Here is a 1,153,433-nt window from a genome sequence, read left to right as displayed (position 1 = left end):
ATTCCACCACTGCTGTCAGAGCCAAATGTGGTGCATGCCAATAAGGGGAATGCAAGTCAGACCACCCATTAACACAACTTCTTTGAAAAGACATTGCAGTATATACAGAAATGTCAGGGTCTTCTTCTTTCTAAACAGGTAAAATCCTCTCCCCATCGCCCTCTTTTGCAAGAGGAATAACATCCGCCTTCATTCTGTCCTATTTTCAAAACATGCCCCATTGCTGAGCACATTTCAAACACGAGGTTAATGTAGCAAAGTGCATACCGCGCCAAACTCCCATGTCCCAGGCTGATTCCTGCCTGTTTACATTTAAAAGCCATAATTTATTTTTGCATTTGCTCCCCAATACATGGCCTTCAGGAAATGAAAGCTGGGAACATTCCTCCGAAATTCAGATCAGAGGGGCTGGTGGGGTACATCCAGGGGTGGGGAGGGCACAGACAGCCTCTGGAAGAGCCTGGATTGAGGGTCTCCTGTCCACTTATTTCCATGGTTTAAATGGTTTAAGTTTACTTTCTTATTTTGGCTTTGTAATTCTCATCCCAAAAATTTTAGGGGAGCGACACACCTAGCATAGGAAGGTAAACACTTGATCTGGAATTAGTTGGAATTAGTTAACCCCTCGCTCCCCATGATTATACGGGACATCTAAGGGACTGGCCAGGGTGCAGACACTTGCCACACACATGGCCATGCTTGGGCAATGCACCCCAACCTTGTGCCCACAGCCGAGCCACAGAAGATGCCCAGGCACAGGTGGGGAGTAGGGGGGCTCCCAGAGGCAGCATTTGGGGCCAGGGCAATGCCACTTCTGACCCCTGGAAAGGTAGGTGAGGTTACATTACACCTGGGGGGCTCCCACACTTACTTCAGGTTTGAAAGCTGCAGACCCTAAAGGCCGTCTGCTGTCTGCAATTACTCCAGCTAATCTAATGGAGCTGCTTTTTCTTCCCACTAACACTGCCTCATTTACATGCTTCAATAAAAAATAGCAATAACCACTGTCATTGCAAAGAGGCTTCCAAGATGTTGGGAAGATTTTGAGCTCGTCTTACAGCAGCACAGCCAAGAAGTACGAGACTGTGACAACATCGCCTGTTTTCCCGGGACATTGCCACACGCTGCACAAACAGAGCTAAATGTGATTTGTGCACCAGTTATCGGCAAGAGAAGGCAATGCAGTGAGCAGAAAACATCTCCTGGTGGAAGGCATCAGATGAAAAAAGGATAGATGATTTGAGGCAGGACGGTGTAAGACAGAAAAATCAGAAATTCAGGACAGAGGAAAGGATCAGGTTTTCTCTAGGTCTAAAATAGCAAAGCTTTATGTAGCCCCATATTTTCACTGGCCGAGCATCTGGTGCCACGTGTTTGATCGAACATTGCTCGGGTCGCAGGGGTGCAGGAACATCGCAGCCTCCTTCCCCAAGGGGCAACAGAGAGCAAAGGGTGTCGATACCAGTGTGCTACCTACACCATCTTCCAGCATTTCCCAAAGGAAACCCATACTTCTCTGCAAGGAAAACACCACACATCTCCACAGTTCAGCAGCCCAGAAAAGAATGAGGTCATACCTTCCAAAAAAGCTTAATGAGATGGGTTTTTTTTCTTTTTTTTTTCTTTTCTTCTTTTTTTTTTTTTTTTTTTTTTTTTTTTTTGGTGCAGCATTTCATCCACCTCTTCCAGCAACTACAGGCACCTTGGCTGGGACCTCAGCCTTTCTCTGTGGCTGGTCTCCTGCAAAACCAGTTCAACCCTGACTCAGTGGAGGGCTGCATCCCGCGCCACCAAAGCAACGTTGCTGTTATGGAGGAAATTGCTTCGCCTCCTGCTCTCATCAGTGTGGGTTGGGACCAACTCTCCTTACGTTAGCAGGTGACACCTGTCCCACTGACTCTGGCTACAGCAGGGCTTCTTGTGTGGCAGTGAGGGAGACGAAGCCAGCTTTATAAACCAGATTTTGGTCTCTTTGCACAAGGACAATTTGTAATAAACCCTGTGGCTAATGTGAAGCTATTGCAGACTTGCACTGGCATGAATGAGGTCAGAAACCAGCCTGTGGCAAGCGGCGCAGAGGTACCTCAGAGAGAAATTTGGAATTTGACTTCCTCCAGCCCCTAATCACAGCATGGCTGACACTCCAGCTTTGATGTATTTTGGGTCAAGCTGGTGAGGATCACGGACCAGGACCGAACACACCCAGCATGCAAAAAGCCGCACAGAGCTCGTCGGAGCGAGCTGGCATCACGAGCTAATTAGAACCCTCTGCTCAACGAGTTTAGCTTTAACTGCTCGTGGAGTGTCTGCAGCTAGATTGGGATTTCCTCAAATTGATTTGTAATTTGAGGTTACTCAATTAATTTCTTTCTTTCTTTCCTTTTTTTTTTTTTTTTTTTTTTTTTCCCTGCTCCCTGGCTCACCCGCGCGCTCACTTCCCCTTTCCCCAGCCCTGCTCCCGGGCTGGGCACACGTTCCCGCACTGCAGCCAGCACTAGCCTCGTCTCCCACCATTAACCAGCAGCACAGGAGGAGGTTTCAAAGAAGCAGCATAGAGGAAATTCAAACTTTTTGCTTTTCTGGGCCACGCAAGCCTTGCCCAAGGCGTTATCCGTAGAAAAAGTAGGCTGCTACACGATTCGGTGGTGGGGTGAAGAATTTAAATATAATTTTCTTTTGTCCCAGTTACACAAACCCAGCCTGACTCCCCCATCCCTTCTGCTGGTGGCAGCCAGGAGCAGCTCCAGCAATGTGGCCAGGATTTCCCACCCACCGCAGGGTCCAGCTTCCCCCTGCTGTGAATACCTGCAAAGGGGCAATCCAAATTCATTCTCTTCCGAGCGTTTTTGTGGTCAGGCTTTGACCGCTGGTGTGTTTGGAGGCAGTGAATGCAGAGGGTCCCTTAGTCAGGATGCTGCATGGGAAATGTTTATGGTGTTCATCTCCCACAGCTGCCAACACAGGGCAGCCAAGGGACCCGCTTGTGTCCCTGGGCTTTGCCACCTCCCACATGCAACTGCTGCTTTAAGCCTCACTGGTCTGTGCTGTCTCTACCCTATGGAACTTTTACACTGTGAGAATTCAGCTGGCTCCAGGGAAGTCCCAAAATAAGTGGCGTGCTCTTGGGAACCATTTGGTTCTGGGAATGAAACTGCAACTCCCGTCCAGAGAGCTTTGCTTTCACAGTGATTGGGATGGACGAGATGGGGACTGAACCTCTCCTGCAGGGTACTGCAGACCCTTCGATGCTGCTGCTCAGTCTTGGACTCTGTTGTTCCAGCACCCAAACCCAAGTATCTGTCAGTGAGAATATCTGGATCATTCCGAGTCCAGAATGCTCCAAAACATTTCAAATAGCCTGCAAAAGGTACCAGGACACTGCCTGCCCACTCAGACACACACCTGTGGCTTGGTCCATTGTATATGTACCTAAAATGCCAACATGAACACTTAGGGGATATTGCAGGATTTCATAATAAAGGTACTATGGGGGAGGTTATTCAGATTCTCCCCCTGGGCGGTGGTACCCAGGTGCACAGTGAGCTGCCTGTGGTAGCAGGGGGGACAAGGTGGCTTTCCCCACCACCACCAGTCTTCCCTCCTCCTGGCAACTCTGATTTTAAATCAGAGCAACTCCACCAACCTCAGGGAGCACCTTCTGATTTCCGAAAGTATGCCTAGGAATATAATCAGGTTGGCAAACCTCCGCCGACAGCAAAGCCCCATGCCAGCTTGCCTCAGCAAGAGACACAAGATGGAGCAGGGGGGAGCCAGCTGTGGGAACCAGCCCCACCCAAGGCTCCACCAGCCCAAAGCCTCCCGCCACCTTCATCCTGGAGATGAACATTTCAGGAGCAGGACTGAAAATCAATAGGTGACAGCACAATAAATTCACCTACAGGGAGGAGGTGAATTCGGCTGGTACCCGGCAGGCTCCGGGCTGCCACTGGAGATGGTGGAAACCTTGCTCAGACCTTATTAAGGCCATGGATGTGCTGGGCAGGATTTGGCCCATGAATGCTGGTATCTTGGTGTCTACACGTGAGCAAAATGCACAAAAGAGAGCCCTAGGGCTTGTCACAGGTGCCCCCAAAATGCCTGGAGGTGTCCTGGGGTATGGGGGACACCCATGTGGTGATGCAAGATGTCACCGAGGAGCTAAAATGACCATCGCTCTCCTGGGCCAGCAGCTGGAGGTCAAATGGGACTCCCTAAAGAACATCTCGACTGACAGCCTAGAGAGCCAGTCCTGTCCTGGACCACACCAGCAGCAGCGTGGGCAGCAGGGCAGGGAGGGGATTGTCCCCCTCTGCTCTGCTCTCGTGAGACCCCACCTGGAGCCTGCGCTCAGCTCTGGGCCCCCAGCACCAGAACAGGGACCTGTTGGGGTGAGTCCAGAGCAGGCCACGAGGATGCTCAGAGGCTGGAGCACCTCTGCTGTGGAACCAGGCTGAGGGAGTTGGGGTTGCTCAGCCTGGAAAGAAGAAGGCTCTGGGGAGACCTCACAGCGGCCTGCCAGGGCCTAAAGGGGGCTGCAGGAGAGCTGGGGAGGGACTCTTGGTCAGGGGGTGTGGTGATAGGACAAGGGGGAATGGCTTTAAACTAAAAAAGGTGAGATTTAGGTTAGACATTAGTAAGAAATCCTTCACCCAGAGGGCGGTGAGGCCCTGGCCCAGGCTGCCCAGAGGAGCTGTGGCTGCCCCATCCCTGGCAGTGCCCAAGACCAGGCTGGATGGGGCTGGGGGCAGCCTGGGCTGCTGGGAGGGGTCCCTGCCCATGGCAGAGGGTGGCACTGGGTGGTCCTTAAGGCCCCTGCCAACCCAAACCGCTCTGTGCTTCCCCGCCACTGGATACCAGCTGGTATCTATCAATAGATCGTCAGGGTGAACCACGGCAAAGATTTCTATTATTTTGATAATTCGCAGCACTGCTGGGGGGGGGTGCAGCCCAGCTCGGTGCAGCCCAGCAGTACCCAAAAGCTGCAGCCAAGCCACCAACAGGTGCCGGCATGTGGGGCTGCCGCTCATCTGGGTGCTTTGGCACCGTGTTCCCCACCGCATACATCAGCAACACCTCCAAAGTGGTTGATGCCAGTGACACCGGGGGCTCTGCCAGGCATGGGGCACCCCAGCAGCACCGCTGGGTCCCTGGGTGTGCTACATGTCCCCTCTGTCCCCACTGCACATCCCCTCCATCCCCGCTGCACGTCCCCTCCATCCCTGCTGCCCTCTCCTCCGCCACCGAGGGAAATGGAAGTTGCCTTTTGTCTGGCAGGGGTCAGACAGAGCCGGTTTGTTCGATAAAGCTTTAACGCTTTGTGAACACGCAGAAAAGCTCAACCCGAGGCCCTTTGACAATCTCCATTGTTTTTCAGCTAAAAAAAAAATAAAATAAAAAAAAATAGGAAGAAATAAAAAAAGAAAGGCTAGTTTGATTTAAAACACCAAGTTCATGGCATTTCAAGGAGGTACGATACACAGCGTATGGATTTGTGTGATACGGGGAGATAAAGCTGGGAATAAAATGCCAGGCAGGAGCATTACAAACGCTGCTCTCGGGGGTGAGCCTGGTATTTTGCCATCTGATTATTTTAAGAGGTTTCTCTCTCCTCAGCGAAATCTCTGGCATTAGCTGCACACCCCAACTCTTGGGCATTTGGGGCAAAGTCTGGGAAAGGAGAAGGTGTGAAAAGATGAGCGAATAAGCAATACTTCGCTTTAATGTCTGACGTGCCCGGGAAATGGCATGTACATGTGTACGGTCCGCTTCATCCACACTGGGGTTCATTGTCTGCAAAATTCATAAGCAGCGTAATGCACCAGTTGCTAAGCAAAGCCGGGAACCAGGAACCCTCCCCGTAGTTTATTTAAACAACGAGATCCTAATAATAAAATAAAGGGGATCCTGAAAGAATCGTAGGAGCTGGCGAGGAGGTCAGTTGATTGAATATTTCATTTATTGAGCGCGCGATTGCCAAAATAAATAACCCGGGAAGGAAAGCAGTAGTCAGGAAATTGCCTGTGGTTTTGTCTCCGGTGAAGTTTCCCTTGAGTGATTTCCTTTGGAGGCTGCGAGCCCCGCGGGACGGGAGGGAGCTGCCCCAGCCGAGGGGGCCACGGCACCGTCCTTAGGGCGCACAGGGGGACGGGACCAGGGCCAGGCAGCGGCGAGGTGAGTGGGGCCCTGGCTGCCTCCCCTAAACACGGGTGGTGTTCGCAGCGCTGCTTGGTGTTGTCTGCGGGTGTGCTGTGTGCCAGCAAGGCTGTGCCCAAGGGGTGGGTGAGGTGGGGGACTGGAAATGTGTACTGCCTTGTGGGTTGCTTTTAATTTCTTTTCTTTCTTTCTTTCTTTCTTTCTTTCTTTCTTTCTTTCTTTCTTTCTTTCTTTCTTTCTCTTTCTTTCTCTCTCTCTTTCTCTCTTTCTCTCTCTCTCTTTCTCTCTTTCTCTCTCTTTCTCTCTTTCTTTCTCTCTTTCTCTCTTTCTCTCTCTTTCTCTCTCTTTCTTTCTTTCTTTCTTTCTTTCTCTCTTTCTCTCTTTCTCTCTCCTCTCTCTCTCTCTTTCTCTCTCTCTTTTTATTTCTTTCTCTCTACTTCTCTCTTTCTCTCTCTCTCTTTCTATCTTTCTCTCTCTTTCTCTCTTCCTCTCTATCTATCTTTCTTCCTCTCTTTCTTTCTATCTCTCTCTGTTGCTGTCTTTCTCTTTGTCGATTTCTTTTTCTTTCTTTCTTTCTTTCTTTCTTTCTTTCTTTCTTTCTTTCTTTCTTTCTTTCTTTCTCTCTCTCTTTCTTTCTTTCCTTCCTTTCTTCCTTCCTTCTTTCCTTCTTTCTTTCCTTCTTTCCTTCTTTCTCTCTCTCTTTCCTTCTCCTTCTCTTTTCTTTCCCCTCTATTGCTCTTTCTCCTTTCTCTCTTTCTTTCCCTCTTTCTCTCTCTCTGTCTCCCTCCCTCCTTTCTTTCCGTCTCTCTCACACACCCTTTTCCCTTTTTCTTTTAAGAAACGCGACTTTTGCCGTGGCGCGGTGCTGAAACCCCGTCGGGAGGGCTGGAGGGCTGGCTGGCTGGAGGGAAGGGAAGGACGGAGGGAGGCAGGCTTCGTGAACGCCTCTTGCCCCCTGGCGTCCCCTCGCTGCAAGGACAGCCGGGGGGGCCGGGGAGGGGGCCGGGGAGCCGAGGGGCTTTCGGCCTCCTCCATCTCTCACCGCCTCTTCCCCCCCGGACCCGACCCACAAAGCCAAAAACCGACCCAAGCGAAACCCCCGGGGCCAAACTTGTTTCTCCCCACCCCCCCCCCCTCCTCAAAGCACCTTTGAAAAATAAAGATCCTGCCCAGCTCCTCAAAGGGAGGATGGGAGGGGGGGAAAAAAAAAAAAAAGGAGAAAAGAAAGGAAAAGAAAAAAGCAATAAATTTAAAGAGTTGGTTGCTAGGAAGGGAAGGTGGTGGCTTATTTGGCATTTCTATCCTCCTTTGCATGGTCTCAGTTTCAGCTGGCAGCCCAGGAGGTATGTGGTTGCCTCCATTAAATCTGGTTCTCATTGCAGGCTGACAAGATTTTAAGAAAGGTTCCTAATGACCGATACCGGCTGGCATCTCGGCTCAGTTTTGCAATTAAACCTTACTGAGCAGCGGCAGGAGCTGGGGATAAACGTCAAGGCTTTTTTAGTTTGGTTCTAATTTTGTTTTTTTTTTTATTTTTCCTTTTATTTTTTTTTTTTCTCCTCGATTTTCGGAGGAGAGGCAGGCTGTGCCACACGGAAACTGCACCCGCCAAAATAATGCAGACATTATTTTGTCTGGAGGACAGCAACAAAAATAACTTGCACAAACTTCCCCAGCGAGCCGGGAGGAGGGCAGTTGGTGGGACGCGGTGCTGAGCATCCCCCCAAAATTCCCGAAATAGGGAGGTGGGAGACGGCCCCGCAACAAGCCGCGGCAAGGCTGGGGAGCTCGGTGCGTGCCGAGCTCGTTATAATACTTTTTTTTTTTTGCGGAGAAAATGGACTCGGGTGATGAATTCGCGGTGGGAAAAGAAAGAAAAATAGAAAAAAAAATGGAGGGAAAAATGAAAAAGAGGGGAAAAAAAGGGAAAATGGGGAAAAAAGGAGAAAACGAGGAAAAAAAAAAAGGGGGGGGGAATAAAAAAAAAAAGGGAAGAAAAAAATTTAAAAAAGAAAAAGGAAAGGAGGAGAAGAGAGGCACGCCGGGGCGGTGACGGGCACCCCTCCCGGTGCGGGCCCGCCCCGAGCCCCCCGGCGCTGCCCCGCGGCCGCCGCCTGCCCCGCCCCGCTGCCCGGCCTGCCGCTCTGCTCCGCGGTTTTCTTTTGCTCCCTTCTCTTTTTTCTTGTTTTTATTTTTCCGTCTGTTTATATTTTCTCTCTCTTTTTTTGCTTTTTTCCCCTTTTCTTCTTTCTTCTCCCTTCTTTCTTCTTTTCCTTTCCCCTTTCTTTTTCCTGTTCAATTCCCTTTTCCTTTTCTTTCCCCTTTTTCATTTTTCTTTTTCCTTTCCCACTTTTCTCTTTTTCTTTCTTTTTCTTTTTCTTCTTTCTTTTTCTTCTTTTTTTCTTTTTTTCTTTTTATTTCTTTTTCTTTTTCCTTTTATTTTCTTTCCTTTTCCTTTCCACTTTCCCTTTCCCTTTTCTTTTCATTTCATTTTTTCTTTCCCTTTCCTTTTTTCTTTTCCCTTCCCTTTTCTTTTTCTTTCCCTTTTCCTATTTTTTTCTTTCCCTTTCCTTATTTCTTTTCCTCTTTCTTTTTCCTTTCCTTTTTTCTTTCCATTTCCGTTTCCCGTTCCCCTTTTCCTTCCCCTTCCCCTTCTTCCCTTTCCCCTATTTCTTCCCCTTCCTCCCAGCTCTCCTTTTCCCTTCCCCTCCCCACCTCCCCATCCCCTCTCTTATCCCCGGACCTCCCCAGGTCTTCGCGGGGCCGCGCAGCCCCCGGAGCAGGGCCAAGGAAGCGTCTCCCCCTCACCTCCCTCTCATCTCCCCCTCATCTCCCCCTCGGCTCCCCCCTGCGGCGGGGCTCCTTCGAGCTCCCCCCAATTCCCCGCAGCCCCCCTGGAGCCGAGCCCCCCCATGGGCCGCCCGGCCAAGCGCCTTCACTTCACCGAGCACGCTAAAACTTCCGAACTGCCGACTTTAAATATTTGTTTTTAATTTTCTGGCTCAAAAATTGGGACTAAGGGGGATGGCTCCTGCCGCCCCGCTCTGCTTGCACGCGGGGGCTGGGTGTCAGCGCTCCCCTGCTCAAACATTTGCTCCTCGCCCCCCGCCGAATTAACCCCCCGTGCCGCTCCTATTAGCTTTTAATTAGATTTTCTGCCCCCGCACACGTCCGAGGGACCGGGTTGCGCGGTTATGGAGCGAGATTTCCTCGAGAGCCCACTTGGCTAAACGTATTTACAATAATTCGGGTGGGTAAACAGCGCCACGGCTTGGGGGGGGGGGGGGGGGGGTGCTTTAAGCAAAGCCGAAATTTAAGGCTGAAAAAAAGTTACCGAGAACCTCGGGCTCCAGCCTGCCCGGCTTCGGGCTTTCGTTGCCTTTAATTGCGGCTCGTTTTCCGAGCGCCACGCTGTTATTTTCAGTGTTTCGGTTTATTTTCAGCCAGCCTTTCCGACCTGCAAAACCTGCGGCCAGACAAAAGGGGCTGTGTGGCCACAGCACCCCCGGGCAGGAGCTCAGCACCCCCCGGGCACAGCGCGGGCACGGGCGGGGGATGCGCGGGGGATGCGCGGAAGATGCGCGCCCGCGGTCCCCAGCGCCGCCCGGGAGCGGATCCTCCGCGGGACGGAGGGAGGGAGGGAGGCTGCCTGCCCCGGGAGGCACGGAGCCCTGTGCTCCGCAGCAGGCTGAGCGAGGCTGGGGGGATTTTTAATTTTATTTTTATTTTAATTTATTTTATTTTACTTTATTTTATTTTATTATTTTATTTTATATTTTATTTTCTTTATATTTTATTATTTTATTTTATATTTCACATTATTTTACTTTATTTCATATTATTTTACTTTATTTCATTCTATTCAATTTTATTCTATTTTATTTCATTCTATTCAATTTTATTCTATTCTATTTCATTCTGTTCTATCTCAAGGCTTTATAGAGGCTTTGCGTTAGCCTCCCCCCTCCATGTTTTCTTTTGCTTACCCGGTGGGGAGGTGCGAAGGGGCTGCAGGTCTCCCCGCTCGCCCCATCGGCATGGAGCCGGGCTGCCCAGGTGCTGTTCCTTTACCCCTTTCCCTTTCCCTTTCCCTTTTTCTTTACTTCCTTTTTTCTTCCCCTTTCTCTTTATTTCCTTTCCCTTTCCCTTTCCCCATTTCTTTCTCTACCCCTGCTGCTCCCTCTACCTCTACCTCTACCTCTATCTCTACTGTCTACCTCTAACCCCTATCTCTAACCCCTATCTCTAATCTCTACCTCTAATCCCTACCTCTAATCTCTACCTCTAACCTCTACCTCTAACCTAACGTCTACCTCTGCCTCTAACCTCTGCCTCTACTTCCCCTCGATGGTGAAAGGGCAGTCACACTGATCCAGCTCCCAGATATCCTGGTGCTGAAATCCCCAAATCTTTTCTTTTATTCCTCGCCCTAAGATGTACATTTTTCACCAAGTTCTCTGCACAGAGCAGGCTTGTCTTCCTTCTGGACCGACAAGGCTCAAGCCGAAAACACATTTTCCTTTTTGTCCTGCCTATTAGATATAATTTAACATAAAACGCCTGTTATAATTACTGATTATACAAGGGGTCCCTTGTTTTCGCAAGCTACTAACAGGATTATCTAACAAGTGCTAGACTTCAAATTAACCATAAACATCACTTCAGTATTAATTTCTCCGCTCTGGAAATGAGTGAAGGGAAGGATTTGGGGTGGGGAACAGGGTGGTCCCGGGAGGGTGGGTGGGAGCCAGCACCCAGCATCGCTTCCCCCTTGCCCGAGATGGACATGCCAGGCAGAAGCATCACCCAGCAGGGCTTATGAAGAAATAATTACAAATCATAAAATACATATAAAAGTCAAAGAAAAAATATATGGGAATGTTTTAAAGTGTTGTGTTGTGGGGGTTTGGGGCAGCCTGATCCGTCCTGAGGCAGAGCAGCAGCTCAGCTTCCTGCCCACCCTCCTGGCATGGCCACGGGAAATGGAGGGCTCTAAAAAATCTATTAGAGATGAGTTAATTAATGGTAATTGGAAAAGGGACCTCCCCTACATGAGATAGTCTTTCTTCACAAAAGAACATTTAAAAAATAATCTAGGAAAAATAAAATAAAAATGACCTTGTGCCTTTACTGCTGAGGGCGGCAGTACGAGGGCAAGGGATGTCCTTGTGCCGCGTCCCTACCAAGGGCAGCAGCTCTGCTCACCTGCCGCCTGAGTGAAGCCTCCTGCTTTGCCATGAAAGCAGACTCTGTGGTCACCTCCGCATGTGGCCCTGCTTTTCCTTCTGCCTGGAAAGTGGCCTCACCTGGGGGAACAAGAGGGCTGTGGGGGACTCAGCCCCAAGCACAGGCTCCAGGGATGATGCTGAGGCTCTGCCCTGCCTTCGCCCCATCCCTCCATCCCTGCCTTCCACCCATACTCTAGGCCTCATGGAAAATAAATCCTTGTAATGAGTCAAATAATTTTGGACACGAGAAATTTCCCCTTCTCCTTTGTAATTAGAGCTGGCCGCGTGTCTAAAATGATCTGCTTTCCAGGGGGAAACAATAATTGAATTGTTGGGTGTCTCCCGAGCTTTGCCGGGCTCCGGGAAGGCTGCGAGGGAAGCTGAGCCGCTCTCTTGTTAGCGCCTGCAATGAGAGCGAGACACCCTAGAATTCAATTACGCGGCTCCTCCAGGAACCGTTATAATTATAACGTCAAGTTGTTTTTTAAAATTTCATAATTACGTTTTAGGATCCTTGCGTGCGAGTTCGGGAGCGTGCGTGCCCGGCCGCAGCCCCCCGCGCACCCTCATGTGCCGCAGCCTCTGCCCGCCCGTGCTGCTTGGGAAGGGGTCGGGGTTGGCGTCCCCTCCATGTGTCTGGCTGTCCAGGTGCCCTTCATCACCAGCTCCATTCCTCATGCCCACGCCATGGCCCTGGGGACCCTTCTTCGCATCCTTGCTTGCTCCAATCCCAAGCCCAATGTCCCTCCACATTTGCCACAGCATCGTGGCAAACGGCCTGCCCCTGGGCTGGTGCCACGTCCCCGTGCCAGCTCCTCCTATTCAACCCCTCCCATCACCTTTCCTGCAAAATTGATTCCCACACATGCATATTTTGGAAGAAAATTGGGAAAAAGCAGATCAGAGTCACCGGTTAGTGATGGTTTTCCACTCATCTAAGGAGAAATACCCGCCCAACGTTGTCCTCCCTCTGGGGACACCAGAGCATGGTGAGAGCTGGGGCCAATTGGGCACCCAGCAGAGGGGTATCCAACCCCTGCTTGGCTCTGCACCTTTATCTAGAAAAACACAAACATGAAATACTGAAAAACTCTTCCATCCCCTTTTGGGGTTGGAAAGAAAAGCTCCAGAGGGCTTGACGTGCCACTGGTGGTGCCTCCATACTACGGCTGAGAGCAGCATCGTGTTTGGAGGGTGACTGAGCAGCTTTTATGCTCTATTTATAAAAGTACACCAAACTGCTTGTATTTTAGGTTCCTGAATCAGACAGCAGGGCTTGTGTGATGAAACAAATAGTTGTTTTGAAACGAGAGAGCTGCGGCTGCTGTCTTGGTGCTGAGCCCATGCTCAGTGTTTCTTCTCTCCCCATTTGCCAGCTGCCAACCCACGGTGTCCTCTTGGAGTGGGCTCCTGCCCAGGGCTTCCTGAGGGTGTTTGGTGAACGGACTTCTCCCGCGAGGAAGAAGGAAGGAGGAGACTGAAAGAAAGGGCAGGATAACCAAAGAGCAAGAAAACCAAATGGAAGAAAGGTGAGAGAATCGTTCGCTGCTTCTCCAAAGAGATGGCACACACAAAAGCTAAGCCCAGACAGACACCATCAGAGCACGGAGCGTGACCCATTTCCAGGTCTGTGCTAAAAAGCCTCAGGCTGTGGTGTGGATGCTTCCTCAGAGGTGTGTGCAGGGAAACGTGCTGTGTGTTGGCCAAGACATTTTCCTGGGAGAAAAGAGGGAGAAACGTGCCCATGGTTCCCACCAAAGCTCCCCATACCCAGCAAAGAGGCACAAAGCAGGCAGCAGAAGGGCTCATGCTCTCCAAGCCCACCACATGGCTCTGGCCAAGATGGCCCCGAGCAGAAAGAGTAGTCAGCACCATGAATCCTGGCCAACAGTCATCAGCACCAAGACACAGGTCCCAACAAACCACCTTGTTTTGATTGCGCTTCTAGCACTCAGCTGCTCAGACCAGCTTCTCCTGTGCCTGGTCCCAAGTCCTGAGGAGGCTGGTGCACATTTCGCAGGTCCACATCGCTGTCCAGGAGAGGTGCAGAAGACGAAGAGCACGTCTCAGCCCTTGCAGGTCGGGGCCCCGCATCGTTGCTGCGGCACTGGGGCGAAGGAGCAGAGAGGAATAGGCAATGACTGTGCTGACTGCGGGCTGGGAATAGCCTCACTTTTCATTCTCTCAGACAAGCAATTAGAGCCATCTCCCCAAGCAGTTCCCACCCAGCAAGGAGTTCCAAAATATGAAAATTCTCTCCTTTCATATTATTTTCCAGATGTTCAGTCTTCGCTTCCCTTTATTAATGCTTCTTTTGCCAGGGTGACTCATTTAACAATTAGCTTAGGCGTAGGGTGTAGCATCTGTTACAGATATTACCTGTGCCTCCAAGGCAAAGCTTCTTACCTTCATTTTTTACTCATCTCTCCATTCCTTCTAGGTCTTTAATAACTTACAAAAATATCTTTAACGGCAAACTCTGATTCCTCAACCAGGTCAACAGATGGCTCATTTGGACCTGCCCTCAATTAAGCAGGTGGAACATGCCCAAGGAGCAGGCAGGCAAATGCAGCTGTTCTTTCCCCAAATCCCACTGCCGATACGATGGGATTCACTCACCGGCCCCTGTGTGGGGCTGGTTGTTCTAGCAACCTCATAACTTTGCGTTCAGACTTCCCTCTCCTGACTCCTTCCCACGACTGCTGGTGGTGGGGGTGATGACGCTGGGATATCTGCGTGTTGTTGGCTTCGGGGTCCATTTCCAACGTTTGATTGTTGGGCAAAATCCTGAAGCGCTGGTATTTCTCATCTTAAGTGCTCATTGACATCTTCGGCTTGTGTATTAGTGGATAGCGATGGTGGGATTCAAAACTGAAGACTTGTGCCACCCAAGATGTCCCACGTCCTCTTTGTGGCCTTCAGAAGCCACTCTCAGAGGCTGTGGGTCTCCTGTGCCAAACCTCTCAGCCCCACGAGATTGCCTTCAATGACCTAGGGTGTCAAAACTCATGGCAGATGTCTGTGTTTCACAACTGGGGCCCGATGAGAGAATTATTAGTCTCCAGGTTGTTTCTTTCAGTACGCATTGAGTACAAACTAATTTGTACCGTGGTAAGACTTCATCCCAGCAGCTCTGCAGGATGTTTGAGTAAAGACAAAGTGAAAACTAAGCAAAGACCCTAGGATCTGTCCTGTTGATAGCAAGGGCTTTCTTCACATAAGAAGAAGAAATCTGGTAAATATCTGAGCTCTTTTCCTGATGTTTTTATTCTCTCTTTCTCAACCCGTTCTGACATAGCCTTCAGCAAGGTGCTTGAAGGTGACCTACGGGAGCTTTGGTAGGACGATTGCTCAGTGGCTTTAGAAATGACCAAGACCACCAGGAGGGGATCTCCAGCCCTTAGCCCTGACCTCCCTGTTGTCCCCCTAAGGCTGCTGCTGCCTCCACGAGCACAGCTCCGTAAAAGGAAGAAAAAAATATTTTTATCCTGGAAAATATATTTTTCCAGAAAGGAAAAATATTTAAAAACAGAGCTTGCAAAGAAGCTCACTGCTGCAGAGCTCGGCGTGGAAACGGATGCACTCTGCTTGCCCGAACAGGATCTCCATTGCACAAGCGAGCCCTTGAAGTTTTATTCGTGTGCTGTTTTGCTAATGCTGGGCAAGGCAGCAGGGAGTGTTCCTGGTGATGCTTCCCCAGCTCAAGAGGGATTCTCCCCCACGTCTCTGTTAGCTTCACGGGGATTTCTGGGCAGCTTGTGCGGCACCAGGTGGGAGGCACCGGCTCAGTCCCAAAGCACGGGTCGGGTGCTGGCGGTCCCTGCCCCAACTCGGTTTGTGTGGGTTGGAGATCAGGGAACCCCCTGAGCACCACGCGGTGTGTGTTGGAGAACACCCAGAGCCTCTTTGACCCAAAATTGAACAAATTTTTTTTTTTTTTTGGCCTATGAATGCGGGGTTTGCCCATGAAGCCCCCTTTGCTTGCAATGTGCTCGCACACCTGGCTCTGACGGTCTGGCACAACAGGAACCAGCCAGGGTCACTCCGAGGCACAGCCAAGTTTCCTTGCTTTTGGATGACACCAGATTCATACAGCCAGCTTTAAATCCATTAGCAGCGTGTGTTTATAAGGCAGCAAATACCTCCCGGTATTGAAACCTGAATCGGGGCTTTTAGGTTTCAGAGCTGCCCCGCAGCCCGAGGGGGTCGCTCTCTAGGAGCAAGAAGGTACCTAGTGAAATTCATAAAAGTTTATTGACCACCCCCCCCCCCCCCTTATTTTTATTTTTTTTTTGCCAAAAATGCTTATTTATCAAAACAGAAAATTTCTACAAGACATTCTTACAAATTTCTGTAACATGGAAAATAACTGGAGAAAGTGTTTAGAAATTGAATTCGCTCATCCCCCTTTTACAAAAAAGCCTACTTCAGATTTTTGGTAAAACACCGCAGTGCTAAACAACTTGGACCACTTTTAGAGGAAACCCTGTGCTTTAACCCCAAAAGCTGCAATAATTGTCCTGCCCTCCCAAAAGGAGGGACTTCTCAGTGATCTCACTGTCTCCTGCTCCCAAACGACCCCTGATGTTAATGGAACATCTCCTTTGTGTCCAAGTCCAAGGTTCAAGAACTCCACCTGTCCCCAGAGGGATCACGAGCCCCTTGTTCAACCATGCACGTGCCAGAACCCCTTGGTGACCGCAGGAGCGGCTGTAGGTACTGCTGGGCACCTTCCCAGCCTTTCTGTATGGCAGAAGTCAGTCTCCTCCAAGCTGTGGTGGTCCCAAGACATCTGATCTGAGGCTTTCTCGTGTCTCTTGGGCACACTACGATTCAAAATGCCAGACCTTGTCCTGAAGAACCCCGTGGTCACATCCAAGCTACTGACCTTCCTGCAGAAACACCTCAGCGAGCCACCACAGGCCAGGTTTATTGGATGCGACCTTGGCTCCCCTCTGAATCCAGTTTATCATATTCTATTTTAGGGGCATCTACTTCAAGATGCCACGAAAAGGGTGATTTTTTTGTGCATTCATGCACAGCTAACAGACACATACGGCCTTCAGCAGGCCTAATATACAAATATATATTTAAACAGAAGGTGGTTCACTTAGATACTGTTAGAATACAGCCCTCAAGGCATCCTGAGCAGGGCTAAAACCTCTCAGGACTACTAAATCTGACCCCTGTGAAGTCAGTTATGAGCTTCTCTGAAGCTATGAGCTACTCAGCCGCTTTTGATGAATCAGAAAACGCCAGCACAAAGAACCCTCTGGACCACGTGCTGTAGGAGACAGGGAGCTTGGAACATCCCTGGAGCAGCTACAGGAGCTGGCCTCCCCTTCCCAGCACCGAGCCCAGGAGAAGCAGGGCAGCCGTGTTTGATTTCCGTGTAAAAATGCTGATCTGTTTTCATTACTACAGGAGATGTTACAAGTTGGTGGAATTTCTGCAGCACTTGTCTGCTGTTTAATATAACAGGACTCTGAAACCACCTAGACGTGACTTACCGTAAGAGAGAAAACATTATTTAGAGCTGGGGGAAACTTCACCGAGCAGAACTCATAAGCTCTGACCTTTCAGGACTTCTTGAGCAGTGATACTTTATTTACAGAAATTATCATACATCCTCTGAGTTCCGTCTTTGAGAGTTAACCAGATCAGGCCAGCAGCACCATTATAAGCTACCTGCTTTCTTATCATGCAGCTGTGCAATAAAACTGCTCTACTCACCCCCGTGTTATTAATCTGTCATCATAACCAGCATTCGTAGCCTGCAGAGACAGAAAAGTATCATTGCCCAACAGGATTTAAAGGCAGGGAAAGGACTACAACACGAGGCGGGGCAACTCACGTGGTACTTCGTTACCCAAGGAAATCACCATTATTTTTAGGGCACTGTCCTGGCCCCTTCGCTGGAGGGACCTCTCCAGCTGTGTCCCCTTGACCCTTGAGACAGACACCTCTCAAAAGCTTCCCAGGTAGAACCCTTAATAACCTTTTCTATAGAAGAATGCTTTGTTCAATTAGTCCTGCATGTAATGCTTTGTTCTCATGAATTTTGGAGCAACTCCGATGTGCAGGAAGGCTACTGAGACTTAATTTCATTATTCACCTCAATATGTTCCTGCTGTATTCAGCGAACAGTCTATGGGCCCTCCTGTGGCTAATTTAGCACCTGCAAATCCCCACGCTTAAAACCAAAGGCTGAATAACCCACAGAATGAGCGTGCAGGAACTAAACACAGGTCAAATCATCACACTTTTTGGCAAGACTGATACATACATATATATATATATTTTTCATGTAGAAACTTTGGGCACACTTCCCAGTCTCAAAGGGAGACCATCAGTCAGATGTCCTAGCTCTCCAAGACCAGGCTACATCCCAAATCTTTTTGTGCATGTTTTTTAATTCCTTCTGGCAAAGCTCAAGCAGAGTTTGAGGGAAAGCAACGCACCTGGAGGATCTGGGCCATCCTCAGACCGGAGATGTTGGCTACTGCTTCAGCTGGCGTGCAGCACAGTTACGTCAAACGGAAGGCAGGCTGGCTAAGCCAAAGCCGTTAAAAACCTCATCATGAAGGCTGCTCAAGCTAAACCAAGACTGCAGTGAAGTGGACAAAGATTGATCACAAAACCATTCTACTGCTTCCCCTACAAACACAGCAGCTTCTAGAAGCCCCAAATAAGTATATTTAAATAAAGTAAAATCAAGATATTTTTAAATTAGCAAGACGTTATCTTTCCTAAATCAAATGATGCAAGTCCTAGCAGTGCCAAGCCTTACCAGCTGTGCTTATTCCTCCTTGCTGCGTGCCCTCTAAGATGCTTTGGCATTCAATAATTCATCACTGCAGACAACCAAGCTGAAAGTAGCATGTTTACCCTGCACTCTCCGTATTTTATTTCAGATTATGAACTTCAGCATCTTGGAGGACAATAGTAATAGCGTTCTGTACCCTAGGTCACGTAGCAGTAACGCATACTTATGTCAGTTGGCAAACTAGCAAGACTGTTTTTCTTCAACCCTATAACCCACGCTGGAAACCCTTCTAAAAGTTAATCTTACAGATTCAGTTTAGGATTATTATTTTCTTTTTTAATACCACTGAGTATGCATGACTGACTGTTAGTTATGCAACCATAACAACTGTCCTTTTCAAGAAAGATTCCTGCATAATGTGAATACAGAGAATCCATGGCAAACGTGACTTGATCGTAAAACTTTAATAGTAAAAAAAGTGTAAAACCAAACACACCAATGAAAACTTATCAGTAAGAATGAGAATTTAAGTGTTCAAATTCAGAATAGTGCAAATTTTCTTCACTCCCGTCCCACCTCTTCCAAACTTAAATCACTTTGGTTCAGGTACCTCTAAGTATTGGCAAAAAATGAACTTTTGACTTACATTTTTTGGCTGCATTATTTTTAACACATACAGATCTAGCTTCAGGCTTTACAAATAAATCTTAAATATTTCTTTATCAATCAAATATATGTAGAGATCAGTCATCTTATATCCAGTTTTATGAAGTTTTGGAAATGGTTTTAAGATGGTTGCAAAATTGTCCCTCCAGCAGGTAGCACACAAAGTATCTGAGCTGATCCAATCCTGATGTGATTATATTTTTAGGTTTTAAGCATTTGAGAAAAGGATCTTATGCCAGTGAAATTACTCTTAATTCACACCAAAGCAAGATTAGAATTGGGGGCTGTTTTGTAATATCATCTTTGTGCTAATCTCTTCCTCCTATACAGAAGCACAAGCAGCAGTTATAGCATTCCCGTAGAAGAGTGAGAACAGCCAGGATGCTGCTACCTTGCCTCAACATCTTTTTTGACGGGTCAGTCTTTAACAGATGCCTCTAATTATATCAGAACCCATGTAAGAGTGGAAACAAACACACACGAAAAATGTAGAATACAAAAAGGCAAATGCATAAAAGTTTACAAGTACACCATAACCACAAAATTGGAGTATTTCTAAAAATTTGGGCTTGATGAAAGGTACAACAAAACTAGCTTTACTATTACTAGTTAAATAAATTATTGCTCCATTTGACTCCATGCAGCATTGAAATGAACTCAGAACCTTCTTCTCTTTAATCTGTCATAAGAAATGATCGCTATGTCAGAGAATACAAGGCTCAGATTTTTACTGTACATTGCACTTCAATTTTAAGACCTAATACTTGCTATTTAGGTCTACTGTGGTCTAAGCTATCAAACGAATACATTGTGCTCACACAACTATGTATTAAGAAACACCAAACGTTTAATGTAGTGACATAAGCACTTTTCTCTTTCTTTTTTTACACATGGCAATCACAGATTGCAAGTTCTATAGGGTTGTGAAAAAAACAAGCAGTGATCTCTTTTATAAACTGAACTAAGAAAACAAGCTGTTCAAAATTCTTCACATGCAGTTTAAGTCACATTTTAGGCTTGCTTCTGTTTCCAATGTTTTTAGTCAAAACCCTCACTCAAACAGATGCAAGATCAAAAACAGCTGTAGGAGGAAACTGCAGATCTTCCGAGGAGTTGGGGCCACATCCTCACTAACCACAGGCACCTGCAATGCAGGTATCTTCAGTGACACCACACATTTAAAGACACCTGAAGGCTTTCTTTGGTGAGACACTGAAGCACGAGCATACTTTTAAGCAGGAATACTTACAAACACTTAAATTTCCTACTGAATTGGGCCAGAATAAGATTTGCTCAAGCTAAAATTTCTTGATAAAGTTCATGTTGGAACAAGATTGTCTCCAGCGTTCACCTATTGTACTGAAGTAATTTAGAAATTTCCAAGCCAGGTGACTTCAAGCTTTCCGTCCCTTGAACTCCCTCCATTGCCAAAGTCAAACTTAATGCAGCATTACAGGTAAGGTCATGATTCCTTCATAAGACTTCTAAAAGCATTAGTGCAATGCTTTTAATCTGTTTTGATCACTCTTATTTTTAAATAACCCTATTTTTTTTTTTTTTTTTAAAGATTTGGATAAATACTATTCCTATTAAACCATACTTCATCATTGTTAAGCACCATCGATCTACTTCCTTTGGGCACTGATACAGGCGCTTGTAATTAAATTTCTGTTTCAAGGCTTTAAAAAGTGGCAGCTGCTTCAATAACTTACACTGGAATCTAATACTTGGAAAACTGCCACTTAGCCTGAATGCTTGTATTCAACTTGGTGTTAAACTCTTCCACAGAACAGCCATATGCAAATGCTTATGCAGTAAATCAGGGTAAGATTTCAAGATAAGCAGTTAATTTCACTTGGCTATTCTAAGAGTGGATTAATTTTTTTTTTCCACAAGTCATTTCTGCAGTGAGCCCATAGAGAGATTATTTTTTCTAAATAATCTTCAATTTAAAACAGGAGCATGTCTTCTCAATGTTGCTTTCATGCTGGCACCATGCTCTCTCCTCCAAGGATTTAGTCATTGTGTGGTTTCTCTGGAATACCCTATGGATTAAAAAAATAACAAAAAGTATGTTATATTTTAACAACATATAAGAAGTTACTATGTTATGCAATATTTTCAATAACTAAAGTTAGTTGACTATTTAGTCAAATTGACAGTGACCTAGCAGACATGACTTTTTGTAAAAGCCCAACGAGGATGTACTCCATAACTGTGGACAGAAGCGTCACCGTGGTTCTGTGCTGCCCCAATTTGTTCATTTGATAAAAAGCATCGGGCTTGGTAGATAGATTAATAAGACTTCTTCAGCCTTCCTCCCTATCTCAGTCTATTTATTTGCAGGTGATGCACAGCACTCACTTAATAGATATGTTTCATTTTTAATGGCCCTCTTTCAAGCTGACTTCGAGCAAAAATTACTGGATTTTCCCTGCAAAGCCTAGTAACAGATAGACTTGCTCATTTCCTCCTAAGCTCCTTTTCTAGTGTGAAACCCTAGTACATCAATGTAAGAAAGCATTTAAACAACTTTTATTGAAAATTTACTACAAGCTCTATTTTAATTCTCTTGAGAAAATGAAAATGGCCCCAGGTATTCAATGTGTTCACAGTTCTGCAACCCCCAAGCAGTAGCAAACAAATATTCGTGAGGGCCATGTTCTAAAGACAACCCTAGTTTGCCAGACGCTGAGAATGATGGTTACAACTCAAGATGTACTGCCCTCCATCTAATCCAACTGATGGGTAATGAAGGAGCAACTTTAGGTGGCAACATGCAGCAAGAGCTGCAGCAGCACCTTCACCTTCTCTTCAGAAATCAAACTATTAAATGTTGGGTTTCATCAAGCTGAGAGGGAGAAAGTTACTAATAAGTTACTAATATATTTTATTTAAGAAATTCTACCTCTCTCCCCCATACACTTAGTCCTAAGGGAAAAAAAGCACATGCAGATTGCACATCCTGCTGGGATTTGAAGTGGAAGTAGTGAACTTGTATTTTAAAGAATGACAGAGCAAACCAAAATTGACTGAAATTTTAAGATTGTGACTAAGGTCCTGGGAAATCTGGCTTGATACCAAGTTATATCAGGAAATAATTTTTAGAAGAAAATATTAAAATCAGGTAGACTTGCCAACACTTCTTTTTTTAAAAAAAGAAGTCTTCTCTACAAGAGATTACTATTAATTTAGCGAAACTGAGAATCAACTATGTAAATTAATCAGTGGTGGTCGAGCAACATGGCTTTTTCCCCCAGCTTGGCTGCAAGCCACTCCATCTGCTGTATCGAGTTCTGACCATCCACATCTGAAATACATGAGTGTCTATGCCCTGGGTTAGAAAGGTTAGGCAGAAGGGACAGAAAGCCTGTTCTAGACAAGACAGCTAGCTGCAGACTGACCTTTTTGCTCATTTGTAGTTCAGTCCCTAAAAACAGCTTTCCCCTTTCCTAAACAGCTTTGGAGACTTGTATTTCAGGAGCTCCTAATGGATAGACATCAAGGCCCCTCCTTCAGTGAAAAGGAAAGGCACCTAAACTACTTAAGGAAGTAGAATGGTTGAATGCTTTCCGGAATATAAAGGAGTTATGTAGGAAAAGAAGTTAAATTGATACAGTATTAATTATTACTATCCATCAGTGTCTGACTGCATTTGACAACCAGACCTAAAGCTCATGCACAGCGCCAGGTTTACTGTTAAGTACCCTACAAGGAAATTACTACTTAAGGACCTAGCAAGTGAGATAACTTCCACTACAGCAACACATTTATGGAGTGATACTGGAACTACATGTTAAATGACCAGAAAGAACATAAGTGCTTTACTGCATGAGCAATTAGAACAAGCCTACCTGTCTTTCAACTTGCTAGCTACCTTAGATGTTAAGTCAAGCTACTGATAGAAAGATACCTAAGATTCTGACTGGATCTGGTCTACTGATTCAAGTCTCATTTAGGCTCTTGCTGGAAAAAAGTTTCACGCAGAACATACCCAAACACTTGCTAAGAAAATTCCCACTCCACTGGTAACACAGGTTGCATGTTTACATTTCAGCTCTTGGGAAGATAGGTATTAATCTCCCGATCTGTGAGTCATACCCTTAAAGGCATAGTTTGTTCTTGGAGTAACAATGACAGAAGTTATTTGGACTGCTAAAAGGAAATGCTAATTATACAGTAGTTACCATAGCCAGCTGGCGTCCTATGTTTCCTACAGTCACACCTCCTGAGAAAAATATACACGGAAGCCAAGAACGAATGTAAAGAAAATCTGGGGATGTATACCTAATAAACAAAAGGAAATAAATGAGAAAATGTATTATCATGTTATCATCACTTCACATACTGTTAACAAGATGCTCTAAGTTTCTCACCAGACCCAACCAACACAGAAACATAGGAGCAGAAATAGGGAGACCAAATTAAGTCTCTTAACTTACAAGCTTTAACTAGCCAATGTCCTTGCCAGCAAGGTTTAGAAATTCTTCTCTCCTTGGTTGGTGATATACCAAGTCAGGAGATGTTTGGTTTGTTGGGGTGTATGGTGAAGGGACAACAGCTCAGTCTACCCTCCTCCCCTCCATGCTCCATGTCATCATTTAGAACAGCATGACAATTAGCTGCCTTAGACATATAAGATGCCTTATAAGAACACACCAAATATGTTAACAAGTAGTTTACAATATCTGTGCACCCCCTGCTTTAATTAAGACAAGAGAGTTTAAATACTATTTTAAAGTGTAACTTACTGATAAACACCATTATATACAAGGAACTGAGTTATCAGAGTTGCTACAAAGGCTATCGTAATTCCAAGTCCGAGACCACTTCTTGAACGATCAAATGTCCACCAGAGACCCAGCGATAAGGCTGCTAGAGTCAGGGACAGCTGGACATTGTTTGCAAAGTCTAATTTCTGGAAAAAAGATGTTAAGGACAATCCTTTTAAGTCTGCACACATCCTACTCAAACTGAAAGTGAGCATGATTTTGTATTTCTAGATACAAAATGGTAGGGATCTGCCTTTCAGACCTGCTGAGCAATTACAGCTCTTGCTGACTTTAAGTTTTCTGCCCAAGCCATCACCATTCAGCACAAACAACACTCTTACTGAAGATTTTAGTGGATCTCACTAGTTAATTGTGTTAGCTATTACATAGAGAACACGTACAGATTAAAATAACACGTTACCCTGTTACACTCAGCTACACCAGCCATACAATGATGTCTGGCCCTTCTCCATCCCAGAACCCCGTAACTACTATTAAGTTAACTATGTCATCTGTCTTAAAGTAGATATTGCACTGTATTGCAGGTCTCAGAAGTCTGCCTCTGCCAATAGCATTATCATTACCTTTGTAATTCTCCCAGGCACGAGTGGAAGAGCCTGTTTCATAGCAATACACTAAGTACATCAAGCAACAACATCAACTAGTTGAAGGATACAGCACTTGCATGATTAATGCCAACGAAAACTGCTATGCATCGCATTACGCTGGCCCACTCTCTTTTGAACTTGTGTGGTTCCCCCAGGTGGCTGTCAATGCAGGGGTACAGCAGGCCAACGACAGCTGCAAGAGAAGCAAGACCACTTATACTAACCATTATACTGTGATTATTTCATTATTATTAAATATTAGTTTGGCAAGTAAGTGCTTGATAAAGCCTCCTAGTAGTGAGGTGCCTACCATACTACTGGAGGCAGGATGAAGAAAACAGTTGTTAGTATTCCCACCCCACCTCCCCAAGCTTTAGAAATGAAAAAAAAACAAAGACTTTTTCAAGCAATATTCTGTTTGGACCTTTATAGCAGAGATACATAGTGTGAAGTACCTGACTTCTAGCTCTTTTTTTCCCCCCATGAGGAAGTATCATTTCCCAGCCTGAGTAGATGCTTGCTTTATACCAGTAAATAAAAAAAAAAAGCTTAATTATAGTGAGGAATGGATTATACCTTTATTGCTCATGTGCAGAACAGCTCCTTTTACAAACTTGATTTACTGCCTGTGAATCAGGCCCTGAATTACTATTTGCTTGGACTACAAAGTTTCTTGGCAGAGCTGCTTTCCCCCCTTCTTCTGGACTGTAAGGCAGCCTATGCTCCTATCCAAATTAAATGAATTTGGATATCAAATAGAGGCAGGGCAGAACTTAAGGAAAAAACTGCCATCAGTCCTGTGTCAGTGAGAAGTATCTACTCACACTGTTAGCCAGAGTTTTACCTGCTTATAGCCTTTTCTCAGCCTTACAAGAAATGGTTGCAGAAGGGAAAAGGTTAGTGTGCTCAGTTGCTGGACACTTGTTTCATTCTTTTAAGGATTGCAACTCCATGTATTGTCACAAACCCTGATTAGACAGTGAGCTTTAATTGTTTAGGATGTTTGTTTCCTTCCCTACTCTGTTTTTCTCCTTAGACTCCTAAGAAAAGTCAATTCCATATGAAAAGAGTTACAGGAGATACTACTGTAAGTTAACGGAACTGATACTGAAAGCCTCACTTCTTGGTGCCAGTTGCCAGGACTTTTACCTTAAGATAACAGCTACATGCCAGAGATAATCCAAGCATGACAGGACTATCAGAAGCCTCATTACAGCCTATCTCGTGGCACTTAGCATGGAGCTTATCAATCTTGCTCAACACCGCTGCATTTAAAAATAGCTAGGAAAGCGCTGTGAAAGCACTTTTAACACAAGCCGTGGTCACAACGGCGTTGTTTCTCTTGACCTGAACTGTCGGCGCTCCAACCCCCAAAAAGGCATCGCGTCGGGGTTTACCGGTGCCAGCAGGCGGCCAGGCACAACGCCGCCGGCCCGCTCCAAGCCCGGCGCGGCTCCGCGGTGCCCGTCCTGCGGCCGCGGCTGCCCCTCCGCACGTGACTTCCTTGTTTTCGGCCCCGCCCCTGGCCTGTTCGCGCCCGCAGCCAATGGCGAGCGCCGCCCGCCACTCACCAGTTCGGCGGCAGCCAATGGCGGCCCGAGGGGGGCGGGGCCAAGCGGAGGCGCGCGGGCGCTGCTGTTGCCGTCGCGGGAACGCGCCGCGCCTGCTGCTGCTTGCGGCGTGCTTCGGGGTCGGGGGGGGGTGGGGGGAAATAAACCCCAAAATACCCAAATCGAGGCGGTTTCGTGTTGTGGGGAGCGGCCACGAGGTTGGGGCACAGTGTTGGGGTCAGGGCACGGCGAGCTGCGCTGGCTGCCCTCCCCACGGTGGGCGGGAGGCGCACACACCTCCCAAAATAACCCGCAAACAATTAAAATCCAGACATATACAGAAAAATGAGTCAGCCCCGACGCGTGCCGCTCACCTGCCGCCGTCCCGCAGCACGGGGGCACCCACCAGGCGGAGGAGAAGAGCGTGGCGATGACCTCCTCGGGGAACAGCGTCACGTTCCTCTGCACCTGCAGCAAGTTCAGCACCAGCGCCATGAAAGCGCCCACCACGAAGAGGACCACGCTCCGCTGCACCAGGTGCCGGCTCCAGTTCAGGGTGCTGCCTGCACCGCCGCCGGCACCGCCGGGGCTCCGCGCCCCGTGTCCCACCGACGCCTGCGAGGGGCCTCCGGAGCTCAGCATCTCATCCGCCTTGGTGGCCGCGTCGCCTGGCTGCGTTTTGTGCCTCCCCCTGGCAGCGCACGAACAGCTCCAGGCGCAGCTCTCCAGCCTGGGCATCGGCCTCGCCGGCAGCCCTGCAACGCGAGCGGGAAAACAACCGGTTATAACAAGCCTGAAGACGAGCACCGTGCTACGGGGCGAGCCGTGAGGAGATGTGGCAGGAGGGGAAGGAGCTGGGCCTGGAGGCAGCAGGAGACCGGCGGGAGGACAAAGATACTCACTCCACTGGGATGGGGGCTCCCGTTCCTGTCAGGATGGGGCCCGGGAGGCTCCCGTTGCGGCTGGTGGGCTCCCATTCCTGTCAGGGCCCGGCCCAGGGGGCTGCTTTCAGGGCCGGGGGGCTCCCATTTATGTCAGGGTTGAGCCTGGCGGGCTACTCTTAGGGCCAGGGGCTCCAATTCCTGTCAGGGTCGGGCCCAGGGGGCTCCCATTGGGGCGGGGGGCCCCTATTCCTGTCAGGATCGGGCCCGGGGGGCTCCCATTGTGACCGGGGGCTCCTGTCAGGGCCCAAGGGGCTCCCATTCCTGTCAGGATCAGGCCCTGGGGAACTCTGGTTAGGGCCGGGGGGCTGCCATTCCTGTCAGAATCAGGACCGGGGGGGTCCTGTCAGGGCACAGGGGGGCTCCCATTCCTGTCAGGGTTAAGCCCGGCGGGCTACCGTTAGGGACGGTGGGCTCCCGTTCCTGTCAGGATCTGGCCCGGTGGGCTCCCCTTGGGGCCGGGGGCCTCCCATTCCTGTCAGGATCTGGCCCGAGGGGCTTCTATCGGGGCCGGGGGGCTCCCGTTCCTGTCAGGACCCACAGCTCTGAGGCTCCGACCCCCCATTCCTGTCACAACCGGCCCCTGGAGCCCCCAGCTCCTGTCACGACCGGCCCCCCTCCCTCTTCCCACCGCCGCTCTCTCTCACCTCAGGCCCCCGCCGCCTAGCCTCAGCCCGCGACGGACGGGACGAGGACAGAGACCGCCCCCACCGCCGTCCCGCTCCCGGCGCTCGGGTTTATAACCGCCGGCCGCCGCGGTCACGTCAGGCGCCGCCGACCTACCGGCGGCCGGGGGCAGCGCCGGGCCCCGCCGCAGCCGCCGCCCCGCCCCGCGGCGGAGGGGCGTGGCTAAAGGGGAGGGGGCGTGGCTAAAGAGGAAGGGGGGGTGGCGGCGGTGGGCGGGGCCGCGGCGCGAGCTCGCCGAGCGCGGGAGTCGCGCGCTCAGCCCGGCGGCGTCGGGTGAGGCGGGCGCAGCCAATGGCGGGCGGGCGGCTGATATGACGTGCGGGACACACCACCCGCCCCGCGCGCGGCCCCGCCGCCCCGCTCCTCCCTGCCGCCCCGCCCCGCCCCGCCGCGGGAGCGCGCGTCAGGCGTTACCTCATGGTGGGGGGAGGGGGGAGGGGGGAGCGTTACCTCAGCGCTGAGGCGGCAACGGGAGGGTGGCGGGCGGTGAGGCGCCTGAGGGGAGCTGAAGGGCAAAATAATCGTGTAATCACAGAATCATAGAAGCATAACAGAATGATAAAATACATGAAATACACAATCACAGAATCATAGATTCGTTAGGGTTGGAAAAGCCCTCCAAGATCACCTGGTCCAACCATCCCCCTACCACCAGTGTCACCACTAAGCCATGTCCCTAAGCACCATGTCCAACCTTTCCTTGAACACCCCCAGGGACGGTGACTCCACCGCCTCCCTGGGCAACCCGTCCCAATGCCTGACTGCTCTTTCTGAGAAGAAATGTCTCCTCATTTCCAACCTGAACCTCCCCTGGCACAACTTGAGGCCATTCCCTCTAATCCTATCACTAGTTACCTGTGAGAAGAGGCTGACCCCCAGCTCCCCACACCTTCCTTTCAGGTAGCTGTAGAGAGCAATGAGGTCTCCCCTGAGCCTCCTCCAGACCAAACACCCCCAGCTCCCTCAGCCGCTCCTCACAGGACTTGTGTCCCAGGCCCTTCACCAGCTTCGTAGCCCTTGGTCCTAGTTCAACCCAGTTGTGTTTCGTTGTTGTGTGCAATATAACAAATGTCAATAAATCATATGAAAAGAAGGACATCCCTTGTGTATGATAAAGTGAAAAATTCGTCTAGTGTATGGCTATCCCTTCTGATCTTTCATCTATCCCAGCTGGTATACAGAGCCATAGGATTGCTGAGCCTACTGAGCAACATGCCTTTTGGACTAGGTTCTGTACTGTCTTTGAGCTGTATAAATTGTTAGTGCCACTGCTAGAAGTCATAGAAGAGACTAATGTTGTTCTCTGAATAGTGACCAGCTTGGGATCAGACCAGTTCCACCTCTTAGTCCTTACTGCTGGACTGCCACATATGCCGACTCTGTATGTGGCTCTGTAGATGTTCACTTTCTATTTCTGTTTTATCCCCATAGTGTACCGAAGCAGTTTTGGTTTTACTCTCATATGCTAAAGTTATCTTGATTCTTCTGTCAGATTTTTTGAGATGTTGAACAAGATTGGTAATGTTTTTAGCTAGTTCAGAAGTCCCCATTAATTTGAATTTTGAGCATGCATAACTATATTCAGTTTTACAGTATAGGTTTACTTTAGTCTTTCTTCCTCTAACTTCAAGTAAGTTGAACTGTCAATAAATAGAAAATTTCTTTCATTCCAGAAATCTCACACCTTTTCCATCCATCGTTTCTGAAGTGGCTATAATGTTGGTTAAGAGGTGACTGAGGAGCTGACTGAGGAGCTGCCTTCTGCACATACGCTGCCAGTTTGGTTTTGTCGTCGTGAAATGGCACATACCAGCATTCTGCCACATACACCAGCAAAATGTGGTTGTGCCAGTTAATTCAGAGTTGCTGGTTTTCATCCTGGAAGAATATCCCTTTTCCTTCTTCCTGCCTCACCAAGTGTTCTTGTGTTAGTGCAGCTGGAGTTTTGCTTGTTTCTTAGCCTCATGAGTAGCTCACATGGCAATGCAGAACTGTGTTTTGCATTACACCATTCATTTCCTTTCCTTCATTTTTTTTTTTTTCTGACCCAGTGGACCTGCACTGTAAGTTTAAGTTAACTATTTTCAGAGAAGACAGCCTTACTGTATTGTCAGCACTTATGAGTTCCTCTGCAGAAACATTTGATTTGTTCCAGGAAATCACATGCAGACTTATCACTTCCCTTCATGGCAACCGTGTACTCGTTTTGAATTGACACAGGCGATTTATGTATATTCCTGGAACACTAAGCAATACCTTCAGCAACTCTAAATGAGGGCTAGAGTTCATTCCCTGGGAAATTTTCTTCTTGAATCACTTCAAGATTTATCAACAGGACTGCAGATCTGAGATAAAATGACCTGTCTTTGTAAGAAATTTCTTTTGGAGTTGACCTAAGGGAAACAAATACTAATTCATCCTTGCTTGTGCTACATTTCTACTTTAATCAAAAAGATATCTTTCTGTATTTTTTTTTCCCTAAGTCCTACCCATCTGGGCAGAGTTCATGTTCCCTTGTGCTGTAGACATTTGCTAGTTATCTTTCCTGAAAGAACCTTTTAAGCATTTTTTATCCTGTGTTTTCCTTTCCTCATGGGTATGTCTCCTTTGCTACCTTCTGCAGTATCTTTTTCTAACTTTTTTTTTTTTTTTTTTTCTTCCAGGCTTCTTTCAGACAGCAGAGACCAGCTTCTGAGATGGTAAAACTTGCTGCAGCTTTGCTAAAACCAGTGGAAGCAATACGAATGTACACTAGTTGAGAACTATCCCCAAGCATATTTTTCATGAATTTACCTGCTTAGAATGGTTAAGTGCCCCATTATGATTGCATTGCTTTATAGTCATAATGTCTTGGATTTCCTTTTCCTAAAAAGTGTTAGGCCTCTGCAAGCTTTGATTAATGCCCGAAATGTTATGCTTAGCGGTTATTTCTGGAAAGAAGTGCTCAGGTGTCTCTGTGAGATTAATGACAGCTATTTTTATCTCTTTCCTTAGCAAAGGCAGCAGACTCTGGAAGTACTCAGCATCATTACGTAAATTACAGAAATGATTTCACCTGCTCTTTCCTGCTTTCTGCATTAAGCTGTGACATTTCTGAAATCTGACAACCCGCATGTCTCACAAAGACTGTGTCGTGGGCCTCTTAAGCAGGAAACTTTGGATAGGTCACTACCGAATACTAGGGCATTTTGTTTTCCTCCCTGTTCACAATAGACCAAAACCTGAGCTGGCTGCTGATACAATCTCAGAAGGCAGCGGTAGAGAATCACAGAAATAACCAGTTTCCGCTGCTGCTGAACGAGATGTATTATCCCCAGCGCTGCTCGTCCTCTGCTTCACTGGGGACTTTTTGGATTTTTATTCACCTTTCAGGCTTTCTCCGATTGATACAGAGAAAAGGAACTTGCCCGGTCATAACCTAAACCTTAATCTCTCGTGTCTCCATAAAGGGATTTAGTGGCATGCATTGTTTGATCCCTGATGCCAACTTTATGCTCACTAGTTCCAAAAATCTTTTGACACGGGCTGCAGTTGATCAAACTGAGTTCTTTGCTTTGTCGGCTCTCTTCAGCCGTAGTTGGGTGAATTGTCAGGAATCTTCACCGAAGCCTGCGGGTTGCGCGATGCTTCCTCAGAGATCCCAGGACCGCAGTAACGTGGTGCCTGCAGAATTGTGTAGCACAGGTTTGTGAAATTGCCCAAGTCCCAGTGCAGGATCTCGTTAAAAGCTAAAAGGAGAAGTACAGGGAGTGATTACATGGTACAATAAGCAGTATGCAAAAAGTATGGACTGGTGACAAGACGAACCCCAGCCAGAACACTTCAGGCGTGTAAAACAAAGGGGTAAAGCAAAGTGTGTTGGTGGTTAGTATATAATAACATGAGTCATCCGCAGTGAGCAGAACTTAAAAACTCGGCTGCTTGTATATAATCTGAGGGTGACAAACTCAAGTTGGAGTCTTAACATGGAAATTAAACCCTAAGATATCCTAACAAAGCCATTTCTTTGTGCAGTTAATAATATCGTATCGGGCATATGACAAATGTTAATTGAAGTTTTTTTGTTTAGTTGCAGACGTTTCTCTAGCTGTGTTTCTCCCAGAACAAAACAGAAAGAACAATTATATGTAGGCTGCAGTCTTCAAGTGTCTATAAATTCATGTAACAACTATCATATAATTAGCTAATCAACATCCCACATGCAGCTGTGGGCACTGACTCACTGTCAATGAACCTCTGTCCTGACACAAAGACAGCGTCTTTGTTTCAACTTCATTCATCACCGTCCTCCTGCGTATTTATGGAGCAGCTAGTTCAGTGAGTTCAGGCTTAATAGTCAACATGGTGGTTTGATCTAAGCTTCATTAGGAAAAAAAATACTATTTGTTGGTTATACTGTACAAAAAATTTCTGATGGCATTAGCAGGTTTATGAGGCTGGTGTGAGCAGTGTTACTCACCATTGCAAACACTTCTGTCCAGGCGTGGTTAAAAATTGCTGGAATTCTGTGGGTTTGTTTGTTTGTTTTTTACATTAGCTGTGGCATAAAAAGCAGGACACTATAAGGAGTGTGTTTCCTTAAAAGCAAAATTATTGGCTGTATTGCCCTTGTAAATGAACAGCTAGTCAATCATCACATGAGGGAACATCCAGTTTTTTATGAGTAGTCCGAGTCACGATAGTCTAAAGCACGGGTGAAATAAACAACAGATGTTAAAAAAAACAAACAAACAAACAAAAAAACCAGAAGGAACATTGCCTTTTATATAGATTATTTCTTGATGGGAACATTATTTGCCCAGAGAAGAACGCAGAGGAGTACATTTCTATCACTGGTCCTTATAAAACATGAAGTGTTGTAAAAGGGCTTCTCCAAGGTGTATGTGCAAGCCTGTCCATGGCTAGTTGTGAGCTCAAATGTTTTTAACTTCTTTAATGACCTGGGGCTTGGTCATTCCCTTCTACAATGCAAACAGAATTTCCTCAAGGAAATTATTGCACATTACTGCAATGTGCAATAAGTTCCCCTTACAGTTCCCTCTTCTTGTGGTACACAATTCCAGCACTTTTTGCCATCTCGTGGTGGAAACCTTCCCATTTTTGTCACTAAAATGGGTAGAGGGACTGTTCCCTTCTAGGAGGGCTGGCTGCAGCCTTGGTGCCTGATGAGACAGGAAAGATCTGAATCAGATGAGCTCTCCTCTGCTCTGCCACTTCCTTGTCTGGCCTTACTGTAGTAATAACTGTAAATAGCAGAGCTGTAGCTACCGAGCACAGACTCAGTGTCACACACCGTGGTTATGTATCTACATCCTCATGGCCCTTAAACTCTGGGCCACAATGGTCGAGAGTTTTAGAGCTACTGCTAAAGTGTGGGAAACACTTTCTTCTAGAGCTCTACATATAGGATTGTGCTGTCCATTCACATTGTGTTATTTATTTTATTTTATTTTATATATTTTATTTTGAAATACATATATTAAAGACATATATAGCTCATCAAGGACTCACTATAACTACCTGAAAGCAGCCCGAGGAGATGCCTGAACACTTCCAGTGCCTCTTCCAGGCTGTGTGAACATGTAGAGTTAAGCTCACCTTGAAGTACGAGTGATTAAGTTTGATTTTTTCTCCCATCATAGTGTAGACTCATATATTCAGAGAGCACTCTTACCTTTGAACAGGGCGCTGGGAAAAGCTTAGCCATGTAAATCTCAGGATACAGCCAGGAAGACCAATGGAGAGGAAAGACAACATCGGAGAGAGAACTTGGGCACACATTACTGCATGGTGTAATATGAACATGTGGCTTCCCTGTTGCGTCATGGTTAGTGCTACCGTTCAGACACTTTTCAGACAAAATAGTGCTACTGTTTTGCCCCTTTTCAGACAAAATGTTGAGATTCCTGTTTCGGTGATGACATCAGCAGTAATCTGAAAGGCAGTGCACTCTGCCTGGGTGGTGAGAATTGCTGTCAGGTATATTTTCAGGCTGCCGAACTGAACTTTAAGTTAGAAAAGTGCAGCACGCGGGGAGCCTACCATTTCGCCTGGGGCGATAGTTTAGAAACTGCTGAGGCCAGGATGTGCTGAAAAATGCATTTACTTAAAGCCAAACCCTTCAGCTTTTACTCATAAGAGGACACGCTTTACTTGTAATAATGAGATCAGGCCACTTGTATGTAAACTCAAGGACATAATTATATGCTAAGGTAACTCCTGCTATTGTTGTAATGTATGGTTGGTCCTTATAGGACTGCTTCAGCTGTATGCCATAGTAAATTTTACCTTTTTTTTTTTTTTTTTTTTTCTCCCAGACACTGCTAACAGAGTCATCGTAAATCCAAAACTAGCTTAGGATCCTGCAGATTTCATCTTGTTAATGATCTGAGCGGCACGCCACCAGCTTCACTGTATTTTTCAGGCTTACTGGATTTCAAAACACAGGAGAGCAGCGTGCATGGTGTAGGAACATGCACCGCGCCCACTCAGCCTGCTGGGATTAACGCACCTGATGGCAGTGCCTCCGTTCGAGCCCAGTTCCTTGCAGTTGCCTTTGCAGGCAGCCAAGTGAGTGAATTCGTACCTCCACAGGGCTGCTGAGATCTGACTTTGAACTGGCCTTGGGAGGTGCCTGGTTCCTCCAACTGCAGCGAAAGCTTTTGCTTTCTGTATTCAGCAGTAAATGAAGGATGGATTCGAGCTCTGAGGTCAGACGGTGGCCATATGTTCATACCCCGCTATCATGCAGGGTACTTGGTATGCCCAGACCTCATCCAGCTTTAACTTGGTGGTAAGGTTTGTTTGTGCATTGCCTCACAAGGTCAGGGGTTGGTGCCATTAGTGAAGATGAGATCGGTGCCTTCACATCTATTGCAGAAGCTCAGAAATTGTGGTTGCAAAAAGACCTCGTGGCAAAGAGGCACGAGCCTCTTGGGTGTTACTAGTTTCTTGTGTCCCGCGTCTGGCAAGTGAGAAACAAGCACAAGGAATAACGAACTACACCCCCATCAGAGAAAAGAGCAGACATAAGTACAAAATGGCCCAAGATAAGATGGTTCTGTATCCAATTTTAGAAGCTATAATAGCTCTGTATCACATTTTAGGAGCTAAAAGGGCTTTGTGCCCCATGGTTAGAAGCTGTCATTCTTCTCATCAGCCAACTTTGGCATCTGCTGGACTGGATATGCATTTATTTTCCCCATATTCACTGGGGGAATCTCAGCTGGAAAAATCAAGCAGCAGCTCCTACTTCTGAATCATCAGCACAAAGATTTATGGATATCGAAGAGAACGTCCCCCTATTTTTTAACACGAAAAAAATCTGCTGGTTTTGCTGCTTTGTGGTTAGATGGTTGCCTGTGTTTGTGTGTGTGGAAATCTTTGTTCTCGCGCTGTGTTGTTTCTCTGGAATGCTATGAGCAGTTGTTTTTGTTTGCTCATAGTTGGGTGGAGCTACCTGTCTAATTGGGTAAATATTTGCAATGTTATGCTTGCATGCACAGAAGACAAAGAGGGCCTGATTCCTATTGACACCAGTGGCCTTTTACACCCTCCTGGCAATGCAAAGGCTTACATAAAAATGATAACTACGAGGCCACAACATACGGTCACGCCATATAAAGTGGGTTCAGCATAAATAACTGTCCTGCCCATATTTCTTTCAAATTACAGACGGACTACTATTTTCCAGCCAGGAGGCCTTGTGGTTACAGCCACGAAGGGGGAAGCTGCTTCATTTGCTGACTTCAATGTTCAGAAGCGCTCAACTTCCACCGAGCGTTGAGAAACAAGTCACTTATTTACCAGTCTGTCTTCAGCACCAAGGGGGAGTTTTCCACAGATGTAGAAATTTCCTGCGTGAACACAAAGGCCAGATAAATGGGTCCAAATGCCCAAAGCTGTTTTGAAAATTGCAAGTTCCTCATGCTCACGGAAGGTGTATTTGTATGTATAATAAATATGTTTAAACCTTGCCAGGTGACTGTTGCATGTGTTATCATTAGCAAAGCTACAAAGTACACTGTAAAGACCTACACATACATGAACACATCATAATGAACACTCATGACTGAAGGGACTGTTAACAGATAATTGAGCCTTTCTTCGTACAAAGGATAATAAAAATGGTTGTGAAATAAGGAAAAGTGAAAATGAGCTCCACAACTCAGGTGTCGTATAAACCTGATCCTAGCTCAACTTCTACATAGCTGCAGCTGGGAAAGCCCGGAGCTTACTGTGAACTGATTTATCTTGCCTAGTCTTGAAAGAATTGCATAGGCTCCAAGAGCCATTGCTTCATACATGCCTTATGGGGACAACACAGAATGTGCTTAGTGCCTTTCTTTAGGTCTAAGAAAAAACTTTAATATATGAGGGTTTCATTTTATTAAATATTCTTCTTCTTGTTTGAAATTCTCACTCAGTATTTTCTTCAAGGTTCAGCTATTAATTCTTGTCCTTAAGAAATAAATAGGAATGATTTAGAGTTTCAACTCCACAAACTGTGATGCTCTCACACTGGCTGGTACCATACTGGGTTCAGTGATAATTATTCTGGTGCAAAGTAAAACTTCCAGTCTGTTTTAGGCCTTTTATTGTCACATTACATCCATCCACTCCTCCATTCACCCTCGTCCTTTCCTGCAGGTTCTAGATTTTTGTCTGACTTTACAACATATGGATTGAACCCCAGATTATGCAAGCATTTATTGACTGGCTAGTCAGCCCTATCTCTATTCCTGCATACTCGTTCCTGTTGCCAGCCCCTACCCTGTGCTCACAGATCTCTCTGTGCAATCGTTCTGTGAAGCAGAATGGGGACGGCAACCAGATAAAACTGACTGGTTTGCTCTTTTCAGTCCTCTCTGATCTAATTTACTTCTTATCCATACATACTGATTGCGTGGTGCTTGGGAATAAGCAGCTGCAGAGGAGCTCTCCTCACAGCCCCACGAGATGTTTTGTCTTCTCCGTTTGTAAAGAATGTCTCTGCAGTTAACCACCAAGCCATTCCACAAATGTTGTACCAAAGAGTTTCCTGTGAGCTTGTGCCTTTCAACTGATGGCAAACCGACTAACTTTTCTTGCTTTTGGGGCTGTAAGCTCCTTTGCAGGTTCTTGCAAGTACATGGTGTTATTTCCCTGAGTCAAGTGTTACTGGAATTTATAAAAAAGCACATATGATGCTGCCTTTTTCACTGCTGCCTTTATTCTGAAAACACCTATAATTTACTCACTCAGTGACCTTTATGCAATTGTAAAACCAGGTTAAGATTGGTCAGTGGTTTTAAAGTTACAGGATAAGTAGGAAAGCAAATACCAGAGGAGGCAGCAAGGCCAAATAAATCTTTTTTTTTTTTTTTTTTTTTTTTCATTAAAAAGGGAGGTTAAAAATGGTACCACTTCCCTTCCCCCACTCGATACTTGTTAACTTACTAAATCTATATAAACAGTCGTCCTTGTGATTTTGAGATTAGTACTAATCCTATTTCTCTGCAGTGATTTTCCTGCTTCTTATATGTGAACAGACTGTAGTAATAGTGCAACGGCATCTAATCCCCATCTCGTGGCAGCCACCCATGGAAATACACTCCTCCTTCATGTCTCGCCTTTTCTCTGGGTGCTGCGTTTAATCACGGTGGTGATGTGTGCGTGAATAGCCTATGACGTTTCGCACCCTCCATCAAACCTTTATCCATCGTCACTGTGTTTTCTGAATGCTTCTGTCTGGTTCTGCTGAAAGATTTGGCCAAATCTTTCCGACCTGAATTATGTGTGTGTTTCATTGACACTGCTGTGATTTCTCATCTGAGTTGTGCAAGTGGAATTTGTCCTCTTGTTTGGTCTTGGGATATTACCAAGGCTCGTTTAAGTATCAGAGAAGCTTTCATGAGGCTGAGAAAGGAATGTGTCCCTTTCTGCTCCTACTCACCTACGTGGATCTGCTAAAGCTGCGTCTTGCCCATTCTCGAGAGAAATTTTGTCATGAATGTCTGATATTTGAATTGGCAGTCCGTCAGAAATGTCTAACTGCCTGATGACTTTCTTCATGAGCAAAAGTTAAATTTGCACTGGAAAATTTTAAGCACATGTTTAAAGTACACAGCCTAATTTGCTGAGGGAGGTCATTAAGGTTTAACTTTGTATTGGGAAATACCCTTTACCAATCCATTTCAATGGGGAAAAAAGATTCATTCATGAAAAGCTGAGATGAATGAAAAGGAATTTTACAATATTTTCAAAGACAATATGTCTTCTATGAGTGTTTCAGATTAGACTGACCATATATTTTACAAATAGCAATTAATTTCTCTGATCTTTGAGATAACAGTGTCATAAACACTGTAAGAATTACTGGCATATCTTTAATGTTCCTGTCTGCATAACATTTTGGGATTCTCCATAGAAATAATGCCTGCTGCTGTTTCATGTTCAGGATGAAATATGTCCATCAATATATTTCCTGGGGGAAAACGAGGGCTGGGAGAAGGTTGTTCTGCAAATACAGTCCTCGCGAGGAGCCAACTTGCAGAGTAGCTTGTCTTTAGCTCTTCCCAAGCAGTGGAGCGTGTCATTGCTTTTGCAATAAACCTTTCTTCAGGAACAGATACAAAACAGCTGAAAACACTATTAAAAACATAATTTTATGTAATACTGCCCGTCAAACAACTAAGTCTTTTCAAAAGGCTGCTGTTCAGCTTGAAAACAAAACAAAACAAAACAAACAAACAAAAAAAACAACAAAAAAAAGACTGACAGAAGTGCAAGGAGAACAGAGAATATTTCTGACTGGTGGAAGTACAATTGGAGTTTTGCCCTGGAGAAATGGCTTGGTGAAATGTACTGCTTAAACCAAGCATTAGAAAAATAATTTGGACCTAGACTTGAGGTAATGATGTTTATCAAAAGTGCTGCAAAGGCTTCTTTACTGCTCAAGTGATATTGAACTGCCAGGAGCCTAGGAGCCTGTTATCAACTAACCCACAGCTGTGAAGTTGATCAATCCTACCTTTTGGGAGAGTTTGAATTTCTACTGAGGTATGAAATTTTTATTTCAAGCCTTTTACAAAGTTTTGTTCCCATTAGCCCCAATCCTGTCTGACTTGTCTCCTGCAGTTTTCTTTGCAGTTTATTGCATAGGCAGCATCAGGAAGGCAAACAACACTTTATCCTACTCTGTCTAGAGCAGGATTTGCTATTTGGAACAGATCCTTTGATTCAACCAGTTAAAAGAACAAAAAGCAAAATTCAGTTTTCTATTCGAATCTAGCACACATAACACTTCTTTTTAGGCCCACAGTCCTGTGTAGTAGGTATCAACTCATAACTACAGAACAAGAAAAAATGCGGCAAACTTTAATACTTATGCTTGGATTAGCTACTGTAGCATTGTTGCTAGTGTCCTCTTCTGCTGTTAAGCAAATTTTTATATTTTTTCCCCAAACTGCCTGAGCCATGGCTCTTTCAAACTGACTTCCCGTTTTCTTTCCCCATTTAGTCCATCTGCTAACACCACCAGATATTATTTTGTCTCCTGAGAAGACTGAAAGGGGGAGGATCCAAAGCTGGTTGAAATTCACTTCCCTCTGCTCGCCCTTAATCCGTGTCAAGTGATACTGGATATGCTGTTCTGAGAGACAGCTCAGACTTCTCTATCTGCTGTGGTAGCATTGCTTTGCTTTTTAAATCAGCAAACAAGAAGTCATGCCATAAATAAGCCACTTCATTATCTTTTGTTTTGGATCTTTTTGTTCTGTTTCTTAAGAAACTTTGATGATCACAGATAATCATAAGGACATTCATTTTCCCTTGTAGCTCATGAGTTGAATGGGCAGTTTGTAGTCATTTGTCTACAATAGCGCTGTGGAAATCAATTCTCTGTTATCTACGCACGGCTTGTCTGGGTTGTGGATTAACCAGGCTGGGGATGCAGTGACCTCAGTTTATTTACTACGTGGAAAGTTGACTTCGGACCAGCAGGCCGTATTGATCGAAGCGGAGAGTTACGTGAACATCTGTCAGATCTGTAGCTCCCTCCAGCCCAGTAGCAGATTACCTGCGTCACAGCTGTGTGAAGGCCTTGCCAGCAGCCCCTGCAGGCTCCAGCAGCAGTGTGCAGTGTCAGCCTCAGGATTGTGCTCCCAAAGGGACTCTGGAGAAAGCAGGGGAGAGACATGAACGCTTCTTTGCACTGCTGCCATGAGTCAAGTTGGGCTTATTTATGCTGTGGGATCTGTGGTGATAGATCCCGCAACAGGATCAGACCAGGTATCCTTGGGGTACTCAGTCTCCTGACCCAGAAGTCTGGGACAGGGAGCAGAAGAAACCCCCCACAGTTCATGTGGAAACAGTTAGGGGCCTGCTGCTCCACCTGGACTGTCACAAGTCAGTGGGGCCAAGCTGCTTTCCAACATCTATCAACAGTCACAGTCATCCGTAGAGGTCCCAGATATCTGGAGACTTGCTAATGTGACGTCCATCTATAAGAAGGGCCGAAAGGTGGATCTGGGGAACTACAGGCCTGTCAGCATGACCTTGGTGCCAGGGAAGGTTGTGCAATAGATCATCTTTAATGCAATCACACAACATATGCAAGACAACCAGGGGATCAGGCCCAGCCAGCATGGGTTCACGAAAGGCAGGTCCTGCCTGACCAACCTCGTCTCCTTCTACGACTGGGTGACCTGCCTGGTGACCAGGTGGTTGAGGGAAAGCCTGTTGACATAGTCTACCTTGATTTCGTCAAGGTCGTTGAGATGGTCTCCCACAGTATTCTCATGGAGAAGCTGGCAGCCCGTGGCATGGACAGGTACACTCTGTGCTGGGTTAAAAACTGGCTGGATGGCCGTGCCCAGAGAGTGGTGGTGAACAAAGTGAAATCCAGCTGGCGACCGGTCACCAATGGTGTTCCCCAGGGGTCAGTGTTGGGGCCCATCCTCTTTAATATCTTTACTGATGACTTGAATGAGGGAGTTGAGTGCACCCTCAGTAAGCTTGCAGATGACAACAAGTTGGGGGGAAGTGTCAATCTGTCAGAGGGTAGGAAGGCCCTGCAGAGGGACCTGGACAGGATGGGTCGATGGGCAGAGGCCAATGGGATGAGGTTCAACATGGCTAAGTGCTGGGTCCTGCACTTTGGCCACAACAACCCCACGCAGCGCCACAGGCTTGGGGCAGAGTGGCTGGAAAGCTGTGCAGAGGAAAAGGATGTGGGGGTGTTGGTCAATGCTCGCCTGAACATGAGCCAGCAGTGTGCCCAGGTGGCCAAGAAGGCCAACAGCATCCTGGCCTGTATCAGGAATAGTGCAGCCGGCAGGACCAGGGAGGTGATTGTTCCCCTGTACTCAGCTCTGGTGAGGCTGCACCTCGAGTGCTGTGCTCAGCTTTGGGCCCCTCAGTACAAGAAGGACATCGTGGCCCTGGAACGTGTCCAGAGCAGGGCTACGAAGCTGGTGAAGGGCCTGGAGCACAAGTCCTGTGAGGAGCAGCTGAGGGAACTGGGCTTGTTTAATCTGGGGAAGAGGAGGCTCAGGGGAGGCCTCATTGCTCTCTACAGCTATCTGAAAGGAAGGTGTGGGGAGCTGGGGGTCAGCCTCTTCTCGCAGGTAACTAGTGATAGGACTAGAGGAAATGGCCTCAAATTGCGCCAGGGGAGGTTCAGGTTGGAAATGAGGAGACATTTCTTCTCAGAAAGAGCAGTCAGGCATTGGGATGGGTTGCCCAGGGTGGTGGTGGAGTCACCGTCCCTGGGGGTGTTCAAGGAAAGGTTGGACATGGTGCTTAGGGACATGGCTTAGTGGTGACACTGGTGGTAGGGGGATGGTTGGACCAGATGACTTTTAAATGTTCAGGTATTTAAATAATCACCTCTATATGAAAATGATGTGAAAAAAAGAAGGATCTAGTTTGTTTTGTTTAATTGAAAAAATCATAGATTTATATTTACCCTATTTCAATAACTTTATCTTTTATTATTTCAAAGAGACCGTGAATAAACTTGCTATCTAACCTTTAACTGTAATTTTGCAGTCTTATAATCAATCAAAGCAATAATTTATTTTTCTGTTGAAAGCAGCTGAGCAATAATTAACTCATGTATTGCATTCGTGTTTTGGCATCCATTCCATTTTCAGGAAGTATCTGCACTGGCAGGTTTTTTGTTGTTTGTTTGTTTGATTTTTAAATTTCAGAGTCTTCAAAACTCCTGAGCTTCTATAGGAAGCTCTCTGTAGCATATGGGAGTGCTTGATGCCTCACAGAACTAAGTCCCAGGAGTCTGTGTACACATTAATTCACTGGCTATATTCACAAGGACTTTGATGTGGCAATCTGAATCCTGAGGTAACAGAATTATTTCTCCCACTGAATTACTGCTCCTGGTTATTAGGACATTTCTCCATTCTGCCGTTGCACGTCCAAAAGCTGTTTATTTGTCCATGTGTGCTTTTGGCAACCTGTATTCCTAGATGACCTATTTCTTCAGGAATCAAATGCTTATGACAGGAGGAGGTTTGTATTGGTTCTTGCTGGTTTGGTGTGCTGACACCACTGTAGCGAGAGTGCTCGCAGCCAGTGACAGTGCAAGCCCTGGCTGAGCAAACTCCTTTCCTGCCATCTGTGCAGACGCTCCTGTAGGAACTTACTAGCAGTGTGTACTCAAGAGGCTGGTGTCATATAGCTGTGTTTCTATCAGCAGAACTGACCCCAGGGTTAAATAGCAAGCATGGCTGGTGCAGGAATGGAAGAGAGGAGTTACTCTGCAGAGTGTACTGGTGCAGGAACAAGGATGCACTCCTTTTGTATTTACCAGGTACTGAATCACAATAAGACAGTTTTCCTTGTAGCTTCATCTTACTCAGCTAAAAGTTGTAAGGGTGTGACACATCAGCAGAGGTCAGGTGAAACTGGATGGAAGGGGAGGAGTTGCTCTCATTTAGATTTGTTTTTTTTTTTTTCCAAAACAAAGTTGGAAGCACCTCTAATAGCTAGACTCAGCTGTGTTTTCAGGTAATGTTAATAATAGGTTGCTAGACTGCTTAGCTTGTTCAATCCACTCAGTAATTAAAGCCAGCGCCGAAGTCATAAAATTGAGTATGGGGTGAGGTCTTAATGAACATCATAGTTTGCCTCCTAGTGCATCTTTGTACGGCTTCCTCTTGGATGGAACAGGGCAGTCACCAGATAGCACAGTGAGTATATGTGGCAGCTGAGGACAAAAAGTGGGCATTTAAGTGACCATCAATAAGATCATTTCAGCCATGCAGGCTGGGGAAAGCAGAACTAGCCATACTCAAGCCAGATTAGTTATTTTAGTCATTTTTTAAAGTCTCAAAGTGCTGAGAACTTTGTGCATATCTTCAATATTAAGGCTCATACATCCAGCAATATCCACACACTGAGGCAGTGATTTTAATAACTCACAGGGAAAGAAGCTGTGTACTGAATCACCAATATCCAAACCTGCAGATCTTAAGTGTTGTTGTTGTTGTTGTTTTGTTTTAAATCTGAATATTATTAAGCATGGTCTTGTTCTCGTTAGGGATGAAATAGCCACAGACGATGAGTCTCCACTTTCATAACAGCAAAAAAATGATTTTAGTTTTCTCCCACAGAATCTGAAATGTGCAACTTACAAAAGTATGTTGTTTACAAGGACAGAGAAAAATAGAACAAAATAATGGAAGGAAATCTATTGAATATGAAGACAAATTTCTGCTCATGAAGTTGCTAAACTCTAAGTTGCTGGAAGCTGGGAAAATGTCCGGGCTGGCCAACCATGCAAGCTTGTCCTGTTCTTAACACGCTGGCCACTCTCAGATACTGGGCTAACTGGACCTTTGATTTCATCTGTATGGCTATCTTCTGCATTCCACGTTGTCCATCTTCTCTGAACACCACAAGTAGTTGCATCCCATTAGAATAGGCAATGGGTGTCCCAGGCTGTCCCGTAGTCAAAGAACAATGATATTTAGTGAAAAAAAATTGTCAGGTAAAAATTATTTGAGGATAGGAACTACAGAAAGGCGAAAAGAAGGTGGAAATTCAAAGGCAAAAATGATTAGTAATAGAATCCATATTTCATAAGATCTAAAATGTAGTGAGAATATTCCCTGGGGTTGAATGCCATTTAGCTTTAAAAGTAGACTGAGTAGGAGGCTGGAAAATGCTGAAAAAGAACTGCTCCCACATTTTCATCTGCTGACCTACTAACCTTTTCTTTACAACATCTGTTATCAGAAGTGATTTGCAAATAAGCTGGGTTTTTTGTTACAGCAGAAATCATTCTGCCTAGCCACTGACATGTTTGTTTTCCAAGCAGAGATATGCCAGGACAACAGTCATAGGGATTACCCAATGTTTGCCTGCTTAAGTGTTGGCAGTAAATGCTGGCAAAGGGGAACACCTCTTTTGGCTGCGTAGGCTGCTCTCATCGTATCTACCAGTTTGAGAACAGCTGGAATAGTTATAGGGATCCAGAAACAAGGACCTTGAGGCCTTAAGCTTAAGATCCAGATCCACTCTTATACCTCTGCTAATCTGAAGTAGATCCCATTACACGACTCTTATTTCAAAGAAGTTTACCTGCAATGTAAGTGTTAGAGGTACTGCAGATCTCTGTTCTCTGCTATACTGAACGGATTTGCTCGGTTAATTCTGTTGGAATGTCACTTCAGCAGATAAAGTGGGCCAGAACTACTAATAAGAGAGTTCAGACGAGGTGGAGAAAAGTACAGCAATTAATTACAGGGGTGTTAAAAATAGATTATATAGGAATTAGAACACTTTCCAGCAGATGAAGATGTGAAAGTCAGAGTGGGATTCACAACTTTTCACCTCCAAATTATAAAATTCTCCAAGAATGACGTCCCATTGATGTGTCAGCTATAAGTGTTATCCACATCGAAGTGTCTGCTTTTACTGTCACAGCGGCATCAAGCTGACTTACCTCTCCTTCCAGGTGGTGATTCCTTCCAGAAAATGACTGAGGAAGCAATCCATGAAGCTTTCCCTCTGTTTGGTGTGCATGCTTTGTGGCTGAAGGACTGCAGTCACTCTGCGGGTGCTGAGTTTGGTCACATACCTACAAAAAAACTAAGGAGGATGAGTGCTGAACTCTGTGAAAAGGCTGATTTGGAACCGGCCTCCTGTTAAATCTTTTTGCTGGAGTAATTACATAGCTTGGAAGAATTGAGAAAGGCCGTACGCTTTGTACTTAGGGCTGTAATTGCAAAACAGCCAGCAATAAACAATGGAAAGAAAAGCATTTAGCTGTGATGTCTGAACACTTCAATTAACGTGAAGCTAACTCGATAGCTCTGGTTTTATCATAGTTCTGACTTTGATTAAAGATGTGGAACCTCCGGAGCCCTGGAACACTGTTTATACCAATTTCATAACTGCCTTCAGTTCCTCGTTCAGTAACCTGGCTGTTAGCAGTTAGAAAGCTTTTCTGCTCCTCTTACTTAACATTTCAAAGGAGGAAGAATTCAGCCTTTTGCCGTTCTGTGCTATGACAGTGGCACAGACGTACGCCTTACACCTCGCCTGTTAATCAGGCGCTGTCACAGGGCTCCAGAAATATAAATGCCCACTGATAAGAATAGCATCTTCTCCTTTACACTTCCTCAGTCCCTCTCCTTCCCTGCCTCTCCCCTGGGCCTCAGCAGAGCTCGCCAAAGGGCTGGGACCTGTGCCCGGGAGACTTCGCTGCCTTTTGCAGGCTGCAGCACGTGAAGCCGTGCTGCTGGAGTTCGGCCGTGGCAAGGTGCAGGTGGGAGAAGGGGCGACTGTGTTTATTCCTCCTCAGCACTGAGAAACAAAGCAAGCCCTAGGGTCGCTCATGTCTTCCTGTGTTATCCCACCAACCACCCACTGGCAAAGTTTCAGTCACTTTTTGTCGCTCTGTTTTCCATTTCAGTCTGCTTTTAAGGGTGGATGAAAAATGATCTTCTGCTTCAATTTCCTCCTGCTCGTGCTGGAATTAATTGTTCACTAAGTTTCTTGTGGGGAATGTAATGAAAATATGGTATGACTGTAATACACTCCTGGTGCGATTCGTGGTTACCGATGGAAATATTTAATGATCCTTTTGTACACATGTAATAATTGCTTCTTCAGTATCACAATAATAGCTTGCAATACAATTACAGCCTTGTTCTTCTTCATATAAGGAATGGGCATATGAGTGGAAGAGAGTCTGAAAAGCAGAATGTCCCTCATATCTTTTCAATATTCATCTGCTCACTTGAGATTCTTCAGTCTTTTGAATAACACTAGACTCTTATAATCAAAGTGATTGTGCAGCCTTAAGATAAACAATTCATAAGATAGCTAAAGTTCATTTTCATAACAAAACTAGGCATTAAGGAGTTATTCCTAAGTCTTTCCCTAAAGGTAAAGGCTCTGAGGAACGCAACACATTGCAGATAAATCCTCCTAATATAAAGCAATATATTCTCAGTTACACAGAGAGGAGCAACACTCACTTTTCTCTAATAAACTTCGGCTGTAACCTGGCTGCTGCTGGAAAAGCCTGTCTCTTCGAACAAAGGAGTTCCTGTCTTGTGAGAGCTCATTACCCATATGATAATACTATTCATTTCCCTTGCTCAATTCATCCGAGGGTCAGCGTGCTCCTTGCAAACATCTAATTAGGTCTCGCATCATCCCTGAGCAGCAAGTGTTATTTTGCCCATTTTACAGGTCTGGAAGTTGGGCAGAGGGGCTGCGGCGGGTGGCCGGGAGCCACCTGTCCTGTCACTTCCCAAGCTAGGAATAGACCCTGGGTGTCTTTACTCCCGGCTCTCTCTTCCAAGCTGTAAGCCGTGACCTCTTGCAGAAGCTAATTAAAAGCTAAGAAAATGCTTTGACAAGCTTTCAGAAATGTTATGGGTATCGGAGATTTCTGCTGTCTGCATTGCTAAAGCTTTTGCAAAGCAGTCAGAAGACTGGAGACATGCCTCTATTCCAGATTCGTCGCAAAGCTCATCACAGTTCCCTGTGCTGGCGTTCTTGTTTTCCTTGGCACGCTGACTCCATATATCATGGGCATTTAAAAGTGCAAAACCCTGAAGTCAGTGACCCAGCTTCTTTCAGGCAAAAGGTGCTGCTGCCTGCATGCTTTGTTTTGCATATGCAGAGTAAGAACTGATATAGTTCCAATTACTAGCTGCTGATTTGATTCTTTTAAGATTATTATTATTATTATTATTATTATTATTATTATATTTTTTTCAGTCTCTTTTTAAGAATATAGAAAGCCATTAGAAGAAGGATCCCAGGTAGTCCATTAGAATTCATTATAGCTCAGCTGTCAAAACAAGATGAGTGCACTTGCATCTGGAGTGATGTTAGATTACAAACCTTTAGCCAATACGTCTGGTTAGGAGGTGAAAAGAGCTAAAACGCAGGGAAAACTCCTGGGCCAGCTTTAGAAAAAGGGAGTTATGCAGAAGTTGATGAGAAGTGAGAATTACTGAGGAATTGGAACTTTTGAAGGGAAATGTGATGATTTCAGCCAAGTGGCACTAAGCCTCCTCCTGCTGGCATCAGGTGCGGGTGAAAGCGGTTTGTGCCGAGAGGCAGGGCGCTGCTCGCCCAGCGGGAGGTGCCAGTTCTCTTCAGCCTGGATGGACAATATGTCGGGCAGAGGGTCTCAGATGTAGAGGGGAGGGACTGGGACATCAGGAAGAGTCGGTGCTCCAACGGCAGGTTCCTTGGCCTAACGTTTTCTGGAGCACCCCTCTTTGATTCTCCTTGGGGTGCCCTGGTGGCTGTACCCCAGCGCTGCTGTTCGCACGCCACCCAAGCCGAGCCCTCTGCCACCCCGTAGGAGCAAAGGGCTGCCAATTCACCATTTCCCACGTCCTTGTCACTCCTAAGGCATTCTCAGAGCAAGGATTTTAGGGAGCACTTGTTTAATTCAAGGAACAGCTGAAGGCAGAATGGGGTGCATTTTCTTAGCACGTAAACTTAAGACCAGCCAGCAGGAAACAGCTAAAAAGGCACGGAATAAGTTAAGCCTTACAAACAACCTGGTGGCCTGGTGGCTCTTTGCTGCCAATCTCCCACCCTTTCAGCCTTCGCTGAGGGTGACGTGCCAGCCCTGAGGCGGTCATGCTGCCCTGCTGCTGCTGGGAACCACCGTGATGCTGCACGAGGAGCGAGAGCGGGCTTAGCAGGGCTCCCTGAGCCCCGAGCCAGCCCCACGGGGCCGCTGAGCTTCGTGTTGCTCCATCAGTGTTTCACCTATACAACACGGCAGTGTCTCACGCTCCTGGATCAATAAACGATGCTGCCAGCTGTTGGCAGTGATAAATCTCCTCCCCGCGGATCCCCCCGCTTTGGATTCCCGCTGTGATTTAGCAGCCTGGCACTGGCTGCAGGGCCGGCTGCTTTCAATCAGTCAGCTCCGTGCCCTTTCTCCTGGGGTATCGATAAATCAGGAAGCTTTCCGCTGCTTTCTCATGGCCTGACTGCGAGATGCCAGGCTCAGCTAATTAGAGTAGGACGTGAGGGATGTTCGGTACCTTGTGGGAGCAGCTTCTCCATTCATAACATCACCCTGCGCTGCCTCTGTTTGGCGTGGTGGCTGCTTGCTTCAACGAAGTTCTCACTTTCTCTTACCTCTTCCCAAAGGTTTTTTCCACTTTTCGGCTTCCTAGAGTAGACAGAGTGGTGCTCATCACTTCAGCCTGTTCATGCAGAGGCTAAGCTTGGACTCATCAGTCTAATAGTTTAATTGCCAACATTTTTGTGTCCTATGGTTTTTACCCCTCCCTGTTTTTTTCCAGGAATATCTATTAAAAATAAAGGATCTCCTAAAAGACACCGTGTCTTTCTACCAACCTTGGATCCTCTGTTCACCATAGCTTCATGGCAGCATGAATGTTGCTATGAGTGGGGTTTTTTCCGTGGTTCTGTATAACCATACACAAGCAGGCTTAGTAGCAAGGGACCAGCCCTGCTGGTGCTGGTGGAGCTTTCAGTGAGGCTGGTGAGACTTCAGCAAATCCTCTGCATAGACATATTTATGACTTACGCTGCTCCTTTGCTTTTCTTGATAAGATACTAACATTTTGTCTTCCAGCTTGGGAATTTTATTCTACGTGGTAATTATTATTAATGTAATTATTAATTACGTGGTAAATTCTACCACAGGCTAGAACAACAGACATGGGGATGCCCGCCTGCATCTCGCCTTACCTTTGGCGTGACGCTGCCTAAGTAGGACCCGCAGTGCTTTGTTTCCATCCTGCTGTGGTATAAATAACTATGTAGGTCAGTGAGCAAGGGTGAATCATGCCACGTAGCCTGTATGTATGCAAAACATCGCTCTTTGTATGGAGGCTCTTGCAGTTTCCTAGGGAGAGTGCTGGGAGCTGGGGCTCGTGGAGATGGTTTCCAGGTAAGTGCATGGCACTTACAGAGTGAAGAGAATCACAGAGTGGTTTGGGTTGGAAGGGACCTTGAAGATCATATAATCCCACCCCCTGCCATGGGCAGGGACCCCTCCCAGCAGCCCAGGCTGCCCCCAGCCCCATCCAGCCTGGCCTTGGGCACTGCCAGGGATGGGGCAGCCACAGCTCCTCTGGGCAGCCTGGGCCAGGGCCTCACCTCCCTCATAACAAAGAATTTCTTGCTTGAAGTGCAGGGGAGCTTGGGTCCAATACTTGGTTTTATGCATTCTCTCTTCTCAAGGGAGAAGAAAGAAGGTTGCAAGGTGCAGGTGTTCCTGCAGAACAGACTTACCCAGGTTTCAGCCCCAGATTTGTTGCAATTTCTTTGTTCTGACCTAGAGCGAGTCATCCAAATGTTAGGATAAAATCCCAGCTAGCGATAGCTGTCAGTAGGGATCTAGAGCTGAGGATCCACCTTAGGCTCCCTTTTCAGCCAGTGGTGATAAATGTGCCAGTTTTTTAGGGGCTCCAGGTGCCTGCCTTTGGCTGCCCTTTGCCGGACAAGTCCCACACAGATTTTCATACACCACAAAGGGTGTGCAGCTGCCTTGTCACAGCTCTCCAGCAGTCATCCCTACAGAAGAAGACAGCCCAAAGACAGCCCCGTGTCCGTGCCCTGCCCAGGCTGGGGGCACAGCAGGAGCAGGTCCAGGCCAGGCTCCTGGCACCTTGTCCTACACGTCCCCTGCCAGGAGGCAGCTGGAAGGCAGGACCCGCTCCCAAACACCATCAGCATTCTTCTTAAGAGCTCTTTTTTCCCTGTTAATTGCTTTATAACCAGTTATGATTACACAGTAATGATTCCTGGGTCTAATGATAGGAAGTACTCATTAGCACATGGGCAAGGGAGCAGTTCCCCAGAGCACGTGCCTGTACCAGAAGGGATTACACGAGACTTGCAAGTTTCCAAAACAGGAAACTGAAATTTTAGGATGTAATACAGCAGCATATTCTCCATTACCATCAGCTGCCACAGACTAGAGAAAGACACAGAGGGAATCAAGTATGCATAATGCAAACTCATGTAATTATAACGCTATCAACCTGACTTTAGCCACTTGGCTTGGAAACAATTGCCCCCAAATATTGGCCTTTGACTGCAGAAAAGAAACACTCTGGGGAGAAACTTTCATTTAGATAGCAAATTAGAGGCATAAATTAAAAAAGAAAAGCAAGTCACTTAGAAAGTAGCTACCCCTGGTGTAATCCAGCAAAAATCAGTGAGCTCTGCTCCATGGCTGGGGATGCTGCGTGCTGCATCAGAATATAGCACTGCGGCCAGCGTAAGATTTTGTTGGGGTTTTTCCTTTGTACCTAAGCATAATGATCCAAGAAGCCTAAAATCTCTGAAATTCACAGTCAAAAATAAAAACAAAAAAAATGGGAGAGAGGGGGACGAAGGGGGACAGCAGAGTGATGTGCTGCTGAATCCCCACCGGGGACGGGGCCAAGGCCATGCTGCTGGCTGTTACATTTTCTCCCAGAGCAGAACTGCCCGAATCAGTCCCAGCACAGGGCACAGAAAGCGCTCCCAACTTGCTCTTAAAATGCAAAATCGAAGAGTCTTGCCTTTAAAGATGCCCTTCCTAATGTGAAACCATTGCACACTGGCCAGGAGACAGTTGGCCTCGCACTGCAGTCTGAGGTCAATGAATTTAAAGAGTCCAGAATCAGGGAATTTTGAAAAATAAAATAAAATAAAATAAAATAGACAGCCAGCCTATGCCTGACCTCTACAATGGAGTGTGCTTGCAGCTCAAGCATTGCGAGTGCTTTTTCTAGTGGAAGTAGCAGGAGGATCAATTGTGGGACCGCAGGCAATTATTCCGGGCTGCAATTTCAAGATGCTGTTGACTTTTACCACCGACACACTGAAGAGATTAGTTGGAGTGTTTCACAATAGCAGGGTCCCAGGAAAACATTTCCTCTGCCAGGCTAATGGGGAAACCCGTTCCAAAAGGAGAAGATATTCAATTATGTAAAAGGAGAGAAAATGAGGAAAATAAAGGTATTGTCTGCCATTATTATCAACTGAAGGCCCAGCTGAATTTCTGCAGATGGTAGATAGCTTTGCCAGTCTCCAGAATCCAGGAGCTTTTCTTTGTGTTTGTTTTGTCTTTAGGGAAACATGCGACATTTAACAATTAGGTGTTGATCCAACTCTGCAACAAGGTCAAGGAGGGCTTTTATGATATTGCTTTTTTTTTTTTTTTTTTTTCCCTAACATAGCTAATTTCAGAGAACATGCTCATGTGCCTTTTACTGTGGCAACAGTGGAGGAAGAAGTCTGTGAGTGCAAAGTTCACAGCCTAAAATACAGGAAAAACATTTACTGGGAGCCCAGAGAAATCGGGGACGATAAAAGCGGGGCTTCCCATTCTCCCAAAGATCGAGGGCTGGCAGTGACAAAAGCTTACAGATTAGGAGTGTTTTAGTTAGTGCATTTCTTCAGTTCATCCAGTGGTTAGGAGTTTTTATTTTTCATTGCTACTTTCTGTTATGTCATCTAACTTCACGCATCTCACCCTACCATTCTTCTTTCTTTCACACAATTGCTGCGGGACTTTCCAGCATAAATGCAAAAAGCCACAATAATAATAATAAAAATAAAAACATTTCTCTGCTGTCAGGAAGGATGCAAGAATTAAATAGATGTCCACCACACTGTAATACAAATTGATCTGAACCGAGCCGAAAACCGATAAGTAATAAGGATTTGTGGGCTTGCCTGGCTTTCTGTATGACAGCAGCAGAAGATAGCATTGAGAACCCCGCACCGAACCTCTCCACTCCGAGCAGAGACCTTGGTAGGTCATGGGGCAGCTCTTCCAGCGGCCCCGGGATGTCAAATCACCCCAAGCCCAATACTGCCCAAGCCCAGACCTGGGTCTGGCTTTAGTCCCTGGAGAAGAAGAAGCCTCTCCTTATCACACCATGGCACCAGGAGCAACGGCAGCTCGTCCAGCAGCAGCAGGAGCTCAGAACAAAAAGCTGTGGGGTTGTGGATGCTAAAAGCAAGGTGAACCCCTCTTGTTCAGTGCCACAGGACACATGGCAAGGTGGGCTGGAGTCTGTATTTCCCACTACACCTTTGCAGGTCTGCATTGAAACCCCAGAAAGAACTCAGTGAGTTTTTGTTCACGTTCCTGGGGAGGCAACTGCTCCCCTGGTCCCTGGAGGCTTTGTGGAAGAGGATTCCAACTCACCTCCTCTTCCTCCCTGTGGGCTAACCCTAACCCTAACCCCAACCCTAACCCCAACCCCAATCCTAACCCTAACCCCAGTCCTAACCCTAACTCTTGCATGAAGACCTGAGTCATTTCCTGTGATCTGCGTCCCCTGGTTGGAGCCTTCTGCCTTAGTTTTGCCCCTTCCCACCAGTGGTGCTTCATGCTTGTGGTCTGGAGCACGCCATTTCATAAACAAATTCATCCATGCAAATTAGCACTCAGGAACTATTACCGATTCTTTCCTAACTTTTACAAAAATAGCCAATGTAATTTTGAAATCTTAAGAAACATCTGTCTCAGCTGACTTGTCTGGCTCTGTTCATACTGGGCTGAGTGCAGCTCTATTACAAATATCTGCAGCAATTTGCTTGCCTACAGGGACTTGATTAACAGGGGGCATGGAAAAAAAAAATTCTGCACCGAAATACCTCAGTAGCATATTCTCTTTCGAAGCAAACACAACACAGACTGGTATTGATGAGGCTGCTCTGCTCAGACGAAGGTCAGGAGAAAGATTTTATGCCAGCAGCAGTGATCTGCTCGGGAAGATGATAAGGCTGGGGGGGGGGTGGGGGGACGCTGCAGTTTTCCAGCATATTTTTGCCTCTTTGCTTCAGCAGTGATAAACTGGCAGCTCGGCTTGGGCTTGGAGCTGCCTGCCCTGCCTGTCTGGGCACCGAGTCGTTCTGCGGCACGAGCAGCCCTGCACGAGCTCTCCTGCAGCCTGGGCGCACGAGGTGTCATGGTGCAGAGCTCTAGAAAGTGCTGGTTGTCCAGCACAACTGCACTAAAATGCAATGATTTGGGGAAGTTTTATATTGGACTCCTCCAGGTCACAGCCTTGCGGTGAGGCTCAAGTGGTTTGTTTCTACCTTTTGCAGAGTGAAGTGTTTGGTTTTCCCGGCTGACTTCCCGTTCCTGCTCTTAGCACTTTACAGTGATGTAAAGCAAGCCGTCAGATCAAATTTGGATGTTTCACACCGTCAAAATCCAACATTTTGAATAACAAACATTTTCCTTAGAAACATCAAAATTGCTCCATTACATTTCCTAAAATGGAAAGAAATCCAAATCATAAAATTTGCCATGAAAATACAGATGAAGAGAATCCCACTGTATTCGAAAAGGAGTATCTCAGTTTAAAATACTATATTTTTTCTATCCTTTTTTTTTTTTTTCTTGCATTCATTATCGATGAAAATGCTCTTGAAGGATCAGGACCTATCTGAATCAGATAACGTCCACAATCCTTGACACCACACTATCTTTTCAGCTTCCCTTCTTGACCCCAAACAGGAAGACAACTTAGTGCTCCCCACTCCTTCATTCCTCAGCGCTGTTGTTTGGGACGCAGCCCTTTTGGGGACAGCTGTAAGTCTGCCTCAGGGCTCGGGGCTTGAAAGCAAATAGGAAATGAGGTTGATTCTTGGTAGCAGGTGGAGCTGAGGAGTTTCAGTCCAGTTGGAAGGGAGGTGGTGCTGTTTTGGGAGAATAGCACTGAGCATTAGCAGTGTGCGTGGAAGGCAAGAACGAGACATGGGAGATACATGCTCATGGATGGGCTTTTTCATCACCAAATAGAAACAAAGGGGGAAGTTTGGACTGGACATATTTTCCCCTTTTTTACAGGGCTACCTTTTTGTACTCAGCATCCTTTTGGTACTCCGCATCCTGCCCCAGCACATTGTGGCCATCGCAGCTCCCGAGGAGCAGCTCCCGCCGGGAGCTGAAGCCAGCTCCGAGCTGCCCCGCACCACCTGCCTGTTTGTCCTATTCTCCGGGCTTGGCAGGTGGCATTTTTGCTCAGTGATTCATTCTCTGGCACGCGCATTTATCTGGGCTGACATTTTAATCATGCAAATAAGGATCTCCTTAATGAAGAAAAAAATTAATTTCACAACTGTTGCTACAAAAGCGGCGACAGTCCTGCTAATGTCATTACATTTATAATACAATCAGCGGCTTTGCCATAATTACTCTAAACTGGTGCACGTAACGGGAGAGTAAAGGTTACACAAAGAGCTGTACGACTCCTCTTGTTCGCTCTGGCTTTACCGAGAGCATTTGGCACTCCTCGCATGCCCCTTTGAAATCTTTTGGTCATCACTGCTTCGTCGCTTGTACTGCAGATGGCTTCGCCTTTGTCGGAGGAGCAGACAAAATAAGTGGCAAGGAGACAGCTCCTCTGTGACCTTTTGTGGCTTCTTGTCTTTCAGATCCCGGCGTGCGGAGTAAACACGGTGACTCACTCTGTTCTGGTAAATAGCTGCCTTCCCAAGGCTTTGTTATTTGTGATATTTTTGTCTGAAAAAACGGCACCCAAAGAACAGTGGGGTGAGGGCTGTGAGCAGCCGGGCCAGCCCCTGCCTCCGGACCGTTCCAGGCGAGGTATCTGTAAGGAGTTAAAATACACGTGGCCGTACCTGTGTAGCACATCCTTCCCAACACAGCTCGGTCTGCACGGCTGCCTCAACTCCGGGTATCAGTAACAAGCTTAAAAAAAGAATTGTGTAGCCAAAAAACAGCCAGAAGAAATGATTTCCTACTGGTTAAGGGTGCTAAAATGTTCTGAAATGAGCAGAAAACAAGTGACTTGTGAAACTGAGGTGTCAGGACACTGTGGCAGCAGGCAGGGTTGAGAAATTACTTTTTCGGACCTGGTACCTTCTCTCTCCTCTTTTTCCCTTGTGGGTGAGGTGCCCATGACCTTAATCCAAGAAAGCAAAGGGGTTGGGACAGTCCCAAGTAACATGAACCAGCCTCAGGTATTTTGGGGTTAGGGTTTTCACCTTGTTATCGAGGGAGGATTTAAGGTTGTTGGAAAACCTTTCTCAAAACTGAGCTATTGCTCTTAAGATCAGGCCTTGGTGGAAGAAAAATACCCTATCTGTGCCCATGCTGAGCATGACCCTAGTGGGTTTTCCCTCTGTCCTGAGGGAGCAGAACCGAGCCACCAGAAATTGGGACCGTGCTGGTGGGGGGAGACTGGGAGAATGAGCTGGAGGCGGCTCCCGGTGCTTTTTGTGGAAGAATCTAAAAGACCCTGCTGATCAGCACCGATGGTCATTTTCACTGCCTTGTTGCCCTTAGATGTGTAAGCCTGCACCTCAGAAAGACTTTTCCAGCCATGTCGTTCCCTGCCATAAAAAAAAAATATAAAAAAAAAATAAAATAAAAAAAAAGCTTCTCTGCTTTGACTGCCAAGAGCCCCGAGTGTGCCGTGGCAGTGAGGGGCCCTTTGAAGTGCTGATATACCTGGCTGTTTCTTCCACTAGGGGCACGGCTCATGTGTATTTTTATTAGATAACAGCAAATTAGTGCCACTTGTCGTCTTATCTGGTGCTGGAGCAGCACAGCAGGCTCCCAGCACGAGGGCTTGTCACGTCCTTCTGGGCCCGTGCTCCAGCTCTCCTGGGGTTTTTGCCTTGTGGCGCCAGCCCCCGCGGTTAAAACATCACGGGACTCACCTTTGCAGGCTGAGGTGAACAAGAGGAAATCCTCAAGAGGAAATTCTCAGGAAACATCACGGATTTCTGCCCCGCAGCTGCATAAAGGGACATTTCCCGTGCTGCCATCAGCTGGTTGTCTCTCACCCACTTGGGGACAGAACAGGGGTCCTGGTCCTGGAGGTCTGATTCTTTCCTACTCCTTGCAGATCCTTTCCCATCATTTCCTGCTAGTTTGTGAATTGATTTTTGGGTTTGGGATCAGACACAGGAAACACAATTGTACCTCATCATTTCCCAGTCTGACAGCAGCAACATGACTGATGCCTGGTGTGCGTGAAGCATCCAGCCTTTATTTTAGGAAGAAAGCTGTGTGTGGGTTTCAGGAGAGCAGTGTTTCTGAACCTTTACTTGCCATGGTCTGAATAAGGTAAATATGCTTCCACAGGACACATTAAAAGCATATAGGAAATGTTTATGGCCACATTTGAGCTGGTGGTCTCTGTTCCACGGACCCTGGGAGCTCTCTGTGAGCTCTTCACAAGCCCTGCATGCAGTCGTGCCGACTGCATGTGCCCCAAGCAGGGGTGAGTGATGCAGCTCGTAGAGGCAGCAGGAGAAAATTCAGCCTTGGGAATCCAAATCAGCTGCTGCTGCCTCCTTCCCATCCCCTCCCTCTGCTCCCTCCTCCCACAAGAAAAACTGTTAGCTGGTGCATCGCCCGCCGCGGGTAAAAGTGACATTTCTGAGGCACATCACGCAGGGGAAGCCGAGATGTTTTGATCCGTCGTAGGCAAGGCTGATGGCAATTTAAAGAAGATGTTTTTGGATGTGCTGAGATGTCACAGCAGCTGGCTGATGGACAGAAAAACTGCCAGTGAAAACAGCCTCATGCGGGAATTCTCCTGCAAGCGTGGCTTTGGAGGCAGAATCTGATCTTTAATTAACTCAGCCGTCAGAATGGAAACCATGAATGCTTACTTGTAAAACTTCAATATTTTTACACATAGGACAAATAGTAGGGATTGATTTGAAAGCCGGAGGGCCTTTGTCATTGTCATTTGCCCATTGTCATTCTGTCCCGTGAGCTTTAAATCCAGATACTTATTTATATATATATATAGTTAATACTAGCATTTTACATAATTCAATGTTACAGTGGATGTAGTTAAAATAAAATAAAAATAATATATATTTTCTAGCTAGAGAGACTCGTGTGCTGTGTTAAACCAGATGGGAAGGCACAGCCATCCCGCTGCTGGTGCGTGGCTCTGCAGCTGGTTGCAACTTCTCATTCCCCATCCTCTCTTCTTAGTCTTTTTTCCCCTGCTCTGTTTCTCCTCTGTGTGATGTGAAGCCAGCAAGTGTGGCCTTTGGGATTCAGACCAAACTTCAGAACTGGACAAAGCTCCCCTATCCCGAGTGCACAGAGCTGCTGCAGACTGTCCAGGGCGCATTAATGCTTCGCTGCCCATTTTGCTTCATTCAGAAACACCTATGTGAGACTGCAGTAGCAAAGAGCCAACACTAGATAGCATTTCATGTTTGTTTCGAGGAAGAAAAGCCTTTTGTTTTTGTGTTTAGGTAGATTCTGAAAAAACTCAAAGCACATGTTGTAGACACGATTAATTGTTAATATTTTCTGGTGATCTGTGCAATGTCTCCTTTAATTCAGAACAACAGGCAACAAAGCTCTCTCTCTTTCTATTGTTTTTTACAGAATTGATCTGAGTGTATGAAGAGCCTAATGCCATTGTGCCTCTGGGTGCTGATGTAAGAGGCTTACATTTGATCTTTGCGTGGGCCATGCTCCTGATCCTATTAACATCCATGTGAAAGCTCCACCAGGCTGGGATCCAGCCTGTAAGTGCCGTGCAGGGAAATAATGTCACCAGCACTAACAGATGGGCAGAGAAATTATATTTCTTGTGATGTACAGGACAAGAAGGAAGCTACAGGTGGGACACACATAGGCCCACAGGTTACGACACACATGCTTTGGTGTCTACGTGTGGGTGGGTGTCATGGAGTGGTTTAGGTGGGACGGGACCTCTGGAGGTCTTTTGGTCAACGCATATGGCTATGAGGAAAATGTTGAGTTGTAATTACAGATAATGGGGATCCAGGGCCCAGTTTGGTTGTCCACATGTAGACATCTGTTGCCATACGATAAATCTTACAATATCTGATATATCCACGGATAACCTATGTGACAGACATGACCTTCTGGAGTTGCAGCTGGAGTCCAGATAGGATAGACCAAACGTGGATATTCAGTGCCATTGGAGAGGCCCTAGGGTATCTTGCCTGGCTTTCAAGAACCTGAAGCTCTCCTACAGGGTCTCATGAAAAATCCCTAGGAAAATATCCTGGATATCCTGGGGCCTGACAAAGGGGACAGCCTCACGCTCTGCACATCTGAGCAGCTCCACCGGCGCTGGTGATGGGATGGGGCCGATCTACATGACTGCAGCCCTGCAGGTGGGCAGCCCCTTGGCTCCAGTGCCCACTCCAGTGCATCCAGGAGAAGGGTTGGACCCGAAGGTCCCACCTCGAGAAGGAGGTGGCCGTGCCATGGTGCCCCAGGAGCACATCAGCAGCCTGCAGGGCTCCTGTGCAACTGCAAAACCCAGCAAAGGTGCTGCCAAAGTGATCTCAAAATGTGCTGAGCGCACAGGAGCTCGAGACAGCTGTACCGTGGTGTCCTACAATAATTACTTGGCATCGCCTTAGCATATCAAATTGGTTTTGATGAGAGCTCTGATTGTTCTTTTTGCGCAGGTCTGGTTGCGAAGCTGCACGGGAGTTAAGAGATTTGAGGTTTTGCTTTCTTTAGAGCATGGAGCTTCAAATTCCTTTGGTGAGGGTTTGTAGCAAGATGAACTTCTCACCGACCTTGCTGCCCTGGGACCCTGCTCCCCACTGAGCTGCTGGGTGGGAATGAACCTGCAGGGAGCCATGGGTGAAACCCAAGTGTGCCCCAATGCTGTGCCAGGAGCACCCGGTGCAGGTATCCGGCCTTGCAAGGGCTGTTTGGGAAGCTGTGTCTGCCCTGGGGGTGCTGGCATTTCAGCCTTCATTTCATCATGGCAAAAATCCCAGTAACAATAATAGGGAAAAAAAATAAATAATGACGGTAATAACAACAGATTCAGGGAAAACACAACCTGAAAGTGTTCATAGGTTCCTTTTTGATATTCCTAGGATATGAGTTTCTTGACACTTGTCACAAGTCACACGGGGAGAGCTGCAGAGCAGGTGCTGGGCTGGAAATCCTGGTTTCTGACACAGCGCCTGGCTCCCTTGGCCATGAGCTTTTCTTAAAGGATTAATCTCTGAGTGCACAGATGTGCCTGTGGAGGTCTTCGCTCTGCACTTCTCCTTCAGGCTCTGCTCTCCAAGGAACTTAAAGCATGATGGAGAACTGAGGGATTCCTTGCAACCATATGTTTGTTCTTATTAATTGATTGCCACTGTGCACTGCTATCACAGAGTCGTGAAAGGAAGAGAAAACAATGCGAGCTGGAACAAATTCTTATGATCTATTCCCTGAATTTGTGGGGGGGCTGTCGCTACCTGCAAAAGCACACCACGGTCAGGATCGATTCCTCTCTGCGAAGTCAAGGTAAGGTGCGTTCAACCCCAAAGTCAGGCAGCCCCAGTGATCTAACGAGATCCATTAAAGCTGCGTCTGCAAAGCTTCGCCTGTAGCCTCTGCCAGCAAGGAAACGCTCGCGTGTGTCACCCAGTCTGCACTGATAACATCAGGGTGTGTAAATGGGGCAGGACACGCAACAGTGCTGGAAACTTAATTCTCCAGGATTCTTAAAAGCATTTTTAGTGGTGGTAAAGGCACAGCCCCAGGCTGATCGGGGTAAAATGATTGCCCTTCCCCCTGAATCCATTCAGATTTGGGATTGCTTCTGTTTTAAGAATTTTCCAGGCTGCTGTTTTACACCAGGCTTGTATGAAGTTGTCACACCTGGCTGAGGAAGTCTCTTGCCTACTAATTGTGTGAGCTGTAGTTTGCATGGTATGCCGAAAAATGCAACCCTGGCTCCTGCTCGACGATCACATAGCCCACCCAGTCTATGGGAATCCATACAGTGGTGGCTTCCCCTCTCAAATTCAAGTCCAGTTGGTACTGCTTCTTGCATTAAGCTTATCTTGCATTGGCCCCTTGGTTTTCATGGTATTTTTTTATGGCATTTTAAAGTAAGCTTTTTTGTACATATATATATATATATATTTTTTTTTTTTTTTTTCCATTTTGTGTTTAAGAAAATGAAGAGGAAAGAAAACATGACAAGGGGAGCAGCTGCAGGGTCAGACTTGAATTCTCCAAATACACCCCCCCCCAGGAGCCCTCCTGCCAGGCAGCCCACGGGGCACCCCTGGGCAGGCAGCCACACTGTGGTAAACGTGATGTATATTTTACATGTTTTGCCTCAAAAAATAAAATAAATAAATAAATAAAAATGCATAGGACAACTTTTTTTCTGAAAGTGTGCTGTTTCCAGTAAAGTTGCTAAATCTGCAATTTCAAGTAAACTTTCCATCTTGTATGACATTTTTATATCCTTCTCAAGTAGTAGATTAAAACTTTGTGGAAGGGGAAAAAATCTTCATTTTTCTTGGTCAAAAAAAACTTGTTAACGAAAAGCTGTAAATTAGGAGACAGTGCAAACATAAAGTTGCTTAGGCTAATTTAACGTATTGCATTTTTGCAAGATTTTATTTGCAGTAATTAGTCTTTACAGGCTGCTGACTTACCCATTCCTCATGCCTCCTTCAAGTGTTTTCCATGCATGCACGAGTTTAATAGATTCAAGATAAAATAAGAAGTTCATTTGTTGGCTTAAGATAAGCAAAACCCAGAGCCATACCCAAAGCTTAAAGAAAGTGGGAACATACTGCTGAACTGTAGGGGGTAATGTTGCTACACATACTCTGCCTGCCAGCTGCAAAAGGTAGATAAAGCTATTGACTGTATCATTATGTGACAAACGGGGTCTCTGTGGAAAGAAAAAGAACATATTATTACTTTTAGCAACCTCCTCCCTCCTTCCTTGCAATGTCTCAGTTGCACGGGTGCCACAGCACTTCGTTTTTTCAGATGTTGCACTGTCATATTCTGCTCGATAGTCTTTGTCCCGAATTGTATGCATGTTTTCAGTCTAGGGTCGCATTTTGGATTCCAGCTCTGTTTTCCACATGTGCTTAGTGTCAAAACACCCAGTTGTGTAATGCAGCCACCAGCCAGCAAGACCGGGGCAACAAGTGGGGAAGGAGAGTGGCGACTTCAGTGGACTAATGAGATTGTGGTAGCCACCTACCTCAGGACTGAGTTTTTTTTAACCTGGAAGGAGGTGCAGCAACATGAAAAACCAGGGAGGAGGGGAACTGGAGGTGACAGACAAGAAGTGCCAGGGAAGTGAGGGATCCCAGCCCAGCCTGCTGACTGCTTGCAGGCCGGCGAGCAGAGCCCTTCCCTTCCACATGGCTTCCATGTGAACATGGGACTCACTGAAAGGGACTTCTTGTGGCATCATTCCTCCCACAGGTTAGGCCAGATCTTGCTTAAAACCATGCACCGATGAGAGAAATAGTATGAAAGAAGGAAAAAATAAATTGGTCAAGGAACATTTAAAGACAATTTTTGTGATGAGGGCGGTGAGGCCCTCGCCCAGGCTGCCTAGAGGAGCTGTGGCTGCCCCATCCCTGGCAGTGCCCAAGGCCAGGCTGGATGGGGCTGGGGGCAGCCTGGGCTGCTGGGAGGGGTCCATACCCATGGCAGGGGGGCTGGTATTAGATGATCTTTAAAGTCCCTTCCAACCCAAACTGTTCTGTGATTGTATGATTCTAGGAATTTAAGCATCTCCTTCTAAAAAGGCTGTTGTGAATTAGACGATACTGAATAAAGACAAGAGAACATTAGGGCTAAGGAAAGAAAAAGATCATAAATTCATTTTTTATACTTATATCTCTGAATCTTTGCTCGTGTATGCTGTGCCACATGTGTCCCCTAGAAACAGTTTGCTGTCTTCTCTTGAGGCTGTGTCTACAGCGTGATAAGAATGGCCCTCACCCCAGCCAGGGCTGAGGCACGGACAGAGCCACCCCAGCCCCGTGGGGGACACCTGGCAATGTCACCAGGCAGCGCAGGCGAGTGAAGGCCCAAGCACAAAGCACAGAGCTCAGGGTGCTCAAGGGGACGGGGACAGAGCTGCTGCCTGGGGACAGGGCCTCGCTGGGCCCTGGTTCATGTGTGTGTGGCATGAGGGCACGTGTGTCCTTGAGGAAACAGGGGGGTCAGGTGCCAGCCCTGCACCAACCCCGTTTTGTTCCTGCGTAGATAAAAAAGTTAGTGGGGGGTGATGGCGGCATTCACACCCGGATTTTGTTCCCTTCTCCTTGGAGTCGAGAGAAATGAAACGGAGGATTTAGGCCGGGTGGGACCCAAACTGGGTGGTGTTTGGCCCCCATGCCTCTGGCTTGGTTGTGTGTCCCAGGGACAAAAAGGCAAGTTAGGGGGCTGTCTTTGTGCTGCATCGGGCTTCGGGATGCTGCTTTGATCTACTGTGTGGGTCCTCACTGACTGACACCATCACTGCTCTAACGCCGTCACTCACGGCTGTACCGACCTCCCAGACTCTGAAGCAAATGATAACCTATTTTTTAGGTTAGGTTTAGGTTAGGTTAACCTGTTTTAGGGTTCATGAGAGAATCCTCTCTCATTAAAAGTACCCGTGTAGAAAAGAAATCCATTAATCCCTGCTAGTTTTTTCTTCCTGCTGTACAGTTTGGGACCCTGATTGCTGGGGGCAGGCTAGAAGGGAGACAAAGGCTTCCTCACTCCTTTTCCATTGGTTTTATCCCTGGAGGGGCTCCCCCAGCCATCACCTCAGAGGGGGTCAAGTGCCCTGCCTGCTGCAGGCTCCCGGCTCCCAGTCCTCTGGGAAATGGGTCCTGATATCCCTGTGTCAGGCTTTGAATTGCCCCATGAATAAACAGGTGTAAAGCCCTAGCACGTTCACTCAGGACCCTCTTGTATTTTCTTTGCACAACATAGATGGCTTCACCAAATGAAGCTCCTCTTCTCCAGCAGCCTTTTCGAAGGCTCTTGTACTGCAGTGAAAGGAGCGAGCCTTGGCAGGGACTGGGTTTTCACTACTTTCTCATGTGGTGTCTGCCACGTTGGGGCTCTTAGGTCTGATCACAGCACAGCTAATGCAGGAAAAATAAAGCTGCTCCCAAGACAGACTGACTGACAGACTTGTCACGATGATGGTACACATATCTGAAATATTATGGCTGTGTTCTTGAAAACCATAACTAGGGTAAGCTGTTTCCTTGAGTGCATGTGGTAAAAATAAAACCTGCTTTGCAGATAGTGGATTTGACAGCAGCGAGGATATAGCGTAGGCATCTCCAAAAGCATGATACAGTTTTTGCTTTGTACACCAAATAATAATAGGATTTGTTATGGAAAAAAGGCCTGATGCGATGGGAATTCCTAGGTACAAGCAGAAGACTGTGGTGGTGGATTACAGCTCAGTGGAACTAACAAAAACTATCATCCATGCCTTTCCCTTCAAAGTACATCACTCATTTTCTGCATTTCACTCATGTTCTGCATGGGTTCAGTGACCCATCGTCACCTGTGCTGCTCACTAGGGCTGCTTGGCAATGTCCGAAATCATGTGAAATGCAGTGCTGTTTTACTGAATCTCAAGTGTTTTGCTTTTCTTTGTGGAGGAGTGTTTGCATAGTCCCAGTGCAGGCTGCAGACAGGATCCTGCCTGGATTCTTGGGAAGCACCTCCCAGAACTTCATGTGGTGCTGAGCCAACTTGCAGGGCTTCTGCAGCTCTGTCTGTAGCAATCCAGCATTGGTATCGCTATACATGCAATTGCTGCAAAATCCAGCACCTTCATATAGGGGCACCAGAAGAGACAGTTTTGTTTTAGCAGGGTCAGCTAAGGCTAGAAGGGCAATATGTCATTCCTCCACCACTTTCTAGAGAGGAAGCACAGATGGGTTTGAGCTTCATAGCAGATAAAGGGCAGAAGAAAGCAGTCTCTGGGCTGGAATCCACTTGCTGGTTATCACACCAGCTGCAGCAGGGGGTGGTATTGCTTCTCACTCCTCAGAAAACCACCTAAAGATGATCCCGTCCTTAGTTTGCACTGGTAGCTAATCACCTTCCCCATGAAAAAGTTGTGTCATGTACCTCACTGGTAATGGTCTGGCTTTAACCTCCAGAAGTTGGTTCTGATTTCACATCCCCCTTTGTTCTCAGGGTTTCCTTCCTTTAAAGATATTTATGCTCAGGGATCAGACCAATTTTTGATCTTATTTTTGATGAAGCCAGGCAGATGGAGCTTCTCAGTTCTTGTGCTACTTAGGTATCTTATTCACTTTTCAGATCTTTCTGTGTGTGTGTGAATTTTTTCCCACTAAATCCTCTCCTGTCATTAAACATCATTTCAAAATTGTTGCCAGTGAAAAAGGCATTCAGTAGTTCAGTTTTCCTACCCAGTCTCATCAATGGTATACATATAAGGTTAAAAGTACCTCTCTGCTATCATATTTTTACTTGAATGATTCTTTTTCTATCATTCTTCTCATGAGCCTTTTTTCCCCACATTTTCTGTTTAAAGAAATATAACGTTGAGCTATTTATTCATTATAAGTTATAAATTCTGAGTTGCAGATTTACATGACACAGCTACTTATTCTTTAGATCTGCCTTGATAGCTGTGTTCCAACACTTATATATTTACTTTTATATATATTTTATTTATATAACTAGGTTTTATATGAGTAGATACAGCTTGCCAAGAAATCCTGACACCTCTGTATGCTACAGCAAGTGCTGCTGCTGTTGCGTTCCTCTCTCATTTCTCCTGCAGCAGCCACCCGTCATGTTTCTCGTGAAACTGAGATGCTCATCTGAATGTACAAGCTGAAAAACACTGGCAACAATCAAGGTGCTTTTATAGAGAGTAGTTCTTTCTTAAGTTATGTTGATAGCGTTCTTTGGTGAGCTAACAGGTTTAGCTGACGGAGGTCAACTGCATGCGCTGTACTTATGCTTTTTTAAGTGTTTGTCATCGTCACATGGTATGCTCAAATTTTACAAAAACTTTGCATTAAAAAAGTGTTACAGAGCATGAAAAATGGTACATCACATTACCAATGATACATGACATTAAATAGATTAAAAACTATATGGCTAATTTCAAAAAATAAGTTAATCTTTTTAATTAGGAATTATCAGATAATTTTTCCTTTCAGGCTTTATACCTTTTCCCAAGACTTACCAATATATTTATCATAGAATCATACAGCAATCATAAATTGAGGAGAAAATATAAATGATGGGTGAAAAATATCCAGATGACACAGCGATTGTTGGCATGGTGATAGCCCAGACATATCATTTATATAGCATGACCTTAATTACCCAGTAGCTTGAACATAATTAAAAGGCAGCAAAAGTAAATTCAAAATTTTAGTATTAAAGAGTGTACACCCTTGTGACAAGGCAAGGGACTGGATCCTGGAAAAGGTGGGTTCTCAAAAACTGAAGAGAATTAATGAAGCCATTAGTGAATCAGCAGGCAATATAAGTGTTTCAGGTGAGACACAAAACTAATTTAGGTACCCAAGTCCCAAACTGTGATTGTGACTGCCCTCCTCAGGTAAATCTGCCGTGCTCGTGCCTTGGGAACCTCTGGTACCCCCCACATCCCGTGGCCACCCGCAGCCTGATAACGTGCTGCATAAATCACAACCTCCTTGTTCCTGCTGTCTGCTTGTTTAGTCTGACCAGCCACAGCTCTCGCATGGGACAAGTTGTTGCTCCACGTGGCACTGACACAGACCTCTGCCTCTCTCCCACCTGGGTGTCTTCTGCAGCCCCAGTGCTGAGATTCAGAGAGGTCCCTTTACGAGGAGCTCCTTGCACAGCGCTCCCTGAGCACCGCTAGCCCCTGGGGAACACCTAACATTAGCAGATGGGGCCCTCCACGGCACCAACACTAAATGATTTCTTTTGAAACACAGTTGGAAAAGGAAGTAGCAGTTGTGCAACCTCTTGTGCTTGGCAAGCAGAGCAGAATATGGTTCAGCCTAATTTACTTTTCATCCCAGCCCTTTGACAAAGTGCTCCAAGCATTTATATCACGCAGGGCGTTGCCTCGCTGGGTCCTGCTGTGTTTTCCGAGAAGGAACAACCTGCTTGGCTCTTCAGAGGGCCCAACACTTACCTTCAGGGTGTTGCTTGGGGTTGTGGGCCTTGAGGTGGGTCCTGTGGGCCTTGTGTGAGGTGCTGGAGGCCAGGGGAGGGGACTGTCCTCTGTACGGACAGGTTAAGTACCTTTTGTGCATCCAGTGCTTCAGATCACCTTTAGGTCATGGATCACTGGCCTGATGCACCTCAGCACTGCAGGAACGGCTTCATGAGGTATCAGTTCCACCAGACCTCGTGAGTGGGGCTGCAGCTCCTCCCGTCCCACAAAGACAGGCTGTTTGCTCCCCAGTGGTGCCATGCTCACAGTTTCTGCTGTCCCACGTTCAGACCTGAGGCCCAGAGAGGGCTGCCCCATCCCCTGCTTGCTGCAGAGGCTCCCGTCTCCCAGGACAAGGAACAGAGAGCAGTTTCTTCCCCTGGACTGAGATGGAAGTGGAGTCTTTGTCCGAGCAACTTTTATACACTCAGGGTTAATTTCTCCATTTGAAGGTATGACATAAATTCTGGTAGAGTGCAAAATATCATTCAGGGCCATTAATTTTCTTAACCCCATGACTCCAGGGCCTTCCTGGCCCTACTGACAAAGTAATTAACAGATACCAACAAGACATGAATTTCACAGTTTTTGTTCTTTTGAGCACATAACTGTTGTTTTACAGATATCTGTGCATTCACACACAAAATGCACAGGGCTTAATTAACAACTTTATTGTTATTCACTCACATCGTTATCAGAGTACATCAAAGCCTCTGTCCAACACGTGGACTTTGTAGTTCTTGCTGCTTATAGAGGTGTCAGAATTAGCCAAAAGCTTGTGGTCTAAGATGAGCGTGCAGATGAGAAAATACAAAGAAACAGCTTTACCAAATGCCTGGGTAAGAGCAGAGGGACAGAGCCTACCTTAAATACCGCTCTCCTCCCCGTGCAGAAGAGCCCTCCACGCCACTTCGTTTACAGAGCCGGCTGAAGTTGCTAAGTAACAATGCTCTAACCCAGCATGAGCCTTGCTCAAAGCGCTATCGGTGAAGACAAGGCGATGACAGCTTTGACACGCAATATCCGCAGCTGTGCTACAGAAGAAACGCGGTGTTGTCACCCAGGGGAGCCCACGGCTCACCGTGCTGGGGTGAATCCTGCCCAGCCCACAAACCTGAGGCACCCGGGAAGATGCTGTGCTCCCTTCTGCCTCCCATCCCACAGCGTGCTGCGATGGCCACATCTCCCACCTGTAGCGCTAAGACCTTCCTCGATGGGTAGGGCAAAACACCAGGTTCCTCTGCAGTCAATTCCATTTCCTTGTTGCCTTCCCATTCCTCTGCTTCTTCCAAGCAAAACTGCAAGTCCTCACGTTCCCTCCACAGACATCACCTACCATCTCCATACCAACTCGGTCTCAAGGCACCAACTTTCTTGACAATCTGGGGCTTTTCATGATCTGTTTACCATAGTGTTGGCTCTGATGATGAGCTGCTGACCTCCATGGTGTTCAGCTGGATCAGCCGTCCCCCCTCGCCAAGCTGCCTCGTCATTAAACTTTGTCTTCAGACCCTGCCGCCTCTGATCCGAGGTTATAACTTGATGTTAGGCAAGGATCTGGAGCTGCAGAGCCAGAAACACTGAATTTTCTTATGGCATGTGGCAAATAGTGGTGGTCGCTTACAGCAAAGTCCTGTCTCTTTTTTCCTTTCCCAGCTGCATTTTGGGTTGGTCTTAATGCCACCCTCAAGCCCAAACTCCATAGATACTAGACCTGAAAATGTCAGTGCTCAGTGTCTTTGCCCTCCCCGATCACCACGGTCTGTGTGTGGCTCTGAGGTCAGATCTCCTGCGGGATGGCTGCAACCCCATAAATCCATCTTTGCCCTCCAGGGAGGGACCCGGCATCCCAAAGGAAACACCCACGATGAGGTGTCACCACGTAGGTATCTCCACCTGGCGTGGGAGTCTGGGCTGCAGTTCCCGTCAATGGAACAAGTCAGCAGAGCAGTGTAGGTGTTTTCTTGCTTTGCGGGGGACTGAAAGGCTCTCCGGAGTCCACTGACTCGAGGCAGTACCAGCACATAAAGTTGGGCTTCTTCACCTGGAGTCTGAGCCTACTCCAGCCCTGTAAAGCCTGTTGTCTCTCCATGCTGCCCACAGAGAGAGGTAGTCAGGCCAGAGGGGGATTCCCAGAGCATCTCACCTTAGCCTGGATGAAAAGGGGTTAGGATGGATGCCTCCAAGAGCAGGATGCATGGTTTTGCTGGGAGCACCATGGTGTGCCAGCAGGGCAAGGATGGCACATGTGGTTGACCAGGCTGAGGATGAACTTGAAGTGGAGCCAAAACATGAGCAATATACCCAAGGAGACCTTGCAGAATGGTTTTCTGGTGTTTAAGGACTTCCCTTTCTCTGGGATGACATTCAAGGACAGCAGGCTGCAGTCACCAGCTTCTTTCCAGGCCTGCAATGGGAGGCAGGCAAACAGCACCACTCCTGGGCTGCTTCGGCCACGGCTCCTCATCCTCATCTCCCTGCTAGACAAAGCAGTAGCGCTCTTGTAGACTTCAAAATGTGGTGAACCACACTGGTGGAGTATATTTTTATTTTAGAGCAGCCAAGAAGTTTTATCCTTGTGGAACATTCTGTTGGCAGACCGCTGCAGTATTTAGGTGGCTTTGACACACTTTTTTCTTGTATTATATATTTTTTATTATTTTATTTTATTTTATTTTATTTTATTTTATTTTATTTTACTTTATTTTATTTTATTTTATTTTATTTTTTATTTTTACAAACTAGGAACATTCAGAGCTCTGGCTTTGGCTGACAGCAGTACAGAACTGCTCCATCAGCTGCTCGTGCAATTTTGCTGAGGTTAACAACGTGCTGGCTTAAATTGAAAAGGCTATTCCCAGCTGAAACCTTCCAGAGCTGGAATTCCCTGGGAATTATTGCTAAGCGAGATCTGTGGAGGACCCTGTTATTCTCTGCCTGCCATTTATTTTAAGCAATACCTTACATTTCCAAGAAAAGCGTTGTCCATGTATGCCAGCAGCGTGGCTCTAGAATGATGCTGAGCTAGCAAGGGTGCCTCCAAAACAAGTGACATGTCATTTCCTGGCCTTCTTTAAAGACACAGAAAAGCCAGACGTGGCAGTAGATGGAGGCAAAAAACAAGCTTTTTCTGGTGATCTGTGACACTGGGCTACAGCAGCCGAGTTGACCATGGACTGGCTCCTGTCTCATCATGAATTGCTCCTTGTGTTTTTTCTTCATTAATATATTTCATAAGCCTTTTGATTTGTTGAAAAGTCTTGTATCAGGACTGCACTCTCATGCCTTCCTGATTCAATGTCCAGTGCTTTGGATCTTTCCCAGATCGTGGAAACCCCTCCTGGATCCAGCAGACGAGACTCAGGCTGAGACCAAGCAAAACCTTGTTCTTCCTCCAGATCCACAGACATGGCTATGGCATTGCTGCTCCTGACGTGAATGACCTAAAATATCCCCACAGCCCCAAAGTATCCAGTACTTTACAACGTGCTCTGTCACAGCAGGGGTGACTGACCCATTCAGCAGCACCCTACCGGACTGTAGGGGTACTCCGTGCCCTGCACACACCTGAAGGAAGTGTTTGAGATGAAGGAACTATTTTTAAGTGATCCTTTCCTGTGCTCTTTGTGGCTCTCCCAGTGGTGCTGTTCAGCACCTCAGTGAGGAAGAGGAAGGTAGGTGGCTGGGTTGGAAGCTTTCACAGACTGACAGGTATTTCCACAGCCCCACTGGGGCTGGAAGGAGATGGGTTGTCACGTCTGTGACTCCTTCTGGGGCTAGGGAGGAGATTAGCCTATAATGAGGCTGTGATTTGATGAACTAATACCGTGGTTAAATGAATCCATCACGAGTTGCTTTGGCTGATGAAGTTATCTTGCGAGAAGATTAACTGCTGATTAGGTTTTGTTGGGGCCTGGAAAGAGTGTGATTTGTAGCAAGCGTTTTAAAAACACGGTGCAAGGAATTAATTCTCTGTTCTCACCCTTCCATTCTATTCTAACCCTTCCTTCTCTATTCTTTGCTTTGAAACCTGTCCTAATTACTCTGCACAGCGAATTGATTAACAGGCCGACACTTTTATTTTTATGCGCATGAAGAGTGGCATTGGGTTGGTTCCCTCGATGTGCGGGAGACATCTGCACCTGTGCAGGGTGCATGCAGAAGGCTACTGGGTGTGCTCTACCTGTCAGGCAGAGCCAGGTGCAGCAGGGAAAAAAATAAAAGATAAATTAAAAAATGGCTAAAATGTGAAGAAGTGATGGATGGGCACAAGCATCCAGCAGCTCTCTGACCGAGCGCACTTGCACACAGCAAGGTCAGGCTGGCTGCAAGCAAGAAGCCCCCCTTTGGCCTTGCACGGAAGGAGATCTTACAGAGGGATGGAGCTGCGAGTGTGGCACATGCGTGGCACAAGCAGCCTTTTAAAATCAGCAGGTCAGGTCCAGGAGGCTGCAGGGGCTGCGTTTGGGAAAGTGGAGGCCAGCTGCAGTGCTGAAATCTGATGCAAAAGCTAATAAATCTCTAACTATCTCCACCTCTGGCACGAGCCATCCTAACCCCACACCCTCCTCTGCTGTTTCCCTGCCCAGACCAAGGGGAACAAAGCTTGGTGGCACCTCTCCAGCAGGCTCAGCCTGGCTGCATCCCCTCAGGATGAATACCCAGGGCTGCATAAGAGCGAGGGCTGGTCTGCGAGGCGAGCTGTGCCCTTTTACAAAGTGACAAATGGTGGCTGTCACTGCCTCCGTCGACAGCAGCCCCCGCTGGCTGTGGGACGTATGCTGCTCTGTAAATCTGATTGTGTTTACACTCGCAGTGTTTTATGAGCCTCATCAGGTTGCAGTGCAAATATTTCTGCAGCTGCTGCTCCCCGAGGAGTGACGTGGCGGAGGGGCCACGAGCACCCAGCAAACACCAGCCGCAAACAAATTTCAGTTCATGTGCGTGCTCCAGGAAGGGGATAGAAATTACAAGTGCACCACGAATTAGACAAAGAATCTTGAAGGCTTTGGTAAGAAATTTCAACCACCAGAGTGTCTCGTAAGTTAGAATAGACATGGAGGTTTCACTAACCAATGCATCTACCCTTTCTCTTACAAAAATAGCACTTCACTTCGGAAAGGAAGCTGACCATCTGGCTACGAGATTTTGTCTGAACTCCTTCCCCACGTGCTTGTTGTTCATGAAACGTGGAGCCCGTGTCACCTGTTGCACAGGTGTGGTTATCCTGCTGTGACACACTGGACTCGCACTGCAATTAGTCTTTGCATGACCACGTCTCCTTTGGGTGTGACGGTGAGGTTTATGATGGGGAAAGAGCCTGGCATGGACACCTCTGCTGTCCTCCTGGACCAACCCCAACGCACCAGCAATGGCAGAGCCACCCCAACTCTGGCCCACACATTTCCGTAGAGTCTCCTCTCCTGGCACACACAGGGACGAAACCAAGATTAACCTTCAGAGCAAATCCCATTTCGGCCATCATGAGGAACAGAGGGCAGCTCCAAGCCTAATATATAAATTCTGATTTTTGTTTGGTCTAAAGCATAAAAGCACAGCAACAATAGTTTTCCGAGTGGCAAAGCCCCAGCTGGTATCTGAAGCCTAATGGATGTGATTCAGATGTAGACATTTCTCCTCAGAGACCGACCAAATCCTCTCTCGCTCACATAACAAAAGCAGACAAATGGTATTGCTTGCTAAGAATTTGAATCAGGGCCATGGTGTTAAACTGGGAGGAGATCCTGAGGGCATGATGCACCATCCACACAGGCTATACTGCATGGTGTAATCACATCAAACTGTCTCCCTGATCTGGACCCCAAATATTTTTGGCAAATAAAGAGGAAAATGTTATGTTATTGCTTATCTTTCCTGTTTTCCAACCAGAGATGAACACCCACCAACCATAGGGTAGATCTTGGTCTCCCTCTAGTGATGGGCTAACCAACAGCAACGATCAGCCCAGTTCCAGCCTCACACCTCCATCCTCTGCCTCCATCCCCTGCTTCATGATGTGGTGGCCGAGGATGGCTCTGGTCCTTGCTGACTGCTGCATCATGCAGGAGCAGGAAACATGGGCTTCTGCCTTTCATTCCTGGAGAGATATCATAGAAGAAGCCCATCACTGCAGCCTCATGGCACTCAACACCCCAAGGAAATGCAGACATAACCATGACATCTGCAGAGATGTGTGGTATTTCAAGGAAACAAGGGGGAATATCCACACTAACATCATGCATCCTCTCCGGAAGCACCCACCTCTGCCATTGACCATGGAGGAACTGAAGATCCTACTGATGGAGGACCTGAAGATCCTACAGCAGCTGCTCTGGAGCCACCTGACGTGGCTCAGCCCATGCAGATGGAGCTGATGTAGGGCAGCCCAGGAGGCTCAGAGTCCCCAGAGGATCTCTGGCATTGGGTAATGAAATAGCTCAGTGCATGCCTACCTTGTGAAGTCCATAAGGATGCACACAAAGACTCTTTGGGCTATGTGTTGAAGGCTAGTTTCTTTGGTAACCATGAGCTTGGTGTACAAGGGCTACACAGGCTCGGAGACGTCAGCCCTAACATCTCCTGAATTATAGAGCAAAGTCTTTCAGGGTTGTCACTCTTCAGTGCCATTGTCTCTTGTACTGCTTCTAATTTTCTATTCCGAGATTCATTGCAGGATGTGATTAAAATTAGGAACTTTCTGAAAGTCATGCTCTTGAGAGGAACAGGCAAGGGGAAGATGCCCTGAGAAATACATCAACACTGCCTGGAGAGATGAGTTGTAAAATAAATGAGTAATGTTATTTAATTGCTTGAGACATATTTTCAGCCTTTTTTCTTTTCTCTGTATATCTTTTAATTTTTAATGCTTTTGGCTAAGGAATTCCCTAGTAGAAAAGTATCTGTAAAGTTGATAGAAACAACTGGATACCCACTTTGAAATGAGAGCTGATGTGGGTATGATCTTGCACAACTTCAAGTCGCGAACACAGGGAGAATGCTGTAAAATTAAAAGGGATTTTACCATTTGCAAAACTCAGAAAATAAATGATGACATTTTTATGGGCTATGCCTGCTGTGTCCCTGCCACATCACTGACTTACCATGGCAATAACACTGATTTTTTCTTTATTGTCTTTTCTTGCAGCAAGACTGCCAAGCGAGAGGAAATTTGAAAATTAGCAATTTTTTACTCCTCCTAGTTTTTATATACTGAGATTTTGATATGCTCAAATTTTTGACGTAGCTCTAAAATGCTAAATTTTTAAATCAGCTTTAGTGGCAGGAGTTGCTAAAGGCACTCACTGCACAAATTCATAAACACTCGGGGTAAAACTCTGCATTAACAAAATTACAATTAGTCCAAGTAAGGACAGCACTCAAGATGTGTTTAAGGAGCTCATATTGCTGGACACTCATCTTTGTCTGATGTCCTGCCATGTTTCTTCCATGGTTCATTTCTTCTGAAGGGAAGCAGCTCAGAGGGGTATTCCATACCCAGAATTACTCATCCAGGTGGTTTCCAGCGGGCTGAAATACCAAAGGAGGAAAGTGTGCTGTCAGACAGAGGATGGTGCCTTCATTACCAGCAGGCTGCCTTAGCTGCAGTTATGCCAACAAACTGCTCGAGGGTGCTTTTCACTGCTCCTGGCTTTGACAGAGAAAGCAGGAAAAGAAGTATTAGGTTTCACAACAGGGTCAAGCAGTTCTGTGTCAGAATGAAACCAAGGCAAAGCACTTCATGATGAGACACGTTAAGTTTAGACCAAGTGAAAAGATGGTGAAGAACAAAAATGCCCTCAGGTAGACAGATATAATCCAGCAACCTTGAGGCCACAGCTACAGCAACACCACACCTGTACACTTTGAGATGCTCCATGGATTTGAACATAGGTCATTTGGGTGTTAGCAAAATGCCTGGTGTCCTTGGGATGTGATTTTAAACCTGATAAATTCATTTACAACTGTCTTGTTGAAACACAGAGTATTTCTCCATACACAGCTTTGATTTCGAGAAGCTCCACACATGCCCAGCCTTGATTTTACAGTTAAAGTCACTGTCCTTGAAAATATCTCAGCTTTACGTTGATTTGTTCTCTGCCCAAATCTCTGTGACCAAGCAAAGGGGAGCCTGGCTCATGCCCTCTTCTGGTACAACCTTCTTGATCGTCAGACCAATCTGGGAATAAAAATTGAGAAGACCCCAAAGAGGACCCTGGGGGTTGATTCGGTGCTAACCTTATGGCTCTGAGCATGAGGGCTGATGAAAGAGGTGCTGAATAAAAAACAACTATTGGTAAAACAGTAGTAAGGAATGTGTGACCACCCTGTCCTTCATCACTGTCGGTACCACAGTATGGAGGTGTAGGGTGAAGGAAGGCCCAGGTCCTCTCCCCTGAGCCATGAACAAAGTGGTGCTCATAAGCAGGGACTTGACCTTTTAGGTGCTGTTGGCAGCCAACATGATGCTGTTGGGACCTTCTGCCAGGACAAGCTGGTGTGACTGTGGATGAGCAGCTGAATGAAAGGTGCTTTTGATGCTTGTGTGCTCATCCGGACACTAGTTCACTGCCGTGTGTGCTCAGAAAACTTTTGAGCTTCTTTTTCTTCCCAAACAGCATGTGAAGCCTTCCCTCACACATTACATACTTTTTCTCGGTTCATTAGAGGAATTAAAGAGAAAGATGATAACATGACCAGAAGGACCAAAGGGGAAGATGAAGCAGCTGATAACCCCATCAGGAGCATATTAGACATATTTCATTAATGGTCAGATAATTAATGGGAAAGATGAGAGATACAACATCAGTCCGTGTTTGATCAGAAGCTATGATGTTTGCTCTTTGATCCTGATAAAAAGTAAAGAAAAACAGTTTAAGAAAAGAATGGAGGAATATCCCCTATTAACATGAAATATGAGACCCCTGTTATGGCAAAGAAATGAAATGGAGATGACAAAGATCAAAGGTGTATTCTGTAGGAAAAAATACCTAGCTACATATATCTTCACTTTTTGAAAAGTGGGGATTTCATTATTTGCAGTATCCCTTTGAGAAACACATCAGAGAGTCTAAAATTTAGGTGGGGACAGAATGTGGGTTTGAAAATAAAAATGCAAGAAGGTGCACCCTGGAAAGGTGGTATTTCAAAAGATGGTCAGAAAATTGCTTTTTCTTCTATAGCTGCTTGAAGCTATACCACAAAAATTCAAATATCGAACTTTTCTTTGCCTGCAAACCAAGCAACCAGTAAAAAATGGAGTAAAGTCCATCAGCAGAGAGGCAGTGTAGGGTCTCTCCTTCTAAGCATCTTCTAAGCATCTCCTGCAGCGGGATGGGGCTGAGCACAGTGGCTGATCTGAACTTGTCCCAAAAGCTCATTTTATTCATTCCTATTGAAGAAAATAGAAGAGTTGTGCAGTCTTTGCATACCTGGGCATTGCCAGCCCTCGCAGACACACATGTTGAGAGCTGCTCTGGCTTCCAGGCTGGGGCTGGACTACAGGCACTAAGCCTGGAGATGCACAGCACTGTGGTCCTGCTCGCTGCTGGCACATGGGCAAAGGGGCCTTGATGCCAACCGCATCGATGTGCCAGAGCCTGCAGAGCACAAAATGAATGTTGGCTGTCGGTGTGGACACCTCCCGTCCCTTCTTCAGAAGATACCCTGGTCAGATCAAAGGACTGGTGAAGTTTCTCCTTAAAAATGAAATTTGGTTTGGTTGTTGTAATTTTCTTCTTATTGCAAGGCTGGAATCTGAAACAGCATTTAAACAGGGGCCAGACGGGGAACTCCCCGTGAAAAACAGGCTGTATCTGCTTCTGCCTAGAGGACCAAAACTGCTGCAGCTCCCCTCCAGACAGCCCATCCTGTTCCATGGCCACCACCTCCTCCCATGTGTGGAAGGCCAAAAAATCCCAGATCCCATCGCTTTATTTCTTGCTAGTGGGCTCCTTCGTCCCTTGTGAACATTAATCTTTAAGTATCAGCTTAAACTTTGACTCCCCCAACTTTCCATTGGCCTGCGCTGTCTTAATGTTATGTAAATGCCAATTTTTGCTTTTAATAGTCTTTAGCTCAGAGCTACAATAAACTCAAACTGATCTAATAATGAATGACAAGCTTAATAATGTAACAAACTAGGAGCTTAAGTCAGTCTCCAGGGTTTAATAAGTCTGCTAAATAAGAAAGCATTATTTATGCATTTCAGTGCTAATAGCTTAAAATGTTGGTGTGAAATGAGCAGTGAGAAATGCAGTCAGTGAGGGCTTTTTCTGGTGTTTGATGGACATACAACTGCTTATAAATTTACTTCCAGTACACAGGGGTGCTAGATTTCTCTTATAGTAGCATAACTCTATGGACTTCACAACAGTTGCTTTGGATTTTGTCACTCGACCACGCTGGCTTTTCTGGTTTGGTTGGCTGGGGAAGACAAGGAAGTTATGGGATCACCAGCTCATGGGGAGATTCCAGCTGGAAGGGGCCTCTGGAGGTCACCCAGCATCAGGACACACCTAGATCAGGTGGCTGGCCTTGTAGAGTCAAGCCTTAATTATGTCCAAGGATGGAGATTCCCTGGTATCTCTGTGACCTTTCATTCATTGGGATTTTGTTTCCCCTTGTATCTAATCAGGATTTCCCACATGTTAGATGTTGTTCTATCATCTCTTCTGACAGGGCCAGAAGCATCCCTAGAGCCATAACTCAATGCAATGGAGAAGTCACTGCCTTGACCTGCCTGCTTCCCCCTGTTACTGCAGCACGATGAGCAAGGTGCCTCTTTGCTACAAGGGAGCACTGCTGATGGCAGTTTTTATCCTGGTGTCCACCAGGACACCCGCATCCCATTCTGCAGAGCTGTTTTCCAGCCCACTGACACCAAATTTTGACATGGAAGAATACTGGGGGGATAAGTGAGGGGTGAATGTTTCAGGTGGTAAAGAAGATCTGTTCCTGTTTTATTTCTAGGTGAACACCTGACTGCCAAGAGGCTCAGCTCTGAGCTTGAATCCAGACTTCTTATATGTTGCTATGGTTCTTTGGTATCTTAAATACTACATACAAATAAGGAGAATGAAGCAGGAGGAGTGGGGAGATCCCAGACTCTCTGCCAACCCACAGGAAAAAAAAATAAAGAAAAAGAAAAAAGAAAAAAAAAGTCAATTAATCCATCAATCTCAAAATAAATACAAATAATATGACTGTTGGGACAGTGAATGCGTCAAAGCCAGAACATCTCAAGAGCTCCACTTTTCCAATTCTGTCAGTATTTTGAACAACACTTCCTTATAGACCTCCACACCAGACTTTGTACTTACAGATCCGTAATTCAGCCTCAGCTACAGCAGACAAAGCTGCTGCCTTTAATGGCAAAGCTAATAAATTAGTTTTTGCTACGTAACCGTGGTCTGAGGAGGGAAGTTAGGATATAAGATCTAATTTCTAGTATATTTATTGCAATAGATGCAACCAGAAATCAGCAGAGCCTATGTAACATGACATTGGAACCTCACAGATAGAAGACGCCGCAATTAAAAATCAGACACACAGCTGTCACATTTCTCATAAGCATCATTAAAATTAAATTAGAAACAACACTTCAAAGGTAACGGATCATATTTTGCTTTTGAATTATCTTGGTTCCTTGGGGCTTAATCATCTCCATAGAGAAAATGTCTCAGACCCACTAAGCTTTCTGGGGCTTGTCCTTTGGCACCCAGGAGATGCTTCTGGTCTGAGCCACGCACCGCACATTTTGGTTCATAACCCTTTGCTCTTTCAGCAAATCAGCCAGAGGTGGAAGCTGTGATCATGTGAAAATGAGCAGAAATGGGTACACAGACAGGTGTGGCCCCTCGTGAACTTGTGGTCAGTACTACACAACACGAGTGTGTTTGGGCTTTAACCTCTGGCATCAAGAAGCCTCCCAGTCCAAGCAGAGCATTCAAGCAACAGAAATTCCTGCCCTCAGCTCTCCTAATAATACAATGTATTAGGCTGCAGAATTAAGAAAGTAGAGGGGTGATTTAGACCAGTGTTCATCAGCTGCACATCTCATGGCTCAGCCCAGAAAAAACTTCAATTAGGGCTGATTGCAGAAGTTGAAATAGAGGCAGTAAAAAATTAAAAAAAAAAAAAAAAAAAAAAAAAAAGAGAACCTTGGGGAAATTAAAATGAAAATGAAACTCCAAGGAGCTAGATTAAATAACTGTGAGACCACTAAAGAGATAAGGGAAGTGAGTAGGAGGCATTTGTAAAAGAATTTGGGGGCACTGTTGGACCTGAATGTTAAACGGGGTGTCACAGCAAAGCCCCGAAAAGCATGAAGGTTTGTTGCACCTCAGCACCAAACTGTGCATGAACACCCTGCCCAGGCTCAAACCTGCCACATCCAGGCACGTATCTAAAGATGAAACTAGAAATATCCAGGCTCACGAATGCAGAGCTGTTGTGGGAAGAGGAGACCACAGGAGCATCCATCCAGACCCCTCAGGACACACCGCCTTCCCCAGGAACTTCTGCAGTGACTCCAAGCTTTGGTCCTTGCTCCAGTCCCAGCCCTGTCGTGCACTTGCAGTCAAAAGAAAGTCCTGGGACGTCCCTTGGGTCCCTTTACCCAGACCATCAGGGTGCCCGGCCATGGAGCAGGTGTTGGACTGAGAGAGGTGGCTGCCTGCCCTGGAAGGCTGGAAGTGTTTGTGATGAACTATCAGGACTTTTGCATTATACTTTTACGACATGCCATAAGTCAGGTCTTTGCAGACACTCCTGATAATCTCAGTGGTTTGATTGCAACAAGTCCATGTACTTATTAGACAGTTGATTAGGTATATTTTTCATCCTTAGAAACAAGAAGACTGTAAAACACGGGGGAAAATGAAAAAGAAATGAACGTGTAGACTTGATAACACAACAGAGCTTTGGCCAATATAGGTGCAGCCTGCTCTGGGTAAGGCTTGAAGCAAGGAGAAGTGAGTCCTCTTTATTTCATTGGCAAAGACTTTTTTTTTCTGGCTCCAGGTTACATCCCTAATAATGGTTTGTTTTCCAGTCCCCAGTTTATTGGTCCCTCTCTGCTCATTTGTGCCATGTTCATGCTGACGTAGCATTGTATTTCTGCCTGCCCTTCCTGCTTTATATCAGCCTGAAATTCTCTCAATCATCTTTATTGCATACAGTAGACATAGGTTTTTCAGTTTGCCCTCCGGGTTCAAAGCATTAGTGAGATCAAAGCAATAAACCTCCTCTTTCTTGCAGTAGGAAAATAGGAGCTTTTTTGGCTTGGGACTTGCTAAAGGATTATTTGTCCTCTTGGTCCTTCCTTGATGCCAAATGCTTGTGTCCTTTTGAGCTTGATGCCAAGACTCCTCCAGTGATGGCTATGGAGAAGTTTATGAGCTGGTGGGAACATCACGTCCCTGCCACCGATCCCCAGAGAGTGTCTGCCCTTCGGGCAGGTGATGGATCATGTCTGGGCTGTGTCTTTTTTTTCCCCAGCTTTCATTCACCGCTAATGCCCAGCTGCTGTTGCTGAGACATGAAGCAGCTCCTTTGCAATGATTTGTGTTTCCCATTTTCCCTCTACCCAAAGTCAAGCTCACCGCAGTGTTGTACCTCCTCTTTCACACCGGTCATCACTCAAACCAGGTATTACTGGGTTTCAGCAGCGATATTTACGCCAGCTATAGGTTTCTGAGAGGCCAGTGTGCTTTTTGGTCTCCTTTGGAGCTTTATCAGCCTTTCCCACAGGTCACTTTGCACGGTAGCCATACTAATGCACTGGAAGCCCTTCTCCCCATCCCTATGCATGGAGCAGCTGAGTCGAGGCGAGGGAATCACTTTCACCAAACTTACTCTATAAGCTTCTTTCTAATTCCATTTCTTTTGCAGCCCATCTGATAAATACAGTAATGTTGAAGTGCTTACCAACCATTTGGCCTGAAATGATTTATTAATCAAGCTTTATCACTTGAAGTAAGAGGCTTAGCTCGTGCACACAGGGGCTGCAGCAGGCAGGGTTGCTGTCCTTCACGCAGACATCGCAGGAGCTGTGCTTGGGAAGTGTGCGCATCGCTTGTGGGTGTTTGATCCATTCAAGCTTTATTTACTTATTCTTACCTGGTTCTTATCACTGCTTCTGCTTTAGACTGCAGTCACAGCTAGCTTCTGCCATGCTGTTAATTTTGCCTTGTAGGTGTCATTAGTAACTGATTTGGGAGGAGAATATGAAAAAAAAAAAAAAAAAAAAAAACAAGAATAAATGTTTGCCTGCTGGATATTTTCTCCTCAAACTCACAGTATGGCCAGATTAAAATTTACAAGCACTTGAAGGAATGGGATGAAGAAGCAGATGGAGAAGAGAAAAGAGATGGGCAGCTGTGGCTTCCAGGCTGGGTTCCCACCCTGTCAATGTGGGACAGTCCTTGTAGGGTGAACCCATCTCTGCTCAGTCAGGCTCTCTTCTCCTGGTGGACCCACATCTGATCCTTCCTTGGTAGGGCAGGAATTTCTGAGAAGACCTGGAGGAGGAGGCTGAGGCTGTTCAGGAGGGTCAGAGATGGTAATCTCAGTGACTGGTTTCCCTGTACAGCCAGCAAAGCCAGTGATTTTATCTCCAAAGGACAGTTATTTTATCCCAGGGGAGGTGCTCGGATGCATGAGACAGGTGTGATGTGGAGGGATGTGCTTTGGGCTCTTTTCACCATCTTCCAAGTGCCTGGGCTCCCCTGAAACCTATGGTCCTTGTCCATCTGCCCCAGATCTGATACATCTATTTCTGCATAGTTATGCTCCTTCTTCCACTACCTTTTTTTTTCAGACAGATAGCTCACATTTCATTCATTAGGTTTCCCCCTACTTTCCTCCCATCTCACAAGAACGCGGACACTGCTTAGGGAGCCAGCTGCCTCACTATGCAAGCCATGCCAATACATGCAGCTTTGCTGCTTGACCTTTAAGACGTCTCCTGTCCAGTTACCATCGCCCTTTCTCACCCACCGACGGAGCTAGCTGATGCACCAATAACACCCCAAGCATCCGGAGGCACCCTGAGGAGCACGGAGGTGGCATGCTTCCATACACCAGGGAGGATTAAGCCATGGTTTCTGTAACAGTGCAGGATAGGTAGGAATAAACAGCTGCTGGAGTTGATCAACTACATTAACAAATGTATGATCAATCACAAAAGCCATCAGCAGTGTCTGGAGGCCATCGCCACCGCATCAAGCACCATTCACCAGCAAAGGGAGGTCTCACCTGTCCTGTCCTGCGAGAGGTGACTGGAGAAAGAAGGGTTATTAATGCCATCTAACTACAGAAAGTCAAGCTGGCTGCTGTTACTATTGCCTGCTTTGCTGCTGCTACTCAGCATTCAGGTAGGGAGAGCAAATGCTCCATACATCACTTAATCTGAAGTCTTAGCAGCTCACTTGGCTCTCACTGCATCTATCCAGCCACACAACCCTCTTGGCAGAGAGTGCCACAAAGAGCAGTCAGCCAACAGGGCAAGCAGCTTGAGAAAGCTTAAGAAGGTACGAGATGTCTGAAAAGGATCATAGAATCACAGAATCATTCAGGTAGGAAAAGACCTCTAAGATTCTCTAGTCCAACCTTTAACCTAGTACTGAAGTCCACCACAAAACCATGCCACTAAGTTCCAAATCTACACATTCCTTGAAGACCTTCATGGAAGGTGACTCAACCACTTCCCTGGGCAGCCTGTTCCAATGCCACACAACTCTTTCACTAAAGACCTGATGCAACTTGTGGCCATTCCCCTGCAAGAAAGGCCACTCAGGAAACAGTTTCTGATGAAAACCTCTCTCTGTGGCTGCAATCATAAGAAACACCATCCTGCTGCTGCATGGGCAATGACAGCAGTGTCACACCCCATGGGCATATGTGCTCCTGGTAACTGGAGCTTCCACTGTGGGCTGATTGTATCAAGCTGACCTGTAATGTTTCAATTTTTTTTTAGAATTTTACATCTTTCTGGAACATTTAAATCTTTCTGGACCCATTCATACTGCCAAAAGAGGTTTCAGCCAACTGGCATGTTCCTATTTTTTGTCCTTCCCAAATGACATGGGAACCTACTAACACAGGGTTAGGGTGTTAGTTTGGGGAATGCTGGGTTTGGAGTGATGAAATCTGCCCCATTCCTGCTCCCAAGGAGGTCAGCAGTGAGCCCTGTGCTTCCCACCTCAGCTCCAGCTGCTCTCCATCACCAAACTGCTGCCAAGCCAGGGAGAGTTATAGCTGAGTGACTGCAAACAGGCCACACTGGGGTGGCAAAGACAGCATCCAAAATATAAATGCCTGACTAATGAATTCTCTGCATAACACCTGCCACTGATGGGATCAATCCCTGCCATCCCTGCATCCCTGACAGCTGAAGGTAACAATTAACCTCCCTCACACTTTGCAGCATCAACCGTATTGTCTCCATAAGGGTAAAATAAATCAGGTTCCCAGCTACAGACAATGCAACCAGCTCTGAGCATCTCCAGGAAGGGATCATACCTGGACACGAGGTCACCATCCAGGAGCAATGATCAGACATGGCTTCACAGAGTAAGGGACACATCACATCAACAAACCTGGGGCATTTCCAAAAGCATTGGCTCCTGATTGCTGTTTCCTGGTCATCTCTGCTGTTTTGCTGCAGAAGGTGAGAGATGCTTTCATTAAAAGCACACGTTTCCACTAAGCCACTTGAGTTTTGACTTGCTTGGTTACCCTCAAGCATGAAAATTAAAGTTAAATTAGAAAGGCAAAAGCCAATGTAAATAGCCTCATGTCTCTAATTAAAGTTGTTTTGATCAATCTTCTGCTGAGCTGTTATTTTAAAACACTTCTCTCATATTTTAAAGGTTATCAAATGTGTTTTTTTACAAGCCACGGGCTGTAGCTGACTGCATTAGTGCTGTTTTGTTCCTCCTGGGGTTGCCCACACTGGATTCTTGGGTGCAAGTCATAGAGCTGACCACATGCAAACAAAATTTAAACTGTTTAATTTCATGTGAAGGAAAAGCAAATAATGATATACCAAAGGATAGCTAGCACCCACAGATTTCATGCAGAGGTTAGAGAAAAGGTGCTACTGCTGACCTGGCTGCTCAGTATGGTGCTGGACTGGGGCCGTGTGAGCCTCCTGTCAGGCACAAAAGCAAAACTCATCCCAAATTCTTGTGCTGTCGTATTGACCAGAAACAAATAGCTAAGCTTCCACTTCAAGAGGCAACAAGAGTGAAAAAGAAAGCACAAAGCCAGAGACACTGCATCAGCCGCGCTTCCTTAAATATTGACATCTAATTACCAGCCAGATGCCGTGTAGTTACCATATGTGATAATTTCAGGAAGCTGCTTATGAATTCTGATTGATGCCACGGCATTGTGAAATTGCTACATCCTTTTTTAATTCCCCTGCAAATGAGCGCCCAACGTAGCTGCCAAGGATTGTGCCTCGGGGTTTCTGCTGGGACACCAGGAGCTGCTATGGAGTGCTACGGCCGTGTAGGCTAACAAGGTTGGCCGGAGTCTTGCTCCTTTTGCCCCAGAAGGACTTCTCTTGGTGGTAAGAATAGACTGAGGGATAGAAAACTCTATGTGAATATTCTAGGTACCCAGAGCAGCCACCACTTCTTGGTGTCACAGTCTTTGAAGTTCCCACATTTCCAGGGCTTCTCCAACACCACGTCACCTCCTCAGCCCCAGGCACCTGAAGGACTGGCTGAAGCTTTTTGCATTGCACCGTCACCAAACACAGAGTTGTCTCCATGTACATGGAGAACATTTGCAGACACCAGCTCTAATGAAAGCTGGCAGCTCTCCGTCGGTGCTGGTGCCAGTCATCCCGCTGGAACTGGCGCTGCGGATCATATAAGCTGCCCAGCATCCCTGGCCAGAGCTCGTAAGCCAGTTCACTGCTGCTTAATGCTCTCCCCGAATCTCTTACAGCACACAGTGGCTCTGCCCGGGGTGGAACTAATGTCGTTTTTCATCCCTGTGGTCACTGTTAGCAGCCGAGCAGAAAGTGTCAGTTCTAATTACAGTGTTTATTTACACGTATCTCTCCTGCTTTTAACTGGGAGCCGGACCTTGCTCATCACACGGGGATCATAGGTTTCTGTTAAAGAAACAGGTATAAATCTTGCTAAAGGGGGTAAATCTCTCAGTAACACCTGCTTATGTTCCTTCTCAAACCAAATAACTGTAATCAATGACATTTAAAAAAAGAGAAAATCAGATTTATTTTAAAAGCGATTTCAAGCCTGCTAAATACGTGCTCCAGTAAATCTGAGATCTGTCTAACATACTGCTCTGGTAATCCCCATTTGCTTTTTATTTCCACACGTATTGGTGGCTCTCTTTATGACCACAATAAACAAAACTGGTGTGAGACTAACAAACTGACCTCTCTGGAGAAAGCGCTCTAATAACTATTACCCGAATTACATTTCCGCTCTTTAAAAGCCGGCTGTGATACAAGATTCCAGCTGCTTGTTTTTTTCCGTCGTCCTCTGAACAGCCAAGCATTTACTTGTCAGTGTTTTTTCCATCTCCTGGAGCATCCAATGCTTCTCTTCTTCTTCTCATCCCCTTCTTCTGGTGCTCCTTGAATACCATCAGTCAGCCCCAATAAGTCATGGGGGCTCTCCCACAGCTCCTTGTTTGCCATATGGTGATGGCTGATGGTGAAATCCCCTTCAAGTTAGCTGCTCCGTTCACTTTTTTGACTTTATGCGTTATCCATCTGCTTTCTTTTGAACCTCTGACCAAGCAAAAGGCTGTTCTGATTCAGAGGAAATATAATTAGATCCATTCTGAATGATTTGGGGGTATTAGCTTTAACTCTACCAATTGTACGAGTTAGTAGAAGATGAAGAAAGTGAATCACCATTCCTCCCTGCACTTCTCACGGCTTTTTAAGACTACAAAGGAGAGTACAGCGTGGAGAATGATCTGAATGTGGAGGAAAGATCAATATCCCGGTTCAACAGCTTTTAATATACACCTTGTAAAATACTCGCAGCACCTTGTTGAAGATTAACATGATCTCTGAGTGTTTTGCAGCACAAAGGAATTGAGTTTATCTGTGTAAGCCAGATACGCTGTTAGCTGATATCCCGAGCAGTAATTGTTTGCTTTCTTTCATCAGAAAATAGATGAGGAAAATCGTTGTTAGTCTGTGAAATGAGAAACATCCCAGTGGATATGCGTTAAGACACAGCCCATTGAACCAGCCCGGAGGAGTCCTGTTGACTCAGTCCTGCTGGAGCCTGGAGAGTAGCCCTGGGGATATTTGAAAAAGTGTTGATGGAGGAGTTTCTTTTTAAATTGAGTGCCCGTGGAGAGCAGAAAACCTGTTAGGGCTTGGATACAGTAAGAGTCAGAATACAGAAATGGTCTCTCTTAGCTGTTAGCACAGGAGATTGCTAGGTCTAAACACTTCATCCTACCTAGCTGTTTCCCTTGGAATAACTCAGCTTTACCGTCTGGAAAAGCCAGGAATCAGGGCATCATTTCAGCAGGCTGTGGGGACTGTAACCAATCTCTGGCAACGCTTACAGAGCTCCTTGAGCCACCTCGGTGCTGGTGGTGACCATCTATGTCCGAGGGTGAAGCATCCTCTTTCTCATTGCGAGGAACAGCTCACCCTGACCCTGCGTGCGCTGCGGTGGGGCCCCTCTAACAACCCTCGCAATCACTTTGTCAGGGCAGAAAGTTCTCTCCCAGCATCGTTTTCCCCACTAATTGGATGACCTCTGCTACTCAGCGTTGGGCTGCGATTCAGGAAAAGGTCAGGCCTTTTCCACTGCTGCTCCTTCCAATTAACTTTTTGGTGTACTCAGGCATGGGCCTCCTGCCCTTCAAGCGCGAGAGCTGCTCAGCATGCCACAGAGCTGGAAGGGGCGCGAGGGCTGAATGATCCTCCCGGGAGGCACCTGACCTGACTTCTAACTCTGGTTTCACTTGGCAGAACAAACACACATCCTCTACTTTCTGCCATAAAGATGGGGAGGTGCTGCAGTGGAATGGCTCTGTGGGTTAGCGGGGGTTTTCTGTTATCTCTTGCAGCTGCATCTCTTCCCAGTCCTGTTGTCTGCTTGGCTTAATCCACGCCTCTGATGTAGGAGTCACCGTCTGATGTAGGTTAGAGTCCTGCATCCAATATTACCAGAATGTGCCTGCAGAGACATAACCATTTGGACTGAAATCCCACAAAGAATTGGTTGCAACTGATATTGGTTTCCTACACCACGCATAGGTGTCAGTCTGCTGCCTGCCTGTCTCACTTTACCCATTCCTTCTGAGCCTTTGGCCAAGTTTCAGAACGATCTGCATCTGAAAGTGTTGCAAAGATAACACGGACGAGAGCGCTGCAGACACATCCCTGAGCATGTGGACAGCTTGCTTGGGGAGCAGGGGTGCGTGGCTTCATGGGCTGCACCAGAGATCACACGCTGCACCTGGGTTAGGTTCATCCAAGCATTGTCACTCCCTGTCTCCTTGAACCCTGTCTTCTCCTTGCTTGCAAATGACTCCTTGTATCCTGCTTGCTGCCAGGTGCTCAGGCCATCAGGAAAACATTATTTCTGCAAGGTTCCTTTAGCGCAGAAGAGGTGAAATGAGGTTTTGGTGTTGAATAACTGGTCAGGTGCTGCCAGGGCTGGAAATCCAGTGTGGTCACCTCCTCTCCTGCAGGTGCTCAGCTCTCCAGCCTCTGGAGCCCTTTGGGGTTGCTTGGTGTTGCACTGCCAGCTCTGTGCCCAGGTCTGAGGCCATTCCCTTGCTGATCACTTGTCTTCAGGACTGTGCACAGTGAAGCACCTCCCACTACAGATCAGCCTTCACCTGGAGACAAACCCCAACAATATGCTGCCAGCACGCAGCGAGGTCTTGCTGCGGGTGTCCCCATGCACTCACCTGAGGCACAAGCACTTTGCTTTGCTGGTTCCTGCAGCCCTTTCATGTGCCCCAGGTCCCCCCACCTTGAGCAGTGGGGTCTATGCCATGCAGAACCAGCTGGTATTTCCCCAGTCCCTCTCTGCTTTGAGCCCAGAGTATTTGAGTGTCTCACCAGTGAGAAATAAGTATTCACATCAGAGCATCAGCGCAGCAAAAACATTAAGACGTGACGCTCTGCCAATCACCTGCTGAAATGCTGTTTTCAGAAGCACCTACTTATAATCAGGGATGCTGTAACTTAAAAACCAATGGGGATCCACAGCTAAAGATTGCCTTTATCATCAGGGCATCTGTCATTGCTTAATTAAGATGCAAATCATAGCTGTCTCTATAGCAATGTAGTTGTTTTTCTGTGTGTCTGAAATACAAACAGAGCCGGACATGCTCAGCTGAACTAGGTATAAACTAAAGAGAAAATGTTGGGGCTGGCTATGGATGCTGGCACAGTACTTTGTGGTCTGGAAAAAAATAAAAGTAAGTCTGGGGACTCCTTGCCTGTTCTGCCTCAGTTTCCCTGCACTCAGGGGTAATAACAACTCCCTGGCCAGAGTTACCAACTTCTGTCCCTGCACAGTGCTGTGGCACCTGAAGAAATCTTGGTGGCGATCCATGCTCTTGCTTTGGTGGGGGCTCTGCTGCAAGAAATGGAGCAGATTTCCCTGCACAGACGAAGCCAATGGTTGCCCATGCACCCTGACCTGGTGTGAACTGGTCCTGTATGCAGCTCCTCATGCAGGTGTGTGTGTAAAGGTGCTTTGTAACCACCCAGCACTTATTCTCCCCTCAAGCGAATCAGCTTTTCCAGCAGGAATAAATTGCATTCAGACTGGGGGTCAGCCCCACCTGAGCTGGAGCACGAGCACGGCTCTCGGGTGTAGATGAGCACTGGGGGATGCTGGAAGAAGCAGCATGATTGGCTCCCAAGGTGATGTCTTGAAGCAATGAGGAAAGAGTAATTTAGAAATCAACCACCTAGAGGCAGCTGGAGCAGCAGGGAGGATGCCCTCCGGTTTGGGATTCATGTGATCATTCATTAGCTCTAATTTACTAATGATTTACTCTGCACTGACTTGGAACACTTCCTCTCCTCTCTCGGGTGATGCTGCAAATACCCAAACTGGCCTGAGAGCAAGGGGGATGCTGAGCTTCGTGTCACCTCTGTGGGGAAACTGAGGCACAGGAGGGGCAGAGCTGTACCCGCTCCCAGCTGAGCAGCTTCTGCACTGCATCTCTGCACACCCACCCTCCGACTTCATCTTCATGTCCTACAAAGCTTTTGCTGAGAAAGCAGAAAAGAAAATGGAGCAGGGTTTGCATGCAGCAGCGGTTAATCACAGCTGTGCCCACCCCTGTGACCTCCGGCAAATTTGCTGGTAGAAAAGAGGGCAGGATTAACCCGGTGAAGAGTGCACAAAGGAGACCTACAGAGAGATGAACCACTAGGCACACTGTCAGCCTCCCCCTTGGGATGGGCAGCAATTTGCACGCAACTTCAGGGCATCATCTCCACATGCCAGTGCAGAAGGTGACTTCTGTGGAAACATGAGGATAATTTAAAAGCAACATGTGCTCACCAGAAGCCTTTTTGGAAGTGGGCAGTGTCAGGTGGGTCTCCATCTCAGCACACAAACCACCCATCCATCCACCCAGCTCCTGGCAAGGTCACAGCTCTGCACTGCACTCGTGGCTGTGGTGCTGGTGGAGCTGCAAGTTTTCACACCCACATCTACGCCTTTGCTCTATGATGTCCTTGCATTGGTTGGACTGTACTTTTCCAACAGATGCTCACAGAGAGGATTATTCTGCCACGGAGTTGCTGGGGTCAAACCCAGGTAGGAACAACAGCAAAAAGCCCTAATTAGAGACGTGCTTCCAACAAGCTCCCTGGATGTGCCTGTGCTGCAGAGGGCACATGCCACCAAACTCACTGCCACCTTCACCTGGGCCCGTGGTGGTGCTGAGTGGTGGTGGCACCCAGACCCATGGGGCAGGAGTGTGCTATCAGTTTGCAGGTCAGAATGCCTTGAAGACCTGGTGTTTGCAGGATGAGCATGAACTCTCTTAGCAGCAGGAGTCCATCATTTCATCAGCTGAAGCACGTGGTGGCTGTGACTCATCAATGGTGGATTAATCATTCATTTCAAGTATTGCTTCAAGCTCAAGAAGTTTGTACCTCAGCCTTGTGTGCCAGGCACAAATGGCAGTGCTGCCTAGCTTAAATGAGTCTCAGATGGCCTGTCCTATATGTGTGCAGTGCGAATTTCTTGGCAGGATGCACAGCCTTCATGCTATGCTTGCATGTGCACCGTTTGACACCGGCGTGCCTGGACCAGAGGCAGCAGGGTCACGCTGCTGGCAGCAGCAGGATCTGCTCTGGATCTGTGCTGTTTGCCTTCCTCCTGCCTTCAGGGCTTGGCAGAGCACTGCACTCACCAGAAATCGAGCGAGATAGAGCCTGCTTCACGGGTGGCGGGTTGCAGTTCTTCCTAATTAAAGCTGGGTGTCTGAAAAGGGCTGCAGCTCCTCTTATTATACCCATGCATTCATCCTGCCACCTCTCTGCTTTTCTCTGCCACTTCCAGCTGTTATATACCATCCATATGATCTCTGTCCAGATTACTAATGAATGCCTTGTTATAACAATAATTGACTTATTTAGTAGACTCTTAATGATTACAACAGGAGTACACCATCAGCCATAGGGCACAATCTATTCTAATCTGCAGTACACAGGGAATGGGGTTTAAGTGACTTGATGTGATTTCTATTCCTTTTGTCAAAGCAATTATTTGCATTTGACTGTATATTGCAATTGTTAAAGCCTCTTACGCCAGAGTTGGTTGTACACAGAGCAATGTATAAATGGCAATTCAAAGAACAGGCAGCAACACAATGGGACCAGCAAGTGGGCTTAACCAGAGAGGGAACTGAATGCAGGAATTCAGCGTGCTCCCAGGAAATTATCTGCTTTCACTCTCATGATGGATTACCTTGTCAAGCAGTTGTGTAATATTCAAGGAAATATCAATAACTTGTCATGCTACTGTACTCCAAATGCCAGCAAAACTGCTTAGCAGTACGCTGATGAAGCTCATGGCTGGGTGATGCTAACCTGGGGGTCTGAGCAGTGCACAGGGTCGGGAATGACTTCCTGCTGCTCCCTGGTGGATCACTGCTCTCTGCAGTAATTTCAGTGGGTGAAAGCAGCTGAACTGGGAATCTCAGCTCTGGCCCTGTGTAACCCCATGCAGAAAGTGTTTGTGTACGCTAATCTCAACCCGGATGGTGAACACACAAGGGGTTGGGCCATCAGCTCTCCTCTCCAGCTTACTTGGTTAACACAAAGCATTAAACACTGAAAAAGTTGTACCGAGAGAGCATCCACCATACCAGCTTTTGAAAAAAGAGGTGGGAATATTTTATGGAATGTTTTTCTTCTTTAAATACATAAGGACTTGGTTTCCAAAAGCAACCGAAGATCTGCATGCCTTATTTTTTGGCAACTAAGATAAAAACATGGAAAATGTTGTTTGAAGGGAAGTGGCAAACATCAATTTTCTGATAAATAGGCTGTGTGGTTGTCTAAAAAGAAAACACCCCAAATAATTCATGGCTCTAAATTTGAGGATTGAGAACAAAAAGTGCTTGGGCATGAGTCTCTTGAGAACACTGTCTTTAGTCATTTTTGTTCCAGTTTGCTCATCTTATCCATGTACCTCCTTATATCAAAATTTAATGGTATATACAGAATCTGCAACAATTTTTCTTCTTGTGGAAGAAATAAAAAAGAGCAAGGCTGACCTTTCATGTAGATGAAGTTTCTTGGTTTTGTTGTCATCTCTGTCACCATGACTTAGTTGCTCCTGGTGTTTTCCGTGCAAGGATACACACCTGGGTACCCAGGAGCTCTGCATGTGGGAGTTTTAGCATGCACATGGACAGAACCCTGGTTAGCTGCAGTAGGTCCTAGAGGCATCAGACTCCCAGTGTATATCCTTGCACAAAAATATATTTGAGATTTCCAGGGAGATGCATGGGGCTCATAAACCCAAACCAGAGTGTTCCCAGCAGCTGGAGGGCAGGTGTCCAGAGGGACCTGACTGCAGGACATAAGCTCCCAGGACTCATTCCCACCACCTGAAATAATCAGAACTGGGTTGAAATTGATGATTTTTCAGGCATTTCAATTTCCAACAGAAAAATTGGCCCTAAGGGAGATTTATATCTAGGTCTTGTTGTGGACTTTGGGTGGCATGGAGGATTTATTGTAACCTGCCTGACCAGTACTACAACAAGGGGGTCCCAGGCTTGGACAGGACCTTTGGATGCTGCTGAGTAGCACCTAAATAAAATTAACATGGTGAATTAATTACTTTACAAGGCTTTCACTCATCTGTGAGACTCCCACTTGCTGCCTGGAACAAACACTAAAATTAAGTTTCCAGTTTTCTTTTGTAAAAGTAATTTTAAGCCTTCAATTCCCTTCTAATTTTTCAGAACTGTGCAAACTTCATTATCTTCCCCAAGGCACTGGAAACAGGGATTTCCCCATGCTTACTGAAAATGCCAAGTACAAATGCGCGCCCCCCCCCCCAAAAAAAAAAAAAGTAAAAAAAGAAAGAATACCCACTGTGTTTCCCTGAAAGCACCATTCTTAAGAGCTATTCATTTTGAATGAAGAAATGCTACAATAAGTGTAATTAAAATAGAATGGAACTTAATATATAGAAGTAGTGGTAGGAAGGACAAAGAATGGGAGCCTTAATTATATCTGACACGGGTATGTGCCAGCACATCCAAACTGTGTCTGTTTTTCACTTGCTTAATGTATCCCTGCCCAGTTTATGTTTTGATTAATTTCAGTGTCTTTCAGCAAGTTTGGATAATGAATGGTTGTGAGCATGATTTTTGTGTGTGTGTTTTTGGTCTTGTTTTTTCCCAGGGAAGGAGACTGACAGGAGAAGCATCTGTGTACTTATAGAGAGTTAGGTTTGGCTCCTAGCTTCTCCACAGACTTCTTGCAACTTTGCTCTCTTCTTCCTGCGCAGGAGATAAAAAGAGACCCTTGACTGATCATGTGGGTTAAAACCCCCACAAACAGCTGCCATGTACTTGGAGGGGATTGTCCTCTACTAAGACCTCATTGCCCAGAGGAGGAGGACTTCTCTCCAGTCAAAATGAAAAGAAATAATGGAGGTGAAGTTGTGTAGATTTGGACTCTTTTGAGCACCTCCTGGCTTGTCCAGAAGCAGATGAAACTTCTCACCAAGAGCTAGAGGAGGTGAGGCACTGCAGGGCAGGCTCACTGGGGATGGGGCTCCAGGCAGGACCAAGGCATGGGACCTTGGACTGTGGTGCCTAGCACACAGCTTTGGGGCATCAGGTGGCACTTGGGACACTGTCCCTGCTCCGCACATCTTGTTCTTGATGGGTGTCCCCCAAAGCAACCTGACAAGGAGGCATTTTGGGGCCTGGTTTTGGCAGAGGGAGCCACGCATCCTATGTACTTTGACACTAGGTCCTGTCCTGGCACTGGGCACAACTAAAAAGAGAATCAAAGAATATCCTGAGTAGGGAGGGACCCACAAGGATCATCGAGTCCAAATCCTGGCTCCACACAAGACCACCCAAAAACCAGGCCCTGTGTCTGAGAGCGCTGTCCACACGCTCCTTGAACTCCTGCAACTTGGTGCCATGACCGCTGCCCTGGGCAGCCTGTCCCAGTGCCCGATCACCTCTGGGTGCAGAACCTTTCCCTAACACCCAGCCTGACCCTCCCCTGTCCCAGCTCCATGCCATTCTCTCGGGTCCTGTCGCTGTCCCCAGAGAGCAGAGCTCAGCGCCTGCCCCTCCGCTCCCCTCGTGAGGGAGCTGCGGGCTGCCATGAGGCCTCCCCGCGGCCTGCTCTGCTCTGGGCTGAACAAACCAAGGGACCTCAGCCACTCCTCACAAGTCTAGCACTCCAGACCCTTCACCATCTTTGTTTTCTCCCCCTGGAGCCTGGCTCTGTCCTTGTAGCACCCTCCCTTCAGGCATTTTTAGGCATTGATAAGGTCCTCCCACCCAAGCCTCTTCTCTAGGAGAGGTTCTCCAGTCCCTCAGTCATCTTGGTGGCCCTCCGTTGGACTTTTCCTGGTCTGTACAGGTTTCTCTTGTATGGGGAGGGCCAGAACTGGACCCATTCCCACATATTGTTCCACGTGGGAATACACGGATGGGGAAATTTCTTGCAGATTGCTGCAACTCCTGCAGTTGTTCCCAGCCTTTGCTGCTGTTTCTCCTCAGCCTAGGCATACAGAGCTCCAGCTGTGCATGCTCTGAGAAGCACAAGCACTATATCCACCTTCCTGGAACTGGAGGGTGTTCAGTTAACTGTCCATTTACACCAACTTTTGATTATTCCCCTGTATTAAAAGAAAGATGGAGGCAGTATCCTCTCTGCACCAGCTGTGAAAATTCTCTTATTTTTACTGTCTAGTAACTTAGCAAATAAGGCCACTCAGAGTAACTCATCCTCCTGGCATGAATAGTTATTGAGTTACTTTAAAACACCATTACTGTCACTGGCTCTTGGGGACCCACCAGCCTCTCTCTGTAGGCACGATAATGACACCGTTCCTTTTGCTTGCCTCTGGCACAGCAGCACATCCCCCTGAACACCCCATTACTTCAATGTTCCCTCTGGGAAGGAGGCAGCAGCTGCTTATCTCAGCATGCCAGGGGAGCCTCCACGCTCCCAGGTGAGCTACCGTGGCCTAATAAATAAGACAGCAGCCCCTAGGGTCCTTATTTCCTTTTCTTTCTCTCCTCCATTCTCTGATTTTGTTCCTATCCCCTTCCCAGTCCTCTTCCCTTCTCCCCCCAGGTCCACTGCTGCCTCGATGGGTGTGACATGCTGCTGTCCCTCCTTCACCACAGACCCACCAGGCACTTCTATAAAATTCCCAAGTATTGCATCTGCCAAAATCCAAGTACTATCAGGAAGGCCAGCGTAGGAGATGGCTGTTCATGATGAATGCTGAATTGCCCATGCAGGAAGGCTGGGGACAGCTGTGGGTGTCCCTGCACTGCTGTCTCCACAACTGAGCAGGGGACAATCCCTGGCTCAGGACTGGCACGGGGGGCTCTGCTTTTGGAAGTGGTTAAATAAAAAGTCACTGAGTAAAGTTATAATTTAGCACATCAGCTATTCAGCATTATTCTGTGCAACAGTTTTTAGGAAAGGATTTAAAATGAAACACCATGTCCCACTGTAACTGCAGAACATGCCCAGCTACCCCAGGCTGGCCCATGTCCAGCTGCCCAGCAGGTCCCCCTTTGCCTCTCTAAGAACAGAGATGACAGGATTGCAAACTCCTGTTCATGGCACTAGACTGTTCCCCTGGTTACTGCTGGGATCCCCATTCAGTAGCAGAGATCCAGAAAAGACCTGTTAATGTCCTGGAGTTTGCTTACCTTGGTCATGAGGAAAAGCACGCTATGCTTTCCGTAAGCTGGGTGAACTCCCTCTGACAAGGAGTAGGCTTCTCCCCACTAATTCTCTTAATAAATAGCCAGAAACTTTCTTCCATGCTGCAATGTGTTATTATTCATGATAATTTGTGCCAGTTCATTTTTCTGCCAACATTATTGTGCCAGTTGCACACATTTCCTCCTTCCCATCTATTTACCACTCATGTATTTGTAGGTAGCTGTTTTCCCAGGCTTGATCAAACCAAACTCCTTTTATCTCTTTTGGTACGAATGCCTCCCAGTTTCTGTAGTTATCTTAACAACCCTCATCTACCCCCTTCTAGCTGAACCCACCTCTCACTCGACCACAGGCCATTACAGCTGGGACAGTTCACAGATGAGGGGCACCAATATTCTTTACCAGGACAATCATGTTTCCTACCTCTACCACAGAGACCTTTCCTAGTTCCTCTAAGGGATTTAGGACCCAACCCATCTTAGCACTAAGACCAGATTTTCCATTTTCCCAGCTGCATTATACTGGTCACTCTGATCAGCTGGTGCTCCACAGATTATGAACTACACATTTATGTCAGAAAGCTGCCTGTTTATTTGGTTCCCAGTTAAATTACCTTGCATTTTGTACCAATGAGTTTTCCCTCTCTCCTCTTACCTCAGTCCTCAGGATCATGTGCTGCTTCAGCTGTTATCTCATTCCACCTCTATATTGACACCACCTCTAAATTTTGTCATTAGCAGATTTTGTCAGACATTTTCTGCGCCCAAGTAATTAATAAAAATATTGGTCTTGAGAATGATTGTTGAGGAAATCTATTAGTAATTCCCCTCCAGCTTGATCCTCACCTTAGCAGCAGTATGTGTTTTCATCTCCCCTTCAGCCAGCAGCACACCCACTTTGCAGTCAATCTAGCTTCCACCCTCCCCATCTGAGCTAATCTCCCAGATGGTATTTAATCAAATGCTTTCTCCAAGCCAGCATGGATGAGCTCTACTGCACTCTCTGCATCTATAAAGTCAATTATGTTCCTGATCTTACTTTGATAAGTCCATACTGCTTGTTATATCATTTACTGCCATTATACTTTTCTTCCACGTCTGTTCTGAAATCTTACCTGTTCTTAAGGTCAGACATAAGAGACTGTCATTTTACTCCTTTCCTTTCTTCTCTCCCTTTTAAATTTGCTATTCTCCCATTACATGATGCTGTTCCTGGCTAGATAGTAGATTAGCTTAAAATATTTGTTGCTGCCCAGGTGTCCTACATGGGACTCAGGAAGGGCAGTGGGTCCTTCCACCTTCTGGATGTGAAATTACTCAAGGTTAGGGTCAGCGTGACTCTACCATGCTCCTGTTCTTGTTTCCATCCTTCTCCTTCTGGTCCTTGAGCAGTATCAGCACTACTTTACTGACAAGGGAGCTGGAGGCAAGAGTTTGTTTTGCAATTTTGCTTCCAAGCCTCTCATTGCCTCGCATGACTGCTAAGTTTTGCTTTAACTACTACAGCTCTAGATTTCAAAGATACAGCTTCACTAGCAACTCCTTTATGTCAGTCTTTGCTATATTGCTGCTCATTTTCTTTACAGTTTTTGAGGCGTTTGGAGCTCTTCTCTGTGGGCATTTCTCCTGGCTGGAGGGAGAAATTGTTATTAGTCCTTTCGTATCAGGCAAGGACAGCTTAAGCCTTCCATATCCAAGTCCTTTCAGGTACTCTTTCCACCTCTAACATACATTGATGATATGTTCTTGAAATAAAGAAATTCAGTTGTAATCGTTTCTTGGTTTATCCTTCTATTTAATTTTATTGACGTTTATTTAGAGGTGTCCAACATGTTAAAGTTTCTATCTTATCAATACCAGCTGTATTCTTCCTTCTCTTCTCCATTACAATGCTCTCCCCTACTTTCCTTCTGCATTTGAGGGACCTTCTGACTCTGCTGGATGGCCTCAGGTAAGACAAACTAAATGCCATGAGAAATAACACTTCTAGAAGACAAAATCTTTCTTGCAATGTCTTATCTTTTCTAACTAATGCCTTCTAAGGATAACTGAAACTAGGTCAGTCTAGGTTTTCTAATAGACTTATTTTAATTTTTATACTTTCACCTTGGGAGAGCATAAAATCCAACCATAAAAAGTTATTTGTCAAAGTCTAACACTGGAAATCAAGGCTGAAAAAAACCCTATATGTCTGCAATAAATTTAAGGATACTCCTATGTTTCTGTGACCCTTCCTTGGAGGAAAGCAGGAGGAAAAGAGTTGTTTATGCTTTACATTTTGTTTAGCTCCCTTCTCTTTTTAAGGTGCTGAATTTTCTGAACATTGTTCTGAATATGTGGTACCCCTTTGATAAGGGGGTAGATTCAGATAAGTTTAAATTGATCAGGTGGATCCCATTGCCCATGCAAGCATCATGTTTTGGTAATTAGCAATGGCTATCCAAAGCTGCCACCAGTTTTTCCTTAATTACTTCTTAATCCAAATCTAATGCAGGATCATTCCATTGGTGTCATTTTCTTTTGCAGAGGGGGTTACAGAGACAGCAGATTACACTGATGTGGAGGCTGTTTGTCCAGAAATATAGTCTTTTTTTTCCCGTTAATACTGCAAGATGAGGTGGGATTCAGGTCCCTAATTAGGGCACCTAATTAGGTGCCTATGTGCTGGCACTTTGCGAGAACCATGGCTAAATACCCATCATAGTCAGTGGAGACTGAGCCAGAAAACCCTTGAAAGCTATTCACCTTGTGCTACGGTGAACTTCCAGGTAGCATTCAGGTCCCTAACGGAGATAGGGTTTTGGGGGTGCCCTAAAACACACTGCCTGGCCTCCAGAGAGCAGTGAGTCCCTTTCAGGTCCTGTGCCACATCCATCTGCACAATCCAGACCTTGCAGAAGCCTGAAATGGCACCAGCTGCTTGAGTTTAGGCAGCTGAAATCCTTCTGTACATTTGTTCAGCTGAATATCCCTGAAAACTTCCAGATGTGAAGATCCACAGTTTGCATTAGGGGTGGACCAGCAGCTGGTTGCAGCCGGGGCTAACTGCGAGGTTTCTGGTGGCACATGTTGATTTTGATGTGCTTTGGCTGAAATGCAGGTGAGGAAGCAGCAGCAGAAGCAGCAGTGCTACCCCCAGGTGTCCTGCAGCTCTCAGGGCTTCCAGCTCACAGTTGCAGGCGATGTTGGCAGGAGAACAAATGGGTATAAAATGACCACAAATGCATTTAACCTGGAAATGAATAGGAAGCTTCTAATAATCGCAGCCATAATGTTCCCACTACATTCCCGCAGGACCAGTGCCAAATACATTTGAGGTAATTAGTTTATTAAAATGATCAGAAAATAAGGTTGCTATGATACTGGGGGCAGGAGCTTCACGATGTGGGAAGCCTCTGCCATGTCTCTGCAAAGTGGGATACACAGGCTTCCTAGGCTCTGTGTTTTACGGGGTAGTTTGGGTCAAAATTGTCCCCCCTTTGTTTCAGAATGGCAAAAATGGTTTGACATTCCTTGGTTTCATATTTTTTTTTTTGGTGAAATTATTTTTTTTCAGTCATTTCTCCTTGGATAGAAATTTTGAAAACTTACGTACTTTATGAATCAAACAAAAAACGAACTTAACAGAAGTGACAGCAGTTCTATGGAACAGAAATTCTAACACTTAATTCATTTTAGCTGTAACCACAAATTAAGAAAGATTGTGGTATTGCAGTTTTTTCTCTGCGTTGAGTGTAACTTGCTGACAAAGCAGTACTTTGACTTGTTCCTATGTATCTAATTGATACTTCTCTGCTCTAGTGATTAAAACATACTGCTATATATTAAAAATGTATAAATTAGGATCGGTTCCTTTTTCTGCTCCCAGAACTTGTGAATCTTGTATGGTGCCTCAGCAAGCCTGGAGAAGAACTTGCTTGAAGTGGATGCAGTGGAAAGGACTTTTTGAAGGATGTAATTTGCAAGGGTTTATCGAAGTTTTCTTTGATTTCACTGCCTGAAAGTACATCTCATTCAGATGAGAATGAAATTAAACCTGAAAAAAAATGGAATTTTGTGTTGAACTGATTCTGGGAAACTATGAATTTTATTGCTAATGTAAAGATATAAATAGCAAATGCTTCAGTTGTCTCTGCTAAGGTTGTTCTTAAATGGATTTAACTACAGATTTAAATCTTCTTTTCACAAATTAACAATTAATTTTCAAAATTAACAATAAATCGTTTCCAAGCCCTAGGAGAGGAGGCCTACCAGTGTGGCAAAGCCCACCGAAGGATGAGGTATGGAAGGAGCACTCAGACAATGCTACTGCAGAAAAACTAAATCAAATTTTTCATCCATGTTCATCTTCAAGCATCTTGGAGAGCTTCTTTACACGGGTCTCGTCAGGGTCTGCATCCCAGCCTGAAGTGCTGGTTAGAAGAGTTAATGGAAGAAATGTGCAAAATGAGCAGTGACAAATACTCAGGACCAGCTGAAAGCCAAGTGGGACCTCGGGGGAATGCCAAGGAGGAAGAAGTCGAATAGTCACTAACAGAGTAGTCTCCCCCTTAAATACATCTCATCATCAGAAAACTGAGAGCTGGTTAATTTAATATCATTGTTACAAAGTTTGCTGTGGAAGGCAATGCAACAGGAAGTTTAAGTCTGTATGGTGAAGCCAAATAAAAATCAGCTTCTGTTAACCCCATGCCGGACGTGCCCTGAAGGGCAAGTACGTCACCTGTGTGTCTCCTTTGGTGCCACTCGCAGCGCCCAGCCTTGCTTCCAGGCACAAAATGCTCAGGTCTCTCAATGCTCTGCAGTATCAGGGGCTCTGGGAAGCCGCCGTCTGCTTCCCCTCTGCTCCGTGCTGTGACGGCATCCGCCCTGGCACCATCCTTCATCCTGCTGTCCTTCACCTCGCTTTCCGTGTCGGATGCCAGGCAAACACCGAGCCAGAAGAAGGTCACTCAGTTTTGGGGGCTGCAGCTAGCAGAAATGTCTTCAAAATGTATTTTAATTGGTAAGGATAAATAAGCGGTTGGGTGTGTGACCAGCATAAATATTTCCAAGTGGGTATTTCGGGGACATAAAAATTTAGTATTATATGGAGATCATTTAGAAAAATGCTGATTAGCTTCAGAGTATTAGTGAAGCAGAAAATTGGCTTGGAACATGATTGTTAGCAGCTACCTTGAGAGCTTTATCCATTTATATCACTATTTTCTTTACAAATGAGCCGAGGGATTAGCTTGCACTGACGGACTAAGGACATGTCAAGTTCCATTCAAGAAGAAGCAGAGGAGTTTTTTGGTGTTTTAAAAATGGTTTTCCTTCTTAACTTGGCTGTTCCTAATGCACAGTTTTGTGGAACTGCATATATCTGGCTGCTCCCCACAACTATTTTCCCTGTCAGGAAAACATCATTTTTGTTTTAATGGGATTTTGCATTTAACCATTGGGATCTGCAGGAAGGGCTTGTGCAAGTCACTCCACTCCCACCACAGATGCTCTGACAGGTCCTTTTTCACACCGTATCCAGACACACAACTCCAAGCACAACTGCCACGTAGCAACTGCATGCCCTGTACACAGTGAGGTACAACTGCATGAGAGGGGTGCGTGGGGATTCTGCTATGTCTCTAGCCTCAGAGAGGATAACTTGCAATCACAGTAACATCCCAGCCAAGGAACTTTACAACATTAATTTGGAAAGCAGCCGTGCTGTACTTTGTGGAGATTGCTCATCTTTTTTTAATTGCTGTCTTGAGTTCTTGAGAAATTTTTTAATAATTCTTTGTTATTCACAGTTGAAGGGAAGAAGAACATTCAGGCACATAGCCCTAGTTCAAATAAACAAGCCACTAATTAAATTTGTTTTGAACCTGAAGATATGGATTTAGAGTCCTTACGAGCTGATGAAGTGTCCTTGCCACAGCTGCTGTGTACTCAGAGTATTGCCACATGTTGTGCAGGATGGTGCTGGTGCGCAGGGAAGGGCAGACGCGATGGCAAAGCTGAGAGCCTGTCCTAGCCTCACCCTTTATTTGCCACGTAAGCCTTGATGATCGTTCACTCCGAGCCCACTTTATCTGAAAGACTGCATGCCTGTTTTGAAGAGAAACATGAAGTCTATGGCTTGAATCAGCAGCCTAGACGCATCTGGGTTGAAATGCCTTGGTCATCTCAACCTCTACCATGAAGACCATGAAGCTCCATGGTGTGGCAGATCTAGCACAGGTCCTGTGGGAGTCCTGTGCCCTTCCAGACAGGAGGGCGGGCAGGACACTGAGGGCATCCCGAGTGATGCCTGCGTGCGGGCAGCTAAGGTGACTCTGTCCGGGATTTATGCACGACAGACTTTCTAACCCAAATCAGGTTACCGAATTATCAGCCTACCAGTAACTGCAGGGAGCCTTTTCACCGGCTGATACAGTCTTATTCAGAAATTGCTCAGCTGATTGCATCTTTGATGACCATAAATACAAAGCTGTATACATCTCGAGAGCATTGCTGTCATTTTCCTTTCTGAATCTTCGTTCCTGCTCAGGATCTGTTGTATTCCTCTATTCTTCATCTGCGGGGTCCATAATTATAATTCATTTGTTGACTCATTGACATTTCTTCCCATGACCTAGAAGTTTTAAGAGCCAACAGATGACTGGATATATGCATCCATGTAAAAAAGGCCAATAAGTAATCAGAGCAGTGTGCAGAATATTCAAGTAGCTCCTGAAAATAACGGGGAGAGGTTTGCTGCCTTTTCACAGCAGCGTAAATTATAAACTCTTATTATAGTCTCTGGGTCAAACAAGACCACAGTGCTGAGCTGTACAGGTGCAGCCAGTTATCCTGTACCAAGGTACATATAGGTCTATATATACATATATCTTACAGAATTGGATGGCCTTTGTCAGTGTTTCCCAGTGTGGAGGAACCTTCTTAAGAAAGTTGATTGGTGACAGGAGAAGGAGCAAGGAGACAGGTGGCTTGCAGTGTGCTGTGATGGATGCATTTGTTGTAGTTGGTTAACGTAAGAACACCCAGGGTGATAACTTCCACCTGGAGACAACATAAAAAGGAGCACTTCTGAGGGCCATGTCAGACAGTTGACTAACAGATAAGAGGGAGAGGAGCATGCGTGGTTTCTGCAGGAGGTTAGGGGATAAGCAGTAATGCTGTGCTATGTTGTATGAGGTACGAATAGCTGGATTCATGGTCTCAGCATCCAAAACCTGTACAAGAAGCTAAGTCAGATTAGACCATCCAGCCCGATGACCTACATCCAGCCGTGCCAAAAGTGGGCACTGCAGGAAGGGTAAAAAAACCAGCCATGCAGTGAGGCTTCCCCAGGGTGCTGTCCCAGGCTCCTGTTACATGTGGCTTGTGGGGATGCTGGAGCAGAGATGATGCCTTTGTATTTAATGAATAACACTCATTATATTTAAGGCAATTGTCATAGATCCTCTCAGTTGTCTCTCTTCCTGGTTGAAGAGTCCTTGTCTATTCAGCAAGTCTTTATGCAGAAACCTTTTTATATATTTGATCATCTCATCACCCTTCTCTGTAACTCTTCCATTTCCACTATACTAATTTTCTACAATAGTGATTTTTAGCTAGAGGATCTGGTCTGTATTCAAGACGCTAGCATAGTGTGACAATGTTTTCTTTGTCTTCTCTGTTACTTTTCTAAGCAGTCCCAATGTTCTGTTTGCAGCAAGCCGATGTTTTCATATAATCATCTATTTTAAACAGAAGACTAACTCTTTATTGGTAATATACCACAGTCCATCATTACGTGAGCAAAATTAGAATTATTTTTCCATTTGCATCACTTTACATATATCTACACATAATTTCATATGTCATTTTATTGCTCGGACACCTAGTGGCACAAAGTGCTTTTGCAATTCTTTGCTGTTAACACATATCTACTATCCTGAATTTGTCATCCTAATTATTGACCTAGATTGCCTTTCTGAGATTGTATTCCCCCATACCCAAAGCAGTTTAGTCTGGATGTGGCAGGTCTGAGAAAGCAGAACGTAGAAAGGTCCATTCATCACTTATTCTGACCCAAAGGCAAAATGAAAAACCTCAGCCTCGAAGACCTGTACCTCACCTCTGACTCTCCAGCTTTGTGCTTCAGCTTCCCTATCTCGTGATGGGAACGAGTTATCTGTGATCAATACGACTCTGACGTGGCTCATAGAGAATAAGATAAAAGAGCAAGAATTCAGGCTTGAAAAGAAGTGATAAATCTTTTCTTATGCTGATTTTTTTCCAACAAACCTTGTGTGCAACTTCACCTTCATCAGAGAAAAAAGACATGGCATATGGGGAATGTAGTCACAGCCTTGGGTCTCCTTTTTTTTTCCTGACTTAGTTCATTGCTGGAGCTACCTGAAAAGCCCACTTGTAAGAGGGATAACAGTCTCCAGGTCAGGTCACTGGACAAGAATGGCGATGAGCTTCATTAATAGCCCTGCAGTTGCCTTCCAGCTTGACTTTGAACTGTGGGCTGCTCTCCCCACCTGCATACTGGGAATTGCAGTTGTGGTATGCATATCAAAATCAGCTCCTGCATTGAATCTACAAGTAAACACAACAGGAAACAACTGCAACTTTCTTTTCATGTGGCCTCTGAAGAGAACGTGTCTAAACTGGAAATCCTTCAATAGAAATAAGCCAAATCAAAGACGTGGTTGCCCTCCCCCATTTTATTTTATATTTTTTCCTAATGAAGCAACCAGCTTGGTCAGTCTGGATAGGTGATTTTCCCAAGGTCACCTACCCAGAACTGGATGCTCTCATGATCAAATAAAAACAGTGTATTAAAACTGCTCCTTTTCTCCTTTTCTCTAGATATATTGCAGCACACGTTTTTATTCTTGAAAGGGCACACATCTTCGTTCTATTCCCTAAAATGTGTTTGTTTTCTACATAAAAAAAAAAAAAGTATTTTTTTTTAAAGGAAAATTGCTTTCAGCAGATTTTTCTTTCTTGCAAATCTGTCTTAATCTATCGCTGCCCACACCATAAACTATTGTTGCAGTACTCCTCTGACCTCTTAGATTGAATCCTCCTGTCTAATCATGGCTGCCCCAATTCAATAGCTGTCGGTTACTCCAGATACATCTCTCTTGATTATTGCTGTACTGAGATCATTCACAGCCTTTATTTTTATTTTTTCCCCCACTTAATAGTTGGGAAAAGCTTTGTTTTCTTTTCTGTCAGGACTTATATCATGCTTGGTGTTTGCCCATCACTTCTCATTCTAGGAAATGTAATATGAGTCTTCCTTTCCAGTGCTGTGTATTCAGCCTGAGCACCAGGGATATCTGAGTCACAGCAGATCTGTGATAAAATTTTCAGCCTCCCTGCTATTCTTCTTTGTGGGGTGTGTATTACTGTGGCTGACAAATACACGCTCTCCAGATATGAGCAGTTTGATATTTGAACAATGAAGTGTGTTTCCTTGGTCATTTCCTAAACAATTTCTCTGATGAAACTGTCAGGTCTTAGCCTCTGCTACCTCCAAGCAAACAGCAGCCTCATGCAATTTCTGCATGACATGACTTTGCTTCCTCTGAAATGCCTTTCTGTGCTCACTACCATTCATCCTTTTCCTCATTTGAATAGACAATTGGTATTATAATTTCTCACCCACTGTTGGTCCATGGATAAAGGCAGTGCTATTGTGAGGCTCTGTTTCACCCTGTGTGCTCCAGCGATTCATCTGATGGCTCTGAGATCCCCGGGACAGCTCCCTTCTCCTGCATGGTCGGAGCAGGCCATATCTCATTTTCCTGAAGTCTGGCATGTCCTGATGATTAATCATGACTTTGTATGGACATAGGGTGTGGGCAGAGCTTGGGCAACACTTCTAGAGTATGTAATCCCTTATAACAGGCAGAAACAACCCAGGAGGTGTGGATCTGGACTGTCACCCATGCAGCACTATCAATACGTCTCAGCTAAGTGGTGGCTGAGTCCTTTGAAAATGGTCTTGAGTTTGCATCCTCAGAGCCCTCTGCAGAGGGCAAGAGTAATCCCTCACTGGAAAGAGCAGAGGCACAGAGATATTTGAGGCATAACACACATAAGAGCTGTCCCTAAAGCCCTCCAAGGACAGAGGCTCCACTGTCTTCAGGCATGCGTCACCCTACAGCACTGTCTTTGCCTCTTGTTTGCTCTGCCAGAGACATGTCGAGCTGATATTGTTATCCCTCTTGGCATTTCAGGTTGCTATTGACAATTTTTGCAATTTTTAATTCACAGTTGTATGGTTTTTGGACAGTTTTGTACAGTTTTCCAGCTCATGTCTTACCAGTGCTTCTCCACAAAGTGATGGGCACTGGCTGTTGTGCTCACTGCATTGTTTTTCCATAATCAAGGTATTTCAGATCACTTCATGGCATGGAAATACTGAAGGCAGCACTTGGTACTCACCATTTTCATATTCCACGAACTCCTACTCTGCCTGTCCTGCACGGTTCAGGGGCTCAGACTCAAATAAATAAATAAATAAATAAAATCTTTCTTTTCTCTCCTTTCATCCAAGTTTGCCAGGGGCTTTCATACACTTTCAAAGTTGTCTTTGGAAACTCATGGGAAAAATGGGCAAATTCTGTGATCCTTGCAGAGGTGACTGGGGGTAAGCTGCTGGGGGAATGCCAGGCATTGTGTAACAACCCAAAAACCAGAGGATGAGAGCATCACCACTGTCTGTACGTTTCTTCAGGGGCAAGAGGCTGGTGTGTTTGTGCACCTTGGGCTGTGCGTGTACCCGTGGAAGATGCTAAACAGTGGCAGATTCACATCAGAAAGTCCAACAGCCAGTAGAGAAGATGGGTTGTGTTGTTGTCTCAGTGGGGGCATCAACTGCACTGCCGCAGAGATTAAAAAAAAAAAAAAAGGCATCATGAGCTGCAGGGCCAGGGCAGCGAGCTGTGCTTCTCTGCCATTCGAGAGCCCTGATAGAGCTTCCCTCCGTTTTTCTCCCCTTGTCTCTTATTTATTTAGTTTAATATTGACAGGCAACGATGGAGCACGAGGTGAGATAATAGAATTTCCTTACCAAGGAAGAGGAATTCCTCGTGGTCCTGCCTAAAATTGCTTTCTCTTCCTAAGTGCCTGTGAGAAACCTATGGAGGTGATTTACCTCCTAATACTTCAGTTTGGCTTGGAGCTGCGGCCACTGATAAAACCAGGAGCCAGATATATGATGGCAATCCTTTCTCATTTTGGGATGTGCCACCCTAATAAAAGTGCCTTTCTGGAGAGCAGGCTGGCAAGTTTTAGGCTCTGCGATGCCACCAGTTTGCAAGGAGGTCAGCCACGCTAGGTGGAAAGTAATGGGGACGTGAGCTGGATCCACCTCTGTGACTATGGGGTTTTTCTTCCCTTTATTTAATTAAAGGGTCTGAGAATCCACTGTGTGCTGCAGTTGCTGGGCTGAAAGGCGTGGGCTGAGGAACTGTTCTGAAAAAGCTGAGGAGGGAATATTAACGTCGTCATCCTTAGATGATAAGAAACTCATCTGATTAACTCTCTGTTGCATTCACAACCGGGTGGGTTAACGGAAGAGGCTGGATGGATAATCATTCCTCAGAAAAGTTACCTTAGTGCCAAGTTGTTCCGTATTTGAGTCATATTTTCCAGTATTACCCAATGAAGACACTTGGAGGTCCCAGTTCACAAACCAGAGAGGAAGAGGAGGATCCTTTCACCCCAGACCCAACTGCTTAGGGAGCTCACTAGGACATAGGCAACCCACTCTTGGGGTTTTGAACTCACTCCAGATCTGCACTAAGCCCCCAAACTGGGCAGTTTAATAACCTTGAGGGACCGATTTCTTTGAGCGGCAGAGGAGATCATGAGTCAGGGTATCTGTTGTGCACAGAGATGCCCAGAGGAGCCCAGAGCTGCTCAGGAGATGGCCAACATTTGGGAATGAGGTCCCACCTGAGGACCACCACCTGGGCATTTGGGTAGAGAGAGCTTCTCTGTCCTTCCCACTGCTGTTAGCTGTTTTGATTGTTGGAGTACTCTGTATATTGAACCAGACATGCTAATGACTTTGCTGGTTAGGTCATCCCTCTGGAAGGCAGCTCTCCTGTCCAATTAATATCCAATAATTTACACGGTGCATGCCTCAGAAGCTACCAGATCAATGCAAATTTGAACATGGAGCACTTCAGTGCCTGTCATTGCTGTATATGTATCCCCCTCCGTGGACCATCCCTTAGTGGGGTTGCAGGTAGGTTTTCAGAGAGCACTCCTCCAATGCGGTTTTAGTGACACAGCAGATGATTTTCAGACAAAAGCTCAATGCACAGAAGTTCCTCCCTATGCAGATCTCAGGTTTATCTGCAATAAATGCTAGCTGCAGAAATTCCCTGCTTACCTTACCTTGGTCTGTCTGCTGCAGAACTGAGCACAGGCCTTCAAAGCCTGGGGCTCAGCATTAGATGCCCATACTTCTCTTTACAGGAAATAGGAAAGCAGTTGTCCTAAGGGTAGATGACATCGGGACTGTTTTTGACAAAGGTATCTTTAAATTGAGTGTAAAACTGCTTTGGGAAAAAGAATAAATAAATTAAAAATGCAGCCAAAGCTTTAGGAGATACAAACCTGTACATGTGCTTTGTGAATCAGGGGCCAGGAGCTCTGCTGGCCCCATCCATGAGGGGCCAAGCAGAAGACCTCTCCCACCTTTGCACTCCCACCATTTTGCTCTTTCTTTTTATGCTGCTTGGTTTCTGAACCTGGGGGCGTTATTTTTAACCAACACTTCCAAAGCTCTGTTTTTGCAGGTTGCTGGTGAAGGTCTGGCATCCTTGTCTTCTCGCTCCCCGGTGTCAAGGGCCCGTGGGGAGATGGAGAAAGGCATCCCTCCCTCTCGCTCGGCAGAAATCCCGGTGGCCCCTTTGTCAAACAATAGACGTGTCAGCCTCTGTCAGCCTCACTGTAATTAGCTCCAGCGTTAACTGCTCTCTGCCTCCCAGAGAGGCCAACACCTTCATGTTGGAAAAATTCCTCCTCGCAGCCATCTGAAGGTGTCTGAGAGGTGTCCGCCAGCTGAGAAATGTGCAAATTCACAGGAATGGGCAGATCTCCCCTTAACATCCGCTCCTCTGGCAGAGATAAGTTTCCTAAACGAAGCCTGGCTCTAGCAGAAGAGGCACCAAAGGACGATTAATTCAGATAAATTTGGTCACAAAGTCAAGGCACCGGGGCTGCGTTTTTAAAACCTGCGTCTTTGGTTTGTCTCCTCACAGAAGGAATTATTGAAGTAGTGCGCAGCTGTGAACAAAATGAGAAATAATTGGAGAGTAGGAGGAAATTTCACTAAACAAACGGAGGCAAATTTTCAAGCAGAAGTGAGCTGTAGGCGCTGCAGGGCTCCGGTCTGGAGCCCTCGTTTTCTTTTCTGTTTTCTCCCCTTCTTTTTGAGACCAGAATTAAACCAAGCAGAGCAGTAAAGGAGCATGTCATTACTCAGGTTTATATTTATTTTCATTCTGCCACGAATTGCAGGAAACTGTAAACACTGATTATATTTTTCCAGACATCCATAAGACTCGCACAACGAGGTTTTAGCTCCATTTTTTTAGCATCTATGAGAGGAATTTACAGCAGTCACTATGACCCAACTCATCTCCTGCTAGAGCTTAATGAAAAGTTTACCATTGTCTTCAGGGCAGAAGAACTAAGCCAAAAAACAGGAGTTTGGTCCAATGTTTACTGATAAAAAAAAAAAAAAAAAGTTCCATTGACTTTGAAGAGACCTGGGTTAGAATGTAGGGTTTTATACTGAAAGTTTCAATAATGTCTAATCAATGGAAAACGTTGTTGCTCTTAGAAACTGCTTTATTTATTTATTTATTTTTATTTCAAGACAACATTTCTTTCTTTCAATCTTCTCTGCGTGTATAAAGCACTTGGTCTGATGTTTCCTGGGGGAGATGATAATGCTGTTCGGAGGCACTACAGGACTGAAAAGCAGGTCATATAAGGGTGAAAGTGAAGTCCAAGGAGGCGGGGTTTGGGGGTTAAGGTTTGGGTACGCTCCTCATGCAGTGTGATGGGCAGCTCAGTAGCCAGGCTGCCTCCTCTGCACAGGAGCAGGGCTTGGTTTCATGGTGAGCACCTTCTGTGCCCGATACCTTGTGGGACCACAGTGCTACAGGCTTGTCTCACTCTTAGAATCCTAATGAAATGGAAATGAGGAAGAATCAGAAGAACAAAACAAAGCAAAGGAAAACCAACAACAAAGGCTGGCTTTCTTCAATGCATATTGTTGTGAGCCTGAAGCTTTAAAAACCTTTTTGGCTACAAATTCTGACTGGAGCTGAGATTTTGTTCTGACTAGCCATATGGAAAGATTTGTCCTGTTGTATCTGCAGCTCCTTTGACAAAGACTCCTTTACTTTATTTGAAGTGGTGAAAGCTTTGTCCATATCTTTTTTTTACGAGTATTAGGTTTTAGATTGGTTTTCCACTGTGCTTTGGAGCCCCTATTTTCTGTATTTATCTGTCACAGGCTGGTTGATGAGAGGGTGGATTAGCAGAACTGCATTCGTGTGCGTGTATGTCCAAGTGAGGGGGGGACATATGCCAGTGGTTAACTTGACCCGGGTGTAATTTATGGGCACATTGGTCATACATTTCCTGAAAACATCTTGAATATCAGTGTATTTACATTTATCTATTCAAGTAACAAAATCTAAATAGCCGTGAGCTATTTAGTGGTGATTCATTACCAACTGCCCCATTTCTCTAAATCTGGCTTATGCTTCTACACCTGTGTCTTGTAGAAATGCCCTTAATAAAGTAATCTTGTTGGAAACTTTCAACTTAAAATGCCTTTGCAGAAGAGAACTGTTTCTTTGAGCACAGCAGCAGCCTGGCTTTATGACCTGAAATAGTTCCTCTTCTATTCCTACTTACTCCTGGTAAACAGCAGTCAAACTTCCAAGGGCTTTCAGAAATAATTACTATTATTACTAGAAAACACATCTGTCCCACTGAAGGATTGATTAGTGCTTAGTTAGATTCTTGGGAACGCTCACTTCATATTTTTAGAGAAATCTGGTTGAGTTCTTTGAAAAGAGTGAAGGAGCATAGGATTTCAGGAAGCTTTTAGCAGCACCCCAGCCCATGGCAAGTGGAAAAATTGTATACTTGGACCTTGTTTTATTTGCTAGCACACACCAGGGTTTGGATGGGCTTTCATCCTTTTCATCTCTATACTCAAGTCAAGAATTTTTTTTCCCCCAGAGTAGTATAGGATTATATTTCAGACTTCATGTGGCCTTACCAGTCAAAACTCAGTCCCACCCTGAGAAATTCTGTAGGAAAGCTAGTGAGAGAGTCTAACTATGATTTTTAAAAGAACCCAGGTAATTTTAGATACTAAATCCCATCCTGCCTTCTGTTTTTTTTGTTTGTTTGTTTGTTTTGTTTGTTTGTTTGTTTGTTTTTCCATTGCAACCTTCAGTGCAGATGATCCTCCTGGATAAGTATCAACTTTCAACATTCCTCACGTTGCTACTCAGCAAACCCAGATGCTTTGAATTTCAGAATGAATCCTTTGTGGCCAGAATGTCTTTGGTCACAAAAAAGGTGCTGAAAAATTCTGTATTATCTTGAAGTTTTGCCTTCCACCTTTGTGATTCCCCTGTGATTCCAGGCTGACAAGGCAAAGGAGAAAAAATATCCATCAAGCTAATTCTTAAAAAGGCAGAAACCAGATCAACAAAGCTGTGCTGTGTCATCAATACTGAAAACCTGTTTTAAAAGAGGATAATCTTCCCCATTAGAATAACAAGATATAACATTAAGTACACAAAGAAAAGGGAAAACACTGATGAGCTGAAGGTTTTGCTGTGTGTCCTCTGGAACATGGCATTGATAGGACCCTGACCTTTGTTTCGCTGCAATTTGGACATTAGAAATGTATATACTCTCTAAGAGGTGGTACACAAATGATGGGACACTTACTTATGCATCACATAATTTAAAAATCATGTTCCATTTAAGGTAGAAAGGCCAAATACACATTAAATAAATGCACATCTATTTTGCTTTCTAGTCTTTTTACAAAGGAGCAAAGGAAGAGCTTTTTTTTTTTTTTTTTTTTTTTTTTTTTTTTTTTTTTCCTGAGGGTCCAGAGGTCAGGGAGGTGTCAGGGAACACCCTGAATTTGGAGGTGGGTTTTCTTTTCCCATTTCCATCTGGCTCATTCCCTTGCTATGGTAATTCCAAAGCTAGAAAAATGCCGCAGAGGCAATAACATGAACATTTGTGCATGGTTATAAAGAGGGCGATGCTATTGCCTTTTTGTTGCTATCTTTGCATGGGTATTATTGGTGCTTGAAATACAGGCAGTGACTTAGCTCACAGGAATGTTCATGGGCACAGAGCTTTTTCAGAATAAACAGGAAAATATTTGGAAATAGTTGGCTTAAATGAGTAAGTGTAACAATTTCCATGGGAAACCCAGTTGCTACTTGTCCATGACTAGACTGGCTTCACTGCCACCCAAGGATGAGGGGGAGGAGGAAGGTTCTCCTCTGCCCACGAGATGGAGCAGGAGGGCACTGGATGGGGCTCAAGCTCTAGGCTTGAGCTCTCCAGGCTGTGTCCCATAGAGCTGGTCTGCAGACACGTGGCAAGAGGGCTATATTTCAGCCATCCTACGTTGGGGATAAGCCCATTTTCTTCTTATTTATTTAACTATGCTGTTATATCCCTCTAATGCGTCAGCACCTGTTGACAGATATACAATCACCTGTTCTGTAGCATCAGCTTTACCTCTGAGGATGTGCAAGCAGTTGAGTTGTTTTGCACCATTCAGCTGAGGACACAGGTGAGAGGACGGGTCCATCATTCCCACCTCCCTGCAAGCCTCCGAATCATTCCTTGTGTTTAGCCACTGTGTTCGAGGTTACCCTGAGATCTCGTTGTGCAAGAAGTCTGTATTCTTCCCCTCGCAGCAGCCCTGCACCACCTCATTATGTACAGTGCTACTTGTGTCCCCCCGTGAACTTTCTGGAGTTTGCAGGAGACCAAAGGAGCTCACAGTGCTCTGGTTGGAAATGTTTTCTTCTTTTCATTAGCGGCTGAACAAGCCGTCTAATTTGCTCCATCTCATGTGACACTTCTAATACGATGAATTGCCTAAACCATCCCTCCTGCTGCTTAGCGCCGAGGCTGTGCCTGCTCCCCACACCCCCCTTAGGCTGGGCTCACGGAGTGCCGTAACTGCAAAGTACATTTACTGTGGACAAAACATTTCGACAGGGCTCTGTTTTATGCAGGCTTAAGAAAACTTGCCTTCACCAGGGAAAGAAGCCACGTCCCTGGGAGCCCAGTTTGGCCAGTGTGCTGCGTTCGCTTCCATATGCTGCTGGCGGAGTGCTGCTGGTGGGATTGCAGAGAGGTGCGATCGTGGGCTGGCACAGCTGCCAGCAGGGACTGGCATGAATTCACAGCCAGGGTTTATTTTTGGTGTTATACCTGGCAGCTTCAGCACAGTAGCACAGGTCTGGAGGCAGCTGCTGCTTGCTCAGCCCCCTCTCCACCGAGCCCAGAGGCACGCTGTGATCTTGCTCTTTACCTGGGAGCAAGTCTGGGTATTGCAGCTGCTTAGGAGAACGCAGCTCTAGCTGGAGCTCCTCAGAGATGGCCTGATCATGCCCAGGTTCCCCACGTCTGACTCATTTTTGAGTGAATCAAAGATCACGGAAAGCTAATGGACTCTCCTGAGCACTGCTGTGGGCTTGGTGCTCATGGAGGAGCTTGCGAAGTGACATCAAAGGAGGACGCACAGGCTGGGTCACCTGCAGCCGCAGACCTCCAAATGACTCAACCCTGGCAGGCTGGGGGGGGGTCCTGACTTATTTTTAATGCTGACACTACCAGGTCTTATTATCCAGGGGATGTTCTATCAAGTCCAAATCACACAAAACCAAACCAAAAATAAAAGCAGCCTGGAGGAAGGAGCAATTAGATGCAGTGGCTGGAGCACGGAGATGTGCATTTCTGCCTTCATGACTGTAATAAATAAATAACTAAATAAATAAACTGACTGTCAAAAAAACACATTACTGACGGACTGGTGGTGAGTCAGGGCAATGCAGTTCATCTGGGATTAGATGGAGAAGGTGTGTACATCCCTGCCTTCCCTTCATCCAAAAGCACCACTGCTCAGAGGCTGGACAAGCCCTGCCAAGCCCTGCACGTGTAACCTGGGAAAAATTGTATTTCAGTTTGAACTAGCCATTTCATTTGTAAGTGCATGGAAGCAAAATCTTTGTCATAAAACCAAACAAGCTTGCTTGTCACAGAGGGGGCTAGCTTCACCCTTCTCTTTCACTAGTACAAATCAATAGCTACTATATTAAAGTCAGTGAATTCACGCCATCCAAAATCAATGCAGAGCAGAAAGCAGTCAAATCTGTGTGTTCAAGTAACAGGTTACATTTTGCCTCCCCTCCTGCCGTGGGTACCATCCCATATCAAAGGCAAGTTTTTCCATGCTGCTAAACACCCTCAGGTGTTCATGACTTGCTGCTCACAGCCAAAAACATATTAAATTTTTAGAATTTCAAACACAGCATTTCAGGGTGTTCCTTAAAATCATAATTTAAAATCTTACAATTTATCTCGAACTTGCTATTTTTCTGTTGCTTAGCATGCCAAAAAAGTTGGCAAAACGAGATGCGATGCTCTGCAGTAAATATGGAAAAAAGCCATTCTTCGGTACATGATGTGCTCCCAGCAGCACGAAGAAAGCCACCGCCTCCCTTTATTGCTCTCCAACATCCTGAAAAGAAATCAGCTTTTATGTGAACAGTTTTCCCCTGTCTGGAAACTGGGTGGAAGAAAAGGAAGACAGAATATGAAGTGAAAATAGTGGGGAAAAACATCCTGCATCTGGGGCATGTTTTATTTGGAGACATGCAGAAATGACCTGTAGCTTTGGGTCCTGATAAATCTTCTGCTGAAGTCAACTGGGATTTAGCCACTGCCTCTAGTAGGTTCGTTTGGTGGCTTATTGTGGTCCGTTCTCTCAGAGCGTCCTTCTTCATGGCCGCTTTCTTGTCTCTGGTCATGACATACGCAGTTGTGTTTTTCCCTTTCAGTCTGGCCCATGGCTTTGGTCACCCCTGCCCGTCAGCATGTCACAGGAGAATAACTCTGAGCTACCTCTCCGTGTTCCCTGGCTAGCCCAGCTCCCTTCGTAAAGTGAAACCTTTAAGTGAAAGACAGCTCCCTGCTGCCTGCCTGACACCAAAAAGGCACCATTTCACCAAGAGGAATGGGCCACTGCCTGTCTGAAGACTCAGTGCCACTGCTCCAATTTGTGCCGTGCGTTACGGGCTAAACAGCAGGTCCGGGTGCCAGGAGAGCAGCCAGCACTCCCATGAGATGTGAAGATTTGAGTGGTTATGAGATTCAAATTTATGAGCTGCTGTGCAGCATAACATCTACAGATGCACCATTGTGTGTTTGGTGTCTGAAACCAGCTTTTGACTCAGAGCTCGTCCAGCTGTGCCCATGGTGCACAGCTCTGTCAGTTCCATTAAGGAACACAGGCTTTGGACTAGATAAAATAGCCCCCCTGGGATCTGTACCATGAGCACGTAGCCCTTCTGAACCTCTGGTTTAAGCCAGTCAGCTTCCCCAGTGGATGGATTTTGCTCAGTTTATTTTTTTTAATCAGAAGATTCTTTGTATTTTCTACTCCTGACTAGAAAGAGAAGTGACGGCACGTTGTTCATGCTGGAACACCTTACATCCCTGGGGTCTCTTTAACATATATCTGATGCTGGAGGCTGGAAGACTTGGGTGTTGGGGGAAGTTCATGCAGAGTGAGGTCATTAGTCAAATATTTGGGCAATAATCATTTGGATCTGAAGTGGGTTAGACCTGAGCCTCTCCTTTCTCTCTCAGTGAAGGGTTTTGGTCACCCTCTGCGAGAGAACAAAATCTCCTGGTACAGATGTGCTGGGATGTGCTGGGAACTGGGGCTGTGCTGCCAGGGGCTTCAAATATCCGGGAAGGAAAGTGAAAAGAATTAGAGACCGCAGATGCAAAAAAGGACAGTGCTGGCTTCTGCCTGGTCTTTCTGAAGACCTACAGGCAGAGACCCGTGGCCCAGCACCTTGGTCTTCTTACTGACCTTGAAAGGGCCAAGAGCAGGCAGGAGCCCCATGCCAGGGAGCACCTTCGGTGTCTCCAGCAGGGCTGTTCACAAGTGCTGCGAGGACTTGGGAAGGTGAAGCGTGGATGCTGCCCCATGCAGAAGTCTCTGCTCTTCCAGGGGTAAACGCTGGGTAATTCATGTCATTCTTGCAATTCAGCCACGCTTATTTCTCAGAGGTATTGCATGCCTTTCATCGTTGTATTTTTAATAAAGAGCAAATGAAAAGACACAGCCATTTCAGTCTCCATCGTTTTTATCTCCATTAGATGTGTTACCTGATTGCTTAACTCACATTCTCTTTGATTCATTTACTGTTATTTTCCCCCTATTAGTCTAAAAATGATTCAGTGACAAGGCAGAAGATGAGCCCTAATCGCTTCTCACAGCCTGAGCAGCTGTAGTGCTCTGTAGTGCGTATGAGGCGCACTGAAATGGCCTTTTTATCTCCAGGTTTACGCGAGCAGCGGGCTCCTGCTCACTCAGGTGATTTTCCACCAGTGTGATGGTCTCCAGCATTTCTGCTCCTGCTTTTCCTAGCTGCTTATGGTTTTAGCAGCAGCTCACCTCTATCAGTGCAGAAGTTGTAGTGACTGATGGCGTGGACCGTGCTGGGGTCCAGGCAGCTCCCTGGGGCTCGCTCCCAGCTCAGGAACTGCAAAGTTGCCCCCGGGATTCTTTGCCCAGCGGGCCGAACCAACACTCCTCCACAGACCTTTGCTTGAGCTTTTAGAAATTGCAATTTAAGGTCTGATTCCCATCAGCAGGGCGATCTGTCCACTCAGCTCCAGCCCTATGGCCATGGGCTTTCTCTCTCCTCCGAGGCATTTGCAGGCTGCTCAAGTGGTACTTGCAGAGGGACTGGTGTAAAGGCAATCTCCAGCCCTGGAGTTTGTGGCTGGGCATCACCTGTGAGAGCCACTGGGTTGCTCATCGCATGTCTGCAGGGGGAAATTCAAGCCATGAATCTCATCTTTTATTTTGCTTCTTGTTCTACAAACAACAAAGTCACAGTGTGGGAGAGGAAATAACCTGACCGCAAAGCCGTTTCCCTTGAAGGAAAAATTACACAATAAAACATAAAACATGCCTCCCTGCTTTCTACGAATTCATAAATATCACAGCTGTTTCCCTTGGTTGTCTCGACATGTTTATTTCTCATTCATGGTTTCTCCAGAATCACTGCTTTATTCGCTCGTCAGTCCTTCTACCCACCTTTAAACCTCCTGTCCTGCCTGTGACGAATTTCCTTTCATCTTTTTCTTTTTAGATTGAGCCCAATAAGATGTGGGACAGGGAATACATCCTCTGCCTCCTAGTGGTAAACTCTTCCTCCTCGCGGTCCTTGGGCTGTCTGCTGTGGCATGCTGTAGATATAAAAACCCCAGCTTGAAATTTATGCAGGATTTCCTTGAAGATATTTAATAACACACACATACATTCACTGAGCCCATCACGTTACTCCTCTATAATTATTTTCTCACAATTAAACACTTGAGGAAAAAAAAAAAAAAAAGCAGAAAAATAAAGAGAGAAAAAATAAATAAAGAAAAAGCAGATAATCACTTAAAGTAAATGCATTTCTGGGAAGACTTGACTGTTCCCATGAAAAGGGTGGAAATATCATATCAGAAGTATTTCTGCTTCTGCAGTCACTTTGTTCATTTGTGTTCTTAGTTAGAAATTATTTTCAATTTCAAAATGCAGCAGTGAGTGAAAGGTTGTTTCCCATCTGTTCTTGGCTTCATGGTTTCTGCTTCATGAGACCGTTTCCAGAAGTGCATTAGTTATACATTCCTGCAGAGCGAGTGTGGGCATTGTCTGCAGAAGCACTTGCTGCACAGCTACCCTGCACGTTTGTAAACATGACGCATCTTCTCTTTTCTTCAGGCAGTGAGGTTTCTGCATTAAGTCATCCACAAAATAGGACCACTGTTTCCAAGGTGCTGCTAGGCACTAATTATCAGGCAAAAGCATCAGTTAATGAATGAACCAGTCTTTGGAACGACCGAAAAAAATTGTAATGCAAATCCTAACCCTGCGTCCAAAGCCAGGTGGGTGCTCCCAGGTAGACTCATTTATGGCAGCCCTTAGATGCCAGTGCAAATTTAGTAATAGGGGCTGGTTTTCTGAGCAAAGGCCTTCTACCCTTCCATATCTGGAGCAACATGTGGGCTGGGATTAGCAGAATGATGGGCAGGTGATTGGGGCTTTTTTCTTCTCTTCTTTATTTTATTTTCTTTAGGACCTGTGTCACAGGAATAGTTCTGGTACCGATCTGCATTAAGTAGTTAAATTCTGAGGATTTACTCTGTGATGAGATTCCTCATTTCTTCCAGTTCAGAGCTACCAGGCCTTTTCGTGGTGTTTTCCTTGTGCAGAGCTAGCAGGAGGCTAAACACAATGGCCAGCTCAGCCCCCCACGATGTCCGATGCGTTGCCTGACATTTCAGAAGCTGCAGCTGTAGCTTCATCCTCCAGACTTGCACCTCCTCCCAGATGGAGGAGCTTCCACCCAAGAAGGGTGCAAGACTAAGAAGCACCTTTCAGAAGAAGAGATATTGTCAGAACAGTCTCGCTGGCCATAGCTGCGTTTCTGAACTCAAGCCACTGATGGGAGCAGGCAGGAGCGATGCCGTGTATCTGGGACAACTTGTGGGGGAACTCCAGAAAAACGAGGTGGGTTTTGCATGAAGATCCATACAGAGCTGGCCCTGGAGCTGAAGGTGCTGTACCTCCAGAAGAAAAGTCTTTCCTGGTCAGGGCACGTGTGCTACTGTTGTCTGGGACCCCATGGTCCTGAGAAGGAATGAACCATGCTCCTAATATTAGATCACATCTCATGCCCCGGAATTAAGTCATAAAAATTTTAGGGTCTCTCACCTGTTTTTCCTAATGAAGAAAGAAACTTCATAGTCTGGAAAGCTCTTTTTTTTTCTTATGTCTTCTGCTACTACAATAGCTCTTTACCAGGTGTTCGGGTCAGAGGAAGAGACTCAGTGCTGTGCAGGAGGCTGAAGGACCAGAGCAGACGGTGCCCTTAGGACCCTGATGGTGCTGAGCAATGCCCTTCACTGGGGCCTTAAAGCTGCATGGAGATCTGCACAACATCTCCCTTGTGTCGCATGGAAGCAAGGGCAGCAAGATGAGAGGTTTGTAGGACACTGCGAGATGCGCATGTAAATATCAGGTTCACCTTGTGCACCTGCTTTGATGACTGGTTGTATTTTTATGGCTTCCTTAGGTTCCTGGGGTTATATTGGGGTTATATCTGCCCGTGAAATCAGGGTCTGCCAATGTGCAGGAGGAGCTTTACAACTCAAATGTAAAACTCCCATGTATTTTTTTTTTCCTAAAAAATGAATTCCTTCCTTCCACCCCTGGCTTTCTCCACCAGATCCCTGCCAATGGTGAATTTATTTATTTATTTATTTTTTTTCCCAAAGCAGAGACATCACCCTCCCTTTCTTAGAGACTTTCATTATGTCACTGAGTCTCTTCCTTCCTCCTGCCCACTTTTTTCTTCTTTAGCTCAAGGTGAACAGCAGTTAGTAGCAAAAACATCAATTTCTGTGGCAAGAACAGCCAAAGTAGTCATTGCTCATTTCCTGCTTTCTACAGCACAAAACCAAAATACTGCTTTTCCACCTCGTAGTTTTGGCATTTAATTACCACTTCTCCCCAGCCCTGGGAGCTTTCAGACCTGGTGAGTCCTTTCGTACATTGTTCTCTGTTGTGTGATTTGGAGCTGTAATCCCTGGAACTTCTTCAGCCCTGGGAGCTGTTTTGCTAGCTGGCTGCCCATACCATTGCCTTGGCAGGGCTGTGGTTCACATCACCAAGGATGTGTGATGCACATAATCAGGGTATCGACTCAGAGCATCCCCAGGATGCTGTGACCACAAACATGGTCTGTCTTCCATGGTTTATAGCAGGGGAGGCTGCTTTGGGTTGTCCTGACTTTCCCAATTGTCAATGATTTTAGAGTTGGATCTCCACTAGTGAATGCAGGAGCTCTGTTTCTTGATGAGTTTCAGTGGGAGCTTGCATTTGCTCTTCCACAGGTTGTCCTGATGCATCCTCCCTTTACGTGATGCAACAACACAGGATCCACATTTATGAAAGCCGTGGGAAGTGGTTATATATTGCAGCTAGTCTTTAGATGGTCTGTTCATTTGGAAGCTCATAATTTCCTACTCCAGACAGAAGCAGTGGATGTCCCCCCACGCAGAGTGCAGTTCTTCCAGGGCAATTCTCAGATCTCAAATTCCTCGTGTCTCCTCTTGGCTTGCTCACCACCCATGGCAGCAGGGCTCTCTTGCAGTGCTTAGATACTTGAGGCATTAGTGACAGTGGTTTCTCCAAGGCATTATCTCCCTGCTAATAGCTTATTATTGCAGTATATTTTTCAGTTTACTAAAGCATATCGGAAGGAATTTTGATGGTTAAAAAAAAAATCCGTCTTGATGAAATTTGTACTAATAGCTGCATAGATTTCATCCGAATGAGCTTCCTGCACAACTGAACACACTGTGTACTTTCTGACAGAGCTACAAAATGTTTGGCTCTCAGTCAAGACCTCTCTAAGAAGATGTAGCATTTGCTGTTTGTTTGAGACCACAGCCAGCATCCAGATCTGCCTTTTTTTCTGCAATTCCTGTAACATTCAGAGTTTCTAATGCCCCAGAGCTTGGAGTAGTGAGAGCGTATGAATGACTTCTCTCTCCTGTTTGGAAAAGAAAAAAAAACACCTTAGTAGATGTAAAGGAAAGGTTTGAAGGCCTAAATACAGACTAAAATTAAAAAGGAAGAACCATCTGCAATCAAAGTTGATAAAAGTGACTTGGTATATGCATATTGCAGTTTTATAAGCTGCTGTACACGTGTACAGCACAACACTGGGCTAAATGACCCATCATGAGCCACGTGCCAAATAAAACAATGCTCCTTGATTCAAAGAGTTTGTGTGCTGTTCTTGATTGCAAATCTCATTATTTTTAAGTCAGTGCTGTGATTTTTGACTACTCGAGGTAGTTATGAATGGAGATACTTGTATGTTCAGTGGAACCCAGTGGTGCTGACACGCTTCATGCTGCATCCCCCAAAACGTGCATGTGTCTGCATGGTGGAAGGGCACCAACATCCCATGCCAGAGCTGCTGCTGACACCTGTAAGTACCCAGCGTGGCACCCCTGCTGAGCTCTACCACGGCAGCAGCCCGGACCACAGGCAGTGAGCAGCTCTGTGTGAACGTTTGTGCTCTAGTTCGTTAGACGCACCAAGGACTCCAAGGAAAAAATCTTTTACAGATGAATAAAAATGCTGGAAAATGCCTGGAGATAGGAAAGAAAGAATAATCCAGGATTTCTTCAGGTTTCTGTAGAGAAGGTGAAGTAAGACATAAAAGTGCCATTTAAAACTTAAAAATAGAAACGTGACATTTTGAATGTGGCAAAACTAAGCATTTGGGCTCATTCATTTATATATATATATATATACATATATATATATATATATATATAAGTTCTGCAGGGGTTTTCCCAATCAGTTCCCTGTCCAGCTGCACCCACAGTGCATGGAGCATCGCCACCCCCAGCTGCGATGTCTCGGACCAGGCTGCAGCACGCACAGCTCTGCACACACAGGCTGGGAATCTCCGTGTGGCCACCTGGAGCAGAAATCCTCCAAATTTCTGACCTCCCCCTTCACCCCACCACGTGTAAAAGATGCCACCTCTGTGAGGAGCAGCAGGCTTGTCCAGGTGCCCACTGTAGTGGCGATGGCAGTTTGACGAGCAGCCTGCTGCCACCACCCAGTGCCTTGCAAGAAATATTTATGGTTTGGGGTATGTTTGGGGTTGCACTGCATAAAAAAGGGCAGTCCAATCCTTCAGCTCTTGCCTCCAGAAATTTCTTTTCTCCGTTGGCTGCCAAACCCTGCATCCTTCCATGCTGCAGTCTGTGTGGGTGGGGATGCTTTCCAACCTAAAACAGAGAGGAACAAAATCCTTGAAAAACAACCCGTGCACAGAAAACACATCTTGGGGACAGCCAACGTGAGCTGCACAGTGCCTACCACGAGAAGTGGAAGGGCTCTTCTTCACCGCAGCTGTGTGGGAGGTCAACTTTTTCTGCAGGAGCTGATGTTAATGTGCAGACCAGCTGAGGAAAACAAAGACCAACCAATTCCACCCCATCAACCCTTTTCACAACTTTAAGCAGGAAAGGCTGCTCTGTGAAGGGTGGGAAATAGAGATTTTGTTCTTTGGGCTCACAGTTTTGGGGCTTTCTGCCAGTGAGGTGAGACTCGATGAGTAGCAATGGCAAAAAAGCAGCATCACATTTCGTGTTGCAATAGTGCTTTCAGCCTAGGCCAGGGCAGGGAAGTTATAGGAAAGAAAACATAGTGAATGAGTGACCCAGCTTATAATAAATGGATTGTAGGTGGACGTGAAATCAAACTTTGAAAACCTGTGAGCTGTATAAAGACAGCAGAGCATGGCAAATGTTTCCCTCTTTTGCTGTAGGTGTATGTTGAGAAGAATCACTGCAGGTTGGGTTGGGTTGGGAGCTTTGCTTGCACATTCATGATTTTTCTCAGAAAGAGAGCAATCAGAACTAGTTTAAGTACTTTTTAATATTTTTTTTTTCTCAGATATTACCTTGTATGACTGTCTTATGACAAAAGAATTGCCCTGAGAATTTAGTGTTGCTACAACTATTATAAACGTTACCCCACAAAATAATACATATTCACCCTAAATCTGTCCCCTTCCCATTTCTGCTCACACAATTGCTATTTTTTTCCCCTTTGACAGAGCAGGTAAATGGGTGCAGTGCAGGAGGGCTGCCGAGTAAAGGAATAAACCCAGGAAGGCTGCTGTAGGAATGGCTGGAGCTTGGCTTCTCAGTGGAGGAGCACTGAGGTCTGTGGCTGTGGTGCTGATACCCCACTTGCTCGGCGTGATTTCTTCCAAGATGGAATAAACTTTATTGGGAGTGAGAGGTTTAATCAGTGGCTTTAATACGAGGCAATGCTACAGGCGATTAAGCAGGAGCTCGTACTCATAAAAGCAAATGTGAAAGCACTCAGGAGTGCCAGAGGTTAGGGAGGAGATTTGCAGAGCGTGGTATGGGAAGGAGCATGGGTGGGTGGCGAGAAGCAATGTAGGTAGCAAAGAAAGCCTTAATGTGCCCTGCAGCCCGACCAGCCTTTGAGATTGGGGTCTGGAGCCAAGAGCTGGCTGAACAGGAGCAATGAAATTCTTTGTGGCTGCTGGTTTGCTTCGATGCTCTGAATGTCCCTGAACACAATCACACAGACATCAGGGATGGATGGCTGTGCCTCTCTGTTTGCTGTGTAACTGCAATACCTTGCAGGACCCCCAGTTTGTGCATCAAAAAAATAAAAACTAAAATAGAAAGAGGTGATGGGCAAGACAGATTTTTTAAGGACCGCTGTGAGCTAGCCAAAGCAGAGCATGAAACAAAAGGGATCACAGACCTGGATGTGGCAAAAGGATTTAAAGCCCAGAAACTGTGCCAAAAGAGATGAAACCAGATCTCTGTCAAGAGGTGTTGGTTTTCCTGCAAACACTGAGCAGTCAGACAGCATCTCCTTGTGCACAGCCACTGCTGCACATCTGCATGTGTTGGAGCCCATCTGCAAATCCCCCTTTTGGAAGAGTGAAACTGTCCTGACGGAACGACCCACAGCCTGCTGTAGAAATTTTCCCATGAAATGGGGAAAGCGAAGAGATATTGGCAGACCTGGAGACTGCTGACAGATGTGAGAGGCAGCACGAAAGGTGGAAATTCTTTACCAGAAAGGGCTTGGTGTGAACCAGAGGCTTGGCAACGCACTTGGGCCAGCTGGTGGAACTGGCACGGAGGTGACATTTCCAGCAGCTCTGAGGAGCTGGAGATGCCTGTGGGTCAGGAAGGAAGGACCTCTGGCACCCAGAAGTTAGGTCAGGTTTCCTACAATCCCTCCCTATTCTCCTTCAGACAACGCAGGATTTTGGCAGAAACACAGCAAGAGGAACTTCTTGCTATTTTCTTATTTTCGAAAGCAAGTGGTTGGTAAGGCAGGAGCTCCCTGTACATCTGGGTTTAATATGCATGAGGACAACAGTGATCCTCAGCTGGCTCGTGACATTACCGAGTGCTTAGAAAAAGTCATAAATTCAGTCTGCAGTATCAGGGAAATTAGCGATTATGGGAAAAAAAAAATGAGAGAGGCAGTTCAGTTAACTGCAGGCACAGTGGAAAAAATGTCAAGAAAAAAAAAAGGCTACTGTAAACATAAAACTAACAAGGATAAATTAGTTTAATATTAAAATTAGTCCTCCATTCTGAGAAACGGGCAATAAACTGAAGAAGCTAATGCTGGAGGTAAAAACATCACCTCTGTGTCTGGTTTCCATCTGGGCAGCTTAATGGGAATTTGGCAGGAAAATTTTCCTTTTGTTACTGGCTTTATTTTTTTCCCTACTTTTTGGAGGTTGGCCACGCTGCGGAGATCAGTGGATGGGCCCAATATGCAGCCCCCTCCGTGTGTCCCTGGGTGTGTTGGGGGGACAGGGATCACCACCAGAAACAAGGCGGAAATGGGGCTGTGGCAACCCAAGCGAGGAGCCTGGCTCTGCTGAAGATTTGAGCAAGATTAGGGGGGATTTTGTCCAGGTGGAGATCTAGGGTGGTCCGAGAGGTGCCCCCCAGGTTTTTCTGGGCCACTTCCACTTTGGTGGATCAGGGATACTCCGTAGGTAGCCCGAGAGCATTTCAGTCAGGAGATGCTCTCTGCCCTAGCACAGACACTGCTCTGGTCAGCACAAGGCTTACCACACCAGTTCAGCTAAAAAAAAAAAAAAGGAAGAAAAGAAAAGAAAAGAAAAGAAAAGAAAAGAAAAGAAAAGAAAAGAAAAGAAAAGAAAAGAAAAGAAAAGAAAAGAAAAGAAAAGAAAAGAGAAGGAAAGGAAAGGAAAGGAAAGGAAAGGAAAGGAAAGGAAAGGAAAGGAAAGGAAAGGAAAGGAAAGGAAAGGAAAGGAAAGAGAAAAGGAAAAAAAAAGGAAAAAAGAAGAAAAGAAAAGAGAAGAGAAGAGAAGAGAAGAGAAGAGAAGAGAAGAGAAGAGAAGAGAAGAGAAGAGAAGAGAAGAAAAAAGAAAAGAAAAGAAAAGAAAAGAAAAGAGAAAAGAGAAGAGGAGAAAAGAGAAGAAAAGAAAAGAAAAGAAAAGAAAAGAAAAGAAAAGAAAAGAAAAGAAAAGAAAAGAAAAGAAAAGAAAAGAAAAGAAAAGAAAAGAAAAGAAAAGAAAAGAAAAGAAAAGAAAAGAAAAGAAAAGAAAAGAAAAGAAAAGAAAGGTACTGAGGAGAAACAGTTGGCAGCAAATGAAATTAAGTCACTTTTAAGATTCCCATCCACTAACACAGACGTATAGCTCCCTGGAGACTGTAGCAGGTTTTTGGGTTTCTGTATTAGGACTTAAAGATCGCAAATAGAAGTGAGTCTGGGGGGCAGGGGGAGATCTGCCTATGGCTGTTTGGGATGGTAGCTTTCAGGCTGTGCTTTGTTCCTGGCACATTCAGGAAGCTCATGGAGAAAACACTACACGGCATGCCTGCTGAATTTCTAATACGTACAAAGCACCTAGATCCCTCTCAATTTATTCATTGAAAATATCTTCTACCTCTTCTGCGTATTGAACCCACTATGAGTTCTGGTGATATAAATGCTGGTTGGAAGTAATCGTGTTTGCCTGCTTGACGCCTTGATGTGTAGGACTTGAATGCTTCGGAGGGGGTTGAATGTGTTGCAACACGCAAAAGCAGCACAGACATACCTGGCTGAATAAGCTGAGAGGCAACACAAACAGAAATTCCGATAGAGAGATAACAGTGACACCAGGAGAGTCACAGTACGGTGGGTAAAATCCAAAGGCATTTCAAAAAGTGGAGTTTTGAGCATAAAAGAGCACTGTCTGCTTGGTTTGACAAACGAGACTCTTACCCCCTTCACTGATTTCAACTGTAATAAGCATTTTCCATCCTTTTCAATTCGTGTATTCTGACCCTAGGTCTTGAAAGTCCATGTGTACCTGTCCTCCTCACTTTGGCTCGTTTCTTGCAACTGGACACATGCAAACATTCACAGCTGAAAGCATTCTGCAGCTCTTTGTGGGCTACAGGCATGAAATTTGGCTTGCTTTCCAATTCTGCTCCTTTTTTTTTTTTTTTTTTCTCACTTTTCTGAAAACAGTTGAATTCAGGATCCCAGGCTTCAGACTAACATCCATCTGCACATCACCAGACAAGCATACATGGGGCTGTTTTATGTTATTTATACACATCAGTACCACGGGAGTGCTTTCTATTTGCCATGAAGAGCTCCTACTTCAGCTGGACATCATTGTACAGAGCAGTAATGGGCATTACTGCACATCTTGTTGTGAGGCTTATGTACTTTCCATGGCTATCAAGGCAGCCCTCCTGTTAAAAAAGGATTTGGGGAATAAGTATGTGTTAAAAGAGCAATTTAGAAGAGATGGGTTTCCAAACTGGCGGGATTATTCCGAGGCAGTGCTTTGTATGACAGGCTTAAAAAGTATTATTTAAAATGTACTTGGTTAAAATTATGGATATTCAGTACTACGAAACACCCCCCAGCAACCTTGATCCAAGTTTTTTTTTTTTTTTTTTTTTTTTTTTTTTTTCCATAAAAGCTTTTCACCATAGGCAGAGCCTGCCTTGGTATCTTCAATAGCTTATTTCAAATTGCCTGCAAACTGTGAACAAAGTGGATACAGCATGTGAAAACCCACACACTCCTTACTAGAGAGGATTTCAATCCCTTTCTGTCGAAAGACAGCTGCTGCTGGGAGCAGTGCTGGACGAGGAATTACGGCCCTCGAGCAAGCAGTGGGGTTTGGGGAGAAGCTGAGTGAGACGTGTAGAGCGATCTCACTTTGTGACATTTACCCGGCTTCTCCAAAATACTTTGTGAGGGCTGATGGCACTTGTTTGAGGGGTTGTTCTTAAGAGGCAGCGTGTGCTATAGGATAATGGAATGGTTTGGGTTGGAAGGGACCTTAAAGACCATCCAGTCCCAACCCCTGCCATGGGCAGGGACTCCTCCCACCAGCCCCGGCTGCCTAAATCCCATCCAACCTGGCCTGGTGTCCCTGCTGGGAGGGAGCCGGGGGGAGATGCTGGTGCCTTGCTCTGGGAAAAGAGCTCAGCCGCTGCGAATTTCTTCGTGCTGCTGCTGCTCTGCACATTTCTCACTGTGAATGGAGACATAATAAACCCGTTTAAGAACAGATGAGTGTTTAGGAGAATGGGAAGTGGGAATTGCTTCTCTCCCTCCTCGGACGACAAATTTGATTGCTGATGTGAAAAAGCCTGTTTTGTAAAAGCAGAGTGCAGCTGAGAAACATCAAATAATGTGAAGGGCAACAGATTTATCTGAAGGGCCCTCCCTGCTTCCTCCAGCACTGGGATTTGGACTGGAGACCCCAGCACTGGCAAGCACTCTGCTCTGGTTTGGACTGGTTGGGCACATTCATGTTAAAACTGACTTGTTTATGCATTTTTCTATTTATTTATTTATTTTACATAAGTACCTTAAAATCACAGTAAATATTGTGGTCCTGGAAATGCTGGTGTGTGATGGGGATGATGGACACGTGCTGTGTTTTGCCACATCCCACCCAGCAGCCACAGCCCGAGCAGACGGGTCCAAGGCCACAGGCAAGGAGCACAAAGTGGGCCAGGGGATGCAGAGAGAAGCCAGGAGGAGATGGAGGCAGGAGGAAACCCAGAGCAAGAACGTGAGATTTGTCCTGTTCCTTTCTCAGTGACTGTGCCAGTCCCAAAGACGGTCCCAAGGTTTGCGCTGCCCCTACATGGATGAGCAGAGGAGCACAAATTCTTTCAATGCCCTGCTCTTAGTACCCACAGCAAAGGTAAGTTGGGAACCGATGTCTCCTCTCCTGCCTCTGCTCCCTGCCCCTTGCTCCTCTCCATCCTCTGCAGACCTTTTCCTCCAGGGACAGCCAGCCCTAATTCACGTATGTGCGTAGCTGCAGGGATGCTGGCTTCTTCACAGGGCCTTGCCGTTTATCTAAAGCATTTCAGTGGGAGTCAGAAAGGTCGGATTGAAAAAAAAAAGAAAAACAAAAAAGAAAAAAGTGAGGTTTAAAAATGTTTTTTAACTCCAATATCATTGCCAAGTGCTGAGGAGCCTTGCTGCATGCTGAGGCACAGGTCTGTAGCTGGTGTCAGCCCTACTGACCGCCTTGGGGTGACCCAAGCTGACAGCCTACCTTATGTTAACCTGTGTGAGTAGGTAATTAAATGACTTGCTCTTTTAGTTTCAGGGCAGTTAGAAACACTCTACACCTTAAACTGTTGCTTTTTGCCATTAATTTTAGGCAATGCCATTCAAGAAACAAGAAACAATTTTCAATAATAACTATTACTTTAAGGAAAAGTCAAACAAAAATATACTCTGGGATATCTATTTAATCTGCTTTTTTTTTTTTTTTTTTTTTGAAATGGGTTTAGATATCAGAAAGCGTTCCCATAAGCAAATGCATTGATTTGGGGGTGCAGCACCCCACGCCTTCTGCTGCGCCTGGAGGGAGGGTGCGGGCAGCAGCCCTCCAGCAGGGGAAGCCCCGCGCTTGCTGGAGCAGGAGAGGAGAAAATTAAAACAGCAACTCACTGCTTAACTGAAAGAAGTGATTCTTCTTCAATGATAATGTAAAAAGAAGAGATTTTTTTCGATACTTGATATCTCTGTTTACATTGGTGCTTCTTAGGTGCCAGCCGAGAGCCACAGCGATCATTTTATGTCCGCAGTAAAGGGAAAAATGCAACTGAAAATGCAATGAAATTATTTTCTAGGCACTTTATTATTTTTAAAGGTAATTGGAAGTCTGTACCTGGACCAGCTCTTGTGTGATAATGTCCTAAGTGAATGCTGCTGAATGTTCCCAGACAGGCCTATACATCTGTGAAGTTCATGCTTCTTCAGGGGAGATTTGGGAACACAGCACACATCCATCTTGATTTTATTTCTCCTTCAAACTAAGCTAATTATTTCAGATCGAGCTACTCCCTTGCTCTCACATAAAACTCTAAGCTCGGCTTCTGGTTCTTTTACAGCACGTGTAATTTATCTAACATGCTGATGAACGGGAGACATTTATCATCCTTATCCCTTTTCTGACTGGGGCAACAACTTCTGGGCATCTAAACCAAGTATCTAGATGTCCCCTGCAGATAAGATGACAGCCACCAGACAGCTCTCTAGGCATGTCCCCAGTGACCAGCAGGTCCATGACCAAGCTGAGAAGGTGAGGGCCAGCACCAGGCACCAGGTAGTTATTAAAGGGGGAAAAAAGTGGTTTTCTTAACCGGAGTTAAATCACAGCAGCAGTCTGAATGCTGATATTGGGGCTTTAGGTTAGGATCACCTCCGCAGCTTTCACACTAGGGTGGTGAAAAGTTCATGGGTCATTGGGGGTGTGCTCTGGGCCCTGAAGCAGGTGAGACCCTGGCATCTGCAGGTTTTCAGCACCCCAAATCTCCCACTGCAGCACTCTTACAGCTTATCATCAAGTGGTTTATTGCGGTTTTATTTTGATTAGCAGGCCAAACGTCCAAGGCTGCATTAATGTTAATGTGAACGTCTCTCAGATTGAGTCTTCAGGGCTGTAATTTTTAAACATGAGGAAAACTGAACATCAAAGCCAGTGGTATTTGAGGGAACTCAAATCCAAGCTGAAGCTGGAAAAACAACCCTAGATCTCTAACTGACTACTGAGATCATCTCATAAGGCTCCCTTTTTATTGTAATTTTTATAGGATTCAACCTTGACTTTCCATCACCACCCTCAGCCCTTCTGCCTGTCTTGGTCTGAATCTTAAAAAAAACAACAGATGTTTCCTCTCAAGTAAGAGTAAAGTGCTTGGTTAGCTCTTCCCACAATTAACCACCTGGCAAAGCTGATCCTTTTCTGATGTGGTGCCATTTCATTTCCTTCCCTGCTGGGGAGGGTCCCTGTTGTCAGACTTTCCACGACAGAGAAAGTCTGTAGAAGTTTTTTTTTTTTTTTTTTTTTTTTTTTTTTTTTTTTTTTTTGAGAAATTCAAGAAATTCAGCTAGGCGTTCCCTTTGTAGGATGCTTTGAAAATATAAGCATAATTGTTCAAATCCATCCAAATTCTGTATTTGTTGCTTCACCTTTGCTGCTTTTTGGAAATCAAATAATGGTGCTTAGAGCAATTTGCCTGTGCTCCCGCTACCACTGCTTACATTTTCTTTCTACTGATGTAGCCTCAGAAAGCAGTGGACCATTCAGGCAGCTCTGACTACATTTTCTGTTCGGCTCCTCCCTTTCTATTCCTTCCTATCCCTGTTTTTTTCACTTGTAAAGGCATTTCAGATAAATGGGTTCAAAAGGAATATACACAACAAGATGTAGAGTGATGGCCCCAGAACAGTCCGTGGGGCAGCCAGAAACCAGCTGTTCTCAGTGCTCTTTTCAAAGTGCTTTTAAATCAAGCAGCACCTACCATGCAGCTCAGCAGTATGCCTCACACATTCAGAAAGTCTTAAAACATATTTAAATGGGTCAAAAGAAGAAAATTCAGCTTGCACCTCCTGTAAATCCTCTTGGTACCTGCAGCGTCGGAGCACCAAGGGCTGGGATCAGAGCCCTTTTGCAGGAAGAGTTGCACTGCCTGCAAAGGGCAAAGAGGAGTAAACTCTTGTATATATTTAGGATGAGCACTTTTGACAGGAAGCTGTGGGTTCTTGTTGGAAGTTCAGCCTGTTGATTTGTCTCCAGGCTCAAAAATATATGTAACACCTGCGGTTGCCAGTGGTAAAGCTCCCTGTATTTGCTGTAAGACTCCACTGCAAAAGGGGGATTTCCTGTTGAGACCACAGGAGCCATCACTTGAAAAAGCATCACCATTTCTGCCTTTAGACATCCATATTCTCATTTACAAAGAATGGCAGGTAGCCAAAGAAGCGGTGTGTCACATGCTAAAAACCATTTGTTTTCCCCTTATCCAGTGATACAGTTCTAGTAAATCTCCTGCTCTACAGGGATTTTGCAAACTCACTCCGAGGAGGCATTTTGACTACCATGATTTTGGGCTAAATGAGAAAGTCCTGCTGTGTTCCCACCCAGCTAAGTGAGGAAAGAGATCACAAAACTCCCGGGCATGTGGAAGCTACAGGAGAGCCTCCTTGGTGGGGTATCGGGGCAGCTGAGCACCTCAGAGAGCCACAAGGCATGTCCAGCATGAAGATTCAACACTTGGAGCAAGCCAACAGCAGGAGGGCAGCTTGCCATCTCCCAGGGCAGCTCAGCCTCACAGCAGAAACTGCAGAGCCGTGCCGCGACATCAACTGCAGCTGAACATCGCTGCCTGTCACCTACACGCTTCAGGATTTTCTTTCTTCCTCTAAGGTTTGGCTTTTCCCTGAAATGCCAGTCAAATGAACGACTGGAAGAGGTGTTTAAGTTGTAGGCAAAACTCCTCTCCCCTCATTAGCTTCCCCGTGGTGAGTTTGACATACACACAATGCGCCCACGCACTGCCAAACAGCCTCCACGCAACTCTTCCTAAAGGAAGAAAAAGAAGAAAAAAAAGAGGCCGTTGTATTTTTTTTTTTTTTTTTTTACTTTAAATACATGTGAGACATGTAGCTACAAGAATTCTCCAGATGATCACTGAAGGCAATAACAAAAAATAGACAATAAACATTTTTCTTGTATTAAAAAAAAAAATAGTTGTAATTAATTCCTAGAATACTGTCAGTCAGAGTACAAGGTATATCCCTGGTTCCCACATGCAATCAGACATTGGAACAATAGATTGAATTGCAGTAGAGGGTACGAAGGTGAATAAATAAAGTTATCTGTCATACTGCAGTCAAAATGACGTGCTAGTCCCTGCAAGTTTTTCTGTCGTGTTAGTCTAAGACTAAAGCCTTTAAAAAACAAACAAAACAAAACAAAACCTACCACAAACAAAACCTTCACTCAGGTCTTTTCAATAGGATTAGACTAAACCCATCCGACACTAGCTCTGAATTGATGAGACACTGCAAATAAGAGTGGGTTCCACAAGTTAGAAAACGGGATGAAGAATTCAGGTTTGCAAATGCTGTGTTTTGGTCAGATAGGTTTCTAAACTCAGAATAGAATTTGAAACGCCAAAGATGCTTTGGTTTTTAGCCAGTTGCTCAAACAAGAGCACCATGAAGGAGCCAAGGGAGGTGGTGGTGGGAAAATCCCAGGTTTGCCATTTGGTCATGTTAAGTGCCAGTAGTCCTCTTGGACCTGAAAAGTGAATAGCTACCTTCAAAATGAGGTGTAATAACTCCCAAATGGGAATGGTCACATTTTTTAGAAAATAAATCATAGTCTGGAAGATGGAGAAACCTTGCAAAATCAATGCCTGTTCTTCAGGGCTCTGAACCCCCAGACGTGTTCCTTCTTGCGAGTTCTGTGACCGTGCATTTCTCAGGTGAGGATCCATCCCTCCTTCCCTGCAACTGCTGTGTCGAGGCTGTAGGAGCGCCTGGGAATAAGGAAGAAATTCTTCACTCAGAGGGCGGTGAGGCCCTGGCCCAGGCTGCCCAGAGGAGCTGTGGCTGCCCCATCCCTGGCAGTGCCCAAGGCCAGGCTGGATGGGGCTGGGGGCAGCCTGGGCTGCTGGGAGGGGTCCCTGCCCATGGCAGGGGTGGGACTGGGTGGGCTTTAAGGTCCCAGCCAACCCAAACCATGAAAGCAAATAGGGTTAAATGATGGATGTCTGTAATGTTAAAGGGTAACCCTGGGTGCCACAAGCTCCTGTAGTGGCTGCCATCCTCTTGATTCCACAACGCGTTTCTAATAATAATTTGCCAGCTGCAATGACTTGGAGAGATGGCACAATTTGAAGACAAGTTTCTTTAGGCCAGCTGGAGTCTGAGAGGCCTCAGAGAAAGCAAAGGAAGCATGGCACATGGGCAGCAAGTATGGTACAATGGGAAAAATTGTTTTTCACAGCCTACATGCCCTAGGCCCACAGTCTGAAACTGACCCTCAGCATCTCTCCTTTTTTTTTTTGATGTGTGAGAAGTGAACCAAAAGAGGGAAGAGGGAAAAATCTGCCAGCTTCCTAGATTTATCCAGTCATCAAAGAGGAAAAAAAAAATGTAAATGAACATTTTGTACTTCTCCGGGTTTAAAATTAATTTTTACCCCAGGTGAAATTCACCTCACCTATCTGTAAAAGTCTGTAAATTTAATGTTTAAATGTGAGTGAGTCTCTGTAGGCTTCTTGCCCACGTAGTGGAAAAACATCTATTTTTAACAGTAACTCACTTCTTTTGAATGGGAAATTAGGCAACAAGATGCTCACAAAAATACCACTCAGTGATGGCTGTGGTCTTTACCTCCTGGTCCCATTTCTCAGCTGCCTACAGCAGCCCCTGGCTATAGCATCATCCCTTCATGCATAATGATGAATAAAATAGCACTCAATCCTGAGTGATCACTCTGGTTGCCAAAACTTTTTGCTAATCTCCTCCAGAAAGAGTTCATGAGATGTTTTACCTCCTTCAGTCACATATAACTCATGCAATAGAAAAATGCAACAAGCTAACAGAATCTTCCTGGGTGAAAATCAGTTTACCTTTGGCTTGCCTTTCCTTTTATCCTTGGTCAGAGAGAAGCTTTAGTAATTAAGTTTTTGCTGAGACAGATTTTTGTCCTTCGTATGTTTGCACAAAGAGGCTTCCTAGTCAACAGAAAAACAAAACAAAACAAAACAAAATGAAGTGTGTGTTTGTGTGTATGTATGTTTTGTAGGAAAATTATGCATCTCTGTTGACATTTTCCAGTGCATGTGGGCTGACTATTGTGCCCAAGAAGGACACATTTTCCTGGGGCCATGTGGGGCTCCAGCAGGCAGGACCTGTGCTGGGTGCTCTGCCTTTGCCTGGCCCAGCAATCTCAGCGAGCATACAGCTGGATAAAGGAGCCTGGAAGCACATCACTAATCCTGCTCTGAGGCATCCCAATGTTCAGAGCACTCGAAGGAGAAGTCAGAGGAGGTCAGTGGGTTTGAAATGGTTCAGAGGGGTACTGTAAGAGTTGTTGAGGGAAAGGAAGAAAGATGCTTGCTATTTACAAAAGGCCACACAAAGCCACGCATCCAAGTGCTAAACACAACGTTCATACCGTTAATTTCCTGCAGTATCTGGGCATCTTGCAAAGCTGGTCCATAGCTGAGAGACACATTACACTTTCCTTCCATCCTCTGCACTGAGGTTTGGGTCATCCAGGTTACTGGGGTGTTTCATGACCATCCAGATAAAAAATAAATAAATCTAAGTATCTCCCAGAACCGCATCTGGGAACAATAAAAGGGATATTGCTCCTTTTTTTCCCCTGCATGGCAGCTGATGGAAGGAAATGAAAACTAATCAGTCTCTCCCTGCCCTGGGCTGCCATCCTCCAGCAGATACAAGCGCACTCAGCCTTTGACCTCACGTCTCACCGAACAGACGTGCCGAACAGACTCTTATCTCGGTGCAGAGAGGGCAGATGGTGCCAATGTCCCCCTTTCTGCCTGGGAGCCTGTGGTGCTGGGGCAGATTTGCTCCGTCTGCCTGCGTTGCAGGCTGAGGACAGCGGTGCTGTAGTGGCTTCGTGCTGGTGGGAGGCTCTGCTCCAGCACGCTGCTCTTTCACTCCCGCTGTGGTCAGTCTCCGATGCTTCGTCCCCACTGCTCCCTCACGGTCCCCCTCTGTCCCTGCTCCACGTGGGGTCCCTCCCACGGGATGCCATCCTTCCCGAACTGAGCCTGCGGGGGCTGCCCACAGGCAGCAGCTCTTCAAGAACTGCTCCCACACGGCTCCGTACCACGGGGTCCGTCCCCCAGGAGCAAACTGCTCCAGCACGGGTCCCCCACAGGCGGAAGCTCCCCCCAGACCCCCTGCTCCTGCGTGGGCTCCTCTCCACGGGCTGCAGCTCCGGCCCGGGGCCTGCTCCTGTGGGGGCTCTCCATGGGCCGCAGCCTCCTCCAGGCCACATCCACCTGCTCCGCCGGGGGCTCCTCCACGGGCTGCAGCGTGGGGACCTGCTCTATGTGGGACCCATGGGCTGCAGGGGGACAGCCTGCTCCCCCAGGGGCCTCTCCACAGGCCGCAGGGGAACTTGTGTTGCGTGCCTGGAGCACCTCCTGCCCTCCTGCTGCGCTCACCTGGGGGGCTGCAGGGCTGGGTCTCTCACACTTCTCACTCTTCTCTCCCAGCTGCTGTAGCACAGCCTTTTTGTCTCTTAAATCTGCTCTCCCAGAGGCCCAACCAGTGTTGCTCATGGCTCAGCTCTGGCCAGCAGCAGGCCCCTTTGGAGCCGGCTGGAGCTGGCTCTGATCTGCCATGGGGCAGCTGCTGGGCTCTGCTCACAGAAGCCACCCCTGCAGCCCCCAATACCAAACCCTTGCCATGTAAACCCAAAACAGTTGCACAGAGGGGCACGAGCCCCTCTGTGAGGACGGGTGTCCTGAGAAGATCCAAGCACCACAGCAGTGCTGGATAGGAACGAGACATTTCACTCTTTTACTGGAAAAAAGTGTGCTCACTACAGGTGGGTAACTGCTGTCTTGGAGACAGGTGGAAATAAAAGTGACAGCCACAACGTGCAGGAGCCTGTCTGAGGAGCAGCAGTGGATCTGCTGTCAAACAGATTTTGTTCAAGAGTTATTTGCCGTGTTCTGCATTCAAATACTGACTGCTGCTGGGATCTCTGAAGGAATTTAAAGGGTTTATGCTGCTTATAGTCTTGTCTGGGTGCCTTAAATGCTTATTTTACTACAAAACAGCCCTGACTTTCATTTGGTTGGCAGCTATTAACATCACATAAAGTAGCTTTAGCCAGGGTAATGTGCTCTGAAATCCCCGTAAGGCTGAGGTCTGTGCTTCAGAACTGCGTGCTGCATTGGCATCTGCCTGCCTCCTTGTAAAAACCTTCAGAAAAGCTTAATTATTTTATACTGCGGACTTGCAGTTCCTTTTTTTTTCTTTTTTTTTTTTTTGCGTTCAAATTCCAGGTATTGAGTAACCCCTGGTGCCAGCGCTGCCTTGCGCTTCGCATCTGCTGCTCTCCCCCTGTCTGTTTAATATTCACCCTGGCACCGTGATGTGCGCCTGGAAGGTCCGAGACGCGCGGCGGGGGCATCCTGCCTTAACGCACCTGCAAACCTTGGCACCAGGCGAGCAGCTGAGGAGAGGGAAACATCACGGGCCTGCACCTCCCCGGCACTGTGCGAGAGGCTCCATATGCTCTGGTGCTCCCTGGAAGATCCAAGTTTGGCTCTGCATCAGAATTATTCTCCCCACCCTTGAAGGCAGGTCTGCGTTTTGGCTGAAAAACATGGGGACCGTCAGCCTCACACACAGCTCTGCTTTTCCCCTCTGAAATCTGTGTGGTGGGAGCACGGGTAACCCATGCGGAGGGATAGAAGGCTGCTTTCATGTCTGCAAGGGGGGCACAAGGTGGTTACATTAATTTTCACCAGGGTCTATGTGCCGCAGGCTCTTTGGGGTTGGAAATATCCCTGTTTGGTCCAGCCATGCCAGGCCGGAGTGATGTTACAGAGGCAGCACCTGGCCAACGTGTGAAGGGCTTGCTGATGTCCAGAGCTTCCCTTCCCTTCCCTTCCCTTCCCTTCCCTTCCCTTCCCTTCCCTTCCCTTCCCTTCCCTTCCCTTCTCTTCCCTTCCCTTCCCTTCCCTTCCCTTCCCTTCCCTTCCCTTCCCTTCCCTTCCCTTCCCTTCCCTTCCCTTCCCTTCCCTTCCCTTCCCTTCACTTCCCTTCCCTTCCCTTCCCTTCCCTTCCCTTCCCTTCCCTTCCCTTCCCTTCCCTTCCCTCAAAACAGGAACGGCACGTTTATAATTATTTTGGAACACAAGAGGTTTAAAAACGTGCCACTTTCACGTGGCTCCTGATGCTGTGCAGCCGTTACATCATCTGCAGCCCCTGTCCTCCTGTGACATCTTCTTGCCTCTTTCCCTGCACGCCGACCTCAGTGGGGATGCACGCTGCCTACTTTCCATGGGGGATCGGTGCCGGTGCCTGGCAGCAGCTGGCTGGTTCAGGCGCTGGGTTCCAGCGGCTCAGGCAAGCAGATGCCTCCGGTTTTGTGCACCCCAGCTGCTGCTTTGGCACCCCAGTCCCAAAGAGCAGGGGAAGTCTGGCAAGTAGAGATGCTGTTTTTTAGAGAGTGCCCTCTTCCGTGCCAGCAGCCTGAGGTGCAACCACAATTCGGGGCCCAAGGAGGACGTGCTGACCTCAGGTTGCTGCTGGAATGATGAAAAATGCAGCATTGCAGGCCAGTGCTTGCACAAACCTGGGGATGTGGCCAGCAGCAGATAGCCTTGAATTACTCAGGGATTTCCACCTTCCGCAGCCAGCAGCGTGGGAAGGGGATTGGACTGGGCAGGGTGGATGCTCCAGTAATGCAGCAAACATTTCATCTCCAACAGAGTGTTGGGGCTGGGGATTTTATTTCCTGCAAATTAGGGTTGTGGAGAGAAGGGGAATTTTTTTTTTCTCCTTCCTTCTGCATTCCTGCACAAATGAGCAGCCTCACCGCAGCGGCAGCCTGGCCAGGTTTGCTTTCCCAGGGAGCGCTGCTGGATGCAGGGTTCCGGACCAGTTTGTCAGAAATGGCTCAGCAGAAGCCCACGGTGAGGGGATAGCTCTCATTTTCCACCTTTCCCATTTTTTTTGCAGTGATGGAACAGTGCCTGTTCCAGGGTGCGAAGCCCTGGGAGCTGCAGCCAGCCCAGCATGGTGCCAGGCCCAGTGGGTGCTTGGCGTTGCAGGAGGTGTTGCTCCCACTGATGAAGATGCTGGTTAGGCTGAGGAACATCGGCTGTGCCCTGGGGGTCTGGAGAAAGACCCCACCTGTCTTGCTTTTCAGGCTGATTAGGGAAAGTATTTATTTGACTTGCCCAGCATGAGAAATTACACTGCAGAGAGAGCTGCAAGGCTCAGGCTGGCTGCTCGGCTGCATGTGTGGAGGAGGAGAAACAGCGAAATGCAACGACTCCAAACTGCAGCCTCTCCTCCAGTGACCAGCTTAAAATCCATGCTTGGACACAGCCCATGCACAGGCAATAAGCTCCTGTTTGTTGCCACCGTGCCGAATTGTCCCACATGCTCAGCTCCTGCTGCACCCTGCCACAGCCCTGTCCAAAGGGACAGTGCCACCCCTTCCATTGCATTGTGCTAAAGTGCCCCTCACGGGCTTGCACCCTCGTTTCTCCATGCGAGTGACTCCACTGGCTGCATTTACACCTTTTCCAGTCCGAGAATCATTGGCAAATATCGGGGAGTTTGAACCCCACATTGATTTCTCCTTCACTTTTTCATAGCAGCGTTGTGCTGTGGAGCCAGATTCGCTCCCGAGCAATTGAATACTTTGTATCACCATTCGCAATGAACCGTGTGCTGCAATCAAAGGCAGACATCAATAAGATTTGTTTTAATTATATTTATTTCCTGTAATTTTTGATTCATTGAGTCCTTTATCAGCTGTTCCACATTTTTGCCAAGGATCGGTTTCAAGCTGTAAATCAGTAACAGTATTAGCCTTATGAATACTCAGTTTCTCCTTTCTAAATACTGGCACAACTTCAGGTCTCGTCCAGTCTTCTGCAACTTATCTCAGGTGATACGGAAAATAACGGTGATTTAAAGAGCTCTTTGCCCACCTCTTTTAAAGCCAAGGGATATGCTGGCAGTTTGGTGACGTTCAGCCAGGGATGCAGATTTTGATAGGGGCATTTCACCCCACTGCTCCCCCATGGGGCACTAATGACACCGTCGCTGTGTTCCCCTTGTGTCTGCTGCTGTCCCAGTTTGTGGGTGCAGTGAGGGATCCAAGTGAATGAGGGTGCTGTGCCCATCATGGGCAAAGCAACCGAAATCACTCCTTTACAGAAATCACTATGACACTTCGTCAGTTGTACCTCACCGCAGCGATCGCTGGAACTAATAGCCATTAATTACCTTTGTCAGATGAAATTTCCTTAATTACCCGCAACTTTACCTCCATGAAACCACCTCTTGCAGCTGCCACTGACAGCTTAAAGGCCACATCAGTGGAAAATTTTAGGAAAAAGCTGGGTAAATTAAGGGAAGGTGAAGGCATGCGTGGCCTACCTCTGGCTGTGCTGGAGCCACCCGTTTGACCTGCCTGCATCGAGAAGAAAGGTCAGCGGTACGGGGTGGAGGGGGAAGGCGTTCAGCCCACCTGTCATTTAATCCGAGGGCATGCTTTTGTGACCTTTTCCTCTCCCTAAAAAAATACAGGAAAGAGGGTAGCAGGCCGCCTTGAGAGCTGCTGCTCCTTGAACCTTGACCAAATGCATTCAGCGTTGCGAGGAGACATTCAGCAGGCAGCACGCACCGCGGTTTCTCCAGCTTTCGTGCTGCCATACAGATGTTCATTGAACTGTCAGAGCATTGAGAGGGAAATAAATTAATTGTAAGTGGAAGAAGGTTAGTTAAATCTTTTCTGGAAGTATTACATAGCCATGAAATTGCATAGGAAATTCAATAATAATGGGTAATAATGTTCTTCTGAGAAATTAAATAGTAGCCCAATTTATAATGCGGCTCAGCATTCAAACCAGAGTGTTCCACCTTCCCCGTACATGATAAACATTTACTAATTAAGCCTCACAAAGCCTCAGTGAGGTAGATCTCTTCACACCACTGACTCTGTTTTATAAACGGGAACAAGGAGGTACAAGACACATCCTTTGAAGCTGGGGCTGCATGTCTTCAAACATGATCTGGGTCTCTGGGAGCCCACTCGGCATATGTGTTTGAATAGGGAGAGCTTTGTAAAAAGCCGCAGAGCCAGGATCAGAAGTCAAGGTTTCTTTATGCCCCTTCATATGCTCTGATCATAGCTGCACGTTTTGATGCAAATCTTCAGCACAGTCTCCAGAATACTGATATTTTTCCTGTGTGATCACATTACATTGCAGGAGTGGTATTTAGAAGAAAAGCCAATGGTCTTAAGCCTCAAGCAAGAGCTGTAGGAATCGGCCTGTAATGGTGTTGCTAATTATGTGCAAAATCAAAGGAACAAAACTTATGAGCAGCTGGAAGCTGTTATTTGCAGAAGATCGGTATGGATTGTATGGGATGTGGGTTGTCAAATAGATGTGGATGTAATTTGCGCCAGGATATTGGACTATCCATGACTATAGACAAATTAGAAATATTTAGTGTCATTTTGTAATCCTCTCCTGTCTCCCTGTCACTGTTTAAGGCATAGCATGAATAAACACAGGTTGTAATGAGAGGGAGCTTCATCCCAGACAGCAAGCCACAGCAACAGTAGGCATCTTTCCCATTGGTTTGAGTTTTGTCTACTTACACGAGATATTAAGTTAGCATACAGTTTATTCTACATCCTGTTCAAGGATCCCACATGACATAGAACTGCAGGAATCATCGAGAATCTGCAGTACTCATCCAACAGCAAATAGAAATAGGAAGGGACACAGCCTGGCCTGAAATGGGGTTGTGTAGACATGGCATTGTGTGTTAAACAGTGGGCTAAAGTCCAGTGTCACGATTAATCCACGCTTATGTGTTGAAATTGTTGCCATAGTGCCTAACAATTAAAAAGGGAAGGTATCAATGGCATAGATGAAGAGTTGCCTGATCATTTAGCATAATACATTGGGAGAAATTTTTACCCAACTCTAGCTCAAAAGTTATTTCTTCCGTTTCAGACCTCAAGAAGATCTTGCATGCTTAAAAGCACGACAGTTTTTAAAAGTGCATGGGTTGTATTTCAGAGCCATGTGGTTCAGATGAAATAAATAGACCATTTTCTGCTTTCAGGCCTAGCTGAAAACTATCACGTAGCTTCTACTACCGAGCTGAGCTGAGGGTCTGGCTGGAGAGAGAAGCTTTTTTTCCAACTCATTTTTGGCTGAATAACCCTTCACATGACAACAGCAGTCAAGTTCCCCAAAAGTACAACTTTGCGTTGGTGATGAGCTGTCCAGAGAAAGCAGTGCATCCTTTATAACCCCACTAAAAGAAATTTGCTCAAGGGTTTATCACAATGTTTGATATGTCAGAGATAATACTTAATGTAATGAAGAAATTAAATACTCTTTACTAGCTGTAGGGAAGTTTGTCCGTGGTTAGTGCAGATCAGAGACTCTGTTTCGGCAAAATTAGAAGATTGCTCCCATCCCACCCATCTTCATGAATTAAGACTATGCTTTTACACAACAAAGCATGTTGGATAATATTCTGATTTACTTGAAGTCCCTGAGAATTTGTCCATTGCCTTCAGTGAGGGTAGGATTTTACCTAATATTTCTAACAGACTTTTATAAAATAGTGTTGAAAAAGATCTCAAGGGCCTTCTTGTCTCTCCTCTTGCCTCGAGGCAGGATCAGCTACGTCTGTGTCACTCCTGATGGATGTTTGTCTAACTGGTCCTGAAAGAACTGCAAGGCTCGATAGCACCTTGAGCTCTGCTTCCATTTTCACCTGTCTCAAGATTACAGAAGAAAAAGGTCTTTTTTTACCAACTCTACCAGATTTTTGACTGGTTTAAAGGACCAGTGACAATTTTATCTTCTGATGTCTCATGATCTACTAAGGATAGGAACTAATCCTATCCGCCACCAGGGAGCTTTTCCATGATTTATAGACATGCTTCCCTTTTATCTCTTCTTCTTGAGGTATCTGACATGAAATCATGTCTTTCTGATTCCCATCTTGTCTTTTCCTCCACCATTTCAGTTCCAATCTGATTTCAGAGGCTGCCCCCTAAGAGGTGATAGTTAAAACTAATGCTTTTATTTATCTCAAGGCCTGTCAGTCTTCCCCCGGCACAGAATAAAGCGCATAATTCTAATTCTAGGAGTGAAATGTCAACAACTAATTATGTTGGCAACACGGAAAGGCAGGGAGGCCACAGAGCAATAGTCAACAGGCAGGACAGAAGCTTTAGGGGGGGAGGATGAGGAGGGATGGGCAAAAGAAGAATCGCTTAAGTCTGGTCCTCGTGGAGGAGCACATCTATGGATTGGTTATGCTTCCAGAATGAAACACTGCCCATCATTAACTACTCCTTTTCTGCAGTCCAGTGCTTGAGGAAATTAAGTGGGGTCTTTGCTTTGACTTCAGGAAGAGCTGAATCACACCCATAAGTAGCAAAACGCAGCTCCTCATTGACAGAAAATCTGAAATACACTCCTTGCATCCCCTGAAACTACAGGAAACCTGCCCCACAGCCGCTCAAAATACATCTGTGATTTAGAATGGCAAACACAGACACAAAGTTTAACATTTATAGGCCAGGAACACATGGTGTTTTGGAAAGTAAAGGTCTGAGACAGATGCTCACAAGTAGCAGTCAGAGAATGAGGGGTGGATTTCCCAGGCATTCTTTCTCATTCAAGTGTATACTGTGCGTTAAGCCTTCACAATAAATATATTAAAAACAAAAACAAACAAACAAAAACCCTTGCTACATGGAATCCAATAGCAAATGGCACAATCTGTTGTTGATAAAGCATGTGAGAAAGGGCTTTGTACTTTGGAGTCTGCTTTTAACCCTTACTGAGGACCTTTATTCCTCAAATACAGACACGTAACAATCTCTACCAGTGAAAGACAAGACAAACAATCTGTTTGACCGCACCATAAACATCGAGCTTCACACATAATCCCAAAACCTCCTGACATTAAGTGGTCCCAGCTATGCATGTGGGACAAAGCTGATTAACGCTCCAAGAGACCAGGCAGGAGCTGAAACCAGAGTTTCAGATGTGACCTTTTGCCAGAAGGCTGCTGTGCACCATTACTGCCACCACACAGTCCCAAAAACATCACTGCGAAGGCAAGGGAGCGGTGGGGCACTGGAGGAAGAATGCTTCGCTGCTGGCCAGAGAAACCCTCACATGCTGTTTCAAGAAAAATAGCAACTGCCTTAGAAGCTGGGATAGAGTCTGTGTAGGAACTGGGACGTATGACCCGTGGGGATGGGTCTTTAGCATCACCTCAGTATCTGTGGCTTTCAACTCCCTCGAGTTTGGTTGGTTTCATCGAGAGCTGAGAACAGCCCCCTGGGGCAGCAGGAAAGCTTTCTCTTGCTCAGTGCTGTCTAAAGAACAGGTTCCTGAAGGCATTGTTGTAGTTTTTGTTGAAAGCAGTGTAGATGAGCGGATTAAAAAAGGAATTTGAATAGCCTAGCCATAGAAAAATACTCTTCCAAATGGGTGGGATGTCACATGAGCAGAGCGGGTTGATGAGCTCCGTGATGAAGAAGGGGATCCAGCAGAGCACGAAGACCCCGATAAGGATGCCCACCATGAGGGCAGCTTTCCTTTCCTTCTGCTCTCTCCATGTGTCTCCGTCCGTCTGGAACGTAACAGTGGCATGCCGGACAGTGAAGACCATCTGTGGCTGCTGGGTGGCTTCTTTCACCTGCCAAACACAAACACAAGTTGAGCCATATGTGCCTCGGGCAGCCGATCCCACACAGCGGGTACGCAACCAGACTGTGCAAGCGACAGCCAGCGCTCCCGGGGCAATGCGGGCCATCTACGTCATGGTATGACCCTCTTCTGGGCAACGCAGACCCGAAACTAAAGCCCCAGGGGAAATACGTGCAGCACCACACAAAGATTTCTTCGCCCTTTAGGATCAGATCAGTAAAACAGGCGCACACCCACACGCCACACATGCAAGTCCCCTTTCTTACTCTGAATGCATTGAATTTAAGAGCCCTTAACAGGAGAGGCAAGACAATGAAAAGACATTTCCTTCTTCCCCCCATAAATCTTTACGGGGCACAGTGACTGTGCTTGGGATGAACTGGCACAACCCAGGCAGGATTTGCAAGGATGCTTTGCGTGTGTCTTCTGTGCGGGTAGATTCACAACCTCCCCAACCCCACATCTGCTTGCCAGGTTTCCTTCCTCAGTTTCGAGGGGATCCCACTCATTCACACCCCTGCACACCTCGCCAAGGGGGGAACGGTGACCCCTTGCTCCCGCTCGCAAGCACCAATCCCTCATTTTGTGGGGGGACCTCTGCGAGTCACCGCGCACCCATGTGTGGCCAAGGCTCTCCGTCTGGCCCAAAGTTGCTTTGGCCACTCCTTGCATGCTCCCAGCTGGGAATGTGGGAGTCAGAAGCCTGGGCTTGCAAGCTCTGAAGTCAACTTTCCCTTGAAAGCCTTCAGGCTTCACGGGGCTTTGGCGGGATGCTGTTTGCTTGCCCACTTGAGGTGTAAGTTTCCCCCAGGGGCTCGGCAGCTCAGCTGCTCCCAGAAGTTCCCAAAGCAAAAGGCAAGCACGATGACCTACCTCCAGGGCTCCCGGTGTAACGGGGGTGATAGAGTTGTTCTTCCTAGACCCGATGCGAAACTTGGCAGCCTTGTAGATCTTCCAGTACACAAAAAGCACCACGCACAGGGGCAGGTAGAAGGCGCCAAACGTGGAGAAGATGGTGTAGGAAGGCTCCTGGCTGACCTGGCACTCCTCGCTGTCCTCCGAGTAAGTCTCTCCCCAGCCGAAGAGCAGCGGGGCCAGGGAGATGAAGGCGGAGAGCACCCAGGTGAGGGCAATCATGATGTTGGAGATGCGGCGCCGGGTGCGCAGCGTGTACTCCAGGTGGCGAGTGATGGACCAGTAGCGGTCCAGGGCGATGGCCGTGACGTTCCAGATGCTGGCGGTGCAGCACAGGACGTCGAAGGAGATCCACACCTGACACAAGGAGCGGCCCAGCCGCCACCGCCGCCCGGACAACTCATGCACCAGGCTCAGGGGCATGACGAGGGCCGCCACCATCACGTCGGAGATGGCCATGGAGGCCACCAGGTTGTGGGGCACCCGGTGAAATGTGCGCACCCGCAGGATGGTGGCCAGCACCAACCCGTTCCAGAGGAAAGTGGCCACCACCAGCATGGCCAGGAGGGTGAGGACCAACACGCTGAAGACGGAGAGCTGCGTCCTGCCGCCATCCGCACCGGCGGGCGACCCGCTCCGGTTGCCAGCATCGTGCATCGCGGCGGCGAAACAACTGACGTTGAGCATCCTCTCCATACCGTCCCCCGGTCCCGGCGCTGGGAGCCGCGGTACTACCGCGGGCGCGGATCCCCGGGGGCCACCCACTCCGCGGGGCACCCCACCGGAGTCTTCATCCCCGGGGAGGAAGAACCTCGCGGCGGTAACCAAGCACCGGCGGCAGCCCCCGGCCCTCTCCGTGCCCGGCGGCGGCGGGAGGCGGCTCCGCGGGCGCGGGGAGCTGCGCGGCTCCCCCCGGCGCTCCGGCGGGGCGGCGCGGAGCGGAGCGGGGCGGCGCTGGAGGCAGCCAAGGGGCGGCGGCGGCGGAGCCCGTGCGGAGGAGCTGCTGCCCCTACCGAGGGGCCGGGGCAGGTGAGTCCCCCCCTCACCTCCTCGCGCGGGTGCGGAGCGTTTTGGTGCTTAGTCATTTTGGGGGAGCGGGCGGTTTTTTATTTTTTATTTTATTTATATCCCGCTCGGAACAGGAGGAGAGGAGAGCGGAGATGTGCCGTGCCCGGCTTTGTCCCCGATGGGGATGCCGGGGCTGGGGTTGGCCCCCCGTAGGATGGAAGAAGGGCACAAAGTTAGCATCCATGAAGAATTGGACCTGGGGGGCTTCTCGGGTGGCGTGAGGATGTGGCGGCTCGCCTGGGCTTGCAGCGAGCAAGCCGGCTGGCGACCCTGCTTTATTTGGGGTGGGGGGGACGTGGCAGGGGATTATTTCTTGGAGAACTTCTGCTCTGACATTTCCCAACTTGTGAGCAATCGGCAGGCCTTTCATTAGCAACAATCTCTCTTTTCGATATTGTTAGGAAGCGCCGTTTGAGCATTTCACCTGTTTTTTTTTTTTTTTTTTTTTTTTTTTTTTTTTTTTTCTCATGCTGCCCATGATGAGAAGAGGGATTCAGGGCCTCGTAGTGGAAGGCAGGATTTAAGCCCACCGAGCAGCTCTCCCAGCGCACTAGCTCCATGCAGGGATGCCAGCCAGCTCCTGCCTGCCAGCCTGGGGCTGCATTCAGGTAGGGCTGTGCCGCCTCCTTCTCCGGAGGGTCCCAGGGTAACGGGTCCGGAGAGGTTTGGGGCAGGAGCTGGCCGTCCCCGGGCGCGGGCACGTGGCAGGGACAAGCAGGTAGGAGCTCACAGCCTGCATTGGCAGGGGCTGCATCGGTATTAGGAAACGGTGGCAATGACACTTGTGGGACTTTCAGAGAGCTGGGGGAGAAAACCTAAATGAAGCCGGTGTTCTGGGGAGCACCCGTGTGTTCGTGGTGTTCGGGGGTAAACCCAAACGGGGCTTTCCGCTGTGTCCTCCGAACCTCTCTGGACTTTTTAATGAAAACCAGCAAAGTAACAATAACAGGGGGTAAGCAAACGAGATGTTTCCTAGCGCTGCTCCTCATTTCTCCATGCTACCAAGGGAAACACAAGGCAGCATATCCAAATCAGGTTCGGGGACTTGCATCAGGTGAGCATGTGGGATTTTGCCCCACACTGTCCCGTGTCGGCTGTGTGTGTAGCAGGGCACAGCACAGCGGGGGCACAGTCTCTGCTCCCCCTCATGTGAGGTACATGTGGGGCAGCCTGATGGCCACCTTGTTTTTTGGAGGATGGGAATTTACCCATACGGACTCATGCTGGTCTGTGACACTTGTCCTAGGGCCAGAGAACAGGACGTGGTCTGTTTTAGCTCCTAGAACAGATGTAGCCTTAGAGGCTGTAACATAATTTTGGAAGCATAGAGCCATCTTTTCGGGGGAGAGACTGTTGTTTTATCTTTCGTGCACGTGAATATTGGCAATTTTTGAATGGTTAGGTTTTCTGACTTACAATGCAAAGGACAACTGAGGTTTGCATTGTTTCATAAAAGCCTCCTGATTTAAAATTCCAGGTTTGCAAGGTGCCAAACGTCCTTGACTATCATTCAACTGATCAAAACACTTAGCAACTGCTAGCACTGAGAGGTTTTTGTTGCGTGGGCCCTTCCCAGAGAATCCTATGAAGCCCAGAATTAACAGAATTAGCCACAAATTATGGAATATGTGCTCCCGAAAAGATATTGTAATTCTTTGCTTCAGGAACAAATACACAAAAATTACATTTAAAGGGAAATGGAAATAAAATGTATTAAATCTGAAGAAGTAAAACTAGATTATGGCCTAATGAAAAAATTATTTATATTTTCATTATCTTACTTACTGGACTTTTAAAAATATGTATTAGCAGATTCTGGAGTTGGATGGGTCAGCTGAGTACAAATTGGAAATAGAAATTGTGGGCAAATACACACAAACACATATATATAGAATATATATGGAAATGCAAAGTTCTTCACCTGGGAAGGAAGAGCCCTGTACAACCGTACTGGCTGGGGACTAACCAGAAGGAGAAGGAGACAACTGCTAGAAGGAGAAGGAGAACTGAGATTTTCAACCCTAAGAAGAGAAGGTTTAGGGGAGAATCATACTGCTGTCCCCAGCTACCCCATGTGAGGGTGTAGAGAAGGTGGAGGCAGACTCTTTTTAGGGGTGCATGGAGATGGGACAAGGTGCATTGGGTGCAAGACCATAGAATCATAGAATGGCTCAGGTTGGAAGTGACCTTAAAAACTATCCAGTTCCAACCCACCTGCCATGGGCAGGGATGCCACCCACTAGATCAGGTTGACCAGGGCATCGTCCAACCTGGTCTTGAACACCTCCAGGGATGGGGCATCCACAGCTTCTCTGGGCAACCTGTGCCAGTGCCTTACCGCACTCTGAGTGAAGAATTTCGTCCTAACCTCTAATCTAAATCTCCCCTCTCTTAGTTTAAAACCATTCCCCCTCATCCTGTTATTATCTGCCTGAGCAAAAAGTTGCTTTCCATCTTCTTATAAGCCCCCTTTAAGTATTGAAAAGCTGCAATAAGGTCACCCCAGAACCTTCTCTTCTCCAGGCTGAACATCCCCATCTCTCTCAGCATTTTTCCATAGCAGAGGTTCTCTAGCCCTCTGATCAACTTTGTGGCCCTCCTCTGGACCCAGTTCTTGTGCTGGGGGCCCCAGACCTGGATGCAGGGCTCCAGGTGGGGCCTCACATGGGCAGAGCAGAGGGAGACAATCCCCTCCCTCCCCTGCTGCCCACCCCTCTGTTGATACAGCCCAGGATGCAGTTGCCCTTCTGGGCTGCAAGCACTCACAGCTGGCTCATGTCGAGCTTTTTGTCCAGCAGAACCCCCAAGTCCTTCTCTGCAGGGCTGCCCTCAATGAGTTCTTCTCCCAGTCTGTGCTCATGTCTGGGATTGCCCCGACCCAGGTGCAGCACCTTGCACTTGGACTTGTTGAACCTCATTAGGTTCACATGGGCCCACTTCTCCAGTCTGTCCAGGTCCTCCTGGATGCCATCCCTTCCTTCTGGTGTATTGACTGCACCACTCAGCTAGGTGTCATCTGCAAACTTGCTGAGAGAGCACTCGATCCCACTATGTCATTGATAAAGCTATTAAACAGCGCTGGTCCCAGGACAGACCCCTGAGGGACACCACTTGACACCAGCCTCCACCTGGACGTGGAGCCATTGACCACCACTCTCTGGGTGTGACCTTCAAGCCAACTCCTTACCCACTGAATGGTCCACCCACCAAGTCCATCTGTCTCCAATCTGGAGATCAGGATGTCATGTGGGACTGTGTCAAAGGCCTTAGAGAAGTCCAGGTAGATGACATCAGTCAGTCTTCCCTTGCCGACTGATGCAGTCACTCCATCATAGAAGACCACTAGCTGGCCCTGCTTTAATGAGGGTTGGACTAGGTGATCTCCAGAGTTCCTTCCCACCCTAGATCATTCTACAATTCTTATTCTGTAATCTTTAAGCAAGGTGGCTGGATGCACTGGATTTTGGAATCGACTGTTATTTTTAAAGACCAAATGCTGTTTACATTACACACATTAGTAAGCCCATTGATTTCCTCAGAACCACCAATATTTATAAAGTGAGTGAAAGCCTGAGGTCTGTGGCAATTTGGTAATGTTTGTGGAATGATCTCACCTCTGAAACTGAGACAAGCATCTAGACTACAAAGTCAGGACTATCTCACATCTTCAGTGATGGTACCAGAGGAGTTAAAAGTTACTCTGCTTTCCTAGATTTAGCAGTTTCCCTCCACTAGAGACCAATAAATACTGATTGTAATGAAATACCATTTACAGGAGGTAGTTTCCAATTCAAAATATCCCATTGTAGCTGGTAGTTGGAGGGTGGGAGGGAATCCCAGATGGTCACTGCAGTGTCACTTTCCTACACGCACATCCAAGTAGTGCCTGTTCTTGGGGACAGGGTCAGTACACTTTTACTGTCAATCTGTATACAGATCTTTTGAACCTCTGCATTTAAAACTGGCGGAGAAGTGAAAGGAAACGGCCCAGGAGGTGTTTTTGATGAACAAACGAGAACTTCGATCTACAGGGCAGGTGGAGCTGCTGGGTTAGACAAACATTAAAGGCACTTGCGTACTCACTGGATATAGACAGCAGCGCTCAGAGCTCTGCTCAGTTGCCAGCCAGACTGCTCAGTAATTGTGTATCCTGTCAGTGCAATTTCTGAAACTCAGGTAGTCACCAACTCAATTTTACTTAATGTTCATCAACTCGAGCTCGGGCGTTTTACATCCAGACATGCTTTCTGAACACGCTTGCACACCACCCACTCCTTTCTTGCAGCAGCAAAACTCTCAGATACAAACACACGTAAACCAGGCAAACTGTGAGGCTGTTCTCACACCCTTACAGCCCATCCACACTTCTGAGTCTCACTCTAGTCTTGCTAAAACCAAGATCTTCAGAGATGGGCAATATGACGGGCAACATGCATTGTGATAGACTCTTATGGCCCCCCACTTCTGGCTTGGTTTGGATTTCAGTGTCCTGTGGTGGTAGGAATGTAGTTTGGGGAGTGGAGAGGAGGGACGCTGAACTGGAGCTTTTCATGGACAGGCACCATTTTTAATGAAACTTTCATCTCTTCATATAATTCATTTCATCAAACCTTTCTCAGCTCCAGAGCAGTAGCTCTAGTTGGGAAGAACACGGAGAGATTCCCTCCATCTGCAGTGGTCCATGAATTAGAGCATGCACTTGGTCCATAGGAATGGTTCAAAAGTTCAGAGCATCCTAGCTCAGGCTACGAGCTTGAATCCTGATGCCACATATCCAATATGCGTATTTTAAATGCCAAGAGGCTGACTATTCTGGGTAGCTCTCTCTTCTGTTGAAGCTGTTTAGTAGTTGCATATTTATGGGAGCACAGACTTACCCAAGGGCTTCTACCAGCCAAGTGCCACAGCAACTGGAGGATGAAGTCAGTCTTTCTCTCCCAGTAACACTTAATTACTTATTGCGAAGTGGAGCGACTCCTGAACAAGAAGCAGAGGTTAATCCTGCCAGGTGTTAGCAGGAGGGTAGCAGGACTGTGGAAGTACCTCAGAGCAGGAGCAAGGAGGACCTGAGTGCCCCGCATCCCCGGAGCATCCCAGGGACTGACCTGTTTGTCTGGCTGGATCTCTCGTGTGGCTGGAAAACTGTTCCTCACTCAGCCTCTAATGGCAGTTCTAATTCAGCTGAGGGATGCCAGCCTTCCTTTAGGAATTATCACCATTTGTATGAATTCAGTGACATGTCTAAACTTTAATTTCTGCTGGAAGAACAAAGCAGAACAAGAATAAAAGCTGTTTAACAGAGCAGCCTCTTTGCCTAGAGCAAAGTCCCCTCCTATGCAGCCTCCCTGCTGAGTGCCTTTCCTCACAGTTGTAGTGTCTCTTGAATTCGTCCACAATCTATTACACAGGCAGCCTAAAGGGAGGATGGACTCCAGTGCCTTGAAACACCACATATTTCTCAGTAAATGGTCCATTAGGAGCGTTTACCTATCTTCTGCCTAATGTGAATTAACTCCTGCTGGAACTACCCCTTAGTTTTTGTTTAGCAAAAAGCCACGTTCATCGTCGGAGGACCAGCATAACTTCATGAAGTCTTACAGACAACTCCTGCATCATCCAGTGCCACAGCTGAAGTTGCACTCTGTGTAAATAAATGAAATATAAATAACCTTATCCCTTCTTTCATACCTTAAGGGACAACATTAATCATCTGTGTAATTTCAGGGGAATCGGCAGAGTTGCTAGGTGTCATATTGGCTTTTAGTCAAAGGTACTCCGCAGCGAGTAGTTATGACAGTAATGCAATAACTTGGAGCCTGCCTCAGGGGGTACTGCCCTCACAAGGCATCCGCAGTTTTCATTTATTTCTCTGCTGATAGCAAATACTTAACACGTATATATACCTGCATCTGTAATCTTCTGTCTGTGGTCAGTCCCGAGAAGTATGCCTGTCTCCTGTCCCTGATGGAGTTAGTCTCTGCAGGTTGCTTATGAATCCATAGTTTCTGATTAAAAAATAAAAACAAAGTTTAAAAATTTCAAAGTATATTATGCTTTTGGGAGTCCGTAGAATCCTGCGGTTCTGTCAATCTTCTCGAATTCCAGGCCTGTAGAAAAATCCTAAGAAGCCATGTGTGACGACTGGGTACCTCTAACTTAATACATGAGCTCTGGCAATCGAAGCTGCCAGTGCGAACTGTCAGGACTCTGCCAGGCAGACAGATGGCACGATGACAGGAAATGGATGGGTCTCTAAAACTCAATTATCGTTTCAGCTCAGGCCTATTCTTCTTATGCCAAGTTGTGGAAGAGATTTGTTTATGCATTTTGGCAGATAATTTGCATAGGTGTGAAGCTATAGGAACGGCTGTGATAGTATGAGGCTGAACATGGCTTTTCCTGGTGTGTGTTGTCTTCCAGGTTACCTTTCTGCCTCCTTGCAGGTGGTAGGTTTCTGAACGTTTATTTAGATAAATCCAGCCATAGTCTGGAAATCGTCTATCAGAACTCCAGACACAAAATATTTTAAGATCCATTTACCATGATAAGGATGGAGAACACTTTAAATAGTTTTCCAGGCCAGCACATTTTTTTTTTTTTGTTCTAATACCTCCTTCCTTCCCTATTCTGCTCCCTTTGGTTCCTTGGCAGCATGTTCCATGCAGCAAGGTCTTCCTTCATTGAGTACCTTATCTCCATCCACCACTGTCTTCAGCATTCAAGACTGGTTTTGTTATTGTAACAAATCGGCAGTGTGTACAGAAATGAAACCACCAATGCCAGCCATCAAATGATGTCTTCAGTGGGAGATTCTTTGCTCATCTTCCACCAGTAGCCTGATTTAGTTATACACCTTTGGTTGCTGCCTTCTTCCCTGGAGATTTCTGAGCATCCGCAGCCACATCTCTACCATCTACCAGCCAGTGAAAGCACTGGCATGGTTGTACAGTTTTTGCAGCTTGGGTTTTGCTGACGAGCTTCTCAGATTAGTATTCACATGCTGTTTCCTTCCAGCTGTGGAGTATTTTCCTCCCCCTTATTATTCAGCGTACCTATATGCTTCCCTTCTCCTGCCTGCCCAGGTCATGCAGATCAGAGCACTGCTGGTGATTTCAGTAAGTTCTCAGTACCATCAATGTGGCAGGCCAGTGTAAAGCTCATTAGAGAATACAGGAAAGCTGCAGAATGTTATTTATATTTCATATCCACGTTGCTTCTTCAGAGAGTGAGAGTCTCATACAAATGAGAGGAATTATTTAGAAGTCAGAAAAAAAAAAGATATGCATGCCCGTGCAAGAAAAGTATTTGCAGACATCTCCTGCAGGCTGACAAAAACGTTGCCTATTGAAGCAAACCTTTCCAGCTACCTGAACAGAGACAGAAGTTTTTACAGGACCCCAAACATCCTTTCTCTCATAGAATTTGGCGGCATTGTGTTAAAAAATATTTTATTTTGGTTCCTTCCACTTCAGCAGACACCTGATCAAGCAGTGTCTTCTTGTTACAGCTGTAAAACTCTGACCCTATGGGATGAAAACAGTTGTATAAACGTATTTTTTGTAAGAATTTTTATTAGCGGCATGATTATTTTTGACAGCCAGTATTCATTGCTTTGACAGCAAAATGTTGCCAGACCTTCCTTAATTGTCTAGCAATGCATTTTATTACAAAATAGGTGATTTATTTTTTTCTGTCTGCTGGTCTGAGGGTCAAGGTTGTCATCCTGTAACTCAGGGGTGCTGAATCAGCCGTCTGCGAGCTGCAGCAGCTCACCAATGGTTCATGTTCAGCTTCAGCTCTGGGGACACGTCGTGTGGCAGTGGCAATAACCTCGTGCAAGAGCTGGTGGAGGGAAAAGCACAGCAGCAAGAACGGCTGAGGCCTGCTGAGGCCTGCTCCTCTCAGGTACCCTGGGGTACAGATGTGTGCCCACCTTTGTTTGGTCCTTTGGACGAATTCCCTACAGAATTTCAAGTAAATTTAGTCCAAATCTTCCATTTTAATGTCATTAAGTTCTTTCAGGGCCTCGTATGAACATGCTTCACGGGGTGTCTTCATTAAAGTATTATCCATCTGCACAGAAGATGCCTCATGGATTACTTTAAAGGATGAGCCTCGTTTTGAAAACAAATGCATCTTGCTGATTTTTTTTTAAAAGGACTCTTCATCTGACCTGGTGCATGTTCAGAGCTTTCTGGAGAGACCGACAGTGCCTTTCCTCCTCTGCACGCTTCTCTGTCTTCCCTTCAGTGTGTGCTAAGGCCTCTCCTTTGTTCTGTTCCTTGTTGAGCACTGGAATAGTTAGCATGGACAGCTTTAAAACATCACCACTAGCAACTGACTTGTAAGTAGGGTTACAAGTGCCATTTTGTAATCACAAGCAATATTTTAATAGAAAAATGGGGGAAAAAAAGGAACCACTTAACATTTTGATGTTTTAAAGCCCTTCATCCAATATTCGCACACAGGAAGGAGACCTCCTGTCCTTCAGCTTTGACTCCTGGCGCTGGTCTCAGTCTTGCAGAGCTGCCCCCGTGCACGTTCCCCGTCCTGTTTGGGTTGGTGGCTCTGTCCTTCCCTTCCATCGTCCCTTCTGCACTTCAACGGGAGCCTGCAAGCGGAGTCCAGGTCTTGACACATCATGTGGGAGAGGCACGAAGACAACTGCTCTCAGCCACAGAGCTCGTTCTCCATTTCTGTGAGGCTTTCTTGCTGCTTTTCTGGTTTTACGACAGTGGTGATTCTAAGGAACCATAAATCCCGGTGTCCTTGCCCTGGATAATCCCTCCTGCCTGGCGAGAGGCATGCCCTATTAAGCACTGCCTTACAGCGTCAGATTGATGGCAGGTGTTGCAAAAGAGCATCATGAGTTGTGGAGAACCACAAGGAGTTCATTAAGATGCCTCGTGCAAACAATGGCTGATAAATATCCAGCGAGACAGGTGAGGGTTAGTGCAGAGGTCTGGGTTGTGTAAACAGAGTTAGCCATCGAGATGTCTAGCACGGATTCAAAAAATTTATGGCAGCTGTTTTCTGTGGGCATCAGCAAAATAGATTTCCTTAAGCAATCCATGGATCTGACTGCATCTTTTCCATTGATTTCAGGGAGGATTATAATTTAAAATGCAGTAAGTTTTTTTTTTCTTGTTTTAAATAAAACTGAATATATAAATCACACTTCTCTAAATCCTCTGGACTACTTAGGAAACCTCAAAGACACAACCCTATCTGAACTTTTTGGTTTTTAATCTGAATAATAATATTCCTGTTGTAGCTTTTACCCTTTCAGAATCAAGAGAGATGTGGGTGAGCTTTTGCTGTACAAAAGCAGGACAAACAGTCTCTGAGGTATGTTCAGCAAGCAATCAAGTTAGCCTATTAGGAGAAATTACCCTCTGTAAATTGAGATGCAGCAAACAACGACCTATATGATTCTGTTCTTGTCAGCTTAGGGTAAAGTAAGTTGGATTCACTTCCCTGTATTGCTCTCTTCCTTCTTTTTTTTTTTTTTTTTTCATTGAACAAGAGTATGCACATAAAACCAGAGAGATCAAGAGAGATAACCACAGATATCAATTAGAGATATCAATCTCTATTTAATTAATAGACTTTTGGTATTTACTGACTGCAATGTTTGTGGGTGTGCGGCTCGGTTCCTAGCAGGTAGGAGAGCCATGTGCTAGCTAGACTCTTTTGGGGAGGGCGGATCTTCCTGTGCCCCGTGATATATCTAAATATTTGCATTGATTAGATCCCAAATTGGTGATTTTGTCATTTGATTGTCGTGAGCACTGTATGAATCAAAAACTATAAGTACATAAATATATAAAATGTGAAAAGTGCTAAGTGCTACAACTAGATGGTGTATGTCAGCCATTGGGATGTGTCCAGTGGGGCACTTCTTACATGGACTTATTTCAGGAACATATCCTCATTCAAGACTGTGTTTAATTTCAAATATCTGCTTTAGTCCTATCAAAAAAGAGTAGAATTTAAGGATACCCTTAAAGCTAAGAAGCGATTTTTGAATTTAACTCTGAAACAAAGCTTGGGAAAATTGTCATGAAATACAGGAGGCAAAAAAGCTTACACTGTAGAGAAATGTAACTATGGAAATATCCCTTCCCTTCTAGGAAAAAAGAATAGAAATGTATCCAATTCCCTAAGCACGAGTGCAAGTAACGCTGAGGAAAAGACTATACTACACATTTTGAATAAGTTAAATCAATTGACAGCTATCCAGCCACAGAGAAAAGGGATGTAATTGTAACTGTGAGCAGCAAAAGGGCTCTGCCTAATAGTTAAACATCAGGAAGTGCCAGTGTGTCTAATAAAATGCAGATCTCATTATCTGTTTGTTATGTGCATCAGGAGATAACTGTTCGAGTTGAAAAGTATAAAAATTTGATTTAATTCCCTGACAGTTTGGATACAACGGGGTCAGGTTGGTCTTGTAACAAATAACAGCTTGGGGCATATGGAAAGGAGTGTAATTGAAGATAAGGCTCTAGCAAGATGAGTGGAAAATGTAATGGAGTTCAAGGAGACATTAAACAAATGTATCCTGGCCCTCACACTGTAATCACCTACGTGTGCTGTAAGGCAAACAGCGAGGGTAATTGACACCCCGGAGGAAGATCATTACAGCTTTGGTGCCTTCTGCCTCACGCCACACTTTCTTCCATTCGCAACACTGAGAATTCAGACTTGGCAAGTCCTGGGCTCCCGAGGCTGCTCTGATTTATCCAGGGAACTCAGCAAGCTCTAAATAAACCCAGAGAGGTTTTCAGCCGCTTCTTTAAACGTTAAACCTGTAGCTGTGAGTGGCTGGTGGGGTGTCAGAGGTTAAAAGTGACCAACGTGGAGAAGAGTATGTCAGAAACCTCAGTGATGGAGGAGAAGGATGGTCCTTTAAGCATTTCTGAGGGCTAACAAGTTCAGGCTGGAGTATGCCAAAATCAGGAGCATCACATTCTTCTCAGCCTGGCGTCCTGGAGAGGTTCAACATGATCACATTTTCTTCGGTATGGTATGGCAGTTGTCCCTTTTCCTCAGTTTCTGGGCATTTTCAGCCATGTCTGACTGGGCTGTAGAGGCACCAGGGATATTGTAGAAGTGAAAGACCTTATAAGACACCAAAGTAGCCATCCTGTGAACTTAATCCTTAAGCCAGGTCACGGAGGAACTGGACCTTGAGATATAAATCGATTGTAGGCTTTCTTGGTTCAGAGACCTATTTGTTCATACTGAGGGGGCTTCAGCATGTCACACAGCATGTACTTCAAGTAGCCAGAACATTTGGGGATTTATAGAGCCTTTGTTGTCCAGAAAGCCTCCAGGAAGCAAAAAAAGAGAGTCAGAACCAAGAGTAGAAGCAGTGTGGCTGCGTTTGTGCTGAACTTGGCTCTAGCGAGGGAGGACTTGACGGTGAGACCTGCTTCCTTGGATCCCAACTCCCAGTTAGTAGTAAGTAATTGAGATCATTAAAACAGACTTACTGTAGGTACCCAGTCAATAATTCTAATTTTTTTCGCATTGAAGAGTGGCAGATAATTAAGGACCTTAGTAGTAAATGTGTTACTTCTTAATGCTTTCTGCTTGGCATACTAAATAGGCAGAGAGTTCCCGATATCAATCTCTAATTAAGCTGGCTCCGAGGTCATGTTAAAATTATTGATCATCTAAGAGCAGCAGTGGATTCTTCATCTCCTGATGTCTTCATACCAAGATTCAATCTCTTTCTGGAAGTTCCACTTCAGCTACCCAGTCACTCAAGACACTCAGCTCAGAAAAAGACAATTTTGGATAAAATTTAAGTTCATTTCATTTGAAAATATATAAGAAATGAAAGTCAGGTTCCTTTCCCAGAAAAGAAAGTGATAGCCCGACCAGGCAGCAGCAGCTACCTGTCTGTGTATTGTGGTCACATCCACGTGTACGTTCTGGGAGCTCCCAGAGCTGCAACCACACATGAATGACAAACGCAAGCAGCTTTTCTGTTTGCAGCTATCATAGGCAGATAAATACGTATACTTCTGTGGCTGTGTTTAAGCACGTACAGGCATGCCTTTCTGCCACCCAGAAAACACTGCTTTAAATTTCAGCATGCGGGAAGGCCACAAAGCAGACATGTGCTGTCAGATCGGGTCTGTTTTTAGAGAAAAACAATGGAGTGATCAATTCTGATCCCCGTGCTACTCAGGGAGGTTAATCTAAGTGACCTCCTGGCCTTCCATGCTTGAAGTTTGAGGACCTGTTCTGAAGATGATGGAGTTGCTCTGAATTTACATCAGCCGGGGAAAGTTTCCGTGGCAGAAATGTTTTTCATTGGTTTTAGCATGGACCCCATGGCTACGTGCGGATTTCTCTGGCACCACAGGCAGCCAGACAGGCTCGTGTAGCTGCTGCCCTCTGTCTCCCACTCCATGAACCCTGAGTCACTGCCTGTGCTGTGCCAGCACCAGGACAGCAACTGAGTCAGGAAAATGACCTACAGAAAAAAAAACAACATCCATTCCTATGTTCTCTTGCTGTTCTCAGCAAGATCAGCACAGGTCATCCCTGGGGCACCGACGCTTTTGTGTGAGCATAATGTAGAAAAAAGTGCAGAGGTAGAAATGAGCAACCAGTACCGGGGGATGTTTCGGGATGGTTTAAATCAATTTAAGTGGTATTGCAAGTTGGAGCCCAGCAGAAGTTAGCAGTGGACAGTTTCCCCTCTCATCTCAGCAGCACGGGCCACTTTGTACTGTTTCAAGCCTCACATAAATCCAGGCTGAACTGGCTCAAGAAATTAAACCAGCAGATTAGTTTTCAGTCGTTTTGGCTCCACGTTGCTCAGATTAGCAAATTATCTGTTCTTACTGCACTATTCTTTCTCGGGGCATTGCAATCAGTTGCAGAACCCATTAAGAAAGTACTATAACATAATGTCATATATATATTTTATGCATATATATATAAAACTATGTATGTATATAGAAATTTTATATAGAGAAAGTTATTGGTAGTCTGAAGGAAAGGCATAAAGAATCAGCCTTATTGACAGAAGCACATTTGACCTGTTCTAGCCATAAGGAAATTTGACAACACTAGAACAAGGTATCAGAAAAGTTGTGCAGATGTTATCACTGTCGGCTGTAAAGAAGAGGGGTTAACCAACGGTTTCTCCTGCTCCCCCCCACCCATGCTGGCAGCTCCTTTCAGCTTTGTGTTTGGATACTCTGCAGTTTTGAAGAGCCCTGCACCAGTCCACATATTTAATTCCTTTATTACCTAAAAACTACTATGCAGCCCTCCCAGCAGACTGGCTTCAGGCACACTCCATGACACCGTGATGCTGCATTTGCAGGAGAGGCAAAAATTCCCACAGCTAGTTTTGATCTGAGAGCAGGGGTGACTTGAGACAAGTGTAACTAGTGCAATTACACCGCTTACCATCCTGCTGGCGTTGCTACACGCCGATAAAGGCATACCTAGCTGCAGCTTAGGGCTATTTTTCAGTCGTTGCAATGTGACACACTCCATCCTCGTTCACCTTTCCCTGTGGACTAATATGCCAGGCAATAGAAAGAAGTGTATCTCTTCCTTTAATGCTAAGCCTCACCTCTGATTAAAAAATGCCCTTATGTTAGATGTGACAACAAGAGCATTCTCCTCCCCTACCCTTTTACGCACACTTAGAGTAAAGGTATGCCTTATTACTTGGCATTTGCAAAACATCTCGTAACTATTACATTAAAAAAGAAAACTGTCAGCCAAGTGACACGGCATTCTCAGTGTTACTCTGCAACTAGAAGAAAATCACAAATGAAACGATCAGTTCCAAATCAGCCTTTTAGGATTCAGCATTGCAGCACAGATAAAAAGAAAGTTTTTAATTATAAATCCTGTTTGCCTTTGCAAGTAGTTCCACTGAAGGAAAGAGGCAATACGCACATTTCAAGCTGAAGTAGGGCTCTCTATTTATCTGTTTAGCATATTTTGGTTCAGATTATAAAACGTTGATTCTTTTTCATGTTAAGGAATCGGTACGGTGATAAGGCTGGAAGCCTGTCATCCATGGCTTCTCAAAAACTTTCTAGACATGTTGAAACTAATACTGGCTTTCTGTAAAAAAAAAAAAAAAAAGTAATTTGTAAAGATATATTTTATTGGAAAAGTAACATCTAGAGAGCCAGCTGCTGCCACGTAAGTATGTATTATTAACTCAGGGTTGGGAAAAGCTTCTGCTCACTGGAGTAAAACAAATATACAGTTTAATCTAAGCCCCAAATTTAATTAACTGCAAGAAAAAAATCAATTTTTTTTTTTTTTCACAAGCACTTATGCCTAAATATGATACTGTAGGTGCATATGAATTTTTCATAGAATCATTTGTGCACACAAATAAGGCATTTATGTAAACAAAGACTAATTGTCTGCACAAATCTTGTCAACTCAGTGGGCTTTCACTATGTGCAAGCAATGCCAGTTGCAAAGGAAACATCATTTTACAGCTTTTTCTGAAAACATGATCCATAAACTTCTATGTGCAGACCTCTCAGAGTTAAGACATATTAGATACTGTGCTTGGTGTTTTTATAGAACAGATAATGTGCTGCTGAGATCATTGTGGACTACGGCGATGTGCACAGTCTCTGTTCAGTCTACCCACTAGAGTAACTAAGCCCAGAAATGAGCTCGTATTAAGGCATAATTGATCTCTCTGAGTGCTTGCTCCCATGGAATTACAGTGTAGTGGCTGCATCAGAGCAAAGACTGTACTTAAAATGAAGAGTCCAATCGTGGGTGTTTCTTGGGTAGATTAAGTTTTTGCCATGTGCTAAACACCTCTGAAAAGGTTAAGTTGCCCTGAACTGGCCTCCTCCCTCCGCACTGGGATCAGACCTACATTTATTCAGCAGGTGCTTGGCTTGACACACGAGCACACCAACATGTGACTGAGCATCCCCTGTTACATGACGGGCACAAGTCCAGCGATGTGACAGGGAAAGCCTGCAAACCCTTCTGAAAGAAGATGAGATGAATGGGGAGAACGAATAATTAGAGGAAAACACATCATTATGGATCATACAGCTGCTGCTGTATGTCCCTGGGTCCAACCAGTAGTCAGGCGGAAGATGTATTTCCAGCAGGAACAGACAGAGAAGCATATATGTACTGTATATGTACGTGTACACATAGTAAACCACAGACACGCTCAGAGCACTCACACAAACAAGTCCACTAGTGAGAAAAAAAAATAAATTATATATGTATATATATATGTATAAGGTGGCTCCCACCAGCAGCTGGTCTCAAACACTCAGCCTGCCCAGTAACTGGCCACTTTATCCCAGTCTCCCCAGTTGCTGTCATCTAGACATACAAGCCCCTGAGTTCCTAGGTCCTATAGATGCCATCCTTATGCTCTCACCCCTGGAAGTACAGGGGTGCCCTCACAGCCACAGCTGGCCCGTAGAGACCCACTCACCCCCTTGCTCCCAGGCCACTTCACCTATTTACGGGCTGGTCCTGCCTGATCTCTGCTCGTGGCCCCAGACTTGCATGTCCGTGCTCCAGTTGCTGCACTAGGGATACACGGCCCCTCCAACCCGTGGCCTGACCCCAGGTGCTGCACTCCATACGAACTGCACACACAGGATAGCGTTAGGAAGGAATTTTATAGGAGGGCAGGACAGCCTGTGCTGATGAGGCAGCCACTATTTGTATGCACCCAGCCATTTTTAACCCTTTACCCCTCTTTAAAAAAAATCAAAAATCCCACTCTTGCTCCTCCCTAAAGAACCTAAACCCCTCCCTTTGCTTTCCTCCCCTAAGTATCCTATAATAGGTGCTGTGCGATCCCAAACCACTTTTCCCCTGCACCCCATCATGTGTCCCGCCCCGAAACAGCAACCTGCCTTGGTCCAAAAGATGATGTGGGGAGATGTTCCCAACTTGTGGTGATGGGTGTCACGCCTGGACGACGGGGCTGACCGCTGTGCTGGGACAGCCCTGGGCAAGGCGCTGGTTCCTTGCTTTGGGTTCCCACCTGCCACTGTGCCCCTGTGCTCCTCGTCCTTGTGCAGATGTAGGTGAGCACTTTGTTCTAGAGCTTGCTATAACCAAGCAAACCAGCCCACCGATTTGACTTAGTTCTGTGTGCTGACCTGTAAGCAGAATTCAAAATGTATTTTTTAGCAAATACAGGGGATATTTTCCATGTTCAGTAACATACTTTTTCAAAATACTTTTCTGTTCTTATGGATTGTAAACTAGATCGCACACATGATGCAGCAAATTGAGTTACTCATTTTTGTTAGAAGTAGTGTAATTACTAGAAATTAAATAACTTGTTGGCAGATGACTCATTAAATACATAAAGAAGTAAAAAATACGTTCATTAATTTTATTCTCCAGGGACACCTTATATTGGCCTTCCAGTACTTAAAGGGGGCCTAAAAGAAAGGCGGGGAGGGAGTCTTTGTCAGGTAATGTAGCGACAAGGGGTAACAGCTTTAAGGTAAACGAGGTGAGATTTAAATTAGATATTAGGAAGAAATCCTCATGATGAGGGCGGTGAGGCCCCGGCCCAGGCTGCCCAGAGGAGCTGTGGCTGCCCCATCCCTGGCAGTGCCCAAGGCCAGGCTCGATTGGGCTGGGGGCAGCCTGGGCTGCTGGGAGGGGTCCCTGCCCATGGCAGGGGGTGGCACTGGGTGGTCCTTTGCCAACCCAAACCATTCTGTGACTCTATGACTGTACAATTTTTAGATGATAATTAAAGGGAAGAATTACCATCCCCCTACCACCAATGTCACCACTAAACCCTGTCCCTAAGCACCACGTCCAACCTTACCTTGAACACCCCCATGGATGGTGACTCCACCACCTCCTTGGGCAACCCGTCCCAATGCCTGACTGCTCTTTCTGAGAAGAAATGTCTCCTCATTTCCAACCTGAACCTCCCCTGGCGCAACTTGAGGCCATTCCCTCTAGTCCTATCACTAGTTACCTGCGAGAAGAGGCTGACCCCCAGCTCCCCACACCTTCCTTTCAGGTAGCTGTAGAGAGCAATGAGGCCTCCCCTGAGCCTCCTCCAGACCAAACACCCCCAGCTCCCTTAGCTGCTCCTCACAGGACTTGTGCTCCAGGCCCTTCACCAGCTTCGTAGCCCTTCTCTGGACATGCTCCAGGGCCGCGATGTCCTTCTTGTACTGAGGGGCCACAAGCTGAACACAGCACTCGAGGTACAGCCTCACCAGAGCAGAGTACAGGGGGAAGTAGGACACTTCTAGGTGTCTAGACTGCTACCATACAGAACATACAGAGAACGTAGGCATGCAGTGTCCTTATCTACCTGTGAAGTAGGAGAAGAGGGAAGAAGAAGAGAAATTCCTTTTATGCTGTTCAGGAAGACTAGGAGAGACCTGAATGTTCATCTCCCTCATCCAAGGTCAGGGCTTCAACTTTATCTTTGCTTTCTAGGATTGAATTTATAAAACAGATTAATTTTGGTAAAGCCGTTTTAACCAATTCTCAACCTTTATTCCTATAGAAGGAATTAAACTTCATTCTCTCTCTCTTTTTTTTTCCCTTCTCTTCTCTTCTCTCTCTTCTCTTCTCTTCTCTTCTCTTCTCTTCTCTTCTCTTCTCTTTTCTCTTCTCTTCTCTTCTCTTCCCTTCTCTTCCCTTCTCTTCTCTTCTCCTCTTCTCTCCCCTTCTCTCTCTTCTTTTCTCTTCTCTTCTCCTCTCCTATCTCCTCTCCTCTCCTCCTCTCCTCTCCTCTCCTCTCCTCTCCTCTCCTCTCCTCTCCTCTCCTCTCCTCTCCTCTCCTCTCCTCTCTTCTTTTTTCTTCTTTCCTTTTCTTTTCTTTTTTCTTTTCTTTTCTTTTCTTTTCTTTTCTTTTCTTTTCTTTTCTTTTCTTTTCTTTTCTTTTCTTTTCTTTTCTTTTCTTTTCTTTTCTTTTCTTTTCTTTTCTTTTTTCTTCTTCTCTTCTCTTCTCTTTCTCTTCTCTTCTCTTCTCTTCTCTTCTCTTCTCTTCTCGTTTTTCTTCTTTTCTTTTCTTTTCTTTTCTTTTCTTTTCTTTTCTTTTCTTTTCTTTTCTTTTCTTTTCTTTTCCTTTTTTTTTCTTTTTTTCTTTTCTTTTCCTTTCTTTTCCTTTCTTTTCTTTTCCTTTTCTTTTTTCTTTTCTCTTAACTTGTTTTTGTTATAATTTTTCAAAAAGAATAATTCTGGTTAAGGATATTACTATATACCTAGATTAATGGATAACTTTTTCCAGAAAGCTGCTTCCTCAATGAATTTCAGTGTTTTAACGCAGTATGCTGACCTTGTTATCACTAATATCTGGTATGTTGTAGAGAATTTTCAAATTGATAGGATTCGAAATACCACACTTCTCTCATATTCTTCTGATTTGATTAGCTGAACAAAGAGAAGATCCAAAGTGGCCCAATCTATGGCACAGCTTGAGCTGAAGGTTTGGGAAACAGCATTGTTATTAAAAAATCATGTTCAAAGTACTGGTTGTTTGCATTATGCTTCTTTGTCAGTATAAGCACAGTGCCTGATTTGAAATAATTGAAATATTTGCAATCTTTGAGTTGTATGAAGAACTAAATATAATGTGGATATGGTGAACCCAAAGGATAGGAAGACCAGGGGAACTCATTATAGTAACAAAGAAAGTAGGCCGAGGAGAGAAATCAAGAGGAGAAATCACTGTGGTTTTCTTTCTGTGGAATGGGAATATGCAATGGCATATGAGATTAGATGTAAAGAAAGTACTCGTGTGAGAAGGGGCAATTTAGCAATCACACTAGGAAAGAAGATGAAGTCAAGTAATGAACGACATCATGAAGAGAAAAGAATTCAGAGAAAAATGTGAAACAGAAACCTGAAAGACTCATATTTATGAAAGAAAAGAGGTGAGAATTACCAGTGCTGGAAGATGGAGATGATTACAGAAGCGCTGAAATTCAAAAGGAAAGAAAATTCCAGAAGCAGTGGTGTAAATGAAAAGGAAGGAAAATGAAAGGAAAAAAATATTGCCCTCTAGATGAATGAAGGTCAAAGTAGTTCTTAGTTAGTGGGAATAAGTTAAAATGAATCAAAAAGGGAGTTAGAAAGAGAGGTAACTACATAACAAAGAAAGCAAGGGATGGACTTGTGGGGTGCTGGATGGTGTCCTTATGTAAAGGAAAGCAAAACTTAGGTGTTTCAGTTGGATTCTGGGGGCTGAAGCTGGTTGTTTCAGCTCAACAAAGATCAGACAAGCTATAGGTGTGTATATATATATACATATATATATATGTGATAAGCAAGCTTTATTGTGAGCTATTTACATACATACCGACCCCAGTGCGATGACAGAGGTACAGATGAGTGCGGTGCATTCCCCAACCATTGGCTTCGTAGGGCAAGGAGTTGGCAGGCCCACTGCTTGAACGGGCATCCCTGTTGAAGCAATGTTGGCCTCAGTAACACGCCTGCATCTCCTTCTGGAGAGTCCCAATTTTATCCCCTCCTACCTGGCAGCTATTCTGACACACGGGGCCAACACGTGTCCTAAGGGCTGCCAGGCTCCTCCTAGGTGTTGTATAAGCATATCTACAAAAGCGCATGTGCACCATTTGAATTGGGGGCTGCTCCAGCCCCACAAGGGTCACTACTTCATCCTCCATCATCTTCTTCTTTTGCCCTTTGGCCAACCTGTCCAAGTGCAAAGGTCGTGGGCATGAGCCAAGCCGCAAAGTTTCATCAGCTGTGCAACAGTTCCACAAACATTGTCCCAAAAGCTTGGTTATTTCCACATTTGTCTTCCTCTTTATCTTGCGTATACGCTTGGCAACCTACACCTGTGCATCACACGTTTAAGGACGAGCTGTTCCAAACAACACGATTATAATTATTAGGTCACTGTGTTCTTCCACACTCAGGGAAATGTTTTTCAAAGACAGTCCAGAAAATACTTGGGGCAGAAGAAAATTCGCCTAAACAAGAGTCGGTTACTAGGAAAGATAGATAGTGAGATGAGAATATGAATTACTGGATGAAGGGGATAGGCTGAGATTTCAGAGCAGATGGTTATTTCTACTTTTTCCTGTACTATGAAAAAGGTGTATCATATAGAAGTTTAATGGCTTTTTACCTCAGTTTTCACTAAAAAAGTAAATGGTAACCAGCAAGATAATAAAGTAAAACCTACAACCAAAGAATAAGATCTCTTTCTGAAACAGGAAAAGAAATGGTCAGAGCAAATTTTGATAGGTTGGGTGTTTCTTACTTAGCTGGAGTAGAAAGGGGTAGATGTCATGTGAAGATCCAAGAAAACAGAAGAAAGGCAAATAAAATTAATTCATTGAAAAAGGATAAAAAGGAAGCCAGGAACTTGTACAGTATAAATTTCACTTCAACTCTTAGAAAAATACTGGATAAATAACAAATTATTTGCAAAGAGATTATTAGTTTCTACCAGGTATGTTTCAAGAATAAATCAGGTTAAATACATCTAATTTTCTCCTGGGAAAGGCATTGTAGATAGGACCCCAACAATAGATGTCCAGTGCTTTTATTTCAGCAAGCCTTTGGATGCCATCTCACAGCATTGCTCTTTGGTATGGGAGGGAAATATTGTCTATAGGAACTAGACGATCTTTGAGGTCCCCTCCAACCCAAGCCATTCTTTGATTCTGTAGTACGAGGTGTCCAAAACTTCTTTGGAAAGCACATGAGGGGTGGGGGAAGTGAGATTTATGCACGTTAATGCACAGATTATGCACATTAATGCACGGATGTGTAAAATATGCCAGATGAGAGGCTCTGAAAGTGCTCTGATGACTATAAAGGGCGGTGATTTCAATTTTCTGACCAGTTAATATTAGTTAACACACACCCCGCTCTGGGTTCGAATGGTTTAGTATCAACATAGGTTCTCTGAGAAGGCTTTGGAGGGAAAAAGTCCCGTTTAGGTAATATTAAGAATCTTTATTAATGAGTTGGATGCTAGAATACATATTGTGGAGACTGGATTTGCACCGAATCCCGTCAGGAAGTGAACTGCTCCATCAGCATCCCAAGGCCGCCTCTCTCTCCCCTCAGCCCCGCTGAGGGGTCCGTAACGGCCCTCCCGCGGGGGGGGTGAGCCTAGGCGGAGGGGCGTGGCCTCGGCGCCCGCGGGGGCGTGGCTAGATGGCGGCGCGCTCCCTTCCCCCCCACCCCCCCCCGTCGCCTGCTCGCTGATGGGCGGGTCCGGGTATCCCCGCTGCCCGCCTCTGTCGTTGCGGGCGAGTCCATCGCGTTCCGTAACGTGGGGGGGGGGACAGCCCGGGCCGGATACCGCAACCCGGGACGGTTCGGAGACGGGAGGAGGAGCGGAGGTAGCGGCGGCGGAACGGCAGCGGACGGCGCCCTGCTGCAGAAGGGGTCGCGGCTCGGGAGGGGGGAGCCGCCCTGACGAACCGGCTCTCCCCTCCCCCCCTCGTCCCCCCTACGTCCCGGCGGGGGATGGTGCGTCCCGCAGCGCGCGCCTTGCTCGCGCGGTTCGGCGGCGGGGGGAGGGGACGCGCCGTGAGGGAGACCCGGGCCCCGCAGGGCTCCTCACGGGGACGGCGCGCGGGGGGGGGTCGCGGCGGCGGCTCCGACGGCCGGCACCATGTCGGCGGACGAGGACGAGCTGAAAGTCCCGGAGGATATGTTCAAAGACGTCAAGTTCTTCACCGTGGGGGACATCGACCCGAAGGTACCGGCTCCCCCTTCCCCGCTCCAGCACCGGTTTGCTGTAACCCCCCCCTTTTGGGGGGGGGGGGCATAATGGAACCTTCCAGCCCCCCTCGCGCGGGCTCGAGGCTCGCGCGCCGCACCCCGAGGGGAGGGAAGGGGGGGGGGGGAGAGGGACGTGTGTGTGTGTGGGGGGGGAGCGCGTTCCTGCCTCCCCTCAGGGATCGTTGCGGGGGGGGGGGGGCGTCCGTTAACGGCCGTTCCCTCCGCCATCCCGCCACCGCCATGGGAGCCTTGGGCCGGCGGCGCAGGCCCCGTAGCAGCCCTGCGAGCGGAGGAGGGGCGGGCAGAGGGACTTCCTGCGGGAGACGGGGCCGGGGCGGCGGGGGAACGGCGGCGCGTCGCCCCCCGGGGCGCACCACACCGCCCGCACGGCCGCCTCCCGTCAGCGCCCCTCCCGCCTTCCCCCCCTCCCCCCCCCCCCCCCCGTCTGTGGTGCGGGTCCGCGCCTGAGGGGGAGAACGGCTCCCCTCGGCCTTTGTAGGGAGCGCCCGTCGCGTTGGGTTGTGTGGGAAATAAATAAAAGTTTTTGTGTTTTGTCCGCTCGTGTAAGTGTTGGTGGTGCTTTTGGACCGCGGCGGAGTGCGAAGGGGTTCCACAGAGAAATTAAAAGTGGTTTCTGCCCTGGGTGCTGTGCTCCAGTCGGTGTTGGGCACCGGGGTCCTTCAGCTCCTGTCCTGTCACTGGCCTGTTGAGTTGTTTTTTGTCCCCAAAACAACGGGGTTATACGTTAAAAACAGCCCCGAGCTGTACTTAAACAGGAAAAAAAAACAACCCTAAGTCCTTAGACTTGAAATATTTGGAAATGTGAGTAACAACACCTGTATCTAAAGCTATAGCAGCAACGTTATTATGTATAGAAAGATGACTGCAAATAGCATTGGGGCTCTGGTATATCAGTTTTTACATAAATAGCGTCCCAAAAGGCACCTCGTTAGGTTTGTGTTGACACAGCGAGACGGTCAGCAGCATTGCCACAGAGCGAGTAACCAAGCTTTTCTTTAAGCAAGTTTTCGCATGTGAAGTTTCATTCTTCATAGCACTTAATGTCATTGTCACGAGGCTCCAATTTGCTCTGATCAAGCACACGAAATTCTCATCCATTTGTGGATGGCTTTTCTGGGTTCCAGGTTGACTGTAGTCTTGATAGTTTTTGTAAAAACTATGTATATTTGAAGTTTTTACTTTTTTTTATACCAATGGATGGTAGGTTGGGTTTGAAAAGAGATTTCCTCCTTCATCTTTTGGGGATGAGCACGCTTTGAGCAGCTTGTTTCTAAATGTTTTCTCCAAAGACCAGCTATCCTAACAAACACTGAAACAGGCCCAGCACAAGCGAGCACTCTAATCAAAACAAATCCAAGAGTAAGAAAGAAAAAACCCAAACCATAATATATTCAGGTGAATATCAGCATACTCACTACCTGTTAGAACATATGCAGCGTGAACTAGAAGGGAAACAAAAGTCTGGAGTCGTGCCTGGATGTTCTTTGGCAAATGAGGGAGAGCTGGGCTGCTGGCGCTCGTCTGAGTCCATTCCTCTGGGATGTGCACTTGGCTGTTCTCACCTGACAGGAGGTGATAACTAGATGTCAGCTATTACTCTTTCTTTTTAAAAATGCTTTTCCTGCTTTCCTAAAAGATGTAAACCCAAACCATTGAGCTTTGGTCGTGCTGGTTAAAATCGATATTAAAGAAAGAGAGAAAACAACACCTTGTAGTATAAGGACTTTGAGCAGGATATTTGGCTTCTGGTTATCTCATTTTATTATTATTATTTTATGCCCTTAGCCTTACTTCAAAGATTCAAACTCTTCCTGTTTCTTCTAACTCAAGGTTTAGTGGGAGATGAGGAAGAGGGAATTTATATGCCCAAAAAATGGAGATGGGCTTCATGGGTTTAAGCTGGCATCTGAGGTGTGGGACCATATCGGGGCTTGTCAGCATTTTATTGACTGGTTACAGCTGTCGGTATGCAAGCACTTACACAGGGGAAGATCTTTCAGTACAGCTTTACAGTTCTGTCACTACTTCAGCTGAAGAAGCCACGTGCTCTGGGAAGAGTTTTGAAGCTGACATAAGCCACGTTACTAAAAGACTTTTCTGAACCACTTTAATCATGGGGCTCTATCATCCATCACAGTTACGGTGTTTAGACTTACAGCCTGATGCTAGCAGAACTTCTTGCACGAGCAACTCTTTGCAGCAGCTCTTTGCAGCATTGTTTTGATACTAAAAAAAAATCCCGTTTCTGCTTCATTAGTTGCAACTTCTTCCTCATGCTGTCAGGTTGGGATGCTGAGCTTTCATTCCGTTCTCTTTTTGGCCTTCCCATAAATAGACAGGCAAAGGGGACTTGGGGAGAGCTGTGCAGGACAACCAGCTTGTGTCCCATTCCTTGGGGATGTTGTTCAATTTCTACTATTTTCAAGCACTTTATTTTGATTTGTTTCCTATCAGAATTGCAGCACCAGTAGTAAAGTTTTACCAGTATTAAAGCTACTAATTTCTGAATAATAAAAGGAAAGAATAATCTTAACTGGCATTTTCAGTATTTGAACTCTAGACTTTTATTTTGAACATTTTTCTCCCCTTCCACCCCCCCCCTTCTGTGCTACCTTTATTCCCATACAAGTGAGTCCCGTTTGGTATGGACAGGGCTGGATTCATCGCACAGATCTCTACAACTGAGTTGAGAGAATGATAACATTTAAATCAACATTTTCTGTATTGGCCTTTCAAAAACGGGAATAAGATGTGCTTTGTAAGTTGTAAGAGGTTTTGCATTTTCTGCTACTGAAATACTCTTAATCCTCCATCAATTCTTTTCCCAATGCAGCAGCCCTTTGTTAGAAGTTGCCCCTTCTCAGGACAGTGGTTAGTTTTTTTTTTTTTTTTTTTCTTGCAAATCCTTCTAATATCCATTTTTCAATGTGTGTTTGCCGTTTTGCTTTTTTTTTTCACCTGTTGCTTCCATAGCTACTGACTCAGTTACTTTGCCTTTCTGTACTTTGCTCAACGTTCATTCAAAGGCTTCTGAAGCTAACAACTGGAAAATCAAATGCAGGATTTCTTAGTCTGCCTGAGGAAGAATAGATTTTGAAGGAATATGTATTTTGGAAAAATGTTGAATACTCCAGATTTCTATGCCAGCCTGAATTACTTTGGAAAGTAAAACTTCAGCTTCAGTCATTAAAATGTGGCAGAGTTGCAAACTGTTGAAAATCAAGGTTTAAAAGGGATGCTTTGCCAACCACAAAGAGTGCTGTCTGCTTGTACAGAACAAGAAGCCTGTACTCGTTCCTCTAGACCACTAACGTGTCTTCTCTCTTTACTGTTTTTATCAAATGAAGGTGGTGATAATCGTTTGCTTCTCCCTGTTCTCTTTCGGGTTTAGGTTATTCAGCTTCTGAAGGCTGGGAAAGCAAAGGAGGTTTCTTACAATGCACTTGCTTCTCATATTATTTCGGAAGACGGGGACAATCCAGAAGTTGGAGAGTCTCGTGAAGTTTTCGATCTCCCGGTGGTAAAGGTGAGCGGCTCAGCCAGCACATCCGTTAAGTACTGACACAGATACTTCATTGTAACACAAAGTATTCCTCTTTAGATAATGTCCAAAGGAAATGTATCTTTAACATTTTTTTTCTTGTTTCATGAACTTTTATGCTGAGTTATAAATGTCTGTTACAATTCTGTCCTCTCCTTTCTCTCTCTCATTACTCTGTTATTTCTCCATATTTTGTTCGTTTTACTGTTGAGTCTGTATGTCTCCATTCCCTGATGCTTTCTCCTGCCTGGCAATTCCTCCTTCAGTCTTCTGTGGGATCGTGGCCTGTTCAGCTTGACTTCAGTGCTGTTTCTGATGGGAAAGTTCCTATAAGTTTCTGGCAATGCAAAAAAAAAAAAAAAAAAAACCAAAGCCCCACAACTTTGTAAAATAATTGTTTTTTTTTTCTCTCATTTTTTAACACATAATTGGTAAGGTGCAGAGTCGTTTACTGGATTCTGCATATGTGTATGGTGTTAATTTTAAACAATAGAAACTCTTAGAAAAATAACTTTTTTCCCTCTTTGTTTTATTTTTTTTGTCTTTTGGCTTTTTTCTTTTTTTTTCACACTGAAATCATTGGTATTTTGTTTTTCCAGTGAAAGTTTACAAGCTTCATATTTGAAAATGTGAGCTGCTTGTTCTGCAAGTTGTGAGCGATTAAAAAAATCATTATTATTTCTCTGCCAGTACGTGGTTTTGGATTATTTTGTCCATATGGTTGCAGGTGACAGTAGTGAATTCTGATGGCTTGTAGCATGAGAGTTCGTCTGGCAGTGTAGAAGTATGAATTAACAGATTCCAAAAAATAAAGGGTGCTTAGCTAGAGACCTTATGGTTATAGTGGGTGTGCTGATTAATTTTAAGCTTGGCTCCTATTTTTAATATCTTCCCCTTATAAAGTGTTTTGTGGTACAGTTTCAGTCTTATAAACAAGAAGACTGCAGCCACTCTTGTGGGAAGGGAGTGCATCAGTGTCCTAGCAGTGCCTTCTGCTGTCAAATGCCTTTTGCTTAAACAATTTAATTTTCTTTTGGAGTACTTCTAACTAAATTTTCTTTAGTTTGCCAAAAAAAGACAGCAGGTCTTTCAGTGATGTCACTTAGTTGGACCTGAAAACATCACAGCGTGATCTATAACCAAGAAGATTAGACTTAGTATCGAGGGAGTGGGAGTCAGAGGCAAAGGTAGCTTGCTACAGAGAGAAAAGGGATGGAGAATAAGGAAGAGAAAAATATGAGGGAGAAAAACCTCACTTTTTTTTTTTTTTTTTTGCAAAGTTGAATATTAAATTATTTTCTAATACCTTCTTTTTCTAAGGGAGAGAGAATAGCAGAGACTGGGGCACCATAAACATGGTTACGACAATAAATGCACGTGTGTGTATATATGTTTATATGTATATATTTGTTTTTTGGAGGAAAAATCATGTCGTATTGAATGTGATATCGCTCCTTCCCCCTTCTCACTTCTAAGCTGTATGAGACCCCTTCCTGTGTAAGGTTATGGTTCCTCACTCCTTGGTCATGAGTGTAAGGTAGGGGATGTTTTTTTTGTTTTTTTTTTTTTTTAAGAGCAGGGAGAGCTTAAAAAGGAGAGCAGGTGAATAAATACTGTAAATAGCGTTCAAGGAATAATAGAAGGACAAGAAAAATGTTCCCATATTACTACACGATCTTTGAGAAGTCTTTTTTAACTTTGACAAATCAATCAGAACAGTTCTTTTGTAAAGGCGTTAGTAAACTGTCTGTAAAGCACTTAGACTTTAAAGCCGAGAGATGTATATTCAAACTAGATGTAGTACAAACTTAGACATTAACTCACATTTCATTCGCGCAGACAGAGTTTTTTAACATCTTATGGTTTTTATTTTTCAGCCTTCCTGGGTGACCTTGTCTGTTCGTTGTGGAGCTCTTCTGCCGTATCCTTTAAGTTCAAATTTGATGAAATTTTGTAGGAAATGTGTTAAAATAGGTAGCATCCAGTCATTAAAGACGCATGTATGTACATGTATGTGCATCTTACATTTTTAAAATGATAGGATGTGTGTTGCCTTCTAGGATCATAACATGCTTGGAACTTCTTTGTTTTACTTTACTTTTCCTCTCCCTTGGGCTATTATGGCTGCTTAATAAGCACTTGCAAGAAAATTGTTATCAAATGGACTCAACCATTTTAGCTGGAAGCTGATAATTAACTGTGAGGATCCGGGAAAAATGCTGGAATGCAGTAAGGGGGCAAACATTAGTTCTTTTTGAGAAACAAAATGAAGGAGAGAAGAAGCACACAATAACTCATATCCATACTCTGTATTGTAAATAACACTTTGTTAACAAATAGGGGGAGTATTCCTGTTATTGGAGTAGTCTGTCCTTGCCTTTGGCAGACCCTTGTTCATTTTGGCTAGATTTATGTTTCTTGCATATGGATGGTGTAGTCCATTTTACCATTTTACTGTTTTATCTTTGTTTCCCTCAGTTTTTCTTTGGATCACAGGCAGGATGACAGTGGCTGTTGTTGGAGAAAGAAACTCATGCAGTTTTTACCTCAGACCATTCATGATAAAGATTATGTATATGGAGAAGCTGGAGCAGAGCAGAGCAGTACGTTCCAGTACAGATACCAGCAGATGATTGCACTGAACAGTGCCAAGCCTAGGGAGGAATGCTCTCAGACAGGAGAACTCATTTTGGAAGGATAGTGGGTGGTGGCGTCCATAATGGAAAACGAGGTGGTGTAACCAAAAATCCAGGTGTTCATGTTGGGAATTCAGGTCTTAATTTGTCTCAGTCATTTATGATTGAAGTTTTATGCTTAGTATTTCAAGACATATGCCTTTGCATCTCACTGTGTCTGGTCTGTTTTGGAGATACTCTGTATATTGTCTACATCCCCAAGAGAATTCACCTCAGAGAGTGAGCTGTAGGAAAGGAAAGCATTGAATCAATCAGAAGAAAAAAAATGTATTGAGGTCTTTACTGGGGTTTTAATTGTAACAATCAACATGTCAAATAGGTTTCACCAGTTAGCTTGAAACACTTGCCATAGTCATGGACAATCATCTGACCTAAGGAGAAGAAAGTTTTTCGTAAATGACTTGGCTTCCAAATGGAAGAGATGCACCAAACGTTACATGTCAAAACCCCGAACAGCAGAACTGCTACATTTGAAATAAAGGGATTGTTGTGATGTGATATAGCCTGGTGATTTTTAGTGTTTTGCATTTAGAAATAAAAAACGTGTTTATCAGCCCATCCTTATCAGGATGGGAGCGTACAGTTGTTTATGTCAATGTAAGCCCTGTCCTCCCTGTTCCTTAGGGCTGTTTTGGAAGAAAACAAACAAACAAACTTGGAATTGGCTACTTTCTCATACTTGTGTAATCTAGTGTTGTGTTGTTGGTGTTCTTTTCTCCTATAGAGAAGTTGCACTATTAGGAAATAAGTCTTCCATTTGAAACCGGGTGTCTGTAAAAGGATGTTTTTAAAAGTGCTGATGTTATTACATACTCAGAAGAGAAAGGAACAGACAAAAACTACTGAGCGATGCAGTCCATAACCAAATTGTAGCAGTAAATGTGGGAATGCAGCCCCGAATGGCTATTGCTTAGGAAGTTTTATTGTGGTTATATACGGATGGCCAAAGGAAAAGCCCACATCTCAGTCGTATCATATTCTTGGGATGCGTGGAAGCAGAGGGCTTTGTACACCTGTTGGCAATAAATGTGTGCTTGGACATTTGCCTTTATTTCTGGCCCTTCATGTCCTTAGAACCTGGTGGTTTGGGATTATATTCAGAGCCTTATAGCGCTCACTAAAATGGGTTGTTAAGTCTTAACATTGTTCTGTTTCAGTCTCTTTATGGCTTCTAGCGCAGTGGCATCCGGCCTTTCATTAGGGTTTTAGGTACTGCAATAATGAAAAAAATGGAGTAGTTATTTCTGTTAGCTTTTTTCTGGTTGATTGCTTTTGGGCTCTGTTTTGGCAGGGCTTTGAGATTCTGCACTTTAGTCTTCTGTTTATGTTTTTATTTGGAGTAATACTCAAAATACTGAATTTACTGAAGAAGCAAGTCCTAGAAATGTCTTTAGTCAATTAAATACATGGATGCAGCAAGAGCAAAGACTTTGCATACCAGTTTCAGTACTTAACTTCCTTGGCATTTGTCTGTGTAGAAAAAGTTAATACAGGATAAAAGCCCAATAATTTTGTCTGTTCCTTATAAATACGTTTTAACATTCCACTGTAAAAGTTATTTTCACCAGGGGGGACTTGAGAAAGCAGAGTGCTCTGTTCACTGCGAGGTGCTGTCAGCAGAATCTGACTAAACTGCTGTTGAAGGGAAGTAACAGAAAAACGAATCCGGAAGCAGACTTACTGGAGGAGAAGAAATCGCAGTCTTGTGTGTGAAAACTTCAGTTATAATACCATAAAGAGGGCAGCAAAAGCACAAGTGAGGCAGGTTTATTCTTCCCTGGTCTTGTACAAATGAAAGGAGAGAGGCGATCAGAGCATTTCTGTCTGTTACCGAGGAAAAAAGAAGTGAGCTTTGTTGCATTCGCTCTGTTTTGTTTTCCAGATCCACTCGGAACACTGTTTTGCTGCTTCTGACTGTTCTAAGGTGGCCTATTTAATTCCTGCTTTTAATGGACCTCTTACAAGTTAGGTACTGAGTTGTTGCTGCTCTAAGTGCTAGCAGCAGGTGCTAAGGCAAGGGGTGGGCAACCGTGCGCTGCTGAAAGATGCAGTGCTGAAACTGCCTGAGATGAAATACTAAGACATGCAGTGAGTTTCAAGGCATTCTTTGGACTTGAAGCACTGTGGATAATGGCAGTAATCTGTTCTGAAATTTTAATGTGTTCTGGGCTTTGTTGTCAGCTTTCTGTGTGGATCTCAAAGTTTAACTATTGCTGGTGCTCATGTCAACAGCATAGGGGGAGGGTAATTTTGTTTGACTAAAGTCTCAGTATGCAGCTGCACAATAACACGATGCACAACTGTTTCTGTAGTCATTTTTTTCCAAGGAATTATGTGTGTGTCTTAAACACAAAGCCATGTGAAAGTGTAGAAGAGGCAAAAAGGTCACAGAAGTCAGCTGGTCCGTCTATCATGTCACTGCTGTCAGACCACTCTTCTATTTCATCAGTCTCCCATAATGGAAACTTATTTCTTATTCTTCCCCATTCATCTTACAGTGCCTCACTGTTGTATTGCTAGAGTTCAACCTCAATACCATGCTGCTGTCTAACCCTGTTTCGCTTTATTTGAGACACCAAACAGAGAATTCTCTTTTCGGCAGTCTTTTATGGACTTGAAGATGTTGTGTTAACTACTTGAGCCCATGGATTCTGGTTCTTTCAGTTTCCTCTCAAGTCATGTTTACTAGGTCTGTAGAAAAAAAATACCTCATTGCTCTTTTCACATACTGCTTCATTTATACACCTCTTTCAAGCATCTGAAAACAAATATGCATTGCTGTCAGAGATCTTGTTGAGTGTTGAAAGTATGGTGGAAAACTGCACATTACTTTTAGGCTGTGTTTCTGTTTTTACATCCCAGTGTGATGTTTTTTTTTCAGTTTGCGATTCACAGTAGCTCCTAGATTTTTTTTTTTTTTTCCCTGCCTGGCCAACTTTCTTTCCAGTGTTATACCTTGGTAGGAGAAAAATTAGATGGGGCTATATTTGGTACTTTCTTATAGTGAGTGACCTGCCTGCTGCTGTTCTTGGATAATCTCTCTAAAACTTCACAGGTGTTCAACTTTAATTCCAGAAAACAATGGTAAATTTTTCTTGTGCGCCATGTTCATTCTGTTTTGTCTGTTGCTGACTGTAACAAAACTTTCTTCCCTGGATTCTCCTGTACTTCTAGGTATGGAAGATAAGCACTGACTGATAATGGAAGGAAGCTCTTGCTAATGGATTGACTCCTGTAAGCTTTACTTAGAATCAGAGAATTCAGGTTAGAAAAGACCTCTAAGATCATCTGGTCCAACCTTTAACCTAGTACTGCCAAGTCCACCATTAAATCATGTCCCTAAGCTCTACATCTACACGTTTTTTGATGCCCTCCAGGGATGATGACTCAACCACTTCCCTAGGCAGCCTGTTACAATACTTCACAACCCTTTCAGTGAAGAAATTTTTCCTAATATCCCACCTAAACCTCCCCAGCCTACTTCCTGTGGTAAGCATCCTGGGATAGGTGAAGATGTTCTAGGAAGAGAAGAGTTTGTAATGTTAACCAAAATTGGTCATAATGGCTCAGGTGTCCTGACCCACTTTATATATTCTTTTCTGGTATGTACAACTTGAATTGTAAATAATACACATGCTTTTAAAAATACTTGATAATACCAGAGGGGTACTATGCACAGTAGTTAATTTTCTTCCAGTATCCCCCAGGAAACTTCTGTTTAGCTTATTTTGCATCCTTGACACCTGCTTTTCAGTGTAAATGGCTTCTCTCCGGAATCATGTCAGGTCTTTTTTGGAGTCACTGCCTGTCTCTCTCAGGTAAGAAGTGAACCATGTTTCAGTCTACCTCAGCGTACAAACTGCGTGATGCTTTGTTTTTCTGAGGACAGGGATCAGTTTTTCTGTTGTAATGTGACTTTTTTCCTTGTGTGTTAGGTGAGTTATCACCTAAAACAGCTGTTCACTGGAAAATAGTTTTTCACTGAAAATGAAGACTCAAGCATTTGAAACTGAACTGAAATTTGAATCAGCAATATATCTTGAATTTATTTATCAGCAGCAGCATGGTGATTCTAAAATGAAGAGCACAGTGGAGTATGAAATCTTTGCTCCTTAACAATATTAAGTGAACGTGCTGTACCTGCTTACACGCTGAAACCTTAACAGGGTTGTCAGTGAGTAAAATTAGTGGAAATGGCTTCACTGGCTTGTGTTCGTTCACAGCTCTGTAGATCTGTGGGTAGTCTGATGATTTTGTGTGCGCGGATGGACAGGATCAGGACCTAGGTGCTAGTGGTGTGTACGTGTGCTTTAGACCTCTTAACAAATTATTCTGTAATGCAGTCATTAAATCTGAACGTTAATGGCTTAAACACACATGGCTTTCTTGGCGGGGCTGAACACGAGTTGTTAGAAATAAGCACTTGATGTGTTTACATAGGCTATTAATTTGGTCTGCTTGTTAAAATTCTGTTGAATGAATCTAAACAGGTTGCCTAAGGTAACGAATAAATCTTGTTTGCTTGATCACTAACTTCTACTTCTTGTGAAAGGTGATGTCCTAGTGTTGAGTCTTACAGAAGTGAAGGACATTTGCTTCTCTGTACAGGTTAAAATGATTGCTTAATGTCTTTTTGTTGTCTTTGTCACCCTTTTTTCCTTGTAACTTTCACATTAATTTGGTACTTGGAAGTGATGGGTAATGTGTTAGCCAGATTTGAAAGTGCTATGTCAGGAATTGTACTAAAATTCTTTGAGTGGAGGCAGTTTGTTCACAGATGTAAGAGACCTATTTACCTTCCTCTTAGGTTTCATCTGAAGACCGAAGCACGCTGTGGGCTTTGATTACTTTTTATGGAGGGAATTGCCAGCTGAGCCTAAATAAGAAGTGTACTCATTTGATTGTGCCTGAGCCGAAGGGGGTAAGAGTTTATTATGTGTACAATTCTTCCTGGTGTAGCCACCGTTTGCTTTTGAATAATCCAAAATGTTCCTTCTCCGTGAAGTTAAGATCCTTAAGCTTGTTTGTTAGACTTGAACAGTTAAATTCACCACAATTACGCGTTGCAGTTAATCAGTTGGTATTTATTTTTTGCATGGCTTTAAGCCTCATTAATTCAAAATATGTCCAATTTCATGTTGTTATCTGTATGTCTGGTTGAATAAAGTGTATTCTTTATTCTGTTTGTGCTAAACTAATTTGACATATCATAATCATGAATGATTGTGGTTTGTTTATCTGTAGCTAGAATCCAGGAAGAAAAATGAAAGCTACAGAATTGAAAAATCGAGTAAAATGCCTTAGATGTTACATGGGGAAAGGAATTAAAGATAACTCTCAAGTCCCTCAACTCTTTCCTCTTAAAGAGAGATGGTAGGATAAACAGTGCACAGCATTCCTGCACAAGTTCTGATTGATAAAGTAGTCTTGCTTCAAAACACTCCCTTTTAGGAAATCAAATGTTGCTGACTTTCTACAAATAGAGAAACTGAATCAGAAAGCTTAGGTAGCTGGCTGAAGGCAGCACCGAGCCCATAAGAACAGGCTTCTGTACTGTAGTGATTGGTTATAATACTACTGAAACTTCCTGGTGTGTTCAGGTAGTCATCTTCATGAAGAAGAAATACATTTGCAATTGATTTAGTCTGGTTTTACTAAAAATACTTAAATTGAAGCTCGCTTAACAAAAATTTGCTTGGATTTTTCTGGTTAATGCAGTGGATGGAGCGAGTTTTCAGTTTTGTTTTCTTCTTTTGTCCTTTAATAACACGAGAGCATTTTCAATTATTTGACTGAGTAGCTCTAAGATCTATATAATACCTCCTTAGATTAATATGTAAAACTTTGTCAAGTTTCCAATATTATTTCATACAAATTTAATGTGTTACTGTTTCACCAACAACCCTTTTAGTATTTCTAAGCTAATGTAAACCATCTAATATTAAGATGGAGAAAAACATATGGCTAGTGGGATGTCATTAAACTCGCGTGTGGAATACGTAGGAAAGTGCTTTAGAATAGATTTACTCTAAAAAATAGAAATGTGCTGAAGAAGAGAAAATTACTGGGAGAAGAGAAGGTTGCTTGGACAGTGCAGGCATGGGAAATGCTTGCTTTTTCTTCCTTGTTTCATTTAAAAGTTTAAATAAGAACTTTTTATTTATTTATTTTTGCTTAAAGACAAGATTTTTCTTCTTTGGAAGCTAAAAGTATGTATTGAACACCATCCTAGTTGTTGTCTCTGCCACAACAAAATGTAATGCTTGATTGAAGAGCTTTGCTAAGTAAGATGCAGTTTTAATAGGCGATGGTATGATTTAAGGCAACGCTTCTTAAATGTATAAGCTTTTAAGAACAAAGGATACTTTCTGAAGTTTGCCACTTGAATGGAAGAAAACACAGTAGCATTTCATATCTTTAGAACGAAATAAGTATCTTGTTTAATTTCCATAATCATTGAACGGGGACAGATTTATAGGATGATTACTTAAAATACATCTGTGCCTGTTGTTCCGACATAATACTACAAAGGAACCTGCAGCAGTTTGTAATGAGAAGAGTTTTGACACTAGTGAAAACTTAAATGATTGCTTTGACTAAACACAAGATGATAAAACAAGATTCTTAATAATTCTCGCCACAAAAAAAGAATGAAAATTCATATCTGCAAATAAACTTGGTTTCGTCTGTAATCTCTTTATTGTGTATGAATGACAGTTTCATTGTAGGAAATAACTCCAGAGAATCATTAAATGAAATTAATTTCCTCTGAATGCTCTGGTTTTTAATTTATATTGTCTGACATACAAAGAAAATCCCAGCTCAATCGCTCTCAAATATTAGATCCTGAAATTAGTTTCAAATCTTATGCTGAAAGTTTTTTCACTATTTTAATATTTGTGAGGAGTTTGTATCAAAGAACACATTTGAATAAATGGAACGCTCAACCTGTGTGTACTTCTGCTCAGTTAGGAAAGGAAGTAGAGAAGTTCCCCTATTTCTGTACATCATCAAACGGTGAAATGGTAAGGAGGATGGGAGGGATAACATTTTCTACCTTGTCAATATCATAACCTCTTAGTAACCTCTTAGTAAAATGGATTTAGCTAGTATGAGTACAGAAATGTAACTTCCAAGTTGAGGGCAGCATTAGGGTTTGCAACTTCTGGGCAGGTGTATGGGAAGTACCCTACTGTTTTCTGATGTATATTCCTGCTGAAATTCATTCTTTCAGCGATCAGCTCTTAAATATTCACCTTTGCTTTATTGTGAAATTCTCATTTTCCCTGAATGCTTTTTCATGATGCTTTATACTTCAGTGGAGCAAGCTCGAATGTATCGAGGCTCACCTTTATGTCCACCTTGAGAGCAGCTGCGTCTGAGTACTTACAGTGACATTCCTGCTGGTGTTCTGACAACTTTCTCAGGACCAAGTATCTTTTTGAATCCTTAAGTTTTAGAAGAATTTGAGTAATGGTGTTTTGCAAGTGAAGACTTTGTCTTCTGCGTTAGTGCCTTCTGAGTCCATCATATGGTAAATGTGGATCTTCTTGTTTAAATCAGTTTGAACCTGTGGCGCCAGTAGCGTGGTCTGTCCTGTTGGTTCTGGAAGAGAGCAGGTTGTCATTGAACAACAATCTCTTGCGATCTGCTTGTCCATGCTCTAGTTGAGCCCCTCCAAAAGCTAGGGTGCCACGTTTTTTGTTTGTTCTTTGTTTTTGTCTTTAAATTGATTGTTTTCATCTTTTTTCGTAGGAGAAATACGAATGTGCTTGTAAACATGACGTCATTAAAATTGTGACACCAGACTGGGTACTGGATTCTGTAGCTGATAAGTCTCGAAAAGAAGAGACTCCTTATCATCCTCGCTTAATTATATACGAGGAGGAAGAAGAGGAGGAGGAGGAAGAGGAGGAAGAAGCAGAAAATGAAGAGCAAGATTCTCAAAATGAAGCCAGTACTGATGAAAAATTATCAAGCCCAGCATCTTCCCGAGAAGGGTCACCTTTGGGTGATCAAGTTTTCTCGCCAAAATCTACTACTGCTGATAAGGCAAAAGGGGAACTGATGTTTGATGATTCTTCAGATTCTTCTCCGGAAAAGCAAGAGAGGAATTTAAATTGGACGCCAGCTGAAGTTCCCCAGGCATCCACAGCAAAGCGTAGGTTGCCTCAAGGGAAAGACTCCGGGTTAATTAATTTATGTGCCAATGTCCCGCCAGTGCCAGGGAATATCTTGCCTCCGGATATGAGAGGCAATTTGATGGCTTCGGTCCAAGGTGCCCAAAGTTCTGATCGACAAGAAATGATGGCTGCGTGGAGCCCGGCAGTGCGGACGTTAAGGAATATTACTAATAGTGCTGATATTCAGCAGATTAATAGACCGTCAAATGTAGCACATGTAAGTGTTGGATTTTTCATTTATAAGATACTGGACTTTTTATTAGGAGCTAATGTGTCCGAGAATTTAAGTTTCCTTTTACTGTCCTCTGAATGTGCAAAGGAGTAAAAGTTCTGTACATTACTTAGAAGATGTAGCCAAATTGGTAACCTCCTAATAATAAGTAACTTCTTTCCTAGCAGGTTCATAGAAGTAAGAATGTGTGTGGAAAAAACGTTAAGAGTAAAGCAATGTTTCACTGTAGCTTGGCTTAGAGTTTCATGGTATTTCAGTATTGATTCCCTTATAAGAAGGGGAAAAAAATATTAATTTAAAGTAATTTAGCTAGTTTAGAGAACCTGATTTCGTAGCCTTCAAGGTTTTTACTCAGTGCAAGGAATTATTAGTGGTATAAACACACCGAACTGTAAAATGGATTGTGCTCCCAGTAGGGTCAGTTCTGTCCTGTTCTGTTCTGTTCTGCTGGGCATCATTAAGTTGTGGTACAGCATAGTCAGGGTTGTGATGCACAAGTCCTAACTTACAGCTTTTTATGCCAGTCATAGTTGAAATAATTGTAGCTTTTGTATTGAATTTATTTTTAGCAGAGACTAAAAGTCGAGCGAGCACACACCAACATTATGTGCAGCATTAAAATCCTAAGAGGTTTACGGGAAGGGAATGTGAGAGAAGTAGGTGCTGGTAAATGTTAGACACAACTTTTACTTAGATAATTACGCTGGGGCATTTATTTGGATGTTCATCTGAAGGTAAAACCTTCAAAGGTGCCTGAGTACAAGCTTACAGCAAGTACTCTAAAGAAACGCAAAAAGTAGAGTCAGTTGGATTTGTTGGTTCTTTGTTTCCTATATCAAAAGGAAATGCCGGCTTCCTTTTGAAACTGAGTCTCAGGTTCCTCTTCTCAGTGCCTTGAACTGTTGAAAGACTGAAACTTTTGGGTAAGGAATGAGCAGAATGGCCAAAACCCTGGTTGGTTGGCCAGTGCTTTCATGCCTAGACATCACATCACCCACAACGCAGTCGTTGTACTGTAAAATACTCTTTAGTAGCCTCGTATGGAAGTATTTTTGCATAAGTATTTAGAGATACAAGGCAGTTGATGGTGTGGTGCTTTGGTTAGGCTTGGTTCTCCAGACATCTCTTAGAGTAGGGACTGACCATGGTGTACAAGGACTGCTTTCAAGTACCCTATCTGGCTACTGTATAAGTTGCAGCGCTAGCTCCAGCATTTGGAGAAAGGCTTTGCCTCTCACAGTTGTGGATCTGCCTCCTAGAGGGAGAAATACCACTGCCACAGTATTTCTTGTAACTTCCCCCTGGCTGGGTTAAGCTGCATTTTGGATCCTGCTTGGGTACCGGATCTGGTGGGTTCCGTGTCTTAGTGCAGTCTTTGAAAGTTGAACCAGAGATCTCTAGTGAATGGCAAGGTCTGCAGTAATAAGGCGTTTGCCGCTGAGAGTTACTGTGTGAATATAGCCCTAGGATACTTCTGAAAGTTTTATCCCTTTGTTTTGAAGTATCTGTCCTGCAGCTTCTGTAATTTTGACTTTTGGGACTCACAACAACAAGTAGTCTCTCCTAATACTGAGCAACATCATCTCTCCTAATACTGAGCCACAGAGACATTCTTTGTCTGTTAATTTTTAGTTATTGAATGTTTATACTCTGTTTATAGTTGAGATCAGAGATGGGTGATGGGTTGGTAATCGTGGTTGTAATATACGCTATACCAACAACATCAGAGTTGCATACATGCAACCTGAGATGTTTGGAAGTGCATTGTAAGAACTTGAGTCACCTCCGATGAAGAGCTGATGGACATCTGATGTGGAGAGGATACAGTTAGTTAGCTTTGGGTCTTAGTGTCCACTCTGTGAATTAGACAGCAAAAATTGAAATGAAATTCCAGGTTACTTCAGCACTTAGCATAAACAAAATCTATTATTCTCAAAAACTTAGCGCTGAGCTGTATTTTGGGATTCAGTTTTTAAAATAGGGCTGAATATCCCTGGATTGGGTCAAGAGAATGAAAACTTGAATTCAGCTTCCGTGTTTCAAACAGTACTAACTAATGGAGGCATTATTAGCAATATTTAAGTGAAAGAAAACAAGACTGTGGAACTAAACTTTGAAGTTAGTGTGCCAGCAGGGATGTAAAATGAGTATTGCAGTTGATTGAGTTGATCGATACAATTACTGATGCAGCGTTAACAGTCCTGATGCTATTTGAACATATTACCAAGAATACAGGGATGGGTTTCAGTCTTAAATTTTGTAAAATGTGTATTGCATTTAATTAAGAGTCGTGTGTAGCTCCGCTTTTCTGTGTGCAAGTCCTGTCTTTTCACTTTGAGAAAGTTATTAGCACTTGAGGGTTTGCATTGATCTTAGCATGTGTTTAAGCATAAGGTTCTTTTCTTTTGAGAGAGAGATTTTCCCAGTAGTTCTTTAAATATTTTAAAAACTGAATGACAACAAAAAGGTTACAAAACTAATCTTTGTTTTCTAGATCTTACAATCACTTTCAGCACCTACAAAAAGCTTAGAACAACAAGTAAATCATAGCCAACAGGGACATCCAAACGCGGTGCTGTTTAGCCAAGTGAAACTAACACCAGAGACACATTTGTTACAGCAGACACATCAAGCACAGCAGCAACAGCACCATCCTCTTTTACATCTTCAACCTCAACAACTTATGCAGCTACAACAGCAGCAGCAGCAACAGCCCCAGATCTCCCAGCAGCCTTTCCAGCAGCAACAGACTCACCAGTTTCCACAACAGCAGCAGCAGGTTCATCAGCAGCACCAATTCGCACAGCAGCAGCTTCAGTTTCCGCAGCAGCAGTTGCACGCCCAGCAGCAGCTCCACCGTCCTCAGCAGCAGCTCCAGTTCCAACAGCAGCATGCTTTGCAACAGCAGCTTCATCAGCTGCAGCAGCAGCAGCTCCAGCAGCAACAGTTGCAGCACCTCCAGCAACAGAACCTCCAGCAACAGCAGCTGCAGCATCAGCAGCAGCAGATTCAGCAGCAGCAATTACAGCAGCAGCACCTACAGAGGTTACACCAACAGCATCAGCAGCAGCAAATGCAGAACCAGGCAGCACAGCACTTAACTCAGACACCTCAAGCACTACAGCATCAGGTCGTGACCCAGCAGCAGCAACACCACCAGCAGCAACAGACACAACTGCAACAGCAGCCGCTTTTTGGGCATGATCCTGCAGTAGAAAGTTAGTAATACTGCCTCTGATCCTGGAGAAAACCTCTAATGACATGACAGGATTTGGGCTAGAATGTCAAAAAATGGTGTTGTATTTACAGTATGGCATTGTAAGACTTAAAAACTCCATGTATAGCTCAGGACCTGTTTTACTATTTTTATGCTAACAGGTGTAAGCTATAAATAAGGATGTCCAGAAATCTGAAAAGCATGAGAGCACTGAAAACTTTTTCTGTTCAAATGTATACTTTATCCCACTAGCATATAAATTATGCTGTGGGAACAACATTAGTGTCTGCATGGCATAGGTTTTTTCCTTTGAAAGAAGGGAAAGGGGAGGCTTAAAAAGGGGATAACAACTGGAAAGATAGGTTAAGTTTTGGAAATACTAAATTAATGAGGAGGGTTCAGCATCAGATAGAGATTGTCATAGCTGACTTTGAATTCTGCTCATTCTAGTAGAACTGAAAGCTTTTTGACTGTTTTGACTCTTCCTGATGATCTATGCATGTGTCCTGTGTTTTCCTTTGGTGTCTCTTTCTCCTACCCCTTTACCCAGCTCTTCCTCCAGCAAAACAAAAAAAAGACCCCAGTTTCCCCACAAATAGTGGGCCAAACTGTGCCTTTAGACATCGCTGTCAGCTTTGAGATTTTGGATCCTGTTTTCTCCAAGAAAAAGATAGCTTCAAAATTAAATGTAGTTTATAACTTGGTAATGGGAAAGATGAGTGTAGTGAATATGTTTTGAAATGAACCCTTCAGAGCTTTAAGTTTTTAATTTTCTGTTCCTTTATGTGCCAAACTATTCCAGTTCCAGAAGAATATTTCCTGCTGGGCTGTGTCTTTGCAATTGCTGATTACCCAGAACAGATGTCTGATAAACAGCTGTTAGCGACCTGGAAACGGGTAAGATTCTGCTGTATTTCCAAAAAACAATGATAACCTTACTCTCACAGTAACTAAATCCTAAAAGGAACAATTGGAAGTATTTTGGCACTGTTTGCTTTTCTTTAGGTATCATTTTATTTAATGTTTGTGTTGTGACTAGGAAAAAAAACATTATTCAACTGAGGCTGACTAGAAAAAGTAGTAAATGCTTCAGACGTGCAGCCAGGTTGAATTCGGTCTTCAGCCAGAACATTAACTAAAAAAGCTATAACATTAAATGTTTCCCAACTATTTATGCTTTCGATCAGGCAACTGTAGTACAGCAAATGTAATATAGCATTGCTTTCTATCTTTAACTTAATTGCATTAAAAGACTGTTTTTTGCATAGAATTCTGGCATTTAGTAGGCTGTGAGGTATCCACCTGAGTGAATAAGATGGAGGAATAGAGCGTTTCTATTTTTTTGCCAACTTCTATTTTTCAGAAAAATCTGATTGTATCCTTTCCTAAATGAGAGGACTTTGATGTTCTTCAGAAACTTCTGATGGATTTTATAGTTGAATTTTCCCAACAATTTTGCATAATCAAGTAAGCTGTTGACATTTTTAACAGCACTTGTGTTTATTGCTGAGATAGAATTGAATGGTTTATGAGAAATTGTTTAATAGTTATACTGCAAAAATAAAAAACGAGGTTATTTTTATTTATATATCTTTATTTCTTTTTTTTTCTTGCATCTTAAAAAGTTCCACTTTTTGTAGTTCAATGAAAAGGTGCATATTTAATTTTGTTTTCTTCATTTTTTTCCCCAAAAATTCTTAAGCTACATGACAAACCTTTTTTTTTTGGGGGGGGGGGAAACTCTTCAGTGAAATGGTACAGTCTCCTAAACAATAGACGTTGATTTCAGATTGTTTGTTTCTTAGGGTAATTTTATAATTGCTATATATATTAGAAGCTTTAATTTGGTTCTCTTACCAGATCATTCAAGCACATGGTGGGACAGTGGACCCTACACTTACAAGCAGATGCACACATCTTCTCTGTGAAAGCCAAGTCAGTAACATGTATGCTCAGGTAAGCAAACTAGTAATGTATTTATGCATGTTTTCATTTCCTTACTGTAAAGGTAAGGGGTTTTCAGTATAATAATCCGTGTTTTGATTATAAAATATTTTTTCTCACTGTATGCTTTTTTAAAATCATTTGTAGTTTATAGTACAACAGACTTTCGTAATGCATGTAGTAGATTTATTCCAGAGAACCCTAAGGAAGATGCTGTGAGAAACAGGATCGTGAAAAAGTTGAGGAGAAACAAACAGTCATTACAATAGAAGCTTTGTGTTTTAGAAAAAGTCTAACATAAAGATGTGTTTCAGTTTTTAAAAGCTGTTTGTGCATGTCTTCATAGGCTTTAAGAGAAAGGAAGAGATGCATAACGGCACATTGGCTGAACTCAATCTTGAAGAAGAAGAAAATGGTACCACCTCATCGAGCCCTTCACTTCCCAGTGGCATTTCCACCAGGAGGAAAGCCATGCTCTCAACATGTAAGAGGAAAAAGCTTACTTCTAAAGAATGCTTGTTTCATTACATGAGCAATATTAAAACATAGCTGGAAAGTACTTACCCAAAGCAAAATGCATGTTTTTTTTTTGTCAACTGATGAAAAGCTTCTCTTAATCTTAAAGTCCCATGTTGATATGGGGCATGCTATCAGGTGATTCAGAGTGCTTTGCAAGTCTTGCTGAATTCTGAGAGCTAAATATTAAAACCTGTGTTTGATTATTATTCTCTTAGAGAAACCAAGGTGCAAAGATGACATGAGTTATCCATAACAAGACGACAGGAATCCAAGCCTTTTATTTTTTTGACTTAACAGCATATCTAATATTTTACGCTACCTTTACGCTAACACAGAATTTTGATTTTTTTTGAGTGTTTTTTATTTTTCTCAGTCAATACCTACCAAAGGTGTGACCAGATGGTCTTAAAGGTCTTTTCCAACCTAAATGGTTCTATGAAATACTGGAGAAGGAAGCTTGTTCTGTTAGTGAGAAAGAAGGAGGTCGCAGTTCCAGTAGTCTCTGTGTTTCGGCCTGTAATGAGGAGTACTGGGGAAGTGGAAATTTGTGGGGTCAAAAAATAAACTTGAAGTTGAATGAGGTATGTCTTGATTGAAATACACAGCAACATAAAACAAGATGCCAAAATATGTCTTGGCACTGGATCTTTGTCCTGAGTGCAGCCATGAAAGATGACAGCCTTAGTACTAGCCTTTTCTTAAATACATAAAAAGAAACAGGTCTGGTGAAAATAGACTATAACAATGTGCATGTGAACCCAGTGGTTAACATAGTTTATTATTAACAACAAAATCACAGTTGTCCCTTTTTAAATAAAAGGAAGGAACGGCAAAAATGAAAACTTTGTGAGACTGAGGGTAAGAAATGAAGATAAAGAATTACCTTTTGCTACCTGTGATCAGCTGGTGCAGTTTATTCAGCTTCATGGCAGGTTAGAGCAGAGCATTTAGGAATTTTTAAAAGGAGAGTAGGGGAAGTAAGTTTAAAAATTTGCAAGAATATAAACAGCAGAAGAAGAAAGAGGTGAAAGATGTATGGGAAGAAAACTAAATGGGAGCTTTTTCGTAGTAAGACTTTGTAAATAGCAAAAAGTTGACCAGCGGAATGAAAATAGTTCTGACTTGGGAAGAATCAGTGCCAGAAACCTGTAATTTTATGTATAAACAAACCAGCCTGTGATTGTAGTTTACATATCCTATAAGCCATGTTACGTATCCTACAGTGCCTGTGTGCCATAGCTAAGATGCTCCATGTTTCATAGTAATGTAAAAAAGTTAGTAAGAGAAAATTGTTTTCAACAGGATCACTTTGTAAATGCTATCTACCTTCAGTTATATCCATGTCTGTCTTTCTGTAGATAATCTCTGTGACAGGATTCGTTGATAGTGACAGAGATGACCTCAAACTAATGGCCTACCTAGCAGGTGCCAAATACACAGGCTATCTGTGCCGCAGCAACACAGTTCTCATCTGCAAAGAGTAAGTGGTTTATCTCCACGGTGCTCACGTTCTCAGCTGCCTGTTGCCACTTAGTGTGTTTCTCGATGTGGAGTGCTCGTTACATCTCATTAAGAATGTTTAACCATTTTTGCGATTTGATAGCATTAAACTTTATTATGTTGTTTATTGAGCTAAATTACTGCACACTTACATCTTAAATTTGGCCTACCGAAGACAGGCAAAAGAAAAGCCATTGCTAGTTTCACTATTTTAAGGTTATTTTGTAAGTGATGCTGACTGCTGCATCATCTATAAGTAAAATCTACTGGGGGGAAGGAATAATTGTTTTAAAATGCTGGGGGAGGGAAAATTGAATTAAATCCAGGTCTAATCTGATTAAGTTTGGGACAGAAATTCTCCCTGAGTTGACTTTGCTTGTTCCAGTACATAGAGCAAAATTATTTTCAGAATATATGTAGAGCATTTTACTTCCCTATCACAGTTAAAACAGATAGACCAACACAGAAATACTGGTATTTAAAGTTTATTGGTATAAATGCTATTTTACCTATTTTATCAAATATTTTTTTTCCTCATCTCTGAATAAAAAGACCCAGTGGCTTGAAATATGAGAAAGCCAAAGAGTGGAGAATACCCTGTGTAAATGCACAGTGGCTCTGTGACATACTGCTAGGAAACTTTGAAGCTTTACGGCAGATACAGCACAGCCGCTATACAGTATTCAGTCTTCAAGATCCGCTTTCTCCTAGTCAACATCTAGTTCTCAACCTTCTGGGTAAGAATTCCAGTCCCCAAATCCTGTGTTCTGTAGCACTTACATATGTACCTGTTTAATCAATAGAAGCATGTGTGTTCTGCTGTAAATAATTTTGCAGTGGTTTCACGTCTGTTGTATTCTTCACTTCCTAGATTCTTGGAGAGTTCCACTGAAGGTATCACCAGAACTTCTAATGGTATGTTGAGTTTTATGTAGCTGTTTTTGTCAGATTACTGCTTAGTGTTTCTAATGTTTGAGCACATGAGCCATATGGTGTGCACAGCGTGCCAGAGGGACCTACACAGACCATTGGTGTGCTTCAGGTTAGTATTCTATAAATCTGAGAAATGGTCTTTTACAGAACTAATAAACTGCATTGTATTATATAAAATCAAGTTTCTTTTGAGAGATCTTGGACTAGTGCATCACTCTTTGATTTTACAGAAACAGGCCAAGTAAGGTTTTTGAGGTGTAAAGCACCCAAAATCAGTAATAACTTTGTTAGAATCTTGACTATTTTTTTAAATAGAATCGATGACATAAATTATGGGTTGCAAGTACTTTGTATCCTGTCTTTAAAATAGTGTAAGAACTAAAGCGATGTGCATGTGTACCAAATATTCTGTAATTTAAAAATGCTTTTTTTTTTTAAGTGATGCTGGTAAGTCTGGAAATAACAGCAGTGTAAATCAGCAACAGTAAGGAAACTAAGAATATGGCAGGAACAGGATTTGAAACGTCTAGAATACACCCTGCAATAAAAGCTGTGAAACGTAAAATGTGTATAAGAGCTAAGGTGGGAACAGCAACTTTTTCTGAGCTGTTTCGTTGTTCTGAGCTTGGAGAATACTGTTTCAGTTTTAGACTGAAAGATTTTGTGTGGTAATTTCTCCTTCCATTCCAGATTTATACATGATAACTGTTTTCACAGCGTCTGTCTTGAGATAGGTAATTCCCAGTTTGAGCTAATGAGCTTTCGGTTCATTTGTACAAGTGACTGAGAGATAACATTTTACATTACACAAAAATATTTTTGTGTAAGCTTTTGTATTCTGGATCACTTACCTCAGTCCATTTGTATACTCTTCAGAAAACAGCTTAATAACTGTCATAACTTAATTAATGCCCAGATCCCATTTAAAGTATTAGTACAATTTAATTGTTTAATATGTTGGAACTTCAGAAGTAGCCATCCGTTACCATGACCTGAAGTTCAAAATGATTTTTTTATAGACCCCTGTGAAATGGTGTCATAGCCTCTTAAGTAGCTTTTTTGAAACAAAACAACAACAACAAAAAAGTAATATTTCCTCGAAGAAGGATGCGTTCTATTAGTGGCCCAAAAATAATCACTTGAGATTTTGTATGTGCTATTACTAGTAGTATTTAAGATGGCTTTTTCACAAGCTCGTTTTTGGGTTTGTTACCACCAGCCCTTGCACCTACATAGTATTTGAGCTCATCTTAAAATTGGCATCTGCATTTTTAGTGTGGTTCAGTTGGACCAGTGGTGGTCTGTTTTTTTTGTTTTTTTTTTTGCTTACACGGCAAACGCAGAAAACTAAGGGGTCAGAAAGCTTAATTTAAGTACCTCCCTTTCAATATTTACTGTATAGGTACCTTTCTTTTCCATGTGTAGTAAGAATCTTGTAATTTAGATTGGAAGAGACCTCTGAAATTAATATTGTCCAGCTCCCTTCAGGACACCTACATACAAACAATGTGATTTGGTCATAGAAAACACTGGGCATGTGAAAGGGTCAGACGAGGTACTTCACTGCCTTCTACAGCAGGCAGTTCTTTCCATCTTGCGATTTAAAGTCTGGGGTCCTTATGTGAGGACAGCTGTCTGTCACGTGGTGTTGATGCAATTTACTTTTTGCATTTCCATAGTGTAGTTGGAACATCTGTCAAGAAGAAACCGCTTGAGCTTTTCTTCCCAGCTGCTCGTACTAGTGATTTTCTCGCGTAAGACTACAGGTTTCTGAGAGTGGGGAGCAAACCCCTGTGGGGGACTGAGCTAGTACAGAGGAGGCAGGAGTGTCTATGCAGCAAGTACCCAAGCATCCCCTGGAGCTTCTGTTCCTGTAAATAGGGAACTTGAGTTTTTAAAATACAGGTGCTGCTATTTTCTGTTAATATTTAAGTTCCTGGAAGACTACTGTGGTGTTCATGTGTCTCATAAATGGACAGGGTTTTCAGTCTCATTTAATTCTTTGGGTTTTCAAATAATGGTTATCAGCTTTACTTAAAGGGGAAAGATGTTTGTATTTGGCATTCAGTTAAATCGTTGCCTAACTTTGTGGAGAAACTTTGGTTAGTGCTCAGCTTTGCTCTTGAGTCAGCTGTGTAAGCAGTCATTGCACCAGTACGCATTTGGCAGCACATCTTTCTCGTGTATATTTATTTCTTAAGTATAGTCTTAGAACATTGGTGTATGCTTGTCCTGCTTTAAAACAAAAATAGGGTTCTATGCTCAATTCAGATGTAAACATGTAGATGCTCTAATTTCAGGGTGTGAGGTTGCCTTTGAAACCAAAGCAAAATGAACCCAGTCTTCAGCCATCTTCCAAAAGAGCACGGTAAGAACAATTTACCTTAATTTACCTTTTTTTTTTTTTACCAATTTGTCCTTAATTTACCTTACCACAGAACTGTCAGCTGCCCATCCGTCCAGTTCCATCCTGTACCCTGCTAATTGCAGTAACTAGCAGGATTTTTTGCATATTGCCAGCTACTCAAGTGGCAGGAATAGAAGAATAACGAGAGTGGAGTAATAAGAGAACAGGGAGAGAACAGAATTGGGAGAGAATGTTCTGTTCTGAGCATAACAGTTTTTCATCCAGAAGACTACTCCTGCCTAATTCTCATTCATCTGAGCGTTTTCATTGCTAAAAGTTGCAAAGAGTGTGTTTGTCTGCTTTTAAAAAAATGACTTCTGGCCCAAACTTCACATTCTGCTGTATTTCATGTATCTTGTAGGATTGAAGACCTACCGCCACCTACTAAAAAGCTCACCCCAGAATTGACACCGATGGTACTCTTCACAGGATTTGAGCCTATGCAAGTTCAACAGTACATCAAGGTGACTTTTTTTTTTCACTTAACCTCATGTGAACTACATGGAATTTTAAAAATTTTTTTTATTTTTTCACGGACATTGAGTTCTTACAAAGTAAGACTTGATTAGCCTGTATCTAATGGGATGGATAAAAACCTATGCTTACTGGGGCTGAGATCAGTCATTTATGTGGACTGAGTTTTATTTGATAACTGTTCTGCTGTAGTGTACTTCCTGCTTTTCTGCTACTGTTCTTTGTTCCGTAAGATGTTTTTAAAAGGCAAAGAGGCCCCTTACACATTTATTTATTTATTTATTTTTAAAGTAAGCAAACTTCATGGCCAAATTTAGGTGAGGAAAGCAGTGATTGTTGTGCTGGGTAAGACTCAAGCTGCTTCAAGTGTTATTTATTATCTGTTGTTATCTGTGATGCCAAATGTTTTGAAGGAAGTTGATGACAAAGCTTATGGCAGGCATGAGATAATGTGTTCCAAGGGAGATTTTGTTCTGTTCTCTAATAAATGTCTCCCAGAACTTACCTCTAAATAATTTATAACATTCTTTTAATGATATAAAAATCCAGTCATTCCTTGAACCTTAATAAGTGCTAAATATTTGGTCAAAAAGAAGAAATTTTCATTTATTTGTCACATATTGGCTGAGGTTTGTGGCACAGCGTTACTGTGGTGTTTTTTTTTTTTTTTTTTTAACTGCTGACTTCAGTAGGGCATGAAAGATCCTGCCACTTGTGTCTACTCAGGTTAATCAAAAGTAAAGGAGGACTAGTTTGGGTCTACTATGCTTCTTAGAAATATGCATCACTTAGGCATTCTCCAAATAACCTAATTTCTTTATTATACCTAGGGTTGTTTTCAAAATAGTTGGAATCCGTAGTTTTTTTCCCTTAAAATGTTTGCACTTGAAGCTTGATTTTTGAATATTTTGAAACGTAAATTATTTTTCTGTAAATCTCAATAAAGTTCCAGTGACAGCTCCTCATTTTGTCACGTTGGTACCAGGTTTATTATACAAAGAATCAAAGAATCTGATTTTTGTTACAGCTATGGCTCACAAGCATATAAATAAATTTCAGCCTCAAGTCTTGTGAATTTGAAGCCAAACTTAGCTGTGACGATACCATTACGATTTTCAGAGTTTGAATACCTTTCTGAAGCTGGATACCTCCCATCTTCTTGAGCTGGAGGGGTGGTCTCTTCTTCTGTATACCCAAAGGGCTGCTTAAGCATTAGAGTAGAAATCTTACAAGATCTGCACTCATAGCAATACAGTGTTTGAGGTGGACGTGTATTAAGGATGAAAATAACGGCTTTTGCCTTTTGTAGGTGTACAAGTTTAGTATTCACAATGTGTTTATGCATACCCTTCAGGAGATAAAGAGTGAAGAGGTTCAGTGTCACGGAATAGTGCTTTTGTGTATCACCTTGATGCAAACCAGCACTTAGCCAGCACAGTAAGAAAGAACTGAAAACATTGTGCCTGTGTATCCTACTTGTTCGTTGCTCTCAGAGCAGTGGTGTACAGAGGGAAGCCAGAGGTCTTTCTGGGCTTCTAATACACGCAGTAGGCCTCTTGCTTTGGTGACTCCAGATGACTGCTGTACTAAAAACACCACAGTGTGTTAAATATTTATGCTTTAAAATAGTTCTTTTTGTTTTTTAACTTACTCGTACAAAATACTTACAAAAATCAGCAATCTGTAGCGCATAGACAGTGAACCTGTCCAAATGCTTTTGGATGTTTTCATTGTTAATTTTTTATCAGAGGAAGCAGAACTCCTTTTATAATTTGATACACTTTACCAGTTGGTTAGTTGTGTTACTAATCTTGTCAGATAATGATTTGTATCTTAGTTGACAAGCTGCCAGCTGTGATGAGATAGTTTGGGTACGGTAGTTTAAACCTAGGAGAAAATGGTAGTTACTCAATACCATCTAAATGCATGGGGAACTAATGTATTTAAAGAATATATGTTTTTCATGAGAATATTTTTTCTTTGAAGAAAAGAGTAGCAAAATTTAAGTTCACCATAGCTACAGCGTATATTATACCTTCTGGAGAGGAAAAGAGCAAAATTATTAAATTTTCTGCCTATTCAGGCTTAATAGCATGTTTCAATTCCAAAAAAAAAAAAAAAAAGATTTGTATCTTAGGGTTATTTTATTTTTTAAAAAAATAAAGCTGCAGACTCAGAAGGTAGCTCTCAGTCTAGCCAGATGAGATGTGTCTGGAAATACCTGGGTTTTTCATGGCTGTAAATTCTGTCCTTTAATCAGTTTTAATAAAGGAATTACTGTAATATGAAACTCTCCTATGTTTACTGTTTCATTAGGAGCTTAAATTTAAACTGTTATCATTCCACTTTTTTTTTCCCCTTATAATTTATAAAGGACTGTTTCATTCTGATCTGTATTTTGCACAACTTTCAGAAACTGTATATCCTGGGAGGCGAAGTAGCAGAATCAGCCCAGAAATGCACCCACCTCATTGCCAGTAAAGTGACCCGCACTGTCAAGTTCCTGACAGCAATTTCTGTAGTCAAGCACATAGTCACTCCGGAGTGGTTAGAAGAGTGCTTCAAATGCCAGAAGTTCGTTGGTAAGTTGAACTGGTACCTATAATAAACTTCAGGCTGGTTGATTTAGGTGTGTGAATATAGCCTGAGTATTGCTTTGACTTCAATTTTCATGTCTCTTGCCAGTTTTCTAAAGAGTTCAGTTTTGTGAAACACAGATTTTAAAGTCAGCAGCAAGTCTGACCTCTGTAGTTTATAACCAGTGGAGAATTATGTATAAAGTTTAAACAATTACACTAGCAGCTAGTTTGTATTTGAGGTAGAAGGCTACTGTGGTATGGTTAAATAAAGTTGTCACTAGAAGAAATGATGTATACTTTTTCACTAAGTTCTTGTTCCTATATAACATTATGTTGCACGTAATTTTCATTTGATTTAATCCAGTTTCTTTCCATTAAGTTAAAAAAAAAATAAATAAAAAATGAAGTATTTAGATATTGCTTTAGAGTGGTTAATAAATAGTTGGATGTTGTTAAGCATTGTCTGTCTCTCTGTTGTAGCCATTTATAGATCTTATCTATGATTACTTGTTAAGCCCCAAATGTTTTTGCTTTCAGTAATTCTTCTAGAATATAAATTGTAAAGAACTAAGTCACTGTTGGAAATGCATACAAGAATTCATTTAAATAATAAAACAAATTAATTTAGTTCTGCAACTGTGTTGGAAGATATAAACTTTATTTTTGTACTTTACTGTTGACAGCTGAAAATAACAAAATAGATGGTTTAGGTTGATTTGACAGGCTGGGTCTGAAGAAAATCTTTTTAAAGGCTGATTACTTGTTTTATGATTTTTTTTATGCTTTTTATGTAATTTGTTGGAAAGGAGCAAACTAAATTGCTGCCTAACCATCACAAAGATTTAAATCAGTGGATAATTAACCAATAAATTAGCAAACATTTTTATTAATCTGGAGAAAGCAACGTGCTTGGTTCAGCATCAGTGAACTGAAAAATCAATCCATTTGAAAGCTATTAGTAGATAAATAAAGTCTGGGGATTTATAAGGATGACTGTTCTGATCTAGTACTTGAAATACTTGTCTACCGAAATTTAGTAGACTTGTAGCTAATAGGCTGCCTTTACTTTTGTATGTGGTTCAATGATGGAAAACAGCACTAGTTTGGAAGAATCGTCCCACTGATGATCTATTTTTTATGGAAGAGTACAAATACCATCTCTTGCAAGTTGTCAAAATTGTCTTTAGGAAGACCAGTTCTCCATACATTTTTTTTTTCCTCCTTGAACTTAGATGTTTTGAACTAAATCTAATTTGGAAATACTTTTAACCTGCCTTTTTGTGGAATGGTGAAGCTAGGGCCAAAATCCCATCCCGAATTAAAAATAAAAATAAAATCAGCTGAATAACAGGAAGAAGGGAAATAGGCTGAAAGTTTGCTTTGTTAAGGCTGCATGAGGGCTTGGAGACAGTTTCTGGGTATGTTGCACCAATAAGTTAGAAAAGGAGACTTTATTGGACAACGGCTGTTGCTGGATCTACAATTGTAAAACACAGCTTTATTCTCCAAGTAGTGGTGGAGAATTTTTCTTTATTCTCCAAGTATTCTTCTTTATTCTCCAAGTAGTGGCTCCTCACAAGGAGCCTAATAGAAGGGGTACTATCATCATGTTAAATTCCTGTTTACCATTTAGAGCCAATCTGCCACTGGTGTTTTCTAATCAGGTTAGCTCCTACATTATGCTGCTGTTTTTGTGTTGCCTGTGTTAACATCTTTTGTCTTTTTCAGACGAGCAGAACTTTGTGCTGAGGGATGCTGAAGCTGAGGTGCTTTTCTGCTTTAGTTTAGAGGAGTCCCTAAAGAGAGCACAAGTGGCTCCGCTGTTCAAGGTATGTAGTTTAAGAAGGGCATTTAAATGCTTGAAGCTTTTCAACCTATTTTTTTCAGTATCGGGACAACAACAGCTTTGTATAGCTGAGGACAATTAAACAGTCTAGCATATAACACACATTATTTGTTACAAATTCTGGTATTGACTTAATGTATATTTCCCGCCTAAGCATTTTTGGGATGCGTCTGAGTGACTGGATCCTGTACATGGGAAAAAAATATGCTCAGTGTATAAAAACAGTATTTGTTCTTTTACAAAAAACTTGCATTTTGAAAAATGGCAGTTGAAAGTGTGCATTTCAGCCTCATGAAGTTTAACTCTGATTTCCCTTGCATAGCGGACTTAGCACCAGGCAGTTTGCTAGGATGGTGCAAGGTGGTTTTGATGCCTCCGATTAAATTTATACTGCTTTGCAGAGAGGTAAGTGAAAATACAAGTTGCTAGAGATTTTTCAGCCTGATTGAATTGGAGTCTTTTTTGAGGCAAACCACCTAAAAAGTGTATTTTCACAGCCTCTAATGAATAGGCATCTTTGTGTTTTATTATATCTAAGTGTTAGTTTCACTCAGTTTTGCAGTCTAGCAAGACTTGCAGTTTAGCAAGAACTTCTTTTTATACCTAGCTGCTAAACATAGAGATAATCTACTTTGTGATCTGTTCACCTATATCAGTCTCAATCAAGTAGCAATTGTTCTTTTTTGTCATGAGGTAATATATGTAATTAATGTATTACGATGTTAATTTTAAGAATGAAAGCTTTAATTAAAGAATAAAAGCTTTTTTGCAACCCTTTAGGCATCCCTGTGCTTGAAGGAGCTTTGTTGTTCTTGCATGTCTTACCAAGTTGCAGTTAATATATATGTGTGTATATTATATATTTTAATCGTAGTTTACCCAGTGGTCATTTGATGGTTTCGTGGTTGTTATTTTAAGGGTTATGAAATAGGCATACCCAAATTACTCAAATTTATCAAAACTGCAGATTTGTCCCTCCAGGGAAAGCAGATCAGTGGTAATTACAGACAGCTCATCGACTGTTGGGCTTGTTGCTATTTGCCACTATAAATTGTTTACAGCCTCGCCCATGATTGCATGAGTCACACGAAAATTAAATGTACTGCTGAAATCGGTTACCAAAATAAGGCTTTCTTATTCTTTTGTTTCTCTTTTTAGGGAAAATTCTTCTACATTACACCTGGAATTTGTCCCAGTCTTTCCACCATGAAAGCTATTGTGGAATGCGCAGGAGGAAAAGTGTTATCCAAACAGCCTTCTTTTCGAAAACTCATGGAGCATAAGCAGAATAAAGTACGTAGAGTGTTGCTTCCTAAAACTTACTGGTAGTATCTTACTATGTTACTCAGAGCTTACAATTGCTTTCTCTCATTTAGAGTTTGCCAGAGATAATCTTGATTTCCTGTGAAAATGACCTTCACTTATGTCGAGAATATTTTGCTAGAGGCATAGGTATGTATAAGCGATTGATGTAATTTGTACAGTATTGATTATTTTTCTAGTATTTTACAAGTACAGATGCCTGTTGAACATTTCAGGTACTAGTAGAGGGGTATGTGGCTGATCCTGCATGGAGAAATCTGAGGCAGCGTTTTCCTAGGTGTTTGTAATAGGGGTATTTTCTAGCCAGGTCAGCACAAATCTCTGGTGGTGGGCTTGAGCTTGGGGTTTTGGTGCTGCATGGTGCAAGATTAATTCTCATTATTAGTCAACTTAGTTAAAGATCTGGTTTTTTATTTTTTTTCCACTTCAACTGTTTTTGCTTCAGTGTAGAACCCACAAACATACTGTGTTTACTAACAAAAGGGTACACTGGGAAGCCTGATGTATGTGGCATGAAGTGTGGGATGGCTAACAGCGGGGCACTGGTAGTGGTGGGACCATATTCCCTTATGCCTTTTCCATGAAGAGCAGAAAGGTACTGAATGGCACCTCTTAATGCATCTGCAGAAGGAAGAATGTCTTTGTATGGTGTAAACTATGTATGTTTTCAATATTTCCAGATGTCCACAATGCTGAGTTTGTCCTGACCGGAGTACTTACTCAAACACTGGATTATGAATCATATCCTTTTTGTGTAAAGGCTATCAGCTGCCTAAGGAAGTGTGATTTACTACAAGCTTTCTGAATTAGGAACTAACTACTTACTATTTTTTGGGATATATAATCTTCACTTGATAAGAAGGTAACTGAACACCCAGAAACCTAGTTTAAATTCAAAGTAGAATTACTTCTTGATTTAAAAACAAAAAATAATACCTCAGTGGAGGTGGGATTCAGGGTTATCAGAAAGTACCAGGAGCAGCATATTAAGCAATATTAAGCAAAAAAATTGTCACTAAGGAAAATGTTTGTCACTTGTGACTTGCAGATGACAAAAATAGCTTTTTACTGAAGATTATAAACTCTGATAAACGCAGTGTAGGACCAATAAGGGTTCTGTGTCTTTATGGGTTTGCTTTATAAAAGTTTCTTAACGTTGTTCTTCCTTAACAAGCATACATATAAATTTACTTGATGGATAGTAAAATGCCTTACTGCTTCGGAGTCCTTGGAGCATTAAATCTAGCTGTTCAGCCATTGTACAAAGTAACTAAAACTTCCTGTGGATGCTGTTTTCTAGCTGTTTACCTAAGGATGAAGAGCAGTTTAAAGCAGGAAAGCAAAAATCAACTGCATCTTTTTTAGGATGTGTAATTTTATTATGAGGAAACATAATTTACTATGTTTTGTATGATACTACCATTTTAAAAGAGCCCACTTTAGGTATCATGATTAGCCAGTTTTTAAACATTTTAGCATAAATGATGGTACTTCAGCCAAAAGTGTAATTTGGATGTAAAAATAAAAGGGCTTGCTGTCTATTAAATTATGGATGTTGAAGATGAAAATGTTTTGTACTTTATTTTTATTTCTTATACTCTATTTTCTTTTATATTGATATTTTGCCCACATTTTAAATAAATGTACTTTTAAATGTTTTACTCTATATTTTAGTGGTGGTTCATTCTTTTTGAATAATGTGCAACAATGGCACTCTGGTAAGAGTAAATTACTCAAATCTTTTTCCAAGCAATGTAAAATTATTTTAAGCTTATTTTACCAGGTATGTTTTAATATATAAAAATCCCAGTGCTTTAAAGGGGAAGTTGTTGTAAGTGTATAAATGTGTTTTTACTGAAACAAAGGAATAGCTTGAAGGAAGGAGAAACTATAAGCTCACATATTATGCTATTGTGATAAGTTCTGTTTGTATAGTGAGTTTTACTAAATAAATATTAAAATATCAGTTTTCCCCCATCTATATTCAGTTGTTTTTCCTAACACACACACACAGTTCTCATAATCTGACTTTACATTTCTACCAGTTTAGATTCTAGCAGTTGAAAAATCATACTAAAAACATTTCTTCTTGGATCAGCAAGCCATTAAACTCTGGTGGGGGTGTGCAGATACTCACTTGTCTGCATAGTATCAAGTGTATCATATCACCTTGTGAACCATTCAAAGAACGATTCAAAATGACGGATAAAAATCACTTTAAACAATAGCTTATCACACTTTTTTCTAGCATTTTATATTTCTATGCAGAACTATTTTACAGGGAAGATGTTTCAGTCGCATTAAACTGAGATAAGCGGCTATTTTTAGCTTATGCAAAGCTTTCTACAGAGAAGTTATTAATTTCAAATCTCATTTGTGCTATGGCTTAAAATGTAAATCCACCTGATATTTGACCACTGTTTCTGTTGCCTTTTTTCCCCATGCCTCTGTTCAACAAGGTGCTTAAGCAAATGACAGATTCAAGCTGTAGGAACACAGTGAGTGTAAATTTCAAGAGGAGTGAAGTCCCGCAGAGGTCAGTACTGTGCCTGTTGCCTGTTAGTGCTGGCTCTGGCTTCCTCAGCTATCCTGATTTACTCCTGCATTTGCCATTTCTATTGTAAGCAGTAAGGGGCTACATGATAACAGCAATTTCCATTACTGTGACCTTTGGTACGGTGACAAAATGTAGTAAATGAGGTTTGCATACTTTGGCTTAAGATGTTTTTAGATGCATCAGAGGTTAAAAGGGTATGGTACAGGGTAGGAGAAAACGGTACTTTTTCCCAAATGCCATTTATTTGTAACTGCAGAGCTATGTGTTTTTCTCAGTGTGATGCTCAGCTATCCATACTACCGCTTCCTTTTCATCATGAGATTAAGGAAAAGTCTCAAATGTGGAGACCTGAGGATGGAAGCTGATAATGTTTTTACACTTCTTAAAAAAAAAAAAAAAAAAAAAAGGATGGAATGCAGTGGGAGTTCTGTTGGCTGATGAGTTGTGTAAATAACTTAAAATGTTCAGACAGACCTGGCTATTATGCCCTCTCTTCGCTGTCAATTGAGGGGGAGCATACCTCTAAAACCCAATTTAATTAAAGACCTCTGCAGAGATCACTTCTCTTAACAGTTCAGCAAGTTAGCTTGGTTATCCACACCTTTTAAAGAATATTGAAAATAGGTGAGGTGAATCATACCTTAAGGAATTTCAGCAATGCAGTGCATACATACTATATTTTATGGGAGAAAAAGGTACACTTTCTTGTCTTCAAATACATTTCAGAATGTGTAATACTGAATTAACGTAAAGCTGTGTTAATCTCTGTATGGCTTGAGACTTTCTTACACTAGTTACCAGCGTGCAGAAAGTTTTTGGTGCCTTTTCCTTTAAAAACAGATATCAGCTGTTGTAGCTTTTGAACTTTGAAAATGTTGTGATACACAAAACTTCTTTACCTTGAATAAATACTTTTTACTTGTCAAGCATTCAGCATATCTTCTGTATATCTTGCAAAACGTGGATTGCCATATCAAATGTAAATGCTGGTTTTGAGAAAGAGTTGAATATGATGCATATAATGAGGTAGCAGCGCTGTTTAACTGTGCATAGGATCGATCACAAGGCATACAAATTTGCACCACTGAGTTCTAGAAGCTAACAAGACCTGCTACGACAGCTCTTGGCAGAATGAAACATTTCACTGAGGGGAAGAAAGGCAGAGAGAAACCAGATTTGAATGTGTTAGAAGTTTCTGCCTGGGCAACATAAGCTGCTAGACTCAATTAGGCACTTACCCCTCAGTAATGGTTCTCACCTTTTTGGGGATTAACTTGCACGTTTTCCACAATCGAGGAGTGTGGAGGATACATAGCACCTTTGCCAAAGCCTACTACAGTTAAGAGACGTGTGAATGCAATAGCATCTGAAAGGTAAATTTCCTTTTTATGAGAACTATCCAAAATGCTGTCAGATATTGCATAAAGAAGCCTGGAGAAAAGCAAATGCAATCATGGAACAAATGAACCCTGTGGGAAACATAAGTGGTAACGCATCTGTTTCATCATCAGTGGAGACAGTGTGTTTATTTAGCCAACATACAAGTATGACTGATTTGATTAACCTTTCAATTAGAGTAAAAAAACAGAACCTGCCAAGAAAAAGTCTTTCAAGAACCACAGGAGCTGTCCAGAGCCAACTGGCTTGCACAGATGTTACTGTGCCTGTGATTAGGTGGTAGAGGAAGAGTTTGATGAAGTGTTCTGATACTAGGTTGCTGTTATGAACTTGCTTTTCCTGTAGTGGAAGATTATAATGCTTAAGTGTCCTTGTTGATCTTGTCTCTTTTACATCTTAGAGGAAAAAACAAACAAACAAAACAAAACAAAAAAACAACAAGACCAACAAAAAAAATCAACAAAAAACCTTTACTTGCTTGCAGAAACATTAGGTCTACAATACAAGCTTTTTTTTTTCCCCCAGTTTTTTGTTTTTTGTAAAAAAAAAAAAAAAAAAAAAGTGTTGATATATCAGTTATTTAAATGTAAATGTGAAACATGGTTTTGATAGCAGAGGCATTCCACCAGTTTAGATGGACGTTAGGAAGACTTGGTCTCCACTCACCATCCTGCAGCTTTCCTTGCTGTCTGTCATGAAGTGGAATTGTGGAACAGAATCATAGAGGTCAGACTGGAAGAGACCTATGGAGGCCCAGTAAATGTTTCAGTATCTCAAAGGATGGAGATTCCACAACCTCTGTGGACATCCTATTTCTGTATTTTGCCACTGCCAAGGTAATATATAAAACCATCCTCATAACTAATCCAAACGCCCAGTGTTCCATGAGTCCCTTTCATTCCGTGCCTGTGCACCTCTAAGAGCCTGTCAGTCTTCTTTCTACCCTGTAGCTGTAGACAGCAGTAAGCTAGTCTGTTCTTTAAGGCTGAGCAGACCCCTCCCAGCAGCCCAGGCTGCCCCCAGCCCCATCCAGCCTGGCCTTGGGCACTGCCAGGGATGGGGCAGCCACAGCTCCTCTGGGCAGCCTGGGCCAGGGCCTCACCACACTCACTGAAGAATTTCCTCCTAATTTCTAATCTAAACCTACCCTCTCTTAGTTTAAAGCCATTCCCCCTTGTCCTATCGCTACAACCCTGACCAGGAGTCCCTCCCCAGCTCTCCTGCGTCCCCCTTTAGGTCCTGGCAGGCCGCTGTGAGGTCTCCCCGGAGCCTTCTCCTCTCCGGGCTGAACAACCCCAACTCCCTCAGCCTGGCTCCACAGCAGAGGTGCTCCAGCCTCTGAGCATCCTCGTGGCCTGCTCTGGACTCACCCCAACAGGTCCCTGTCCTTCTGGTGCTGGGGCCCAGAGCTGAGCGCAGGCTCCAGGTGGGGTCTCACGAGAGCAGAGCAGAAGGGGACAATCCCCTCCCTGCCCTGCTGCCCACGCTGCTGTTGGTGCAGCTTAGGACACGGTTGGCTTTCTGGGCTGCAGGCGCATATTGCTGGCTCATGTCAAGCTGCTCATCCACCAGCACCCCCAGGTCCTTCTCCTCAGGGCTGCTCTCAACCCATTCCCCACCCAGCCTGTATTTGTGCTTGGGATTGCCCCAGCTGAGGTGCAGGACCTTGCCCTTGGCCTTGTTGAACCTCATGAGGTTCGCCCAGGCCCACCTCAGGCCTGTCCAGGTCCCTCTGCATCCATCTCTTCCCTCCAGCGCGTTGACCACACCACGCAACTTGGGTGTCATCAGCAAGCTTGCCGAGTTGCACTCAATTTCACTGTCCATGTCACTGACAAAGACGTTAAAACAGCACCGGTCCCAGGGCTGACCCCAGAGGAGCACCACTCGTTACTGATCTCCACCTGGACGTTGAGCCATTGACCACAACTCTCTGAGTGTGACCATCTGTTCAGTTCCTTACCCACCGAGTGCTCCATCCATCACATCCACATCGCTCCCATTTAGAGACAAGGATATCATGGGGGAAGGTGTCAAAAGCTTTGCACAAGTCCAGGTAGATGATGTCAGTTGCTCTTCCCCTACCTACCACTGCTGTAACCCCGTTGTAGAAGGCCACCTAATCCTACCCCAGTCACTGTGACCTGTCAAAGATCATCAAAAGGGGCCTTGCAGAGACACCAGTTGGCACCTTTGGATGTGTCCTGTAAACCCTTGTAGGTCCAACTAGCTTAAGTTGGCTTCTTCTGTGGGTAGTGCCGTGTCCCCATGTGCTCTGCTGGAAGTCCCAAGAGCCCAGGAGGTCTCAGGTGAGCTCATAATCCATGAAAAGAGTAAAAAGGTACTGGGCACCTCGGTCTTTTCCATGTCTTTTCATCACCTTGCCACGTCAAACAGCAGACTTTCTTCTTCCTCCTTTCGCTTTTACCACTGATGCTTTTACAGAAGCCTTTCATGCTGCCCTTCACATCTCCTACTGGTTTCAACTCAGGCTGAGCTACTCCCGAATGAAAAATTAACTGCACAGCTCAAGACATGTAAAACAGTCAAGAGGAGCAGATGAGCACCGCAACGGATGTGCTTGGGAAGGTTGTGGAACTTTACTCTTTACGCAGCTGTACTGTTAAAAAATTCATCAGACATTTTCTAAGCACAGTTTAGTTAGTTTATCCCACCTCGGGGCAAGAAGACAAGAAGACAGCTCTGTTGATGTTTATATATTTTATGTTCGAAAATCACATTGACTTAACAGGAGGTCGGGCTGATACATGTAGGAGTTACCCTCTTTATGGAGGGGAATTGAGGTTCAGAGAGAAGTTAGCACTGGGAGCAGTGAGAGAGGATGAAGTACAGGTTAGCTAAATTCAAAGTTCATGTCTTGACAGTCAGTCAAAACTCATTGCCTTTCTCCTTCCTTCTGCCTTTCTGTGCTGCCTGCAGGAAGAGGAAAGGAAAGAAACAGCCAAGCAGCAGAGCCGAGGCATGGCTACAGAAGAAACAGGGGAAAGACACAAGGAAAAGAGGCTGACTGCACAGAGCACTAACCTGTATAAATAACTCAAGGGTTTAACAGGAATATGTTTTCCTAAAATTGCTATGGAGTAGTGGTACTGAATGTAACGATGTTAGTAAGGACATTGCAGGTGTTTGTCTCTACCTGCAGGGCTGTGAGACCAAGCGAGGCTCTCCCCAGCATGACGCTGCCTCCCGTGCCAACATCGTTACCTGGCTGCCTAACCAGGACTTTTGGAAAAAGCTTTCTCTGAAACGCAGCAGGCTCCTCTCAAGGGAAGGGCACGCTTGAGGAGCTCCTCAGTGGGATGGAGGCGCTTTCCCTGGAGGAAGCCAAGTGGAGAGAGGCTGTCTGAGCCCTCAGGAGATGTTCGGAGCTCTGCCAAGGGAATTTTAACCAACAGAGTACGTGGGCAGACAGTTGTGGAGAGTGAGTGAAGCTTGGAAAAATGCTCCCACCCTTATCAGGAAGGTCCTCAAGCAGCGTTTTGTCAGGATGCCCAGCTGTGTCTACCAGCGAGAACCCACCGTGGTCTGGGGACACCCCAGATCAGACATGACTTTGAATGTGTCTGCCTAGGACATTTCCTCATAGAGAGCTGCCTCAAAATGAAAAGAAAAAAAAAAAAAGTTTTTTAAGCTTAAAAGGCCAAATTTTATAAGCGTGTCAACTAAGGTGCTTTTAAATGAGGCAGCTCCATCGAAGAGGAGGGAGATAAAACAGAGGTTTCCCTCCCTGCTCTGTCTTTAAAGGACTGATCTTCACTTGGTTTCGTTCAGCTCAGGGCTCTGGGGCTGTAGGAAATTGCAGAGTCCTCTCTGGCGGGCAGGAGGGCTCTTCCCAGCATCGAGCCTGGGCTTTACTGCCTGCTCCTGTCTCTTTGGGAGCACCCAGTGCCTTGTGTCCTCTGGCCAAGGCAGTCACCCTCTTCCCGAGGAGCACAGCATCCAAACAAGGGGCAAATACACAACAGAGTCCCAGAACCTTGTCCTGGCTTTAGGAATTGGTTTAATTATCATTTAAATTTGATGAACTCACAGCCTTTTATGGCCAATAGCTATGACCTACGATCCTTGTCAGCCATGTGAAGAGACTTTGAGAGGGAAGACAGAGAAATGGCTTCGTTGGCAAAGCTCTGCATTTCAGCTCGGTGAAGCCAGCAGCCTTCCAGCATGGAGCAGCAGAAGGACGAGGAGCTCAGAGTGACGCCAGCCAGGAGAGCGGGTGATGGCAGTTAGCTTGCCCAGGGGAGCTCTCTGAAGAAACACGCATGAGCATTTCCAACCTACTCAGAACTGTCTGTGTTCTGCTTGAGAGGTAATTGAAAGCAAATAAATAAAAAAAAGTACTTTCAGAAAAAAAAAAAAAAAGGAGAAGAAGAAATGGTGAGAGAAGAGTTGGATTTTCACACGAGGATGGTGGCTTCCAGCCTGGAGCAAGACCTGCATTGCAGGGAGTCAGGTGAGGTTAAAGAATAGTGGTGGCTGGGCTGGGTTCCTGCTGGCACCTGTGCTGGGAGGCCAGGGCAGATGTTTACAAGCAATGGATTTCATTTTCCAGGCTCACTAGCGCTTGCAGGGCTGAAGACCACTTTGGGTAGTCTCCCAGATGGCACCATCCTACTGATGGAGAGCCCAGCACAGTACATAAACTGTTTGGGATATTGAAAATGCCATTGAAGGCACTAGAAGTAATGTATTTGGTCTCCTGCCTCTGACCAGTCCCTAATACCTGCAGGATGCTGCTTGCAACGTGAAGAGCAGCTCTCATTTCTGCCTGCGCTCTTCCTCCTGGCCTCACGTGAGCGTGGGGGCACAGCATGGTTTTGGGAAGGAAATTAAGTGGTTTGGCCCCGAGCAAGCCCCCCCAGAGTGTGTGTGCAGGCTGGAGAGGCACCTCGCCGTGAACGTCCCCCTGTGCCTCTTGTTCACGACTCCTCTGTCTTGGTCAGCAGAGACCGACACGGCTTCATTTCCTGGCCTGCCATGCCAAGAGGATTTTATTGCAAACTCCATCTCCGCTTCCCTGCAACAGACGATATAATAAAGTCCAGTTATTAAAAAAAGTATCTCTCTCAATCTTGGAGGCAGAAGATAAGTAGAAGAAAGCAGTGTAACTGTTGCTAACTGCTCTGGTTGGTTTTGCTCTAAGGTGGAAAAATACCTGAAATGCAAACCCATGAACTGCAAGCTCTGTCTTGTTTTGCAAATAGCCATTCCTTTCGATTTGTGGTGAAATGCCAATACGAACAACCCTTGGAAGCCCCGTTAGAGCTGTGATGACCCAGAAGTGCAAGGGAAAGCTTTGCAAGGAGAGCAAGGATCTTCTGAGGGTAGCTGAGATGGGTGGTGGACAAGCTACAGGACGCACGTGTATCTGGAGAAAGGTCTTGGTGATTGAAAGCTTCTCTTTTATCTAGTGGTATCAGCTGGTTTAGTGAAAGACACCGTTCCTCCTTACAAACCCACTCACCTTCCTGGGCTGTTTGAACACCCAGAGCGTCAGGCACACGACGGCAAGAGAACAAAGCCCTGCTGCAAGCTGGAGGAGAGGGAGCTGCTTCTTGCTGCAGGTCGTTTCACTTGGTAAGCTATTTAGCCAAGCTTCACACCTCCGCAGCCATTATAAAGCCTCAATTCATGTGGATGAAGGACTCAGGGACTTCCTGAGAACCCAGAAATATGTTAGGGCTGGAAGAAATACTGATCTCAATGGCTGTGTCAGACGAGGACGAGTGAATGCAGCAAATCCACCAGTGCTGGGTGGCTGCGAAGGGCTGAGACAGAAAGGTTTGGGTTAGGAGGGACCTAAAAATACCTAATTCCAGCCCCTGGAGCAGCTGAGAGGCTGGCACAGGCACAAGACTGCCATGTTTTTCCCATGCTGACCCCAAAGGTCAGCAGGGATAATGCTGAGCAAGAGCAGAAACCTCATGCTCGTGCCTCTGGGCGGTGAAGGAAGGTGTACCCTCTCCCCCAGAAATGTGCATGGGGATTTTGTGAGGTTACGAGCCTCCGAGAGCTGAAAATTAGTAAATTGTTCCATTTACATTGAAGCAAAAAGCAAGAAACTTCCAGTTTGGTTGAAACTAGTTTGGGGCTTTTTGAGTAGAAAGGCAAAATGAATGATTAACCTACCAAATAATGAAGTATTTGGGATGAAACTAACTGAGGAAACAAAGCAGGAGCACACCATTTTATACCTGCAAAGGCAAAAAACAGACTTTTTCTGCGTCCAAAGGATTTCATTGTCTTTCTTTGCCAAAAACGACCCTTACCAAAACCCAGCTTGCACTGTTTCGTGTTTCTCAGTGCAAAACCACGGCTCCCAGGCTGGGCTGCTATCAGATTTGGAAGCAATAAACCAGAGGTTTCAGGAGCGGCTGCACTCCGTGCTGCTTTGCTTTGTCTCTCCCTGCCGATGGTTTGCTTTGCCTTTTCGTGCTGAATATGGCTCCCTGGATGTTTAACAAAGTAATGCACCGCTTTGTGTCATTAAAAAAGAATTGAATACGTCAGTAGCAGCTAAGACTGATTTGCTTTCCCTGGGATTTGCCCTTTAGCTGCTGAACCCAGTGAAGAAAGCCCAGGTAACCTCAGTCCCTGGGGAAGAGCAGCTCGAGGTTGACACAAGGCATGAGGAAGTCGTGCTGGCCTCTTGTGCAATTAGCACCAAACTTAACCCAACATTGCAAGCCCTGAGGCTGGCAGTAACCATGCAGTAGATGGACAGCGTACCTGAGAGCAACACAGACAGAGCCATGAGCATCTGGTCCCACCCTCCTGAGCAAACACCACTCACTCTTCCCCATTTGTGTTGCACACGATGGAAATTTTCTTCCAGAGTACGCATTTTTTGGTAGTGGCCACGACGATGCAGACAGGCTCTAGCTTTCTTCCTCGCCTGTCCCTCGCAGGTTTGTGCTGTGCCAGCTTGCAGTGAATCAGTCTTGGCATGGATGGAAACTCTCAGCAACAACCCAGCAGTGTTACAAAAGGCCTCTCTTCTTCCCCCTGTAAAACGCAGGGGAAACACAACTTGCTTTGATGAGACAGTGAATATGTGCGACAGTGGCTGTGGCTGTGCAGAAGAAGGAACTGACAGCCCTTACGGGGTGATCTGGGTGCCTTTTCCTATTGATACAGGCCTGCTGCCTGTCCTGTTGCAGGCCCAGCCATCCTCCTGGTGCCTGGAAAGCTCTGCACCGCGGGTGTCGCCACCCCGCACCCTCCATGTCAGCCTCTCTGAGTGACAAATTACCGGGCAACAGACGTGCCGAGGGGTTTTGTGGCAATTACTGCTTGCAGCTCCTCGATGTGCTGTTCCTCCTACACAAACAGCTGCTGCCAGGCCCTTGCAGAAGCAGGAGGTGGCAGCAGGAAGAGGCACGGGAGCATCAGGGTGTAGGTTGCACACACTGGCTTGTTGCTTTTTCAGTGACAGCAGCTGCAGTTTTAGGATCCTGGGCCTCAATACAGGAAGGAGAGCATCATTTCTGTGCTCTGTGGCCATGCAGGGCAGGGATGCAAGGGCAGGGATGCTCCCAGGGAAGCAGAGAAGGAACACGGCATGGTCACCTCTGAGCTCCGCTCTTTCTACGTGACCCAGTGCTCCTGCAGAGCCATGACACTCAACTTTAAAGGCAGCATTGGATAGTGGAGAGTTTTCCTTTAGGACAGCTTTAGCTGGCTGTACAGAGCCTGCTCACGTGGCTTTGTTTGGTTTGTTGGTGCTGTTGGGCTCTGCAGCCTGGCAGGACGCCGTGTTCCCGGTGCTCGCCTCCTGCTCCGTGCTCAGAGGGAATCGAAAGCTGGTGAGAGGCAGGCCAGCTGCAAACGGGCTCGTTCACCGAGATTTGGTGTTTACATATCCCCCGTCCCAACAGCTTTAGGTGTCTGATGTTTGTTGGACACCACGGTCCCTCCTGTAAGAATGCATTTATCCACATTTAATGCTAACAAGCTATCCGTATTTAAAGCTAGCAAGCATTAAATATTGATAGAATGTTGTACATTTAATGAGCTGCCAATTTAATTTGGATGCTGAGTGTCCCAAAGACACGTCCTTGTCTCTGGTGTTGGTGCTCACCAGCCACCTGGAGGACCTGAGCACGGGCTCTTGGTGGCCCTGCTTCTGCAAGGGGGTGATGCCCTCCTCCCAGCCTCAGCCGATCTGGGATCCTGTGCTGCAGCTCTGGAGCATGCAGCCATGCCCTTAGTGATGGACAGAGTCCCGGTGAAGCTCCTGGGGACCAAAAAAATGGTGCAGAGGGGTTGTGTGTGCAGGACCAGCTGAAACAACGTGGTTCAGCTGCATGGCACGAACACTGACACTCGGTATTGCCGTCCCAAAGGGCTTGGGATGATTTACAACATTTAAAATATTAATTGGCCATCTGATAGGGCTTTTTATAAAAACTTTAATAAGCAAATTTTCAAGATTTTCTCATCAGCCACAGGATTAGAAACATGCATTTAAAAATGGAACTAAAGAAGTTTGTGTAATTCCAGCAGCATGGAGGGCAGATGCTTTAGGTGAGGATCCGAGTGCTGCTACGCCCCCAGCCCTTGTGTTCGTGGTATCTGGTGCCAGCACAAAAGAATTTGGGAATGATATCTTGTGTGTGGAGCTGCCACTGTTGGGCTGTGAGCTCCTCACAGCACAGAGAAAGCACGATTCACAGCCGTAATTGAGGTCTTCAAAAAAACCCTCTTGTATCCCGGGTATGAAATGCCTAATCAAATCATGTTTGCTACTCAGTGCTAGGCTGCTAATTTGCTTTGATTTAGAATTTAAAAAGATAATTGCAGATGTGTGTGTCTGCGTAGGTTTCTGTGAAGAAGGCTTTCCTCTGTTTAATAAGCAGCCCGCTAATACGGACTGCACCAAATCCACTTTCCTCTTTCAATAAGACTGATGTGAATCCCCCCATTAGAGGGAGAGACGGAGGTGGGGAATGCTGTTGTATCACCCCAAGGGCTGTAGGGGACCCAGCCATGGAGCTGTGGGATTCCCTTTGGGGTAACAGCAAGGAACCAACCCCGAATCCAAGCTGCATGGCCAGGCTCTGGCACTGCACATCGCTGCCCTAACCCAGCGGTGTTTGCACTGCGAGCAAGGGGGAACCATCAAGGACATCCTCTGATTTTGCTGCTTTGTCTGACCTCTCCTCTCCCACCAAAGTGAATGTTATCGATCACCAACAGCCTGTTCTAGCTCTTGGCAGCGCCCAGTTGTGCCATGGAGGTTGTTGAGAAAGAAGGCATCATGCACTGCTGCCATCTTCTTGCCTGGGCTTAATAGCATATGCAGAAGAGTGTATTAAAATTCATCATTTTTCTCCTTCTGATCTTGCTTGCAAAAAGGCAGGAATCAGTTTTTCTGGTCTTCAGAGATGGAAACTTTCTCTGGAGATAGTTCTTGTAATTTTTTTTTTCCGCTCATGGAGAAAGTAGTGATTAATTACTAAAATGTTCCTGAAGTGGCTTACAGAGACAAGCTGTTCTGAAATACCATGAAAAAAAAATGTAAAAAAGTCCTAGGGCATTCCAGGAGAACTCTTGCCATCCTATTTGGTGTCTCCATGGCTGCTGATCGTGGGCATGGGCCAGGGTGGTGAGCTCCAGCTCCTTGGCAACTCCTTTAACCCAGGAGCTGAGAGAGCAGCCTGGGCAGCAGCAGGCATCTCAGGGCTGTGCTGTGCACCCTAGGGTGGCAGTGGATGGAAACACAGATGGAGGTGTCTGGATAGGTTTGGGGTGTGAAGCTTTTCCTCCATCCACTTTTCTGGGCATGGCCAGCTGCACCCAGCAAGAGCCATCCCCAAGACCATGGCTGGCACATCTTGCTCACCATCCACACAGGTATCAGAAGCTGAGATGCTCCTCACTCACATGTCCACTCCCTGAGCATGGTTCCCCCTTTAATTTCCATTTCTCCTGTTCACAGCACAGCAGTATTTCCTAAGCACTTGTAGGGGGTTGTTTTCCTCTGAGGGAGCGCCTGGTGCAGGAGATGCAGCACGTGAAGCAGACTGCCCGTACAGCAGGAGGATGCATTGCACACATTCCTTCAGAGAGATATCCCTGCACCTCTGGGGATCGGGAATACCATATCTAATAAGATACCTTAATTAAAATGAGCAGTGCTCCTAATTATGTCTTGTCATGCAGTTCATACCCTACAAATTACAAGTGTGACGCAGCTATGATAAAAAAAATAAAAAACATATTCTTATGCAATTTTGCCCGTTCAAACATAACATTGCAGTGCAGAATGGATTGCTCCCTGTCTTTTGGGAAGGCCTTGCCTTGTGTTCTGCAGGTCACGTTAAGACTTCTGTAAAGTACATTTGCATAACTTTAAACAGCTCTTTTGTAACTGTGAAGGTGCAGAGATCCACACGGAAAGAGTCCGCTAACAGAATACAACCACAAACTGAAATGGAGAGAAGAAAAGAAATATAGAGGGAGTTGCAATGTCTTGCTTATATCAGAAGCGATGTTTACTCTAACCAGATAAACTTCCACAAGAACGAGCACCTTTGAAGTGACAGTGGGGTCCCCTTCCAGGAGGTTGGGGATGGCTAGCATGGTCTTCAAAAAGCTGTGCACTCATTCCTTGTGTATGTCCTTGCTACACACCTGGAATCTCTAACTAGGTCCCCAGCCATACCTCTGAGGCTCAGCAACATCTGGGGCACTGCCATTGTTTGCTTCGATTTGTGTTTCAGGGCCAGTTTGGGTTCCTCAAAACTTCTGGACATCTAAATCTAAAGCCCATCTGGCTTCTTCCTACACAAACAAAATAAAAAAGCTCATTGTATTAGTTCAACCTGAAAAACAAACTGGAAAACACTGCCTGCCATGTATCTTATCTCATATTAGTACTCGTATTTGTAGACTAGGTGCACTCTTCAGTGTTCACGATCACCCTGAAGTGCTTTTTATTAGCTGCAGTCACTGCTTGTTTAGGACCCAGAGCACGCAGCACCACGTCCCTACCCCGCAGCACTCCGCATGCTGTGGATGCCATCTCTGCCCCTGAAAACCAGAGGGCCTTCGCACAGAGTTTGGCAGCAGAGAGCATGGGGTGCATCCCAAACTGGCACTGAGGTGGCAGATGGGGCTGCACTGAGGAGAGGAGCAGCTCTGCTGGGGAGACAGGCCGGGGAAGTCGGGGGTGTGCAGCCTGGAGAGGAGAAGGCTCCGGGGAGACCTCACAGCGGCCTGCCAGGGCCTAAAGGGGGCTGCAGGAGAGCTGGGGAGGGACTCTTGGTCAGGACAAGGAGTAATGGCTTTAAACTAGAAGAGGGTGGGTTTTGATTAGATATGAGGAAGAAATTCTTCACTGTGAGTGTGGTGAGGCCCTGTCCCAGGCTGCCCAGAGGAGCTGTGGCTGCCCCATCCCTGGCAGTGCCCAAGGCCAGGCTGGATGGGGCTGGGGGCAGCCTGGGCTGCTGGGAGGGGTCCCTGCCCGTGGCAGGGGGTGGCACTGGATGGTCCTTAAGGCCCCTGCCAACCCAAACCGCTCTGTGCTTTGTGTTAAACCTGTGAGGGGGGCTTCGTGCCGACGTGCGGATCCCTTCTGTGCGGGGTGGAGGCCAGGAGCCACGTGTGTCCCCAGGGGACAGCTGTGGGGACATTTGCGGGGACAGCTGTGCGGAGAGCTCTAGGGACAGCCAGCAGCCCGCCGTGCTGCTGCTCCTCTCCTCGCGGCCTCTGCTGCCACCTGCCGCCCTCCATTAGCGAACACAAGACCACAAGCCCAATTTAAGTCAAAAATTAAAAATAATTGTATCAATAATATAAATTAAATAATATTAATGATAATAATAATTATTATTTAATAAATAATAAAAATACCACTAATGCCACCACCCACCCACTGAGGATGTTTACAGTTAGGATTTCGCCCAGGCACCATTCAGGGAAGTCGCCGTGTCCGCCAAGCTTTCAGGGCACCCAAGCACATTTGGAACCAGGTACTGGGGAGCCCAGCCTGTCCCCATCCCCACTGCATGCCCTGCTGGAACCTCTCACCCTCCCTGCCAGCCTTCCTGGTGGCTCCTCAAGGGAACACCATCAGCTGAACCCAAAACTGAACCCAAAACTGAATGCAGTACTCAAGGCCCAGTCTCACCAGTGCCTCACCAGTGGTTTATAGGGTGGTGGGCCTTACCCAGGTGAAAGCTAATCTCATCTCTGCTCACTGGCAGAAGGAAAGGGTTTCTGGAGCAGAATGAGGCACACCTGCTTTCCAGGGGTTTTCCCGTGTGTAACTTCACAGGTGTGCTGTGCAGGCTTCACCTGTCCCTGAGGACATTTAAGGATCCCAGTCTGTGTAAGCGCCTGTTTTCAACTTGTCCATAGTGTCCTTGGGACAGCTCTCTGCTAACGCTGCCCAGACGGCTGGAATTTGTCTGGGCTGGGAAAGGGAGGAGGGCAGAAAGAAATCTGCCAGGTGCACTTCCAGAGAATGGCTCCACAAGTCTTGCAGTCAAAGCACATCCCAATTTCCCTCCTCTTTTCATGGGCTTAAAAAATTTCTTTCTGATCTAATTATGTTTTTCTGTTTTTCAGGTATATTGAAAAAAAAGAAAAAAGAAAGTGAATTACCAAATTAAGTGCCAAGCTTAGTAAGGAAATGCATCTCCAAACCAGGAGAGGAGGCAGGGAACAGGCAGTCCCTGGATGGTCTGGGAAAGGGAAGAACTTTTGCTCGGATCCTCACCTGAACTCAAGCAAGGAATGGTTTGCACCAGGTTGGGCCAGTAGTGCACTCCTGGGTAGTTCAGGGGGCTTGGGAAGCTTTTCAGGGCTACATGGCCATAAGATCCCAATTCCTGCTTTGCTTCTGCCAGCTCCTATGAGCACGCTCCCGGTGTACCCTGAGCATCCATGGCTGGAGCTCGGCTTCGCACATCCTCTGGCCCCAGAGGAGAAGAAGGAGCCCGTGTGCTCCCAAAGGTGTCACCAGGCTCTTCAGGCTCTGCTCTAGTGGCCAAGCACTCGCAGAGTCGACATGGAGCCGTGCATCCCCCTTGGATGTGGTTTTAAAGCAACTGTGAGGGAAATAGCCATTGAGCTTAAAGCCATTCCTCTTGTCCTAAGACTTCTCTATAAAAGGTGTGTTTCTCAGCTAGGGTATGCAAGGCAAAGCTCCGGTTTTGCTGCAGGGAAATGCAGCTTTCCTTCATCAACCTGGAATGAAGCAACTTCTGGCAAGTCCTGCGCCTCCCCTGGATCTCCCAGCACCATGATGGTCACGGGAGCCTTTTGCCAACCAGCTAGAAGCTCTCACTGCAGCCTGAGGGTTTTGATTTCACCCAGCTCAACACTGCTGAAGTTAGGAAAACACTACTTGGTGGGTAAAAGTCACTTGTCCTTGAACCTGTGTCTCGGCTGGAGTGGGTGCAGCACCCACATCCCTCCAGAGAGCTCCAGATACAGGGGTCAGAAGCGCTCCCTGGGGCATCATTGCCCGGATCAGGCCCATTCCAATTCCTGGCTTTTCTGCACAGCTGCATTTAGCCACAATGACCACCCACGGCTCTGACCTGCACGGCATGCTCCCTGTGTCCCCCCGAGGCTGTGTTTTGTAAGGCTAAAGGCTGCACGTGGCCAACAGCACAGAGCTCCCGCATTTTAAATGGCAGTGGTCAAAAAAGAAATTCATCTGCGCAGCAAAGAGAGGGAAAGCTGCAGGCAGCCTGAGCCCACGTAGAGGAATAGCAAGAGCTCGGGCAGCCTCAGGCAATGTATTTCAGAGCTGACAAGCTGGGAGACTTGGCTTCCTTCAAACCTAGCCGGTCTCCCCAGTGAGCAGCGGTTATAGGATCAGGGCAGGGGATCCAACGTGAAGGCAGGCTGAAGGTTACAGAGTGCTGGGCCCTGGAGAAACGAGGTGTGCTAACACTGCCCAACCCTTGGCAAATGTCTCTTGAGAAACTTTAGCTGACCTTGAGGGGGTGGGATGAAGAAACATCGATCTGGGGGAGGAGGAGGCAGTTTTCCTGGCTCTGCAAAGCTTCACTTCGCAAAGCCTTTCAGTTTGGTGATGTGGCTTTTGTCCCAGAGCCCTTTAGTGGTTCCTATGGATTTGGGGATGGTTATGCTGCAGTGTGCGACACAGAAGTGATTGCTTTGGGGTTAGAAAAGGGCTTTTTATTCAGTGCATATGGACAGACATAAGGATCTACCTGGGAAAGTGGGATGCCATGCCTTTGGGCCATGGCTCTGCAGGTGAAGCCTCTGCACCCAGCTGCAATGACCCCCCCTACAAGTTATCTGCTCTCTTCTGGGGAGGTGTGTGCTGGGATTTCCAGAGAGCCTGCACTTGTCTCATGTCTTTTCACTGGGCTGCAGACCAAGCAGAACTTTGCTGAGTTTTTTATCTTGAATCCTAATGTAGAGGGATAAAATGTCTGATGAAGAGCTCTTCAGGCAAATTTTCTGGTTGTGTACAATTTTGCTGCAAAGGATAGGAAAAAAAAAAGATTTCCAAAAATCAGTGGTAAACTTGCACAGTTTAAAGCTTTAAGTATTGATAAGAATTGCACATTTTAATAACTATTTTAATAACTATTATTATTAACTATTCTATTAGTTATTCTAGTCTATTGTTTAAATAAAATTTAATCTTAAGTGATCAAATCCCATCTGTCTCTTAAATCTAGAGCGTGGTTTGCTTCCAAGTGCTTCAGCATGTGTCTAAGGCTGAACTTCAATGTTGTGGCAGCACCAAGCTCCCCAAAGCTCCTTAAGAATGAGCTGAGGCCAGCCAGAATGAAGGAGGACAGCCTGCCATAGCGGCAGCTGCCAGCTCCTGTGCGGGCACTTTTCAGCCATTAACCTCTAATCCTTTCCTAAAAGTGGTAATTTCATTTGGAGGGCTGCTCTCTGGAGGCCTTGGGGATGTCCTTCTGTTCCTTGGGCTTTCTTGGGCTTTCCAGCATGGCCTACTTCTACCCACCTCCTTTCCAGGCTTAGAACATTGAGAAGTCTCCTGCAGATGATGAAGAGCTCTGATTTCTGTGTCTCCTGGAAAAAAAATAAAAAAGAAGGAAAAAGAAAAAGTAATAAAGAAAAAGAAATAGAGAAAAGAAAAGAAAAGAAAAGAAAAGAAAAGAAAAGAAAAGAAAAGAAAAGAAAAAAGAAAAGAAAAGAAAAGAAAAGAAAAGAAAAGAAAAGAAAAGAAAAAAGAAAAGAGGAAAGAAGAAAAAAGGAAAGAAAGAAAAGAAAAAAGAAAAAAGAAAAGAAAAGAAAAGAAAAGAAAAGAAAAGAAAAGAAAAGAAAAGAAAAGAGGAAAGAAAGAAAAGGAAAAAGAAAAGAAAAGAGGAAAGAAGAAAAGAAAAGAAAAGAAAAGAAAGAAAAGAAAAGAAAAGAAAAGAAAAGAAAAGAAAAGAAAAAAGAAAAAAAAGAAAAAAAAAGGAAAGAAAAAAGGAAAGGAAAGAAAAGAAAAGAAAAGAAAAAAGAAAAGAAAAGAGGAAAAAGAAAAGGAAAGAAAGAAAAGGAAAGAAAAGAAAGAAAAGGAAAGGAAAGAAAAAAGGAAAGGAAAGGAGAGGAAAGGAGAGGAGAGGAAAGAAGAGGAGAGGAGAGGAGAGGAGAGGAGAGGAGAGGAGAGGAGAGGAGAGGAGAGGAGAGGAGAGGAAAGGAAAGGAAAGGAAAGGAAAGGAAAGGAAAGGAAAGGAAAGGAAAGGAAAGGAAAGGAAAGGAAAGGAAGGAAAGGAAAAGGAAAGGAAAGGAAAGGAGAGGAAAGGAAAGGAGAGGAAAGGAAAGGAGAGGAAAGGAAAAGGAGAGGAAAGGAAAGGAGAGGAGAGGAGAGGAAGGGGAAGGAAAGGAAAGGAAAGGAAAGGAAAGGAAAGGAAAGGAAAAGGAAAGGAAAGGAAAGGAAAGGAAAGGAAAGGAAAGGAAAGGAAAGGAAAGGAAAAGGAAAGGAAAGGAAAGGAAAGGAAAGGAAAAGCAGTTGTAACTGTTCAAAACCTGAAGCATTTTAACTTCTTGTCTGCAGCCCGTCATGCTTTAAGGGTAAGAAGGGCATTCTGGCAGAGATCTGTGTCGGTCTGTTGTCCTGGAAGAGTACAGTTGTGGAGAGCTGTCTCCAGACAGAGCTCCAGTGTCCCCCACAAAACTGCTAGTTAATGAAGCCCCAGCCACAACATATTCCTGCTGGCCGCCCACCCACGAACCAGAAGAAATAGGATTTGACTTCTGTGCTCCAGTGCCCACGAGCGGAGCTGTCAGCACGCGGCCCCCAGCGCGCACCAGGGATGGCTCAGAGCCGAGCCCTCCCGTGCAGCTGACCCCGTGCCTTGACATGTCCTGGCTGCACTGTGTGATGGGTTTGGGGTAAAACAGAGCTGTCTTGCTCTACCCAGTTACAATTTTCTCGCTACCGATGGGAAGAGTATTGCCTCGCACGAGTGCAGTGCAATGCCAGTTGCAGCTCAGTTACTGCATGCTAAGTAAGCAATTTCATTAGCTAGCAGTCAGTCTGCAGGATAATTTCATTAGTCCGATGTGCATCATTACTTCTTTCATTTACATGGGAATTATAAATTTCACATGGATGCGTATTTTTTCTCTTCCTTTTCTATTTATAATCTCTCCTCCTTGCTTCCTTCCACTGCCATCCCTCTCCTACTTGCTAATGATATCTTCAAGTGAGCTTTGAATTGGCCAGAAAGGTATCCTTCCCTCTTTTACCTCTTTTTAAAGAGTCTGGCTGCTGTGTCATGTGCATGCACACAGACACGTATGTAACCATGCTGGTGCCTCTTCCTGAGTAAAGTCTGTGCCAAGTGCACCCTCAGCCCTTGCCTGTCTGCTCTCCCAGCAGCTTGTGATACAACCCATGGTTGCATGGTTTGAGGGATTAACCATCAAGATGTCCCTCTGGCAAGGCCAAGCTTGTGGCACCCCAGTCCCATTAAAATGTGTTGACCTCTACACATCCCATACTTTGCATTTTCCAGGCGAGGGTTCAGCCAACATCCATGCTTCATGGCAGGGGCCACAGAGACCTAATCATCCTTGGTCATTCTTCCCATTTGCTGCTGGATGAAGCTTCCTTGAGCAGAGGATTCTTGTGGATGTCATGCGCCTGCTATCTCCGTAACTGGGTTTTTATCACTGACGTGCTCACGGACCATATCCATCCAACACTTCCTTCCTTCCTTCCTTCCTTCCTTCCTTCCTTCCTTCCTTCCTTCCTTCCTTCCTTCCTTCCTTCCTTCCTTCCTTCCCTCCCTCCCTCCCTCCTTCCCTCCCTCCTTCCCTCCTTCCTTCCTCCTTCCCTCCTTCCTTCCACCCATCCCCATCCCCATCCCATCTTCTCCACCCTCTTTTACCATGCCCCAGCTCACACCCCTGCTACGTTCAGCCTTTTTTTTTTTTTTTTCCTTTGTGTTTCCTTTGTGGGTGCCGATGGGGGCTCCTTTCTGGGCTGCATACTGCCCCACCTGCTGTCGATTAGGCCGAGGCCTCCCATTGAGAACAGCAGAGACAGGCTGATTGGTGGTGGTTTACCTCTCTCCAAAACTCAAGATCTGTTTTTTTTGGAGGCTTTTTCAAAAGCTATTCATGCACTGTTAGTCTGAAATTGTGTTTGCAGTAACTTATTTCTGGAGCTTTTCTATTGTGCTGCCTGTTCTGGCAATTAATTATTGAGGCAGCTTATTTACAGGCAGCGCTTACTTTCTTCTAGCACCTCCAATGAGATGTGAATAGCAACATTTGTCGTCGCTGGCACGGAGAGGTAGATATATTCCCTTTCAGAGCAAGACTGTAATCTAAGCAGTAACTCTGAAAGAGACTCAACCTTGGTTAAAAACAAGCCAGAAATTCAGCCTTTGATATCACATGTATTGGCCAGCAACCTTGGACTTGTTTGCTGCTGCTTTTTTCTTGTTTGTTTTCATTTTTCTATTTTTTTTAATGTTTTATACACACAGACACAAAGGTTATTCTCAGCTCTTCCCATGCTTCAAGGTCGTAATCTCTACAGCACTGGAGCACTTTGCAGTGTACCACTAAAAACCTGGTGGATGTGACTCCCTCTTCCTGCCCCGCCCCTTGCTCCTGGGAGGGAGCGGTATGCTCAGCACCAGTGGTCCATTTCCCTTCCAACCAGCTGAGCTTTGCTGGACAGATGCAGGTCAGGGGAAAGTGCCTGGTCCCTCGACACCCTGGGGCTGTTTCTTCCTCTCCTACCCTTGCATCTCTGCTTAATTTCTGCTTGGAAACTTCAACCCAGCGGCCACCAACCCATCCCCTTCCAGTTTGGGTGACACCTGTGGTGGGCTCCGTGGCTCTTGCTTCCAAAATTGCCTTTGGGCATTTGTGACTGGACACTGTACGTGGAGGAACAGGTGCCCAGGTGCTGATGTACCTCCTCACTGCATGTTAAGAGTTTTGCAGTTTGATGTGTCCAGATTCAGGCCTGATGCCTCCCTCCTTTTGTCAGCCTGGTCTCTTTAGTTACACCCAGGTGTATTACTTTAGTATTTGAGCTCCATTAGCACCTTGTCTCGCCTGTGCGTCCCCATGGGTACTGCTGGGTGGCCTCATGTCCCCAGCCCCTGCACCAGAGCATGACCTGGCCACCTCGAGCCCCCTGATAACAAACCACTTAATCCTTCTCCTCTCATGCTGCTGACAGCGGTTTGGAGAAGAGCCATGGGAAGGACAATGCTTTGCAAAATAGTGAGTCCTTTTCAAAAACCTTGCCTTGCCTTGAGGGGTGCTTGCACCCAGAGCTGCTTCTGGTCCTCCCTGGTGTCCTGTCCCACACCCAGATTTGTCCCCTCTACCTTAGCATGTCCAGGGGTTGCTCTTGCTCCCTGCATGGGGTGGAGAAAACCCATCACGAGATGCTTTGAAGACTGTGGGGTTGGATCAGATGGCCTCCAGAGGTGCCTGCTAACCCCAGAAATCAGTGATAGCAGCCAACGGAGACCACATCACCTCCCTGCCCTCCTCTCAATCATCCAGGTCCCAGCCCGTGCTCCCTGGCTGTGCCCTCCCTCTGGGGTGGGTTTTACTAATCCACAATATTTTGGGTGATGCCACGCCAGGGGCATTTACACCACCAGATCTGGGGTCGGTAGCCTCTGGGACAGAGAACCATGCATGGGGTTGATTTCCCGTGGTAGCGCAAATGGTGCTCTGGCTGCTCCTTGTCACCATCTGCAGCCTCTCCAAAGCCGGGATGCTCACCGATGTGAGCGAGGACGACCTGGGGAAGCAGCACCCTCCAGAAAGGGTCCTCAGAGTTCATCTGTGCCATGGACATGTGTCAAGCTTGTGTGGTTTGCTCTGAAAGTTGTTCCAGTGATTTGGAGGAACCTCACCTGGGGGAATAGGGGCTGCGTCCATTTGAATGGGCTGTTGGGTTTTAATACCTGGGAAGCAGCAGGGGTTTCAAAGCCATGCTGGAAAAGCTTAAACACCCAACAAGGGCCACATCCAGCACCGCTCAGGTTGCTGCCCCTTTCCCCAGTGGCTCAGCAGGTCCTGGTCCAGGCTGAAGGCAAAAGCACCAGGGTTACCCAGCAGTTAGGAGAGATCTGCACGAGGAAGGTGCTGAAATGTTATTGTAACCGATTAGTGCAATCCATCAACGCCTTATTAAAATGAGCAGAGATGTTTTTTCTTCCTCTGCAGCAGGAGAAGCTCTCTTATGCACAAAGTGCTTCTCTTAATTACCGCTCTGCAAACCCTCAGCGAGGCAGAACATCGGTGTCGCCGCTTAATTCCTCCCTGCTTTTATGGTGCTCTCATTGCAGGAGTGCATAAGGCAGGATAATGCGTGTCGTGGTGCTTTTTTGTTTTGTCCTCCTTTCATTCATATCACAAACATCCTTCATCCAGGAACAGACCTGCAGAAGACGTAGCCAGGACAATAAGAGGGCAATTCTTACAGCGGCTGGAGACTGAGCCCTGCTGTCATCCTTGTGGTTTGGGCTGAGATTGCTGAGATTTCTATTATTGGCTCTTCTCTGCTCCCTCCTCCAAATTCTGGGTGAAACCCTGGCTTGACTGATGTCTCTGACAAACCTCCCACTTCAATAAGGGCAAAATTGCATCCACTTTTTTTTTTTTTTTTTAATGCAATTACAATTTTAATTTCAATAGATAAACTTACTTTTAGGAGTGGTTGCAGCACAGGTATGTCGACTATTCAAAGGAGGATGCTAGTGGGTGCCTAAGAAAGTGTCACATCATTATTAAATTTGATTGCGGCATGCCGTGATCGTAAAAACTGATTGTGGTTGTATGTAGCAATAACAGCAAAGGATAAAGGAAACAGGAAAAAATAACATATATCGGATAAAGGGAAGCATCTAATGCCATATGGTGAGATTTGGGCAGGATTTGGTGCTGAGCAGAAAGAAAGGGACAGGCAGATTCACTCAGAAGATGCTAAGCCCCTGAAATGCTGGCGAGCACTCACAAAAAGACATTAAGGAAATTTTAGGACTCAAAGCTAAAGGTGAGCTTCAGCTGGGACAAATGCAATGGAGTGAAGGTGAAATACAAAACACGGGCAGGGGCAGGATGGGGGCAGAGGGGCAAGAGCTGCCCCGGCTGCCCCTTTGCTCTGCTGGTGAATGCAGAAAGCTGGAACACATCTTCCTGACCTTCCTCCAGCAACCTGCTGGGCCACGAGGGGTTATTTGGGGCGAGCCCAGAGGCTGATGTGGCAGGGGACAGATGAGCACTGCGGCATCTTGTACCACAGTCCTATCCGTGGCAATGTGCTGTGGCTTTTTCAGGGGCTTTTCCATTCGCCTCCTAGCCCTGATCAGGAACGTGTTTCTGAAACCAGAATTGTTCAATTGCTAATTTTCTGTCTCACACAATCATCATTCACAGCTGTAAAATGCTCTTTAGCTTCTGGACTAGCGTCTCGTCCATTGCTCTCATGGGAACCGAGATGAAGCAGTTTTGCTCGGAGGGGAGGATGTCCAAAGTGTTTTCTGTCCCTACGAAGATGTCCCCAAGGCCTCACGGGCCACATCTCTTCCCTTCCCTTCCCTTCCCTTCCCTTCCCTTCCCTTCCCTTCCATTCCATTCCCTTCCCTTCCCTTCCCTTCCCTTCCCTTCCCTTCCCTTCCCTTCCCTTCCCTTCCCTTCCCTTCCCTTCCCTTCCCTTCCCTTCCCTTCCCTTCCCTTCCCTTCCCTTCCCTTCCCTTCCCTTCCCTTCCCTTCCCTTCCCTTCCCTTTTTTTTTCTTTTTTTTCTTTTTTTCCCCAAATCAGAAATTGTGCCTGAATCTACGTGTAAATTTTTTTTCTTTTACTCCAAATTTTGAAGGAAACATTTGTGTTGGGAAACAGGGCATTAACAAAGCAAATGGCCGCAGCCCAGTGGGACTGGAGCGGCCGAACGCGGCTCGTCCCAGCAGCAGGGACGCTTCCCCAAATAATCCCGAACAACCCAACTGTTAGCCAGACACAATCCAGCACTGACTGATGTTTTTGTGTTGCTTTTAAAAGAGCCGTGCTCCTCTGCTCCAGCTGGTTTTGTGTGCAGGGAGGTGTTCGGCTGGGGGCAGAAGGGGTGTCTGCTGTTCCTCCCTCCTGCCTTCTATACGGTTGCAGTTAAAGCTGCCAGGGGCATATGCAGAAAAGCTGCAGTTTGTAGCACTCTGCAGAGTGAGAAAGTTAATGAAATTTAAAAGCAGGCAACCTCCATATGTTCCTGTACTGACTGAAAGCCTGGGAACTGCTAGTCTGTATTTTAGGAAGGACATTATATTTCTAGTAGCAGGCTTTCCATATGTGTGTTTTCCTTGATTGCAGCTAGACTCGATACATATGCGTTGAATTTGTTGAGATTTTGTAGTAAAGACAGAGCTGAGAAGCCCTGGCTTAAAACTGTGGGGTCTGAACTATGTGGTAGAGAGTGCCTGGGGCTGGTGCCACCAAACGGACTTCTTGGTGTGTGAGCAAGGGGCCAGCAGTGGAGAGACACGTGGTGGGTGGGTTTGCTGTCCCATGATCTAGAGAAAGGGGAAAAGAAAGAGCAAAGACTGCTCATTTCTTTTCAGAGGGAACGGCTGCGATACACTGCCGCAGGCTTTGGGAGCACACGGGGCTGATCTGGGGTGCTGGGGAGCTCGCAGCCATTGAAATAGTCTTATAAAGGAACATGCTGCTAAAGTTTATAAAATGCTGCCCTTCTCTTGTACATGCCGTGCATCCTCCCTTGGAGGATAACCTCCAGAAGGGGTCTGAGCACCTTGGTACCAACGTTTTGGCTCTGGAGATGCGAGCACTGAGTTTGTTCCCACGCTGCAGCCTCCTCTGGCCTCCTGCTTTGTGGGTAGGTGAGCTGAAAAACGGAGACGAGGAGCCAAAGGCCAACAAGCAGCATGCCTGGATAGCCCTGTGGTGTTAGATCTACCACAGCTGTACCAAGAAGTCACTGTCGGAGCCCCTTTGTTTGCAGAAATCCCCTCCCTTTGACATCCTAGGAGAAAATGCCTGATCCCTGAAGACTTGGAGAACGCTTCTACCGAGCACAAAATTCCCGGCACATTAAAGAGCTCCACTGGTTCAGAAATGGTTTGTTAGCCTAATAATGGAGAAAAAAAAAAACACCCTTCTGCATTTCGTGCCTGAGCAGCACTTACATCTCAATTATTCCCCCGTTACGTGGCTGTGGGTGAGATTAGGAGCTAAGGCATTTTTCATGTCTTCTCCAGCACAAGTTTAAGAGCAGCATTCATCCCCAGTAATGGCATTTCTTCGGTCAGCTCAGCAGCAAGGGTGATGCTCGCTGCCCTCGTGCTGGAGACTCCGCTAACGAGGCTGAGTAATTTATTCATTAAAAAGGCAGGGAAACCTGGAGCTTTATTCGAGTGGCCCTGGTGGGAAATTTGCATGAAAATTTCATGCTGCTCCTTCGCAGGAGCCCTGCCTGGCAGCGGGTGCCCTTTCCTGCTGGGTTGCCCTTCCGTGTGCTGCAAAACTCTAATAGAAATAAGACATGCAAAGTTTATTTATTTTTTTTTTTTCTTTCTTTTTTTTGGCTCTGCAAAATTCATGGGGCCAGGAAGCTGTCATCTATTTAAACAAGGAGATGGACTCTGTTGACCTAGGAGGCCTTCAGACGGCCCTGGCCATGTTGAAACACCAGGAGTTTGCTCTGCCCATTAAATAAAAAAAAAAAAACCAAAACAACAAAAAAAAAAACCACCTCCTACAGGAAAACAGATTTTCAGTTCTGGAGCAATGGAGTAGACCAAGATGGGCTAGTGAGTCTTCAGTGTCTGGATGTGGAAATAAATTTGGGTTCAGTTTACAAATTTTTGTTCAGATCCTTGGCTGGGATTTGCGGAAGGTCTGCATTTTATCTGACGTTGTCCTGCCTGCTTCCTGAGAGGTGCTGCAGTCACTGGCCTTCTCCCCAAGCCCTGGCAGCCCCAGAAATGTGAGTGCAGTGCATCTTCTGAACAGAGGCACATCTCCGATGGCAGAGAAGCCAAGGGGCCAGCTGCACTGAGATGTCCAACCACAAGCATGTAGGTGGCTCTCAATATCTCCAGCCAGAGCCAGGCAGTCCTTTGCTAGGATTTCCCAGAGGTGACCCACCATATGGATCTTCTCTAAACCCCCTGGGTAGAGGCTCTTGGTCCCTCTTTTGTCAACAGGGATGTCTCCCATGGAGCTGAACTCTTCTGCAACCTGCTGCGGGGTCTGGCTGATGAGATTGTCCCATGGTGGTGTCCCCAGCTGGAGGCAGGGCTTTCCCAAAGGGACACTCAGGAGAATGGCTCAGGCCATCTCTACACTGAGATCATATTTGGGGTTATTTCTGGGGAAAAAGATGATATTCAGAAGAGGAGGAAGGCTTTTTCGTATCATCACACAACTGTGACGGCAATAACCCCCGTGAGTGTGATGCCTTGTGAGACCACTCATCCTTTTTTAATCCAACCACCACCTGGACGCCAGATTTAAGTATGTATCACAAGCACACCCTTCTGTGAAGAACAGCCTGGTGTAGAGGACCTGCACTTGCCAGCATCCAAAGTGGTCCCAGAAATTTCCTTCAACAGGAGCAGATGTTCCCCTGCACCAGAAATTATATTTTTCTGCATCATTTTGGTGACGGGGACCAGTCCTGCATCCTGTGTCAAACCTTCCCTTGATTTTTATCTCTTTCAGCATTTTTGGGACTGGATTTCCTCCCTTGTCCCTGGAGCCTGCCTTCAGATGAAATGTTTATCCCCTGTCCTCATTTCCGAGGGTCTCTCTCCGAAGCCACATCCATCCTTGGGGTGCTCCAGCCTTCTCCTGGCCCTTGTCCCATGGGGACACAGACAGGTCAGGCTGCTTTGAACTTGGGGTTCACATGCTTCATCTCATGCTCAGGAAAAATCCCCAAAGAGCCCGACAAGTGAGACCTGCTTCCCTTTTCTATTATGTTTTGTCATCCAACTTTCCATGTGGCTTCTTTGCTGTTAGTTCAGCTCAGCCATTCCTTTCAACAGGGAAGCTCACCACTGTCTCCTGCTGGATGCCTGTTTTCCTGAAGCTTTCAGATACCTCATTATCCCTGAGATTCTTTATTTTGGAGTAAAACTGATGAGATGCCATCTGCTGCTTCAAGCAACTTATTATTCTGTCCCCTTCGCAGGAGGATGGCAGCGGAGACTGATTAGTATTACACTGACATATATATATATATTTTTCCATAGTGGAAAAATGTATTGGCCCATAAAACAGGACTAGCAATGTCCTAGAGGACTAGAATCAGTCCAACATGGAAACCTGGCTGTAAAAACAGGGGGTGCAGTGCATCGATCAGGTTTAGCCCATGTGCTACCAGGTATTTGTAACCCTGACCTCAGCCCACCCAACAGGTGGTGGCGCGTGCTGGTCCTGTCTCAGGCACCCAAATACTTTTGGGTGATGGAGGTATCTCCGGGAGAGAAAGCCCAGGATGGCTTCAGATGGTGGTTCGTCACTGGAGGGATAAACCGAACTGCTGGGCTTCATCATTCCAACCAATGAGGCTTGTATCCTGAACAGAGGGTAAACTTAAGAGTGTGAATTTTAGGGACTGATGGTTTAAGTTTGGCTGTGGCAGCCCCTGGGAGTGAGATGCTGCAGCAAAACCTCCTCCAAGGGGTACAGGAGTCCACACTTGGCCCCTCTGCGTGCTGCCACCGAGCTGCCCGTACCCCTCCACACCCAGGGCTCAGGTTTTGGGGCTATTTTTGACAAGAGGCAATTTTTCCTCTTGCTTTTGGTGCTCCCACCTGCCTTAGGGGCCCAGCCAGCACAGGCACTGCTGCAGCTCCCGAGTAATGGATACCTTCAGAAATTGCACCTTGGAAGCAGTTGACCGGTTCCTGCGATGAGCTCCTGAATAATTGAAGCAATATTTGCGGGTTTTGCACTGAAGTGCTAACAGCTGTGGTATGTTTTGATATTTATGAAGCCCAATAAATTATGGATTAGGCACTGCAGTGAGCCCAGCGTGATGCTTATTACTGCTGGAGTGCTGGCGTGGGCGGTGCGGCATCCATCCCAGGCTACTCCCATCGTGTGCCTGGGTACGGCTGGTGTCTATTACTGGACTTAATAGAGCTTGCTCACAGGTTTAAGTTCCAATCCCCAAGAGCAGAAGGTGTGTTTTCATTTGTTCCTCACTCCACAGATTTCAGAAAGACACACTGGGGCTGTATTTCAGGGTCGCTGGGCATCGCGTCGGCTCACAGATGTGCAATGGTTGTTTCCTTGGACATGGAGATGGGCGCTGGCACAATTATCAACAACAGTTAAGCTGGAAATAACACAGAAAATATATATATTTTTTTCTTTAAAATGACCCAAAAGGTACATTTGCAAAGAAAGAATTAAAAATAAAAAAATATAATAATTCTTTCTTGAAAATGGGTCTGTGTGACAATATCATTTGTCTTCTCCGAGATGCCTCATTCAGTGCAGAAACATTTCTTCGTAACTTGTGAGATTAAATTCTGCACTCAGCTTTTTGTTATCCAGGCAAATTTTTGCTTCCTGGATGAAAGAGTTTTCACTTTGCAGATAACCCAGACGTATTACAAGTTTCCCCCCATCAGCATGGGCTGCACGCTGGGAAGGGACGGGAGCGAGGAAATAACAGTTCGAAGCAGCAGATGGCATCCTACCCCTCAAAAGCTTCCCTGGCTCTGTAAAAGCATAATAAATACAGACTACCAAGTGTGCGTGCTCTGCTTACTGCTGCAGTACAGAATTTGGCTGAAAGCTGAGAGGTTAGTTAATTTCTTAAAAGTCATCAATTGACAATTGTAATGCTTCTTTGTTTGCTTTCCCCATCTGCTTGGGTGAAAGGAGATGCTCACGTGCCATCCACTCATCCTCATGCCCTAAAAGCAAGAGCCTGGTGGTCCCAAAGCAGGTACCCGCAGCAGGCTGGGCCCTGTGGTGCCCATTTTTCCCCCTTTTTGTTGAACCAGAGGTTGCAAGTTTATTTTGAGAAGTTTGGGTTGAGGTTCTGGCTGCTGTTGCTCTGCTGAGTGACGAATTGTTTGCAGCCTGCCACTGGGTTGAGTGAGAAAAGTTTCTCCCATCTCAATTTCCCTGCACATTATGCAGTTATGAGAATCACAGAAGCAAAAGCAAAAGTCTACTGGATCATAGATAAATCCTATGCAGTTAATGAGGCTTTCATTTAATGTTTTCAGGACTCTCACTTTCTAGAAAATACCTCTTCAAGAACAAGGGCTTTCCAGGCAAAGCCCTAACCATGGGGAAGGTCTCATCTCTGGGCTCTCCTTTGTCTTATCTCCTTCCTCTTCGATGCTTTGCATTGTGGACAATATTGTCACACAAATAGCACAGATCTCACTGATGTGGCAGGTGGGCTACAGGCTTATGAAGAATCTTGGGTTTGGGGCAATAGATGGGCAGCCTGATGGAGATGCTGGTCTTTATTGGGGTTCTGCGTGTCGGGGGGTGGTGAATTCACAGGGAGCTGTTGGAGAGGGCCACCCTGCTCTGAGCCTCTGCCCTCATTTCCCTCTGTGTTGCAGAGCTGAAGGTCAAGCAGAGGATTTGCCCTGTTTGCATTGTGTGCCAGGTTTGATTTTCCATCTGAAAGACTTATCCCACCATGAGATGCTCCAGAAGAGGAGCAGGTACTCAGGAGCTGGTGCAGGCTGGTTACCACTGGTGGCTACAAATGACACGTCAGCACAAATGACTGGGAATGCTTGGCACAGGCTACATTTCAGGGTGCTGACAACTGCTGTTCCAAGGGCCTGGATGTCTTTTCAGGTGAGGATGAGAGCATTTACATCAGCTCATTGAAAGAGTTCTTTGTTCCTTTAAAATGACCCAAAAGGTACATTTACATGAAGGGAAGAAGGGGGGGAGGAAGGGAGGAAGGAAGAAGGGGGGAAGGAAGGAAGGAAGGAAGGGAAGAAGGAAAGGAAGAAGGAAAGAAGGAAAGAAGGAAAGGAAGAAGGAAAGAAGGAAAGAAGGAAAGAAGGAAAGAAAGAAAAAAAAGAAAGAAAAAAAGAAAAAGAAAGAAAGAAAGAAAGAAAGAAAGAAAGAAAGAAAAGAGAAAGAAAGCGAAAGAGAAAGCAAGAGAGAAAGAAAGAAAAGAGAAAGAAAGAAGGAAGGAAGGAAGGAGGAAGGAAGGAAGGAAGGAAGGAAGGAAGGAAGGAAGGAAGGAAGGAAGGAAAGACAAAAATAAAACTGGAAGAAAACCCTGCTATTCCACAGGAATACTGGAGCACGGTTTGCTTTTGTGCTTTCCTGGGGCACAGTTACACCTGTATTTGCCTTTTTCTTTTCTTCTTTCCTGGTCATGGAAATGGACATTTTGATTAAAGCTATTGTCCCAGCGAGGAGGCAGAACGTGGCTTCATTTAATATCTGGATTTTAATGAATGTCTCAAAGCAATTAAAAAGAAAAGAAGAAAAAGAAAGGAAAAAAATCAATCTTACAAAGGATTTCTGACTCTTCCCTTTCACTTCAGTCGGCAACACAACTGTGGCAGCAGAAATTGTTGTTTACAGAGGCCATTGATTATTGTGGACAAATAAAGGACTCAAGACTGCACTGGCTGCTGAATGGCTATTTTCTATCCCTGGAGACTGTATTGCTGTAATTACAGCTAGTAATTAAAGGGTTACTGGCTTGATAAGAATGGGTATCAGTGTAGCAGTGGCTGGGGATGGGGAGGCAGCCGGCCCCTGCCTGAGCCCCCACAGAGCACCCATGTCCCTGGGCCCCCCACTCCTTCAGCTGTGCTTGAAAAGCCAGTCATGCTCTCAGATTGTTACTACTGCAGAAACAAGCTGCAGACATCTGCTGGATTTTTGGACTTGTTTGGGGAATGAAAACTACAGTTCTTATATAAAGAATCAAGTCCTGCACTGGGATTCGTTAAGAACAGGCTCAGTGTCACCCCGAGCTTGTGGCACTGAGGCGGCCGAAGCTTTCCCCTTGCCAATGCTTTGCAAAGATGTTGGCTGCTGCTCCCAGAGAGCAGTCATCACTTACCCAGTTTTCCTGCACTGCAAACCAGAATTAAGGGGAAGGTGCCAAAAAGCAGTGAAGGCCAAAGCTGTTTCCCTGTTTCCAGACACCCTCCCTCAGCTCTTCCCTTCAGGGTGCTGCCAGGGCCATCAGCACGTGGACATCAGGTCTTGTGTCACCATGGAGGTGAGCTCCTGGCCCCTGCTGTAGGTGAGTGGTGATGTCCTGCTCAGGGCTACACAAAACTGAGGGATTTTTCCACCAGCAGAGATGCAAGTCCGCTGTCTGTTAGTGTCCCTTCCTTCCTCTGCCCAGCAGAGGACCGAGCACCAAGCAAAGGATGCTGGCCAAGCATGTATTCACCATTAGAATAAAGAATTGGACTGGACTGTGACTTACTGGGAGGGTTCACCAAGCTGCTTGATATTTGTCTCTGCCTGGTCTCCAAGGGGGTGTTGGGTTTGCTTTCAGACCATAACCACACTGAAGGGGGAGAAGACAGAAAGGTGAAGTGGGAAGAGGATTCAGGTCTTAGCAAGTGCCCTGAGCTCTGCTGGGAGCCTCAGCTCTGGAGCCTGAGTAGGGAGAGCAAAATGCAAACAGGCAAGTAGCTGACTCAGGAAGAGGCAATGATTAACGAATCAGCAACTGGGATATTGTGCTTTTTTTCTGTTATGTTCTCTATTTTTTTTCCCTTTTCCTATTCTCTTGCAAATAGAAAACAGATAAGAAGTCCCTGGTAGAAAGAACACCAAAGGGAGTGGGCATTTACCCAGGGCAAGCACTGTCCCTTTGGTCTCCTCCACTGAACACCCATTTCTCCCCACTGCTAACCACCCTCCAGTGGTCTTCCAGTGAGCATCCCATGTATCCTTTCCTCCTCACTCATGTTTTTCCTTCCTAACCTTCAGAGATGAGGCTTTCACTTGGTGTGAACTCATGGGCAGAGAGCTTGGATGGGTTTATTTGCTCCATGCCTGAACCCACAGACAATTACAAACATGGCTGGCTGCCTGGCTTTGCTAATTAGCTGCCAGCAATGCCTCATTTTTCCCTCTGTGGTTTTCTCCTGAATTAGTAGGGCACTGCTCATTAGCTCTCTCCCACTTTGGGATGCTACAGTTGAATATTATGGCATCCAAAAATGCCAGTTAGCTGAGGGTACGAGCTTGATATGTTTGGACAACTAAAAAAAAATATTAGTTACATTTAGGTAATTAAGCAAAATAGCAGCGAAGCTGTTTTGTACTAGTGCAAGCTGCCTGCCCTGTACCACTGCTAAAGTTTCTACTTTCCGTCTGTTCTGATAACAAATATTAAATGTCTGCAATTGTTTCTTGGCTTTTCTGTGCAATATGTTTTTCCTCCTGTGAATCTGGTTCAGTCAAGGTGGTATCAGCTAGCAGGCCAGCACCCCGGACACTGAAGGGATGCAGCAAGTCAGCATGGTGGAAAGCATCCTTTTCACCTTTGTGCCTCCGAGTGGCTACTTCAGGGCATGACCTTGCAACGTGATTTAGTGTTTTAGGGCTGAAAGGAAAGGCCCTTACTTGTCCCCCAGCTCCTTCCGGGATAGTCACTCCTGTCCCTGCAGCCAGTGGAGAAAAATGGGCATGCAAAAAAGCTGTGGTTCATCCCATTGACATGTTTTCCTAAAAGCATGATGGTGACACCACTGACCAGGCTACGGGCAGAGTAAACTTTGCTGACTATTTATTCATAAGAGCTTGTTTTCATTAAGCTCATCTACATCCTGGAGTTTGGGTTCGGTTCAGCAAGGGACAGCACGTCCAGCACCTCAACATTTACTTAAGTATTTAATGCTAAATAACAGAAGCAGCAACCAGGGTGGTAAAATAATGTTTTATTCCATGAATGAACAAACACTACCATGCCACATCCTAAAGTTCTTTCTACAAAAAGATTGTGGACAGAGCAGATTTTTACATTTCTCAGGTCAAGTTCGTTTCAGGCTTTTGAGCCTGGTTAGTGTAGCAAAATCTGGAAACGCAGCATTCTTGTTGTCTATTTGGCATTTTGCCGGATAAAGCAGATTTATACTGTAGTTCTTGTTCACACAATGTCATTGCACTGTAAATTAAAGAAGATAATCAAAACCAAACCAGGTCATTTTTGTGGTTTATCAGTATATATATATTTTTTTATGATGGTCAAAGTACAACCAACATTCAAAGCTTAAAATAATGGTAATAAAAAAGACACACTAAAGAACACAATGGAAACATCATCATTGCTGTCAGGATGTGAGTTTACCCACAGTACTATGTAAAAAGTAGAAACCGGCATTGACATTCAAGCTGTCAAAACAAGAAAAGTAATTACATTAATTGTTATATTTCCGAGCTAGTACTTCTAAAGAGCCCTGATCAGCAAAGAAGTGTTATCGCATGCATGCTGAACACAAGACTAATATTGGATTGGGGACATGACAAATAACTGACTTACATTCCTTTATATACAACAAAATGAAATATACAGTATTAATACTGGCTGTACATTTGGTCAGAATATTTTACAAGGAGCGACACTAGCCAAAATTCTTATGATGCAGGAAAGTGGAAGTGAATGAATGTTGGGTTTCGTTCTGAGAGCTGAAATATTCTCACAAGAAGTTTTAAAATTTGCTTTACACAGAAAATATTCCTTTTTTTTTTTTTTTTTTTTTTTTTTTTTTTTTAAATCTTGTATGCTTAGCAAACCTCGTGTGAGCAGAAGAGATAACCAAACATGTTTGGAATGTGCTAATCACTGACCTGGAATAAAACTAAGCCACAGACAGCATGTGCAATAAATCTGTGCATATTGGTTCTGTTTAAATGGCTTTATGAGATGATCTGCTGAGTGTCTGGTACAAATTCCTCCTACCAAAGCCTAATCTAGACTTTTCCCAACAGGCTGCCAACTAATTGTTCCAAAACCCCCCAAAATAAAAAAAGGCTGTTACATTTTCTGTAGTATTGTAAAAATGTCTCAATGTCAAGCTGATTCAGGCTATTTATGTGCATATTCTTCAAGGCTGCCAAAGAAAATGCTCGATCTTGCAAGTAAAGGCTGTGCTGGGAAAACGAGGGTGAGATTTTTCTTTGCTTTAGTCTAATAGCTTTTTCAGTGGCTGGTTACCCTGACCCTCATTGCCTCTTTAGAACCCAAAGGTCTAAATTGAGTTGGTTAATTCAGAGTATGTTTTTTTTCCCCATCCAGAACAATCTGAGAAGCTAATAAGGTAAGCAAGAGACCTAATGAAAACAGAAGTAAAAGTTATACAAAATTAAGAAATAATTACAGGAAGGTAAACATCAGCGTAACTATAGTGATACTTTGTACAATTGAATTTGTATGTCCTGTAGCAATGACAAACCTTCTGAACATGGGAAAGAGCAGGCAAGTACGCATGAATCAGTATCCTTTAAGATAATTGTGCTGTAAATTTTCCGTGTATTAGGTTAGATTTTATTTTATTTTTTCTGACACAGTGTGGTGCTAACTATAGTAACTTAATGTGGATGATGGATTTCACTGCTACTGCTTGATTGCTTGAATGCAAAGGGACATCAAATCTTCCAGTCCTCAAAGCGGTTTCTTGGGGTGGTTCTTCAAGTCCAATGTCTTGCCACTTTCACGGTAGAAGTCACTTTGTGGCAAACAAAGAGGAAAAAAGAAAGGAAGAAAAAAATAAAAAAAAAAAGAAAAAGAAAAAGAAGATGTTGGTTTTGATGGATTTATTTCAGACAGCAGTTTCTGCTGAGTTCACCATGCTTAATGTTCTTCCATTTAGGAAGGAGTTGCTGTCAAGTAAAGCAGATGAGCTGCTTTCAGTTTTCTTTAAATACATGCTAACAACATAACATCTCTTTCTTCAGGAAAATGATCCAGTTGCATATTGTTAGAGAGATCTGCCTTGTGCTTAGCACGGACACGTAGGGTTAATCGTCGTCCTCCTCCTCTTTCAGGGGGGCTATCGGGAGTTTGTCCTGAACTTGGAAACATGTCACAAAGAAGTTGATAATGGAGTTGTACAAATGCTGCTGTAATGCTTCATTGCTGAAGTAATGGCTTTCATCCGGGTAAATCTGCAAAGAAACAAGGAAATGCATACTGTTACAGGCTTAAAATCTCGGGACCGATCACTTGTATCTACAACTCAACTTGGCCTGCAAACCTGCTGCTCATCCCTGGCACCACGTGTCTTCCTATGGATGTGCACCAGATCCAGGTTAATTCAGGCACTGCAGTGCTTTGAGTGCAGACTTGCATCAAAAGAATTTTTTTTTGAGGGTTTTCCATTTAATTCCATTATGAACAAGTTCAAGCTAAGCAGAATCAAACCACCTTACAAAAGTAACAGTGCTTGCTCTGGTGCTTATGAAGACTTGAAAAAATCAGTGCAAATCTGTGGAGAGACAAGGATCTGGGCTTTGCTGACAAAAATGGTTGTTTTTAAAAGCAATGTCATTAAGTAAAAAGTTGAAATAAAGCTTGCTGGAAAAATGTTTAAGTAGAAAAAATGTGGAAACTCGAAATAGTTTAAACACAACATTCTATTCTAATGAAACAGGTAACTTCTGCACGTGCTGAAGGAAAGCAAAATAGGGTCATCTTTAGTTGTTTAGACCAGGATATTGAATGGAGGAAAATGCTTTTCTTGGGCTGGATCCTTGCCGGTAGGACTGAGGTGTCTCACTACTGCTCCGAGTACCTCAATACCTTTCATCCCTGCCCATGGCAGGGGGGTTGGAACTAGGTGACCTTTAAGGTCCCTTCCAACCTAAGCCGTTCTATGATTCTATGATACATGATGTAGATGTCTTGGCCCTCTATTCACTCCTCACCTAGCCCTCAAGGGGTGCCTAGCCCATCGGTGCCTTCAAGTTCCAAAGCACCAATGCTTCTGCACTGGGAAATGTGCACGGGCCCCTCGCTCCTCTCAGGTCCCACCAAATCCATGCCATGTTTGTTCCTGAGCCCTGGTGCCCATGCTCCATCTTACCTGCCTTTGGAGCCCGATGGAGTGAGTACACCTATACATGAAGCTCTGCAGAAGTGCAGCCAGAGGGAGCTGGTATTCAGTAAATCAAGTGTTAGTAGGCTTGAGCATTGCAATGCAACCAACTCTACTGTGAGCTGTGGTCCCTGGCATGGTCGAGCCTGGGCTGGGTGCACTCTCCTGGCTGTGGCTCAGGAGGTGGCAGAGGACAGGGACCATCCCCGCCATCTGTAGATTGGCTTGTTTTGGAAGCTGAGCCTTCAATGGCATAGGCAGTTCAGCAAATCAGACTGGTAATTCTGCAGAAAGAGAGGCTTTCCAGACCAGTATATGTTGTTCGGGGATGTCAGATTTGAGCGACATTTCTCCTTAACTTTTTCTGGTTGATTTAATTTAGTTCCCTTTTTATCTGTAATTCGTCCTGAATTCAGCCTGTTGTTCCCACTGAAAGTTAACAGGCATTGATTCCTTAGAGATACATCTTTCAAAACCTAATTGACTCTAATTTAATAACTGTTCAACAACTGCCCAAACCAAAACAGTTGTATCAAGTAAGCACACGAATCCATCGGAACACATTACATGCTAAATCTATTTCTACTGGCAGGCTGTATTTGCAAGTGGATTTTCAAAGCTTGCTTCATAACAGCAGTTTGAGTTCAGATGGGGAAATAACTGTTTAAGTATGAAAAAAGGAAACACATACTGTACCTGCAAGCTGTAATTAGCCTTTGCCCTAATTAGGTGTGTGATAAGGTCGGCAGTATGCTGAAAATGGATTTTTTCTGTAAAAAGAGATTAGAATCATTAAAGAGGCAAATTTAATTAAGAAAAATCAAAGCCATCCCAAATATATAATGAGTGCAAATGATAGGCTAACTTACCATCAGCAGTAGCATGAATGATCAAAAATGTCTGTTCCTTCAGTAATGAGACTCTGTGTGCTAATTTCGTGATCTGTGAAGGTAAAGGTTGCATTAAGATTAAAACTCTTGCAAGAAATTAGCAATTTATATGGGAGAAATAGGAGCACTTAATTCCCTTTGATACTCGATCACAAGGATAACAAGCAGGCACCAGCACAGCACATTCTCTCGGCCACTTGAAGAATCATTCTAGAAGTAAAATAGACCCCCACTGCTCCTTCCAGGCTCAGCAACAGCAGCAGGAAGAGGTCAGAGACCCTCATCTGTTCTGAAGCTTTAATGTTCACCAAAAGCCTGAACTGCAGAACACGTGGAAAGAGTCAAAGTGAATTTCCAGTGAATACGAAGCACTGACAAAAAGGATGCCCAAGTGCATGTGCCTAAGAGTTCGTCAGCGAGCCGCAGTGACTTTGGTATCCTTTGAAAGATAGCCTTGATGAGCTTAGACAGACCAAGGAAGGATCTGATGCTAAACTCAAGTGTCCACTGCTGAGAACAATTTTGCCCCCAACCATCTCTCAATTGTACAGGGGAAATACAAATCTGAGTGACTGCAAATACTACACTCTGTATGGACTTAGCAAGTGTTTGCAAATTTTTCAAGGGCAGACTCTGGTCTTCCTGATACCCTTAGACTTAATTAATGGGTTCTCTCATCCTCTGATTGTTGTGCATAATATTTACGTTTTTTGACTGTGTATGACCATGTCTTGTGCTCTGTTCTCCCCCCATATGGCTCCTTGCTTTCTGCTCCCCCGGTAGTATCCTGCCACAGGACAATACTGGTTTCCTGGAGTCTACATCAGGTCTGGACTTATGTGGCCTTCAAAAAGTTCATGTGAGGTCCACAGGATAGGAGCAGTTCTTGCTCCCTAAGCAATTCATGGTCCAATTGCAGCATGCAGAAGAGGTGAATCAGATAGGGGCCATGCCTGGGGCGCTGCACTGCTCTGTGAAATGCTCAGGTGATGTTCCTAGCAGTTAATCTCAAGTCAACCCAAAATACCACTATTAGCTAAGGCCAACTTCTCGATGCACAAAGAGCAAGTGGCAATTCAAAGTTCTCATTTCTCGAATGTTTTCACTTGTTTTCACTGCTCCTGACCTGCCTTCAAATTTCTAAAAGGACAAAAAAGAATTTACCATGATCTGGAGATCATGCAAAAAGCCTCCACTTCAGGGACACAGGAGGCTCTGTGACTTCTCCTTAAGAAAATGGGTCTAAAATTACACTTCAGCAGGAATCAAATTGTCAAAACCATTGGGATGAACTTGAATGGAGGTTGTGACATTGTGGCCACTTGGGCACATCTGAGTTACTCAGGCTCTGTTCTTTCAGTCAGTAAGACTGGAATATCTATATTTACCCAATTGAGAGAGGTGAACGTGAAGGTTAATCAATAAAAAATTGTATCCATTATTACTAGCAAGACAACAAAAACAGTAATGGGGCTTAACGATACCTCTCTGCCTTTTAAATAAAGGGAGTTTTACTAGGGAGTCCGTTGCGCATCCATGTTCCCTCCACAGAACAGAACACATGGAGGAAGAGTTAAAATCCCGTTCACATTTTCTCAGGGAAATGTATTGTCCATGCAGTTACCTCATATGCTCTGTTATCAATCCCGTGCAAGCCCAAGTATCTTTCAGAAAATGCTGAAGCTAGAAAAGAAATAAAGAAAACACCTGTCAGTCACTGGTGCACCAGGACACTGGTGCTTCTGAATCAAACAATGCAGATGCTAATAAAGCATTTAATTTGTGGCATAGATTTAATGACATAGGACATATTTCTAAAAGCTCTAAAAATGCAGGAGGAATAGGTGTTCCTGGGAGAAGGGAGCACTATGTGCATGGGGAGTTAACGGGTAGAGAAAGCACAGGGTGGGTGGGGAGCTCCCATGGATGGCAAGGAGGAGCTCCCACAAATGGATGGGTGAGGCAAGGAGGAGACAGTTCAAGGCATGGGTAGAGGTTGGTGACAGTGGTTGGAGAGTTAAAAGGGTTTATAGCTTTACAGCTAGTCCTAAGGAGACACACAGTGCAAAAACCAGGCAGGATCTTGGGAAAGAAAGAGAAGGTAACTGGTCAAGGTAGAGTGGGCACACCATCTGCGGTCAGAGAAGGGCTCTGGGATGGTGCTTACCATATAATTTGAAGTCTGTCAGTGGGGAAAGAGCAGCTCCGCAGGCAAAGACTTGGTTCTCTTCCCCAGCTGGAAGCATGTAAGCGCTCAGGTAGCCGCCGTAGTCCTGGAACACAAACAGGGCAGGGACATCAGCAGCCAGGAGTCTGAAGTCAGGTGGGCTGCATGCTTCTTTTCAACCCACTTTCTGACCATAGGTCTGCTCAGATGTATTACCTCTCCAAAATATCATCTCAGCATTTCGTTATTTAAAATGGACATCACAATTTAGGCATCTGCCATCAGTCTGTTAACAATTCCCCGCAGAGATGCCGCTGTACGTGCAGCTCTCATCACCCACTCTAAGCCTGTATCTCCCACAATAAACAATTTCTACTCACAGTCCCATTCTCATTTCAAATCGTGTGTACTTTGCAATTGCTGTTTCCCAGCCGGGCGCACTCTGGGGTGTGAATCAGCCTCAGAAATCAATATTGTTGTTGTACATTTGTACAACACAAGCTAGATCTGCCCACACTCCCATAGGCCTTAAGGGACGAGATGAAAATGAAATGAAAATTTGCAAGGGGAAAAAAATAATTAATTATTTGACAGTGCTTTCCTGGCAAATAGTTGTTTTCTGCACTTAGAAGTTAATTAAAAAAAAAATAAAAAAAAATTGATGAATACATTGATAAAATGACAGCTTTCATCACCAGCATCTCCGGGCAAGAAGCAGTCTATCTCAAAAATAAATAATAATAACAAAAAGTCACCGCTGACACATTCAATAAATCAGGATTTAGCTCGGCTGCTTAACCACATCAGCCAGCCCAAAGAGCGCAGAAGAACAACAGGAAAATGTTACCTTCCCAAACACGCCAACTCGCATTTTGTCAATATAATGCTCCTTCAGCATTGTCCTAGAATATAAGAGATAAGAAACTATGGATTAAAAACAGTTTTCCCTTACATACAGCAAAAGTAGTGATTTAAAGATTTTTATTGGCTTGAACTTGGGGTGGCCTTGGAAAAAAAATGGTGCAGACAGCGTAAATTCCTGCTGCTGCACGCTGCTCCCACGTGAGCCTCGGTTCAATTTAATCTTATGACCTGTTGTGCTGGAGTTGACCAAGCAATGGCAACAAATAACCTGCCCTACTGCTGAAAGCCATAATAAAACTGCTGCTGTTACACTACGATGGTAGTGTTCTTAGCGTGATTATGCTCAGAGTATATCTAAAAATATGACGGGACTCGCTATTTAGGGTTTTGCAGTATTTTTTTTTAATGTTATGAAAAGTGTGAAGGTTTAAAGATTATTTTATTTTTTTCCAACTGGCAGCCCAGAAAAAAATTAATCCAGGAGCTGATATTCCAGCTTACTTGTGACTGTACAGAGCTAAAAATAAATGGGCTTTGAGCACGTGATGCAGATAGGTGTGCACTAATTTAGCTCTTTAAGGGTTGTTCTCCCCCGTCTGTGCTGCTGGCATGGGCTCCCTCTCCCACGTGCCATCGCTTGGTCACCGATGGAAGCAGAACTAATGGGAGCCTTGGGTTAATTGCTAGCTATGAATTAAGTTATTCAAGAGCAGTGTCATTCACCGGACAGCTTCCAGCTGGTCCTTCTCTTCCAAAAGGCCCAGCCTCCTCTTAACCTCGTGCAAGAGCTTAGTGCCTTGGAAGCCACTTCCACGGCCGTCGAACTTGAGCACGATGGCATTGTGCGAGCTGACCATCACGCTCTCCCACGTCACCTCGAACCTCTCCGTCACGATCTGGCTGCCAGGCGTCCCGTCCCTGAAACACAGACAGGCATTAAGCAAAGGGGCAGAGCTCCAAGGAGCAAAAGCTCTTCCCGTGGGCTCGCGGGGTTGGGCAGTGCAGGGTTCGGGTAGGGGAGAGCAGCCTCTGTGACAGCGAGGTGCAGGGGGCCGGTGGGGTGGGCTGAGGCTCGAGGCTGGGGTGGAGGCCGTGGGGGGAGGTTTCTGAGCTTTGAACACACCGAACAAGTACACCGCTAACTGGGCAAGACTCCCGCGAGTGATCCAGGGCAGCGATGCTCTGGAGTTTTCCCTGTTTACAGCTCTGGTTTAGGTATTTCTCTACCATCCCCAATTATGGGGTGTTTCTGGTGGGGGGGTTTGCTGTGAGCAGCCTGGCTTGGGGCACTGCCAAAATGTGTTGGATGAAGCCTGCAGACATCAATTCTTTCCTTCATTGGCAAGTGTTTGGGTTTCATTTACCACCCCCATTCACCCAGCCCAGCCCTTCCCTCTCCTGTGGGCTTCTCGAGAGTGGCTGTAGATGGGGCTGTCGCTCATGTCTGTCCTCGTATGGAGGCAAGTGCAGAGGGTAAGAGCACTTCTACAAGTGGTAAAAAATGCTCAGGTTGCCCCCAGATTGGTGGGTAAGGGGAATATGAGGGCAAGACTCCCTCCTCACCCTTCTGCTCAGAGCCTGATCCTGCACAAGGGAACTGCTTCAAGAGATATCGACCCCACTTTAGCCAGAGAGCTCAGAAAAAACATGAGATGATGATGATGAGAAGTTATATCTCAGGACTGCGATTACTGTAGAGCTGTTGGTGCTCCCACACACTTCTTGTTCTTTTTGGGGGGTTCTTGGGGACATCAGACAAGCTGTTGCAGGTTTTTAATGTGCATGTGACTTCAGTAATTTGCATTTATTCAGGCGAGACCCGTGCGCATTCAGCTTCAGAGGCAGCCTAATCAAGTGCTGTTAGCTTGATGAGTACCAATCTTCCTCAAGCACTTGTATAATGAAGTACATTTTCTCTGCAGTAATTCTGTGATGTAACGATGTGCTTATTGCGGTGGTTTTGTCCTTCATCGAGGGAAGCTCAGGGTGCTGTTCAGGCGTTCATCCGACGTTTTCCCTCCTACGTGGGGCTTCTCTGCTGCCAGGTGTCCCCTGGCAGGGAGCGAGAGATGCGGTGGGATGCAGCGGGCCAGGGAAGTTCCTCCAAGGTCAGTCAATTGCCACACGGGGTTTCTTTCCAAATTGCCATAAAAACCTCAGTTCTGCATAATATTATTGCTAAATGTTGCATAAAGAGGTACCCATCTGCTATAATCACCAGGAGGAAATCCTACCTGCCTAATATAAATGTTAAAATCACGGAGATCTTCAAAGGCACCAGGGAGGAAAGCAGGATGCTCCTCCTTGTGTCCTGGGAGACCTAGCTCCTGCTGTGGATGGGGAAAAACTGGAGCTGTTTACTGAAATCCTTTTGTTAAATATGGAGAGAAGGAATCAGGGCAGAGCTTCTCCTGGATCAGATCCCTGGTGCTGGATCTCCTGCTGGCCCAGGTCGAGCACTCCCAACCCTTCTCGAAGAAGGTGCTGCAGCCTTGTACTGAACTGGCTGCTCAGCAGCACAGAGCTAGGTGCATCCACCTAACCGGCTTAGTGCCTGTGCACCAGGACAGAAGGTCAATGGTTTTATTCTTTTATTCCTCCCCCTCCCATTTCTGACACCAAAATAATTGAATTGTGAGTGTATGTGCAACAGCTGCACGAAATCCTACAATGTGCTCTGTAGGATTTGATTAGGGCACCCTCCAGGGAACAGAAACACTTGGCCCAAACACAGGAGAGAAGGATCCTGTATCCAACTTTGCCCATCTCTGATGTGAGACATTGGGTAGGGACCAATGTGATGGACTAAGGTGCTAAACAGGCTCACACTCACTGTACAAAACATATCTTAAAAGGCTCTGGTCATGTTTGAAGCTTCCACACTGCCCTAATAATGTGAACAGAAACAAAAGAAGAGCAAAAACTTACACAACCAAAAGCAAGGGATAGTGCGCTGTGTCTGAAAAGGTTGCTGGCTTTAGGATCTGCATTGGCAATTCTAGGCAAAAACAAAAACAAAAACAAAAACAAAAAAAAACAACAACAAATGACAGCATGCCTTTAAGTGTAGGAAAGCTGACATAACGATAATACATATTTCTGGTGTTTTGGCTGCTTATGAACAGGAACAAAACGGCATTTCATCAGACGTGCTGGTAAATAACACCTTCAGAGAACAGATGTTGTCAATGAAAAGACTCATATTATAGTAGCCAAGGTGACAAGAAATGTAAATCGAGAGTAGAGAGTGTGCTGCTCAGTCATGCATCACTTTTACAGCATTCAATTAACATCTGGCAATAGCTATAATTTCCCTTTTTGGCAGCTGGATGAGTGACACAGCCAGAAATCAATATTTCAGGACACCAGAGGAGGGGGAAAATAGGCAAGGAAGATGATAGTTTAAGATCCAATTAAGTGTGGCGGGTGGGGGAGAGAATAGGATTTTATTTTTATTTTCTGTTGTGGTGTGAAGACAGGTAAGGAAACATGTATTTTAATCCTAGTTTTTAGGAGGCTTAACTATGCTATGAAACAGGAGGTAAACGTACTGGAGCCCGGATAGCTGGGCTGGTACTGAACCAACCAACGTTAGTGGGAGATGCCCGAGGTCCGTGTGGCATGGTGACACTCACCAAAGCTTCCTTTAACTGCTTTTGAGGGCCTCGTATCGACAGATGAACACGCTCCCTTACGAATGCCTTCCACATTAACGAGAGCACATTTATTTTTAAAATGTTAACTACAATCCAGATTAGCAAAGGCCCAGCAATTAAATCGGTATTAGGAGCATTTTCAACAGATTAATACACAGATTAGCCGTGTGGTTTAAGTGGTTTGCTTTGCAATCATTGTCTGACACTCTGACTAATTAGTTATTCCATCTGAATGCTAATGGGCTGCAAATTGGATCAATGGCCCAGGGACAGCCAAAAAGGCCATCGCTTGACTTTAAATATAAATAAGCATCACAGGCAGCGTTCCCAAGGCTGATCAGCCCACGGCTGTGAAGACACAGGGCGGACACAAGAGCAGCCATGCTGCTACATCCTGCTGGTATTTATTACACATGCATGCATATTTGGTTAAATGAGCAGAATCCAGCTTCAATGATACCTGCAGGTAAGAAATTTAGCATCAGTCGGAGTCATTCATTTAACATCAGTTGGAGTCACCTGCCACTATCACTACGAGTCGGCTCACGGATGGGATAGGCATCGCCTTTCAACAGGCTCCTCCACATCCTTCTCCTGCCCATAAAGCCTGGAAGTGCGTCTGCTCTCGTTATTTTATGCACTGGGTTTCTGTTCCTAATGCCAATGTGGCAAGTAGAACATTTTTGGAGCCATTATTATCTTTTTTCAAATGGTAACTCAGCCTTTCTGAGCCTTTGCTCCACTCTTTTATCCTGGTAATAGTCGAAATTAATATTGTGACCATCAGTCACGCCTCACTGCCTTGCTTTCACTGTGCCCTGTCTGAGAGGTGTGCTGCTTTTTGGCATGGGAAATATTATGGGTCATCTGAACCCGGGTTCCTCAGCTGTTTGTTTTTAGAATTACCACCAGCCACACAAACTGGGATTTTGGGGAGCCATTGCACAACCTTGAATATGTGGATTTTCCATGTAGGATATCTGCTTACAGAAAGAGTAGATGATTTTTAGGTTGTTTTAGGTGCAGTTACAGGCAGAAAATGCTTATGGTTTGTCTGTTTGCCACTAGGTTTTCTTTCCCTCTGTCCTCTTTGGCATACAGATACACGGGGAATAGTTATGCAAATGGAACAAACAATGCACCAGCTGCTGATATAAACTGCTCCGGGTTTCTGCCTTCTCTACTCCAGATGAAATGTCTCTTGGCTTTTGTTGTAAAGCTGTTTTTTTTCCAACCCTATCAAATGATATAGCTTTCTCAAAGACTCCTGAATGACTTCGACAGGCAGTCATGTTCATTCACTGCAGTTCAGTATTGTATACTGCAAGGCAGTCACAGCTGTAGCCAGCAAGCACATACAGTAATTCCACTTCACACCCATCTTAAATAATAAACCAGTCCAGCTAAGGCGAATGCCCTGAACAATGGGGGCACCACACCGTGTCATTTCCCAAAGTGGATTTTCCTGTATAAAGAAAACTTTTAAAGAAAAGGAAAAAAAAAAAAAAAACCACCACCCAACCCTATTATTTTGCCTTTCTTCAGCTGCATTCTCTTCAAATCCTGTCTCAGTAATAACTTCCTTATGTAGCACCTCCTAAGAGAGTGCTTTGCAAACCGTGTGAGTTTATTGAGAGCCAAAGTAATTTTTCCTCCTGCCAGTCTGGGCAAGATGACTGTATCATTTCACAGCAATAGTAGTTAAAAAGAAAAAGAAAAAAATAAGAAAGAGGAAAAATGCTACTTACTGTAATCATCTATCTTGATTTCCATGTATTCTACTTTAGGCATTTGCCTGTCATTTACTGTCAGCTGCACATTTTCATTTACTTCCAGCTCAAAAATTTCTGAAAGAAGAAGGACAAGATCACAAAAACTTCCGGCACTGTTTGTGAAAGTGCATGTTAGCATTTTATAGCCACCTTAATAACTGTAACACAAGTTTCCTAATCGAAAATTTCCTTCTAGTTATATCCTCCTCACAAACATCTAATTTAGCAAAATCTTTGAAATCTGTTCCAGATTCTGGAATGAAAAAGAGCTGTATTCCCTGAAATCAGTGGCATTAAATGGATTTACAACAGATGGGAATGCGACCATCTGTGTTGAGCCAGGGTTACAGACAGACATCTACCTGCCATGTAAATCTAGAGGTCAAAGGTTAGAGGTACTCGAGTCTGTGGCCAAGATACACACAATAAATAGGGAAAGGGAGGAGACTTTAGAGTGCTTCAGGACAGGGTTGTGGTGCTATGCATGAGCAAGTCCATGGGAAGGAAATCCATAGGCAGAAATGAGGGAAGAGAGACTATAAAATGCTGCAATGTAGGGTTTGGGAGCAGTCTTGGTTTTCAGGCTGTTTCAACAATTGTTTTTTTGCTCGTGTCTCTTATCCAAGGGCTCTCTGGGACTGAAGTAAAGAGTTCCTTCCTTCTTCCCAAGACTTAACCTTTATGACCCACATCTTGGCCACATGCTGCACCCTCTGAGCATCTTCTAGCTATAGCAGCCACCTCCAGCAACAGACAGAACAAGTCCTTCCCAGTTGGTAAGGAAAGGGCCCACCTTGCGGAGACATTTCAGGCTGTAAGTCCTAGGTGGTGGGAAATATCTCCTGGTGAAGGTGAGGCTCTGGGCCCCATGGAGAGGGATTCAGGCATGGGATGATCCTGGCTTTGGATCATGGTCCTGGGAGCCCCTTGCAGGGCTGTTCCCCATGGCATCAGGCTGGGTTTGAACCAGGGGGGTTCAAAGCATCATTTCTGCAGTGTGAACCCAAGGAGGGCTTCACACCAAATTATGTGTTTCATTGACCATAACTTCCCCTTAGAAACACACCAACTAATAGATGTGTAATCCTAACTCTTCCAATAATACCCAGGGTACCTGATAAACATGCTCTCATTGCCCATCTCTGCTGAAAAGGCAGGCACACCACAAAAACCTGCCCTTCCCATTAGCACGTTTTCCACGTCTTTCAGCAAGAGTCAATCGGTTCCCTGCCTATTCACCCTGCTTCTGAAAAGCCTGGCTCATCCCTATTGAAATCACAACCTCCACAAAAGTGCCAGAGCAACAGCCTATTACGTTTAGTTAAATATTAAGATTCTCATTTAATTACGGCACACACAAGTAGCTTTATCAGCAGAAAGGGGCCTGCCACGTAAGGGAATTTAGTCAAGCCGTTTTATTTGTTCATATAATTGCATCCTCAGAAAGCCAGGAAGACTATGGAGGAAATAAAAGATTGGCGTATCTCCTAAAGGACTTTCTTTTCTGCTTGAGGACCACAGGGAGCTTGAGTCTGCGGAGTACAAATGGTCATTGCTTAATTAAATGTAAGCACACTATAATATTCAGTGCAACTCACTATTATCAGATTATTGCAGAATACAGAGGCAAACTCCCTGTATAGGGTAATGGGCTCACATTAAATAAGCAAATCCAGTAACATGCAACTGTCAGTTGCCCTTTATTCAAAAGCAAAAGAATGAGGTGAAAAAAAAAAGGACGCAAGAGAAATGCTAATTATATGCAGCAAATCATGAATTTCAGCAGGGGTTGCGTTCTGTGCATGACTAGACTGAGCTCTCTATGTAATAAATACCACACATCTGTCAAAATAAAACTAGTCTCGGTATGCCTTATGTTACCTTTTCCAGGCTTTCATTCTCTTTTTGTTTTTTACAGTATCCACCCTTTTTTCACCCATTTGTAAAGCTATACAGAAGCCTGTGACAAAGTTCATGAGAGCACTGTCTTCTACGTGCTGTTACAGCCAGGCATCTCCGTATCTATTGTAAAATTATTGTGTTTAAGGGGAAAAAACAGAAAGACCAAAATGAGTGGAGAGGAGGAAGACATGGCAGCAGGAGGGACTGCATGTTTTGGACTTGCACGGGTGAAATCAGCTCCTGTAAGAACCCAGACTCAGGAATGATGGGTATGGCATTAGTCAGCCTTTCAGTCCCACTGATCTTGGTGGTGCCGTTTGTACAGGTAGCAACAAACTAGAAAGTCTACTTTACGATAAAGAAGCTTACTTGGAAGGTCCCCCTATCTTGAAAATAATCGTCTGCATCCTCTGACAGAAAAAAAAAAAAGTAAGAAAAACTTAATGATGGCCAAGCAGTATTGGATGAATGACTTCTGAATGGCCCACAAGGCACAAAGGTTGCGTCAGAGGTAGTGAGTCAGTCATTAGCAAGGAGCTTGCATGGTTGCAAGACAGAACTCAGAAATCCTGCTGCTATGTCCCTGTACAGAGACTGAGATATGAGCAGCCACCCGTGTAGAGATTAAAACATTAGGAGTTTGCAATTTGCTTTCAGTGTTACTTAAAAAAGCAATTTTTGTATTTTTGTTGACTAGAACAACTACACGTGCCAATTTATGCTATTTATAGCAGAAGCAGTTTCAGAAGGGACTAAAACTGTGAAAATAATAATAATCCCTTCACACTTGGCTCTGCCTCTGTTCTGGTGCTTTCCCCTGGGGGGCTCTGGGTACAGGGGCACTTTGAGCTGTCCCCTGCCCCACTCCCACCAGCTGCAATAACACAAACAAACCCTGGCTCCACACTCAGCTCTTCTGTGGCACTTTGACCCTTAAATTGCAGACCAGAGGGGAAACTGAGGCACAAGGAAATCGATCCCAGTCACCTAATAAGCAAGGTGATGGCAGATAGTCTAAGCCACCGTCCTGTGCTGCTTTGCTTCGGCAGCAGAGATGCCTGTTGCCTCCCCCACAGGACAGTCCAGCAGCATACTGCTTTAACTTGACTCGTTCCAGGACGCTGCTAATTTCTGTGCATGCCTTTCTCTGCAAAGGAACTTTAATTTGAACAAATTAAAGTTAAATGTGCAAAACTGTGTCAGATGCTGTTGACACTACATGGAACACTATTGAGCATTTCTATTTTAACAGTAAGAATACATGTATGCTGCAAATCTGATTTTAAAATTGATTTTAAAAAATCAATCAGAATTTGGGATTGGATTCTATACATCCTGTTTACAAGCCAAACTTTTCTAGGTGGGGTAAGGGCTTGAAATGGATGTTGCCAACAGGAATTGAGAAATCAAGCACTAACATGATGCACAGAAACTGTGTAAAGCAGGGTGGATCTTATGCTTTTTTTCCTACATGTTCTGGTGTCACAGGAGTCTTTTTTTGATGCTTCCCACCTTCAGTAGGGAATGAATCAGCTCAGCATTTCACAGAAAACTTTTATTTGGGAGTGAAATTCCCTGGCTTGCTCTGCTCCTTTGCAGATATAGCAGCAGGGCGTTGCTGTAAATCCAGCTAAGCTAAACTGATACCTGATAAACAGATATGGCCACGTACCGAGCAGCTAGAATAAAGCTGTTGCTTATTATTTCCATTACAGCAGTGCCTGCAAGCCCTAATTGCAGGTTAATGCTGGGTTAAATGTTACATTAAAATGACAGGAAAGAGTTTCCTACTGAAATGACAGGGGCAGACAAATGGTGGTTTCAGGTGAGATTCAGTCCCACCTCCTCCTATGAAGTCTCTGAAGGTCACGAGAGACCTGTCTATCTGGGTGTCCCTGTTATGCTGATTTTGGGTAAAAATGGACCTTTCTGACTAATTTGTATTGCTACAGGCATGAAGGAGGAACCCCAGCACCCTCGTGGTTCTCTGGCTTTTGCAGGGAGTCCAAGCCAGTCTGGCAAAGGCTGTACAAGGATTTTGGGGCAGAAACCTGTATTTGGAATAAATCCATCTTCACACTTGTATAGGTGAGAATCACGAGCATAAAAAAGCATTTCCAAATAAATAAGTGCCACAACACCCATGATCAGAGAAGAAACCTGTCAGGGGTACTGCAAGTTGAGGGGCTCACTCCTGTTCATTCTTTCCCTCAGTCTGGTAATTCATATCAGGGTGACTTTTCAAAATCAGAGATTAAACTAAATATTTCTTAATTTTGAGGAGAAAATGAAAGAAAAATTGTGAAAGACTGACAAAAAGAAGAGAGAGACCTGGACTGTATATTTTGAGAAGCTGATAACAAATGACACCCACAAATCACCATCTTTGTATGCCTAACGGCAAGATGTTGTGGTTCTAATATTTTAAGAACAACTTTTTCTACAGAAGCATTTCAGAGACACACAACTACATCCACAGGAATCCAAATAGACAATTTAAACTGCAGCTTGGGAGAGCCCATAGCTTGAAACTGGGCTCTGACTGCCTCTGACTTGCAGAAGACTTGCATTTAGGCAGAGTCCAGGCTCCCCCTGATGCAAATTTACCAAAGAGCAGCTACACCTCAGTGTCCTGCCCTGCTACTTTTCTCTGAAAAATACAAAGCACAAGCCCATTCTTACTCTGTGTGTCGGTTGTGTTGTGAACAGTCACCATCGGAACCCGGGGACCTTGAAAAGAAGAAGAAAACAGCGCAGTTAAATAACTACCGACGTGCATACATCCCCACGTGAACCTGGTTTTGAATTCCACACAGCTGAAGCCTCCCGAGATTTGCTTTCCATGCAAGAGTAATCTAAAAACCAAATCACCCAGGTATTAGAAAGATTCCATGAATAAATGACAGTGCTGTAGACTTGAAGATGTGAGGTTTCAGAGCCCTTTCCCAACGGACCACTAAATGCATCTTTCCCTAATTTGTAAACATTATAATTAGCACAAACACAATTAAATCACTTGCTTTTTAAATTATTCTAATGACACACAAACATCACAGCACAAAGCATTTACATTTTTATATGCCACAGATAACTGTTGCCGTTTTGTAAGCATTTTTTTTTTAACGAATTAAACACCAGTTCGGCTCTTACACTGAAAAAGACCACATATGCTGTCTGAAAAATGCAGCATTTGGGTACTGAAATCATTTAGTATGATAAAAAGAGGATTATCATTACTATGCAATGCACATGGATGAACAACAGAATTCATTGTCATGGGATGCAACAGATTTTAGGATGCTGTAGTCTTTAGCACAGACTGCTGTAGGATGCTATAGTCTTTAGCACAGTAGCCTGGATTCAAATTCCAGTTCAGAAAGTCATCAAGTGGCTGACTGTTAGACAAATGGGATGATAGCCAAGATTAGGTTAATTTTGTAGCTGCTCAGTTTTTTTTTTTTTTTTCAACAGTCAGCTGCCAATTGCTCTTAAAGACAACATGCTGGGCCAAAAGGACCTTTGGTCTGACCCTGCACAACTACTCTTAGGTTACTACCACACCTGCTCATAGCTTTTCCAATGGGTCTGTACTGCTCAGAAAGGTGGAAGGCACACCTCAATGATTATGACGATAACCTCAGAGATAGTGGTTATCTGATTTTCTTTCCCTTCCTCCAAAAACATGATACAAAGGCTGTACGGGGCTGGCTGACATGTGGTGGGAAACTCATCCCTATGCCCAGCAGACGCCAACAGCTGGAACATCTGCCACTGCACATCCTCGTGGCAGGACTCCTCTTGTACCTCCTGTCTGCATTTTGGGGTCAGTCTGGCTTTGTGACGAAGGATGGCAGAATCTGGAGCTGGCTGTACAAAGGCTCCTGGAGGAAAGGTTGTTGCAAATGGTGGTCCCTACTTTCTAGGGGCTCTGGCAGTCTGGTGGTCTGGGGAACCCTGCAGCTGGACTGGGCTGAATATCACAAAGAAAAGGTCTTTTCTGTGCTTCAAAATTAAGACAGTTTAAAGAGGACTGATACTCATTGGGATTCCAACTCCCTTGGGTCCTTCAGCCTACAAACCAGGCACGATGCACCAGGCATCTGGGTACAGCTGGCTGACCAAAACCTCCTGCAATGCTGTAACCGAGTGTGTGCCTGCAGTCCGGTGTAAATCCAACAAAAATGTCAGCCAGGCACATCACACACTCAGTAAGTGATATCAGTTATCAAGAGCAAGGAAGTCTTCAGGGTGGTATGATTATGTCAATGGCTACCAAGAAACCACATCTCACTGCATACAGCCAGGAGTGTTTAATGTAGACTTTGCCTGTATAGAAAAGAGGCAGATTAAGTTTTATTTATTAGTAAGCTGACTAACATGGCAGGCCTGACTTTGGTTTCTAGCTGTTGAGAATTTTCTTCAGATTCTTGTATTTACATCACCTTCTTACAATTGCAGCCAAGTCAGTATAAATCACAGAGAAAAACTGTGAGTGCCTAAATCACCAAGATTTAGCTGAATTTACCATTGCACTGCTGATATACATTGATATGTTGACCATATTTATATATAAATCTGCCCTGCTCTTTTCCCTGTAGTCCCAGAAACCAGCCTGCTGGAAATGCAACAAACTTAATAAACAATTCATCATGGGCATGATAAAATCATCACTGAAAATAAAAGAAAACCTCCCAAACATCTTCATCAGAGCTACCGCAGTCCTTTAATTAACACAAAAATGCCTAAAAAAAAGAGAGGGATAAAGAGAGAAATATAATTCTTTTATTTTCTAATGTATTTTTTTTTCTTGTTAGCACTGGGAAAACTGTGAGAAACTAATAATAAAAAAAAAGCCAATGTGCAGTTTAGAAAACTTCATGTATTATATATTGTGCTTAGTTAGTCTCTCATTACCCCACTGTCATCTCCTAAGATTAATATTTTAAAGTGAGGTCCCCCACAAAGATATTCATTTTGAAACAATATCAATACCAAATCAAAATATTTTTAAATATACATAAATATCCTTGAAAAAGTAGACTTTAGAGTTGCTCAGATTTTATTTTTCAACAAATGAGGAAAAATGATACAGACAAATGTAGATTGTAATCATTAGGTTTATGTCAGTTTAGCCTTGTGAGCAGGTTGAAGGTCATTGAGAATTTTATTTTTTTTGGACTGACGTAAACTCCTAATTTCAATGCCAATTTTTAAACTAAACCATCCTAGTTACTTGCCATACTGTGCCTTTTGGTGCACAAACACCAAAAAGTCTTATAACACATGCATGTTGAGTGCCTAAAGCCTGACACGGAAAGAACAGAACTCTTGAAATTAGGGAGTGTATATTCATTAGCTGCCTCCCGTACTTTATTTTTAAAAACTATAACGGTGTGACAGTCCCATTACACGTGCCATCTGGTAAGTGCCATCCACTGTCATTTGCAGATCCGAGAGTGGAACCTAGTCTGGTCGATGGGAGGCTCGGAGCTGACAGAAGTGGTGTGAGGCCACCCCCTGCACTGCCGTTCCTCTCTCCTGAGCCCTTCCAAACTGCCCTGATGGGGACTTCTGAGCCCTGGCACATCCTGCTGCCTCTGGTCCCTCATCCTGCTACTTCTGATGAGTACTTGTGCCCACTTATCACCCTTGGTAACTTGGTGGTGATTTCTTTGCCCCTTGCTTCTCGGTGCCTTGGGGCTTTGTCCCCGTACTCCCTCTCCATGTCATGTTGGTGTTTCCACCACCTTGGCTCCAGCTTTGCATCAACCTGCTCCAGCAGCTCAACAGCCACCTTAACACTGCTGCTTTATTCTTACCCTTAGAGAAAGGACCAAAACTGTTGATGGGAAAGCTTCCATGTGTATAGATATACTCTATACCTCCCCAGACAGATGCAGAGTTAATAATGCTGCATAAAAGTCTCCTCATGGGAATTTTCAGTTTTCAACTAGTATAGCTAAAAATTTGTCTCTATCATAAAGGCTTTGCCTTTAAAAATGTTACTCTCATTATCCATGCTTGAAGTAAATTAAGCCATAGCACTGTAGTGACAAGGGCAAATGTATCATCAAGGAGGTACTACCTGCTTTCCCAAAGTGCGCATGAAGTCAGTGCTTCCATAATTTTACAAGAAAAAGCATTGCCCACAGATAAGCATCAATTTTTAAACAGTTTTCACTATTATTTTCAAGAAGGTTCTGCTTAAACATTATCAGAAATAAGCAGCTCCGTAGATATCTAGGTAGCAAGGCATAGATTTCCAGAATAAAAACTGAAGGTCATATAGAAAATATTCACAAGACATTGTTTCTGTAACACTTGTAAGAGAGTATCCCAAAATATTTCTGATATTTTCATGGACTAAACAACACAGGGAATTATATCAGCTACAACTTCACAAAGAAAGTAGTCATTATGAAAAGAATGTTATGTAAAACTGAAAAAAAAAAAAAAAAAAAGAAAAGTAATCACAACTATATGTGTTAAAAAATGGGAAAAAAAGAGGAATTGTCTTATTCTCTTCATTCATATTCCCAAAGGCTTCAATGTGGCAGATAATTTCAGACCAGAAGCTAAATTCACAGTGTGTAAACAATGAAAATTCAAATACTCTCTGCCAGTGCCACCAGCATATCTCTTAAGCACTGATGAATGATTTAAAAGAGCAGCTGCAAGCGATGGGAGCTGAGAGGGTCTGGCTCTGCACAAGTGAGATAATTGGCAACAGCCATCTCTGTGTACAGATTCCAGATCTCTTTATTTGCTAATCCATGAATTATTTATACGTGCTGCATAAAGTTCATATGTTGGGGTGATAATATCATCCTAATAAATAAAGACATGGGGAGTTCTGTGAGCCACTGCTTATAATTAAAATATTTTCCCATTTACAATATTTTCCAGTCTGCGCTACAGACAGATGTTCGTGCTGTTTGCTTTGGCAACCTTGTTGACACAAACATCAAACAGATTTGTGCTGCTATTCGCCCTCCCCAAGGCATTTAATTTTTTAATCTAATCTTTACCTCCTCAAATGTAACTTGTCTTGTAAAATAATCAATACTGTCTAGTTGTCAGGCAACACGCAGAACTGCACAAGCCACCTCGATGGTACCGCTCGTGTCTGCCCCATCTCTTACTGGTAATAGATTTCATGCTTGCTTTGCATACAGCAGAAATAAAGCTGCTTGCGCTGAGATGGCTTCAGTTAGCTGTGTCTAGACGGCAAGTGAGCAAGAGGTTAATTACATTGCACAAAATAGCTCTGATGAGTTCTTCAAAAGATTGCTCGAGTGAATAAGTGTGGTCAGGACCAGGGTCTGTTCCATGGGATTTTGAGGCACTTGCAAATAGCGGTGTGGGAAGCTGGAAGGACACTAAACAGCTCCAGCCCACTGTCCCTTCTGTGGTCATTGGAAGACAGAAGGACACGGGACCTCCAGCTCTGAGAAAACTTCCCCTTGCTTCTTCAGGCAATAGTGTGTTATAAAAATATTGATAAATGTCCTCTAAATATATTTTCCCTGAGGCAATTGCTACTGGTGCCTAACTCTTCCAAGAGAAGCTGCCCTCTTAATTCAAACTCTGCTGGCTATCACTTCAATTTACACCTTTTCGGTTTTGTGCCAAAAAGCTGTTTTCTACTAACCATGAGTGTTCCTTCTGCGGTCAGAACAGTCACGTCTCCCCAAAGCCCTCATCCAGCCAGGTGAATGAGATTGTTTTAGCTCCCTTTTGTAAGACAAATTCTCTTTTCCTCTTATCCTTTATTGCAAGAGTGTTTCACTCTCAGTTCATCCTTCCTAAACAGAAATGACCGGGACTCTATCCCCTGCTGTAGAAGATGCCTTAACTGGTCCTTATACAACAAAATGGCCACTTGCCCAGTTCTACAGAAAATTGCTTGCCTGATCCATGCCAAAAGTGCATTTTCCTTCTCCATGGCCACAGCTGGTAGGCGGTTTGCAGACACCCAGTGGTGAGCACTGCGTGCCCAGACACCCACCCGCTCTTCAGAGCTTCAAACGTACGAGACAAATTCTTGCCCTTGGTCACCGCATGCTGAATCTTGCTCTTTGTGCTATTAATTTCCCCATTCTAGGCCTGCAAGATGGTCAGCTTCTCCAGTGTTTCTCTCTGCCTTCTGATGATGCTTATCAGCTTTGCGGCCTTCACAAATTTCATTAGCTGAGTCCAGCTTTGGGTTCCCAGGCTGTCATGGAAAAATCTAAGTAAGGTCATTCCCAAGACCAGCTCCTAATGAACCCTGCTGCTGATCCCCAATTAGCCTTGTATTTCTCTTCATCATAATCTACTGCCTTTTTTCATTTAGCCAATCCTTAACCTTCCCTTACAGTTCTCAAGCTAATCCTCGCCCTCTCCCTCTTAATTAATATCATCCAATGAGGCATCACATCCAGGGGGATGAGTCAAAGCATTTCCTTCCTTGTGTGAGGCGTCTGGCCAAGTTTTTCAAAAGACAGAAAGTAACACATGTGGATGGTTCCAAGTAGGAACCTGGAAAACCTACAAAGTTCAAGAAACATTGCAAGTACACTCATCCATTGTAGTGACTTGACGAGCTATGAAGAAGAGGAGAATTTGCTATAAAAATGAGGAGCTGTAAAAACGTTAGGAGAATTTGTTTGCAGATTTCCTAAACGTGATAGTATGAGTGTGCGCCCGAAGATGTAAATACCAGGAGGGAAACGTTCCAGCTCACATGGGGATCGCTGGCTTCCCCAAAGACGATGGTGTTTTGTTCCAGTATGTTGGTTCAGATCTTCAGCTGGTAGAATGGATCTGAACAGAGAAATCCCCATACTGAACTTTCTTCTTTTTCATTTTTTTTCCCAATTTCTTTTCTATCTCCTGCACTTTCTAATTGAATCCCTTATTAATTTAACCTCCTTCTATTCAATTTGAATTCAGGCTTTCTCCAAGCTTTGATAAGAGACGAAAGCAAAGATTCAACCTTTGTCCCTGTGTTTTAAATATACTTAACTTTCTTATAGGATTAACATATGCTAATCCTAAAGGAAATACCACATGTAGAGGACCATTGTCTGTATTCCCTGCCTACCTTGGAAAGTCTCTGGATACCTCAGGATGCTCAGGAAGGTTGTGCGCTCTACATCCTTGGAGCCTTCCAAGACAAGACTGGGTAAAGCCCTGAACAACCTGGTCTGACCTCTTTTCTGACACTGCTTTGAGCAGGAGGTTGGACTAGAGACCTCCTAAGGTCCCTTCCAACCTGAATTTTCCTATGATCCTGTGGTTCTGTCATTAAAAAATATTACAAATGGCAATGCTGTCATGATGGAGAGACTGTGCAGCCATGTCCTCACCAGATCACCCAAAGCTGCATCCCTCGTGGAGTGGTGGAAGGGCAGAAAGAACCTTGCAGTCCCTGTCGATCCTCCCAGCTCCTCTAATAAACCTCTTGACAAATTCAAAGGAACAGTATATCTCCTTGCAATTACAGCATGAGAAAAAATATTCTCTTAGTGCTGTTTACAGTCCATGAACACTGACAGAGTAAAGCCTCATTGCAGATTTTGTATTTGTAGATTTTGTATATATTATAATTTGATTTAGATAACCTTAATTTATTCTTTCCTGTAAGTAAAATTTTCTTGCAAATAAATAATGATATCCTAGCTAGTTAAGTAATAATTGACACTTGATATTGGCTATTTAAAAGAAAACACAAAAAACATTTCTTCTCATTGCCTAGTTATTAAGCTGTTTTCATCTCATGAGTTCTCAGGCTTTAATATATCCTTAATGTACTGACTGCATTAATAAAGCACTAAATAAGTGTCGTGCAAACAGAAAACAAAAGCCTGCAATAAACCGTACAGCTGGTCCAGCTGGCAAACAAGGTGAAAGAAGCAGTTTTCCTTGGAGGAAGCCTTAAATCTTGCAGGATGGTAACATCTGTACTATCCACTACAGAATAATGAGTTCAAGCAAGGTCGCTCATATAGCTGGAAATAACGCACATGCACCCTAGTCTCAGCATGCAGGAGGCCACTGCCTGATTTGTGAAGCTTCATTATATGAAGCATGAGAGGAAGCCTGTTGTCATGGTCATTTGTCTCCTACGAGTGGAGTTCAAATAAAATTTTGTACATATGGAGTGACCAAATGACAGGAACCCTGGCTGGAAGCAGATGATGGATCGCCTGCTTCTGAGCAATGCCAGACAGCTCATATTTACAAGCAAGAGTCAAAATCTAAACAGGATCAGAGCAGGTAAAAGCAAGGAACGAGTAGTGCTTTGCAGAATAAAATAATTTTAAAGGTCATAGGAGTTTCACTTTCATTCCACAATCCTTTTTTTATTTTTTCCAAGCAGTGGAAATTACAGGTGTTTTTAGTTTTTTTTTTTGTTGTTGTTAAATATTCACACATATTTCTTTTCACTTACTCTATGTCACTATTTATGGGTACTTCTATACTTTACACAGCATTAAGGATGCATAATAATATGGGAAAATATTTTATAGCATAAATGAATGGTTTACTAAAAGGAAGCCAATGTGACTGGAACATCCAGAAAAGTCACCATTTTATTTAATTAATCTCAGACTCCTTTAATAACTATGTTGTTAACAGCCAACAGAAAAGAAGTTCTTTAAATTCCAAACTACTAATAACGTCCTATCTTTTCCTGGAGAAAAAGCTCTTGTGATAGCTTCTGCTTGTGCAAAAGGGATTTTTCTTATCAGCCTGCTGTTTGAAAGTCGTACAGGCATGCGAGCGAGGGAGAACATCCCCAGCCGTGCTTCACCCTTGGGACTTCTGACCCCTGAACTACGCACAAAGGCACTGAGACACGAGAGCCAACCTTAGCTGTTAAGTAAGAAAGGAAGTCAAGTGAATGCAAATGTGAATTATATAGTAATTATAATATAAATAGGACCCTCAGATTAAGTCTGTGCATGCTTTCAAACAGCAGAAACTAATTTAAGCTTCATAACCCTCAGGAACAGTTCCAAGAGGTCACAGTTTGCCTCGAAGCACTAATTACAGCCTCCCGCTACTGGGTATACAAAAAGCCAAGCGTCATCATAATCACCCCTGTATGGGAAACCTCTCTGGTCACAGCAGATAACAGTCATCCCGTGACACAAAATGTGAGCATCAGCTGCAGCCGCAGGGCTCCTTTGGTGGGGTGGGAAACCTGCACCCACGCCACTGGGTCCTGCCCAGCTCCTGGAGGTTGTTGTCACATCATAGGGTAGTCAGATACACTTCAGATTTACCTCCAGTTTTCAGATATTTTGGCCAGGAAGCCTGGGGTGTGGAGCAGCACAGGGATAGTGCACTCCTGGAGGATTCCTGTCCTGCTCCACCCAGAAAGACACCACCATGCCCTTCATAACACAGGGTGTCTAACAACAGCTCTCCACCCCTTACCGTACACCCCAGAACAGGCCAAGGACATCTCAAATGGTCCAGAAAATCTGACCCTCTGTGAGCTGCAGGTAAGGCAGTAAGTAGCAAACCATTCTGTTGATGCATATCACAACATTTAGTGTGCTGGAAAACGATGTAACTCTGGGCCAGCAGATGAAAACCATAATTTGGTCATGAATAATAGAGACCATAGATAGCAGTCTACTCTGGGGTGCAGCAGTAACAAGCTGTACTCATCTGATGGCCACAAAACACTCCCAGATCCTTTCTCTGTGGTTCCCTAAATAATTTAAACCAATGTTGCCTGCTTCCACCCTCCTTGGATACTTGGTCCCATTCCAGCATCCCATCCCACTCCCTTGGATGATCATAAACGGTTGTCCAACCATCCAGCAAAAGAGCAGAACAGCTTCTAGAACTGATCCCAGAAGAAAAAATATGTATAGGTACATATATTTATTTAACATTAAATTTACATTAAGATCAGATGCTGGACCCAGCTCGAATTGAGGCACTGGTGGTGGATCCTTGGGAAAAGCCCCAAAGCTGGACAGAAGATGGGGGTGCCTTTTTCAGCAGCAGCACTGACTTTGTCTTCCAGTCTTTGTGGACATAAAGTGTTATGGTCCTGATGAAAATTACTACAGGGTGCTTTATAAAGTGTCATTGCTTCCCAGTAAGGCAAGCTGGGGCACAGAGAGGCATGATTGGTCGCGACTGCAGGTAGAAACCACCTTCCCCAGAGCCTGGCAGCTCTCACTTACTGCACCTGCAGTAAAGAAAGCATCTAAAACTGGCTCTCAGTCTTGGCTGGGGTCTGCAGAGCATGGGTATGCTGAAGTGTGCTGGCAGCTGGTGCATACCCCATTGGTAAAATCTGAGTATCAACCTTCCGTGTCTGCTTAAACCGGGACGTGCCTACTGTGCTTCTCTGTCCATAGGCTTTTGACTCAGTTAATAAAACTCCTGTCACAGCACTAGTAGTTATTTCAGCATCTAATTAAGTCTCTTTAGACTACCTCGACGACATCATTTATTACAGTCCTTGCCAAAGGTCACCTGAAATGCCAAGCGCTGGCCCTCTTAGCAGGACCAACTGCACTTAGAAAGCTTTTACTTGAATTTCAGCAATAAGTGCTTCAGAGATGTTTTGTCATTACCACGATGGGCAGTTTTATGATACTATTAGTTGACAGTCAACCCACATGCTCCACAAATACTGCCAAGCAGCAGGCTTTCTACATAACTTTGTTTCAGAGGGCATTAAATATAGGCATTTTCCTTCTGTGCATTTAATGTTGGTTACCTGGGGAGGTTAAATAGGAACTTTGGCTCTTCTCTCAAAAGAAAGAACAAGGTGTTTTACCATAAAACTACATTAACTAAGCACTCCCCCTGTATTTTTGACAGGCAACCTCTTTTTCTTTGTTCACATTCTTCCGAAAAGATCAGTCATAGACTTATAGATTCACAGAATATCTTGCAAGGGACCCCCAAGGATCATCGAGTCCAACACCTGGGTCCCCAGAGGACGACACAAAAGCAAACAAACAAACAAACAGACCCTGTGTCTGAGAGCACTGTCCAAACGCTCCTTGAACTCCAGCAGCTCGGTGCCATGCCCACTGCCCTGGGCAGCCTGTCCCAGTTCCCGATCACCCTTTGGAAGCAGAACCTTTCCCTAACACCCAGCCTGACCCTCCCCTGTCCCAGCTCCATGCCGTTCCCTCGGGTCCTGTCGCTGTCCCCAGAGAGCAAAGCTCAGCGCCTGCCCCTCCGCTCCCCTCGTGAGGGAGCTGCAGGCCGCCATGAGGCCTCCTTCCCTCAGCCTGCTCTGCTCTGGGCTGAACAAACCAAGGGACTTAAGCTGCTCCTCACACTTCTTCCCCTCTAGACCCTTCACCATCTTTGTTGCCCTCCTTTGGACACTCTCTAATAGTTTTATGTCCTTCTTATACTGTGCCACCCAAAACTGCACACAGTACTTGAGGTGAGGCTGCACCAGTGCAGAGCAGAGCAGGACAATCCCTTCCCTCGCCCAGCTAGCCATGCTATTCCTGATCCACCCAAGGTTCAGCTGGCCCTCCTGGCCATCCTTCCATACCAACTACAAGGAGCAAACTGCACACACATACATACCCAAGGACCCTCAACATCATAAAAGCCATAGGATGGTATTTCTGCTTCCACCTGCGTGCCCTCCTCATGGCTGTGTTGGGTCTTCCAACTCCTAACACTCAGAGCTTTATACAAACATATAATACATAATGCCATGCTTTAAACCCATATTGGGTTATTACCTTTTTTTCGTAACTACTTTGCTGCTTCTATAAATCAAAATTCAAGAGACCACTGATTGCCAGCCCTGTCTCCAGAGGCACTGAGTGACATTGTGGTGACACAGGAGCTGGTCTGGCAGGAGTCCCACACCGCAGCGTGCCGAGGGGCTCCTCTGCTGCACCAGGCTTCTCCAGCTCCCACTGTGGCTGGTGGGATTTTAGAACACTCAGCACCTGGGAGGATTGGGCCCGTGCTTATTAAGGGCTGTGATGTAATTACAGACCGGTTATTGAATTGCTATTGAGATGAAATGTTGCACGGTGCTGTGAGCTAACAGCAACTGTGTGCAACCATGCCTTGTTAGCTCTTCACTCTGGTATGATTTAATCATTTTACATGCTGTTTTTGTTACGGGAGTGCTCTCCTGCATGCTAATAGCTGAGTTGCTGCTATGAAAGTTGTTCTGCAGTGAAGGGATTGAAGATTCACTGAATCTTTCAAAACCACTCTGGTATTTTATCCTTCCAGGAGCCTCTGTGCCCTTATTGTCACTGCACATCTGAGCACCACAGTTAGTAATGGATTTTATTTTCACAACATCTCTAGGAAGTTTGAATTACAATACTTTTTTGAGTTGAAAGGAGCTTGTGGCAGAGGAGAAAATCAAACCTGTGTCTCCTAACTAGCATTTTGCAGCTTAACTTTTCAGACCACTGTTATCAAACATGTCTTTGAACTCTTCAGGTATAGATATGGACCATCAAATTAAAACAAATATTATAAAAACCTGTTTCAAAGTATAGAAATCATAGGTGTTTACATTCAACACAGGATTTAAAGAATCCAACAGTACTCTACAATTAAAATGATAGTTTTCTTAGGGAACAAAGAAAGCAATCCACCTACTTCATTTGCAGATGTATTTGTCTAAATATTCAGTTGTTTTATAGTTCATAAACAGCCAAAAGTATCCAAGGAAGATCTATGCTATGTACATTGATTATTATTGCACAGATTTTTTATTTTTAATTTTTTATTTTTTTTCTTTACATGAGAATAATGAATACTAAGATCAATCTGCTTCTAGGAACATTATTGATGAGACCATTATATGCCAGATTTCTGTGTGATATGTAAGGCAATGCATTAGCAATATAACTAGGTTTTGTAAACCAAACATTAACTTATGAACTTGCTCTGTGGAATGGTAGACATGTTGATTTAGGGCTCTCCTGTCATCTGCTTGTCCACATCTACTATAAAAATCCCCATTTCCAGGTTTTCCATTGATTTCAAGGGATGGTGGGTCTGGCCCACACAGCACAGGTTAAAAGGTCTGATTAAATGAAGGAACTGAGAAAAATGTAGAAAGAGGTTCATTATTCTCCTGCCTCAAGGCATGAGCCAACCTCTTATTGCAAGAGCTGGGCAGATATGTCCCTGATGGGTACATTATTGCAAAAATCCTGAAGAGGGTAATTATGCAGCTTCCACTGACGGAGACAGGCTGTGGAGCTAGACCCACTTCTGGTCTGTTCCAGTAGCCAACGGTGCTTTTCCTTGGAGTGCTGTCTTGCAATATGAGGAAGGAAATGGGGGTCATGATACTTGGCTTGAGATGTGGCCATAGGCAAGTCACTAATTCTCGCTGTACCTCTGCTCCCCACCTGGTAAAAGCATGAAAATGATCTACTGGGGAAAGGTTGCAAAGGGCTTTATGCGTCTTTCCATAACTCAAATTAAACGCTCAGCACTGTATTTATTTTATCAACAATAAAATTTCTATTGCCTCTTCCCTGTATCTTGATAAATCTCAATATAGAATTATCTGGAGACATTAAATATTAAGCTCTTCATGTTCAAAATGACATAGATATACAAATTGCTGCCAATAATGCCCCTGTGATGATCCCATCAACCCCTCATATTAATGGAGAAACTGAAGCAAAATGCAATTTGATTCACTCATGATGAAAGACAAAGGTCATGATCTTCCTTACTGTAGCAAAAATAATTCAGACACTTTTATTCAGAAAACAACTCACTAGCAGTAGAAGTCCCTCTGTTTTTGCGATGAATATTACAGAAGAAAATTTCTCAGGAGTGAAATGCCAAAACTAGCAAATTTTTGTGAAGATAGTTGATGGTTAAAAATCATATATCCAGGTTTTTATGGAGTTTTCAGGGCAAACACATTCCCAAAACTAAGCATTATAAACTCAACATTATAAAAAGTACAGATGAAACTGCCTGAATTGATAAGAAGATGTAGAAGATAAAATGTTATTTTGTTGGAGTGAAATTTGTCAATAAATCCAAGTGCTTTATCGATTTAATTTAGCTTTTCTTTGGGGCACACTCAAGCCTGGCTGAATCAGCTGGTAATCCCATGAGAAAATAAAATACTACAAGATTTTCCAAAATAAATATACTCAGAAAAGACAATGTGTTTATGCAGAGATGGCATCTAAGAATAGGCACAATACTAGAAACAACACACAGAATTTTATGTTTACTCACATTTAAAAAAATCCTATTTTTTAAATCCTTGGACTAAACTATAGAAGTGGTAACAGTGCTGGATGCTGGCATTTCAGAGGATGTTCCCACCCAGCTGGCTGCTGGCTGAGCTTATCTCACACTGCACAGCCCTCGGCTATGCAGCACACGAGGCGGCATCCATTATCCAGTTTTCCCACTTTTCTTGCCACTTCCATCCTCCTTTAAAAGTTGTTTTCCACGGGAGTGCTGGGTTTTAGTAAAAAGTCACATTATTAATGCAGGAGAGGTGATAGTTAGTGGTCACTAACTGGCTTTAGAATGACTGTACTAATCAAGGATGCGAACCCCCTTCCAAATCCTAGCCCTGACAAGCACAAAAACCACGCTGATGAATTCTTTTTAAGCAGCCCTCATTGCAAATTAATGCTTTCACTGAATGTCTTTTTTAACTTAGACCCACCTACACAAAAGATTTCTGTGTGCATGGTGTTGTCCAGAAGTATAACATTTTGGACTTGTGCCATCCATGTGGGCAGGAGCTTGTGCTGTGACCACATGAGAGGACAGAAAAAGAGATTTCTAAAATGGTTCCACAACATGGTTTTAGACCTCTTCATACTGGAAGGCCAAGCCTTGCTAAAACATTCTCTGGATTCTGCAGGGTTAAAATGAGATTAAAGCTGATGTGAGGACAGCCTGCCACGAAACAGAGCTAGATGATTTGATGCAACTTGGTAGTGAAAGTCTTTGTTGACTCCAAAAAAACTCAGGAAAACAAAAGAAAAATAAATGCTCATTTTAATGTTCAGAATAAACGTAATAGGTGGAAGTAGCAGGTAATGCTACTAAGTTCTCACATGTTCAGATGATGTTTCTATATCCCTCCAAGAGGGAGAAAGAAGATAATTCAGTTCTCAGGAAACATTTTAAGGAGCTGAGAAGTTTATAGCTACGTGCTGGCTCTGTAAATAATAAACTTGCAGCACTCATCTTTAAAACTCATAGCTACAATGACAGGACAAGTTATATGTACAATAATGTGAGGAATTTGACTCAGATTATCATTAAATTGGTTGCATTGCTTCTTTATTAGTGTGAATCATTCTCTCAAAGGAGATCCTTAAATTACAACATTTTCCTACACTGTGCTTTTGTACTCCTTGCTCTGTTTATGGGACTGAACCAGGATGTTATCTGGCAGAACCAAAGAGCTATAAATCTCATTTTTTATGAATAATCCGGCCAACAGGCATCATTCAGCACTGCAGGACCAGGAGTGTACTTACAGTGCTATTGACATTGTAGCTGCTGTTTCAGAGGACATACCTGGGGAAAAGCAGACCTATACCCAGATAAATCCCTTTCCCATTGGTTCTTTAGGCATATTATCAAGCACAGCTCAGTTACAACATATCATTTTTCTCTACAGCTACAAAACTGACTCCTAGAAAAGGCAGAAATGACTTCATTCCTGCTACCTGTGATTACTGATCTACAGCATCTAGGCTGAGCTACTGATAACTGCATTACTAGAGAGAACTTTGAAATCAGGTGATAATACTTCAACATTTTTGTTAGAAGAGCCTACTTTCCTTTCTCCAAAGAGAGAGACAGCTTTAACATAATTTGACCTGCACATATTGACACTAAAGACTACTAGTCAACTACAAACAAAAAGAATCCAACAAAAAAGAATCTTCAAAGAGCTTGGATAAACTACAGTGCTTGTAATTTGTTTTGAACCAGAACAATCTTACCATTTATTGAAAAATAGAAAGGACTTGAGACCTTGAGAGAAAAAGCATTCCCTGTTCTAAGGTACACTGTCGTCTCTTTTCAAAATGAAAGATGATTTTTTTTTTTCCAAATTGGTCAATAGACAAAAAGATAACACACAGTGCAGTGGCAAAGGCAGTTCTGTATCACCAGCAACCATGCTGAGCATGAGGCAATAGTTTCCTCTTAGTCCTTATTATAGTCCTCTCCCCTCTGCATAACTACTAATTTTCTTTGTGTCATCCTTAAAAAAAATGATTAATCCCTTCCTGATAATGCATGATTATGGAGAACTTTAATTAGCAGGCTGGTAGGCATTCCATGAACAGCACGCACCCCTATCATTTTCATCACATATTAAATGGCATTAATTGCAGCTATGTATGCATGGGCTAGAAGACTTCCTCACCATTCCTCTTGTCTCAAAGCTAGCAGGCATTAACCCTTTATGGGGAAACTCATGGCTCCCCAAAGACATAGAGCTGGCCAAGATCAGCTTAAGGCTAGGGTGAGTTGATGTTGACTGACCAGCTAATTCAGAGGAAGATATGATGCAGCTGCCTGCAATAGCAGGGACTTGAACTCCAGGATCTGGAAAATCTTTGTCAATTCCATGTGTTTAAGCCAAATCTCAGTGACTTCAAAAACACATTTTATGAGAGTGAAGACACTGGAACCAAACCTGCTACACAGAGTGTCAGAGTACAAGGTAGCCTGCAATAAAAGTGGTTGTGCATCCTTTCTTTCTCCATGAATGACTTTGTTAACACTCAGGTTTCAATTGTGTTGGTGAGTAACACTGGGGAGCAAGGGATGGAGTCACTGAAGATGAGGAGCACCTATTTAAAATGGAAATGCTAAAACATTACAGAACTGGCAGCAGTTATGGTCTTGATAAGGTTTAATTCTTGCAAAGGAGAAGCAATCCTAAAAATGGTCTTTAGTGCATTACTAGCTCAGTGTTTTTCAGCTCTGCACTTTATCTACCTGAATCCCACTAAATAAACATGAAAATGTTGCTTTTCACAGCCAAAACTTGTTATTTCTTACACTTTTATCTATATAATTGAATTTTACATGGTATTTCAGATGAGAAAAATCCATCCTCAATTAAATTTAAGTATAAGGTAGCAAAACCCTTCCATCCAGATTTTCCTTCTCTTTATCTTAAAGGGAATCAGTGGCAGAGCCTGTGCTGGTTTATGAGAGGAGACAGAAGTGTAAGCCCATATTTTGTGATGAAGGTGACAGTAGGAGTGACCTTGCTCCAGTACATATTGCTTTTTCAACAGTGTCTCGACGAGATAATCTAAGAGCAGTCTGCAAAGCATCATGCTTCCTTAGATCCTACTACAGTAATTCAATCATGAGCATATAAAATTAGATGAAAAATAAGGTAACTAGCCTTCTGGGACTGAGTGATTGCAATGTTGCCTACTGACAGTAAGCATTACATTGTCCTCTTGAAAGAGAGGTTACCTTTTATTATAGCAAACTTCTCTCATTTCAGCCTGTGCTGAGTAGCACTGCTGTTAAGGACAGCAAAAAAGACAATTATATGCTGCCTCTAAGGTACTGAAGCAGTGAGTAGAAATCTTCCAGCTCTCTACCTTTTACCTGCCAGACTTCTTGCCAGACTTTTTTTTTTTTTTTTTGAATAGCTATACGTTTTCCCTTTCCAGTGCCTTTCATTTAACTGTCACAGAGTACATTATAAGCATCAGTTGGTTAATCAAACCTTACAAAGCTTTCCATCCATTTTAGAGAGGATAAGCTGAGCCACAGTTGTGTCTGAATCTCTAAACACAGTGAAGTTGGCAACTGAAGATTGCAAAGTGAGTTCTTCAAAGGGTTAGAGAGAAACTGAGGTATGGCGGAGGTTAGTCTCTAACTGTCTATATAGAAATGGTTTTCAAGCCATTGAAAACTCCATATAAATATTTGGCCATGAAATTGTCCTATGGACAACTGAGAAAATATGAATTCTCAAAATATTACAGGGTTGGTCAAAGTAAAAACATTAAGTTTAGCTAAGTTCAAAGATACATATAAATCTGACACTGTGTCAGAACATGGTTACTGCTACAAACACACATTTGTGTAGCCAGTCACAGAGTATACAGCAAGATCCATGCTGTGGGTGATTTTTTACAGTTTAGATGGAGGAGAAAGCACAAAACAGCATTAGGTATGGTTTGCCACTGTCTGGATATTAACACTGACTCCAGGTGTGAGTAGCCTGAGAAGCAGTGGAGAAGGAAGCCTCCTGTTAGTGGATGCAAGTGATTCTCCATCAAACTGCAACAGCTGTATAAGAAGTTTTTGTATCTTATAACCATAAGCCAAACTTTCTGGGAAGCATCTAAATATGAATTCAGCCTATGGCAGGGTGTTCAAAATTCTCCATCCGACTCCAAGAGCCTGATGCACATGATACGTTAAGACATCCACCCTCCATTCTCTGCATATTCAGCATAGCCACCAAAGTCTGAGGGAATGATTATTTTGTCCAGAAGTCTGCATTTCACACAGAAGCAATGATTCCCCTTTCAAGACCCACTTTGGCTATAACAGGAACCAAAGGGAGTTGACTCTGCTGTAGATGTGAACACAGCAGACAGCTGATGTTAAATGTGTCCTGCACAAAATGTTCTAAAAAGAAACATACCAGCAAACTTCTTGAAAGTAAAGAACTTTAAAAAATACAACTCTCATTTATGTAAGAAAGGAAAATCTACCAAATTTAATGGACTTTTATAAAATCATTGAAAATGGAAATCTTGCCAGGATCTCTGTATTTTCTCATGCACACGCATTTTGCAAAGGTATTTGAATGGAGATATTGACAGTAGTTCCAAGGTTCAAGCTGTGATGAGGTTCAAGCACTGCATGGAGAGTAGAGTTCGACAATTTAGTCTTGTATAATTAAAATTCAGACAAAGATATATTCAGCAGATGTAAACAGATCTAACACTAATGACCTGATAATGGAGGTATTGTTTGCAGCAGCTGAGGATCTAGCCCACAGTTTGTTATGCAAAATGATTATCTTGTGTATCTGGATTAATGTACACTCTAATAAAATTCATTAATCTCTTCAGGTAACACTTCAGGTTTTTTGTAAATGAGATATAATACAATACAAACATATCCCCAATGTTCAATAAGATCCTTTAGAAACCTTAATATTGTTATTCACAAAGACTTCAAATTACGGCAAAACAATTATCTTGGTGCGATGGAGATGGACACAGTTTCTATAAGCTATTGACAGCTTTTCTTGAAATGAATACAAGAATAACAATACACAGGGCTTTTCTTGTCAAGAGACAAACGTCATAAATATAATAATGTTCACTACATTACTGAATATTTAGTGGGAAATTACACTTCCCTGCATATGTCTGCCACATAAGTCATAGATTTGCAGATAGTCCATTAAGATAATTACCCATTGTACTGTCAGTGTTACTTCACTACATTGTATTGCCATGTATTTTTTTAGTCTACTTATAAATGTCTTCAAAAATACAGCCTGTCTTTCCTTCTTGGGGCAAAACACATTCTATGAAATGTATAGACATTTTGGTTGGTACGTATTGGGTTTATGTGGCCAGGTTCTGGTAGCAGGGGGCTGCAGGGTATGAGGAGAGCCCAGCAGCTGCCCCATGTCAGATCAGAGCCAGGTCCATCTGGCCAGAGCTGAGCCATGACTGATGCTTGTTGGGCCTCTGGGAGAGCAGATTTAAGCGAAAAAAAATGCTGTGCTACAGCGGCTGAGAGAGAAGAGTGAGAAGTGTGAGAGCACCAGCCCTGCAGCCCTCAAGGTGAGTGCAGCAGGAGGGCAGGAGGTGCTCTAGGCACGGAGCACAAGTTCCCCTGCGGCCTGTGGAGAGGCCCCTGGTGGAGCAGGCTGTCCCCCTGCAGCCCATGGGTCCCACACGGAGCAGATCTCCACGATGCAGCCCGTGGAGGAGCCCCCAGTGGAGCGGGTGGATGTGGCCTGGAGGAGGCTGTGGCCCATGGAGAGCCCCCGCAGTAGCAGGCCCCGGGCCAGAGCTGCAGCCCGTGGAGAGGAGCCCACGCAGGAGCAGGGGGTCTGGCCCTTTATCTTGATTATCCTGGTTGTTTCCCATGTTGCCATCTCATATACCTCTTCTTTATCATTGGTGTGCTCCACAGTTGCTGACACCAGTGAATATTTGCTATTCAAAGAAGGTGATGTCCATGCACCACCTGACTGCTCTACAACAGCATACACAACAGCTACTCTTCTTTATACATACTTTTTCCTGAGCTGCTGAAAATCAGGCCTTTCTTGCTGGCATGCTGCTTTGCCAGACTTTTTTAGGGGTGTACAGCCATTTGAGATACTTCAATCATGGCACTGGTCAACCAGTAAGAACAATGCTTACCCATACAGGCATGGGAGCTGCAATCCAGTTCTGTGTGTATGCACAGTGTGGGTAATTTAGGATAACTAAGCAGAATTAAATCACATAGGATCAAATGTTACGGAGTTCTTCATTGATTCTTAACAGAGCTGGAGAAAGCTGGCTTTTACAACTCTTCTCCAGGAATATCCTGTAAGGTGTTTTCAACACAGAAAACCTCTGTTGGGCCTGTAGATTATTTCAAGCTAAGGGAAATGTAAGATGAATGAGCAGCAAAACAACAGATATTCTGTACTCGCCCACCAAGCACATTGTCCATTAGATACTTTTCTGCAAACTTATTTTTACTGGCAAACTGTCCTTTGACGGCAACCTATAAACTTTGAAATCCCCCAGTTCACGGTACTGGTGTGAGGAAATCCTTACAATCAAATCAGCAGAGTTAATGCATTTGGAACTTAGTTCCAGTCACCCATGGTTAATCCCACCTTGCTGTTTTTTTCTCTCATAAATTTACTGATGTTTATCTCCTCTAGGTTTTGCTCCTATTTTAACTTCAGGATGCTTGGACCGGCTAAAGGAACTTGCCTCTGTCTTCAATAGTAAGATGTACACAGAAACAGGTTGCACACATGTTTTATAGTTCAAAAACCCAAACCAACCAACCAACCACAACCACCACCAAAAATAACACACAAAAGAAAAAAAAAATTGAGTAAAGCTTTAAAAGTGAAATGACACAGATATTTAGGGCCTATCTTTCAAAACTACCCACAGGTTCATAGGATATCTGAAGACAACCATGCCTAAATCCTATCCTTAGACACAACAGTCACAAAAACAAAACCAACATACCTTCACATGTCAGTAAGAAGTATTCCAGGTTGTGACTGAATGATGCGCTGAAATAAGTACAGTTTTCAATCAGATCACAAGACAGACACTGCCTGTTGAAGTTTCCATTTGTGCTTGCGCTGAAAAAGTTAATACAAGTCCATGAAGGTCACTGAACAAATGTTATCTGGAAGCAACATTATTTGAACCTCACTGTACTGTAGAACAAGAACATAAATATAATGTGCTCAACATTAGCAAGAGACAAAGCATTTCCATTTGGTTGCGTTTAAACAGCAGTAATGGCTTTTTTTTTTTTTTTTTTTTTTTTTTTTTCCTGAATGGACAATATATAAGCAGATACTGATATCTTTCTTTACAAGGTCAGATGGTTATGTAGGATGGTACAGTTTTTAAAACAAAATCATCGTTGCAATTCCACAAGAGGAAGTTATGATTTAGCGAATGAAAGCATGAAATAAAGGAGTAGTGTTTCTACACCAATTTATATTATAGCAGACAATAAAGGACTGGAATTGCTTTCTTTAAGTTTCTAACTGGTTGCCTCACTGTTTTGGTTTGGTAGCAGCTGTCTCTGAGGCTAAAGGTATTTTCAGGAATTTAAACAGTTGATGTTACAATGTCCAAATAGAAAGAAAAGATATTTTGAAGAAGGTAACATGGTCTGTCCATATTTTCAGAAGCATTTTGTGAGAACCTACTGTAGATTGAAGAATGAATTACTGCTTATTAACAAATATTAATAAATAAAATTTTGCAGTGCTATGGCATGTTGCAACTTCATGGTGCTTCAAGAATATTAATTAATATATCTTTCCAGTATTGCTGTGAAGTAGATGAGTGGTTTTGCTACCATTTCAAGGTAAAAAGAGATGAGGCTGAGCAACCTATTTAGGGCCACCACAGACTCAACTGAGCAGCTCTTGGGATCTTGTTTAGGGTGAGATCATGTTTCAGACTACCCAATGCAGGAAATCAAATGAGGCCAATGTCACTGTGTAATCAACTTAAAGTTGAGGACATTCACGTTTTGGGCATCTTTTTCCCTGTTATCAGTGTGGGGAGGTGAGGTTAGTAAGGTTTTCTGAGCAACTGTGCCTGGACTCAGCTTTTAAAGTGACTTTTTCTCCCATCTGCTGATAGAAATTAATGGTCAATATGGCTTTGATTTTTTTCTTCCCTATTTTCTGTTCTTCAGGAAAATAAACACTGACCTGAACTACTCTTAAAAAATGTGGAATGCAGCAAACAGGAAAACATAATTAAAAAGAAAAACGTGATGAAATTGTAGATAATATAGTTTGCTCTAGTTTTCTCCCCACTGAGGGAAAAAAGGTATGAAATCATGTTAGAGAAGGAAAATGTACTGACAGTCCCTTATAAAATGATGCTATCACCAGCCCTGCCCTTCATTACAAACACCAAGAAGAAAAATATAAGAAAATAATGATTCCAAAATGGTTATTTCAGAGTTTGGTTTTCCTCCTTTTTATAATCTATTCTCACAATACTTTGTGATAGCTACACTACCAATAGCTTTCTATAAACTAACCTTTTATTCATTGTACAGTTACTGAGGATACTAAAGTTACCTAGAATTACTGAAAGAAAACACATTTGTAAACATAACATATTGCTTTTTCTTTTCAATCTCCTGAGCAGGTGAAGTGCTATTGATCTTTCATGAAAAGTGCAGTCTGGAAGTATAGAAACAGTTTATACTCTTAGTTTACGTAACTGAATTCTTTCAAGCACTAAGTAGTTTTGTTGGAAAGTTTTGTAACAGGTTATCAATCTTGAGATCAATTTGAAATTTTCAACAAAATGAGAAAATTGCTAAATTTCAAACATTTCCAAATCTCTTACATTTTGTTCACTAATGTTATGTTCGTCTGTCTATTCCAGTGATACATTGCAAGGTGTTGCAATGTCATTAAAAGAAACAGGTATGCAATTGTTTCTACTGCAATCTCTAATGTAATGATTCATGTAAGATTGAAAAGGGAAATTCTGCATTTGACATTAGTAAAGTACAGACCTGTACAAATGTCTCCTTCTTGGCAAATCTTCTGTGCTGTGGAAATAACTGAAAAAAAAAATTTTACAAATATCTTATACAATAACATCTTAATTCACATAGCCATTTGCTTGATCTTGTAAAAGCAAGGAAATTTTAAACTGAAATTAGAAAACATACAGAGGAACATGTCACTGCATCAGCTCAAACAAGTACTTGGTAGGTTGCAATTAAAACAGACATGAAAAAGTTTGGGTCCCGGACTATGCATACCAGTGGGTCAAAAAGGTTCAAGTGGTGAGGATAACGACCTTCACATTTTCACATCAAGGTCTATGGTGCAGAATTACCTTTTAGCAGCTTTTCTTTTTCTCTAGAACCATTTCTATTTCATTTTTATTTCTTTGCACATTGAGCTAGCCAGGGGCTTACATGAAACATATGGAAATGTCCCCTTTGAAAAAGGGAGTTGAACTTCCAGGGAAGACAGCATAAATGAAGAATGCTTCATTGCCCAAGTTTTGTGCTGAGACTGTGGTGATCTGTTCTCCCGGCTAAACAGTGAAAGCCCTGTTCTGCAGTAACAGTGAGGCAGTTTTTCTTGACCTTGAACCTCCTGATGCTGCTGGAGGTGATCAAGCTCAAGGTCCAGAATGATGCCTCAGATGCATTTCATGTGAATAGTGACAGACCACAGGAGCAGACATAGTGGACATAGTGTCTGTGGGGTGAATAGCATGTCAGACAGGATATTCAGCCCTGCTGTTCTCTTTCCAATAATCTGCGCTTACCTAGATGTACATTTTGATTGCACAAATAGTGCATGGTATTTTCTGTTTGACTGGTCAGTGAAAATGCAAACAAGAGCTTTGGTGCTAGTTTGCTTCCTAGCTCTGCCAAGTGCTAATGACCTTTTGTTCTTATTGAAGTTATTGGTAGTTGAGGGCACTCAGCACCCTGAAAGAGCATTATGCTCTGATCATTCAAACTTTATCATATGCCAGAGACTTAGACATTTCAGTGACCTTAAGAAACTGGGAGTTCAGTCTTGTATCTAATGGGTCTTTGCATGCAAACGACTCTATATGGTATTTGATTCCAGACAAACTTCCAAACATTTTAATGTATTTTCATGAAATCTGTCTTAAAAAGTAAAAAAAATATAGAATTTTACTTTACTAGCATAAAGGAGGAGTGTGACTTTTTTGTATTCTAACTAATTTTTCTATTACATTGCTATATTTGAAGGTCAATAAAGGATTCTGTATAAAATTGACAATCTAGGAAGTCAATGAAAATAGTTATCTTTCCTTCAGAGTTTAACATCTGAAGTCACTGCAGGAGAAAGCATTCTGCTATAGAAATGTATGCTGCATTTATAGTCACAGAGAGAGAGGTTTGAACTGTATATAGAAAATCAAATGAAGACAAGCTATATGGAATGGTGTAGGAGGTTAAACCAAAACAGAGGCAGAAACAGAGGTGTCTGTCTTATCCACATCTCCTTGAGCTCATACATGTCAGATGCATACACGACATCATTGTAACTAACCCCATAGCCCAGTGCTAAGCAGTGGATGACTGATCTGTCAGACCAAAGTTTACTTACATTTTATGCCTCTTTTCATCGTATGCCAATATCTTTGTCACATCCCAGTCACCAGATGTAATAGACTGTAAGTTATCACTGCTGCTGTTGGGCTGCCAAAAATAAAAGAGAATTTGATTTCTTTATTCTTAAAAGAAGATATCTGAGCAAAGCTTCTCTTTGTGTTTCTGTTCTGAGAAAGGGAACTCTCTAAACTCCATTACCTGTTCAAAACAAACCGTGCACCTGCAATTTCCACAGTCTACCTCCCTCCCATATTTCTGTGAAAAGACAGGTATAGAAATAACACAGTGAAAATCATCTTAACTCCACTGAAGATAATGGGATGAATTCAGTACAGAGCAGCTTCAAACCCCTTCCTCTAATCCAGTGTGTCCACAAGCTTCAAATTAATCCTTTCTGGCAGTGCAGGGGTTTACTTATTTATGTACAACTAAGAAGGTATTAAAAAAAACCCAAAAAACAAACAAAAAACCCAATGAAACAATATTGTTTGAAAAGAGATAGTTGATAGACTTTTTCCTTCTAAGTATCTGATTCAGAAATTCATGTTATCTTATGCCTGGTAAACCACCACTGAATGTTTTCCTTTATTCACAAGATCCATGTTCTACACTTGCACCTTCCCTACCTGTGACGATGACATGGCGATGTGGTAGAACTTCCCACGTCCTCCCTGAGGAATGGCTCGCACAAAGAAAAACTTCCGACCATCCTTGGAGAAAATTGGCTCTTCGTTCTGCAAACAGCAAAATTAAGAATTGTGTTCCCATTGAATTACAGTATGTAAAATTAATCTGTGCTGCAAAACCTTGTGAAATTAATTTACAGCGAAGTACAGAGTGCCCTTTAACAGCAACCTGAGGCAAACAAAAAGCCAACTAAAAACTGGAGAAAGTTTTGATAAATACTACTTCTGTGCTGCTGGGGAAGCCAACACCTTTCATCTGGGGAAGTCAGGGAGTCAGGCAGTAAGGAGGGTCCCTTTGGTATAAGGTCACCTCCCATTTGTAAAGCAAAAAGTGCACATCTACAGCTGACTGCTTGGGGCAGTTGGAATCCAGCCTTTATAAATGATTTGAAGCTTGTTGGCACGAGCATGACAAACCCTGTGTACTCTACTGGAAGAACCGATCTATTCCTGTCCTCAGGGAAACACAACTAGCAATATCCTTCAGCGTCTCACCACTGTCTTTTCCTACCCTCTTGCAAGCCTTTATTTCACTGAATTATTTAGGAGAAGGGGGATATCTTGCAAAACCGTCTTTGACTCAGAGCTCCCAGGTGAACGCGGTGAATGACTTTTATTTGGTTACTGGTATGTTCAACCAGAGATAGAGGGGTCTCAGCGCAAGGCAATCAAACAACACATATGGCAAGCAAACACTACATGGAAGTGTCTTTGTTTTTCTTTTTGTACAGGAACCCCAAGGCATATAGGAGGTCTCCTCTGCAGGAGGTTGAACAGTAGTTTACAAGGGGAAGCAGAAGGATGGTCCATATGGTGTGACACAGTAGGTCTGTGTCAAAGGAACTGGCTAGCTGAATGTCCTCTGTATGTTCAATGGCTGGGACTAAAACACAAGTGAACCTCTGCTGAAGGTTCTTGTGGTACCAGGTTTTCCTGGGGACCAGATGAGCCCTGCTTGCCCTGGCCCAGCTTTATGTCTCCTTCTTCTCCAAGGGAGGGCAACAGGGACACTTGCTGAACCTCTTCTGGATCCTCCTCTGGTTCAATATTCGTCAAACACCCCAGCTTTCTGCTTGACAGAGGTTCAAGTGCCACACTGAATCAGCAAGAACTTCCCTGCACAGGGAGACTTATGGCTAATGCAAATGCATACAGCAAAAGGAGAAACATTTTTATTTCTCATAAACTAGCACATTATTCTTACTGTGTTTTCCTTTGCTACCATTTCTTCACTGATTAATTCTTTTCCACTGTTTATTGTTTTTTATCAACACTAAGCTAGGTGTTCAAACTATTTGTTTTTCCTTTTATTTTTTCTTGCTTAGGTTTTCAGTATATTTTAAATTATTCCCATTTACAGGTTGTTGCAGTTGCATGAAATAATGGTTTCATTTGTTTATGACATTGTTTGGAAACTCGAAACATGAAACTCTACATTATTTCCAAATGTCATTCATGACAGGAGAACTTGAAAAATAACTCTGATAACATGAGGAAAACTGCTGCTCCACAAGCTTTCCTTTACAGAGGTAAATAGCAGTGAGCTCACCCTACTTTTCTATATCTGTGCCTCCTGCATTATGTATTCCAGCAATACATCTCTGCCAGGCTTTGTGCAGATTAGTCTGATGTTCGCTCAGCGCTACAGGGGAAGGAGGTGCATGGCACGAAGGACAGACACGAGCTTCAGCACTTGCCTAATGTTAGGAGATAGTCTGTTTGCATGTTCCTGTCGTTGGAAAGACAATGCATTAATGCAACCAGAACCTCGTTTAAGGTCATGACAGAGATGATCACTTATCCTGGATGGCAAGGTGGGGTGTCACCATGCAGGCTGTTGGAACAGGTATTTATAACTAGAATGTAGGGAGCAACACTGGGCATCTGGAAGTGAACTTGGCTTGGGCTGTGGTTCAGCTGATAAACATCAACAGGTTAACAACGTTTAAAATGCTGGTATTTAAACAAACAAAAACCATGCTCTTCATGATGGAATCGCTCCAAAACCTCATGAACATACCTATATGGATTTGTGTCCATGCCTCAAGCAGTACATGGGTTATATTTTATTTTATTTTATTTTATTTTATTTTATTTTATTTTATTTTATTTTTATTTTACTGCTTCTGTGCACGATACAAACTGAGCCTTTGTCTGACTATTACTCACTGAATCCCAAAACACTAGGACAGAATAGCAGTCCTTGAAAATAATGAGATCAATTTAATGCTGGTAGAAGTCAGTACTTTTCCTGTGCAGCAGGTAGGGAATTTCTGGAAGTTTTTGCCACAAGAGGCTTCTGAAAACAGCTGGTCTCAGAAGGTGCAAAAACCAATTGAACAAATTCATGATTCATCAACAAACACTAAAGGAAATAGACACAGATAGAGTCTCGAGGCTCTGTAAAATTTTTATTGTAGGTGCTGGTGAAATATGAGAGGATTGGACTGCAGAAAGCAGCCAGCTCACACCAATTCTTAAATATCCTCTGCTGCTGTGACTTAAAGAGAGAATGATGGAGCTGGGGAAGCAGTGGTCTGGCTCAGTAGGGCATTTCTTAAGTCCTTGTGGCTCTTGTGGTCTTTTTGCTCAGCTAGATCTCTGTATTTAGACTAATGAATTCTACCCAAATAGTCAAGGGCAATTTCCAGAAACCCTTTGCTTTGTGCAGGTGGAGGACTAAGCTGTCCTTATATCAGCTACACGTAGCAATAACTCAGCTCTCAGACTCACACTTATAGGTAAAAAAAAAAAAAAAAAAAAAAGGAACTTCTGTGCAATTCCATAGCAGCTTAATTTGAAGCTTACGCCCAACCACGTGTAGCTCCCTGATCCCATTTGCCTTTAGTGGTCTTGTTCAGGGAGCCGATGTACACAGAGGGGCTGCTGTGAGGAAAGGAAGGAAAAAAGTGCTTGGAGCTGAGTACCAAGAGCCCTCATCATCCTCCAGCTGAAGGAATAATCATTAAAGAAAGGATGACCCTGTGGCTGGAGAATGAATTAGTGGGACTGGCCAACCCAAATCACTAGCAGTAAAAAACAGCAGCAGCAACTCCGTTTCCAGCAACCTGTTTCTTACTGGGTACCAAAATGTTGTCACCAAAGACTTCATTGCTATCTACTGTCACCATCACCATCTGGAAATGGCTGCTTCACAAAAACTGAACCAGATCTGTTTACAGTTATAATCACTGTCTCAGAGAATTTGTACATTTAAGCAAACGTATGAATGAAGGTCAGTCTGTTTTTTATACTCAGAAGAGCACAGGAAGGTATGTAAATAAAAGCATCAAAAACTTCCAAAATCCCTCGGCAACTTTGGTGAACACGTGCAAATTCTTATTTGTGCTAAAGGTTTGAACATCCTGGCCATATCATCTGACACAGAGTGACAGACACTTTCTAGGAAAATGTGCATATTTCTCATTACACTTTGAGTAATTAATCCCATTTTTCAACCACGCAGACAGTGATACCAGTCTCTCTCTTGGCCTGTGTTGAAGAGAGGCTCTCCAAAGTTGCAAGGCTTGAATAAAATTCACTCATGAACTGAAGCCCAGAAAGGAATGCAAGATCATTTACTACGACCTTCTATGCACAGACTATTAAATCTCACTGTGTCACCAAACCACTGCAACAACAACAAAAAAAATTCAAATTCCTGGGCCATATGCCACATCTCAAAACTCCCAGTATTTCAGACGGCTGAAAAATATGAACTCTGTCATCCTTGAAGACTCCCGCATGTCCCTTTAGAGTATCTTCTGCTATTTCACTGATGTTTTTCTCTCCTTGTCTCTTGTTCCCAGCCTACTGTGAAGTTTGCCCCTACCCCAGGAAGATCAGATGAACACCCAAGAAAAAGGTAAAGCTCCTGAACACTTGTGAAACCATGAGTCTGGAGTATTTTGAAGCAGTATTTTAAAGACTGAGGCAAAGAGATTCTTTAGTCCTATTGATTTATATTTGGGATACTTCTCAAAGGAAGGTCTGGCCAATGGAACATACAGAAGGAGATGGCCAACCAGACAGTTGGTGTCTTCTGCAGGGTGGGCTGAATCATTCTCAAGGTCCATTAATTGTCTGACCACACTGCTGACGGCATCAGCTGACTACAGTGGGGAATTGGGCCCTTGGCTCATATGCATACACCTATATTAAAATGTCTCAACCAAGAAATCTTCTTTTGGAGCTGAGTCACACTCCTGTGCTCCTTCAGAGGCCGCCTAATGTGTGATTCATCTCCTTAAAGAGGTTAGAGGAATTGCACTAACATTCAATATTTCCACATCATTCTCATACGCAGATAGATGCACATGGCATGAAAATGACTTTCCAGATTTTTAGATTAATGTGTCACAGAATTAAGGGTAAATACAGAAAATGTAATTATTCTAGTAATCATATATTCAGTCAAAACTAAAATTTTAAGTACTTTTCTTGTCCGAAATATAGGCAAAAGAGCTCTGTAATTTTTCAGACTCTTACAGATGCTTTGGAAGAGTAATATCAAATGTCTCCAAAGTCCATACCAAGTGTTAGCTTACCTTAGTAAGCACTAAGATGTCTGACCCATTTGTTTGTAATATCCTTCTCCAACCTCAAACTAAATATATGATATTTGGAGATGCACTAAAACAAACTCGTTTTCTCTGAAGGAGGCCCATTAGGAACTGGCACATCACCTACTAGTTGTACAGGATAAAATGCCATCTTTTAATGCTTCCAATGGAATAGGTAAGTGACTAAAGAGACATAGCACTGTAAAACAGATGTTCTTCTAACGTACTGCACTGGGTTTCAGGATAATGGAGGTCTCAGTAAATAGCAATGAAAAGATTAAAAATATCTGGAGATTTATAAAATAAAATAACCCTGTGAAGTAGGTTTTTATTTTTTATTTTTTTTTAAGACACGAAATGGGCAGTTTAATTTTTTCTTGACTTGGCTTGTTTTGGAAGCTTTTGTTCTCTCTTCAAGCCAACACTAGTGTTGTAAATGCAAAGAATACTTTGGCAGAATATTTTTACTCTATACCTAAGTAGAGTAAAAGATTATTTGAAATGCTTGGAGCACAAAATCTATTTCCTCTGTAGAATCGATTTTTATCTGGATCAGACATAGCCCATTGCTATAGGACAGCCACTGGAACAGAGGAGATCATTGTTCTTGCTGTGAACTGATGTATTGCAGTTTCTATAGGTTCTTGGATGCTTTGAGCAAGCTGTGACAAAAATGTGGAATACTTTAAAACTGGAATTGGGAAAATGTAGTGCAAGTACTTTATCTGATATGCTCCTCCCTGTCTGGCAGTCACATATCCCATGAAAAACAGTTCACCGTTGTGGCTGAATTGGTATCAGCAGCTTCTCTCTAAAGAACAGCTTAATCAAATCTGAGATCACTTTACAAACTGACTGCTGGGGAAGTGTTATAAATGATCTTCCAGAGATTTACACGCTCGAAATCTACAGGTTTAATATAGGCAGATGTTGAAAAAAAAACACCCTTCTTTGAAAAAGAAAAGATAAAAGAATAGAAAAATCACATAAATTAAAAAGCTCTTAGGGGCTTTAAATCACTGTTTTCTGTAACACAAATCACACTCCCTTACCTTTCTCAGCTTTAGAATTTTTTTTTTTCTCCTTGGTAGAAGAAAAAAAAGAAAAAAAAATTGACCACAAAGAGAAGATCACTATTACCTGTCTGTGCAGCCAACCTTCACTTTCATCTTCATGTTTCTAAAACAAAATAAGATCGTTAAATAACATTCCTTGCATTTGTTACATGTTGCTTATCAGTGCAGAGAACAGTTGGACTGAATCTGAAAAATTGTGCAGAGGCACGAAAAAAAAAACAAAACTGAGCCTGTGCTTTGGGATCACTGTGTAATCCAGTGACTGCTTTCCCTGTCTTTCAACTCTGATGGATCAGCGTGCACTCATTCAAGAAAACATTCTACTCATACAGACAAAAAAATCTACATGGCATATTATTCCCCAAATAAATAAAGGTTGGTAAAAAATAAATAAAGGTTGAAACCAAGGTTGTTAAGAAAAGACTCTGCACTGTCCTCTATGCACAGTATTGCATCATTTTTTTCAAGGGAAAGGTGTATCAGAACACTATTCTACCACATAAATATCTATGCCAGTTTAAAAGATGGTATCATCTAATATTTACACAGGTAATATCAATGCACATGCATTTACATTCGTATATCTGTTGGAGGTATTAACTAACTAAGGTTAATTATGGATTCCCGTGGATAGAGAAGCAAGGGCATAATGCCATTAAAGTGGAATGTCACAAACATTTTCAGGTTACGGTTTGTTGATGTGTGTGCTTGTGCCTGTATGCAGGTATTTCAAGACAAGCAATCACTGTCTTGTACACGTATGTGCATACACACACAGTGTGTGCATGGCTATAATTCTCCTGCCCTTCCACAAGATATAAAGAAAACAAACCAAACCCCTAAACACCCTTACGCAGCAAATATAGCAAGCAGTGTTTATATTCTCTGTCTGCCTAAACAAATATGCAGCAGCTGACGTGTCCCCAGGCAAGGTGGCTGAAATACTTTTCCCTTCTGTAGGACACCAGCGACCACCAGGCTCATCCCCTACCTTCGTGCAGACGCCTGTGGTGGCGTCGCACAGCGTCAGGATGGAGACGTTCTGGGCCCTGTTCAGCCAGTTCACTGCCACCTTGGTGCTGGTCGCCCACTTCACCATGGTTATGTAATAGTCCCTGAAAACACAGGAAAACAAGAAACAAATCAGCACGCTACTGACATCCCAGGGAATTGGCCGAGCAGTCAGAGGCTGCTCAGGGACACCTCTGATTATTATGAATGCTGTGTCTTGATGTTTCTTCCTTCCTAAGACTTCCTTACGTGTGGATTTCAACCCCTAAAAATGACATTTTTAGGGCTGTGCAGGTGTTTTATCTGCCTCTTCTGAAAGTCGTTTTCAAAGAAAAGCCACACGTAGAGATAAAGAACCTTTCAAGCTATTCAGTCTTCCACGAAGGACCGAAATGCCTGGAGATACAAATTTATGCACAGGTGGAAAAGGAATTGCAAACAGTCTTAATTCTGAGCAGACTAACTGGCTGACTCAAACCCATCGCTGCCAGTGGTCGGATTCTCTATGCTTATGGAGAGTTAATGGTCTCTATATATCCCTGCTACACACCAAAATATCCCTAAGTGTTGCATCAGAAGGAAAAGAGCAGGAAGGATATAGTTTAAAGAGGCACGGGGTGTCTGCAAAACAGTCACAGCTGGTTGCCATAAAGAAGTCAGCAGACGTGACAGTTTGCATGGGCAAAATTGCCATCCCACGCTCCCTGTGCCGTTCTCTGCTGCTGGACATATTTAGGTTGTGATAACACCCAGAGTAAATCGCCAGTGTGGGCTGCACAGTCCTGTAAGCAATATCTTGCCCTAGAAAGCATAGGAAAATTGAGCAATGTGCAATATTGAGCAGTGCATCCACTTAGGCTGGGCTGGGCTGGAAAATCCAGGCTCACAAATAAATACCCTGATGGTTACCCTCTTAGGAGGCGCTCACAGACGTCCACCTCTGCAGCGGTTCAGGGCTTCACCACCCCTTCTGCAGGGTAAAGCTCCTGCTGAGCTGACAAAGCTACTGATGGTCTAATATACCAGTGGGCTATGTGGTCCAAAGACACCTTTAAATCATAATACAACTCCTCACAACATACAGTCTATAAAAAATTTATTAGTTCATTTGTTTGCTATAAAATATGTATAAGGAATTGTTGCTCCCCTTGGAATTAATGTGCCGTGTCACTGGAAAGTACTCCGTGTTCTGGCAAGCACTCCTGTATATATTGAAGAGAAAGGGCAAAAGTAACAAAGACTCGTTTGTCTAGCAAAATAACAAGTTGGAAATTGATTTTGTAGTTTTCAGTAATGTTTAGTGCCTGGATTTGGCTGAGGAAAAATAACAAAAGACCTCAACAATTGCATCCACCACACTGGGAGGAAGGATACTTCCAGGTGAGACAACAGCAGTCTGAAAATGCAGTGCTTGAAATAAAATTATAATTTTACTTTTTATCAGCAAGAGCTTAGCAATTTTTTCCCTAAGAGGAAAAAAACAATGTAGCAAAATTAAACTGTACAACTACCTCACCTTCATCTTCACAATGAGCTGAGAAAATTCAGTCTCCACAGAAAAGGAAGGTGTATTTAGTATACTTTGTGGCTTGGAGCATTTTTTTTTTTCCATAAATCCAATTTCAAGTTTGAAAGATGTACTAAATTTTTACATCCCTCTCACTTCTTGAACACTGGAGCCACAGTCCTTGCTGGGGAACTTTTAATTATTATTTTAGGTGATATATTATCTTCTCTGCCACCCTGGAGATGCGTGCAGAATTGCAATTTATCTCCAAAGCCTCTCTCGGCTGTGAAGCCCAGGGACACCCCAGCCAGCAGGCAACTGTAGGTACTTGCACAGTACTTGTTATTCTGGCCTCAGAGTGGCGCTGAGTCTTTAATTTACTTCTTACATCTCTTCTGTAGGACAACTAGGTTTTATGCTTCCCATTTTACAGAGGAAAACAGGACAATACGGTGTGATCCACCTCAGCTAACTGCAAACATCTGCAGCTCCGAGGGGCTGAGCAGCCAGTGGAGGGGAGCGGGAGCTGGGGCATTTCCCAAGCACCAATTGTTTGACCTAGCCCAGGTTTTATAGGACCTGATTGAAGGAGAACGTCTTCTCACAGAGCAAAGTGTAAACCATACCCGACTGCTTCATTTGTAGATGTCTTCATCAGAGGCGGTTACACCTTCCCAAGGGAGAGGAACCGCCTGTCTGGGCACTGCCAGGAGATGTGCTGAGGTTTGCAGGGGATTTGTCCATTCCAGTAAAGACGTTACCAGTTGGATTTGCAGGCACCTGAGCATGGTTATTGTACGGTGCTCTTGTTTGTGTCCTAACGCTACTTGACTGCTTTTTGGAGGTATGAAGGTAAACTATGAATACTTAATAATAATAGCAAGAAAGATATAAGCGTGACAAAGAACGCTCCGTTGTCTGAGTTCCTCCATCACTCATGGCCATGGCCTGCGGAAGGACCAGGGATGAATTCTGCACTCAGAGAGATGGCATCTTTCCTTCATTTGCCATCTGAGATGCAAATGTGACTTAAGGAATAAGTTGGACCATGGTCTAATTCCCACCACCTGCTGATGTAGCAATTTATTGTTATGGGTCCAGTGTTTTTTCATCAAAATAAAAATGACTTTCAGACATTACATGTCAGAATATGTTCTTTTTTCTGCAACTTTTCTCCCTTCCTCCACTTTAATTTTCTCACAGCAAAGAATGACATTGCAGAAAATTTGGCAAAAATGAATATGACAGATTTTTAAAAAGGAAAATAATTTTGAAAGGGTGTTCTTTTATCCCCAAATTTGCTTCCCATCATAATTTTTTTTTAAATATATATATATATATAATTATCCCAAATTTGTGGGAAAAGTTCTTTCTTTAATTCTACAAGAAAAGAAAAAAAAAAGTGGCATATTTCCACTTTATTCTTACAATTATTCATTGTACTAAAATTCTTTGCTGCAGATAAAACAAGCACCAAGCTCTGTCTGTATATCACATAGCACATATCTGGTTGCTCTGTCCATACATCCTCTGCATGAACAGATGGGGCACACTGAAATGCTCCATATAGGACCACTCTGCTTGCAGAGCCTTATTTTCAGCTTCCCCTGAACCTTCGGTACTCCTTTCTGTAACTAGCTGTTCGGTGCATCTCTCTTGTCTATTTAATGAAACATTATCACACTAATCCTCTCATTTTGGAAAACATATGCATAATGAAAATACCCCTATTGTTCTAGCAGCTCTACTTATATCATGCCTCAGAGATGGAAATTGCCATGTTTTTGATGAAATATAAAGACACTAATTAATTATGATATATTTTGCATCATTTTACAGTATTGATTGCTACCAAAGAAATTACAGCCACCCATAGCCACATAGCACAAATTTATTAGCAATGCTTGGATCCTGCAGCCTCAAGTTATTACTCTAATTAAAGCATTTCTGAGTCTCTGTTTATGGAGTGTGCTAGGAGCAGGAAAATGATATTGTCCAGGAGCTGCAGTTCTGATCCTGGGGTTTGGGTACTAAGAGCTGGCATCGCTGCCTGCTGCATGCAGACCTGAAGCTGGTTTTCTGAAAGACAACTGCAGTTCTGCCCATTTGGCTTGTTCATGGGGCAGACAGCTTTTGTTACATAATTGGGTTTGAATTGGAGCCTTTCAGAATTATTATGTTGTGGGGCTGACATTAGCTTTAACGCTAAGAAAGGTAATTTCCATAGTAAGTGATCCCACTGGTTTAGCATCTTCTCATTAGATGACTACCCAGCCTGTGCACAGCGATCAGGCACAGGCCTTATGTACCTATTATGCCTAAGGAAGATCACCCCAGCACCTTCCCCGGCCCTGTTTCATTAGCTCAGTGCTGTACCGGTAATTCTCTTGGCACTGGAAGTGGGGATCCAGCAGCCTAACTTAGCAAGCAGTCAGGAAAGGTGAGCATGCTTGGATGCTGCCACATGAACCAGTGATGTGTTGGGAATGAAAACCTTGCAGTGTTACGTTGGACGTGCACGGAAAGCATTATAATGCTGTGTGGTTGGGCCTCTGTGGATAATGTACATGAAGAAGCAGTCTGGTTTCTCTCAGCATGCTGGAAACCTATTTCAAGTGTAAATCAAAGTTACTGAAATCCAGACTTGGACCCAATGCTCGAGCTTTGCAGGTAGGTGTGCCAGGCTTTGACTAAAGCTTTTTCTCTCCCGAGAGAAGGCTGGAACAACATGATGCTCCTTACAAGTGTTTGCTGACCCATAAATGTACCTCCAGCTTTGACCACGGGCCGAAGTCCAAGACAAACTTTTCAGCTCTTGCTGAATGCAAACAGGACAAAGCACTTGCTTAATTAAAAATGGGTGGCAAAGAGGTTGGCTGAATTGCAGTCAAACTTCTCAAATATATTTGCCTTAAAAACAGCAAAAGCTTTCTTATTTATTTATTTTTAATGAATACTAGGAAGTATTTGCAGAATGTCCTTCTGGTTTCATTCTTATGCTCAAGTCAGGAAGCAGTGAGCTCATGTTTTCTGGGTTAGAGATCTGCCCTGTTTCTGCTTTGTGGTCTTCTGTACAGGCTGCAGACCATAATCCCTTTACAATGCCAGTGATTACATGTGAAATGAAAGTGTTCTTATGGATTTTGGGACATTTTGCTGAGTACTCTGGAAATAACTCTACTCTGAAGTTAGATTGGGTCACAGAAATTTTGAGTAAAAAGCTAATAGTGTTCAAGAAAAATATAAGTAAGAAGAAAAAATATATGAAATTTTTAAACCAGATTTACCCAAGGTGAAACTCTTTAGCAGTGGCAAAGAAAGTGAATGTAAAATGATCTCAAAAAATGAAGCGTCTGATATAAAACCCCAACAGAATTGGTGCCAGGCATCCCAGCACCAGAAAGTACCTACCTCATTCTTTGATCATCTGGGGGAGTCATTTCCAGGTCGTGGGTAGGTCCATTCAGACCAATCACATGCAAGGAAATAGTTGGGTTTTCCATTCCAGCCTGGATTTCAATAAGATAAAATAAGGTAAAATAAGATAAGGTAAGATAAGATAATATTATTAAAATAAAATAAAATAAAATAAAATAAAATAAAATAAAATAAAATGAAATAAACAAAACAAAATATACAACACAGACTGGTTTTGATTTATGACAAGCCCGAGGATCATAAAATGCACTCCCTTTGTATGAGGCCATTCTCAGGGAAGCTGCAATGGCAGTGGTGCAGCACAGAGGGGAAATTTTAATTAACATTTGTCTATTCTTGGTAAAAGATACTAATTTTCCTAGTGACTATAAACATTTCCATTTTTTTTATTTGTTTGTTAAAAAGGTTGTCTAACAAGTTAATGGTAAACACAGTAAAATATGGATTCATTGTGCATTGTAGGAAAGGACATGACCTGTTGGGTCGCTGTTACTTTCCAAAAAAACCTGCATATAAGTCATGAACCTAAGTGTAGTAAGGCTTGCTTGCAAACCTCTTAGACATTGTTAACTCCTATCTAGCATGGAAGCACAATTGCTTTTGTTCAGGTACAAAGCAAGAATTAAAAAAAAAAAAAAAATAATTATATTTGGAATGACTAATGCTTGAATCAGAAAACTGCAGTTCTACAAATACAGCTAAAGAACAATAAAGACCATTTACTGATGAACGGCTGATCTTTTTTTAGATCTGTTTATTTTCATTGCTTATGAATATGTACTATTATACAGTCTCCTGTCTGAGCCTACCAAGGAAAAAAAACTTTTATTTATTTATTTATTTATTTATTATTTTCTGAACTAGAACAGCAGGACTGTTATCTATATTTTTCCCTTACCTTTGGATAATGATACATTTTGACAGTAGGGTAAAGGCTGCCAGTGTATACTGGGATCTCCATGGTGGGGACTCTGGAGGCATTAATTGTTGCATATGCTAACCTGGTGCCATCAGGAGACCACCAATGAGCAATATGTGTCTTCAAGATCTCCTCTAATAAAAAAAAAAAAAAAAAAAAAGAGAGAGAGAGAGAGGAAAAGAAAAGACTATTAGATGTAAATTACTAGTTATAAATAAATGAAAATGATGTAGATATGAAAATCCCAGTCTAATCACAGCACAGGGAAGATGCCACAGGAATATCAATTAAAATGTTTATTAAATTATGCCATATGCACAAATGAACACAACTGATAACAATTACTCTGGATATATAGGTTATTATTGATGAAAGAACAAAGGGCCCTCCTGTTCCTACTATGTGTCCTGTGCTTGGGTATAAGAACATACAGGTTTTGGGTTCCTACCTGTCTGATGACAGCAAAAGCAAGGCTCCCTTGGGGCTGTTATACCCCGTGGAAATACTGCAGTGGCTGAGGTTTAATTCTCCTCCATAAATACTTTACAGTCATACTAGACACATATCAATGGATTCAACCAGCCTTTATACATAGGTACAAGTGCTTCAGATGAAATTGAAGTTGCCAGTTGGAAATAAACAAAAATACCAATTTTCTATAAATTATGCAATGTTGGAACTTTGTAACACTTTTCCTTAGAGTCTGTGGCCTGGTTGCCGTATTGAATTTTATCCCTATTTCATTTAAAAAGTCATTTTTGCAAAGCAATATTCCATAAGTAGCCAGGGTCAGAGGTGTGGTTGGTGTTGACAAAGTACTTGTAAAGATGACAATACAAACATGTTAGAGTTCAAGTATGTAAGTGGAAAACAAGTTTGCAATCATAAGAAGCAATTTTGAAGTCTGGCAGAACCTAATTCTCATTTAATATAAATTCAAAGGACTTTTAATTTCTAATACTTTCTCTTATCATTTAATATGCTTCATTGCAAAGATGACCAGCTTATAGATATTCAGAAAAGCTATAAAATTCACTCTTTGTCCAAAGTGTCTCCAGTTACTGACATTTGGAAGACACTAACTTGGCTTTTTAAACCTCCTATTTTGCAAAAGACAATAATGTAATCCATTTTCATTAAGAGGCTTAATATCATATGAGTCATTCCTATTTAAACCAGAGCAGAAGGGCTTGCATATGCTGTACAGATTGATGGGCAGGAAGACAGGTGCCGTTACTTTAATGTGAAAATAAGAATTAAAGAGGCTGCAGAGTGTTTCTGAGCTTTCACCACTGACATCCAACTGTACAGGTCCGGGCAGCTCCAACTTTTGTTATCATCACTGGTCATTGGAGAAATGAATGAGGATTTTCAGTTTGGACCCACCGTGTTTTCACACCACTCCATGATAACTTCTTGGTCCAACCAAAATGCCCATCTCGTCTGAAGAGTAGAAATTCACCAAAGATATTTTATTGCATTTTAATTTAATTTAATTTAACTTAATTTAATTTTACTTCATTTTATTTTATTATTATTTTTAATGTAAAAACTTGGATGATCTCCTTGGAGAATAGATAGACAATGAGATTTGTCATAGATCAGATGGAGTAATATTTGTTACTCCAGACTTACATCGGGTTTGCATTCAAGGTAACACTAGGAAAGGTGCAAGGGAAAATCACCATCAATACTTATGCTTTCTACAATTAATTAATTATTTAATCAGTATTTAGTGGCAACATCTAAACGAGGGTTCAGAAGGATGTCTAGGAAGTTGCAAATACCACATGGGAAAGTATCTCTCTAGTAGATTTCTTTTGCTGCGTTGTCCTGCCTGTTGTGTGTACATTTAAAAGATGCTGTTCTTGACTTTTATGTTGCTACCTCATTAAGGTCATAATTAAAAGTATAATGGAAAAGGTAAAAATGGGTGGCAGATGAATTCTTGACATTTTAACATTAATTAAGAATGACTTTATTCAGCAAACATTTTCTCAGGGATCTCAGGCTTAATGAAGCAGTTCTGCTGAAGGTCACATGCCAAGAAAGGTTTTAGCGCAGGTTTTGTAGTCCTCTGTTAATGAGATTTAATAGTGTGAACCTTTGCTTTGAAAGAAAGCCAGGACCTTGCCATTATTAGAGAGATCAGTTAGCTTTAGCAAACCAGTGAGCATTCTTCTGAAATACAATTGTGTCAGAAAGTTTCAGCTGAAAGCAGAACATAATTTGCAGACACCTTATTTCAGGGACACTTTATTCTTTGTGCTTGTATTTACTGCATAATCAGAAAATCAGAAAGACCCCAGGGTCTTTCTCTGTTACTTCAGATCCCACTTCACATCTGTAAGAAACCAGGTTCTCATTAAACATCCCCCTCCACATATACCTCACAACCTCCTAGCTAAGAGGATATATTGAACAAAACTTTTGCTCTCTTCTTTAAAGCTTGCAGTCACTAGGTGCTACACGATGTAGGAATGATGTGAGGTGTGGAGATTCCTCAACCAGCTGCTGGTGGCTCTTTGCTCCTTTTTTTCTACCTCTTTGCCTGTTCAGGTTCAAGCACAGCTTCTGAAGCAAGTCATTGCTTATTCTGTTACCCCATTCAACATCGAACCATTCTGAAACAGCGCGATGACCTTGGTTATAAGTCATGAATCCTTGGTGGGAGACAAATATTAGCCAGCTGGTAATCCAGTGAAACACAGGAACAGGATGAGACAGCTTGACGTGGGGCATTTCTGTCTGCGGCTGAGGAAGGTGGCAGTCCAAGTAGGCAAGCCTTGTATAATAAAGTGCCACAGGTGAGGTCAATCCTTTGTTTTCTCCTAGCAAGGCATGCACTAACTGACTGGTTCAGGTAGAAATCAAAACTGCTTTAGAAATGGCCTTCACATGGGATCCCAGCAATAGCTTATGCTTACTGAGCATTACAGGATGTGTATTTTAACCCCTATTCCAGCTGAATAAGACTCAACCGAATGGCCATTTCAAAGCTGTGTGAAACAAAGGGTTTCCTGAGATAACAGACCTCAGGATGAGCATTTGAAGTCCCGGGTTAGAGTCTATTCAATGACAGGTGGGTATATATCCCTTTTCAAGACTTTAATATCACTGGATGAGAAGGATGAAAAAAAAAAAATGGAGGCAACAGCAGAGATGTGACGAGAGGAATCTTGTTAGAGCTGGATTAAAGGTTGCATTACGTAGCTGCTAGTCTTTGGTGCAGAGACCTGAAGAGCATCCAGAGTGGGTCGGGCTGCCCGTGTCAGGAATGCCATCTCCTCAGAAGAACATATTTCCTGATAGATGCTTACCTGCTCATCGCCAGAAAGCAGAGAGCAGCAGTCCCTCGCTGTGCTTCTTGGCTGGCAAGTAGCAAGACGTGATGAAATTGGGTTTGGATGTAGCACTTAGCAATGGTACCTTATGGGCAAGCCCTGGATGGACTGCACAGCAGTTGGATGGATATTTCTAGCAGGTATCTCAGCCAAAACTAACCCAGCATGCATGTAAAAGGAAAGGAAGTGTCTGCTTCTTTCAAGCTTGAATTTATGCCAGCGGTACTTGCAAGAGCAATGAAATCAGAGACTTGTATGTTACTTTAGGCAACCAATTTCTTAAAGAAGAGGAGACAAGAGCATCAGGGCTTTATCTTCTGCAACCTCAGTGGCAATCACCAGATTCTGGGTAAAACCTGTTGTGTGAATGACATTTGGAAATCTGTGCAGGTAGTTTTAATGTTGTATAACATAATCTGCCATTGAGCTATCTCTACAGACATTTCTGTGATAAATCTGCTTCCCAGGCTTATGCAGAGTTCTCAACCAGCTGAGCTCCATCTTGTTAATAAGTGCACAGAAGCATTATGGCCATGAGGGGCAAGAAATGCATTTCTTCACAAGTTTCTAAAAATCTAACTATTTCCATAGCCTCTGCCAGTCCTGAGTCATACTTGTGATTCTGCTGAAGGTGGCCAAGTTCTTGCTTGCTGTCAGTGAAAGGATGAAGCCTTCATGAATGGCTAAATGGGAAATCCGTCAGCAACTTAGTTTTTTTGTTTGTTTGTTTGTTTTTTTACAATTTACAAAGTCATTATGAATGACTTGCAATTTCCAACTGTGAGTTAAATGGAACAGAGACTTGCAGAAGGAGACAGGATGCTTGGCTAGCCCAGTCCTCTGACAGTTGCTGTTGCAACTCCTTTCTGTCACTTCCAAAAAAAAAAAAAAAAAGAATAAATGCAGCATCAGGAGAAAAAATGGAGAAAAAAAAAAAAAAGGAATAATTCTAAAGTGTTTTTTTTTCTTTTTTTTCTGTTGTCATAGTCAACAGAGTCTATTATCTGTATAATTCACCCACTGAGGCTATGCATATCACAAGCATCAATAGTCCAATTTCCATGCAAGACAAAACCAGCTGAAGACACCACTTTGATCAAACACGCTCCTTTGGCTGCCCACCTGCTTCTGCTTTCTGTAAGGCAGGACCTCACCTAAGCATGTCACTCCACAGCCATCTTCTGGATGCGCCCATACACACACGTCCACACATCCAGCTCCCCTGGGAAGCGTGGCAGTAAGCATGCACATTCATCCCCACGAGCAGTGCCACAGAAAGCTTTTCTGCAGGAGGGAGCAAGTCAGTGTAAGACTGGTCCTAAGGCCTTTTCAGTCTTTGGCTGCTCACGTCTTCCAGTAAGAATGGCCAGGAAAAAATGTTATAGTGAATACAAAGAAAGTAACCTTTTCTCTTCAAAGAGAAAAATGGCTTTCCCATAGATCAGTGTTGCAGACAAACAAGCGAACTCCGTAATCTGAATGGTGTGTCCACTTTTGGCAAAGCCCCTTGTGTTACACCGATGAGCTGCAGTGAACAATTGCAGTATCATTAACTTCAGAAAAGTAACCATTGAGGAGGTGTCCTTGGAGACTAAGCAGAAAGGCTTTTCTTAACTGCATCTAGGAAATAGAGGCTTTCTGCATCTCTAAAGGTCAAAAAAGGGTATAGTGCGTAGAGACACTTAAGAGGCTTTACTTATTAAATAAATCAATTACTTTCATACAATTAGAATTATTTTCTTGCTCCAGACGTTGAACTTTTTTCTTCAGTAGGAAATCAAAACAATATTCTTAATGTTGTGCCCACAGAAGACAACAAAGACAGAATACAGTTTGATTCTCCTCTGAGTAGATATACACACAGATACACACACATTTAAGTACATCTAGCTGGCTGTTAATAGATCCATTAATTTCATAGTACTTTAACTTTTACAAAAAGAACTACATAAGATTTAGTCTGTCAGAGGGAACTTCCAATTTGTATGTTATTTATTGCTGATGTGGCAAAGCACAGTGATTCCAGGAAGCAGAATCAGTAGTTTTGTTTGTGCAATGTATAGCAGATGATGCTCAGATCATTTAGGATTTGGTGTGCTGAAGGCATTTTACTGTTTTATTAAAACTGTTAATGAAAAGGAATCTTAAACAAAATGAAATTAAAGCCTAGCACAAAGGCCAAGGCTTACATTAAGAAAGAAAACAGTAGGAAGCATCAAAAGAAGATAAGAGGAAGAGAGATCAAAGAACCAAAAGGGGGTGTAGGAACGGAGGAAACAAAGACTTCTGAGATAGCGAAACCCCAAGGGTTCTCAGAGAAACATCACATAAATACAGATGCCTATTTGACAGCTACCATTTGTTTTAAAATCAATGATTAGATCATCTCAAACCACCAACCATGCGTCCAAATCGATTACTATTTTGTAGTTTGAAAGCAGGTATTTTTACCTGGTTATGGAAAGTTTGTATTGTCCTTCCCTGATTTGTGCTTCAGGGGTGGCTTCAGAAGACCACCATGTCATCTTTTGCACATATGCAAACCAAATTTTCTCTCAGTTGCTGTAGTGCAGCTCTACAATGACTTCCATTAAGTCACTTTAATGTGTATAAAATGGGTGTAAAAGTAGTTATGTGTACTCAAATAGAATAAAATTCTGTTTTATATTACTTGTTTTGTATTATTCTTTTTTTATATTACTGTTTTATATCCAATCTACATTTTCCTGTGTTGACGATATTTTATGCTGATGTCAGCAATAGCCCTGCAGCACTATCGATTTCAGTGGGATTAATACTGTTTTAGAGCTGTGTAATTGAGTCAGATGAAAAAAAGTCATTTTTCAGGATCACTAAACAGCTCTATGCCCTTTTGGAAAGAGGTGGAGGTTACAAATCAAAAAAAAAAAAAAAAAAAAAAAAAAAAAAAAAAAAAAGAAATAACACTCCAAAATCCAGTTTCAACCCAATCTCATGATTCCTGTATGCAGGCAACAAATGTTCTCAAGGTATTTGTGCCATCATCAAAGAGATCCTTAAGGAAAACTGAGTGTCCTGCTCATCCCAATCACTCCTTATTCCTTCCCAAAACACACAGCCTCCTCTGCTGTGACAGGCAATGGGCTTATGTAAAGATAAACTATTAATTTCCTCTGTGGGATTTGAAGACATGCTTTAAAGAACACATTTTAACATAAAATACTTGATCCCAAAATGTCACCACCCGATGACAGCAGCATCACACAGTCGAGGTGCTCCCATGTGTTCAGCAGCTGCGGGAACATGGCAGCCCCCCATCTCGGGGGAAGGAGCCCAGCCAGGAGATTTGCATCTCCTCAAGCACGGGGAAGGTGTGGGCTGCAAGTGTCATTAATTTCCCCTTAGTCATGCAGCTTAATTGCTTGAACACGTTGTTTTCTGCTCGCTCAGCCTTGCAGCCCTGTGTTCCTTGCAGAACACTCTGGTGAGATGCTAGCTTTTCCTCTGGTCTCCTCCTGGTTGAGAAGGGACAGGCAGAAGAGGGGTTTATTTGCCATCTTAGCTCCCAAACTGGCCATGTTACTAATCAGTTATGCAGCCTGACGTGGGATGCTGTCTGGTCTCGAGGACTTGCAGTGCTGTGGATGGGGCATGCAGCAAGTGTCGTCCTTCCTGGTCTGAGCAAGCAGGAAGGGAGCCAGAGGACATGCAGAGCCTTCAGCTGTGCCCTTGGGAAGAAGAAGCAGCTCATCTCCACCTGCAGTGGGCAAGGGCTCATCCTGTGCTTTCTGCCTCCGTGTGCCCAAATGTTGCCCAATTTCTGACCACTCAAATCCAGGCTCCTTATCCACAGTCCCAACTATCTGCAGTGCTCACCATGGTTTCTTTGAGGACAGGCTTTAGAACAAGGAGCAGCACTGAGGCCACTTCAGGAGGGCATCTCAACCACATCAAAACTGCTTGTTTAATGTTTTGTTGTTGTTGTTTTTCCTGGTCCACTGATTCTTCTAATTTGTTGTGTTCCTTTCACCAAAGGATCCTGTAGTTCCTGTGTCAGGGCACCGGGGTGATGTTTACAAGGTTATTGATAAGTAGTTGCCAGACCTTCTTTGCTGCTGAGAGCTTGGGGGCTTCAAAACACTGACAGCATCTATTACAGGCCTGATTCTGTCCTCAGGTACTTCTCTGCAGCTCTTTGCATTCAGCAGAGCGCGTGCAGAAGGTCAGGTTGTAATAACTAAGAAATCATGAATATTTGAAGTCCATGTCATTCATACAAATAGATTTGGTGAAAAAATAAACAAACAAACAAAAAAAAAAAACCACACACACAAATAGATGCACACAAGTGCCTTGGGAGGTCTGCTCCCCACTCCGGACCCTCTAGGCAGGCAAGGTGACCACACTCCATACACACTGCATTACCATCCTGAGGGCACATCAGTATTTTGGAGCCAGTTTTGCAGCAAGCACTGCAAGATGTAAAGGGAGATATACACCACAGTAGAACAACACCAACTCGTCTCAATGTCCCCCTTTTATTTTCATAACTTTTCCTTCTTTATGCTTCTGGCTTTTTCTCTCCTGTGCACCATCATTAGCAATCCTTTGCTGTTTGCTTTCAAAAGGATCCAAGGTTTATGCTTACAATAGCTCTTAACAATTAGCATGTTTCCTCCTTCCCTGGTGTGAGTCAGTCGCAGCCACAGCAAAACCCTCTTGAACCATTCTGGCTAGACCAGCATGCAGACATTTCATCAAAACAGGCAAGTCTGTAATCTGTCAGGATGCCTGAAGATAATGAAAATGGGGACGGAATTATGAAAGTAGAAATATTACTTAGAGATCACATAGTCAGATATTCCTATTTCTAACACTCACTCCAAAGAGCAAATGCATCTAGAAAACATGTCCGCAGTGGCAGACTGCAGTATGTCACTAATGCATAATAATGTATTTTTCCATTACCTGCCGTAAGCATAAACCCACAGCCTGTTGTCAGCTCTCCGTGAAAGCCTGTTAGTGTTGGAGGCACTAAATCTATAGTAACTTTAGCTGGCAAAAGTCTTGAGCAATTTGCACTGCACTCGTTGCTGTGCGTAAATGGTTGTTGCAAGGTCTCTTCTTACCTCCTCAATGGGTAAGGACCTCAACGAGACAGAATTCATGTTGCCCAATTGACTGGATGTAGTCGGGCTTCTTATAGTCAAGTCCCCCCCCCTTTTTTTTTTTTTTTTTTTTTTCCTTCCTGCCACTTAACAGGTTGCTATGGCTGGAAATACAATTTGCTTATCTGTGCAATGCAGTGAGACAAATCAAGGCTTTCATTATATGCTGAATATTACTCTATTCAAACCTGCTCAAGCAGCTTCCACTGCACCTTTCCTTTAAATTAAAAGTTACAGATTCTTCCCAGCTAATCTGTGGGTTTTATGACAGCAAGAAGATGGACAGCCAACTTTGACACAAGGGATCAATTTCAATAGCTACGGACGTATCAAGAAAGTTAGTGATCACAAAACCCTCTGAATTTGACTATCAAAAATTCATTAGAGGATTGCAATAGTTCAAGAACACAAGTGCCCCAAAGCAATCTCTTTTAATGTTTCATAAAGAAATATGAGAGATAAGAAGACTGAACAGCCTGACATTGCTAATAAAGAACTTGATCCTCAGCCCCATGTACTTCTTTCAGTACCTGTGCAAGCTGTCTTTCACGTGAATTCCTCGCATGATTTATTCACTCTGCTAGTCACCTACGTGAGGGCTAATAAACCTGTTAATATTACAAAATAAGGTTCTACATTATAAAATGGGAACTGTAGCACATTAACTGAACTTAGTTGAGCTCCAAACTTCTTACCCAGTGTAAACCGCTACAGACATTGAACAGCCATTAAAAATCCACTCAGAGTTTATATTGCCCTGCTATGGCAAAAATCCCCAGAGGCTTCAACCTCAGCAGTGATTCAGGGTCTGGCTAACTGGGAGATTTAGCTGAATAATGACTCAGAGGATGAATCCAATTTTACAGTGCTGTATAATTAGAGGAACTACTGAGATCAATAGAATTACCCAGGAATAATCAAAATGAGCGCAGGATAAAAACAGAAGCAGAATTAGCTTATAGCAATATTTCAGAAAACAAAACAAAACAAAACAAAACACCATACTCTTATTAAATAACAGAAACATTTATTATTAATGAAGGCAATGGCATATAATAACATTATACCACTGATGGATCAGTGTGGTTTGACTGTGTTTATGAGTGGTGGTATTTGTATGTGCAAGCAGAAAACACTAAAAAGTACTCTTCAAGAAAGAGTGAAAACCGGATCTGATAAACCCTTTCCAGTTACTATGCACAAATTGTATCAAAACAAATCACGAAATCATATAAAATAATTGATACACACTTGTATATGAACAAAGTGCTTACTTTTATTCTTGCTAACAACAATGTGTGTAGTCACGTCCAATAGTAATGTAATAGGAACTCCAGAAAAGATGAATAGTTCTAAAATCAGTGAAACTATCTGATTATGCTGGCTCTATGAGGGCCAATATTGGTTGGTTTCTGGCTGAACCCAATCTGCATATGCAGGGAATCCTGACAGCATGGGCTCTCCAGGCCCATACAATTCCCATCTCCAAAATCTTTCTTGGGCACATCCCAGTCCCATCAACAAGTCTGGCCTCTCATGATGCTGTGAAAATTAAAAATCATTTGGATGCACTGCTGCATTATGGTGTTGTACACATAACAAGCAGTAAAAATGCTGAAGAAAAAGAAAATAGAAGGAGGTGTAGGCATTGTAAGAAACAGTGTGAACCCCTTCTAGTTAAGGAAAAAACATTAACAAAATCACTCTATGCTCTTGCTATATGTTTTCTTCCTCTTGCATGCAAGTCTTAGGGGACCTCTGCTATTGATTGAGGTAAGCAAATAGAAAAGACAAATATATCTGCATGATAATGTCAACCCATTGAAACCTCTTTTATCTCTATTATGAGGAAAAACAACTTTTTTTTTCCCAATATTTCTGAGCTGCAGACTACCATGTAGTTATTGTAACCCTATCAACAAAAGCTTGCATGATGGCCTTCCTTGGACTTCTCAGAATTAGTCCATTTCTCTCCAGGGAGCTGCAGACCTAAGATTAAGCCCAACTAACACCCAGAAGTTGGTTACAGCTGCTTTGGGGACAGGTGATGTTCCCAGCTGCTCTACTACGAGAGGGAAAGTTGCATGGTACCCTGCTCCAGGTACAGCCCAGGGAAAGAGCACTGAGCCTGTGTCACCCTCATCAACATCTTCAGCCCAGAAACTTACTTCAGTAAGTCGATAGTAAATAAAACCCAATGTCCTCTGTATGCAAAATGCCTGATAGGCAAATTCTGGTAGAACGTAAATCAGTCTGCAGCAAAGCACATTCCTGCAATGACCACTTGACAGCTTTTTATATTAAGACAGTGAGCACATGCCCAGACAAGGAATGACAGGTTAGGGAAACATCTTCTCTTCTAATGAGGTGGAAGAGGCGGAAAGAAAGTTATTGTGTTTCCCTTCACATCTGCCAAACGCAGAGGTTATAAAGGCTTTCAAGGGCTGATACAGTGCAGCTTCAAGTAGGAGCTCTGTGGACCAAAAGCCACCCATCTTGTGCAGTCACCATGGCTGCATAGCTGAACAAAGTCTACAGCAAGCCTATGAGATACTTTTGTAGAAGTTAGCCAAAAAATAAATAGGACCCCTTTATTAACTCCAGCATATGGGGCAGCCCAATGGGAAGAGATCTCCAGCTCCTCTCATCTCTGGGCTGGACTGTCAGTGACAAAGGCTGACTGACCTTTTTCCAATTTTCCAGTGGAGATAAAGAATCCAGTCGATTTTTTGTGCGTAACGTTTAACACGTTCATGATGTTTTTAAAGGAGCTTTGCCACATTTCCCCTTATAGGCACTACGCCAACATAGGTTTCACTATTCAACAGCATTTTTATTTTTAAATTTATGAACAAATTAATTTCCTTAGAAAGTCCAAAGTTTGTGTCTCTAATGACTGCTGGTTTTCCTTTAAAGCTACAATAATTAGAGTCTCCTAATGAGAATTTTAATTGGATAGTGAATTAAATACCAGATGAGGTTAACTATTTATACTAGCACTGCAATTCCAGAGGTTTAGATATTTTTTATTTTGTTGTATTGATTTGAATTTTTCTATTCCCTGTTGTATCTTGCTTCTCATAGTTACGCACTGAATTCATCATTTTAACTTTTTTAATTTCAGGTGACTAAGCCCATCCATAAACTAGCATGTAAAATTTCTGAGAAAAATAGATCAAAATGCATAGAGAAATATACATATGAACACAGACAGTGTCATGCATAAGAACAGCAACAGCAAAAAGAATTTGCCTGCATAATTGGATCCAAAACTGATAGAAAAAAAATATTAAAAATGAATATCACAGGCAATTAAGAATTTTAAGGAAAAAATGATTAGTTAGCTGCAAATTATAAGTATTACTTTGAACTGCTTTGTACAGAACAGTATCAAATTACTAATTATCCTTGCCCGCTTTGTTCAAAGATCATGAATGTGCATTTTAATTTACACTGGAGTCAGCTAAGTACAGTGAGAGCCAGCATGTAGAATTTTGAAGAAATCACTTGGGATGAGGGGAAACCCCCATTACCATATAAATGACATGCACAGAGTTATAAATGACATGCGTTAGATCCAGCTCATATTGTTCCTTTGGATGTAGCAGGCAAATACCGGAAATTATAATAAAGCTTATAACCTACCAGATAATAAATGCAACCCATACCCCACAAATCCCCATCTACCAAAGATAATTTTGTCTGCTGTTTTTTGCTGATTAAGGGTGGCTTTGGAAAACAAAAACAAAACCAAAAAAAAACCTTTCCATCTCCCCTCTTTATCTGTTACATTTATTGGCAGGGTAGATGGCTCCATTTTTATCTACCTAAGAGCTCATTATATCTAGTGTAGACTAATCTTCATTTCCAAGGCCCTTTGTAGCCTCCTTTACCTTTAAACACTTGCTGTTTAGTATCAAGGACAATTCCCACATAGAAAAGCCTCATTATAGCAACACCTTTGCTGGTATGATTTTTCCTGTGCCATCCACAATGTTAGCAGTGCTGCTGTGTTGAGATCATGGCTGACTGGTATCTCATTACTCCCTGCACGTATTCATGGATGGGGCTGTTTTCATGGGGTTTTTGCTTAGCGCCAGGCACAACAAGGCCATAGAAGGTCCTAAGGGTCCTCAGGAAGGCAGCAGCTTAGCAGGTGCTTTCTCACTGCCAGCCTATAAAATACCCACCCTGAAATGCCTCAAAAATGTTTGAATGGCAAACATTGTCCAATTGCAAAGAAACTGCAAAGAAAATACAATTGCCCTTGCTGAGTAGGACCAGAATTGCTGAATTGTACTCCTTGTTCTTCTATCCCCCAAATCAGTTATTTTCTAAATCATGTTATTCCTGGCATATTTGGATGTGGGTTACCCTCACAGATGGCAATTTTAATATATACTGTCCTCTTCTTTCTGAGGCTTCCGTGGATGTCTTTCATCTTCTCACAGTAATTTTTCCCTGGAAGATAGAGCAGCTTGGGGCTGGCTGAACATCCATTTCCCACCGATGGCTTCCAGCTACATTTTCCCCTGAGGTGAGTATCCTGCCCCACTCCCATGGGGGCAGAGACCAGTTTTGGGGAACATCCATCACAGAGGGGTGCTGTGTTGTACTCTTCGGGCATCTTCAGAGTGATCTCTCTCTGTCCTTCCCTTCATGTGCTTCAGTCAGTGGCCATAAATTTCAGTGATGTTTTGGGCACATCAGTGGTGAGGTCTCATCTTCATCAGGCTTAGCAGGACCCCACCAGTATATGAAAATACTTGAAGCATGGTTACTTCATGGAAAGGATCTTTATTATTTTTCAATTTGAAAAGCATTTCATTGACAAATGCTAACAGGAAGTTTGGTTTCTGATCTGCACATCTACATTCCCCAGCTGGCAAAGGAACCATGATATACCACTATGAACACAACCATCTTCTTGACTAATTGCCTGTAAATTATCTCTCTGTGCCTTGTATACTCAGAGAACTGGCTTAGAGCAATTTTAAGTCCATAAGTGGTATAAATAATGTATCCAGTAATATATACTAATGATCTATTTCTTGGTTTTCATTGTAATAGGAAGAAATGTAACAGTGCTATGCTTTTCCACCAAGTATTTATGTGTTTGAAGGAGCCAAGTCCACTTCCTTTATACCTGTGAAAGCACTACATGATTTATTATTTTCCACTTCAAACCAAAAATAGACATTTACTCAGGAAAATTGTGCAGCCAAACAACTCTTTTGTACTTTCTTTCCTTTTTCAAGTGGTCAGCAAAGAGCACACTTATTCCACTAAGTGAACTACAAACTTAAAATGAGGTGAACTTGAACAGAAGTGACTCTTGATCTTCTTGTTTAAGATGCTGTGTTGTAGGCAAAGGGCTAGTTTCTCCTACAAATCGTATCTCTGTTGTGCTTTCAAGTGCATGCTTTCTCTAGAGGAGAAGTCCAGATCAAAGAAAGTACTGAGGTGGTCAGGAACAATCTCTGGATGCCCACAGATGTTACTTTGCTGGAACCAAGGTTGAACACTTTGTGATCTGCTGTTTACTACCAAGCATTTGGTGAACTTGCGTTTGTAATTTCTATACTGTCCAAGCAAATAGCTCATTCAGGAGAACATCAGTTTGGGGACAGAAATAGAAAGGTTGGTTGGTTGGTTGGCAGGTTGGTTGGCTGGCTGGTTGGTTGGCTGGCTGGCTGGCTGTTTTAACCCTAAGGGGTAGCACTTGGGCTCTGAGCAGCATCATCCATCACGTTGTCACTGTCCTCTGCCAGGGAAAGGAGCTGGGCCAGGGCTGGGGCCCAGCTGGGATCTGCAGCAGCCCTTTTGAAGACTCAGTGTTGAAATACAACCTGGTGGTACTCCTTGAGTCCTCACTAACAATTTGTTGCTTACCACCTCCTCCCTTTTGTCTAGCTGCCCTGCAGGCTCAGAAGCATTCTCCAAGTTGGAGACTGGAGGTATGTTTTCTTCCATCCCACTCACTCTCCACTCTTCCTGAAACTTCCCTTCAGGCTGAGGTGCCATTCTGAAGTGTTGTGCTGCATGATCTCCTCATTAAAGAGAATCTTGGGCCTCTGTAATGGGTAGATCCTGTACTACAACACTTCCAAATGGCAGCTCACACTAGCAGAAAGTTGTTATTATGTCTGCCTTTCTGTCTTGCGACTCCCACCTCTCATCTGGCACCACAGGCTCTCTGCTAAGGGAGCCAGAACAACCCCCTGAAAGTTATCTTTTCTCCTTTTTGGGATTATTATTCTTTCTTGCGTCATTTTAAAGCTCACAAAAGCACTGAAACTGAAAAGCATTTCTGACACATTCCAGACCTCCGTGGTTCACTATTTGCCAGGCAAGCATGCAGTTCAAATCAACAAGGTCAAAATCAGGTGTCTAAAATTCAGAGGTAGGCTCTTAAACAAGAGGTATCCCATACTTGTGGAGTTCTTACTCAAATAACACAATGTTTTAGCTGAGTTCAGCACTGCCAAGAAAGGGCCTTTTAAAAGAACCATGAGCCTATGACTGGGCAGAAGTAAACCCCTTGTTTGACTCAACACTTTGCCATTCAAGAAGTGCAAGCAGAAGGATGCCAACTTCTCCCACAGCTGCTCCAGGTCTGGTGCTTATCAGTGGTGCCCATGAGCCAGAGCCGCAGCCTCACTGCCGGACCTGTCTAAATTCCCAGGGAAATTCCCCAGAGCACTGCCCACTGGACAATAAATCCATCACCTCCTTGAGCCTCGCATCCCACCTGTTTTTTTTATCCTCCTCAATAGCTGATGAGATCTCCACAGTTGCTCTGTGTGCCAAGTAGTAGATAAAAGAGCAGAGAATCAGGAAAGGATTCTAACATACCTACATTTGGCTGGAAAATAATTCCTCCAAGGTGTCATCGTTCATAATACAGTCTGGGCAAGAAGCACTAAATCATGGGGATTTATAGACCCCCGAAAACCCTGCAGCAAAACCGTGCTGCAGCTTCGTGCCATGCCTCCGCGAGGCAGCACAGCCTCAGCTACAGCACCTGAAGCAGTTCAGGACACAGCTTTTCCCTCCTGTCCTGTTCTCAAGGTCTCGAGCCTGCTTGTGATACTTCAGAATAATACATATTCTCCAGGGTAGTACAGGTCAGTTCAATAATCAAGCAAACTTTAATTTTTACAATGAGGTATTGAATCTTTTAAGTCATCTCTGTGAGCAAAGTCTGAGGCAGAGACTGGAAAATCAAAACAAATGCAATAAATACAATGATCTCCAGATAATTCCCATCAAGTAGGATTTATTTCATTGTCTGTTTTCAGGCTGTTGCCTTCAATTTTAAAAGCACAATAGCATGAAAGCATAATGTTTTGCTTTAAGGAGCTGTTTTTCTTCCATTCTGTTTCTTATGATTTTCCCAAATCTTTCATCTGCCTATCTTGAAAGCCTCCTGTAAAAAATTGCTATTGATTTAGTCTGATGCAGTAGCAACTGATAGGTTTTTTTTTCTCTCTTTTTTTTCTTTCTTTTCTATTGTTGTTAAATCAAATACAAGACATGACTCAACTTTGAGGAAAAACAAAACTAATGTAGGAGGCAAATGCTTGTGAGTCATATCAGTAGAAAGGGAAGGCCTGAAGTGATTTGCTCCTATTTTTTGGGGGGATTTGCAAGTCAGGTGAGAGCCTGTCAGCCCCTCCGCTGTGCAAAACAGAAATAACAGTGCAGCAGAGCTGGGGCATCTTGAACACCGGGCATTTTTCCTCCTGCTCATAGGGTACCCCATGGTTTGGAAAGGCTCCTACCCCTGTTGAAGTCACTTAGACTGGTGCAACCTTCCTGTGTGGTGACACACACAGACACATCTCTCTCCCATCCAGGCATCCCTCATGCCCTGACACTGAACCTTCTAGGAGTCTGGGCTGGTGGCAAGCTCAGGACCATGCAGAGAACAGCCAGATCTGGGTTTTTGTGCTATGCCATGCCTTTTCTTTGGCATCTAGGGGGCCAAGGTGAGACTCTCACCTCAGTTTTGTGTCCTAATTTCTCTCGGCTCATCTAAAACCAGGTCAATAATTGTGCCTCAGTTTGCCTGTGTCTAAAAGATGATAACTCTTGTTCTACCAGGACATAATGGGAAGTTTTATTAATTGATGATTGTAAAAGGCATTAAGATCAAGAGAGAATAATTGCTTCTGTGAAGGTCGTAATTAGACACGTACCAAGAGATACAGATGAGCATTATCCGTGATGTTCATTTTATCTTACTCTTGTATTTTAGCTACAAGCGTGAGGGTGCTAAAAGAGCTGTTCTTACAAAGGTGACCGCTGTGGTTAACATGAAGCTTAAACCTGCACAACCACATGCAAGTGATGTTAAACACATTAGAGACGAGAGAAAGTGTTTTGTGACACTGAAATATAAGAAATGAGCCTTGCCATGGAGCACTTTTGGGGAAAGACATCTATGGATGGAAAGAGAGTGAGGTGGCTGGCAGCCCCTGTTCCAGGAGGGTGATGCTGGAGAGGCTCCCCCGGATCTCCTCGGCTGCGTGCCAGCTCAGGGGCCAGCGCTAATCTGATCTAAGCGGGGATTGTGCAAAGCTCATCCGACTCAGGCTGTGAAATCATGCCCTTGAATCCTAATAATTTCTACAGCAATCAGTTGTCGTGCCAGGAGGAATTATGATCTAAAGCTGGGCAGGGGGAAAGAACAAGCTGACACACTTTTGTGAATCCCAAATCCTGATTTAGGGAAAACTGGAAGACTTCCCTTTATATATATATACACATACATATATATATATATATAATATAATTCTATACAGAATGTTCTAGAAAGTTCTTTTTGAGACAGTCAGGCACATATTTATAAACATGATAGCACTGGGAAGTATCTGAGCATTATTATAAAAAATTGAGAAAAATCAAAATGCATGCAGGGACTTTGGAGACAATTTCAAGAAGAGATGCAACATAATGATGGATTTTTGTACTCAATAAGGCTTATAAATGGCCTCCTTTTAAAAGAGATTTTTTTAAAAAAATTCTTTTCTGCACTCTTCACACTTTTCCAATGATCTTTTTTTTTTTTTTTAATGCAACAGTTAGAGTTTTGAATTAAAATTCAAGTTAAAAAAAAAAACAAGTCACCACCAAAGAACCAAAGGCACACACTAATCAAAAGCAAAATGCGATTTCATCTCACATCGCTTCTCCTTTCTAATCAGGATGCTATTTGCATACTTTATTTTTCCAGCAAATCATGCAGATTTGTGACTGTTTACAGCACTCCTGACTGCGAGGATAGCTGCTCCTAGCTTTCGGTAGTCTCACCACACGGTGGCAATGTAACTTCCACCTTCCTGCGAAGGGCTAAGGAGGTGAGTTGCATCTGATTTCCTCCTTCATTACTTCTTACTCACTCTAATGATTATATTTGTAGGTGGCAATTACAGGCCTCCGAGTTTCTGCTTTCCATTTCCTCTATAAATTTAATAGAGTATTGTTAGGTTTATTTTTCAAATAAACTCTGCAACATTTCCAAGGAGATTAAACCCTGCTATATAAGGGTTTTTCTTTTAGCTAATGCAATCTTGCTTGTTTCTCTGATCTCTAATGAAGTTTTGAAGACGACTCTGGACTTACTTCTTTTTGCCAACACATGTTCACATGCCCTTCTGTATTAACTCTTTCCCTCTGAGACAGAGCCTCTATCCTTCAGTCTTTGTTGCTTTTGTTACCCCACAGAATTGAAAAAAAAATACACCACAAACCACAAATAAACAAAAAAAAACCTCAAATGTTTTAAAACCAGCATAAAAGTAATACCTCAAGCATAAACCAGAAAAAGAAAAAATAGGGATATATAGTTAGGAAGAAAACAGTAAAAGATTCAGCCTGGAAGGGAATTACAGATGCATAAGAAAATGAGATGCATGAGAAATTTACAGATGTTCTGGGCAAGAACTTTGTAAATCACAGTGAAAAATAAACTTGTAGTTCTTTTTAAATGATTGTACTATTGAGAAAATAATAATAATAAAAAATATCTGTTTATCATGTTTATCTGTTTATAATTTTAAAATTATTATGCAGAGAGCATCTAGACCTGAAATATGATGTAAAACTTTTATTCTACATTTTTGAGAATTCTTAATACTTCTTAGACTGGAATATAACTACTAGCAGGTATCAGCAGGAAGGTATGATTCTCTGTTGCCAAGCCCAAACATCATAGATTTAAAGCTTAATTATCTATATTCAAAAATATAATGCTATGAAATTCAGTAGAAACAATCCAAAAAACAAGCAAAGTCTTGGAGTAAAATTCTGAGAAGTTTAAGGAACATGTGCATTGGTTAGAGGTATCAACTTCTGCGTAATCATATAATTTTCCTTATTTAAAGGATAAGGATCTAAAGGAATCTAAAATGTACATCAGAGTGTTATGCATACTAAATGAGATTGTAATGTGTGAATTTTACATCCACTTTTCTGACATATTTTTTCCCTACATAAATGAAGGGAAATAATTTTCTTTTAATAGGCTGGAGTTCAAATACTCTGCCCAACAGACTGCAGTGGCTGACCTTTGCTGTGTAATCAATACCAGGGAAAAAAAAAAAAAAAAAAAGGGAGATATTTCTGTAGTGTAGCTTATATCCATATGGCAATCTTTGATGGCACAACCATCAAGACGTCCTGGCTACTTCACAAATAATGTTGTGAATAAAAACACAGATCACTTGATGTAGTTTTAGAACTACAGAGTGCTTCCACACTCATTAAAATCTCAAAAAATCCTTTAAAAGAAAGACTCTTAAAACATCCACAACCGAGGAATTTATTAATAAGCAGCATTTTAAATAATTATAAATGAATTAGCATATTGAGCTCTTAGCATTTTGTGTTGCTGTGCTGTTTGATGTGACTCTAAACTGTAAACTAAAATTTTCTGGCACAGATTGATGGGCTAGAACTTCATGGTCTTAAAACTTCTTATGACTGGGAAATAGGACACAAGTTTTCAGTCATCCCACCCCCCCCAAAATGAAGGAGTCTAAGCAGAATTATCTGGCATACAGTCATAGCTTGCCAAGATGGTAGCACAAGCTGGCTGAAGGTCTGATGGTTCAGCACCAAGAGCTGCAGGGTGTCTGCAGGCAGCTGCTGTCCCCCGCCTGGCACACGGCAGCCAATGCTGGCCACTTGCATTCTGCTACTTACTCATCTAAATTTTAAGAGGATCTTTAAGATATGCTATTTCCTCCACTTTTCTAATTATGGTTACTCTATGGCATAGTTTGCCCTGTAGACCTGTATCCACTGAAGGCTGGAAAACAGCTGGTGCAGGAGTGAGGCCATATGGTAGTTATGTATAGTGACATAAACTAATAGCGTGTTGAGGGCAGCAACTTCTGGCATGCCAATCTGACTCTTTAAAGATCTGCCCTTGTTCTTTGGTTTTCCTGATCCAGAGCAAAAATCCAGGTATGGTTATCTCCACGTGCTGGTAGGTATCAACATGGAGCTTATTCACTCCAATCTGAAAAATATACTGTATTTTGACCTGTAACACCCATATCCTCATGTACAAAAGGTGACCGAGGTCTGCCTGGTGGAGAGCTGGCATCTTGACACACGTCTAAAACCATCCTGTTTTCCCAGAACAAGGACCTGAGCATCTCGGTTGTTGTTCCTCACGTAACATCAAGCACAGATAGCAGTGCTGGAGGTTGCTTCTCACTTACAAAGATTTAACCTCCTGCCTGTTCTGCCAGAGGAAACAGCCGAGTTCAGCTCTGTGAGGGCATTCCTCAGCTCCTGACTACCCTCAGCAGGAGCTCGCCCTTTGCATTCATGGGTCATTGCTTCCTCTGCCCTTCTGCTCACAGACCTGCTCCCACCTCTGGCTGTTTCCAGCTCATGTTAGGAGCTGAAGTTGCAGTTTTTTCAACACACTTTATTACATTTTTTTTTTCTCCGTTAGAAAACCTGATGTGTGCAAATTATGAACATATGAGCTGACTTCTGTCATTATTTCTGATATTCTTTTGCTTTTGCTACATTTATACAACACTGGGTAGGTCAGACCTCTAGTAAGGCTCACATTTCTCAGCAGAATTTTCATCCGTTTCATGTAGCTTTCACTTGCTCTAATTTGGACAGAATACATTATTATTTTTTTTTTTTTTCTGGCACACAGTCTTTATTCAGGCCAAAGATCAGTGAGACAAAGAGGATAACTACTTAAACAGCCTGTAGGTTTTCCACTGGCCCCTGAATTTTGATAAGCAAGGCTGAACCACAGAAGAATCAATGCAACAAAGAAAAAGATACAGAAATTTACTTTACAGGTCAAATTGATGGAATTATTCAATAACAATATTTCTACAGCAGCTTTCAATTTTGGCTGTTCTTTCTGTCACTTTAATCACTTTGTGATTGCAGCACTTTAAAAATACTAAGCTTGGTTCTTTCCTTTAAGATATGTTTTTTAAACAGAAAAATCATGGAGACACTCAGAGAAAGAAGGGAGCTTTCAGGGGAATAATGAGACAAATGTAGATGTGCTGTGACAAAGAGCTCCACTCACTACACCAATGTTGTACGAGCAGAGGTTATGTGTTTACCTTACTCTGTATAGATGAAGGTATTTTGTACCATCTGAAGGGATGTTCCAAAAGCATTTACAGTGACTCTGTAATCTTGGAGTCAACACGTGTAACCACAAAGAGATCAGAAAGATCCATCAAAACTACACATAAAATTGTATAATTGTTGGTCTGGAAGAAACCCAAAGACATCTTCTAATCCCCACCCAGCACTGAAATAGCGATCTTTTATCTCAACAACCTATGACAGAAATGTGTCCAACGCATTCTTAAACCCTCCCAGGACAGAGATTCCTACAGGGTCCCTGGGCGACATGCCCCAACAGATATATTTCCCCCCAGTATTTATGCGAAATGTTTTTGTGCAAATTAACCTGAATTCTTTTAATCTTCTACAGGATTCTAGAGCCTGGAAGACTGCTATGTTTGTCTCAGCAACCAAACTCAATTCTGCCAACACAGAAATGATGCATTTTTGATTTCTCCACAGTTAACCTCAACACGTAAATGCATTCTCCATGTTTAATCATATCAACCCACTGATATGACTTTATGGAGGAAAAAGTCATATCAGTGACTCAAAAACTCTCAAAGCTCTCAAAATTGAGAGTATTTGTGAGTGTTGTGTAACTTTCACACTCTTTTGTTTGTTTGTTTTTGTTTTTCCCTAGGAATAACATCAATTTAAGATGTTTCCTTTGCAACTCTGGTGGTAGACACACAGCAGGAACATTACAGCACAACCCTTGTGTTCAGCACTCTGATGAAGATCTGGAGCACCACTATGAGCTTCCACAGAGTTATTCCAGACTTCAAATTAGCATGGTGTACTTCAAAATCTATTCTGTGATATTCAAATTGCTAGTTTACTAATTAGTTACTCAAAATGCCAGCATAATCAGAAAATGGGGACACAGATCTGAAATACAGTATTTAACCCGAGGCTACTGTAAATGACTTTGGAGTAGAGAAACAGAACTCACATGCAATCAGAAACCTCTAATAGCTGTGTTATACAACTTTTAATACACTATTTTTTAGAAATATTAGGGTCAGTGATGCAGTATTTATTTATCGATACCTACCAGGTGCTATTTTAATACTTTTACACTGATCTACATATTTTACATGTCAATTTTTCATTTTTATTCACATACTTAAACAGAACAGTAGCTAACTAATCAGGTTTAATTTGATTGCAAAGTGGGTATCTCTTTTTTCACATAAGGTAAATAAGAGCTAACTGTATGCCCGATAAAGCAGCAACAGTAAAATAGCAATGAAAGGGAAGAGATTCTACCACAACAGTTGGGTTAAATTTTGTGGGAAGCTGAACATCTCAACTAAATCTGCAGAGATCAGAAGACTTAGTCTGGATTTAAACTGCTCTAACTGAAGACAATTTGTGCTCTCATGTTTTTTATATTGACCGCAAATCTATTTTCAGAAAGAGATTCAATTAATTTCATAATCTCTTTAATCATACAGCCATGCAGACCAATTGCAATTCAATATTACCTTTTCTTAGAAGATTAAAACTCTGGAAACAGCGATATATGACAGTTTTATTTTGTTATTACTCCATGTATATAGAAATCATCCAATGATAAGACAAAAAAAATTAACAACAGCAGCACAAAAACAACAAAGAATGAATTGAATGACACTGGAAGAATTGAAATAATTAATTGAAAGACACTGGAAGAATTGAAGGGAACTGGAAGAAGCTCCCTAAAATACTACAAGAGCAGATCAGATTTATTTAGAATCTCCTCTCTGACTGTGTCCAGGACATCTAGAAGCATGATACCTCGAGAACAAGATACCTCCAAGCTGTCACCACCAGTGGCCACCAAACAGGGGCTACTGAGGGGACAGCCCACATTCAGCTTAGCCACAGCTTTTAAGGAGCTCTTCATTCCTTCCTGTGAAGTGTCCAACATATGAACATGATGCCAAGGGAAGCCTGGAGGCTCAAAGCTCTTCCTGAGGAAACAACTTTTTAAGCAGGTCTTCTGGGAAAGGAAAGGGTGCACGTCTTTGGTGCAAACACCAACATCCTCACTCCCCAAACGCCTCTTGACTTAGAGTATTGGCAGCTGCTGGCTGACTAGCGATATCAGGATGGACATCTGGCTTCCTTCCACCTCCCCAAGGAGAGTGCTGACCACAGTAAATAATATTCTGTTTCCCTTCCAAAAGTGAAGCCTGAATGATGGCAATCCAAAAATTAGAGGATGACAGGTGTTGGGTTTGGCTGGCAACCCCCTTCCGAACAACCTTCTACAGAAAGCGAAGGTTAAAGCCTGGGCTGGAGCTGGCATGGCTTACTGCAGTGTGGTGCTGGGTTTTGAAGCCAGTCCAGATAACAGCACATTTAAAAGTTTTCAGGAGCTTGCTGATTTTGAGGCAGGTGTTCACAATGTGCATTGTAAATGGTTCAATTTTCTCTGACCCTAGCCAACTGAGAAGGGCCAGGAGCCCTTCCCCAGCGATGCAAGCTGTACTGCAAGCTTCCCCGGGACAGGGAACCTCAGTCAAAACTAGAAGATGATGGAACTTCTACCAAACCTTTCATTACATGACCAGGTGAAATTTAAGGCTTTCATTTTCCTTCTGTTTTAACATGGATAAGGCAAAATATTGCTGTATATAGTTGATCTTCCTGGCAACGGAATTATTTACGGTGGAAGCATCCACTTCAAACACATGGCTGAGGTTAAGAGCTACTCCTCATTCTTATGCAGTTGCAAAAGAAATGGCCAGATTTTATGTACATTTGTTAGAAATCAGCATGAAAATAGAGGTGCACCAAAAAAAAAAAAAAAAAAGTCACCTACATTTTCAATAGACAGCTAAATAATGGCCAACTGGGAATTGTGTGCCTGCAAGTGCTACACAACAGCTGCATGTACTTAATGGGCAATGCTGAATGATGCCCAATATGCAAAACAGAAGAAAGCTTTCTATTTTAATACAGCGACAATGTCAGTGAAACACCACACTGGGCTTCCTACCCTGCTTGAACAAGCACAGAAATAAGGGGAAAAAATTCCATGCAGCTTCATCAAAAGTCCCAGGTAGCACCAGCATAGTCCTGAGGACAACTCAATGATTTTTGGGACTCAGGGTGCATTTGTGGCACTATTTGAAGACATCTCCAAGTGCCCTCTGTTGTCCTTGCTCCTTTACCCTTTAATGGAAGATAATTAGGACTGCACATTTACCCAGCTCCATGGAAAATTCTTCTTACCTGAAAATGTGAAAGTTCTTAAACAAACGAGAATCGCCATTCACTGCCCTAGCGATTCTTCACATCTTTTGTCCAAGAGGAGTTGTCTGCTTCATTAGTAGTCCCATTAGGACTGGCCTCTCTGTCTGTCTGGAGCCCTGGCTTGAGAATCCTTTTGATGAGAGATTAATTTATCCAGAGGATCTTAAAAAATTCAGTGATGACTCAGACTAGTTCTTTATACTCCCCCCCCCCTTTCCTCCCTTCCCCCAAAGCCTTGGAGATGCTTACTGGGAAAGGCTAGGCTTATACTACCAGATGTAATGATATCTAATCTCCTCTGGTGACACTGAACAGGAATTTGGGTACTTGCTTGCTTTCAGTCTAATCATGAATGTCCCTTTTCAATTTGATCATCAAAGTTCCTGTTTCCAAGAAGAAGTTCAGAGTTCTCGAGTTATACAATGACAAACTGGGCACGCAGACAAATTAGGAAATTAAGCAGGGTACTATCTCAGCAAACTTATCTAGCACTTAACCAGTATTAAGACCATTTCCAGCTTCCCATTATTAATACTTCCAAGTTTAAGAAATATATCTACTTCAGTTGCTTGAAATACTTTAAGCATAAAAGATACTGCTCAAAAGAAATGCTATTTATTGTGGCAGCTGTTACCGGGCACAGCACCTCTGAGACCAGCCATACACGTTCTAAATATACTCTCTGATTTTTCTGAGATGCTGATTAAATTATGGAAGATTTTTCTTTATTAGTGCATTTTCTTTCCTCTCTTTGCACAGTCTAGAAAAAGGAACAGAAACACTATTAGCATGAATCAGCCAGTAGCTTTGGATATGTTGTTCCCCCAAGCTCAAGGAGAGTTTCAGGGAAACGTATGGGAGGGGAAACAGGGAGTCTTTCACTACATCTTGCAGCAAAAATTCTGCAGTTTCATCGTCTTAATGATGATGACATCCTGGCCTCTCCCACCAGGTGTCACTGCAAAGTCATATAAGAGGATCTATTGGTAATAAAGCAAGATGCAGGCAGAATGAAGATTAATAAGACATACGAGTCACGGCTGAAGGAGTCTCTTTTCACTGCTCCTCTTGCTCCCCAGCCAAAAATAAAGCAGAGCAACACTATGGTGCATTAAGCTCAACAGAACAGAGTATCCATTTGAAATGTTGGATACGTATAACTCGTATTGCATAAGAGTTTTAAATGAATGCCATGTGAGCCTCTCAGACATGCTCCTCTGGCACGAGGATGAGGAGAGGTCCAGAGGAGATGTCCCAGCCACCAGGTCAGGGCCAAGTCTGAATGGGGTGCTTGCTCTGAGATGATCTTTAGAGACTGGCAGGACAAACCTTTCTGATCACTCTGAGGGGACCTGGGGCAATGAGTAAATCATGTGCGTTTTTTCCTTTTGCAACCCAAGTCCCTCAGCCCCAAACAAAATGTGCCCAGAAGATCACGTCGCATAATGGCTCGTAAGGGACTACTTTTACGTCCGAGGGCACAAACAGCAACACAAAAGGAAAACAATCAGTTTCACAATCTATGGATAGGACTAGCCCATCTGTAGGTAAAAATCCATCCTTTCCTTCCCATCAGTGAAGGGATGGAGCCCGCCTTGTGTCCTGGTCCCCTTTGATTTCCAAGCAGCTGAGCATAACAGCAGAATCATGTCTGTGAATGCAGGCTTGCTAAAAGGAGGTCACCCCAGGACTTTAGAGCAGTGCAGCCCAGGAAAGGTCCCTGTGCTGCTCAGCGAAGCCATGTAAAAGGAGCCTGAAACAGGCTCTGGCAGGATTCAGCATTCCCCGGGATACAGTGTCAGGGAAACGGAGTCCCTCCCCTACACAAATGAACTGGACGAGCTTCCAAACTGCAGCACAGGCACACTGCATCCTCTCTGTGTCACTGAGCAGCATCACACAAGCAACCTGCAGCACAGCTCCTCCGCCACCCCATCGCACAACATCCAGCAGCCTCCCCCCGTGCCTGGTAGCAAATGGAGACCCTTTAATTACACCACAGCAGAATTAATTTCTGTCGAAGGGTACTGCAACAGAGTGCTTAAATGAAATGGGCTTTAGCTGCACTGTACTTGTTAAAATGTCCAACATTCTTAATAAAATAGTACATATATAAAGAATATATAAGTATCTTTTTATCCAATCACTTTGAAAGTACTTTGTACTTGCCACCACTTGTGTAAAAGTTATCTTTAAGCCTCCTTGTTCTTGAAATGTGTGTTCAAACCAACATTGGTCATATAGCAAACAGTGAAACGTAAAGCACTCTTTGGTGGTGCTATTTGTTTAAATGTTTAGCTGGTTTCAGCCACAGAACTTTAAAAGCTCTCTTATAGGATATCACTACATTTTAGTATAAGCATCTATCAGGCAGAGCTCTGAAAACGTTAAGTCAGAGTATATGAAAACATTGTCAATGCTTATTTTAGTAATAAAAGCCATGTTTAATCTATGCTTTCATGTTTAAGTAATCTATGCATCCATCTATAGCCTTCCAGCTAAATGCAGTAAGTAGATTAAGCTCTGATTGATTTGAAATGTTTTTCACTACATTATCAAAAGTCTACAGATCAGCATAAATACCATGAAGAATTTTTTTTCCCCTTTGGCAGATTTACAAAAGCAGAGCTTAACTTGAATTGAAATGAACTCCTGCATTTTTTACAGGGCAAGAAGAAAAAAAAAAAAAAAGCCTGTCAAATCTCCTCTAGTTCTGCTCTGCTTCTGGACAGCAAAAACGTATGATTAATAGTACAGTGCATCTATTCTGTCATGACAAGAGCAATCACGTTATGAAGAGAAGTGTTCCCCCTGGGCCCACTATTCATAGGGGCCGTCAGGAGTTACCCCGAAAGGCGGCACTGGGGCTGTGAGCCGCGTGGTGCAGCAGGCAGGCGGCTCGGGGAAAGGCAGGGGTGGGCTGGTGGTGACGTGCTCTTAAAGATTATGGCTAAAAATGTTTAAAACTGGCTGCCTCAGATAGAAAACATAAATATTTTTATTCACTTTTTATTTTTTTGGCAATGCATTTAGGAAAAGCAAGAAACAGGTCGTGCACCATCACAGCAAGCCACCAGGCGCTCTGGGGAGGCTCTGCAGGTGGTGGTGAACTTCAGCAGCAAAAAGAGCACCCAAGAGGAAAGCAAGGTGCCAAACTTGCTGTGATCTCGTTTCAGCGTTTCTCACAGCTCCTTCACGGACTATCTGCTGGAGGTGGCTGCACAGACGGAATGAGATTTCCGCATATGTTCGGCACCCACCATGAGAGTGCACTGAGATGGCAGTGGTGCAAGCAAATGTGGGGCTGAGCATCCCACCCAGCTTTGTGAAGGAGATGGGAGGAGATACCTCCAAACATCAGTGGGGATGGTGGAAGATGAAAGACAGGCCCAGGATGGTAAATTTTGATCCTTGCTCAGATTTTAAACAATTCCATTCAGGTGAGTTTGAACTTACATTTTGGTTTGGTTTATTCCTCCCAAAAGAGGAAGGATCCAAGAAATGGAGATAATTTGGAAAAACAAAGGTGCTGGTAATCACTTGTCAGCAGAGCACCCCAGCTGCCTGAAGAGCAAGGCTTCAGCCTTGCTGACCATGATGCCTGAATTCCCAGACTGCAGTAGGGGTGTCATCCATCTCCCAGTGGCCCTTGCCACCTACCAGCATGCAATACCCAATTTCTTCTGGGATCCTTCTCCATCCATCCATGCATGCATTCAGACTGCTGACACATAGAAGCTGTGGACCAATCCGATCCTGCATCCCCACAGCTTGTTCGCGCATCTGCCACAAATCCTCAGTCCTGACTCCAGTCCCAGCTCTACCCCTGTGAGGACTGCACAAGTGATGCTATGCATGAGAAGGGGCTCAGCCTACACGGTCCAGCTCTGGATTTGAGTTCACGTTCTGTACCCCACCACTTGGGCACACTTCTCACATTTCCTATGGGTCTCTCTCTACATTGCTTGTGAAGTAAGAGAAGTTTTCATTTCAACATAAAACGTATGTACTCAGACTCAGTGACATTTCCAAAGGGATGTTATGTCGTGATATCCACAAAACTCCCAGGGAATAACAGGTTCAGTGGTCTTATTCCATACATGCTGCTCAAAGAGGTTACAGAACCTGGCCTGGTATATGCAGACAGTATTTGGTTCATTTATTATCCCAGCACATTAACATACAGTTAACAAGTAAGTTCATTATAAAGGACAAACCTGAAAGTCAATGTCAGCCAAGAAACTGCCTGAGCAATCCAGTAATTGAATAAAACACGTGTCAGCAAAACACAAGTGTCATCACAGGCTTGCCAGTGTGCTTGGAGTTCACCAGCGTGACAAACTTCTCCTGTCAGTATGCTGCTGCATGCAAGACTCCATAAGACCTTATGTACCAAATGATGTTTATCAGCAAAAGATGGGTACCAATATGCTCATTTGACCTACAGAGTCAAATAGGCCAGCCCACAACTTCAGCAACATATTCAGAAATAGAAAAAAAATAAAATAAAATTAGCATTTTGCAACTTCTTAGCCACTCTTCTGGTTACAAAGTGCTTTGCAAGGAGTACATTAACTTGCAAATATTCTGTGGTACAACATCAACACACGTTTAAATATCAAAAGTAGTCTAAATGGGTATCGGAGATTTCCACCAATGTGTTTGATAAGTTTGAATGCTGATGTATGGGGCCAGTTTCTCTTGGGCATGACAAATGAAAGAGTTGATTTTAATTCCCTCATTTTCGAGTCCAACAGCCTTGACTTAGCTATGATATAGGGTAATTTGAGGAGGGCTTCATATTTTAAAAACCAATTGATGGTGAATGCTGTTTGGCAACCTATTCTGTTCCATTAGGGCTCAAGGAAACTGGAAGCAACCAGCAGGGCTCAGTTAATAGGCTTCTCTGTTGAGGTAGGACAGGGCTCTCTGAGTGGCAATTTTGGGACCTGAGGGAGGGTGTTCTGGGACTTGTAACTTTAGGGAGAAACCATGTCACACTGCCAGGTCCCCAAAACTGGATCCTTAGGGAAAGAAACTGCTGGCAGCATCAGCCAGCAAGTCAGAGGGAAGTGTGCTGTGTGCATGTGTTCTGGTATATATTTTAATTTTAATTCTGCTTGAACATTATTTTAAAAGGCTATTATGCCCCCCAAAAGCACAGAGGTGGCTGCGATCTTTTCTTAGGCTAGTAGGCAGGCAAGATTATTTTGCAGCAGCTGCTCACAGACATCTAAAGGGCCATTTGCCAGCTGAAAGGACCAAAAGAAAGTAGTGCTCCAGCGATGACCCTCTGCCCCATCGGGCCTATTTTTAAGGGAAGAAAGCCAATTACTGTGAGGACCTGTCTGTTTTAAGAAAATTTTTAGCTGTCAAGATCTGGGCAGCTTCCAGAGCCCACCTAGGGCTGTGGCAAACAACCAATCAAGTAAAATTGTTTCCTAGTTTCTTCCCTTAAAATAAACCCACTCTTCCTCCCCGCTTCGTTCCTTTCCTGTGATTTGACAACTGGCACGTCTCTGAGTGATTGCAGGTGCCATTAAATAATGAAGCAGCTCTGTTCATTAATGCTTTGTGATTTATTACCTTTGGACTAAAGGAAAGAAAAACAGCCTGAAAAACAGAATTCTGATATCATTTCACATTATTTCCAGCCCAGCACTTCAGACGACTGTTAGAATGGCAAATTTTCAGCTTGTGGTCCACCCGTCCCCAGAAATGTAGTGCTGAACATCCAATTCCAGACAGTTCTGTAGATTTAGAGTGTAACTTAAGCTCATAACTAACTGCTGCCCTAAATGTTGTGTCCTACCTTCATATAGCCAGTCGCTGAGCCCATTGAAAATAACACCTTCCTTTCCTGTGGAGACCACTCGGATGGCTTGTTTCCCCACATGGGCACAGTAATAGATGTTATTCTCAAAGATAAATATCTAATTTGAAGGGAAAAAGAAAAAGAGAACAGCATTAAGCAGTGGCTCCGTTATAAAATGTTGCATTTTGCTTTTACAATAATTGGCAGTATAAAAATCACATAGCACATTTTTATAGCATCTTTTGTCAAAAAAGGATTTCCACAGCTTGCCTCCAATGCCATCGACTAATAGAAGGATGCTAATTTACAACAAGCTGAAGCCTTGGTCCTTCAATATAAGCTTTATTTTTCTTACTCCTGTCTTCATTTCAGAAATTGAACAGTGCAGTGAGGGCATGAAACAAGGAACACCATATCTCTGGATTTTCAAGAAGTGGGGCCAGGACACAGCAGCAGTTTGCAGAGTTAATTTTGATGATATATGGTGACTAAACTGGTATTTGGACACTGTTTATTCCTTGTTTCCAGTTGCTCCTGTTTCCTTAAAACAGGACCAGCAACCTATTACATAATTTTTGCGTCCAGTTTTTAATGGAACTGCAACAAAACAGCATGTGCTGCCGGAGTGGGGCAGCCTATGGGATTGCAGCACATGGTGAAAAAAGTATGGGGAGATTGGGGTTTTGACTGGGGACTGGGTGCATGGGACACAAAGGGATGCCCTAGACCTCTGTCCCAGCCACAGTCCCCAGCTCTTCTTCCTGGGGATGATCACAGAATCACACAACTGTAGGGGTTGGAAGAGACCTCCAAGATCACCTAGTCCAACCTCTTAGCAACTCCAGCTTGAACAAGAATTGAACAAGAATGTATCAATATAAAATTCTTATCAATCATAAAATTTCAACCCAAGATTGTCAGGGGGCTAGCATCAGACTCCCAAATGTCTCCCATTTTTTTAAGCTAATTTTGTGTGAGTTATTAAATTTCCTAGATCATCTTTTGGAATCATGCAGTTCATTTGGGTATTTAAGGGTTGATGAGTAAGCAAAGTGAGCAAAACTTTAGCCAGCCGTAAAAAGGAAGGAAGGAGGGAAGGAAGGAGGGAAGGAAGAAAGGAGGGAAGGAGGGAAGGAAGGAAGGAAGGAAGGAAGGAAGGAAGGAAGGAAGGAAGGAAGGAAGAAGATATTGGTCTATCATATCAGTCTTTATCGTCTGCTTAGATGCTTGAATGTCATCCATAATACACAGATCTTCTCCTCTCCTCCACTCAAAGAGAACTGCATCCTAGTCTTATTTTTTAAATATTTTTAAATTCCATTCAGACTGCAAAGATGTACTGAGCAGGGCATCAGGAAACATATACAGACTATAAGACAAACTGTTAATAGAGTTCAGCAGACATTTACACATGGGGATTTATAGCCTTAGATATATTGGAACATATGTTAGGTGTCTATACCATGATACAAGAATGCAATTTCTCATGTTACCCTCATGAAAGGATAGAATTGGGAAAAATATTTACTTTCAGCTTCTGTTTCACATCCTATTATGGTAAGCGTTTCACCTAAAGATGAGCTGGAAAGATTCCAGAAGAAAGTATAGGTTTTAATTTAATTTTGTCAGCTGTTATTGAGAATTTGCCTATGGGTAACTTGCTTTTCTGCCTTCTAGCCTACTAGGGCTTTTAAACTAAGAAAAGCTGCAACCATTTAAATTTTTTTTTTTGAAAGTAAAAAAAATATATATTGTACAAGATACTACATTCTCTTTAGTACCTTGATGTTTAGTAAGCAGAGGAGCCAGACAAGGGACACTGACTAAAGAATTTAATGTGTTAGTTAGCCTGCATGGGAGGATTGTTGAAACTTAAGTGCACATAAAATTCAGGAAGACTGAGCAGAATAAGTCATTTTGAGCAAAATGCTAGGTTGCTTTTCATAGTCAAAAATAAAAATCAGTATAAACAAAGGAGCATCAGTAGCAGCAGCACCAATAATAAGAGCAGGAGTCCAGCTAGGAGGCTGAAGAGGGGCAGGCAGCATAGGATGGCTGCGGGGACAAGGACATTGCTTGGACAGCCCACATCACACCATCCTGCTCTGCAGCTTCTGCCACAGGCAAGGCTCTGTACTCCCCTGTTTTTACATCTTCAGTGTCCATGGGAGGCATCCTGGATAGTCCCTAACACCTTGGTGGCATGTACTGGTGAAAGTGCGAGGGAAAACTGGTGAGACTGGGACTCAAGAAAACTGTTCTCAGTTCTCACCGCACCTCAAGGATGCTATTGTAAGACAAACCCAAACCTCTAAGTCCAACAACTACACGTGGTGGGTGTTTAGGGGTCTCTCCTGCAAGAGGCACACACAATCAGGTGGAGTTATTCAAGTGATGCAAACCATTTCTTGCCCAGCAAAGGAAGGTTTTGCAGTATTTTGTACTGCCTTAAATTTTAAATGAGTCTACAGGAAAAATAAATAAGGTAGAATGACAACCTACTCCTGCCCTTTGCTTTGTAAAGCACTGCAAATGTTTCCTGTCTTCACTGTTTTGTCTTTCAAAGCTTCATTGCACTAATCAGTCTGCATGCGGTATCTGGTAGCTGCAATGGAAAATAATATAGTGCTCTGACTTCAAACTGTCTCCCGTGTAATTCAGAGCCAAACTGCAGCACCTCATAGAGAATTTAAAATTATCCTCCTAACTACAGTGCCTTGTACCCTAAAAATGTCAAGCGTAATCAAGATAAAAGATAACTGAAGCAGCACAAGGAAGATTTCTGTGTAATGTATCTTATAAATTAAGAAAAAGCTTTTGAACTTCAGTTATTCATCAAAAAAGAAATGTCTTTGGATTACTTCACAGTCTGGGTTAGAAAGATATTAGATGATTTTATGAAATAGCTTTATAATATTTTCCACTGTTTTGATTTTATTACATTAAAGAAGTACTTTCTATCAAAGAGTCAATCCTTTGAGCTAATTAGAGAGTAAGAAATCTGTATAAAGAAAAATAATTTAAAAAATGTATGGACATCATTTTCACATTATTTTATGCTTCCTTTACATATTAGTCCTGTAATAACATAAAATGAAAACAGAATGGGTCAAAGGAGATATCAGCAGGTTGAGTACCATGCTCATTTTTGTTATGACACGTTCAATGCAGAGGAAAAAATAGATATTCAGAAAGAAGTAAGAAGAACAGAAACATCCCTACATAGATTGAAGAAAGTAAAATAGTTAATTTTGTAGAATAAACAGGTAAGTCGTAAGCTCCACAAGCAAATGAAGATGAGACAGAAAAGAAGGAAAGGATGTTTTTGCCCTTTATTATTATTATTAACCAAAACAACACAGAAACCAATGAAACCTGAAAGAGAGCTGTTTAAAAAAATAGATAAAAATATTTTCTCCCACTGAAAGTAGAATTAATGTATGGAACTCCTTGCCACTGGATGTAATATTGGAAAGAACTTCCTTCTCTTTATGCTGGATGCTATAACAGGGTTCAGAATATGAAATATGCCTTAACAAAGACAACTGGAATGTCCTGGGAGACTAAGATTTTATTTTTATTTTTTTAAATTTATTCACTGACTCCGAGGGTAATAATTTCCATGTGGATTTTACTGTTAACTTTATGGTGCTCAGGATATCACCTGAAATTTTCAGCATAAACTTAGAACCCCCTTAGCCTCAGGTATCAACACAGCACTAATTTACTTGGGCTGGGAAGAAATCTCTGCCTGTTTGCAACTTACATTAGAACTGATTACTGCAAGCCATTTGACTTCCTTATGTGACACAACTGAAACTGAAGAAAAAAATACTAGGCTGGTTGAACCAGCAGCCTAAGCCAGGAGGAGAATGTTAAGCCAAAGATTAAGTATTTATCCAGTAAAATAAATTTATCCAGTAAGATAAATGTTTAGACTAACACAAAATAAACTTAATCCATGTAAAACATACAAGAGCTGTAACAACACTGATTTAAGGAGGATTCATTTCAAACTTTTTTTTTTTTTTTGGGGGGGACTGCTTAAAGGCTTAAGTATTGTTCTCTACCAAGCCAATCCAGAGTGATAGTAAGTAATTATGATGCAGTAATTAGAATACTGCTATTTTTCAGTGATTTTACTTGCAAAATTTTTCAGGAATCTAATGAAAATAATCTCTTTAAGACCACTGTGAAAGTCAGAGTGGCCAACTATTTTGAGCAGAAGGATATTACACCTCCTTTTCCAGTTATTCCACCCTGCTTACTTCCAGCCAAAAAGGTAAGTAAAGTTCCTATTTCTTCAAGACCAAGATAAAATAAGTTAATACACAATCTGCCTTTTTACTGCTTCTATTTATTCTCCAGCTTTCAAGTAGAATTATGAGCTGATGTTCTCTTTCTCCCATGTTTTCTAACGTATATAACTTGTCACTAAATGGGTGACATCACTCAAATTTAGCATCTCCAACCATAAATTTAATACCTGGGTGCTTATTAGTTTATTGGCACATTGTAGAAGCATGAATGCTTTCTACATGTCAGAAGGGAACCTTTTCCACTGCCAGGTCAGCCCACAGGATTTAACCACAGAGAGTAGTTAACATGAAAAGTTTGTCCATTTCACATGGAAAGTTTTGTCAACAGACCTGGTCTTCATATACAGACAAGCACAAAGATTTGTCTTGAAACTGTTTTAAATTCCAGATTGGCCAAGTTTCCTTATAGTCTGAAGTAGACAGTCACAAAACAGAAGGCTCGGTGAGTAGGGAAATATAGCTATAAATCAACATGCTACTCCTTCTCCATCCAACATAGTGTCTACTATTTTTAATGTTAAAGCCTTCTTCTATTTTCAGAATTTTGTTCTGTATTGGTTTTTTTTTTCCCTCTTTACAGAATTTTGCAAATAAACCGTCAAACCACTTTACTGAGGGAGTATTCTGGCAGAATAAATAATAACAGATTCATTTTAAAATTCTGTCTCAGGAACACATTTATTTTGCAGATCAGTAAATTTATTTTTGTAAAGGTAATTATCTACGGACTTCGCTGTTCTAGGTTCTGAACAAATGCACAGAAAAGACAGTCCCTACCCGACAGCATATCATCTTCACAGAGTGATAAGCACTATTGTCTCCATTCAGCAAGTAAAGAAAACAAGAAGTAGAGACACTGAAGACAAGACTCAATTGCCCAAACACAGGTACCCAGAGCTGTTTTAAGCCTCTTCATTTATCTAAAACATCTTGCAGATATGGTACAGGACACATGGGAAACCTGTGCTCTCCTGAAAAGCATCTAGAGGCCACATATATTTAATACTATTCCTATATATAAGAAGGCAAATCCAGTTTTCAATGTCACATGGGAACACTGGAAAAAAACACGAGTCAAACCTGGACAGCTTGAGCTCTATTCCAATGCATTAACCATAAGATCATCCTTACTATTATTATCATTTCACATCAGGTAGACTATTATAAGCTTGTGAATACTTGAGAGAGAAGCAATCCAAAATGCGCCTTGTCCTGTTATGAACTCCATGTTCAGCTGATGAAATTACTTGCAGAGTCATGGTCAGCTTCAACAAGATACTTACTTGAACTCATATTTCCTTTTGCAAAGGCAGAACTGCAGCCACTGTAACATTTCTTTTGCTGAAATAGCAAAGAAAAATGGTTCTTGTATGTATCATGCTCTGTACATTTGCCAGTACACACCGGCTGGAATCAATCTTGCCTCATCTTGTACATGAGGTTTTGTCACCTTTTGTAAATATGTGGTTCCAAAGGCACGATCCAGTCTGTCTGAAATGCCAAGTACACTCAGCAGGGAGATGCAGGTGCCAATGAAGAACTAAAGGAAGATAAAATATGCCTAGCTCCATGGGATTTTTCTTCTCCAGCAGCTTTGATGGCTGTCTGTGTGCTTCTGAGTCCAAATAAAGTCAATCAATGCAGTCCGTATAAGTTACGTGACTACCACTTCCACTGAATATAGACAGCCAACAGAAAACATCGGGTACCTTCATCCACTCAAGATCTGGCCCATTAGCTCTTTGATGGCAGGGACAGCACATGCATGCTCCCAGCTAGTATTGCCCTAGTGCTAGGCTTCCTCATGCACACCCTTCATCGTCTCTAAAAGCCCTCTCCTGCTGCAGGGAGGCACAACCCCAAGAGAAGGACTGTAGCATATATTTTGTGGTTATCGCTTAGATGCTGTTACAATTAGACATGCCAAAGTCTTTGTTCTCTTCTACCTACAGGTCAATCACACCAAATTTCTTAAGCAGCAGGCACTCATTTCTCCAAACAAGCCCAATGAGAATATACATGGGTAAATGAAGGTAATCACCTGAGGCAGATCCAGACTTCTGCACGGTTAATCAGTCATTGAATGAAGCAGGCCTGCAACACTCCCTGGGGTATAAATGGGGATTCTACTGCTCTAAAACATTCTATTTCCATCAATTATTTCTTCAATCAAATGTGCATGTGAACAATCTCACAGACTAATCAAGGACATTTTAAACTTCAGTGTGAGATAACTTTTTTCCTTCCTTCCTTCCTTCGTCAAGTAAAGGCTGGTAAAATTTCATGTTGTGAATTGAACTGTATATTAAATATAAATATATTTATATGGTGTTACATATCACATAGGTGATAAAAAAAAGAAGACATCTTTAGCCTCATGATGTGTCCAGGAAGAAGAGAAGAATTACCTCTTTGCTTATACACTGGTTGAGGGATCTAACAGCCATGGCATGCAACTGGGGATTGGAAATGTCAGATCATAAACACAAATAGTTTTGAACAAGCTGTTCCTGAAAATGTGCATACAGGAAGATCTCTTCCTTCCCCCCATGCCTCATTTTCTAGTGTTCTCTAATTCCATTAAAATAATTTGGAGACAGCCCCGCTTGAGCTAGTTTTGATTTTCCAGTGCCCTATGAAACCTAGAAGCTGAGGACTGTGAAAATGAAAAACTGCAAAGAGAAAGATTCCCTTGCTGTTTTGCCCAAGTTAAAACTTGTCCTTACTACACAGAATTAGCATGCCCATCACTGTCCATGCAGCATCTTGAAGGAGATATGATAATTGTGTTTTCACTTTGGGATATCAAGGAAATCTGACAAGCATTGTACCGAAAAGGTCTTGGCATTTTGCAATGATCATTCTTACATCAACTGCAGCAGAGAAATATGTGATCAGTTCAAAATCAGTTCTAAAGCTTGCTGCTCATTGACTATGCATGATTTAATGAATACTTTGCTGATCTTCTGAATACCAAAAAAGGCATTAATGGAAGCTAGTTGAACATCAAAGTTTGCATTCTGTCATGAGTGTTGTTCTTAACGCACATGATATGATTACACCAACTCATCAGTTCTTCAAAAGAGTATTAAAATCATAAACTGACCCTCACCAGTGAAAATACATAATAACAGCTAGTATTTTAATTATGGTTTTCTAGTTGCCATTTAAATATAGCTTGATAGCAGGTGGGTTAAAGCAATAAGTCAAAAATCTTCAAAGTATTTGCATTCTCCCCCACCACGCAGTTCATTTTTGCAGCTTAAGAAAGAGACAGATAACAAAGAGACATATAACAATGGAAAGAAAAAAAGATTTAAGTTAACTTTTTCTTTACAAAACCAAAATGTCATTATTATGATCGGTGATAAACCAATGAAAGTATTCCACATGATCAACACATTGCAGAGAATGACATCTTGATAAATTATTGACAGAGAAGGCTACAGTTTCAGTTTTTCATACAAGGATTTAGCTTTGCTTTAAATCAAAGAAAGAAGATAACTTCTTCCAAAGCCAAGGATTTAGAAGGCATAGCAGTTTCTGAAGGTATGCAGCACCCAGACAAAATTTTCTTTAGGCAGGGGTAAGGTTTACTTTACTTACCCTTTACATAGAAATGGGCAAAGGTGGTGTTTATAGACCAAAGCAAGGACTATGCCAGTATTAAAATGATTCTGTGGGAAGACTTTCAAGATAAAGAAGCTGAAACTGCCCCCAGGGGACTACTAAAACCTGAGAATACAGTAGTACAGATTGATGCACATAAGAACCATGCTGATCCATAAACACTTCAAAAATAGTATTAATGACTCCTCATTGGAGATCGAAGGCTTGTACGCATCTGATATGAGTAGTGTAAGAGATTAACTGCATGGAGATCAATGCAATGAAAGGAAATGCAATTGATTCTGCAAAGGAAAACCATCAGAGTAACTGTAAAAGACAAATGAATACTTCTGCATGCAGTGACAGCATCTAGCAAACGAAGCACAGAAGAGTTATCACCTGTAAAATATGCAAATATGCCTTGGGAAATAAATGTTAAGACCTTAATTTTGCTTTCATTGTCCATGGACAACAAAGAGACTAAGAAGTCAGATGGAATGGAAAAACATTCCTTCATGTCTTCAAATTAAGTTTTTTCTATTTCTACGATCACTGCTGCCCCAGAGATGCAGCAATTTGCACAGGAGGTTCCAGGCTTCACTTCTTGATCTTCTGGAGCTCCTCTGGGTTACTGGAGGCTCTTGGAAACCTTGAAGAACATCAGGGTGCCTGTGGCTGCTGGGTAAAGATAGCTCTGATAGTCTGTGACTTGTAACCAACTCAGGTTTGGTATCCAGCACTGACTGGAGCAACTACCCTCGCATATTGAAGACCTTGAGCCAGAAGAAGCTCCCAAGGGAGGGGCTCTCCAGGTCTGGGGTTACAGGGATGGCTGGGGCTTATCATCGGTGCTGGTGTAGATGCCTGCAGGAGTTAGGAATGGGTGGAGACTGTGTTCACCAACAAGCAGTGAGAGAAGGGCAGAAGACTGAAACATCACAAGTGGACCTGACTGCAGAAACTGCAGGGAATGTGAAAGCTGGGGACAGGCTTGGCCGCAGACACCATGTAGTTCAGGATCATGAGCATAAGAAGCAAGGAAAAAAGATGGATGACATCCCTGGACTTCAGGAGAACAGTCTTTGGCCTGTTCAGGGATCTGCCTGGAAGAATTCCATGAGACAAGGCTCTGGAGAGAAGAGGGGTATATGAAAGCTGTTGGATTTTCATGTTTCACCTCCTCCAAATTTAAGAATGATTAATTCTGACTGTAGGAAACCAAGCAAAGACAGCAGGAAGCCTGTGTGGATGACCACTGATCTCCTGACCCAACTCAAACATTAAAAGGAAGCATACAAAAGGTAGAAGAAGGTGGACAGATGAGCTGGAAGGAATATAGAGACATTGTCTGTGCATGGGTGGGGTTCAGAAAACCAAAGCCTATTTGGAGCTGATTTCTATAAGTGACATGAAGGACAACAAGAATGCTTAGGGAAAGTCTAGGGAAAATACAAGTCTGCTGTGAAAAAATAATATATATATATGTATATATAAAGAATTTTGTATAAATAATTTATATTGCAATTCCTCCTTAGGAACAGTTAAGAACGATAATCTTACATAAACCTTACTAAAATCACATTTGTGATTTTATCTATGTCTATAGCATTCAGTAGAGTTTGGAGTTTTTTTCCTCAAGAGATGTTAAGGTTCCCTTTGGAAAGCAGAAGAGTTTGCAAGATCCTCTGGTTCTTAAGGTCTTTAGAGACAATCTAAACTGGCAGTCAAGGTAAAGTCCCGTATAATAGCCTATAGGAGTAACAACTGAATTCTATGATCTAGAGACACACTTCCCCCCCTCCTCCCACCCCCTTTTTTAACAAAAAAAAATGGACACAGAAGAGATTTTTGTCTTCATTCTCCCAGCCTAAGTCCTTAACTGCATTAATATTCTGCTCAGATTTCAACAATCTTCTTCATATTTTTGTCATTTCATCATTACAAATACAATCTATTTCTATTTATATTCTGTGAAGATGCTAGTCCATAACATGTACAGATTCTAATCACACCTAGAATCCACCGGAGTCCAGCCAAATAAGCAATTATTATGACTTGGAAGATTTAAAAATAGGTATGTTTTAAGAAAAATATTCTGTCCTATTTTCTGTTCTTCGAGGAAGAAAAGAGAGTTTATTTCACATCAACAAAGAGAACCATGTCTGCTTGGAATTTCTTGCCCTGGATTCTAATGGGGTTATTTTAATTTATAACTGCCTTGTTGTATTAAAGTATGTATCAGTAAATGTACCATTTAGTATGGAGCTCTGATTCTGCTTTTAAGTTCTGCTTGATGGATTATCTTGTATGCTGTAACCTAATATCACTGATGTCTACGTAGAGCATCACTATAAATTAGATTATTTAATGTGAGATGATACAGTGTTTCATTTTAACTATTTTATTGTGTTATAGAATGAATATCTAGCTAAGAGGAGCACATAGATTACTTGCCAGCATAAAAAAAATAGCAACTGGTTTCCTCCAGGTACATGACTGTCCTTGCAGAGTTAATATTCCTCTCTCATATGTTGTCTAGTAACAGAAACCAGCAGCATTTATTCTGGGAGCTGAACAGCATATACTAGTAGACCCAACGGTATTGTTCTTGAAGTTTTCTCATAACTCTGATCAATGTCTGTGGAATGCAAGACCACCTCTGCAAAAAAAGGTGAGCTGTTCCACAGTCTCTTAGGTTGTGCTCCCTAGTCTGCTTGGCCTGTCTTAAAACACAGTGTTTAAACATACTGTTACTAATGACTGCTACTTTATAAAGTAAAAGGAAACTATTTTCATGAAAAAAAAAAAAAAAAAAAGCAGCTTTCCGAGAGCAACTCTTGTAACTTCCTAAGTACTTATTTTAACGGACTACGTCTACAAACCACAGCTGTAAAAGATGCCAGAAACACTTATGTACAGAACCAAGCATACACTTCTAGATGTTAGATCTTTTAAATGAAAAATGCTCCTAACCGGAAGATACATGCTTGATATCCCTTTAACACAACCGAAGTTAAAGGAATTTCAACATCTTAGATCTCAAGGAGGGAATTATTTTCAGTGGAAATGACCGTGTGCTAGTATGTTGCACTGTCAGGAATTTTGCATGTTTGTGCAACTGCAGTAGCATACAATGAGATGCTGTAACATATAATGGAAGATAATTCAGTACTTGCCTTATAGTACAACAAGATGCTCTGTGACAAAAAGAAAAAATGGTCTGAGCTAGCAAATCCGTCTATACATGAATTTCTGGTAGGAGCATACTCAGTGTGTGCATGTCCACAATGTTTAATGTTTTAATCCTTTAAGTCCACTGGGAGGTACAGTTATATTGCCATCTTCATACTGTAACTAAACCAGAAAAAGTAACATCTACAAAGACATTGAGAAAACCCATAGCAGTGGCGATCCTAGGGTGATCATTTAGGGTGATGCCCTAAATGCTTCATCATCTTATGTCTCTCCTATTCAGATGTAAGAGAAGTGAATTTTTCTCTGATTTATTGGTGAAACGTCTATGGCAAATCATCAATTAAATTTTTTCTTTGAAATCCTTCATGTCCACAGAAAGGGCAACAAGTTATTTATAGTAATCACCTGTATCATTTTTTCAGTAACATTTATTGAATCCTCTTCACTTATCTTAAATGTCTTACTCTTTTGTCACTGGTGAAAATGCATCACCAAGAATGCTGAAATGGGAAAGGACACAACCATTTTCAGCAGAGCTCACAACATTAAGCATGCCAGACGTTCCCTTTAGTGAATGAGAACTGTACATATAAAGCCTACTGATGTCAGAGGAAGTGACAAGCATGTGCAAAAATAAAAAACAGGGCACCAAGGCCACTGTAACCAAAGAGCAGAGCATCAAAAGGAAGCAAAAAAACTCAACCAACCAACCAACCAAAAAAAACACACTACTTTTTCAGTGTAATATATTTCACTGGGGATTTCCTAAAAACTGTATTCTAACACTGGGAAAGGGGATGAAGGGAAGGTTTATTCTGAAACTCATGCTTTTACCAGAATGCAGAAATCATGCAAAAAGCTGTCCTCTAACTCTGAATAGGGCATATATGGGAATTAGAAAGGAGAAAACCACTTCTTCCTTGCAACTAACGAGATAACCAAGCCAGAATAATTACGTACAGCAGACCACAGCTAAATAGAGATTCAGAGATCGTTGTAAAAAGAAAAGGTGAGAGAACAGCAGCTTAAAGATGATGATATAAACATCTATGAAATAATAGTGAAAACAAATAGACCCACAACAACTATACACACAGCAGTTCAAATGCTTTGCCAGATTAGGAACAACAACGAATGATTCAGTACCTCCTGTGAAAACTGTCCTCCTCACCTGATATCTATGCAGCCCTTCTGCCTGGAACCAAACTGGCATAACAGGCACAAATTCAGGAAAGGAAAAAACTGCTGATTAGAGGAGTCACTCCAGTTTAGTTCCAAGTGTCATCACTTAACCAGCATTTTGCATCTAGATATCCTAGTTAGCAAGACATTAATGCTACAGTGTTGAAATGATTTGATAACAAATTAAATGGATTGGTTCTGGCCCTGTGCAGCAGGATCTATCATTCAAACCTTTTATACATGAATTAACTCCAATATTTCTCTAAATTGCATTGCACTTTTTTTTGACAGCAATATCTATAACAACAAGCTGTTTACCAGCATTAGCATTCATGGTTTGAGAGCACCTGCAAAGTCCTAACATGGTAAGGACTGAAAGACTTGTTCCTCATTTCCCCTGGTATTCGCATTTCACTGAAATTGAGATTTCTTATTGCACCTGCTGTGAAACATAACTTTTATTACTTTAGAACCAATTATACACTTGATTGCTGCATAATCTGCAAGAATAAAAGGTAGCTCCTGCTCCAAAAGAGTTGACACTGAAAATGGTTTATCGGCTCTGAATGCAGAAGAAACCCTTTCTGACCACTCTCTGGGTATGCAGTAAACGTAAGGTCAGTCAAAACTTCCAGCAGCTAAATACAATTATAATACTTTTCCTACATGACTTTGGTAGTTTAAGGAAATAGTGGAAACAGTAGAAGACTGACTGGCCAGGAGAACTCACAAAATATTTCTCTTTGCTGAAGAGTAAATACTATGATGTGTGAGGGAGATTTTTGAATTATAACTGCTGCCTCTAAAGTTGTGCAGAACTGCATCCCCCATCATCTGATGTGTCATCATTATCATTAATATCTGTCAGGACTGTTACAGCTTAAAAAAAAAAAAGAAAAAAAAAAGAAAATAGAAGCGTGGCAGAAATTATTCTGACAACTGGAATTTAACAACTCCTGTGAACTGTACCTTAGTGTTGGCACTGTGAATACTCACTGCACGTTATTAAAGTAGTCTTGCAGCTTGGGCCTTCCTTATGACAACAGGGCTCAAGTACATCCTTAGTGTGTCCTTGAAGCAAACATTTTAAACCTAGATGTGCTCATTTTGGAGTAACTTAGACAAAAGCATCTGGAAAACCTCTTGTGGTTTTTTTTTTTTTTTGGATTCTTTGGGCACTTCAGCTACAGACATGCACTAGATGGTCTCACTCCTGGAGACTTCAGCCACACAGACAAGCAAACCAGGAAAAGATCACTGCCCTTTTTTTTTTTTTTTTTTTTTTTTTTTGGATAAATAGAGAGGTCTGAGCCTGTCAGTCTCACAAATTCTATGAAAATTCAGATCAGTGTGATAGTAACGACTAACCATTGCACAGACAATATTGGGGAAAATAAACTATAGAAAACTCATGTACATGCCTATGTACAGAATCCACTCTAAAAATCTAAAGATGTAAAACATGAGACTCTTAAAATATTCCAGTAAAATCAATTCAGAGAAATTTTTCTCTTGTTTGTTGGATTGTTTGTTTTGTGGTAGAATTGAAACTACATCAGGAGGAAGGTATGTTTTTGTTGAGTCACAAATGGCAAGATCAGAAAAGGACAGGAAATCCCAGATAAGCATACACAGAACAGGGCAAAAATAGAGCATAACACTTTTTTTTTTTTTTTGCAGTTCTATCATGCCACCAACATCCTTATGTTGCTGAAAAGCATCATGCTTTGATTCTGTTTGAGAGAAATACAGCCTATTCACTGAAAACCACCAAGCAACATGCTGAAGGTCACTGGGCTGATGCCATTGCATACTAAGAAGGACTTTGGGCTTTTTGATGCATCATGGAAAAGATGGATTTTTTTCAGTCCTTTTCACAGTCATGTACACCCAGTGAAAGTGAATATATCACACTGCTATTCCAATTTAACACTGCTTTCCACCCTTTCTGCAAAGGTAAAAATAATGGTTCATATCATAGGATGAAAGAGAAGAAGGAGCCCTTTAAAAATTGTCACATCTAGGGAATGTTTTAGCTCTTGTACTGAAGTTGGTGGCTCCTTTTCTGTTGACTCAAGAAAAGCCTGACTCTTCCACGAGTTTTGTTAGACTTTTAACTTGCCAAGTCTTTGGCTGAAATCTGAGAAAGGTTGAAGAATATACATATATATATATATGTATGTATATGTATGTATATATATGTATTTGTGAGATGACAAAAGTGATGGTTTTTCTGCATTCTGATCTCCTGACAGATTTTCTGAGTTCCAGTATCTGCCATTATTTACATAGATCTGTTGGCATATATGGCATTCTACAGGCTACTAAGAAGTCAAGAACCATGCTCTGAGGAGTTCATAATCTCAAAGCTGGCATATAATTTAATAAATAAGGACAAAAGAAAACGAGATAAATAGAAAATTGCTCCTGGGAAAGTTCCACTCTTGATTCTAAACCACAAGGAGTTCTGCTGTTTCTTCTAAACCACAAGGAAAGCAGATCATTCAGGCTTCTTCTGTTTCAGATTTGATTCTTTTTGAATGATTAGACATGCAAGAGAGAAAGAGGTCAGATGGTGACCAAAAGTTGCCCTTGGAAGGAAGAAAAAATGGAAAGAAAAAGTTGTGGAACCAAACCATCTACTCACCTGTCCTACCTCTCCTTTGCATTGCCAAAGAATGAATCAGGAGATTTCAATGGAAAAGCTTTTAGTTTCCTGAAAGCTAGGGTACCTCGAGGTGATACAAACCCACTCACCCTTCACTTCCACCATTTTCTGTGACTCTAACATGTGCTTGCCCTTGTAACCTCCCAGGATCAAGGGAGCCAAAACATAGTTTCCAGTATGTTAATTCATCCCATCCCACTTGATAACATTTCCTTCCTCCTGCAACACAACCCAGCCTACACTTAGCAAACATTCACACCATCAGATCTGAAAAGACTTTGATTTTTCTCTGTGTTTGCACTTGATGTTGGCCTCACAGAAGGAGACAATAACTTCACTGGGAATTATATTCCGAGTAACTCAATTAGTCTTGAAATTCAGAAGACTGAGCATTGTATATTCCCTTTATCTCGTTTATAATGCTTGCAGATTTTTATTCTTATTTATTTTTTTGAGAAAAGCTTCTTTCTCTTTGGCAATTCTCTTCTGATCATTAGCTATGAATAGATACACTACTGAATTACAGGCCAGCAGATTTACATATTTAGAAGCCAAAAAAGAAACATCCAGAACAAATCAACTGTTGCAAAATAATTCCAAAATTCATATAAAATTAAATGGTAATAGGAATATTTGAAATTACTTTAAAAAATCTGCCATGCATCCCATAGAAGGAATGTGTACCAAACTTTATGTCTTAGGGAATTAAGATTTTACTGCAGTCTTAATAAAAATCAGTGGAAAGTGGTATCAATTATTTCAGTATTAAAAGATCAAGCTGGGAGTTAGAAAGCCTTTTCTTCTCCTGAACTGTATGTATTGCTTTTTCGTATACATAATTTGTCCATTTTGATATGAATATGTTTTCTTTCTATATAGTTATGTTACTTTGGGAAAGAAGGCAATAGAGGAAGTAGATTGGTCATCTTATCTTTGGTGTGAAAGAAGTTAATCTTCTTTCTAAGATGGATATTAAATACATCCATTCAGCTTGGTAGAACTAACATAAATGTGAGTCAATAACATGCAGAGTCTCAGGGTGCTGAAGCACATAAGTCCACAGCAAAAAATATGATAGAGAGATGTCATTGTGAACAGAAGAAAATTGCTAATGCAACTCAGTATTATCTTTCAATTAACAGATGTACCTTTTGTTATATATTGCGAAGCTTAGTTTGTTAGACTTATAACAGAGAACACTAGCAAACAGCAAATAAAATAATGCTGCTCTCTTTTTGTTTTCTTTAGCATATACTAGAGGCAGTCTCTAGCTGTGTTTTCAGCTGATTGTACATTATCAGCTATCCAGAAGCCTAAAGATGTGAACTCATTGGTCTTCACGAATATAAGAGAGTTTGGTCAGCATCAGACCTCAATCTCTTGTGATTTGGAACAAACTGCTCAGCAGGGATCTGTTGGGCAGCAGGCTAAGGAATTTGAAATGGAACATGTTAGAGGACAGAACCAGGGCACATATGTGGGTGAAATGAGGAAAAATGAGCTTCTCTGAAGTCATTTTGCATAGAGGCAAAGGCTGCTGCATCTCCACTCCTACCAGATTTGAGGTCAATGACTTTCTGAAGCCTGATTTTCCTGATGGAGCAGAGGAGAGACTTTTTGTTCCTGTAGCTGTTACTTTCCCTCTAACCTGGTATGTAGACTTGCAATGACTATTGCAGTTTCTTAAATAAGAAATTTTGAAAACAATTTAGTTAAGAATACAAAAAAAAAGAAAACCCTGAAGAAAACATTAGGGACAGGAGAGAGATGATAGATTTCATTGGCTACTTTTAAATCTCTCTTTTTTTTTTTGGTATTAAAATTCCATATCAAAAAAAGAAGTTGACACGTTTAATTTTCTTGTCACAATAGAGACTGTTTGGCATATGCTATCTCTTTATATTGGGTTTGCATCAGGAAATGAAGCCAGGGGACACAGCCAGGAAATCCATGCTGTAAATAATGGGCAAATCCAAGATGGCAGCAGCCAGGAGACAAAATGAGACATTTCAGAACTGTTGCAGCATGAAAGGCTCCGTGAAACACAATGAATCTCGAACAAGCTGTTTTTGTTTGTTTGTTTGGTTGTTTCTTAAAGCATGCTTTGAAAACTTTCTACAATGCATTTCTACTTTTGTCCATTTTGCAGACAACTACAGGGCAAATTCAGAGCAAATCTGTTCTAGATTTAAAATATTTCTAGTGCCAAGTTTGCATATCTGGAGACACCCTTGTGAAGCAATAATATACTAAATCATACTGTCTATTATAAATCTGTCTTGTGTCCAATACTGGGAGAAGCAGGTGCATCCTCTCAAAGACCTTTCATAAAATCTTTTGCCTGCATTTTTAGCCACAATTACTTTGCAGTATGTAATGTATATATTTAGCAATTTTATAAATAATTTACATGATAAAACAACTCCCAAGAGATGCTAGTTGCTAACACACAGGTTTCAAGAATCTAGTTAGCAGAATATTCTCTAAATTAATTTACATGTTTGTTCTTTCTCTTACCAGCTGTTGCCCTTTTGGACCCCAACCAGCATACTGAAGCTTTGCATTGCTGACTTCAGGGGGATACAAATTCTGGGGATCCCTGCAAAAAGAGAAAAATAAATTTTCACCTTCAGGAATGTCCTCATTTAAGCTGGTGCACACCCTCTTTTGGCAGCACCATGACTATAAGACGTCTTTCAGGAGGAATCACCTAATATTTGGTGCCAGATTTTAGCAGACATTTTACCATATGGTAAGTACTATACTACTAGCAAGCATTGGTAAGATCAAGCTTTTAACTGACAAATTCTGTTTCTTATTAATATGAAGTTAAACACATTAGTTCCACCACCGACTTGCCTAAGCCTTAAGAATTAGTCAAGGGATGGCAAACAAAGTAATTGTATTTATCAACACTGATGATATCCACAAAGGATAAACAATAATTATATATTTCAAACATATTGCCACAAGAAAAATATAATGTCTTCTTCATCTCATGGCTTTTCTGCCTAATAATTTTCCTTTGAACATGATGGCAGGAATGTTTAACAACTGTATAAGAACTGATACGCAGTTTGGCTTTGAAGGCAAAAGCTCCTATTAATACCAAATATCTCAATCTTTTAGAAAATAAAATCAAAATGCTTTTCTTGTTCTTTCATCTACTACCTTCATTTCTGTAGCAGAACATCAGTGAGACACAGGAAATGCAATATAGAAAAAGGATTTTTTTTTTTTTGAAAATGTCAGAGTAGCATAATATTTTTTTATCACAGCACAGAAAGTAAAACTCTTCCATTGCCTTGATGGTATTTATACTCAGCACAAATAATTACATTTCATATTCTGAAGTCACATTGCTACAACTCTGTATATAGTAATGTTCTATGAAAAAGAGCACTAAAAAGGCCCATATACAGTATGTCTCACTAGCAGACGTCAAACAGCTTTAAAAAGTAAGGGTATTATCATCACTTGTCTATAGAAAGGAATAACGAGGCAAGTTGAGGCCAACATCACCCAAAACCAGAGAAATGAGACAATGTCTGCCTAGCCCTTAAGCAAAAGGCATCTCTACAGTGTTCATTACTTTGTTAAAGGTGATGTTTTCCAGATAATATTTTCCAAACAGAACAAAACTGAATGCAATAACTAGATGTTAACTGAATGCACTTTGTTGCCTGGTCTTTGAGCTGTGCTATACCATGGCTACACTCCAGCTCTGCCCATTTGGGCCGGATCTCCTGTGGCTGAACCATCCCACTGCACCAGGGCTGTCACAGCATATCCAAAGGGAGCAGCAAGAGGAGTGCTTAGAAATATATTTTGTGTGGTCTTTCAAATGTGGAAAAGGTGTTTTTCCTGCAAACTCCTGTTCAAAGGCCAGCTACAGGCCATCAGGGCAGACCTTAAATGAGGTGTGCTAAGGGGCGATGCCAACGCCTACAGTGCTCCTTCCATAACTTTTGTGGTTGGAATGGCAATTTCCACACTCCTGCTAGAGGGTGAGGGTCAGTGGTTATAAATCATAACCCGTAATGTCTCTGGGAAGAGGTCTGTGGAGCTGACTGAACAATAAAGCACTCACAACAACAGGTTTGAGGCAGATGTGGAGGGGCAAGAGTGGTTTGCTGAGGCATTGACCCTTCAAGTAGAAGTGTATTGCAGGATGCCCCAACGGCATTTGACTCTACCAGCAATGTGTCACCCCAGACTGCTGCTGCTGGAATATAACTACATCTTTTCTTCTCATGATTAATGGTCTTTGCAGGAAGCCTAAAGTCACTTTTGTAAGATACAGATAAGAGAACAGGTAAGTGTCATACTGAACTACTACTAACAACAGATCCTATTCCGGATCTTTTCGAGCTTGTATGCATTAGCTGCTTAAGTTTCAAGTCAGCTCTCCTTGTTAAGACTCAATCTCTTTGGTTACCTATCTTGATTATCTCAACAGAGAGTAACCTCTGAGTGCAGGAAAAAGAGAGAAAACTAGTGAATCAAATCAAAACCTCTTATGGTAGAAAAAAAGTACTTCACTATTTGACAAATTAATTATCTAGTTGTTGTCAGTTGGTTGGTTGGTTTGTTTTTATCCATAGTAAGAAGGGGAGCAAGATACTACAAATAGAGGGAGGAAATACCATCACCAAGTAAACAGATTAGACAAATTGTAAGAATTCCAACCTGTAATGCTTCAGATAACCCAGACAGAGCTAAGGGACAGACGTACCAATTACATTCAATAATTCAGACCAGAGCCCAGACAAGTCCTGTCAGTTCTGCTCACTGCATCATATTTTAGAAGAGGACAACTCTAATGCAGTGAGAAAAGCTGCACAAAACAGCTTTTATAGCTGATAAGGTAAAAGACAAGGCAGAAGGTAAAAGCGTTGCATTCAGGCTACCAGCAAAGAGCTCTGCTGCAGAAAAATAAATAAATAAATAAATAAATATACATATAAAAAAAAAAAAGCGAAGTCATCTTCCCTTTCTCTGAGGAAAAATATCATTGCATCTACTGAATTAGTTCTTATGTTGTTCAGAATGGCTGGGAAATTTTTCTTTTACCATAATCTTGTTTGTTTGCCTCGAAACCTTTTGATAAATATGCAGATAGAAGGCTGACTGATGGAATAGCATATTGTCTGGAGGTGCCTGATTTACAAACCACATTACCCATAAACTGTCTCTAAATTCAATGTATCACAGCAGGCATGTTCAGAGCATGACCTGGACCACTGGAGGGAGGTGTACACCAGGCAGCCATCCTCATGCTCTTAATTATTATTTTCTACCATGGGATATAAAAGCAGTCTAAGTCTTCCCCCCAGAACACTCCTGACAGATGGACATGTTCCTCATCTCTTATAGACTGAAGAGAATCCTTTTCCTGAGAACAGAACCATTCACTCCCTCACCTGTGGAGAACTTCAGCATCACCTGCAAGGGGTCTGAGAAGACATCTCTCCTTGTTCAGCATGATCTAGCAGCCTTCAGAGAAGCTTCAGGGATCAGCACACAGGCTGTATTGTCAGTGGCCAGGTGAGACTGGACTGGCAGCATGCCCGAAGATGGCATGAAAATGAAGTTCACCTAATTGTAGGCCCTACCATGAAAGAGCAGATTCCTAGACATTTACTTGGACGATGTTGGGTGCATGGTCTGTGCTGGAATGAACATGGACTGCCTCCCTGGCATCTCCAAGCAACCCAGACTTGCAACAGCAACGGACTGTTCTGGGTCTGGCTGGGATGGAGTTAACTTTCCCTGCAGTGGCTGTTGAGGCCCTGCTTCCCAGGACATGGCCAAACGTCACTCATTGTTGGGAAGTAGAGAAAGCAGAGAATAATTGTTTTTCTTCCTTGTGTGCTTCCGCACAGCCTTTTTTTTTTTTTTTTTTTTTTTTTTTAATGAATTATCCTTATCTCAAGGATATTTCAACCTGTGAACCTTCTTCTTCTTTCCAGCATACTTTCTTCTCTCCCCATTTCCCTTTGAGGATGGGGAATGAGATGGGTTGTGGTGGAGTTCAGCTGCCCAGCAGGGTAAAACCACCACACAAACTGAGTGTATCTCCCATAGTGGGAGGAGGAACACTCGCCTACAGTGCCTCTCCAGTGTGGAATGGGAACAACCCTCTACTGCTCTTCCCAGGAAAGCTCATTTTGGTCCACAAACTGAATCACACATTTGGAAAGCCGCTATCCAACACACCTCAGATTTCCTCACACTATTCCAGATGTGCAGTTCTCCTCAGTAAAAATGCCATAAGGGACTTGGAAAAAATGTGCACCAAAAACTCAGGAGCACTCTCCCATTGTCCAAGCACTGCATGCTACATGTGACCTCATGATGGTCTCATCAACCAGCTTCTTCTGGGAGCTGTGTTATTGCTGAGAAGCTATCACCTCTCATAGCGCCACGCTTGCTTTTTCCTTCAAAGTATCCTGCTTAAAATTCTTTTGTATTTTTTCTTGAATCAATCAATATTATAGGTCATCTCAGCCTCTCCAAAGAGCCAGTGTTCCTCACAGACCCTCATCGTCAGGCCTTGTTTGGATCTGAACCTTCCCCTGTGAGCTCATTTGTGCAGGATGCTGACTTGGAAATGGGTTGTTCTGAAGGCAGCCTGTATATCTCCTATTATGGGTTTGCATAAAGAACTAGCTTCACTGTGTCGTTACACCACTTTCACTGTTTCCTTATGGAAAAGAGACTATAATCTTTATTTCCAGCCAAAGAAATGGCAAGGCAGGGGGTTATTAAAGGGTTGATGATATTTATTTCATCTCTTAAAATGATTGATTTTAAAGCCTGGGAAAAAAGGGAAAAGTAATGTTGTTTTAAGCCAGACAGAAGACAGCATGTGCTGTATAAATTCATCCATGTTAAGACAATATCATCTGGAGCAGAGACAGTTAAACTGTTCCAGACACAGGGATGATTTCAGCACAATGTTCACAAAAGGTTATTGAACCAGTAAATAGAGAAATTTACTCATTTCTTTACATGAATGCTCATTATTCCAAAAGTCTCCCCTCAAATTTCTGAATAAGGAACATTCCTGAGTGCAATTTGCATGCCATCTACCAAATCATTTTTACTTGTAATTTAGATCAAAATATCTATGTAGGATAAAACAAACTAATCAATCATATCAGGTTGCCTGTTTTAACTTTAAAAAATACTGTGATTAATGAGGAACTAGTTTTAATGAGATTGCATTGTTTTTTGCTGATTTTTTTTTCTTTCAATTTATTTGTTCCTTCTGACAATTTTTCTTATTCTAAAGAATACAGGTTTGCCCTGGAGACTTTATGGCACTGAGTCTCCCTTTGAGAAGAAACATGACAAACTGTTCTATAGTAAGTACTTTAAGTGAAACTTAACAAAATAAATAAATAAATAAAAAATCCACTGTAATTGAGTGAGAGGTTCCTTTTACCCCAAGAATATTCTAAGAAAAATATATCACAATACCAGACTGAAAAATTCTGAAACTCAAAAACAGTCAAAGTCTGGGGTGTGGTATGGGCTGTTCTTCTTTGGGTCTGTTTTAATAACTTTTTAACTTAATTTCCAATATAAAACAACAACATTTGCATGAAATTCTTTGCACGTATGGTCAATGTGAATAAAAATTTAACAATTTTCACTAAAGACCACTTCCACATGTCTCTTTTCTAAAAGAATAACCAGAGCTAAATATATGAGCTGGAATGAGTTCCTGAGAAAAACTTTGAATACCCTTGTTTAATTGGGACATAATTTTGGAAAATGCAGAAAACATTTTAAGATTGCAGTATTATACGCAAATAACTCAAAGAAATAAAGACAATTAAAACAAAACAAAAGTGGGGAAGAAAGGAATACCTGCTTCTGCTATTTTCATCAATCGAGCACTGAATGTCTTGAAAGATAACAGCCCTAAACACGTCAGCTCACAGTACTTTAAGACTTTTTCATGGTTAGCTGTAAAAACCTACCTGCCTATCCTACTTATCAGTCTCAGAACTAGAACTTGGTGTCTTCACATCTACTTCTAATAGCATAAAATCACACAGAAACTTAGACAGATTTCTTCTTCTTTGGGAAGAAGGAAGGAAAGATATTAAAAAAAAAAACATGGAAAGGGGAAACGTGGAAGGTTTACAAAGAATTAAAAACTTCATAATACTTAAAAAGTTTTGATGAATGATGAGGAAAAAAGTGAACAGGAGGAAATTTGCAAAAAGAAATAAAAGAAAATAAAACATATCTGTTCATAAATGAACAAAGAATCATAGATAAGATTGGATAAAGAGTGGAAGGTTTTCAAGGAGCATGAATGCCATTTCTCAAGGAGCAAAAAAACATTCTTAAACAATTAAATGACTTGTTTATTTCAGTATTCACCAAAGAGAAGAAGAGACAGGTGTCATTGAGAAAATTGCTTCCCAGGAGACACACAGCCCTATAGAGACTTTTAGAGAGATGGTATAAAATATAATAGAAATGAGAATCAAAGACTTGCCAGAAAGATAATCAAGAAATTAGACTGTCAGAAGACACATCTGGAATTCAAATAAAAGTGATTAAATAGATGGGGAAAATTCTTCCATTCAGGTAGGCTTATCCACTGTTAAATATTTAATGCATAAACACACACATACACATACTTCCTCTACAGTGCTTTTCAGTGCTCCAGTAGGAGGAGGTAATAAAAGCAATTTAAACTTACTAATTTCAACTACAGATACACATCCAATCATCTAGCTGTTCTTAAAAACATCTCAGCTGTTCTTAAAAACAACTGAGCTCACCAAGCATTTTGTCCAAGATGAATGAATGTCATGCATTTAGAGCATAAAAGACAAAAAGCAAGGGAATCTAAAACATCTTTGTCCCCAGTTTGGCAATTCAGTCAGATTTAGCAAAGAATAGGAGCTCAGAGGTTTGTTTGATTATAGTTTGCCTCTGTTTGTAAAGCATCCATCAATGTAACATTTGGTACTAGACCTGCAAAAGCTTGTAAAATACTAATATCACTTTAAAATCAATCACTTGTCAGAAAAGAAGCCATCAACTTGTTTTGGGAGTTATGTAAAATGAAGGCACAGGCTTTTCTTTCTAGTGAAGGTCTACAAAAACTGATTAAAAAATGCAGCAGACACTGGTGCATGGCTAGGACTCACGGTAATGCAGGCTGGAAGACAGCAAACTGTTATCAAAATTCCTAGGTTTCCCTGAGTAAGCAAAGAGTGGAAATGGTCTTTAGATACTGGTAACAGTATTTTTAAAAGGATGACATTATCGTGTTTCTCATGTGACCCCTCTAAATCATAAGTTATAGAGGGGATTTTTGCTTCATAAAACAAAACAAAATGCAACAACAAAACACTTTTGGCACTGGAGTATTATTTTGTCCCCTAAAGAGAAAATAAGAGGTGATAAACAGAACCACTTAAAAGTAATTTTCTCTGACTCTATTGAGATTTCTCAGCCAGCTCTGATCTCAGAGCTACTCAAAGCATGAGGTAAGGCACTGGATTTATCAGGATTTCAAGTCTAGTTAACTACAATAAAGGTGTGGGAAAGAGAAAATCCAAATATTAGAATGCTATCAAGAAGGTTAGACAGAATTATAGCAGATGCTTTGCCATCACAATAGCTGTGGGAAGATCAGTTATCCAAAAGACAGGGAAAATAAATAAAAATGAAGACGACCAACCTAGTAAGCAATCTCAACAATCTAGTTGAGGTCTCAACAATAATAAGAATAGGATAAAAGTACATGGTTCTTCAGAGCAACTCTGTCAGTTTCCAGGAAAGTAGGTCTGTGATGAAACCTTAGTGTTTTCTATCCAGCTGACCTTGTCTGACTTTGAAAATCTAATGAAAATATAGCACCAGGATGTGGTGCCTGCAGAGAGCAATATGGGATTACTAGTACATAAAATAAGATGCAGCTGTGATCTCCCCACTACTGGACCAGCAGAAGTGCTTCGTTACAGTATGACCTCATTGGATATTTAATCACACCTTTAATTGGGGCAAGAGATTGAATATTGGGCTTGTACTCTATGTTAATTAACAGTTCATGTTAGTGGGGTTCAGATAAAACTGGAATGACTTAGTATTCTCCATATAGTTTTGAAAACCGTGAATCTTTGAACAAACCTTACTTTCTAACACGTCAATGGGATAAAAATCATCTTGGAGGGTTGTGTGGATGTTCTCAGAAGTACTGAAACACAACATTATTTTAAAGAGTCTCTACCCACATAGATCATGTTCTCATCCGATAAAATATACACAGCAAACACTTACTAGAGCCATTATCTCCATTTCTTATCAACAGCAATATTATCACTTTTAAGAAATCACAAAATTACAGAATGGTTTGGGTTGGAAGGGACCTTAAAGATGATCCAGTTCCACCCTCCTGCCATGGGCAGGCACCCCTCCCACCAGCCCAGGCTGCCACCAGCCCCATCCAGCCTGGCCTTGGACACTGCCAGGGATGGGGCAGCCACAGCTTCTCTGGGCAACGTGGGCCAGGGCCTCACCGCTCTCATAGTAAAGAATTTCCTCCTTATATCTAATCTAAACCTACCTTTCAGTTTAAAGCCATTCCCCCTTGTCTTATTACTGCACCCTCTGACAAAGAATCCCTCCCCAACTTTCCTGTACATCCCCTTTAGGTACTGGAAGGCTGCTCTATGGTCCAGCAGTGCGTGCATTCAGCAACCTTGTATGTTTTATTCAAGAATGGAATTTAATAGGAATCCTACCTCCATTTTCAGGGGATGCTGCCTCATACAAATGCTATGGGAGACTTTGCTTCAAATCTTTTTTTTTATTATTTTTTTTTCTTTTTCCTCCCCAGTTTCCTGATGAGCCATAAGCTGTTGACCTTTTCAGTAACATCAGAAAGTTGGTTGCTGGGCTTTTCTTTGCTAAGCTGCTAACATCTGCATCTAACTATTAATTACCTAAGGTTTTTTTTTTTTTTTTTTCTTTTTTCTTTTTCAGTCTCAGCAGTCATTACTTTAATTCTTAATATCCAATCCTCCCATCAGGGGCCTATTCTTTATTATTATTGCTATATATGGTTTCTAAGGCGTCCACCCACTTCACAACTAACTCTGGAAAAGAGAAGCGTGTGGTAAAGAAGTGCTTTGCCTACACAGAAGAGGAACATTTCACATTACAAATGTTATGCAGTGACCAACATGGGCGAACAAATGGCAGATCCCTGGTGGAAATGATATGGTGTTGAGCTGCTGAAGTGGCTTTCCTCCCACCAGCACAGCTGAGAGTCTTGCCTGGAACTGCCTTCCAAGGCTAAGCCGCTTTCAGCCTGCCACCACTTGGAAGTGAGTGATGCTCAAATGAGGGCCTTGCTTAATAAATGCTGGCGCTTTCTTATTAAAGAGGTACAAAATGTATTCCCAAGCAATAAACACACATGATTTAACTGCTGTTCAAGCACTGTGATTTCGAGTGTTTAATTCAGATGATTATAAAAGCAAGAAGCCCAACAGTTCCAAGAGGGCTTAAGACAAATTCCAGTAAACTCAACTTAAAGATTCCAATTCGCTTTGGAAGATTTAAGGTCAGGCTCCATAACCAAGCTACCAAATTTAACTGTATTCTAAGGGCCAGTCTTCTGTAGTCAAATACAACTGAATAAGTATATCTGACCATGAGCGTGCTCACAAGAGCATACTGGCACTGAGCCTGGCACAAGACCATAACATTACAAAGCAGAGGTTCCTGACTTAGCTATATAAAGCACCTCGGAAAGATGATACAAATGATAGACTAATGACTGGGAAAGAGGGACGAGGGAGAATATGCCACAGTAGTCAATTATTCAGAAACTGCACAATACATTTTTTTTCATTTTTGTGACAAATTTCACATCACTATTTGTTTTTACATACCTCTTATAAGGGCTTATTTCAACCTCTATGTCATTGTTAGGGGAAAATACTCAGCTCCTATAAGTAAAATTTAATTACCTGAAAACAGACTCTATTAATTACAGTGCTTTTTCCTCCTAAAATAAAATGTGGACTCCAGTTTATAAATGTGAAAGAGTGAAATCGTGCAGCACTCTCTACAGTAATTATCACATATCGCCTCTGTGGGGTAAGCAATATTTCTCTCCTTGCTTCACAGATGGAGACACTGAAGTACGGGAAGATTCTTGCTGTGCAAAGATGTTTGAATGCTGCAGAGAAAGGGTATATTAGTCCAGAACAAAACAGAAGAAACTTAGTCAAACTGGAAGATGCCAGCAATGCAGCCAGTTCTCTGAAGGATTTTTCTTATCTTTTACTATAAACATGAAAATGTGCATGTGCAAGGAAAACCTGCTTGTCTTTCAAAATCATATAGGGTCAGGTACATGCAAAGTCTAATTAAGCTTTCTTTAGTTGATATTAATCTGTTCCCTGCCAATACCTTGTATAAAAGAATTAGACAGGAACATCATTGAGAGCTCTGCAGAGAACTACAGCCATCACTTTGAAAATTTACTCACAGTGAAGCATGGGCTCAGTTCCTCCTCCCGTTATCACTTCAGTAGATCTCCAAAGCATATTTTGTATTCACTCCACCCATGGGACTTCTCTTGAAGGTAATGGGAGTTCAGCGTGGGGAATTAGTGCAATATTTTATAAAGCAGTGTATGTAGGAAGAGCTGAACTAAAGCCCACAATTTCTACTGTTATCTACTTACCACGTTCTTCCGATTACACTGTATGAATATTGGAAGAACTGTGAATTCTTCATAGAAGTAGTCATTTACAATTTCCTCCTCCATGTATAGAAAATCAGTGAGGAGTGGGGATAACTATTAACTTCTCTCTGATCCCTATAAGCAGATTTGGAAGCTGCCATGACGTGCCCCAGCTGGATGTGCTAACACCACGCTGAGACTTCACTGGAGGGGGGTAGCGCTAACCCCTGCCACTTGCTGTGCTCAGAGGGAAATGGGTCGTGCAGAAAGAGATGAGTGCTAGGAGGTCTGAGGAAATGCGTGTTTTGTGATGGGCTTTATTTTGAGGAATGTAAACACAACACAGAAATTTTAGAAAAAAATATTATTATTTTTGGCCACAGCAAAAAGTTAAGGATAGAGGTACCCCATGGGATAGCAATCCAAAGTTAGCTCTTGCTTAGGACCTGCAATGTCAGAACAAACCAGTGGCCCAGCAGCAGGCACTGCTGTGAAATGACCTTAACACTGGTGAGGGAAATCCTGCAGCAGGGTGAGAGGAACAGTCTGGTTCCCCATGGACTGACTGAGAACTCTGTGCAAACCCAGCCAAGCATGTGAAAGACTAAGATAATCCATATTGGACTTAGTTAGAGGAACGTTATTAAAACCCACAATATAATTAAAAACAACAAAAACAAAACAAAACAAAAACAGATTGTTGGTTTGTGCCTACATTGTATTAGCTACATTTTTGTTTCCAGAGTTAGGTAAAAAAAAAAAAAAAAAGAAATAGTTGTAGGTTATTATTATTATTTTTCCCATTTTTTTCCCAGCACCTCACATGAGAACTACCTATTGCACATCTAAGCCTGGGGATGCAATCACAATACCTATAAATTACAATTAGCTGGCAATTACAACGCAGCAAGTGCAACTTTGGGGTTATGAGAGGAGCTTTGCAAAAATATTTGTCATACAGACAACTGTAAGCATTTACCAGCAGGTATCTGAACAGCAGCATCTTTCAGAGAAAAGAGAAGGGGTCGACGCAGAGCTGCTTGTGCCAGGGAAGAGAAGTGAGAGCAGAGGTTTGTTCCACTAGATGGCACCCGGCGCCAGGATCACATTTTTGGGTGATCAGGCGGAGAAAAAAGGACGTTGTGCAGAAAAGCTGAACTGACCCAACTCCCCTACACGCCCCGAGTGCTCAGCCCAGGAAAATGAGAACTGCAGATCTTTGCTTGCTTCCCCTCTGAAAAATGAAAATCTCGGGCTACAAACAAACAAACAAATCGATCAAACAGACAAAAAAAACAAAACAAAACAAAACAAAAAAAAAACAGAGGGCAAGTGTAGCAAAAGCTGTAGGGCTTTCTAGCTTGAATCTACTAAGAGCCTGTGAGAAGGCTGAGATTACAAAGAAGAAGAAATTAAATCTGTGCAGAGTCCCTGCAGGGTTATTTACCCTCTCTTCTACCTCGGCCTTATTTTCATTTTTAAATAAGATCCTTGGTGTGTATGTCATTGACATATACCAATCGTCCTGTAGAGAGCCAAATTGAGCTACTCCTCCTTCCACAGGGAGTTCATCTTCACAGCAGCTCTCATGGAAAAATGTTACAGTCCTGTACCCTTTATAAAATATAATTTGTCAACATATCAGCTGAGGATGTTCCCGAATTGACACATCACACTTATGGAAAGCTCTGAATGAAATGTGCAAAATGCTTGTACAAGTCCCTTTTGACTTTAGGCACAGCCTGAATCTGGAAAGTCTATGGAACATGGAAGAAAGAATTAGAAATTTCCCTCCAAAAACGAATTTATGCTGACATTAATGTCACTTTATTTAAAAAGTGATGCCACAGGTTAGATTATTTGGCTTCCTTAATAGTTAGCCCTAGCAGAGCTATCCCTCATTTTTATCAGCCCATGGAGGGCAATGATGTTGCCTGCAGATTGCAAATTTTGTTGTCACTGAAGGACCTGGGGCACCAAACTGAACTGCACCTTGTGCTGTGTCAACACGTTGGGTCCTGACCTCAATGATCTTCATCCACACCCATCCATCAGAGCAGTAATCCTGTATTAAATACGAAATATGTTAAGAGATTTTCATACCTTCATCCAATAGAGACTCTACTACCAGGTCAGTTGATGCATTGCATCACCTGTTACATCCAACATCAACCACTACACCTGCCCTTTCTCTTCTTGCACTACCCTAAAATATACCTAAAATTTATCATACCAGAAGAATGATAAACGCTCATGTACCATGGAAATGTTAATAAGCCATGCCTTCCACCACTAGCACGTGTTATGATCACCTGAAAGTTCAGTGCAATTGTTACTTTGCAATGTGGATTGCAATGCCTGTATACATACCTACATCCTCAACTGCTTTGTAAATCATAACTTTCACAACACAAAACACAGGCACCCTTCCAACTCTCCTCCTGCCAGATGCTGCCTGATCCAACATTGTGTTGTACCATGGAGACCCCAATGCCTGATACAGCTGTGTGCCTTCCAGCACCATTTCATTTTCCAAATCTTCCCCTCATAGTGGATTTGTCTCCTCTGACATTTTTCCCTCAGCTGACTGCACCATGACTAAAACAACATGAAGAGAAAGGTAAAACAGCTGAGTGTGTGATAAAATTCAGGCTGAGTTGACAAGAAGCTCATTGTCAGGGATGAAGAAAGGTTATGCAGTAGTAGCAAACTGCCTGGATCCCTGAATTGTTAATTTTTAGCATTTCTAATATACACTATGTATGATACTTCTGTCTTCACCTCTACTGTTTTTCTGGGATAAAACTGTGCTGTCTCTCAAAAGCTTTTGCTTTTAGCCACGTTTAGAGCAGATATAAAGCTTATGTGCTCATGCTGTGTGTTCAGCCTCTTGCTTGACATCCTTTCAGCCCACAAGCTAATTTCAGATATATTGGCCACAAGGATGGAGTTTTCAAAAGCGAAATAAATCCAGTAAGCAAAAATGAAGACCAGACAGAGACAGGGAAGGAAAGAGAATGAAGAAATCTGGAATGTTTCACACTGGGATGCCAGAGCATTGACATGGAAGATGGTGAGAAGTCTCCCAATTCCCATGTTCGACCTGTACATGGAAACAACTTAACCTTGAGCTCATGATTTTTTATGGTGGGTCATTCACAAAATATATGCTGTAGGGAAGCAAGATTTGTGAGCTCCAGGGCTCACAGACTTCAAAATAGATATCCCTAATACAGATTTATTTGTAGAAAGTATTTTTTCTTGATTGCTTGGTGGAAGCCAAAGAAAGTGATTTCAGCTTTTATTTTTATTATTTATTTATTTATTTATTGTGGGTGTGCAAACAAGTGTGCTGAGTGCTAGGATATCACCTGGACATAAGGGGAAACTTTCTCCCCATGATGACGAACAGGCAGTGGGACAGGGTGCCCAGCAGGGCTGTGCAGTCCATGTCCTTGTAGATTTCCAAAACCCTTCTGGATAAAGCTCTGAGCAGACTGCTTTGAGCTGGAGTTCGGACATCATGAGGTCCTTTCCAACCTGAATTTTCTGGTGATTCTATGATCACCTTGTACATTAACCAGGTAGATTTTTTTTTAATGTTGCAGGTTTTGTGAGCTGTTGCAAGGATCCCAAACATCTGCTACCTGTTTAGCCATAATGTATAGAAATGATAAACTAGTAAACAAGCTCAGTAAATACTGAAATTACATTTCAGCACAACTTACTGTTATTTTTTTTGCCATTGCTTTTAAACACTCTGCACTTACAGGAGATAGGGGGACCAAAAGGAAGAGGCATTGTGTGATAGAAATTTATTACATATTATGACTTGTAATCTTTCATGCTATATGCTTTATGTAAAGAAACATGCTCTCATTAAATTTAGAAATCCTTTGTAAAGCTTATGTGGCATTATTGTTTGTTTGCACTTACCTCACACTCTCTGAAAAGATAAACTATAAACCCAAAGGCTCATAGCTTCAGTATAATTTTGAGTATGTGTATCGAAGCAACATTGGGATCCTGGAAACAGACTATTTCTCTATCCGCTTTCAGCTGAGATGCTAGAGAGAGCATTTGTGTTAAGGGAAACTGCTGAAAGACCCAAAGCTGAAGGGTGATGCCTCAATTCTGACTAAATTTAAGTAACTAAACTCCTCTGGATAGATCCTCTGACAGCACTCTGGTGAATGGCCAACTGCATCTCTCAGCCAGACGCCAACACATCTACATTCTGGCCAAAAACTTGAAAACTGGAATATGAAATTCACGTAGTCTGGCTCTCCAGGGAAGCTGAGTACTTCTGTTTCCAGACTATGTCATCTTTTGTACAACACACAGCACAGTGCAGCTGCAGCTGATTGCCAGACCATTGTAAAGGACTGTCACAGGGAAACAATTTCTCACGATACACATTATTTTGCAGAATTCTTAATGGATGAGTTTTAAAATTAAGGTATTGAATAATTGCTTACCCATGAGGTATTTTGCTGAGGACATAATATGCCGTATATGAATGCTGATACACCTGCAAAATGAAATTAAGAAACAAAACAGAAAAAAGATTAGTAGTTGTCACCTGCATTAATAGGGCTCTTTCTCTGAAAATAAATAAATAAATAAAAAAATCTAGTATTTATGGCTAGGGAGCTATAATAAATACTTCAAAATCTGTAGTAGAAAAAAACACAACAAATAACAATAACAACAAGAAAAACACAATACATGAATTCACCTAGCACTGTTGCGTGTGCTTTTCATCTTGCACTTTATTACAGTTTGGCAAATCGTATACATCCAGATGTTCAGTGTCGTTACCATGACTACCAGGTCTTTGATTAAATTGGGGGCACACGCTGTCCACACGGGCTAAATATAGAGCAATCATTAATGAGGACACCTTGGTTAGCTGGAGACATTCTCCATCATTATAACTAGACACAACAGGGATATAACACATATTTCTCTGCTTTATTCATACATAAATAAAAAGGGAGTGACACTGGGTGATCTCAGAGTGGGTTGTAAGACCCGTGTCAGGCAGCAAATGAAACCTTATTGACTTCGGGCATAAAGCTGACCTCACATTTATTTGACCTGTTAAGTTGCTAAGTTGCATCTTCATATCAATTTTCAGTCTTTGAGCCCTGGGGAGGAGCTTGTCAGCTTGTATGGCAGGTCATCTCAGTAGGGAGACTTTATGACTTATTTTCTAAGTAGTAAATAATAATAATAATACCAGTGTCAAGGTCAGTGATTTAAGAATTAGTGGACTATTTTCCTCTAGTGACAATGCATTCCCTAATAAGGATCTGTGGTTGTCCAAGGTAAGAAACACTGTGCAACACAAGAGGCTGGACAGTAGCATGAAGGTCTAAATAAGAATGAATTTATACATATTTATATAGGCACCCACCTTTGCAATTATGCCCTGTTACTATATATATATACACATATATAAGTGTATTAAGTGTCAAATGGAATGATTTTATTTCAAATTTTAAATCTCTTGGCTTCCAGTAGCTCTCAAAAAACATTCCTTCCCAGAGGACAAAAAGAGAAACTTTCTTGAATACTTTCTTTGCAAATCAAGTTTGTCTGATACTGATTTTTTTTTTCTTAGGTACCTCTCATTTGGGACATTTTAGTTTTTTATTTTTGACTTATGTTAAGAAACCATGAGATGTCCTGGATGGCACTGCAAGCCTCAGCAGTGACCATCCCAGGCACACTGCTAGCATCACAGACAAGTAAGTATGGCTTCCTGCAAGTCACTCTCAAGGGCAAGCCTGCACAGTGGTGTCTCAGATGCTCCCATCTTTTTGGGGCTTAGTAGAGAGGCAAAGAAACACCAGGTACATCATCCTGTAGATGCTAAAACAAACTTCTCTGTTACAATTTGAATCCAAACACTAAATCTTCACATTACTTAAAAAACTCCCTGGTGAAAAATAAATAAATAAATAAATAAGAGAAAAAATCTACTGCCAGAATATAGAGGTGACAACAATGGTTTTCTCCCTATGAAATGCAGAGACTGATGACAGACGGATATGAATCCCTTCCTTTCTGCTATTCATTCATCTCCTTACAAGGATATCACCAGGTTGTATCCCAAAATCATATCCCCTTTGAGGCATGCAGATACAAAATCTCCCCTGACAAGGTCAGTCTCTGGTGTATTACGTCAGGGAAGATCTAGTAGCACAAACAAGTTCTTTTCAAGATAGCATTTATTTTAGTACACGTCCTTTTCAGATCCACCTGTTACAGATGACATCAAATAAATTACAGTTATCTCATCTACACCCAATCAGACCAAAACTCCAAGGAGCTCTTGAAGCTTAAAATGCTGAAAATGGAGACCTTGCTGAAACCCGTGGCCTTAGTTTTCATTCCAGCATTGCTGAAGTTCCTAAACTGCTAAAATTCCTTAAAGAGAATGTACTGGAGGACTACTGTCTACAGAGCTGGAAAACCATACAGGGCCATATAGTGAAATACCAGTGTGTTTTGCAAGCACTTTTGCTAAGTCCAAAGTAATTTTATAGGTATGGAAAGACAGATCTGTGTCTGTGGGTTTCTTAACATTTAATAATACATTGCTAATAAATACTGAGCAACTTTCGTCTTCAAGTATCCTAGCAGTAGGATGTAGAAAATGATCTAAATATAATAAATGTGAACTACACAAAGACTGGCCTTCAAGGTAGCAATCCACTGTATAGTCTCTTAGCAGAGGCAGAAATCAGCCCCCAGAATAAGTATGAACAGAGGGCTTCCGGACAAGGTGGAGAAATGTGGCAAGCTGGAGGGAAAAGGAACAGCCTGAGAAGTACATCTGCTGGTGTTACTTGAGATACAGAGTCCCTGCAGTCATGCTGGAGAGTTCAGAGCTGTCTTAGAGCCACTAACGGAGACTGAAGTAAATATTTATGTATTTATTTATTTATTTTGAGAGAGAGAGAGTTTCGGAGTGTGTGTGGGGAAAAAAAATAGATTTGCAGGAGTTTTAGAGAACTTCTTTATTTTCTGAACATTAGTTGTTATCCTGTCTTGGGTCTTTGGCAAACTCTCTCACATTTTTGGTGAAAAACTTTTGAGAAAGTTTGGCAAAACTTTCTCACATCAGCTGTGCCTGTAGCTTGTAGCCTTCAAAGGCTTATAGCTTGCAGAGTTCATTCACTGGAGCAATCTTTCCTCAAATAAATCTTTAAAAGTCAGTAGGTTTGCTCACATAGACAACAATAACTTGTATGAGAAAAGATTTCAGGATCAGATGTATATTATTATTTTAGTTCTTTAGCACAACAGCCGATGCAGATCAAAAATCCTTCTCACCCTTGCTATTTCAAACATGTTTGGAAAATAAACTGTGAGCAACCCCCCTAAGCAGATAGGGACCCAAGAGAAACACCATTTAATGTCTTCCTGAGAACTGAAATGGCTGCTTTCCTCTTAGATATGAAAAAAAATAAATAAATTTTTGAGATGAAAACTATGTCTGCTTAGTATCTCAACTGAAAAACTGAGTCAAATTCAGTTGTTTACCTGTCATTAGGAAAACCCCACATCAAGGAAAAGTGTAGAAAAGAGATCATCATTCTTCTGACACCCAAAGTCTCAGAGACTAGACAGTTCTTAAAGGTTCATATTCATTTCATGTAGCCTTTCTGATTTTATTTTCTTCAACAAAAATAACAGTGTTAACTCTCTGCGTTCCTCCTATCTATCCGAAGGGTGTAGTAAGAGTTTATTGCACTGATTTGATGCTCTTAAGCCTAATTTTTGGCAGCATATCAGAGGCACACACCTCCTCTCAGTAGAGAGGCACATTCAAAGGTCGCAGAGTTTTTGGCATTTTCCTCTGTAAAACCTTGTGTGCCAAGTCTTCCTGCCAACATAGGTCAGAACAGGTTTAAGACTGCTCTGAAGTGTTTTAGGTATGACCAGAATCAGGTCACAAAAACTTCCATGCCAGCTGCAATCAATGAGTGTTGTAAAAGTCATTATACCAGAAGCACATTACCAGAATGTACCAGAGGTACATTATACCAGAAGTACTCTCCCACTGGGTCTCTTACCCCAGGTCACAGCACAGATCTTTCTTACTTTCAGTCTATGTTATTCGCTGCAACATGTGCCTGGTTTTGCTGAAGTCAGAAAGGGACTAAGAGATGGCTTTATATGTTTCTGTTCAAGTCTTGTAAAGGCATTTATCTCCCTCAAATTCAGAAAAATGCAGGGCTAATTATGTATGACGAGACTTTGCTCTGAAGCCACTGACCTTGTTTTATGTAATCAACAAAGAAACGTGGACCTGACCACATGACAGCAGGAATGCAAACATTGCAGCATGTATAGCAGTAGAGCAGTGTCTCCTTTTTCCTTGCCACCAAATTCTGAAACAGCAAGTAAATTTTGATTCCTACGAGCTACAGAACTGAACTGGAAGCAATTTCTGTTCCACACCAGAGCAAAATATGGCGTGGATGGTAATGTCTCCCTGAAAGCCCTTCTATGATCTCCAAGGACACAGATCCTAGTCCATCAGAGCTTATTAAACAGAAAGCATATGTTATTGAAAAATAGAATGGATTTGGACTCATCTATTCATTGTGATTATTCATATACTTTAAATTAGAATTTATAGCTCTTGTTCATGCCCCCGAACAACTGTAGCAGTGCTTGACATAAGTCCAAAAAGACAGGCAGGCTCCTTGTGACCTCCCCACATCTCACCAGGTTTGTCACATGGGCACAACAGGACCTTCACCTTCATTAACTCCTTATTAAAAGTTTGAACCTTTCATCATTATTTTCTGTTTGACACTGCCTGTGCAACTCACAAAGCATTAGGAAGATGTTTTGGATGGAAATTAGGGATTTTTTTAGAAGGAAATTGTGAAATAGTTTCCATCATATGGCTGTGATGAAAACGATATGCTATCTGCTGAGGATATAGCACTATCATCAGAAAAAAGAAGGAAGATTTTAGTTTACAGTTCCATCTTCTGTACCAGTTTCTGTCACACTTCACGGGCTGATACCCTGCTAGCAACTGAAGTAATCTGCATTCATCGAACGGCTTCCCTTAATGTCTGTATGACAAGGTGTTGAGTCAATGGAAACAAAACACACATGCAGGCAGTAAAAACTTTCTTTTAGGATGTTTAGAAGAAAATTCCCCAACCCAGCTCAATCTTCTCATCAGCCAATAGGCTGTTCTACCAAAAAAAGCTAATTTAGTGTCTTATCTCTCAGTGTATTGAACAGTTTGCAGATCTGAGATTAAACACAAATGGACTGTCTGCCATGACTCCCCAATTATTACTTACTTGATAAATACAGGAATAAAACATATTTTGTGTCCATTTTCTAAATGGCTCCATAGAGTCATCTGGTCCTTCGTGCTGTATTATTACTTAGACTAAATTATTACCTAGAAAACTCACAAATAATCCCATAAAATTTAGAGTTTGAAAGGGAACAGCCATAGAGTAAGTTAAAATTTAAGCTGCATTATAAAGCAGTTGAAAGGCTTAATACAAAATATCTACTATTTTGTGTTTTCTTCATATTCAGTAATCAGATATTACATCCAAAAAGTCACCCCAGCATCCCCAAACAAAAGTGATCATTCCAACTAGTCATAAAAAAAAAAAAACCAAAACCACCCTGTACAATAGTTGGCTGAAGTGTGAGAACAGCAAGAAAACATTTCGACATAATTAATCATAAAGCCCTCAGTAGTTATCTGGGTAAAAGGAACTGCTTTTTATTCTGTAACAAAAAAGTATATCTCCAAATAGTAGATTCCCTCAGGTTTCTTATCAGACCCAAATTATCCTTATAATATATTCCTTTTCATGCGCTACAGTAAGATAGTAAAAATAAAGTGCAAGTGGCTGGTGAAACAGGAACTGCCAGATCCATTAAAAGGGTTTCCCACAAAGAGTCTCCAAAAAAACGTTTTCTGGACAGAGATTCTGTAGACCATTTTCTTACTTGTGCTATGAGCAGACAACCCCCAAAATTCACATATGGAATTCAGTCCAACCGAATAATCCCAAGCATGTGACATAGTTACATGCTACACCTTTCATAACAATCTTGGCACTCCATAAAACTGTAATTCATGCTGTAAAGTAAAATATGCAGGTAAAGGAAGAATTATCCCTTAATATCTGTGATATTTCACCAGATTCTGAAGGTGACAAATTAAGAGGGAAAAGAGAATAAAGTGAAGGCAGAATGCAGGACGGTTGCAACTCTATCCTGGTAAACAGCATGAGTGCTTGGTACCCCGTTATCTAATAATGGCATGAACAGGGGACAAAAAAAAAATTTCAGAGGGAAAACCACAAGCAAAGGTTAGCTACAGGCTGCATTTCTTTCTACTACATGGACGTACTATGCTCAGTAAAGGATGACCCACAGTCAAAGCTACACTGTCACACTGATTTTTCTATCGGTCCTTCATCAACGAGCAAATACTGTCTTGTTTTTCCAGGGTAATAGATGTCATTCATATAAATTTTCCATTAGAGACAAGGATAATTGTCTGACTAAAAATACTGCATTGCCATACTTCTGTATGGTATTCTGTGGAGAATCAAAGCAGGTCACTCTACCTGCTTGGAGAATTTTCTGTATTTTTGATAAAAGTTAACATCAAAGACTAAATGTGAGTCATCATTTACCTTCATCAAAATTTCTCATGATGCTATCGGTTTTATTGGGTCTGTACAACCTGAAAAGGTATGAACCATTCCGTTCAGTTGAGAATAAATCCTTCATTTCCCATAATAGTTTGAACTGACCCTCCAAAAAGGATGAAAAAACCAGTCATGTAGCTGAACAGTAACTTCTTGGTAATGCTTTGTCTAACTTCTCATCTTTCTGAGATATGTTTAGGTGAAATTACATTTTTTCTTGATTCTCCTACATATCTGTGATTTAGAGCACAAGCAGCTATCTCTGTTTGAGGCATATTTTGTGGGCAGTTAGGTAATGGTCTTTCATTTATTTATTTTTAGTTTGTGGAGACAGATTGGCCGTAAGTATTCTCCCCAGCCCAATATTTTAGCAAAGTATTACCACCATTTTATTCTTAATAACCACTCCATAGTAACCAACCTGGAATTAGACTCTCTGAAAAACCATATCTATTTCTTTTGTGTCACTGTAATGAAAAAAAAAAAAAAGGAAAGAGAAAAAATCCATACCAGTATTTTGTACCCTAAGCTCGATTGTTTGTAAGAACCTACCAAATCAATAAAGCCATATAATTTGAGGTCTTTTCAACATTCTCACCTTTCAAATTCATTGTGATACTGACCTATTTTGTTTTCATACAAGGCAGCAAACTCTCTTTTGTCTCTACATTGTGTTATCCTTTTATACTTTCCTAAGTAACGTACCTCTAATACAGTCTCATACCATGTGCCAGCTTGTTACTGCAGCCTTCTGAGGAGCACTGCCCATTTCTCTTTGTGCCTCTAATAAATTAGGAAAACCATAATGAAATGCTATCGTCAAGTGTTCCCTGTGCATCATTTCAGCTGGCAGCCAAACGACCCTCAGCTGTTCCCAAACACCCAATTTAGGATGCTCTTACCACAGGCAGATAATCAGCCCCACAAGTAAAGTGGTTGCAGCCCTGAGCAGTGTGTACCAATAGTGCTGTGCTATGCTGGGGTAGTCTGGTGAGTCAGGAAAGAGCAGAGATGGGGAAAATAGTTTTAGGCAGGAAGGGCAATTAGAAGAAGGGGTCTCAGGGCTTAATTGAGATGCAGAGCATTTGGCAACTGGTTGCCTTTGTTATAATTTTTTCTGTATTCCACGGGAATCAAATTAACATTTAGGCAAAAGGATCAAGATCTATACCTGGGGATTACATGTGCTATTGTTGAGAGAAGGGAGGAAAACATTTATTTTGGAAAGGAGAGGATCCTGACGCAGCAGCCAAAGAGTTCAACATACTTGCTCCTGGGCAAAATGATGCAGCCAACATGAAGCAACCAATGTCTCAGGGAGATGGGTCAGCGCCTCATATAACTCATATCAGTTATATCAGTATGAATAAGGGACTCCTCCACTGCTACCCAATGTCATATAAAATCAAGGACCAGAAATTGAGTATCTCCTGAACTGGGAAGAAATTTTAGCAATTGCTTTGGAAGAAGAGAATGAAATAGTCTGTACAAGGGACGGAGAGTGGGAGAACAGAATAAAAATCATCAGGAAAAATATTTGCATGACTCTATTTTTTAATTTTTTCAGCAATTCAATCCATTTTCTCTGAAACTGAAAATTAAATCACTGCAGTATGAGCCTGAAGGAGCCTGAGGCTATAAGCTCGTCCTTGGTGTGCAGAGGACGATCAGAACAGCTCTCCAGTCAGGCGGTGCTGTGGATGGCCAGCCCTCGTGCCACCCATGCTGGAGAAGCTTCCTTGGAGCAGAATCAATCTCGCAACAAGGTGACATTGGGAAAGGATTTCATATTCATGCCACAGGGTCTTGCTTTTTAGAAGCATTTTTAACACAAATTCAAGCCATTTGTAATAGGGTCATATGCTGAAAGCAACACACTCAGTTAATATGTAAATCTCTCCCACAAACATACCGGGGGGTGTGCGGGCATTAGAAGCTGATTTTCTAGTTACCATTCCAAAGGTCTCCAAACCAGCTAAACCAAAGAATTACTCCTTTACAAATAATGTCTCCTCTAGTTTGTAAGATAACCACAAAAAAAGTGTGATGGCTGCATGCGATACAGTAATAGATGGACTAGAGTGCTGTAAGGTAGTGCTGCTACTTCATGTTCAACAAACTGATTATCTATCTCAGTCGTTTCATGATAATAATTCTTTATTAAAAGATATGATTCCAAATTACACGTTTGAGAGCCTTATTCTACTGATGATGTCAAAAGAGAATTTTGATGCCAGTGTTAGGATTTATGCCTTTGTGACATGGTGAAGGTAAAGCGGATGTTCTTTTTGTTACAAATGCAGCTCCAGAATCAACTTAGGCTACAGGTATTAACATACAGCTCATGTGCCAGATCTTGCCCCTAGGAGAACGTTAATCCAATCTGCCAACTGCTGCTGCACTCTAATACAGCTCTGCCCTGCCAAGCAATTACAAAAGCCTCCTTTTGCTCCCGAGCCACCTGTCCCTCACAGCACTCCACTGGCACCAGCAGCATGAGCAAGCACTGGCTTAAAGGACGACTGTTCCGTTTTTTAATCGTAAATAAAATGGCAGCTACAAAGCACTCTGAAGCTTTTTTTGCACCAGCATTTGTGCACTTATTGCTGCTCTGTCCCAGGTTACTGGGGAGTGTCTGCAATCAAGTTATTAAGAACTGTGAGTAAGGGTTGAATAATGTGCTCAGTATGTTACTGATCTTTTATTTTTTTTAAACTTCTGTTTAAACAGCTCACCACTGTTACTCTGACAGTAGCCCAATGCAGATTCAGAAGGAAGACTAGGGGTAGCATAGATATAGTCATCCCTCCCCAAAGCAATCACAGGCTCTTGCACTTTGCAGCTTGGAGCTGCTGTCTTCACAGCTGTCTTCCTTGAGAGATGTCTCTGCCTTTGATTTCTCCAGTCATTCTTTACATTTACTCTTTTTGTATCTACAATGTCATGTATCATAAAATCAAAGAATCATAGAATCATTAAGGTTGGAAAAGACCTCCAAGATCATCTGGTGCAAACAGCCCCCTACCACCAACATCACCCACTAAACCAAGTCCCTAAGCACCATGTACCAAGACCGTTTTCCCAGACAATGGTGTCGAAAGCATGCATGGGGTATGATTCTTCTGACCAGCCCTTGGTGTCCATTTTAGCCTCAGATCTGCACCTTAGAGAACCCTAGTTACAAATGCAGCCCAGGGAAGCGAACACAGATGAGGAGTTTGCTTTGTTCACATCTACATTCACTCGATTGACTCTCACCTTGGTTGACTTTGAAAGTATAAATCAGAGGGCTGAAGGACAGCACGAGAAATCAATGCTTAATAATCAATGCTTATAATGAAGCATTAGATACTGTCTTCTTTAAATGAAATGTTTCTTGAGCTGGGCAGGCTGAATGTGGGGAGATTCTAAAATCCTCCTTTCTGTGGTGTTTACAATTCAAGTGGTGCAGCTTTGTAGCAATTATGTGAGAACCAAGCCATGAAAATGGGCTGATTGGTTAGTATACCTAATTAATTTATTCACTTTTAAATAATTCACTTTAGCAGCAGAAATCAGCTATAGAACTACAGCATATGTTCTTTTTATTAAAATTTACTCTTAGCATATCAAAATTGCTTTTTTTTACTATAGCAGTTCCGAGGGTGAATACTACAAAGAAGTTAGCACTGTCACTGAAATCTTTTGTGATGTTCATAGGCTCAGGGCACTCTTAGAATACTCAAAGAAAGGAATCCAAGACGGGAAAGATGAGACCCTCAAAAGGAGCTAGAGAGTAGAAGTGAAAGAGCACGGAAGTGGATGTGAAAGGAGAATGAAAGCCTTCAGATATATGCCAAGCACCTTGCTCTCAAAATCCTCTCTGTTCAGTGAAAGATTCCTTTTCCAGTTCCACATGATATCAAAAGACTCTGAGCTGTATCTTGATGCGTGTGTGGATCTAATTCACTGGAGGCAACATTTCTATTTTCTGAGATAAGGAAAATATCAACTGAAATCACAAAAGAGACCCCTAACAGCAGGGCATTTTGTGTGTCATCCTTGGGCCTCTGCAGACACCTTCTGAGGGGTCAAAGGACAGCGGTGATGGTGGGCATCTCTTCACAAAGTGAGGGGAAAGCAAACCAGGCAGGAAGAAACACAGAGCATCCCCCATCCCCTGCATGCCGCACATCCCTTCACAGCAATACTGATACTCTTCCACACTTGCACACAAAAATCTGAAGACTCTTGATTTTAAAGACTTGAATAATGCCCTATGATTCATTTCCCTTTCTAAGAAAGTGTAAGGTTGTGGTTTCTTTTTTTTTTTTTTTTTTTTTTTTTTTTTTGAACAAAATAGAATAAAATTGAATAGAAGATCCCAGTTTCAAATCTGGGTCGTTAGCTGCCCAAGGAGGAATGATAATTATTGGTTTTAACATAGTCCTGAAAAAAACAGAGTTCTCCAGGCAGTAAAAGAGATAAAAGGCACTTGTTCAGGGTAAACACAGAGCTGCACACTCCCTGGATTGAGGCATATAACAGCTAAAAAGGAGAACATTTGCATCAGAAGATTTGCGTTTCTGAGTACAGGAACTTCATTGGGGTGCTCTGCATAGAAAGACTTTTTTTCCAGAAGAGGGCACTAAATATATTTTCTTCATATTCCAGTGATTTAAAATAAATAAATAAATAAAAAAGAGTGGAAATCAGAAGAATTAGATTATAAACTCCTGCAGGCAGGGACTGTTTCCTATGTTTCTGTATAGACACCAGAATTAAATCTTTTCTGATTTTTTTCTTTCAAATGTCATTTGAATCAGCGCCATATTCCTATTTTGTACCTTATTCTTAACATATTTCCTTCTTTAACATTTTAAAACAACTGTCTATACCTATCACATTGCAACATAAAATGTGATTTTTATTGTTTCTGAAAAATTAGGAGGCAAAATTACACTAAGAATAGGAACTTAGCTATCATGTAATTCTGAAGCTCCTGTATGTTACAGGGAACCTAGTTTTTCACTAAGTTCTTATATATATATATATATATATAATTTATTTTTATTTTATTTTCCCTGTGATTTCTGCACAGCTGCATTTATATCATTCTTGTTAAATCATAGAAGGTTCCCCTGTGCTTTACTAAGATGGATTCCCATAGAAGTGCAAGAAAGAAAACTGTAGTGGTTCTACTCTTGACTTTCTATCTGTTTTTGATTATCAGATATTTTGACCTTGCACAATTACCTTACATATGTTTTATTCAAAAATAAATTTCAGGACTTTTTTTTCTTAAAGATGTTTTGTGACTTTTGTTAGAACATTAATCTCTATCAGTCTGTCTGTTCAAGTTAGATCATCTATACTTTCAGAAAAGGAAGTAGCATGAAAAATGTAATATTATCCAAGAAAAAAAAGAAAGTTGTTTTTGTATCATAGTGTTTTGCCCTGAGTCTTTTTATTTTCTCTTCTCTGTTTGATGAAAATCTCATTTGCTAAAGAAAATATTTACAGAGGGAGACTGCTGATAGCTGATACAGATACATAATATACCTATGTCCTCTTGCATGACAGGCTAATTATTTCTGACTTTCGATATTACTCTACTCTTCCCTGGACCTGTGGATTTGCTTTTCAGTTCACTGATGTATATCTGTGTCTGTGAATAAATGTAGGATACAGTTTGTTGGCCTCTGCTACATGACCAAGACTGTCTGGCTTAGTTTGAAGTATTATTTCCTGCTCAGTCACATCTGTGCAATTTGTATTGAAGTCTCCCATCACAAACCAAGAGGCTTAAAATTTAGTCCTAACTCCATTTATGTATATTGTTGGAAGAGCAGCAAGAGTTTAATCCTTTGTTTTCAGTAGGACAAAGTTAAAGCTCTAATTACAGGCATGGCAGAGCAGCTGAAGTCAGAATACTCAAGTTTTAGTGCTCTCCATTCCTTGCAGTTAGTATATTGTTCCAATAATCACATTAAACAACAGTGCTTAGAATAGAGACACAGTAAGAAACTGAGATTTGGTGCATTTTTATTGAACCCCTGCTATACAGGGAGCGTGCATTAACAAAACTGGAATGTTTGGGGTTGGGGATTGTACCTGTTGGGCAGAGCTTTGCCTGTAATTTATGGCAAACATCATATCATATATTATAGAAGCATTTAGATGATCATTTCGTATGTAACAACTTCCAGCTGAAAATACCCTCCAATAACGGGGAAAGACAGCTAAAAAACTGGGATCCCAATGTGGTTTAGTTTTGTGCTCCAGGAAAGGACTGCAAGGCCACAAGTAACTATGATGTCTATCCACAATAATCACAGGGACCCCACCAAGTCCTTCAGTGTTGAGACAATTCTGCTCCTCCAACACCTGCTGAAGACATGATGCTGTGGTGAGCACCCAGTCCTATATTTAAGTGGTGAAAACATTTTTATTTCCCCCTGGATAAAAAACACAGGAATCCTTCACCCACCCAATGTCTCTTTCACAATTACAGTCTCTTAATTTAAACTGGGATCCACTTATCCCAACTGTGCAAGGAACTCAACTACAAAAATGTTCCTGCAGCTCATGTATGAGTGCCCAACCACAATCTACCGCCTTGTTTTAGCTGGAATTCTTTTCTTTAATTAAACTAAGCCACATCAAAGCAGAAGGACTGTTTGTTAGAGCAAAGAACCATTTAGACTACATAAAGGAGCACATTTTCTGCTGGAGTTTGCAGGGATTTGAAACAAACCATGAGGCTCCTCCAAAATAAATTTTAAAAGGAATAGGTTTGACCTGTTCTTCCTCTGTGTTAGTCCAAAATTGGTGCTAACATTACTAACATGAAATGTTCTAGTTAAAGGGTTAAACTTGCCACTAATAGGTGCTTCACTGTCCTGTGCCTGCATCCAAAAATTTCTATTCCAAACACACTATGTATGAGAAATTGGAAAGAGCGATCACCAGTGAACAGTAAGAACAAATATTCCCACCACCTGTTAGCATGTTTACTCAATTAAAATGGCTATCCACCCTCCCATAGTGAGAATTTTTAATTTTTGAAGTATGTGCGGCAGAAAAAAGGATTCTTGATTGCAAGGGTTCTGCAGCTGAAAGCACAAATGAGGACACCTGAGCAGACACTGTTTGCGCAATTCCCTAATAGAGTTTTGAAAACCCATAAATCCCTCCAGAGTTGTGTGGCAAACTTCCCTGTCTCCTTCTGCCACAGTAGACATCAAATATTAATTAGGCTGAACCAATTACTGATACCAACATACAACAGAACTCAGTACATCACTATGGCTGACAGAGATACTGCTACTTCTGCCTGAACAGAGATGCAAGCCTAGGAAAATCTCCCAGTTGCTCAGATTTTGTTTATTACCAGCTGTGGTTTATATAATCCAAGGTGACTGTGAAGAGTAGATGCCCCAGGTGGGCTGCAGTTGTCTAGCTCTGATGGTGCCAAAAAGTGAATGGAAGTGTAGAAACAGTCCTGAATCAACCTTCTCTGATGCCTTTGAAAATTTGCTTTTGTCTATCTTATTGCTATTCAGCCCACATTGAAAATGCCAGAGTAGTGAATTTATTCATGGTGGGTTTGAGATTTGAAAAGATAAGCAGTCTGTCACAAAGGTTATTTTAAAAAGAGTGGATTCATAATCAAAAAAAAAAAATCACAACACATTCTACTTTTAAAATAAATGATTGCCACTAGACTTTCTCAAATAATAGCAACTACTTCGGCTTCAAATACAAAGTAAACTGTTACCCAGAAAATTAACCTCATCTGTGTTCTTGGTACTTTCTTGTTAATACAATACTTCTGGACACACAAGTCTTAGCTTTTGTTATGTAAATGGAACTGGAGCACTTCTTATCATTATCACTACAAACAGGATAAAAAGTATATTATTAAACAAAGGTATTTACTCTGCTAATCTTGACTATTGAAATAATGTGCCTCAAAACAGGACCTAAGACTGTAAGGTGATTCAGAAAACAGAAGGACCTCACTTTCTCCCCTGGCTCTCCGGAATCACCTGGCTAAAAACTCCTGTAGGCATGATCATAAAAATGGTGCAATTTCAGAAGTTATGAGAATTTCACTGAAATATTAACTATTACCTCAAAGATACGAGGAATGTCTATTCTATAGGAAGCAATTGAAGATGTTATTTTTAAGAAAAATACCCAAGATTTAGCAAATCATAATAGATTCGATGAGTCTATGTGGTTCCATATGGATGAGTCTATGTGGTTCAAGTGCTCCACTTGAAAATTTTACTGGTTTACAAGAGCCAAAAATTAAACAAATCACTGAAATGGGTAACTTGATTTTATGGAACAAATATCCTTACTTTTTTCACTTTACTATACATTATCACTGTTCCTGAAAACAAAGTTGGGTGGGAATGCAAAAAAGGAAAATTAAAATATATTTATTGCCACCAAAAGAAAACAGGTTTATTCAAAACTATTTCTAGCACTGGTAAATCTGTTTCAATTAAGTAATAAATAACATAGCTAAAATATTAGCAGTATTACTTATAATAACTATGACAGTGTCTAATTTTCAGAGGCATATTTATCATAATAATAGTGTTCACCTAGTTCAAAAGGATGTTATGAGAATTCATTAATATTTATACCCATTAGTGTTTTGGAGATAACAAGCATTATATTATCTTAATTTTTACATGCCTAATTAAAGCAGTTATGAGGTTGTAATTGGAGCCACAAGCGCAAAACCTGTTCATTCTACATAACAACCAGACTTGGACAAATAGTAAAAAAATACAACAACAGTAATGATAGGCTGCTTTGGAAAAATAACCCCTTTCTAGTTCATTCATGCTTCAACACACTGTCCAGCATTTGGAGTGGGCCTTCTGAGGCCTCCTTGATGCCACTTCTCCAGCTTCTCAGTTGCTCTCTCCAAACCCGTGCAAATTCTATAGCCCAAGAAAAGACCTCTTTAATGAAACAAAACTCAGTTGTTGCTTAAATCCCTATTGGGATTTTATGCTTCTAGCTCGGAAGCCACTGAGGTTTCTGCCTCTAGCTCAGGAAGGCCACAATGAACTCTCAAGCTCTCTGTCTGAAGCATTAACCAAAACACACCACAAACAACCATTTGTAAAACATCGTGACATCTATGGCAACAAGCAGGATGGAAAGAAGTACTAAAGTCACCACAGAAACTACTTAAAAAAAAAAAAAAAGTATTTGGACCTCCTTTAATTACAATGATGATTAATTCTTTGCAGCTTTCAGCATTATAAAAATTCATTAATTTAACTACAAAATAGGTAATAGGGTCTGTTGTATCAGCTATAAAAGTCTCTAAGCCCTAATTGTTGTTCAGAAGACTTAACAGTTTGGTCCGTATTAATCAGCCAGGATTTCCTGTATGTAATTGCTCTTAACTAGCTCACACACAGTAATGAACTGGTAAATTGGAAAAGAAGAAACAAAGCTTTAAGAAGAATTGGACCACTTTATATCCTCTCTTGCATTACAATGACAGCTATTCATAATAAAGGCAATTAAATATTCTCTATTTAATGTCTAGCCACGTCACTCAAGGAAATCACTTTTCTTCTCATTTACTTTCCTCTGCTTCTTCTATCACCATTACACAAACTCCTCTATTCGACTACCACAGTAATCTACCCAAGCCCATAGTTTTTTTTTTTAATCCTTGTTATTGTAACCCCTCAACTCTCCAAGTCACAGAAAGTCAGCTTTGGCTGAACCTTGATTTGCCTGAGTTTTGGGGTTATTGAGGTCTAAGGGTGAGAGTTCCATACACGTGTTTCAGTGAAGGACAATCTGAAATTGAAGTTTCCCTATAGGGGTATTTATCCCCCAGTTCTTTCCCAAAACTTCACTCTGCTGTTTCACTTGCAGGCTGGAGCTTTCTTTAGTATGAGGAAATAAAAACAGACAAACAATAGAAATGTTACAAAAATATTTTAAAGACAAAGAAGCCTGGCATCTTCTCTATGACCTTTCTAGAGAAAAAAACGTACCTTCTAAGGTGGGAAAAGCTCCCTATTAGCACAAAGCTTATGCAGAATATTACTGCCTGAAAGACTAAAGTTCTGGAAATAGAAGCACTACACAAATGAGTTCAGAAGGAAAGCTGGCAGCCTGACTGGCCATGCTGCACCCACAGCAGCCCCACAACTGCCTGCCAGGCTTTGTGGGAGAAATATATATAAGGAGCACACTTTAATTCATCAACCTCCAAGGTGATGAAGTGATACAACAGGAAAACACACACCGTTTGCCTCAATATCTTTGCAGAACGTGTCTGCCTGTTCAGGGCTGTAATGTGTGCGTCAGTGCCTTCACCCAGACCCACCACTGAGCAGAGATGTTCCTGTGCAAATAAACAGCAAAACGCTAGCAGAAAGCCATTACTTCCATGAAATTACTTTGTTTGTAGTGTTTTTCTTAAAAATAACTCCCCTCATTTTAGTGACACATGATGCTTTTCTATTTTGATTTTCACTCCTAGCAGGTATTAAGAATGGAGGTTGAATCCATTTATATTATAATTCTGATAAATGATTACCTCATATGATATATATTAAGATACTATACACATATGTAAATGCAGCACAAGTGTATTGTGTAAAAATAATGAAAACATCTACTCTCGGAAACATTTAAAAGTAGCACATTACACCTTTAACTGGCAAAAAAAAAAAAAGCAATACATTCTGACACCTATAAAAAACATACACAATAGGTTCAAGAAATTTCTTTTTTTTGACTGCATGTGTAGAATTAAACTTTAAACAAACATCTTTTGACAACTTATTTCCTGAAATTTCCTTTTGACTTTGCAACAAGGACAACTGCCCAAGGCTTTGCTAATCAATTTCTTGCATTGCTGAAAACAGTGTAATTTGAATTTTGGCCAAGAATACAGTTTCAGAGATAGAAAATATGAAAAACTAACTAACGCTCACTTATTTGTAGCCACAGTCTGTATATCAAGGGAGAAGAGAGCTGAATAAGTAATTTAGCAGTTATTGCCACTTTAATAAACAAAATGCTACCCAGCATGGCTTAAGGATGCAATACTCAGGAGTGAATCTTACTATCCCTCTATTGGTATACTTTTTTCAAAAACAAAGTTTATATCTTTTATAAACATGGATCTTAAAGAAAAAGAAAAAAAAAAGTTTTTTTAAGTTTAATTTTGTTTCAGAAAACCATTTCAGGAACTCTTGGTATCATAATCTCATATATGAATCTTTGAGCAATATGCAGTGCTCTCTTACACTGAATATGCATCTAGTCATGTCCTGATATCTTCCCAGAGGTTCCATTTCCAGCTTTCCACCTTGGGTTTTCCTTTCTGGAGGAAGAGTTGGTGTGGGGAAGGTAGCAACAGGCAGGTGTGTGCTGCTCCTCTCCTCTCCTCTCCTCTCCTCTCCTCTCCTCTCCTCTCCTCTCCTCTCCTCTCCTCTCCTCTCCTCTCCTCTCCTCTCCTCTCCTCTCCTCTCCTCTCCTCTCCTCTCCTCTCCTCTCCTCTCCTCTCCTCTCCTCTCCTCTCCTCTCCTCTCCTCTCCTCTCCTCTCCTCTCCTCTCCTCCCTGGAACCTTCAGCACTGCAAACCCCATGTTTCGTCTGCCTCCCAAAAACACCAATCTGCAAGCACTGAGATGTGGCCAGGGACGTGGAAGAAATGCATCCAGCTCTTTCCATTCCCATCCTCCACCTCCTCCCCTGCCTGCCTCAGGCATTTCTCTGCATGTTGAGTGTGAAGTCTGGGCTGCAAAATCCCCAGTGGTGGAAAAAGGTTGGAGTATTTAGGTTTAACTTAATATTTCCACATCCAACTCTTTTGAGAAATCTGTTAATCTCTGGGGAAGTGACATTGCACCAGCAAAGATCTCCCCTTACCCACCCCTCCAAAAAAAAAAAAAAAAAAAGCCTTTATGAATTATCCCTAAAGTTTCCAACACAGTTTTATCTGACCTTTTTCTAGCACCAGGCATGGTTCTCCTGACTTTTACACTGTGAGTCAGGAATAACTCCAAAGATGACAGCAGAGAAATCAGATGAGCAAGAGCCACAAACTCTGCTACCTCAAGGACCAACAAATTTCCCTTGGTTAGCAGCCCAAACTAGATCTATTGTATAGAAAAGGACTTGCAGTTGCTAGTGAATTACTTATTTTCATTTTGAGGAATTGGTGCGATCCTAAATTATGGAAACAAAATGTATGGAGCTTATAGTTTATCCAAGTAGTACAGCATAGCCATCATTCAAACTTTTCAGATCGTATACCAGAAAAAAATTAAAAGAAAGTAAATATTATTCATGCCCAAGAACTGCTTCCCCTGTGTCTGGTTCTTTGGGCATTTAAAAATGACTCGTTACACTTTTCTCTTTTGAAGTTTGGTAAAAAAAAATCACTCTAATCTAAAACTTAGAAGTAACCCAGTGGTGATTTCTTACAAATGATTTATACCAAAACCTCTGAAGAAAAGGATTTATAATGAAAGTGATAGCTCAACCCTAACTGCAGCACTGGGAACGGTGACACCATAATTAATGTATTATTTCAGTTGTGGGAGACACTGACAGTTGCTTTTTGTTCTTGGGAAGAAATTTATAGTGTGACTGAAAAAGGCACCATGGAAAAAAAATTACACAGAAGAGGAATAGAAATCCTTGTAGCAAAGACATGTCCTTACAATCCCCCTCCCAAAGCCTATAAAATTCTGTCAATGACACTATTTCCTCTATGCTGTAATTTATACCTTTCTTCTCTACTAGATGGCAGTGTGACATGCTTTCAGAATATTCAAGTGAGGGGTTTTCTTTCTTTGTTTCATTGGAAGCAATTAATTTAAAATAGTATCTTATTGGCATAGAATTGGAAAAAAAAAAAAAAAAAGTCCACCACTAGTTGTGTATTCTGAAATCAAATCTATTTACTTACTGGTTCAACATTAAAAGCAAAAAGTGCATATTCCCGGTCAGGTGACACTTCATATCGAATAGCCTTTAAGGAGACCTAGAAAATAAATCAGATATTAAAATAAATAAATGAATATATTTTTTTTATCCATTTTCAAGCCAATAACATCTAGAACTAATTATTATGACCATCTTTCTAAAGATGAAGAATATTGTCAGAATAAGTGTCTTGAAAACTAACATTTTGCATCTCTGTTCAAAAAACAGATGTGTTATTTGGACAAATATATGGTCCCATAAGAAAAGGTATAACTACACTGTGCCCCAGACCAGGCAGCTAGCTCAGGCAGAATTTTCCTTACAAATCTACTGCACAGTGTTTGGTAGGCAGCAGTATTGGGAAATTGTGATAAATAACTGCTTATTCATTCTTTCTCATTCCCCACAGTCACTGGCCAAAGAGCTGGAGGTAACAAAGTAAATACCTTCAGGAGCAAATTATTAGTAAAGGGACACCATTGCCTGTACCAGTTAAGACCCTGGGGAATCCTATCCTGTTTTCCCCAGTCAAGAAAGTCTTTAAGATGCTGTGGTGATCAGCTTTCCTGGTGTACCCTGATCTGGGCTCTGCAAAAAGCTGCACTGTGAGTCTTGCTATCAAGAAAAGAAGATAAAATATCTCAGACTTGTCAGGAATTTCATTTTCTCTGCTGCATTTATTATTTGTATAGTGTAGACGTCCTTTTTCCTTTCCCAGTGTTCTTTAATACACAGTGCCAACATACATGGCACCAATGTCAAAGACAGGTGCCACTGACACACCACTCATCCACTGCCTGTTAAGTCTTATCCCCTCACCTAACAAACTGGGTGCAAGTCATTGAGAGGTTCTCTGGTTGCAGAATGGGAGGGGGAATTTGGGCTTCAGGGAGATGCACAGTATCCCATGAAGAGAGACCTCCCGATATTCAGCTGGGCTGCAGGTGGTATGAGGTGGGACAATATTCAAAGGTAGAGGGGATAGAGAGACCACCATAGTTCGGGATGGAGGGATGTCAGCATGAAGGCAGATTTTGTTTACTGATATGTTACTGACATGAAGAAAGGAAAACAGTCCAAGGTAGCAGAAGTTATTCTGATCCATGAGTGGGAAGGAAGAGGACAAAGGCAATGTGACTGAATGAGGTGTAACGGTGGCTCTTGTACTGGGACTTTTTGGGTGAACATGGAGGTGATGTTCTGCAGATTTGTTTATCTAAAGCAGGCAGCAGGGAGGTCACGGCAAGAAAATGTAGAATTGTCTCATAACACTGTGCTTTTCTTATGAATGGTAAAAATTAAAGATCAGAGGAATAAACAGAGGACAAATGGAATTAGCCTGACTTCAGTAGACCTTGACATTAATGGAAGTCAGCTTATTCTTTTACCAATAGAACAGTGAAAACACTCTTCACACAGAAAATATTATACACAACAGATACAAGAATAATCATTACGTGAAACCAGGGAAAGTGAGAGATCAACAGATGCTGGTTCAAACCAATATATCATTCTGACTAGTTATATATGTATGAAACTGACTTGTTATATATCTATGAAAAGAGGATATATTTTTCAACACTGAGCTGCACTGGCCCTACTGGCCCTAGGTTAGTGGCACTTCAAGTCATGCCCCTTTAGGTTGACACAACTGTCAAAAAGAAAAAAGAAAAAAAAATCAGAACAAGAACAGTAGGATTGAAAGGAAATGGGTTATGCTCTGGTAAACCAACAAACACACAAACAAAAAGCAAAAGATGGCTTGTGTGATGTAGCAAAGGATGAAGGTTAAATGGCAGCATGTGAAGTTTAAGGTTGGGTCTTGCAGTACTAATTCAGTGAGGAATTTATTGTTTCATTAAAAAAGATATATGAGTAAAAGATATATATACATATATATAAGACAAATACTGTACTCTAGTTTTGTACAAGTTGTATACTAAATTTTACTGCAAAATAAAGTCAATCTGGAATCTTGTTTTAAGTTTTCTTTGAATTTACTTTTATTTTTTGAAACTAAGCCACGCCTACAGTTTCTAAAGCTGTTTTCTTCTGCAGCTTTTGGGTTGTTACTATAAATCTGTTAGCCATTTTCTACTTTTGGAGTTTTGCAAAGATATTGCATGAAAAAACAAACAAAAACAAACAAAAAACAACAACAAAAACCAAAACCAATGACCAAACAAACAAACAAAAAATCAAACAGCAAAGCAACAAACAAACAAACAAACTCTCAAGTTGACCAAAACCTTAGGCAGGCATTGCATTAGCAGTAATTTTACCAGGACAAGATTTATATTTCATTATTGGAGCAACCATAAGTGTATTTTGTCTCAGGAATCAGCTTTTTAATGAAATATTGAAAACACTCTGACATTTAATGTACTATCTTCTTACAAAAAGCTGGCTTCATCAGCTAAAAAAAAAAAACAATTCTTCAAAACACTTTCATTATTATAAGTGATATCCTGTTTTAGTTGTTAATTTATTTTCTTTTAATTCATTTTGGTAACAGCTTACTAATTTATTTCCCCAGTGAATTCTTAGTGTTTCTATCATATACAAACCACTATGATTCATCAACAGTATTCTTTAACACCACAGAAATCACATTTCAAACATCAGGCAAGAAAAAATATCAAACTCACATGTTAAAAAATAAGTGTTTGCATAGAGTAATGCGGAGAATACTACAAACTGACAGTAAATATATCAGTTGTCTTTTGTATTAGGCATGCAAAGACCAGGATTACATATCTTTCAATTACATGATATGCAAGACTAGCTTCAAATATCTATATGATACTTTCCAGTAGTATGAAAGAAACTGAGATTGCAAAATAATAATGAGATCTGGAGTTGAATTTCAAGTTCTCTCTTGTTGCTTAGCCCATAGTATTACCAGCGTATTGCTTCTCCTTGACAATACATGAAGTTGAAACCCAAGTCATTTTCTGCTTTACTGATCCAACTGCAAGAAAACTGAAATTCTGCTACTTATTATAGGAAATACTTACAATTTTTTTGTTTTCTATTAATACTGTTGAATTGTTAGTTTCAACATTCCTCAGAATCACTGTGCCATTCTGGTTTCTATAAATGAATTCATTATCTGCAAGGAGGAAAAGAAAAGATCATTAAAGTCCGAAATTGTCTGTTTATGTAGAACCTGACAATGGAGTTGAACCAAATGAACCGCTGGGAGCCTTCCTGTAAAGAACACAGATTTTTGTTTTAATGCAGCCATTTCTGTGACATTAAGGTGGCTTCCAGGGTAGCCATCAAACAACACGGTTAGTGCTCATCACCTGTTTCTTCTACCATACTTTCCCAGAGCTGAATGCAGGCAGGTGCCCTGTTTTGACTGTACATTCACAGACAGTTCTGCTGTTAGTGTAGAAAAACAAGGTAAGAAAAAATTCCTAACACTTAGGGTTTCTGAGATCCTTAATCTCTGTGGAAGTTTGTTGGGCCAGATGCCTAGGAAGTTCCTGAAAGTTAAAGGCAACTCACCTTTTAATACAGCAGATTTTTAATCCTATATTGAACAGATCTTCCAACTCTGCCTTTTGTTCTGCTTACTAATATCACAAGGTGATGCATGAGAAGAAATTGCTATTTCCACATGCTACAAGACAAATCACCTTGCCCACGTTGCACTTTGGGTTATCCCAGCACTCATGACATCTGGACAAGGGCAAGAACCCCCTGCAGCAGGTGCTGCACAGACAGGAGAGAACCACCAGCATTCAAAGCTCCAAACCTACTTGAGAGAAAGGCTGGGGCAAATGCATGAAAGAGATTCCAAATGAGAGTTGGGTGGCAGGTCAAAGGTTCAGAATGAAAAAACATTACAACAGTAGAGGGCTGTGACCTTGTCAGATATCATAAACTGAAGTTCGAGCATGATCAGTGCTTGCATGCACTGCCCCCCAGATAAAAGATAAAAACAAAGTCACACACACGCGGCCATTAAAAGATTCAACACTGTTTCTTGACACAGCAGTAGGCTTACTGCTTTTTTTTTTTTTTTTTTCAACCTGGCTAACTAAGTTAGAGAACTGATGGATCCTACCCAACTTCTGCCTTTGGTTTCAGTTAGGGAAACAATTCTTCATTGCCTACCCTCACTGTGACTACCTGAAAACGGCTGTCATGGTGTATGGTCATGGTGTATCCCACGAGTGTTACGGACACATGAATGATTAAACATAAACCATGGGTTGTCCTGGGATGAGTCAAAGGCAGGTCTAAATCCTACAGGATTCACACAAGCGAATTCACACAGTTCGCTGAAACCTCAACCCACCTGAAACCCACTGAGGACAACATTGGGTCCACAGACCCTGTTCTTCCAAAACTTTGGCATGTTCCCTCCTTATCCATGTTTCAGTCTCTCTTTTTTTTTTTCATTTTTTTTTTCAAACAGATGACCATCCTCCTCACAGTTGTTAACCGTCTTTGTACAATACTTCAAATGTGCAGATGAAAAGTTTTTACACTGTATATATTATTAATAATAAAACAGTCATCTCTTTCATGTCACTGGTTTATAACTAAAATCAAGAAGAAAAAAATCATTTCTGAGAGTGAGGTGAAGCAGATTCTTCAAGGCTAAATTGTTGATGCAATATGGATGATATTTTCCAAATAACAAACTCTGAGACTTAAAATCACCTCAGCAGCACTTCAGAGTCATGAGCAAAGTTCTCAAAGCATCTCTTCCTTTTAATTATGGCATAAATTTTATCAATATCTTTAGCACTGAATAAAAACTGCAGGATCTGAATTAGATTAAGACTTGCATTTGAGACCAGAGTAATGAAGAGAGCTCTTGTTCAGATATGACAGTATTAAATTTTTGTCATTAGTTCTGTGATGTTGTTCAAGGGCATGGCATTTTCATAAGCATGCTTGATTATATTCAGGACTTTAAAATAGTGCTTCATATGATTTATGACTAAACAAACTAAGATTTTTTCAACCTGGAAAAGTACCGATTGAACAGAACTAGAACAGAAGTCCAAAAAGTCATAAGCAGCATGGCAAAGATAAATAATGAATGCTTGTTCCCTGCCTCTTCCAAAATAAATATTAGGAGGCATTAAATAATGACAGCCAGTGGCAAGTTCAACGCAAAGAAAAGGGCTTGCTTCTTCACACATAATGTAAGCAAGCTGTGGAAGTCACAGTCCCTGACTATAGTGGGTGTCCAAACAAGAACTAGAAAATTGGAAGAAAAACCCAGAAAAGATTATATGTTGTGGGGGGAGACACTTTTTAGAAAGTCCTTGAACCAGAAATTCCTGGTCACCAGAAGCATATCCCAAATTATCATCATGAGAAATGTGCTCACTTTTTAAAATCTTTGCTAAGCATTTGCTCATGTCCCAGCCCAGACACCAGAACAGACGATGCCTGGGGTTTGGTCCAGCACAATTTATTTACAGCTTCAACCTCCAGCCTCTGTGCCAGGTCCTGAAGAGACACCTTTGTGCCAACGATTTTGCAGTGATGTGATAAAAGGTATTAACACTCCCTACACACATTTCCCTTTTATATATATCCTTAAGCCATTAACACTGAAGCATCATTTGTTGTATGAGGAAAATATGCAGTCTATATTTTTATTCTCAGATATTCCAGAAAACATGAATAACTGAGAGACAGGATATTACCTAATTATCAGGTATTTTGAAAAAGATTACTGCTTTAATACTCATCCCATGTCAGCAAAAGTTTTTTTTTTTTCTTTTTTTTTTTTTTTTTCCCCAATTACATTCTAAACTCTAAGTAGAAAAAGCTCATTTTAAACATAGCCAGCAAAGCATCTGGATAATTGCAAGCCTCTCAGAATATTTTCTAATTACAGGAAAAACTGACAATGAAAGTTCACCCTTAACTCAAAGTTCAACACTCACGTAAAAAAAGTTTATTAATACAATGAGTCAGTGGCCAGTTAAAACTTGATGGAACTTCCTTGAGCATCACCTGAACTGATGGAAGTTATTTTACTGTTCACAATTACATTACTACTAAACTTTTATTGCTCCCTATACTCCTGATTGCATGTATTGCAAAAAAAATACACTTTGATAAAGTACAAAACTTTAAGATGATTACACAAAAGTTTCTCCATAGTCAGAAGTAGGCAGTGAAAGAATTTTTCATTATTTTATAAAGTGTAATGAGCTTAAAATCAGGTACTAATCCGCTGCATGTACTTCTGATATGAATAAGAAAGGATAAACGAAGCAGCACTGATTTGTTAGGGCAGTAAATCTTGCTATTATATTCAATATGAGCCATCAACACAGCATCTGAATTAATGAACAGAAAATTGGTCTGCTTAAAAAAAGAACAAATTGATCTGCATTATACTCCAAGCAAAACATTGTGAGGTTTAGCTGGTCTGTAAACTGTATTATCTTAGTCCTCAAAAGAATCAGTGAATAATATTCTTGGATTTCTGTTTTGAAATGTGTGATTTGTTTCAGTGAAGGAACATTTATTTAAATGGGACATACCTCAATCAAAGACAAAAAACAGTGCAGCAATCTCTGTCTGTAACGAATTCTGTCCAGCAAGCTGATGAGGGTTTGCAGCCTGATTTATAGCTGTCACCACAGCTGATAAAGGTCATCACTGCATCTCATTTTTTATACCTGCCTTTCTTTGGGGCTGGTGTTCAGTGTAAATGATGCTGAAAAATGTAACTTTCAGGCTTAAAGCCATTTATTCCATTATATAATGAATTTCTTCAACAGCAGAGTTCACTCCGCCAGCTCCTCCCCCTCTCTCAACTTCCAGGAAATTGTCTGCTTGGTGGAACACATTATGTGCCCAGAGTGTAGGCACAGACACGTAGTCACACTTACAAAAGTGACTGATTACAGAAAGCAGTGATTACTAGAAATAACAGAGCAGCCTCAGTGCTGTACAGTCAGTGTGGAGGAATGGGAGCTTCAGCAATATTTTTTTAAAGATAAAGCAAATAAATTAAATTGGGAAACCCAAGCCCGATGATGTATTTGCAGTGTCAGAGTTTCCTTGCTTCTTTGTAAACGTCTTTTTTAAATTTGGGCAGGAAACGTGAATACAGAGAAAACAAACTGAGCAGCCAGGAGCTCCTGTCCCCTGCTATTGCTGGGCTCATGCAGCCTCTCCTTTGGGGTGAAACAAGTCAAAACACTGGCATTAATTTCCTGAGGTTGTGCCAGGGGAGGCTTAGATTGGGTGTTGGGAAGAATTTCTTCATGGAAAGGGTGGTAAGGCAGTGGAATGGGCTGCCCAGGGAAGCGGTGGAGTCCCCATCCCTGAAGGTATTTAAGAGACGTGTGGATGTGACACTGAGGGACATGGCTTAGTGATGGAACTCAGTAGGTTCCATTTGGGAACCCCAAGTTATCAGCTCAACATGCAGAGGCAGCCCAAGCAGCCAGCAAAACACTGGAACACCAGCAAGAGAGCAAGATATCTCACATCATTTGCCATGATATAAAAAAAGGGAGTACAATAATTCATTGAAAAAAATCCTTTATTGATAAACTGACAGATATTAAATCAAATAGGAAGGCTAATTATTTATCATCCCTAATCCAGTGCTGCTCTATTATGGATATCTAAAAGGGGCCAGGCTTAAGTCAGCCACTGCCATGGTTAGAGGAGCTGGAGGAGCACTTGCTATGAGGCAAGCGGGTACAACACTAAATAGTTCGTCACAGAGGACAAGAAGTTCAGGGACAACTTTACCTCTGGAAGGAGTTAGTTTGACTTCTGGCAGATGCAAGGAAGCCAAAGGAATTACACCCAGCTACAGGAACACAGATTTGCATTGGCGTCAATGCTCAAGAATTTATGGCTGTACAGCTCCTGTGAGAGTCTGTAAGCACACATTATTAGAGAAGAGAGACTGGTTTGTAAGATAATAGCAAGGCAGGCCTGTTTTTGAGGAGAATTTTCATTATTTGTCGGAGATTATGGAAAGCAGAAAACAGAATTCTGTGATAAAAGACTTGGGGTGGGGGGGAATAAGAAGTTAAATCCAGCTCTAGAACATGCTGTTAATAAAATCATAATTTTCTATTAGTTTACCAACTGATGAAAGAAAAATAAGGAACAAAAAGTGATAAAATTCCCATGCAGCAAATAGCAGGAACAGTTAGTGAAAAACAGAAGGCAATATCAGGGTTGTTAGGAGAGCTCCAGTCATTTAGAGCCACAGACTTAGAGGAAAAGGCAACTTCTCAAGTGCTGTGGCTTCAGATCAGCAGACATGAAAGATAATTGAGTGAGTCTCAGTCTGATGAAAGTCAGCGTCGGGGGAATTATTGTTCTCAATCCCTAAGATTAAGGGAGATTGGTGAATAAGAGAAACCTAAGTCCTGAAGTTGTTCCGAACTGTATGAGATAAATGAGACTCTGGATTGTGGCGTGACCAGCGAGGCTAGCAAATGAATTACGCTGTGACCAGAGGGCAAAGGGCAGCATGCCCTGCGGGAAACGAGGTGGCATTGCAATGGGCCATGTGCAAGACTATTACTGCCATGGGACCAGGCACTATTTAGTCATTTCTCACCCCTGCTGCAGTAGCAAGATATTTTCCTACCCTTTTCACTGGGGTTAAAAAACCTGGAAGAGTCCTCTGAGCTTTGCAAGTGAAAATAGCGCATCCTGTTCCACGCAATGAGGCCAATTACTGCAGCTGGAAACAGGTGAAGAGCCCGATGTTTTCATCCCCTCTTCCAAAAAAAAAAAGCTGTCATGGGGTTTCTAATGGCCCAGAGCACTGAAGGCTTCAAGACACAGGGGCATTGCTCGGCAGCAGGCGCTTACTGAAATGCCTGCACTAGCCGAGGGTTTCTCAGAGCCCTCCCTGGCAGGTGTTGCTCAGGCACAGCACCCCAGCAGCGACCAGCTCACACAAGATAATAGGAAGGAAGCATACAGCAGTGAGGCTGTTGGTTTTTCAGACTGAGTTGTTGTTTTCAGGCTGGAGACTCTGCGTATTATAACCACATTCACTCAAAAAAACTCATGAAGATGAGGGAATGGAATTTTTTTAAAAAAAAAGGAAAAAAATGTTATGTTTGTGTAGCATCCTAAAAAGTTTTCAGTGAGCCCCAGCACTGCAGATGGAAACGAGAGTAGGGAAAAGAGTGGGTGGTCTTCTTGGGTGGGCTCGGGCACCCCACAGCCCTCACCCCCTGCACACACACCAGGGCCAAAGAGAAGGGTCAGCCTCGATAAAGCAAATCCAGATCATCCACAGCAGACCTGCAGCACACAGGAAGAAAAATACCATCTTGTAATGATGCCAGTGTTTGCAGGCTTGGGGGTGGCTGCCGTTTTGTGTTGAAATTCGGTATATCACCATGGGAACAGCATCAAAACAAAAGCAAGCACCCAGACGCAGGCTGGGCAGGGGTGGGTGTTCACTGCTGGGACTGCCACATTCACACCCACAAACCAGCCCGTGAGGCAAAACCCTGGGATGAAGCAGCCCATAAGTGCTAGGCAAAGCAACAGGCTTATACTTGATGCGGAGACATCCGAACAGCTCATGTGAGCATCTTGTGTGGCAGGTAAATTGTGGGATGTTTAGGATTTTCTAGAAAAAAGTGTTTTCTGTGTGACAAGGGGGAGGAAAAAAGGGCAAGCAGAGGTGAAGAGGCTGCTGTGTGTGGCACCAAGATGTTAAAAAAACAACAACAACAAAAAAAACAAAACAACTTAATCCTGCCAGCTGCAGTCCACTGTGTTCAGAGACTGATATTCAGAGAAAGAGCCTTGGACTCTGGGAAATAATGGAAGCAAAGAGGAAAAACTACCAAAAACGGTAAATGGAGGAGAGAAAAACTGTCAGGAAAACAACAACAACAACAACAACAGCAAATGTTAACAAAAAATACCAGACACGGAAAAAAACTTGAACATGATATAGGGGGGGAGAACAACAAGCACTGCAAAGCTTAGAGAAATGTTTTCTTGCCTCTGTTTTCATGAAAAGGGAAATGGTGACTTATTTAGTGGGCCTGCAGGGTGACTGTCTCACTTGGGGCAGGATCTGCCTAACGGGAGTCCAGCAGCCTGGAATGGCAAGGAGTCACCCCTGGGCCTGCACTTGGACAATTCACAGGAATACTCAGTTAGCAAATGGTAGGGCCATGCATGCTCCCTAGCTGCTGTAACACCTCGCGGCAGAGAATCTAATGGGAAATAAAAGCACAGGCAATCCTCAGCAGATTCAGCTCATTCAGGTGTCCAGAATGACTCGGTCCCAAATTCAGGTAGAAAAGGAGAATGCTGTGCTGACTCATTTAATAGTACAACCTGTGGTTCTTTCAAGACATGCTGCAGTGTACCTGTTTGATATTTATCACATGTACTCATAACACCTGGATCTGAAATTCCCTGCCCAAAGCACAAACCAAGCTTGTTTTGATACTGAGCTGCTTCCCAGAGAGAAAATTCAGAAGTGGCTTTCCGTCTCCTGTCCCCTGGTGTAGCAGTAAGCTGGCTTTGGAATAACAGAGAGAGAAGGGAGGGAAGGAGCACAAGTGGTGAATGGCAACGAAACCCCATTTCCATACCCACAGCTTCATCCCACCCTCAGCAAACCCTGGGCCTTGGGGATGGCCCCTGTAGACCTTGGCACGTGTAACTCGCTACAGACCCTTATCGCCCTACTTTTTGTCTTCTATCCACCTGACCTCCACCAGCAACTCCTTTTTCTTCGGTCTTGCTACTCCACAGTGCAGAAATAAGCAACAGTCTGTTTTTCTTTGTGATGCTGATGCAAGGGAACAACAGGGGATGGAGAACAGCTTGGCTTTAACAACATTGCTACAGCCTTTAATTCCAGGAGACAACTGAAATCCCATTTTTATCTTCCTGGCATTATGCGTCATTATCCTTTTACTGTTTCAAGCACTTTTTTAAAAAAAAAAAAACACACGTGAGAAGTAGAAAGGGAAACTTGAAACAGGTGATTTACTGTAATTTAGCTAAATGCTGTATAACACACTGCATTGGTACATTAAGTAAGTGCAACATGAGAGAATGTGCTTTATCATGCAAGAAGTGTTTTTAATTGCTCATTACTTCAATGCAGTTGTACTTGGTGCACCAATATAGTGCTTTTACAGTTGTGCCAGTAAAATAAAACACAGTTATAGCTCAGAAATATTCCCATATCAAGGTGCATCTCTAGCAGGCTTGTAAATTAACTTGTCAAAACCTCAAGGAAGGCTGAGTCCTGGGAAAACTTAAAACTATAAAAATCCATAACACCATTCTGTTTCTCTCTTTTTTTTTTTCCTTTTTTTTTTTTTTGACTAACCTCAAATCTTTTAAGATCCCAACTAAAAGAGAAAGAAAAAAAAAAGAAAAAGAAAAAAAGCTTATTGAGTCTATTCAGTCTCATTGAGAAAAGGCTAGGAACTAAGCCCTAAACCCTGTCTGTGCACACCTTTGAAATCTCAGTCCCAAATTTGAAGCTAGGTACAGTTCTGCAGCTGCGCCTCATTTGCGAGACTGAACTCCTCTTCAAAGAGCCCCAATCTGGCAAATCTGTATGTAGAGATCATGGCTCAGTGGCATAGGCATGAAAAGCTGAAGTCCATGTGAGAAACAGAGAATATATTTCAACTTCAAATAGCTCCTCTTTCCATTCTCTACCTGCTTTTTTAATTCATGCATGGAAAAAGGAGACAGACTGTAACCAGGGAAAAAAAAAAAAAAAAAAAAAAGAGAGAAATCCTCTAAGTAAATCCATTTTGACTCCATACAGGGCAAATCAACCCCCTTACAAAACAAAATCCTACCAACAATAGCAAAAATATGCAACTCATTGCTGCTTTCCCTGTTTCATTGTGAGAGATGGCAGCAGCACAAGGACTTTGAAGCACCCTGAGCTGTCTTTGGCCTATTCCAGAGTAGAGGAATCTTCCTAAAAATTTCTCTGCCATCTTCTGTTTCAGTTCAGTTGTGCTCATACCAAGTGCTCTTCAAACCCTAGGAGTTACAGCAGGAAAAATGAGAATGACCCTAGGTCACCGAGTCTGGACAGCTGGAGATTCCAGATTATACTCATCACTTCGATTTCCTGCCAGAAACTTCCCACTTTCAGCACAGATCAGAAGCCATTTAACCCTAAAGAGCTAATTTCCAAGGAAACAGTCCCAGAACACATTTATCCATACACCATCTATTTTTCATAATCTCACCATGCATCTAAACAGGAAAACAAAATGCAAATAATGGATAACACACAGCAGCTCATTCCAGCTTGTGCAATGTGAGGGATGCTGTGGCACCGACTTTATCGGGAATATAAAGCCTCAAGAGCTATTGCCACCATAGCTACCAGCTGACGTGACAGCCACCATCCCCACCTTGCCAGCAGGGTGCAGACAGCCTTGCTCCAAGCACCTCTTGGAGCTGCAGCATCGCTTGGTGACCCCCTCTTTTCTCTGCCAAAAGCACCAGCTCTTTTCTGCTTCATTTAGGTCATCTTCACACAGGGGAGCATATAACCCTGAGTGTTACATGTAAATGTAATAATGCATTTGACACTGAGAAAAAAAAAGGAATTCATGAATAAATTTTCATTAAAATGTGAACCCACAGTTTGCTTTCTTAATTCCTCCATGCATTTCCTCGGCTCCTTCTCCTTGCCCCCAACCCAATTACACTTGTGAGTGACCATGACAGAAAAAAACATGTAAAATGGTTGTTTGTTTGCTTGTTTTTCCTTTTTCTTACTATTATTGTAGGCAGAGTGCTGAAATTTCAGTACCAGCTGAAGGAGATCTTTGTGCATTAACAAGCAAATTTACTATGTGCACAGTTCTGGATAAATTTTTAATTTTCGTTCCATGCAATATTGCAGGATCCCTTTTACATTACCTTATTTCAGACGTGTCTAGCATGCTATGACTGAAGTCCAAGAGCAAAAAGAGTGCGACAGAGCTGCAGCTGTCACCCTCACGCCAGACCTTTGAAAGTCGAGGTAAGACATTAGATACAATAACCTACCCGCTCTTGTTACCGGTGTGCGGTTACGGGATTTGGGCTGGTCACAAGAGGGCACTGTGTTACAGAGCCGATGGAAACACCTTCAATAGATGTGACGGGCCGTTAATGAACGTTTGGACGTGATATTGGCAGACGACCTAGCGAGGAGCACTACCTGAAGCTGAACAGACTTCCAAGTGCAAGGGAACAGCTACCAGAAAAAGCAGTTTCCAATTAGACATCCAAATGAATCGGCTTTAAATTAATTGTCAATGACAAAATGAAATTAATATCAGCTAAGTATATAGCTTTCCTGGAATACCTCAAATCTGTTTGCCTGCGGTGACCAGACCACCTCCCACAGACAGCCCCACAGTGAATCACAAAGGTGAATCACAAAGTGATTCACTGAATTTCTTATTCCATCTCGTTCTTATTCCCATTCTCACCAAGGAACCAGTACCTTGCACCGTTCGCTGCCCTGCCCAATATCAGTTTTGAATCAGCGGTGGTTTGCTGCTAAGAGGGCAAACATGCTGATGCAGATGCTGAAGCAGAAGAGCAGATATAAGCACCCAATTTAAATGCAATGAAGTAAATGAGATTACACCAAAAGAATGATTGGTCCTTTCTTGATTCCTACAAAATCTTTGGTCCAAAAGTATCTTCTTAATGGTTTCTCAATGTGTTAAAAACTTTCAGTCAATAGCTTTAAAACCAAAGGATGCCCTTTGTTCTTATTTAATGAATATGTCCTTACTTCTTCATGTTTTCCTTTATTTCCCTTATTATTACATCATTTCTTTGTCACTCAGGGCAATACTTCTCTTTATCATGAATGTCCATGAGCCTCTCATGGTCTTTATCCTACTGTGGAAAATGTCTATTCCCACTACAATCTATCACTTTTGGATGGAGCTACCAAAATTCACTGTGTTGATTAAGGTCCTTCAAACTGGTAAATACAGGCTATATTCAGTACTGTTTTCTCCTGACTACAGTCCTATATCATTTCCCTTAAAAAATGATTGCAACAAAAAATTGATTATATGTTCTCAGCTTCCTGTCCCGGAAAGAAAAAAAATAAATGCCAAATATGGAATTCTAACAAACTGTCCCCCATTTTTCATACTCAGATCTATTTTGGATTGATAATTTAGCCATGTTGGCCATTCTGTGTCTGTTAAGAAAAAAGTCAGAAATACTACAATTATAGGTATATAAATCTACTTATAAAAATATCTCCCTACGTAAGACATTAAAAAAAAAAAAGAAAATAAATAAAAAAATAAGTGTGTGACTGGTAACCCCTGCTCCTGACCTTTGGCAATATGGTTAGCAGAACCAACCTTAAGGCAAATATCCATAACATGTAAGTGGACTGCTAATGTATAGGCCTCCCCCATTCTCTCTCCCCTTCCCCTTCTCTACCTTTTTAGGACAGGGAGTGAGAGAGGAGGGTGGTAAAGCTGAGCTACCCACTGGTGCAACACCACCACACAGCTAAATGCTTCAAGGCAAAAGACAATAGTAAACTCTTTCAAATTCTGCCCATGAAATTAAAAGCTGGAAGAAGGAAAATGCTGAATAAATGGAGCAAATATATTTACGTATATATTCTTTGTAATATTATTAAAAAAAAAAAAAAAAAGTGATTTTGAGAATGCATGAATTTTTATTTTTTTATTTTATTTTTTTTTAGTGTCACAGAGTTCATACTCCACTGGGAAGGAGAATAAGAAAGTAAAAGAAACTTCCAAATTATTAATAAGGACCATGGCTTATGCATGTCCTCCAAGAAATACGTCTTGTAAAATGAGCCAGTCCATCAGCCAAAGCAATAAAAAACAGCTGCGGCAGCAGCTTTTTGTGTCCCTGCTCATGTACATGAATGCCATCACAGCAGGGACTGTCACAGGGAGAACCACCAGCACCAGCAGGTTCGGGGAATGGTTTGGGGAATTTCACTGTGAAATAGGAAAATAGGACTGATGAGCTGAGAATAAGCATTTATAAGGTTGATAATAAATTTGACTACTGGAAGGATTTCTGGGTGCAAAAATGGTGTTGTTTTTTTTTCCAAGTCAGTAAAACTTGGACAAACCCAAGTTTCTTTTCATCCCACCTGTAGGTACCATGGTATTCAGATTTTCCTACAGAAAGTGTATAAGGTCAGTACTTCCCAGCAGCACCTGGACTGACTGCTTCTGCATAATTGCAATGAGCCCAAAGTCTCTCTGAATTGCCGGATTTACCACCCTGTAACATATAGTTGATTTTTAGCAGGTCCAGTGCATGCCAAAATAAACATCATTTAGGCAGTAAATCCAAAATATCATGCTTTATGGGCAAACTGCTTTCGAGCTGAAATTATTTTCTTCCCTTCTTGACTTGAGCTTTTGAAATTCCCCACTGCCATTTTACTAGATTTCATTTCCTTTTACCATCCACATCACTGAGTGAGCTCTGAAGCTGACTGTCTGGATTTTGTGAGTTATTACAAACCTAAAGCATTGACAAATCAACTATAGGGCTTCAAAAGAACCTGATATTTTTCAAAAGTCTTTTCAAACAAAATTAAGTGTTGGATTATTTTCCTTTACTTTCCAAATATTCTTAGCCTTGGGGGGCCATTCACATACAGTTTTAATAGTCTCTTTAAGAACTAAAAAAATAAAAAATAAAAAATAAAATTATTTTCTGTTCAACCTAAAGTAAATATTCTTGTAATTCCCCAGAAGCTTTAGTGAAGAGGGACTTTAGGTGAAGTATCAACAGGAAAGCTTGGCACCATACCCAGCTGGCAGGGTTGTGAAGGCAAACTCCCTGCCTGGCCATACACAAATCTGGTTACATCATCATCTCTTTCTCTCTATGAAAGAAATTTATTGTAAGAAGTTTTTTCCCCACTCTCCTTTTCTTGCATTTTCTTTTCTTTCTTTCTTTCTTTTCTTCACCTTTGATGCCTTACCTTGAGTTCTTTCCCTGCTAAGCATGATATTAGAAGTCGCTTTTAAGAGGTGTTACTCTCCTATAATCAGAGATTATTTCACAGCATGCACAACAACTTCTGTCTCAGCATCACTTACAGGATCACTACATTTTCTACCAGAGATTATTCCTTGTTGCTGGCAGTAGAAAGAGATATCAGCAAAGCAACCAGTTTAAAACCCTGGGATATGTGTATGGAACAGCATTGTCTTCATGTAAATCTGTGAAAGTCATGCTGGGGACATATATCCCAAGTTTTATGGTACTGTGTACAGCATGGTACAATTTGGCACCAGGTCATATAGAGTTTCTCTCTAGTGTAGTGCAAAAGGTTCTGCCTTTTCTTTGGGGTCAAACAAGTTGTACTACACCTACGAACTTGGCTTAAAATGTCATGAAACTGAAATCATTTGAATATATTTAAGAAGCCAACCCCTAATATTTCTGTGTAGTGACAATCCCATTGTCTCAAAAATGACACTCTAGAGATGGAAACCATTCAAGACACAATGAAGATGATCCAAATACCAGTATAAGGACCATCAAGCAAAACAAATGTGAGCTAACTCCCAAGTAAGCAAAAGGAGACAGTTCCTTGTGCCGTAGGTCTTACGCTTATGAAACTCCTTGATGAAGGACACAAGGGATGCAGAAGGCTCTGGAGGACAGTTGGTAAGTTACTTGGAAGAGAAATATATTTGGAGTTACTAAATAAATAAACCACAAGAGGATCTGGTATTCCCCTGACCTAAAAAGTGTGCGAAGCTTGTTGCACTTCCTCATTCCTGTACATGACCGTATCGACACTGATGGAAACAAGATTTGGGGATGGGCAAACCTTAGGTCTCTTCCATTCTTAATTAAATTTTCACTGATGTGAGATTTGTATATCTATATTTTAAAGTATAATTATATTCCCTTGATCAAGGATAATTATTTCACTCTAAATTTCTTTTAATGAATTATATATATAAGCTTAGTACTATTTCTTGTAATAATAAAAAAAAGTACTGCTTCTTATATGTTCATCAGCTTAATGCAGTCAGGAGATGCAAACTCACCAGAGGCTTTCTTTCTTAGATAAGTAAATCTTTGCCTATTAAAATTTCAATCACAAATATCTGATGTAAAGTTTAATCTCTGATTTATGAAATTGCTGTATCAGGGGATATATTTATTTAATGTTCATTTAAAGGGGGGAAGTGGAAAAATACATACCACTCTAATTATTCTTGGTGAGCACTCCATGTTCAGCAAGTGTCCAAGAGCAGTGGAGCAAGCTGATGGAAAGCTCCTGAGTTAAGAATACATGTTTTGTACCAAGTCAAAACCTTCAACAAGGAAGCAAAGTTAGGCAGGGCAGTGGAGAAAATGGAAAATTACCTTGGTTTAAAATAAAATAATAATAATAAAAAAGCAGGTTGTTTCCTACAGAATGGAGGGCTTTTATGATGAACTGTGTGGACAGATTCCAGATCTCTGGAATCACTATTGAAGGTACCAGCAGTGTTGTTGTAATCAGTATCGGCTGATTAACAAGAGGCCCCAAGCACCTTGAAGAGCTCTCCTTTCTTATCAGCCCTCCCTCTCATGTACTTCTTGCTCAGCATATCCTGCAATTATGCAACACATTTCTTCCTTTTTTTTTTTCCCCTAGATGTTCCTCTCCTAGATTTTCTTTTCCCAAAACATTTCCATTCTTGCACCCACCTGATCATTAGGAAAATCTTCAGCAGGTCCATGCAAACCCTTATTCTTGATGTTCCTTAGCTGAGGTTCAGAACTGAATTCCCTATCTATCTGTCCAGATTTTCTCAGTAGTGACAGATCTAACCGAAATACATTCCTTACTTCCTCCCAAGGCAACTCTACCCATGGCCAGATGTACAGGCAAGGGAGAAGACCACCACCCTCTGTTGCATCTCACCATCACCTGGGAGCTGGGTACATGCTGCTTTCCTTTTCTCCCTCCTCTTTCCCTTCTGTGCTATACACATCTGAAGAGACAGAGAAAAATGAACAAACAAAAATGCAGCACAACAAATTTATTTGGTACAAATTCAACCACTCCGGCTGCAGTTATGACCATCCTTTTACAGGCTTATCAAATGCAATTTCCATCACAGCAGTTCCCCCTTTCCCTGGGGCTGGGGACAACTGGGAGCTCCTGGTTGCTCGCTTTGCAGGTGTAAAACCTGGGGAAGAGTATTTATCAGCATCACACTGAACCTACAGCTCTTCACCTGGAGCTTTAACTAACACACACCAAGAGAACACCTAATCCCTCTCCCAGTCAAATCCCTGTAAAACCAGCACATCTCCCTCATCTCTGAAAGCAGCAGGTTTTGATTTCGAACCACTTTAAATGAGATGAAAAACCAGGTCCCTTTTTAAATGGATTCAAACTGTTAAACACGTAGGCAGAGCTGGAGAATGCATTTCTTTTCTTTCAGCAGCAGAAACACTGCTGATGTGAGCTGCATCTTCTAAAGTCCCCCATGGGCACAGCAGCTCCCTATGGCATAGTGCTGTTTCTCCCCATTTCCATTCCTGCTGTTCTCCTTTTTTTTTTTTTTTAAAAAATCAAAAGCCTACCCCCTCTGAACTGAGTGCAGCTGCAGGAAGCCTAGAGGGGTAGAGAAAGCCAACACTGAATTTCACAGCTTTGTCTCAACCACCAGCCATATAAAACTGCCATGCACCTTGGTGCAGCACAAAGAATGACAATGGGGAGACACAAAGCAAGGCAGCTTCTATCCAATCTCCACAGATTTTAACCTCAACTCTGCAAATAAATTTAACACACACAAGAGCCCAGGTGCTCCTTGTTTTCACACGTGTTGCAGCTTCAGATTGTTCCCCACAGATGCTCTTCGCTGTCAGACACCATCGTGGCAGGAGGCACTACCTCACTTCTGAGTTACTTGGAGAGAAAAACACTAATTTTAGTGGAGCCAGGCATGAATGCAAAATGGGGAATCTCTTTTTGTGAATGGATATAAGAAGTCTAGGAAATGTTTGCTTGTCTAACATGTGAGAGTGTGACCATCACACTGCATGTGAGGGAGAAGTCTGCTTTTCCTGCTCTTTTAAAAATAATGTCAGTAGGAACAGAATTAGGCAGTTATCTGGAGTGGATGTTAGCAGAGCTCAAATAAGAAAGAAAAATCCAAGGACATCCCCTGCATCTTCCAGCCATCTTTCACTCTTTAATTGGTCCCTATAAGGTTACCCAAACAACTGAGTGTATTTTGCAGCTCTTTGTGAGACATGCCTTAATGGCCTAAGACACAAGATCACATTACTGACTTCCAGGCTCATTTTCATCATTTCCACAACTCCAGCCCCTGCTCCTGTTCATAACCCCAGGACCCTCCCCTCATGCATTCACCCCCAGTAACTCTGCAGCCTGTGCTCCCCGCTACATCACCCTGCCAAACCCTCTCCATCACTCGCCTCCTTTCATCTCACTTCTCAAAGGTGATGTTCACACCACCAGTTTTGTCCCTGTGCTGGCCTCTTCACTCAACTTGGCATGATGCAGGGACACAACCACAAAGCTACTGCACTGAATGTCTGAGATCACATATGGCTTTTGCACGTGGGTGTAAAATACTAATTGACCATTACAGTGTTACTTCTGCTTTTCTAGGGTGGGATATTTTTCACAAATAGGACTTTCTCCAGTGTATTTCTCCCTCCAAATTCAGAAACCAACAGACGATTTTCTCAGTCTACCAGCCAAACATATGCCCCACCAGCACCCCAGCACTACAGAGATGCTGAACACAGAGGCACTTCTACAGCCAAGCTACAAAGCTGCTCTCCAGCTTGTTTCTGCAGACTGCATTAATTTTTAAAAGAACTAAATTGATTTTTCATTTCACTCTCTCTAGCAGCAATGAACAAAATAGCTACATGGCTGAAATGCTCTCCTCCACAGCCTATTATAGTATGTTAAAAAGCCATTAATTCCATGGTTTCCTGTCTTTAGTGAATAGGTTACTGTCATTGCTGAACTTAAGCAAGTGCACAGCAGCTGCAAGGCAGGGAGCAAGGCAAACTCCTTTCAGTGCTCTCAGAGTAAAGATTTTACTCTATGAAATCCCTGCAGATGATGATCCAGGATGAGTCTTAAAATCAAAATTATGGTTCAAAGGGTTTAATACATTCCTCTCTTCTTCCCCACTGTAGCAGTGTTGATAGAGCGTGAGCCTTTATTTCTTCTTCTTTGGCAATATAGGATGGCATTTTGTAAGGACATTTAGGTTAAAAAAGCAATCAACCATCACTAAAGCACATGGACACTTTCACCGACACCAACACTACCTCAAAATTCACTGTGTACTTACTTAACTAGCATACATATGTTCATAGATCACCATTCATGTATCTCAGAGCTGTGGGGCTCAAAGTTCACCAAAATCTTTACCACCACAAACTCCCGTACTGTGCTCCAGGTGGCTTGCTATGCATCTCAGAAAATATTTCAAGAGTGATTGGAAAGCCAGAATGCTCACAAAAACATCACAGAAACAAACTGCCATGACATAGGATATGAGGTTTAGCACACCTGAACTGGAAGTGTGACAAGTTTTCATTGAACCAAGCTCAGCAAACACATTCTCTCAAGTGATTTTAACACAAAATTAAAATACGTTAAAATTAACTTACTAGTATCTCTGTTTAGCATGGTGGGCAATGAAGCAAAAATTCCGATAGAGTAACCCAATTTTCTTTATGTCTTCACCAAATTTACACTAACAAAAACATCTGTGAACAGTTTGCATTTATTTAGGATGAGAGTTGGGGCAGGTGTGTGGCCCTCATCTTGTAGCACCTGCAGAGCACACGCAAGACCAGAATCTGTTTCTCTGATGAGAAAGACGAAGATGAGCTTTCCTTTCATGCCAATGGCCTAACCCTGCTAAGCACAAGGCTCCTGCCCCCATGCAATTCATTTGGTCTCTCTGATGTGGTCAAGTCCATGGAGGAGCTAGCCAGAGAAGCCTGCACTCCAGCTAGTTGTATTACAGCTCTCTAACTATGCAATTTTAGTCTCCAGGACTGTCAAAGCAGCATCTTAACACAACCATTTTTTCACAACGAAAAATATTAGCACTTACAAAGTTCTCCATATCTATGCAAAGCAAACGATAAATAATTCATTCACTCCACGTGCATCTGCATTGTTTGAAATGCATCAGTGCTTTTATCAATACAGTGCAATGAATTTACACTGTACAGAATAGACTTGGGGGCATTTGGGCTATCCAAGTATTGTTGATCTGAGCATTATTATTAAAGGTAAACTGAAATAAATTACCTCAGTTACTGCAAGACAATTTTTTTCAGCATGGGAAATAAAACTTATTAGTTCTAGATCATTAAATTCAATATTAGACTTAAAAAGAGCCTAGAGAGTCTATAATGTTATTAGTAAAACATGCAATAAAACATATGTGACTGAGTATTAAAGATAAAAGAACAGCTCTATTATATTTAGATATTAGTTATTAGTGCATTTTTCAGGACTGATGTAAACGCCCAGCTGCCATTCTCAGATGCAAGCTAGGCACGCAGCCCTTCTGGCTCTTGCTGAGGTGCAGGTTTCCAAATAACTAAACCATTTCTGAAAATGCCATTCAGAGCCTTTTGCTAAGTTACCCACTATTCCCCTTCAGATAAGAATAAATGATATTTTGACAGCGTTTCAACTGCAGCAAATGGGCAAGGAACTCGGACAGCAGGGCTTAATTTTCAGGTTTTCGTATTAGTCAGCTTTCTCCAACCCTGAAGGTAACCTTTGGTTTCCCGTGCTCCTCGCTGCTCGAGTACATTGTACTTTTCATCTCATCCTCTATTCTTTTTGTTTGGTTACAGCCTCTCTGCAAGGACTGTCTCGCCGTGTCTGGCACAAAGGAGATGTGCTCCTGGTTGGAGCTTCCAGTCATTAACGTTCAGCCCCAAATCCTGACAACAGCCACCGCAATACACACTCTGTCTTGCAAGATGCCAACAGCTAGGCTGGAAAAACATCTTCCAAGAAGTAAGTAACAATGGCAGGCCACACCCAATCAGCCGCAATAAGCAGGGGTTGTGTATTATAGACTGCTATTATGTTTTTCTAGCAGCAGCAGCAACCAAGTACTTTCTGTGCGTGCAAAATCTATTTGTCATTACATACAAAGAAGAAATGATGAGCATAAGCCTCCATGAGTGGTATAACACTTCTGTCTCTACTGCTTTCTTAGGCATTGGACATGATTCTGCCTCCTGTGAGAAGGGAGGAGAGCTCCTGGGGCATGCAGGGGCAGATTCACAGCTGGTGAGAATTGCTGCAGCACCTTTAGGCCACAGTGACAACACTCATAACCTGACCGGCTTCTCAGGCTGGGTCCAGGCAATGACTATCAGTTATTGTCCAGATGGCTGAGCAGTTCTGCTGGAAGAAATACCAGCACCCTTTATGCCAGTTTTGGTCTACCATTACAGAAACATAGCAGCTTCCCAGCAAGCTTCTCAGAAACCTGAGCTAAAATCCCATGTCAAGGGGAATACAGAAAAAGCCTAGCAATTGTGAAACCTAATTACAAAGTAATGTGGAGCTTGAAAGCAGAACTGCTAAGCAGTTAGAGACTTGCCTAACGATTAGGCCATCTGTCATCTGCAAGTGAGCTAACAAAAGGCTGCACAGGACACTTGTGGCACTGTACGGAGGATATGCAAACGAGGAAGTGTCCAAATAGAGCGTTTAAGATACACAGTATGAAATGAGCTGCTAATTGGGGTTCGCATGCATGCTTAGCATATGGACAACATAATTATAGTTGTACAGTTAAGGGAAGTTTACACTAGAGGAAGAGAATGGAACGGCGCAGGGTGCGAAGCAACAACCAGAGCACGGTACGAGGAAAGGAATGGATGAGTCTGGCAGAGAGATGCTTTTTGGATTCTTTGCACTTAAATTGCTGGGCAGGGGAATGCAATTTGGTCACTAGAACAATCTCAAACTTCTTATATTATAATACTATATACCTACTGTACTATACCATATATACCATATACTGTACTGTATGCACAATGTTACTGTGAAAAGAGAAACCTTCACAACAATGCCATTGTTAACTTATGCTACAAAGCATATCTAAGCAATAGCAATCCATGGAAGATGTGGAACTAGAAATATACTCTTGAGCAGTTGACTCTGGTTTATGAATTACGTTGGTCCCCTATAGATTTTTTTTTTTTTTTTTTGACTCAGTAAGAGCAACGTTTGGGGCTGTGGAAGACAGTGAATGCAGCAGCTGATTAAACAAAATATTCTTTCCTCTCCATAAACCACTGGATAGAGATGTAAACTGGAATTAGAAATTACTGCAGCATCACAGAAATGTTAAGAGTTTCAAAGTTCCATCTTTGGCATATCTCTCACTTCATGCAAGTAAATTTAATTGAAATTCTAATAAAAAAGATGCAGCCATATTCATAAATCAGCCTTGAGTTGCAATTTGAAGCTGAGGGAAAGCGTGTAGTCTTTGCATTGGATGTGTAGTTATGTCAGCTTTGAAACTGGTTCTCTTTTTACTTTTCTAGCTCCTTTGAAATCAATGGAATGACAGAGCTATCGATCTGAAATATGTTATTTCCACTTGCCCACCGTGAATCAAAAAAAATGCTTAAACATCAGTTCATCCCGTCAATTCCAGTGAGTTTTCAGAATATTTTAAATTGCCACCCTGAAGAGAAATACTTATCTGCTTTGGAAATGTAAAGGAAGGAAATATAGTTTTGAAGAGCTGAGAGGACTGAATTTTGCAGATCTCTGAATGATTGTGGTATTTTGCTACATAACTAACAGGATGAGAAAGGAAGCAAGGATAGACCACAGGTATTTATGTTTTGTGCAGATTATCCACTAAACTATGCTAAAGTCGCTCATTTTGTGACTGTTAAATTGGCAATTTTTCTCCTAAGCCTTTTCAACACACTTGCTGTACTAGGTTTTATTAGTTTGGCTTGGGTGTTTTCAGACAGACTTTCATTTGCTCTTAAACTCAGAACATGAAACCGATAGGAATGTGTGCTTGGAAGTCAGGCTATTGGTCTTTCATCTTGCTTATGAGGGACCTTGACCAAGATTTTACCATTTAGCCAGGTAGAGAGAGCTATGAAAAGCAACTATAACTCAGAAAAGTAATTAATGTAAAATGGCTATGGGTACTTGCATGAATGACATTGCAGATTGGAAACTTGCTCTCAAACCTCAAGTTACTTGGGTAAATCTACAGAATATCTATTGGCTTAAAAAATGTCTCTAGCTGTATTAAAATCAATATCAGTAATATTAGAAACACAGTGACAAAACAAGTATTTTAGAAAATATTTAGGCAGGTTTACATAATACAACTTCATACTTCTCTTGTATGAAATGATATTTTAACAATTGTAGATCAGGCAAGATCTATGTTAAGTTGCACTGGAGTCAGTGAAAGCACATGGAAAGAGGGAAATAAAGTTAAAAACATGCCAGGATTGGACTCTCAATGAAAGTGCATATGGCACCAGTATGTAAATGTAACCAGAAAAGCATGGGAAATATTGTTTTTGCACAGAAGACTGTAGTTTTGTGGAAAAAAACAAAAACAAACAAAAAAAACTTATTTCCATGAAAAGTTATATTCAGAAGGGAGAGGTTATACACAGCTCCATAGCAATACTCCATTCTCTGTTCCTGTAAAAGTTTGTTTAATTCGTCATCATTCCTTCATAGTCTAGCAAATAATAATGAAAAAAAAAATAGCTGCAAAGGTCTCAATAAAACAACTCTTCCTTCATTAAAACCATTAGGGATATCAATGCTAAAAAGGAATAGTAGACAAATAACTCTGAACTGGAGCACACCTAATATTTCCATTTACATTCTTCCCAAAGATTGGCTATGGGGAGCACTGCTCCCCCAGAGTATGCAGCCTGAAAAAGAGCTCCTGCCCACCGCAGGTGTGTTTGTGAAGGTGTGTATTGTCTGCAATTGCTTTCCTGCAATTCCATAGTTGGGGGAAGAAGCCAGAGACAGCTGTGCTGAGGGTGGCTGGGGAGCGCGTTCTTTCAGCACAACCCTTTAGCTCTCTCTCTTTTCATTACAGGTATTAGAATTGTTCCCAATGAGCATAGCAGACAATGAAAGCCAAACAAGAGGAAGGATTTGATCCAGTTCCCCATTAAATTCAGAAGAAAGACTAATAACTTCAGTGATAATCGGAGTTGGACTGGAACCTACATGAATGGCATACCACGGATCATTTTATTCCTGCCAAAGATTGTTCAGACTGCAGCAATTTCCAGTGGGAGCTAGAATCTACGTCCCCCAAACAGTTCCACTCCAGCAAACACTACGTGCATTAATTCCAGTATTATTTGGTTTTCCCCTGACTAGAAAATGCACAGCAACGTAGGACAAAAAGAGCACATGGGGTACGTGCAAGCACCAGCCCAGCTGCTGCTGGACCACTGTTTGCCAGTTGCTTAGCAACACTTCACCTCTCTGCTGGAGGAAAAAAAAAAAGAAAAAAAAAGTGTTCTCATGAGCGAAAATAAACCAGAAGATTTGTTTATGGTGAAATAATGACTATGATAGTGCTCCAACCACTTCTTCCAGCCATGTACTGTATCACCTATCAAACGCTGGGAGCTCTTTGGGACAAAGGTTGCAGCTTTCAATGTCTAGCTGTGGGATATCTCTATGGGATCTCTCTCACTGGAGATACTTAAATAAAAAATGGCAATAACAGAGCAGTGGTGTTTGCATACTTATTAAAAGGGAGGAAAACTAGAACAGAAATTTAAGGATTTAATTTTTGGGCAACCTCTTTTAGCTGCTCCCACTTGAGCAAGGGGTTGGACAAGATGATCTCCTGAGGCCCCTTCCAAGCTCAACTACTGCATGATTCTGTAATTTGAAGAGCAAAGAAAAGAACAGGGGGAATAAAGAAGAAAATAAAAAGAGGGACCCAGGGAGTGAGCCAGTGAAGGGAAGCTGCCGACACACTTTCATGCCTCACTCACCAGTTATCCATTTAGCCTCTGGGTCATGGATTTTGAAATCAGCACTAAATAGATCTTCCACTGTAATCTTCTTCTTCTGAGACAAGCTGTTATCTTCAACTGTGAAACATACAAAAACAAACTGCCATTACTTCTACTTTGAAACGTACCTAAAACTACAGCGACTCTGAGTAGTGTCATATCATGTCTCATTCAGAAGTGGTCTACAGTAAGCCTTCTGTCATTCATAAGCTCCTTTACATTGTCAGTAGTGAAAAAGAAACATCTAATAGTTCACAAACAGAAACCTCCTGGTTATTTATGCCTGGATTCAACAACTACAAGAAGACCAATGATCCAAAACACACCTTTTTGACAGAAAATGATCAAAAAAGATATAAAAAGTCATGCAAACAGACAGATATTAAAGCACTATAGAATTTTGACTATTCTTAAGAATATTAAAGCTTTTCAACATTGAATATTCTGAAACCATTAGTTTTATCAATAAAATAAAATAAAATGTAAAGTGATCTAGTTTTTAGGGCTGATATTTTTATTTTCTTTAAAACTGTCATGCAGAACCACATTTGCAAATGTATTTAGTCTTTTAAGGATTCAGACAGAATATTTTAGGAATTTGCAAAATGCTTAACTGCAGAGATATTTTTGAAAAATCTATGAGAAATACCCCTAAATCCTTTGGTGGTGCATGTCTGGCTGATACTGATTTTCATTTTTACTGAAAGGATTTGGTTTCATTTGCAAACACAATAGTAACATGGAAATGTGGTCAGCTTTTAAATTGAAGAACCAGACTGCCAATTGAAGATTCTGGAAGATCCTCTTTAATGAGCAGCCCCTTTCATTTCGTTCACTCTTCCTAGCTCTACTTTGTAGCACATTCAATTTTCTGAAAAGGAAAACCTTGCTGTACGCTTCCTCCCCTGTCCTTCACACAGGAAAATAAAGTATTGTGCAATACAAGAGCCCCTACCAACCTGCAGAGAACAATTCCATGGCAACTTCGAGACCAAAAGTGTGGTGTCATTGCAAAAAAAAACCAAAAAACGTATAGTACTGGAACTTGGGATATGGGTTGCCAAGTTTCTTGAACAAGCAATTAAATAAATCACATCCAATAGGGCTCTGAGATACAGCATGTGAGGAAATTCACCAAGTCTCTCTTTCCTGGGCACAACCTCTGTTGTGCTCTTAGACACTGCTGGAAATTTTACCATCACAGCATGCGGCATAATGTGCTTCAACACCCCATTTCTCAGGTTTCAGCCAGTGACTGCCAACAGATTTCTGTCTGCTTATATATTGTTATTAAAAGAAAATCTGTCTCATCCAGGATGCCACCAAGAGTGAACACACATAAGTCAAATTGAGTAAAATTAAGGCACAAATTTAAAAAGTTTGCCACATTTTTTTCTGCAAAAATTGTACCTTCTTATTTCCACCAACACCTCTCCACTGCGTAACAGTTCTCATAAACATAACACAGAGGCACTTGGGCCTATAACTGAAGCTTTTATGTTGAATCGATGGATCACTGAGCTTACATAAAAATAAATGTGCTTAGTATGGAAATTTCCTCAAAGAATTTTTTTTTTAGAGAAAACCTGAAATCCACAATTTTCATTTTTTTTTATTAAAATGCTCTTTTCTTTTTCCATCAACAGTTGTGTTTGTTGTTGTTGTTGTTTGTTTGTTGATTTTTTTTGTTGATGTGACAAGTAATCATTTTCTAAAGTGATTTAAAAATGATTTTGAATAGTTTGTTCCTAACATTCTTTTTTTTTTTCCTGAAAAAATATTTTAAAGGAAACCTTTCAATCAGCCTTAAGCACACCTGCTTGTAAAAATAAAACATAAGGCCACATCCTGAGTATTTCCACAGCAATATCGTTCCTCACTACAGCATCCTTATGCCTGGGGTCTGTTGGTATCACGCAGCCTTTGGTACCTTTGGTTAGAACTAAACCTGTTACACTGACTGAATGCACTGGTGATTAGAGGCAGTGGAAATAGACTCTTAGAAGCCATTTGTTAAGGGGAAAAAATTCTTCTCTACTACACTAAATCGAAGCTCCTGAGTTACCAGAGACTACTGAAAATTAACTCTGAACAATGTTTTGTTCCACCAGAAGGAGTTTCAACATATTTTTATTTTTTTTTAACTAAATTAAAAGAAATTCTTCAATTTTCATTTTTTTTTGGTTTTGTTTTGTTTTTAAATCTCATTGATTTCAATCACACTGTTTAGTTTGGATTTCAAAGTGCCAAGACATATTAATACAAGTCTTCTGCCAAATCCTTCTGTGTGACAGCACTATGCCAAGTTCTTCTGCATAATTTTATTTACTAACCTGGAAAATATAGGTCAGAAGAGCTCCAGGAAACTGTTCCAATTAGTTCCCACCACGGAGCAAGGTCCTAGCACTGGGCGCCCCAGCGAGATCTGGCAGAGCGGGATATTGGGGTGTAGCTGCTTCAGGCGCTGCTTTCCAAAAGCCATCTCAAAGAATGGGGACACACTGTTCCCCATCATGAAGACAAGGAAAGACACAGGAAAGCCTCTGTGCTGGAGCTTTGGGAAGGGGCAGGACAGGAAGCCCTTCTCATTCCCTCTTTCTGAAGAGGATGCAGATGGCCACTCCAGGGGCTGTGTGACCTCTGCACCTTCACAGCCCTTCAAACTCCTCATAAGGAACAGAAGGCAAAGGGAGAAGGAGTAAATGAAACATGCACACACATCTGCTTCCATAAGACATGTGTCTTGATAAGATTCCCTTACAGTCTCCAGCACCATATTATAATATTAGCTGCAATAGGTCCTGTACTTTACTGTGGACAACGTTAATCTCAGTCATAGAGCTGGGGAGAAAATTAATTAATTAATAAACTATCAGTCAATGACATTTTGGTGAAAAAAAAATATATATATATTTATTGACCTCTCATCTAACACAGAGTCAAGTCAGAACATTCATTAAGAATGCCTGCTCCACTCCTCTGGCCCCAATATAGACAGGTCAACCTCCTTGCCTGTTTTGTCAGGAAGCCTCAAATACCTTTGGATGCCTGCCTTTCTTTCCAATATCCCTGATACTCAGCTACAGGTCAGTGTCAGATGCTTTTCTCACACATTTCCTGGGCTACTGTGTGCTGCTAAGTCATGGATTTTTTTTTTATTTATTTTTATTTTTTAAATGTCCACCGCTTGGCAGGCCTGACCCAGCATACCAGAAGATCCCATCCCACCTCAGCATGCCATCTCAGTCCCTGGGCAGACCTGAGCCCTCTTCCACCACAGCAGAGCTCCCCGTCCCCAAAAGGCAAGTGGACAGGGCAAGAGAAACAGGCAACCTCTCTCCCTTTTGTAAAATCCTACTTTTTTATTGATTAACAATGCACATTCATACGTGACAGTTGTGGGCAAACAAATTACAGTATTACACAGCTGGCCACTGGATATTTCTTTCCTCTTGTTGAGTAGCAAAAGCCCTATTAAATTCACAAGGTGATGTATTTGGCTGTCTGACAGAGTGCTGTGAATTGATGCTATACAGTGACTATCTTCAGTACCATCTCTGTCCAAAAAAATTCTTATGAAATTTGTAAAGATTTTAACATGGGATTGAGTGTACTTTTTTTCACCTAAAGGTTATATTTGAAAGGAACAAACTTGATGTATACATCCACAAAGCTTTAAATATCAAAAGTCCTTCTTAACCTCTCTTTCCAAATAGAGGGGCCCAGAAAGTACCTTTTTCCTAAGCAAATTGTCTAATGAAATTTTGGGAGGGATTTTTTTTTTTTTTTACGCAAAACTTCTGCAGAATTGGGTCCTCTTTTCAGCTTTGATAAGTATATGTGTGCACACATGCAAATCTACAAACATTTGCACATATTTATAAAAATACACATACCCCTCTGCTAAGACAAGACCTGTATAGATGCCATATGCTGCGACAAGTGAGCAACTGTCAATTAGGAAAGTCTCAGTCTCACACTTTTATCATTTAAGTGAATAGCTTCATATTTTCAAAGGTGGGTGGAATTGCAGGACTCACACAAAAAAACCAGACTCCTTCAGCGTAGGCAATTGTGGGCATGTGGTATACTACAGTGTAATTAAATGCAAGTTTCCACCAGCTACTGCTTCTTTTAAGAATTATTCTCTAGAATATCAAGAGATATATAAAACATAGAAATGTTAAGTTTTATTAAAATTTTATAAAATAAGACCTAAGCATTTTCTAGCAATAACACATTGCTATTGGAAGTACACTGTCTACTGAATGCAAGTGCTGTTCCGAATTTAACGAGCTGATCTTACAGCAGGGTGAGTGACCTGCCTCTCAGAAACCAAAACCAGCAAGGATTTCGGCATTTCTGAAGCTGAATTCAGAGTTTAAACCTTCTTTATAGCTCTGGACTGATTTGCAAATAATCTTGAAAAGATATGTAAATCCTTTTTTCCTTATCATTAAAAGCCTTAATCAGCATCTGTTCTGCTAAACAAGCCATTCCCATTCCCCATTCTACCTCTCACTCTTGCATTTGCCAAAGACTGCCCTGACTTTCATTTTATGGGAGAAATGTCATCCTGATGATGCAAGTTATGGATCCAGATAGCCACTTTTCTTTGTCTGAGCATGGGCTGCAAGTCTGCATACTACACTATATCCCAGGCATTCCCCAAATTGCTCTCTGCAGTCATTACATGATGGTCAGCACTGGTTTTAGAGCTTCTCTGTATTGCATGACTTAGTGTTGCACTGTAAAACAGAGTTGTCCTCCAAACCAGTGGAAAAATGCTAAAAGAAGAATGGTTTTCCAGCCAGAGAGAGGGACAAGATAGGTACAAATGAGAAATGCAGAGATGAAATGCAAACATATATTTGTGCTAGCATAATGGTGTCAGGCTGGGCTCCAGTGTTATCATCAGAAGACAAACGTGAAGTAGCCTCAAGCATTCTGCTCTGCCCATGCCAAACCACATCATCCCACTTGAGAGATTCAGTAAAGACGATTTTTTTCCAGTGCCACTCTCATATTTGGCAGAAGCTCCCCACAAACATCCACAAAACTGCTTTGCCTCCTTCTTTCTCTGTCCTCCTATCCCTTCCTTGGCTCTTGGCTCAAATATAAATCACTGTATTCTCAGTTTGATTACCAAAGGATAAATATTTCTTCTTCCAGTGAACTCTTTTATGACAAGTAAATTCACATTCTGTTTCTCCATTTGGACAGGCTCCTCCATCTCTCCCTCTCCTACCTCTCTGGGAAGTGCTATCCACAGTCAGGATTAGCAATGTAAAATGTCATGTTTGCCAAGTCATCCTCAGTGTCTCACTTAGCACTGACTGCTGGGCAATGCCTGTGAAATGAGCCTTCTATCACCCTGTGCCATTGCATGTCCTTGTAACAAGCTCCAGGACCAGTGGCCCAAGAGAAGTCTGAACTCAGCTGCTGCCAAGCCACAGCAGCAACCTAAGCTATCTGATTTTACCCTTGGCAGAGTCTCACCATGAAGCAGTCTAGATCTATAATAAAAAAAGAAGCAGTACTGAGCTCAGAGTTTTTGTATTTGCATGCAGAGGACAGTTCTGAAACACCATCAAGGGAGAAAAATAAAACAAAACAAAAAAAAATCCATTTTAGTAATTTAGAAATCTCAAAAAAAAACCCAACATGAATTAAAATTTGAGCATAGAAAGTGACTTTGCACTTTCCTAAGTTTTAAACACAGAAACACAGAGACACTTTCAAAAGTGCTATTTGGAGCTCTTGCTAAAAACTTACTAATAACTGGTAAGTTATTGATTTATGTGTATACATGTGTTATGCATACATACACAAACACTGAATATCTTTGTGTATGCACATACAAATAAAATAAACACACACATACACATATGAATTTTACTTAATGCTGAATGCATGCATTTCCCATTTCCATTTCGTACTACATAACATAGAATGTCATCATAACAACACATATTTACTTGTGTTTTCCTAAGAGAAATCTACAAGGAATCAATGTTCAGTACGCCTTTTCTGGCTCAGCTTTTACTTTTACAATAGCACTGTAGTATCTATAGTCATAACAGTTATTAGTGGATTTTGTGTGTCTTTACAGAGAAAGGAGAGTAAAGTTCAGGACAAGTCCTAAATGAGGTCTATAGCAGAGCTAGGAACTGAAACCAGAGATGTTAAATCCTAAGATATTCTGACCAACCTTACAATGATATCCTTATTACAGGTGGTCTTGTAAAAGGAAAGACTTGTGACTCAGACTCTCTTTAGTACTGCATGGGTATGTTCATGCTCCACCCCATGTATCCACCTATATCTATTCCTGCTCTTCAATGAAAGCTGTACCCTCAGTCTCATCTATGCAGTGAGAGTCATTGTCAGCTTCTTGAAGACCACAAGTATGGGCTTAGCAATTTATGCTTCAGCATTCATTTTTGAAAAGTCCATAACTACACTTCCGTAAAAGAGGAGGTAACATTTCCATGCCTTATGGATAAGGGACAATTTCATCACTGCAAATAAGTGTTGCTTAATGTGAATACAGACCACAGACCATGGCCAAAAATGTCTCAGAGATGAACTGCTATGTCCAAAGGTGTTAATCTGAACCCTAGCAAAAGTAATTTAAAGAATGATTCTTAAGTAAGTTTAACCTTAATTAATTTAATTACTTAATTACTCTGGCATGACCATGTACTACCTGCATTTGCATTGAAAAATTCAGGATAGCATGAAATAAACCGAACATGGCATGACATTAAATAACCAAAAGGACATCGTACTGATTGTTTCACTTATTTTCCAGTTAACTTTGTGAAGTCCTGTATTTCTTGATTTATCACTCTCTCCAGACTATTTTACAGCAGGACTGTTGAATAGGAATTGTGTCAGGAAAGATAGGCTAAATCTGCTGCACTACATGTCAGTTCACATGCTATGAGCTCCAAGAAATTTCTGCCCCATAACTCTAATCTCATTTTTCTATTTCACCACCTTGTAGTCTTCCATTTCCTATGGTTTTATTTCTCCCATGTTGCCTCTTCCCTCTTCTTTGTGCTTCCATGTACTCATCCAAGGAGGAAACCCTTTTCTTCTCCTTTACATCCCTCTACAGGGGACCTTCTGCCTTCTTCTCTGTTTTGTAGCTCCTAACCCTTTCTGACACTGAATTCTATGTCTTTTCTCTCATTCATTTGTCTTTTCATATTCAAATCACAAGCTTCTTGGAGCCACAAAAGTACATTATCTCTTCTGTTTAAATAGCCATGGAAATTTAGAGGGCTGTATAAATATGTAATAATCAATAATCACAATGATATCACACTAAAATTCAAGCCTAGAACTACAGTAGCTACTGTAAGAGAAGTAACTTACAAAAGTTACATGTGCAGAACTTTGCTGAAGCTTTGAAACAGGACCATCTGGAAGAATCTCTTATTGGGAAGTGACTAATCATTTGATGTAGTTAAGTGCTATCCAGCACATACCAATCTGGAATTACTTTGTAAAGCTGGACCACTGCTGTCTGACATAAAAATCAATATAGTTGAATGAGGAGGGATTTAGTTGCCTAAATATAGCATTTAATACCACTATAGATGCTCTAGGATATGTTACCCAACTGGTGGCTGCAGCTCCATATCGGCATGGACTTCACAAAGTCCCATGACCTAACTGATTGGCTTACCTGACCCATATAGATGTCTCAGGTACCCTGTCCATCTAAAATGACACTTGCCATCAATGTTTAGGAAACCAAGCTTCACCCTGGTACCTTCAGCTCAGTGGTCTTGATCTTTGAATCAAAATGTAAAACTTTAAAGCAATCTGCTTAAGAATGGTCTCCAACTCAGCATCCCATCAAGCTAAAGAGCAGGACGGATGAATCTTTTGATGTTGATTTTGCAGTCAGCTTGCAAACCCTTTACCCTTGGAAGTGCAAAATTACAGAAGAAAAACAGAATGAAAGTGACTTAAAGGTTATAAATACCTGGTGTCAGGAGTATAACAGAGGTGACAATCAAGGAGCAGATAACGAGAATAACAAGTAATGCAATCGCAATTCCTTTCCAGTTTCTTTGTGGAGGATTACTCCCCACCAGCTCCTAGAAATATCAAAGGAAAGTAAACATTTAGAAAAGGCACTGAGACAAGGAGAAAAACAGCAGAATCTAAACAGCAAGGTATTCCTGCAGAACCACACCATGCGGCCGTGGTGGGGCAGGCAGGTAGGCCAAGTACAGTCATGACACTCTAATACATTATGGTATTAAATTCCTCCTAAATCAGATTAAGTGATAAGTGCAGTGCACCCCTTGGATGTTCAGCAGTGTAACCCACGCTTCCCACTGCCTCCTTGCATACTGGCACTGACTGCCCACACCAACACTCAGCTCACTTAAAGGCTAATTTCCTACCTCCCCTCATTAAGTTTGAATAAAGAGCTTTCCAGTAACTTTCAAGATACTTTTATAATAAGATACTGGAGAGGAATACAGGAAGATAAATAATTCACAGGGGCATATAAAGAGATAAAGTATCAGTGAGGATATTCCCATGGTGACCTTTTTTGCCTTCCCAGAAAACATCATATCCACTCAATACACCTTGCATTCATTCCCATGTTGGTAAGTCTAAGGACATGAAGATGGATTTAATGTCTAGCATATCCATTATATTTAATCATGCCCTTTAGTCTTTACAATAAAAGTTCCATCACTACTCATTGACTAGCTTTGACTTCACTATGGTTAAACCATATGTTCTGTCTAGGATGTAGACAGCACCTCTGTTCTCGAGACAGAGATTTTTATGAAGTGCTGTGTTCACATTCACAAAATCTTAAATATTTATTGCACTTTATCCCTTTCATGTTTTTTTCTTTTTTTTTCTTTTCTTTTTTTTTCTTTTTTCTTTTTTTCTGGATTTCCTTTATCACTGTACACTGAATGTGAATTTATGCATGAATTGAAGCAGACACAGGAACTGTATGAATTATCCGTGCTCTCCACTTTCCTGGAAGGATGACTTCCCTCCAGAGATCAAACCTCACAGCCAGAACAACCCTCAATGCTTCTCCTCCACATTGACCTCACTGATTTAGGAGTTTTGCTTCATTTACTAAATTATTAGGGATGGTGGGTCTAATGCAGACCTGCTGATACTTCTTTAAAGTTTCTTTTGTTGTTGTTGTTGTTCCTTTTTTCTTAAAAACAAACAAAAAAATAGGAAGACATAAAGCCTTATAATAGAGCAAGTGTTTCTGTAATCCAGAGAACCTATTTAACTTGCTCTAATTTATGTTTATTTATTTATTATTTTCTGTAATGTGGCAAAATTACCTGAACAGAGGTCAGGGAAACCTCATATGTTTGATTTCAGGAGATGCAGGAAGATATTTTTTTCATACTTTTTTCATATCAAGAATCCATTTTACAGAAAAATATAATGTTGAAACCCTCTTCTTATACATTTGGGGATCTATCCATTACAAAACCTGCAATGGAGAGCCAGGCTTGAACCATTAGACATCTGAGGTGGCACCTGTGTTCATTAATTATTCTAGTTCTGGAATGGGCTTCCTTCTAGCAAAGAGATGCAGAGGTTAGTATCCCATCCTCTTTGTTTTCCCCATAGTTGTACTTGGCTTTGTATTTGAAATGAAAAATAACTAGAAGGAACGAATCTATAAACAAATATGAAAAGTAGGTCAAGAGCCTTGAGAAATATAATTTTTCCATCAAGCAAACAATATAAATACTTGCATTTTTATAGCATTTTCAACTTAGACACTTTTAGAAATATTAATTAATGTAAGCTTAGAACACCTTTGTTAGGAAAATATTACAGTCCCCCTTTTTCAGGTGGTGCAAATCAGGCTCAAAAGAAAGTCTGTGACTGTCCCAGCATCACATGCAAATCAGAAATAAAGCCAGGGAAAGAATCCAGGTCTTATTCGTAAGTGGCAGAAATATGTTTCTTTCCACAGCAGGGCACAATGGAACCTAACGGGATGACAGGAGAAATGGGGAGAAGCAGCTGAAGAGCCACATTGCTTCTGCCCAGCCACTGCCAAACCCTGACAGTGTATGAAGGACAAACAGGCAGAGGTAAGACACAGGCAACACTGCAGGGCTGATGGAAACACCCGTATTCCTGAAAATAAACTTCCCCCCAAGCAGTCAAAAGTTTTAAAATTGACAAAAATAATTTGGGAGGTTTTCAATAAGCTTGAATTAGATCAACAATCTCAGATACAGTTCAAAAATAAAACCTTGCATTCTGTGAGATTTCCCATGCTCTCACACATGCTTAAGCTTTCAGTACATCAATATTTCCATTGAATCTGCTATCGTATCATAACCCCATTAATTCTTTAGTCATCCAATCAATACTGGAACAAACTCGCAATAACAAAGACTGGAGATTTCTAATATGTCAAGAGGAGGAAAAGTATTCATAAACAACACTTTGGGTTTTAATGCACTGCAAGGAAGCAGAAAGGAAAGTTTCATTTTGCTTTCAAAATTCTGTCAGAAAGTTTTCCTTGATAAAAAGCAAGGAGAGATAAATGGCATTTCAAAGAAAGGTAAACATCTTTATTCAGCACAGGCTCGGACAACAGCTTTATTGTTCTCAGCCGTTTGAAGTCTCTTTTGATGGAATCACTTGCAGGAAATCCGCACGCACACCGTATCATATACACTAGCACCCATGGCTTAGGTCTTTCCTACCTGTATTTCTGTTAATTCCGGAGGGATGCTGCTGCACCACTATGACCAGCCTTCATCTCCAAGAGATTACAGCCTCGCCACTGATCGCTGATAACCTCGGCAGCAAGCTCCCACCCCTTAAAAAGAAATTCCTCCATACAGATATCAGCTGCCTGTTCACATTGCTCAGGAAAGCCTCAGTGCTGGCTCCAGAAGTCAGGAAGGTGTTTAATTAAGCCCTTGGCAGATACAGATTCAAGTACATAAATAACACTCTTGAAGTGACACCTCAGAGGGTTTGTTTCCAGTGTGCAGCACAAAGGCATAATTTGCTCATTCCTGAAAGATCCTAGTGTGCAGATGTAAATACAGAGATCTGAACCCAACAGCAGGTACCCCTTGTGAACCATAGCTGTTAATCCTAAAGATACCTTTAATACCTTTAATGCCAAAATCTGAGCATATTTCACAAGTGAAAATAAACCAAGCATGCACAATTTCTGCTCTGATGAAATGATTCTGAAATGATTCAGTGTAAAAAGAACATTAAAATGAAGTCAGTTGTTTGTGGGAGTCACCTGCCCTCTGCGTCTCATGAAGAGCTAGCACAAAGCCTGCACGATATCTGCAAGCGAGCTAAAGCCCTTTATCCTCTTTTTTCTCCTTTTTCCCTTTGCAGTTTCTTTTTTTTTTTTTTTTTTTTTTTTTTTTTTTTTCCCACCGCCCTTCTCTTACATAAAACCTTAATTGTTTCTGGATTAGGAAAGTAAAACAGATGTTACCACAGGTTTTAAAACAAGCACCCTTCATTGATGCTGCATATTACAAACTGTAAATGTTATCGCTTTCGTATTCATTTATGATTGAAAAATAACGCTACCCACCTGTGAAGTTGACTTTGAAGCCATAAATCCAGACATCTATGGTATTTTAAGACTCTAAAACATGGATCTGTGGCGACATATTTTCTTGCCTGTGAAAGAATCACTGCACTGACATGTTATGGATGAAAGCTGGATGTGCTCCAATCCAAGATGTCAACAACATTATTTCTGGCATATTTATTTGAAACCTGCCAAAAAGTCTGTCTGCATGGTGGCCATATTACAATAATATACCAGTTTTTTGAAACAAAAACTCAGTCAAAACTGGTTTTGTTAGTTTGTTATTTATTTTTATTTATTTATTTTTAATGTTATGTCAGCATAGTTAAATGGAAGAAAAACAATACAGATATCAGTCGTCAATCATTGGTATTATTTAATAAAAGCTACATATCCTAGACCAATATTTCTGAAGTACCAACAGTGGGCAGGTCATGGTTGGCCTCTTAGTCCTTTTCAACACAGAAATGCCACTTCTACATTTCAAGAAAGGGGACTGAGTGTATATCCTATGTGGTATTATACACTTACAGACTATACAGGATACATAAAACGATCTACATCTGCTGGAAATCTCCCAGTGGCATTGCTAGTCACGCAGATAGGAAAATGAGCTCTTCTCTCAGTTATGCCAGTGTAAATCAGAAAGAAGAATAAATAAATAAAATATGAATGGTATGAAACAAAAACAGGTGCAAGATCTTTGATTGGCTTGAGAAATGGGGTTTACAGCAGTGCCTTTGTATGGTTTCTATATCTGCCATTTTTGCAAGCTCTGCTTCTTGAATTTTTGATTTTCTTCTAAATTTGAGCTAAATAACCTGGGTATGACCTGAAGTGCTACACTGAGACCTACTAAACAAAAAAATATTCCAGCAAGCCTGTCAACACATAGTTAATCGAGGAATATGTATTCTACTTCAGCTTGTGCTACCTCATTCTGAATTAAAACTTGTGCCTGATGACATAGCATGATGAGTGCAATGTCTCCAGCTAGTCAGCTCACCAATTTCCAGCCATGGCCCTGAATAAACGCATTGCTCAGCAGTTAAGGTACAGGACCACTGGTGTCCCTGGCAATAACTCCGTAACCTTCAGCAGAAAAATAATCAGTTCTTTATAATACAAAATTGCTGCAGATTATAACTGCTAAATAGTATTAAAAATGAGATGAGTAGTCAGTACCCCATACTGATTGATTATTAACCTCGTGATGCATAAAGGAAATACTAATTGCAATTATAACAGCAGCAAGCTCAGTGTAGCAGTATTTACAACAGGAGGTTTGCTGAGACCACTGGTTATTATCGATGATCGATACTGCCCTATGTCTCCTCACACCCCTCCACCTGTCTGTATCCTCTGCTGCTCTCCTGCCTTAAATTTAGCAGGGAAGCTCTTTATGGGCAGGACTCATTGTTGGTACCCTGCCTGGCAAAGCACAGACCTCAATCACTAAAGAATTTAGGCAGTATCACAACACAGGTAAACAATAATAAGCAAGTAACTGCATCTTTCTCATCTCTGAATTCAAACTGAGTTACCTCTACTGGAGCTTTTGTTTTCTTTTCAGTCCTTCTCCACCCCAATTTCCTCCTCTGCTCCTGCTGCCAACCACCCCAAGCTGTGCTCCAGTTGAAGCTGGATGCCATAGAGCAAGCGGTTTGCAGATAGGCTCAGAGACCCTGAGGCTACAGCAACCTCAGTTGTTGAGATGCCAAAGGTGGCACTTCAAAGACCTCAGCAAAAAGAAGAAAAACTTGGCCTGTTTTTACAAACGAGGCATGGTGTGCACATGGACTTTCCCACAAAATCCAACATAACAATTTGGAGGGATAAAAAAATCCTGTGTGTTACTGTGGTGAAAGACAGCTATATTATGTTTTTCTTCAGCTTCTGCTGATTAAAAAAAAAAAAAATGCTTTTATTGATAGGAAACAATGACTTAGTAACAGGTAACATCTCTGCTGTCTACTCCACAGTACCACAAGAAAAATCTTCTACCCTATACCCATACAACACGCTATCCCGCCCTGTATTTATGGGAGTCTCTTTTAGCTGAAGCCACTCATTTTGGCCCTGTAGCTACTTCTCCTCTCACAATTTGCTGCAAAGTGCACGTCAGCAAATACTCTGAGGCTGGGCATTAATGGAGTGTTTGAGGGTGAGCGAGGAAAAGGCTGTGTCTGTAACAGTTAGCCCTTTGTAAAAACAAACCCTGCATGTTTTATGCTTTGATAGAGCTTCCAGTCTTGCATGTTTATATTACAAAGGCAACAGGAGAAAATGAATGCCATCTGCACATCACGCCTAACTGTTAGCTCTAACAGATGACGGGTCTTCCACAATTTTAAAGCAGAAGGCACCAGATCCTCAGCTAGCACTGACTGATGAAGATCATCGGCTCCACTGGAGCAAAGCCAGCCTGTGTCAGCTACAAGTGCAACCCAGTGCTACTTCTAAATTAAGAGAAAAAAAAAATCTGTAAAAAGATCTAAATACAGTAATATCTGGAATTTCTATTTGCTTTGTACTGCAGAAATGGATATTTAACAACTTCCCATCATTTTTATGAGCACTGTGATGAAACGGTTTTGGATCCCCTCCAAACCTAACAGCACTAGAAGATTAATTTAGCATTTCTGTATCTTGAACTGGCATCTCACATGACTTTGGTACCCAGGAATAGTAACCCTGCTGCAACATTCTCTTACCACCTTACCACACATGAATAAGCAACATTACTACTTAAATATTCTCCATTTATGCCTAGTGCTTACGGACAGTGAGACAAAGAGGCATTTCCAAAGTAGGTTACAAATGGGGAACATGGACTCTGAAATTCTGCCAGGAGTATGTTCTCAAGGTGATAAAATTTCAAGCTGTGAACACCAGCTGGGCTGGTTGCACAAATTATGGCTCCGGCCAAGGACATGGCCATCTTCTATCTCAAGCCTAGGAGAAAGGAGGTTGTAACAATTGTGCATGTGTATAGCAGAATGTATGTGATTTGAGATACATTTAGTAAAGACTTGTGATGGTCCTGTTTTAACATCTTATTAATCTTCATTTTCCCACCTTCAGCTTGGTTCATTCATCCACCATAACCTAGATGTTTTTATAGTTCTTGGCGCAGTGGGACAACCAGTCCTCGCAGGGGCCCTTAGCTATAATTCAATTAATAATTAAAGATCTATTCCCAATAGGGACAGAGCCCATAAAATCAATAGAATTTCTTTGATTTTATTTCAGTGTTTGATATAAGCACATACATTCATCCACTAAAACTAAAACAAACTGTCTGCTAGGGTGAAACATCTGCCACAGCACCAGTAAAACTTGGTTTGATGCTTAGGATTTTATTCCATAAGAGTCTGTGTTTCCATCAGATTCCTGAAAAGACTTGGCAAGCCCAAATGTTGCAGATAATATCACTGATCCCAGGACCCCTGTGTACTACAGTGTTAGCTTTGCTCCAGTTTTGCCACTACAATGCACTGAAAGCCTGGCTTCATCCAAACCAAGCAGCAACACACATAGAAGCCTTGAAACAGTTCATACCCATTCAGAAATGAACTGCAAAAGGTGACACTGCCAAGGCATGCTAGGATGTCATCTCTCTACTTCTTTAGGAATTATAGTCTCAAGAAAAAGGAAAAGAAGCTTCTTGGAAAGGTTTGAGAGCTTGGAGAAACCTCTGCTCGTATGTCACATCCCCCAGTTCCAACCAAATGCCATTCTGCTTACATTTGTGAAAAAGCAATTACAGTTTTTAGAGAAACTATATTTCTGGAAAAAAACAGAAAATGTCATTCAATTTATGACTCTGAACACCAAGAAAGAATTTGTGATAAGAGAAGTGGTGAAGTGTTTAATCTCCCTGTGTAGAAATACAGCATTGCTTTAGAAATTCTGTTTAGTATTATATTTTACTAACTTCTAGGCTTTTTTTTCCCAATAATTTAATTTGTAAATAACTTGTTTCTAAATGGTACTGGAAGTAAAACATGAAGTGAAAAAAATTTAATTCCTAAATAATTTATTTTGGAACAATGTGAGAAACAGCCATGAAAACAGTAAAGTTTTGAGGTCACCAAGCTGCAGAGGCAGCTGGGAGAGAAATAGCAAAACAATGGGTGCAGGGGGGAGGGGAGGAGGGAGAATGGTTTTGTCATTTCATTTCGCACTCTCCTTGGGTGTCCATCAAACTCAGGATGCAGAAATTGGTCTGTGTACTAATAATATAAAAATTACCTTGCCAAGTTTCTTGGAAATAAACCTGTGATACAGTGATTATTATATGAATGTATGCGTGAATTAAAATGGGTAGGGACTGGTGGAAGGTGGATTCCTGTTTGGCCAAAACATGTGTAACTCTTATTAGTAATCAAAGATTCATACATGTTTGGGGTAATTAAAATAAAAATAAAACAGAAAGAAGGAGAAGCGCCTTTAGTACAACCAACCACACCATGCCAACCACTGTCTGCCAGTGCAAATTTAGATGAATCAGCTGTTTTTTGTTCAAAATGCCTCTCACCATTTCCTACAGGATGATGGTGGATGGCCATCATGAGCGCTGCAAGGTGATGGCTCCCAAACATCCTGTGGTTGTGGGATTATTTGGCCAAAGCAGGTTAGAGTCAGAACCAACCTTCCAAGTCCCATGGAGGTGAATGATGGGGACAGACCCAGGACAAAAGGATGACATGGGGTGACACTGCAGTGCCAGCTCATAACTTTTCTGGGGAAAGAACATTTGATCAAAGCCCATAATAATGACAATTCAAAAGTAATGGAAACTAACTGAGCCTCCCTGGTGAGATACAATGTAAAATGCTTTTACTTAATGAACAAAGAAAAATGTCCAGGCAAGAGATGATAAAATCTGATGGGTGCACACTAAAACACTCTCAAACTTTAGTAAAAATATCACATATTTCTGTCCTCCACAGGATTTGTAAGAAGTGCATTCTACGTAAAAGTCAAGTTTAGCAGAAAAATATATATATATTTCCCTTAAATAAGTCAGTAGTATTCTCACAAGAGATAAAAGGTTCTTCCCATTTTAAACCAGAACCGGTCCTTACTGAGGTCAATAATAATATTTTTAGTAGCATGCTTGAGTCCTTTTGTCTTTTCCATATAGCATAAATTAATCAGATTATGATGTTGTATTTCTCAACCGTCTGAGCATCCTATTAAAATTGTAGTGTAGGAGGCATGTAAACTGCCAACTCCGGAGTTATTCTGGATGCTAAAATTCACAGATTATATTTATACTTCTTTTAGAGAACTTTTATTTCAAGCCAAACCCTTTTACACATTGTACAAGATAACTACATAACATCCTCCTTCCCAGCATAGTCCCTGGCCCATTCTGAAACGCCAGCTTTACTGTGTCAATCCTGGGAACATGCTGTGAGCCATAAATGTGCCTGGAAGCATCCTAACAAACCACATAAGTGATTACAGACAATTGTTTGGCCCCTGTGTCCCTCCAGGTTAAATTATCATATAAATTCAGACCTAAACTCCAGCTAAATCTCAAACCCTAAATCTAAGCTACGGCTCCCAGCTCATGCCTAATTCTGCAGTACTTATTGTTCAGGATTTTTTTTCCCTCGTTCACATAACAGGGAAAGAACATCTGTTTTATCCATTTTTTTAGTTTTATACTTTTCTTCTCTCTCCCCTCTCCTCTCCCCCCCCTTTTTTTTTTTCCTCCTAGCTGACTTCAATGAGCCTGGCTTGGATGTTGAGGCAGAGCAGAGCCCACTGTGCTCCTTCCTCAAAAATAGTTGTGAGCCCCATGTAACACCTCAGCTTTCCTAATTGATTTACTCAGGCTTTTTTCAGATATCTTTCTCAAACCTGAAACCACTTCATGCATATCCTGATTTGATGGACATGATTTTTTTTTTTTTTTCAAATAAAACTAAGTCTTAATTCCCCCTGGCCCTTGTCCAGCCCCAGCTTAGGAAAACTGCAGTTTGACGAATTACAGCTCTTCAAGAGTGGCTCGGGCTTTCGGCATGAAATGCAAGCAGACTGGCTCAGTACCGAGTGCTGATGACAGGCAAAGTGACTCCAAGGTCTCCAAAGGTTTACGAGTCTTATGCTTGGTCTGGTTTAATTGATTTCTATTTTTACCAGGGCTCTCACTGCGCATTACAGAAAGCTTCACAAAGTCATTTATTTTCATTTTCAAAACTTTCTGGGCGATTGTAAACACAACAACCAAACAGCAAGTCATTTTTCCTTGGGAAAGCAAAATGCCAACTTTCTTTCCCATATTGTGCTGTATTAGCTATGGCACAATACCACAGGAGCAAGACTCCTTGTATTGAAAGAACTCTTTTCTTGCTCATATTTCATTTGAAAGAAATATCCTTAATTCAATATGATTCTGAGACTAGGCAAATGAAATACATAATAGAAACAAGACATCCGTGTTCCTACTCAAAAAGAAAGAAAAAGAAAGAAAGAAAGAAAGAAAGAAAGAAAGAAAGAAAGAAAGAAAGAAAGAAAAAGAAAGAAAGAAAGAAAAGCAAAACTGACTGACATGGACTGTAATTTTTGTTTGTTTGTTTTGTTTTTTTTGTCCCGGAAGATCTATTTCACAAGGGTCACTGCCATCCAGCAGCAGAGCCACTGCATCCTCTCAATGATTTTTAATCTCCCTGCACAATTCATGCTAGCATTTTAACAGCACTGACAAAAATACCTCTTCTGAATCATGCTGTTGGTTTACCTGTGTTTTCCACTGGTTTCAAGCTCTAAAGTTGCCTCTGTAATTAAATTTACCCTTTCATTTTGTCACTTTCTCACTTGTGATGTCAAAAGTGAGAAAGAGTGGGTTAAAGAGGTCCCCTTTGTATTTGAAACAGAAGTTAAGTGTATGGATATCACCTTGATTTGAACATGCTGTAAAAGCTTGAAGAGAGAGAAATCTCCCAAGTAGACAGAGTGACCTTTATGTGGCAGTTTCATTGCATCCCATGAAAAAGTGCTTCAGAAAGAGGTAAGGAAGAGGGTGAGTGACCGAGAAAGAAGGGGTTTTGTTCCTCACCCCACTAACCTCTTACTCTCCAGAAGCGGAGTTTGGCTCCTGAACTTCAGAGATCTGAACAGGCCCAGCAGGGAGAGAGGGCCATCTCATTTCCCTAGATTGCTGAGGATCTTCAGATGAACTCAAGATTAGAGACATCTAAAAAGGTCCTCTATCTTCATATCTCTGCCCATCACACTCACCTTGTGAGACTTAAAGACATCCTGATCCCAAGCAATGGTGCAAAAACCCTTCCAGTATGGAATTCCTTACCAAGTACCTCATCCAGCCCTCTTGAGACCCACCAGAACTGCCCAGGGGGGTTGTCTGTGTGAAATCCCTCATTGCACCACACATAAACCAATGTCCTCAGTGATGTTCAGATCCCTAATTCTCTGTGGCTTCACCAGGAATCAGGCGCAGAAGTGCTTCCGAGGACATGAGCCTTGGTGCATTCATTCTCCCTCTCTGCCTTCAAAGATAAAACTCTTCCATCACTACTTTTGAGCTCAGAAGTGATCAGATATGTAGCAGCAGGAAAAAGCAAATGCTGTGGGCTGGGGCATTGGTATTTTTAAAGAGGGATGAAAATTAGCACAGCCAGCTTATTACTTACTGTGTGAAAAATGTGTCCAGAGCAGAAAGGGAAGTCTACCAATTTATATACTCTACATATCCATCTCTCCAGTAACTAGATGTTACAGGGATCATTTTTCTTTGACACATACCATAAGGGAATGAAAAGGTTAATGTAGTGCATGTGAGCGTAAGTTAAAAAAAATCAATTTAAGGGAATTTTCTCTACTGTAAATTAGGCTCTGGCACTGGGGAAAACCATCAAACTGAAATTAACAAAAGGAACAAAATAATTTAATTTAAAACTACATTATGATTGTATTACTCATTGGTGCACACACAAAAATCAGCAATGTGCATTTCATTTTTATATTTTGTGATTACAAAAAGGTTATTATCAGTGAAATACAATGTTGAATCATAATTGGAAGCAAGACTCTCAATACTACCAGCTTGCACTGCTCAACATTTTCTGTAATAAAATATAAAGTCATTTTGGTTAGAAATCCTATTTGTCATCTCTCTTCACATTCACCAGATCATGACCCCTCTACCTCCAGTTGCACACACTTCTGTATACTCAGAAAAAGCAGGATTTGGCTTCTGAACTCCAAGCTTCCTACTCGGCAAAACCTTATGTTGGCCTAGGTACAGACAGGAAGAAATTTTAAGGGCAAAAATGATGAAGCTATTGGACTCATGGTATCTGCACAAAAGGCCTCAACAAAAGTTTCAGGTGTACACTAATCTTGACTAACATTTAGGACAGAAAACCTTAGCTGAAACCTAACTTTTTCAAGATGGCTGAACCGGAACCCCTAAATTCATGGCAATGCCTCCATAATGGTAGTTCAGGAAAATAGGGCCCCGGAAATTATGTGTGTGGGCTCTTGATTCTCCATTCTCTGACTTGCAGACTGTGGAATCCTCTTCCACTCATGACGACTATGCACTCAGTACCCTCTTTCCCTGGAGCGTAGAGGATACCCAGCAATACAGTGACCTTTACACTCAGTTATAATAAGAACATGTCCTCCAGGTTACACAGCTTCAAAGAGTGTCTCCCCAACCTACCATTAGTCACAGCCTTTGTGCTTTTCTCAAGCAACATTTGCGGTCACCAAATTCAGAACAGAAAGGGAAAGGTGGCACTGAGGACAGTAAGACTTTGTGAAATGTTCCGTGTCAAAGAAGTGAAGAAAGGACATGGCACAATGGACCTGTGCTCCATACACTGGCCGTCACGCTGGCTGCCAACAGATAGCAGTGACACCGCAAAGGGACAGACAGGTGTATGAGCTGGTCAAGATAAATCTGCTGCCTTATTTTCCTTCTACCACATTGACATAAATACGTGTGCGTTTAACAGCCATTCTTTTGGTCCATCGTTCCCTGCCTCTATAGACAGCAGATAACTGATGTGAAGGATCTCAGTTATTGAATAATGAGGGATGAATAGTCAGCCATTGCCAAAAGCTGCCTCGAGGAAGAGAGGACAAGGCTGCTCTGCTCCTGGCATTTTTCACTCCCCCAGTGCCACCCACACTGCTGAACAGGTCCCAGTCTGCCCTGCCTGTCCTTTCATGGTGGCAGGGGATTTTCTACCTCTCCAGCAATCCTTTACCTGTTAGCATATAAAGCAATATGACTACAGTCTTTTTGTCAGATCAGCCTGCTGTATAGCATTTATCCTCTCTTGCAACTGGTCTGAGCTACTAAAGAAGGGAGTGTTAAGTGCTAGTCCTTTGGTTGTCAAGATAAAATACAATGTCAAATTCCATTGCTTCACACACACACAAAAAAAGGTACTAAAATATTTGAAGTCACTTTTGTCATTCATTTGAACAAAAGGAGTGAACAAAGCAGGATCAAAAAAATCCAAACAATTAAGATTTCCACAGATTCATTCACTACATTTTATTGGTACAGCAGAGAAATATATATGCACATGTAGGTACCTTTTTTTTTTTTTTTCCAACTCTTGGCATAGGGAAGCAGACCCTCACACCCTACAGATGCTCCTACTTAGCTCTGTACCAGAAGTGAGTTGTCTTTTGTCCATTAGTTTTCATTTCAGAGGAAATGAGAAACAAACAGTCCTTTAGTGAGCCAGGTGGAGCTGGACCTTGCAGCAATGCCTCACCAGGTGGATGGTTGCAGCCCCCAATGGGCAGCCTCAGAGGCAGCAGCGAGCTGCAGTGGAGCCTCATCTCTGCAGCTAACTACCTCCCATATGGTGAGGGACTCTGTCTGCAGTGAATAATTAATGAAAAATGTGTCTGATCAGAAGAGCAAAGCATCAGAGGAACTGCAGAAGTTAAAGCCTTTTCTTTTTTTTTTTTCCTTGTTTTCCCCCAGTTTGTGCTCACAGTGGAAAAAGAGACCCTTAAATCTGAAAGCACACCCCAATGCCATGTGTGCTCCTAACAGCATTTCAGATTGGCAGTTAGTGCTGTGATACATGTGCCCCAAATCCCCAGTAGCTCACAGGGCACCTGGAGCTGTGTTGTTCTTGAAACGTGGGGACCAGTGCTGCAAACCTGCCTGAGAAGCTGGGACAAACACTGGGGCAGGCAGCCTGGGCTAAGCTGTAGGCTGGTGCAGCCAGATGCACAGGCTTGGGATCCAGGTGAGCTCATTTAAAGCCAGGGCTCATGGCAGTGACTGTGAAGCAGACATGCTCCCATTTACTTTTTAGTAGGAGGAGGATGGAGGAGGAAAAAGCTATATGTTTTATGACCTCTCCTTGTTAGCAAGAAATATCTTAAGGCTGTGCCTTAGTGCCTGACACTTTTTTGCCATCTTAGAATTAGAAAAGAAAAAAAAGCATTTCTTTTCTCTACATATTTTGCCTTTATAAAATGTTGCTATCATAGCCTCATAATGTCAAATGGAAAAGTCATATTATTTTCAGGATATGTCACAGCAAACTAATGGGGCACTACAAACCTTGGATTTTTTTTTTTCCAATTTTTTGGCATGAATTTAACAACAACAACAAAAAAATCAGAATCTTGTTCATTCTCCTACTCAACACTTTGTGAAGGATGTAAGAATTCACAGCAACAGTATATCCCACTTCTCCCTTAATTTCCACCTTAATTTCAATTTTTTAATGGCTTCATCACTATTTGCGATTTCAGTATTTTTTTTTCCCCTCCTGAGAGGGAGAAAAACTCTACAGGGGAATAGGACAAAGAGCTGGAGTCTGCCTGCTTCAATAACAAATATATTAAAATACATATATATAAAATTGCAAGGAATAAGCAGAGTTCTACTTCTTCCCTGGGGGTCTGGTAACATAATTCCAGTGATGCTGGGAGTCCAGATGCAAGTGCCACCTGAGGGGGTGCTCTCGGCATAAGCTACATGGTCACACAGTACATCTCCTTCGCAGGCTGAAGACGTAACGTGTAAAACAATCAATCTTGCAAGGTCTTAACAAGCCCAGGTGTACCAGGCTGCACCACTCAGTCAGCTTCTAAAACAACGGAAAAATGTCTGGCACAGATAGAACAGACAGCTTGAGGCGTGTGTCAAATATCCTTGTGAAATTACGGGAGTCACTTAACCTTTGTCCTATAACTTTTCATGGGGAATGAGAACATTTGCCATCCAGGCAGGAAGTCATTATCCCCTATGGGAATAAAAGATGTCTTGACATAATCCTGATCCTTTGACAACACAGCATCTGAACCAAGGTGCCTGCTAGAGACAAGTCCAAGTAACCTCTGCACTTGTTTCATGCTGAGCATGAACTTCCCAAGAGTCTCATGTTGTATACAATCCATGCTTTATATACCTCATAATTACAACTTAAATTAAATTTCCCACTTATATTAAGAATTCAAATTCCTAAAACAGAAACTGCATCTGATGCAGAAAGATCTACATGGAAAGCCCAAATGAGAGAAATGGATGAAAAAGCTTTACTTATATAGATTCTTCCATGCTTGTACTGGTTCAATTTTCTTATTTTGAAGCATTCCCTCTCGCCATCAGTCACCCCCTCCATGGCTTCTCCTCCAGGCAGAAGTGACTAACCATGCATGGTGGGAGCCCTCACTACCAATCCAGTTTTTGATCCAGTAATTGACAATTTTTTTAACTCCACTTAGTAGCTATGCTGACCCCACTATTCGGCATCAGCACGTTTCATTCTAGTAGCAGAGATTTGTGGGAAAAACAGCAGATCTATACAAAGGTAACTAAAAAAGTGCAGATTTAGGTTAGCTATTAGGAAGAAGTCCTTCACTCAGATTGAAGTGAGCCCAGGCTGCCCAGAGGAGCTGTGGCTGCCCCTTCCCTGGCAGTGCCCAAGGCCAAGCTGGATGGGGCTGGGGACAACCTGGTCTGGTGGGAGGGGTCCCTGCCCATGGCAGGGGGTGAGACTGGATGGGCTTTATTATAGCAATACCAAGACTAGTTTGTTAGAAACCATTTAAACACCCAAATGCCCTCAGTTTCACTGTAGGCGAGGTTCCCAAACACCTGTAAGAATTGACGTCCCTCTTCCTAAACACCTCTCTATTTGAGATAACCTTTAAGAGCCATATTCCCATGGGTTCCCTGCTCACATCCAGAAGAATACAATCTTCCACGAGGTTTTAGAGGCAGGGGAGTAGCCTTTGAAGCAGAGCCATTGAAGGGTTGGCTGGCCAGGGCATAAAGCAAGTCTGGAGTTTCATGTATTTTAGCCAAAATTCAGCACTTCTTCATTGCCTGGTCAGGACAGGAGCATTTGAACTGGGCTAGAAGAATGTCATTAGGCATGTTATTCATTTGCTGCTGTTCTGCACTGGAAAATGAATTCTCTGTGTATTTTATTAGCTCCTGTTACATGCATGAGTGGATATCATATTTAGTTCCAGCTTACCATTTTCATTATCCATTGTTAAAACATTTGTTGCAGAGGGAAGAGGAATCCCATTTCCCTCTGCTGCAGATGGGATGATTGCAGCAGTCACGGCAAACTGCCCGAGCATCTTTTACTGAGCCTGATCTGGCACAGACCATTGCCACGGGTGGACGAGGGATCAGAGGTGGCAATGCTTGACCTGTCCAATAATGGGGCTGTGCTTGGAATCAGTCTCTGGAAAAATGCTTCCCATGTCCATTAGGGATGGCATTTACCTTAGTCCAGATGGCATGCATCACCCCCATGTGTAACATTTAAGCTATGATCTCAGAATGTTGCTAATGTATGGGGATGACACAAGCAGCTCTTTATAACTACAAGTGTTATGCTAGTGGGCATACAGGGATTGGTATTATTTTTTTTAATTAGTTTAAAGGAAATGTGAACAATTAAGCAAAGGAAGAGAAAATTGGTAACTTCTAAAAAAGTAGAACATGACTATTATAATTGTTTGTCTGCCTTTGTTTTATTAAGTAACCACACAGTGTACCTTAGAGTATTGTTGATTTCTTCATCTAAATATCATTTTCACACTGCATAATATGCGCAGCTCCTCAAATCAGTAACTGTATTTATTACTTCACTAAATCCTTTCGGTACCGATTAAGAAATGATGCTGCCAGTTAACGCACAATACTGCTCTATGGCTTTTCTGCCTCCTTTCAGGTAGGATGTTCTCCTCCATCCACGAGGAAAAAAATGCTGAGAAAGTGCAACGGTTTCCTTCATACCCTCATGCCCCTGGGGACTGCTCAGCTGCAGAAGAACTCGGGAAAGCATTTAACGGAATGTCTTTCTGTATTTGGGAAACAATTTAAACTTGTGCTCAAATCCCATGGACTTCAGTGAGATGCAGAGTTCAAGCACTTCCTAGATATTTTGGTGTATGATTTCCCAAACACTTGCCCTGCAGGGAAAGACTCAAGACACAGCATAGGCTTCTATAACATGGACATCCTTTCCCTGCCAGGAGGATGCCTGCCCTGTGCACAAGCTGCTGTCACCTCCCCATAACACCAAACCCTCTCTGTGCATAGTGCAGGGAGCTGAGCCCACATCATGGGTGTCTTGGTCTCTAAATGGATCTGGTCCTTAATCAGGGAAAGGATAGAATATTATGGGGCTTCACATGCTGTTGGCTCAAGAATATAAATTATGAGATGCTTAATATGCTGGTTTTGTCAAATATAGCACTTCATCAATATGGCTGAATATATCTTGTGTTTTTCTGCCTTTTAGTCATTTTAATAAATCAGGTAAAAATGATGCTGCTGTGTAACCATTACAAGAGAAGATTAACAGGGGTGCAAAATAAGAAAAACAGCCTGCTACTGCACACTTCAAAAGACAAAAAAACAGAGGTGTTTACAAGGTTGGGTCAGAAAACAGAATCTCTAATTAAGTCTTGGTGTGATTGATACTGTAGATTTAGCCACTCCATTATACAAGGCAAACCAATGAAATAGTAATGTGTTTTCTTGTCTTGCTTTAGCCTGCATCTCAAGGGTGCTTATAAATAGTTAAACAGCTATATCAGAATTCACATTTTTTTTTGAGAAAAATTAAACTTCAACATTGCTATCTGTGATATAATGACTTACAAATCAGTGTATAATTAATCTTGATATTAACTGCATACCCTTGTGGTCTATGATTTATTATGGGCTATTCATCTAACTTCTTCTATGGGTATTACTTCATGCACATGTAGTTTAATAACTTTCTATACGGTAACAGGTGTTACTTCATAATAATGACATTAACATTTTTGGAAGAAACACTCCTTATATCAATTGATCATACTCTATTTTCACGTCTCAATGGACTTGGAGAGTGATTAAAAATTAAACCTGAAATATGGATCTTATACTTCTGTCTCCATACCGACTCTTTTTATCATCACATTTTTCATACCCTACTTCTCTTATTTCTAAACTATGACATATACCTACAGTTTGACATACCTGCAGACCTCAAATACACACCTATTTAGAGACAAAAATGTGATGCATTGCTTTCACTTTTTAGACTAGGAGTTCACTGAGAGGTTTAAACGTTTCAACAAGCAGCTCAGCTAACAAGATTCTTCTGGACCATGCTGTAACACATCAGTTTACAGCCATTAGTTTGATATTGTTTTGTAGCTCTAAGTTGTCTTTCACCCTGTGAGAACTCCAGCTACTGCAAGACAGAGGTGGTTACTTACTGATAGCTGCTCTGATCAGAGAAACAGTCCCTGAAATGACCAGACAGGTCCTTGTATCTAAGGAACGTTCCCAGACAGAGCTAAATAGGAAAGCCCAGGACAAATCAAATATATTTTTTTAAATGCTTGGAAACAAATATAAAACAAAGTATTCTTGCAGCAGCCAATAAATATATGGGGGAACAAAATTTAATGACCACAACGGAACTAACTATTAAAAAAAAACCCTCTATATACAAACATCACTTCTTTGTTCCACTCTCAGATATCATTCCTTCCCAGAAGAATAACTCATTTACGGAATTCTCTAAATTCAGCTAGAGAGGTAAAGGAATAATTGGATAAATTGGCAATTACCAGAAGAAATGTTGCAGCTTCTGAAGATCATGTTTAGATTGTCATTGAGTTGGGGGGGGAGATATAAGCTGCGGGCACTGATGCACTCGTATGTCCACAACAAATGAAGGAGTGACCATCATTGTGCTAATAGCTAGATTTTCAATTTGTCAGCAGTCTTGACAGTGGATGCTAAAAGTTCCTATCAAAACTGTGACCTCGTTGTGATAGAGACTGTCCAAACATTACATGAAGAGAGCTTAATTACAAGAAGCAGTGTTGACCCTAAAGCCTCCGCTAAGCAAATCACTGTTGACAACCTGAAATGTTTTAACATCATTAGCGTACCTCTGAGACAGCCAGCAGCTGAAAACCCTGGTGTTCCCTAACGTTGTTAAAGCTCTTTTCCCAACCCTGTCGTAAGGAAGTGTATCCAGAGCCCCTCTCTACCTCTACATATTGACACAGTGTCAGAGAGCTAATTTGTTTATATGAATCAAATTCATGTGAGTTAGGATGTATTTCAAGAAATGTTGTCCCTGCAACCAAATTCCAACTCACGACAATGCCCTGAAGCAGATCCATACCTAAAATTGCAGTACCCCAACCACAGTAAAAATAAATAAATAATAATAAAAAAAATCTATTCTCACCATATGTTTCCTGCCTAAAACAAGATTGTTGCTTAGGTGTGATGGATATCTACTTTGAAGCAGGCAATGAGCTACCACATGGATGCAGAAGTTAGGAGCAACCAGTGCAGCACCAAAGCCCATTCAGGTAGCACAATCTCTGCCTGTTGTAGCAAGTGATGCTCATGGCTTATCAGCTTAGCAGTCTGTGTTCACACATGCAAATCCAGCTCTGGGGCCTGAAGTTACTCTCGGTGGTGAAAAACTACTTAATTTCCAAGTTGCTGGGCAACTCATGAGGTCATAAGGCAACTCCATGCTAAGATAACAGCTGTTTTCACATGACGCCCTTAGAAAGTGTCTTGCCATGTGCTGTCACTGAGAATAGCAGAAAACTGCTGTAGCCGGGTCTTCTGTAATAAATCCTAGCTAAAGACCTAATCCTGTCTGCAAAATTCAATTACACTTCCCAAAACAACAACAAAAATATAAGCTTTTAAGTATTAGATAAACAGATCTAAGCTAAGAATAAAGCTCCACCACTACTTCAATGAATTTCAGGATTAAAGAAAAATCAATATACTGTGTCACATTCCTGCAAAACATTATCTGCAGTATAACTTGTTTTCTCATTTGTACACAAAGTTTAAATTTAATTCTAATTTTTAATGCCAAAATTATGATGTAAACATTAAATAAAGCAGTAAAATGCATTCTCCTGCCATACTTTCTTTTTACAACAGGTGGCCAAGCACTGCACTGACCATTTGTGGAGATCCAGAGGCAGCATCCCTGGCTCTGCATAGCCTCACCAGGTGGAGGCAGCCCAACTGAGGGGGAGCAGCCTCTGCCTTTTATGTGATCAGGCACAGCCCTGCACTAACAAAATGCAGCTGTTAATGCTTACTATTTCTGCACAGCCTTGTGCTGCATGTAGCAGCTTAGTGACTTCTGCCCAGTGTTACATGCACTGGCTGAGCACACCCCAGATACTTAAAGAAGTTGAATTAAAAAGGTCAAAACAGTTCAGTAGAAGATTCAAGAAACAATCTAGGTCTCCAGTCTTTTACTACAAATATCAGTATTTTTTCTTGTTTTCGTTTACGCACACACTAATTGAAGTACTACCTAATCTTTCTGGAAAAGACATCTAACACAGCAGTGCGATGATAAAGTTCCTTTACAGTCAAATAAAAATCCAACTTCTTTTTTTTTTTTTTTTCTTTTTCTTTCAGGGGTATTTTCAGGGGCAGAGAGGAAGCTCTGGGCAAAGGAAGGGAGGGGAGGTTAGTGTTTGCAAAGGTTCCTTTGCCTGGTGGTACCTTGCAAACCCTAAGTGTAGAAATGACACAACTGGATTTTGCTCTCTCTTCTAAAGCAGGTTCTAGCAAACCTGTACATTAATATATGTTAATTTTATCGCACTGTGCCCACAAGGTCATTTTCAAATTCCTGTTGATTTAATGAAGAACTTAGGTGTTAAGCACTTGCAAAAACACTGCCATTTAGATAGACACCTTCAGGCAGATTTAGGTGTTTAACCTGAAGAGTCAACATTTGCAGTTCTCCAGCAGGATTACTTAGGCTTCCAGGGCAAGCTGCTACACCATCGGATGTGCTGAATGTTGTGCTAACTTGGATCCTTGCCTAGCCCCTAAAGACGTACTGATGGTAAGAAACTAAATGTGGCCTGTACCAGGCAGTGGGACTCTGTTGTCCCTCCCATATCAAGTCCTTGGCACAGCTTTGACTTTGCCACAAGCAATATAAACCAGCCCCAAGGGAAAGTTTTGAGTTCTATACAGGAGCATTATGTGGGCATTACCCAATCTGAAGCAAAAAAAGAGCTGAGCAGCATGTAGGTGCTCAGTGCATGCCCTGCAGTCAGTGAATGGGCCATTGCAGTGCCTGCTTTATTGGCATAGAGATGAGGTTTCTGCAAACTCAGGAACAAATTCTTAATGAGCCAGGAGGAAAGACAAAAGCTATTCATATCTGCATCACACTGAATGCTCACTGCCCTCTTGCGTGTTTCTGGGATGCATGCTTTTCCAGAATTGATGTGGACTTTATTCCAAGAACTATCTGTTAAATTCTTAAGGAAGTGACAAGAAAATCTTGGAGAAAAGAAGAAAAGCAAGCTTCTAACTTCTCAAATATTTAATAGCCAGAACCTATAAAATTGTTGAAGATCTGCCAACATTTCCAATGATTTTCAAAGTCATACCATTTTTACTTGCTCCAGAATTGCTGATACCAGCAAGCATGCCCTTCTAAATAATTTATTGGCATTTCTACATAAATTAGATACTTAAAGGTGAAGATGCCATGAACCTTGTGAGGCTGAGTGCTCACTACATGGACTATAATCCATCAACACAACAGACAGATTTCCAAACTGGCTTAAACCCCAGAAGGCTCACTGCTTGGAAATAGTTCAAGGACTCCTGAGACTGCAATACGCTATTGAAATGTCACTTGTAGTAAAAGCACATTCTACACAAAAATAAATCACCGTGAAATAAGGTACAAACCTCAGATAGTTATAAATTGATCATTTAAATCACGTTAGTTACTGCTTACAAAAATGAGCGTTGCAAAAAAAAAAATAATATGTATATATATGTTTACTTCAGCTAAGGATAATTTATTATAAAAGACAGGACAGTTTACAAGGCAGAGCCATCAACTACAACACATATCTACATAAAGTTTAAATTCTTCAGTAACACACTTTTTTTTTTTTTTTTTTTCCCCGCCTATCTGTTTCTAAAGCCACCGTGGGCTTTTTTTTCAAATACTATATAATAGCAGATGACTGGTTTGCAGGGCTTGGCCACTGGGAAATGTTCTGTTGGTATTTTACCCTGTAACTAATATACTTGTAAAGTTGCCCTGACAGGTAAGATGGAAACAATCTGAAGATAAATGATATTTGAAGAAGGAAGTTGAGGACGGGAAACCTGTGAACAAACCCCACTGTGCTAGTAACGAGCAGAGAAAAATCTTCAATCTCCAAAATTTGTTTTGAGATGAAAGAAAAAATAAATGATCAGGAAAGGCTACAGTCCTGGCTACAGAATCATTGCAGCCTGGGTTGTGTGGCTGTTGTTAGGCTGGATGCATTGTTCAGACGGTCCCAGAAATAAATTGATATGAGGGAGTGAGGAAAGCTAGTGATAAATGAGGTGCTAAAGGCAATGGAAAGAAGACAAAAGCAGCATTCTCACCAGAAGCCATGAGAGTAGGAGTGGTAGAGTTGCTACTTGAGACAGAAGAGATCAAAATAGAACAAGACTAAAAATGGAAAAAAGCAGGACAATCATCACCAATATCTTAAGGGATTAATTTAAAAAGAGTAGGAACAGACAAAAAAAAATCATCAACAGCTCATCAGTTATGAAATCCATTTCCTCAGTTATGAAATCCACCCTGATGGCCTAAAAGTTATGGAAAACCTGAGTTCCAGCAAGTGAAGGGGGAAGGAAGCTGCTGGTGCCACAAATAAAAAGTGAGCATCAGTGAAGGTCATTTTTTTCTTCTCTGTCTCTGGGTGACTAACCACAGCCTGCAGGAGATAGGAAAGAGTTCTCAGCCCTCCCAGTAGGAACACAGGTGTAAGTGCACAGAATTTCTGCTTGAATACAAATTATTATTCACATTTATTAAACTGTCTGATGTCCTCATCAGTGTGGATTCACTGGGATGGTAACTAAAGGAAATGATGAAAAAGTGAACTTTTTTTTTATTATTATTATTATCCCCCCCCCCCAAAAAAAAAAATAAAATAAAAAAGGTGCTTTTCCAATCTTTTCATAGCTAAAACTCAGAATATGTGGCAACTCAAACAAAATGAATAAAATAAATGGATGACAATCAATAAAATCAAGGAATTTTCAAATGTAAGCAGAATTTGTGCATTCGATTTTTTTCCTGTTTATCCTCAAAATGTCTGCCTTGAAAATGGATTAAAAATGTCTTATTGACCATTCTTCTTCAGGTACTACCAGAAAAAAGGGATAAGATTAGACATTTGTGTGCTTGCTGCAAACTGTGAGTTTTGCCTTGCTCTCTTCTTTTCAGTATTTGTTTCTGACTCTGACAAATCAGCTCTCAGCACTATCCAGATTACAGTTTTGAGGCCAAATGGAAAATAAGGTAAAACGTCATCTTCCTTGTGAGAAAAGATGTGGTAAATTAGTTAATCAGAATTCAGTCACCATAGAGATTTAGACCATGCCTGACTTCCTACTTCACTACTTGCCATTCCTAACACTGCCACCTGTTTAAGATGAGACACCCAGAGGAAATGAGGTTCTGCTTTCACATTTACACAACACCATTACTTTATCTTAATGACTAACACGCCCTGTTTAATAAAGCCCTGGCATCAACTTTATTACATCCTGCACTACTAATGATTTGGTAGTCACCTAATGCATTAATCTTGATTCATGGCTCACTTGAAATATTTATATAGTACAAATGCTTAAGTGAAGGTCAGTTGCACACAAAGCTTCAAAGAACAAAATGGCCTCCTGTTATTTCTAAGTAAATTTTGTTATTTCGGTTTAATGAAGGAATTGCAAACTGTGATAAGATCCAACAGAATGTAGTATATCACAGCTACAGCTAAAACAAACACATCTCCCAGAAAAACACAGTACAGAAAAAACATAAGATGCCCCAAGTACCAGTGTTTTTTTACTACTTTCATGATTATGTGTTGACAGTTCAACCACCTATTCACTGAAATCCATTGCAACGAAAATGTTTGGAGCTCTTAAATGAAAAAAAAAAAAAAAAAGAGAACTTCATAAATCAAAGTAGCTTTTTCAGTGGTAGTTCAGACGCAAAGTTCTATACAAGATATGTATTTAAAAGAAGAGTGAAAGGAAAATTTTGCCTCTTGTGGTTCTCCCAGCAGGAGAGCATGGTTTGCCCTGCCCCTGGGCCAGCCCCAGCCTTGCCCCATACATCTCACCCTGTTCTTCCATGCAGAGGGAGCCAAGGACTCCTATACAGACATACCTGGCCTGTTCCTGCTCCCCAGCTTCTTAAACCTAGCTACAAACTGAGACCTACTGGGTACTGAAGTTCTTCACTCTGTGTCCAGCCCAGATACATTACAAGTGTCTTAGGCCCTAATCTCAAATAACTGAAATTCCCTAAATATAGAGAAACAACATCACTTGAGGATGACCAACCACTAACATCAAAAAGCCTTCGAATCATTCAATGGATGAGGCAGAAACTCCTATTACTAGAATACTAACAAATAAATGGTGGAAAGTAAGTAGTTGATACACACAAGCTTAGAACTGCTAATTCAAAAACACACCAAAAGATACATGCAAAGAGATGAAAAGCACGGAATGGTACCTGCAACATAGGCTTCACCAGTAACCCCAGCAAGTAGGAGCTGGGTCTAGGTGACGGTCCAGCAACTGTGGGAAGCAAAATAAGCCATATGGCAACAAATACAAGATTTTGTTGCTGAAGGAAGAAGTTTATTTTTACTGCTTTTACCTTCATAAACAAACATGTCAAAATGCTTTCAGCTGTATACACCTCAAAGCAGATAGGAAAGATTAGCCCTGCTTCCAGCAGCACTCACTTTATGTACTATTTCTGCATGTGATATGTGGTTTTCTACTGGAGCATTTTGTCATGGGTTGTTGGCTGCAAGATGTTGTTGAGGCTGAAAGTTAGCTGTGAAATGTGGGGTTGGGGAGGAATAATCTTACACAGCTTGTCTTCTCTACATTTTGCCCTCTTTGCAGCTGTTTTTTGCTCCCTGGGCACTGTGCAGTGGGATGAATCATGGAACAGAAGGAACTGTTTAATCAATAATGTGTTTAATTGCTAAAAATTATTCCACAGCCACAAACCCACAGTCAAGAGACCACACTATCTGTCACCGAAGAAGCGTCATGAGGACAAGAGAAAGAAAGAGGTTCGAGTGTCATTAGCAAAACAATAATAAAATAGCTCATAAACATTGAAAATATGACCCATTGAGAGCATATAAACATAAAGCAGTGTGGTCCCCAAGATAGAATCACATTACTTTACAGATAATTCCACATAACGTGGTTTAAAATGGCAAGCTGTATTTGTAGTTGAAGGTGTGCAGACTTATTTATTATGTGTAGGCAGAGTTTACTGTATTGCTTCATGAATTCAAGGAAAAATGTAGTTTCCATCAAACTGAATTGCACTATGTGGTCACCGCACTTTGAGAAGAACTGAGTCTATTGCTTTCAAGTGAAGGATCTACCCGGAAATATATATGCGAGATCATGAACTTCCAAATATTATACATTGTGTCAGTCAACAATGATTAAAATGAATCTATTGCAGTTCTGATATTTCATATGCAATGCTTCCTTGAATACTTACTCACTTTGTGATGAAGATATATGTAAAGGGCCCAGAAAAATAATCTGCCTCAACACTTCTGTTATAATTAAACACAGTTACATGATGGCACAAGTAATGACTACCATCTGCTCAAATCCATGGCTAGTTTGTCCTTCACCACAAATCACAAAACTCCACATGTCCAGCAAAATACCCATTATGAGCTGATTCTCCAAAGCACCATATGAATCATATGAATATTCAACGTTTGTTACAGATGAGTGTGCTAATGTATCTGGCCTCTAAAATTGTTGGCCCAGTTTCGGATGCTACTAATATTAATTGCTTTTTTAAAAAAAAACAAAACAAAACAAAAAACAACACTATACTAAGCCACCGAGGTTGCAAAGTCAGATCTCAAGAATTAGAAGAAGTCAAGACTTATGACGCCTCTTCAAACTGTAAGCATTTGGATGCAAAACCATGCCCCTGGATCATTTTGCAAAGACCATATCTCATTTAATTCAGTAAGTTTATTTCACACTGTGGGTATGCTCAGTGCACCTCTTCCAATAATTAATTTGATCCCTTTTTTTATCTTACACTTTTTCACTTCCTCACAATCAAATCTTCGTATATTTATAAGATTATTAACTCCCTTGAAAGTTTTCCATGAGCATTTCTGTGCCCTCAGAGATCCGAGAACATGGGGAAGTCTCAACTCTCTCAGTATTCACATGGTTTATTTGCCAGCACATATTCTGCACCACGCACCCTGAAGGACAAAGCTTGATATTTTATCATCTCTTCTTGTTCCTGTCTCGATGGACTCAACATGGCTGTGTCAGAGTGCATTACATCCCAGCCTTGGATAGCACCAGATTTCTGGATACCACCTCCTCTGAAACATGCACTTTAAGCTATTTAGTGTTCATGTTGACAGGCCACATATTGGCTGTGGAGGTGGGTGTGATTACCACACTCATGAGCCTGCTTTTCACTTACCAATATGGACATAGTCTATGGTATTCATCAGTCTCAAAGCCCACAGCTTTATTCACTTAAAAACCTTGTCTTCCTAACACTTTTTTTTTTTTTTTTAAGAAAGTGAGAATTACTATCCTCTCTTTACAAATTCAGAAACACACCTAGACAGCTGAAAGTCCAAATTTGCTTCTAATTTAGGATGCCTAATGTAAAATTCACTATGTCCTTTTCAGCTTCTGCAACAAATAGTGAAGACAGCAACTCATTTCATTATACAGTCTTGGCTTAATCTCTGAAGACAAGAAGCCTGGAAACTGAATAGGATGGAGGGTATAGTGCAAAAAAAAAATAAAAATAAAAATGTGGGTGATCGTGTAATTAAAGACTATGTAAGGATAGCTGCATATACACAAGAGAGACATTGTATTTGCATGGTTCTTGACTCTACTGATCCATCTGCCGGTGACTTCTAAGTGAACACTAGTGATGAATGAGAATGTCTCCCATGTTCCTGATTCTTCTTCTGTAGACCTTTGATGAACTGAGGAAGATTTCTTGATAGATCTTTCATGTACAGCAAAGGCCAAGTGCAGTGATCACGTTTCAACACAGGACATTCTGATTAGACATAAGGAAAAAAATCTTCACAATAAGAATGGTAAAGCATTAGAATAAGAGCCAGAGAGACTGCATAAACTCTGTCTTTGGAGAGTTTTAAAGCTGGACTGGAGAAGGACCTGAGCAACCTGATGTAACTGTGACTTGGCCCTGCCTGGAGCAGGTTTGAGCTAGGAAATTGCAATGGCCCCTTCAGCCTAAGCTTTTCTGTAACTGTCCTTCTGTGATGTTTCTGCACAGTTTATGCTGCTCAGGGAGGTGCAGAGACTTCTCCCCACCACACCATGGACAGGTTTATCCCTTAAAATTATAAGGAAATGATATGGAGCACTTTCCCCATACTCTTCATCTCAAAGATACTGGTTACACTGGTATATATGATATGCTATTTACGTGCAATCTCTTCTAAGTCTCCCCATGACCAAGTAAGCATCTCACAAATGCATATTCCTGTTGAGATGTCATAGTTTGGTTGAGGTAATCAGTTATCATTATTGGAAATACCAGTGAGCTATATTCTGTCTGACGTAAGTAAATTCAAGGGAATTAAATACCTAGTTCCAAATTAAATACCTAGTTCCAAAGTACAGTATCATCCATCTAGACTTTCTGATAGTCCTGAAAGACAGATGGTCTAGCAAATAGCTGCAATCATCATAAGGCTATAGTTTATCTCCTAAGACATGTAAAAACATCAATATTTGGAGAAATATCAACTTGCAAATGTGAATTGGTCCTTCTGATTGGGTAGGCTTAGTGAAACACATTGGTAAAATTTCAGAACACATTTCCTACAGATATTATTCGGTTTCAGAAAGTAGTTTAACAAAAGACTTTAACATGGCTGCAATTAACTGATTTACCATTATTAATAATCAATATGTCAACCTCATACTCCCTGATTCTTGCCTCGAAATAAATCCCCATTGAGATACGTTCTGGAGTAAGAAAACACAAGACCAATTCATGTGTCAGTAAGTGGTGTTGAACAGCTACATCTTGCTAACTAAACAAGGCCAAAGCCTATTCTCTGACTGAGGCCAAATGCATAGCTGCTTCTCCAAAGAGGGTGGTCATGTTTGAAAGGGTCTTGGGTGCCACATTGATCCCCAAACTGTGCCTCAGGTTTTGCCGGGAGAGTGCTGGCTGCTGGCCTGCGTCCAGCCCTGCTCTCATCCCATGCACTCTTACATGTGCTGCAACACGGATGTAGATGAACATGTCTGGGCGATATATTTTCCTGACTTACAATAACAACATTGACCTCACTCATGTATAGGTATGTGTGTATTAATATTCTGTGTTCTGTATACAATGCTAAATGCGATTCTCAACAATCTTCAAGCATTACCTGAATTTATGATTTATGAACTAACGTCTCTTGCAACAAATAATTACAATTAGAGTTCAAAGCAGGAAATCTGCACCATACTCATTTCAAAGGAAAGGAGTTTCTGGAAGTACATACTGCCTCAGAAACGGGGGGAGGGTGGGGGGGGGGTGGGGGGGGGAAGTAAAAGGTTAAAAAAGTTAATTCTAGCATGATTAATTATCCCCTTCATCTCATGAAATAATTCAATAGTTCCATGTGTCATGGCCTGATCCTGGAGTCCTTTCTCTTCTAAGTTACAGAGTTTTTAGCAAGGGGAAGAAAGGCTGCAGGATTAGGTGTTGACCTCCAACCAATATTCTCCTCAATGCGGAATGACGCATTCCGCCTCCTCAGAATTGCCATGTTAGTAGGTGGCATAGGGAAATGTAATATTTCTTTGGTAAATAAGGTTAAGTTATATTGCTTCAGTTTTTCATTTGAAGAAAGCAGAGAATTTTCTTTTCCTGGCCTTATTGGATTCAGCAAGGCACACAAGAACAGCTTGTGGGGCTGGGATGCAGGATATCTGTGGAAAGATCCATCCGGCATATGCAGATGGGATTAATCTACTCATTCCCTAGACGTAATTGCAGTTTCACAGAAATTCTGCTAAAAACACATTTATTTGACAGTAAATAAGATGACTAATTGCAATGGATAGTTGCACAAAAATTCCAGACTGCGATGGTCGGCACATTTCTAATTGTCATATAAAAGAAAATGACATACTCTCTCCACTCATTTTTCCTAATTAAATCCAAAATATTACATTATTCCAACAACTCTTATCAGTGGAAATGAAGGCTATTTCAGTTTAACTGTCAAATGCAGCATATGTTTCCCTGATTGTTAGTACACTGTGCAGCAGAAGTCTTGGGCAGAAGATTTCAGGAGAGGATCTGGCCCTGCCATCGGCTGAGACCTGCATGGAGGCTCCCAACCCAGACTCACTCACCAGACTCACCAACTGTCCTGCGTAGGCTTCTGTGATGCTGCTGTGCCCTTAAATTAATGACTACAGAATTATTATTATTATTATTATTATTATTATTATTATTATTATTATTATTTGTTTTGTTTTGTTTTTTTGTTGTTTTGCACAGGACATATCTGGCAAAGGAAGATTTCTCAGACCTTTTGTGTCCCAGAAAATCCAAATATAAAAAAAAAAAAATAGGATTTTTCTTATACTGAAAGAAGGCTAAGAGAAATTATGTATCCTTTGCTGCTAGTTTAAAACAATTAAACAAAATGTTCTTTCTAAATAGCACACAGTGTAAAATATTCTGGTATACATAACATAAAAAAATAATAATCTTACAACACCAGTACAGTTAAACTCTAGCACAGAACAGATGTGTTTTAGTAGCAGAGTGGGAATTTGTTGTCACTGCCTTTATCTGTGCACACAAGAGCTCTGTTGCTCTGTCCAGACAAAAGGATGCAAAATATGCCATTTTATTAATTGCTTAACGTCTACCAAAGAGCAGAATATTTCCCATGTGGGAAAACTAAGAGGTTAAAAAAAAAAGAAAAAAAAAAAAAAGAAAAAATAGAAGTAACTCAACGACTAAAATACAATTTAAAGTGCAACATTTCTCAGCACTGGACATAAAAGTAATTCAATAAGAAAGCAGTTGGTTGAACAGCATCACTTGTCCTGACTGTGAGCCCTTCTTTATGCATGAGGATTCTGAAGTCTAATGAGTATGCACAGAGCATTCCCACTGATTCACCACCACAGAGAAGCGATCTGGCTGGGATTCCATCCAGAAAACAGCTAAGAAAATAGCAAAATACAGGTAGGGGAGAAGCTCTGTTGTGCTCCAGGATTCTACCTTCCCTTTGTAATAGAGCAACCTCACGTGACTGTGGCTGTTTTCACTGCCTTGCTGCACATAAACCCTCTCTAAAACACTCTTATGACATTTTTTCATTAGGCAATTCCCCCAGACCCAAGGAAAATACGCTGCAAGGGTTCTTCCTTGTAAATCTCATATACAGAGCTCCTCTGCTCTGCACAGAAGACTCATATGTCCGGATACCATGGCCAAAAAGACCCATCAAAAAACAAACAAACAAACAAACAAAAAACAACCAAAACAACAACAACAAAGACAGCAGAAGCACTATTCTCCACCTTTTTTGATAGCTGAGCATTGCCAGCCCCTCCATAATCAAGGATCATGAGTCAGACTCATACATACACCAAATGATGAGATTACTTGAGAAGCCATGAATATTTTCAAATAGAAAACCTAAAATGTATCATTAACTTTCTGGATTTGATCTACCCAACACGTTCATCTCAAGGGCCTTTTTGCTCACTTGTTTGCTTGCTTTGAGGTCTACTTATAGTTGCGTGCTTCCTGGAGATCTTCCATTAAAAGAAATACTAAAAAATCGAAAAAATTGTGTCAAAAACTGTGGCTAACAGCTAAGCCTCCCTCCTCCACCCATGCCATGCAGGAGGAGGCCAGGTGATCAGCTGCTTGCCAGATCCCACTTGAAGCTTGTGGAGATGCTGGTGGTTATACAATGTCCTTGTTAGTGAGAGAGAAGGTACTTGTAGCAGGTGTGGGTGGTCTGGGTATGGATGCACACGGTCAGGAACACAAGCAACAGGGAATTGATGAGAAGCAGACCACACAGGGTGTGAATACAAGATTTTACTGTTTTTCTATCTCAGCTATAAAAATGGCATTTTCATGAGTATATCCCAGCCTAGCAATGCAGCAGGCCCTTGACTCCTCAACACCAAAGACAGAATTTGGGATTATGAACTCCACATACTGAACAGTTACAGTGACAATCTTGAGCCACTGGCTACCCCCAGAAATATTGCAGTCAAAACCAGTCTTTTCCGCAAGGAGATGCCCATCTCCTTCCATTTTCTGTAGCTTAAGTAGCATCAGAACTGATAGGACTGCAGGACACAAACCTTAGGTGTTACTAAACTATATCAGTTTAGGGGAAAACACGAGCAAGTCATAGCAACAATGTGAGCAGCTCTATCAGCCAGAAATATTTCATATCTAAACCTTGAATTCTCTAGAGAAATCTTCAGGCTCAAAGAAGCAGCAAACTGCCGTATAATTCATCTTCATAATCCTGATGTGTGATTTTTATCACTGACATACTACTGCGCTCCTGGCTTTTATTATATTCCGATTCCTGTTAAAGGTGTCCATCTGGCCTTGTTGAGGTATAATGCAATAAAATCACCTTTTCCTGTTTATTCCTTCTGGAGTCAGTACAGGATTCAGTGACATTGCCTTAGTGGAAAGCTAAAAGCTAGACCTTACATTTATTTCAGCAGTGTAAATCTATTGGAATAACGCTGATTTCAGTGACTTATGTGTGGTTACATCTGGAGATGTGTATCCTTGGCAGTGCAAGCCCTTCTCCACAGATAGCTGGAAACAGGGAGGGTGATCTGAGGAAGTACAGCTGTGCATTTGCCTTTTTTGTGCCCTTCTACAGATATCTGCTACTGAGCACTGTCCAAGACAAGGCACTAGACCAGATGGAGCTTCTGCCTGCCCTCATAAGGTCATTTGTATGTTCTTTTGTAAAGCAAAAAACCCCAGAAGTGCATCTAACCTACTTATTCAGCCTGCAAAGTTAGGTCTCAGAATCCATTTCTTTAATTACATGAAATATTTGTGTCCTCTTGTTTAAGTGGAGATTATAAATAATGCACTGTTTAATACATTTTAAAAATCGCCTGGTATTGAACAAACCATTTAATCTAACATGGTTAATTTGGAATCAATATTATGAATCAATATTATAATTAATTCCCTACTTTGTCTGTCTTTTGAAATGGCAGGACAAAATAGCTTGTATCATTTCAGCCCTATGGGATTGTGTGAAACACTGGGACTTTAGTTCTACTTGCTCCTGCTAAGTAAGATTGATTAGCAGAAAGGATCCTGGCTTTAAGGAATGCACTATAGAAGCAATTCATTTAAAAAAAAAATCAAAACATTCATCTGATCTAGTGTCTAACTGGATTTAAAACTTATTAGTGCAGCTAAGCATTGCTTTAGGTAAATGCTGAGGACTTGTCCTCCTTCCGTTCCTGTGGGATGCTGAAACACTCCTGTGCTCACTGTGCTTGAAGGAAGCTCAGGGTACAGAGACGAACAGGAGAAACATCCCACTGGCCTCAGTGAAGGAAGGGTCCCACCTGCCAACCTTCTCCAGTGCCACAGCACTGGTCACCCACATCTCCATCTGGTATCACAGCCACCAGGCATAGCCTCCCTCATGCTTATGGAGAAAAAACCCTCTCAGATTTAAATGCAGTGAATATTTTACATGATAGCAAGGGCAGCAAGCCTGGTAGAAAAACAGGCAGTCTCCAACCCCGTAATTCTCTTGCCCACTAATGACCCAAAAGCTGAAGGGTCATCAGAAATCGTGTTCACATTGAATAGCTTTTCCCAATTACTGGTCAGCCAGACGTGTGACCAGAGGGAGGAGACATGGCTGAGAGCTCCCAGATGCAGCCCACATCACAACAAGACCAATTGCTACAGAAGTGAAGTCCTTCTGCAGCAGAGGGTTACTCCAGCAAACCTCCAATTCCCTGTAATGACTGATCCAAACATGTTACAGCTCATTATTTTTTAGAATCCTTTCCAAAGAAACACTTGTGTTTGTTTTCCTCTTAGCAGAATGGTTTTCCTGCTCCATGGGACCTTTGCTGTGAAATGGGAGGTAGGACAGCCTGGAAAAGGCTGCTTCCCACCTCTCCCGTGAGAGCTCAGCAGGGTCCAGTGCTCAGCCAGGGCACTGGTCCCTTGGCTGGGTGTGATGCCAGCCAACACGTAAGTGAGGATCAGTGATAAAGAAAGGGGGCAGAAGGCTGTAAATAAAATAGTTAGAAACTGTATGCCCCCATGGAGAGATCAGAAGGATTTAATGATTTAAAACTTCCTTTTCAGAGCCTTGCAATTCCCACGACTCTTATGTAGTTTAATAAAAACTGTGAGTGTGCAGATTTACTCACCGGTATTGGCAAACTCCTGATATTTCCTTAATGATCCCATTTCTTTAGCCATGTGATTATTAAAAAGTGTTTCTTAGGGAAAAAAAAAAAAAAAAAAAAAAGGCAAGATTTTATGCTTTCACCATGAAGGAAACTTTGTTAACATGTTTTGAATGAGTCCTTAGAGATTCAGAAAAACAAATGTAATTCAAGATAGCATAACAGTTTAAATTTCCTGATTTTTTTTAGGGAAATCCTGACTTTGTTCAGAACTCAAGTCACAATCTGTGAAACCCTGAGGCCAACAACCCTGCAATGATTAAAACTCTTCTCTTTCATTGCTTCAGCCTACAGCAACTACATATTGGTACCTGAAGCATCCACAGTGGGAACAGCACTTCCCTGTCAGCTGGGGATCCCAAAAGATGTTTAAAAAACAAAAAAAAAGTGCCCATACAACAGTATTAGTTTGCAGCAGGGTCACTGAGATCTGCTGGTGTGCTGAACATGGTGCAAGGGACCAGGTTAAATCCATCTCTTTCCAGAAGGCATTTCTCCAATCCCCACTCCAACCACTGACCCAGCAGCTCTTTTTCTCAGGAGCCCTCTGGAAATGGCAATGCACTGCCCAGAAATACAAGGAGGACAAGTGAGAACAAGTGTGCATCTGAATGACTTGCAGATTTCAGAGGCTTTGTCCTTAACGTTGTGCTGCTGGCAAAGTCACACTCTCCTAATGCAAAAGACCAGCAGGGGTGACAAAATCTGAACAGGTCCCTGATTAATCCAGCTTACTTCATCGTCCTTTGCTATATCTCCAGTGACAACAGCCAAATGCGAGGCTGGCTTTGGGGAGCTGTTGTGAAGCTGGACTGCATTAAGAAACAGATTCCCCCTTCCCCTGAAATTTCTGTTTGCATGGCTCAGACCGCTCTGTGATCATTTCCATCCTCCCATAACAGATGCCCCTGCAACACATTTGCTTCTGCAGGTTACTCATTAAAACAGCTCAAAGAAAAGTCTATGTGACTTGGCTTTTAATCATTTCATTTAATAAGAAAGAAAAACAAAATGACAAAAAAAAAGGCAACAAAAAAACCCACCACTGTTGGTTTTCCTCAAAGGATAATTTTTGGCAAATGCTGCTGCAGCCCAGCTGAATTTAACAGAAAACCAAGTTGCAGCAATACTGACAAATACAGAGCTTACTTGCTATGACAGGGTTAAAAATGATGACAACAAGAACTCAAACTCTCCTCCTAGAATTACTGGGAATCTCATGCCCTTTTCATAGCTGAGATCTCCCTTGTGCCTTATCTGCTTTGAAATTTGAAGATGAGCTGCAGCAGGCATCAACAGCAGCAGGCAAATGCCATTTTTCCCATGCCAGCCCCGCGAACCTCAAGGAAGATACACAGGAAACAGAGAACAAATAAGCCCAGTTTTCAAAACATGCCATCTCAATGCAGAGCATCACTGTTAAATTTTGTCCAGTAGCTGATTTATGCTCAGTTATACAGAAATGTTGAGGGAATTGTGAGAAGAAAACTAGGGGCAGAGGGAGTCCTGGATATCACATTTGATTATTAACATTTCTGAGACTAAAAGGGATCAACTTAAAAGCTGGAAACAAGTAAAAGATGAGGGTATTTGAGTCTTCTCCAAGCCATATTTTTAATTTAGTTTCCACTCAATTGGGAATGTCAAGCATAGGTAAGCCTGAATATAAGCGAGAAACTATTTCATAATAGTGATTTGGTATAAGAAAAATTTCCATGTGCAAAATCCAAAAAAACAGAGCTTTGTTGCTTTTGTTGCTTTGTTTTACATGGACAGCCATGTAAAACTCCATGTAGTCATTTTTTGACATCTGATCCTTCTTGTTTGCTTTCTAAATTAGATACAATATCTCCATCACTCCACATTTCTTTCCTTGGTCTTTTTGCACTACAGGTACTGACAAAATGCAGGGGTTTGGGAGCTCTGCTGAGGCAACAAAGCAGGTATTTGGATGCCCAATAGCAACTTTAATATAACTGGAATATGATATGTCTTGTGCTAAGAAAGCAGCTAGGAACTTGCAAAAGGCAACTGACCATCCTCCCATAGGGAGAAAAGAAAAAAAAAAAAAAAAAAGCAGAGTAAGTTAACGGGTATCTATTTTCATGTTTCAGCTTTCAAGGTTCATCTAGGGAAAAAAATCACGGTGAGGGTCACTGAAACCAACACTTCTGGTGGGAATGTGCTAATTTTCATGAAATCATTAGAAAAGTTGTTTTATGTTTAGTATAGTCTGAACATGAAAGAGACCCTGGGTAACAGTAATAGAGATAAAACATAATCCTGTGACCAAGACCATCAGCTCAGAAGTAGGTCAGAAAAATTTACTTCAGCAGGTTCAGAGCTGACAGCTGAACTTGGCCGCTCAAGTCCCAGGTGAGTCTATTTTTTTTTTTCTCCACTTGGCCAATCTGTTTTTCTAGTCCAATTAATATTTAATTGTTTATACAGCTGCAATAAGAAAGACTGAGACAAATCCAGCCCAGAGCAGCTAGCTGCTGAATGGTTGGTACATTCCCTGGGGAGGTGGGAGAATGGCAAATAACCTAATTTCTGTGCATTTTGATCTTCTAGGCTGTAATTTTTAACCAGGAACTTCATCAGTGCTTGTGTTTTCTCTCATAGAAAAAGATAATAACAAATAAATAAATAAATAAAAGACTTTTTGTCAGACAGAAATATTTCTCCCCATGCATAATCACAAATCAAATGTGTGGTGCTACTTTGGTCCCTCTGTGGTCCCTCTGAGCTGGTGAGATGCTCCCCATTTCTGCTTTTCAGGAAAAGACCCATCTGGTCCCTCCCTTGTGAAGACATCTCACAGCAGGCTCCACACTGGGCACATTTACACACAGAGCTAGCTGGGTTTGGCACCGGCACAGTTTCCCTTCCAAAGACTGCAACCTGAAGCTAGTATAAGTGATGAGTCAAAGATTATTGGATTTTAACAAAAGAAACAAACTTAAAGACCAAATTTAAAAGTTTTAACACAGGAAAGGTCTCTGATGAGGTCTGTTTCCCCCAAGCCTTTTATGTAGGTCACTCCTACCCCATCCTCCTTTAGATGGGACAGCTTTTCTCTCCTCTCCTTTTCACCTCATCTCACCTGCCTTTTCAAATCTAGCCCAAGGTCGCTGTTCTTGTCAGTGTCTTCTCAGCCTGGCTAAACCTCCTCTGCAGAATGTCAGAGGTATGTATCAAAGCAGATGGCTCTACATTGTCTGATATCCCTTGAAACATCAACCAGAAGGCATGATACTACCAGTTAACATAGTCTTCCCTCCCTCCCTCCTTCCTATTTTCAGTTATTTTTTCATTAGTAAATTAAATACTCAATACATGCCTTAATGAAATCACTGCAATACCTAATCAACACATTGCATACATTATTATTGCAAATGTTTCTCCTGTCATTTTCCTCCACCAGTGAACCACTAGTTGGAACAGCATAACTGGGGATAATATGTGGTTTTCAGGAGTTGCTCATTACACTGAATTTACAAAGGGGTCTATGGAAGTTGAATGATTCCTAGGTATACCACAGTGCTAAATACCAGCTGTCCATTGCTAAGTCATCCATTTCAGCAATGGGTTGTATTCGGATGAAGGGATATTTCTGCAAGGAATATTTCTGCAAGAAATGTGAGCTATGCGCAGAGTTCCTACACTGAAGAAATTAGACACTGTGCAGACTCCAAATCTGCACCATGTAATGAAAAAAATGGTTTATCTTCTGGCATGGCAATAGTCAATGTACAATGACAACATTTATTGACTTAACCATAGCTGTGACACAACTAACAGCAATTTGGTTCCAGCAAAAATGCATGTGATTGACCCTACTTCATTAGTCTGAAGATTATTTTACAAACTGAGAGCAAAGTGCTCTGATTTAAGAGATGAACTACAGTAGCTGATTCATTTAATCTTATTTCAACTCCAACAGGCCCAGTTACCTTTCAGAGATAATATATTAATGAAACAGCCTCTATACAAGCATTGGTCCAAAGATTAAAGAAAACAAGTGACTTTTTTTCTGGATTTGTATTTCAAATAGATCTCCATCTACTTACCTTTATTGATTCAAGCAGTAGCTATACGATTAGGCAGATAGGTAGATGTAGTGTTTCAACTGATCCACATTCAAGACATCACACAAAAGCATTTAAACACTATTTTAGCATTAATCTTAGAGAGCAGACTCTGCGATACATTCTTTTTCTAACCTAGACCATCAAATTATGAAGCTGCAGCCATAATAATGATATGCAGGACTGCAGGAAACCTTTGCTAATGACGGACAACCTAAATACCTTTAAGTTGTAAATTGTGGTGGGAATATAATTTAGGCAGCCTTTCCTTGGCTCCTGCACTTTTACATGGAGCAAGCACAGAAAAACCACTGTGTGGCCCCAGTGAAGAGTGGAGGTTGCAAAGCAGCCTCAGCACTGACTTGAATGGGCCAGGAGTCCAGTGCCCAGGGGCAGGAGCAAGTGATCCCAGAGCCAGCCCAAATAAGAGGCAGGACACTATTTCAATAACAGCAAAAACGAAAGGGCTTCTGACAAAATATTTGATGAATAGAAAGATGATTTTTTTTGCCTTATGATGTTTCCAAAATAAGTCTGATCTTGTCTCTTTTTAAGGTAAACTAGCCACAAATTAATACAGTCAACAACATTTTTAACTTGGTTCAAAGATATTAACTTCTTCCCAGCCCCTAGGGTAGAGCCATTTTTCACTTTTGCTTTAGAACTGCTGAAGAAATTAAATAATAATAATTTGCACAGCCCTCTGGATGTCACTGCCTGGGGAGTGGGAGGGAGCAGGAGCAGACCCATGTCCTTCCCCAAACCTTGCAGATGCATATGGACATCAAGGGAAAAGAAACGAGCATATAGTCCTCAGTGGAAGAAAAATCACTAATTTCATATGGTATTTTCAAAGCACCAAAAGAAAATTAACAATTGATGAAGTTGCTTAATGCCCCTAGGCAATTTGTTAATCCCAGAACATTGAAAGAGCTCACTAAGAAAACTGCCAGCCTTTCTGGGTCTAGTTCCTGTCTGGGGTAACTCAGAGCATCACCATAGAAGTCTGAGCTCTATTACATCAGTTGAAAATCTGGCCCAATATTATTAACTTACTTTCAGATGTTTTCTCTACTTTAAACATCTGCGTATTTCAAAGGAAAGGAAAACCTGGCAAAGATCAGGAAGTTTATATTCTGCAGCCTGGTGAGACAAAACCCAACACCAGACATGATTTGAATTAGGAAACTTGTCATTCACCGTGACTTTTCATTGATCACACCTCCTTTAGAGACGTAAAACAGCTGAGAGGAACAGTTTATGCTGAACAGACTTCCAGAAACCTCCAGCAGTGAAAACCAGCATCAGGCCTTTTGTGACTCTGGCTCCTGCAGGGAGTGGGCGGTGGAGGAGAACCAGCTGGCACTGACTGAATGTGCTGTTGCTGCAAGGGCTGCAAGGTTTCACCTATCATCTCCTTTGGATTTGTGCGTGTTCCTATTATTTCTGCCAACATTCATTCAACATATCTTGCTGGGTTCTCTTGCTGTGCCATTTATTTTTTTAACAGGTGGTTCAAGCACATGATTATCCTGCAGGTTATCTGAGTCAAAGGAACAAGCAAATGAGAAGCCTAGAGGAATTAGGAGCAAAATAGACGCTTGGATATGAGCACTGAAAGAAAAGCAAGCTTGTCTCAGACCCTTGTACCTCCTTTTTCTGTTGCAACAGCCAGGGGCAGATTGTTCAACCTTTTTCTTACAAAGCTAAAGGATTTAATCTTACCCGGCTTCTTGCATCAGAAGTGTATAAAGCTTGCTCAATGTCCATTGGTTTCTGTAGCTTCCATTTTACAGTCCTGTCATACATCTTTCTTATCTGCTTGCTTAGGTTTTTTGGTGTTTTGTTTGTTTGTTTGTTCTGAAGATAATCTGTTTGCTGGAGAGAAGTGCAGGCTGTGTTGATTAATTCAGCAGTTAAGTCTCCTTTTGTTTTTCTTGTGAATTTTAAAGATGTAGACTCGATAGTCTTGAAACAATGATGTTATCAGGCTTGTTTTTTATTATAAGCAATAGCCCGTTGCTGATTTCCAGCACAGAATCACCAGTCATTTTGATACAGTTCAGCTTTAATAGACTGAATCATTGGCTGCTTTTGTCTCTTACATAAAAGAAGAATCAGCCTCAGTAATCAGAGCTAAGTCTCCACACTAGGAGGAAAGAAAAAAACGAAAAACAAAATAACAAAAACAGCCCTCTCCTTCCCTTCCTGGTGCCAAAAATCACATGCCCACTGCATAAAGAGAGCACTGTCAAATCCCTGTAGCCAGTACCCAATAACCAAAGTCACCCAAGCCAGTCCCCAACCAATATCTAGTCTGATTCATTATTTCACCAGCTCTTTGATATTGATCATCAGAAGAATGGATTACTATTCCCCTATTTGTTTACTGTTGAATTGTCTCTAAAACACCTATAGGAAAATTCACCTAGCATCTGTCAATTTGCATGTTGTACCTTTTCCAATCTAAAAAATTTGATGTCCAAGTCACCCATGAGACAAAAGACATTTTTCTCATCTGATTTTAACAACTTCCTTTTCTGACCATTGGAAATGTTCAAAAATGGCAGTTCTACCTTGCTCTCAAATCTACCCTTTTCCTTCACTCAGATTAAGTTTTACCTCTAAATGACAGTTCAGTTGCATTTCAGTTACTTCAGCATTACTGTACTCACTTCCAAATGACAAGCAGAAATGTCAATTTGCATTATCAGCCTGGTGCACAATATTCTGCAGCAGAGAAAGGCTCATGCCTATATTCCTCATGTATATTCCCAAGTATCATCCTACTACGTGATGCCCCAAAATTCAGGAACAGGGCCTGGGTAAGGACACGAAGCCAGGCTGGCTTGAGACAGAAAGCACCATCACTCATTGGGACAGCTAGCTTTTAATGAAGGCACGTATTCTCTGAGACCTGGCTCACTAGTTTCTGAAATCATTGTTACACACAACATTCAAAAAAAGAAGAGAAATGAAAGCAGCCTGTTTCAAAAATGTTGACAAGATATTAGCGAAAGGGACAATGTTAGCAGGACTTTGTTCCAGACGTGAAAAACTCAGCTGCTCCTGGCAAGGCAAATTATTTGTATTCATGAAGATGCACTAAGTTCTGCTCTCATCCTGGGGGGTCTTTTAAGTATTTTTAACACAGACAGTTGTCATAAAACCTTAAGGAGAAACAAACAAAACTCAAGCTTTGGCTGTAAGCAATGGAGAATTGAGGCCAGGCGTGATAGACTACAGTCAGTGGTCCAGCTCGGGACCATGGCACAACGGACAGGCAGCTTCCTACATCTCCCATTGACTCAGGTCTGCTGGAAGGTGCTTTTCTAAGAAAACAAGCATTTGTTGCTGCAGGACATAGCAGTTGCCTACCAGATGAAATCACCTGGCAGACTGGAGCATTTGAGGACAAAAAGATTAAAAGCTCTGCACAAAAAGAAAAAAGTGTTATGCAAGTAATATATTTTTTTACCCTTTTTCTCAGTTTCAGGTTTCTAAATAATTTTGACTGGAAGAAGTTTGGATCTGCTAATTTCACTGCATTTCAAGAATAATTAGTGACAATTCCTGGTAGTTGGAGTTTAGCGAAGTAGCAAGCTACTATTAGGTAACTCCAGTCCCATATACAGAGAAGGAAGGTTATATTAACAGTAACGGCACAGAACCAAGCTGGCAAGAGAGCATCGATTCATATATTCTTCTTCATAGATTTCTAGAGAGCAACTGAATTCCACTGCAAGACTAACATACAGACACACTCCCTGCCCTCTAAATAGGCAAGAGCCTCGGTAGACTTCCTGTGGGGCTAAATTGCCAAAGGAAACATCAGTATTTCAGATATTCAGAATTACTCCAATTATTATCTGTAGAATGCATAAAGCAAAGTTGCAATTTTATAACTGTCTCTGTGTAAGACGCAAGTGTTAGGGAAGAGTAAACAGAAATTTCTTAGATACTTAATGGCTAAAACCATTTGGGCTTCTGTCTGCTGAGTATGAGCAAGTGACACAACAGTTCCTGAAGAATGCAACCAAACGGGTGGATTTTAAATATAATCAAGCAACAAAGGAAAACACTGCAGAGAAATACAGCTGGGAAATCAAAACTTTTTTTTTTTTTGAAGGATGTTGAGCTCACCTCCTGTTCTCCACCGTGAAATGAATGAGAGGTGCTTTCTCATCCTAAAATGAGAACAAACACCATAGCCTGAAAATCTGCCACTAAGGATCCACTACAATGCAATAGTAATGTTTTGTACATATCAGACAGGTTTCCATTGCATCATTATTTCTTTGCAAAAGGCTCTAGTCAAAACTGCCTTCACTGTTTCAGGCATTGCAATTGATGCATGACCCCAGCTTAAAGGAAAGTAGAGTTTTGTTTAACTGCATAAAATAACTGAATACTGGAAAGAAAGGCAAGAAGAATGAAGGTAACAGGAATAGAATAGCACAGTTCCATAGGTACAGAACCTGAGCATTCTCAAATTCATTGTCAGTTTTACTACGTAATTAAGTAGTCAAGTCATTAGTTTGTAGGTCAGTATTGCTTCTTTTTGGCTAAATTAATGTTAATAGATGGAAAACCCTAACGACGGAAATTTTCTACTTAGTTAAATACACTCTTGTATATCTACTTGGGAATTTGACCAAGCTCTGAACATGGAAATATCCATTCAAAGACTAACTAGGCAGCTCAGGTTTCATAATAAAAATCTTGACACATCTGATGAAATTGTTCACAGGTGACAAATAGCACAGTTATTTCAGACACTTGAACTTTTCTTCAGGACTTTGGCCCAATCAAGCGCTCAAACACACAAACTCTAGTTATTGTAGATTTTCCAGTTAATCTAATAACAACAGAATATAGACAAAATATTAAAAAGCAAATATTTTAAAAAAATGTAGAGTAAAAGTAGAAAATAAACTAGTTTTGATTTAAAAAAAAAAATTAATATACTGTCTATTGGTATTTTGGAATACATTTTATTTTCAGTAACAATTGGTTAGACCTTAAAAATAATGAGATTACATAAAAATAATCAAGGATCTCATCAATCTTAAAATACATAAATGTTTTCTCAATTTATCTGTAAAGGGAAAAATTCTTCTCCATCTTGATTTATGTGACTACAAATTTTCAGAGAGGCATACACTGGTGATGTAATAGTTCATGTTATGAGATTATTTGGTAATTGTCCATTAATAGTATTATCTTTGAATACCTTAGGGCGGAATTAAGGGCCTAATTCAGAACTCTGTGTCTTTGGAGATCTAGTTGAAAGCTTCTGCAGTTTTCCTGTTTGACTTTGGGTAAGCAGAGCATGACGGTACGTATCCACCAGGATAACATCTATGCACCTTCACTCCAAGGAGAAAAAGAGAAAAAGGGATCACATCTAGAAAGTTGTCTAGATATCCCTCAAATTCCTCTTTGAACAATGAAACCTATCTCAACTTTTGCTCCTTGTTCTCACGGGAGAGCAATTTCATGAGAGAAATACCAGCAGTCCTGTTGTAAACACCTAATTGTCATGTTTTATCCATATAAGACTGGCAAGATTTGAAAATCTGCATATCTTTTATAGAACAACTGATGCAATTTTGGCTGAAATGGAAGCAGCAAACTTCAGTCTCAGTACAATCTGGGACATGATGTTCTGAGCTTTGTTTAGTTATGTTAATCAGCTGAACAACTTGAGAAGAACATCTCGAAGAGTAACCAAGGTGAGAGGTGATAAGGCTCATTTCCTTATCAGTTGGACAGAAGGTGGAACAGAAAGGGTTTATCAAGAAGCAAGGCTTAGAAAAAAATGTAATACAAAATAAAAATGACTCTGTTGTTCTTACATTTCTAATATCCAGCAAAGTTATGCATTTAAACCCAAACTGCCTCCCTCAAAGGTATTTTGCACACTCCCTTGAGAACTAGACTCAGCAAGTCAGAGATAAAGCTGTTCTTTTCAAGAAATGTTCTTCTCTGAGGACTGGCTTTTCCATCCATTTCCAATTAACAGCACAGAAGTATTTTGGTGCAAAGTCACAGTTTGTTTTCACTTGCATAATTCCAGGAGCGTATTTGGTGCATTAGAGAAAGTATATTGCACTCTAAAGCTCCCATGTTTAGAGCTCACCAGTTATTTGTTTAAGAACATTATTTTAAATTTTTTTTTTGGAGGTGACTTTGGAGATATTTTAGTAGTTTTTGTATTTGTTGTGCTTGCACAACCTAATTCCGTAAAGCTTCAGACAAGCAGTTTGGTGAGGTTTGGGAGAACCATTTAAAGGACAGAAAGGAGAGAATCAGGCTATGCTATTTTTCCAATGCAGAACATAATCATGGAGTGATTTTCTGTATAGTTTCCCATAGGAGGTAAAAACATAAAGCCTCTAAACATATTCTAGCAATGTGCATAAGTGTAGTATTCAGGTGGTTTAATCAAAGATGTGATTATTTCCACAGAAAAATATCTTGCTGCATGAGGGTTTTACTTAGGTGGCTGAGATAGGCTATGTCCATCCTCCTCTCAGTGCAGATTCAGTGGTGTTGGGGTGCATTTTGAATGATAGCAGTGCTAAGAGTGTAGTCTTCTGATTTTTCTATGCAGAATACTTTATAGATTACCCTTTTGGTGTTGGACATGATACCTACAAAGTTTTCCTGGTATAGGAATATTCTTAAAACATTTTGATGGAGGACAAGACAGCTAATGAATTTGTGCTAAGACAGAGAAGAGGACTTACAACCTGTCAGAATGGAGAATTACATGTCCTACACTTTTCAATCACATTAGGAAGTGTGTATATATTTGCCTGCTATCCCTACTCAAAATTCACCCTGGGTGTCTAGCTGCTGTTTTATGTCGCTTTACAAAACCCTATGAGCTATTAAAGTCCATTTGCTCTGGGGATTTCATTATGTGAATATTTCAAAATCCATTTGTCAATGAACAGTAGAATCTCCAGACTTTTCTTGGGGGTCAATTCACGCTGAATGTTTGTTGCCTTTCTGCTGACAGCTGAATGACAAACCAGGGCAAGCAGAACTATTTGAAGTAATAAGAAACAAACCCATTTCTATGCTAATATGTTTGAAATTCTATGTTTCTCTGACAATATCAAGATGTTGGAGTCTATAAAATATCTATATAATATTTGTTCTGTTGCTGTGTTAATAAACAAAGATTCATTATTCTAATTTTGTCCTTCATTCTCTGTAACCTTCGCAGAAAGAAAAAAAAAAAAGCTCATAAATATCATTGGTGATAAATTAGCAGAGAGAGCTAGACATATTTACATGGACATAGACTTCATATCGAAACACTAATTACTGCAGGCAAATTTAGTTTTCCCTTTAATCAGATTTTACAGGTAATTAACAGTCAACTAAGATTAATTACAATTCATTTTGTGTTAATGTCATCTTTTGGTCACAGAAAGTTTACACAGTATTTTATTTGCCAGATGTAAAAGCTAATTCTTACATAGACACATCAAGGTTATGCAAATACATTTTTAGTTCATCATACAACTCTTATTTGTCTTAGAAACACGTTTTTGCATGAGATACCTGTTGGGTCTCCAGAGAGTCATACAAGATCTCCAGAAAGCCATCCCAAACTCTCATAAAGCTGCAAGAGGTTCTGCCCAAACAGACTTCTGCATTATTCAATTGTAGTCAAAAGGATTTATTGGACCTGTTAAATCTTGTATATTCAGTGTGAGGTCACACTTTTGTTTCCACCCTTATGCTTCTCTGAAGCTAAATTTGTGCAGTTCTGCAGCCCTTCTCGCACTCCTTCCCCCAGCACTGATGAGTTCTTCAGCTATCGATGAGCTGTACTGCACCATGAGAATACGGTCTGGCACTCTTTCAGAGGAGGCCAGATAGCTGATGGGGTCTCCAATTACAGCTTAGTATTGCAGTATTACAGCCCCTACAGTCAAGCTTTCCCATGGACCCAAAGCATCTCACACCACGGAGAAACGGGATTTTGAGGGACATGCAAGCCTGGGGGCAGTTCCTGGGATCTGCCTCCAGGGGAGTCTGGGGATCTTATAAAAACAAGAATGACAAAGAAAGCCTGGGGATTCATGGCCCTATCTAACTCTGGGAAAATCACAGAAAACTGGAAGTATAATTACTTTGCAAACAAATAAAGTTAAGACCTTGAGAAGGCTGTAGCTGTTGTCAGGGAGCAAGGCTGCGTCATGCCGAGATGTTCTTGTTTCCTACTTAGATGGATTCATTATTCTGCTTTCCTTCTCTCTCCATAGTCATAATCCATGTTCTATAGCTCCATCAAACAGGAGGCTCACTGAATGAAGGCCTAGTCCTCCCTGGCTGAACAAATCTGCTTATCCAAAATTCACTCTCAAATTAATACAGCCACCTATTTCTGTCCTCTCCAAGCCCATTTTACAGAGATGAATGAATTTACTTCATGTAACATATGAATGAACTTACTTCATGCCCTACTGTACCAAATAATTGAGATCACAATACTGATATTGTTATATACAGAACCAAAGGACCTCCTGACATGACACCATTCAGAAATGTGAAAATTTAGAGTAAAGGAAGAGAGTTTTTGGGCCCCATCATGAATAGTCAGCAATCAGAACTGCTACTGAAACCAGAAAGAAAGTATAGAAAAATCACTTCTGAAAACCTGTTCAGAAAGTGAGCCATAAAGGTCAAACACAAAGTTCATGGGAGGCTCATGGGCTCCTGCACCTCAGAAGGCATTGGGGCTTAATTCTAAGCCTCCCTCTTCCTGGGAGCAGAACATCTGAAAACAGTATTTGGGGTTTACCTCACCCATTCAGAACTGAGAAAAGGTGTCTCAAATAAAAGACATAACAGAAGCTGAAAGATAGATAGCATCAATAAACAGCTCCCAGGAGAGCCACGCTGCCTCTGTGTAAGTGAAAAGGGTGTCCCTGAGCAATGCTTCCTGGTAAGAGATTTCTGAAAAGGGCAGATCCCTCATAGAGCACTACTGGCCCAGTTTCTCAGTGTCTTGATCTTGTTCAGACGCAACACAGGAGTTTCTTTTTTGGTTTCCCCTAAGCCTTCGTAGGCATGGAAAGCACTAGGATTTGGGTGGAACAAAGACTGTGAAGCTGGGAACACCATGTGATGGTCAGACAGATGGAGGCAGGGGCAGGGAAACACTGAACTGGTCTCTCCCCCAGACTTATGCAACTTGTGTAAACTTGGTGCATGCACCTCGCTGATGGGTGTTAATATTCCTCCCTAAACCTAAAAGAAATAAGAAAATTCAAATAAGAAAAAAGAAAGTGTCAGAAATCAGTGTGAGAAGTCTTTTGTTTTCCCATTAACCTCTTCTCATCTACCTCAACAAAAGCAAAACAAGAAACAACTAGAAGTATATCAGCCAAAAATGAAAAAAGTGAACATAAATCTACCATGAGTTTTAAACATCTAACTGTGGAGCACACTGAAACAGCTTAGCCTGAATGAGGAAATAAATCTGATAGAGAAGTGAATAACTGGCAGTATTTCATCAAACTCACTTGAGGCAGGGAAGTATAACACATATAAGGTGTGCTCTCTGCTGTTACAGAAATCACAAAGTGCTTTGCTGAGTGAAAAAGCAGAGTCTGAGGAATTGTAGGGGCTCCAACATGACAGCCTGGAAAAATCTTTTTCATCATATCAGTTCTCCCTCGCTCAAGAGGAAAGTCTCTTGCAAATATCTGCCCCAGATACAGACAACTGAAGTGCCTGCAGCCCCACAGAGCAGGGAGGCTGCTTAGCAAGTCACTCCCAGTAGGGTGACATGGGTTTTGGGCTGGCCATGCAAGTGCAATAATGGAATTCCAAAGTCACAACACAATTGAAAGACAAAACCCATTGGCAGGCTATTTTTAACTTCTCAGGATGAGTCAGTTTAGGGTAAAATAATTTAACAGTGCCCTGCACTGATAACCTGTTTTCATCTAGTAATTTCAATACACTTTGTAATACTTGGCGAAGTTTAATCTGCAGCACCCTGTGAACTAAAAGCTACTGGATGGAGTTCTCAGAGGAAAAAACTGAGTGAAGGTCCAGTGTCAATAAGTGATTTGAGCAGGGTTACACTCATAGTCAGAGAGAAAATTGGAAACAGGAATAGGAACTCTGACAGTCCAATTTTCATACATTAATCTTGGAAGAATATTCTCTCTGCAACTGTGTTGCAGAGGTGATCACAATGACTACCAGTCAGATCTCCTAACTGAAAAAAAAAGAAACTATTAAAATTAATCAATTTTAAATTTGGAAAATTAATTGAAATTAATGAAAATTAATTCTGTCTGCACAGCATTTCATCTTTGCATTTTCCTAATTGGAGCCTGCAAGCTCTTTTGTTTACCAATCATACTTCCAGAGAAGTAAAGGCAGAATATCCCCATCACCATCTGGTGCCAGAGCAATTGTCCAGCTCCACGCTGAAGCATTCAGTAACCATCTGACTATGAGGTCTGTGGTCCCAGCACTATGCTACCACACCAGGCAGGGTCCAACAAGGCTAGGTCAGACATGCCCAGTTGGTGTGATTCCAGGACATGTGCTACACAGATCTGTGTCCGTCTTGGAGTAAAATTACTCTTGTCTCATTAAAATGTTCATACACTATTTTTCCTTTCCAGCTCCCCTGTGTTCCACACTACTCTTCTACCAAATGGAAGAATGAGAATTCTAGCAAGTTCTTAATATATTTTTAATATTAGGAGAATATTTTTTCTTGTCCCCTTCATCACACAAAACATTGATCCATGCAATAATATAGGAGTGAACCAGGTGATGTGGAAAAAGTATACTTACCACCCTGCTCAAGAAAGCTGAGCAGCTGGGGCCAATATAAGAGGACCTATTGCCATTATTCCTCCATGATTTCCCCTTGAGGACATGGACAGACCTGACATAATGTTTTTAATGGCCCCAATTATTCGGTCCCTCGAATCGTACTCTGCAGGCCAGATTCCAATGCCCTTGCTGCTGCTGAGCAGCAATTATGCTACCACAGTGCGGCTTCAAAGGAACTATTTTTTTGCTGAAGTTGCTGCATGTGTGAAACCAAGTAACAAGGTTGGCAAAATGAAACTGGGGCCTGTGATCAAACCAGTGGGTTTGCACAGCACCTTGCACCAGTCCTGCCCAGGACCTTTGAACATTACCGCACCATTAATATCAATGTTCCCCACAGACAGCAAGTTCATTAAATTCACTCGGGAAGCAGAGTGAGTTCAGTAGACAATGGAAAGACCAAAAGACTAATTAAATGAGACCTTATACATCATTCATGGAGGCTTCCACCACAATTAAATAAAACAGTCTTGCTTCAACAAGTTAAGCAAATCATTTATCACAAGGAAATAAAAAATGAGACAACTTTCAGTACTTATATAAGATAAAGTATTTAAAAATATTGTTACAGGTTATGCAGTACTTCAAATGCTAAGTAAGGATACAGCACCTACTTTACATCAAACTGGTTATTAACACATACTGTATAAGCATTAATATAAGCAAAAATTCATATCGAGGAAGTTATATATTTCTTCACAGAGGAACTTTTAGTTGTTTTTCCTTTCATTATCCCTCCATAACTACCGCTCTCTAAAATCTCTGAGGCTGAAGTTTGTATTGCTCCAAACTGCATGATGGAGCATATCAATCCTGGCTTTTATCTGTCCTACACACTTCTTATCTTCCTCCCAATCCAGCGTGTCAATACTCTCCATAGCCACATTTCATTTTCTTTTGCTAACTTAATTTGTGTCCTGATACAATATTCAAATTCTTCTCCAGTATCTCCTTATGACAGAAATGCCTTCAGGAGCAGTCAAAATAATTTAGTCACTTCTCCCTGATTCTGAGTCACATATTCTGAGTCACTATAAAACACTGCATTAAGCTCTATACTTAGAATATGATGTAAATATAAAGGGATTTGAAATACATTTCAACAATCAGTTCATGTCATATATCAAGATGAGGAATGAATCAGGAGTCTGCAAACATATAGCTATCTGTAAGTTAAAGCAAAATCTTGATTCAGCATGTAAACTAGATGAGTAGAAAAACAAGTTAGCTATCCTCAGTAACTGCAGGAATCTAATTCTGAGCTACATTTTCGGAAGATTTTGAGGGGTTTCATCCTCTAACTTAGAATTTAATGGAACAAACACTTCATGACAAAAAGAGAGAGAGAGAGAGAAAATATCACCAACACTTGACTCCCTATATTTTTGCAAGTTTCCAACGTATCAAGAGGCAGCTAGAAATACCTACAGTGCTTTCTTAAGGCTACTATTCTCTGCAGGTAATTGCTTTACCTGCTGCTTTCATGTAGTATAATCCTTAATGGAGACAGAATATGACCATTGTATAACTTTTCTCCTACAATGTAGTTCACATTATGAAAAATCTTCTTGTAACCCCTCTTGATTCATCATTTGGAAGTAGTGCCAGTCCAACTTTCTGCAATCATTAATGAAAATACCAACCTGGAATTTCCTTCCTCAGCAACAATACACAGCAGGAAACTCTATGCAGTATGACTGAAAGTGTTTAATAAGATTTCCTTGAAATAGGGCACTGACAAAATTCTCCTAGTACTTTAAAACTCCAGTCAAGTAAAATCAAACTGAACAAAACAACAAAGTGAACCTTAGATTCTATATTGAGGACCAGAACGATGCTCTAGCTGGGTGAGTACCCTATTTCCAAGTGTCACTAACACTTTTAACCTCAGAGAGATGCATATGTGCCCCATACACAACTACCATAAACCCAGAACAAGTGGAACTCTTTGATAACAGCACATTTCAGTATAAAAAGTTATACCCTAGAGTGCAGGCAGCATTAGATAAGCAGAAATCCTGGCCCTGTGGGCTAGTTTAAATCTTTTAAATTGAGTGAATACTTCAAATAATTTAGTAACATTATTTACTTCAACAAAAAGTAGATACTGTAGGCTCACCAATGGAGTATTTCATTATATTTAGCTTCTTAGGCCATCTCCATCATTTTGGTTCTGATTTTATAAAGAAAGTTAAGGAATGATATTAGGTCAGAGATGTGTCTTTATTAATCTGCTTTCTGGAAAGGGAGGCTATGCGTATTTATCTTTGTATATTAGAGCTAACAGTAAGGTTATAAGGTGTCCCTTGTTTGCTCTTAGTAAACTAGTAAAAAAATTTGATCCTTCAGAATGCTGATTTGCTTGATCAAGAGATAATTCAGCAAATGACAGTGGCAACAAAAAGTAGATTTAGTAAGAGATGACATAGGCTAGTCAGTTATTTGGCAGAAGGGAATAAAATGCCAGCAGTTAAAACTAAGAGCATTACCAATGAGGGGAAAAAAAAAAAAAGAAGAGAAAAAAAAAAGTCTCTTATCTAAAATGTGCTGGGGGGAAAGAGAAATAATCTCCAACTAAATTCTGCACACAGAGATGTAAAGTATCATTCTCATATGCACATAATCACAGCCAGTTTGCTACTGCCAGCTCAATGAGTGCCCTGGGGCCAACACCTGCTGCATCAGTGAAAGAAACCCATGCTACCATAGTAAGAGTTTCCATCTTCAATCAAAGTACAGCTAGTAAAGGTGCTTTACACCTGGACAAACCTATTCAACAAGCAATAAATAAGCAGTAGAATATTTAAAATAGATGTCTAAAAGATGTAAAAGATATATCAAGGTACTGAGAACAACTTTAAGTAACTCTACATTAATAAGACTGAAAATTCTCTATGCATAAAAAAAAATCTTGTGTATAATAGATAAGCAACATGACATTATATCTAATATTTCTATAATGCTGCATGTAAAAAAAGAAAAAAAAAAAAGTATTTATATCGATGCCACTCCACACAGACAATCACAAACGCTCCTGGACCCTTTCACACACTAAGGCATTTTATTTTTACTTCCTCACTTATTTTATACTTCTTTCTGAAAATCAAAGGCTGAAAATGGTTGCTTCCTTTTCCATTACCCTTTCTTATACTCCACTTGATGCAGATCCTTCTGTTGCATGGTGGTTATGATGAATAGACAGTCCATTAAAAGATTATGCTTTATATAGCTACACGTATTATAATGCCTTTCAATGATTAACTACAATTTTCAGTAAATGAAGATTTGAGGATAGCGTCAATGGCCTGAATCCCCTATAACTGCAATAAGGGACAGCAAAATAGACTTCTTGCAGCCCTCCAAACTGAGAAATCAAAATCTGGAATTCTTGGTGTTCTAAGCATTAAAATAATGCAGAAAATACAAGTATCAATGTACCTATGCATAAAATAAATGGTCTTTTATGCTGAGTTTATGTGACCATTTAAAATACTGTTTGCTTTTCCTGCAGTGAATTGTTCCCTTTGGGTTGCAGTCAACAGGGAAATTTTGTATGTAAGAATACAGACCCTGATATCCCAAAAGTAAAGTGGGATTTTAAAGCTTTGCTGATGAGAATTTTATGGTTCTCTCTTCAACACTTCACATAAGGAGGAGAGTCAGAGAAAACAAAACATATTTTCATGGGTACTTATAGCATTGACAGACAAATACCCAGCTGTATGTCATTGTCTAATCTGTCATTATTACATGAGCAATTCTTAATTAAGAGGTACCTCTTCTAAACTAAACAGATCTACTTGCATGAGTCAAGTGTGCAGGATTTGTCCATAAATTTGACACAACCTGTAACCTAAAGGCTTGAGGAAGTTGTAACTGCAATAACAACTTATACTTTATTCATTACAGATACATAATTAATATGTTTATGCAACTAGAAATGGAAAGAAGTCCAAAAGATATGTGTGAAGAAAGGGGGTAGAGAGGAGCTTTGTATTTAGTAAAATGTATTGGTCTACAGCTTAAATTTTGTATATTTTTAACACATCTTGAAAAATTAAAACTTCCTGGTGACACTTTCATCTGACTCTGAAGTAGCTGTGGGTTCTTTGTCTCAACTCAATTTGACGGAAATCATAAGTATTGGCATGCATAAAGAACCATAGTAGTGCATATGAAAACACATATCCTCATTCCAACAAGCTTGTCTTCTTGGAGATAGCAACTCATCAAGATAACAATATTTGCTGTTGAAGTAAATTCTGTCTTTAATTGGAATTATTCCATACCTGATATTCTTCTCCCGTGAAGAAAGGCTGAGAGAGATGATATTCAGCCTGAAGAAGAGAAGGCTCCAGGGTAACCTTATTGCATCTTTTCAATAGCTAAAGGGGGCTTATAAAAAGGTGGAGAACAACTTTTTGCCCAGGCAGATAATGATAGGAGAAGGGGCAATGGTTTTAAACTAAGAGAGGGGAGATTTAGATTAGAGGTTAGGAGGAAATTCTTCACTTGACAGGTGGTGAGGCACTGGCATGGGTTGCCCAGAGCAGCTGTGGATGCCTCTTCCCTGGAGGTGTTCAAGACCAGGTTGGATGAGGCCCTGGACAACCTGATCTAGTGGGTGGAGTCCCTGCCCATGGCAGGGGGGTGGAACTAGATGGGCTTTAAGGTCCTTTCCAACATAAGCCATTCTATGATTCTATTATACTAGTCTTTATTGTGCTTGTATTTATCTCATCAGTCTTTACTTGCTCCACTTTCCCCTCAGTACCTGCTGCTTCTGCTCACCTCCTCTACAGGTCCATGTTGTCTTTCAGACAACAGCGCTCTTAGGAACCAGGATCGTTGTTTGCTATTACTTTTATTCATGCAGAACACAATACAGCTCAAATTGTTTCTGGCCTTTGGGTGGTATGCATATTAATAGGCAAGACTAAAACATCTGTGTAGAATGGGTGTTTTACAGAAATCAATAGAAATACAGATCCTCCTCTGAACTGCATATGCCTTTGAATTACAGTATGGCATCCATGTCTCCATGGGTATATCCTGTGGGTATACATGAAGAGGAGGATTAGTGCCCTTTGCAATAGTCTTTGCTCAGAGACACGTTTTCCTCCATGCAGAGTCCAGCTGAAGACCATGCAGTGCTCCATGGGCACGAACATCCAGTCTGACAGCAGCAAGCTACAGGAAAAAGGTCTGGGGTCATGAGCTCTCCTGATGGGAGATTATCAGCTGCTGGCTCTGGGCTTCGGGGAAGTCTTGAATCTTCAGAAGCAGAGAGAATGACATACTGACTTCTGCACACTCATTTGAAGGCCAAAGTTTCTCTCATTCTGTCTGTAAACCTTGGTCACAGGTTGTAATTTCATCATGTGGATGATATAAGCAAAGATGACATCTAACCAAAAGTACATATTAAGAGAAACAAAAACCTGTAATTTATTTAAAAAATATATTAAAAATATTATTTATTTATTAATTATTAAAAATTTATTAAAATTAAAATTTATTAAATTTATTTAGAAAAAAAGAAAAGAAAAAGAAAAAAAGACACTGAACCAAAGATATAATTTATTAAATAAACAATAATTAAAAAAAAATACACTGAACTAAAAAGTATTCAGGGGTTATGACAATAAATAAATAAATAAATAGATCCAACAACAAGCCTTTAAAGCACGAAAACAAAACAAATGGCTGCTACAAGAATATGGGGAAGTGAGCAGATTGATGAACAAGAAACAAAGAAAATTACGGAAATGAAAGAAAGCTAAATGTTACCCCTGTAAAGCTCAAGTGGCTGTTATCTGTTTGGGGACTGATTTGTCAGGCTCTAAAGCTGTTTCCCTGTTCAGACCTTCACAGGAAAGAAAGCCATTACTTATGCTAATACAACATTACCAAACAAACATACACGCAATTCCAGCTGGAAGGCATTACCCTGTCTGGAGTCCTGCAAGCAAATTGCATTCTTTCAGGTTGAGATTTACAAAGCTGTCGAGACCTCACTACATGAGTCTTCTCTCTGATGTATCTGAGACAGAAAAGCTATCAGCTTCACACTCCATTTGTGCCAACAGATGCTATTCTCTTGGGAATTACTGCAGGCACCCAGGACTGAGCGCCTACTTGCAATATTCCTGTCACTGAGTACAATGAAATCTGGATTTCTTTGGTTGAAGAAAACCTGGGGGACGAGTGCTAAAACCATTCCTACAGGAATGCTGAGGATTGGCCAAACTCAACAACTTCCACCATTTTTTTTTGCTCAGAACCTCAAACTTCATCTTCTAGACACTTCTTATACATTAACTGCTATTCCCCTATGCCTGACTGTACAGTTAATGGATTCTGGTTGATCTGAAAGTTACTTTTGCTGAAAAGGGAGCATCAAATTTCTTCCAATGCACATGAAAATTGTGAGAAAACTTTACAACTCTGGTCTGGGCAGAGCTGCAACCTAAGTAAGAAACCTGGCAAGGGAAATGGAAACTACTGCTAGGGAAAAGGAAACTACTGTGCTGGCTAGTCAGCTGGCAGGCCAACCAGACCACACAACTGCCAAGTTCATTCTCTGTCCTTTCCCCGTGAGGAGACATTAATTTGAGCTTCTTTTTTCCTATGCAACTATTAATTACCATATTGGAACTCAATACTACTGAAATCACTGCCCACTCTATCACATTTGGCTGAAACCAGCTACCAGACTCTACAGTTTCCAGCAGAGGTGGACCAAAAGGTGAAGGCATGGACAAAAAGCAAGACTCTACCTATCCTTTGAAATCAAGTCTAGAAGTGTTTTTTTTTCTTTTTTTTTTTTCAATTAACTTTAGAGTTATTGGTATCAATATGCAAAGACTTTGTCCTAACAGAATGTATAATCTTAAGAATGAACTAATCTTGCAAATAGCTTTATTTCATTTTTTGTCATATTCCAAGCTATGTAAATGACTCTGGCATATGTTTTCTCATTCTTCAGCAACTACTGCACTGTTTTTTGTTTGTTTGTTTGTTTGTTGCATTTCCTGCTGCATTTCTGAATTAAAAGTAGTTCTGGAATCTGGGTCTTTGAAATTACACTGGAATTATTTTTATGAAACTTTCTAGTTGCATGCTGTCTTACATCTAGTTTCAATGTGAGCAATTGAAAAATATCTTCTATATAAATTACAGCAAGTAGGTACATAATCTTTTGGAAATTATTGCTCTCCTTTGCTGAGCCATACAAAATAATTTCTCCTATCATTCTTACAAAATGCAAAAATTCTGCTTTCCAGAGCACTGCATAAATAGCACATAGCTCTTAACTTAGTTCATAATCATTTAGTCTTTTCTGCCTACATTCTCTTGAACCAATACATCTCAGATAATCAGTTCATACATATGATGTTTACATCATGACAAATACAGAAGATAAAAATCACTTTTGCGTACTAGAAACTTGAATATAGGAGGCAATCTTAGCTGTAATTCTTTCCAGTAGACAAAAAAATATTCTGTAAATACCAAGCAGCCTTCCCTCCATCACCTGCCACCACCCACCGTCCCGGAAGTTGAAATAATGTCGTAAATATTGTGCCAAGATTCTTGTTACCTTTAAATTTTAAGTCATTCATAAATGTATGGAGTTATTAGAAAAGATAAATTGTACAGAAGTTGATATGAAACAGTATAGTAGAGGGGTACAGAAGAGACCACAGGAAATACAGGAAAGAAGTTATGCAAAATCTTAAAAGGAGTATTCGACGGAACAGTCTGCTAAGAAACTAAACATACCTGAAGTGTTGTGGATCTGCAGGGTTGCTTAGAAGGCAAATAACATCAGTTGTTGGAGAGTATTACAAGAAACTAGAAAGAAATGGAAGGCCACTAAATAATGAATATAACTAAAAGGATTATATGAATATAACAATAGGATTCTATTCCCAAATCACAGATTATGTTAGATGTCATAGAGCACTCTACTGGATTCTCTCTGCCACTCTGGGAAGATGCAGATCTTAAGTCCTCTGTATATGGCAGATGTCAACCCTCTTCAAGTGTCTTGGACAATGAAGGGCAGGAAAATAGGTCTAGGTAGTTAGGTTTAAATAATTAAATATCATTTCTAATGCTGGAGAAAAAAAATCATATCTGAAATTTGCAGTGAAAATGAATAACTTGAGGTAATGACTGCTTATGTGAAATGTCATTTTGGTCTCACTTCAAGCTTTGACTTAAGGTCAAACTATAAACATGTCTGACATAAATGCTATCTTTCAATGGGACTAAGTTCCAGCTCTTAGAAATAAGAAAGACTTTATAGAATTATTAACTATCACAGCAATTTTATCTCCAGTCTAGTTCCTATTAGAACAGCCTCACATAAATTTCTATTTATGTATGTTTGCAGGTCCTCTCTTCTAACTCCCTAGGAAAAAAATATATAATTGATTTTTCTGCAATTTAAATATACAGTAGGTCCATTAAACAAATCATATAATTTAATAAGGGCTCTGATGACTAACGATAGCCCTGCTTATAACCAGCAATGAAACTTCTCACATTATGCTTCTCTTGGTATGGTAGGGCTGTTAAGAAGAATGCAAGTTTAATGCATGAGGATATTGTCAAGTTCATTGGCCAAAGGGACTGAAGTGAGTAATGATTCTTTCATACCATTTCAAATAGAATACTATTGCTGCTTTATGAGAAATACAGCATTTTTCCTAGCACAGCACTTCAAAGAACTTGCAGAATTCACTATGAGACTATTCCTATAGGATCTTCCAACTTCCTATTATTAATTCAAGCAAATCTATGCTTTGTGCAACATTGGCTTTGACAATAGTCAAACATACCTATCACCCAAGAGCCCAAGAACCATTTTTCTGTTTACAGGTATCAAATAAAAAAATATTAAATAGCAGATATTTTCTAGTATTAGTAATAAAACCAAACAGACAGAATTAGTTCATTAAAAGGCACTGAACAATTCGTAAGTCATACACACAAAAAATTGTGAAATATCATTATAATAAAAGGCAGTCACTAAGCATAACCAGAAGTCTGCTTATCAAGAGACATCAATAATGTCTTTGATGTATGTAAGCTAAAAGTGGGATGCTAAGAGGTATTTCCTTAGAACTACACAGAGAAAGACTCACAATGTGTACACAAGAGAAAATGCTTCCAAGGCACTCATTCCTGAACATTTGCCAATAGGGAAATATATACAATAACTGCAGACATAGAAATTTGCAGAAACTGAGAATTTATCTCCTTATTCTCAGGAGCAGACATTGCCCTGTGGACACAGAATGTCTCCTAAATTCATTCTCAGAGAGGCATTTGAGGAGAACAACACATGAAGGCAATGCAGCTACAAACAGGCCATACATTAGTGTATGTAGTAATAGTAGACATGTAACTTAAGACTTTTTGAATATTTCCTATAATTCAGTCATAGTTCAAGCAAAACTGAGCTCAGAATTCCATTCTAGTAGACAATTCTAAATTGCAAACGTTTTTCCATACTGATACAACTGACATTCTGTACTGAAGAATGTAGCAAGGAGGGATGAAAGCATGGAGTGACATTCAGATCAGAGCTGTGCTGTGCTCTGTTCACAAGATCTTGATTTTGACTATTTTTGCATCCTCAGATTCCAGAATCCTCACTTTTTATTATTTATCTTCACAGTATTTCTCAGATATATCTCTCTGAATAATTTTGACGCTGGATGAAAAGCAACCTAGCCTGTGTCTAAATTCTGGAAAAAAATGTAATCTGGAGTGTGTTGCTATGAAATACCTGAATTTGCTAAAATATCATGGATCTACAAGAGTTCATGGAAGATAAATAACATGAGCTTTTAGCAAGTATTGTAAGTTCCTAGCAAAGAAACCAAGAGTCACAAAGGAAATCATTTTAACTAAAAGGATAATGGTGTTTCAGGTAGTAGGGTTTAGTAGCTCCAAATAGCACTTTCCTTCTATGTACTTTTTGAATAATCCTAGCATTTCAGGAAGCCTGATGTGCAGTTACTAATTACACTATATTAACTTCCTATTAATAAATAATAAAACTAATTCACAGAATTATTTTTTTTTTTTTAATGGTTTGGTTTTAAGTGTTTTCTGCTATAATTTTGAGAAGGTTACAATGGGAACATTTATACTTATATCTATAGTTACAGCAACCAATATCTTGCTCACTTTACCAAAATAGTATCAATGATGGAGCCATGTTTAAGCTTTAGTCACTTGTACAGGGGAACAATGGTTTGTGCAGATGAACAGGTAATCCACAAAGAGCAGGATGGTCCAGGTCCTTCAGTGGACCAACCTGCACAAATTGAATCGTTCAAGAGGTAAAAAACTTGTATGTTTCTAACTGCTGCCAGAAGTTATTTTCTATAAAGTTCTCCCAAGAGTTATCCTACCACAATCATGACGAATGCTGTTCCTATTCAGCTGAAGAATAGCTTCTTCATTGAGCCCTAGAAAAAAAGCTGTAATCTCAAAGGAAATGGAATATGGAAATACATTAGTCATTAACTTCACTATTAAATAGAGCTTTGTAGTGCACGCAATAATTCAATTTCTGGTGAAATCTCATTTTCATAAGTTTCCTTTATCTTATAGAAATATACTGAAAAGAAAGTATTTACTTTCTCCCTTTCTAAATCAGCTAATTTGGAATAAGTGGCTGATTTTTATTTTTATTTTTTTTCCAAAGAACAATCAGCAATCTCACAGATGTCCACAAAACCAACAGGTGTGCACCAGTACATGGGATTTACTCCCAGTCTTTCAGCAATAGAAATTTTGCTCCTCGTAGGAATAAATCTTGAAGTGTGGTAGATAAAGGAGTGAGGTTTCAAACTACCAAATCACAGAGACATCCAGAATTTTGCTCATCTCTTTGAGATGTGCTTACATAAGTGCACACCGTGTGAAATTCCAAATGCACTTAAGAACACATTTAACACATAATATTAGAGATTTAGTGATATACTCCTTTTGTGCATGGGAATGAATCATTTTTATTCCTAAGACTAATTTATATCTAACATTTAAAGTCTCATCATATGGATTCCTACTATCTCATTGGTGTTGTTAGATATTTTTGGGGAGGGATAATAACCACGATAAAAAATGAAACAATACAGAAATGTGATTTAAAACAAATTTAAAACAGAGAGTTCAGTACTCATAAAGTACAGAGGGATGAGATACTAGGAGAGAAGAAATAATTAAATCACTTTGTTCAATTTCCCCTTTGAATTGTGGTGCCAGAACCACTGCAGGCAGCAAACAATGCAGAGCCTTTTGTGCCACCATCCAGCCAGGCTTGTTGAGCTGCATGTAAAACTTAAACCTCCTGAATACAAAAATGGGAGAAGGAAGACTTGAAAATGCATGTTCCTTCCCTTTCAGTCCCACTGAAGAAAATACTGATTTTCAAAAACTCACACAGTTTTTAGATGAGTTCATCATTCATTTCTACTGAATGATGATCCTAGATATTATAATGTGCTTGATATATAACTCTGTACTTTAGTATCCTTAACAAATCCTAGGAAAAAAGTGACCTTTCTATTGTCTTCCCTTTTTTTTTTCTCTTTTTTTTTCCGCTTTTTTTTTTTTTTTTCTGTTTATGCATACCCTCTTGCTTTATACTTAGATCTTTTCTTTGGAAACAGTGACTGTTGTAATGGCTTTACACACATGGGCAGTACTACCAGATATTGTTACAATATGAATAAATATGTGATAAGCTAAAACTATGAGTCAAAGTTGATGGCTAAAAGAGAATAAAGGATGTTGGAAAGTCAGTTAAATTAGATGTAGACAATGATTTCCTAGAAAAGATAGTATCTTCATCTACTCTACCTATCTCTAGATGTGGTAGTCTCACAAAGAGAAGTCAGCATGATAGACTCTATCTAGTATGGCAAAGAGACATTTTTTATGATGTATATCTCGGTTTGTACCTGGCTATATCTGTGCTACTAAAAGATAATTATAATTGTACAACTCACCATGGTAGGGTGGAACCCATGAAGCAATGGAAAAAAGATAGTATGCTAGACAAACATGCTTCCATGAGAGAGAGTTGACGGAATTTTTCCAAAACACTTCTTTAGTTAGTGAAAGTGGACAGCTTCCTCGAATTAAGACAGCTGTTTCTATTCAGTTGCTAGCTTGCTTCAGGTTCTTAACTTGAGGAATATTTCTTTTTGCTTCTTTAACTTCTCTGGAACAAATATTTTCCTCACAAGGCCCAATAAATTGTAGCAGTTAAAATATTTTTTCTTTACCGCTAAGAAAATGTGCAGAATCAGGAAGTCTATGCCAAGGGTGTGGTACAAAATTATGCTGGGGCTGGGAGGAAGACCCTGTAGCACTGCATTCAGTACACTTCTGTTTCCAAAGTCTGGAAGAAACATGGTAAGTGGTGTGAGGAAAACAACAATGAAAAAAGTTATCTTTTGCAGAGGAAAATAGTTATTTGCTACTAATAAGAGATCTCAAATGTAGAAACGACAGAAGAAATCTTAAAAGGATGGTGGAAAACAAAACAAAACAAAACCTCACCATACAGACTAGAAAAGTACCTCTGCAAAGGAGAAGAGAAATGAATTAACACTGCTAAAATTATAGTTCTAGTCTAACAGCTCTGGATTCTGCTTGTGATTCTGCTAAAGATTTAATGTCTGACTGAGGAAATCTCATCTTAAGCAAATGAAAAACAAACTCATCTTCCTGCTGGCCAGATTTTGCCTCCACTGTGTGTAAAACAAGAATAAGAAACAGCATGTTTACTATTTTTCAATTTAAAATGCCAGATCTTCATGGCAGTGTCTGATGAGAATCTAACGCAATAAGGTTTTGATCTCTGACACTTGCAGTAGTATAAATAATACTAAAACTTGACTCTTGGTCATTTAAATACCATTTGGTGCATGTCAGATAAAAACCTTTGTAGGTTACCTCAAGGTTCCTGGTTTCTGACGTTTAGAATCAGGTCAATGAAATTCTGCATTCAAGGTTAATAAGAGAAAATGTGCATACTCATGTTATGCACTAGCAAACAACAATAAACACTGCCAATTCCTAATTTTAGCATATCACATACAAGGTTGTTCTTAATAGACAAAGCTAACAGCCCTTAGGAATGACAAGAGCTTCACAGAGTTCAAGCATCAAGTACTGCATTTTTCTGAGTGTATTTTTTGAGACAGTTTGCTACGTAAATCATAGTTTGTGACTCGAAAAGCACTCAGCACTGGCCTAACTCTGCTCCCACTAAAGCAATCCATAAAGTCCTGTTATCTTTGCTGGCAACAGAGGCAGGAGAGAGCCAAGTGCTTTTGAAAATCTCACCCTTATTCAACAATAACAGACAAAATCTACCTTTGGTTAAAGTTCACATGCAAGCATTAAGTTGGGAAATGTCAGATTTAAGCTTCAAGGTCCACAAGCAACAATTTAGCCCCTTGTTCATATGCGTTGTGCTCGTATCTAATTATGCACCCTACGTACTTTCAACTGCCTCACTCATTGCACCAAGTGGCTGGTACTCACACATAACGAGGTCTCTTCAATATTTCACTTGATCCTCACCATTGTGTGCATGGTCTTATTTGCAGCATGCAATTCCAACCTGCTTTAAAAGCAGTGTTACCAATTTTCTCACAGCACTTTCTATGGAGCTCATCAGTACAATATGTGAGTGCTTCAAATATTCATCAATTCTTTTCCACAGCACCTCTATGCGGTGAAGAGAGAATATTATCCCATTGCACAGACAGGGAGATGAGTCAGACAAAGATCAACGACAAATGTTTTGCTAATTTAGGGTGTCCAACTTCAGATGCCTGAGATCTGATTTTTTCAGACTAATTATCAGAAGTTCATATAGTTAAGTACGACTCCTATCTAGTTCAATTGCAGCTAGAAATGTTAGCACTTCTGAAATTCAGGAAAAAATAAATAAAATTTAGAATCCAGAGTCTTACTGAGAAACTACATCCAACTGAATACAGAAAAAAAAAAAAAAAAAAAGCACAAATGTGAATTATAGAACCTGTGAAAAAATTGTTTAATCCACCATCACATAGAAACTATAGCACAAGGGAGTCTGTGACTCCATGGTAACATTTTAAACTCCTCAGCCGCCAAACTGTCTTTCTCTTTCAGTCTCTATATACCTTCTGATTCCTTCAACAGCTGGAGTCCCAGATAGCAAGATAGTAAACTCATCACTCCCAAATTATGCTTACAAATAATTTACCCATAATAATAAATAAATTAATAATTCACCAGTAATGACAGCTTTACTTGAAAATTGTTAAATTAGACATTTGGGCTTTTTTTCAAGTATCCTACTATTTGGCTCAAGTCTTATTTGGTTGTTTCCTTGGATAGGAGAAATTTCTTTTGGGTGGATTAGTATGTCCATTTACATGTGCATGTTTGTACGCATTGCTTGATAATACATGGATCTAATGAAAACTAAAGAAATATTTTGATTACTGTTCCATATTGTGTACCTTTACAGAGGATTTTAAGTTAATCAAACAACCAAGAGTGTAGGTATTATAAATATATTTAAAATTGAACTGTTAAACCAAGGAAGGAGAGTCATTTAGAATTATTGGAGACAAAGAGCTACCTTATTAATTTAGAAAGCATTTCTTGAAAACACCAATAATTACAGTCAACCAAATGCCAGAATCCTTGTCTTTCGGAAAATGCAGGAGTGTCCAGCCAGCTCTGCAACACTTACCCTGACAGAGCCATGAGGAAGGGGAAAGCCCACCTAAAGAACCTAAAGTACTTCAGGAAAGAAACTGTCTTTAGTTGTAGTTGCAGAACTGCCAGAAAGAACGCAACAAAACAGAGGGTAATAATTATGTATTTTACTAGCATTTTTCCTCTTCCCCACACAGATTTTTATCATGTTATATTTAATGTTTTCAAGGTAAGGCTCCCTTTCCTCCAGCCTCCACACATTCTCTAGACCCTTCTTGTCCTCATTAGTTGTGGATTACTGAAAAAAAAATTGCTTTGCTATGCTATGAAAACCAGAAACACAAAAACTGGGATCTTCCTGAAAGCCTCATCATGTTTCTTCATTCCATCTCAGTGACCCATAGCTGCATAGCTGTCCAGCAGGACAGCTAAAAACAGCACTATTAACACTTCTCACATGCCAATCCTATTTGCCCATTAAAGAATGATATATATTTTGCCCCTCAAGGGAAGCCCACACATCTGCAGGTTATAAAATACTGCAGTCACTGTGAGGTAAGAACAGGAGATAAAAAAATTTCTAGGCAAAAGGCCAATTTGGGAGTGAAAGTACTGAAGGTTAGGGAGACAGGTGTGAGATAGACCTGGATAAAATTTTGGTGCCTCCGTCCTCTCTGTGTAAGAAGGAGGAGCACAACTTAAAGCTAAGCATGCAGCCTGACATAGTTAAGAAGGCTAAGCAGATAACCAAAATGGTCTGTTCAGGCTTCACAATCTACAGCAGCATCCCTACCAGTGACGTTAAATTTGTTAGGAATCATCAGGCACTCAGATACTGGAAAAGGTTATGTTGGTGCATCCAATAGGCAGTACCAGGGCCCATTTTCTCCTGTCACTGCAAAGCATTCACCCATGACACTTGCATTTTTTTTTGACACAAATCAGCACATATCATGAATTACTTCTTCTTTCAGGAACAAATAACAAAACACTTCAAAGTTAAAATCATCTGCAGTGGAAGCACTACATTCTTTATAGATAAGCCATTTTTCAAGAGTGCTGTACAACTCTGCTTTTCCTTTCCCAATTCAATTATTACTTAGGCCACTAGAAATCCAGTGGAAATTGGAAAATGCTGGGTCTCAAATACGAGAGATTCTGTCCTGCACCTTTCTGGAAACATCTAGGACTTAAGGCAGTGATTTCTTGCTCTCAGGCTCTGAGTTCAATGGGTGCTGGCACGCACATGGATTTGTTTGATGATTTTCATGGTGGCATTGTATGCATGCATGAACTTTTATAACCATTGTGTGCACAAGTGCTATTGATGGAGTGTTAACATGTAGGAGAGCTTTCTTTAAATGGTTGTCAAATCTCAAGATGTGCCCACAAAAATTGAAAAACCTAACTGAAAAACCTAAGAGTGTCTGATTTCATTTAAAAGAGCAGAAACCAGAGAAACGGAGGAATGGAGGAAGAAATCATTGTTAACATTTTCAAAATGCTTACACAATGGAGGACATATCTGCATCTTGCAACAAACTGCCTGGAGCCAGCACTGACACAAACCAATAGTCCCCACAGCACAGAACATTGTACTGCATGGGGTTGGAGGGTGAAACACTTCATGATCATATTAAGATTCCTTTTACACCAACTGTGGGTAATACAGGTTACCTACATCACTGAGATGTCAGGAAGAATATTCTAAAAAGTAATTTGAAGATATAAAGCACAAAGAAAGCATAAAGCATTGTTATGAAACTCCTTATATCTTGAACGAGCTAATTTAGCAACATAGAACTTTCTTTAAGGAGACTATATTTGAAAAGCATAAGCCTATAATTATATTTCTTTATTGTTAATAATTATTGTTCATATAATAATATAATGATTTTTAATAATAAATTGTTATTTTAGAGCATCTTATGTCCTGAGGCCTTCCAGTGCCTGGCATATTCCAATTAAATATATATATATATATTATCTGACTGAAATGGCAATGCAGTTCCACTTTTATGTCTTAGGTGCAAAGAAAAGGACAAAACACAACATGATTGTCTGGTGCCCTAAAGTCTGAGAAACTGTTACCTTTGCATTTTTAATACTAACCAGCAGACCTCCCTTGGTTTCCTAAAATTAAATGCCATCATTTGACTACATGGCACTTCAAATGTGTTTCTTTCAAGTGTGTTACATTTTTAGTTGTTTTCAGAAGAAAACAGAGGAAAAAATAAATGGCTAGTAACAGTGGAAAGCTTTTTAAAAACATGGTTTTTAATACACAAGAAAAGTGAGCCTTCAAAGCTTGTGCATAAGCACCTACATAATTGGCTGGATTTTCAAGAGCACTGAGCTTGCAGCAGTCCCCAGTGAGACCAGCAATAGCTTTTGGATGCTCAACAATTTATCACAACTCAACAATTTCCCCCCTGGGCATTATTTACAACTATGTGGTAAACAGAAAGCTAAAACATTTGAGACTGTCATTTTTGGTTGGACTCGAACACCTAACTCCATTAGGCTGCCCTGAAACCTCCCCAAGTACTTCCGTGTCTTTTTTTTTTCTTTTTTTTTTCCCCCCTCTGGATCTTACAGCAAGAAACAGGCCTAATTTAAATGAATACTGCACACTAAGACTCAAATGTCAAGACTGTATCATGCTGGTAAAGGTTACATGAAGTAATGATTAATTAGTCTTTTTCCTCATTCAGGTTTTACTTGCCTGTCAATAAAAGACAGTAGATGACTGCCTGGCCAAAATATGCATTACTTCCAGCTCTTTAATAACACTGAAAAGTAGGCAGCAGTTCAATTTGCCAACAATAATTTATTGTGTAGAATCAAAATTCTGCAAGCAACCTCTTCTCATCTGTTACTTTCAACATCTCCTACAGCTATTTGATTTTCTTTCTGGCTTTTTGTGTTAACTGGTCATCTCCTGCCAGATCCCAGCTATCTAAATAAGACTCTGCAGCTTGCTCAGTGGTTATAACTGTGTTTCATCCATACAGAGTGCCTTCACTTCACAACAAACAGGATTGTATATTTCAGTAGCATTACCAAGATAAAATACAGGAGGATATTTGTCCCACATGTTCTTAAAAAAAATAAACTTAGGAACTACCCCAGCTTTTTTCAAGTTGAGCATGTGGTCGAAATTTGAAGTATTATTGAACTGAATGACAACAACAACAAAATAAAATAAAAATGAAAACATAGGAGTAAATAGCTTGCAGGCACTGAAATCTGCTGCTAAAAATGGACAGGAGCCTTCAGTGCCATCCTCAGCCATCTGCCCATGCTGCAGTGTCAGTGAGTACTGCAACAGAGGCACTGAGGGCACACACTGAAGCTAAGCAGTGGGAAGCAAATGCTTCTGGTCACCTGATGCCTCTACAAGCCCCCTTCTGGGTGAGAAGGAGGGAGTTGGGAGAGCTAGCCACAGCAGCAGCTACTTCTGCAAAAATCTTTCTTTCCTAAAAGCCATAATTCTTGCAAGCAAGAGTCACAAGTGAATTTTCTGTATTGTTTTAAAGAAAACTCATAGCCTTCTCTTCGTCATTCAGATTTTTCAAAGCAAACATCAATGATTTTACTGGTTTGTTTGCTTAAGCTAATAGTATGTCTTAACATACATTTTTGTGTATTCTCTCCTCCCTTCCAGGATATGAAAGACAATGGAATGTAGTGATGGTTAATATTTGCAAAGACAATTGGAGGAAATGGGCATGTGAATGCTACACTTTTTCAGGCAAACTTAGATCTTCACTTGTATGTGCGTACTACCAATACAATCCATCCTGAAGAAACTCTGAACTGACATTGATCTATTCTTGAGTTAGTCACATTATCCATGCTGATAAAGAATATAAAAATGTTGTTCAACAGTCTGTTGGCTTGGGGCCATGGACTAATCTTCATTTGGCAATTGAAAGTTTATATGATGGAAAGAAACTCTGTGGAAACTGTCAAGTCAATGAAAAGTAATGAAGTATAAACTTCTGAATGTCACCTAAATTCCGTCTCCTTAGAGGAATTGTCATCTCTTGTTTTATCAGCAGTTTCAACAATGAAAATAAATACAAGTTATGCATTACACCTGATGAGCAGCAAACCACATGTAAAAGAACAAAGAGTATTTGGTGAATGGCTTGAAACAAATTAATTCCTTTCTCCTCACAAAAACAGTTCCTCCTTGGCTGACACAAAGCATTCACTCAAGAAATGGGCCAAGAAAAAAAAAAAAAAAAAAAAAACACACACACACACAAAACACACACACACAAACAAACAAAAAAAAAAAACAGACATTCAGTGGATATTAGAGCTCATGTTTCTGGCAACCCATAGGTATTTGCGACTAAAAATATAAGAACCTGGATAGAACAGGAGAAACATGATATGGAACATAGTTTGAAGAATGTGTATCATTGTCCCCTACACAGGGACAAACCAGAGAAAGAACACACTCATGTTGCTTCATTGTGATCTCTCATTAACTGTTTCCCCAAACCTCTGGCACATCTATTCTTTCAGTTTCTTTTAAAGTTTCAGTTATTAGGTATTTAAAACCCGCAGGAACAAAACCATAAGCTTCTAACTTCTTTTAGGCTGCAGAAAACAATTTTCAGAACAACATGTTTTCTTGGGTTTGGTAATACCCCAACCTCTCAAATCTCAATGTAAAACTTTCTGAAATATTTTGAGTTAGGAGATTTAGTAGAAACAGCCCTGCATGGATGAACTGCAGTCTATGGAAACAACAACAACAACAACAACAAACACAATTTCAAGCATCTCTAATTTACAGCAAGGTGAACACTGAAGACTTAAAATCTTGGCTCAGCCTGTGACAGTGGCCATGTGCTATTGATCCCTGTAGGCTTTCTGTAATTCACCCCAGGCTGCTAAAAAGCCTAAATAAATAAATAAATACATAAAAATAAAAATAAAAAATAAAAATAAAAATAAAATGCTTTTTTCTGTCATGAGGTACAGGATGACAAGTTATTTACTGACCCGCACAGATGCTACGAGCATTATAACTGGCCAAAGGAGTTGTGAAATTTATAGGAACCTCCAGGCATTTCTAGGAACCTACAGGAATTTCTTGGAAGAATAACAGACATTGTAGAGTCAGTGGACATAGAGTTTTGGTCCCCATGTGCATTCTAGTCACCTCCCACCTCCAGGTCAGGAGAAGACCAGTGTGAACAGTGTTTTCCCATACACAAGAGGACGTTATTGGGTTTACCCAACAAATCTTCTGAAACAACTAATGAGGAGACAAGGGCTTGCAACCTTGTTTCAGAGTGTAAACTTGGCCTGATTTTTGTTGTGGTCCTAAGCCTGAAGTCCATTTCAGGCCAGAGCTCCATCAGACTTCACAAAGCAGATGACCTAAGAGAAGTTTGACTTCTTAGAGAAACATTTCTCCCATTTCTGACAGACTAGTACAGAGAAGAGCCACTTAAAATATTCAGCTCTTTCTATCATAAAACACAGATGAAAATAGAATATGTCAGCTGGAATAAAACTGCCAGTTACAACTTTTTTGCTCTTGCACGTTTAAAGTCTCAGTTTTCTACAGGAAACTGGGAAAAGTACATAAGGATATGCCCAGTCTTAATGCTTTTGACAACCCTTCATACAGCCTTCTCTGCATGAAATGCCAGGGCTAAGACAACAGAGTTGTGTTTGGACTGGAGACCATCTGCTTAATATATGTTATTCCTCTTCTGGTCAGCCTCCTTCTCTTGCCAAGTATGTCAGGTGGAGGGAGAAACACAGACTGAGTAAGAAGGGCACACTTAGGCTCATTGCTTCACCACAGCTAGGAGCTGAGAACAGAAGGAAACCAGCAAGCCCAGGATATAAACAAGGGGAAAAAATATCAACAGCCCCCCAAAATAAAAACAAACAAACAAAAAAAAAAGAGAGAAAAAAAAAGAGAGAGAGAGAGAAAAAAAAAAAAAGAGAGAGAAAAACAAGTACATGAATAGTAACTGAAGTTGGCTAGTCCTACCAGGAGATATCTATTCAAATAAACAAGAAAAAAATGAAAAGCCTTCAGCAAGGAAAGTCTAAAGGTTCACTGATCAATAGAAATTTTACGAATGGACAAGCCTTATGAGCTAAATAGTTTCCAGAACTATTTCAATCAACGTCTCCTTGGATTTTCCTGTCCCTTACATTCACAAACTGTTCTTTGTTTTATCTCTCTGGTTTAGCTTGCAGTGTGAGAATAAGACTTCTAATTATATCATGACTTGCAACAGCAATGTCAAGCATCAATATAATTCATGTAAAAATATGTATTACACCTTACAAGGAAAAGACCACACAGAAGAATTCAATTTAATGCAACTGAAGCCTCCACTGATTAAGTTCACCAAGATTAGTCTCAGATACTCATTAGATTCAATGGATCAGCATTCTCAGCAATGTTTGTAAATTAACTTTTACAGCAGACATACTGGGGCATTAAAAATATAAAAAAGAAGGCTACTAGTATTGTTAGATTCTACTAAACTGTGAAGTGTGAAGGTTGCTTAAGTAGTAGAAACACAATTTAGATACAAGTCTGTGACCAAATTTCCCATGTCACAAGGAGCAGTCAATACTTGCTACACTCAGTACAGTGACATCTACAGCAACATAAATTTAGGAAAAATTAAAAAAAATCCTCCTACCTTGAGCAATTCCTTTATCAATTACCATGGTGTCTCAAAATCATAAAGAGCCTGAAGTTTTTGCTAATTACCTCCCTCAAACTATATCATCTACTTTGCAGTAGACGGTTTTGTACAACTAGTAAACAATGACTTTGTGTCTCTTTCCTCTCTCATGTTCGTATGGGTTGTGTTGCCACATGTTTTCCCTGTAAATCCTTGGGTTCCTCTCTACTAAGAGTCACAAAATGTTGCATAAGCATTTAAAAATAACCTGTTTGCTCCTGTTCATGAAAATGGACAGATAAAAGTGTGAGGTTGTCAGTGTACTCAAGGCTGGTTACAACTTAATGTAACATTCATTAAATCCTACAGCCATATGAAGATTAAATATCATACCCCTTTAAACCCCCAAAAAAAAAAAAAAAAAAAAAAAAAAAAAGTTGAGAGGTTGGTCACAACATGTAATTAAGGTAAATTAAAGACCTGAAATACATTCCACATAATATATCACTGTATACATTCACCCCCAATCAATTACATATTTATTATGGTATTTCTGACAAGCTAAATTAACAATAAATTAATGTCTAAGTTGTGAATTCACTTCTGACAATACTATACTACAACTAAGCCTTAAATATCTGCATGTAACTATTTGGCTACAAACATAAGCGAAGGTAATGGAGTCAAAAAATGCAGACTAATTGCTTCAGTTGAAGGCTTATTATCTCTCCAATTTCAAGCTCAGCAGCAGTTAAGCAGTAATATAAACTACTTTGGCATTGTGAACCCTTATATAAAATTCCCTCTTATTTTTATCTTGGTTAGTTTTTATAAACAATAAAAACAACAGCCATTTGTTTTCAGATTGACAAACGATGTAAGCTGAAGGGTTAAAAACAAACAATAACCCAAACACTAACAGTTCAGCTGTGAGACTTGCCTGCTTCTATAGTTTCACAGAAACTCTTCCCCTTCTCCTTTCTATTTTTTTTTTTATTATTATTATTTTTTCATGAACTTTTCGTGTGTAATCTCAATTTAACTCTTCTTAAGTACTTCATCCTGTCTCATCCTCCTTCACCAAGAGACACGCTCAGGGCTTGATTCCCCACCCAGCCAGGACTTGAGCACTCCCATCCATGAAAACAGATGCAACAAAGGCACGAGGCTTTCCCACACAATGAGGTTGGCTCTACCTATGTCCACTGAAGAGCTGTAAAGGACGTGAAGTTTCAGGCAGCACCACATGATGTCTAGGATGATGTCTAGATGCTTGTGCTCTCTCAGTGACTCACTGTGAACCCCTGTTGACTAACTCCCTCCATCCCAGCACATGTCAAATTAATAAAATTAGCCTATCCTCTGCACATGTTCATTTACAGCTTGACTTTTTCAATGTGGTCATGGAGACGGGGAAATCCCTCCAAAGGGCACCCCTCCTTCCACAAGGACCGTAGAGATTTCCCTGTTTTATCTCCAGCCTCTCCCATGAGGGCTGCTGGTCATAATGCTGGCACTGCTATTTAACAAGAGAAGATCCCAAAAGGGAGTCCCTGTTGTGCATCTGTGACCAGATGTTGTCCAGCAGGCTAGGACAAATCCCACTCTGAGAAATGGTCCATCCTGTTTCCACCTGCAGTTTTGATCACAAAATCATATCTCATAATATTAATAGCCATACATTGCTAGCCAGTTACTGTCATGCACCATGCATCATACATCATGCATCTAGCACACATTCTCTCTCAAAAAAGGTTTTATTCCAGCAGCAGTAAGGGCACGGGTAATCAGATAATTCAGGGATGAGTTATATGAAGGAGAAGGAGAAAAGCAGAACCTTTTCCCTGTGCAAGAAGAAGAGCTTAACCTTTTTTTTCCCCCTCCTGTTCTTCCAGGGATCATCTCAACTGGCAAAGCCAGCTGCTGCTTTTTCCCCACCATGCCCTCCCATGTGACAGAATATAAGGCAGAGACTTCAGTTAATGCATTATTAAGTATTTATTTTGAGGACAGGGTATTTATGAGGAGATACAGGGAGTCTGAGAGGTAGTAAAATATAGCTGTCTTCCCTGATTCCCTCAAAGCAAGTAAATAAGAAGTTAGCAGTGTGTTACAGGATGGAGAAACTGAGACAAGGCTCTGCTCAAGGATACATCAAGATTGCCCAGTAAAGGCAAGAGAAGAGGCAATGCTCTGAACTCCCTTTATCATACAAAGCTTGTGGCTAGTCCTCACCTTGCAACTCCTTCCTCTGTTGGTGCCATCACATCACCCACATGGAGATCAGCTGCTGTTCTTCACTGTGAGCCCCTGGGAAGCTTGCAAAGCCTGCTGAGACCCTTCACCAACTGTGCTCCTGGGAATGGTGTGTGTCACTGCTGCTCTGTACAGCAGAGTAATGACCCTAACCCTATGCAACATGAGCACAGCTAATTTACCTCCCTGCCTCCCTGCTCCTGCCATCACCTCCATGTGGGATGCAAAAGGGTGCTGCCATGTGCTCACTACTTCCTTACAGACCAACTGCCTACAAGAAGCTTCCTCTTTCTTCGTAAGCCTCTTTTAACACCAAATCCTGCTGTGCTTCTGCTGTAGCTCCCGTAACTCCTCCAGATAGCAGTTACTCTTTAGCTCACTCTATTCTCTCATTTTCCTTGATCTATGGAGGATTTTCCTGTCCTGCATAGTTTGGGCAAGGAGGTGGGAGGTAGCCATTTCCATTTCCATCATGATTAACAGCTCCCTCCACAAGATCCACGGCTTTTGTAAAGGGATTTTTGTCTACAAGCAGCAGGCTCTGATCTTCACACTTGGCTTGTGGTCTTCAGCCTTGGCTCATAGTCTCATCCTGACTTTCAGGAGACTCTTCTCCATCAGTCTCCTAAACCCTGAACTTCAGCCTGCTTCTCTTGCCCATCTGGCTTGCACTTCTGAAAGTTTTTTATTTTTACCCTTGACTGCACATATCCTTGGCTCATCATCCCTTTATCTACTTTCCCATTTAATCTGTGTGGGCTTCTAATTACACCACAGTATTCCTATTGAAAAAAATTTACTCCTTCTTGGAAAAGGTCTTTCTGCATTATGTAAGAGAGAGCTGAAAGATGTATCTGTATCTTACCTCAAAGTCTAAAATTGCTTCAGGTTCCCAAAATCTTAGAATCTGATCCAGTCCCTAAATTTTATTTATTTATATATTTATTTTTCTCCCTCTCTTTTGCAAGTCAGCTTATAACTATCCAAAATCCTCCCAGGATTTACCTTTAACTTGATCTTTTTCTGCTGAAGTTCTTATTCATATCTAATGCTTCAGAATGAGTTTTAACTTTCAGACTTTCTCCTATGACTCTTGCCATACATTCTCTAAATGTCAAGGAGTACATCTCTCTAATATCTTGAGTACTTACTTATACAGCCTGAGTTCCTACAGTGTCTCAGAAGCTCATAATATTTCATGTACTTATCCTCAGGAGATCCCATTGTTCTTGTTGTTTTTGTTTTTATCAACATAAGGTGACGATGGACAAGAAACTGCTGACTGCGGCCGGGGACCTATGTCTAACATAGTTGCTTAAAGCCACAAGGAAGGTCTGTGGCACAAGAAGCACTAAATCCCATACTCAAACCACTGGACCATCCCTGAAATCTAGCTGATAATCCCACTCAGGCATTGCTCTTTAATCAGAAAATGATATTAACTCATCCTTCTATTCTTGAACACCTTCACTGAATTCAAATATAGTTCTCTCTTCAAATTTATGTTCAGGAATGGTTTTGAAAACTTGCTCAACCCACTCCACTCCATCCTCTCACTTCTGCAGTCAGTGTTACTCCACAACTGCAGCTGCCCTTTGGAGAAGGGGTGAGCTCAGCTTTGCTGTTCTGCTGCTGCCAGCACTCTCTCTTCTCTGAATCTATTTCACCTACTTAAAGCCCACTTCAGAATCAGAGAAGGAAGGATGGAAGGACAAAAGACAGGAAGAAAGAAAGGAAAAAAGAAAAAAAGTCTTTAATGCAAAACATAAAGTACATAAATAATAAATAATACTGTACTCTACATCATTTAAAAGTAATACCTTTTCTCACGTTGTCCAAAGTGATCACAATTCGTGGCAATGTAATGCTTTATAAAGGTCACAAAGAAGCAGCATTAAAGGCATAAGAACTGAAAGCAGCTAAAAACATCGTTCATGAAATGACTGTAGCAATGCATAGCACTGCTAATGGACCACAACTGGAGTGAAGCATTGGATGTTCTACGATGAGATAAAAAATAAAATAAAATAAAATAAAATAAAATAAAATAAAATAAAATAAAAATATTTTTTTTTCTTACTGAGTTCAAACCAAGTATCCCAAGACCTAGAAAACTGGTTAACTTCAGAGACAAGTTATTGACAAATTATTCTGTCTTGACCTATCAACAAAAGAAAGATTTAATGAGAAAGACTGAAGCATAAGGTATCTATGTCAGGAATGAAGAGCATTCAACCAATACTGTCCCAAGGACCAGAGGTAGAGCACATACCATGAGTAATCTCCACTTGACCTGTCAAGCTATAGGCACAGTTTAAAGTTTACACAATCTCTAACGTCATCCTATGCAATTACACCACCCTTTAGAAGTTGTGCGCTTAGATCTACAACCACAATACAGTGCTGGCACATCTGAGGCCTTCCAGAAGCACTTGCATTTCTATACTGAACACCAGAAAAGCTCTTCTACAGCCTTTTCCCTTCGAGATGTCAGTGTTATGCCAAACATGTTCCTTTCCATCTCTGTCTCCCCCTCCTCATTGCTCAGCTGCCTGCATTCCTCACAGTAAATTAACAGCTTGAAAAGACTGCCAGTTTGATGCAATTTCATGTTCTTGAATACAGTGTTCTCAGGAGCACAATTACAGAAATTTAATCTCTTGAGAAATAGATCAGATACCATTAACAGAATGAAACACAGATGTTCTCTGCAACTTCCTGGAGAAAGCCTGTGTTGGGTCTACAATAAGATATGTAATTTACAGGGCTGTTATCAACAAAGAATGGTATTGTTTCATATTAAAAATAAAATAAAATAAAATAAAAAAATAGGCACTTAAACACCTAATATTAAAACCTTTCATTAAAACAAACATACAAGAGCCAACAACTTTGTTTTCTATACAAGAGTCATAATTCTCTTCTTTCTTCTCTTTGACAGACACTTTCCACAAGCAGACACTGCTCCCTGATTTCTACACGGCTGTAATAATTAGAGACAGAAATCTGCAGCGAATCAGTGAGAATAAGGGATTCTCACAAGCAGGGACTCACCTTTGGGATATGACAGTTTTCAATTCCAGCCAAGAATGTAGGAGCTTTGCTATCACAAGTCACTGAGATAATATGCTAAATTAGCTCATCTCCTGGGAGACTCACTCCCACCTGTTCAACAGCCCCAGGCCAAGCTCTTCCCAGCCCACTGTCGAATCTGGGTAGTGCAGAGATATGTCACGGTGCTCCTCAATTACTCTCCATGGATTTTATGTTACGGGGGTGCTGCAGTGGGGAGTCTGACTATGCCAGCTAATAGCACTGTAAATCTGAGCCTTCTTGTAATACAGTCAACTTTTGTCTGCTTCCGAACACAAAATTACAATGTTTTATCTCAACCCCTCAAGCACAGAGGATTCACTAGTGGCTCTTCTTTGTCTAGCATACACTTGGGACGCTATTGACAAATAGAAGGGCAAAGTCCATTCCCTATTTCAACAGATAAAATTCACAACTTATAATATGTGCCTTAACCTGCTCTACACTACATCCTGTTTACAACATGGAGGGATCCTGCACTCTTTGGAGTTGTATTGCTCATGTGGTGGAAGGAGACTTCAGGGTCACAGAGAATCAGGATTATTGTGGTCTTTCAGATGAAACTTGAACTAACCAAGATATTTGGCACTCAGGTACAATGCTTTGCTGGACAGACCTTAAGTGAACAGAGCAGATCTGAAAAGATTTTAATTCACACCTCAGAGAAAAAAAAATGAACACTTAAGATTATCTTCAGACCCGGGAGCACAGCTCACATGAATTTACATTTATTTGACTACATCCCCCCAGCCCTGCTGAAGATGTGGAGTGCATCTAATATTTTTGTTCAGATCAGAGGAGCACTACTGAAGCAAATCTCACTACTGAAGTAAATCTCACAATTGTACCCAGCTATCAAGCTTTAACTCACATTTTTGAGTGGCCTCAGAGCATACAAACTGGCTTCCCTGTGGATGAAACTAAATGAGCAGATGCTGTTCAGCCATTAATGGACATTCACACCAGTCTAGAACTATCCTAAATAACCTGCTTCTTGAAAATGTGTATAATATAAGCTTTGGGACATCAGTACCATCCCTCTCACCCTCAAGGGTCCACACAACTTTCTAATGTAAGCTCAGCCATATTTTTTACGTTTAATTTACTCTGAGAATGAAGTGTCAGCACAGGACTCAGATCTTAATGGTTGAGGTTATTTATGACCTTGAAGGAAGACAACAGAGCACACAGGGATTGACTCCCCTTGCTACAGGAATTCCAGAGTGACCTGAATTATAAACACGTAGGGAAAAAGTCTGCACAACATACTTCCCCCCATCTCTTTGGACAAATTTACTCAAACGGAGTCACATTTTAGCATAGTATATTAGATAATCCAACTGTACTCACTTTGCAACACACTACAGGCTATTTCTGTGAAGTACAGAGTGGCAGGGGAACATTAGGAACATGAAATATTAATCTTTCATCCTTTTATTCCTGAGCCTAGCCTAGGTTTCCCAAGGTAAATGTGCTCTTTCTCCATTTGAAGACACCTATCATTTGGAATTTCATCTGTTCTGTAAAATTCAAAATTGATTATCTTAATGACAGTTAATAGGCAGAACTGTTTTATTGATCTAATGCCACTCCTTCGTAGAGTCTACTTCAACAAGAGGCAGCCCTTGAGTTATTTTGCTTCCCCACTTAATTTTTGGCCTTGTACAAGGAGCTGCATGCGAGCAATCATTAACCACCTTGTCTAGGACGTGTGCACTTTGGAGCAGCATCTCAATCCCTGCAAGTCTATGACAATTCTTCTCTATGCAGGAAAAAAAGAAAAACAATCATTTATTCTGAGTGTTCAAGTATGAAATTAACCAATCACGCCTTTGAATATATTTTATAAAAGTTGTTCTTTGATAATCTCTGATCCTGTTATCTTTGGTATGCTGACTCATTTTTCAAAATACTTAAAAGTCTCATAGTAGCATTATGCCTTTTACCTCATTTTGCCTCTTTCATAAAAAGAACAACAAACCACCAACCTCCTTATTTTTATGTATGACTGTAGAGATACTTGCATTCCCAAAGGTCATTAAAAGTAACAAGAATTAGGCTAAACTCAGATATGAAATATATTAGACCCTAACAAATTTTCAGACTCATGTTAAAACACAAACAGCTTCAGCAGGCATAAATTACCACAGCGCATTTACCCTTTAATTGACCCGCTGTTGCTATTTTCTTCTCTCTGTTTTCCTCTCTCTCTCTCTCTCTCTCTTTTTCTTCTTTTTCTTTTTAATGGAAAAGTGGTTTTAATAGAATATTCATATCCAGCTAACAATCTCCAAGAAAGAGACCTAGATTCACTAGTCCTGCCTGATCCCAAGCCTATTAGTGTCTGCAGGGTTTTCTATGGACTTCTGAGCACTAGATATAGCAGAAATCTGACTGTAATCATTGCACAATACACTCTATCTACCTACAACCATTTGAACAACAACAAGAAAAAAAACATATTTGTGGCAAAACCATCAAAGCATACAGAGGCAACTACTTCTGACTTACATCTTCATCAAGCAATCATAACTTGACTGTAGGAGACATTGTTACACACCACTTACAGGACGTTTTCTGTTCATGATGCCCAAAAGACTTAAAGTTCAGCCCCATGAAATAGATCAGCAAGGAGATAAATGATTAAAATTCTGAATAGTTTAACCATTTTGCAGGTGGGCAATGTTGCTTATCAGGAGAAAACTATAGAAACATTTTTAATTAACGAAGGGAAGAAAGGGATATTTATTCCATGGCTTCAAGCAGGTTAGATAGTGCATTGTTTAACTCTGTATCTTAATCATTTGCTAATTATTACAATTTTTGCAAATCTCAAGGCAGAACTTCCCTTCATTTCTGTATAAACACGTGGGTCTAAATTAGATTTTTAACTTATGCCCGCAAAGCTTCTGCAGGTGATTTTAAACTTTCCCCACCCTGTTCCTGCAGTGTCTTTTCGTGCCCAGTTTCAGTTTGGGTTAGCAGGGTAGGACACAGCCAACTGTGTCACTCGCCTGCCTCTGGATCCCAGGGATGTCACAGCGATGAATATAGAAAAGGGAATCACAACCTCTTTACAACAGCAGCAGCTGCTTTAGAAGAAGATTCAGTCCTCCACAGACCAGCACTTTACTTTCAATTTTATCCCAGCTACAATTTTCAGTTTCTTGATTATTTTTATGCAAGAAAAGAACCTCACCAATTCTTGAAATACACAAGCCAATTTTCAGCTGGAAATAGAATATGAATGGAGTCTTTTTTTCTGTTTGATCTATTTTAAATAAAATGAAGGTTTAGATCTGTGTCTGGTGTTAAAAGATAAAAGTGCACAGTAATCAATGGACACAGGCTAGCTTCAAATCCCCACTGTAATGCCATTTGACTAATATCGTATTATGAAAACAACAACAAAAAAAATTATGGGAGTGAGCAAAGTTGCTTGCAGACTCAAACATTAATATTCATCAATATCATTGATATTTATATATGCCTGATATTTTTATTTCATGCTCACACTAGGGCAGAGCTGAAAGAGTGTGTACCTTCAGAATATTTAAGTGTACCATATGGATATAATTGCAACTCAATCAGTTATAGAATATATTCAATCAAGTTTCTGCATAATACTAAAGACCTATTCTGGACATTTTGTAGTTCACTGTGGAAGAGAGGAGTAGCAGACATGGCAAGTCAGTAGCTAAATGGTATTTGACAGGTGAAACCACTTGAAATAAAAGCAGTGCTCCTTTCTAAAGGGCAACCTACTTGTACTCCTCAAGTTACCCACCCGACACTTTCACACAGCTCTAAGAAGGAGAGGGGCAGCCCTCTGTGTTCAGTGAAGGCTGGCGTGCACCCCTTCCTCCCAGAAACACAGCCTGGTGACGCTAGGCTGCAGCAAGCAGTGACAAAAATACGTATTCCAAAAGCAATGGAGAGAGAAACAGGGAAGCATGACAGAGGTAAGATTAGATGGAGGCACAGTTTCTTTACCCTCAGCATCAAAGTTGTTTTCTTTTCTTTTAACTGGTCCCTTCAGCCTGTTTTGGCCACTAGTAAAATGTCACCCTCGCAATGCAGAATTTATGGTGCTGTCTGTGGCGTGAAGGTGCCCAGCGTCTCCCCATGCTTCTCCCTTCCTTATTTCCCTAAAAAAGCACCAACTTACAAAACAAACACCAACTTACAAAACAAACACACAAAAAAAACCCGTGCGAGGTTCTCAGCCTATCAAGCCGGGAAGAACTATTTTAAGGATTAATTTTTGTCCTGAGAGCTCTGTTTAAATTATCCTCCTGTGCTGTCCTGACAGAGGATTAAAGCGGAGAACTTGCGGCGTTTAAGGAGGGGTAAAGGGAAGGAACTAGAGCGGCCGGGATGCGCCCGGGGCCGGGCGGGCTGTAGCCTGTGCTGGGGCTCAGGGATCGCCACCAGGCTGTCCCCGGTGTCACCGCCTTTAGCAGTGCCTGTCGTTTACAGCTGAGGATGTCCCCCCCCCCCCCCTCCTCTTTTTCTTCAGCCACCCGCTGATTTTTTTTTTATTTTTTTAAAGGGAAAGTTTCTACTTCATCCTGTCCGGGTAAGTGCAGTCAAATAGGAACACTTAAAAACCCAACAGGCTTGGCAGAGAAAATGAAGTCTTTAACTTTCTACCTCTACAGAAACACATAAAGAGCCTATCAAGAGACAGAAAAATGAATCAAGTTCGGATAAGGTGTAAGCACTGCAATTTCCCCAAAATCCCTCCTTATGGCAGCTTTTGCTCCCCGTGACACTGATGGCACCTGAGCAGCTGACCACAAGCTGTACCCTGAGGTATCCCTCCAAGGAAATATCAGCCAAAAAAAAAAAAAATAAAAAAATTAAAAACAAACAACCCTGAAAGTGCTGGACAAAGTAAGAAGCCGAAACCCACTTTTGCAATTTTATGTCCATCTGCAGGGTGGCCGTCACTGAGTCTTGCTGCCCGCCTGCAGCGAGAGGGGGCCTCTGTCCCAGCACGCTGCCCCACACATGCACATAGGGAACAAGTTACAGAGCAAACCCCTGAGCCTGGAGGGAGAGGTGCAGTCTGTTAAAAATAGCAGTTTCAGCCTTCCCCCCCTCCCCCCCCCCCCCCCAGCCTCCAGGCACACCAAAAGAGCAGACCTTGAGCCCAGCTACACAGTACTTTCCTCCTGCCACTGACTGGTGACTCAGTTGGCAATTTTAGGAATGCACACCAAAAAGACACACATAGAAAAAAAATCATAAATCATACAAGAAACACAGCTATACAATGCAAATCTACATCTGCTTTAAATCGAGGAAAATAAGCATTACCTGTTCTTGTTGTTGGGCTTGTTTCCCTGATGCATTTTGTTCCTTGGCTGTAGTCATGCTCACCTATTTGTGCCCACTGCAGTGGCAAAAAGGATTTTACTGTGTGTGTGTGTGTAAGCTTGTCTGTGTGTGTTCAGACATACACGCACGCACACACACACAAAGACTAAAGGGATGAGTAACTAGTCCATTACTTAATCACCAGCTGAGAAATTTCCCACCCCCACGAAAGGAAATAAATAAAAATGCCACGTCAAAAAGGAAAAAAAAAAATCACTAGTCTAGCTGGCTTCCCCCTTGAGCCTCTAAAATAAAAGCAGAAGCAGGAGCAGAGAGAGAAAAGGATGCTGTGGGGGCTTCTTCAATTAGCAACAGCCTCTGCAATCGTCACAGAAACAATGATAACTGCTTGGCAACCAGCAACTGGCAGCCGGGAGCTGGGAGGCAGCGCCGTGGTCCTCGCTCCCCACCTCCGCGGCGGCAGCCCCCGCGTTGCGCATGCCCCGGCCTCCCCCTCGCCCTGTGCCGCCCGCTTGCCCTCCGCTCTGCCCTCGGCTGCTGGAACCCCACCGTGGCCACGCTGGAAGTCCCAGGGCTGCGGTGGTGGAGGGGGTGGTGGTGGTGGTGGTGATAGTGGTGATGGTGGAGATGGTGATGGTTATGGTCATGGTCATGGTGATGGTGGTGGTAGTAGAGGTCATGGAGGTGATGGTGATGGTGGAGGAGGAGGATGCTCTCCCATCTCTTCCCATCGCTGAGGATTTAATGTTTCTAGAAGAAGGAAACCGGTGCCACGGAGCAGGTTTGGAGGATGCACCGTGTACTTGCTGGGGATGCACCGTGGGTGCAGGTTCCCACCAGTGGGGTGCTGAGAGTGCAAATGCACCCTGGGGAGGTTGGCATGTTTAATGGGGTAAAACGAGCCCCCCTGGCCCTCTCCAAATCCCTATTGTGATGCAGCCACTTTGTAAGTCCCCTATATTGTTTCCTCCTGCCCGTGCTGGTCTCGTGCAGGGTGACACAGGAGCTGCCCTGCGTGCCCCACTCCCCACTGCCCGAGCCCTCTCCCTGCAGACTCTGTGCCACAGCAGAGATCTCTCCTACAAATAAGCCTTCCTAGTCCACTCGCCCACCTGGCTGTCAGTATGGGGTAGGGAGAAGTGGGGTGTGCTGAGTCTGAGGCATAAACCAAGTACTGCTAGCCCCTGTGGGACCCCACGCCCTTGGACAAAACACAAAGGCTGCTTTAAATGGGCTCAGGACTAGCACAATTCGGGTTTGCACACCTCCACTTCAGGTGATCACAAAAATTTACATGTTGCTGTTTTCCACCTCCTCGCCTCCTGCTCAGCACACCCACTGTGCTGGGCTGCATCCAGTCCAGAGCCTGGCTCTGTGCTGTAGCGTTGTGTGAAGCTAAATATCCTCTGTCGTGGTGCTGAGATCTCTGCTGAGCCAGCAGACCACTAGCTAAGGAAAGGGAATATCAGGGCATTTATCTGGTAAGCAAGTGATTGTGCCCCTTTTGATCCTCAGTTTTACATCACGGGTTTAGGATATGAGGTTGTGTTCACCAGGAACATGGCTCTGTTGGAGGCAATCACTCCTACCCTCCGGGATGAACTTAATTGTCGGCTCAGGGTCACACCAACAGCAGGCCAAGCTTTCCTGGAGGTTAACCCCTCGCCACCAGAAGATATTTCTGCATTTCCACCATCACAGAGCACATCAGTTCATGGAAACTACGACATAAAAAATCTGCAACGTGTAATTGTGCTGGTAGGAAACTGGACAACTTCGCCTGGTCCCAGCCTCCAGAATCTAAGAACAGCTCATTAAAGAAGTGAATAGCACCTCTCTAACAAGAAGCAATAATTTACATTTAAATCTAATAGCCTGTGTCAACCTCTTGCTGGGTTATTCTATGACACAGTCCCAGCTTAGACCGCAATTTCATCTCTTTAGTCCCAATAGTTTAAGTCACAATATTTTCTAGATGTTTATAGTGAGGTTATTCTCACTCAGACATTTTTCCCCAGCCATCAGAACAGAATTACTTTCAAGGGCTTGTACAAGTGGATCGGTTTGAATTTTCCAATTGGCTTGGTCTATTTCCCCACCTGTTGTAGGTAGTAATGAAGTCTTGCTTTACTCCCCACTTTTGCTATTTTTCTTCCCAAGAGGAATTCAAACTAAAAAAAAATCTGTGTTTTGGCTTTACACTTCCTTACAGTGTGTCCTGGAAATTTCTGTAAAACGGATCTTCTCACTGCATAGACCATTCAGTGTCCCTGGCCCCTCCTGGCAGTCGACGAACTTAACAACACTTTTATTGGAAAGAAATATATGTGTTCCTCTCTATTAACCCTTGCATGCCCTTCCAATGTGTATTCTTTTCAGTTAGCAATTTGAGACATGCAGTTTTCATTAGCTTTGGAAATGTCCACTCTTCCTTACATTGTAGGTTTTTTCCAATAAGCTTATTGTTGGACACATAAGAAGTTAATTGTGTTAATTAGTTATGTTAGCTATGCAAACTCATATAACTTAGCCTCATTACATAGGTGTGTTATGACTCCAAGTGTTCCCCCAGCACATCAAGGTGTTTTGGCACTGTTATCCCAGTGTTACTGAAGTTCGCTGGTATCTGTCTGGTGGTACCTCTCTTTCCCTTCTGCCCATGCATAGGGTTTCCTCCCCTCAGATGGCCTAAGCTGCTGCTGGATGTGGAGGAAGGGGACAGCCATGTCCTCCAGCTCTCTGCCACTAAACTTCTTTGATTAGAAGGGTCCAGAGGTTGCCAAACACTTCCTGGGGCACTGCTAGAAGAGGGAGCAGTGGACGCTGCCACTCACACTCATTACTTATAGGCACTTATAGGCACTCACACATTAGCAGGACCAAGGTCATCCATCCTGACCTCCGTGTTGTGCCAGGGTACCAACCAACTTTACTGCTTGGCTGCATCATCACATATGCAAGATTAATCCTTCCCTATTGCAGGACAAGAACCAGAATCTGCCAACCTCAGCAGCTGCACAGGCAGGATTTACACAGATAGTCCCATTTAGTGTGCTGCAGGAAGCCCTTCTCACACCCTGCCACCTGCGAACAGCCTCCATGAATCTGCACTGCCCACAGCGTGCCACCATTGGGATCGCTCAGGAGCATCACTGTGAGCACAGGCAGCTCTCAGTTAACTAAGGTCCATGTTCAGAAGGCCAGCTACAGCCACCCAAATGACATTCCCACTCAACATCAATTGACTCCTTCAGCACAGCAACAGGACAGTCATTTTCATCCTACCTGAAGAGCATCCAGTGACAGGTGACAGAACCTGTCCCCAGCTTCTCAACTCATCTTCACCCAGAGTGCTTGTTTTAACAAAATCGCACAGTAAGGCAGACAATTTGCAATTATCCTGTACCAAGTAAGTCACACGTGTTGGAGCATCTTTCCTGCTAGAAGGGAAACTCCTCATTCCCCTGAGACTGGCAGGAACAGAATTGTGCTCTGGGATCAGTCTCAAAATGCTCCCAGGAGTTCTTGGAGAGCATCTTCACCACCACACTCCCTCATGCTCAAAGACTGCTGCAAGCCTTGTATGGTGCAAATGGGAAATAATGCTGCAATGGTTCTGTAAGAAAAGGTGGGCTGAAACCTTAAAAGTCAATGCCATGAATGCCCATGCACAATTTGTAGCTAAAACACAATAACAGTTGTGTATGACCACACATATTACAATGAAGAAGCAGCAGTTTGTTATTGCTCCCCAAAATTTGGGGCTGATCAGCATACAGAGGCTATCTTTAATCCTGCCCCCCTTGCTGGTGCAGGCCTCTGCTGCCCATGGAGGTGGAGCAGTCCCTTTATGGAAGCTCTAAGGAGAGCTCTGCCATCCCCTGCATGTTACTGAGCCAGATCTAACAGCAGGCTGTGCTTACAGGGAGCTCCCCAGCTGCACACATCTGTAGAAGAGATTAGGCAAGGACAGGAATAAGCCTGCAGCTGCTGAAGGTAGAGAGTTATTGGATGCAGAGCCCTTCTGCTCTTTTGAAACCTGGGGTTCTGACTATTTATCCCCCCTTCATCACCACATCAAGGAATTTGAAGGCAGTGGACAGAATGAGTAGAAATTAGTCCTACTTGATTAGCTAAACTTTTGTACAGTCTGCTAACATTTCCCCCCACCACCACCCCCCCCCCCCCCCAGATGAAAATCATGTCCCATGGAGAGCTACATATCTGAAATTCTTAGTGGAACTAAACCATCAGTGCCTTAGGTGCTGCAGTGTGCTACCTGCAGCAGAACCACAGCGCACGGTCTGGTTTTGTACAGATAGTCTCTCTGAGCTTCACACCATAACATACCAGGTCCCATTGGCTTGCCTGGTTTTACTTTAATTTCTGGGAGGACACATGGCCCAGGAACACACATACTCTGGCAATCTGTGGCAATATAAAAACCTACTCATATGTAGGTTACAAAAGAAAAGTGCTAAAACTACAGTTTTTAGGATACAGTGTTATAGAGGTAGGAGATGTTAGTAAGGCAACTCAGTAAGAGAGACAGACTGCCAGCACAAACACCCACTATGAGAGGAGTTTGTGAAAGTGTTTTAGCCATGGATTTTAGCATTTAAAAGGTGACCACTGGATCTTGGGTCAAAACAGATTCAAAGAGCACAAGGTGAGCAGTGCTCAGTAGGTATCTGTGCTGCTTTCCCAGGGGGTGACAGCAGGATGGGGACACAAGCTCCTGGCAGGTCCTGCAGTAACTATCTGGAGAGGAAGGTCCACCTGACCCCTGCTCTTCTAAGAGCATGGAAAGGGAAATCCAATTAATCTCCAAGTCTGATTTAATACATCTGCAGCTGACTTATTCCCCCACTATTTCAGCTTTCCTAGAGGATTTCAAAGAGTGGGGAATTAGAAGGAAGGGGCTGTATGAAACGGGCTGTCCATAGCATCTTTATGGTCCTGCAGATGTGCCAAGCCATGCTGGTGACCAATTCACCCTCTGCAGCCCCAGCCTTCTGTCATCCACAAGAAAAACAACGGTATAACCTCTCTTCATTCTGGCCTCTGTGGTCAGAGGAATATGTGCTCCACCACTACAGATCCTACCACAGATCACAGTAAAACCATGAGAGTTTCATGGTTAAAAACTCCCTGGGCAGGAGTTTATGCTTTTATAGGCAACTGAAGCAGCAAGGCATACTGGATGTTTTCTCTGGAGGTCTCTGCTATGTGCTTGTCTGAATAAGCTTTGAAGAGGGAGAATTTAATTTTGTAGTTTTGAAAGCACAGTTTGTGCCCTGCCCCCCTCCAGAAATGTGACAATAGTAATATCATATTATTGCACAGCAATGGCCCCAGCTGGGATTGGGAACTGGAAACACTGAGATGGTAGATCAGCTACTTCTTCAAAGGCAGAACATCTCTGTTGTATACATACCATTCCCAGAGCTGCTTCTCAACCTTTTCTCTAGTAGAAGACTATACAAATATTTAATCTTGTTCCAAAGTAGTCTCTATCTTTCAGCAAATCCTATCTCTTGTCAAGGAGCATATCCCAAAAAATATTTTTATAGAAGGAGAAAAAAGTTTTGGCTTAAGAGTATATGTATTAATTAACTTTATTTTGTACCAGCCCTGCTAGTGCCACCTCTCCCCTAGTGTCTCCAACATGCTGGGTCTGCCAAGGGATAGCCATGAGGCTCCATCCTCACAGGGGGATGTCACCTCTGTCCCCAGGTGAATTTTTAGAGACTCCATTGAGGATCTCTGTGGCTTGGGGATCCACTTTGATGATTTTCAGGATTTCAAATGTTCCCTGAACATGCTAGAGGCAATAATAATTATGAATGTAGTTAAAGAGAAAAATACATCATATTTCTATTACCCATGACCAAGATCATTAAGAAAGTAATTTAGTGTGGTATTTTCATTTAACAGATCAAAACCAGTTTATTTAGTCAATGCTATTAATTATGTACTTCAGTGAATATCAGTTCCTTAAAGGGGTACACAGGAAAATGTTTCTACAAACTCTTGCTATCTGAGACAATATTCCTCTACAAGCAGTGGAGACACAGAGACAACAGACATGGCAAGAACAATTCCTGGGTCGATGTAACAGTCTCATGGTGTTACTACAATATGTGCATCATAATAAGCTTCACTAAGGTGCATTTATTTTTAACTTGAACGTGGGAATGTGGTTTAAAGTGATTATAATAGGTTTACTTGAAACACTTTTCTGCTGTTTTCTGTTTCTCATTGCTGCTCCAAGTTGCAGGATCCCACAGATCATGGTAAACAAATGAGACAACACTGGGATGTAAGCTGTGAAGAAGTCTGCTTACTTGTGTGCAACTTGGAGCTATTTTGCATAGCACTTTCCTGCTTAGATTGGAGCATGACTCTGGGGAACATGATAGATACCTCAACCCTACTCACTTCTGGCTTATAGAATCATAGAACCCTAGAATCTTTTTGGTTAGAAAAGACCTCTAAGATCATCAAATCCAACCTAGCCTGGGTTTATGTATCCTCTGTGGTTTGCTTACCCTAAAAATCAAATGTGTACTGATAGTCAAACTTCCCTACTTAAGTGAACTAAACTTATCCAAAACGTTACTTTTGATCCACAGTAGGGTTATTTTTTGAGCCAGCACATGTATTTTAATACCGCATTACAGCTCCAAAGGCACATGATTAGCAGTGCTGTAGTCGTTTGGCACCGTGTTGTTGCTGCAAGGAATATGGACCGCACTGCTGGCTTTTCCCTTCCCCTCTGTCTGTTCCTGCTGGTGTGACCTTGGCAGCTGAAACGCAACAGATGCCTCTTCCTCACATGTTTATCTGTGCAAGAGAGACTTTTGAGGCCTCAGCTCCAATGCCAGCTGTGAATTGTCTCCAAATTGGTTTTTTCAAAGTTTGCCTCCTTGCAGTCTGGCACAGTCTTTCTGCTCCCCATGATCTTAGGGATCAATCTTCCCTGACATTTTCCCCCCTCTCTGGTTATTTCTAGGGAGCAGCTGAGTCCCTTCCTCAATGCTTCAGCATGGGCGCTTTTTGATGGTTAATTTGGGAGTGAGTGAAAGGATTTATTTCTTTATTCCTTATTATATATATTTATTTCCTTTATTCAAAGAAAAAAAAAAAAAAGCTATATAGAATAGAACAATACCTTTTTCATAGCTCAAATATCTAAGTCAGAAAATGTAAAAGAGGCCACCAGGGATGAGAAAATAGAGAAAGCAAAGAGAAAGCAAAACACCCCCCCCCCCCCCCAGTTACCCTTAAACAGAGAATCCACGTCTCCAAAACAGCTGCAAATGTATTAGGATATTTAGAAGCCTACTGCTTGGTAAAGGGAGAGGCACATCTTCATTTTTAGCTAAACAGTGATTTATAGGATGAATAAATGATCTGCATATGAGATGATGACTGGTTTAAATGTAAATGTTGTGAAAGACATCTTATGTAAGCACATACAATTGCCTGAGAGATCCTCGTACATAAAAGCCACAGCTGGAGCAAGTGGCTTTTTAAACATTTGTTTTATGAAGCACACTTTTCACTGCAATGGTTGTTATTTTTCATTTACTTTTATATCAGCTTTAAACAAAAAAAAAAAAGAAGGAAAAAAATATACTTGAACTTACAACACAATCCATTCAATAGCAGGGTTATGCAAAATACTGATGCTGTTAAAGTAGAAGGATGCATATAACATCCATCCATTTAAAGGTGTCATATTTAGTCAGAAGTTATGCCACCATAACAAATGAAGTCCCACAAGTGACACTTGTAAGGACCAAGTGCCCTCAGTTTCTGCAGGGGCAGCCCGATGGCTGGCTGCATCAGACCCCCTGGGCTAGGAGGGTTGAGCCTGGCTTTGTGAAGAGGGAGGACACCTGGGGACTGCCACTAGACCCTGATGAGCAATTGTAGAATCATCACAGAATCACAGAATGGCTCAGGTTGAGAGGGACCTTAAAGATCATCTAAATGAAACCTCTCTGCCATAGGCAGGGGTACCACCCACTAGATCAGGTTGGTCAAGGGCCCATCCAGCCTGGCCTTGAACACCTCCAGGGATGGTGGTGACCAATTCAGCATGCAGGGGACCCTTATGGTGACTTCTCCCAAATGTTCCCAAACAGCACCAAGAGGGGCAAAGGCATCACCTCTGTCACCTGCACCACTATTTGCACTTGGGTGTTGACTGCCTCTCTGAAATGCTCCCTGGAGCTGGGGGGCTGGTGGTGCCCCAGTTAGTGGTGGGAGCTTGGATGGCTGCAGGCATTTATATACTGGTGTGATCATTTTTCAACTGTTTCTAGATCTCTTGGGATGAAACTTGTTGTGGTAAACATATGTTGTGGTATTCCTGCTGGCTCTGTGCTAGATAAGCTTTTCCACCAGCCCAAAATAGCCTTTTCAAGAGTCTGAACAACAAAAACACTCCAGACACTTGTGTTCTCTAAAAGAGGCATACAGGAATCCAACACACAAACTGTATAATTTTTATTTATTTACTTAGAAGGCAAAACCCTTAAAATATTTTCCAATTCTTGTATGGAAGTCTTCAGAGGTGTAAGGAAGATGGCAGAAAGCACACTTGGGCAGCTCTGCTTCAGCAGGTGGACGAAACAAACGGTGTGCAGATTTATGTTCCTTCACTTGTTTTCCCTCCCTGTGCCTCAATACCAACCTGTATTTCACCTTCTGCACTGCATGTCTCACAAGGTGTGTGTGTGCTAAAGCAAAGGATGGATAAAACCTGTTAGCAGTATTTTTGAAAGTAGTGAAAATGATATTATGAAAACAGGCAAGCTGGAAATGCCTACCTAGAATCCTCAACACAGAGGTACGGTCTGTCTTTTTTTCCAAGGCTGGGGAAAAAAAAAAAAAAAAAAAACCACAATAGAAGGAAGAGAACAAACAATGTTGCCAATGTTGACTTATTACTGGTACAACCTCAGTAGTCCACTTTCCATGTGATAAAGCAAATAGAACCCAATCAGTCCCTGCTCTGTTTTTTAAAAATTGACCAGCAGTTTTGATGTGCCACTTCGAGCACCTTTGAGAGATTTAGTTTTCTGTGAATGAGATTTGTTCTTTGAAAGTGGGATAGCACCAGACTTTGTTTTAACTGCCTCAGTGGGCTATGGTACTCTCAGTACTGAGAAAGCTGCACCAAACCGGCTCCTAGTTCTCATGAAGCCAGATGATGCAGTAAAGAAAGGGGAAAACTTACGCATGATGTACAATGCACACATACAATACACCACTGCCTGAACACAACTTTAAATAGCGTAAGTAAATCAAGTAATGTAATGGCAACGTCCTGTTCCCATCCATTTATTTGATCTGCAAGTAACACAAGGAATGGATACACAAGGATGCATAGATCTCTATGTCTATCATCTTACGGGTCTTCAGGAGAACAGCTGGGCCCAGAGCACTGCATAAGACCTCTAAAAAGAATAAGACATCCTTTACTTATCATTGATAATGTTCATTAACTAGAGCAGGAATTCAGCAACAGCCCCTGGGCCCTCAGGCAGGGCTGGAGAGAGGGCAGTGAGCACAGCACCAGGTAGGCTGAAAGCAGAGGAGGTGTTAAATCCTTCCCATCTCTACTTGAAATGACAGAGACTGTCTCAGCTTTGCCCCCCACCATCCCTACTGGAAGCTAGAATAAGGCTTTCAAAAGGCAAGTGCAATCTTTTTGTCCTGCTCACACTTATGGCTACAGTGTCCCTGTGACTGCCAGTGGCACAAGAGCAGCAGCTAGCTGAGGTGGGATGTCCAAAATGTACAGGGAGCATAAAAAGTCTTTTACTGGGGCTCAAGAACACTCTGTGTCTCCCCAGCCCACATGTTTGTTCCTTTGAGGTCTAACAGCCAGGCAGAGGAAGGGTGAAGCAGTGACGGTAAGCAGCAGCGATTTGGGCACAGGTAATTGCTCTGCATGTCCAAGTGCTGCAGTAGGGTTCCAGGACAGGTAAACAACATTCATTAAGGGACTTGAGGACCTCTGCTTAACACTGTGGTGATTCAATATGACTTTGAGATTGTTCTGTTACACTTTGTTCCACTGTTACTTTTGTGCATATGAATATAAATACACAGCAGCCTTACCTAAATGGTACACTTAATTGTACTTCCTCCATATAATCCAAATCAACAAATGCATCCTTATAGAAAGTAATGTGAAAAAAAAGTAAGCACTCACATTATAACACATAATGCTATAAGAAAATAACAAGAAATAATGACACAAACATTTCAAAGTAACTACAGCTGAATAATTGAACACATCTCTGAATTATTCCATGAAATATATATATATATTTCTGTGATTTCCTTCAGTTGAGAAATAGCACAAGGATGGGAATTTGTGATATCTGGAGACTGATAGAAAGTTTCCTAACATTGCTACACAGCTCTTGCAAAACCTAGGAGCTAGAAAAAAAAAGCTATGCAAGAATGTGTATTTTTCCCCTCTGGAGATATATCCCTTAACAAACCACGCAAGTATGAAATCTGAGCTTGACAGTGCTAAGTGTCACAGACAGAAACCATGTACCTGTCACATATAATTAATGCACATCTCATTCCCAGACCTCACAGATCTCTGCAATTACACATACCCATCATATATATGTGTATAAAAAACAGATCATGTGTACATCACAGGCGCAATTGGCACAAGCAATTGCCTAATTATTCTGTAGTACAACAAGGTCCAAAGAGACACAAAAGCTGAGCCCACTCCAGCTTTCAGTCACCAACCAAGTCTTTCACTATCCCAGCTATGGACTAGTTGCAGGAAGAGGTGCAGAAGGAATTAAAATCCAGTGTCTAAATGTCAGCACTAGGAAACAAAAGCAAATCAATATCATGTGCTGAGATCAGGCTTTGCTGTAAACGATATGTTCTGGAAAGCACTTGGGTCTCCATTTAGCTCTGCTGGCAAAATATCCACAATTGCAATTGCCTTAGGAGAGCTTATGAAGTCTCACCTTCATACATGAACTCACACTGCAAGAAAGAAATTGCAACACCCATCACTGCATGCTCTGTAGGGCAGATCAGACCTTTTAAAGCAAGAAGGGTCAGATTTTATCACACCTGAGAACACTACTAGCCTTTTATTGCAAATATTACCCAAAGACAACCTTTTGGACATATTTTCCAGGGAAAATAGGCTTAGGTCCTATATTTATTCATTTAATCAGCAGCCTTTCCATTTCTCTTGTTCTCCTCCACAGATCAAGACATCTGCTGGTGTGGGAAGTGGCTGCTGAATGGGACATTTAGAGGCTTAAACTTCAAGAGCCTGGAATAGTGGAAATAGAAGCTGACCAGCAGGAAAAAATCAATTCCATGTGCCTTATAAAGCAAACCAGTGCAGGGAATAGTTGGTTAAATACTTTTCACCTCGTGTTGTAGTTTGGTGATATCAGAACAAGCAACAGCTTCTCTGAAAGGAGTAATACGAGAAGAAAGCATAATAGATTGATGGGAAAAGGACACACGTTCATGCTTGCCAGTAAATCTGAGCTCAGCATGAAAAGGAGACTGTTGTACCAAAGCTTTAACGAACAGGATTCCTCAGCAGCACTTCACCTGATCACTCTGCCCCTTCCAGTGGTCAAAGAAAGTCAGAGTAAATGGGAAAATACTAACCAACATATCAAGCTTTTAATTAACTACAGAAATGAAGTCAAGAGACAAGCTTTCCAGAACAGATTAATCTATTTTCAACAGACTTATTCTCTTATAGTTGCCAGGAACAGGCTGCATGTGATTGAAAATTACACAACTAGCACTATAGTCAGTAGTGGTCTTGAAAGGATGTTTTCATTTGGTATTTTCTTGAAGCTGATTTTAATTCAGATTGTATGACAGCAAAATGACATGGTCATTATTTAATAGTTCATGTTACCTGCTAGATAGTAGTCTGAGATTGCTGGTTTACTCTTGTGGTAGTGGTAGCAGGAAAATAATTTATTCATTCGTAGTCCATCCAGCATTACATTTTCATGTTTTCTTATCAGCTGAGCCATTAGGATAACACTGTTTATCATAAAAAAGAACTTTTTCATATCTCTTTGCTAAATAAAATCTGCAATATACTTTTCTTTAGTAAGACACAATCTTTAGCAACACTGTTAGAGGATTCCAAGTAGTTCTGTTAAAGAAACCTTTTAAAAAATATATTTATATTCTCCTTAATATGAATTTGCCTTGTTAAACTTAACCAATGCTAAGACAAACAGAGATGGTAAAATAAACCCTTCTGATACACAAAGACCTTTGCTGAAATAGTGGAGCCCATGCTGCGCTGCAGAGCATGGTACCAGAACTCCTCTTCACTTTGTCTTTCTTTCCGTGAGGAAGAAGTGGTAGTTAATTTATCTGGGAGGGAATTCCTTTTCGGGAAACAGAACCTTAAGTATCTTCATCAGATTTTGCACTGTAAATAAGTTTAAATTTCTATAATCAAAGATACGTGATGCTTTAGAAGGCTGGTAGAGCTTCCATCTTGGCACGGCCTGTGCATCTTCTTCTCCCAGGCACTAAAGCTCCTTGACATTACTCTGGCTCTGTAAAGTGGCTATAAGTGGCTGTAAGTGCAGCACCACATCAATTTTAAAGCCTCCTTACACAGTCAGAGAAGTGCAATGCAGACACAGTATAAATGAAAATCCATTTTTGTGAGCTGAAGTCACAACTAAAAAACATCTATTCATAAAATAATCCTGTGACACAGGTGCGTGCAACCAATATAGTCAACGTATTGGAAAGTGATTGGAATGAGGTTAAAAGAAAAATAATCTCTTGCTTATTTATTTATTTATTTTCTGGTATTTATATTATGTCAGTACCCAGGAGCTGAACTGCTCAGGGTTCTCCTGTACTTTGGCTGAAGATGTTTCCAACAGAACAGACTCTGCTGAAAATAATTTACAATCCCAAGAAGAATATTTTGCCTGCCATCTGCCCAGAACATGGCTGTCTATTCCTAAAGTGACCATTTTTTGCTGTTACCAAGTTTTTTCTGACTAAGCCCATGAAGAACTGACATTTCTTTCTCTAGTACTCACTTCTGAGGCACCCTGTGCTAAACTCTTTCTGTGTGTGCAGCATCACACCTTTCCCTCCTTTCATAGACTATTTCAAAGTACCCTTCCAAAAGGCTTGAATGATTCACATAATCATTCAGTAACTTTTGTTTCTTTTACCTCTCTATTTGGGTTGAGCAAGGATTTGAAAGGTACAGTTCCTCATGCAGGTTTCCAGCTTCTGCCAGCCCACCATTGCTGGCTGGGGTTTGATTCACCCTCCATTGAACCCAGCGCTGTGTTTCTACCTGTGGTGCTGGCCATTAACAGCCTTTGCTGGGTCCAGGAGCTGGGCTTTACCCTTGCCTGTGTGTGACCCTGCAGCTCAGCATTCTGGAAATGCACAGCTGTAGTTCTTGTAAAGTATAAGGAGGTAATTCAAAGCCCAGGGCTTTTTTTTCCTTTTGAGCACCGCATATCTGTAGAGTTATTCATGAATGAGACTCCTGATCCATCCACAGTGGGACGTGATGGTATATTTACAGTCCAAGATCCATTTCAGCTAATATTGTACTATTTACACTCATCTGCCATAAATCTAATATTGTTGTGATGGCTATTGCATTTAATGTACTCTAGGAATACTCTGCAAGCCAGTGTCAATTATGTTTGCAAATAAACTGATGCTTTGGGTTAAACAAAGTGAAAACATTCTTCCTCTGAGAATACAGTACTTTGTATCTGCGGCTATTTCAAGTGAATCTTATGTTTTATTCAATTAAGTACCACTGAAGATTACAATGATTCAGAAAATATTAAATGAAAAACATCGATTCTGCAATAATAACGTTGGATGAGCCAGGAACTGCTACCAATAACATAATCATGATGCATCAAACTCGATTACAACTTCAAAATAGTTCCTTAATTTCACAGCAATTATTTAAAGATATTTTCAACTCAACTCCTTTGCCACTGACATTTGCACAAAGCCGTCTCTAATTTAAAGGCTGATATTTTTTGACCCAGGTCTAGACACCTGGCACATAAACTACCAGGCAACACGAATCTTCCAAAATAATACGTGTTTTCATCATCTTCCTCTTTGACATTAGCGGTTGCAAAGACTGGATCCTGCAGGCATGGCAAGCCAGAGGCTTTGCACCAAACACAGAATTTCACATTTCTTTGCATTTTGCAGCCCTACACTCCCCTGATGATGGCTTGTAATTGGCCAGTTTAAGCTTTACTGAACTCAGGAAATCTGTTTGACTTCTGTCCCTTCTGTATTAGAAAGCAAACAAAATAACTCCAACCCACAATCCTTACACACACACAAATAAAAAAATAAATGCTCAGAAAAAGAGTTTTGAAAATGAGATATGTGGAGATAGAAATTCCAAGCTAATTCTTTGTCCCATCATGTATTTTGATAAAAAGAGATTTTTTTGCAAAGTAATGTCACATAATAGGTGTGACTTGTCAGACCTGTCATCCCAGCCTCACTACAATGGTTTAAAAGGCAATACCAATTCTCATTAGATCCACAGCACAGCTCTAAAGCATCACTTTTCCCTTACCGATCAGGAGTCTTTCAGCAGCCATCTTTATAATTATGTTTATTATAGCATCAATTTCCATTTCACCATTCACCTCAGAGGAACAACAGATGCCTTTCCCCATTTTCAAGGCATACCAGCAATAATTGCTTTACTCACTACGGAAACACAGTCAGTGCTGTGCTGACGCATGGCAGCTCTTCCCAAATCACAGCAACCCCTAATGAGAAGGGAGCCAGCAACTAAGGAAGAGCACCGACTGTATTTTTTTTTCCCCCCAGGATTTTCTTGAGCCATTGACTTTTTAACTCAGGTCCAAAATATATCTGCAAACCTAAGGGTGAAAATATTAATAAAAAAAAAAGGTTAGTGCATACACACACATTTCGGAGAGGTTGTTAGAAGGTGCAACTCCCTCCAAGCGGGGGAAAGGAAGGATGGACAGACAGAAGCAGAACTATGGCTCCATTCTCATATAGAGACAGCAGAGCCAGTGCTGAGGAGGGGAGCAAGATCCCAAACCCTTAAGAGAATTTCCATCAAAATCCAAGGTAACCCATGAGGCAATGAAGCCTCCATACACCTGGAAGAGCTCTGACCCCACACAGGCACCCATCCCACAGACCCCGTGTAGCCCAGCTTCCCTTGCATTGACCTTAGTAACTGAATCTGGGGGAAATAAAGATGTACAGAGCTTCCCTGAGCCTCCTCACTCAGTGAGCCACTTGAGAAGCCCAAATTTCATTAAAATAAAATAAAATAAAATAAATCTGTCCTTCTTGAGAAAGAAAAAGCTTGACTTCATTAACACAAGAGGCAAAAAAAACAGAAGAGAGATAAAAAGGCCTGAAACACATTCCTTTTAAAAATGCTGATACTCTTTTCTTTCTCTTTAGTACGGAATTACTTCTTGAACATTCAGGTCTGACAGTACGGCAGCTTGTCCACCCAAACATTTAGCAAACTTGGTAACTTAGTTGTATGACTGCAAAGCCTGAGAAGCACAGGGAACATCATAATTTCATGCATCAGGTCTAGTTAAGAACACATACAAAGCACTGCTCACAAGCCATAACAGAGACAATGTTGTCCCACAATAAAACCACAGAATGGAAAAATCACAGATATATTACCATTTTCAAATTTCATGAAAAAAAAAAATATCAAAAGTGAGCAAGATTTGTTCATGCTGCTTTCACTGCAGAAACTTTAAAGAAAAAATAAGATAGCAATTTAACACAGGATAATGGAATTATATATTTTTCCCCTCAGCTTGAAGAAGGCCCCCTGGCCAAAAATGAAATTAAGCTACTCTTCACAGTGTAATATTTAAAGATTTTTTTTTCATATTTTCATAGTTAGTTTTACTATTGTTATCTGTGATACAATAATATTAAATTGTATGAGTGCGTCAATCTGTCAACATTATAATAAATTGCCTAATAGGAGCCTGTAAGTGCAGCCACTTTACCAGCCAAACTATTCTGAAAGAAGGATATCTTTGTACCAGAAGGCAAGATAAAAACACAGAATGCATTACATTGGATCAGACTGAGATCAGCAGAGCACAGTTCACAGTAATGACAGCCAGAATCAGCCACAGAGTAAAGGTTCACAAATCTGCTTCAAGGCACACATTTTTTGCTGTTAAGAAACATTAATATTTTTTTCACTTTTTTTTTTTTATTATTATTATTTAATGTGCTTATAAAATTTGTCCTTATAATTGTGAATGCTTTTTGTTCCTGCAAACACAGTAGTGCAGAAGAGAACTGACTAGGAAGTACAAGTGGTCAGATTAATTGGGTAGACAGTATAATTAATTTCAGAAAGTATAAGCCCCAGGAAGGATGCTGTGCTTGTAGCTTAGCTTTTATCTTCATAACTAATATTTAAACATTGGCTTAAGTCATGGAGTTCGACTATCTCTCCTTAAGCATGTTACTGATAATGAGAGCAACAGTGGTATTCTTAGTTTTGATACAAGTGTCCATATTCTTCCCAAATGTGGAATAACTCTTCTCTCAACCCAATCCATGGCAATGAGCTCCATGTATGACAACAACATCCTGGTATTTGATTTGAACTCAAAGTTTGGAAGCATGAGGTTTTCCATCGGTTCAGAAGCTTTTGGTTTCCCTTCTCGGGATCATGCCTTGCAGCAGAACTTGAGCTGCTACTGGGAAATGGGTGAAAAGGAAACCTATTTAACAGGAGCCTTGGTGGGAACTCTCATTGCTCTGCTTTCTTCGACCATGGCTCCTCCTTCCGTGCAGATTATTGTGTATCTGTTCCAGAACGACCATGGCCATTTGTCTGTCTGTGTGTGAAGAAGAGCAAAAGACATCCCAATGATCTGGTTAGTCCCATCCTCTTCTTTGCCCTCCCCTAACATGAGAGAAAAGGGCTCCAAACACCCAGGTCCCTTTGCCCTATGCACTACATACATATGTGTATGCCCTACACATCCCTTCCTTCCCCTACCCTAAGGTTATTTTGCACATCCCCATCAGAAACACACATCTTGCCTTCTGGCTGCTGCATGACTCTTTAGTTTTATTTGTACAACAACATTCATCACTCCCACGGGATACCCTTCATCTCTGCCCAACTCCCTCAGACCTCAGCACCTCCCAAGCGCTCACCCAAACCTCCCCCATCATTCTATCCCCTCTGGCACACTTCCTTGCTGCTGAGATTTCCACCCAGCACTGAAGCAGCAGAGAGCAGAGCATCCTGTCTCCTGTTCTGCCAGACAAATCCAGCAGGACACTCCACTGCCTCGTGCCTCCCCAGGGAAGCAGATCTGGGATAAAAAGGGAATACTGATTCTTGGCAGGACACTTGGTTTCCATGGGCTAGATCTGGCCCAGAGGCTGACACCTGAAGAGTCCTATGTGGCAGTTTGATATCCTCTTTATGGACTCCTTTCCAAAAGTAAACACAAGTATTACCAGTTTCTCTGTTTTAGAAGTGTTCAAGCCTCAAAACATCCTCATCAGGCATCTCTGAGCACAGCCCTGCATGCAGTATTCCCAATGAAGCTACAGTGCTTACTTATATAATTATATTTATATAATTACATTATAATTACCCTCTGTATTATCCTCTATCCCATTTTTTATTCTTTTTAACATCTTGTTTGCAATTTGTTAATTCATTTTTTCTGAATCCTGCTAAGCTCCTGGCCTCAGTGATGTATTGTGGTGATGTAGCTCCAGAGGTGCACTGTCATCCAAGCAATTACTGTTGTCCATTATCAACTAATTTCCATTGTCTATACAAAAACTCAAGGTCACACTATTCCACTGCAGCTTTGGGCTGATCACCCAAAAGAACATGTCACTAATAATTACTATTTAAATGCTAAAACAGAGAATTGCAAACACATTAGCAGCAGTTCAGCTATGAAGATTATGCTAGAGGAGGAGATTATCATAACCAGATCCCTGAAGGTGCTGAGCTCTTGCAATCCTATTTGCATTCCTGCAGAGTGAGTGCAAGAGGGCTGTTCTGGCATGATAGAGTAACAACACACAGAACTGCAATGGAGGCATGCATGGAACGTGTGCTGCCTCTAAACCGTGGGACAGAGCCTACAGTGTCATTGTCTAACCAATGTTTTGACTGAAAACCTCTTCGGCAAGAAACACAGCTTTGACCTTTCTGCAAAAGATGAGAAAAATGCCTCAGGAATTTGGCTAACAGCCAAAGAGCAGCAAAAAAAAAAAAAAAGGGACATCCCTCCAGTCAATGTCTGCTGCCTTGGGACATGGCAGGGTTGATGCAGAATCTCTTGAAAGATTGAAAGATTAGGAGACAAGCAGAGCATCTCACTCAGGACAGGGAAGGGCAGCTGCCCTTTGCTGTTGCTTCTAGGGACTCTCATCTCCAAACTAGCATGGGAGCCCTCCCTTGGGAAGGAGCTCAGCACAGAGAAATGTTGAAACTATCACACCCCCTTCTTCATCTTCTGTTAAATATTTTGTGACATCACATTCAGCACTGCTTGAAACAATCTGGTTTGCCATCATTAATAGCTATGAGGCCAATCATCATCCCAGACAGAGCTGCGCTCCTTCAAATATGGAACTGTGCCTCAAGGGCAACTTCTACCAATGACAGACATAAGATTTTGCATAGGTTAAAGGTTACAATGCATGGCCTTGAACGGCTTGTCACTGTCCTGCCCCTTGCTGAACCTGACCTATAACACAAGGCACACAAGTATGAGATTTTCACTTTTCCTCCACAACATTTTAAGTCTAAGACTCAAAACAATGCATATGTAGCATAAGAATCTGTAAGATCCCACCCTAATGCTGATAGATTCTATTTAATAGATTTGCTCTCAGCTCTCTGTTATCTCTCTGCATTGTTACTGATAGTATTTATTTTTTCTGAGCTATTTTTTAATCATTTTCAGGAGATAATGTGTGTTTATTAAGTAGATCAATATTTTGCATGCTATGCTTTCAGGAAAGTCAGATAAATTATAGACTTTGCTTGACATTTGTCTCCTGGTGCAATAATGTGTCTCAGAAATGCAGTAAATTTATAAGCCAGAAGTCCCTTTTCCTGAGTCCAAGCAAACAATCCTCTATCGTGCTTGCAGAAGCAAAACATATTTTTCCTTTATCAGTTATATTTATACCAATGAATGACATAAACACTGGATTTTTTCTTGAGCATCACTTGTACACAGGGACTGTGTTAGCTCCTCTTTCCCCAGTCCTCTTGAACAACCCTATCCTTGGAGATGGACCAAAAAAATCCCCGCCAAAGTTTTCAATTCCACTTGCTGCTTCCATCTCAGTGCTGGAACGTAACTCATCTGGACCTGGTGCCTTGTCAACTTCCAACACTTCTAATTGCCTAACTATCTTCTCTGGCATAATCATAAAACCTTTTAGCATTTTGTAGTGTCCCAGGAATACGTATTCTAGTCTCTGATGTGACCTTCAGCTTTTTCTCTTAATACCAGTAGGCAAAGACTTTGCGGTAGCTATTTGCAATGACACCTCATCTGTCATGCCCTACTCGTGCTCTTAACAACCTTGTTCACCTCTGCATTGCTCCCTTGTTTCTGTGACATTTTAGGGCATTGCAGCTCTTTATCCATGTTCCGGTTACTATATAAGTAGCCCAGCTTAATTTTTGGGCGCCTTTTTTCTTTTCTCTTTGCAGATCATTTATTTATTTTACTCACAACAATGACAAGACTGACCACTGTATTGGACAAAAGGACTAAGCTGCCTCTTTTATTTTTTTTTTTTTTAAATTTTAACAAAAGCAATAATTACAGTTTCCCTCATTCTCTTATACAAGTGCATGCACACATTCATTTAGGGAACTGTTGTTTGGAAGTGTTGCAGTTTAGATAGGTAATTTTATTTATTCAAGCCTCCAGCACATCAGAGTGCTCACAGGGGAAGAGATGAATCATTTGAAGTAAAAACCCGTGAATTTTTACATCCAAATATTTGAGCTTCTGAAATGTCTGATCGCTGTATTTGTTTGGAGAAGGGACTGGAGGGCTTGAAACATTGGAAGGAACCTGCTCTCAACAACTCTTAGGGCCAGGTTGTCATTTACTTTAAACTTCCTCCTGTGCTAATCTTGTCAGAGTGATGTGAGGGAGAGCGAAAATAAATGGAAATAAGGATGAGGATGACACCCCTTATCTTCTATGCCATCTTCCCACACATCAGCTTTTCCCTGCTGTATATTTCATAGAATCATAGAATAACCTGACTTGGAAGGGACCCACAAGCATCGTCAAATACAGCTCCTGGCTCCACAAACGACCACCCCAAAATCAGACCCTATGTCTGAAAGCATTGTCCAAACACTTGTTGAACTTGCAGGTTCAGTGCCATGACCACTGCCCAGGGGAGCCTGTTTCAGTGCCTGACCACTTCTGCGTCAGAACTTTTCTCCCCTCAGTCTCCTCTTCTCCAGGCTGAACAAACCAAGTGACCTCAGCCACTCATACATCTTCCCCTCCAGACCCTTCACAATCTTTGTAACCCTCCTTTGGACACTCTTTAATAGTTTTATGTCCTTTTTATACTGTGGCATGTAAAACTGCACACAGTGCTGGAGGTGAGACTGTACCAGTGCAGAGCAGAGCAGGACAACCCCTTCCCTCCACCAGCTAGCCATGCTGTGCCTGATGCACACCAGGGTACAGCCACCACTTTTGTCTGCCAGGGCACACTGTACACTCATATTTATCACCCAGAACTCCCACATCCCTTTCCATGAGGCTGCTCCCCAGCCTCTCTTCCCCCAGTCTGTACATTATAACCAGGGTTGCCCCTTCCCAGATGCAGAATCCAGCACTTCTTGACAAAAGTCATATTGTTGGTGACTGCCTAGCCTTCTAATTTGTGAAGATCTCTCTGCAAGGTCTTTCTGTCCTCAGCGGAGTCAACAGCTCCTCCCAATGTAGTGTTATCTGCAAACAGCATACCTTCAAGTCCTGCGTTCAAGCCATTTATGAAAAGAGAACTGGCCCTAAAATGGAACCCCACTAGTGACTGGCCTCCAGCTTGATGTAACCCCATTTACTATAACCCTTTGAGCCCAAATATTTCCCATGTACTATGTAGAATTTTCTAAGCCCTGGGATAGATCACAAGTGATCAGCTTAAATGCCCTATTGCTAGTGCCAGTTTCCCTATTCTTAACAATATTTTTTCATAATTCTGACCTTTTTCCTATTTTTTTTCCTAGTTGAAACCTATATTCGTATGTTGTTCTGTCCCTTGGGTTAACCAGCAAGTCCAAGCTCTTTGAATCTTGTCTCATTAAGCATTCCCCCTTCAATTTCAGTGCTATTTTTTAGTCTATATTCAAATAGTAAGCACACATGGCAGAAGCAAGCCAACAGAGAGGAGAGATTCCCACATCCTACGTGTGCAACCTCTTCCTGAACAGTCCAAAGTGGTGTTAAGCTTTTCATGAGCAATATCACATTGCAAACCTAAGTCTACTTTTCCTGTAACAGGCTTTTGACTATGCCTGTTTTCTGCAGATTTTTTTTTAAAGCATATTCCCTTCCTTCACTTTACTCATATACATTAATATGTATTATGCAGAGATGAAATTAACTCCATTATCCATGTTTATCATCTCTATGTCCCTTTGTAGTCTTTCTTTTCCTGCCTATTACTCACTGTTACTCCCTGTATAGCATCACACGCAGATTCATTAACAGGCTGTTTACTCCCTCTTCAGGATCATTAAATGAAGATGCTAAATGAGACCTGACCTAACATGGACAGCTGCAATAAGCAATTCCTTGTAAATAGAGTCTTTTCCATTTATCAAAAACATTGTCCTAATTTTCAGTCTTCTCCAAACTGTTTACATTGATGCATTTTCTACAAGTTTTCAAATTTAGCCCTGGCTCATTATTTCAACTTGACATAAGTTAGTAAAAGGGGCCCATACCACAAACCAAAGAGTTCTTCAAGACATTAAACTGTTCTCTGCAGATGCTCCCTCCAAATAGATAGGAAAATCTCAAAACTTCTACAGAGTCCACAAGGGCATGAAACACCACTAGTGATCCTCATCTCTCTTCAGAATCGGGAGGTCGTGTGTAGGGTACGAGCTGCACGCAGCCCTGGGTGATAGGAGGATGTGAATCAGTTGGAGAGAGTCCAGGAGAGGCTCACAGATTTCCAAAAATACATTGTATCTAAAGAAAAACCTGAAAGAACTTGGATCGTTTAATTTACAGAGGCAGAGAAGATGTAATATCTCTCGGGAACGGCATGGGTATAATTAAACTTGCCTTTGGACAAAAGGGTGAGCTAGATGACCTTTGGAGAACTTTTACATTCCTATTTTCTCTGATGCTTTGATTGCATAGGTCGCCTGTCCAAATGACTCTTACAGACAGCTGCCATTACAGACAAGAACCCTGAAGTCCTAAGCTTTGTGTTTCCACCCCAAAATGCGTCCATGCTTGTCCCCTCAAATCCCCTTGTCCAGGCAGAGGATGCTCACTCCTTTCCCAACCTGCATTTCAAGGGTAGAAACTTCAGCAAGTGTCATAATAAAAGCAAGGACTGAAATAGCTGCACCCCGGGATGCCTGGCTCACAGATAAAAGTTCGCGTCATGGGCACCAGAGAGCCCCTCAGGTTGGGATGTTCAGCTAGGACACCCGCATCAAGGAAGGGAGAAACATCTGGAAATAGTGTCTGGAAGTGCAGATCTGGGTGACCCACCGAGGAGAGGAGAGCTATTTTGGCCCTATCTTCTGCCCAATTCAGCCTGCCCAGCGCTGGAGCAGGATGTTCCTCATGTAAAAACGTCATGGGCATTTTTTATACTTGCAGTCATTCCTTTGGTCTTTCTAATGGAGAAAGCAGCATTCTTGACACAATTTACTGCCTGGGATCACTCACCTCAAAGCACTTGTTTCTAGCCTCTGTTTCTGCTAATATTTAGAGATAAATATTTTCCCTATTTTTTTTTCCTTTACAAACAAGGCTGTGCATCATTCTCCACTCACCCAGCTCTGCTATCACACTGGGTGCTAGTCCCCACAGACCCTCCCTAGCAACACTCCTGGCACACTGAAGACCAAATATCTACCATGCTACATCTATTCTTATCTCCAAAAACAGCTGCTTTTTATGTTCTCTTGGATTTGTGAATTTGCACAGTCTATTTACAGATATAAATACTTTAGCTATAATAGGTCTGACGTGTTTTCTTTCATAGTAATGCCCATAAACCTCAGATTAAATCTGCTGCTTAATTAATTTACACTCAGAGCACGTCTCTACTTTCCTTGGAGCAATGTTTCTACTCTGTTTTGTGATCTTTGTTACACTCTTTACTTCCTCCTCTGCTTCCCAGGGATGTCCATCACTCCTTTTCTGAGGTACGTCTGTGTGGGCTGCATGCAGCCGTACTGAACTTCTTGCATTTAGAAACAACTGTCAGCACAGGCATTTGGAGGGATTTGGTTTTAATCAGACACTTTCAGCAACTTCATGCAGCTCTTCTGTTCGATCATCCAAAGGGAGGAAATACCCATGTTTGCTTTAGAGATCTCTGCTCAAGAGCAAATCGTGTTATCCAGCCAAAGGAAGAGATGAACCTCTTGGTGAAACAAGCACACAGAATCTTGTCTTTGATCACAGAGATTCATGTAATCCCTTCCCACCTGCTCATTTACCTACAAATCATGTTCTGTCCCCATCTTCTTGCCCCCTGCGCCAGCCTTTCAGCTCCTCACAGCTCTCCTGCCCTTGCTCTCTGGTGTCCCCATTTCCAGTTCACCTTGCTCCCCAGCAGCCCAGCTCCTGGCCACCCAGACAGCCCAGTGCTTCCTCCACTTTCTGCCCCCAGGAAGGCACCAGGGGAGCTGAGCTCACTGTGCAAATACATCCCCTGCCACATCCTGCTGGCTGCTAATGATGGCATAGTTCCCTGCCACCACCAAAAGTCAGATGAGAGGAGTATATATGTGCAATAACTGTCATACAGAACAATGTCTCTTGCTGTCTTCTTTTCCACTTGCAACCAGGCATTACTGGCTCCGAGAACATCAGCAAAGGAGACTGGATTTGCAATTGCAAGAAGTGATTGACATATAAGAAAACAACAGCATTCTATATCTGTATCCGTTACTTGTCTGCAAGAGTACTTAGTGCCAGTTTTGCCAGAGAGCAAGGAGGAGAGGTAGATATTCCTTTGCTTGTAAAAATAATCAATCAAACAGATAAATAAATACTTAAACATAAAAAATATAAAAAGAAAATGTCAACAAGGTCATTGCTGCTTTCCCTACACCCAATAGTGTATAAAATAATGCCTGTTCCTTTTCTGACTGTCATTGCTCCCCTCTGGAGATGGGAGGACGGAGCTGTCCTGCCCATCCACCACGATGCTGAGGTCCAAGGAGAGCAGGTGCCAGGTCCCACAAAACCCAGGCTGGACACTGCCTGACATGGATGCCCATGGATGTTAAAGCTGAAGATCAGGCCCTGTTAGAGCCCAGCTACATAAGAATCACATTTGGTATCTAAAGGCAATGCTAGCACTTTGGCAGCTGGACTTATCCCAACCTGTACGTATGTGTGACCTATGTGTGTAAGTATGACTTATATGAAAAATTTTCTGAAGCAGTTGGGTGATTCCTATTACAGACTGCTTTTAAGTCTATATACAACAATCTAAGAAAGCGTGCCATCTCTGTGTATTTCTACATGGCTACAGACCTGGCTCTCCTCTCACCAGGTACTACTTTAATGAAATGCTGGTGATCAATGGTCTGAGCAAGCAGGCAGCAAAAACGAGCAGTGAGTTAGAGACAGGATTATCCAAACTCCACCATTCAGCATCCAGAAACCTATTTACTAGATTTCATTTTTCCACAGTAAAAATACTTCACTTTGTAAATCTCTGTAAGTTAAAGGAAATGAAACGAATAAAAGAACCAACCCCAACCTTGAATATAGTTCAGCAATATCTTAGATGAAATCAATTTGCACAGCCTTTCAGAAATGAAGAATAGGATTATAATGGATTATTTAGTACATGCTTTTGATGTTTTGTGTAAGAGCTTTATTTTTTTCAAGAGAGACGTTTAATGACAACTCCTGAAAATCTGTAAAATGCAGTACTTATGAGCTCCATGTGCTGCCTTGAAGTTGTGAGTGAAATTACATGCAGAGGATAAATATACAGAGCTCAGCAGAACTCCTAACAGAAGAAACAGTATTAAAGTATTTCTATTCTGACACTTTAACACTACAAATCCCAAGCAAAAACTTACTTTAACAGGCATAAAATTCAAGTAATATCCAAACCAAAGGAGACTGTGGAGTAGAAGAAGAAAAAAAAAAGCTACCATATCACTAAAATGTCAATCACGTCCAACAAAGGAGTACAAATAGAAGTATTCGACCCTGAAAATCTTGGAAAATATCATTGTCACTTAAAAAATTTCATTACTTCTTTCACCTGTCCAGCAATTTTGCCATCAACCACCTAAGAACATCAGTTTTGCCCACTGTGCTGAAAAATACATCTAGGTCCAGAAATGCAAACGGACAGACACACAAGTTTTTACATTATTGGGATAACTGTCTCCTCCTCAGCAGGAATGTGCTGGCAGAAGTCTCTGAATGCAGCAGTGTAATACACTAAAACCTTTCCAGGTTCACGATAACTTCTCCCTGATCTCACACTCTGGTCTCTCCAGAGAGCCTGGAACACAAATGAGTCACACACTGCATCTTCTCTTTTCCAAGGCAGCCTAAATAAGGATTTAACACACAATCCAGTTTATACAAAGGGGACAGAGCCTTTAAACACCCAGGGAGCTGCAGTTTAACATGGAAAACATCAAGAAATGCAGCACTTGCTTTCTTTGTAACTTTGGTTTGAGTACTCTTCATTTAAAATCTCATCAGCATAATCACCTCTCTTTTAAAGAGAGAAAACTAGTGCCCAGTGATGACTTATGGGCACTAGAAACTATTAAATTTGCGTATTTGTAGCTATAGTTGTCACTACATAAATTGCATAGACCGATTAAGTTACTCACATTACTAAGGCACAACAGCTAACAAAAATACTGCTCTTCAGGTCCTAATGAGACCTCTGTTACAGATTCTAAGAAAGTACTTGTCTTATTAGGTGATAAGAGTAGTTTCTTGAGTTTGGGTTCTACATAAAAACTAGACACATGAACAGAGCAAAGAAAAATGTTATTTATAATCCTAAATATCATACTATTCCCCAAAGTGACAAGATCAATATTGCAGCTTGGCACTTGCTACTGTGACAGATGGTGCTATTAAAATACTGAACACATCTTTTCTGCAGAAGAAAAAAATCATAAGCGAGGACATTATATGTTGTCCTCATCCAATTTGCATTTTAGGTTACTAAAAAATGGGGAATAAAAGTAGAAAATGTGTGCGTTTCTCCTTCAGATATAACAAAACACTAAAAAGTACTGTAATACCCTCTTTAGAATAGGGAAGTGAGGGATGCTTGCAGCAGTCTAAAGTCTGTCAGAAAAGAGTTTTCATTATCTTCCCAACTGTATTTTGCATTAATTTCACCAGGGCTCTTTCATTTTTAATACAAGTCTGTACAAGAACAGATGAGGTTGGAAAGATTACTGATGTCTTTGTGAGCAGCTCCACTCTGTCTGCTGGGAGCCTTTTGCAAAACGCATCTGAGGAAAGCTCGGGTAAGAGTCAGTTGTTTCCTGATTCCCCAGATATTTTAAATGAAGATTAGTTTAGATACTTACTAAGGGTCAGCATTCACAGAGCTCATTGTGCTGCTGAAGATCCTCCCAGCTGAAAACATCTAGGCTGAAAGCCATCTGCAAGTACTTTGGCAATTGAAATTACCCATTGACAGAAAAGCCCCCATTTTTCTTGCTATCTATTAAGATTTCCAAACTGTTTTAATTACCTCCCTTCAACCCCACCACTAGGGTTTAATTCTCTATTGTGAATTTCTGGGAGCTGCAACAATTGGCCTTGCTCTATTTATTTATTTTCTCATTTAGATTACAGTACTTAGAAGAAGAGGAGGCATTAGAGAACAACTCAGGAAACGTTTGTATTAATCACAGCTTTGCAGAAGATTTTCTACGTAACCTAGACCTGACACTTCCTTTCTCACACTCTAAAAATGGTAACTTTTTTGAAGCAAGTTCTGTTCATTATGTTCCATTTACAACCAAGAAATTTGGGGCAGGTAGGTGATTCAGAAGTATATATGTATCTATATTTTTTCTTAATGAGAATCAGCTGGAGAAGGAAGACAATGGGAGAAAAGCAGAAATATTTGTATTGAAAACTTTCTCTTCTGCAGGAATCTTCTAAACAAGCTTCTGAAACAAAGCAAAGCAAGGCAAAACCAATGAAAGCTTTGAAAATTATCATCACCAAGTAAAAGTATTCTTTCCTGCCTGCATCCAGTTCCCAGATGCAACAGCCCCCACTTTGTAGCCCTGTTCTGCTGCTGAGGTTAGAGTCCCCATGTGCTTATGTTGAGCTGAGCATTTTTCCTACTGCTGGAGTTACGCCGCCCATGGCTATGTACACCTGCACCAGAATACACACAGTAACCCCAGAGAAATTGTCTTCAGACAAACACAGTGGTGTGTTTTGCCAGTCTTGTGATGTTCATTTTCTCACCCCAGGTCAAGAGAGCTCCACCAGCATGATATAATATTTTTGGCATGACTTAAGTGCAGGGTTTATACTGATGTAGTTGTAGGAGGTAAGGATGGGATGTCACACTGAAATAAATATTCTGGCATAGCACCTGGTGCAGATGCAGTTCTATCAACATAGGGGCATCCCATAGGTGCACTGCTTCCTATACAGAACCAACTACAATGTTATAAGGTACTTATTATAATGTATGACATGTAGTATTATAAGGTATCTTTATGTTAAGATCACTGCCTCCACACCAGGAGTGTTGCATTAGCTGTGCTCCTAATGGTAAAATGAAACAACTTGTGTATTCAGACAAGATCAGTCTTGACGGTAAGTTTCAAATTGGTCACACATTATACAAGCATAATTTCCATGCCAGGTGCCTGTACATTGTGCGAAGGTGAGCATCCCTACAAACTGTTAGCCTTCTGGAGGACAAACACAAGGCAACTTGACAAAATTTGGAATGCCAAATCTTGTAAGCCCCATCAATTTAATTTGCTGTATATACGACATCTGCCAGCTACTGTAGGTCCCTTCCCACAGTTAGTCCACTCATTCAGATGCCTACTGGATTGCATTCTCTCCTTGTGTGGCTAACTTAGCCAGTGAGAAATTTTATATAAGCTTATTAAGATGTTTTGATCTACCTGAGAGGGGGGGGAAAAAAAAAAAAAAAAAAAAAAAAAGTAGCATTGTAATGAAAAGAAATACTATCTGAGCACCCGGCAAAAGAAATTTGGAAAACAGGGGAAAAGCAACCAAAAGGTGCTTTGTAAGAATCATGTCAAATCATTAATTCTACAAGGAGAAGATGTCTTTATAGGAATCAAATAATGGTGATTTAGATGTTGACAGGTAAGGCTAAGAAAGGAGAGGCTAACAAGAAAAAATCCAAGAGATCTGATTGGAAAACTTAACCTCAGTGTTGTTATATACAATGTAGTCAATCTTGTTGTCCAAATCTCAGAGCAAATTAGATGTCTATCTGAGATCAGAATTTGCCCTTTGTCTATAAATTCCCGTTATTGTTAAATTAAAAACAAACAAACAAAAAAAAACAGGGATTTCAATGCCAAGAATAAACTGTAGAATGAAAATAAACAAAAATAGCAAAGGAAAAGGGAGGAAAGAATTACATAAACCTTAGTATTATACAAGCTCTGACTCTGTAATTAGAGGTGACTGAGTCAACAAGTCAGAGCAGCCATATTTTAAGCAGATTAACCTTGAAGTCAGATTCTGCTAGAAGCAGCAGAAATAGTACACTCAACATAATCCTTTCTCGTGTCTAGGTAAATAGGAGGGAAAAAAAACAGTCCCAGAGATGAGTGAGGAACATCAAAGCCTACCATCCAGCAGTTGGAAAGGACCTACAAAGATCATCTAGTCCAGCTGCCTGAGCACATCAGGGCTAACCAAAAGTCAAAGCATATTAGCGAGGCCAATACCCAAATGCCTCGTGAACACTGACAGGCACAGGGCATCAACTACCTCATTAGGAAGCTTCTTCCAGTGTCTGACCACCCTCACAGCAAATAAATTTTTCCTGATATCTGATCTGAGCCTTCCCTGGTACAGCTGTGTGCAGTTCCCATGCATCCTGTCATCAGTTACCAGGAGAAGAGACCAGCACCTCCTTCCCTCTTTTCCCTGCTCAGGAAGTTGTAGAGAGCAATGAGGTTGCCTCTCAGCCTCCTTTTCTCCAGACTGGATAACTCAAGTGCCCTCAGCTTCTCCTCACAAGTCACGCCTTCCAACCCCTTTACCAGCTTTGTTGCCCTCCCCTGGGCGCATTCAATTCCTTGTATTTTGTTTATTGACTCACCAGCCCTCCAGGGACTTTAGAAAGGTATGCTTTACCTACTGCCATGCTGATCCAAGATACTTTTTGTTATTCTCTTAAATTTTCCTTCCAGGAAGTTTCTAAATAACAAAGAAAGTCACAGTAAATAAATTAAAATCATTTTCTCCCCTCAGACTCCCCTCCCTTAAAATAAATAAATATCTCTGTGTGCAGTGGGAAAGTCCACAAAATCAAATGAGCAAAGCTACCAGACAGCTCATCTCCTTTCCCCAACCAGCAGAATGTATGAGATCAGGCCAGAAACACATTCAGGCAAAACGAGACGAATAACGAAGTCACTCACACATATGCATACCTGCAATTTCCAGTTCTACTGCAAAGCTACTGCTGAAGTGGGGCTGGCGGAGACACGAGGATGAATTAACCAGAACTACAAAGATGAGCAATAACCCTGGTCCTGGCGCGTCAGCAGCAGGAAGCCCAGAGTAAAGTTAGTTAGCAGCACTGCTGTGGTGCAAGAGGAGCAATCAAAGAGAATGAGAATCTAAATTGTTCACTCAGTGAGCAGAGTAGCTAAACAGACTTCTTTTCATTTTTCTTTCCCTTCAGAAGGTGAAGGAGAAATATCCATCCCAAGGTGACACTTTACAGGCAATGAAGCCAAGGCACTCACAAAGGTGGGCGTATGGGGAAGAGAGGTGAAAGAACAGTTCAATATATTAAAATGCAATAAATCACTCAGGCTGGTTGGTATCACTCCAAGAGTGTAGAAGAAATGAAGGTGAGAGACCGATGTAAATGTATACTTTAGTATTAAAGTGTTTGAATCACAGCTTCAAAGTGGCAGGACATGGCCAAAACAAGTTCTGTTAAAACGGACGCTGGAGGGTGAGAGAAGGTTGAGAGTTACATGTTACACAGTCTTGTCCCAACAATGGGGAAGGACGGAGGGGACACAGAATGAGAGAAAAGGATAGGAAAAAGCAATTCGGTGCTTATTATAAAGGAGAGGCAGACATGGCCAAACCCACAAACCACTGTAGTATTTTCCAGAGCAATTGAGCCAAATAAGATGAGAAGGGGAAGCTGGGGTCAAGCCACTAAGCATGTTACTCTCTATCTGAATAGACGTAACGAAAAAGCTGAAGAAGCAATGGCGGGCTTCCAAAAAGCCCTTCCAAGCTCACTGTCCTCAAGACGATATTTGGGTAATAACCCAGGTAGGGAGGAGGATTAGGCTGCTGTCACAGCCTAGAATAGAAAGCACAATGTTAGATGGGGATTTTTTCTTGGCACGTTGCAGGATGATGTCAATGAGCCCTGAAAAAAGAGGGGTGCTGGACATGGGACTCACCTGGCTGAAGATGTCCACACCTGAGCTCCCTGAGTGACTGGTGCCTTTCTGCTGAACAGCTCTCTGTCAAAACAGTCAGTGGGAAGCCTGGGGGAACCCAGGTCAGCAATCACACTGCTAAAGTGCCATTTTCTCCTTTAGGACTACAAAGAGAGCCTGGAGTGACTAGCTCAAATACACACACAGACGGGAATTTTGCCGGCATTTATATTTCAGAGAGGGAAATCCCACACAGACTGACATAATTGCTTTTAAGGCACATATTTGTTTTTCCTCTACAACTATGTATCGAACCCATTCCGACCATGCTGACCTTGCAGACCAGATTGGCAGCACACCAGGGTCCAGCCTGCAGCTGTCTGGCTGCTCCGTAGTATTGAGGGATGTCAAGTGATGATTATGGACCAGTTCCATAAAGGCACCCCATACCCAAGACGAGAACAAAATGTTCTCAAGCTCATCAGTGCAGGATCAGCTAATTGCAGAAGTTTACCCTCCTCCCCCCTTTACAGAACAGCAGCAAGCAGGCTTTGCATGGAAGAAGGACCAAAAATGCCAGACCACTGGAGTGCTTTCCTAGAGAGCTGTAATCCTCTCAGCCAGGGATATGAAACTCTGGGGGAGGAAGGGGGGGAAGCAGAAACTTCTAACCTACGTTTCTCTCCAGTCAGAAATTAAAATTCAGCTGCTGTTTCCCCATAGAAGGCAGTGCTGTGAGCACGGCTGGCTTTTCACTACACAGCTGAATCCTGTTGAGGCTCCCATGCAGGGGGAAGGGATTGGCTTCTCTTGCAGAGATCAGCCTTGCTCATGAGTTATCAAGGCTCCAAGCAAATTGATCAACACGCTACAAGCATGTTATTTATTTAAAGTAAAAAAATAAAATAAAAAAAATTATCTTTTTTTTTAAAAAAATGAAGATTTTAGTTGATTTATTCTTGCTTTCCTCTGAAAAATCATTTTTTCTAACACTGTTTTCTTAAGATAGACATAATCCTCCCAACACAATAGACGATACGGTGACCTCATGGTATGTGATGAGGCTATTTTAGTTGGCAGAGGAAACCCCAGGGACAGGTTCAACCTGCAGAACCCAAGCCATGTGCTACACTGTCAAGCCCCAAAGCAGAGAGCACAATCACAGCAACTATCTCAAATCTTGTTGGATTTTCATAGATATCTAAATTTATCAGTCTCTTCCCCCTCATCTCTCCTTCTCCACATTTGGGATTCAGCCAGACCAAGAAGGCAATGAGGTTTTGAGAGACAACTACCTCACATAGCTTCTCTCCTAAATTTCTAAGCAAACAATCCTTGCACTCCCTTGGGATCTTGCTACCAAATTTATCAGACCAGCTAAATAGCTTGAAGGGGTCAAGCCAAAACTCAGATTAATTTAAATGGTAATCCACAACCTATTTAACTTCAGGATTCAAATTCACCACTTGCTGTGCTGCTTTCAGTAATCTCAGTACTTCCATTTTGGAACCCTAGCTTAGGTCACTGAGATCAAGTGCTCAGCTGGGACTCCAGGATATTCAACACAAATACTGCAATGGAGCAAAAACATCCTTCTCTGTGTTCTTAGTCCTCCATTTACAGTCCCCAGAAATCCTTTGCTAGCAAAGCCCAGAGGCTGCAGGAACCTGACAGTCTTCCAGGTCCCACTTCAGTATCTTGTGTGCCTGGAGGCACCCTCATAACCTGCTGGTGGCTGTCCTGCACTCAGGGAACAGTCATCCTGAGACAGCAGGGATGTGTCAAGACAGACCTACCCAGTCCCCTGCACAGGTGTGGAAGTTACAGTATTTAGCACAGGCTCTATTATACCACAGCAGGTTGTGATTGAGGAGGATCAGATGATAATTTCCCTATTCAGTACAGCTGAGAGTGCTTCCTCTGCTAATGCAGGAGACTACTGGACTTCCTTTGTCCCTGGGGAAATTCTCTGGCTGTCCCACATGCACATATTATGGGCCCCATTTGCAGTTCTCAAGTCTTGGGAATTTGTGTGTAGGCATTGAGGATTGGGGGGGTGGGTGTTTCAGAGAACTCTTGACACCTCTAATCTGCTATCAAGTCTGAATGACAGAAATCTGTTTACAAAACCTCTTCCTAACCAAATATTTATCAGACAAACATATACGCAAAGCCAGAAATTTGCAAAACCTACAATTGCTTGACATTTAGAGCCAAACTCAGTTCTACCAGTGCCAGTGGTGGTTTAGTCATACTAAGCATTGAATAAGGTGAGTGTATTTATAGGCAAGCCTATACAATTGTGATATGGTTATGTAATATTTTTTTTTTCTTAAACTTGGTATGCAGTTTCTATGCATACCTTTTTGTACATTGAAAAGATTGCAGTACTTCAATACTTGGCATTTCTTTATAATTCTTGCAAAGATCCCAAAGCAATCTAAAACAAGCACATCTTATAACACCACTGCTCCATTTAATTATTTCCATTTTAGCCACTGGACAAGCTAATAAGTGACATGCCTAGGATGAGGTAACAACAGAACCTGGAATAGAAATTTGGAGATTTGGTTCCAAACACTAACCTAACCACTAAATATAATGGCTTCCGTACAGTTTCAACATTTTTTTTTCATGCAGACAGAAGGTAAAAATAAGCACAGAATATAAGGAATTGTATTTTCTAATTAGTTCTCTTCTGGCCATCCAGAGAAAGAAGACTCCAGTGGACAAGGGGCTAAGCTTACGGTACCCAGATTCATTCCTGGTTTTCCACGATTAGTCCAAGAGAACCTCAGCCTCTGTGGCTCATTCTCTTTCCCAAACTATAAAGTTAATGGTACTGCCTTGTTCAGCAAATGTATTGTTGAATTAACCCATTGCTATAGCTGGTATATTGCTGAAGATTATTAAGTACTGTTGAACAACTACATGCTAGAACCAAGCTAAAATTAGTCTTTGCTTTAGTTGAAGTTATCTCGATTTATCAGAAACTATTTCTTGAAGTTTTCCCTCCGCAGAGCTCTTTCCTCAGCTCTGCAGCTCTGCACTTATGCTTAAGTGAAATGATTGTATCCCACCAGCTCTTTTGAGCAGGATAATTGGCAATTACTTATTTTTGACATATGCAGGAAATCTAGTAAAGCATAATTCAAATTCTGTTACCAGTGATGAACTCGTTTTGGAGAACAGTGCCTTACACTGCTCGTCTCCACTGCCAATATCCCTGGCAGTTTTAATTCAAATCTCAGAAGTATTATGTGCAGCGCATTGTTTCTTATCTGTAAGTTCCATGCTACAGAAATTCTTTTGTTGTGTAACCTTGAATTCTTTTCCTACATTTTTTGAAACTCTTGCTACACTTCACTGGTTAAAGAAAAAGCAGAAATGATTTTATCTAATGCCTCTTTAGTTTCATGGCTGAAACTTGCTGTATAAAGTGTATTAATTATCTCCTGCTCTTGTTATAAACAAATATATCTAGCCATGCAAATTGCCAAACAGCAGCTAATCTTACTAAGACAATTTTTAATGAGAGTATGAACAAAACTGCCCACAGATATGCCTGGTGGAGCTCTACCTAGAAACCAGAGTAATAGGCTCATTACAAAAAGATTACACATTAGATATGCTGCTCCCTCAGTGGGCAAATATGTGAGTGCATATTAGCTGTGTGCATTTAGAAAAAATAATTTTGCCACTGGCAAATTATACTTTGGGCCATTGGATGTAATGGATATGCAGCACATTATTGTATCTGAGCTATATCCAAGCTTTGATGGATTATCCTAAGTATTAAACCATGCAGTTGCTGAATAAAACCCATTAGAGGGTGTTTCACTTCTGTAAAACTGAAGTTGGTTTGAAGACTGTGTTAACCCTGGATGAAAAGTTAAAATTAAGCCTGTCTCTGGTTAGTAGAAGTGTTCTTTGTTGCTTCTCTCTGAAATAATAAAGTAATACTACTACTACTAATAATAATTTGAAAATAAAATAATGGGAGATACATTGAATGGCTTTGCATGTCTCTAATATTTCTTCAAGTTCCAGCCTTAAAAGAAAGATGCATGGAAATCCTAATAACATTTCTAGGGAAAGTTTGTTACATAAATTCAGAAAACTCTTCCACGCAATTCCAGCTGATCATGAGTAAGATGAAATAGAGTAGACTTTGTCCTCAGTTTGATGGTAAAGAGAAATTCCCACTCCTCAGAAGCATTCACAAAACTTTTAGAAGTATATGCAGCACAAAATTACATATAATTTATTTCAAAATAGAGTGCCACTTTTCTGACATTACTGTTTATTGAGAATTTCTGTACAATTTAATTATGTGCTGTGTGAAGTTATTGATCTGGTAGTTAAAACACCTTCTTAAAAAATTCACTCAGTTGTAAACTATTGGATTTTGTCATGATGTCATTCTTAAAGCTTACCATTATCAGTGCAATAAAAAAAAGCCATTCCTAATTAGATCTTTTTAATGTAATATTGTTCATTATGGATTGATTTTCTCTTTTCCCTGCTATCTCTAAATGAGTTAGGTGAAGTTTCATTTTTGTGCAAACAGAGGTTAATTTTCACTGGCAAAGAAGCAGAGATATTGTACAAAAGGTTTACAAAAACCTCCTTAGGCAGCTTCATCAAATCATCACAGTGTTAAGTTTCAATACCATTAGCATTCAGGCCTCAAGATTCAGCTCTAATAGATATTGAAAGATTTGCAATATTACACAAACCTGTGCAGAATCTGAAACCTTTTTTTTTTTTTTTTTTTTTTTTAATGAACAGAGATTGCACTACAGCAAAGCACTGCTCAGCAGTGGAACGGTTGTAATGAGATGAGTCAAAAAAATAAATGGATGACAGCTACTACTGATTTGCAATAGGGATTTTAGTGCTGGTAAGGTGTAGTAAACAAAGGACCTTTGACTGTGGGACCTCTGCGAGGCTATGTTGGGAATGCAGTGTCAGCAGCCTGTTTCTGCATATTTACCACCCCTCTTGGTCATTCACAACTCAAACTAGAAATGGCGAAACATCAGGAGGTACTCTTCTTGGTCTTCATTTTCAAATTACATTTTTCCAAATTGCTCATGCGCAGCAAGTGCCAGCTGCTCAGCTCCCACTGATGTGGGGTACAAATGAAAGGCCTAAACGTTTGTATGCTCTCAGGAGCCTTTTTCAATTAGAATCATCTAGGTTGGAAAAGACTTTCTGAATCATCAAGTCCAACCATCAACCTGACCTACCGAGTCCTATCAGTAAACCATGCCCCTCAGTGCCACATCCACACATCTCTTAAATACTTCCAGGGGTGGGGAATCCACCACTTCCCTGGGCAGCCCATTCCAATGCCTGAGCACCCTCTCCATGAAGAAATTCTTCCCAATGTCCAACCTAAACCTCACCCACTGGGACTTGAGACCATTTCCTCCCATTCTATCATTTGTTACCTGAGTCCCATTGCTTGTCACCCAAGAAATGAGACCAACATGCACCTCACTGCAACCTCCTTCCAGGTAGTTGTAGAGAACATTGAGGTCTCCCCTCAGCCTCCCCTTCTCCCAACCAAACAGCCCCGGTTCCTTCAGCTGCTCCTCATAGTTCTTGTTCTCCAGTCCCTTCAGCTTCATTGTTCTTCTCTGAACATGCTTTAGCAGCTCAATGTCCTTCCTGGGCTGAAGGGCCCAAAACTGAACACAATATTCAAGCTGTGGTCTCACCAGTGCTGCATACAAGGGGACAATCACCTCCTTGGTCCTGCTTGCCACACTATTGTTGATGCAGGCCAGGATGCTCTTGGCCTTCTTGGCCACCTGGGCACACTGCTGGCTCATGTTCAGATGGGACAGCCAAATAGCAGGCTAGCACTTCAGGCCAAAGCACAGGGATAACACTTTTGGCTCATACACCTGCCCACCTGGTGTGCACAACATACTTCCAGCAAAAAATGCTTAAAAAATGATACTTAAAGCAAAACACAAAGTGATTTTTTTTTTCCCATTCAGATAAGTGCACTTGGACTCAAATGCACAGATATATGAAAAGGGTTAAACAAAGACCCAAGATCATTTCTGTGATGACTGGAGACAAAAGCCAGTTTATTAAAGACAGTGACTTGGGCAGGAGCCATCCTTTACCAGTCCAGAACGGATAAGCACCTGCCCTTGCCTCGTTAATGCTTATGTACCTCTAAAACAATGAAACCATGATTTCTTCTACTTAGGTTGCTGAGATTGAATTTGTTCCATAAAATCCACCTCTATACTTTTTTTTTTTATTATTTTAACTCTTTTTTATTTTTATTTTATTTTATTTTTTTTTTAAGTGAAGAGAAAGACCTTACAAAGAGTTTCTTTATTAATTTTCCTCTTCACACAAAAACCTCTTTTCTGCTGTTACATTGCAGGTGTATTGCATGCGGTGGGAAGCAGGAACTGGAGGGGAACTGCTGGGTCATGGAGATGCATCATCTGTCTACTGATATATAATTAAGTGAAATAAAGTTCAGAGGTCAGACTGCTAATCAATCTTCCCCTACCATATTTAAACTAGTTGAATATTTTAAAATATTCCTTTTGGATATCCTGAAATAAGGGCTTTGCAGAACAGTGTGTTTTAAGGTAGGCTTCAATGAAAGCAAAGCAGAAACAATTTTCCCTTCTAAAAGGCATGGGGGAAAGAAATGCGAAGGTGAGAGAAGGGGAAAAAGTTTCATGCTTTCACATCAGCATCACAGATTGATCCATCTGATTCAGGAGAGTCAATTTGCTGGAGCCCTCTGGCCTGCCCCGCGTTGTTCAAAGAGAAGTATTGATTAAACTGCAGCAGAAGCTGCTGTGCAAACACATCCTGCTGGTGTCCCGGCACACAGGGAAAATTTGGAAGGGTTAAATGTGAAGACAGCAACTCTCGGTAGTTGCTAGGAGACGATGTCCTGCCGGTGGCATCACGCATCAGCCGTGACAGCCTGTTCCACCCTAGCAGTAATCTGGTGAGTCACCGGTTGTGCTGCGTACCATCACTGTGCACGGAGGAAGCAGCTCCCATCCCAAGGTGAAGTGCTTCCCATAGTAATTCCAGACCTTTCATGTGTTTTCTTGGATGAATGCATTCTTAAAAATAAATAAGTTATTTAGTCGGGTTTGCCTCAGGCCTCGGTAAATTCTACAAAACACAGCAAAGCTGTAAAGATCATTTTTACTTATGCAAAAATAGCAGGGGTGCTGCAGCACTCACGGCTGGCAGAAGGAAACTGGCTTTGAACGTGAGGGAGTGTTGGATCAAACTGACTGGCAGCTGCTGGGATTTCTGGTCCAATGATCTTGAAGTCAAAAAGCACTAAGCAGTGCCAGGCAATAACAGGAAGCCATAAAAATAAGTAAATATGGATTATTAATAGAAATGCCCATCCAATGGAGGGGGAAAAAAAAAAAAAAGTCACCCTTTGAAATAGACATCAATGTGAACATGTTGTGTCTGGGCATAAGAAGGGAAGATACACTACACCAGCGGGTTAGTCCTGTTAATTTGGAAATACTTGCTGCAGTCTCAAATAAAGTTGAATGTCTGCAGGTTGTACCGCTCCTACTAAAGCTGCCAGGAAAAATGACTCCCATGCAGAAACTCTGAAGGAGGAGCTTCAAGAAAGAAAATCACAACATTTTTGATGTTTATGATAAGAGAGAAAGGAATACACCATGAATCTGGGGGGTTTGTTTCAGTTCTGCTTTAACACATTTAACAAATCATTTCTCTTTTGGCTCTGTTGTTCGTCTGTAAGACAAGGGTATTGATGCTTCCTCTCACATTCTTCATCTGACCTTTTTAGATTATAAATTCTGTAGGGCGAGGACATTTCTTTATCTTTATTATTAATGTAATATGCCAGAGCTTTAAAAGCATTAATGAACTATACCTTCACTGCACCGCTAATGCTAAACACTAATATTAATCTCCGTTTTGGAGATGAAGAGTTGAAACACAGCTCAAATTAACTGATGTACCCAAGGTCACACAAGATGACTGCAGCTGAGCCAAGGCACCGACCATACACTTTATCTTATGTATTACCGAAAAATCATAGAAACACAGAGTGGAAGAACCTGGAAGGGGTTGTTTCATCTGACTGTCCTTCCAGAAAAAATAACTCCCCCAGGCCATTTCTGAAAGGTGTTTTTCCAGGATATCTTGATACACTTCCAATAACAGGATTTCCACCATGCTGAAAGGTAACGTTATCCCGTTTGCTTAACTTTGTAATTATTTCCTAATGTCTGATTTCAATCACACATTAAAGAAGCTTTTAGAAGGATCCCCAAACCAGGCTCAGTACTTCACATGAGGTCTCACAAGTGATGAACAGAGGGGAAAGGCCACTTATAAAGTGTAGAAGAATTATACAGAAATTAAAGGCTATGGGGAAAAAACAAAACAAACAAACAAAACAAAAAAACCTCCAGCCTTGTTAAAGGAGTCTGTTAGATAAATAATCAGCTGGTCAACATTGTTTTGATGAGAAACTGTGTTTTCAACACAATGAAAATATTCTTGACAGATATCCAGACAGATTTCTCTTTTTTTTTTCTTTTCCTTTTTTTTTCAGGAAATGTGAATTTTAATATCATATGACTATATTAATAATAAAAACGTAGTTTGCCTAATGGCAGATTGGCTATTTTATCTGTCAGTGACCTAGACTACCCACAGTACACTGGTGATTTGTTTTGTAACCAGAGGTGCTTTTGCTTCCAACAGAGAATACAATACAACATCATGCAGTTCTGTCAAGGAGGACAAGGTAATATGGAGCTCAAGAGCTGCTTCTCCCATGAGGTATTATAGCGCTAATTATAAATACATATTTTGGTTTTCACTTCTGAATATATGAAAATGCACTCTCCTCCTTCACACACCAAAAAAAAGAAATAAAAGATTTTTTTCTCTCTCTTCTTTTTTAATAATATTAGGCAAATATGCTATCAGGGTAGTTTTGCTGATGAATGCTTAATGGTTTTGGCTCAAAATTATGCTTCCAATGCCAGATTAAGTCAATAGGATTAGACCCATTATGTCTCTCATGTTTCTGTTCTGCAGAGTTCATCTTCAATAAAATATATTTAAAGGATATTTACCTGTCTCTGAGGGGTGGTGTAAGGATAAATTCAGTAGTATTTCCACAGTACATTGAAAATATATCAGAGAATTTCAAAGCCACCTAGTGGATTTTGATGTACCATTCCCATTAACGTCACTGGGAAGTATATATCTCAGAAATCTCAGCTGTAAAGTACGGCAATGCACGAAGAATAATGACGAACACAAAATTTAAGTAGAGCATGTAAGAAGATATAATAAATTAGCATTCCACATAGACATTTATTAATATTTTTATGTCCTTATATGGACAATAGGAAATTAAATCAGTAAAATGTGAACCATTTTTTTCCTAATTACCCTGTTAAAATACTACTACTACTACTACTAAAAAAAAAACTCAAATTATTTTTGGAGATCAAATCTTATGATTGCCTCATTAATATTCTCGCTTCTCAGGATGACCACACGAACTTCATGTTTTTATTAAATTTGGGGATTCTGGAACCAATTGCACAAATTGGCCTAATCTCCTTAACAGTGACTCTACACATTATACTTGGGAGATTCTGCAATTTAAATCTTGACATGAGAGCATTTCTGAAGAGATTAGATTTGTTCTTTTTGAAAACACTGTCTCATGCTTAAAAATAAATTGCAGAGTTGAAGTCCACAATTCTTCTCTGTAAATTTTTTTCCCAACAAAGAAAGCGGAAAAGAAAGAAACACCAAATGGAAAAAATAAATAAATAAATAAAATCCATGATGGTTTCAATATGGAAAGTGTGAGGGACAAGAAAAAAAGACTGTGTAACCTCTGTTGAGTTATTAAATGGGGAAAACACACAGTTCCCTTACTTCTTTAAGCAATAGGAATGTTTAGGAAAATGCTTTGCTAACCACACTTTCCTCACTGGTCTTGACTTTCCAGAGCTGCAGAGCCTTCTCCATCATTGGTCCTTCTATAGTCATTCCACAGTTGACCTACCTGAAGTTTTACTTCAAAAAGTGGATGGACTGTTGCAATTGATTCTGCAAATTATCTTATTTCAAATCAGTCTATTTAATCATGGATCAAGCCAAGTAAAATCTAAAACAGTAGATCTCTGAAGTGTCCAACATTTTATTCCATACCCTGTCCCATGAAAAATGACTTTTCAAACCTATTATGTGATTAGGACAAGTCCACATCAGTCATTTCCATAAGATGATGGCAGCTGAAATCCAGAATGCAACCAGGTAAATGAAAATCTTTTATCCAACTTGTGCCTTTGTAAGCAGATCTGGGTACATTCACTGCCCTAATGCTTCCAGACTAGCTTAGACAGCTCCCTTCTCCTTTTCTGTTGATACACCCACATCCATAGTACGCTCTAGCAGGACCAAAAGGGAACAGAAGAGGCAAAGCTCCTCCATGAGACACTACACTGACCCCTCTCTGTTAGGAACACGTGTAAAATTTTTGTTAGGACTTATGCTGTGGTTACGTTCTACATGACTGTGGTAATCAATCACATTATCTGCTACAGCTCCTCTCAGTCTCCATTCTTTTCAATCCCAGGTAGCAGTGCAACACAGGAGCCTGACTCTCTTGCCATATAACTACATTTCCATGAGAAAAGTACAGGGTAACATCAGACTGCAAGTGATGCGAATGGAGAATTCTAGTTCAGGAGTATTTCATGCTAAATTTTCCCTAGTGTGAAAAGAACACTTAAATTAAAACAGAGATCCTTATTTGTATAATCTACTGCACTTAGAAATAAATATTTTGTAAGCATAAAGATCAAGTAATATAGAAATGTTTCCCATTATATTAAGGATTAATTGAATTATGATATGTTTTATTAAGTGCTTGTATCCTAATTCACAAAGTTTATAAAGATCTGGACTCCCTCCAAATTTGCTCATCCATCCGCACGCTAAATTCAAGAGTGATGAATAACTACACTCTGATGAATTTTAACCAATGGATCCCCTGGAAATTCAGAAAAGCTCTGAAGTTCCAAGATAAAGATGAAACAATCTTAAAATAAATAAATAAATAAATAAATAAATAATCATGATTTTTATAACTTTTTCAAAAGTAAAAAAAATCTCTTGTAATTTGTTCTGGTAAGTATACCTCCCCATAACTCATACACTCAAGTGATTATGAACTAAGTTATCAGAAGCAATAAAAATACAGAAAGAAAGGAAAGATAATGCAGCAGGAAAAGAGAATATTTTCAGCATGTCACTAAGAAAACATCAGCAAATAATAAAAAAAAAAAAGGCAGATTTTTTTCAAGTAGTAAATGTAAATCTAACTCATGAAACACTTACACACGTGCTGTGCTCTTCAAAAACTTAAAAGCTAAATTCATAGATGGGGATAACCAGCGATTCTTAAGAATAGTGTAATGTTATTAAAAGTATTCTTTGGGGTTATAGCAAAGTGGGAGGTATATGACTCCATAAAAAAAAAAAGAATGGGAAAAGTTTAATAAATCCACCTGAACTATGCAAATGAAATAAGAATTCTGGTGGTCTGCACTTGGAAAAATGTGCAGTGTAACTCTCTTTCTCTCTTAGATGTTGTATTTAAGACTGCTCCTTTTTCAAAAACTAAGGAAGAACAGCTCTAAGTTAATTAAGATAGTTTAGTTTGAATCCAGATTTTAAAAATTTTCATTGGCAGTAATTATTTCGTATTTATACAACCTGAGGCAAGACTCATTGGAGCTCAGGTTGGAGAATGTACAAAAATGCCTGTAGGGCATTGAGAATGAATTAATAGCATTGTACAACTGGTTAAGTGCACTATGTTTTGGGTTTCTTTTTTCCCCCGTTTTTTAAAACATTACATATTAATCATTGCCAGAGGCAAGATACAAACCTAATAGACAAACACCCTCTTGACAGGACCTAGCAAGCCAGACACCGAGCAGGGCTCAGGCTGTTCTCCAGAGCATGGATTTGGTGCCAGGCTCAGTACAATATTCCACGGTGGATTGTTTTCCCCTATAGTTCAATTCCTACATAAGCACCAGGATATATAATCCCTTCAGCACTTATCAGTGATGGTGTAAAAGTGGTATACAGTCCTAGCACTAGAAGGTGCTCAGGTAGCTTATATAAAGTTCAGGATCTGGCTGAAGAAGAGCAAGACCTAAGGAGCCAAACAGCATTCAAGACACTAAGCTAAATTCATAATTACAAATTCCCAAACTCCTCATAAAAGGTAATCTCATTAACTCAGAAGGCAGTTTTGTTTCTGCCCCTGTTTGTTGCCTCAGGTGTCTTTTGTGTTTTGTACTTGTTTCTAGGGTTACTGTTTCTTTTGATATCTTCGCTGAAATACCACTTTCCAGTGAAAAAAGCTTATCAGTATACCTGAGGGACATGCATTTACCACAGTATACACATGCTGATAATAAGAACTTTCACTAAACCAAAGGATGCTGTGGTGCCAACGTACTCAAACTCGCAAGGGTCCACTTTATATGCCTGGGGCTGAGTTAGCACTGACAAGCATACAGGAAGACCACATCAAGGTTTAAGTCATAATCCAAAGCCACGTCTCATGGACATGGATGGAATACGAAAGTTCCTTTGAATGCTAACATGTGGGGAAAGATATGACCAATCTAGCAGTACAAGTCATAGCTGGAGAGAGATCCTGTATCAAAATGGCCAGTAGACAGCAGATAGTAATCTCAGTAAAGAGTTTGAGAGATTGCAGAAAACTATTAAGACCCTGCTCATGAAATATGACCATAAGCATGCTAACTTTTTGGCAATTGTCTCCAAGGACAGCATGACCAACCAGAAGTAAAGGGCTTTGCCCTGCCTGACAGCAGTGATGCTCATTTCTCTGAGGACATCCAATGGTGAAAGATGCCCCAGAGCATAAGCAAAGAATCAACTCATTTACTAATTAGTGATAAGCACTTGAAACTCCGTATTTTATTAATGTTGTTAGTTAACTATTATCATAGCTCTTCTTGACTGGGGAAATGTGTGAGGAGCTGCTGTCACAAAGAATCTGTCAAGAGGTAGTTGGAGCCAGTCATCACATCACCTTCACATCCCTCAGGGCTCTTCATGTGTGCAGAGTCCTCCCTTCCCCAGTAGGATTCACTATTTTGCAATGAAAAATTTTCATGGATGTTGCTTCAGCAATACTTTCATCCATAACCTCTTGTGATCCAAAAAGAAGCAATGAGTGTTTGTAGCCCCTTAGATCCTGTGTCTTTTTGGGTGGAAAAGTGGAGAGGTTGCTCTCTCTCTTTTTTTTTTTTTTTTGGTGGAAGGGGGCATTAGGTCATCAGTTTAGCTAAAGACCATCATTCACACACAAGCACTCAAGATTATTATCAGTTGTTTTGTTTGGATAATGACTATAAATTCTGTTTGTTCCTATTACAAATTTAAGAAGCCGAAAATGTAATCTGGGTAATATATTGAAGCATCCAGGTTAGGTATTTAGGCTTTCATTGCTTTAATAAATTTGTCAACAACACCAATTTTACATCAACATATACAGCAATAGTTCAACAGCAGTGTATTTTCAGTGATTTAGATGATAGTTTCACAGTATCAATTATCTTTAGATTTGTGAAGTAGAACAGAGGAAAAATGATGAAGCACACTGTACTAGCTCTTAATGCAGAACTACAGAATGTATAATTTAGCATTTATTTTATTGTTAGCATTATCTATATGATGTGTTAGTGCACAAAATAGCCTATCAAATGCATTAGCAAACAAAAGCTATATAAAGACTCCTAGAACCAAAAGGCAACTTATGAATAATTCACATTTCCATGCATTAGAAGTCATCCAGATAAAACATGTAAAGTGCACTTAACTTATCCCAAAGAAAATATATAAATTATCTGAATAATTGTATATAATATCAATATAATATTTCAGTAACTTTGAAGGATAAAGTTGCTTTCTTGGATGACTTTGAAGACAATTTGCAAGCTTGCTCATTTTATGCTGACAGTAATTGTACAGCTGCCTTATTTAGACAGAAGGAAAAAACAGGATGCATTGTGCAAATTACAACTATAGAAGAAAAGCTGCTGGGCTACCTTTTGTGGTACCTTTTGTACTCATTCACAGGAACAGTGCCAGCTTTTCAATTACTTGTCCAGAATAGATGCTATTTTATTGGTAGCTGTACTCAGGAAAAAAAAAAAAAAAAAAGTTTTGACTCACAGAGTATTTAGTACTAGACAACCTAAACACACATTTGCTGGATTAACATAATGTAGAATATTTGGGATTATTTTACAATTATCACTAGAGCGGATATTATATATTTCATGTTCAGAAATCTAAAAGTTATCAAGGAAGTTATAGAATATGCTGATTCTAAATAATGCACTGATTCATGCCTTACCCTATTTTTTTGGTCCATTATTATTAATGAAATAATATTAAACTACATGTACAAGTCTTCAAGTATGCAAAACCAAAAAGTTTCATGCATTCACAGAATCGGCTGTATGCATTCAATTTTAGAGGTGGCTTTCACTTCCACAATGAAACCCATTATTGCATTACCACTAGATAAACTAAGATGCAGTGGCCACAATTCATAGAATTGTTTTTGTGGGTTTTGAATTTTGCCAAGAAACCTTGAAGCAAGAGTTTGTTGCAGCTGTGCTGTAACAGTTAACAGCTGAGTAATGGCAGATATATCAAGCCATCAATGTAAAGGAAGAGCAATGGGGTGGACAACTGTGATTACAAGGTTTTAACCTTACACTGGAGGTCACACATCCTCTAAAAATATGTATAAATTGCCCCTAGTTATGTTTATATAGTTATTAGCTCTTGGAGAAAGTATGAAGCTTGACCCAAGACCTGAATGGGGACAGAATTTTGGCATTTGTGCTTAGCTGATGAGCACTCAGGCAGCGTACAGCAAAAGCCAAGGACCACAGTATGGCACACATCCTCCCACAAGTATACCGGACTGCAAAACACTACAGTACTTTTAGGTAATCACTGCGGTTACAAATATTTCTTCAGGAAATATTGCCAGTAACCTCAACTTCTCTTCCTCAAGATTGCACTAATTACAGCAAAATAATTTTGGATTAGTTAAAGCATTTCTCATTTCTTGTCATTTGACTGAGAGCAAGTTTCTTGACAAAATAATGAGCAAAGGCATATGCTAATCACCCATGAACTGGCAGGGTGCTCAAACATCATTTCTTCTTGCTCCAGAAAAGGTTCTGGTCTGCTTAATTTAGCGACATTGGCTCACAGGTTGGCTCACAGGTTGAAAGCTGCTAAAAACTGTATATGTATCTTTCTGCTTAGCCAAGTCTCACTTGATATGGAGCACATTTTCTTTTGACTGCAAAGATTGGAAATCCATGCCTTCTCTTCCAACCTGTGGTCTTTTGGGAGTGGTATTTGTTCTACTGAAAGTGAATAACAAACTGCACATCTACTGAAAGAGTGTAACAAACTGCACATCAAAGCGAGGTAAAGGCTACAAAAGAAGCTTCAAAAATGATTTCCACACTAAATATTTGAGCAATATTTGCTATATGCAACAGTCAAGTCTGTGGTTTTTTTTTTTTTTCAAGGTACAATTTTTGCTGTGATTTACTGGATGAAACAGGGTACAAACTGATTCTGCCCCACCTGCCCTCAGAATTCATAATGTGGCAAAGGCTGAAGCACTGAGCACAGGGAGGAAGAGCTTCACACACAGTCTGGATGTAACCCCAGAAAGTAAAAGGCGCAGAATGAAGGGGTGAAGGATTTGTGCTGTCTCCAGCTTTACCCCATATTACAGTCTCTCTTTTCAGACAACAGGTTTTGCTCTACTTTTTTTCTTTAACATATCTCCCACTCTTCTGGCAGAGAATCTGCTGCAGAGGATCCTGAACAAATTATGAATTATTACCAAAAACCTACTATCACTGCTTTTGCTTCTGACTGTGGACCTGTCAGAGCACCATCACATACTCAAAAACATGGGAAATAGGACTCAGAACTCCTCAGTAGGCAATTATTTTCAATCTGATTCTAAAATCTGGTTTTCTAAGGAAACAAAGCAGATCTGACTATGCTGTACATGCGTCTGCCCTGACATGAGCTTGTGGTTGCTCTTAACAAAAGTTGACAAAGTAAAGTTTAACAAATACATTAGAGATCACACAATCTCTGTGGAAATGGTCAGTCTGGTAGGGAAGACAGACAAGAACTAACATCTATACAGAAGGAAATGACCCAGGATGAGCACATTCATGTTAGTCAGCACTAGAGAATCTGCCCCAGAAAACATCCACAGCAGTCAGGATTCAGAAATTTCACTAACTACAGAACTGCAACTTTTAAGTAAAGAAACTTCATTTTCACACTGCTGCTCAAATACACAAAACTGTGCTGGGAAGATCCATAATACTCTGTTACAAATAAAATATGCACTTAACCTTTACAGAAGACATTTCATTTGCCTTTACTTTTTCTTTGTCAGTGAAACAGACTTTTAGTTAGCAGATCAATTTTACAAATTGCAAAACCACATAGTAATTGCTTGGTACTTATTATAGAGTGCAGAAAACAAGACACGACTGGAGTAACTCTCTAATATATTTCAGTGAGATGGTCAGCTGAGAGCTTTTTTTTTTTTTTTTTTTTTTTTTAATGGAAAGTGCAGGGCTTGAAAGATGGTGGATGACTCTAGATCCTGTAGAAATGAGCAGTGTACTTACTGCAGGATATCTGTTAACAGGAAAATATATTTTCAAATCATTGGTTAGGCTAGGAGTTTCCGAGATAGTATTTATGGATATTTGATAGTATTGGTAGGAACAAGTATCATATGAAAACCAGTCAGAAAATTATGTTCAGTCCTGGAGGGTATGTTTTTTTTAAAGCTATACTTCTATTCTTTTTGTTATCCCTGCTGTTATTGAATTACTTTACACCTTCTGAGGTTAATTTACTCCTCTCTATCAGTGACACTAGTGCAAAATGACTGCAAAGCAGAAGGTCTATTCCTTTTGTACCTAAGCTGTAACGGAAATTCCTCTAGCCACAGATCCTGAAATTCTGATTTCCTTCAAGTTTTTGTAGAAAAAGTAGCCCCACTGCACATAATAATTCAACAGAGGATTTACAGGATCTCCTGAGATTATCATAACCTTTTAGTCACCCAACAAGACAAAATGAGATCATTAAGCAAGTCAAATTTTGCTTTGAGGCAGAGATTATTCAAGGATGTTTCACTGTCATTGATCTATGCACTAACCCACTCCTAATTACTGCAGTGTCTGAATATTTCTCCCTCCGCAGTAGATATCATCTGCCCAGAATATTTGTGAGGTGTGAAAATGTTATTGTAACCATTAAAAATATATATATTAAAAAAAAAAAAAAAGAGAGAGAGAGAGAATCAATTTGCAAGTTAAACCAAACCCTTCTCAAAGCATCAGTGACAAAAGAGGAAGCTGGACCTTGTTCTCCAGTTGTGTCTTATCCAGGGGACTGTCCTAACCTACTTCCCACAAAGCCTTAGGTTTGAGGCATGCAGGACACTGTACACAACATATCCTTGGGGGTAGAACAGGCATCTTTCATATCAGAGGGCTGCAAACTCCAGGTAGCCCTACAGCCTCAGAATAAATGCTTGGTGGAACTAATCCCTGACAATATTTTACAGGTGCTTGTAAAGGGACCTAGAGGCCATCGGTCTAGGAAAGAGTCTGAGATTATAAATCTACGCAAGCAGGTGGTGACTACTGCAATACAAGCCTAAACCAAATATGTTGAGAGTAGGCTCAAACTGGCAATGACCTGTTTTTCTTGATTAAGTTTCACTGCAGCAAAACTAGGCAGAATTGCAACTCTGAAGGCAGCTGTCAGAAAAATGAAGCCTCAATATGGATTTCTGTGAGGCTGTAACTGAAGCAGAAGTTTTAAAATATTTATAGGATGTTCACAATTCACAAGTTATAGGACGTTCAGCCAATCTCATTGTCTAACTCTCTGAACAGCCATCACAGTATGCCTTCCATTTTACATATACACAGCAGTTGTTTTATGGAAACAGCTGAGGCATGAGGGTACTGTAAAAATAGTAATAATAATAATAATGAATTATTTTCTCCCTGCAGAAAAAATGTAAATCTACCACAAGTGCTTAATAGCACCTTTACCCAAGTGTTACTTTTTTTTTTTCTGCTCAGGCATCCTGAAAACCAAGCAGCTTCCCATTATTTTTTCATCTTGATTAGATTTCCCTTGAACTTGGCTTGTGACCATGATGGAGAAAAGCTGGTATTTTTTTGACCCTAGTCATAAGACTGGGCTAGCAGATCCCTGGTAAATGCAACCTTAGGTCTCAAGTACAGTCTTGGTGTATGGGAGACACCAAATGGGAGTTTTGTAAGCACTTTGTGCCTATGGAGACAGGAGCAGGAAGGTGCTGATTCTTGGACAGAGGGAGTGCAAGGTCCCAGCTCTACTGAAAGGAGTTTTGCAAAACCAGAACAAGAGGGTTTCTCTCCTGTAAGTGAGAAACAGAGGAAACCTTCACCTAGATCAAATTCTCTTCCCTGTGAAGTTCCCCATGAATTCTGCCATGCTCATGAAATCCAAACAGCACTTTTTGGGATCATGTTTCTGTTAATTTCAAGGTTTCTCTTTGTGTCTCTGGGTTAAGAAACTTTTTGTCCTCTCACCTTGTGTCAGCCCACTGTCAATGTTGGCTGTCCCAGGTCTCTGTCCTTAGGCCCTGTATATTTTTGGGATGGTTTTGTGACATTGCATTTGATAGGTGACTCCATACTGTTACAGTGCACCATCTGTGTGTTGATATTGGGGCTAGGAAATAGGCAGTGTAAAGAGAGAGCTGCATAGAGCAGTAGCTCCTGTTACACAGTCGCACTGCTCTCAGTGTAGGTGAGTATCCTTTACAGGCTTCTCATGGGCAGGTGGTTTCCATACTTCAGTCATTCCCTCACAACGTGCAGATTTCCACTTCAAAGATTTGGCAGTATTAAAGGAAGGTTTTTCAATCTACACAGAGTTCATTTAAGTTAAGAGAGGTTCATATTCCCCAAGTTTGTACTGGCGGAATGGCTTTACCTCAACAGTGTTCAAAGTTCTCTCCAAACACCTCTTTCTGAAGCGATATCGCTCTTCTCCCTGAGAATGACTGTTGTATGTGTACATCCCACACAGAGCCATACGTGCTGTGGCTGTAGCATACATGGAGTGTGCCTGTCTGTGTATATGTAAATACATATATATAAAAATACAGAATATCAAGACGTGGGGAATCTGTTTCTGAATTCTTTTGAATTGCACTAGATACCAAGAACTCTGTATTTATGTGTAAAAACTGCTATTTTGCTTCTGAGTATGCAATTCCTTTGCCTTTCCTTCTATTTCTTCTCCCATATTGAATTCTTCCTATCCCCAGCACTGGGCTCACAAATGAAGGGATTTTGACATTTATGAAAAGCTCTTCTGCATGAAGCCCCCCTCAGCCAGGGCTCAGCTGAGTCCCAGGCAGGCTGGTACTTCAGCTGTCTTCCTCTGCAGGGAGGCCAGAGGAGGGATTATGGTTGGTAAGCAAATAACGGACTTCGATACTGTGTCGAGCCATGTAAGAGTTATCTGAGCATGCCAGGAGCTTATAAATGAAAAAGCCTCTCATAAACCACTTCAGAGATGTGGGGAGACCTGTGAGACTTAACAATTCAAAGAAAACCTATCTGCTAGTTAGGAGATGAATCCTTAGATGACTGACCTAAATCTTAAGTAATGCTGATGAATGGCAGAAAGACTGAGCTAAATGCAGTTCTATCATGTAATCTTAAGTCTTTCTGTAGTCCTATATGTATTACTTAGGGAAAGATAATGCAAGGAACAAAAATGAGATATCCAGAATCATGTAACAATACATGAAGGAGCTTAGCATAGACAAGTAATAACTGTAGGCTTCTTTGTGCTGTTTAGTTTTGCTAATAGGAAATAAAGATTTCCAGAAAATATTGGAAATAAAGAGATTCAACAGAAGTGGCCTGGAGCTTTATATGGGCAGAAGTCAGAAAGCCAGCCTAGCTCTAAATCAGAGAATAAATATATTGATTACCTTATAGGGAACAAAATCACTTCAGAGCAGCAGTATGGGTATTTGTTTACCATGGCTGTATTAAGATAATTTAATAATACCATATTGAGTTGCCTTAGAGAAATTAAGAAAATTCTTTGTAAGTTATTGGATAATAAAAAATGGATTGGTTCTGCATCAAGATGGTGTTCCTTGGCACTTGAACCTGCTTTACCTTAGCAGGAGGACTGATACCTCTCCTGAACCATAACATACACCTCTGATTTAACGTAAGCCAGGGAAGGTTTTCTCCCCAATTAGGTTAGCTACCTGTTACTGCTCTCTGAGGTACTCTTTTTGTTTGGATTTTAATAAATTCTCTTCTTTATTACACTTATTTTCTTTATCACTTTTTATCCACATAACTACATACATATTCTGTGTAACTGTAACACACAAATCTGCCACTTCATCTCCGTATTTTCTTTTATCAGGTACAGAAAACTCAAAGTAAAATCATTTGTATTTAGAACTGCAAAGCTCAGTTTCTTTGGGAAGAGTTCTTACTTTGGATCTCTTTATTCCCAGCTCATGTCTGGAGTCAACACAGCACATTGAACACTACTTTGTTACCTTGAATGCTAGAAGCACTTTAATAGTGCAGAATAGTAGTAGTTGCTGAAAGCCCTTGCACATGTATTGCATCTCGTTGCTCCCACTGTGGTACATCTCTCCAGGAGGTCCAATGCTGCCCCAGACTGCTTTCAGTGTCAAACCTCTGCGGAGGGATGCACCTGAGCTTTAGGGAGCTGCTGTGCCAGCTCCCCCTGCGTGATAGTTTGCGGGAGCTCTGCACTGGTAGGCACAGTGGTGTTTTGACTTAAGCAAGCTTGGAAAAGCATCATCAAGCATCTCCCAGGCTGCAAGACAGGCAGGTGCTGTTGAAAAAACTTTGAAGAAACTGCTAGAAATGTAATGGGGGATGCCTGTTTAAGAGCAGACAGACAGAAAGCTTGGAGTAGAGGAAAATCTAGTACCTTACATTCCAGCTACGACTTTGGCATCAGTTCCTTTTGGCTAGTGTGTAAAGACATATATATTTTTTTCTAATCTAGGAGACTAATGCTGGCCATCTAAGCCCATTTGTAGATGCTCAGAAGTAAGCTGGCTTTGAAAGGTGCTGAGTAACTCCAGCATGCAAGGCAGCTTATGCTCATGCCATGCCTCCAATTCTGGCAAAGTTTTGAAGTCTTTCCAAGGATCCGAGCCCATAAAACCAGAATACTGATGCTTGCCTGCCTCTGAGTGCTGTCTGAGAATTAATTTCTGTTTATGCTGTCCTGTGAAATTTCTAAATATCATGGAAGGGCTGAGCAATAAACTTTGCTACAGGTAGTCTGAACAGATCGCTTTCTCTGGACCCATATCAGCTGCACGACACAACCACTGCTCCTTCTGCTAGTTAATTTTTAGCACTTCTCAGTTAAAGCACTGCTGGTGCAAACAGGAGGCAAGTTGTTTTTTGGCTTTTTTGTTTGTTTGTTTTGTGTGTTTGTGTGTGTGTCTGTGTTTGTTTGTTTTTTCCATCAAGCCAAAATATAATTCAGCCTGCAGAGCAATTAGATGAGATAGAATCATAGCCTTATGAAGTCTAGTACTCGTTGCAGCAGTTGCTGTTCATCCTCATTGCATAGCACTAAAGCTAGAAACTGCTTGTCTGAGATTGTTTACCCTCCACAAATCCTGAGAAATTCAAAGACCGTTGGATCCTGGGAGTTAGTGATGGAAAACGACCCCAAACAATTAGATCATTCAGACTACATCTTTACTGATGCAAGACTGTTCTCCTAAATCAATACTTCATTGTTTCCTCTAGGTCAGTTGAAAATTTTCATATAATGTTAAAGGAATTTAGCTATATCCCCAGGGAACTATTCCATAGCTGAAGAGATTTTACAAGCAGGAAGCTTTGCTTTGTATTCAGCATGCGTTTTTCCATTTAAAATTTAATTCCTTAAATGTAAATTAAACTCTGTCTTGTTATGACAAATATTTTCTCTTTTTCCTCATGTTTACATCTTTCATAAATATGTAGACTGCCATCAACCTGTCTCCACATTACTCATCATTAAATCAAAGCATTTTATACATATTTGAATGTGCTTTCAAACACTAATTGTTCCAATCCTTTGATCATTTCCTCTCACTCCACATGTAATCCTCTGAAAGAATGCTGAAGGAGACATATGCATATTGAGCAGAAAGCAATACAGATGGGGGTAAGGAAATGATTTCTGAATTTGATAATGTAGGAAAAAAAAACTAAGGGGTTCTCTTCAAGATACTCTTACAAGCATTTTATCAGAGGCCAGGAAGGCAGAGTCCTTTTCACCTTGTCCTGGTGTACAAGGAGCTGATAAGAAATTAGGTGCAGAGGTGCTGATGAAGGAATAGGGGCACTGTTTGCACACATCAGAGGATACATGCTCCACAGGCTGCACCCAGCCCAGCAGCACCCATGGCAAAGAGACAGAAGCTTGGGGCATCCCTGTGGGTCCCTGAGTGCTCAGTGATGGGGAGGCGGGAGCAGACTCAGTGCCAGGAACTGTACCAGTCATGAATGGGAGAGCTTGAGAGCATAACGAACTACACAGAGTTCCTCTATTATGCAAAACCCCCAGGAGCTGTGTCTGGCTACTCAGACACAGTCTCCAAGCTAGACATCAGAACACAGTCGTGTTTTTAGACTGGTTACAAGAAGAAATAATATAAACGGTATCAGTTTACAAAATCACAGATAACGGAATGGCTGAGTTGGAAGGCACCTGTAGAAGATATCAGACCCAACACCTGCTCCAGCAGGGCCACCCAGAGCAGGGTGACCAGGCCCATGTCCAGGTAGCTTTTGAAGCTCTCCAAGGAGGAGACTCCACAGCCTCTGGGCAGAGAGGTTTACACAGAGACACAATGGAAATAGCGGAGAAAAACAAACACAGGAGGAGGGCTTACCACAGAAGATAACGGCTGATGTTAATACACCCAAAGCAAGAGGCTGAGCTTGCCAAAACAGGTCAATGCCCTCTTTTTTTTTTTTTTTTTTTTTGGGTAGTTGTCAGCAAGGAACAGCTTCTGCCAGAGTTGTACCTAGTGCTCTGATACCAAGGTCTAATTTAGCTCATTGCCCAGAGTAGTGCCATGTATAGGAGAGCTAGAGCAGACCGCACAGGCTTTGAACGTACAGGAAATCATGGATGTGCTAAGTGAATGCCTCATGTGCAAGCCTATTGCAAAATCAAGTCCATAATCTGCAAAGGACAAAATTAATGTGTATATATACCTAAAATGCACATTCTGAGGCAATCATGAAACCTAAGAGGGTTGGACTGGGAAAGCAAAAGCCTTCATCATACTTAGTATCTATATTTTTCATATAACAGCTTGTGTAATACCAAGATGACTGTACCAATTAGTTATAAATCCACAAAAGCTAGTTGATATTTTAGAAGCACAAAGTTGTTGAAGAAGGATTCATAAAGAATTTATGAGTCACCACAAATCCTATGATATGATAGAAGACATCCATGTGTCTTTCAAAAACTATCTCAGCTTCATTTTATTGCTTTAAAAATAAGCTGAATTTATTTTAAGTAGTATGTGCTGTTACTGCTGCATTTTCTGAGCAAACAAGTGATTCTAGCAGAGCTGACAGGGAACATGACTGAAGTGAGCATTGGAAGTCTCTGTGTCACATCTCTGCAGTACTGCTGTTAAAAACAAAGTGCCAAAAAACTTCATTCCACTCCAGTGTGGCTCTTAGTCACAGTCATCTATCAGCCTCCTTACAGATCCAAGAGGGTCTACCCTTCTGCAAGTGAAGAAAGACAGTGAGGTACGTGTCCTTCTGCAAGAGGACATTTTGTTCTATCCACTGTCTATACATAGCCTGAAACTATACAAAATGTTGAGAAAAGTAATAAACTATCTACCTGTTGCCAATCAAGCTATTATTTGAGAAATTCTTAGTTCTCAGGAAAAGTTCCACAGAAGCTGTAAAAGCACTGAAGTGCAGGAAGCAGCCATAAAGCTGTTTCATGCAGGTGGTTTAGCTAGTGTTTGCTCCACCTGTTAAGAGGAAACAACAACTGGATAAGAGAAGGAATTGCAAGAAATGTACCTCACCATTTTTTTGTACAGACCAGATCCCAGTTTTAAATGAGATGATCATCAATTCTATCATACTGTTGTCCTTCCTGATAGGAGTCTGGCCATATTTCCAAAGGGCCAACCAAGTCAGCTCTAGGCTTCCTCGCTTGAGAGGGCTCAGCTTTGCACAAGGCCAAGTCCAGATGTCAATACAACCTTGGGATAAATCCCCCTCTGAGCCACTGCCTTCGTTATTCCCTGAGAGCTGGTATCTACAGGATGCAGCTTTGCTGTACTTACCACAACTCAGCTATTCTAATACGTTCACTCAATAAAGACATTTAGAACAAATGGATACTTTGAACGACAGAGAACTTTTGATAACAAAAACAGCTTTCCCAGATGGATCAGACTAACAGTCAACATATTAAGAAAGACCTTTTTTCTCCTCTTCTCAGTCTCTGAGGCTGATTTAAGCTACATACTCCCAAAGGTGTCCTATCAGGTCTCCATCAACTCTTCTGCTTACTAAAATGCCCTCTTGGGCTTTCTACCATACAAGTAGAATCACTCATCCTGCTGTTGTCCCTTAGACACAGCTGTTGTCCTTTCCTTTGTACAGAAAATAGGAAGGGAATTTCCTTTTTAGCAATAAGCAAGAGTGTCAAAATTAATATTAACCTCAGAAGGGTACAAGAGACCCCTTCTTCCCCCTTGTAGGTATTAGAGCAGAGCAGTCAGCACATGAAAATGCTTTTCTCTTTTGCCTCTCACATGATTTATTTGGAAGCCAATAGTAATAAAAGGAAATGTAACAGAGAAGAATTGCCAAAAATAGGACAATAGCATGTCTGAGGCAAGGACAAAATGGATGCAGAAGTTGCTGTTAGTGAGATGAAAAGTTAAATTCTCTGTTTATCAGCATGTGGTAAAACTGTCCAAAATAAAGGCTTCCTGAGAAGCCTTCCCTCTTAATGAGGTCCTCAGTCTAGGCTGGAAGCCACTCTGATTTTCATCATATGGTGTGAGGGGTGGGCAGGAGATTGTCATCCTGCCTAAAGACATGAACCAACAAGTTCAGGCAAAAACTGATCTTATCCCAGAGCAGTTAACAAAACACTTAAAAGCAAGTCCTTAAAGTTCAGCAAACTCTAGCATTTGCATAATTAAATTCCTTAGGAACTGAAGAAGTTGTCAGTTTCGTTTACCGTCATCAGAAATGGTTACTTTTATATGGCTTTTACACTCTCCAAATTTGTGTAATTACGCAAACTTCTGCATTTGCAGAGGCATTTTGAGCTATTAACACAATTTTTCTAATACGTGCATTTTTTTTTTTGTCACCAGGGCACTGTACCATTATATATCCTCTCTAAATGTAGTAATTATGTACCAAACAGATATTCTGCACCACACTTCTTCAAGGATACTTTCACCTTTCCATCCTCCAGTGCTGTTGCTGGGCAAAGGAGAAGTCACTATTACCCTGTAACGAGACAGACCTGAGAGGAGTCCCTGGTACAAGCTCAATAGTTCTTTGCAAAACAAACAAACAGCAACAAAAAAGACAAAGAACAAATTAAAAAAAATATATATATATACACCAATAATAATAGATTATAGTCAGGCACTCACTGACTGTTATTTGCCATTAAATTCTACACGTTATTTTGTATAACATATGAAACTTTCAGATTAAATATTTAATTTAGCACAGAGTGTATGCAAAACTAACCAGCAGTGGTATTCCTCAGGTGCCAGCTTGAAGCAGGCTCACATGTTCCTTTGCTTATGTAAAATACTTCTATCAAAGATGCATGAACCGCTGGGTAATAAATGTTTGCCCTCCACTTGGAGAAGGCAAATTGTAACTGAGTTGAGTAAGAATGCCTCTGTGCATATACATTTATCTATGTGTTTCTTGACAGAGAGATGGCATTGGCTGCAAAAGGGAACAGGCTGCTTAATAAACCATAACTTCAACTTAACAAACCCTAATACTCTACCAATAAGGTCATCATTGTTACTTAAAATGAATTAAAGGCCAAGTACTGGCTCCCCATCGTTCTTTTGCTAGTGCTGAGAAGCTCAGTCCATAGTAGATAAACACCTGCTGATGCAGCCTCTGTGGGTACTTTCAGAAAGAGCAAAAGGAAATGGAGCTGTGCTTGTAAATAATGCCAGATCAAAGAAGATGATCATGCTGTTCCTGAAGAGGAGAGCTGAATTCCAGTGCTGTCCTTCCTCCTTTCTTTCTCTTCATAATTTAAAAATAAATTAAGCCAATTAAGAATGTTTCATCTCATTTAAATAAGCAGAACATTTGAAACTACCTAATTGTGCAAGCAATGTAGCAAAGACCCTGTGCCACATGGCTTGTTAAATTAGATGCATTCACCCAGAAGACCCTCAGCATCTAATTCTTGACCTACCAAAGCTGATGGCAGTTTGCCAACGACTTCAAGCAGACCAGGATTTCACTTTGGAAACCTTGGATCTCGTAATTCATAATGAAAATGCTGACTGGAAATGCTAACGTAAATTTTCTACAGCATGCTGTTGCTGCTAACAGTGATTAGAAATGGCCATTAGCACAGCATCAGCAAGACTGACTTCCGAACAGATATGCAGTTATTAACATCTTAGAATGTTTTACTGTGAAATGAGAATCACAGATAGAAAGTGATTTACAAAAAAAAAAAAAAAAATGGTTTCAGACTTCTAAAAAAGTTTTAAATGCATATTTTCATTTGCTTTCGGGCTTTTCCATTTTAATTTTATGTTGCTAAAGTGCTTGAGCTGCAGTGTGATGTTTTGTGAGCATTATTTCTTCTGTAAATATTCTTTTAAAATGCTGACCCTGTGCTAAAAGAGGTTCTGATGTCATCCCTGGTAGGAATGTAGCTCAAGCTGAAACACAAAGTTAACAAACAAGTAACCTCTCCTATATCTTCAGACAACCTCCAAATGTCTGAACTTGCAAAGACAGCTGAAACCTTCTGAGCTGCCCTGTCCCACTGAGGACATTTCCTTGGCAGATCTTTCATGGGGTCTTACATCCCAAAGGTGACTGAGGTGGATATAAAGCCCAGGTTCCAGATCTGTGCATCCACAGCTTAGTTACACCCCAAACAGTTGTCTAAAAAAACCAAACAAACAAAAAAAACAAACCTCACAATTACGCCAATGAATATCTGACTATATTATTTTTTGAACAATGCAGCACTTTCATGTAAATGAAAAAGTTTTCACTAATTTTGTCTGATGATTTAGCAAACTTTTATAGGTATGCTTAATTTTATGGGCAGTACCCACAGAAACTAAATAACTATTGTAATGAATAAAATCACTTAACAGAATAAGGCTTTGTGGGATTAACATGTTGTTTCAATATCGTGTTTTTGTTTGTTTGCTTGTTTGTTTTTTAGCCATAGAGGTCTGCAAAATCCAAATGAAAAAGCAGAAGTACTTCATAAATAACATTTGCAATTTCATTCATTCTGCCTTTTAATATAAAGTTACAATGGGATATATTTGGAGAGTGTTTTACAAAGCCTGTTTAAAAAATTAAATCAAGTAATTTAAATCCTGGTCACTGAGACTTGTAAGAATGGGTAAATTCTATAATCTAGTTTACACTTAACACTCCACCACACTTGGGAGTTCCCTGCTGACCCTGGGGAATGAGCAGTGATAAATCAATTACATATACAGTGAATTTAATAGTTTCCATTTTGAACCAAAACACCAGATATTAATAGTTAAGTGTAATTGGTAACACTATAAGAGTTACGAAAGGAGCAATACACAGTAATACTGTGTACAGTAATCTGTATTTCTAATGATTTATAGTTTGTTTCACTGTTTTCACAACACAAAGGACAGATTTCAAATAACTAAGACCTGTTTAAGGACTGGAACACCTGTCTTTGCAAGGAACTCCTCCACAGTGCTAATTGTCATGCCTAAGAATATATTAAAATTTTTTCCATTATTATTTTAAATCAATGCATTTTGTTTGTAATCACCCTCATCAGCAAAATGCATTATACACCAAGCAGCAGTGCCAATGGTCTCCTTAAGAAGAATGATTGGACATTTTCAGCTTCATAAACAGAAAATAAAAAATGATTGATTCACATTTACGTGCAGTAGTTTGACATCTAACTGTTTTCCTGGTTCACTCCTCCGAACTCTTTACAAGCAGATCTTTGTAGTAGATCCACTGGTCTGGAGTGGTGACGGTGGAGCTTCCTGACCCAGCCATGGGAAGTCTTTGAAAGTACATAACTTGATGAGGACATGGAGGGGATCCCTCGCAAAATCTGCCCCCAAGCAAAGGGACTAGGAGCCACATAAATCACTTTTGCTCCTCCTGGGTGGTTGTTTACTCAAGGATGAAGGACTCCCAGTGATGGGAATTGGTCCCAGCAGAAACGGTAAAGTTGGTACCTGCTGCATCCAAATCACTCCTTTCTCTTCCTTTCCTCTCTTGACTAATCACAAAGACATTAAAGGGGAGGAGAGGAGAAAGAAAAGGGAGGACCACAAAACCACAAAACCAGAAATCTTGACCCTTCTGTTGCCTTGTGCCAAGACAGTAACCAGTTCCCCTAACCCACCTCCCACCCCTATACCTTGAATTTCTGGGGGGTCTCTGTCATCCTTGAGCCTCTTGGCCCCCCATTCCTACCTGCCAACACTAACCAGGTCAGCATCAGGCAAGTCCCCGTTGCTCATGGTGCTGGAGGGCTGCTCTGGCTGTGCCTGGGCAGAAACCCACAGGCTCGCTCCCCACCCACACCGAGGGTCAACTGAAGACATTCAGATGCCTCCTCACTCTTTCCCACTCTTCTCCCAGTCGTTCTTCTTGCATTAGTGCCTGCTGAAGAAGTGGAGGATGAGGGATATACCCTTGACATTGGAGGAGGTGGGGGCTAATTGATGGACTTGCACACCCATTAGTCTCCTTTTAAAAGCTACTATAGGGAGAGGTAGAGAAGAAGCCATCAAGAAATTTCCTGAGTAGTGTGCTCCCTTCTTAAATCTATCTTTGCTCACACAGTTCTTGCTCCATCAGCTTTTACGATTTGCAAATGTCTTCTGGGGCACAACAGGCAGAGCCCCTGTAGATTGCTCTGACAAAACACAACCCAGAAGTATCAGGAAGGAATGGCAAGGAGGCAACATCAGTCTCCAAAAAGGTTTAAAGCTGACTGTACTGCTCACTAATGAACACATTATGGAGAACAAACAGTATATTTGAGGCCACATCAGCTGGAACTTGCACTCAGACCCTATTCCTCAGCAATGAACCTGTAGGTCACTGCCAATTCAACAAAGGTGAAAACATATTTATCTAAAAGTCAGGATTATGAGATTGGACAGGTATTCTGTTAATAGGCTTAAGCACGTCAATCTTATTGCTTTTTGGGGCTGGGGGTGGTCAGGCTGTAATTCTTGAAAAAAAAAAATGTTAATGTATTTTAAAACCTCTTAGATACTGTTTTCTTTTTATAATCCAGCCTCTATGCATACTAATGCAAACCACCTAAAATAATATTTATCAAGATATGTTTTTAAGAAGCAGTGAGACAGAGAAATTACTCCAAAATCAATGCTTTTTATACCATTTTGCAGCCTAAAATAAATTATGAAGCAGGAAAGTACAGCTTCCTGATGGAATCAGTGACAGTTCCAGGAACTGTTCCTAAAGAGTACGAATAGTTTAAGCCCACCACCATAAGTACTTTTCAGAGTAAATTACAGGGATTTTTCAAAGGCATATTTTCTCCAAACATCCTCTTCAAACACTTGGGATGAAAGACCGTAATAAGTTTTTATAACCGTCACAGTCTATTGGGTTAAAAAAAAAACACATTTACAAAATTGAGCTTAAATACTTACAGGTAAGATGGATCACAATGAGGTGTACTATTGAGTAAATAATGTGTAGTCTAAACATTTTCTAAATAAGGGTTTCTACAAAAGGCTCAGTGGCTTTGAAGTAGCCAGTATACGCTTTCATGTTTCTGTGACAATTATTTTAGTTTATTACTAAAAAAACTTGAACAGTGATCCCCTGAAATACGGCACAAGTATTAACCAAATATTTCTATCATTATCTACCACCACGAATGAGCTCTCAAGACTGCTCAGCATGTAACTTAAATATTATAATCTTCAATCCTCATGATAGCCTAGAATGCCCATTAAATGTTGTAATATGTAATCTTTTCTATAATGACTGTAGGGAGAATATTTTTTTAAGCAAATGAACTCAATATTGAATACAGAAGGACTGTTTATTTTTGCTGCTGGTTTTGACCCTATAATTAATTTTCCTCATTTTTCTAATATATTTGGCTTTCTGTCCTTAGTTAGATGAGTTGACTGTACTATCAGAAGTGTTTTGCTCCCAGCTACTTCACCAGCAGGAGTGGCTAGTTGCTGAACACTTCAGAAGATTTAACTGTCAGCGATGTATGTCAGTGCTTTGGAGATCCGTGTGAAACATAGGTCAGATCAAGAATTAACTGAAAACAAGGAGAGGCTTCTCATGGATGTCAAAAATTTCTGGAGAAACAACAAAGTTTCTCTGCTTCTAGCTGAAGAACATTCTATGTTGTGTGAAAAATGGCTGATACTTTTCAAACAATGTTGTCTTTGAATGTATATAATATTTCAAAAAATACCTTGAAAGCTTCATATTGTAATAAACTGTTCCTACATCCAATTTTTATTAATATGTTTTTAAAAGGGGAGTAGATAATTAACAGCATGAGTCAGATCTTCAAGCAGGCATAAATCTTCATAGCTCCATTGGTTTCAATTTATACTGCCTGTGAAAAAGGCTCTCTATACCTTTCTGGAATCACAGAGTGAATTCATCATCCCCAAATAATTAAGGATTTAATTTAATTATCTGTTAATCTCTTCATTTTATGACTGTATTCTGAAGGATGGCAAGAACTATGGAAAGCTATTGCAAGGGATGTTAATGATAAGTACAGTGTAAATCATAATTTTGATATATCCATAAATATTGGGCAAGTTAATGCCAAGAGTTAAGTGGAGGAAGGGAGTGTGCATCATATCATAGACATATAATCTCCTGCATAAATATATTATGGCTTATTAAAAATGCACACGCTGCACAATGAAAATAAAAAGGTCTACCCTTTTATTTTAATCCCAACCATAAAAGCCCTCTTCAAGATTTTGACATATTTCTACGCTGAATAGTTTGAAGTAAGAAAGAAGAAACAGTAACATTTAAAACAGACATTTGCTTCTGCAGAAATTTAATTTTGAACTGTATTACCCTGAAATATCAGGTACCAAAATGATGGAATACGACGAATGCTTTAGGGAGAGAAGCAGAAAATACGTCAATTAAAAGAAGTTTAATAGCCTGCAGTTTAATAACTTTAACAAATATGAGGTAAAAGACAAAGTGTTCAGCTGCACAACAATGTACACAGCCATATGCAAATAAAATATTTCTATCCAAGAAGGACATTTTCCCTCTTAAAACTAAATTCCTCCCTGAGCCCATTTAAGTACCATGCTTTGTGGTAATTATCTTGTGTCACTTAATATGATATAATATCTACTTATGCTTAATAGATATGCTTTAATTTCTAAGAAAACTGTGCCTGTTTTCACAAATGAAACCTGTTTGATGATTAAAATATAATTTTCACTCAGGCAATAACACTTTTCAATACACAAAACCATAAATAGAGACATTGCTTCTATTTCAAGACAGTCTTTAAAGTGTGGAAAACCTCTACTGCTCTATGTCTTGACTGCAAATTGCTCTATATCACGGAAATCATCTGTTTTTCATCATTAATGGAATATCATATAAAAAGCTACTTTTAAATAGTCAAAACGATATTACCAGGAAGCAATTCAACAGAGTTTCACATCATGGAAAATACACACTATTTAACGACTATATGCAAGACAATTTATGTAACTCCATTAACTGATATCAGAGTCCCATATCCTGGAAGCATCCAAACAAATTTATTTAAGGCTCTTAAAATGACTACTCTTTCCTGTATATTTATCAGTGTGAAGAACAAACCCCAAATTTCTCAAGGAAATCCTCAAAGAACAGTTCATGAAACACCAGAGAGATGCTCATTTCACTTGTTGCACCCAATTATTTTCATGTTTGGTAAAGAACGATCTGTTCAATTTCTCTGTGGTCTGATTTCTAACTTATAACATATGCAGTAACAAGAAAATATGCCTTTCTATTATTATTTAATTCATTTGACCATCATGCTAGACTCTGATGTAACATGGTCTTTAAACACATTCCACGTACCTCAGCTATGCAATTTATCTCAGCTCTACAATACAGCCTCAGGGGAAAAGTTTTGCTTTTTTTTTTTTTGTATTTTCTTCTACTTTATATATATATATATATATATACACATAATCTCCACCCTTAAATGGCATTTTTAAAGGCCACTGAGGAAATCAGTTTAACTTAGCTTCCTCAAGGGTTTTTATTGTATAAGTGTTGTTGTTTCAGATTCTCTGAAACTTTTCTCAAAAATCAAATTAACCTGAATGTTTAATGCTTAATATATCTAGAAATAAATTTGCAAAGATGCATCTAATCTGCAAAACAATAAACACACAATCAAAAGCTGCATTGACAACTCTGATCAAATAACGTGCATGCAGCAGGACAGTTTCTCCGCAAACACCAAAATTATCTGCTTGCAATTTATGTTTTACTATTGCAATCTTTCTAATAGACTAATGCATTGTTCACTCACCCTCCATATTTTTTTTAATCTCTTCACTCTGGACAATTTGGATTTGTTCATCTCTGATGCTTGCAGATCAAATATTTATCCTATGTGGCTGTAAATATTTCTACAACCAGTCGGGTGCCTAAAAGAGTAGAGTGATAGATATTCTTGAAAACAGAGTCACTCCCTGGCTTTTAATGCTGCTTCCAATAACCACACAGTTCACAGCTCAGCATAAAGTAACCAATAGCTGAACATGACTAAAAAAAAAAACAAAAAAAACTCCTTTGAGATCATAGAGCAAGAAGGCTTGATCCATCCAATACTTGATTTAGGTCAGTGAAAAAAAAAGATTTTATTACGTCAGCCTTCCGACTTTAAGAAGACTTGTGAGCTGACAGCCATGGCACTTTAAAGAACTGTTATGATGAGTCTTTACAAAGGGATTGTTTTAATCCTATTAAAAAAAGAAAAAAAAAAAAAGAAAAAAAAAAAGCTATTTAAAATATATGGAAATCACATGGTATTACAAAACTGTCTGCAATATGCTGCAAGGTAATGATGATGAGAAATGCTTCATGTACTGTTTTCTACTTTATTTTTGTGGTTTCCTAAGGATATGAGGTTTATATAATGATGTGAAAGTGCATATTTGTCATTCTTCACAAATGATTTTTAACAATTTCTTCCTTTTTCAAAACAAAACAAAACAAAACCAACAAAACACAACTATGTATGACAGAAGGTACAAAGATGCTAAGTTTTAAATTTCTTGAAAATCAATGGATGATTCAGGAGATTGTATTATCTCTTTTAAGGGAAAGGAAGCTGTGAGAGAGTCCACAGCAAGTCCCAGCCACGGAAAAATTTGATCACAGTTCATGTTATCCACCCCACAGGCTGCTGAAAGGAGCCATTTGGTTTTATTTTTCATACATCTGGGATTCTTTCATTCCTTTTTATAATATTAGAAAATGGAAAAGAAAGCAGAAAGTGTGTGAAATATATCTCTGGTAAAACAGAAAAATATAAATATATATTTTAAGTCCATTTGTGGAATGAGAAAATAACATTGTTTGACAAACTATGATTTCCTATGGGTTGTTACAGCTTCAGAGCTGACTTCCCCACTGGCTCATTGCTGTGGTAAGCAATGAGCCATCGTTCCAGATGTGACTACGCAGAGGACACTTTTTTTTAAGTGTCACCTCTAATGGAAAGCCAGGTAGTGTAACAACCCAGGTGTCTGGAAGGAAGTCATACAATATAGATACTGTAAAAGGATTTTGATTCTGAGAATCAGTATACACAGTGGCTTTCTCCACATGAGTAAAGGGGTCACCACCACTTTCCCATGTGATTTTTGTTACTTTTCTTATCACATTGTGCTTCCCTAGATACTCATCTTGATTTGTAGATCTTTATCTTGCTAGTATTACTGAAATCTTATCTTCCCATCTTAAAATATCTTGTGGTGTGCTCTTGATCAAATTACACTTCATAGAAGGCCACGTTTGATATTACCAGTCAGTATTGATGCAGCCCTTATGAAACTTGCCCTCTCTCTCTCTGCAAGGAAAGATCTAGACAGAAGTGCTGCAGGTCTGAAGCTGCAAGCTTTTACTTGTGCAATGTCTGATTACTTACATTGTAGAGGAAAAACATAGAATCCTTATGGAGATGTGCATTGACCAGCAAATTCAGGACTTGACTCATGCTTTCTAGTGGTCGTGAGAGCAAACCAAGAACAGTTCTGTGCAATTTTCAGAGGTGACAAACTGGCCCGAGGTATATATTTGATCATTTTGTTCTCACATTTGAAGTCAAAGTCCTAACATATTTTCATAAGGAGCATTCTCACTAATTTTATTGGAGGTAGAATCTGACCTGTTTAATAAAGAATAAAAGTGAGTCTAGTCTCTTTTTTATAGAAAAGAACTAGTTACACCTCCTTAGATTTTCTACAAGCACCTCATTCCCCCTTAGTAATTTGATTCTGATTTTTTTTTAATTATTTAACAGTATTCTAAATTTTAAGTTTTCAGAACTAATTTTCAGGCATTCTGACAGGCACTCTTAATCTGCCTATTATTGAAAAGATAGGTAAGAATACTCCGAATTCCTTAGTGCTTATTGTTAGTTAAATTTGTTTATGATTAGTTAGACCTAAGAAAACATCTAGAAACTTTATGTTGTGTGGTATAAACACTGAGGCAACAAGCACTTTCAGTTAAGCTAAATGAAGACAAGTGATGATATGGGAAAAAAAAAAACAACATACTAATTGTAGGTGAAGTTAAGGTGCAGTTGTATGACTTCTGCTTGTAGCTATGTCTCTGAACAAATCAGGACTGACAGCTCAATGCTAGCTTACACGTGGATGCACAGTAAGAGCTGGGTCAGTATCAGTGCCTTTCTCTTCTTCCCTATCTTGTTTATGTACCGCTAGACACCTGGAGCTGAAGTATCATATTAGACTCTAGTATGATATCAAAATAATATATACTTCAAATAAATTGAGTAATTCCTTGAACTGATTCCTCTAAGATCTAGGAGAAATGGCCTTATATTTCTTTGTCCTCAAAAGACTGACAGAAACTTCTGGTCTTTACATACCGTAATGAGTGAAATTGTTCAGGCATGCTTGGTGTGCTCAGGGCATATAAATAACACTGTATGTCCAGGCCAGGATCAAGCTAAATGTGACTCTACCTTGTGGTTATCTTCTTTGTGGTTTTAGTGTTATGGTTAGAAGACAGGAAAATAATTATTTCTGAATTAAATCAATTTCAGAATCATTCAAAATGCTTTCACCAATTTATGGTCTTCTCATATTGTAATCTGCTGAAAAGTGGCTTTCAGCACATTCTTACCACGATTTCAGGATAAAATCCTAATTCATAAATAAACTAGAGTATTCCACTCTCTACTCTCATTACTCTGACAGATTTTCCCTGGATCTAAAAAGCCTGAAACCCACAAATATCAGATCACTGACATTTTCAAGGTATCTCCACAAAGTTGAGTGAACTGGAAAAGGTCAGAGTAGAGCCCAGATCTTGCTTACCACGTCAATCTTCAGTCCCCCCTCTCCTTTGCATAAACTCTGACTTCAAAATAAGTCTCCTTACAGCAAGTATAATGCATCAAACTCATTACTGTCCTCTCTTCATTAAAGTAGAGAACTTTTCCTGCATGACTGTCACTTTGTAAAAAAAAGAGTCAGATGAAGAAAGGGAGAGAGAGAAGACAAACAGAGACCATGGGTAACAAAAAGCTATATTGGCCTTTTGTAAAAAGACAACAGAACACTTCTGATATGAAAACTATGCCTCACTACAAATTCTTCTCAAATTCTCACAGATCTTTCTTCAGTATTAATTTTCTCTATTTGACTACCTTGGTGGGTTACACATTAATATACTCTTTGTGCTATTTAGGAATAATTGCTGCTTTGGGTTTTGCTGCTTTGCTTCCAGAAAGGTAAGATGCTGAGCTTTTACCCAGTAATTTAGTTAAACATAATGGAGTAAAATCATCCCAGAATATTTACTGCAACCTCAAATTCTCACCTCAGGTGTATTTACTGAGAGCTATAGCACTGCATGGGTGTTCCTGTAAGTATAATCAGGTTCCTACAACAGATCTCAAATTAACAGAAGAGGAAAAAGATTTGATTGTACCAATCAATCACAGGATTATGAACCACCACTGTGGAAGGCAGTTAAAAAAGAAATCTGAAATGCAAGGAGTTATTGGGAAAGTCTTTACTTTCCAGTAAAGACTGAGAAATATTAGTAGGAAATCGCAAAGCACTGCTGACACCTCATTTAAGATATGGGGTACAATTTTGGTCACTCATATTCAATAGAAATTAAAACAAAATCAGAACAGATGAAAATAATGGCTGGAGGATGATTGAAGGAATGGAAAACCTGTCATATGAGAGAAACTACAGGAGGATAATTAATGTAAGGCTAAGAGGGGATATGACCGCCATCTATAAATACACTGGGGAACGAAGCAGGAATGGGGAAGAAGAACTATTTAAACCCAAGGTCAACAATGACACAGGACAGATGTATATAAACAAGAAAGAACAAATGTAAGCTAAAATTCAGAAGATGGTTTCTAACCAAATAACTTTAGAGTACCTTCCTACTTAGAATAGAAAGGAAAAATATTAAGTGATTCTAAGACCATGGTTAGGTAGCTTATCAGTGTGACTGGACAACAGAGTGCCTGCAGTATGAGGGGAGAAAATTATCCAGAAATGCTGCTAATAATTCTAATAATTTTCTACTCCTCTAAGTAGCTGGCAAATATGAAATTGTGGCAGCTGGTTCAGGAGAGTTTTCTAATGCAGTATGCCATTAGGAAAAAAAAAAAAAAAAAAAAAAAAAAAAAAAAAAAAAAAAAAAAAAAAACCACTACCAAAATATTTATTTCTTCCACTGGGGAAAAATTTGGAAAGAAATGCTGGTGGCCAAGTGTATGGCAGAGTACTAACAGACTATCACAGTGCAAGCAAAATATCCACAAAAGTTATTTCTAGCAAGCTCATGACCTCCCATATTACACTCTTACCTGACAGAGAGACACCCTGGCTGCAGGGCTCTCTAGGAGAGGTGAGCACATTTCTTTACATACTGGAGCTGACGCTCAGCTGTGCTGTGAGCATGAGCTATGACCCTCTGTTTCTCTGACAAGCTTACACTGCTCTATGAAGTGGCTTCAGGCCTGCTCTAATATTCGTTACCTACTTATGGAAGCCCATGGGTTCTTATGACACCAGAGTGTTACCTGCTCATCAGGTTACGCTCTGACCATATCCCTACTCTGGGCATCAATCAGAGCAGCCAAGTGCAAGTTCAGAGCTGCCCAATTTCAGGGCTGTACTAAAGGACAACACTGCTGAAACCTTACCTTCCTCCAAAATTAGATATTTCCTCACAAGCACACTAGATGTCCATGAAACATTTAAACTGCAAAACAAATCTGAGTTTGAACTTTTGCTTTTAAAGTTAACTCAGCTCACTTTTCAGATGGTTGGCTCCAAAGTTAAAGACAGTTCACAGATGTGGCAACTCATGAAGTTTGTCCGTTATCAAGCTGAAAGGTACCATTCCTAGCTGAGGGGTTATCATAATAATAACACTTTCATTTTAAGGCTTTCCATCAGCCTTTAAACCTTTTCCTGGATTCCTGACTGCTCAGGAAGGAGCAGCTACTTAGTTTTTTGAAAATAACCCATCATTATTAACAAGAGGATTTGGGGGAACAACATGATTTCTCTGTCAGCTAACAGAATCAATATCTGCACAAGACCATGGTGACACCAACAGTAGGAGATGCAGAATATTCTGACAAGCAAAGTAAAGTAACCATTAAAAACTGAAAAAAGCCTCAGAGAGGAAAAGATGGCAACCTGCAGTCCTGTTTCCTCATGAAGTTTGCATGGGTTAACAGAACAGAATCACACACTAACACCACTCAGAGAGCATGAACTGACTCTGGAAATTGGTATGTTAACTAGAGCCACAGCCCAAACCAGAGAGCAGAGAAGTGAGAAGCTGAAACTGTGGAGAAAACAGATTAATAATAATAATAATAATTTATTTATTTTTAAGTAATGAATGATTGCAACAAGATAAGCATCTTCCAGACATGAAAGGAGGGGAATCAAAACACCCATCATATATGGTCCATATATATGGTCCAAACCCAGAAAACTGATTTGCTCTATCCTTCCCCCCTCACCAGGACAGATTGTCCTGTTTGTCACCAACAGCTCTGGTTTTATTGCGTGCTTAGAAACAGGACTTTGCATGGCAATATACACTTCTTTGCAACAGTGAGATGAACAACATGCCCATTGCCTACCCTTCTTATACTTGCTTTTTCCAAGTGGGATGGTGCCACATGAGCTACAAAGATGGCTGAACTCATATCCATGTTCACTTTACTTGAAAAATATTAAGAGACAAAACCAGGATACACTTTTATTAATGTTACTACTTCATACATGAAGCATGCTGCAACATGGTGCCTCCCTGGTTGTGTCAACACAACTCCTTATGGGGTCATGCTGTGACATGGCTCTGAAAATTCTTGTTTTTTACCAGGTTATTTTCGAGGCAGCTCAGTTTGCTTCTCAGCACATTGATCTGGTTCACAGTATGGCTGTGTGAATGGTTATGTTGGCAGGCTGAGGACAAGCAGCCCCCTTCACTGGCATTACCCTCCAGCCCCTCATGCTGGGAGCCATGGCCAACCCCTGAACCTGCCCCCTGCTACCTGCAAACACCAACCATCACCGGGTGAGAATCAGTGCTTTGCAGCAAAAAAGCACTCAGGAGAAGCCACACTGCAGCAATGTGAATGTACTGAAGATCATTACTGGGAGGAGACAATGCATATTTAATGGTCACTACTATTTGCATATATCTTAACTGAAATGAGTACTTCAGCCACAACCGTTCATTGTGCTAGAGAAATATGAAAGGGAAAAAAAAGTCCTTCCTCGTGTATAAATGTGCACACAGGCAGGCACAGAGCCGTTGCAAAAAATGCAGGAGATGTGGAAGAGAAGCCTTGAAAGCAGCATGGGTGGAACGAAATATTCCATGGCAGCCTGGCATCACTGCTATCTGTTGTGAAATAGCCTGTTTCTTACAGAATTTAAACTTTTTGCAAGCAGTTTCTTAATTAAACTCAGCTACACAGATTTTCTTCAGTATGAGGCATTTAATAAAGTCTCCTTCCCTGCATTACATATGTTCTGCATTTCAGCTTATCTAAAAGCTCTTGAACTCAACAGGTTTGAGAGGAAAAAGCAATATTCTCACAACTCCACCAGTGTGCTTAGACGACAATATCCAATATACCCACTGCGTTCATGAGATTTAGTCCCAAGCATCAGAAGTTCATATTTAAGGTAAATAGTCACTAATTAGGTTTTTAGCTTTGTTTTCTAAACGAACCACCTGAAAACTTCCATTCTCATCCATGTGATCATTTTACAGCAATGGCTACTCCTGATTTGTGCCACTGGGTTCACTGAGGTGTTAGTCCCAGCTCCTTCACCACCAGCAGCAGCAGTGCTGTGACACTGTTGCATTCAGGACCCCAACGTCTTGAACTTCTGGACTGCAGAAAGGACGAGGAGGAGCTACAGAGACTGAGGACTTTGGGCCCTACCTCCTGCTTTGAGAGATAGCTGGCTGAATTCTTCTTGCTTGGGAGCAAGAGATCTAGGAAAATGAGCAGGAGAGACAAGTGGATGGACAGAAACACAAAAGAGGGCAAGCCTCAACTATCCTGAAACTACATCAAGAGGCCAAATTGAGTACATATTATCAAATGTGTATAAGCAACAAACCTGGGGTCTAGGGGGAGATGCACTTACTGTCTGAGTTAACAGAGCTCTCTGGGCTCTCTGGGCATATTTCCAGGTACCCATCATCTGGGGCTGCCCAGGTGAGCAGTAGTTTCCAGAACAAGGAGTTCCAGGGCTGTGCTTCACTGAGTGTTCATTGCTCAGTTGAGCCCAGGAATCAGGACACTGTATACTTGTTCTATGTATAACAAAATAAAATGTATTACCTTCCACCTTGTTATAAGTTCTGGTTCTCTCAAATTAAAAATAAAATAAAATAAAATCTTACCAAGTAGGAGTAGAGAGGGAAACTATTCCTGTTGGAGATTTGTCAACTCTACTTTAGAGAACTCCACTGATGGAGACCTGATAACTGTCCTAGGCAATCTAGTCCAGCCTTTACAGCTAGAAAGCTAATTTTTCAATCTTGTTACTCTGTCCCATACCTACACAGGACTAGAGATAGTTTTTTCCTCTTTGCAATTACTCTTTAGATAAATAATAACTGTCACCGTGTCCTTCTGAGGGAAGGCATTAAACAACACTTGGTTTTACACTTCATCAATTAATTTTCCATCTATGGTGTACGATTCATTCTCAGACCTAATCATATGTTCTTATAAAGGCAGTTTCAATTTCTTTCCCTTATCGGGTATACGTAAAGATTTCTACATAGTATTTTGTGGTATGCTGCTCTTTGTGGGAGTGTGTTTTGTCTTTCTACTTTATGTTGCTGTCTGACTTTGATTGGTGATACAACATTGTGCCTTGCAGCTTTCAGCTTTTGCTTATATACCCAGTGTAGACTTGGAATGTTAGGAACAGTAATGGTCTTCCAGTTCTGGTTTTACTTCTATCAGATTTGCTGAACCACCTGAAGTCAATTTGTCCCTGACCATGAGAGACAAAGATTTATAAAATGAAAGATGATCAACAGAATAAACTTTAAAAAGTTTATTTTGTTTAAAATAAAAAATAAAATAAAGAAGTTTAAAAAAGAAAATACACAACAATCTAGTTCCTACCTCTAATAAAATAACCTGTGCTTTAAATAATGACAAAAATAAATTATAAAAATACAGAAATATAAAGCAATTAGGACAAACATAGATGTAGTGACTTTGGGAGACACTAGACCTGAAGGCAGGAAACATTAGGTACAGCCAGAAGTTGTACAACCATCCCCTCTTTCTTAAAGAACGAACCCTACAAGGGAAATAGCAGCCCAGTCACTGTCTCTGTTCAGAGAGTTTTCATCTGAAGTCTCCAATAAGGTGACAAATTAATGTCAATCCAGAGGGCATTTTGTGTGATCCACCATTAGTTATGCAATCAACCCATTTCATGGCCATCTACTGCTAACACATTTTGATCATTATGAAGATGGATCATTCTGAGCTGCTAGTTAGAAGTAAAAAGCTCCTTATCCCACTCCCACAATCATCTAAACTCTGTTAGATGTAATTTCTGGCCAGGTCATAAGGCAGACTAAGGAGAGGGGCAGTCTGAAATATGGCCCCAAGTGCCTTAACAATTTTGGATCTTAATTCTTTAAACCCTCTTATCATTCTAAAAATATTAGCTTTGCCACCAAAGATGGGACTCATTTAGCAAAACACAGACATCTGCCCTCTGGAGATCTCCATCTGAGCTAGTCACCCTGAACTCCTTTTGCAGTTGATAACAAGTTAGTGGAGTGTACCCTAAACCAGACATCTAAACCCAGTCAGAAGACTCATGACCTGTGCCAGTCAAGAGTCATGACCAACAAGTGCTGGTATTGCTCTTTTGATTATAAATAAAGCCTCGGGTGACTAAATTAGATTTTCATCTGTCTTAGCCTGATTAAAACTAATTCTGCCTTCATGGGTCTCCTGAGCAATTTTTCACCTCTGATAAATTCAATGTGTTGCGAGCATCACATATTTTTTGCACTTAAGAAAACAGGATTTGTGTGTGCATCTGGATTCACGCGTGCATGTGAGCTCAGGAGAAATAATAAATGTGCACGGGGATGGATATAACAGATACTGATATTCCCCGGGGAAGTGCTTTTCCTTGTTCTGTTTGCTAGAAAAGCAGAGATTCTGGCAGGCTCCCTCTGTCACTAGACTTCTTAGCAGCTGCCCAATGACCAAGCTGGTAGTTGGTTAGGGCATCTATGGTACTCTCTAAATGTTTAATATTTCATTCCTCCCTTGAAGCATCTGGTGTAAGTCACTTCTGGAAACAGAGCTCTGGACCAGATGGAACATTATTCTATGACATTTGGATCTGGTAATTCCTATGTTAATTTTTATGACAGTTTAGATGGGCATTGGTCACAGAGCCCAAACTGAGCCTCTTCTATCATAGGAAATGGACACCCATCTCCCTCTTCCCTTATGATTGAGAAGGTTTTTTTTTTTGTTTGTTTGTTTGTTTTTAAATAAATGGAGATTTTCAGAACACGATACCTTGAAAGAAAGAAGGAGCATCGCACATTTCAGGAGTGAAGAGCTGGCTCCTACTGCTCCTTCAGACACACAGTGAAAAGGGGAATATTTTTCAGGGTTGTTATCTGCAGATTTGGCAGATGTCTTTTAAACTCTTTATGAACTTAAGTACTGAATGTTATGTACCAGTAAATGCAGTGTTTAGTAGTATTACAGTCAACATTGTACAGATGCCTGAAGGTTCTCTGATTAATCCCGGTTGCACTGGCTGGTACGCAGAGGGATACAGAAAAAAAGAAGACTATACTATAACATGCAATAAAGCTACATTTTTTTTGAAATGGTCAGTAATTCTGAGCATAAAAAATTCCCATGGTCCAATACAAATGATCATAGAGGGAACCAATTTTTGCTATGTTTCTGAAGATGAGGCTTCTTTCCATGTTGAGCTTATGAATAAAGGCATCCTAAACTATCAGGCATCACTGAAACTTCACTCTGCAAGCCCAATCTGCTCTGAACTGCAGAAACACAGCCAGAAGGTTAGGCTTTGCCCCCACTTAAGGACAGTTTGATTGAACATCAAGGTCGGCTATATACAATACCAGACAGAAAATTTTATAGCCACATCATTTTATCTAATTAAACCTCCAGCTTCTATTTAGGTGCTTCTCAGTTATGCTGTTTTTTGCTTATACATCCTTATGATGCCAAGCTGTGAAAAATTGTACAGGTCATATAATCTTGTCATTGTTCAGTTCTTACATTAACATACTGATACTAAACAACATGAAATAAAAATATGTCATGACTGAAGTACAGTAGTTAGATGTGAGTCCTTGCAGGCATTTTAGAGATTAGCAGTATAACTAATTATTAGTTCCTCTAAATATCTGGATCTGGCTAAAGAACATAATCATATAAAACTGAATCATTAGCCTCTGGCAAACTGCCTCAGTTTCTGTTAGAACAGGCTGGTACAATTTGATAAATTGAATGATTTTTATTTTTTTTATAACATAGGAAAGTAGATAATTTTCCCCTGTTAATTGTTATAAACTGAATAAACCCAGAAAATGTCCAGTAGAAATATATTTGTTGTTTTGTCAGTTAAATTACTGCAAGATTCCCTGTTCTTGTGCGGCCTTTTAAATTATATACAATGATGGCGCTCAGAGGTGGATAGGAAAATATATATTTCTTTTTTTGGCCTGTTTCTGTTCCCTTAAGTTGCAGTGATGGAATATCAAAGTGGTGACTGTGCCTATGAGTTTCGTACGGTTGCACCAGTGGGGTCATACTTGCCACTGATGGCATTTCCTGCATAGACATCCTCTGGGGTGGGGTTGGACCAGTGAGGCAATGCAGTGAGTGGAGAGGACACCAAGATGCATTAATATCAGTGATATCAGACATGAAGCTGTCCCTCCCATTGGAGGTTGCAGTACAGCAGAGCACTTTGGAGCAACCCGAGGCTAATGCTAGCCTCACATCTGACACATGCAGCCCAGAGAAGCTAAGCTTTAGGGGCAAAAGACTCCTGACATCTGTGTACACCTTAAGAAAGAGGAGTTCATTGCTCAGAGAGCTCAGGCAGAACATACCGTCCTGCTGAAAGGGCTCTTTTTCAGCTCATCCCGCACATCTGTGTGGCCTCTCTTCTGGAAGAGGCATTTTCCAGAATTGTTTTTCTGCCTTACAATAGAAACTGTTTGGCCTGAACACAGTCTTGTGAGAGTCCATCTGTGCAGGCAGTCCTGTGCAGGGGAATGGCATCCAAGAGACTATTTATCTCACAAATGTCACTTGTAGAATGTTTTTGGTGTTACCTGAATAGCAAAGTCTCTGATTTGCACTTAATTGAATATTTTGACTGCATTTTTCACACAAAGAATTAAAGTAGCAGGAGATATAGACCTAGATCAATACAGTCTCATGCAGCAGGTTCAGAGTCTCGATAACAAGCCCCCAGAACAGTGATTCTTGCACTGAAAGTGTGCACCCATGTCAGGGGAGGGGACAGACAGTGCACACACACAGAGCCTGTATTTGGCAAAAAACAACATTCACGTGGAGGTCTATGGGAAGCTCAGTCCTAGGAGAGGAGGCCGAGAGAGGAGAAATTTATAAGAAGGGATAGGAAGGCAAGCCTGGAGTTGAAAGATATGGGATAAGAAAGATCCTCTTAGAGCACATCTGAGGAGATTGAAGGCCAGAGAAGAAAGAAAGAGTGAATCTCAAGGAAACAGTGATAAAGCAGCCTGGTGAGAAGGATATGAATAAATGGGCGTTGTGGGAGGGGAAGGCTGCTGAAAGGCGAAGAGAGATGCCAAGAGGAAAGATACCTAGTCCTGACAAAGTGAGGACAGACAGAAGAAATGTTGTTATCTGGGACAGAGTAGCTCCCAAAATAGAACATAATCTTCTCCCTTATTTAGAGTAGGAAATGGTAATTCCTATCTATAGCTATCTTTCAAAAACTTCCACAGTTTTTCCTTCCACATCCCCCTTCCCCAGCTGCCTCCATCAAAACCTTCAACTGTTTGAAGTCAGATTAAACAAATTAAAGACTATGCTAATATTCAGGTGGAAAAATTCATAATTTATGTGGGGGATAATGCACATTTGTAAGATTGCTGTCACGCGCACATTGGGGCCAGCCTTTCCATGGGATGAGAGCTGTGTCCTCTGAGTTAAAGTGCATGTGAAGGTCATCTGAGTTCGAGGAGCAATCCGTCTGTTTGAAAGGCCTGTTTGGGAAGAATTCTGTCTGATTTACCAAGACAGGTGATTTTTCTGAACTAATTTCTGAAAGGAATAAACCTTTGAGAAAATAATTAATTCCATCTTGAATATGATGAACAATAAGGGGAACAAATTAAAGACAATGTCCTGATGAACTGTCTGAAAGGGTATAGATTTGTTTTTTTCTTATAAGATAATAACAGAACCGTTACTGGACAACTTTTCCCATTTTTGTTGATTTTTACAAATGTCAAGAGATGGATGCAATCTATTTGGTATGTAAGTGGGATGATTAAAAAAATGTTTCTTTATTGGATGTCTTGACCAGTTGCTTTCTGAATCTGCCACTATTCTATTACCACTGGCATTGAGTGAGCTAATACAACATTTTGGGATCCTCTTGTGTATTTATCACATTATAAGGTTGAACTGGTATCAACAATCCAGGCAACATTCAAAAAAAAAGAGATCAGTTTGTCATTGGAAACTACAGCCCACACCTCTCTGCCCCCTAAGTGATGAGCTTTGGGAATGGCTCATGACAATACAGAGCATAGATGCTCTGTTTAAACCCATATTTATCCTGCATATGAATGTCTGAACAAGAAAATATGTGCTCAGGCTGGACTCAATGAAGTAATTTCTGGAGCTTGGTAGGAAAAAGTGGGCATAAGCTTCTCCAAAGAGCTTTCATACCTGCAGAAAGTCTGTCCCACACAGCCTCTGATGCCTGGAGGTAAGATCAGAGAGCAATGTGAGACAGATAAGCAGGGTGACTCCCTATGCAGAAGGGCCCAACATCAGAGATTTCTGGACAGCTGAGTTGTAGCCAATTATCTCATTGCAGTGTGGCTTTATTAAGCCTGGAGATGGGGTGCTGAAATCTCCCAAGCTCACCCCAGTACAGTGGCAGGAGGCAAGGCCAGTCCTAGATTTGGACAATGAAGAATCAGGAAGACTCCCTAGGGCTGGCTGCATCCATCAGCCCCTGATGAGGAAGCCCTGTAGCAGCCATCAAAACTGTGTTTCCTTTCTGGTGAGAAGAAAATAAAAGGCTTGCCACAACAACAGCCTGACAAACAACCTGTCTCTTGAAAATAAAGACAGTCAGGAGGAAAATCAGACCAAAAAAATCTCCATATTTCTTCAGAAGCACTGTGCTAATGTAACACTTTCAGTAAAATTAAAAGAAGGGAAAATATGACAGGGTGGCAAAGCTTGATAAGCTGATATTAATGGCCCTGCCTCTTGTAATGATCAGAGAGGGAGCTATCTAGACCAGGAGACTTATTAAGTCTTTCAATATAAGCAATATCCTCTTGTGAGAATGAGAGGTTCAATTAAATAATCTGAATGAGTTTCTGAAAGCTGGCTGAGGTAGCTTATCTGAGGGAGGTTGCCTCCGAAATGAGCCTCCAGGCCTCAGTGGAATGGGCTTGGTTAAAAGGTAGAAAATTCCATCAAAATCATACTATTATCATTAATGATGTTACTTTCCAAATTCTGGAGGACAGGGGATAGCCCATGGCTCAGGAGGACCAGCTGTGAGATTAGCTGAAAAATTACTGGGTCTGTCAGAACGGTCAAGCTGCTAAAAATAGCACTCAATGTTTTATTCATATGGGTAAATTAATTAATTTCAAGTCCCTTTATGATATTCAGCTTCCAGCAAGTCTGGGTGTTGCCTTCTTCCATGGAAGTGCCTCTTGTCTTCACTCATTTGCAGCTGCCTCAGAAAGACCCCAGTGAGAAGGGGGGATCAAGGGAAAATGAGGCACAGAAGACTAAAGAGAAAGTGTGACAGCAGAGGATGCAGCATAACCAATCCGTGTCATTTCAGCACGGACACTTTGAGGACACATTTATTCTAAAACCAGCTATATTTTTTATAAATTTGTGGATTTGTTCTTTCTTCTTTGTTTCCTGAGATTCTCCATCAGAGATATTCATTCCGAGTGTATAATTGATGCATGAGTTCGATATACATTGTGACTTTTGCATCTACTTTTGGGAGGTGTCTACCCATGTCAACCAGCTCACTGCTCGTTACCCAGCTACACCTTGTAGCCCCATCCTGTCAGTTACTTATATATTTCAATCAACCTCCCAATAAAGTTAACTATTTTAAACTGGTTGGCACAATGACAGATCTTTGCAGACTTCTTTAAATATTTCTTTAAATGTTAACCTAAGAAAAGAATTTGAGAACACATTAGACATGCCACACTATCATTTTCTGGTGATACATCTTAAATATTACCTATAATTCCCTGAGTTTATTTTCCTTCCTTGTACTGCAGTTAATATAAGGCATTTCCAATGCTGCTTGCTATGCCTGGACATGTAAAAGAAGCTACGAGGTCTGTTTTTAATTTGACTGCTTGTTTGCTTTTAAACTAATATATTTTGCCCTAAGATTTTTCCCATTGTTTTTAGGATACTATGGAATTAGGGGCAGCAGGGAATCTGAGTTTGCAGTTTCAAAACTGCAAACTTCACAGTGGATACCTTAGTTGGTAGTCATTATTTGCCTTTTTTTCATTAATAATTGTACAAAGTTGCATGCTTTTGATGCAAAAATACACATTCTCACATTTTCTTCAAAATCAGCGAAGCACTTATATATACCAATGAAAACCATCCCCTTTTGATAAGGGTTTAACTCTTGGAAAAGGGTGAAATCAGTGAAGCATATAGATTGATAAGAACACAGTATATGAAAAGAAGCACAGTAGTAACAATATTAATATCCAACTAGCAGAAATGAGATGGAAGTAACCCTATATGTCATCTGAACAGAAGCAGAAATGTTTCCAAGGTAAGTTCAGTGAAGCTGTAGAATAAGCTTCCAGTGAGTTTTGCACAAAACAACACTTGAAGATATTTACAGCAGAACTGGACAAGACATTGTGCAGCAGAGGATATACAAACCAGATCATCCAATAGATATTTTCCAATTCCAAGGCATGACGGTTTTGCCAGAGGAAAAACCAATTATTTCAGTAAATTCAATAAATCTCTTACAATACCAAGTAATAATGTAGCAATTACTAAAGGTCACAACTGTAATTAAACAGCATTATTTATTTTATTGCCAGTGTCTCATTTTCTATTAAATTAGATGCTAAGCCAAGTTAACAGCCATCCATACCTCTGTATCAAAAATAAAAAAATAAAAAAAAATCCTTATAATCCTTTAGAAACTTTGTTGTTGGCTATGTTATCCTCTTTTGTTCATGGAATCCTTAGAATTTGCACATTTTTACACATATATTACAGTACATGCACAAAATTTTTTGCAGATTCAAGGTTAAAAGTAATTTTTAAGTCGTCCTTTGTATTTCTAGCTATATTTATCCATTTCTTTCAGTGTATATTTACTTTTCTGAATCCTACTTGCTTATCAAATCCTCTAAGTCATATTTTGTTAATGAATCTCATATATTACTGAAAATACAGAGCAAAATCATCACATTAATTTTTTTCCACCTAAATTTCTTTTTTATAAAAATGTTGGGATTGAGACAGTTTTCCGTTTGATGAAGTATGAGTACCCATTAGTAGACTTTACTGTAATAGCCTGTCAGCTGCTACTTCTTACTGGTGTTTGGGCTTTTGATTGCCATTCCTGTACCTCTTATTCTCTCTCTCTCTCTCTCTTTCTCTCGCTCTTTTTTTTTTTTTTTCTTTCCCTAAGTTTTACTTGCAGACACACGTGGAGCTTTGCCCTAGTGCTGCAAAGGTAATTTCTAGACATGAATTCAAGCCCACAGCTTTCCACTAAAGGCTGATGAAGAGAAAAGTCACAAAAAATGCCTTCTCTATGCAGAAAAGCCTTAGCTACTATGGAAAATAATAATAGGGGGAGTGCAAACTGCAAAATAAATTAATTTACCCTAAAGTAGAAGTTTACAGCAGTCAACAGCATTTCTTCTAATCCCCACTCTTTGCTGGATCTCCACAGGATATAAGCCCTGTATAGGAGCCTAGAAATTGGGCTTACAGTGGCACATATAGCTAGGTCCATAAAGTTAATTTCTCCATCTGAAGATGAAAACTATCACCTGTTCCCTCCCTGACTGCACTGGTAACAGGGATATATCACATCTTCCCTGCTCAAGCTGCTCCATCTGAGGCAGGTATTTAACATGCTGACCAGAGCAGGAACTGGGATCTGCTTCACTCACTTCCCAGCTACCTTAACCCATAGATGATAAGACAGTAAACACAAGTATTAAGATGTGACTCCATTCACATCTGTGCTCTGATCAAAGAAGAAAGGGGATTGAGATCCCAGTGTATCATGTCCCATATGGTTAGACAAAAAGTGGTTACAAAAGCTGCGGAAGAAAGAAGGAAGGAAAGGAAGGCAACAGCAACATCCCTAGTTTTGAATGGCAGACAACTCATAAGACATAAAACACATAACTCCGGATGTCCAAGACTCCTCTTGCTCTGCTCAAACCCAACAGTGAGGCCTGAAAGGACCCTCTCAGATGGTTCTTCCTGCATTATCTGGAGGTTATGATGCTTTATATTTTTGACTCTGGAGCTTTTCTGAGTCTTCCTTATGAATACGGCTTGGAGCTATTCACAGGTGGAACTGATCCAAAGCGAGGATCAGATACCTGCTCTGAACAATCAGTTCCTTCCTCACTTTAACAGTCAGCAATTTTGGTGCTGAGCAAGCACAGAGGTTTCCTACAGACATTACAGATCATACTCTTCCCAGAATCTCAGCCCTGAGTCAACCTGTTTCTCACATCGTGGTCTTGTGGTCTTTCCCTGAAATACATCTTTTTGCAATCTTCCTATTCAAAATGTTTTCCAAGTGGTTTCCAGCTGACAGTATATTTTAAGTTTATAATCTCCATGCATTAAAAAATGAAATTCTGCACACCCAGTGATGCTGAAACCCTGAATTCTCAGGGAGCTAGCTGCAGGGACAGAAAGTGAGCAGAGATGATACAGAAAGAGGGACCAAACAAAGTGAGAGCATGAGAGAAAGAGAGAGCTGAGGCTGGAGAGCCTGCAGACATGCTCAGGCAGTGCAGCCTTGTTGGCAGACAAAGCTGGGAATGGAGAGTCCCAGGTTACTGTTCTGTGGCATAGCCCATCAGGGTGACCTGAGGCAATTTCATAATTTACTTTACAAAAAGACAGAAATACACTGCCATGGGCTTAGTATACAAGGCTTTTTGACTCTCCTCAGCTGAGAAAACCCCCAGCCACTGTGGTTCAGACTAGAGCTGTGAGGCATACCCCCATCTGGACCAGACTGAATGACTGCTACAGAGCTAGAAGCATTACCTGGGTTTTATTTACATCAAGCATTGTAACTGTTTTAGCTATTACTCTAAGCTTTAGAAAAACCTCTCTTACTTCAAATTTTATCTCAACTAAACTAAACCCTTTGAAGTTTCTGAATCACAATTTCAGTTAAACTATGCAGACCTTCATGGATGTCCATGAACTCAGGGAAGGGAAGAAAATGACAAAACTGAGTTCCCTCACCCCAACCTGCTTTTCAGCATTCACCCGGTGCAATAGCACTAACAAATCACTACTCCAGGATCCAGGACAACTCAAGAGTTTAAGTTTTGCAACTTGAAATTCCAGTGCATTGCCCTTCTATCTCATATCTGCATTTCAAATTGTATTTACCAAGTGCTTCAAGTTTCTCTTTGGAACAGGTTATTAATCTGACACACGATTTTGCAATACTTGTGCATTCAAATTCCTGCATAGTTTAGCAGATATATCTGACCTTGCTATTATCCTTCCTTTAGGAGATTTATGCAGCATTCCTTCTTTGGAAAGATCATTAATTAGCATGCCAATAGAAAAAAGTGAAATTGCCTGCCATCTCCTATGTAAATGCTTTCCCATCTGTTCTGTTCTCATTTGCTCTGCACACATTCATCCAAAGGTAGCTTTAGTTTTTATATTGCTCTTAGAAAATAGGACATTCTTTGTTTTGCAATTTAAATGTGTTAAATTATGCTGCATTATGAAATGTGGCTCTATTAAAGTAATATATAGGTTCATGCAGTCTCTCACAATCCAAGCCAACTTCAAGTAGATGACTGTCCTTTCTTTAATACTTATGGATTCCATCTAAAGAATGAGATTTTGATATTGTTTCCTTTGTCTGCTGCCCACAATAAAAAAGGAAAATAAATAAATAAATAAAACTGTCTTTAATTAATAATAACTTATTGCAGGATTCCAGTAATAGCCCAGTGAACTCTGCTGAAGTTTCCATGTAGCACTGTAACGCCCTCCAAAGCTCTCATTACTCCACTGTGTATTTTCTTAGCCAGAATATATTTTATTTAAAAAATAAATTAATTAATTAGCAATGTTCAGAACCAATTTTCAAAGTGACTACTGTTGTTTTGGTAAATATTTCAAAAGAATGTCAACTTTGTATTGAAAAAATGTAAAGACTTCTTTTTTGTTGAACAACTAGATTTGGCAACACTACTAAGTGGCCAGTGCAGATTTGCCATTCAGTTGCCTCCCATCCCAGATGTTCTGCATTATCCCATGACATACATGTTCTGGATTATCCCATACATACAACAACAACAAGTTGACACGGCCTTGGCTTCTCAAGAGGAGAAGGCATCAGAAATGCTGGCTGACTTCAGCACTCAGGGTGGAGGAGTAGGGCACTTCTCAGGTGGGTCCCTTGTACTGGGTCATGATCCTTGTCCCATGAGTACTCAACATGTCTTGGTGTGGACTAGGAATTGCACCTGGCACAACAGATTAATTCTTTTTAGTTGAAACCAAATTGGCAGATCCTCTCCAGATGCACACGTAATGTGCTCCAACACTTAACAAGAGCACAGATGTCCAAAGCACCAGACTGTGAAGTCCTCCAGAATGTATTGAGTGCTCATGCCCCAATATCATGGGTTTAAACCACTATGAGCTCAAGCAATACCCAAAAGAGCCTCTTGTACAAAGTAAAGGGCTAAATGTCTCCCTCTACTTCAAAATTAGTCAGCCACCAGGCCTCATGGGGCTCAGCAGACCCATCACAAGCCCAGATGACCTGATGGTGTCCTGATTAAGTGTTTCAGTTACTGATAGGAGAGATGGATCATTTACTAATCCTTTTCTTGAAAGACTGGAGGAGACAGAACCAGGACAAAAGCTCACACCTCGCTGGGGTGGGAGGCAGGGAAGTGAGGCTGCACTGTGAAGAACACGCCCCACTGCCCCACAAGGTGTAGGGATCAGCTGGCTCTGCCACCCCACACCTCTGCAACTGTCATTCACCCAGGCTGTATTATTTGGTGGTTCTGCCCCGTATTCTCCTCTCCCTGCCATTTCCAAGCAAAGCGTCTTTGCGCCAAATGCCTCTTGCCCCCACTCCTGAATCTGCTGCTTGTCAGATGCATTTTTCTTTTGTAAACAACTCAGGCTCTGGTCTGCATGGTTTCCTGAGGGGTGTTGAAACATCAGTTGCAGGCCCACCCCAAGGCACAGGGAATGCCAAAACAGTCACAGGGAGATGCATTTGGGGTAACCATGTTTGCATGAAAGGGATGAGAGGCTGAGTGCCACTAGGGAGGGTGAGTATGTATTCGCCTGTGCATTCATGTGGGGTTCAGCAGACGACACAGGGATTACATCAAGGTGGTGTGTGGTGCATGGTGAGAACATGATTGAACGTGAAACAAGCTCCATCATTATCCAGGCTTAAGACTTATTTGGATGGGGAAAATACAGCTACTTTGCCAACAAAGGTAGGGACACGAAGACCATGGATGATACAATCTCTGTGTGGAAATGTGCCAACATCCATTTTGAATGAGACTGGAATTGTGAGAAATGTGGATCTCTTGGGTCCTCCTGGAAAAACTTTCTGAGAAGCCCATAGATCAGCTGCAGTGGACCACCATGACCCACATAACAGCTGAAAACAATTGTTTATATCATGGTCGACCTGGGCTGAATTGACAATATACATCCTTTTAATTTGTCCTATGCAGTTTTGGAGCCCATGCAGAACAGTGACCCGGAAAGTTTTGTCAGTGTATCACAAATATATTACCAAGAGTGGAGGATTTGGAGGATTTGTCTTGGACAACTCACTACTTTTATTTTATTTTATTTTATTTTATTTTTTAACACAAAAAGAACTATCCCACCCCAAACTTTTCAGTTCTCAGTTGGAAGGAGGCAGCTGTTATATGACTCTTGAATACAAAAGAGGTTCCCAGAACTTCATCCATTGAAGAAACATTGCCAGCAGCTCACAGAAGAGGGTCTCTACTGTGCACCTTCAAATTCAAAATATTTTGTACCTACTTCTTGTCATCTTATTTCCCAAGTGTAATGTTGTCCAACCACCCTGGGGTTGTCTGCCAGCTCCAAACCTCCAGTCCACCAGAGGAAAAACAGCTGCAGCAGTGATGTCCCCAGGGGCCTCAGACAAAGCAATGTCTAGGAGGGTGGCTTTTCAGTGTGTCCAGGATGTCCTCCAAAAGTCAATGTTGTATCCTGCATGACCAAGCACACCACTTTTCCACATAATGGGCATTTGTTTTGTTCTTGACCAAGAACTGAGCTGGGATTGGGTTCCATGGTGCCATGGTGCCATCCACAAAGAAACAGAAACAGAAACAGAATGGGTAGGGGCAGAAGGAAGGCAGGGATATGGACAGGAACAGAAATAATGTTTCATATGGGTGAGAGGGGCAGGGCAGTGCAATACTATATCTGCTGTATGAAACACAATAGTGTGCTGCTCCTGAGTGTGATAGATTGAGGGGCAAAAGCAGGACAGAAGCAACAATTTGTAGGACAACTTTTCTCCAGACAGGCTTAAACATCACACATTGTTAGCCTCATCAGACTAACTAATCCAAACTGAAGTAACTCTGAAAAAGGCATGGGAGGACCCTCCAAACCAACTGCTTTGCCCTACTGCTCTGGTCCTACTGTGCTGCACTACGTGTTGATTAGCCTTAGCTGCCATCTTCCCAAGGAGCCACACTCCTTGCAGAGTATGAAGCACCTGAAAGTTATGGAACTCCATGGTACCTTTTCTAAAACAAAATGATTATGACTAGTTTTCAGAGTTATATATTTCAATGTCCTTTAAAAAATATATATATATTTGAGGGCCATGGAGAAGGGCTAGGCAACCCAAGGATAGCAATACCCATTCCATTTAAAAGTAATAATTTTCAACTAAAACATGATTGTAAAATTTTCTTATTTGGGGGGAAGAGTATTTTAACTACCTGATTGCTTTTTACTTTCCATGTGGAACTGAAGTTTTGCGTGATCAACCCATCATGTTGCAGAAATTATTATTATTTTTTTCCATCAGGGTGGTTGTGTGTAACATATTTGCTTTAGATTTTATTTTATTTTTTTTATTTTTTTCCAGGCTGAAAGCTGTTTGCTCTTCATTGGAGCAAAACAAAGTTTTGGACCAAATTTTCCACGAATTTTCTGGACATGCAATTTAAAAAAGTAATTAACCAAATATATTATCAAGTTGTCTTACTCATAAATATCAAATAGTAATGTAAATGAGACATATGCTGTTGTGGATCTCCAACTGGGTGCCAGATGGCAATACTAAGATTCAGACAGACTCTGTGTTAGAGTGGGTTGGGAATATACCATTCGAATAACTTTTCCTTTGCAATAGGAAAAACTATTTCCAGAAAAATCAGCATTTTCTATGGTAGATTGCTGGTCACATATTTCAGTTTTTAGTATCTGCACTACTGAAAGAAAAAATTTTGGTTTGCCAAAATGAATGCAAATCTTTTTCATCTGGGTTAACTACACCCTTGTATGTGCCCATCCCGAGTGGCTGGTAAACTCGTGTTATCATATCTGAGATGCCTGGTAGCCCCCATTTTCATTACAGGCCTGGTTCTCAGGTGTCCCGGTCTTTGCTATGGTTGATATGATCATAACACCCCTCTAGAGCCGCATACCCTCTATACACCAAGGAAGAGCCCAGGCAAAGAATAAAGCATAGGGCCTATGAACAGCATCTTCACCAGCACATTTGAATGAAATCAATGCAGCCATTATAATTCACGAAAGCAATCTGAACCAAAACTCGCTTAAGGACAGTGAAATATTTTCTTTCAGCCAAACAAAATGTCTTGCATGTCAAATTAGAGATAACAGAGATTCTGATTTTTCCAGTCAGGTGTGAAAACGAGAGAATGAGAAGATTTTCCAGTGTTTATATCTTTAGATAAGACAAGATGTCTTCCTGGATGACAAATAGCACAAATTGCAGAGTTTGAGTGAAATTTAAAAAAGATTGCATGGCCCCATGGTCTTCTGTGAATTTAAATCTTACCAAAAAATAGGTACTTGAAAAGCACTATGCATATGAAATAAACACAAACAGTGAAATGCAAATAACCTGAAAATAAAACACTCCTGATGATTTTTAAAATTAGGTTTACAATGTTACTGGGACTTTTCCAAGGTGACATGTTTCAGACACATTGACAAGACTTCCAACCTTTGATCATAAACCTTAGACCTTCCAGCCAGATAGCTTACCTTCTGTAGTACCTGGCTTATTAGACTACTTACTATATCCAAACCAAGTTATCCAAACCCACATTTAAATTTTAAAAATTACTGGGCTAAGCAGTGGATTAGAATTGTTCTGTCATTATAGCACAGCACGGTCTCTTCATTTCTTAATACCAGGTCACCGACCTCCAGATTCCTGTGATTCCGTTCACAGCCTATTGCAGAATCTGCACGCTGCTCTGCTTGTATTTCCCCTGTGCAAGCTCTGCCTCCCTGACAGGTAACATTTTCCTGTCAGCTCCATATGCAAAGAATGCCACACCAGGTTTCTCCTCTTTCTTATAAAAAACATTTACAAGAAAGGAACTTTCTGTTGTTATTTGTTATAATTTTCAGCAGTTTACTTAGAAGTTCAACTTTCCTAGAGTGTTTAACCACTTCCATTTACTTTTCTCTGCTCCACAGATATAAAGTTTTGTTTTGAATAAAAATGACCATCACAGAATCTTTGTGAATTCAAAAACATTTCAAAAAGGGGGCTTATATTTCAACTTCAGTCTCCCTCACCAAAGGCAACAATGGAAACTTCAATGACGGAGTTCCTATTCAAGTTCTTAAAAATCACCTTCATTTAACATTACCTCCCATTTCAACCCATCAAAGCAAAGAAGAAAAGGTTTTCGTTTTATTGGGAACAAATTATGTTTTTATAATAGGCTGACCAGAAAATAAGCCTGCATTTCTGGAAAAAAAACAAACAACAAAAAAAAAAACACTCCACTTTTCTTTCCATCCCCAAACACATGAACATTTAGCAGCTTTGAACCCTGGAATTTTCTATACCGTAAAGCAGCCTGCTTTCAGCAGCTTGCTCTCAATACACAAAACAATGAGATGGAGTTACTGAAATGTGTGTGTTCTTATGTAAATGGAAACCAATTAAGTCTGATTTGTCAGAGAACATCAAGTAATCTCAGATGGTGCAGCCAGACTCTCCAGAATATCTCTAGAATTACAGCAGTGCCAATTGCAATGCTTCATGTTCTGCTGTGAGCCCATCCGTTCGGCTCTCATGAGATACTAGAGCAGCCCTGGAGAGAGAGAGCAGATCTACTCTACTGCTACATTAGAATAAGGATGTTATATGGTGTTTTGTACCATCTGTTCTGCTAGGTATTTCTCTGAGTGCCTCATGAAGATGTAACAAAGCATTCAAAGAAACTGCTGTGGTATATTTTCACCTGTTCTTCATAATTGCACAGTGGTTTTGCAGAAGTTGGACATAAAACAGAGTTCTCCTAAATATTTTCTGAAACATAAAAATAATATCGTGCAGTGGCTAATAAAAATAAGGAGCATAATTTATATCTTATTTTTTCATGGTTATTTTTTCTCTTACCAAGTGTCTGCATTTGGAACAAAAGGTTGCATTTCCAGACTAGCACGGCAAAAGGACCAGTCTGACTTTTAGTCAAATGGACTTCAGCACATACATAGAGGAAAGCAAAGGCCATTTGGGCTGACACTGGAGACTGACCTGCAAAATCCCAGACCTGAAAACTTTACTTGAGTTAATGAATGCTCTCCTCATAAGAGAATTATTCAGCAAGCTCAAGAGGATGGCTTGGCCACAGAGGAGGTCACATTATCATCTCTGACTCATCCATTACAGCAGCAGGATGAAGATATTGAAAAGATTACCTTCTGCATAAAAAGTAGAGTGATTTTTTTCTCTTTGCTTAAATTCTTCACACTGAAAGCAGGTGAGGAAAGAGTAGGGCCCATCTCTACTCTTATTTATCTGGCTGTGGGATGTATTCAGAGGGGCCAAGACAAGAGTTTAATGCTACACCTGGATGCCTTAGCTGAGAAGGGTCACTGTGAGGGGCACTCACAGCACGTCCTTCAGGAGTGGCTGTAAAATCCAGCATTGTGCAGTGGGGCCATCACTCACAGTCAGATAACAGGGAGGTGTGGGGGTAAATGCAGCAAGGAAAGCCAAGTCCCCCTCCCCAGTCCTCTTGGGATCTAGGACAGTCAATGCCAGGTGCCAGTGGGTCCAGACCCTATGCAGGCTTTGCAAAACCTTGTTCTCGCCCCTGGGCCTGGCTGCTGGCCACGTGTCTGCAGGTCCTGACCTGCTGATTCATCTTTCTGGCTTGTCTGTGAACCTATCTTATCCTACAGACGTGTCCGGAGACCTGACCTGTTGTTTGACCCTGGCTGCCATTTCTGGACCAGCTCTGCTCACCTTGCTCAGGCGCTGTGGGACTGCTCCCTGCTCGGTGACACCCTCCTGGCTGGCCTTCCCTCTCCGAGAAGCCCTACTCTGGTTGTTCCCCAATATACCTCCTCTAACAGGATCCCACAGCAACCCTCTGCTTAAATCAAAGACGGCACCCCTGGAGGATGGATGCAGGAATTACTTAGCAATGTATAAAAACAACTACTGTACCTCAAAAGTGCATTTCTAGAATTCTAGAAAGTGAATTTCTAGAATCTAAATTTCTAGAATTTCTAGAATTCACAGCACCTAGCAGTTCAAGCAGCCATTTACTGAAATGCTATATGGTAGCATGACATAAAGCCACTTACATTTGTTTCCTGCATTCAAAACTACCTCAGAGGCTTTAGAAATTAACCGGCCTACCTCAGATTCAATTAAAACAATCCCACAGGTTTAAATGTTGTATTTAAATTGAACTTTTTGCTTCAAGTACCCTTTCAAAAGAAACAAAAAATGCCAGAGGAATGAGCATGCCAATATGGCGCCTCTTGCCTGCATTTCAAGGACAACTAGAAACAGCTTGGTCACTCACTGACCTCCACACTCAAAGGCTGAAGAGAACAATCACAGACCTGAAAGCAGACCAAACAGATGAACAACAAAGAACCTAGAAATTGTAAAATCAAACTTTTTTTCATAATGGTCATACGTGATTCAGAAGTCTTTGATACATATATTAATGTTTAAATTCACTTGAGCATTTTGGCAATTAGATTTCAAGTTCCCTGAGTGGGAAATGTTAAAAAGCTTTCAGGATCAGCTCAGAGTCTCTGATATCCTTACAGCTTGCTAGATTCACTGACTACATCAGTGCAAGTTTGCAATGAATTTGGGGTGTGGGTATTCAGTATCACCATGAGTATCATTGAAAAAGCCACAGGTTTTGAACTGAGCTGAATTCAAGACATATTATCGTGTTTTCACTGGAGTCAACAGTGCCTAAAAAAGGTAGAATTAGTAATACATAACTATTAGGATCTTTCATTAGCTACTGTATCCTTCAGATGCTCCAGGACAGAGTCATTTCTTCTTTCTTATATTTTTGATAGGCAAAGGTGTTATTATATAGTTCTGTAGACAAGCTACTCATCCAAAGAAATGCAATTACTTACAGAAGAAATAATTAATGATCCTTATAATTTTGGTCACAGCCCTTTCTGAAATTAGCGCCCGTGGACTAACTGTCATAAACATCTACCAGGAGGCAGTCCTTGCCATTAAGTTTTACCATTCAAAATAAATAAATAAATAAATAAAATCCATACAGAGGACTACAGGAAAACTAAGGAGTGAAGAATGCACTGACTTCCCAAGGGTAGCTGCAGAGGACATGCCTCCTGCAGCTCAAACTTCATCAAGTTCCTTCTACTCTTTCTTAGGAAAAAATAAAAAATAAAAAAAATGACACAGGATTTTCAGCATTTCTTTCACTGTAACATCATTCTTGGCAACTGCTTGGTGAGCCCAGAGCCCAGTCTGTTCCTACTGAACTTTCTTTAATTGCCACTAGCTGTAGTCTGAACAGATTGCTAAAAGTGTCAGTAAAAATGAGAGAGGGGAATGTGGTTCAAAGAGGCTAAGCTTAAATTTTACCAGAGCTATTAGAAAAGATCTGAGAAAGACAGGAAGGTTCACTCTTCCCTGTTTTTCTTCATTTTTAATTAACAATGGCTCGAAAAACTTCTTTCCCAGCTCCTTTGAGTTCCTCATTCACTTACTCTCAGGCTGAGCTTGCTTGCCAGAGAGGTGGCGGACAGTGTAAGACAGAGCAGAAAACCAGCTGTCACTTCCCAGGGCAACTTAAGAACGAGCAGAAGTTTTCCCTTCCCCAAAAGCCCTCCAGGACTCATGGAGGCAAGGTTGAAGCAGCCATAGCACTGCTGTGTACCGAGTGGTGGGATGGCAACCAGCAACCTTTTCTGGAAAAGGGATGAAAAGAAGAAGCAGGTTGCTGAAGAGGAGCCAAACTGCAAGTGATGGAAGCTATGAGATCTAGCAAGGAGCAAGGGCTGAGTTGTGCTGTGGAGTCAGTAATTCTCAGTCATCTGGAGACATTTTTATAGCTAGAAAAATAGATCCTAAACAGGTTAAAATACCCACTGCGACAAAATGAAGCACTGCTTGAAACATGGATAGCTCATTTACACTCTTACACCTGTTACTTTCACTGGAGTCTAATCAGTATTTAATACTCTAACAAACAGGGCAGGAATAATGCTTTTCTGTCTCACATCCCTAGGCAGAGTTGTGATTAGCGACGTTTTCAGGTTGCTGCCACATTCATTTCATTAACATGAAATACCATTCCATCTTTCTTTTGGAAGTGCTGTTTCTTGCCGCAAGATCTGTGAAGAAAACATGAAATGTGCAAGCTAAGCAAAAGCACTGAATTCCTCCTCAATGTATAGAAGGCTGTGAAACAGGAGAGGAGTAGAGGAAAGGGCCTTATTTCTTCTGGTCTCCTCAACAGCTTTTCTGCCATGAACTTTAAATAAACCCTGAGCTGGGACAATCACTCATTAACTGTTTCCCTTTTGATGATTTTTACATGAAAGCAGCAAACATGATAATCACTTAGTACCCAAATCCCTCCCAGTCTTTTTTTTTTTTATTTGTATTTATTTATTTATTTTTACCAAAAGCTCTGTTTATTTTCTATAAAAACTCAGAGATTCCATCATGACAACCTCCACAAGGCTATAATGAACTCTGAGTGCAGAGTCCCCTGCAATACTGAAAATTGGAAAGGTAGAGATCATTACACAACATTTAAGGTGAGGTTGGGCTTGTGGACCGATGCCTGAGTGTGGCCACGTGAACCACATCTCTGAGGTCCCACTGCAGACCATGGAGATGCAGTCAATGCAGCTAATGGAGTTTCGGGCACAGTTCAATTGATGAGACATAGGTTTCTGCCTCAGTGTGATCTGAACTCTTCTGACTCCATTAATTTAATCGACTTCCTCTACTGACTGCCACAGGAGCTCAGCTGGCTGGCTGACTTTGAGATACCTATACTTTAGATCCCATCCTAGGGTCTGTTTCAGTTGCCAAAACACAGGTAATGGTGCCATCCAAAAAAAACATAAGGTACCAGCAGAGCTCCAGATGTCTCTTCTGAAGGCCTTGTTTTTCCTGCCCTTTTCTTTTCACTGACATTCTTTAAATATCCTATGACATTCCTGATGTTAGTATAAAGCTTCTTTGTTTGCTATTATTTTTTAATGGAGTAGAATAGTGCTCTTGGAGCTGTGGACAAATGTTCTTCACCCTGGTAGAGTAAAACCAAAACTTCTGGCCTGAAATTTTCAGTCTAGCTAGCTGTGAGGCTGATTCCAGAGGTCAATGGCAGGATTCACTAACCAAGGCACAAGCAAGGCATGCCATAGGGCTATTTTGTGTTGCACTGGTTTTGTATTTATATACTGCATTGAACTGTTCACATTTTGGGTATCACCTCTGTAGTTTTATTTATCCAAGTTACAGAATTATTATTTATTATATAAAGTGCTTTGTAAATGACTTCCAAACTATCACTTGAAGCATGTAAGTCCTCTGCCAAGCAATGCTACCTGGTTCACAGTAAAATCTGTGAATCTGTCAGATTACTGTTTGTTGAGAGTGATCTGCCAGAGAGGTATATTTTGTCAGTGATCCTTAACTTTGGAAACTCATTCTTTTTTTTAATCCTTACAGAAAAGCAAACTCATCAAAATTCATTACTATATTTTTCCAGCAACTGAGGAAAAGAACTAAGCTTTCTTAAAGATGTGGGTATCTATAAATACTGGTCTACATCAGAATTAGGCAATACGGTAACCTCAATGGTTAAGGAGAATCTGAACAATAAAAGGTCACTGATTTTGCACAGAGAGAAAGACAGGCTAGTCCTACTGAAACACTATGAGGAAAAGTGTCTGCCCACAGAACAGTGAGATTATTCTCTGTTCTGTTATTTTAACTGTACTCTCTAGGTAATGTTCTGGTCAGAATCTGTTGTTCTTGAAACATCTTTAGATCAAACACCTTATATCTGGTTGAAATGACATTGCTGCTCTCTGTCTCTCTGCTTTGTTTGGAGATGTGCCCAAGACATGTCACTACATCATTTGCAATGATACATGAGTCACATAAACTCCAGTGTCCTGAAGCATATTCTTTACAATAATATATGCAGCCATTAAAAAGTAGAAGAAACAACATAGTCAGTTACCATGTTTTAGAAAAATGAGCATTTTTAGTTGGGTATCCCATTGCTTTAATGGAGTTTGTTACTTTTGAAAAACTGATATTCACTATTTCCCTTTGAGTCTCAGAATCAAACCTTATTTTAAAAGCCATTTGTTCTTGTCTTACCATAGAACAAGAGACTCCATACCTTCATTTGTTGGCTTAATCAAGCTTTTTGAGATCAAGTACATTGATGAATAGAAAGGCATGTCTACTTCTTTCTAGTAATACAGGAAGAAAAAAGTGAACACTTGACAAAAAGAGAAAGAAAAAGTAAATTTCCCAGCAAACTGATTGATTTGTGTTTACAGCCCTGCTGTCAGTGGCTGCTGCCTCTACATTATTTTCTTCTTCTGAGCAGTGTCTTATTTCTTTTGTGGGACTTCCAGGATGAGAAGCTACCACCTGGGTGGAAGCAGGCAGCAAACTCAAGCCACTAGTAACTGGTAGGGTCCACATTAACTTCAATGTGTTTTGCATTATTCCATTGCTTTGCAAACACAGCCCCATAGCAGCCACTATGCAGAAAATTAACGCTATCCCAACCAAAACCACAACAGGAATATGGAAGATGGTGGCATCTCCTAACTCAGTAGTTATATTAAGGAATATCACAAGAACATACTCCACATCTTGTAGCCTAAATAGTATAGCTTGCTTTTCAGGTTTGTTTCAGAGTCATAACTTTGAAGAAGAACACAGAGGAAGGTGCTATAGGAATTGACAAAATCAAAAATATAAAAACGTAGCTGTAACCTTGAGAATAGCATTTTTGCATATACTAACAAGCAAGACCATGGAGCCCAACAAGAAGAAGGGCATCACTTGAAAGCAGTCAAAAGCATACCAAATAACTTTCACTTTCTACAAGATTTTTATGCTTGTAAAGTGCCAGAACTGTAAACAAAGTATTTTATAAAACTATTATTTCCATCCAGATTAATGATATACTTAACATAATTGAAAAAAGTAACTGTGTATTTCCAGATTGTATGTGAAATATATTGGCTTTTATATTAAAAAGAGTAATTGTTAAACTACACTGATTTTTAACAAACCTCTCAGATATGTAAAATACTTTTAAAATAAAGTAATTAGTAACATTGGTGCTTTTTCTGTAAAGAAAACTCAATTCACATGAGAAAAGAATAAAGCCAAGTCTACTAGCCTAAAAACAGCTGAATCAAAATATATTAAGTACAAATAAAAGTCTTGGTAGGAGATTATTTTTCCCTATGGGTTAGACTGAGCTGGCAACTCCTTAGACTGGGCTACTTCCCTGCAGTGTGAGCACTGATGAACAGCAATTTTAAAGTCTCTTTTTGGCTTTCAAGTTTATTGTGGGCAGGCAGGCTGGCTGAGGACCAGGCTGAGGACCAGAGGCTGTGACACAACAAGGACTTTCTGATTCCCTGGTCTTCAATCACAAGGAAATGTTCTCCAACCTGCCAAAATATGTGCTGCAATGATGTTTAGTTACAAGCATGTGTGCAGCTGTTGAAAGTGAAGAATGAGTCCTTCACATCTGGAAAATGCCTTGCATACTCTGGGGAGCTATAAAACAATGGTGAAATTGCTGCAAGGACAGTATGCTTCTTTGTTTCCTTTCTTCTGCTGTATGAACAAGGAGTTATTGTGTTACTAAGAGGACGCTGTCGCTGATCTCATGGCAATGTCACTTTTGCTACTGAACCTCCTCTGGGGTGGGACATAAAGTTCATTTAATTGTAGTACACTTCTAAACAGGAACAGGCTGTAAGGAGGTGTCCAGTGTGTGAGATTCACTGGTTAGGACAGAGATAATTAGTGATCTGGAATATCAGAAACAAATCAGCAGCTGATGAAGAAGCAGATGGAGTCTTGGTCTCCACATCTCCTCTACCCTATGTGATTGGGAAGCTGTTCCCAGAGCCATAGCTTCTCTGTAGTTCCCTAAATGTAGCACCTGGTCTCACAGACAGGGAAAAATGCATGGAACCACAGGTGAATACACAAGAGTGCAGACACGGCCAAAAATCCCACAGCTCCTCCAGGAAATTTGTGTCTGGTTACTAGGGACTGTAACCTGATGAGCAGTGGGACACTGAGGGTGGGATTCAACTTGTAAATTAAAGTACCTACAATTAATGATCTGTATTAGCTTGAAAAAACATTTAGGTCTGTGGCCATGATTGACTGTATTGGCTAGATCTGCATAGGTTGTAATGGGACTTTAGACAGTTATGCAGATAGTAATATTTAGGTGCTATTCTGTGAATTTAAGTCACTTAAATAAAATAAAATAAAATAAATAAAATAAAATAAAAAAGCACTTCCAGTGCTTTTTACACCACCAACAGGCTGATGTACACATACTATGCATTGGCTGTTCAGAGCAGGCAGAGCCAGGAAGGCTGTAATGACCAGACAATTACCTCGTTTCTACCTTATTTCCCAATTCCAAAGGAAGCCTGTCTAGAATACCTCTGTACCTCTGTATAAAAAGATGGTAAAAGACAGTAAAAGACAGTATATCTTTTGCTCCATACATATCATCACGTGGAAATGATACACAGTCATGTTTAGTCCAAACACAAAACAGAAATATCTACTTAGAATTTCTTTTTCTAAAATATTATTAACACTTAGACCACTGCAAAGGACCTGTCCTGTGTCTGTATTTTTCTTCCTTGGTTTTGCTCTCACAAGTATGTTTTTAAACCCCTGTCTTCATTGGGACTTATTGGAAGACATCTAGGTGAGTACCATTATGCTGGGGGAAGTTTTAAAGATTTTTGCATACTGAAATTCAAATGGAATAGTCCTTTTTGACCTTAAGGCCTATCAATGTGATTAAATTCATGCTGAATCATATGGTCAGCTCCAGTACGGGGAAGCCAAAAGTTGCCATACTGCTTGGGACTTACAAAACAGGTTAACTTTGAGGTTACTTATTTGTAATTGAATCTAAGGTGTTTCTTCTTATCTTTGAAAAAACCCTCTGTTTACTTCAAGGACAATCTACATCTGCAAGCTGTGAAATGGATTTGATGCTTACATACCATTTTTGATGGAAAATCTCCTGTCCCACTTTTCAGACATTCTTACAGAGATGTAAAAAGAATATTCAGAGAATGCTTAAAGTCAACAGGATTAAGGACTGTCAAGTGCATTGCTCAGAAGGTATAAGTCCTATCTATGAGCTAAGGATTTTACGGTATTTTCATGAGAATGTTTGCACTGGCAGTCAGAGATGTCTCTAGGGCTTAACTTTTTTTTTTTTTTCTCTTTAATGAGTGCTAGGGAAGTAAAATAACCACCAATTTGGATAAAAATTGAACCCCTTCCTCCCCAGCTCTCTACTGTCAATTTAATTGAATTCATTGCATAATCTTTAATCTGACTTCCTTTACACTCACACTGCACTATTTTAATAACCATTTAATTATCAGTGTGTACAAGTGCTGATGACTCAAACACCATGACCATGCATCATACAGCTCCTGGGAAAGCTGCAAAGGAGAAAGGGAAATCTGTCACTTGGAGAAGCTGGAGGGAGAGATGGGAAGGTGATTCAGGGAAGGAACTTGGGTTCTGGGGGGAGGTGAACCAAAGGAGGTAACAGACACAAGAAGAGAGTGGGGGAGAGCAGCAGATACAGAGGAAGACTGAACACGTAGTAAACTCAGCAGTGTTGGAGAAACAGGGAGAAACTAGGGAAAGACAGAGGAGATGTGGAAGTTAAGATCAACAAGTTGACAAAAAAAAAAAAATGACAGCCACAATCTTGGCTTTAACAAATTCCACTGGCTTGGGTGCAGCACAAGCATCTAAAGCAGATGATGCAGTCCTTATCCAAATGAAATTGCAGTCGGCATTTAATTCAGACACAAACACATTAGAAATCAGTATGCAAAGTACCTTCTGCAGTTTGGTGCTCTACAGCCTAACAAGAGCATGTAGGGAACTAGGACTTTCAGTGGTGTCTGCTGGACAGAAAAATATTACAATATAAACTGGTCCCCCTCAACAAATAACATGAAAACTAGAATGTCTGAAAAAAAAATAAAGACAAATACCAATAAAGCTCAGAAAAGAAAAATAAAATAAAGTAAAATCCAGTACAAATAGTTCCTCAAAAAATAAAAAATAATAATTAATAAAATATGTGATTCTCAGAAAAAAAATAAAAAAGAAAAAGAAAAATCATAGTGACAACTAAAAAGTCTTCTTTCCCACTCTCTTCCCTTCTTTCCCCCCTGCTTCTTCTGTTGTCTTTCTTTCCTCTTTTCCATTAAATCTGAAAGAAAGGAAAAAGACACCGAAGTACACTTCTTTTCTTACCTCTGGAGAGGCGACGGCAGGCAGGAAGGAAAGATCAGAAGAGCGGAACAAAAAAGTTGTGGTAAGTTTTGAAATGTCATAATACTTTATGGCAAATCAAGCAAAAAGATTGGGAAAGGGAAGGAAAGAAAGATTCCTTCTCCACAACAAAATGCAAGTTTCTTCATTTATATATTTTCATCCTCTATGAACTATTTTTCTCGTTAGAGGCAAAAATATGGATTTTTTTATTAACAAAAGATTACTACTCTGCTAATATTACATTTGTATTTTACTAATGTGAAGCAGTTTGATTGTAATTCTTACAATTTACTCGACATCGAAGAGTAATTTTTCATAGTGGATAAGGTATTGAATGTTTCTACCTCCATCCAGAAGGCCAGTTTGCTTGCTGATGAGGAGTAACACACGAGACAATTACCAGATTGATAGAGCTTTTAGTGGATGGAACAACAAGGAAGGATTGCAGTGACTCGGCATCCAGACTCTGAGTTTATAAAGTAGTGTTGGGTTGTGAAAGAACAGAAAAATAAATCAGAAGTGCAAATCTCTGCTGAATGCAACATACATATAAAAGAAGTTGGGGAAAGGAGGACCTATCAAGGTGTTCTGGCCTGCCAGTGCTTATGTCCAAATTTGCAAAAACACAGAAAGTCGCCAGGACAAATGCAAAGTCTCAGAGTCCAGCTCTTCTCCCAGGCTGGGACCAGCTGTCTGCTCTGTGCTTGTACAGAACCAAGCCTGATGAGGTCTGTGTTAAAAATAAATAAATACATAAATAAAATAAAAATAACATTGACATTTTGGTTGAAGGGAACTTAGAAAATGTATTTTGGGGGTGTCATTAAGTTAGCATGTCCATGCACTAACAGTTCTGGCAGCCAAGGTTTTTGTGTTCTGGCAACATCTGCATTTAACCAAAGGACATGATATTTCCTGGGGTTTTAATGCTCTAAAGAATAACCCAAAGCAAATTCATGTTATTTTCTTTTCTAATTCTAATTAAACATCCACTCCCTAAGTTTATTGCTTACCTAGGAATAAATTACAGATTTCATACTTGTCAGTGATTACTACTTGAGATGTAGGGAACTAGAAGAAAATCTTCAAAGGGACAAGACCTGAGGTGTGAACAACAGAAAAGAAATACCTAAAAGGTTGTATAGCTTAAGATACCTTTACCTAACTGCCAGCTGCTTTGATGAGCTCACTCAGAGCATTTACACAGGACTGGGACTGAGGCTTTTGTTTCTTAAACATCCCCTCCACTAAAGATAAGACCTTTTTCAGTACAGTTCAAACAGGCAGTACCCACTTGTGCACTGTGCTATGAGGGATATGTTCATCGTTAGATGAGGAGGGAAGAAAGGAAAAAACTCCCACTGTCCCAATCTGAATTTGAGACATTGCTCTTCTGTAGCCTATAACTGCAAGAAATGCTGTAAAGCTTGTCTTATACTACACCCACAATAGCAGAACCTGACCAGAATATTCAAAGACATCAAAAGTACAATGATATGCACTATCTTAGAGTTCAAATATAATTAAAATCTCCAAATAAGGAAGAATTCATCTTTTTGCTGTTAAATGGACAATTTTTTATGAGGTTTTGAATATGATCAAGCACCTTCAGAACTTTGGAAGTCATGAAGTGGAAAATGTATTGACCAGCAATTTAACATGGAAGAAGACACCAGGGTGAATTTGTCTTACCACTGTTCCTGTAATAGACAGCACAATTATGTTGAAAGATACTGAATAGTCTCAGGAAATTTACTTTTAAAAATGCATTTACAGTTTTATGGACAAACAAGTCTAACAGAAGGGGCCAGATGAATTCAAATGGAATAAATCCAGTCTGGTAGACAAGTCAACTTAAGATGCTTGACCTTTGCTCAGGCAGCACAAAGGTTGTATTGTAGAGATCTGCTTGTCATGCTGGAGGACAGTGGAGCTGCCTAGGTAAAGTAGATACAAATGTTCAAAAGTCCAGCATTCAGCAAATTTGTCAGAAGACCGGGTACAGAGCAGGAGGGGTCGCATCCTCCTCTGAGCAGCTGCCCAGGGACAACCCAGGTTCTTCTAGTACACACAATAAAAAAAAATAGCACTCTATGCTTCAAACGAGCTGTCTGCACAGGGTAAAGCTAGGTGTTCATTTTTTGCCTCCAGGACATGCTCGTTCATGTTGAGGAAGCTCTTCAGATATTCCAGTCATGCAGTTAGAGGAAATCTGGTAAATCAGACTTTCTGCTAGTGGGCCTGGAGGTTTGTGCATTCTGGTTTCACATTCTTTGCACCTTTTTAAGTTGAAATAGAAAAAATAATAAGCCATCAGCAATGGCAGAATTAAAATGGTGCATCATCATCCTTCTAATTTAATTATTTCATCAGACAGAGGGAGGCTAACTGAGCTGATAGGTGTGTAGTGCATGAAGATGAGCCTATCACACAGTGTTCTATCACATTTTTACCCATAGAAGTATCTGTTGTATGAGTTTTAAAAGTTTTTTTCCAAATGCCAGATTCTTGGAATCTGATGTGGTTTGTTGTTCCAATCTTAAGTGACCAAAGAGATTGCAAACAGGAAAAAAAAAAATCACTTTCCCTATTTTAGAGGAGACACAAACTACTCATCTTGTCTAAACCACAATAAATTTGTGTTGGAACTAAGAACTTGTGTGAACAAAGGAACATTTTTCCCCCTTTATGTATTCTTAAGTTTTCTCATTTTTTTTTCTGGAAGTTGTGAGGTATGGCAGTCAAACCTGAGCAGAAATAAATATGTCACTGTGAGCAAAGTGTCTCCAATTTGATGGGAGCATTTATGGGAACAACTAACTAGTTGCAGATTGGGAAAAAATGCCAATGCCTGCATTTATTTTGATCAATAACCCTGAGATACCTTATTAAAACCCTCCTTGATCTGAGCATGCCCTTGAACAAAGAAAATGTAATAAAGGAGGAAGTGCTTCCTTCTTCGAAAAAGCCATGAAATAATGTTCTTTATTACTTGTTGAACCAAAGGGGATTGTGACCTCGGTATCTCAGAGTTCGTTTTGGACAGTTCAGCCTACATATTCACTAATAGGTCATGAAGACTTTGTCTTTAAATATTTATCAGGCTCAAAAGCTGCTTTAAAAATAAAAATCAAAATGAAAACACCTTTTGGTTGGTTGGTTCGGTTTGTTGGTCGGTTGGTTTGGTATGTTTCAGTTGGTTTGTTTGTTTTCAGATACAGGAATTTAAAAGCTCAGTTGTGTGCACCGAACACAACCAAGCGTCTTTCATTTGATACCAGAATACAAATACTAAATCATGGCTAGAATTCAGCAAAATTAAAGTGCAAAATTAACAGAATTAAGCATCAGCTTAAATTCTGTAGATTTCAATGGGATGGGAGCCCATTTTCAGAAATACGTAATTTCCTTAACTGGGCTTACAGTTACAAAGGTGCATTGCAATTCTATGATGTACCAAGCTCAAACTAGGCTTGGGAAAGGCACAAGTGTCAGTTTCAGCGTATTTGTTTTCATAAATATCAACTTCACTTGATGCATATAGAATATATTCAGCAAGCTGAAATCCTCACCTGATCAATGATGAGCACACAGTAAATCTGCAAATCAATCAATGATACTAACAGAAGCCCCTTGTATAATGAGGTTTTATAGAGATTTCAGTTTAGCGATTTATATCTCAAGATCAAATTGTGACAAAAGTATAAAGTTAAGACCCTAGCTTTAATGTATGAAGAACTGAGGTTGTTTCTCATAGCTATGTTTAAGTTCAGAAGAAATGATTGAGTGCATGACCCAAATCCATAGAGGCTTTCTGTTTCCAGTGCTCTGAATCATTTGTCCTTCAAGGATATTAAATTTTATTTGTTAAAGTTTACTACTGAGAGAACAAAAGGACCTAATTTATTTCCGCATTTTCAAGTTCATATTTAACTTTGCAGAACAAAATACAATTTCTAAAATGGAATGTATTTCAATTTGAAACAGAATTTTCACCATACATGTTGCATCATGCACTTTTTTTTTTTTAAATATAAACAGGAATGTTAAAAATGGACATTAGTGCAAATGGAATTAGTTTTATTTCTTTAAACTGTAAAAAAAAAAAAGCTCACTAGCTCACTTTCTCAAAGTTTAGCCTATAGAGTAGTTTTGGAAGGACAGAACTTTTTTTTGTTGTTGTTATTGTTTTTGTCTTATTTACTGACCAAATGAAATATTTTTGATCCAAAACATTTGTTTTTAATTAAGAACAATTTATCTTTTCACTGTACACTAAACTCAATGTGGAACAGTGATTCACCTTTTCTAGAAAACTTGTCTCTACAAGATATCTGTAATCGGTCAATGATATATGTCCCTGATAATTATTAATATTATCTACTAAGAGCAAAAATATACTATAAAGTTCTTTAGATTTATCCCCATACCTGTGTTATATATTTAGGGAGAAATAAAGTCTTCTGTCTCTGCTGGGTCCATGAGACTAGAGCTCTAGCTTCACTGAAATATTGCTTGTGACCTATACACTTTTCAGCAGGCAAAAACTGCAAGTGCTGATCGTTCTCCAACACCCTTCACAAGTCCTACTGTGAAGGACAGTTAACTTCTCCTGCCATAATGAGTAAAATATAAAAAAAAAATACACACAACACGATACATCCCTGCATCCAGACTTGACAATCATGGGTGCTCAGATCTGAGCATCTATTTGGGGATTTTCAAATACAGTTTTTGTGACTTACTGTTATTTCTAAGTTTCAGACTAGCTACATTTCTTTTATTTTCTCTATTCACTTTGGTGTAATCCTCACTTCATTAAAGTTACCAGAAGTATTATCACGTTTTTCAGTAGGACCAGGTTTTCATTCATCATCTCTGGCACTGCACAATTCCATTCATGCACATACATCCTGATGCTCACAGGGAAATGGCACTGAATAGATAGCTAATTATCATCTGAAAACCTGCAGTACAAACTGCCGTCATTAAATAATTTCAAGTCAATTTTATTGTTGGATGTAATATTTTGCACTAAATTATGATAGTATATATGTATACTATATTCAATGTAGTATATATAGTTGCATTACAATTAATTTTTGTTTGTTTTTAGTAATCTGTCAGTAAACTATCACTGAGCATCAGAAATCAAGAACTGCAAGTTTTCTGTATGAGAGGTATGGGAATAAGCAGCAAAGAGTGAGGAAAAACCTGACTTCTTTGCAAGGGTGCACCTGAATAATTGCAATCTTGCCCTAGATTTGAGGCTGGCAAAAAGTGACTCACAGAAACTGGAAGCTACCTTGGTCAATGACTTGCCCTTATATCACAGCCCTGATGACTGCAAGGATTCCTGAGTGGTAGATAGTGAAAGCAATTACTGTTTCTCCAGTGCTATTGAAAAGTGTCACCAGTTTGGGCATAATATCCTTAATCAGACAAGGTCATATTTCCTAGTTCTTTCATCAACCATTTCAGGCTTGTTCCAATGCTTAATTATTGTTAGAATCACAAAGTATTTTCCTGCTAACAAACCTAAATCTTTCTTACTGAAAATTGAGTCCATTCACTCTTACTGTTTCTCACACACTGCTGTCCCTTTTCTGAGATGCTCTTCTGCACTGGAGATGCCTCAAAATCCTCCCATTTAAATTCAAATAAACTCAGCCCTCCAACAGAGGCTATTTTATTTTTTCAAATCTTGTCATCCTTGTTGCTTTCCCTTGGACTTCCTCAGATTTGCGCATATCATTCTTAAAGCATGTCTCAAAGCACAAAAAAAAAAGTCTATATAGCAGAGTAAATATTTCCTACATCCTGCTCATGTTACTCCAGTTAATACAAGCCTACATGACATTCCCTTATATCTTTACAACAATATCAACAATGTCTATCTAGTTTATGATCCAGTCTAATAGCAGGTAGCTATGTGCACTGCTGTTACAAAATATTCTCCCTTTTTTATCTCTGCATTTGCTTTCTCTTCCTTCAGTCTTGTAATTATTACTTATTTTCATTTAACTTTTACTGTTTTTAAGCTATTTGAAAAGCATATCCAGGGTTCCTTCTGTGCATACAGGTCATTCTGAATTCTAATCCTGTACTTTGAAGTGTCTGTAACCCATCTCAGCCTGACATCAACAGGAAATTTTAGAAGAGTAGACTATCCTCTGACATCCAAATCATTGAAAATATCCACTATAAGACACAGGGCTAGATTCCTGGGTAAACTCCTGTAACATGCTCTCCCAGCTCAACAGCAAACCATTAACAGGTATTCATTTTCAAGCAGCTCTACACCCATTTCAAGCTGATTTTACTATAAAGAATCTCCTTCTAGACTGCTTGGGAAATGGCGTTTGGGGAGGTTTCAAAAACCTTACTAAATTCACAATATATAACATCTACCACTTACTTTTTATCCACTTGGCAGTTACAGGAATGACACAATTTGTACTTGACAAATCCACATGGTCTATTTTTACCACCTTATTATCCTCTACAGGTTTATTAATGGACAGGTCCTTTTTCCTTTGGGCTATCAGAGTCAGGTTGACTGGTCTATCATTCTCTCAGACTTTTTCCCTCCTTGTGGTTCATTCCCCAAGTATTCACTGGCAATTTTAATCAGGTGTTACTGGACTAAATGCATTTGCCTTATCTGCATATTTTGCAGCTTTTTCTCCTCTCTTGTTTTCACCTTGTCACCCATCTCCTTGTTAAGACTAATCATTTTAAATATAGAGTCACAAGTAAATTTCTTTTAGAAGAATGAAGCAGAGGGCATCAAAATTTTCAGCCTTTTCTGAGTCATCTTGGGTTTGTTTTCTTCCCACATTAAGTAATTGGCTTTCACTTTTTTTTGCCTTCCACATGTTCTTAATATATTTATAGTACCTTGTTGTCTTTTAAGACTCTTATCTATTGAAGTTAAACTATGCCTCCACTCAATTTCCTCTTTTATGAAATTCTTGTGCTATTCTTTAATACCTTTCTAAGTTGTCTTTTGAAACGGCCCAACCTCTGAGAGCTGAAACATACGTAACTTGCTGCCCACTCTTGAAAATATCAGAAAATCATCATCTCACATGGTTTCCCTCACAGTATGTTGTTAGCCATCTGCTTGTTACACATAAAACCATGACCACAGAAATGCCCCATGTGTCTGCCCTACCAGACCACATGCACACACAGAAGAAAAAAAAAAAAAAAAGATTCAATTCATCTAAAAATCTGGTCCAAAACATGCATTTTTTCCCAATGGACACACTGCATATGCCTACTTGTGCAACTGCCAAATCTTTTGTATGTCCAAAACATGATGAGCAAAAGCCACAAGGAAAGCACTAAATGAGGTATCATTTGTGGTTTTCACATACCATTATTTATTTCAATATTACAATTTAAAATTATAGCAGTGAACACACATAAATGTCAAGTATAATAGCATTTAGTGGAGAAATAAAACAGAAACGGGCAATCTAATTGTTAGGCTATGCACTAAAGTCTTGTCCTACCTCTTTTCTATTCAGCTTCTATAGCTGTTGTGAAAGGTTGTCTGTCAATACGGTCGTGTATTATTGTCAACCTATTTGTCCTTTCGATCAAACCAACAGCAATTTAGCCTGATTGCTATGCAGCTGGAGTAATTTGGGCCCTGCTCTCCCAGAGGCTTTTGTGGCAGCTGCATTTCATGGCTTACTGCAGCACACCTGCAGAAGGACTGCAGTCAGTTGGTTGCAGTGCTAAAAAATACCATATTTTGATGTGGTATTTATGGGTGAGGTTGAACAGCTTAATTACAAGGGAACTGGGATTGGGGATGTCATCTGACACAAGAGGATGAATGCTGCCATTTCAGATGTGAAGAAATCATTCCAACCTCTCAACTTGTTGGTGGTTTTTATGGTATCGTACCAACTTTATTATACACTGCAACCACAGAAAACAGCCTGGAACAGAAATTTAAATCCTAAACTCCCCTCCCTCTCCCCCACCCCCACGCATCTGTGTGCTTCAGTGCACCTGCAGATACCCATCAGAGCCAGAATCAGAAATCAGAAAGTATTTGATTGCAAGGAAGAAATCTGTGCTTGTGCCCTGCCTTATTTTACTCACTTTGGTATGAGGGCACCAAGAAGTCCCTGAACCAGTGAATTTACTACCCACCACATAATGTAAGCTGTTGCCTAAGGTCACTTTCAGAGTAGGTATTTGCTTATTTTCTGGGCTCTTGAACAACTCAATGTGGTCAGGGGCACTAGCATCTTACAAGGGGGAGAGCATCTTCTCCCTTTAAAATGGACTAGGGTTCCACTAGGGATTGAAGAGTAATAAGAAATAACCACATACTCTGGACCTTCATTTACAGTAAGAGAGATGGAAGCCTATTCATTGAGAAGTCTGGAAGAGCAGTGCGATGAGGTAAAAGATTGCTCCCAAGGGTTGCAAATGTCCTCTGGACACAGGACAAACTCACTGTCAGACAACTCACCACTGTGAAATAAAATTCTTTGTTTGAAAAACAAAAACAAAACCACAATTGCCCTATTCAACCTGAACCTGTAAATGGTTCAAAGGAAGAGTTTGTAATAACTGTGGACACCAAAAATTGGCTAATTGCATTCATCAGTAACATCGCAAGAAACAACAACCTGACTTCAGCACTCTAGCTTGCTCAGCCAGTTCACATATCGCTATACTTTCAAGACTGCTTTTCCTTCACAGGATTTTACTCAGCCCAGTGATAAATCCCTGAACACAGTAAAGTAAGAAAGAAATAGTTCAAGGAGTAAATAGATGAGTTTGATTTTTCAAACTAAGCAGTCCTAGCTAAAGGCTTAAAAAAGGGGGAATAGACATTGAGGCAATTATTAAAGAAAATTCAACCAACCAGACTTCATTTCCCATGCAAGGCTCCCCCTCCCCTGAGATTCCAGTCAATTGTGCCACAGAGCCCACAGCACAAGCCTCAATGTTGGAGTCACTGGGGATTTCAACCTATTTGATCAGGTTAATAGAAAAAGTGATGTGACACCTGTTTGTAATCACAGGGGTTTCCATATGTAAGTCACTCATTGCCGTAAGACAGGCATGACCCCATGCACCATTCCAGTTTGCACGTTACGCTGGGGTTACTACTACTTGTTCTCATTAAGAGCTTGATCACTGGTGAGACTGCATTTTTAATTCTCAGTGCAGTTACTGGAGTCAAATAATAAATATTTAACTTCTCAGGAGAAATCGTTTGCTGCATAGACACAGAACACACACTTTCTGCTACCCCATTTCTTTCTAGTAACCAAGACCTGGGCATGAAGCTGAGAGAGAACAGCTGGAGCACAAGTTAATATTAAATCGTTTCTCACCTAAAACTAAGTATTTGTAATGCCAGTCCTTTGGACTCCACATCCCATGCAACATCTCCGGTTGTAACTGGCTGCTAGAAGGAGGTTAGAAGAACAGAGGTAGGTTTGGGCTTTGCAAAATGAAAACTATAAAGTAACAGAAATTATTCCAGAAATGGCTATTCAAGATCAGCTATTCCAACTAATCTGTGTACACTTTCTTACTACATACAAAGTGTGCCTCAGTGTGAGGTTCTCACTTTGAAAATAAAGAAGGTCTGGGCACATTGACTGACATAGGAACTTTTAACGGCTGTCTCTTCTCCAGCATGGTAACACCTTTAGAGTCAATCAACTTATTTTTTCTTATTCCTTTCCTTATCCCTATAATAAGCAGAAAAATAAAGAAACAGAAAATAGGTTGGAAGAGATCATTAAGATCACCAAGTCCAACCAGCCACCTAACTACCAAGTCCACCACTAAACCACATCCCTAAGCACCATGTCCACACATCTCTTAAACACCTCCAGGGATGGTGACTCCATAACCTCCCTGGGCAGCCTGTTCCAGTGCCTAACCACCCTTTCTGTGAAAAAAATTCTTCCTGATATCCAACCTAAACCTTTCCTGGTAATACTCATGTCCTACCACTTGTCACCTGAGAAAAGAGATCGACATGCACCTCACTGCAGTCTCCTTCCAGGTAGTTGTAGAGAGTGATGAGGTCTCCCCCGAGCCTCCTTTTCTCCAGATTAAACAGCCCCAGTTCCCTCAGCGACTCCTCTTGCCTTGTTTTCTAGTCCCTTCCTAGTTTTGTTGCTTTTCTCTGCACACACAGAACTTACTGATTTTAACCCACCTTTTCTTTTTTACTTTTAAGCCATAAAGAGAACCTAGAGTGTGTCCTGAGGCCCAGCAAAAGTCAGTACACATTGTGCAGGGCCACACATTTAAACAAAATTAGACTTACCAGCTACGGTGCGGGAAGAGAAAGCTGGCGCTCCAGCCTTGCAATGAAAGCTGTATGTATAGCTTGCCAGGAACCTGCACAGATTCCCATGATTTTCATACATACAAGATCAGCTGTAGGACGAGCAGCTTGCGTCCAACATCTCTACAAAGCAAAGGGTAGGAAGGCCAACGGCGAAGCCCACAGCTGTGATTAAACCACAGAGACCCAGGAACAGAAGTCCAGCCACAGACCATGAATATCTGAACACCTTCTCTTTAACGCTGACATGCCAGCCCAGATTACACTGACAAGAGCTTGCTGATGTATCATATTCATGCAAGGTTTTCTGCACCTGGTAGCTGACAGGAAACTAAACTGCTTCTGCCATTTCTTCATTTCATTTTCCAGCAATTTTCCACCAGTGTATGGGGGAATTTAAAAGAGTGACAAACTCATTTTGGGTTTGTGCTGCAAACCTGATCAGCTGGGGGTTTGTTCACATAGCACTACTGTCTAAATAGATTTGCTAGAGACTCAAATCCAGATAGCACTGGCTATTGGGTGAGTGATGTACTTTTTGATTGACCTGATACACTGCTGATCTTGAACTATTACATTTTGTCTAATTTGCAGGAACTACTATAGAGAGTTTATAGGAATCGTGAATTCTGGCTTTCTGGAGTGTTTGGTTGTACAGATGCCTGATTTTGCATTTAGATTCTTCTCCATGAAATGCCACTTTTCTCTAAACCAAGCAGCATCATGATTGCAAATGGATAATTGTAAGGGGGAGAAATAATTTGAGACGAGTGTGTTTTCCCTAATAGAATACAGAAAATGCAACTGTGTCTACAGCAAACACTTTTCCTCAGTCTTATTTTTTCCCCTTTAAACAGTTTCATAGGGAGAATATCCTCTTCTTTTTATTTTTTCATGCACATTTTTGGAAACCATATGGATCAATATTCATAAAGAGTTTATCTCTAAATATTTCCACACTTGATATTAGTTTCCCTGCCTGCTAGAAATAGATAATTTTCTCTTTTCTTTTTTTTTTCAGCTTTCATCCTTCCTTTTCCACATTCACTTGTTTCCTACCTACCTTTCAGTCCTGTCTATATTTCTTTATTGCTTTCATTCTTTAGATGTAACCTTTAAAACTCAGCTCTTTGTATTTCTTAGCGTCCTAGAGTCACATAGAAAGCAGATGAAGCTCTAGAAGCTTATTTCAGAGTGTCAACAGAGCTATTTGGAAATGCTTAGATATTTTTCCTGAGAAAATCCTAATTCACTGTCACCATTGCCCTTCACATATTGACATAAAACTCCGGTGACATCTGCTCAAGAAAGGGCTTAGGAATAAATGTTGGCTTTATGAAGAATGAAAAACCTGATGGCATGGGCAATGCTGCAGGCCATGGCTTGTCTCCCAGTAGCTATCTGACCAGTAACCTAATCTCCCGTGGTGGGAACTTCACTCCCCAGTCTAATGGGACTACTCACCAAGGCACATCCTAACAACTCTGCTCAAACAAGAGATTTACATCATAGAATTTCTGACAGCACCAGACAACTTCTAGACTTTCTCACACAGAAGAATGTGCAACTTTAAGATGAGCTCAATGTGATGCACTCTCCAGAAAATTTCACTTTGTATCTGCTTATGGGTGAAACATTAAATGCAGAACTTTTCATGGTGAATATGACAGGTGAGCTCAGGTTTTCCGTGGACTGGCCTTTGGGTAGATTGTAACAAACAAGTCATGATCTGGTATGGCCTATAATTTAAGGCAGTTATTTATCTATAATTCTCTATTATTTGACCGTCTCACAGTTTGTAGCATATTTATTCTCCCTCTGACAGAAGGAACCGAGATTATTTACTCTTCACAGGGTGGAAAACAAGACATCAAGAAACAAAGCATATTGTACTGATCAACAGTCATAAAAAAGAAGAAATTGAGTACAAGGACAAATCTACTCAAAAGATTTCATTAGTAGTTGTCTATCCTTCGAGAGTACCTTTCCTCATCTGTACAAAGGAAAGGCATTTCAGCAGCTGTAAGTCCCTTTTTGCAATAAGGAATCCTTAGCAGAGCATTCCTTCCAGACTTGGCACTTGTTCCGTCTTCTTGTCCATCTCAACTGGATGTCCTTCCAAAAGGCACCCTGAAAAAGCCTTTAATATGCAAAATTATTGGAAGGAAGAAGGAATCTTGGAGAAGAAAAGACATGCAAAGGAGTAATGATTTTGTGTAGCGTTGATTTATTGACTTGTTGAGGTTACATGTGTATGATTATTTAATGCCACTGGCTGGCTGAGCAAATTTGTTACCTAATTCTGAGTGCTCAATACCACTAAATGGTCATTATGTTGCTATAGGCTTAATTAGCTGGTGGGTGGTCTATAGTTTTAATGGTTTTAATATGGATGAAAGCTTTTTAGTGTTTTCAAAAGAAGACGGTTTATTATTTGCCCTTTTTTTTTTTTTTCATACTGTCTCCATAGTGACAATAAAACATGTTACAGTACACACTGAAACCTTCTTGTCATGGTCCTTTTTAATTAGTGGTCATTTTATTTTCTTTAACTATTCGGAAATATTTCATCCAAAGCCCTGCCTAGGCATACGCTGAAAATTGTGATTTTGAATACATTTATGTCATCAGAGCCTTTTACCATTTATATTTAGTTGGTATCTTTCAAGATTCACACTGAAATGATTTGACAGTGGAGTATTAGTCCAGCCAACAAACTGCTCTGGATGGGTCCTAGGGCATATTGAGTACAAGTGAGGTGACGAGCTTGATGGGTTGACAACTCTCTTTGATTTCTGATTTCCATGTTTCTATTTGTGTGTGACTCAAACCTGTAATATTTCCACAATGACCAATGTCCCTGTGACATTTAAGGGACAGTCACTCAGACTGCAGGTGCTTTGTGATTTATGTCAGAATAAATTGAGCTATTTAATTTATCCTACATACAGGACTTCATTACATAAATCCCGAACTAATCTCCACTTTGTCAGAAATTAGACACGGAACTATCTACCAGGAGAACATTTGGCTTTGTAGCAGTGGAAACCAGATATTTGGAAGAAATCTTTTAGCAGCTAATGTATGTGGAAGGCTGTAGGAAACCAGCTTAAAGAATCTTTAAAAAAAGGATGACACAAATGAATCTGATGTAGTGTCCTTGAAGGTGGTGATCACTGGTCCCGTTTCTCAGAAGCATGACCAGCTGACTCACAGCATCTATAAGGAAGGCTCATGGCATATGAATAAACTTATTACCTCATGCTTTATTCGTTGGAAACACGTGCTTTTTTTGTAACCCAGACACTTCTGCTATCACAGCCCTGACAAAGATAAGAGCACATTGTGAAGGTAAGAGGTACTCCAAAACCCAGCTGCATCTCACTGCAGCGGTGCTCAGGACAGCATAATGCCTCCTTGTCAGCTCTCCCCCAGGGATATGCAATGTGAATGAACAAAGCACAGGGACTGTCACCATCTTCCCCAGGCTGGCCTCTGGAGGACAGCAGGGATGACCAGGATGTGCACACCTGAGGCACAGCTGCAAGGTGTGAGAAGCCCAGTTTCTCCATGAAACAAACCTCTTTGCAAGCATCTCTAGATTGGCTTCACACCAATCTACAGTGCTGTGCTTCATTTCAGTGGGTCTCAGTTTGATGTCTGTCTCTTTATTAGCTAAATAAGCACTAAAGTGTCATTAAAAAAAATAATAATAATAATCTTGAGAAAATACTGGTCTTTTTTTTTCTGTGTAATTTCATTTATTATTATGCCTCATTTAGTATTATGTATTTACCACTAGTGCATTTGATGGCAATCACTTCGCTACTGTAGATACTTTCGATTACCTGCTTCTCAGTGTAAGCCACACTTAACAGCACAAAGGCTACCAATGAATCTAAGTTCTGCCCCATAGGAGGTTTCTTGGAAAGCACTGAAGTGGTTAATTTATACAGCCCTGATAAAAATCAAAGTGCTTTACAACAAGAACATGAAATAAACTCTCCTAAATGTAGGTATTTAATTGAGTCTTGCAAATTCCACTTGCCCACTCAGCTGGGACAAGTAATTATTTTTGATGGACGAGTAAAATGTCATTAGTATTTCCATCCTGCTAAAACTAGAAGATTAGTCTTTGTGGCTGAGCTGATAAATTTCCATGACAGTTTTGCAAGGCTGAATGAATAAATAAACATAGCTGTACTTTTAAAACTACACACAAAGTCTGTCTTGATATCTACAGTCACAACCCTTACTCTACAGGCAAAAGAAGTGAACCCTACAGAAACAGACACCTACCCAGCTCAAAGGCTTGCTTGGTCTCCGCTGTTTGATAGGGACCAGAGATTATCTGAAATTCTATACAGCCATCTAACAGCTCAAAAACATACCATGAGTAAACTCATCAGGTCAGAATTTGCTGTGTGCCTAAAACTCCCATTTACCTCATTCCCAAATGAATCTTGACTGCATGAATCACACCTCCTTAAGCTGCCTGTATATGTTGTGTATATGTTATCTCTTTGAAATGTCTCCCCAGTTGTTCAGTATTCACTGCTCCAGGCACCCAATAGCCAGCTCAGTCCACCCATGTGGCAGATCCAGGGTTCAGTCGGGCCATGTACTGCAGTCTGTGCAAGGCAGAGGGAGGACACAAAGCCTTTCCTGAGACAAACAGACAGGGGAGGTCACTGGCAAGGAGTTGACTTTAGGCGAAATGTTTGAAGACTGCATTAGTCTTCACAACTCTTTAAGGAAAAGTCTCTTCAAAGGAAACCTTTGGTTTGAGGAATATTAATGAGCACCAGTTCTTAGGATTACCCTGAGACTTGAAAGGGAAGGGGTGTCACACGAGGGACAGCATGAAAGAGCTGGGAGAACTGATATTAGGTGTCTGAATTTGACTACAGCAGGTGTACCAGCCCTGGATGAGGCTCATACTCCTGCAGCCTCCCACCATGCAGAAGTCTGCTTTGTGCCTCAGACATTCCCATAACCCTTCACATGCTTGGAAGAAAGCTTTATGTAAATTGCACAGTCACTCTTGTGTCTTCTGCTTCAGAGGTCACACTGCAATCACTTGCTAAGGCAAAGGTATACACTGCAAAATGTCAATTGCACGGCAAGGTGAGATGGAAGAGTTAGTGCCTTCCCCCCAGCCCTGACTTTCTCAGCCCTCCCACACAGATTGACATACCTGTGCCAACAGGTCCATGTGCCTTCTGTCAGGACTCAGTGTATCCTCTGCTAGTGAAAAGGTCATCTAACTACATGGGCAAAAAAGCTTTTGCTGCATTTTAAACTGCATCTTATGCTAGAGGGTTCTTCCAGGAGACCTTTGTTAAAAGCATTGTGCTCTAAGATATCACCATGTCCTTTCATACGCTCTGTGCTTTGTTCTATGCTTTTAAGGACTCAGGAAATGGCTGCCAGGTATCGCATACCCTGATTGACAAGTGGATGTTGTGACATTATTTAATGGCTAAATAAACCTACAGTCTGAAAGTAACTGGAGACCTGGAAGGACAAAAGCATGTATGACACATTCATAAGATGCACCAAACAACAAGAAGAAATTCTGCCTAGCAAAAAGGCTGATCAGGATATGATACAGAAGTGCAGGTGTTAACTAGATTTTGGAAGCTCATTTTACCGGCATTAATTGACACAGTACAGTGCATAACATAAAAGATACTTCGTAAATTGTGTAAAACATTGTAAAACATTTTATTTGGGGAGAAAATTATCAGTAATTTTAGCAGCACCAATTCCAGTTTACAGCAAGAATAAAATAAGGGAAAAAAAAGGGAAAGAAACTAAGAGGAGAAAGAAAAATAAAAGGGAAAAGGGAAAAAAAGGGAAAAAAAAGGGAAAAGGGAAGGGAAGGGAAGGGAAGGGAAGGGAAGGGAAGGGAAGGGAAGGGAAGGGAAGGGAAGGGAAGGGAAGGGAAGGGAAGGGAAGGGAAGGGAAGGGAAGGGAAGGGAAGGGAAGGGAAGGGAAGGGAAGGGAAGGGAAGGGAAGGGAAGGGAAGGGAAGGGAAGGGAAGATGAACATCCCCTTGACATTATAAATGTTCTCTCCTCCTCAGTAGCCTTATTTCATTGTGGCTCTTACCCACTACAATTCTATCCTACTAACTTAGAAACAAGCAGTGTCACGTGCTTATAAATCAATGTCCTAGCAGATAAAGCACAATATAGGACACTAACGCTCAAAGGCAATATGGGACACTAATGCTCAAAGGAGGAAATGAAGCTTTCATTTTCAGTCAGGAGAAACTTGGTTTCACATGTCACTGTACAGCGACACTGTGCTACTCCCAAAGCACAGTGGAGCAAACCCAAAAAAAGACATAGCACCATAAGGTGTTTTTTTGTTGTTGTTGTTTTCTCAGGGCTGGGATCATATGGGGCAAAAATTACTACTCTTTTTGCAGACTTGCAAAGAGCATTTGACACCTGAATGGCTGTTGTGTTTCTGAAAAATCTCCCATAAATTAACTCACAGTAAGGTATTCAACAGGGTTACAGTATCTATTACCAGCAAAATTTAGTGAGTGACAGTGTTAATGCAACTCCCATTAAATACATAGGAAAGGGGATACAGATATTCCCTGTCTGGTAAGATATTGGGTGTTTGAAAAATAGAAGCACTGATAAAAGAAGGAGAGTTTTCTTGGTTTCTTCTTATCAAGAAAAAATATGTGTTTGTATCGCATCACAGATGCAACCTAAACAAATGTGAGTCAGTTGCAGTTGAAAGCATATGCACTCTCCCACCTTCATTGCATTTCCTAGAGCCATTAACTTTCATATTCCTTTCACCTTGTGAGTTCTCCAAACAACTGCTCACACATCTTTATTTTGACTTACCAAGGTAAAAACTCATTCAACCATACCTGATCCTAGGAATTTATCAGCTGGTGGAGTGCTGCAATTCAAGACATTCTCAGAACATAAAAACATAGCAATATTTTATCTGATATCTTTTTCAGCAATCTATGCAAATATATACATTGCTTTTTCAGTATATATATATATTTAATTTTATTACAAACAAACACAAGAAACTAATAAATTGGCATCAATGTCATGAATGGATACTGTCTAATAAATGTGCTTGAATCAGAAGTGTTCTGTCAAGATTCAGTGCAATAATTTTATGATGAAGACAACACCTTATTAATCACCAAAACACATTCCCCTAAAGACACCAAGCTTAGACTGGCTGATGGGCAGCACTCCAGGCTTTGACAAAGCACCAAAGAAAGAGATTATTAGTTTGCCAGAACCATAAATCTAGCATGTCCAATTTTCAAACCACTGACAAATTGTCTCCATAAAGTGACTAAATTTCTCAGACAGTATAATTGCCCAAGGTCTAGTGGTGAAACTGGAAGAATCATAAGAAGAACCCCAAAACACGAGTTTATTTTATGATTTATTATATAGCTTGTAAGAAAATTATTATCCTTTTGAACAGAATGACTGCATTTCTGATTATAATGCCAGGAAAAAAAAAATACTAGCTAGTATCAAATCAAACCAGTACAGTAGGCACCAGGTGGAAAGGGAATTTAACACGGCACATGTAGGGCACATTTCTTCCAGTGACATCCTTATGAACATATCCATCAGTAGAACTAGGATTAATGCCAATAACTGGCTCTAATACCAGATAAAGACAGAAGAGCCAGCAAGTTAAGGACAGCGAGTGGGATAGAAAAGGAATGACACAGAGATTTGCCCAAGTGACTGTCAGGTATCTTAAGACCAGGCTCTCATGGGTGACTTAATGACAAAATGGCCAACAAAAGCCTAATCTAAGTACATGTAAAGTGATGCACAAAAGGAAACCAGACCTAAAGTTTACTTGGACAGCAATGGATTTTGGGCAATCAGCACTCAGGACGGACAGCTTGGGTTATAATAAATAGACCTAAGAAAATGTCAGCTTAGTGCTCAGGAGCAGTCAAAGATGCAAACCAAATGCTGAGAATTGTTAGGAAAGAAGTAGCAAGATTATCCTCACTTTCAAGAGTGTGCAGCTCCAAGCTGCTCCCTGTCGCTAAAATGATTTAGTAGAAACAGAAACATGCAGACAAGACTGAAGATGGAGAGTGGCTTCCATACGAGGAATAGATATATAAACTCAGACTCGTCAGCCTAGAAAGGGACAAGAGGATAGGGGTATATAAAAACATGTGGAAAGGAGGTCAGCAGGGAGTACTTGTTCACTCTATCTTTCAATATAGTAACTATGCAATATCAGATAAAATCAGCAGATGGCCTAGAAGGCTACATTGATTCAAAAGGTATCAGACAAATTCACAGAAGAAAAAATTCAACTAAATACATGGAGAACTCTGGCTTATGAAATTGCTGGAGGGTACAAAGGTGTTCTGGGGAATACCTAAGAGTATGTTTCTGAATCCTGAAAATTCATAAATTTCAAAATGATTAGTTATCTAAACAGTGAAAACAGAAAAAAATCTGTGTTAAGTATCCAATATCTTAAAAAAAAAATGTTTAATTATTCCGCTGCAGAACAGAAAATACACCGTGATCTTAGTTTGCAGAAGATCTAGGTGCTGCAGTGTGTTTTGTACTCTGACTGCAAAGATGAATATGCTGCAGAAAAGACTGATCTGCAAATGGTTTGAGGATACATGAAAGGGCCAAGTTAATTGGATACATTTGCTTGAATTGCTCATTGAACCAGCTCTAACAATACCATAGTACAGCACTCACTATTTCCTCTCACTTTATTGTGGAAACTGAAACAGGCTGAAACAGGCTGATGTACAGTCTTGATCAGCCAACAGACAAGTTGTTGGTAGTTGTTTTTGTTGTTGTTGTTTGTTTTTTTCCCCTACAGGAGAAATGTTTGCTAGTTATATTCTAAAGGTTTTAACCCCTTTTACGCTTCACATTAGAGTTTTGGATTGTCACAACCATAGGTAACCCAGAAGAACTCCACCAAAATGATCCAAATATTCATGATATATCAATGTGCTTCTAAAAATGTCTGTTTAGTCTGTTAAATCATGCTTAAGCTGTAACAAACTCCCTTTTCAGCAGAAAGCATTAACAGTTGTTTATGTCTTGCAATATAACTGTGGTAACTGCCACTAGACTTAGAAATCCAAGAATTCTAAATCAGCAGCACCCTCATTTACTTATTTTTATTTTAGGATTTTGCTAGATACTGACTCACCAGAAAAATCATTTGCCTGCTACACAATAGTTAGAGATCTCCTCCTAGAATTGGCAGGGCAGATGACAGCTCTGGATCTTTGATTTTGTTTACTGGAACCCACACAGGAAACATTTTCTGTTTATCTCTTACTCTGCTAGCCAAGCAGTAAAATGGGACCTTTTCCAGTAAAGAAATCATAACAGCTACACCAAAGCTTTTTCTGACTTATCCCCTTACTCCTGTATCCCCGACCTTGACATAAAACACAGTGAAATATCCTGATTTTAGTCAAAATCTGGGAAAGCTCTAAAATAATGATAATCTCTGCAATCAAATCTTTCAGTAGGTAATTTTGGGGTATAGACGGTTTGTGATTTGATGATAAAAGATGGTGTTGATCAATGTAGGATCAATCACGTGTATAATTTAAAGAACCATCATTCTTCCAAATGGGTGTTTATAAATTCATGTTCTGTTTGTAAGCTGTTCACCTGCAGAAGTTATGTGAATACCCACTAAGCACTTAATCCAAAGGTAGGCAACAGCAGCACATTTCTGTTTACGAGAAATAGCCATGACCATTAAGGATGCTACACATGGTGACTTGGTAGCATTTACATAGGTCTTGTTTCTGCATCTCTCTTCTGTGCCAACACAAAATTACTCTGAAGCACACAAAAAAAATCTCTTAATTTTTTTCCCCCCAACACATAGCGTTTACTTTGCATAGCAGTAAAATCAACAGAGACACGCTGCTGAAGAAGGCCCAGGAGAATTCCGAGTCCTTTCCAGTACAGTTTTCCAAGTACCACTGACAGATGTTTTTCTACTCTGTTCTGAATCCTTCTCATCAGAAAAAAAAGTACTATATAATCTTTCCTAATGTCATCTATTATGATAAAATTTCTCCTAAAATCTAGTCTAAAGCTCTTTGTTGTAAATTAAGATTTCCCAGAAGAAAACTTAAAAATAAATAAATAAACAAACTTTTGCATAGCTAAGACTGTTAGAATTATTTCTCTGTTTTCTCGCATTTTTTTTTATTATTTTTTTTTTCAACTGAACACAGTTTTTCAAAGTTCTGCACATTTCTCATGCCTTCTGAATTCATCTGGGCTTTTTCTAGCTTCCTCATATTTCCCTCCAAGTGTTAGGACCAGTACTCAATTTCAAACTTATCCAATACCAAATACAGTAGAACAATTACTTTCCATAACTTGAAAACCACATATCCATCAATATATCCTGGAATGAGCTCTACCACTTCTGCAATTATATGCATTTTGGATTCATATTTAACTTGTCGTCCACTATATATATAAGCCACAAACCCCATTTTCTGCAAAGAGATGCTCACCAAATTATTCCCCTTTTTATCCTGGTGTCATATGACTTTCCTTCTTAACTACAATACTTAGTATTTGTTTTTATTGAATTTTATTTTATTGATTTCACACTGTCACTCAAATTTATCATGCACATTTGAAATTCTAAGCCTGTCCTCTTTGAGAGTGCTTGCAATTATCAATTTTATGAACTTTGTGTTCCTTCTTCCATTACCCAAAATGCTTGTATAACAATTATGTAGCTATAGAGCACTCTCTCTCCTCCTCACATTAAAACATCAGCTTTTGTAAAAAGAGTGCATGCACATGGAAATCTATAGTAAGATATAATCATTGCAAGTAAGGCCTTCCTATTAAAAGAAACAGAAACAGGAAATTCCCCAATTTGACCAATTCAAAGGCGCTCTTCTCCAACACCTCCTTCCAGGAGTACTTCTGAAAGAAACAGCTGAATGTAACCCTTTGTAGGAGTCCTACAGTGCTCTTTACACTCTGGCACACCATTCCCAGCAGAAACAGGCAATTAAACAGAGCACTTTCAAAGTCATAAATTCCAGACCGGCACTAACATTAAGCTGGAGTCCTGTTCTGCTTGGTAGCTAAACATCTGCATCAATGCAGATGGAAATGAGGCTGCAGCATGAGAGAATTGCCCACATAGATTGAATTATGAGTTTATATTTCAATCATTCAAATAAATCTGCTTAAAGAAGTGGTACCTTATTACTGATGTGCCTACTTTGTTATTTAACTCAGGACCATAACTCCTCACTCTTCTCACAGATATTGTCAGCTATCCATAAAGAAAAATCACCAACCGCAACATACATTTACTTGCAAAGTTAGTTTAGAAACAACAGGATTTTGCTCAAAGTAGAGTCAGGAAACATGACGTGACTTTGCAAAATGTTAATCTTTCACTTTAAAATATTATCAGATGAATGTCCTGAACATTTCTTCCGAAGCTACTGAGAAGGCTCAAATTCATCTTCAGATTCTCTAATCAGAGACACTGATCTCATCACTGGATGAGACTCTGTATCAGGCATGAAGTGCACATAGCCTACCAATGTAAGTCCCTTTAAAGTAGCTGTAGTCCTGTAGTCTCTGGGAGATTCATGAAGTATTTATCCACACACTCTCCCAGGAAGTAAGGAAGGGCTATTATCCCCTGTCCTTTCATGGTGATGGGCTAAAAGCCCAATAGATGAATAACTGCCAATCCATGCAGTACAGCTCAGGACAGAGGGTCCCTGAACTGGCCCATCCTAGATCTGCCTGGGTGCCAGATGGAAAACATATTTTTGGGGCACCATCACATGAACACAGCATCCTGCTTCAGCGATCAGACTTCGCATTGCCACAGCACCCTGGAGCATCACCGGCAACATCGGACCCAGCAACTCCCATTCATTGTATAGGTTTCTCTTGCACCCACAGGTTCATTTGTTGGCATCTATTTCCTCCCAGCTCTCAGCTGTTATTTCCTGAATGCTGCCTCTGGATTAAGATCACTGGAAAAGTGCAGCGGGTTCTGATACTGCAAATGCAGCTGATGTTTTTCAAATAGCAGCAAAACTCAGGCTACATTCCTGATGTGGTGAAAGAGAATAGCTCATTTTAGAGTATACCAATTAGTCAAAACGCAGGATTGAATAATTATCACTTATACATTATTTTTCCACCTTGAAAATCTCAATTTGTATGGCATTACACCTTAGACAACCCAAATCAAACCTAACGTAAAACTTCTCTTCAAACACTACAGCATCAGCATGGTGGAAAGACAGAATTATAACAGGTAAATTCTGTAGTTGTCATTTGTCCTAATGGAGGAAAAGTTCCCTAAACCAGACTTGGTCTACAAGACCTGCAACATTAATAAGCCACCTGCTGCTTTACATCCTTTTGGTCAAACTCCATGGAGTTAACCAGCTTCAAATTTCTTCCACACTCAATGATCACTGTAGGACCTTATGTCCAAGGGTGCTGCTTGTCCAGAAATATGCCTATCTATGGCATGGCTGAGGCAGGAGGTGTAAATGACTGTAAAGTAACCAACATAAAAAATAAAATAAATTGAAATGAAATAAAATATAAATAAAATAAATTAAAATAAAATAATAAATTAAAATAAAATAAAATAAAAAATAAAAAATTCAAATAAAAATAAAATAAATAAAACAAACAAAACAGAAACAAACAATAAAATCCCATAAGAAGAAAATGCTGTTTGTCAACATATAGAATAAGAGTAACTTTGATCTTGACGTAACCTGCACTACAGCGATGCCCTCAGTTATCCAGCTCCACCACCATGTGAAATGGAAAAGACAGCGAAGAAACACAGTGCCGACAAACCCAGCCGAGCGGGGAGCTGTGAAAGACCCATCGCACCCAGGCCTGCTCGCCCGACCTCCAACCCGCCCTGCTTCCTCCCTGCTCCCCACAAGGCCTCAGACCTTCCCTTCTTGCCTTCGTTCCCGCTGAATTCTATCCTCTCAGGAAGAGAGAGCTCTCTGCTCACAGCAACACCTGCTTGGCGAGCAAAACACAGAGGTTTCTGGTCACCTGGGGAAGTTTTTAACCTTCTCCTTACAGACATGAGGGCATCTTTATCCAACGTTAGAGGCTGCTCTGAGCTACACCTGGTGTCTTCAGAGGTACTGCCAGTTCCTTCTCGGGTATCAAGGGCTTATAAGCTGGTTGGAGCCTAGGACCATTGGCTTTAAAAATCAGTGGCTATCGTGGCCCGCTCACGGTGTGAGTGCCCACCCCAGCCCGCCTACCTGTTCCACTGGAGCTGCCTCCTCTACAAAGAAGTCTTCCATTGCTGCAGCTGCTCACGTCTGTGCGAGGAACCGGGGCGAGGGGCGGGGATGGGGGTGGAGGGGAATCCTGGAAACTGGCACAACCTAGATACACAGACTGGCAGAGCAACCAACGTTTAAAAAAATCTTAATTAATTACACAGAATCCAGCAAAATTCTGAACCACTGAGCTGACTCTCTTTTTCTTTTCTTTTTTTTTTTTTTTTTTTCCTAAGCGCTCATTACTCTGATGAGGCAGAAAGTACTTTCAAAGGCTTTTTGCTCTCTGCAGAGGAGCAAGCTAGGATGGAAGCCATCCTTTGAAGAAGACCCACCACCAGCAGTTAGCGACATGCCTCAGCACGAAGCTCAAATGACCCCAGAAAGCACTTTTTAGCAGTGATGGTACCTAAAAAGGTGCCGTTGTTTAACCATTTCAGTGCTACCATGGGCTTTAGATGAGTTTTGTGAGTGTAAATGTCCCTGTGAAGCAATGGAGATAGGAAAAGCAGGAGAGAGGCATGCTGCTAGGGTACACTGCATGGGGACAGGCTCTGCAAAGGATGATCTCGTGCTAGCAGTTCTGGCCCCTCACAGACTGCATGGCTTTGAGTAACTCCGAAGACAGCAAATGCCCAATAAGACAACAGGTCAGGCACTGTCTTGTCTTCATCTGCAAACACACAACAGGCTGCAGCCTTGTGGCTGGGATGCATCATCTTCTCCATGGCATACAAAATTCCCTGCTGATTCATACGGGTCAGGATCAGGCCTGCAGACATGTGTTAAGACAACTCTCTGGTGCACACCAGGCCTTGTAGTAGTTGTTAGGGGTTTTCATAATTCTCATGGGAAGTATTTAAAATAATCTAAATAGTTGTAGAAAGCAGAAGAGGATTTCTGAAGTAATAAAAATATGTTCCCCAAAGAGAAGGACTTGGGAAAAAAAAATAATTGAAAAGTAAGTGAGGTGGGATGGAGAGTCATATAACTGAAGAAGAGGGAATGCACTTCAGATCTTCACAGAAAAAAAAAAAAAAAGAAAAAAAAAAGAGTTGGAATCTTTTTCAACTTATCACATCACATAGAAGCAATAGACTTTCAAAGTTAAGATACCCTAGTGAACTCCCTAGTGAACTCCTTCACTCCCTGGTGAACTCCCTACAAGTTCCTCGGGAACTTGTTTTTAAAACTATGACAGTATAATCAAACACCAAAAAAAAAAAAAAAAAGAACCCTATTGAGTTCATTACTAACGGAATGATCTTAAAAGTTTACATTTCATTAAATGTGATATGCACAAAAACGCCACAGGAGAAAAAAAATATATTTTTTTTTAGAAATATCAAAAGTTGTCATTTTCTGCAACAACCTGAGGCTACAGGAAAGCACATTCCCACTAATAATTAGCATTTGGAATTAAGAAATATTATATCAAAAAAAGCTGCCATAGCTCTAAGTAGCTTAACTACAAGTGTTGGATGGTATTAATGAAAAGGTTAGGGTGAGTGTTGGTCTTACTTATTAATTTGCCTTCATAGAGTTAAAATCAGAACATTTTTGTTATTGTCAATTTTTGTTTTAATATTAATAAGACTAAAGCCATATGAAAAGTCCTGTACTAGGACTAAGAAAAACAGATGGAAAATATCACCAAGAAAAACAACTACTTGTAACAGTCTGACTTGAAAATGGCACTTTTCCCTGTAAATAAGTAGTTCAGTTGAGGAAATCACATAAGGAAATTCTTAATTTCAAGGATACAATCCTTCTGGTATTTATGAACCTTGATGGTTCAGAATCTCTTCATTTTAAAGGAAAAATCTTATCACATTTTATAATCTGTGAGATTTATTTTTCCTGCAAAAGCAAAATCACATGATCATTATGGCTTTTTCACCTGTTTGCAATTAATAAATAATTCCTTTCTATTTTTGAAAGGTAGGAGAGAAAAAAAGAAAAAAAAAAAAAGGAATGTATAGTGCACCACTTGCTGGCATTTCTAAAGGACTTCAGCACAGGAAATTACTATATATCAGTCTCTCTGCAATGACTATGCACACATCCACATTTGTGACCTGGCACTCAGTGGTAAGTGTAAGGTAAGCTGAATTTATCAAGCTTGGATTGATTGAAAGATACCTTCTGTGAAAGGGGGACAAGCTACCTTGAGGAGCTGATATTGAAGTAAGACAGATGTGTAACAATAATCCCGAAGCAGCTGTCCTGAAGTAGTGCCTGTAGTGCAATAAATCGTTCACATGACAAAGCTCTCAAAAATCAACAATTAATATATTCATCGACTGTAAAGAACATTTATAGTCACTTATTAAGAAATCCCGATGGCTATAGATCTTGCTCAAATTTAAATTCCATTTGAATTAGAATGTTTTGTAGACAACTGATTAGTTGTGACTAAAAAGTTCCCCAAGATAAAGTTCCTTATAAATAACTCTTGGCAAGTTTTTCCACCAGCAGGCTATTTCTTCCTGCCTCATTTTGAAACCTTTTCCTACCTTCAGTTTCATTCAGCATACTCTGCCCATCCCAAGTAGATCAGAGTGATATGACAGAGCCACGAACTTTCTCTTTGGCAAACTAAACACATGAAACTCACCCAGCTCGCTCAGCAAGGCATATTTTTCCTTCCCTTATTAAACACCAAAGCTTTGCTCTGGATCCTCTTCACTGCTTTAAATGTTTTTCTCAAAACATGGATAGTAGTCCCTTGTGTGGGTTTTGTTAAGGATTCCCTCAAGTCCAAAGACCTACTACACCATCCTTCTTCTTACTGAAGGGTCAAATACACATGAACATTTTGTACATATTAATGCACGGAGAGCTTGTCTTTCACTTGACATTTCTCAATGACACTGAGTATTTTTTTCGGGTACGTTACTTCCTCTTACCCTTCAACTCTGACCCATATTTTTTTGCTGCAGATGTGACTTTTTCAAAATAGATGGGTTTTGTGTTCTTTCAGCTTACCAACAGATCCTAGCTTTCCTGGAGCTGTCCCATCATCCTTAGCATTGACACAAAGATAAGTATAGCATAATCAGAGAACTTTTTCTGCCATCATTTCATGAATTCTTATTGGTAATTTACACATGAATTGAGATAGTGTTGGACCAAGAATAAATCCTTGCAGGACTGAAAACCACATTTGCTCTGTGAAGATTCTCCTTTTAAAATTATACTATGATACAGTCATTGGCCAGACATTAGTCTAATAAGGATGCACACTGAACTAAATCCACTTGCAGTTTCTCGACTGCCATTAGGGCTGTGGTCCAGAGCCAGGCAACTCTCAGATTTTATATCCATTACCAAACTAAGAATGTTGTTGGAGGAAGAAAGGTTATGTCTGAAGAAACCTGATTTTTAGGATGTCATCATCTTTGTCTTTCCTTACCAAAGCTCTAGAAACTCTATCTTCTAATTTATTATAATGATTACTACTAATAATTTTCTTTCCTCTCACCCTGACTTAGTATTTTTATATTCATAATACCTTCCCCTCTTTGCATTTAAAATTTTCCATTCAGTTCTTCTCTAAGATAAGCAGGTTTGAAAAAAAAAAAAAATAGTAGTTTTCTTTCTAGACTATGGAGTCAGCAGAGTAATATTCCTGAGTAGAACACAGAGTGAGAGTTCAGCCTGTCAAAGTTAGGGTGTCTGAAAGTTTCCTGAGCTTCACCTCCCTGTAGTTCACAGCCTTCAGCCATTGTTGGGAATTCTGTACTCAAACTGGCATGCCACAACCACAACAAACCTCTGTCAAAGTTGTTGGTTGTCCTTCTGTTTTGGCATTACATCTTTTCTACTTCATTTCCCTGTGATATAGTAAGCAACTCCAGCCTGGCTTGAAGAAATTGCAACACACGGCCAACCTTCAGAGAAGCCTAGTCTTAATTTTGAGAATTTATAGCCTGGAGAGTGTGACTTTCCTGTGGTCTCTCTTACAAATATTCTGCACAGCTCAAAAGACGACCAACCTGTGTGCATCTCACAGTGTCAAATGCCTCAATGTGAATTCAGGAAATAGCAGCAGTAGGCTCTTTATTATACTGAACTCAGTTAGATACAGGACCATGAGAAGATGCTAACAACTTGAAATACTCTTGGCTTTGTTTAAGCTACAGGGTGGACAGGAAAAAAACATATCCTTGTCCAGTCCTCTTTACAGCATTAATTCTTACTTTGCTTCTTTTTTCCAAATATTTGGATGAAAGTTCTTATAATTATTTATTCTGGGGGAAAAAAAAATCCTCTGTGATTTACTGATCTTTACATTGTAAACAGAGAGTTTATGATGGAGGAATATTTTTTAAAAATCCAAATAGCACAGCTCAATTTTATTCCTTCTTTGATACTGTTCTTTTTTATGTTGCTACGGTATGTGTGCACCATGTGAAAGGGAGGTTGCTATGGAAACTACTCATTATTTTTCAATAGCAGGCTAGCTACTTTAAAAAAAAATCCTACATCTTTTTAATCCCTGGAGAGTCCTAATTTATCCCGTACACAGACTTTCCTTCTTGACAGTTCCTTTAATATTCACTGCACTGCAGTGTGCATTAATCTGAACATGTCTAACAAATCCACAACTTACTTCTGAAATCAACTTTCCAGCAAAGTTTGGTTCTAAAAAAAAATTAAAAAAATATATTTTTTTTGCTTGGCTTTTCTTTGTTTATATTTCTCTAAAAGACTGTACATATAAACAGCAAAACAAGAAGCAGATCTCTGCACAAATCTTAACGCTTAGTGAGTCAGACATAGAAATAAATAAATAAATAACCCTTTATCTGTATTAATGGCAAGAGCTGCAGGAAGAAAGGATGGACAGTGGTCAGAAATATAAGACTGGAATTTGGGGTTAATTCCTTCTGGGACCACAGGCTTCCCTGGCCAACTCTTGGTCTCCTCTTCCCTCAGTTTTCCACCTACAAAAAGATGTCTCAAGCCCACTGTATTTGACAGACTGAAGGCACCAGTGATCCTCTCAAGTGTTAAGCTAATGAACCACATCAGTGTAGTTGGTCGTGGCAGTCACGGGAATTTCCAGAACTCCAGACTGTCACCATGTGGCACTTCTTACTATTTCTCTGCTTAGATAATCCACTGTCCCTCCACTTTTTCTTTTCTTTAAATAAATCAATGAAGTATCTATTAGTTATGAACCAGTTAACCCCTTCCTACCCTCATAATTCTATATTATTAGATGGACTTGATGTGCGAGAATGTTGTTGGCTGAAGGTCCCAGTTTAAAAACATCAGCTTGTACATAAAAGAGGCTCCTAAACAGGACTAGCCTCTCCCAGCCAAAATAATAATTTCCCTGAAGGATCTGACTACTCTAAAATATTCATATTTTCCCTTGATTTAACTATTCTCACTTTTGTCACTATTTCAAGCAGAGCAGTTGCACCTCAGTGGAGCATATCTTGCCAGAACAATAAGGAAAAACAAAACAGTGAAAATAGCTAATTCTCTCATCCTTTCTCTTTTAGTTATGCCTGAAGCATCTATAGAACCTCCTTAGATTACTGCAGAATTTAACTGCTTTGACAAAGTCAATGACAAAACTGACCTAATAACATACAGGAATTCTTTGCAGTTTAATGAGAGCAGAATTGGGCTAAGACAAAAATAGACTACCATCTCAAGTATTTCAGAGATTAAAAATAACATTTTCTTTATTATCACTGTGACACTTTTTTTTTTTTTTTCCACAATAACATTTTCCTCTAAATATCTTTGCATACATTTCATATGTGCAATCGCATGAAAACCTGATCTAAATTCAGTCACAGATGAGAGCAGCAATAGGGACACTTTTAAAGCTTACAGATCCAGATCTCAGTCTTCCTATACATAATGATTTTTTCCTTCTGGCATTTTAAAAATAATCACTTTTATTATTCATGCCCTATGAGCTCATACACTCTGCCATTTACTCTAATTTTAACAAAGAAGAGTAAACATTGCTGTTGTTTTTTATAGTTTAAAAAAATTATATAATCCTATTAGTGCACAGCTCACAGGCATTATATATCAGTATTAGAAAACAAATAGTTCAGTAGTTTGCTGCCACACTGTGAAAGGTGTAAAACCTCAAATGCCATTATTATACATTCAGGTATAAGACAACCAAGAGACTTTAACAATTTCCCCAACCTTTTGGTCTAGTACTTAACCATGTTAGCACAAAGAAGTCCAGAATTTATTCCTGTTCTCTGTAATTGAAACTCATTCCTGCAAGAGTTTTTCACTTTTTTTCTGACCTCAGGTTAGAAAAAATTCCCCACGACACTTTCTGCATTTCAATTTTACTTTGTTGAACTCTGCTACAGTTTTAATGTTTCCAAAAAGAGAAAATACGGCCAAAAATGATTTTCAAAAAAATACATTTATGAAAATTAAAACGTGATCCCTGAACCTGCAGAGCTCATAAATGTATCCTAAATAGCTTAACTAAACTGAAGCATTCATTGTATGTTATGGGTTAAAACCAAGAAAGAATTATAAAATAAATAAATAAATAAATAAATAAATAAATCAGAGATATAAGTAACAAAACTAAAGCTGCAACTGAGAACAGCTGAACGGGGCGGGGGGAAGGCAATTGGAATTGGCGCACCATCTTCAAAATTTCTCCATCCTGGGTTCTGTAACTCTTTCTTGAGCCTTATTCCTCTCAGCAGAAAGAATTTCTACTCAGCAAACCCTGCCCTCTGCTGACTAAATGCCAGTACTGTCACGTATGTGCATTTTTTTTTCTTTTTTTTTTTTTTTCTGTTTGTACATAGATTGCAATGAAAAATGTGAGGGAAAAATAATCCATTCAGTAGCATGCTTTGGATTTTATTCATTCTCTCTTAAAGAGCTCCATCAATAGTATGTATTTTTAAAGTTCTGTTTCAGAGAAATGTTCAAGTTAGCCACCCTAAGGAGCACTGTGCGTTATGTACCTTAACAATTCGGATCATATTCACCCCTCTTCTCCTCTATGAAAACAAACAACCACTTTTTTCCAGACTGGTCACAAGGTCACACAACACTACCAAATTAGCTTCCAGCCTCATCCTTCTGCCACTGAAAGAGCAAAAGTCTCAGTGAATTAAACTGCAATAAATGATTGGCATCATCATGCTCTTAAATTTGCCATGTTGGTACAATTAGAAATCTAAGCTGTTCCCAGACAAGGGGAAAATTGTGAAATTAGGGTATGTACATGATACTTGGCAAAAGCCCTTTTTCAAACTTCATATTTGACAGCTATATTTAAAGCTATTTTCTAAATTACTTTTCCAAGCAAGCACCAGGTTAGCATAAAAATATGTTTCTCTCTGAACCATATAAACAATACATGCCTCCCTCCCATCATGTAAAAATGTACCTAGTTGTAACAAATATACCTTTATGATTACCAGAAATAGAAATTCCAGCATGTGAACAGTCACCAGAACCTAAATAGCACTTGAGGGGCAGAGATCAGCAGGTCATTGGATTTTTAGAGAGGTGGCCAGAGTTTACTGCTGGGCTGCTAACAGCTGGTGAATGTGCTGCATTGTTCTTTGAAAACTGAGGGGCTGCCAGAATTTTCACTGTTGTTATTATTATTTTTATTTATTTTATTTTATTTTATTTTTCCTGCAGGTTGCTATGAAGCAGCAAGGCCTGGCACAGGGCTTGTCATGCTGGGACACATCTGGATGGGCAAGTAGAAAGGTTGAGGAGAGGCACATAAATCCCGGCTTCTCTCCATGTCCTGCTGGCAACTGGTTGGGAGCCGCACATGTAGAGAAGGAGGTGGCTGCCAGCTTGTGGAGAATTTCTGAGTACAGGCTCCAGGTGACTAAAGAGCACTGAGCTGGGATGGGGAGGTGGCTGAAAGCCTGGAAACAGCTGGGAATAATGGTTAAATGCATTTCTATTGCTCACATTTCAGCAGGACCCATTTGTCCCATAGCACAAATAGTGTAGCTACAAGGATGGCTTGAGAAGGTGTTAAACTGGTGTAATGGCCAAAGTCCTGCCATCACCCTCCTCTGACATGGGCACAAATCCCCACAAGGCCACATGATGCCACACAGCTGCAATACTAAAACTCACCCAGGAAAAGGAAGGAAGACAAATTTTACCCTGCCCCACAAATCCCCTCTGCTCCTAGCTCAGCACTAGGGCTGAAAGTTTACTCTTCATTTTGTCTCCCCCTCATCACCATGACAGAACCCCAAAATGAAGACTCTTAACCCTCATCCCCCCACCCCAGAAAGTGGGCTAGGGAGAAAAAGGTGCTATTGCTCAACACAGAAAGCTGCCTCCTCACTCCCCAACTCCACCATGCAAGTCATCAAGGCTGCTCCTCTGCCCACAGGGGATTCACTGCAAAATGGGGACACCTTGGGAGACCCAGCTCCACCACAGCAGCATGAGACCTCCTGCTGCTGTTCTGGGGATGTGCCCATCTGCAAAGCCTAAGGCAAAGAGCGTGCAACATGCCAGAGCAAGGCCATCGTGCTAATGCACGAGGCGAACGCAAAGCAGGCACGAAAAACAAATAAAGCAGCAAGAACAACAGAGCTTGAAGCACAATCAGGAGAATAATTATCAACCCAAGAGGGGAGACGTTTTATGCCTTGCTACTTTCTCGCAGTCACGGGGCTGCTGCTAATTAGAACAGATACAATTTTCAGGCAGTGTGTGATTTTCAAGTTGATGGTGTCCTTAAGAAAGCTTTTCTGGCTCTCATTGCTATTCATGGTATGGCAGTTCGCTCTCGCTTACCCTGACTCAGCAAAGCCCTTACACATGCTGTTCCAAGCACATGCTTAAACCAGCATGTTGTGAGAACATGAGTTTTCTGCTGGGCCAAGAGGGTGCGATGTCAGACTCAAAGCTTAATCATGCCCTTAGGTGCTTCTCCAAATAAGGACCATTACCAGTAGCTCTCAGAAACAAAGTGGTTTTGACCTATATGCCAGAAGTTTAGGTATTATATTAGACCTGGTTGGTTTCTTCCTCTCTTTCCAGCTGTGGGGACACAACAGCCGTTGTAGAAATTGCAGGAATCAAATAGCTTCCTATCCAGCGGATGGATAAATTTTTGGAGGGAAGAGCTAGAAAAGAAGGGTTGTTTTCCCACCACATCCCCATGGAGTATGACCAGAGCTCTTTCCCTGAGCTTGGGAGGCCGTGCATGCTCAAAGGGCCACTCCATGCCCCTTCCAGCAGCACCAAGATCACACAAGGGTCATGTAATTTTCTAGGGTAAGGGATACAATTGATGCATGCTTGAGGTAGATGTGGGCAACCAGGGTTTCAAAATAAGTCAATGTGACACTGAAGGTGCTTGGATCTGCTATGGAGCTGAAGAGGTGTCATCAAGTAACAGGTGCCAGAGAATTAGCAAATGTGGGGTAAGCATTATAAATAATATGTAGCAGTGGGAGCAGCCAGAACACACTGTAGCCTTTAATACAAGCTTGGGCAATTGAGTTTAGTGTAGTTTTCTACATAAAAATGCCACAGCAAGAGCATAAATCACCTTGCCTAGCTCAGGAGATGGACTCTGTCACTGTCAAATGCCTTGTCAATAAGGAAACATCAAGAAGCAATTCAAAAATTATTTTCTAAAATATTTTATGTGTGGCACCAGTCTTCTTTTAGGGCCCAAACTGTACAGCAAAAGGGCCAAAAGAACTAATGTGGACAGAAGCTTAGGCCCCGAGTTTGCAACCATCAGAGGCAGCGTGGCCTCATCCGTCCATGTAATCTGCTATCGAGGACAGCGGTGTCAACTCGAAGACAACTTTCTGTTGCTGCAAGGATCATCAAATTGCTGATTTACTGAAGGCATGCTGAATGGCTTGGAAACCCAGAGCACGGTTCTATACTGCTGGCAATGTAGAGTCTTGTTCTTTGTTCTACAATACCAGGAAAGGAGGAGGAAAAATTAAGAGTTTACTTGCAACTCTCTTGTCTCCCGTTCTGTCACTTGCTTTATATTCTTGTTTTTGTCTCATCATCGGCTCCTGCCATAAATTTCTGGCTGTGCTTGTGAAGCCTTTTACCTGTACATCAGTGCCTGGGGGATGTAAGCAGTACGCAGGGCTTACCTTCTGTTGCAGGGTCTCCAGGGGGCACAACCAGAGGGTCTGGTGGATCTCTGATCTTCTATCCAGTGACACATCCTGTTCGTGCTAGTTTAATTGTGCTTTAGTGGCATACAGCCAAGGCAAGGAGGGAATTTCAGGGCAGAAAGCAGACAGCTTTTTACTTTCCTTGCAGTCTCTGATACCAGTCATGGCTTTAAATCACCATATAGCTTGAAAAATGCATTACAATGCGTAAGCATGCCAGCCTGGTGGCAAAGCCGTTTGGATACAAAGCAATGACACACATCTATTCATTTCTCCTTTTTCTGTGTGCTGCACCTTACTCTTTCTTTCTCAGTTTGTCTTCCATGTCTTTCATCTTCCCCTCTTTTCCCAGAAATGTGGAGAACTTCAGTATCAGTTTGAAATCCACGCGAATTTTACACAATTCTCACCTGGGAGCTCAAAATCAAAGTCTGGTCTGCATCACGCTGCTTAGGAGAGACTGGGGTTTTCTTTCTTCACTCCAGCACAAACTCGCAGCATGAGAGAAAGCTAGACAGCAAAGCTAGGCTCACACACACCTGCTCAGGAAGCAGCATGCTAACTTCACAGCAATATCATCTGCCCACCCCATCTTTGCTCCCCATGCCATGTATTTCAAACACAGTGCTAACACAATCCAGAGATTTCCAGAAAATCCAGATTTTGCTGCTTAAACTCATTAGGGAAAAAAGCAGACCTCTTTGCTTCAGTGGTAAAAAATAATACACTTATTGTTTAGAATAATTTGGCGAATTTATTGCATTGTGCCAGTGCATTGCTCTGACTGGACACAAGGTCAGCCTCTGCCACTCACAGCTTTTTTCAGTTTGTCAGGCAAGAACTTAAATTGCAATGTTCCTAGACATTCTGAGATAGCACGTAAGGAAATCACCCCACTGTGTCCCAAAAATAGGGATTACCCTAGTGATGTCTCAGGAAGGAAGCGGACAGGGGTTGACCAGGTCATACCTGGTCATACCATCTACCTGATGGCTTCATTGCAGGATGGGCAGTGAAGGGGAATGTCAAGGCTTGGGTGTGCAGGAACAGAAAGGAAATTATCATTTTCTCCTCTTCTTACAAAAAGCCTCTTTTTCTTTCTTTTCCCTTCCCAACAGCAGATAGCTAAACTGTGAAGCTCATTGCCCCAGAATGTTATGTATGCCAGAAGTTTATATGTGTTTATATGAAAAACCTGGTGACAAAACGTAACGGCACAGAAACAATGGTGATGGCACAGAAACAATCCCAGCCACAGGCTGACAGGAGACACACTTGGGGAGCTACAGAGTGAGCTTGCTCTAGTCTAATATCCCTTCACTAGGCAACCACTATTGACAATTGTCAAAGAGATGGAAAACGAAACTATTTTGACCTTTGGTCTGATCCAGTACGTCTGTTCTTAAGCACTCTGTTATGTTTTTGTGCTGGCATTTATTTGGTGACAGTGGTTTTATTTTAGAAGCATGATGTTTGAAATTACAATAGCAAACCATAAAAGGTCTTAAGAAGACTTATAATTATTTGATCTCCTGGTTTTCTTCAGCAAATCTCAAATTGTAGAGGCTTAAGTTTACAGGTGCTGGACATCATCAGTATTGATGCTGTACATCTTCCATTTCAGTGTTTACCTGCTGCATTTCTCCATGGTAGTGCATTGTTCTACTCATAAAGATGTTTTCTCCAGCTGTCCCATGCCAGGAAGAAATTTGAAGGCAGCAGCAATAGAGGAGAGGGGCTATGCTTTGCTCTGGTCCCTCCTTTCAGCCTGTGTTTTTGAGATACGTGCAGTAGGACAGCACGTGTGTGTCCTGCCATGTGACATACTGCCTGGTCTTGTGATGCAATAGGGGTCATGATGTGACTCTTCCAAGTGCCTCCATAGCTTAAGCATGTCTCCAGCAGCAACACGCAAGCAGAAAAGTAAAGTATTGCCAAAGCTCAGCCATGTTTAATGCCCGCTCCCAGGAGAGGAAGGAAGCTGTGCAGGACTTCTCTGACAAAATGACAAAACTGAGATGCACTGTTGAAGCTGCAGAACAAGTCCTGCTGCCCTGCTACCACCAACTGATCGATGCTGAGCTCCTTCTTTGGGGATTTCCACTGACTTAACTCCTTAAAAGGAAGGATTTCACGAATATGTAAATTGGTCTGAAAGCTAGCAGTTGCGAACAGCAGAATAAAATCAAAACACAGATTGTGCATAATGCCATTAATAGTGCCTAATACACCAGCCTCAGTCTAGGCTCCACTGAAACCAATCTCCCCTGTGGCCTCACAGAATGGGACTTTAAAATGCCTACATAGAGAGATTAATGCACATGTGGTCAGCTGGTTTGTTTTAAGCTTCAATCCACAGTTTTAATCACAGGATCATGCTCAACCTGTGTGGCTGGTCATGAGCAATTCATATTTCATGGTCCATAGCCTATCCCAAATCAGCGCACACAGCTCTTGGTGGCATGTGGCAGGGTTTGTTCTGTGAACAGAGGGGCTCTCTGAGATTCTAGTTATGAAACGGGCTAATTCAGGGATGTCAATTTTTTGAATAATTTAAGTCAAACTGGACAAATGCAAGAATGTGTTGTGGAGAAAAGGCTGCTCTCAGAGGCTAGGAGATAACCTCCTTGGTCTCATTTCTCTCCTCAGCACTCTAGCTGTGTTAAGAACTTAAGCTGTAAACCATTGTGCTCAGTGGAGCAACCCTAGGGCCATCCTGTTGAAGACCTAAGCACACCCATTTAAAAAGCATCTAAGCAATCCAAGAAAACCATATACAGCTGCAGTGCAGAGGACCTTCAGGTGTTTCTGGTGAAGTGTCAGTCCTCTACAAATTAGCTTCTCAAGAAGCTACTGTCAAGAATCCACAAATTTCAGTTTAACCAAACTCAAAGTTATCCAAGCTACATTCTCATCTACCCTCATATTCTCTAAACAGAGATTAAATTAATTTCTCCATCTGCTTCAGCAGTGGCTCCTGGTGACGTTTTATCTGCACATATTCCCAGCCTATTCTCTTAGTCCCTTTGCCACCAGGATTGTATTTTGCCTCTGCTTTCTTTTCTCTCAACAGGCTGTTGAGTTTCATCATACACCGAGTATATTTTGGGCAAGAGAACAGGCTGTTCTCCTCCTTACTCATTCTTCTCTCCCTTTTTCTTTCTTTTATCCTTGAATTTCATTTGGAATTTGCACACAGAAGCCATGAGTTCATTATTTTGGTGCCCAAAGTACAGGATGTCAAAGCCCTGCAAATCAAAGTTCTCTCATGTAACCAGACTCTAAGTTTAAGCAAAACATTCTTATTATTTGTAACATGTTTTATCGTGATTTTAAAGAGCAATCCATTCTAAAACTTTTGTTTTCAGTTAAAACTGTGACAGACAGACACTGCCAGCAGGGAGCTTGTTTATTCATACTTCAGTAATATCATTCCACAGAGTTTCCATTCTGATCATTCCCATAGACAATAAACAGGCAATTTGCTGACTCCTAAGTGGTAAGAATTAATCTGAATTCCATGACAAGAGATATAGATCAGGGAGAAATAAATTAAGAACCTCAGTATATTTCCATACCCGGTGATAGGAGACAGCAGCACACACTCTGTTCTAGCAAGTTCTGGTCCCTGGAGCAGTGAAGTCCCAGCAGCAAGTTCAGCCATGCAAACACAAACTTTCTTCATCATGCAGCTGTAAGGAACCACAGTGAGGTTTGTGCTGCCAGGCCTAAACTCGTAATAGACAGCCGGTCAAAATAGCCTTTACTAGATATGACTACACCTACAGGAGTTGCAATTCAACCTTCACAGTTGTAGTAATTCCATTATGAACCTTTGCAGAAGTAAGACAGTTTTTTGTTGTTGTTGTTTGTTTGTTTTTGTGACATTAAATGGCAAAGGTAGGAAAAGAGTGAAAAAATGGAAGTGACATTAGCACAGAGCTGTATTTATCAAGCACAGGTTTCTTCCCCTACCATACATTTTGAATGACAGAAAGTTTTTCAGCCTCCCAGCAGAGATCAATGCTTGAAATCTGAAGCCAAACAAATACAGACAAATTCATGTGAAAAATGAGACATTCATCTAAGTGCAGAGTGATTAACTCTGCTGACTTACGGTAAGACTTAAACAACGTGATGGATTCTCTGTCACTGGGACATACTCTGATCAAGACTGGATATTCTTCTAGGATTACACTTTATCTCACACAGTTACTCAGCTCAAAGCAGTGGCAATTCATGGAAGCTCAGTACAACATTGCAGTGTTGAAGTTGCCTTTAGCCAAAACCAACACCACTACTCCATGCCTTGTTGGTCCATGTCTGGACAGGATGAGACAGGGCTCTGGCTCCTTCCCCACCTGTTACACCATCCTGGTAGCAACAGCTCCACTTTTTCCACAGGCAAAACAAGTGCAGTGTTTTGTGAGCAAGCATCTCCTCTTATCTTCGTTAGGCTAAAAGAAATGGATGGATGGATGGATGGATGGATGGATGGATGGATGGATGGATGGAGACATTCCATGGAACATATCTGGCATGTGAGCCACCAGAAGGAACTCAACTGATGATGATTGCAAGAAATTTAACTTTCCTCTATACAGAGACACCTGTATTTAAGTGCACCATGTCTTAACTTATTGCAGTCCAGTCTAGACTGACTCAATGAATTGCCACACCAATAAAGTATCTGTATGAGTTTGGGGTGAAGAAGAAATCTTGCAGAAATAATTTTCACATGGATACCCAGACATTTTTTTCTGAGAAAATGTGGAAAGAATACGAGCTGGTTATCCGGCAGAAGAGATGAGAGACCCCTACAAGTCTCAGAGAAACCCTGATCTAGTTCAAGATGTCCCTGCCCATAGCAGAGGGGTTGGACTAGATGATCTGTAAAGGTCCCTTCCAACCCAAAGCATTTTATGATTCTATGATTGTATAAAAATGAGAAATACTGTTCCCATATTAGCAGATTATTAAAGTAATTCCTCATCAATAGTTAGGAAGCACAGAATGAGATGGATAGGAAAGGACAGGTATACCGACACATTATGCACTAAAAGTTCAGGTGAAGATCACAAATTTAATCTGAGATGTGAAGCTGCACTGTAGATGGCTCTCACCCATACTGGTCAGTCCATCACTGTATTGTCACCGTGCCACTCACAGATCAGGACTCTGCTGGACAAGGCAAAAACAGGCTGTCTCAAAAGGATGGATTGTTCCTCCAGGCTTAGGTACAAAGAGGCAAGCTACAGCAAGCAATATAACTATCACTTGGCAGCTGATTTGGAGTAACTTTCTTTGTGCATGCTCTTAGTCCATGGGAACCAGGAGGCAATTTGGATTAGCTTAGCCTTTAGAAGGCACTTACTGCCTGCGAGCTGCCACTTGTGAGAAGCTCATGTGACAAAACTCTGTGATTTATGGTTTAACAGGTAGTTGTAAGCTCGTTGGATACACCAGGCACGCAAGCTGCTGTTGTCTACATTAAATATGTCAGCACTTCTCAGCTAATGCAGCAAACTCCTGTTCCTCTGACACAGAAGCTAGGGGTGTTTGGGGAATGCTGAACATTGCCTGGTGCTTTCAGAGCAAGTTCTTTGCTGCTTCAGAATCCACACCCTAAACCCCAGTTTCAATGCAACAAAATATTGCGACCGGAGGATCAGATACGCTGAATGTAATTATAGAAATCAGTAAACAGATCTGCTTTATAGTAGCCCAGAACTACTCATTTTAGTATACAATACAGCACCAAATTTTGCTATTTGACCTCAGTTCTTTAACTTATTGTTCCTGATTGACAACTACTAAATATCTACAGGCCAAAAACTGAAATTGAAATTTCTTTCCAGAAAGACTTCATGACAGCCTTAGGAATATCACCCTTAGGGAGCTTTCTTCTAAAGAGACCACATTTCAAACTTGTTTTCCTCTTTGTAGCCATCTCTATTCAAATATTTTTCCCAAAAGACATTTATGTCTCTGAGTACACAAAGGAATAATTTCTTCTGCATTCATCCATAAACCTGCATTTGTTTCTTTTAATTTTCCTTCTCAAATCCAGTCCTTTGAGTCACTCAAGACACAGGAAAATCTCTACTTTCCAGCTACATTAAGTTTCATCTGCCTCTGAGAATTTGGAAGCAGATCTTTTGTCATAGAGAGCAATAAAAAAATCCTGTGGTTCTGCATTTCTCTCTTAGCAGGAGGACTACAGTTTTCCATTAAGCACTGATGAACATTTCTTCCTATTGCCTCCACCAGGAGCTATTCTAAAACCCTAAGGATTCTCTGTTATATTAGAAGTCAGAAAATCCTCTAGGTTTACATCAGCTCTAAAGTTCTGCTTATACTTAACTCAAATGTGATATCCTACAGAGCAGCAAGATGAATCGAAGACAGATTTCAATTAGTCTTTCTCAGGAATAAAAGCACTGAAAATACAAAAGATAAACATTTATCATAATGCTATGGTAGAAATAAACTCTCTGCGATAACTAAAATAATATAAAATTCTGGCAGAGCATTCATGAGAACAAGAAGGATTATGAAAAAAATAGTTGCACTTTATGGTTTTGGGGACACTGCTTTTCAGCTCAGTTGTTTTCATTTTACTGCTGGACCTCCTGGAATTTCATCCTTGATTATCTCCAGCTACAGATTTTGCAAATATTCTGGGAGAAGGCACTCACATTTTTTACTACAGAAACTGATCCACTTTCAGTGGAATACTTAAAATATTATGTAGGCTAGAGGGCAACGATAACTCTCTACAACGGTGTCTAAGACACTCCTTGGGAAACTGCATACCTGTGTTTAAACCTTTGTTACTGGTAATGTTTAATTATCTCTACAAGACCCTATAAGACAGCCACATAAAATCCCATGTCCTAGTGATTAGAAAACTTTCTGGAAGATGATTTACTCCATCTGAATGATTATTACAACTTCCTTCTTCCATTTCTTGAATTTAGCCTAGATAACTCTTTTTTATTATTATTATTTGTTTATTATTTTTTATTTTTTTATTATTTGTTGTTGTCAAACCTGATCATAAAGTCAGGACAACCTTGCCAGTTTCATAAACACTTAAATTATATAATTATATTGCTTTAAAAAAAAAAAAAAAAAAAAAGTTCATTTGCAAAATAACTCAGCTAAGTTTACCTAACTACCCCACAGAGAGAACCACATTCTCTCTGTGCCAGACCCTGTATGAATATCATAGAAAGTTAGGTTCTGTCAAAGACAGTTTGTTGTGAAAACACAATACAAAGACAGGCAAACACATACAAACAGGGAACAGATAATGGAAATGTGTCAGAAACAGTTGACCTAATTTCCTAATGAGTCAGGTAGAAATTACGACACTATGTCCTTTTCTATCAGAGAAGAATTCAGAATTCCCAAGTCACTCTGTGTTTCCAAGGTGTCCCTGACAGCTATGAAACTACAGACAAGAGGTAGACCTCTTTACCCACAGTGGCTGATTCTTAGAGAGGATTAAAACAAACTATTCTCAGTTTACCCATTAACTCAATGGGTTGTGGTAACATTCTCCTATTTCTAATCTGCGGATTTCATTTGCTGTCACATAATGTCATCTCTCGTTTTCCTGCTTACTTTTTTAAGATGGGGCTGCTTTTGTAGACTCAATGATCTGGGGACATAACAGAGATGGGTTGTGTAGGAACAAGCAACATAAAATTAACTGATGTGAGAGGGAAGGCTTCAAATCTGAAAGACTCATGCACTTAAGTTTGTCTACCCACAGGATCTATTAGTAAGTATAATAAAAGACACTAATTCTCCCTGTGAGTCTTACTTTAAAACCATGTATAACAAAATATCAGGGGTCTATATAGAACTCATATGGCCTAAGGTAAACTTAACCTAGTCTTCTCGTCTTTAAGCACACAGGGACTTCCAACTACAAAGGCCATTGCCTCATGAGGGAATTAGAAAGGCAAAGAAAGCCATCTGTAGACCCCACACTGACATGTATGGCCCAAAAGAAACAGCATGCAGTAAATGAAGCACTGAGCTGGAAAGAAAGAGCAAGGACAGTTTCATGACTAAGTAAGTTGACTGACACCCTGAAGACACAGTGATTCCCCTGTCTCTCATACAGCCAGATTCTCTGATGCTGGGCAAAACATTTGAGTTCTGCTAAGTGAGCATTCCAGTATTTCTTGCTTTACAAATGGCCACCTTGGGGACTTCTGATATTATTTGTAGAAATGCTGAGGGTCAGCATTGTCACTGAGGTCAAAGACTTGTGCTATGGTCTCCCATTCAAATAGTCCCCACATCAAGATATTCTCTATTCATTATCATTTCTTCCTTGGTTTTCTATCTATAGAACAGCAATAAACCCCTCCTCACACTCGGCAGCTGTTCTGTGAAGACAAATTCAATAGGTTGTGAGACACATTCAAAAACTGTGACAGTAAATGCTAGAGAAGAGCCCATGAGGAAATTAAACATCATCTTAAGAAAGCACACAGATTAATGCCCAAGGCCACACATTAAACGGGGGGGGGGGGGGGGGGGGGGGGTATAAAAGGTTGAAGAGCTTCTCGTTAAATCACTGTGAGCATGGGAAGAGGGGGTGCTGTGCAGAAACAAAACTAAACAAAACAAAAACACAATGGCATGCAATTATTTAGTTAAAGACATAAGCAGGAAAACTGGAGTAATGAATACAAGAAAGGGTTGAATGAAGGGATTCACTGGAAACTTTAAGGCTGGTACTGCCTACGTTTTTTGAGTGCCTGACATGGTGAGGATTTCTCCAATGTACATTGTAATACCATGCAGAAATATCTAAAGGAGCTCTGAACCACCTATAAAAGGGACTGAGAGTTCACAGCCATGTGAGTAATCAGTAGATAAATGAGTTCTGATTAATGCAAATGAGCAGCAGATAAAAGCTGGCACTGCACTGGCTTAACACAGCACTCACAGTGCCATCAATTCTTCCAAAAAAGTACCTCATTGAGCCATGTACATGTACCCTTGATGCAAGGCAAGCTCATCTCTTGAGAGCACATGGCCCTGGGGAGGCCCTGATTTAGATCCACTGCGTGTTTTGTGGCATGTGAAATTCCACCCCATACAAACATGGAAATCCTGAGCATCCAACACATATTAGCACTTTCAAGCAATGTAAGCTGCACTGCTTCATCTTTGTTTACTGTCTTGAAAAGTACAAAAAGACAGGAGTTTTTAGGGTTTCACAGTTTGTGTATTTTGTTGGGTTAATCATTTCTGTCACAACGCCTTTTAGCCCAGGGCTTAGAAAAACCATCAAGAATAGAGAGTACAAGTGAGATTACAGGATATAATAAGAATGTTTCATCTTCACAGCGGAGTAGAAACAATATTAGATGACTTTTATTGCATAACCAAAATCTTCTGGAAAATCTGTCTAATACCACATAGAGATTTAAAAGCTCCTGAAAAACTACATGGCACAGCAATAGAAGCCAGATATCTAAATCCCGGTCAGGTGCTACAGCCCTGGTGTTTGCTGACTTACTGCTCACATGCACCATGCTTTCCCTCTGCTGCTGGGATAAGATAACTGGAGATTACTTTACCCATTTCCACATCAACATACACACTGTCCTACATACCCAAACCACTTCTTCACCCTATGAGAAACAGTCATCAGCATCCCCAGCCTCTAACAACACCTATATAGCATCCCCACCTCTCCCTCACCACCCATTTCAGAAAACTGTGCTTCTGCTGTTTCCCTCCTGTATGGTCCAAAAAGGGAGGGAGTTCTTCTCTCTCAGTGCTGGAATAATTGGCAAGAAAGCTGCTGTGTTAGAGTAGTCTTGCTACAGTAAATATCTTCACACGTATGCCTCTCATCACTTTATTTGAAGAAGTGGCTGCATTAGTTTTAAACAAGTCTGTGTCACAGGTCAAGTTTAAAAAGTGCTCAGGGCCAGATTCAATGAATGGCACAGCTGCTTAGAAGTCAGGCACAGCCATTCCTGTATTGTCAACATTTTAAGCCCACTGTGAGCTTGGAAAAGCAACATTAGGGGAAGAAGCTAACAGGAATTGCCTGACACGTGTGGTACCACTTCCCGGACATTTTTTACATCAGGAGCAGAATCCTACATATGAGAGCTCTTCCTACCGAGCCACACGGACATGCTCACTTTCCCTCAGTTTCCCTTCCAACTCAACAGTGTTCATGAAGGACAAGACAGAGAAAAGCCCTTTCGAGGCTTCTGTCCTAATTACTGAGATAGGCAAAGTTACTGCATGTAGAAAAGGACTCTGGTACTCTGTGTAGAAAAGCTAGAGCAAAGCACTTTGGCAAAAAAAGAACATACAAATCTACAATAATAAGAGGAATATCACAACTCTGAATTAATTTGCCCACACAGATCATCAGCAACTAAAAGCTATGTAGATGATGCTGCCTTTGTAGTGACAGACCTTTAAACATGTTGTCTCTTGAAATGGAAAAGTGTTAGGCCTACAGGGGAAGGTGAAATCCATAGGCAAATATAACTGGTACACCTCATGCAATTTGTTTAAAATGTAGCAATCCAGGAACTCTTGAACGAAGTAGACCAAGTAACCTTATACATGTATGCAAAGGATGGATTCAGCCCTGTTTAACCCATTTTACTGCAATATTTTTTTCATAAATATTGAGTATAATAATAACCTTTAACCCTTCAGAAGATTCTTCTTAAAGACATTTAGCCTGCATAATTAAAACTGAAGTCCCTGTCACTCAGCTGGTGGACGAGATCTCTTCACTGATTCCAAGCAAAACTTCAGTGAATTTAGTTGTAAACAGGGACACTGTGGTTTCTCTGCTTCCAAGGCCAAATATATAATCCCATAAAAAATAGAGTTATTGAGATCCATCTTAAAGCCAGATATGACTTATCTTTACGTACTCTTACTGGAAGGCTCTTCCAATACTTCAATGCTCAAGATCTTAGAAATCTCATAATTTCAAGCCTAAACCAATTTATGGCCAGATTACAGCCATCTGTTCTTATTCCAACACTATCTTTCATCTTAAAAAACTGTACTCTCCCCCTGGCAAAGGGCCCATTGACCTGAATAAATGAGAAGCAGTGATTATTGAAGCTGAACAAGAAAAATGCTGGGAATGCTTGGGTCTGACAATTAAACTTTCTACTTTCTCCTAGATAGATATCCCAAGGATGGACAGGTTCTTCATTTTCACCATTAGCAGCAAAGGGGAGAGATCAAGTCATAGAAAATTCTAATCCCCTGCTTTGATAAGAGGATCCTTTTCTTTGCCTCTTAGCCTCATAAACTTTTAAACTTTTTAAACTTTTAAACTTTGCCTCATAAACTTTTCCACTTAGGAGCTCTGAAGGTTATGTCACTGTAAGGAACAGGTGTTGGTGCTGTACCTTGCTGAAGTGCTCTGATCTCCTTGGGAACAAGAGAAGTAAGGACTAACTATGGTAGATATTTATTTTAAGTTTTCATCAGAAGGTTCAGCAATGTCAATAGCCAAACTGTCAGCCATGAATAACTCATTCAGCTAAAAGTAGCAGCCAGGATTCTTCACCCTATCTTAAAAATTTGGGGTATCCAAACCAATGTTAAAAGGCTGAGTTTTCAGAAGTCTTGTTGCCTATTTACACCTTAATAAGCCTCTGCTGGTCATTCATGAAAACAACTGTAACAGAAAAATAAAATAGAAGTAGCAACATTGTCATGTCTGTTTGGAAAGTCACAGCCAGCCTGTATGAAAGCGGGGAGAAGGGGAGAGGAAAGGCAGTCCCTAATGTTCAACATTTATTTTGCAGTAAGTCCATCAATCATTCCTCTTCTTTTTGTAGAAATGCCTTGAACAGAACAGAATGGTCTTGTAACGGTTCATCACTCACAAACGTTTGATGAAAGTGGATTCGGTTTTCGGTTTATGATACATCATGCTGGAGGAGATGAGTTTTCTAGATGAGATACAGGCATTACACATAAAACCTATCTAGTTCTTTTCTAGTGCTGTGTCCAAGGCATTGGGTTAAAGAAAAACACAGGAGTAGGCTGCTGCCAAAATCAGTCACACAGATCTCACTTATCACTGCTAGAGACATTGATCCTTGTACAATTCATCTCCATGGCATTGTGGCAAACTGGGAAAACCCCTGTCACACATGTGTGTTACCATTTGTTCTTTAAGTTACTTTAAACATAAAGTCTTTTATTTTATTGTGCATCCTACCCAGTTCTTGTACACCTCAGCAAGCTCTCATTCAAACAATGCTTACCAAACCTTTCATAAAGGCACCTGAAGCCTGCTGATTGAGTAGTCTCACAAAAGCTTTTCTAATAATATACATTTGGAGTGCTTTTAATCATTTTATGAAGTTAGGAAATTCTCATCTGTTGAACTCCAGCGGACCACAGAAAAATTTTATGGCTCATCAACAATTGAAATCGGGTGAAAGGAATGCAGAACAGTACTTTCAAATTAAATTACAGTTTTTTGGGTTGGACTGGCACAATCTGTCTTTAGCAAAAGAAGTGCGTTTTGTGGAACTTTCAGAGCAAATTCATTCCTCTGATTCACACTGCTGCTCCCCGCATTTTATACTAAATTGCACAGTTAAAAAGCTGACTATGGCATTCTCACGTATCTTTCCAGTCCACTAGCACTGTGCTATCTGCCAAAAGTTCAGATCCAGAACAGCTTCAGCTTAGCACAGACAGGAAGAAACAGTGAAGGGACGTGGTTGTAACTCAAGGGATTTCACATGTAGATTTACAGGGTGAGATTAAACTGGCTTTAACCTTGCTCTTAACCTTCACCTTCTCTCTCCAGTGCCATGAGGAATTTCTTTCTTGCTCCTCCAAAGAGAAGAACCACTACGGAGTTGCAGAGTTGCTATAAACATCCTTGTATCTGTGAAAGACTGTTGTCTCTCATGACTCAACATGAGAGAAGAGAGCTTTCCTTCCCTCTCAAATACCAAGCTTGCCCCTATGCCTGGAGAGGGACAGCTTAATGACAGACATATAATTTGCTATTGAGTGAATTGTTAACACAAAACAAAACCAAAATAATCATTTTGAACACAATTACACTGAATTTGTGTCCAGAGAATGCACTGAATGATCTTCCTTGAATATTCACAGGAAGAGAATTTCAACCCACATTGAGCTCAAATGCTTATAGACAGTGAATGTTTTACTGATGCTTTCTGTAAACTTTCTTACCAGAAACCTGATCCAAGCTTACACTGTGAATTCCACTCTTGCAAACCCATACTGTTAGACCTGGACAGAGTCTATGAGAATGACTGAATGTAAGATGAAAGGGGTATAGAAAACATGCTTTTCAGTTACTGCTAAGCAGCCACACATAATGGTGAAGGGCCAGGAAAGATGAAAACAGTTTCAAAAGCCACATATATGCAATCATGTCATACAATGTAGGAATTCAGACTGCACTGAATGGTGATAGCATAGGAAACTCCCATATATATGTGAAGGCCTGAGGATACAGGGAGACGTACTCCCTAAATGTATGTATCAAACACATGCTTAAAAGACATTTCTCAAAACACTGTACTACAAACACTGCTAATTTAGGTAGTAGTTACACCAAAAAGGGATATATTCTGGTGTAGAATGGAAGTGGTAAGAGGCAGTGTTTTGTAAGTGCTACAATATGCCTTGAGTTTGTTATCCACAATGCAAACACTTCCTAATGAAAATAAGTTTTTCTTCTGAGATTGCAGTTATAATATTACATAATTGGTCACTAATTAAATACTTATAGGATATCTTCCTAAAAAAGAAAGAAGGAAAGAAGGAAGGAAGGAAGGAAGGAAGGAAGGAAGGAAGGAAGGAAGGAAGGAAGGAGGATGAGAACTACACATAACCAACTTTTTTGCCAGATATTTTATTAAAATATTATATAAAGCTGCCCTATTTAAAAATAAAAATAAATCCCTTTGTTTCCCACCAAGATGCTTCCAGGATCTCAGAACTAGCATCCAGTCCTGTGCATCACAGCTTTCCTTTTTCTTCTTTCCCTCCATTGTCCCTTGTCTGTCTTTCATCCTCTTGCTGTTTTCTCTTGCTTTTGGAGTCTGCCTCATTGTTTCCCCCAGTGGCAAATTAGACCAAGGACACTGCTTGAAAATTCACATCCAGTGTATCACGGCTGTATCTACTTTTTGGCAATGAAGATGTCTCAGAAATATTTTAACCTGCTAAAGTACCCAGAATAGCCTAGATATCACCCATATAAGACAGAGAGTCTTTGACAACAGGAGAAAAAGAAGCCCTAGAGATGATGACAATAAATAACTTCATTCTGCCCACCTTGCTTTCCATATTTGTTTCTTTTTTTTCCTAAGTGGCCTTTCCACCTTCCCGAGTACATGACTTTTAACCCAGACAACCCTTCCATCTTCCAAGAGACTGACATGCATGTTGATATTCCCCCAGGGGTAACCTTGTCACTTCATCACATTAGCTCATGTTTCCTTCTCTGACAACTTGTGGCATGTTTTCCCTCAACTAACAACCACTCTCTTTTATATGACATATAACAGTTTAGCAGCCAAAGCACAATAGTCTGATAACTGCTCATCCAGTATCATGTATCTTCTTATTATCTGCTACTTTATCCTTATCTAATTGCATGCACTTTGGCTCAATCTGACATTTTCAAAACTACAGATGCTTATTAGCTTTTCTTAGCTAAAAGAAAAATGTGCATTATAGTGATTATCAGCTCCTGGCACTGCCTGTGAAACATTGTAATGAGAGAGACCTTTAGCCCACCATAAACAAGCACAATCAGGTCTGTTTTGGTTATTAGCAATGCTCCGACAAATGTTGCCAATGTCAGAATTAATGACCACACTGCTAATTATTAATAATCTTTTGTTTCTGTGGATTCTTTTTAGGCCAAAACTTTAGGCCAGAAGCAGAAATGGTTTAATTCTGTACTACTGCAGTGAAGCCATGAATGAAGTCACGGCCTTGATTCCTTTCTGGTATCCAACAGACGCAGATCCTGCCCCACAGGGATAAATAACTAGCTGAAGTTCATGCAGCAGGTCACTGGCAAACCCAAGAAGAGCAAGACCTCCCTAACAGCCATTCCAATGTGCTACCACAGACCCATGCCACCTCAAACAGCACGTATAGAAATATGCCCAGAAATCAGTGAAATCTACTCCTTAAACAATCTATTTCCAAGTGCACAGAACCCAAACACAGAGAGTATAAACAAGGCAAGTAAAATAGATTGGGTTACTGTGATCCTAAACCTTAGTTATGTCAGTCCTTATTAATTACTCTTGTTTGCAATGAATCACTGTAACTGTTTTGACAAGTGCTGTTTGTGATGCAGTTCACAGTACAATGAAGCAGCTGCTTCAACAGCACCCACTTTATTAGAGACACCATTGTGAAACACTGTAATACCTTCATTCAGTGTTTTCTCCAGGTGCCTCCTCTTGTATCTGGGATTACAAATGCTCAAATTAAAAAAAAAAAAAATATATATATATATATATATATAAAGCCGATAGGTGATTTGTGTCAATAAAATACTTGCATTCACTATGCCTAGCAGCAGCAAGACCAGTAAAAGTGGAAATCTTTGGGAAATCTTCAGTTCACTATAAACCATTTATGTCTCTATGGCAACATCATTGTTGATTCTTACAGCATTGCTATCAACAATGTGATAGATATTTGGTCTTTTAAGTATTACCTTTCTTTTTCTGGCATTTAAAGGAAATAGAAAAACAAAAACAAAGACAAGCCATATTTTACATAGATTATCCAGAAGCATGAGGAAGGATTTAGCAATAAATGACAAATAAAGACAGGATTCTACAGTCACATGAAACATAATCCCATGAGCAATCTGTGCAAATCTAAGAACTGTAGAACTGTAGAACTGTATATGCAATAAACTTATCTTGGGACAATCAGTCTGTTATGCAAGGGGTCAAGCACTATTTAAAGCAGATTCCCAATAACCTCTCTGCTCAAGGTTCCTCATGTTGCTGTGGAATACGACATACCCTGACCCGCCTGCCCCAGCAGGAGGGCAGGGGAGGCAGGCAGCAGCTGCGACTTGCATTTTACAGTGCCAGAGGGCAGGTCACTGTGAAGCATCTGGAGAGGAGCCATCTGAGTTTTTGCTGGGAGATCCATCTGTAGGCGCCAGGGCAGAGAGAGATAAGACTATCTAACAGGTTGCCAGCAGCCACCTGTTAGATAGGGAGGAAGAACTGACTCATGGCTTCCTGGCATTGCAAACAAAACTGAGTTTCGCTCCTGTGATGATGAAGGGCTGAGGGATGACTGGGGAAGAGGAGAGAGGAAAAACTGAGCTGTGCTTACAACTTCTTTTGCTGTTGAGGCACTGGTGAGGCTCAGGAACAAGTGGGAAGAGCCATCCATCCTAGAGCCACCTCTCATACCATCCTACCTTTTCAGCAATGGCAGCAGCCGCCACCAGATTGCTTTTCTACCCTGGCACAGACATCAGTCTGTTTTGCTACTGTCACCAGTACATACTATTTCTTTTTCCCAAAGCTGACCTTGCAGACACAGGCTTTTTTTTTTTTTTTTTTTTTTCACTCTGCAGTAGCAAGAGGCACTGCAGAACACTTGAGCTCATCTCCAGACACCAACTTTACATGACCGTGTTCTGCAAACCACTGCTTATACCCTTGAGAAGGACAACCAGGCAGTAACAGGCCTCCTGCTCCTGCCCAGATGCTGGACATCATTATTCCTCTGCCAGAATGGGAGGAAAGCAGCAGGCACAGGGATCCTGTATAAAGCAACTGCTGGCTCCACTCACCAAGTGTCTTCAGATCTACAGCTTGGAGACTGCTGTAACATCTGCAATTGCTCAGTCTCCGTGGGCTTCATTTCTCCTCTGACCAAAATGTCACTGCTATTTTCTTTTATAGAGAGTTGGAGCTCATTTTAATGGAACAGAAGGAACACGTACATATCCTTGTCATAAACACTTTAAAATTAATGACTGTGGTATAACTAGAGCTAAGGTTACCAGGCATTTCCCATTGCAGCTTTTCCATTTCATGTGGCTCTGTATGTCTAAGATAGCAAGCTAGGGAAGAAATTTGCATTTGCTTTTGAGGTTTCACTCTGCCTAGAGTGAAATCTACATGAAATTCTGGAGCAGATGATTTTGACAAACACAGAAGGAACACCCCCACCCCCATGCCAAATATTATATAATGAAACTATTAAGATACTCCTATCCTTCCTTTTGGATGCTTTAAATCTCCTGCAAAAGAAAGCTCCAATACCTAGAACAGCTAGAGGAAAACATCAGAGATCTGAAATGCCACATGAAATCTGCCCTAATGAGTGCTAGATACATCAAAGACTTAGATGTGCCAGACTTAACAATTAGTGTTACACCTGTAAGAACATCCTCGCTGATAACTGGAAATATTTCTGGTCTTAAAGACTCTGTAGGCCAGAACCAGAAACTGCAATAGCTCACAGGGCTGAGCCACAGCAAGCTGTCACTGCTGTAGAACTGAGACACACCGTCCCTGAGGCAATGTGTCAACTCAGCCTCTGATTTTCCATCTGCAAAGTGAAGATAATAATGTTAAATCCAGTTTTAAAAGTCACAGAGACAACAACTGGCAGAAGAGTCTACATAATAGCAGAGCTCTATTGTCAAGTACTCTGTTTAGAGGAAAATAATTTACGCTATGCAAGTGATACGCAATTAGAAAATATGCTCAACAGAAATCTATTAAGATCTCATCAACAGAGATTCACAATACTGGCCTTTTCCACATTACCCCACACACTCCATTTGCTTTAGTTAAACTTGCTATTTGCAACATGGATGAATATCTGCCCTCTCTCCCTGGATCCACATTGCCAATTCCCTGGAGTTTAAAAACTCTGTTAATCTTTTCTGTAATCTTGGTAGAGCTTTCAAAGGCTATTTTAACAGAACAAAGTACGAAAGATCTCTAACCTGAAGTGCTTAGAAGTTGAGAAATAACTAAAACATTGACTGAACGAGTGTAATGAACCTTCCTAAACACTCTGCAGGTGGAAAAGTTGTGAAGAGCAAATGTTTCCACTATGCAAAACCCACAACCCACTCATCCTTCAAAACACCTTATGGGATTGTACCACTCCACCCTTTCTCTGTTCCCTTCTACACTGCTCTGTGCTGAAAAACATGCATGTGCACAGTACCCAAGTCAGACCTGTTTTTACTCTCATTTTTAGGTACATATTGACAGAAAATGCTACAGGAGACAAGATCTCTTCATATAGTCTTATGCACAGATTCAAAATATAGTTTAATTCAGTGAATTCATATTCACTGAATTTCATCATTACCAAATACATGAATACAAACACACAGAATTTAAAAAAATATAGATAATATTTTCAAAGGTGAATAAGTAAGTAAGAACCTGATCCAAAATAAGCATTTAGGCACCTACTTAGGAATCAGATTCCAATATATATATTTGGAATTCAACAAGAACCATTTTTAAAATAAATGGGATTTATTAACCTATATTATCTGTATGTACTTTGGAAAATTTACACTGTATCAAACCTGAATATGAACTCAAGAGAATTTTGGAGAAGGCTGTATTTTATTTTCCTTTGGGAGAAAGGAGACAAAAATTTCCTCAGATAAAAAGATTTGTTTCTCCCTTCCTTCCTCCATGCTTGAATATGGGACCATTCAAAACTGCTGTTAAACCATTTTTTGATGAGCTTTGAAAACAAGCATTGCTCCCTGATGGCAAAAGAGAGCGCTACTAAATTTTCAGCAAGTCAATCAAGCCTAGAGAAAGCAATAAAGAACTGAAAATAACCCTCACGTGTACGAATGGGTATGTAAACAAATGGTTGGTTGGTGCTTTACTGCAAAATCAATGAAATGCCAAGAGCTCAGCGTAACAGAGAGTAAGCAAGAGACACTGCCACCCCTTGGTCACAGAATGAAAATGTACGTACATCACGGCAACGTGCTGGGAATCGTCCAGCACATTAGGCAAAAATCCCAGTAAAATCAATTTGAAGTTACTGAATTTTAAAGGAAGATTTATCTGAATCACCACAAGCATAAAATTATTAGCCCACAAGAGTTTAATTTTTTTTTCAAGGGACAAATTCTTCTGGCCCAAAGAGCATTTTCAAAGCTAGGATGGTGGGATGGACGTCCTGAGAACTACCATCTTTCTGGCCTTTCCTAAAACCAAAATATACAGAGGAATGGAAAGCATCACAGTTTCATGTATTTTTTTCCCCCATATCTTGGAAAGTCCTTTGGAAAACCACACAAACTTCTCTGACTCTGGTCTCAGTGTCTTCATTCTGCACTTGTCCCAGCTTCTACTAACTCAAGAGAAATAATGTGAGCTAAAGACTCTAAATAAGGTATTCCAACTTATTTCACTGTTCACTACTATTAGAGAGATGATTCAGCCTGTTCACACAGTTATTCATGAATACTTAAAAATACATTCTATCTGGCAGACTTTTTTTAGTGCATGCATCATCACCATGGCTAGTAAAGCTTGCAGAAACAACAGCTCATTTTGAACTGGCAACAAACATCATAAGGTGGTTTAATTCTTAGAATTAAATTCTTTTAGAATTTTTATACAAAGTATAAAAAATGTATCACCTCCAGATCAATGTCCATTATTAATTACTGAAAATATATGATGAAGTTCCATGCAAATAATAAATAATAATAATAATAATAATAATAAAGGTATGCCTCTGGGGATATAAGTTGTAATTTTTATTAATTTCAAAAGGTGGGTTTACAGAATTATAGTAGGGCCTAACTCTATTTCTCTTGAAAATACTAGTCCCAGTTCTTTAAATCTTAGTGGCTGCTGGATAACTGAGTTCAGCATCCAAAAACCCACCAAGAACAGACAGAAGAAGAGACTCTTACAGACTTAAACAACAGTAGTTTCTGTAAACAAACATGGTAGCTCAGGTCTGCAGACAAGATTTCTGGTTATCATTCAAACCACTCAATCTTCCTGTAATGTTATGATTCCTGCAGTCCAGCCATACCTTCTATCAAACTAAATCTCTCATCTCTTGGGGAAAAGACCACATCATTTATGAAATGTCCATTGCAGCTCAGCCCTCGACCTTTCTGGAACACTGTCCTTGACATACATTTTCAGAAAGCAATACCTCTTTCCATTAAACAAATAATGAACTGAAAATTAACACTTACAATTACATGCAACAGCAAGTCTGACATACCAAGTTACAATTTTTTACACTAATGCTTTGATACTCACTTTCTCAAACTCCCTCTATTAACAACTGATATTTTAATTACGTAATCCAAAATTTATGCAAGAATGAAATACAGTTTTATTGAGGCGTTTCAAAATTATTACTGTTTATATCTGAGAGGAAAAAAAAATGTAAATCAGTCTGAGTAACCAATCATAAAATATTTAAAGTATAATATATGACCAAATGTAGTTTTAAGCAATGCAAGAAATACAGAATTATTAAGAATTCAGTAAATGAAAAAATATTCACACTAATGGTAGCTTTTGTTCTTTGGGTTTAGCTGTTTTTATATAGTTAAGTCTCCCATTAAAGCCAGTAGGAGTTTTGGCCAAGTAACAGAACTTACAAGAATGCAGCATAGGGGTCTTTATATAGAAAAGTTTTATGATGTTCCAGTGAATGGTTCAATATTTTTAACACATAACTTATCATAAAGAATTTAATACAAAAAGGAGTTCTGTAATCATCACTTTATGGTCAATGACCTATAAAATAGATCAATATTCTGTGTTACAGAAAAGTGCTGAATTTCTTATGCTCTTGATTAATGCATTGTTATCATCCCAGTAATTAAAAGGAGCAGGGTTATACACAATCAGCATGATACATCTTACTCAGCACCTCCTGGCAGTTGCCTGCAAAAATTAAACTCATTAATCACTGTAATGCCAAAGAAGAGAATAAGCTTGGAAAAAATAAAAAGCTCTATTTTATGGAGAAAAAAAATATATAATCTCAAGTCAACATCTAGGATAAAATCCCTTCCACAGTACAGTATGGAAAGTATTAATCTAATCAATCTAAAAAGAAGATACCACCAGACTAGATTTTACTTAGTCTTCACAGATATTTCTCATACCTTAATGAATGTAGTGAAAAGGTAATCCTACAGAAAAACAAAACAAAACAAAAAAAGTCATAATTCTGTTTACAGCTGTTTTGATAATTACCTTCAGTATCAATACTGCCACAAAGCCAACGTGGAAGTGTTTTTTTCTGGGGTTATTCATACCGGGCCTGTATGGATCATCACTCCCCATCCCTCCCCCCCCCCCCCCCAAAAAAAAAAAAAAAAAAAAAAAAAAAAAAAAAAAAAGATTGTCTTATCAGACTAATATTTAACACTTTAAAAGTGCAATATTTAATACAGATTTTGTTTATGAAGTACACTATGTATATTTTCTCTTATAGCTACCATTATTTGAAATACTGTAAAACACTGTTAAAATATTAAAGAATGCTGTGACTTCTGCTTCTTTATACCTTCATACTACAAAAGCTGTGTTCTCATGTCCATCTTAATAGTGGCTGTAAAGTGAATTGAGTAGCTGTTATATCATGATTGCCTTTATTTAAATTTTTTGTTTAATATAAAAATACTGCTTCCTCTTTAACTACATATAGGTTTCATTTAGTAGTTTCCAACCAGTATTACTTTCAGTAGACAAAATATTTACTAACAATACTGTGACCTTCAAAAGCATGATCCTGTCTTTCCCTCCGTTTTTTACAGCACTGAAGTCTGTATCGGTGCTTAAAAATATAGTACTGAATGCAGCGTGCACATTTCAATGTGGAAAGTCATCATTAGTAACCCATAAAATAATCTCACTCCTCTTCTGAGTATTAATCAAATGCCAAAGTTAGGAACAGAACACTCTAGTTCTCAGGTTTGTTTTGATATTTTCAAGTGTGGCCACACAATAAAACTTTTTTTTTTTTCCCCCCTGTATTTTTGAGCTCTGGCTTTTTCTACTAGATCAGTCCTGAAGGATGAAAGACGATGTGAATGTGCCACTATAGATTTTGTGTAAAACTGATATCAGAAGTTTCCAATGATGTCTTGTTAAGCCCTCCCTCACAATAAACAACAGCACATGCTCCTGGCACCCTGCGCAAACAGACTGCTCTCTTTGCACTACTCCCACTGTCCTTCCCTGTTGCTTGCCTCACATTTCCTTTTAGATTTCACACAAATCCACAGGCATTTCATGCCCGGAGTCACATTAGCTCGTCCTGCCTGCAGCCGCCGGGGAGGGTGAGAAACTCGTTCTCTCCTCCGTGACCTCACCAGGGTCAAGGGCAGGAGCCCGCCGCTGGCTCTACTCGGAGACGGACCGGAGGGTTTAGCACCACGGACAGCCCCATAGACACGGGACGAACAGATTCGGCACCACGGACAGCTCCCCAGACCCTGCTGGCTTCGGTTCAGCACCATGGACAGCTCCTCCCAGACCGCCCGCGTTCAGCACCACGGACAGCGCCGCCGGGTCCTATCCGGCTGGCCCAGCACCATCCCCTTCTGCCCTTGCCTGCCCCTGCCTCCGCTCCCGCTGCGGGCAGCCCCCTACCTGCAGCCCAACTGAAGGACATGTTCACCGGCTTCATCGCCTCAGCACCCTTCTGACCTGAACGACTCGCCAGCCCAGGCTCTGCCGGACTGGAGTACCTTTGAACCACCTGACCCGGTGCAATGAACTTTCTCAGATATGTTGCCCCCTTTAAAAAATAGTCCACACGAGGTTCCCACGTGTGTTTACAAGTCTCTCCAACCCTCTATTTCTGGTTATGGATTTTTTGCAGTTCATCGCGGGAGACCTCTAGGAAGGCACCTTTCCCTCTACAGATCACACTGCACAACATTGCCCCCACCAACACACACACAAGCCCGGAGGGGGCAAGGAAAAAACAAAACAAACAAACAAAAAAAAAAACTCTTCTTTTAGCAGCTTAATATTATTGTTATTACTATTATTTCGGAGCCTGTCAGCACAAATCACTCGCAAATGCAAAACCGCGTCCTTTGCTTCTCGGCTCAGCGCTTCTGGTGATCAGAGAAGCGGCTCCAGACATCTGTCGTCTCCAAGCCCAGGAAAGCGAAATTAAAACGGTCAAATAATGAGGAAAATGTGCCAGAGCCCAGCACCGGCGGCGGCACTCCGCTGGCTCGCAGCGACACCTAGAGCCCAGCTCGTCGCCAGGAGGGCCCCGTGTCCCCAGCCACGCCGGCAAGGGCCACGGGTGGGTACGTGGGCCCTGGCACTGGGATGGATCCCCCACAGCAATACCAAGGAGCAGCATCGCCAAGATCGTTGCTGCTCAGTGGCTTACAAGGAAACGTAAATTCAGGCTCCTGGCACTATCAGCGTGGAAAACACCTCGGGGTGGTTCAGACCAATTTGCCTTTTCACTGGCAAAAGTGCACCTGCTCTACCGACTGCAAAAGTTTTTAATCAAGGAGTGGGGAAAGGGATGGCGAATTAAAGGACAAACCGTGGAATTTTCCCTGCAAGCACAACTCTCTCCTTGGAGTGAGCCAGATGTGCTACCTCAGCTTGAAGCTGTGCCTTTCCTGGGAACGAGAGCCAGGGCTGGACCCTGCCGCAAAGCCAACAGCACGTCCCACTCAGGCAAGAAGTATTTTTAACCCACACAAACATCATTCTCAACTGCAGCCCTTCGCTCCCCCTTATGCATGCTTCCACAGCAGCAAAACAGCCCGGACCTCTCTGTAAACCAAACACCACGCAGGCTACACCAGCGGTGGGGACCTACCGCCGAGCGCTTCCCCGCTTCCTAAATCCCCTCTTTCCTCCCCCCGAAAGAACTAAGCGCTATCGACCCAAGCCAGTTTAACTCCATCAGGCACATCAGCGGCCTGGATGAGTCACTCGTTACTAAGGCGATATGCAGATGCACCCTTTGAAGTCGCTACTCCCAGAGGCAGCGCGGGAGCGGAAGGTGCGCGGCCGAGTTAGCCCCTTTCCCGCGGGGGCTCGCCCGGGGGCGGGCGGGGAGGGAAGGGAGAGAGCCCCAGCAACGGCTCCGCAGGGGTTAAAAAGTTTCTCCTCGGCCACGCTGGGGGAGGCTGACGGGAAATGAAGGAGTGAGGAACAAGGTGAAGACTTGTGCCCCGGGAGAGTGATAAAAGGTAAAAAATTTATTGCCAAACAAAGACGCAAAAAAAAAAAAAAAAAAAAAAAAGCCATGTCGGCTCGCTCGGAGGGAGATGCTCGGAGCTGTTCCCAAAACTCGCTGTTCCCAAACGTGCTGACCCCGTGCCCCCCCAGCCCTGCTCCGCGGCAGCGGGGAGCCGCGCAAGGAGCGAGATGAGAGGTGCGGGGAAGCACCGGGGAGGGCGAGCCCGGCTCGGCTCGGCTGGGCTGGGCTCGGGCTCCGTCCCGTACCGTCCCCAGCACTTCGGGGGAAGAAGAGGAGCTCAAAAACACGCTCAGGAGAGAGAGAAGCCGCCACGACCGCTCGTAACACCGCCGCAAGCCCTGAGGGGAGCACACACGCACACCCCGGGGGGCACCCGAAACCGAGCCAACCCAAACGCGAGCGAGCCCGGCGCTTACATCCTCCTCCTCGCAGTCACTTCGTGGCTGGTACTGGAAGCGGGGCCGGCTGCTTTCCTGTTGCAATGGACGCGGGGTCTTGCCGGCAGCTCCGTCCTCCTCGCTGCACTGGGCGCCCAGGAGGTGACTGGCTTCGGGGGGGACGGGGAAAGAGCGGGAGGTGTTGATCTTCCCGCTGAACCGCTGGTACAGTGAAGCCATGAAGTCAATCCGCGGGAAACGAGGGGGAGGGAGGGAAAAAGATCCTCTTCTCCCCCTCTCTGTCTCTTCTTTTCCCCCTCCTCTCTTCTTTTTTGGCTACAGCATGCTACACGCGGGGGAGGCTCGGTCCCACATCAGCGGCAGGGAGAGCAAGGGGCTCCTGCTCCCAAGTCCTCGGCACCCGGAGAGCAGCGGGGGGATCGAGAGAGCAGGGAGGGGGGGAGTGATGGGGCGAGAGGAGACAAATAAATAATAGAACGCAATCGAGCCGAAACACCACAGGCCCCGGGAATGCTGCAACATCCAGTGTTGGGAAGAAAAAGAAAAAAAAAAAAAAAGGAGAAGAAAAAAAAAAAAGAACCAAAACACTCCAAGAAGACGTACCCCCGATAATGGCGCCTGAGTGGATCAGCATTAAATGTGCTTTGGGGATGTGCGTGTGTTTGCAAAAAGAGGGGGGAAAAAATGGAAGGGGGGCTGGCTCAATCGCTGGCTGTCAGCGGCTCCCCAGGCTGAGGTGGCGGAGCAGTCGCCTCCGAGGTCGCATACCAACAGTGTGCACAAGCGAGAGGCAGAGTGACAGCGTGTGTGAGACGGAGTGGAAGAGGCTGGGAAGCCTCATTCAAAGCACGTTGCTCTTCTGGGTAGGGAGGGCTTTTCTACAATCATCTCCCTTTCAGCATCTTCTTTTTCTTCTTCAATTTTTTTTTTATTTATTTTTTTTTTCCCGGGGAAACAACTTTAAAAAAAAAAAAAAAGAGAGAGAGCAACAACAGACACCTGCTCGTGAGGGAGAAGGGGAGATGGGGAGGGGAAAGGCGAGGCGGGGAGGAGGGAGGCGGGACCGGCACCGGAGGCCGGGGTGCTCAGAGCGGTTCGCAGGAAAGGGGCAGGGGAAAGGAGGGCGAAGCCGGTCCGCTGCCAGCCCAGCCCAGCCCCGAGTCCGCCCCGAGGTTTTTTGGCACCCGCAACTGCCCGGTCCCCATCCCCTCCGTCCCGTCCTTCTCGTTCCCCCTCCTCCCCCCGGCTGGGGATGAAGGGGAGAAGGAGGTTGCGGGTTTTTGGACGTTGTTGTTTGTCGCTTTTTAAAAAGATCCGGTAAATCGCCTCTCTTACTATTTTTATATTAATTCTTTTTTTTTTGCTGCATTAAAACGTGCTTCAGCGCCCCTTAGTGGAAATCCACCCAAAGTGGCTCCCGGCAGGAGCGCCCGGGAATAAACAAGCGTGGTGTCGGCACCGGGGTCAGCTGGGATGGGTCGGGAATGGGACCGGGAATGGGAACGGGACCGGGTGGGGGCCGGGGGCCGCCCTCAGCAGCGGTCCTTGCGCGGCGGCCCCGGTCCCCGCACGCTCGGCGCGGAGAATTAACGGCGGCCGCGAATGAAGGCTCCCGGAGGAGCAAAGGGGGCTCCGGTGGGCAGCGGGGGAGCTGCCCGGGGGTGTCCAGCCGCTCCCGGCACGGCCGCACCGGGACGCGGGGTGACAGGTCCTGTTGCTCCAGCATCAGCCGCCGGGGTTTCCATGGCAACAGATGCTCAGGTTGAAAGGAGAGAGGGAAGTGCCAGAGTTGCTGTCCCCTCTTCTCCTCCCATGGCAAAAGCCGCCTCTTTGACCTCCAAGTTGGCCAGCGCTATTGCCATCCTCTGATGGGAAGCACACAGAGCAGGAGCCAGATCTTGGCCATTCCCAGCCAGAGACTCGCTGCTGGACAGCTCACAAACTTGGTTACACTTCAGTAAGTGGGCTTGAAAGGCTGAAATGTTTCTAAACGCTATTCTTAAAGTTTTAGCCGTTAAGAAAATACCACCTTTGAAATATCTAATTGCCTCAGTCTAAAAACAAAACCCACAACTGAGTCGATCATATACATACAATACTCTAACGTGCAGCTGTCCCTGACACGCCCCCCACCCCCCCCCCCCAATGATTTCAACAACTGCTTGATCAAAAATCTCTTTACATCTAAACAGTTTCATCCGCTGCTTTTTATTTGTGTCTTCAAAGTCAGGGATGAAAAGTCTTAACATTTAGATGAAAAGGGAACCTTATCTCATGGAGAGAGAAAACAAACAAACGCTCTGCCTCCTTCCTGATGGAACTTGAAAGAAGGAATCATTTTGATCTTCAGAACTGAGATCCTGACATTTAATTAAAAAATGAGATGAACGCACATAGCTCTGAAGTGAAGGTCTAGCTTCTAAGTCATAGCGACACACATCTCACCAGAGGTAACTCCAGAAGCCGCTTGTCCCCATCTTAAATTATGTTTCTGCCACAAACTGACTACACATTACCAGAAGTCTGTACAGTTAGCTCCACTAAATTCCATCTTGAACTACACTAACGGTGATTTTATGACTATTTGGAATTGGCAACAGCCAAAACAGAGGGAAAAAAAAAAAAAAAAAAGAACAAGAGAAACAAAAGCAATAATACATTTTTAACTTCTAAAGAAAACTAGGACACAAAGGAATAATCAAATAAAGCCGTAAAAAGGCAAGACTAAACCACCAAGCAGAAAAAGCACCAAAGATTAAACATCTGAATTAGAAAGTCTCAAAGAAAGCACAGAAAAAAAAGAAAACATTCTGCCTCACAGCACAGTTCAAAACTGAAAGAGCCACTAAGGATCAATTTAGCTCCAAATACATTCAGCTTGTGCTTTTAATTCTTAAGAATCAAGATTTCACATAATCAAGTTTGTCTAGTCATGCATGCACATATTGTGCATGTATGTGTGTACACAATTCATGGAAAAATTATATTAAGAGAACACAAAATTGCAACGTCAAATCCCTTAAAATCTCAGTGAAAAACAACCAGCCAAATGGTCCTCATCCACCAAAACTCCTGATCATGCAGCTTCGGGCTGTGATTCATTTGCCCTGAAATAAATAATTACAGCTATTTAAAGGCCTTCCTGATTCCAGCTCACTACTCCATGACAGACCACGGGCAGCAGAAACAAAGTCCTGGCATGAGCCAGGTGTTGCAGTAGGTGAAGGAAGACAGTTTGCACTGCTGGGAACTGCATCACACACTTCTGTAGCCCTGCTGCAGTGAGTGACCTTGTGCAGAAGGGCCGAGTGGGCAGGTGGAAGCAGAAATCTCTTGAATAACTCCCCCCCCCCCCCCCCCCCGCAACAGGATTCAACCAGAATCAAGTCTGTCAGGGCCATTACTGAAAGCAGAAAGATTTCTCTGAGTCATAGGGGACCCAGATGATTTCATTAGGGACTCTGGAGAGCACTTCACTCTGCCTGTGCACAAGTTGTCTCAGGATGTAACTTGTCCCCCACAAGCACGCATTATGGGAGTCTTGTCCACCTCTCAGGGAGGGACACAACCCAGCACTCCTGAGTTCAGCCTGGAAGTCCTCTACTCTGCTTGCAATTCGACGGTTAATTTGCTGTTCACCTGTGCATGACTTGGAGCCCAGAGTCCTTTACAATGTCCTGGTTATGTGACCAGATTCTGTCATACAGTGTGCGCAGCAACAGGGCATGGCAAATAGGATGGAGCCAAAAAAAGAGCACATGAAGCATTGAGAAAAGACAGTAAATGGCAATAAATGATCAGTGTATTAACAACTGTGGTTTTCTTACAGCAAAAGACCTGCTCAGCCTACGGTGAGATTTGAGAAGAAAGTAACTTGTATAGTGCAACACATTTAAAGAGGCAAAATATTTCAGAAGTGCAACCATAAGATTAACGTCTTTAAACACACATATGTAAGAAAGAATCCTTCCCTTAACTCCTAAAAACAGACCCCAAGGTACAAATCAAAGCATTTCAAAACCAACAGTGTTCTCAAGTGCCTCTTATTGTATATTTAATTCAGTATCTGAAGTTCTGCAAGGAGGTTTGATTCCCAACTAGTGACATTTCCATCAAAATAAAGTGTTAGCTTAAGATATTTTCCCTGCAGCTACCAAGTAACTAAGTTTTACTGGCATTTTTAAAGCACACAGATAAAAATGACACTTTGTTTTTCCATGTTGTATAAATAAACAGCATCCCCACATTTGAGCACTGTTAATGTAACACTTTCAAAAGCAGGTCAAGCCCAAGCCCTCCTGCCTTTAAAACCAGACATAAAAGACTTATTTTTGGACAAGACTTCTTGGAATGACACTGGCAAAGAATCAATCCAACAATACTTCTCTTGGATATATTTTAAAATATATATTACTTGTGTCTGACAGGGAATTCAAGCCTTGTGAGTAGTTATTCATGTTCCATTCTTTTGTTTTGACTAAGCAATTTATGTTTGCTTAAACTTTGAACTTGTCATCTAAATAATAGCAAAATTGTTGCAGATGGAGCTAAGCATATTTCTAGTTTATATGTGATGATAGTTATGAGCAGCTGCTTAGTGGGAAAATATTAACAAAAATTATGTTTTCAATTGTTCATGTATAGTGGTGTTTTTTTTTTTTTAATTTAAAATATGAGATTTTCCTTTTTGACTGAACTTCTAAAGGAATTTTAGAATATCCTGGTTAATTTTTCACATCGTCCCAGAAAACCCAAAATGAATATTTGTTCTTAAAATTACTGCATTTATGAATACAGATGACAGGTATTTATTAACACAAGAGTAATATCCTTCTGAGTTCTTATAATAGCAATTTTTCAGGCACTACAGAAACAAAGATACACTAGTTTAACTCCTATTACTATTGTTAGACAAGATAAACACTTCTAACTCGTGAATCTCTACTGCCCTCAGGCTTATGCCATCTATAGGTCTGCTGTCATCTAAAAACCAAACCAAACGAGAACAGAAAGTCTTTTTCCTATGTCAGATGTACCGATACAGCAGGCCCTGAAGATACAGTTGATCGCTTATTTTGATCTAATGCATGTGCTGGGGGAACATAAAACTTTGTCAAGATAAGTGACAGTAGGGCTGCTGAATACTGAGGGGCATTATATACTGTGGAGCAAGTATCCCGACTTACTACGTTCACTTTCCTGTATCATTATTTGTGCAAGTAGCACCTCAAAGCAAATTCTGTAGAAACGCAGCATTGGACAGTGAGTGAACCTGGTACATAAAAAGGCACATTTCTTTCTGTCATCACAGAGATTATTCTAAAAAATAATCCTTCAGGCCTTAAAACTATTAATTAATTAATTAACAAGCAAAACACCAAAACAAACAAACAAACAAACAAACAAAAAGGCAAGCTTTCTACAGGCAAGGGTGGAATAAGAGCAGCATTGGAAAAACTAGTTTTCTGGTCACATTAAGAATAATTCAATGACTGGGTGGATGCTCTTACCAGGGAAAAAGGAAACACATACTCTCGTACTGAGAACAGTAGGCAAGATGGCCTTACAGGATACAAGTCTGGGGGAAGAAACCAAAGTAGGCCGGAAGAAAAGGCTGTTCAAGGGAAGAGACGGACCCAGGGTGAGCAGTGAAGAAAGAAAAATGGAAGCACATAGAAGAGGCAAGCATGCAGTGAAGTACCAGGAGGGCTCAGAGAGAAAGGAGATGAAGGCAATTGGGGTCAAAGAAGCAAAGAAGAGATGGACCAAAGCTGGCAGAGATGGAAAACACCAACACCTCTGGAGAGCTGGGAGATGAGCTGGAGTGCTACAAGGTTAATTGGAGTCACACAATGAGAGGATTTTCAAAGAGAGGGATTGGCCACTCCAGAGGTTGCTGCCAATACCTGATGGATAACTGTTTGCTCCGTGCTCAGTAGAATGGAAATTTTATCCACCAGAAGTCTTGATACACAGCTAGGTCTCATTGAATGAAACTAAGAACATGTCGCTGAGTATCAGCAAGCTCTTCCTCATAGTATGTGCATGACTGTTTCTAGAGGAAATGGGTGGAAGTCTTAATGCCGAGGACATTTATAAATAGTCTGTATGAGGCACTAGAAAATGTGCTGTAAGGAATAATTCTGCCAGTTGGCAAAAGGATAGACCACATGACTGGGAAGGTCTTTCCCATCCCTAGTTTTTATGATTTTGCAAGTGGTGCAGAAGAGATAAAAGGCAGAAAAAAGATAGAAGGCAGTGCCTAGAACAATGGTTGCACCAGATTGCTGCCAGAAAAGGTAACAGCAAAGCCTAAGAAAAATGAGGTACCAATGTAAATGTGCTTGTGCAGATACACAGCACAATGGGGTCCTGGTCTACCACTGAACAAAATATTGTAATACATACAAATAGTAATTTGCATTGAAGTCTGTTTTTCTTGCCTTAATTAATATTCTGTCTTTGAAAGCTTTGTCTGGGAAAAGCTAAGATGAGATCCCAATGCCATGTCTTCAAGACAAGCCAAGAAGTTGAGCATTAAAGTTACAGAAAAATACATTTTTCTTTGCATGCCAAGAGCTGTTGGCAGCCATGCAAGACCCAACTAATGTTGCTGAACTGGTCTCTACGCATATTCTTCTCTGCTTTGCAACATGTCACTATTTGATGCTTGAGTTAGATATGCCATGACTACAACCAGTTTGTTTGACTAAAACAGTCTCTCAGGGGAGTTCACCAGCAAGAAAAGGAAATAAGTTTAGCTTCTGAAAGGCAAAGAAAACTGTTGAAACCTATCAAAACAGTAACCATTTTGCATAAGTATCCACTGGCACTTCAGTTAGCTTCTTCAGATGGGCTCTGTCTCAAGGCCAGAGATTATGTTCAGCTCTGTACATGAAGGAGATACACAAGGTTCCTGCTCCCTCTTATGTCTGTGAGCCACATATGCACATCCTTAATTGCCCATGCTGGGAGGAGCTGATGCCATTCCTCTCTAATTCAGCACTATAAAAATGGTAGCGGAAATTCTGAATTTCCACTTGCCAAAAAGAATTTGTGCGTGAAAAATCATAGAGAAGCAGAAGGGATTTAACCAGTCAGCATTTCAGATGCATGCCAGAGACTTCTAAGGGAATAGACAAGACAAAATGGTTTCATTTAAAGAGCTCTTCATTTAAAGACCTCTTCTTTACAACATAGAGATTTCCTTTAAACAGATCTGTGACTCTTCGGACTAGCTGTCACTAAACTGACAGCTTTCTTTTTGGTTGGAAAAGAACTAAAACCTAGACTGAATAAAGGACCCAGGGGATGTAATGACACAATTTTAGGATTTGGACTCACAGAGCTAAAAGGAGAACCTAGATAGAAATATGAATATGCAAAGAAACAAGCATATGGAGAGAGACAGACACCTCAAAAAGGCTATCTACCACTAGGCTAACAAAATAATCTTCCATTTCTTTGTTCTCATTCTGGCCCCATCAGACACAAAATTTCTTCCTCCTGTTTGACACAGCTTCAACAGGTTCAAATATTCTCCTTTTGCAGCTTTTTACAAAGAAAGGAGCAATCATGGAGCAATGTAAACCCTGATGGAACAATGAAAACCCCATCCTGTGAGCACTTGTTGGGTTGTCTCTATGAATAAATCCTGGATCGTGCACCTTGAAAGCTTTAGGTACAATTCTGTCCTGTTTCTGTTTCCCATCAGCACTGCAGACAGAGATGATGAGCCTGTCTTCTCAGGGCAGTTTTCCATGTACAGAACCTCCACTGCAGGAATTTTAGAAAGTTTTCAGACTGAACAGGAAAGCATCTGATGAGTTTGGGTCATTTGGAACTAAGTGGTCTGTAAGCAGGGACTTTCTGGAACACAGTTTTAGATTAACTGTCTGAAGTGAAATTGCCTTAAAAGTAAATAATTCGTTTTTGTATTTTGCACTCATTTTCCATTTGCATTATAGATGTTTGTGATAGTTTACTCTTAGTGCTGGTGTATGTTCTTTGCTGCCCATTTGTCTTCATAAATTGAATAGGAATGAATAAATAAATAAATAAATAAATAAATAAATAAATAAAAAAGCTTACTAGTTCACTTACAGTTTTCTAAGTACAAAGTACTCCATTCGTCCAATTCATCTGTCTAAGTAATATAAAGTATAAAACAGCTGAGGCTCTCAGAGGTTATTTTAAACGTTTGTTAATGCTTTCAGTCAACTGCCATTGTGTAACTGCAAATATACTGGATTATCAATGGCTGTCCAAACAGTGTATTCATTTTTCAAGAGGTGGGAGACACAAGGACAAGAATGGAATACTGCTAGGAGATCAATAAATTACGTCCTTACAGATTTAACACAGGTTTATGAACACACTTATTTAGTATCAACAGACAAGCCAGCCAAAGAGAGATTTTCATTTTAAATACCTCTTAGGATGTGCTTTGATTTAACTCATCAATATATGTGTTTCCTTCTAACTTTAATGCTGTCTTTTAGAGTATGTCAGAGACACCGAGGTCAGCTTTGCAAAGGTGTTCAGTAATGCGAGGCACTGGAATAGAGTGGAATTATCAAAATCATATCAGTGATGGTGTAATCAATATGAGCCACTGCTTTGGAAAATTCCAGTAGATGTTCCCATACACCTTTGCATATATTCTGCTTGTACCTATGTTTAGGGGTATTTGATTTTTGGCTGCCAGGTTAGTGAATGTAGATCTTATCGTGTTGCTAACTAATATTGTTAAAAAATAGGTAAACCCTAAGCTTTGTGAATCAAGGCACGCGTATGTCTAGTCCCTCCTGACTTAGAGGTAAATCTATATGTATATTTATTTGCATATGCCAAGGAATCATGAAAATATGCCAAGTGAACCAAATTAAAGCAAATGTGAAAACTAACTTCAAGGATATTCAATAATTTCACCGCAAAGACAAAAGCAACCCAGGACTCTGCTAATCAAGAAAATACAAGCTGCTTCATAATGATCTGAATGGGACTGTGACAAAGGCAATCCCGTGAAATTTTGACTGCTAGTGATAATTTCAAAACTCTGAAAGACGTCTGATTTGCTTTTCCAGTGGAAAAAAAATCTAATTCCCTCCAAGTTATGCAAGCACCCAGCAGCATTCAGATCCTCTTGTTCCTCTCCACAAAGCAGACAAGCAGCAACTAGGCAGCTAAAAATGTCACAACAGAGCTCCAAGAAACAACCATTGAGTCCATCACAGTTTCCGCAGCAATGACATCAACAAGACTTCAGCAGCACAGACAGTGCTGCATTTTGTGAACGCATCAACATTGAAAGCAATGGCTGAGAAAACGAAGGCACCATGACTTAAGGCAGTAACAATTTCTGCTGAAACTCCACTTGTTACACCAGTTGATGCGTCCCCTCCAGGAACCGCTACCAGCAACAAGTAGACAGAAACAACAGCACTGTTTATCTGAAATTTAAGGTTCTTGATAATCATGAAACTGTTTCTCAACACTGCATCTTCAATGATCTCATATAAATAACTGCACTAAAACCTTCTTCCATTTCGTGAGACTGGGCAAAGTTTACAATTTTTCTGTGAATTGTTTGTTCTAGACATTATTCACCATTTTAAATATATTTTTCCTATCTAGTAACTCAGTAAAACAGAATTCAGCACTGATTCTGGGGATAATAAATTCCCTGAAGATGTCTTTTACTGAGAAGAAAGCATCCTCATCCAAAGGAACACGTTCTTGTATTGATATTGCTTGGTATTTTTGGAAGTGGATGACACCTCACAACAATTAGCATGGCCTACTTCTGTGATCTGCACACATACAGGTCCTTCAACATAAAGCACACGTGGCCCTGACAGTTGTGGCACGTTATGACAAATGCGGGCAACAACCTGTCAGAGGTGGAAATATTTGCTGGATAACAGAGACGATGCAACCAGAAAATGGGACAGTCACCCCAAAGAGGGGTAAACCTGCATTTTGGCTAGAATTTGAGATGTCACATTGCATTTGTACGAATTTAAATGACCTAAGATTTTCCCATCAAAGGCATTTCCCTCATCTTGAAACCCTCAGAGCATTCTTTGTATTTAAAATGAAAGAAAATAGTCACATTAAGCTCAGATCTTTGGATTTTGCTGGTCTATTAAGCCCAAAATAGTGTTTCTTTCAGAACACTCAGCAAGACCTATTTCTAGATAAACAAACTGTGATTTCATCTTTGTCCTGCTTTTTTCCAGGGAGCTGTAAAGAAGCATAGCTTTTTCTTTAATGCACCTGTGTTTTGGGTTTATGATCCAGTGCTGAGGAACTCCTTGTTCTTGTGGCTGACTTAACTGGGATGCTGGCTCTGAGCTCCAGCTCCCTGCTCTGCCACAAGCATTTTGACATTTCTCTAGCCAGGCTTCCTAGTTTAAGAGGCAGCAGGAGCCACATGTCCTTCCACCTCGCAAGCTCCACATGTGCCCCGAAATGTTTCAAAGTAGGTTTGTGGGTCAGCTGCAATGCGGGCTGCCGGCACATCCCAGCTTAGTACTGCAGCCAGGGTGGGAGAGTTCTGATTGCACCTTTCTGCTTATTTTAGGAGCAGCCTAAGGCAAGTTTACAAAGTAATCTCTCTCATGCTCCTTTGTGTCACTGGTAGTGCCTTTATATAGAAAATAATAAAATAAGAAGGATCACAATGCTCACAACGTGATTTCTAAGCTGACAGTGGGCCTTTAAGGCGAAAGCACAGACATTATATCAAATATGCTCCATCACACATAATTTTTGTCTGTTATCTACTTTGTATTGGAAATAGCTGTTATTTCTTTATCAGATCCCTTTGGAAACTCACTACTCTTAGACCCTGCCCTCTGCTGACATGTTTCTCTTGTGAACACAATGCAGTCTGTTATGTACATGACAGCCTAGATGGTACACTTTAAATGAGATGAGTCTTTTATGGAAAGAGAGGACAAAAAAAGAAAGAAGTGAGGACAGAACAGAGCTAAAATGCTAGCAAGGTCTATTTCCTATATCGAATAACAGGGAAAAAGGGGAAAAAAAGAAAAATAATAATGATATTTAACATTTAAATTCCATTTTCCTTAATAATTATCAGAAGAGAATTAATTGGGCTCAATATAATTTCATAAATAAGAGTCTGGATCACTTTGCGACCTTGAAATAAAATTGTTTTGTTTACAGAGTCTGTCAAGCCTGTTCTCTGAGTTTGATGCAGAAAACATGCCAGACCTGGCAGAAGTTGCAGTGGCAAACAAGCAGTTGTGCTATTCTGCTAACCTGCAGCATTAGCAGGGACCACACAACGCAGCACCAGTGTGGAGGGAGCTCTTCCACTCCTGTCAGCCTGTGCCCTCTGCCCAGCACACACTATTACAAGTGACAAGAGAGAAGGCATTTTGATATCTATTTTCACTTAAGACCCTTAAAGTGGAGACAACATCCATTAAGACTTACAGTAAACTTCTGAAATAAAACCCCTCGTTGGTGTTTTACAGATGAGGACCGGCATAGGTAAGTGATTTGCTCTCGTAACTCTGTACTGGGGGCAGAATTGCTCACAGACATCATGCTAGGGCCATTTATTTGATGGGTAATGACTCTTTTTCTGCGAGCATTGACAGAGCTCAGCAGAATGAAAAGGAGGTGGAGCATCAGCGGAGATGCTACTTGCGAACTTTGGAAGCAACAGGCTCCAGCCCAGGGCCATTCATCTGTTCCAGGTCTCAGCTGGCTGTTTAAAATTGGCAGCTAACAGGAATAAATAAATAAATAAATAAATAAATAATAATAATAATAATAAACTGTAATCAGAGACCCTCATGACAAAGCTAGTAAATCTTGCCTGAGAGAGAGCATTCCTCCTCAGTCATTACAAAAGATGTTACTGATGGGGGGGAAGAAGGGGTGCTCAAGCAATTCGGGTGGTTCACAATCCTACTGTTGCTCATGCCACAGGTGCAGTACGCTTGCAACTATAGTCCTGAGAAAAACCCTAATGTGCTGGTTTCTCTTTCTGTAGGGTCCTCACATTATTTATTCCTGCACAACTGACAGAAACGCCAGAGTTACTGGAGTCAGAGTGAATGCTTTATGTTCTATACAAAATCATTTGACAATCCAAAAAAAAAAAATTTCCTGAGTCTCTTGCTCAGATTCAAAAAAGTGATTAATTGGATTCAGCGGGAGTTTTACTTGAGGAAGGAGTGCAGGATCTGACAATATCTGAGCAGGTCAGCCCAAAACGTTAAAATTATTCATAGCCCTAGAAATAAACATTTGAAAAACATTGTAAATACAGATCCGCATCACCACTTGAGGGTGCTGCAGTAGTTCTTAAATTTTAACTCAAAGATGTGCTGCCAGGCAGGTATAGTACACAGAGCGACGCACGATAATTCACTTAATTATTTCCATGGAGGTGCTTAGAAAATTTGGAGCTAAATTCACACAAAATACAAGGTCTGAACAGGAGATCTTACTCTGCAATAAAGATTTAAATCTTAAAACTTTTCCAGCTAATTAAGGTGATAAAATGGGATTCTCCTTAAAAAGAGATAGAAAAAGCAAAATAGAACAAAAGAGAACCCTCAATTACGCAAGCACACGTATTTCCTACTTCAAAAAAAAAATCATTACAAATATGAATTCTCTGCTCTTTGCACACATTCCCTTTGAATGTAGTAGAAGAGAATGTTTTCCAATGCATACCAAATTGATTTTGTTATAAACTATTACAGGATTATAGGCCATTTGAAGAGTCTTCACTACAGGAAACACATAGAACTAGTCTCTGTGGGAAATATATTGAATAGTCAGTAAAACACAAAGCAATACTAAAATACAATAGATAATGATTCAAAAGAAGCCACAGCAACCTAAATGGAGAATGAGTCAAACACTATTTAGGATTCTCCTATTTTGTATCACTTCCCTTTTATCATAATGGACATTATTTGTTCACAAGGATATACAAACATAAAAAAAGAACAGATGATAATGAAGTTAAAAGAAACTTATGAAATCCCTATATTCGTGAAATATCTGAAAGCATAGTGACTGCACATGAAACGTGCTCTGGTTTGGAAAGCATGTTCCTTCATCTGAGTCTTATTAGACACTCCAGAGAGCTGGTCAGGAAGTATTTGATGATACCCTTGAAAAATGCTGATCCATTGAAGTTAAAACTGCCGGTAGAAAAAAGGTTGGTTTAAAACAAAATGCCCAGTTCAAAGACACTTGTGGAGGCGGATTTATTGCTTAGGGATAGAAGATGTACATGCACTGCTTTCAAACTGAAAATAACTAAGATTTATTTCCAGAAATTAAGTAATTTTGAAATACCAATGAAGAATGGTAAAATAAAAAATCTAAATTGGAAAAATAAATAAATGAATTGTCTCCAACTAATTTTATTCTTTGGCTTGCCACAGAGCAGGTATTTCCAAGACTGATTACCCATCCCAATACAGAGCAGCAAAGTTTTGAACCCTTGAAACCTGAATTCTGTTCAACTCTATTCTCCTTTATGGATGCCAGCAATAACGTGTTAGGTTGAAAGGGAAAAGATGATGATTACCCGGACTTTGGTCTTGAAATTAAAGCATTACAATTAACTAAAAAGTAAGACTGCCTTGGTGCAAGAGTGAAGATAATCTGTGAACAGGTAAGTACTAGGAATAGCCCTGTGCAATGAGAGGTAGGGGGTCTCAGCCTCCCATGTCCTTTCCCTTAGGTTCAACAAGTTGCTGCTGAAGTCAATACCCTCTGCCTCCCTGATCCATAGCATGCCTCTCCCAGAGCTGTACCCACATAGAAATGGACCTGTCTCCCTTTTAAAAGAAGAATTATTATTAAATTATAATTTAACTCCAATTAACACTTTTACACATAGCATGTGTAAAGCTCAATAAATAGTTGTGTTTTCTTCTCATATCAAAAAAAAAAAAAAAAAAAAAAAAAAGCAATGGGATGCAAGTGAGTGAGTCAAGGAGAGCCAGAGCCAGAATTTCATTCTGCAAATGACATGCTTAGCTACACACTTTGTTGGCCTTAGTCCTCTAATAGACTGGAGTCATTTGGCCCCTATATTGTTATAGTCAGCATCAGAAAAAAGACCAAAAGCTACAGGATAATCTTTACAGGGACGGAAGTAAGTCCTGAACCTATATAGCAACACATTGTTATAAGGCATCTAAAATAAGAGCCAATATGTCAATATTCCCCTTCTTTATAACAAGTGTGTTAGAAATAGGCAGACAATTTGACATTATGTGGGTTTTTGTATAGCCTATTCAGTTCTACAAGGCATTGTTCAACTAGTTATTTTAAATTTTCATTATTTTGCAGACAGTGCCCTGATTATTCCTCTGAGAAGGGTAACCGTTTAAATCTCTATAAATGCCTTTACACATAATTAATATTAGCAGAAGGCTTACCTCCTTGCCTATACCAAGGTCACAAATACCAGATGAACATTTCCAGTGAGTAAAAGAAAACATTTGTTTGTTTGTTTTTTTTTTGTTGTTTTTTTTTTTTTTTTTTTACAAGTTAGAGAACTGCTGTGGGGACATTTTAAAGACAAAAATAGCAGAAGAAGGTAGAATACTATCTTGGCTTCATTTAGAACAAGGGTCATTCTCACACTGCTTTATATGGAGCTCCAGCCTGGCCAACACGTATAGAAAGAGTCAGCAAACGGGCCACAGCGAAGTGATTTGGCTGTCAGATGCATAGACAGAAACTCCTGATTACTGACTCGCATCTTCATGACGTGTGAAATTATGCCTCTAGCATAATGATGCATTTACCTCCTATTAACTTCAGTCAGACCAAGATTAAATTTTGGGCAAGCTGCTTTGATTCTGTTTAAGTTACCCCAGGAATAAAATGTGTGCAGAATAATCTCCACTTACCCCAGGTGGGCTGTGAAGATTAATGGTAGGAAGGCACCTGGATGCCAAGGACAGGCATTTGTCCTAGTTATGTCTACATATGAAGAATGATCAGGCTCTTCTGAATCCCAGAAAATGGTCACAGTTACTTTAATATGCATATTCAAGATTAAGAGTTGAGAACACAAAGACCGGAATAGTTGAAATTATTAACAAGTAACATATAACACTGTAAATATTTGCCTTAGGAAAAGGTCAGCATTAGAAGTGTGAGACATCTTTTTACGTTAGAATAACTCGTACAGTTTTCTCATCAGTCATGTATTTCCATAACTCTGCTTTCTTTCAGTCATCTTATTTAGTAAGAAGGATTTATGTTGTGTGGAAAATAGCACCACAGAAAAGGCATATTTATTAAGTCTGCCATTGCAGAATCTTTTGTATTAGATAAGTGGTAGCAGCACTTAATTTTTTTCCATAAATAAGTTTGTTATTTATTGTACACTCCAACCTTATATTTCATTCAGTTTAATTATACTGTAACTTGCTGGATAACATTTCTAATTTTCCTTCTGTGAATAACTGGTATCATAGCAGATGCCTGTAAGCACTCATTTCAAATGAGGAATGCTTGTCACATATTAAACCAATGTGGTTTGCTATGCACAAATGTTTTTAAAACATTCAAATCTTAGGGCTGAAATATTTCATTCAAGGAGTCTGTGGTTGCTTTGTGTCAATGTACACAGGAGAGAGTGACAGCTGTGTAAACATTGAATTACGGCCTCCTGCAAAACCCCCAAAAGTCTTCATAGGATAACAGAATCATTTCAAAACTCTGCACTCCTACAGGCAGGTCCTGAGCAGTGCACTTGCTGCATAACAGGATCTACCATGCTTTTACTCTACTTTTGTGCAGTTTTCATGAAAAAGGGGACAGCAAAGAGATTTCGTTATTCCTGTTCCACATTCTCCCTCCATGGCTTCACTAGATGAGCGGGAATACTGCTACTGTTGAGCTAATTAGCAGAGGCAATTAGTAAGAGATTGTTAATGTTTCACTGAAACACAAATAGCAAAAGATAAATAATTCCTCCCTTAAGATCTAAACCAGAAGAATAATTAACAGCTGGAGGGGAAGCAAGAAGCCAGAAGGCACACACTCCAGAACTGCAGCCAGCTATCCAGTTTTTCCAAGAAAATGTGTGTTTGCACATGATATTCATTATTCAAGCATCCGTCCTGCATGAGCAAAGCCCCTACAAAGTTCTCTGCTGAATTCAGTGACAGCAGGATTACACCTGAAGTTGGAAATGCTCATCCACATAAATGGATGATGACCATACGGCCTAGACCCATAAGAAATGTTGCAGTGTTCAGTTGGCACAGGAGTCTTTGCGAGATCAGGACTTCAGCTTTACACTATGGTGAGAACACCCTGGATGCTCACGTCACCAACCAGCACTCTCTGCTTTATGAAAAACTACGGTCCTGCCTCTTTCACCCATTGTATTTTTCAGCTTTTTCAGCCTCTTTGCAGAAAGGATAATGCTTGACTGCTTCTCACTATGTAGGAATTTCTTTTGCTCCTCAAGAGCAGTGAGAAACATGCAAAGGAGAATTAAGGCTCATCAGCAGCCCTGGGTTTTAAATCAGAACACCCAGAAAAAGCAGCTGAAACTAACTCATCTTTCCTTTCTTGCTGCCTCAGTTAACGAGGTGCCCTACCTCATTTCTCTCTAGAAGGCATCTTTCCATGCTCTGTGGGGATGCTCTCCACGCTCCTCTTCCCTGGAACACAGGCAGCTCTTCTCAAGCTTGTCACTACACAAGGTTCCTCGCTTCCTAAGCCCATGATGTATGTATTTCACCCCAACACAGCAACTCTGACTTACCATTTATCTGGACAAGGACAGAGAAGAGGTAGGTTTCCCCTTTCTTCCCCCCTGGAACCCTGGATTTTTAGGCAGCAGATGAGGAGGTTGTGGAGCTGATGGAATGCTATGCACCTCTCTCACTTCCATACTACAAGAAGCACCACGTGCTCCTGCATACAGACTGCCTATCCACACAGCAGTGGCCAGAGGGCAGGAGCAGCACGGGAAGGCAGCAGTACAGAAGCAGTGTTTCTGTGCCTGGCTACTTTCCTGTTCTAGGTTCACCAGTGAGCTGAGGAAGTATGGAATGATTTACATCCATTTCTTAAAATCATCAAGCCAAATCAATGAGATGCTTTGTGTCTGCAGCACTGAGCAAAGAGAAGTAGCGGAAGAAAGGGTTATTTATAGATGAGAATAGAAACACTGCATGTGTTGTGACAATTTATGTTATTTAGATACAAAATGATTAACAAATTTGCCTCTCCATGGTTCTCAGTGCCCTAACATCATTAACCACTCAAACAAATTTCAACAGCTTTAAAGTAATCAGTTTTACAGAAACACAGCTAGCCACTTTCACAGCTAACACTTGCTTCAGTGGTGGGAGAAGAAAACCTTAAGTCCTCACTGCTTTTTGCAGCATACTCAAATTCTTTAAATATGGGCTGTTTCAGATCTGTGATTAGGAACACATTCCAGAGTCCTGGAGAACAGTCTGCTAATTGACTTAGCTTTTAATCATACAGGTCAGACACCCTTCTGATCTCAGCTCCGTGATGCAAGCATGATTCTTGTGCTAAACCAGTCCCAGGCACATAGATCATAACTGGCATCTAATGTACCACCCATGACCTACAAATGGCCAGCAGAGATCCTGGGTTGGCCATGCCAAGCAAAATGTTTCCCTCAGAAAGAAAAACTGTGCATGTCCCTAGCTGCCTTGTGAGAGTGTGACAATAATCTGCCCACGGATGACAAGGCATGGACAAGGCAACTGAAAAGAAATGTCCGTAGGTATTGTCCAAAGGGCAATGAATGTAATTTCCTCCTTTCCAAGTCACGATTAAATGTAATTTCCTCCTTTCTAAGGCACGATCTTATTCATCTATTTCCTCATCCTACCTTCATGATCTCAGTATTGCCAAAGATGAAGTTCAGCTGCTCAATTTCATCCATATCCAAACTTGAGTGGAGAGTGAAGCTGACTGCCAGCACTCCAGATTCACTTTGAAAATGCCAGCAAGTATGTCAGTGCTTATGTACATGTACACACGTACACAAACATACACAAAACTCTGGCATGACATGGCATGGTGAAGATTGGAATCTCTATCCAGACAGCAGAAATACAAGGCTTCCAAACTCTCATCTGTGACAATCTAAAGCTGGAACTGAGTCTTGATCCAAAATCTGCTAAAGATGAAGGATGTCTTTCCACAGGAAGGAAAGTCTTCACAGGGTATTAGGCCTCCAGGTAATGAAAAAAGAAGTGAATTCTCCCTAAACCAGAAAATTAACCCCAGATAGGTGCTAGATAGAGGAGTAGAACATTTATGAGACACTACATTTATTCATGTCATTATTTATATGTGAGAAATCAGATTTCCAGTTTATTTGTACAGAAAAAAAAAAAAAAAAGAAAAAAGAAAAAAAAAGCCACATCATGCTGTTTAAATAAGCAGTCGATATTTCAGTAAGCTTTGCTCTTTATACAATAGGGCAGTATTTTACTTTCCTCAGGCACTCTGAATTTTACCTGACATTCTTGTCTGTACATGTCTTTCACGATTCCAGCACAAATGGGTACCACAGACATTTCAAAGCACCACCAGTTATTTCACTAGTGTACCACAATGCAATAAAATATGCAACATATTGCAGCTACAAAATACATTTTAATCTTTCAGAAACCTGCATCCTGTTGATGACCCACAGAAGGGAGAAGCTTGGCTAAGCTATTTCATTACTTAGCTTCCCTGCCCAAGCCTCATATGTTAAAAGTGGAGAAATGAGTCCAAATGAACTGATCATCTGCAATAGACAAGTTTCTTCCTAATATTTGAAAAGCAAATATGCACATGAAAAGCAATAGCCTTCTGCATACACCAAAAGGGCAGAAGGATCCTTAAGGTCAGTGGCCTATTCATACATTATCAATACCACAAACTTGTATTAAGTGGGCATTGTTCTTTTCCAGCTGGAATTACACTGGTTTCCTTGTAGCAAAGCAATCAGCAAAACTAAAGTGACACAGAAAGGGTTGCATGGAAGTAACTTCTGATACCACTCACTTTGCTCATTTCCTTACTTCAGACTTCCTTCCTATTTCTTACTGTCTCAAAACAGAGTAGCAACCTTTGCTTTCTTAGATTAACACAATGACTTAATACAGCTTTTTACATCCACCATTGCCATGATTAATGGAAACAGATTTGTCCCCTTTACTTAATCTAAAACAGCAGGTCAGGCTATGTGCTAATTTAAACTTCAGACAATCCTACTGGCGTCAGTTGGATCATGTATGGGGCAAAATGTAGTTTCAGCTGCAGTTCTGTCTCCTGAAGCCTCCCACTGCATCTTGACATACATCTTTGGTGATGCTCTAACAGGTGCACAGCAAGGAGAGTTATTCACAGCAGAGGGTATTTTGCACTGCTGCTCCCAGACTGTGGCACTTGGATTTGGCATCACATAACAAACTATCGGCCTAAAACCAGACAGTAAAGGCAGGGGAGTAGGGGAGGAAGATCATGCAGTTTTGTGGAGTAGCAGAACTAGGAAAGCACAGTTTTCTATTGAGAAATGTCTAACAGTAAGATTCTCTAGTGTCTAATGAGGTACTAGCTCTGACCTGAAGTTTGTTCTGCAGGTGGGGCATTTCATAACAATTCCTCCTGTATAAGGTTTCTAGTGCTTGATAAGACAAAAAACTACACTGCAGTCTCCCTTCAAGGGGCTATGAATTGTCTTTTCTTATCACACTACCTATTTCCAAAGAAAATTGTGGCAATACAGACTTCTACCCTCAGATAGTTCTGGTGAAGGTCAGTTGATTTTAAAATTACTTTGATAGGGGAAGTAAGAGACACACAAGCATGACTGCAAATGTGTCACTTTCTTTGGAAATCTGGGAAGAAAAACAACAACAATAACCACAAGAGAATGCGTTAGAAAATACACTTACTGTCTACAGTTGGGGTTTTCAGTCAGTGGAAGTAAGCATGCTTAAAACTTATGGACTCTCAAATAACACTCGAAGGGCATCCTTCTTTCCACTGACTACAGCAAGCCCGGATTCCTTCCTAATCCACCTGAACTGAATACCTAGAATGAGGTGATCTGAATATCCTTTAAGTTGACACATTCAGAGAGAAAAAACTCTGTGGATCTAGTGCTTCCCCTTCCCTCCAAACACTCCCCTCCACAGAGCCAGTGAGTTTCCTGTGAAGAATGATTTCAAAGTTTTGATGCTCTCTGGGTCTGAGACATTCTGTGACCTGCCCCACAAGAACTGTGAGGCAAAGCAATTTCTGAAGGACTTCTAGGGAGAGAACCAACTGGACTATTGAAGCAGAGCTGGCACAAAACTGAGGAGTGGCAAGATTTCAAAGACACAGAGCTTTTGTGGGAATTTTCTGGCACAGATCTGACACACCCTCTGGGATATATGAGAATATTAAGATGTGCTGTGATATGGGTACTCTTTCAGCAAAAGAAGGATGATAAATTTGGACAAAGCATTTGTTCCTCACATCATTTCAACATACATAAAACAAATGGAACCATATGTACAGAAAAGTCAATACCATTCTTGCACCTGTCACTACTGGAAGGCCATTTGGGATCATACCTTCAACTTTATTTCTGGTAATGCGTCATCCCAGACTCAGCTGCAGTCAGTGGAGTTCTGTCTGAATAACAGACAGGACAGGCAGTAGGATAACTGGTAAGCAAGGACTGCGGGCATTTCCTGAAATGCCTCAAAAATCTCAAATATCTGAGCCTAACTAGGGAAATATCATCAGATATATGTGGAATTAGAACTAATGAAAGAAAAAATGAGTGTTTGTTTGTTTGTTTTTCCTCCAGCAGTGCATAGAAACCCCAGCCATGATCAGTGTGGTCAGTCTCAGTGTGCCAGGCTACATATAAATGTACAGTGCAAGCCAACTAGTTCTCTGAAGAGCTCACAGTTTTCAGAGGCAAGGCAGAAGGTGAGAAAGCAACAGAGAGAACTAACATGTTTGCAGCAAAATCAGTCACAAAGGTAAAACTGTCTCCCTCCAGATACCGGAAGTCCTCTGTCCAGTTGGTCATATTACCTGTTACCCAAAGCAGCCTGATACTTTGAACATGTTACAGTTTCCATAGGATCTCTGCAAGCTAAACTGAGGAGCCTCAAGCAGAAAGCAAGCCAAATCATTTCTCCAGAAACCAAAATGATCAATTTATTCTGCTATGATTCTTCATGAATCTCCATTGCTCCTTTGTCCTTTACTTCTCTTTAACCGCCTTTTTTTTCCCTAAGTAGGTCACCTCATCTCCTGAAGTATGAAGCCATAAGACTATGAAAGCATAAAGGAGATTTATTTCTCTCTGTGTGCATGATCTTCTCCACTGAAAGAAGTATGGGAATGACTACAAGGCTCATCATCAACTTCCAAGAATAGACAAATGCCTTTGTTATGCTTCTGTGGCATATCTCAGACCCAGGCAGGATGAAACCCACAACAGACACAAAAGAACTCTTGCCATTAAATTGTCCACTAAAACACTTGAGCCTGATCAAAAGGTGGTGAAAGGTTAGAGACTAATCTCACTTGAGAATTTTAATTCACTAGACTTAACACAGGGACATCAATGTTTATTCTTTTTCCCCGTCTCAGACCTCTCCCTGCTCTTAGATACATATTTATATTAAGTTTGTGATTTATAAGCATCACAATAGACTGCCCTTTGCTAACCTCTTAAAAGGCTCTTAATCACAACAATTATTCACATATGATGTTTAATTACATTACAAGAAGTTGTTCTTGAGAAAACAAAATTCCCAACAAGTGAGGCTGACAGAAATTTGAACCCTGCACATTCCTAAAATACAGTCTTTGCAGAATAAAACCAAGTTCATTTTTTTTTCTTCTTCTTCTTGTTTCTCTTTGTACTAATTACATAAGTCTCAGTTCACACCACCAAAAATGATGTTATTCAAAATAGATGTTTGATGTAAATTTATAGAAATAGATGTTTGTTTGTAAATTTCTCCATGTAATACAGGGCAAGATTAAAGAACCTCACAGAGTAAAGCAGGGTTTCTTGCATTCAGGGTGTCTACATAACATTTTAAGTGAAAGAAAAGCTCATAAATAGTTTATCAAGAGATGGATGCTGATACTATAATCCCAGGATTCTTTGTGAATGTATCAGACAGCACACACACACTCACATATGCAGATAAACACTGAGTGCTTGCTCAACAGAGTCACAAAGGACCTTAATTCTCAAGGGGCCCTTTATATAAATATAGAGTGCAATATTGGTGTTGAAATGTTATGCAAGTTGTTTCTGACAATAGACTAGTAATCTACGTCCTTAAGAAATTAATCCTATAATTCAATATTCTAGAATTCTCTGACAAAATAATCATAATAAGAGTAGTTTCCTAAATAAGAAATAAAATGCTGTGAAATATGAAGATTTCCTTAAAAAGTTAAAGCAGAAATCATAAACACATTAAGAATCCATATGTTTTAAGATATTCCTAATTGAAATTTTCACTAACATTAAAAGCCTACTACTTTCCCTAATGTAAGGGTCAAGAATTGTTAGGACCCAATACCTTTCCTAGGATTTAACTGCAAGCCCATGGACAATGCCATCACCAGAAATACCTTCTACATTCCTCTTCATCTACCCACTCTTTCAGGTGGATACATTTTTCTACCAAAACCAGTCCTGTTTTCAGGGCATTCTGTATCAATGCTTCCTTACTTTTGATAAAGCAGAGAACTAAACATTCATGGCAAGAAAGCTTTCATGAGATAATAAATCAATGACGTCTGAAAGATGAGTTAAGTAACTAGCTAAACTGAGGTCTGACTCCAGTGAAGACAAAGGCAAACAGTCACAACCACTACAGTGGTGTGGGGTCTGTTGGCCTGGAGCTTTCATTAGATCCTCAAGAAAAGTTACACTCTTAAAAATTTTTGTGAATAATGCCAGATGAAACAGACGTGCAAGTGTAATTATCTGATCCATTAGTTTGGCAGTTTACAACCACTAGCAAGTTTACAACCACTCTGAAAACTTTGATGAAAAACAGTGTTTACAACAGAGTAGTTGATAACACAGTCCTGATACCAGAAATCCTTTTCAAGTCCCTACTAAGATTATGACAAGGACTAGAACAGAGTTCTCTTCTCCGGATAAAGAGAAGATGTTAAGATTCCAGATGGGATTAGTCTGACTAAATATAAATATCTACATCTGAGCAGGTCATAACAAAGTCCCTTCACAGTGGAGAGCAACTGAATATAGTTAATAACATCAAGGATGTTATTACAATTATGTTAACACCATCTCCTCCTAAGCAGAGATCTAAAAAGGCTGGATAAATCACTCCCTAGAAGCACCTTGATCTTTCTGCTATCAAGGGAGCCCAGGCTTTCCACCTCCACCTGCAGACATCTACACTGTCATAGTGTCATAGAATCATAGCATGGCTTGGGTTGGAAGGGATCTTAAAGACCTTCTAGTTCCAACACCCCTTCCATGGGCAGGGATGTCACCCACTAGATCAGGCCCAAGGCCTTGTCCAACCTGGCCTTCAACACATCCAGGCATGGGGCATCCACAGCTTCTCTGGGCAACCTCTGCCAGTGCCTCACCACCCTCTGAGTGAAGAATTTCTTCTTAAAGTCTAAACTAAGTCTCCCCTCTTTTAGTTTAAGACTATTCCCCCTTGTCCTATCATTATCTACCCGAGTAAAGAGTCCTTCTCCATCCTTTTTATAAGCCCCCTTTAAGTATTGAAAGGGTGCAATGAGGTCACCCTGGAGCCTTCTTCTCTCCAGGGTGAAGATCTCCAGCTCTCTCAGCCTTTCTTTATAGGAGAGGTGCTCCAGCCCTCTCATCATCTTTGTGGCTTTCCTCTGGACCCACTCTATCAATCCCACATCCTTCTTGTGCTGGGTGCCCCAGACCTGGACACAGCACTCCAAGTGGTGCCTCACAAGTGCAGAGCAGAGGGGGACAATCACCTCCCTCGCCCTGCTGGTCACTCCTCTGTTGATGAAGCCCAGGAGGCAGTTGGCCTTCTAGGCTGCAAGTGCACACTGCTGGCTCATGTAAAGCTTTTTGTCCACCAGAACCCCCAAGTCCTTCTCCTCAGGAGTGCTGTCCATGAGTTCTTCTCCCAGTCTGTACTCGTGTCTGGAATTGCCCTGAGCCAGGTGCAGCACCTTGCACTTGGACTTGTTGAACCTCATTAGGTTCACATAGGCCCACTTCTCCAGCCTGTCCAGGTCTCTTTGGATGGCATCTCTTACTTCTTTGGTATCAGCCACACCACTCAGCTTGGTTTCATGTGCAAACTTGCTGAGGGTACACTCATTCCCATCATCTGTGTCATTGATGAAGATATTGAAAAGCACCAGTCCCAGGACAGACCCCTGAGGGACACCACTCGTCACAAGCCTCCACCTAGACATAGAATCATTGACCACCACTCTCTGGGTAGAGCCATCAAGCCAATTCCTTATCCACTGGATGGTCCACCCTTCATATCCATATCTTTTCGATTTAGAGATTATGTCAAAAACCTTACAGAAGTCAAAGTAGATGACATCGGTCAGTTTTCCTTGTCAACTGATGCAGACACAGTAGAAAACTAAGTCAGACAACACAAACACAGCTCCCTAACGCCTTCAGTAGCTGACACTTCAGGTTCCTCATTTGTCTAGAGACTTTGGAGCCACGTTATTTGAGGAACCAAATTTTTCACACAATACAGTTGTTGCAATGTGCATTCCACCTGGCCAGGAAAACTGATAACAGAATCACTGACAAAAAAAGGACACACTGAACTTCTAAATTTTGAGAAGACTTTATTTGACCCACAAGAGGAGTGAGCTTAATAGTGCTCCATCCATTAGTATTACTGGCCAAGGCTGTTCAATAAAGGCTTTACGATGAAAGCATAACAACCACAGAAGGCATAATTTTCAGTGTTCTTGTGGACAATGACTAAATCAATACTGAGCACCAGCCTCAGAGTTTCCAGATAGCAACACGGTAAGTCTTCCTTCTTCATATAACTTCACTAGCAGCATGCAATAAAACACTCGACAGGCACAAAAATCCTGTATTTCAATACAACAGCACAGATTTCCCCCTTCCAGATTGTCTTCTACTGTGGAAACAGGATGGATAGGCCATTATAAAGTATGTTATCTATCTATGGATTTGCTTCTGCACAATGAAACTCCTCTTTTGTGATATTTAGATGAATGCACAGCTATAAAGCTCCAATGCACCACAGTTGCCCATTTGCAACCTGCAGCCTCAGTGATTTCTGCAATGTCATACACACACCAAAAAAAAAAAAAAAAAAAAAAAAAAAAAAAACATAGCAGAAAGGGATCTCAAGCCAACTGTGTATACCAGACTTTCCCTAGAAACCAGCTACAGTCACAGATAACTCACTGTTTTCTTATCACCTGAATCGTTAGCCATGATATGCCCTCACTTTATGAAGGTGAGGGGTTTTTTTATACCTTTAAGAACCTACAATGTACATATTTATAGCTAAGCTCTAGTTACATATGCTCCCTGTATAATGAATAACCCCTTTAGTTTAGGAGGCATTCAATCTATTTCAGAACCTATTTCATACAGAGATGAGATCTAAAGGCACCACAAACACAATAAAAATGTGAAGAAATAATTAATTTTAAATGTCTGCATATCCCCAAGTTACCTAGGATGTCTAGTCTCAGTCCCACATCTGACTTGAGAGCATAAATGCCTTTGATCTTCTCCCATTAACTCACTTTTGAAACTGGGATGCACAGGCCTATTGACTTGAGGGTTCTGAAAATTGCATGGATCCTTAAAGAATACCTATGATTTTATGTATGTGTGAAGTCACTCATTAATGAACGCAAAAGGAAAAGCGAACAGAGCTGTCCCCGACCACAAAGGTGATGGAGAGGACAGGGTAATACCACAAAAAACTTCTTTCACAGGAGGAGTACTGTTTTCTAGTTTAATCCTTTTTCACAGAGGATTAAACTAATATGGAAAAAGCAATGAAGAGTGTCTGCATACCCAGCCTAAAACAGGTCCATGCATAGGCAAGCATCAACGTACTTAAACTCCCACTGCCAGGCCACTAAAAAACACTGACAGTGTCTGCTATTCTCAGAATCAAGTAAGAGGAGAAGCCAAGATTAAATCTACAGAGATATTCAGATCTGGATTCTCTCTTCCATCAGATGTGGATGTGTCCCTGTACATCATGCCCTGATAAAAAATGAGAGACACGAAGCCAAGCTGTGGTTGGAGAGCACACACCCTAAGGGGTCACAGAGCAGGAGAGAAACCATGCATACTTCAAATGCAAGATGCACAAGCCAAGAGGCCAGGGAGTGTGAGGTGGAAGCCAAATGCGTGATGTTATACTTTGTGTGTGAGACTTGTCAGGCCTGTCTACAGCTTTACAAAGACACTCACAAACCAATACTCAGCCAGCCGGTTTGAATTTTCATTGTATTTCCTAGAGGCAGAAAACAGCCTGCCCACAAACTGCATTCATATTCTCCTCGTGTAAATTTTATTTTTCAGCACAGCTATGATGGGTTTAATTTCACCTTGATTTCTTTAGAGGGTAAAAGCATTACAGAAAAAAAAATAATACATTTCCTCTGCTTTGCCTTCAGCCTGAGAATGACAGTAACATTCTCCCTGTGAAGAAACTGGTAATGCTACAGTGATTTTTATCACTAGCACTTGTATCTCCTGGATATTAATAGATATTTGGAAAATGTTGTAGTATCTCATTATTTATAAAATATAACAGGGTATAATTCTGCAAAGAGATGAATATCTCTACGTCAGGAGCTGAGCTGATTCCTTGTCTTACCCTGCAGTTTATATAAATGCACCTCTAAGTTTTGGCTTAGAAAACTGATGTAAACATCACAGACCAGACAGATCTATGCTCATTACGCAATCAGCACCTACTTCGTCATGGCAAAAGTATAGCTTTACTCCTCCACTCCTCCAAAGTCAACAAATGTGAGGGTATCATCTGTAACATCATTCTCTCTGGCTCATTACAGTTCACAGGTATGCCTGATTTTAGAATAAGCTGACCAACACACTGTTGTATATTAGAATTCAGACAGACCTTAAACTGGAGAAATAGAAAAATGCAATAAGGAACAGAAACTACAGTTCAGTGAAAATAAGGAAGTACACAAACATGGGTTGAGGAATTTTTGCATAAATGGAAGCTCTGCAGGGAAGGATCTGATATTAAAGTGAATCTTAAACCAAGTATGAGAAAACTACATCATGCTTTTGAGAAGTGCAAATACTATGCTGGGACTGGTGAAGGAGAAAAGAGCTTTCAATGCAATTCCAGTAAGATATTTACTTGACTACATTTGGGATTCTGTGCCCATTTGAAGAGACAAAATGTAAATAATTTTGGAGAGAGCACGGAGAAGAACAAGGAGAAACATACAGAAGAAAAAGTAACTGTTAAATTGAGAGGGATCTAAAAAAAACAAAAAACCAACCACTTTTTAACAGCCAGTTATAGAGAACTGTATACCCATCTGTGGTATTGTCTGTGGTGGGCAGAGCAGATAGCTCTGGTTTGGTTTGGTTATCTTGTGAATGAACAGGAAAGAATGTCCATGGTCTGGCTTCCAAGTTCTCTTGGGAAACTGCAGGGCTGAAATGTACTGAAACATCTCTCTATTCCATGGAAACTGTGCACATTTACAATGATACAGTTCTGCAATAATAATAAGCTGAGCATTAACACCACCATGGAGCATAGCAGGTATCTTTAAGATGTTCATAATTACACTACGCATTTGTCACTTGATTATACTCTGATTCTACTCTCACTTTAGCAGGCATCACTCCTGCTGACTTCAATGGCATTAATCCTCCCATTTTGCCACTACGTTAAATGAGAATAGACCCAGCCCTGAAGTAGTAAAATGGATTTGGGATTACAAGATCTTAATGTTCTGGAGCTTTTTTTTGCAATTTACTTCTGTCCTCCAGGTTTTCCTTTCATGGTAGTGGCATGAATGTATTCGTTTAAGACTGCTTGCTTGCACAAGCACAGAAAGACAGATGAACCCCCCTGCAGATCCCTACAGCTCGGGCTAGATTTATCAGTAACTCAGTCCAGAAGTTCTTAAATACAGGTAACGTGAAAATCTCTTCAGCAAGCTACTGAATACAGCCGTCTGCTTAAAAACAATAGAAGCGACTGAGTAGATTAATTTCATAAGAAAATTCTCACAGAATGAGACAAGCTCCCTCAAAAGGCCAGGTTTACCAATTAGTTGCTGTGATTGCACCCCCTGGTGAGTTGCATGAGTGAGCTCATGCATGTAGCAGCAAAAAACTAAGGAATATTGGAAAGTCTGGTGCTCTTTTTAGACCTCATTCCACCTCTAGACAAAAGCTTTAATGACTTTCAGTACTTTACAGATGGGCTGGATCTGAGGAAATACCCATAGGAGTATTACCCCACCAATTATTCTAACAACGTACAAATTAAACTAAAATGTAAATGCACCAAAACTGCATTCTACTAAAATTACATTTAGTATTAAAATACGAGAGATCCCCAGCACTGTCACATCGTCACTCAAGTGGCATCTCCAACTGCCAGGCTTCATTTTTGCAGACATAAAGCTTCTCCACCTTCCAGACGTTAAACCAGGACTTGTAAGTTTTGAACAGAAAATTCAAGAATGAGAACTGGCCTCTCTATATCTCAGACAACTCCCTGAAGAAGCCTACACCCAAAACAGGGACATATCTATTCAATACCAAGAATATTGGACTCCAAAGAGACAGCATTGCTGAGAATATTTTTCCTGGAACCCCTCCAAGAGTGAAATAGTCCTGTAACAAACAGGATACTTCACCTCAAAAGGCTCGGGAAAAGTCATACCAGATAAATTTTTGTTTCACTGTTTTCCTCCAAACTCATTTGTAAGTTATTTCCCCTATTTGTCTTTTAAAGAATGAATTCAGAAAGGGTAAAGTGTCTAATTCTCAATCAAGTAAAAGTTAGTTTAGGTCCCCTACGAAAGTATTGCTTTGCCACAGAAGATAACTGACTGACACTGGCAAACTGTATGCTTTTAGGGAGCAGTGAGATATCAAGTTATGTCTTTTTTTTTTTTTCCTTTTGATTGTTAAACTTTTTCATGAAGGTTGAAACTGATGAAATCCACAGTGCAGATTGCCACTAACATCATCCTCCCTTGCATGCATAAATAGATGTGGTAGAAATGTTTTTAAGGTGGAAAGGAGTTTTACTGCATTCACTGCAAAGTCTACCTGCCTAACTACATCTCTAATGACTTAATAATACAGAAGTCATTATTGTGACTCTTCATAAAAAATAATATTAAAAAAAATAAATCTGATTTCTGCCCAAGATATAAGCAAAAGACTCTAGATTCCTAGATGAGAGGTAAAAAGGAAGTGCCTAAAACAAAGGTAAACCCATAAAACCTAGCGGTTGGAAACCAATCTCAGCTCCAGACCTGACGTTAACTGAGGATGCCATGGACACTTCTGGGGATCATCAATCAAGATAACTCTAAAGGAAATGCTTTGCCTCTCTTCCCTATAAAAGCACTCCTGCTGTTCCTCACCTCGTGCACCACTGATGGGAAGCCATTTCAAGAGAACTGTTCTGCTGATTGTGCAGGCTGTCAACAACTGAGAGGACATTGAATCAGCTAGTCAAAGAAGAAATCTTGAGCATTATCCCGTCTCAAATCTACAGTAATTCTCGAGGTCAGGTGTCAAATCCTCTGGCAATTAGCAGAATAAATTAGTTTGTTAATTACCTTGGAGGAACAAGTACCTAATTAATGGGGAGGTGTTGTGCAAGCATGACTAAAGATATTCACATAATCACATAGCTAGAATGACCTGTTTTTGAATGACAGATCCTACACAAAGTAGCCTGAAGCACGAGAATGCTGTTGACACATGGTCATCGGGTAAAGCTGTTTGGGTATGCAAGAACAGTACGTTGCCTTAAGCAGCATAACTGGATCTGTGTGTACAGCAAAACTACATCTTTGAAACTATTTCAAAGTCAGAGGTGCAAGAAGCTATTCATAAAAGAAAGTAAAGAAGCAGGTTTAGTGGCATCGATCAGAAGTTCATATTCCTTCCAGTGCATGAAAAACTGGGAAAAAAACTGTACAGAATTAAAATTAGGAGAGCAAAACCACGGACAAATCAACTGAATAATTAAAATTTCCCATTGGCTAGGTGTGGGAACTAGACTTCCCCTTAATATCACTGTATCCTTTGCTTTAGGTAGGAGTTCACCAATTACTAACATTACTAAAATTGCATTCTGAATACAGGGTTCAGGATATGCACAAACCTTTCCAACCAGCAGACCCAGAGTGTGTTACCATTTTAAGGCAAAATATTAGTCTGCGCATCGTTTTAACTGGGTATTGCTCTCACATAATCCTAACTGTGACAGTTACTCTGAGAGTAACTGTGCTTCCTCATCAGGCCTTACTTCATTCATGGCTGGGCAAGTATGTTTCTTTGAGATCTATCCCCAGAAAGACACGGTGACTCCAGGCAGTTTCTCTGAAACAAAGCACTTACCTAAGGGAGCTATGGACTATCACACAAGAAGGATTATATGCACTCTCTTTTACCAAGAGGTTTTAAATGAACCCAACGTTTTCTTCTATGTGTCCCAATTACAAGAGCCAAGGTTTCCACCTGTTTTTCTGAAGTTTCTTCCTCTTTCCTCCTCATCGAGACTGTTCTTTCTATCCTTTCCAAATTACGTCTTTAAAATTTCCTGACTAAGAAACCTCAGTCCTGACTCTGAGACTTTGGCTGAAGTTGTGTCTAATCAGTACCAGGATAAAACTTTAAGATCTTGTTTGTATTGCTTATCTATCTCAGGGTTCTCAAGGGTTATTAACTTGGTTTCTCTAGGTGGCCAAAAGAACTTTCCAGTATAACCAACAAACAGGAACAAGCTCATACAAAAACAAATAAATAAATAAAGAATCCTTCCAGATTTCTTCTTCCTCAGTAGATTCTATGAGCCATTGGTAGGGACCAAAAATCTGTCATATAATGGGGACAGATAGCAGAAAATTGATCTCTTCCCAGAAAGTGTCCCAGTCTTATGTAAAGTAAGAGACAATATACTCTGCAGGTAAAGCCTTCCAGCCAAACTAGCACAGAAGCTCTACCTGGTCTCCCATGGAGCTGTATTACAGAAAAGCTCTGATTAAATTATCAAAATTACCCATTTCAGGCCACAAAATCTACAGTTCTTTCCATAATCTGAACCAGCACATTATCAGAGATAATTTTGTAAACTGATGTTGACATTTCAGAAACTCAGATTACTGTTCGATCAATATTCTCAGCATTAAAACAAATTCCTAAGAGTCCTTGTGTGTATCTACTGCATCAGTAACAGACTGTAGTATTTGCAAAACTGAGGGAAAGTATCGTCTATTTGCTTCATCAAACAAGACTCCTCTGAATTCCTGATAAGTTTCGCTGGCCTAATTGAGGTTAGCTAACTGTTGCATTTAAAAATCTTACTGCTTTTGTAAATGAATCCAAGGAAAAACCTCAGGACCAACCTTCCTTAACCTCTTCCTGTATAGGAGTAGATTTTTCAATAACTCTTCAAAGAACTAGAAAGTCGTTTGGAAACGACTGGCATTATGACATGTAAAGTAGACACTGCAGTTGGCAAGACACCAGTTTTCCTGACGCATTCCTAATTCCATTCATAATGAGTTAATTTAATAGTATATTTTAATGTTCACCTCTGTTCTCAGTTTAAAGATCCTAACTGTAGACATTCATTTATGAGGATTCTTACTATGGACAAACAGCTCAGATAATCTCATTTGACTCACCACATCACACCAGGCTTGAAAGTGAAACGCAGGTGAGGCACTGCATAGTGCTGTCTCCGGTGAAAGCAAGAAAAGTTAGGAGAGACAAGCTACTGACTGCAGAACTAATATACACAAGAGAAAAATGGAAGAGTCTTTACCTGGATGAGCTTGACAAGTGGGCCCATGTGAACCTAATGAGGTTCAACAAGTCCAAGTGCAGGGTGCTGCACCTGGGACGGGGCAATCCCAGACATGAGCACAGACTGGGAGAACTCATTGAGACCAGCCCTGCAGAGAAGGACCTGGGGATTCTGGTGGATCAAAAGCTCAATATGAGCCAGCAGTGTGCACTTGCAGCCCAGAAGTTCAACTGTATCCTGGGCTGCATCACCAGAGGGGTGGCCAGCAGGGGAGTGTGGGGATTGTCCCCCTCTGCTCTGCCCTTCTGAGGCCCCACCTGGAGTCCTGTGTCCAGGCCTGGGTCCCCTAGCACAAGATGGATGTGGGGCTGTTAGAGAGGGTCCAGAGGAGAGCCAAGAAGCTGGTCAGAGGTCTGGAGCACCACTCCTATGAAGAAAGCCTGAGAGAGCTGGGGTTGTTCATCCTGAGGAAGAGAAGGTTCCAGGGTGACCTTACTGCAACTTTTCCATACTTAAAGGGGGCTTATGAAAAGTATAGAGAGCAACTTTTTGCTCAGGCAGATAATGACAGAACAAGGGGGAATGGTTAAAAACAAAAGAGGGGAGATTTAGATTAGAGGTTAGGAGGAAATTCTTCACTCAGAGGGTGGAGGCCATGTCATGGAGACAGTAAAACCAACCTCAATTTACAAAATAGCAAACATTCTGGATCCCTTTTGACAATTTTGGGAAAAAGAACAAATTTCCACACATTCTCTTGAGCATCTTGTCTGAAACTATATAAGCTGAAACGTGAGATTAGGGCAGAATCAGGTCTGAATTCTGAACTGGCATCTGTAGCTCCACAGCCACTCAGCACCGGAGCGAAAAACACTCATAGATCACTTCTTCTCAACCTCCATGATTAACTCTCGCTGATGTTGACATTAGAGAAAAATTGTCTGCAAAAAAATTACTGCATTTAAAATGGTTCAACGGAGTTTTTTGTTGTTGTTGTTTGCTTTTTTTTTTTTTTTTTTGGGGGGGGGGAGGGTGGAAGGGACTTTCTATGGAAAAGAATAACGAGAAACAGCCACATCAAGGATCCCCACTTTCTTTCTGCACCAGATCGGTACTTCTACCTATTTTCTTTTATTCTTTGGAAGTCCATCCCAACTGCTGGAAATATGTACACATAAGATAAATCAATGTCCTGGAAAGGCATGATTAGTTCTTTTGGTGTCTAGAAAACAAATGAAAGAGAGAGAGAACATGAGGAGTCTTCTTTTAGCCCTCAAGCACAACTTCCAAAATTTATAGAGTTCTTTTAAGATGTGTACATTTATGTTTTCTTTTTTCACTGATGGACTATAGAATATATTTTTTTTTGACCCAATCTGACAGAGATGTCAGTTCTAAGGCAACCTGGGAGACAAACCAGGAGTATCTCATAAAAATTGTATCTCTTCTGGGCAATAGCAAGTGGTATTAGATGATGGATACAGCCAACAGAAGGCAACAGATGTACAACTATTACATTTGAAGTTGGGTATTGTATAAGAAAATAGTCTTGGTGCTTCCTAAAATACTTTTCAGAGCACACAGTGTAAAACTAAACTTCTGCAATGCAAAGTTGGCCAAATCCCTTCAAACCTAACAGTGTTAGTGAAAGGAAATGAAGGGCTAAGCAGTTTTCATTTTCCATCCTTACAGATTCACTAAAAGACTGATTTTTATCTTCATATATACATATACTCACATATTCTTGAGAAAAGCACGTGGTGAGCAACATAACACAAATTTCAAAAGGACTGTATGCTGATAATGCTTCTCTTAATATATTAGCAGCTATATCACCATCTTTTAAACAGGCTAATTTTACAAATAGGGAAGGCAACTTAAAGCCTAAAGTCAGGTGCTTAATCCACCACAATATGTCATAGGAGTGTTAATTAATAAACCTTGGGAAGAACAGGGGAAAAATATATATTTAATACTGTCATAGCACCTGTGATATTCCAGTGGTAGATCAGAAGTAACAATATGAGGTCTTGGAAGGAGCGACTGATCAAGGCTAGATCATTCTGTCTTGCATTGGAAAAAAAAAAAAAAAAAAAGTTTTTTTTTTAAACAAAAGGAAAGGAGAAGATGCAACTTTGAGAAGTCTCCAGGACATGTCAATTGTGATGGGCTGTAGAAGTTAAGTAGCTGACTTACTTGGAACAGATAAGGAAAATCCCTATATCTAAGCATAATACTGGGGACGTGTTTTGACATTGTATCTCTTGTTTCTTTATTTCTTTAGTACACACTAGTTCTTTTCTTTTATCATTAAAACTTGTCTAATGATAAAGCAGATTCTCAGCAATCTGACATCTACTACATGAATCCATTACTCAAACGCAGACCAGCAGAATTAAAACATTTACTACTCATTCAACCACTCAGCTTCAAGTCTAGTCAACTTGCATTGTCTTTAGCATATATTAGTCTCAGCTACTCTGACAAGCAGTGTCAAACCATCATTCATAGTTGTCATCAAAAAAAAAAAAAAACTTAGAAAGTTTAGTAAGAGGTTTGACTTGAATTATTACAAAGAAAATGTTTTGTGCAAGTCCAACAAAGTCCATAGATGTCAAAGCCTTAAGAAAGTAACTGTTTAACTTCTGCAAAGAGTCTTTGTGGTCAATATCTAGAAAAAAAAAAATTAAACAAGTTAAAGTCTTACTGTCTTCCATGTATGAAGACAATACTGACAGCCTGAGTAGTGGGATTAGGGAATAGACTGCTTCCAGGGAGTGGATTGCTTCCATGGAGCCTTTTGCCATTGGCCTCTGTAGCAAGCTATAAATGTGTTATATGTAAATTCTTTTACAAGGAGTATAAACTAGATATATTTTAATGCAAATCCATTTTCATGCAAACTTTTAAACAAAGCCTGTTTTATTAAAATCCACTGCACAAGTGTGTCTTTGCCCTCTAACTGTTAACAAGCACAGGTAAGAACCTCACATTTCCTTGCTCAGACCATTGCTCGGTAATACAGTAAATCTGGCTTGAAGGCTTACAAAACCAGAACAAAAACCTCCTAGCTAAATGACACAAAATGTGTCCCAATGGCAACTCATTCAGCTGGTGTGAATTCAGTACAGAAGTGCTGACAATTTCCTCGGTGAGATCAGGTCCTGTTGTTGGTCTTCACAGCAGCCCTGCAAGCCTGCATATGTGCAAGGGAATCTGACAGAAATGTGGGCATGTGCCAAAACCCAAATTAGATCCAATTTGTCTTGCTGGGTGATCTGGTTGTCCATAGATGAGCACAAATTATTTTGGAGTCATAGCTTCTTTCTTCTCCAGGGAACACAAATAGGCCTGTCTGTTCCCACAGAGCTGTGCCACCCTCAAGCTTTAATACAGTTTGAAAAGCTTGGACAGCAAAGAGAGCAGGACATGAGGAAGACTGGACCACAGCAGAGAACAAAATAGCAAAAATAGCTTTGTTTACAGTGTTTCAGCAATTCTGGGCAATTCACCAATTCTAACAGAAACTCAAAAAAATCAAGAGAGAAAAAGAAGAAATATTATCAACCTGCTATTTCAGCTTTCAAATGGCTGAGTTCTTATATAGTTCAATAAGTGCTGAGGGTCTACAAAGTGTAAAAGAGTACAAACAGGAAACCACTGTTTCAGGCAAGGGTTCTATCCATGAAAAGTCTTGGAGTCTGATTTTCTAATAAGGCCCAAAAACAGGAAAGTTCTCTCTTTCCACATGCAAACTTCACAAGAATAATGAGTTTTGCAATTGAAAAATCATATTGCTTCTTGGCGGTGCATTAAATTAAATGCATGCATTAAATTCTAGTGCATACATTAAATTCTAGTGCAAGACACATATTGCTACATGCAGTCTAATAGCAGGCCTCTTCTGGAAGGAACAGAACTTCTCCTTTACCAAGATGCTAGTAGGACTGGCTTGGGACACTTCTGTTCACTCCTGCAAGATGTTCTGAAAGTGCATGAGGCATAGAGTTTTTTAAAAAACTCACTGAGGTTAAATACAGACTTGAACCAAGTTCTCCATAGCCTAATGCAGATCAGAATGTTACCAGTAACACCTGAAACATTTTTACCTAGTCGGTGATGCACAACACTAAATGCTGTCTGGCTGCACAATTTATTTTATTTTTATTTTATTTATTATGAGAGGAAATAAAACATTGAAGAAAGCACACCACATAATAAACTATTTCATAACTCGATCATCATCAGAAGACATGCAATGTACTAGTCACATTAGACTGATATGTTGAAATAGAAATATCCTTAACCTGACATGACTTGCTAGCAGGATTGTATTTTTCCAGTATTACTTTCACAAGCAGGAAACAGACGAGCGATTGTAGCTCTTTACTCTGTGTTAAGGGTTTGTGATGTCTGAATTGATATAAAATGCAACTTGTACACTATTTGGGCCTTGGCAATTAGCTAAAACTAAAATTGATCCTCAGTCTTATATTGAGCAGAGTATTGGAACAAACACTACATCTCACTAACATGATCAGAGGGCCAAGTACTCCATCCGTTACAAAGTACTTGAGAAGTACTTTTGAAACACTATTCATTACCACACTGTTAGTTTTTAAAATGGACAGCTGTTAAAAATAGATTTTAAGAGGTCGAAGTCAAACATCCATTGGCACCTGACTACCAGGGAGACATGGGAGAAAAAAAAATACTGGGTAAAGATGGGACATACAAGTATATTGCTAAATATTTTCAGTATCTCCATCAAAGCTTGTTTCCAGATAAAAATAAATAAATAAATAAAATCATTGTATGGAATCTCCTCTACAGGTGGTTATCCTAGCAAAGAAGAATATATAGCACCAGACGCAGTCACATTTCTGGTTTGTGAATGGACCTGTTAAGTACTACTCAACCTGAATTAGTATCTATTTAATCTGAGTGAACATTTCCTTGCAAATAAAGGAAAAGGTAGACAAAATATCACTATGCTTCCTAACTGTACTTTTTAAAATTCTGCTAATGCTGTGCCTTATGTCTCGTAAGGTATATAATAACCTGGAATTCATGGGAAGATATTTGAGGATCTATTATCTTTTTGGTAGTGCCTGCAGAAATTATGTTTTAGAACTCTGCTGAATGTTTATTATGTTTCTATAAAGTGTAGTTTTCATATGGGGATTTTCATACTGGAGAAGAACTTTGAAAATATTATAAAGTAGAAGGTTTCCTTCTCTCTGTCTATGCATGCTTATATTTTCTTTATACTTTACTCTGTCCAATTTACTAAGTTATTATTGTTCATTTTATTTCCAAGTAGTACACAGAAGCATCACTGAACATGTAATAAAAAATATACCAAAAAGTCAGCAATGCAAGTTTTGAAAAGGTATGAATAAGTCTAGTGCTATACTTCTCCAAATACTGCAACTAGCCTAAAAATCATGAGGTTTAAAAATAATTTACTTATACTGCTTTTATTTTCTCTTCACTTTCTATTTGAAAGTTCCTTCATAAGCACCATGGTCAGAAACTGCCTTTAAGAATATTGTTACTGAATATAAGATTTTCCCATAAACATGACTCCAAGATTGTGACTGTAAAATGGGAGAAAGTTCACCATAAAATGTTAAGCAGCACTGACAGGCTCCCCAAAATGTAAAATACAAAGGTTATTACTGCCTTAATATCAGAGTCCAATAGCCAAATACAACAAAGACAGGAGAGGAACATAATGCAACTACAAAACAGACATAGTGTAAACAAAAAAATACATATGTGTTTAAGTGAATATTAGTTCAGTCCAGACAGCTATGCATAAACCACAAAAGTAGCTTAGTCTAGTGTTTTTGCAACATATTAATATAAAATATCAGTAAGAACATAGAACTCTTCCCACTTCCCAATAAATCTAATTAAATCAGAAGTCTGTTGGAAGGCAGTCGAAGTCAGTCTGTCCAAACTGACTGGGGCAGTAAGCATACAGTGATGGAGCATCCATTCCATCAGTATTAGGCTCTGATCCGACACCCCCCCCACCCCCATTATATTTCTTCTCTCTGATACTGCTTGTACCTGCATGTGTACAGATAACAGACAAACAAGCAGCACTCAAGAGTTTTTTAATGTTTGGTAACAATGGATGTTTCTCCTTTATTTTAAGGATAGGAGATTGTTATCTAAACAAAGGGGAGAAAGCATGTCCACACTCCAAAGCTAAGCTGAACTGCCAAAGTCCAAACTTAATTCAGCTGCTCTTGTGAATGTCCTTCTTAGGTCTGGTTACAGTTCATATATACTCCTAGAGGAAGTCCCACTAATCACCAACTGATGCCTATCCTAAGGGCTTCAAAAGTTATTCATTGGATTTTTACTGTAAATACAGAGGATCCCTGACAGAGAAGAGTTAACAATGACTATGCATAGGAGATGTCAGCTGTTTGGTGAAGCTGTATGAGAACCTCCTGGGGCTCCTAAGAAGTATGAGGAGGGACCAGATCTGCTGCTACTCAGGTGTATCACCTGTTTCTAGCTTAGGTTTGGTACTGGATAGCCTTTCAGAAATATATAAGACTACATAATAATAATAATTAAATAACAACAACAACAACAATAATAATGTTATAATAGCAGAAAAGCGAAGTATTTGTGTATGTCACTCCATACCTCTCAACACCCTTTACCCTCCTTTAGAAAGGAGGTTCCTTCTACTTTATTAGGAGGGAGAGACAAACAACACTTCCAGCTTTTGTCCAAGGTCCCAGAGACCGGTAGCAGCACAGACAAACCAAGATACCTCACCAGAGGTTATTAACTGTGTTTAAAAAATGCTGAATTTGTGATTTCTCTTCAATTTCTACTTGCAACAAGCTAAAGTGACAAAGATCTGATTAAGGATTCTTAGTGAGATCAGGTGTGAAGAGAATGCTTTTTAAATATATGTTGTGGATAAGGACTGAAAGACAATGGATTTTAGAGAGCTGCTGAAAAGAGTAAATTGCTTTTGCGCACTTTTCTCCTGTGTTCATTTTTCTCCTGTAAAAAACTCCTCTTGAAGTTGAGGTGCTGATTTTTCTGAGCGTTTTCATTACCACAAAAAATTGCAAGGTAAACTGAGAATTTCCCTGGCCTAAGGGATATTTATATTTATTTAGTTTTTGATCTGACAGACACAGTTTATCACCTGGCTCTATATAATGAAACAAGCCATCCAATGTCAGTTTGAAGGACTCAGAGCTATAACCAATAACTGTTTAATTCAAAATACATAAAAAGGCCTAGAAGCAAGAATGTGAACCCAAGACTTCTCATTCAAAGATAAGTACTTTAATAAGCTGGTGAGTTGGTCACGTGGTGTCCCTTGGCCCGTGAATCCCAAATTGCTTACACACTAGCATTTTAAAGGATAAAGGGAAAATGCTTTGCTACATCTGGGAAAGGTCACATGGGTTTGAATCTCCCTCAGGCAGAGGAAGAGTCTCATGCTTTATGTAGGTGAAAACTCAGCCCCCAAAATGTCCTATGGAAAATAAATAAATAAATAAATAAATAAGCATCCCTCTTGTATACTCCTCTACCATTTATCTGAAGCAACAGACATTTTTTTTCAGTAAACTTGATGGATGCCTGGTTAGCACACAATGGCAGCACCTACTAGAACAACGTTGCTGGGAGTTGAACACTCTTTCTCCTGACAGGGCACAGGCAGGAGACTGTGACACCTTGAAAAAACAGACACAAACCTCAGAATGCAAAGAGAGGCTGTCCAAGACATTTGGCAGACTAAGATTAAAAAGTAAGATATTACATGTAGGCATCCTGAGTTTTAGGCTGTAGCTGAGCCAAGGTTGCCAGGACTGCAATTCTAGACTTACATGCCTAAATTCTTGACAGTTTCAGCTTTAATCAGTTGAATCCTGGTTTTGGAGTCAGCTCTCACTCTCCAGAATAAATATGTCAGTATCACACTTTATCCCACAGTCTGTGCAAAAAACAGGACTGATGTGGATTGAGGAGAACCAGAGATGCAGGTTACTACACAATTATTAGCCAAGAGCCATGAGTGAAAAGAAAAACATACAGACATTGTGAAAACTTGTGAAATGGCCAATCACAGAAGACTAGAAAGATGAACACCCAGAAAACAGATGTGCAATAGTGCATAACAATCTTAATGAATTTGTTTTCACTCTAGAAATTAAATAAAGTTTTTCATTGCCTCACATATTGCTGAATCATTTGTACACAATGTTGGGCAAACACCATGAAACTTGGAGGGAACAAAGCAGATCTTGAAAAAAGTTCTGTGAAGATACAAGACAATCATCAGGTTTGTACTTCCATATTGCATACAGCATTTTTGTAAGTAATTCTCTTAATAAAAAGTGAGTTTGGTTTTAAAAATGGGGATTTCTATGCCCTTACAATTGATACAAAAATACAGAAATGTAGCAAAGGGAGAAACAGAACAGAAGACAATTTACTAGAAACTAAGACAGACAGATGGGGATTCAGATTTCTGATCGACAGCTGGAAGAAAGTTTTCTACACAAAACCTTTGTGAAAATATGGAAAGAGCAATTGGTATTAACAGCCAACTACAAGGAACAAAAATGAGAACTTTTACTATCTCGCTGCAGAAAAAATGAAATCCTCCTGGGAGAGACTTGTCAGGAATAATACTGCTTCAAACCCCATAACATCTAATAAGACTTTCTGGTAAGTATTGACATTCAAGGAAAAGAAACAGCCTGTAGAGAAATACCTTTCTTCACGTAGCAAGAACCAAGAAATGGAGCAGAATTGTTGGCTGCTGATGAACAGCCATTGCTGAGCAACACAGTGCTGAGGGGTCATGTCTCGTAGCAAGTAGGACCTTACTGCAATCAGCATGTAACACTGTAGTCATTAGAGACGCCCAATCAGAGAATAACTGTTTGGGACATTTGATTCTATCGTACAGGAGAAATGTTTGAATTGCAGCTGATGTTAGAGAAATGGTTGCAAACAGCAAAGGCAAGCGATCTGACAGGGAAAAGATTAAAACAGAACAAGTACTGAAAGCCAAGGTAAAAAGAAAACATGAAGCAGAACACATACACTGACATTCGAGACTGGAATATATATGGTAGGAAAAAAAAAAAAAAAAGCAAGCAGTCTTTGGCATGTAATGTGTTGGAAATCACCATTCTTTTAATTTTAAAGACCACAACCATTCTCAGAAGAAAGAAGGCAATGCATGCAGTGATTGAAGATGCAGTGATTTCCAATTAAAGAGAGCTCCACAACGTGACTTCAGCAAATCCAAGGGCTATCAATGTGTACACACTATAGGAAAAAACTGCCAAGAATTCAATCACCGTGTTGGCAGGTACACCATTAGGTCAACGACCAATTCTGTTCCAGCAGGACTGAGTAGCCAGCTGCAATGTTATCCCTACAACACTGACGAGCCAGTAACAGCAGACCATAATACTTCTGAGCAAGAGCTGATGAAAGACAATAAAGCCATTTTAAGGCCAGCGGGCAAATGCAGGATGTCGATAAGAGGTCCACAAAAACAAGAGCAAGTACCACATAAAGCTCACAGTAGCTGGCATGTAAGAGGACCAGCTACTACAGGGAAACACAAGCTATGGATTAATCACAGTACAACACCAGGAAATCTTAAGGTGACACAGGAGGGAGAATGGTCACCAGAGGCTTTATGCAGCATTGTATCACAATCAAACAACATATTTCAAGGTAAGAGATTAAAACGTGGCAAACTAGAGCTAGAAACAAACCATCCCATACAGTCCAGGAGGCCAGTGAAACACAGCATTCATGAGAGTCATTGAAAAAGATCAGGGAAATTAAGAGTTTTTCTGCATCCTGGAAATGAGCACAAAGCTGATGAGCAACAGCAATAAATAAATAAATATTGTGAGCACTGAGGACTGTCTTTGACTTGAATCCCCTTTCTACAGCACTGAATGGGGAAATGTCTACTCACAGGTTTCCTGCTCCAGTTTCTCTAATGTGAGAGATCTGAAAATGTTCAACCATGGACTGTTGAAACAAAAAGAAAGTTTGCCACAGGTGGCACATCTGTTGTACTGGGTTCAGATAGGGAACTAAAGAAGATACCATCCAAACTGTGGTGAAAAATACAAGTGTTGTGATGCCAGTTTTTCCCTGTTTAGCCATGAAGGAAGGCAGAAGCAATCATCCCTTCCACTGACAGAGAGTCAGGAGTCTCTTTGGTTTCTTTAGAATAGACAACTGCAGCCTAACACAGAAGTGACCACTAAGCCAAAAATAAAAAATAAATAAAATAAAAAAGTAAACAACAAACAAACAAACAAACAAACCAAAAAAAGAAAAAAACACCACAAAAACACACAGATAAAAAGTCCAAACCAGGGCGGCATCCTATTGAAGCAAAGAATCCAAGAACCTAAAAGCCATTGCAAACAGATGACCTGGACTGCTTCCAGCTCTGAAACAGACATACAGAGGAAACACATTAAGCTGCAGTAGAAAACGCACCAAACTAGACAGTTGTACTACTCAGGGTGTGGGGTGAAGGCAGACAGGAAATGTGGTTGAGAAGGTAACTGTAGAGTAAATCCAGAGAATTGGACCAAGAGTGATCAGGACAGAAGAGAGTTTTCTGCTGATTACATGTTGAAGGGGCAGAACTCAAGCTTAAGGATCACTTAAGTGTCAGACAACAACAGCAAAAAAGTCCTCTACAACACCAATAATAACAGGAAATTACTATTCATCATTTACTAGAGAACAAGGCACAGAACATCCAGATGGTTTGTTTCTAACTGCCATGTCTGAAAATTGTGCTACAAACTAGTAAGCACTAGCCCCAGTAAGTCAGCACATGCTGCCATGGGAGCCACAAGAACTGCACAGGTCACTGCATGGGATTGCAGGGTGGTGCACAGGCAGCAGTAGGAAAAGCTTAAAGGGCAGCACAAATTTTGTCTGTTCATCCATGGACTGAGTATCAGCTGAAACTGTTCCATCAGGGTAAAAAAATAAACAAAAACTCCCTTAACCTATGGCTGCTTTGCTTGCAGGACTCCCAAGTCCTCTCACATTATTTCCCAGCACGTAAAATGATTTTCACTCATGCAAAGTGAGACTAAATCACAACCATTCTGTTGAGGCAGAGGGTTACTCCTCCTTGCCCAGGGTGCTAATGACTGCCTCAAGCACAAGGCATTGGAGAGGCAGGCTGGAAACGATAATGAGTTAAGCAATCAGCTGAACATATTAAATGCTAACATGATCCAGTTGCAATAGAATAACATATTTTGATAGACATGTACATTATTAAATATTAACATAAGCTCTTAATTCTTGAAGTTCTATCAATTTGGTTGCATGCATTGAATTTTCCAGAAATCTGAAAATATCAGCAAGGTTCAGTTGGCAACACTCTCTTCTCTGGACTTCGGAACTGTATGCTTGGTTTCCAGCCAAGAACTGGCATTTTCTGCAATATTATTAAAAGTTACTTTTTAAAATATACAGCTGCAAGTACGACATCACATTCACCCCGAGTTTTTCTTCCCTGGAAATTATTTGCTATCTCTTTATATCACCTGGATGTTGCAAGTTTAAATGCCTTTTTCTGCAGTTCTTGTGCCCTGGAACCATTTTTTTCAGCATCACTGCCTCTTTGTGCTTATACACACTAACTAAATTCCCCCAAAGAGCCATGGCTGGGCCCCTTGCCCCCCGCTGCTGCCAAATGTCTATAACATCTATGGGACTTTATTGTGCCAGCAGCTACTCTACTGAAAACCTAAATGGACATGTTCCTGTTCCATCATCCTCTGCTCCATCTGTGTATTTCATTCACCTTTTGCCTTTCACTGTCAGTCAGGAATCTCCTGTGCAACACGTGTGTACTGCACTGAGCCCTTCTTCCTAGGACAAAGCCCACCAGTGCTCCTGGAGTATGAATAATCACATAAACCACCAGTTCTCAAAGCTCACCAGGACATATTATTCTTCTCTTGCCTGCAGCTCTTAATTTGTTTCTGCCTTTGCCGTTACTTATGATTAAAAGCCCTGACTCCGTTATTTAACTCCGTGAAGCATGCAGCTTATATGAGGTGGTGTTCAGTGCAAGCTGAATCTTACAACTTGAAACACTTCATTATATTAAAAAGAAAAGAGAGCCTTATGATTAATTTTGATTTCAAGCCGCAAAATGAAACAATTTAAAGCCATCTTACATATATTCCTCACAGTAGGAAATAGCATAAACCAACAACAAAAACTAAACATTATAATCAACCCAATTATTACCTTCTATTAGCCAAGTGCTTAAAGGGATGAAAAACACCAGCATTTTAACCGGAGTGAGGCATTATTGAGACATTATCCTGGGGAATGGCTTCCCCCCACTTTCAGCTTAATCCTAGAAAAGGATTTGCCTTTCTCCTAAGGGTATTCAGGTGATCAATCTTATAGATGTGCAGGTGATAGATTAAATCTTCGGACTTCTGATTCAGTGGTCTTCAGATCTCTCACAGAAAAATATCAGCAAGAAATATGAGGAATGCTGCACAGTATTCCTTCTGTTAATACTGAAAAACCATGCACATACACTAATTGCAATGCATTAAGCCAGTATCTGGTGAGAGTATCGGAAGGGTGAAGGGGAGTGGGATCCAAGCAGAGTATCCATCAAGCAAATAAATGACCTGCCAACTTCGTGTCACCCAGTTCAGCACCACACACGGCTCCAGATCATGGTCTGGGAATAAACTCACCTTCCCCCTCCTGCTAGAGTCTTAGAGCAACATGCTGGCTCGTGATTTAAGCCTTTTTTCTCCTCAGAGATAAGCTCAGCCCCACATGCTGCCAGACAGGTGAGACAAAGGCCCCCAGGACACCTCAGCCCTGAGCCCACTTCCCGCCACGCTGCGGCCATGACAGGCTCCGGCCCAAGCCCATCTCCTTCAGCACATATGAACACATGGCAGCTCCCCAAGGCCAAACCCTCCTCAAAAGGCTTTTTCCTCCCTGTTTGCACTCTCTCTGTCCCTCCTCAGGCTGCTTTTAATGGGCAGTGGGGCTGGGCTCTGGACGACAACGCTTTCTGCTGACTCTGCTTTCCTGCCTGAGGAGAAGTGGAGGGGGGGTGACGAGCAGTGCAGTTTCCATAGTAATTTGTGGGTCGCTGAAATGGTGAAGATGCATCCTGGAGACTCATTTATCCCTTCTTTTTATGATGCACTCTCTTGGCAGCTTTATTTAAATCGACACCACCTGGCAGCATTCACCCGGTCCCCACACCTCGCCTGAGGTGCCGCCTCACAGCACAGCATCCCCGGCTGCCCTGGGCAGTGGGACAAGGGGAAAAGCTTCTCCATAGGAAAAGCACAGGGAGGTTTTTCTCCTGGGTGGGCAAACAGGAGGGAACCTCAGCAGTCTCTTGTCCTGGGAGGGCTGCAAAGTGGGCGGATGCACAGCCAAGGAGGCTCGTGGCTGAGTGGGAGTACTCAAGGGTAGGATGACCACCAGCTGGCTGAGAGGTGCGGAGGCTGAGGAGATGGAAGAGCAGGTGGTCACCTTCTGCTGAGCCAAAATCATCACCAACATTGTGGTAAAAACAGTGACAGAGGGAAGGAAAATCCCGCTCCCCAGTCAGGTCAAGGCTCCAGGCCCCTTCCCCAGCTCAAATTTCCAAACAATCTACCCCCCACATCCTGGATCTTCTCATTGCTGTTCTCATCACCCTCATCACGGTTTAATCTCCCTCCTGCAGCTGCATGTGGCAGTAGGCAGGGCTGGTCCAGCCACAGCCATGCCAAGGCACAGCTGCCTCAAAGCATTATCCCAACAAGTGTGGCGGCAGACCTCAGTTTTCCTATTCTCCACTCCGTTGTCCAAGACCACCTGTCTCCCACAAATCCAAAGTGGTTGTGATAACAAACCAACTATATATTTGTGCTGGTGCCAAGCCTACCATAAATTATCCCAACTCCAAGCAAAATAGCCTCTTTGGCTCAGCAGAGTATGCTGTTTTATTTATGTCACACTTATACACCTCAATATTGAGCTCTGTATTTAAATGAGACAAGAAATCAATGCTATACAGAGGATAGACAGGGAGGGAGAATTAAAAAAGTCTTTAGCTTTTCTCCCAAAATAGAAATTTGGAGAAACAGAAGGAAAAGATGCTCATGAAGTGGAAAAAAAAAAAAAAAAAAAAAAAAAAAAAGTCATCTGAACACACTGCCCATTATCTGATTAAAGAAATATTACTCTGGTATTTTTAATGATAGACTGCTGGTGAAAGTGATATCCGAATTAAAGGCCAAAACAAAAAAAACAAAACAAAAAAAAAAGCATAAAAACATGCATCTCCCAAAACATAAAAAAAATGTGCATTAAAAATACACATACTCTCTGCAGACTCATCAAAGGAGGAGTGATGCTAGATCACAAATCATTATAGATTGGGTAAGAACATACAAAATGAATGTGGACAAAGAAAAGTACACCCAAAGTCAGAGAAATGAAAGACCTAATACTAAAAATGTTTTTTTTTTTCTCCTTCACCTTCTTAAAAGCAGAAGCAATTTTGTTTTGTTTTGTTTAGATTCTGTTCTGTACTCAATATTTGAAGTGGACCATGATATCTTGTTTAAGCAATGTGAGCAACATCAGTAATGACAAGAAGAATCATGCTCTGAGTGTTCAGGAAATGCATTTAGCCACTTCACCATCTTAAATTCTTCTCACTTACATCTCTAAAAGTCTTTTAATGGATTCAAGTTTTCAGCATCCTGTTCTGAATGAAATTCATCTCTTGAACCTACCCACTGAGATCCATGAGTCTTTCAAGTTTCAGGAACCACAAACATAAACTCATAAACCTATTAAAAGCAACAGTTTGTTGCTATTATATTTTCCTCATCTACTATGAAGGTAAATTTTAATTTAAAATTGAGGTTAGGCCAGTCACCTTTGAAAGGAACCAGAAGCTCAGGCAAAATGAAGGCAGGCAGAACCAGTATCATACTATGGTTTACTCTTGTCCTGAAATGTTTTCCATTGACTTCAGTGGGAGCAGAAGGGGTCGTGAGAAATAAAACCTGAATGACTAATTTTTTGTTAGTGACTGATTAGAAAAGTAAAGGGAATATGGGTAAGATTTTAGGTAAAAAGTTGGATATGGTATCTTCCAATTAATCAATAATTTAACAACAAACAAAACATTAATTTTGTTTTCACTAAACATGCATCATCTTTGTCCTTTGGAGAAAGTAAGTAGATGTGGTCTAATAAAAAGCAAAGCACTGCTATAAGAGAAAAAGACAAAATATCTCAACTGGAAAATTCTAAAGCAGAGCATTTTGACTTACAAATCTTCCTTTTTCCTTTTGGTGTTCAAACTGATTCAACAAATTCAGACCAAATTTATGAACAACTTTTTGCTGACCTGAAAATACACAGTTGCTCACCACTTGAGTGCCTTCATCTTGTCTAAAACGCAATGTATAATAGCATGGTATGTAGAGTAGAAGTTCTTCAACCTTCATGTTGCCCTAACTGCCAGCAGCAGCTTACTGTGCACAGGATCACAGCGTAACAAGAACCTTTCAGGAACAGACTTACACAGGACATGTTAAGCAACAAGAACGCTCACCTCCAGTGAACCTGAATTTCATGCCTCTGAAGAAGCATCGCTGATAAATAGTAAGCATTCACAACAGCACCAAGAGGATATTTTTAGGGATATGATTGAATGTAGGCATTTCCTGCCAAATTGTGTTAAGAATATTTTCACTGAGTAAATTTCTGTGTTTTGCGCTAAGGCCATATATCAGTAAACAAGCTTTCAGCTTAAACACTTGTCACTGGCAGATTAACTCTTCACGAATAAATTAGCTCAACTTTATGGCATCACCTGTGAGATTAGGTATCTGCACAATGTCAACAGGTTTGTTGGAATTCTCTTGACAGGTTAAGTAACATCTTTTGTCTAACTTTGCACCTTTGTTGCTAGCCCTCTTTCCCTGAAGTCAGCAGGAAATTAATATCACAACTAGAAACATTTTGCTTTGCTAGGGATTTTTCTGCTATAATTTTTAATTCCTGTTTGCCTTCACTTATAATTGCTGCTATTGTTTTACTTTTATAATGCAGTTTTCCTTTCTGGAATTGGTTTGTCCCAGTTACAACAGAACATCTTTGGGTAATGGGGTAATGTATGTTTTTTTTCCCCTATAATCAATATTTAATTATTTTTTACCTTAGATGATGATAGTCAAGAAATGGAGCCTGAAAAAACTTCACCAAATCTCGTTTTCTTTTTTTTTCCTTTCAAAAAGTTATTACAAACATGAGGTTCCTACCCAACGTGTCGCACCAAAGAACTCTCTGCAACTGATTATCAAGGTGTTGTGTCTCCTCTAGCATTTAACCTACACAGAGATGTCATCCCACTCTTACCTAGGAAAAGCTGAGTCTCTCTCAAACTTTCTGGATGTTTTTTGCTGGTAGTTACATTACATAGTAACACATACATTACATACTTCTAAGAACAGTGGGAGCATAAAGCCTGTCATGGAGCTTCTCAGACCTTACTCAAAGGAGGTCTTGGATGCAATTTTCATAAGCTAAGCATATATATGATTTTATTGGCTACAGTTTGTTGATTTTCTACTTCTAGGAGGTCAATGCTTACCAAATGCATTATTTATATCTGGTGTCACAGTCCTGATCTTTACCATAGATTATTTGTGTACACTAATAATTTAGGTATCAACATGTACCATGGACAAACATTTTGTGAACATCCATTGCCTTTTCTCTGCCTTACTGGTCTGTATTGCTTTCTCTTAAGGGCAGTTTAAAGTGCAGGAGCATAGCTTAACGTTCATGCTATAGAGGAATTTTCCACCAAGAGATCTCAAAATGCCCAAGCATCAATTTATTCCTGCTGTCTAATTTGTCAGTCTGTGCAATTTACAATAAGTCTATTGTTTTACACTAATAAGTGGGTTGTTCCTATCAAGCTGCAGTCTCTCATCTTATTAATCAATGCAACTCATGCTGACTGTTCACAGGGGTCAACCATTACCAGAAAGTGGATTATTATCCATCAGCAAAGCTTCAGTCCTTGATTACTGACCTCATTATTCCATTCAGCACATGTAATGCAAAGGATAGGATAATCTCATACAACTATTCAGTAAACCAAGTTCAGAGTGTTTTTGTTATAACACCACAGGCATGCTGGACCGGGGTATCTGTGTGTTAATAAGCCCTGCACTCTGTTACAGAAACCTTTGCTCAGTTTTACCCTATTAGTTATAGCTGATGAATGAGTGAAGCAGATGAATTAATAGACCTTTATAATAGTCCTAATTTGGGAGAACGTGGATAGCCTTTTTTCCCAGCTTGCCTAAAAAAGTCATGGAGTCAAGAGTCACAACTTCTTTTTTATTAGCACAATTATTTTATAGTTGTAGGGGTAAAACCAAGACAAACATAATTTGGCCATTCTGCACTATAAGAGATCACCAATAAAACTGAATAATTACTCTTTGTGCAGCCTTCTCAGGATAGGCTTTGCTTAAGCATGCTCTTGGAGTAAAATATAGCTGTAAAAGTCATTTTCATATTCAGTTACAATCCCTTGCGATTATATCCTAATGTTTATCCAAACCCCAAACTTCCATAATTAACAATACATTTACATGTATATTGTCCCTGAATTTGAATAGAGAAATTATAAGGTTTAAGAAGAAATTTTAAGGTGCTGGTGTAAGACTGTGCAAATCAAATGTTTGCTTCTTTCTTAATATACTCTTCTAGAAGATATCCTTCATAATAGCAAAGAGGTTTATCACTGAGATCCATTCCATTGAAAGACTAAACATATCACCACTGCATTTTTTTAGATATTCTTTCTCACATAGAGATGCTGAAATCCAACCCCAGACCAACACATTTCAGAAAATCATCTGTACAGATTAACACTGAACATCTCTTCTGTATCATATACTCTAGAGAATAAAAAAGGCTTCTGCTACATACCTATCAGAAGCTACTTTAAACAATAAGGTGACACATAAGTACCACGATTATCAGCTTGCTGCCTGGATTGCAATAGAGGGGGGAATGAAAGCTTACCTCAGCTAAGGTTTGCATTAATGTTTCAGAGATTTGAAGTGATCCTTGTAGTTTTTCTTCTTGCTAAGGGACCCATCATTTCAAAACTGTATCCCCAAATGTGATTGATCCCTTGTGCTGACAGTCATTGGCATGAAACAACTTTGCGTTTAAGCTGTCAGAGAATCCGTGCTCAATTAAACACAGCCATAATTGTTAGCATTTATAATCTTTACCACTGCCATGCCTATGAGCAAGCTGATGATTTCATTGACATTTTATAGAAAAGAATGAGAAACTGCCCCTTCTTCCAGACTAGAATTTTCTCATGCACAGCTATATGTGGGCCAATATCGATATGCATTTTATTATCTGCATTGATGTGAAGTCCTGAGGCAATAAATATTATTGCAACAGACTTATGTAATAACCTCCATTTTTATTCCTCTACCACTGTGTGGGAACAGAGATATAGAGGTTAATGATAATGTCTGTTTTTTTTTTTCTTTCCCCTGAAGGGGTAAATTAAGTTGGGGTGGACTAACCTTTCCAGGGCTGATGACCAAATGTCAAGTTTAAGACCCCTACCTTATAGTACATAAGTTTATTATTTAGAGCTCACAGCAGTAAGTGCTATGATCCATGCAGGGGCATGGGGCAGTGTTTAGCTGTTGGGATTCACTCACTGCCCTAAAATGAAGCAAATGTGGAAGGCCAGACATTATCCTGAAGGTTACTGGGAGTAGCTGTCAGAACTGGGATTCAGGCTCTACATTTCTTGCTTTTAAGTCAGTCTAGCATCAGCTCTGATCTTGCTGTACATGCTGTGGCACGTGTTGTCAGCAGGACTGCAGGTGTCATGTGTTGGTCTGAGTTAAAAAAGAAGAATGCTGTCATTTTTGATTGGGACACCACAGTGATTGCCTTGATTAACTTAACACCTACAGGTTTATTTTCCCAGGTTCCTCTTTTGTCTGCTGTCCCTATAAAGAGAATGCTACCTACTATACTACACAAAACTAACACCGTCAACATTACCAACATCTTCAGCTTCCATAAAATCCCTGCAAGAACTGATGAAAGTTGAAATGTTAGAAATACTGTTGTAGGGAAAAAGAAGCAAACCACTGTTTTACAAGTAAACCAGTAGTAATCCTAGTAGAGATTTTCTTATTATAATCAGATGAGGATCTGGATCAGAGAAAGAGAGGGTCAGTAACATAACCTCCAGTAAGAATGGCTTCTCTTTCCTCTGATCCAAAAGTTTATCAGAGGATGGTTTATCCACTGTACAGTGCTCACAGCGTCTCTTCCACAGCAAATGGCACCAGGAAAAGATAGTCTTCCAGACATCCCAGAAAACAGAAACAATTGTGGAAGCAAATACATCAGGAGGCTTTGTTCACAGGAACATTTGCAGTGCTGCCCAGACATCCTCCACTGAGTGCTGATATTCTCTGCACTTCAGCTCTCTCCACCCCTGTCTCTCACATCTTCTGCCCTAGGCTTCACTTCACACCTGCTCTATTGCTTTCCTTTTAGCTAATTCCCAGCTGAACAAGCAGAACCACTGTAAAATGTCCCAGAAGCTATTACAAAAGTGTACTGCCCTGCTCTGTGCACATAATACAAACATTAAGACTGTCTTAAGTATAAACCGTAGATTCCTGAACTATTCCCTACAAATCTATCTCGCACAGACCATGTGGTTTTGGGGGAAGAGCTGTTTGTTCTCTCTGTCTATAGCATCTAAGAAACCAAGGCTCTCTCCTTGGTTACTTGGTAATAAATGCAACTTTATTACTTGCTAACAAATAAAACTGATAATAATTATGTTCTTCCCCAGAGAAAAAATATCTGTTAAATCTACTAGGAAAAAAATGAGCAACCTCTTTTTAATATCTCCCTGTGTATAGAAAGACCTTCTTAATCAGCTTGAAGCTTAAATGAGGTACTCGCTTAGCAGGAACACCTACGCAGAAACTGATTTTCAGCAAATTGTTTGAGATGGCCCTCTACTCTGGATAATTTTCAAAGTGATTACTCCATCACGCCTGAGGCTGAGGAGTATGGCATTACAGGTACTAACAGGTACCTGTGTCCTCTACATTACAAGCTGTGACATTCAGATCAATTCTCCCACTGTATTACATCTCACTTATAACTGCATTTGGGCTTCAAAGCCCACCCAGTTCTGTATTCAGCTACATGTGGAAATTAACTGGTGTGGCTACAAAGCAGAAAAAAAATGCATGACTATAGATAAGTTAATACCCACCCAGTGCATACACTCTAATCTGGAATAAAATTATTTTTATTCCAGAAAAAAATATTTATTCTGAAATGGAGACCCACATAGCAATAGAAGTATAATTAATCTTTTATATTTATATCACTGTTCATTTGCAGAAAATCAAAGTTCTTGTAGCTCTATTACAGTATTGCTGCGGTGACCAATTAACGATTGATGCATCTCAGCACTCACCCTGGCTGGTTACAAGGTACTCCTACTGCTCACAAATCATGCAGCTCCTGCTTTTTTCCTTCTTCTTTTGAACCCCCTTTAGCTGTGATATGCTCAGGAAATTACGATGTATGCACAGGTAGCACACACAACTCTTCAGGCTGTTGCCACACTCACTTTTCATCATATATACAGAGTGAATTGAGCCAGTTCAGCCTGTTTATATCACCACTGCTAATTTTGCTTCGCAAGCACAACAACTAGTCCATTAAACAAGTCCAGTTAAAACCAAATTGGATTATCTTTTAATCCAGAAGGTTCTCCTCCCCATTGAGCTCTGATTAAGCTCATCTAACACTGCGCCAACACTAAGCGGAGAGGTTCTTTCTCCAGCCTTTTTGCCATGTGCTCCTTGTTGACTTAGATGTCATGATCTTGGTGAATCACTTCAGCTCATTCAACCAGCCAAACCCAGCAAAAGAAAGTAAGATTCAGTTTCTGCTCATCAGTGAGCAGATCACACAGGGCGTAAGTGCTACTGATGTGCAAAGGAAGGGAAAACATGCATCTGCAGGAGCAGAGAGGGCGAGCATGGGAGATAGTTTTATGCTGACTTGGACTGCAAAACTCCACTGAGAGTGCGGCTATTCAAACTGCTCCTTGTGGGTGGGAGAATCCACATGTGGGATGGAGGATGGAAGATGCAACATGGACAGGAAAACACTTAGACAGGCCACTAACGAAGAATGCGGCTGATCACTTGAATCAGTCACTTCCACCCTCCCCATTCCTGTCCCTGTTCCCTGTGTTGTGGTGAACACTGAATCAAACCTTCAAGCAGCAATCTGAAACAATGGTTGTTGGGTTCTTCTGCAGGGAGTGGGAACCTTTTAAAAGAGTATAGAAAATGGTGATGACATGTAAGAAAGATAATCAATAAACCAGCTACTGTTTAACATTCTTAGTACAAACCTCCTGGTGAAGAGGCATCCTGAGGTTTATACTGTGATCATTTCTGCATATAGCTTGTAATAAATCACACTTTCTCCTCTGGGCCTTGAAAAGTGGAGGGTTGCAAAGAAAGACAAGGGAGCCATTCCTAGGGGAAGCCTAAGGGAGGGGAATTCCTAAGGGAGCCTAACTTAAGGGATACTTGGTAGATATCTGCTTACCTCATTTTATTTTTAGCTTTCCTCCTCACAAGATTTCAATGGCTCTTGCCTAAGTGCTCACTATCCATAAAGGAAAACTAAGACACTGCAACAAACAACTCTAGAGAATGAAATACTTATTAAGGATGGGATTTATCTGATCAAATGTAGATACTGTAAACTTCTGAGTTGGCCATCCTCAGCTCCCTTGACAGCCAATAGCCTGTTTTGTACCCTCTACAGACCCTCTACACTACTTTACTTGACAGATCCCCTTTCAAGCAAATTGCTCCTATCTGGAGTCTGACTGTGGTGACTTTGCATAGGCTAGAAGATTTGCCCATGAGCTTTGCTTCAAGCCTCATAATCCTACTGAACTCATTTCAGATCATCCACAGACTTCAAACTGAGCATACATCAGTGTTCGTAACATTAAGTCCAAAAGAGCACAATCCTGGAGTTCAGGCCCTGGATTAAAAAAACAGTTTTGTCAGATACTTGATTTGTATCATGCTCAGGTCACCTCTTTGTTTAGTGGCTTTAGCTTCCCCGTTGAATAATCAGGATGAAGTTATTTATTCTCATTTTAAAAGCAGTTTTATCTCCATGGACAAGAAATATCACAGAAGTTAAGTGCCTTTAAGAAATCGTCCTTTCTCTTTTACTAAATGGGCAAAAAATAATTGTAATCAGGTAAAAGAAATTCATTTCTCAAAATCTAAACCAAATTCCTCACAGAAAGGATTTAAATGATTTTGATAAATTGTTAGTCTGGTGACCTTTTGCCCACAGCACATTTCAAAGTTGCTTCCAACATGTAATCAGCATACTGTAAGAACTGAGTAACTCATATTAAAAAGGAACAGAGTTCAAAGAGAAATCTACATTGCTGAAATCACAAAGGGAAGTCTGATGACCTTTTAGTCACTTCTGATGTAAAATGGAAGTCTGGATTTATGTTTCTCCCCTAAACTCTGCAGCTTTTAATGAACACAGGTACAAGGTTTGAGGAGTCTAGTTCAATAAAAATATGGAAATAAGTTGTCACTCACCCTGCTGGGGCCAGGCTTTTATTAGACAAAGATGGTGTCATGCTCCCAGGAGACCTGTGCCGAAGTACCCCAGGAATCTTTCTCTAATTCATACTTGAGATGACAGGCTGGGATTTCTGCGCCACACTGAGCAGAACCACCTGCTTCAACCATGTTTGGATCAGACAGCTCTCTCTGCTCCTCTGTCTTCCAGCACTCTTAATGCAACAAGAGGAAGTGCATTTGACATCTCTAAGCTCTTTCACTCAAGGGATATCTGAACAGCGAGCTGATTAAAATGACTCTAGGAAAGCATCGTCAGCACAAAGCATTCTTTAATCAGACCTCTGAAAGGAACAAAGTGCATAGAGCAAACGAGGGAAGTACAAAAAAAATCCTGAGTCTTACTCACCTTTATTCTCTGTTTAGTGTGTTGTTGTTGTTTTTTTAATGTTCCTCTTTGTTTGACTAATTGCAGCTTGAAGAAGCAGACTGTCCTGCTTCCAACATGCCCTCTGAACATCATTCTTATGAATTTGTTCACACAAATCTGTCCCAACCTCTCTATTACTACACTGAAACACCCTTTCTTCCTCGGTCAAGAGGATCATAGCAATAATTTCTAAAAGCCACACAATGGCATTTTGATTATGTAATAGAATTTTCTCCATACAGTATTACCGCAGAATAACAAGTAAGCTTTATATTTATCCTGTAGCAACTCTGCAGTAACTTCTCTTTATAAATAAGAATTGTGTTTTCTCCTTCATTACCAGTTCTCAACGTTGCCTAAGCAGCTATTGTGTGCTAGGACTGGGCCTGAGAAATTTGTCGTTCAGGGCTTTAGAATTGTTTATTTTGTTCCAGGTGTCTCTTTCCATCAAACTGTTTGACAAATTACTCCACATCAATTTATAATTTCAGTAAGCCAGGAAACAGTACAACTGACATTTCCCAGTTAGCAGAGACATCTTCAAAGCTAGTGATGGTTTGCTAAACATATTAAGCTGGAACAAGCCAATCCTCATCCCCCCACTTCTTTTTACAACGTAAGGCTGCAAGCATTTTTAGAGGACCAAGACTGCAGCACTGAATAAAGCTAATGCTGAAGCTATAAACAAAGCCCTTGAGCCCAAAGAAAGAAAAGATAAAGCTCTGATAGTCCTAAAAATATATATAAATGAATAAAAAACAATGAGAGAACAGCACTTAACCTTTAGTTTTGACTACACCTGGGAAATTCCATCACCTCTGGGCCATCACTGCTGTGCCGATTAGACCTGCTCTCAGCAGGGTTACTCAAGGTTGTGGATCAAAACACTATTGCCAGCTGATAGCTCATCATCTGTAGATGAACGAGTGGTACACTTTTAGATTTTCCAGTGCAAGCTAGGCCCTTAAGGCTGCTTTATACCTTATCAGGAAGTGGGGAGAAAAGGAAAAACAACAACAACAAAAAAAAAGCACTTTGCTTTGACATCTACCTTCACTGATACAGCACTCTACTCCCCAGCAGGAGGTCCAACCTTGTAAAACAGATTATGCTGAAAAATGTTCAACTGTCACTTGAAAATGCAGAAAATTAGACATTGATGCTGTGTTAGAGAAATGATGTATTTCTTTAGCATTGTATGTACATCAGATGTTATTATCAGTCAGTTGGCTGAAAAATGAAAAGATGTTTTTGAAATACTTAAATGGCTTCATTTTGAGATGTTTGCAATGGACCCCAAAAATATGTGTATATATGCTCACACGTTTATATATATATGTATACTCACACTTAGCAACCAATATTTGAGAAAGTCATTCTCAATATTTTCCATTTATGAAAGCAGATTTAGATACTAACACGCTGGATATAAGTAATTACTCTTACTAATTTTGATAATGGTTGCAATGACAATTATTTTTTAAATTTACACAGATTTTGATAAATTTTAACTTTGGAAAAGAAATTCTTTAAAGAAAAAAAAAAAAAGTATTTTTAACAAATTAGGACCAGACACAGGAAATATTTAATCAACCTCTGCATTAATGAAACACACTTTTAAAAACAATATATCTTGAGGTGGCTACTTTGAAACTGGTAGATTTCCTGTTAGACTTGATTTTGCTCAGCTCTCATCTGCCTTTAGAGTGATGATTTCCCATTTCTTTGTGAATCTTTTTTGTGACACCATAGTCATTTTGGAGACTTATTTTTGCTACCAGTTGGATTGTAAATCTTTAGTTATGAGTTCTTTGGGGCAGTTACCATGGGTTTTCTTCTGCTCTAAGAGCCACGGGGAATCCTGGTCTGTAACCTAGACTTCCCAGGCACTGAAGTCACACACAGTCATTTGGAATTAAAGCATCCTTGCTTTAGCTGTTCAGCCAGACTCACCAGCTTTACCAGAACTCACCAGAACTTTACCAGGTTCAAAACAAGAGCGTGGCAGCTCCCCAGGACCCTGTAGCCTCTGACACCCTGTGCTGTGTGGTGGTGCACATCTTTCACCACCATTCTGGAGAACAGAGCAGCCAGTCCCTCAAGAATAAGCAGAGAATATGAGTAAGGACTTGTGGTAGAAGACCAAATCCCACAAAGAAAACACACCAGAGACAAGTGGGGAAAGTAGCTGGCCTCAAGACCTTTATCCATAGCACTGGGGACAGAGGAGAGATAGGAGGAAACAGCCCAAGGAATTCCAGCGGGCAGCCATCAAGAGAATTAAGATTTACAAGGAAGTGGGCTTGAGAACAAGGAGAAATGCATTTGTACCATCCAGTCACATGCTTTTTCCCAGACAACAACCAGAGACATGTTTCCTGCTGTTTTAACAGAAATAGTATGTAGTTCTTGAGAAAACTCAGACAAGGACAGGTTAATTCTTCATCAACAAGGAGCTCTTTCCTGATATTTATCCTTAAACATCTTTGAGTGCCTCTCCTTATTTCTACTCCTTTCTTCTGGTAAAATCTGCAACTGAAGAGAAGCTGCCACTATATAAATTTACACCAATTTCATTTCCTTTCCCGCAAAGCTAGTTTTCAACTTAAATAGTTCCGTGAAAATGTATAATGTTGAGTAACACTGAAATATCTGCTTTGTCTTCCACCCTCAATGTTTTTGTCCTTTGCTTGCAACTCTTTGAAAATGAAGTGTATTTTTGAACCACTGTGAATGCGTGTTTCCAGGCGTCTCTCAGAAGATGTGGCAGCAGGAAGAAGGTTATGGCAGCCACAGCCACGCTGAGACAAGGACCTCACTTGGGTCTGGGCCCTACTGTGCTAGATGCTCTACAAACTACTGTCTATAGGAGCAAATACTTCCTTTGAGCCTTCGGGGCCACTTAGCACAAATCAAGCAATGGAATGTCACAGCAAATGCCTATTTTAGGCTACCAGTGCAGATTCATGAAAGGATCGTATAACGTGGTAGTCCACCATAAGGTGTACCTGTGTGTTCAGAATTTTTTTTTTTTTTTTTTTTTTTTGCTGAGAAGCAAATCAGCCAATTGTTAACTTTGAGGATTTTGGTGTTGTTGCTGTTTTTCTAAGTGCACACAGGTTGCCTTGAGAAAAACTGCAACTTATTTTGCCCAGATCACACCGCATTCCACAGACCTTTGACATATCTTTGCTGTGAAATTGGAGCTGTGCTGAACAAGAATTTGGATCCTAGCATGGAAGCCAAATCAGCACATCAGAGTGGTGAGACCTACCAGCAGTGAACAGGCTTCCACTGTGATCCTATAAACCTAACCTGTGGGCACTCTGCTCCACTTTGAAAAGGCTATTGGAGCAGTACTGAATGTGGGAATTTGAAAACAAATTTGAAAATTTTGTGCCCTTATTTGCATATTAATCCTTAGAATGCTTTTTGATGTCATATCTATTTTACAGCCTGCAGATATTTAGTGTCAGAACTCCGACTTCAGAGTGAACATTCAAGGCCTTTGCTCATGTGTGTTGAACCATTTCTAACACACACACACACACACACAAAATAAAAGTAAAAATAAAATAAATAAAAAAAGTTCTTTCCCCACATTTAACTTCCTTGGCATTCTTTGGTGACACGCTTTGAAGTACAGTGCCAACAAATGGCACTAGTTGCAGATCTCTGGTAAATCACAGCAAATACTGTGATGGTGAAATAAAATAAATGAAAAGCATTTTTCTCTCTGCAGCACACAAGTAACATCCAAAGCAAGCTTGAAAACACAAATAAAATCATATTTGTTATTACTCCTCTGATTACAAACAAAACAATAAATAAATAATGAAACAAATAAACAGATCTTTTGCTGCATAACATATTGGAAGAGACCCAAACTCCCTTCTTTTTGTTCCCTGGAGAATCTTCTTTCTCTCAGACTGAGTACACAAACAATAACTAGGAGAGCAATGTCAGGGTGATATGTTTCCTTCCTGCTCTTTCTTTGTCTCTTATTTGCTCTAGGAAACCTGGATTGACTATCTTGAGTGCCCTGGCCTCCCATTCACAGTAGCAGCTCTGTAATCTTTAGTGAGGATGCAATGCCTTAATAACCTCAGAGGGCACTGTGCTTCTGCTTTCCAAGTCCCAAGGGTCTCATTAGAGGATCTGCTAAATCAGGCTTGTATAGTCTGTCATTAACTGCAGAACTTAATTAGTCTAATTTTGTGCTGATTTGCATTGAGGTAAGACTGAAGCTTGCTGAGTTGTTGCTGTTATCATGCTGTGCTTCTCTTTTGCCCTGTCTTCTAAGGTTTTTGTTTGTTTGCTCTTTTACAGTACATAAAGGTCAGGGAAACAAACATTCTGGTGCAAAGCCACACCTGAAAATGCAGTCTTATTGGGCACATAGAAAAGCACCTACTAGTAACAAAACAAATTTAGTAGCAATGCTAGAGTGTATCTACCCCACATATCTGAACAGCTAGCGTTAATGTGGTACAATCAAATGAAATTGTGATCAAGGAAAAATGATAAAGCTCTTGTATTGACACTGTTTGAAATGCACCCATGAGACATGCATTTACAAGCCGCTTTTTTAAAACACGCAAGCTCCCCATACCCATAAGGTCATTGAGAAAATGTCCACTGACTTCAATGAGAGCACCGCTAGGGCACTTTGGAAATTACATCTGTAATGCTGAGCTGCTGATTAAGCTCTTTGGTGTCTTAACTACATCACACTGGATGGGACTTGATAAAAAAAAAAAAAAAATGTATCCCAGATTGTTCTCTCACTGTTAAGAGAGTCTGTGATGTTGTCTGCAGTACTAGTATGCTTTGTGTTCTAACCATTGGCAGAATGAAGTTATTTCCTTCAGAGCTCCTGCAATGCCACGGGAGGGCAGGGACTCTGCTGCTGTAGCAGAATGTGTCATCTCCCATCTCACAGTGTCTCTGCCATTACCAGTTCCTACTTCAGTACTTCACACAGCACCACAGATCTGAGAAGCCCTGTGAAAAGCTTTTTCTATTCTCATTCTAAACACAGCCAAACATAATCACTCTTTGCCAAAAGGAAAAGGCTGCAGCTGGTAAGGAAATTAAATTTACTCAAGATCTTCCAGTAATGCATTACAGCATAAATGACGGAGGGATAACAATCAAGACATGCATAAAAATGTCTCAGTGCTTTCAAAGTTTAGGGCTTTATCTAAAAGAGCAAAAATCCATCCAGTAACCATGTCTATTTTTCCCCCCTGTGGATGAGTTAATACGATCAACAATATATTAACAGCACAAATAAAAAGTTTACTCTCTAGTATTCATTTGTCACTCAGCTTTTTGAAACCCAATTGAATGCTAGATCTTTTGCTTTTTTTTTTCTTTTTAATCAAAGATTTTAAATCCATAGACCAAAAATTTGAAGACAGCTCTTTTTTTTTTTTTTTTTTTTTTCTTTTTTTCCTCCACATCAACTCATCCCTAACTGGGCCTTATTTCCCAAAAGTGGAGAGATCCTTTGCCAAGAGTCTTTAAAATGTCACCTTGAACACTGGAAAAAACAAAGCCTCCTACAAAAATCACTCCTGGAATGCCTGCTCTCAACCTCACTATTGTAAAACAAACAAAAATGCATATCAGAACATAAAAGGAACTCTCTCATTTTTTTTACCTTTTAATATATTTTTCATCAGAAATTCACAACTGAACCTACATTTAAAAAAAAATCAAAAATCCTGAAAATCCAAATTACTTCACTGTCTTTGCAGTCAAGTAGCTAAATTCATACAAAAAAAAAAAAAAAGTTTCTTATTAACTGAATATTAGGTCTACTGTATTCTAGTAGAATACAGACAGAAATTCTAAGATCTGAACAATTTGTAGAGAATTTTTCACCCTCTCTAAAATTGCTTTCAAGCACCTGGAACGCATTGCTAAGCACTATACAGAAATGATCCTGTCTAACGTATTAGAATTCAATTTACATCAGAGAAAAATGTTTTTGTGAAGTATTTATATACACAAAGAAGCATAACATTAACTGCACTGTGGAGATGTTATCACTTACAGCCACTGAGTGCCTCAACTACAAATTAGAGGATAATTAATTTAAAATGGTCCTGTACTAAAACACAAAATAAAGTAGTTTAAGGGGAAAGCTTTAATAGTTCCCATGATAGAATTTTCTTTACAGGAAGGACATGACTGTGGCATCAATTTGCTTAACAATGAAATATGAGACCAATTTGTAGGGTAGGGTTGACCTTACACAATACAGGGTCTTGAATAAGATTTAGAGACACAGATCTAAGTGATTCCCAAATTTGCCTGTGCCCCACTTTCACATATGTGAAGACATGAGCTCCTATTTCACCAGACTGCAAGCAATTGGAAATTATTCAATACAAGCTTTGGGATAAGAGTTATCAACTCTTATCAACGAGAGTTATCAACAAGCACTTGTGGCAGAGCCACAATCCCTGAAGGTGTGAAAAGGGGAGGGTTGGCTAGTGCAGCTCCTCACATGAACTGCATCAGGGTTGGGTAAGACCCACTCTGGTGCCCTGCAGATGCTCACCCATGCATGTTAGGTCTTCCCATGGGTTCCAGAAGGAGGTTGCCCAGGCAATTGAGCATTTACAGATCCAAAGCCTTGGCTTTGGTGTAGGCCTCAGATGAGGAAAATTGTCTGGGCAGGGCCCAACTGAATTTCATATTTAATAGTTTCTTACAGAATAGATTTTTTTTTCAATGCATTACTCCTTTCTAAAATGTTCTTTATACATTTGTGAAGAAATCCATTGCAAGTTTGCAATTACAATCAAGTGATGACTTTTTAAATGAAAGAGATTTTATTCCTTTCAAGCTCTTGGGAGAATACATTTGGTTCTGTGATTTTTCTTCCCCTGCTTACTGAGATACTAAAATAAGTTTATTTTAGGTTATTAACTTTTAGGTTTTTAAGATTTCTTGGCATATTCAAATGTATCTGTAATATCAGTCTACACACTTGGAAAAAAAAAAAAAAAAAAGAATGCATATACTCAGCAGTGAATAATAGATATGCAATAAACAAAACTGTTCCTTCTTGAAATATTCTTCATGTTTCCTAAAGCACCACTGACAGATCATTCATATCTCAGGTAACCAAACTTTACACAAATATTGCTCACACAGCTTTGCAGTATTTTGTGAGAAAGCTAGTGATACAAGACAGGTGTTTTCTGTGCTATTCGAATGATACTGAAGATGACTGTAGAAAAAAAAAAAAAAAAAAGGTCATTCATGTTAGAAATTTTCAAGTGCCTAGGTAAATTAAATTCTTACAGTTATTAATTTAGCTATTTTTCATCTTTACAGATGATCTTTTTAATTTTAAAATGTTCTTTTTTTAATTTTTTGTTTACTGTATTTTTATTTTTAAAAAGCTTTTGTGGCCCATCTCCAATCCCATTCATCATATGCAGTGGAAGGTTTACTTACAATGGTAGAAATGTGTAAATTTCATAGCAATTGTAAGGTGCTGCATGATTTCCCATAGGTTTCCCTACTGATCCCTTTCCTATCATTACTTCCTCAGGAAATATTAATCTTTAACTGCAGTAAAGTACATCAACAGCTTGGTGTTACTTCACAATAGTGTTGCTATTAATGTTTTTCACCTCTTAATGATGAAGAGAGACCTCCTGTAGCAAGAGCTGCACATATAAAAATCTAGCAAAATTAAAGTTGCTGCAAAGCATGACACACTGTTTTCCCCAGGAAACTAAAAAAAAAAAATAAAAAAATAAAATTTAAATAGCCTTAATAAGTGACAAACAACTTTAATTAAAAGAAGGGGTTACAGCCCAGTGCTCCCGCTGCCTGTTAGAAAGCTGTAATCAGTAAGCTACTTTCTGCAAACAGGTCCTCATATAGTCTAGCCTCAAGTGAACAGAATGATTGTATCATCCCGACTGATATTAATTCTGAAGAAAAATCAGGACTTCTGAATTATTAAGGAAGACTGTCATTGAAGTTTTCTCTGAACATCCATATCCTGAGGCCATATAAATGTCACAAAAAGCCACAGCACTTTGGCTCTGATTCAGAACAATTCTTAACCAGTCAATCAAACTATCTCTGTATTTAAAGCTAAGAATTTTCATGGTGTTCCCTCCTGAATCAGGTCTCAGATCCCAACTTCACTTTACGAATCTGCGATTATCATGTTTCTAAACAGAATCTAGGGTCATAAGTTCCCAGGAAAATCCTTACAGACCTCAACAGAACCTGTTTCGCCTATAAAGGGGATAGAGTACTAGAAATTAATCCAGGATGTGAATATATACTCCATTACTGTTCCACACCAATTGCCCAGGCGTGCACTTGGTGCCCTTTGCAGTATAACTTTCCACACTTCCCAAGTGCATTGCCTAACAGCAGTTTCCTTGATAATGGCCTAAGGATCTATTTATATTGAGATTCTCAGGGAAGATATATATAAATTTACTTTGCAGATGGATGAGTTATGCCACATTAAATTCCTGGGAGGATAGTCCCACATGGAATTAAAATAGCTCTAATTTAATTTAGCTTAATCCACTTCACAAGTAAAATAAATAAAAGGAAATGAAGGATACTTTAATTCTGAATGAGAGTTCAGTGTGGTTTAAATAGCCAACTGACAACTATTTAATTAATTCAGATAGGTCTTGCTGAGCACCCCCAGACAGATGAGCTCTGACAGTGTCCAAACAGAAATAAGTGGGGGGCTGTGGGTATAAATTCTGCCCCGCTCTGTAACACACCAGTAGGGGGGAAGGCAGCAAGTATTAATAATGTATTTTCAGTCTGGCTCCTGAATGGCTAATCCTGGCCGCGGTTTAAGACACCATTCTCCCAGTACCTCTGGAGCAAGCCTCCGTGCAGTACTTTGCACACAGGTTTCTGTTACAATCACTACATAGTTCCAAATGAATCCCTGTGTGCTGAGTGGCACGAAGAGGTCCAAAAAGATGCCTTCACATCAACATCCAAACAGTAGGGTACCGACACACATGCCTTTCTGATAGCGTAACATTCAGGCTGGGCTCCTCCACGCCACTCGAAGGATTATTCTATTTCCCAAGAACCAGGCATTCAAATCCCATGAAAGCTTTGGAAAACATCTGAATAAGCAGCAATTTTTATCCTTTTAGAGGCACGCTCAGATCATTTTTCAAAGCTCCCTTAAGTAACCAGTTGCGTCTGCTTCCAGGTGACCATGCAGTAGGAGAAGAGCAATCCAACTACAGACTTCGTTTGATATCTTGTTTCTGCTATTTATGCTGTCTGAGGAGTTCTGACAATATTTGTCCTGGACCTTCCCGGTGTGACCTGCTGTGAATTAAATCTACTTGGAATTAGGTGTCTTTGCTCTAATTTCTAAAGGTATTGTGTGTGCATGCATGGGGAATACAAACATCACTTATCAATAAAAACAATGAGCAAACTTGCTTTTGTGTAACGGCAGTGTGCTGATATCTTTGTGTAACTGCTAAACTGGACTTAATATGGTAAAAGGGAGCAATAAAGTAGGGCACAGAATCAGTGGTTTTCTGTAGTGTCTATCATCTAAGGATCTCCAAATGCTTTAAAAGCAGCTCTCAAGCAAGCCTTACGGCACCCCAACATGATAGACAGATGTTAAGTCGCCCACTTAACAAACAGGTGAACACAGATACAATGAGGTGAATTAGAGCTTTCTGAAACAGATTTATATATGTATATATTAATATTTTTTTTCACCAGAGTAGCTATATCAGTGCAAATCCCTGGCACAAATATGTTACAAAGGAGAAGTGCACCTTATTCTTCAAAACATCATCATGCTGCATCAGCAACTGCGTTCTGAACTAAGACATCATGTCTACTCTTGGTGTTGCCCTAAAACAGCTGAAACAGATACCCCTCCATGCTTGGCTGACAGGCAAGCAGACAGCTGTGATGCAGGTGAAAAGTAAAGGAGAAAGAACATTGTTGAATCTGCTCAGAGATAGATAGAAAACGCAGATAAAGAAAGACACGCTAAGAAGAAAAAAAGAAACAGAAAACTCCAAGTTATGTTCTACTCCCTGTACTGTCTCACAAAATGGAATCCAAATATTAGGTTTGTTCACATTTGCAAGTCTGTAACAGTAACGCCTGCAGCTGCTATTTTGGCAGCAGCATTAGTACCAAACAACAACAACAACAACAACAAAACACAACCAACACCCAAACCCTCAAATGAAGTAATTCTTTGGTATAAGCTGCCCAATGACTGCTTGAAGCTTAATTGCTTTAACTTTTAGCAATGAATAATAGCCACCTATATAGCAATCTGATTAGAGAGCACAGATTCCATTTGTTATAATTAAAAATCTTGTTCAATGTCTCTTGCTTCATTGGTCATTTGGTTAGAAAACGCAGAGTCATTTATGAAAGTGATAATCAGGGTCATTTATAGGATCACTCCATCCTACTTGCAGCTCCACAAGTCTCTGCTGTGCAGCGGTGGAGCAGCTGAGGTGGAAAGGAAACAGTTCCTTTGCATCAAAAACATCCCTCTCTCTGTCTGGATCAGTTTGCTAATAGCCCTGAATTTTTGCCACTACAACACAAAAGACTGCAGTTAGCACAGCTAGCATGACATGGTCCTTATGCACTGCAGCTTTGAGATGAAATATTGCTTTTGCTTTAAAAAAGCCTTAGCACATCATTTGGAATTAAACTTGGCACCCAAACTCCGTGATAGCTTTTGTCTACAGAAATATGCAACTATTTCACTAGCTGCTAAATCCAGTGCCTTCGATTCATTATTTATCAATTATGTTTTACAATATATAATGAAACACTCCTTGCAACATTGCTGAGTGAAAAAAACAGTAGGAAGTAGGAACGCTTCAGTGTAACATCTGAATTCTCTACTGGGGAAGCTAAAAGACTGTCTGCCTCTCCTGTTCATCACAGCAGAGTAACATTATGACCTAGATATATGCCATAACACTGCAAAGGTAGAGGGAGACAAACCACAAGGAGCAGATGATTTTCATCCCATAGTACACTTGCAATCACAGGAAAGACCTAACGGAAGGAGAAGCTGGAAGCTACATCTTCCATGCAGGAAGAAAATCAACCAGGTTAGCACCACAGCTAACTTTGCTATTGATGCTTTCACACAGTTATTTTAGACAACAGTATAGAAGCATGCAGTCCATACAAGGAGTAACAACACTGAGCAACTATTTAAATGAATAGTCCTCTGCAAATTAGCTCCAAAGAACTCATTGAATGCTATGCTTCAGCTTGCTTTTTCTTTTGTTACGCTCTAAAAAAGCTCGTAGGACATACAGTGTAAACTTTGAGGTCTCTATTTTGGGGAAAAAAAAAAAAAAAAAAAAAAAAAAAAAAAAAAAAAAAAAAACCAGCAAACCTCTGGGCCAGCTTCTGAGCATATCTCTTTTCTGAGTCAGTTGGGACCATTCTTGTAGATAGCTGCCAGCTACCCTGGGACACTGGGACCTCACACCACAAAGTCACCCTATTGAGAACACACCCCACCCTCCGCCAGCCATGTAAACCTGCTATGTAATAAGGATTACCTTAAGTGATAACGTTTCCCTGGGAGCTGTTTGTCTAAAGTCAACACACAAATCTCAGCAAATTTGGCAAAGCTAACAAGAGCAGAATACCCTGTACTTAGAACAAAGGAACAGAGGTGGGACTGTGATCAAGGGCAAGTTTAAATGCAGTCGAATGTGACAGCAGCTCTGATATTTTCACACAAGCAGGTTTGGGATGATATTAGACTAGTCACGGGAATGTGGCACTCAGAGCAGCTGCCTGACCCAGATTCACTACCAGTGACTGCCTACAGGAAAATAGGATGAATAGTGTCTATATGTGCTGCAGTTTCTCCCTGGGCATCATTTTCTTCTTTGTGTTCCTCTTGAATGACACAACTGCATGAGGTGCATGGAGAATCAAGATCTAAATGGGTGGCACCAAAACTGGAGTGAATTTCAATGTCCAGTGTGGGATTTGGATGCTGCATTCAGCTAGGCATGTTTTAAAATTTTGTCCATATGGAAGTTCTACAACAGTCTGCTTGAAACCATCCCATAGTGTATGCCAAGGACTTTAAGGAAGCCCTCAGTACTTGTTACTGCGCTCTAAATAATGAATGACTTTGAAAGTACATTTTTACATGGATATTCACAGCTGCAAAGGAACTATTGCTTCATTACTGGGAAAGCTGTAAATACTCCTCTGGAATTATCTCATATCCAACAGGGCATCGAGACAAAACAATTTATGCATACCCATTGCATACTCAGACAGCAGTTGTCTTTCTTTCTGAAGACAGAGAAACAAAATACTCCTCAATATAAAATGTTTCTATCCTGTAGACAGTTCCAATCCCATCCTTTATTTATGCAAACAGAAGTCAATTCATGCTTGAAATACCACACTGGATATTAAAGGAGTTGTGTATGGAGAGTGTGGTTTTGCATAACGTGATGGCTACAACAGCAAAGGATGAATTAAGCACTAATTGCTTGTGTCTGAATATACTTACTTTTTTCAGTCCAATTTACAGCATAGTTCTGATGGCATCGGTAGGTTTTAGATTGTCGAGAAAGTTATGTGTTAAAAAGTAAAACTAAGATGAGGAAAGGAAATTAAAACTCAATTTAGCATAAAAAAATATTTCAGTATTTGTTTTTCTTCCCAAGCAGGATGAAAACAAGGACCGTTGAAACTTCCCAGTAAACAAAATTTCAGTTCCCATCAATCAAATTGCCTCTCAAATTTGCCAATCAAATTGTTTTCTTTTTCCATATGTCTGATTTTGGCAGAGTGGTTTAATTCCTCTTTTTCTAGACAAAGTATTATCAAAATCATGCAATTCTTGTATGAGATTAATGGCACAAATCCAGAAAGCTTAAAAATAAAGAAATACCTGATCTCAAACTTTTTACTAGATTCCACTGTCAGTCAGAATTTTCTCATCAATTTATTCTCATCATATTTATTATTTATTCATCTATTTATTAATACATAGAATACTACTGGAAAAAAAAATAATTACAGTGCACCTATAGTAACAAATACTGCTTAGATTCATAATAAAACCTTGATTCAGACAAAAACACAGACAAGAATGGAACAAAATATATTGTTTTCTTTGTAATTTAGAATAAACCTGCTCTACAAGTGTAGCTCAACTGTAGAGATTTACATGTCCCTATAATCTCCTACTGCATAACATACCTTCAGTAGATCCATTACATTTAATACAATCTTAAGTATAGACAATACTCCAACTTAGAAGAGTAAGACCTCAGTTTATGTACTGTAACAACATACATGAATATTATGGGAACTTAAAATACTAGTCAAAACATACAAAGGCAAAGGAATAAAGGAAGAAATTATTGTCTCTATTTCACACCTGGGGAATGGAGGAAAAGACCAATGGGAAGCTCCACGCAGGCTGCAGCAACCTCAGCAGGAGGTGATACAGCTGCCCACTGATGACAAAGCCACACTGAGAGATTTACCCAAGGTCACACAAGAAATCAGGGTTGTATTCCCCACAAATTCAAATTTGCTGCATGCCAAGCCAGGTGTCTTCACTGCTGGACAGTGTTTCTTCTCAGAAAGCATGACACGTCAAAGACTCCATGAAGCTGAGGACACCACAACAGCCACTGCTCAGCATGGTTTCCTGGGAGCATTACCCTCATTGGTACTTAAATACAGTTTTTTCTTTTAATTTTCATTTGTATATGACTAGATCAGATGGATTGCCTGCTGGTTAAATATCACACTCTCTCAATCACAGGCAAAGGCCCTAAGCTTTCCATTTCAACACATCACAGTTGTCTTACACGCACTGTAGCCTCCAGTAGCTGGAAATCTTTAAAGCTGTTTGATTTCAAGCAGCCCTGGCAGGCAAACGAAGTGACAACAGTGAACGTTACCACACTCTGCAATCAAAATGGACATCAAGGGCAACATATACTGAAAGAAGAAAACCTTGTAGACTATGGGGCTCAAGCGACGCATTCATATAAAAGATTTACTATTCAGATTAACATGCTGAATTTTGATCAGACACTTTGCATTTCATTACCATAGGTTAGTCCTTCCTCTCGTTTATAGTCAAATCTCTAGACTTGCTTTTCTCCCCATGGCAGGACACATTTGCATTAACAACTTCTTAAGTTGCTCCACATCATAGCAATGTGGCGTAGACTTTTCAGTTAGATTGTGCAACACATCCTTCCACTCCAGCACAGCACACACAGACCTGCATCAGTATTCTTTTGTTTCTCACCCCAGCCTGTGATCATTATAGCTGAGAATTGTTAGTGCCTTTCTTCTCATCATAAAGTTGTTTCTCTACTGAATCATCAATATCATTTTTGCCTCTCCTCATACCTTCAGCATACATTCCTACTGCTTGCAAACAAAATTTATAACAAACAATACCACCACCTTAGGACTTTCACCAGCATCAATTTGCTCTGCCTCATGCTCTCCTGTCCTCTCATGGACACACACACTCTATCATTTCACTGACGCCATAGGATCCTGAATGGACGTTCTTGCTGACAGTGCTTTGTCTTACCTCATATCACAAAGCAGCTCCCTGCATTTCCTCGTCACCCTTGCTGACTTTACTCCCATGACTTACAGAATTTACAGCCAGACTCTTCAAAACTAATGCCCTATTTACCCATGGAACTAATAGTTTACTGGTGTCCCTTCAGAAGGACTCCTCCTAAGAATGGAAAAGTAGTAAAGCTGACATGGGAGTCAATTAATTAAGAACTAAAGGATAGGAGTATAATTAAGATTAGCCTATATGGGTTTCTGGAAAATAGGTCTTGTCAAATAAACCTGATTTCATTTCTTGATGAGATTAGATTTGATTGATAAAGGTAATGCTGTGGGTGTAATAGACTTAGACATCCGCAAATGTATGAATCTTTGTTATTTTAAGACACTCCATGACTGGACTCTGACAGTCTCCAATGCCCCTGCTACCATCTTTTTCAGCCATGTCTTTCACAGGCTTAGTTGCCATCACATAGCTGGGGAGGTCAGGACACTTGATCTTCCCCCATCCTCAAATCAAGCACAGCCTACCCCAAAATACAGATCCTTGCTTGTAACATGCAGAGAATGAAAGACATCAACTCCTATGAAGATCTTTTCCTATGAAGAAAGGCTGAGAGAGATGGGGATGTTCAGGCTGAAGAAGAGAAGGCTCTGGGGAGAACTCATTGCAGCCTTTCAGTGCTTAAAGGGGACTTACAAAAAAGGTGGAGAGCAACTTTTTGCTCAAGCAGACAATGACAGGACAAGTGGAAATGGTTTTAAACTAAAAAGAGGGGAAATTTAGATGAGATGTTAGGAGGAAATTCTTCACTCAGAGGGTGATGAACCAGTGGCACAGGTTGCCCAGGTAAGCTGTGAATGTCCCATCCCCGGAGGTGCTCAAGGCCAGGTGGAACGAGGCCCTGGGCAGCCTGACCTAGTGGATGGCATCCCTGCCCATGGCACAGGGGTTGGAACTGGGTGATCTTTAAGGTCCCTTCCAACACGAGCCACTCTATGGTTCTATGAACTCCTAAATACACAGGAAATTTGTGTCACAAGCCCCAAGGCAACACCTTATGGAAGAAAATTGTAAAGCCAGCATGCTCAGATTTTATTAATAAACACCTCATCCCACTCATTCTCTCACAGAGCTCATTCATCACACTGCCCTGTGCACCAAGACCTGTGTGTTGAAGTGGCCTGGCCAAGACAATTTGTATTTCATTAATACCAATCTTAATATTTGTTATGAATCTCTGTATGTTTAGTTACATGAGATTAAAGTGTCTTCCTATGAGAATCTCCAAAAGGAGAAAACAGAAGATAGAAACTAGCACAGTGGATGTACCAGTCTGACACATTTACAAGGCACAAGAGAAATAATTGCATTCACTTTTCAGACAATAAAAGCGTTTATTGGGCTCAGCTTCTGTGATCCAATGGACTCTACTTGCCTCAAGCAAAAAATTCTCCTGCATGCACCGATGACAAAACTGCTATGCTGTGATTGCTTCAGATAGCTGGGAACTAGGCTCAGTATCCTCCAATCCAACATTTCCTATGTGTTGCAAGTTCTTGATGTGCCTGTGCATGAATTCACCAACTGCAGCATTCTTTGACATATGGGCTCTGCCCATAAGTGGAGACTGCATGTGTCCTGACTACAAATTTAGCTCGCTCTTTATTTCAGTCCAGGAACAGCGACTTGAGCGTCTGTGTTTCATACATGGCAATTTACCTTCAAGCTGCTTTCCAAGCAATGCTGCTAGCTCCCTGCAACAGGCACAGTGTACAAAGAGTCCATTCCAGAGCCTGCCCCACAGAAACGATGAGCTCTTAGGCCCCATCTTATCCCCCAGCCCTATCTCAGCTGGCCTTGCACTTTCAACTCCTGCATGCAACACACACACACATCCATGTCAAACAACTAAAACATCATTCAGAAAGAGTGAATTCTGCCCACTGGTATTTTTGAGCTGAAAAAAAAATATATAAAAATATACATAAAAAATAAATAAACCATACACAAACTATTTTAATTCCAGTAACAAGACCACTTGAGCACCAGGGGGGTTCCTGCTACGTGATGTGCAACGTGGGCTCCATCAGTCACCTCCAGAGAGCACCTGAGCAGTGTGGTCACGAGCTGGTTCACAGCAATTCCTCATGCAGCTTTGGCTCTCTTCCTCTTACAGCACACCAAGATTAGCAAGCAGGCAATGGACGTTAGCAAGCATCAATAACTATCAATTTAGGATAGATTCAAACTGTGACTGAAGATTGAAATCTTCCCCATATCCAAATGCAAATTGCCCAAAGTCTTCCGGTCTTTTCATTGTTTTGCCTTTCTTTAGTTGCAGCTATTCATGATGGGTCTTCTTCAATATAGCAGGAAACGCAGAGCTCAGGACAGCACTACAGCCATTTGTCACCGTTCTGCGGATTAGCCCGCTTTGTCTCAATGTTTTTCATCATGTCACTGTTAATATGCAATGCTTCACGAGAATATAACTCCTTAAAAACTTAAGGGGATAGGTTAAGAAACAACAACAAGGCAATTCTAGAGAAATCTCCAGGAAACAGATATTCAAATGTACAGATAGAACTGTATAAACACAGAAAACGGGGACTCTTCAGAGGAAACCAAAGCAGCTACTCCCTGAAAATACTGGAAAGCCAAATTTTGTGCCACCGAATTCAGCTAAAATGGTCACATTCCTTCTCATGTATTTAATCTCTCCCTAAAAGCATGTGCTTTTTCTCCCTCATTTTAACCCATCAAGAGGCCTCAAGGGCTAATATGATTCTCACTGCTACACTGTTACACCGTGGCAAGCTGCTTCTAGGCATACGGTGGGATCATTTTCTTTTCTTCATTTGATAAATAATAACTGCCTTATATCTACAATGGGATTACATCCTGTTTCACTAGCTTTAGTGAAAAGATGAACAGAGTACCCTTGACTTCACATAATTTTGTCTTTTCTTGCAAGGCTTTGGAGCATCAAGATTTATTTTTTTTTTGCCTATACTGAATTAGAAATGTTTTGATTCTTTTTTTTTTTTTTTTGCTGATGCAGGCATGACAGACTCTTACTAGTACTGCAGAGAAATCCGAAAAAGACATTATATTTTATGAAATATATCTGCAATTTGTACTTACAGCCAGCATCAAATTTAAACACTCCAAATCACGGTTAGGTGAAGTTTAGGGACAAATACATGCATAATTCATGAAAGCACAGCCATTACTGGTAGCTCCGTAGACTAAATAGTCCTTGGTAGGCACTGTGCACTTGAAGGATGCACCATATTCATGCTAGCAATATGGAGCCAAATTGATATTTATGGTGTACTCACAATCCATTCAATTCTGTTTCCATTTGAACACGCTGGTGAAATACAGTGCAATATTCCGTTTCAGTTACTAGCAAAAGATACACTACTTCCAGCAGACCTCCTGATAACTGGAGAGTGCAGAAGAGCTGATGACTGTACTGAGTCCACTGGGGATCTTGTTATGCCAATCTAATTAACCTGGAAAATGCTCAGCTAGCACCGTGCTTTAGTCTTGCACACAGATGGAAAATGGGCTGTTTAACTATTGTGTGTGCAAAGCAGACTTCTCATAACTCCCCAGTCAGCAGAAACATTTAAACATATGCATGCTTACCATTAATGTTAAACAGGTGCTTAAGCACACTGCTGAACAGGGAACATAACAATGAGCATGCCTCTGGAGTATGTGAGTTTTGCTTTAATTGCGATTGCATACATACAGTTTTAATTTATTTGGTTGCTCTTAGATATTACCAACAGCCTCCTTTCTCCAGTAGGACCCCAGCTCTGTTAGAAAATGAATAAATTGTGGAGACACTCTCTTCATATTATGAAAGCCTACCCATAAAAGCCAAGGAACCAAAAGAAGAAGTAACTAACTTTTATTTTTAAATTTTCTGTAATCTTTGATAGATTTTGATTCCTCCAGGAGTGTCCAAATCCAAATTAATAGTACCTTCCTTAACAAAGTTTTTGACAAATTATAACTCTAAATGATTAATGCTAATAAAATAAAATGCACAAAGAATAACATAAAAACATCAGGGACCATAGCAAAAGCTTTTCTTTCCTGAAAAATAAAACCAATAACAACAAATTCTCAAATAGCAAGATCAGGAAAGGTACTGTCATACTGATATGAAGTACAATTAATTTCTGCTCTTCCCACAGCAATTCACATATCCTTCGTGTGGACCATAGATCTGTTTTTTAATGGAGTCAATAAACTCAGAGCTCATGAATAATAATATTCCTGCATTACAATCATTTGCTTTACAAACGAGATCTTCATAAAAGGTACTTTCAGCCCCCTCACAGCAGCATGAGAAGGCATTCATATGAACATATTTTTCACATCCTCATAATTAGACACAAGAAAAGGGCAATACAAGCTTATTTCTAGGTTGTTTTGGTTATGTCGTATACTACAGAAGAAATACTCAGTATTTACAGAAAACATGCCAAGCTATCATTCCAATTTTTCTCCATGGTTTTAATAACATCAGTCCCAAATCATAAACTAATAAAAATGTTTCATTTCCAGCATGTTTCCCAGTTCATCATTATCAGTGAAAATCCAAACAAAAGTGCAGGCACACAGCATGCTCTATGGAGCATCTGATGGAGCTTTTGAGGTTCTTTATGGGGGACAACGCACAAAATGGGATAAAGTAAAAACTTCAGAGTGCTTTCCTCAACATGCAGCATCCTCTGGGATAACCACCTTACTCTCCCTTTCTACTTTACTTCTTTATCATGTCCCTTACCTTTGTTGTTTTTTATTTATTTATTTTATCTCCATTATATTTCTGTTTGCAATCTTAAAAAGATAATAGTTGAAAATCCTTAGTGACACAGCACGTGGTGGGGTTTTGTGTTGAGATTCAGGTCTGAAGGCACCTGAGTCTCAGACAAATTCCTTATTCAGCTCAGCAGAGGTAGTAAACCCATTAAGTTCAGCAAAAGTTTTGCTTGAGTAAGTGCTGAATAATGACTACAGAATGAGGCCATCTAATGTGTGACTGGAATTCCTGCCAAGTCTAACAATCTCCACACACACCTGAGTTGATGAAATATTCTGGCCAGTATTCTCAGTAACTTGAGAGTGATTTTTCACAGGGTTCAGCAGTCTGCTTACTGTCCAGTGCTTCACTTGGGCATGCAACAGCCACCAGTGCAGCTAATCCCACTGTCTTGAGTGGTCAGTTGTCTCACGTGTGCTTTGGCTGGGCTTTTGGGTGCATCTCATGGTAATCTCTAGAGTCATTTGGGATGAGATAGTGGAAATAGTTCATATTTTTTAATAAAGACAATAAATATTGAGTCACACCATCAAAGAGGCCTCATCACAAACAAAATCCTAGCCTGGTTGCTGGCCATTCAGTGAGTTTTCAATTCTCCTACCTTGTGCTTTGTAAGCCTTCAGACTGGTACGTACAAATTGTACATACCTTTCTTTGTATGATTCAGGGTTGAACTCAGACTCAGCTACACAAATAGTAATTCTCTCCCCTGGTCAAAATACCACAGGTGATTCCATTGTTGTTGTTCTCAGCCTTTAATTTGATAGTGATAGAGAGGATATCATCGGACATACCGATATCACAGCATTTTGTGCTTGGAAACCACCTGCAAGACACACTTTTCTTCCCAGTGCACAGCATAAGCATTACAACACAGGTGCTCCACAAATTCCCAGGATTTTATTGATACCACCACAAAACAGTTACTGCAAAAGCAGAATTTAACATAACCTTGATAATCCACTTCAAGGGCAATGAGGACATGGTAAATGCAAGCTTTCCTTTCTACAATAATAATATTTCCTTAAGACGGTAGCAAATCCACAACATCTACATGTGTATGCAGGCTACATCTGGGACCCAATTCTAGTCTATTGTCAACATTTGGGCCCTAATTGTTTATATTTATTCTGTAGATTAGTTTAATTTTAAAATTTATTCCCAACTGAAGCCTTTCTAAAATGAACACCAAGGGAATCTGCTAAATGCGATGCTCCATTGGGAAGGAATGCCCAGCTTCCTAAGGGACAGCCTTATGCATTAGTGGATTACACAGGATTTACAGGACATAAAACAATCTAATAAATATGTTTTGCTTGTTAATCTCACATGAGTCGCTGTTTAGTACAACAATGTACAGACAACACACATGCAAACACACAGACCTAGAAGAATAAATGCACGCACTGAGTTTGTGATGACAGAAAACCACTTAGATTAAGTCCTTTTATAGCTAGAGGTGCATTATAATGTTCTAGGGCAGCTCTGTATATGTGCAAACCATGGACCAAGCAATTTCTGCAGCAAGATGGCATCTGGCTGAGATGCAGCTCCTCTCTTGCTACAGGTAGACTGTAGCAGTGGGAAACTCAACCTGCTTCTGCACGTGTGTGTTGGGACCTGGCCAGAGTAAAATCCTAACCACGCAGCTCGTGTATCCCCACATCCCACTGCAGATGGTTGGCAAGACCTGGAAAGACATGCAGAGCAGTACTTGTCCTGATAATGGCAAAGACCTAGTGGGGTGTTTAGTGTCATCTGAGATGCTCTGGAATATCTATGGCTACGTTTAAGCAATGGACTCAAGCCATAGATGTCTGCAGTGTAGATGTTTATGGCTCAGCCAGTACTCCCTATTTCTTTAAGTCAATGAAAGGAAATTGGCACTTAAGAGTGCAGTTCCTCTGGTCCATTTTGTACACCTACATGAAGTTGGGATGAATCATGCCCCAGATTCCATCAACTAAAATGATTGTAAAAGAGAGCCAAGGCTGACGGTATTAGATATAGATGTCTCCATTGAAGAAGCCAATGTTTGGTTAGAGGAATCCTATTCCTACCTTGTTCTAATGAAGAACTATAAGAGCCAGAGAAACTATAGCACTTCCCTCAGGGACTATTCCAGTAGATAAACAATTTCTCTGTAAAAACCGAGCATCTTATTTTTCTAGTCCAAAATGTTCCAACTTCAACTTCTAGCTTTTGAATCTTGCTCCGCCTTTGTCAGCTACATTAAAGATCCAGTTCCTATTAGAAGTTCCATATCAACCAGAGGTATACTTATGCATGACTTGTTACTGCCTTCCCCTTTATACAGACAGTTAGACGAATACTAAGTGAGCACAAGTTTCTGCCAAGAAATGCAACCTGTGGGATGCACAGGAGTGACACGTGGTGCAAGGGAGCATGCTATGAATTATCTTCTAGCAGTTAAAAGACACATTGCACAATGTAGGGGGGAACTTTCCTCATCATCTCAGGCCATCAACCTCTCCAAAACTTCATTTTAGGTTGTGATCTTTGGAAAGAAGATGAAAATCCAGACTTTATTACTGAACAAAAGTAACCCCTCAGATATGGATGAGTACAATGCTGCTGTCCTGACTGCACACCCAGCTCTGCAGCCTCAGTTACTGTTCAGGGTGCTAGTGAACGACAGCTGAGTGGGTAGCAGTAAAACCACAACAGGCCCCTCAATTTCTCCTCTCTTACCATTCAGGAAAACAGCGAAAATGTTCAGAAAGAGTGGGCATACACTCTCCTGTGAACAGTCAAGACCCAGACGAGGGACAGAAAAAAGAACATGAAAATGTTCCTTTCTCCTTGCAAGCAGGAGGAAGCAGAGGAGCTGCTGCTTAATACCCAAGACAGAGTGATGCAGGAGTGATTCCTGCATCAAGATTCAAGATGTTGAACCTTCCCAATTATGAAAATTAGTTTCACCACAAGTTCCCCATTTTTCTTTCCCATTGCTAAATACTGACCAGCAGCACAGACTACTACATGAATCCCAAAGCCGTTCTGAGACACAGTCTGGCCCCACATATTTCGCATGAGATTTGCAGCTCCAGCAGATCCCTTACCACTTCCCAACACACCATGGGTAGACTCAGCCCCTCTATGCCATAAATAAGGATAAAGCTGTCCCTTTAGACAAAGTAGGCAACATTGTGATCCAACTCGATATTTCCTCGTGGAGCTCTCAACCATCCCACCTTAAACATGCAAACACTCTTAATTTCCCATCAACTACTGACACAACATCAGAACAGGCCCAGCACATCTCACAGCTCTTCCACTGGGCACAACACAGCAATCCCCGTACCTCCTATGGATTGTACCCTCTGCTGCATGTATTATCCCAACAAAAGGAAAAACTTGCTCTCTGTTACGCTTGACCCAGAAAGGATACCAGACTGCTACAGTCCTCCAAACACAACCCACCTCTCAGTAAGCAGCAGCAGATCCAAAGATCTGCCAAACAGCAAGAACTGCAGCAGAAATTTCATTTCTGCCTGACTTAAAACTTTAGTTGGAGCCATGATAGCTCACCTGGTAACTGCTGCCATAGCTGCCCTGCTTGCAGCTCTGGAGCCCCTGTGTTTCCGCTGAGGTAGTAGACAGCTGATGGGTTGTACACAAAATATGGGCTGCATTAAGCTTCTAAATTAAGTGGGAGCTGAGGCAGAGGGAAGGACAAAGTAGCAGGGAGACTGAGCTGGAACAGAAACACCACCACCTACTCCAGTGTGGAATTTTTAAGAAAGATTAATCTCTATGCAGCTTCTTTACCCCATGGTAGGCCAGCTGCATTCTTGGCTGAGGAACATTACACCACGTTCAGTGTGCTGTGATTGATCACTGCAAGCAATAAACCCGTAGATAAAATACAGCAAATAAGGGAAATTACAATGGAACTTCAATGCCTGTTATTTATAGGCTTTAATATGAATTTACTGCTCCTGAGAGGCACTAGAAAAACCAAATGGGCAGGAGCAAAGCTGGGCTTTCTGTTTGGCTGCACCAGTGTGTCTCTAGGAAGACACAGAAAGAGCTCACCAAGACTGACAGGGTAGCTTCATCCTCATGCCACCTGTACCCTTGAGGACTACAAGCCCTCGCAGATGCCAGCAGAGTTTCTGAGGATAACACTTGCCACTGGGCTTATTTTTGTTTTTATATACGCATCCAAGCTGCAGCTACCAGAGTCAGGATTCAAACAGTCAAAGAAAACATCTAAATCTCCAGACTCTTCTATAAGTCCTCCCAGCGAAGCAGGACAGCCTCTTCTGCCCCAGTCATAATTCTTTTTCAAGAGAGTAAAGCAGAAAAGCAGCACATTCATCAGAGTTTCTCTTGGTAGTTTCCAAACATTAGGGCAGATTCTGGCTAGGCTGAAACTCAGAACAAGAGTTCTAACTCAGAACACATCCTTCTAACAGGGAGAGCTGGCTACAGCAGAGTGCTCACTGCTGTCACTGACAACTGAACACGCCTAAATAAAGCATGCTCTTGTACAGAAGATTGAATTTTGCCTCACAGACCCCTATGTGCTTTCACTAAGCCCATTTCTCCACTTGCCTAAGTGTCTACTTCCAGAAGTAGCAGCTCCTCTTTATCTTCATTGCAGTTGCACCTCTACCCATTTTGGTTCTCAAAATGTACATGGGTGTACATAAAATGAGAACCTGACACTGCACTAAAGGCCCTCTTTAAAACAACTCTTTTTTTTTTTTTTTGTATTTGCTTGCAATCATGTTAAAAAAAAAAAAAAAAGGAAGATGAAAAAAGCAAGCCTGTATGTGCTTGATAGATCAGTCCTGGGGGAAATGAAGGCATGGGCAGAATAAAACAACTGCAATTGCAGTTGGTATTATCATCCTTGACCTGACAACTGAATGCGTAGGGGAATAAATAAATAAATAAATATTTCAATGAAATAAACCATATAGCTGCACCTACAGTTAGGATCAAATGTAGGTGCGTTAAATTAATCTCCAGAAGTGATGTACATTTATCTCCAAGCCCTATTGTTGCACATTAACTTGAAAGAGACTGTGAAAAACTCGTGGGATATGTCAGTTGTTACTAGAGGAAACCACTGTGTGTTAATCACTCCCTATGGTATTTATGTAGAATTAAGAGAAATCCCATTGTAAGAGCATGAACTATTTCTCAAAGTTACATTCCCCTGGCTCAAATGATTAATGGGAAATAGTGCAGTAAAATAAAAATAGGCACCTTTCCAGGTAAATGTTGTTGTTTAAAAAAGCCAAAAGAAAGCCCTGGTGAAATACTATCACAAGGATAAAAACATTTATCTTGGTGTCACAAGAATGGCTTCGTTTTTGCTGGTCTAATTAGGTAATAAAGAAATCACAGGTGTAGTAACTCTGTGAGCTATCACCATACTTAAAAAAGGCCCACTGCATGGCCAGCATGCCAGTATTATCACTTGCTGCCACATCATTTTAAGAATGAAATAGCTCAGTTTAAGAAAGATTTTTTAAAAAAGAAAATCAATATATAGTTAGAAGCTTGTCCAGATTCTAAGCAACAGCAAAAGTGCTAGAAAACAAACAAACAAACAAGAAAACACTGCAGACTTTGAATTTTCAATGACTTTTCAAATTCTTTAAGGCAATTAAAGCAGTGCAGGATTTAATGCACTCCCCTGTGACTCCACACACAGCCCTCCCCTCATCTCAGTGACTGCCAGGTGTGTGAGAGAGGACACTCAGAGCAGGAGGGTTTGACATGACTAGTTCAGGACTCTGATACTAGTTGTAACAAAAACAGTAAATAGATAAAAAGTAAAATACTTAAAAAAAAAAAAAAAATTAAGAAAAAGGGGTAATGGAAGTACCAGTCTTAACTTGCTAGACCTTCTACTGAAAGTGTAGCTGAGATTTCAGGATTAGGTCCACTAGTTATTATCTTGAAAAAATGTGAAATCCCTCCAAAGATCTTGAAGCTCGAATATTCACCTAAATTTAATTCTTGCTTAAATAAACTGCAGATCCAGTTGCAACCACAGACCAGCTTAGCACAGAAACCAGCTGTGTGTTTTAGGTGGCCCATAAAAACACAAGCATTAACTAAAGAAGTCAGCTGTGTCAGTGGAACAGTTTCCTTGTCCCTGAATTTCATTGAAGAACTCTTTTCTGAGACGCTGTCAAAGGGAAACCTGGCATCGAGTCAGGGGGGACCGCCCTGAGTGACAGTAAGAAAGCAATAACTGTGACTTAGCAGCTTGGGGGCCAGATCCTACTCCCCTCCCGTCTGAATCAACGGCAAGCACTATTGTCTCTGGCAGGGTTTGAATTGTGGACAGCCCTGGCTACAAAGCTCTCTGTGCAGATCGATCACTCTAGCTTTTGCTCATCTCACAGAGGTGTGCAGATGCGGATCCATTTTGCCACACTCAGAAGTGCCAGCCAAAAATCCCAGCAGAAGCCCCAGCCCTCAGCTGAGCAGCAGTCAGGGAATCCCTGCCTGCTCCTTGGTTCCTGACTTCATACACCAGCGAGGAAAATGTGTGTGAGGCTTTTATTAATTTTGTGACATCGCCTATGTAAATTAGGTTAATCCTGCACTTTAATCGAACAATGCCATCTCAGGTGGTTAATTATTTTTTCTTAGTGGTAGAGCACATCCTCATCACAGACTATAACAACCTCTAGGATCAGGAGCTTGAGCAAATAATAATCTACATTTACCCATGTTAAAAAAGTTCCAGCACCAGATATTTCCCAGGCATTTAAAAGGCAGAACGAAAGGAGTACGATGCAGTCACACTGGCTGTGCAATTCTGCTGGGGAATTGTTTGCAGAAGTTCCTGTTCAGTTCCCTTAGTTGAATTCACAGGTCACATAGCATTGCACCTTCCTCTTAAAAACTACTGCTGGAAAAAAAGCAACATTATCAGACTTGGAGAAGGAGGTATTCCCTTAAAAAGCCAGCAAAGCCTTTTACTACAGAACTTAATTAAAGGATGAAGAACACTTTGCCTGCCTCTTGAACACGCTGACATAAGGCACGAGAGAGACACGTGGTACCATTTGTACTACACCCCAACATCTCCCCTCCAAGGGTGGCCAAAAGCCAGCTGTGAGCGCTTTGCTGGGGAGCAGGGAGGGGACAGGAGACCAACAGGTACCCTTTGCGATCTCCAGGTCAGGCGCAGGAAGTTATTCTCCCAGCGAAGCGCCCTGCAGACATCCCATTGCCCCATCACCACCTCTTCATCCCATCAGCAGCCCCCGGGGCACCGTGCATTCCCAGCGGGTCAAGCCAGCGGGCAAAACACACCAATATATTTCCATCAGCACAAGATGGCAACCAGCGCTTCTTCCGGGAGAGCAGCTGGCTTTTTCTTTATTTTTTTTTCCTTTTTCCTTAATGGAGGGGGGAGCTGATTGAAAAGGCATCCCGAGTAGGATTTTTTTTTTTTTTAAAGGCATCGAGGCAAATGCTTGCACTAGTAATACTCAACGGCACGCCAGATATCCCCCCCACCAGCACCCCAATATCAACTTGGCGAAGTTGCCCGTACGGAGAGCGATACCCAGAGCGAGCCCGGCTCTGCCGACCCCCCAGCCGGGCGCCCCCCCACCCCTCGCTGCCCCCCCGGCCCCCTCCTAACGGGGGGCAGCGCCGCAGCCTCCTCACCTCCAGGAGCATCCTCCCTGGATGCCCCCGCACCCAAGGGTGGCCCGTGGGGGGGTGTCAGGGCTCCGGGCAGTGCCGAGCCCCAGCAGGGAGCCCCGACACTTACTTACAAGCACTGGAGGCGCCAGCCGCAGACACTTACCATCATGTTTCCTTGCATTTTAGCGGTTTGAAACATTGCCTTTTCCTTCATTTTTTTGCTCTGTGCGTGCGTACGTGTGCTGCTCTCCGGGAGTTACTTAATCCAGCGGCTGGAGCACTTTAGCGAAGAACTGGCGTGCACTTGCGATGGCTTTTTGGTGTGGAGTGGAGGGGACTACGAGCAGCAGAGGGGGAGGCTGCCTGCTTGATTTTCTTTTTTTTTCTTCCCCACGCTTTCGACATATATTTTCCCTTTTGCCAAAAAAAAAATAAATAATAAAGCAAAGAAAATAAAGCTAGCCCTGCCGGAGGGGAGGCAGGAGCTTGCAGAAGGGGGGTGCAGCTGGGCTCAGTCCCCTCCCAGCTGCAGCTTTTGCCCTGGGGAGCCGCCGGGGGGAGCGGGAGGGAGCCGCCCGCCCGCCCCCGCCCCGGCCATCCCCGGCCACCGCCCCGGGCCCGGGAGGTCTCGGCGAGCCGAAGCCACCCCAGGAGACCGTTTGCAAATTGGGGGGGGTGGATAATAAATAAAAGAGAGATGGAGAGGGGCGGCGGGGCGATGGCCCCCTCCCCTGGCCGTGCCCGACTCGCTGCTCTCCCGGGGGGGGGGGGATGCACATGTGTTTTTTGGTTTTTTTTTTTTTTTTTTTTTTTTTTTTTTTTTTTTTTTTTTTTCCAAACAGGAACAGAGGAAAGGGAGGTGGGGAGAGGAGCCGCCTCTCCCGGCGTTAACTGTTCACCGGCTAGAGCCTGCGCGGCCCCTGCCAGGCCACAGCTGCTGCAAGGAGGCATGGGGATGAGGAATCCCACCGGCGGGGGTTAGCGGGGGATGCGCGCCGCCGTTTCCATGGCTGTCCCCCATCCTCGCCGCCCCCTGCCCACCAGGAGCCGCCGGGAAAAGCCCAGCTTAGTCCTGGGGGGGCGCCCCCAGTGTGGGGTAAGGGGTACGGGGTGCGGGGTGTCCCCATCCGGTGCAGCCGGAGCTCAGCCCCACAGTGGGGAAATGAACACTTATGCCCGCAGCCAGCCCCCGGGCAACCCTTTTGCTCCCTTCCAGCAGCATCCCCACTTTTCCTGGGGTTTTTCACCGCTGTGAGCCCCGGGGAACCTCTCTACCCCCAGCCAAGCCGCTCCTCCAGCGGCCGTTGGGAGATGCTTCTCTCCGGCCGCCCTTGCAGGTAGGTGGATTTCCAGAAACAGCCCTGCCACACATCCCAAAGGCTTACACCTCAGCCTGCCCACGTGAAAAACTCCTTCCAGAAGAGCTGCATCTTTTTCTCTCTTCCCAGATTGCATGTGTGTCACTTGTCCAGTGATGCACCAGGAGTAATCACAGCCATCTCCAGGATTAGATGCCCATCAATTTCATTTGGGATGGTCTTGCCCACTCCAAAGAAAAAAAGATACGCTGAGAAGTGAGGAAGTGATTTGCTTAATAGCTGAGCAGGAAAACCAAGAAGAAAAAGGTGTAGGCAGAAACTCTCTTCTTGTCACCCTAGGTTTAACCAAGGCGATGGCTAAAGTGGAAGCTCTCTGGTTTTTCACTGGGGGAATTGCAGACCCTTCCACGAGTTCTTTTGCTGTGCTCATCTGTAGCACCTCAAACTCCGGTCCTTCACAGCTTGTAGCATCTTCTTCTCACAGGCAATGGCCATTCATTAGGAACAGGAGATAAAGTGTGCAATACCATAGTGGTGCTCACACCATTTTTCTTTCAGCCATGATCCAACTCTTGGAAGATACTCGAATATAAAATCTCTCACCTATGATGTTAAGCATGTCTTGAAAGCAATGGTAATGAGGAAGTGAACACATGCAAAGTGCTTTAGCTATGGTTAATTGTAGCCTCATCTCTGCTCAGGCTGAGATCGAAAGCCACTCATGGGAAATGCCGATGGCAGGTGATATTGGTGCACCTGAGGTCTGCCTGTGTGAGCTGTCATACTGCAAAAATACCACTCACTTGCACTTGAAACTTCACTTACAGGTCTTGGTTATCTTCTCCCTTGTCTTTGTTTGGGAACCGGTTACACCTGATACATGGTGCCTCTTGAGCAGGAAGTTCTTCATAATGTTTCTCGAATTTTTGTCTCTTGTTTTCTTTACTTCAATTTTTATGTTTTATCAAACAGTTCCTGTTGCATCTCAGTATTTTACCCTCAGGTGTTTTAATTATGTATGAATGCAGAATATTTTGTTATCTACTTCACAGTTAGTAGTCCCATTTGCCTCTTGCTTTACTTTATATACCAACAGAATTACTTACCGTATATTGCACTCTGGAAATAGTGTTTTTTGGATATTTTTGCCTCAGCTTTGGCATAATGCAGCTACTGGGTTTGCCTGTCTATTTTCATTTAATTTTTAATTTACATACAATTGGAATAACCATAGCAATTGCCTTGATTAAAAGAGCTTTGTTTAAAGTTGAACTACAGGCAAAATGCTTAGTTTCACCTTTGACATTATCCAGTTCTTGAGATTTTTTTTATTATTTGACACCAACCAGGGCTCATTTGGCCGGCATTTGTACATTAGCGTGCTTCTACACCCACCACAAACTATGCTCACATCTTCATAATACAGAGATTTCAAAAGAAATAGGAACCAACAGTCAGTGTCTGCAACACAGTGCAAGATGATAACACTGCTGATGTTGGAGCAAAATCAAAATCTATTATGTGACAAATTCTTGATTTACCACCATTAGTTCTCAGGTTTTTGAACTATTTAACACTTTGAGAAAAGAAGCAGTAATCGCTTTATCTCTGAAAGCTTTATGGCCAGTATCCACCCTTGGAGGTTTTCAAGATCCTACTGGATAAAGCCCTGAGCAGCCTGGCTCTGAGCTGGAGGTTGGGCTAGAGACAAGCCTAAATTATCCTGTGACCCATAAGATCAGAAAACTCCAAACTGAATGACCTTTTTTGTTACTGGCTGTACTTGGTTGCCATCCAGCCAGCAGGATACTTGATCTATATAAGAAAACAGAATGTCTCGTAAGGAAAGGACTTGCGTCACTTTCTAAGATGATTCCAAAACTGCAACCCTCATGGTCACAAGGACTTTGGCTTCTGCCTATCATGACTTTGGCTGCTCTTTTCCATATCTGAATCACTTCTGTTTGGCTGATGGAACAGCTAGGACTTGCTCTGGGATGTTGAAGTGTGAGACTAAGTCATGCTCCAGACTTGTACCTTGAGCTGTGGCCAGGTGATTCCACTATAAATGGTCAATGAAGCAGTTTGGTAAGTTTTAGGCAGCTACAGATGATATTACCACATTAATCTCTTGTTAATGTTAATGTTAACCCCATTGGACTTCTTTTCATCAGGCATTCAATCTACTATTGAGCTTTTCTTCATGGATTTTCCCCAGGTAATTTTAATGGAAATACACTAGAGCTGCAACAAATAGTTATTCTCACTGAACAAGGATCAACTTTTCACACCTAGGAAGTGAAATGGTGAATGCAGAAATGACCTGAAATTTCTTCCACATTTCTGTAGGGAACATTTTTGACTTTGAATGATGTGGAAAGATAACCAATCACCCTACGACCCAAGACAGTAGCAAGACTTAAGATGTTAAAAAGCTTGCTGGTGGCTATTCTGAATTTAAGACTAAAGAAAGTCCAGAAAACTTCAATAAAAAAAAATGAAAATATTTCTTAACCATGTCAGTCTTTGTATTAGAGAAAAACTGATAGAATTTATGACTTCTTGCATTTGTCATTTTAGTCCAAATGTACCTCCTTTGTCAGCAGAGTCACTGGACTATGAACATGGGAAAGTTCAGCCTAGACTCAGCTGACTCTCAACAGCAAGGTTTTAAGTGAAACCTCTGTATTTATACATATATGCATAATATAATTATATATACATATCCATCCATTTGTATCTAAGGTACATACCAGCAGAAAAAACCTGGGAACTTGGGCTTCTTTTTATACCTGATCCGGAGATTTTCTCTATATCTCAGGTATTATGACAAAAACAATATGGCATCTTTATCTGCCAATATTTTTATAGGCCATTTTGAAGAAATGTGTTTTTCTCACTTCTATCACAGTATGCAATACATGGGAAAAAAAGAAGGAGAAAAATCTGCCTTATAGAAATTTTATTCTTTGTGGGTTTCAGTACTCTGATGCAGACTTTCTCTATCTGAAAGGGAACACAGGCTACAATGCTTACATCCTATTCACAATACTTTATTTAAAGCTATGATGATAAGAGAGTGGGAGAATTTATTTTATCAAATAAAACCCATTCACTGCATTTGATGCTGGCTCTCCTTCTCACTAGCCAAAACAAGCCTGGGAACAGTCCTGAATAGAAAGAAAGAATTAATCTCATGCAGTATTAGCTGGCTGCATAGCACTGACTTTCATTTATTCAGTATTTTTAAAGAAAAATGTTTTAAGTATGTAAGACCACAGACAAATACAACAACTGTTGAACTAAAAGTCAGTTCTGAGAGTATCAGCATTTTACTTCCTCTCCTTAATTTAAGGTCATTTTTTATTCTCCCCAGTAAAAGAATTTGTGTAATTTCAAAATATTTCAAACAACACTTTCTTCTAAGTCAAACTCTTCTGTGAGAATCCCATCTCTCTCTTGTCAGCCTCATCCCTCAGTCCTGCAATCAGGCTTCTCTCCACCCTAATTTCAAGACTGTGCCCTCTAAGACCAAGTCATAATATTGATGATCCTTATGGGTCCCTTCCAACTCGGGATGTTCTATGATTCTATGATAATACACCTCCCCAGCAGTACACCCTCTCCCTTACTTCCTGGCAGACCCATGTTCACAGCACAGTGTGTTGTGGTGAGACCCACACCTTCTACCTTTCGTGGGGCAAGTGGGTTGAACTGAGCACTGAGGGGGGGGCTGATTTGCACTTTCTGTCACACACCAGTTTGCCATGGGAACATATTTTGCAGAACTTGAAAATACTTAGCCTTAAATCTAAAATAAACCTAGAGTTTCAAAAAACCAACATTTCCTCGCCTACTGATACTTACTACCTATGTGCTAGTGTTTTGTTGTAGAAACCCTGAGGAGGAGCCCAACTCAAAAATTCAGGATCAGAAGACCATTCAGGCCGGAAGGACCTCATGAGATCCCTACATCAACCTTCTTCCCAAGTAGGGTCATCTCTGACATTAGCCCAGGTTATTCAGGGCTTTATGAAGTCATGTTTTGAAATCCTCCAGGAATGGTGACTGCACAGCCTCATATGGCAACCTGTTCTAATATGTGGTCTAATAAGTGCCAAGAAAAGTAGATAATCACCGAGGGAAAGATCACCTGTAGTACTTGCTTTGCTATTAAATTATAGCATGCAAGAGGGATGGGATTGGTGATATCCCAAATAGAATGGTTGAGTGTTACATTGTGCAAACTTAATGGAGGCCAAGAAAAGAACTTTAGTAGTAGTAAATAAATTCCATAATGGTATTTAGTAGTACAACACAGAAAAGAGAAAAAAAAAAAAAAAGAGAGAGAGTTACAAACAAGCAATTTTTTTCTTCCTAAGTGGACCAATTTTGAGAATTTTGTTAGTCAAGCCATGCTACACGTCTATTCTGAAAAACCCTTACTCAAACTATGCTGGAACCTTGCCCATGTATTTAAACAAAAACATGGAGACAACTGTAGTGATAATTCATTCTAGTAAAGAGAAGACATTGGAGAGACAGATAAAGTAAATGAACTGTTAAATAAATTAAAAATTGACTTCTGAGAATCCCTAATTCTTCAAGAAATTAGAGTAATGACAGAGCGGCTGCTGTTAAAAAGTTAACATTTGCTAGCTCTTACTGCATGAGGGTACTTAAGACATCTTTGTTAACCCAAATAGGAGAGAAGAGGCTGAAAGGAGGGAAATAATGTTATCTCAGATATGCTGAGGATAAGGAGTATGATAGGAACCACTGCATTTCAGAATGATTTGTCTTTGGGCCATTAATGATTTGTTTATTTATTTATTTTTAAAACCCACACCTACATTTTGGCAGGGGTGCTGCCAACATTGTCATCACGTAAGGACATTCTCCCCATCTCTTCATATTCTCCACCTTATTTCTCTGCTAGCCTGGCCATTTATTTCTCATCCCCCTGCAAAGGCACAACTTCACTCAGCGAGACACAAGACTAAGCCACGTTACATGCCCAGGGAATTCGCAACCCCATAGCTGAAAACTGTCGCCTTTGAGAAAAGACTTACCAGCATGTTTCTGTTACAGCAGTAGGAATGCGTTTTCCCTATGGTGCAACTGGACAGTTTATTTGTCATGTACCTATTCCATCCTGGGCGAAACTGTGGGGGGGGTTCAACACAGCTGATTTCTTCTGACACTATTCAGACACTAAATGACCATGTATATGCTTTGACATCCATCTCTTAGAAAACATGGTAATTTATCAGATTCACCAGGGACTTGTCTTGAGACACATCACCTCTAGACAGCTACCTGGAATGCAGTCAACTCCCCATTATCTGCAAGTGAATTATTCAGCTGCAAATAGACCATAACATTGGTACAGCTTGTTTTCATGTAGTCCATGACAAACCACAGAGCTTACAGGCTCACAAAGGGCACTGCCTTCGCGTTATGCTGCCACCTCAACTAGCCTAGACAGAAACTCACAGTATGCTTCATAAAAACATATCTGATGAGAGATCTCGTACTGAGATCCATAGCACTAATGGGTGTATAGAGCTCCCGGCCCACATGTCCTGCATTTCTACTTTATTAGATAGAAGCACTTGTGTCTGTTTTTCAAATTTTGAACCAAATGCTATGCTCTGGTGCTGTCTAACCTCTAAATGCCTCAGACACATGAAGTACACTTACAGCATTCATACAGCATATAGGTAAGTGAGGCTCAGATGAGTCCTTATGGACATACATGCCCATACGGAACACGTGAGGTTACTTGCTAAGACAGGTGGTGTATATACTCCATTACACAGCTTGGGTGTGAGGCAACATAGACAGCTGCAGGCTAGGACAGTAGGATCCAGAGGACTGCTCAAAAAAACTACAGATTCCCCTTTGAATCTTCTGTTTCTTCACACTTCCAGCTTCTAAACCCCATGAATAAAAGCTAAAAATATGCAGAATTCAAATAATTACTTTTTCATGAATGAAATTGATTGTTGAAGTTGCCAAGGGATTCAGAGTCAGAGGAAATGCATTCAGAATATAATCTCTGCAAAATGGAATGGCCTATGAAATTTAAATATATGGGAATGGTAGGACTGGAGAACAAGTCTTATGAGGAGCGGCTGAGGGAGCTGGGATTGTTCAACCTGGAAAAGAGAAGGCTCGGGGGCGACCTTATCGCACTCTACAGGTACCTTAAAGGAGGCTGTAGCGAGGTGGGGGTTGGTCTATTCTCCCACGTGCCTGCTGACAGGATGAGGGGGAATGGGCTAAAGTTGTGCCAGAGGAGGTTTAGGTTGGATGTTAGGAAGAACTTCATTACTGAAAGGGTTGTTAGGCATTGGAATAGGCTGCCCAGGGAAGTGGTTGAGTCACCATCCCTGGAGGTCTTTAAAAGACGTTTAGATGTAGAGCTTAGTGATATGGTTTAGTGGAAGATTTGTTAGTGTTAGGTCAGAGGTTGGACTAGATGATCTTGGAGGTCTCTTCCAACCTAGATGATTCTGTGATTCTGTGAAAATCTGGGCAAAATCATTAGGCACACTCGTGACAACAGGAAAACATATCAAGCATTCTGAGACCTTGCTTTTCAGTGAGGTACCACTTTTGGTTAAATGGAGTTAGTATTTTTTAAACTTTAAAAACTACGAGTTCTGTAGTAGAAATGACAATGACAAAGTTAATATCTTTAAGCAAGTATTCTTACTATTAAATGTACTTTGGATTTCCATCTGGACTTCACCAAATCCAGTGCATAAACAACAGATCACAGTGTCTTTGCTAACTAAGAGTATCTTGTGCTACTTGGTTCTTCCAGCTGAAGTGGGCGCTTCAAAGTTTTAGAATCCGAGCACATACTAAATTTCATAAAAGTATAACTAAAATATGGTATGCTAAAAGCAACATATGCATTAAGTTTTTTCATTAACACCAAATTGAAAATATTGACAGACTTGTGTTAAACATTGAAATTTTGTTATGAAATGGCTTTCACCCTCTAAAATATTTTTAATTCAATACCATTCTGACAGTTACTTTTTTTAATGACAGGTACTTTGAGGAGGCAAAAAGTATCAAAGCCCCCTTCACTCAAATGTTCACTCCTGACAGTGATTCCAGCCAAATTGGAAAGATATCAAAACCACAAGTCTGGTTGGAACCATGTAGAATCTCACATACATTGCCAAGAAAATGCAAAGCATGAAGACCCAAGCAAGCTTATCCCATTGAAACAAACAGAAGGCCTGCTGTTGAATCCCACAACTATGGCTAGGGTCTATCCATAAAGTTTCCTTCAACGTGCAACAACACTGTAAGTCAAGGTCACTATTGGTAAAAAACAGTACAGTTCCCACCCTACCCAAGAACGAACATTCTTTTTAATAAATGCCCCAGTGACAGTATATTGCTCAGAAGGCATTCTGCCTCTGCTATATGTTAGGAAAGACACTATTTCAATATTGTAGTCCTGTAGATAACTTTTATTTTGTGAGTATCAGTATATTTCTGTTTTTTTCATGAAACTGTATGGGTTCTTTTAGGCAGATAATTTAATGCTTGCCAACTCCCATTAATTTCCAGCTAGACTTTCTAGCCTGGAAGACATACTGAAATATTCTAATTTCATATCATGTGGGTCTATGTTTTGATTAAAGAGCCAATTTTTTTTCTTTCATTGTGATACGGATGATTAAATTTCTTTGCTAATTATCTCTATCACCTCAGAACACCCTGTGCCTGACAAAAATATTTCAACAAAATAAGACTACATTTAATTGCATTACTCCTTTTATATGATGAGAGGTTGATATAAGCCTGTCAATTCACTTTGAATTCTCACTTTGAAGGTGATGTTAATGCTTCTTACTGTCAGATGATGTTCCTACAACACCCGCAGATAATTTTTGCTTCACTTTTCAATGGACTTTCAATGGATTTTCAGTACAGTGGATGACCAAACTTTGCAACATAGGCATTGTAACATACTATATATTCTTCCTAGGTGTAAGTGGTGAGCAAGGCTCAAATTCTCATTTCTTTGAGATGAGGTATGTAAATCCTTTTGAACAGTGGATATCATTCCTACAAGTAATCTGTATTGTATATTGGTGTGCACCAGTTGCCAGGCTGGTGTTATGGAAGTGACCAAAGTCAAGGATTTACTTAGTCTGTTGGGCCAATCACTTAACTTGCATTATTTGAGTTTATAAAGGTGTGAATTTCTTAGGGCAGGGCCTACTTTTTATAATGTTTCTAAAATGCTGGAGCAAACAGGGCCCTGAATTTTTTCCAATAACAAAATATTATTATAGAATATAATAATATAGAATATATATTATATTAATATATAGAACATAATATTAATATAGAATAATGTCAGTTTGTCTCTGAATTCACTTTGTCTCTGAATACCCAAACTGTTTAGAAAGACAGCAAAGGATCTGATTGCTTTTTTTTTTTTTCTAGACATCAGACTAGATTGCTAGCTTTGGGGAAGTAGCATCAAAGTTTAAACCTGCCTTGGACGTCTTTTTCATTAAAAGACATGGTTGTAAGCTCTATTTTATTGGGCATCATAAATGAATACATTTTCTCAATTTGTGTTCTAATGCATCCTGTAGTGTATAATCTAGACACAGTCATTTAAATGTGGGGAAACAGCTAAGTAAGAAAACAGAGATAATTGAAATAAATGCCTGAAAAACAGCAAAGAACACGCCCTGGAAGTCTCATCAAAAAGAATAAGAATTATACCATTCTTCTCTTACAAAGATACATAGATATGAAGCAGTAAACCAAATCCACTGACTCTAACTAGTCTCAGGAAATTCAGCTATTAGCAACTCATTTAGAGGAGGTAAGTGGGAGTTCTGTAGGCTCTCTCAGTTGACTGAGGCAGATACAGCATGTTTAAAGAAATAACCAACTTTAAAATGATAATGTTTTGATCCAATACAGTGATGCAGTCTGTAACTTGCTTTGGTATTCTAGCAAAAGATATGAGAAAAAATGTGCCTCATTGAATGGTTCGTCCCTCCCTTTCTGTAATTACCCCAGAGGACTAATGACTCAGGCAGCTCACCTGCCTTTCAGACCACTCCGCACAGAGGAGCACCAAAGTTTGAACCATCCCTTCAGAGTAAAAGACTGTGCCTGGGCTCTGGTGGGAAAAAGTGGCATGTGCTGGGATCTAATCACTCACCCTTGTCCTTATAGCTTTTTTGCATCTTGCACAGGAGAGCATAATTTCAAGCAGCCTTTTGTGCACTACATCCTCTAGCTAGCACATTCCCTGGCTGAACCCAAAATCAAGAGGGCTGTAAAGACAGTTTCCCAAAGCATCGTTGAGCAAGGGATCTTGGCCAAGGCTGTTGGCAGTAGAAGACTTCAAGCTGTGGGCTCGATGGACAAGCAAACGCCATGGCATGGCTGTGACGAAAAGCAGGAGGCTTTCCTGGCATGCCATGTGGAGGCTTTTTGTGATTGCAGTGGGCTTTCATTATCTATTTTGTTTTCTGTTTCAGGCTTAGTTGTTCTGTCTCTCTCTTTTTTTTTTTTTTTTTTCCCTCTCTAAGAGAGGAATAGAGCTCAGTGGTTGGTTTGGCAAGAGGATATTTACGTATAATTTTTTTGTGTAACACAATATAATTAGAAAATGTAAATATAACTTAACTCCATTAGTGCACTGAACAATAAAAAGACCACAACACAGACTACTCTGGCTTTCCAGTAATTCATCATCCAAATTATACAGCACATCTCCATTAGGCAGTCCTTTTCCACAAAATTCATCTTGCCTTGTCATGGCTGAAAAACAAAAGCAATTTATTAAATATCAGCATACAGTATAAGTGACACTATGAAGTTTTGCTATGGAAAAAATTTTGAAGTAGAGCTGATTAATACCTTCCCTTACAGACAAGAATATTTTTTATGATAAAATTTTCAGTAAGCAAAAATTCTGGTTTTGAAATGCAGCCATTTTGTATCAGGGGAACTCATATCCCATTAAATCTTTCCTATGGACCTGGCTCCTCAGTTAAATGGCATTTGCTTTCAGCTACCATATTCGCCATCAGGTGCATTATACACATCCTGGACATGGACAACGTGACTAGTGAAAAAAATCTTAACCAGAAAAAATAAGGACATGAAAAGCTGAAGCATAGTTACAAGGTGGCAAAAACTTTGTCCTTCATCCCCCTCCAAATACAAGCAAATATACAAGCAAGAGAACAAAACAAATCCTCAAAAGAAAACATGAAAGGTTATGTGGAAAGGAAATTCTGGCCATGAAAACATTTACTTACCAAATCCCACAAATTGCATCTCAAAATTGTTCCGTTTAAAAATATTTGATTACCTATTTATTAAGTCCCTAATTTCCAGTGAATCCAAGACCTGTAAACCCCCAATCACTGTTGCTTCAAGTGCAATGGTATAGGCTGCTGAAAAATGAGGCTACCATTTCTCACAAAATAAGCTAAAAATATGTTTTGAAAGAAAGACTTTTGTGAAGAGCACTTGCATATTTTATGTAAGAAGGGCTTTTGACTCCTGTGATAGCTACCTGCAAGATGTTATACAAAGTGAACCTATCTCAATTACCTTATAAAGTCAAACAAAATGTATTATAGAAGTGCAATTGCTTGTTCCAAGGATGAATTAATGGCAAATTCAAAATGTAAATAGCACATACTAATAAATGCACACTATGAAAGGACACAAAGATCAAACACATGGCAGAATGGACAGAGGAAGCATTACCACAGTACTTCTTCAGTGGAAATACAAGGGGCAAAAGGAATTAAGGCCAGAGGAAGACTTGGAAGCCTAAAGCAGGACATGAGTGGAATAGACATATAATCACGGAATCACAGACTGGGTTGGGTTGGCAGCACCTCGGGGTCCCTCGGACCCAGCCCCTGCCCCAGCAGGGCCACCCAGAGCAGGGTGCCCATGCCCATGGCCAGGCAGCTTTTGGAGCTCTCCAAGGAGGAGACCCCACAGCCTCTGGGTAGCCTGGGCCAGGGCTCCACCACAGCTGAGCTGCCTGGGGGTCAGGGGAACCTCCTGGGCTCCAGGCTGTGCCCACTGCCTCCTGTCCTGGCACTAGGCACCATCAGAAGAGCCTGGCTCCATCCTCATTACACCCTCCCCCTTCAGGTATTCGTAGACATTGATAAGGTCCCCCTGAGCCTCCTCTTCTCCAGGCCAAACAGTGCCAGATCTCTCAGCCTCACCTCATAGAAGAGGTGGTTCCTGTCCTCCATTTGTGAACTCACATTGGACTCTTTCCAGTACGTCCATGGCTCTCTTCATGTTTGAATCTAAAGCCAAAACCATGAAAATTGCTGCTCAGCCCTCACCTTACTGTGGCATCTCTTCAGCTCCATCAGCATTGGGTTTTGTGACATGCCAGGTTGCCCTGGGCTCATACACACACATGAATATTCATACATGCTCATTCTCATACATGCATAGCCATGGTGTTCCAAAGCTTGCCTGTGTGCTTGGGTTCCCTACAAACCGACATCCAGCAACCACCCTTCAGCTTTGGAGCAAGGTGTCCCCTCCTTAGCCCTTCCAACCCAGAAAAGCAGGGCCCCAAAGTCTTCTGGGGTCAAGAGTTACCAGACACATGCAGATATCCTGAAGAGCCAAGGAGAAGAAGAGCTTGGAAACAGTTTATAGGAAGAAAATTACCTTATTTTCTCATCACTTTACTAAGGCACAAAATACATCCTCCTACATCTGTTGTTGCAGTTAGAAGTGGTTTGAAATCCTAACCTTAGGCAGCCACTCTCTCTTCTGTCTCCCATTCACTTCCACACAAATGCTTGCTACCTCTTTGAAATTCAAATGTTCACCGTTTTTACAAAATGCAGAGAAAACAAGTTCTGAAATGAAAACAGGTCTTACAAATCTGGGCCAAAGTCAGAGGAGAATGATTTGATGCAACTCCAATGCTGGATGAGACTGGCAATTACAGCTGTTATGCCATACTACTTATTAAAATCATTGCCATTTTCTTTAATTAAATAAAAAGTAAGCACTTTTTGGTACAAGAGATGAAACTACTCCCCAGTCAGCTGTAATATCAAGCCTGTTTAAGAAGTTGCTCTGATACTATTTTCCTTTCTATAAAGAATGTGAAATCGGAGTTGTTTATGAGATAGAAGTTCTTTTAAGTATGGGATCAGAATATGTACTTTGGTGTTTTTTTTTTTTTCCTGGCATCCCATGGGCTGCTCTTGCCTATACAATAAATACTCCATCTACTCTGTTTTCAGCTGAATCTGACTTCTGTGTGGATTTATGCATCTATGAAGTGAATAAATTAGATGTGAGCTGATATGATGGAACGCAAGAGAAATTATTTCCTTTCCTTTATAAATCCCACAGCTGCATTCTAATGCCATGGCTATTATTTGTGAAGATAAAAATGGAAGACTACCAAATGAGGTAACACACTCGCTGTGTAATACCTAGAGAACTGAATTCAGAGCCAGGCTCCCACGCAAGGAAAATGGACACAGGTGTTTATTCTCCTTTCATGTGTGTTACAGAAAAAGGAGTGTTTCTATATCCTAAATGAGTTGCTCTACACAACCCCCTGACCATTTCCATGCAATGTCTTCTCAATCCAGGTCCCTTTCTCTCCTCTCTGCCCTTCTACTCCCAAGATGTTTAAAATGGCTTATCTTTGAAAATTATCAAGCTACCCTTTAGATTTTCTTTCATTTTCCCAAATTCTTTTCCATCACTTTTCTCTGTTTTCTCTATCAAAAGTTTGTTTATTGGGCAGTTGTCAGGCCAGAGCTAACAATAAAGACCTACATGTATTTATCTACCAAGTAAATATTATAACAAAGGGACGTTATAACAAAGGCGACATCTGCATGTTGCCACACAGATTGCATAGTTCCAGCCTCTCAAGCAAAAGGAACTAAAATGCTGTGACTTTTTTATGAATACGGAAGCAATTAAGTAATGGATGTAAGTTTGTAAATCTTATTAATTACTGGGGATTAATGCAGCATAAAAAACGATGGTTCAATGAAGACTTCTCTTGTCTATGCTATCACTCCACAGCCTCAGGCAAGACACAAGCTAGTTTTTGAAACGTCTATAAGTGGCCCAATGACTTCAACAGGGCTGAGTGCCAGGGAGCAGGAAAAACAGGTCTGCTCTACAAGGGAGAATAAGCCAGGAGCTGAGGGTGACGGGGCGCCTGAGCAGGGCCAGGGTGGCGACAGGCAACACCCACAAGGTGAAATGGTGGGTCAGGGCCAGGGCCATTCCAAGAGCTCCTGCAGAAGACAGGTCTGGAGATATGCAAGGCGGATGCAAGGGTGCATCCAGGGAGTGCAGTCAGTGCCAGGACAGCAGGAGACAGGATTGGGCTCAGGGCTGAGCTACAGCATAGCTCAGGTGAGCCCTGGACTTCTGAGCTCAACCTTAAATGGAGCTCGTGGGCCATGGGCAGAAGGTGTGGGCAGAGTTCCAAGAGGAGGCTGTTCAGGGCAGTCAAGGCTCATTAGCATACTGACAACCCTAATATAGACTAATAAGGCCAAAAAACTTTGAGGACCCAGATCTTAGCTTCTCTGAATGTCACTCCAAGGAAAAATATGGCACTATTAGTTCTATTCCAGGATTATCCTTAGAAAAATATCATAAATATTTATATGACATCATGATACAGGACCTTCTGACTACCTTAGAAAGACAGCTGGTCTGATGGTGCTAGAACAGCTTGGGCTCACAGGTGGAAAGATATAAATCAGAGGTGTTAACATAAAAGCTTGAAAGCTCCCCCTGTGACCTGCTCTCCTCTCTGCTACACAGCATCAGCACTACTCCTGGCCCACGGTCTGCCAGCCTGAGGACAGAAACCCATGCTGTAGCCACACTGCAAGTTCAGAGGACTTCTTTCCCTGTCCCAGCAATGAAGCCACATTGATGCCACTGCCTTTCAGGCCATGCACAATCAAACATACTAGTGTTCGGGATTCATCCCAATAATATCAGTTACAGGACAAAAGTAAAGTCATTACTCTATTGTTAAGAAATGAATTTGCACCACAAAAATGCAACTGTTCAGCTGTTACTGACATACTCTGTTCCTGAATGCTCACTGAGAAAGAGAAAATAAATCACATTGAATGAGAGAATTTACAGGAATGATAGGAAACTTGCAGCCAGCAGACTACTTCCAGCTCCTTCTGGTACTGGGAAGGGTGCATGCAGGAGGATGAATACCTTGTGTGCTGCTTCCATCTCCAGCCCTGTTCACAACACAGAGCTGTATCACCTTCCTTGCTCTGACCCAGACAGTCCCCAAATCTCTGGGATCCCAAAGAATGTCACATTTCAGAAAACATGGGATTCAGGACATTTAGCATGGGATCTCCTTGCTGTGCTACTTTAGCACAGAAGGGCTAGTTGGGAACTATTAAAAACAAAACAAAACAAGACAAGACAAAACAAAAAGCACAACCACCCCTAAACCACAGAAACTCCTTACTCAGCAGAGCTATTCTCTATCAAGTTACACCTCCTGATTTGAGGGTTTTGCGCTGGTTTCTGCCATCAAACACATTCCCGAGTGCAAAAAAAATTTGTCCAGTGTAAGAAACCACAGCACCTAGTTGTTCCCACAGGGACTGAGAGAGTGTCTGGGACCTGTGAGACATGAACTTCTGGGACAAATACCAAGCTTTGACATCTAAGGTAATTCAGAAACCAAAGGCTGATGAAGTTGCCCACCTACGTACTTTGAGAGAAGCTTCCCTGGTCAGAGCAATCAGTGGGCTCTCCACTAGTGCAGTGGGCCTCCTTTTCCACCTATCCAGCATTCAAATATTAAGAGATTTCTTCCCAAACATAAGCAGCTGCACTCTCTTCTGCCTGCCGCATAGGTGCTTGCCTCTGAGACAAACCATAGAGCCACGGGCATGTTAATTTATCATGAACCTTTCACCACACTGATCATTTGTTGCTTACCCCATTTTCCGAGGGACTTTAGCTCCAAAATTGATGGTGAAATAAATAGACAAATAAATCAGCCAGCCAGAAATATCTCCCCTTCTATTACCTGATGCTGTAAGATATGTTGGTTCCCTCCTGCCCTCCAAATTTAGTCTTGACTGGTGGGCAGCATAGATAATATTCAATCTCCATGCCTCTTTCAGGTTAGTCACACATAACACTATAATAGAGGGGGAAAAAAAAAAAAAAAAAAAAAAAACAAGCAACCTGGTGGCTCTGGAAAACTATCATGCTACTGGAAAGAGCTTTATATGTCTGGAAAAGGTAAATTTCCCTACTTGTGGGGAGCCTGAGATACTCTACATTTAGTGTGGCATAGTGGTGAAGGGGAAGCACAGTTACTTTGGGGTTATTTGCTGTGGATTTGTATGGCTCTCTTGAGCTTTGCACAGCTGCACTCAGAAGCCCAGGAGGCTGTTGCTCATCAATTCATCAGTAAGTATTAAGGAGAGCTCTCAGAAAAGCAAATTCTGTGCCTCATCATCTTGTCAGGTTGTAGTCTTTCTACCTCACAGAAAAGACAATTCCTGACTTTCTGGGGGCTGTGGGGAAATCAAGGAAACCACTGGGCTCTCTGGCTTGATCTTGGTTTCAAGACTTTTCACCATAACCTTTCACCAGGGTGTGGACACACAATTTATACTAAAATACTAGAGCTTTGCCAGCACAATAGTTCTCAGCATGGCTTTCTGGTTCACGCTCCTTCTGGGTGCTCCACGGACCACAGGAGGGCTGCGAAAAGAGCCTTACAAATTGTCACGAACTGCTTGTAACACATTACCGGCAGTTCAGAACAAATCTGGACAAAGGGTCAGAACAAAGATCTACTGAGCACTGTCCAGTCAGTTATTGATTTTCTTTTTGGTACTAATATATATTTGACATAACATTTTTGGTAGTAAAACAGAACCCAGCAGACCAAAAAATGGTGAACAAGGACAGAAATTTGAAATGGCATGATGAGGCCAAAAACCTTCATTACAAGCTCATACAAAATAAGAAAACAACAAATGAGAAATGTCACTAAAAATTAAACAAATCCTCAGTCAGCACAAGCCAGCACAACTACGTTCAGGTCAGAGAACTTATGCTGATTTACATTAGATGAGCATCTGGCCTCATATACCTTGTGATTTGTTGTAGGCAGAATCAGCTTTCATGGGTATGGCCTCATAACTCTGGGGCCATCCTTGTGGAGCTGATGCCAAAATACAGTCCATCACAGATATATGTGTGCCACTATTTTTAAAAGCTAAAATCCAAATGGGACCCAAAGTCCCACTACGCAATTAGAAATAGGATGCAGTGTAGTTTCATGCCTTGACTGCAAAGTGGCTCCATCCACACTAAAAGTGTGTGGTAAATACATGGCAGGCAGCCGGACTGGCAGAGAAAGAGCAGGAGCTGCAGTCCCTCTGGTGCCATTCCCTGGCTGCAAGTACAGCTTGCTGGAGACCCCAGCCCTAGCTGGAAACAAGATGTCAGAGGGAAAAGTGAAGAGTTCAAGCAGATGGCTTCTGTCAATCAGTTGTTAGTTTATTCCTGATGTTCAGAATTATTCCCATAGAATTATTCCCCAGAAAAAGAAACAGTATTCAAAGGTAGCACTGTATGATGTCATTTTGAAGAGAAACTACTCTTAACGAAATAATTCAGGGAACTGTTCACACAAAGGTGACTGCCTGGAAAGATGACATAGAAAATTATACACTCTTGAGGTAGAAATGTGTATGTGTTATATCACATAATGGAAAACATCCGTGGGAATAACAAGCACATATTATCTCTAGCTGGTCATAAAGTCAGTGATGTAATTTTGCAATCCAGTAGAGGGCAAACTTAGTCTGTATTTTCTCAAAATGCTCCTAAGACAGTCAGCGGCAGGTGTTCAGACATGTTTATCTTTCTTTTGATAATCTATAAAGACACGTAGCAACCAACAGCACCAGAATTTATAAGATGAAATAGCATCAATTGTACCTATCATTCAGTGGGTCTTCAGCTGAATCAGTATTTATTACAAAATCAACAAACCAATGAAGGACAATATACATTTTTGAATATTTTCCATTACTGCACTGTTTTATACCATTAATTCCAATACTTGATTAATCAGCAATTACCCACCTATTTTCTGGAGATCAGCTGCTTCTATAACAAAGAAATGAAAAACATGCCTCCCTACTCTTACTAAATACACATCAGTACACCTGCTTCAAGGAGTGTTTTTTCAGCTGCTGTCTAGAAATGAAGCATCTGCTTGAAACATTGGGTTCTGGGATGTATTAAGGAATGCAAAGGTTTTTTTGAGAATGTTTTCTGAAAGACCCTCTTGCTTCTAGTATAAAATCCTAGTATAAAATCTAGTATAAAATAGTATAAAAATGTTTTTAGCTAGTATAAAAAAGCCTCTACAAAATCTTATTGCTGTTAATGGCCATGCAGAGCGGGCACAACTTTTCCAGCAATGACTTACATGGTCCTGGCCAGATGAATTGAATAGGCCATTTTTTGCTTTTAAAATAATGTTTCACTTATGTGTCCTGCTCCTCTCACAGAACTGAGGGCTTTGTGGAGCTGTTGTGGTTTAACCCGGCTGGCAGCTAAACACCGCACAGCCATTCGCTCGCCCTCCCCCCTCCCTCTCTGGGATGGGGGAGAGAAACGGGAAAGTGAAGCCTGTGAGTTGAGATAAAGACAATTTATTAAGACAGGAAAATAATAATAACAATAATAATAATGATAATAGTATTACTAATAATAATGTGTACGAAACAAGTGATGCACAATGCAATTGCTCACCACCTGCTGACCGATGCGCAGCCTATCCCCGAGCAGCCAGCCTCCCACCCCGGCTAGCCACCCCTATATATTGTTTAGCATGACGTCAGATAGTATGGAATACCCCTTTGGCCAGTTTGGTTCAGCTGTCCTGGGTCCGTCCCCTCCCAGCTCCTGCTGCACCCCTAGCCTGCTCGCTGGCAGGACAGAGCAAGAAGCTGAAAAGTCCTTGGCTTGGTGTAAGCACTGCTCCGCAACAATTAAAACATCAGCATGTTATCAGCGCTCTTCTCATCCTAATCCAAAACATAGCACCCTACCAGCTACTAGGAGGAAAAAATTAACTCTGTCCTAACTGAAACCAGGACAGGAGCCGTGCTGGTGGAGGTGCAAGAGGTGTGGATTCAGATCAAACAGTTCTTTCCATAGGATTAGTAAAATTAGCTCCAAGTGGTGCTTGTTCCTATGGGAAACCTGAAGGAGACTGCTGAGCAACACCTCCTCCCCACCACACAAGCTTATGCTCACAGGAACTAATTGTCACCCCCAGTGACTGGAGGAAGAAGGGGTCCTGCTCACTCTGCCCATCACCCAATATACTTACCTGAACTAGATATGGAAGCCAAGTGACAACTAGTCCTTACACAGTGAATTTCTATGATGGTAGAGCCCAAAGAACCAGAGCTGCACTGCAGCAAGCACCGTACCTGTGTGACAGTGGATCCTCAGGGAGGCTTAGCTGAACTTACTCCAGGAGCAGGGCCATGGCTCAAGAGAGTTGAATTTTTCTTACAAATCTGCCATTGGCCTGAGCAAAAGGCCTTTTCCATTGCTAAAATGAGGCAAAACCATGGCCTTTTAAAAGTGATTAAATGAAAAGCACCATCGTGTCTGAATACTGTGAAATATCACAATTACACTGAATAGCCTTGCTCATTACAGTCTCCACCTTGCAAAAAGCTGAGCAACATGACTCAGCCCAAAGTATTTATGTGTATGCTTTGACCTACTGGGACTATTCCTGTGCTAGAAGTTAAGCACATTATTAAATAAATACCTGGACTGGAGTCAGTGTGCTCAGTAGAACCCAACTTTATGATGACTTTACGAGGAACCATCAATGCTCTCTCTCAAGACCCTTAGCTTATTTAAGACCTTTAGGGAGCCAAAGATGGGATGCACACACATATGTATAGCATATATACAAACATGCACAAACACAGTGTTTATATTTGGGCAAATACACTGTTTATATTTGGGCAAATCCCCCTAGAGCACCATTAACCAAGCTAGTGTAGGAAAGTACACCCGAAGAGCCCATTTCTGTGAGAACAAATCCAGCACATCTAGTTGCAGCTGTAATGCTCTTTCAGCAAATCTATCTCATGGTCTGTCCAGCTGGTGCCCCTCCTAACACTAAATGAGCCATGCGCCATTAATTAACCTCTCACATCATTGATCTTGTCAGGGACACCAACCTGTCTCTCTGAATCTGCCATTCAATCCATCAGCACCTTAAACTGACACCACTAAGAGTTATGTCCTGTTCCTTCCACAGAGTCATTATCAGCTGCCTGCACACAGCGCCCTGCCTCATGTCTACCACAAAACACACACTTCCTTCTGACAACGGCTAGTATGGGCATTAAAGAAAGAAAAGAGGCCACAAGGGAAAAAAAGACACAAAGAAATGTGTCACACATTGTGGTAACCTGAGTCTGTTCTTCCCTTTTTTATCACCTCTTGAAACCTCTGTTGATATACAAGGTAAGGCTGAAATCTGCTTTTCCTCAATAATAATAAAAAAAAAAACAATAAAATATAATTAATATTAATAATAATAATAGTAACATTAATAATAATAATAATAAAACTCAGTTATGGCCTCTGATGCCTTGCCTCCCTTTTCCAAATGCTTCCCTTTACCATGGGTAAGTTTTCTGTGTAAGAGAGCTCTCAAAAACTTGTGTTTCAGGTTACAGGTTTTAGATGTAGAAATAAAAAGAAATAATGTTTCACTCATGTTTCACTGCTTGTAGGCAGATTGCAAAAGATATGGCTGTAGGAGAAATGCAGCATTGGGTACCAAGCCACCGGTGAATACAGGTCCCAGGTGCCATCAGAAAAGGAAAGGACCAAGAAAAGGTCTTGTGCAAGCAGTGGACACTGTTAGGCAAACATCCTCCTAGGTCTGCTGAGGGCTGTGTCATTCCTGCAGGATAGGGCTGAAACTTTTCAGTTAAGAGTAGAGGCAACACTGGTAAGAAGTAAAAATCCTCTTATCCAATACAGTCTTATCCAGTACAGCCAACAGTATGTTTCTCTTGAAGAAAACTAGATTCTGCTAGAAATGTGGATTCTTAGAGACACAAGCTATTAAATAGTGCTAGTGGCTAGACTTTATACAACATCAAAGAGAATAATATTTTTGGTTTCATATAAGCGCTGAAAAAAAAAATATCTTAGATGGAACTTGCAGAGTTTAAAATAGTTTCTTACGGAGCAGAAGTTAGTTTTTTTTTTTTTTTCTTTCAGTTGAGCTTGCTTAACCCTCCCCATCCCTCAAACCATTCGAGACAACCATTTCAACCATTTTCTATTTTGCTGCATTATTTTAAATATATATGTAATTGGTGTTCTTGTAAAAACTCTGGTCAAAGGGGCTAATCCTGAGGAGTGAGGAACTCATTAGCCCCAGTTAGCAAAGACCCCAATTTAGTAATATCAGAGAACTCCTCAGGGAGTGTGAAAGCTCTCTGTGAAGATCACCAATCACATAAATCTTGTCAGAAAAGCTTACCTACCCACAGATGTTAAACTGGCCCATCAATGGGGAAGACGACTCCACATCATGCACCACGCACCAAAGAACATCCAAATGTTCCACCATATCCCTTCTAGATGCTATGATTTCACTCACAAACCCAAGAAGACTGTTTGTCCTAGGGATGTTTGTTTTACTTCTGATGTTGTGTGAAATGAAATGGTCATCACAACACCAACTGCTCAAGCTCAAAGTGCTACAGTAGCAACCAAGGAAGGTTCAGCTTGAGGGTGGAGGAAGGGTTGATGGGAGCCTCTCTTAGGAGCCCAAGGCACAGCCCTAACACACTGTTTTTAGTCACTCTTCAGAGGTGACTTTTGCAGAATTAAGGGTCTGGGGATATTTCCCTGTCAAGGATCTTAGCATTTTAATACATTTATTTCATTTATGTACCTCAGAGCCACACATGACAGCGTGATGCTTTGCAAGAAGGCAAGAATAAGACAGCTATTATAGTGAACTCTGGCTGTGAATTTAATTCTTGCTTGACTCAGTCACACTCACTGAAGAGTTTGTGCCAGAGATGCATGTTTAAGCAGGGCACTAAATCAATATTTACCATAATTTGGAAAGATGCCTGAGCACAGCCTGGGAACCAACGAAACACTTGATGCATAACCATCAATGAAATACGGGGCTCTCAAACTTTACAGACAATAAACTGCCCATGGGGCACTGGTTGGCAAAGAAAGCTAAATCCACGTTATAAATACCCAGACCTGAGTAGTGCCTTCCCAGCCTTCCATGCTGTGGTCTCAGCTACAAAACTTGTGTGTCACAATAATTTATTTATTTGTTTGTTTGTTTGTTTGTTAAAGGCACTGTGAGTCTGTGACTCATATAAACTCCTTCAGCACACATTTCCCCAGTGTGCCTCTTAGAGACAGACTTCAAACCACCTTTCCTGAAACCTCTGACATTCTCTGCATCTTCTGGAGAAATGTAGAGCTGTATCTGCCAAGCCAGCTTTTGGTACTCAGGGACATCTGGATGAACCCTCTGGTGCCAAAGGTTGTCTGAGCAGGACTGATCTGGATTTTGTAATAAAATGAAAGTCTGGGGAAGCACTACTCCCCATGAAGCATAAAAATTAATTAATTAATTAATTTAAAAAAAAAAATACAGAGGAGAGGCTCACACAAGTTTATTGTTGGAATTAGGAAATCCTGAATCAGAAAGCAAAATTGACAATCCAAATTTCTCACTAACGCAAAACTCTGAAGGAAAAAAAAAATCCCATCACAATATAGAAAAGTTCCAATAATGCCAAAGCATTTTAATTAAATATTAAATACAAAAAATATACACAATGAATGGCAATGTGAACAATGTTTTGACTGATACTACGACAGGTAAAACAAAACTAATCAAACCAGGAAAGTAAAAATGAAATATTTCATACATTTAAATGAAACAGCTGACATAATTCATTTACATTTATTCTCTATTTAAAACTGTATCAAAACTGAAACCAATTTGTCCCTTCAAAATGTGTCTGCTTTGACTAAGCTGCATTTCCTGATAGTTGTTAAATTTAAAATGTTTTTGATCATCTCTAATTAAGAGCCCTCCTAAAGCCTAGAAACTGGTTGAAACCGAAGGGAAGTATTTTAGATGAGAAACAGAGATGTGAATAGAAGCTAAGTATGTGAAGTGGCCATTTGAAGATAGCATGTGTCAGGAATATGAAGAGAGAAAGGAATAACTGATGATTTCAGGAATTTTTGTGGGGAAAAAAAGAATATTGTATATGCCTTCTAAACTGACTTTGACACATAAAATGAAGCACACACCTGAAGCACCAGGTTTTACCTCTCTTCTACAGACTTACTCCACCATTGAGGCCCATAAATGTCACATTTCTTATTCTAAAGAGAAGAGCACATGAGAATTTGTGTATACAAGAGAGAAACTGAATTAATAAGTGTGTTAACACCTCTTCTGCATTTCCCAAAGCATCTCGTCTTAGCTGAGTGCATCTTTATAGGCTCTGACTCTTCAAAGGCTTTCACAGTTGCTTAACCTGAAGCAGATGAACATACATTTCTAAAAGTTACATGTATTTTTAAAAGACATTTTTGTTTAAAAGTTAAATAGATGCCTAAATCTATGCAGTACTGAAGCATAAGAATACAAACTCCTTGAAACTGTTTTCATATACCACTCAAAAGCTTCTGCCAACATCTTTGGTTCTTGCCCTAAAACAAACACAATGTGATGACTACAATAATAAATAATGAAGCTTTCACTACATGTTTTGGGGAGCCTCGGAAAGCATGAAAGAGAACTAGACCAGTTTCCAGGCTTGGATTTGCTCAAGGTATGAAAGTGACCCCAATGAGCTGCTTGACCCGTTGCTGGCACATCATATGTCCCAGCTTCTCAATCCTGTCAAGCAAAGGGCAGTGCTCAGGCCACCATGTGTGAACTAGAGCTAGAGGAAACTTGTGGTGTTAGCAATAATGAGACAGTGTGCTGCAAACCTACACAGCAGCTCCTTCAAGGCACAATTGCACATGAAGATGGGGTAAAAAAGGGAAATAACCTGCTAAAGAGATGTGTGGTCTCACGAATTCACAGCCTCCCCCACTCTCCCCTTTGCATCTATCCCAGACACACTGAAATGAAAACAGTGGCCTGAAAAAGATCCTGGGAGAACAAAACACCAGCTCCAAACAGCAAAAGTAACATGCTGCTAGATGCAGATAGTGGGGGAAAGCAAAGTGTAAACATTTTACAGCATGGAGTGGGTTTGCTTTTGTGCTTGAAATAAGCTCAGTTTTTTCTAAATACTACCAAACATATGAAAAATTGCCACCTCATCTACTTCAAGTATCATTTACCATTATTTATCCTTTATTGAACCTTGAATAGAGGTGGCCGCTATTATTTTCAGATATTTGTAGGGTTACCATACACTTATAGGTGAAAAAAATTCAGACAAAACCAGGTGCTGAGCAGAAGGATGAAGAAAATCACACTAACATGGAGCCTGTGTTACGGGAAGAGACAAGCTTGGCTTTTTAAGCCTAGTAAAACAAAAGCTCAGAGGGAATATGACTGTTGTCTATAAATACATCAAGGAATCAAACAAGAGAGGAAGGAGAGCTATTTAAGCTCTAAAGGACAGCGCTGGCACAAGAACAAATGGAGATAAACTGGCCATGAATAAATTGAGGCTGAAAATTAGAAGAACGTTTCAAAGCAATAGAGAAGTGAGGCTCTTAAACAATTTTCCAGTGGGAGTAATGGTAGCAAATGACCTAATTTATTCTATGAGGGATCAGTTAATTAGTTTATGAAGGGATTTATCTGACAGAGACTGGCCATGGCAGAGGGATGGCCTCAAACCCAAATGTCCTGTACGGATTCATGTTTCTAGGTAATTTGAAGTGTTGATTCAATGTCTTATTGAATGGTTTATCATGATGATTTTTAAACCCAGAATGATTTTTCTTCTGAGTGATTCCATTAAACATTGACACTGAAATGCATGTTACATTCCAAACACCAAGAAAAAGTCTTTGCATGGAGAAGTTACATTTTAAGACACACACAACATTGGCAGACAGTGGTGTGGTGCTCAGATGCTTAGAGTAAATGAAATGGAGGTGAAAGACAAAGATAAGCACAGACAAGAGCACCACCCCTGTGAAAGCACATGGCCTTTACTGAGGGAAGAAAACCATGACATTTTCCACTCTTAATCTCTACATTTCCTTCTTATTTCATACTTTTTATACACCGAGATATGAGTGGATGAGATTTATGGAAACTTGTGAAGGAAGGTGGTTCATAAATTTCAGAGTGAAGGAGGTGGAGATAAGTGGCGCTCTGGAGGACAGGAGGTGTTCTTGATTACTCATTTCTGGCTGCTCATCACTTGCAGCTAGCTGAGGAGGCAGATCTTCTCCTGCTTCTCACTTTGGTGGGATCTTCTTCTGTTGGTGCCCAGTCATACCACTGGCTGCACTGGTATCTGCCTTGATGAGCATTGATGCTTTGTAGAGAGGTACGTAGAAGAGTACTACATCTATTCCATGAACTTCTTATCCCGCCTGTCAATAGATTTTATTATACCTTTTCTATTTTAAGGAACATAAGCATACTTTGGTCAATTGAAATACTACTTTAAAAAATATAAGCCTGATGAACTGAAATGTCTCATTTCCTAGTCTGCTTTCCAACCCAAAGCATTTTAAATGTCAGGCAGGTCTGCTGACACATGCTGGAAAGAAAAACTCTGTTCTTTCACATGCTCAAAAATGCCCAGAACAGTCCTTCCCTAAGGGCACAGCCTGTCTCGTTTCAGATTGTGTTGGTATTGTCTTTTGTTTTGTTTTGTTTTTTAAGTCAAGTCCCTTTCAGAGGGACTTGAAAAAGTACCTCGTGTGTTTCAAGGGAATACAAAAAAAAAAAAATTATTTCAACAGACATGGCATCATGGCATTTAAGAGCAGAAAACAATTGCACTCGATAAACACAAGGTTAATCTGGGGCAAGGATGGTCTTTTGTCCAAGAGTCACTCTGGTATGTCATTTTGTCTTTCAAAGATGAAATCATGTAATTGAAAAATCCCTGCAACATTGTGTTCTCTAATGTTTTTACACAGATTATTTTGGATGTAGATCACTTGACAGCGAACTTCATTGTTTCCAGTTAAAGTGCAAAATAGCAGGTTCTTCCCTTAAAGTATGCATGTGAAGGATATCATCTTTCTCTCAGCCAACTGCTTACACAAATATCCAACTAACAAAAAAAACGACCATCAGTTTTAAAAGCACCATTGAACATCCTGCATGGATCATTCGGAGGACAACCACGTCACAATCTCAGACCAGGACATTCTGCACCTACCAAACTATAACTAGGAAAGTGGTCTGGAAGAAAAGACTGAAGGACAGGACATCAAAACTCATTCCCATCCCCTTCTGTGCCTCTTAGAGATCAATAGCTAGTCCCAATCCTGTCAACCTCAGGCACTCAATGCCCTGGCTTCCAGTTCACACATCAAGTGCAACCTTGTCTTCTGCATCAAAACACAGTGGTGCACAAAGCTATGCAAAATATGCACCTTAGGAAAATTTGGTTTATTACCAGTTTGAATGGCTATATCTATGCAAGCAGACAAAATAACCCACTGGATGATCTCCCCTCCTGAGGCCAAGTAGCATGGTTGCATCCATCCAGCTGAAGTCCCTCGCTTCTCTGAAACAGGGAGCATATGCTGACAGCCCACTGGGAAGGTCTTTAGCCTCTGCTACAGCTGGAGCTGTGCCTGAACACTTCTGGGGACAGTGACAGATGAAAATTGTGCCAACAACTGATTTAACAACCTAACAACACGGACAACCACATGCAGTTGTCAGGGTCTGGCCTGGCCCTGTTCAGTTCCCTAGCATAGACATCCTCAATTCATCAGACCTTTTGGAGGAATGAAGTGAGACCTCTGTAGTCATACAGTGCTCTGGTAACAGAATGGGTAAGATTGACAATGATATTACAGCAATCTTATTTTATTGGAAAATCCCTCAGAAGACACTATGGGGAAAACGGTTTTAATCTAAAGCCCTTTGAAGACAATCGAAAGAGACTCACACCAGCTTCAGTGGATTTGTGTTAGGACCTCCAGGCTCATAGGCTGAGAAAGAAATGTCATGGGTTAGAAGCTGATTAAAAATAAAACACTAAGAATACATGGCAGGTTTCAACATGGTGAGGATAAGCAGAGGGCTTTGGTAATTTCTCTGCAGATTTTGGGGATAACACCGCTTTCTTAGAAGTGACAACACTTGAAAAGGAGAGAAAATTATTTAGGTGTAGTCAATCTAGAAAATACTAAAATAGACTGTATTTATGCATTAACAAGGCAAATGAGAAGATGATGAGTTGAAATCTATTATTTTGTCAAATGCCCAGTGTATATGAGGCAAAGTTTGACAAATTTCAATTTGGATGCCAGGCTAATGCAGCAGGTAAAAATAAACACATGTAAAAAACATTAACCATAAAGGACAGATCACCAGTTACTGCAAATTGCTCATAAAATCAGTAGACCTAAATTAATTTAGATTAGTTTGGCTACAGTGTTGTGACACTAGCGATGCCAAAAAAAATCCAAAAGCAATCATGGAGGAATTCAAATTCTGGTACTACAAAAGTGCTCTGACAAAACATAGAATCAAATAATTGTTTGAGTTGGAAGGGATCTTAAGGACCTAGTTCCACCTCCCCTGCCACGGGCTGGGACCCCTCCCACCAGCCCAGGCTGCCCCCAGCCCCATCCAGCCTGGCCTTGGGCACTGCCAGGGATGGGGCAGCCACAGCTCCTCTGGGCAGCCTGGGCCAGGGCCTCACAGCCCTCTGAGTGAAGAATTTCTTTCTAATTTCTAATCTAAACCTACCCTCTTTCAGTTTAAAGCCATTACCTCTTGTCCTATCACTGCTCCACAGACAGAATAATCAATAGTCTATCCATGAAAAATCATATGATATTTGTATATCCTACTGCCTGAAAAATGAATTAACAGGGTAACACTGCATGTTATTGTTCTGCAAATAGGTAAAGCTCCTGAATCTGCATGGATTCTGACCAAATGCTATCAAATATAAAAATTCTGATATGGCTCCACTGCATCACTGTAAGATAGACAGGTTATACTGAGGACACAACTTTGAGATGCACAAAATTACTAGAGACAAATTTTCCTGAATGGAGCAGCAACTATTTCAAATATGCACACATACACTGATTAATTAGCAAAAGAGGTGTAAGGAATAAATTCTTGATGTTGTAGGTGAATGCACCTTGAAACAGCTTTGTTTAGATAATGCAAAAAGCATAAACTGTTTTTCAAGTAACACAGTGATTGGTGCACGAAATAAATGGAGTTGTTACACTAGGAGTTATCACCTGATTTACAAGTTCAACAACACCGAGAAACAAAAGACAGTAATACTGAAGAAGACTGAAATTTAGAAAAGAACTAGCAAAAACATCAAAAAGCAAGTATGGAAATTTTGAAGTCAAAACCAAACAAATTAAAACTTCTTTTTGATCCAACTGCTTAGGCAATGTTTGAAGTTTTGTTGGATGACAGTCAGATATTTCCCTGATGTAAATCTGCTTATTCACAATTTTTTTTTTTTCCTGAAACATAATTGGAAGCTTATAACCTGGAATACAATCCAAAAGTGGATTTTCCTACTGACAATACTGAACCTTCTTTTTTGGCAAAAAGCTTTATGAAAGAATCAGGCTTTTGTTTTCGTTAGGACCATGCTGTAATCTCTCGTTCTTTTCTAAGCTTGCTTCTGGACACTGGAGACACACTTGTCAGTGTGTGCCTAGATTCATGTGTTTGCATTTAGTCTATTTGCCTGGCTACTTCCACCTTTTCAACCTTTTCTGAACCAGGATCCGTCTTTGGCTAGCTTGGCTGCAGGGTGGCTAGCATGTCCATTGCCTGTAAGGCGTATCTCTCCCACAAATCAAATGCATCTTTGGAAGGAGGTCCCCCACCACCAGCACAGCAGTACTGTAGCATCCAAGCACATAAAAAGGAAACAGAAAGGTATCAGAAAAGCTGTAGGGATGAATGGCAAAGTTCACTAAGTTACTCAAACCTAGCTAGTGTCCTTGTAAAAGTGAACCTTGTTTGCATGAAGTCCTCAGAAAGGAGCATAAACTATAGCCTGAAATCTGTACTGTGATGGCTACCATTAATTATGAAGGCTGATGTTGGCATTTATCTCATTTCCTCCAACACCCTTACCTCAGGCATCAATGTCAGATATTGTCAATTGAGAGAAACGTGCATTTCCAGCAGTTTTTGTCTCTGCTGGTGATGAGCAGCCCTGGAGAGATGTCTGTCTCATCCAGAATACAGTCCCTTCAGTGACTTGTTCACTGACAGAAATTAACTCTCATGGAAGAGTTTCTGGATTTCTCAGTTAGGAAAAATGAATTGGGCCCCCCCCGACAAGCAAAGCAAAAAAAAAGAAAAGGAAAAAAAAAAAAAGGATGCTTGCAGTGTTTGGTATATTAACAGTGGATATTTCTGTTAACCTCACAAAAAACTGACCCTTCTTAAAAGCCTGACTAGGTCCACTTCACTATTTTAGCATTTCTTAGTTCCACACAGTATTGGACAGCATTGGACCATCAATTTAAAAAAATTGTCACTAATAGCTAAATTCTAAATGGACTTTGCAGCCTTTTACCCATTTCTATCTTTGCTGACAAAATGTCTTTTTGACGCAGGAATTTTCTTTTTTCTTTCTGATAACATTAATCTCCTTTTCCTTTTGGTAGCTATGGAGGTGGGATGCTGAGGGAGCTGTTTGATGCAACTGGCAAGATATCAGTGTATGATACTGCCTTGTTATATCTTCCTTGAGGAATTCTGGGTCCCACAGATTGTAAGCGCAAAATTGCAAAAATAATTCCAAATTTTCTCCTATAACAAAGTTTTCAGTGATCAAAACTGACAAAAAAAAAAAAAAAAGATTCTCTTGATTATCCTTACACAAATCCAGTGTCTTTTTTTTCCCCTACAAATCTTGATGTATTCCTCCCATTTAAAACTGATTTAAAGTCAAGAGTTGCGGTGCTGTGTCGAAAGAACTTTTTTTCCCTCAATATTTAACTGCAGCCGTTGTTACATCAATTTTTCTTCAAAGTTTTAGTATCCTTTACAATGCATTGTTTTGCAGCCTGATTCATTTTTTTGACACTCACTATTTCCTCCATCTCTTGTAATTTTATGCATCTCATTCAGGTCTCTCCACGTTCAATTCTTCCACTCTTAATAGAAATGAATTTTCCTTAAGCTGTCTTTTTAATACATAGACTGTCACAGCACAAAGCATGCTCACACTTTTAACGTCAATGTCTCTTCTCTTCCTCCATATTTTTTCATTTTTTTCTTCCTCCACGATACACACCATTTCAAAGCAATAAAGTAAGTGATGGAAAGCACACAATAGCAGGGCTTTCTTGGAGACAGGGGCTAAAGGTGCCCAATTCAGCAGGAAAACATGCTGATTCCCAATCACGTTAACAGAGTTCAGTGCATTAAATATAGGCTTATGTCTGTATGTTACAGACTGGCTGTGCACAATAGACAGTAATGGCTCTATCGAAGCTCTTAGGGCCTTTTATGAGAACTCTCAACACGAGAGAGTCTTTTATTCTTCCTGACAAGTTGAGCCTTTAAACTACTCCAGTAAAAGGAAGAGTGGAACAAGGCAAAGCTAAAATTTTAGCTTTTGCTCAGCATATACAGACCAATGCTAATTAAGACCAACTATCAAAGAGACATTGCTAGGGATTTCAAGCCTAAATGTAATGATGTGTACTATAACTATTTAAAAAAAAATAAATAAATAAGACGAGAGAGCTTAGCTCTGAGTTTTAATGAATCTACCCTTTTCTCAGACCGAGACACCTGGAGTTGTGTACAGAGAGCTATCTAAAAAGCATTCACAACAACCCAAATTTAGATCAGACTCACCTGATTTTGGATCTTGTTATGACAGCCAATCCCTTAGATGGTTGCATAATCCTTTTGCTGCTCTATATAGGCAGTCAGTGGAGTGAGCACAGCACAGAGGTGATGTGATTTCAGTAATCCATGTTGCTGAGGAGGCTTACAGCTACATTCTCAGCTAGATTTTTTTTGTTTCTTTTTCTGGACATAAAAACATAATTCTTTTCAAGGTCAGATAAAATACACTGCAATACTAAATGTGGGAAGTAATAAAGGCATTTAATGTACTATCAGGCCACCAAGCCTGCATTATTTCCGGTAAAGATGGCACATAGCACCCCAGAGATAGGAATGTCTTCTTTTTTTTTTTTTTTTTTTTTATAATGTGTCTCAGAGGCTACTGTGCACCATTCAGAGTCGAAGAAATATTTAGAATGGAAAACTCAAAACTGCACCCTTCTATCCATAGCAAACTGTCAACAGACTACTCTTTGCTGACAAGTACAAACACACACACCACCCAACCCCTAATTTTTTTTCCTTTCTGCCTCTGTCTGTGAAGAGAGAAAATATTTTTTAGTAGACCAGCTCATAAAGTTGGAAAAACTGACAAGTTTTTGGACACACAATGACCTCCTCCAGGCCTGACATAGAAACACCATTCTTCAGAAATAAATGCAAGCTAAGAACAGCTGTTCAGAATTTAAGAAAGTATCTTAATCATTTAGAGCACCTGAGAGAAAAGGCAGCTTGTGTCTGCACAGCAGAAGGGGAAGTTTTTGCAGAGGTTGTGGGTGATAAGGGTTTTTTTTCCTATGGGAAATAGAGAGGAAGACAGGTAATTTATCATCAGTGCAACGTGGAAGAGTTCCCAGGAAAAACAGGAAGCTTCCCACAGATACAACTTAGAACTGGTACTTGGGTTCAGCCAGCTCTCAGACTGAGGGGACAAACAGAGGTCAGAGGGAACATCTAGATTGTCACTAGAGCACAGACTACAGCACTGTAGAAATCCACGGAGGACTCGGGAAGAGTCTGTGCCCTCTCCTAGTGGAGTCCTCAAAGAAAAGCATCAATCATTACAAAATATTTTTCTGGAGTGCTGCCACCATCCTTTGGTAGGATGGCAAAACAGCATAACCAGCTATGCTGAGTGTAGCAGAAGGTCCAGAACTGGGAATAAGAGCCTGCTTCTTTCCAGAGAAGTATGAGGGTGCATCCATCACTGCTCCTTCCAGTCTGCCTCCTGGCTTGAATTCAGGGAACTTATAAAGTCAATGAGGCCATATCCAGACTTTCACCAAGGATTATAAAGATGCAAATGAAAAGTATATCCTACTATAAATTATCAGTGTTCTATAATACTTAGGATTTTGTTATCTGCCTATGACAGCTACACCTGAAGGCTATGTCTGGTACAGAGGGAGGGTGGGATTTTCATAAGTACGTTGACTTGACCTGGTCCTCGCCAAAGGCAAACTCATTTCAGTGAACTAACGGTCACCATCTCTCAAATATGTCACCTTGAGTTATCAACCTTCCCCTGTATCAGAACACAGCATGAGTTACAAAGCCCTAAGGACTTCTGGGCATTGAAAGATGCAATTACCCTGGAGATGAATACAAAATGTTTTACAAATTATTTTTTTTTCTTTCTCCTGCTGAGTGAAGAAAAGGGCAACAGAAATGGCCAAGTAGGACAGAACGAGGAAAAACATCGGAAAACATCTTTGCTCATACTCCTTGTTCCTCTTCATCCTGATTTTTAATCTCTCTAATTTGAGTTGGGAATTTCCAGATCAGTAGTTAATTGGAAATGACCAAGATTATACGACAGATGTTCACTTAGGAGTCCACTGATATTAAAGCGGTATTAGGACTTGCTCCTCACCAATGCTGAAATGGTGTGGACTGAAAGAAGTCCGTCATCAGCTAACATGAATAAGTCAATCATAAGTATACTGTAACACACAGGAACACCCATTGGAAAGGGTATTTTTCCAAAGAAATGATCTACAAATTACAGCTGTGAGATTTTCAAGACTATTCACTCTGGTCAGTTGTTGCAATGTGTCTTAAACACCCTTGTACTGCTGGTTACTTCAAATTTGTAGCACCTGATCCAAAATTTTTTATATAAAGGCTTCAAAGCTTATTCTGGGCAAAAGCATGGGAAACACTTCCAAATACATTTCAAAGGCATCTGAGATTTCTTCTATAAATTGTTGAGCTGGGCTGCATAGTACCATCTCCAGCTGTGGTGAAACATCTCATATGCACATCTTTCACAAATACATTCTCTGCTAATACATTTGATATCCTGTAGTAATTTAGGATTAAGCCAGAGATTGCCCAAAGTTTTTATAGAGGTTTCTGATTTATACAACAAAAAAAGTAAAATGAAAATTCCCCACCAGGAATCATCTTGCTTGAAACAAGCAGTTCAAAGGTCACATGAAGAAATGTATTCCCCATGAACAATAAAGCTAAGAGTAGATCTTTGGAAATTAGGGTAATGTAGATTCTATTTTAATTGAAATTCAGCAGAATTATTGCTAAACTCCTCTTGTTCCTGATAGCATAGCTGCCACCAATTATACACACAGATGAGCGGTATGAAAAGGAAAATATTTTTTTCCAGAGACATTCAAAGAGGAGAAAAGGGGAACAGCCTGCCTAGGTCATTTATAGCCCTCATGTCGCATACTCATGAGGGGGTACAATTTAGAAACTATTGGTTTTCTTAAATTGCATAAATGTATCTCAGCATTTTCCTAGTATAGCTTTAACATTACAATTTACCTGAAGATTTCCTTGTACTTTCTTACATCATGTATTCGTAACCATCCAAAGAATTTGTGAAAAGTAAGATTGCCACTGAATGAAATATGCTGTGTTAAGACAACACACTCCAAAATCTTGTGCTAATGCTACATGTGTTTTACTATTCTTGAAAAAAGCCGGTGTGTGTGTGTGCACGTGCATATGTGTGTGTGTGTGTTAGGTCCTACAAGCTGGATTTTAAAGTGATAAATCCCATTATTTGAAAGCTCCCCAGAAGCAAGACAACTTTTCAAAGCCTTTAACTTGATCGACATAGGTTTCTGAACTGGGAACTGTGTTAAAATACCCAGTTCCTCCCATTCGTTACATACTCTGTAGCTTTTCATGCTTAATGTGCATTTTCTAAGGGAGCTGATGTTGTTTATATCAGCTCAGGAAGGTTATAAGCCATCACAATTGTTTGGATAGATCATGAAAGAAAATCTTGTTTTCTTTTCTCCACTTAAAAAAATAAATAAATACACACACATCTGTGTTCATCACCACTGATGCTCAAATCTGCACCTGAACCAAGGCTGCCACCTGCTTCAATGTTGAAATAAGTTCAAAGAGTTTGTCTCCCAGTGAATTAAATGGGAGTGAGGAGCCTCCAGTTCATGATCAGTAGGAGCTCACAAAAGGCTCCTGGGCCAGCCTGTCCAAGACATGAGGTCAGGTTATTAAAGGCCACAGGAAGACGGAACTCAGGTTTAACTCACTCCCTAGTACTTGCTCACATTTCTCTCCTAATGCTAGTGCCTTCCATGATAATGTTTGTCAGGCTGGAGCCTTAGAGTTTGTGCCTATGGACATGAATAACGGCACGGAGAGATCAGGATGGGAAGAAATTCCTTTGAAGCAATTCGCACAAGAGAAGTGCTTCCCCGTTAGCCCCAATGTGTGTCCTGGTGCCTGCTCGGTCCTGCCCCACCTGCCTTCATGCTGACTATGGAGTGAACATGTACCCAAAGCAAGCACAGACATATGTGCAGGATCTGGCCCCAAGGCTGTATGATACTGAAGAGATGGAGACAGACAACAGAGATACAGAAACAGATCCAGCTTCCCTTTGAATCAAACCAGTCAAAGCCCAAGCCAGGCTCAGACTGCTGTCACCAAAGGCCCCATTTGCTCAGTATGCCATATGATGGATGCTTAGCTATACATGCCCTGACCTGCCCCAGTGATATAGTCAGGAGCCTGGTGTCTGCTGTTGGTTTTTGCTTGTTTTGTTTTTTTGGTGTGTTTTTTTTTTCCTTTTTTATTTTTCTTTAATGACACAGAGGTCTGGAGATGTGAGTGATAGTTGTGTTCTAGAAATAGAAAGAGAAATAAAAAAAATTAAATTAGAATCGGTCCCCTACAGATGGCTCTGTCACTATAAAAGCTGCCTGCTCTCAAATTAGCATTTGTTTATACGTAAATTTAGAACACCATGATAAATTAACACCCTCCCAAGAGAAATGCACTCTTATCAGTGGTTCTTCTCTTCCCACTGGAAAGCGAGAGGGGGGAAATGCTATTTTCCCTTTGAGGTATTCACAGCAGAAATTCAACAGCAGCACAAACAGTGAAAGTATTGTGGATGGAGTAAAGGCTTCCTTGGCAACTTCTGAGTGTCACCATTCACTTTGAATGAAGGACTTGGATAGGGTCAGTAAGACTGCAATACCAATAGGGAGTAAACATGGTGAGTCTTTATCGGCCTCTCAAATCTAAAAAAAGATACAGCCAAGTATTAAATCAATAAAGTGGTTAAGCTTAAAGCTTATGCAAAAATGGAGAAAGTAATAAATCTTGAAAAAAAAAAATGGTAATAATACTAAGAAAAGAACAACTGTGATAAAAAATGAGAAGCTTTAGCACACTGACCAGGAAAGTGATTTGGAGCTGTTTGAGAGATTAAGGATTTTTACTGTGAGAAATAAAAAATAAAAAATAAAAAAATCCCTAAAGCTGTTAGTCCAATATGCAGCTGAAATGAAGGTGGCAAACAGAATGTGTGGTTGCTAGGATAATATAACATAAATCAAAAGCACTACTATAATTTCTATACACTGTAAGGAACTGATAAGACCTCTCCGGGTATATTATACCTAGCCACAGTTATCATATCGAGGAAAGCTCCCGTGCTTTTTCAAAGAATGCACTGCAGATGAAAACAAAGTGAATATAAAGCCTGAAAAATTTGAATTATTAACTACAAAAAGATTTTGGATGAGAAATTCACAAACAGCAAAAGACAACAGCTGACATACCTAAGTCTGAAAATTGGGTATTATTCATCAAAAAAAAAATCTATTGAGGTTTGTCGGCCCGAAAGTTTGGTTATTTATTAAATTCTTGCCTCTTCTCAAATACAAATGGACTACATGAACAGCTCCTAACCATCTCTGTGTTTTATCCATCATCTCTCCAAGGCTGCAGTAGAAGCTGTTTCAAAATCCCACATCTGCCCTGGTCAAATTAAACCACCTCTGGAGCTAGTCACAGCCCATCAGTAAAGACCTCAAGTGAAAGCTGATCTTACACAGATTTGGAAATAAGCCTAGAAGCCTCAGTCTAATCTCCCTTCTAGCAGAGGCCTCCTGAAATACTTTGAAAAAAAGAACTTCTTCGTGTCACCGTTTCCAATTGCAGAAGAGGGCTAGGAGGACTTCCCTACCTTCCAGGAGTAATGTGAAGACGAATGCATTAAACAACAGAGTAACTTAAATGAAACACTGCTTCTATTTGACATTTGACTAATTGGCAGATTCACCTCCCTTGCACCCAGATGTACTCTGATGAGTTTCAGGAATATGGGATGTGAAATATGCAAAAGATATTGCAAAGAAAAAAGCTCCACTTCATGCAAAGATGCCAGGACACAGCTCTTATCTTTTCATGTGTACAAAAAGATAAAGGAACCTAAGCTGTGTTACAAAAGGTCCATAACCCCATCATGGCACAGACAATCCTCACATAAATAGCTGTTCCTTATCCAGAAAGGGCCCAACCATTCCTTACAACAGGAATGTCCACAAATTCAAAGGAAGATATAAAGACCTGGTGCTTTCACCATAGTATTGTTGCCTCAGAAAGGCAGCACAATCTAGAAAGCAGTTTCTTTGCTAGTTATTTCTTTGATGGGCTACTTTCTGGAAGTCTTGAACAGGATGCTGTGTCTTCTTTATTTCTCAGTGATCCAGAGCCTTTAAAATAACATGGTTTTCCCTGTACAACAGAGGTACTAAAGCCTGGTTTTTCATAGCTCCATGACTCATGGTTAGGTTCTCTGCTGTCTAACCAGGTATCATCTCCAGCTGACACTTACCCCTTGATTATTCCTATTAATCCTCCTTCATACAGTGCTTCCAGTGTCCTGTGAACAGTGAACAAACCCATACTGCAAGCTTTTATATGGTGGAAGCACAAGAAGAGTCTCTCTCCTCTACAAAGCCACTGATTTTCATGAAGCTTCTTGGGCCATTCATCAGATCTGGTTGATATTGCCCTGCTGAATTCAAAAGCTACTGGGAAGCAGAGGGAGAAACAAGAGCACACTCCCACATACTCTGGTCACATAATGCCCCTTTTCCCCAGGAAGAGAATCACAGAATCATCTAGGTTGGAAGAGACCTCCAAGATCATCTAGTCCAACCTCTGACCTAACACTAACAAGTCCTCCACTAAACCATATCAATAAGATCTACATCTAAACGTCTTTTAAAGACCTCCAGGGATGGTGACTCAACCACTTCCCTGGGCAGCCTATTCCAATGCCTAACAACCCTTTCAGTAAAGAAGTTCTTCCTTACGTCCAACCTAAACCTCCTCTGGCACAACTTTAGCCCATTCCCCCTCATCCTGTCAGCAGGCATGTGGGAGAATAGACCAACCCCCACCTCGCTACAGCCTCCTTTAAGGTACCTGTAGAGTGCGATAAGGTCACCCCTGAGCCTTCTCTTTTCCAGGCTGAACAATCCCAGCTCCCTCAGCCGCTCCTCATAAGACTTGTTCTCCAGACCCCTCACCAGCTTCGTTGCCCTTCTTTGGACTCGCTCGAGCACCTCGATGTCCTTCTTGTAGCAAGCCATCTGTGCATGCCATTGGGCAACCATTTCTATCAGGATGAAATCATTCAAACGGTATCAGAGAGGCAAGTTCTCAACACATATGCTCTGCTAACTCTGCTCAGTCAATGCAGAATCCACCAGCTCCAGGCTCTGAATTAATATGCAGACCAGCAATACAAAACCCAGTCGTTTCTTCAGTTTCATTTCATCAGTTCAAGCAGGGAAGAGCACACTTTTTTTCTCCCCAGATGGTTGGAAGCTGCAAAGTAATTTAGCAGCCTATGTTCTTTTAAAAAATTATCATGCTTTTTCTTTCCTGGGTTACTTCTACATCCCGTGGAATTAAATGTTTTTATTATGGGCTTTTTTTTATTCTTAAATTGCATTTTGACACATAGACTATCCATTCATGGGTCTTTAAGGAAGGAGCTCTGCCCAAGTGCCTCCTGTATCTAAGTAAGAGAATGGCAACCTGGAAAAGATACTGAACACCAGCCAAGGTGCCTTTGGGATGCCTGTGTTCATTTTCAATCCTTTCATTCTGCCATTCTCTAAAGATGCCAACAAACTACGTACTGACTTGTGAGAGCAAGTGAAACACCTCAGGAGAGTTTTTTCCTCTGGATTTCAGTCCTAGCTTGGAGCCATGTGGAGAAATGAGAAATCTATGCATGCTTTTAAGAAAACACTGTTCTCTTCTCTAGGGCCTCACAGATATTGGCGCCTGCCTGCCCCTTTTGCACCCAGTACTGTGGGGCTTGATGGTGAAACCGGTGTCCTGAAAGAAAACGGGGAAAGGGCCATGTGTCCCTGTGTTAAAAAATGACTGGTGTCAAAGACCATTCATGGACACACATCCTGAGAGCTTTATGACATTAAACTGTTAACATGGTTGCAGGCAGAGTTTTGGCCTTTGCATGCTATCAGTCTCCCAAGCAATTCCTGGGTGAGGGTTGGGAATTAACACAGGTGCTGCCCCTTTGCAAAAAGCAATTTGCACCCTTTTGGGGAGGCTCCAAGAGGTTAGGAATATGGAGGAAGGCAATTTATGCCAGATGGCTTTAGCATCTGAGAACTGTCCCAGACACATTTAATCTACTGGAGTCAAGGCAGTCCATCAGCATATGGGAACAGACGTATGCAGGCTGTTATGCACAGGGACATCACGTACCCTAATCCTGCCGCCTCTCCAGAAGGACCAGAAGAGACTACATAGGGATGTAGTGGTAGAGAAGGGCATGCTGTGCCTCCACGAACACAGCATTGCTTGTACTTCCCCACTTGGGAATAGCAGGGACAATTAATTCAACCCCACTAACACCTGATCCAAATGCGTTTGCTGGCAGATTACAGGGCACTAATATAAGAAGTGCTCTGACAAGAGAAGTGTAGTAGAGAAAGAAACAAGTTGTACTGCATTGGCACAGGACTTCTAGCCAGCTGCCTGGCATCCAGGTTTCAGGCTATGCCAGATGACTCAGTCCCTGCTTCTGTTGACACAAAACTAATGGACATGGTCCAGAAGAAATCAGAGAACATTTAAGGTGATGGCCACTTTCTTACCTAGAGATTTTAAGCAGAGCCCTCAGGTGTACGACGGATGAGACCAGCATCCACCTTTCTCCAGAGCTGAGCTGAAATCTGTCCTGCACTCTCAGATGGACATTTTCCCCACACTGAATGTAGATAATCCCCACTAGGCACATAAAAATCTCTTACCATGATTAGCAGTCAGCTGTACAAGACCTCCCCCTAACAAGCTATTTCTAGCTTCTGCTCAGGGTACAAACATGTGCACACCTGCAAAACAGACAGCTTAATTGCTCCAAGCTACATCTCCAGGCTATTTCTGAGTTCAGCAGCAGCAGCCAGAGGCACCCAGGTCATCCCTGCCACCCACCAGGAACAGCTCTCAGGATCGACAATATCCTAAGAAAGCCAGGTGGGGCTCCTACTGCTCTCTGCCAGACAGCAGCTACTAAGAAGAGTCTGCAGCGTCTATGCAAAGAGAATTTGGGATTTACAAGCCTTCCTCACCCTTCTGCCCCTGACGTGCAATGGGTTAGTAAGCAAAACACTGTGCCTCTCTGATTCCATGTTTTGAACGTTATTTGTTGTTTATTTTGGGGGATGATAAACAGCAGGGATTTTCTTTCAGAACAGTTTAAAAATCTTCTAACACACACCTCTAATGAAAAACTCATTGCACTGCAAAGCAATTCTGTGACGGATGTCTTCTCAAAATATATTTGCCCTTTTGTTTCCAACACCACATTTTCCTTTGGTTCATCTCTAACTCAGTGCATTTGCGTTAACCACTGGCATTATTTAAAGATTCAGCCCTGCTGCAGCAAATTCCTTTCATGCTTCTGATTGCTAATCACAATCAAATACTTTGATAGCTATAGAAATCAGTTAACTGTCCTCCTACCTTTCAAAGCACTGAGTCAAACTTGTCACCACGTATGAATGCACATCTTAATCCAGTTTGATCACAACCAGGAATGAATAAGCTAAGAATAGACTGACGCAACTGAGCCCATGAAAGCTGAAAAATATTTGCTTACTATTTGGGACTCCATTTCTGTTTGAATTAATGAACACAGTGCCAAAAATATCTAATTTCCATGAATTTTAGATAATGTGGGAACCACATCTGGGATGCCAGTACTGGGAAAGAAGCATCTTTGCTTTATTACTGCAGCAGTGACATTTCTATATTAACTCAAGACCCCTGCCAAGACCCCTGGGGAACTGCTACTTCTTGAGGATTTTTTGCTGACCGCTCTTGCTGGGAGATATGCTACAGAAGTTGGCAAAACCCCAGGAACTGTAACCTGCTTTATTAACTGTATTAGAGCTACTGTTCATATGAACAATTAAGAGAACTGAATAGAGCCAGAGAGCCAAATTCAGCATTGCTTTTGATGATACATATATTTACTGTAAGAAAGTACACTTCCATTATTTAATTCAGCATATGCACTGGAGGGATATGTGTTAGGATGATTATCTTTTACCTGGAATATATTCTCTGAACATTGCTACAAATATGCTGTTTCATATAGTGTTTTTGTTTGTTTGTTTGTTTGTTTTTGTTTATCTGACAGTGCACTCAGCTCCCTGATAGTAGTAGGCTTTGCATCTTCAGTTCAAATATATCCTCATTACAGGCTTACAGCTTTCCAACACGAGCAATAAAAGATTTTTATTATTATTATTATTATTATTTTAATGTTTCTTGAACCTGGTTTTGTGTGATCCTTTTTTTTGCTGCAGAGAGAGGTATGTTGCCATATACATGCTGAAACTGTTTTCTCAGAAATTAAGGTCAGTGCTCAGGAATTCTGCTCAGACCAAGAAACAAAACTGGAGATGGGTAGAGAGATGATAAGTCCCAAACCAGCAGCTCCTCTTATTGCTGTTCTTTTTTTGTTTTGTTTTATTATTATTATTATTTTTATTTTTTAAATTCACAAGCAGACAACTGCCTCATTCCTCAGTCACAGCAGTTTTAGGATCCATATGTTCTTCAACGAGGTCTGGCAGAAGATTTCCACTGGAACAGATTTCCATCAGGAAAACCCAGATTGAGAAAACCAGCTCTGTTTACAAAATTATATCGATTTTGACAAAATTTTAGGAGGAAAGATAAATTCTGAGTTTTAATCAGCTCCAGTCTCAGCAACTAACTTACACACACACACACACACACAAAAAATGCAGAATTGAAACTTCATCCTTTATAGATTTTTTTTACGTATTCTGGTTCCTTGTGTAAAAAATCTAAATGAACAGGAAAAAAAGACCAGATCCAACAACTCCTGCACTCTGCTTCTGTGTGACTTGAAGTGGGTTTCTCTCCATATTATGAGGGCAGAAAAATCTGTTACTTTTTTTTACAGATTTGTGTGTGTGGCAGGGGCATGGGTCACTTTCATCGACATCTGCATGCTTAGAGCAAGAGCAGTGCTGGAGAAAAAATTCAAGACTGGTCAGCAGAGCTCTGCCTTCACATATATCAACTAAAGCTGTGCCTTTTTATTCAGCACTGAACTACTGGCTAACGCACAGCATTACTGGTGAGAGCATTACTGGTGAGAGATGAAAAGTCTCTGCTCTTCCATTAGCTGTATTGTTGCATGGACAGCCTGTATTATGGGTTCAAATGCTACGATACCTGATTTTATTTAGCAGTTTTCAAACAGGTGCTGAAATTTTCCCATATGAGTGGCAACTTAGCACTGCTGAATGACATCTACCTAAAACCTAGATCCCCAAATAAAATAGGTGCCAGAAGCTGGAGAAATTCCTACAAGAATGGCAGTGAACCTGCAGAATTTAGCTCCCAAAATGCAAAGATCTCTCTCTAGAAAAAAAAGAGCACAGGTTTGGTTAATACAAATTGCCCTTTGAGATCACCCAACCTGAACCTGTCAGCAGTCCACACTTAATATAGAATAAGTTAAAAGTTAAGAGGGAGCAATTAAAACAACAAAACAAGCTCAGACTCTGCAGATAATGTAATGTCTCCAGGTCAGCCACTCCTAAGCAAGTAACCTGCACAATTAACCACCACAAATCTCTGTGAAGAACCTGCAAAAATATACTAACTCAGAAAACGAAGAGAGTATTTAGAACACCAGTGATTTATTTTCAAGAGAGGATATAAAACAGGACAGATGACAGAGGAGCCCAAAACTTCTCTGGGGCAAAGGAGTCCTCCGATTACCCATCAGATTTTGAGCCAGGCAGTGCTTGAACTCTGCCCTCTCCATGTGTATCACTAGCCACACAGGGAAAAAAAAAATCAGACAGGAAAAAACATGAATGCAAAAATGAATTTTACAGCCTGAGCTAATCCCTGATTTCTAGCATACAGTAGCGTGCTGAATTACTTTATGTATTAAACAAAGGACACACATAATTCCTTTCACAGTGAAAAACTGCACTGAAGAAAAAGTAAATTGCCTATTGCTTTATGGTCTGGCCATTCTGTAGGGTAGTGTCACAAATTTACATGACATTCCTGAGCTTTTGAGTTTACATGTGGGTTTCCGAATCTGGAAAAAAAATAAAAAATAAAAAGAGGTGCTAGCAAAGTTACATGTAGACAGAGAGCTCCCAGCTGCTTCAGTCTGAAAAGGTATCTATGAATTTCCATCTTGGCTTTCCTAGCAACATTTCATATGAACAAAATGTGCCCCAGAAATGCATTATTTCAGGAAGAACCAGGGAAAATCTGTTGTAGAGAACACAAATCTGGCTTTTACTGGACTGATGCCCAGATGCTCAAAGATAATTTGAGCCCCTGAGTCCCAGTGAGGTCAATCTATATACCCTGCTACTCCTTGAGTAGGATTCTTTCCACTAATTTAATCTTCAGAGGCATTAGATGTTTTTCTCCATCCTATCATTTCATGTGTTGAATGATTGGACTTTGAGGCATATCCAAGCAGCCCTTTCCCCCCCCCCCGGACATCTTAGGGTCAATCAGTTTCAGTTCTTAGCACATACATAAGCCTTGTTTGGGGGTATCTGTCTGCTTATGATGGAGCTGTGCAAAATTTCTGCTAGTGCGAGTAGGCACATTTCCACTGACCTCAGCAGCACTGATTCCAGCAAAGAATTTGGTCACACATAATTCTCGGACAAACAGAGATGATACAGATGGGCACTACCTTTATGTTAGAGACTTCTGAGCTGCCTCCAGCATAGAGCAAAACTGCCCCATCCCTGTGAATGTGATGACAGGGAGAAACAAGGTCTTCGTCTCAGTTTGCACTAAGGAAGCTGCTCAGGACCCAGAATTAAATCACTATGCTCTCCACCCACTCTGCTACAACAGCAGTCTTTCAAGCCCTGCCTGTTACCTACATTTTCAAAGACCAATCCTCACTTCACATCTCCCGATTTTCTTGTACAAGCTGTACAATGCCAGTTAATTGCTTCTGTCTGAAGTAGTCTCCTTAGCATATAAAATCTGTCTTTTCTTTTTCTTTTTTTTCCCCTCATTTTTTTTTCTTCTGCAGTGCACTGCAAAATGAACTTTGAATGAGAATTACAGAAGTAACTGACAACCTAACAGGTCACAACTTGAGCCTTTTCAGATGGAAAGGGGCAGGATGAAATGGATGTCATGGTAAATGCTCTCCTCTTATGAAAGAGATTTTGAAGACTTTAATATCTAAATAAATGAATCCACAATGAAATATATGTATATATAGTTAGGATTTTTGAAAAGTGATATGCAACTACCTAACTTTGTGAAATAAATGACCTAATTTTTCTCCTGTAGTGTCCTACAGCTTTTCTGGAAACAGGTCCCTAACAGGGGGCATCTTAGGTTGGGAACGCAAACCCCTTCTGATGCCAAGACAGAAGTTAATGAATGCAAATATTGACCATTAAAACTACCAATGAGTGGCCTCAAATATCTGAGTTGAAAAGCTAAAGAGAATAAATACAAGGATAGTTTGACATAGGTTCTCATCTCAAAAATAAACAAACCTCCCACAAAAAGTGTTAAGCGTACTATCACAAACTGAAATGAAACAACAGAGCGGGGAAAAAAAAAAAAAAAAAAAAAAAAAGGAATAGATCTCTGATAGCCAGAACCAACAGTGTTCATTTTCCTTAGAAGAAAAAAAGAAATCTACAACTTGGTTGAAGAAAAGGAAGGCACAGAGTTCAGCATGCAGCTTATGATTACATCTGGGTCTTGTTAGAAAATACCCCATTTGCTGATGCCAAAAAGATAAAACCAAAATTTGACAAAACAGTCTTGATTTTCAGCCGGGCTTGAGACCTTTGGCCCAGTGCAGATGGAGAGAAAGAGCCTTAAAAGTAGTATAGGAAGAAATTGGTAGGTGGAGTTCTTGATATTGCACTTCAGGCATCAGCCTCTACTTGTCACTGGCACTGAAAACTTCTTGACTTGATCCCTTGGAGATCAGGATCTCCTTCTCTGGTGCTCTATGAAGAGTGAAGAGCATAGAGAGCTCGCTGAAGTGGAAACATGGACATGCATTGCTTGATAAGCTGCTTTGGCAGGGGGCTGCAAAGTTTGGAAGCCACCCAGTGAATAAGAAGGGCCCTGCTGAGCCATGTTGGCTGCAAAAATACTGCAACTTCTCTTTGGCTTCCCACACAAAGGTCATCCCAAAGGGGAGGAGAAGAGATGGCTTTGTGCTGGGAATGGCATGCCAGAGTTGAGTTTGGAGAGACAGATAAATAGGAGTAAACTCTTGCTGGCTATTAACTCATGAGCGTAGCCAATGCATAAGTAAAGATGATGCACACCAATGGTACACCACTGTAACACACTTGTTCTGGTGGTTCGATAAAATATGCTATTTATTCCAAACCACTGAGGATTTCTCAGTATGCTATCTTTCTGATCTTTATCTGAAGGAAGAGGAAGCTTTATGGGAGGACTGTGCCTGGTTAAACAGCAAGACTTTAATGGCTTACATCACTGTTCTAAAAATCTAAAATTAATTTCAAGCCACAAGAGGAAGGAGGATACAAGTCAGCTTACAAAATATTAAGCATGCATGTATTCTGAAAACTTGCACTGCCCTTTCTCCTTTAAATAATGAAGGAAATTTTAAAAAAGGGATGTTACAAGGAGGAAAAAATGCCAAAATCTCATTCTCAATTTTCTTAAGGAGTAGTAGAGTAATCTGTTGATTAGTGCAGCTTGTATGAGTCCAAGTAAACAAAAACCTGGGCTTGAACGCAGAGACCTCAGAAGTTCACTAAAGACAGGCCTCGCTGCTTCCCCACAAGATGCCTTTCTTTTAAAGCATGTCTGCAAAGATTGCAACAGAAGAAATTGAATCTCATCTGTGTTTTAGGCATCTTCTTAACCTCTTCTCCAGTTCAATCCCTCAGTAATTTAGGTGGACACTTGGAAATATTTTTTTCTCAGATCCCCATTGTCCTTGGCCATATAGAGGCCCCTGAGTAACTCAGTCCTGTCAGACCTAGTGCCTATAAGTATCCGAGGACTACTGACATCATGCAACTCATTCATGGCAAACCTTGATTATTTCCAGAGGCAGTGAAGCTGATAGCACTTGTGGACTTGGCATGTAAAATTTCACTTCAGCGTCTTGATATTACATCCTCTCCCATTTTGTGTATGGCTCCCCCTACTCAGTACATAAAAAATAATATTTACAAGTGCCATTCATTTATCTGAATTTATTTAAAAATAATTCAAGGGCCAGAACTATCAGGACAATAGCAAGTACCTGAAACCATCTGTTATTTCTGATGTCAGTGAATACTCCCAAGTCAAAACTATTCAGGAGCAGTTTTATAGGGTGACAGTTCTTGAAGTATCTAGACACCTAACCCTAATGAAATCAGAGAAATTGAATACTTATATTTCCAGAGATGTCTGGGCATTGGATAAAAGCAGCAGTGGCTGGTAGTCTCCAGTGATGTCACTAAACCACTTGAGTGCAAACACCTTCCTTCTGCCAGCCAGAGGGCAAATAAATGAGTGGTTGGTTTATTATTATACAGTGCTGAAGTCTGGATTCTTTTTTTTTTTTTTTTTGCTCTTCCACAGATTGCAGCAGAGGGCATCCCAGAAGGGTTAGGTGGGCTTCAAAATTATGTGGCCTAAGTTTCAGAAAAGCACCCCTGAGATTCTCAAAAGCAAAAAAGAAAATTCCTACAAATAGTTCCCATCTCACATGTAATGGCAGACACTCATGCAAAGATCACAAAATGTCATCTTTATATATAATATAAAACTATCTTCAAAAATCCATTGTCATCATTTCTCAGTTCCACTGTCTGTAAAACTGGAGTAACGTTAATCTAATGTAATCCAATCCAATTTAACAGTAATCACCAGTGATCTGAAGAAAATCTCATTAGAGATTTTGAGAAGCTGAAACACTGCACCAATGGAGTCCACAGAAATATCCTAGCAGATAACTGCCTCTTCCTTCACTCCTAATCCCCTCCCTTCTAAGGATAATGTCTCTAAATTCTGGGAGAGTTTTGAAAGTAACTTTCCAATGAGCTTGCACGTTTCCCTAGGAAATGATGTTTTCCCAATGATTTTTACATATTATATTTTCACTTAGCTGAAGAGTTATTTCTAAATGGGAAAGCATATCTTTAAAAAGTACAACTGAAGAAGAAAACTCCATTGTAAAAATCCAAAGCTACTGAACAGAAAATGAGAATAAAGGCAGCCATATTTCCCTCAAAAAACAACCTTCCAAACATTTGCTCATCTTAAATATCAGAATAATTTAGGAGTGATGTCATAAATATGAATGAACCAGGATAGGATTTTATAATAATACCATTAATACACCGAGAGATGTTAGCAATACTGGCACAGCCTGGCTTTTCCTTACCATCAACCATGTGCTGAATTAAGTCCAGTGAGGTTATGGCAATAGGACTAAAGGAAATGTCTCCATGCTGGCATTAAAACTATGTTAATGTAGTGGAGAATGAGATCTAGCCCTAATTTTGAACACCCAGTAAATACCCCATCTTTGGTTCTTAGAGCAATTGAGGAAGCAGCTGTGCCAAAGAAACCATGGCCTGGCTAGTAGCTGACCCGCTAATGTTTCACCGTGCCCTGCAGGGCTCCCAAAGGAGCTTGCAGTCAAAGAGACCAATGTTGATATCACATTCACAATTACAGGCAAAGCATGATTTAACCTTGCCGGTTTTATCTGCCTTCATCTCCACATAGAGATTCATAAATCTCCTGTTCATTGATATCAGCATTTTTGTAACCCTTATTCTCCTGTTTCAAAAGGATTAGCTTGTCTGGTCTAACCTTTCCTCCCCCCCCCCCCCAAAAAAAAAGTAAACAAACAATAACAACAACAACAAAAAACACTACTTCACAATTCACGTAAGCATCCTTTCTCTCCTGCTCCAAACAAGAGGATCTCTCTCCAAAGATTTATCAAGATTGAAGTGTAAACATCAATCTAAGTTTCCTGCCACAATTACTCTGATCAGAATAACCCATTTTTTTCCAAACCACAAATTCTAGGAAAATAAAACCAGTCATTTTTCCCCAAGATCTTATTATAGATAAACTGATCAGAGGTATGCTAATCACACTGTAGTACTCAGCCCTCCAACCTGACCCACAAGAAATGTCCTGGCCCTTGGGAAATGGCAGGCAAGAATTTAAAACCAAAATTCTTCCCATCTTTTCTCATCCATACAGTTAGTAACACAGTGGACAAGGCTGCAACTGCAAGCGGGTTGAAATTTGAGATTAGGATGCCTAAATTTAGGTGCTTATAAAATACCAGGTGTCTAAACTCCTATTATAATCAACAAGAATCTAGTCAAAAAAGTCAGTTAGGGACCAGCGGGCCCACAGTGACCTTACAGTTAGCTGCATTGCACTGACTGTGTCGCAGTGACTATAATTGGAATTTAGGTATGGCCAATCCAATACAGCTACCTAAGTGAAGGTGGCCAGGATCATTTGAGATGTCCCAGGACTTCCAAGATGTATTCTTGATGATGGTAAACACAACACAAGAGCTGCAGGAAATTTGTATTCCCATGGTACAGCAGCTGGAAGGATGCTGGCACATCTCACATGGTGATAATGGAGAAAAACCCTACCCCTAAATTACATGTGAGCTGAAATCACAAACCTAAACATTGGTGTTGTAATCCTTACATTGAGTCCTATCCTTCAACGATCACCTTACATTGATTACCTAGTTAGAATGAAACACTCTCTGCAGTTCCTGAGGACTCAAGTAAACATCCTTGCATCATTTTGATGGTATTTTTCCACCTTTTAATGGAACATCTCTGCACCAATACTGGCTATAAACTTGAGCATTATTTGATTTTCTTTTTTATTAAAAGAAATTGGAAACCTTGGAAAATAAGTGAAATTTCATGCTTGGCAATGCTATTATAGTTATGCTTAGGAGAGCTGTTATAGCATAGCTAAACATGTAGCCAAAATGTGAAAATTCCTTCACATTTATACATCAGAAAGAAGCTGTCTTTCCAGTGATGCACCAGTATAACCTTCCCAGTCATCAAAGAAACCTTTTTTTGGCAAACACTGTGACGTGAACTCAGTGGAACCACTGACAAGCAAATACAAACTGGCTTCCAAGCACCTCATGGGACAGTAGGTACCTTTTGTACAAAACAAGGGATGTTCTATTGCCTTTGCTTTGACAACATTTACATTTTGTCATCTTATTTTAGTATTTGGGTACATCTGACTGCTTCAGCCTCTGCAAATTTCTCAGCTGGATACAGTCATTGTTTACATGAAGAGCGTTACAGTCTTGCTTAACTTGCTAAGAGGGGGGCAAAGGTGGTAGGACCACTTTTTACTTTGCTAGCTTTCCCCTAACTCCTCAGTTTCTGTTTCTATAGTAGAAGAGTATATTAAAGTGACAGCTTCTAGCTAAAATATTGATATTTTTTCTGGATGATCTTCTGGATGATCTCCATATTAAAACCCAAATCTAATAAATGTTTACAAGGAAGTTAGAAGAGGGGAGCTTTTCAGAAAGAATAAGTCATTTGTGCTAACGTCTCTACAAACTATAATTTAAAGTGCTGAAAGCCTCATTTTGTACAATCACTAAATTTTTAAGCACCAGGAGCCACAGGTTTTCATTACTATGTTCTTCAATAAACGTCTTGCTTTACACTCTTTCTCTACTGGGAACTCTTCCATCAGTACACAAGAAATTTAGATATATTGCCTCCGCTGGCAACACTGAAATTTAGACATGGACCTCCCTCTTCTGATTTCAAAAACAAATAAACAAAAACAACAACAAACAGAATAATCTTCATCTCTTTAAGCTACTCCACATCAGATAGAAATCAGTTTTGTTCTGATGCAAAAGATATGCTGTAAAATGAAATTAAGCTAGCAAAGGGAAGTACCTGAGGAAGGCTAACCATTGGAGTCACTTAAATCTATCTTTGACAGCAACATACTGTAACTGAGTATTTTTATCATAATATTATGATGGTTCAGAGCATTGATTACTTTCCATTAAAGTAATAAAAATTGAAGTTTTCTACTGTTTTTTGAGGGAAAGGAAAGAGGCAAGGAAAAAATACTTGAAATATTGCTATGAATACAGAGTTTGAGGGTCCAAAAACAGTTTCTTTCCTCTCTTCATCCTTGACTATATATCTCATCAGCTCTATAATGATCACATGTGGCTCCAAATTTTAGGTGCAGATTCTGAGCAGCAGCTTCAAAAACCTTCTTAAAAGCCCGTGTTGTAGCAATCAAAAACCATCATTAACTTTTCAGTAGCTCAAGTGAAGATATCTGTGTTTCAACCTGAGTCAGTCCATGAGCTGGATAAACCACAATGGCAGTGTACTTTGGTCTATTAAAAATTTAAATATCCTTCATGGGCAACGTTTCACACAAATGGTTAACAAAAAGCACAATTGGCCTTGAATTTTCCTTACTATTTAAAGGAAAACTAGCTGGTTTTATTCACAAGAACTAAATTAACTTCTTTGTAAAGTGGAATATTCAGTGTCTTCCCTGCCATGAAAACCAGCGGGAGCAGAGGAGGTATAGGAAGGAAGTATAGGAAGGAAGCAAGAGTGAACCCCAAATAAAGGAGTGAAAGATACAGGAGATGCAGATATGCACTGTAACACATCTACAGCCTTAGAGAGTTTAGGAATGTCAGCATAATTCAAGTGACTGAGGTGGGAACAAATCAGAAAATACGGAGATACAGAGAACACAGAAGAGAGCCTGGGAAATCCAAGGTTAGTCCTGACCTGGTGGAAAAGAGATCCATAACAATAACAAGTGGCTACACTTCCTGTAAATGACTGAAAGACATTGGCAGCCTCTCTGCTGGCAGAATAACTGTGCCACAGGTGCTCAGACGAGGACTGGCAGTGCGGCAACACAGCATGTCGAGAAAAATGCATTACACTGTGTGCTTTCATTGGGCCCCAGATATAACCCTGGTTCATGTTAAGCAGCCTAAGAGAAGCCCCATGAAAATCAATGGGATCACACACTGAAATCAATGCTGAAGAGCAAGAATAAAATGTGAAGAATAAAGTCCTTATTTTGAGGGATATCCCTGAACCAGTGAACAAATTTAAAATGTAAGCTCTTTGATGGAACAGTATTGTGCTTTGATAAGAAGCAGTATTGTGCTCTCTGGCTGCACAGCCTCTTGTACAATTGGATCCCAATATGCAACCAGTGTTTCTAGGGAGTGCTGCGATAGAAATAACATTGAAGCGAGTCCCTGCTGCTGCACCTTTCCTGGACTTGTTTCTTTTGAAAAACTATCTGATCCTCCACTTCGGAGAACAGTTAAATCAGCAGCAAAGGCTCTGTGTGAGGTCATCATCCTGCAAAATCTTACTTGGATAAAGAAATACTGCACTGAAGAGCTGCAAACACTAGGATGTTGGGATGCTAAGAGAAAGTCCAAGAGTCAAAAGCCTAGAAGCATAAACTAATTCATCAAAAAAATAAAAAAAAAAATAATAAAAAAAAAACATATGGTGTATCTACTGCCCTGAGTAGCAGTAAATTAGCAGCAGCACACATCTGTCTGCCATAATTTAAACCTCTTCCTAGCATTCCAATTTGAGATGCCATCTGCAAATAAGCAAGTTAGCTCACCCCAAAACATTGCTGTTCTGCCCCTTTTCAGTTTGCAGGCCGAGCTGAGAGGGGCCCAGCACCAGCCACCTCCATCACCTCTCAACACTCTCCCAGGGGCTCTCAGTGTGGAAAAGCCTTGGGTTTGCCACAGCATATTTCATTTTGCCTACTCTAAGGCACAACACCTAGAAATTAGTGTACATGCTCTGTTTCTCGCTACCCCACCATTTCCTAATTTTAACAATCTCCTCTTCAAACAAGCTGAAAATTTGACATGCTCCCGCTCTCGCCACATGCATGTTGTGTCCAAGCTCAACTTGCTCCTTTGCATAAGGTTCCCCTGGGGACATTTTCCAGAGCAAGGTTTGCATTTCACAGTATAGGGATCAAGCATCCTTCTGTCTTGTTGTCCCTCCCATGCCCGAACACAAAGGAGAATATGTTCATAACAATGTTAATATCTCCTAAAATCTCTGATTTTAAACACAGTAATACAAGGCCAATGGTAAGAAGGGAAATCCCACTTAGTGGGTTAAAAAGTTGTTGTCCTCCGTGAAAGAGCTGGCAGACCATGCAAAGGAAGTGCTCATCCATATTCTTAGCAACAGAAAAAACTAAAGCACGGACAGAATATTTGCCCCAGTCTTGGTATGGAACAATTACTACTGACTGCTGTGATTTCACAGTAGACCACCAAGACCATGCCTATACTGGGAGACTAAAAGCAGGCTGAGGCATTTTTTCTTGCTGGCAGCAGTGTCTGGCCTTTATCATAGATCCCAGCTGATTATTAAGTGACAATGCAAAACCATAAAGCCTAAATCACTTGGCCAACATCCCAGTGCAACTTGGGACTTAATTCATGAATCAAGATCTTCCCCTTTAGCATTACACAAGTCTATACACCAAATTTTATTTCTGGCAACACCATGAAATGCAAATTAGCCCTACCAATACCTAGGTAAATACATTCTTCTCAATGCTGACTGATGACCAAACCATTTCATCTGCAAAAGAAATGTCCCGGCATGTCAATCTAGCTATTTTTGTTTAAAATGGGCATAAAAATCCCCAGCATAATATAAAGATCATAAATATTGAATTCTGTCCAGAGTAGGTGTGGGTAAGATGCACGAAATAAACAAATGAGCAAAATAAATAAATAAGGCAAATGTCTCTCCTGTTTACTTAACAGCACCGATATAGAAATAACCCAAATGAGTTCCAGCAAACAAGAAATTGCATCTGAAGTTAATCCCTTTTCTTATTTTTCTATAGCCTAGAGGTTCTTTGTACTCTTGCTGAAGTCAATGGCCTCAAGTGATCCATACCGCGTTCACAGCATGATATTATATCTATTTTATTGGGAAACAAAATAGTCAAAATGCTAAAATAAATCTTCCTATTATTTGACTTAAGCACTTAAGTACTGAAATTGCTATGCTAATTTATTTTGATTGTCAGCCCGCTGGTCTTGGTATTATAAATTAGCCCCAACATTTTTGATGTAGCTTCCAGCTATGGCTGCCTTTTTTTGGTTGGTTGTTGGATTTTTTATTTATTTGTTTGTTTATTTGGGGGGGGGGGGGGTTGCAGGGGCAGGGTTGAGCACATATCACACTAAGATTTTCTTGAAATTTCTATTAAATTGCTCTGGTCAATAACAGGTTAATATAAAGAGGTTTGCAGTTAAATGACATTGATGCTCACACATTTGCCCTGTCCTACACCAGTTAAAAAGCCATTGCAGATTCCAGTTACAGCACTCATAGCTCCGGCTGCGTTTTTAAAGCACCAACTGTTAGTTAATTTTGTTAGCATAAACACTCAATAAAATTTTATGGTGTGTTCAGCTCTCATTAAAGATGAAAAACAGCAGCAAAGAGCAGCACCCACAAATAAACCCAGAGCAGGACGGCTCTGATGTTGCAGATCCCCAGAGCTCATTCAGATTCAGGGCTTGGGGCTGCCCTCACCTGAGGGCACTGCAGAGATATGGAGAACAAAATCGCCCAAACAGCTGGAAACTCTTCACAGCCCTACCGTAATGCTCCTGGCAAGCATTTACTGGTGAAAGAATAGTCCTTCTCCAACCCCTTTGTTATGCTCCCTCGAAAACCTTGAAATAACAGCTACTCCAGGCAAAATACACCCTTGAGGGTGCATACCTGTACAACAGTACAACCAACCCTGCTCCTTTTACTCCCCATCACCCAGAATGCATTTGGTATGTCACAAATGAGTAGCATCAACAAGCACTGCAAGAGTTCTTCCCCAGGTTTCATCTTCCAGTTGGATTTCCTCCATCTGGGGAAAGTGTGACCCCTACCAGGAGGTTCTTGATCCATCAGGCATTTATAAAGTCAGCCTGGCCATCTCCCTCTGTCTTCCCGTACTTCAAAGGGGCTCTCCGCATCTTCCACCAAAATTTCTAGTGTTGAACCTGCCGTCATGCTCCTTGCAAAATTTTCTGTTGATGGAAACCTTACAGGACAGCTGGCACTAGGATGGTGAAAGGAAGCACTCAAGGGAATATGTCTGGAATTAACTGGCAAAAGCCATCAGGTATACAGGGAGAACCACAGAGAAAGCATATTTCACTGTCTGAAATAATGCATGATGTGGTTGAGAACTTCCCACAATCAATACTCCTAAAATCCTTAAGGCTGGGTTGCTTAAGGTTTTAGAACTTTCTTAAGTCTTTCCATTTACATCAACAGAAGCAAAACATCTCTCACTAATTCAGCGCTTCCACCAGATACTGCCAACTGAGAACTTACAGTTTACAAGAAAGAGTGAGAATGTGACAAAAACAGTTTCAAACACTTCCCCTGAAGTTCTCTAGCATTTTTTCTTAATTTACAGTTCATCTTTCCCAGTTTTGGCAGGTTTTGCCTTCCTCTGCTGATTTGTGAACAATCCCCCGCAAAGGATACAGTAGATAGAGGATCTGTAAAAACTGATATAGGGGAAAGAGTTAAATCAACACTACACAATTCCAACCCTTGTACAAAATAAATGTTTCTCCATGAGTAGCCAGACTAAATCCTGGCTTCCTAACAGACACAGACACAGACACAGACACAGACACAGACACAGACACAGATTTCTAGGTTGGAAGAGACCTCAAGATCATCGAGTCCAACCTCCGACCTAACACTAAGCACTCCACTAAACCATATCGCTAAGCTCTACATCTAAACGTCTTTTAAAGACCTCCAGGGATGGTGACTCCACCACCTCCCTGGGCAGCCCGTTCCAATGCTTAATAACCCTTTCGGTAAAGAAGTACTTCCTAACATCCAACCTAAAACTCCCCTGTTGCAACTTTCGCCCATTCCCCCTCGTCCTGTCACCAGGCACGTGGGAGAACAGACCAATCCCCACCTCACTACAGCCTCCTTTAAGGTAACTGTAGAGAGCGATAAGGTCTCCCCTGAGCCTCCTCTTCTCCAGGCTGAACAAGCCCAGCTCCCTCAGCCGCTCCTCGTAAGACTTGTTGTCCAGACCCCTCACCAGCTTGGTCGCCCTTCTCTGGACTCGCTCGAGCACGTCCATGTCCTTCTTGTAGCGAGGGGCCCAAAACTGAACACAGTACTCGAGGTGCGGCCTCACCAGAGCCGAGTACAGGGGCACAATCACTTCCCTAGACCTGCTGGCCACACTGCTTCTTATACAGGCCAGGATGCTGTTGGCCATCTTGGCCACCTGAGCACACTGCTGGCTCATATTCAGCCGACTATCAACCAATACTCCCAGGTCCTTCTCGGCCAGGCAGCTTTCCAACCACTCATCTCCCAGCCTGTAACTCTGCTTGGGGTTGTTGCGCCCCAGGTGCAGGACCCGGCACTTGGCCTTGTTGAACTTCATACAGTTGACCTCAGCCCATCGGTCCAGCCTATCCAGATCCTCCTGCAGAGCCTTCCTGCCCTCGAGCAGATCGACACACGCACTTAGCTTGGTGTCATCTGCAAACTTACTGAGGGTGCACTGGACGCCCTCATCCAGATCATCGATAAAGATATTAAAGAGGACCGGCCCCAGTACCGAGCCCTGGGGGACACCACTTGTGACCAGCCTCCAACCAGATTTGACTCCATTCACCACAACTCTCTGGGCCCGGCTATCCAGCCAGTTTCTAACCCAGCGAAGCGTACGCCAGTCCAAGCCCCGCGCAGCCAGTTTCTTGAGGAGAATGTTGTGGGGAACGGTGTCAAAAGCCTTACTGAGGTCAAGGTAAACCACATCCACAGCCCTTCCCTCATCCACCAAGCGCGTCACTTTGTCATAGAAGGAGATCAGGTTCGTCAAGCAGGACCTGCCTTTCGTAAACCCATGCTGACTGGGCCTGATCGCCTGCTTGCCCTGCAAGTGCCGCGTGATGACCCTCAAGATAATCTGCTCCATGAGCTTTCCTGGCACTGAGGTCAAACTGACAGGCCTATAGTTCCCCGGGTCTGCCCTCCGGCCCTTCTTATAGATGGGTGTCACATTGGCTAGCCGCCAGTCAACTGGGACCTCCCCCGATAGCCAGGACTGCCGATAAATGATGGAAAGCGGCTCGGCCAGCTCCTCTGCCAGTTCTTTCAGTACCCTCGGGTGCATCCCATCGGGCCCCATCGACTTGCGCACATCCAAGCTCCTTAGCACGTCGCCAACCATTTCCTCATGAATAGCGACGGCCACATCCTGCTCCCCATCCCCTTCCGCCAGCTCAGGGCACTGGGTGTCCAGAGAACAACCGGTATTGCCGCTAAAGACAGAGGCAAAGGCGGCATTAAGCACCTCAGCCTTTTCCTCATCCTTAGTAACCAGGTTTCCCCTCGCATCCAGTAAAGGATGGAGATTCTCCTTAGTCCTCCGTTTCGCATTGATATATTTGTAAAAGGATTTTTTGTTGTCTTTAATGGCAGTAGCCAGGTTGAGCTCCAGATGAGCTTTGGCCTTTCTAATTTTCTCCCTGCACAGCCTCGCTACATCCTTGTAGTCCTCCTCAGTGGCCTGCCCTTTTTTCCAAAGATTATAAACCCTCTTTTTCCTGCTAAGCACAAGCCGCAACTCTCTGTTGAGCCAGGCCGGTCTTCTTCCACGCCGGCTCGTCTTTGGGCACGTGGGGACGGACCGCTCCTGTGCCGTTAAGATTTCCTTCTTGAGGAGCGCCCAGCCTTCCTGGACTCCTCTGCCCTTCAGAACCGCCTCCCAAGGGACTCGGCCAACCAGCGTCCTGAGCAGCTCAAAGTCAGCCCTCCAGAAGTCCAATACAGCAGTTTTACTGGTCCCCTTCCTGGCCTCGCCAACAATAGAGAACTCTACCATTTCGTGGTCACTCTGTCCAAGATGGTTTCCGACCACCACATCTCCCACCAGTCCTTCTCTGTTTGTGAAGAGAAGGTCTAGCGGGGCACCACCCCTGGTAGGTTCACTGACCAGCTGCATCAGGAAGCTATCTCCCACACTCTCCAGAAACCTCCTAGACTGCTTTCTCTGTGCCGTGTTGTGTTTCCAGGATATATCCGGGAAGTTGAAGTCCCCCACGAGGACAAGCGCCGACGATTTTGCAACTTCTGTCAGTTGCCTATAAAACTCCTCATCCGTCTCCTCATCCTGGTTCGGCGGTCTATAACAGACCCCCACCAGGACGCTAGCCTTGCCGGCCTTCCCGCGGATCCTAACCCACAGGGATTCAACCTCATCATTCCCAGCCTGGAGTTCCACAACATCAAAAGATTCTCTAATGTAGAGAGCCACGCCACCACCCCTTCTGTGCTGCCTGTCCCTCCTGAAGAGCCGATAGCCAGGCATTGCAGCACTCCAGTCGTGGGAGCGGTCCCACCACGTCTCCGTGATGGCAACCAAGTCGTAGCCCTCCTGCTGCACGATGGCTTCCAGCTCCTCCTGTTTGTTACCCATGCTGCGTGCATTAGTGTAGATGCACTTCAGCTGGGCCATCGCCTTCTTCCCCAGCCTAGCCATTGTTTCCCCCGGCACGGCTCCAACAAGCCTTCTTTGAGCCCCGTCCCCCTTCTTGCCTAGTTTAAAGCTCTCTCTATGAGCCCCGCCAGCTCCTGGCCTAGGATCCATTTTCCCCTTGGAGATAGGGACCCGTCTGGGGCCATCAGGCCAGGTGCCGAGTAAAGCTCCCCATGGTGAAAAAAAACAAAATTTCTGTGCTGGCACCAGCCTCTGAGCCACCTATTAACCACGTGAGCTTTCCATGTCCTCTCCGTGCCTCTCCCTTCCCCCGTAGGGATAGACGAAAACACCACCTGCACTCCCGCTCCCTCCACCAATCGTCCCAGCCCCCTATAGTCCTGTTTGATAGCCTTCAGGCTTCTCTTTTCAAGATCATCACTGCCAGCCTGGACTATCAAAAGCGGGTAATAGTCAGAGGGGCGAACCAGGTTTGGAAGCTTCCTGGTAACGTCTCTGACCCTGGCCCCAGGGAGGCAGCAGACTTCCCTATGCGTGGGGTCAGGCCGACAAATAGGGCCCTCCGTTCCCCTGAGGAGGGAGTCGCCCACAACAATCACCCTTCTCTCTTTCTTGGTGGAGGCAGTCCTGAGGCGTGGAGCCAACTTCCTCACCTCAGGCATCCTCCTGGGTAGGCTTCCTGCCTCATCCTCACCCACCGGTCTCTCAAGCTCCAGGGCCTCAAACCTATTGTTCAAGGGCACCTGGGAAGGCAGCGCCGGAAGGGGAGGGCATCTCCTGCGAGGTCGAGAAGGGACCTGTCTCCATTCCTCCTCAACTCGGAGGTCCCCTCCCTCTGCCCAATGGCAACAGGGCAGGGGGTCCACCCCCTTTTGGGGCATCTCACCCTGGTCCCTCTCCCTCCGGTCCTGCAGGGAGTCACTCCACCAGTCTATCTCCCGCTCGCACTCCCTGATATCCCTCAACCTCTGCACCTCCTCCTTGAGTTCCGCCACCATGCGGACCAGGTCGTCCACCTGCTCGCACCTCACGCAAGCAGTCCCCCTGCCTCCCGCCGATGGCAGCAAGAGGCTCAGACACTCCCCGCATCCGGAGACCTGAACTGCCGCATGTTTGGACGGGCAGTCGGTCTGGGCGTGTACTGACTTCCTAGAGAAAGCACCGTGCCTGGTGGAGACCATTGTAGCCCAGCGACGGGAGAGCGCCCTTAGAGGAGGTGTCCCTATGGGCGGGTGTGAGCGCTCCGCCCTTCCTGCCCGCCCTGCCTGCGCTAACTGCCACGTCACTCCCTGTTTGCCCGCCCTGTTCGCCGCGCTCCTGGTCGCGGAACAGAGGAACAGAGGAAGTCTATAGATTTCCCAAGTCAATAAATTTCTCCCTTTTCATTGACCCCAACTTTCTCCTGCTAACACCTGTGCTGGGAAAGAGATAATACGTTTTTTAGGGAGGGATATGTTGGTGGGATGTTGAGAGCACATGTGCCGACTGGATCTTAAATGGATAATGGCTAGTTTTGCCTTCTTTGTCTATGATAGAGAAATTCAGTTAAGTATTAAGTATTCAGTTAATTATTAGGTTTGGTATGTTTGGTAGTTTATATTCAGCACCCTACTTCACTGTCTGCACAAACAAGGTAATTCTCCTCTTATCCCAGATTTTTGCCCCTATTGTCAACTTCAAGTGTAAACTCTCTGAGGCAAAGCCATTTCTGTCTATATGGGGTTACAGCATCCAGCAGGGCTGGGCCTCGATCATGGCTGGGGCTCTCATGCAGTGCTATATTAGACTATTCTGAAAGGTTGATGTCTTGAGATGGAAGTGTGATTTCTTAAGGGACTGCCCATCGAGCAGGGCTGGGTTTTGAAGATGGCTGACTGATCATGCTTTAAAACCCTAGCAGCCACAGCAGGTCGTACTTTAATACTTATTGGGTGCAGAATTCAACTTTCTATTCCCACTACAGTATTAAAATTGGACAACTCATAAATATACTCCTTAGTTGTGCCCATACATGGCAGCTTCCCCAACACAGTAAAATGCAATGTGGAAGTAAAATTGAACTTGTTTCCACTTCAGCAATAATACACAGGAGCTACCATAGCTTCTTTATCTTCATTTTCTGCATCCAGGAGTGCTAGAAATGCTGTGGCTCTATTGCTTTCATAAATTTAGAGGTATTGAATCTGTCTGCAATTAAACCAACATAAATAAGTAGTAATTCAACTGAAATCAGTGAAATTCACATGGGGTAATAGTTCATGTAAAAGAGAAGAGAATTAGGTTCACCCAGTAAAGATGAAATAATCTCTTATTAAAGGATGGTTTAAAGAATAAAGCAACATTTAAAAAAAATATATATATTTCATATCCTGTTTAAAGGGCATTATTGAGCTGTTGACCACAGCTGCATGAGCACTGCACTGCCCATTTAGATCAGCCCCTTGAACTCCTTGCAAATATTCTGTTCTGTACGGACACCCCAAAACTACAAATTATTTCTCTTATAGGTTAATTTTGTGATTTTCAAAATAATGGCGGCGCAACCAAGGGTACAATCAAAACTGCATTTCCAGTTCATCATAATTCAGTGTACTTTATTTTTACAAAGACTTTAAATTACTTCATTTAGTTGTTTTCATACCCACTTTCTTGCATACTGATATTGATAATTAGTACAATTGTCTCTTCTTTAAAATGAAAAAAAAAAAAAAAAAGAAGAAGAAAAAGACTGTCCAAATGATTTTCTGCTATCCTCAGGCATTCATTAGTGCTGATTAAAAATCAAGTTACAGTTATTCAGGCAGATGTCCCAACCTCAAGAGTTTGATTCAATGAGCTTTTCTTAATATGCAGACATACATAAAGCCAAGAGAGGAAGGGTGGTTGCTCAGTATCTCTTGTAGCCTAAAATGTGTCTTGTAAGCCACACCTAGGAAACCCACGATGGAAACACACACCGTTTACTCAATTTTATCCCAGTGTTGTTTCTTTTTGCCGTAGAGCTTGAGTGATTCCTATTATTCCTGTTATGAGAAGAAAACACTCATCTCCAACCCACTCAATGGGATCTGAATCAGGAAGAGGTTAAAGCCTAGATCCACAAAGAGATTTAAATGTCTAACAAAACATTGCAATTTAGGTATCAAAAGAAAAGTATTACCTTCAGGACACATGCAGGCTATTTGGGTTCTCATCACTGATGTGCTCCTGGGGTCATACATTGTGTACTGGTGTACACCAACTAAGCTGTACTAATATCTGATGGGACAACATGTCTCAGAGGTAAGAAACCTGACCCAGAAGATGCACATTGACTGTGTCTAAGACTGAGCTCCACACTAAACAGCTACCACAGATATATTCATTCAAAGAGATGGCCAGAGAGAAATCAAAAGAGACTGAATCAGCAGGAGTGTTGTGCCAACCATTACACACTAATTTTCACATGAGGCTGCTGCACAAAACTGGGGGATTCAGACCATACCCTCCAGATGTGTATATAAGCCAATGGTTTGGCTAAATGCATTTTCACACAAAGTAAAGAGAAAGTGCATCCCTCTCTCCCCTGGAGACATTGAGGCTTTCCATCTCCTTCCCTGCTCCAAAGAACAGGTGCTGGCCCTTCTCCAAGAGGGGAATACAGGAGTGCTCCTGCTGTGCAGAAGCCTGTCCTCTTAGCTACAGCAGCTCCCTGGAGTACAGGAGCTGGTCAGACTCTGAATCCCCATCAGTGCTTAAAAGTACACCAGATCCACAAATCCTGCTCCCCGGGATACCTCCTTGCTCACTGTACGCAGATAGAAGACCCCGACCAGAACTGTATCCAAAGAAAGAAATGACTCCCAATGTTTTTCTGTAGACTTTCCTCCCTCGAAATGGATGAAATTGGGAGTGTCAATATGAAATAGTTACTTCTCACAGCATCTACTTTGGTAATAATTTCAGAAAAGAAGCGAGATTTAAGACAACTTCTGTGCCTTGTGTTGGTTGGCACGCGGCTCTGGACTGCTAACAGAAGCCAAGAGCCAGGAGCTGCAATGTGCAGTGCTGAAGTGCCTGAGTCCCCATATGGAGCTAGCCCTCATTAATTCATTCAAGAAATCTGTCAAAACGAGGCAGCTGGGAACTGACCCCCAAATTCTTATGCCAGTATCTGAATAACTGAACCATCTTTCCAAAAACGCTCACTTCCTTAGTCAAAGCTGAAGCCTGCTCCCAGCCCACACAAGAGGGCTGCCTGGTTTTGTGCAGACTCTCAGCAGTTTAGGGCTCACTACCACAAGCACCCAAACATGTCAGAAATGTTCCTACAATGAAGATTTTCATTGCAGTGTTGGGGTGAATCCACTCTCCTTCCTCCCACAAATTCTCTTAAGAAAGGCAAAGGGATTAGTCATAGGCGGAAAAAAAAAAAAAAAAGAGCATTAGAAACCGTATGTACACCAGCTATTTCTCAAAAATAGTTCTCTCTAACAAACAAATCACAGCCTTTCAATAGAAACCACTCATGTCTTAGAGCTAGATCTTGGTTAAAACAGGTAAAAGTTGTTACATGGAAATGTCTGTAAACCATACATGTTTTAGTGCATGCATTACTACAGTTGAAATTACAATCAAGCTAGTCACTTAAGGCCTTTAACAGTATCCCTCTCTAAAACGTTGTCTCCACTGCTCATCACAACTGTGCAAAGCTGTAAATCTTTCAGAGGAAAGTTGGAGCCTGAGTGCTTATTGCCTAGCGAGAGGAAAAATCAAGTGAAGACAGGAAGAAGAGTGACCTTGCCCCGGTGACTCGGCAATTGCAGCTCTTAAGATGACACAATGTGCTAACATATTTTGGGGGAAGGAAAAAGAACAACTTATTTCACAAGCAGTGGAAATAATGGCACTTGACTTGCAATGGATTTCCATCCCACGCTATCCACACAACCCAGCCCCTCTTGCAAATACCCCAGCTCTCACACATCACTACTGCTTTCCTACCAAAACCATCCAGTTCTTTTGGGAGTTTATTCAACAGTTCTTCCTTTCTCCCATTCCCTCCCAACCTCTACGCAGCCCGGGATGGCCTGTAGGCAGCCCATGTTGTACTTATATCCACATGATGACTGAGTTGATGAGACAGGGCAAGTGGAGACAAGGGATGATTTCTCCCTGCCTCTTCCCCTGGTCAGGTTAAATAGTTGTTCTTCTCTACGAAGCAATTGATTTCCATGCCACTTGTAGAAAGCTGATGTTTGCAACACTTCTCTGGTTCTGTCTATTTTGATTAAAGTTAGCCAGTGAGTTCAAAAGTTAGGAGATAGGAAAGCCAGAGACTTTTTTTTTTTTTTTTTTTAATTATTATTATTATTTGCCTTCCCCTCCTCTCCTCCCCAAGAAAAACAGACATTAAACATCTCACAGGCATCTCCATGCTTCAGAAGTCAGTGTCACAAAACACTTAGTTATTCTGCCTCTTGTCTAGTCCACCACAGACCTCTTTCAGATGTTTTTCTTTTTCGGTTCTTTTTTATATGCTCATATTTCTGAGCTCTGCAAGGTTTTCTTGCAAATAAATCAGTCATCCATGGACCCTACTGTGTTTTAATTAAAAACCTGAAACCATCAATCATGTCAATCTTCTGATTTGAAAAAAAACATATATATTTATTTCCAAAGGAAAAAATATCCATTTATTACAATGTCTGAAAATAAGATGAGGATGCCTTCAAGACAAATACAAAGGTATCAGTTAGTATGTGCTAGGAATACACACATTTGAGCCTCATCTCTTCCTTCTGCACTAAAGCATTAGGTAAGCAGCTTGATAAAATAAATTATTACTGACATGCAATAACCTTACCTGCTCAACCCAAAACTCACAGAAAACCAGAAAGTCCAAAGAAAGGAGGCCCAACTTTGAAATTACAGGCAAGATCCATGGAGGACCTCCAGTTTAAGGCCCTCGACTTATGCAAATTGCTTATGAATGGGTTTCACTTCAAATATATGATTAGTCATGGAGCTAAGTAAATAACTTCAGCAGACTCATCTAATCTGTGTACTTCCACAGCCCTCACCATGTACCATCTTTTAATACTCACATAGATGCAGGACAAGTGGGTTTAATCCTTTCAACATTGTATGAGAAAAGAGGACTAACTGAATTCATTTTACAGGAGAGGTATGGGGTATATCAGTGTGCCTAAGAGTTGGCAAACTCTCACAAGCAGGGCTGTACTGATTAAACAGGACTTTGCCAACCAGGTGAGCAGCAGAACCAGCATTTCAAACATCACCACCACATCAAGTCTAGAAGACAGAATGCAAAAACCAATATTAAGAGATAAAATAAAAAAGAAGCTAACAGCACCATTTTTGGTAAAACATATATTTTGCATTTCTTTATGGTGCACCCCACTAACCAACAAGGAAATGTCTCTCTACAAAATGCTAGCCTTACAAAGGCATTTGAAATCTTTGGGGAAAAAAAAATCAAAAAAAAATTCCCCCCCAAATAGAAATACAAACATTGAAATACACTTTGAAGAGTTGTAGAAGAAGCATCAAGAGAATTGCCTACAAGAGGCAAGCTAATTTACCCAACTCTCGTTTAACATTACAGCATACCAGTGTTGTAAAGGCAAATGCAAGGGCCATGCTCATTAATACCAGAAAAGGCTAGTGCAAATTTGATCTGAATCAGGTGTGAGAACCCCATTCCATTTCTGTCAGATTCAGCAGAGCGCACAATCAGGTGTTTTATCCCAGATATTATTTTTTTCTTCCAGATGCTGGCTATGCAAACACACCGTGGCAAGAAGCAAAGCAGCAGCTACAGACGCACCTGCCCGCACACAGCACACCGGCATTAATATTTACCTTCACATCATTTTAACCCCTTAGAAGCAGGAGCGCCAGCCGGGACCGGTCCAGCAGTGATGCTACGAGGCCGCAGCATCCTCGCTCCCTACAACCCCGCTTCGGCACTTCCCGGAGCCGCAGCCTAAAGGGCGTGAACCCGACCGTGAGCTCCGAGCTGGGGGGAGCCAGGGAAGGATGCTCAAGTTGGCGAAGTGCAGGACCAGAGGGATGCTGCCCCGGGGCGGGGAGAGCTGCTCCCAGCCACAGGTTTAGGGTCGGGGCTGCTGCCCGGGAGCAGCCGAGGGGGAGCAAGGCAGTTTACCGGTCTTACCTTGGGCCCTTTGCCGCCGGAGCAGCGAACGTTGTTGGTCACCCCGGCCGTCTGGTTCATGCTGGGGCCGGCCGGGAAAGTTGGGCTGGTGGGGCTCTGCGCCCCGCCGGGCGGACGGACAGGGCGGGCTGTCCCCGCACCGGGACTTCGCCCCCGGGCGTAAGGCTTGGCGAGCTGGCTTCCCGGCTTCCCAGCTCCAAACCCAAACCCAAAGCAACCCCCCTTCCCCACCCGGCCTCTTCTTTCCCCCGCCCTCCAAAAGCAGAGGCGAGGCGAGCGCGGCTCTGCCCGCCCCCAGCACTCCGGGGCCGCCGCTGCGGCGGGGGGAGGACGCGCAGCTCCGCGCCCCTCGCCCCGCACAGCCCCACTGCTCCGGGTTTATCCCGACCTTTCCCCCGACCCCGGCACGGACACTGGGAAATCACGTTAAAAACCTCAAGGCTTCCACCACGATTGAAGATTTTATATATATATATATATATATTATATATATATATATATTTATTTATTTATTTTTCCTCCCCCCTTTCCGTGCTCGGGGGGGGGGGCGGTTAAGCCAGCTGTTTGCAGTGGAAGAAAAGGTGGGTTGTGTTTTGCTGGAGAGATGTTTACTTTCTAATAAGCCGTGAAATTTACATCTTACTTTTTTTGTTTGCTTTTGGTAGAATTCTTCTTCCAAGGGTGCTGGAGTTCAGGGGTTTTAAGAGGAAGTGGGGACTGTACAGCCAACTATGCTTTGCTAGTAAAAAATTTGGTGTTTAAGTTAAAAAAAAATAAAGTAAATAAAAATCCGCATCACAAGTCATGATCCAAACACATTCTGCTAGCCCAGTTCCAGCCCTCCAGTTCAGCCCATGAAGCCAGATGCTGCCCCTTCTGTTCTCGCAACAAAAACTTGTAAAATCCAGTTTTCAAAACAGGGAAAAGAGCATTAAATAAATAAATAAAAGCCCTACCTCTGAGTAAGATCTGCCTAACCAAGACTAAAAGCATGCACACTTAAACTCATGAAATTTTTTGTTTTCCTAAGGATTCAACTATCCAATCAAATTAATGAAGACATTTTTGGTGCATTTCTATTACATACTTAAAAACCTTTAAATAAATAAGCTCCTTCCTGGGTGTTGCTTCTTTCTTCAGGGAAGCAAGCGTGGGCCATAGCGCAGTGCCTTAGGGAAAGCACAAGTGCCCGGGTTGCCCACCAAGCACAGAGCAAACGCTGTTTTGGAGAATCCCAGCTCCTCCAGTTCTGAAGGTTACACATCCTGTCACATGCTTAACTGGCTAAATCTTCTAGCTGCATAGCTAGAACAGGCTTAGAGAGACTGTTATGGAAGCCAATAGCAGAAGTGTAGTTAAAAGGTAAATTTAATTAGAGCTGTAAGCCTTTAAGCTCTGATGTAGGAGAGAGGTCCCAAAGCCTTAGCGTGTTGTCAGACTTCCCTCCGTGGCAGGATGGCTGTATGTTTGATGTGCCCTGGTGGCATTATAGTCTCGTGGGAGTTTGTTGTGCTGGGCACACAGATGTCCCTGAATTATTTGCAGTTGTATGAATGCGCAGAACAGTTTTCAAAAGAAGAGCTGGGCAAGCAGAACTGCCCAAAGAGATGCATGGCAAACCCTTCTGACCACTACATGGAACAGGGGAAAAAAAACCTGTTCTCCTATGCTGCCTCTCAAGCCAAGTTCTTCAGGGACAAAAAAAGGAAAAAAAAAAAAGCTCCTGCCTATGCATTCTCTTCCGTACACAACAAACCCTTTGCATCACACAGACTGAACATAGGAGTGTCATCCCATGCTCGTTCAGCACAGGTTTGTTCTGAAGCAAACCAGGATAGGAGACACCACTCCACTACCGTTTCCGAGGAGTAACTCCCTCTTCCCTCCACAGCCAGTCCACTAGAGCAGGCAGGGAGCCTATTTTCACCACAGGGCAAAGTTTGTCTTATGCCCTGGCAAGGAAGAGCCAGGGAGTCTCCCCTTTCCTCTCCTTATTCCACTTAACGCCTGCCCAGAGCCCCACCTGCAGGACCCCCATCTGCCCCTGAAATTGAGAAAAACCTTACAGCATTGGACCTCATTTCTACATGGGAAAGAACAGCTTCTAATTAGGTTAGTGGAGAAAATGCACTCGCTTTCAGAAATATGAGTTAGCTTGTTGATTTTTTATTAACCCTTGGAAAAAAAAAAACAAAAAACAAAACCTACTTAATGAATAGTGGAAGTGCAGCCTTTGAAATTCAGAAGATGTCGATTCAATTGCAAACTCTGCCCAAGCCTATATGATCTCAGGGGAAAAATAAAAATAGAATAAAAATAGAATAAAAATAATAAATTAAAAACAAACAAACAAACAAAAATCTTCTGTCATTAGTGAGATGGGAAGATCCCACCTCTGCCCACCCACTTACAGCTCCCTTAAAGTGGGACATACCCATGCAGTCCTACAGGGTCCAGCATAATTTGTCCCTTGTTTCAGCAAAGGCCCCTAAGTACCACGAAAAACAAATGTGAAATCATTACAGTCTGTTGTTCTTTACACTAAAGTCTTATATATCTAGAAAAGAACAGACAATGCCACGAGCTGTACAAAGTTTTAAAGTGCATATGAGAATTGTAAGTGATTTATAGATTAGTATTCGAAGACAGTTCAGTGAAGTGTGAAGGAACAACAATATACTGTCATATAAGCTACAGCACATAAACATCCCTCGGCATTTTACACTTTGAAAAGGATTATACATAAGCTCAGCTGAGAAGGGTATTAAGAAGGAATCTCAGTCATACTTTTTGGGAACATTTAGTAAGACAGCTAATCTGTCTTTGGAGCTGAGCTAAAGCTATGCAAAATGGATACAGGGAAATTCACACAATCATGACATAAGATTTTTAAAAAAATTAAAGCTAAAACTAGATCATAGAATTTTAATAATGTGTTGAGTGTTTTTTTATGAGTTCTTCAAATTTATACTTCACAGACAAACTCTGTAAAACTGAAACAAAATAAAAATAAGAGATTTCCATATTTATTCTGTCTCTACAATTTGAGGCTTTTGGAGAAACATCCAGCATCACAGATCTCAATATTAAATAGCAGGACTGCAAACCATTAAATTCAACTAGTTTCAAGTTCCAGCTCAGAATTAGATGAAATATGCCCCCACATGTATAAGTTATTTCTGGGAGCCTGTTTTGATCTAAATTTTAGCTGAACGGGGCATAGTATCACTGCTCTGTGAACTCCAGGGGCTTCCAAGTTTTTGCAATAATATGGCAAAGACATAATACTTTCATTTTCCTTTTTTGACATTTACAGTAGAAAGCTGCCCAAGGTAGCCTAAAACTCAGTATTTCACCACTCTGCAATTTTTGACGTCACTTGTGATGTAACCAGGAGGGAACATCCATTTTGTACAGGTCAAAAAGCAGAGCACAGAGCCACAGAGAGTCTAATATGAACTTGCACAAAAGTCAAAGCTTTGTAGAAATGGTGAACAGTCACCTAGGCAGAGAAACGTGATTAAAAGCATGGTTTAAGGAAAATGCTTAGAAAGATAAGAAGTCAACACACAGCAAGCTCAGAGAAGTTGAGAGCAGAGGAGACGAGGAGGATGTGAAAATTGAGACCACGGTGTGCTAAAGAACACAACTCTAAAAATCAATGCAATGATGGATCAGGAATGAATGCAAAAAGCACAGCACGGGAAGGCTATAATTAGATGATTTAGTCATAGCCAGAAGCCTGACTGAGCTTTTTGAATCCACTGAAGTGGACACAGGTAATGCAGAGTTTGGCTTGATCATTACAGTTCTCATGACAGCAACACAGGGAGGTTCACAACATCCTTTAGTCTCTGTTAAGGCAATACAGGTAAAAAGAAAAAACACCAGTACATACAGAGTACCCTCACACTACGGAAAAATTCTGCATGCAGACAAGGCTGAGCATCTTCTGCTGCAGTTGCATTGCTGGGACCACTGACACGGAGTCAGCAAAATGCAGGAGAGCAGGAATAACCCCAGCAGCACTTGGACCTGTTCTGTCCACACTGCATTTGGTGGCTCTGCAGTGAAATCACAAACAGCTGCTCTCCACACTCACTTCTTACCACTACCAGAAGCAGGGGTTAATCAGAGCTAGCGTAGTGACGAGAAAAATGAACTTTAAGTCTTTCCCGAACAGAACCATCAATGTGGACTTCCAGGCTTTGTGAGCAGGAAGGGAAAGAGGTGACCAAAGTTCCCCAAAAGCTCAAGCATGAGCAGAGACTCAACAGACTACCAGGACTTATCCATGCTGACTGTAACTTAGGGTAAATGTCAAACTGATGCTGCCAGTGCAGAGCCCAGCTTGGTCCGGTAATCTTCCCCCTCAAAGCTCAGAGTTCAGAGCTGACACGAGGGCATTTAGAGCTAGCTCACAGCGTCTCTGCAGTCCCTTGCAGGCTGCGGTGATGACAGGTTGTAAACCTGTTCCTGAAAGAGGCTGACCCAGTGAGAACCTGATGAGTGTGTGAGAGCCACAAGTTTTTGGTATCATTCTTCTCCTAGCATGCTGAAAACAGCTCGAGTGGTCACCAAGCCTGTCCTGTCTCCTCAGTTACATTTTCCAACTCTTCTTTTGCCTGATCTGTTGTGCACCCAAAACAAGCAGGAAAAAGGGAGCTTAAAAAGTAAGCAGCGATTAATACCATGGATGCTGGACCCCTCAACTTGCCCAAATATCATCCCACCTTTCCCTGCCCACTTATCTCAGCCTGCCATGGTGATTCAGGAGGAAGTAGGGGCTCAAACACTTGAGCACTAGCATGGTATCTAGGATCTGGGCTGCACCAGGGCTGTACCAGGGCTGTTAAGGCTTTGGAGCAAGGGCAGCAGTCTAGATTTGATAAGGGACTTCAATGGAACTGAAACAAGTTAGTTAGAAAACAGCCAATCTCACTTTGGTGTTCTGTACCTCCAACAGGCTCCTAAATTCAGTGGGCACCAGGGATTCCCTGAAAGTCCATTCTGCAGCACTCTACCCATATTCCTTGAAACCAATGAACTTGTCCAGCAAAGAAATCAGGTTTTATAAGGCTAAAGAGCACATGCCCGGGGTGACCCTCATCTACAGAGCACCGTTAAGGGCATTTTCTTGGTATTTCTTCATTTGTGCCTGCTTCTGGAACTGCACTGTATTTTACATTACATAGCTGCTGGGTAAGCAGTCCTTTGGCCAGATAAGTTAACACTCCCAGGTGAATGCCCTAACTATTAGGAATGTTTTAAGCATGGCATTATTAAGTAATAATTTACTCATCTAATTTAGTCTACTAGGTCTCCTTATTGAGGAATGTTATTCATCAGTACCACTCTAGCTCTCATTCTAATTTATTTATACTTAATGGCCTTTCAAAGACATCTCTCCACATTACTTTCAGGCTCAAGAATATACGTGGAATATTAAATCATATCATGATATAGGATGTTACAAAAATATTGCATAATTTATATAGATTAATCTTATATACTTATATACAGATTAAGTCTTATAAACATAAGAAAAATCATCCAATAAACCCTGCCATGAAGTGTTCTTGAGGCTAGATTAAGGCTACATGAGGCCTTTTAATTTAATAAATCAATAAGAAAATTTCATTCAAGTTTCACCTTTGCAAAAGAAACAAGCTGTTTAAAGCTGATAAAAGATTAGTATATGTGTATCGAAAATGAATATCTGTATCTAGCTAAAGCTCTGGTACTACCTTCTTCAAATGGGTGAAAGAGAATTCTGCAATGATGCCATAATCTTGCTGTCCACAAGATGGTGTAACATTTTGGCCATGCATAAATTGGGTGACAAGTTCAAAGAGCATTGCTGACCCTTCACCAATCATCGGTTAGATATTTTGAAACTTCAGGTCACTTTTGACAGCCAATATGTACAAAATCCATTAAAAAAAAAATAATAAAAGCTCTATTTCAAAATTCTTCGGAGAAAGTTTTTCATTACAGCAAGTCAAAGGAATTTTTTCCTCATTAAAAAAAAAAAAATGAAGATTTTGGGAAGAAAAAAATAATCCAAGTTTTCAGGGAAATATTTTCATTGAGTACAAGATTCAAAATATCTCATGATAAGTCGAAAAGTGGTTGAAAAGATTTCTTCAGGTTTTCATAGGAGCAGTAATTCAAGCCCATTTCGCTGGACTTCTCAGTTTCATTTCATCTCTTGTGATGTTTAGCGGTCATCTTTTGGAAATGAAGCAATCAACCCAGCCCAAGGTCTGCAGTCCCTCTGTGAACCCTGAACATCAGAGAAGGATAAAGGGACTTGTATCCATAAAACCAGTTTTTATATATATTTATATATATATATAAATAAAAGATTTAACAGTCTTCACAAGTAAGAACATTAAGACTTTCCAGAAAAAAAAATAATATAAGTCTTGCTCACCCCCCTATAAAAATGATCTGGAGTGGGAGAAAATCCATTTTGCCCTTATTGAGTTGAAAACACAGTATTTATCACGGGTCAATTTTGATGGAAAATTCTGAAGCAGCCTTAGTTTTCATTTTTGTTCTGTGTGAACTACTTTTTAGCATGAAGGATGTGCAACACGCAGTATCCCCAGGGCAAGTAAAGCATTTACTTAAATGGAAATAGAATACCAAAAAAAATGAGATGTTTTAAGGCAAGATTCTTGAAAACAGATGAGTTACTTTGAATGCTTCAGTTACCTTCCTCATTTTCACAAAGTGCTAGCCATGAGCTTCCACTCCCTAAAATCAGGTGCTTTTAAGACAACTTTTTAAGACAACTTGCATTAGGCTCCTGTAGAATAGCTGCTTCTGAATTCATTGCGTTTTAACAGTTTATTTGGGCAACCTGCAGTGGAAATCAAGGTAGAGGATGAGCAAGATAAGACCTACCAGCTTACAGCATGTACCTCCAGTTTGTGGAGGCTTATACAACAGCCCCCAGCAGACAGCCAGTCCCCACACCTCCACCTGGGCAGGCCCTTCTGGTGAGAAAGGACTTTCCTTTCCACTTATCCTCCTCAACTTGACTTAGAAGAGAAAGCTCAAAAATTAAATGATTCAAAATGATTCAACTCAAAACTCATACAATTTGCTGTAAAATTGCCACGTGAACATTTGTGCATTTGTTAGTCAGCGGCAGAAACCCTCCTTTAACTGTGTAAAATCTGGCTGGGAACACCTCATTGTCTTCCAAGGCATGCTGTTAAAAGCTCCAAATGTTACAAGAAGGCAGGGGAGGGAAACAATTAGAAGTTCAAGTATTTTAAACTCTGGTATTTGAAAACCACACTCAGGTGCACAGAAACACAAATAACCTGGTGAAGCTCACATTAGCCAGAGGGATGAACGATTTACCAGGTCAGTTTGGTACAGCTGTGATTAATGTGAGGTGAGCCAGAGTGGAATATCAATTGTGCCTTATTTCAATACTGTGAGATAACCCAACTCAGTGGCCTGAGCCTTGGAATAGAGCCCTAGGTTAAGGTCCTGTCCCCACTGTGGCTACCACAAACTCTAAAGTCAAAGAGCCTAAAAACATATTTCTAGAGAACACTGTAGGAGGTCCCTGAAACAACATGGAACTGAAATTATCAAACTATCACATAACGTTCATAGTGATTGCCCGGGAATCTACTCTCTCTTCCATCTACCATTTCTTAAGCATTTTACTTTGCACTTTCAGTATAAATTTAATTGGCTTGAAAATAATTTACCTTACTATTACACAAGATGTTGTTGAAGTCCCCATGCACATCATCAGTAAGATAACAGTAAGAGAAAAGTTACTGCTTACCACTTACACTTGAAAAAGAAAAAAGAAAAAAAAACACAAGGCAAACAAAATAACAGGAAGAACTCAGACACAAGACACATGTTGGCAACCATTACTGAAACACTAAAGGCCTTACTAACACCAATGTTCTGCTTTGCAAAACAAGTCCATCTGCTGAAAAATAGAGATGACTGCTGCAACCTAATGGACAGAAAAATCAGGAGTAAATGAGCTGTATTAATTTTGTACTGAAAGTCAAACCTTAGTCAGGTCTTCCTTCCCCCTTCAGCAACAGTGCACTAGAGGGCAGGATTTGGCCTTGAAAACACATCTGGGGGAAAGTTTTGCTTACCTCCCACATTGGATGGATGGCTGTGCTGCACAAGAAGATGGATTTGGGGATCCTCTAACACAGATCAGGATGCAGCTCATGCTCTATATTGCAATTCCAAATCTGAGCTTTAAGACAGACCCTGAAAGGTACCTGAAGATGAGCTCAGTTTCACTAGTTAAAATCTTTTTGTTCTATATAGTTCAATACTCATAAGACTTTCTGGAGCTCTGGAGTTTCAGGGATGATCTCACAAGACTTCAAACACAGCTTATGGTGGCAAGATTTAGCTGTTCATCCACTGAATGTAACACCCTATGTATCTTATGGTCGATATGTTCTTACTGAAGCCTGGCTTTAGCCATGTATTAGTCATAGAATGGTTTTGGTTAAAAGGAACCTTGAAGATCATCAAATCTCAACCCCTCTGCCATGAGCAAGGACACCTCCCACTAGCCCAGGCTGCCCAAAACCCAATCCAATCTGGCCTTGAACATTTCCAGGTATGGGGCATCCACAGCTTCTCTGAGAAACCTGTGCCAGTGCCTCACCACCTTATAACGAAGGATTTTTTCCTTATATCTAATGTAAATCTACCCTCTTTTAGTTTAAAGCCATTACTCCTTGTCCTATCACTACACTCCCTCATAAGTCACGGACAGATGTTTAATGAAATAGAGCTGTGAGCGTATTCTCTTTCTTCTCATCCTGAGCTCCCATCCCTCAGATTAACCTGGCCATTAGTCTGCACCTGGGTCCCTCCCTCCCTCTGCTATTCAGCTGCAATTACCCCAGTGCTTTCCACCTGTGGTCAGAAAGTTGCTATGGAACTTCTAACCCAACCAGTGCCAGGGACAGGTGTGTTGGTTGGGTCAAGCCTATGTCCTTCCAAAAGAATCCTGAGGCTGCAATCAGCCCTTGGATTATTTGTCCTTTAGGTCAATTGGAACAGGTTGCCCAGGGAGGTGGTGGAGTCACCATCCCTGGGGATGTTTAAGGAAAGGTTGGACATGGTGCTTAGCGACATGGTTCAATGGGTGACATTGGTGGTAGGGTGATGGTTGGACCAGGTGATCTTGAAGGTCTTTTCCAACCTTAATGATTGTATGATAACTACCGACACAATGAGGTAACATCTTCAGGCACCCCAGTAGCATCTCAGAGTTAATAGTTTCTATATAGTCTGCTGCCAAAGGCTGTCAGACATCAATAAAAGCAGTTATACCCAAAAGTACCCTTACAGGGCAAAAACCAAAAACACAATTTATAACATACCCTATTTAACAGGGCATTTCAGCCTCTAAGTCTATTGTTGGTCTGGTTTAGTGACTTTGTGTGTTGTGGATTTGTTTGTGTGTTTTTAAAGCAGGCTGTGTTATCTCTGCAGGTATAGTTGTTACCTGTGGTATTGCTGTGTGGGAGCAACTTTCAGTTGCCTGAGAAGACAAGCGAGGTAGCCCACAACACATACATTGAGGACAGTTCACAAGCAGTGAGGGAAAACCTTTGAAACAACAGATTTTCCCTGCATCAAGTGCAGCAAATGAAGCAAACATTGCTAAAGCAGTTACCAGAAGAATTAATCGTGTTGCTGTGCAAGTGTTAGCAGCTTTTCCAATTTATTTTTTTTTCCCTTCCTGGATGCTTTCTGATGTCTTTATCAAAATGTCTACAGAAAAAAAAGTTCCTTTATATGGACTTTTATATAAAAGAGGAGAATGTATAGGAACACAGGGAAAACTTGACAAGAATGCTCTTGTTAACTTAAACAGATCGATACTTAACAGCCAGCTACTTTGAACCATAGACTCTGTCTAGGCTCTCCCCACCTTACTTCCATATAAGAAATCAATGAGTAATAATTTGTACTCTAACACGTTATAGGAACTCAAAAGAATTCATCACAGTAAGATGAAAAAGCTTGCAATACAGACAACACCTAATTCTAATTAATATTAAGGGGGTGTTGTCTAGTCTTTTAAACCAAAAACTAAGTGCAGTTTGTGTACTTAAAGTTGTAAAACCTCATAAGGAATGTGGTCTCTGTTAATTACAGTCTTCTGGGAAGGGAATGGGGGAAATTAAGTTGATCTTTTTAGTGATGAATTATTCAAAATGAAAAAATAAAAACAATTGACTGCAGCATTAGAGTCAAGCCCTACACATTGGTGGTTCTATAGCAACGCACGCATACTCTTAATCTGACAAATAAATTAAGCCACTGGGGTGTTCTTGCTGACATGTTACATTTAGAATTAATCAGTGCAGGACTGATTGGGAGGTATGTTATTAAGAAAGTTGTTACAAATATAAAACTCTTATTTTCCTCATTAAAAGTTAGGCAGAAACAACACCCAGCATTAGCGATCATTGCAAGTGCACAATTACTTGTAACAGAAGTAGGCTCAAGTTGTTGTTTTAAAGTCACCATACCCAGTCTTACATTCTATTCAGGAAAAGTTTCTGGTAAGGCCATCTCAAGAATGAGTCTATAGGATGGTAAAATAAAAAAGAGATCAGAATTTCTACATGTCATATGCAGTGCAGATATGATCTTAAGAATATAGGTAGCATACACAGACAACACAAATTTTAGGGTCAAAGACTATCAAAAATGACTCAGCACATACATTTCTTTAGTGTTATAATCAGCAATGTGACTGCTTTAACTATTTGTTCTGAAGTACTGACTACAGTTAATGGAAACACCTACCTATTTGACGCTGTAGGCCACACTAAGTTCTTAAAAACAGAGATCTTAAACTGCATTCTAGAAATCATCCACAAAAGTCACCACAAAGAAAACAAACATATGATGAAAGGAAAAAGAAAAAAAAAAAAAAGTGAATTCCACCGAACAAAAGCTACCACATGAGCCTTTCTCCAGATTCTTTCTCCCACCCCCCACCTTTTCTCCCCAGAGTTGATTTTTTGTCCTTGAAGAAAACAATACACATCTTCCAGGTTAATTAAAGATCTTCATATTTCCTCACACAGCAGGCAGCACAGCCAACATAAAAAAAGTTTTTGTGGGAATTAGTGGAGGACAAGCACGAAGGAAATCACAAGAGAGAGCCTCACAAACATAAAAGAAGCAAAGACCAGGTTCTTAAGAATGTAGCTTTCTGGTCTTCAAAATAGTATAAGGCTCAGCTGAAACATTTGTTCTGGCTGGGATGTTTGTAACAGCTCTCCTCCATTTAGGTTCTCTAGTAGGGACTGGCTTCATGCTGCAGCCCTTTTCTCAGTGAGGAATTGCTGTGATCTCAATCCCTCCTCTCCCAGGCTATTCTCAGGAATCTTGTAATAACTCTGAGACTCTTAACTCTCCATCCAATTGAGTTTAAAATGGCCAGTCCCTTGAAAAGGTTTTAGGGAGGAACAGACCAATGCATATGTAAAAGCAGAGACGTGCACCCAGACATGTACAGTGTGGACATTTATAAATAGATACAACTGAGTTGAAGGATCAGCCATGTGTCTGTTGGTAACTATCTTATTTATTCTCAAGATGTTAATTCCTGATGAACAATGATACAGATTTATTGTGAGTTTCAGTAGGTGATTTTAATTCCAGCCTTGTAATACAATATTACTAATTTTCTTATATATATGACAAAGTCCAACCCAATTTGACATCTAGTGGACAATCAAAGCCTGTATTCTTACTCAGTCTTACCTTTGGAGCTGTGGAGTGGAAGAAAAGTAAACTGCAATTCATCCTCTGATTGTTTTTGAGATACATTACAAAAAAAAAAAAAAAAAAGTTATTATTCAGGCATTAAAATTAAGCAGTTTTTAGCTGTTAGCTATTGCTGCTCTAGTGCAATGTCTGGCATTTCTGTGAACTCTGTAAACTGAATGAGGCAAGAGGTGGCAACTGAACAGGAAGATCTTTATACTGTAAATGTTTATTAGGGTACAGAAAAAGAAGGTTAAACTTACAGAACAATCTGATTTGGGGGTCAAATCATGTAGTCAGAAATTAGGACTTTAAAGGGTCTATGACTAGAAAAATAAAAAGAATGAAGAGAGGATTCAGTCACTTCTTATATTTGTGTCAGGAGTAGATTGAAATTCAACAGATTTTTCTTGATGGATTAGCACCCTTTTCTTAAAAAAATGTAGGTACAACTGCAGTACGTATGTATAAAAGCATTGGCTTTACATTTTTTTTGCAGTCTGATTGATAAGAAGGCTTTAGTGGGGTGTTGAATTGAATTGTTTGTTATAAGGTCTGGGAAGTGGCAGACTAGAATTTTCACCCCTCTAATTCTATTTTCCTTATGGTTTTGATCTGGTTTTACCTGTGGATTGATTTTCTCTGGCAGATAGATTTGCCTGACATCTGATTCTGCCCAGCTAAGAGAACACTTAAATCACCACTGCACCTAACCTCTCTCCTTGCAATTGTCAGTGTATTTACCCTCAAAGATGCTATTTTCCCCTGTGAGAGAGGGGTAATGGAGACACTGAGGACACAATCCAAAGAAAGCCGCAACACTCACTGTTGTCCTCTCACCCAATTCTGGAGTTAGTGAAAGGCAGGGTATCTCTGAATGTTAAAAATCCCAATGTACCTCAAATTCTCTGTGGGGAATCAGGAGAACTGCCTGGGGAACATGGAAAAGGTTGTTTTTGTCCATCCACCTCACCCTCTGGGCTGGTGGGCATCTTGCTGAGGCTGGCTTGCAAAAAAACATGCATCAGAAGCTGATTCCTTCAAAATCAGCTTGAGTTGGGAGTGTGGTTTCCATGTTTCAGAAATAACCAGCTTCTTAAGGCACTCCACCAGTACCTGGTGGACCTGAGTTTGGCTCTCTTTTACTACAGATGATTATGGGCACATCCCCTGTCCCAATGCTGGGGTGTGCACAGGTTTTCTGAGGGGGGCAGCGAGGTCTGGGTAGCAAGGAAGTCATTCTCATTTGCTCTTGTTGCAGCTTCTCCATTGCATTTTGAATAAAGATCCTCCAGACAAAGATCATGGCCTTTGTGTGCCTGTTGGTTTAGGCACTTGCTTGCAGAAGGAAAGGCCATTAGCTTGCTTGCTTGGTGGGTAGTAAAGGTTTTAATGTGCTCAGAGGCGATGCTGGTGCTTTGTGGCTACTGAATGATCCGACACAGGGTAAGTGTGATACTTAAGCTTTGCCACTACTGCAGTATATCCTTCATAAGGCAGTATTGATCTCTGCTGTATTTCTCAAGGAAAGAATAGAGCTCAGAACTCAATCCCAAATAGAAGAAGGTGATGCATTAAGTGCTTGAACTGTGGAGAGAGCGGGGTTTAAGAAACATGTCTGTCTGCTGCATCTCTTCTGACAGCACATACACTTTCCTAGTCTGGTTGTGAAAATCCTTTTGAGACATTCCTTTTCTCCAGGCACTGCATGGGACAACAAGTTGATGTCCCATCAGAAGTCCAAGAGCCAAATATTCAAACCCTTCATGGGCCTAGTGGGCCAAGGAGGATAAAAGGCTGCTCCCACTTCTCAAGACATCCTTGGTAAAACGAGAAATTGGACCTGGGTCAGCCCTCTCCACCACTAGACCATTTCTTCTGTCAAAGGAATCAATGTAGGAGGTAATAAACATTGTCCTAAGGCAGTGATTTTGGTGTATCCATTAATACAGGGCCTTATTCATTTGACACTACACCATCAATAATTAGTTCAAATAAATTGAATCTTACCAATACAGAGCTGACTGCAGTAATATATGATCTTAATCCTTCCTTAGGACTCACATAAATGTGCATGATGACTTCTATAACTATACTTTGTCATGAAAGTTAATATCACCACTTAGTTTCCTTCTTTCTTTCATGGTGCAGCTCTTCTTGGTTTAAGTGGCATTTGTGCCCATTATATACAAATATTATAATTATATGTTACAGGTTATTAGTTGGTATGCTAAAAATAACAGCAGGGAAAGCAGGAAATGTTACATTGCAAATCTCGTTCCTGCTCTGCACGTTATGAGTTAGCATCTAATATATTTTATTCATAATTAAACAATGGCAAAGCTCCTTTGCAGTGCTTTGTTATCCATTTGCAAAGAGGCATTGCACCGCATCAGTCTTGTGATGAGATGCCACCAAACAAAGTCATTATGGCAAGAAGGAATCTAGGGAAAAGATATTAACTGGTTTCAATAAATAAATAAATAAATAAATTAATTAATTAAAAGAAATTCTAGGCTTATTAGCTTTCCTTACATAGCAGACTATCCATTTTACAGCCTAACTGAAGGAACTTTAAGCCTCCTTTAAAGAGAGCAGAGCTAATATTCCAAGATCTTGAGGTGCACAGTCAGTGTCTCAGCTGAATACAGTGGAAGAAGTCATGCAGTATTAACAAAAAGAGTTATAAAAAAGCCTTGCTGAAGTCTATTTCTCACCCAAATTTGGTTGCAAAAGCCAGCAGTCTTGAAAAGAGGCCTGCATAATTGCAAGTGCCTTTACAATCTATTTATTTACAAGAACAAAAATTGTCCTTTCATGTGTAAATTTTATCATATACAAATAATAGTTTACACGATTTGGCTGCATAGTGAGCCTCCATGTTCATAAATATGCATTAGGACCAGGCTTCAGATTAGAGAAATTTGATCCTGCAAGGTCTTACTGAGCTCTGCAAAATTGAAAACTTTTGTTACTCGGATGTTGCTTTAAAGTATTTTGACTGAAAATTTGCCTGGGGGTTTGCAGGGGGATAAAACAAGAGGAAAATTTGTCCCATTGGAATGATCTTCCTGGTGTCATTGCTACCATTGCAGTCATATTAGAAGGAATTGCTGGACAATTTGTTCTGAGAATTTTGAAAGTGCAGTGGAATTCCGCTGGAGGATTTTGTAATGATCATGCAACATTAGTGGGTACTCAGATTTGAAGGGAGTTCATAAAGTAATGAACTGATTCATTCAAATTAGGACAGAAGAAGATTCAATCACAGGTGTTTAGGCATGAGTATTCACTTTCGAGTTAATCAGATAAGGAGAAAAAAGAAGAGAGGGGAACATGGATGGTGAAGGTGACAGAAAGGAGCAAGAATATTTGGAGCCTTTTTGCCAGTTTGGGATGGAGATGTGGTAGCAGAATAAATGAGCTTGCATTCTTAAGGATGTAATACACTCCACAGTTTTAAGGAATAAAAAAAAAATTACTCTTTTCTCCTTCATGGAAGTCTGTTACTTTACAGCATTATTTGTTTTTTTTTTAATTATTTTGTTCACTCCTCTATTTTGATCTGTGATTCAAAACACTGTGTTCTGAAACTCTGGCTTCTTTCAGAGCCACTCTTCCAATACAATTCATGGCAACTCATCATGTAGCAAGGAACAGTGGGACACACTTAGGTTTAACAAGTGTTTACATCTCTTTCTGTCTCCCATCATTAAGGTTGTGCTTAAATGTTTTGTGTATAAGAACAGCCAGGTCCTTTTCTGGAGCCAAGTGAGAGTCCATCCTAAACACGGCCCAAGGAGGACTCAGTTTCAGACATCTGTCAACAGCCCACCATGCTGGGACACAGAAGAGAGTGTAGAGAAGGGAAATGGACAAAGGAGGATTGCTGAAGACTTCTAAAATATAAAAGATGGTACCCCATAGGATTAAGTGGCATTGCGATGACATAACTCAGGATGTCCATAATGCTGAATGGAACTGTGAGCTAGTGTGAGGACATATAGATTTTTAACCTGATACCTTTAAGTGTCTGTAATTGCTTTGTCTTTATTTTGAGAGACAGGCAAAGCCCACAGTCTGCCAATGTGAGTTTACATTACATCAGGAGCATGAGGTTCTTCTGGAGCAGCTTCCTTTGCCGCAGTGGTATGGACAGGCTGGGGTAGCTAAGATGGGACCACAACTCTCCCTGAAGAGCTGTAGGAAGAGAAAAGAACAGGTAGATGGAAAGACACAGATTCATTCACAGACAGACATGTAAAGAAGAGAAAGAAAGGCATTTCTGTGATCTCAGACCTCCCCAGGGAACTTGAAGGATCTCCAAAAGGAGAAGGTCATTCTCCAGAAAAGGTGGCAGGGTAAAGGAGCTGGAATGAAGGAATTCCATGGCTCAGATTACTCCAGCATTGGTCACAGCTCTGGGTGCCACTGGTTAAATCTCATCATGGATATGTGTGAAAAAAGACCCCTTGTCTATGCAGAAAGGCCCTCCGCACAGAGTGTGCAGAAGAATGGAAGGTGGTATTGCAAAGGAAGAAGGGTCCAGGACTGAAATTCATCCTGAAAAATGCTGATTCACAAAATCTACCCTCTCCTTTGGACTTGGGATTGTGAGGGGCAGGGAACATTGCAGTTGAACACTTCAGCCCCCAACACCACACTTGAACTGTTCCTCTGACTTTTTGTGGATTTTCAGTACACAGTGTCCTAACCTTCAAAATCACCTTCACAAGGGGACACAGGTAGGAAATGGCCTCCAAGGTAACAGCTCATGTAGTCACAGGACTACATAATCAAGAGTACCATAACAGCAGTAAGTCAAAGTACTTCACTGCAGTGAACCCAGACCTTCCTGGGACGTGCTCTGGATGATACTAACCTTGAAGTTGACATTAGATTTACAGCTCAATTCCCTTGGGTAATGATGCTGATTACATCCATACTAAAAGAGCAAAGTAGGTTCTCTTCCTTCCCCTCTGTAGTGAAACTTCACTCACTGCTGTCACAGGGAAAGCCTGTGAGAGGTCCCTGAATTACTTTAGACATTCGGTAGTTGTAGAGCCCTTTCTAAAGGATAGAAATCTTCCCACTGCTCCAGAGCAGCTGACAGCTGAAGAAAGACGGTCAGGTGATTTCTTTGTTGTAGCCACACCATACACCTGGATAAGTAGAGTGATTAAATTGATTTATATTGCTGGGATACCCAACTGCTTTTATCCCCCAAATAAGATCTGCACAGCAGGTACTCCACTCCACAATGAAATGAAACGGCCATCCTTCTATAGACAGTGATATTATAGACATGTAAAGAGAGGGATCCTAAATTGTCAGTTTCAGGTACATTCACCTTTCACATGTGCCTTGAGTTAAAAAACCTGGGGCTCAAGCTGACTGAATTTACTATACAGGCATTAAGTATGGGACTCATCTGCCTAGCAGTAGAGTGGAGTTGTCTACCTCTGAGTTACACTAAGGGCTCCCTTTCTAGTCAATGCAGATCTCATCTATTATTCAATGGTCTCTATGACACGATCATCTCATTGCAGAATAGACACTCAAAATATATTGGATGATTCATCTTTAAAAGCATGCATTTCCCTTCGAGTTATCTAAAGCTGCACTTGCAACTCAGGTTGCCTGAGAACTGAAAAAAACAGGCACATAATAAATCCACTTAAATGATTAGCAAAAGCCACAAGTACCTTATCCATGCTGTTAGGCAAAGTCCCTGCCCTGATCCAAGCTCTTCAATTAATTGCTAGGTTAACAACTTGCACACTGAAATCAGAGAGTCAGTGGTCACCAGGCTAGTCATGATGAAGAAAAAGGGAAGGGGGGGAAAGTTTTTCAGATAGCTTTTGCTGTCTTTCACTAAAGTATTTACTCCCAAGGTTTTTTGATAACCTAGGGAGGTTATACAATAGGAGGGCTGCTGCTAATTGTCAGTGACATACTAGTATTTGAATTAAAACTCCAGAGCCCTTGTTTTCTTGATGTTTCAACAGACATTTGACCAGCAGCAAAGCTGGGAACAAGTGCTGCTGGTAAATATAGTTGACAGGGAGCGTTTGTAACCAACACAGTTCAGCACAACTTTTAAAGGCGCATATCTGAAAGAGATTGCCTGAAGCAAGCCTGTTCAAGTACATTTACACTACAGATAAATCTGATATAAGATCTCTTCTCCTTGCAATGATCCTAAGGAGGCAATAGGTTTTAGGGGCTAGGTGAGCCACTACTCAAGGTGGTTCATGAACAGTAACCAGAGTAGGACTCAGGCTGAGGGCTATAATGTAGGCTTAGCATGTACCCCGAGGCTGTGAACTAGCATATGTACTATAAATGTACTATTTAGCACATATAATAAAGACAGGTCAGGCACCAAGCCCTGTACCCTAGTCCACATGGCACAGACTGGGCTATGTGCACCCACCCTCCTTGGGTCTTGCTCCTGATGGAGAAGACTGACCACATCCACACTGTGTAGGACCTAGCTCTGGGACTATTGGAAAACTTTTTATGGAGAAGAGAGCAAACAGCCTTGCCCATGCAGCCTCCAAGGCACTGTCCCTGGAGAGTACAGTGCTAGAATTGTGCTAAATTTTGTGTCAGAGAGTGACAGTTAAGGAGGTCCAGAGTAAAGCCAAGAAGCCAGCTAATGACAAACTAGAGTGGAAAATCAGAGGTCCGTTGCTGACACCAATTCTGTGGACTATTTATCAATTTCTGTGAACCCTGAGAGGCCATAGTTAGACTTTAATTTCAGTGTACTGGTATACACTGAATCTGGTAGGTTACTGCATTGAGTAACTTCAGTGATTCACTCCAAAATACTTACTATTTTATGTATAAGTTACTTGTTCTATTTATGCTGTATTCAGAGGGAAAAAAAAAAAAAACACACTGTTGTGTCTGAGATAACACAGCTTATGAGTGCTAACCCACAGTACTTTTCCTCACATGCTTTGGCTGTCTGTATTTCAGGAGAGCCAAGCAGCTTTCTCTGGGAACAGCAATGCAGCCAAGTATTACCATATGCTGTGTGGGTTCCCTCTTTCCGCTCCTCAAAGGCACTGACAGCCTGGCCTGGCCGGAAAAACAAAACAATGTACACACACAAAAAGAGGTTTTGAAGGCTTTGTTCTGAGTCGGAATAAAAGATGAGGTCTTACATTGGAAAATTCAACAGAGAAACCTCAGATTAGCTCAAAACCTGGGACATTGGTGACCCTTATTCCTATTTCAGTCATTTTACTTTTCTCCCTTGGTTTCTCCCCTGTCTGCAAAGGAGCTTTGACCATTGGGACATTGTCTTTTACAAACAAAGGAATATAATATACCCCTTCTCTTTAACAGTCAGCCTTCCTAGACTGGAGACCTGCTTTTGACTAGCCATTTTCTAATGAAAAATCTTTTTTTCCTGGTATTCTGAACATTTTAAATTATAACTGGTGACTTGTGCATTACCCTCTTACCTTCAAAAAAGCCATCAACTCCCATCTACTGATTCTTAGATCACTGCAGGCATGATCCCACCACCCTTGCGCAAACATCCTCTCAGTGACATCAGGGGGAGTTGTACAGGTGGAGAGATGAAAAGCTGTACCTGTTAAATATCTGCATTACTAATGTGAAGATTGCTGCTCTGGGTTTCACATGATGTCTTCGTTCCTTTTAACTACATCATCTGCTCTCCCAAAGGATATCATTTGGTTAGCTACTTAGCTGACATCAAAGCTGTTCCAAAAGTAGGGAGTTTTTAAATACCGAAGTCTGCAATGCCAACACTTAACTGAATTTCCTTCCTTCTGAAAAATGCATGCGTAAGCTAATGCACTCTGGGTGCCGAGTGTGGTTGACTTTCATTACCTGGGCTGTGGGTTATCCATGCCAGAGCTTCAGAACTGTCTCACCTCTGACTGTGATATTTGAGGAAACGCATAGAGATATGGTCATATTATTTCTAGAGCCAGAGGTAAGTCTACTCACTTTTGGGCTGTGCCTACTTGAAGTAAAAAATAAAATAAATAAATAAATAAAAGTGGGAATAAAAGTGGCTCTATCTAGACTGCCACAGGTACCTCTCTAGTGTATTTCTTACACCACGGTCTGAAACCCCACTCTGTGGTGGTTCCATGTTCAATCAGCTTAGATTATGCTGGGCTCATTAGCTCCAGCCCTGAGGGAGCAAGACAAAAGCACATTCCTAGCTCCTGCTAGGAGTCGCAACCAAGATAACAGATCCTCTACCAGAATTACCTTCAAGGTAACTACAGGGCACTGAGGTGAAGACATGTCTCAGGACAACCAGGCTGTCATCTGGACACTGGCCTGAGTGCACTGACTCCTGCGATCATGGGGAACAAGGAAGGAGAGAAGGATGTTTTGTGCCAGATGGTGCCCCAGCATGCAGTCAGGATGTGCGACGGAGATGGGGAAAGTACTCCTGAATCCCTTGGTACTGGCATAACCTGAGCATCTTCACAGCAGTGAGCCTGGGTCCCACACTGATGGGTTTGGATCAGAAAAGTCCTTCTGAATCCAAACAGGTTCTGCCTTGTTAGCTCAGTAATGAGGCCAGATTTTAATTATCGCCATACATTCGCACTTTGTTTATAAGTCCTCCAGGAGTACAGAACACTGAAGAGTGCAGTGCAATGACATCCCAGTGAATCCACAGCAGCCTGCTTCAGCCTGGGGTTAGCACAGAGCAAAACTCATAAGCCTGAATGTTTTTACTGTTACTCCATACAACCCAGTATATTAGTGCTACCAGGGTTTCGCTGTTATTCAGAGTATTCCAACTCACCAAGACCCCAGATGATGGAGAGGTGACTACAGTGCTGTAGTCACACAGATGTTAATGAGAAGTAACAGTTATAACCACAAAAAACTCCACTGTTAATGATAAGTATGGGCTAAGTAATATATAGATGCTTCTTCAACCACACACTCAGCAATTAATGCAAGAGGTATTACTACAGCATACTGTATGTAATCAGACAAAGGATTAGGAATTTGTTTTTTCCAATAAGTATACCACCCATTGTATTCTCTTCACCTTCTAAATTAAGATGATTAGGAAAATGAGTTCATTTAAAAGTCTCTAAAAATAAATTTGCAATGTTCTTTTTACTTACTGCATTTTTCTAAGTACAGTGGGGTACACCACAGAGTAGAGGTCACTGAAAGTACAATGTACTAATTAATTTTCAATTAATAGTATCTTCAGTAACAGATCTTTAACCGCACACCAGCAGCACTGAAGTAAATTGGCCTTGTTCAGTCCATGTCAAAATTGATGTATCCACTTTATGCATGCAAGATATGTTGAAGGAAATAATTTAAGTAGAGTGACTTTTGTTTTGGAGAACAAGCAAGGTCTAGAGAAAACAGACATCTAATTTTCTTATGAAGTTACAGCTGAGCTGCTTGAGGTTTCTCATGCAATTTTGCCATCATGAAGCTGCATTAGAATCTGTTTTTTCCAGGCAGTTTTCCTACAGCTCCAATGAAGTTGATTTATGACCCATCCACTCCTACATGTTACAGCGGCAATATTAGCCAAGTTTCTTCAGTACGTATCCACTCTCAGGCTTTCTTACTTAGAACAAATTGATTTACTCTATACTCTTACCTGCAGTATGGTCTATATTCACACCTTACTCGCCTTATCATATACAGGTTAGAGGAAAAAGTTAAAGAAGTATTTCTTTCACAATTTCCCTCACTTATGGGATATATAACCTTAAAGTTATATTGCCTACTTTACTTAAAGAACAAAAATGTATATCCTTCTCTTCAGGACTGAAGGGCCAGAGTCCTCTCTTTTCCCTCTCCCCAAATTATAGGCACTTATCTGGAGCACCCTAAGCTGTAAAACTAATAAGCCAACGATCCTGCTGTGGTTAGTAGAACAGTAAGATCTAATGACTCCTGCACTGACTGCAGAAATGGTTGGTCTCCCAGCACACCTGAATGCCCAAATTAGATACGATAAATTCAGACCAAGGTGCAGATGGGGCACAACACTCCTTGCTCACCCCTGTAGCAGCTGGCAGGGGAATTTGTGGGCTGCTTCCTTCCTGCTGACACACAGACACTGTTTAACCGGGCTGCACCACTGCCTGGCCTGTCATTGGGTGCTGTGCCAGGGCAGAAAGCAGCACTTCCCAGAGAAGATAAAATATCCTTCATGGTGGTGTGATGGAGGAAAGGGGAAAAGATACAATCCTGTCTCCTCCTTGATGATGCTGAAGGGGGAAAAAGGTTTCATTGCCCTTTTTCCATCCCATGGGAAATAAACTCCTGGCCTCTGGAAGCAGGGACACCTAGGTGAGCTAAGATGTCACTTGTGGGTGGCTCGTGTTACAGGCCCTTCACTGGGCCTGAATGTGGAGTGAGCACTAGAGAAACAGTTCTGGTGTGGCCAACTCAAAGTACACTCGAGGAAGGGAAGTCAAGTGACATGATTCTGCAGGCCCCCAGAGCAAAATGCCCATAATCTACATTTTGAAGCAGTCAGAAAACAGCTGTGGGAAAGTTCTAAACATGAAATATTTTGTCCAAAGCTGAAGAAAAGTGCTAATCAGTTTTATGGTGTCAGTAAAGCTTGCCACTGAAGCAATCATATTTTTTATTTCTTTCCTGCATCCTGTATTGCTACCCTTGCTTTTGAGAGCTTGTTGCTCTTTGTGTGTGTTGTGGTTTAGCCCGGCTGGCAGTCAAACACCACACAGCCGTTCGCTCACCCTCCCCCCTCCCTCTCCGGGATGGGGGAGAGAAACGGGAAAGTGAAGTCTGTGAGTTGAGATAAAGACAGTTTATTAAGACAGGGAAAAGAATAACAACAATAATAATAATAATAATAGTATTAATAGTAATAATGTGTACGAAATAAGTGATGCACAATGCAATTGCTCACCACCCGTTGACCGATGCCCAGCCTATCCCGAGCAGCCGGCCCCCCCTCCACCCCGGCTAGCCACCCCTATATATTGTTCAGCATGACGTCAGATGGTATGGAATACCCCTTTGGCCAGTTTGGGTCAGCTGTCCTGGGTCTGTCCCCTCCCAGCTTCTACTGTATCCCTAGCCTGCTCGCTAGCAGGACAGAGAGAGGCTGAAAAGTCCTTGGCTTGGTTTAAGCAACTGCTCTACAACAATTAAAACATCAGCATGTTATCAGCGCTCTTCTCATTCTAATCCAAAACATAGCACCCTGCCAGCTACTAGGAGGAAAATTAACTCTGTCCTAACTGAAACCAGGACAGTGTGGTACCTGAAGCATCCTGCACAGCTTTCACATGCCTTAATTGTGAGGCTGGTGAAAAAAATCAGACAGTGTCAGACAAGAGCAGCAAAAAATATTTCCCAGTGGTTGGCAGAGACAGCGAGGAGAACAAGAAACACAAGGAAAGCTGCAGATAGACATATCTTGATGTTTCATTTCTGATTCTATTGATGCCTGAAAATTGATAGGACTCCCCTCTCAAGAGTAAGCAGGGGAAAAAGGAGGCAGAGAAAAAATCAGGTGGAGAAAGCTCACTTGCTATTCATTTCAATAATTTTCATCTCCTAGCATCAAGCTTTTGTATCCGTTCTTCTAGTGACAATTGATGAAGATGTAAGAGCATGGAAACCTAAGCTTTATCATCCCATATCTTCCTAATAATACTCAGGCAAAAGAGCAACGTCTTTATCAGGCAGAATGACAATGTATAAAGCTGGGATAAGTGATTTCCTAGGACACCACTGTGGTGGTTTTACTCTGCTGGGCAGCTGAACTCCACTATAACCATTCTCTCACTCCCCCTCCTCAAAGGGAAAGAGGGAGAAAATGTGATGAAAAGGGCTCAAAGGTTGTGATAAGGACAGGGAGATCACTCAGCAATTATCATCATAGGCAAAACAGACCCAGCATAGGGAGATTAATCTAATTCATTCCCTATTACTAACAAGCTAGAGCAGCAAGAAACTAAAAACAAACAGAAAACACCTTCCCCTCGTCCACCCTCTTTGACCTCCTCCCATCAAGAGGCTCAGGGGAATGGGGACTGGGGGTTGTGTGGTCAGTCCCTGATGCTTCGTCCCCGCCGCTCCCTCACGGTCCCTCTCTGTCCCTGCTCCACGCGGGGTCCCTCCCATGGTATGCCGTCCTTCCCGAACTGAGCCCACAGGCAGCAGCTCTTCAAGAACTGCTCCCACACGGATCCGTACCACGGGGTCCATCCCCCAGGAGCAAACTGCTCCAGCACAGGTTCCCCATGGGCGGCAGCTCCCCCCAGACCCCTTGCTCCTGCGTGGGCTCAGGGCCTGCTCCTGAGGGTGCTCTCCATGGGCCGCAGCCTCCTCCAGGCCACATCTACCTGCTCCACCGGGGGCTCCTCCACAGGCTGCAGCGTGGAGATCGAGCACCAGCTCTTTCCACCTCCCTTGGGGCCCAGTGGCACTGCATGGATTGCTGGTCTTCATGAATGGTCTCATTGGTGCTCAGGAAGCTGACCCCACTATGGTTCATACCTCCTTTTTCCCGTGCTAGAAAACAAGCAGTGATGCTCCCAAGGAGCTTGAAGACAGTGGTGTGGGGCAGACTCCAGAGATTTATAGCCCTTTGTTGCCCATGTCAAGAGGAGTAAGGTATTTCCACCAGTTTTTGAGAGAAAAAAAAAATGTACTTAGGAGCCTTGGTTAATTATTTCAAATGGAGGGAGGGGGTAAAAATAAGCCTAAACATCTCTTGTTTCAGACTCTGGTGGTGCTTGAGAAGAAAAGGCTGACCACAAAAATCTATCTTAGGACTTAGAAAAGTCCTGATTCAACTACACATAATTGTTCAGAGAGTGCACCATAAGCAGTTGTTTAGATAGTGTTGAATTAGGGCCAAGTTTCTCTCTCAATAGCAGATTTTTTTTTCTGTAACAACCCAGAGGAAAAGAGCAAGACAATATTTTTCTTAATAAACATATTAGAGGATCCGAGAACTGCTCGCAAAAATTCTGCTTTGATTTTCTAGTAGGACTAAAAATGCAAATATATGTCAGTGGTGCTCATTATTATCTCTAAAGTTGTATGATTCCCAGGAGATACACCTTTTTCTGTCAGAAAATCAGGACATGCTTTTTGAGGAATGGACAATATTCAAAGGGTTAGATAGTAAAACCTGCAACACCAAGATGCATCTTATTGCAGTATGGCATCTTGTTAAAGATATATAGATGAAGTGAAGACAAAGTCCTCGTAAAGTTGCAATAATGCTATCACTGACTCAATGCAGAGTATGGCCTTAGTGATAGAGGATGTTATGTTCTTTAGGCAGAGAAAGAAGTCATATCAGAAGTGGACTCAATCTCAGTTCAAACTGGAAATGAAATTCTTCATTGATACCCTTTTCTTCTAAGATTAGAGGAAGCTTAAACTGAACTCCCTTTTTATGGTGGTGTACCTGGTCAAATGCAACTCCACTGAGAACATATTGTCCCTTCAAGGTAATGCCCTGTTTCCTAAAAATGCAATAGGCTACTGAGAATCATATGAAGTGACAATGACAATCTCTCTAATTGTGAATAAATAATAAGGCCTGGTCACGCAGCTGGGGTAACAGCCCTAATGAAGCCAGGTACAAGATCAGCTTCATGAACTCAGACAACTTTAAATACTGAATGGATCGTTAGATCCCTTGTTTTGACCTCTGTGGTGTCCCTCATCATTTCAGTTTACAAACAGATACTCTTGTTTAGCCCAGAAATTTGTGTTTGACTAAACATTTATTCCAGAAAGCTGTGCTGGCTTCAAGGACAAATGGAAAACACACAATTTCCTTTGGGATTTTTTTTTTCCCCAGCAGTTATACCACCGCACTAATATGAAACATTGCTGTTTTCAAATTCTTTTTGTTTCTTTCTTTCTTTCTTTTTTCTCTTTCTTTCTTTCTTTTTCTTCTTTCTTTTTCTTTCTTTCTTTTTTCTTTTTTTTTTCTTTCTTCTTTCTTCTTTTCTTTCTTTCTTTCTTTTCTTTCTTCTTTCTTTCTTCTTTTCTTTCTTTCTTTTCTTTCTTCTTTTTTTTTCTTCTTTCTTTCTTTCTTTCTTTCTTCTTTCTTTCTTTCTTTCTTTCTTTTCTTTCTTTTCTTTTCACTCCCAGTCACTGGTTCTTGTTATTCCTTTCTAGGTTAAAGAGTCCTTTCAGATACCAGACTTTTCCTGAACATTGGTAATTCCACAACCAAGATCTGAGCTGATTCTAGTCTCTTCCATGAGCTAGATGGGTGAATGTGTCTTGTTTTACGACATGTTTCTCTAACATTAACATGATTTTTTGTAGTTTTCTTCTTGAACCTTTTTCAAATTCATGTAGAATGAAATGTGAATCAAGAGCTATCAAGAGCAAAGTGATTAGATGGAGCATGATCTCTCTTTGGTGTCTGTCATCATCTGATTTGGGTTTTATTTCCTCTTCAGGAAATATTGTTTCGTGGAGAAAAATAAATTTACCCAGAACATCCAGAAATGGTGTGATATGTAACACATCAACTGTACTACAGCACAGGCACACAGACTCTGACGCATGTTTAGCATATGGGATCTGCTGCACAGTGTACAAGCCATACGTTTGTTCAGCATTGCCTGGATGGAAATATGGACCCTCAGCTATGTGGCAATTAGTTTGCTGTTACATGATTCAGTTGAAGATGATCTCTCCTTCTCCACTTAGACTGGGACCATCTCAGTCCTCTGCAATTCAGCAAGCACATAGGTGTCTGCACTCTGTACATGGATGCTATGGTAGCTCATGAGTCAATATGGCTCATCCCTTTGTAGTGTAGATGAATTAACTCATTCTTGCTACTGGAAAGAAATTAAACTCATTGTCTTCAATCCTAGCTTTCTGGAAATTCAAAGTATAGTCACAAAATTGTCATCTTCACAAAAGAAAGTGTTGCTGAATTAAGATTAAAAGGGAGACTGAAACTCAATGCTGCAAGTTTACGGCCTACAACTCTCTTATACAGAAGACATTCAGCATCAGCACCGGAGGAGAGGCACCCTGCACAGATGCTTAAAGCTTATCCAGCATTTAGACTCCCTGTGTGGACTTCATGTGAACAGCTCAATGAAAGCCTTTTGTCTTTGATATGTAAGAAATAAAACTACCTGAGCCAATAGTCTATAGCAACTTTTAGAAGTGAGTAGTAAGCCCTGAAATGAGTGAATTTAAACTCAAGGCATCACTGCATTAAAAATCCTTCTCACTTCAAAGAAGGCTTAAGATAAGTAACTGCATAACTGATTTTATAATACTTACTAATTCCCAGTGCTCCATTATTACAGGTTTTATATTCAAAGTCCTTAGCCCAGTGTGGCCCTGCACCAGTGGAGACCTTTAGATGTAGCCTTACTTTAAAGACTGTACTAGATAATAAGAGTTCATTCCATAACACCTGCTAAGCAGCTCATGTATATACAACGAGATATACAGTAAGTTTTCCTGTCTGTCATTCATAAGTTTATCTGAGCTATTACCTAGAGATTCCACTTCTTCTGAAGATTTACTAAGCAAAGACTATACTTTCTAGATGATAATTTATTTGTGGTGAAGCACTTAACTGTCTTATCTTAGCAGGGCATAACTATTTTGGGACAGTCAGTAATTTTGTGGTTCAGCAGCGTCAAGCTTTACACGCTTTTCATTTCTAAAATGGATTTTGCAGTGCAAAGTTACTAAATGGGCCAGAGAACAGGTGACTGTATTGAGATCACAGGGTGATATTTCTTGCCTACTTCTGCAGAGACTTGAGCATACACTGTAATGGCAGAAGAGTGAACCTCTCAACAATTTCATATCAGTTGACAGCTGAACAATTTCTCTCAGAGATCTTTCGTTTTAGTTGACAGACCTTCTACTAAACCATATGTATAACCTATCTATTAGTTAGTTACTCAAGTTACTTTCATACCACTATCAGAATAGAAAATATCGTTATGCCATTACTTATATCCATTAAATGATACCAAATCTGAAGTAATGCTTGTGATTCAATGCCTCTTCTCCAAAAGGGTATAGACAATTGGAGAATGCTCAGAGGAAGTCACAAGGGTAAGTAGAGGTGTGAAATGATTTCCATACAAGAAGTGACTAGTCTGAGTAGAACCACTAAGCAGAGATACAGGATGTGAACATCACAATGGAGTTGACAAGGTGATAATTACACATGGCACACAAAATACAGGAATTAGAGGTCATCAGAAGATGTTGTAATGTGGCAAGTGTAAAAAACAAGCAAACAAACATTCAACAGAGTGGGTTCTTTTTGCACAATAAATTTTTAAGCTGTGGGAGTTTTGACAGATGGATTTGTAAATGCTAATTGTTTTCATAGACTTAAAGAAACATTCACATAAGTTCAGGGGGGAAAAACCCTACAAGGTGCTGTTGCACAGAAAGGTGCCACCTCAGTCCTAAGCATGGTGGGAGGCTGCAAGAGCACAGCAGGACACTTGCACTGCTCACATTCTCCTACCTACTTGTGTGAGTGTGCTCAGGAGTGGCAAAAAGTACTTTTTTCTCTATGTCTTGGAGTGGCAAAAAGATCTAGTCTGAGGGACAACTTGTTCTTCATACCACTTGAAAAGAGGGAAGGTTTTACAGATATGGTGTAGCTCAGAGAGACAGTTTTTTTCCAAGAAAGCCCTATAGAAAAGACAGCTTGCACACCTCAGCAAAACCAGCGCAGAGGCTCAGCCCTGTGACATCTCCTCCTGATGGAGAAGCCACTCCACAGCCTATCACACCCACCAAGCCCTGTGAGGTTCACACAGTGATGCTATCACCACAGGCTGCTCCTATCCATAGGGATCCTGAACTCCTCCAAAGGGTTGTGCTCCTGGGAGATCCCAGCCACCCCTTCCATCTGCAACACTGCGGTGGCTTGGTATCTATCTGGTCTGGCATTGCTTGATGGTGTTGTCCTGTCACAGGAGCCATCTCTTCTTCTCCAGCCACTTGAAACCTTGGCAGCTTGGTGGCACCAAGTATGAGCCCTGTCAGCCTGAAGAGGTGAGAACTGCTCCTAGTAACGCTCCTCTGCTCTTGATAGAAACTGCCTTTAACAAAAATGAAAATCAGGCCCTTTCTATTCAATGAGCATGAAGTTGCTGCATGATTAAAGTAGTCTAATGGCATGAAGTCCAGAGGGAATTTGCAGCTTCCTCCATAGTTGGTTTTCAAATACAAACACTTTAAAAAGCAGTAATGTAGCTGTGTAATGCACAGTTGATTTACAGTCTGAGTGACAAACATCTTGGGGTTCAAAAAAATAATCTCTTCCATTTCAATTTTCTCCATATCCCTCAGAAAATGTATGCACCATAACTTGAGAGATGGTACTTGCTCCTCTGAAGGATGCTCTGATGAAATGACCACTGCAAACAAGTGTATCAACACAGCAAATAAAATAGAGAGAGCACAGTGAGGTGCAAAATGACCCACTCAGCATTACCATATATATTTATCTAGTATAGAGCAAAGTGTAAATAATATATAAGGAATGGCTCTTTATTGTATCCTAGGGAAGGAACAGTGGTTGCAACAGATCATCTTAATAGGACATAATGTCTAGCAGGCCCTGGAAAATTCCTGTTGTAAAACTGTTACACTGTGAATATGTGCTTGCCTATGACCTAACTTTTACAACTGCTTGGGTCACCCATAATATGCCTTTTGCGCAGTATTTATCTACAACTACCTCATCTGAATTTGCATGGAAGTGTCAAATGTACAGAAACCTGCTCAACACCAAAACTCCCTTGGAAAGTGCTCCCTCAGCCACCATCCTGTTTGGTTTGTGTGTATGGAGAATCGAGGTGACCGTGAGGCATCTGGGATGCTTAGAAGCAAGATGGAGAGATGGCAGAGAAGAGACTGCAGGGCAAAACACGAGTGACTACCAGGACCATGAAGGGAGAACTGGGTTTGGCATCACTTACAGAAGTGACCAGAAAAGAAAAGTAGAAAAGAAAAAAAAAAAAAAACAGGGACCCAAGGACTCTTAGAAGAGAGTTGTTGCTGTAGGACACCACAAGTCACAAAGTGTTGAAAAAGACAGAAACAGTATCAGAAGAAGCCTAAGTGTCAAGGAGGACAGGGAGGGAACAAAGATCTAAAGAGCTGGTAAAAAAGTTGTCAGAGAGTACTCAGATCGTCCATAAAACTGGGTGAAGAGTAAGCCAGAAAAAATGGCTGGCAGAATAGAAACTTGAATTCATTGTTGTCATCAGCATTTTTAGAGAGTTGAAAGGAGAAGAAAACCAAGGAGGTGGGAAGTTTATTAGGGACGCAAGTGAGTACAGCCCCAGCAATGTGCTGGGTGTGATGGGTAATGGCTTGTACAGTTTGCTGAGAAAAAATTAAATGTCTTTAGTGGAGTGGTACAGACACTGCTTTTTTTTTTTTTTTTTCCTCAGAAGTATTTGAATATTGAAGGAGTGTACCATGGGACCATGTCTGAAAAGGAAGCTATGAAAAAAACAAGGGAGAGTGGTGGAGGGAAAAAACAAGAAAATGATGAAAAGACAGAGGAGGTTGGAGTTCTTGGCCACTTTGCCACCATTTGCCAGTGTGGGATTCAATCCAGGAGCTGAAATCAGACCTGAAATAGCATGGGGAAGATGTTTGCAGTAGATTCCTCCAAGGTCCTTGAGCCCTCGCCAGGAGAACCAATGCACCAGCAGAGGTTAATTGAAGTTGGAATGTAAAATTAAGTTTTGGAAGGAGGCAAATGGAAGAGAGAAGGGCACAAAGCATCGAGCACAGATTGCAAATGAGCAAGGAGAAGACCTGGTCACCGAGCCAACACTTTGTCCTACACAGAAGGAATGTGCCTGAAGCCACTTGTTAGTAATGCAGAGTGCGTGGCATGGAAAGTAACTGAGAGGGAGTTATAATCACCATAGAATCATAAATGATGAAACATATATCCTATAATCACATTAGCAGCTGAATCACTCAGCTTCTTCATTAGTTTGTGCTGAAAAAAATAAAAAAATAAAAAAAAATAAAAAAATAAAATAAAAAAAGAATGTTTTAAAAAGGAGCTATTTTTCTGAACAAGAAAGGAAATCACAAACAAGCATCCCAGAAGAGAGTTCCTACACAGAACTCATTGCAGGTTAGTTGTACATCATTTTATATTAAACATTGGACATACTGTAGAGGGACCAACTTGTTGCCATTTTACATTTCCCAGTGGAATGATGTTTCTACACTGATTCCTTTCTCTTGACAGCTCCAGTAATACTCTGGATGTGATGGGTAATGGCTTGTAAATTCTGCTTAAAAAAAAAAAAAAAAAATGTTGCCTTAGTTTGGTGTTGTGGAAAAGATATTTTTCTTCCACACAGACGTGTTTTAGCACACGGCTGCCAGAACCCATCTGCCTCTGCACACACACAGGCAATACCAAGGGAAGGGGATGTGGGAGCTCCCTTTCCTTTCCATGAGCAACAGACAGCATTTGGATTCAGATCTCTGAGGATTTAGGTAGCAGGAGGACAGTTTCCTGCTCTAGATCATCCTGCAGCTGTGAGGCCGAAGTCGTGGCTCCTTTCTTCTTGTCACTGGTAAGCTGAGGTTTCTGACAACAGGAATGTGTCTTTGTTCTTTTTGTACCATGTACCAGGCAGGGTCAGTGGCACTTTCTTTTCTATGGGTGGCCCATTAAAATCTTACCTGTTTTTAGCCATTTAGGACGGTATTTTCAATTGTAGATACCTAACAGAGGTGGGGGAGAAATGTTCTTTTGACTTCTCCAGCACCTCCATGAGCAGGGAGATGAAAACAGATGTTTGGTATGCAGAACCATCTAATGCAATTCCCATGAAAATCCACAGATTTTGCAAAGACTGGAGACATGGAGGGAACCAAGCCTGGAGCCTGAAGCCAGCAGCTTGTCTTGCCCCCTGCTTCCTTCCTGACCATGCAAGAAGAGGCTTGGTGTCATGTTCAACAGAGAAAGACGTACCTTTGAGCTCAGTGTTTAGAGCCCACCTAGAACATGAGTAATATTGCCTAACACCATTTTCTAGCATTTCTACCCCTATCCACCAATCTTTCAACACTGAAGAACGCAGCTGTTGCCCAGCACCTCTGTGTTTTCCCCTGGGCTACCATTTGGTTGTCATTGAGGTAGCAAAAGCTTGTATACACATATTAAAGGGGGAGCAAGAGGGAGGTACAAGAGGGTGCTATGCTGTTTGGGTGTAGGAAACTGCTCCAAGTTCTGGTTACAGCAGCCCGCTGCAAACATTAAGATACTGTTCTTGTATCACCAGCAGGGTGGTCATAGCACCAGGTAACAACAACAATTTTACAAGGACAAAGAATTTAAAGCTTTTAAAATCTAGTAAAAAATGATGATATTGTACATGGGAACTGAGATAAAACAGCTGGGACTTATTCTGCTTTTACAGCAGCCTAAACACGGAATTGCAGTGGAGAGTAGTTAGAATGGAAAAAGTCAGAGTTTAACTTGCCATATGTTCTCCTCCTGTCTGAACTGCTCCCATTAGCCTTTTCCCTGCATTTGTCCACACTCCCAGGCATTGCCAACCTCCAAGTTTTCACAGACACCTGTTTTATGCTATTAAATTAAATGCTGATTTCCCTGAGGTCAACGGTGACTTCCCCTCTGCCTTTATAGCTCCCAGCATAATGGGACACAGCCCTGAATAAAGCTTTAAAGATGCCATATAATGCAAAGTGCATATCAGTAGCAGCAATATCACATTTTTAGTCTCCCTCTTGAGTAACTACTCAGTAAGAAAAAAGACAGGAAGAATGGCTTTAAAGCCAGAAGGGACTCTATGTGAACATCTTACTAGATCTCTGTATAGCATAAGTCCAGCAGATAGATTTGTATTAATTTGTTTCAGTTGCAATAGCTTTGGTTGGACCAGAGCTATTCTGGGGGGGTGGATTTTCTTTCAGTCAAAGGTTGCCTCTTTGTGCTAAGACCCACATATGGCTACTGTATGGCTTAGCAAGAACGAGGATAAGCAAAACCCTTCTGCGATCCAGAAAGGCAGAAGACCAGCAAGTTAGGAATGATGGCAGAACTACTTCCTACGTAAACCAGTTGCCAAAGAGCACTTTTGCAAGGGCAATATTAGCTGAGTGTGAGTGCAAACTACAGCAGTGAGTGGGAAAAAAAAACAGTGACAAATTCCAATATCAATTTTTTAGTGCATACTAGCAGGTCTGCATTTGTTCAAGAAGCATCATGAATGCAAAATCTGACATTATGGCCATCTGGACTTCCTCGGGGGCTGCAGCGTGTGCACATGTGCTTCTCCAGACTTCTGCTGTCCCTGTGTGACATGGGGGATCACATATTTGGGGCAGGGGCTGAGGCTACAGTAGCACACATAGCTACAGATGCATGCACAAATATTTCTGCTGCACATTGTGGAGCTTGCTGCTATTTCAGGTAAAACTATGTGCTGGTAATTCTTTTTTGACAAACAAACATCCAGTAATGAATGAATACACACCAAAAAAATAAAATATGAGATTTTAAAAGAAAAGCTGGGTGATTCACAGGTCATGTAACCAGTAGGATAAATGACAGATGGGCAAAGATAATCTTGGATTGGAGGATGAACAATGAAAATGCAGTGGAGTGACATAAAATGAACCTTCAATATGAAGCAATCGCTTGCAGAGAAAGGCTGAGATCCCCAGGGTCCCTCACACAGCCCCCTGTACTCTAACAAGGATTTAAGTCAGATGCTGTAGGAACCAGCTTCTTCTGAATTGGAACAGGAAATAAGAGAAGGATAAGAAATAGGCCTTATTAATCCTGAGAAAACACCTGGATCATCCATTTAGAGAAACACAATGTGATATTGATGTTTAAAATAGAGTGACAACCAGCCATTAAATCTCCTACAAACAGAAATAGAATTATTTCAGGGTTACTGAAGTCAGCGGTGATCTAAATAGGCATGAAGTGAGGCTCTGAATGAATGTAGTATTTACTTTCCTTTTCTTTAGAGCCACAACTAGGATATTCACATCAGTGATACAGGAAGCAACCCCAGTTTCTGGAAGCAAGCCACATTACCAAGAATAGGGAACATCTGTAGTGGGTTTACGTGGCAAGGTTTTGGTAGCAGGGGGCCATAGGGGTGGCTTCTGTGAGAAGGATCTAGAAGCTGCCCCATGTTTGGTAAGGGCCCCACTGCTGACCAGAACTGAGCCAATAAGTGATGTTGTTTTGCGCCTCTGTGAGAGCATATTTAAGACAGGGAAAAAAAAGCTGCGCCACACAACAGCTGGGAGAGTGAGAGGAGTGAGGAACAGCCTTGCAGGCGCCAAGGTCAGTGAAGAAGGAGGGGGAGAGGTGCTCCAAGTGCCAGAGCAGAAGTCCCCTGCGGCCTGTGGTGAGGACCATGGTGAAGCAGGCTGTCCCCCTGCAGCCCATGGAGTACCACGGTGGAGCAGGGTTCCACCCTGCAGCCCGTGGAGGAGACCACGGTGGAGCAGGTGGACCTGCACTGACAGAGACTGCGGACTGTGGAAGACTCCTGCTGGAGCAGATTCCAGGCCAGACCTGTAACCCGTGGAGAGGAGACCACGCAGGAGCAGGTGACCTGGCAGGAGCTGCTGCCCATGGGGGATCCAGGTTGGAGCAGTTCGCTCCTGAGGGATGGACCCCGTGGTACGGACCCATATCTGGAGCAGTTCTTGAAGAGCTGCTGCCTGTGGGCAGCCCACACTGGATCAGTTCAGCAAGGACTGCATCCCATGGGAGGGACCCCACAGCACAGGAGATGAGAGTGACCGAGAAGGAGCGGCGGAGAAGCGCTATACACTGACAATAACCCCCGTTCCCCCGTTCCCCTGCGCCGCTCGTGGGGAGGGGTGGAAGAGGGTGGATGGGTGGGAAGGTGCTTTTGGTTTCTTTCCTTTGTTTCTCGCTTCTCTAGCTTGTTAGTAATAGGCAATAAATCTTACTATCTCCCTATGCTGAGTCTGTTTTGCCCATCACAATAATTACTGCGTGATCTCCCTGTCTTTATCTCAACCCTTGAGCCCTTTTCTTCATATTTTCTCCCCGTTCCTCTTTCAGGAGGGGGAGTGAGAGAGTGGTTGTGGTGGAGCTCGGCTGCCCACCTGAGTGAAACCACCACAACGTCCCAGGAAAGAAGCTATTTGCAGGAGGCAAGGAGAAAGCAAAGCGAGGGGCTATGAACAGCGTGAGTGGTTGTTTCTCAGCTTTGTTGAGAGCTGTGTGGTTGCTTTGCTGCTTTTTTATCTTACACTGCAAAATACACTCCCTGGAGAAAGCAGGATTTACCCAGCTAGCTGACGGCTCTCAGCTTTTCAAGCAGTCTAATTACAAATTACGTCACATCAACTCATCTCAACCCCCGTGCGCAGGGATTACACACCATTAGGGAGTCAGATGAGACCACTAAGTCTCAATTCACTTTGAAGATTTCACAGATAGCTACTAATCACAGGCACTCTGTTCTGAGAGAGATAGGAAGCGGGGTCACATCTAATCTGGCAAATCAGTGCATCCACTCCCCTTCCTCTCTGGGCAAACACAGGACGTGTGGGGAAAGGCAGGTGACCTGGGCTTCCTACACTTGCTGCTAGCAGATTTTCTTAAATTAGAGGTAGTGTATTGTGAGCAGAAACTCTCTGGTAAACTGGCAATTGAGAGTCATTCACAGGAGTGATAGGCCATTTGCAGCGTGGCACTGTAAGACGAACACTTTGAATTTCATTCATTTAAATTCCCTTTCCAAACAAGCGGAATGAGGCTTGCTGCCTGGAATTTTACTGCTGAAACCAATAATTCAGTGTTGATCTTATTTATTTGCTGAAAGTATGAATATACTGGCTCCTGAGGATTTGATGCAGAAAAATGGCAGTGCCTGATTCTGTGCAAGTTCCTCAGAAAGGCACAAATTCTCTTCTTGGTTACATGGATGCAGTACTGCATAATCAAAAGCACAAAGTACCTTTCCTGGAATATTTATTACAGGGTTTTAGAGTTTCTGTAGCCTCTCCACATTATGTTTTGCTACCTCCCCAGCTCTCCCAGGAAATCAGTAATGAGAACAAGCTGAAAAACAAAATTTCTGACCAAAGAAGTATTCTCAGATTTGAAATTTAATTTGGTACCATGTTGAAAACACAAGCTTTGTGGTCTGTTGTTTGTTTTGTTTTGTTGTTTAGTTTGGTTTGTTCTCCCTTTAACACAGAATAGTTTGAAATAATGTACTAGTCTGAACTGATTTTTTTTTATTTTTTTCTGGAAAAGGTCAAGTCATTTTGATTAATCAGTAATTACTTGTTTTCATTTTGTTATTTTAAATTGTACATTATATTACACATTACATTTTAAAAGCCAAGGCACCAATCAAAGTGAAGTGTCTGAACTTATGGGAAAAATTCTTCTATGTGCGTAAAGAAAGTTGTCATTGAAAACTGGTTAAGATGATAGATTCTCAAGGAAAAGGTGTTGTTTTTTTTTACAAACCAAAGTGATAATATAGGTTTTATGTCATGCCCGAATATTTGATTCTCAAGCGAGTTGCCGAGGCGATCGGCTCCGGGGCAGACGCGTTCTGCAGCGGAGCAGGGGATCGGGACAGGCAGGGCTTTTTTTCCGACACCGAGGCCGCTCGAGGGAGCCGCCAGGACCTGGCAGCCCTCGCGAGGGAGGCTGACGAGGCGTAGGCGGAGCCAACAGCGCCCCCTCCCTGCCGTTCAAAAGGAGCCCCTAGGGAGCGCGAGCGACCAGGAGCGCGGCGACCAGGACGGGCAAACAGGGCGTGGTGCGTCAGAAGGGCGGGGCGCGGCAGTTTGCGCAGGGAGGGCGGAGAGGGCAGAGTTTCCCCGCGCCCATAAGAGCAACACCTTTAACGGCTGTCGACTGCTAACTAGGCTGCAATGGTCTACAGCAGGCAGACTGCTCTCTCTAGAAAGTCTGTGTCCACCCAGACTGACCGCCTGCTCAACAATGCGGCAGTTCAGGTCTCTGGGTGCAGGGAGTGTCTGAGCCTGTTGCTGCCATCTGAGGGAGGCAGAGGCTCCGTGTGCGTGAGATGCGAGCAGGTGGATGATCTGGTCCGCCTGGTGACAGAACTCAAAGAGGAGGTGGATAGGTTGAGGGCTATCAGGGAGTGTGAGTGGGAGATAGACTGGTGGAGCGACTCCCTGCAGGGCTTGAAGGAGAGGTACCGGGGTGAGACACCCCAAATGGGGGTGGACCCCCTGCCCTGTCGCTGTCGGGCAGAGGGAGGGGACCTAGGAGTTGAGGAGGAATGGAGACAGGTCCCTGCTCGACCTCGCAGGCAACGCACCCCCCCACCGGCCCCTCCTTCCCAGGTGCCCTTACATAACAGATTTGAGGCCCTGGAGCTTGAGAGGCCAGTGGGTGAGGACGAGGTAGAAAGTCTACCCAGGAGGATGCCTGGGGCGAGGAAGCTGACTCCACGCCTCAAGACAGCTTCCACCAAGAAAGACAGAAGGGTGATCGTTGTAGGTGACTCCCTTCTCAGGGGAACAGAGGGCCCTATTTGTCGACCTGACCCTACCCGTAGGGAAGTCTGCTGCCTCCCTGGGGCCAGGGTCAGGGATGTTGCCAGGAAGCTTCCCAACCTGGTTTGCCCCTCTGACTACTACCCTCTTTGATGGTCCAGGCTGGCAGTGATGATATTGAAGAGAGAAGCCTGAAAGGCTATCAAAAGGGACTTTAGGGGACTGGACGGTTAGTGGATGGAGCGGGAGTACAGGTGGTGTTTTCGTCCATCCCTGCAGTGGCAGGGAGGGGTACCGAGAGGACACGGAAAGCCCACCTGATTAACACGTGGCTTAGAGGCTGGTGCCAATACAGAAATTTTGGGTTTTTTGACCATGGGGCGCTTTACTCGGACCCGGCCTGGTGACCACAGACAGGTCCCTATCTCCAAGGGGAAAATGGATCCTAGCCCAGGAGCTGGCAGGGGTCATTGAGAGGGCTTTAAACTAGGAAAGAAGGGGGACGGGGCTGAAATAAGTCTTGTTGGAGCTGTACCAGGGGAACAATGGCAAGGCCAGGGGAGAAGGCAATGGCCCGACTGAAGTGCATCTACACTAATGCACGCAGCATGGGTAACAAACAAGAGGAGCTGGAATCCATCGTGCAGCAGGAAGGCTATGACTTGGTTGCCATCACGGAAACGTGGTGGGACCACTCTCATGACTGGAGTGCTGCAATGCCTGGCTATAGGCTCTTCAGAAGGGACAGGCAGCACAGAAGGGGTGGTGGTGTGGCTCTCTATATTAGAGAGTGTTTTGATGTTTAGGAACTTGAGGCTGGGAATGATAAGGTTGAGTCTCTTTGGGTTAGGATCAGGGGGAAGGCCAACAAGGCAAGCATTCTGGTGGGGGTCTGTTATAGACCACCAAACCAGGATGAGGAGACGGATGAGGAGTTCTACAGGCAGCTGGCAGAAGCCGCGAAATCGTCAGCGCTTGTTCTTGCGGGGGACTTCAACTTCCCAGACATATCCTGGAAGCACAACACAGCCCAGAGAAAGCAGTCTAAGAGGTTTCTGGAGAGCGTGGAAGATAGCTTCCTGACGCAGCTGGTTAGTGAGCCTACCAGGGGAGGTGCCCCGCTAGACTTCTGTTCACAGTGACGGACTGGTGGGAGATGTGGTGGTCGAGAGCTGTCTTGGGCAGAGTGACCACGAAATGGTTCAGTTCTCTATTCTTGGTGAAGTCAGGAAGGGGACCAGTAAAACCGCTGTCTTGGACTTCCGGAGGGCTGACTTTGAGCTGTTCAGGACACTGGTTGGCAGAGTCCCTTGGGAGGAGGTTCTGAAGGGCAGAGGAGTCCAGGAAGGCTGGGCACTCTTCAAGAAGGAAATCTTAATGGCTCAGGAGCGGTCTGTCCCCACGTGCCAAAGACGAGCCGGCGCGGAACTAGACCGGCCTGGCTGAACAGAGAGTTGTGGCTCGAGCTTAGGAGAAAAAGGAGGGTTTATAATCTTTGGAAAAGAGGGCGGGCTACTCAAGAGGACTATAAGGATGTTGCGAGGCTGAGCAGGGATAAAATTAGAAAGGCCAAAGCTCATCTGAAGCTCAATCTGGCTACTGCCATTAAAGATAACAAAAAAGTTTTTACAAATACATCAACACAAAAAGGAGGACTAAGGAGAATCTCCATCCTTTACTGGATGCAGGGGGAAACTTAGTTACAAGAGATGAGGAAAAGGCTGAGGTACTCAATGCCTTCTTTGCCTCAGTCTTTACCGGCAAGACCAGTTGTTCTCTGGATACCTGGTACCCTGAGCTGGTGAAAGGGGATGGGGAGCAGGATGTGGCCCTCGCTATCCACGAGGAAATGGTTGGCAACCTGCTACAGCACTTGGGTGTACGCAAGTCGATGGGGCCGGATGGGATCCACCCGAGGGTACTGAGCGAACTGGCGGAGGAGCTGGCCAAGCCGCTTTCCATCATTTATTGGCAGTCCTGGCTATCAGGAGAGGTCCCAGTCGACTGGCGGCTAGCAAATGTGATGCCCATCTACAAGAAGGGCCGGAGGGTAGACCCGGGGAACTATAGGCCTGTTAGTTTGACCTCAGTGCCAGGGAAGCTCATGGAGCAGATTATCTTGAATGTCGTCACTAGGCACTTGAAGGGCAACCAGGTGATCAGGCCCAGTCAGCATGGGTTTATGAAAGGTAGGTCCTGCTTGACGAACCTGATCTCCTTCTATGACCAAGTGACGCACCTGGTGAATGAGGGGAAGGCTGTGGATGTGATCTACCTTGACTTCAGTAAGGCTTTTGACATTGTTTCCCACAACATTCTCCTCAAGAAACTGGCTGCTCGCGGCTTGGACTGGCATACGCTTCGTTGGGTTAAAAACTGGCTGGATGGCCGGGCCCAAAGAATTGTGGTGAATGGAGTCAAATCCAGTTGGAGGCCGGTTATGGGAGTCCCCCAGGGCTCAGTGCTGGGGCCGGTCCTCTTTAATATCTTTATCGATGACCTGGACGAGGGGATTGAGTGCACCCTCAGTAAGTTTGCAGATGACACCAAGTTAGGTGCACGTGTCCATCTGCCCGAGGGAAGGAAGGCTCTGCAGGAGGATCTGGATAGGCTGGACCGATGGGCTGAGGTCAACTGTATGAAGTTCAACAAGGCCAAGTGCCGGGTCCTGCACCTGGGGCGCAACAACCCCAAGCAGCGCTACAGGCTGGGAGATGAGTGGTTGGAAAGCTGCCTGGCCGAGAAGGACCTGGGAATACTGGTTGATAGGCAGCTGAATATGAGCCAGCAGTGTGCTCAGGTGGCCAAGAAGGCCAACAGCATCCTGGCTTGTATAAGAAGCAGCGTGGCCAGCAGGTCTAGGGAGGTGATTGTCCCCCTGTACTTGGCTCTGGTGAGGCCGCACCTCGAGTACTGTGTTCAGTTTTGGGCCCCTCGCTACAAGAAGGACATGGAGGTGCTCGAGAGAGTCCAGAGAAGGGCGACAAGGCTGGTGTGGGGTCTGGAGAACAAGTCTTACGAGGAGCGGCTGAGGGAGCTGGGCTTGTTTAGCCTGGAGAAGAGGAGGCTCAGGGGAGACCTCATTGCTCTCTATAGGTACCTTAAAGGAGGCTGTAGAGAGGTGGGGGTTGGTCTATTCTCCCACGTGCCTGCTGACAGGATGAGGGGGAATGGGCTTAAGTTGCGCCAGGGGAGGTTTAGGTTGGATATTAGGAAGAACTTCTTTACTGAAAGGGTTGTTAGGCATTGGAATGGGCTGCCCAGGGAAGTGGTTGAGTCGCCATCCCTGGAGGTCTTTAAAAGACGTTTAGATGTAGTCCTTAGTGATATGGTTTAGTGGAGGTTTTGTTAGTGTTAGGACAGAGGTTGGACTAGATGATCTTGGAGGTCTCTTCCAACCTAGACGATTCTGTGATTCTGAGTTGCTGGCCAGCTCCAAAGTGGCATTTTTGGCGTCACTTGGGGTCACAGTTGATATTTTTTAAGCTCCATCTGCAGATCGAGTGTAAGAATCATGAATCCTTCTTCAGGTTTCCATAGGCAACGTTTCACAAAAAACTCACATGTAGAGAACGGCCACCATTAGTGAGAGCCTGCTCCAGCACTCAAGGTACTCAGGCCATGGGAGAAAAGGTTCAGTTTGTGCTGTACTGCAGCCTCATTGGAAAGCATTGAACAAATTTCATAGGGAGTCATTTTAAAAAGGAGTTAGGCAGCTTTCTTCCATGGCATCCATGCATACTAGATGCCTTTGAAGATTCAGGCCACAGTCTCTCCATGCCTTATTCCCCATCCCTTAGAAAGAAGACAGTAACACATCTTTCCCCACAGCCTGTTAAAAGGAAGGCTGAGCTAACACCACTATGATGCCCAGGTGTTAGAGTGATGTGATATGTGCACACTTCAGGTTCAGCCTTACTCGCTAACTCAGTGTGATTGTTTTCTGGGTTAGAAACCTGATCTCAGAGTCTCTGAAAAAAATATAAATGTTTATATCCTCATCTACAGAGCCATTCACATGACATTAAATAAGGTGGATGCTGGGCAGTGTGACTACTGCCTTGCTGCTGAGGAGTAGCAGGTGGCTGGGGTATCATGTCTGTGCATTGATGTCCCCTCCTGCAGAAGCCAATCTAGTGGTGCTCCATGACCATCTTGTTTAATAGCTGCCAAGAGACAACGTGAAATCTCCAATTTGGAGATACTCAAAACTCAGCTGAACACTGCCTGAGCAAGCAGATCCAGAGGTCCCTTCTGGGCTAAATTTTTGTATGATTCTGTTTGCACTTTGCAGGCTTCTTACCTTGTCACCTGTTGCTCCAACATTTTTCAAAAGAAGGGGCCTTCATTCAAAGTGAGGTTTGATTTTATTTAGTTTGACTGCTTTTATTAAATTTTCAAACATAAAAGAGACTCTCACATAAGCATTTGTTTTGAATCAAGTACAAGTTTTATTCAATGTGACATGAATTATTTGTTACTTTCCTGTTCGCAAAGGCTTTGGCTTTCAACTGGGAGAAATCCTTTCCTCTTTCCCACTGCTCCCTGTCCCATTTTCTTTTTGGCTAATGAAGTGAAAAAACAGGTCTTTTGCACAGATACATTAGTGAGCATCCAGAAGAGACTCCAAAAAGAGACTGAATTCTTCAAGCTTACATTTTATTTTATTTTTTCTCCAGGAGATGACGTGACTAACCTGACACCCCAGAGCACATATGTCCAACCCTGGTGTCTGCTGAGGACCTGACACAGCTCCTCTGTACATCTTGGGGACTCATTGATGCATTCATGACTGAACAGAGTCTTCTTTATCTGCCAGCAGTATTTCTGTGATGAGCAAGACCATTTGTGACTCAGCGCAATTTTCTTAGGCATTTGATCGTGACCTCCCTGCAGATAGAGGCCAGATTCCCCTCGACTTTAGCAGTGTGGTTTCAAAGACACGAACAGCTTGGAGCAAGGACTACGGCACAAGCATTTTGCAGCCAGCCAGGGATTCTCAAAGCTGTCACGAACTGAGAGGAAAGCCTGGCAGGTTTCAAAGAGCCATTAACCAGCTCTGTCCCTTTTATCTCATTGTGGAGATAGGAGAGGAAGCTAGTGAGGTGTGAAGCTGGGCAGATCTAGGTTACTCCTTACTCTGATGGATCTCCTCAATTTTCTAAAATGAGTATAAGCAAAGTGTCAATGTAATTACATCTCCAGTGATTATGAAAGCTGCAATAGAAAACACGTCCTACAAGGGAGAGTATGTTTGGGTCTCTGGATAAGAATACCCATCTCTGACAACATATTCCCCACTTTTGGAAACACTTTCACAGTGCTCTCTTCAGCTGCTTGTTCAGAGGAACAGAAAAGTTGTACTGTATAGAGGTATGCCCTAGGAGATCATTTAGTGACCATGATTATTTACCTTTTCCCTCAGTCTCTCCTATCTTACTTATTAATAATATTCCTCACCCTTCTGTCACTGCACAAAGAACAAGCCAAACTGGGCAACTTGGTTAAATACCATCCTGGAAGTTAAAGGATGTTTAAACTTTCAAAGAGTGAAGCAACTGTATTGTCCTCAGGTCTGAGGTGACGTGGTATGACCTGCACATCAGAGGCTTCCCTCTGAGGAGACCAATGCCAGCATCTGCAAGCTGGCTGGGTATATTTAGATCTTGATGATCTTTCTGTACAAAGACCCTAATAAGAAAAGGACTTCATTTGAGAGCTCCATAGCTGAGCTGAGTAGGGGGAATCAGCCTCTGAAACCAGCTCCCTCTGTGTGATAGACCTTAAGGTTAGATGTTCAGATTTGGAGGCCTTGGCTAGAAGGGTGGCACTTTCTGCCCTGGGAGTGTTCCTGAGTGCTCATTCTGAACAATTTCTCTCAATGTGCTTTAAGGGCTGTACCTTGAAGAGTTTGTGGACCTCCTAATAGGACTTTGTACATCACAACCAGCTACCCTACAGCACTTACAGTAACATGGAGACACTTACAGAGGCAATGGAGGAATAATAGCCTCCTCATGCTATTGTATGGACCTTTTAGAAATACTTTATTCGTAAGTATTTAGAGAGAAAATCAGATGCCAAGGAACGAGGATTAAGAATAAAATGGCTCCTAGGACTGAAAGGTCTAACTACTTTCAGAAGACAGAAGATCTAGTCCTCATGGGGCAGCTTTGCCTTACAGAAGATGAGAGGCAGGAAAACTCCAATGTCAAACACAGGGACTGTGAATGGAATGCAATTTACCATTTATAACAGTGCCCATGTAATGGCTTGGATTTTCATAAAACAGGCCCAGAAGAACTGCAAAATCACAACACAAAGTGAACACTGACAGTACATAATCAAACAAGTTTTCTGTACAAAGCTGCAGTGAAATAATTTTACATTTATCATCCCACTTAATTGTAATGAGTCTAAAACTAATGAGCCTTACCTCTAAACTCCATTTAAGACAATAGTTAATTGCCTCATTTTAATAAATGTTGGCAGAATGGTGAGTATAACAATGACTGAACGCTTGATTACTACCTAGGCTAGAAAATGAAGATATAGCGTATTAATGATAACACAATCTGAAAAGCAATTAGGATCCTGAAGGTAGAATAGGCAACTCACTTAAAAACAGGGTAATAAATGAACTTTCTGATGAAACATAAAGCAAAAAGAGGTTTCAGAAGAAAGAAATTTCATTGCCTGTGATTTTAGCTTGATTCATTTCTTCTTCTCCTCCTCTCTGTCTGTGATGTGTTCAAAACCTGTCAACAATAGTGCCATGGGAACACAGAGGGATGAGCAAAGAGCAATACATTCATGCTGAACAGCTTGTGCTGTACAGGAAATGTATTAAATGTGTTAGAGAGCTTAGCTCTATTGCAGCACCAATAAAGGAAAGGGGCACACAGCAGATCTGGAAATTGAGGGTCAGAAATGAAGAGAACTGCAGTTGCTGAAAAAAAACATGGGAAAGCTATGAACAGAATTAATCTTTGCTATACATATGTTCTACACCTCAGAAATAGTGTTGTATTTCTAACACTACAAAACTGTGGTTCCACTCCCACCACCCATCTAAGTCACTGCACTGCAAATGTCTTGCTGTCCCTGGTTGGTTTTGGTCATTTGCATTGAAAGCTCTCTAGAGCAGAGCACATCTCTTCATAAATGGTGTGTAACAATAGCTGTTGGTTCTTCGGGACATCTCTTGTATGTCCACTACTGCACCAAAGACAACTCATATGAAGGACCCTTCCTAGCACATGCCTCCTAAATATTTCATTGTCATCTGCCCCTGTGAGCACTGTTGCCCTCACCTTGCACGGAGAGGAGAAGGCACCAGGGCATTTGGGTAAGAATTATCAGGGGGGAATATACTTCTTCTCTGTTATTCCTATCTATGTGTACTTTTCCTCAGGAGCAATGTTGATGGTTCATTGTGAGAATGTTTACATGTATGGCCTTCTTCACCAGACAATGAGGAACAAGTCTCTTTTATACACTTTCATTCAAATCTTTGAAACGTATAATATTAGACTTCATCTCTATTTTGTCTCATTAAGAGAAATTAGTTTTTTTCAAAAGCATAATGACAGTTACTATAGAAGGTCTTTAACTAATATGTTGTACAAAAACACTGCTCTACCTCTCCCTTTGATTTTCAGATGATTATATTCCCCAGCACTGCAGACAATGTCCTGTTTGCATTCATTAGTGAAACTGCTGCCTGAACTCAGGACATCTTCTGATACATTTTCTCTTTCTTTGACAAATCTCTTTTCTTGTCCGTTTATAGCAGCAAATTTCCATTCTTTGCAATTGCTTTTTTGGTTTCTAGTTCCATGACTGATTGTTCTCAGTTATATATTTAATCACATTCACTATTTGATATTGCTTCAGAGTCCAATTTCAAAGCCCATATAATTTGTTGGTATTTAGCATAATTTACAAACCAGAAAACCTTGATTTCAGTGTCATTTACTCTTTAATATAAACAATAACAAACCTCATGTCCCACAGCTGGCTTCTGCAGAGTCTCTCATGGTCATTAATTTTTTTAATTTTTTTTTAAGAGATGGTTTCTAGAATTAGCCTAATTTTAAGCACTGCACTAATATCTCATGGCTGTATAACTCTGCCTTTTAGATGTTATTTTAATTGGAAAGCAAGGAATTGGCTTAAAAGCTTTATGAATATCCTATCCAGTGTAGTGCTGTTTCATTACGGAAGCCTTTACACTGACGGTAAAACTCAACATGTTCTAACAAGCCAGTGAAGCATAGCCCTGTTTTTATGAAATCACTTGGGTTTTCCTAAGTAGAGCCTGTATCATGCATTTTCTGTCCTTTAGAAACAGATTCGTCCTTTAAACCAGTTCACAGGAGATGGTACATCATTGTCAGGTGGCACGAAGCTTTGGGGATTTCATACAGGATCAAAGGTGCAGCCTAAGCAGAGCATGAAAGTCCTGGCAATGGCTGCAATGGCCTTCTCTTTTTTTTTTTTTTATTAGCATGGCTGTTCACTGGAACTGCTTTTTTTGCACAAACATTTCAAGATGAGATTTTGTTTCCACTGTTTTTCATTCTCTCTTTCCTGAATCCTAACAGTGAGGGCATACGTACCAAGACAGGAGCAGGGTGCTGTCCTGAATTAATCCTAATCCTCGAAGCGATTCTTACTCAGCTGACTTTGAGACCTGTGGAGCAAGGTGGATTTTGTGTGCTTTGACTTTTCCATGACCTTTTGATTTGAGCGCTCTGCCAAGGTATTACAACTTACTTGGTGGAAAACAACCTCTTTTATGTTTCTTGCCTGATGTACAGACCCACACATGCACAAGGGCACAAAACTGCACGCACATGGCAGTGGGGCATGATTACTAAGGTCCCCACCTAACAACCTGCATTGAGTTGCTTATAACTTTGCCAAACATCAGTTATACAAATAAAACTAATCATCATGTGTCTAACACAGGCTGAACTTACACAGAAACTCTCACCAGAGGAACCACAACTGTTCTGAGGAGAGGACAGAGAAAAATACGCTACACTACTCATGCCATCCAACCCTTGAAACTTTCTTAGCAGATTTAGTACCACTTCCACCATTTGAAAATATGGCAGAAGAGTTACCTTTATGCCTAAAATAATTGTGCAAATTGTAGGTTATCAGTCAGGCTGAAGGTTTTGGATGTTACCTTTTTACCAGATCAGTAGACACTTCTGAGATCTTGAGATATGTAGATCTCTGCCTATAAATTAGGCAGAGATTAAGATAGAAAAAGTGTTTGGACAAAGAGATTAGCACTAGAAGGTATAAGAGGAGCAAAGGAAAGGGGATTAAGACTGGGGCCAGGCCGGAGAGAAGGAGAGGGAGACAAACATAGTGCATTGGTGATACAAGGCATGCAGAAAAAGTTTTGACCACCATGGATGAGAAAGTGATTCAGGCCTTCATCAGACTTTACACCAAGAAAAAGGTGTGAAATCTTCTGGCTAGCTACGTGTCCTGTCTTCTTTCAGTGCCAGTCTGCACTGGGAACAGTGAAGTACCACTGCTCCTTTGTCAGTCCAAGTGCCCATGGACCATGAACCATGCTGTTACTCCATTGCTTTACGTAGACTAATCTGTACGAGGCTGTATGTTGGATTATTTTTTTCTGTGTAGGGGAGGAGATTCTTTTCAGATTTTTAAAAGATAGAGAAGACTTCATGCTAAACAAAACTTTCATTAGAAGTTCTTAACAGAGACTACAAATCAGTCACATTAGGAGATGCAGATTGACAGCAGGGATCTCACATTGCTATAAACACTTACTGTAACTGAGACGCACGTAGGAGCTTTAAATCCCTAAACAGTTACAACTTCTGATGTCCTTTTCATAAAACATCTAAAAACAATGAAAAAATCTGTTCCATCACCAGTCATATCCCACAGTACTTTGTGCCTGCAAATGTTTATCAAGATATCAATCAAGAATGAATATTAACCTTATTTTCTTTTTCTAAAGGAGGGGTAGAAATTTTTGATATACAGAGCAGCAAGTAAAAGTTGGCCAGCTTTATCTGGAGATGAAGGTAACCCTATCAATCTTATTAGCTGCTTTAACATCTTTGAAGATGAGAATTGATTCTTCAGCCCCAGGGCTCACCTGTGTGGAGGGGAAGGTGAAATAACAGAATGGGAACTGGCAACTTGGAAAAACATTAGTTTACAACTCTGTAAAGAAAGCCTAGTGTCTAAAATATTTTGAAAGTCTAAAATATTTAGTCTAAAATATTTTACTTAACAGGAGGCTGTAAAATCTTGAAAAGGCAAAGTAAAAGTCTCATGTTGGAGACATATTCTGCCTCTCCTGATCCCCTAGCTCATACCGCAGAATTCAGTTTTACACTAGTTTATAGACATAAATGGCTAGATGGCTTCCCATAGGTCATATCAGGCCACAAGCAGAATCCCACATCTGTGCCCCGAAGAAAATGGGGGATCTAAGGTGAGATATGGGAGCCACAGAAACCCAAGAAGATGGAAGACACAGGTGTCTCTTTGCCCACATCTAATCAGATGAGCCAGTCTGGCTATGAGCTGTGCCTTCTCCCAGCCTGACTCCCAGAAATTATTTTCTTTCCGAGGTTTCGATAACTTCCCAAGATGAGCTGCTGTAGTCAGCACTTGGTCTTAGACAGGAACACTTGAAAGGACAGCAGTAAAACTGAATTTTGAAAGGGCTGAAAATTAATAAAAATCAACTTCTCTATTTTATATTCCTGACAAAGATCTGAGACTGCCTGAATACATTACTTAAGCCAGGCTAACCTAGCTCATAAATAAATAGGCAATTCTAAGGAAATAATCATAAACCTGTCTCTGGCCACACATCTCTTGAACTTTGCTTCAACGACAGTAGAAGACAAGACTACAGATGCCTCCAGGAACCAAAACAAAAGAAAAAAAAAAAAAGGAATTTGACTTCCATGTAAATAGATCTTTCTTATTTTCAGAGCTTAAACAAACAGTTCAAAACAGATGGAGCAATTTTCTTTCTAAAGGACATGCTAAGAAGCATAGACACGGGGCTGTCAGTTCTTCACCTTTTGCAGTGAAAGGTGATTTATCATTGCACGCAGCCTGATATATATTCTGGAGGCTATGTCCTGCACTTATTTTGGATGGTAGAAAAAATGAGTCATGGGCAGTGATGAGAAAGAAACACAGAAGAGTGAGTGCAACTACATTTTATTCCCTGACTACTGCAAGATTTTCTGGTGGCACCAGAAAGTGACAAGGCCCTCATCTTCCCATCTCAGCATCGTCAGGAGACCACCATCATCAGAACAGTGTGGAGTGTGAGGGCAGAACTGTCTTCTTTCTGGGCTCAGTAGTTTCTTCTGAGTCTACAGTAAGGGCAGGAGACACTGTAAGAATTTATATCTTTGCTGAATACCTTATTATAAAATTAAACTCATCCTCTCCAAAGGAGATGTGATGTTCTGCCCCCTTGGACGTCAATGGGATTTTTAGATAGGTTTCAAAGGGACAGTTTTTGCCCTTTGCTCTGTTTTAACCCTATCCCATGCATTTTACTCATCTAGGTTCTCTTATTTAGCACTACTCAGGGTAGAGTGAAAGTATAACAAGCTGGTTGTTCTCTGTAAAGAGAAGGGCACTAGCTATCACCTTTGTGGACGGTCAGAAAATCAAAATGCTTTTACAACAACCTGAAAAGGAAATATTAAATGATGATATTCAGAGTTGTTTAGAAGCTGCAGTTCTCCTAACTTCCACCACTGTTTTAAATCCTCAGAACTTCTTGAATAATGTTGAAGAGCAATTAACATGCAGTGCCTTTCTACCCACTGTAATGAAATGTTCTCAAAGTCTACATTTTGGGAAATGACTCCTATTTCTTATAATTTATATTGATTTTGAGATTTAAAAAAAAAAAAAAAAAAAGACATTTCAGTCTACACACAGCACAGGTTATACGTTTCTCTAGCATTCCTTGAGTGTTCTGTAAACAGTTTTGGAGAAAAGTGTTTCTACATTTATTCTCTCTCAGCTTTGTTATTGCATGGCTACGGGGCCTCTTGGTCTCACTGCAGACTTGCAGAGTACTTCAGCTCTCCAGATCCAAATTCTGCAGCCTGCGAAATCTTTCTCTCATTTTCCTCATTCTTTCTTGCTTGATCTGTGGTTCATTTCCTAAGATCTAGGTTAATTAGTCTTTGATCTTTTCTTCTTCCCACACAACCATCTTCTCTGTTTTCAAACACTAGTTTCCTTTTGGAGCTGATCTTAGGGGGCTACGCAGAATGTGTGCAGACATCCCCAAGGGAGATGGGAGAGCAAAGGGACCCTTAAGCCCTCAGATCAGGGCTGAGATATGATTTTGCACATCTCCTAAGTGTTCTGATGGTGCCTACCTGATCAACAGAAATTTTGCTGTACCCCTACGCATACTCCATGCTAGTTGGGCCAGATATTTATAGTTTCTGCATACTTATAGAAGCTTCATTAAACCCTGCCCAGCCTTTGCAGTTTCTGCCCCAGTGTATACTGAGCTACCTTACATGTCTTTCCTATAGATGTTCACAGCCAAGCTAGCCACGGAAGATATTTTCCTTCAACTCAGATCTGCAATGGTGTCTAAATCTCCCCACTCTATACTGTAATTAAGTGTCCAAACACCCTTGTATGTCTGCAGACCCACCCAGAACACTGGCTAAGTAAGGACAAGGGATGTGGGGAGCAAAGAGGGTTGACCGGCTATGGGGAGCACTTGTGACAATGAGAAATAGTTGCAAAATTTCCAGGCTTGGTGTGAGGCCACAGGCAGAGCATGTAGGGCTGGAGGCACCCCCAACCCAGCCCTCACTGGAGAAGTTCCTGTGCGGGGACCCTGGTCAGGCTCTGGCACTGGTGCTGTGGAGATATGGAAAAATAACCTTTCCCCATCAGGATGCACCAGTGACACCCAGGTCGGCTGTTCTTGGCCACTACAGACTGTAAGGGTTTCTCAGACATGCAGCTGCAATTCAGCATGTGTGAGGGGTGATGCGCATAAGCCCTGAATTTATTGTCTGTACTATTTTCATGATTGTTTGGCTTCAGGCTTAATACTCTCTTTAGAAAAAAATCAAAAGTAGGAGTGAAGCAGCAGAGATGAGATATCACATAACTAAGCAGGGCTCAACCAGATCCCCAAGACAAGCAGGCATTATTAGAAGATGCTTCCATACTCATTCCTGATTCACTTTGATTTTTTGCCCAAAGAAGGGGTGTTATCAGGAAGGCTAACAGAGTTGTTGCCTGACCTTGAACTTGTTTCACATAGCAACTGAAAAACAATATGGAAGAGAGGAAAAAAGCCTCTAACAGGATCTTCTGGGGAAAAATCCACAAGCCCGAGACAGAAGGATTGCCTTCAGTCAACACTGTGAGTTCTGTCAGCTTCAATAGGCTGGTTTTCAAGAGGCAGGGGAAGAGTATATAGGCCCAAGTGCATGACAATTTGCAGGAGTTCACTGTATGATACAGATAATTACGATTGCCCTTATGCACAGCCACTTACCTGTAATTAATTCATAAAATAATTATCACAAGAGTGCTGTTCTAGTTAGATTTCACACTGAACTTCAATAGAGAATTCTGCTGCTGCTGAATACTAAGAGCTAAAAGTAATCAATATGAAATAAGGGCTGCCGTAAATACTGGATGGGCCTGATTCAACCTACATAAAGTAAATACAGGAAATATTAGAAAAAGAGACTGGTTCAGCATTGAGGGAAAATTGATCGAACACGGGATGGTGAAGGAGTGTACGGAAGATGCCTCCTCCCTCCCATCCCTTCTTTTGGGATGAAAGTTCCACTGTTTGGGCTTTACAAGGTGTGTGCTCTTCAGTGATCCAATTTTCAGCTCATAATTTGAACACTGACTGCTTACAGATTGACCATGGGGAGACACTTGTGTTTTCTTTAGGAGCAAAGGTGGAAAAAAAAAAAAAAAGCCAAGAAAAATTCAGCATTTTTTTTTTTTGCCTGGGAGGATTTATGTGCCGCACCAGGACAGTGAGCCACAGAAAGGGCAGCTCTCCATTTTGTCAAGAACAGGGATAGATTTAAAAGGATTTACAGTATCGACTTTCATAAATATTCTTTCCTATACATTCATATCACTCATATCTTTTTTTATTGGACTTCACTTTTGCCACAGTGACATTACTTCAACTTTTCTTTCAAGTTTGACTTATTTAAATAGCGATGTGTTGCCTGCCTGTTTATCAGTTTGCATTTATATGTAGACTTAAGTGAGCATTGCAAGATAAAATTAAAGTTCAGCAAATTGCCTTTAAAGGACGCTCATGACATCTGTACTGGGTTTCTGCCTGTGCACAAAGCCCATGATCCTATGGCTGCTTTGGGGTGTGTGGGCACCTCTGTCCACATGTCCACATGTGCCCAAATGTTTTCCAGGTGTGCAGACTGCAACACACTGCAAAGAGGAGGATTCTCTCAATTCCTCATGCCTGCTGTCTCTGCCAATAGTCTGGCACTGAGCATGTAACGATACCACAAACACGTCATGCACTGACCAGAGGTCTTGTGTTGAAGGACAGAATTTTCCAAAGAAATATCTCGTATGGCTTCAGGAAGTATCCATACACCATGTAGCACTCCATTAAAGATACTATCAGGCATCCTGTGTGCAGATGATAGAATGGATAAGCCATGCCTTCAGTTCCCATGTAATATATCTGCTGATGAGACCTCAACAAGGGATCCAGAATGAATGATACGTGCCTTTTTATCTCAAAGTTGCTGAATATCACAGGACTTTCACAGCTCATCAGTCAGGTGTAGATTTGGTTAAGCATATTCCCTTTTTCCACCGTCTTTTGTGAAAACACACACAGCACAGAACTTAATGGAGATCCTTAATGTAGAACCCCACTTCTTTTCACTCTTCAGTGTGAAAACAAACTGTTTCTTTCTACCCAACTGCTTAATTAATTAAGCAATTGCTAGTTTAATTGCTTTCAGTAATTAATCTGAAGTAGGACTTTCCTTCTTATACAATAAGAACTTAGCTTCCTTACAAGTCTTTGGTGAGACATTTAAGGTTTTTGAAACTCCAGATACTCTGCACCAACAAAACCTTACTTATCTTCACGCTCATGGGCTCAGTGCAAATACTTCTAAAAGATATGTAAGACATAATTTCTTTTTGGAAATTATCCCGTTAATTCTTCACAATATATCAGTTTTTCATATCATTGCTTTATAATTCTTTTCTTTATTAGAGCTTATACATTTTGCCTGGTGCAAAAGAGAAGATCACTACTCTCAGGATTCTTACACTGCTCCTAAAGCACTTTTAAATCTCATGTTTGCCATTGAGATTGTATTTATTGCCCTGCATTTCTCAGGTAGGAAGGCTCAGTTTACCAATACTTAGTGATATCTCAATTTCATATTTGAGTATTATTTGAGCACTTGGATTAGTATCATCTAGCTCTAGCAATTTGGGTCTTTTTAATCTATTAATTTACTCCAAAACCTCCTCTATTGGCACTTCATTTTAAGATGTTTTTTTCCAACTTTGCAGCTGTAAAGAGTGGTTTTGGTGTAAAAATCTTCCAAAGCGGTGGTGAACCATGAAGCAAGAATTTCATTTCACTTTTCTGTAAAATAGCTAGTACTTCACTGTCTAGTCAAGGGCAGTTTATGAGTATAATAAGAGGAAGCAATTTTTCAAAGTATTTTCCCAGCTTCTGTTACCTGTAATAAAAACTGAAAATGAAATGAACAAAATATTGCAAGAAGCCTTTGTAAATAAATCCTTCCAAAAGCCATTAGAATACACTACTGAAGGAACAGAGCTGCACACTAATTTTTGAATTATACATATGTGACAAATCATGGCAAATCAACTACCTTCTGTAATAAGTACTGACTTAATTCCCTGTGGGTTTGGACCTGCTGCCTGCTAGCCCCTGGAGGTATCTCCTCCCTTCAAACAACTCTATTGCTCTAATCATTCCTGTGCATGAAAGTCTGGAGCTCATTATCTCTGTCCAGGTATATTTTAGACCTGCTGCTTTCTGCCAGACTGTACACAAATGAAACTCCCAGGGGATGTTTTTTAGCAATTGCTGTTAAAAGGAGGGGGGAACATCAGTTTTCTGTGGGCTGCACCCATGAGAACTGTACTCATGTTATTGATGCTCTCGTACCCAGACCTTAAAATGACACCCACCATCTGTGAAAAATGCAAATCCAGCTTTACAAGGTGGGTGTTCTGGGGCTGCGCTCCCACAGGGAACTGTTACTGGGTGAAGCCAGTGGGAAATGAGGGCTTTACCTGCCCATGCGTAGATGTCTGCAGGCAGGAACAGATGTGGGAACCAGCTCTCCCCAGCTCCCTTTGGAGCTGGGTGTGTTCAGCAGGAGACAGCCTGAAGTTAGATGGCTGATAACTCAAAGAGCTTTGCAGACCATCAGGGGAGCTCAGGGTAAACTGCTCAAAGGGAGTCACCTGCCTTGGATCTCCTCTGCCTGCCTGTGAGTCCCGTGGGAGCAGTGTGAGCAGTCAGGGACCTTGCAGACACCAGGCTCACTTTCTGTATTTATTCATCCTGGTCTTTTCCCATTCCTTGCCAGAGCAGAGACTGAGAGCAGAGGGGAGCAGAGAGGAGAATTCCCCTGAATTTCCCAGTTCCCTGCTCTCGCTATCTCTCGCCCCGTGGTGGAGGCTTCCCTTCGCTCATCACTACAGCCATACGTCCAAGGGCAAGGGTAGGAGCAGGCTGTCCCCAGGCAGCTGGCCAGGTGACCAGATGGCCATGCAAAGGCACTAAAGATTGTGAATCAGCCACGGATGTGGAGGGCAGAAGTCAAACAAGAACATTTAAAGGTCTGCCCAGCCTAAATTCCATGTTAACAGAGTGTCATTGTATGAGCCACATCTAAGGGGGCTTCTCCTTCTATCTGAGAATCTAAATGTATCTCTTCCTGTGCTGCTCAGAAAGAAGAGGCTCTCCTGTTCCAGAAACAGTAGTTCATAAGGGAAGCATCTTCTATTTCAGCATAGCTATTTGTCTGTTTTCCTTTAAAAGCAATCAAATCAAACAGGAGCAAATCACTCTGAAGAACCCCAGATGCATCAGTGCTGTGCCATGCTTGACACTGCTCCAGACAAAAGGCAGTGAATCCTCCCTTTAAAGGAATGGTTTGAGGCAGAGATGTGCTCTCTGAAGTCAAAAAAAAAAAAAAAAAAAATCTGCTCAATGAAGCCAGCAATGCCTCTAGTTAAAATTGCTGATGACTCATTTCTTATTTAAACAATAAGCAGTGAGTGTTCGGGAAGCAATGAGCAAGATTTCACCTCCTCGGCTGTGCTTTTTGGCCACTGGGTCAGAAAGATGCTAAAATCTGTTGCAGAGGATATTTGCTTCACAGGATAATTCTCTGGCCATTCAGATGAGAAACGAGTCCTCTTTGCTAAACAAGTGCATACTCCTTCCAGTTTTGACTGAACTTTCTTCTAATTTTGTTGTTTAGACTGGGGAAGTTTCCTTAGGCTTTGTTTGAGCAAAGAAAGCTATTTCCCATCTAATAGGTGATTTATTATTATCCTAATCCTAACTCTACATTAGTTATACCCTGAGTTTCCATAATAAAGCCACCTAATTCCCAAGCATAAAGCAATAGATTCTGTTTTGATTTCTTCAATAACATTGTTCTCTGATGAATAATATCCATTTATAGATCTCATGGGAACAGCAATCTAATATGGCTGAAGGAAGATGTTTAAAGGGATGTTATGAATCATTTATAGGGTGTTAGAAACTCTGGTACATGAACACATCATTAACTGTCTGGAGACAATTATTACAGCTTTATTGCCAGACAGGTGGCACAGAGGAGAGACAAAGGTCCTGGCCAGACTCCTGCTGTGACACAGCCTCTCCGTGTGTCCTTGTCACCATCAACTGGAGGTGAATTCCATAGGGGTGCTGAGGTGTTAGTCCCTTGGGGACATGTTCCCGTGGCCCATGGTTGCTGTTCCAGCCAATGTCCCTTTGCTGGTTAGATAGCTGATGGACAGTTTGCTGGCTGAAAAGCAGGTCATCAATGAGGTTAACCCCCTGGAGGTGCCAACACCATGGCAGTATGGCGTTTCATGGGTTTCACACAAAAGCCCCACATAACTAGGGGCCTACGGGAGGTGAAAATGCAGGACGCCTGGTTAACGCTGAAGGAGGGTAACTGTTGAAAAAATTTGGTTAGAAAGACAAGGTGCCAAACCATTTGCCATCTGGTTTCTTCATGTACAGTTTAAGTAAGAAAGTAACTGTCTCCATCAGGGCCTGTACATAAACACTACAGACTCACCTACTGTGTGGGCTTGGAGGAATCCCCCAACTCCCATGGACATTGGTGCACTGGGAAGCCAAGACAAAATAACAAAATGAAAAAATGCACAAACTTAGGTGTCTTTGATTTTGAGAGGAGATGGAGCTGATCATGCAGCCAGGGGATTGCCCCAAGCCATAGAGGAAGCAATGACTGGGACTCAATAACATTGGGGACTTCTGGTCAGTCTGTGCCAAGTTTTCTTCCTCATCTTGGCTCTCCAAGCAGCACCAGGTGGCTTCGCTTCTCAGGCTTGGCCTGGGATGCGGAAAAGGAGCACTGATGGCTTCGGGCCTTGGCTGAAAAGGGTGAGCACCTTTTGCAGGATGCTGGCTCTTGTGAACTCCTCCACACTGTGCAACCTTGCAAACGCAGCCAGCCTGTGGCTGTCAGACCTTCAGTGATCATCATTCAGCAAGTGCAGACCCAAATCCTGCAGTATATTTGTATTCTCTGGGACGAAATAAGGAATGAACGCAAGGATTATTTTTTTTTCCACTGGAACTCTTTTTTTGCCATTTTACGGCAATGTGATAGGAGGGAGGGGCACAGGGCTAATGAATTTCAACCTGTTTAGTCATAAAGATTTATACCTGTGGTTTAGAGCTAATATTGACCAATCAAATGGCTCCCCAAATCCTGCCCATTTTATAAAAGTTAATCATACCCTCATGGCAGCCCAGGTACAAAATAAATTTTGATTTACTACTGTACTAAAGTGATCGGTATTTTATGCTGATCATAAACCATATTTCACACTGGAGAGTTGTTATATTAGAAAGCAGTAAAATGGTGTGTATCACATAACGATATTATATTTGGGCCCCACACAGAATACCAAGGGCTTATTGAATTTGTGTCTGAAGGGGACATTTGTTAAATGTATCACCATTGTAAGTGGGAAAAATGTGTATTATTTTCAGAAGTTATTGTGCTAACATGCAGTTGGTGTTATTGTAACCTTTCTGACTTCTGTGCTGTAAGTGATGCTGATCCATATATCACTCTGCAATGACCATATCGAGGGTTGAATATTGAGATGTGATTCTACTTTGGCCTGTGGATGTTACTGGAAGTTGCAGATGTTGGTGTTGGTAGGCTTAGATGTAATTATGTCCTTGCAGTAGAGCTAAGGTTGTAAAAATATGTATTTAATAGAGTTTTATTTTATTCACCTTGAATCAAAAATTATTTCCTGTGGTAGGGTTTAAAAACTGACAAACCCAGCATTGGGAATTTCTCTAGAAGGTTTGTTGATATGGCCTGTGGTTTAATAAGCAAGCCACAAACACACAGGATAATTGTCCCGGATTAAAAACAGGATACTCATAATCCCAGCACCTGAGGGTTCAAAGAGGTTTATGTGTGCATGCGTGTGTGCTACATGATGCCCAAATGCTGGGGAGTTCTAATGAACATATCTGGAGAAGAAGGCTGATGGTGCATGGTTCAGGAAAAAAAAAAAAAAAAAAAAAAAAAAAAAAACAGTTACCGATTCAGCCTCCATAAACTACAATAGATTACTTGCACCACTACTGCTCCAGAAACCTGAAAACACATTCATTACAGTGCATTAACAATAATGCATTAGAAAGTGCGGGAGGGTGGGGGACTGCACAAGAGGCTAGGACAGCACTCTGTAAGCCGCGTGATTTTCTTCCTGTGTTGTTGTCTTGGTAAGTAACATCTGAAAGCATCCACATTTTAAACACAGTTGTATTGGGTTTACATGCCAAGGGTTTGGTAGCAGGGGGCTGCAGGGGTGGCTTCTGTGAGCAGAGCCCAACAGCTGCCCCATGTCAGATCAGAGCCAGCTCCAGCCGGCTCAAAAAGGGACCCTCCACTGACCAGAGCTGGGACATAAGCAATACTGGTTGGGCCTCTGGGATAGCAAATTGAGAGAAAAAAACCTGCTGTGCCAAAGCAGCTGTGAGAGAGGGGCCAGAGTTGTGAGAGACCCAGCCCTGCAGCCCCCAAAGTGAGTGCAGCAGGAGGGCAGGAGGTGCTCCAGGCACACAGCACAAGTTCCCCTGTGGCCTGTGGAGAGGCCCCTGGGGGAGCAGGCTGTCCCCCTGCAGCCCATGGGTCCCACACAGAGCAGATCTCCACGCTGCAGCCCATGAAGGAGCCCCCGGTGGAGCAGGTGGATGTGGCCTGGAGGAGGCTGCGGCCCATGGAGAGCCTCCTCAGGAGCAGGCCCCGGGCCGGAGCTGCAGCCCGTGGAGAGGAGCCCACGCAGGAGCAGGGGGTCTGGGGGGAGCTGCCGCCCGTGGGGGACCCGTGCTGGAGCAGTTTGCTCCTGGGGGATGGACCCCGTGGTACGGATCCGTGTGGGAGCAGGTCTTGAAGAGCTGCTGCCTGTGGGCAGCCCCCGCAGGCTCAGTTCGGGCAGGACGGCATCCAGTGGGAGGGACCCCACGTGGAGCAGGAACAGAGAGGGACCGTGAGGGAGCGGCGGGGATGAAGCCTCACAGACTGACCACAGGCCCCATTCCCCTGCGCCTCTTGGTGGGAGGACGTGGAAGAGGGTGGATGAGGGGAAGATGTGTGTTTTTAGTTTCTTGCTGCTCTAGCTTGTTAGTAATAGGGAATGAATTAGATTAATCTCCCTATGCTGGGTCTGTTTTGCCTATGATGATAATTGCTGAGTGATCTCCCTGTCCTTATCACAACCTTTGAGCCCTTTTCATCACATTTTCTCCCTCTTTCCCTTTGAGGAGGGGGAGTGAGAGAATGGTTATAGTGGAGTTCAGCTGCCCAGCAGAGTAAAACCACCACAGTGGTGTCCTAGGAAATCACTTATCCCAGCTTTATACATTGTCATTCTGCCTGATAAAAGACGTTGCTCTTTTGCCTGAGTATTATTAGGAAGATATGGGATGATAAAGCTTAGGTTTCCATGCTCTTACATCTTCATCAATTGTCACTAGAAGAACGGATACAAAAGCTTGATGCTAGGAGATGAAAATTATTGAAATGAATAGCAAGTGAGCTTTCTCCACCTGATTTTTTCTCTGCCTCCTTTTTCCCCTGCTTACTCTTGAGAGGGGAGTTCTATCAATTTTCAGGCATCAATAGAATCAGAAATGAAACATCAAGATGTGTCTATCTGCAGCTTTCCTTGTGTTTCTTGTTCTCCTCGCTGTCTCTGCCAACCACTGGGAAATATTTTTTGCTGCTCTTGTCTGACACTGTCTGATTTTTTTCACCAGCCTCACAATTAAGGCATGTGAAAGCTGTGCAGGATGCTTCAGGTACCACACAAAGAGCAACAAGCTCTCAAAAGCAAGGGTAGCAAATACAGGATGCAGGAAAGAAATAAAAAATATGATTGCTTCAGTGGCAAGCTTTACTGACACCATAAAACTGATTAGCACTTTTCTTCAGCTTTGGACAAAACATTTCACGTTTAGAACTTTCCCACAGCTGTTTTCTGACTGCTTCAAAATGTAGATTATGGGCATTTTGCTCTGGGGGCCTGCAGAATCATGTCACTTGACTTCCCTTCCTCGAGTGTACTTTGAGTTGGCCACACCAGAACTGTTTCTCTAGTGCTCACTCCACATTCAGGCCCAGTGAAGGGCCTGTAACACGAGCCACCCACAAGTGACATCTTAGCTCACCTAGGTGTCCCTACTTCCAGAGGCCAGGAGTTTATTTCCCATGGGAAGGAAAAAGGGCAATGAAACCTGTTCCTGAGCTGAGTCTTTTCTGCCCATGACAGGTGAATGATCTTCATGTCCTTAACCAATGAGGTTTTTTTTAACATAATTTCTCTCCCTGTTCTTTTGAGGAGGGGGAGTGAAAGAGCAGCGTGGTGGTGCTGAGCTACCTCCTGGTAAAAAAAGCTATGACAAGAGGAACAGAACAGATCACTTTTAAGAGGCAACCACTTATGGAGGGTTTGAGTGACAGCTGGCTTTTTAGCATTCTCTTTCAACTGTTTTTATACTGACCCCTCTGGAAATGCCACCTGGGGTGCATCTTTATTGTGCTCTTCTTTTAGGTGTCTGAAATTTTATCTTAGATGTTACCTTCTGTGAGGCTCACCCCAGAAATGGGAGATGTGACCAAAACACTGCATTTCAGCCTAGTATTTATACTATGTTGCTAGATAGAAGATGCTCTTAAAAGACAAGGTGTGTTTTTTCTGTTTTTTTTTTTTTGGTATACCGTTCTCAGTAACTTTTATCACAGGAATTGCATTAAATTCCCAAAGCACTGGCAGATACAGGAATCTTCAGTGCAGCAGGTCACAAATTAAGTTCATTTCTATTGTACGTGAGCTCCTGGAAACCAGAAATAGATCAAGACCTCTCTTCCCTTCTCACTCCACTCCCTTGTTTTATGTGTGATTGTGTAAGCACTAAAAAGAAAGACAATTTCTGTCTGCAAAATCAAATCAATTTGAGGCCAGAGCCACTAAAATAAGTCAGCTTGCAGCAAGTCGTATTATCCAGACTTGGGGAAGAAAAGACCAAATAATGCAGAAAACACCAGACATGATGCAAACATCCAAAGCAATATACATCTGCTCAGAGAGAGCCAATTCTGCTCATGGATGAACCAGAGTTAAACCTCTTAGGCTTTCAAGTGCCTATCTTTAACCTATTTACTTGCACATTACTGCTGCCTTTCAGGGTTTGCTCCATCACACTGCTTTGAGCTTTGCTTCTCTGGTCATGTGGTCAGGACCTAAGTCACATATATTTCACCTGTTCAGTTTTCAACAGCTATTTTGGAGGAAATGGAGAAACAAACAAACAAACAAACAAAAAGTAAGAAAGAAAGAAAATCTACCACTTCTTTGGCTGATGACTTACAGACCAGGCATAAAAAGAGGAGATGGACATCTGAATATATTACTTGTCTTGTTTTGATCATAATTGTTATTGGGTTTGAATTCCTTGGATGGGGAAAAAAAAAAAAAAAAAGGTTCTTGAATTAATGGGGAAAAGGTTGGAAACAGAGAGAGTTGACAAAGCACTTTAACAGCCTGCTATTCTCTGAATGGCAGCTGATAACCTGCTCACAAGCTTGTGACTTGTGTGAGCTCATCCGTGAAGGGGGAATGTAAAAATTTCTTTTACGAGTTTTAAAACACTCAACTTTATTAAGCTCCCCTTTTCACTAGTAAAATAAGTTTAATTGCCCTTCATGGGTGAGGAATTATGTTTATTCTGAAGTGATTCATTTTTGTCTCCTTTTGAAAGGAGACAAAGGCAAGAAGGGAGATAGTTGCCTTTCTTGTTCATCTATCACCTGTTAGCATGGCAATGAAAGGGGAGAAGACAGCTGTCACCAAAGCCCTGGCAAAACACTTTTTAAATTTCTCATTTCCACTCAACAGGTTTATACAGTGCTAGTTTTTTTCCAATAGTATGAAGGGAGTAAGCTCTCCAGTTCCCTTTGACAGTCAACGAAAGCTGGGAATTGCATAAACATTTCACCATGACAAGCTCTATAATTAAAAATAATTATAGCAAAGCTAGGGGATTTTAAACACCCAGCAGCAACCAGTCTTCAAGCTACTTGTGAATATTTGTTTTTTTAGAAATAGGATCTTGTGGCAGTCTAGTAGAATGCTCAGAAGATGAGGTTTGGCCAACATGTAGTTGTTCTGGAAGGTTTTGATCCATAATTACATATGTGCACATTGTGTAATACAGGATCTCCTAGAAGTCATGTTGACAGACTGCTGCTTTGTAAGAGTTTCTCATATCTGAGAATCTACCTGTCAGTGTTAAGACACTCTTTATGAAAAGAAGCTTTAAGGGCTCTCCTTCCTCTTCCTGAAGGTGGTCTTCAAGGAGGAAGGGCAAATGTTGTACCAACTAGTCTAAATGAACACTGTTCTTGTGATTAAGATGGCTTTCCTTTTGAATAATAGTTTGTTTCTACATTTTTAATGTAAGCCATCAATATTTGTAAGTCACTGCTCTGTTACTGTCAAGATCTTATAATGATTTAAGCAGGCCGTGAGAAGAGACATGGACTGAATGTAGAAAAGCCTAGGAGCTCAATCATGGACCAAAACACCTTGTGCTGAGTGCTGGGAAAACTCCTGGAAGAAGAAATTGTTGCCATTTGTAAATTTCTTTATTAGTTACCTAAAAACTTTGGCACCTAAGTGATAAGATGAGTGGAAATGGCCTCAAGTTGTGCTGGAGGTGGGGGGGGTGGGGAGTAGGTGTTAGGTTGGATATTAGGAGAAATTTCTTTACTGAAAGAGCTGTGTGGCATTGGAATGGGCCACCCAGAGAAGTGGTTGAGGCACCATCCCTGGAGGTCTTCAAGAACCACGGAGATTTAGAACTTATTAGCATGGTTTAGTGGTGCACTTCAGTTCTAGGTTAAAGGTTGGACGAGATGATCTTAGAGGTCTTCTCCAACCTGAATGATTCTGTGATTCTGTCTTCTACGGACAGCACAACCCAATGCAGAATATCTCTGAGAATGATGCAATTCAGAACTGATAAGCAGAAATGAAGTGAGAACCTTTATTCCAGGGCAAGGAAATGGATAGCCAGTAGGTGGAGAGCAAAACATTAAAACAAAGGCAGAATTTATTAAGAATCCGGCAGCCAAAGATGGGGATGTTTTATAATTGCAGTGTCACTGTCTCCTTGGCTCCCCTTTTAGCTAACTAGCTTGTTTTGTCCCAGAGGCTCAATTTCCTGTACACACAGTTTGTCTCATCACTTTCACTTTTGTATTAGTAGTGATGGAAAAGCCCAGCTCTTCTTTTTCTTTCTGCATTTTGGCAGAAATAATCTCTTCAGCAAATTAGCAGAGTGGTCATTGGCTGAGTCATCAGTTTTTAAGTGAGTCTAGCTGCTGCAGCAAGTTGAGATTTTGAGTTTAGTGCAAAATATCCTTCTCTTGGCAGCAGCAGTGATTGTGCAGAGACAGGGGAGTTTTGATACACTGGTTGTAAGGAGCACCGATTCCGTGGCTTTCAATTTTCTCCTACGATTTCTACAGCTATGCTATTTCTAACATCCTGAAAATGAGCATGATACTTCCCATCCCTATAGTCTTACTCTGTGGAACAAGACCAACTTTTTATAAGATGTACCTGAGACAAGACTTTGTTCCTGATTTCATTCCCAGGGGTTTCTTTGGAGGTTTCATGGACTTGTGGTGTGTCTTCTCTCTCTAGAACAAGAAAAGCAGTTACATACTCTTATATTCAGCTAAAATGTTCAAGTGCTTCTATGGATTCTCGGCTTTAGAAAGCAGTGTAGGCTTAGCTAAGCTAACATTACACCTTTGCAATCTACAAATGAGTGAACCTGCCAAGGCTTTTTCTTCTGCTCACAGAGGAACAAACATTTTAAAGAAAACTAATTGAGATCAACAGCGTCTCAAAGTCCCTGAAAACTCTTTACCTGAGTTTCCAGTGACCACACAGGAAGCCCAAGGAGATTACCAATTTCTATGCAGAAGTCTATATATTTTGTGTCCAAATTCTGTTATATTAATTCCACAGTACTGAGGACAGTGAGCCAATATCACAATGAACTGAAGCCCTCAAATTAAGTTTTTTGATTGCCCTTCTTTCCTTCATAATGCATGGTGGAAATATTTCCTTTTACTTTAATGTTGTGGTTTTAGCCTGGAAGTACAGATATGTCTTGACCTATTTATAACTTAGTAACCATGCAAACAGCAATGCTGCTTGTAAGATTAATCAAGAAACTGGGAATTTGCTTTGTTTCTTTGCTGTTTCTTTAGAAACAGCTTACTCTGCACTGTAAGGTGAAATGTGTTAGTTAACTGCATTAAGAAAATGGAGATTTGAGTTTGCATGATCTATATAAATACCACTTCACCCTTGATGTTACAGTCCAATGGGATTTGAATTATATACTGGTATCTAACCTCTGTAAACAGATTGAATTTAAATTATTTGTAAGAAGGATTCAAGGACATCATTTTTGTCCTTGTTGCTATTCCCTCTTTCCCAACTGACATGCAGCTGGTTAAGAAAACTTTCCTACTTTTGAGATTGATGCAGAAATTATTTTCTGGAGGAGGACACAATATTATAAGCAGAACTCTGAGCTGATAGAGGAGAATGTGCAATAGCAAAGAACCATTTGCAAACTCATGACAAATTTTCTTAAAAATGACATACCTTGCTCCTTGATTAGACAATTTGCTATAGTAGAAATCGATTTTATGGGTTCAGACAGGCACGAATCTCACCTTTCAGCAGCTACATGTTGCACAGAAACTCAGTCAACACATGGTGTTTGATAAAAAATGATTTATTGGAATTTTTGCCAAAGGTGACTCTCGTATGGGGAATTAAATCTTTTGAACAGTGACTGGTCACTGCCTGGATGGTGACAGGAGTCTGAGTTACAAACACCATTGCAAGAGCGTCTCCATCTGGATCGTGTATTCAGGTGGTCCCTGGTCCTACATGACCACGACAGCAAGTGAACAATACATACATACTGGTGTTCTTAAACTACAGACAAACATCTCCTGTCGTAGTAGAAATGTACAACAGTACAGAAGAACAAAAGCTCTGCAACTCTCTCTGCATCTGCAAGAGATGTTTCTACTGTATATTTATGTGTATCTTATCTATGTACAATTTGATCAATTTTGCAGTGGGAATGGCCTCGGGGAGTCCAGATTCTCCACCCAGGGTATTAATCAACATGTCAAGATGTATAAATTGTTCTGAAACACAAAAATTACTCCAGACAGCAGGGACTGCCTAGGGAAGTCTTTGGGACAGTCCAAAATTGCCAGCTGGTGAGCTCCTACACTGAGTAGTGAAATGCCTTGTGTGAAATGTCATGACAAAGAGTGCAGTCAGTCCCCTCATCTCCCCGGTTCCATCACTTGAACTTTGGCCACTGAGTCCTCTGTGCAGCTGGGGACATTAAGTGCACAGTGTGCGCACAGGTACAGCCTTGATTCCCCACTGCACCTCAGCTATCGCTGCAGGAAGAACTGAATTCCATAGCTCCCACCCAAATATAAGTGTCTTCCCAGGCCTTCTGTCTAGCAAATGAGCCAAAATAATCCAGCTACAATCCAAGCCACTGTTTGGCAGTGCTATCTTTTTCCAATGACTAGGTAGTAGGCTTTCTCCAACTTTGAGTGTTCTGAGTGGATACTAAGGCTAGGTTAGCTAAATCCAAGTTTCAGTTCTTTCATCGCCTATGAATGGTCAGTCACAACTTAACACAGCAGCTCCTGCAGAAGTAGACACACAATAGTTATTAGGTACATCACAGAAACATAATCTGCCAAATTCCAAACTCTGCCAACTCCCAAATTGCCCATTCCCATGCTGGGCAGTGACAAGTTTGAACTAAAACATACCCTGTAAAGACAAACAAACAAACAAACAAACAAATATATTAATAAATAAATTAAAAAAAAATCAAAGCAGAAATGCTGGCTGCTCATCATTCAGTGACACCATGAAACAACCACAACCATTAAATAGTTCCACATAAAATCCTCCCACACCCCTGGGAGTTTCCAAACAGGAGTGAAAGATGTTCCCAGGGCCACATTTGTGGTTGTTTCTTGTATGCTGGCAAATACAAAAGCAGATAGTCCATGCAGAGACTGTATAGACTTTTTCACAGCTGACAAGATAGCAAGAAGTGCCAGGAACAAAGTAAAAGGTTATGTTCAGTCCTGAAGGTTCATGCAGCCATGTAACTACTCCAGACAGGACAAACCACAGTATCCCTATCAAAGGCAGAATTCATGATTCTCACACTGAACAGCCCAAGGCATGCACATCCTGTAGCAGGTGACTGTAAAGCCCCACATCATAAATATGGGTTAAGGACATGTTCTCGTATTGCTGCTTTCTGGGGGCTATCAGGACTGAGCTAACAAATGTCAAAAGTACGGATGTTTGGTAACAGCGTTGAGTAGATGTTATGAATTTTGCAAAACCAGTCTCAAAAATCATTGTGACATTCTAGATAGACTACTTTTCTTCACCTGATATGTTCACAATGCTTTATAGAGCAATGAGACAATTTCAGATAGAAATATAATAGGGAAACTCTAATCAGCAAGTAACACAAAGAGGAAGAGACAAAAGATAAGTTACCACTTATTAAATCTTTCTTTCTTTTCATTTAGTTCTTCCTCTTTCCTCTCTTTTTTCTACTTTCTTTACTTCATTCCACATGTGAAGATTTTGCACATCTCTACGAGGCTTGACTCTTTGCTCTAAAAGTTTATTGGCATTATTGGTTAGTAGTGTTAAAAGCTCCCTTAGATCATGAAATCTTAATAAAGTGAAATATATTCATTATTGTAAAAAAGCAGATGCAGGGAAAATGAATTGATCAGGACTGTCTGATAATCAATTTCATCTGGTAAGTGTGCAAAATAATTATTCATCCAGACCCTGTTTTTTAATTTGCCTCCTCTGCTTATGCATCTTATAGACAAACCATCAGCATTTCCAAGCTTCCACTAGAAGTAAAATGATATCTCAACAACACAGCTTTCAGATAGGGATTGTTCAATTATTATGGTTAAAGTGTATCATCAAAGCAATCCCCTTCTGAAAAAATGTTCTTCAACATCTTTAACCAAGTCCAAAAAATAAAGATTTCTCAGGCTGAGAGCATTCGTTACTAACAGAGGTTTAAAAATAACAGCATCATTCAAACTAGGCAGTGGCTCTTTGAAACAATGTCATGGTCTCTTTGTAATGGGTGTTTAAGATTTAGTGGTGGCACCAGCAAACGAAGGTTGATGATGCCTCTGATCTGACCCCATGGTCAGTTTATTACTGCCTTGGGAATCCCTCTTTCAGAAAAGAAGCTAAAAGCAAGTTGACACCAACAGCATGTTAATTATTATATACAAGTTGATAGCAGCAGCATATTAATCACTGAACCTTCAGAATAGGTTTGTCTCAAACTTGGTGGTACAAAATATGGTTCCTTACACTCTCGGTCTTTGTACTGTGGACAGAAGTACCGTCTTTGCCCCAGAGACCTTTCACGTGTAGCAAAAGTCCAGCAAAGGGGCTGGTTCTGACCAAATGCAGATGTCTGAAGCAGGAGTAGAGGCAGTGATATCCATTACAGTCACTGGTGTAACAAGTGCGAATTTTAAAGGGTGAATTCTCTAAAAGAGAGGTCTAACAGATTTTGTGAGTGACATCCTGACTGTGCCTATCCATTACCAGTAAGGGTGACTGGCTCAGATGGGAACTTTTACCTTGCAGACACCACAAGCTGAGCAAGATGATCCCAAGGCAGATGCCAGCCCAAGGGATTCACCGAGATGACTGCAAGTCTTACGGGTCATGACCCTAGCACATCAGAGACAGAGACTGCCAGTTCCCTTGATCACCACTGCAACAGTTCCTAAAGAAAGTGATGATTACAGTTAAATATCATTGCTATCTCTACCATGCTGTCCAGGAAGATTAAGATATTTTCTGAATGGCCACAAGATATATTCTGAGATGGTTCCAAATGGGAATGAGGGAGAATCAGTCTCAAAGTCTGCACTCAGACAGCAGTGCTGATTAAAACTCTTCATGGCTGTAGATGGAAAGCCCCCCACCAGTCCTGCAGGGGAAACTAGCCTCAGGGCTGTGGGTGACACCTCCACCAAAAGCATCTCAACTGCCACATCCCCCTGTAATTGAAAATACATGCTCTGGTGCATCAGCCATCCTGGTCAGAGAAGGGGATGCGTGTGACTGCTCACTTTCTTTTCTCAAAAAGCAATGCAACAATTACTTGAATAACACTTTCAGAGTGCCTGTCCCCCAAGGAGCACTTCTATACCATGAAAACTGAGTACAGAGAGAAAGCTGTGGAAAGTGTCTCAAGCTAATAAATTCCTGCTGGGGAGAAGGAGTAGGGTGTTAGCCTCTGGGCATGCTGGTCTCCATATTCAAGATTGATTGCTCGGTTGAGAACCATACTGGGGAGCTTACTCATTTCCCTTCTGGCAAACATTAACTTCCTTTGCTTTCCTGTTACATTCGCTAAACCTAGAGGGAAATATTTTGCTGACTGCAGCTACATTTTTCATGCTAAAGTATTCCACTCATGTGCAGATCTGGCCCTGTAAGGTGCTCAGTCCTCTTTGCTTTCTCCAGAAACTAGTTGGGATGCAGAGAAGCTGACAGTTTGCAGAAGGATATTAAGATCTTTCAGGTTCATGCTCATTGCAAACAAAACAAGGAAAATGAAGCATCCAGCTGGTTTACCTGCTAAGCAAATATCAATGCTCATAACCAAAGCAGAGCTGGACAACCTGTTGACTGTTCCCATCTCAGAGAATAATTAGGAACTGAATACATTATTTAACAACTGCTCAATGAGCTTGCAAACGCTGCACATACTGGGCTAAGAAAGGCATTTATAATTTTACAAGGACAGCCTGCTCTTCAGGTAGCACTGCTGTCTCCAGCAGTATATTTTGTTTGAGGTATTTTCTAGCAGTTCTTTTCATAGCCCACCACTGGAGAATAAACCATTGCATTTCTTGCCCTGTAACATTGCTCTGCCTGCTTCCCAACTATGGTCAAGTCTGAAGACCACTGAGGTTGAATTAAACATGGACATATTACAAGGCTGCTGGAACTGTCAGCAAAGCAGAGGAGTATTTCTCTAATCAAATTTAAGTCCTATTGGTTCTTCATAAGAAAAGAGTGATTCAGTCATCAGGATGTTAGAGTGAGGACCTGGCCTGAGCAGCCTGCTGCACTAGTTACTTTCTGAATCGAGAAATCAATAAGAAATGAGCTTTGTAACACAATCGTAAACTTGAAATTACAGACAAGTCTTTGAATGGGTTTTTTTACTTGTCTGTATGCACCCTAAAGTAGCCAAAGAAAACAGTAGGTGTAAGTCTTTGACTACTTTGTGTTCAGCCAGCTTCAAAAAATGTTGTGTATTACCAGGAAAAATGATTTGATACACCTATTTTTCTTCTGTAAATATTTTATGTCTAAATAAAAAAAGAAAGAACAAGAAAGAAAGAAAGAGAAAGAAAAAAAACGAAGGTGGAGAAGTCAGTATGAGCATGGTAAAATAAATGCTTTTTTGAAAAACTGTCAAGGCAATAAATGGGCTGTGACTTTGTTTTAGAGATTTTTGGTTGGTTGGTTGGTTGGTTCTGTTTTTTTGTTGTTGTGATTGTTTTGTTTTGTTTTTTAATTATTTCTGGATGCTTCTTCATAAGTTTGGCCCATGTTTGAAGAAAAAAATCAGTTTGACAAGACAATATTTGAGGCAAAACAGGTGGTCTGACTTCTCAGAATGTACCCATTGTGTTTCCATTAAACAATGAACACATAGGGTTCACCAAGGATACGTGAGCAGAGGAGTCTGATGATCAGACAGAAAAAAATATTCCCTCCATATACACCCCTGCGTGCCACTGAGAAAGACAGCAAAATGCTGCCAAGGACTTCTGAGCATCGCTGTTTTTGGAAGCCTACAGGCAGCAGCTGCAAGCTTCCTAAATTATGTATGGGCAGAACAAAACCCACTGTCCTCCCACTTACAGAAGATGAGACCTTCAGAGGTCAACTCTGCTCGGAATCATCAACATACCATTGCCGAAAAGTGTCTGCGTGACTTCTTCATAACAGCCTGCAAGGTGGAGATGCTAGGCCCTCCTAGTGCTTTTAAGTGACCTTAAAAGTGTTTTCCTAACAAGAGTTTCCCTTGCTGCAGCCTAATGCTGTTATTTTCTTTCCCACTAAAAAGGAACAAGATGACCAGTTTCTCCCCTTGCTGTTCATAATAAGTTTTTGCATCTCTGAAGGCTGTTTCTCTCTTCTTTGACCAAACAACTCCAGTTAACTCCTCCAAACTTCTAGTAGTGGTCCACTTTATAGTTTGAGTGCCCTGGACGGAATACGGTGCTGTAGCTGAATCTGTACTTTTTCTGCACTATATGGAGAATTATCCATGGCACCATTTTTAGGCATCCCAGCATGATGGCTATTTACATGACTCCATTGATGCATTTGCTTTGGGGCCTGCTCCCATCTCCAAATCCTTTTCCACAGCACCACTGCCCACCCCAGCACTCCTTAACCAGTGGGTTTTGTGCAGCTGATTGCCTCCACCCAGGTGGAAACAGGCACTTGTCTTGTCAGAGCTACTGCAGCTGATATATTTTTATAAATAAATAACCTCCAGTAGCATCCCCTTTGTATCTCGTATAGCCACAAGTCCTTAGCATAAACAATTGGCAAAGATACATTTGGGTCTTTCGGATTTTTCGTTTCTTGGTACTGTAACAAGCTAAAGTGACGTTAGAAATTTACTGAAGTTAAAACAGCATCAGTTCTTGAGCACTTACCTTACCTCCAGGCCTTTTCTGCAATTTGAGAGCATGCAGGTGACTTTGACTCTGCAACAGTGTCACACACATAAAATCCGTGTCGGATTGAGGAAAGCAGGACTGAATGTGTTATTAGTCAGGTCTGCAGTGTAGGCAGCTGTCACTTAACCCAGAGAGAGGTCTGGGTGCGTATTATCCAGAGCTGAAATGTCACTCATGTTGAATGTTACAGTAAAAGCTGCCATCCCAACTGCTTCAGTTCACCTGGAGAAATATTTCCCTGGAATTTCAGTCCCTGAGAGCCTCCCGACTGCATTTTCATACACAGAGATTAGGAGATAATATGCTGTTATTAATGACACAAGGAGTACAGAAGTGATTTATAGTCTGATGGGCTTTTACTGACTGAAAGAAAACAAGTCTTTTTTGAAAAGAAGATAAAATACAATCCTTGCGAAATGATAGCAGTAATTCAGGAGGAGTCACTTTAGCAGTCTTAAAATTCAGTAGCAGCATAAATGAGGGTCCTGAATTCAAGTGTTCATGCCTGTTGCCTGCTTTCCTATCAAACCAATTCCACCCCCGAGCAGCAGCAGGCATGTTCCTGCACTCACATCACGCACCGGGCTCTGTGGGAGAAAGGGCAAAAACTTCCCAGTTTCAAAACTGCTGTTCACCATCAGGTATCAGACTGCGCAAATCACCTGGGGGCTTTCCATCTATGATCAGCTGCTACGAGGAGCTCAGCACTGCTCTGATTCATGGACTTGTGCTTCAGAAAGGTCTTTTGCCCAGCCCTGCTTGCAATCCCCATGCCAAGCAGCATATCTAGTGCCATGCTGATTTAAGTTCAAGACACCACATGAATGGCAAGATTAGGCCCTGCTTCGTAATACCTTCCTTCGTTGTAGCACCTAGGGGATCTTGTCATGAGTCAGAGTCACAAACACATATCTTACAGCTTAACACAGACATACTGCTTTAAAAGACATATTTCACATGTAAACGTTGAGCCAGTTATATGTGTATCATGAAAGGAACAGCCATGAAGCATTAATTTGCTATTGCAAACCACCCAGGCCAATCAGAGGTGATTTGTTCACACACATCTGCACATACTTTTCAAAAATAAAATAATCCAATTCATATAATTCCTAATAAAGCAGACAATATTACCCCACTAGAGATCACTCCCAGATTAGAGAGAAAGAGAGAAAGAAAAAAAAAAAAAAAAAAACTGGGGCTCTGAAAACCAAATCTGAATAATATTTTTACAAAAAGATATATTTGGGATGCATTTTTTTCAGCACTGATCTAAGTTATTCATGAAGCTAGGCAAAGCTTGTGGGGAAAAGGTAGCATCTTTTGTTACAGCAACTGATTTACTTTGCAACAGACATCTTAGGCTCAAAAGTTCCTTACTGGGTCAGAAATAGGTGCACCAAATTTCGAAGGTGAATATGAGCTGAGGAGCAAGGTATGGCTTTAGACTCTCTTAATCACTTAGGAAAAAAAAATAACATTTGGTACCTTTGGGACAGAAGAAAGGATATTACAAAGTGAAAGGTGACATGGCGATATCTTCTACTGGAAGGAGAGAGACAGAGTTACAGAACAGAGAGAGAGAATTTATAGTTCATGGAACACGGCTGGTTTATCTGAGAAGTGAGTTGTCGTGTGGTGATGAAAGGGGAGAATTATAACATGCCATAAATGTTTGTCTCTGTTGATGCTGTGATTTTTTTTTCTTATCATGAGTAATGTCTTTTGATTGTCACCTTTGGAAAGTGTTTTGTAGCTTTCTCTTGAGGATCAAGGCTGAGAGAGTAGAAATGGAGTGACTGTATTGTAAAAAAATAATTCTACTAATACTTGGGTGGTTTTGTCTTTTTTTCTTTGCCTGTTCAAGTTCTTTCTGATTCATGGTTGTTTAGCTTCATCCATAAAATTTCTCTGAGGACATTGTGAAGTGGGTGAAGTGTATTACATTCTGGGAGGAGCAGATGTAGGATTCACGGATTTTAAAGTGCTGTCATAGGGGGATACTTCTAAGATTGGGAATATATTGACAATTTTCATACCTATTATTCAGACACAACATGTTTCCACTTGGTGCACGTTATTCTGTGGCATTTTGCTGTTAATAATGAGTTTGGTGATCTAGGGTGCAGCTGACACTTTGTGAAGCAAGTTTCTGTGAAAAATTCAAAGTTGCATCATATTTTACTGTCTGTTGAATGTCTTTGCTGGGCAAGAAGCTTCTTTAGATTGTTGAGGTTCTCGTTACAGCAGATTTGGTGGTGTTGAAAGCCTGACAGCCTGTTATAGCTGTTTTGATATGATTTAAATGACTGCTGGGTTTGTGTAGGTGGGCGTGCTGACTTGCACATTGTTATATAGCATGGGGTTTTGGTTACCATATTTATGCTGACATAGTTTGCTGGACTTTGGTACTGCCACAGCAGTGTTCAGGAGATTGGTGGAGGACTGGGGTATACTGAATGTCCCTTAGAAACCAGAGAGTGAATCCAAGTTTTCAGTTCAGACAATAAAGGTGCCATCTGCGATTCTCAGGTAAAATGCTGACTAAAGCTGGCTTCAAATTAAGGTTGTTTAAACCTCTTAAGTGTTGAACAGTGAAGTTGCAGTATGGAGCCACTTCAGTGCCTATAGCTGTTCACGCAGTCTGAAGGCATTGTGTTGGCAGTGACTATGAAAAGATGAACTTGGCAGTATATTTGGCCTGACCTGAAGCCTGACCTCATGCTGACAGGTCCTCAGTGTGGGCTATAGGCACATAGGACAGGCTGTGCTGTCACCAAGGGTGTGATATTGGTGCATGTCCCTCATGACAAGGATGGCAGTAGTGAGGTGATTTAAGCAGTACCATCAACTTAATTCAGCTTTGAAGACGAGTGCATTTATTTCTGGCTGGAAGAAAGGCTTATCTACCTAAAAGCCCCCCTGCTTCAGCCAGTGCTAACAACCAACCCAGAAAATGATTTTACCGCTCTCCACAAACCTTGCCTCACTTACACCCTTGGACCATGAAGCTTCAGAGATATTTCTACAACATTTCAATGGAGAACCCTTCTCACACTCTGCAGCAGGTGCCTTCTGCTTTGGCTGCAGCCTGGGCCGAAGTCCCCAAGCCCTGCCTGGCCACACAAGGCAGGAGACATCTCGCAGGTTGTGGCCTCCTCCCACCAGTCCTGGTTCAGCCTCTGCTTGTGCTGCATCTCCTTCGATCATGCTCAGGAGCCGTTTTTTTTCTCCTGCTGCTCACTCTATCCCTGTCTCTCCACCCAGCTCCCCCAGGGTCCTGCAATGACTCCATTCGAAGATGTATAAGCTGTTAAAAAACAATAACAGTTTAATCTAAAGCCCACTACACATTACTGCACACAAGCCAAGGACACTGATTAAATATATCAAGAGAAGCGAGGGCTTGGGTTTTTGACAGCCGTGTAATGAATTGCGATTAACTATGCAGTCACCATTCACAGAAGAATTATAGACCAGGGAAGGAAAAGAAAATGGAACATTTGACAGCAAAATAATTATTTAGATCCCACTATTCAGGGTACTTAGGCAGACATGAAGTAGCTCTGTGAGAGAGACGTGTGTGGAGGGAGGCAGAGAAAGAAAGGGGGAAAACCATGCTGATGGGGATGAATAAGAGGGAAGGTGGGAGGCAGGGCTCAGTCAGGTTTCTGTGGGGAAAAAAGAGGGTGATGTGATGTATTTGGGAAATGGAGGAGCTCACACAGCCAGTGCCCTGGGAGGGAGGGAGCAGCACAGGTTTGTGTCTCCTGCCCTCCGCTGGGTGCAGCACCTGCAGGGAGAGCACCAGCTTGCAAACCCCTCCAGGTCCTTCCCTGTGCAAACCTTTGCAGCTTCACCAGCTGCCTCCAGTGATAGCTCAGCTCTCATGCTGCTTGCCTGTAGACCTCTCATGCCTGAGGTCGCCCTCCTATAACAGCCCCATAGCCCCCAGTTCTCGGCAGCAGCTGCTCTGAAGCACTCAGGTGGGCTCTGCGAGCCCTGTTCCACTGCCAGCAGCGGGGGCATTTCACCCACTAACAGACATGGGTTCAGAGTCTCTCCTGAGCATTGTATTCACTGCTCTGAGCACAGCCACCAGCAGTCACCTGGCACCTGCCCAGTTGTAAAAGCCCCAAGTTGTAATAGCATTACAGAGAAGTACAGAAATTGCTTTAGGGAGTGAGAAAAAAAATATAAGTAAATCAAGGAAGTGGTGCTGGAAAGAGAACAAAAACTTGAAAGTAGAGAAACACTCCACAGCATCAAAAGGCACAAGCAGAAAATAAAATTAAACCACAGGAAAGAATGCATTACAATAAAGCAGAAAGAAACTCTGGTATTATGATAGTTGAAATGTTAGGAAAAAGAAAGGATAGCTGAATCTGGAATAGAAGGATGTGTAAGAAAATAGAGAATCTGAATAAAACTGCTGCAACTTTCCTTTGAAATGGGAACACACTGAATATTGCAAGAGATACAAATTACAGAGAAGGAAAAGGATACTGTGGGAAACATGGCTATAGAGCCTGAATCACAGACAAGAGCAAAGCAGGACTGAGAAGGAGAAAAAGCAAAAATTACAGGCAAGGACAACAGGGTTTTGTACTAAGTACTAAACAAGAAATTACAGATACAAATGCAGTTCTAGGAAAAATAGCTGTACAACACAATGTGGTGATGAAACAATGCTTGTAACAATAAGAATTCACTTATGAGGAGAAATTGTATCCACAAAAACAATGACAACAATAAAGAGATTAAACATGTAGGAACAATTGAAGATGAAAATATTTGGGTGAGAGAAAGGGTAACGACTGCACAGAAATCAGTGACAAATCACAAGCACAGCTTTCACAGTATTTCTTTGCAGCTTGTACAAAAGAATTGCTTACAGCAGATGTCCTTCCCTGCACCTCTAGGAAGGCACGGATTTCTTTTAAGCTTGTTATTATTATTATTGCTGGCATTACAGGAGGCTTAATGACCTCAGCCTTGGGTCACAGCTCCATCTGTGCTATGCACCGTATAAACAAAGAGGGCAACTTTATGATTTATGGCCCAGCAGAAGGAACCAAACGTAAATTGATCAGCAGGAGAGGCAATATTTTGATAAATTCACAGCTCAGTCAGAAATGAGCTACTTGAAAGTGCCACTGAAGATAAAAGTGTGATCCAACAGACCTAGCTGTGGTCTGGACACCACATTAGTTAGGTCCACATTTGGCACAACCACTGGGATATTGGCTAAGCTATTTGTTTATCGTTTTCTTACACAGGCTGACACTCTGATGAGCAGAGATCCCATACAACCTATGGTTTCAAAGGGTTAGGGATTGCTACTGAAATGAAGGACCCCATACCGATTTTGTTATTTGAGCATAATATTCAGTCAATATCTACGAAGCGAAACTGGTGTGAAGCCAGGAAAAATGTAGTGCATTTCAAATTTTTTGTAACCTAAGGATTAAGATCTTCGCAAAACATCTTCAGAAGATTATATCCAGTGTGCAGGCAAGAAGCTAAATGACCTGTGACTAGAAATATAGTTTACAACAGAAACATTAAGGAGTCTTGACAAGGACGGGGAAGGAAGGTAAACAAGATGCTGGACTGTACTCCCAAAATCTTGCAGTGTGAAACAGGGTGGCAACATCAGAAACAAGGTGGCAAATTTCTTTAGCTGGGAGTAAAGGAGATGAAGGCAATGTACAGGGCACTGGAAGAAGATCTTAACACTTGTACTGTCTTAACATTCCTTTGGGCAACATAGAAGAAGCACAGAAGCAAAACCAACCCTATTAGGCAAAGAGACTAATTAGATAACCTGGAGGGAGAGAGGTGAGATGAGGAAGTAGACAAGAAGGATATCTTTGATGTATTTTGCAGTTTAATCTTATTTTTCAACTTGGTTCCAAAGATTTTAGTATATATATTTCAAGTAAAGAGTACTTCTTGCATCCTGAACAGAGCTACTACTGGGCTGACACCTAATGTAACTCACAACAAGGCTTTAATTCCCTACAGAGCAGTAAATTTTAACATTCAGATGTGATCTTACCAAATACATCTTGTCAATGATGTACAAAGCGCCCAGGTCCCCAGCCATGCCACACTCAAACAACACCATAGTATGACTATCTATGGCAGCTACACAAAACTGCTGGTAAGAGGCATGGACAGACTCAAGGAAAGAAGAAATGACTTGCAGTTGGCAGTGATAGCCAGAAAAGCTTTTTGGCACAAAAAAGCAAGGGAGGACACATGTTAAAACTCTGTATGTTTATAGGGATTGCTGGTTATATAAAAACTAGCGTGGTGAGGTCTCACATGGAACCAATAACAGAAGCAATACATTCAGAAATACATTCATTGAAACCGAGGATCTTCTGAAGCTATTTCTACTGCAATCAGCCTGGCACACCAGGGTCCCATCACCTAAAATTCAAGACCAAGACCAGGCCAAGCAGCAAATAGATTTACAAAACCTCTGGGTTGACTCTCGGATGCTGTCCCCCAGAAGGCATGGAGCATGTCTCTGAGGAGCAGCACCAGTCCATGAGGTGAACAGGACTGGGGGAGATACTCCGCTCCTTGCAAACTTAGTTCCAGACTGCAGTCAATTGGCCCTGCCGCTGGCATGATTCATCTGACCTCTCGAGCTGTTCCTGGCTTCAGGAAATTGTACCACTTTGACAGAAATGAAGCACAGAAGTCATTTCATATTGTGCCAGGGCTGGGAGAGCTCTGAGAGCCTGAAATTACGGGCCATTGTCTTATCATTGAGTTCCACAGTGTTAAGAATTTTTCCTGACAGCTTTCTTCATGTTGCTGTCTCTTGTGCTTATCATAAATGACTGAAAAGGGTCTTAACTTGCACTGCCAGACAAAGCCTTCTCTGACAGAAATGCGGTAGTCTGCTGTTCATGCCAGAATACCACATCTGCTACTTCTTTCCATCACCCCACAGCTGCAACGAGGCATCCAGATAAAACACTGCCCTTAGACTTCCAGACAGTGCTTGGCACCTAGCACCTAGCCAAAGAAGAGAAAGCAGTCTGTGTCCTGTGCTTTGGGCACACTGTTAGGAGGCTGCTGTCAGCAGCAAGTACATTTAATTCTCCTGTGCAGGTAGCTCGTTCCACAGAGCCTCACACCTACTGAGGGACCCAGAGGTGGCTGGGAGACTAAAGGACCATTAGCCTCTGTACAAGAAGCACAGGGCATATTCTAGTGGGAAAACTCAGAGTCCCTTGGATTTATTTAATTAGGTTTGCAACATCATTTAAACATCCCAAACGCATGTACTTCACCCCCTCCAAATAGAAGCTGAATTAGTGTTTTGACCTAATTTTGCTTAATATGCAGTTTTGTTTACACAAGAGCAATCCTGGTAAAAAAAAAAATAAAAAAAATAATGTACTCTTAGTGGAGGTCATGGTGCTCAGAGAAAATGCTATGAGTTCAGAGGCTAATTCTAAGGGAAGAGGCAAAATGTGAAGGAAGGCCTTTAAGTGAATTGCAATCCAAGTTAAGCACATTTTAATGAAAGGGAAGAAATAGCTGTGTATTGCTGCTAGTGCACTGGCATTTTGTCCAATAAAGGAGTTTGATGAATGTGTCTGTTCATTTCCTTATTAGTTTTGCACTTCACATCTCTGACCCAGATTCTCTGTATCAGCCTGTGGATTTGGCTGACTAAATGGAGACATCTGTAGCTGAGGCTGAGGTTACTGAGCTGAGGTTACGGTAGGCTTCCTTTAAATTCAGTGGAGATCTAGTCAATGCAGACAGAGGTGGGAGAAAATTATTGTTCTAAAATAGACATCTACAATAGGTCAGATGACCTCCACTCTTAACATACCTTTTTCTTTCCACTGATAACAAAGTGTCCTATAGATGCAGATGCAGATCTTCCTGAAAAGTCTGAATGGGGAAAGTCATTTCAATTCCTCTGTGATCATACTTAGTTCTTATAAAGTCATTTTTACTCATGTACCCTTCTTTTTCTGAAGCCATCTCAAGTCAATCACTAAAATAATAAACAAGGGAGATATGGGACTGCAGACCCTGACACAGACGCACATAGGAAAGCCATCTCCCTGAGAAGTACTACCATAGCCCAAGAGAAGTCTGCGATCTTTAAATGAAAAGGCCTGAAGCTGCAGGAGCTGTAGGACAAAATTACGAGAAGCATTTGGACAACGTTCACAGACACAGGGTCTGATTTTGGGGTGGTTCTGTGTGGAGCCAGGAGCTGGACTTGATGATCCTTGTGGGTCCCTGCCAGCTTGGGATAGTCAATGGTTCTATGATTCCAGGCCAGAAATTCCCTCTTCCCTGCATTTGTAGGCTCCAGAAAACCACATCCTTGTGGCTGAGGAAAGAAACCTGCACATAACCAGCCTCAGCATTCAGTCTGTCTTCACAAGAGCACCAAACATCCATATGTAGGAGTAAGCATGAAAAACTAACACTAGCTCTACAAAATATTAGATAATTCACATGACTTCTACCCTCTATACTTTCATGATCCTTTTTCTCTTGTAGAGTGCTAAACTGAGCTTTATATAATGTCCACTTTACACTGCAGGTCCTGTAGGAGAGGTGTGGGACAGAGCCATTCCCACGCCTGATTTGACCAGGACTCACAGTGTGGAAACAAAACCACGCTCAGCTGTGGCCTCTGGGGCATGCACATGTATATCCACACAGCCTGCACAAATGCTGCTGCATTCAGAAGCTTAAAGGCTAACTCTTACCCCTTGTTATTGGAGAAGACTTATTCTGTTTCCAGCTGCCTCCACAGAGGTTTCACTGCAGGTGTCTCGTAACTCAAGACCTTATGAATTTTTAATTCAAGTCAAGTTGGTGGGGGGAGTGGAAGGGGTGGATTGTGTCTTTCTAATCACTGTTGCAATGAGGAGATATGCCATCTAGCTGTGTGCTGGATGAAAACAGAAGTTGTGCAGGTCCTGGCACACTGTCTTGGCCACCACATCACATAGCTCTTCCACGTCACAAGGCAAATATTCAACTCCGCTGTCAAAACCATGAGAGGAGCAGTACATACAGCAGCTGTGCTGTCTAACATGGGCTGTGGGAGGCCAGAAGCACACAATCTATATATTGTAGTCAATGCTGCTGCCTTTTATGATCCAATTTCTCTTTTTTCTTTTCTTTTCTTTTTTTTTTGGTTCATTTTATACCTCAGTGCACATGATGTTTTTTGCTTTGCCTCCAAATTGCACGGAGCCAGCTTCTGTTTCTGCAGAGATTTGTGCACCTTTCCTCGTAAGCCAGATTTACGCTTCCAGATGCCAATTTCCTGCTTGTGAACAAGCCAGGCAGGCCAATTCAAAATCGACAATAGCAGCTTAAAAATAATTGTGTATTTCTGAGAGATGTACACAGGGTTGATTTTTTACTTTGCCTATACCTGTGGCTGACATCCCCTGATGGACATTCCTCAGGTGGCTGCTTGGACATCATGTCCAAGGCTGGAAACAAACCTAGAACAGATGTTCCCAGTGAGGATGCTGGTTTTGACCCAGTGGTCTACATCCTGAACCAAATGCTTTGTTCACCAAGCTTTCTCGGCAGCTGCTATGTCCTTTGAGGTATCCTCCAAAGCCATCTCTTGTGTTCTGCTTTGGGAACACTGAGACCCACGTTCTCCAAGTACAAACCAGACCTCTTGTCAAAAAGGTCTTCTTCTCGCTCTTGTTTGCAATTTTGTCCTCTGTATATCAAAAAATGAGCAACAGTCCCCAAAGTAAATATATTAGTGTTTCCAAATGTGGGTACAATTTGGTTTGGATATAACAATTTTCTCTTGAGGCTTTGGAGATTATTTGACACAGTCCCAGTTAGCAAGCACTGGCACATTACTTGACTTAAAAACAACTAAATGAAAACTCATCTCTTTTACACAAACTGATTTCCCGATTTCACAATAGCAGTGCATTAGAGCCATAGTGTCCCACATGAGAAAGAAAGGAGAAATAACATTTGGGATCACAAACATGAAAGACAAAGTTTACATCCAAAATGATGAAGGATACTACAGCACAACGTGCCTAAGAAACTGTAATAGCTCTATTTCTAAAACATTCTCCATCCAGAAGGTGCCTTTTGCTTACAGTGTGGCAAACAGAGCATGGCAACTGTTTAACAAGAGGAACAGAGCTGGAACTCAAGCCCTGGGGAAGTTTCTATATTTTAGTGTTTGTAGCCTGAAATCTGTTTATCTGAACATCTGCTTCATTAAGAGAGATTGTGGTGCTATTCATAACAGCAACAAAGAGCTGCAGAAAGCAGTTTTCCATCTCTTTTTCCTACTTGTGTTCCATATCCCCATTCAGAACTTCGCCGCTACAGATGCATATCTCAGTGCTTACTGTTGGCTTTCATTGTGCCTCCCCATGAACAATGGCAATATCATGCTTTGAGGGAGCATTGTGGAAAGCAGACCAATGATTTCTGAATGTTTCTGAAGTAACAATCAAGCAATTTTATTGTTGTTTCTGTGAGAGACCTTAAACTGGAAGCAAAGGAATATCTGCAAATAATCTGCAATTACCCAGATATTGTCAGTGCCCTGCTCAGAATCGAGTTGAGAAGGCTGAATTACAGATGTGGTTATGGAGTCCTGTGCTATAGTGAAGAGCAGCTGCACAAGGGAGGCAGAATTTCAAGCTGTCCCTCAAGAAGGCTTAGAAGCTCTGCTTTTCCAATATTTGCCCCTTCCTCCACTTCTTTGGTATTTTGTAGGGAGTAATGAAGATTCCTAGAAAAGCTTGTATTGCACATCCCCTATTAAGAGGAGAGCCTCCTAGCTTTATGCTGCTTAGTTGTTATTCCATTCATTCTTCTTATTAATCTTGTTTATTGCTTAATTTGCCTTTGATACTTAACTTGGTGACCTCTTGTTCCACCCTTACTTAGCCAATGATTTGCATTGGTTGGCCAATGATTGCAATATTTTTAGGACAATACCAAGGATGCTCAATCTCTACACTGCTATTCAGTAATAGTTTAATATAATAGCCAGAACAGTCAAAGTGGATTGCAGCCAAGGCTACTAGTCCAAGAGAAAACAGTAATTGCTTAGGAAAGTGCGAAGATTACGTGACCTAAGGGTGAACAGGGTGAACAAGACCCTGAGGAAAAAAAGAAAAAAAGAAAAAAGAAAAAAAAAAAAAAAAAGAAAAAAGCACACATGATGGTAACACCCCAAATTTCATTTTCCTGTCATTGTACAGCACCTAGAATATTGGGAGTATGTATTTATGACTGCAGCTTCCAAATGGTACAGCAGCGCAAACATTAATCCAGACAGGAATGTAGATTTCAATGAAATTATTCACATATATTTATCTTTCAGCAGACATGACTTGCTTGAGTAGGATGAGTGGGTGTTGCACTTTGCAGGCTGTTCTTTAAAAGTAAAGCAAAACACATCTTTACTAGCATTTACTGGCAAGTGTTTCTTTAATAACATTTGGCAGAAACTCTATCAGCCACCCCATGCTTTGACACAGCTTGTGCTGGGATCTGCCAGTCAGCCACCATCTCCTAGGCCAAAAATTAAGTGATGTGGATAGAGCCCCAATAGTTCAAAACAGTGAGCAGCAAGGGTAGTGAAGAGCCATTAACTGGCCTTAATAAAAATTGGGAAGCTGTGTTGCTACATAGCCATGGAGAAATGTTTGTGTCAGGGTTCAGTGATGCACCAATGAAGAATAGACATGAAGGTGCATCAGTTACTCTCTCATTCTTATCTATCTCCCTTTGCTGCTTGTCAGGATCCTGCATTTAGACAGAGGACAAAATTTAGCCAGCTGACTTTAATACTAAATTTTCTAACACTGGATTCTCATCTCATTTGCACTGAAAAACTATCCTGATGATGTCAGACAGATTGCTACAGGTGAGAAAACAGACTGAAAGAAGACCAAGTCCTCACACATCTATAAAAATACATTGAATTATTTAAATTCCAAGCTTTAGTTTCCCAACAAAGGTCTCTGGGACCCTTTGGGACCCATGATTAATAGAAGTAAGAGTCTAAATAATACTCTTTTAATTTCTGCCTGAATCCATTCTTCTCAACCTTCACTTTTTATAACCTGTGTGATCAGAAAATTATAAAAAAATATTCAGTGACACAATGATCTGCAGAAGAAACCTTTCTGTGTACCTGTATCACCAGTTCTGCTATCAATTGACATTCTAACAAACAAAATACCTGACGATTGTAACGGATCATCAGAGGGATAAGCTTTTTTTTTAAAAAATAAAAAAATAATAAAAATAAAAAATAAAAAATAATAAAATAATAATAATAATAATAATAAATAAAAATAAAAATAAAAATAAAAAATAAAAATAAAAATAAAAATAAAAATAAATAAAAATAAAAATAAAAATAAAAATAAAAATAAAAATAAAAATAAAATGATAGTATTTGCTATCTCTTCTACTGCTGCTTTTCACATTACAACTTGAATGAAACTATCCAAATTGTTTGTCCTTCCGTCATCCCTTGCTGTGAATGGGAGGTTCAGGTGCAGAGCTTTGGGCTTTTCTAGTGGCTTCACAGAATCTCACAAATGCTTCACTAGCTTGTCTGTCCCACTGAGATGTGCTGCCTTAGTGCCCACTCCTGCATCAGAGCCAAATGCAGCAGAAGGCAGAGCAGAGAGCAGAAATTAAGCAAAAGAGAGGATAGCATGAATAGCAGGAAGAACTTCCAAGAAGGAATGTCTCCTAATTTATGGGATACTCTAAGAAGAGTGGTGGAATTTAAATGTGGGGAGGATGAGAAAGCACGTAGGAAAGACACATCTGCAGGAGTTAAATAGTCTCTTCCTTTCGAAGGCTCCTCCTTCTGGAGCCCCACAGGAGTAACTCCATGGGAAGTGATGGCCCATCATCTTCTCTTGAACTTCACCATAACCTTTGCACTGGATCTAGGTCTTCACCCCATGGTCCTCTGGCAAACTACTTGATCTGGAAGGCGCCCAGTGGAGCTTACCAGAATCTTTTCCATCTCAGGACCCCCTTATCGGACGTAGCTGTTATGTGAGGTCCCAGTAAGCAAAGAAGTCATGGTGCTATGTTATAAGGACAGCAAGGTTTTGCCCTCAAAGAAACTCTCACTAGCTAGAAATTCCCATCTGTATATTCAGATCTTGTCCCCAGCCATATCATTTGTTCTTTCATACATTGCACTTCCATCACATAAGCCGGCAAACAACAAAAGACTTTTTTAATGTGACATGAGGCCCCCCATCACATGATCTAGCAAGTAGAAGATTCATGCAGCAGAGTGTGGAAAGATGCAAAGTCTGTCGCAGAGTCCAGTCGTCCAGAGGGACTGCAAGGAGCCCCCGGTAACACACCTGGGTCACCTTCCAGCAGGAAAGTGCCAGCAGAGGGTGATTCCTGAGGCTGGTGCATTGAGCTGACAGACAAGAGCCAGCCCATGGATGGGTTGCAGCTGGAGCAGCACTAAAGGGAAAGGAAGACAGGTCCGTGCTGGCAACAGAACGGTAATCTGTCTGGACTCCAGCTGGTGTGGCCATTTCCAGTGGAGCTGAAGAGTAGCTGAAAAAGAGGAGCAGGCACTTTATTGCTTAAAAGCATCCACTGGAAGTGCCTGAGGTATATGGAAGCCATTCTTTTGTTTCATATTGACAAACAAGCAAACAAAGCTAAAGAGTAAAATAGGAAAATCTGAACACCCCATTCATTACTCTCAACAAAATGTTGCCCAAAGGCCTGCTTGTCAGAAAGACTTTGCTTTTGCTCATTTTTTGCACATCCCTCATTCTTGGATATTTCAGATGTTAAAAATTAGTTGGTATTAGAACAAATGGCCTTGTCTGGTGTAGGCTCAGTGTAGTCACTGTGCTACAATGTGCCACACATTGTGGCATGAGAGCCCTCTTTTCAGCTGCAAACACAACTAGGACAGTGCCATCTGCATCATGGGAAACTCAGTCCAGTGGTGGTCTTTGCAAACGGGTCTGGCTCCAGTCCCATCAAGAAAGTAGGACAGTCGATGTTAATTTTTGAGTTTTGTGCTGTTGGAAAACTAGAATAATGCTAAACCTCAATACAAATTATTGTTGAGAATATACTGACCTTAGCTAACATTTATACTGGTAAGGCTCTACAATGTTTTCTGTCCACTTTGTCAGGACCAAATCCAAATTCCTTACCTGGCCCTTGCAAGACGTTTTAATCATTTCTGCTTAAAAAATAAATGTATTAAAATATGCCAAATGCACTCAGATATAATAGAGATATTACATGCTTCAACTCAGATCTTATCTGCCCCCAAAAAACGGATCATGGGAAGGAAGATACCAATATCCAATTGCATTTAGGACACAGCCAGAAGACACCAAATTTTAACATTCTGAGCAAACACAAGAAACTGAGACAAAGTCCCTGGTATACAGAAAATACTCGGTGTTCACACTCTGTCTACTGAAAGCCAATTACTGCTGCAGTCTGCTCCATGGGATTTAAAGGTGCTGTCTCCAGAAACAAAAATCACAGTAGCAACGTATATGAAAAAAAAACACAGAGAATGGTCTCTCTGAAAGTCATAAGCACTGTTGTTGGAGGAAGCTTGTATGCAGAGCATCCTTAATGATTAGGTCATGAAAGGTTTGCAACACTCCCTCCTGTCCCCAGCCGTCAAGCAGTAAGAAATGAAAGGGTACTAAGGTACCAGGATGAGGACTGCTGTAGACTCACAGCAAAAGCTGCCCCAACCTGAGACATGCAGAAATGGATGGGCTGGGGAAGCAGCCACATGATGTGGCAGTCATATCACTGGCTCCTGTACAGGGAGAAAAAGAGTTGTGCTGTGACCATGCTAGTCCAAGTTGGCTATCGTGACTGGTCTTGGTGGACTTGGGACTGATGAGACACTGTAATTGCTTTCTAGGCTTTTTCAAAGTCGCCTTCTACCAAAATATTTGGAGTTGGACAGAATAATGTACTGTAAATATTCTAGATATCAGTCCTGTAGTAGTAAGGAGATGAATTAAATGGCCCAATAAGTCTTCTCTCTCTCTAATCTCTGTGACTATATGAGGTATATGAGAGAAGGGTTTTAGAGCCAACAATATTCATAGACTAAGTATCTTTCATCCAGCATAGAAAGACAAAAAAATGAAAGGTGTGCTAAAAACCAATAGCTGTGTTCATAAATCAATTCATTCAGAATATTTCTTTTTTTTTCCTTTTCTTGGGCATTTGGGTAAAAGTAGCTCATGAGAAAAGGCTTTAAGAAATGCCTTAGGCAATGGAGAAATACAAAAAGCACTTTGCTGCTTCACTGAAACATTTAACATAAAAGAAATTTAAACGTGATAATTTTTCAGCTCAACAGTTTTTGACTTTGTAATGAATAAAAATTTGGGTAAAACGAAGAAGGAGAAGAAGAAGAAAGAAGCACTACATAAAAACATACTCCAATCAGAAGTCTTGCATTCTGATGGAGTAGCCAAGGGCATTGGAAAGGTATACATTTTTGCAGCCTAGAGATAGATTTACCATTAATGTCAAGTTTTCTTTGAAAAATTAAAATTATTTTCAGCAGACAAAAATGAACACAAGTTATGTCATTAAGCATTTCCCCCTGCTGGTAATGATCGCTATGTAAGACACTCAGCTATGCTTGCTTACAAAAACTACATGTTGTGTTGTGTTGTGGTTACTGGTGCAAGCTGAATGTTGACCCATGGAAGTGAAGAATTAGGTGTTATATTTTACAAGAATTAATTAATTCATTAATTAATTACTTTTCAGTTTAAACCTCCCAGAGCTATTCATTTCTTCGTCACCTTACACAGGACCTTAGTCTGCAGAAGATGATTCCCCCAGTCCCAATGACAACAGTGGGGTGGACAGCCTGGTGCTCTAAGGCTTTACCCTTCTCTCCTTCCCAGATCTCCTGGCAGGAACATCCTGGTGTGGACCTGGTCCAATCCCATGCCCAGCATGGAGAATTGTACAGAAACCCTTGCTTTGACCATGAGTGCTATTGCTCTGAAGATGAAAAGACATTACCAACTACCTACTCCTTACAGACTCACCTTACCATCAAACAGCTCAGAAAAGTCAGAAACTAGGCACTGTAACAAACACCAGCTTAGTCATGTTTCATTTCTTCTATTTAACAGGCATGAGCATTATTTTTCTTACATTGAGGTGATTAAGTGCATCTGTCATGTATTTGACTTTTAAGGTTATAGTCATTTGGAGAAACATTAAATGAAAACTGCAGTGATTCAGTGTTGTTGAATAACTAACATAATATTAATCCTCACTCGGCCTTTTATGCAATATGTGTGCTCACTCGCATGCAGTCTTGCTCCCCTTGCTTGATTTTTCAAAATCTTTTCTTTATGCCAGTCATTATTTTTATACTGCAACAGCAGAATGCTTCTGTCTCTTTACAATACAGATGCACAATTATTTCTTATCTCCACCTTGCAATGGAGGGATTTCGGTTTCCCAGAAAAACTGCATACTTTTCAATCAAGACAGCCTTTTGTTATGCTATAGGTATAATGCATAAGAAAAAGGCTCATGAAAGCATCTGTGAGGTCTCTTCTTCTCCATTAGAGGTTGGACTTGAGATTAAATAGTTCCCACACATAAAGTCAAGCTGGGTCTAAGGGAAGAAAAATTATTCATGTGGACTGAGACCCCTGGGATGCCAGGGATGCTCATCTCGGTGATGGAGAAAAGTATTACACATTCAGGCTGCCTTAACTCTGCTATTGTAAAGGTCAGAACCTGGTTTACTGGCAAGGAGAATTAGGTCAGCAGCAATTGCTTTGATGAAACCTACCAGTAGTACTGTCAGGAAACCATTTTTCCCCACTTGTGTCCATGTAGGGAGAGTAAAATTTTGTTTCTTACTTTTCCATCCCTTAATTTGTTAACCTTTTCTGGAGGTGCCTCACTGGTTCAAAAAGTACAAACCACTAACATTGTCACCAAGCTTATTTTCATAGCTTCACCTACAGTGCACCTTCTAAAACTCAGTGGTTTATACCTGGTCATCCGTGGGCCTTGGCAAGTCAGAAGACTGTGTGTATGGAATCAGATAAAAGTAAATAAGAAAAACAAGCTCACTTTTCAAGAAGAATTAAATTTGCTACACATACTTCCTCACCTCCAGGGAATGGTTGTAGATAAAAAAACTGGAATATATACATTTACAGCTAAAAGAACTTCTGGTAAATAGAAGAGAGAAAAAAAATAAAAAATCCCTCCATCCACCAAAGATGCAATCAGCTGGCTAAATGTAGATATCTGCACTTAAGTATCTTGAGCTACTCTAGAGCCCAAAGGCATCCTTTGGAGTCAATAGAGATCCAGGCAGCAGTGTCTGGGGAGGGGGTTACCTCCTTCAAAATCAGACATCTATAATATTGCTTCAGAAGTGCACTTGCTCGTAGACGCCCATTTCTCTTGCTGATTTAAAGGAAGCCCAGGGTGATACTGTAGATTTCTAAAGGCATGTGAGATTAAATCCACCCAAGGTGGCTGAGCACAGCAGGGCTCAGAAGGCGGCTCTTTTGTCCCACCCCAAGCAGTTTGCCATCCCTGCACCCCAAGCTGAACTGAAGGCAGCAGTCTCCAGCCAAGGAGAGCTACTGCATGTTCCTCACCTGTCCAATGAGTTAATAATTCATTCTTAGCTTTGTTACCCTGTACAATAGAATTTGCCCCCAGCATAAATAACCAGGCTTGTCTCATTGGAGAACAACGGGAATGACAAATACACAAAAAGCCAAACTATCATTCTGTCAACAGACCTTCTGTATCCATATCAATATTTTAAACACCCACCTTGTCTCTAAGAACATGTGCCTTTTTTTTTTTTTCTCAAAATAAACACAATGTTTTTCTTTTTTAATTTTCCAAAAATATCCTGAGGATTCAGGTATGTTTACCGCCTGTGTATAAACTGAAATGAAGAAGTGAAAAGGAAAAGTTTGATATCCACAGAAATGGTTCTGCACAGCTCTGAAGACCATTGACAGGCTGTGCTCTAAAGATGGCCAGATTAAAAAAGGAGACCAAGGAGGAAAGCTCTCAAAGTGTGGATCTGCTGCTGAAGTTATTATTAAACCCAAACTGCTGCTGAGATAGTCAGGTACAGAAGGGATCACCCAAGGCTGTTGTTCTTCTCCTGTTTTGCATATCGCAGCCAAATCTGTGTTTCTGGGTAGGTGCTAGCTACTAGTAGTTACTGAAGAGCTCAGCTGCAGAATTTAACAGATCATGCAAAGTGAGGGTATCTTGCAGCTCTCCCCTCCAGCAGGCAGGAAGACAGAAAGCTGATATGCCAAGGGCAAGAACAGCTGAGCTGATACACTGAGGGATGAGATGTGCTGATTGCTCATTTTTCTCTTAACTCTTTCTCCCTGTTTAGCGAAGGACCTCAAATGTAACATGACTGACTGGATGCTAGTGACATGCCAGAAGAACTTCTCAGACTCTTGGATTAACCCTGGAGGCATGAATGACCTTTGAAAGGCTTCAGTGCCCTTCCTTCTCTTTTATGGACATAAGTCCGTGTCTTGTGGGTCCTGGTCTAGACCAGCTGGAGACCAATGCACATTGGACAAGGTGCATTTTAGCCAATGTTCTCCCTTGCTTGGAGGGAATCAGGCTGAGGACAGGAATCAGCTTCCGCAAAAGGACCTAACAGCCAGGAAGGGAAGTCCCCCCTTCGCACCACAGCCACCAGCTGACCAGTGTTGGTGTGCTACAGTAAATAAATTCTGGGTGCTTGCATGGAGGAATACATGGAAGAATTTGCAATACATCTAAACAACTCATAGCCTCTTGTTTGTCCTAGCTAAAATCCAAATTAAGCATCTCTCTGCTCCAAACACTTTAAAGTATTTTAAACAGTGAAGTATGCTGGTTTAATAATTTAATAGCCAGTATTGGCATTATATTGACAGTTTTACAGACATTCCTGGTAGTCTTGGTCCTCACTGTAGTCTTGCAAACACATTGGAATAACTCATGCCCACACTTTTCTGGAGTCCTTCTCCTGATACATGTAGGTGCCACACTCTTTTCTCCTCTAGTAGATAACTAGAAAAATAATACAATATTCCCACTGGGAGCAAAACAAGTGACCAGATCTTGGCTGCTGTTGCCAAGGAGGGGCTGAGACACTGCTGTCCTGGGACAGGTGGCTAAATTCACCTTCTGTTGCTGACAGATCTGAACACTCTTCTTATGATGACCACAGTGCTACAGGAGCAGAATTTGGACTGTGAGCAGCAGAGGGGGGCTATGTGCAGACTGTTTTGCAGGAAGGTGCAGCTGAGGAAGTTGCACACAGCAGGTAGCAGATGCTGGATGCTACGGGACCAAACCTGCTCTGTGCAAAGAGGGAGGCAGGCTGTGGAAAGCTGCCCTTAGGGCAACCTGGGCAATTGCTGAGGCTGGCAAATGAGATATGACCTGTTTCTTTTCATCCATGTGCAGCTTATGCAACCTATCCTCCAGTTCTTTTATGCCTGTAATAATAATGCAGTTTGGTAGGAAAACGCAGTTGCTGGCACATTTTGTGTGTTGGAAGAATTAACAGTTGTGAGCCAGAGCAAGGTAGATCTGCGGCAGCGTGTCTGGTCCTGATGGCAGATAAAAGCATGAGATGACTTTTTAGGAGCAGGTAAGTCTGTTTGTGACCCACATAGCAGGGAGAGAAAAGATATAAACAGTAATGTGCAGAGACTTGTTGGAAGTATCAACCAAATGGAAAAATTTCCATCTCTGCTGCTCTTGTTTATGATTTAATCGTTCTAGGGTTTTGCTTAGGATGTAGAAGTAGTAGTATGGTCAGATATTTTACTAAAGGCCAGATTAGCCAACCTGCCTTCGCTTGACCTCCCCTCCCATCCCTGACGTCACAGCATCGGGACCTCATTGGAGCTGCTGGTTACCTCAGGCCCCAGGGTGAACTTGTCCCAACATCCCTTCTGTCACTGGTCAGTGTCCTGCAAAATCCAGCAGGATCCATCCAGTCACAGGGCATAGGAACAAAAATCTGCTGTGTGGTTTTGTCTGTGATTATATATCAACCTACAGACAATAACCATGAAGGTTAAATTTAGCTATAATCAAATATTTTTGTGATTAAACTGCATTACAGCAACACCAGAGGTTGCAATCACTATATGCTCTTCAGGTACAAATCTACTTTTCTACCTCTTTTTATAGTCCCTTGCACAACACAGCTGCACCCCTGTCTCCCTGGCATGGGCAAGGCTGTCTCTAAATGGGACAAGAGCCAGGTGGGAACCACAGAGCAGAATGCCTTAATTGCATTATTCAGTTGACTGGTGGCATAACCAGGACTTCTGGACAGGCTTGCTGAACATCATCCTGGCTCCTGGCTGCATCTCTGGCCTGTTTTTGTAGGAGGAGAGTGCGTAACAACACTGCCAGCACCAGCAAGGAAACATGAATGACAGCTCGAATAATCTGCAGCAGGTATGGATTGCAACACCACTAAACTAGGCAATTTCAGTACAGCCTGAGTTCCTCTTCTGGCTTTATCTTTGCCAGAAAACCTCCCACTGACAGAAAATGCATTTGTTATCATTCCCATTACAAGCTTAATTCTCTGAACAGTCAGGTGTAACTCATGGAGATTGCCTTTCTCATTTGCTCAGTCTTGAGGCTTTCCCTGGAAGATCTCCAGGAAAATTCTTTCATGTTAATTTTTCTTCCACATCAGCTGGTCATTATGAACAAGGACTATGAGTGAACCCTCCCTTTTTAAGTGTCCCTGGAAGCGTACACATGTGACACTGAAGAGAACAGGGTAAAATAAAAGAGGGCCATGAGAGCAGTGGCTTCATTTGTGTCCAAATTTTGAAGAAGCAGAATGTTAAAGAGCACTGCAAGGGGCTTCATCACTTTTAACCAAAGTTCACAACCTTGTCTGGAACCAGAACCAGAGACACGTGCATTTAAGAGACCATCCTTCAAGTGGAATAAGAAATGTAAATAGGTCTTCTCTAACCTCACCCTTAAACTCTGGGGATTTAATCACAAAATTGTATAAAATTTTGGAGAAAGGTGCTAATACTTTCAGGAAATAGTACATGCACAAAACATTAAACCATTAAGTTTGCTGTAAATTTTATTTTACCACTGCTTATAATTAAATCAAATGAACAAAACAACAGAAAAACTCCTAGGTATTAAGCAAGGTGTCAGATCCAAGGGAAAGGAGAAAGATTTTGGAACAGGTTTGACAGCACTAAAAGGAACTGAGAGACTTCATCTTGCAAAAATCTCTTCTACAATTATAGAACGTTCACATGGTATGGAATATGAATGAACAGTAAGGTTAGTACAGGTCTTTGTACACATTCGGATTACTTCACAAAAGTAACTAGAAGTAAATCCTCAACAGTACCATCTGGACTTGATGCTAGTTCATCTTGCAGATAGAAAAAAACAGGTAGCAATTAAGAAATTTGTACAAGGTCCCAGCCACATGGAGTTAATACTATCACTATAACCTAACTATCCTGACCAACAAGTTACATGCAGCTTACCCCATTAAATAAATTTATTTAAAGATATTTTGTTTATTCCTCTCCTTTTTGACCAAGTTTTTATTTGCTGTCTTCCCTACTATCTTTCTGTAGGAAGACATTTCTATATGTGTGGCTGTTTCACCTACCTCTTCACAAAGTTTGATACAAGGAGGAGACAAAACTGTTTCAAGAAAACTGCTCTATAGTCCTTTATAAAAGGCACGCAGAGTTCTTTAGGAATTATGGTAAAGAAAGATGGAAAGATAGAGACATAGAGCAATACTGGAAAAAGACAACAGTAAGTTTATGTTCTTCCCTGACTTGGGAAATGTTAAGAGAAAAAAAAATCTTTGATGTAATTTTGGCTGGATTCTATTATAAAAGTTATTTCCTTATGATACTGTGAATAAAATCTTGATATCATAGGAGAGTCATGTTTCTCGCTGCTTTTGTGTTCATAAATTAAAACTGTATAGGAAAAAAAAAGAAGAAGAAAAAAAAAAAAGAAAAAAGAAAAAAGAAAAAAAAAACTACATACTTCCAAAACCCAGAGAAGCAGCAACTGCGAGAAGGAACCTGTAATGCTCATCATACATGGCCTTTGCATGGATGTACACCGCCATACAGAAATGCACTAAAATACTCAGATCTCAAACCCAAACACTTAAAAATACTGAGATGTCTCAAGAGAAGCTGGATAGTTTCTCACCTCTGTTGTCAGAAATAGAAGAACTTCTTTAACTAAAATCGTTCCATAAATGCAGCTTAAAGCAAAATAGACTATGGAAAATTTGGATCGAAAAGGTTATAAAGAACTGATGAAGGAAAGGAGATTTAAAACGGCTGTACTCCCAAGTCTGCATAAACAACAGTCCACAAGCTTCTTTTGTCAGAATCCTCAGTTAGTGGCAGTTGCAGAAGCCAGTTGCACATATGGGAAGACAAGCTCCTGGATTTGTGCCAGGTCAGGTATAGCCATGACATGGTTTGGGTGCCATCAGTGCCATGTAAGTCACACCTTGGCACCTCTTTGCCTGTGTTATTGCAGGATGTTACACTTCCTGGGGGTGACTTCTTTCTGGTCTCTCAGAGATTGAATCCCTCAGAGACTGAAATCTGCTTCAGGCAATATCTTCTGTTCAGTGTTACTAAACAATGCTGAGATTCTGAACACTGCACTTAGAAAAATTATATTATCTCTGTGTATCAGTAATGCTCCACAATCATTACTTGGGTTTGGGATCCTACCTTTGTAGGGCAGAGAAGATTAAGTCCCCACACTCTCTGAGTGAACCATACGTTCCCTTTCTAGGCCAACCATTCATCATCACCAGTCTCAGGTTTCTTTTTTGTTTGTTTGCTTGTTTACGTATTTATCCACATATTTCTTTGATCATTTGAAATCAAATGTATTAGGATTGTTACTTATGAGTTTTAAGTTGTGAATAATGACATTTTCAAGTTTTGCCCTTAATCATAAGCCCATTAACATATTTGTTTTTAATTAGAGGAAAAGAAAAGCAATGTGTGATCACCTATATTCTAGGGTTTCAAGGAAAATGCTGTGTTTGGAGTGCTTGGAGCTTTTTCAAAAAATTGACAATGACTGCTGAAGCTTCGTACATCTAAAAACTGCCCCATTGTTAAAGGTATGATAACCATTTGCTACCAGCTGGTAAAGTCTGCACATAACAATAAGCTGTGTAGACAGTCTTCTTATGATATTTTCTAGTAGCCAAACACCCTGCAGTAACTTTATTTTTCACCTGTGGCACCAAAATTGGCTGCTTTATATAAAAATTTCTCGTAGAAATGCTAAAATATGTAATTTATACAACAAGAAAATACATTAGTATAACTCAGATTGTATCATTCTTGCCTTTAAAGTGTTCGAAATTGGCTGTATAGAGTATAACTATACAGTGCAGCTAGAAGCTTCATAGCCTATGAGTGACTTTGTAAAAGTCACTGTGGAAGAACTGATGGTTTATTTTAGTGACAATTCTAACTTAAATAACTTGGGGTCACTTCTTCACATTGTCATTAGTGGTTTTTTTCCCTTGCTTTTCAGTGTAAAAAGCCAGTTCTGCCTTCTCTAGTCGATGCAAGTAGCGCTTAAAGCGTGGTGGATGAGAATTAACTATCTCCTTGCGGTTGGCTAACTCAATACATATTGATTTGTGGGTGCTGTGACCTAAGAAAAGACAAACTATATTAAACTTGGAAATAATGTTAAATAAGGATTGGCTTTACTAAATTAGATAACAGAAAACACGTCCCAGTAGCACTCTTGTGGTAGAATAGTTAAAAGACATTGGCTTCTGGAAACCATAACTTATTGACAGTGATATTCCTTTGGCTAGTTTGATCTCAGGCCAGGCTGGTGTAGAAGTCATCATAGTCAATAACCCTGCCCAGTTCAGAGAGAGCTCGCTGGAATCTGTAAACAGCTTCAGTCTTGATGTGTACCTCTTATTGCAGTATATTAGGGCTAATAACATGCTGGATGCCTGTCATGTCAAAAGCAATGTTTCAGCTTTGCTGTCCCATCAGGACAAGGGAGTGGGACCTGTCTGTAGAGAAGCTTGTTGACCTTGGGCTCCTTTAACGGTCAGTGGAAATCTAGCCACTGTGATCAGTACAGTTCAGGACATCATTTATTTCATTCTAAAATGGGCAATTGAAATACTCCACATGAACTGAGCCCTTAATATCCATGACTGTCAGGGAAGTAACATGTAAAGGTGATATATTTCAGTGTTAAATGCTGAAGGCATGTCAAGACCCTGTGACTGAGACTACTGGCTGGTATTTAAGAGATTTATCTCCAGCTCTGCAACAGAGTTCATGTATGACATTTTACAAGCTGTGCATTTCTTTTCTGTGTCTCTACCTGAGGAGCAAAGACTTTGACCACCCCAGGATTCTGTGGCCTTGATGTCCAAATGGGAATCTACCAGTTTACTGCATGCCCATCTGGCATAAGAACCAAGGTTTCTTTCCCATGGAAATCAGGATGAAGCAGAAAAATCCAATGAGCACCACCTTGCCTCAGTCCTGAGTGAGGATATGAAGGCACATATCTATACCTGGAAGCTGAGAAATATCCTATATCTTCTGAAATGGGAATGCCAAACTAAACATCAAGAAACATCTTCACAAAATTTCAGTCACCCAGTAGAAGTACATGAACCACAAAGGGAAGGAGAAGAACTTTGAAGATGAAAGGGCAGCAGAGATGAGCAGAAACTGCCTGTTTCAATGGCAGTCTGACATTTTCTTTGCCCAAGCCAACTCAGAAATCACATTATACCTTTGCCATCCACATTTATCACTTATTCAGTTAGACAGTCCCTTGCTCCACACACTGGCTTCCTTACTCACCACATGGTTATTCCCAGATATCATATTCACTGTCTTCTTTTATAGCCAGAATATAACTGAAATCCTCATGGCCAGTGCTCCTGTTAAGTTATTTTTGCAGGTGATGTTGCGCGACTTCATATCTTTACTTTGACAACACCTGGGTGCTAAATGATATGCTTTAATGTGTGACATTTAGGTGAAAAACACCAACTAATAATGCATTAAAATAATGATTTTGACTTCAGTAAAAATAGATGTGATATTAGATTCAGTGTTTAAAGACAGTATGTAACTGTCCTATCCTATCTAGTAAAAAGCTTTATCTTCTAAAGTCAGGTATACTAGGATTTTCTGATAGAAACAGAGCACTGATTATTGTCAGATGTTCTATTACACTACTAAAATAAAAGCACTACTGTACTGAGAACTCCACCACAAGAAATTGCAAACTAATCTGAGAAGGCACACAGAAGAGATGTTTCCTCTGTGTGAAGAAAAGCAAGATTTTCTTCTGCTGGCATTTGTAGCTGCCCTTTGGGCCTATGAAAATCTACACTTGGGAGGACTGACTTTGGAGCCCAAAGTGAAAATAAATTTACTGACAGCTTTTCATTACCAATGGATAAATTGGCATGGTTTATCTGTCAACCAACTCTGTCTTGGCCAATTCAGGCTTGGCAAAGCTTGGAGAGATGATTTAAGGTCCATCCTCCTTCATGATCTTTCTTACCTCCCACACTCAGCCCTGTCATGAAGCATTCTACAGTCTCATGAACATATTTCCCTCTACTCCAGGAGCATGGTGTAAACCCACCTGAATCTCCCTGGGCTCAGCAGATGCTTCTGTAGCTGCAGTATCTCAGAGCCCATTCCAGGGTTAGAAAAGAATTTACTGAAGTTTATAAATGCAAACAGATGAAGACATGATCCCTAGATGATGGGAAGGTCCATGCGTTTAATAGCAAGGAATATGACTGGCTTGTGGAGCACATATTACTAACTTTACTTGTGCCTTCAGTCCTCTTTTCTCATATGCATACTTCATCCATATCATACAGATTCCTAAAATAATTCTGAAAGTGCTCTGAAGTCTTGGGACAAGACAGTACTTTTTTTACATGCCACCAGTCAGTAAGCCTACAGGATCACAGACCCCAGGACTATAAGAACAAGCAGAGCCTGGGCACAAGCCCATGCTTGCCACTGCTGGTGGACTCCTGCAAGTTTTGGCTTGTGACCTCTCCCAGTCTGCTTCCACAAGGCAGTAAGGAGTTAGTCTCCTGGAGGATCATGTAGGTCAGTGATGGTCCCAAAATGCAGCATGAAGGAAGTCATTCTCTTTTGAGGGAAAATGCTATACAGACACAAGCAGTACCACACTATCTGGTTTCAGGGCCAGAGCACGTGCCCTTGCTTTCTTACTTAACTGTGTGGATAAGCCTCTGAGATCCTTGGCTACAAAATCTCCAGTGCTTAATCCAGGCTATACAGCACCTACTGTGCTCATTGGGAGATAATTTCCCTAAGCAACAGCTCCATCAGTGTCCACTCCCAACCCCAACTTCAGCAAAACTGGAAGAGCTCATTGGGTCTTGGCCCACCTGTCTCTGGCTTTATATTCCCCACATGTGAGTGTTTTGCTGTCTCATCTTTCCTCCCACATCCAGTTCTTGCTGCCAGATAGCATTTGTCTTAGTTGGGAAGCTTTGAGCCAGTTCAGGGAAGAGGCAATCCTCAACTCTAACCTGTGCTCTACCCGGAGACCTCATGGTAGTCTCCTTCCACAAATGTGCAACCAGTTTACAGGACTTCACATTCTGAGCCATACCTAAAGTGCACTTTTCCAATAGGCATCCCAGTAGTCTAGCAAACATGTATTTTGCTTCACTGTTCCCACAGTGATGCTGTAAAAACCACAATTAATACCCATAACTTTTGCTTCAATAACCAGAATGTCTATGGGCAGAAAGTTAGGACATCTCTGAAAGACGTTAGGAGTTTGAAACAGTAATTTGTGGTGGTGGTGGTGGGTTTTGTTTTGTTTCATTTTGGTTGTTGTTGTTGTTTTGGTTTTTGTTTTGGTTTTCAAAGCAACTAGAATGATAGGAACAACCTTATAGTGGTGTAGAGTGTTTGGAGTACATTCAGAAAAAAAAAAAAAAAAAAAAAAAGTATTTACATTCTTTGAAAAGTATGAGTAAAGAGGATCTGTGAAAAGTCAAGCTGAAGGACACAACCATCAACACCAACTCATGAGCTAGCAGTGGAGAAGAATAAAAAGATCTTGGAACAAAATACCTCTACTTTTGTACTGTGGCATTTAGTTTGCTACATTATGGCTTCTAACAACAGTAGGTGACAGGAGTTTAAAAGACAGTGAAGTATTCACTCTCTTCCAGCCAGCTCTCACCAGTTTTATAAGCCAGATCATCAAACAAGAATATATGTATAAATATATATATATATATATATATATATATATATATCAATGAAACACTCCTTGCCACATTCAAGGACATGTAAATGTTAATAGCTCCTGGCACCAGTTTCCTGATACACAAGTTGGCACTTGTTGCTAAGTGCCATAGATTCATAAAAAGAGAAAAGGAGAGAGAGTTTTGCATAGAAAAAAAAAAAAATAAATAAAAGAAAGAGAGGGAAATGAAAAGGGACATCTTCACTGGTGATGCGTGCTTCTTGAAAATGTTTTCTAAATGGATCTTTCTTCTCAGCCCTCCACAGGACATTTTCTGTCTTGTGATAAAGCAAAGGATATTTCCTATCACTGTTCCCAAAGCATCTACTAACAAAGTAAAAAAATCCCCAGAGTTAAAGAATTGAAGGAAGAGTTTTTAATCTGAGTTTCCTACTTCCCCAACTCCCAAGAGTCCAAGTCCAAAACTTTTTGTTCTTTAAGAAACTCTCAAGAAGTAGAACAGAATGTGACATGGAAGAATTACACTAAGTCTTTCCACAGAAGGACATAAAAACAACATGGCAAGAGCCTCTAGAGCATCAGAACTTCTTCAAATGATATGTCAGAAATCCTTTGATAACATTTGCAAATCCATATACTATGCAAATAAATATATGGACTGAATACTCAAGATATGTCTGAGGCAAGAAGAGAGCAGACTGGGGAAGACTGTTATTCTCACAGTGTTTTGTCTCCCAGCAAAGTTCACTTTGGCCCTGATTATTTCCAATCCTGGTTGAAGTGACTGGGATGATGTCAACATCCACCCCCTGTGGAAACATTTCCCAGATTTACTCCTACAATGTCAAGAGGATCTTTCCAGCTGTCAGACAAGGCCATCCCCTCCATTTGAGCAGTTCCACTCCCTTACTCATGCATATAACTTTGGTTGACCTCAGAAAGTTCTGTCCTTTCTGGGGTGACCATCGAAGGAGAAACTCCAGTGTGGAGAGAAGCCAGACAATCAGTCTGGATCATTTACCATCCACAAAGCATCCAAATTGCAACTGTGTTTTCTGCTTTTATATAGGTCATGCAGGTCAGATATTTTAAGATATTTATAGAGAGGTAAGAAGTACTTATCAGCATTTTCTAAATCACCTGGCACTCATTGAAATGAAAGGAAAGTAGTTGTCAAGGTGCTTTGCAAACCCCATTCAATACCAACATAAAAAAAATGCTTTTTAATATCCAGTCTGCATTTTTCTTAGACATAGAAAAAACATATATATATACATATATATATTATTTTTTTAATAAGAAAAGCACAGCTTAGTGGAAAGTGATTTCTCCTCCATCTAAAAGGAGCCAAAGATTCTTGTTTCTGAACAGCTCTGTATGTGAGGAGGTGGTAAATAGATTTGTGTTCTCACAATTCCCTTTGAAAAGGAGTTAAATCTTTCAAGCTTTCCCACCCTTATAATCCCATCAGATGATAGATATGGTCCTCTTTAGTCTCCCTCATAGGGCTTTATACTCATTTTATGTTATCTCACACGCTCCCATTGTAGAGCTATATCTGTTCTGTAATACAGCAAAGCAGCAGCACACTTGGGAACCAGTAAAACAAAGACAAGCAGGACCCAAAGATCAGCCAAGTGTGTTTCATGGAATATGGTTAGTCAGGTTTTCATTATTAATTTTCATATTAACATCCAGTGGCACCTGGTCACTGCTAGCCAATGTGCTGTCACTCCTCGTTTGCCTGAAAGGAACAGTATTTCTGATTTCTGAAAAGTGGGTGAAGGTTTCCAGATGGAAAGGGCTTCATGAGGGTAATGTATAATTGGGCCCGTCTAGGAAAGCTGCTATACACATGGTCACAAAACAGACAGAGTACTGTCCGAAATACTTGCTAACTGATGATATATTGTTGCTGGCCAAATCTGAATTCAGGTCAAATTTGGCAAAAGACAAAGTGAAAGGTATCAAACCCCAAACTATTCATTCCCACATTCTCTAAATGACATTCTTTTTTGACCTTTAGTTGGCTCAGAGATGTCCTCACCCCACAGACCTTCTTCTCCAACATGCTACGTTGACCAAAAACATAGACAGGGGAACTAAAATCCACACGTGCCACATCAGAAACATGGAGACTATGGCTGCTGGCTCCCTGCTTTGGACTTCTTTAGCAGAAGATTTGCTGAGTTACTCCCAAGTTTCACTAGGAAAACAACTGCAGCCCGTATTACAGAGGAAATCAATTCCTTTTCCTGAAAACAAACTGAGGAGAAAAACCCTTCTGGAACCTCAATGCAGAAAAAGAAAAATAAAGAAATAAATAATAATAATCATAGTTATAAAGACTATTGCTATTAGGAGCACCAGCACACCCTTCCTACAATATATTTGTAACCATAATCATTCTTCATTGTGGTTCCCTCCCAGCAGCAAAACTATGGCTTAAAAATGGGGAAAATAAATATTTTATGGCCCCTGAGATGACTAGATAATTCCTCAAAGCAAGGGGTTAATATAACTTAAACATAATGTGCATGTAGAGCAAATCTATGAGAATTTTGGTTTGCTTTCCACAAGTGGAGCTCTTGGATCAAAACTACCTCTAATTCTCTAAAAAGAAATGATTAAAAATTCCTCTGAAAGCAAAATAGATAATCTCCTTTCAACAGGGGTATGATTACCATTAAGTAAAAGAGTCACTGATTTTCACCAGCCTGATGAGATCTGCCCTTTTCTGGCTTGTCCTAACCACTTAGAGAGCAATGTAGTATGATCTAAGATACCTTCCTTTTTGTTGGGCCTATTATTTTAAGGAACAGGAAACCTGTACAATAAAACACACTTTCGTACAACTAGGAAAAAATGTCTAGTCAAATACTTTTACTAGACCTTGTTGTCAATGGGCTGAAAGAACATACTTTGCATTAAGCACCTGCCTGAGTGATGCTTTAGACAGTGAGGAGTTTAAGGACTTGTGTAAATGTGCTTAAATCAGGTCTTTGGCTGGTAAGATTCTCTTTCATGGAGTTTTATGAATCTTCAGTTTTTCTCTCTTGCAAACTCAATACTACATATATTTCATTCAATAGCATGATGAAAAAGAGGAGAGAGAAAAGAAGAAGACAAAAAAGGGCAAAAAGAAGAAAAAGACAAAGAAGACGGGAAAGGGAAAGGGAAAGGGAAAGGGAAAGGGAAAGGGAAAGGGAAAGGGAAAGGAGGAAAAGTAAAGATTCAAGCAAACTTGCAATGCTGTTCCAGATAAACAAGCTTAAATGTAACATTATGTAAATCAGTCCTGCTGAGATCTGCTTTCAGGTGATGAGCAATGATATAAAATCCTATAATCCTATGCATGGAAGGATGTAAACAATGTAGAATTTGTGTTGGATTCCTATTCAGGGCTTCACATCACCCCAATGACTCTGCTAGTTCCCCCTCTGACACCACCAAAAGCTTGGGGTATGCAAAGACCAAAGCATGTAATCCAATCCATTATGTATTATTTGTTGGCAGTCTTTAAAAATGACTTAGTTTCCCTTGGCAGACGTTCTGTAATTATTTTTCTACTGCTTTTAGGGGGAGGTTGTGTTCTGCTTGTCTACACCTTGTTTCAGGCGGCACAGACATTTACTTTTTAAACTCTTTATCACTCCATGTTTACCTTTAAAAAAGAAACAGTATCCAGTATTTGTAGTTATTAATTCTTTCATCTCCTTCCCCATTTGCTTCACCTGCAATGCAATGCTACATGGTTTATGTTCATTATAGTGCTATTATTTGCCTCAGATGTGTTTTGCACCATTACATGAATTATTTTTGACAGCTGAACAAAGGCAAGATGTTAATCTGAGGAGGCAATCTGCAGAAAGTGCTATTAAACAAGAACAGGAATGTCTGTCCTATTTAACCTACCCAAAGAGGTTCAGTGAGAACTGGGAATCATCCGTTTGTGGATATCGTCACACTGATGAAGCCAGGATCACAGGAGAGACATGGACTAGGTTGCTTTGTCTGCTTATCAGTCAGTTGGAAAGCGCTACATTATTTCTGCTTTGGGCTCTGAACAATAAAGATGAAGGCAGTCAAAATGCTGCAGATCCATCTGTAAAAATGAAGAGAGAAGACTTCTGCTTGTTCACCAGCAGTTTTGCACCATTATCCTTTGGAGGCAAATTTCTCTATCCATTAACTGCAGAAGGAACTCTGTGTAAAGTATCATGGTTACATTAAATGAAGTCTCACCCTTAGGGTTCATATGCCAGTTGCAATTTTCTATAATTTGCACAGCCACACAACAAGCCTCTTCCAAATGCCTCATGCCAAAGTCTTACATAGCTCCCCTACCTAGGCAAGCAGGGTAGGTAGTGCTTGAACTCAGCCTCTTATTCCTAAGAAGTGCAATAACTGTGTGAAGCTGGAGACCAAAATCCTGGTTCTGCTGCAGATGGTGTCAAAACTTCCATCAACTTCAGTTTCCTCTTTCTGCTTGCAAGCCCATGCCAGGAGACCAGGGAAGGGTGGTGGCCACATGAAGTACAAATACATGTCTCATTCACTTAGTTTAGCATGCTATCAATTTTTCATGGAGGGAAATTCTTTGGAAACACTAACAAATCTCCACCCCTTCTGCTAAATTTTGCAGCAAAAATTCCTTTCAAAAGATTTGTTCACACGTTTTGGATATTGTTTACATACCATACATGCCTGATCCTTGATAACGGACATACCCATGTTTCTGCCTCAAGTCCCTGATGTATCCCTCGATAGGTTTCAGTTCTGGAACTGTAATCTTAAAACAACTCTTGTTCACAGGTCTTGTAATAACATTCAGAAACCTCCATCATGCCAGAAAAGTTATCCTTTCTACTTCAGTGAACACAAAACTGTACTCTCTTTTAAGGCTGCTTAACTTTCCTCTGTTAAAACTGTAGTCACTTACCAAAAGCACTTACAGACATTGCAGAAGTAATAAAAAGCTCATGTCTCTTCATTTATTTATCTTCTGGACCAGAAAGATGGCCTGAGTTCTCGCTCACTCACCACTGGGAGGTATGGGTAACTCTTGACTGTGAACATAGATAAATATACATATTATTACTTATTACTGATAAATGTGCCTAACTGCAAAAGGGCTCACGTGCAAATGGGAAAGGTCCAGAACTTCAGCCTCACTGAGAAAAACATCACCGTGGTCAAAATGGATGGAGGCAATCAAGCAAGAACAGCCCAATCCTACTCACAAAAAGAAAAGCATCACCCTGTCAAATACACACCTTCTGTAGCTCTGCATTTACCCATTGACCTCATACTCATGTTCAGAGAGCTGATGTTGGTATATAATAAATATTAGCTCCTCAATTTTGCCTCCTATTTAGAGTTCATTCAGCTTTTTACAGGTGATTCTATTCATAACATTAACAAATAATCACGGTGTTCAGACAGCTACATGATGTGAAGAAAGCATCTGAAGTTGTCAAAGCAGAGACTAGGAAATAACTGAGATGCTCACTTCATGGAGGTGGGGTGTTTCTCTGGTTTGGGTAGCAGGAAAGCAGGAGTTGGCAGTGGATTCACTATTGCCTGAGAAAGGGGAATATTGCAGGAAAACTACAGATACTGAGCTTTTTTTTTTTTTTTCTTCTGTGAAATGAATAATAATAATGGATCTGAATTTCTGCTTTTTATGTTTTTTGTGATTTTTTTTTATTTGCTTGTTTAACTTTTGAGATTTTTTTAACTGATAAAATCCAGCTCACTGACCATTTTTTCAATGGGTCAGCACTTTTCCCTTGAGAGTGGATGGAATAATTTTTTTATTTTTTTTAATTCATGCTCTGCAAGAAGTCAAAATGTCTCCTGAAGTCCCCTAGCCACTCTGTGCCAATCTAGAGAGCTGCTCAACAGCCCCAGAGTAATTAAATAATCAGTGAGACAAATTCTGTTCTGATTTATTCCCTGTGGAAGCTGGCTGAAGGTTTGGAGTTGTGAAAGATGTAAATCAGGGCAGAGATCTTCAAAGTCCTTTTCATGTAAATCTTAGAGGTATGTAAATCTTAAATAACAGCCTGCCTACCCTTGTGCAGACTTTCAGAGCACACCCATGGGTGTCTGCAGCACTGCTGAGATGGTTTTTGTGTATTCCTGTATAGCTGCTCCCTAGCTCCCACAGAAATACCTCTTCATGTCCTTCCTCTGAAGAAGATATTTGGAAGCACCAAAATATAAATAATCATCTCCCGGGCCACAGCTGAAGACTGGCACCAAGAGGCTGGCTGTCCACATGCTTCCTACAACTTTAAATTTTCTCTCCCCACCCTAGTGCCACTGTCCCTCTCAGTTCCACCCCTTTGGGATTTGCAGAGTGATCAGAAGGTCTGAATTAAATCTCAGCTGCCCTGCATCCTTTGCAGTGACTCACAAGACTCTGGACAAGACAAATCGCCTTTTTGGTGATGCCTGTAAATTAACGATATTTCATTCATCACCCATCTAGAACAGTCATTCTGCCTCCATCCTCCCTTCACTGGGCTGCACCTTGAAGACTTGAACATCACATTCCTAGCTCAAGGAGCTGTCCTTTGGCTCTCCTGTCTCACTGATTTATCTACTATATCACAGATGTAATTAGGTCTAAACAGTCACCTCCACACTATCTCCATGTAGAAGCAACAAAACCAGGCTTATTTCATGGGATGGAGAGGTATGGTATTTTTTTTCCATATAAAAGGATCTGCTTTTTGAGAAGAAGAACCAGAGGGGATATTTTAAGTATACTCTCATCTGTGACTAGGAAATAGGTTATACTACTACGTCACCAAGACATCTGCAGTCATATTAGGTGGTTTCATGAAAGGTAGAAAACCAAAATGAAACAAAAAGACTTTTCATACACAGCAATATGGGTTTGATTTTGAGACTACAGAAGTTTTTAATTTCAGTAGTGCCAAAATGTTTTGCAGAGATAAAGTAATAATACATCAAGTTATGTGATGCCCTTGCAATGTTGCGAAAATACATCTATTGGCATGTGATAGAGCTGCCTAGGCAAAATGAATCTGGACAATACAGTCAGAATAAAGTAGAGCAGTTTTATGAGAACAAAACAAGAAAAAAAAATCACTTTGATTTCTCCCTGACATATATTGTGAAAACTGACATATTCTTGCAAGCATTTTCATTTAAATAAATGTGTAGTTTTTGTGTAGACCTAATGGATCTAAACTTTTTGATAAGCCTCACTAACGATTCTCTCTTACCTTGTTGATCAGACATAATGAAGTCACCCTTTGATAAACTGTGCCCCAGCTGTGTGAAATCAGGCCAGAAGTATGAATTGAACCTTGTATCTAATGGAAAAGATCCATGGAAATGTGAGGAACGTGAGAAATATGTTCTCTGGGACTCCTGATGAGAAGACGGATTACTGGATGCTGGTAAAGCTGCAGTTTCAATCTGGCTATAGATGAAACATTTCAAGAACTGGATAATTATCTAAAGTGGTCAGCTATTACATTTTTCTGTTTCTTGTTGGTATGAAAAGTAAGCACATTTTCTTTGCCAGGCAGAACTGTAATCAATAGGTAATGGAGAAGTAATTTGTCTGATGACATCAACTGGAAGCCAGTCCTTCAGCACCGCTATTAATAAATGTCATATATCCATGCCAAGAGATTTGAGATGACATTGAGCTTTGAAGTCATAGTATCGACTATGAAATATTTCTGAAATAATGTCTCAATGAATCTATAATGCCAGTTTCCACATGAGATTCTATATCAGATTTGCCTCTCATTTCCATTAGCCGTAGTTCACAGCAACTCTACAGATTAACTCCTGGAATTAATGTTGCTGAAGGCAAGAATTTCGTTCACTGTGTAACTAACAGATGTAAGTTTAATGCTTGGCAAAATTCTAGCAGGGCTCTCAGGGTGAATGAACATCTCTCTGCTGAAGCCGAATAGCCCTCCCTGAAGATCTATATGGGTAGGCCAATGTTCTTCAGAATGGACTGATCCACTGATAGTTTTCACCTCCTTAAAGTAGTTCATTCACTTTTTAAATGTAAGATAGGAGTCCATTTTTCAGCCTGCATTCTGTTTTACGAATGTGCACCTTCCATGTGCAAAGTGATCTTGTCCAATGGCAGTTATGCAATAGTGCAACCTCAGAAAGCTCTTCCAAAATGCATAGACATGTCTATGCCCCCTATAAAGGACTGAACCTCTTCTCATGGCTCCAGTGGGAGCAAGATCGAGACTGCAAGCTGATAATGTAGACATACGAATGTATCAAACTGCATGTGACAGCACCCATTAACAGTCTGTTAGACTACAAAATCTGATGCAATTCAAAGTGAAATGAGCAGATGTAACACAACATGTTCCCAGCACACTCCCAGAGTCCCTGAGGAGTTATACTTCTATTCATTTTGATTTGAAAAGCAATTAGCTAATACAAATTAAGAAAAATAAGAGATAACTGTTAAATGTGGCTTTAAAAAAAAAATTCTAACATGACCACTTTAGTTTTGAATTTCCAAAGTGTTTGCTTTGGTAGTCCTGAGGCCAGGAACTGGGCACATATGGTAAAGTAATTTTACTTACTTACTTATTTATTTATTTTTACTTTGTAAAAGCATCATATTCCTTTCTGAAAAACTGCTCATTTTTTCCAAAATATGGTCACCTAACTGTTTGTAGATTGGAGACCACATATTAGTAACAGAAATTGAGCCTTACAGCTGACATCTAACACATAAAACAACTTGAGCATTGGTGGACCAACCACCTACAATAAAGTGTCTCTTCTTTCAGTTTAGCAAAGTTTCACTTTAGTCGTTAAGAATGTCAAACATTGTGCATTTCTGTAAATCAGGCTGCTTTTTTTTTTTTTTCAAGGATATCTTTGCAGCTGCCAAAATCCCATGAGAAATGGAAAAAAGACTGGAAGTGCTGGCATCCTCTTAAGTCCCTGGCCCAAGCCTCCAACTTATGTTGCTGTCATTCCCTTCTGCTTGTTTGCTTAAATATGGAGTGGAGTTTCTTTTTCCTTATTACCATCAAATTGGGGGAAGACAGGAGTTTCAGTGGAATTGAAATACAGGTGTATGAGAGCAAAAATCCCTGCAAAATCATGTATTATTTCCTGTTTCAGCTGATAAAAAAATAATAATAATAATAATTTAGAAATACTGAAGTTTTGTTTCCATGTTTCCCAAATAAACTCTTCCATTTCTGACATGATGGAACATTTCATTTCAACAGCTTTTGAAATGAAGCTTTTGAGGTTTCATTTTGAAGCTACATTTTCCATTCAAAAACAGATCTAAATTTAAAGAACAGAGGAAAAACAGAAGGTTTTTATAGCCCACCCAAATGAAACAAAACATTTCACAATAAATATGATTACAGTGTAAATAGATGCCCACAGGAGCAGACACCAATACTTAAAAAGAAAAAAAAAAAAAATGGGGCTGGAGAAAGGGTTCTGCCAAGCCCTACAGCCTTTACTGTGTGCCTGAGGTGATGCCAGGGATGGTGGAGCAGTGAAGATGGAGCTAAAGACGGTCTGTCTTTTATTTCTACTTTTCCAGCCCCACTTTCTGCTCCATTAAATCTCTGCCTGTGCACCACTTGCTGCACACCACTCAACACTACCTCCTGCACTGAAGGGTTTGTGATCCTGTGTGCTGCTGTCCTCTCCAGGAAAAAAATACAGACACTGCTGTGAAACTCAAGGTCCTCCTACAACTCTTTCCTACTCCTGCTGTAGCTTTGCAGTTATGAACACCGTGGCCAGTTGCAGTTATATCTAACACTGCATACATGCTTCAGTCTTTCAACATTAAATACCTAAAGAAAATGTTGTTCCTGTTGTGGCTGGAGTTTTGCTGCAGATCATAGTTATCCATGTTGAGTTCTGGCCGTACCTCAAGGAATGGTGGGAGCAGAGCATCACTGGTTGCCACCTATTTTTGGGGATATTTAGTCTGATGTGTGGACCTGACTCCCTGCTTTGTAAAGCCAGAATACTTTATTAAAAAGAAAGCTGGCATCAGAGTTTATCTGATTATACCAAAAGTAACAAATGACTCCTTCTCCAACTGGAAAACTTAGCAGAAGCTGTACTTTTACAGGAGGGATTTGGATAGTGTGGGTTTTCAGTGTGAAGGCACAGGAGCAACACCTCCCTAAATCAAGGGTAACCAGTTCATTTCTAAGATGTTGTGTACCGTTTTGAAGCCTGCCCAAGACTTAGAGGACTTGCCATTCCTAGGGATGCACAAAGTGTTTCTGAAATTGTGCTTTTGCTTCTTTATTTGCCTTAAGGCCCTTAAAAGCTAAATACCTTGTTGAAGCTAAAAACAGTTGGCTTTGCATATTTATAAAGACTTATGCAAGAGTATCCTAGCCAAGTCATCTGTGACCTGGTTCTTTGGATGACCAAAATATGTTGAACGCTAGTAGTGTAACTTCCTGTGTACCGTTAGTATAGAGACTGGTAGGAGTCACTATGTGCTAATCCAGGGTAATTTTTTTCTTCCTACTTAAAAATAAAAATAAAATTAAAAATACTCCAAGAAGGTGAATTCCTTAGGGTTTTGTTTGCTTGTTGGTTTGTGTGTGTGTTTTTTTTTGTTTGTTTGTTTGTTTTTTAACCATAATGTTACGAACTAGTAACCATATTTCATTTCCATAATGCCTTTCCCCTCAAAGATGAAGAAATACATGTATTCCTTTACTAGGTGTGTTCATACATATATATGAAGTTTACGGGTTGGAAAGACAGTGCATTGCCAGCAGATGCTGATCCCACTCAGAGATGAAATATCCTTGAATACCAGGACTTTTCCAGACAAAAGTCTTGGTGCTCACCAGAGTTAAAATAAAGAGGCATGGAATTGATTTTCTAAGAAAATGGCAAAATGGATAAAACAACCTGCAAATTATTTGGAAGCAATGAGTGTGACTGTTGTTTTTATTGTTTTGAAAAGATTTAGATTATAACACGCTGGCAGTGAAATATGATAGCTGTACAAACAAAATATCCATGCAAATAAGAACATACCTACTTATGGCAAATTTCCACTGAGCCTTTTGCCGTCAATATTACTTGAACTGATGTTTACTACATCGATTTATTAACCCCCCAGAAAGCATTTTTGGCAACTTCCTCTTATGTTGTCATCACATTATCCCTAAAAGGGGAAAGTATTACTAAAAATTAAAGTGCTTTAAAAAGACACTTTATGGAGATATTTGATGAACTATAGATAGTGAAGTAATTCATGTATCTCACTGCAACTAATAAGAGAAGAAATAAAAAAGTTTAGAAATTAAAAGGGATTTCTCCCTTACCTCACTTTGAAAATTAATTTCACAATGACAGATCCTACAAGAGCAGAAATGATAAATGAGGAACTGAAGACATTTTGTTCTTTAGCTCTGCAGTTTTGGATGTTTGAAATGTGAGAGCCAAAACAATATTCTCATCATATTGAATGATAACCTTACCACTAGCTGAATATAACTGAGGGGAGCATGTGGGGCTGCACTGACCACAGGAGATGGGATAAAGAAAATGGACGTAGTCATTAAATCAGTGGAGTGAGATACCAAAAGTGAGATACCAAAAGTGAGATACCAAAAAATTTCTTTTAAAAACGCAACATCAAAATTTGGAGAATATAAGCTTCTAGACTTATTTCCAGGAATGTCACATTTTGTCTCTTTGTTCCTACTACCACCTGTAGCTTTAACTCCTGTATCTGTCATATCTATTTGTACTATGAGCTCCACTCATCAGGGCATGTGATTGAACAGGGACAAGCAAGAAGAGGTGGTGGTCCTGCTCTATGAGCACATTAACTGCAATAATGCAGTTCTGGGAGCACTGGAGTCTCATTTCCCATCTTGTCATGTGTATGCCCGGCTGGGTCTTAAAGAAAGTACAAGCCCTCACTCAGATTTACCTGTGACTGGAATATTGAAAAGAGCTCTTCTGTCTCCTCCCTTTCCTGCACCTCTTCAGTTTGGGTTTTCTGATAACTGATACCATGAAATTTCAGACTGCGCATTTTAACTCAAACGGGGCAACTAAAGACTGCAGCTTGGTTTCCAATTTCCACAAAATCTTTTCTAACTTCTCTATTCTTTCTACTTTGTCACCTCTCACCAATTTGACTGAAACTGGGCAATGGTTCAGAAATTATTACACACACACACTTGCATGATTTTTCTGCCTCAGGAAAGCAATCTAAATAATAATAACAATAACAATAATAACAATAATAATATCAGATATCCAAAGGAGAAATATGTTCAGAGCAAGGAAAATTAGAAGAAGGAAATGTTAATATGCTAATGCAAGTCTTGTCATAAGCCAATGAAACTGGAAAACAGCAGAGCAACACTGTTAACTTGGTGGGAGTGCAAAATTGTTCCCTGTGACTAGGAGAAAAGTTTATAAAGAGAATCAAACTTCTAATTTTTATTCTATTAAGACAGGTCTAATGATAGATAAGTGATAAATGTTTTGTTAGCTGCCATCAAGATACTTGGGGATTTTCTTGGGAAGTCATGATGGTATACTGTAAGAATAAAGGATGTGAAGCATGAAATATTTTTAACTGCATACATATTACCAGTTCCAATATCCCTAACCATTTCAGGATTTTAAAAAAGCAAAACTAATGCCACACTCTCAAAATGGAAAAAAAAAAAAAAAAAAAAAATCACAAAAGTCTTTCAGTTTTAGTGACAGAGCTATAGATATCCAGCAATATAATAGATACAAATGGATTACATAGGTAAACAGAAAGTCCTGATCAAGAAAACAGGTCTTGCACAGCACTGTCCTGAGCAGCAACACTTACGCAGAAGAAGTATCTGATCTTGCTATTGAAAAAGACAGTTACAAAACTTCAAAGGAAATAGGACTTGAGAGAAAATAGCACTGGAGCCAACATTACAAAAGGCATCAAATTAATGTTTAATAAACTGTTTGTGAATCAATCACTCTCTTAAATTTAAGTCATCACCAGTGATACAGCCACTGCAATAGTGATTCAATTGTTCCACAATATTTATGATTCCTAGAAAAAACACGAGTTCAGTATGCATTATAATGGCTAATATAGAGGTCTTTATGCTAAAGAGGAGTAACTGTGTGTTATTCTGAGAACTGCATAAATATCAGTTACTCTGTCTATAAGCACAGCCATAGGAGCTATTTCTTGTCTGTAAGATCACTCAGTAGTATTCTGGGAAGAATGTAGTGGGGGGAACAGAGGTGATATTTCTCACTTCTTAAAAAAAGTGTTCTTTTATATATATTTAATAAATAAGCCCCTGTAAGAAGCTTCTGGTTCAGGAAAGTGCCTGGTTAGCAGTGATGTAATCAAACTGAGAACTGGAGTTAAAAACAGGCTAAAAGACAGATGGATACATTTTAACCTTCCCCCGTTGCAACCCATTCTGTAAATCTGCCCTAATTACCAATCTGAACATGCTGCTGGCAGCTACCAGTTAGTGAGGAACAATCTCCACACTGACCTGAAAATTCAACACGTTTGTAAAAAGAAGTATTCACAGGTAATTTTTCTCCCAGGACGAAGAGTTTACATCCATTCCAAGACTCCTGCTGACTCAGCAGCAACAAAATAACAGGTGAATAGAAGCTCAAGTTTAAAATGTCCATCATCCATGAAACATAGAAATGATAGCTGGAGGGAGGCCAGAAGAAGTAGTGTCCCCCAATGCCTCTGCACATTGGTTTTGTCACAGTGATTTACTGTGTGTGATCTGTAATAAGTGTAGGTGGCCACTAATTTTCAGTTAACTTTATTTCCTCGATGACACAGTGAGGTAAAGGAGGAAAGGGGAGGCTGGCAGATGAATCAATTGAAGCAGGAGAGTTCTTTCTAGGGAATAAAAGAATAATTTATATTTTCTGATGGAAACTTTCAGAATGAAGTACTTCCCTGTGAATCAATATTTTGCAATACTGGTACTTCTAAACAGCTTCTTTATTTTCATAGAAACTGTGAAATAAACTCCTTTCCAGAATTTTAAAATCAATTTTCTGCAGAACTTCTGTGATTTTCAAACAGAAGCTTGTTTCATTCTGAAGAGCAAGCAAATGTTAAGACATTGACATTTCCCTCAGTATGGAAATTCCCTGATCTACATAGTTCTGCTTTAAAACATTTCTGCCCTTTGTTCCTCTACTCTTGAAAATGCAAATGAAAATGTGGACCCGGCTAAGAAAAACATTTTCTCTTTTCATCACTGCTCGTGATAAAATCTAGCAGAAGAAACAAATAAAGGTAAACATATTTTCTCTCAAAAAAAAAAAAAAAGTTCACTTTACATTTCCTCTTACACACTTGAATCAAATCTGTTGCACCTCTACCTGACAGCCATTCATGCGGCACCTCAAAGGAAGGCAAGTTTGATGTGGGGACTTTCAAATGTTATTTTCAAAGTCAATCTCTGTTTCTTCTTGCCAAGATACAAGGAAAAAAAATAAAAATAAAAATAAAAATAAAATAAAAATAAAAATAAAAATAAAAATAATAAAAATAATAAAAATAAAATAAGGCACTCTGATTCCACATGACACACTTCTGCAAATAGTTCTGCAACATAATATATGTAGTGCAATGTATGTATGTGTGTACACATATATATATGTCTCTGAGAGACCTTATTTTTAAGCTTAAGAAATCCCTGCCACAAAGGTAAGTTTATGCAGTGGCTCAATTTGGGCTGATGCTGAGCACTATTGTTCTGATCTTGTGAAGTACATAATTCTAAGCATTTTGATAATCTCATTCCCTAACTAAAACTCATGCTGGTGTGCTTCTGAGAGCATGATCAAGTGCTGAGCACTTATCCAAACAAAGTTCCAACTGGGTATATGCCTTACCTTCTTCCTAAGTGACTGCTCTGAGATTTATGAGCTAAGGGATACATTTTTTATTTTTATTTTTTCTGGCAGCTACTCACCTGTGGCATTCTCCTTCTCTTGGAAGTATGAGGAACTTGCATCCCAAAAAGATTCAGGTCGTTTAGATTGCACTGTGTAGATCCAAATCCCCTTTGACCCTTTTTTTTCTCTTGGCAGTTTGTAATCCAAGGTGTCCTTAATTTGGCTGTTAGGATCTAGATGACAGGTCCATGGAAAAGTTCAGATATGGAAGGGATCTCTGGAAATTTAATCTGGTACAACCCCTGCACAAAGGGAGCCTGCTTCAAAGTTATACAGGGTTGCTTATGGTCTTGTCTAGGTAGGTTTTGAATGTCTCGATTGGTGGAGAGTCTACAACTCTCTAAGTCCCTGCTCTTGTGCTTGGCCTTGTAGAGGCTTAGCCATCACACTTTAGGCCCTGACTACCTTAGGACCTTTCCAATGGAATTATTTCAGCCTGTTAACATCTTTCTTGCACTTTCTTGACTAATCTCTTACCCTGGGGACTGTAGTTTCATTCCCATAAGAATTATAATGCTCAAAAAAGTCATCCTGTGTCTTGTTTCCCTCCTACACCCAGGCTAACACCAAACCCAGCAGCACTGCACACTGGTTATACCCACACATGGTGCTTTCTCTCCATCTCCCTGCCTGCACTGTGCTCATGCCTGAGGACTAGCTCACCCACAGAGCAGAAAGTACCCCAAATTACCCAACGTTTACTGCACAGTGAGGACAGGCACAGAGGGGAGGGTGAGATGTTATTGAGTAGCCAGACCTGTCACCTTGTAGTCACGTCCTCCTGGGAAAGGGGTGATCATGGGCTTAATTCACACTGAACAAGGTTTAGCAAACTTCTGTTTTCCAAGGATACGAGTGAAAATGAACAGTTCCAAGCAGCAGATGTCAAATCTGTCCATACTGCTATTTCCAGTATCTTCACGTCTGGAGGTTGCTGGGTTACTAAAAAAGAGGGAGAGGAAAACAAAGAATGTATGAAATAGCTTCCAAACACAGTCTCAGAGAATGATTTCAAACACCTTGAACATAAATTGACTCCCTCCTAATTAATTCATCACGTTAATTTCTTCAAATGAAAGATGATCAAGAAATGTCTGGATTTATCTTGGAGTTTTTGAAAGAGTGACTTGTCTGCCATTTTAGTTTTCTGGAAATATATGTATTCAAAATCCCTTTGAAATAATTAGACAGTGGACTAAAACCTGATCAGCACAGCCAGCTGAAATGTGAATACTTTCATTATTAATAATAAATTGAATAAATGACTGATTAGATGTGATATCTGGTTAGAAATGTTTGTCCTCCTTGTTAGGAGGACAGGTCCCAGCGTGAACCCTAAAAGGTCTGATTTGGGGTAGTAGGTCTGCAAAGGTCCCCTAGTGTCATCTGAACCAAATCATTTATGTTCTCCAGTGTCCACATGAAGTCAGAGGAAAGTCTTGAGGTCTGCAAGCTATCTGCCTTCCCAGCAGCTTCACTACATGATGTTTTTGGAGTCATTCCCCACTATTCCCCTACACGGGACTCCTGTGAGCTTCATAACTTCATTTTGTTCTTTTCCATCTCCCTCCTTCACCCATAGAGGGCTTTGTGCTCAAGGGGTTTGGAGGATTTCAAAACCTCATCCATCAGGATTTAAGCCAATCTTCTTTGATTAGAGGCCAGTATGGGGAAACAAATTAGCCTGTATCTGCCTGCTGCCAAGCTCTCTGGTCTCTCTCTGAAGCACTTCCTATGGGTCAGTGTCAGAGCCAGGATAGTAGAGAAGATGGATTTCAGGTCCACTGTCAGGTGGCAAGGTTCCTATATTCCCTCAGCTACATGAATTGACTTTTTTTTTTTTTTTTTCTAAGACTGGGGAACTTTGGAGCATAGAAAATATCTTACTAGGTTTATAAAATGCTGTGTAAATTTTAGCTAGAAATTTATCCCACTAAGCAATAAAGATAAAGCACTGTGTGCGAAATCTAAGCTTTTAGAGAGTGGATTTTATTTTCAGTTCTGTACTCTCCTCGCAAATCCAAAAGCTCATATAATGGTGTGAAGTAGAAAATGTTCTTTGACAATGAACCAAAACGTATAATTTTCAAGTAAAACTTATATTTACTACCTTTGGCAACATCTGACTGTGATGGTTATTATTATTTATTATTTTTACAGCACCCAAAGGTGTGGTGAATGCTTGCAAAGGAGTGAAGACAGGACAAATTCCTTAAGAATGCCATTTGATCTATGAATAGAAGTTAGTGTCTACATTAGATGTTGGCAGGCCATTTTTCAACCTTTGTTATTTTTCAAATATGTTTCCTCCACTTTTAATTTCAGTGGAGCATTATTTTATTTTTTATTTTATTTTATTTTTAATTTCTGGTCACTTAGAGTAGGAATGATACCTTAGGAAATGATTGGTAATATAGAAGGGAAGAGAAGCAAATTAAAAATGAGACTTATCAGGAATTAAATATTAACCAACCCCCCCCCCCCAAAAAAAATAATATAGCTGTGCTGACCAGTAGACATCTGCATTTTGAGAGAACATTTTTCAAGAAAATAAGAGGTTTTAAAGCATCCTTCCAAAAAGCAAAATCCTTTGTTCAAACATTAGCTTTGGCTCTGAATTAAAATATAAACGCATGGCCCCAGAGTAGCCAAGCACAGCTGTGCTACTGCTGATATCATGCTACTTGAATAGTTTTGGGGTCAGTGTCCTGTGCTGTCCTCTACAGCATGTTTGCAGTCCTTCTCAATAGGCCCAGGAGGAAGGTACTGGGAGCACCCCCAGCTGAGCTCACATGCCCTGAGGATCTGCATGTTTCCCAGGTCATTTTGTCTGAAATTTTGGCCCAACCCAGCTACTCTGAATTTTGTGGCTTTGACCCTGCTCATTCCTCTCCCATCCCCTATGAGGGGAAGGAACAGCCTATTGAGGTGCTCAGACTACTAGTATGAAAAGCCCTGCACCCTGGGAAAGCCAAGCCAAGGATGATTATCAGCCCTGGCATTACGGTTATTAACATTATCACCACTTTATAGCTGCTGCCAGATGGAACTGGTGCACAGCAGTGTGCTGAGCGATATTACACACACTATAAAGACCCTTCAGCATTTCTCACAAGGGTGCTGCAGGAGGGATAAGTCCCCACTGGGACTCCTAAATTTCCATTCCAGCCACTGAAGATCATAATGCATTGGGCATTTACAGGAATGCAGCTTTCTAAATGCACATGAGCCCAAAGTAAAAGACCTACGAATATTACTTGGTGTTCCATTCCCTTGTGGCTCCTGGGCTGCTGAGATCTGCTCCTTGGGTTTATTCAGATGGCTTTACACTCTTTTATGAACTTACAACTCTTTATTACAGAACCATTCCTAATGAAAGCTGATTCTAATAGCTCCCCCTCTGGTAGGAAAATTATTTTTTTACCAATTTTATAGCTCTTTAGATAAACACTGCCTCATGCTTTTCCATCCCATGTATCTCCTAACTGTTAATTACAGTGAACTTCTCTTGACCTCTTGCTCAGAAAGAATGAAAACAAACAGTTTGCTTAACTAAGTATGACTTGCTCATCACAGCAGTGCTAACAAATTTGCAGCCACATTACAACCATTCCTGCTGCCTTCCAGTGATTTAGTGTTTCATGTGTGGACAAAGAAGAACTGCATCACAAGTTTCATAGCAAATACAGCTTCTGCTTCCTGCTGCTGTAGAGGGAATGTGCTGAAGCTGTTTCAAACATGTTCGATTTGAAGCCAAATGCAAACATGAGAAGAGTTTATCGTGGAGTGAAGCCGGCCCAAGGGGAGGCTGCACAAATGGGCACCAGATCATGGGCATCATGGGCATCAGATCACCTTAAAAGCACTGTGAGCTTTTAAGGAGATTTGGATGAATCATCATATGCAACACTGAGTTGGGAGGAAGAGAAAGTCTTTGTGTCATACTACAGTGAGCTATTACCCTCAGTGCTGTGGTTTAGCCCCAGCAGGCGACTGAGCACCACACAGCCGCTTGCTCACTCTCCCCAGGTGGGATGGGGGAGAGAATCAGCAAGGTAAAAGTGTGAGAACTCATGGGTTGAGATAAGGACTAGATAAAGCAAAAACCACATGCACAAGCAAAGCAAAACAAGGAATGAATTCGTTACTTCCCATCAGGAGGCAGACGTTCTGCCACTTCCAGGAAAGCAGGGCTCATCGGGTGTAATGGTTTCTTGGGAACACAAACACCATCGCCCCGAACATTAACCCCCTTCCTTCGTCTTCACCCCAGCTGTTATTGCTGAGCATGATGCTGCACGGTATGGGACATCCCTTTGGTCAGTCTGGGCCAGCTGTCCTGGCTGTGGCCCCTCCCAGCTCCTGCTGCACCCCCAGCCTCCTCGCTGGCAGGGCAGCACGAGGAGCTGGAAAGTCCTTGGCTCTGTGTGAGCACTGCTCTGCAACAACTAATAAATCAGTCCGTTATCATCTCTATTTTCATCAAAAACCCAAAACACAGCATTGAGTGAGCCTATACAAAGAAAATTAACTCTGTCCCAGTTCAAACCATGACAGTCATTTAAGCATTAATGTAAGTCAGTTCTTAAAACCTGAGATTTTTATTTTTTTCTTCTCTAGATATCAGAATCTTCATATTGAAGTCTACAGCAGAGATATTTTTCTAGTCTACTAATATAACTCTCCAAGATGACACATCATCTTCTTTCACCCAAAGTTATTCTTGGAAATGGTCAAACATTTGGGGTACTTCAGTCAAACCCTCAGATACTAATCTGGGCATGTCCCTGATACCAGAATGCAGTATTAATACTTCATTGTGGCATGTGTTTGTGATAGGACTTGGTAGGTCAGTTTGATGGTTGGACTTCATGACTATAAAGGCTTTTTCCAATCCAGATGATTTTAAGTACTTGCCAAAGCTTGATTTCCTTGAGCAAAGTCTGAGGAACATTTATAAAGGCCTAGGAGAGACTGGTTCATTTCCATCAGGTTGGACATGGGCTCAGAGTCACGCATTCTACCAGAAGGTGCTCCAGCACCTGCAGATGAATGAAGGTCTTTTACTCCACTTTACACCAGGATCCTCTGACCTCCACTCCTTAAGACAACCAGACAAAGAATGAACGTGATAGCTTTTACAGAATTAAAGAAAGCAAAACAATGGCAATAAGGAACACCAATAAGCCATAATCAAACAGACTTTACCACAGGGAGACTTATAGCAAGAAACTAGACTGATTGTAACAGTTACAGAAGTTTTCTTTCCAGCTCTGTTAGTGATTCAAGGCATGAATTTTGTTTTGACCTCGTCTTGCCCCATGTTGCAGCTCACCTATGATAAATATATTTACCCAACAGAAAAGTCACAGGGCTCAGTCCTTTAACATTAACAAAGCCCTCGGGGTTAACCAACTGTAAGATGGGAGATTAATATTCAAGGCATTTTATGATAATGCCCCAAATGTGTGCAGAGGAGGATGGGGGTGTTCTGTGGGTGTCCATTGCTTCTCACGGGTCAGGCCATTAACATGCAAGTGTTTAAATACAGAGGTAGCAGCCCATTTTCAGCCACCTGACTTTGAACCCTTTAGCCAACAGGAATTTAAAGGCAGTGCTGAGAACACCTGCAAAACAGCAGCAGTACAATTAACCTAGCCCTTGACTTTTCCAATTCTATTCTTCTTGCACAATGCAGGAATCACAGAAAAGCCGTCTGCACAGGGAATTAGAGGTTGTCTAATATCAAGACATGGGCAAAATTATGTGGACCAGAAGAGCAAAGAGCAATACCCTTCCAAAAGAACGGGTAAACACATAAAGCAAATAGCATGCATGTTGTGAGGTGCATTCATTAATATTGGGCTCTCTGACTGACTGGGATTCAGTATCAAAATAGTCTAAATGTTTTGACGTGTCATGTCCAGAGGTTTGTATCTCTTTTTATTGCAAACTGAATGGCTTTTTACCGTTTCTGTTTTAAAAGGTAGTTCTTGCCAGCCACCACTACCATTTTTCCCTGAGTAAAATGCACTCAAGGTCCTTCTGTGCAGCTGTGTAATGCACAGCTTGCTGCTAATTTGCAGGACACCCCCCCTCCTCCTCCCGTGATGACTCAGGAATACAGCAGTGGAGTGCCTTAATGGTAAAATCAAATAGCCTCATGCCATACATTTTTAATTTCTAAAATGGTCCTTGTTAGAATTTCAAAGTTCTGAGAGCAAGTGTAAAATACTGATGAAATGGACAAAAACATCGTTCCTAAAAATAAGCCATCTTCCACTTCATGCTGCATCACACCAGTCAATTACTGACATGTTTACTGGCAAATAATATGGCTTCATTACCATAGTGTCCAAAGACCAATCATTGAGGATTTTTTTGACCTCATAGCACCCTAAAGACGTAGTAGTGTGAAATATAAAGACTTGAGCCATTCATGGTTGAAGAAAAAGTGCATGGACAGTGCAAGCTCTTAGCAAGGTTCCTGAGATCATGTTAAGAGAATTACAAATTGCCACCACACCAGAAGTCATAACTCAGCCCTCTTTGTCAGAAATGTTTGCCAAATGTCAATATCCAAATTTTGGGCATAAGGAACTTGGTTTAGTTGTCAGAGGTGTTGGTCCCCAGTAGTCTCCTGCCAGCTACCTACAGGTAAGCTCTGATTCTTATGTCTCCCATACTCAGCTTGCACATTGGTTGGGCTTGGTCTCATCACAGTCAAATGTGTAATGTGTAAGTAAAGGCTCTCTTTGAGCATCTACTACTCCAGAGATCCTCCTTCAGGGACTTAGAAAGACTAAGCTCCTCTTTCCTTTTTTGTTAAGAGATGTCAGGCTACCATTTCCAATCTTGCCCCTCCATCCAGAATCAGAAAAATTGTGTTACTTCTCTGAGCTCCATGAGAATTGTCTGAAGTAGACAGTGCTTTATTTTTCAGAGGAAAAAACTGAACAGACAATGCAAACAAACTGTTCCAGGGCTGAGCTTTAACACAGGCATTTCAATCATCATTTGCTGTTGTTTCCATTGCCCCATTTCCCAGAGCTGTGGTGGTATCATGGTCCATTATCTCTTGTTGATCTCTTCTTGCTGCAGAGCACAACAAATGTGCTGTGCTGATTCAGAAGAGGGTTATGGGTTTACACTGGCAGCTTCCAAGAAAAAAAAAAAATAGGCTAGTACCCCAGGTCCTGATAAAACTTATCTCTGATAATGACAAAATAAGCATGAGGACTCTTATTTTGTGTATTTTCAAAGCCTCTGTATGAGCTGCACAAAGCTGAAACAAATCTCATTCGCTTGAAGTGCATTCATTAGCAATGCAGAGACTGATCAGAGCTGTATCACATGCTCTCGTGGTTCCATTAGGATTCATGTTGAAGGTCTGATCAATAACTACTGAGCACTTAGGGCTGCCAAACAGAGAGGAAAAAACTATATATAATCCTTTAAAGATCATAATTAGGCAAAAACAAAATTATTACGTTAAAAAGCCAAAAGTATTTAATATTAATCAAGTAGCAACAACTTCTGCCTGAGGATTGGGGATGGCCTACGTTAGTCACTGAGAATATTAAACCAGGTGATAGCTCCTAAAAGGAGTGAAGTAGGCAGCAGATGGCATCAGAAAAAAATCTGTTTGGCATCTTGTACCCTTTTTAGCACCAAACTCTGGAATGTTTTGTCTTAATTTCTACTGAACTTAATGTTCAGGAGACCTTGGTGGCCAGCAATTGTAAATGTGGCCATATTCTCAGAAGGCGCTTGCAGCAAGCAGCCCAGGAAATGCTTTTGAGTGTTTGGAGGCTTTGTGTAAATCAGAGCATCTCAACCCCTTCTGTACTTTGAATTCATATCTCTACAGGGAAGCACTCTGACACCTATTTGACTCATCACATTTGGGCATACCTGCCTTGCATTTTCCTTTTGACATAGAGCTATAAAGACAGAGAGAAAAAGAAAGAGGGAAGATAGATATTTCCCCTGAGATCTTTAGGGCAAGAATTCATTATCTAAGTCCTTAACCTTATTTAAAGATTTTGCTAATTAATGTGATGCCTAAATATGAGCAGAACAGATACTGTGCCCTTAACACACATTTCTAAACAATCTACCAACCTTTCTATCGACACTTAACGAGTGTTTTTTTGCATCTCTTGGAGAAGATGTATTGTCTGTCTGGTTCATAACCAATACTTTTATTTGGATAGTGCTTGAGTTTATATCCTGACTGCCCAACAAGACTTATATCCAGTTGGAGTAGCCTGATCTTTATCAATGACATAGACAGTGGGATCAAGTGTTCCCTCAGCAAGTCTGCAGATGGCACCAAGCTGAGTGGTGCAGTCAATACACCAGAAGAAAGAGATGCCATCCAAAGGGACCTGGACAAGCTGGAGAAGTGGGCCCATGTGAACTGAATGATGTTCAACAAGTCCAAGTGCAAGCTGCTGCACCTGGATCAAGGCAATCCCAGACATGAGTACAGACTGGGAGAAGAACTCATTGAGAGCAGCCCTGCAGAGAGGAACTTGGGGGTTCTGGTGGACAAAAAGCTTTACATGAGCCAGCAGGGTGTGCTTGCAGTCCAGAAGTCCAACCGCATCCAGGGCTGCATCAACAGAGGAGTGGCCAGAAGGTGGAGGGAGGTGATTGTCCCCCTCTGTTCTGCCTTTGTGAGGCCCCACCTGGAGTCTTTGCTTCCTTTATTTATTTTAAGATTTGTCTCCTTGAACAAAATTTTGATCATTTATATATACATATTGCTAAAGCATTTCTCATGCAGCTCTAAAATCCACTTGTGTATATAGGTTTAAAGAGTGAGATGCCAGAGAAGGATATCTTCTACAAAGGAACTGTGGGGGATAAAAGTTATGCAGTAATTAGAATGATAAATGAACTGACAAAGTATACACTGGCAAGTCATCTGAAGCTGATAAGGAACAAGTGGTTAATTAATAAAATCACTCACATTTTGTCATGTCTATTGAAAACTATGTTTGGCTTTGGGGTCTTCCAGAGGCTCTGCTTTGAGCCAGCTGGAACTGCTTGTATAGAGCAGAGGCTCGTGTTAAAAAATGATGATCAACATGAACTCACATTGTGAGCCTCTGTGGCAGGAATGGTTGATAAACAATATGACAACAAAAGCAGAACTCTAAAGGAGAATCTGGAGTACTGAAATGTGTTTAATCCCACTAGAAACATTGATGAAATGTGCTTTATTGCCTCTGAAGGCAGTGCACAGGAGCAGGTGAAGGAAAAAAATCTCAAAAGTATAGAAAATACAGATGAAAGATCCCAACTACCCCACAGCTCCTACACTACAGAAGTTCTCTTTGTCCTCAAGTGATAGGCAAAAGCACTAGCAAGGCTAGCTGAAGAGAGTTTGGGATCATTCATGGTAACTGATGTATTTGATCAAGATGCTCATGATATGGTCCTCTTGAGATCCACAACCAGGACAAGAGGCATCTTGTGCTGCAGGCCGAATAAAAGTTATTCAGCCCCCTCGCCTTGCAACCTGGCCACATGCTAGAAAGAAAAAAAAAAAAAAAAGTGAGAAAGAGTTACAGGGAGTTAAAGAAATGTTTTGGAGGTCACATGGATGCTCAGCTGCAGACCTAACCAATAAACTAGACAGAGGGCTTTTACTGTCTCATGCCACCATTATATGTGAAAGTATATCCCAACATTCAGCTCAAGATTGTTACCCATTCTGGATAAAGTCCTGTTTTCATTGACTATATATATTGATTTTTTTTTCTGTCACAGGAATTGGAAATGACTGTATTGTACATATGAACGCTTGTCTTGATTATCTTCTCTACTGAGAGACTGGCAAACCTGTTCCTACCCAAAACAAACATAGGGACAAAAAAAGATACATATATTACCGAGCATCTCTTTTAAGGAATACAAAGCAGATGAAATTTTCTCTTTTATTTAGTCACCAATCAAGAACAGAGCTGAAAGCAACTGCATTTCTTTGTTATACAATGTACAACTGTATCCACATAAATGTTCTGTATGCACCTAACAGACTGTGCTTTGACACTTCCCCAAGCTCTATGTAATTGTCACCTGTGCGGGTGATGCTGATAAAAAGCTGAATCATTTATCTGGATTTAAAGGAATCCCCTCCTTTTTTTGCCTGTCCCATGACAACTTGCATAGTCAGACATCAATCTCTTATCAGTGGCTCTCCAAGATGCCCTTCAAAAAGCCAGGGGTATGTTTGTACCTGTCCTGCCCCCATCCAGCTCAGCAATCCTCTGTGAAACAGCACAGCTTCCCAGTAGCACCCAGCATCTAATAACTGATGAGAGTGGGAAGCAGGGGTCATACACAGATTAGATCCTTAAATTGAGTCCTATCTCATCGAAGACCATTACAAGCAATCCTTTGCCACTTCAGGGGCATATTAAGGGTTATTTCCTGAAGTTTGCTGGACAGGAGAGACTTCAGTTTGCTTTCAAGCAAGGGCATTTCCAAGAGGCATTTCCACTCGTGATGATGGATTGAGGTTACTCATCTGTTCCCATTCCCAGAGACCCGCCTTCTGTCTTTGATGTCCTTGATCAAGTGATTTTCTTCTCTGACATTTCTGGTTCCCTGTGGGTCTGAAGAGGTTTGTTCTCTCCTCACTTTTGGGAAGGTTCTCGGAGTTGCATGAAGAATGCCCACTTGTCCCGAGTGCAAATACAGGAAGAGCAGGGATGTTTTCAAAGAAACATGTTATCAGTCCCCTCTCTACTTATCTGTTCAGCTCATTCCTCACTTGCTGTTTTTATTTTGGTCAAATCCATTTGAGCTGACTCTGATATGTTCCTATATGTTACACATTAAAACAGGAGCTGGCATACATCTCCTGGCAGCCCCTTCTGCCTATAGTCACTTCTGCCACCCCAGTCCTGCCACCACACAGATACAGTAGTGATGGGCAGCTTCAATGCATAAAACTCTTCTTAGTTTTGTTTCACATTAAAAAAAAAAAAAAAAAAAAAGACATTGGAAAACATATGAAGTATCTTAGAAGATAACTGACATGCCAGGTGGGCAAAATGTTTCATTTTAAGCACAGGACACACATACTAACAACACCATCCTGCAACCATCCTGCATCCCAACCTGTTGCCTTTACTGCTAAGAGCTAGGAGGTAAAATGTCATGCATCACTTTGAACCTCCCTGCCATAACGCAATTAAATCAAGGCTGTGAATCACATTTCACAGTCAGTTTAGGGGTAGCTGAAGTTTAAGCTCTCTGCCTCCCTCCTCACTGCCATATCTAAAGTAGGTGTGTAGCTACCCCTGCACTACAGCTCACAGCCTCTGGATTAATGTAAATCACCACCAGCACATTAATGCCCTGGGTTTCAGCAGTCTTGGTTTAATTGCCTACGAACCTGAAAATGTGGTTATATAATTTGATATTGCTGTCAAAAGTGCTGGTCTCATCCCTCTCCCTGCCCAGGGCTGTGCATTTGCAGGGAGTTGCTCTGGATGAAGCCTCATCATTTATTTGGCTGCATCAGCAACACACTGGATAGAGCTCCTCTGGCTCTACCTGCCATGCTGGGAGCACTGCTACTGGGACATGGCAGGCATCTGGGGCAGAAGGCAGTGCAGACTTAGGTTGTCATAACCTAGCTATTAAAATACTTTCCTTATTTGATAGTTTTAGAGGTCAACACCAAAGCAGCCCTTTTTGTCTGAAGAAGCTGTCTCTCTGTGATGTGTATTTCAGGCAAAGTCCAAGGCCAAAGTGCACAGGGCTTGTGCATATTACTGTCAAGGACACACACAAAAGATATTTTTGTGGTTCTTTTTTTGTAGTGTCTGAGGAAATAATACTCTTCCAGATGAAAAATCAAAACAGTCACTCGCGAAATCTTGTAGAAACTTCATTTTCCTCAGCTTCAAACGTTCAATAAAAAAATCACTGTTGCCAGAAAAACAAACAACACACATTAAGCCTTTTTATCACCATGTCTAATGTTCTACTAACTGTGAAATCACATTTTCCAGGATGAACTGTCTCAATACACTTCTGATATATCCTGGTAGTGCTCAGTGGCCACTTGAAAGAGGAATTCTGTCACAGCTGTAGACAGCAGGCAGAAGTCAACTGTCTGGAGGACAGCACCTGACACGTGCCTCCATCCACAAGCATACAAGCACTGGTTTCAAATAGTTACCTATCCTCCAGTTCAAAACAATCCAGTTCTTCCAGAAAAGGTTTTGTTTTTTGAGGGGATTTATCTCCCTGCTCCCTAAGATTCATATGCAATATATAATCTTTACTGTTAACACTTGTAAAAACAACTATTACCTGATACGTACATCATCAACAGACAAAAAAATACATATATCTGAAGAAAGGTAAGCATTGTTATCTCTACTTACTCTTGGGAAAATTGAGGCATGGAGAGTTGGTGGGACTGTTCAATGAACACCAAACGTATTCATAAAGGAAACCAGATCTCCCCACTGAATGTTTCACCTACCAGGGCATATTTCTTCATCTTCATAACCATCCCATGACGGATAGTTTCCTACTTTAAAGACAGTTGTGATAGCAAGAAAGAAAGACTGTGGTTTGCATGGGTAACCATGTGAAGACAGTGGAATAGCAGAAATAGGATGCAAATTCTCAAGAGTGTAGAGAAAAGAGTATTGGGGTGGAAAGAAGAGAAGAAATCCCCAGCAGCAGCAACACCAGTGTTCTTGTGTTAGCTTTTTATCTTGGGTTACGGTACAACTTCCTGATACAAAAATAACACAAACTGCAATTCTGGAGTCCATTTCAGTTGATTTCAGTTTTTTAAGATGAGTACATGGAAACCAGGCTAAAGGGTGTGATGTGTTTTGTTTTGGATCATGGAGAACCGTTGTCCACGACTGCTAAGTTCTTCATGCTTAGGAAGGAAGTGGTTAGAAATAGTAAAAAAAAATTAAATTCTTATAAAATTCTGGGATTTAACCTTAGACGAGTCTGTCCTGGATCATAGCAAATAGACATCAAGACAGTTTTTCTATTCCTTTTAGATATTGCTAATATGATATTTAAAAGAAAATAACTAAAGCAATGCTCCATTGCATGAGGTGCTTTAGAGCCAAGAAGTTAATCAGAGATCTTGACCCAAGAATCTCATAATTAGAAAAAAAAAAAAAAGAAAAAAAAAGAAAAAAGAAGAAAAAAGAAGAAAAAAAAAAAGAAAAAAGAACAAATGGGAAAAAAAAAACTTATATTTATCCCTTGTTTTGCTTTCCCTGTTTTCTGAAGCAGACAAGCTGTTTTCCCGTATATTTTCACAAACCCAAAACCCAAAGGTATTACTTTTCTGACTCCTTTGTATTCTGGGAATGTTGTTTTGAGATGTCTGGAACTATTCCTGAATTTTCTACATCTGTTGAATTCAACACATTTTTTTCTGCAGAAATAACAAAATGTTGAAAAATTTCTGAAATGTTGCAGTGCTTCAGCATAATAAATTTTATTATGTGTTCACATAATAAAAACAAATGAACTTGAGTCTGAATCAACCTTAATTTCATGGAGATACACAGCAAAAGTTTTAAATAGCCTTTCTTCTTGTTGAGACAACTCAAGTTCCAGTCATCCTCCAAATTACTGACTGTGACTATATAAGAAGCAGGGTGACAGGTGCTAGGAGTCTGAAAATGGCACAAGAAAACCCACATTCATTTCCCTATCTGCTGGATTATAAAAGCAAGGACAGATCCTACAGCTTTGTCTTTCTCAGGGAAAAATAAAATATAAAGTAATAAAAAAAAAAAAAAAAAAAGAAATCCAAATCTCAGGTCTTTTTATTAGAACTAATGGGTAGATGTCGTTACTGAGCTCCAAAACTGCAGTTCAATATGTGCTACAGTATGATGCAAGATGCAGGTGTTGGACTCTACCATAATTCTTTGCCATAGGTACATCTGCTAAACCCTGTGAACTAAACCAGTGGACTTTCTGCAGCAATGTGTTACAACAGGAATTAGGTATCTGCCTTGTGGTCCCGACAAACTGTCTTCTCACCGAGCCCACAAAGTGACTTTCAAAAGCCAAGCTCAAAATATTTTACTAATAACCAACAGATTGTAAACCAGGAAAACAGCTTTCTAGGCACTTTACGATTAGGTCAGGGTGCATGAGAATGGGCTGTCTGGGGAGCATATGAATCGTTAGCAGTGGACGTCTTCCAGAACAGCTTTGACAAGAATAACTCAGATAAAGTTGGTCCTGCCTTGGGAGGCAGATGTACTGGATGACCTTTTGAGGGCCTTTCCAACACTATGATGCTATGACTTTGAGAAATCAAATGACTTCTTTCAGTGATTCCTCCAGGGAGTTTAGGACAGACCTAACCACTCAATTTCCTTGCAGTAAATTGTAAGTCATATGTCTTCCTTTCACTCTGCAGTTATACTAAAACTGCAGCATATAATTTGCACACTCCCTTTAACATCACTACTGCTGAGAAACCTTATCACCTAACACCCTAATGCCATACCTAATAATGATTCACATCTTCTTTGTTCTCCTCAGTAACGTTGCATTTCATAATCAAGTCACAACCATTCTATTCTAATTTATCACTGGAGAAGGAAGAGTTTTGCTGCAAGAAGCATTTAGTTGTGCTATTTCTGAGGAAATAATCAAAGAGAACCAAGGAGCTCAGTAGAGCTGAGAGATAGATATCTGCTTCCAACACTCCTGTTCTGATGTTCTGAACTTCTGAGCCATTTGTCAACTCAAAGTGTTTGAACATGATCCAGGTGATGAGAGCAACAGCACAAATCCAATCTGTGCGGCATCTTCTTAGCATTGTGACTCCCATGCAGGCAATGATGATCATGATAACCTTTTTCATACAACACCTGCAGAAGTGCTTGAATCAGAGACTACCTTGAAATAGAAAGTGACACTTCAGATAAAGCAGTGAATCAGAAACCTCAGTAGATAGTAAAACTATTTCCAGAACTGCAACAATTTACAGAGAAAAATCAATTAGTGGGTGTGGGTTGGAAGGAGATGAATCTCTTGGAGAAGAGCTAACTTTCTTTAGTGTTTACCCACAGAAAGCTAGTGAGCCACATATAAAGCATCAAATTCTGCTCTCCTTAAAGTATGCTAATGCCTTGTACCTACCTCTATATCTGCAGGAGTGAAAGAGAATCAGATTTAGCTCATACATCCAATTTTAGTGCACAATTATGTATGAGTAGTGGAGAATTTTCAAGACCAATTTTAAAATATCACAATCATATCAGTGAGATGGTCAAAAGAAATCAAAAAAATACAGGCTGTACCAGATAGAAGATATTTTGGTAGCTGAAAGGTTGAAGTAGTGTGTGTGTTTTCTGGCAGATTATGTCTAGAAATACTTAATTCCCTAAAGCATTTACATATAGTGGAAGGTTTAAACAGTCCACTTCAGATTTAGCTAAGTAGACTGACGATATAATCTGAATTCAACCTGGGCATAACCTTAATAAATTCTCCAAAATGCTGTCAGGTTTCACCTGGGCTGAACACAGTGCTACAGTAGAGCAGATAATTTTATCATTCCTTCTTACTTGAACATCCTGTTTCCTATAAATGTGTATCAAGCACTAAAGTTCATATATATAAGGTATAAAAACTTCAAATTTTCCACATTTTTTAAAGCAAAGTAAGCAAAATTTAGTTTAAAAATGCCTTCAGGCTAGTCAGTAGTAAGGAAGGAATATAATTATGCTGAAATACAAAGTTACACTTACAATACAAATTTGGTTGTTTGACACAGGCGCCTAAAGCAGTAGCAGACTAAACTTCAAATTTCTGTAAAATCTCCTTTGATATTAAATATTTTTGGTTATCCTGTTAGGGTCATTACTCTTCTACTTGGGCATCAAATCTTCTAATGGAAGAATTCATATTGTAAAATCATGGAGAAGTATCACTTCTAGTACTCAAAAACAGATGAGACAGTTCTCTTTTCTCCAAACTCACCATGAGATGTATCATTTTTTAATTAGTTTATTGTACTTTACTGCTAAAAGCTACTTTTCATAGTAGCTTCAGAGACAGATTTTTTTATTTATTTATTTATTTTGGACTCTGAATTCCCACAGTGAGGCAGGAACCTCACTTCAGCAGAACATTTGCTTGTATGCATGCTCACAGCAGCTTCCCTCTTTCCCTATTATTTGTCAGCTTTTTGTTATTAAGTTACTGCACGTGTTTTGCCTAGTATGCTTTCTTTCTAACTTATTTTAAAATAGCTGGTTAGCATCTTTTCTGCCAACCAGACCACCCCTGTTTAGAAAGCTCTCTGTTATTCTTTTCACAAAAATTTGTCTGAAACCATTTTCATCAACAGCAACTGCCAAGCCATCTCCATTCCAGCATAGGCTTGGGGCACGACTGAATGTGAGTTGGTTGGAAAGAGACTGACGTGACAGAGCCAGTGCACTTTTGTTGCTCTAAATCCTTCAGATAAGCTAATCCAGCAGGAGATAACCCCCATGCCCATGGCAGAGAGAGTACTGAGCCAACCTTCATCCACCCCCCCTCACTCCCACCAACTTCCCCAGCGACTGTTTTAGCTGACAACCGAACTGTTGGGTATCTTTTCGCTTTGAACACTGCCAAAAAGTTAGAGCTTTCAAAAAACCAAACAGATATTGCATCCAGAGAGCTCATGCCTCTAGCTCCTCTCAAAAGCATGATCCTATTGCCTTGAGCAAGGCTCTGCTGCAGGTAGGCTGGGGAGGGCTGCAGGGCTGGAAGCTGCCTCATCAAAGAAATAAGCAGCTGGGATGAAAACCATTTACCCTTCTTCCCTCTCTAGTTCCTATTAAAACTTTTTTTTTTTTTTTTGAAAATGCACTTCCCACAGAAAAACCTCAGCTAAATAAACCAGACTGCAATTAAATAATAATAATAATAATAATAATAAAGAAAAAGAAGGAAACCTACCCTTTATTTTTAGTCTAAATTCCAAAGTGATCTTGACTGTGTTATTTTTACCCCAGCAGTCTAGATTTTGTTTAGCATTGTATTGATTGGGCAGTATTTGATGAAAGGCACTTGTGGTCTCTGGGTCTCTCTTACATTTTTGTCATTGGTTCATCTTTCACTAACAAGTTTGGAACATTCTCTTTATCTTTTATCCCTAGAATGTCATAAAAAGCTGCATTTTAACCATTTCTCTTCCATTTCTCTTCCTTCACTGAAAAAAGTTCTCTCTGTTTTTAACAATTTTTGACAGTGTAAACTAAGTCCAAAAATCACTTTGAACCTATATAGGCAGGAGTAACTCTATGTTTTTCTTTAAATATTTGCAAACTTTAGCTTAGGAGCTGATTTCTTGTTATTTAGGTTCACTCTTGAATGCTCTGGATTGAGCGTTCATTCAGTGCTGCATACATTCATTTTCTGTAGGTTTCAGTCAGTCATCATACAAAGGAGTGGCTGCTCTTAACAAAGAGCATGACACCCAAAATAAAGCAAGGTAAGTCTTTCTCAAATGAAAAAAAATTTTACCAGCAATGTGTCCTAAAGCTTAACTTCTAAATGTTTGCTTGGGTAATAAGTATTCCACTTTTCAGAAGCGTCTCTCTTTTTTGCCAAGTATGTATGGATTCTAGAGCTAAATCCAGTTTTTGACAAAACATAGTACAAAGTCCTTCTAGGATTAGTGCAAATCACACCAGCCCAGGTACCAGGATATAGAAAGTGTTAGAGAAAAATGTTCAAAGCATGCAGCACTGAGAGGTGTGAAAGGATAAGGAAACCTCCAACAGACAGGTAACACCCAACAGAAACCAATACGTTTAGGCCGATAATGAGCTGTCCTGAAGACCCTCACTCAAAAAAGCCAGTTCTGAGCTGTCATATAGGGCCTGGAGATTGGAAAACATAGATAAGTAAAACCACCAACAGCTCGGGACTGGGCATGGGAACTGCAATAGCTATAGGGCTTAAGATGGTGCTGGGTTGAGGAGACAGCAGGGGAACAGCTCTCCAGGGATGGATTTGCTACCTCACTGACACAAACATGCCAGACTTGGGACAGGCTCTTGCTGCCATAACAAGGGGAAGGGGAAAGAGGAAGGTCAAAACTCAGAGCCCAGAGTGGTGTTTGTGATGGAGGTGGACAACGTTCCTTCCCCTACGGGTAGCTGTCACCCTGAATTCTACTCTTTCTTCAGAAACTACCTCAAGCCTGGCTGTCCAAGGCACTGGTGTTTGTAAATGTACACAGAAGGACCGTGGCCACTTCCCCACCCTGACATGTACCACAGTATCCCTTGCCAAGAAAATATTGAAACAACACCCATCTAAACAGTGATATGTCAAGGAAACTGCCATTAGTTCATCAAACTAAAGTGATGGCTGTGCAAGAAGCAAGGAGGATTCAGAGAGAGAGGGTGGAAAACTCCCACTGTGAACACTACTGGCATTAGTACATGCCACTGATGAGTTCATGGCAGCTGCAGGTTTTCACCTACAGATGAAAGATGAGAGAGGGACACTCTCAAGCTTCCAGAAGACTGCTTATTCTGAATGGCAAAATAAATAATATACTTTTTATTATTTATTTTTTAGAAGAGGAGAAGAAATTAAAATAGACAGAGTTGTGAAATGAAGAAGAAAATGTTCATTGTGTCGAATAATTAAAGAGCCTGAAATCACATCGAGGATGAAAAGGGAATTCAAGCAGGAAAATTTTATACTCAGAATAGTAAACAAAGGCGTGATTCTAATTTCAGACAGGCAGTCACCCACCACTGGACAACATATGAAAAAACAGATCAGCTTTTACACATTTGGCTGGTACAAGCTTCAGAGTGATGTGATCTGAGTTGTACCTAAACCATGACAGTGAGGCTGGAAAACACTAAAGGCAATGGTTTAAGGCATTGTCCTTTTAACACAAATGAGCTCAGTACAAATCTTACAGAGAACAAGTAAAAATTAATTAACTTATGCTTTGTTTAGCAAACTCATGATTGAATTTAATGTACAGGGCTATAATTATCAGCCTCCACTCTGGAGATGATCAGTGAAGGAGCTGACAGGCCTGTGTGAGACATTTTCCATTTATTTAACTATTGCTATCTGAGCACATTGCAGTATGTCCATAATGGACTTCTTTGTTCTCACAGCTCTCTTTTGTGGCTGATAAATGTTGCCTCTGTTTTCCAGTTGGGACCTTAAGGTTGAGGTCTACTCCAATGATAGAGTGGGTATTTGCAGGTCTGAATGTCACCAAAAGCTTGTCTGCTGGTGTGAAGCTCAGAGTCTTGCAAGCTGGAGCACTCACTCAGGAGGAAAGCCTAAGACCAACCCTTCCCTGATGCAGCCAAGTCCCTTCTCCCAGGGCTCCCAAACCCAAGGGTTCCCAAGCTCAAGGTTTCCCAAAACCCATGGCAGCTGCTTCCAGGGGACGATACCACAGGTCTGCTCACTCTAGCTTGCCACCAGCTGCCCAGGAGAGGTTGGAAAGAACTCTTTTTTCCTCCTGGATCCTCACATTACAAAACAATGTGCACAATTAATTATGAAATTAAAAGACAATTATAGTGGCTGTTCTTAAATTAGCAGTCATCCCTTAATTTTGGCCTTCCTTAGCTGGTGTATGCCTGATCACATAATCCTAGTGATTATTTCAAATAGATTTTGTGGGTGTAATATGAATATACACTGTTTCATGCCATTTATAGCTTATATGACCATAAAGGACCACTGTCATCTAGACTGACTCCAACCATCTGCCATACTACCATCACATAATCCCATCCAAAAATTTCTATATGCACACCCTAACTATTAAATAGGACACTTCTTTCATCTCATTGACACTTCAAACATTTTGCTCCTCTTCTGGAAGCTAACATTGTGTTTGGAGCCTGGGTTTCCCATCCTCTTCAATGGTAGCCTGCATAGCCCACAAAGTACTTTTTTCCTGTGTGGGAGGCTTGGCAGAATCTGGTTTAGTATAACATTAGGCACAGTGTTGCAGGATGCAGGCAGCTCATTTACCAGCCTGAAAATGTGATGTTCATCTTACCACTTCACAGAGAGAAACAATATGCTCAGCCTATTAAAGAAAAAAAAAAAAAAAAAAAAAAAAAAAGATGGGGGGGAAGCTGCAGAAATGAAGAATATGGAGAAAGCTTTTTGAAAAAATACTTCTAATATGACTCAGAAAACAAATACTTGAATGCTCATTCATAGCTTTGTCATCTTGTGCTTCTGTATTTAAAATGTGGTCTCTCCTTACAGTTTTAACTATACTGCTTGTCTCTAACTAAAATTGCAAACACCCAGCTCTGTCTTAAAACCATGATGCATTAACTATAAAGACAAGAACTTAGACATGGAGCTGTCTCCAAACATGTCATCCAGTTTGTCCTGTCCCCCCATGCACTGCTTGTAAACTGATACAGAAAAGCAACTCAGAAATTTAGGAGCTTGAGTACCACCTCAGAGGGTGACATCTGAGAACAGGGAGAGAAAACAGAGATCCTGAGTTGCCTCTGGACGTTGGGTGTTGTTTGCTTTTCGTCTTTGGAAACCACATGGTGGCAAACACATTGCCATGTTCCTTCCTCCATATTTATAGCAAATTGTCTCTGATATCCTTTGTTTTCTGCCCTCATCTTTCCTCCAGAGGCTGATTCCAGGGAGAGGTGATCATGATTTGATTTGCACAAAGCAAAACAAGGGCTCAGATTATTAGCCCAATCACCGAAAAAAAAAAAAAAAAATGCTAGTCAAGGATGTGGAATTTAATTTTTCATTGCATAAAATGTATTTATAATTAAAACCAATGTATCCACTGTGTGTTTTTCAAGTGCTACTTCCAGAATATTAGCACAAACTGTGTTCAAAAAGTGGCAGAATATAAGGCACACCAAGACAAACCAATGTAAGTATCTAGGAACCACATAGGATGCTGGAGGACATTTCCAGCAGAAATGCAGTGATTTAGAAGCATAAATTCTGTTCCTAAATCATTTAAGATTGTTTTTAAATCTCCTATTTTTATCTTTATGGTCAAAGTAATTTTTTTCTGTGCCTTTTTTAATCTTTTCTCCTCAGAACAGTACCACAAATAAATATTTAGTGTGCCAGTATGTTGCTAAATTATTCATGCTTTAAACTCATAAATGGGAAAGACAATCTTCCTGACTTTGCATGCTCTCCTGAATAGATTAGTTATTCATTGGTGATTTTATTTTCATATGCATCTTATTTTTCTGTCAGTGCTAAGCAGAGTTGGAACATGGGGGGAGAACTGACAAAATATTTTAAAGGTATTTAATTTCACCCTACTTTTCATTATTCACAAACAAAACCTGTTAGCTAGACTTACATGAAAACAGTTTGGATGGTTTTAATGCTCATGAAATTAAGGTGATGATGATTAAACGCTGCCATCTTTTCTCAGTGGACAAGGTGACACCTAAGAGCCCTATGGTGATGTATGCTTCTCCAGGGCTGAGTGCTGGTCACACACCAAACGTATAGGTCTCACCTGCCCAGGTGTATTGGGTTTACATGGCAAGGTTTTGGCAATGTGGGGCTGCAGGGGTGGTTGCTGTATGCAGAGCCCAGCAGCTGCCCCATGTCAGATCAGAGGCAATTTCAACCCACTCCAGAGGGACCTGTCACTGGCCAGAAGTGAGCCAGTAAGAGAAGTCGTTTGCACCTCTGTGATATTAGATTAGATTTAAGAACAGGGGAAAAACCTGCTGCACAACAGCAGCTGGGAGAGTGAGGAGTGAGACCAAGCCATGCAGCCCCCAAGGTGAGCGCAGCAGGAGGGCAGGAGGTGCTTCAGGCACGCAGCACAAGTTCCCCTGTGGCCTGTGGAGAGGCCCCTGGGGGAGCAGGCTGTCCCCCTGCAGCCCATGGGTCCCACACAGAGCAGATCTCCACGCTGCAGCCCGTGGAGGAGCCCCCAGTGGAGCAGGTGGATGTGGCCTGGAAGAGGCTGCAGCCCGTGGAGAGGAGCCCATGCAGGAGCAGGCCCCGGGCTGGAGCTGCAGCCCGTGGAGAGGAGCCCACGCAGGAGCAGGGGGTCTGGGGGGAGCTCCCGCCCGTGGGGGACCCGTGCTGGAGCAGTTTGCTCCTGGGGGATGGACCCCGTGGTACGGAGCCGTGTGGGAGTACTTCTTGAAGAGCTGCTGCCTGTGGGCAGCCCCCGCAGGCTCAGTTCGGGAAGGATGGCATCCCATGGGAGGGACCCCACGTGGAGCAGGGGCAGAGAGGGACCATGAGGTAGCGGCGGGGACGAAGCCTCACAAACTGACCACAGCCCCCAGTCCCTGTTCTCCTGAGTCACTCGGGGTGAGGAGGTGGAAGAGGGTGGATGGGGGAAAGGTGTTTTCAGTTTCTTTTTTAGTATCTTGCTGCTCTAGTTTGTTAGTAATAGTTAATAAATGACATTAATCACCCTATGCTGTCTGTTTTGCCTGTGACAATAATTGTTGAGTGATCTCCCTGTCCTTATCTCAACCTTTGAGCCCTTTTCATCACATTTTCTCCCTCTTTCCCTTTGAGAAGGGGGAGTAAGAGAACGGTTGTGGTGGAGTTCAGCTGCCCAGCTGGGTAAAACCACCACACCAGTGGAGCTGACATTAAGATGGGAGACAGGGAAATGGAACAATCAAGAGACAGCCCCTTGTGAGGGATGTTAAATTAAATGCATGTGTCAAAAAGAGTCACCTTCCCATGGTGTGCTCCAGAGGTCTGTTGGGAGCTGCAGCCTTCTTGCTATAGAAATTAAATGGGTTCAATGAACATGAAAGTAATGGTCCTTCCTTTGTCAGAAGGGCACTGTATTGTTCTCTATTCTATTACAGCTTAAGTTTTGTTTACAAGTAAAGAGTTCTTGTTTATTTGCCTTTAGCAAATGACTTTTATAATCCAACCTGAACAAGAAAGGCAAATTGGACCATCCTGACAGAAACATTAGCAAAAGATTCAATCTGGTAATGCTATCAACAGGATGAGAAATGCCAAGAGTTAAACTGAGTTAATTCTGTCAAAAGAAATAAATAAGAGCTAGTGAAAGGTGTTGATATTAAAGGGAAAAAGAAGAAACAAGACAGGGCCAGTATGGATTGGGAGGGGACTAAAGCCCTGGACAAAACATGAAATGAGCATTGTGTTTCTTGTTTTAGTAAGGAGGAAGATTTAGGATGGTTGGTAAAAACTAGGCAATCAGGAGAATGGAACATATGAAAAAGAGTAGAGTCATGTTCCAGGCAGAAGCCAAGTCCAGAGATCTTAGTATCCTCAGTGAACTGAGAAATCTCCAACCCAGAATGATGGAAAAAAATAATACATAAAATCCAACTTCTATAGCCAGAACTACAAAAAGCTTGATTTGGAATAGTGCCAATATGACTGGAAAATAGATGACATGGCAGGGAAATGGCAGAACTCATCAAGAAAATAGTCACTGTGAAACTGATGACCAAGGTAGTACCAGAATTAGAAACTGAGTAGACGTGTTAGTATCTGTATTGCTACATCCTGTGGAGATGAAGAGTGGGTTGGCTGGACCATAGCCTGAACAGCTGAATGGCTGACTGACCTCAGCTGGCATCTTCTCGCAGCGCTGCACTGCAGTGTGTCCAGTTCCAACATGGGTCACTGCTGGCCACTGTTTCCTCTGTACTATATTCTGTCTCACAGTTTGACATAATATAATTTGAGACAAAAAATTTGCAGTGAAATCACTCTTCCAGCTTTGGAAATGTCCCTAGAATGAGGTATCAGTTTCAGGTTGCAAATTCTTGAGGACTAAGCCTGTCATACAGAATTTGCTTATATTCAGTTTGTTTGGCATTTGCCAGTGCAGTTCAGTCCCAGCAGTTCCACAGTCGTGGTTTGTGGGACTCCAGAAGCCTCAGGCACAGCTGGCTGGCACATCTGTGTCTGCAAACCTTTCACCGAGGGCATGAATGGGGGAGATGCAATCAGGTCTATGAGACACTATGAGAGCTGCCAATGGGCTGTGGTCAGGAAAGAATGAGAAACCCTTCCCTGAAACCTGTAAAATAAATGAGAAGGTGTCTTACTTTGAGTTTCTCGAACTGGGGAATTTTGTTCTGATTAATTTTACATTACTAGCTTCAGAAATAAGCCCCTTGTTCTCAAGATCAGAACCCAGAAGTTATGTAAAGAGATCCCAACTGCAGTGCAAGATACCTGAAAACTCATAATCCTGAGTAAAGACCTCAAAAGACCCTGGCACTGAAAACTATAACCTTTAAAAACTGAACAGAAGGATTACCTCACAGGGAAGGTAATTGCTACTAGAGAGGTTACCCTCAGGCACTCCAGTTAGTTTATTTTCAATATTAACCTTCTCTTCCAGGTGTGCAGAAAAATGGCTGTAATTTAAGATTAAGGAAACATACCTTTGGTGACAATGGATTAGAAATACCTATTCTAACAAGTAGTAAATGCTCTTCCTATCAGTTCACTCTGGACTAGTATAAGTGCAGCTCTCAGGCAGCAAAGGGGATATATAACAAGAAAATGAGGCTGAGGGACCTTACCCCTAAGTTGTACCCAGAAATCAAGAACTGAGCCAGACCACCAGGTCTGGTGGCTCGAGAGGAAATAGGAAAAAAAATGGTTGCTAGTAAACATGGATTTTGCCAGAGAAGTTGTATCTGTAATAGCAAAAAGTACAGTAAAAACAGCACAGTCACTTACATTTTATGATATTTCATATTCTGAAACATGGACTGGCCCAGCAAGACAGGTGAAAGAAACCGAGATTATATTTTTCTCTGGTGCAAGGAAACAATGTCCATTAGGGTATGATATTTGACGACTTACAGAGAGAAAAGTTACATCAGATTTGAAAAATCAAACCTGCAGTGTGCGAGCTCTTACCCTTCAAGCACTGCCATTGACAGCAATAAATGTTTCAAATGAGAAAATATGTATTCTCATATAACAACCTCAAGTTGCACCAGGGGAGGTCTAGATTGGATATCAGGAAGAATTTACCCATAGAAAGGGTGGTTATGCACTGGAACGGATTGCCCAGGGAGGTTATAAAGTTACCATCCCTCGAAGTGTTTAAGAGATGTGTGGACATGGTGCTTAGGGACATGCGTTAGTGGTGGGCTTGGTAGTTAGGTGGATGGTTGGACTTGGTGATCTTAAGGGTCTTTCTCAATCTAAATGATTCCATGTTTCTATGATTCCAGCCATTCAGAAATGGAGCTGAAGTGTGGACCATATTCCAGTCTTTACAGCTTTTTACCAACCCTCCTCCCTTCTACACCCCTTTCCTCAGGGAATTTGAAGGAGCCCTCTCCTTGAAACCAGCACAAAGTAGGACTGGCACAGGATCTGGCACTTGCATCTTTCAAACAGAACAAAAAAAAAGCCCTACCTCACTCTAGAAGTGCAAAGCAGAGTAGACAAAAATAACACAGAAGTGAAATATGGAAATAGAAGGAGATTTTGCTGACTTAAAAAGGAATATTTAAGAATATTTTTGGCACAGTAGATGGGTGCAGAATTTTAGAAAGACGATTTTGAGACAAGTGGAAAGAATCTGAAGTTTGATAGTTACCCCACTTTCTAAAAACTGTAAACCAGTTTCCAGTAATCAAAAAAAAAAAACAAAAAACTTGCAAACACGACATGACCTGCGCATGGATGTGTTTCCATCAGAGCGCCTGCCCAAGCCTGCCTCTTTGGCTCAAGCACTGCAGAGTTCCCCGAACACAACTCGAACTTGGTTGTGGCTGGGACGATGAGTCCTGTCTGTGCCATCACTGACAGTAAAATGTATTCTCCTTTACCATTTGAAGGCTACTCTGTCTGCTGCAAGAGATAACTCAGGTTTTGGCTGCTAATGCACCTCAGAGGCAATTTATTGTAGTCAGAGTGTGCCTGGGGAGCTCAGTTTCCAGCAGTAATGTGTTTCTGCCCAATGTTTTTAATGATTTTTAATACACTAGGATTACTTGGAGCAGGCACTCCACAGGCACTCTCCTGTAAGCTCACATCTTCCATGCTGGCTCCCAGGTGCTCAATTTGAGCCTGTATTTGGAAAAACTCTACTAAAATGATGTTTTCCTACTGTCCTGAGAAGGTCCTACAGTTACAGAAACTGAGTGAACCCAAGTTTTTTGGCTGTCCAGATGATCAGATGGATGTGCAGCTGTACAGATATATGACCATCACCCACCCACAAAACACTGCCCCCACCTTGATGAAAAATTGTGTGTTCCTATTGGGAACCAGGCATAACAATACAATCAGTAGCAATAAAGGCAATCTGTCAGGCATTGGCCTCTCCTTTAAGAACTGCCACACATTCTGCACACATCTGTTAATTATACATAGTGCTTTCAAGACTTAAAAAGCATTGAACACTGTTTGCTGTTTTAGATGGATTAGCTGAGTAAAAAAAAGTGTTAAACGAGTTTCCTGTATCACACATTGGCACAGGGATGGTTTCCTGAATAAAACCTGATCATCCTGACTCCCAGACTATTGCCACAGCCACAGCTCATTTCTGTGGTGTGCTAGAAGGTTGTATGCAGTTCTGCAAAGGGTGAAACTGAGTACGTATATGGTCAACTCATATAAACAGAAGGACAATAGCACCAGAACCAATAGAGTTCAATTATTTTACGGTTATCCAATTTACTCATTCACATTGTCCAAAGGGCTTTCCTTAAGGAGATGATTGGAGATAGCACTGTCTTCCTCCCTCACCAGTAAGGTCACAGAGCAGAGTTCAGCACAAGCCAGCTACAGTTGCATGCTAGTGTCTGTGCTTTAACTCACTTCTTTGCTGAGCATTTGTACCAAAGCCAGCTGTCACCCTGGAATTCATACTTTGTGATCTGTCAGTAAGCAATCTGGTCACGTCTCCAGCAGAATATTTCCCCATTAAACCCAAAAGCAATATGAAAAGTGGAGTGTTAGGGAGCAGGGAGAAAAGTGGTGTTCCCGTCTGCAGAAAGCCAGAGCAATTGTGTTCCTGAAGAAGGCGACAATCCCAAAAGCTGCAAAGTCATCAGTAAAAGCATGCATATGTTCTTCAGATAAATACAAGCGTAAGAACATTTTAGGAGAGGAGCAGAATTGCCCAGGGCTCCCTGGCTTTGTAATCCGTCAAGGAGCAGCTTTATCAATAATTTATCAAGAGAGGAATAGTTAGCAAGACAGTGCCTCACACATGTACCACAGGCTTAGTGGGAATAAACACACTGCAGTGAGAGGCCCCAGCCTGTACATGTGGCTGCTTGGGGGAGGAATGTGATTAAGGGCCATGGCATTGCCCATATCTGAAGCAAAGGGAGAGCTTCAGAAGAGCTTGCATCCCAGCTGTGGGCTAGCTGGGGAGAGTTTTGTGCTGCTTTACACAAGCTGCTCAGGGCAGGCAAATCCCTTTCCTTGCCCTCACTCATTGCCTGTGGTTTGGAGGATGGGGTGCAGCCACAGGGGAGGTTTCTGCACCACCACTTTTCCTACAAATGTGGAGAACCTGAAATCTGAGTGGCCGCATTTTGTTTCATGATTGATAAGCAGGGGCTGGGCAAGCTCCACTCCTTGATTTCAGGGGGCATCATTGAAGATAAACACTTAACTAATCCCTACACTGGCTCCATGAAGCAATGTTGTGCCTCTGTTAGAGGATTAAGAAACCGCAGTTGCACATTGGAGGGGTCACATGTATCCCGGTGTTAGAACCCTGAGCCTTGCCTGTGGTGCAAGGACAGCAGCACCTGTACAGTCAGCAAAGTGTCTCTTCCATTCCCATTGACAGGCATGTCAGGCCTGGCATTTTGCCTGTGCTCTGAGCTAGAAGAATGCAAAAATGACATTTTAGCTTCTAAAAATGATGATTTGGCATTTTGATGGGATGTTGATTTCCTGTTCTACCACAGACTTCATAAGTGCCCTTGGGTAGCTGCCCCGTGCCAGCCAGGAGCTGCTCCAGCCAACAAATACATGTGCATGAGTATGTGCTGGCTGTGCATGGGGGAAGAGAGGGGAAGGAAAAGGGGACAGGGAAGGGGACATAGGAATGGAAGGGGAGGGAAAAATTTGTCTGGGACAAAAAAAAAAAAAAAAAAGAATCACCAAAACCAAAAAGGCAAAACTACCTCCCCACACCCCTGCAGATCAGCTTCGATCAGCATGACACATGCACTGGGGCAGGAAACTGCTGGTGCATCCCAGATGAAGCTACTCTTACTTGGTGTAACACACAGGGCTCTTTGTGCTGAATACTCTGAAGTGGTGGCACAATAAAAATATATCTCATGTGATTGCTGTCTTCCCTACAACCTGCTATATGAGCAATCAGAACCACCCAGCAGGGCCGTGCAGTATGGAAAGTGTTTCCAGTGCTTTGGCATGGGAAGGGCAATGGAGGTATTAAGGCTTTAGACAAGGAGACAGAAGAATTTGGAGAGGTTGACATGGGCAGCATGTCCCAGATGAGCAATGTAGATCCTAAATGGATCCCCAGTGGAGCAGAAGGAGGAACTTCACAAAGCACTGAAACACAGTCAGCTGGGGGATAGAGGAAGGCTGAGGATCAGATTCTAGGAAAGAAATAAAGAAACAGCAAGAAGACAGCAAGGACTACTGGCACTCAAGGGCGGTAGCAGCTAGTTTGGATCAGATCAAATTTATCAGTTGAGGAAAACTCTGAAATTGGATCGGGTCATAAAAAGCCACCCCCTTCTTCCTAGCATGAACTGAAAATTATGCATTTGCATTGCCATGAAATTTGCATTTAGCTTTGTCTGCTTGGGAAGAAGGGGGCTCATTACTAAGCTTCATGTGTCATACCCCTTTGGAGATAAACACTGAATAACTCTGTGGGTATTGCAGCTCACAGCTTCCCTCTTTTGTAGCAGAATCGAAGAAGTACCTGACCTGAATAGGTGTTAAGACTCTCACTGTACATGTCCCTTTCAATAGGAACTTTAAAAATTTTGGTGTTTCCTGGAATCTGTTGTGAAACCCAGCTTTGAGCTGTGAACTGGAAGACTACAGAAATGTTGTCTGACAGTGACTCAAAGGAGTTTACATCCCAGGGAGAAAAGCAAATGTCTTTGCTTTGTGCTTTGTTTGCAGTGCCCTGCAGTTGGGCCAAAAGAAGATGCATAAATCAAATACCTCCACGCAGCACATTAAAGAAAGTCACTGAAGCAAGGCATTTTCAGAGAGATGAGAAGACACAAGTTATGACCGGAAGGTACACAACAATCTGCAATGATAAAATCTGCCCTGATAACTGATCAGGAGATGTATGTTCTTGGCTCCATGTGCTGCTACTGCATTTTTTGTGGTTGAACATAGACAAACTGATATTGTCATCAGTAGGACAGTGAGGAAGAGTTGAGTGAAAACCTTCAAGGATCTGGGTCTCAATTCCTGTCTCCAACTGTTCAATTCTCTCAAAACAAACTATATCGAATGAATGGCATGTAAATGCAGATGAACTAGGACCTTTGGCCTGGATACCAAATTCTACATGAAATCAGCCTCATCACATTGACAAGTGAAGTAACTGTGCTGGCAAAAATGTATTGCATAGCAACCTAAATGTCAATGAATGGAAGTCTATTTCAGATCTTATCTTTTTTGGATATTGACTATCAGCGGTGAAGGAACTCTTACATTTTTCCTTTAACTGTACATTTTCATATTGTAATTGTAACAAATTCAGAGAGATGTTTCAAGAGACCTCTCTGAGTTCTCCAAGACTTTCACACAAGTAAATGATGTTTGCTTGTAAAAGTTGCTCAAGTCAGCAGGACAAAACCTTGAGTACTGTGTCCAGTTCTGGGCCCACAGTTCAAGAGAGACATGGACATACAGCCCAACAGAAGACCACCAAGATGATCAAGGAACTGTAGCACCTGTCCTATGAGATGAGACAGAGAGCTGGAACTGTTCACCCTGGAGAAGAGAAGGCATAGGGGGAATCTTACCAATAAATACCTCAAGGTCTATAATTACCTCCAGGGAAGGTGCAAAGAAGATGGAGCCAGTGATGCTCAGTGCCAGGACAGGAGGCAATGGGCACACATTAGAACACAAGAGGTTCCATCTAAGCATCAGGCAGCACTTCTTTACTATGCAGGTGACAAAGCACTGGCCCAGATTTCCCAGAGAGGTTGTGGAGTCTCCTCCTTGGAGATCTTCAACAACCATCTGGACATGGCCCTGGGCAACCTGCTCTGGGTGGTCCTGCTTAAGCAGGGGGGTTGGACCAGATGGCCTCCAGAGGTCCCTACCAACCTCAACCTTCCTGTGATTTTGAGTGATTCTGTGAAAAAAAAAGAAAAAAAAGAAAAAAGAAATAAAACTTCAATGGCACAATAAGAAATGATTGCTCATTGTCTTTCAAGTGGTGCTCCTCCTTCTAAGTGCTGTCTCCAAATAAACACCAAGACATACTAATATCCTTCCAAACAAAGGGTGTGCCAGTATTGGCAGCATCATTTCACAGAATCACTGGATATAAGATTTGTCCTATTCAACTTCTGTATTCTTCATGCCATCCTCACAAAATAAAAGTTTTCCAGTGGCTTTTCCCAACAGTGGCACCATCCAAAGATCCCGGTTAAGGACTGAGGTAGCTTTACCATCTTTACAGAGTGCTTGTCTGGGTTTCACCTGGCTTTCAGGGTGTTTTTTCCCAGCTGAGTGTGCAACCCAGGCCATTATAAGTTTGGATATGGTGATGGTCTTCAGCGTGTCTGGATCCATTTTCAAGTTCAGGTAGTCAAACCACCTCCCCAGACACTTGCAGAGAAAATAAGGTTCCACCAAGACCTTGGGGAACACATCTTTGCCCTAGGCTGGCTAAGAACAAGACACTGAATAATGACATTGGCACGGCTAGGGAGAGCAGATCTCCTACTTCTGCAGTGTTGTTCAGACAGATGTGACAGTTCTTTGCTACACATCACAGAAAGGATAGTCCTATTACCACAAGCCAATAATACAGGAAATCTTGAGATACTCAAGATAATCCAACTAAGAAAATCTTGAGATACTTTAAATATGCTCTAGACACTGTGTACAACTACTATAAATCAAAATCATGAGCTTGGTGTAGCCCCTTGTGGAACAAGGAATCTAAAGGGGGTGCTTGGGGAGGATTTCAGTAGTAGCCCACTGATTCCAGCTCACAGAAGTCTGTGTCTACTTCTCTAAGTGATATTTATAGGCTTACTAAAGGCTGAAGTAATTCAGATGTTACTTGCTTATAAATATCCCAGTACTGTGTGGGGAGTTGCTAAATTAGATTTTGATTTTTTTAATTTATTTTTTTTTACTAAGATGGATGCATCTAGGAGAGCCCCATTATTAAATTGAGGGAGAGAGTAACCCTTAATTTGCAGGTATCTGTCGAGAGGCTATTTGGAACACTAAATTATCCCTGTAGATCTCTAAATGAAATTGTATTTCCCTTCCATATTACATTATTCAGATAACTGATAACTTTACTCTGTTGAACTGCATAGATAAATGTTGTATCCAAAGTAATATGTTGTCTTTGTCAAAGGCCATCAGGATGACTGTGGCCAGACCTAATCCTGGTGTAAGAAGGTGAAGATCTATTGAATTCTAATCACCAGGACTGCATTTCTGAGCTATGGAATCATGAAGGTTTAGTGAGTTATGGTAGCAAGTTGTTTGTAAACCTTAGCTATTGGATTAAAGACCAGAGGTCTTCTTAGAATGGATGGAAAGTGAAATCTCTTAGTAATTGTAAAAGCAGTGCTCAACCCTCAGTTTATTTGCTGTACTTTGCACACTACCTCTTCCCCACAACAGACACATAAAACAAAGCGTCTCTTACAACTGCATACCTGCCTTTAGGCAACTGATGCATTGCCTTCTTCCAGCTTTTTTGGACATATCCTTGCAGGGCAGCATGCTCAGGGTCACACTTCCAGCTAGATGCCATGCCTTCAAGACTGGGCCGAAAGGAGTGCCAATTACTCCAAAAGCCATCACATCCAAGACTCAGTCAGCCAGTGCTCAAACTGCCAATAAATAAATAAATAAATAAATAACAATCAAAAAATCCTCAGCAGAAGGCAGTGAATAACAATTCATATGGAGATTATGTCCCTGTGTCCACCCCTCATGTTACCAATTCTTCCTTGACATAGAAGAGCTCAGGGCAAGAAGGGATCCCCCAGATCATTGAGTTTAGCCCTTCCGGTTCCAGGCAGCACAAACTATGTGCCAACTTTGAAATAGATTAGTCTCTTGTACTCTGAACCCTTCCAGAAACTGTTCCAGAGCCTCACTCCTCTGATGGTTAGAAATTTCTAGCCCAAGTATATCTCCAGATAGTCTGTGTTTGTCTCTTCTTTCACCGCATTAATATTCCTTTCCCTGTTGCTGAGTTTCCATCCTGTGTATTTGCTCATTGTCACATATTTGATGACAGTAGTCATACACTCGTTCATCCCTCTGTTGATAGTCTGTAAGAGTCACAGCCTACTAGTCTCTTTTTGTAAAACACACTTTCTTGCTCCTATCCACTTTACTTTTCTGCTCCAGTTGGTTTGTGGTTAATCTCACTTGAATGTAGTTGGCCAGAATTTTACATTTACATTTTATATAGCAAAATGTTACAACTCCTCTGCCTTACAGTGTTACTACTTCTACTTTTTTTACCTGGATGTGCTCCTCCCAGTGCAGCCTACCATAGCTTTTGCCTTTTCATAGCCATGTCACATTAGTAGCTCATAGCCATCTTGTAAAGGAAGGTATTTCTCTTTCTTTATTATTTCCCTTGTATTGTCTATTGCATGCTCTTGCAAAGATTCTTGAGTAAAATTGTCAGTAACTTCCCTGAGACTAACACAGCTCCTTTCTGTGCAACTGTTAATGCCTTCTGTTCAGTCATTTCCATACTCACCCTAGTGTTTTTGCACTCAACCTCATGTTTCCTTATATTACTGATAGTTTCCCATGTGGCACTGTCTCAAATGCTTTTGATTTTCTAAATAAGGAAAGTCCCAGGGACACAATTTCTTTCAAAGGAAGGTATCGGGCAGCATTGGTGCTCTCCCTTTGATAATCCTGTATTGCTTTTTGTCCATTTTCTGCTCACTTCCATGTCTTTGTTTGTTCCCTGCTTGCACACTGATTCCAAAATATTTAGTACAATTGCAATATTGGTGTTTGGTTGTGTCTACCACTTCCCCTGCTTATTTTAGATGCCAATAGTGTATTCTCCAACAGTTGTAGTATACATTTATAAAATTGCTACTGTGAATGCAATTTTACCCTCCTGGCTTTTGGTATTGCAGAGCAGTCGTTCTCCAGCCTCCCTGAACAAAGCAGATTGATCACTTAGTGTTCATTACTCCTTTACATTTAGCAATGTCTTTGTGAATATGTACATTCTCGCTGGCAAGCACACATTTACTTCCAAGTCCAGCCTTGTCCTCTTTTCTGAAAATGGATGCTAAGTGCACAGTTGGCTTATGACCTATATTTGGTTTATCCTTAAGGATTATAAAAGACTTCTTGTTCACACTCTAAGTTTGAGATTAAAGGGAAAACTCTTATAGGAAAAGCCCAGTGGTCATCAGAGCACAGGCAAGAGAGAAGAAAAAATGGCCAAAAAAAAAATGTTAGTAAGGCAGAGCTGCATTTAAATGTAATCCTCCCTTGCTGTGAACTGTCCTGTTTTATGGATGAAGGATGTTCTGGCAACGTAAGATTTCATTACCTTTTCTTTGATATATCAGCACATTCAATGTTACAGCCCTCCCACCTGTCTTCTCTAGTTTATTGTCTGCCGTTACTTTACAGTAGCGCTAAGCACAGTCTAATCTAACCTCCTCACTGCAGATACCTGTCATTTCAGAGGTCCATAAAGTGCTATGCCTATAAGGCTGTCGGAGTAAACTATAAGAATGCAATAAAGGTGACTGGGGTGCAATTATATTTGCTAACTTGGCTTTGAAACTGGCATCTTAAGTCAGGAAGGTCTGACAAATAGACAAAGGATAGGCTGCAACTAGGAAAGCTTTGGCTCCTCTGCTAACCCTGCCCTGGCTCCCTGACCTTCAGCTGCTGCTTCACCTCTCCAGGCATCCTTTTCTTCTCCTGCTTTTTGTTCACTTGTCTGTTTAGACTGCTGGATCTCTGGGGACAGGAGTGGATTTTTCTTCCATTTCTTTTTGGTGCCTGATGCTACTCACGATACAAAAAATAAAAATAAAAAAAAATACCAACCCCCTCAGGTTATGGTTCTATTTTAATCCTCCACTCCCACTTGAAAGCTAAGCTCTTCTTTTCCTGCCTTGGGTCTTATCATAAGCAGATGCAGTGCTTGGGAATGTGAGCCTTCCCCTCTGTGCACAAGGTGTGGATGCACTCGAGGAGCAGGGCAACAAAAGAGCAAGGTGACTGGCTTCTTCATGAGCTGACACTGGAGCCCTATTTGAAGTGAACCTCAAGGGAGCAAGAACATCTTTTTTCACTCTTTAAAGGGCTGTGCCACAAGGTGCAACACTCATTTCTTTCTGCATCGTGCCAGAGGATTTACAGTAGATTTTTTCTCATTCTTTCACAAGGAGCAGGTACTCATATCATGTTTCTAAATTACTTTAGCCCTTTCTGCCTGTCACCAACTTTCCTTGGCTGTGGCTGCTGTCTCCCGTGTTGTCTGCACGCACATTACAACATGCCGCATGTGACTCAGGTGATGGGAAGGTGCCTCTATACTGCAGTTTCTTAGTCCATCCTCTAGCAGTTATTAGTGCCCTGTAAGATATTGGAAAGTATTTCACAAAGTATTACTAGAAATAAAGTTAAAATGTATGGGTTTTTTTTCCATACATGGAAGTGATCAAAAACTTGGCTTGAAAGAAATGAAAGAAAGAAGTAAGCACTGCACACTGTCCTTATTTTGGTTTAGTTATGTATAAAAAGCATTGTAGCATCAGCTTAGAAGTTGATTCCCAAAGGAACTTTTTTTTTGTCTTGTTTTTTTGGTTTCTGGTTGTTGTTTTTTGGTTTTAGTTTTTTGTTTTGTTTTGTTTTGTTTTGTTTTGTGTTTTTTTTCCAGAAACTTTCATGGTTCCTTGGCTAAAACAGGAGACAAAATATTTTGCCTTGTGTTATCCTGCCCAGGCCTGTGGCCTTAGCTCCCCAACCATATATTCATATCTGAGACAAGTATTAGCTCTCCTGTCTTCTACCTGCAGAGTGATCCACCTCACCACACTCTTTCCTTTCCCTGGGAGAAAGTTATGGGCAAGTGTGAAGAGACAGATGACCAAGGGAATTAGAAGCAGCCCCCCGATGGGCTGTCTCAAGTCTAGCTCAGCCAAAGGCCTCAAAAGCACTGAATGCTGAGAACCTTTACCCATTGCTGTAGTCCTGAACACCTGATTATAAACACTTATAGTGTCAAATGGTCCTATCGGCTCTGGGCAGGTCTGTCCAGTGCAACGAGGTCAGCACTGGTGATAATGCGACATTTTCACCACTGCTAAAGCACATTTTCAGATATAGCAGTGTGTGGAGACTGTATTTTCAAAGGTAGAAAGTTTCCCTTCTTCCTAGTATAGCTTTTCAATAGATTACTGAGAACTCACCAGTTAAACTTCTGGGGCTGATTTCTGCCATAGATGTGTTGGATTTGCTTCCTCAAGAGTCGTTAGCAAGGTTTGAACCCCTGACCTGTGAAGCCGAGCACAGACCTACACCTCTCAATCTCAAAGCTGAACTTCAGCAGCCGCATTAGACTCTTATCTTCTCAGACAACAGGGATGCGTGATATACACTTTGAAGGCACCTGCAAGTTCTCCTGAAGCCAACTATCTGAGGGCAAGGATTTGGCCTTCGGGTATTTTGTGGATTTCCGTGCTCAGACCAGTCAATTAAAACACACTGACATTTGATACAATATTCCCTTTCCAGCTGTCTTTTAGGGCTTTTCAACAGGCTTTGGTGCCCAGCAGGAGTTATAACTGGAGCAAGTCTCTGACATTTTAAATTCAAGCAGCCGTGACACTTGCTGGAGCAACCCTTCAGAAGTCTGTCACGTAGTGCTCCCCTCATCCACCTGTCTGAGTGGGTCTGAGTTGAGGTAGTGTTTGTGCTGACAGAATACATTTTCTTTGGCAAATTTTTGCTTTTAATCATATTTATTGATGACGGTTGAACTGAGGATGAACTCAGCCTATAATCCTTCCCATATTCATAGGCCAAAAGAGAGAGAGAAAAGAATTAAAAAGAAAAGAGAGAGTAAGCCATGAACTTTGTGTGTCAGAACAATTCTGGCAGGAACATGACAAAGGACAGCCATGTTCTGAGCTCTGAATGTAGCAGACTGGGCTGCAGAGTGCCACACTGAATTTAGATGACAGAGGTGAAAGCAGGAAGAGAAAAGGAAATAGAGAGACACCACCACATTTCCATGCATTTCTGGCCATGGTGATGGTCCCAAACCAGCTGTACTCCAACCGAATGCTCTGGCAATTGTTGATATGTGCCCATTTAATGGGGCACTTCCCAAATGGACACTGTGGTTCTCTTCAGAGCATTTCAGTGCTCATACATGTATCGACCTATTTTTACCTTCTCTATTAGCTGCTTCTTTGCTGCCCAGAGGGTTTGCCCTCAAGATAGATACTCAAACCTACAAGCTTTGGGGGCAAGGGATGGTGTGGGGAGGGGAGAGGGGACTCCACCTCATCCCCGTTTCCTCCTGATGCTGACAGGGTGGTTGTCCCTTTGCTGTGTAACTCATGTTAGTATAGTAAAGTATTTCACGTGAGTAGAAATGGTGCCAATATAGGCTAAGCTCACTGGGTCAGGCTCCCAAAGTCTTGCAGGATCTGTCCTCCACATCCCTGTGCTCCTACTCTCCCAAGGCACCAAGTGCTTAAGACAGCCCAAACTTACAAAGAACTTCTTCAATGTCTCCTCAATATGCCATAAGAAGCAAAGTAATACTTTTATCCTCTGCATTACAGCAGTGCCATCACTCCAGGCACAGATAGGAAAATTATGTGCTGGGCTGAATACAGGAAAAAAAAAAAAAGAAGTTAATTGAGTGAGAAAATGTTCAATGGCATTCCTTGTTAAGAAATGATGAGTCATTGAGAGCCTTTGCTCTTTTTCTTGTCCCCAAGACCAGGTCTCACCAGGTCTCTTCTGTTGGAGAGGATGAGCAGGCAAAATCCACAGTCAGTAGCTATGTAGGCCAAGGAGACACAAACTGTGTTACTTCAGTATGGGTTCATGCATGGATGTTTACTCAGTGTTATCAAAACTGGAGGAAGGTTGAAAGGTGCCCCTTTCCTCTTACGAAGGAGACCAGAGCATCTACAGGGCATGCCAGAGAAAGACTTATTTAGCAAGCTACTCACTCACTTTCCCAAGCCTTCTATGTTCCTCTACCTCCCTTCTTCATTTCTCAGAAAAAATAAATAAGTAAACGTAAACATTCTGATAGGTCTTCACTGCGTATGGGTTTGGAACAAAGAATTCTGTGAAGCTTCAACATATTTTGTGAGACAGGAAAATGGATTCACAGTCACTTCTGGTGACAACAAACCATTTTCTGTGCTGAACAGTTTGCATGTGAAACAAGCTCTTAACATTCATACTTCAGCCAGCTCCTGAAATATGTGCCCCTTCAAACATGCTTCTACTGGGTTTCTGATTAGCCCTCAAAGGCTAATCTACCTCATGAGAATTTAGTTGCTTGGGGCGTTGGTAAGTAAGAACCATAGTGTTTTAATGCCCAAATAAAAGACATTTTATTCAACATAAAATACTGTACTTATTATTCCTTTTAATCATTTCAATAGGCTTCACAATGAGAGGTAGATATATTCATGAACATCCAGAAATTATTAATCTTGTTTGTTTATGCAGGGCAAATTGATAGATTCATGTAATATAAAACGAGGGGAAGAAAAAGAAGTTTTACAAAAAAGTCTTATTAGTTAAGTGTTTCCTTCTATTTCACATGATTGAAGAAGACAAACTGATCGGCAGAATGAAAAGATTTCTTCAAAACTACACATTTCTTCTAACATCCTCCTGTCTGATTTCTTTCACCACAGGAATTGCTCACAACAGACGGCTTCGTGGCAATTTTAATGACTTTTGTTAAGACACTGAACAAGGGAAGGAAAAACTCACCCATTGGGAAAGCTGGCAGGTATAAAAAGAACAGCAGGCCAGAGGGATTTCACCCTGTTGAAACATTTCTTTATAAGGCCACTGATTTTTTTTCAAGCAGTTATCTACTGCTTTAAAATAGAGAAACATAGCCACTGCACTGCTGGGGATACTGCCACAGGGAGCAGGTGCATGGGCACGCTCTGCAGACACAAGTGTTTGGATGAACCCCCCTTTTAGGACCAGCACTCCTGGAAAAATACAATCATCTGATTTATTAGAGCCTGTTGGTATGTACAGGCTGTTATCTGAAACAATTGGGTCCTCCTTATGACTTACAAAATATCTGCCAGCTTAATGCAGATAGCTTAGGTGACTGAAAATGTCCCAGATGACAACAGGTGCCCCTCTTGGGTGGGTCATAAATTAAAATAGCCCTACCACTGCTCTAGGTTGCATCATGTGGATCCACATGGCTGTGGCAGGAGTTGCATACTGCCAAATAACCTCTTCTCCTTAGCTGTGTTTGTAGTTACCATGGGGAAACAGCAGCCAAAATGAGCCACTGGAAGAGGCTCTCCAGGACAGTGGTCACAGCACTGAGCCTGCCAGAGTTCAAGAAGTGTTTGGACAATGCTCTCAGACATAGGGTCTGGTGTTTAGGTGGTCCTGTGTGGAGCCAGGAGTTGGACTCAATAATCCTCTTCCAACTCAGGATATTCTGTGATTCTGTGATGCTGTGTTCTTCTGAGGAAGGCTCTTCAGTGTTTTCAGAAAAGGGTAAAATATTTGAATACCAAAGCTCCAATGGGTCATCAGCTTGACCAGTGGAGAACAGCACCAGTCCCACGGTATAGGATCCACTTTGGCTGAACAACACTAGAAATATTTCTTTTTTTATTTGAGGTTGCATTTCTTTCCTTCAGTGAAATGAATCCTTACACGGGAAGTTACAGCAAGGGGGACAGTGATACCCATGTTTTGCAGAACATCTCACACCTCAATGCTAACGTGTGTCTTGTACCAGACTGGCACAAGCCAGAGGGATCCAAGGAGGTTAAGCCAAGGGAACAATACACTCTTGCTCCATCTGTTTGCAGTCCAGATATACTAAAGACTCCCAGGTTGTGGTTCTCCAGTACCTTGTCCTGTGATTTTCACCACCCTGAATGGGTGTGAAGTACTCCCATACTGAGTATGCAAACGACAGTACAGAGCAATGGACAGTCAAGGCACTGCTTTTTCCCCTTCAATCAAATGATTCTGGCTCTTTCAACCACACAGACATCCTTCAGCCTTGTCCCTAGGGGACCTTTTCAACTGGGCCAAGCAAACAAAGACTAAATACTCCCAGTACTGACCTGTGTGCTGCTTCCCCCTTGCAAATGCACTGGGTTCTATACACATGGTGGGACCAGGTGGGATATAGACACTTGCACCAGTTCTAGCGAATGTAGTATTTGAAGTGAGAGGAAAATGCTGTGATCAGTCTCAAGTGGGATGAACATGGTAAAGCTTCCAGTATAAAGATTTAAATAGAACTCGAGACTTGCGGAGGAGTAGAGTGAGGGCTGCTAGTCCCAGCCACCAGTGGAAGGGCTTTTTTCATCAGCAAAGGCTGAACTCGTAGAAAAGGATGAGTTTCTGCTCGATTACCATTTTCCTTATCACTTCCATCCTTACAGCTGCAGCATGAATTTTATTTGTTTTAGGTAGATGAAAGACATAAAGAGACATATAAATCTTCTAGTGATCCTCTGTAGCTGGCAACCTCTTTGTTTGGAAAGGTAGACAGATGCAGGTGTATTTACCCTTCTCCAAACATGACTGAGTAACATTTGAAAATTAGATCTCAGCTGTTTCTATTTGTTCTAAATATTTAACTAAGCTGCCAAATAGGCATTTTCCAGCATTAAAAATACACTGTATCCCTACTTAATGGCATTAATGTAAATTAATGCATTTAAATTATCTGCAAATTTTTAATGGAGTTTGTAATGTGTTTTTAGGTAGATATGCAACTTACATATCAACTAGTCTTTGTTTGTTACTTTAAAATCACTGAGCACTAAGTTAAGAATTTCTGGCATAATGTAACATAGGAAATTTAGTCATGATTTATGAAAACCCTCATTTAACATTAATACAGGGACGATTCACCTCTGTTCAGTGTTGTATTCTTATGGCAGAGCACAAAAATGCACCTTAAAAAGTCACTTTCCAGCACTATAAGAATAAAGAGAGAGGAGTGAGATTTCAGCCTCAATATATATTACAAAATATTGTTTGAGAAAAAGAACTGAAATACATTGAGCAGCTTCAGGTGGGACAGTCCAGCCACGTTTCTCAGGCAGTGCCAGGCCTGAAATGCAAGGGAAATTCTGTCGTCCTTGTACTGGAGATCTCCAGTCCCATCTGGGCTCAGCTGGGAGCCCTGCACCACCATGTAACACCACAGATTGTGCCAGAAGCACTTGCAGACATGCTGCAGGAATCTTCCTGCAGCAGCCCAGGCTTATATACAGCTTCACACCAAAGTCTTCCCAGATGTTGAGAGAAGGAAATAACATAACTGTGCTGAGCTCAGAAGAGAATTCTGCCCCAAAGAGTTACTGAAAATCAATATTCTTAACCTGTTAATAAAATAAAAATATATCAATGCATAACATATATAGTATATATAATAATATTGTATTTTTAAAACCCCTCCCTACCTTCACTTCTGTTGTGAATGTGTGCCTGAGAAATTTGATAATTATCAGAGAAAAGAGTCTAGAAACCCCAAAGTTTTCCCTCTTCTACCTCCGCAATTTAGTCTCCATGTTTTTCACTAGCATTCTGGTAGTCAGAGGAAAAATGTAGCATTAGATGAGATTTCCAAAGGGCAAAAATGATCAGAACAGGTCATTTCTCTGGCAGATCATTTTTAGTGAGGGAAACCACATCCAACATCTATCTGGGAGACAATCAGAGTAATGTCCTCTGCAGTGCACTGAGGACTGGATTCTGCAAAGGCAGGAGGGCAGTTGTCCCAGAGCACTGAACTAAATATTGAGAGAGCTCAGCAAGACAAATAGTTGGCTTTGCACTGCCTTGTGTCCATACTGGAGAAGGGGGAGCTGGTTACACACCTCCCAGCCTTCAAACCACTAGTGAAATCTCACCATTGGCTGCTTTTGTGGGTACTTGGAAATGCTTTACAAACTAGATGGTCTCATTGCAGGAGCTGGACATGTTTTGAGAACATTTTTAATGAATCCTTAGCAAGGATAATTATTCTGCTCACAACTACATGTCAAGCTTTTGGGTCTAGAGCAGGGTAACAATATCTTGCCTCATTAAAACCTCTCTCAAATCCTTTGATTCTGTGTTGCAGGCAGAACCATCATCTGCTTCTGCCACAAGCAGCAATTTCGCTGCAATCTCCAGCCTAAGTTACAAACTACAAAATGTTACCCCCTAGCACTCGTTTAACAAAAGAGTGCCCTCTAAACCAGCAAATCCTTTCCAATGGCAGTCACAGCCCTCAGACCTTCCTGACGCAAACAATCCCAAGGCAACTTTTGTCTTTAAGAACATCACTTGGTCGAGGCATGGACTCATGCAACAACCAGCAAATACAGAAGCTGGCCATTGCAACAGTGATTTGTACACAAGCACACCCAGCAAGCAAATTCAGAATTTTATTAACTATTTTGGGCCAAGACTTTTTAGCCTCTTTTTCTAGGGATATAAAATTTAAGCTGTGTTTAGTGCATTTGTGAAAGAGACTGTGTGACTGTCCTGCTATAATGAAGTCAAATTCAACACAATAGCACACGTCTCAGAGATGTTTCATGAAAACTGGCTGCCAACAAAAGATTGTAAAGTATTAAAAGATGCAACATGAACACACACTTCGTTAGACAGTAGATAGCCAGCCACAGGATACAACCTAGAGGAAAATGGACTGCATTAACTCCAGTGCACACAGTCCAATGAGTTTTTAAAAGGAAGGCTTGAATGCCCGTCATCCCCGCTGCTTTTAGCATGAAGTACTTTGTTTCACAACAGGTTGGCAATGGTAATTGCACACAATAGCATAGCACATCCTCACGGAAACCGAAACAATGTGTAATTATTTTCTAAGATTTAATTTTTGAGAATGAGAGTTTTAAGTAAAGTGCTTGAACTAAGTGAAAATCACTGTTTGCAAACAGGCAGCCTTTCTGGAAATCTTCAGAACAGGTCCTTGCACAAATCCCATGTTGTCTTTGACATTTGGAAGCCCTTGAGGTTTAAACATTAATTCTGGCTCATCGGTATCTGCAGGTTTTAACAGCAATATATTCAAAATTTGGTCCTATGGAGGACCTGTTATCTTCTTAGGAATATGAAAGCACAAGAAAAGATAAGGACATTTAGTGGAAAAAACAATGATGCTGACACAGAAAGTAGTTAAGTAATGACCTCACTTCCACTAAACTGAGAAGGATCGTTAAACATCTTGGCTTTGTTCAATTTAAAGGGCAAGTACCAGCAAAGTGGTAGCACCGAGCACACAGAGCCAGAAAGAGATGTGCCATTGCCATCATGAGGTGTCAAGACGGATGCCATGGTTTTATTGTACCACAGCCAAAGTGATGATACTGTCATGGTGGTTTCTACTACCCTGCCCTAAAGCACCACTTTCTCAATGGCTTTGTCACAAATGGTGATGGGATCACTCGAGTCAAGCTAGAAATGACCAATAAATTATAGAAAAGGATATTTTTGACCCAGATCTGTAGTCTGACTTATTCTATTGCTTGGCAGGCATCTCTGAGGGGGGTGGCAGCAAGCTGCTGTCCTGGGAAGGGGGAGGGGAAGGCTGGGAACTTGAGCCATTGTGGCTCCTGGTGTCCCCAGCACATTTTGGATCTGATCCAAATTCCCCTTTTTCTAGGAGATCTCTTCTGGGTTGATTGAAACAAGAAACTAATTTCAACCACCATCCTAGTCTAAGGCTGGCTCCAGATTTTTTTCCCTTTTTTTTTTTTTTTTTTTTGGCTGAGCACCTCTCACCTTCTGGCAGTCTCACTGTTTCAAGGGTAAATATTTGACTGTTCTACACTATGCACTGAAAGAGCCCACCTGGTCCACAGGCCTGTGATTCAGCAAGAGAACTGTACACATCTACGAACATTTTGTATGTCACCATCTCTGTGTACCATAAGCATTCAATGTGTCATTGCAGAAAACTTACAAACTTCCAGCACATTTAAATATAACCATAATGAAAGCAAAATAAGTTTTCCACTAAAACATATTCTCCAAATTTTCTTTCACTTTGACAGGAATGGCAAAACAAATTTTGAAGTAAAGCCACAACATGTTTTGCATTTTATACTGCTGTTTATTTAAGTACACTTTCAGCTCTATTGAGGAGTCGATTTCCCACTTCCACTACAGGAAAAGGCTATGTAAATATCATAAATTCAAACAAAGGCATCAAGTAACCATAGTTACTACATCTAAAAAAATAAATAATCAAAATTAAAACTCACAAGATTAATCACCAGCTTAATCCCAAAGACAAATTTTTTTTCTCTCTTCTTGATCCAAGAAGCAACCCAAATGCTCTGTGATGCAAGGCAGCATCAGCTGGATATGGGCAGAAAACACTACATATTAGCAATCTGTTTGGCTAAACAGTTGGCTTTGACACTGGAGCATGTCTTATGCATGCTAAGCACGATTTCTTCACCTTGTGGACTGTTAGACCAGAAAACCTTGATGTGTCTGAGCCTGTTAGAGAACATTGTACAATGTTTTTAGAAATCATTAGGTTTATTAGAGAACATCAGGAGGAGGAAGATGCTGGTAATTATTTAAACAGGTGATTATGCAAAATATTATTAACAAACAATTTGTATCACTCTTCAGAGAAACCTGAAATGCATTTTCCATTAGTGAGAATCTGATGCTGCTGCCATCCTTGGAGATAAGATAAGTAATAAGTAGAGCTAAGATAAATGCTTTGAGTCACTGTATAAAATCAATATGCCATCAATAAATTTCGTATTTATGTTCCTACATAACATCCCAAGTGTTACCTGCAAGAGTGTTCATGATTTTAAGGGATAATCAGAGACCAGTTTAGGGACTTCACATCCATTTATCTTATATAGTCACTCTAAGGGAGGTCAATTATGAATCCTGTAGTCTTGTAATTGCTGATATCAGTTAATTTTGTCTCCAGATATTTTGGGCGAAACATGCAATAGCACTATCTACAGACCTATTCTGCTCTGGATTGCAAACAAGCATTGATGGCCTAGGGAGAAAAAATAAAAAGACATAGTGTTTAAATACTGCAAATACCACAAATGTTGGTAACAGACAGGAAAATGTGTCTGTACAGTTTAGCAAATCAATCTGTTTACACTGATTTCTGAGCAAGGGTCAGAGTCAGGCAGTTGGCCTGATCTAAACCAAGCAATGTGAGTCATTGAGCTTGTTACCATCACTGGGGATGGCAGCTGACCCCACCCCTTGGACAAATCTTTGATTCATAAGTTACTAAAACTACGCCTTCCATTTTCTTCCAACCAGAATCTCTTGAATTTAGGGAGTTTCATCAGGGTTCACACCTAACCATTACAACAAGAAAGGGATTGGTCTCACTTTTATATTTGACATCTGAAGAATGGAGGATTATAGAAGAGTCTTACTTCGATCTCCCTTTATAGTCACAGGAGAGAAATCGGCACATCTAGGGTGGGAGTCATATGACCTGTTTTAGATGTCTGTTTCAGGAGGATATGAATTGCTCCATAGATCCCATTGACTTATACTGACGAAATCTCTATTGATTTAGTTATGGTGTGTTTAATGGGCATATTGACTAGCTCATACAGGTGTCTGCATTGTAGATGCAATGATTTATGTAGATTTAGATGAACGTAGATGATTTACCCTGTGCGAATACAATTAATTTCCTAAACATAGGTGCACTTGCCATGCAAAATGCCCGTGGGTACCCAGAACATCCAAGTGTATTTTTCAGGAAAGATGCAGGATCTGCAGGAGACTTGCCTCCAGCAGGTGGAAGACTCTTGGACATCTCAAATGGCCTCATGTCTGTTTGCAACTGAACTGACCCACATTGTATGCAGAAAAAGAACACAAGTGACACTGACAGATGAGCCAGTCCTCCATACCACTTTTCATGGTGGCAGTGGCAGCAGTAAGAGATTCCAGCTGCACTTGTGCCCCGGAAAGGGTGTTTGGCCATCTGTACCCAGTAGTTATATCACTTTGCAGGGTGACCTTTGTCAGGCAGAAGGTCCTTCCCAGGGTGACCTCGGCAGTGGCTGCCAACTTCAGGCACCACTGCAGAGCTCCTGCCTCACGGAGCTTCCCAGGGACCTCCCCAGCCACTGGGTCCCGTGTTCTGCTATTGCATTACCACATCATGTAATTTATCATGAGCTCTGCTTCAAGATTTGACAAGCTGCTTTGCCCTTATTAAGGTCACTGAAAGACAGCCTTGTTTATTGGAGAAATACAGTCTAAATTTATTCGTGGAAGATTTATAGTAATTTTGTGTTGTTCCACCTCTGATCTTTGGCTGAAAGTTCTTTCTCCCTGCTTGTGCTTACACCTCTGTTATACTCAAAGGCAACAGTCTCCACAATGTTTTGCAAAACCTACAACAACCAAGTGCAGTTTTCTCCAAAAGACAAAAAGAGAGGAGAAAGCATCTAGTTTTTTACCCTGAGGACATGAACACTCCCTCCTTATTTTTAAAATAAAAATGCTGTTTAACTAACCTTATACATCTCTGTTCAATTCACACGTAGAAAGTAAACATTTTAAAGAGCAAAACATTTTTCTTCTCTAATGCTTGTTATTGCAGACTAAAACTCGTCCTTCCTTTCTCTAGTTTGGTATTATAGAGATTTACATCTGGTAGAAGCCTGGAGAGATAGCTCTTGCTTAATGACATTGTTCTCCTACAATCCCAAAGGAGGAAACTTACTTTCAAAAATGAACCAGTATTGTCTCAGATCTCTGTTCAAGTCTGCTAAGGTGACACTTCTGTCTTTTTCTCTCTGTGCTTTTCCCTACCTTTCCATATATTTTCAAATCCTAAAACTTCAGTCTTGCTGCAAGTCATGCATATGAGGAAGTCACTACACACCTAAACTTAAAGCATATGAACTTGAATATTATATCAAATACACTAATGGAGACTGCAAGACTAAATTGTTAAATGATGGCAGAATAAAAAATATAATCCTTTGAAAGTCTATGGAATAAAATAACTTTCCATCAGTCTGAAGCTATGCACCAGGAAGAACATGTCTAGTAAAAAAATTGACCTTATTTTGAAATATAATTAATCTGTGAGAAGAAAACTGATGTCTGTTCAGAGACCAATGCCATTTTGCCATTTGACCTTATAGATCTGTTGGAAATGTTCTGCAGGGCCATGTTAGTTTTGAAGATGCTTCAGCATCTCATGGGTTGGTTGTCAGCTGAACTCTGCCTGTTACATACTTTTGGAAGCCTGTTTTCCTGTCTCCTTTTCCCTGTTCCTTGACTATCTGCCAAAGAAAACTTCTGCGACTCCACTGACTCCAGTCAGGGCCCACGTGGCTTCTGGGGTGTTACTGCTGGCTAGGGAAGCAGCAGTCCTCAGCTGCCCAACGTGCGTGAGGGCTTTTTTCCCTTTAATGGAAACAGCTACAATAATGGGGTGGGATGCAAAAGAGAGAAGTCTCCAACTTCCCCATGACCAATTCTGGGATTTCAAGGACTCTGAAGAACTCTGTTGTAACTTGCAAGAAGATCTAAATTGGTCTACAGACCTCACATTATAGAAAAGGAAAAAGCGTGGTGTATCTTTGCTCCTGTTTTCTATGTCCCTGTGCTAAATTCAATCCAGCACAGTCCTTGGAGTGAATTTGTCCTTGAGTAAGTATCCATTGACTTTGGAGTGCTATAAACAGGAAAATCTTTATTTCCCTGCAATTTATGTCAAAAGCATGTTCTTCATTGTCAGCAAAGAAGAGTCACAATGCATTCACTTCCTGAGGTGGCAATGAGCATGAGGTATGAGCACTACTGCAGGCCATTTCTAGTCACAGCAGGATGCAGACTGCTCTGGGCTGAATGAGATATCATTAGCTTCACAGGTTATTTAACTATCCAGTACATGAACTGCAGTTATGAACTGCACAACACTTGGTCTGCTTTACTTATTCCATAAACTGTATACATTCAGGGTAATGTTTTTATCTCTGTATGACAGTAAATGAACTATGACTTTTAACACAAAATCCATCAGTAGACCACAAGCAGCATGGGCTGAGCATGGATCTCTGCGTTGGAAAGTCACATGTGAACTACATGAATAACATTATCTACCTCTGAAAGGGATTTTAAGAGACTGGAAACTATAAAATATCTAGTTCTGCTGAGCAAACAATACAGAATTTATGAATCTCCACATGATAACCCCACTGAGCAGTGATAATTTGTACTGTTAAAACTTCAACACACATTCTATGTCCTGATTGAAAGGATAGACTTCAAAAAGCCATACAAAAATATCTGCCTTCCAAGAATGCCTAATCCTTATGGCTTCTGCCTGAAGTCCAGCAAAATTATCAACAATCTTGTGGTATGCAAAGCAAGAACAATGATTCCACTGACTGTCAGAACATAAGCTTGGCCCCAAAAAGGTGCTTATCCTATTCACAGAGATACGAATTCCTGGAGTCTTTGCTGACAGTGTTGATCTAATATATATATATATATAAAAAAATATAAAAAGTTTAAGCACACCCAAGTTCCAGCACCTTCAGTCTGGCACAAAAAATCGTCAGAATCAACAAACATTGCTATATGAGTCCAAAACAAGTGCATAGAAAAAAGACAGAAATACAACAGACAAGCGTGAGAAGTAAACTGTTGATAGCTATGTCGTGTGCCTGGGAACATGGCCAGGAGACCTAACAGCAGATCTAGCAGCAGTTCTCGGTAATGTGTGCAGTAGCATGATCCAGACTGGCACAACAGTTAATGTGCTCAGAGGGGAAAATCCAACAGGATTTTAAATGGTAATAAATAAAAAATAATAATAATAAAAAGCAGAAACCTAAGCCCTTCATCAAGGCCTTCTACGATCAACTTGAGTTGATAGAAAAGAGCCAAACATCAGACACACAGACTCACTTGTTCATCTTGGGAAGAAATCAAGGAACAGACTGAGATATGCTGCATGATTTATTTTAGCTTTTCTTATTTTATCAAACTAAAAGTAGGCTTTTAAATATGTAAATAATATGTAAGTATGTGGCCTTTCTGAGCCACAGTCATTTTTCTTAAGAGGTTCTTAAGTGCTTTCTGCTTCTACAGCATTTAATGGACATTGCTTTCGTGGAGTAATTAGGCTGTCACCTAGGCTTCAGTGGCACTCACAAACCTGTCCAGAATCACTCAAAAATCAGTACAAATTTACCCAGAGCTTTCAGTGAATGTATCCAAATTTCCAAGTGTGCAACAAACACAGGAATGTGTTTTGCCAGCTTTCAGATTCAGGCTGAAAGTTTCACAGCACTATCTCTGATAAATGCCTTTTCAAATGGTAGAGCTCCCTCAGAAAGTGTGAAAGGTGTTCCTCTTTGAAAAATGTCTTCTCTGTAAGTTAGGTATGTATCCCTATGATCAATTTTTCATGCTGCCCTTTTTCTGTCTTCATGAGATTCTGATTCTCAGATGATAACCTCCTAGAGTCATTGCACATTTTATTTTAGCTGAGCTATCATTAAAAATAACATCCTCATCATACCTCCTGGATAAATCATGTTATTTTATGCGGGCCTTTTTTTTCTTCTTCTTCTTTTTCCTTTTTTTTTTCACCAATGAAAGTAGTATCAGTACTTCAACGTTTTCTTCAAAGAGATAGACATATTGACCAGACCTGTCTCACCAGTTAGCAATCAAAGGGCAATTGCTTCGAACTATTTAAGTGCAAAGCTGAATGATTGTCAAAAGGAGTTATTGAGACATTCAAGCTTAAATGCAGACCTCTGTCATTTCTGTTGGCTGGTAATGGTCAACAGTTCAGATTACAACCAAGAAGCCACATAAATCAATATCTAAATTAAAAAAAAAAAAAAAAAAAAAAAAAACCTACAGTGGACTTTCATGCTTAATTTCTTATATTTGTTGGTCTTGATTTGCCTATAATTAGAATAAAAAGTACCATCAGAGAGATTGTTTCCATGATGTTCCTAGCTTAGTCAGCAAAGATCTGTTTCTTTGAAATTTCTGGTGTGGTTTCTTGAGGACTTGTACTATAGAGGTATCTTGTATGAAATCAGTTATAAGCAGAAAAAGATCATATTGTTTTTTCAGTAAGGAAGCCTTAGAAGAGACTGGATCTTCTTCACTGTTACTTTCATGCAAATGCCCAAGGAGGTCCCAATCTAGCAATGAGCTCTGCCAGAACAAAGACCTCTGGGACCCTACTCTTTAACCCACTGCAGCATCCAGAGCTTAGTCCTCCTGCCAGAAGTTTCATCAAGAAGAACTCAGCTTATTAAAATAATCATAAAATAAGCATATACTCAAGCTGTCAATGAGCATGCAAGTGATTCTGGGGCCATGACAATTATTATTCCATAGGTCAGCAGAGTACTGTTAGCCCAGGACTCCTATTTATAGGAGACAAAATCAAAGCTTGGGATGTTTTCTGCATGGCTTCATAATTATATCTAGTACTTGGACATACTACTGTTGAAAATACCACTTTTTGTTGTTGTTGTTTTCCTTTTGTATAGGTGAGGTGGCCTTCTTATGTGCAGAGTATACTTAAAATTAGGTGCATTTATTAAGAATTAATAATTCATCATACACTTTGGTAACACCTTTCATCCTTCAAAAGGACTCAACAGAGTGAATGAACAAAGTCTAACAACCAGGCCTGCTCTCCCTTGAATCTGTTCAAGCTGGAACTACAGCCACAGAGCCCAGCGTAGTATTCTCAAAAACCTTTTCTGTCCTAGAGTGGGGCTGTTTGCACAGCTCTACGAGACAAATCCCACCTGGCCTCTTCAACATTGAAGTTCACTGAACTTTCAAAGAGCCTGAAGCACTGGACTGCATCATAAGACTGTGGGGTTTGCCCAGCTGTGCTCATAAGACCCCTCTGTGATAGGTAAGAATTAGGGCCCTCATTTTACAAACAAGCCCAGAGGCAGAGTTGAAAACTGTGATCAATATACAGACAAAATAAAAGAATAAAAAATAAAAAATAAAAAAAACAGGTCACATAAATTATTTGTTGGACATTATTCACTCAACACCCCCTGGAAGCAAGCGAATTCATAGCAAAGTCTGGAAACACTGTGATGTTCCAGTGTTGCTGCAGATTAATGGTTTTCAGCTTGTCCATTTTTTCCAATTTGCAGACCTTCAGATGTTTCCCACAGAGGCAGGAACCCCTGGATAGTGAGATTAGCCTATCTTTTTTTTCTAATTACTCCTTGAGGATCTTTAAGAAGAAAGAACAAGCTCTCTTAGCCCCCTGCCCTCAACCTCCCTCTGGGGAGCCACAGACCATAGGCTGAAAATAAAACCACATGGATTTTTCTGTCTACCTCTAGCTCAGACTTTTTGTAGCTCTCTATTTATACAAACATGCCCTCCCATTTTTAGAGTCTGTTCCAAATGAATTGAAAACCAGTCAAGAAAAAAACAGGCTCTTAACGTAATATGGTGGGGCTCATAAAGTTTGAATACTGTACATCAAAATCAGAAATGTTCCTATTATTAAGATTTGCTCTCAACATTTAATAGCTCAAAGCTGTTTCTTTTTTCTTTTTTTTCTTTTTTTTTTTTTTTCCTTTTTCTATTTTAAAGTACCTGATGCTTGGACAGATTCTTTCTCTGATTCTTTTTCTGAATCCCACCATGGGTCCCCTCTGAACTGCAGGTATTTGGATATTATCAGGAATAGTTCAGCTTCTGCCAACAGGACTATACAATCCAAATCACAGCCCAGAGATCTTGGTTTGTTTTCTGATATGTAAACCTGTTGAAGGACAGATTCCCGCTGTCAGCATATCTCATTAACTGTCAAGGACAATAAGTCTGTGTTTGCTTCTGTTGTTATTGTGTATCTCTCACACACACATTTTCTACCACTTCCCATGAAAGATGAGGGCCAATCCAACAGGGATAGGAGCAGTGGGACCTCTAGTGACAACCATTGCTTTCAGCCACTCTTCTGCACTTTCGTAAGTCGCTAGTGATTCTAGAGGTCTCCTTTACCAACAGCACAACTTGAAACATCATAATAAGCCTCCTCAGAAAATCACATTAGATTATTTCTCTCTGAAGCATGTCCCAGCCTGGGCTCTGAAGTAAGGAGTATCCTGAAGCCACCAAGTTCCTTACAAAGTCCTAGTTTAGATGGTACTAATTCTGTGGGCATTGTTCCTCCTACTGCTGCCACTGGACTTGTCCTGGTGCAATGTTGGGAAATCTGAAGACAAATGCTAATAAAGGTTTTAGTGTAGTTCAGCCAAAAAAGTAATGATCCTAAATAAAGTGGAGCTTATGGTTTTGTGCCAAGTCCTACAGCCTGCTTTAGAAGCCCTGCTAGTAAATCTGTTTACTGGAAACCTTATATGCGAGAGCCATAATGCACAGGTCCCCTGCAAAATCAAAAGCTCGAAACCCAGCCATATGTACTTCCCTAGGAGCTTCCCTCTGCCACCCAGAGCACTTTCTCCTGCCAGCAGCAGGGTTACAAGGAGAGAAACATCTGTCTATAGAAAATATTTCCAGAATACTTTTCTACCCAGAGCTTTTCTACCCAAAGCATTTAACTCTCATGGAAATAAAGAAGGTACTGGAAAACTAGGAATTTGTCTAAAAATCACAACTCTTTGTTCACTTGCCAAAAAGGCTCCAAGGATGAGTTAAAACTTGAACAAATATTTCTAAAGCTTTGACTTCTTTATTGAAGAAGTCTGGCTACCCTGAATTATTTCTGGTAACATATCTGGTGGTCAGGGAAGACAGTAACAACCAACCTTGGCAATAGTTGACACAAAATTAAAATGACAAAGAAGTAGATAATGTGCTCAAATAGGAGAGAAGGAATGGCAGGGGAACGACAGAGCATGAGGTAACTGATGAAAGGTGGCTTTCATCTCAATTCAAGTCAAAATCATACCGTAGATAAATTTGGCTTCATCTGTTCAAGTAAAGCTGCAGCAAGAGGAATAAGTCAACATTTGAGAAGCAAAAGTGATGTTTTTATGCTAAATAATATGATAAAAATAAGGCAACCCTGCTTCTCACTTCTTACACACAGTTAAATGCTGAATTGTCTCCACAAATAGCACTTGTCAGTGGCTCATAAAAGGCATTAGTTGGCGCCTGGTAATGTCAGCTTCTGCTCTAAAAAGTGGTTTTGCATTAATGCCAATGTGGGATTCTGTGTTTATTGCTTCTCAGTGGTTTCCAAATGAAATGGACTCAGGAACTGAGTCATTGTCATATGGGGTACTCCTGTCTCAGAGAAACTCTCCTGAAGGAGACAAAAGAAAAGCAGAAATAATTGTACAGCAGATGCAGCCACAAACCATTCTGCAGACTTAAATGAGGGCTTTTCACCTCAATAAACCCTCCTGTGGGAGTCTCACGCTCCACAGAGATAACACAGGCCTCCCATGAGCTGCTACGATATTCTGGAGACCAGATAAATTTAAATATCAGTCTAGCTGGAGAGCTCATTTCTCATAGCAAAACATCCTCATTGCAAAATTCCTGTTATACACCCAGCCCAGGACAGGTTCAGTCTGTCCCTTGGAGTCCCACGAGGACTGAGAAGGTGTGAGTAAGGTGGCCTGGCTGTGGAGTATCGTTTTTATCTCATACACAAACAAATACAAGAGTTGCCAATCTCTTGCTTCCAGCCATACAGGTATGTACTTTTAACATTTTGAGACTTGCACTCATTCTGTTTCCCTTTTCTTTTCCCCTTCCTCCCTTTCCTTTCCCTTTCCTCTTCGAATATGTTATATACGCACACTTAGACTCTAGTTTATGTGACCTACAAGACCAGTGTACTCTGCATACATAAAAACACCATCTCATTCCAGACTATAAATTATTTTGTGTGGGCAGGGCTTGAGCTGCAAATCTTAAAGTAATTTTGCAGCAAAGGCAAAAGTTTTGCAGCCTTAACTTTTTTTTCAATACCATTGTTTTCAATGGCTTTGCACAGGCACAACTTCTCAGAGACAGGAAAGAGTCTCCAACAGCAAAACACACAAAGAACCCAATGCACAGCTCATTGCCTCTTTGCTGTGCAGTTGTCTTAGCTACAACAGTAATAAAGTGCATTTGTCACTGAAACAAAGCAATCTTCTTGAAATACACATAGGAAGCCACAAATCTGTGGATAAGAAAGTGTCATTCTTTCGTACAATTTTCTTTTCAGAAATGCACTCAACTATTTTTTGGAGTGGTATACATTGCAGTTTAAATGATTCATATACTGGCTTACTTCAGAGTTTGCACATGCTGTATTTTCATTTTTAATTTAAATACAAAAAAAATCTTGGCAATGTACTGATCGTGGGTAGGGAGAGAGTACAACCAGGATTTTGGGAACTGTTGCCAAATCACAGCTTCTGTAAAACCTATTAGCAGTGGAACAGGGAAGGTGTTTCCCTGCCACCACCATAAATGCAGGATCACATGCATGCCATGATGTCAGAAAGTACTTGATTAAAGTATTAAATCCCAAACCAAGAGATATTCTTCAATTAAACTCCTCGATATATTTCAGCTACTGTTTGTTCTTTACAGGTACAGCATTTTCATGGTAATCTGAGACAAATTTCACTCAGTTTTGGTTTTGGCTTCTAAAAGATAGATGACAAAAACAAATTAATTTCTTGCAACAAGAACATTATCAATACTTTTCTGAATATTAACGGGCTAGTAAGCTGTAATTTCCCAGACCTGTCATGATACAGGTATAAAACGCAAATGTTGCTAGCAAACTGTCAGTCAGAAATCTATGATTGTTCACATAATTTGTGTTTGAGTCAATAATTTTCCTAAGTTAATATGAGCAGATGTTATTCCAACGTATTAAGTATAAATATAAATATGATTTTTTTACAAAAAAGTATTGCATGAATAGTGCTTTATTTTCAGTCAATATGTAGCATTCCCTAACATATACATAAATACAAGAAACACATTCCACACTCATTAGGTGCTCTGAGCCAAAGGGTCTGGTGTTTATGAAAGTTGTATTTCATGTTTGTCTCAGTGGCATACAAGTATGTGCACTGCTAAGGGCTGATGAGATTCTCCAAAGCCCGTAAGCCCCTACTGAAGTTACTTTCTATCACATCTGCAGAGGAGCTCTGTGACAGAAATAATAATCTGCTGCTGGTCGATTATATTCACACTACCAACATAACTCTCCTGAATGGATCAATTAGAGCAAATACTGCCAGTGAACTATCCTATGAATGTGGAATGATTACCCCTTAACAACTTTTTTCCTCAAAAAATCTGAAGAGACTGTGGTAGTCTGCAATGCATGCATTATAGAAAACAAAAACAAACCAGGAAAAGCACTCCTTGAAAATGCTCAGAGATCAGGTGCTTCTCCAGAAACTATTACAAAAGGCAGTCCACTCTCTCCCTGAAAGCTTTCCAAGCTACCTCAGCTGAGAACACGCTTCTGGCTGTGGGTTTGTTCCCATTTCCCAGGCCCATGACCTCGAACATAAGCAGTAACTACTGAATTTCTATCAGGCATTTATAAATGCCAGGTATCTGTTTACCTACAAAGCACTATAAAGTAGCCATACCCTGAGCTTGGACTTCAAATATGAAAAAGAAGTTGATAATTTAACAAAGTTCATGTCAAATCGTCTCCTTAGATTTGGCCATTTCTTCTGCTTGCCTGTTAAGTCTACAGCCTGATGCATATGTCCTGGAGATCTCTTCCTCCACTGCTCTGAGCAGAGTGTAATGTATGAAGGAGATGCATTTGGGAGTCCTGCAATCCTTTCCTAGGCAGATGATGACCAGCTACTTGAATTAAGTGCTTGTGAGAGATGGAATACCCTCTTTTATTGATTAATCCAATGATTAACCCATGGAGCAAAATAAGTTTACTTCAGAGCATTTGTTTTCTTTATACTGATGAGTATTGTACAGGGAAAGTAGTTACACCCATTTAATTGCTATGTGAAGCCATTTCTCTAAGGCAGCTCTATGGCCTGGTACTCTGTAGGGGGGGAAATAATTAAAGACAGATCATTTAAAACTAAACACTTTCCTCATGGCTTCCTTCTGGCCCCATTACTCTCAATGAAACATCATTATTGACTGTAATAATGGAAGCAGAAAGTCATCGGGTTTTATCCAAATCCCACTGAAGTTGATAACTCAGGATTTCCATGAATTTCAAGAGTATGGACAAAATTCTTACTAATGCAGCCACAAAAGTACTGTGTTGGTAGTTAAATTTAACCACTTTAAAATTCTTTGCTATGTAAGTATTATAATTTACTATTATGATTTACAGCCCCAAAAAGTGATTAGTGCTGAAGAAAGACTACCAGTTTATACCTTGGTCCCTTCTGAAATATTCAAGGTAAATAACTGAAACAAGTAAATGCAAAGCTCATAATAGGATGCTAACTTTGCCCTGCTCCAGTTATCAGCATGCTGATAACACCGGTAAGAGCACAGTCCCACTTCAGGACTCACAGAAGATACCAAGACCACCACACAAGCAGAGCTAAACTGTTCTTTGCCAAAGCAACAATGAGCTGTAGGTCTGGTAGAGCAAGAAGAGTTTCTGCTCTCCACAAATACTCCATATTAGAATTATGTTAATAACAGCACATTGCTTGGGTGTCTCTTTATGCCTGCTTGTTAAATAGTCATAGATTTTAAGGTCAGCAGGGACCACCTGATCCTCTAGCAGAACAGAAGCCATCCTGTTCCATCTGGTTGCTCCTGTGCTTAGTCCAATAATTAGCATATGGCTAAAGCCTGCCTTCCAGAAAGGCATCCAGTCTTGATTTGAAGGCTGCAGAAGACAGCAAAGGCACCAGTTACCCCGTTAATCTGTGAAACTTCTCATTTTTTTCACTTCCCAGTTTCTGCCTGTCAGTTGACCATGAAGACAGCCTTTGTTATAAACTGGAGGTGTCAGTTCTGTTTGCAGAAAAATGAAGCTCAGCAACATCAACGAATATAGGAAATTCTCCATTATACAAGGTTTTATGTGATGGTGACACAGGTGGAGGAAGGCAAACCTTTTAGTATTGTGTCCTTTAGATGCTCTTGACCCTCTCCAGCTTCCAAGTCCACAGCTTGCCTACAAATTTTCTGGTTTTGCAAGGGTTGCATCTGCCCAATCTCCCCATTCTGGAAGGGCATGAAACAAACAAGTCTTGGATTAATGGCACTGTTAAAAGAAACGTTTAGGGGTATATAGGATCCAGTGCATAATGCATGGGAACTTTACAGCTCTGCCAGCTGATCAGCAAATATCTGCTAGCTTTGTAATAGAGAACATCAAATAAAATGTTATTGCCTCACTCTCAGCAAGCACTTCTGGTCCTCTAGCCACTGTGACAGTAAGGCTCTTCTCTTTTACTCACTTGATGTTTCAGACACCAACATTTTTCTGCTATCTTCAGCCATGGCACCTTTTCCTCTCTTTCAAATTTACACAGCAGTTTTACCTAGCTGTGCTCTCTGTAATCAACAGTTTCTTGGCTACCTCGTTCTTTTTTCCCTGTCTGCTTGGCAAGGACAAGGTATTTAGAAATCAGATAAAGTCTCCCCTGAAACTCTCAATACATATGGACATCGTCAGTTGAGATACTGGCCTCACCCACATCAGTGGCCATCAGCTTATAGCAAAACAGCATCAGATGTAGTTGTTCTTCACAAAGTACCACCTCTGCTGCCCCACCACAATAACCCTCTTATTCTGAACTTGGCTTCGGTCTTCTGTCTCCTCATACCTCACAGCTCATGGTCCTCGTTCCACCATGCTCTCTCTGCTTCTCCTGGCCCTGGTTCTCTATCTGATGAGAAATATGTACAAACTGTAGGTTTTTTGAAGATTACTACATCAGATCTGTGTTGGAACATTTTTCAGATGAATGGCAAAAGCAAAGCCCTACAATACAGACCTTCTAGCTGTAGCTGTAGACTTAAGTCATCATCTCAAAACAAAGGAGGCTACACCTTATCAACAACATGACTGAAAGAAAGCCTTTACTACAGCTAACATGATATTTTTATCCCTAGATATTATTAGCTGTAGGCAAAAAACAAACAAACAAACAAAAAGGCATCAGGACTCACTTTGAAAGATTAGCAAACATACCAGCAGATGAAACTAGGAGTTAGAAAGGGAAAATGCCATAAAACTAAACTATACGAGGCACTACCTGCATTGCTCTACCTCTATTCCTTATGCTCCAGTGTCAAGAGCTTTGTTTTGTCACATGTGGCTAAGCCCAGACTGGCTCTCTGAGCTGAACTGGGCTGGTGTCCAGGGACTGAAGGAATTTAATTCTTTCATCTGTTCCTTGCACAACAACTATTAGTGTTATCAGAGTGAATTTCAAACTAAGCCAGTCGCAGAAAAATGCTTTCAGTACCTGCTCCTTGCAGTGAACCTCAAAGACCTGTATGGCTAAATCACAACAAATGGAGAGCTCCTGAAGATGCTGGCAAGAGAAAGGGGTAATCTAATATATGCAAGAGGGAAGGAATGTAAAGGGGCATCTTGTTGCATTTGCAAGAATTCAGGCAGCATGCTTTGCAATACTTACACTATTCTCCTTTTCATCCCTCTGTGGGACTCCCCATTACAAAAAAAAAAAAAAAAAAAAAAAAAAAAAATTGGCCAAGTTCATAGCAGAGTCCACTTTCTATAACTGTTAAAAGGTCACAGAGATCATAGGAGGTCACCAATGGAGAAAGTCAAATGTTGAATCAATCTTCAAAAATGACCTAAAAAGCAAGCCAGTCAGCCTCAGTCCAATCCCTGGGAAAACTATGGAGACATTTCTCAGCTCATGGATGAAAGGAAACAGTCAGATGGACCAGAGATAGATTATGCCTGATCCAATTGCCTTCTATAATAAAACAAATGGATTTGTGGACAACAGGGGTGAAGTGGATGTCATTTACATCAACATAGCAAGGCTTTCAAAGCCACCTCCCACAATAGTCTTGTATCCAGGTTAGCATGTTATGGTCTGAATGGGTAGGAAACCAGTTAGATAAAAATCTGGTTGAATGATTGGCCTTAAAGTGTCATGGTTGATGGGTCTCACCTCGAGGCCAGTAGTTAGTGGGGCACTGTAGGACTGTATCCTGGCAGATATCCCATCCTAATTGAAACTGGGAGCCACAGGAACTTTCCTACTGAGACCGGTTGAGATTTTTGCACATGCATTTGATCACACACAAGCACATTAATTTTTGAATGACACTTTTACCCAGACATCAATAACAAAGCATCTGTTGTAATGGGATGAAATCAGGAGACATTCCAGCCTCTATTAAGCTGAATGAATACTTCAATGTCTTTACTGAGCTGTTCTTGGAAATAAAGCATGTTTCTTTCAATAAAGCGAGAAACTGTTTGCAGGACTGAGCCTGATATTTGTTTTGTTGTGTTTATGTCATAAGAGCTCTCTAATAGGAAAAGATGTATGCTGTAAGTATCTACATAATGGCTTCTCTCCAAAAGGACCATTACAGGCTGTAAAATAAATAGTACTCATTTAATTCCTTTTGTAAATATACACAGTTTGGAGACAATAATAACATAGAGAAAGTAAATTAAACCACAGAAAACCACTGCATCCAAATGAGTTTCTGAAACCAACAGGAGGAAAAAAAGAAAGAAGAAGGAAAAAAAAAAAAAAAAAGATAATGGAAGAATATCTTAAGAATATCTTGTGGTGAAGGTCTCCAGCTCAGCAAATGCTTTAATCATATAGTTAATGGAAGAAAGGACTCAGCATGGCACTACTTATTTTGCAAAATGAAGGCTTTAGTCATGTATAAATATATTCTAAAACAACAAGGGATGTTAGAACCTCACTATACCAATTTGGTATTCGCCTATTTGATAGCCTAAGGAGCCTCTCAGTTCATGTGGTGAGACCCCAAACCAGAAGGTCATGCTGAGTCTCTTTTATCCATCCTGAGCAGCCTTTCCAGGGAATCAGCTTCTCCAGCAGCGGCCTCCATCCAACATCAACACTTTCTTCGTTCAATTTATGACTTTATATTTCCTGTTGTAAAAGGCATGCTTCTTGGCCAAGCTCAGTTTAGCAATCGTTTCAGACCACTCTGAGTCCATCACCCCTCTACTCATTATTTATCACTCCCCCAATATTACTGCCATCACTAATCTTTATCAGGATGTTTTTTATGCTTTCTTTCAAAACATTGACAGACTTGTTAAATAGGAGTCTTAACTATCAGTTCACCTGCATGGTAAAGATCCCCAATTTACAGGAATGTTCTGAGTCCTGCCCATTAACAGCTTTTAATCAATTTAATGCATACAAGTTGATTTTCTATTTTTCTATGTGGAACTAAGTCAGATGTTTTAGGGAAGTCTAAGTCCATCAAACTGATAGTATTTCCCTTGTCCACACAGCTTGTAAAGCCATCAAGTAAAGTTAGCCACTTTAATTTGATAAGATCTATTGCCCATTGTCCTAGGCAGATTAGCATTAATTGCATTACTGTGTTTTAATTCTTTATCAGTCAAATCCCAGATTGAATGTTCCATTATCTTCTCTGTGATCAACGTCACGTTGAAAGAGTTGTAATTACCCAAGTCATTCTATTTATCCCTTAAAAACATTGGTGTATTCACTTTCCTGCAATTTCCTGGCCTTGCTAACCATCAGTTTTAAAGGAATTTGAGAGTACCTTAGCTGGTTCCCTTAAAATTCTTGGATGCAAATTATCCATCTCTGTGCTTTTACAATCCTTTAACTTTTGGAGCTAGAAGAATGAGCTTGAAAGCACGTGCTTGTGCTGCCTGATGAACAACATTACTGTATTATCTGCAAGAATCTTCCAGAGAGACCATGCTTAGTTTAAAGGCAGAAAAGAAGGCAACCCCCTTCAGAGCGAGCAGCTGAGTACCACCCATCCCAGCACACTGCCCATCACAGGCCCCAAGCACAAGGAAGTCCCAGAAGAGCTCACAGCTGCCACTGCTACCAGGGTCTTTCAGGGAAAGAGCCTTTCTCGACATGGGACTAACTTGTGTTTGATTTATGTATGGAGCAACATGTAACCTGCTCCTGAGAAAGGCACGTCTTCCACATCCTGGGGAAATTCTGGCTGGGATGGACTTGGCTGAGGTCTCTGAAATCCAGGCTGTGTAATTCAGGGATCACTGTGGGATCAGGCTGCAATAACCAGTAATCAGATTGACCCCTTATACCCTGTAGGAGTGGTTAGGGAGCAAATACTTTGTGATCCCCTCTGTGCATGGCTAAGGAAAGAAGTTTGTATCACTTGACTCTGGAACAGTTTCCTCACTGTGTGGTAAAAACAGGGTGGCACCAGGTGATGGAGTTCCATCAGTAATTATGCTGAGAATCATTTCTTCTGTGTGTTTTTTTGGTGATGGTGGTAGTTGGTTGGTTGTTTTTTGTGGGGGGGGGTTGGTTTTTTTTTTTCTGGTTTGTTGTTGTTTGTTGTTGTTGTTGTTAGCACCATATTGTGACTATTATTTCCTTTTTTTCCTTTTATTTTTTGGTGGTTGCATTTATTGCAGGTTTGTGTTTTTTTATGAAATAGTCTTAAAAAAAAAAAAAAAAAAAAAGAAGAAGAGCAAAGAAACATTAATCCCTTATCTCCACTACACTGTGTCCTAAAGCTCTAGAGACAAGTTTTCAAAAAGGACCTAAAGCCAAGCACTGCTAAACACTGGGTGAATATGATTTATGGAGTTTTAATTAGATTACTACTGAGTCAGTCACCTACTAAGTTTGTCTCACTGAATTAACAGCAAGGTAGTGAGAAAATCACAGGATACATAGTAAATATTAAGCATAACAATGTGAATTAGAAAAACATAAAGGGTTTGATTTACTCTTTATAATAAAACCTTTTTGTTTCCCTTTTGAACACATCTTTTTGACAGTCTCTTAATTTCTGCTGTTACTAAACACAGAGTTGACGAATCATTAATTCTCTTGGTCTTGCTCAGATTGCATTTGTTTTCATCCAGCCAATTATCTTCTAAACTTGGAAAGAGGTCTGCATTAGGCAACCTAATTTAATGTAAGTGAAGAGGTACATGCAGATACACCAGCCACTTTGTCACGGGATACAGCCTTTTCATTCCCACAGCACTCAGGTGCTAGGTTGTGCCATCAGAGTGACTGAAAGTCTGTGAACCAGTCCCTTTTTATAATATTCTAGATGATATAACACAATATAGCTTCCCACTATTCAAATGCCCATTTCTGATACCCCTTGGTTGTAAAGTACAGACAAGTGCCGGTATGCTAATATGTAACCATGAGGGCATGTCTGAACAGCAAAATAATTGAAGGCACCTCTACCAGAGGCTGATGAGTGAAGAATTGCATGGGGTATCTCCAGCAGAACCCTTTCTTCTCCCAAATCCCAAACTTACTGCATTCCTCAGCACCCAGAGGTGAAAATATCAGCTCAATGAACTCATAGTCTGTAAAACAAAATAGGAACAATTTCATGGAAAGGTTTCAGTGAATTATGTGTTGTACTGTTGCTGTTGTCATTTGCTTTTCTTTGTGGTTTTTCTTTTTTTTTTTAATATAACTCACAAAGGTTTAAAAAAATTTGAAGTATGAGATGACTTTGCGGTGAAAAATGATGCATTTAGAAAATGTCAAAAGCAGAATGTTTTGCTGCTTTCAAAGTCTTTCCTTAGGTTTGCAGGGGGTGATCATGTGTGATAGGGAGAGGCAGGGTGGCTTAGAGCATTTTATTTGCTTTGAGAAAAATGTTGCTGAAGCTGATAGATTCATTTTGATATTTTTTATTTTTTATTTTTTCCTGTTTTGGTAAACCCACCATTTTTGACAGATCATAATAATAGGAAATTGCAATCATCTCTGGAAGCAGCCCCATCACTCATCTGCTCCGACACTGGTATTAAGGGCCTACAGGGCTGAATCCAGGGGTTTTACTGCTTCATCTGGGGATTTGCTTTTAATTTTGATTGCTGTGAGCCTAACCACCCTGCAAACAAGGTGCTGAAGAAGCATACGCAACATACACTGAATTCTTTGCATTAAAAAGAGTGCTCACATCTTTTGCAATGAAGCATTTTCTAATAAATTACTGAAATTGCCTTCTCTTGGAGCACAAATGTAAAGAATCCTTCACAACTAACCACTATAACTCTGAGCACAAATCCCAGCCATGTGTGCAAGCCCATTTTGTCCACGGAAATGTATGTATAGTTTTTGAACACATACACTACATTCCTCAGGCTTCTTAGTAACACTAAATATCTTCCTGTTGTTTGCTTGTGGCCTTGGGCAAGAATTACTAAATGGGTGCTTTGCTTAACTGTAACAGAAAGCGGATATGAAAATAATATGTAACAGCAATTTAAAGCAAATGATTCAAAGCATCTCCATTAAAGAATCACCATAAGCATCAGAGAAACAGTTATGAAACAAGAGTGCACTTTCCTTCTTAGCTGTTCCTTTGTGAGAAAGGAAATGGATCAGGTAAAAGACAGAAAATCTATATCCATTTTTTTCTAAATGGCCTATTACATCTGAGTAACACCTCCATATCATATTAGTAATTTTATAGCTTAGCCTATTGGATTCACATGAATTTGAGATCTGGTTTTACTCGCTGAACACAACTCTTTGTGGGCACAAAGGGCTGTGGCATACCTGGAGAGGCCATATGAATGTCCCCTCTTCCTACCTTGTTCTCCTTCCTGCTCATACTCTTATATGGAGCTCTCCAGCACACACTTTGATATGCACTTCACATGCAAATGATTTTGGCTCTTTCTTTACTAGGATTTGGTTTGCTTAAGTATGGCAGCAAGTGACAAAATCAGGGGATCAGCTGTGGTTCTCTGGACCTTTGCTGTGAAAAGAGACTGGGGAAGGAAAAACCTGGTGTCTAACATGGTCAAAAGCATTAGCAAGGGATGGGAAGCTCAGTTCATCAGCTCCACCATGCTCGGACGTGGGAGCAGGAGTTGTCATCTGGGCACAGGGAGGAAAGTTATATCCTGAAGTGGTCCCTCGGCAGCACATCACCCCTATAGCTCTTCAACTGCCATCAAACACATCTGGAACAGAACCTGGGGAGCTTCAGCTGCAGAAACAGGAATGTTCTCAAATGATTTTGAATCAGAACTCAGTTCCCAAAATCAAACTCTTCATACCCTAGAAATATTGAGATAAGATTGAAGAGCAAAATCCTGTAGGAAACTGCAGTCTGTTCTCAGATACCCTCCTAGCAGCAAGACAGGTTCTGTTTTTGGGGTGAATGAATTGCTGCACATGCTTCACATGGTTTTAGTAACAACCACTTTGGCCTCATTGACAGAAAAAAGATGGGTCTGGATCATGCATGGGAAGCACCTCACATGTACAGATATCATGGGGCAGCATTAGTTACTTTTTCTGCTGCAATGGGCTTAAAATAAATCCCATTATAGAAGCTTGCATATCATTTTACCATGAAAGATTTTGATGCTGAGAAGGAGGAGAAACAGGAATGTGGACTCCCCCAAAACTGTTTCTCACACATAAGTTGCAATCAGATTTGCAACTGGAAAATGGTGATAGCTGAGCTCCCAATCCGTTTCCCCCAAAGAGACTCTCTAAACCTTCACAGTGGGATCCTCACTCTGACTGAAGTACAAAAAAGAAATGCAAATTCTCCCCTCTTTTGAGCAGCAGAAACAGTTCTGTTCAAGTGATTCAAGAAAATACAAAACAGCAGCACTGGCTGTGGGGAGATGTCATGCAGAATGTTATAAAACATAAGTCTATTTTAAGAAATACAGTCTTGTCCTTTTTGCTTGCAAAATACCATCCTGCAAACAAGCTGTCATACTGGAAATTGGTAACTCCAATATGGTTCCCCATATTAATTCTGATATAGCCACCTACCAAGACCTCTGTGGGGTAAGGAAGCACAACCACCCCAATTCACCAGTGTTCTTACTGAGCCATGGAAGTATTAAAAGCAAAATTTCAAAACCTTTGATGAAGAGGCTTTGGTCACCTTTCTGACTGTAAATTAGATTCCTGATGCACTTATATATTTCTTATTGATGTGATCAAAAAGAACTTAAACACTCAGGAAGTCTGTGACACATAGAGTTGTGCCCTGAGTGCACCAACAGGTTCTAAAACCACTGAACAGCCTGTAGCCATCTTATATGCAATCTTCTGCAACCTTTTTTCCTACTCGCTTCCTATGGGTTTGTTTGCCTGTGTTCAGGGTCTGCTCCCACATGATGCAACCTGTAATCTTGGATTAGATTTCTTTGAAATCAGCAAAGTTTGAGAAAGGGATCCAAGAAGTTTCCAGGGGCTCTGCCGATGTCACATGCCGGCCCTGCAGTCGCCATTAACTCTCTTTCTCATGCTGTTCCCTGACATGTAAATCATAGAATCACAGAATCATAGAGTCATTAAGGTTGGAAAAGACCTCCAAGATCCTCTGGTCCAACCATTCCCCTACCACCAATGTCACCCACTAGACCATGTCCCCAAGTACCATGTCCAACCTCTCCTTGAACACCCCCAGGGACGGTGATTCCACCACCTCCCTGAGCAACCCATCCCAATGCCTGACTGCTCTTTCTGAGAAGAAATGTCTCCTCATTTCCAACCTGAACCTCCCCTGGCACAACTTGACACCATTCCCTCTAGCTCTATCACTAGTTACCTGTGAGAAGAGGTAGACCGCCAGCTCCCTTTCACCTTCTGTTCAGGTAGTTGTAGAAAGCAATAAGGTCTCCCCGAGCATCCTCTTCTCCGGACTAAACAATGCCAGCTCCCTCAGCCGTTCCTCACAGGACTTGTGCTCCAGGCCCTTCACCAGCTTCGTAGTCCTTCTCTGGACACACTCCAGGGCATGTCCTTCAATGTCCTTCTTGTACTGAGGGACCCAAAGCTGAACACAGCACTCGAGGTGCAGCCTCACCAGAGCAGAGTACAGGGGGACAATTGCTTTAGCAACAGAGACATTTGAGTTGGACCCCAATGAAGCTGGCTTGCTAGCTGGAATGGCTGGACTTCTTTTTTGCTGCTCTTCTGCTGACCCTTCTCCAGGCTCTGGACAACTATCACTGACAGTGATGACAAACTGGGAGGAGCAGAAAGGACAGAGGTTCGCCTCCCCTGGCTACTCTAATTCAAAGCCCTCTTCACCAGCCTGCCAAGCCTATGACCAAAGAAGCTCTTCAGTCAAATGACAGCATTCAAATGCTCAAATGACAGTGAAAGCAAATTGAAGAAGAAACAGTCTCTAGCAGGATCTGGTGAATATTAGCAGCAAATGCAAAGGAAATGAAAGGATGGAAACTGGGACTGGGGAAATGGTGAAGTGGCACCACTCTTTTTGGCAGGCTAGTTGGGCCATAAAAAAGAATCCCAAGAAAGTGCGTGGCTGTGACAGGGCAAGAGAGTCACAAGAAGGTTCAGAGGCCTGTGGGCCCTTTGGAGTCCTCCCTCTCTATCTCAGGAGTTACCTCAATAATCCCAGCTATCTTCCTTCATTTCCTTGCCTCCAGAGATCATTCTCTCTCACCTTCTGTCCGTTTAACTATACCACAACAACCTCCAGAAGTGCCATCTTTTGGCCTACAATATTATTTTTTTTTACTTGCCATTTACTTGCCATTATTTGGGAACAAGTCTCACCGGCACACATTTGCTTGGTGTGTGTACGCTGATAATACACCAGTATCTACTGAAACTGACTGTTTCTGAGGTGCCTTCGGGGGTGTCTGGCTCTCTGTCAGATATTCACAGTTGGATGAGCAACAATTTTCCAGAGGTGAACATAGCAAACTGCAGCCACTGGTTCTAGGCAGCTACATATGTTGACTTTTCAACCCAAAGCTAAAATCTGAAGTACATTTATTTTATATTTCCATGAAAGCTATGCTCCAGTGCTGCCTCCAAAATATAGTGTGATAGTTATCTTTCACACAGTCCCGCTCCTCAGACTTGCCTGCCAATTTTTTATTAGAAGAAGTTAATGCCTTGGTTTTGCTGGGTTTGCTGCTTGGTTGCCAGCCTGACACTGCTCTGTACTGCATTCAGTACTGCCCTTGAAATGGTGAGAAGAAATGCTTTCAGAGCAGGAAGAAAAGCAGAGTTGGAGCAGAAAAGATTCAGAAAGGTCTCGCTCACATTTGCTTAGACATCACTCAACCTTTGTGTTCATGCCCAGTCAAGGGAATCTGTGTTATGATTTATAACCCAAAGCAGATGTCTAAGTAATCGCATATATAATCCTCTAAATTGCCCCTTACTATTAATTGACTGAAAATGAAGACAAACTAAGATAAAATGAATCCTGTCTCTAGGAGAAGGAGCTCAGGTACTCAGATTGATCCCACTCTACCTGTCTAATTTAAACAAGTTTCAAGGCTTCCTTCATATTCAGAGTTGTGATATATCTGTGGGTGGAGTCAATTCTCCTCTAGATCCCCACTGGGAGACTAACCAGCCACAACACATTGGACAGCCAATTGATACTTGACAAAGATGACATACAACCCTCTATACACTTCCCTGTTTCTGTGTCAGAATTGTGGGATTATAAAATACTGGTGGAATTGTAGATATGGTTAACAGTGTGATAAGGAGATATATTGTTATCTACAACAGATTGCCACCAACAGCTGCTGATCTGCATGAGAGACGATTGTAATGCACAGGTTTCCCCTGTTCAGTGTACAGTTTTCCTAGTACACATTTACATTCAAGTCTTATCCTTGTTGTGTGCCCAAAGGGCATATCAGCACTGACATTCAGCAGGAATAGATATTCTAACATATTAGAAGTATTTGATCAAATGTTAGATGAATCTTTTACATGCTTGTCACTGTATTTTTTCACATCCTTTTATCAAAATAGGCTTTTACCTGTTATCTACCAAGAATAAGCAAGTTTGCTTTTATCTTTTTTGCCAAAGGATTACATTTGGAAATCAAAATAGCCTGAAACACAAGTGATATGTGAAACCTGCAGTTTATTTCTAGAGTGTCTCTGCTATCTGTGTTCAGGTGAGGATTCAAGTGCACCATGTCCTGTGCTCTCAGCCAGTTCCATTCACACAACAAATGGAATTACTTTTCTTACACCTAAATATAGGTGGAAGGTACTGTCATACTCATTTCTTCTTAGCCTCCAAGTAGCTCCTTACCCTTGGATGAAAAGCTGAAGGATTTCTTCAGAAGAAGCACCGATGTTTTTCCACCTAAAAATAACTAGACTCATAAATAAAGCAGAACTGTGCCCTGGGAATCAGATAAAGTTGCTGAGTATGTGATCTCAGGAAACAGATGAAGGCCTCTGTGGCCTTGGTGACTCTTGCACAGTTAACGTGTTTATGTGCAAATAAGGCTAAAGAGGCACCGTGTTCCTTTGTCAGTGATTTTTCTTGCATGTGTTGAAGTGATTCATTTGACCTGTTCTGGAGATCTTCTTTATGACATGGTGAAGCATGTCCGTGTGATTCTTGGTGTGTTTCTTCTCAAACTAAAGATGATATTTAAGATAGGTCAGATGAGCCACTCCCTACACACACCTATTTCTCTCCCTTGATTTCAAATGACACCTCGACTTAGGTGAAATCAACCCTGGGAAAGAGTAGTAAAGTAGTGTTTGGGAGTCACACAGCAGTTCAGGGGCTGAATAATGTATAAACAGCAGTTTCAGCTTCTGCCCATTGTGATATTTCTGTCCTGTTGAACCTATTCTCCACAGAGCTCATGAGCAAAACCAGGTATTCAGAGCATTTCTGTTGAAAGGCCAGTGGTAGAACAGATTCTGAAACTGCCTTTATGCATCATAAAAATGCAATAAAGGGCACAAACTTGTTTTTCTCATTTCAGCTTTGCAATTCATTGTGAAAGGGAAAAGCTCCCAATAGTGTACATAGCATCCAGAGTTGATAAGAGTACTTGTAAGACTTGACAGAACAGTGTCATCTTCTCTAACAATTTATGACAACCAAAAATAATAATAATAATAGTAATAAAATTGTCCGGGTGAAATAATCAAATTTTAATGAAATTACAAGAGGTTCTAAATACAACAATAGCCACGTTATCCCTGTCCTACATATGCTTAACAAAGGCTGCATTGCAATGGTCTTGCTTCTTAAAGCTCTGTTCCCAAATTAATACCTTGGCAGGTGGGGTGTGTGCTTTATTGATCTTCAGCTGATTAAATATTTGTTATCTGACAGCTCAGGCAAATAGATGGGGAATTCTAATATGTTACTAATATGCTAGTATTCTTGTGCTTCACAGATCTTGGCTCTTTTTTATGCTCCTGTAAGTGGCCAAGCCTGCAACAGGAGCTGTCAGTGCTGGTCAACAGGATAAATGCACAAGACTCTAGACAAATACACTTCAAAATTATACTGTGTCATTAGGTATCTTCAAGGTTTCTGTTCAGTTGAGTACTTGCCAATAGTGTGACAACATTGCCAAACTGTATGCAAAACCAACATGAGTGAGGGAACTTCTCTCTGCCCAATCATAACAAGAAGCAAAGGTAAATATTTGTGATTTTTGTTTTGTTTTGTTTTGTTTTGTCTTTTTACTATTTGTGAGGCTTAGATTTTCCTTTTTTTAAAAAAAAATACTTTTTTTTTCAGAAGGAAAAGAGTCGTTTCCCCTTTTACCATCTCTTAACTCCATGACATCTTCCTCTTGCTGTGGTTTTGCCAGGACAGCACAGACTAATCCTTGAAAATTGTTCATTTTATCTAAGGATTTTCACAGTTCAAGAACAAAAGTGCCAGAGGTTCAACAGGCATCAGTCTATGTTCACCTTATCTGCGTCTGGAGACAGTTTCGTAGCAGTGTTTAACAGCACAGGGTAACAGTCACTATCTGGGAAGATTCACTTCCTGCTTTCATGATCTCAAAACACAGTTTTATCTTCTGGGAAAACTACTCCAATCCTTTTCCCAAATCCCATTTCTCCTGAAAACACTTGAAAACTTGTTGCAGACATAAATGAATACAGAATAGGGAATATGACATTTGTAAATGAGATTAGAATATCATCTTTTCCCACTGCAAAATAAAGTCAATTTCATGTCATTTAGTTTGTCAGTCTAAAGCTTCTTCCTAATACTACTGACCCCAGGAAAAAAAAAATATATATATATATTTTTGGGTTATGCTGGCATATGCTGAATTTTACCCAGAGCTGTACCTAAGAAGTGTGAAATAACAGCAAGACACAACACGTTAGGTTGTCTGTGCAAAGCCTGCTCTGTCAGGTTTGCGTTTCAGAGTTGTACGGTGCCATATGGTACAAGCACATTGCCAAAGGTTGCGGTTGATTTGCAATCAGAGGGTGTTTTCTTTCTGAGTTGCTGTTAAGATCTCCGCCTCTCCCATCCTGCACACACCCTGCAGGTACAAGATGTATGACGCTGGCAAATAGCCCAATAGATGTCTATAAGACATCAGTATTACCACTCCCAGCAATGACCAAGTACCAGTTGCTTATGAACTGAGATATATGGAAAGGGCAATTGCATTCCAAAATTCAACAGTAGTTCCCATTCCTCAAGTTATTCTTCACTCCACTGATGAAGGCTGGCTATAAATGGGTTTGAACTTCATATCCCTGCAGCTTCCCCAGGTGAATCTTCTAAAATTGTGATTTCAATGACTTCAGTGAAACAGGAATTATATCCTTCATGTATCAGGGATTTCTGTTATCAGCAATAGTTCATTGGAGCAGATGGTGAGATGAAAAGCAACCTGTGCCTTGACACTGAGCAATGCACTGGATCTGATTCAAACTTGCACAGTGGAAGCCCTTTGCTTTAACAGTGACTAAAATGCACTTAGATTCAATATTCTTACAGAAGCAACAAAAATCCACTACAGTAGGTCCAAACTCCAATAAATGTCTTCAGTAAAAATGAGAGAGCTTGTTAGAAAGTTAAAACGAGCAGCTAAAAGAATTAAATCCTTTTGCACGCTATGGAGACTACTGAAAGATGCCAAACTGGAAGTATAGAACCCATGACTACCACTAATTAAAACAGTCTTGAGAAAGGATGAAAAGAAATCAGTGTGATGACAGAAAAGAAATAGAGATTATTAGAATTAGAAGGCATTGCTCAAAAGACTGAACCTGAACCCAATTCAAATAATAATAATAGTGAACTGTCATAAACCTTTTAATAACACAAAAAAAAAAAAAAAAAGAAATCAGTCAGATGAACAGTCTGATAAGTGATCATCTAAAAGATTAAAGCAAATAGTAATTTATTCTCCCTACGCACTGGGAACAAAAAGCTTGCCTGGTAAGTCTGTAGGGCCAACTGATAGCACCAGTAAACAAGGAGCAGTCAGGGAAGACAAGGCCATTACCAGACAGCTAATAAGTCCTGGTGCTTGCTGTAGAAGAAACTGGGAAAATTCTCATATACCATGTGGCAGCCTGTATTTCTGTCTGACACTGAAGTAATCACAGAATAGACAACATACAAATAGACAGTGAAGATTAACCAGAGGATCCATTTCCTTCCCAGCAATGAAATAGCTGAATTACTATTGGCAACATTTAGCCTTTCACATAAAACTTCCCTGGGAACTGAAGGAAGTAGTGAATGAAAAATAAAAGGATCACAGAGGGATCTGGATCACTAACAGCCTGAAAGCTTAGTAGCTGCACCTAGGCCAGTTAGCAGAAGCTATAATAAGGAAAATAAGCAGCAATATTAGATTCAACATGGCTTGTTTCAGATTTGGTTCCCCTCATATCTAAGCAGGTAGCCTGCCCAAACACTGCTCTTGTTTTAGCTGCTGCACCCTCATCGATGGCTGGATTTGCTGCACGGCAGCAAAGGGCTGGAAAACACAACACAACACAACACAACTCACCGAATCCCTCAAAGCCAGCGGTCCTGATACAGCTGTGACATGGGGTTTTCTGGGCTGCTCCTTCCCCTTTAAAGGTTTTGCAGGAACTAAACCCAGATGCTTGATGAGCAGCTATGGGATGCACTGCTGGGATTAATGGACCTTTCGTCTGAATTGATACAGCCACTCGTGTTCTTATATTCTTGTGGCATCTTGCACTGACTGTTCACATATCCAACCAACCCTGCATTTTGGTGTGTCGTATAATTCATGAGGGCAAAACTGCTGTTTCATCAAACTAATACTGGATATAAGCACTTTTGCAGATAACACATCACAGAAGGGATCTAAATTGTCAAAAAGGTTTGCAGATTGCAGGGAAACTACAGTTTTAGACAGCACTTACTGCTAGTCAAATTCCACTTCTTATAAAGCCAGGCAAGGTTCACTGTAGCTTTTTAGTTCTCAGTTGGGTGGCGGAGAGTTGATTTGTGCTGAGAGCCTCAGCAGTGCTGCAGGACAGCTCTGTGTGAACTTATAGATGTGGATAAATGACCTCTCTGCTCACCCCTGCTGTGCAGTACAGCTCTGAAGTAGTTTACTGTTTGGGGATGTTTGATATCCAGGCGTGGCCAGATTGTTTCTGGTCATATTGATTTATTAAATCAAGAGACCTGGGGTCACGGTCTGAAAATGCAAACACAAAGATCTTTTGTCTGGCTGCTGAAAAGACCGAACATCTCTTCGTGGCCCTCCTCTGAGCTGTGTCTCCTCTGCAGCAGGGCCAGCAGTAGCTGCTTCTCACCCCTGCAGCACTGATCTTTCACAGCACAAAAACCCACGTTACGGCAAGGAAAGCAGCAATACCAGCCACGGAGTAGCCAAGTAAGTAATAAAGACTGCTGTTGTGCAGGGTTACAAACCTGCCCACAAAGCAGCAAATACTGCTGTCTGGGAGAAAAATGAATCCTTACAGTCCTATTTGTTCCCCCTCTTGCAAGCCAAAGCACTGGCTTGTGGAAATGTATTACTCAATGCTGAGAAGCAAAAATCTCTAGAGCACTGGTCTCTGCGATGTTACTTTTTCCCTTAAAAATCCTGCCTGCCTCAGATCACTGCTTTCAGAAAAATAAATAAATAAATAAATATATAAAACCTAGCTAAAAGAGGCACAGCCAGAAACCCTTCCTGATTTTGACTTTCAATATGCAATTGCAGAAATATTTATATCCCACATCTCTTGATTTGATAAATCAATGTCATAAGAAACAGCATATCCAGGCTTACATACCAGACACACCAAAACAGTCAGTGGCATCAGAGATCCACCAGTTATTTCACACCAAAAGGGCTCCTTAATTCTTGATAAGTCTCTTTGCCATGTGTTATTATGCAGACTGATATTGAAATGAATTATAATGAAATAGAGACAGAAACTGTTATTGCCAATATATTTTGCATGGCGAGTGCTAATGTATCCTAATGATGGGCAGCATTACCAGTTGCTGAGACTGATGGACAGGGTGATCACCCTGATATGAATGTAGCAGGAGGACATAGCTTGTTTATTTTTAATTCAGAAGATATTTACCCTGTCCTCCTCTGGAGCACAAGGACTGCACAGAAGACCAGCTCTCTGTCATCGTCAGGATGTGAAGTACTTCTGCCTTACAAAAAAAATTTTGGAAGAATGTACTTTTAATGTCATTTCTGTAGTTTTATCCAGAATGAAAATCACTTCCTTGGTTCTGTTATGAAATAAAAATGGACTTTTTTGAATGGGTAAGCAAGTTCCGCATACATATATAATTGGTTTTATCCATTTATTAAATCCTGTTCTTGGCCAATCTCCACCTAGGCAGAGACCTAACAAAAACATGAAATGATACACCTAAGGCATAAAAAGAGGGTGACAAATTTCAATCATATTTTTGCCAGGGTAAATCTAAACCAACTGTACCGATTTCAGTGATGCTTTTGCCCTTGCCATGCAGCTATCATCTTCTGTTGCAAGAAATAATAATGTAGGAGACAGTAGGGAAGATCTACAATTGATAGCATGGTCCACTTCCTAAAATGGGTGATCCACTGGGCTGCAATATCCTACGGCATATTTCTGTCGTTCATTAGCTGCTTTTGCTAAGCAAATTTATTCCAACCTTTTTCTAAATCATTGTGACTTGTTTAGACCACATGGCTGCAAAAATTCCAAATTTCCAGATTTAGATTTATATTGGGAATCACTACAAGTTCAAAGATTTGGGGGAACAGGAACCTAACTGTTGAGGAATGGACATCTGGGGAAATGGATCTGGATTTCAAACACCAGCCAACCTTCAGGCATGATCAGGCAATATGATGGTGTGACAAGAAAACCTGGATGTGCTGACTGAATTTTCCTCTTATCTTGACAAGTAGATATGAGTGTGAAAATTCATTCTTTGTGGCAGCATAACAGAGAAAATAATATTCTCCTTTAAGAGCAAGATCAGATCTGGAGCTGAAAAGAGTATGACATTATTTTTTTAAGCTGCGTAATAATATATGACAAAATCAGGCAATAAATAAGATTCTTTCCATCCTGATATTTCCCTACTCACACATGCCATCCATTTGAACAGCCACTCACTTTGAATCCAGACTCCTTAACAATTAATCAATATTTAACCCTGAATCCACTCAATTATTCATTTAAACAACAGCCACACGTTAATGTCAATAAAAAGCACCAGAAAAGATGGAGAAAAAAAGTAAGCTGTTAGAAAAACAAAGAAAAAATAAAGGAAGAAAAGGTAAAGGAAAAAGGTGGATCACCAATAAAGACCATCCTGCAGAGTAAAAGCAGAAGTCACAGAGAAATAAGTATGCTACATGGTCAAGTGTACAACTACATTGTGTGTAATTTATCCACTAAACGCCAGCTGCAGAAATCCTACAGTCCAGCTGAAGGCTAATGGATTTGCACAGGAGTTAATGTTTTGCAGGAACAAATCTTTTTACTAGCAAGATAAAAATTAAATAAATACATGGAAAGGTCTGTGAAACAGTGACCTGTAACATTTCTATTTGGAGATCCACTTTCTCCAGCCCATTAGAGTGCTAATAATGTGATACTGACCACAACACAGCAAGCAGCTATTGTAAGAGATCCTTGAAGAGAGGTGGCATTCACAGTCCCCCTTAGGACAGCCATTCCACAGCAAGTAGGTAGTAATAAGACTGACACTGCAGCTTATAGGCACTGCAGGGCAGCCTTGTACCTGCACAGTTTGCTATTGCTTCTCTTTTCCCCAAACCTGAGACCAGATTACCGATTCTACAAAGCTTGAATCCGTTTTTTCATGGATTCAGAAGTGTTGCCTGTTCCTCTGAAGGGTTTTCCATTTGCACCCTCCCGATGATCAAAATGTTTTTCCCTAGCAGCACCAGTGCAATTTGTAACCTTGAGAGTGAGCAGCTCAATCCCTACATCTGGCTCCAAATTGTCCTTCCAACATCTGCAGCTCTGAAGTGGATCTGACATCCCTCCATGTAGCACTTTGGTGATCAAAAGATAGGCAGGTGACAGCTGATGGTTCCTGTGCACCACTCTATATAACACCAGCACTATATATGGATCAGAGTCTGACTTCACAGCTTTATTTTTTTATTATTATTATTATTTTTTGTGTCAGTGTTACTACTTGCTATAAGCACCTGAGTTTTTGAATGATGGAAATTGCTGTTACAATGTTTAGATCCACACTTCACAGCAGACTGAAAGAGCTCATGCCCAGCAAGCTGTTTCCATTCTTAAGCATTACTATGACAGGTACATAGTGAAAATGAATTTGGTATGCATGAGCACTTGTTTAGCTTCAGGGTCCTTTATTATGGCTATTCCAGGGAATTGAGAAAAATAGTCTAGAGTTATAATATAATTTTGCCAACAAACAGAAATATATCTACACTGTTTAACTAAAGAAGACATTATTTTTGTGAGACACTAAGAAAGATTTTTTCAATTATTTTGACTATTTTAGCAAAGACAGAAAGACTGAATGCTCATTTCTAGTCAGTAAAAAATGTCTTTGTTTTGTCTTTTTGTTGTGTTTTTTTTTTTTCCATTTGAGAGGTCTTTCTTGCACTTCACATAAATATTTTTTCCCCTGAAAATTATGGAATCATAGAATCACAGAATGGTTTGGGTTGGAAGGGACCTTAAAGCCCACCTAATCCCAACCCCCTGCCATGGGCATGGACCCCTCCCACCAGCCCAGGCTGCCCAAAGCCCCATCCAGCCTGGCTTTGGGTACTGTTAGGTACGGGGCATCTACAGCTTCTCTGGGCAAACTGTACCAGTGCCTCACCTCCTTCATAGTAAAGAATTTCTTCCTAATAGCTAATCGAAATTTACCTTTTTTTTTAGATTAAAGCCATTTGCCCTTGTCCTATCCCTACACCCCTGACCAAGAGTCCCTCCCCAGCTGCAGGCCCCTTTAGGCCCTGGCAGGCCACTGTAAGGTCTCCTCAGAGCCTTCTCCTCTCCAGGCCGAACAACCCCAGTTCCCTCAGCCTAAAAAAAATTGCTACACTGTCTCTCCAAACAACTAGGAAAAGAAAACAGATTTACCAGTGAGAGCTCCCTCTTAAACCAAACTAGGAATGTAATTTTCCAGTCACCATTCACCAAAAGAATTAATTCTTTTTTCTAGGATCATCCCTCCAGCAGCAGTTCCAGAAACATAATCCAAATTTTACCCGACACTGAACAAGATTTGTTATTATACTTATATGTAACACATCTAGCTCTGATCTTGGCCTCAATATACTTTTTATTACATGCTCTAAAAGATGTCTGAGCCCATAAAATATGGATGCCATTATGAGGATGTTTGTGAATACACTTGAACAATAAGTGAACTATGGCCAATTTCTTCTAAGTTAACATATGGTCTTTTCTCCCCTTGCAAGAAACCATTGCACTTCTCTATGATTGCAATGACGTTGTTCTGCTTTCAGTCTCTGCTCCCCAAACTATACATCTGCAGCTTTTACCAACCAACAACAACTGTGTCAGAACCACTCTCTCAGTATCTCACTCTCTGCTGTGTTACATCAGCATTTGCACCGTATCAAGTGTGCCAGCTGGTGCTTGCAAGGGTCTCTTAAAAGCAGAGGTCCTCACTAAGATTCAGTCCCAGATCCACAAAGGTAGTTCAGTAAATAATTACATCAAAATCAATGATGTTAGTTATCTAATTCCTATCTGGACAATTGCATCTCTCAGAGGACCTGGGTCTTGGCCTGCACACCAATGTCATTTGGAGTAAAGGATATGTCCCTTGATTAATTTTGTTTAATGAGACTGAAATTAAGGTTGTTTTATGATAGGAGTTAAACATTATTTGTCCCTTTACTAATCACTAGTCCAAATAAATCTGGTAAGAAGCTGATCTCTTCTAAAGGCTGTAAGTTCCCAGGGGCAGAATAATTAAATTTTCCAAAATACTTATCATAATTATGTTTTGTTCAGAGATTAGTTGAGCTATCCTCTTGGGATCAATTATGACTCATCCTAAAGCCAGAAGCAAAAAAGTTTTTTCAGTAAATCCTACTGGAATGAGTACCAGCTGCTCCACACAATAAAGTAGCACTTTTCCCATGTTTTAGCATGCTAGAGAAGTTATTAAAACATTGCTTTTGGTCATTTTTCAGCATTCTGCACAAAGTGCTTGAAGGTCAGTGTAGCTGACAATTAGAGATGGGATATGCAAAAAAAGCTCTCAGGGAGAGGCAATCCAGGTATGGGAGATTGCTTAATGAGAACATGTGGTTTGCTTCAGACAAATTAATATTGTTCTGCATTTTCTGACTGAAAGAAGCAGCAGGTTAGAAAGCTAGAACAGAACAGCAGAAAATAATCAAAGGATTCAATTTTGATTATCTTTGCATTTCCTACCTTTGGTAACTCCAAGGGAAACATCTTTCTCATGTCCCACTCCAGCTCATGCAAAAGAAAAGGCAGAAATTACCATTGTCTTCAGCACAAGCAGTTTGGTTTGGGGTCTTGACTATCAAACTATGCTTTTATAGGGAGCATAATGCCCCTCTTTATTTCCAAAAGCTCTCTTAAAATCTTGTATAATGTTACTGAATACATTAGCACCTGAATTCTAACTACCTGTGATGCTGCATGAATGGCCAAACTACTGAAACTTTAAGTGGTGAGCAAGAACTCAGAAGCAGTGAGTTAAATTGCTCACAAGTAAATGATCTCAAAACCTTTTCTGTCCATCAGCACGGGACTCATTCAGGCAGTGACTCCAAGCATATGCTACATTTCACAACTGAATCCATGTTACGCAATGATGTTCCAGGCATTGCTTTTGAAGGTTTATACTTTCTGGGAAATTATGTACATATCTTTACATATTTGAACTTTTCTGTGTTTAAAAGATGATTCTGAAGAAGGCTAGACAGGAAAAGGAAAGAGCAAGGGGCTCTTCAATTTGTCAATGTAGCCCAGCCCTGCTCCTCCTGGTTCATAGACCCCTCAACACTTTCCAGTGGGGATAAGGATCTATTTAGAAATTTCACTTACATAGCTGGATGTACAGCATCGGTAAACTCACTCTGCTTTTTCATGATTCATGAATCTTTAGGAAGGTAATACATGGGTATAAACCACAGCTCATATACATATTTCCTATGAGTTTGTGGTAGAAAACCACCAAGGTATGTCTAAGTAGACCTGGCATCCACTCCCTCCTTCACACTGCTGCAAGACAAGCACAAGTGAAGCTAACTGCCATGAGACTGGACTAGAAACCTGTTTATGATGCTCTACAAAGGAGTAGAGTGGAACAGTAGGTGGCAGACTGATGGCATCACGCTGGCTTAAGCCGTATTTAGGTTAAACAAGAACTGCTTTTACATGTCGTGGGTGATGGACATGGTCCTCATACCATTTATTTCACCCAGATGGCTTGGGAAAGGCTGACTAGGACAATACAGCAGCCACAGGTCTCACCTTCCAGTTGTGTCTTTCCATAATAATATATGATACTCAATATGAATTTGGATACCTTTAAGAACTGTCATTAAATAAGCTAATGTCACAGAGAAGTGAAAAGCTTCACATCTCTATCAGTCTGCATTCATATTCCATCATTCAATCTCCCTGACTCGTTTAGTGAACTTGATGACTGTTAAATTTACAGCAGAAATTTAGGAACAAGCTTATTTTCCGTTGGGAGTAGTCTTCCCATGACCAGATAAAGCAGTTTCAATTCTCAGGAGTTATCTTTCCCCATTACAAAAAGGATTTTTGCAGCCAAAAATTACCTTGGTGTTTTATTCATTGTGACAGGTCTCCTTTCTCTATCAGTAAAACCTCTATTGCAAAGAAAAAGGTTTTGATGAGCAATTTCTTTTGCAATACTTTGCACAAGAAAGGGATTTATCTATCAATTTGTATTGTGAACATCATCAGCCAATCAGCAATAAAAGATAAATCAATTACATGAACCAAACTGGTCAATACAAGATGGAGCAATTAATTTTGCTCAAAAAACATTTACAGGACATCATTTGCCCAATAAGGAGTAAACACAAAGACATCAATAGCTTTTTTGGGTTGTAAAGACCAGCTATAAGAACTAATTGCAAGTAATTATAAACATCAGAGTTCACAGTTTACAAAGATTAAAACGTTGCAAATATTGATTGTTCCTGGGAAAACAAAAACATTTCTTCAACAACTGAAGAGTACTGTAAGCAGGAAGGAGGAAAATATCTCATTTCCATTACTCAAAATTCAAGCCAGACACATTGAGAGACGGCATCTAGAATACATATGATACATTAATCTGAGAGAAGCATCGTTCATTTTTTATCAAATCATTTCTATCCCTACAGAGCTACCTCTGGTATCCCTACCACCATGTCAGAAATATTTCCACCTGGCTACAGCTGGCCCTGCCCAGCCTGGGAAATCTTAATGTCAGAGGGTTTCCTCATGGGAAAAGGCTTTTGCTCACAGTATCAGATGCAGAACTGAGGTCTGTGTGGAGATGGATGCTGTTATCACACCTGGTGTCTGGTGTAGGCTTGTTTCTGAACAAGGCTTACGAGGAGTGGTTGAGGGAGCTCGGGTTGTTCAGCCTGGAGAAGAGGAGGCTCGGGGGCAACCTTATCGCACTCTACAGTTACCTTAAAGGAGGCTGTAGCGAGGTGGGGGTTGGTCTATTCTCCCACATGTCTGGTGACAGGACGAGGGGGAATGGGCTAAAGTTGCGTCAGGGGAGGTTTAGGTTGGATATTAGGAAGAACTTCTTTACTGGAAGAGTTGTTAGGCATTGGAATAGGCTGCCCAGGGAAGTGGTTGAGTCACCATCCCTGGAGGTCTTTAAAAGACGCTTAGATTTAGACCTTAATGATATGGTTTAGTGGAGGACTTGTTAGTGTTAGGTCAGAGGTTGGACTCAGTGATCTTGGAGATCTCTTCCAACCTAAATGATTCTGTGAGTCTGTGACACCAAGGGCTCAAATTCCTCAAAGCTACACAGCTGCAGCAGCTGAGTGACCGAGTATCTGTATGGATTTATTCAGCCTAATCTGCCAAGCAAAGCTGCATGCCAAACTCACAGCCTCTTCCCCCAGAGCAGTATCTGCTTACTTTGCTTCCCACGAACTGTACGAGCACATAAGTGCTTCTAAGGGCTTGGTCTGTTCACAGTGCTACCTGTATTGGGTCTACACAGGATGGCATACAGGCAGGGTTCTGGTACCACTGGATATACAAACACAGCATAAACCACTGAAGAAGGATAGCTCAAGCTAAAACTGATGTTGCTGTGAGTCTTGGAAACCTCTATCTCACTTGAGATAAAACTGGAATAGAGCATCCCGCCCCTCTTCACTCTTCTCTCAATCAGCACTTAGAGACCTTTTGAGGCTTCCTCTATCCGAGCAAATGTTAAGTAAAAGATAGAAAGTTCTGGAAAATTTGATGTTTTTACTAATAGTAGATGTGCAGCTCAAAGGATGGAAACCTTGAGAGTGTGACTGATAAGCAATTAAATACAACACTAATGATCAGGCTGCCTGCCGTCCATCAGAGGATTAATGAAGGTCTACACAAGACACATGGTATTTTCATGGAGAAAGATGAACAGACTGCAAAAATGTTCAAATACACAATTTAAAGATATACAGCATGAATTGAACACATGGTGTTGCTAAAGACTGGAGCTAGTGTGCATGCTAGGAGTATGGATAAAATAATTAAGTAATAAAAATAGGCACAACAGATGCTTGATGAGAGCCATTGGGTTAATTTTCCCATTGTTACATCATATATAAAGGGCTGGTCAAATATGCACAATGAGAAACTGTAGCTTGGATACTTTGAGCTTGGGGTTTGGGGGATTTGGGCCCATCCATGTACCCTCTGAGCAGCAGTAAAACTGTGTACCGGGCATCTCTGAATAATGAAATGTGTTAAATGTAGTGTCGCACTGAGCTGCATGATCAGGAAAGGCTGTACAAGTCAGCCTAAGGAAGAGGTAGTGCAGTCACTTGCTGGTGCTGTCAGCCCATGGCCCCCACTTCCAGAAAAAGCAGCCAGCTTCTGGGGGCTTACAAAACACCAAGCAAGGGTTAGTGTCAGAGCTATATCCAACACTGAGTGTCCTGGGACAAGACTTGAGCAACACACACCAGACCTGCTCCTGTGAGGGGAAAAAAAGCCTCCATGAAAAGCTGCAGATGAGGCCCAGCACTGGAGCTAGAGCTCTGATGTGCGAAACAGGGATGCAGGATCTTGGGGCACACCATGGCATGTACCCAGGGCTCAGTTCAGGTGCTCAGGTGCTGCAACTAGTTGCCTAGAGCTACATGTTGCACAGAGCACACCCCTCCAGTAATTATATGTTAGAAATACAAAGGTCCATCTTGAAATTAGCCAAAACCACCTTTCATGTAATCTTAAAGTTTTTTTCAGAGCCAAATCTATCTGAGAGTGCCAACAAACCACCTTGGCACGCGTGGAGGATCTCTTTACCGAGGCCTTGCTCCTGACTTTGCTTATGCTGGTATTACACTGTCACTTTGGTGGAATTGCTTCTGATCTGCACAGGCTGATTGAGAAAAAATAAAAAAAAAATAAAAAATAAAACAGTCTTTGAGCAGAACCATGGGTATTTCTAGGTAGGGAGCTGTGGCTGTGTCAGTAAGAGGGATGGCTGTGGAGGAAGCCTGGGAACAGTGCAATGGAACAGAAAGTAAAAGCAAGCAGGATAATAAAGAATAGTTGGGGGCTCTCGTGTGTACTGGAGTGTTCCCACCAAGCTAAAAAGGACTGATGTGTCTCCTGGTGTCTGTCAGGGCAAAAGTGCACCCAGCTGACAGCAACAAATCCAAAGAAAACATAGAAGGAGAAAAAAATAAATAAAAGCAGCACAAGAAGATGAAAAGGGAAATTAACCAGGCACCAAAGAGCATCCTATTAGAGTGAAAGTTGGTGTTAATGACTGCTACTTATCGTCATCATATGGCCTTAATGAACAACTTGTCTTTGCCAAAGCCTGCTGTCCCTACTGCATGCCACCATGTTTGATGTCCTTTTAATGGTCCATGTGTTTCATTTGTAACAATCCAATTAACAATTGGGCTCCAATAGCTCTAATCATCATCTACTGTTAATATTGTTTCTGTACTGCCGGGTATTTCACAGTTTGTTAAACTGCATTTTGCACAACCCAGATTCCCAGCTCAAAGACCTGTTTGGCCTGTGTAGCTCCCAGAGGGGAATGAACTGGTGAGGACAAGGAAAATATAGCTACAGAAGAAGCAATAACACTGAGCTGGACATTTCTTCTTCAGAAGCAATTCTTAGCGCCGAAGAGCATTTTAAGTGCAGAAAGCATGTAAGGCAGGGTGTGCAAGAGTTTATGGTCTGATGATCAGCTTTTGGAGCTATCACAAATTCACAAATAAGGGAAAGTCACAAATAAGGGAAAAATCGCTGCCCCAGACACACAGTGAACCCAAGCGTGCATAGCTCTGAATGGACAAAATTAAGAGCATCAGTGTTGTTTTGGGAACCCAGCACTTCACCTGGGTTAATATGCATTGAGCTGTGCAGAGTGTGTCTTTGTACCCAGCGCTATGCAGGAGGGCATCGCTGCACTGGGGCAGTGCTGCCCACCGGAGAGGGGATAAATATGGGATGGACCCAGACAGAAAGTAGATTTCCTGAGGTTATTGCTTCTCCATTGCCTCAGTTGTCCTGCTTATCTTAACAGGATGAAAGTGGTTAAAGTGTGGTCACTAATGTAACATTTGTAGTCTTGATCTTTTTGAAGTTCATTACTCCACCTCAAACACCCTTCGGGCATTCTTAGAGGTCTACTATAAATAGGAAATGAACATTTTTAGAGTTTTTAGAGTTTTGTTATTATCTATGTACTATCTCCTTTGAATTTAATCCTATTCAGGGCAGCAGACTCTCAACTTTATCTTTCAATCCTTTTGTATATTTTGAACATTGCTGTTTTCGTAAAACTATACGTTCACATAGTGTACTACAGAGATATAAAATGGCTAATATTTAGCTTTGTTATACCCTTCACGGTGTAAAAATAGATCAGGATTTTTGTGATGTCCATGTACAGAAGCTGAAAGAACAGATCAGTCCAACACCAGGTGTGTTTTTTTCAACCTCCTTCTTGATTCATGTTCCTTGATTTTCTGCTTAAATTGGCGATATATTTCTATACTGGGTAGCAATGGATAGCTAGCAACCTGGAAAACAACAAACTAATTTTCTATTTATAAAGAATAAATATCTGCTTTTCTGCAGAAGGTTATTTTTATTTCTGCATAAATAAAGACAGAAAAAAAACATCTAGAAAATCTTTGAGATTCAGAACGTGTGATACTATATTAAACATAAAAAAATCTGTTTATGAACAGAAACACAAAATAGAAGTTATCTCACAACTGCCCCTGTTTACAACACTTATCTGTATTTAAGTGTAATCTACAAAAAAAAATCATGATAGCTGTACATTTTATAGATGTAATTAAAGCAGCAAGATATGAAAGTAATATTTTAAGTAATCTCTTAAAAATAGTGTGTGGGGCTAATAACCAGTGAATCTAAAACAATGCACACAGGTAACTATAACAAGGTTACTCCAATCCATTAAGACTTTCACTCAGTTACCTGCTAAAAGCGAGTACTACAGAAAGCATCTGGGCTTCTGGAAATCATAAAAAGTTTTCCTGTGATACCAGTGAGCAAGATGATTTTTGCTAAGACTAGCAGAGTTTGGTAATAGTGACAGAACTAATTTTCCAGAAAAGACAGAGGAAGAAAGGAGCCTGTGGAAAGGGACTGATTAACAGCTGCACTTAGACAAGATTAAACAATCTAATAAAATTAAATAACTTTACAAGACCAAAATAAAGTCCAGAAAACCAGACCCTACTTGATTTGAGTAATAAACATATTGTAGCCAATAAAAGTTTACGTGGAAACATAATCCTCTAAACCGCTAAAAACTAATTTAACCAGAATAGTTAAGAGGATACCAAAATTAGCCTTCTTTATCTGTAACCTGGCTAAAATGATGAATAAAATGAATCATTCTTTTATGGATCTCAGTGCTGACACTGAGTTGCAAGACTGTAAAATGCCAAACATCCAAATCTAAGTAGAAATAAGACACCAGCCTGAAGACAGTAAGATACGTAAATGACTATTATTTCCCTTGTAACATTACAGAGAGTCTTTATGGCTATTCCGAGACTTTTACCTGAAACGAAATATCAGGAAGATATTCTCTGCTCAAAAGATTTAATCATGTAATTGATTGGTTTCCTTTACACTTGGTGGATGGAGAGGTAGAAAGCGTTTTTTCTGCTCTGAGTGCAATGTGTTTATAGGAGGCTTCATCCCTCCTAACTTTATGTATCTGTAATGTGAGCACTTCTGTCTGAGCTATATGATCAATGGAAAAAAATAGGTACTTCTGGGGACTTCATCTGACTAGATGTCTGCTTTCAGATCAGTCACGTCTTAGCAGTGCCTACTTGTCTCCACTGGTATTAAGGCAGACTGAGGTCATTAGGTCAAATGTAAATTGGATCAGCCAGCCTGACCACCCTTGCTAAGTGCACCAAAACTGTAATGTCAAAAAAATTACTGTTGCCTAATTTATATTTCCTTTCCTTTTATCCTCATTTCCTGTCTAAAACAGCTCTCTAGGTATGCCATATTGTTACTGGAAAATTTTCAATTAATAGATTGGTTCCCCATAGCAGAGATTTAATGTTATTCATAAAAGAGCAGTGTTCATTCACATTTTTGGTGTTACCTATGTCACAGTCCAAGGTATCCTAGCTGCATACGGGGTGAACAGAAAATTCATACTATATGTATTTTCCAAAATGGCCAAAGCAAACATGGCCTGGACCTCCAGACACTGAGGCTTCCAGCTTCCTCTCACCACCTTCTGCACCTCTGCTACTTTGCAGCAAATGACGAAGAGCAGCCCACATCAAGTCAGGGGGTGTACAAAGGGTCAGAAAGAGGGAAGTTGCCAGATGACGATGCAGCCTGAGACTTGTGTCATCTGGCATGGGTCCTTGAAACATGGGAGCTCTTGGGGACATGGTGTCTGGGTTTGTGCCATGGGTGACTCTGGTAAGGGAAGGTAGAGGAGGTGCAGACTGCAGTCTTTCCCATTTTGCACCACTGTCCTTGCTACATAGCACACCATTAGATTTGTGTTTCCAGGTTTACTTGATCAAAATATGATTTATAGACCAATAATATAGTATGAAAAGCATTCCCATTTCCTGTAGCAAGTATAGTAATTGATGTTGATGCCAGCTGACTGGAAGATGTAGGAGAAGATAGGGAAATTTAGAAAACCTGCCCCCAAATCCTTGAAAGTAATTTCTACTCTCTGCAGAAGGTTTTGGATACAAGTCTCTGTGAGCCCTTCAGAGAGCTCAAATTTGTCAGCACAGTGTTATTACTAAGATACATTTTTCTCTGTAAAAAAGTAAGTGACTGATTTATGGTAGTTTTCATTTATTTACAGACAGCATAATACTGGCCAGATGATTTCTCTATTGCCAGTGACAAACTATGCAAAATTTCAATTGTGTTAGTATTTCTATGAGTTTGATATAAAGGAAAATTTGATCCCAGCAGTCTGCATCCCACAGCTGTATGCCATGTAATGTTCTCTCCATTGCTATATTCTATTGCCTTTCATATACACATCAAATACATGTTTTGGCTGTCACAATAAAACGTTGTAATTGTGCAGTCATATCACTGTCTGAAAGTGGGGAAATCCATGGTGTAGGCAGAACTACGGCACGTACAGTTCCTTTTATACTCTCACTTAGTTGCTCATCAATAAATAGGCATGAGAATATATGCAAATAGGCTGAAGTTGTCAAGAAAGAAATACATTAGAAAATCCTCTACTCTGTTGGAGAAATACTTAGGAAGAAATTCTTTACTCTGAGGGTGGTGAGGCATTGGAGCAGGCTGCCCAGAGAAGCTGTGGATGCCCCATCCCTGGAAATGGTCAAGGCCAGGCTGGATGGGTCTTTGGGCAGCCTGGGCTGGTGGAAGGGGTCCCTGCCCATGGTAGGGGATAGGAACTGGGTGATCTTTAATGTCCCTTCCAACCCAAACCATTCTGTGATTCTGTAATATAACTAGAATACCTGAGGGGAGGACTGAAACTGGCTGTTTCATGACATTACTTACAAAACCTCCAGCTCAGAAATTTCCTAAACTGTTGACTAACAGAAGCTAAGGAACATATCTGGCAGAACAGCTCTAAATGCACTTTATGATGGACCCTTGAGTGTTTCCTGCATATCCATGCATATCTACCATCAGCCATAGGATGTGGTGCCAGACAAAACTTTGGTCTCTCCAATGTGGCCACTTTTATATACAGTAGTAATGACTTATCAGATTCAGGTCAACTACTTGAAGTTGACTAAGAGCCCTTTTCCTGCCATATAAAACTGTCCTAAAGCCATCTTGTCCTTATACATTGTCCTCTGGAAACAGTTTCAAATAATTAAACATTCAGACTTTTGGGGCTGTTTGATATGGTCCAGAATTAGAAAGATAGGAAATTTTTTCCATATTACTTATGTAGTCTCAGAGTGCTGTTCATTGCTGATTCATTGTCAAAAGACTTTTCAATTAGAACCACCCTACTTTTAGAGGCCCAAATTTTAATGACAGCTGTCAAATTGAACTTACAGTTTTAAGACATTCCTGGTGAAACTCAATGAGTAGTAAAGCGGTAATTACAAAACAGCCCACTGATGGAGCTGCACAGGTAGGCTTGTAGGTAGGAGCTGTTCAATTTGTTTTGAATTAGGTTTGCAAAGACTAGAACAGTAAAGATCTGGAAGCTTACATATACGGAGGCAGAGAGCCAATGTGTAACCTCCCACAGGTAAAAGTGTCCCATCAGTCTTCTGCAAGTGGGTAGGCATCTTCCAAAAAGTGTTTCATTTCATCCTGTGTCTAAGGTGTACGGTATACATTTTTTCCTGGAGGTGCCCTCCATTGACAGAAAGGTGAGACTGGATGGTTTGCTTTAAGTGGTTAAAGTCAGTTGAGAAGGTTTGCTTTAAGTGGTTAAAGTCAGCTGAGATGAGTCCCCCTCTCCCATACTCTTTCTAGAACTGTGATGAAATCTGTGGCCAAACTATCTGAGGAACATTGCCAGAGGGAGAAAAGAAATCATATATTCATGACAGTAACAGACAAAATCAAAGATAAACTTCAAACAAATATATGCTGATTATAAGAAACTGCTGTAGGAAAATGTCTTAATCATAACTGGGTTAGCCAAGCTATTCATAGCAACAAGAGGAAAAACACCCACCACAAAACAGCCTCTCAGTTTCCCTTCTTTGGGAAGGTTGCTCTTGAGAACTCCCATCTTCTCATTTCCTTTCACACACAAATCTTCATCTTTCTATCAGTTGTACCTAAATTGCTCTTTACAACCCCTTGATTAAATTTAGACTAAATTCCTTCACACATTGTATTATCCCCTTCATATAACTGTTTCAGGTACGTCCAAACCAGTGTTTATATGAAGGATAGATGAATATAAAGAGAGATGTAGTAATCAGTATATAGAGGTAGATATATAGTTACGTATATATTTAAAGATTGCTTCCTCATATTTCTCACGCTGTTTAATTCTAGCTGGTACAAAGAGGCTCACACATTTAGATCATGATTCAGAGCCGATTAAACTCAATGAAAAGCTCATGCTGACTTCAACAGACATTAGATCATGCTCATGGAGAGGATAATAGACCTTTCAGCAGAGGAAGTGAAAGTGTAATAACACACTGGCTTAGTGTATAATCATGTCTTCATCTAACAGCTAGCCGCAGCATCTGCAATAGTCCCCTGGTTTCTTACAGATAAAAGGCGTACTTTTTTGGCTTAGATAATAAAGTTTTACTCTTTTGATACTGAAGGTCATGGATTCAATTCCTACCAATAGCCATGATGTCTGAAGAGAGGAAGCCATTTCAGGGTATGAAGGCAGCTGAGGGAAGAAGTGAACTCTTTGGCTTTTAGATGCATTTATCTAAAAGGAATAATATGTAAGGGAACAATTTAGTTCCTGAGTTCCTGAATCATGTATTCTTCCTCTAATTCTCAGCCTCAGAGATGCTAAAACATAGCTTTTTAGTGGCAGCGTATTTAACTGGCACATAACTCTCTAAGTTTTGCTGGAAGTGCTGGAAGAAGTAGCTTTCTGAGTACTGATATTTGTGATATCAAAATGCATGTACAACTCCGGTTATTGCAAAAACTGTACCCATACGACTAAACTAAACAATTCCAGGCAATGGCTCCCAGTATTTCTAATGCTGTAATTCCTGGTATGCTATCAGAGTCCTTCCAACAGGAGATTTGACCAATGTCTTCCAGAACATTATTAGTTTCGAGAGCAGTTGGTCATTCCTAGTACATTACTTTGGACAGAAAGTCATGGCAATATGGAAATGGCTCGTTTGGTGCCACTTGAACTTTGTGCTAGTCCCAGGCATGTTTACTTCCTTAGAACAGTTGCAGTCAAACCATCTAAATCTGTCTGCTGGCATCTACATCCAGAAATGCTCCCGGGGCAAGAGTCTTGCTGTAGAAATCTGTTGCAAGTGGTATTAATGCATTTCAAAGAGTGGCCAGCTACACTGGAGTGAAGAATATTGCAATTGCTTGTCTATATTTGTTTTGGAGGTAATATATAGTCAGACAAAACCTTTCTGGGGAGATTTTGACCAAATGATTGGATTAAATGGATTAAATGATAATACAGAAAAAGAAATAAAAAAGAAATAAATAAACAGATAACAAACCCTCATGCAAGAACATCTCCATCAAATAGTCTTGTTTTCCACAGATAGGTATCTTTGGTCTGTAATGTAAGAAGAATTTGGAAATAAAATCAATACGCTACTGATTCATACAGCTGTTGATGACTTTTTATTAGTGTTGTACAATGCTTTATGAATCATTGTGCAGAGATTTTCCAGCTCCTACCTAGATGGGACTTTATTGACTGCAAAAAGGAACTTTCCACAGAGAAGAAAGCAAAGGAAAAGTATACCTACCCTACATCTGTGAAAGACCACTCTGTTGTATTTTCTCACTGGAAGAAAATGAAAAAATAATACTGAAGGACATAAAATTAATTCCAGAACTCTGATAAAACCTTTATGAAGCCTGCTAACTCCAGCTAATCAACTTTGGCAATCTTGTATCTTCTACAATATACCATGAGTATTCTCTTGCAGATTCTTTACAGGAATGGGAGTTTAAGACCAAAAAAAAAAAAAAATGTTTTCTAATGATGGATTCTGAAATGTACGGGTTGCTAGAATCAATGGGAACATATGCCCAACCCAACTCCTTCACCATGCTTTCTTTGAAGTTTCACTTGTAGCAGTTTCCAAGGCTATAATATGCCATTCCCTTCACAGATTCCTTCTTTCATGCTTTCATTTCCATGTTGGTAGTCACAGAAATGCAGATCTTACCTAGGTTTAGCAGTAATCTAATCTTCAAGATGTCTACTACCAAAATTACCAGGAATCATATTCTCCTCTGACTGTTGTCCTCATCTTCTGGTAAAGCCTCCTCTCCATTCCACTGTTCATTAGCAAGACAGGTCTTCATGTGCACTGCAGGCATGTACTGGGAGAAAATCTTCCCTTCAAACTCCCTTCCACTATATCCACTTACTGTAGTGTGTAACTAACATGCAGTAGGTTATAAAATTGAGATAATGTTCAGCCACAGCTACAATAAAGCCAGTGAGTCTCCACTTCAGTTCTCAAGTGGGGTATCACATTAACACTTTATAACAACTATATGAAATATCTGAGATCCCCCAGATAGAACTCTGCAGAAAAACTCATAAATACCCATTTTAAATTATAAATACTGTGTTTAAAATTGATCCTTGCAGAAAGCACATAGACAGTAATCAGTCAGTAATGATTTCAGTTCTGTCTTCTAGGGACAGCTTTTCTTTCTTTTTTCTGACCTGTGAAATACTTCTTAGCATAGTAACTCATAACCATAGTATTATTGTTGTAACTATGGCATATTATAGCTAATCACAGCATTGTAACTAGAAATATGCAAAAATAATACTGATACTCGATACTATAATCATGATGTTGATTTAGCTGTTCCACAGACCTTGACAATAGCATCACTGACTCATAAAATGAATGTGGCTTTACACCATTTAATTTCTCGTGTTGCCCTATTATACACAGTCTTCCCATCTTGTCTTACAGTTACTATGTGAGTGGGATTTCATCTCACTTTAAACATCCGCAGAAAAGATGCCAGCTGCCAAACTAATCACCTTAGCATCTGTTAATGGTCAGCAGGAAGAATAAGACACTTCAAGGATGTGATTCACTTAAATTATTTTGGATGATAAGTATAACACCCTACAAGTCCTATGCTTTTCCTCCGGTGTTTGTAAAGGAAGGCAAGGATGATGAGTTCAGATGTAGACATCTATGCAAGTAACTCCTATGTACAGAGTCTCACAGTATGAGCTTTTCCAAAAACATACTGACTTCATTCAGGATATCAGACAAAATTTGAAACATGGTTCAAGAGACTGAGAATGTCTTCAAAGGCTTAAAAAACTGTGCTCTCCTTGTAACTTCCTAACTACCATTTTCCTTCTGCTTCTAATACTCAAGATGATTTGGTCAATAAAGCTAATAAAATATGTCCTTTTCCCCTAAGAAAACAATTATTTGAATGACTAATCCTAATGGCTTCATTATTGAAGAATAATATCAAAAGAGCTGATTAAAAAGGAGCAGCTGTTTTTTATAAGATCTGTAATAACTATGAAAACCACTTTCTTTGCAGAGATGAAGCTTTGTTGGAACTGCTGTTTAGGGACACAGATAGTTGACCAAGATAACTCAGAAAATACAAAGGAGAAGAGTGACCAAATACTACGTAAAACAAATTATTTTATCTCATTAGTGTAAGTACTGCAGTACTTAGAGAAAATCAGCACTTCCAGTCTCTGCTGTGCCAGCTCCAGCAAGGAGCCATTAGACTGTTCTGTTAATGCATCCAGAACTGGTGCCGCACCTGAATGACCTCGACTTTCCTAAAGTCAGTCAAAGCTATGGATGCTCACATAACGGGACTAGGAATTTACCATTCTCATTGTTCAATTTAAATTCTCTAGGTATGTGTATATCATAATGAACATTTTTCTTTCCTTCTCTGACCATAACAAGATGGATTTGTTGATACATATAAGCTACTAATTCATACCTGCCTTTTGAAACACATTCAGAGTAAAAGCATTCTTGATTTTTCTGATTTCTCATTAATTTAACCATTAAATATTTATAATTTATTATGATTAATCACTATAAATAATCAAAAATCAAGAAGCACTGTGAACATTTTTCTTTTGTGCTCTGAAAATTTAGCTGTTCTTGTTCATGGGACAATGAGGTAAGAAAAGAACAGAAACAGGATAAACCTTTAAAAAAACATTGACAGTAATGTTTTTTCAGTCACTTCCTCTGACTGTCACAGGATTCCTCTGTAATATATTTAGAAAGTTCCTTTAATGACAATAACTTACGAGAAACTATTATAATAAAAAGAAAACTAATAAACAGAAGATATGGAACCCACTGATTGCTAACTAAGAATTTTTAATTAATACTGACTGAATTATTTATGACAAAAGATTTACTCATATAATTGCAAAGCCTTTCACAAGACCACAGGCAACAAATTCATTTACCTATTACATTTTAAAAGTACTTCAGTGTATATTCTTCTTATAGAAAACATAAGATCAAACACAGGAAAATCAAAAACAACATAACAAAACAAGCCAAAGAGCGAGAGGAATGCCTTCAAAACAAAAAAGAATAAATTATCATTTAATTATTCAATAAAATTGTTTTCAACTACAAAAGCAATTGAATCATTGTTAATGTTTCCATTAGCAAGCAGCTTGTCTTTGTTCAGATTAGGCTTATTACTGCTTGTGAGGGGCTGTCACTCTCTGAAAGCTACTCCATGCGTTAAATGGATCTTACAAGAATAGGATCAGCTCAGCCTCCGGGAAGGATCTGAAGAACTGTCTTCTTTGAGTCATCCAAGTGAATAAGGACCTGCAAAGGGGAGAGATGGTCAACCTAGTGGTCTTGAGGGAACAGGATATCTGAGGTGCTACCTGCTCCACAGGCTCTCAGGTGTATCAACCTGCCTTCTCTGGCTGAGGCTGAAGTAATTTGGGCTGGACTGGGCTGGGTCTCAGGCAAAAGCCTGGAGCAGTGTTGGCCATTTGCCCCTTCAGTGGCTCCAGGATGCTGAATCCTGGCAAAGTCCATAAGAGCCTTGTCTGAAAACTCAGCAGATGAGCATCCTCATGGCAGCACAAGCATCACAGCATGCAGGAGCCTCCCAGCCTCGTCCCCAGGACAGCCCAGGGACGGAGGACACCAGCCAGGAAGGTGCTGACAGAGACCTCTAAAGGCTGGGGTTTTTTAGCACCTGAAAACTGAAGCAGTAATTTGAAGCAGCAAGAAATGTCCTGGAAGCTTTTTTTTTTTTTCTCCCTTAAATGTGTTTAAGGTGCAGGATGAAGCTTAACCTGGATAGTCTGGGAAAGCATGAAGTGACCTAGAGCTTGCTGTGGAGAATTCTTGTCTGCTTCATGTGTAGGAAGTGGTTTGGACAGTACCTATAATTTAGTCCAACCCAAAAGGAAAACAATAGAAGTTCAGGAGTTTTTTGAGCTTGGTTGCAAGTCATGCAGAATAGACTCAGGAAAAAAAGAGCAGAGAAGAGCAGAGAAGAAGAAAAGAAAAGGAAAAAGAAAAGAAAAGGAAAAAGAAAAGAAAAGGAAAAAGAAAAGAAAAGGAAAAAGAAAAGAAAAGGAAATGAAAGGAAAGGAAAGGAAAGGAAAGGAAAGGAAATGAAAGTAAAAAAAATAAAAAAAAAAAAAAAAAAAAAAAAAAAAAAAAAAAAAAAAAAAAAAAAAAAAAAAAAAAAAAAAAAAAAAAAAAAAAAAAAAAAAAAAAAAAAAAAAAAAAAAAAAAGAAAAAAGGAAAAAAAAGAAAAAAGAAAAGGAAAAAGAAAAGAAAAGGAAAAAGAAAAGAAAAGGAAAAAGAAAAGAAAAGGAAAAAGAAAAGAGAAGGAAAAAGAAAAGAAAAGGAAAAAGAAAAGAGAAGGAAAAAGAAAAGAGAAGGAAAAAGAAAAGAAAAGGAAAAAGAAAAGAAAAGGAAAAAAAGAAAAAGAAAAGAAGGGAGGGGAGGGGGGGGAGGGGAGGGGAGGGGAGGAGAGAAAAGTTGAGCCACCAGATGAAGAACGAGTCTACCAGACACTGGATGAACCCCTCAGACCAGAACCACCAGGAAACCTGCCTCACCTTTTCTGATTATCACTTCTATACTGCAGAAAGTAGGCACTGCCATTTTTTTATAACTCCTCTCTTCTTTTACAAGCAGCACATACACAAAGGTGTTTAGACAAGCAGGTGTAGACTCCAGCACAAGCACACACTTTGTAGATGTTACACTCCAGTCTCAAGGAAACTCTTCTTTTTTTTTCTCTACAGTTCCAAAACATCAAATAAAAATTAGTTCATGCTTGATCAGATTCAGTTTGAGCACTGATGAAATGTCAGCCATAGGAAATTTGTTGGAATAACGCCCAAGACAAGAATCCTACCCAAAAACTGGCTGTGGTTGATTTGGCTACCACTGGGTACAATTAGAGCTCAGACCTGTTGCAATAAGAAGTGGGGGTATTTGATTTACTTATGTGATAGGAAGTATGGCTGTTCTTTAATGAAAGCATCCAAAAGCACTACAATGACTCTATCCTTTATGCTTTTCCATTAACTTGTCATTTGCAATCTATTTATTTTATTTTATTTTACAGCTATTAATCTGTAATCTTTTGTAATCTTTGCAGCTCATCTGCCACCTTGTGGCTCTATTGCAGACTCTTCCTGGAGCTAAAAAAGGAAGAATGAGTTGTTTAGCAAAACCTCTGCATTTGCATTGCTCTTGCCAACCTGGCAAATACAGTGGCTTTCACTATTGTTAGCCTGATTAGCTTTTCATGCCACAGTGTAAAAAATTATAAATCTAAATAGAAAACTCCTCTTCCAGCAGACCGTGTCTCTAAACTGCCAATATATGTTGGTCTGTGAGTCCTGTATATGTGCATATATATGTGAGAATAGAAACATTTACATGCATTAAATCATATATATGGTGTTCAGAATACATACCTCATATTAAATGGTATACACATCCACATAATGATAGAAAATGAGGCTTGTGAGCTCACCTGGTCCCTCTTCTGCAAAGCTGAACCAGATGTAACTGATCATTCCTGGCAGGTATCTAAGCTTTCCACAAAAAAACTCAAATAATAGAGATTTTTCAACCTCCCCACTGAACTACCCTAGTGCTGTCTTACTGCTAGAAAGCTGCTCTTCATATCTAAGGCAAACCATTGAATTTAATCCCATCACTCTCTGTCCAGTCCAATGTGGGCATGATGAATAGTTTATTTTTTCTTTTCACATACACATAAAACATTAATGGATTGATAGCATTTTAAACTGTCTCTCTAATATTAACTGATTCTGATAGAGATAAATGGTGGGTATTTACATCAAAATCATCTGGGCCTGAATTATTCACAAATAAAAAGGGATTGTGTGCGTCCAATTTAAATTTCATTGAAGAGACTTGATTTCTGAAGAGTCTCTTTGCAAAAATAGGTTTCTGTATAGTGGAAAAAAACTAGGAAACTAGAAACTGGGGCACCAGAAATAACTGGTTGATTTTGAAAATGTAAGCCCTGATATTGCAAAGAACAAATTGGCATTTTTATCTCATGGTGATAAAAGTTATAACTTAAGTGGGTCCAGGTATTTTATCCTGCTGTCATAAGATCTTCCATAATTATAGTCAATACTACTCCCCCCCTTCCCCACAAAAAAAAAAAAAAAAAAAAAAAAACTTTACTTTTTTTATATTTTAGCTCAATTTCAAAAACAAGCTGCTATTCCATCTGCTGCAGCAGAATGCATTTACAGAGCCAAACTGCACGGTCTACATGCTAATACCATTGTGTGAGCTGCATGATTACTGCTCAAAGACAGATTATATCCACACATCAAAAGGATTCTTCAGAATACGCTAATTTGAGGTATGTACAAAAGGCAGTCACTTTTACAGCTAGTTCCATGCCTATTAAAGCTACTAATGCACATTGCTAGTATTAAAGACATCCTTTAACATTACCTGGTTATTTACTGAGATCCTTTTTTATATGAAATGTCACCTGGTGTACTGAAAGACTGGAAGAAAAATGTAGAGCAAAGCACATCAAGAAGTTGAAACAACGTAGCACCCATTTCAGTCTTTGCTTTGAAATGTTCCTCCCACCACCAGTTCTCTCAAGGGCAGAAATTAAATATGCTTTCCGTCATCTGTGGTGTTGCCCACGGGCTTTTTTCTCCATTGTTTTAGACCACATCAGCTCTTAGGCACACACCAGAAGAAAGGCTATCACAAGTTTCTCAGTCATTTGCAAATATGGCAACACTGACTCCTTGCCTACAAGGTTTGCAATCTCTCACAACAGTTATCTATTAGACAGATTTGAAAATCTTAACCCTTCATTCACACCACCCAAGAGTAAGTTAAGCATCCTCCCATGTCAGTACATGGCAATAGGCGTGAATCATTCTTAGAGCACACTCTACCCCTTCTCTGGTTAACGCACTAGCCTTATTTTTTGGCCTCAAAATTGATTTTTAAAGGCAAAGGATTTAGTCCAAAGGCAGTCCTCCTGCTGACTGACTCTCAACTGTATCAGTATGCTGGCCAGGGGCAGAGGAAGGCTGTAGGGCTTGACATACTTTTGCTGATCAACTGCTGCCTGCACTGGTCCTGATGCTTGTGATGGCAAAAATAAATCCCTTTCTTAATGTCATATCCCAAAACCACAGGAAGGTTTGGGTTGGGCCTTAAGGGCCATCCAGTGCCACCCCCTTCCATGGGCAGGGACCCCTCCCAGCAGCCCAGGCTGCCCCCAGCCCCATCCAGCCTGGCCTTGGGCACTGCCAGGGATGGGGCAGCCACAGCTCCTCTGGGCAGCCTGGGACAGGCCTCACCACCCTCTGAGTGAAGAATTTCTTCCTAATGTCTAACCTAAACCTACCCCCTTTTAGTTTAAAATCATTCCTCCTTGTCCTATCACTACACCACTGACAAAATGTCCCTCCCCAGCTTTCCTGTAGCCCCCTTTAGGACTTAGCAGGCCACCCCCGAGGGTCTCCCCGAGGCCTTCTCCTCTCCAGGCTGAACACCCCCAACTCCCTCAGCCTGCCTTCATAGTAGAGGGCCTCCAACCCTCTGATCATTGCTCTGGCCCTCCTCTGGACCCACTCTAACAGGTCCCCATCCTTCTTATGTTGGGGGCCCCAGAGACGGCAAGGGAAAGGGAAACGTGTTTGGTGAGGGGTGTTAGGTAAGGGGTTCAGACACAGCAGCAGTTCAATTTAAGGCTTGCAAAGTGGGCTCAGCTGTCACAGATCTGAGGCCAGCAATACGGAGGCAACAGCAGACTGCAGGCACCATCACACTTACAGCAATGCTTCGGTCCCTCTGCCAGGCCTGAACCCCGATGCTGCCATTTCCACAGTCAGTGAGTGATGCTGGAAAGCCTCACAGGCAGCATATTGCCTTCAAGTGGGAGGATGACACTGAAGACTTGCAGACACACTGTCTCTTTGTTTTCTGACCATACAGCATCTAACATAATGCAGTCCCGGTCAACAGCTAATATATTTTCCATGAGCTACAGGAGAACAATTTAGTATAAGTGGGCACTAAGTATAAACTGCATTTTGTTGCTTTCCACTTGAAGTGTTTGTGCTGCAAAATAAAACTCTGTTGATTCTTCCTTTAAAAATAACAGGGTGCTCCAAGTCCAGCTGCTTCTAGGAGAGAAATATGTGCCCTTGCAGTTGAGTTTCCACTCAGGAGATATGTTACAGCAATCAAAGTGACCCTGGCAGTGAAGAGCATTGCTTCTCCTGCAAACATCCACCCATTCCAACTGTTTAGTGCACTGGACCATTTGCTGAGAACAAACACAAGTTGCTCAACATTGCTTCAACTTCTCAAAAATAGGGCTTCCCAGGGAGGTTGCAGGAAGAGTTTTCATGTGAGAAGCAAAGTCTACTGTGTTACAGGGGAGGCCTATACACTGGCTCCTTCCTGACCAGGCAATATTGAGAGTATTTCTCAGAAGCCCCAGAGCATCTTCCAGCTCAGGTAACTTCCCAAGTGTCAAAAAAAAAAAAAAAAAAAAAAACCTCTAATGAGGCATAGAGATTGTCAGAGTATGGAAAAGCAAAGATGTCTTTCTTGTGGCCACTGTAGACAGAGTGAGGATGAAGAGCTCAAAATCAATAAAACCAAACAGGAGAAATAATAGCGTAAGCAGGCTCAGATATGATCAAACTCTTATCAAGGATGGCTAAGAAGGGAGATGCAAGGGAAGGTTAAATAAGGTGCGTAGAGAAGAGAATAAAGGATGGAAAATATTTACCAGGGCCTTTGGAATTGGAATTGAAAAAAGGAAAAATAAACTTTACAAGTTAGAGAGTATCCCCATAGAGCATCTGATGAGATCACAGCTGGGTCTCATGTGCTACTGCTTCTTCAAATTTCTCACTTATATATGTATATAAGACCATCTGCATACATTATTTTCTATTTCAGAACTAACCCAAAGAGCTGTCTTGAATAATACATTTTTTATCTATACCAATATTTTAAAACAAAGCAGTTCTGCATTATTTGTTCCAATCTGTCTGCAGTTTAAATTATGCTGCAGCAGAATGTTTCAGCATGAATTGCATTTGAAATATAAAATTGTTTATGCTGTTTTTCCCCCATTCCAATTCAAAACAACCCAATGTACCAGTTGTAATGGATTTTTAAACACATTTATCATCAAAGAATCTTTCCAAGGAGGAAAAACCAGTAAGTGGAACACAAATGGACCCTCCTTACATTTCTCAATGGTGTGGCTATGTACTGTACAAAACACAATGCCACAAGCATACACCCTGTGATTACATTTTCTTTATATTTATGATGAATCAAATTTTCAGCTTAAAAATAGAGCAGATTCTTTAAGCACTATAATTAAGCAGAACATGATTTTCTTCATGTCTTTCTCAGCTCAGCCTTCCTACCTGCCATTCATTATGTAGGAAAGCCCAAACAGAACTCTTGAGACTGCAGAGCATTCCTAAAAAAATAAAGGATTTATCTTTTCCCATTAAAGAGCTTGAAGATAGTTATTTCTCAGATGAATAGACCCAGAAATAGCTAAGAGCATCACCCAACTCCCAAGTTCAATCTGCTCTAATTTTCAAAAAGTGTCAAAAAATTCATCATTTCCTTACTTACCTAGCATAGGCTTCTTCTGTTCTTACTGTGAGAGGCACTAAAAGACTCTGCTACACCCGTTTTGATAACTTCTCTGGATGCAAGACTGTTGAAGAAAGGCCATATTGTTATTGTGGTGATGTCTTGCCTCGGAAGCTCTAGCAAGCAGGCAGTATATTTTATGACTTAATTTGTCCTTGCAGAGTAAATAGTGAATGTCTTTGTGGTCGTTAGGAGTGATAGTTTGATTTGTTTGTTGTTTTGGTGGTTTGTTGTTGGTTGTTTTTTTTCTGAACATCTCTCTACACAATGAAAGTGGTATATAAACTTTATTAAGATCTGAGATTAGGAGAGTAGCTGGATTCCATAGCATAGATATTTCTTTTATCAGGAATTGATTTACAAGGCCCCAAGATTTACTGTTGTTTAGGGATAATAAAAAGTATGTCATTGACTTCCCTTACTGGCTGTCTCAAAAGAAAAGTTTCTTGAATCTGTCACTGTCACTAAATACCTAATCCATTAGTAAAACAATCAATAGCATGTGGGTTTTCAGGTCTCAATTACCCACCTGAAGGCGATGTTGTGAAAATGTTATTAATTAAGTAGAAGATAAGCTTTTTATTTCGAGTTCAGGTTTAGCAGCAAAGTGTAAATTGCACCACATCCTAGCAAAAAGTATCAATACTTATAAAGAATATAGGTAGATGGAACCATCATACCTATTACTTATAAAAAAATAGGTTTGGATAGGTTTTTAACTCTCATAAGAAGCTGTTGCAGATGCAAAGAATTGCAAAACTGGACATGCTGCTTGTCCCAGAAAGGTAAGTGTCCCAGGTCTTTTACAGTGTTGTATCTCTGTAGTAACAACTATTGTATAGTTTTATGGACCAGAGGAGAGAAGTAATTTAGCCAGCAAGTCCAAGCTGTGAGCTAAACTTCACATCTTTGCCTGTGACCTGAAAGCCCATGTTTCATGTGCTGAAGCTCTGCATGTTTTGCTGTGCACGTTTCTTTCAGTCTTGTCTCCATGCAGAATGTAGAAAAGGCCTGACTTTACCCTCATTTACATTCAACCCTCACATCCAAAAACATATATGAGCTTCAGCTTTCAGCAGCATCCCCTGCCTTGCTGTATACTGCAGGCACCCATACATCCCCTTGTGAGATCTGCGACAATGCTGTCAGCTCTGCTTCTGAGGAGTGGTTCCTCAGGAGGCTGGGAACTGCTCCAAACCCTTTTCGTTAATAAGAACTACACTTTTTTCCTTTTTTTTTTTTTTTTAATAACAACATACAACTTAGACAACAACATACAACAAGACAATATGGAGCATGACTGATATGTTGCCCTTACCCAGATCTTTCTCTGAACAGACTGTCTTTCTTTAACAAGGTTGTCAAGGCTTAGCACTGTCAGCTTTCTTAACATTTGGAATTTCATAGTTTATTTACAGTCTGACAGAGCAGAGTATGTCTCTCATACATCATTCCCCATTTCCTTTTGCTCCCACAGCACTAGTCCAGGAATTTCTTTGGTTAAGTGATGCTTTATCATAGAATCATAGAAAACAAGACTGGGAGAGATCCTTAGACACAGAATCAGAGGTACCTTGGACATTCCTGACACAAGTTTGTCCACCTTATCTTCTGTAAAAGAAATCCAGCATTGATGACCCTTAATCTCCCCGTAAGGGCAATTGATCTTGACCTGAGAGATTTGTAGAAAAATTTACTCCTGGGAGAGAAAATAAATCATTAAAAAGATACCTAAATGTTGGGTAAGGAATCTGGTGTATAAGGAATAACTGCCTTATGACATAATTGTTTTGATCAAAAAATAAACATTAATTGAAATTAAAAAAAAAAAAAAGAATAAAAAAGAAAAAAGTTGTCTCTGCAGTTGTAACAAAACAGAGATATGGAAATGGATGTATTTATAACAAGGATGCAATCAGATATGGCCAGTTTTCTAAAACCTTTTTTTCTATAATCACAGCTGCATGAAATATGTAAGCAAAAGCCCAGTTTTCTTTTCTCAGAAAGCAATTTATATCTTGCTAGGACAGTAAATTATGCTCACTGCTACTTCTGAAAAAAAGCTTTAAAGAGAAAGGAAAGAAATCACATATTTCAGAGATCTCAGCCTGTCGGTTCTGACTGCACTGGGTGTTGTGCTCATTGATGTCTTTGCATCTTTATTGCGCCTTTAATACACGTTGACTTAATGTGGCAGACAAAGTTTAGCTTCTCCATGAATTTGCTCTAAAATTTCTCTGAGAGTAATGGTGAAAAAAATCCTCTCCCTCTCTCTCCCCACGTGTATGTGGGGGGTGTATGTATGCATGCCAGTGTGGGCATACACATGTGCTTCACTCATGTATGTATGTAAGCAATGCTATTTGTGCTGGGATGCTGAAACAACTTGTAACCATAAACATCTCAGTGATTTGTTTAGGTACTCAAGTGGCAATAAACCACACATTCATATAATCCAATGCCTTTTACTTTCAAGAGTACCTTAGGAACTTCATTTGGACTTGATGTTAGCAAAAGCTGAATGTATAAAAATCTTCTTTTCACAAAGATTAATTCCTGAGGCATATTTGAAAATCTCTCTAGAGGTGGTGTGCCACCGTTAACGCATCAATTGGCCAGACTGCTGTAAAGGACCCCGTGAGATTTCCCAGTACTCTGGGTAATACGGGGTCTGCCCATTGCTGATCAATGTGCACAGGTAAAAGAAAAGGTTACTGTAAAATCTTTGGAGCTTGAGCTTACTACATGGTAAATATATATTTAAAAAAAAAAAAATCTTGTCTCTACCTTTTTTTGTTGTTGTTGTTATTGTTGACAGCCTGCCATATGATATTTTAACAAAGCTTCATATGCCTTGGAAAATGCTGTACAGTTCTGATCTCAGGAATTTGTGATGAAAATAAGTGTGTGCTGAATTGGACGGCGGTGGTAAGGGTAGAGTAAGATAAAGGGTGATATCTGTAACAAGCCTCTGCTACTTGCTTCTTTTCTCACATAAAACACAAAAAGAACAGTACTGTCAACAAAATTATTAAAGTCATTTCTGCAACAACATAATTAGAAACCTATGTAGGATTTACACCAACTTTTCATGCAAATATACACATTACAGATTATTATTTTTGCAAAACTTGTCCACACCATTTAAGCTGCCCACTGCTTTGCCAGTGCAGGAATGACAAGTACCCTGCACAGTCAAGCACCACTCTTAAGACAACAAAATAATATAAGACAAAATGCAGGATAACAGATCAGGAGATGAAAAGCCTGAGGGCTGCTGACAGGGAAGAAAGGGTAGAGGGAAGATTTTTAATGATGTTATGAGCTAGAAAGTGAACTAAATGAAGAGAGGCACAATAACAGATGTGTAGAATAGGGAAAAAGAGAAAGGGAGGGACAGAGTGGGAGAAGTTCAGACATTAAAAGAAAATGGGAATTAGCAAGAATGTGGACCAAGAGAAACTTTGCCAAAGAAAAACAGTTTAAAAAGAAATGGACCTACACTTTTATCCACCATGAACCTTCTGGGAAAGACGCAAGAATAGGGATGTTTCCATCCCAATCTGTAAAACTGATTTATCTCCTTTTTTTCACCCCTCTGCAATGAAGTCCATCCCAATCACCCTAGAACCCATAAGAAAAATGCCATCTAGTAAGAAATCTCCATAAAATTTGTGACCTATTAATAAAAAGGTAGGTCACTAGTAATGTTTTGCAACTGCTCGTTTTACAGCTCTGTGATGCTGTCCTAAATTTAGGACTACCCCCTCTATTCTCTGTGAAGAACATACCCACAGTATGGGTAAAACACTAATTTAGTATCATAAGTGCAGAGAATAACCACATATTAATTCACTCCAATATGGTGCTAGGGAAGCCTTACAACGCTGTCAATTAACAGAAAAGTGAAATGACTGTCAGGATATGGGTTGTTTTATGTTTTGCTGTTTCATTATTGCACATAGTGAGTAGTCTCAAACCAATGAACCAAGACCACCAAATTCTAGATTAAACACTTACTTCCTACCAATAAAATGCCTTTGTGTGGACCCAGGCTGGTGAAAATGAAAATATCGCTTAATGTGATTCAGGTCATGATCAGCTGCATCATCAGTCATTCATCTCAGATACACTTCGTCACCTTAGACAGTGCTGTGATAGAGTCAAATGTTCAGAAATCATTAAAATGATCAGAATAAACCCATTCCAGTATGGGAAGAGATCACAGAATAGCAGTGAGGTACAGCAGCATTATCTGTCAAGGAAATGTGAAAGGACATAAAACACTCAGAAAAGCTACTGAGCATGTGAGAGGAAGACATGGGAACTGGAAGGTGCTGTTATTTAATTTTGACATTTATTTCCAGGTTTTCTACGTTTTTTCCCACATTCGGGGTAGTCATACCTAACTTTTGGCACAGTAAGCCAAACTCAGATAAGGATTATAACTCTTTCTTCTAAGAGACTACTTTCCACCACTCTTGGTCCTAGCTCCCATCAGTGTATGAGGAGGCAATGGTGCTCATAGACCTCAGCAGCCATTTGCACTGTGGAGTGAAGGAATGGATCTGTGATGGTTCAGGTCTTTGTTCTAAGATCCCAGCTGATCATTGACAACTGTCTCTTTAGGCTTTTCTCCAGGAGGGACATACAGTCCCTGTTCTCTCCATGCCACCTCCTCACCCTGATTAGTGTTCCCCTGAACGAAGTGGTTGGAGTATAAAATACATGCTAAGGTGTTGTTATATATAATAAGCAAACGGCTCTGCAACTCCTTTGAACAATGAATAAGCACCAAAAAAAAAGGTTTTTGATGGTTTATCAAGATTAACAGCTGTGTCCCACTCAAGCTAAAGAAAGACTGGAGTGATACCAGTCTGAAAATGAAAAATCCCAGATATGTTTGCCATCTGTCCTCAGAGTGAGACAAGTTCACACCATGCTTCAGGACTCAAAGCTGTCTCTGGGCATTCTTGGAGTGACAAAGAAAATCAATTTCTACAGCAGTTTGTGCTCTCCTAGCAAATGTGAACTTGGACTCAAGAAACTGCTTTTGTCACCCTGAGAATGGGATACAGCAGTTCTGACCGAATGAAAACTCTTCTGATTTTCAAGTTGGAGAATGAAAAATCTTTCCCATCAGCAGCTGCACTGTAGTTTCTGGAACTGTCAGTTGCTATTACCAGACTTACAGTCTTGAGAGACAGAGCCCTAACAAGAGCCAAGATGATGTCTGTGCATAACTCTGTAAACACTGATCACGTGGGACCTACCAGTGGGATGAAGGGAATGGTGTTTTCTTAGCCAGCTTCAGACATCTATAGCACAGACACTGTAAAGATGAACTGTACTCTTCTAGCTGCTTTCCTTATAGATGGAGAGAAAAATGATGCATCTGATTTAGTTTAGAAACTTACTTTAAGAGGACACAAATCATACCTTGCATTATATTGACACCACTACTCTTGGCAGCTTCAGATGACTGTCTCATCTACATTGCAGTGCCTCCACTGAGTCAGATATATAGTACTGCTCATGGCTAAATTACATATAGACATTGTAATTGCTAGTCTGTGCCTCAAAAATGCCCTCTCCCCACTTACCAGCTTGGGAACAGCAGGAGAAACAAATAAAGTAAAAAATGCACATCACTGTAGGCAGTATGCTTCTTGAAGGAGAATTAAAAATCCATATGAATTATAGAACATAGGAATGAGCTACTATAAATTCATCTGAGATACCATTCAAGACTTAACAGGTAGTAAAATTGCTTTGCTCCAAATTCTTGTCTTCAACAATTTTTTATGTAAACAACACCTTGTGTAATCACTTTCTTGCAAAGCTGGCTTCTGGCTTTAGGGACCAAGTCATATTTACACAAGGAGAGAAAGCTGGAGAAAACAAGATCAAAAAGGACTTATGGAACAAGGCAAGCCCTGCTCTTTAAAAGCATCCAGCTGTAAGGAACCAAACATTCCCAATGCTTATGGGAGACCACTGAAGTTAGGTCTACTTTTCTTGGCTTTCAAAAGACACTGAGAACCCTGTGGTATAAAGCCTTAGACAGACACGCTTTACGTGGTGGAGATCTGAGATGGAAAACTGTTACAGACAACCAGCCACAGCAGACCGGTAGCAATGAGAAATCTTATCCTGAATGCCCTGTACATTAGACAACATGCTCACACTGAAAAAGATTTCAATCTCCAGATTAAGACATAACAGCTGTCACTTGAAGAAAGAAGATCAGGCACCCACTTACATCAGCCAAGAATCTGTCCCAGGGGTCCAAATTCAGCCCACAGTTTCCTCAACAGGAATCAGAACTATGGGTTTTAAAGACACTTAATTTTAGTGCAAAGTGGTAACATGAGCTGGAAAAACCTGGAAGCAATTTAAGGGAATATTATTCATGTGTTTTTAAATTGTAGCATTTGTTCTGCATAAATATATGTAAGGTTTTAAATATATTCACTGAAACCCAAAAAATAAACTACAAGTACAGACTGTTGCTAAAGAATAGGTGACCAAATATGGCTCATCCAGCTGGACTGGGGGTGCTCTTACTACTCTTGACTGAAAATCCACCCCTGGGCTCCTTGAATACTTGGAGATGAGAAGGGTACTTTGACAAAGTTATTCAACACATCTTAAGGTAGATGTCAGAAAAAAAAAATATATATATATATACATATACATATATTTTCGTTTGTAGAACAAATGGGATTTTCTACAAGAGGTATATTTCAACACTGTATGTAGAGAGCATGGTGGAAACTCATTTCAGCTAATACTATATATTTAGCCTGTCTAGTTGTAGTCTTCCAACATAATTAATGGAAAGAGTCACACCCACTGAGGATGATACCTTCCCCTTGCTAAGACAAGCCTGTGAAGACAGGATGAAATGCCTTCTGGGGATGCTGCTCACTCTCTTTATGTTGCCCAGTAAGGAAGCAGAAACAGTTTTAACTAGTCACCAAATTATAAATATCAAATTGGCATGAAAAAAGCTTCAGGCATTTGAAGGTGAAAAGAGTTGCAAAACTTTCAAGGTAAAGGTGCCGGTCTGGGGATGAAGATGCAATTTCTAACTCTACCAGCAAACCTGTATCACATCCCATTGCAGTGCCTTCCTTCCTCTTCCTCAGCTGGACTGCAGGGATTACAGAGGCTCCAGGCAGGGATGGTTTGGGTAATGTCAGCCTCAGAAGGACCATGACTTTTGTCAGAGCATCTGGACATGAACACAGCACAAACAATACTCTTGTGCTTTAATGTGGAGTATAACCATAGCTGCGTCTTTGCCATTTGCTGGATCCTCCAGCATTTTGCTGGGAATACAGAACCTTGTCAGAGAGGCATTGAAACACTCAAAAGCTGAACAGGACTGCCACTCCTGAAATACTCACAAATCAAAAGGCTGAGCTGTTTGCCACATCTGGGGAGAAGCAAGGCAAACATTGTCCTATTAAATCTAATTACACTCGAACAAGTATACAGAAGCATGAAGCTTTCAGGTTCTCATTTCTTATAGACCAATGGATATTATCCCACATTATTTTCTCCTCTCAGAAGAAAAGGTTAAGCATCCATTTGATTGACGGACATCCTTGTGAGAACAGCACCGCAATATAGAAAAATGAGCGGATAGTGTTTAGCACCATATTTTAAAGTCATGCCTAAAAATGTAGGCACAGAAGTGCACTTGAAAGACAGTGAGGTGAGTCAGACATTCACCAATTACATTGTACTTAAAATGAGTGAGCAGGTTGCTGCTGGGAGGTCATGCGAGATCGCTTTGTCAAGCAGTGTTAAATGAAGCAGTTGCCTCATGTCTTTCTTCAGAGCTGTTCTGTGAAACACAGCATCTAGTAATTTAAAGGTGAAACGAAGAATAAGGCAGAGAGTTTTGGGAAGAAAAGCCTGGCCATGTCCATTTGATTCCATTTGCAGGGCCATAGACGAGAAAAGATGAAAGATGACTTTGTGAGTAAGTCAGCACACCTTTTACACACCTCAGCTCTGTGCTGAAGGATGAAGAGGGACTCTGAGGGTCTTGTGCAGGAACTTTACACGGTGGTGAGGCTTGATTCCATGCACTGAGGTTTAATTCTGGCAACCGCTGATAAGCAAAGTAGCCTGGATGCTGACTGTGTCCCAGTTCCTCCACTGCCAGTGCATATCGGTAGCAAAATCATGATGCAGCTTCTTTTATAGCTTCCTTTGTATATCGAATGACATATTCAGCATATACAAGGACTATCCTGGTTCAATATTTTTTTTATGTATTTTGTTCAATATTTTCATCTGGGCTCACTTTTTTTCCTGTCTTCCTTCAGTTTAACCATTCCCAGCATATGACATGAGAGCAAGAAATCTAGCTCTCCTTCCTACATTGAAAAAGAGAAACATTTCAGAAACAGCTCGGTCACACCGATCTCCTCCAAACTTGATGTGAAGCATCGCCCGCAATTCATGTGTAGCATTTTGGCTGTTTGCCTGATTCAGCTACAGATTTGTTGACTTGTGTCCAATATTTGTTCTGGGCCTCCCAAAGCTCTTAGTTCTCCCCAGGTGTCTTCTCCTTCATGCAGTGCAGTTGTATTTAATCTTCCTTCAACAAACAGCTGCACACAGCCTCGGCACCATTTTCCTTGGCATAGTACATGTGCATAATGCAGCAATGGCCATTGTCCCAAAAGGCAAGGATCTAACAATGATTGCTGTGAGAAAGAGATGTCCAGTGTGAAAGTTATACTCCAGCACAGCTTAGCAAATTTAAACATCAATAACTTTAAGCTGAATGCTCACAGAGTTTAAACAGCACCGCAAGTGCTGAGCCAACCCTCTCGTTTGTCCTTTGTGGCTGCAGTGAAAGCGCCTGATAGCATTTGCCCTTTAATGGGATTTCAAAAGAGTTTGGAATCCTTTAATAAAACAAAATACAATCAACAGAAAATAAAGCTGCACTTTCAATTAACGAGGACAATTACTTCTAATTGTACAGCTCATGCATTTTTCAAAAGAAGAGATATCATTTTGCCTTAATTGTTAGGTGTGTTGAATAGGCAATTAAAAACACATTAAATTTGGACCCACAGATAACATGAGCAAATTCCTGTCCTGAGCAGATTACAGTTGTGAATGTACCTCTGTTTTTACTTTACAACCAATAAAGGGTCTCCCTGGGCATATTTCCTGGTTCCTCCATTATTGTCACTGCAGATAAGATATCAGCATTTCCATTACAAACAGCTGATATTCAGGGGGATTCAACTAAATGTTCCTGCAGGCAGAACTCTACCATCACTCAGCCCAAGAGAGCTGGCTCTGGGCTGTTTTAACAAACTTTGGGTTGCTTGCTCTCCCTTTAGTCATGCAGCAGCTGCCCTCTGCACTGCAGGGGCCAAGCCTCAGCATTTACCCAGCAGTGTGTTCAGAAATCACTGAATCACTGTGTGATTTCTGAACTGCAGATGAAGGAAATGCTCGTGAAGGAAATCTCCCTAACAGAAATATGCCCCTTTGCACCACCACACTGATGTATGCTTTAATCCACACTAAGGACTACCTCATGATTGCACAAACTTGGTAGAAAAAAGAATTCATCTGATTTCGCTTTCTTTCCTCTGGTCTCAGCCCTGCAAACATTGAACACGTGAGCCAACTTCACAGAGGAACTTGCTACCCCTTGAACTGAGGCAGGCAAGCCCTGGAAAGCCATGTTCTTTTCTGCTAGACAGTATCATCATGGGATGAATTTACATGTAAATCCATTTGTGCTGCTACTTATCTGCAAAGCAAGAATGGCAAATGCAAAACAATAGCCACAGCTGCATGTACTTTGCAAACGGGGATAGTTTATGTATTCCAGTTCCATCCCTCTTTCGCTTTAAATCCTACTTCCCTCCAACACCCTTTCTCAGTTAAAGAAACTGAAGCTCTCAGAGGGCATTAATAAGAAATATAATTAGTAATTACCTGAGGTTACTAGAAGTTGGAAGGATAAAGTGTAACAAAGCCTCCAGGACCCAAAATTTTGGCTGTCTACCTCCTTGGCCTAAAATGCTGCAGGAATAGCAGAGGGGTGGAAGGGTTCAATCCAGGCCTTCCTGTTATGCATTCATAACAGATGCTTGGAGATCCAGATTGCTGTCTCTGAAATTCCCAGTGTTAATGCACATTGTAAAATTATTCTAGTTATTTTTCTGTTTATGCAATCCTGTGAATTTTAGTCACACCTAAAGTTAATAGGTGACATCATTATACAGAGGATTAAGAAAAAAAAAAAAGCCTTTTTCTGGTTAGGTCTGTGCTCAGGAAAGCTCATAGCACATATTTCATTTATTGTGATTTATCATGTAAATAAACTTATTCCATCAAGATGTCTTTACCTGAACTGCTTGGATGCCTGGAGCTAAGACAGCAGAGAGCTGACTAGAAGTAAGACTGATCAGATGCTTAAAGGTAAGCCCATCTAAGTACCTGGCTGATTTGGAGCCTCTACTGAAATCCATTGTGGAAACCTAATTTATTAGGCTTTATTGATTTCTTGCCAGGACAATTTACAGAGCTGCAGAACCCATAACTTCATACAAAGATTCATGTAGAACTAACAGAAGAGTCAAAGACAGTTAGAAAGGGTCTTTGTGCTGATGTATGAGACAAATAAGTAACTCTGGCTCCTCCTGGTCTCCTAGATAGCTCGTTTAGTTCTCCAGGAGAAGAGAGCTAGTGATGCGGACCCTGCAACTGCCCTCAGGTCAGTCTTTACCTAGGTGATGGTAGGGGACCAACCCTGTTAATAGGATGTTATTGCCTGGAGCTGTGAGAGCTGTGATGACAGACAGTGATGGAGGGGGTGGAGAGAGCAGTAGTTTTGCTTCCAGGGCTCTGACCAGTCGGATGGAAGTACTGCTATGAAATGATTAATATCAGTCTTTACAAATACAAATAGCATTGCTTCTCTAGCCCATTAGACCAGGTCTGGTTTTTTAAACACTTTATTTTATTTATGTATTTTCTATGATATCCAAGACAAACTTCATACTAATGGGCAGAAAAATTGCTGTACAAATGAGAGCTTTGATAATAAAAAGTGCAAATCTGTTTATTTGACAGAGAGACCTGAACTTCAGCTTGCTTTGCTAGACGGCTTTCAAGGCTTTGTGTCCTCACTTTGCTGTCTAATTCCCTTGTACCCATCTGGCAGCCCCACTTTGCACTCTCAATTCTTTCATAAAGGACGTTGCTCATTTTGGACTTCACAACTCCCAGCCCAAAAGTTTCCAAAACTTATGGTTAGTGCCATAACTAACCAACAAAGCCCCAAGCAACAGTTCCTAGCAATGCAACTAACCTGTAGAGACATCTGAGTTGCTTTTAGATGTTGATGGTGACTCCAAAATCTGCCCAGGAATCAAAGTTTGTCCACACTGCACCATGTATCACTGTGCTGTGTTAACTGCTGGCTCTGGCTGACTTTGGTATCCCTGATGCTACTTCTGAAAGGACATCCTGTGATTTCAGGGCACCTTGGAAGGACACCACTTCTAGTCACCACTCTCGAAAGCCACCTACCAGCTGTTAGGATCTCTCCCAGACTTAGAAGCTCAGTGGCATGTAGATATCAGGACTGAAACCAGGTCTGATTCACACAATGGATAAGGAGAACTGGAGATCTTTAGACCCAGAACATGTCAGTAGAACTGGCTGGGAATCTTTTGTTTCAAAAGAGGAAAGTTGTCAGAGCCAAAGATATTTGAAGGAATCAGTTTCTCTGACTTTTTTGATCAGAGTATTTTTATATCGCCACTTCCAGATATTCAAAAGTATCTGACTTCAAAGTTATGAAATCTACTTCTTTAAAAACATGCTCAAGCTTGGAAATTTTAATAAACTGATATTCAAATTAATTCAAATTAATATGCATGTATATCCATTTAAAGGACAAAACTAAAAACTGAACAACTTGACTAATAAAATTTGAATGGTTTTGTATTTGAATATTTTTGAGATTGGGATATGGATTTTTCGAGATTGCATGTTTGCAAAATTTCAGGTTTTAATTTGATGATAGGAAAACCCTGAAATCTTTCTAATTTTGACAAATTGTTAATTCCTAGTCTTTCATCTACTCACTCTTGATGGGAAAATTCAAGTAAAAAATGAAAGTTGGACTTGAAATAGAACATTTCTCTGTGCTACCAAGGAGAGGGCACAAACAAATAGCCTCTTGTTTTGTATTCTATTTGCATCTCATGTTCAGAAGCATTAGTATAGATAAGGATTTTAAAACAATTTATGTATACATCTGGAAAAAAATCCTCAAATATTAAGTTGATGAATAAATATTTACCTGAAAAAAAAAAAAAAAGTTATTTGGTACAAAATTAAAATATTCCATCTACAGCAAGCCAAGTAGACCAAGTGAATATTTCATACTAGGGAAGGACTTTGCAGTGTGAGATGCATACATATCATGCATTACATTAGGGAGTGCTAAGATGTATTTATAATTCGAAAGATTGGACTATTTTAGAGAGAGAAGCAGCTACAGTGTGGAGGATGAGATACCAATAAAAAGGGAAGTAATCTTGAAGAGAGTTGTGCTATATTCCTAGGAAAGCAAGGCAGCAAAAGATAAACTGCAGCCACAGGTGCATACTTAGTTGTCTGCCTTTATAAATATGTATCAACTAAAAACAAGTACATCTGGTACATCTGTCTCAATACATGTGTAAAAACCCAATCAATATGAAGGATAACAGAGTAGGGGTTTGCTCTGGTGAATGCACAGATGTTGTAAGATATGGATATGTTAATAGAAGTCTGGGATGGTAATGAGTGTATGGTTACTTCTATAAATACACACGTGTGGGCTGTTTGCACTGAACTTTGCTCTCCTGGGCAATGCTGAAGCAGCAGTTTGCCATTGCTCTTCTTGACTGGGTCACTGCTAATCAATAGCTATATAAATCAGTGCTTCTAGGCCACAGGCAGTCTGATGCCTTGTGTAAACACTTGTCAGGTTCAATTAACAGCCAGGTCTGTTGTTCTCCCCTTCCCTTGTCTTGCTGTTGCACTGAGCACAGCGTACTATTTTTTGTCTCTGTAGTTGTTCTCTTCTGACGATGACAAAGGGAAAGGCACCTCAGCCGCCTCTATCAGTGGGACTTCCAGGCTTGGTGATCTGCTCCTAACTCCATTAGCCTGAGACACGATTCCCTTCTGTGTAATCAGTAGGGAATTGGTCTCCCTTTGTAAAAAAAGTTCAGCTGGAAAAGGAGCGTGTGAATATGGATGGAAAATACTGCATTGTGTGACCCCAGGTGTGCACAGACCAACCAAATGGAGCACACCTGCATGACAAACCATGGCAATGAGGGCAATGAGGTAATAGTTTTGGTACCATGAATCATCTTTGTCAAAGGTTAATAGTCTGTTGCATTCATCATTATTTACATGTTTCTATAAAAAGTGATGTCCAATTAAGATATATAGGCTTATTGATACACACACACACACACGTTTCCACCATCTGCAGGGAAAATTCCATTTACAAAGAACAAACAATGTAGTCAGAGCTTAACTAAGCCTTGAGTCAGCAATTGCACATTGCAACCACCTTTAGTAAATAAATTATTTATCTGCTGGCCAACTGATACTGGCATTGCCAATAGAGTATACATGTTAGCATTCTTTTTCAGAAGTGCTGCTGTCATGTTTTAATATCAAATAAGTGAATTAAGCAAAGCTTCAGATATGTTTGAGACTGAACAGATCTTCCAGGCTAAAAAGAAAGGGTGCCCAAGGCCAGGTTTGCCTCCAGGCTAGTCTGTGGAGATATCTAGAAGACATAAGATGAATACAGAAAGAAACTAGCTGTAAATCAAAAAAAGAGAGACAACTAAAGAGGCAGAAAAGAGGCAGAATACTTGCAGGAGAAGCAGAAACTATTTAAAAACATGTGTTAAATACTTTTGGAGTAAATAAGTATGAACCATCCAAAAACAACTCAAAATTTCTTGTCAAATCTCACAACCATGTAATTAATAGTAGAAGGAGGCAACTAGATTAAAAAGCGGAAGCCGTACTAAAATGTAGAGAAGGAGAACTAATTCTGACAAGTGTAACACTACTAGAAGACAGCCCACAAAACAAAACCAAGGAGCAATTTGCTAAATATCTATAGTGAGGCCTTCATTACAAACAGTAGAAGCAGAAGGCCCACAGGAGACCTGACATGACCAGGGAAAGACAGCGGTGCTCAGGAAGGGACAGCCGTCACAGGAAAGCTGAACGAGCCCCATGCAATGGTGCTCAGAAGGGAGGAAAGCTGAGGGGTTCCCACCTCAGAGCTATGATCTATGTGGGATATGTTGGACGAAACGAACCATCAAAGCAGCAGTAGATGTCAAATGTGTCTGAGGCCACCACACAGCGGGAAAACAAATCAGTGAGTTGCCTCCTGCACCAAGCAACCTGTGGAAAACTATCCTAAAGACTAAAGACCTTATATATATTATAATATCTCTTATTATATCCATGGCTACACTGAGGAAGGGTCAATACGGTTTATGCATCTTTTGTTAGAGCTTTTAAGGAGTCAGCAAGCATGAGGAAAAATGTGATTGAGCTGATATAGCATACTTAAAATTTTTAAGAGCTTTGGACAGCATCCCTTCCCAAAAGCTTTAAGAGAATCTAGGTGGACAGATAAGAAGAACTCTATCTCCTAACAGCTTAATACGTACTTAGAACACAAGAAACAAAAAGAATAACAGATAACTTAGAGTGAAGGAAAGTTGCCAGGGAAGTCCCTCAAGGATCTCTTCCAGAGTTTGTTCTGCTCAGCATATTCATAAATGGTCTGGAAAAAGGAATAAATAACACAGAATTATTCAGAATAGTCAATTCTGTGTTGATTTCAAAGACTCACAAAAGGATTTCACAATACTGAGTGACAGTGTGATAAGATTGCAGTCAAATTTAAATACTTATGAATACAAAGTAATGCATTTAGTTGAAAAAAAAAAAACATAGCCACATGTTCAAAATTATAGGTTGTGGGAATTATAGAGAGGGAAGAAAAGGATAGGAGAGATCTCTATAGCTAGGCACTGTACAGACAAGAAAAATTGCAAATAATTATTCACAATGTCTTACTGCCCAAGAAATAGGCAGTCTGAAATAAAATGATCAGATGGAAGGTTTAACAGAAACAAATGAAATTATTTTTTCATACACTTCATAATTAAAGTGTAGAACTCATTGCCACAGGAAACTGTAGAGACAAAAGCAAAATATGGCTCACAAGAGAGATTAAACTTACTGATAGAGAATATGTCAATGCATGTTACCACTGGCTGAGAAATTCTTTGAACTGTTCCTTGCCAGGAGCTGGTAGGGTGTACCAGATAAAGACAGCTCCCCACATGACCTGTTCATCCTCATCTCTGTGAATCACTAATAGAGACCAACTAAATGCATTCTGTTTAGCCCAGGTTGATGGGTCTTACATTTTTAATAACGCCTTTCTTACCCAGTTTTGCAAAGAAGCCACTAAACCAAACTGCTGTAAATCTATATGAAAACTAGAGGAGGTATGGGAAAAAAATAAAATTATATACTACTTTTTAAATTGCCAGCCTACAGGAAAACTGATTATTTTCCTTGTTTTCTTATTTTAGCTATTAGTGTCAAAACTGTAATAGCAACAATTTTTTAACCTTATATAATCCTATCCTTAAAAAAAAAAAAAAAAAAAAAACACTTTTTTAGCGTGATGGAATCAGTAAAAATCATAAAATCAACTTTCCTACGGAAAAGCTTCCTACTGAATAATGGACACAGACAAAAACAAAATAAAGCAACCTATGTAGAAATACAGTAAATATATGTTCTTCAAAACATACAACTTGGAAGTTAACTTGAAAATTATTGGAATAATATCCATATCTTAAGCCACATCCCTGCTTCCCCATTGCTGTGGCTTTGCCATAGACTTGATTCTTCAAAGCTGGTATCCTGCGTAGCAATATCATGAACAAGTATCATGACCATCAGTCAAGAACAGAAAGTGTCCTCCTTGTCAGTAGAGATTCAATGCATGGCTTTAATCATATCAGAAACAAGAAGATACAAACATAATTAAAGGATGGAAGCAAAATTGCAGACTCCATCCAATTACACAGTTCAAATTCTTAAATCATATAAACCACAAGTCAGGCATTCCAGTTCAGTTTAGTTCAGAAGAATAAAAAAATATATATTTGGGAAAAAAAGTCATTTTGTCTGAAAGTAAAACATTGCAAGCCAGCCATGAGCTATAAGTTCAAACACCTTTGATAAAAGCTTCTATTCATTTGCAGTTTATTGCATAGCATGAAGCTGCCCACTCTGGTTATATTTTGTTTTAAAATGCTGGGAACAGTAAAATATAAGAAGATTAATCAGTTGCAATATATATTCATTAGGTAAATATTGAGATGCTGAATCAAATAGATTACTTTGCATAAACATTTCTCATAAAGTATGAGTGGGTATCATATTTAATAAAAATCACAAACAAGTGGAGAATGATTGCCCTGCTCACAAAAGCAATATAAAATAAACACCTTCATCAGCAACAGTTTCACCACTTACCTCCAAAAGCTATTCATACATACAATCCATTTATAACAGTAAACTAGATCTGGGTTCTGCAGCTTTACAATTATTATTCCCTCAAGAGGGAGACAATATGCAACTTTATGGCAACTTTTCCTTTGCTTTATATTACACACAAATTATTGTCAGGTCACAGGGAGCAGAACAAGCAGAAAAAGTCCCATTTTCTTTTTACTTCTTCTTCTGTCTGTTTTATTTATTTATTTTCCTTGCTCCTCATTTTGAGGGGAAAAAATAAATAGAAGATTGTTTTCTATGACAATATTTCTTTCCACATTAAAATATAATAACTATTTGGGAAGAAGAATGGTCTATAGGTCAAGTTTTATTACTGTCCATTAAGAGACCAGTCATTGCTACAGAAGGGCAGAAAATCAACTATATTGCAGAATCGGTGTAGCACTGAAAAAGAATTAAAAAAAAAATGAGAAAGGAGTGCACAGTTTATTGGAACAACACAGAGGTTCATCATAAAATCTTCTTCCTTAGTACAGGTGAAAGCCAGGGGACCATGAGAATAGTCGATCACTTGAGGGCCAGCACACAAAGCTGCCCAGAGCCAGCACAGCACTGGAGAAAGGCTGCTGCCCTGCTGTGGAGGAGAGCAGTACCCATTTCAGATTCCTTCACTATAAAACTAAAATCTAACTTAGTCAGTGTCCTAGCTCCAACATTACACCCCATATGAGAGCCCTGCCTCCTAGTGTAACATATGGCATTGAGGTCAGCATCCAACACTATCTGAAGCAGTCTAGGCTGCACCCAAAATACACTGAACTGCACTATTGTTTGGAAAAAATATGTTCTCCCCCAGCCAGAAAAGCCCATGGAATTTAACAGTGTCCAATGTTTTCATCACTGGAGACTTCTTTTCTTTACACAAACACCATGTGCTTTCAGTTGCAGACTAGACTATACAAAACCTGGATTATACAAGTTTACTGAGATCTAATCTATACTAACCATGTGCTTTCTATTCTTTATCATGCAGAAGTTAAAATGCTGTTAAAAGCTGAAGTATAACCTTGTACTTCTGGTGTAATGTGCTCTAGGAAGAACTCTATAAAATTAAACAGTGGGGGAGAAATGAGCAGAAATGCTGGGTAGAGAAAAGTTGCAAGCTATAGAACACAGCACACACCTAACCACCACTAACAGGTGTCATACAGTCAAATACGAGGTCATATCACTTACTGAAAACTGAGCTGATACCTCCTGAACTTGTCAGTGCTGCACATCATTTGCACTGACAACAGGAAAATCAGTTTGCCAAGAAGAAAGAGATATTTCCTTTACTGATGCAAACAGTCCCCAGTGCTGCTTAGTGCATAGATAGTAAAGGCATGCTCTCATCAGAGATTGCTATTAACAACTTTGTGAAAAAAGTGATGAAGCAAGAAAGCATGCCTCTTATTGTTTAACCCTGTTAGTCCTGGTCTGTGCATTTAGACTTTTAATAATAATCTGCATTGCACATTTTACTTTAACATAGTAAGTTTTTAGCGGTAGTAGATATAGGATGACACATCTTGCACAACTTCAATACAGGATTCAGGAGGCTTAGATTCTTAATAATTCACTGTTCCCATGATTAATCTACACTCTAGGGTTTTTACCCTAACTTCTGTAGAAGACTCATGAACTTAACAGCGTCTAGGTTTAGCTCTGTGTTTCCATTTGTGTTTCTAGAAAAAGGCCAGTGTGCTTAAGAGCTGGGTCTGGCAGCTCTTGCTGTGACTATAAATCCAAGTTGAAAATAAGCCAAGAAGATAATCAATGCAAAGTTTCACATGTGTCTCCATCAGTCCAGATGGTTTCACCAGTTACAGACACAATACAGAGAAGATTCTCAGCTATCAAAGCCTCCAGAAGTGCTATGGTGATTTACATTCACTGGACTGAAGTTTCTGATTGTCAGACTTTTGTTTTCCAGGTGAGCAAGATTCTCTCAAAAGAGAAAAGTAAGAAATAAAATCTTAGGAGGGAAGGAAAAGAAGGTGTACTGGACCTTTCTCTCAGAAAAAAAAAAAAAAATCAAGACGAGCATTCAGAGCATTCCTGAGGCTGAACTGCACTGAATTGTAGCTTTTTTTCAAGAGGGGATGAGCTCTAAGATTACTATTTTGCCCAACTTGCTGTGCTGTCAGTATTTTATTGCCCTATCAAAAACCTCTTTCTCTTTCTTCCTGTGCCTTATTGTCATATCCTTCCCTCCTAAAGCTACCCACAAACATACAATATGAAAACTGTCTTACCGAAAGGACAGAATTCTATCATTTGAATTAAAATGAGGAAAAATACCACGGAATCTATCTTATCAGGCAGAATTACTGCTTTAATCCATCATGTTGGCTACAGCAGTAAATTATGGCCCAGAACCTTGGGAGACTGCTTGATTAACATTTAATGACCTATCACACTGATGCTGTGATAAGAGACACAGTATGCTCTTGATTTCTACATGAATCATGCTAAGTCAGCTGTTTGCCCCTGACTAATATAGACACCATAAGAGACTAATAAGAATGCTATTGGAAGTGATTGTGATGATATCTTGCCTGGTATAAGCAAGAATAAGCCATGCCTTGTAGCTTAAAACACAGTCTTCCTTCCACCCTCTTAAAACTTCAGAGTCACAGTGCTAGATAGCATGTTGCCTTGCATGCTTTTACAGCTACGCACACCTGTAGAAGGCACTTTATACCTAGTTTTCAGGGGAGAAGTAGCTGCAACAAGATACCAGGGATTTAGATTCAAAATATTCATAACTAATTTGAATATTCCAAAACCATGTTTTTCTCCTTCTGCCTTAAGAGAAGGCAGAAGAATACATCTTACATCTTGCAGAGTAATCTGTAAAATATGAAGCCCACAAGTCTATACGGACAGCCAAGCAAAAGTACACAGAAAGAAAAGAAAAAAAAGTGTGTGTGTCTTCTTCCAGTCAAACCAAATGGCACTCTTGTTCTATTAACTTGACCTATTACACCATGTCGGTGGGAAATCTGTTGAGGAAGGCAGAAGCAGGATTAAGAAAAGGAAATACTGCGTTCCCCAGCCATATATACAAAAACAAAAGCAAGATGATATTACTTTTTATTTCTTCCCCAGGTACCACACTTTGTGACAGTGCTGAGATTAACAGCCTCACTCTCAAAATGTGTGGCCAGCCTTTGCACTCAAAATAACACTTTATGACTTCATTCTCTGGTAGGTCTTGATAAGGCTTCTGCAGAATTTCTGATGCAGAACATTATCGTGCTGCTGTGGTATTGATTGATCCACAGCAAGATGGGAAGGAGGTGCTCACATAGGCTTGAAATTCCCTGCTTGGGTTTGCAAATAGTTCCCCTAGGTAAGATTTATGTTACTGAGATGGGAAGAAGTGAAACAGAGTTCACAGGGATTTTAGAGATGTAACTCCAGCTCCTAAATATTTTGTATATTTTAAAATGTGTAAAAATGCACGTTATTTATATTCATTCATATCATTCTTTAAAAATGCTGTGTTACTCGAGATTTCTCAATGATTATGGGAGAAGGCTAATCTTCCTACTTTTTATAACACAGCTGTCAGATTTCTCAGGCTATATACCACAACATGTTTTAGGATCATTTTTAATTGGCACCTCAGAGAGCACTGTAGTAATGATATTTGAAACTACCTCTAGCCAGCAGACAGCACAGAGCACCCTAGGAGCTCAGAAAATAAAGTTGTATTTGCTGAAACTGCTAGCTCAAGGGAGCTGCAGTATTTGATAGCAGAAAACTACATTCAAGAAAGAGGACACAACCAAATGAGAATTTAGACAGAAAAAAAGTGTAGATTGCAGAAGACCAAGTTCACTTGTAGGGTTCTTGTCATACTGAAAACTGCAAAGAGTGAGAGTTATGACAGTAAGGCTTCTACAGCATCAACATGTGGCATAAACATCGAGGGAACAGAACTGTCTTTTTTATTAAAAGTTTTAGGACACTTTCACAGCTGAATTGATTTCTTTGAGACTGAATTTTATTTTTTTGATTGCAAATGGATCTACACCCTCAGTTCTCTTATTCTATCAAACTTCACACTGTGATAATAGCAATCATGAAAGAGCAAATGCTGTTCATTACAGAAGAACATAAGCAGGACTTAAATTATTTTCCTATATTAATCACGTGTTAATTTCCATTACTTACAAATTACCAGTAGTTACCATCCTCTAACTCATACAAAAAAAGACAGCAGGAGGTTCCTAAATCTCCTGAATAACTTGGCATGTGAAAAAAAGACAGATGCAACTCATCTCTATCTAGAGTTGGTGAGAAATAATATAGCTTACCACTTCTGCCACAGAAAATACCGTCACCCCATTCTGAGTGTTTCTACAGATTTCAGTAAAAATCCACTAGAAAAAAAAAATGTTACAACGAACTACAATTTATGTTTCCATTTTAGATATGGACTTTGCTCTGTTACACAATAGTTTCATGTCAGTGTTTAACTGTGTGTACTTATAGTATATATGAATGGGATAAAGGACACTTTAGTTAAAACTAAAATGATATTTATTTATTTATTTTTAATTACTTGCAAATGTAGGTGAATTGTTCCTGGACACTAAACCAGCCAGTAGAGCAGCACCTACAGTTAACAAATCTCTAAAATAAGGTTTACATGTTGGACCTCTCAGTGTGGTGTAGTGGTAAAACTGTTCCATTGGCAAAGCAAGCTATAAGGAAGATGATGCAGAACACAAGTGCCAACTCTACAGCATAATCACAGAATCATTGAATGGTTTGGGTTGGAAGGGACCTTCAAAGATCATCTTGTCCAACCCCCCTGCCACAAGCAGGGGCACCTGCCACTAGATCAGGTTACTCAAAACCCCATCCAACCCTACGTTGAACACTTCTGATGATTGGGCATCCACGACTTCTCTGGGCAGCTTGTTCCAGTGTCTCACCACCCTCCCTGTGAAAAATTTCTTCCCTATACCCCATCCAAATTAACAGTCCTTCAGTTTAAAACCATTATCCCGTGTCCTGTCAATACAGGCCCTGGTAAAAATTCTTTGTCTTTCTTATTAGCTTTATATATTGAAAGGCCACAAGGTCTCAATTGCATGATAGCTGGAATGCAGTTGGTTATGCATCTATTCTATGAAAAAATAATTAAAAATAATAATAATTAAAAAAAAAAAGATTTAGAGTTTCTAAAGGATCATAAATAAATGTCAAGCTATTGAAAAAAAAATAACACAGACTGAAAAGAACCACAAAAAATAACATTAGATACAAACAGAATTCCTTCTTTGCACTCAGAACCAACCATATCCCAAAAAAAAAGTGCTATGCTTTGCTTTGAGCATCACAGTCCAAGGAATACATGGATGAAAGAGAGAATAACGACAACACAAAGAGAAGCTCTGAAAAACACAACCTATAGGAAAGGCTTAAAGCATGGGGTCAATTCAGTTTGGGAAGAGGACACTGACAACAAATATCAACAACATAAAAGATACAAACAAAACAGAGAAATAAACCATTCTTCATGCCTGCTGTGGCTAGGAGAACTAAGAGGTTTAAGCTACGTTCATGATGTTTAGAGACTGGGAAAACTCACTAACTATGGATATTGAAGACCTGGAACAGAAGGGAGGGTAGTCATCAGAGGTTTCTAAGAGTAAGATTGATCTTACTCTTCTAAGAGTACGACAGATAAACTTCATCCTCCACCAGAGCAAAAACATCACCCCTGGTGTCAGCTTTAATAAGTAAACGCCCTTTCTGTCCAGCAGACAGTCATCATCCTTCAGATCCAAAGCAAATAGGGCAAACCGCTAAAAGCTCCATATGTTAGACAAAGGCTTCAGAACTATTTCTAAAGACTGCTTGGGAAGTTTTAATTAACGAATATCCATGAAATGCCTTGAGATGCCCTAAAAGATGAGTGTGGTTTGGAGCTTGGAAGAGAGCAGACAGGACAAAGACAAATGAAAGTGAGAACAAAAACAGACACCTCCTCTTGTGATTTGAGTTGGAAATGAAAGGAACCTTTTCTTGGGTTCACACAGGTGCAACAGCAAAAAGTCACCTCTTTTGATGCACAGACTAACTATTTGCAAATATACTAATTTGCATCATTAGCATCCAGCTATTGCTGGCCTATCAGATTCTTTACATGACAAATGAAATACCCTGCATGTGATGTGTCTCAGTGAGACACATCACGTCTTGCTGAACTTATTGGGAAGAATGTTTTTGCATTACAGTAGGGCACAGAATCGGAAACAAGAGGACTATTTTAACAAGAGGTTTAATCTGAATCCAAACTGGATTAGGGACTTTTTAATATTTTTTGGTTGGTTGGTTGGTTGGTTGGTTGGCTGTTTTTTTTTCTGGGCCAAATGAAGATGACCAGCTCCTCCAAGTATTTTGGGTTGTGTGAATAGACAGCTTTCTCAGTCCATTATTTGTATACATCAGACTACTTCAGGGTAAATATCTTGTGCATTCTTATTTCTCCTTATCTTATGAAAGAGTACCTCATCATACTCTTCATGCTGATATTGCTACCATCCCGGTCCATTGATTTTCCAGCTACTTGTACAGTGCCATCCTGACCTCCTCCCACTTCATGCCCTGATCTAACTGCCAGACCCTGCTCTTCATATGGACTTCTTCTGCATAAAACCCTCTTTCCCTGTTAAATCCTGCGCAAAGGTAGGTGGCTTTAGTGACTAGTTACCCAAGAGGAAACCAAGCTCCATAACTCAAAGCCCATTCAATCTTGAACTTCTACAGAGTACTAACATATTTTAGACTGCACTAGAAGTGTTACACCTATCATACAATGGGCTGGCAGAAGCAGGTTTGTAGGTTAGGGGCCCCTTCACACTTCTCTTCACGTGAGGTTGTGCCAGGGTTAGCTAATTCATCCTGAGGTTGCTGTTTGCACAGCTGCCACCAGGATACCTGCTCAGCCAGCCACCAGCATGCCCAGTGCCCTCCCAGCAAAATGTTATCAGATGGGGCTGCACATCACATTCTTATTTCTCACTCTCTTCATGACTAATGAGCTGCACAGAAAACATACCTGCTTTTAGTGAAAGGATAAACATGGAGCTATTATTTTACCATATAAAAATGCACCTGCACCCATTATTACAGAGTTCATGCAGTCTGTTAGGAAGAAACCAGGAGCAGGCTGTATTTTACATCATTAAAAGCATTCACCATACATTCTGCTGACTAGAAATCACATTTGAATTAGAAATGTTTCTGTGCCTTAGAAACCAGTCATACAAGACTGCACTTGGCATTGTGCACTTATTGCTATCCTCATGACTCACACCTACTTCTTTGTTAAATACTCCTGAAAGAAAATTCAAGTTCCAGCTGAGGGTATCGATGTAAGGCACACTTCTCCTACAGCTTCCCATTGTAGTCAGTAAGTGCAAAATCCATTTCATCTCTCTGCAGCCCAGATGATTAAGAGACTTTAGAGGTTGGATCTGGTTTGAGATTACAGCACATGAAGGTGTATAACTATGTGTGCATGTCTGTGTTAGGGATGAATGGCTCTCTAGTCTGTACTGACTACAGTGTTGGCTCAGGTACCTGTCTCACAGGTAGACATTTAAACATGGATCTTGGTCTTGAGCTAAATCCTACCTTAGGCAATGAGAGCAGATGAAATATCTTATTTTTAAAAAGCAACAGGAAGGTAGGATGAATCCCGTTCTGAGTGACATATAATTCATTGAGATGAACTCTGCCAAACACTCCCGCTAAAAACACTGCTTTGCTTAAACATGTGCCGAACTAAAAAAATAAATAATTAACTAATTAATTAATTAATTAATTAACAAAGTAGACTTTTTTTTGCTTCAAAAGATTGACTTTGACTGTTTATAAATTTAGATATTAGCTAAACTGTAAAGCATGTGCAGCAACTAAAACACTCTGAATTGCATTTTCTACATACAGAAGGTCATTTTGAAACCTAAGCCAAACATGCTTCTAATTTTCACTCTGCTGTACAGTTTCCCCTTTAAAAAAAGCTAACTCCTTCTCACGAATATTTATACCAGAATACATTTGCTTTAACAAAAATAAAATAAAAATGCCCTAATAATTTGCCAGTATCTAACCATTTGTTAAACTGTACGTATATGCTTTGGTTTTCAACGAATTTCCCTGGAAACGAGGCAAGATGATAGGAACATGCACTTGGTCCTGATTCTTTGTATGCCTGGATCATTTGCACCTGATATGGGAAATGACTGCTGTTCAGAACATAACTGCCCTTGTGCTGGAGAGCTCATAATTTCCAGGGGCTGTGGTTCTGCGTAGTCCCAAATTTGTACTATCCTATGCTGGGAATGCTTGCACTCTCTACCATGAAGAAGTGTGCAATGTTTAAATCCTCCTCAGAGTAGTTCTGAAATGCTGTCATACATTCCAGGTTTTGAAAGAGATACTTCAAATTTTGAAGAATATTGTGTTTCTATTGGAGACATTCCTTTCAGTACTTTTCCTTGACTCATTCACTAATTTAAAAGGCTCATTGCAGTATAATAGGAATTTCTGACTATACTGCTTATACTGAGAAGGGTTTAACCCAAGATTGCAGCAAAAGTGTTCTCATTTCTCCTTCTGCACCCAGGTGACAACTATAGGCACAAAAAGCAGCAGGCAAGCTACTGGGCTTGAAACACAGAAACAGAAATCCTGTGGAAATGAAAATGTCAACTATACTTACAAGTTACTAAAGTCAACACTGTGACAGTGTATATTCAAAGTGGATAAAAAAGACTGAGTATGATTCTTTCATACTGTCAATTCCTAACTTTTTAAGATATTGATTTTGCAACTTGAACATCATTAAATGTGTATGCATGCAAGTAGAGTGTGAGTTCTGCACAGTTTCCTATAACAGAAAAAAAAATCAGTATATGCAATATGTATCACAGATCATGTGTTCACTGCTGAATGCTCCTTCTCAGGTATGGTCTCTGTCATATTGCTATCAGATGCTGAATTAGTTTTCATATTAAAAGATACAAGTGTTACAAGTGCTTGGAGGCCATAATTGCATCTGAGGAGCTGCTGATACTTTGGTTCATTTGCATTCCCTTGAATACCAAAAAAGAGCATTTTTCTCCATATGGAAGAGGCTAATTATATCACTTTAAATTCCTAATAAATCAAAAGAGCTAGGAAATACTGGCTCACCTAACAAATCACTTAGTTATAGTCATTAAAAGATTAGATATTTTACATGTGTGAGACCAACCTCTACAGTCAGCATTAGTCAGAACTGGAAAAAATACCAGACCCATCCATCTTTATGCTGTAAGATGTAAATGACAAGGCTTTCAAACTGGGAGAATACAAATGCAAGAATACACTAAAAATAGAGAAATAAACATACACTGCATACCAACAAATCTGGAGTTCACCATGTCAAAATCCTTCATGGCTACCAACCTTGAATATGACACTGAGATTTCAGCTGTGTGGATCTCATTTTTAACCATCACTGGTTTCACTGAAAAATGTAAATTTTCTTCTTGAACAGATTTTGATCATTTGAGTGTAGAATACCTGCTGGTTATTCTACAGTAAGTAGGTTTATCTTTTTATTCACTAGGCATGAAAATCCTTCCAAGAGATAGACAGTTTTCTAGCAAATGCTCCTGGTTTTGACAAGCTATAGTTTTCCAAAATACCACCCATTTTTCTGAAGATAACCTGAGCAACTCAATATAAGATGAGATGCTTAGACCTTTTAGGTTTCACATGAAGTCCATCCCATAATGGGAAGGAAGGTGGTCTATATAAAGTTCCTGGTTCCGGTGTATTTTGAAAAGGAAAGGCTGCGGAGAACAGAAAAGTCTGTCTTGTAGAGGAGAGTGGTGATGTGACAGTGACAGGAAAATAGGGGGGAAAAAAAAAACAAACATATCCACCATGAGGACAAGGCAGTTTTTGGCAGTTTTTTTATGTTCTGCTTAACTACTGAAAGCTTTCATTTGTATAGTATTCACAAAAACCTTGAAAGCATCAAAACAATGAAAATTTGGATTGAAAACACAGAAGTTTTTAGTTTTAACACAATTCAAGTATTCAGACACAAATGGTCACCATGGTGTTTAGACAGTGATATTTTAAGGAACAGCCATGTCATCTAGAAAGATCATTTTCTCAGCAAAGGTAGGCCTGAGTGAACGTAGCTCAGATGAGGAAACATATATGTGTACAAACGTTTGTACACACAAATGTTTGGTAATGAAATTCTGAGTGTGTTTCTTACATGGCTTCCCATTACAAAAGATGCCATAGGTCTTAAGATCAGTTAAAGCACTTTTGAAATTACAATGATCTGAACAGGATGAACACAAGGTTCTGGGCACACCTGTGTTTTTGCATAAGGTTTTCACAAAAAAAAAAAAAAAAATCAAAAACTACTAATTTTAAGCATAATTATTTTCTTTTTTTATAACTTCTCCATCTGTAAAATGGGGATAATGGCTGTTATCTCACTCCCAAGGAAATGGAAGGTTAGCTTAGATTTAAAAGCAAACTGGAAATGGAAACTTTACACAAGAGCTGAGTTTGAGTTTTATTACTCTTTAAAAACCGTTATCACCCACTATTTCCCACAGAACTGTATCTACAGCATTTGGCTATATGTTTGGAAAATATTTTCTTCTGACAGACAGTTTTGGCTAGAGTCCTGCCATATAAGACAGGCCCATCTTGCAGGTGAAAACAGAGAGCAACATTCACATCAAGGACTCTGCACCTCATTTGTTTCAGACTGAGTTTTGATGTACTGTAAGTAATTAACTTTGCTAGAATTTATTTTTTTTTCATTAAAGGCATAGGAACACAATTGGGAGGCACCTTTGAAGAGCGTTATTCAATACAAATATCAACTTTTTTCTTTATAGGAACAAAGAGGTAAATAATAAGCATGCCCCAGATGCTCATATGTCCACAAAAGTGGAACGGTAACATCAGTGAACTATTCAGAGGAAAGGTAAAGATATCAAACTATTTGCCAGTGGTTTTGGCTGTCTTTGTTATGCTGTCGACAGGTTTTTGTTTTGTTTTGTTTTGTTTTCTAGGTAGCAGCATAACATGATTTAAAGAAATACATAAACCCAACCACTTTGTTCCAGCTCTCAAAAGCAAACTTCAACAAACATGGAAGCAAATGATAATAATCAGTCTTGATGAAAATTCAGTGTGTGAGCCAATAAGAGAGTTATAAGAATTCTTGCAAAGTAGCAATAATGTAATAATTTCTTGTTGTGCTCCAAGAGAACCAGGGTGCACATTTACACATTTCACAATAGCTTTAGTAATACCAAGACTTCAGCTGAATGGTCTGATTAGAGGGAAATTCCCTAGCAATTAGTAATTTCTGTCTCCTGTGACTTCAAAGACCATCAGAAAGTCTGTCTTCAAACACTTTGTCTTAGTAGTTCTCATCTTTAAAGACTTCTTATCACTGAAGTTTGCTCTTACACAAAGACTTCACAGTATTTGGAAAGTCAGGCTTTGAAGAATGGTCAAGTCACTGAAGAACTTTGAGATTTTTCATGGTTTTGAGAAGAGAAATCTTTCCTCCAAGGCTTTAACATAACAAGGAATTTTTAGAGGAAATTATACTCACAGATTAAGGGCATGACAACTTTATTCCAGCATTAATTGAATAACAGCAGTGTTTTTCTCTTGTGTTACTTGATGTGGTGTTTTAACAACTGATGGGCAGCTAATCACTAATGCACTGCTCTCTCGCTCCCCCTCCTCAGATGGGCAGGTGGAGAAAATACGGTGATAAAAAAGAGAAGATTGTGGGTTGCGATAATGAGAACTTTAATGAAAGAAAAGGGAAGAAAAAAAAAAAAAAAAGACTGCATGAAAGCAAAAGGAGAAACATTATTCTCTACTTTCCATCAGCAAGTGATGTTCAAATACTTGTTGGGAAGCAGAGCCTCAATACATGTGGTGGTTGCTTGGGTAGACAAATGCTTTCATAATTAGCGTCCTTTATTCCCCTTCTTCTCCCTCCAGCTTTTGTTGCTGAGTGTAACATCACATGGTATGGAATATCCCTTTGGTCAGTTTAGGTCTGCTGTCCTGGTTGCATCCCTCACTACCTGTTGCCTACTCCCAGCCAACTAGTTTTTTGGCAGGGGAGAGTTGGAGAGACAGCCTTGATGCTGTGCTCAGCAGTGACCAAAACATTGGTGCAACATCAGGGGGCTGGTCAGCTACAAGTGCAAAGCACAGCTCTATATGGGCTTCTGTGGGGAAAGTCAACTGCATCCCAGCCAGACCCAGTACACTTGAATATCAGCAATTCTGATTTTTACTGTCATTTCTCTTTCATTTATGGAGTTTCATTTGCATGGTGTGCATAGTTTTCCTTCCTTTTGATTACACAAAAGAGAGAAAGATAGAAAGAGAGAAAAGAGAGAAAGAGAGAGAAAGAGAGAGAAAGAAAGAGAAAAAGAGAGAAAAAGAGAAAGAAAGAGAGAAAGTGAGAAAGAGAAAGAGAGAAAGAGAAAGAGAGAAAAAAGAGAGAAAGAGAAAGGGAGAAAGAGAGAGAGAGAAAGAAAGAGAGAGAGAGAAAGAGAGAGAGAAAGAGAGAAAGAGAGAAAGAGAGAGAGAGAGAAAGAAAGAGAAAAAGAGAAAGAAAGAAAGAAAGAAAGAAAGAAAGAAAGAAAGAAAGAAAGAAAGAAAGAAAGAAAAAGAAAGAAAGAAAGAAAGAAAAGAAAAAGAAAAAGAAAAAGAAAAAGAAAAAGAAAAGAAAAGAAAAGAAAAGAAAAAAGAAAAAAGAGAAAGAAAGAAAGAAAGAATACATGTGAAGAAGTTCACTCACCAGGAGCTAAATTAAAAGAAACGAGAATTCACCTTAGAAAAAATAAATAAATTACAGCTGCAATCTAAACTTATGGGAACCTGATTCACAACCTTTAAACTGCTGGGGCTGGCAATACTCTTGGGCTGTCCACCTAAGTGGCAAGGACAAGGCCTGTCATGTCTTCTGGGTTTGCACAGTACCTGTCATTCCCTGGCTCTGCTTGCAACCAAGACCTCTCTAAAAAACATAACAATAAGAACAATATCCAGGCTTCATTTCCTTTGCAAGAGGGAGCTCACAGCCAATTTTGACACCTAAAGAAGACTCCTAGGATCTGAAATGTTTCAGCATAGAAAACAGAAGAAATAATGTCTGTGGTTACAATAGTTGGTAATGTGGCCTGACAGGAGTAGATATGTAAAGAGAAACAGCACTGTGGAAGTGACATCCTCACTGAATGCATTACTGGTTGTATTTCAGAATGGCTCTGTTTGTTCCTGTGGTCTGTTCCTATGTATTAGCCACTGGAGCATATTAGATGCATTCCTGGAGGACATCTGGAATAATTTCACTGGAAAGCAGTTCAGTTCACGTGTTCCAGGAGATTTCCAGGAGGTGAGCCACAGGAAGGTAAGTGGGGCTGCTTCAAAAGTGTACATCCAGTTCAAAAGAAAATGGTAGCTCCCCTGCCTTCAGTTAAGGTATCTACGTGACCATATTGTTGCCACGCATCAGCTTAGCCACTAATCCAACTGCCCAGCAGTTTAACTCAGCTCCTCCTGCAGTGGAACAAGATGAAGCTAACCCACAGTAGGTTGTGTTTGTCATAGACATAGAGCATGCGCATAAACAGTGCTCACAGCTCAGCGGATGCACCTTGCTGGACTGGAAGCCCAGCTGACTGAGGCCTAAGCAAGTTATGACTCTTTTTGCCTTTAATATGGTAGGGCACATCCAAATCATACAAAGAAAATTATCCCGTCATCTGTAACCCAGCTATAATCCGATAGTACCAGAGATTTTACAAAACGACTTTCTCCTTTACAGCCCAGGTTTGGAGGTCTGGAAAGTTCAGATAAGCTTTGTGAATAATAAGTACAATTTCAGGCTCTTTCCACACCAAACGCCAAACTTGAGAAGTGCCCTTCAATTTCCCTTCTGTTCTGAGCTATTGGTAGGTATTGGGCATTTATTCAAGCATCATACAGTTCAATCATGTCAAGTTTCAATCGGTATTATCAGCACAGGTCACAGTGTGAATGGATGGCGTTTTTGTCCTCCTGACAGGTTGTTTTCCATCTTCCTGAAGACAAGTCAAGCTTCTATGCACTACTGAATGACTGCGGGGGAGGCAAACCCATATGAAATTTAAACTGATCATCAGTCCATATGGTTTGGACAACAATTCATTCCATTCCTTGAGTTCTCTTGGGATTTTTTAGCTAGAAAGAGATGAGATCAGCAATAAGGAGTCTGCTTAGAGTTACTGCCAAAGGATACACATTTCTACATGTGGCTGCAAGGAAGACGAGAATCTAAAGATTTCTTCTCAATGAAGGGGCCCCTGCTTACCAAATAATTTTCAGTAGTATTACGAATGGAATTAGGGAATATATGTTTGTTGCTTTTTTTAATTTCCATGACAATCTCCTACATTTACAAATGTGGATATATATTTAGCTGATATTAACATAACTGTAGTTGCTATGGGGACATTGCACGCATTTGTCTCCTTTCATATGAGAACACATGATGGCACCAATATATGCTACGTACAGCCAAAAACACACGTAAAAAAACATGCTGAAGTGATATGTTTTTTTAGCCACCGGGTCTGGAAAGTCAGACACATTGCGAAAAAAACAGGTTCTGGACTTAAAAAATATCAATTCCATTAACACACATGTTCTGCAAGTTAAATAAAACCTTACTATCCTTGGTCTTAGTTGTAACAAAGTTGCAGAGAGGTAAATGACTGGAATTTCATAATCTAGATTATTAATGATGCCTGAGAGGAAGCCGTATCTAGATATCTGCTCTTTGCTGTCTGAGCTTTGCATTGCCAACAAGGTAAATTACTTTGAACAGGTCTGAAAAGGGACACTAAGTGCCTTGAGTAAGAATGTAAATTTTGTCATGCTGAGTTCCTAAATGTTATTTAATGGATTAGGAGCTCTGGACTGTCTCCAGATACTGGCTTTCTGTTACTATTTGATGAGTTTTAACAAAACTTTTTTCAGAAGTCAAGGCATTTCAGCTACAACTTCTCCAACAAAAGATGTCCAGGTAGGCTTTCTTTTAGGGTAGCTCAGTGTATTTTAGGGCAGATCCATGCAGCTCCTGCTTGACTTGCTAAACCCTTGCTATGCTTCAGCAGCTGAACATCTGCCACACTGCTTACATTTTGCAATTCACAGTCAACTTCTAAGGTACAGCAGAATCTTATCACCTTGCACTTCAGTTCTCCACAGGATGCACGTGTGGTTACTGTAGCTATGAAAGAAACCCTTAAAAACCTCACTCTGTACTAACTCTATGCTTTACTTATCACTATCTTATTCCCTTTTTTCTTTGCATTAGGAAGCCAAGTATCTGGATGTTCCACAGCATGGAACCGGAGCAGTCTGCGTAGCGTTGCTATGGCCCAAGATTTGTGTCTATTTTGGAGAAAGAGTTTCATACCTGTATCTTCTGTAATAAGTGAAAATGAGTCTCCAAAGTCTCTGCAGATCATTTAGGGCAATAACAGTATTTAGCAGCTACAACCCCTGTTCTACTAGCGATTACCTTAATTGAAATAGAAGAGTTTGATTCTTCGTTCTCTGCTTTACAGCCCCCTTGGCGCCACTAGAACCGATCAGCATTGTGATCACAGTGTCCCAGGGGGCACCTAGTGAAAGGGCTAAGCCTGAAGAACTCCTCCATTCTCCCTAGAACAAGTATCTCCAGAGTCTGTTTACAGCAAATCTAGCTCAAACCACAGTCAGCTGCGTGCCAATGCGGAAGCAAGAGCCTTTCATCCTCTCTGCGTTGTAAGAAAGAACAAACACACCAGGACACATCAGAGCAGGAGTCCCTCTGCTTCTTCCAAGTGCAACACTGGAGGTCAACCTTGTTCAGGAAAGATTTTTTCTTTTCAACACCAGTCAGAGAAAATAAACATGCACTTCCAAATAGAAAGGACTCTGGTTGCCCCAGCATCTGGTCAAAGAACACAATCCTGCCTCCTCGTCCAGAGACCTGACTAACCTGACCTGACCAGGTTCAGAGAGGAGATCAAGGTATGAGCTCAGAGTTTAATTCAGAAGTGGCTCTAATCCATTTACTCCTACTAATAAAAAGACAAGATTAAGACACTGTAGCAGCAAGTAAGAGTCTTTTAAATGGCTTTGGCATCCTGGGACCCAGAGACTATTCATTTCCATTGACCCTGATGTGACAAATCAAGGCAGTTTACAGACTACTCAAAGACCATTATAGAAGACATAATTTCTTCTGAGTGTAAAAGCCACCTTGGCAGTTGCAAGAAATGACAGCTAAATGTTTGTCTATAATTTTCCTATCATGCACAGTGGTATATTTGGGTTACTTTAATATTTTATGAATGTTTACAAAGTTCCTTCATCTGACAAAAAAAAAAAAAAAAAAAAAAAGTTGAATGGGATTTACTGACAGGTGGCACAAAAGCACTGTCAAAAATCATGATATTTAATATCTTTGCAAAATACATTTGTGAAAGGATAGTGAGTCCTATATATGAGTGTTTGATTTTGCCTAAAAAGAGAATAAACAAAAGTGAACTGCATTTAAGTGTTTTTAAAGAAACTGTGAAATATGCGATGAAACTGGCAAATTCTACTCCTGATCATCTTAAAGTCTGTCAGATATAATCCCTGTTTGTTTTTTTTAGTAGAAGATTATGAATTCTCCCACCAGAAATGAACATGAAAAACCTTATCTCTCAATTTCTCCTTTTCCTTACACATTGAGGGATAAGAAAAAGATTCAAAAGAGCTCCTTTGAAAAGCTAATACTACTAATAAGTTCCAAATTTTAATGCTTGTTCAGAAAGCCAGGATTTTTGCAGTTTGTGAAATATTAGACTGGGACTTTTTGGTCAAGTCTTTTAAAGTTCCTGGGTACAAGTTTTCTGATTCTATGTAGTCTGAAATATTTTGTTTCAGCATTTGGTAACACATCTAGATCCCTGGATCAGTGTATTTTCTCTTAATCTCAAACTGTGAATGCTCACAGCATGCTTCAAAGCCAAGGCACTCTCTCTTTCCACAAACAGGGTCAACAGAACTGCTAAACCCTGGTTTAAACACAAAAATTCCATGGGGCATGGTGTTTACAGGGCTTTGGGGATCCAGGGGATGTCTTTACAATGAAAGTTTGAGATGCAGAGGAGAAACCTTGGGAAAGGGAAATGTGTTTTGTTTTGTTTTGTTTTGTTTTGTTTGCAGATAGCTGTTTTAGTACCCCAAAAAAGGCTCTCTTTTTCTGCCAGTGTTCTTTCTTGTCTTCATTTGGTAGAATTTTTCAGTATATGGTAAGGAGTCTACAGACAGAAAAAGGCACTCTGTTGGTATACATGTAGAAATTGAGAATAAATAAATAAATAAATTGCCACCTGGGGTACATTGTTATCACCCTAAAGTTCGGTGTCTGATATGTCTTACTGCTTAAATAAAGCATTAAGTTATTACATGTGCAAGTTTTCTTATTTACACACATACGGTTTCTTATTACACAAAATCAACCTTAGAGAGATTAGGAAAAGAAAAAAAAAACCGGGGGGGGGGGAAAGAAAAAAAAAGAGGGGAAAGGAAAGAAGAAGAAGAAGAAGAAGAAGAAGAAGAAGAAGAAGAAGAAGGAGAAGAAGGAGAAGAAGTAGAAGGACGAGGAGGGCGAGGAGGGCGAGGAGGGCGAGGAGGATGAGGACGAAAAAACATCTTGTTTACTTCTAATTTTTCTTTTGGCTAGGGTTACAAGAAGCAATCTCTTCACCCCTGGGAGATGCCACTTCTGCAGCACATTGCAAAAAGCAAATCTTATTCTCACATAAGAAAGAAAGAACAAAATAATAGTTAGCACAATTACACTCACTCTTCAGTATTTCTACTCTTTGCGTTCATCCTTTGCAAGTTTTGCCACATTATTAGACACATTAGTGGTTGCTACTACACATGGATACAATCAGGAGAGAACAAAGAAAGGATTCACAAACAAACAGACGAGAAGTATTTGAAGAGGGTATAAAAGCTGAATCACTTTTTTATTTTTCTGTTTAAACTGTGAAAGAAGGATACAGACTGATCAATATGAAGGCTGTTGCAGCAAGGTTTGCAGCATAGATATAAAAGTGGATTAAAGAGGGAAATTTCTTTTACTCCCAATGTTGTTTCTTTTTATATAGCATTTAGTTCTGTTCTTCAAGGCAAGGAACATGCTTTCGTTTGGATTGGTATGAAAACGTTGTTGGCACAGAGAGAATAATTCTACAAACCACTGAAGTCATCATAAATCACTAATAGAAGTAATTCAGTGCATTTTTTTTAATCTCATCTCAAAGGACCTTGAAGATTTTCAGCCAAAATTTTACTAAAATAATTTAATTTCCTGATAACCTACTTTTCATCTATAAACAACATCCATGTTCCCTCTTTTTGAGAATCTCCTTTTGTGTATATTTCCAGAAGAACTTACAAAGAGACTCACTGGGAATTACCACATAATGAATAAATGCCAAAGCTGAGCTGAGATGCTGAATTTACCTCCAAAGCTGTCTCTTCATTCTTTCCAGGGACATTGACACCATTATGATTTTACTTGGGACTCCAGAGGAACCCCTGAACTGAATTAATTTAAGTAAAGAGATTTTGCCTTGTGTGCTACCCAGGGACCTCAGGATTTTTATTGAGGTCACAAGGTACTCATGAATAGGCATTGAATAGGAACAGTTGTCCAAATGGCCTATTTGAACACGAAGAGCCATTATATTGGCATTCAAATCTGTGTTTTCCTTAGAGAAGATGAAAAGTTTCCAGGTTTTTATGTGAGACCCTGGATAGAAACATGTTTGGACGAAAACAGAAAAGGGTATAAGTCTGAATCCTCCATTGCAAACAGTGCAAGCTTATCTTCCCTAGACTCAGTTGGCTGTGGGAATGAGATTATGTAGCAGCTCAAATCACCAAGAGATTCAGTGTGTCTCAGTTTAGTCAGTAAGGCAGGTGTGTAAGATGACTAGTCTAGGTATAGACATCAATAATTCAACTGTCTGGAGGAGTTCCTATTCTCTAGGATCACATCAGGAAGATGAACGGTTCCATGCCAAAGCACTAAATATCCCTTTTTCCAATTTTTGTTTGTTTGTTTGTTTTTTAAATAAAGTGCTGACAGACACTCAAAGCCACATTTTGGGGGATATAAAATCTGCTTATTTGGTTATATGCCCTTAAAATGTGGGTAAATAAACTGATAGTGAAATCCAGCTGTTTTCTACTAATTTTAGAGATGATTTGAGCCCTTAATTCTAACCACATGAGCAGTTCTATTGAGTTCAAAATGCACTAGCCCAGTTAGACTTTGTCTTGACTTAATCACACTGAAATATTGTTCTCTCTCACAGTTTGAGCAATTGCTGTGAAGTGTTGGATAATTGTAGGCAATTTCAACAGCACATGCAAACTGATTGAACTCTTGCAAGCAAATGTCAGGAGGGAATACCAAGAAATATTTATTTACCAAATTTCTCAATCTTTGCTTGAACATCCTCAGATCCAAATACTGTAGGCTTTCATGAAATAAAAGCTTTATTTTAAACACAGTTGTGTCACCAGGAGCTCTCTGGTGACTATGAGGGGAACTTATGTCCCTGCCCTAAATTTAGGGGGTCTCCAACTGCAGGGATCCTATCAGATCGAAGTATTTTAATGGCAACAGAAAAAAAAAAAAAAAAAAAAAAAAAAAAAAGAACCCTTAGGGTCTGCACTCTTTCCCTACAGTGCTGCCTGAGAAAAACCTTTTGGAGCATCAAGACTAATAAATTGATAAGAATTTAATTACCATTGGATTTTGTTTTGTTATCAACAGGAAGTTGAGCTTTGTAATACGGCATGGTTTGCTTCCATGGCAGCTAGGAACAGCCATGTATAAATCATGAAGATGCTTGGGAGTATTCATATATTTGAATTACAACATGGTTCCCTAGCTAATTAAGAACTATTTATCTGAATGATTTGGACTCGGTTACATATTCCATATTGGACATATCAGCATTATACATATTTTCCCCCTGACCTGCACAGTATTGACAGCCTGGTTTGCAGGCATATGTATTACACCTTGTCTGTCTAGCAGCTCCTAAATTAAAAAGGAGTTATTCTCTAGAGGTGTTTCCTCTATGGGTTTGCAGTTCTCTCCAGACTATTAGGTTTTATTCACCCTCAGTTCATAATATCTAATTACTCTGCTACCCTGTGCTCAATTATCTAAAGCCTAGCCCTTACTTATTGAACGTTATAGTTTAACATGAATATATCAGAGGTTAACTGGTTCAATAGTACAAAAGGAGTCACTGGCTCAGTAATACAAAAGGAGTCAAGATTGCATTGAGCTCCCTCAGTATTAGTAGTTGGGCTTTAAAGAGAGAGCAGAGCAACAAAGACCAGTCACAGCAGGGGACAAAGGAGGCAGTAAGGATTTACAGGCGTGAGCGTCACCTACCTGAACTGCAGACTGTTCTGGGCAGGTTCTACCACCTACGGAATGGTTTTCACCAAGATCTCTCACCAAGAGAGAAGCTGCAAGACTTCAAGGAATCAAATGAGGGCCAAGGAAGATATATCAGAAAGACATTATTTTATCTAACTAAAACCTTAGAACTCTTAACACTGAAATAAATACAGTAGCATTAGCTGACTGCCCTAGCAAAGTAACTATCCTCTATCATGCAGGAATACAAGATAATTCTCCCTTTCTCATCTATTTCCCCTCACATTTTGTGTGTGTTAAGTATATGTCAGGGATAGTGCTATAGGGTTTTAAGGGTACAAGGGAAGCATAGAGCAAGAGGATTTTGTTATTAGACCAGCTGATATAGCAGGAAAAAGCATAAAAGCTTTTGATATCTGTTACATACCTATAGGGTAAGTGTTCTGCTTGCCATGGCATGAGACAAGAAGAAAAACTAGACGGTGAGATGGCAAGCGGCTTTGATATTCCAGATAATCACAAACCCTTACAAGCCCTGGAGGTTTTTTGTTTGTTTGCTTTGTTTTGTTTTGTTAGGTTCAGATGTACACTCAGGTTACTGAGAAAAGGCTACCATGTGCTGGCTGAGCCATGGCAACCATCCACAGGCACCGATGCCCACAGCAAGTGCAGCGCAATATATATTATTTTCATCTCAGTGGAAGTTTAAGCCTCATTATCTCACATTTACCAGGACTTAAAGTGCTCGCAGCACAGTTATTTTTGCTATTCTATTCCTGTCTGTTCAGACACACAGAGTCTGACAAGTCTGACAAAGTCTTACAGTTTAGTAGCTGAACTAAAGTCTTGACCTCCAACATCCAGCAACCCTTTGCCTGGCTTTTAGGAGGGTAGCTTTGATAGCTTGGATTAATTTTACAGGAGAAATCACTTATTACAGTAACTGCAAACCACAGCACCCTACTCCCAACCATAAGCCCCAGAAGCAATTTCTCCCATTTAAGCAAACAGGAGTTTTATTGTTACTGAAATCAGGATTTTTGGTTCTTTCTCCTTTCTTCCTCATAAGCATGAGCTCAATGTAAGCAGTCTCTTAATAGAAATTTTTCCAATGACTCTTAAATGGTGGCACTCACACAGAGCTTATCTGGAGACCAGGATTCAAGTCAATCCTCTTCCATGACTTGAATTGTTATGCCAGTTATTCTAAGGCAAAACTTTCCTAAACCGGCCATTCCCCATATTTATTTTCCAGGCTGGAAGCTCACATGTATTATAAATGAAATCTTCTCCTTTTGAGGATGATCCCTCTGCTTGCAGAACTCAGTAGCTTTTAGGCTTTTAAAACCACCATGCTCCTTTTAAGCTAAACAATTCTAATTACCTTTATTAGCACTAGCGTACTTGCTTGCAATATCTTTTTAACACCCACATTGAATGTTTTGGCACTCTAACAATGGCCTTTTACCTGAAGTTTGCTTTTGAAGGTGTCTGAGCATTTAGGGGAAAGGTGAAGCAAACAAAAGAATAATTTTGTATTCATGGAAGAGCACTGAATCAAACCAAATCATTTTAAAAAGCTGAATTCAGTGACACCCAGACTCAGTTATTCGCCAAGAGGTGAACCTAGGTCTCCAAAGGTATAAAAGCACTCTTGCTTCTAAAACAACAAGAAAATATCAGTCTGTGTGGAAGCTGACAGAAAAATAAAATAGTTTTTAGATAGACAGTGGGATTCAAAGCACTTTGCCAGGCTCTGCGGGCTGAAAATTAACTGGGCCACACCAACACCAGTGGTTAGCAGCAGCCAAGAGCAGAGGTGCAAAGAGGAGGAATTCATTTGTACAGAGGCAGCTTTTGCCATGGGGAAATCACCGTGCCCACAGAGCCTCCAGGCTTTTGCTGTGTCCTGTTTTTTGGGGCTGCTCGGAGACTGATTTGCAGAAAGTTGGGAGACAAAGTTCCCTAAATGACTTCTGGAGATTGCTGCAAGGGAAGCCAAAGGCTACTTGTAAGGTTTGTGTTAACCATGTGAAGAAGTCAACCTTCCCAGCCTCCCCTTTGTAAGGCACCAGCCTTCCTTTCCTCTGGCAGAAAATCATCAAAATAAAATACATCCTTTACAGAGCTGTTATTTTCCAGCACCTCAGCAGAGGTAGAACCACTGTGTCTTACTTTGAAAATGACATCAAAAATCCAAAGATAATTCTTCAGCTCATTGTGCATCCTGGCAGAATGTCCTAAACCTGCAGCCTTCCTGGTACCTCATAAAAATAATACACTAATGGAAAATAATCCACTAGGGCTTATGTTTTGAAAAATTTGAGCAGGGAAAATCCAGTCTGACTTCTTCTGCTTTTTGGGTTTTTTTGGACTTGTCTCCATGGCATCAGAAATGCCAAGTGATGTCCTTATTAGGAAAATACTGCCTTATTTTTGCAGAACCAGGGTTGCCTTTAACAGACCAGGACAGCTTTATCTAACTAACTACTGATTTCTACAGTAATTATCCTCTTCCTGACTTCAATTTCCAAGAACTGTATCAGCAGCAATTCTTTATCAGTTTATATACAATCTCTGCTGGAATTTCCTTTACATCAGCAACATATACCTAATTATTTTTAGTGATCTCATTACACAGAACATTTGAGTGACCAGGACCTTAAATTAACAAGATTTTGGGGAGCCAAAAGAAAAAAAAAAGACCATCGTATCTCATTTGACTTTGCAGAACTCAATTTACTTTTATGAGACTCACTTTTTAAGCTGTCATTTTTTACCCACTCATTTTATTATTAATTTTTTTTAGTTAGGAAATAATTCACACTTTGAAACCACCACCATTTCACTGGCATAAGTGCAAAGAGTACTGCTGGAGATGTGTTTCTGGTAGTCCCCTGTAATGAGACGAGTCTGTTGTCAATGGGTTTGGAGAGACTTACAGATGCTGTTTGCAGTGCTGACAAACTGCAGCCATTTTAGTTCATAAGAGGCATCTGGGATATTACCAGATATGTCCTAGTCCTTGCACAGCATCATGCAACATCACCCCATCACACTCATGCTCCTGTTGCCCTGGGGACAACTAATCAAGACCTTTATTTATAAGCTTTTCATTCTTTAATTGTTGCTTACTCAGTGCCTTCTAAAAAGAAATCAAGCCCAATGTCTGGAGAAAGACAAGCAAAAGACAACAGCTCGGTGAAATCAGAAGCCACTTTTGAATGTGGAGGTCTACACTGATCTCCCAAGATTTTTAGGACAGGTTCTGGTCATAAAATGGGGAGGAGAGGGAAAGAGTCCTCCTCTGCACTTGGAGATAGGAAGGCAAAGTTAAGCTTGAGGCTGGTTGTGACTTAAAAAAGGTAGGAACAGAACCCATGGAAGAGACAATTTGACCCCTTTGTTTGTGTTCTGGCACTTGCTGCACGGTTGCTGCCTTTGATGCTAATGTCATGGAAAGGGAGCGGTGCCTCTCTGATTTATCTGTTTACAGCTGGTGCTTGATAGCTGGCAATTGTCTCTTATTTAAAACTGCTCTTTGACAGCACATGCTGAGCTTATTTGGAGGTGCCCTGTGCTTGTGACCGACATCAGCAAACACAAGTATTTTCAGCGTAAAGAGAGGAAGGTTGGGCAGGATGTGCCTCTCCTTCTCCCTCACCACCAGGCTCTTCACATAAGGCCGCAGACATGTCAGAATAGTGATGCTTTTTGAAAGATGGGGCCTCATGTACGGAAGTTAATGGAGCCAGGTGTATTACAGCAGAGAGAGGAAAGTCATTAGGCCTGATTTATGGCTACCTCTAGAGTACTACCAGTGACAGAAGAAGATTTAGGAAGAAAAGGCATTGTTTAGGTCTCCTCAGTACACCTAGATGAGAGACACTGGAAAAGTACCAGGAATAAGAAAAGACAGCAATATAAAAAGTGCAAAAGTGAATGCAAATTAACCTTGCCACAGGCAAGGCAAGACACCGACAGATAACACAGCCTTGCTGAGCTCATGTGAAGGACCATTATCTATGAAATCTGTAAGTCCAGAGGTACTATCAGAAGACAGTGGGGCTGTTGATATGGCTCATGGGAAGATATAATTAGAAAGACCAGCCTGCTCTAACATTGTTCTATGGAGTGTTTGGCATTAACAGATGGTTCTTTCCAACCATTTCCTACTCTGCCAAAATTAAAATTTCAGCTCCATTCCTCTGCTATTTTAGTCGTTCCCTCCCAAAAGAGCATACCTCAACAGAAGGCTTTGCTACCCTGATCTATTGACAACCCTCTCACCCACACACCTACACACATATATACACAGGCTCTCCAGAGAGTCAGAAAAACTCAGCCCACTCATCACAGGGAGCCTCACAACCTTCTAACAGGCAGACCCTCATGTAGTCTGAATCCTCTGCTGCTCTTGCTACTGGTCCACGCGGATTTCCTCTCTGGAGCTGCAGAAGAATAACACATGCAGTACCTCAGTGGGAAGTAGGAAAGGAAGCATATGTGGGAATGATAGGACAGTACATGAGGATAATGTTTTCTCTATTAGGTGAATATCACACAGAATGCAAGACAAGAATCATCATTATTCTAGAAGTTATTTCAACAGTTGAAATTAATTCATTAATCTTCCCTTCCATGTATTATTCTTTTGTGTTCACATCCCACAGAACTGAGATATTTATCTATCATTTCGATTAGCAGCACTCTAACATCAGGTATGTGTGTTTGGAGGAGATGGGAATGCAGCCAGCCTGCCTAACTAGAGGTAACAGAACTTTTGGGGTTAGATAGCACAGAACCAGAAAATCTCTCTTAAAATAACAGCCAGAGTAAGGAGACAAGTTCCTGCATATAAAGTAGTCCAGACAGATAAGTTTTCATCAAGGGAGGAAACAGTCTGCAAAAGAAAGAAGAAAATATCACTTTCCTTTTCCTAAAAGTAGGTAGAGATCCTATTCTGTAAACACCTTAGAAACATGCTGAAGAAAAGACATGAATGCACAACATTGAAATACCACTGCATTCATCAACAGGGAAACTAATAGCTGTTTCTACTTATAGTATAAGGGGGGGGGGGATAACCTTGTTCCTGTGTTGTACCAGATAGTAGCATATGGAATGGGTTTCAGCAACAAATTGTACAGAAATGTCATCTGGCTTTGAAAAACTTTCTCTTTTTACTTTTAGGTCAAGTTGAATCATCCTTTCTCATTCTCCAAATTAAAATGGATGGGACAGAGCAAAAATCCTAATGTATAGCTTAAGAAAGGATACAAATTCTTTCCCTCAAGGAAAAAAATAGTGTATAGGAAAGTCATTTTTCAAATGGGGGATGTGTTTCTGTCTGAGAGGAATAATATGAACTTTCAGAAAAATGCACAGATTTGAGCAGAGCAACTTTGTAATAATAATATCAATTATTATTATCAGGTAGGATAATTATACAAAAAAATAATAAAAAACACATGCATATAGAAAGTGCAATAACAAAATAAATAACACAAGAAATAAAAACATTGTATATTTACCAGTGGGAGCACAAAGAACAGCAAGCTGGTGTCACAGATAAAGAGGTTATACTTAAAACAGAACAGGGTCAAAGTCAGCACAGATCTGTAGCATTATGCCTTATTAAGGTTTACGGAAGCATGAGTGACTGGCAAAAGCAGTAAAAGTGATTTTGAGTAGTTATGTAAACCTCAAAAGAATTGTTATCCAGCTGCAGAAGACTGGTAACAAGTTACCAGGTTCAAGTCAATGATGACAGCCATAGATTCAAAAGATGATTTTGACTTCTGGATTTCCCAGCAAACAAGAAGTTATATCTTGACATTAAAAAGCAAAAATTAAAAAAATAAAACTGCCATTCTCTTTGCAGAAAAAAACAGGGTTATAATTTTCATCTTGACATTTCATTGAATTAACCAGGTCAGTTACAAGATCTAGACTAAATGCTAAGAAATGGAAATGAGGAAAAAAGACTACAACAAAAATATTGCAGCAGTAGTCCAGAAGCTTTTTGTAACATCATGTACAGAAAATATAACCAGAACATGCATGTTCACATGCCTCTTAGATCTAGAAAACTGCCTCTTTGATCTAGGGAACACTGACTTGATAAAGGAAGAAAAGTACTAGTGAGTGTTGGTTTGAGAGTCAGGATCTGCCTTTTGAATTCATGATAAGGAGAGCCTCCCCTGTGATTTTAGGAAACCTTGCTGAGGAAGCTCTGAGCATCCTTGCACTCAGTCCCTGGTGGAAGACAGAAAATATTTGGTTTCAGCTCGGTCTGAAGGAGAAATCTCTCTACGCCTTTTAATTTTATGGAAGCTGGTAAATTTAAAACATGGAATTGGGTTTTTCCTTTTAAGCAACTCAGGCAAGGGTAGGTGAAGGCTACTTTTTCCCCGTACATGCCATATACTATATTTATCGGTAAGTAGCTACAGAATGCACTAACAGCTTGAAGCTCTAAGAAAAGATGTAACAGGTTTTAAAAAAGAGAAATAAAGATAGCCAGCACAGTAAAAACCCAAAAGGTAGATTGCTTGTAAGTACATAATGTGTATTAAATCTGTTTCTAGTTTAGTCAATGGTTTTGAAAGTCCTTCCCAATAAACAGGGAAAAGACTAATGGCACTTGAGAACCAATCCAATTTCCATTGCAGTGCTGTGGAGCCTCCCCTTTGCTTCAGGGAAAAACAAATGGGTTCTCAGGAAAGGGTAAAGCAGCAAAATGAAAATTGTATAACCCAGTCCATCCAGGGCAACGTAGGTAGATCTATGCAGAGCCAATGACTCCTCTCAGAAAATCCAGAGTAAATTCATTTCACTACCAGGGACACTGAAATTTCTCTAAGTGCTTACCAGTGTGGCAGGGAACAGAAGAGAGCTCCATGATCTCTTCAGTAACAGAGTGACATTTTTCTAAGGGAAAGAAGAAAAAGAAAAAAAAAAAAAAACACATCAGCGGAATTTACAACCCATATGGACTTCAAACCTGGACTGCCAAACGATACAAAAATAGATACCTGGCAGATGAACACTCATTATTCTTCAGCTCTTTGTACATGCAACAAGAAACATAGAGAACATTGATGCTTGTACAAAATGCTAACAATATTTGGCCATTGTAGTTTTCATGACAGAGCTGTAGTGTGGGGGGACTGGAAGAGGTCCCTAATGCCACCTCCAAGAGGTCTCAGGGAGCAGCAGAACCAGAAGGTTCTGGTTTACTGCTCACTCCCTGCAGAGCCAGCTCAGGTGAGGGGAACACCCAGGAATAATCCAGGCAACACAAAGCACATCAGGCCTCTTGGAGCACTTCTGCATGGTCCTCCCACAACAGCACAAAGGCCCTAAGAAGCAAATCATGTTGGAAGACAATGGCTGAAGAAGCCCTTTCTGGTGATGAGAGGTGTTGAGCTGTTTTTCATGACCTTCAGCACAGGTCACTGAGTGTGCTCTCTCCACATGCTCTTGCTTACCAGAGTTGCTGAATGATATTTTAAACAAAACAAAAACAACAAGGATATCCAGCTGCCAAGACAACCCCAGAGAAGCTTCATGTGCAAAGTACTGTGCTGAAGAGATAATCATTCAGAGCTTAAATTCTTCAGGAACCATGACCTCTTAGCTTTTGCACTTGAGCTGTACAGTAATGCCCACCCTTCACTTGCTCCCACTGAACTTTTGCAGTCTTTTCCTCCAAATCTAAATCAAATGCTCGCCCTCCAGAGTCTCTCAGAAATCAAAAGCAGGCTGCGGAGCAAAGCCATCGTGTTTTGCTGAGGTTGTACAACTGACAGCTTGCCATCTTCCCAGGAACAGAGGCACAAAACTTTAAAGTACTTTACAAGTGCAAGGCAGCTGCTTCACACGCTTTGATCTCGCTGCTCTGTGTTTCCAGGTGAGCAGGTGTCACATACAGCAGGAAGGGGTGAAATATTGCTTCTGCACACAAGGGGAGCAGCAATATGACATGAGCCACTGTTAAATATTGTCCTGTGATGCAGTTGCTTAGTGCTTGCACACAAGTCTTACCCCTCACACCAGGTTTTGCCTCTCCATCAGTTTCTACACATCCTTGGTTCCATTTTGCTGTCCAAGTTTAGGAATAACAGCAGGTGAGATTCTTCACAAAGGCTGCTCTTAAATCAGAAAGGGGGAAGATTAGGGGTGAAACAGATTGTCAGGGGTACTTAAATCCAATCTTCCTGCATCCCAGCAGCTGCTAGATAGGGGTATGAAAGCGATCTCTGTTCTTGACCATTTAACCAACACAGGGCTGGAAGAAACCTATTAATGCTGTTAACAGTAATCATGGAGGGGGTGGTGGATAAAATGATGTGGGATGCCCTTTTCAGTTACCTCCTGACTTAAATCCCAGCCCATTTCTGCACCCTCTCTACATACAGGCCAGTGGGGTGAGCCTTGTGAAGGGAAAGGTCAGATCCTCAACCAATCCCTACCTGTAGCTCATGGCTTCCTTCCTCCACTGGGCACAGGGAGACCAAGCACATCCCTCAACAGAAATATACTTTTTTTGCCAAGGTTTGGCTTTGGGATGCACTTCACTAACAAAAAGGAACGATTAGGTCAATGCAAAAGAAAGCAAAACACAAAGCAGGACAGGTAGATTCAGCCTGGTGGAGCTACAGATTTTTTAAGTACAAGTCAACTTCTTAAGCATTAACTTTATTTTACAAAATCTATTTAACTTGCCATAGTCCTGTATGCCTGGACAGCATGAAAAGAAGATGAGAAAGCCTTGGGACAAAGACACAATCACAAGCAGGAAAGCACCCGGATGTGTAATCCCTAAGAGAAAATACATCAGTTGCTCCAAAGTGACTCCATACGGCTAGTGGATGAGGTAAGATCCTGCAAATAAAAGTGAGAAAGCTTCCAGGAAGAGTATAAATGTCTTAAAACCTTTTTAAATGTAAATCTGTCTGTCAGTTGAACAACTTCACCAGATAGGTACTTTGACTGCTTTCAGGAGGGAGATGTAACCAGCACGGAGGTTGCAGATAATGTTTCCTCCTCTGCAATTTAGTCACGTCTTCCCTGGGGAAGAACATCCAGGTTCAGACTGGCTCTTGTTCCTCTAGCAAACGAAATGCAGGACAAATTTTCTGCATTCTTTATATTTGCAGTCATTAGCCTTTTAAATTAGAAGAGGGAGTACTTGAAAGGACACACTCTCAAGTACTTTTCCTGTAGTTCAACTTTGTTTTCTTTTCCTCTTCATAGTTCGGAACAGCCTCTTAGGAGCTTAAAAATAAATTCTGCTTCATTTTCCTACCAAATGTGTCTTTTACCATTTGTCAAACGCTAATTCCCTGCACCCCTTGTGTTACTAATTAAGCTTAAAATTAACATGCAAGTAAACAGCTAGAACCTCGTTTGTGCATCTGCATCATCAGAGATGACAGGAGAAGAAATGTTATGTCAAGTCCCTGTGCTCTTAGCGCATCTCTCAGAGCTCAGCAGTAAAATCAGTGAAGTTTTGAGCCCCGCTATTCCACATGGATACGTATAAAAAACACTAGATCTTCAAGGCAATGATCACTGCTCCTCAGACAAAAGGAAGAGAGAAAGACAGAGAGTGGAAAAGCCCATGAAAACCTACCAAAAATTCCACCTGGTATTTGCTTCTCCTGAAAGCTTCCTCCCCTCTCATTGATGTACAAAGAGAAAAATATCTACTTTAGGCCAATGTGCACAACGGTTGACAAGCAAACACCCTGGAAGGCACAGCTTGAAGTATTGTAGGAAAAGGAGGAGGTTTGAACTGCATCAGGAAAAAAAAAAAAAACAGGCTATCACACCCTTTCGTGCATCACAGCTAATGAGCTGTAGTTGTTTAAGCAACTGCGACAGTTTCGTGTCCATACAACACTTTCAAGGCACTGAATTTTCCCCTGCTCTTTATGTCATTTTTCTGCACATTGAAACATGAAAGTGTTTCTGAATAACAAATTTTGCTACCATTATCTACAGATTTAAGAAAATGCGCAGAGCCCCCAAACAGGAAAAAAGGAGCTCTGTGTCTTACTGTTTTCCTAAATACTTTACTTAGCTGTAAATTTCTTTTAATATATCAGTCTATTATATAAAATAGCAAGTTCAGGTCTGATTGACTTTTGTCACGCATAGAGAAGTCCCATTGGCATCAAACTCTACAATATTGTGAAAGCCACATTTTTTTGGAGACCAGAGAAAATTCCTTTAAATCAGTACAGGAAGGTATTTTTCCCCCTCAAAGGACCCATCTGGAAGTGACAAGATCGAGGCAAATGTCTAAATTTCCTTTACTTAAATGGAGGACACGTATGGACGTGCTGCTTTCCACCAACAAGGCACCTATTTTTAGGCAGGTGAGGCTCACAGAGGAGGTCCCAGGGCTTGTGTCGCTGCTGGTGTCTGAAATACAAAGCACTCAGATAGAAACCTGACCTTGAGGTCTCCTTTTCCCCTTTGATAATTATTTCCTCTCACTAAGAGTGGCAACGGCTGTGATTACATGCATGAAGGAAGCATACTAATACAATTGAAATGCTAATGGCTCTAGACAATTTCCAAGAAAGTATTTTCTGCCAGTGAGCAGAGAAAAAACACAGAACAACTCTTTTCTCTCTCAGCCTACCTATAGGAGAGTCCATGAGCTGTTTCAACATCTTAGACACCATTATCCTCCCCATTGCTCCTTTGATTTTATTGGGAAGACACAAGGAGGAGGCACTTCCCACTGTGGATAATAGTGAGGGAATTAAGGTCATGAGTGACATAATCCCTCTGATTAGAAGTCTACTTGAATCTTCTGATTTCTGGGACCAATTACATAAATACTCCTGTTCTTACCTCCTTCCACTGACATATTCCCATTTCACTGGGACCTCTCCACAGGGCAGAGCATTGAGGCAGTGGTTTACAATAGTGGCATTTCTGAAAGAAATAACCTTTTATTAGCAAAGTGCTAGATATGTGACCTACAGTAAGTGCCTCTTTGTATTCTAAATCTTTCAGTAATGTTATGTCAGCTAACTGGAGAGGGAGGAGGATGAAAAAGCCCTACATTTTAAATGCATTTTTTCCCCATTTTTAATTAAACTCTAGATCATTTTCCTTAAATTTGGACTTACACAGGTTCAGCTGTCTCCCAAAGCAAATTTCATATCAGATCCTCCTCACTCTCCCTGCAGTATTTGTGGATTGTAACATCAGAAGAGACCGATTACAACATCAGCTCTTATCTCTTATATCACCCAGCCACAGAATTTCTTGCTGTTATTGAAGACAGTCATGCATCAAAATGAATAATTAGTGTTTGTCTAAAGCATATCCCTTCAGTATTTCATGTTATTTCTTAAGTAAATACAGCCTATTTAGAAAAGCTCTAAGAGCTGTTTATACTAATAGCCCACCAAACCACATCTCCAAGTTTATATCTCCAGCTGATTTATGCCTGTTTTCTGACACGGAGCCATTTCCTTCAGCTCAGAAGGTGGCTTAACGTCTGTCTGGCTACCTAAGTGGCAATTCCATCTCTAATTAGAAAGTACTACTTCCAACTCTCTACATGTCTGGGAAATGAACTGTTTATAACGTCTCCTCTGTACAGGACAGATCAGAAAAAAAAAATGGCAAAGGTTCTGCAGTTTCCTGCAACTCACATCAGAGGCTGTGGGTGGAAAACAGTTGCATTTGTGAAGATGGATGCCTGAAGAGATAAGTTCTGCCCTCATTGTGCAGAATTCAGGATGACAAGGACAGAAAAGTGTTGTTAACAGCCAAGCAAGGCTGGGATTTGAAGCTGTTTCTGCCAAAGTGCAAGCTGACATCCTCCACCTCTACTCAAGAGGTAATGCATACACATGCACATTGCTGTGTCCCCATTTCTATGCAGAGTGCAGAATTTGCCATAACAAGTGGCTGAAACATGACCACTTTCACTTCTGCTCTCAGAAACCAAGTGCCACATATGTGCTTACAATTTCTATACCAAGAAGAAAATTTTCTAAAGGTTGCAGTCATGCTGAGCAGGGGTTGAAAGCAATGACAAATGCAGTTTCTCCATCATCATTTCATTATATACATCAGTGTCAAACAGCTACTGTGTGATAGCATTAGGCTGTCAAGCATTGGTTTGGAAGCATTAGGCTTCCAAGTCCGTAACAGAGTCCGGGGCATCCAGGACTGAGAGCAGAGCAGCTGAGAAGTAGGGAAGTGGTGGTGTAGGGGGAGTGATAGCAGACCTGACAGGCTGGCATGGAGAGCACCTCCATGAAGTTACAGGAAAACAAAGCCCCATCTCAAAGCCTGGGAAGTAAAAAGGGCTCTAAATGGTCTTCTGGGGGAAAACCCAACTTTGCCACATACTGAAAGCTACAGGAAAGTCAAGGTGACTAACTCTGAAGAATAAAGGTTATCCAAGCATTTAAAGATGTCTTGTGTACGTGAGCTCAACAGTGGACACAAGGCTGGTTGTGAGGATTTCAGTTGGCGTGGCTGAAATTTCTCAGTTCAGAGATTCTGGTGTGGCTTTGGTTTAGTTCATAGAGAGTGGCCATGTTGGTCTTGTGTCCCACAGAGAGAAAGGATTTCTGAAAGTAGAAGGAAACATACAAGGCAGAATGCAGTAGTCTAATTTCGGACTATAAATAAGGTGCATAATTTGAGTGGGGATTATAAAATAATCATAAAAGTAGTAAAATGCTGGGCTTTGCACCTCAAGAGAGAGCTGAACAAAGGCTGAGTAAATGCTGAAAGCTACCAAAAAGGAAAGAAAATCAGCCCAAAGCATGAAGGGCGGTACAGGAATTTCAGAGCAAGGACATTTGCTCCAGAGGAGGATGCAGCAGACAGTATCCTGAGACTGTAACCCCAGTCCCACCTCCCACATCCAGTGGAAATATCAGAAGGCAGAGGTCATGCAGGCCCTCAGCCCTTCAGCCCTGTGAATTCTCCATGCATCACCTTCCATTAAACAGATCAAATGGGCACAATTTGGAAACCAGGCATACCAAAATATGCGGGCCGCCAACTCTACCAAAAAGGAAATCATGCTGCTCCTATAAAGGTCTCCAGAAGAAAATTGTCATTCTATTAGTTTGCTAAATTAATCATTCAGCTTTGCAAGTATGCAGAACAATTCAGTATTGATTTCAGGATTCATTGTGATACACTGACACAGACTGAGATGCTGCAAAACCACCAAGCACAGGTGACTGCTAATATTTCCTCATACTCAGAGTCCAGAAGATACCTGTCATCTCTGACTCATTTAAGCTGAGCTATGGAGATTTCTCTTCACTTACAAGATTGGATACTTCCTTGCTTCCTTCCTGCTGGTTAGATAACCTGTTTTTGCATTGCAATCATATTACTGTACTGTAAGATGGATGGACAAATGCAACGGAGTTTACATGTGTTGTGAGATTTATCAAGACCTTCTCCCCAAACATAATAGAATCTATCCATTAAAATTCAACATTTACATTGGCTTATATTTTTAGGCAGGACATGAGGCTAATGTTTCTATTACTTTTTCTGACTGAGTAGAAAGAGTCTTTGCAATTCAACAAATATCCCACTACAGTGCTCCCAACCACACATTAGAGCCAAGAATCTGATACCAAAACAAAGCAGAAACATGAGGAAAGCTAATCGAGCTTTTACATTGTCCATGCTGTGAAAAATGTGCCTATGGAGAACAATGGTATATCTGTGAAGCATAAATGCAGGATAAATACTCGCTACTTTAATAATTTAAGGAGTCAGTAGATCAGGTCTTCAAAGCTAACAAGCACAGAAATTCCAGGAACTTCTGGAGAGTCCCAGAGCCAGACCTGGGAACCACAACATTTCCATAAATGTGATTACTGTGACTCCCCACATAGCTTTCCACGCAGATCCAGCCTCTCTGCCCGTCCAAGGCACCTTTTCCTGCTTTACCACAACAAGTCACCTGATGTGGCAAATCTGGAGGCAGAGCGAGGCACTAATCTCTAATATATGGATGAAAAGGCATTGCTCCCTCTTTATGGAAACAATGCAAGATTATAACATTACTTTAGAAAAAGAAAAAAAATCCATTTGAACAAAACAACTCTGAAAATTTGAGTTAAGGTTCCTATGTCCTCTGTCATGTCCCAGACAGGATATTGTCACTGCAAAATGAAACATGACAGAGCTGGAATGCAAATAGTCTGTTCACTTCATGTGTTTTCCATCCTAGTTATGACAGCTCAGCAATGGGGGAAGAATCCAACAAAAAAGGACAGGAAGAACTTCCCACCAAGGAAAAACTGTTTTCTTTATGATCCCTTAGCCATTTCACAGTTAATAAATACATATACGAATTTTTGTTCCTATTCATAAGCCCCCATCTGCTTTTAGAAAAGCGAATACAAATCCATTAGCCATTAGCTATCAAAAGTGCCAAATGCACCTACCTTTTATATTGCAGCACATTATTTTCCATAGGATAACTGTATCTCACAGTGCCTTAAGTTTCACTAATAGCTGTGGTTGGTTCACTAATCCAATCTGGCCAAAAATGGCACTTTCATATTTCAGTGTAAATTCAATGGCTTGTGGCAGAACAACTGTGAATAATTCTGCCTTTGCATGAATTTTTATTCCTCTTTTGGAAAGGTAATCAGTTTGCAGTATTCTTTCCTCTTGCCCATCAAATGGAGACTGGTCTTTCGGAGCATTTGATTTTACAAAATAGATGGTAATTAGTTAGCTCAGGGATCTTAACAGCTCTCTTACTGCCTTTTTCATTGCCCTCACTTACATCAGCATTACCCCAGCTGTCCTGCACCTCCTCTGTTCTCTGGCCTCTCTCCATTACATTCCTAGCAGGTCCATATTTCAGAACGTGACAAGCAGGGGAAAGAGGATGGGCTGGAGTAACGTACAACAAGCCCCGGTATTGAACATTGCCCATAGAGGTACATAAATCCCCTTTTTACTCTCTCTCCAGTTCAATTCAGGTATTGTTTTCTACTGGATCAAGTCCAGATCTCCCACTTTTCTCTTTAAAGGTCCTATGTAAAACTGCTTACAACATGATCTCTTCCTGCTGCTTCTCTCATGCCTCTACACTCCACCCAACTTTTATCCTTCTAATTTCTAATACCTGCAGCATAACTGTACTGACCCCATTCAAGCTGATCCCCTGCCTTTGTATTCAGAGCAGTTTCTTGCCCCTAGAGATATGCCTGTGAACATAGTCCAACTTTATTTTTCTCTCTCCTTTTTCTTCTTCACATGGAGTTTACCAAGATCTCTGCCTTTTCCACATCTGAAATGATTTTGGTTGTGGTTTTGACAGGAGGATTTGAACACATGCACATGTTACTGCCCTTCCATCCCTGCAGAGGCAACACACAGCCTGCAACAAACACAGTGTAATTCAAGTTAATCTGATTTATGGAGGGAGAAGTGAAGCTAAAACACTCTACCTCACATTTGAACCAGGCTAGGAACATGTTAGCTGACTTTGAGATGTTGTCACTGTCACCCCTCAGTTAATCTGCATGTTTTCCAAATCCCTGTGTTACAAGGCAAGAGTTTTAGGGCAGACTTGTGGGTAATGATTGTTAAAAATCATAAGTGAATTTGAACCCTCAATACCATAAAGAAGAAAATGTACTGCCTTGAAGAAAATGTACTGTGACACAGAAAAGGGGCAATTTGGGATGACCAGGATAAGGCCGTGCAGCAACAAGTTACAGGACTCTTTACAAGGAAATGGCCTTTATTTCAACTTCCACGTGTAACTACTGATTATTCTTACCTTGTTAGTATTGTCCAGGTAATGAATAACCTGTATTGTTCTTCTATTTTGTAATGTTGTTCTCATAAACATATGTAGCTTGATGCCTCCATAACACTTCACTGTTAAGACTGAAGAGCAAGAAAGTTTTGGTGAGATTTAAAAAGTTTTGCTAGGAACTGACTTGACTATATCCAGAGGTAGAACTGCCTCAAGTTCATCTTTGCACAAGCTTTGTAAACTAGCTCCCAGTATAATCTAGTGGAGCAGTTTTATAGTGAAATATCTCTATAATTAATTAATTTTGAATAGCATCTGCACTGGTATAACCTAAGCAAGGGTTGTATTGCTCATACTGCCAGAATTGCAAAAGTAGGAGGGTTTTTTTTGAGGGACAAGGCCTGTATCAGTGATATTTGTAACCCGCTGTTCCTATAATACTTATTTCCACCAACTGTTGGGCAAGCTGTCACCAGTGTTGTACTGACAAAAGTTTCACAGCGTGGTTGTGTTGCAGATGTAATTTTGCCACTATGCAGCTCTAGGGAACGGAATAAATCATGGTAGCACAATCCTGTCCTGATCTATGTAAGTTGTCTGCACTCTGCCAAATAGACATCACTACAAGCGCCTTGGCCAACAACCACCACTCTTCAGGTCTTACTCTCCCTGAAAGTCAATGAGACCTCAGCTTCAGATTATCTTTGTGACATCAAAAACTGGGCTTGTCTCCTCTGACGTTTGTCAATTTTGACGGCATTACCTTTATCTTCCTTTCTAAATTTTCTCACAGTTCTATGGTTTAATTAAAAACCAGTAAAAGTGAATCACCAAAGTACTGGGGAGTCATCTCCACATGAACAGTTAGAGCATCCAGGCTCTTTCCGGCTTCCAAGGAGGGAGTCAATGCTGATAAGCTCCCACACAGCCATTCTGCCTAGTTGTTATTAACCCATTTTAACCTTATGTTTAATCTTCCTTTCTCCTGCATTCCTCTTCAACATCGTCATTTCATTTGTTTTCTTAGCAAAAGCTGAAATCCCTCATGAAAAAAAAAAAAAAGAAAGAAATCTTCAACCTTCAAAAAAGTCAGACAAAATCCAGCTGCTCACACTTCCCTGTGCTAATTCCCTGAGTTGCACTGCCAGTATAATCAGATTAAAATGTTCAAAAATGGATCATACTAAGAGCAGGAATGTTGAATGGTGGACCAGGCTTTTATTATTATAAAAACAGATAAATAGAAGTGAAAATGAAAAATAAATTGAATTGAGTATAAGCAGTGAAAACACTTCCAAAGGATTAGCTGAAGACAAAGGTGCCAGGGAAACTGCTTGATTGCTGAGTAATGGCTCTGCAACTACATTTTTCTTACCACTTTTTAATTGTTTACTTTCACTAAAAGAAGTCCTAAAGACCGAAGTCAAGTCTGAGATTCTGTTGTGTCAAATGCTGCTCATTCATAGAGATGGAACTTTCATCCAAAAATACAGTCTATGAAATTGAATCTCAGGAAAGCAGATCATTTACAGACCCATAACTAGATGACAACTGTAAGGGATCTGAATTTAAACCAGTGCTACATTTCATTGCTGAGCCCTTGAGTTGGAGGTTTGGGACATACAAGAGGGATAAAACAGAAAATAAAAAATATCACTATTCTGTGTCACTGTTACAAATTGGAATATAAATAGGTGAAAATTAAGTAGAAAGAAATCAAAAACCAAAGCTGAAATTTCAGGGCTTTTTCAGTGAAAAGCTGACAGAAGGAATGATAAGTCTGTTTACAATAAGATTTCTGGCAGGTTTTGAAATACAGCTTTTCTCCTGCTCATATCATAGAATACTGCAGAATAAATCAATGTAACCAAAAGAACAAACACCTCCTGTCCGGTCCAACTCAGCAAGACAATAATAACTCATCAAAGGTATAAAAGCACTTCAGGACCCAACACTAATTTTGTATTGATTCAAAGCTACATTTAAAACAGCATGCAATTATCTTCAGATTTGTCCCTTTTAGTCATGGATAACATATGGACAAACACTAGAAAATGTACTATAAAGAAGAGCCTTGCCCTGGGTAGGGGAAGGTGATAGGACCCAGGCCAGAAGCTTCTTACCATCTCCCATTTAAATCCCCCTTTTGCAGAAGGCTTGGCAAAGCTGAGCAGCAAGTTCAGCTCAGCTTATGTTCATGTGCCTTGAACTATTTATCATTTTCAGTAAACTGTATGGCTAGGAGATCACAATTTTATGTACTGAGAGCTCCATTAGCTTAGGCTGTCAGTGACACTTCACATTACCCAGTCGCTTGTATGCGTAGTTTTTGTCAGAGGTTTCTTATTTGGAGAAGAGCTCACAAAGGGACATTAATTACATTTCTCTCTTGTTTCTATACACACTGATTTGTTTCTGTTAGCTCTTTAATTGCAGAGGAAAATCTTGAATTTGCTCTGTATATTCATTTGCTATATATATACATACCGGGCTAGAAAATGGCTAAAATTATTTGTCCAGCTTTGATGTCCAGTCCTACATTAAGCAAGTTCTTGATTTTGTGATTAGTAGCAATGTCCTCAAAAGTATTCTCATGCCTGCTTAACAGCCATGATTCATGATGTGGGACTGTAAATATCTGTAAGAGATGGATTTTTGTTACCTCTTTAAAAACTCTTTTTGTTGCATGCAATGATGTTGTAACCAGACAAAGCATCCTGAGGTTTCCTCAACACATGCTCACCTACCTGCCAAAAGCTGGTCACTGTCTCTGAGCTCACCTTCAAGAAGAATACATTTGGTGTACATAACAGAAAAAGACTTTTTTGTTTGAGTGAAGAGAAACTTAGTGTTTTTCAGGACATGCAAACCACTGCAGTTTAATATATGTTTTGATGTGAAGCATACAAATGGTAACCTGTTTAGAAAATAATGAAATTCATGTTATTTATTCTGTCCAATATTCTCCACATTTCTTGTTGATTTAATCTACCTTTCATTTATCCGGAGCCTGGAATCCAGAATACCTTCAGAAGAAGAGTTTCTGGCCTTCCAGATACTATTTTTTAATTAGTGACTTATTTGAAATGATAAATCTTTACGATTTTTGAATTTTATATTTCATAACTATCCTATTTAACACAGTAATCAGGAAAAAATGGACTCTGACAGACCTATAGGCTATGTCCCAGCTAAGAATCTGCTGTACTTTAACCATCCCAAGCAATGCTCACATAAGCACTTGTCAAAGACCTCCAGTGACAAAGATTGCTCATCTTTCACACAGCTCTAAAGCTCTTCCAAGACTTTTTCTTAACCTGAATGTATTGTTGACCTGAATCTCCCTTTCTGTGGGTTATGCTGAGTCTTTCTTGCCCAGCTCCCAGAGCACTGTGAAATTCATACTGCCTATTTTCAGAAGACTTGAGTTGTGTTTTCCTCTCTTTCTAGAGTTCATCTTCCAGGTTCTCTAAAATTGCTCAGCATTTTCTTTGAATGTCTTAGCAAAACATATATGTAATACTACAGCTGAGATCTAACCTCCACTGACTACAATGTACATGTTTTACTTAATTACTTAAAGTCTCTTGCAAATAACCATTTGTATATACACCTCCCAGCTCTATGGGTTTGCAATAGTATGTGACAGTATGCCAAGGGTCACAAAGATTTTACAAAAAGACAATGATACATAAAATTAGAATCTCCTACTTTTTCTGAAAAGCTGGAAAAATTGGAAAGCTTGGAAAAAAAAAAATTGGAAAAAAAAATTGGAAAAAAAAAATTGGAAAGCTTGGAAAAATTTTGCCTCTAGGTTTTGCCAAATTAATTTTCTTTAAACACTGCAATTTTGACCAAAAACAAATATCCAATATTTTCAATTTTCTTGTTATAAATTTATAAAATTAACAATTCCTTTACTAGCTGGTTTGTACACATTAAAGAAAAGTTTCTTCTCCTTGAGGAAAACTGTCTAGAAGCCCCTTCCTTCAGCAAACTCTTCATCCTCCACATAGTTCCATGTAGGACAAGCACTTCTGCTGCAAGCACAAAGCAGACACACTGTTTATCTGTTCCCACTCCCTCTGACTCTGCGAGAATTATAAAACAGGCCAGTTTCTCTGTTGGGACTGAGGCTGTCTTTTCATTTAGGGTTACACTGGAGACTGCTAATGTACAACGTTTTGCTCCCATAATTAGGTTACTCAGGAGAATGAAATGAAGTCATACTTCTAGCTGACCAAATTAAGCTTGGCAATAAAATCAACCTTGTAACTATCTTGGAGTGCTGAAACCCCTCACCAGGAGATTTGGTGACACTCTGTTAACATTGCATTCTTACATCTTGCCAGTCAGTGGTTTCTAAAGTTTGAATTCAAATCTCCAGTCTTTCTAGTTTCAAAATGGATGCCAAAGGGTTCCTGATTTAGCCTTTTAAGTCTTTCAGTTATTGTTTAACTGTTCATGGACAATCACCCGCTTTTCTGGTAGGTTATGATGCATAAGGAATCCAATTAGGTGCAATTTGTGGTGCTGCTTTACAAAGCCACCTTTGTGATGACAGAAACACAGGAAAGCAATTTGAGAAGACTATGAAATAAACCTAGGGCAATGAAAAGGTAAGTCAGACAGCAAAGAAAGTAAGTGGCAATATAATGCATTTGACAAGCAGAAATATCAAAGCTAATAAGGTGCAGCTGTGCAAGGCACAGGAAGCTATGTTTGATTCTGAATCATTTATAAGAAGCCATTCAATTGCCTGTCACCATATTAGCATATTTAAATAGTTTTAATCTGGTGTCATCACTCTGATTAAAATTGCTGACAAGGATGGAAAACAATGAAGAACAGAACTGAGCAGAACAAATAGTGTGGCTGTAAATGGGCTTACAGAGGCATTAGGATCGGCAACACACCCAATGCAACAGCAAAACCAGATCTCGAGGGATAAACTTGGGAGGCAAAAATAGAAGAAGCGAGCGTGTCTCAAAACCATTTTTACTTTCCCAGTTCACTTTTTGAATTAGATCATAGCTTTAGCAGATGGGGAAAGGGGTAGACACATGCATCATTCAAAAGGCAAAACCTAGAATTACTACTTCTCAAGCAATTTGCTCAGAGGCAGCAATTCTGATAGGTCCTGTATGGTCTCAGATCTGTCGATGAGCAGGGTTAGCTGGCACATCTCTAGTTGTGCCAAAAATAACTGAAGCAGCTCACAAGTGCTCAGAAACATTAGGAGCTTTAAAACTCATAAAACCCTTTTGAAAGTATCTTTTGCCTTAACAATTCTGATTTTTAAAGTTTTCTTAATCTTTTCTTAATCCATGATCTTAAATGTTGGAAACTAGTGGGGACATTTCAATTGATAACTGAGAATCACAGCAAGTAAGGCTTTAAGGAAAAGCAGCACTACCTCTTGAAGAAATTGAAAGGCCTAGAAAGAATTTCCTTCCTGCCTGCCCCAAAGTAATTCATGCAAAGACTAATTTCAATTCTTAAGTAGAGTGGTACTGACAAACTTGTTTCCACATTAAGAAACAACTGATATCATGCAGAATCATAAAATCATAGAATCATAGAATATCCCGAGTTGGAAGGGACCCATAAGGATCATCTAGTCCAACTCTTGGCACCGCACAGGTCTGCCCAAAGTTTAGACCATGTGACTAAGTGCACAGTCCAATCTCTTCTTAAATTCAGACAGGGTTGGTGCAGTGACTACTTCACTGGGGAGCCTGTTCCAGTGTGCAACCACCTTCTCGGTGAAGAACCTCTTCCTGATGTCCAGCCTAAACTTCCCCTGCCTCAGCTTAACACCATTCCCGCGGGTCCTGTCACTGGTGATAACAGAGAATAGGTCACCTGCCTCTCCACTCCCCTTCGCGAGGAAGTTGTAGACCGCGATGAGGTCCCCCCTCAGCCTCCCCTTCTCCAGGCTGGACATGCCCAGTGACCTCAGCCGCTCCTCATACGCCTTCCCCTCTAGGCCCTTCACCATCTTTGTCGCCCTCCTCTGGACACTCTCCAACAGTTTAATGTCCTTCTTGTACTGTGGTGCCCAGAACTGCACACAGTACTCGAGGTGAGGTCAGACCAGCGCAGAGTAGAGCGGGACAATCACCTCCCCACCTCCCTCGACTGACTAGCGATGCCATGCTTGATGCATCCTAGGATACGGTTGGCCTTCCTGGCTGCCAGGGCACACTGCTGGCTCATATTCAACTTGCTGTCAACCACAACCTCCAGATCCCTCTCTGTGGGGCTGCTCTCCAGCGTCTCATCGCCCAGTCTGTACGTATAGCCAGGGTTGCCCTGTCCCAGGTGCAGGACCTGGCACTTGCCTTTGTTAAACTTCATGTGGCTGGTGATCGCCCAGCTCTCCAATCTGTCCAGATCTCTCTGCAAGGCCTTTCTACCCTCATCAGAGTCCACAACTCCTCCAAGTTTGGTGTCGTCGGCAAATTTGCTCAAAACACCTTCTAGTCCTACATCCAAATCATTTATAAAGACATTGAAGAGGACTGGCCCTAAAATGGAGCATTGAGGGACCCCACTAGTGACCATCCACCAGCCAGATGTGGCCCCACTTACCACAACCCTTTGAGCCCTGCCCGTCAGCCAATTGCTCACCCATCGTATGATGGTTTTGTTAAGTTGTATGCTGGACATTTTGTCCAGTAGGATCCTATGGGAAACCGTGTCAAAAGCCTTGCTGAAGTCCAAAAAGATCACATCAGTTGGTTTCCCTTGGTCAACTAGATGGGTGATCTTATCATAAAATGGGAGATCTTATCATAAAAGGAAATCAAATTTGTTAGGCAGGACCTACCCCTCATGAACCCATGTTGGCTGGGACCAATGACTGCATTGTCCCCCAGGTGCACCTCAATAACTTCAAGAATCATCTTCTGCATAATTTTACCAGGCACTGACGTGAGACTGACAGGCCTGTAATTGCTAGGTTCTTCTTTCTTACCCTTCTTGAAAATTGGGACAACATTTGCCAGCTTCCAGTCTGCTGGGACCTCTCCAGATTTCCAAGATCATTGAAAAATAATTGAGAGAGGTCCCACGATGACATCTCTCAATGAACACTCAGAAGAGTGTTCACAGTGTAGCAAAATTTCCTCAGTATTCCTCAATGTCTGTGAAAGTCTATTTTGACCTGCCAGGTTTCTGCAATCCCTCCATTTTGGAGTTTGCAGCAGGAGCAGCTGCTGTTTCTGGAATCCAGGAATCACAGGCACTGGAAGAACTGCTTTCCTGGAGGACTCCTTTCCCTCCAGGCTTTGCTGCCTTAGGCGCTGCACACTAGGAGCAAGAAGACATCTGTTTCAGGGACTCCGTCACATCTCTATTTTTTATCATTAAGCATCCCAGAACACTGCAGCATCCCCACATTAAAAGCACAGAGAGATCCTATCTGCATCCTTAGTCCAAAGTAACTGAAAATAACCAAAACACTCTAAAACAACCTAAAACCTGCCTTCTTCCAATATAGTTTCAATATAGAGAGTCTTTTTTAACAGATATGGGAATTAAGCCCACATAGTAACTTTCAGGCTAGCAACCAGGAGACAATTCTTCCTCTCTTCTTTAGGAGAGAAGGAGAATTCTTCCTCTCTTCTCAAAACCTTAGAGGTTTGACAAAAATCAGGATCTCTTTGCTTGTTCATACCAGGTGGCGATATGGGACGATGTTCCCCCAAGCTTGGATTCCACCCCTGGGTTGTCCTGCTTATCTCCAGGGCAATCTTCTGGGGCTGGGGCATTCAGATCACACCCAGTGGCTGCTTCTGTCCTCCCCTGTACATTTTGGATCCATCTGTCTTCTTAAACGGCTCAGTGGGAGGGCAAAACAAGCAAAGAGAAACCAACTGATATGTAATCAGTGACAGAAGAAATATATACAAAAAGAGATCCCCCTTATTCTTCCAGCACTATCTCCCTTTGTATCTTTTTTGCTGAAGCTTTATCCATTCAAAATGACAGAAGGCTAAGAACAGAGATGACAATTGCAAACGGTAGGTGTTTTCACTAGAAATTGCCAACACAAATTTTGATTTCTTTCTCCCATGGAGGCCTTTTGAAAAAAAAAAAAAAAAACAACGATGCCTTGGAGGCTTTTTGAAAGCTGGAATATTGCAATAAAATATAATGCAGTACAAGGCTATATAAAATTTATGGGGCACCTTTTACGAGAACATCCCAAGGGGCTTCATATAATAGCTATAAAACAGTAAAACACATCATGGCACAGATTTAATTTTTAAAATGGTAGAATATGTATTAATGATTTACCATCATTACTCTTCATTGGAGGTCTAAGAATACTAATAAAATGGTTCTGTCTAAAGTTATTTCAGGTGAAAGACGTTTAATCTCTGAATACGACTCATGTTTTAATAAATTTAATTGGTTGATTAAAACAATACCAGGAAAAAATAATAATAAGATGTGTTTCAGCTAGGAAGAGTTTCTGAGTTATTAGCCACTGTAATTTCTTCACTGTTGCCTGAGGTTACTCAGGTCTGCCCCTCCCAGGCTTACAAAAGGACAACTGAACAAATAACATTTGAGTAGCACATGTTGGTCATGTTGAAAATGACCACCCTTTGTGAGGTGGCACCCTTTTGCTATTTAACACATCCAAAATACCACTACTAAGGCTAGTACGTAAACAAGTACAAGAGTCCTGGCAAGAAAGGGAAAGTAAGAAAAGCAATGGAAGGTACATAACCCATGATGAACAACATCAGAAATGTCTTAAGTCACTTGTAGGTCTCTCCACTGGTATTTCTATAAATCACTCCTTCTACTCCTCCCTTCACCACCCATATCACCTCACATAAGTGGAGTCTAGCTGTGCGGTCCAGAGCTTTCCCTGCACTGTCAATAGAACCACTGTTTTCTGCTGAAAGTGGGTTTAAGTCCTTACAAAAGAGAACTAGCACCAGAACACTAGCAACAAGACTGAGCTACAACATCTGCAAAGGGTTGTTTGAAGAAAGAAAAGCCAAGCAGAATGCAACACACAATTAATAGGCTGAATATGTTATATACTGACCTAAGGAAATAAAAAGTAAAAGAATGGTGTCAGTTTTCTACCTCTTTGATATAGAAAAGAGGTCAAAGCTTGAAAAAAAAAAAAGACCAAAGTGGGAACATCAAGTCAAATGGTACAGAAACAATTAAATGCATTAACGATCATGAAAGCTAAGCAACTCCGTTTATCTGTTTCTGTACACTTAAGTTTCACACTAAAAACACCACCCACCCATGGACTTAAAAGAACATCCCGAGGAATGTGTAAGTATGCAGGGTCTTGAGATATCAAAAAGCAACTTGGGCAAGCCTCTGGGCTAATCCTGTCAGAAAGCTGTCTGTGGGCAGTTATGTTGAAGAAAGAGACGTTTGGTTTTGTTCTAAACTCCAGGGTCCCTTCATTCACCCCACCACTGGAAATGAGCTGAAGGGCCATCACAGGAATTGTCCAGGAGCCACAAGCTCTAATCTTGCAGCAGCTCTCAAGTACCATGGACAAAATCCATATTTACCTGAGAAGCTTCCAGCAACTTTGAAAATCAACACAGAACATAAACACGCATCCTTGAATTTGACATAATATTTGACAGAGTATCTGGGAAGACAGAGATATCTTCAACGGAGCATTGCTGAAACTGCTGCAGCTTTAGTCAGGAGGGAGGTGAATGACAGAATTTCCACCTGGACAGCCCTGGTATATAGACCACTGTACAGGAGATCAAAAGTATCACAACAGCCAGACATATCCACTGGCCTGGAGAAGACCTCTTACAGCTACAGCTGACAGTACATGGGAAGCAGGACTGTGTGCAAAGTGTTTTTTCCTTCTCAGAAAGTTAATTCATGGTGATATTCTGACTCTGTTCACATTCTTCTGGCCACCTGTGTACTGCCTCAGAAAGGGGACATAAAGAGACTCATGCCCTCTGTCCCCAGTCTCCCTATAGTGGAAAAGTATTTGTTATTTTGACTGAAAGACACAGCAATGATGAAGCGAGCATCTGTATTCTGCCCCTTCTTCTCCAAAAAGTCTTTAGAAGAAAGCATGCAATGAAGCCTGGCCCAGTGCAAAGACAGATCAGAAATAGTTCTACAGTATGGTAGATGGACAACCCAGCTAGGGGTACCCCAAGCCATGTCGGTATCTCTCCGTTACTCTAGATGGAGTTAGAGAATGTCAAGTCCTTCCTATAAGATAAACAAAAAAGCTTCCAATCCCAGAACTTTGTGTACTGGTTAATAGGGACGAAAATTCAATCCTTACTGTCACTGAAATCCTTGTGGAGGCCACACAGGTTGAGTGTTCTGTACTGACCAAGGAATTTTACTGGTCAGGCCAACAGGAACAAATCTAGCCTGTAACAGGACTTGTCAGCCAGGTTATCATCTAGCAGGCTTAATAGCTCCAACTGATCTAAAAAGCTGTAAATGAACAAAATCTGTATGTTTTACAAAAACGGGTAGGTAATCAGAGCCCTGCAGTACTGAAATGATAAGCTCAAAGATAAGTTATAGGAGAAAGCTCCTTATTGCTTAATCCTCAGCTCTCAGGCAAGCCAAGCGTAAAATCCTTTAATCAAATCTAATAACCTGGGGTAATCTTCAAAATAATGACTGTAAGGAATAACCCGTTCCTGCATTCATTAAAACCTGAGATTTTTTAAATTTTTTTCTTTAGCAGGAATGTTAAAAGTATTCTCAAATGTTGCATTATGCATAACTTCCCACAAGTAATAACAAATATTAAAATACAAAAACATTTGATTACACATTCTGATTGTACTCAAACCTGCATCCTCAACAGCATACAGCTACTTTCTGTGTCTAGGAGCAAATGGCTTGCAAGTGTAACAATATCAAATGCTGAAACTTGATGCTTTTTTCCTGAGAATATCGTCCCAGACATTAGAAGTATTCATTGCTTATGATTTATTAGAAACAAAATTCTCTCTCTTGTTCTTGCTTCCCCAGAAGTTCTTCAGTTGCCAAACAGCATTTGAAGGCTTTGTGTTCACTTGTATTAGGTAACCTACAGCTGCATTTTTTTTTCTCTGGGAAATTCTATCTACAAATATTTTAGAGAAATGAGGGTATACAAGGCTGAAACGTACTGCCTTGTGGACAGTTTTAGTGCCATTGAACACACCAGACTCTGTTTTAAAATAAACTTTTTAAGAGTCTAACAGTCATTTATGCCCCTCTACAACTAGTAGATGATACACAAGTTAGTCCTAACTCCCTGGCCAACTTCCATCTTCTGTAATTTTATCTCACTTAATATGCTCTCTCAAATGTATTTGATACTGAAGCATAAAGAACACTGAAAACAATTCTCAGAAGTTGGTAAAGCTGATTTCATTTCATACTGTGAGCAGATTTGTCTGTATTATGAACAAGCATTCACAAAAAAAATACATTTATTTTTCTGCTCATTAGTCAATTGTGAAGTGGCCACTGTTGAGAATATTTTACTTAGCCATAAGTATTCTCCAGAGTTAAACTCTTTTCAATCAAAGGCTTGCTCATTTATGAATTTCACTAGCTGTCTGTACAACAAAAGCAGTCAGTTATGCCATGTGATATTATCTCCCTTTTCCGTGACTGGGTGTCTGAAATTAAAGGTGGGGCAACAATAAATGATTATTGTGAGCAAAATTCCTATTCATCCTTATTTTGTCCTGTTCACAACCCAGTATGCCATTAGTTGGATGAAGAGTGACTGCCTCCAAATAGTCATGAAAATAAAAATCTTATTCACTCACACCATAGAAAATTGGGCTGGAAGAAATCCAAGAAGGCATTAAATGGTCCATCCATCTCCTTGCCTAAAGCGGGATTCTCCACTGGCATTCCACATGAATATTTGTCAAACCTGAAACCAGCTGATGGAGACTGATGGAGTCTCCACAGCTCAGCTTGAATCTTCTTTGCTTCAGGTCAGGTCCTTACTTTTTTCCATTTTCAAAATTTGTTTAGAGAAAATACTTTCTTTTTTCCTTTAAATAGGGAAAATAGGGAAAAAATAATGAAAAAATAAAGAGGAAATTAAATAAGGAAGACTCTATGTCGTCTTCAGCGTTCTTTCTTTAGCTTGAGCAAGCCCAACTCTTTCAATCTTTCTTTGTAGGTCATATTTTTAGCTGTTTTCAGCTACAGCATAGGTCATCTCTTTCTTGAAGGACAATATCCAAAGCTGGGTGCTATTCTCCATTTAGGGTCATCCTCTTGCTAAGTGGGATGATTAATTGCTGCATGTTGTAGGCTGTGCTCCTGTTCATACTCCCCCTGTCACACTAACAGGTTTGTAAAAGTTGGCATCATTCACTTGTGTCCAGTTTGCAATACTCTGTTGTTACCTTTTCACCCATCTCTGAATGTCCAGATATTTTTTCTCATCCTATATTCACATACTTGACAATTCCTACATAAATATGTAGTCATTCCGTATCAAATAATATTCTCATTTGTTTAGATCATTCTTCCATTCTGTCAAGATTAAATTATCATCTGCATTGCAGTGTACTGATAGTAGTTCTCAGCTCTATTTCCTCGCCATAGTACACGTCCCTAACAAAAACACTGGGAAGAACCAAACTCAGAGCAGACCCTTCAAGAATCTCACTGACAATATCCTTTATTTCAACATAAAATCCTTGTATGCTACATTGTTCTCAGAGTACCGATCAGTCTATATTTGCTTGTTCATTAGCATTCATCCTCTCTACACCTACTGGATATCTTATCTCCAACCAACCACTCAAAAAAAAAAAATTGTCTAAAATCTTTGCATATCCAAGAACATTTGAAAACTCCCTCTGCTGTGTTCCTCCCCTGTTCTAAGCTGACATCTTACTCCTTTGGGCGCTGGTATTAATAGAGCTATACACCTGATTGCAAGTGAAGACTAATACAGAACAACACATTCATTACTTTAGGCTTCTCCAAATCTTCTCTCTAATAAGTATCAATGTTTAGACTGCTCATAACTAATGCACCTCGCTATTTCTTCTTGCTTTATGTCTTGACCTTTTTGATTTGGTCACTGAGAGCTCTTGCAATGCCTTTATTCTCCTTAGTATTCTGACCTAGTTTCTACTTTCTCTATACTTTCTTCTTGTGTTTGAAGTCAATAAAAAGCTCGTAATTTAGCCAAGTTGATCTCTCACTGACTTCTTATCTCTCCTCCACAACGAGAGAGCTGTATCAAAATTCTCCTTTAAGGAACTGCCAGCTTTCCAAAATTCCCTATTCCATCAGGCTTGCCTCCCAGGCAACACCTACCAATTTACTGAAGTCTTCCTACCTGACATCCATTGTTACTGTTTTGCTCTTTATCTTCCTTCAAGTCCTATGAATCATGGATGTATCATTTCACGATCATTCTCACCTAAACTGCCCTTTGTCAAGACATTGTCTAACAACCTATTTCTTCCTATTGGTCAGTATCTAATCAAATTTCATCTTACTTTATTTATTTTAATCATCTTTACCAGATGTATTTCTTTAATCAGAAGCACATTCAGAAAACTTGCTAAGCACAATATATCTGACATATATTTTCTTTGCAACAGATATGTGGTAACTAACAACCTGCAGTAAGACTTTCAGCTCATTTTGCTTGTTCTTCACCCTTCATGCATTACAGTGATAGCTATCTGGTCCTATGACTTTGTGAAGAATAACCCAGCTTGTATTTTATGTCCATTTAGATCATCGTTGCTTATGCTACATCTAGGACTGATTAATTCCAAATCAGAGATCTTCTCCAATCTCCATTTTTGCTCATAAACTTGTAGAAGATCATTCTCAAGTTAGGGAAACAAAGGCCTCCCAGTATGGAGCCATGTGTTTTCTTCCAGGATGCATATTAGCACTCCCTGAACATTGACCCCAGACAGTGGGCTGACAATAACACCAGCTATGCCCTTGCTTCTCCTCGGCATCCTTGTGACCACTTTGACCCACAGTGTTGAAAGGTTCACGGGAGAAAATAAAAGCCCTGTGAAAGAGAAAACCTGAACGGGTTGCTGAAATCAAAAGTTGTGTCTGCACATAGCTGACCACAGCAGATCAACTGACTTCAACAGTTCAGTGAAAGTGTTTTGCTGCTGAAGAGAGACAGGAGGACCCAGCAGCTAGAGTTTGAAAGGATATGAGGTAGGCAGATGGAAAAAAATCACAAGGAGAGTAGTGCTCAGAGAACCTCCAGCTTTGGAGATTTTCAAAGAGGCCTGGATAAGGCCCTGGCCAACCCCATTCAACTTTGGAGTTCTCTCCCAGCTCTCTGTGATTACATGGTGATTCCCTGCTTCACAGCTGCTCCCTTAATGACAGAATGCAATTACTTGAAAGATTTTTGGAGATACTTAGATCTTAAATATTTTTGAGGACCTGGACTTCATTTTCTTCACAATTCATCTGCAGTTGTGAAAAACATTTCCCTATCACACTGAAATACTGAAGGCAAACACACAAGGTCTCCACTGACTTTAATGACAACAGAGGCAGATTTTCACTCACTGTTTTCACTGTCCTAGCAAAAGTTTTTCTCTCAAGCCTCATGTTTTTTGAAGAAAGTCTCATCTACTTCTTCATCATGTGAATTTTTCCATGAAAATTTATACTGAGAATCAGCAAAGATGGAAATGCAAGTCTAGTGCTCTGTGCATTACTTATTAAAAAACTGCAATAAGGAGGAGACAAAATGAAGAGACAAATTTAAGGACCCTTTCTCTTGAAGATGGGATCATAAAAGACTTTCTTATTAAAAACTAGACAGGTTATAACTATTAAAAAGCGAGTCTATGACATCTACTGGGATGGATTTGACACTATTGAAGTGAACATATACACAGATACACATATATTTAGCAGCAAAAGAAGCAGTTATGTAGAACCCTAGAGAAAGGCCAAGAAAATAATAACTATAAGCATCTGCAAGCAAAACTGGGAAGCAAATGCAACAAAGATGTATCTGATGTAATCTGAAAAGGATGAAAAGCAGGACGCAGTGCCAGCAACATAGCAGAAAGACAGGAAATATCCCTATCCAGGCGACCGTGCAGACAATTGAAAAAAAAGGCTATGCTATTGGGCAACTGTTATGCTCCAGTCTACAGAAAAGTCAGCGAGATGTGTGTTTTGAACACAGAAATGATTTTTTAAACACTGTTCTTAAGAGATCTTATTAATTAAATAGTATTCCAATACCACGCAAAAAACGTTCCAGCTGGATGCGGAGGGACGAGTATATATAGCTAAAGAAAGTGGACGATTACAGTGCAAGTACCCTCTAAAAGAATGTGTCCAATAGGGCTTCACTGAATGTACAGGGATAGCATATACAGTACTAAAATACACAGGGAAAAAGGATAAAACCAAGAGGTTTGAAGGCATGTAAAAAAAGCAACCAAATTAAACAAATCAGGAACTTCTAAGTTTCACCAACAATATTTTCTGTATGGAGCCCAGAATACAAATATAACCAAACACAATTCATCAGTAAAGTAACAGCAGGTCAAAAAACATGTGGAGCCCGTTTCACCTGCTACACAGAGGTTCAGAGCAGCCTTAAGAAATAGCCTAAAAATGACAGCAGAGGGCATCATTCAAAGAGGCAAACCAACAGATCTGGCTTCTCCTTGGCTACTAATGAAGCAAGGATGAAGGCAATGCAATATCAAGATGAACAAAATCTTTTTAATGCTACCTAAAGAAACTGCTGAATCTTCCTGATGTAGGATTTTTATTATTTAAAAAAAAAAAAAAAAAAAAAAAAAAAAAAAGCTAAACAAGTGTCAGATATGGAGAGTTTAGGTGCACGTGCACAACTCTGCCAGAAGGGAAGTAACCATCTAGCACATTTCAGTCTCAGAACTTCTCCGCACAGTTTTTAGTTCTGGCATGAGTCTGGTCAAATGACACAGGAGTGCCAACACTAATGGAGAAAGGAGCAGAGTGTTCTCTTTTCTCATGCTAAGGCCATGCAACAAAGAATTCAAAATGACATTTTTCCAGCTGCTGTGCCATGAGAGATGGAAAACTGGGAAAGCAGGATGCTAAGTCTAAGAGCAGAGGTGAAGCTTTTATATCCATGCTCACCTCATCACTGTAAAGTAGGATTTATATAGTCCACAGGAATATGTTTATCTCCCAAGGAATTTCACGGGACAACAAGCCAGACATTATGAATCTGAGAAATGTACAAGGGCATGCTGATGGCATAGGGATTAGAGCTACAGCAAGCACTAGGAATGACTGAAACAAAGGGTCTTAAACCACAGTAGACCAAACATTAGTTTTAAGCCAGAGCCATATTATTCTCAGGGAAAAAAAATCTTTTCATACGTATCTCTTTTTCAAGTGACATTGCACGTGCCAAGACCCAAAGATAAAATGTTTAAAAAGTGAGAGGGGCAAATGTAAGTTCTCTGCAAAGCTCACAGAACCTGTGCCAGAATAGTGAAAGGGTGTTAATGCTACAGCACAGGAAGAGAGAATCTTTTGGCATCATAGCAAATGACAACTTTTGACCTGTTGAAAGATATCAAACTCTCTTCACAGAAGCAACATGGAGGGCTGGGAGCTGTACTGCAGCAGAATCACCGAGCATATTGTTTTTCAGCATCCTATACACCCACAGGTTTGAGAGGTAGTTGAAGATGTGTACACAAAGTGAAATAGATGATATATTTGCTATATTGACCTAAGCAGGGGTCTACACATTTCGTAGTTCCTCTGCAGTTAAAGTTTCAAAAAAGAAAATAATCAATAAGCACTAACTGCACACACACACGCACCAAATTATATATATATATATATATATATATGTGTATATATATATATATAAAACTCTAACAGATATCACCAGGAAGCTTTTGCAAATGTGGAAGCATTTCATCACTAGAGGTTCAGCTTGGGTGCCATTAGTAATGGTACAACCACTTTCAAGAGTAGCTAATGATCTGAAACAAGTAGTAAAACTGCATGCAAACATGATAAAAAGCTTCACATTGAGTCTGCAAGTCTGCAAGATGAACCAGAAACAAATAACTCAGGAAGAAACATTGCAAATGGAAGAGAATCAGTTCGTGTGCATATTCCATCTATCAAAATACTAACACCATTTTCTGGGATGTTTTTCAGAGATGAACAAACCAACTCCTACAGTGATGGGAAGGAAAATACCAGAATGAATACCAGAATCAGAAAATCCACATAAAGCAAAAATAGTTTTCATTTAGCTACAGATGAATAGAGGCATTGAAGAAATGCTAACATACCAAAAGAACAGAGATACTGCAAACAAAGCATTTCTAAAGAATGAACAAAAGTGTTTCCACAGTTTTAAAGAAAAAGGCAAGAATGTAGCAAAATGGACAGTGCCAAACCAAGCTATCATCTTCCAGAAAGAATCATTTTCAATCACAGTCATTAATCAGAGATGAAAACACAACCTATAAGGGAATCAGGCTTTTGGGAGTCCTCAGAATTTGGCAGAAGCAAGTGAAAGTACAGGAACCTGGGTCAAAAATAACACCTGAGACAATCCCTGCCTTGACAGCTCAGCAGCCTGTCAGCCCAGAGGACTGCAGAACTTAGAAAGACATTGCTCCCTCCTAAAAGACTGAGACACATTAGAGCTGCATGAAAGAAAACTGGAGGGTTGTCAGTTATTGGATTCACTGCAGCCTAGTAGTTTAGTAACATTTTACCTAGAAAATATAGAATGGGATCAAAAGGCAGAGAAAATAAGGAGTAAAGAGAGTTCTCCAAGAACAGAATCTTCCTTTCCACATGATTTCTGCATCTCCATGTTGTGTTTTCTTCAAAAGTCCATGCTCAAGTAAAGCAGAACAGCCCTGAGCTTGGCCAGAACACATTGCTTGTGAACAAGTGATTCACAGCCTTATTTCCATGCACGCTTTCCTTCATTTATATAAAATAGTCTGCAGTGGTCAAAAGGAACAGCCAAGATGCATTTGTTTTCTGCCACTTTGAGTACTGCACAAGAACCATGCTAGTTAAACAGAGTGCAAAAAAATTATGAATACCTGTGATTAAAGAGCTATTTCAGAGCAAACTTCTGCACTGCTCCTGTAGCCCAAGTCATCCTCTTTAGTTCTCCATAACAAGAGTGAGTTAAGTTTACATCATTTCTTATTACCATTGCAATTGTAGTCTTGAGACAAGATTCATATTAGCCATTTTCTGCTCTTGGTGCATCATTTGTCAAGAAAATGAGGAATAAGAATTTCAGTGCCTAATATGCTCTGTGAATTATAGGACTGTGCCAGGATTATACTTCAGGTTTTCTAATAGCTGGTAGTTCTCTTTCATACCTTTCTCTGCACACATCTGCACCACTCTTCAGTTCTCTTTTCTAGGGGGATTCTTCACTTCTGGATCTGACCAAGCTGTCAGCAAATAGCAAAACTATTAATAAAGCATACCCCAGCCATAAACCAGTTACCAACTCAATCTGTTTTGGGGAGTTTGCCTCCAGGTCCCAGGTGAGGGCCTTAGTACATATGTAGTTCATTTGCAGTGTTACAAGGAGGTGGAAGGTTGGCAGGGCACAAGGTTTGTATGCACGTGCCCTTTGGTTCTTGTGTATGCATCAGGAGGGTGGATATGGGGTCATAAGCATATATGTGTAAACAAATGTGGGTGTGAATATTGATTATCCATGTAGAAATTCCTGAGGTATTCAGTGCTTTTATTGCCTTAGTCTTCACTGGCAAGGTCTTCTGTCAGTCCTCCCATGTCTCTGTGCTTAGAGCAGAGTCTGGGGAAATGAAGTACTGCTCATGGCAGAAGCAGATCTATTTAGAGTCTACTATAGCCAAGCATATGGGACTAGGCAAGATGCATCCAAAGGTGCTGGCTGATATCGTTGTGAGTCTGTTCTCTATCATCTTTGAAAGGTCATGGAGGCTTCTGATGACTTGAAAAAGGCATACGTTACACACATTTTCAAGAATGGCAAGAAACAGAAGCTTGGGAAATGACAGGCCAGCCTCACCCCAGTCCTGGGGAGATTGTGGAGCAAATCCTCCTTGAAGACAGCTCAGACACATTCAGACACATGTAGGACAAGAGGGTGATTGGGAACAGCCAGCACAGAAAAAAGAAAAAAAAAGTCATACTTGACACACCTAACTGCCTTTTATGATGAGAGGACAAGAAAAGAGCAGTAGATGTCATGCACCTTGATTTAGCACAGACTTTGGCAATATGTTCTCTAGTATCCTTATAGCCAAACTGATGAGATATGGACCGGACGGGTTGTCGAAACGGTGAGTGGATCTTAATAGCTATGCACGTGGAGTAGTGGTAGTAGTTTACAAGTACAACTGGAAGCCAGTTACTCATGGTATGAGTCAGGGTTTGGTATTGGAGTCAGTAGTGTTTAAAGGTTGTATTAACAACCCGGTCGATAGCAAGGACTCCCATCAGCAGTTTTGCAGATGATACCAAATGGGGGAAAAGTCAATACGCTGGAGCAGGGCTGCTGTTTGGGGGGATTTAAGAGACTGGAGAAATGAGATAGCAGAAATTTCCTGGAGTTCAGCAAATGCAAAGCCTTGTACACAGGAAGGAGTAATCTGCACGGTGGACACAGGCTAGAGTCCAACGAGCTGGAAGGCAGCTCTACAGGTAAGGACCTGGTGGACAACCCACTGAGCACAAGTGAGAAGTGAGTCCTTGCAGCAAATAAAAGCAACCAAATACCAGACAAAAACACAGACAGCAAGCCAAAGGAAGTGATTATTTTCCTCTCTGTTTGGCACTTGTAAGACAGCATATGGAGTACTGTGTCCCACTTGGTCCTCCCATATACAGGCATGGCACAGACATGCTGGAGTTAGTACAGCAGATGGCCACCACAATGCTCCAGGGGCTGGAGCACCAGAAGTACCATGAGAGGCTGAAAAAGCTGGGTTGGTTCAGCCTGCAAAAGAGCGAGGATCTAAGGGGGAATCTTATTACTGCTTTTAACTACTTAAGGGGTAGGGGGGAGGTATAGAGAGAAGACAGAACCAAACTTTTCTCAGAGGTGCACAGCGATAGAACAAGGGGTGACAGATGCTCGTTGTCACAAGAAAATTTTCTAATAGATATGATGAAAAACTTATCACCACAAGGGTTATCAAAGCCTGGGATCAGTGTTTTGGGAGGCTGGGGAATCTCCATTCTTGGAGATATTCAAAACTCAGTCGGACAAGGACCTGAGCAGCTTGACCTAACATTGAAGTTAGCCCTCCTTTAAGCAAGGACCTGGGCCAGAGGCCCTTCCAATCTAACTCATTCTGTGACTTCATGATATAAGGGAGAGCAAGTTCCACATCATCCCTTTTCTCCTCTGCCTTTTTCTTCACACTTACAAGGTTATTTGTGTTGCTGTTTCAAACATTCTTAAATGCTCTCTCCTCAGGGAGCCATTTCCCACTTCTTTAAACTTTTTGAAGTATTCTAATTCTGCTAATAATTGCATTCTACCTTGATATTAGGAATGGAAAGTGGCACATTGTTGAATATGAAAAATAAAGTCACTCACAATGTACGTTCCAGCAACGGGGAAGCTTAAAGTGGAATTAATGACTGATGAAACTACAATGAATTGAGAAAAGGGTAATGAGCTCCCTGTAGCCTTCACCGTGCTGCCCACGTTCCATTATCTGCTAAAATCATTTTCTTCAAAAATCTAGATTAAAATAATATGTGAACTGAAACTAATGAAAACATCATCTTAATTAACACAACAATATAAAACAGTTTGAAAGAACCTCTGAATGGCAACAAACAGCAGCCCTAGATGCAAACAGATGTGTTGATAGCTGTTGCAAAGAATTCTTTTCTGTAATTAATTTCTTGCATGGGGGTCAGTTCCTGGAATGTATTTACACCTTTTCCAGACATATTTTCATATTTTAAATTAGATATTCCAAAAACATTTACATCAAAAGATAATAAGCAGGCAAAGGTTGCTGGTTTCATCATAAACTCACAGCCCAGATTCCAATGGAAACTTCACAAAACTTTTGAACATATTTGTTCAACTTTATGGCTTTCAGTCAAATTCTCAAGTTCCCACAAGCCTTCCAGTGGCTGCCTCCCACATAGACAATATCACAGAGGAGGATGAAAAATGGGAAAGCCTCTATCCTGCTCCAAGACACTTCTTGTATACTAAATTGTCTCCCGAATGGTATCGCAGGGAATTTTTATAATAAGACATATTGCCATCCTGTTTCACAGTCACCATTTTAGAACAGCTGGATGTCTCTGGAGCTATGCTGGACTGAACAGTTGGATTTAAAACATTGCCTGGGATCTCAGGGGACAGATATTTACAGAAGAGGAGAGAAGGTTAAATGTTATCAGCATCTTTGAGCCTTTGCTCAGAAAGAAAATGTTTGTTTTTTGTTTTCACTGTATTTTTTTACTGCTGTGTGTTGGATTGATTTAGACTATTTCCCAGTTCCTGAGGCAGACTAATTTGTGCACTAATATAATTTATATTTCTGGAAACAGATTTAAGGATTTTTTAAAAGATATTATTTTTCCTTTGAGTAACTAACTCCAGAAAAAAAAAAAAAAAAAAAAAAAAAAAAGAAAATTAAAAAAAAGAAAAAAGAAAAAAAAAAAACACTTTCTAAGCCAAGAGAAGGAGACAGGCTTTGTTAGCTGCACCACTGCAGTGCAATTCCGACTCCAGGACTGGACATGGCTCAGTGCACATGCAGGACAAGCTGCAATTTGCTGACACCTGTCCCTGCAAACATGTCCTTGCCTTGTTCCCACAGCAGCAGAACCACTGTTTCAGCTCACAGTCCTAGCAGGGACTCGCATGTCCTCATGAGATAACCGCTGCTTCTCCTTTCATCCCTGTGAGTTGGGATGATCAGGCCCTCCTTGATCGTACCTGGAATTGCTGCAACCTGAATCCTAGCATGATCTAGAAGGTACAAGAACTGTACAGCCTAGGGAGTACTGGAATTGTGTAGTTGGTGGGAATTCCAGAATTACCTCTCCTGAATTGGAGCCAGAATGGAAAAATACTGTCTAAAGTCAATTATCTTGAGATCCTATAAATAGCGATCCTAAGTGAGAATGCCTTGAGCTCTCCAAGGATTGCAGGGGTTGACCCTTGATCTCCCCCTGACGTAGGACTCCTCTCAGGGGACGCTGAGGTGGGAAATCTCTCAGGGCTGATTCCTCAAGGATCAAAGCCTATCTGTAGACAAACTCCAATGAGGCAGAAGGGTAATTCACCAGAAAGGGCCAAAAAAAATAGTAAGCATGTAACTGGGTCTAGAAACCACCTCCCAGTACCCTTCAGCAAGTCTCATGTGAACCTTGCCTTTCTCAAATATTTAACTAAGTCACCGTTTCTATTACAGCAAATTCTGTTGAATCACTGTGTTAAATTGGCTGATGATTAAGTGCTGATTAAGTGCTGTTAAGAATGACACAATCTGATCTCATGATTTACTGCAAAAGTATTAATAAATCTTAAATTGCTGTTAAGTTGTGTAGAAGTCTATTCACGACAACACCTTTTCAGACCTGTGCTGGGAAAAGCGGAGAAGGTATTAAGGGACAATTGAGCAGCACTCACTGTCTAGCAGAGTGTTTGCTGTCCTGACCATTCCCTTTAAAGTCTCCTGTAATATCTTGGTATTCGTTCCCTTGCTTGAGAGCTTTAAGCTATATTTGAACTTGTTCCCCCGGCAGCTGTTTTGAGCTGGATTATGAGGTGCAGCCAAATAAAACAGCACAAATGACAAGGAAGTGTAAGAAGCTGGCTGGCAGGCCTCCTTCATATTCCCATCATATCTACAACAAATTTCAGGCTTCTTTAGCTTTCACTGCAATAAACACAAGAGGCCCAAAATTGCTATTCTGACCCCACTCAGTTTTCCTTGTCTGGCTGGTGCAGACTCAATGGCAAAAGAAGTCACAGGTAGCTGAACTTTTACGGTAACGAAACAAGAGGAAGGAAAATGTGCCGGGTAAAAGTATATTTGCATGATATCTAGCTGAGTACTGTCTCCTGATCAGCAGGTTAGTCCTGCGGGCTATGGACTCAGCACTGAGCATCTTTCTCCCCCCGTCGGGACACCTGCTTCAAATGACTGGGATGTGCTCATGAAACACAAAGGTCCACGGGGGAAAAATAGCCAGAAGGCACCTCTGCAGCAGCTTTTCCCGTACTGTGTAGCTGTGGAGTTGCACAGCTCAGGACTCTGCTGCTCACCCACCTTGCTGCATTAGCACATGCAAATCAGGCTGGGTACTTGTAAAGGATAGGGGTGGTGATAGCTAGGATGCAGCCTCGGGCACTGTGCTGGCAGAGATATGCTTGTTCTCTTCTTTCTCCAAATTCAAAGCCAGGTAACTTTGGGTAACTGGTGTATAACCCTGGAGAATATCCAGCTCGAACCTGGAGTATATCCTGAATAAAGGCAGGAAGGCGCTGGAACTCTGAACAGCACAGACATGGGTACATTGCTTTCAGATTCAGATCAACAGAAAAACAAGCTCATATCTGTCTACAAAAGACTTAACATATGTGTATTCTGCCTTCTTTCACAAAGGTTAAATCCCTACTTCACATTTCATCCAGTTCCCTGGAACAAACACTTTTAGGGTCCAATTCACCTGACCTATTGACTAAGAGGAGCACAGGCTGGCTGGGTTCAGCTGCAGATGACTAGATTACAGACATCTAGAGCTGAACAGGATGAGGTCATCCTTAACTGTACATTAAACTGAACTTAGGAAGAATTATATCAGCCCTGCATTAAGTTGTTCTGACACTGAACAGATGGAACAGACCCTCCACTGGGGTTATCTGAAGTAATTCTGCTGAATTCTGTGGAGCTGTACTGCAGAGCATCATTACTTTCATGAATTAAAGACCTGCTTCTTTGACGTGGTTTCATTTCTGGAGGGCACTTCAGCTTGGAGTCCAATGAGCGCAACAAAGAATTCAAAATGAATGACATTATATTCCGTCTTTTTGCTGCCAGTGCTCTTTGTTTCTCCTCAACAACACACTTGCAGTTTTATAGTGAATAAGATAACAAAGTGCAATCTTATTTCTAGGTGGTAGGTCTTTGTGCTGATGGGATGTAGGCTTTCTCAAAAAACTGATGTTTCTCACATAGCACAGCTACTGTTGTATGCATCAGCTCATGAAATATGACCCACATTCCATCCACAAAGCTATCACAAGAAATGTTTGTGCTGAGGGTTCCTAAAGTGCTCTACCAAGTTATTATATTTACAGTCTATTTTTTTCTTTTCTTAAGATTTATAAGATTTATTTTCAATTTTTGCTCTAAAATCTGAGGCCAGAATATCACATTTGGGCTAATAATAATAATAATAAATAATCTCTCTCATTTCCTCTCAATTTGATAAGTTAGTACCCAATTTAGAGCTCCTTTCTCCAGAAATGTACAGTCACTATACAGCCACAGTCTCTTAAAGCAAAGAACCAATATTTTATGAATCATTGCAGTAAAATAGAGTTTAGAGCAGACTTTAATATTCCTATTTCCCAGCTGTATTACAGCAATCTAGCTGCCTTCATGAAACATCAGCAAATCCCATATCACCCTAAGTATCTGTTGGTCTTTTCTTCCTGGTTTCAGATTAATGTAGTAACAGCAAAGCTCTGTAATGAGAAAGTACATCTGCTTATTGCCCAGAGAGAGGAAGAAACTTGATAGCTCCCTGAACCTGTTACCAAAATCCTTTCTTGGAGTGCACTGTACTGGAGTGCTTCTAAAGAAGGGAAGACGTAAGCCCCAGGTTACTTCTCACTGGAGAAGCCCATTTTATCATTGATATGGTATCCCCAGCATAGGATGTAAGTTACAGAGCAGAGATCACAAAGACTTGATGATACTCGTGCAACCCTGAGATACAAAGTGTTGATGTCATTAAATAAATAAATAAATTCTCATTGGATGTCATTTTTAAACCCTTTCACTCCTGTAGCTCTGAGGCTCACACCACCTTTCAGCAGGGAAACCTGTCTCTCATTAGCAGTGATGATACAAGCTGAGAGTAGCACGAATTACTTGCTGTTACAGAAACTTATCTTCAAGATATTGCTGCTCACTGGGAAGCTTTGAAAGTTCTACAGAAGTCTTCATTCAGCAGAAGACATGACTTACACTCCTAGAAAAAAGATAACTAGCAATTTTCTGAATTGAGCATTGCAGCTGGGTCATTGTTTAATAGCCCAAAGTGGAACATTTCTGTGAAAGTGTCCCATCCTACCTGGCTTTCACACTTTGCTGTTGCAACAGGTTCCATGGTTTAATTATATATTTAGTGACTGGAAAAATTAAAAATAAAAAAGTACATATAATAAGTCTGCTGCCTGTGCTAATATCAGAATGAGGAATGTAATGAAGTCATGAGGAATATGGACCAGTTTCAGATTCAGATTTCTCTGAATAACCTGTGATTGCATTGTTTCATTAGCTCTGCTGCCTTAGGATTTGGCTTGGATGCAATGAAGACTGGAAAGCAAGACTTTTAAAGGAATTTTGTATCCCTAAGCAATGCTTCTTAGTTCAAAAAGTATACTCTGTGAAATATTCAGATAAATAGGCTAGTTGAAGAGGAAATGGTAAAAAGAAAAAAATATATATATATAGTTTACCTGAAAGTACTACTGAAGATTAAGAAGCAAAGTATTAAACTACTATGCCAGAAAGAATAAACATACATCTCCCCACTGTAACTCATCCCATCTGGGATGACTGTGGAATTGTTAAATCCATAAATAGAATATAGGATTGCCTGTTCACATGACTGTGGGGACATCATGATGACAGATCAGCCCATTACATTTTTGTCATCATCATTCTTAGAGCGCAGAGGTCAGGAAAGAGTTCACAAGCGATATAGAGAAATAATTCAAGATCTCAAAAATCAGCTCTGCACCAATAGATTTTTAAAAGCACAGTTTTGCTTAAATGATTAATTAGTTTAGAAATAACTACTCAAAGAATGAGATTTTTCTGACTTAACAGGATCTTTAGTTTAGCAGACAGAGGCGTAACAAGGTCCAATATCTGAAGTGAAACAAATTCAAGCAAGAAATAAAAGCAAATTTTTAGGAGAGAATTATTAATCATTACAAGATGCTTACAAATGACTACAAGGCACTGGCCATCCTTTGCAATCAAACAACTTTTTAAATTACATGTTTCAATTTATCCAATAACATTTATGCAGGGAGACTTAATTCAATACAGGTTTGACTAAATCCCAATATACTTTTACAAGCGTTCCCTTCCCCTTTGTTTCTGCAAAGGAAAATAATGTTGCATTGAGAAATTGCTACAGAAATGAGTTTCCAAGTGATTCCTCACATCAAGAACTATGTCTTTGTTTTTTCACTTGGCATTTCTACAAAGACAGACAGGCATTAGCCATCAGCTGGGATTTCAATGCATGAAGCTGATTCCTGCTTCAAAAATGTTCAAGCCCAACACATAGCAAGGCAGCATGATGGATGGAGACAAATTTACCTCTGTGCCATCACCTAGGTTCATCAGAAATTTAAAACCTGGGGGACAGAGGAGCCAGTCCTTTCTGTTTTGATGGACAGCATTCTTAGATAGATAAACAGCAGTATTTCTTTTCCTTCCTACACACAATAGCTACCCACTCACTCCCACTCTCTACCAGTACCCAAACTGTGCCATACCCCTTTCATGGCTTCACCATCTGAACAAGTGTCCAAATCGAGCTGAGCATGCGCCTCGATTCTGTCCAGTAACTATAAAAGCCAGGTGGGTAAATACCCATGTAAGCAGAATCTCCTTCAAAAGGCGAACACAGAAACACCCTCTGGGTCCTTAAAAGTCTGGACTTCTCTCTTTAATAATTTTCAAAAAGCAAGTTATGTTCTTACTATCTGTATAATTTACACACTAAAATGTCCATGCTTCTTAATTCTACAGAAATACACTTCAAAGATAAGTTTCTATTTAAAAGGTAGATATTTTAATGTTGCTACAAAGTTCTGTTTCTCATTGTTTGCTTAGAATGAAACTGTCATAAAAATGATATGTAGAACAAGAATAAACCTTGTTCTCTATATCTTCTGACACAGTGAGATGGTTTTAAGTGCATGTACATGGATGATGGATACTGACTATATTTCTAATTCAGAGAGCATCTATTGAGTGTTACTGACACTTTACACTAAAAGATAAGTAGGGAATTTTGTAGACAATCCTTCATCCATTCCAGGTTGGAAAATTGCCATCAATTTTCAAAAGATTTGGGTAATGGGTCCTGTGGAAACCATTTTTCTAAGGTTGGTTTGAGACAAAAAGGAGACAGGCAGTTACTACCTTTGAGTGTCCTAACATCTGAATTGCTTAGCCAGTTTTGGTGAAAGTTTGAGGAGAGAAACTGAAGTCTTAAATGCACTTGATCCCTAAAAGTTTTGTGAAAAGAGGTTCTAATGCAGGGGAGAGAAAAATAAATTAATTCAGCATGAGTTTAATTAGGAAGTTAGACATGAGAGAATCCCCCTGAGTGCAAACTGTTACAAACGCTCTTACAAAATCAGGAAAAGTTTCAGTCAGAGTCTGTACTTAATTTGAGGGAAGATAATACAACCACACAATATAAAGCCACAGGAAACCAAGATTTCAATTCCCTTGGTCACAGCAAATTGCTGTATTTTTTAAACCTGCCTGAATCTCACTTCTGCAACTCATCTCATCACTCCTCGTCTCAGCATTAGCCTGTTAACTCTTACTCACTCATTAGCCAGCATTACTAATATTTAGAGCTTGCAGGCTAGAATACAAGAAGGCTATTCACCAGCAAGGTCTTGCAGTTTAATGAATTATGATATTAAGGAAAAGCAGCTTTAGACTCTTAGTGGCTGCTGATGTCAATGCAAGAAGCACCAAACAGTTTCAAAAGGTTTTGTTAGAGCCTAGGGGATTTTTATTAGAGCCCCAGAAAATAAATGAGATTTAAAGAAGGATAAGGATCACAATTAGCACAGAAGATAACAATTCAAAAACTGTAGAGTGCTGCATGAAAGGAAGAAGGATGCCAGAAGCAAGATAAAGATAAAAAGAGAAACATGTGAGGGAGGAGGAAATGTTGGCAGGCTCAGAACAATGCAGTCTCTCTGAATAGCAGGCAAATGACAAAGAACTACTAAAACAAATCAAATTGAGAAAAGGAGGCAAAACAGACTGGCAAAGACAGTGACCTAAGCAGTATCACACTACCTATAAGAAATGGTGCATAACTACCAGAAAATTCTACTTGGTCTTGCAAACACACAAAAATCTCCAGTTCTCTAGGTAAGACGTAGTAAACCAGGTGAAGTTTTTTTTGCCTAAGGCCATTTTCACTGCCCTATTTATGTGTATCTTGTTCTGCTTTTTCAAATTTAATTTTTCATCTTCTCCAAGCCTTCAACTGTCTACTGATTTCTTCATTGCAGAAAACATCAGCCTCAACTTGAGTACAAAGGGGATTAAGGTAGCCATTGATTTAGCAGAGTAAATTAAAGTCACTGTTGACACATTCGCAAGTAGTCAGTGAGGAAAGAGGACCACAGCATTATAAGCCAAAGTCACACTGAAAGCAAATACACAGAGCTGCAGTATAAACTGCCAGCTAAGGGAATGATCAAAGTCAGTAAAAATGCTAATTCCAGGGGAAAATAATAGCTTCCATGGAATAGAAATCTTCAGCAGGAACATATCTATTTTCTTAATAATAATAATAATAATCTCCCCTCCTTCCCGAACAGCAATAACTCATCTTCTACAACTACACATCCTGGTGTGTAGTTAGCTTTTCAGTCAAAATCTTCTTTCATTTATTCAAGAGAAGTCCCAGTGACAGTATACTTCTGTCCCTTAGCCAGCTTGATTAGGTGAGATGCTGTTCTTTACATCACACACTGGTAAACTTGGGATCACTTCAGCAAAGCAAATCCATTGATTTATTGTTTTAAGAGCAGTTATTTTGGATCCATACGTGTAACTGGAATTGGGATTTTTCCCGCTGACCATAAAAAAAAAGATGTTCATATATTCCTTTAAACCTTTAAGGCTTCAGAGTCAGATATAAGACTTCTTAAGTTATGCTCTGCATACTTTGTGTCTTTATTTTGGCTCAGATTGAGTCATGTTTTTCTTTTCATAGAGAGGCCTGTATGATGCTGTGTTTTGTTTTGGTTTGGTTTGGTTTTTTGATCTAAATAGTGGTGATAACAGACTAATATATTAGTTGTTGCAGAGCAGTGCTCACACAGAGCCAAGGACTTTCCAGCTCCTCGTGCTGCCCTGTCAGTGAGGATGATGGGGGTGCACCAGGAGCTGGAAGGGGACACATCCGGGACAGCTGACCCAGACTGACCAAAGGGATGTCCCATACCATGTGGAGTCATGCAATAACAGCTGGGGTGAAGAAGAAGGAAGGGGGGTAATGTTTGGAGTGATGGTGTTTGTGTTCCCAAGAAACCATTACATGTGCTGAACCCTGCTTTCCTGGAAGTGGCAGAACGCCTGCCTGCCGATGGGAAGTAGCGAATTCATTCCTTGTTTTACTTTGCTTGTGCATGTGGCTTTTGCTTTACCTAGTCCTTATCTCAACCCATGAGTTCTCACACTTTTACCTTTCTGATTCTCTCCCCCATCGCACCTGGGGAGAGTGAGCTGTGTGGTGCTCAGTCGCCTGCTGGGGCTAAACCACACGACTTTGAAGGAAACCCACTCATTCATACTATTGCTCCTTCTTGCAGCATCACAAGATCAGAGTGTAATACAATCGTTAATCAAAATGTGACAAGATCTTAAGATCAGGCTAGTCACATTTAATATGCAATGGAAGCAAAGGTCTGAGAACATTAACTGACTCGATAAAGTTTGGGCAGGAAACGTGACAATGGTCGTTTGCTTAATTTGATGAAACAGGCAATAGCAGAGGATACATACATACAAGGGAGCAGTCTTGTGCATGCCTATGACAACAAGATTTTCCATATGCTTTTTTTAGTTGACTAAACAAGCTGTCATGATACAATGTTCTTCATACCTAAGGGGCTTAACTGGATTGATAAGAGACCAATTTCATCCTTCTCAATCACAAAATGACTGGGTTATCACTAGCATTACCCCCAGAATAGCACGGCCCTCAAAATCAGGTTTGAATTGCCCAACCTTTGTTTTTGTTGTTGTTGCATCCAAAAACCCCTAACCAAATCTAAAGTAAGCTGAGAATCCAATCCCACCTGAAAATTCCTTGCTTTCCTCTTCATAGAATATCCTGAGCTGGAAGGGACCCACAAGGACCACCAAGTCCAACTCCTGGGTCCCCAAAGGACCACCCCAAAACCAGACCCTGTGTCTGAGAGCGGTGTCCAAACGCTCCTTGAACTCCTGCAGCTCAGTGCCATGCCCACTGCCCTGGGCAGCCTGTCCCAGTGCCGAACCACCTCTGGGTGCAGAACCTTTCCCTAACCCCCAGCCTGACCCTCCCCTGTCCCAGCTCCATGCCGTTCCCTTGGGTCCTGTCGCTGTCCCCAGAGAGCAGAGCTCAGCGCCTGCCCCTCCACTCCCCTCGTGAGGGAGCTGCAGGCCACCGTGAGGACTCCCCTCGGCCTGCTCTGCTCTGGGATGAACAAACCCAGGGACCTCAGCCACTCCTCATACGTCTTGCCCTCCAGACCCTTCACCATCTTTGTAGCCCTCCTTTTGAGGGGTGTTCAACAGCAAACCAAACTGGGCAGTTAGGAAGGAGAAAATGTGATAAAAAGTCTAAAATGTAAAATTTTACAGAAAGTGAAACACTGGCACACACCACTTAACAGCAGCAGGTGCGATGGATTTGGGACACCATTGCTGTTTATTATTTACTGCATTTGACTATTGAAAACATTGTAGCAGTCGTGAATGCTCTCTAAAACATGTTCTTTCACTATACTCAGCTGTGTAGAGGGAAATGATTTTAAGACAATGCATCTGCTGCCTCATGTCTTACAAGGTGTCAAAACATGGGTGCTCTGTAACCTCAGCTTCAGTTCCTTCCAAGGTAGGGGAATTTCTGATGATGACAAATGGACTTCCCAGACTGCACATGGTATGATGAGTCTTCTGCCCTCTGACACTAATCTTGCCTTCATAGTTTAGCATCTGCAACCTGAAGACATTTTTGTGCAGCAGTCATCCCTAGAAGAACTGTAGGAGGAACCTCAGGAACAGGACATCATGGCACAAGCCAGTCACGTTTATTTTCTTTGTGAACCCAGGTCCTGCTCAGATGCTTCTTCACATCTTCTCTGACTTTGAAGTTTGCAAGCAGCAGAGAACTGTAGCATTCAGAATGTTTCTGATAGGATTAGACACAAGCAAGTATGGCTTTCTCAGTCCTACTTCAACACACAGTTTGCCTCAAAAGAATATACTTGACTAATTAAATGTGTCCAACAAGTCTATGCATTAAAAAACCTCAGAAGTAACTCACAGGAGAGGTTTCTCCTGAGTAGAGAGTATCTGGTTCCACTGAGTCCTAAGTAAGGCTTTACCTCCATGGTTATACAGCCAATCTTTCTCCCATAACACTTCATGTCTATTAGGCTAATGATACGTGCCATGCTCTCCCCAAGACAGATTGCTGTCATCTGGAATTTGGAAGCAAAATATACGACACATTCCAAAAACCACTCCTCCAAGGAAAAAGGAATGTGATAATTAGCACCACTGAAGAATCGGACTCAGTAAGGTTGGAAGAGAGACAAGTTAAAAGATAACCCATTATTACTATTTGGCATGTTGAATTTTCTTTATCTTATCAGAAGCCCTCCTCAAGATCTGTTCTACCCACCCTGTCCCTCAGCTCACAGCTGTTACCCCACCTGTATTACGTTTGTCTCTCCTCGGCTTCCTTCTTATAATTCAATTATATAATTACTCCAATTCAAGACTTTGGAAATCACAGTTGTCCTCAGCAGGGCAACTTCTTTTGTTATTCCATGTTTTTCAGATGAATACAGTCATCTCAAAGTCATCTCTTTCCTTAGAAATTTTCTTTCCTTGAGAGCTCTGTGTCACTGGCTGTTCCCTTTCCTATGGGATCTCCCAGCAAACTGGACAGTGTTAAAGGAGCTCCCTCTGTTCTTCAGTTTCTCCTAAGGCCATAGTCAACCCCAGCGTAGACAAGACATCTAATATATACTTGAATCTTGCACGTTTAGTATTTCCACTTTAAAAGAAATACATCCTGTTCTTCTGTGCATAAGGAGAACTGAGTGGTGGAGGTATGCAGATGTTGGGGCATTGTTCTCCTGTGTAAATATATCATGTTTTATACTCCAATTATGCTATTTTTCATTATTGTGACTCACTTAAATTACCTCTTGTTCTGCTGTTCATTTAGAAAGTCTAGCTGCATACTGATTTCAGTATTATTTTGCACAAAAACGTTAAGTGAAGTAGGAGTGATAACAAAACTCATGTAGTAATCTACATCTCTCATTTTCTTTACCGTAAGGGTGGAGCCAGACAGCTTAAAATATTGTGTAAACAAACAAACAAAAAACATATTAAATGCTATTGTAAACTAGAAGTTAATGTATTCCACAGTCAGACTGTATTCCAGAGTGTTACCATCAAGACAGACCTATGTCATCATTTATTGCTCCATAAGAGGATAATGTGATATTTAATATAAAAATTATCTCATTGATCTGAATTTCACATTTGATTTAAATTTGAATCAAAATAAAAGAAAATGTTGTTTGCATTTAATTCTTTATCTATTACATCATAGTATTCTATGGCATATGGCTGGTCTTTCATTGTTATTATCAGTGCCATGGAAATTATCTACAATATCATTTAAGGTTAAAAAAAAAATACCCTTAACTTCTGAGTTAAACTTTCTGTGCTCTATCCAAAGGCAAAGGACCAATGTCCTCTCAATGTTATGAAAATCAAACAAGAATGCCAAGGAGACTGGAAGAAAGCCCTAATAACAACTCATCCCAAAATGATTAAATTAGAGCTGCAGCTATTTACTCCTGCCAGATTAAAGAGGCACTCCCCACACACACCTAAAGTGTGTTGGGGAAAAAAGCTGCTGTCAGAATAAGTGCAAGGAGATGAAAGTACTTGCTAACCTCACTTGCTAAAAAATGACCCTTTAGTAGCTACCAAATATATTGGGCAGGGTGAAAAATGCCACAAAGAGCTGCCACTCTGCAGAATCTTCAATTATATGCTTTAAACATATTGAATTCCATGGGATTTATGCAAGGAATACACTTTACAAGTTGCAGTGTATTTTCCGCAATGAAGATGGCCTGTTAAACTCTGCCCTGAGTCCTTGATTTCATAAAAAGATTTCTCATTAGGCACCTGAGGCACTGTCATTTTTTGACCTAAAACCAAAAAGAAATGTCTTAATTGGTGTGTTCAAACCACCCACTCAGTTCTCATCCATGTTGTCCTTCTGCCAGTACTGTGAAAATAAAGAATCACAGAACCAAAACTACATGCTGTAGGATTCAACCTTCCTTCTGTGGGAATAGATAACAAAACACCCACTAACTTTAGTGAGACAGAAATAGACTTTCAAAGTCTGGGAGGTTGCCCTTAACTCCAGCATTGCTAGAAATAAATAAATAAATAAAATCAGATAAAGGCCTTCGTGGTATTTCAAACACATTTACAATCTCTCTTTCATTAATGGTCCCAGTGACCCTTTGAAAACAGAAGTCAGGTTAGACCTGAGGCCACTAAACAATTGACATGTGTCCAATAAACTCATTAAGGTGTTATTCACTTACTTACAGCAATGTCATTTCTCATCAGCTCCCAAGGGAGAGCTGCCCACATATCCCACATGCATCACAATAACTCCGTGTTTTCTGCCCAAGCTAAGAATGAGTACAGTTGTGTCAGAGGTTATGGTGTAGAAAGGGGGTTACACACCCTATGTTCCAAAAAAAAAAGGTGATGGGAAGAAAAGAAGGAAATGTTCTTTTTGGTTCTGTTCTGTCATTCCACTTAATTGTCAACCTAAATTAAAAAATAAGGGCTTATAGAATCATAGAATCATTAAGGTTGGAAAAGACCTTCAAGATCATCTGGTCCAACCATCACCCTACTACCAATGTCACCCATTAAACCATGCCTCTAAGCACTAGGTCCAACCTTTAATCTTTAATCTTCCTGTTTATGACTTCTCAACATTTACTCCCAGCAAATACTCTTGCATTCAGTAAAATAAATAAATAATATAATATAAATAAAATATATATATATTTGGCAGTCAATGAACAAACTTCAGAAGAGACAGTTGTTACTAACACTTTAATAGTTAGGGCAATCACTGAGAATGCTCTCTGGGGATGTCTAGGGCCACAGACTTGGTTTAAGTATGATGTCCTTCCCTGAAAGATAACTCAGTAGCAGTACAGGATTCTGAAGAGTGATAATCTCTTGTAAGAAGTTTAGTTTGCAATTAAAGCTTGCTACTTATTTGTCAAAAAGAGATTTTTAATACATGCAAGGAACTAAAAATATATTATATATTCCTCTCTAAAAGAAACATAAATAACTCAATATTTCCTTCTGATAAAAGAACATCAGACACACGGTAAGGCACTTGTAAGACACTTGACATATACTTCAAACACTATGGTAATTCTCTTCCTCCTCCTTATCTTTATTGAAATGATCTAATACTCTCTTTGCTCTTCAACATCAGCTCTTTGATTGGTAACACTTGTGTATCACTGCATGCTTGAATACCTTGCTAATGCACCTGCATTCACCAATTTGTCAAAAATGGAAACAGCTGCATTTCATAGTCTCCCAAGCAGCTTTGTGTCCAGCTACTTGACCTACCTATATAAACTCCATTGGCATCAATGGCATAGCTGTTGTGCCTAACGTCATGTTCCTGCTGTCAGGAGCATCTCCTGATTGCTCTTTAAAATAGTCTGCACATCACACAAGCAAGAATGGTGTGATTAGTGTCACACTTGTTCTTTTTGGCATAGAGGAGCTGGCAATGGCATTAGCTGATACTGGCTTTGCAAGAGTTTTAGGCTCTCCTGCCTTCTCTTATCAGAAAAATCTATAACAATGTCCCATGAAAAATCAAGAAGGAAAATCCGTTTTCCAGACAGCAGCTTCAAGGGAGAATGCTAAATCATTAGTGCAAATAAACCATATCCAAGTCTCTTACAACTCTCTCTACACCCAGCAGAGCACACCATTACTGAGCACGATGCAGAGAGCCCAAGATTGCCTGACTCTTCAGTTCTGATTAAGACTGTTTTGTACCCATTACTTGATGCAAACAGTGCATGAAGAAAACCACTGGAGCATGGCTTCTCAGACAAGTAAAGGTCTTCTTCCTTTCAGTGCTGTAAGTTAACTGGAATCAGAGCAGCTCACGAGTACTATAAACAGCTTGCATACAACATCTTTGTAGCATTTTTTCACCCATTTTTCTAATTAGAATGTGGTAGGACTTGACTTGCTGATGGAACTATACACTGGATTTTGTAACCTGCTGCTGTGTTCTTGAAATAAATGCTTATGTTGAATCTTCCATTTCATTCCACAACTTTCTAAATTGATATCTCCTTGTAACTGCTGTATACTACATTAATTCTATTACTTGCCGCATCTTCACAAAGCTCTAATGATTGGAAGTACCCCATTTGGCAAATGTTGTTAACACCAGCTATAGTTTCAACCAGACTCGCTCTATTAGTGACACAGACCCATGACCAGGGAAAGGGATTGTTTGGGGATATATGTGAGCATGCAGGTTTTTGGTTTTGTTGTTTTTTTTTTGTTTGTTTGTTTGATTGATTGATTGTTTTTGCAATCTATTTCTATGCCTGTAACGTAGAAACACAAAAACATTTCTCTAATATTGTTGTTTTGCAGATATGGTGTTGTGATGTTGATTTTCGTTTGCTTACTCTTCCCAGCACTAATAGCTATTTTCTGGCTTGCAGGTTAGAAACATAGAATAGTTCAGTTGGAAGAAACCTTTAAAGATCATCTATTCCAACTGCCTGCCCTCTTTAGGACTAACCAAAAGTTGAAGCATATTAGTGAGGCCATTATCCAAATTCCTGTTGAACACTGACAGGCATGGGACATCAACCACCTTGCTAGGAAGGTTTTTCCAGCGTTGGACGACCCTCATGGTAAAGAATTTTTTCCTAATGTCCAGTCTGAGCCTTCCCTGGTGCAGCTGCATGTACTTCCTGTGTGTCCTGTCATGAGTTAGCAGGGAGAAGACACTGGCACCTCCTCTCCATTTTCCCTGCTCAGGAAGTTGCAGAGAGCAATGAGGTCACCTCTCAGCTTTCTCTTCTCTAGACAGGACAACCGAAGTGCCTTAAGCCCCTCTCTATTGAACATGCCTTCCAGCCCTTTCACCAGTCAGCTCTGGAACCTTTAAAGAACCTTAACATCCCTTTTATATTGCGGAGACCAGAACTGCACACAATATTCAAGGTGAGGCCACACTAATGCTAAGTAGAGCAGGAGAATCACCTCTTTTGACCAGCTGGCTGTGCTGTGTTTAATGCACCCCAAAATGCAGTTTGTCCTGTTGGCTGTGAGGGCACACTGCTGGCTCATGTCGAGCCTGCTGTCACCAGCACCCCCAGCTCCCTTTCTGCTCAGCTGCTCTCCAGCCACTCATCTGGCATTACTCCATCCCAGGTGCAGCACCCAGCATTTTTCTTTGTTGAACTTCCTGCCGCTCCTAATCACCCAGTGCTCCCATCTAGATCCCTCTGCAAGGCCTCTCACCTCTCCAGGGAGTCACAAGAACCTCCCAGTTTAGTGACATCAGCAAACTTTCTGAGGATGCACTACAGCCCTGCATCAAGATCATTGACAGAAATGTTGAACAGGACTGGCCCTAGAATTGAGCCCTAGGGAACACCGCTGGTGACTGCCCACCAGCCGGATGTAGCTCCATTTACTACAATGCTTCAAGCTCTGCTGTTGAGTCAGTTCATAACCCAGAGTAGCATGAACTTGATTATCTCACAGCTGGACAATTTCTCCAAAAGGATGCTGTGAGAGACAGTATCAAAGGCCTTCCTGAAATCCAGAAAGATTACATTCACCACCTACACTTCATCCAACAAGCGGGTGACCTTGTCACAGAAGGAGATCAAATTGCTAAGGCAGTACTTTCCCTTGATGAACCCATGTTGACTATGACTGATAACAGCTTTGTTCTTTGAGTGCCTTTCAGTAGCACCCAGGATAATCTTCTCCGTAACTTTTCCAGGGACTGAAGTTAGGCTAATAGATCTAAGCTAACAGGTTAATGAATGAGAATTAAATACCCCCTCTACGTATATCATGTAATGTACTGATAGTTCAGCAATATACCTGAGGACATCTTAAACAATTGTAGGTGTCTGTGAGTGGGAAGCTGAACCAAGCCCTTACTATCTCTGCATGTGCAATTACACTAAAGAAGTAGACACATAAATGAATGTGTTTACATGAGTCTGTTCCCATTATAGCCAATGGTGATCAAGTCAAAAAAAGTCAATCTAGAGAGTTACAAAACTCAGTGGAAAGTAGACACCTACACTTGCCCAACACTCCACTCTACCTACATTGCTCCAGTTTGAAGTAGCAAATGTAGATCTAGTTTGGAAACAAATCCTAATTTCTGAAGGACAAGTCATGTAGAGCAGTGCAATTAGTTTATTAATCTAAGAGAATGATGGTACCATTGTATTTAAAATGACCATCTTAAAGACCAGAGCAAATAGTAGCAAAATGTGCTTTCAGTAGATTTTTTTCCATCTGCAGTTACATAAGGCATCACCAAAATAACTTAGTACCTCTATTTTGGGTTATGAACTACTTTTGTTTGTCTCACATAATAATTTTGCAAGAAGAAAAGGTATGATTGACTGACAGGTTTCAGAGGAAAAAGACCAACTTTTGTAGTTTGCTATTGTCTCTTACCTGTGAAGCTTCAACTCATCCTTCTGTGAGATCTGGAGTTAGGAAGCCATCAACAAAATTTTATGGCTGATGAATGCAACATTTTCTATTGCTGCTTATATGTTATTAATTTTAACAGTATATTACCCTCATTTTTGTTCTTGATTTTATGGAGAGTTATAATAACTACTGGGACAGGGACCTTCTATGGTGTTTATATGGACAACAATAACAATCCTTTCACCTATAATCTTGGCTGAATTATTTTCCACTTGTCCATCATCACCTAATGTATTACACTTACCCAACACTTCATTAGTGCTTTGTCTTTTCAAGAATGTATTTTATTTCTGAGAGAAGATATACTCCATCTATATGTGGTTGATGAACTTGCAGCCCATCTCAGTGATTTCCTTGAAGTTTCCGTCTTATTAGAATTCTAATGCCCAAGTCCTTTGATTACATTCAGAATTGTTTTCATCAGCAAAGCACTTCAACCATTCTTAGGATTTTAAATCTGTGGTATTTCCTCTTTAACAAAGCTTTGATGGCATCTGCAGATGGAAATGACCTGGGAAGCTCAGAAAAGTATCCCATTAGTTATCATCCAGTGCTGACGCTAATCTGGAAGTTGGTAGTTGGTCTTTCTTATGTAGGTCCCTACCACGAGAAATACATGGACAGAGGAGGACCACGAGGATGATCGGAGGACTGGAACACCTCTACTATGAAAACATGCTGAGGGAGTTGGGGTTGTTCAGCCTGGAGAAGAGAAGGCTCCGGGGAGACCTCACAGAGGCCTGCCAGGGCCTAAAGGGGGCTGCAGGAGAGCTGGGGAGGGACTCTTGGTCAGGGGGTGTGGTGGTAGGATAAGGGAAAATGGATTTAAACTAAAAGAGGGTAGATTTACATTAGATATGAGGAAGAAATTCTTCACTCAGAGGGCAGTGAGGCCCTGGCCCAGGCTGCCCAGAGGAGCTGTGGCTGCCCCATCCCTGACAGTGCCCAAGGCCAGGCTGGATGGGGCTGGGGGCAGCCTGGGCTGCTGGGAGGGGTCCCTGCCCATGGCAGGGGAGTTGGAATTAGATGACCTTTACGGTCTCTTCCGACCCAAACCACACTATGACTGATTCTATGATTTTGACATTAGCAAATATGCCCTGTAAGGAGAATTCTGGTTCTTTCTTCAGAGCCTGCCTCTTGAGATAACACGTGTATGTAAACTAAAATTATTAATTACATTTTAGTCAGCACAACATGTTTACTGATACCCAGTAAATAATTTTAAAAATCAGATGTAAAAACAAAGTAAACAGTTTTTGTCTAGGGGACTATCTTGAAAAGACATTTATCTTGAAAATTTAGCATATATAAAAAGATGGACTTTAGAGAAGGCTGAAGTATTTCCCAAAAACATTTTATTGCTTTATATCACATATCGTACACTTGATCTTAGAGAAAACTGTACAATCATGAAACTCCTTTAAGAACAATGACTCAGAAGCTTCACTAAAAACTTTAAACTGACAATTTCTACTACCACTACTGACATGCAAAAAAAAAAAAAAAAAGGGGACTGAAAAAAATGTGAAATTTTTTCTTAGAATCTCCTCAGCCTGACCAGAAAGGTCAGTGCATAAAGATCACCGTGTAAAGACTGCCATCTGCTCACGCACTTTTGCCTTCCAAAGATTATTTCAGCCATGGACTGACCACCTGTGGTAAGCACTGATCATACTCAGATACAGTGTCTGGGAAGCTATGAGCCAGCACAGAGGGAGATCAAGCAGGCTAAGTGAACTTGAGCTAAATTCCAATCCGTGGATTATTTATGTATTTACAGTTAGATGCATTACAGCCTTAGAAGGCTCATGACCAACATTGACAGTGATGTTAACATCCCAACAGCAAGGCAAGATATAGGCCCTGAAAGAAGGGAAAGCTTTGCATTTTCTTAAATGAGTAGAGACACGATTTTCCATGGATCACTGAAGAAAGCAATAATGGCCATAAGGCTCATTGTAGTTTATGCAGGCAGAGTTTCTATGTTGCTTGTAGTGGGCTATCAGAAGGCAACATGCAAATGGAGCAGATCATAATAGTTTTCTATAGCTATTAAGAACAAAACTTCTGAAGAGCTTTGCAAGGGAGAGAAGAAAGAAAGTGACAAGGTTACAAAAGGAGCAGAAGTGCACTGTAGCATTACCCACAGTCACTCATATGGATACCCTGAAAGTAACTGCAAAGTTAAGGGTCAATCATGGAAAATAAAATTTCAAGATAACATGATGCATCTCAGTAGCTTTGTGCATGGCCAAAAATATATCAGCTTTTCCTTTGTATACCTTATACATTATATATATATATACACATTCTCTTCCAAATACATAAACAATATATGAAATGGTTGAAAATAGCTTATTATTTTTTCTCTAATACTTGAAAGTATGATACCAAAATATCTCCAAAAACTGTTTGTTACTTTGTGCTTCAAAGGGAAATAATCCATTGTCTGATTATCTGCCAGGCAGCAGTGAAACTGAATTTAGAATGCTTGCAGATTAAAAAAAATAAATAAAATAAAATAATACAATCAAGTAAAAAGCTGGGACTTTGAAAACACAACCTCATTTGGAGCGCTAATTTTAATTTTAATGTCTACTATTCAAAGGAAAACAAGAATAAATATTTGCTTCCAGCCAGGTACTTCACTCTCATACTGTGTAACAGAATACAGCATGATCAGAAAGTTGTCCTTTGACCTGGGAGTTTTTAGTCACTTTTCATCTGCCAAAGGAGTTTCAAAATTATAGGAAAATCATTTGTCAGCCTTCAGCACAGCAAAATATTGAGGCACAACCATGCAGATAATTATATGCATATTGAAAGGATCTTAAATATTTTCCAACGATTATCACTTTTTTTGGAGACAATGTGAGGGTTACCTTTTCTTCATAATGGCAAAGAGGAAGATAGTGGAATGACATTTCTGGTGACTCAATACTAATTAAGTGTTAAAATGACGTTAAAAATTTCAAGGTGCTGTCTTAGAAGTAGAATAGTCTGCTCTGGGAGGCACTGAAGTTTATCACAAAGGATTCGCTGAAAAACAAGTTATAACAAAAAGAAAGTCTTTAGTCAGAAGTGTAGCTTATATAAAAGTGTCTCCGCAGAAAAGAAAATATGGAAAAGAATTGCATTCAGTGATATACATTGGTTCTTGTATACCTAACCTTCACAACAAGTAAGGTCATCTTACCTAGAAATAGTCATTTTCCCCGAGGGGAAGAAAAAAAAAAAAAAAAACAAAAGCTTTTAAGACTTCCAAGTACTGATGGGTCAAGTCTTCATAAAAGACTGAATCTGAACTTTTTTTTGTTCAACATATTGTGTATCCAGTGATTCAGTCCAATGAATGCATGCAGACTTCCAGAATCTTCTATGTTGCTTCTCCTCAACTATTTTAAAATGTGGAATTTATTATACCCTTTCCTATCTCTTACACAGCAACAGAAAGAATATTTTTCTCTGTAAATGGATTTGGACAGACTCGACAGCTTGCTGAATATGGATTCTGCTAAGACTGAACTTCTATTAAAATTGACAGTGAAACAGGTATGGATGTACTGAATGTACTGAAAATACACAAAATATATGAAAAGTGCTAACATATATCATTTTAACCAATAAACTCAAGGCTTCCAACGAGTGACAGTACATTTAAGGGCAGGAGAAACAAGCAAAGTACCAAGCAAAATGCTGATTTCTGGAAGATTGTCCAAAATAAGGCCACCACGTTCAATTTTGCATGGTTCTGTCCCAGCTCTGACCTTTTCCCAATGGCTGTGATCTGGTAGCAAAAAGCCAGTTTGTCCCAGAAGGTTGAAGGCATGAATTTCAGAGCACGAATCAGACCAGGCTCCATCCTCCTGCAGCACAGGAAGAGCCCAAGGCCCTTCCCAAGGGCTTTGCCTTGGACACGATGCTTTGCTGAACATGCATTTTCAAAAATAAACCTCATTTTTCAGCAGGGCTTTTCAGATAACGTCCACTCCTGTTAAAAATTGAACGTATTCCTGCTTTTAAATGCAACATGTATGGTTTGCCAGATTGACAAATTAACTATCCAAGTAACATTTGTATGACTTTTTTCTTAATGTACAGTTGAAAATAGACAAAATCTTCACAACTTTGAAAGCACTGCATTCAGCTGAAGAACCTGTAAAAAGCCCAGCTTACAGATAATGAAAGAGCCCCTAAATTATTTGATGTACTCTATTTTGTGGATTTCATTTCATTTTCTTGCCAAAGCCAAAAGCAATTTATGTGCAGAGCACTTGAAGCAGCAGCATTTGCTGTGCCAACACCACTGTCAAACAAATCACACGTGTATTGTTTCTGTCCCGTGGCAATGGTCATGACTTACAGGAATAAGCACAATTATATAATTTATTTTGTGTACCGTTAAATCCAGACAGATTTCTCTATAAGAAACGTTTAGAAATAAGGGTGAGCTAGAGGGAAGTAAATCCATGGGCAGAGAAGCTTCACCAACAGATCGCTGTCATGAAAGTTGTTTCAGTTGCATTTGGAATGGGTTGGTTAAGTAATTCTCTTAGAGCTTCCAGGTCTTTGTATGTTTTGTTTTGTTTTGTATTTTGTGCTGTGTTTTTTTTTTTTCTTTTAAGATTACAGATTCCTAAAAATCAGAATATCTGTGACATCAACATCTCAATATCATCTCTGGATAGTGGTTTTATAGCCTTAGTGATTATTTGACTCGATTAAAACTAAGCCATTTCCCTTTTTTCTATAATTTTTATAAAGTTCAGCTTTTGTATATTATCACCCACATTACTGGAAGATGTCATTTCATCTTATATGGGTTTTAATGCTAAAAAATAAATGGCAGTTTTAGCTCCTAGGAAACTGTCCTGAAGGTTTTCAGTACTGCCTGGCAGACTCAGACAAAGCGTAGCAGAAATAGAATTTCACTCAAATAATGAAATTCCAATTTTATACCGTGATGAGATTAAGGAAGCCAGGTAACTTTACAGACTAAATTATGGGTATGTAAAGCTGCAGCATGCAAAACATAAGACTACTACTTTATTACTCAATTATGTATTAATATGGAATTAAAAGACATCATGGTGTGATTTTATTGCTACCCACATCTGTTTGTCTTTTTTTATATAACCAACCACTGAGTCTTTTCATAAGAAGTTTCCTTTTTAAAGTCTGTATTACCATGCCAAAACGAAACCTTACAAATTCAACAATCAAGAGGGCTGATCAAGGGTGTTTAATAACAGCCTTACACTGGAAAATCGCGCTCAAAGTGTTCCCTTAGCATAATTTCTAACTTTAAATGAAAAGCTCAAACCAACTTGAATTAAAAGGTGGGGGAGGGGGGGGGGACACAGAGGGCAAAATCTGCCCAAAAATATGGCTTCTAGTGCAATTAGTGGTTTCTAGTGGGCATTTTAGTACTGTTGCTTCTGTCCAGATATTTGGGCAGACCCGAAGCCAGGCTGTCTATCCCGTCATGGGTCGCAGCCAAAGAATCCCACGCAGCTTCACTGTGCCTCAGCCACAGTCCACAGCCCACTCAGCTCAGCGTTAGAGAAAGGGTTTACAACTCACCCTCAGTCCCATTCCCAGGTGCCATCTCCCAGAAGCATTTCTGAACTGATTTTTTCCTGTGTGCAGCCACAACAAGGAAAGGGTGAGAGCAGTCAGATTTGTTCAAGTTAGTATGGACAAGTCACATAGGAAAAAACTTCCAATCACATCTAGTTCATACTGGTTGTGTCTGCATCAGGGCAGTTATTGTTTCAAAGCAGCAAAGAGGTTTGGAAGAAAATCCCCAAATGGTCCTGACTTCCTATGCACTGGTTTGGTCTGCAGTGCAGCGTTGGTGCAGGCAAAATAAATTTCCTTTGGAGGAAACCACAGCAGAAGCTCTTCTCCACATGCACACTAAATGCACTCCAAATCTTAGTCCCAAATGCATGTGCAGGAACCCAAGCCAAGGGGCAGTTGTGATTGCACACTCCAGATCACCAGACTAAACTGGTCTGAAGAAAAATCCTTTGTGGTACGTAGCTGTAGAGGGGTTCAGCATCAGCTCCTCTGAGCTGTCTTTCCTGATGGAGAGACAGCAAATTATTGTCAAATTTAACTCACCCATGTTGAATGTTGGCAGAAAAGATGCCACCGTGCTCCCACACAGGAGCTAGGAAGCAAGCATGTGGGCTACGTCTTCCCTGTGCCTGACAGCTGAACAAGCAAGAGAAGCAGACATGCTTTGCAAACAAAATTCAATTTCCAGTTTCTGAACAGCCCTTAGTAATACCAACCAGTGCAAAATCGAACCTACACCTTCGTGCTGTATCATCTTCATGGCATTTTTTCTGCCCATGAACAGCTGCGAAGAGAAACATCAGGGGTACAGCCACAGCCTGAGCTGTGCATTTGCACCAGCATATGGTTCCGACACACTGAACGGCACCAGGGAGAACCACAAATTGCTCATCCACCTGCAGAAGCACCCAGGGCCAGGAAATATCCATGTGGGATGCTCTGCAAAAGCACAGGACAAAGATCATAACTGTGCAAAAGACAAGGAGAAGAAAAAAAAAAAAAAAAACACACACACACAGGAAACTGGAGAGAATTCACCAAAGCCCAAGAGTAGGTGACTGTCCTCCCTTCAGATGAATTATGGCACAGCCATAGCTACAGGACAGCTGATATGCCATACAAAGCTCCCATCTTTTCTATAAAACCTGTGCACACTGGTTATGTTACACTTCTAGCCAAAGGCTGTCATTGCCCCCACACTTCCCCCCAGCTTTGCAGATGACAAGCTCACATGCACAAGATGTGGCCCACCCCTGCTATTTGCTTATTCAAGTCAGCAAGGGAATTAAACAGCAGTGAGGAGAAGCTCTTTTGTTAATCTTCCCACAAAAAGTTCCTATTCTGGAGATACTGCTCCCCTGTTATCAATATCCTTGTGAGATAAACTACGCTGGGATTTGTGCCTGTCAGGAAAAACTGTGCTAGCAAAGAATGTGATAACAAATGCAGTGTCATAGCCTCCTGTCTTAGAAAAGAAGCCATGCCCTGTAGTTACCTCGAAGCGATGTGCAATGGCTCCCTCCGAGCAGTAAACAGCAAGAATTAATCAAGCCATGCACAAGGAAAGGACATAGCATCACCTCTGCTGGATGTTCTGTCCCCTGTAGCTGACACACCTTTTGCCCGTTTCAATTAAGGAGTGAGTTTTTAGGGCAGCTTAACTATTTCCAAGGTAATAACAGTGACTCAACACAAGCAATATTTATCTCTGCGTGCGAATGGTAAACAAGGGACAATGAACATCTAAATTTAGTATTTGGCCAGGAACCAAATGTTGTATTAGGGAGCGATATTCTCCCATCACCAAATTAGAAGTGGGAAAGGCAATGTATTATTGGGTATATCTCTGTGTTTAATTTACATTGTACCTCGTCCTAAGGTCTCTGTAGCAGCCTGATAACACCGAAACCAGAACCTACTGGTAGCTGATAGCGGAGCCGTGCAAAGCAGAACATAAACAAGCTTTGTATTACCTAGCACCATTTGTCAACAGGCCGTTATCGGCCTGGGATCTGCTGCAATTGCAACCCCCAATTCCATTTTTCGGTAACAGCAGCATGAAGGAGAAGATACTGCACAGAAGGCGACGGAGAGTCAGAGACACATGAGCTAAAAAAATGGGGCCTCGCTAAGCTGGCTTCGGTTTGCACCGTCTGGGCAATTCAGATCCAGGCTGGGCAGCAGCCTTTCAGCTGAAAATAAAAGGGTCTTGTGTTATTCATCACTTCAACTCTCCCTCTGATAAACACAACAGGTAACCGGGATGCCGGGGGAGAGGAGCCCCAGTACTCTCCCTCTAGATGCACGCAGCTAAGAGAGGGGTTGAGTCTGTTTGACAGCACTTACATCCCCCCTCAGGGCAAAGCTGGCCAAAAGCATCCCATCTGGCTGGCAAGGAGGGAGCAGCATCCAGGTACTGAAGGAGGGATGCAGGGACAATTTCAATGGGAGATGAATGGAGACACAGCCAGAAGCTTGGCAAGGAGCTGGGAGCATCTCACATGGACGTCTCTGACGGAGTTGCCCTCAATTACACTTTCTGTCTTTGCAGAAGAGAATCAGAAAGGACACCCCTGCAAAGGAGACACAGGGACAGAAGGAACAATGAGATTTGTCACCAACCTGCAGCAGAAACCCCTGCGGTCCACATCTGAATTGCTCAGTGAATTCTCACCCTTCGCAAGGCACCACCATCCCCAGAGGTGGGAGCATCCTTCAATGTTTTGTCTTTGCCTTTGAAATGTTCTTAGTAATGTAATTTAATTTTTATGGCGGATTCTGTAACCTAATGTGGTTGTAAGTCGCACACAGCAGGGAACAAGCAATGGAGAGGATCAGTTGCACTACGCCTCTCCTGTTATCTGACGGCAGAAAGTGAATAATTCACAACTCTCTAATTCTCATCACTGCCTATTCCCAGCAGCTTTTGGATTCTCTATTAGCTCCTTAACCATCATTAAATTAATATTCCTCCTACTTTGCTTGCAGTACACCCTTATTAAATTTAGATGCTTGGCATTCATCTTGCGCAGCCCTGCCAGTGGATGCAAAGCTTCTTTGAACAAAGGGTCTGGGTGGCCTTGGAGGGGTATGGAGGGCAGGGGGACGTTCCTGTGTCCTGCCCACACCCCTTCATGCAGTCTCTGCTCTCTTGAGCAGAATATTTGTGCTTGGACATAAGCTCAACAGCAAAGAGTGGGAGGTGGCACATGGTGAACTCCATGGCCCAAAAGCTTTCTGCCATGCTGCAGCTGCTGGCCCAGCTGGAACTTGCTGCAGCTGAGCCATCAGCCCAAAATATCTTTCCTTCCCATGGCAGCACCTTGGGAGCACAATTGCTCTAGCTTGATAAAGATACTTACTTCATGGTGGTGATCCACTCTCTACTACTGAGAACCGAACTTCTACCAACTATAAAGGGATCACAAGGTGACTCCAAAGTTTCATGCAAAGAAACCCTACCTGAAATGGCTGTGTGCTGCCTAAAGTCAGAGATGAAGACAACAGCTCTGACAAGCTAGGGCTAGATGAGTTCAGAGCCTTCATCTGGGCCTGTTTCACTGTTTGTCTTACTTAACAAATGCCTCTCATTAACGCAACTACAGCTGTTTGGCTTGTAGCTTTCACCTTTCCCATCTCTCTCTCTCACACACACCCTGTAGAAACCCTGTTAGTAAATGGATTGTCCTTTTCAATCTTCCATTTAGCAATTGACACAGCTGGTTAGTGAGCCTACCAGGGGAGGTGCCCCGCTAGACCTTCTGTTCACAGTGACAGACTGGTGGGAGATGTGGTGGTCGAGAGCTGTGTTGGGCAGAGTGACCACGAAATGGTTCAGTTCTCTATTCTTGGCGAAGTCAGGAAGGGGACCAGTAAAACCGCTGTCTTGGACTTCCGGAGGGCTGACTTTGAGTTGTTCAGGACACTGGTTGGCAGAGTCCCTTGGGAGGAGGTTCTGAAGGGCAGAGGAGTCCAGGAAGGCTGGGCACTCTTCAAGAAGGAAATCTTAATGGCTCAGGAGCGGTCTGTCCCCACGTGCCCAAAGACGAGCCGGCGCGGAACTAGACCGGCCTGGCTGAACAGAGAGTTGTGGCTCGAGCTTAGGAGAAAAAGGAGGGTTTATAATCTTTGGAAAAGAGGGCGGGCTACTCAAGAGGACTATAAGGATGTTGCGAGGCTGTGCAGGGATAAAATTAGGAAGGCCAAAGCTCATCTGGAGCTCAATCTGGCTACTGCCGTTAAAGATAACAAAAAAGTTTTTACAAATACACAACACAAAAAGGAGGACTAAGGAGAATCTCCATCCTTTACTGGATGCGGGGGGGAGACTTAGTTACAAAAGATGAGGAAAAGGCTGAGGTACTCAATGCCTTCTTTGCCTCAGTCTTTAGCGGCAAGACCAGTTGTTCTCTGAATACCTGGTACCCTGAGCTGGTGAAAGGGGATGGGGAGCAGGATGTGGCCCTTGCTATCCACGAGGAAATGGTTGGCGACCTGCTACAGCACTTGGATGTACGCAAGTCGATGGGGCCGGATGGGATCCACCCGAGGGTACTGAGCGAACTGGCGGAGGAGCTGGCCAAGCCACTTTCCATCATTTATTGGCAGTCCTGGCTATCAGGAGAGGTCCCAGTCGACTGGCAGCTAGCAAATGTGACGCCCATCTACAAGAAGGGCTGGAGGGTAGACCCGGGGAACTATAGGCCTGTTAGTTTGACCTCAGTGCCAGGGAAGCTCATGGAGCAGATTATCTTGAATGTCGTCACTAGGCACTTGAAGGGCAACCAGGTGATCAGCATGGGTTTATGAAAGGTAGGTCCTGCTTGACGAACCTGATCTCCTTCTATGACCAAGTGACGCACCTGGTGAATGAGGGGAAGGCTGTGGATGTGATCTACCTTGACTTCAGTAAGGCTTTTGACACTGTTTCCCACAACATTCTCCTCAAGAAATTGACTGCTCGCGGCTTGGACTGGCGTACGCTTCGTTGGGTTAAAAACTGGCTGGATGGCCGGGCCCAAAGAGTTGTGGTGAATGGAGTCAAATCCAGTTGGAGGCCGGTTACTAGTGGAGTCCCCCAGGGCTCAGTGCTGGGGCCGGTCCTCTTTAATATCTTTATCGATGACCTGGACGAGGGGATTGAGTGCACCCTCAGTAAGTTTGCAGATGACACCAAGTTAGGTGTGCGTGTCAATCTGCCCGAGGGAAGGAAGGCTCTGCAGGAGGATCTGGATAGGCTGGACCGATGGGCTGAGGTCAACTGTATGAAGTTCAACAAGGCCAAGTGCCGGGTCCTGCACCTGGGGCGCAACAACCCCAAGCAGCGCTACAGGCTGGGAGATGAGTGGTTGGAAAGCTGCCTGGCCGAGAAGGACCTGGGAATACTGGTTGATAGGCAGCTGAATATGAGCCAGCAGTGTGCTCAGGTGGCCAAGAAGGCCAACAGCATCCTGGCTTGTATAAGAAGCAGCGTGGCCAGCAGGTCTAGGGAGGTGATTGTTCCCCTGTACTCGGCTCTGGTGAGGCCGCACCTCGAGTACTGTGTTCAGTTTTGGGCCCCTCGCTACAAGAAGGACATGGAGGTGCTCGAGAGAGTCCAGAGAAGGGCGACAAGGCTGGTGTGGGGTCTGGAGAACAAGTCTTACGAGGAGCGGCTGAGGGAGCTGGGGTTGTTTAGCCTGGAGAAGAGGAGGCTCAGGGGAGACCTCATCGCTCTCTATAGGTACCTTAAAGGAGGCTGTAGAGAGGTGGGGGTTGGTCTATTCTCCCACGTGCCTGCTGACAGGACAAGGGGGAATGGGCTCAAGTTGCACCAGGGGAGGTTTAGGTTGGATATTAGGAAGAACTTCTTTACTGAAAGGGTTGTTAGGCATTGGAATGGGCTGCCCAGGGAAGTGGTTGAGTCGCCATCCCTGGAGGTCTTTAAAAGATGTTTAGATGTAGTCCTTAGTGATATGGTTTAGTGGAGGTTTTGTTAGTGTTAGGACAGAGGTTGGACTAGATGATCTTGGAGGTCTCTTCCAACCTAGACAATTCTGTGATTCTGTGAATTCTTTCCCATTTGCTTAACTTCAGGGGACTGTCAAGGATGCTTTGTTTTCTTTTATACTTTTCTAACATCTGTTCTACCTTGTTCAAGAAACAGTAAGTCCTGATTTAATAAGTTTATATAACATTTGGTAAAAATATATCTCCCCTTTCAGCAGGATTACTTTTTACACTATAAAGCTGGATAATTTCTTGGGAAATAGAATTAAGTAAAAACATAAAATTACTGTTCTGCTGCTGTTTTAAAGACTGTTTTTTCTTACTGATCCCTAGAGTTTCCTGATACAACATTTATTTCAGTTTTGCACAATATTTACTACTTTCATGAAGAGCAGCAGCTATTTAATGATATTAAAATATTTAAGTCACCGGTAGGTTCATAAGCAAAAGAAAAGCTATTTAGCCTCCTTTTATGCAATTTGATCCTACCAATGTACAAATCCCCTGCAAGAATAGTGCTAAAGAAACTAACAGAAAGTAATTAATTTCATCTAAAAAGAAGCCACAATAACGAAAAAGAAAAGAGAAAGATGAATTCAATATCTCAGATGCTTGGAACCATAGGAGAATTTAGCAAATGTTTTGTCTCACACAGCAAGCTTCTTCCTTTAACACACAAAGACACAACCAGAGCTGTGCCATGCTACCTGTCCCCCCCAAAGGCCTCCTGCTGCTTTTCTAACACCAGTTAGTGCTGGACAACTGAGTCCACATACGGAAATGTCTCTGGACAGCTCTTCATCCTTCTTTCTACCTTTGGGATCTACTTTTGAACATTCAAGGACTTTGGCTTTATGGCAGCCTACACAAGAGTTTCCTGGCTGGTAAATTTAAACCAGACTTAGAAGTAGAGAAGACCTTGCACCCACCATGGCCTCCCTGGCTGAAAACCACCGTCCTGCAGGACTTGCCACAGGAGTGTGAATGTTGCACAGCCTTCCTTACCTATACTACACCATACAGCACAAGCTGAACTCCAGAACCACATAGGAAAACTCAAACACACTCATTAATGCCTTTCCAGTTGCAGAGAAAAGTACATTTCTTCCCAGCATGTCTTACAAATCTTTGTTTGGGCTTTCTTCAGCAAGGAGCACGCTTGTGTGTAGAGAAAAGAGAAAAAAAAAAAAAGAAAGAAAAAAAAAGACATTAGAGCTGCACTACAGAACAACTGAGAGAAGACAGACAGCAGCAGGGGACAGAAGTTGTAAGCCCCGTCCATGGCTAGGAATGACAAATCAGCAGTTGCATCCAGGTTTTGTATTTGGAGAGCTGACCCATGCAGCCCCCACCTTCCTCAAAGGCCTCTCTCCTGCCTCTTTTGGCTTGTATTCAATGTAGACACCAGTGCACGTTCGTACTCCAATAGCACAGGAGCTTGTCTTTTTCTACTCTATATTACAAGAGAGGGAAAAGACAGAAAACTGGTCCCAAAGAAACACGTTTACTAAATATGCCCGTTTAGTGAGGCTGTACAGATGTTGTTAGCACAGCAGCATGTGAAGACACAGAGCAGAGGGCTCAGACATAGTTTAATGTCTTTTACTATATCCAAGCAATAGCGAGTGTCCTGCACATCGTGTACCAGACAACTACTTAAAATTTATTTAGGGCATTATAATCTGTGCAAGCTATGCAGTGAATTTGTCAGCATGAGCCTGGCCAGTGGCTGAGATTTTATTTTATTACCTGGGGAAGCTCAGCATCTGCCAGCTGTACAGGGACTCCTTGGATCCACTCAAGTAAGAACCTATTTCAGTGGAAAAATACACTGAAGCTGCTTTTTATCGGATCAGAGGCTGTGGTCACAAACTCTGTAAGCTCACAAGGAACCAGACATCCAAACGTCTTTCCACTTTTTCCACGGGCTTTGAGGAAGCTGGTGTTATCATGCTAAATTACAGGTCAGGACCACTGTGTATGTTCAGACTTATCGGAAGAAAGTTATTAGTCATCTCCAGTATAGAGGCAATTATGCATTCCATGACAAATAATTAACTAAGGCCCCAAAGCATGTATTTTAATCAATCCCTGTTCAGCAAAGCACTTATGCATGTGCTTAGCTTCAACACACAGCAAGCATGCACATAATTCCTCTTGTGAATCGGGAAAAGCATGGGGGCCATAAAACCTGTCCTATCAATGCTGTTGGGCCAGCCCCCACTAGGATAAGATACTATCCTACTTGGGTAACTGCTTATATTTTCAAAAGTATCTACATAAATCAGAAGCTGGGATCGGTTTTTAAAGTGACTGAGTCACGATGCTGTAGCTATGATGATTTGAGGACAAAAAAAAAAGCCAAGTTCAGTATGAAATAGCTGCTACTGTGTGATATACAGTTGAAGAAAAATTTCAAATTTTAGGCAACACAGATCTTTCTTTAGCCCTGTACAGCTGGGATTCATCTCATTTGACTTGAGCTGGCTATAGGTTAGCTATCCTGTCTTAAACAAGTCATCCAGGATTTCTCTGCAGCCAGTGGAGAACCAGATACCAATTCATCCCACCTGAAGGTGTTCAAGAAAGGACATTCGTTGTTGCTGTTGGAAGAGTCCACACATTTACTTTAGATTAAACACATTGGTTTCACCTGACCAAAGGCAGATACGTCTATCCAAGCTACCTGTCTGTGTATATACACCTAATGAAGACACTCACACTGTAGTCTAACATGCCCCAAAGCAGACATCTAAACTAACTCATGCCATAAACGTATTTATTTCTCTCCAGTATGGTCTACATTGACTAGCCCTAGGTGCAGATAGAGAGGTACAGAATTCCCTAAATAGAGGGAATTGGCACCACACTGCCATCCCAGCAGGAAGCAGGGCTGAAATCACTCCTTGAACACCACCGTGAATCATGGAAGCTTACAGAGCAAGATCACACGTGAACCCTACGCAGCAGATACCCAATATTACTTAAGGCAAATGCCTCCCCATCTTATAACTTGTTGATGGCTTGGTTGGGTGCAGCAGATCCCCTTCTAATTGCCAGATAAAACAAGGAACAAAAACAAGTGGTAAAGCCCAGGCATTTACACACCTAATGGGATTTGTTAGTGAACCTAGGTAGCCAAGTTCCACTGCTCCCACTTTCAACTGAGATCAAGCATGAATCATTTAAGAGCAGTGAATCATCCCCATCCTGTCCCTTCCAACTCTCCCCTATCCAAAATAAAAAAAAAAATTAAAAATAATAATAATAAAAAAAAACACAAAACACAAAAAGCACATGTTGAGTTAGAAGCGGCTATGCAGCCTGAGCTATAGGATGCAAGCCTCCCTGTAATCCATTATGGTTGTGCAAAATGTAATAAAACTACTACAAGGTGCTCTAATTCCATTTACTAATAATCATAAAAGTGTTTGAGATGTGTCTGATGAACCATTTAGACAATAGTATTTTCCAAAGATGACTTGTAGTCCAAAAAAAACCCTTAATACCATATAAATTAGATTTTATGTACAACAATATTTAAAACCATTGCTGGTGGTTTTGTTGTTTTATAGTTGCTGTTAGGCCTTCACTGAATAACTTGTTTGGAAAAAAAAATGCTTTGCTTCTGAGTTCTTCCCAATGAATCACAGAGCAGGAGTAATATCGTTTGTCATTTTTTATCTGCAGATGCCATTGTGTTCAATGTAGCTCTACCCAGTTAATCTGTACAGCTTCTGATGAATTACATTTAGTAAAACACAAAGTTATTTTGTGTTTAACTAACACCCTGAGTGGTGCCACTGACACATCAACTCCTACATGCTGCAAACACATATGTCTTGCTCTTCTCAAAACGGAGACAGAGTATGCCAGACAAATATATGGATAAATAAATTAGTCACAAATTGATCTGTCATGGCACTGAGATCAGCTAGTTTGCTGGGTTAAGAGTCACTGACAACTTTCATTTTGTCGTACCATGAGCTGAGCTGCCATCACCAGGTACTACCTGGGCATCTTGGAGCATACCACTGGATTAACTCCAAAGCAAGAATGTTTTTTGGTTTTGTTTGCCTTACTTATTTGCTTTACAGCATCATTGTTTTTGGAAAGAGTCACTGGTATTTCACTGCGATGAGTGGGACTGGTTTACACCACTCAAGCTGGGCTTGGTCCTCTAAACCATGCAAGGCAAAACCCACGTTCAGGAAACTCCACCTGTTCTCACCCCACAAGAGTTCAAACAGAAATGCTTCATGAGCACAGCTGGTGCAGCAGATTGACAGCAACCACCAAACAACACCTCAGAGAAGGGTCTGGCTGGAGGGACTCCATGCACCATAAACTATGAAAACAAGAAAAGGCATCAGGTGAAAAATTGCCATCCTTCCCACTTCATTGTTACCTCTGCTGCTGTCAATACAGCTTGTATGGTTTTCATTTTCCAGGCAGCAGAAACACAAAAGCAGCCATAAATTCTGAGTTTCTGACTCCCTCACCTAACACAGAACTTTTGGAGTCATCTCACTTGTCTCTCAACCTGCTGCATCAGCATATCTGACTGCTGTGTCCACGCTTTCAGGAGTCACTCTGTCTTCGCACAAGGTAGATTGGGCTGCACAGCTTCAGTTAAAAGAAATGAAGACACTTTTACTCCAAAAGCAGAGTTGTCACTACCTAACAAGAGTATGCATCTAAAATTCAGGCATAGACCCCACTTTGTATTACAGCTTGCTACAAGCAGCAAGATACTTAACCACAGAGATCAAAATAAGGGTTAGGAGGCAGCTGACACTTATTCCAAATCAATGGGGCAGACTGACCAGCTGCAGGTGCTTTTGACCCCTACAGCTGTAAAGTATATGTCAGAAAATTGAGTGACCTGATATAATCTGTGTTGAAGTCCTGAAAGTTTGTATTTTACCTCATTTGTTGTGAGATTATAGATGTATCAGTCTGTGTTGGCATAAGCATATTTCTGGAGGAATAAGTAGTATTTCCCTTCACTGGATGACTGCTTCCAGTGTAAAATTTCTGACAACCAACATGAACAAAAGTTTGACTTAAAATCCGCAGGGTTTTTGTGAAAACAGAAGAAAGAAAACATGGAAAATCCCCCAGGAAACTGCCCAGTAGGGAAAACTTTCAACCGTTCTTCTTTGCATCCTTTCTTTATTCATCAGTCTTGAAAAACTCAAACACTCTAACGAAAGCATAGGCTAAGTTTTGAGCTTTACCCCTCCAGTGAGGTATGAACAGCAAGTGCTGATGTACACTGCATGGCATGGCACAGCAGACACTGCACCACCGTACACAGCTTGGATTGGCAACTGGGACTGCCAGCACCCACACGCAGAGCAACCTTTCCAGGGTCATTTCACCCAGTCAGGGAAGATCAAAATACCCATGTGACTGACAGGGACACTCAAAAGTCTGTCATACCACAGGTTTAGCAGTAGAAAACTCCTCGATCATGTCCTCATGCACAATTTGTTGAAATTTTCTGCCAACAATTTCCAAAAGAGGCAGAACAAAGCAAAAAGAACCTCAGTTCTTATCAGAATGGGGCCAATAAGTCTTAGCTGTTTTTTAATCCAGCCAAAGCTGCTGCTGTTTTGCCTGAGGAATACAGGACAATAGGGGTAGGAAAGTTTTAAAGATGCAAGTAGTTTATCCCCCTTCCTCAAGGCAGGATTGATTAATGTTACTTACACACACACCTCACCATCACAAGCACTGAGAACAAGACAGCATCTCCAAAAGAAACGTGATTCTCCAGGCATGAAAAAGACGTCGGATATTCTCTGAAGGAACATCACAAACCTGGCTGAGCTCTGCAGTCAAACCCTCATAAAGGAAACTCCCACACCTGTGTCCACTCCACCAACCCCACAAAACCCCAAACCCCACAAAGATGTGAACCCGTATGGAACAGACTGCATGTTTGAGATTCTGTTTATGTGGAAAACACATACTATGAAACAACTTTATCTGCAGCTGTCAGCCAAACCTCATCTGAGAGAATATGTCCTGCCAACACATGTGGTCTTTGTGTTTGTCAGGACTAGTACATTTTCAATGCCATTCCACGCTTTTTAATGCGAGCAGTAATGTTTCCAGCGTATTACCTTCCAAATGTTGCAGCACAACATGCTTTATAGGAACTAATGAATCACACAATAAAAACTAATTGCAACTTACATACTGTTGTGAACTGAGTTTTGCAACATAAAAGCAATCAGCCAGCAATTAAAATGCTAATATCAGGTTAAACCGCGTGTAACGGTTTGCCAAAATCTAGGGCAATACAGTGCTTCCTGGAGACTTTTGGACAGATAGAATTTAGTTAGCAGGTAGTTGTTTTATAAAGCATATAAAACATTACTGTGCTGAGGGAGGGTCCCTACCTCGATGCATTATATCTTTCCAGCACTAGAGATGGTGGTAAAAGATTTACCTAACATGAAATATGTTTCTCTTTTGACTGGCTTTTTCTATTTACATGTTAATGATTAACAAACTGTTAGCAAGTCAGAAACGAGGGGTATAACAGATGCTTTTTCCATACACAGATATCTTGAATTTCTTTTGTTTAAAACAGCAAGTTTTAAAGATCACCACAGATGTATTAATGTAGGTGGATTCCCAGTGTGGATGTGGTCAACATCAACCCTACTTTTGTTTTTAACTACAAATATGCCATTTCAGAGATTCACTAATGTAAGACAATGAATTGCATGAAACAATTACATTTTAATTGGGCTCACCTCCCCCACATCCACCTTTTCTTCATTACATTCCTAATACTAAGACAATTGAAATACATTAATTAATTCAAGTGGGGAATTATTAATTTTCAACATCATCAGCCTTGGAGAAATTACCAGTGGTCCTGGAACAAAACCCTCAGGAAGATGACGGTCTAGAGACTGTGCCCTGTATCCGGTTCTAGCATCAGTAACTTAAGACTTATTTTCCCTGAGGACAAGGAATGTCTCAGCAAGATATGAACCTGGGAAATTAGTGAATTATTCTTTAGCAATCCTCATTTATTGCCGATTAGCCTTTATGTTTGTTCAATCATTACTGGCAGTAATACTGGAAAAGCACAGACAGGCCCTAAACTGAATTAGGGACCCCTTTGTATTAAGGCCCCTTCAAGTAGGAGCCAGGACAGAAGATCAGAGTAGGCACTGGGAACTCAGCTGTCCCCCGCTGGAGTAAAGATACCCAAAGTCCTGTCAGCTAAAAGCTGAAACTCAGAGAAAGACTCAAGAATATCCCAGGCCTTGCCTTCTTGGATGAAGCTGTCTTTCAGACACAGGAAACCCTGAGTAATGGAGTCTTGGTTCTCAGGCCCTTCCATCTCCCACAGATCCCAAGACAAAGTCAATCACAGACAGTTTATAGAGATACCAAAAATGGAATGAATTGTTTTACTCTAACTCATCTGTGGCTTTCACAGTTTCTTTAAGGTCTGTCATTCAAGTAAGAAAGCTATTTTTCTCACCCTGCTTACAGTCCCTATCCCTGTGCACTCTTGTCCAGAATTTGTAGTTAATGCTCCCAGCTAAAGCCCAGCGGTACAACCCCATTCACAGCATGTTTTCTGCCTCTGCACTCTTCTCCCATGTACCCATGTACTGGGTTTATGTGGCAAGGGTTCGGTAGCATGGGGCTGCAGGGGTGGCCTCTGTGAGCAGAGCCCAGCAGCTGCCCCATGTCAGATCAGAGCCAGCTCCAGCCAGCTCCAAAGGGACCTGGTGCTGGCCAGAGCTGAGCCATGAGCAATGCTGGTTGGGCCTCTGGGAGAGCAGATTTAGGAAAGGGGAGAAAAAGAAAAACCTGCTGCACAACAGCAGCTGGGAGAGTGAGGAGTGAGACCCAGCCCTGCAGCCCCCAAGGTGAGTGCAGCAGGAGGGCAGGAGGTGCTCCAGGCACACAGCACAAGTTCCCCTGCGGCCTGTGGAGAGGCCCCTGGTGGCGCAGGCTGTCCCCCTGCAGCCCATGGGTCCCACATGGAGCAGGTCCCCACGCTGCAGCCCGTGGAGGAGCCCCTGGCGGAGCAGGTGGATGTGGCCTGGAGGAGGCTGCGGCCCATGGAGAGCCTCCTCAGGAGCAGGCCCCGGGCCGGAGCTGCAGCCCATGGAGAGGAGCCCACGCAGGAGCAGGGGGTCTGGGGGGAGCTTCCGCCCGTGGGGGACCCGTGCTGGAGCAGTTTGCTCCTGGGGGATGGACCCCGTGGTACAGAGCCGTGTGGGAGCAGTTCTTGAAGAGCTGCTGCCTGTGGGCAGCCCCCGCATCCCGTGGGAGGGACCCCGCATGGAGCAGGGGCAGAGAGTGACCGTGAAGGAACAGCCAGGAGGAAGCCTCAGGGACTGACCACAGCCCCCATTCCCCATTCCCCTGTGCCACTCAGGGAGGAGGGAGAAGCATAGTAATCTCCCTATGCTGAGTCTGTTTTGCCCATGACAATAAATGGTGAGTGATCTTCCTATCTGTATCTCAACCCTTGAGCCCTTTTCATCATATTTTCTCACCCTTTTCCTTTGAGGAGGGGTAGTGAGAGAGCAGCTGTGGTGAAGTTCAGCTGCCCAGCAGGGTAAATCCACCACAGCCCACCCTAACAGAAAACAGGGCACAAAGTGCAACAGTGGTTGAAGGGATGATAGATACCCAAAATGCAGAAGATATTCCAGAAAGTAAGAAGCTCCCCTCCACCTTTTCCAATGGATGTCAGAACTCCTAAATGAGAGGAGATGGGCTGGGTTCTTCCACCCCATTTCAGTCTGCAGCTCTCCCAGCAGAAGAGAACAGATGTCATTTTGAGCCTCCTTTAAATTTATGGGTAGTAAACCTAATGTTCAGGGTGGCAGAAGGTGAATCACCATTAAGGGAATGGCCTGGACTCTGAAGGAGGTCTGTCAGTGGAGGAGTTGGAAAATTAAAGCATGGCTTCTCAAATTACTTCTCTGAGATTGCTTTGGAAGAAAATTGCCAGGAGGAGTGCGGGGGGTGAAAGTGCATTACATGCAAAATTGTCTTTCATGACAGCAAGGCAGAGCCTCCATTCGCTGGTCTGGAAGAAGAGCAGGTTTCACAAAATCTTAGTATTCATGGAAGTCAGAGAGATTCGCCTCTACCTGTTCCTGCGGGGAACCCGAAAATTGGCAGGGTGCTTACGATTTGTCTTCAAAACACAAGAGCTGTGGCAATGTATCAGTACAGGTACAACCTGTCTTTCTCAACAAGGACTTTGTGTTAAAAAATAAAAGCTGTATTTCTTTACAGTCCTCAGCACACAGTGCAGAGGAGAGGAGCAGTGTCTTTATTTAGCACAACAGATGCTGTGTCTGGGTTAAGGATATGCCCAGAATCACACAAAACCTTAGGTCAATCACCCAGTACTGTTGTCACTATGTCATCCTGCTTCACTTACAAGTGCATAAAGAAACAGGCAGCAAAATTCCAAATCCTTTCTCCCAAACACCAAGCTACCAAGCCACCAAGCCCACACACTTAACACACAACAATTTATATGTTGATTTGGGCAACCCTCATTTTTAAGTCCTGTTTTCATTCTGCAATAGGTGCAGATACTCCAGTTCTTCACTGTTTTTTAGGTAACTGTAGCTTCGACACCCACGCATTGCATAAATGGGGAAGTGACCATATAAAACTCTAAGCAGTGGAAGTTGGACAATATTACAAATACATTAATGAATCAAGGTTGGTTAGTATCTGCTGAAATTCTGACCTTCATAATGTGTTTTTATACACATTTACGAGAAGATGTAAGCACACACATTATCTACTTTTCTTCAGGCGGATATAGCTATAGTACACATTTGAAGCATAAATGCACTGATTTTAAAGGTAAGTAAATTAAATTAAAGCAAAGCTGAGGAATAAGTTGGACATGATAAAAAATGCTACTGTAATACTGTACATTATGAAGTCCCATCATTCCCCTTGTTTGTCATGGGATAAATATTGCAATAGGGCTAAAGGTCTCATTTCATTGCACCCTGGGAAGGGATTGGGGTCAGACTGCCTGCTCTGGGAGCCTTAGAAAGACACTCTTTCGATGACCTCACAATAATTAGATTTCATGCAAAGCTTCAGAATAAACGGGAATCTGAGCACACCTGAAGCTCTGGTGTCATATTTTTGTACCTGTGTATACCACAAAACACCTCAATAAGCAGTGAAAGCAGAAAGTTCTCATTTGATTTAAAAAAAAAAAAAAAAGTATCTCCTACACAGAAAGACTATTTACAAGGAACACACAAAAGCAACCAGGTAATCAGAACAGATATGTATTTTCCAAACTTATGCTTTCTTTGTTTTATTCTCATGCATATCTCTAATAGCACGGCAGAGTGAAGACAGCAAGGAGGAAAGGACTTCTGTGGTTAACAAGGGGGATTGAGATAGGAGCTTACTCTTAGGGAAGAACATGAAAGAGACAAACGAGTGCAGTCATGCCAAAAAGCACAAATACTAAAAAGCACTTTCACTTTTTAAAAAAAAAATCAGAGAAGGAACCTGGTATGCCATGTTTCACTCCTTTGTGAGCATGAGACTGAGCAGTAACTCTGCTCATTGCCTCTGGAGCAAGCCACATGTAAGAAAATAACTCAGGGAAATCCTCATGGACATTTCTGAGATGACACTGGGGAATTTGCATCTGCCCAGAGAAGCTGTAAAGTTTTCCTACTTGGAAAGCTTCAAAAGCCGCCTGGGCACCCTGCTCTGGGTGGCCCTGCTGGGGCAGGGGTTGGGCCAGAGGGACCCAGAGGTGCTGCCAGCCTCACCAGGCTGTGATTCTGTGACTTCACAAACCACCCTAACCCCAGGGCCAGTGGATCTCACTGCAGGAGAGAGAATCTCAAAGTCTTTATTGGAGACTTTTCCTCACAAGGGGCTCGTCTGTAGGACGTTGGTCCCTGTCTCCATGTGCACAGCAAAAGGTCTGCTGGGGGGTGGGGGGGGGGGTTCACATGAAATCTACAACACAGTACCTGTGGTGCACAGACATCCACATGGCCACTTCTCACTGTGAGCTCTGGTCTTCAGCTATACAAGAATGGAGCTGCTGGGGTCAATTACAAAGCCCAATGTTTAACAAAGAAATGAGCTGAAATAGGAATCAGACTTTCTCGAGGAATGAGAAACCTGATTAATGAGTTTGGAATTCATACATTGTAGAAACAGTAATTGCCCAGACATCCTCACCTCTGAGATGGATTACAATAACAGAAAGAAATTACACAAAGGGACATTTTTTAATAGGTTTTGGCTCCTATACCAGGTCATCACATCTGGATCTTCTCCTCTCATAGCATCCCCAACGTGGGGCACTACAGCAGCAGTCTCCAATTGCAGGATTTCTTTTTCCAGATAATGAGGCAAGTGGAATTAACAGATACCAAAGCTCCAATGGCTGTGGCATGAGTATATAAAGGTCACTCCAGATGACCCACAGAGGTCTAAGCACTGACCAGAAACCTGCTGAAACTGGAGGACAGAGCTGCAGGGGCAGACTGGAGCTTGAACCAGCCATAGGAAAGAGTTTCAGAGCAGGAGGCAAAAAGGAGAGAGAGGGGGGAACGGTCAAACCTAGGCACTTTGAAGGACCAACTCAATGAGCAGTGAACCTTCAGGGGCATTTCTGTGGAGTGATAACACTCTTTTGAGAAGTAAACTATCCCCACTTCCCAGTAACAGCCAATAAATCACTCAGAAATCACCATCCTGGAAAACAGGGCATATTAAAATGAAGGTAAAAATTTAAAAGGTGCAAAAGCATGTTATCTCTATGCAATTCATCATCCTTTCTAGAAAAAAAATAAAGGGAAAAAAAAGGGGAGGGGGAATAAACAGAACAAAATGAAAAGGGAAAGGAGGAACAACAAAGGCATGAGAAAAAAAAAAAATGTTATGCCAGAGTGCAGCTCCCTTCCACACTATAGATTGTCTTGTAAGAAGGAAAAGGGCAGAAGCAGAACAAAAATAGATCAAGGAGTGAAGGATGTGGGAAATTTAGGCTATTTGAAAGAGGATTACCTAGGGATCATGACCCAACAGCAGTGGGATAGTGGGAGAAGAGATAATAGGTAAAGGAGCGAAAGAAGCGGGAGAGAGGAAGTACCCAGTTACCAGTGGGAAAGCTTTCATCAGAAAAGTGTTACAAAAATTATATTAAATAGCTTTTTACGGGTATCTGGGGGCTTATCACAGCTGGGGAACGGGTGTGGGAGTTGTTTTTACCTTTATTATAAAACGCTGATGTATAGACCAGGTTTCCACAAGCCAGGCCAAGGCTTGCTGGTTGAAGCCACTGAGTGCCACTGGTCCATCTGTGCTCTGGTAACAGTCTCGTTGCATCTATTACCCCTTTACACCATCCTGTCCCACCCCAAAATAGCTGGGAGAGGTGAAAGCAGGGAACGCAAAGCAGGCATGTCCTTCTTGCATGGGAGTAGTCAAGAAAATGAGGTGAGAGGAGAGATGGGAAGAACTGAGGTCCCCATGGAGGGTACTGACTTTGTACAAAAATAATGGGCAAAGTCAGAGAGGTGAGATTTGATGAGGGCAGAGACGTCAGGTCAGGAAGATGAAGGCTGTAATTGAATATGGTGAGGTGGTAGCAGAGGTAATTAGGGCTCAGTAAGCTGCAAAGGGCACAAATTAAATGAGGATAAAACAGAAGTTAAAGCACAAAGACAGTGAGTGTGCTGGGTTTCTTTGCCAACGGCAATCTGGCTGATGAAGATCAGTTAATTGAATTCAAAGAGCTGGGATGAGCCAGGCCTCCTGGGAAAACAGAGTTTGGGTTGTGAAGAGGAGGCATAGAGCTGGTGAAAGAACACCGGTGGTACTAAACAAAAGTAATTTGGTCTCAAAAGGAGATAAGAGAGAGATGCCATGAAAGGAGAAATTAGGAGAAAACACTGACGGGGGAAAAGGCTGAGAGAATTAAAGTTCAAGGAAAGGAGGAGAAAGCAGGAAAAGTGCAGAGAGGAAAGGAGAGAAGTACTGAAAGTGGGAAGAATAAGGAATATAAAATAATTTGTGTTTCTGTCATGTTGCCAAACAACTAGAGAGGCACATAGTCAGAGATCATGACCAAGCCCAGCACCTGTCCTCTAGTCAGTGGCCAACACACCATCATGATAAAGTTATTTTGGTGGAGCAGGTCTCCATTCAACACTAGTTCAGCTGCTTTCCTCCTCCCTTTGCACTGAACCCATGATCCATGCTAAAACCAACAGTCATCCTCCCTGCTAAACCATGGAAAGTAGCAGCTGGAAAGCACTGCTGGTCATTTTCAGGCTTTTCCTCTTCTCTACTCAATCCTACTGGGCAAGTCTGGCTTTCCAGTCTGAAATTTGGCTGTCCCCAGACATTTCCCAACCCTTGCCAGGTATGTTTTCACAGAAAACATGGTGCAGGACTCCTCTCCTCCACTACCTGGCTGCTGGGGATGCTTTCAGGTTGGTACTGGGAAGATTGAGGGTTGAGTCCCTGTTGGCACCCCAAGCAAGCCTGGCTGGCCTCTCTGGTGCTCTCAGAGGGCGTTAGGCTCGATGGGGTTCTGCCTCCATCTTCCCCACCAAAAACACCCTAGATCTTTGAAGCCCAAGAACGTACTGGAGAGAACATACTGGAACAAGGTAGCTTTTAGTTGGATCAAACTTGGACCTTATGGATGTGATGGATCAGAAAGTAAAAGGGGTTGTAAATAGATCTGCCCCATCCTCACGCAGTGGATCCATTGCTTCCATCTAGATCTCAGCCTAACAACCTTCAGCCACTTCTGGGGCTCAAAAAAACTATTCCTCTGTCTTCCATAGGAAACGTCTCTTCTTCTTCCTTCCCTTTGAAGGCCTGGATGCAGGTCTGCTCCCTGAATCCCTTCAGATTTTCCTGGTGCTCACCTCTTCTACAGCCCTGTTGTGTGTCCCCTGATCTTTGCACTCTGTCCCCCCACATCAAGGGGATTTCCCCATGCGAGTGAGCTCTGCTGCTGGCTGTGAAGGAGCAGCTCCTCTCTCTCAGGGTCCTCCTAAGGTGTGCCAGCCTTGTCAAGGAGATGAGGCTGTCCTTTCCACTGCTGCTGCACAGCTCTCCACACTTTTCCTCCTGCTTCTAGTAACTGGCAAATGCAGGATTAATCCCCAAACTTCTTGAGCTCACGTTGATCTGATGAGCAGCCTAGCAGGACAAAAGGGTGATGAGATTTTTCACAATCCTGATTCAAATGAAGAAAAATAGCCCTTGAGAAAGACATTTTTACATGGATATTCACATGCTTCCCTGCACTGTGCATCCAGGAGGTGCAGCAAAGGGGATTAATCCTAATTCTGCCAAAGACTGATGGCGGTTATAGGCCAAATGCAGAAGTGAATTTACCAACAGAGTGAAATCTGCCAAAGGTGATGGAGATCCTTCCTTTCATTTTAAGGTTCTTGAGAGGACACAGATTAGGTTTGTTTTAAAACCATCTTTGTAATATTATGAGCCACTATTCCACTGTGGGACTGTAGATAATACTGATAAAAAAATAATTTTCCACTTCAACAGTTTATATCCCAGCCAGTGCACAATAAGGACAGAGATGAGGACAAATGGACCCCTATCTGTGTTATTTTGAGAAAGAGAACATTGAGTATTACACGTTTGCCTTGCCTGCAGACTAGTTATTGCTGTACCTGACCACATCCATAAAGCACTCTTAGATATGCTGATTGAGAGCTTTATTATCTGTATCGGTAACTGATGTTCATATTATTATTATTTAATATTTGAGTCAAATGAGCTGATCCATAGGATAAAAACAGCATGGCCATGAACTGCTCATTTATCATGCAGATCCTGGTAACATGAAAATAGTCGAGAAATGAAGTTCCCACTTGGCATGGGAGATGTACACATATAAAGCACACAGTTTCTGCCAAAAAGTTCCCAGAAACAGTAATTATATTCTTTTTTTCTTTCTTTCTTTCTTTTTCTGCTTTGCGGGCTAGGAACCCTGGCACAGAAAGGATTAAGCATTAAACTACGTGTTTAATGGTTGCAAAGCCTCCTCGGTGATGATCAGATGAGGTAGGAACCCAAAGCAGAATATGGCTAAGATCTGACCTGAGAAAGATGCCAAACCAAACCAGACATTATTGCTACTCCTTTGGTTGGTGGTGCATGACCCCCGTTACCATTTGTGATTCAATAGTTACAGGGAGGTAATCAAAATTGGCAGACTGGCACTCACTGCCTCCCCTGGAGGGTGATGGAGCCTTTCTGTGGGACTCCCAGCACAGGCTGGTTTCCTGTAGTCTACAAGCTTACCTCCACACCAGAGAAGACTTTCACAACTTTGTGCTTTGTGTCCAATACACTGTGGATAATCTATAGATTGCATCTCTTTTTTTCTTCCCCAAAACGCATTTAGGCTTCCAGTATCGCTTTGATTAGCGATAGACCACTGTACTGGTCTGAGTTATACAACCAGCCCAATTGATATTCCCAAACGAAAAGAAAGAAGTGCTCTGATTGGAGTCCATATTTTCCGTCTGATTGCTTTTCATTTCACACTTCTTTGTTTTAATTACATTTTAAGATTACATACAAGGATTGTGGTTAGTTGCACTTAATGGATGTTGTACAGATTTAAGGGTCAGAGGAAAAGGAAAGGAAAAAAGGCAGCTAATACCTAATTGCTTTGTGTGGCTCCTATAACGTGCAGTCAAGTGCTGAATAACTTTTAATAGAAATCTGATTTGATTGTGATTAGAGGAAGAATTTGCTGAATGAATTCCTTAGCTCAGAAGTTTGGATTTTTAATTTTTTTTACATATATTGAGTCTAAAAAAGCTGATTCTGCAAAGTTTCTTGACCTCACTGATTGCAACCAATTACAAGAAGGATGGTCTGGATTTGAAAGTATCAGTATGCTGCAGCAGCTGGCCAAGTCTATCTTAGACAGCTCAACAAGGAGATAGTGGGTAGGAAGGGGACGTATTATGGATTTTATGATTATTTTCACTAAGGCAGTAAAAATTCTGCTTGGCTAGACAATAAGCTCTTTTTTGAAATCAATAAATAACAAAAACAAAGCCTTACAAGCCCTAGCACTTTCTTACTTCAACGTTATTTAACTAATATAACAATTAATTATTTAAAAGCTATTCCTTTTGTTTATTATCATTCTCAACAGCACTGAGAAAGATTTTCACGTAATAAATATGGCACCAGCAGTCCCTCAGTTGCCTTTTTGTATCCCCTCTGGTACAGCTTCAAGAAAGATGCTACTCAGAATGGCCAATAACATTGTGAATGGTGCTTTTACAGTTGAGTTGGTGAGGAGCAGAGTGGCTCACAGTACGTAGAACGGCTCGGGAAATATGTAATATTATACTATATTTTTCACAGCTCTTATATTAGACTTGAATAGGTTGAACATGTTGGAATGCTTATGAGAAAGGCTGTGGAAGCATTGGTCCTTCTTTCTGAAGTCTGGAGAAGCACATAGCTACTACAAATGCTATGTCAAATATGTCTATGGCTTCTTATGTCTTCCCTGCCACAACAATCCATAAGGTGATTTCTAAGCCTATAAAACTCTGAGTTTAGGTGAAGTTTTTGGAGCATTCAAATCTTTGCTATGCTGCTAATGGAAAACTCAATATCTGCACCCAGCAAAATAGATTTCAAAGACCCAGAGGGTGACAGGGTGATACCCATGAGGATGTGATGATTTCCCAGTGTTCAGATCTTGTCTTGATGTCCAGCAGGTGTCATGCTCGTGGTTACACAGCGAACTTTATGATATCAGATATTTTAAAAGAAAGCTCTGTGAAATTCCATAGAGCAAGCAGCCTATCACAGAAATATGTCATGATGCAATCAAACTGCACCTTCACAAGCTTTTTTCCATGTATGCCTCATTAAATGATACACAAAGAGGGAGAGCTATGGCTGAATGAGCAACAGCAGATTTGTAATTTCCTAAGTTCTTTGTGTCTGACTTTGCAATCTTAAACATTTCTGACATATCTTTCTTACTAGGAAATGGATGTAATAGATCACAGTGTCTCACTGCTCTGCGTTCTCTTTAGGCACAGAGATATTGAATAATGGGAGTTAAATAAACTAATCAAAACCACTTACAAAATCCAAGGGGATCTAAAATGAGAAGAGAAATAATACCAACAATTCTTGTGTCAAAATAATTGTTTACTGTAAAATCATTTCTCTGGCAGTGAATACATTTCTATTTTAGAAGAGCATGAACCTGCTCATATCTTATGGTGCATTAGCATCACTTATCATGAAGGCCAGAAGTCTGTAAACATCAGGCACCTCAAGGATGCTGAGATTCTCCAAATTAATTGAAATATCAATGTCTTATGTGATGAGTTCCTTATTTCAAAACCTAATGAGAGTGCTTATTTGGATGCACTTCATTGACTTTATAGAGTAAATCTCCTTTGACTGTCAAAGGAGTAAAGGTTACTAGCTGGCCAATAAACATGCCACTTAGCTATATGAACCCACCCACAGGAACCAGGTGACTTCTCGCTTTCCATGGAGGTTTCCAGTTCCTCTCCCCATTTCAACTTTAATGAACAGTTAGCTGATGGTAAAAAAGGACAACCTTGCAGCTGAGGAAGGAAATGAAATGTCACATCAAAATATATAATTATGTCATGTTAGAAGAAAAAATCCAACCTGCCTTCTGAATTTTATGAAGAATGCGGTGCTTTAAACAAGAAACAGAATAAAAATATTTTCACTTATTCCATCCTATTCAGGCTCTTGTACCTTATTGCTCAGCATCAGAGTGTCAGCCCTCAAATTTATTTAGGCAACTTTCATGAATGGAAATTTGGGCTGAAGAGGCTTCCAGGCATAAATTCAGTGATGTAGCGAATCCCTGGAGCCCTGACAGGATTCCCAGATGACAGAGTTGTCATGCCTGGGGGGGGGGGGGGCATTTTTTACTTTCTACTCTCTGTAGAAATAAAGTTCAGTGATTTAGGGTGATTGCAGTTCATTGTTCTCATACCCACAAGAGAGAATTCAATAGACAGTTGTAACCTTACCCCACAATTTTTATTCTGTACTAGCCTGGGAAAATCTTACAGAAATGCTATTTTTAATCAGTTGTATAGTTCTTAGACACTCCTACTAAACACTAGTGACTCCCAGCTCATAGTGAGTGACTGGAATAAAAAAAAGTCACTGCTTTAAGTAGTAAAGCTTCTCACTCTCCATATCTCAGCCTTAAAAATGGACAGAGAAAAAAGGAAAAAATCTGACTTTCTCATCCTTTATTAGCAATTATAGAGCCAAGGTAACCTGTCTATATACTCTTGTACTAAAGGGCTATGATTCCTAAAATTACCTCCTTCTACTTTCTTCCCTCTCCGCTAGAAGACTGTTCACCACCACTAAGCCAAGTAGGGAGGCACAATCCCACTTTACAAACAGCAAAATGGAAGGACCTTTCCACCTCTCACTCAAAGATCTTTCACAGATGAAGTCTTCCAGAAGACATATTCAATCAGATCTGATGGATAAAGTGACTCACAGCTAATGAAATGGTATTGGCATTAAAAACAATAGAGCTGAGTAAATTTAACCAAAAAAGAGATGGAGTTGTTAGAATAGGCATAAGCTTTGCAAAGCATGAAAACTTTCATGGTCTTTTAGAGGTCCTTTTTATTGAAATCATAAAGAAAGCCAGCTAATTTCAAACAAAATCTCCATTTATATAAAGCTGCCAACTCTCCCTACTAGAAACATGTTCCAGTAAACCAAGTACTCAAGGGGCTCCCAGTGCATAGGCATCAGTGCTTGTGTTAAACCACATCGAGGTGGATGTCATGGATGGGTTATTTTAGCCCTCCAATGCTTAGATTTTCAACAGGGTGCCTGCAAGGGGAAACTTTACTTTTTCTCCATAACTCACCTTGCTGCAGCAAGGTACTCCAGTGCAGTGAAAACACTCTTCTGTAGGTTCTGTGCCATGCATTTAGAACACAAATAGTGCTTAAACAAATGGACTCGAGTTAATTAAATCAATAGTCCGGGCAAATTACTTTTTCAAGTGTAAGTTTTATTAAGCTTTATTTTACTTTACTAGGAGTCTATTACCAGGATAAGGAACTAGGCAAGGTAGTGAGCTGAACACAAAGCACAAAGCCTATTGTTCAATTAGGTGTTTTATACAGTGTCCTCTCCTGCTTTGACCAAACTAATATAAAACAAGATCACTAATGCTGCGCATTGCACTTAGCCCTTTATTTATACGGTAGAAGCAAAAAATAAAAATAAAAAAATAAAAACAACCCAAGAGCATTAACAGTTGGGGTTGTTAAGACTATATAGCCACACGTATACAGCTTGTTAGACTAACCCAGCAAAGTGACAGACGTTTCACCTCTTGCCTGTTCTCTGTCTCAAGCAAGAGGTATAGATTGAACTCATATTCCCTATATTCCCTCATATTCCCTCTCAGGAGGTTCATGAATGGCTCCCCCAGGGAGAAAGGGACCACCATTTCAGATATGACTGACCGAGTGAGAAGTGCAGACCCCATACTTGTGGGGGACAGTGGGGATACCAAGACACTGGATGTCTACATCTTTGTATAGCTAGTGGACACAGATCATCTGGTCCGTTTTGCACATCTGCTTCTGACTTCATGGTAGATACCACTGAAGATGAGGACGGTATAAGTACAAGAAGATCCATCCAGTGTGCAGGTGGTGCAGCCACTCAGAGACCCAGAGGCCAAAGAAACACAGGGACAGAGTGGAGATGTGGGAATACTGGGGATGATGTAGGAGAGGAGACCCCATTTCTTTCTTCACACCAGACCAGCCATAGTGCATGACCTCACACAACACAGTAAACACTGAGGAGAGACATATTAATGAACAAATGGCTAGCATGGTTCTGGCATTCATCCTGATTCACATTGTAATAAAATCCACTTGACAGGATAGATGTTGCTTATTCTTTTCTAGCATTTAGGACACACGTGGATTGAATACTCCTGTAATGATCAAATGTAGCTCCTCTCTCCAGTTGTGCACCCTTCAGAATAAAGTTGAAGTTAACTTGAAGAGAGGGATTAGGCATACATTTCTGTGAACACCTGGAAGGTGAATCAAAACTGTGGGCCTTCTGCAAGACATTTGGTGGACAGCCAAATATGAGCAGAAGGGATTTCTTGAGGGTGGTGTAAATTTCCTTTGAAATTACCTGTTCGTGTTAACTTCTATAAATTTATCAGCCATTCATTTCTTCTCAGAAGATAAAACAGGGAAAATAGACTGCCTTTATAGATGATTGCTCTCTTGATTTAAAACAAGGAGCCACACAACTTTTTATCTCATACTTCTCAGTCCTAAATCCTGCTTAAGAGTTTGGGCTTTGTAATCAAGCTGTGTGGGTGTAAACAGTAAACATGCATTTTAGATCTTCTTCAGTCTCCTGGCATTCACCTTGCAAGGAATTGCAAAGGTGTCCACTGCTCAAAAAGCAGGGGAGGCTGCCCAGATGCAAGGCTGATGCTGAATGTGACTGCCTGACAATTCAGTCCCTTCTTCCTCTGCCAACCAGCCCGCAGCCTTGGCCACAAGATCGACAAGCTGAAATGACCATCCTGCTAGCATCATCTACTATTGCAATAGCTACTGAGCAACTGAGACATGGCATGCATTTAGGTCACCTCCTGAACATATTGTCACTGCTGCACTCATTTATTTTGGATGTAAGAATTGTGAAAAAAAGGGCAGTCCTGTGGAAAACCTTCTCGTGGCCAAGAAGTTGGTGGTATCATCATATCTGGTGGCAACATCACCATTCTCTTTGATATGGGAGGCACAAGAGCCTACCAAGAGTTCTGGGAAGGGTGAATAGGGGCTTACTGGAAGTTCCCCCACAGTAAAAGAAAGAGGGTTTTCCAAAAGCAGGGAAGGAAAGGATGAAAATTGATTTGAAACGGGCAGGTGGATCTCTGAATTTAATACACCAGTGGTAAGAGCAAAAGTGAAACATGGATGTGCCAAGTTGTAACCCTAAGAGTGGAAAATAAGGGGTGGAGGAGATGGATTTTGTATCCAGAAAGAAAGCTGACATCTCACAAGAGACTTTGTTGAGGGAGGCTATGAATGTAAACTGTGTGTGACTCCTTGGACTGGTGCACTAAGGAAAAATAAAGCAGATACATTAACTCCTAGGGGAGGAACCCAAAAATCATAACATTACTGTTAAAAAAAAAAAATCCAAATGCCCTAGTAAAATTCTTTCCTGGAAGAAGGACAAGTAACAGAGCAAAAGGGAGTTTTCTGAAATAGCTGTGACAATATAAGAGCTAATTTCTTCCCCAGCTGCAGAAAAATAACTGCAATGTGAGGAAAGAAATCGGTCGACCATCCAGAGGTACTCACCCATCCTTATTTCTTCTCTGTGCATTTTTGTATTTTCTGAGCAGCTATATATGAAATGCCTTGTGTAAATAAAGTGTAAGTACTTAACTGAAAGAGCCTCCAAGTCTAGTTAGTGTCACTCGTGATAAGTGGCAGTGAGTTTGGCACAAGCTCAGGTCGTTAACAAAATTTAACCCCCTACTGCAGAATGCCTTTGGGCACTCCAGCTCCCTGCAGTCATCACCATCCAGTGCTGGCTGTTTGCCTGTCAATAATTAAAATGCAATCTAAGGAATAATGGGAAATTACTACTTCTGGATGCTTTCCTGATAGCTCAGCATCCGCTGACTTGTTCTGAGCCGTAGGAGCTTTCAGGCAGCTGCGATGCTTGAGCAAGGTAACCGTAAGGTTTGGAAACAGGGCTGCAATCTTAGAGGGGAGGCATAATTCCTGCTCACAGGAAAGTCCTGTTCTGGTGCATGGGTTTTTCTTTCTACCTGATGATGATCAAAGTTTTTTCTAAGGTTTGGTAACTTTATGAGCCATTTTGCTGGCTAGGTGGTTGCTCAGGGCTAAGTGTACCCAGGTCATCCTCTGCCATTGTAGAAAGCAAGGTTTGCTTGGAGCACTGGAGATAACAGCCTCAATAGCTAGCACTCAAATATCACCTGAGCTATGGGCTGTAGGAGAGCAGTGATTATGGAGATAATTACAATGAGTCTCTGCAGAAATGGGAAGAGAGTTTGCTGGCTCCCAGGAGGCAGAGGGACTCCCTCTCCATCCCACCGGGAGGTGACTGAGAGTGACTTCCCTGCAGGGAGGGATCGGGCACAGGCCAAGGGAGGGTGTCTCAGAAGCAGCCAGGCATGAAGAAGGGGCTGAGTTTAATCTCAATTAATGCATGGACTTGCTTGAAGTAAGGACCAGGGAAAGCCCTTGCTCACGGCATCCTTCTATTATGTTAAATGACACCTCTTCCTTTTCATCTGTATTTACACTGCTCTAATGTCAGGCTGTCACAGAGACAAACAGTGCACATTTGGTGCTTAACTTTTCTTCATAAATCCTGCCATACAGCCCTTATTATTCTCTGTGCTTCAATTCTATCCAGTCCATCAGTGTCTCCCAGCTATGACCTGCCCAGGGAGACCAGAAAATTCAAGGCATACTGATTTGGGGAGGGCAGAGGCAATGCCTTCTTGTCCCTTGGATCCCTGCAACAACACCCATGATCTCACTCTCACCCCCTTCCTACTACTCATTCTGTGCTTGGTCCTTCTAGTGAAGCCATGTTTTGTTCCATGTTTTTCTTCTCTAAATTGCATTATCATTTCATTTTTCTCTGTCCCATTCCCCAACCTCCTCAGTTTGCTGTCTCAAGTGTTTCATACCGAGTTGTAAAATGTCACTGTTCCCTGGGACAAGAGCACAAAGCCATGGCACAGCCACAAAAGAGGGAGAAAAATATTATTTGACCTTCCAAGGAAAAATAAGGTGATTAAAGGCTTTTCTGTGACTCCCATCTTCTTCCCTCATCTGGCCCAGCTCTAAGCAGCATCTATCTGTTCATCCAGCCTGGAGGGACAAAGCAGTTACCAGCCTCTCATGTGAATCCCTAGCTCCCAAAATTTGGTGCCATCAAGCACCATAAATGCTTTGATAAATTTGTCTTTGGGAAGGAGGAACTCCAGTGTGCCTTGTTTGGGCTGTTCCTATTGTAACACATCTTGTCCTGCTGCTGCCATAGTGCCACTGCCCTGCATGCAGAGATTTCTCAGGTTTCATGAGGTCTAAGCACTTTAAAATTCCATATTAAACTCCAAGTACAGACTTATTTAACACATGATTAAGGAACTAAAAGGAAACTGCTGTAACAAGCATTTTTTTCCACTAAAGCCTCTATATAGAAAAAATTGATAAGATGTCAAGTTTTTCCTTTAACCGATTTATCTTCCCTGCACAGTTAATAGTAAGATCATCTTGAATAACTAATCCACAGCCCTAAAGCAAAAACTATCATTTATTTTAGCATTTGCATTTAAACAAAATTATATTAAAATGCAGCAAGACATGATATGTAATCCAATAACCTAAGGTAATGTAATTCTAGTCCATGTAGCAATCAATCCCACAAATAATCTGACCATACACGACCAGCACAATTTATAGCAAGTTTTATTGTATTTACAGTAATGAAAATAATAAACACTCTTGGTTCTAAACCACTGATTAGCTGAGCCTCAAGCATTCACTGGTCAAAATTTCATTTGCTTTAGTACATCAGCTTCGTTATATCATCAAGGCTTCTGTTTTTTACTGAAACACCGAAGGGTGTCTCTTAGAGCTATTCAAGAGAATTTACTAGCAAAGTTTATTTCTTAGTGAAATATAATCCATGGAAATTTAAACAGGACTGCCTTTACTGTTACAGAATGTGAAATCTGTATCTCACAATTCCCAGAGACCCAGTCAATCCTATCTAGTCTTTAATTGTCCCTAAATCTAGCCACTGAAGATCTCCAAATCTGTACTATTCCTGTAGAAAGGGCTTTTTATCAGTATGGCAGGTCAGCCTAGGGAGGACTTTTCGCTGACCAAAGAAAACATCAGATTTTTCTTATCTAAATATAGTGTTTGACTACTGAGTTCAGCACCAGGATCTGCATTTGTGAAGGTAAGAGAATAAACTACAAAATAAAAAAATGTATGCTTATAAGGAAGCCATAAACAGCTGGCAGTAAAGAGGTCAGATTGTCTGCTTGCTCTTTTGTTCTATATTTTTCCTATGCAACCCTTACTGACCATGTCAAACATAGGCATGGAGGAACTTTTGGTCTGACCTTCTATGGCCATTCTCATATCCTTATGAACTGTTAAAACTGTTAAATAGTATAAACTATTTCAGCCTCATTCAGATTGATAATCAGCACAGTTTTCCTTGTAGTAAATGGACAAGTTAGCAAAACAATTAGATATAAATATGGTGGGGATTTTTTTGTTTGTTTTGTTTTTTTTCGGAGAGCTTTTCTGTACGTAAGGCAGGTATTTCCAAATGAAGTGATGGAGTTAGTTGTTGAGTAGGTTCTCCAGGGACCTTCATCTAGTACAGGACAGCATGAAATCTGCAAGACATCAGCTTTCTTTAGGAAGTTGTTAAGCAGCTTTCATAAAGTGGTTTTCATCAGACGACAGCCATTAGTTCAGCGAGCTTTAGATTAGGCATCACTATACATGAAGTGTTTCAATCTTCTGAACCAGTCACCAGGAGGGAAAGACATCAAACTCCTCTTTCCCAGGAAACAAAAGTCCTACACACACAACCTCTGTAACTATGTGCTGGAACCCTTTGCAGCAATGAGAAAAAACTACCACACCAGGAATATGCCAACTGCTGAAGACAACTGGCCCTGGCTGCCCCAAGGACACCCCAAAACAAGCCTCTTGTCACTTACCCATGCCTGAGCTGGGCATGGTTGAGATAAGAGCTGAGGAAAACAGAAATCACCAATCCACCCTCCTTGAATAAAAGACAGTTTCCCTCTAATTATTAATGTCTGGAAAAGTTATGCCAACTTCATCTGACAGTCTTACAGTGGGATTTGCCAAGTAGTTGCAGTGACAGGAATGTTACCTGTGAACACTGCAGGAGCTGCTACCTGTATTGAACAGATGACAGTTGTTTCATGAGCCTGGAAGCTGAATAAAAAAAACTGGTACGTGCTGCCTACAGCAGCTCAATAGGCCAGGCAAGCTCAGCTGTAATGTCAACCTGTCAATATAATGTAGCCTTTTTCCTTATTACTATTTTTTTCAATCATTGTCTCAATGTGGTGGGCACCATGACAGCCCAGGGCAATACATTTCACAAGTTAAGCATTCATCAAATTCATCAAATTCATTCAGCCTTCAGGTTCACATTTTCTATCTCTAAATTTCTCACTGTCCTGTGTTCTTGAATTATGGAGAAGGACCTGCAATCATTTCATCAACAGGGCAGGCTACTGCTGGTCTCATTTTGTAGGCTGAAGAAGCCCCAGAGGTGTCTCCAGGTTATCCGGGGGAATAATGGCACTCAGATCTCTCTACTGATACTAGAGGACAGTCACAGATGTTGCTTCTACACCTTAACCTCTTCAAATAATAAAATTCTTTCTTTCTGCTTTATTGGCTATTTCTTACAGACTCAGATTCTTTACCTCAGGGCAATAATTCCTCATAAAGCTTCCTGTGGAAATTCCATTTGTTCCTGCACTTTGCATTTCTTTCCTTGTCTATCAAGCTTTTTTCTACCTGCTTTGTTTGACTTGTGCTTTACACCTGTAACTGCTTTGCAATTAGTCTGCACCGCAACAATTTTCCATCCCAGTTGCTTTGTTCTTTTTATTGGCTACACCTTTCAATCTTCCCACCTGATCTGGTATTACTTGCCTGCAAAAACGCCTGCCCAATTGTTGATGTGACAATATAACAGCCCTCATTTTCCAGGGAGCTGAGAACACAACTCTCCGCTCAGTCTCAGAGTATTGCTGGGATTTAGTGAGTCTGAAAAGAATCTAGTAGTGTTTCCTGCTAATAGCTGAAATCAGCTGCAAGAGGTAGTAGCTATGACCACAGTTGGGACAGCCCAAGAGATGGTCTTCTAGTCTAGTCTTGCACTAGGGAGGGGGGCAGGGGTTTAGGCCATTTTTGACAGCTCACAATTCACAGGAACTATCTGTCTTCTCCTGGAGACATGTTTTCCTGGCCCACTGATTGCCACTTGCCAGGATAAGTGAAGGGGGCTGCTGTCACACAGACCCTGCTCTGTAGAGATCTCCCTGGAGAAGCCAGGCTGCGTGGGCACGACACCTTCCTCGCATTGCTGAAAATGTGGAGAGATGCTTTTAATGGCAGGAAGTCCACCAGCTCAAGCTAGTGAATCGGTAGGCAAGCTTGCAGACCCTACAAAGCTGGGAGGAGTGTTGTGCTGCCCTCCAGAGAGACGTCGGCAGGCTGGCGAGGTGGGCCAACAGGAACCTTGTGCAGTTCCAGGAAAGCAAGCACCAAGCCCAAGTCCATTGGGAAGGAACAACCCAGGCACCAGTACCTTCTGGGGACTGACCAGCTGGAAAGGTCCTAAGGGCCCTGCTGGACATGAAGCTGAACATGAGCCAGCAGTAGGCCCTTGTAGGCAAGAAGGCCAGTGGTATTCTGGGCTGCATTAAGAGGAGCATCGACAGCACGGGGTGGCACAGTGCTGCATACAGCAGACCTTTGCAGAAGCAAGGCTTCCTAGGACTGGCAGGAAAAGATGCAGTTCTGAAAAAAAAATGTATTTGCAATTCCTGTCACTGTGAACAAGCCAAAGGTCACCTCTCACCACTGTCCGTGTCCCCAGCCTAACACAGTCTCTCTCCCCAAGAGATGACCCAGATAGCTCTCTCCACTTAAGAATGCAGTAGCTGTACCACATCTGCCCTCTGGTCATGCATTTCTTAGGTTGATAGATTTGTAATGCCAGAAGGGAACATTATGATCAGTGAGTATGACAGCACCGTAACACAGGGCATAACATTTCACCTGGTAATTCCTGCATAACTTCTGCTTGAATTGAGCATAATTTACCTAGAGAAATCCAGCAGTGATGGAGAGTCCACAAGATCATTAGCTGCATCATTGTCAGGGCTGTTATTCCATAAAGTTATTTCGTGTCATTACCCTGAGTATGTCCAGCTTGAAGTTCCGGGAACCAGATCTCACTAGGGCTTTACCTTTTCTTTTCACCAGTCCTCAGCCATCAATATTTTCTTCCCCACATGGATGCTTACAGCCAGTGAGTGAGATGCATCGTTATTTTTGAGTAATTTTCCTCTTGTAAGTAAACTTTTTTTTTCCTGAACTCAAATAATTTTGAAAAATATCTGCAATTATTCTAGTAGTAATTAACTGCATTGTGCCTTTATACAGGCCACACAGTCACTTCTGACAAATAGACATATTATTACAGCAAATAGCTGTAATATAACTTTCCCCCTTTTATTTAATTTCCCCATGGTTATACATCTGAGGTTCCCATTACTTTTCTTAGCACACGGTTATATTGCACAGCCGTGGTGTGTTGTTTATTGGCCATGACCTCCCATCCTCTCCCCGAAGCAATGCCTTCCAGGAGGCAGCCCCACATCCTGTAAGTGCACAGCTCCACTTCCCAGAAGCATACGCTGGCATTTGGTCACATTAAAAGCACTTGCTATTTAAATCATTCCAGCTTACAAAACAATGTAGAACTGTCCTTCCCTTACCATTATTCACCACTGCCAACTATTGCTCTGAAATGCAAACCTTGCTAATAATGAGCTGATCTTTTCTTTTAGGTCATTAACAAATGTATTGCACCGAACAGCACCCTATGCTTGACCACATCTCCCCAAGTAAAACTACTCACTGAGATCTCCTGGTAAGACAGCTGTTTTAAGACATTGGATATTTACTGTGAGGTTTAATAAATGGTTTAGTGGTCAGTTAATATCACTGGACCTAAACTGTCCATGTAAAGCCTGCCTATACCCAAACACGGTTACTTCTGTTTGCATTAAGATCAAATTTGTTTTATTTAAATATTAAATAAGGCAATTTGTCTAAATTATGTCTGAAGACTCACATAGCACACTCACTATAACAATCTCCCTAGAGTCATAGGTCCAAATTCATATCATTCCCTAGGGCAGATGAACCAAGGATGGCTTTGGTAATCCAGCATCTCAAGAGATAAATATCCCTCTCTTCCAGGAAGCCCGAGCTACACTGTAAACATCAATACAGTTTTAATCTAAAGCCAAAAAGAGCAACAGTACACAGCTACGTGTGTGTGTACATACACACATCTATAAACACACAGGGCATATGCATTTGCCAGCTGTGTCAGTATGTAATCCTCACCCGTGTCCCTGTGCAGATGTATTACACCAACACATCACGAGTACAGTGGCACCCTGATTAGGACTTGCAGAGATAGATGACCAAAACCTGTCACCAGAATTGTGAACAGCTCACAATACATCAGCAGATGGGTGTTACATGATATCCTACATTACTAGAGGAACAGTCAGCACCGGGACAGGTGTAATGGAGAAGCCTTTACCAATCTGTACTTGAAATATGCTGTCAAGTCTCCAGCCCTGTCTGGTATGATTACACTGACCACTTATCAATATTTTTTTAGAATATCACACATTTGCAGGGTGCATCAGGGTCATGATTCATATCAGGGATATGTTCATATACAATTTCCAAGAGATCACTCGTTATAGATGTGATTGTTGAGTGGTATGACTTGCAATAAGTATCAAGAACCCCTATCTGACTTTTGCAATATACTCCTGAAGGTTGAAAGCCAAAATCAACCCTTGGCAAGATATAACTCTATTGGCTGCAGTGGGGTGCCATCACATCAGATCTGCATCCAAGTCTCAATTGTATATTCTGTACTAACATCCTTCTTGGCAGGGTCAGGTGAATATTTCAGAAGCACATCGATGGGTCAAGAGCTTCAGGCCACGCAAGTTACAGGCTGAAATTTTGTGGACTTTAACAAGAGTTCAGCTCCTAAATAATTGTGATGCTTTGAAAAATCTGCTCTTTCCAGCTGCCTTTTGTTTAACAGCAGCATCTTCTCTAACTGCAGAGGTTCTGTTTTGGTTGCTGCTGATGCAGTGCTAGTGAATATGGTGTGCGAGGGGGAATAAATGGCTGATCTGTTTGTTTTGATGACTCCACTCCATGCATCTGGATAGAAAGATACAGAGAATTATTGTGTGATTATGTATTCTTTGGCATTAATCTCAGTAGCTGAAATGAAATGTTGGGCTATTATGAAGTGTGAATGAGCTTCTAATGTGATAAGGAAGGTTAAGATTTGAGCAGTGGCTTGGTTTTCTTGTCATTCGTCTTCAGCGTGCCAGATGGTGTGTCACTGGGCTTTTATTGGTTCTTTATCAATTTTATTAGCAATATGATTTGATTGATCTTCTTTTGCCTGAGAAAAAAAAAATCGATTCAAAAAGTATAAGTTACCAGAGCAGCTCCCTACCTTAAAGAAACAGAAGAGCCTAACAAGCATAAAAAAGTGTCAGAGTGCTTAGAGGGGCTACAAAATGCATACGTACATGAACAGGCATGTCATCAGGTGAAAAGGCCACCAGGAGAAAGAGAAAGAAGGATGTCCTTCATCAGATCAGAGGAGACTGATTGTTGCTGGAGATGAAGCTGAGGATGGGCATCCAGGTTCACTAAGCCTGCAGAACTCACACACATCCTAACAGGCCGAGGTTTGTCAGTAGCACTTGTGAGAGCACATATCATATTTGCAGCTGCAAGCTCCTCCAGCGTCCAGGCCTTTTTGAAACGCCACGTAACAGCCTCAGCTTCCCAACAAAAAGAGCATTTCAGAGTCAAGGCTAAAGCAGGAAATCAAAAACGACTGCTGCCCCCCTCCCCACCGTCCAAACAGAATATGGAGGGGCACAAATAAAACCTTCAGTCAAGAGGAGGAAGGAAATGCTGATGAACATAGAGTGTGAGTGAACATTATGAATCCCATTAAACTTCTATCTAGTGTAGCAGATTGCTGCAGGCAGGAATTTCTGACGTACAGTCTAACTTGCTGTAAAGTCTTATCACATATAAAATTGCAGTAATCATAATGCCAAGGAATGAGACAAAGACAAATGAAAAAGCTTTCAGAAGTTAATGTTCACAACACACTGCAAGCAAAACACACAAGCTATTTAATTAATAAAAATTCTGCGAGATACTGTTCAACTCTCCATTCAGAGAACCTGTGAGTAAATATGCAAAGTGTTATAATACAATGAGATGGCTACATTAAAGATTGAAATATATGTGACTGCTGAGATGCAGACACTGCACATTAAAATAAGCACATTGCATCATAAATTTAGCACACTTGACATCATAACAGGCAGTGAAAACTATGTCACCTAGGAAAGCAGCTGCAGCTCTAGTGGCACTAGATATTGCAGAGTCATGTAGAATTTCCTGGTCTCTGGTCTGTTATTCGGGTAGTCTAAGGCTGCCAGAAGAGCTAGTGGTGTAAAAAGAACCAGTGGGTCTTTGTCTGGACAGAGGGAATCATTCATTCCTACATGTTATGGTGTCGATTCTCCAGACACAGCTCATTGCTCCATTTCTTGGCTCGTCACTTTGCTCCATGCCTTAGTTTGTACAGAAAATTCCACACTCTAAACCAGACGATCTCACCAGCCTCAGCCATCCCTATACAGTTTTCCGTCTTTTTCCTCTCATGCTTGGGGAATAAGACATGCCTTGGTCTGCTCCCGGTGGAGGTGCTGCTCTGGTTGCAATGTCCATCAGTTACCACCACCGGCAGTGCCCTGGTTCTCCAAGCCAGGAATGGTCAGATATTGCAAGCTTCCTCTTCTGTGGCCACAGACTCCTTCTAGCATCTCCAAAGCCACCCCCATTGCTAACAGTATTCTTAAAACGAGATTCACAGCTCACATGAAGCCCTGGAAATTAGCCTCAGTGATCATGAGCTTCCACAACCTACAAAGAGGCCTGTGGGTAACTTTTATTCTGGGTAAGCTCTCCCATGACAACAGAAAGCACAGCTGCTTTGGTTGTGCTGGGCCCAATTTACCATGGAGGGTTCATCACAGAATTGCTGAGTTTCTCTGCAAACTGGTGCATGAGGTTGAGCGGGTGATGAAAAGACCACGATAGCAGGCTTCGATGCAGCAGCCACTGTCACCAGTTCAGGTCAACATGCATTGTTTGGAACTTTCTCTTGCATTTTTCACATGTGCCGTATATTTTAATATTCATGGGGCCCCAAGCAGTCCTGGGAATGTCTATCCAGTAAAGCATATATTCTGCTCTCTAAGCAGTAACTTTGATTTAACATTGCCAGTGTCTCTCCCTAAATCAGTTTTGATGTCTCCAGTTCCATATCATCAGACGCCTGTTTCAGCAAGTGGTGGTATGATTCACTGTGAGCAATCTGGTTCATCAAGTAATCTATTCCCTTACCTCAGTAATTATTTTTAATGGCTGATTTATCCTTTTATGAGTAAAACAGATTAAAAGCACAGCACAGCATATTTCAGTGTGTGGTATATATCTACTACTCTAAGGATGTGGATTTGAGTTTATACATCTTTCTGAAGTCCAGAATTGACTGACACATCACAAAATGTCACTTCATTAGGAGACAAACAGAAATAATCCAACCAGAACAATTTTTATTGATAAAGTGGAGCTGAGAAATATCAGGGTCACTTATCATTTTGTATGTGGGGAACAGGCAATGAAATCTTTATTGGAAAATTCTCTATGACAGGAATGCACTTAATCTTGTCAGAGATAACACAGCCACAGTAATATATTGCTTGATATTTATAATAGCTACAGTAGATAGCCCTACCCAAACATGCTGTTTCAGCAGTTCACAAGGCTTAAACGACTTTTTGTCAAACGCCTTTGAAGATTTCATTTCTTTTTTTTTTTTCCAGGAAAATCCAGTATCTGAGCACTTCTTATGTGAATTTTGCAAATTCTCAGCCAAATTCTCTCACACAAAAGACGTGATGGGTCATACAGTCACTAGATCACATGGGTTTCGATAGGACTCCTGCAACTTCATAAGCGTCTCCTGCATGACAAGGTGGCCTACACCCTCAAAATGGCGAATGGGATTCCTTTCAACAGCAAAAGTGCTAGCAGAAATGTTCATGCCACATGTCTTTATAGATGGTTTACACTTAGTTTTATAAGTAGCTTAAGTCTTTGGAAACTGAACTGCTTTTGCACTGTTCCAGAAAGCTGTATCTTGTTTGTTGTTATAGCAGCATCTTTAGGAAAACATAAGCATGGTCAGCAAGCTACGAACAGGGACTATCCCAACCTGATGACATCCCCAGTCCCAGGGTGAGAAACTGTCTGTCTAAATGCAGCCATGATTTGTGTAGTGTTTTATATATTGCTTTTCAGTTATACTACAACAGTGAAGTGACCTCGCATTTCTATCACTGAACTGGAAGGAATTTCAGCCAATCCTCTCTCCCATCTCCAACAAATATTTGTCTATAACTTGCTGACAAATACCTCCAATGTTGTCAGCTCTACACCCTTCCCAGTAAATCTATTCAGCGTTTCATTATCAAGTTTTTCACAATGTCAATCTTAAATCCTCCTTGTTGTAACTAAAATCCATCTTTTCTCATCGTATTCCCCAGAGAGCTGAAAAATGTTATTCTTGGTAGCACTACTCTGTGTTTTTGAAGACTAGCACTACTTCTCTTCAATCTTTTCTTATTTAGGCTGAGAAAAGCTGTTTCTATCAGTCCCCGGGTTCTCTTTCTATTCATTTATGGTAGGATTCAGGTCCCAATTAAAGGAACATATATATATATGACTACCTATAGATCTATAGGTGGAAGCCAGGTGTCCAAGTGCCCAGTTTAGATGATAAAAAAAACATCAACAGAGTCCAAAGAATTATTTAATTTGCTGCAAACAAACTCCACTGATTGTTTTGCCTACATCAGCTATGTGGGCTCATATATCTGCTTCACCTTTAGATGCTTCCATTGTAGCCACATAAGCTTTGGTATCTAAGCCAGATACCAAATAAACCCCCATGTAATTTTAATCGTTTTACACTAAACCAGCAGAGTCAGCCTCTGGGGCAGCTCCGAGACTTCCACCCCAGACACTTGACTTGTATCTCTCAACAACCACATTGTAAAAGTTTCCCCCAAAATTCGTTATTTACACAATGGACAAAAGAATTAGCAGACTCACAGACTGGCCTGAAAAGATTTACCCGTCAGGAACTTTTCAGCCAGGGATTTTTAAATAGCAGAGGTCCCAAGCCTGAGAATTTTAGAAAGATTAAATCTTGGGTTGTGGAGCAGTCACTTTCCAAGGCCAGAAAATAATGATAGCGGTGCTGGCAACCCCCCTGACCTTTCCACAGGTGCACCACAATACAGGCAGGTGGGCTGTGCAGCTTCATATCTCTGTCCTCATCATGGGCTTGGGCGAGTGTGCATCTGGTGCTGATCCCATTGGGATGTATCCTTCTTAACCTGCCCCCTGTAAATCTGTGCCTATACATACGATCCACGGGTGCAGCTGCAATGAACATTGTCACAGCTTCTCCTATAGCAGAGCTTCCTAGGGCTGCTGCCAGCTTGCCCACTGCAACCAGCCCCAGCTCCTAGCATCTGTGTCCATAACGGGGAGAAATGAAAGCCAGTGCATGTTACCTGGCAGAGCATTTCTGCAAGACAAGATTAGAAGTGATTTCAGCAGCAGCTGCCAGTTGGAGCATCTTTGACTGCAGATAAGGAAGAAAATGTTGTTTTCGTCTCTGCTCCCTTACAGACCAAACTGATTGATGTTCCTAAGGAGCATCTAGAAAGCAGGCCCTGTGAAAGTCACCTGAGGGACAGGAAAGGGCAAAGCCTTTCCAGGTTCTTTAGAAGAAATATTTCAGGCTATGGTTTTGATTTGCACAGCTGAGGTGCAGCATCTCCCCTTCAAGCTGGAGCTCTGCCAGTCTGAAACTGCCCCATGCAATGCTGTGCGGGAGCAGAGGCCTGGAGGTGGGCAAAAGAAAGCTCAGTTTGGGGAACTAACAATTTTCATGAGTTTATTTGAATCATTTTGTGGAGGAAAATTAGGTAGTTTTCAAGGGCTCCAAAGTATTTTACTTTGTTATTTTTAAATTGAATAGCTTTTCTGAGTGTTTAAACTAAACATACTTTTCACCCTGAATATAATTATTTTGAAATACAAACATGGAAATAATATTTTGTCCTGCCCAGAACAAATTGTTCACCTAGAAAGAAGACTCTTGGCAATGGTGGAGTCACACAGCTGCGTCTTCATGTTTGTGGTTCAAGTTACCAGCTTGCTGTAAGAGATGCAGATACAAAGCTATCACACGCCTGATACATTTCACTCTTGCTCTAGTTGACCAAAGTGGATTTTGAGGGTTGGAGCAGTTAGGCTGGCTGTTTTGTCTCTGTCGTGTTGATATCATAATATCATATCAAATACCATGGAGGTGCTGATATATTCAGACACAAAACAGCAAAAGGCTTGACCAGAAAGGAAAAGAGTCACAGGTTGCACTCTTGACACCTATGCAAAGATCTGAAACCTGTAAGTGCTGCAAACCTTCTTGTATGAAGCTGTAACTCTCTAGCAGGAAATACTTGGGATCAGACTGCTGAAGTCATTGGGTATCATCCCAAGGACAGCAAAAGCTTTGGATCAGGCTGTTACGGAGCAAAGCATCCCATGAGCAAGCATGCTTCTCCCCAGAAAACACCACTTACATACAGCTCTACCAACATCAGATACTAAAAAGATATATTTTTTTTTCAAACAGGTAGTGAGTTATTTGCCTTTACAGGTCTTGTTTTCAGGGTTTTCTTCAGCACCTAAAGCTGACTCATTAATATTTCTTCCTTTCAAGCATAAGCCAAGGTTTACAAGAGATGTTGGGGTCCTGTAAACAGAGCACAGCTTTACCATGCCCTGATTTCTGATAGCACCTTCCTATCTGGATACCTCCCCTGTAAGCAGGACTGGTGACAGACCTGGAGCCCCCACCTAAGAAAGCTGCCCTTTGGGTCTGAAAAGCATGCCCATACATGAAGCCAGCAAACAGTAGTTTTCCCAATGAATTTGTCACAAGGGAAGCACAAAGATCCTCCTACCAGCGTGACCAAACTTTTCCTAGAGATCAGACCAGCAGACTCAGCAAAAATCAGTTTTGTATACAGAAAACCTGTTCCAAATCTTTAAATGTCATTTTAAAACATGTTTGGAAAAGAATAGTTGTGACAGGCTGGTGATATTAAAATTACTGTTTAACAATAAGAAAAAGCCAGGCCGAAAAAGCATATATGTTAGACAAAGAGCTCCCTCTGGCTAATCAAGCAGTGTTCAGTAGCACAAAACATGCACCACAGAGCAATGCTGTGTATGCACAAGTCGTGCTTTGCAGAAAGTATTGCAGTATAGTGTATGTACAGTATGAAAGTTTCCTTCTCATCACCCCTCAGGTTAGAGGACAGCAATACATACAAACAAGTAAGCCATCAAGTTCAGCTTCCTGAGATGTCACTTCCAAGGTTGTTTCCTCGATGTTGAATCTATTCCAGCTTCAAAGAGCTTTTGCTACCTCTTGTAACTCTCTTGGTATCTTAGGGGAAAAAAAAAAATCACGGCTCTCAATACTGCTAAGTCAATCCACGTAATGCAGCCTACGTTTTCTCTCCAAGTTCACCAGGAGGACATAGCCAAGCAGAAATTGTTCAATTATCCCTGAAATTCAGCAGCTTTAGGGATGTGACAAAGGACCTCTTCAAATCCATCTAGCAGCACGAGCCAGAGGATGAGTTAAACTGTTAGGAAGCAACAGCGGAGAATCAGCATTCCCCCAGTAACCAGCATGCTGAAACAGAGATAACTGTGATACACGACTACTTACTGGCCAGGAGAAAGGGAAAAATACTCCAACAAAATAAATTCTTGGGAACTTAATGAGGGCAATGCCTGAGCTCACTGCAGTCACACTAACATCATTCTGCATCCCAGTGAGGGTTGGTTCCACCTACTCAAAATTTCCCTGAGAAATAAGTCCCATCTAAAGAGAAGACAGCCAGGCAGAGAAAAGTTAAATATATTAACCATCCCAAGGTGTATCAAAACAGTTAAATTTTCTTAAAGCACACCCTTTGTACACATGCGCACAGTGCTCAGACTTAAGCTTGCATGTTTCCTTCCCCCAAAACAAAATCCTAGTTAAATACCTACTCCTAGCCAAGGAGAGCTTTATGTACAGAACAGCAGTTGGGTTTCAAAGATTAACTGTGAAGAAGTTTCCTTCATCTAAACTTAATTAATGTGTGTTCTTATCAGGGTTAATATAATTGGTAAGAAATCACAAGCGCTGTACAAAAACATTTCTAGAACTATAAAAGTCTAGGATTTCCTTTCTGGTAGAAAAATATATATAAAAAAAATAAATTAAATTAAAAAAAAAAAGAGAGATAAAAATTAGTGTTCCTACATACTCCCTAATAGTCTAATAAACAGCAAATATTTGATTTTCTATTAAAGGCCAAAAGGCAAGAACTCAAATAGAACTGTCTTCTATCACTATGTTCTGTACATAAAGTAATGTATAGATGCAATAAGAAAGTTAATTAGTTTCGTGCTGCTTGGAGTGCATGTGGAAGAAAATTAAAAGGATCCGATTGCTATCTCTAATTAGAAATTCTGAGGAACAACATTGTAGAGATGAATTGTCAGCTTCCTCAGGTATTTCCTACTCATGCCAGTCATATTTATGCATCCCCTTTCCAATTAGTAAATTAATTGCCTTTCCATAACTAACAAACAAGTGCTGGCTGCTAGTTTATTTTAACTCACACAGCCATGGGGATGCTAACACCCATCTACCAGGAGCAGGTGGACCACTGGCATTGCACTGATGTCCAAACACTGCTACATGGTGAATTTCTGTGATGAAATTAAACTCGTACTGACCATCACGGGGTACTTCTGATTAGGGAAGAAAAGGGGTAGGTGACAATATGGCTGTTGTAAAACATGTCATCAATACCTACACTTTACTCTCAGGTCCATTTGGCAATTTGTGTTGGCTTTGGTTACCAAATGCAGTCTCCTCTGACTGCATGAAATCCAAACCAGAGGCTGCCAAGCACAGCAGCATGAGCTGGGCAGAAGGGACAGCCCAAAGACTGGGTAGGACGATGTTTAATCTTAACCCTGCTGGTTTGTTGTGCACAAATGCTTTCCTGCCTGTCATCAATTAGATCAAAAACTGAAGCTGCATTATTCCATCACAAGGAGCTTCAACTTTAAATTACCACCCAGTATCACGTCTTCCCCAAATATCGGACTATGAAAAAGTCAAACTTCTAAGAAGCAAGAAATTAGAAAACAGGATACACAAACACATTTTTAATGGTGTTTCCCCCTTCTTGCCACTCTTCCCTTGAGCAGACCAGCAAAATGAATGGAAAACTCCTACTGGCACTCAGCAGATTTCCCAAAGTTAACTGCTTTAGTGAAAGATGGAGGAATTCATAAGGGGAAGTCAGCACAGTTCAGGTTGTAATGCAGAGCACCACACCTTTCCTGGGACAGAAGACCCCCTGCCTGGGCACCTGGGTGGTAATGAGATGTTGGATGACTGTGGTCTTGTGGGTTGACAAGCAGCATGGGATGAATATATGCACATGGCAACAAAAAGGTTGTTAAACATTGTGGGTAGATGTATTGGGCTATTTCTTTCTGATTGTTTGGTGCTGCTCACCCTTCTTGGCTTCATAAATCTGAATTTTTCTACATGTGGTGTTCTGCAAAAAGCACAAGACACAACCCAGCCACCTATACCTATTTTAATTAAGGGTTTTCTTATATTTTTTTTAACCAAAAACATAAATGTTAATCATAGGAGCTAATAGCTGTGCAGACATTTTTGTGGCTGGGAAAATGTGCAGATTTGTATCATTTTGATGCAAACACACAATATTACTGCATTCGAGACCTAAATGGAATACAAATTATAGTTATGCATCACACACTGGATTGTATTCTAGCTCTTCCTGATTGTCCTGACCAGACGCTGATCCAGGTACAGGATCCTACATAGGCATTACAGGGAAGAACCGAGACTCCTCTCTCCCAAATAAACTGTGAGATCCCCATGGAGATCAAATCCTCCAACCCCACCACCTGTCCTAAACTGTGCCCTCCTGCAGTTGGCAGAAATAGAGGATGAGGAACATGCGGCCTTCCCAGGCTCAGCTTAACTCCCTGCAAACATCATATTCTGTATTTGATCTCCAGTGGGGCAGCAAGGACTGTTCACTGTAAGGTGGAATCGTTCCCCAGAGCTTGGGATCCTGCAAAGACTGATCAGAGACATGTCTGGACTGTAGAAAGGGCACATCAAAATGTCAAAATCTGCCCATCAGGTTCCCAACCATCATCATTACCTGAAAGCTCTCCTCTGCTGATTCCCACTCACATCTGAAATGGAGAAGGTAAATTAAGGCTCTTGGGCTGCTTCCACACTTCCATCAGATGTCCCAGTTAAATTTCAGGAAAGAGCACTGGGGCAAATATTAGTTTTCAGTTAGTTGTTGTTTTTATAATCTTCAAAATCCTTTAAAAAGCATCCCTACTAATTAATACCCGACTGCTTCACTATTCTGTAAGGCCCTTAAAATATATCCGAGGTAGGTTTTCAAAAGATACTATTCCAGCATACAGGAATTCATAATCCTGCTCAGGGAGAGCTGTAGCAGAATTAAGCTGTATGGTGCATTAAATAGAAATGACTTGGAAAAAAAAAAAAAAAAGTTGGCAGTACACCAGAAGTACTTTACCTACACAAAAATCAACGTAAGGATGGAATTTGCTACCCAATAGCTAAAAATCTGCTCCTTGTAGGCTAGCCATGCTGCTCCAATTTCCCTCTGCTTGTACAAAAGTTAGCTGAAGAGTAAAAGGTTTGCATCAGTTAAAACATCATGCAATGAGCTGGCCAGAAGTTTGGATTTCTGTTAATTAACCAGTGTAACAGCAGGCTCTTAACATTGCAAGAAGGGTTTAAAACTGACCAGAAAGCAGGAGCAGACAGGTTAATGGATGTTGTCTAAAACAGTGGTGGTGGATGGCAATTGGGAAAGCTTTCATACAAACTTTTTCATCAAATTGGAGAAAGCCAAATGTTTTCAATTTATTATTCATGTTAAGCACAACAACAACAAATAGGCAAAATTAAATCAACTTTTTTAAGAGCACTGGAACTTTTAGCAACTCCACTACTGAAAACTACAGAGTAATAAAAATATTTTCCCTAGGGATCACATGGGATTAATCACCATATCTTCTCCCACATCATGCACCTGCACAGCAACTCAGGTCCTTGCTTAGGGCTACCAGAAGCACTGTGGTAGTCAACAGGACAAATCGTAATACTAAGATAAACCTAGCAATCTCTGAAAGGAGATGCATAATATAGAATTTCACCCAATTGGTACACGTATCTATTGTCAAGATCCTTCCCAGCCAAGAAGGAAAGATATGACTGGTTCTTGCATGCACACTGATTTCTCACAACCTTTGCTCTAAAGCTGCTAACAAATAACGAAATAAATGAACATTATTCAAGAATGTTCACCCATGAAACATTGGTCTGCTACAATTGCCAACATCCCATAGCATTAGCATGCCTTTACAGTGCGTAGAAAATTCATATAACAGACAGTCCAGATGAAGAAAAAGGAGTTGTTCTGAACAGCATCAACACAGATTGCAAGAACCAACATTGGAGCTGTTTGCGTTGCTTCTGCCAATATGAAGTTGAGCGTATGGGCTGAGACACAGGGAAAATTTCCCTGTGATGAACCTAAAAGCCCTATGACGTGCCCACGACAGCCAATCCAGGCAGCTGAAATCTCTCCTCTTACACGCTCCACCCTCAGGACAGGCAGTTTTATTTAGACACCATGTGGGTAGTCCAGCAAATCACCCATCTGTAAACAATTTAATTAGAAGCCTGTCCTCAGAGTAGCATGCTCATACGACAGCAGACCACAGCAGGAGAATACTAACAACCTGGGGTGGAAGCAGGGGGAATTTGCCAGTCTGAACTTGGAGAGGAACCTCTGAAACTTCAGCTCTGCTTTCACCACAGCCACCGATCCCTTGTATACTCTACAGCTAGTCATTTACCTGTCCTCTGCCTTTGCTCCTCCATCTGTGAAAGGGCCATAAAAATATTTAGTCACCTTGCACAAATCTTGACTTGCAAAAAGGAAGCCCACGTGGAAGCGGAGGATGTTAATCTTGTGACATTGAATATGTTATATAAATATCTCTGTTACAATTACACATTTTTAACCATGGTGTGGTTTGAACAGCAGCTCTAATGGTACATATAGTTAACATCATAAACCCTTTGCTTCTTCAGAGTCATTCTTAGAGGGTTAAATTACCTTCCTGATTTGAACCACATCATTGTGATGAGGAACTTGGGATGTGCCTCAAAATTCAGAGTTGACTTACAGCACTGTCATGTCAAGGGCAATTGCTGCTGTTTGCTACAGAACATAAGCAGACCGGACAGGCAATGACCTTACAAGAAGCAAACATAGCTGAAACAACAGGACACCTGGCAGTAATTTTCAGTGCAAGACAAATAGCTGGATAGACAACAACTGTATAATAACCAACATCATATGGCAGCTGAGAGCAGGAAAGGACTGTGTTCAGTTTTATAGCAACAATGAAAAAACACAACTGAGCTGTAGGTGCCCAAATGTCCTGAAAAGAAAGTGCTAAGGTGACAACAGGTAGTGCTTCATACTAGCTAGAAGTGATTTTTGAACTGTTGGCCAATGAATCTGTCACTGGTATTTATTTGTTCTAAGTTTATGTGATGGGAAGACTTGGGACCTCCAAGTCCTTTACTTCTTCTCATGCTACACCAAGAGCTAAAGCACTGCACAGGGACTACCTCACGAGAACTGGCACACTTTTTTTCACCAAGACCTTCAGCACCATGTCATGGAAGAACATCAGAAAGAGCATTGAGCTGGGTGTTGTTATTCACATCCCTGTAAATATGGGCCACATTCTTTGTCAATGCCACAGGAAATCAGAGATATCAAAAAGAGCAGGCCAGCTGTTGGAAAGGACACACGCCGTGAAGTCATGGCATGGCTGTCTCAGGTCTAATAATTTCCATTATGATTAAAATAAACACAAAAGGTAACAGTGCCCCATTGATCCTATAGCACCTCCCACATAGAATTCACTCACCAAACACAGTCGCTATAAAACAGGCTCCACAGAAGAGCTGGCTGCCCTCCTACCCCCAGGGGCTTGCTTGGGCTTTTTGTCCCCATCTGTTTTTCCTTGCACATGTGTTTAAACTCTAACACATTGCTCTCCTCCTCCTCTTCCGTCTGCTCTTTCTTAGAAGCTCTGGTTCTTTGTTTGGAAAACGTTAAACCAATCCCAAATTATACAAAATGAATCCATAAAGTTTGGTCTTTGTCTTCAGTGGCAACAGATGCAGACCCAGGAACAGGAATTACAGTCACCGACATACTACAGCTGCCTTTAGGGCAATATGACAGACTCCTATAACGAGCTCCCTGTTATTGAACCACAAAATTATAATGTCTCAGCTTATGCCCCTATCACTTGATTAAACACAATACAGCAAGCCAATGCAGCATGGCTTCCAGAAGGAGGAGATGCTGATAGCTCAGTGAAGATAAGCAAAATAACTTTGAAGGCAGAATCACGAAACACAAAGAAGCAGCCACAGCCAGGTGATTTCAAAGTTGTCAGAAGATCTTTGAACATAAGCTGTACTGTCATAAATAGCAGCAACGTGAAATGAACCTCCCCAACTCTGACACTGTGCATCAGCCCAGGGCCTTTGAAAACCTGGAACATGCAGACTCACATGAATTACAGCAGGCAGTTAAGATACAGCCTCACAAAGCACAACTGAATAATGCAGAAAGGATATGTGAAAAGAAGAAACATGCATTTCATCTGATCGTGACTGTTACACTCAATTTAGTGCTACTCTACGCTGATAATTGGTAAATGGATGTCTGAATCGACTCAGGTTCAGGACAACATGAAAACATTACCAGAAATGTCATTAAGAAATGCAGGGTCCTTTCCTACTTCCAGGAGTAAACAGGTTTTTTCCAACTTTTCAGAGGTTTTAGTCCTAACCTCCTTTCTGATGCTCTCAGACTCGGGAAAAGATCTGATGTTTCTGAAGAAGGGTTAGCAAATGTCTTTTTGTCAGAGACCAGATGCACTACCAGAAATTTGAGCCCAAGCTTCTGGCACAGATTAGAGTTTCTGGGAAAAGAGCTCTTTTCACCTAAGTTCAGCTCCGTATCTTGATCTAACTTCACAAAAAGAAACAGGCGGCGCCATGGAGTTGTTCATCTGGCCTGTTTTAGACCTGTATGAGTTGCCCTCACAGGCACACACCTCTCTCCTTGGATTATAAAGGGGCCCAAAAGTGATGAGCTCAGGTTTAGATAACTAACTCTGAGAACCCTAAAGGTAGAGTGGATGAATTATGTCCTCAAAAATAGCACCTAGTCTCAGGGTTATGATTCCATTTTCTTAGCACACAACAGTGATTTAGTTGACTAGCCACTAGCACTAAGGTAGCAAGAACACCAAACGTGAGCATCCTTTTCTTCACATTCCTCCCTAACTTTACTCTGCTGCCCTTCACAAGAGCTGCCCACTGACAGCTGAAAAAGTGATGGCATATATAACGAGACCAAAAAAAAAAAAAAAAAAAGAGAGAGAAACCTAGAGCAAGAGATGCTAGCATAGCCCAAGCATGCCAGGTTGCCATATGTTTGCCTTCCTGGTTAGCTCGCACCCTTCCCATGATTATATGAGATCATCTGGATTGAAGGAAATTAGTATCTGTTCATTAGCCCTATGAAGGTCTGGTAACATACCGAGCACAGCACTGACACAGTTAGTAGAACTGATCAAAATATCAGGTTTATTGCAGTTTTTCCCACAAAAGCTGAAAACAGCACTTTGACCAAATTCTTTCTAATATTTCTCATTGAAATAAAAACTTCTTCACAAGAGAACTTGAAAAAATAAAACATTCTTTTTAACATAGCACAAGCTAACCCCAAAGACATGTTAGTTTGGGTTCTGTTTGTTGGTACTTGTCTCTGGCAAGCTCTCAGGGAGGACAGGGTTTGTCATGATACCAACAAGGCTGGTGAGAAATCTTGGAAGCACTTGCCTGGATCCCAAAGGAAAGGTAAATCCCTACCAAATCCAATCTGTAGTGAAGTACAGCATAACAGTATCTCATTCATAATACTTACACTAGCATAATTTGGAAAGGAACAATTCCAGTTTGGGGAATGAAATGTTTTATTTTCTATGGGGGAAGAGGAAAAAATAAATAAATATAACTCCTTTAATGAAAGTGCTTTGTCTAAAAAAGGTTAGGAGGTTTCTGGACTAACTTACTCTGGCTGAGAAATGCTAAGCAGCCCATGAAGAACTCTCCTTAAGTGCTGGTACCACAAGGTACAGTTACTGTCAGCTTTGTGGTCGTTGTTATTGATGTTTGTTTGAACTAATCGATCCCAGTTCAGCTCTCAGTTGTGCTGATCCCCAAATCCTCCCCATAGCTGATGCTGCTTGGGTATGGTATGGGGAATCTGAGCAGAGCCCATAGTCAGGTAAATGAGGGAAACAGTTTACTTAAAATGAAGCAAGTTTAAAATAAATTAAGGAAGGGTGGGTTTTATTTCTTATGAGGAGTGGCTGAGGGAACTGGAGTTGTTTAGTCTGGGGAAGAGGAGGCTCAGGGGAGACCTCATTGCTCTCTACAGCTACCTGAAAGGAAGGTGTGGGGAGCTGGGGGTCGGCCTCTTCTCACAGGTAACTAGTGATAGGACTAGAGGGAATGGCCTCAAATTGCGCCAGGGGAGGTTCAGGTTGGAAATGAGGAGACATTTCTTCTCAGAAAGAGCAGTCAGGCATTGGGGTGGGTTGCCCAGGGAGGTGGTGGAGTCACCGTCCCTGGGGGTGTTCAAGGAAAGGTTGGACGTGGTGCTTAGGGACATGGATTAGTGGTGACATTGGTGGTAGGGGGATGGTTGGACCAGGTGATCTTGAAGGTCTTTTCCAACCTTAATGATTCTATGATATCCACACTGTATGTGTGCTCTTGCCTGTTACGTTCATTCCCAATTCATCAGTGCTGTGCCTTACTATGCTTCTGCCTGATCATAAAATACAGTAAATGAGTTTTTTTCAATACTATTTTTTCCTACTCCAACCAGGCCTTTATCTTTTTTAAGATGCAGTCCTGGAAAAGGCAGCAGCCCATGATCTCCAGCCCACTGGACGCATCCAGAAGCCACCTGAAGGATCCCAGTGGGCTGAAGCCACCTGAAAGAGCCCCCTAGCACTGGCTGAAGCAGACAGAAAGTAGCTGCAAAGAGGCAGGCCTACTTCCACCCGATTTTTTATTCAAGTGTAAAAGTTTAATGCACCTATTTGAACAATAAATGTATGTTCTCGAGCGTAGTTGTCTTTTTGCTTCTGGAGGGACAATGGCTCATGAATCAGTAAGTGCTACGGCCAGCACCCCAGCACGGACTTATTCATGAGTTGCTTGTTTCTTTGTACACACCCAGAAGGAAGAAAGAGCTTTAATAATACACATCATTAAAGAAGATTTTAAGAAAATTAGGAACCTCACACAAAACTCATTGGGCTTCTGGGACAGATTGCTCACAGCTGGAAGCCCAATATGTTTAAGGGTGGCTGATCCCACTCTAATACAATTTTTATAAGATTTTGGCAGTCCTGCTATAAAAACACCTCTAGTACAAATCGTGACTGGAAGAAGCAGGACCTTCCTTTGGGAAAGAACTGAGTTGGCTTTGCTGCAATTTACTCAGTATTTTGGGGGGATATTCATATCAATGCAGTGTAACTGATGAAAATACTCCCATTACATGTAGCCCCCGAGCAGGAAAGGCGAATTAATTTCAGGGTTACCTTTGGTTATATCAAGGCTTTGGAGTGCTCATGACCAGATGTCTGTAACTCACAGGGCAGAAGATTTAAATTATCATGCTGTGTAAGATTTGCTTTCTTCTTTGGTTTTAAAGAAAACGATGCCATTACTAAATTTTTCTTTCGCTGGTATTAACAGTTTATTTTCCAGTGCTATTCTGCTGCTGTGCAAACCATGATGGCAACTGCATCCAGCAGCTTTACAATTTAAATTTTGATGTATTTAGGAATGTGCTGGTTCAGAAGACTGCATCTTTCCAAATACTGGTAATTGTATTCCTTCTTTGGAAGAAAAAAAATACTAAGTGATTATTTCTAGCATAGTTGCCCAAAAAATCTTCCCACCTCCACCAGTTGCTATTTTGTCACAGCCGATATTTGTGGTAATTAAATCATTCATTGTAACATCCACACAAGATTCTTAAGTCCAATACAGAAGAAAACCAAGGTTAAAAAAAAAAAAAAAAAAAAACAGGGAATACACCACGCAGACGTGACAGGAGAAAAAAGAAAAAGAATTTTTACCACAATTTGAAAGCAACTTCTGCTTGAGGAGAAAGACTTGCAAGCCTTGATGTTCATGCAATGTGCATAGCAGGCTAGTTGCAGCTGCCAGGCCTGATTTGTGGCAATACTCCAGAACAAATTGTTCGATTTATAATTCCGTAAAGCCATCCGGAGAAATGCAGAAGTCCAGCTGGGTTCTTTTTTCCCTTCTTGCACGTTCCCATCAGGAGGAAAGATTCTCAGAGACAAATTAGATGTTAGATACATCTCTGTAATCTTGGAGCCTTACGGAGGTTACAGGATGGTAACTCGTACAAAATAGTGAAGTGAAAAGATTGAGGAAAAAAAGCATTAACAATGAAAAGCTGCAGAACCCACGACCCCACACCATGGAAAGTTGAGAGTATAAACGGACATGTGCTTCTACATATGAACAACTTGCACATTTAAATATTATTCTGACATAAAGAACTGTAACACTGGCTTGAAAATTATATATATATTTTATTTTTTTTTAATGGAGACTTTCTTTGTCATCGTTACTGACAGCACAAGGTTTATGTTTCTTCTATAGTAGAAGCATTCTCCTTAAACACAAAACAGATCCATATAAAAAACAGCATGACAAAGACCTGGAGCCTTAAGAAAATAAAATAGCCCATTATTTAAATTATTTGGTATTACTCTGCCACTGCAAATACACAGGCTCTATTTATGCTGATAAATTAAATGGTGCCAAGGGACATTCCCAGGCACTGGGGTGCCATCAGCAACATGGTTGTAAGACTGTAAGCATGATCCATAGCACCATTTGGGCCATGGCCAATTGCCACTGAGCCAGCTAATGCCAGAGCATGACTCAGGAATTAGCATGGTCCTGAGACCATCCCAAAGTCAATCTGCATGTGGTCACTTTATTGGGAAAGGCACGAGAGTTTAGTAAGAGCAGGCTGTTCTCATGCAAGAGGATGTCAGTGCCAGAGAAGGGTTTTGAGCAGGTTTAACTTCTAAGTATTGCTATAACCACTCAGAACTGACATGGGAAGCATAATGCTGCATTTCAAAGTTAATACAAGGTTTGATACTACCCTTAAAGACAGTTCCAAGTTCACACAAAACTAAAGAGTTTAGTTTAGCTGCAAATTGGTAGAAAGAAGCCACAGTTTCCCATTGAACCAACAGTTCAATGCTGTTTTGCTGTCAGAGATGATCCTTAGTTACATTCTCACCCATTTTAAATAGCATTAACATTGCTTTATCTTCATTACAACCAAATAATTGCAGTTCTTTAGAAAAGTGTTGATTGCAGAGGTTCTTAGAGCAAATCATTTCGAGATATACAGAAATAAAATTTTTAAATCCTACTAGGAGCGTAATACGGCACAATTCATCATACAGGCTCCCATCTCCATCCCACAGAGATGGAGAATCCAGAATATCGTGCTGAGATATCTTTTGTGTTCATTGAAGCTAGTCTGTTCTCACTCCCTGGACACTCAGGACACGGGCTACTCCGACTGGTCACTGCATGATAAAATCCAGGTGAGGGAGGGAAACAGCATAGTATAACACAAAAACATTCCATTTTGACTGTATCCTTTCATAATATTCCCCACGAGAGGTCACTAACTCCTTAAAGCCAGCAAATTGTAAACTGTGTATCCATGAAGCGCATGTTATGGGAAAACAGTTTGTAATGCCCCTATTAATCCTTGGCACTAGGGCACACGCGGTATAATTATAGACTGCGGTAGAGTAATTTGAAAACTTTATTTCACCGGGCCATAATTATATCCTGGCTGTAATCCTTTAATTGCCAATATCATTTAATGTGTTATAGACATACCATATGACTAGATGAACAAACGTACTAAAACATCCTGCAAGCAAGCCACAGTAAAGGCAGTAGCATAGACGGTGATGCAGGCTATTAAACAAGATGCACAATTAATAAGCAACAGAATACACAGCATAGAAATATCAGGATTTCTACTCTCATTTTGTGTACGTGTTGCACTAATAGTTGGTTTTCTAAAGTACCCTACTGGATGAATAAAACTACTGAAAGAACTGTCATAAATTGCCACCTATGTCAATCAACCATCAAGCAAGGGGCAGAAACAGAATTCCAGCAATTCTTCGGAAAGAAGATACGAGGACTTAGCCTGAAGTAAATGCTGACCCAGTCCAAAATGCAATTAAACTACAATAGATCATACATCCAGTTGCTAATGAGGACTATTCTTCTGGTCATCTCTTATTTACATTCTCTACACTGACACTGTCAATGTTTTGTTTTTATCATGGAAAATAAAAGCTAAGGAAGCAGAGAGTTTGCTTAGGCTGCAGATAAGTGAAATGTTTAAGAACACACACAACGCATGGGACCAGAAAGAAAAAGCTTAAAAGGAAACATAATCTGGAGCCTAGTCGTTAGTCTCAGGTAGGTAATACATTGTTCAAAAATCTCTTCACTGATCTGAGAGTTACTTATATTTCTAACCAGTGATTGCCAATACAAACGCATAAACAGTTCAAGTACAGAAGCTAGAACTTGGCCCCTTCGCCCACTCCAGTCTCTGATGGGCTCTCACATCCTCTCCTGGTGTAAGAGACTTCAGAAGTACAAGAAACCACTTAAACCTAATGAGAAATTTCCTCAGCAGCTGTTCTACCCCAAGGTTAGTTCTTTAGAGGCAGGCATCACCTGCCACGTTTAAAGAGACTCAGCCCTGCCAAGTTAGTGAACTCTGAACGAGGATAATGCAAAACCCCAGAAACGTACTGGTTGCTGGCTCTAAAGTGTTCCTGAAGCACTTAATCGGCTGCTCCAGAGAAGGGACAGGATTTAGGACACAGACAAAATGTGTCTCTCTTCATATACAGCATCTACCACCTGTCAAAGGCACTGAGCAAGCTTCCTTTTGTAAAAGTGGCTGCAGCTCTTGTCCTTACCCTGCAAGGCGCTGGAAAAACAATCTCACAGCAAACTACTGAAAAATTGTCCAAGACAAGCGCAGCTCTCCAGTCAAACTACACTGCCCCTTTGTTTATTGATGTACAACAGACTGAATAGGTCACCGCTTAGGGAGCATAATGGAGATGTCCATGACAGCAAAGGCATCACAAACTAGGCTGTGTGGTGGCCATCACCCTCATAAATACCCAATGCTTTCAGTCTTTTCCAGTCTACATCCACTCCTTTTGTCTCCCATGCATTTAGAGGGTTAAATATCTCCCATTACAGGTAGCCCTGTCACTCCCTTGTCCCAGTTGCAGAGGAAGACAAGATAAAAAAAAAACCCTTCAGGTTAGCACGATGCGGTGTTTGTTGGGAAATGTGAGATCTTTAATTTTAGAATAGCTGATGTAACTGGGAGGAACAGGCAGGCTCCTGGGACCACAAGCAGAGCAGCAGCAAACTTCAAGCTAGATGTAGCTAAAAAACAATGACTAATATATAACCTAGTTATGCTCATCAGCTGAACTCAAGAGAACTCAGAAGGAAATAGCAGTAGAGGAGCAGGAAAAGTGACAGGGAGTTTGCTTACTCATTTACAGGTACTTACGAGTCCTATGTCTCTCCCCAGCGTGACACTAGATTTTGTTGTATTTATTTGTAAAAAATGCAAATGTCATTTAAATCCCTAGGAAATTATAAAGTGCTCCCTCCCCTCCCCAATTCCACTAGAGGGAGAGTTGAAAAATAACCCAAAGTGCCCTAATTTACCTTGACCTCTGCTTCCAAGGCAGCAGACTTTCTTAGGCTAGCTCCAGAGCCTTTCATCTGCCTGGCAGGGGAGTGCTGCAAGACACAAATGCCACTTACACTGCATGTAGAGGCGGAGTGGCCAGAATTTCCTTCGTGACCAATGTGACGAGTGCTGGTGCACACGAGAAAGCTGCCGCCGCATAGGGTCTCTGTGTTGGATACTGTGGGAACACAGCATGGCAGCTGTTAGACACGCGCTGTTTCCTGAGGCATATCAAACCTGCTATGCTAACACACACTTACCTTGCACATGAATAAGCTGCAGCTTACAGGAGTTACTTTTAAACCATTCACAAAACCAGGTATGGAGTATACCAAACAAATAACAGCTTGGCACAGTTAGGCAAGCTGTGAACACATAAGCAGGACTGCAAAGGCTGTTCATTGCAAGAACGTTAAAGTAAAACACCTTTGTGTCGTTTGGGAGCTGAAGCAACACAACACTCGTCCTTCAGGAGTCACCGATCTTCGTGGGTATAGTGTCAGTCGTCCTCAGGGAGCCTGCTCCATCACCACCTGGACCATCCACAGAGACCAAAATCAAGGCCAGGCTGGGATTTTCGTCTGACTTTGAGCCTTCAGCAATTAGATGTAATATTTGTGCTAGACACCATAGCCTTTTCTAGTCAATAGAGAGGATAAAGCACTACCAAAGGATGAGTCAACTGACCTGCTTTAGAGGCACATCTCAGGAAGAGACAACTTGCCCTCAAGATACAATTATGCTACTCCCTTTGAAGCCAGAGTGACCACGTCAGGCATCTTCACCTACTTTTCATAGTTAAATCAGAGCAGACAAATGCTACAGCACTAAGAGGCAGCCCCCTAGGAAGCGATCAGAAAAGACAAAAAACATACAGAAGTGAAGCGACTTCCCCGAAATGATGCAATTTTAAGACTGACAATGGCAGATGGCAGTAAGAAATGGCAAGTGCTTTAGAACATTGCAGATCATTAATCCCAAAAGGGAGCCTTTTTCATTGACTTTGGGCCAGGCTCTGAACATCAACAGGATGATGATCACATCTGAAACAAGAACAAAAGAAGCCACAGAAGCAAGCTGTGAATACGTGCAGTTCCTCATCGTCTCCCACCACATATGTTCAACTTGCTGTGAGGGACAGAGAAGAAGCCTAAGAAGTTAAAAATCATACGGACACTCATTTGCTACTTTCCTTTCTGGTGTTTTTCTTTACCTTTTGAAGAAATGTTCTTACTAAAGTCCAGTGCATTAAAATGAGGAAACTGGCTATTTATCATAGTTTTACCCGAGCTTTCATTCACTGCAACTATCTGTCAGCCACTACACAGCACTTCTTAATATTATGCAATGCACTCTTCAATTAAGCGGGAGGTTGAATATCTCTTCTGAGTATCCCTGGTGGTTTTAAATAAGCTTTTCACATGTTCCATCTCCAACGCTTGTTTGGCACAACAGTAATTTTTCCAGATGAGAAAGAACCTAGTTATATCATAAAGAATGAATTATTTAAAGAAAGATCAGCACTCCGGTTCACGTCAAGACTTCACTAATTGTATTTAATTGAAAGTACCATGCTGAACATATGCACAACGCTCTTCAGGTTCATAAAAGCCTTAAGTGCTTTTAAATACTACTGCAAAAGGAAAAAGGCTCAGGGGATCTGTAGCAGGAAACAATACCTTCCACTTCTGGAGCATTGACTCAAATCAAGTCGAAATTAATCAAGGTTAAAATGCATCATCTGCTAATTGGTTGATGGGGACAGATAAACCCCTTTCCTAACAGGCACATTGTATCATAAACTCCCCAAGTCAGAAGCCCCAGTTATAACTGTGCAGTTCAGACAACTGCCTGCTGTAGTTTAGCCTACCTGCATCCAGTCTTCGTGCAGTCCTGCTACTGAAGCGATGACATTGACCTAGGTCTTTATAGTGCTTTTCTACAGATTTCCAAGTAATTTTACAAGCAAAGTAAAAAGGAACACAAGAGAAGATCTGACTTCACCAGACTCATCGAGCAACAAGCAGCAAAGCTCAAGACCAGCTCAGGTCCAGTCGCAGCTCGGTTTGGTAAATTTACAGCTTCACCCAACACTGTGAACCAATCCAGCATATCTTTTCATGCAAGAAAACAGGGTGGGGGAGAACGCCCCAACCTGAGCTTCCCATTCAAATTGCGTATTATTACCTTTCCACTGCATCAGCTCCAGTGCTTATTGGACTCTCAAAGAGTTAATTCAACTCATTAGGCTGACAGAACAACACACAGACAAACGAGGTTTCTGCAAGGCTAGCATATCAAATCATCTCACAGAAGTGTTGTGATCACCACAGCCTGCTGCAGGGACAAAGCAGGACCACAAGCGCTCCAGCAGCAAGCTATCAGAGCAATTCAGGTGCTTTTGAAACCCCATCTTAACCACATAGCAGTTCCCAGGCAAATGATCCCTTGTTTCAGATTCAAACTGGGTCTCAGCACTCAGGCTGCAGTGGTAGGTGAAATCAAATAGCCTGCCAAACTTAATACCTGGTCTAGCTACTTCTAAATTCCAACTTGTTTTAGTCTACTTAGTCCTACGTGCTTCGGCAGAGCTTAATCCCAAATTATATTGCTGAAGACTGCATACCAACACCACCTCACCACTTCAACGGGCACTTTTCCATCTAAACGCAACACTTTCCGTTCCTGAAAATATACGGAAAGACTTGTCTTAGAGGAATGAGTAACTGATCCACTAGCCTCACGGAGCTCCAGAAATTTGCCCTGAAAGATTAGGTATTAAGAGCACACACTTTAAGAAATGGGGTTTGTAGAAATACACTAAAAACTGCTGGTGCATGTGACTGGAGGAAGAATAGATATCTATGCCTTCTGGATGTATGTCTTGGGTTCAGTTCCTTCCCCTGCCCAAGAACATTTAAACCCAATGCACACATTCCTTCTCAGGTGAGTGCCCAGAGCAGCAGGTTAAGGAAGCACATTTCAACTTGCTGTGCACAGAGAACTGTGCTTACTCATTAACTGTTTGCAAGGAATCTGTAAAAAAGCAAGCTGAGTTGCCAACAAGCTTAAATTAGGCATAAAGGGGCTAACAACTCACATTTACATTTGTCTTCTGACATCTCATTTGGACTTTTTTTCTGCCCAATGATGGTTTTAATCTCACATGGTCTCTGTCGTGTGATAGGCATGGCAGTCTTCCAAAAAGCTGAAGAGCAGGGGAACCCACCTTCAGTACACTCAAATGTTCTGTATTAGTATTCTAGCTATCAATGGGGTGGGCCTTTTTTTTTTTTTCCTTCATTTCCTCATTTGTTTTCAAAGTGAGGCTCTGCTTGCCTTTTCACACACACACAAAAAAAAAGTCCCCACATCTTACACTGAAATTGTTGAACAAAAATTCCACCTCCTGATAAATCTACAGTATCTCTCAATGCCTGGCTAGAAGGGAGCGTAGGCCACATGTAGCCACCCCACATCCCTAATATGTCTTATTCTGTAGCACCAAGTGTGACAGTCTCTCAGCCTGCTCAGTGCACTGAACATGGAGGTCTTCCCCTAAAGCCTGACTTCCATCACGTTGTGCTCATTGATCTGGGTTCTGCTGCGTCCACTAAAAAAAAAATAAAAACTCAGCAGTGCAGTGACAAATTTCTATTTTGCATCCT

The 1,153,433-nt window shown here is 41.3% G+C and overlaps 4 protein-coding genes and 4 long non-coding RNA genes across 17 annotated transcripts; 3 read left to right on the top strand and 5 right to left on the bottom strand.

Moving 5' to 3' along the window:
- Positions 1-18,596: 18,596 nt before the first annotated feature.
- Positions 18,597-27,510, bottom strand: INSIG1 (insulin induced gene 1). The gene is made up of 6 exons (XM_040547899.1): positions 27,332-27,510; positions 26,118-26,498; positions 24,262-24,386; positions 23,565-23,731; positions 23,001-23,100; positions 18,597-20,858 (listed from the first exon to the last, which is right to left on the bottom strand). The coding sequence occupies exons 2-6, from the start codon at positions 26,479-26,481 to the stop codon at positions 20,829-20,831; spliced, it is 786 nt and encodes a 261-aa protein (XP_040403833.1). The 5' UTR covers positions 26,482-26,498; positions 27,332-27,510; the 3' UTR covers positions 18,597-20,828.
- Positions 27,511-95,083: 67,573 nt separating this feature from the next.
- On the top strand, positions 95,084-98,341 carry LOC121066210. Of its 3 annotated transcripts, none has more exons than XR_005817586.1 (5): positions 95,084-95,369; positions 95,830-95,950; positions 96,063-96,194; positions 97,344-97,560; positions 98,112-98,341. It is a non-coding gene; the product is annotated as an uncharacterized LOC121066210 (long non-coding RNA). The 3 variants fall into 3 exon arrangements; XR_005817588.1 differs by having other exon boundaries at positions 95,087-95,369; positions 96,165-96,194; XR_005817587.1 differs by lacking the exon at positions 96,063-96,194 and having other exon boundaries at positions 95,094-95,369.
- Positions 98,342-140,756: 42,415 nt separating this feature from the next.
- Positions 140,757-143,740, bottom strand: HTR5A (5-hydroxytryptamine receptor 5A). Its single transcript, XM_040548361.1, has 2 exons — positions 142,868-143,740; positions 140,757-141,983 (listed from the first exon to the last, which is right to left on the bottom strand). Exons 1-2 carry the CDS (start codon positions 143,603-143,605, stop codon positions 141,651-141,653), a joined length of 1,071 nt encoding a protein of 356 aa, XP_040404295.1. The 5' UTR covers positions 143,606-143,740; the 3' UTR covers positions 140,757-141,650.
- A 21,439-nt stretch (positions 143,741-165,179) lies between these two features.
- Positions 165,180-201,492, top strand: PAXIP1 (PAX interacting protein 1). 2 transcript variants are annotated; one of them, XM_040548351.1, is made up of 21 exons: positions 165,180-165,469; positions 169,137-169,271; positions 171,164-171,207; positions 175,737-175,800; positions 176,790-176,903; positions 179,738-180,382; positions 182,892-183,615; positions 184,417-184,511; positions 185,475-185,570; positions 185,905-186,042; positions 187,436-187,557; positions 188,130-188,314; positions 188,449-188,492; positions 190,811-190,878; positions 191,279-191,381; positions 193,805-193,973; positions 195,699-195,799; positions 196,975-197,109; positions 197,193-197,268; positions 197,820-197,880; positions 198,319-201,492. In XM_040548351.1, the coding sequence occupies exons 1-21, from the start codon at positions 165,467-165,469 to the stop codon at positions 198,332-198,334; spliced, it is 3,138 nt and encodes a 1,045-aa protein (XP_040404285.1). In that variant the 5' UTR covers positions 165,180-165,466; the 3' UTR covers positions 198,335-201,492. The 2 variants fall into 2 exon arrangements, with proteins under 2 accessions (XP_040404285.1, XP_040404284.1); XM_040548350.1 differs by lacking the exon at positions 165,180-165,469 and adding an exon at positions 165,508-165,701.
- Positions 201,493-232,733: 31,241 nt separating this feature from the next.
- DPP6 (dipeptidyl peptidase like 6) lies at positions 232,734-786,777 on the bottom strand. 5 transcript variants are annotated; one of them, XM_040548017.1, is made up of 26 exons: positions 786,566-786,777; positions 401,615-401,729; positions 393,595-393,693; positions 370,539-370,633; positions 367,505-367,579; positions 348,307-348,359; positions 333,613-333,694; positions 316,120-316,240; positions 285,926-286,080; positions 285,001-285,098; positions 280,063-280,186; positions 279,136-279,174; positions 273,374-273,481; positions 272,743-272,834; positions 271,155-271,202; positions 269,117-269,235; positions 248,565-248,612; positions 243,957-244,055; positions 241,481-241,550; positions 239,276-239,470; positions 238,536-238,590; positions 237,689-237,794; positions 237,146-237,204; positions 235,501-235,573; positions 235,328-235,401; positions 232,734-233,702 (listed from the first exon to the last, which is right to left on the bottom strand). In XM_040548017.1, exons 1-26 carry the CDS (start codon positions 786,623-786,625, stop codon positions 233,556-233,558), a joined length of 2,409 nt encoding a protein of 802 aa, XP_040403951.1. In that variant the 5' UTR covers positions 786,626-786,777; the 3' UTR covers positions 232,734-233,555. The 5 variants fall into 5 exon arrangements, with proteins under 5 accessions (XP_040403951.1, XP_040403953.1, XP_040403950.1 ...); XM_040548019.1 differs by lacking the exon at positions 786,566-786,777 and adding an exon at positions 721,604-721,851; XM_040548016.1 differs by lacking the exon at positions 786,566-786,777 and adding an exon at positions 639,027-639,902.
- Positions 376,923-381,146, top strand: LOC121065292. 3 transcript variants are annotated; one of them, XR_005816976.1, is made up of 3 exons: positions 376,923-377,105; positions 380,414-380,533; positions 380,992-381,146. It is a non-coding gene; the product is annotated as an uncharacterized LOC121065292 (long non-coding RNA). The 3 variants fall into 3 exon arrangements; XR_005816975.1 differs by lacking the exon at positions 380,992-381,146 and adding an exon at positions 380,625-380,930; XR_005816977.1 differs by lacking the exon at positions 380,992-381,146 and adding an exon at positions 380,608-380,930.
- LOC121065293 lies at positions 732,313-737,989 on the bottom strand. The gene is made up of 3 exons (XR_005816978.1): positions 737,875-737,989; positions 736,957-737,065; positions 732,313-732,581 (listed from the first exon to the last, which is right to left on the bottom strand). It is a non-coding gene; the product is annotated as an uncharacterized LOC121065293 (long non-coding RNA).
- A 5,845-nt stretch (positions 786,778-792,622) lies between the features above and the next one.
- LOC121066372 lies at positions 792,623-795,176 on the bottom strand. The gene is made up of 4 exons (XR_005817716.1): positions 794,713-795,176; positions 794,501-794,561; positions 793,286-793,433; positions 792,623-792,851 (listed from the first exon to the last, which is right to left on the bottom strand). It is a non-coding gene; the product is annotated as an uncharacterized LOC121066372 (long non-coding RNA).
- Positions 795,177-1,153,433: the final 358,257 nt, after the last annotated feature.

This window comes from Cygnus olor, chromosome 2 (assembly GCF_009769625.2).
Source record: "Cygnus olor isolate bCygOlo1 chromosome 2, bCygOlo1.pri.v2, whole genome shotgun sequence".
Classification (NCBI taxonomy): domain Eukaryota; kingdom Metazoa; phylum Chordata; class Aves; order Anseriformes; family Anatidae; genus Cygnus; species Cygnus olor.
The sequence above is the reverse complement of the archived record's forward strand: the minus strand, read 5'-3'. Positions and strand labels throughout refer to the sequence as shown.

Bases quoted from the DNA above. Each gene is read 5' to 3' on its own strand.
- PAXIP1 (XM_040548350.1), top strand. From the start codon at position 165,615: ATGTCGGCGGACGAGGACGAGCTGAAAGTCCCGGAGGATATGTTCAAA. The intron at 190,879-191,278 runs GTAAGAACAATT...TGTATCTTGTAG, and splicing joins CCATCTTCCAAAAGAGCACG to GATTGAAGACCTACCGCCAC. The intron at 191,382-193,804 runs GTGACTTTTTTT...CACAACTTTCAG, and splicing joins AAGTTCAACAGTACATCAAG to AAACTGTATATCCTGGGAGG.
- HTR5A (XM_040548361.1), bottom strand. From the start codon at position 143,605: ATGGAGAGGATGCTCAACGTCAGTTGTTTCGCCGCCGCGATGCACGAT. The intron at 141,984-142,867 runs GTAGGTCATCGT...TGTGTTTGGCAG, and splicing joins TTACACCGGGAGCCCTGGAG to GTGAAAGAAGCCACCCAGCA.
- INSIG1 (XM_040547899.1), bottom strand. From the start codon at position 26,481: ATGCCCAGGCTGGAGAGCTGCGCCTGGAGCTGTTCGTGCGCTGCCAGG. The intron at 23,732-24,261 runs GTATCCTTCAAC...TCTTTTTTCCAG, and splicing joins GCATTAATCATGCAAGTGCT to AAATTAGACTTTGCAAACAA. The intron at 23,101-23,564 runs GTAAGTTACACT...TTTGTTTATTAG, and splicing joins GTATATAATGGTGTTTATCA to GTATACATCCCCAGATTTTC.
- DPP6 (XM_040548016.1), bottom strand. From the start codon at position 639,227: ATGGCTTCACTGTACCAGCGGTTCAGCGGGAAGATCAACACCTCCCGC. The intron at 279,175-280,062 runs GTAGGGGATGAG...ATTTTGTTTTAG, and splicing joins CCACAGGCGTCTGCACGAAG to AAACATGAAGATGAAAGTGA. The intron at 233,703-235,327 runs GTACAGTATGTG...GTTTCTTTGCAG, and splicing joins AGGCTAATTACAGCTTGCAG to ATTTACCCGGATGAAAGCCA.